Source organism: Stegostoma tigrinum, chromosome 7 (genome assembly GCF_030684315.1).
Source record: "Stegostoma tigrinum isolate sSteTig4 chromosome 7, sSteTig4.hap1, whole genome shotgun sequence".
NCBI lineage: Eukaryota > Metazoa > Chordata > Chondrichthyes > Orectolobiformes > Stegostomatidae > Stegostoma > Stegostoma tigrinum.
Window position 1 is genome coordinate 27,955,407 of NC_081360.1, and position 1,019,251 is coordinate 28,974,657.

General features: G+C 41.7%; 3 protein-coding genes across 12 annotated transcripts; 2 read left to right on the top strand and 1 right to left on the bottom strand.

Annotated features, from left to right (window-relative positions):
* The first annotated feature begins 286,469 nt into the window (after positions 1-286,469).
* LOC125454004 (diacylglycerol kinase beta) lies at positions 286,470-792,317 on the top strand. 9 transcript variants are annotated; one of them, XM_059647135.1, is made up of 28 exons: positions 286,470-286,495; positions 365,518-365,565; positions 367,817-368,216; positions 384,571-384,647; positions 410,316-410,336; positions 424,497-424,662; positions 455,812-455,874; positions 458,826-459,077; positions 512,465-512,635; positions 536,429-536,478; positions 538,297-538,371; positions 541,666-541,785; positions 546,167-546,284; positions 551,776-551,864; positions 553,883-553,999; positions 575,791-575,889; positions 579,184-579,300; positions 597,415-597,488; positions 599,573-599,647; positions 609,826-609,911; positions 610,325-610,414; positions 612,574-612,734; positions 650,603-650,667; positions 708,547-708,637; positions 744,815-745,016; positions 786,210-786,330; positions 786,561-786,621; positions 790,854-792,317. In XM_059647135.1, exons 3-28 carry the CDS (start codon positions 368,150-368,152, stop codon positions 790,950-790,952), a joined length of 2,727 nt encoding a protein of 908 aa, XP_059503118.1. In that variant the 5' UTR covers positions 286,470-286,495; positions 365,518-365,565; positions 367,817-368,149; the 3' UTR covers positions 790,953-792,317. The 9 variants fall into 9 exon arrangements, with proteins under 9 accessions (XP_059503118.1, XP_048390192.2, XP_048390195.1 ...); XM_048534235.2 differs by lacking the exon at positions 286,470-286,495 and adding an exon at positions 297,485-297,721; XM_048534236.2 differs by lacking the exon at positions 286,470-286,495 and adding an exon at positions 297,987-298,601.
* A 35,469-nt stretch (positions 792,318-827,786) lies between these two features.
* On the top strand, positions 827,787-855,742 carry LOC125454006 (ETS translocation variant 5-like). Of its 2 annotated transcripts, XM_048534246.2 has the most exons (13): positions 827,787-827,946; positions 828,397-828,567; positions 828,752-828,839; positions 828,946-828,993; positions 829,127-829,180; positions 840,052-840,178; positions 841,829-842,095; positions 843,949-844,199; positions 846,978-847,046; positions 848,671-848,739; positions 850,108-850,277; positions 853,419-853,520; positions 853,929-855,742. In XM_048534246.2, exons 2-13 carry the CDS (start codon positions 828,472-828,474, stop codon positions 854,148-854,150), a joined length of 1,563 nt encoding a protein of 520 aa, XP_048390203.1. In that variant the 5' UTR covers positions 827,787-827,946; positions 828,397-828,471; the 3' UTR covers positions 854,151-855,742. The 2 variants fall into 2 exon arrangements, with proteins under 2 accessions (XP_048390203.1, XP_048390204.1); XM_048534247.1 differs by lacking the exons at positions 827,787-827,946; positions 828,397-828,567; positions 828,752-828,839; positions 828,946-828,993; positions 829,127-829,180 and adding an exon at positions 829,844-829,861.
* Positions 855,743-885,625: 29,883 nt separating this feature from the next.
* LOC125454007 (nmrA-like family domain-containing protein 1) lies at positions 885,626-951,932 on the bottom strand. The gene is made up of 5 exons (XM_048534248.2): positions 951,782-951,932; positions 909,804-910,042; positions 891,074-891,320; positions 889,232-889,422; positions 885,626-885,924 (listed from the first exon to the last, which is right to left on the bottom strand). The coding sequence occupies exons 1-5, from the start codon at positions 951,819-951,821 to the stop codon at positions 885,745-885,747; spliced, it is 897 nt and encodes a 298-aa protein (XP_048390205.1). The 5' UTR covers positions 951,822-951,932; the 3' UTR covers positions 885,626-885,744.
* Between the last annotated feature and the right edge of the window lie 67,319 nt (positions 951,933-1,019,251).

Consider the following 1,019,251-nt stretch of genomic DNA (forward strand, 5'->3'; position numbering starts at 1 on the left):
ATAAAAAAAAGGTGTGAATTCTACAGATGAGTTTCATCTTGGTGTGTCCATACAGTGTGGACCCCCACACATGGTCAATCAATTATGGAACATTCTGGAAGCTCGAGGTCGTGGCTGCAGAAGCTGCAGAAGCTCCTTGCTCTTCGCCAGCAATTTTTGCAGGTTAGTGCCCATTTTTAAAGAGACAACGGCTCGGAAAAAGCAATACTAAATACAGACTGCTTTTAAAATTACAATATGATGTGTTTTTTAATGGGCATGACAAATGGAAATCTTTGAAATGGTGCTAATCGGAATGCAGAAAAATGCATTCCCCTAATGTGACTCCAAGGAGAATAAAGAAATAAACAAATTTACTGAGTGCTAAGATAAACTATACATTGGCTTACACAGACAGCAAAGGAATATATGTTGTGAGAGATTATAAATGATCAGAGGGAAATAAAATTAGGGAGGCGAAGGAGAATTATGAAATTAAATGTCAGGGACATGAACCTAAATAGTAAGGTATTTCACAAGTACATCAATAGATAAAAAAAGTCACAGAAACAAGATTGTAAAAGAAAATGAACATTAAGGTATAGGCAGAATCATGCCATAGTTAACGACAGAGAAATGACAGAACAACTATTTTGCATCTAATGTTTCCCAGAGGGATGGAAGGGGTAGACCTGATTTTGAATGATGAGCTGAATAATGAGATAACTATATTTAAAATCCATAAACTGGGCATATAGAATAAAATAAAAATGACAAAGAAGATAAAACCCTCCATTGTGGAGATGATGGCTTCCACATGTCTTAAAAGAGCCGAGATAATTATTAGCAGAGTCATTACTGCACGTATTTAATCGTTTGGAAAACAAAGGGTGTTGGCACAGAAAATTGGCAGATAACTAATGTCATCTCTTTATTTAAGAAGGGGGAGAGAACACATTCAGGCAATTATAGTCCAGTCATCTTAACACCACTGTTATGATAAATAGTGAAATCTTTGCTAATGGATGGAATATTATAGTGTTGATGCCACAACACAAATCCTCTACAAGTTCAAGATGTACCCATTATATTTACCTTGTTTCTCTTACTTAGTCAATCCACATCCACGTTAATCATTTGCATTCAATTCTATGAGCTTGAATTTTAATTAACAGTCTTTTATGACAGAATTTTTCACAGATCTTCTGAGAGTCCAAATAAATGGCACACAAAGACGTTCCCCTGTCCACTACTTTAGACATCTCTCCAAATGAACTCAATCAGTTCTCAAACATGGCCTAACCATTACAAATCGATACTGGATCTCACAGATTGAATGAAAGTTCCCAAGATGTTTGGCTGCCATGCACATATTGTTATTTCCTATTAACTGCTTTGCCAATCTTTGCTGTTTTATAAAAATATTTCCCATTCAGTGGAACCTCTTTTATTTTTGTATCTTTTTGATCACTGTTTTTCTTTTGGCTTAATGTGGCTGCTACCCATTTAGCTGTTCATAGTTGCCTTCTTTGGTATATAGAACTCTTGTTGTTTACAGCTTGTGATGGGGTTAACATCAGAAGCAGACATGATGATAATTTAATAACTATGCCAGTCACATAATAGGTGGAGAGATCTAGAAGGGAGCAGATGCTCTACCCTCGTGTGCAGATAATGTATGTAAACATTGAGCTTTTAATAAAAAGGTGTTGCATTAAAAAACCCCAAAATGTCAACTAGCTTACGGTCCTAAATGTAATGGGCAAAATAAATCATTTTAGGGGTATAACATGGTTCTGTGCTTTCTTTAAATTATTTTCTAACACAGCCTATTAATCATCTATCATTTTAGCAATGAAAAGATTTGTAGAGTAGAACTTAAACACTACTGAAAGGATACTAGAAATTGAAGCTTCCTGACCAGTACACCTCAGAACTACGGATGCAAGAAGCACACTTGGGGGAAAAAAGAGTCACAATTTTGTACAACATGAGAAGAGTATGCTGTCTGGAAATGCAGCAAGAACAGTTATCTGTCAAACTTAATTCTCAAACTAGGCGGGTGGGTTCTCTTTGGTCAAGGCATTGCCATAGAGATGCAGCAAAGTCCAGCTACCTGCATGACCCTTTGTGTTTTCTGCATCAGATTCTACCTGTTCTGGTCCAGCCAATCATCACCTGCTTCTCACTCTGTATAAAATGATGACTTTTTCTTTCAAGTCTGTTTCCTGCATTCAAGTTCTGATGAGTGTAAAATGAAAAGCTTCATCTTCTACTCTCCTTTTAGCACTGCTTAAAAAGATTTGTCCAGTTAACTGTGGACAGCCTGTGTTATGTCACTGCAAAATCAGCTTTATTTTCATCTAGGTCTTAGCTGTTTCATAATGCTCCCACTTGCTATGAACAAGCCTTGAGCAAGGTTGCCATTTTGTTATGGATGCAGATAAGGTACCCTAAATCATTAAGCTCCAGGGTGAGGAGGGATGAATTACTTCCCCTTCTTTATTTACCCAGATGCTCAGTTGCTCACAACAGAGTAAATTTGTAAATTATCCCCTCCCTTGGGAATATCTTTTTCCCAGACCAAAATAGGATGTTTAAAAAGGATTGTATCAGTGATAATGGGAACTGCAGATGCTGGAGAATCCAAGATAATAAAATGTGAGGCTGGATGAACACAACAGGCCAAGCAGCATCTCAGGAGCACAAAAGCTGACGTTTCGGGCCTAGACCCTTCATCAGAGAGGGGGATGGGGTGAGGGTTCTGGAATAAATAGGGAGAGAGGGGGAGGCGGACCGAAGATGGAGAGAAAAGAAGATAGGTGGAGAGGAGAGGTAGGGTGGGAGGTAGGGAGGGGATAGGTCAGTCCAGGGAAGACGGACAGGTCAAGGAGGTGGGATGAGGTTAGTAGGTAGGAGATGGAGGTGTGGCTTGGGGTGGGAGGGAGGGATGGGTGAGGAAGAACAGGTTAGGGAGGCAGAGACAGGTTGGACTGGTTTTGGGATGCAGTGGGTAGAGGGGAAGAGCTGGGCTGGTTGTGTGGTGCAATGGGGGAAGGGGACGAACTGGGCTGGTTTTGGGATGCGGTGGGGTAGGGGAGATTTTGAAGCTGGTGAAGTCCATAAACAACTGCACCTCCCAGTCGCAAACCATTTCCACTCCCCCTCCCATTCTTTCGATGACATATCCATCATGGGCCTCCTGCAGTGCCACAATGATGCCACCCGAAGGTTGCAGGAACAGCAACTCATATTCCGCTTGGGAACCCTGCAGCCCAATGGTATCAATGTGGACTTCACCAGCTTCAAAATCTCCCCTTCCCCCACCGCATCCCAAAACCAGCCCAGCTCTTCCCCTCCCCCCACTGCACCACACAACCAGTCCAACCTGTCTCTGCCTCCCTAACCTGTTCTTCCTCACCCATCCCTTCCTCCCACCCCAAGCTGCACCTCCATCTCCTACCTCATCCCACTTCCTTGACCTGTCCGTCTTCCCTGGACTGACCTATCCCCTCCCTACCTCCCCACCTATACTCTGCTCTCCACCTATCTTCTTTTCTCTCCATTTTCGGTCCGCCTCCCCCTCTCTCCCTAATTATTCCAGAACCCTCATCCCATCCCCCTCTCTGATGAAGGGTCTAGGCCCGAAATCTCAGCTTTTGTGCTCCTGAGATGCTGCTGGGCCTGCTGTGTTCATCCAGCCTCACATTTTATTATCTTGTTTTAAAAGGAGCCAGTTTGACCAGAGCTTGAGTTAACAAGAGAGTGAGTTTATTAATTACTAAGTGCAAGAAGAATTTATAAAGCACTCTACTCCACAGACTAGGACATCTGGCCAGTAACATAGAGACTATTTACAGTTTCTAGTTTCTTTGTACATTCCTGGAGAGTAAAACAGATGTAACTATGGCTTTCTGCTGAGAGCGAGGAACCATGAACCCTCTTGTTATCTCTTCTTGTTGAGCCTCTTCTCCATTTTAACATTCCCTGACCCTTTATAGGCGCAATTTTCAATGGATTTTGACACAGGACCTTGTCAGACAGGCAATGAATTTACAATCTGTTTGTTTTTGGTGTCTGTAGCACCCTGTTTGTTTAAAAAAATACACTTTAGTTTGAAAAATGTTTACAAGTTTTTAACCCATCATTATGTGGTGCGTCATATTTTAAAAATTCTTTCATGGTGTCACTGACAAGACTTTCATGTGTTGTCCATCCCCAGTTGGCCTTGAACTAATGGCTTGGTTGACCATTTCAAAGGCAGCTAAAAGGCAATTACTTTGTTTGTCTGCCATGTGAGTCACTTCTCTGATGGACACCAGCGAAACCGATTTTATTTAAATGAATTCAACAGTAAAGTTATGGTGCCAAACCTTGAATTCCAGGTTTCCATTAATTGAATTCAATTTTTATAACTGCCATGGTGGGGCTTGAATTTGTGCACTCAGAGTGTGAGCTGGGCTTCTGGATTCCTCGGCCAGTAACATCATCTTAACAGCACCAACTCCTGCGTCAATTCAATAATGTTCTCAGGCAGTGATCTGACGATTGAAGAAGCAAATTAACATTCTTTGAACAGAAACATCTAGGGTACAGACCTCTGTTATTGCAAAGGTCAACTGCTAAGAGCTTTAAGGGGATGAGAGTCTGGCTTTGTTTTCATGCTTGGTGAATTTAAATAAGGAAGCAATGAATCAAGATGAAACAGTACAAATGTATCAGAGGACATAAAATGTGAGAGAACTAGAGGAGAGGTGGGCAGCATATGCCAAAGGATGCTTTTTCTTCTTGCAATACACCCTACTTTCATTTTACTTGCTCAGTTCAAACAAAGATTTGCTGTTGATTAGGATGTTGGGTAATCAGTGCCATTACTGAATAGAGATAGAGGTGAAATGTTTCTGTTTATCTCTTCACTCTGCACATTTCCAGAAAATTATCACCGAAACTCAATGCTTACTCATCCACCTTAGAACACCTAGACAGAGCACTTGTGGCAATGTCCCTGCTTCTGGTTCAGGAGGTCTGGGCTCAAGTCCCCCACCTGCCCCAGAGGTTTGTCATAACGCATCTGAGCAGGCTGTTTAAAATAACTATAAGTTTCTTTACATCATTAACCCATAATGGACTTTGCATGTAAATGAATGAATTGCAAAACACAGGTGATTTATTAGTGATAGTTATTAGATAATTAAAAAAAACCCAAAGGTGACTTGGTGATGGGAAAGAAAATGTTCAGTTGTGTGTAATAGTATTTCTGATATAAAAAGAAAACAATCCATAGACATTTAAGGCCTGACATATATTCGCAGAGAGGCAAATGGGGAAGTATATTTGATGGCAAGCACCAGTCTGTGTTAATTCCATTCCAATGGACTCTGGACAGAACTCTTTTTCACATCTTTATTGGAGTATATATGCCCTCTAAAGTGGGAAAGAGAAAAAGGGGCATGCAGAAAATTCCATACAAAATTCTCTCTACAATGCCTGGAATCACAGAATTGTTACGATGCAGAAGGAAGTTGTTGTGTTTATGTCGGCTATCCAAACAAGCAACTCACCTGGTGCCATTATCCAACCATTTCCCCATAACCAAGATTGTCAGTATATTGGGTAACTCACATCCATAGTGAATCCACCAAGTGAACTGAAGACTGGTGATGATATCAACACTTCTGTGTTCCTTGCTATTATGCATACAACGGCTGAGCAACAAAGTTTTCTAATTTGCATAGGCCACTCCTTAAGCTCCTCTGACCACACACTGACCTCCACCCTGAGGTCAGGGAGATATTGGCATAATGCTAATATCACTGGACTGGTAATTTCTACACCAGGCTAATGCTCTAGGCTCAAATCACACCAAGGTAGCTTCCCGGAATTTAAAGTCAATCTATAGATTAGAATATAAAGCCAATTACAGTAATGGTGACAGCGTCATTAAAAATCCACTTTCTTCACGAGTGTCCTTTAGGGAAAGAAATCTGCCATTCTTATCCAGTCTTGCCTGCATGTACTTCTAGGCCAACAAACAGTGTGATTGAGTCTTAATTATCCTCTGTAACAGCCTTCACTCCTCTCATTTTGCATTTCCTTACTGTTGTATATGTGTCTGAAAGGGTTAATACTTTCTGAAGTCCAGTCAAAACCAGTCACAGTGATGATCTTGCAAGGACGTGGTCAGAATAAAGAAGGAGCTGGAGTTAGTATGTTTCTAACTCTCCTTACAGTACCTCAGGTCAATTCATGTAATCTGTGAATGGATGCAGCAACGCAATAAGGCTCATATTCTTTATGCGATGAATCTTCTAGTCAGACCAGAATAGATGTTCTCATCAATGCTGGTCTACTTTGAGTTTGAAGGAGCATACATGTGATACTAACTGCTTCTCTAGCCCCAGCAATACCTAATCCATCAGACTGTTCCTGTTGCTCATGTCCATGTCCCATCTCAACTTTGTTTCCCTCCCTCAATGCCATACTTCTCCTCCTCATGCTTGATTCCACAGAATCCTACTAGTTCCTTTCATGAGGCTTGTCCTACCATTTCTGTTTTGATTGCAGTGTCACTTCACAGTCTGACCCTACTCTCTCTCCTTTCCTCTAAATGGTCTTGCTCTCATATATGACTTAGCCTTGCCTCCTCTCACCCTTGAATTACCCTAACCCCTCCTGTCCCTCCTACCAAGTTGCTATTCTCCTGTTGATCTATTCTGTTCCAAAATTTTCAACTAGGGAGAGGCTGAATAGGCTGGGGCTATTCTCCCTGGAATGCCAGAGGCGTGACCTCATAAGTGTTTATAAAATCATAAGGGACAGGGATAGGGTGAATAGCCAATGTACTTTCCCTGGGGTAGGTGAGTCCAAAACTAGAGGACATACGTTTAAGGTGAGAGGGGAAAGATTTAAAACAGGACCTAAGGGGCAACATTTTCACATAGAGGGTGGTGCATGTATGGAATGAACTGCCACAGGAAATGGTGGAGGCTGGTACAATTACAACATGTAAAAAGCATCTGGATAGGATGATTTTAGGGGGGCAGGAGCTAAATACTGGAAAATGGGAAGAGATTAATATTGAATATCTGGATGGCATGGATGAGTTGGACCGAAAGGTCTGTTTCCATGCTATACATCTGTATGATTCTATAAAGACAACTGCTCACCTCAGATAAAAATGGGCATACTCCTCACAGTGCAAGTTTAGATAAATGTGCAACCAAACACTACTGTCTTAATCTTGAAGGAAGAACTTAATTTGGAAAGATTTTCACATAATGAATATATACGGGATGTAAACGTATTGAATATTAAAAACCGATCAGAAAGGATGTAAAGCCAGTCCCATCAATGCAATGCTGTCGATTTGCTTGGCCTGCTGTGTTCATGCAGCTCCACACTTTGTTACCTTGGATTCTCCAGCATCTGCAGTTCCCATTATCTCTGTCGATTCAATTTCTACATTTCAACTCATCATTATGAAACCAAAATTTCACATCACATTTAATTACACCTGCAATGTTTCCAATCTTCCTGAGCTGCATTAAACTGCATCCAATGATCTGTGTATAAAAACCAAGGGTGGCACATACTGTCGGGAGTGCTGCACCATTCATAATGCCTTCTTTTGGAAGAAATGTGAGAGAGGCCCTATTAACCCTCTCAAGGTCCAATGGTACTATTTTGAAGAAAAATGAAGCAGCTATTATTGCATAAGGTGATGGTTCTGAAAGGAAAATGCTACAATTGCTTCAATCACCACCCAATCTGATAGTTCCATAAGAATTTTGGGTGAGGAAGGGCAGAACAACTCTGGATCTCGAAGAAGACAACTTGTCATATAAGTGTCCTCATGATCTTTACAACAATGCGTATTGCATCAATCTATCGTGATTGCTATCAAATGATAAATTACACCTTGACTAAAACAAGAACCTGTTCTCATTAGACAAGCCAATGAGAATGATGGCAATAAGCCACCCAGTCATATGTTGATAATGGTTGGCATTGCATGCACATTCATCAGTTATCTCTACTGCCCTGTCCAATGTTTATCCATCGATTTGTTTGAAACACAAACAAAAGGATGATCAGGAAATTATCATAACAATGTTTGTGGAATCTTGCTATGTGCAAATTGGATGTCACATTTCCTGTGTTAGAATTTAATACATTTCATAAATTCTTCATAGACTGTAAAGAGTTTTATAACATCAGCGGCTATGGAACATTTGATGGAAATACATGTCTTACTTTCTTTCTCAACTTTAGCAGCACAAGCTAATCCAGAAATCAATTCACATTCCATTCAATCTGAAGATCAATTTTAAACAGCAGTTGTAAACAGCAAATGTAATGGGGAAACTGCTGACTACTGAAATATAGCATGTGCATCTCCTCCATGGAAAGTGGACATAAAAATATTCAGTTGAGTTGCAGTTTCAAAGTACCAACTGGTCTATTTTATATAAAATATAGAAATGGACTGTACACTGTTTTCACAATGCCAGTAATCAATTTGATACATTGCTTGACACTAAAAAAAAATTGAAATGCTCCTTGCTGATCCTTGGTAAACATAAGTTACCTGGACTAGGCAAGTATCTCTGGACTAGCCGGGTATTTCAAAGTCAACATTTCTTGTCTAACCGACTTTAATTTCACTGTCACTCCTGGTGTTTGACCAGGTATTTGCTAAAACTCATTTCCACAGCCATATCACATTCCTCAGTGGCTGTCTCCAGCTCAGAATCACACCACATGGATTCCACCTGAAGTTTCAGCCCTCATGTTTTGAATCCTCCCAGGATCACAGATATCTCCGTGATGTTCAACATTCCATGGACAGCTGCTCTCACTGCACCCAGAGATCCACACTCAATGCCATGCAGTGCCACATGTACACTCGCAACATTTCTCTCCAACAGCATCGCAACGTACTGGATCAGGGCTGCACTAATCCGCAGTTCCTCTTCATCCTCCGGCTCATTTGTCATGCTAACAAGAAACTTTTTCTTTTCCTTTCAGGCATTAAGGCCCACAAGATCCGCCAACTCAAAAATACCCATGGCCCTCTGGAACCCTCCTCTTCTCACCTTCCCTCTGACTCTAACCCCTCCCCCAAACCTCCCACCTCCTCTCGGGTATTCACCATCCCTCCTAACCTTTCAGTCTCTGATGCTGAATACTCCATACTCAGCAAAGGCCTCAGCTTTATCCCTCTGCGTCCCCACCCTAATGAATTTCGGGCACAACATGACGCCAAACTCTTCTTCTGCCATCTTCGCCTCCGTGCCCATTTCTTTGGACAAGAGTCCTCTCCCTGTCCCACAGACTCCTTTGCCCAACTCCAACACTCTCCCTCCATCTGGGTCCCTCCCTCCGGCCTTTTACCTGCACTCGATCTTTTCATTGAGAATTGTCGACGTGGCATTAGTCACCTCAATTTCACTGTCCCTCTCAACAAATCCAACCTATCTGCCTCCGAACTGACTACACTCCATGCACTCAGATCTAACCCTGACTTTGTCATCAAGCCTGTCGATAAGGGTGGTGCTGTTGTAGTCTGGCATACTGACCTCTACATTACAGAGGCTGAGCACAAGCTCTCAGATACCTCCTCCTACCTTCCCCTGGACAATGACCCCATCATGGCACATCAGGCCATTGTATGTACTACTGTTACGGATCTTATTTCATCCGGTGATCTCCCCCCACACCTCCACTTCCAAGCTGTGAGACCACAACCCTGCACAGCTCGTTTCTCCCTCCTGCCAAAAACCCACAAACAGGACTGTCTAGGCAGACCCATTGTTTCAGCTTGCTCATGCCCCACTGAACTCATCTCTTCCGACTTTGACTCAGTCTTCTACCCGCCCCTGGTCCAATCCCTACTCACATACATCCGTGATTCATCTGATGACTTATGCCAGTTTCAAAGCTTCCAGTTTACTGGCTCCAGCCATGTCCTCTTTAGCATGGATGTGCAATCCCTTTGCACGTCCATTCCCCACCAGGAGGGTCTTAGGGCTCTCCACTTCTTCTTGGAGCAAAGACCTGAGCCATCCCCACCCATCACCACACTCCTCTGCTTGGCCGAGCTTGTCCTCACCCTCAACAACTTCTCTTTCAACTCCTCTCATTTTCTTCAGGTAAGAGGGGTTGCCATGGGTACCTGCATGGGCCCTAGTTATGCCTGACTCTTTGTGGGTTACGTGAACATTCCTTGTTCCAGTCCTATTCCCGCCCCCACCCACAATTCTTTCTCCATTATTTCAATGATATCATCAGCACTGCTTCCCTCTCTCATCTGAAATTGGAAAACATCATCAATTTCGCCTCCAATTTCCACCCTGCCTTCACTTTCACGTGGTCTATCTCGGACTCCTCCCTTCCCTTCCTCGACATTTCTGATTCCATTTCTGGGGACAGACTGGCCACTAATATCTATTACAAACCCACTGACCCCCATAGCTCCCATGGACTATACATCCTCAAACCCCACTTCCTGTAAAGACTCCATTCCATTATTTCAGTTCCTCTGTCTCCGTTGTATATGTTCAGATGAGGCCAACTTTGACCAGGGAGACTCCGAAATGTCCACTTTCTTCCTCAACCGAGGATTCCCCAGCTCCATTGTCGACAGGGCCCTCAACCAGGTCCGACCCATCTCCCGCACTTCCGGCCTCACACCTTCTCTTCCCTCTCACAACAGTAATCGGGTTCCCCTTATCCTTACCTACCATCCCACCAGCATCCACATCCAGAAGATCATCAGATGCCATTTCCACCATCTCCAGCAAGATGCCAATACCAGACACATGATTCCACTCCCCTCCCTTGTCCACTTTCCGCAGGGACCGTTCCCTCCAGGACACACTGTTCCACACTTCCTTCACCCACAACATCTCCCCATAGCCCTATGGCATCCTCCCCTGTAACTGGCGAAGGCACAACACCTGCACATTTACCTCCTCCCTCCCCAGTATCCAAGGGCCCAAACATACCTTCCAGCTGAAGCCACTCTTCACCTGCACTTCCACGAATCTTGTCTACTGTATTCACTGCTCAGAATGTGGTCTCCTCCACAATGGGGAAACAAAGCATAGACTTGGCAACCGCTTCACAGAACATCAACGTTCTGCTTGCAAAAAAGACCCTGAACTACCTGTTGCCTGCCACTTCAATGCACCACTTTGGTCCCCAGCCAATATCTCTGTCTCTGGCTTGCCACAGTGTTCCAGTGAAGCGCAATGCAAGCTGGAGGAACAACTTTTCTGCCTGGAGATCCTACGGCCCTCCAGAATCAATACTGAGTTCATTAATTTTAGGGCCTAAACTGTCCCATGTCCCAGACCCCACACTACACACCAGGCCTTGTTACCACATAGCCTGCCATTACACACCCCCTGTTGTTAGTCACTAACAGTCCCCATTAACAACCACTCACCCACACGGCCTGATCCTTAGCAACTCCTTTGTCTGTCCAACTGTCTTTCTCTCTCTCTTCGGGCTCTATCCTGTCGTTTACTCCCTAACCCACCCACCTCCCTATTTTCTGTATATAAACTGACATTTTCCCAGCCACCAGTTCTGAGGAAGGGTCACTGGGCCCGAAATGTTAACTCTGTTTTCTCCTTCACAGAAGCTGCCAGACCTACTTTTCCAGCAACTTTGTTTTTGTTCCTGATTTACAGCACCCGCAGTTCTTTCGGTTTTTATTTCATGTCTAATGTCTCTTTGGAAGATGGACTCTTTGGTTTCACTGATACCTCTTTTCATCCACATATGCTGCAGACCTGCTGAGTTTGTCCGGCATTTTCTATTTTTATTTCAAATTTACAGCATCTGCGTTATTTTGCTCTAATTTGAGTGGCTCAACGTGAAATGGATTCAGATTTTGTAAATGGATGTTTTGAAAGAATAGGTCACCTTTAAGAGAGACATTGGTCCTTTACATCTCCGATATATGGTGAAGGTGGGAGACTTGATCCTCTATGGCATCATCCTCACAATTACAACCCTGAAATAATGCCTTCCCTTTTATGAATAGGCAGGTTGCCTCCAATTATCTATATCTAAGGTCTGAGTTCAGGAAGTATAATGGAACAAGGGCTGATACAAAGAATCATTTATTCATCAATAATGCCAACTGTTTGAACTGGAGCACTCCTGTCTACCTTTTGTATACTAATTATCACTCAAAATTATTATTGTTTAGACACATTGTAGATTGACAATGTAATATAGAAGAATGCCTCAATGTAGCTTTGGTATCAATTCCTTATAAAAAGAATCTGATATTACAAATGAATGACCACTTGTAAAATTCACTTTCTGTAACATATGTGTTGCAATTTACACCACTAAATATGGCCCCGAAACATTAACTCTGCTTTCTGTCTACAAATGCTGCCAAACTTGCTGAGTTTTTTCAGAAAGTTCAAATTTTGTTGCTGGTGATTTAGAGTAGTTTATTGTTACCTTCCCCTTACTTTGACTGTGTCTAAGGTCCTACTTGGCTTACAGTGGGACATAAACTAATGGGTCTTAGTGAGAAGAGGTTCTTGTCTTAAACAAGATGTGATTTATTGCATAGTAACAATCAGGTTACATTAACAAGTTAAACCTTGCTGCAAAAGTGCCTACAGAGACTTAGATAGTAGGTCTGTCCTCTTCAACTGCCAAAGCCTGAAACCCTTATGAAATCATCACATTTCACGGCATCCATTATCTCATACAAAGGGCAACATCCATCATTTATCATACCTCAAAAACACAGGAAATATCTTGTGTTACCATCCAGTATGATCTAATCAATTTGATCATGCCTTACCTTTGCATTAACTCCACTCTTCTGGCCACTTCCCACATCCCTTGATTTCTCGAGAGACTGCAGGTCTGCTTTTACCAGTCAAAGGTATTTACTAATGGAGCATCCACAAGCTTCTGGGGTACAGAATTTCAAAGATTCACAAAACCCTACAATTGAAGGAATTTCTTGCTGTCTCAATTCAAGGGCATTGAGCCCTTTGCCTGAGAATCTGTCCTGAGAATCTATCCCCTGTAATGAATGCCGCAACTTGGAGAATTGATCTCTCAATGTATACCCTAATAAGACCCTTTAGAATGGTGCATGTTTCAATGACATCACTGCCCATTCTTCTAAACTACTGAGAATATAATACCAGATTATTGATTTCAAAACTTGAAGATGAATGACTAGAGCTATCAACAGAAGGAGCTGACTGGAAGATCAATCTAAGCCAACTTTCAGTTTTGAATCCAATGAATTACATTTTGCAGGGTCTGTACACAAAATAAATAATGTTATGTAGAGGTTTTCCTTTTATTTCCAATGGCAGCTACCAAGGAAGCCTTTTTCTTCCCCCTGTCAGGTACTCAATATCCCTTCTGAAAACAGATGACAAGGAAATCTTTCAAAGCACAGGCTTTTATTACAGCAGGGGGCGAGCTTCATGAGTGAATGCATCAGAAGATGGTTGAGGAGGGAACAAAAAAAGAGGTAGCACCCTGATGTGTAAAATGTGTGAGAATATCCGTTCTTGCCTTATAGCACATTTATTGAGTATCATATTTTGTGATATGTGCCCAAATGTGCCCACTACAAGCTGTGGGAACTATACCACCAAAGGTGGCTGCAACAGGAATGAAAGCATAATTTTATTAAGAACATTTGAGCTATAAAATATTTATCTGATTTAGTAACATCTTTCACACATTTTCCAAAAATCCTGTTAGTTCCTGCAGCATTAGCAAACTCTGAAGCTGCAATTGAGCTGGAAATATTACATCTGACCTCACACTGGCCCCCATTTTCCAAAACTTATAAAAGCCTTTGCATCGTTATTTTAAAGAAAACCCACCACTCAGCCTTATTGTAGTCAGTCTTATTATAGAAATGTAATTCAGTCTTATTATAGAAACATAATTCAGAAATCAGTTCAAAGTTCACTTACTCTGAGGTGCACTTGAGTAGAACTAACAACATTGTACATATGAGAATCTGCAACGTGAGAAAAATTATTTGGGATGTAAAGCAATTTCATTAGAAGAGACCATATGCTTTCAACTCTGCTCAGTTTATTTTTTCCTCAAATGGATGTAAACAATTGCAGCTAAAATTTCGACAAGGAATTAATCCTTGATGTATTTTTTCCCCCTGGTTGCCCAAGGCAAATCAATAACAATTCTATCTTGCTCTATGCAGTCTACTACAATCCACTAGTAACCTTTCCATATTCCCATTGCACTTGCAGAGCTTGTGCCCCACTGCACTTGAGATGTTGTGACTCTCAGGTAAAATAAAGAGCAGCCTAAGGTCCGCTGAGATGATAATGCTTTCATTCACTGAATAAATTTAAAGACCCAGCATTTACCACCTTCTGGACAAGGCAATTCTATACTATACTAATCCTTTATCAAAAAAAAGAAGCTCTTTTAAACGGGAGACCTTCCAATCTTAAACCATGTCTCCTAATTTTCAACAAATTTTAGATTTTAAGCATTCTCTACTTATTTACCTTATCCAGCTGTCTCAAGATATTATATGTTTCAAAAAGATCACCTCTCTTTTCTTCTAAACTCCATTGTTTATAGGTCTGAGCTGTTTTACTTTCCTTCAGGTTATAGACCAACAGATTTATCTGAAATCACAAGCTATTGGAGTACTGTTCCTGCCTCAGGTGGTGGAGCCTGACAAAGTCAGGTGAAGCCTCACTTGACCTGATGAAGGAGCAGTGCTCTGAAAGCTTGTGCTTTCAAATAAACCTGTTGGGCTATAACCTGGTGTCGTGTGACTTCTGACTTTGTCCACCCCAGTCCAACATTGGCACCTCCACACCATTACTTTCCTTCATAAGATAAGCCCTTCAGCCCAGTAATGACTCGAATGAACATTCTCTGAACTGTTTATTAATTAATTGTATATTTTTTCAAATTAGAACAACAAATCAGTGGTTAGCACTGCAGCCTCACAGCACCAGCAACCTGGGTTTGATTCCCCCCTCGGGCAACTGTCTGCATGGAGTTTGTACATTCTCCCCGTGGCTGTGTGGGTTTACTCCGGGTGCTCTTGTTTCCTCCCACAGTGCAAAGATGTGCAGGTTAGGTGAATTGGCCGTGCCAAATTGTTCATAGCATTCAGGGATGTGTAGTTTAGGAGGGTTTCAGGGGGATGGTTCTGAATGGGATGCTCTGAGGTTCGGTGGACTTGCTGGGCAAAAGGACCTGTTCCCACACTGTAGGGATTCTATGATTCTATGAAAACTGGACACAGTATTACAATTGTGGGTCTCAATGATTGCTGTAGAGAAATATCCCAACTTCCATATTCTATTCCCCTTGTAATCTACAACAGCATCTCACTTGCTTTACGATCATTTGCTATACCAGCAAGCAACCTTATGGTTGAGGACAACGAGATTCCTTAATATTGCTAATTTACATAATTGCTCTGAATTTAAATAGTATGCTGCATTTCTATTCATCCTGCCAAAGTGTACAAGCTCCTTACTACTCATGTTATTTATCATTTGCCAAATTCTTGTCTGCTCAGTTAAACTGTCCATATCCCTTTGCAAATTCTCTACTTCCTCTTGATGACTTGTTTTCCTGCCTACGTTGGGGTCAACAGTAAACTTAACTCCCATACATTTGTTCCCCTCATCTGAGTCACAGATATAAATGAAGACCTGTTCCTTGTGGCACTCCACTAGTGGCAACTTTCTGACCTGAGAATGACTCATTTAAACCTACTCTTTGCTTCCTGCTTAGCTGACAAATCTTTTATTCATATTAACATAATCTTTCTACATCATGAGCCCTGATCGTGTGAAGCAACCTTTGATGTTGTGCCTTCTCAAATGCTTTTTGGAAATCTAAGTACACAATATTTGCCAGGTGCCCTCTATCAAGTGTGAATGTTATTTGATCAAAGAATTCTAATAGATTTGAAAAACATAATTTCCCTTTCACAGAGCCATGTTGACTCTGCCTGATCATATAAGATATTTTCAGCAACTTGCACTTCCCACTTAACAATAGATTCAAACTCATTCCCTTTGACAGATTTTCAGCTAACTGGCCTATAATTTCCTGCTTTCTGCCTCCATTATTTCTTGAATACATGCAATACATTTGCTATTTTTCAATCTGCTGAGGGTCTTACAACATCTAAGGAACTTCCAAAGTTTATAAATAATGCATTTACTGTTTCTGCGGCCACCTTTTTTAATTCCCTAGGACGTAGATGATCAAGTCTTGGACACTTAGAAACCTTAGTTCCAACAGCTTTTCAAAAGCACCTTTATCCTCAGGATGGTAATCCTTAGAAATTCATCCTCCTTAATACCTCTTGATTTTAATGAATATTTGAGAAGTTTTCAATAGTGAAGATAGGCCATTTCCTAGGCTTCCACTATTATTTACTCCAACCTGTTAGAGTACTAACACTAGTTTTAGTTAACCTTTCCCTGTTATAATACTTATGGAAACTCTTACTGTTGTTTCATTACCAGCTAACTTTCTCTCACTCTTTTTTTTTGCATTTTTATTATCATTTTAATCATTCTTTACTCATTGAAAAAGTCCTCTGACGTATCATTAATCATGACAGATTTGTATGGTGTTTCTTTAATTTTAATACCATGCTTAACTTTCTGATTTAGCAATGGATGATACATCCCTTTCATAGTGAAGGACAAAATAACATACTACATTTTCTGTGTATGCCGAAAGCATAGATATGAACAATGGGCAATGCTGACCAAAGGCAGTTTCTGTTACCATGGAAAGCAACCATTTCCTTGAAGTCAAATGTTACCAGCATCTTTTTCATGAAAAATGGAAATTCAAGCAAAGCATTGAGAATTACTGTCCCCAATGGCTTTTGACTTGCAGGGAGTGCATTTCAGGCTTTTATTTTTACTATTTGCATAATATGCAAAACGATTAATCCTTTTTGTGTAACCAAGGGAAACTTTCAAATCATTACATGAACTAAATCGAAAATGAATGTTTCTTCTTCCCGATGTTTACATTTAATTACATCTAATTTGCCTCAAAAGTACTTAAATAGTAATTAGCTGTCACTTTGGACAATTTCTGGCATATCAGGTGCCTCATGCAACCTTTCTATCATTCCTAATACACAATAACAGATTTCTGCTCAGACCTGAAGAGGCTCTGAAGCAGGCAAGTCATACAAAACTTGTCAAACAATAACTCTCTTTTTCTCTGCACAGATGCTGCCAGACCTGCTGAGTTTCTCCAGCATTCTCTGTTTGTTAAACCATTTGCAAGGTTCTATCTGATTGTGTTCTCCCATTTGATCCGAACGAACAACTTTGATTTTTTTTAATGGAAGCTTCTAACTGTTCTGACATTGATACATTTCTTACAACTGAAAAAAAACACTACACTTGCCTCCTAACATGGTCATGGGACGGTTTTGATAATGCTTCCACTGAACATATCATTTGTTTTCTTTTTCAGAGCTCCATCAATCTATTTGATTGAAAGTGTATTTTTCTTTCTTGCATCATTGTAAGGTTAACTTGAGTGGTTACCATGGCACCACTCAAGTCATCAGTACCATGGAAACTGTGCCTGTGTGATGCAATGAATATTTTTCTTGAAGAGAAAAAGTAGAAATGAGTAAGCAACATACTATTTCAAAAGCACAGGTCTGCAAGAATTCAGTCTATAACTTGTCCAGATTTTAAATAGTTCAAGTCACAATTAATATGGTGGGAACATCCATTGGTAAGCTTGCTCTTATTTTTATTGGAAAGAAAAGTAGTGGAAAGGTTTACAATGGCAAGCGTCCACTGGTAAGGTATATTTTCCTCACTCTGTGACTTGAATTAAGAGCTATTTGTGAAACATGTGACAGGAGAAGCCCAAATAATGCATTTTCCACTCCAAGAGTACGGGCCAGGCCCTTGTGGAAGGAGTGGGGGTTTTCAGCTGCGGGAAGACATCTTTCTGGGAAGGCCTGGTCAGGACGGAGCTATTTTCCCTGGAGCATTGGAGGCTGAGGAGTGACCTTATAGAGGTTTATAAAACCAAGTGAGCATAGATAGGGTGAATAACCAACGTCTTTTCCACAAGGTAGCAGAGTCCAAAACTAGAGGTATTGGCTTAAGGTGAGAGGGGAAAGATTTAAAAGGGGCAACTTTTTCACACATAGGATGTTGCATGTATGGAATAAGCTGCCAGAGGAAGTGGCGGAGGCTGGTACAATTACAACATTTAAAAGGCATCTGGATAGATATATGAATAGGAAGGGTTTAGAGGGATATGGGCCAAATGCTGGAAAATGGGACTAGATTAATTTAGGATAAAAAGAACAAAGATCAGTACATCACAGGAACAAGCCCTTTAGCCCTCCAAGTCTGCACCAACACATTTTGTTGTTCCTTACTAAAACTGTCTTCATTTACAGAATCCGTAGCTCTCTGTTCCTTTCTTATTCATGTATTTGTCCAGGTGCTTCTTGCATGCTGCTATTCTGTCACCTTCCGCCACCTCCTCTGGCAGCTTGTTCCAGGCACTCACCACCCTTTGTGTGAAAAACTTGCCTCCCGCATCTATTTTAAACTTCTTCCTTCGCATCTTGAACCTGTAATTGACCCCTCCACCCTGGTATTAAGTGCATACTTTCCACTCTATCCATGACATTCACAGCTTTGTAAACTTCTATCAGGTTACCCCTGAACCTCCTGCATTCCTGTGAAATCAAAACCAGCCTATCCAACAAGGTGTAGAGCTGGATGAACACAGCAGGCCAAGCAGCATCAGAGGAGCAGGAAGGCTGATGTTTCAGGCCTCGACCTTTCTTCAGAAATGGAGGAGGAGAAGGGGGTTCTGAAATAAATAGGGAGAGAGGGGGATGCGTATAGAAGGTGGATTGAGGAGAACGTAGGTGGAGAGGAGACAAATCGGTCAAAGAGGCAGGGATCTGTTGCCTCTTTGACCGGTCTGTCTCCTCTCCATCTGTCCTCTGATGTTGTTTGGCCTGCTGTGTTCATCCAGCTCTAGACCTTGTACTCTCAGATTCTCCAGCACCTGCAGTTCCCACAATCTCTGAACCAGCCTATACAACGTTTTCTTCAGAGCTTAAATCCTCTATATTAAGCAACATCCTGGTAAACCTCTGCTGTACCCTTTCCAAGGCATCCACATCCTTCCGGCAGTGTGGTGACCAGAACTGTGCACAATATTCCAAATATGGCCTAACTAAAGTTCTATAAAGCTGCAGCATAACTTGTCTATCCTTGCACCCAATGCCCCTTTCAATGAAGGGAATCATGCTATAGGCCTTTCTTACTAACTTATCTACCTGCACTGCCACCTTCAGTGATCTGTCAACTTACATACCCAGGTCCCTCTGCATATCAATATTCCCAAGGGTTCTGCCATTCACTGCATAATTTCCTCCTGTACATGACCTTCCAAAATGCTTCACCTTACATTCATCCAGATTAAACTCCATCTGCCATTTTTCCGCCCATGCCTCCAACATACCTATATCCTGTTGTATCTTCTGACAATTCTTTTCGCTATCCGAAACTCCACCAACATTTGTATTGTCCGCAAACATAATTAGACCAGTTATGTTTTCCTCCAAATTATTTATGTAAATCACGAACAGCAGAGTTCCCAGCACTGATCCCTGTGGAACAACACAAGTCACAGCTGCCCATTCCAAAAAGCTTCCTTGCACTGCTACCATCTGTCTCCTCTGACTAAACCAACCCTGTATCCATCTTGCCAGCTCATCCCTGAGACCATGTGACTCCACCTTTTGTACCAGTCTGTCATAGGGTTGGCTTGGATGAGCAGGACTGGAGGGTTTATTTCCATGTTATACAGCGCTAAGTCTCTATTGCTACCTTGAGTTACTGAGGCACTTGTAAGCCAGTGATAGGCCTTCTCATAGGATCAAGGACCCCAGGGGATCCTGAGGGGAAAGGAAGACAAAAGATCACCCTCTGATGAAGGGTCTAGGCCCGAAACGTCAGCTTTCGTGCTCCTGGGATGCTGCTGGGCCTGCTGTGTTCATCCAGCCTCACATTTTATTGTAACCTTTTGAGAGCTGTTGGCTCCTCAGAGGCCAGCATGCTATTGAATAACAGCGCCTCTGGGAATGCAGTGGTTGCAGCCAGTACTGCAACTACCTCTGACTTAGAATCACCACTGGATCCCAGGGCTGAGATGAATTGCGGTAGTAAAAGGGGTCATGAGAGTAGGGATTGATCAACAAGGACATTGAGGCAGCTCTCAGTAGTCACCCCACCACTCTAAGGCTAGGTTTGTAAATCAGGTACCCGATGCTTTTGATCAAACACCCTTCCCGCCCAACCGAGGAACCCACAGGCACTCTGCATGGGTTTACTTATTTCGCACTTTTTCTGCTGAAAGAATATACTCAGTGCCTTGTGTGACTCACATGACTTCTGAACTCGCAAACATGGGAAGGAAAGCTCTGTTAACCAGAAAGGAGTCCAACAAGGCAAGCAAAAACATCAGAGAAGAGAAACCGTGTGCTCAACAAAATGAAAAGGAATGGAAATAGAGGCCTCAATTTGGCTTGGTTCTAGTTATACAAAATACATCTAACTAAGAATGAAAAGGAATTTAAAGTAAACCTTAATCAAAGATGAAGTCCCTATCAGGCTGCTCTCTCATTAGAGTGGGAAAACTGGTGGTGATTTAACATCAGGGTTAACCATACCTCAGGCAAGGGGAGAGGAAGAGTCTTTCATTGTAGCCTCAACTGTTGGGATCACAATTTAAAAGCACAAAGCAGTCATCCAACTAATTGAACTATCTGACCCCCTGATTGAAAGTGATACTAAATATTTGGATATATTTGAAAATTTGAGTAATTCAGGTTGGAATCAGCTTTACTTTGCACAAGGACAAAATTTCCGCAGAGTTGAACATACTGAGTAAAGCATAATATAAGAGGTAGAATTGTTGGTAGAGTGAGAATCATGGTTTTTTTTTAATGGAATGAATTGGAATTTATAATCGGGAAAGAAGTACCTGGTTTGACCTGGAAATATTAAGGGGTGGGTACTCGTAGAAGAAAAACTTATAAAATTTTCATAAAAATAATAAAAGCCTCGAGGTTCTGCAATGTTTTAGCATGCATGATTCAAAATAGCTGATAAAAGCATTCCTGAGGTAATCCATTATCTTTGATTTTGTCTTAATGTCAATTGGTCATCTACAAGCAAAGAATCAGGATCAAGTCTTTGGATGTTTTGGTAGTGAATAACCAGATTGATCTTTGTTGGCATTGGCAGGCTCCTGGGCCTTCAATATTTGCGTGGCAATTCCCAAGTGAACGTTGCAACTATTTTCCAAGATGAAGTTCAAGAATATATCCACATTTTCTGGCAGGTCATATGGACATCTTTTGAATGAGTTTTCAGCTTGAAATATGCAAATATTGATTGTGAGACACTTTTAATTTTGAAAATCTCAAATTAAATGGCTGGAAAAAGGAGGAATTTGTCCAAGAAGGAACCAAAGTGGGGATTTATGCATGGAAACAAGGACATGAGTGTGAGAGTGCATGGAATCTGTCTTTGCTAAGGAAGAAGATACTGCCAAGATATAATGAAAAAGAAGGCAGTGGAGACATTGGATGGGCTAATCACTTACGAAGAGGAGGCATTAGAGGGACTGCCTATACTTAGAAGCTGATCATCACCAGGACCACATGATTTATCCAAGGATACCGAGGGAAGGGAGATCAGAAATTGTGGAGACATTGGCTACAAGTTTCACATCCTCTTTGAATACAGGGATACTGCAGGAGACTAGAAAATTACAAATATAACAACCTTATTCTAAAACTGTGCTAGGGCATGCCTGGCAACTTCAGGCCAGTCTGTTTAACTTCACTGCTAAGAAAATTTTAAAAAATGATAAATTGGGACAAAATGCAGATTATTTAAGGAAAGCCCATGTGGATTTTTGTTTTAAGGGCAAGTTCTATTTCATTATCTTGATTGATATTTTTGATAATAGAACATAATGAGCACAATTCAGTTAATGTGGTGTATGTGGGCTTCACAAAGGCATTTGGTAAAGTGTCATATAGCAGGATATCTGCGTTTTCTTCCCAAGAGAGTGATTGGTGGTGTGTTGTAAAGATGACAATCCGTTCATCAATGTAAGCAAAATGAAACAGCTGTTCATTGACTTCAGGAAGCAAGATGGTGGGGCATGCCCGTTTCTACATCAATGGTGCTGAAGTGGAGATGATCAAGAGCATCACCTTCCTAGGAGGGATAGTCACGAATGATCTGTACTCATCCACCCATGCTGATGCTTTAGTAAAGAAAGCCCAAAAACACCTCAACTTCCTCAGGAGGCTAAGGATACTTAGTGCATCCAAAAATAACACAGTGTGGAGCTGGAGGAAGAGAGCAGGCCAGGCAGCATCAGAGGAGCAGGAAAGCTAATGTTTCAGTTCGGGTCCCTTCTTCAGAAATAGGGGAGGGAAAAGGGGCTCAGAAATAAATAGAGAGGGGGTACAGTGATAGCAGGTAGATAGTGGAGCGAATAGGTGGGAGATAAGATGGACAGGTCAAAGAGGCAGGGATGAAGCTAGTAAAGGTGACTGTAGGTAGGTAGTGGTGGGGATTGGTCAGTGAGCTGGGAGGAGCGGATAGGTGGGAGAGAAGACAGATAGGTCAATAAGACAGGGATGAGAGGGGGTGCTGGTCTTGGGGTGAGGTTGGGGTGGGGATATTTTGAAACTAGTGACATCCACATTGAGACCATTTTGCTGTAGGCTTCCAAGGCGGAATATGAGGTGCTGTTCCTCCAGTTTTCAGGTGGTATTATTGTGACACTGGAGGAGGTCCAGGATGGACATATCACCCAGGGAGTGGGAGGGGGAGGTGAAGTGTTTCACGACTGGGAGATGTTGTTTGTCGTGAACCAAGCGTAGGTGCTCTAAAAAGCGGTCTCCAAGCCTCCGCATTGTCTCACCAATGCAGAGGAGGCCACTTGGGGAACAGCAGATACAATAGACCACATTAGCAAAGATGCAAGTGGACATCTGTTTGATGTTGAAGGTTTTTTTAGGGCCTGGGATGGAGGTGAAGGGGCAGGTATGGGGGCAGGTATAGCACTTCCTGCCATTGCAAGGAAAGGTGATGGGTGTGGTGGGGCTAATGGGGAGTGTGGAGCAGATGAGAGAGTCATTGAGAGAGTGGTCCGCCCAGAAGGCAGATAAGGTTGGGGAGGAAAATATATCCTTGGTAGTGGGGCCAGATTACAGGTAGCGGAAGTGGCGGAGAATGATGTGTTGAATCCGGAGGTTAATGGGGTGTTACGTGAGGTCAAGGGGAATTCTGTCTTTTTTCTTATTGTGGGGAGCGGGTGTGAGAGCTGAAGTGCAGGAAATGCAAAAGATGCGGAAGAGGGCATTTCAAATTTTAAATCTAATGTTGGTCTTGCTCATGTGCTCCTTCTCTGCAGCCTTAACATTGTATTCCTCACTCTGTTCTATTACCCTTATGCAATTTGTACAGCAGGATCTGCCTGTAGTGCACATAGAACAAAAATTTTAACTGTATCTAGACACATGTGACTATAATAAATCAAATAAAATTAAATCATACCCACCTGTCCCATCAGCCCTGCCTCTATTTCTCACCCCTCCCCCGATGCTCTCTCAGGTTTTATGCCTCCAACTCTTCCCTAATATGTATGGAACTCAGAGCCAGGATTATAGACTGAATCATGAGTGCCAGTGGTAATGGGGGGGTGAGGGCAAATAGGTAGCAAATGGTGTCAAGGGTGCGGAAGTCTTTTAAGACTTTTCCTGATAGAAAGGGCTGTGCTCGTGGTCTGCTGTAAAATCTGCTAGGAGCAGTCCTGTACATATCAATGTAAACAGCAATATGAACACCAGTAGAACATTTCGGTTCTTGAAGGTACAATTCCATTATAACATTCAGTATGGCAAAGGGCTCAGTATGAACTGCTTTTGGAACTGCAAGATCTGGGAAATTGGTCCAGAGAATATAATTTTGGCAACAGAAGATATATGGGTAAAGGAATTCAACTCCAGGTTAAGAAAAATACCTTCTACACCAACACATTTGGTGCAAGTTGTCTGTTTCTTCATCACAATTTGAGAATTAATCACCATTGGTGATGTAGAAAGTGTGAGTAATGCCAAGCTCATGCCATTTATAATCAGAACTACTGGCTGCAAACATTTGGATGAGATGTTATGAACTGTAATGTTCCAGTAAGTGTTTAAAGAAAATTCACTGTCGATTTAGTGAAAGTGAAAGTTGGGCAGTTAAAATGAAAATTCTGGAATTTCACAACTGAATATGATGCCATGGAACACTTCAAAATCTCAGCAATCTACATGTACATTATGGTGTGAAACATTGCCTTTTCTCCAGGGCCTGGCCAGCTCCCAGTGCCACATATTTTTGACCTTCTCCTCCCCTCTCTTCATTGAAAACATTTGCCCGAGTCTGGGGAGGATTTTTCACTACTGAGGTCAGAGTTTGGAATTGGAGAGATTCCTGACACGATGAGTCTCCTTGATATAAGGGGCTCTGTCTCTCACACACTTCCTGCTCTGAAGAGGCTGGGAGATGACCTAATCAAGTAATGCCTGTCCTGTAACAGGATGGCACTATCCTGAGGCAGGTTGATAGTTAGCACTCAGGAGGGAGAATGCCAAGGTGTAATCATTTTGAAGGCCTACTTCTGTTCTCTAAGACTTCAGCCAATGTGATAAAATATTGTTGGATCTATTAATCCTCAACCCACACACCCCCACCATCCCTCATGCCTCCTCCGTGCCACCCAAGCCAGCTCATGTCAGCTCCATAGGATGGCCAGAATCCATTGTGTGTGACTGTCAGGATCCACCAAGCAATAAAGAAGCCAATTAAAATTTTTAACAGCCTAATGTGATTCATGTTGTAGAAAATGAAACTCTCATTTGTGAACCCACTTCAAAGGACAGAATGTTGTGATCTCCTCTGCGGATGCTTGATGATTGAGCAGTGTTTAATCAGGCAGCAAAGAAGGTAGGTGGGAACTCCTCCACCTTCCCACCTCCAACTTGGTTAAGTTCATGATGAGAAGGCCCAAGGATAACTTGAGGTGGGCCATGGCTAGAGTGTGCACTTCATTCAAAGGCACCAATTGAGGAACCCAGTTTCCGGTGTTGGTAGAAGAGAACACGGAAAACTATCTGAGATGACAAGGTATAGAAGAAGGACCTAGGCCCAAAACGTCAGCCTTCCTGCTCCTCTGGTGCTGCTTGGCCTGCTGTGTCTATCCAGCTCTACACCTTGTTATCTCAGATTCTCCAGCATCTGCAGTTCCTACTATCTAAGGAAAACTATCCCCTGATTTTACTGTCAATCTCCCTCACCCCGCAGACCCCAATCCTGCAAACTTCCCTTGTTGTCACTCACTAGGTCCTGGCCTCTCCTTGATACACCAAGAATGAGTGTAATTCTAACAACCACTACCACTTCGCCAACAGTGCTGCCGATTGGCTACAGTTCTTTGTAAAAGGGGCTTCTGACCCTAATACCCTTAATTTATGGGCAGACCCACAACTGGCCTGTAAAATATTAGGGTTACAGAAGATGTGGCAGGAAATCCTAAAACCAGGTCATGCATGGGCTCAACAGTTTTCAGAGCCCTCTCCCAGCAAAGTTTTTAATCCAGTTAGGTGATCAATTATTCATAGAAACAAGGATTATTTTACCCATAACCATACCAAAGAAAGTTAATCCTTTAGTAACATCTTAAAACTGTCAATCAAAACATATTCCTATTACGCTCTTAAGATAGGTAGAATCGATCTTTTTGAAATTCACCCAGCTTAACAAATGTCTCTGCTACATTTGTAGTTCTTGGAAAATGTCAACAATAAAATCAAACTATTGGAACTGAAAACATTTTTTCTCCTTTAGCTGTACCAGTTGGCTGAGAGATAAAATGCAGTCCAACAGCTTGCATTTAAATGACAATTATATTCTGATTCCTTTGGTTTTAAAGGGCTGCCAGTTTAAATAACTTCAGGTCATATTACTTAAATTGATCTTTACTGCCCTTTAACACCACTTATTTGACCTTCACAAATTCATTATTTGCAAACTTCATGTTAGGGCACATAGGACATTGAAAATAGGGTCTGCTTAAACTCAGCACCTTTTAAAATGATTCAATAGTTTCACAGTTTACAACTGCGCAATTCACTTTTAGGTTAGTTACTAACTTACTTCTATAGGTTCTTACTGTGATTGTACAAGTGTCTGGTGACTTGGGCTGTCATTTAAACATGGTCGTCTTAAGTCCACAGGGCGTGGTGAAGGCCTGGGTTCCAACTTCTAGAATTCTGAACAGGCCAATCTGAAGCTGTGACATTGTATTCTGTACTCTGCTATCTGGATGCACTTTATATGGTACGATCTGCCTGTACAGCATACAAAACAACACTTCTATCTGTCTCGGTACATGAGACAACAACAAATCAACCAATCAGAAATGGGTGCTGGGATCACATGCACATGCTTGAGCACGTATACACACACACACACATCATGGAGAGGTAGCTGCAGCCTGCATGTGATAGCTGACAGACGGTAGCAAGGCCATTGACTGAAAATGATCCTGAGCAGTTTTATGCTCCAGGAAGCCACTGTCACTTCCCCAAGACAGTGCCCTATTGATCGTCAGAACCTGCTAGGGTACAGACTGCTGCACAAGTCTGAGACCCTCTTCAATTCTTTTGAACCCTCATATCCGCAGCTATGGTGGCAGTCTTAGTGTGCACAGTAGTAAGCTGGGCTTTGATGGCTTCAATCTTAGATTCACCTTCAGCGCAAATGGAGTCATCGGCCACCAATGTTTAAGTTCACTAGTATTCTCACGGAATTGCTTTTCAGCAGAATGCTAGCAAGAATGGACTCTAAGCTCTGCTCAGATCACTGTGCCAGATTAATAATGGACTTCTTTACCCTCTTGATAGTAAGCGCAGGCTTTCAGGGAGGGCAGTCCGCTCAATGCGCAGCCTCGTCATGGCTCCCTTACCAATGTGCAACCTCACCCGCTGGTGAAATGGCACCTGTGCCACCCTTGTGCCAACAGTCTCACCACATGCAGATTGCTCTTCCATTCTACCCAATGTAGTGTATAGGCTGTGGATCTGAGCCAGTAGTTGTAAATGTAAATATGAATAGTGGTACTTCTTACCATAGGGAGTTGTGAGAAGGAAGAGCCAGGAATGACATGTTTTTAAATTCAGTTTCTTGAGCCCAGCTGTTAGCTATCACCTCAGCTGGGAACTGTCCTAACTGCTGACTGACATTACCTCTTTCGCCAGGAGGGGAAATGCAGCAATGTCAGTCCCAATGGTTACTCCTTACTGTTTAGTTGTGCACAAGCATGACCTGCTTAAAGGGAGATGGCTGGCACATAAGTAGGGTGTAGGGTGACTGGAACAGTATGAAAGTCTGGAGAATGATTCACTTATAAGAATGTCGCGCTTCAGGATAAATTGACTCACATTAACCACTCATGACGCCATGAACATTTTTCCTGCACTGCATCCAAGGCTTAGGGCTACGCTGCTGTGCAAAGGTTTGTCTGGAACTTTTCCTGACTCCATATGGATAGATGACTTCACTTCTTACCTCCAGCTCTTCACAGAATGATAGAATCCCAAGAGTGTGGAAGCAGGCCATTTGGCTCATCGAGTCCACTCCACCCCTCTGGAGACATGCCACCCAGACTCATGCCCCTACCCTATAACATTGCACTTCCCATGGCTAATCCTTCTAGCCTGCACATCCCTGGGCACTATGGGAAATTTAGCATGGCCAATCCACTTAACCTGCCCACCTTTGGACTGTGGGAGGAAACTGGAGCAGCTGGAGGGAACCCACACAGATGTGGGGAGAAGATATAAACTACACACAGACAGTCACCTGAGACTGGAATTGAACCCAGTTCCCTGAGGCTGTGAGACAGCAGTGCTAACCACTGAGCCACCGTGCCACCCCTTGCACCAAGACGTGTGGTGTTACATCACAGAATCTTGGAGTACATTCACTGTTTTGCTAGTTTCTCTCTAAATACTATGACCAGACTACACCTTTCCTTTGAGATGTTCAAACCGGCTTCAAGTAACGAAACTACTTAAAGTGATACCATGCCTTCCACAAATTTAAGAGCTCTGTTGTAATGTGTTCTGCCACTCAACTGTGTACTTCATGCTGGGCTGCAATCTACCACCATTTAAACGAGTAGATAATATACAGTTTTCCCACAGTCTCAGAAGGAACAGGTTTACGTTAATTTCACACCACAATCAAAGTGCCTGTTTTTTGGGGTTAACCAATTTAGTCCTGTGTCTCTAATTATTGTAACTTCTGATGTGTGTTGATTGAATGAGAGCTGAACAGTGACACCCACGTGTGTTTTAAAAATCGTAAGCAACCTCAATACAACACATCTCACAGATGGGGTTCAGAGAACAAAGACTAAAACTTCAAGGTCTTCAAGTGACATATATTTTGATAAATTGCTACCGATTTATACCAAGAGAAACAACAAGCCTCCCTCTGAATTTAGATGAATCTTCTGTTCGGCTCTTGTGATATATCATGCTGAATAGTTACAATATGTTTGATTGAGGTAATATGGTCAATCACCATCTTGAAGCTTAGTACTCCAGTCGGACAGTGAGTATGTTATTTTTCTAAATTTAAATTTGTAGGATAGATACTGTAGAAGGATACTGGAAGCTTATTACTACAATGTTATCAGCAGGTTTACAGTAGAAGGGAATCATTCTTTGCTGCGTAAGTGGCAATTTTTGTTCCAGATGAATAACTCTATGTCGAGTTAGCATTCCATGTGGTTACTACCATTCAAGGTCCGCATTACTTATAATAGAGTGCCTACATCTGAGTAGTATCTGTATTAATTTCTTGTAAAAATTCATTTATTACATATGGATGTTGCTGACAAGTGTCTGCATTTATTGTCCATTCCTAATTCCCCTCCCTGAGTCACAGAACTCCTTCGGTTTCAGATACACAGTGCTGGCTCAGTGTTTGAGGTCATAGTTTGGAAGTTGCTTTTGGAATAGCATTGGTGAGTTACTGCAGTGCATCTTGTAGATGACACAATCTGTGTCAATGATACCTGGAGTAAATGTTGAATGTGATTGATGGGCTGCCAATCAAGCAGGCCACTTTGTCCTGGATAGTGTCACACTTCCTGAGTGTTGCTGAAGACACATGTTCAGACAAGTGGGGAGTATTTCATTATACTTTTCTTGTGCCTTATAGATGGCTTTGACATTTTAGGAGCTAGGTTACTTGCCACAGAATTCCTAGCCTCTGACCTGCTTTTGTAGCCAGTGAAAATTTCTTGGAGATGGGCCTAGGATTTGTGTGGTATAAATGTTGCAAATTTTCAAAAGAACTGAAGCAGTCTGTTAAAAACTTGTGGACTATCAATCAACATCTGTCTTTCTGAACAATGTGCCAAAGATAATTGAATATGCGCTTTAAAATAAAAAAAATTTAAACTAATTTATCCAAGAAATTCATTCAAACAGATTTTAAACCTGTTTTCTTCTTTAAACATTATGTATCCAAGAACTGGAAGATCAATTTAAATCGACTTAGAATATAACTTTTAAATGCTGCACCAATCTATTGTTTGCCAATTTATGGAATCATATGTAGTGTAACTATCACATTGGTTTCCATCGTACACCTTGAGTTTATATCCTGTTTGAGCAGTTATTTTTCTTCTATTATTTAGAATATTAACCCATTGTCCTTTTTACGCACTGAAACAGCAATGTTTTGCAATGAACTGAATAGTCAGCAACGTCAATGTTGCTGGTCAGAGACTGACATGGCTCAGTGATAACACTCTCACCTACAAGTAAGGAGATTGTCTGTTATAAATTCCAGTTCAGCTTCTTAATGCATAATCTAGGCAGCCATTTCAGCCCTGTGCTACATGGTCAGATGCATTTTGATGAGATGTTAAACTAAGGCCCCATTTACCCTCTCAAATGAATGAAAAAGACCCCACAGCACCGTTCAAAGAAAACCCAGAGTGATCTCCCTGGTGTCCAATTACTATTTATCCTTCTACCAACCTCACTAAAACAAACCACCCACATCATATCTCAGTGCTCCTGCTCACAAATTTGTGCCACATTTCCTAAATTGCAAAAATAACTACTCCAAAAAAGTATGTTATTGCCATTAACATTGTTTGAAACGACCTGAGTCATGAACAGTATTATATTTATTTTCTTTCTTTTTCATAGAATCATAGAATCCCGATGATTCTGCAATAAAGAGCATAAATATGACCCTTTTCATATAAGCACTTCTAGATGCAGTTTTGCAATGTGATTTCATTTGGAATATTGAATCTCACTTTACCTGAACGTCTTTCCTGATTTCATCTTCTTCTAGATCAGTTGAACATTATGAATTGTTTAATAGCAAACATATTAAATACATTACAACATATTTGTAGCTATTAAACAGTTACATCTCTGGATAGGACAAGAAACAGAAAATAAGTGCACGATTACACAATTAGACCTTTGGTACAGCCCCTTCATTCAGTAAGATGATGGCCAAATTGTTACATCAACTCCACACTCCCACTGAATGCCCATTTCCTTTTGTTCCATCAGTGTATCTGTCAATCTCAGTCTTAACTATACTGAACAACAGAGATTCACAAGGGAAAATTGGTGGTAACCTTTTTTTTCAAATTTGGATCTCCCTTTGTAAAATGACTGTACCCTATTGGTAAATTAACATCTATATTTTCAAGGTGAAATTATGTGCATTTTACACATCACTGGCTGAACTGAAGATGCTTTGCTATTGCCTGTTCGCTGTTAATATAAAGCCTTGAAATGAGAAGGAAGTAGCTTTATTACTGTTGCATTGTGACGAGACAATTTTCTTCCATTTCCCTTCTGGATTCATAAAAATTCTGAACATAATAATAATTGCACAAATTTGTCCGAGGCAAAATTATGCACATTTCTCAAAAAATGTGTTCCTTTAATAGTTAGTGGAAAAAGATTTACCCACAAACAAAGATTCTATGCCTTCTAGTTGCTTAAACAAATTTTATTACGATAGAACAAGTAACTTTTCTCAATGAATTTTTCTAAGTTTGAGCAAAACAAGTTTTCTTCCTTCTCTACATAAAACTTAAACTTCTACCTCATTTAAAACAGACAAGCATTGAGTCAAATTTAAAACTATACAGCGTGCCAATTATATCTATTAGCCTGTAATTATTGTAACAGCTCCTCGTTTCAAAGGGAAATTAAAACTGCATTAAAATTAAGTTAACTTTTGTGCAGAAATTAAAGAGTTTGAATAATACAAGTACCTGAAGATTACTCAGTTTCTAGTCTTCACTTTTACATTTATTACACCCATTTTTTGTTTTTTAATAGTTATACTTCTTCAAAGAGCTAAATTACAGGGTGATTTTGATATCTATGGAGCCCAGTGACTTCACTGAAGATTATTTAAGAACTAGGAGAGTAAACAATTCAGCACCTCAATCCTGCTCCACTATTTGAGATGATCACGGCTGAGCCCATCTCAACTCCATTATGCTGCACATTCTCCAAAACCCTTCAACACATTACCAATTTAAAAATGTCAGACTCCTTAAATTTACTCAAGTCCTGGCATCTGCCACATTCTGGGTGAGTGAATGCCTCAGATTCATGAGCCTTTGAGAGAAATACTTTGTCCTCATCTATTGCCGAACATAACATTGGTTTTGTATCTCAAATATGGGTTTATCCAGCTGCCGCCATGTGCGTTGTAATCTTTAGGCCCATCTTTATGCTTCAGGCGTTGGTTCACTTATGTTTGCAACATAATAGCCTATCATTCAAAATGCACAATGTTGTTTGTACTTCCACTTTAACAAAACAAATCCAGCAGCCTCTTCTATATTGGTGAACATAGAACATAGAACATAGAACATTACAGCACAGTACAGGCCCTTCGGCCCTCAATGTTGTGCCGACCTGTGAAACCAATCTGAAGCCCATCTAACCTACACTACTCCATTATCATCCGTATGCTTATCCAATGACCATTTAAATATCCTTAAAGTTGGGAAACTTTACTCCATGGAAAGGGTCCCTTAGAAACACATGTCCAGCAGAACACTCAGGCTTACTCTCCACTGCACAAGCTATCAGCACCCAGCAGCTAGAACAAGGTGGGGAGGGGGCTTGAGGCACCTCACCCTCCCTCCAGTTGCCCCTCAGAGCCAGGATGATGCCATCCTGCACCCACAGGGAGCATGAGTGTCAGCTGGGCACCCCTGAAGTTTCACTTCAGGATCACCCCAGAGATATTCAGCCTTTCCCCCTCCCCTCACTCTGCCTCCAGAAGGTTTAGGCTAAGGGAGGTCCTGGGTCTGTGCAGGAAACTCTCAGCAGTCTGTGCCTCCATAGGATTCCCCCACACAGCAATCTGATCATCAGTCTGCCTCCAACTCCACTGGGCACATCAGGGACATAGTGGCAAAAAATGAAAATGTTTTGAGGGAACATAATAGGAAGAGTTATCAATACAGTCTGCACTTACAGAACATATTCAAAAGCAACAAAATTTCAAGACAATGGTAGCAAACAGTACTATTTAAAATAGAACTAATGGAGTCCTACATTATTTAGTACATTTTAATCACATCTGGAAAATAAACGTAATTTTTGTTTGAAAGGCAAACATTTGAATCTACCTAATTTGAACATCATTGCTTATTTCTAATTCATTCACATACTGTTTACTCCTGATGAAATATTTTCTCTGCTCAGATGAATACCTCAATATGTATAAATTAAATCATTATGTCCTCTCTCAACTGACAGACTTTTTAATTTATGTTCTTCAATTATTCCTCACTGTGGATAAGTATGCACCCAAAACAGAGGTTGCATAATTGGCTACAATAACCTCAATAAAATTATTCATTTGAGGTGTTGATTTTACTAAATCTCCAGGATGGAAGAACAATTTTATCAAATTGTCGAGCTTAGCACTTTCTAATGGGGATCAAAATAAAGCATCCTTTCCGTTGCTGCGTTGATCAGTGTGCAGATGTCCCAAACCCAAAGAAATTGAAGATTCACTTGATGGCCGAAGGCAGAAATCTGTGGATTATCAAAAGTATTTCATTCAAAAATAGATTTGGGGAAGAAATTGGACAAATGCTCATTAAGTTTCATTTGCATGTATAATTCTGACAGGATGTACACTGTGCTACCTTGGTATATAAGTTATGTATATGCACATAAAGCCAACAGCATACAGAACAGATAAATTGTGGACAGTTGCTGCCATTTTCAAGTGCCATGCTCCAACCAAAACCGTCCGTTCACGTTCTATAACTAAACATATGGTCAATATGAAGGATCTACATTCGGCACACCCAGCACAATTCTGTACATTTCGGAGCCTTCCTATATTGTTATCAAGCTTTAACAGCAAGCAAACAATGATATTGTAGCTGCTGAAATACCTTTTCCTCATTTATAAAGTTCTTCTGAAATGAATTGGTTCCAGATTATCAGGGATTCACAAGAATGTGAAAACTGCAAAATAAATAGGTCACCATTGATCGTTTTGAATGTTGCATTGGGTTTGAAGAGTCATTTTGTGACCCTAATTTGTACGTTCTGAAATAGGTGGTATCGTAGGTTGTCATTTTGGAATTGAGCTCGACTGGGACAAGCAGTAAAGATCACATGAAACATGACAGGCTGCTTGAAGAAGGAGGAATTCTATAACATCAACATAAGAGAGGACTAAGTGCATGTAAATGCTTTCACTAGATGTGAATGGGACAGCCAGAACTGAAACTTCAAACCAGGGAAGGAGCCACATTTTGTTCTTTTCTGCTACAAGCAAATTGATTGACCATGAGGTTTTACTTGAATTGTAGGCTTTCCATAGTTGCTTTGATTACATGTTTGTCATGTGGCATGTGCCTAGCGTAAACTCAGCAATTTTCTTGACCCAAAAGGGATTCCACTCTCTTGACTGGTGTGCAAAAGCAGACAGCACGTTGTGCAAGTCAAGGCTCAGTATGATGGCAGCAGCCATGACTTCTTTATTCTGCGGCAGTCCTGGGCCAATCAGAAAGACGTGGCTCACCTGTATAAACAGAGGATTTTGATTTCCTTTCCTCCCCCTTCACTTTTTTTCATGTAAGCGTTGTCCCTATCGGGCCTTGCTTGTACTGGTTCCCCTGGCCACATGGGTGCTTTTCTTGCTGGTGGAAATATTTCATAAAATTATTTCCACAAATGTCTTCACTGAGTCCCTGCACTTAACAACACAGGTGCTGTGGAGGAAAATAAGTACTACTGCTGTGGCAAAAATGTAAATATAAAATTATAAACAAGGGATTCAGAATCCCCTCAGGTCAGGGCACTGACTCCGAGCTGTAAATAAGTGTAAATATAGGGTGACCTGATGACAGGGCAGCAGCCTCTATGCAGTTAGCAAAGGAAAAACAGGATGTGCCTGAATAACATTGGCTTGCAACAGCCATCTCGGAGTTGGGGCCAATATTTCTGACGTGTGATGCCTCCCAGTACGGCACCAGAGTCGTGTTGGCTTACCGGTGGCCCGACGGAGAGGAATGCCCAATAGCATATGCTTCCTGAACCTTGACTGATGCTGAATGCAAATCTGCCCATGCAGAGAAGGGGGGCTTGGCGGTCGTCTTTGGCATGGGGAAGTTCCACCAGTACCTTTAAGGACTGGAATTTGTGGTTGTTACAGTTTGTAAACCCCTGCTATGGGTAATGAAGGAAAACAAGGGGGTGCCACCCATAGCTTCCAGTAGAATCCAGCAGTGTGTCCTTATTTTCAATGCATTCAAGTTAGCACATGGTTTAGGAAGCCAAGTGGCTAAAGCAGGTGCCTTCAGCCACCTCAGACTGGCAGATCCCCACCCTAGATGTCTACCCTAGAAGAATCCATTCTGCTTTAGAACTTCCTGGAAACCCTTCCAGTCACCACTGACTATATTCAAGTGTGAACACAAAACGATCTCATTCTGGACAAACTACAACAGCTGGCAGTAATGGGGGGAAACCTTCCTGGACCAGTGAGACCAGATCGCAGTAGACGACAGCATATTATATGGGGAGTGAGAGTCATTGTCCCAAATAAAGGTCCAAAAGGTTTCAAACCTGGTTGTGAAGGGCCCTCTGTTTTTTCTATTACCACCAACTGTTTTAGCCCAATGCAGAATTTTACTGGTTGAACTCCACCAGGGTCATGCAAGAGTTTCCACGATGAAGATGTTAGCAAGAAGCTGGATTTGGTGGCCAGGGTTGGGTGCCAATTAGATGCCTTGGTGGGGCAGTGCCTAGAGTGCAAACAAGGACAAAAGTTGCCACTGGCAGCGCCCCCAGATTTGTGGAAATGGCTGAGTAAACCCTGAACTCGGTTACATGTCAACTATGCCAGTCCTTTCATGGGATCAGCGTTCCTGGTCATTGTGGATATGCATTCAAAGTTGTTCAACATGCATAAAGTTCATTCAGCAAACTCAGTGATGATGTTTGAGAAGCCATGTGCATCGTTCACGATACTCTGGCTCTGGGAAGCATTGGTCACGGGCAATGGGATGTTATTTACCAGCCGGGAATTTGAGTACTTCCTCAAGTCAAACAGCTTTCAGCTCATAACGACAGCTCCATGCCATCCTTCATCCAATGGCGTGGCAGAAAGAGTGTCCAAACATTTGAAGGTCAGGTTTAAAGAAGCAGCCTACAGCACCATTCAATACCAAGCTGTCCCTGTTTCTGTTCGATGATAGGACCACACCTCACTCATAAACAGGGACAGTTCCAGCACAGTTGCAGATCGGGAAAAGAGGTTAGAGCAGGTACTACAGGAGAAGCTACGAGAGAAAGACTTAATGTGGGAAGGGTGTAGTGATCGGAGCCAGGTGGATCTTGTTTACTGTGAGATCCTTGATTGGGATTGTTAATCTGGGCCAGTCAGAAGCCCTGGCTAATCAATATAAACAGGGGATTTAGAAACTCCTCAATTCAGGAGACAGACTCCAAGCTGACTGGCCACAGCCAGTGTACTGTACAGAAGTAAATAAAGGGTGATTTGGTGACATGATGCTGGCCCCTGTGCTGTTATTTCACTCACGCATGTCTGATATGGCTCGTATCTAAGGTCCAGGAACAGTGCATGCATGTACAACCAACCTACATTGAGAGCAATGCTACTACAAAGAACATTATAGTGCAAAAGCACTATTTTTGAGCAACAGCTCTGCTGCTTTCACTTGTCTGTGGGTATCAAGACATGACAGTATATTGTGTTACACAAGTCACACCCTTGCCGCCATCTAAGCATTTTTTAAAAGTTTGTTCTGTGGACATGAGCATCACTAACAAGTCCAGTATTCATTGTCCTTTGCAAATACTCTTGACAAGACAGTGAAAACTTCAATCTTAGAGCCAACCACTCACTGAGCCATTCCAAAGGGCAGTTAATGATCAACCACTCTGTGCCTGGAGTTATATGTATTCCAAACAGAGGAACAACATTTTCCCGTTGGTGGAAGGATGAATGACCAAGGATCATAAAATTAAGGTAAGGACAGACAGTTTAAAGGGGATGTGAGGAATCATTTCCTCTCTGGAGGGTAGTGGATATCTGGAACTCGCTACCTGTAAAGGTGGTAGAGGCAGAATCCCTCATAACATTTACGAAATACTTAGGTATACACTTATGATGCCAAAGTAAACAAGGCTATGGGCCAAGTGCTGGAAAATGAGATTAGAATAGTCTTGTGATGCTGGAGAATCCGAGATAACAAAGTGTGGAGCTATATGAACACAGCAGGCCAAGCAGCATCTTAGGAGCACAAAAGCTGATGTATCAGGCCTAGATCCTTCATCAGAAAAGGGAGAAGGGGAGAGGATTCTGAAATAAATAGGGAGAGAGGGGGAGGTGAATCAAAGATGGATAGAGGAGAAGATAGGCGGAGAGGAGACGGACAAGTTAAAGAGGCAGGGATAGCAGTGGGAGAGCGATCCCCTGATAACTTCTTCAGGTTAGGAATCCCTGAGCCACCTCCTCCCCCTCCCCCTTTTCTGATGAAGGGTCTAGGCCTGAAACGTCAGCTTTTGTGCTCCTGAGATGCTGCTTGGCCTGCTGCGTTCATCCAGCCTCACACTTTGTTATCTGGAATAGCCATGTGGTTGTTTTCAGCCAGCACAAACTTGATTGGTTGAAGGACCTTTCTCTCTGCTGTCAACATCTATGGCTCTATGACAACTTTAGCAATTCTAAGAACTGATTAGCAATTTTCCTCAACAAGTTCAGTATAAGTTTTCTTCCCATTCAAACTCATCACCCTCCTCAGTCTGGTCTCCTGCTTCTACCTCCCCCTACTCCTTTGAAGTATTCTCAATCTTTGCTGAGTACAATTCAATAAACTCCCTTAGATGCTTCAACGTTTTGGCCTTCAATCAATTGGGTGCTTCAATAGTGAATATTAACTGGCTGTCTGAAAAACAGGAGCATCTTAACCTAATCACAAACCTGGACTAGATCCCAAGCTACTTTCATAAAATTGGAACGATCTGTACTCGGTATATTTTCATTTAGATACTTTTGTTCAGCTGCAGAAATATTACTGCTATCTCTTTAAATGCCTTCAGTTTAGTAGCTTCATGGTTGCTTTTCCCTAAATTCCTGTTTCAACAATATCAGATTAACTGTTGGTGTGTTATTTTTCAACCATCTAAAAATACATTTTCATTTTGGATGTCTGACATTGAGCAATTATTTAATCAGGGAATTCAGATGCTGTATATCCAAAAAAACAAAAAAATGTATACAATGTATAAATGACATCCAAATGTTAAAATTATGGTCTTGTTTCAAAGCAACTATTTTTAAAATGTGTACCGCAACTAAAATTAAACCAAGGTTAATACTATGACTGTGCTATAATGGGGGTTTGAGAATCTAAAATGAATTATAGTGACTCCAGGATTTCACAATGCATGTACAGAATAATTCGTTTCAAAATCCTTTGAATGGAAACTACATTTTTGGTTGGTAACTAAAATTTACAACAATAACAGAGAGAGTGATATTACACCTGCGACATCAAGTAATTTGAAGATTATTCTTCCACCATATATGGAATCTGCCTTAGTGAGGCAGCCTCTATTCTCAGCTAAACGAGTCAATTGACTTTGTGAAAAATGAAATGGAAAGTGTAAAAATATTTGCATATTATCTCAATGCAACACAAAGGGGAAATATGGAGTCTGTTTACTTGAAAATCTATGAGTTTATTTACAGCTAAAATAATATATACAGTCCAGAGCAATCTCTAAACACAACTTTTGTCTGGAGAGCTGTGGTGTGGGGAACGTGTGGTCATGGTCATGTGACAATACTCAGGTACTTGGCTTATTTGCATGATGATCTCTTAAAAGGATATTGTTTCAAAGGTGGTAACATAACATCCTCCTTTCTCCCCATTATAATTTATAAGTTCCCACAAATAATTCAGGGGGTTTGACAACTCTTCAGGCCTTGTTATGGTGCAAACTTCAGGAAACATGGGTGCATTTCAATTTTGGCTGTTCTTGGTCTGCAGACATAGTGTCATAGAGATGTACAGCACGGAGACAAACCTTTCAGCCCAACTCATCCATGCTGACCACATGTCCTAAAATAATCTAGTCCCCACTTGGCCCATATCCCTCTGAATCTTTCTTATTCATGTACCCATCCAGATATCTTTTAAATGTTGTTATTGTATCAGCCTTCACCTCTTCCTGTGGCAGCTTGTTCCATACACGCACCATCCTCTGTGTGAAAAAGTTTACCCTTAGGCCCCTTTTAAATCTTCCCCCTCTCACCTCTGGCTTTGGACACTCCTACCCGGGGAAAAAGACCTCGGGTATTCATCCTATCCATGCCCCTCATGGTTTTATAAACATCTATAAGGCCACAACTCAGCTTCCAGCACTCCAGGCAAAATAGCCCCATCTTATTCAGCCTCTTCCTATAGCTCAAACTTTCCAATCCCAGCAACATCCTTGTAAATCTTTTCTGCACTCTTTCAGGTTTCACTACACCTTTCCTATAGCAGGGAGACCAGAACTAAATGCAGTTTTCTCTGAACCAATCTCCTGCACAGCCACAACATGACCTCCCAACTCCTTTACTCAATGCATTGACCAATAAAGGCAAGTATACCAAACACCTTCTTCACTATAAGATAACAAAATGTGGAGCTGGATGAACACAGCAGGCCAAGCAGCATCTTAGGAGCACAAAAGCTGATGTTTCGGCCCTAGACCCTTCATAAGAGAGGGTCTCTGATGAAGGGTCTAGGCCCAAAATGTCAGCTTTTGTGCTCCTAAGATGCTGCTTAGCCTGCTGTGTTCATCCAGCTTCACACTTTATTATCTTGGATTCTCCAGCATCTGCAGTTCCCATTGCCTCTCGCCTTCTCCACTATTTTGTCTACCTGCAACTCCACCTTCAAGGAACTATGAACCTATACCCCAAGGCCGCCTAGTTCAGCAACAATCTGCAGGACCTTAGCATTAATTATATAAGCCTTGTCCTGATTTGCCTTACCAAAACGCAACACCTCAACTTATCTAAATTAATCTCCATCTGCCACCCCTCAGCCTATCAGCCCATCCAACCAAGTTCCTGTTGTACTGTGAGATAACCTTCTTCACTGTCCAATACACCACCCATTTTGGTGTCATCTGCAAACATATCAACCTTACCTGCTATATTCACATCCAAATCATTTACATAAATGATAAAAAGCAGTTGCACTGGTGTTTCATCACACTGTCATCTAGGTATGCTTTCACATGTTTGCCATGCACAATTGGCATATACTTCCCTGAGCTGCTTTCTCTTCCTCCTCAGGATTGCTCCATTAGGTATTGTAACTTTGTAAGATGAAGAATTTGAATAGGTGATGGCTAGGCAAGTATGTTCTCACTTGCCTTCTGAACATGACCTCATCTAACAGTGATAAGCCCATATCAGAGATGTAGATCTGATGTGTAACAAGATGGTAGTAAATGCTGTTTTGTTGTCCTATCCTTCAGGACGAGTGACTTAATAGTGGAAACGTTTCACTTGGTGTGACTGATCTGTGATCGTGTGGTGAAGAAGCCATAGGGCTCACACTCATTTAGCACACATATCCCTCAAAGGTCTACTTGTGTACTGCAGTCCATTGTTAGAAATTATTTATTTAAGTGCATCAAACAAATGAAATAAAACACTCAATGTATTTACCACAAACATACTAAAAGAGTGTTGAAGCTGTCTGACAACTAAAAATTTGGAGAAATAAATCAGTGACCAAGATACAGTTAGCTCTATTCATGATATATAGACCAGTGGCAATTTTGAACAATGGGGACTAATGGTATCTCACAGGGATGTGCAGGTTCTCTACATTGATGCGGCTTTCACATCCTCACTAAGTTTTCAATATCGCCATTAATCCCTAGCCAGTAATCCTACCACAAGCTAATTATCTCGTCCAGTCAGTGCCCATATGTCTTTGTGACAGTTAGTTGTGACAATAGGCCCTGACAGAGAGCTTGAGACGCAACAGTTGATTTCTTTTGAAGACAACACCAAGCTCATTTTAGTATGGCCAATAGCACGTCTAGCATCTCTTTTATCATGCCAGGGAATCCTTCAAAAATAACTTTCCACAGTGCCTTCAGTATGGGTCACTTCAATTGAAGTTGGTTGCATCTATGCTGAGAAAAAGGTAATGGATAGATTTTGGTTATATCTTCCTCCTTGACATCGATGCTGTCCACTTGTAGATCCAGAGAAACGTCTGAACGCTTGTTCGGTTTGGCAATCTGCTCAGTGTATCCGAGGGTGACTAGTTTAGTACCAGGATTGTGTCAGGCGTCAAAGTCATATTGACATAGATTTCATGGAAATTGTTGTCTAGGTGGCTTACTTGTTAGTGATTTGTGCTGAATCATTTCTAATGGTTTGTGACACATACCCACAGTGAATTGCTACTGTACAGTTATGTAAGAGCATTGTGACACCAAATACTGTAACAATTGTTTCATGCTGTATATTGGAATAATTGGATTGCACTTGTGACAGATTTTGGGGTTCAAATGCAATTTGCTTATCATTTTGTATGCTAGATCCTCCTAGCCCTTTCTGTGAAGCACCAACTTATACGATTTTCCTTTTTCCTTGGATTGCAGGCCTGCAGTCTTCTGCTAATTGCACTTCTATGAGATGCTCAAACATGTTGATTGTGCTCATGCCTTACTTAATGCATGCCTATTATAGGAGCTGTGGCAATGATGGTGCTTTGTCGAAACCGTTTGACACAGATCACATGCTTAATTACTGTTTTCAGTTCAGTAAATAAAACTTCACAAAATTCTCATTCTATTTATGTTCATTCTCATTCTCTTCTCATTTAAGCATCTACTAGTGCATCTTGTGCTGAAAAGGAACAGCCAAATTTTGAAAGCTTCCCTGAAATGCTAGCAAAAGATGCAATTAGCTAAAACACCAAATGGTGGCTACTTCAAGTGGAGAATGCAATTGGTTTTGTGGATGGATATCAGGATAAAGTTTTAAAACTTGTGCAAAAAAAAAGACATTTTTGTAACGGATGTAATTTCCATTTGAAATTCCTTGATCGTTTTTGTTGATTTTGGAAAATTGCACTGGAAATACTATTGCATCCAATTGGAAACCCCAAGCCATTGTTTACAAAAATTAAAAGCAAATTTAATTTTTAAATCCAATGGGTAATAGGTTAAAAAATATCTGAAACATGGAAGACTATTCAAAAGGGGAATGTGATCTTAGGATATAAAATTATGAGAGACAGTAGGGGATGTACATTTACAGTGAGAGAGGATGTACAAGGCAAGTTTTGTTACACAGACGGTGTTAGGTGACTGGAAATCACACCTGAGGAGGTGGTGGTCGAAGCAGACACTATAGCAACTTTTTAATAACTCTTAAGCATTTAGACAAATGCAGAAATAGGCAAGAAATAGAAGGAAAGGAAACATGTGGGCTGATGGGTTGGTTAGAATGGATTCATGGTCAGTGCACGCATGGTGGGTTGAAGGGCCTGCTCCTGTACTGTACTGCTCCATGTCCTATGACAATATTGCAAATCAGCTTTTCATACACACGTTCATCACTTTGTTATAATATGCCACTTACTGTTTTGCTATAAGTACTAAATCAATCAAATTTTGGGCAAAGAATAAGAATATGCTGCCCATGGTCGAACAGTTTTCTATCCCGGAATTCTGTTTATGAGATATTGTATATGGATTTCCAGGGCGGAATGTTTTGCTGTCCCTCCTTGGATTAGGAAGCAAAGCCATTGAGGGAACATACTTGCGTAGGAAGACAAAAGGTCTGATGAAACAAAGCAAAGAAGTTCAGAAAACCTTCAAGACAGGTCAGACTTTCCGATAGCAAATGTCAGGAAGTTCTTTTTCATTCATTTACATGTGATCATGTCCATTCAAAGGCACTTTCACCAGAATTTTCTTCTTCCCAATTAAGCTTCCCACAAGTGAACAATTCACCCCTTCATATTCCCAACAACTTATCAACAGTTTTCAGCAGGCGAGCGACTCAATCTGTTGGAGCTGGAGTGAGTAGTTTTTCATTTCCCTCATCCTGGGGGGGTGATATTCCACAAAGTGAAAATTTAGGCCTGGTGGAGACTGGCTGAGGGAGGGTGGGAGGGAAGGTGGGCTAGGGAGGGACATAAGAAGGAAAGGTAAGGGCATATGGACATTTGAGTAATAGAAGATCCTTTTGCTCTGGGTATTGGGGTCTTGTGAATGGAAGGGAATGCAGTTTCTGAGCAAGTAATGTGTGAGAGAGATGGTCTTGAAGGGTGCATTGGTGATGTTGATGGTGGAGTCCTGAAATACAAATTGAAGGTACTGGGCAGAAGACAGAAATGTAAATGGGAAAGAGGACAGAGTCGGTCATGACAGGCTGGCAGGTCCAGGGTAATGTTCAGGTTGCAAACACTCTCACAAGGGTAGCCTTGGCTATGGAGCAAACAGATGGTGTGGATACAGGGAGAGGTCAGGCTGGGAATGGGAATATTGATAAACACAGACTCAGAGAAGACAGTAGGTATGCGGAGAGTGACGTTCTAGGATCAAGTCTAATTGGGGAGGTTCAAGTGTAACAGTGGGGAGACGAATGGTTAGATTAGATGGCTTGATGATACAGTGGAGTTGGTGGATAGTGGGAATGTGGAGAATGTTGTGGAGCTTGTTTGAATGGTAATGTGTACCATTTTGCAGTATCAACAAAATGTGATGCTTTAAACTGGGAAGAGGGTTTTTTTGGCTTTGTGAAGGTAGAGGTGAGCACAACTGGAAAATTAAAGGGAAACTTTAATAATCCTGAGTTAAGTGAACAAGAACAATACCCAGAATGTTCTCTCTATGATCACTATTTGAACACAGTAGAATTAATGCCTGACACATGGACCTCCTTCCAGGTCCCAGTATGGTTAACTGGAGTAGAGGATGTGCTAAAAAGCCACTTCAACAGACTGAAGAAGGGACAGATGGAGTCAGCAGTACCACAAGAGGAAATAGGCAGTACACTGTAACATGCAAGGCACCTTGATGCCAAGGGAAGTTCACAGTTCCAGAACGAACGTTAGAAAAGCAAAGAACACGTAGTGATGGGTGTTATTGTTTCATTTTGTTGCTGTTGGGGTTTTAGCTACACAAAATTTTACACATAAACTGTTGTTACTGGAGTCCTTTGTGTGGGCCAATCTACACTGAAACAGGTCCCAATACCAGCAAGGTTGCTGCATTACCTGCTTAACACGGCACAATCGAGTTACCTCAGGAACCTGAGAGGAAAAGTTCTGCAAGCCCTTTATACAAGTGAGCCCATATGCATGCTACTGGGATACAGTCACATGCTTCCTACACATTCAGTCTACATGTTTGGTCTGCTGCTCAAGCCTGCAACCTAAAATCCTGTCCTCTCTACCTGAACAGTTACATTGTTTAGTGCCGTTACTGGTGTCATGTTGCAGTGACTACACAGTACCAATACCATGCAGTGCACTGAACAATTATTCATCCTTCTAGGGCCAAGTTTTAGAATAGACTCCAGCGGCGTTAACTTTCCAGCCAACTCTCCATCTGGATTTCACAGGAGTACATCTTGCTGCCAAGACCGTTTGTCTTCCGCATCAGATTGGAGCAGAACTTTCAGTGAGGCTCACTGTGAGTCCACTTGTATTCTCTGAGAGGTCCTAAATAGTAGCACAGTGGGAGTGGGAGAAAGGACCGAAGAGATCTGACTGTAGCACACGACTCAGATTGTTGCTACTGGCTTGCAGGGAATTAATATCTTTCCAGAGGCCTTTGAAATATGGTGCCAAGACTTCCAATCCCAATAGGTAATGGTGTGGGCATTGACTTCATTCCATCTTCCGTTGAAAGAATCCCCATGCTCCTTGTACATATATATCTTACAAGCTACCAACTGTAATTACATGAGGAAAACTGTCCTGTCCACATGCAAGAGTAATGCTTATTTCCAGTCTCACCGCTGCACTTCTTTTCCAGGACAGAAGATTCAGCTTTGTATTTCTATATCCACATTCCCAATCTAACTTGTCATTGAGTATCTCTTTTAATGACCATTTGATCAATTATTATTAAAGTTAAAATTGCAAATTTCATTAAGAGGAGCAAAATATCTATTCAAAAAGTTTCAGTAGTTGCTTGAGAATTTGCTACATGATAGATCAAAACACCCTTTATACTATATAAAAAACTAATATCTAGCTTTTTATGCCCTACCATAATGAAGGTTGTGTAACCCACGTAATGTAGAAGTAGTCATACTTTTCTACTTTACAGAACAATGACTCAGACACTTTCAGTAGAAGGAACAAACTAAGTATTCTGTAATGCTGTTGTTGTATTTAAAAGTCACACATGAAATAAAAACTTGCAAGTTTAAAGGAATTATACTCACTGGGAATGACATGAATCAGTTACTTGTCAAATAACCTCGGGGCTCAAATGAAGCCCAGTCTGATGTGATGAGAAGTTAATCTCAGTGTCTAGCTGTAAGGATCCAATAGAAACTGGGCAGTTCAATGCATTCCCTGGTGCCTGATGTTCTTCCACTCACAATGACTTCATTAAATTGGAAAGTAGAAAATCATAGCAATGAATAGTGTTTTGAAACAGAAAATACAAAATTATTCAGTACAAGCTCCTTAACAAACATAGGCACATGCTTGGGTGTTTTGCGTTTCTTTTAATTCTCAGCTGTGTCATACTGGTGGCCAGCCTTGTTTACAGTACAGATCGGACTCCTGCTGAATTTCACCATTATCATTTTGGCTTTCTTTGTATTTGACAAAGTGAAAACAGTGTTCCATAATTGACTACAGATGAATATTAAGGTTCAGATAATATTAGTAATAACAATTCATAACTTTGACACTCAGGTTCTAGCTCCTATCACTGCATCAAGATGCTAATGTCCTCATGATATATAAACCATGACCCAGTTGGTAGCACTCTCACCTCAGTGTTTAAGAGACTGCAATTTAGAAGTTCCATGTTGAAGACATGATCACAAAATCAAGGTTGACACACCAATGCATTTCTGAAGGAGTTCAGCACTGACAGAGATGCTCTCCTTTGAATAAGATATTAAACCAAAGCTCATTCTGCTGTTCTTCAAAATAATGCCTTTTTTTTTAAGAAGAAGAACAGGGAATTTATCCTTTTGTGCTAGATATTATTCTCTCAATCACTATCACAAAAACAGATTTTGCCATCACTGCACATAAATGTTTATAGGAACTTGCTGTGTGCAAATTGGCAATTGCATTTCCTACTTCATCTGTTTCCTTTTATGCGAGGATAATGTCTTCTCAAGTGCATACATTTTTGCTATGCCTTTCACGGCGTCTGAACAGACTGATTTTTGGCTCAGATTCTTGAGCACATGGAGCTAGATATCCCAGAGGGTAGTGGGATCATGAATACAGAATTAGCTTTGTTTTCTTTCCTTTTCCTCCTCATGTTGTGTCATCATTGAGACATCTGGGCTCCAATCACAATGCAAGATAACAAAGCGTGGGTCTGGAGGAACACAGCAGACCAAGCAGCAACTTAGGAGCACAAAAGCTGACGTATCGGGCCTAGACCCTTCACCAGAAAAGGGGGATGGAGGGAGGATTCTGAAATAAATAGGGAGAGAGGGGGAGGCAGACTGAAGAAAGAGGAGAAGATAGGTGCAGAGGAGAGTATGGGTTGGGAGGTAGGGAGGGGATAGGTCAGTTCGGGGAGGGCAGATAGGTCAAGGGGGCAGGATCAGGTTAGTAGGTAGGAAATGGAGGTGCAGCTTGAGCTGGGAGGACGGGATAGGTGAGAGGAAGGACAGGTTAGGGAGGCAGGGACGAGCTGGGCTCGTTTTGGGATGCACTGGGGGGAGGGGAGATTTTGAAGCTGGTGAAATCCACATTGATACCATTGGGCTGCAGGGTTCCCAAGCGAAATATGAGTTGCTGTTCCTGCAACCTTCGGGTGGCATCATTGTGGCACTGCAGGAGGCCCATGATGGACATGTCATCTAAAGAATGGGAGGGGGAGTTGAAATGGTTCGCGACTGGGATGTGCAGTTGTTTACACCGAACCAAGCGTAGGTGTTCTGTAAAGCGGTCCACAAGCCTCCACTTGGTTTCTCCAATGTAGAGGAAGCCACACCATGTACAGTGGATGCAGTATCCCACCTCCTGCAGACTAAGGGGGTGGCCATGGCTACCCGCATGGGCCCAAGCTATGCCTGCCTCTTTGTAGGATATATGGAACAGTCCCTCTTTTGCACCTACACTGGCCCAAAACCCCACCTATTCCTTCGTTACATTGATGACTGTATCGGCGCCACCTCATGCTCCGAAGAGGACCTTGAACAGTTCATCCATTTCACCAACACCTTCCACCCCAACCTCTGGGCAGTTTACTGAGATGATGCTACATGACTCTACATTCTGTGCAAATGCTTTATTGAGTTCAGTAAGTCCGATGAAGAGTTGTGACGTTTTCCATTTTTTCCTTTAATCTGTCTAGCAGCAAAACACATGTCAAATGTTCCTATAGGTGCATTTCCTACACTACAACAGTGACTACACTTTAAAAGTATTTCATTGGCTGAAAAGCATTTAAGGATATCCACCAGACATGAAAAGCTCTGCATAAACATATATCTTTCTTTTTACTTTCAGAGTCCCAGAAACAAACCTGAGGAAATTAGAATTAGGTTGATGGATAATGAACACTTCTAAGCCAAAATGAGCCAATATTTTATCACTATTTTACCAATATTTGGATTTTTATGTCAAAATTGTCAGAGAAAACCTGATGTTCTTTGAGATTAATTTATTAACACCTAAATAAAAACCAAAACCATTAGAACACCAGCATAGCAGCAATAACTATGGACAGAGAAAAAAAATGGCAGGACAGATATTAAAAATTTTAAAGTCATAAAATAGGATTCTCCCTGTACGCAAAAAGTCATCATATTAACTGTAATGGGAAGTGAGACATGGCTGTGCTCTACTTTGAGAGTTATGGTACTTTTTCAATCAGGTCCCCACTTTGTGATTGGGAACTCTAGTACAAGTTTACTAGTTGAGGAGTGTGGGTTTCTCGAGGTCTTGAAATGTGTACAGGCAAGTGAAATGGGAGTTTTGAAATGTCTTCTTGAGCACCAGCTGTGGGCCAAGACCAATAGATATGCTCCCCCTCAAGCAAATAACCATCAAGCAAATCTCCTGCCCATCATGGTTTCTCCTCATCCTGTTCCCCTTTCTCATCCCTGGTTTTCTCATCAATCTCAATTGGTCCGACTACCAAACCCTAACCTTACCATTTCTGGCTTGTTTTCTGGTTCCCCTACTGCTAGCTCTTTTTACCAGCCTGCCAATCTGGCTGGCTACTGGGCAGGAAATGGAAGTGTGGAACGATTAAGGTCCTGCTGTTAAATTCGATAAGACTTCCTTGTCCCTGGGATTTCCAAGCACTGTCTTCATATCTAAAGTGAGCCCACCATTTCAGGTTATCTTGTAATGATTAATTATGCATTCAAGAATTAAATGCTTGTTTAGTTTAAGTAACAGATTCATTCTGTTTTGCCTCACTTCTTGCAGTTAAGTTAGTATCGATGCTAAGTTTCTAGGGTTGCTCGAAATCCACCACCACTTCTGGTTCTTTCTGTCAATACCGCAAAAAGTCATGTATGAGTGCTATAAATTCAGAGGTCAACTAGTCCGAGATAGGATGATGACATTCAAATTGACTGATGAAATCAGGTTTAAGCATGATTACAGTACTGTACACCACAGATAGCTTGGGGCCTTACTGGACAGAGAATGGGTCCAATACATTTAAATTTGACAGTTGATTTTATAATGTTAGTAAGGCTTCAGCTGACCAATGAAATACAGAGTTTTAATCGAAATATTGTGAGCAGTTAGAATTGATTTTGCGTTTGCATGATCTCATAAGAGTCAGCAAATATCAGCAAGCATGTCATCATCAGAGACAACATTCTGTCTTGTTTGTCTAACCTAATCCATTTTATTTTGTTGTGTAATGAAACACAGAACACAACCATTCACTTAATGCCTAATACTTACCAATCTTGTTCTAATAAAGTGTTTTTTGTATCCTCTACTTCCATTTATATTTCAGGGGTACGTTCTGTATTCATGAAGAGTCAGGAATATTTGAACAATGGATACAGACTGCTTTTCTTTGTTTTCATTCTTAGGACATGAAGCAACAGCCAAAGTCCAGTTCTCATTGCTCATCCTTAGATGGATTGAATTAATTGAAAAATCCATGAAAGTTCAAATAAGAGTCAACTAATTTGAGACAAAAATAGAAATCGCTGGAGAAGATTAATAGGTTTGTTGGCATCTCTGGGCAGAAAGCAAGGTTAATGTTTCAAGTCCAGTGACATTTTTAAGGTCTTTCAGATTTGTTTCAGATTTCCAACATCTACGGTTCTTTATTTCATTTTAGTGGTCAACTAATTTGATCAGGACTGAAATCACGTGTAGGCCAAACCAGGTCAGGACAGCAGGTTTCCTCTTTTAAGGATGCTTTTGTACTATTTGGATCTTTGCTGCAGTCTGATCCCTAAGCCTTCTGTTTCAATACCAAACTTACAAGAGAGCCTTTATGAAGCCTCAATTTTACAAGCCATCTAGAAATTGCCTTTTTGTACCCCACTTACCATTCCCTTTGCAAAACAACTCTATCTTGTCAGTTCTCCAATTTTTATGAACATAGTCAGTAAGCTTTGCATGGTTAGGAAGGAGCAATCAGATCCAGAAGTAGACAAAGCCCAAGTGGTTTATGGAAGTTAGAAGCAGTGTGGAAATTCAGTGCAGAGGGAAGAAGTGCTTTTTCCTTGCTTTACTTTTGGCTCATAGTTTGTAAGAATTTGTTAAACAGTATACATTGAAACACAGGATCAGGAACACGGCGCAAAAGAGTAACATCACAGGGAAAGCACGAGGTCACTGGTTCATGACAGTTAATTCGACTATCTATCATAGGTTATTTCAGGTTGAAGGTGCAAGCTACAAACTTTGCGACCAGTGCAATTATGTGGGAGCTGATGGGCCCGTTGTGGTTCATAGTGACCATATCAAGTAACAAGCGTTGGTTGCTTGAGGAACTCTGGCCCAGAGCTGCTGTGCTAGAATCTGAGCTTCAAACACTGCAACACATCAGGGAGGAGGAGAGTTACCTGGATGTTCTGTTTCAGGACGCAGTCACACCGCTTAGATTAATTACCTCAAATTTGAGTCAGGGGCAGAAGAGTGTGACTACCACTGATACAGGTAGAGGGATCCAGGAGATAGTGTTGACGCAGCCTCAGCCCTTGAACCTATCTAACAGGTTTGAGATTCTCACTCCCTCGATGGATGATGGATGAGAGTGGAGGCTATAGGGAAGAAGAGCCACCTACCATAGCATTATGGTTCAAGTAGCCATTCAAATAGGGGGATTAAAGAGAAATGTAGTTCCATTCATGATACTTGGGAATAGACACTGCTCTCTGTGGCCAGGGTCAGAAGCCCTGAAGGCTGTGTTGACTGATTGGTGTTCTGAGTTGAAGATATCTCATCTGGGCTGCAGAGTGAGAGGCTAAGGATCAAGTTGTCATGATCCATGTAGGTACGAACAACACAAGTAGAAGGAGGAAAGAGATTCTGCTGAGCAGCTAGGGGCTAAATTAAACTGCAGATCCAAAATGTTAATAATCTCTGAATGACCACCTGAGCCATGAGGAAACTGGCAAGGGTCAACAAAATTAAAAAGGTAAACAAGTAGCTTCAAGATTGGCATGGAGAAATGGGTTCAAATTCAGAGGAATTGTCAAATGTACTGGAGAAGGATGGGACGGGCTTGACCTGAATTATTCTGGGGCTAGAGTCCTGGCAGATCACATAATTAGGGCTACTAACATAGCTTTAAATTAAAGAGTCAGGTTGGGTTCAATTGCATGGAAAATAATAGAAGCATTTAAGTGAGTGAGGCTCAGCAGATGTTATCAAAGGTTCCAGAAAAAAATCAGAGGGCAAAGAGCATGGAACGGGTCCACAATCTAATTTCAGGCACAGCAGATAAAGGGACAACTATGAGAAGAGAGGTAGTCAATGTATGACTGTGAGCGTTGCACTTAAATGCATGCAGCATAAATGACGAAAGGTAAATGAGCTTGTAGACAGATTGAAATTGGAAAGTATGATGTGAGTATCACAGCGAGGTGGCTGTTTGGGGATCAGTGCTAGGAACTAAATATCCAAGGCAAATGGGCAGGGGGGTAGGATTGCCTTGTTAGTAAGAAATGAAATTAAATCAATAGCAAGAAGTGATATGGAGTCAGAAGGCATAGAATCTGTATGCGTAGAGTTGAAGGACTGCAAAGAAAAAAAGACCCTGATGAGAGTTGTGTACAGGCCTCCTTTGTGTCGTTAGGATGTGGGGAAGAAAATAAATCAGGAGATAGAAAAGGCATGTAAGAAAGGCACTATTGCAATAATGGTGGAGAACTTCAATGTGCAGGTGGACTGGGAAAATCAAGTTGGTGGCAGATCTCAAGCAAAGAAATTCATTTTTTTGGAATAACTTGTGGTAGAACGCCTAGGGAACAGGCATTTCTGGATTCAGTGATGTGTAATGAGGTAGGCCTGATTAGGGAGCCCAAGGGACCCAGTGGGGACAATGACTATACTATGATGGAATTCACTCTGCAGTTTGAGAGGGAGAAGCTGAAATCAAATGTCACAGTATTTCAATTGAGTAAAGATAACTACAATGAATGACATGAGGGAGGAGCTGGCCAAAGCTGATTGAAAGTGGGGCTTAGCACGGAAATGGTTTAGCAGTGATGGCTGGAGTTTCTGGGGGTAATTCTTGATTGGTAAGGGGATCAAAGGTTATAGGGAGAAGGAAGGAGAATGGGGCTGAAAAACAAATCAACCTGGATTGAATGGTGGTGCAGACTCAATGGGTTAAGTAGCTCTCCTGATTCTCTCTTTAACCTCTCTCTTTGCAAACATCTATTCTACAAAGCCAAATTCTCCATCATTCACCTAACGTTAAACTGATTATCGTAATTAGGTTTGCTGTTTCCAAGGTTCCAACCTTCAAACAGTAATGTTTTCACCAGCTTCAGTCAGGTCTGTGACCGATGTAAAAATCTAAAGTCACAATCAGCAATTTATTTTCATTTTATTACAGATGTCTCTGTGTTTGACAGCAAATTGAAATTGTCCATAACAATTACAATCAATCCCTCAAATAAGGCCCATGTTTTAAAATAAAGCAAATCCTCTCATCTTAAGTTGGAAGATTCATGTAACAGAGATTTGGTATTGCTAATCCCAGGTCATAAATTCTTTTGTGTGAATGGGTCTTCTGTATTCCTGTATGGAGAATCTGATAAGATTGTATCAGAGATAATGGGAACTGCAGATGCTGGAGAATTCCAAGGTAATAAAATTTGTGCTCCTGAGATGCTGCTTGGCCTGCTGTGTTCATCCAGCCTCACATTTTATTATCTCTGATTAGATTGTTGACAGTTTAAAAAGCCTCTCACAGCACAACAAAAGAATTGTGCTGAATCAATACATTTGAAGAAGGAGCTTTGATTTTCATGTACACCCTGCCCACAATAAGAAAGGCATAACTTCTCTATAGCCCACGTTCTGTAGACCCATCCTAGATATTTTCCATACTGAGTTACAATTAATTTCAGCAAATTCCCTCTGTTTTAACATTGGGGCCCAGATTTTCCACTGGCTAGACAGTCATTGTTCCAATATACATAGGAGTTGAGCATGTAGATCCTACAGAAGCCCTACCACAGCATACTCCAAAGAAATTGCCCTGGAAATTCGATTTTCCACTGTGCAACTTCTTTCCGCCTCGAACCTTACACAAGCTTCCAAAACGATCAGAGAATTTGGATGTTTCCGATGAAATTAAGTAAATTACTTCCTCATGAATAGATAGAGTACTGAATACATAGTCTAAATCCTAAGTAACAATTAAACCAACCCCTTGACCTGACACCACCAGCAACCCCCACATCCCTCTGGAACCCAAAATAACTCCCCCTAAGAACTGGTACCAGCCTCTGGAGCCCTACAAACCCTCCTCTGGGTCTAATGCTCCTCCACCATGACACCCAACAATGCCATCCCCAGCCCAATCTCCTCCCTGGGATCTGGTACCTCCCTCACCTCTTCCCACCCCTCTCAGATCCACTTTCTCCAACTCACCCTGATCTACCCAAAACAACACTGACCTTCCGCCTTGCCAAATTGTGCTTAGGCATTCAACCCCCTACCCCAACTGGCAACCTATCCAGTTGGCACTGTAACTTCTCACTACCTAGCCCACTTACCAGGCGGCACACTACTTACATGGCACATTCCTCTCCCATCCACCTGGCATCCATTCCTCCAGCACCCTGACATCATAATTACCTTAAGTGGTTAACCTTTGACAGCAACAATATTATTAATACTAAAATAATTATTAAATGACACAAATTATCTTTTATAATGAGACCTTGCTGATCTAATTCTTAAAACATGACATTTTATTTTTCTCTCCTTCCAGTCCACATGTCAGGATTATAGTGCTCAAATGTTCTCTCAAATCAATTGCTTCAGTATTTGCAGGATTATCATCTTCAAAGGTTTACATTGTTGTGTATCTGTTACATATCGTGCTAAGGATAAAGAAGTTCCATTAAATGACTTTGAAAAAGTGGCTTGTACTCTGATTAGATCAGGAATACATCAGTAAGCAAGTAAAGGGATCATTATGAAATCTATTTTTCAAAGACATTCACCTTTGTTTTAACTGGCTTAGAATGTAACAGTCATCCTATATTTCCATTTATAATTTTAAAATGACACACTTCTCAAAAGTTTCATTTTTTTGCAGGGTGATATAGCTCAAAAATGTCATGAAGACTCTGTTTATTCTTGTGGTATTTGTGGTATTTTTCAAACAATGAATAGCAATACAGTAGAAAAGATGCCTAAACTTGTATAAATGTGGTCATCACTCTTTCAATGCAGCAGCAACCCTATGAATTTACAGATGTTGGCACTTAAATATAATGTTCTACCATCATTCTAGTCACTGATCATTGCACTGGCATGATACACATAAACAGTCTCCAATGGGATTTGTTTTTGGACAGCAATGTAAAACGTGTGATATTGGCTCAGCCTCCTCTTAAACATTTAATCTGATATTTGTTTTCACTGGCCTCAAAGGTAATAAAGGTCAAGAGTATTGTTTTTACAATGGTTAGGAACTAGTTGTATTTTTTTACACTATTGGCTGAAGTCAGAATTACCCCAATAACGTTCTATGTTCAATATCATGGGTCCACTAAGATGTACAAGATGGCAACATGTGTTATCTGTTAGAGAAAGCATCTATAAGTATGTGTATGTATTTATCTTGTTCTGTAAATACTTAACACCAAGTGCAACAATCTGTTCTATCTCAGCAACAAGACATGATGCAATGTAGATTAAGAAGAGTTGCTATTGGGTTTGGCCTTTTCATTGCCTGTTTTCTGCTCCAAAGATTGTCAATGAACATGAAGCAACACCAATAGAATATGGAAACATTCAGGATCAACAATCAAAGCATCTTCCCTTATTGTCAAGATGTCAGTGATCCAAAATCCAACAGATAATCATAAATGGTTTCACACACTTGGAGAGAGAACTAAGCACAATGAGATCATTATAACCCTACCTATGTAGTTTAAATGCTGCCAGTGCAATGTTAAAAGGGGGCTGTGGACATTTGTGTCACATTCTCAGCTCCCAACTGAATTACTTGATCTTAGATTGCCCACTGAAGGTGGCTGTGTATATTTTACGCAAAGAGTCATCAACATGGTAATAAAAAACAAAAAGTGTTGGAGAAACTCATCAGCATCTGTGGAGAGAGAAAAGAGTTCATGTTTCAAGTCCTGCATGACTTTTCTCTGAAACTGAAGTTCACCCTGACATTAAGTGGAGATGCTTCAACTGATGTTCTGTAAAAGAATCATACTGGACTTGAATCATTAACTCTGTTTCTCTTTCCAATCAGCCCTCCCTCACACTTATGATCTAATGTCTACACACTCCACCTCATTCCCACACACCCAATAATGCTGTCAGACTCACTTCAGCCTCTTATAACCTCCACACACAAGCAATTAATCAGCTCTGAGAGGCACATACCTCAGTGTTACATAACCACAGATGTAATGCTGTCTCTCTCTTCAAAGACAAGGTGGGACACCATGAAGGCAACAGGCCTACGTCACCAGGCAACAAAGACAACAGCATTTCCTGAACCTACTGCAGGCATGCCATGGGATTTGTCATGGGATTCACAGTGACAAGACTCATGGTGTCCGACTTCACTCAGAATGCTGCAATTTATCCCTGTCTTATGCCCTACTTTTTGGAATGATGAACAAACTGTCAATGGTATGCATTTTAAATTGTTGGTTCCTCATCCCATTCCTTCACAACACTCTTCCTCTTCTGAATTCTTGTTTCGGATGCCTTGGAACTATCACCTGCTATGAGACAGGATCCTGAGGAGAAGGCAAAACGGAAGCAGGACAGAGATCCTGTTCACTGATCCAACTTACCTCGGGAGCCAGAATATCAGCACATGGTGAGTTATCTGGGCATGAGTGGACTGCAGCTAGAGCTCAGGCAAATGACGGCCTATTTGCAAGTTCACCTGGGTGCAAAGTGGCAGATGAGTTCCAATGCAGCAGATTTGTATGAGAGCTTCAAAGGGCAATATATAGGAGAGGGCTAAAGGAACGTTCACTGTCAACTGTAGCATGGGGTAGCCTGGTGCCAAGTTGGCAGAGGGGTTAGCGAAGCATTTGCCACCTCTGTAACCTCTGCTAAATCTCCCTGCCTTGCTGCAAACTAGAGACTCTGCCACTGCTTCTTCCCTAACTTTTGTCTGCACAACTCACACGTTCCAGTGTCCAGTACCAGCTGTCCCAGAGGCAAAAACTAATATAAACCTAGTATAACTTGGAAATTAATGTATTGGTCATGGTGGAGCTGCACACTAGCTGAGGCAGTCCAGTATGCATTATTCACAAATATGAGAAAGCAGGAATTGTCTCTACCAAATCCAGAAACACACCAAAAATATCTCAGGCTCTTTGTAAGCAAAACAAAGGTCCAAAAAATGATTTCTGAAGAAGGGTCTCGACCCAAAGCATCAGCTTTCCTGCTCCTCTGATGCTGCTTGGCCTGTTGTGTTCATCCAGCTCTACACCGTGTTATTCCAAAAAACATCAGTTATGTGATGTTACAGTATGGTCCAACTTCCGGCTATGTGCTTGTTCTTTGTCAGATAAATAACGCTGACTTTCGCTGCCAGGATTTGGGATCCTGGTGACACAATAGCCAATTTGCACTGTGTATCATCAGGATGGTGCCAAATCGTAACCATCTATCAAACCAATGTCCTCACCCCAGAAGGTACCACACAGGTCACAAAAACAAAGGGTACCACTGTGGGGGACTTCACAAAAATGGCACATGATCTCCATGGCACATTTATAACCAGTCCTGTGCAAGAGGAACATTCTGAGGAAAGGTCACCAGACCGGAAACATTAGCTCTGATCGTTTTTCTTCACAGATTCTGACAGACCTGCTGAGCTTCCAGCAATTTCTGTTTTTGTTTAAAGTTTGTAATTCCGCTTTAAAATTCAGCAACTATTTTCATAAAATCACAAATCATTTCTTATAAAATCCATTTTGAGACAACAGCACATAGAAGGCACTTATTTAATGAAATACGTTGCATTGCATGATTTCATTCGCTGTTCGCATAATGTAAACTACGGACTAATGCATTTTTATTTTAAAGGGAATATGTTACTGCATTTTTCAACATGATTTATGCTTGTGGTTAGTTTTGTCTTGTTCCCAATACTTTCAGTATATGTGTGTTGAACAATAAATAACCTTTCTACAATAAATGTGCCTACTTCACTGTCTGCTTACAAAGCAGCAGCAGTGACAATGCCACTATGCTGAGGTGATCAATTTAAAAGTATTGCATTGTTTACAAGGCTTATCTTGTAATGACACATTCAATTATTTCACAATTTTTAAAACTTTGCATACAAAATGTTCCTTAACTGTATTTTATGCTGGTTCCTTATCTCTATGTCTAAGGTCTGTAATAGAGCTCAATTCATATGTGTAACAGGAAGACCCACAGCATGCAAGAGTAGTCCATGCTCTACTTTCCTTAAAATCTTAAAATCTGTCTGCCCCTTTGAAAAAGGAGCTGTATTAGTTAACTGCAGGCTGCCAGTAACTTGTATTCATCGAATGAAAGTTGGAAGTGAGAGTTCGCCATTTTCAGATATTATGTTGCAGGTACTAGAAGGCAGTAGGAGCAGATTGCATGGAAGATAAATTGCTGGGGATCTTGTAGCAGTACCAGAAGAAGTTTAATAATCTCACACATGCGTAGTCAAGGTCAGTAAAGATCATCTTTTAAACCCACCAAGCTATCAGACTCTCACTTCATCACTCTGCAGCACTCACAAACACTCAGGACTCACGGCTAACATTTGATATTCCACCACACCTATGCACACATCCTAATGCCTTCAGCCGCCTGTCCAATTCTCACTGCCTCCTCACTCATCCAGCTATTCAACTATGGTGGACTCAATCAAAATGCTGTGCAACCATTGTCATTCTGCACACCCCCCGCAGGGCAGAGTTCAACATTACAGGAGGAAGACTCAGAGGTGGGGATGAGGGTTGAGCAAGGTGGAGGTTTTGCGGTTGAGATGGGGTCGGTACCATTCAACTCAATGAAGAAGATGGTTCTCCTATTCAGGGGACCAAAGGTAGCAGTGCCCTTGGCATGCAGTATTGCCCGACCCATCGAGAATGATGGGATGTTACTGTCTCATTCCCCCGATTAACACCTTCCTCTCCCTTATTCTGGCTCCAAGAGAAAACTATAGATAGTGTGACGAGGAACCTCCTGATTTCTTCCTCTTTTCCCTTGATGCAACCTTCTCTTTCTGATGTGCAGGAGCACTGGTCTGGCCTGCAACAGCACTCAGAGGGAGAGCTGGCATCACTGATGAGGTGAAGCCACCAGTTGACCTGACACTCACCTGCAGGCACTATGCAACCTTTGGAGATCAGAGTCAGTATCTGAATGTCAGACACATCTGGGCTGCAGCCAAGCCAGAACCCAGGCTGTTTTAGGCCAACCATGTGCAGGGCATAGTTGTACACAATGCCATTGCAGATGTTGATTTCAGTACTCCTAGAGGCTGACAGAAATCTGTCCTCTAACACTGGGCTGTTCGCGTGACCACCCTGTGGGGGTTGAGGTGCGGGATGGTGGCAGCAAAGGTTTCGTGGTTGCCATTGCTCAGGATGGCAGTATTCATGCTCCCAATATGGGCACTTCACCAGCTCCCTTGCCACTTCCCCTCAGCAGCCCACTTTGTGAGGCCCATGCTGCAGTGCAACAATCTAAGGCTTGACTTCTAAGGCCCAGGGCTGCTGGAAATTGTCAAGCAAGAGTTCTTCCATTGGATGTCTCCCCTGTCAGAACTGAGCACCCTCCCACTGCAGTAGCCATAATGCAGGAGCACGACATAGGAGCAGTATGAAGACAGCCAAATGTACCTAAAGGTTGGACACCAAGGGAACACGAAGTGGCGTGACTGAATTACAATTAGTAGAATTGGATGTGTTGCTGAGCAAAGGTGAATTGGGATACCTTGGATAGTTGCAATGGTCTGCCCATGTTGCCCGTGTGGCAAAGTTGTGTCATGGAAATTGAAGCTGCTAACCACAATGTCATCCTTTCTGCAGTTACATTGGGTACACAAGGTGTTGTCCCCCTATCTCATTCAGATGTTCCTCCTCCACCTTCTGCCGAATTGGTCTCTGGATTTCTAGAGGAACTGGCTGTGTCCTCAATGTAGAGGAGACGAACTGCCACCACAACCTTCGGGTCAGCTCTGCTAGTGCTCCCTGGCTATTCAGGATGTCAACAGGTTGCTCCATGCAATTCCAATCTCTGTGGCTCTCACAGAAAGTTTGCTTTTCTGGAATAGTGAGATTTTGTATCATCAGATATGCACGTGGCGTGCTGTCAGGATAGCAGGTATTAACTAAAATGGCGTGACACATCACTTTATGAACTGGATGCTTCTGTAGTTCCTGTAACTTGCCCCAGCTCATGAAATACACATTCTATTCCAGATGGGAACTCAAGGATCTCTTGGGTCATGGATATCTACATGTGCAGGAAGTGTCATCTGCTGGAACTGCTCGGGCTCTGGCCTTCGGATGTTCAGAATCAAATGGAGTCATTGCAGTATCTCCTTGCGGCTGAGAGGCTGAAGTTTAGTGCACTTCTGTATTAAGTCATGCTGTTTAAGGACATATAGGGAATGACAGACTGTGTGGCCATCAGACAGTCGTGCATAACCAGGTAGGTAGTGCAGGGAGTCCCTGCGTACTTCTTGCTGTTTATCTGATAGTCAGTTCTGAATACTGGTGAGGGCAATGCATCCTCTCAAAGGGTCAAGTGGAACAATTCATGGGGCAACTCAGCTGATCAAGAGGGAAGAAGCAAAATCAGGAAGGCTGTAGAGATGATGGATTCTGTAGTCGTGGAAAAGGACAGGTCTGTCTGCAGTCATACACATGAACCCAGGATAGTGTCTTATCTCTCTGGTGCCAAAGTCAAGGATATCACTAAATGGATGCAAAGCACCCTGAGGGAAAGAAACTAAAATGTAGGAGCTCAAAGATAATAATCTCCAGATTACTCTCACGACTCCATGCTAGTGAGAGTAGAAATGGGAAGGGAACGTGACTGAATTGGTGGCTAGAACAAAATATGAAAGAAAGAGGCTTGGGCTCTTGTGATACTGAAACACATTTTAGCGAAAGTAGGTTTTGCAGATGGGTTACACTTCATTGGATCTGGACCAATGTCTGAGAGAGGAGATTCAGTAGTGTTGTCGGGGAGGATTTTAATGAGCTTAGCAGGGGTGGGAACCCCTCAGAGTAGATTTAAAATGGAGACATAGATATGCTAACAGCCTATTTATGGTAGTTAGTCAAATTCATAACATAGCTCCTTTACACTTGCTTAATGTAGCATATATTCATAACCAGGAACATGTTCACTACGGACAAAAGGAACAGTTGAAGCTAAGCACTGTGCTCCTGAGATGCTGCTGGGCCTGCTGTGTTCATCCAGCCTCATAATTTATTATCTTGGATTCTCCAGCATCTGCAGTTCCCATTATTACTCAGTTGGTGCTAAGCACTGTTTTTGAGTTTTACTGTGAGTTGGGGAGCCTATAGTTCTCTGCTTTCTCTATTGCAATACCTCAGCCAACCAGAGTTAACTTGCCAATCTATAAGGACTATTTTCTCGTGTTGTATAAATTATTGTGATTGTTTACAATTTGATACTCCTTTATGTGTCTTGATGAGTGCAATGCAAAAAGCTTTGCCCTCTCTCTTCAGAATTGATAAACTGATAGAGTTGTACAGCCCGGAAACCGACACCTTCAGACCAACTTGTCCTACCCAGGTATCCTAAACTGATCTAGACCCATTTGCCAGCATCTGGCCCATGCCTCTCTAAAGCCTTCCTATTCACGTATCAATCCAGTTGTGTTTTAAATGACGTAATTGTACTAACCTCCACCACTTCCTCTTGGCAGCTCATTCCATACATGCACTAACTTCTGCATGAAAAAAAAATTGTCCCTCAGGCTCCTGTTAAATCTTTGCCTTTTCTCTGGTTTTGGACTCCCCTAACCCTAGGAAAAAGACCATGGCTCTTCACTCTATCCATGCCCCTGATGATCTTATAAACCTCTATAAGGTCACCCCTTAAATAGTCACCCCTTAGATGGACCCTGGTTTTGTTTTTTCTGACAATACTATAGCCCCTTCTATGGCAGCAGACATCCTGCAAATTGTGCAAGTCATGGCTTAGTTCAAGAGAATTGGAAATGTCACCAAAATTCATCCAGTTTTTTTGTTCTCCTATGCTTTTAATGACCAATCTGAGAAGCTATTTTACCACTGCAGCTGAGTTTATTTTATAAAAGCCTCAAAAATATTTCATCCAATCACAACATGGCATCGAATTCCAATTACGGACTGTGAAGATACACTGAAATCAGTAGGCTATGTATTAGCACAGATGTGTTGGGTGTGGACCAACCTTTTGTATTGAGAAAAGATTAAACAACTTGAAGAAAAAGATTAAGTAAAAACCACTTCAGCTGTTTTGGAGTCTCAACATATTAGTGGTCAAACCGTAAAATAAACATGTATGTCAGCATCGATATGATTCATTCCAGCTCACCCAACCAGAAAAACAATCCTTGACTCTTCACTTTCTACCATCGTCATGAACCTTTCTCTGATTGCAAAGCTGATAAAATGTAATAGACGACATTGTAATTTGATTCTGCAAATGGTTTCCCCTGTCCCTTTGTAATAATGTTGCTGGCGTCATTATTCCGGTTGATCCAGAATAAGCAATCCTGCAGCAACAGTCGGCAACGATTTATTTGGGAATCCAGCCGAGTCCTTTCTGAAATTGTTACGTTAAACCATTTTTCCTTTGCTGCAAGCATTTTCAGAGCAGCTAAAAATGAAGTATATTCACAGCATACTGACGTCAAAATCTTTTTACTTGTAAACGTTATTGCAACCCATACTTGGTCTGCTACTAGCTATTAAAGTCCATTAAACATTATCAAGTCCACCTTCCCTCAGCTGAATAGTGCATTATTCAAACTTGAATGCCACTTATTGCAGGGAACCTGGGTGTAGCTGCACATATGCCCACGGAGGACAACTGATAAAAATGTCCATTATTTATAGCATCATGTTGGCTGCTGCCCAGCAAGGTTGATTTGCTGGGAAAGTCAGACAGTCCCTATATATCTGTACTACAGTTTTGATGCATATACCCACTCTTGCAGGTGTGCAGGTAGTTCTCCTATAACATGACAGTTGTGTTTTTGTTTGACCTTGTGCTATAGAAAATCACGTTTTTGGAAAATTGCTAAAGAAAGTCGTTATACCTGCACAGTAGAAAGTTTGTGTTATCCAAACAGCATCCACTATTCATCAGAGATAGTAGGAACTGCAGATGCTGGAGAATCTGAGATAACAAGGTTTCGAGCCAAATGAACACAGCGAGCCAAGCAGCATCAGAGGAGCAGGAAGACAAACGTTTTGGGCCTACTGAAGAAGGGTCTAGGCCTGAAATGTCAGCTTTCCTGCTCCTCTGATCCTGCTTGGCCTCCTGTGCTCATCCAACTCTACACCTTGTTATCCACGATTCATCAATTGTGTTACAGCCAATTTACGTTGATGAAATACCAGCTATAGCAGAACTACATGTAGATTTTAAAGTTTACTTGAGTGATTTTAAGGTCATTGTTGAAGATTATGGGCTTCTTATTTACATGGAGAGAATCCATGATTGTGTCTGAGGTTGGGGAAAATCAGAGTGATCAGAATTTATTGAAAAGGTAGTGTTCCTGTTGAATTTAACAGCAGAGCCCCATTATCATGCAGTACCCACTTCCACAACACCCCCACCAGCAAGGCAGGATGGAAAATTCTAGTTTCCTTAATGGTTTCAATTGTCTTTTTAATTACTTTAACAAGATACCAAAGGTTGCGGGTGGTTCACAGTTCCTGCAAATTACTTAGGATGGCATGGCAGTGGCAAACAATGGTTCATAGTGTGAAATTCCCTACCCACCCATTAATTCTCATCCCAAGATGCTGCACAATTTGCCCATACAATATGTGACCAAAACAAAAATGCATGGGTTCAATATATGAATTCTGAAATTTGATGCGCACTTAAGAGAATTAAAACTTTCAGGATTACAAGGATACAGGTGGGAAATGGGGCTGATTGGATCTTTCTACACATAGAATGGGCTGAATGGCCATGGGACAATATTTATGATTCTATACTGACCCCATCATAAGTATGCCCCCAGAACAATGCAGCAGCAAGGGCTCAAAGGGTGAACAACGCCAGATTCTCCAGTCTACCCACGTAAGTTTAACACCTCATCTCTGGAATCATTCAAGTAAGTCTCTTCTTCACTCTCTGAAAGGCCATCACATTCTTGCCTAATTGTAGTGCCCAGGTTGAACACATTACTCCAGATAAGGGCTACATCCTATACAGGCCTTTCAGGCCTATACTGTTTTCCCTTCCACACTGGTCTTGTAGCCCTTTTGCCCCTTCACTAACCAGGGCCTGTCAGCTGCTGCCTAAGTTAATGGATGTGGGAGGGTTGGCAACCTTGCTATTTCATATTGCTGCTGTGCAGTTGCAAACTAAGTGGTGCTTGTCACTAATAGGATGTTGCGTTCAAGGCAATAGGTTGACACAGATGTGGTAAGTGAATTTCATTACCTGTGTGATGCCGTGTACGTAGGCAGCACATCACAAACAGCATATCCCATCAGCTGTTTGCATCTAGCAAAACACGGAGCACACTGTCCACATTAGATGTGATTCTGCAATTGAACAACCATTTGGAGTACCAAAGAAGGGTTGAAATGTTAACTCTGTTTCTCTCTCCACAGATGCTGCCAGAATGTCTGAGTTTCTCCAGAACTTTCTATTTTTAATTAAAACCTCCAGTATCCGCAGCACTTTGCTTTCATTATCTTTTCAACATCGTAGCTACATGTGCATAAATTTGACATTATATTTTTATTATTTCTTTCATGGAGTATGCAGTTAATAAAGTTCCTCTTTCTTTGACTCAGGAAAACCTTCTGTAAACCTCGCAGTCACATATTTTAGCCTATGATTTAACGGCATGAACATTTCACAATATGTTTGCATTTGCCTTCTAAGAAGAGAAATTCAGATCTCCTGCCACTAGGTGTTGCTCTTGCCATCATGCCTCAGAGCTTCACCTGACATTTTGTTCTTTTCATTTATTTTAGGATTCAAATATAGTGTCATTTTTTGAGATTTTGACCTAAATTTTAGCAGCTGACTCCATCCTGCCTTGTCCAGTTATTTCAGCATATATTGTCTGGTGCTGCAGCCTGATGCCCCTAACTCTCAGGTTTCTGATCGTGTAGTCATATTCTTGATCCCAGTGCTCAAGCCCCCAACAAAACACGTTTTCTGTTTGCTCAATCAGAATGTCAGGCTGTACCTTACCGAGCCTAATTGTACAGCACTCTGACATTGAGCACAAGATTAAACTTATCCACTTGTGTATCTGATTGGACATGTTAGAACTCGCTGAGTTGGCATAAGGGGAGAGACGTTTGCTAGAAGACATTGATTAGGGTTCTTCTTGTCCTGCTGCAGTTAACACCTATGGTAATTAATACCACTGTGCTAGACAAATTCTCCTGTTGCCATGGAACATCAGAGGAATTCAGAGTTGACACATATGGAGCAAAATTTGATCACTGTTTAAAAAGAAAGGTGCGGGGCCCATGATGCACAAATAACCCAGGTGTACCGAATGCCTTTGTCGAAGTTGCATTAGCTCTGTCCAATATGATGACCTCACACAGTCTATGCTATGGGACCATGCTAGCCTTCGCAGGGAGCAAATGAATTCTATACAGCTCCTGAGAGCCCAAGAAATTATCCCTGACTAGCAATGTAGTTGTACTTATTCTTATCATGTAATAAACCATCTTTTGAATTAAAATTGGGATATCATTGGTAAAATGATGCATCTCCACTACTGATAATCAGATAGGCCCTACAGAGATAGTGTAGACAAAGGAGGATTAGCAACAGGCAACTGCCTTAAACAATTCTTATGCTGTGTGACATACTGATGGAGGGGACTGATACTATAATGTGTCAGTAGTGACAATCAGGGCAAATCGCGCTCATAGTATGAGTGAGGTTGAGGGATTGAGGGATCATTATTGGGCAGGGGCCCAGCTTTCATCTTTCTCAAGTAGAATCCTGAGAGTCTTTCTATCCAACTTAAAAAGAAAATAAGGCTGTAATTATCCTCTCAACTGCTAAACAACTCTTCATGTGTACGACCTCTTCTTGCAACTGTGGTATCAGTCTAGATTTGTGTGTTAAGTTCCAGAGTGCTTTCCGGTTTCTAGGCTGAAGTGCTATCACTGAGCTACAGTTGGCATAAAATTGGTTGTAAAGCAGTAATATCATATACACCCTCCCCCACCATTTTAATTTTGTTCTTTTCAGCAAGCTTATAAACATGTGCAAAAGATGTCAGCAATAAACAAGTGACCTCTCAATTTTTGCATATTGCTACTACCAACGTGACATAGAGCTTTTAAAAGGAGATATGAACATTCCAGTGACCAACTCAAATCATCTCATGATAGATTTCACATTATTAGATATTTACTGGACAAACAAGTGAAAATCAACATTAAGGAAATATTGCTTAATCGGCAACTAATGCTGTAAACTATAGCTGACATGGCTCCTTCTTAATCTCAACACAAGAGAAAAGCCTGCATTCCATTTCAATATCATGCCACTCTCTTCATCAACATGTTGGCTTAAATTTAAAGTAAATTTTCTTTACTCAATCTTTTGGGCAAAGGAAATAGCTTCTCCATTGCAATGGTCCCTCTGGTGATTCCATGGTGTTTGGATTGAAATGTAATCACAAATGTCCTTCCTGGCTTACTGTTGTCACGTGCTCTCCACCTTAAGGCCCACTCTCCGAAGGCAGCTACCTTTGAGTCCATTCTGTGAAGACATAATATAGGTCAGACTGTAACCTGTGAGCTTGAAACGTGATTTTGAAGTGGGGCAGAGATTGAATGTTAAGAGACGCATGGATGCTCTATGACCAAATGAGAAATGCAAGAATGTTCAGTTCTACTGAAAGATGCTAAAAGCCACAGGAAGCTACAGAAAAGGAACAAAGAAACAGAAGCCAGCTGGAAATACTGGTTGAGTCACCCTCAACAAACTTGAAGACCATAGTAAAAAACAGATGGAGACATTTTAAATACCTCGAAAATACGTCCTGAACCTAAATCATACATAACATATCAATAATGTATATTTACACATCTTTTGACATAACAGCTGGTGACTATTGGAGTTCCACAGACGTCAATGTTGGCACCACGGCTATTCACATCATAGATTAACAATCTGGACAAAGGAACTGAGGACTTTGTTGCTAAATTTGCAGATGACACAAAGATAGGTGAAGGGGCAGATATTGCTGAGGAAATCAATAAGTTAGGAGAGTGGGCAAGGAAGTAGCAAGTGGAATACAATGTGGGAAAGTGTGAGGTTATGCATAGGCTATTTTCTAAATGAGGAAAGGCTTTAGAAATCTGAAGCACAAAAAGACTTGGGAGCCTTCGTTCAGGATTGCCTTAAGGTTGACATGCAGGATCATTTGGCAGTTAAGAAGGCAAATACAATGTTAGCATTCATTTCAAGAAGGCTAGCATACAACAGCAGAGGTGTACTGTTGAGGTTATATAAGGTCTGGTCAGACCACATCTGGAATATGGTGAGCTGTTTTGGGTCCCACATCTAAGGAAGGATGTGCTGACAACGGAGGGAGTCCGGAGGTGGTTTACAAGAATGATCCCAAGGATGAAGGGCTTGTCACATGAGGGGTGATTGAGAGCTCTGGGCCTGCACTCAATGAAATTAGAAGGATGAGGGGAGACCTGACTGAGCCTTACTTAAGAGGCCTGGATAGAGTGAACATGGAGAAAATGTTTCTATTAGTAGGACAGACTAGGACCTGAGGGTACAACCTCAGAGTGAAGGGGTGCCCTTTAGAACTGAGAAGAGGAGGAATTTCTTCAGAGAGTGGTTAGAGGATCAAGGGATTGAGAAACATATCAGCCATGATCAAATGGTGGAGTGGACTTGATGGACTGAATGGTCAAATTCTGCTCCTATATCTTATGGTCTTATTCTCACTCTGAGAGGATAAATTTCTCAAGAGACCAATGCTGTGGCAAAACTGAAGATCCAGATTCCAGAAGAAGCCAAAAGTCAAAACCTTGCACTACTAACCTCAGATTTTTTAAAGAGTTTTTTCTTGCAAGATGCATTTATTGACTAACTGGCAACCGGCTTGAGAAAGTAAGGCTCCAACTACAAGGTCTTGGAAGAAATATTGCCTTGCCAAATGCAGAGTCAGGTGAATAGGTTTCACAAACTGAACCACAGGGTATGTCATTCCAGTTAGCAGATATTGGAGGAAAAGTTGGAAAACCTTATGCATGGCATCACAAGGCCTATACACACTATAGACCATGTGCCAACATTGAGACTAAATAGAATAACAAACAGTTGTTAATGGGTGAGAACTATTGTTTGTATAGTGCTTAACTTGGGTAAATCGCAGCTGCAAACGTTAGCTGAAGAAACTGCGTGTGCTAAAATGCTAGATAAATCATGTACAAACGTCCTTTCTGGCTTGCCATAGTCACATGACTTCCAAAGCACACTTGCTGCTGGCTGCAACACTGCAACCAGTTCAAGAAAGCTGCAGTAAAAATCGAATGGAGTCCTGCTTGCTTGTAAAACACAGTCTCCAATTTCTGGAAATCACTGCTTCCTGGAATGTAGATTTTTTCTGACCTGCCCTTAGCTGGGTAGTTGAGCCAGAAGCAGTTCCTTTCTTCTGCTTGGCATAGCAGCATCAAATGTGGTTTTTTTGCTTATTCTTAAAACCTTCATTCTGATTGATTTTCAGGGCTAGCTGATTTTCCAATGTATCCACGTGTTAGAGTTTCCACCTTCAAAACTTCGAATGAGTTTTGACTTTGGTGATCCCGATCCCTGTGATTACCAGGTTATATGGGCTTATAATAGGCTTATAGGTTTCTGACTTGGCAGATAAAAGGCACCGCTTGCAGCAATTGTTGAGTGGAATATATTAAATTTCTTCAGGCTTTTGGTGACTTTAATGACAAAGAAAAATGCACTTCCTCACTTTCTAGAGGTCTGAAGACTTCTGCCTGTATCATTCACAGCTATAAGCTATTCAGCTACCAGGAGCCAATCACATAATTGTTGGCAGGCAGAATACCTTTCTCGTCAAAAATGGTCACCACTCCAGAGACCACTCAGCTAACTGTTGCTGGCAGAATCTCACCTTCTCCACGCCCCAAGTGCTAATTTGTCTGCAACTAAACTCCTCCCCAGACCCCACCATAACCCTTTTAAGAAGTGCAGCATTCCCACTCACAATCCTTGGTTTTTAAAATCGTCTTTTTTTTTCAATTTCAGTCCTCAATCGAAAACACAGAACAATAGATATACGGTCTTTATATTTGTTCTATTGGTATTTTGAAGGCTATAGCTAATTGCAGCATGTGTCACACAACAAAGTCTAGAGTATGTCACAATTAACATTATGAATGCACGATCTTAAAAAGTGAATTGATAATTTTATTTCTAATTTAACTCGAATTAAAATCATTATGATTTGGCAACTGTGGGGTTGTGGAATGGTTTTTTTTGCACTTGCTAATCTTCATAAATAGAATAAATTCAATTTACTTTATCTTCCAAGTTGATGATGATTCCTAATGAATGATAAACTGTGTATCATTAAAACTCTCACTTGCATTTTGCATGAGCCAGCTGATAATATATTCTAGGTTCTCCATCCCAGCTCCAAAACTTGCTGTATCACAACTGTGATTGCAAATACTTTTTGTCTATTTCTTCTTACAAAATATTTTTTGGGTGTTTTGAGAAAGAGTGCTTTGAGAAAGAATGCTTCGGGATATTGGGTGGTCATCCATGTTGCTATGTAAGTAACTCACCCTTTTTTATGTTCCAATGTTAGAATCGCCAAATAACAAAAGTGCAATGCAAGTATCTGCGTGGCTTTCCTAATAGGCATTATGACTGAGTAGCATTCTCTTGTTTTATCCCTGTATATAGTTCATTTCTTCTGTCTAAGAATTCATCCAATAAATATTGAACCTTCCTTCACCACACTTCTGGGCAATGCCCTGATGAAACAGCCACTATAGTGGAACTAGTACAAGTTGTTCTGTTTGCATTCAGGATAGTAACACAAACAGATGTTAAACTCAGGCTGAGAAAGAGTGTCTCAATTGCTAGTTGCTAGTAAACAGTTTCATCTGTACCTACTTGGAAGAGATGAAGTGACCCTTTCCTACAAATACAAGCATTTTTCTCAAGCCACTACAATTTGCTCCAAAGAGTTTTCAAAGAACGTTACTTTGTTTACAGAGCTAATACCTAGGTGAGACATACAAGAAGTCAAGCAAACAAATAATGCAAATATCCTGTTGAGAGCATCACTCCCAAAGCAGAAAACAGAGGTTGTTATGAGACAATTTGAAACCTTAACCATTCTACGCAAAGCAGTAATTCATCATGCTCTGGAAGTCATCAACCAATGGAAACACCGAATATTATAGTCATGTGCCTCGCTCCAACCAAACAAACTATCCAACATGATGCAAATGTCCCCACTAGGCACCGCTGCACTTGAATCAAAATTGAGTAAGGCAAGAGTTGAACTCTTCTAACCGAACACTAGCAGCAAAATCAAGGACCACAACAGCAGTGCTTGTGAAGAATACCAAGCCAAACAAGAGCTAAGCTACAGAGCTGCTGATGACACATGACATCCTATGGATGAAGCTGGGATTACACCTGTTCACAGCCACAGAAACTGATTTCTTTATCAATATGAACTATTATTCTGACTGCTGGGAGGTGGACAAGTTGACTTCCATGACTACTGTTAAGATTTTTGAATGCTTAAAAGCACATTCCAGCCTTTATAGTATTCCCATCATTGTCATAAGCAACAATGGCCCTAAATTCATGAATGTGGAATTCACTCACTTCGTAAACAATTGGGAAATTCAACACCATACATCATCTCTACACTATACTGGTCATGTAGAAAGGCTGAGTTGGCAGTGAATTTTTCTCAAGAAATCAAACCACTCTCACACAGATGTATTCCAGGCAATTCTCAAATGGAGGAACATACCTACTGAAGGTTATGGAGTCACAGAGATTTACAGCACAATAAAAAGCCCTTTGCCCCATCCAGCATGTGCCATTTAAAAATAGCATCTACCTATTCTAATCCCATTTAGCAATACTTGGCCCAGAGGCTTTTATTGTTTGGCATTGTAAGACCACATCAAAATGCTTCTTAATTGTATGAGGGTTTCTGCCTCCTTACAGTTAGTGAGTTCCAAATTCTCATCACCGTCAGGATTAAAACATTTTTCCTCACGTCAACCATAAACCTTCTGCCCCTTACTTTGAATCTATACCCATCATCATTGATTCTTCCACCAAGGGGAAAAGTGTTTTTTTCCTGCCTACTCCTCATAATTGTATATATTAGACTTTTAATCCCCCTCAGTGTTCTCTGCTCTATTGGCAACAGTCAAAGCCCTTCCAAATTCTCTTCATAAAACTCTCCAGACTGGGCAGCATCCTCTATGGTCTGCTCTGTACCCTCTCTGGTGCAATCTCATCTCTCCAATAATGTTTATTCCAGAGCCGCACACAGTACTCTAGTATTGGTCTACCAAAAGTTTTATACAGTTCCAGCATAACCCCCATGCTCTTAAACTCTATGCCTCATCCAATATCCTAAAGTAGCCATTCTCCCAGGAAAAATTGAAGAGCTGTTGTCTCATCAGAGAGAGAGAGAGAGGGAGGGAGGAGGCTGGTGGTTGTTTGACCTGATGGTCACCATGAGTCAGGTGAAGGGAAAGGTTGACAAGGAGATTCAGTCAAGTAATTACAACCGGTACAGGATTCCACCTTCGAGCGACTGCCTGTGTGGAGTTTGTGCATTCTCCCAGTGTCTGCGTGGATTTCCTGTAGGTGCTCCGGTTTCCTCTCACAGTCCAAAGATGTGCAGACTAGGTGGATTGGCTGTGCTAAATTGCCCATAGTGTTCAGGGATATGTAGAATAGGTGGGTTATATGGTGAAGAATCTGGGTGGGATGTTTCCACACTGTAGGGATTCTATGATACGTCCACTAATTGGGAAATCCAGAGATGAAAGAATCCAGACTGTTAAGGTTTTCTTGTTAACCAAGAATACCTCAAAAGTTACTGCAGGGGCAAACTTTATGTGAATATGCAACTATGATATGATAATGGTTTTATTGGATTAAATTTAAAACTTTTTCAGAGACCTTGCAAAATAATTTGCAGGTATCTAATTACATTACTCTCTTTTGACAGTGGAATACGGTCATTAAAATGTGCCTGCTGAACTAACTAAATATAGCATTGTTTTGGAACAGTACCTCCTCTGGTCATTTATCAATCTTATTTGGATGTTGTATCAGATTTATTTCTTGTAGATTATTGCCCTTGTGCTCCCTGAAGCTAGTATACTATAAAAATATCTTCAACATTGTTAGCAATTGTTGTTTTGGAGATTTAAAAGTTTGATTTTTTTTATTCCTAACAAAAGGAAGAATAGAATATTTTCCCAATGAACACCCTGTGCTCAACCAACACAGCTACTTGTCATCTGAGCACACCCTATTTTACCACTTTGACATTTCAATTTAACCGCATTAGCATCATTGTGGCCTTAGCTGAATTGTAATTGCTTTGTTTTCCAGTGATATGCACTCACTAGTGTAAGAATACTCAAAAATGTATCAACTCAAATAAAACAGTGACTAATCCACCACAACATCAGAGGGAAGGATTGCCAAAAGCCAAAGAATGAGCTCAGGGATCAAGATGCAGAATATAAAGATAGTGAGAACTGCCAATGCTGGAGTCTGAGATGTGCGCATTCATTCTGATGCAAGCTGTGTGCTAATTTAGATTACAGTAGTTTACAGCCCAGTTTTAAATGCACAGCTGAATGGTTATAAATATCTGTAGGGATTCCGGGTTGGTGCCAAACCAACAATCTTTGAAAGTAGCCTGCACCATGTTAACCCAGCTAAAGCCTCTTAAAGGGGAGATATAGTTTGGCTACAAGGGCACTGGAATTGACTGCATAAAATTGACTTGCAAGAAGAACGAAAATGGCACATCAAAACAACAAGCATGTTTTAACACTTTCTAATGTCCTAGTAGGGACATTGGTACAGGAAATAGCCTGGAGGATAAAGGTTCCCTACCCATAAAGAGGCAAATTACTCTGCCAACAAATGCTGTGAGAGAAGCCATTGCAGTCAATACCATCAGCAAAGCACCAATGATTTTGATGCAATGAAGAAAGGAATTTAATAACCTCACACTCTTTAGATCATTAGATGCATCTTTAAATAACATATCCATAGGATGAATCATTAGCTTCACACACTGCTCAGTTCACCACAAATAGCTCGACTCACATTACAAACATTTTCCTCTAAACCCCACTTTCATACACTTTGCTCTGCTGTAAAACTCGTATCCACCTCTTACAGTTCGCACACTGCCAGCTATTCAACTATGGATCAACCAAACACGTGGCATAACTCTCACAAGCACATTTCCATTACTCCCCTACTCTTTCTAGTCTTCCTAAGCTATCCACTCTGAGTACCATGTGACAAGGGCTATGTCAGTTCAGTGCAATGAAGTGGCTGCCTGCTAAAAAGCAGAAGTTCAGGCTTTATTCGACGTATGGGCAGTCTCAGGAGACCTAAGGAACTCTGTCTCAATACGGGATTGTATTACCAGGCCATGAGCAGTCTTTGAGAAGACCAAGCTGGAGCTGTAACCATATGGCTACATCCAAATTCCTACTCTGTACCAGAATTTGTTAACAGCTAAGTCTCTACATGAATGACGGGAAGAAATGGCCAACCTCACAGTAACAACAGAATCAGACACTTCTCATTAAAGAAATAACTGATGATAAGAGGTGCTAAATAACTGTTCAATCTTCATGGTTATCAAGGCTAAATTAAGGACAAAAAGGAGAACAATGACACCAATGTATCTATATAACATTCAGATGGGTGATCTCAGAGATGCAAGGGTCCTGGCCAGGATTCAAACTTTTTGGAAGATCAGGAACAAACATACAAAAGTAGTTTTTTGAAGACATTGAAGGTGGTAGACTAGGAACAACCATCAGAGAAGTGGGACCCTGCACTCAGCGTTCAGAGAAGAAGGACTGAGTATCTGAATCTTAGCCGGCTATCCCACACCAATGCAGGTAAAACCTATATTTTGGGAGTAAGTCCTGAGACAACTTTGTGTTGTTAATTGTTGCAATTTATGCCATATTGGTAAACTGACTGAGTGATAAGTAAAGAAGTCAGTTGCAGTAACAGTGCGGGCTGTAGTCATTTTGTCCACTGGCATTGATCCAGAGAGGGCAATGCACAACACAGCAGTTTTGTAAAAGTTCAGAGACTAGATCCTTAAGAGTGAAGATTTGATATCCCTTATGAAGAAGACAGAGTTTTAGTGAGATTTGGTGATCCACAGAATCACTAATATCTGGGTGGGTTGCTAAGAAACCTATTGGATCTATCTTGACCACATCTGCTTTTTCATGTGAGGCGTCTGACCATTTTTGTCTGTTAACTCATATTTATCTGATGTTCTTTCTGAATGTTTGAATATAAGTTTTCTTTGTCTGTGTGTGTGTGTGTGTTTGTGAGTGTCTGTGTGTGTTTGTGAGTGTCTGTGTGTGTCTGTGTTTGTGAGTGTGTGTGTGTCTGTGTGTGTGTGTGTGTGTGTTTGTGAGTGTCTGTGTGTGTCTGTGTTTGTGAGTGTGTGCGTGTGTGTGTGTGTGTCTGTGTTTGTGAGTGTGTGTGTGTGTGTTTGTGAGTGTCTGTGTGTGTCTGTGTTTGTGAGTGTGTATGTGTGTGTCTGTGTTTGTGAGTGTGTGTGTGTGTGTGTGTGTGTGTGTGTGGGGGTGTCTGTGTGTGTCTGTGTTTGTGAGTGTGTGTGTGTGTGTGTGTCTGTGTGTGTGTGTGTGTGTGTGTGTGTGTGTGTCTGTGTTTGTGAGTGTGTGTGTGTGCGTGTGTGTGTGTGCGTGCACGTGCGCTTGTTTATGTGTTTATCTATCTATATCTTGTTTTGCTCTTCTAATTTTGAATAATATAGTTGATTTTCTTTGTACAAAACCATGGCATCTTGCGGCTTCATTCTCTTAGGAAGCACTTTGTCTCCTTTAATCAAAAAGTTACTGGTCCTTAATGTGACCATAACATTAAATGCTACCGTCTTCTCAAGGCTCATAAAATACATTTGACTGTTTTTTTCTGGGATTACAACAAGGAAGAATTGTTCTTCTCTTCCTGATTTGGTATTCTTGTGTCTGTCCTGATGAATGTAAGCCAAAAAGCTTCAACAGCAACTCTTATTTTTAGCAATCCTCAAATGATGATCTCCCTTTTCCTGAGATAAAGAGCACCAGCTGCCTTATTTAAGCAGCGAACTGGGAAGTTTACTTCAACATGGAAAGGCCCCAATGCAAAGAAATTCATGCGTATAGTCAGTTTCACGGCCGTTGCCTGTGCAATCTGCTTCCTGCTCTGAGGCTGTGTTCTGACTGCTCGAGGTAAGCACCTCTTTCAGAAAGTGAAGATAATGTACTTATGGTTCCTGGCAAGACTGACATTAGAGAAATGTTCTCTGAAAGTGTACACTGGGTAAGGCCTCTTGCTGAGAGCCTTTATTGGCTCCACAACTCTCTCTCCTCCTTCTCTTTCCATTGTACACAGTTTGCCCTCCTCTGTGTCAGCTCTGCTTAGTCTTCCTAATTAATGAGGATGCTTACAACAGCTTCCATGATCAGGATTGATCTGACCAGAACCCTTCAAGTCAGAACCTAGGGCTTGGCCACTGGCAAAACTGATCTGAGCAGAATTCATCTATTTCACAAAGCAGTTTTAAAAGTTGACTTGGAGCTCTTCTACAGGCTCAGTACAGTGTATTTATTGATCTCATTAAATAGTGCTGCTAACTGAAGATGGGATTGTAGTTGTCTTTACACTGATGAACAGGAATTTTGCTGTGCAGTTTAGGTGAGGGCATAGGATGGGGCAACTGGGTCAGAAAATGGTAGCACTGGTGTCAAATCATCACAACACACTAATGCCTGCATGCGATACCTATTCTGCATAATTCTGCTGCTCTGATGCCCACGCTAATGACTTTTCCAAAATGGCAACCACTGCACACTATGCTTAACGTATACATAAAAACATAGAGCCATAGAGATGTACAACACAGAAAAAGACCGTTCTGTTCAATTCATCCATGCTGACCAGATATCCTGGATAAATCTCTTTCCACTTGCCAGCATTTGGCCCATATCCCTTTAAATCCTTCCGTTCATATCCCCAACCAGATGTCTTTCAAATCTTGATATTGTACCAGCCCCCACCAGTTCCTCTAGCAGCTCATTCCATAAACACACCACTCTCAGCATGCAAAAGCCACCCCTTAAGTCCTTTTTAAATCTTTCACCTGTCACCTTAAACCTCTGCCGTCTAGTTTTTGACACCCACATCCTGGGGAAAAGACCTTGTCTATTTACCCTATCAATGTCCCGCATGTTTTTATAAACCTCTGTAAGGTAACCCCTCAGCCTCTGACGCTCCAGGAAAAGCCCCAGTCTATTCAGCCTCTCCCTATAGCTCAAACCCTCCAACCCTGGCAACATCCTTGTAAATCTTTTCTGAACCCTTTCAAGTTTCACAACATCCTTTCGAGAGCAAGGAAAGCAGAACTGTCACAGTATTCCATAAGTGGCTTAACCAATGTCCTGTACAACCTCAACATGACCTCCCAACTCCCATATACAATGTACTGACAAGTGAAGGTAAGCATACCAAATGCCTCCTTCACTATTCTATCTACCTGCGACTCCACTTTCAAGGAACTATGAAACTGCATTCCAAGCAGTAGTGGATGGCATTTTGCTCCCAAATGACACACATGGCACTGAAACTATTGAGTAGGAGCAACATGGCCTATACCTCTAAATAGCACTAGTCTTGTTTCATTTATATTTATAGTGTGTTATGCATGTGCGTGAAAATGTATGAGCATGTCAGGATGCTCATTATCAAGCTTTCATAGTCTTTAAGCCAGCGATATGTTACACATCATGAGCTTCCTTAAGCAGATTGTTTGCAGATGTTTGTGACAAAGTGGTCACACATTATCCAATGTTGTATTGTTAATGCCATGAGGCCACTGACAACTTCAACTGTTTGCATGGCACTGTGAGCTTCCAGTTTCTGTGTTACCAAATAGAAGTGAATTTTGCAAAGTTAGAGTGGTATCCTACACAGTTCTATTATGAAATAAGAGACTGTACCATGGATTCTGGAGGCCTGAAATAAAAACAAAGTGTGAGACAAATGCAGCAGGTCTGTGCAAATTCAAAAGAAGAGTCTTATCAGACTCAAAACATTAATTCTGTTTCTCTCTCCGCAGATACTGCCAGACCCGCTATGTTTTCCAGCACCTTCTCATGTTATTACATTTTCTATGTTGAGTTTTTCAACATTATTATGATGCAATGCTAAGTTTCACTGTGGGTTTATGGGATGTGCAACATGTGGTGTGTGAAACGTCTCTGTTCAAACAATTTTGGTCATGGAACTAATTTGAAGGCTATTTCTTTTGGATTGGTTGAAGAGATTAGAAATATTCAACCCTTTTCCAATACAAATACACTCCCCTGCTATCTGAAACAACTGTCTGTGAAAGCAATTAATGTTGTGGTATTCAAATTCTTATTGAAAGAAAAGTCTAAGTAAATATTTATTTTACATGAAATTGAGCGTTAAAGGAAATATAGATTCATTGTTAGGCACACAGTGGAAGCTAATGTATTCTTAGACACGCAGAGGTATTTTCGATAGAAAGCAGCTGGAAAAAGAAGGCCAATTAGCTTCAGGAAAATAAGGTTAAAATGTATCTCTTTGGACCTTTTCAGCAGTCTTTACTGAGTCAGCCAATCCAAGTAGATGTCCTGCTCATTCCAAGCTGCTATCAAGGTCTGAATTATATCACAGGATTCCAATTCAGATGTTCAATAAGGCGAACAGCAGGCAAGTCTCAATCACCTAAAAGAGATAATGGGAACTGCAGATGCTGGAGAATCTGAGATAGCAAAAGTGTGGAGCTGCATAAACACAGCAGGCCAAGCAGCATCTTAGGAGCACAAAAGCTGACGTTTCAGGCCGAGAGCCACCATCAGAAAAGGGGAATGGTGAGAGGGTTCTGAAATAAATAGGGAGAGAGGGGGAGGCAGATCGATGATGGACAGAGGAGAAGATAGGTGGAGAGGAGACAGACAAGTTAAAGAGGGAGGGAAGGAGCCAGTAAAGGTGAGTGTAGGTGGGGAGGTAGGGAGGGGATAGGTTAGTCCAGGAAGGACGGACCGGTCAAGGGAGCAGGATGAGGTTAGTAGGTAGGAAATGGGGGTGGAGCTTGAGGTGGGAGGAGGGGATAGGTGAGAGGAAGAACAGGTCAGGGAGGTGGGGATGAGCTGGGCTGGTTTTGGGATGCGGTAGGGGGAGGGGAGATTTTGAAGCTTGTGAAATCCACATTGATATCATTGGGCTGCAGGGTTCCCAAACGGAACATGAGTTGTTGTTCCTGCAACCTTCGGGTGGCACCGTTGTGGCACTGCAGGAGGCCCAGGATGGGCATGTCGTCTAAGGAATGGGAGGGGGAGTTAAAATGGTTTGTGACTGGGAGGTGCTGTTGTTTATTGCAAACCAAGCGTAGGTGTTCTGCAAAGCGGTCCCCAAGCCTCCACTACGGGAACAGCGGATGCAGTAGACCACATTAGCAGATGTGCAGGTGAACATCTGCTTGATGTGGAAAGTCTTCTTGGGGCCTGGGATGGGGGTGAGGGAGGAGGTGTGGGGGCAAATGTAGCACTTCCTGCGCTCCAGGAGAAAGTGTCGGGTATGGTGGGGTTGGAGGGGAGTGTGGAGTGGACAGGGGAGTCACGGAGAGAGTGGTTTCTCCTGAAGGCAGACAAGGGTGGGGATGGAAAAATGTCTTGGGTGGTGGAGTCAGATTGCAGATGGCTGAAGTGTCGGAGGATGATGCACTGTATTGGGAGGTTGGTGGGGTGGTATGTAAGGATGAGGGGGATTCTCTTTTGGTGGTTATTGCAGGGACACGGTGTGAGGGATGAGTTGCAGGAACTGTGGGAGACACTGTCAAGGGCGATCTCGACCACTGCGGCAGGAAGTTGCAGTCTTCAGAAAACAAGGATATGTGAGGTGTATAGGAGTGGAATGCCTCATCCTGGGAGCAGATGCAGTGGAGGCAAAGGAATTGGGAGTAGGGGATGGAATTTTTGCAGGAAGGTGGGTGGGAGGATGTATATTCTAGGTAGCTGTGGGAGTCAGTGGGCTTGAAATGGATATCGGTTTCTAGGTGGTTGCCTAAGACGGAGACAGAGAGATCCAGGAAGGTGAGGAATGCGTTGGAAATGGCCCAGGTGAACTTAAGGTTGGGGTGGAAGGTGTTGATGAAGTGAGTGAACTGTTTGAGCTCCTCTTGGGAGCAAGAGGCGGCACTGATACAGTCATCAATGTAACGGAGGAAGTAAGGGTTTGGGGTCATTGTAGGTATGGAAGAGTGATTCTTCCATGTAACCTAAAAAGAGGCAGGCATAGCTTGGGCCCACATGGGTACCCATGGCCACTCTCCATGTCTGTAGGAAGTGGGAGGAATCAAGAGAATTTATTGAGGATGAGGATGAGTTCAGCTAAACAGATGATGGTGTGGTGGAGGGGGATTGGTCAGGCCTGTGAGACAGGAAGAAGGGCAGTCAGGTTTGTGGATTTCGGGAAGGAGATAGAAGCGGGCAGTGCCGAGTCGGGGAACAATGAGGTTGGAGGCTGTGGATGGGAGGTCACCTGAGGTGATGAGGTTGTAGATGGTTTGGGAGATGATGGTTTGGGGTGGGTCATGATCCAGGGGGTGGTATGAGGAGGTTGGCATCTGGCCTCAGCGATGTAGAGGTCAGTGCAACATACTACAACTGCACCTCCAATGGCATCCTCATCTGCTTAGCTGAACTCGTCCTCACCATCAACAACTTCTCTTTTGATTCCTCCCACTTCCTACAGACAAAGGGGGTGGCCATGGCTACCCACATGGGCCCAACTATGCCTTCCTCTTTGCAGGTTACGTGGAACAGTCCCTCTTCCGCATCTACACTGGCCCTAAACCCCACCTCTTCCTCCGTTACATTGATGACTGTATCAGCGCTGCCTCGTGCTCCCACAAGGAACTCGAACAGTTCATCCACTTCACCAACACCTTCCACCCCAACCTCAAGTTCACCTGGGCCATCTCCAACACATCCCTCACCTTCCTGAACCTCTATGTCTCCATCCCAGGCAACCACCTAGAAACCGATATCCATTTCAAGCCCACCGACTCCCACAGCTACCTAGAATACACTTCCTCCCATCCACCTTCCTGCAAAAATTCTATCACCTATTCCCAATTCCTTTGTCTCCACTGCAACTGCTCCCAGGATGAAGCATTCCATTCCCGTATATCTCAGCTGTCCTCATTTTTCAAGGACTGCAACTTCCCCTCTGCAGTGGTCAAGAATGTCCTTGACCGTGTCTCCCACATTTCCCACAACTCATCCCTCAGACCCCTCCCCTACGATAACCGCCAAAAGAGAATCCCCCTCATCCTCACATACCACCCCACCAACCTCCGGATCCAACGCATCATCCTCCAACACTTCCGCCATCTGCAATCTGACCCCACCACCAAAGACATTTTTTCAGCCCCCACCCTTGTCTGCCTTCCGGAGGGACCACTCTCTCCGTGAGTCCCCTGTCCACTCCACACTCCCTTCCAGTCCCACCACACCCAGCAGTTTCTCCTGCAACCACAGGAAGTGCTACACTTACCCCTACACCTCTTCCCTCAACCCCATCCCAGGCCCCAAGAAGACTTTCCACATCAAGCAGATGTTCACCTGCACATCTGCCAATGTGGTGTACTGCATCCGCCGTACCCGTTGTGGCTTCCTCTACATTGGGGAAACCAAGAGGAGGCTTGGGGATTGCTTTGCAGAACACCTACCCTCAGTTTGCAATAAACAACTGCACCTCCCAGTCGTGAAACATTTCAACTCCCCCTCCCATTCCTTAGATGACATGTCCATCATGGGCCTCCTGCAGTGCCACAATGATGTCACCTGAAGGTTGCAGGAACAGCACATCATATTCCACTTGGGAACCTTGCAGCCCAATGGTATCAATGTGGATTTCACAAGCTTCAAAATCTCCCCTTCACCTACTGCATCCCAAAACCAGCCCAGCTTGTCCCCAACTGCCTAACCTGTTCTTCCTCTCACCTATCCCCTCCTCCCACTTCAAGCCGCTCTTCCATTCCCTCCCTACTAACCTCATTCCGCCCCCTTGATCTGTCCATCATCCCCAGACTGACCTATCCCCTCCCTATCTCCCCACCTACACTCACCTCTACTGGCTCCATCCCAACCTCTTTAACTTGTCTTCTTCTCCTCTATCTTCTGTCTTCTCCTCTACCCATCTTCGATCTGCCTCCACCTCTCTCCCTATTTATTTCAGAACACTCTCCCCCTGTCCCTTTTCTGATGAAGAGCCTATGCCCGAAAAGTCAGCTTTTGAGCTCCTAAGATGCTCCTCACCTAAAAGAGAGGTGGTTTTTGAAGGCAATTTTAACTACCAGTTGCTTGTTCATATGGAGCTTGAATATTGTTGAAAGAACATATGTGTTGACAAAGCTTTCCATCTTGCACTCGTCAGAACAGAAAGCAAGAATATCATATTTCAAGTGGTCACCATTCAAATTGCACCCCTTTTCTTTTGCATTTTAATTTATGATTGTTTCAAATCAGGCATTCTTGTGTTTGTCCTGGTGAATGCAAGTTGAAAAGCTTTAGCAGTGTGTCTGCATTCAACGATATGTAATTTTAGCCAAATTCCTGTAGCATTTCTTACCTGGCAAGGTGGGTTAAAATCATTGCTGATATGCAGGGGAAACTCAGTGCTACATTACTATATGTGTGAATAAATTGGTTTCATGTGTTAACTGTAGTTCATTTGGGACCACTCTCTCTGAATCAAATGGTTATGAGCCCACCATCTCATTCTGGAATTCAGCCCCTTCCTAAGCCTGGGATTGAACATCTTCCACTGAATTTTCAGTTTCAATGCAAGTCAGGTTACTGGCTGGAGTAATCTTGTCCTGGTGCAAGGACCATCTTCCCCCACTTTTGAATCTAAAGGTACCCATCAGCTTGCCTCCACCCCATATTTCTGCTTTGAATTCAATTCTGGACATCTAGATCATCATCCCAATGGAAATTCTTCCCTCAGAGCTTCCTTAAAACAGTTTCCAGAGCTTACTACACTGCCCCTGACCTCCTTAGGCCTCCGATAAAGCTTTGGTTTTCCTTCTCGCTTGTTGCTTATATGCTTCAGCTGGCCAGGCTTGCTGGTATTACCTCCGATTTTGTTCTTCATCAGTTTGCATATAGCGTATGGTTCAATACATTTGTTAACAGAGTTTCAGTTGGAATGCCAGGCCTCCAGGAATTCCCTGGCATGTCTCTGTTTGGCCTGTGCTATTATGGATGTGTTGTCCAAGTCAAATTTGTGTCCTTCTTTGTCCGTGTGTATTGAGATCAGTGAGAATTGGTCATGTCTCTTGGCAGCTAGTTGGTGCTTGCGTATCCTTGTTGTCAGTCGTCTTCCAGTTTGGCCAAGGTAATGTTTCTCACAGTCCTTGCACGGTATTTTGTATATTACGTTAGTTTTGTTGGTTGTGTGTATGGGGTTCTTTCTCATTCATTAGTAGCTGTTGCATTGTAGTTGTTGGTTTGTGGGCTATCCTGATACCTAGAGGTCTCAGTAGTCTTGTGGTCATCTTTGATATATGTCTCTGATGTACGGTAGGGTGACTTGTGAGCCTGGCCGTGTTGTGTCTTCTTGTTGTGGCCTGTCATGGAGGTAACGGCAGATTGTGCTTTTTGGGTATCTATTCTTTTTAAAAATTCCATATCGGTGCTCTTGTTCTGCTTTGCGCAATTCCGGGTTGTTTTTTTTTACTGAGTTGTCTTCATCATTTTCCTCCCTCAACCTCTGCACTGAGCAACATCTCATTCTAGGCGACGTCAAAGTCCACCACTCTCCTTTGAGGTAATTCCCACGATGTAAATAATCCAAAATGAACTGTGTACTATGAATTTTTGAAAAAGAAAGAAAGGTTCTGTGTCTTAGCCAAATAGCACCTAAGCCCTGAGTATAAAATCATGGGATCCCTATAGTGTTGAGGCAGGCCATTTGGCCCATCAATTCCACACCAATTCTGTATTAGCCTATGGCTAATCATAGGACCAGCACATGGTTGGACACTACGGGCAATTAAGCATAGCCAATCCACCTAACTTGCACATCTTTGGACTATGGGAGGAAATCAGAGCACCCGAGGCAACGCACACAGACACGGGGAGAATGTCCACACAGACAGTTGTCTAAGGCTGGAATCAAGCCTGATTCCCTGGCACTGTCAGCAGCAGTGCTAACCACTGAGCCACCGAGCTACCTTGCAAGTTTTGAAGGTATCGTGGAAGCTTGTCCCCTGAACCCAGAGAGATGGATTGGGATGTGTTTCACATACCAGTGGTTCACTGAGACCGCAAAACATTTAAAGGTTCTACACCTGCTCTAGCCTTAGGAGAAGTCAGGTACCCCTTTGAGATTGTTAGGAGTAGACATAAATTTGCCTAAAAAGACAAAAGTTTGCTGTTGAAAAGAAAATCAATGCATGTAATTTAATTATCATCAGGGCTATAATTAAAGGATTAGTACAATTTGATTGCTGTCACATTGTATTGATTTCACAATGGTGCCTTGTAAGTTCATTTCATTGACAGCTTCAAGTGGTTATAAATTAATTAGTTGTCTTTGATGTGAGATAATTAACATAAAGTCTGTTTTTGTGCGGATTGCATACTTGGAAGGATTTAAAAATTATTCAAATGGCCCTTTTATCGTTGACAGTTCTTTTAATATTGTGAAGTCTATTTTAGATATTAAACATCATTTTAGTTTTATTTTGTTTCAGCATTGCTCCTGCTGTTCACCAGTTGGTATAAGGTAATTTAGCATGCAGGGTATGAGTGTCAAACAATGCATGACTTTGCAAGAGTTGACACTAAGTTGGCATAGGGGTTATAAAGGCCTACATGCATAAGGGTGGTGTCAAATGGTGGCTCTGAGACGTCATTGTGAGTTGGCTGGAAGGATATAGATTTGCATGAAGGGTATGATGTCATGGGTAGATGGATGAGTGCTATGAGTTGGCATTGATGGAACATGGGAAGGAATGAGGACTTGGAGACCTTATGTTTTATTGTTGATTTAATGGAGACAGTGGCATAACGGCTATGCAATTGGAGTAGTGAGCCAGAATCCGAGGTCTAGACCCGAAATGTCAGCTTTCCAGCTCCTCTGATGCTGCTTGGCCTACTGTGTTCATCCAGCTCCACACCATGTTATCTCAGAATCCCAGGCCATTGTTCAGATGATGAAAGTTGAATTCAATAAATATCTAGAAGAGAGAGCTAGCCAAACGACAAACATGTAACCACAGTCGATTGTTGTCAAAACCATCCGGTTCACTAATGTTCCTCAGGGGATATCTTCCCATCCTTATGTATGTGATTGCAGACCCACAACAATGGGTTGACCCTTAACTGCCTTCTCCGCAATTAACGATGCGCAATAAATGCTGGCATAACCAGTAAGACCCTCATTCTGTAAACAAACATAAGAGTCCCAAATCAGTAGGATGAGTTTCTGAAATTTACTCCTGTGCTTGGCAGCCCTCACAACCTTCTCTGTTGTACGTATAGTGGGATAGGATTAGCTAAATCCCCAGCCTTTGCAGAAGTTCCCCTGAAGTGGTTTTGAGGAATTGGGGATTTTCTCAACTCTGTACACTGAACTCGGCAGCTGAAATTCAACCTACAGTTTGTAAATTGTTAAATTAACATCCTTCACCAAACAAGTGGCAGTTTTTCCATGTTAATTTATCCAACTCATGCCAAGCTTAGTCTAAACCCTGATGAACGTCAACTGCCTGTGGAAAACCAAATTGCAGTGCAGCAAATTACTAGTTTCTTTTTGTAAACTAAACAGAGCACAAAAATGGAGATGTGCTCAAGGGGTGTGCTGCTAAATGATAGGAATTATTTGCTACACGTAAGAATAATTCTTGAAATGTTTTCTTGATTATGCACCCCAGCATGCTGCTCCTTGACAATAGCTTTACTTCGGAATCAAAAAGCCATAAGTTCAAGTTCCACCACAGAGGCTAGATAACATATGTCAGTGTAGTACTAAGGTGGTTTCCCATTGTTGGAGATGCACTCCTTCACACGAGACTGTCAAGTTGTCCTCTTGGATAGTTGTGAAAGATGCCGTTGCACTAACTGAGGAGTTTGTTCTGTGTCCTAGCTAATGTTTATTCCTCAGTTGCTAAGATAAAGACATCATGCAAGCAATGCTGTTTGTGGGACATTGCTGTGCATGTTTTAGTTGCCATGTTTCCCTGATGTAGTTATACTTCAAAACAAATATTTTCTGAAGTTGTCCAGAGATCACTGAAAAAGGCTAACTATAGGTAAGTTCACTTTGATTGTGATAACCATTTTACTACAAGTTATAAAATGTAGCTGGTTTTGAGGTAGCACTTTTATTTGTTTTAGCTGTAATCATTCATAATTTTGTAATAACATCCAATTGATTCTTCTTCAGCAGTTTTGGAGATCTCTTAAGCAGTGAGCCTTTGGCCATATCTCACACCTGCGACTTCAGTCATTGCTCAAATAGATGAAGATTTTATTATAGAAACACAAGAGGCATGCTGTCAAATTACTCACAGCTGTAGGAATTCAATTGGGTGTATTTTCTTTTAACCGAATCATGCAACAAGTACTGTAAGCCAAATATCTGTAATAAAGTGTCCAAATAGTTCTAAATTATGCTGTCTGACAGCCAGGTTAAGATGTATCTTTTTATTACAAAACGATAAAGCACATTATTAAACGTGGTGGTATTTGAGTGTAAGTAGGCATTAACATAATTGATTCTCAAATAAACATAATTTCAGGTGTAATTTCGAAATTCTGATGTACCATAAAATTTCACACACTAGACTTACTCATTGTGTGTCTTTTGTAGAACATTGCTTTGTTTCCTTAGCTTGCAAGAGTATAGATCAGCAGGTTAGGCAGCGGATTAAGGCCAGATTTTGACTAAAGGGATGACCTGTGACGAGGGAGGAGATTGGGGAAATTACATGACAAAATGGATGACAGTGGAATGGAAAGGAAAATTGTCAATGTACTAATTAAAGAAACGAAAGATGGGTCAAAAGAAGGTGTAATAGCTACAGCAGAACCATCAATAACTGCCATCTGATCAAAATTGGTGCAGTGCACATGATCTGAAAATCTTGGACTTAATGTTGAGACTGGAAGGCTTGGAAGTTGCATGAGCAAAAGAATGAGGTGCTATTTCTTGAAATTTGGTTCCAACCGGAGCCCGGGAGGGAGCTGAGCATGAGAGCTGAGTCCTGCAGCAGCAGCAGAGCAAGCACGGGCTGAGTTCTGGAACGTGAGCAGCAGAGTGACCACAGGCTGAGTTCTGGAACAACAGCAGGAGAGCGACCACGGGCTGAGCCCCGGAGCGCCAGCAGCAGAGTGGCCACGGGCTGAGTCTTGGAACGTCAGCAGCAGTGTGACCACGGGCCAAGACCCAGAACAACAGCAGCAGAGCGACCACAGGCTGAGTTCTGGAACAACAGCAGCAGAGCGACCACAGGCTAAGTTCTGGAACAACAGCAGGAGAGCGACTATGGGCTGAGTCTTGGAACAACAGCAGGAGAGCGGCCATGGGCTGAGCCCTGGAGTGACAGCAACAGAGCAACTGCGGGCCAAGTCCTGGAGCAACAGCAGCCAAGTGAGCATGGAATTGGAAAAGGACTGGAATTTCTAAAACTTAAGTACTTTATAAGCACTGATATTATCATGCTGGATCTTTTAAACTCTATTCCCACGCTTACCTTTTTTTTAAACTCTCATAACATCTAAAGTTTCTGTACCTAACAAAGGCGAACAAAGAAAATTACAGCACAGAAACAGGCCCTTCGGCTCTCCAAGCCTGCACCGACCCAAATCCTCTATCTGGACCTGTTGCCTATTTTCCAAGGATCTGTATCCCTCTGCTCCCTGGCCGTTCATGTATCTGCCTAGATGCATCTTAAATGACGCTATTGTGCCCACCTCTGCCACCTTCACTGGCAACATGTTCCAGGCACCCACTACCCTCTGCATAAAGTACTTTCCACACATATCTCTCTTAAACTTTTCCCCTCATGACCCTTAGTAATTGAGTCCCTCACTCTGGGAAAATGCTTCTTCCTATCCACCCTGTCTATACCCCTCATGATTTTGTAGACCTCAATCAGGTTCCCCCGCAACCTCTGTCTTTCTAATGTAAGTAATCCTAATCTGCTCAACCTCTTCATAGCTAGCATGCTCCTTACCAGGCAACATCCTGGTGAACCTCTGCCGCACCCTCTCCAAAGCATCCACATCCTTTTAGTAATGTGGTGACCAGAACTGCACGCTGTATTCCAATTGTGGTCAAACCAAATACAACTGTAACATGACCTGCCAACTCTTGTACTCAATACCCCATTCGATGAATGAAAGCATACTGTATGCCTTCTTGACCACTCTATCGACCTGCATGACCACCTGCAGGGTACAATGGACCTCAACACCCAGATCTCTCTGTGCATCAATTTTCCCCAGGGCTTTTTCATTTACCACACAGTTCGCTCTTGAATTGGATCTTCCAAAATGCATCACCTCGCATTTGCCTGGATTGAACTCCATCTGCCGTTTCCCAGCTCAACTCTCCAATCTATCTATATTCTGCTGCATTCTCCAACAGTCCCCTTCACTTTCTGCTACGCCACCAATCTTACTGTCATCTGCAAACATGCTAATCGGGCCATCTGTACCTTGCTCCAGATCATTGATGTATAAAACAAACAACAGTGGTCCCAACACGGATCCCTGCAGAACACCACTGGTCACAGATCTCCATTTTGAGAAACTCCCTTCCACTACAACTCTCTGTCTCCTGTTGCCCAGCCAGTTCCCTAACCATCTAGCTAGTACACCCTGGACCCAGTACGACTTCACTTTCTCCATCAGCCTACCATGGGGAACCTTATCAAATGCCTTACTGAAGTCCATGTATATGACATCTACAGCCCTTCCCTCATCTAAAAACCTTGTCACTTCTTCAAAGAATTCTATCAAGTTGGTATGACATGACCTTCCCTGCACAAAACCATGCTGCCTGTCACTAGTATGCCCATTTTCTTCCAAATGTAAATAATCCTATCCCTCAGTATCTTCTCCACCAGCTTCCCCACCACTGACATCAGGCTCACCAGTCTATAATTATCTGGATTATCACTGCTACCCTTCTAAAAAAGGGGACAACATTAACAATTCTCCAGTCCTCCAGGACCTCACCCCTGTTCAAGGATGTTGCAAAGATATCTGTTAAAGCCTCAGCTATTTCGTCTCTCGCTTCCCTCAGAAACCTGGGATAGATCCCATCTGGACCTGGGGACTTGTCCACCCTAATGCCTTTTAGAATACCCAACACTTGCCCCCTCTTTATGCTGACTTGACCTACAGTAATCAAACATCTATCCCTAACCTCAATATCCGTCATATCCCTCTCCTCAGTGAATACTGACGCAAGGTACTCATTAAGAATCTCATTCATTTTCTCTGACTCCTCGCATAACTTCCCTCCTTTGCCCTTGTGTGGGCCAACCCTTTCTCTGGTTACCCTCTTGCTCCTTATGTATGAATAATATGCTTTGGGATTTTCCTCAACCCTGTTTGCTCAAGATATTCCATGACCCCTTTTAGCCCACTTAATTCCTCATTTCAGATTGGTCCTACTTTCCCAATATTCTTCCAAAGCTTCATCTGTTTTCAGACACCTAGACCTTACGTATGCTTCCTTTTTCCTCTTTGCTAGTCTCACAATTTCGCCTGTCATCCATGGTTCCCTAATCTTGTCCTTTTTATCCCTCATTTTCACAGGGACATGTCTGCCCTGCACTCTAATCAACCTCACTTTAAAAGCCTCCCACATATCAAATGTGGATTTACCCACAAACAGCTGTTCCCAATCCACATTCCCCAGCTTCTGCTGAATTTTGCTAGAGTTGGCCTTTCTCCAATTCAGCATTCTTTGTTTAGGACCACTGTCATCTTTGTCCATCAGTATTCTAAAACTTACGGAAATGTGATCACTATTCCCAAAATAATCCCCTACTGAAACTTCAACCACCTGGCCAGGCTCATACCCCAACATCAGGTCCATTATGACCCCTTCCTGAGTTGGACTATTTACATACTGCTCTCGAAAACCCTCCTGGATGCTCCTTACAAATTCTGCTCCATCTAAACTAACACTAAGTGAATCCCAGTCAATTGGGAAAATTAAAATCTCCATCACCACCACCCTGTTGTTCTTACATCTTTCCATAATCTATCTACATATTTGTTCCTCTATCTCATGTTCGCTGTTGGGAGGCCTATAGTACAGCCTCAACATTGTTACTGCACCCTTCCTATTTCTAAATTCTGCGCATATTGCGTCACTGCTCGAGTCCTCCATAGTGCCCTCCTTCAGCACAGTTGTGATATCCTCTTTGACCAGTAATGCAACTTCTCCAACCCTTTTAATTCCCTCTCTATCCTGCCTAAAGCATCTATACCCTGGGATATTTAGTTGCCAATCTTACCCTTTCCTCAACCAAGTCCCAGTGATAGCAGTAACATCATACTCCCAGGTACTAATCCAGGCCCTAAGTTCATCTGCCTTACCTACTACACTTCTCGCATGAAAACAAATGCACTTTAGACCACCTGTTCCTTTGCGGTCATCATCTGCTATCTGCCTACTCTTTCCCCTAGTCACACTGACTTCATTATCTAGTTCATTACAGCATTTAGTTACTACTTCCTTACTGTCCATTAATCTCCTCATTTGGCTCCCATCTTCCTGCCACACTCGTTTAAACGCTCCCCAACAGCGTTAGCAAAAGCAGCCCCTAGGACATTGGTTCCAGTCCTGCCCACTTGTAGACCATTCAATTTATAATAGTCCCACCTCCTCCAGAACTGGTCCCAATGTCCCAAAAATCTGAACCCCTCCATCCTGCACCATCTCTCAAGCCACTCATTTATCCTGCCTATTCTTTCATTTCTACTCTGACTAGCACATGGTACTGGGAGCAAAACTGAGATTACTACCTCTGAGGTCCTACCTTTTAACTTGGTTCCTAACACCCTAAATTCTGCTTGTAGGACCTCATCCCATTTTTTACCTATATCATTGATGCCTATATGCAGCACAACAGCTGGCTGTTCACCTTCCCCCTTCAGAATGTCCTGCAGTCAATCTAAGACATCCCTGACCTGTGCACCTGAGAGGCAACATACCATTCGGGAATCTCATTTTCAACCACAGAACCCCCTATCTGTTCCCCTTACAATTGAATCCCCAATGACTATCACCCTTCCACTCTTTTTCCCGCCCTTCTGTACAGCAGAGCCAGCCACGGTGCCATGAACCTGGGTACTGCTGCCTTCCCCTGGCGAGCCATCTCCCCCAACAGTATCCAAAACGGTATACCTGTTTTGGAGGAACATGACCACGGGAACACCTGCACTGCCTTCCTGCAATTTTTCTGCTTTTAGGTCACCCGTTCCCTTCCTCCCTCAGCAGTCCTAATCTGCGGTGTGACCAATTTGCTAAACGTGTTATCCACAACTTCCTCAGCATCGCGGATGCTCCAGAGTGAGTCCATCCGCAGCTCCAGAGCCATGATGCAGTCTAACAAGAGCTGCAGCTGGACATACTTGCTGCACATGAAAGAGTCGGGGACATCAGCCGTGTCCCTGAACTCCCACATCGAGCAAGACAAGCATAACACATGTATAACACCTAGGTACTCCGTTCCTAACATGCCTCTGTGAGGTGACATAACAAACTTTTCACTGCAGGTATTGAGTGCCTGTGACAATAAAGCTATTCCATTCTGTTGCATTGATGTAAGGTGCCAAGGACAGCAGTCAAAGTGAGAGCAAACTAAAATGACAAGCCATCAAAAGCTCAGGGTCATGTGGGCAGACTTAAGAAAGATCTTCTGCAAAAACACACAATCTGCCTTTCATCTCCCATTTGCAAAGTACTGAGCAACCCAAGCAGCAATTACAGTCTGCTAACTTAGAAGTCGTGTAAATGAATTACTGCTTTATCAGGCCAGGTTTAGAGCTTTGAATGGTGAAATGGAGGAAGTAAGATGGCAGATGCTACGGCTCTTTTCTTACAAATTTACTGTATCTGGGCCATTTGATCTTGCAAAACAAACGAATGTTTTAGTTTCAGAGATAATGGGAACTGCAGATGCTGGAGAATCCAAGATAATAAAGTGTGAAGCTGGATGAACACAGCAGGCCAAGCAGCATCTCAGGAGCACAAAAGCTGATGTTTCGGGCCTGGACCCTTCATCAGAGAGGGGGATGGGGTGAGGGTTCTGGAATAAATAGGGAGAGAGGGGGAGGTGGACCGAAGATGGAGAGAAAAGAAGATAAGTGCCGAGGAGAGTATAGGTGGGGAGGTAGGGAGAGGATAGGTCAGTCCAGGGAAGACGGACAGGTCAAGGAGGTGGGATGAGGTTAGTAGGTAGGAAATGGAGGTGCGGCTTGGGGTGGGAGCAAGGGATGGATGAGAGGAAGAACAGGTTAGGGAGGCAGAGACAGGCTGGACTGGTTTTGGGATGCAGTGGGGGGAAGGGAAGAGCTGGGCTGGTTGTGTGGTGCAGTGGGGGAAGGGGACGAATTGGGCTGGTTGTGTGATGCAGTGGGGGGAGGGGACAAACTGGGCTGCGGTGGGGGAAGGGGAGATTTTGAAGCTGGTGAAGTCCACATTGATACAATTGTGCTGCAGGGTCCCAAGCGGAATATGAGTTGCTGTTCCTGCAAACTTCGGGTGGCATCATTGTGGCACTGCAGGAGGCCCATGATGGACATGTCATCTAAAGAATGGGAGGGGCAGTTGAAATGGTTTGCGACTGGGAGGTGCAGTTGTTTATTGCGAATCAAGCGGAGGTGTTCTGCACAGCGGCAATGGATACAGTATACCACATTGGCAGATGTGCAGGTGAACCTCTGCTTAATATGGAAAGTCATCTTGGGGCCTGGGATAGGGGTGAGGGAGGAGGTGTGGGGGCAAGTGTAGCACTTCCTGCAGTTGCAGGGGAAGGTGCCGGGTGTGGTGGGGTTGGAGGGCAGTGTGGAGCGAACAAGCGAACACCACCCACACCCTCCACCTCCTCCAGAACTTCCAATTCCCTGGCCCCCAACACCTCATTTTCACCATGGACATCCAGTCCCTATACACCTGTATTCCGCACGCAGATGGCCTCAAGGCCCTCCACTTCTTCCTGTCCCGCAGGCCCGACCAGTCCCCCTCCACCAACACCCTCATCCGCCTAGCCGAACGCGTCCTCCCCCTCAACAACTTCTCTTTCGATTCCTCCCACTTCCTACAGACAAAGGGGGTGGCCATGGGCACCCGCATGGGCCCAAGCTATGCCTGCCTCTTTGTAGGTTACGTGGAACAGTCCCTCTTCCGCACCTACACAGGCCCCAAACCCCACCTCTTCCTCCGTTACATTGATGACTGTATCGGTGCCACCTCTTGCTCCCCAGAGGAGCTCGAACAGATCATCCACTTCACCAACACCTTCCACCCCAACCTTCAGTTCACCTGGGCCATCTCCAGCACATCCGTCACCTTCCTGGACCTCTCAGTCTCTATCTCAGGCAACCAGCTTGTAACTGATGTCCATTTCAAGCCCACCGACTCCCACAGCCACCTATAATGCACCTCCTCCCACCCAAGCTCCTGCAAAAATTCCATCCCCTATTCCCAATTCCTCTGCCTCCGCCGCATCTGCTCCCACGATGAGGCATTCCACTCTCGCACATCCCAAATGTCCAAGTTCTTCAAGGACCGCAACTTTCTCCCCACAGTGTTCGAGAACACCCTTGACCGTGTCTCCCACATTTCCCGCAACACATCCCTCACACCCCGCCCCCGCCGCAACCGCCCAAAGACGACCCCCCTCATTCTCACACACCACCCCACCAACCTCCGGATACAACTCATCATCCTCCGACATTTCCGCCATCTACAATCCGACCCCACCACCCAAGACGTTTTTCCATCCCCACCCTTGTCTGCTTTCCCGAGAGACCACTATCTCCGTAACTCCATTGTTCGCTCCACACTGCCCTCCAACCCCACCACACCCGGCACCTTCCCCTGCAACCGCAGGAAATGCTGCACTTGCCCCCACACCTCCCCCCCACCCTTATCCCAGGCCCCAAGATGACTTTCCATATTAAGCAGAGGTTCGCCTGCACATCTGCCAATTTGGTATACTGTATCCATTGCCGCTTTGCAGAACACCTCCGCTTGGTTCGCAATAAACAACTGCACCTCCCAGTCGCAAACCATTTACACTCCCCCTCCCATTCTTTAGATGACATGTCCATCATGGGCCCCCTGCAGTGCCACAATGATGCCACCCGAAGGTTGCAGGAACAGCAACTCATATTCCGCTTGGGAACCCTGCAGCCTAATGGTATCAATGTGGACTTCACCAGCTTCAAAATCTCCCCTCCCCCCACTGCATCCCAAAACCAGCCCAACCTGTGTCTGCCTCCCTAACCTGTTCTTCCTCTCACCCATCCCTTGCTCCCACCCCAAGCCGCACCTCCATTTCCTACCTACTAACCTCATCCCGCCTCCTTGACCTGTCCGTCTTCCCTGGACTGACCTATCCCCTCCCTACCTCCCCACCTATACTCTCCTCTCCACCTATCTTCTTTTCTCTCCATCTTCGGTCCGGCTCCCCCTCTCTCCCTATTTATTCCAGAGCCCTCACCCCATCCCCCTCTCTGATGAATGTTTTAGTTTATTTCGATAGGCAACTAGTTGGTCCTTTGGTCCATGCCAAAGATGGGTCTAATTCCTGTTTTCCATGGCATAAGGGCAGGTATTGTTAACGAGGATCAGACTTGGTACAACAGCCAGTCTCTGTTTAATGATTTATTCTGAGCAAATTCTCAGTTTATTGGCACAGCTTACTTTAGTTTATTTTCTTATGCTTCCTTCCCATTGTCGAGATAGTTATTTTACCACCCTTTCAGCACCATTCACTCAGCAAAAACCATATGGGGGTTAGAAGCCCAAGAAAAATGACCCATCCAATTTTACCCTCCGTTGAAATGAATGGAGGGTGAAATTCAGTTCAGGTTTAAAGTGTGATTTTGAGTTGAACCTACACCATTCCCAGCAGTTGGGTCAGTTTCAGATCAGTCCTTCAATTTACCTGAAGACGCACATCAGACCTAGCCACTAGGAGGTGCAGAAGGTTAATGTTAATTAATTTGGCTTATCTGAATGCAGGAACTTCCTGCGTTATTTGCAGAAGCAACTGTCGAAAAAATGCTTGGCATAATTCACCATGAAAGATTGAAGAAAATCAACTTCAAGAAAATTACACAAGCAATGTGCTACATCCAGATATCTTCATTTATTTATGACTGTTTTCTAATTGCTACATCCAAACACATCTTGGCTCCTTTCGTCAAAATTTCCATCGATACAAGTTCCACACAAGTACACACATTCAAAATGGCTAAAATAAAATCATGCCCATTTCAGAATTGTAGGAATTAAAGGGGACATAAGCCCTCAACAGGAACAACCACTGGGAGTGAGGTTGGGACGGGGTGTTGGTGGTGAATCTTCTAACGTGCAACATGTAACATGCAAGAGCAGGACGTATATACATAGTGGATAGGTCCTGGGGAGCGTTGCTGAACAAAGAGACCTTGGAATACAGGTTCATAGTTCCTTGAAAGTGGAGTCACGGGTAGATAGGATAGTGAAGAAGGTGTTTGGTATGCTTGCCTTTATTGGTCAGTGCTTTGAGTGTAGGAGTTAGGAGGTCATGTTGAGTCTTATGGGACATTGGTTAGGCCATTACTGAAATACTGCAAACAATTCTGGTCTCCAACTCTGGAAGCATGTTGTGAAATTGAAAGAGTAGGATTTACAAGGATGTTGCCAGGTTTGGAAGGTTTCAACTATAGAGAGAGGCTGAATAGTCTGGGGCTATTTTCCCTGGAGCATCGGAGGCTGAAGGGTGATCTTATAGAGATTTATAAAATCATGAGGTTCGTGGATAGGGTAAATAAAAAAGGTGTTTTTTTTTCCCTGAGGTGGGGGAGTCCAAAACTAGAGGGCATAAGTTCAAAGTGAGAGTAGAAAGATTTAAATGGGGCCTCACGGGCAACATTTTCACACAGAGGGTGGACTGTGTGTGTGGAATGAGCTGCCACAGGAAGTGGTGGAGGCTGGTGCAATTACAACATTTAAAAGGCATCTGGATGGGTATATGAATAGGAAGGATTTAGAGGGATATGGGCCAAATGCTGGCAATGGGACCAGGTCAGATTGGGATGTCATGTTGAGATGGACAAGTTGGACTGTCGGATCTATTTCCAGTCTATTCAGCCTCTCCCTATAGTTGAACCCTTCCAAACCTGGCAACATTCTTGTAAATGTTTTCTGAATTCTTTCAAGTTTCACAACATCCTTCCTATAGAAGGGAGACCAGGATTATGACCTCTGAAAAATTAGGGATGGGCAATAAATACCAACATAGCCAGTGATGCCCGTATCGCATGAATGAATTGAAAAGAAAATTGTATGATCTGAGAAATAACCACAATGCTGGACTTCCTCAAACGTGAAAGTGTGAGTATTTTGAATTTGTGGAAACTGTAAGATTTAACACACGCCAGCAATACCAGATCTGCAGAATGAATAAAATTGTTGCATTCATAGTACCAAAACAAGCACTGTCTTTTTGGCAAAAATGTTACTTTGTACAGTAATATTTTTCCTGCATTTTCATCATCGAATCGATAATGGTGCCCATTGCTTTCCGTATGATTAGCTTTGGATAGTTTTATGAAAATGGCACAAGTTGCATTCTTTGATGGATAAACCTCAGGTTCAAACATTAATGCTGCCGATCGTCATCTTTCGAGTTTTTGTAGTCTGCAGGGATGACACGTTCCTCCTATTCCCTTCGATTTATGCTCTTAATCACTTTGCACCGCAGGTGATCCAGTCCAAGGTCACAACTTGAGCTTTAGCATTCAAGGAATTCACCACTTTGTGCAGTAAAGGATTAATTATTCCTTTTACTTTGAGAATTGCTGATCATGTGGAATAGGAGCTACTTCATAGACTCTAGTTCCATGTAATCTGACAACGCTGAGACTGTAACTTTCCAAATAGATCCTCTCTTACCACGCAGTTCTTTTCTTTTTTTTCTTCTTTTTTAAGTGTGGAAACAGGCCCTTTGGCCCAACAAGTCCACACCAACCATCAGAGTACCCCCTGCCCCCCAGGCCATCCCTCTAATCTACATATCGCTGAACACTACGGGCAATTTAGCATAGCCAATCCACCTACTCATTTTGTATATTACTTTGCTATTCCTGTTCCTTCACCTGAACATAGACCTAATTGACAATTAATATCTACTTGTCTAATTAAGCATTTTCCACACGATGATAGAATGCCAAGTGTTTATGTTTCACATTTTCATTTTAATGATTATGGCATTAAATATTGTAAATGGTGATGAACGTGGAGAATAATACTGCAATATGATTGTTAGAATCAACCTATTTTACTGATTCTGAATTTTTTTGGTTCCATTGAAAGTAATAGAAATAAGAATGGAAAGAGCTGTAAAACATGACGCATTTTGCTATTTACCCATTCTTTATTAACACAAAATGTTGATATGTAACCCTCTTGTATTTAGCAGCTTATAAAATATGTTTCTTCATTAAAATTAGGAACAATGGAAAAAGCAATGCATTGTCATACTGTCTTGAGTTTTAGTCATTTCTTATGAATGCAAAAGTCTAAATAATAACTGCAGAAGCTTGAAATATCAAAATGCTTGAATGATTTAATAATAAAATGTTCTCTATAAGGACAATGGACCATACATCACAAGCTAACAGCCTCTAATCTCTTACAGACCTCTTTTTACTCCATCGTTCAATGAAAAGTGTGTCTACTGCAATCATACAAGTGACTGTGTATTTCAAAACTACATCCATTCATCCAGATGGCTGCAGACTTCCTGTCACATGATCTCCACTGCCTCATAAAGAGATGTATTGCTTATCATATCCATGTGGTTTAAAACATTGTTAAAGCAATCACACAGCTACAGATAACAAGCCACAACATGTGCTGTAGAATCTCTTTTTTTTGTTCAATTCTAAACAGTGTATATTGTACATGTTTCTGGCACTACTTTGCTTAGATAACATTACCTGCATCAGCACCCTGAAGGATTTTTCAGATTGATTGTTTGAATGCTCCCTTGTTGACATGCGGGCAGCTGAAGGCTTGTTGGTGTGTGGGCGTTGCAGCAGCTTAAACTGTGCAAATGTTTCCTCCATGTAAATTTCCTCTATGGTCTGTTAAAAAAAAAGAAGTGGCTGCCACTAATATTTCAGCAGCCATCAATCAGCATGCTATTTTGGGAACGTTTCCGGTTCGTGTGGCTGTTTGTTTTTCTCATCCTTTTTCTTCCCTTGCACAGACTCAATAGGAATGTAAAAGCACTTTATCCTGGTTAGCTTACTCTACTTGTCAGATGTACAGTCTTTCATGAGTTATATCACACTGCTGTCTTGTTAAGGTATATTAGATTTACTTGCTACCACTTCCTAGTTTAGGTTTAAAATTTAAAGGCTGAAACTTGTATGTTGTACAGCGAAAACAGATTACGTAAGCATAGATGCTTAACATTTTGCAATAAAATCTATTGTATTTAAACATTGTTTAAGTTCTGAGGCTAAAAGCAACATTAGAATCTATAAAAGGTTAATGTGATCTCAAACTTTAAAGTTTGTAGGATTGTTGTTTTCCCCCAGGCGAATTACTATAACTCACCAGAATTGAAGTGAGCACTGAATGGTGATCAAAATTTCCACTGAACAGAACTTGACCAATTTTAATTACAACTTTTCACATTCATATTAGGGCAAGTGATAGCCAGAAGTCTATTGCATCTGCAAAATTGAACTACTTGAACACAAAATCATGGTATCTTGTGTTATATAATTGTAGTGATTGGAACCAGCTGGATCATGCATACTATGAGGTCATTGATTGGGGTTGTTAACCTGGGCCAATCCTGAAGCTCTGACTGACTGAGCTTGCTGGTGACAGCCAGTGTACTCTGCACATGTAAATAAAAGGTGACTTTGTGACAGGCCCCTGGCCTATGTGCAGTTCTTTCAGAAAGGTAACATTTGCCTTGAAACAAATAGGGCTCAGATTTCTCAGAATGTGACTAGAATTAAAAGGGTTAGATCTTGATGAAAGATTACATAAACTGGCCTTATTTCCTCCAGAATATGGAAGGTTAGGGAACAACTTGCTTGAGAGGTCTTGGATCTTTAACAGAAATTTGTAGAGGAGATAGAGATGAGGACTTCCAAATGGCAGTGGGGTTTTCTAAGATGAATGATCATGACTGTAATTTGAAGCTAGGTCATTCAGGAGTGAGGTCAGGGAGCACTTCTTCCTTCAAAGTAATCATTTCAACTCTGGAAGATCCTTGACTTTTGCTGGACCAAGGCTGTTAGAGGACATAGAGTCCAGCCAAGTAAATAGAGTTAGGATAGGCCTCAAAAATATTCTTGCTGTGTGGTGGAGCAAGTTATATTGGCCCATATGTTGCTAAATGTCCCGTTATAAAGAAGTGCTAAATGTAGCTTGGCCTTAACATTGAATTTCAGAAGAATATTGTTGCTCCTTTACTGTTGTGAGAGTAAATTCCTGGAGTTCCTTTCCTAACAGCACCTTGGATTTAGATGCACAACGTGGGCTGCAGCTGTTCATCAAGTTAGCTGCCTTCTCGAGGGCAATTAGGATCAGATAATAAATGCTAGCCTACAAGATGTAAACAGTGGATTTAAAATCTCCTCAGTTCAGTGGGCAGCCTCTGAGCTGGCTGGCCACAGCTAGTGTACTGCACACAAGTAAATAAAGGGTGACTTGGTGATGAGATACTGGCCTCTGTGCAGTTATTTCAGTGGTGACAGGAGAAAATAGAACACACCTGAAGAACATTGGCTTTCAACAGCCATCTTGGAGTTGGGGTAACAATTTCTGGCGTCATGTCTTCATTTGGGAAGCTTGAGCTGTTTGATCCTGCTGTCGAAGAATGGGCCCAATATGTGGAAAGAATGGAATACTTTTATCCTGGGCAAATGACATTGGGACAGATGTAAAGCAATGAGTAATCCTTCTGACAGGTTGTGAACTCTCAGCATTTTTGGCATAACTTTCCCAGAGACAGTAAAACCTTCTAAGAGCTGAATATGACAAACTCAAACCCCATATAATTCTGAGATGCTGTAGGTTTTATTAGGTTGCTAGAGAACCAGGGGAATCCATATTGGGATTCTTGACGAGGTTACGACGACTGGCAGAGGCATGTGATTTTGGGTTAATCCTGAATGAGATGCTGAGAGACCATTTGGTGTTTGGGATTAATAACGTAACCATGCTGAAGGATCTATTAGCTGAAGCCCAGCTGGACTTTAGACAGGAACTACAACTGGCTTTGTCATTAGAAAATGCGGCAAGTGGAGCATGGGAGCGACAGGGCATCCCAGTGGAAGTGGACACCCTCACCTGCCTGACAGAGCTTGGGGACCACCACACGAATGTAGGTAATCGCAGAGCCTCACACAGGGCATGTCCTGAACAGGGGGACCCAGTGGGCCAGACCACAGCAAAACCCCACAACAAAGCCAAGCCTCAGCCAAGTGGCATGAAAAGTTCTTCGGGATCAGGGTCAGTAAGACATTGTAGTTACTTGAGTATGTAGTTTGTGGACTTGAGACAGCAAAGGAGCCCTGCAGAGCCTGACATAAGGAAGGAAACTCATTGGCCAGTATCTAGCAGAGTGTACACCCTGGAAAATCCCCCTACATGTGGGTTGGAACAATTAATTTGCTTAACAACATCCAAATCAGAACCGATTAAAATTAATGTTTGGCTAGATGGTTTCCACGGAGGTCAATATCGGTGCAGTTGTATCTGTGGTTGCAGAACCAGTCTTCAACAAGATTTGAGTGGGACTCTAACCCTTAAGTTTGTGCAAGACCTCGGCCAAACTGAGAATATACACCGCAAAACCTTTGCTGATTAAGAGTACAACTTTGGTTCTAGCTTCCTATGAGAAGCAGTTGGTGCAGTTACCTCTGATGGTTGTAAGAGGATCGGGCCCAGGCCTATTGGGGCAGAATTGGTTGAGAAAGACCCACTTCGACGGGCTCAACATTTTTGTTTCAAAAATGGCTGCCTCAGTGAAATCCCAATGAAATGTCCAGGAGTTTTTCAGGAAGGGACTGGGACTGCCAAAGGGACCAAAGCCACTTTACACATTGACCATGAAGCAATTCCATGATTTTGCAAGGCCCACCCAGTGCCATTTGCCTTGTGGGCAAAAGTAGAGGTGGAAACCAGGAAGCTGGGGAGCAAAAGAATCAAACCAGTGAAGTTCATGGTTTGGGCAACACCGGTTGTACCGAGTATGAAACCTGACGGTCGGTTTGCCTTTGTCGGGATATTAAGCAAACGGTAAACCACTTGTAACAGTTGGATAAATACCCAATCCCTTGAGTAGAGGACTTGTACGCAAAGTTAGCAGAGGGGAGGGCATGGGTGTGGGGGGTGCCAGGTGGAGCTGTACTTTATGAAGAGCCATCCTTTGCAATCAGGTGAGGAATCCCAGAAGCACTCTACAATTAATACCCAGAGGGTTTTTACCAATATACAAAATTAGGATATCAGTCCATGCCCTTTTCCGGTGGGCCATGGAGAATAAGGGCTACCCCAGGTTGCCATTTAATTGGGTGACGTGCTAATAACTGGGAAGACCAACAAAGAACACTTGCAGAACTTGAACATAGTGCTTAAATGTTTCTCCTGGGCAGGCGTACACCTTAGAAGGCAAAAATGTGTGTTCCAGGCAGCCCAAGTGACCTACTAGGGTTACAGAGTCAAGAAAAAAACAGGTTACACCCATTGGAAGATAATGTGAGCACAATCGAAAGTGCTCAGGCTCCCACAACTATACCAGAGCTTAGGCCTTTCCTTGGGTTAATGAATTATTATGGGAAATTCATATATAACCTGGCCTCCTTCTTGGCATCCTTGCACCTGCTATTGAAGAAGGGTCAGACTTGGAAATGGTCATGTAGCAAGAAGTAGTCTTTAAGGAAGTGAAAAAAACAGCTATCGTCATCGAAGGTGTTGGCCCATAATGACCTGCAGTAGACTGTAGTGCTGACATGCAATGCCTCCCCGTACAGTATTGGGGTACTATTGGCTCACCAGTGGCCCAATGGAGAGGAATACCCTATAGCCTATGCTTCCCAGACTTCAGCTGATGCTGAATGCAAGTATGATCAGGTAGAAAAGGAAGTTGTGGTGGCCATCTTTGTTGTGAAGAAGTTTCACCAATACCTTTTACGGACAGGAATTTTTTGTAATAATAGATCACAAACCCCTGCTCGGGCTACTGAAGGAAGACAAGACATTGCTACCCATAGCTTCTGGTAGAATTGAGCGTTGGGCCCTTATTCTCAGTGTGCATATGTACATGTTAGAACTCCATCCAGGGAGCCATGTGCCCTGAGCATCTTCCCGCTGGCAAATACTCCACCGGTGGTGCCTCCCCTGGAAGAACCTGTTCTAATTTTAAACTTCCTGCACACCCTTCCACTCACCACTGACAATACTTGACTGTGGACACAAAAACATCCAGTCCTAACACAACTAAAACAGCTGGTGGTAATGGGGAAACAGCAGGGCCATTGCAACCAGAATTGAAATCTATCGGGACCTGCCGAGACCTGATCAGCATAGAGGACAGCATATTACTGTGGGGAATAGACTGATTATCCTGAGTAAAGTTTACTGCCAGATAACGGCTGAACCCCACCACGTCATTCAGGGGTTTCCAAGATGAAGATGCTAGCAAGAAACTATTTCCAGTGGCCAGGGTTGGATATCAACATACCTGCATAGGTGGGTCAGCGCCCAGAGTGCCAACAAGAACAAAATATGCTGCCAGCAGTGCACCCACATTCATGGGAATGGCCTGGACTCGGTTACATGTCAACTAGCCAGACCTTTCATGGGCTGTGTTCCTGTTCATTGTGGATGCTCATTCAAAGTGGTTGGATGTGCATAAAGTCCATTCGGCAAACTCAGGGACAACGATTGAGAAGACTTAAGCATCGTTTGCAATACATGGCTTCCTGGAAGTGTTGGTCATGGTCAACAGGTTATCGTTTACCAACAGGGAATTTAAGTATTTCCTAAAGTCAAATGGCATTCCACACATGACAACAGCTCCCTACTATCCGTTGTCCAATGGTCTAGCGGAAAGAACAGTCCAAATGCTGAAGGCAGGCTTAAAGAAGCACCCTGTAGTGTTATTCGATACCAAACAGTCTCAGTTCCTGTTCGATTATAAGACCACCCCACACGAACTAACAAGGATAGCTCTAGCAGAGCAGGGGAGAAGACTCCGCGCCAGGTTAAACCTGATATTCCCAGACCTTGTGGGGGGGAGAGTGAAATGGCAAGAGGAATGCCAATGTCGGCCACACACCTCCTTATGTGAGAGAGACAAATCACTTTGGGGACAAATTTTGGTGCGAGAACCATGGAAATCACCCTATAGAGGTACCAGATGAGGCGGGTTTGTGATCAGTTTCTGTCATTTACAAAGTTCGAGTAGGTGAGACAATCCTGAACAAACATTTGGATCATTTGAAATGTGGATTACCTGACAAACATGACAGGAGTAAAACATATCTGGCCCCTCAGAAAAGCCAGAGGGTCTGTCAGAAACTGTAAGTTCTCCCCTACCATCTAGTATCGAGGAAACCTCAGAGTCTGAGAGGGATGCAGCCTTGATATCATTACCACCAGAAGAAGAGGAGCAAACGCACCCAAGATGCACTGGACACAAGAGACAGGCTACGTCCAGTGCACATTGACCACGTCAGAGCCTAAATCAAAGGAACTGGACCTGGGGCGAAAACGTGGCAGGAAAAACAAGAGAAGGACAAGGCCTACATCCCCAGACTTGGAGGGGAGGGATGCAATGACTGGATCTTATTCACTAAGAGATGCTTGATTGGGATTCATAATCTGGGCCAATCAGGGGGCCCTGGATGGCCAACAAAATCAGGGGACTTAGAATCTCCTCAGTTCAGGGGACTGACTTGGAACTGGCTGGCCACAGCTAGTGTACTGTATACTTGTGGACAAAGGGTGACTTGGTGATGGGATACCAGCCTCTGTATAGTTATTTCAATAACATAAGGAGCTACACATATTCTTTTAATACTCAGATCACAGTAATATATTGATTATATATAGCATATCTTCAGAAGATGCAATTCTCATTAGTGGCTCAATATAAATTCATGCAACAAACACTTTGCAGTGGGGGTAAGAAATCAGGTTCAAGCACTAAACATTTATTAATGTTCCTTTAATTAGTCTCATTAATTTATTTTACTTATTCATTCACAGGATTAGAGCATCACTGGCTAGGCAGCATTAATTGTCCATCCCTACTTGCCCCGAGCGCAGTTCAGAGTCAGCCACATTGCTGTGGGTCTGGTGTCACATGCAGGCCAGACCAGGTAAGGATGGCAATTTCCTTCCATAAAGGACATTGGTGAACCAGATGGGTTTTTCCAACAATCGGTAATGGATTCATGATCATCATTAGACTCATAATTCCAGATATTTATTGAATTCAAATTCCACCATCTGTTGTGGCAGAATTCGACCCCAGGTCCCCTGGAACATCAGCAGGGTCTCTGGATTGACAATCCCGTAATAATACCACAAAGCCATCGCCTCTCCTTTGCATCCTTTTAGTAATGATTTCCAGGAGGCCCAGGAACCAAGTGCACACGATTTTAAACTTAACTGCTGCTGAAGGTACCCTTGAAATCAATAGATTTTAATAGGATAATCAGTGACCTGCCTCTCACATGAAGTAAAATGGAATCAAACACAGAAGTTGACATGTTGTCATTGGATTCTGGTCAAACTTGCACCATCAGCAAACCAACTGCTTGAACCCAACACATGTGCACTCTTATGCTTCAATTACTTTCTGAACTTTATTGTTTCTTACTGCTGAAAGCACAGATAACACATAGAACTGAATCTTACCAGAATTCGGCCAAGTATCAGTGATAATGGGAACTGCAGATGCTGGAGAATCCAAGATAATGAAATGTGAGGCTGGATGAACAGAGCAGGCCCAGCAGCATTTCAGGAGCACAAAAGCTGACATTTCGGGCCTAGACTCTTCATCAGAGAGGGGGATGGGGAGAGGGTTCTGGAATAAATAGGGAGAGAGGGGGACGCAGACCGAAGAAGGAGAGAAAAGAAGATAGGTGGAGAGTAGAGTATAGGTGGGGAGGTAAGGAGGGGATAGGTCAGTCCAGGGAAGACGGACAGGTCAAGGAGGTGGGATGAGGTTAGTAGGTAGGAAATGGAGGTGCGGCTTGGGGTGGGAGGAAGGGATGGATGAGAGGAAGAACAGGTTAGGGAGGCATAGACATGCTGGGCTGGTTTTGGGATGCAGTGGGGGAAAGGGAAGAGCTATGCTGGTTATGTGGTGCAGTGGGGGGAGGGGACGAACTGGGCTGGTTATGGGATGCGGTGGGGGAAGGGGAGATTTTGAAGCTGGTGAAGTCCACATTGATACCATTGGGCTGCAGGGTTCCCAAGCGGAATATGAGTTGCTGTTCCTGCAACCTTCCAGTGGCATCATTGTGGCACTGCAGGAGGCCCATGATGGACATGTCATCTAAAGAATGGGAGGGGCAGTTGAAATGGTTTGCGACTGGGAGGTGCAGTTGTTTATTGCGAACCGAGCAGATGTGTTCTGCAAAGCTGTCCCCAAGCCTCCGCTTGGTTGCCCCACTGTAGAGGAAGCCACACCGGGTACAATGGATACAGTATACCACATTGGCAGATGTGCAGGTGAACCTCTGCTTAATATGGAAAGTCATCTTAGGGCCTGGGATAGGGATGAGGGAGGAGGTGTGGGGGCAAGTGTAGCACTTCCTGCGGTTGCAGGGGAAGGTGCCGGGTGTGGTGGGGTTGGAGGGCAGTGTGGGGCGAACAAGGGAGTTATGGAGAGAGTGGTCTCTCCGGAAAGCAGACAAGGGTGGGGATGGAAAAATGTCTTGGGTGGTGGGGTCGGATTGTAGATGGCGGAAGTGTCGGAAGATGATGCGTTCTATCCAGAGGTTGGTGGGGTGGTGTGTGAGAACGAGGGGGATCCTCTTTGGGCGGTTGTGGCGGGGGCGGGGTGTGAGGGATGTGTAGCGGGAAATGCGGGAGACGCGGTCAAGGGCGTTCTCGACCACTGTGGGGGGAAAGTTGTGGTCCTTGAAGAACTTGGACATCTGGGATGTGCAGGAGTCGAATGCCTCATCATGGGAGCAGATGCGGCGGAGGCGGAGGAATTGGGAATAGGGGATGGAATTTTTGTAGGAGGGTGGGTGGGAGGAGGTGTATTCTAGGTAGCTGTGGGAGTCGGTGGGCTTGAAATGGACATCAGTTACAAGCTGGTTGCCTGAGATGGAGACTGAGAGGTCTAGGAAGGTGAGGGATGTGCTGGAGATGGCCCAGGTGAACTGAAGGTTGGGGTGGAAGGTGTTGGTGAAGAGGATGAACTGTTCGAGCTCCTGTTCCATCTCAGGCATCCAGCTTGTAACTGATGTCCATTTCAAGGCGACCGACTCCCATAGCTACCTAGAATACACCTCCTCCCACCCACCCTCCTGCAAAAATTCCATAACCTATTTTCAATTCCTCCGCCTCCGCCACATCTGCTCCCATGATGAGGCATTCCAATCCCGCACATCCCAGATGTCCAAGTTCTTCAAGGACCGCAACTTTCCCCCACAGTGGTCGAGAACGCCCTTGACCGCGTCTCCCGCATTTCCCGCTACACATCCCTCACACCCCGTCCCCGCCACAACCACTCAAAGAGGATCCCCCTCGTTCTCACACACCACCCCACCAACCTCCGGATACAACACATCATCGTCCGACACTTCCACCATCTACAATCCGACCCCACCACCCCACACATTTTTCCATCCCCACCCTTGTCTGCTTTCCGGAGAGACCACTCTCTCCGTGACTCCCTTGTTCGCTCCACACTGCCCTCCAACCCCACCACACCCGGCACCTTCCCCTGCAACTGCAGGAAATGCTACACTTGCACCCAGACCACCTCCCTCACCCCCATCCCAGGCCCCAAGTTGACTTTCCATATTAAGCAGAGGTTCACCTTCACATCTGCCAATGTGGTATACTGCATCCATTGTACCCGGTGTGGCTTCCTCTACATTGGGGAAAGCAAGCAGAGGCTTGGGGATCGCTTTGCAGAACACCTCCACTCGGTTCACAATAAACAACTGCACCTCCCAGTCGCGAACCGTTTCAACTACCCCTCCCATTCTTTAGCTGACATGTCCATCATGGGCCTCCTGCAGTGCCACAATGATGCCACCCGAAGGTTGCAGGAACAGCAACTCATATTCCGCTTGGGAACCCTGCAGCCCAATGGTATCAATGTGGACTTCACCAGCTTCAAAATCTCCCCTTCCCCCACCGCATCCCAAAACCAGCCCAGTTCGTCCCCTCCCCCCCACTGCACCACACAACCAGCCCAGCTCATCCCCTCCACCCACTGCATCCCAAAACCAGTCCAGCCTGTCTATGCCTCCCTAACCTGTTCTTCCTCTCATCCATCCCTTCCTCCCACCCCAAGCCGCACCTCCATTTCCTACCTACTAACCTCATCCCACCTCCTAGACCTGTCCGTCTTCCCTGGACTGACCTATCCCCTCCCTACCTCCCCACCTATACTCTCCTCTCCACCTATCTTCTTTTCTCTCCATCTTCGGTCCGCCTCCCCCTCGCTTCCTATTTATGCCAGTTCCCTCTCCCCATCCCCCTCTCTGATGAAGGGTCTAGGCCTGAAACGTCAGCTTTTGTGCTCCTGAGATGCTGCTTGTCCTGCTGTGTTCATCCAGCTTCACACTTTATTATCATTTTGTTTTTGTAAGTTTCTCTCTGTAAAGCCTAATGAGTTTTACCGTGCCATCTTGCACAGCTTTGCTCTTTATGCCTCTGCGGCATTCCTTGCATCCTATTCTCTAACTTACATAAGTGAAGGTTTTCACAACTGCCTGGAATTGCCAAGGTCCCTGACACTGGTGCAACGTTGAGGTCCACCTGATCAAGCATTGTCAATCTTAGTTTCCTCTTCACCATGCTCAAAGAGGGACAGCAACCACAAACCAATGTTTGTCAGGGCAGAAAGCTGACACAGCTGCCTCTTTGTTGCACACACAAGTGCACTTTAGGACAACAGCTTAGGTCATTATCAGTTACATCCCATCTTACAGCTCTGCCTAAGGGACGGCTGCTCTTACCCCAATGCCCAGTGTAGCTCAGCATCATATCATTCATCACATACAGGAAAGCTTTCAAATGTGTCCAAGCATTTATATTCAGCATTAGTGAAAGCAAACAAAAAGAGAACATTTGCCTCTTAGAACTCACGTGGACTGCTTGCATTCTAAGCACCAACGAATTTTACAGGTAATGAATGATTACTGCAATCAGCTCTCAGGCATGAAACTGGGGGTAAATTAAGCCCCATATAGATAGTTGCACAATATTGCTGTGCTCTGTCATGCAGAAGGTGCTCAATATTGTCATCTTCCTCCTTAGAAGACTGATTCTGTATCCTAGCCCTTCAGAGTTCAGCACATCCCAATTTTGCCTGCTCCCTTGTGTGCAATACAGGGTATGCCAGGATCATGCAGCACATTCCACATGGATTGTACCACAATACCCCTCCCAGACCAATTCAACCTCATCTCCAGCAGACTTATCAGCTCAACCATGTCCCCCATTGAAGATTATTCTGCTACTCCAACTTAGGGGTTGTGTAGCATAATCATCAGCCATGACCTCAGATAGTAACTCTTACCTTCTAGTATCTATCCTTGCAAGGTGACTAACCTTTGAAATGAAGCAGGAGTATGAGTGTTTTCAAGTACATAGCCATCCCATGAGCTCCTAGGGTTCCTGGCACAAATCCATAAAATGTGATGTTGATGATCACTGATGACTTGGAATGGAGGCTTTTTCCATCGATGAACTCAGCTGCGTTGTGATTTGGCACTCTCAATGCCATGTGTGGGCAGCTTGTAGGGCGCTGCACCTCGGGGAAGCTTGCTATGTTGCTGAGTCCTACTGCCGAGGCTGCTGCACTGACCTCATACTGGGGAATCAAGACCAAGTGGTATGTTCCATTATCAGTAAATAGCCTTGACAGATTTGTTGGTGAAGGACTCTGAAATCCCAGACAAGCTTCCAGTGGCTCCTTGGAGGAAAAGATTGCATAAGCATTTAGTGCAGCAGTCACCTTGATGGACACTGGGATAGAATGGCCATTCACCCCACATGTCACAGGTCCCCCTTCAGTTCCTGGTATAGTTCAGTGACGGTATCCCAACTCAACACCAGTCTGCAGTGACACTGCACCTTGCTTGCCTGGAGGAAATAGCCAAGAGGACAATTGACGCTGGGTCTCCTGCAGCTCCTGAGGAGACCTTTGGCTGCTACCTCTTCATTTGGCGGCTGTTTGACACCTGCTGGAGGTTGCTGGCTCATCCATTGCTCCACTATTTTTCTGCTGCACCATAGCAACAGCAACAATGACACCTGCTGTAGCTGCATCCATCCATCATTCTTGCAAAGAAGCTGTGAGAGGAACAAAAGAACAGAACAGAATTGAATCCCTACAGTGTGGAAACGAGCCCACACAGACTCTTGGAGCATCCCACCCAGACCCATCCCCCAATAACCCATTTAAGCTACACATCCCTGAACAGCACGGGCGATTTAGCATGGTCAAACCAGCTGACCTGCTCGTTTTTGGACTGTGGGAGGAAACTGGAGTACCTGCAGGAAACCCACGCAGACACAGGGAGAATGTGCAAATCCACACAGACAACTGCCCGAAGGTGGAATCAAACTCGGGTTCCTGGCGCTGTGATGCAGCAGTGCTAACCACTGAGCCACATGTGATGTGAGCAGTCAGCATTTGCATTCCTCACAAATGGCAGCATAGTACATTCCTCCAGACAGAGGCACACGGCACAGTCTAACACAAAGGGACATGGAACGCTTCTGTACGGAATGTTGATATTGCACCTTATTTTGATGAATGCAGCAGCAGTCATGTCACAAAGAGTCAGTAAGAGGTTGTAAATGCTGAATGAATGCTGACGATTGTTTCCCTGATTAACAACAGCCCCCTCTTTGACTTGGCCGAGGACTACTCCTCTTTGATTTTGAGTCATGGCCGTTGGATTGATGTGAATGCACTGTATTTGCCATGTTGGCTGCTGGTATGTGGTGTAGGTGTGAGACTGGTATAACACAATGCTGTACATGTCCTCCTACTTGACAAATGAGTGCCGATGACAATGACAAACAGCCGAGTTTTGCATCTACAATAAACAACACAGCAAGATAAAAACTGTAGGTCTAGCTCCATTGTCTTTTCCAAATGAAGCACAACGTAGGTAACTTTCCAAAGTTAATATATGAACTTATGATGGCACGAATAAGACATGCCATGCACATTTCCTGATACCTCACTGAGTTTCAGTGCTTCATCATTTACATGGTAATTCCCAGGCAGCTGGTTTGTATTCTTGCTGTGTGTTGTCAGGTGAACACAGCAGCCATATTAAGTCACAGAAGTCATTTTCTTAAAATAATTTTTAGCTCATGAAAGTCAAATGACTGTAGTTGACTATTGATGGTCAATTTCATTACAATCATAGCAAGCATTCTCCACCCCTCTGCTGAACACATGCAGAACTCATAGGACACACAGAATGCTCCTTAGCTTCTCTCAGCACCAGTCTTTTACATTCTGATGGATAGACCTTATCTTGTAATGTGAGTTTACTCTTTCAAGTAGTAATTCTTCCAGTTGGAGGCTCTGCAAAATACCTCAGCAAGGTTGCAAACTGTCTGAACTCAGCCTCTAACATTTTTCAGGGACATGAACGGTTCAGTGGTTAGGTAGAGAACTTTGTGGCAGGAGCCAGAGATAATAGCTTCACTCATCCAAATGTTTAATTGGAAGACAAGTGGTCCGATAATTTAAACACAGAGAAGGAGCCGGGAGCTGGTTGTAAGATAGAGCAGTGTGTCTTCATGTACATTACAAAACCTGATACGTAATCAGATCTTGTCACCAAGAGTCAGCTTGCAGGTAAGAAATGGGACTGGGCCATGAATAGATCCCTAGCAAATATTAGAGGTCAATGTGGGAGAAAGAAGCTATATATGGTGCCATTTGACTCTTACAAAGTGTCGCGTTTTACTGCAAGCTCACACTATCTTAAATTGCAGAAGATTAAAATATAAGGGGCCGTTGCTGATAATAGTCTATCTATTGAAGACTTAAACAAGTTGAAGGAAAAAAAGAGAAATCAAACTGTAAGGCATATTTGCTTTACACAATATCCTCATGAGTGCTGAAGATGCTATCGTTATTTTTAATATACACTTTTACCCAATCAGAAGCAAATGTGTTAAGGGAGATTTAAAAGCGCTGTTACTTTGAAGAAGATGAATTTCCCATTGACGGTAGTAAACATTTTAATAATACATCAGCGAGAACAAAAAATGACTGTAAATGCCATAATAGCTCAAACATTATTACGTACACAGGGAACTAAACTACACAGGAATATTACTGAATGTGGACGGTAAAACTTGGCCAGGCAGACTATGACGTATACTAAAGACAGCACAGCCAGTCAGTGCATAATGCAGGTTTATGGTCTAGCTGACTTTACAGAATGGGGCCTCAATTATTTCTTCTCTCATAACCTGCATTTTTGCTTATCCATGAAAAGGTTATTGCAAATTAAGACTAGGTTAGGAGAGCATTGGGACTCCATGAGAAAAAGAACATTAGAGAGACAAAGTGCTCTTTCAGACAAAATTTCTATTTGTTTTTGAAACACACCTCAAACAGCATAAGATGCAAACTAACTAGTACGTTCCATCGATCAAAATACTGAAGTGTATCTTTGATTATTGACTAGTTTACATTATCAGCCAGGCAGCCAGGGTTCTTTGCAGTGACAATACCCACTCTTTATTGCCCCTTCTTCCTTCACCGTAAACAACAGTTGCTAAGGGCATGTAGCTTTCTCGGTCACACAGATTGAGACAATTTATTCTTCAACGTTTGCTACCTGCCCACAGTATCCACCATAGCAAAGCAGCCCCTTTCCTCACACTAGGCCCGAACACATACCTATGCCTCCACATGCACTGTCCAATTGGATCCTGCTCAGAAGGCCTGTATTTTATTTAATTGACCCTATTCCCACAACGGAGATTAGATTAGATTAGCTTCCCTACAGTGTGGAAACAGGCCCTTCGGCCCAACAAGTCCACACCACCCCTTGCAGCATCCCACCCAGACCCATCCCCCTATAACCCACACACCCCCGAACACTACGGGCAATTTCCCATGGCCAATCCACCTAGCCTGCACATCTTTGGACTGTGGGAGGAAACCGGAGAACCCAAAGGAAACCCACGCAGACACAGGGAGAATGTGCAAACTCCACACAGACAGTCATCCAAGGCTGGAATCGAACCCGGGTCCCTGGTGCTGTGAGGCTGCAGTACTAACCAACGAGCCACCGTGCCACCCCCTGCCTGTCAATCTTTCAACCATCATGCAAGAAGTTCTAGGGGGATCTTTCTGTTAAATTTGTCTGAATCTCCAGGTCCATGCTCCCTTGTACCCTACATCCCTCCATCCCATTCCCTAAAAAATTATGCTGTGAGGTTTGTACCTGTAGCTGAAGATAATTATTGGAACTCGCAAAAATGGATCCAACTGATTGAATTGACAGCAAGATAGCTCGCACACCCATCTAGACAATCAAGTGTGGAGCTGGATGAACACAGCAGCCCAGGCAGCATCAGAGGAACAGGAAAGCTGACGTTTCGGGTCGGGATCCTTCTTTAAAAATGGGAGAGGGGGCAAGGGAGCTCATTAATAGAGAGAGGGAGGTGAGGCTGGGGAAGTTAGGAGGGACAGTGAAAGGTGAGAGCATGTAGGTAGTGGTGCGGATTGGTCAGTGAGTTGGGAGTGGCAGATTGGTGGGAGAGAAGATGGACAGATTGTGTCAGGCCAAGGAACCGGGGATAAGAGGGAGGGTTGCTCATGGAATGAGGCTGCGGATGGAGAGATTTTGAAATTGGTAAAGTCCACATTTAGGCCAATGGGCTGTAGGCTCCTAAGGCAGAACATGAGGTGCTGCTCCTCCAGTTGGCGTGTGGCATCGTTGTGACACTGAGGAGGCCCAGGATGGACAAGCCACCCAGGGAGTGGGAGGGGGAGTTATAATGGTTCGCGACCAGAAGGTGTTGTTATTTGTCGCGTACAGAGCACAGATGCTCTACAAAGCGGTCTCCGAGTCTCCGCTTAGTCTCATTGATGTACAGGAGGCCACATTATGTGCAGTGGATACAGTAGCCCAAGTTGACGGATGTGCAAGTAAACCTATTTCTGATGTCAAAGGTTTGTTTTTTGCCTTGAATGGAGGTGAGAGGGGAGGTCTAGGGGCAGGTGTAGGTCTTCCTGCGGTTGCAGGGAAAGGTGCTGAGGGTGGTGGGGTTAGTGGGGTTAGTGGAGAGTATAGAGCAGAGAAGGGAGCCGCAGCGAGCGCGGTCACTACGAAAGGCATATAGGGGTGGAAAGGGAAATATACCTTTGGTTGTGTGGTCGGATTGTAGGCGGTAGAAGTGGCAAAGAATGATACATTGGATGCGGACATTTGTGGGGTGGTATGTGAGGTCAAGGGGGATTCTGTCTTTATTTTTGGCTTTTTTTGGGGGGAGGTGATATGAGGGCAGAGGTGTGGGAAATGCAAGAAATGTCTTTGGGGGTGTTTTCAACCACTGGGGTCAGGGGGAATGTAATTGTCCTTGAAATAGGAGGACATCTGGGATGTGCAGGAGTGGAATGCCCCCTCTTGGGGGCAGATGTGGCGGAAGCAGAGGAATTGGGAGTAGGGGATCGCATTCTTACAGGAAAGTGGGTGAGAGGAGGTGTAGCCTAGGTAGCTGTGTGAATCGTGGCTCCAATTCAACTGGCACAGTTGTCACAGAGTGAACCATCGTGGCAGGATACCAGGCACTGATCTACAAAATTTTATGTTCATAGCACTAGGACATAAGAGCAGAAGTAGGCCATTTGTCCCTTAGTGCGTGCTCCACAATTTTACAAGATATACTTGATCTGATTGTAATCTCAACTCGACTTTCCTGCCTGTCCCCATATCGTGATATCCATGATCACTGAACAAGCGATCTAACTCAGCCTTGAATAACATCAATGATCCAGCTTCTACTAATTTTTGGATAAGAAAATTCATTACACTAATGACTTTCTTTTAAGTAAAGATTTCTCAGCACCAGGGGCTTGGACTCAATTCCAGCTTTGGGTGACTGTCTGTGTGGAGTTTGCATATTCTCTACATGTCTGCATGAATTTCTTACCATAATCCAAAGATGTGCAGGTTAGGTGGATTAGCCATTGGAATTGTGGGTTTATGAGGAAAGGATGTGAGCCTGGGTGTGGGGGATGCTATTCAGAGGTTCAGCCTGGACTCGATGGGCTGAATAGCCTCTTTCCACACTATAGAGATTCTCTGATTCATCTTCACCTTAAAAGGCAGATACCTTTTATTTTTAAACTCTGACTCCCCGGTTCTAATCTCTGAAGGAAGAGGAACCATCTTCCCAGCATCCACCTTATCAAATCCCCTCAGGATCTTGAATGTTTTAATGGGATCATCTCTCATTCTTCAAAACGCCAATGGCTGCAGACCAACCTATCCAACTTTTCTTCATCAGATAACCTCCTCATCCAAGGAATGACACAACTGAATTTTCTCTGAATTGCTTTCAAAACAATTACATTTTTTCACATAAGTTGACCAAAACTGTACACAATGTTCCAGATAATAAAATGTGAGGCTGGATGAACACAGCAGGCCAAGCAGCATCTCAGGAGCACAAAAGCTGACGTTTCGGGCCTAGACCCTTCATCAGAGAGGGGGATGGGGAGAGGGAACTGGAATAAAAAGGGAGAGAGGGGGAGGCGGACCGAAGATGGAGAGTAAAGAAGATAGGTGGAGAGAGTGTAGGTGGGGAGGTAGGGAGGGGATAGGTCAGTCCAGGGAAGACGGGCAGGTCAAGGAGGTGGGATGAGGTTAGTAGGTAGCTGGGGGTGCGGCTTGGGGTGGGAGGAAGGGATGGGTGAGAGGAAGAACTGGTTAGGGAGGCAGAGACAGGTTGGACTGGTTTTGGGATGCAGTGGGTGGGGGGGAAGATCTGGGCTGGTTGTGTGGTGCAGTGGAGGGAGGGGACGAACTGGGCTGGTTTAGAGATGCAGTAGGGGAAGGGGAGATTTTGAAACTGGTGAAGTCCACATTGATACCATATGGCTGCAGGGTTCCCAGGCGGAATATGAGTTGCTGTTCCTGTAACCTTCGGGTGGCATCATTGTGGCACTGCAGGAGGCCCATGATGGACATGTCATCTAAAGAATGGGAGGGGGAGTGGAAATGGTTTGCGACTGGGAGGTGCAGTTGTTTGTTGCGAACTGAGCGGAGGTGTTCTGCAAAGCGGTCCCCAAGCCTCCGCTTGGTTTCCCCAATGTAGAGGAAGCCGCACCGGGTACAGTGGATGCAGTATACCACATTGGCAGATGTGCAGGTGAACCTCTGCTTAATGTGGAATGTCATCTTGGGGCCTGGGATAGGGGTGAGGGAGGAGGTGTGGGGACAAGTGTAGCATTTCCTGCGGTTGCAGGGGGAGGTGCCGGGTGTGGTGGGGTTGGAGGGCAGTGTAATGTTCCAGATATGGTCTAACCACGGCCCTGTACAGTGGTCACATTTCCTTTTGGAATCATGCTGTTCCTTTTGAAAGATGAACATTCCTCTTGCTTTCCTAATCATTTGCTATACTGGCATTCTAATTTTTTGTGATTCATGTACCAGGACACCCAGATCCCATTGTACCACAGAGTCCTGCAATCGCTTTCCATGTCAATGGTAGAATACTTTTCCATTCTTCCTGCTAGAACTTCCTGCAAGTTTACATCCTAAATCATACTCCATATGTCATTTCTTTTGGCCAGTTCAGTGAACCTACCTATTCCTTTTGCAGAATCTTTACCTCTTGACAACTTAATTTCTGACTTATCTTGGTGTTGTCAGCAAAGTTAGCCATGAAATATTCAGTCTCTTTATCCAAGTCATTGATATATGTTGTAAATAGTTGGAGCCTGAGAACTGATCATTCCACTAGTGCCAACAATAAAACAACACATGTGCTGCTCATTAATCAATCCATGATCTATGCAAATATGTTAGCCCCCCCTATACCATCAGGTCTTATTTTCAATGGAAATCTCTGATGTGGCAATTATTAAATGCCTTTTGGAAATGCAATTTCAGCAAATGTACAGGTTCCACTATATTTGTTACTCGTTTCTTGCTACCTTATCAAAGAACGTGAATAAATTAGTTAAACACAATTTCCCTTTCACATTACCATGTTGAATTTGCCTAATCCTAGTATGATTTTCTCAACATTCGCTATAATCTTCTTTAAAATGGATTCTAGTAATTTGACCATACATGGTTTCCCTATCTACTGGACCGACACTTTGGTTAGTTATGCTGTTCAGAATCTGAGCATGGTAAACAATGATAGCAGCATGAAATAACAGCTAAGTATTCCCACAACCAATGAATCAGATTTAACTTCTACAGCCCAACCACCTCTAGTCATGAATTGTGAGTTGATAATAAAACAAAAATACAAGAGGAGGAGACACTCAAGAATACTCAAGATGTCAGTTTATGACAAAGGCAACTCCAGATTGGTGCCCGATTCACTCCTTCCATCATGGCATGGCTGCAGCAGTGTGTACTACATACAAGATGCACTTATAGCAACTCACCAAAGATCCTGCGACTGCATTTTCTAAACCCTTAACCTTCGTCAACTGGATGGATAAGAGAAGCAGATGCATGGGAGCACTAGCTCTTGCAAGTTTCCTTCCAATCCAAATATTATCCTGACTTGCAATTCTCTGACTGATATTCTCTGATACCAGATCAAAATCCTAGTACCCGCTTCCTAACAGCGCTGTGAGTGCACCTAAATCAAATAGACTGCAGCAGTTAAAGAAGACAATTTCAAGGACGATTGACGTTGAGCAACATAAATACTACCCTTATCAGCAACACCCATTCCATCAGAGAACTGAGTAAGTGTATCCTTTCTTGCCCAAGGCAATAACTTTGGACAAAGGATACTGAGTAGAATGTTAAGACCATAAGAAATAGTACTTGACATTTCAGTTCTTGAAGCCTGTTCTACCATTGAATCAGATCATGGCCAATCTTCTGCCTCAATTCCACTTTCACAAATGAATGAAAGATTCACTTGGTATCCAAAGAGATGTCGATCTCCGCCTTAAATTTGCTCTATGACTGAAAATCCGTTGTTCTCTAGGGGAGAGAAGCCACAGATGTATGACACTTCGAGAAATTGTTTTTCATCTTACTGCTCAGTTGGGCAACCCTTGGTTCTGAGAGAGCGCTCGCTCATTCAAAATTTGTCCAACCAGGTAAAACATCCTCCAATGCAAGTCCCTTTGGTGTGATATATTTTAAATGAAGTCACCTTTCATTCCTCTGAGCTCTGGGAAATGTCAACTGAGTCTATTTAACCTTTCTTCCCCTCAACCCAGGAATCCAGCCGGTGAATATCAGTTCTACTACCTCAGAGGGGAATGTTTCCTTCCCTAGGTTTGGAAACTACGAGGGTAGTCCAAGTCTGATCTGACCAAAGCCCAGGAGGATGGCAGTATTACCTCGTCGCAGTTCAATGTGGAAAATCTTTCTTCACATAGCAGGTAGTTAGGAACTGAAATGACCTACTTGAGAGTGTGGTGGAGGTAGATTAGTTGAGGCAATCAAAAATAAATTAGATTGAATTATAGGCAAATCCCTCTGAATAACATTTACTACTTGTTTGCAGTTGTAGATAATATTCTGCTTTTCATATTTCTCCTAGTAAAATCAATAACTTCGTTCTTCACTACATTATATTCCACCTTCCATATTCTGGTCCATTCATTTAGCCATTTGTGCACCTTTTGCAAACTCTTTACATGCTAACTTTCCCACTTTACTTTTTATCACCAGCATTATATATGAATGCATTATATATGCCCACCAAACCCCACCTCTCCCACCACCCCCTGCCAACCCCAATCTATGTTATTAGTAGGTCTTATAAATTGCTGAAGAACCAGCATTGGTCCTTGCACTACTGCACTGATACACTCTGCTAACCCAAAGATGACTGAGAACAGGGAAAAAGTCCCCCTGAGTACAACAGAAGAGATGGCAAGGAAGAATTGAGTGAGTCTATTTGCTGATCATACAATACTGTGATGATTTTAAAAATTGAAAACTGTTTCACATTCCTCTTAATAAGTTGACTGTCATATCCTCTACATGTGGCAAGAACGCACATTAAGCCTATCTGGAGGATCCGTCCCCTGAGCAGTGAAGGTTAGATGGGGTGACTTGGAGAAGCATGAGAAAGCCAACTTGATAATAGCTACAAGCACAGGCACCAAATATTAAATCGAGATGTAAAGTGTCCAGAGAATTCCTACACTATTATCCTACAGTATTGATTTCTTACAGTATTGTCAGATCTTCCAGTTGATTCTCTTCTCTCAGTTGTACTTTACAGGATCTTTCCCATCACATCACAGTCCCCATTGAAAATTATAATAGATCATTTGCCTGCTGGAGCCCAGTGTAAATATCATGTCCTAAACCATCCTGCTAATGTGAACATAAAACAGTGTTTTTCCACACAAATAAGATGTGTCATTGAACATACTTTATAAGGACTTCTCTTGAGTTAATGCCATTGACAAATCTATAAACAATATGAAGAATTAGCTGTACACTTAACTGGAGTGCACTGCAGTATATGATGTAAAGCATTCCTGTACGTTCAATTCTTGTGAGTGAAATTTAGTTTCCAAAGTTTAGATGTGTAGAAGATAGAAGAAAAACTGGTTACAGACAGGAATTTGTTTAGAGAAAGATATTAGATATTCTCCTTTTTAGGATTGCTAAGGTTTGAATGTCCTTTTCAGCATTACATCTAAAGGTTTGCCTACAATTAGTTCAGTTGGAATCTGTAATGCTCTGTTTATAAGTAGATGTATACAGGTGTATGCCATCACTTTGTCATGTGGTGCTGCTCAAAGGCAAGTCCTTGGCTCATTGTCTGCTGTTATTTCACCCTGAGTTGATTACTTGGCAATTATTGTTAGTGATGGTTTGTAATTGCCTTCCATACTTTGGAGTGTCAGAGCAGACTTGACAGGCCAAGTGGCTTCTTTCTGCACTATAGGGATTCTGTGAACTCTGGATGGCCATTTGGCCTATCTAAAAGGAACCAAGTTCGACCTTTTGGTGAATCAAGTGACTCTGAGCTTTTGTCTCTACAGTTCTGCGCAGGTGTCTATTCCACATACTCTGAGGTCTCTGAAACCGATTTTGAGTTTCAGGCAATTGATCAGCAGAATACAGCAGCCCATTCTGAAGAAACGAAGCAGAAGTGATTCTCATTAACTCGAAAAAAAGGACCATGGATGCTGAAGATCTGAAACAAATAAAAGCAAATTTCTGAAGAAGCATTTCTGAGTTCTGAAGAAGAGTTAATGGACTTAAAATGTCAAATCCATTCCTTTTAAAGATGTTGCCAGGCCTGCTGAGTTTCACTAGCAATTTCTGTTTTCATCTGATTTTCATTAACATTGTGATTGTGATCCTAATCACACAGCTTCTACAAATGCCAGTGCATTTGCCTTCTAAATATGAGGCTCAATCTTTTTCAGTATCTTGGCTCATGGGTTTGTGATGGCAACTGTTGTGTCAAAAGTTGCAATAACCAGAAGGTTGCAAGCAAAGTGGAGAAACTAAGGGCATAGAAGAAAGAAGCTGAGTGCAAAGAGAAGGATAAACAGAGGAGAATCCAAAGGAGGAAAGATTAAAACAGGGAGTATAGAAGGGTGCCTGAAAGTGGGAAATGATTTACAGAGTAGAATCAAGACATCATACAGTTTTGGATAAGACCCATAAGATGATTAAGTCTAAGAATGGAATAAGGCCATTTAGGCTAATGAGTCTGCTCTTTCATTTAATCATGGCTGATTTGATTCTCAACCCCATTCTCCTGCCTTTGCCCGATTTGATCCCCTTACTAACCAAGATCTTATCTATCTTTGTCTTAAATGCATTCAATGAATTGGCCTCCATAGCCTCCTGTGGCAATGAGTTCCAAAGATTCACCATCCTTGGCAGAAGAAATTCCTCCTCATCTTAGTTCTAAACGGGTGTCCCTTCCGCACTGAGGCCTTGGGTCCTACTCTCTTCTACTAGTGGTATCAGCTTCTCCACATCCATTCTATCCAGACATTTCCGTATTATGTTAAGTTACAATGACTCATCCAAAACTCCATCAAGTACAGACCTAGGGTCCTCAACCATTCCTCATATAACAAGCCCTTCATTCTTGGGATCACCATTGTGAACTTCCTCTGGATCCCCTCCAAGACCAGTACATCCTTCCTGTGAAAACATGGCCCAAACTGCTCACAATATTCCATATGCTGTCTGACCAGAACCTTATACAGTCCAGCAGTACATCTCTGCTCTATATTTGAATCCTCTCAAAGTGGATACTGCTGTCGTATTTGACTTCCTAACTGTTAATGAAACCTGCATGCTAACCTTAAGAAAATCTTGAACTAAGACAATGTCTCTTCGTGCATCAGATTTCCAAAGCCTTTTCCTATTTAGAAAAATAGTCTACAACTCTATTCTTCCCACGATTAACAGTTTCCATTATAACTCAATAAATTAATGTTAACTCCAACACTGATAATCATCAGGTTCCCTTTTCATCAACAGTAATAAAGTAACTTACCGATACTCTGTATCAAACTGGCCAGTTATATGTGTAATGCCCCAACAGCTGAACTATAAGTCATAGTAATCCTATGGCCCACTAAAGAAAGAGATGTCCTAGACAGCATAAGGAGCAGTCAGTCTCTCATCTCCATGAATTTTGGTTCGGATTCTGGTTCTGCATGAATTGTACAACTGTGAATTAAGAAATGCAAGCAAAGCTAATATGCATTTTGAACAAGCTCAGAAAAACTTGAGCCACTGCAGAGAGGGAAGTAGGGTCAATGTTCGGAACAACTATCACATTGCACTCCAGTTGTAACCAGAAAGTTGCTTCTCAGTCTTCTCTTCCTTCACTTACACAGTTACCTCTGCTGTCCTCAAGAATATTTCCATGTCCACATTTTATTTGCTATCTACATGATGCTTCTCAGCAACGTCATCTGAAATCACATAAGATTCCACATATACATGATCAACACTGAGTTCTATCTCACCATTATCTTTAGACACAACTGCTGCTACATTGTTAGACTATTTGTCCAACATCCAATGTTTATTCTAATTAAATATTGGGAAGACAAATGCCATTGTCTTTGGTCCCCACAATCAGCTATCCTATCACTCCCCTGATAACTTTGTAAGGCTAAACTTGACTGATCACAACCTTGACAATGTATTAGATTGTGATAAAGGCTTTGTCACAAAGCACAGATTGACCACCCTTCTGAGAACTAAAACCAAAACACCCAAAGAGAGTACCTTGTCCCATAATCTGTAAAAGGAGTGTGAAAAGTGCTGTAACCTGTTTTTCAACAATTTCTGGTGGTTAAGTAAAATAAATCCCTAACACTCACTTTAAAATCAACAAGTAACTTTCTTTCATCTAATTGAAACAGTGAACAAATTAACAATTATTAATAAGTTAAATAAATTCCTTCTAACTACTAGCTATTCCTGAATAAAGCAAGATTCTAATGGTGTGCTGTTCCAATAAATAAATGTGACTTATATTAAAAGGAATGAATTTGGTCTTTCAAAATTACAGCCAAATTACATATCTTCTGGAATGTTCTGTACCTTCTCTATCAATTCTTCTGTCAGGAATACCTACTCTGTCAGTTCTTCTGTCAGGAACGTTAGCTAGTTGCGCCATTGTTATTTCAATGGTGCTTTCTAAGACATGGAGGAGGCTGAGAGCCAACAATTCTCTCTTGACAGCTGAGGGCTGTTAGCTTTGGTAGACGGCAGTTAGTTTTCCAGTCTTTGTCAAACTGCGCTCTTTTTTATACCTTGATGACATATCAATATTTTTTACAATAGGACTGGCCCTATGCTGCCAAAATCATCAGACTTAAATTTAATAAGTTTTTGGTATCTCTAAGTATCTGGTTCAAATTGATTGGCTAAATTCAAAAGCCTGTTGTCTTGGTAAAAATTGCTGCTTGTCCTGCTAACTGTATGGCCTATCGATAGAAATATTTCAATTCGGGTGTGCTTTGCGCACTTGCAAACTTTCAAGCTGCTGCTCGCAGGCATGCATTTTAGATTTCTAAGCGCAGGAAAAGCACATATCTTTTAAAGGGATTTCACAATACCTTCCCCCCCACCCCCACCTAGCATTTTACAAACACCAAAATTTAACTTCCTGCCTCACTCCACAAGTACTCCACCCAACTTCGCAACAGGCTTCCAATCATACACTCAGTGCCATTACTGAGTTTCTCCATTTCTACCTTCTTGCCAGAATTTGATTCCATCACTGTCTCCGTCATTGCTCCAACTCTTTTGATGTTAAGATCCTTATCTGAGACTCCAAACATGACAATTTTAAACTCTTATGGCTGGCCTGTCATTTTTGCCATCCAGAAAGGTCAGTCATGACTCTTCTACCTGAAATCATAGAGTCATAGAGTCATACAGTCCTACAGCACAGAGACAGGCTCTTCGGCCCAAACTAGCACATGCTAAACAAAATGCAGTCCACGCTAAGCCCATTTCACTGCACTTGGCACATATCCTTCTAAACCTTTCCCATCCATGTATTTGTCCAATGCCTTTTAAATGTTGTTAAGGTATGTGCCTCAACCACTTCTGCTGGCACCTCCTTCCATATGCATACAACCTTCTGTTTAAAATAGTTTCCCCTCAGGCTCCCACGTGTTCTTTCCCCTCTTATCTTAAACTGATGCCCTCTAGCCCTCAATTCCCCAACCCTGGGAAAATGATTGAGTGCATTCACCATATTCATGTCTGTCATGACCTTATACACTTTTATATGATCCCCCCCTCACTCTCCTATGCCCTAAAGAAAAATGTCTCAGCTTGTCCAACCTGTCCCTATAACTTAGTCTTTTGTATCCTGGCAACATCCTTGTAAATTTCTTCTGCACTCTTCCTGGTTTAAAAACATGCTTCCTATAGCAAGACGACTAAAACTGAACACAATACTCCAAGTGCAACCTCATCAATGTCCTGTGCAACTGCAATATAACTTCCCAACTTCTATATTCAATACCCTGACTGATCAAGTCCAATGTGCCAAAAGCTTCCTTCACTGCCCTATCTACCGGTGACCCCTCTTTCAGAGAACCTGAACTCCAGGGTCCCTCTGATTCACTACACTTCTTAAGGCTCTACAATTCACCATGAAACTCCTACCGGATTTGACTTTCCAAAATGCAACATCTCGCAGATATCTATATTAAAATCAATTTTCCATTTCTCAGTGCACTTCCCCAGCTGAGCAAGATCCTGCTGCAATTTCTGATAATCTTCTTCATTGTCCACAATACCACCTACTTTAGTGTCATCCACAGACTTGCTAATCATGCTTTGTACATTCTCATCTCAATCATTGATACAGATAACAAACAGCAACGTGCCTAGCACCGACCCCTGAGGCACACCTCTAGTCATAGACCTCCAGTCCAACAAACATCCTTCCACTATTACTCTCTGCTTCCTACTGTCAAGCCAATTGTGTATCTAATTTGCAATCTCTCCCTGGATTCCATGCAATCTAATTTTCCAGTGCAGCCGACCATGTGGATCCTAACTCTCACCAAGTCCATATTGCTTGTACTCATGAACACCATTCATATAAAAATACCTCAGTTTTAAAATCTCTCCATGGCTTGACCCCTTCCAGCACTGTAATATCCAATAATTTGTCAAGATAGCATACCCGTCCAATTTTGGCCTCTTGAGTTTGCTTTATTTGAAACACTCAATCATCGGCTGCCATGGTTTTAACTATTTGTTGCTAGGGTCTAAAATACTCTAAATAAATCTCTCTGTCTCACTATCACACACTTCTCAATACTTACCTCTTTCACAAATATCTGCTGCAAGATTTCATGTGTAATTCAGTGTTAATACTTGCCCCTGTGAATTACCTTGGCACATTTAAGGTGCTTTATAAATTATGACATTTTTCTTGATGGCAGATTGTTGTGAACTCAGTTCAATATCCTCACTAAGTGACTAGAGCTTGACAAAATATGGAAAGTATAGCCTGATCAGTGAAAAATATACTTTGATTATAACTTCCTCTGACTTTTAAAATGCTTTTATTGTTTTAGTTCTGTAGTCCAAATTTTACTGTTTGAGCATCTTAAACTTGGAATGTACAAAAATCCTTAACTCTCTTTTAACTCCATGCTATTTCAATGCCATTTTTACAGTATGTGTGATGTTATTTTTTCTTTCTATTTTCAGAGCTTTAAAACTATGTGTATTAAATATTTTCTGTTATTGTTGTGCTCAAATGCATTTATTCAGTTCATTATTGCATTTTCTGAACTGCCTTCTCTGATTTCACCATTCTTGCCAGTTTACTCTCATCCACAAATATTTCCAACTTTCTAAGTCTGATTTACTGGTATAGATTTGAAACAGTTGATATGACATAACTGATCCCTCAGATAATCCAATCATTGCTTCCCCTTTCCTCCCTGACATTGGTTCACTAAACAACATCAACCAATTTATGTGCATTTCCATAGCTTTGAGTTTAACCGACAAACTTTTGTGTGGAATTTTATGGAAAGTAAATCTAGGTATGACAGGAATTCATGGAGACTTTTACAATGCAGGAGATACCAGTTAGCTCATTGTATTCATTCTGACACTTTGTTGAGCACTGAAATTCACTCATTCTTTCACTTCCCACCAATGTCCTACATATTTAATTTTTCAAGTATATTCAAGTAATTGTTTGCTGCAAGTTGCTATTAAATCTACTTTCAACAATATTTCAGGGAGTGCTTTTTGGTTGAATAAACATTCTGTTTCCTCATCTCTCTGGTTCTTTTCTCAATGGGTTGCTAACTCTCCAGCAATGGACACAGTTTCTGCATATTTACTGTATTACAATATCACAATTTTGTATATTATTAAATCATTGCTCTGAAAATAACAATCTAACTTCTCTACTGCAATGCATCACCCTAGTATCAATCTGGTAAATGCCATTAAAGCAATCCACTAAAAATGTCACTTGCTTAAAGAAGTCAAGGGGATTGGTTAATTAGAGTTCATTGCTGTTTTTGAGTTTATTATCGTTATGCAGATTATCCTCAAATTTGCATTTGACTCCAATTCATTTCTATATGATTGAGGCCATTGTCCGCTGTTCCTCAGTCTGAGGATGATGTCTACTCAGGGTTGTAGGGTTTTGCTAACGGGTCTTCATATGACTGAACAGGCCAATCCTCAACCCTTTTAAATGGGGTACTAAATTAAAAACCGAAAGAACTGTGGAGGCTGTAAATTAGAATCAAAAACAGAGTTGCTGGAAAAGCTCAGCAGGTTTGGCAGCATCTATGAAGAAGAAAACAGAGTTAACATTTCAGGTCCAGTGACCCTTCCTCAGAACTAAATTAACTTTCCTCTGAACTACTAGTACATTTCCAAAAAATAAAAAGAACTCAAGTATTTTCCCAGTGTTTAGTTTGATGATGATGGATTCTCCCATCCCTTTGATGTGCTGAAATGTGTGCCTACATTGTGCGCCGAAGTACCTGTTGTTTCATCATTTATTAAGAATTACTTTATTTTGTTGTTGCTGCAACTATTGCAATATTTGAAAAGTGGTTTTCAGGATTTTTTCTGGAGTGCTGTCACATTTTGTTGAGTTTATAAATGGCATAGATGCTGCTGAGAATATCAATGAGGAAAGCTACATTCCTGGCCCAATAAAAAGTATCTTGGGGATAAAATTATGCTGGTTAGCTATGTTAATTCTATAAAATGGTGACCACAATCCACATGCGCATTTGTGATGTGAATTAATTGGATACAATTCTTGTACCCAAGGCACCTAAGATACCTGTACCTAAGATCTATCAGATTTACAGAGAAGGTAAGTCATGGCATTAATTAGTGTTTAATGCTGATTTGGCACCAGGGCTTGATTTGATTTTATTTATTATTGTCACATGTACCTCAGTACAGTGAAAAGTTTGTTTTGCATGTAGTACAGTCATATCATATCTTACAAAGTGCATCATCGGAATACAATACAATCTTATGGCTGCAGAAAAGGTGCGCAAAGAGTGAGATCAACATTAAATTTAAAATTTGAGAGGTCCATTCAGAGGTCCAATATCAACAGGGAAGAAGCTGTTCTTGAATTTATTTCTTGATCAGCGCAGGCTTGGAGGGCCGAAGGGCCTGTTCCTGTGATGTAGGTTTCTTTGTTCTTTGTTCTTTGAATCTGTTTGTACATGTGTTTAAGCTCCACATTCAAATCCACTTGAGCAGCAATATCAAACACATTTGTACATTACAGACTAGCTCTAGCCTATTTCTTGCTGCTGCAAGTATGCAAGTTTTTGGTGCTTCTACAATTGGTTAATGTTTCAGTAGTCTACTAGAAATTGTCTGACATAAATTGAAGTCTTGGTTTTTATCGGTGACTTACTGTCTTCAAGGATCCTTGTCTTGATATTGAACATTACAAGTGGAATGAGCTAAAGTCACTGGATGCAGGACAAACTGCTAGAAGGAAGTTGGGAGAGAAGGATTGCAGACATGTTGGAGACCAAATTGCTGAAGTGCTGTGACTTGTTGGCAGCCATCTTGCAGACTGGTATCTTCAGTGATGATGGCAGTAATCTGAGCTTGCACTACAGCACTCAGGCAGTTGTGTTAAATGTACTTTTGTGCTATAATGGATGCCAAGGTATCAACCATCAGACATATTGCATCGTAATGATCAGGGTGGAAAAGACATGTTTCAAATTTTACTTAAAGGCCTGTGTCAAGTTAGTGTTAGACTTCCTTATTTCCCTTGACAATGAGATTAGACTTTCTAGCACCATGTATCAAATGTTTGGCTCCGTGCATCCATCTGCCTTCTTTTGTATCCTGCATCAGAGAAACCATCATCTGAATTCCCCACAAAGAACATGTATACAACATTGCCCTCTGGCTAGCTAGCAGTTGACTTCATTCATATCACTTTAAGAGTTATGTCACTTTAAGAAACTCAACATGCAGCTGAGCCAAGTTCCAAGAGGTCGTCACATGATCAGGATCCGTGCTCACTCTGCATATGGTCAAATCCCTAAAACATGATGTGGCTCCTGAGATGCTGCTGGGCCTGCTATGTTCGTCCAGCCTCACATTTTATTATCCGTGTCTAGAGATTATTCTGTTCTGCCTGAATCGATTATGCTGTACATAAACACACTACAAATATAGGTGATCTAAAAATATATAGGATCAAAAAATCTTTTTTGTGTTATGGATAGCATAAGCAAATCATGAGCCGTACTATCTTTTCACCCTTCCCAGGCTGCAGGGCTTTTTGCATGTCTCACAATGTGACAAGCTTGGCACTCTACCATCCTTTAAATTATGCAGTGTCATTATGTGAACGGGTGGCCACAACTGGCAAATTGAGTCATGGTGCCTCATCTTCACAGACTTCTGGAACTTCCTTTACTGTCTGAGTAAGTTCCGGTTCATGAATATGTTAAAGGTAAAAAGGAACAAGGTTTGGCAAACAAAGCAAACAGGAGAGAGTAACCAATGGATTTACACATGCCTTCTGTGACAGAGGAGATGAGAGCAAAAGGATTAGATTTTGGATATTACTGCCACTTAGACTTATTTTTAATCTCCAAATATGATAGAGTCGATAGCCAGAGACTATTTCCCAGGGCAGAAATGGCTAGCACGAGGGGTCATAGTTTTAAGCTGGTTGGTGGAAAGTATAGAGGGGATGTCAGAGGCAGGTTCTTTACGCAGAGAGTTGTGAGAGCATGGAATGCGTTGCCAGCAGCAGTTGTGGAAGCAAGGTCATTGGGGTCATTTAAGAGACTGCTGGACATGCATATGGTCACAGAAATTTGAGGGTGCATCCATGAGGATCAATGGTCGGCGCAACATTGTGGGCTGAAGGGCCTGTTCTGTGCTGTACTGTTCTATGTTCTATGTTCTAAATATAGTATTTCTCATAATGGCTAGCGCTGCCTGTGCTCTGGGAGAGGATTCCCACTGCTCGATGCTATGGACTACTTTCTTCAGCAAAGGGAGCAGTGTGCCCAAGTTATATTGGTGATGTGCCTGTTATGGTTATGACAACTTGTGCAAGGCTAAAAATGTAGTTTCAGACTTGCTACACTGATGAATGTGTATGAGTTGGGTGAAGTGTATGAAGTATTCTGAAACAGAGTCATAATGTGCACAAAATATCAACCAGTTTTCTCTCCACAATGCTACTACGCCTGCTGAGTTTCTCCAACAATTTCTGCTTTTGTTTGTTTCCGATCACGAGCACCTGCAGTTCTTTGTCCTATTGAAGCGTATGACAGTTAGGCATGAGTGGAGAGGCTTGATGACTGAGGGATGGTCTAGCAGTGAAAAGTGCCTGAGGACCGAAAAACAGAGTTCACATTTTGAGTTGAATTCTGTTGAAGTGTCACTGAACTCGAAACATTAGTTCTGTTTTTCTCTCTACAGATGCTGCCGGACTTACCAAGTTTCTCTATCACGCTCTGTTTTCGTTTCAGAATTCCAGAGTCTGCAATTCTTTTATTTTAATGTTTTAGGACTTGAAGATGCAGCCGTTGAATTTGAAAACTCATGTAAGGGCACTGAACGTCTGCCTGATTTGCACGCGTGCTCTGCTCCTGGTACTGACTTCCCAACCTTTCACTTACCTTTGACTACAGATCATGTACTGGAGGATCCTCCACCCCATGAGGCTTCCTGATGTCCACCCCTCATTCCATTTCCACTACCATCACCTCCAGTGTCGCATTCAGAAACCTTGCTGCATACTAATCAATTCTGATCAGCCATTGTAGGTTGCTTTATAGTATTTTTTCAGTGTACTTTGAGCCTCCAGCAACCAGAGTGCAGAAGTGCAAGTTAGCTTCAGGCAACCATGTAAAGATAAAATACAGAAGGTGCTAGAAATCTAAAATGAAAATAGAATGTGCTGGAAACACTCAGCAGGTTAGGCAGTGTCTGTTATGAGAATGAACAGTGTTAATGCTTCTCCATGAGCTTCCGTGAGAACTGCACAAAGTTGGTGTGTACCATTTATATTCCACCGAGTCTCACATTGTCATCCCTGCACTGGTAGATGGGGACTAACCAATTTAGCTCCCCTTGAATTTATCATTGGTCTTCAGGAGTTAAAACATACTGGATTCGCAGGTTTGTGCCAGGTGCAACAGTTAAACTGAAGAGGGTTGCTAACATGCTTTTTTTTAGCATGGAGTAATGAATAAAAAAACTTTTTTTTTGTCATTCCTGAACTTACATTGTTCACTTTCCCCAACACCAGTGCAGTTAAGCAGCAGTGTGAATCCGCTCCAATTTCCTGCTGACTACTGTGGGTCTATAGTACAATTCCAGTAAGATGATCATCCCTTTCTTATTTCTCAGTTCCACCCAAATAACTTTACTGGTCATATTTCTATGAATATCCTCCCTAAGTACAGCCATAATGTTATCCCCAACCAAAAACATCACTCATCCTCCTCTCGAGCCCCCCTTTCCATCCTTTCTGTAGCATTTACACCCTGGAACATTAAGCTGCCAGTCCTATCCATCCCTACACCATGTTTCTGTAATAACCATGATATCCCCGTCCCATGTTTCCAACCATGCCAAGCTCATCTGCCCCACCTGCCAGATCTATTGCATAGAAATAAATGCAGTTCCACTTTATGGGTAAGATACTAAACAAGTATTTCACATCAGTTTTTACTGCAGAGAAATATATCAAAGCTGGAGAACTTGGAGAAATAAATAGCAAGATCTTGTAACGTGTCCATATACAGAGGAGGAGGTGCTGAATGTCTTAAAATGCATAAAAGTAAATAAGTCCCCACGACCTGATCAGGTGTACCTCAGAACTCTGTGGGAAGCTAAGGAAGTGATTTGTGGGCCCTTTGATGGAAATTTATATCATTGGTAGCTGTGGGTGAGGCGCTCGTTGGCTAAAATGATGCCATTATTTACAAATAGTGGCAAGGAAAAGCCAGGGAACCGTACACCAGTGAGCCAGACGTCAATGATCGGTAAGTTGTTTGAGGGGATTCTGAGGGACAGGATTTACATATATTTGGAAAGGCGAGGACAGCTTAGGGATAGTCAACATGGCTTTGTGCATGGGAAATCGTGTCTCACTGACTTGATTATGCTTTTTGAAGAACCAACAAAGAAGAATGATGAAGAAAAAGTGGTGGACATTGTCGATATAGACTTCAGTAAGGCGTTCAACAAGGTTCCAGATGGTAGACTGGTTAGCAATGTTAGATCACATGAAATACAGGGAGGACTAGCCATTTGAATACAAGATTGGCTTAAAGGTAGGAGACAGAGGTTGGTGGTGGAGGGTTCCTTAATAAACAGGAGGCCTGTGACCAGCAATGTGCTGCAAGGATCAGTGCTGGGTCCACTGCTTTTGGTCCTTTATATCAATTATTTGGATGAGAATATAGGAGATGTGGTTAGTAAGTTTGCAGAGGACACCAAATTTGGTGGTGTAGTGACAGTGAAGAAGGTTATCTCAGCATTCAACAGGATCTTGATCAGATAGGCCACTGGGCTGAGGATTGGCGGATGGAGTTTAATTTAGACAAATGTGAGGTGCTGCATTTTGGAAAAGCAAATCAGAGCAGGATGTATACATCAAATGGTAAGATCCTGGGGAATGTGACCAAACAAAGAGACCTTGGAGTGCAAGTACATAGTTCCTTGAAAGTGGAGTCACAGGTAGACAGGGTGGTGAAGAACACATTTGGTAAACTTGCCTTTATTGATTAGTGCATTGAGTATAGAAGTTCAGAGGTTATGATATGCTGCGCACGACATTAATTAGGCTACTTTTGGAATACTGCGTTCAACTCTGCCCTCAGCGCCACAAAAAAGATGTTGTGAAACTTGAAAGGCTTCAGAAAAGATTTACAAGGATGTTGGCTGAGTTGGAGGGTTTGAGCTATAGGCAAGTTTAAATAGGCTGGGACAATTTTCCCTGAAATTTTGGAGGCTGAGGAGTGACCTTATCATGGTTTATAAAATGATGAGGAGCAGGATAAGGTGAATAGCCAAGGTCTTTTTTCTGGGTTAAGGGAGTCCAAAACTTGCAGGTATAGGTGCAAGGTGAAAGGGAAATGATTTAAAAGGACCTAAGGGACAACTTTTTCATACAGAGAATTGTGCGTGTATGGAATGAACAGCCAGAGGAGGTGGTGGAGGCTGGTACAATTTCAGCATTCAAAAGGCATTTGGATGGCTATATGAATAGGAGCAGTTTAGAAGGGTATGGGCCACATGCTGGCAAATGGGACTAAAATTAATTTAAGACATCTGGTTAGCATGGACGATTTGGACCAAAGGATCAGTTTCCGTGCTGTACATCTCCATGACTCTACGTAAGTAAAACACACTACTGGAACCAATTCTTCATAAAATCCATTTTAAAAGTTTTTGACAAAGTGAAAGAAATAATCCACCCCTCATTCTCCTTCCTTTAGCTGCGTCTGAAGATCCGGAAGAATCCATAAGTAGCTTACAGTAGATAGAGATTCACTATGTTACAATTTATGAGAACATTTCTGTTTGATTGGTATCTGCTTATGAAGCATGGTTGGTCTCATCAAATTTCTGTACAGTGAACTTTGATTCTCTGAATTAGGGGAGAAGCCACGTTTAACACTTCTGTCAGGAAACTGCTTTTGTTGAGGAGCTATTCACTGAGGCATTGCATTTTTGTACATCTTTATTGCAAAACTATGTGAAATCATTTAACTGTGAATGCTTACAATAGACGATTTAATGGACAATGTCAAGGGGCTGCATGATCTACTCCTGTTTCTATGTTTCAAAAACAACATGAACTATCAAAGGATTCCAGTAGATTTTTAATGGGACATTTTCCCTCTTTACTGCTGTACAGTATGAGATTTTCCTGTATTTCACTCAAGTGTTGTAGGAAGAATATTATTAAACTGGAGAGAGTTCAGAAAAGATTTACCAGGATGTTGCCAGGAATGGAGGGCTTGATTTATGAGAAGAGACTGGATAGGCTGGAATTTTTTTTCGCTGAACTGTAAGAGGTTAAGAGGTGACCTTATTGAAGTTTATAATATCATGAAGGACATAGATAAGGTGAATGACGACAGTCTTTTCCCTACAGTAGGGGAGTTCAAAGCTAGAGGGGATATTTTTGAGTTGAGAGGTGAAAGATCTAAAAAGGACAAGAGGGGCAACTTTTTTTGCAATGAAAGAATGGTTCATGTGTGTGCAATGAACCGCCAGAGAAAGTGATGGATTTAGGTACAGTTGCAACTTTTAAAAGACTTTTGGATAGGTTCACGAACAAGAAAAGTTTGGAGGAATGTGGGCCAAGCCCAGGCAGGTGGAACTTGTTTAATTTGGGATTATAGTCTGCATGGACTGGTTAGACTGCAGGGTCTGTTTCCATGTTGTATAACTCTATGACTCTGTAACTTTAAGTGGTAGTTCTTCATCAATAATCCTAGACAGTAAGTATGATCCAACTCTTCTTCTAGGGATTGGGGTTGGGGTGACGGGGAAAAGTCAATCGTCTTGTACACCACAGTGAAGCTCATTGCATTGAGCTGAACAATGCAGAACACAAACCAGTTTATGTTCATATTTCAGCATGATTCATGTGGCATTGTCATCAAAACACACTGTGCTGATTTGGTGCAGAGCTCCACAAGCTGATGATGGTTTAAATTTCCCTTTGTGACAGATTTTTCTTGTACATTGGAGCCTATTCCGCAAAGACTTGTACCACAGGAGTGTTAAATTTCAGTTTTGAACATGTGTTCAGCGATTCCAATTTATGTGTCTTGGTATAAGGTTGCAATATTGAAAAGTCTTCCCAACATGATGATTATTGCCTTATCTTTTTTCTGCCACTCAAAGAGGCACATTCATATTAAATTCCATTCTAATCTTACAGTCTTCCAACATGCAGCAAAAACATGATTACATTCAGGTTTGTATGAATACAGTGTAGATAACGTTTATGCTACACATGCCATGCAATGGCTATCTCCAACAAGACAGGATTTAACCTTTTCCCCCTCCAAAGGTATTGCCCGTGCTGGAACACCCACAATTGACATCCTGATGGTTATCATTGCCCAGAAACTAAACAGCCATTTGATACTGCGCCCAAAAGAACAGGTCAGGATTTGGAAATACTACTTTGAAAAACTGACTTCCTGACACTCCAATGTATCTTCACCATCTACAATGCACAAGTCGGGATTGTGATGGAAATTCCTCCGAATATGCGCAGCTCCAACAACATTCAAGGGGCTCCATGCCCAGGACAAAACACACATATCGATTAGCAGCCCACCCGGAACTTTCATTCCCTCCACAGCCGGCATATCAGAGTAGCAGATGCACGGAAATATCACCACTTGCAAAGCTCTGCTCCAATCCATTCTCATGGGGGGAAATATCACTGTTCCTTTCTACTATCATTAGGTCAAAACCCAGGAACTCTCTCCCTGACAGTTCTGTTTAACTCAACACAGCTGCAGGTCAGGAAGATGGGTTCTCTTGAAGGGGAAATAGGAATGGACAACAAATGCTAAGGTTGGCAGAGTTAATGACGCACATGAACAAGTAAAAAGAAATAAAAGTTCGCTGGCATAAATTATCTAGGTAAAGATTGGCAAACAGCTCAAAAAATTTCATTGTCATCAGTTCATGGAGGCATTTTGCATCGTCCTCAGATAACAGGAACTTATACAACTTAGTAAAATGCTCTAAGGTATCCCATAGATACACATTAAGGTGAAAGAATTGGATTGAAGGCCAGGAGAAGGCTCCAGAAATCAGGAGGGATTCCATGGCATGAAATTTGAGAACAAGAATACTTATTTTTAAATCAAGCAATACACGGCCAATGATTACAATGATTGGGTAAGTGAGGGGGTGTAAGAAGCATAAACAGGACTAAGCACACATTCACAATGAACAGAAGATTTGGATCAACTGAAGTTTCTGCAGAGTTCATTGTTGGATGACTCTTGGATTGAAAGGAGATTGTGTAAAAATGTCCTTCTTTGTCTGCTGTAAACATGCAACTCTGCCAGGAGGCAGATTCCCTGCAGCCAGCCATAGTTCAACAAAGAATTTATGCTGACCAAAATGCTATCTGCTGCACTCAGAACATAGTATCAGAAGTGAAGCTGCAATTAAGTACGTAAAAAAGAACACAGCCACTGACAGAGCAGCACAGGGGTGATCAGTAACTGCTATAAACAACTAAAATAACCTCAAATACAATAAAGAATAAGGATACAACTGAAACAAGAGTAAAAGAAAATTGCTGATAACAAAGTGTGGAGCTGGATGAACACAGCAGGCCAAGCAGCATCTCAGGAACACAAAAGCTGACGTTTCAGGCCTGGGCCCTTCATCAGAGAGGGTCTAGGCCCGAAACGCCAGCTTTTATGCTCCTGAGATGCTGCTTGGCCTGCTGTGTTCATCCAGCTCCACACTCTGTTATCTTGGATTCTCCAGCATCTGCAGTTCCCATTATCACTAAAAGAAAATTGCTGCAATTTTTGTCTTCAAGTTCCAGTTGAAATATAAGGTATCATGAGAACTAGCATTGTGCATAGGCTAAATTATGGAATGGCAACAGATCAAGCCAAAGAAGTTATGCATCACTACATTCCTATTCCTGTTAGGAAGAGTCCATTTCAAAATGTTTTCCACCCCAAATCTCTTTGAAGAAGAGAAAAACATGGAGTACAAGCGATTTGTATATCTTGAAGGTGCGTTTTGAATCATGAATGGATATAGCTTACAAATAACATGTGTTCAATATAAGATGAGGGTAAGTCTATGGATGTATAAGTGACCTTATTAATTAGCTTGCAGAATCCTGTAAATTTGCACAGTTATTTGATGATCTATTTAAAGGCAGGATTGCATTCGGCAGAAGATATTCTTAGCTGAGATCACATGCCCAGGGAGACAAGAAGTTCAATTGTAGGAAGGCAATTGACATGTGCAGGAGTGCTGAGGTTGTAAATCAGAAGCTCATGCATTTTCATGGCAGAGCAGACCAGATCTTGGATTATGCTAATCAGCCCCAAAGGCCACAACAATCACAATAAAAGGGCAGAATGCAAATACTCTGTGGAACTTCAAGTAAAGGCGAAAAAGGCATGTTTAATGTAGGGAAAGCTGTTCTCATTCTCACTCTATTCTATGAGCAAAGGAACTATCGTGTGCCTGTACACCAGTTCTTTTGGGTGGTGGGACAAGTAAATAGAGCGGTTAAGGAGGCATATGGAATATTTGCAGTTAAAAGAAAAGGAAAAGAGCACGGTGACTCAGTGGCCAGCATTACTGGTGCACAGCACCAGGGGTCTGAGTTCAATTCCAGCCTCAGGTGGCTCTCTGTATGGAGCTTGCACATTCTCCCCATGACTGCATGGGTTTACTCTGGGTTTCTTCCTACAGTCCAAAAACTTGCACGTTAGGTATATTGGCCACATTAAATTTCCCAGAGATGTATAGTTTAAGTGAATTAAGCCATAGAAAATACGGGGATCATAAAACCATAAGACATAGGAGTGGAAGTAAGGCCATTCGGCCCATTGAGTCCACTCCGCCATTTAATCATGGCCGATGGGCATTTCAACTCCACTTACCCGTACTCTCCCCGTAGCCCTTAATTCCTTGTGAGATCAAGAATTTATCAATCTTTGCCTTGAAGACATTTAACGTCCCAGCCTCCACTGCACTCCGTGGCAATGAATTCCACAGGCCCACCATTCTCTGGCTGAAGACTACTGAGACAGTGTCTCAGGGAAGTAGCAGTCTCTCCCTGCAGCACAAATCTTTTGTACTTTTTCAGAATGGCAGCATTTGTTTTTCCCACAACGAGCACTTTGCCTTGCTGTTGCATATCAGCCACCCACCCCAGATTGCCTAGAGATGCTTGAGAGCACCAGCAGGCCATCTGCAAGTCTGCAAGAGGGGGTTTTAAATTTACCCCCTCTAATTCTAAGGCTGTGCCCACGGGTCCTAGTCCCCCTGCCTAATGGAAACACCTTCCCAGCACCCACCCTTTCTCAGCCATACATTATCTTGTAAGTTTCTATTAGATCTCCCCTCGACCTTCTAAACTCTAATGAATACAATCCCAGGATCCTCATCCGATCATCGTACGTTAAACCTACCATTCCAGGGATCATCCGTGCGAATCTCCAGCGGACACGCTCCAGCGCCAGCATGTCCTTCCTGAGGTGTGGGGCCCAAAATTGAACACAGTACTCTAAATGGAGATAGGGTGAGTCTGGGTGGAATGCTGTTCAGAAGTCAGTGTGGGCCGAATGGCTTGTTTCCACACTGTAAGGTTTCTATGATTATGAAGTGGAACCATTTTGCTCACAAGCGCTTGGGTAGAAGGAAGCACAAAAAGCAAGTACAGATGACAGTCTGGCAGCTAACAGCTACTGGTTCTGATAAATCACTCAACGTATTACAAAAGGTTAGTTCTGTCACGTCAATAAATAATATATGAATTGTGGCTGCTGGCATTTACCTACTCACCCAACATGTCCAAATCACGCTGAAGCATCTCTGCATTCTCCTCACAGGTTCATTTTTCCACAAAACTTAAAGATAACAAGTTTAGTTCCCACACTCAAATCATTAACATACATCATGAATAGCTGGGGTCCAAGCACCGATCCGCATGGTATTGAACTAGTCACTGGCTGCCATTCAGAAAATGACCCATTGATTCCTACTGCTTGTTTCCTGTCTGCGAACAGTTCTCTGTCCGTGTCAGAACACTGGCCTCAATCCCAATGAACACATGTATTGTACAATCAGTAGATCAAAATGCTTGATACAATGCATGTATTAATTTTAAAAAAGCTTAATTAATCAATCTTGCACATTTCCCAAGTGTTCGTCTTGTGCGGTCGTTGTGTTACCTAATATTCCTATGTCGCACTGGCATGATGATTGCAACATAGCTTGTGACACACCTATTCAGGGAGACTTGCAGATGGCCTGCTGGTGCTCTCAAGCAGCTCTAGGCAATCTGGGGCGGGTGGCTGATATGCAACAGCAAGGCAAAGTGCTGGTTGTGGGAAAAACAAATGCTGTCATTCTGAAAAAGTACAAAAGATTTGTGCTGCAGGGAGAGACTGCTACTTCCCTGAGACACTATCTCAGTAGTCTGAGTGATTTGCGAGAAAACAGATTGTTAAACTGCCTCAAGACTTCGAAACATTGTTATCTGCAGCAATGATCACTACAGCTTGAACCTGCATAAATCAGAAGGCAACGGATTGTTAGTCTCTATTGCAACTGACTTTGAATTCAGGGGCAAATAAGCCTTACATCAATTGTATAGAACAGTGGCGAGGCATTGCGTGCAGTTCTGTTCCCCTTTGCCTCAGAAAGGATATACCTCCCATTAGAGGGAGTACAGCAGAAGTTCACCAGATTGATTCCTTTGTGAGGCTGTCATTTTAGGAGAGATTGAGGTGAGTGGGCTTGCATTCGCTAGAATTTGGAAGAATAAGAATGAGAGACAAACAGTATAGGCCAGTTAAGTTTGTATCAGAGATAATGGGAACTGCAGATGCTAGAGAATCCAGGATAATAAAGAGTGAAGCTGGATGAACACAGCAGGCCAAGTAGCATCTCAGGAGCACAAAAGCTGACGTTTCAGGCCTAGACCCTTCATCAGAGAGGGGGATGGGGTGGTGTTCTAGAATAAATAGGGAGAGAGGGGGAGGCGGTCCGCCTCCCCCTCTCTCCCTATTTGTTCCAGAACCCTCACCTCATCCCCCTCTCTGATGAAGGGTCTAGGCCTGAAACGTCAGCTTTTGTGCTCCTGAGATGCTACTTGGCCTGCTGTGTTCATCCAGCTTCACTCTTTACTATCTAGGCCAGTTAAGTTGATGTCTTTTGTGGAGAAGATATCAGGATTGATAATTAAGGAGGTGAAAGTGGGCACATGGAAAAACTAAATGTCAGCATGGTTTAATTAAAGGGAAATCATGTTCAGCAAATTTATTAGACTTCTTTGAAGGAACGTCAGTTATATTGGGCATTGGAGAGTCCACATATCGATTACTGTGAGCAGTTTTGGTCTCTTTACCTAAGGAAGAGTAAAGAAGAGTGTAAATATAGTGGAGACAGGTCAGAAGAGATTTGCTGACTGTACACCAGAATGTATGAGTTGCTTTAGAAGGATAGGTTGAAAAGGCTGGGCTTGTTTCTACAAGAATTTAGAAGGGTCAGAGATGACTTGATTCAAATGGAGCAAGTCATAGAATCCTTACAGTGTGGAAACCGGCCATTCAGCCCATCCGGTCCACACAACCCTCTGAAGGGCATCCCATGCAGACCCACCCTCCCTGCCCAAATTTCCAACGGTTAATCCACCTAACCTGCACATCTTGGGACACTATGGGCAATCCACCTCTTCTTTGGACCATGGGAGGAAACCAGAGCACCCAGAGGAAACTCACACAGACACAGGTAGAGTGTGCAAACTCCACACAGACAGCTGCCCAATGTGGAACTGAACCTGAGTCTCTGGCATCATGAAGTAGCAGTGCTAACCACTGAGCCAACATGCTACCCAATGGTTTAAAATCCAGAATTGTCTTGATGATGTGGATGTGCAAAGAAGGTTTCCTGTTCTGGGTGAGACCAATATGAGGAGGCACTGTTTTAAAATTAGGAGTTTGCTCTTTTAGGACCGAAATATTTTTCTCTTAGAATGGAACGTTTGGAAATCTCTACCTCAGAAGACCATTAATTTGCATTTTTATGCAGAGGTAGATAGAGTTTTGTTAAAGAGGAATCCACGGCTATCAGGAATAGATAGGAATGTGGAATTTGAAACAAAAACAGTCATCTTCTTAGGCAATGATGAAACAGGTTTGAATGCCCTACTTCTGTTTCTACTTCACACATTCATGTGTTTGTATCTCATAGAAACCTACAGAATTCTTAAAGGGGTAGTCAGAGTGGATGTCGAAAGGTGGGCATGGTTTTTAGAACCACAGAATAGAACTTCAGAATGAAAGGTCAGTCATTTGGTATTGAGGTGAGGAGGAGCCTCTTCAATGAGAGGGTGGTAAATCTTCGGAATTCTCCATGCCAGTGGGAGCTCGGCCGTTCAAGTCAGAGATTGATAGATCTCTAGTTATTAATGCCATCAACTGATATGGTAATGAAACAGGAATATGGCATTAAGGTTGTTACTTAGCCATGATCTAAAATGGTAGAGCAGGATTGAGGAGTTGATTATACTATTCTTACGCATATATTCTTCTGAGCTGCTGTGAGGTGATCAGGCAAAGATTGCAAGGCAGTCGGAAAAAGTGAGGGAAGGAGTTAAGCCCCTTTCCTCTGCTAGACTAGTATGCAAGAACTGGAGGTCGTGGAACACATAATTTACACTCTCTTATTCCAAGCATGGGAAGCTTTGAGACATCTTTACTGTATTCCAAGCAGAGCTTTCATTCTTGATTAACAAGGGAGCCAACAATGATCAGGTGTACTGGGAGTTAAGGCCACATTCAGAGCAGCCATAATTTCATTGAGTGGTGGCGCAGTCTTGAAGAGTTGAATGTCCTATTCCTTCTCATGATTCAAATGTTCATAAATATCCTTATTTAAATTGCTCTTGTTTCATCTGGAACAAAAACAGAGTTACAGGATAATCTCAGCAGGTCTGCTAACATCTGTGAAGAAGAAATCAAACTTAACATTTCAGGCCAGTGATCCTTCCTCAGAACCCTTTGGGAGAAACTCTGAGTAGTCCCAGATCCACACATTGCTAGAAATGAAAATGTGTGGGGAGATGGTAAAGGAATATTTTCTCTTTTTAAGTACTTGAACTGAGGTAAGACAAAGTTGCAAAAGGGACATGACTCCAAGCAAATTTCTTTGCACTTTGAAGGTTAGATTTGACACTGTCATGCTTTGAAATGTTAAATTGAAGCAAGATGAAATCTGATTTCCAAAGAGTTTCTCCCATGCACTTAGCTCAAGAATCAGGTCAATCCTGACTCTGGACCTTAGTGGTTTCAGTTAAGAGCCAAAAATCACTTCTCACTCATACAGCATAAAACCAATAATTCCTCACTAACTTCAAAGATGCATTTCTGAAACGTACAACTGTAAGCAAAGCAGCATTGAGTGAGTTAGGTTTCTTTCATAAAAGCTAAAGTAGAGATTGGAATCAGATTCTTTTGGACATTGCTCATCAGGAAATGTACAGTACATTCCTAAATTAAATAGGTTTTAAATGAAATAATTTTCTAAATCTAAAAGCAGTATATACTTATTCAATTCAGACGTTTCACCATTGTACACACCGACAGTGAGCATACAATCATTGAACAGAGCACAGTCACAGAATGATGAGGATAAAGTCAGATGGGAAAAGGGTAATTGAGAAGGAGACTACAAGGTGTGAGTATTCCAAACAGAAACTGTTGGTAAGTCAGAGATGGAAGGAGCGGGGAGGATGGCAGAGAAAAGGAAGCAAAACATCTGCATGAATAATTCACAATGGTAAGTTGTCAAAGTGTACAAAACAATTAGTGAATGAAAAAGTGAGTTGAAGTTGTTATTAAACTGCTATCAGTTTGGGTGAGCATTATTGTTGGACTCACTGCCTGTGTTTAGCATTGTCAAATCCTTAGTCTGTTTTGGAAAAAGGCCCATTTCCTTATTGACAGACTGAATGAATAAATAAATGTAATAGAACCAGGTATTCACTGATGGTAATTCATTATTTAGGTATTGAAATGAAGAGTGAGGCCAATTTCAAAGATATACTTCAATTTGCCTGTGGCCGTCTGGCAGTTGATGTAATCACGAACATTGCAACATTAAAGGATTATATGTTCCCCATTGTAATATTGGTATTATACTAAAGTTTTCCTTATGTGATCTCTCAGAGTTAAGGATGATTTAGATCTTCTCTGTTCCAATGGGTTCTGCAATGCTTGATAATCCTAAAGGACAATTTGCAGGCTCTGCCACGGTCAGGGCAGATGATCTTTGAAGGGCCAGGTAAATAACTTGTTTGAAGGTCTGCGTGTTCTCTCTGATATCTTGGTTTTCCCTCAGCGCATTTCCAACAAAGACTCTTTGCGTCTTTATTGCATTTCTGAATGAACCTTTCCCATTCTGATCAGTCACAAGCCAGGGACTCCCATGAATTGGGGGTTGTAGGTAGTTGGCAGGAGGTTTTTGACATCTTTAAACAATTTAGGGACATCTTCAGCTAAGAAGAGTAGCTCTTTCAAGTGTCTGGTGTCAGGTATACAAAGGATGTGTCCTGCAGTATGAAGCTGGTTTTGAACAGTTTGCATTCTTGCCATTGACTATAGAGAAACAATGTTGACTGAATCAATATTAAGTGAGGAATTCCAGTATAAACAGAAATGCCTACTTGTATAAAAAGTACCTAAATTAAACTTGCTTCTACTTGTTTATTGCTATTTGTGATGGCCATGAAAATATATTAGAGTGGATTATTGTCTTTGTGCAATTGTGTAAAGTAGGAGATGGCTGGTCTGTGAATTTTTCACATCCTCCACAGTTTTGGAGAGTAGTAGAAATTAAAATCAAGAGATTCAAACTTGATAACCAAATCACTATCATTTATTTTACAAGATCACACAGCATCAAGATCTATTTAATTATATTTAAGTAAAATTGGGCTTTTAAAAATCTTACATTGACTGACTCCCCTTACATATCACATCAGAGATATTGGAACAAAAACAAGAAATTGCTGGAAAAGCTCAGCAAGTCTGGCAGCATTTGTGGAGAGAAATCAGAGTTAAAGTTTTGGGTCTGGGTATCCTTCTTCAGAACTGATGGTAGGTAAGAAAATTTGGTTTTTATGCAAAAGATAGGTAGGGGAGAGAGATTAAGGAGTAAATGAGAGGTGGAGATGAAGCCTTAAGAGTGGGCTGGCTGTACTGAAGACTGTGTTTTTGTGTTGTATAACTCTATGACTCTAAGAACAATTAGACAGACCAAGAAGTGGATAATGATCAGCCTGGGAGAAAGACTAGTTACTACTGGGGACAATTAGTGGCTAACAAAAGGTTGTGTATACCTGCAGACCATGTGATAACAACATCTGGTGTGTGAGGTTAGGGTAAGGACATGGAGAAGATGCTCGAGCCCTAAAATTGTTTACCTCAATATTAAGCCCAGAAGATTATAGGGTTCTCCAGTGGAAAATGAAGTGCTGTTCCTCCAGCTTGTGCTGAGCTTCGCTGGAGCCTGCAACAACCCTCAAGCAGAGATGTTGGCCATGAGAAGGGGTAGTGTGTTAAAGTGGCGGGCATCAAGAAGCTCAGCAACATTTTTACAGGGAGAACATAAGCATTTTGTGAAGTGAACACCCAGTCTATGCTTTGGTTCCCCAATGTAAAGGACACCACATTATGAGCAGCAAGTGCAGTCAACTAGCTTGTGTGAAGTACAGGTAAAGCGCAGGTTCACCTGGAAGGTGCATTCGGGCCAATGGAGACTGAGAAGGGAGGAAGTAAATGGGCAGGTGTTACACACTCTGCAGTTACAGGGAAAGGTGCTATGGGGCCAAAGAGAGGTGCTCGGAATAAAGGATGAATGTACCCAGGGTGTCTCAAAGAACCCTTGTTGAAGTTGGCATCATCAGAACAGATGCAATGGAGAAGGAGGAACTGGGAGAATGGAATAGAACCTTCATAGGAAGCAGGGTGTGAGGACGTACAGACAAGGTAACTGTGGAAGTCTATTCCCAATTCCTCCGCCTCCGCCGCATCTGCTCCCACAATAAGACATTCCACTCCCGCACATCCCAGATGTCCAAGTTCTTTAAGGACCGCAACTTTTCCCCCACAGTGATCGAGAACGCCCTTGACCAAGTCTCCCGTATTTCCCGCAACACATCCCTCACACCCCACCCCCGCCACAACCGCCCAAAGAGGATCCCCCTCGTTCTCACACACCACCCCACCAACCTCCGGATGCAACGCATCATCCTCCGACACTTCCGCCAGTTACAATCCGACCCCACCACCCAAGACATTTTCCCATCCCCACCCCTGTCTGCTTTCCGGAGAGACCACTCTCTCCGTGACTCCCTTGTTCGCTCCACACTGCCCTCCAACCCCACCACACCCGGCACCTTCCCCTGCAACCGCAGGAAATGCTACACTTGCCCCCACACCTCCTCCCTCACCCCTATCCCAGGCCCCAAGATGACATTCCACATTAAGCAGAGGTTCACCTGCACATCTGCCAATGTGGTATACTGCATCCACTGTACCCGGTGCGGCTTCCTCTACATTGGGGAAACCAAGCGGAGGCTTGGGGATCGCTTTGCAGAACACCTCCGCTCAGTTCGCAACAAACAACTGCACCTCCCAGTCGCAAACCATTTCCACTCCCCCTCCCATTCTCTAGATGACATGTCCATCATGGGCCTCCTGCACTGCCACAATGATGCCACTCGAAGGTTGCAGGAACAGCAACTCATATTCCGCCTGGGAACCCTGCAGCCATATGGTATCAATGTGGACTTCACCAGTTTCAAAATCTCCCCTTCCCCTACTGCATCCCTAAACCAGCCCAGTTCGTCCCCTCCCCCCACTGCACCACACAACCAGCCCAGCTCTTCCCCTCCACCCAGTGCATCCCAAAACCAGTCCAACCTGTCTCTGCCTCCCTAACCGGTTCTTCCTCTCACCCATCCCTTCCTCCCACCCCAAGCCGTACCCCCATCTACCTACTAACCTCATCCCACCTCCTTGACCTGTCCGTCTTCCCTGGACTGACCTATCCCCTCACTACCTCCCCACCTATACTCTCTCCACCTATCTTCTTTACTCTCCATCTTCGGTCCGCCTCCCCCTCTCTCCCTATTTATTCCAGTTCCCTCTCCCCATCCCCCTCTCTGATGAAGGGTCTAGGCCCGAAACGTCAGCTTTTGTGCTCCTGAGATGCTGCTTGGCCTGCTGTGTTCATCCAGCCTCACATTTTATTATCTTGGAATTCTCCAGCATCTGCAGTTCCCATTATCTCTAACTGTGGAAGTCGCTTGGTTTATAGTGGGTATTGTGGCTAGCCTGTCCCCAGGAATGGAAACAGGGATTTTGAGGAAGGGGAAGGGAGGATTCAGAGATGTACAACGTGAAGATGAGAGTGGGGTGGAAATTGGAAGTGAAATTGATAAACTTTTCCAATTTCTGATGAGAGAGGGAAGCAGCACCAATAATATCATTGATATACCAGAGAAAGAGTTGTGGGTGGGGGCCAGAATAGCATTTGAACAAGAAATTTTCTGCATAACCCACAAAGAGACAGGCGTAACTGGGAACCATGCAGTACCCATGGCCACCCCTCTGAGAAAGTGAGAGGAGTTAAAATAGATGTTGTCAAAGGTGAGGATGAGCTTGGCCAGGCAGAGGAGGATGGTGGTGAATGGGAATGGTTCCGGCCTTTTTTCTATGAAGAAGCAGAGGCCCCTGAGACCATCCTGGAGGTGGAGTTTGGAGGAAGGGGGGGCATCAGATGGAAGGAGAGGACAGATGATTCCAGAGGGCCATGGCTGTCTCTGAGTTGTTCCTTGATGCCTGAAAGGTAAAGAAAAATTTTCTTGTCAGTACTTTGAATGAGCCGAAGGATGAAGTAGAACTCGGGAGCAGTGCAGCGCTAAGCCAGCATGAAGCTATGCTGTTGGAGAGAGAGGTCAAGTATGTACATATGACGAAGAGATACTGAGCAATGCTCAGCAATGAGAGTCGTGAAAGGCTGTTTTTGGGAACAGGTTGACCTAAAGGTTGAAAGTTTTTGTAGAACAATTAGCATTGTATGAACAAATTTATTCTCATGAGAACTTGTGCATATCAGATACGTGAACTTTAGATATATATGCATGCAAGCAGAACAAACCAACAGTACCAGCAGGAATTTACCAACTATCATTGAAAATAATCTTTTTTCTTCAAATTGTGTGAAAGCATATATGTAATATGTGGGTTAGACTCCATACACAAAAAGAAAGATATTCATGTTGTGGCTTTTGAGGAAGTTGATGATATTGATAATACTTTTCTCTGAATAAAAGAAACAGATGTTTGGCTTCCTAGCTGTGACCGTTATACCTCCAACTGACTAATTATGTGCTAGCTTCCAGGTATTTATATTACAGAATGCTAACCTGTGATATAATGCATGGATTTTACAAGAAATTGTATAATTTGACATTTTTTACATATGCTTTCCACCTACATTTTGAGGGAAACTTTTAATTGGATACAAAGACACTATCAAATATTTCTTGATATCCTGTCATACTAACTAACATCATGGATTAAGACAAATCTTAGATGCATAATGTAGCAAGAAGTTGTGCAACTGTAGAGCTATCTGTCTACTGACATATTAAACTCACACAAAGAGCTGTTGTTTGCATTTTTTTAAAGTCTGGCAGATTTGAATATAGCAATTTACCAGAATGTTGCAGTCTGGCAGTTTTAAATGTAAAACAGGAACACGCAAAATACTTAGATGTTGTTCAGATAGTGTGCTTCCTACACAAGTTATCAGGTTAATGCTCAAGTTTTGTCTCTATTTCATAATTAAATTTATTTTCCATCCAAAGATTTCAAGTCTGATTTTTAAATCCCCTCATGTGAACTCTGGTGTATACTTCTCATAGTGTGGCATGAACAAAGAGCAGGCTGAGTACTGAAAGGAATTGTTAACTCTACAATGTCTATTCTATGACATTAGACTCAACCCTTAAAATGGATTTATGCATCTTAATCACTGAAAAACAACAAAACAAAGAAATAAGAAAAATTGACAAGAATTGTCAGAAATTTTTGTGGCTGAATGTTTCATCTCCAAGTCAGGTAGCTGGAATTCAGAAATGCCATGACTTAATGTGTCTACATTTGTAGATAGGGGGCTGTGTCAGATGGAATGGGGCCCACTGCGGTTCCAAGGAGAACAGAGGCAGCACCAAGGATCTCTAAATGCTGAAGAATGCTGTTTAAAAGGCCTGGCTTGGCTTTCTGAGACTTTGTACCAGTTGTTTGCTAGCATTTTAAGTCCTCTGAGCCACACCCTTCAAAGCCCCTCACGCCCCAATCCACCCCTGGGTGTTTTATGCTAACAGTAAGCTGCTGGCAGGACAAAAAGATATTCTGCCAATTATGCAAAAGAATTTCAGCACTGGTGTCATGCTAGATTTGTAGGCTGTGTGTCCCAAAGACTGGGAGATTTGTATGAATTAACAAATCCTTTAGCGGTTCACAAAACACAGAGCACTGACCATATAAAACCAGCCCCTACTTGGCTAAACTCATAATTAAGTCTGCATTGTTAGATGTGATCCTGCACTTGGCCAACATTTTCTTAATAATCCCAAGTGTTTGATGACTTATTCAGACAACCAATTTAGGATTGTCAGTCAGCCTTACAGTATAATATACTTGAATGTATTGGAAGCTATACATGTATTACTACACAGGGGCCCAATCTTTGCAAACAGAAATAACTTTTACATACACTGCTCCTATTTCAACTCAACAATACAAGTAACAGTCATCTTCCAGTTCATTTCTAAGGGCAATACCTTGACCAACCAGAATGAGATTCCTCATTTAAAAATGTTTAGCAGTCAATTGTCAATTATCATCAACTGGTGTATTCTCCAATACCTCAACCATTCAGTGTCTATTTGCTAAACAATTGTCACTCTTTTCTGATGCAGCACTAATCTTGTTTTCCCTTTCTTTTCTTTTTTTAAAATTTGTTCATGGGATGTGGGTGCCATTGGCTCAACCAGCGTTTATTGGCCATCCCTAATTGTCCAGTGGACAGTTCAGAGTCAACCACATTGCTGCACGCCTGGAGTCACATTTGGCCAGACCAGGTGAGAATGACAGATTTCCTACCCTAAAGGACATTACTGAAACAGATGAAATTGCCTGACAATCGGCAATGATTTCATGATTATTAGACTATTATTGAATTCATATTCCGCTATCTGCCATGGCGGGATTCGACCCTGGGTCTCTGAATTAATAGTCCATCTATATCATTAGGTTATAATACCTAATAACATTTAGTACCACTAGATTATTTCCTATCCAAATGAGTGCAAGATGGACACAATATGCCATTTTCCTCAGCAATACCTAACTTATTTCCTTATACATGACACTAAAAGAAGATGTTTTGTCTCACACTCAAACAAAATTTAAGTCTGACAAAGTGCAGCAAATAATATAAATTTCTTTCATTGATGCCAAATTGGTAGAGGTTTGTGTTCCAGTATTTACACCCAACCTTAAATTACACATAAATTTGGTGTTGAGCTGCCTTCTTTCATGACTGTATTCCATACAATTTAGGTAAACCAACATCACAGTGAGTGGGAAAAGCCAAGAATTTGATCCGGCAACAGTAAAGGAACAGACATTTTCTGTCAGAATGATGGCTTGGGAGGTAACTTGTAGATGCTAATGTTCCCATGAGGGCTTGTTCTCCAAGGTGATGGATTTAAAAGCTTGGAATGTACTGTTAAACAAGCGTTGATACTTGTGGATGGTACACATTGTTGATGGAGGAAGTGAACAGTACATGTGGTCCACAGAGTACCGCTCAAATGGGATATCTTACGCTGAGTTGTGGCAAGTTTTTTATTTCAATGTTATTGGCGATGTACTGATTCAGGCAAGCGGAGAGTATTCTATCACATTCCTGGTGTGCCTTTTAGATTGTGGTTTGAGGGAGTCAGGACTGGTATCACCCAATGGGAAATTTCCAATTTCTAACTGTCCCTTGCAGCCAAACTGTTTTGCAGGAAACTTGCAGCATTTTATTCCAGTATGAGTTGTCTTCATGATAGCGTACATGAGTTTTGAAGATGCTGTCAAAGGAGCCTCAGTAAGTTTCTGCAGCACATTTTCTGTGTGGTAAACACTGCTGTGGATTACTTTGGGTTCAGTAGATCTGCTTAGAATGAAGAGTGAATTAAAATGGAGGAATCTTGGGAGTTTCAAATTACGAGGTGGGCCTCCGGTAATTGGGCCTAGAACGGTACTGCCACCAGTCCTATTTCTTTTTGACTGAGTCCAAGCACCCACTTAGTTTACAATGATGGAAAAATAACCACTAGTGAGGTTTACCAAGAAACACTCTTGTCTTGAAAAAAATGTAGTTTATTGCATGTTAATGGGCAGGTATAAATTATTGCTATGATCATAGTGAAATCGACTATCAGTACTCAACTTTTTTCAACTTGACTTTAATACCTGGGACTGTTGTGAATTAAAAATCGTTTTTAAAATGATATTGCTGATCTAAAATAACTGCATTGTGATAACTTAAGGAGCTCAGGCAAACCACATGGAATATGTCAATCTGGCTGCCTCAAAATTACCATTTTTAAACAGAGACCCTGCAACTTTGAGGCATCAAGAAATTTGCACCTTTTGTTTTATTCATGTGTGGAAGGTGAAAGGTTTCCCACAGAATATTCCGTTTGAAAAAGACAATGGATTTGAAAGAGACATGTCAAAGTAGCTTGGATAACAAGGTGTAGAGGTGGATGAACGCAGCAGGCCAGCATCAGAGGAGCAGGGAAGGTGATGTTTCGGGCCTGGACCCTTCTTCAGAAATGGTCGCTTGCTTTGTGCAACATAAACAGTGGAGAAGTAATATGGAACAATGACAGAGAGGATAATGGAAACTTCTTTCTCTTTCTCTCTCTTTCTCTCTGTCACTATCACGCACATGCACACGCGCGCACACTCTCTCTCTCTTTCTCTCTGTCTCTACCTCAAGTTCAGAAAGTAGACGATGAAAACCAACTTTGAAAAGCAATAACTTTTGAACTACATTTACACCTGCAACTTTACAGAAGAAAAAATGGCAGCTGCTAAACAGATGCAGGACTTTTCATTCTCACATCCCAAAGGACTTTCATGATCTGTAACTGCATTTGCCTTTTCTTTCCTGTCTGTACTCGACATTCTTCCTACCTTCATGTATCTGTGTATATGTTTATAAGTCGGAGCAAATACTGAGCAACTTTAGCTCAGCACTTACTCTGAAAGATCTCCATGTTGGACACCAGGCACCAACATCTCGGGGCATGCTCAATGGCCATTGGCCACACACAATCCCAATTCCACTGAAATTGCCATCCAAGTCTCTAAAAACCCTCATGGCACATCTTTGATCAACTAGCAGGATGCTTCTCCACTTCAATGCTGCACATCGGGCTGCACCAGCTACGGTCATTCTCATGCTGCTGGAAGGGCACTGTGCTCTCAGGTACAAGCTCCAGCTCATGGTCTGGACCAGGCTGCATCTCTGGGCTCTTCACTCACTGTCATTGCACCCACTCAGTCTGAGCCTACCTGGATACTCACAGCATCCCTGCCTTGCCTTGTCCTTGTGCACTCTGTCCCTCAGCCAGAGCTACCGGACTATATTACTTCTTTCCTGTCATGCCATTTAGTGCAGACACAAAGGCAAGGAGGCTGTCAAAGACCTGGAGAATCACACAGTATGCATCCTCTTCTGCCTGTAAATGCTCTTTCCCATACATTGCAGAAATTTTTCGCCTTCCACAAGTGCCTACTTGGCCCTATGCAGCCTTTGTGGGCACAGATTTCCTTTGTTGCAAGAGCTGAATGTGCAGCACCACCTGTCCACACCATTGCATGCTCACTCACTTACGTTCTTTCTCAAGCCACCCTTGCAGAGCAGAGAACATCATTGCTCTTCTTCTGACACTGCAACCAAATTTTTCATACAGCCTGTGCTTCTGGGCAGCTTTGAATAGCTGGCACTGAAGAGGTTCATGCATCAATCACACAATTTCTGTTTCCCCCTCCTCAGCAATATAGGACACCACCAGAGGCTTTTTTAAACACCCCTACACACAAGCAGCAACCGACATCAAAGAGGCCCACTTTTCTCCCATCCCGCTGACAGATCTGGGTTTCTCGGTGAATGCCTTTCCCACCGTATTGCTATTCAGTGGTCAGTCAGAGTTTAATGGCAACTGGCAGCCAATGTTGGGCAAGAGTGCCGATTACACCTGCGTCGGGTTTTCCTATCTATCCCACACACTAATCACAATATTCAGGAGCAGGAGTCGTTTTGTTTGTATTGTGGTAAATATTTCACAACCATGAATGACAGGTGGAAGAGGACTGGTGTTCAAAGCCTGAAATTGATTTAGTTATTTTCTGACCACATCAGTGAATTCAAGTTCTGTTCTGTAATATGTTTAAATTTGTTCACATCGATCCATAATGTTTCCCTAAATAATTCCATCCCTAGTTGAATCACATCAATTTCAGATGGACAGAAAAGACTTGCTTGGGATAAAAAGAGCGCACTTCTTGCATTGCTTAGAGCAAACATAAATAAGATAGGATGGAATCCTCAAGCGTTGAAATAGTTATTTCCACGCAGTATCTTTAAACAGAGATGGTGAGCAGCCATTCAATGAGGAGCATAAGAAGAAAAGTAAACCATTCAGCCCATTGTGTCTGCTCTGCCATTCTGGATCACCTGCCATGGTTGGTCACCTCCTAAATATTTCATTTTCCCACATTATCCATTCGTGTTTTTTGTCTTCAAAAACCAATCAATTTCTGACTTGAAACTGTTTGGTGACCGAGCTTCTGCAGTGGAGAATTCCAAAGATTCACCACTGTCTATGAGGAAAATGCTCCTTATCTGAATCTAAAGTGGTTTACCTGTATCCCTGGGATGGTGTTCCTTCATTCTGGAGTCACCAGCCAGGGGTAAACACCATGTTGTGAGGGACCCCATCATTCTCCATTTGGACTATAAACTGGACAATATAAGTCAGCACCAAGTTAGAGCCAGAAGTACCTGGAGAGGATGATTTTTCTGGAAACGTGATAATCCAGTTGGAAATCATGGTGTACATTGTGGATATACAAGACTATGGAAGGAATCTTACTGTTTTTTGGCTAAGTGTCTATTGTGTCGGGTGTTTTGAATGGTTTCTCACCTGAGGCCTGATAGGACCTCTCCCCTTAACAAAACACACCTCATTGACCACCTACCCCACCCTTCCCATTGATTCTAGTCCCATTCTACCAGTCACCATTCTCAGAGCTACTCACCACTGAAAAGACATTCATCTAGGGTCCTTGTACCATATTTAAGAAGGTATTTGATACGTGAATGAGCACCGGCATTCTGGAGTTACACTGCGTCATTTTAGCTGCTCGTTCAGGAGGTGTCAGAGAAGGGGAAGATGGAGCCATGCTTCTCTGACAGGGACCTGGCCTGGTGAATAGTGTGGTGTAGAGGAGGAGTGTCCTGAGTTGGAGGTCACCATCTGGGTCAATGCAGTATCCATTATCCAGAAGAATGGGCAGAAATACCGGAAGAAGGCCATGACCTTTTCTTCTCCAGCAGGGTAAGTGCCATGCTCATCTTTCTGAACTATCTCACTCTGTCACTGCCACTGTACCCCACCATGGCTTGTGCTCTTCCGCTCTCGCTATTGCCTTCAATCACTCAGTTTGACCCCATGCCCTCGCACAACTAACTCTACATGTCTCTGCACTACCTACGCAACCTGAGACACTTTCACCTATTTTCTTCTGCCAGCTCTAAGAGCCAAGGCCCCAACTTTCACCTCTCTGAAACTCTGCCTTTCTCTTAGCCCAGTAGAAATCAGCCCATAACAGGACAGAAATGGCCTGGACACATTGATGTGTACCCAAAATCAGACTCATCACCCTTTAAGAGGATAGAATTGTGGCCCTTGTAGGATAAGATGAGGATCACTCTAATGGGCAAGCTGAGGCATCTATGTCCTGCCAACTGAGTTAATTTCATTCTTCATTCCATTGCCACTCTCATATTGACGCTACCATTCATGTCATTCATTGCACATCAAAAATCCTTCGTCTCCTTAGTTTCTTGGGACTGATCTAACAGTCTGACTGTGGCTCAGCCCCTTGACCACTCAAACTGGACAGACCCAGATGAGAAGTGCCCAGCCCGCTGACTGAAGGCTGGACAGCTCAATGTCTGCGCAAGCTTTACCCTCTGGGCAGGCCACTATGGAGCCTCAGGACTGACCATGACCCCTTCCCCGTACTACAGTGGCGCAGATCCTCTGACTACAAGCACAGTAGCCAGATGCCCGCTTGCGGCCTCAATGTGTTGGCACCCCCGAATTGGTAGATGGTCCCTCAATGGGCTTTGGCAGAGACTACTAGAGACAAAAAATGCTGGAATGCAGATGCTAGAATCCAAGGTGGACAAACAAGAGGCTGGAAGAACACAGCAGGCCAGGCAGCATCTGGAGGAAAGGAGCAGTCAACAATTTGCATCCCAAAATGTTGACTGCTCCTTTCCTCCAGCTGCTGCCTGGCCTGCTGTGTTCTTCCAGCCTCCTGTTTGTTTACCTGGGTAAGGATTACTCCCCTCAGACTCTGAGAAGTGGCTGTTTCTTGGCTGCATGTGCCTGTGTCTCACATGTCCGCTGATGGCAAGTGATACTAGGGTGAGATTAATGAAGAGTAAATTGTACAGCAAGATGTCTGCACCACCACCTTCACCACCGCACCCCCACCCTCCAACAGGCTGAGGATTGTTTCCCAGCAAGGCAAAAAGGTAAAGCAAGGCTGTATTGCTGGGATAACATGCACGGCAAGGATACTGCTAGAATGTAGGTAGGCACTAAGTGAGCAAACACTGAGAGAACAAGGGAGCTGCCCTGAGATGCAGCCTGGCCCAGTTGGGAGCCAGTTCCTCTGTACAAAGTGTCCTTGCAGGAGCTTATCAATGCTGTGTGCTAGTGTGCCCAGAAATGCAGATCTATGCTTCCTGAGCAGACTGCAAGTGGATTAAAGAGATGTCATGGTGGCTATGATGAGGAATTGGCAAGCCTCAGGTGCCAATGCCCATATAATTGGTGCTTGTAGATTGTGCCCTGCAATGCCGGTTGGTGTTGAGCAACATGGAGACTCCTTTCAGCCAATGATGAGCTGAAATCACCAGGTACCTGGTCTGACTTCCATATTGAGAATTTTCGACGTCTAGCTTGTTTGGTAAGATAAGAAACTGAATATTAATGAGGCAAGAATTGCAGTTAATATGGTATTCAGCAAGCTATAATCCCCTTTAATCGGCAATTTGCTGACGGTCCTGAGAAACTTGTCTCAATGCCAGCAAATGCATGAGCGATGCAACAAGTAGATCCTGATATTGAGCCACACCTTGATAGAATTCTCATGGGATTCTGCCATAAGTCTCCTCTCCACTAGTTACAGTCATACCTGGCACATAGGATGGTGATTGTGGTTGTTGGAGATCAGTTTCCATACCTCCAGGGCATCTCTGCAGGCGCTCTTCAGGGTAGTGTACTAGGTTCAACTATCTTCTGCTGCTTCATCTAAGACCTTCCCTCCATTAGGTCAGAAGTGGGGATGTTTAGTACCATTTGAAACGCCTTTGATATTGAAGCAATCCATCTCCAAATGCAGCAAGAACTGGGCGACATCTAGGCTTGCGCTGAAAAGTGGCAAGTAATGTTTGCACCGTGAAAGCATAAGCAACGACAATTTCCAGTAATAGAGCATCTAACCACCACGCCATAGAATTCAATCATTTTACTGCCACTGTAACCCTCAATTCCAATTTGCTGGGGATTAGCACTGACCAGAAACTGAACAAGACTAGACATATGCACTGCAGCCTCACAGCACCGGGGACCCGGGTTCAATTCCAGCCTCGGGTAACTGTCTGTGTAGAGTTTGCACATTCTCCCTGGGGCTGTGTGGGTTTCCTCCGGGTGCTCCGGTTTCCTCCCACAATCCAAAGATGTGCAGGCTAGATGGATCTGCCATGCTAAATTGCCCATAGTGTTCAAGGGTATGTGGATTATAGGGGGATGGGTCTGGCTGGGATGCTTCAACGGGAATTGTGGACTTGTTGGGCTGAAGGGCCTGTTTCCACACTGTGTGTAATCTAATCTAATCTAATATAAATAGTGTGGCAATTAGAAAAGGTCAGATGGCAGGAATCATGCAGCAAGCAACACACCTTCTGACTCCCCAAAATCTGCCTATCATGTACAAAGCGCAATTCAAGTGTGTGATGGAATATTACCCATTTGCCTGGATGAATTCCAACAACACTAAAGATGCTCAACACCATCCAGTTCAAGATGGCCTGCTTGATTGGCACGACTGGTATTCCAAAACCCACAGGAAAAAAATCGGCTCTTCATCTCTATGATTGACAGAGGTGGTTTTCTTTGCATAGGAAAATTACAACCAAAAAAAAATCCTGAAGTGGAATTAACTGGTCAATAAACCTTTCTTCAGAATTGTCAAGTCTTCCAAAGTAATTTGATGCGCAAATCAAGACTTTTGCACCTTGCCAGTTCGAAAGGGAAATGGAATTGGGAATATGGGATCAATTGACATTTAATCACACTGTTACCAACTTATGTTTTACATTATCCAAAACTTCAGCATTTTGCAAGAGGAATGGGGTCACATATTACGTTTACATCAGGAATATCGGTACGCTTCTAAAATCAGCAACGTAATAGAAAGAAATTATGGGAATGGCAGGAGACAGGAATTACACATTTTGCTCCAATGTACATTTTTTGTGTAGGGTTATTAACAGCAGCAAAACTGTTAGAATTAAAATAAACTTCAGTTTCAAGATTTCACAATTCATTTATTTCTTTATCTCTGTTCCATAAATCACATCAGCTAATACAGAATTGCGACATCAGATAACGCCAATTCAGTTATACCCAGTGCTTCATAACAATGTTCAACTCAAGACAGTGACGCACAGGGGTCTTGCTGGCAACAACTGGGAGTAGACAAAGGGCAAAGAATAATGCAGCACAGGAACATGCCCTTCAACCACCTAAGCCTGTGACAACATGCTTTGCCCTCCCATAGTAAAACTGTCTTCACTTACAGGATTGTAGCCCTCTATTTCCTTCCTATTCATGTATTCGCCCAGGTTCTTCTAGTATGCTGCTATTGTATCTGGTTCCATCACCTCCTCTGACAGCACTCACCACCCTTTGTATGAAAAGCTTGCCTCACTCAGCTCTTTGAAACGTCTCCCTTGCACCTTGAACCTGTGTCCCCTTGTAATTGACCCTTCTACCCTGGGAAGAAAAGCCACATACTTTCCACTCTAACCATGCCATTCACAATCTCATAAATTTCTATCGGGTCGCACCTCAACCTCCTGTGTTCCAGTGAAAACAAACCCAGTCTATCCAACCTTTCTTCAAAGATAACATCCCCCATATTAGGCAACATCTTGGTACCCTTTTCTGTACCCTTACCAAAGCATCCACATCCTTCTGGTAGTGTGGTGACCAAAATTGTACACAATATTCCAAGTGCGACCTAACTAAAATTCTATAAAGCCTCAGCATAACTTGTCCATTCTTATATTCACTGCCCCTTTCAATGAAGCCAAGCATGCCCTAGGCCTTTTTTACTGCCTTACCTACTTGTGCTGCCATCTTTAGCGATCTGTAGACCTGCAAACTCAAATACCTCTGCATATCAATACTCCTAAGGTTTCTGCCATTCACTGCAAATTTCCACATGTCCTTGACCTTCCAAAATGCATCACCCAACACTTGTCTGCCCATGCCTCCAACAGATCTATATCTTGCTGTATCTCTGACAACCCTCCTCACTATCCTTAACTTCACCAGTCTTTGCATCATCCACAAATTTACTAATTAGACCAGCTACATTTTTCTCCAAGTCATTTATGTAGATCTCAAACAGTAGAAGTCCTAGCACTGATTCCTGTGGAATATCACTAGTCACAGCCCTCCATTCCAAAAAGCATCCTTCCACTGCTACCCTCTGTCTCCTATGACTAAGTCAGTTCTGTATACACCTTACCAGATCCCATCTGATATCATGTGACTTCTCCTTTTGTACCAGTCTGCTGTGGGGGACCTTATCAAACGCTTTGCTGAAGTCTATTTAAGCAACATCAACCGTTTTTCTGTCGTCAATCAACTTAATCACAAGAAACCCTAATAGAATTCGAGGCTCTTGTAGAGTAATTTCCAGCAGTGCTATGAAAAACAGTCACATTTTGCCCAATGTATGAGTTTACATTTCCTTGGAAAAAGCGGTGCATGATTCCTCAGAGACTGAAAATATATTTCATTGCACAGATGCCATTTTTTTAAATGTCCAGCCACAAGTTTCACAACACTGATGACTGTTGTCAGTAGCTGTGGAGCCAAACCTACCAGGCTAAATATAGTGTTGCAACTGTTTTTCACAACTTAGCCAACCTTCTACATTGTCTGCGAAAGGTGCTGCTGCCATGACAATTACTCCACAAGGGAGCAATGTATCATGTTACCAATGATACTGATTGTGATTGAGTATCATTTTCCCTGAGCCAAATCCCAGACAATGCCAAATTCTCAGCATTAATCCACCACAGTAAACGTGTCAGCTACTGAACAATATTGACAAGGAAAGTGCTTTGAAGAAATGTCAGCCTACCTTTTTGAGTCACCGCCTCCTGACTACTAACACCCACAATATTTTTGCTGCTGCAGCAAATTGTCCCGCCACAAACGCCCACTGCCATATGCATAAAGGGATGGATGAATCTAGCTTTGAAATAGATTTAAGTATTTTAACTGTGTTTTTTTTTGTTTAGATTGCTCTGTTGTGTAATGCTAAATAAGAGTTGCCCTCACATAAGACCTCATCACTAGAGTGTCTTAAAACAGGGCATAAATATATGATGTGTGGAGCTGCACACTCTAGAAACAGCAACAGGATCAATCATCAGATGATGCCAGTTCCTAATTGTGTATCAGTTGATTGAGAAATACTTGTTTGTCACTAAAATAAAATTCCTTGAACCACGTCAAATTCTGCAATTGCTTTTGTTACGTTTTGTAATGGATTCTCAGAAGCAGACATCATTAATAAGGCTGGCACATATTGTCATTCATTACTCACACCGAGGAGGTTGTGGTGAACTTCTATCTGTCACTGTAGTCTACATGGGAAGCATAGAACAGAATCATAGAATCCCTACAAAGCAAAAGAGGCCATTCAGCTCATCAAGTCGGTACCAACTCTCCAAAAAGGATCCCACTCAGACCCATCCTCCCACCTTTCCTAGTAACCCTCATTTAATCCACCTCACCGGCACATCCCTGAACATAGGGTAAGTTGGCATTGATGGAGAGTAAGGAAGAATGCGTACATCTGATGGCAAATGGCACAGAGTGTGCATGTGGTGACAACAATCCAAAGAATGTTGAGTGTGTCAGAGACAGGTTAAACTCCCACTCCAGGTGAAATTACCATGCAGGACTCTCTTTCTCAACTTTTCCCCTCGCCTGAGACATGGTGACCCTCAGGTTAAACCACCACCAGTCATCTCTCTCTCTAATGACAGAGCAGCCCAATGGTCCCCTAAGACTCTGGCAACTTTACCTTTAGCTATAATCCTAAACTTTGTGATTTAAGGTGTGTGATTTAAATATATCATTTATTTTGAGTTTGTGACATGTCTTTTGGTCAATGTATGTGTTTACGAATTAACTTGTCAGTTTTTCTGAAACCATGTTTTTTTTTCGAAAAAAAAGCCAAATGAGAAAGAGACTGCTCCTGAAGTGATAATGGGCATTTGTTTGTGGAGTGAGATTTTTCCAATCAAAGAAAGAAAACATTGAAAAACATACAATCAGTTTCAAAGAATTAGGGACCACAATGATTGGAAAACCTTTGTTAGCAACCCACAACTGTCTTGGTTGAAATTAAATGTAAGAACATATACTCCTGGAGAAAGAAGTTAATTAAGAACAGTCAGGCCATATGTTACCTCAGTGCAAAGAGCTGAAAGTATTATTTTGGAAGTTCCATGCCAGGTGTATTTGAAAAAGTCTAAGCCCAATCGTGTTTTTGATCAATGAAGAGGCTTCAAAAGTCTTGAGACCAAGGATAGAAAGAAACAGTTGACTCAAACCAAGTAGAGGTTAGGTGGTAGAGAAAGGAATTATCTTCGATAAATGGTGTTGGAATGGATAGGACTGTATTTTTAAGGTATGTTTGATTTCTTTTTACATTTTGTTAAATACAAATAAATTCATTTCTTCGATGCTGTTTTAATTTTGTTTGGGTAACAAACATCTGTTTGAAACAAATCTGTTGCATTATATGCTTGTGTTTTAGTGAATTTTGTTAAAATAAATGAAAGAAAAGGTTACTATCTCACCAGACATAACAGTGGATGATTTGAAATCTGATTAAAGCTAAACTGAGAGTAAGCAGTAAATTGAAAGTAAAAGTAAAAGCAGGGTCTTATAAAGAGGTTAAAATTGTATCAGTGATAATGGGAACTGCAGATGCTGGAGAATCCAAGATAACAAAGTGTGGAGCTGGATGAACACAGCAGGCCAAGCAGCATCTCAGGAGCACAAAAGCTGACGTTTCGGGCCTAGACCCTTCATCAGAGAGGGGGATGGGGTGAGGGTTCTGGAATAAATAGGGAGAGAGGGGGAGGCGGACCGAAGATGGAGAGAAAAGAAGATAGGTGGAGAGAGTATAGGTGGGGAGGTAGGGAGGGGATAGGCCAGTCCAGGGAAGACGGACAGGTCAAGGAGGTGGGATGAGGTTAGTAGGTAGATGGGGGTGCGGCTTGGGGTGGGAGGAAGGGATGGGTGAGAGGAAGAACAGGTTAGGGAAGCAGAGACAGGTTGGACTGGTTTTGGGATGCAGTGGGTAGAGGGGAAGAGCTGGGCTGGTTGTGTGGTGCAGTGGGGGGAGGGGGCGAACTGGGCTGGTTTTGGGATGCGGTGGGGGAAGGGGAGATTTTGAAGCTGGTGAAGTCCACATTGATACCATCAGGCTGCAGGATTCCCAAGCAGAATATGAGTTGCTGTTCCTGCAAACTTCGGGTGGCATCATTGTGGCACTGCAGGAGGCCCATGATGGACATGTCATCTAAAGAATGGGAGGGGGAGTGGAAATGGTTCGTGACTGGGAGGTGCAGTTGTTTATTCTGTCTCCGCCTCCCTAACCTGTTCTTCCTCTCACCCGTCCCTTCCTCCCTCGTCAAGCCGCACCTCCATTTCCTACCTACTGACCTCATCCCACCTCCTTGACCTGTCCGTCTTCCCTGGACTGACCTATCCCCTCCCAACCTCCCCACCTATACTCTCCTCTCCACCTATCTTCTTTTCACTCCATCTTCGGTCCGCACCCCCCCTCCCTATTTATTCCAGAACCCTCTCCCCATCCCCCTCTCTGATGAAGGGTCTAGGCCTGAAACATCAGCTTTTGTGCTCCTGAGATGCTGCTGGGCCTGCTGTGTTCAGCAACCTTCACACTTTGTTGCCTTATAAAGAGGAGAAGCTTCAAGTGACTATTCAACATTTAGAACTTTTGGAAAGCAATCTAGAAATTGGGATGTCAAGCTAGAACTAGCTAAGACGATATTATATTTGAAAAAGCTTGACTTAGAGAGTGGACAACAAATAAAAGTACCTGAGTTAGAAGAATTGCAGAGGAATATAGACTGAAGAAAAATTGAAATGGAATGAGGTGGGAAAAAAAACCAAAGGGTGAAAGAAATTGAAGAAAACAAAACAGAGGAAGATTGAAAGACTGTTAGAATGCCCTTCAAAACTCCAAATCTCTGCTCACAACTGCATGAGTTTAAGCCAAGATGAATTATGAGGATTCATTTAAAACTGGCGGCTGATGCCAACGATATCTATGCTGGGGTTATTTCACTGCAAGATGTGATAAGGGATCAAACAGCGTATCATTCATTTTTCAAAGAAACTGGCCATCTGTCAACAAAAATAGACAAAAATTGAAAAGGTGACATTGCATCTTGAGTTGGTTCTACATCGTTTTGAAATAACCATCGTGAAAAGTGCGGAACCAACTGTAGATTTATAAAGACCACAGTCCTTGGAAAAAATTTAGGACAAGAACTTACAATTATTTTGGTGTAATTTGAAAATTGTTCACTTGCTGGAAAAGAAAATGTTGGAGTAGGTGTTTAAGCAGGGGTGCACATGAAGAACACCGAAAGGTTTGGTGCCATGGACATATGTAAAATATGGTTGCTGCATACTCGTATGTTTAACATCAATATGCTATTAATATTAATGTGACAGAGGAATAATGTTAAGATAATTTTTTGGATGAATAAGATGCCTTCTTAAAGAGAGATCTTCATTATTAATAGAGAGAGATGTGATTTATACAAATATTAATATAATTTATTTTAGAGTTTGAAATAGTGGCATATGTGTAGTCATCTGTGTCTGTGAGATGGTTTACTAATTTCTTTGTCTGTCTTTCTGGAGAAATGACTTTTTAAACCAGTATATGAGAGAGAGGGGTCCTGGAGTGATAGTAAAAATTTGTTTGTATTATGGGTATTTTACAATCAGAGAATGCAAAATAGAAAAACACCAGAGTTCTTTTGATGTAGAAGAATTGAGATTTTTCTTTTGCTTCAGGGAAATACCCATTGATTAGAAAACTTTTGGTGGCAGTTCACAAAGGTCCTGGTTCAAATTAGATGTAACAGCAGTTTCTGCTGGAGAGAGGAATTAGTTCAGGATAGTTAGAAAAAAGGTTACATCAAATTAAAGGTAATAAACTGTGAAGCTGGAAAAACACAGCAGGCCAAGCAACATCTCAGGAGCACAAAAGCTCACATTTTGGGCCTAGACCCTTCATCAGAGAGGGGGATGGGGTGAGGGTTCTGGAATAAATAGGGAGAGAGGGGGAGGTGGACCGAAGATGGAGAGAAAAAAGATAGGTGGAGAGGAGAGTATAGGTGGGGAGGTAGGGAGGGGATATGTCAGTCCAGGGAAGACAGACAGGTCAAGAAGGTGGGATGAGGTTAGTAGGTAGGCGATGGAGGTGCGGCTTGGGGAGGGAGGAAGGGATGGGTGAGAGGAAGAACAGGTTAGGGAGGCAGAGACAGGCTGGGCTGGTTTTGGGATGCAGTGGGTGGAGGGGATGAGCTGGGCTGGTTGTGTGATGCAGTGGGGGGAGGCGACGAACTGGGCTGGTTTTGGGATGCGGTGGGGGAAGGGGGGATTTTGAAGCTGGTGAAGTCCACATTGATACCATTGGGCTGCAGGGTTCCCATGCGGAATATGAGTTGCTGTTCCTGCAACCTTCAGGTGGCATCATTGTGGTACTGCAGGAGGCCCATGATGGACATGTCATCTAAAGATTGGGAGGGGGAGTGGAAATGGTTCGCGACTGGGAGGTGCAGTTGTTTATTGCGAACCGAGCAGAGGTGTTCTGCAAAGCGGTCCCCAAGCCTCCGCTTGGTTTCCCCAATGTAGAGGAAGTCACACCGGGTATAATGGATACAGTTTACCACATTGGCAATAAAATGTGAGGCTGGATGAACACAGCAGGCCAAGCAGCATCTCAGGAGCACAAAAGCTGACGTTTCGGGCCTAGACCCTTCATCAGAGAGGGTGATGGAGTGAGGGTTCTGGAATAAATAGGGAGAGAGGTGGAGGCGGACCGAAGATGGAGAGAAAAGAAGATAGGTGGAGAGAGTAGAGGTGGGGAGGTAGTGAGGGGATAGGTCAATCTAGGAAAGCTTTTGTGCTCCTGAGATGATGCTTGGCCTGCTGTGTTCATCCAGCCTCACATTTTATCATCTTGGACTCTCCAGCATCTGCAGTTCCCATTATCTCTGATACCACATTGGCAGTTGTGCAGGTGAACCTCTGCTAAATATGGAAAGTCATCTTGGGACCTGGGATAGGGGTGAGGGAGGAGGTGTAGGGGAAAGTGTAGCACTCCCTGCAGTTCCAGGGGAAGGTGCCGGGTGTGGTGGGGTTGGAGGGCAGTGTGGAGCAAACAAGGGAGTCACGGAGAGAGTGGTCTCTCCAGAAAGCAGACAAGGGTGGGGATGGAAAAATGTCTTGGGTGGTGGGGTCGGATTGTAGATGGCGGAAGTGTCGGAGGATGATGCGTTGTATCCGGAGGTTGGTCGGGTGGTGTGTGAGAACGAGGGGGATCCTCTTTGGGCGGTTGTGGCAGGGGCAGGGTGTGAGGGATGTGTTGCGGGAAATGCAGGAGACGCGGTCAAGGGCTTCTCGACCACTGTGGGGGGAAAGTTGCGGTCCTTGAAGAACTTGGACATCTGGGATGTGCGGGAGTGGAATGCTTCATCCTGGGAGCAGATGCGGTGGAGGCGGAGGAATTGGGAATAGGGGATGGAATTTTTACAGGAGGATGGATGGGAGGAGGTGTATTCTAGGTAGCTGTGGGAGTCGGTGGGCTTGAAATGGACATCAGTTACAAGCTGGTTGCCTGAGATGGAGACTGAGAGGTCCAGGAGGATGGGGGATGTGATGGAGATGGCTCAGGCGAACTTGAGGTTGGGGTGGAAGGTGTTGGTGAAGTGGATGAACTGTTCGAGCTCCTCTGGGGCGCAAGAGGCGGTGTCGACACGCCGTAACGGAGGAAGAGATGGGGTTTGGGGCCTGTGTAGGTGCGGAAGTGGGACTGTTCCACGTAACCTACAAAGAGGCAGGCATAGCTGAGGCCCATGCGGGTGCCCTTGGCCACCCTCTTTGTCTGTAGGAAGTGGGTGGAATCGAAAGAGAAGTTGTTGCAGGTGAGGACGAGTTTAGCGAGGCGGATGAGGGTGTCGGTGGAGGGAGACTGGTGGGGCCTGCGGGACAGGAAGAAACGGAGGCCCTTGAGGCCATCTGCATGCAGAATACAGGTGTATAGGGACTGGATGTCCATGGTGAAAATGAGGTGTTGGGGGCCAGGGAATTGGAAGTTCTGGGGGAGGTGGGGGGCATGGGTGGTGTCACGGACATAGCTAGGGAGTTCCTGGACCAAAGGGGAGAAAATGGAGTCCAGATAGGTGGAGATGAATTCGGTGGGGCAGGAACAGGCTGAGACGATGGGTCGACCAGGGCAGGCAGGTTTGTGGATTTTGGGAAGGAGATAGAAACGGGCCGTGCGGGGTTGGAGAACGATCAGGTTGGAGGCTGTGGGTGGGAGGTCCCCTGAGCTGATGAGGTCATGCTCACCTTTGTTCCCCTACAACCACACATCAATGAATACCAGTCACGTTTGGACACAGAACAGTTTTTCCGCCGCCTTCACCTCCACGCTTAATTCTTCAACCGAGAACCTAACCCTCCTTCCGCTGACCCCTGCACCCGCTTCTAACACAAGTCCTCCTCTTGGACACCACCCCCAGGCCTCCTACCCTCCCTTGACCTCTTCATCTCCAACTGCCGTCGAGACATTAACCGCCTCAACCTCTCCACCCCTCTCACCCACTCCAACCTCTCCCCTACAGAATGGGTAGCCCTCCGCTCCCTCCGCTCCAACCTCAACCTCACCATCAAACCCTCAGGCGAGGGTGGCGCAGTGGTAGTATGGCGCACAGACCTCTACATCGCAGAGGACAAACGCACCCTCTCCGACACCTCCTCCTACCGCCCCCTTGATCATGACCCCACCCCCGAGCACCAAACCATCATCTCCAACACCATTCATGACCTCATCACCTCAGGGGACCTCCCACCCACAGCCTCCAAGCTTATTATTCCCCAAACCCGCACTGCCCGTTTCTATCTCCTTCCCAAAATCCACAAACATGCCTGCCCTGGTCGACCCATCGTCTCAGCCTGTTCCTGCCCCATCAAACTCATCTCCACCTATCTGGACTCCATTTTCTCCCCTTTGGCCCAGGAACTCCCCACCTACGTCCGTGACACCACCCACGCCCTCCACCTCCTCCAGAACTTCCAATTCCCTGGCCCCCAACTCCTCATTTTCACCATGGACGTCCAGTCCCTGTACACCTGCATTCCGCATGGAGAGGGCCTCAAGGGCCTCCGCTTCATCCTGTCCCACAGGCCCGACCAGTCCCCCTCCACCAACACCCTCATCCGCCTAGCCGAACTCATCCTCACCCTCAGCAACTTCTCTTTCGATTCCTCCCACTTCCTACAGACTAAGGGGTTGGCCATGGGCACCCGCATGGGCCCCAGCTATGCCTGCCTCTTTGTAGTTTACGTGAAACAGTCCCTCTTCTGCACCTACACAGGCCCCAAACCCCACCTCTTCCTCTGTTACATTGATGGCTGTATCGGCGCCGCCTCTTGCTCCCCAGAGGAGCTCGAATAGTTCATCCACTTCACCAACACCTTCCACCCCAACCTCAAGTTCACCTGGGCCATCTCCAACACATCCCTCACCCTCCTGGACCTCTCAGTCTCCATCTCAGGCAACCAGCTTGTAACTGATGTCCATTTCAAGCCTACCGACTCCCACAGCTACCTATAATACACCCCCTCCCACCCACCCTCCTGCAAAAATTCCATCCCCTATTCCCAATTCCTCCGCCTCCACCACATCTGCTCCCAGGATGAAGCATTCCACTCCCGCACATCCCAGATGTCCAAGTTCTTCAAGGACCGCAACTGTCCCCCCCACAGTGCTCGAGAATGCCCTTGACTGCGTCTCCTGCATTTCCCGCAACACATCCCTCACACCCCGCCCCCGCCACAACCGCCCAAAGAGGATCCCCCTCGTTCTCACACACCACCCGACCAACCTCCGGATACAACGCATCATCCTCCGACACTTCCGCCATCTACAATCCGACCCCACCACCCCACACATTTTTCCATCCCCACCCTTGTCTACTTTCCGGAGAGACCACTCTCTCCGTGACTCCCTTGTTTGCTCCACATTGCCCTCCAACCCCACCACACCCGGCACCTTCCCCTGCAACCGCAGGAAGTGCTACACTTGCCCCTACACCTCCTCCCTTACCCCTATCCCAGGTCCCAAGATGACTTTCCATATTAAGCAGAGGTTCACCTGCACAACTGCCAATGTGGTATACTGCATCCACTGTACCCGGTGTGGCTACCTCTACATTGGGGAAACCAAGCGGAGGCTTGGGGACCGCTTTGCAGAACACCTCTGCTCGGTTCGCAATGAACAACTGCACCTCCCAGTCCCGAACCATTTCAACTCCCCCTCCCAATCTTTAGATGACATGTCCATCATGGGCCTCCTGCAGTGCCACAACGATGCCACCTGAAGGTTGCAGGAACAGCAACTCATATTCCGCTTGGGAACTCTGCAGCCCAATGGTATCAATGTGGACTTCACCAGCTTCAAAATCTCCCCTTCCCCCACCGCATCCCAAAACCAGCCCAGTTCGTCCCCTCCCCCCACTGCATCCCAAAACCAGCCCAGCCTGTCTCTGCCTCCCTAACCTGTTCTTCCTCTCACCCATCCCTTCCTCCCACCCCAAGCCGCACCTCCATTTCCTTCCTACTAACCTCATCCCACCTCCTTGATCTGTCCGTCTTCCCTGGACTGACCTATCCTCTCCCTACCTCCCCACCTATACTCTCCTCTCCACCTATCTTCTTTTCTCTCCATCTTCGATCCGCCTCCCCCTCTCTCCCTATTTATTCCAGAACCCTCACCCCATCCCCCTCTCTGATGAAGGGTCTAGGCCCAAAACGTCAGCTTTTGTGCTCCTGAGATGCTGCTTGGCCTGCTGTGTTCATCCAGCCTCACATTTTATTGTCTTTTTTCTCCAGCATCTGCAGTTCCCATTATCTCTGACACAATCAAATTAAAGGTTTTAGTTTTAACGTTTCAGACCAGAGCACTTGGTTTTAATCCTGATGGGATTATTTGAATTTGAGAAAGTGTCTCTGAATTGCATGGCTAATCAATAAAGAAGTTATCAAACTTACAAAATTGGGGATTGAACAATACAGTTAAATTCAAACTACAAATGTAATGCAGAAGGGAATTTCCCCCAGTATTTGAATACTGTAATGTGATGATTTTGGGATAAATGGGTTTGTATTTTTAGTGTATGGTTTGGAATCTTTCAAATTGTGATATATGTAAATAGTTCGGTCTATTCCATTTTATCTTCATGTCTTTTGCAGAACAAGTTTCTGTAGTACTAAGTCTGTAGCACTAAGTGTTTGTGTTTCATTGAAAGGCCACCTTGTTCAATAAAAAAAGAGAAATATGTTCTCTCAAGGCAGATTTTAATCTGGGAATTGACTTGTCCAGTAATAATATTGACTTGAATCATAACAACGTGAAGGATGCAATTTCAAATGGAATCCAATTGTAAAAAGTTGGCAATGGATAAAATCATTTAAGAAGTGAATATGGCTGTGGAAGTGGATTTTGGTGGGCACCTTTTCATCCACCGGATGGAAAATGGAAATCAATTAACACCGGCAATCTGTGCCAGATTAAATGACATGTATCATGGTGAGATCTGAAAGCCCCCTCTCTTCCTTGTGCTCACACCCACCCTTTCCCCCCTACTCCCCTGCCAGTAACCCCCTTCTGCCATCAGGCCTCTGTCTTGGTTCCAGCCACGATACTTGTCTTCAAATTCGTACCAGACTGGCAGCAGTAACTCCACCATCTCCGGTAGTGTTCCTGAGTACGGAGAAAATGCCCCCTCTGATTAGCCAACCATTCTCTGTGGCTGGGGCTTTGCCTCTGGGGTCCTTGTGAATGGACAAAGGCTCATTGCTCGCCTATTAAATGACTGATTGGCCTCAAGAGGCAACACGAGATTCCTGCTTAGTTTCCAGTCGCCTACATGAGATTCTGACATTGCTCGGTGATCTTTATCATTACAGCTCTGAATTCTGTCCTCATGTGGGTAGCCTCAGAGGAGGTTGGGTGCATCACATTGATAATCAGCTGCTGTCATCACTTATTGTATATATCTTCTTAGAGGCGGCTGGGTGTAATAACTACATACACTTAGACCTAGCACAAAGTCCTCCTGCCACTTCTTTGTTCAGTGTATCTATCATTATGTGATCTATTACATCACTCTTAACTATTACAATCCCTGATGAGTCTGTCTAATTTAAGATGCAATCTGACTAGGGACACATAACTTTTTTTGTTTCAAATAGGCAAAAATTGAGATCCTGGGAACTTAGGAGAATAAAGCCACAAGATTATTGAACAAATAAATCAATTTTACAAAGTTACAACAGTGAAAACAATCCAAAGCATATACACAATTTACACTGTACCACCCAGAATTAACATGATGTAAATATGGGTAACTGTGAATGAACGCCCAACAGAGTATATCAAGCAGCAAATGTAGTAAAAACAGACCTCACAAATTTCTTCAGGTGATCATGGCATTGTGGGTCACCAGGTCTCATTAAAAACTTCATTTCCTTTACGAGTGCTTCCAATGATTCACTTTTGAAGACCCACCCTCAGCATTGTCTCAAAAACTGCTCCATCACAGATTGCTCTGGAGGTTTATAACATCATGAGGAGCATGGGCAAGGTGAAGAGTCAAGATCTTTTTCCCAGGGCGGGGGAGTCCAAAACTAGAGGCCGTAGGTTTAAAGTGAGAGAGGAAAGATTTAAAAGGGACCTAAGGGGCAACACAGAAGCTGGTGCATGAATGGTATGAACTGCCAGAAGAAGTGGTGGAGGTGGGTACAATTACAACATTTAAGAGGCATCTGGATGGTTACATGTATAAGAATATTTAGAGAGATGAGAGCCAAATTCTGGCAAATGGGACTAGATTAATTCATGGTGTCTTGTCAGCAGGAATGTGTTGAGTGGATGGGTCTGTTTCCATGCTGTACATACCTATGACTCTATGCTTGCATCCATGTAGTTCAATCTGTTTCTTGAGACTGTGCATTACTGGATACCCAAGACTGAAAGCCCACATGTACTCACAGATACAATTATAGCTCTTGCAAAGGCAGCTAGCTTCACCAAACCGCCATTATCCCTGGGGTTCTATGAGGTCCAGCTTTCTTGATCTACACCAAGCAAATATTGCTTGTGGGTTTCTTCATCCCAACTTTCAGCTGTGCTGAACTACCAATGGTTCCCAGGATTTCCTTCAAGCCCTCACTGCTCCACACAGCTCCAAGTGCTTTTCTTGAATCTGATCCCAACTATTAGCAGCACTGACAAGCTCCCAGAGTTCTCAGATCATTAACTTCCTGAAGCCTGCTACAGCAGCACCTCGCCATTAGGGTATCACTTCCCCTATTCCTTTCCACCTAAATGATCAGCAGGCTGGGGGCCACAACATTCTCATTTAACTGCTTCCAACCAATCGATAAAAACTATTAATTGAACATTGAACGATTTTGAGCAACATTTTGGAAACCTCACAAAAAGCCACACACTTGTTTTTCAGCAGAATTGAATGTAGCAACCGATAGAAAATCCTATTGAATGTAAATGTCCACTGAAGGACATATGAAATGACCTTTCAACATAAACTAATTGAATACAACTAATTTTAGTCATTGTCCAACAATCTTAACAATCTTAAATGTTTCACAACCTTGGACATAGTTGTGACTTAGCAACATATGTTGGTAATGTTGTTATATCTCTAGGTGATGTGTGAGAGAGTAAGCTTCACAGTAATTTATCAGGCAATAATATTCTGTACCTCCTCACCCCAGCCATACTGGGGCTTCTAATGTTGTTGTGCTTCAATGGCCTCGAGACAATGAAATTCAAAGTTAATCTATTCACTAAAGAGGACAGCATAATCTATGCAGTGGGCACCTCAATATCAGCAGTTGTTACTCATGGAGATCTATTAATAACAGGTAAACCTGTTGGTGATAGTAGCAGTAATCTCAATTTCAATATTTGTAATGCCCTTCAAAACAACAGGACACAGAGATTTTGAATGCTGGACAATCCTGAAGACTAAAATCATTTTCTAGGTTAAGGATTGGCATGTTAATCTATTTGAAGATTGTGAGGGATCCTTAGTGCTGTGTTTTGTATCATTCAGCATTGTAAATGATGTATGTTCTGGCAGCCCCTAAGTGTAACTGGGTGACGCCTCCTATATCATAGTGTTGCTATAGAAAACTTGAGTTGAGTGGGTAGATAATGGAAATGTCAGCTACAGTTGTAAAGGATGTATAACATTGCTTCTGACCGACAGCACAGCTAAAAACATCAGCCTTGCAAGGTATGAAACTCTATTTAACCTTGACTATTTTGAACCTCTTGACGACTAATGTACAAATGTATTCTGAAAATGGGAATTCGGCATGCTTTGTTCCGAGTGTATGGAAACATTTAATGTTACCCTGAAATGGTTTGACTGAATAATTTACAGATTTAATGTATAACTTTGAACAGGCAGCTTTAAGGTGGCCTAATTTGTTGGTTAATGTGTGGGCGTTGTAACATGAAACCAAGATAGAAGGGATGTGTGAAAATTCTACATACCCTCTGTCAGCTGAATGTGTTTCATCCAAGTTGCAAAATACGTTTACATCCGAGGCTTTCTCCACTCACATTGGGAACATATATTGAGATCATAGTTAATTTTAATTTGATTTCAGAAAACGATTATTTATGTCTCACCAATCAATCCAGCCCTTGACATGACTTTTGCTGTTACTTTTCATGAAGCACCAGTGTGTTATCTGACATAATTGTTTCCTTCTTGTTCAAGAAGGTTTGAATTTTGACAGCACCATCATTTTTGATTAGATACCATTTCAAGGAAAGCACAAAATGTCACAGCTACCCAGAATGCCACACATTGTAAAAATAACAGAACCCTTCCCACAAGGTCAATGGGCAGGTTGCTGCGCAGGGTGCTCATGGTGTCACAGTCACTGCACATAGCAGTTATCCCTCTTTCATTTTTCATTCTATTTTCAGACTTCTTGGCTACATGTCTGGCCATTGTTTGTATCTATGAGTAATCACTTGGCAACAGTGGTGACTGCTGCATGGAAACAAGTTAACATTTCCTGGAGTTGGTGCTGCTGTTCTAGTAAAAGCAGCGTGCAGTAAACACAGAAAAAAAAACACATAGGCAGCGTGAATTCGAATCCAAAAAACAAAATCAAATACGAGGTGGCGTCAAAAATATTCTAAACTGCCAAGGGAGAATTTACAAAATCAACAACCAAGTTGAAGCATACCTTCTACTTAATGAAGACGAAGTTCTTTTTTTCTCCCCACAATGCTATCCTTCCAGTTGTGTGTTTCATTGACACACAAATTGGTTTGTAAAGGCATAGAAACAACAGTACAGAAAAAGCCAGCCAGAAGAATAGCCAATATTAGGCCTCAGGCCTCATTTGCATCAGGCTGATGAACCAGTGCAGATACCAGCTAGATTGCCCCAAGAAGCTTGCTGGTGAAGACCTTTTGAATATCAGGCTACTGCATCATCAACCATTATCCTGATTTTTCAGGCTCCACATTCAGACAACTCTTTTTAAAAGAAACTGTCCCTTTCTTGGTTGATGTGCGGATTTAACGTAAAACCAGGCAGAGACAGTCTTAAGAGAACTCTTTGGGGAGACTGGCTTGGTACCCTCTAGGTCTAGCTTTCATGGTGCCAGTTACAATCAGAACTAAGCAATTTGGCAAAGGTAGTATTGAGGTGACCTTGTGCCCCTATTACAAACTATGCACTTAAATGCAGAATATACCCACTCACACGATCCATCCTAATGAGGGTAGGGTGTGTATTTTACATGGCACAACATCATTCTGTTTCTGGATCAGTCTTTTGCTCAGCTCTCTGCCTCAAAGAAAGTGACAATTAACAGTTCCACTATTACTGAAAACAAAATACAGACTATTGGAATAATAATCCCTGTGTGTTATAATGGTATTCATTGAAAAAGTGTTTCTATTTAAAATCAACTGGGGAGTGATGTTCTCAGTGAATCTTACGAGAATCCAACCCAGTGTTCATGTTGTATTTGCTTCATTTTATTTTAGATTGTATATTGTCTGACCTGGAGGTAGATAGTGAAAGTGCCATTTGGTTCGAAGGTGTTTTTATTTGAAGAGTGTCCAGATACAAAACAAAGCACAGAGGCCAATTCAACAAGATAAAATGACAAACAGTCTAAATGGCATGAGACTGCTTCTGAGGAATGTAATAAAAAGTATAGGGGCCAGTTAAGTACAAATTTGCAGGTAAATACATAGCAAAACATCCCAATTGGTAGCAGCCAAGAATGAATACCTAAAGTAGTCTTATGACAGCAGGAACAACTTCAGAATGCACTGATTCAAAACAAAAGCGGTGAGTGGAGTCCTTCCTATCAATTTCTTTTAAAAATATGCATTACTTTGTTTGCAACAAGACAAGGGAAGATAATACTGAGAACCTGAAAGTTCAGAAAAAATATTTTATGCCCTGTGCCATTTGTTAATGCAAATAAGGTTTATCAGTGAAGGGGAAACCAGGTACAAACAGCTGAGATGAAACTTTAAGGCTAATTCTGGGAATTGATGAAAGCATGAAATGTGCTGTGCATACGCCAAAAACATTTTCTAACTCCTTTCAGAACAATTCTGAAGAAGAGTCATTGGACTCAAAACGTTAACACAATTTCTCTCTCCTCAGAGGCTGCTAGACATTTCTGATTTTCTTGGAATTTCAAGTATGTTTTCATTGCTATGTCCAAAAAATTGTCTAGACCAAGGGTCGAGTGACTAGGTTGCTGCAAGGGTTTAAAAGTTCGAACTCTCATCCCACTTGCCCTGCCACACCGATAGGCAATCATGGAGATCAGAATCTGAAGTTTTTGTATTGCATCATGAATCCTGCCACTGTAAATGCAATTTGGGTCCGTGTTTTCCATTGGCTAACAGAGCAATGTTGAAGGAATACTACTCCAGAATATGCACGGGGACAAATTCAGCAAGAGATATGGCCATAGAGTTGTGTTTGACGTAGCATTGTTCTGCTGGTACAAGAGAAAAATCATTTCTGACGTTAAGAAATAGAGATAGTGACAAAAGACTTCATGTGAGATTAAAGCCGAATGATCACACGTGCCCAGTCAAAACCACAGCTAAAGGCCTACCATTTTAACACGTCAAACAATCTACTCAGCGCCACAATTGCCAGCTAGCTCAATCTACACTTTACAATCCAGTTTATTTTGTGTAATACCACACTTACAACAAGGTGGTGGATTTAATCTTATATACAATGATAGATTTATGCTGCAGCTGTTTTGGCTATTGTGCCTCAGAGGTGTAGAATATCGATCAAATTTCCACTTAGGAAGTCAATGTTCTTTTGCGAAAATCCTCTTCAAAATACATGACTGACACAATTTCTTGCTGCAACAGTTCGACGTGAGTTTCTCCCACACTGTCACGTTTAAGAAACCATACCTTGCAACAGCAAAACCTGCTTCACTCTCGGTAATGACATGCAGATCTGCTGCTGCTTATGAGTGATGTCTGCATTTACTGTACATAAAACATTATTAAATTCAATCACCACAGGCAAAATCAACTTACTTAATTTTGATCTTTATACTATTCGATGAGGCCTGAACAAGTCATAGTCTCAAATTGAGGAGAGTCAGTATAATATAATCTGCTTTGTAGTAATATTTGCTGGTAATGTTTTAGTTACTACAATGATTGCCAAGACCACAATACTTTATCGAGGATCCTAATTGCACATTTTAACATGCAAAATCAAACCTCTTAGCAGAAGAAACTTGTATTTATATAGCACTTTTCATAATCTCAAAATGTCTCGGAATAAATCAGTTCATTGACTGTATTTTGAAGTGTAATGACTGCTGTGTTACAAGGAATGATCCGTGCATACCATAATCCAAAACCAGTGATCTGTTATCGCATGATAAGCACATGCAGAGGTTTATTATTTATTTGGCACAGTTTTAAAATTTCCACCACTACCACTGGCCTTCTTATAAAATTTTCAATCGTGATGTTTCACGGTTGCAGTTTTTCTTCGATATTCTATATTCTGCAGGTAGATTTCTATTATAATTAGCCTGCAGAGATTACATGGGAATTATGCAAAGCCCTGTAACTTTGTTATTTTATTTTGTCCCGAAGGAAAGATGAAACAGATGGCAGGAACCAGTAAAAACTAGCAAGGAGCCAGTGGACGAAAAATAAGTAGAAAATAGGGTGATAAATTAAAACTGACAGAATTGTAAAAAAAAGAGATTAACACATCAGCAAGGGGAAGACAGAGAAGAAGTGTTGTACAGCCTGTCAATTTATTTTCCTTTACTTCTTTTCAAACATTCATAAAACCATAAAATGATACATAAGGTTGATAGATGAGATACTGAACAATGGCCAATCAAGTCTACACTGGGTCTTTATAAAAAACAACTTAATTATTCCTAGTCATCCATTTTTTCCTTCCAACCCTACAACTTTTGATCCTTTAAGTATTTATCCAATTCCATTCGGAAGGTTACTGTTGGATATGTATTTGCCATCCTTTCAAGCAGAGGACTCCAAATCCCAACTCAATGTATAAACACGTCTTCCTCATTTTGCCTCTGGTTCTTTTGCAAATCACCTTTGTCCATTAGATATCAACACTTCACCTATTGGAAACAGTCTGTCCTTACTTTCTCTACTTAAATCCTGCTTGATTTAAGACCCTCTATCAAATTAGCTTTCTCTGTTCTCAGGCTTTCCTCCAGTCGATCTATTTAACTCTACCCCACCTCGTTCCTGGACTGATACTAGTAAATTTTTTCTGCATGCTCTACAAAGTTGTCGTGTATCTGCAAAAGTGTTTTACTCAGAATGTGATGCAATACTCCAACTAATGTTAAATCGGCATTTGATAAAGATTTAGCAGAATTTCTGAGTTTTTGTCTTCTCTGACACTCTGTACAAAACCCATGATTCCATGTGCTTTATGAAATGCTTTGTTTATTTGAACTGCTGTCTTCAAAGATTCGAACACAAGCATCCAAAGTTTTCTCTGTTTTCTACTATTTAGCATTGAAATATCTAGGCTGTATTGTCTCTCTTTATTCTGTTTCTTAAATAAAGATCTCATCCTTGTATGCAGTTAATTTCATCGGCATTATCCCAGCTCACCTGCCTACCTTCTACGTCATCTTTCCTCACTGCAATTCAATTCCAAGTTTGATTTAATCTTGGATTTCAAAATTATGCACTATACGCCCCAAGTCCAAACCATTAATGTATCTAAAAATACAGTATTGCAAGTACTAAACTGTGGTGAACACAATTGTACATTTGTACTTCGAATAATAGATACTCTGCTTCCATTACTTAGCCAATTTTACAATCATTCTGCTGCTGCATGTTTTACCTGTTGTGCTTCAATTTTGCTGGCCTGTTTATTATGTTCCATGCTCTTGCCTACCTCATCACAAAAACTCAATCAATCAGTCAACTAAAATTCGCTCTTAACAAATTTGTGCTGGCTTTTGTGTTAACTGTTGTTGACCAAGTGGCTTTTCATTTTCTCGTCGATTATCTTTTCTAAATATTTTCCCAACCATACCTGGCATTTACACTTATCCCTCTCCACTTTTATTAATCAACAGTATCACATTCACAACCTTCCAGTCATCTGGCACTTCTTTGGATTTGAAAGAGGACTGAAAAATTATGGTCAAAAGTTCCTCAATTTCTGTTTTAATTTCCCTTAGCAACCTAAGATGCTTCTTATCTGTTGTCCAGGAAAGCATATCTTTTCCATTTTTTGTAAAGCCAACTCGTCTGCTTCCTCCATTTTTTAATCACGATTAATCCTGGTAACCTTCTGGTTTATATTAAGCAAAGTCTTCCTCCTTGGTATTACTATAGTACTTGAACTATGCCCACTTCTACCAGCAATAGATTTCCATTTTGATGGCAAATTGGTGCTACTAAACTTTTTCTTTTGTTTCTTCAATTATTTTACCTTGTCTTCATTCTTCGTTTTCTTCATGTTTTTCCTTGCTTCTTGAATTACTTGCAAATGCTTAATCTTCCTGATTTGAATTTATTTCTTCTGTATTTGTACTAACACCATTGTTTGCGTACAGGATAGTCCTGACTAGTTGATTTTGATTTTACAGCAAAACTAATTTATCCTGGATTCACTGATCCTTTTGCTGAAAGGACATTTATAATGGAAACTTCATGCCATTCCCATGTTTGTTTTAAATTGCAGGAGCATTTTACTACCTATTGCATTTGAAGCCATACCTTATATATTTAGTATTCTATGACATTCTGATCCCATAAATAGAGCCATACAGTCGCTATTACAATGACATTTATTTTTCTTTTGATTCAACTGGCTCACACTGTGATTGGCATATTTACTTTGCCATGCCCTATCATTTCTTTGAATCAACTGATGTGTTTTGGCAGTTTCTCAAAAATCAAAATGAACAGTAATGTCTGAATATTTGAATCATACAAAAATTGGATGAGACAGGAGCATAACAGTCAAAAATTATCACACTTGTCAGATAATAGAAGGAACTGCCCAGTGCCCATAGGCTTGTTGTAATTTATTGCAATGCTTTTTCAAAGCTACACTGCACTAACATACTGGTTAGTAGATTTTCTTAGGGTTGCTATATCCATTCAGAAGTTTAGGGTAAGGCAAGATAGAAGAAATATTTACGTGAATGCAGTGCCAATACCAGAGTAAAGTAGATCTCCGAGAATGTTGTTTCAGCAGAGATTTGCCAGTCATAGGACAGATGCCAAATGGGCAATTCCCTCTGAAGATCAGATTTGTAACATTTTGCTTTTACTGAAAGGACTTAAACACAAGGAGAACTTTTTTTTCTAATTTGAGGGGTTGAGGATTGAGGATCAGTGAAAGTCAGCTAGGTCAGGAAAAAATGGTGGGGAGGTACATAGTGTTACCCTGCAAAAGCTGTAGGTGTTAATTCACATTAAAGACAACAAAGTGTGTTTGCTTGCCAGGAACCCAACACGGTCCCACTCATGTCTGCATTCTCCAGTGTCTTTAGCAGTCGCACATGAAATAAGTGTGTGGGGCTGTCTGATTGGGCATTACGTTATGTAAAAAGGCAATGGAACAAAGATCAAAAACTGCATTCGGGCATGAACTTGATTTCCTGAGCTGTCTGAAAGTCATTTGGATTAATAAGGTGAGCGCAAAGCGGGGATTGACAAGGGTTTGAAATTAATAGGTTGCAAAGCCTTCTTAAGCTGAATTAACACAGCAGTTTTCTTCCAATATGAAGTGATTTTTTTCCACTACTTAGTCTAAGAGTGCACTTTTCGCGCTGGAGAGGTGATTTCAAACACTCTGGAAGTTGTTTCTGCATCTAAGGAGATATTTCTATCATTGTAAATTTGAGGTGCCCATCCCTGCTGGCAACTTTCATAGCTACATGAAGCATCTTTCCTTGGACTCGTGTTGTAGAATGAGGGGCAGCACCAGCCAGAGCAGTGGCTGCCAGCTCCTTTGTCACGCGTCTCTTTGGAGGGCACAGAGGATGAACACAAAGCTCCCATTCACTTAAGATAACACGCCAAACACAAGAAACACAGGCAGAGGATGTAACTTAGCATGAGTTTTCTCCAGAAGCTCCGGCTATGAGAGTAGCTTGTTGCTGACAGACACAGCCTCCCTTGAAGAAGGCCCCCCTGCCAAGATGGCCAAATGGATATATATTGTCTGTGAAAAGCCCTGATAGTTCTGAATTGCCTCACTGTTGATACCTTCCAGGAATGTGCTTGTGACCTCTGGAGGGTTTCAAAATCCTCCTTGCACAAAGGCATCTCCCAGTTGTCTGAGAAATGTTTGCCCAGACCATTGTGAACATCCATTTTGCAACAAATGAGGCCACATTTTTGCTTGAATGGTTGAAACTGCAGCAAGTTTAGGGAGACGTAATGATTTTAAAGCGTCTTCAGGAGTTTCCTCTTCAGCCTGGAAGGCTTGCGAGGGATACATGTTGCCTCCTAGCAGAAGTTCCCCTGATATGTACTGTCTTTCAGACACTTGTGTGGTCACCAGGGCTGCCTTCCCCAAGGCCAAGGACTCCAGAGGTGAACTTGCTGCTTAAGCTGATGGCAATTTGGAAGCCAGCAGCTTTCTGGCTCACCAGTGTGACCAGGGAGGCACAAGCTGCTGTGGAAATGATAGCCATAGGAAATCTAGGATTGATGAGTGACCCTGGGGTCAATAATGGTGGTGGTTTATTGGGCAATGGGGGAGGGGCTCAGCAGTGGAGGCAAGACTTTCCCAATGCCAACTCCCTTGATCAGGTACTGATTATTTTTGATCAAGGGACACGCTCTTCTACTCAGGTGACCACCAGAAAGTTGAATGGGATTGCCTCTGCGTGAGAATAAGCCTGTTTGTTTGTATCTGAACTACTGGAGGCTTTGCAAGGGTTCCTCTTGGTATATACTGTACTTGGGCTAAGCAACATTAGAGGGCGGCACAGTGGTTTAGTGGTTGGCACTGTTGCCTCATAGTGCCAGAAACCCAGGATCGATCCCACCCTTGAGCGTCTGTCTGTGTGGAGTTTTCACATTCTCCCCATGTCTGCGTAGGTTTCCTCCGGGTGCTCCGGTTTCCTCCCACAATTCAAAGATGTGCAGGTTAGGTGGAGTGGCCATGCTAAATTGCCCGCAGTGTTCACGGATGTGTAGATTAGGGGGATAGGTCTCGGTGGGATGCTCTTTGTGTCGGTGTGGACTTGTTGGGCCAAAGGACCTGTTTCCACACTGTAGGGATTCTATGATTTAAAACAAGCAGTGGTAGAATAACTATCTCCAATTGATGCTGGCAGGTAGGGAATAAAAGGGGGAGACATGGAAGTTAATTGAGTTGCATGCTCTTTCCCCATTTCCTTCTCATGTTCCAACCACACTTACCTGCTAACCAAGTGCACCAGTGTTTTTTTGCTGCTGAATGGCCACGGCAAGGATTTCCTCCCTCTGATTTAAGCCAGCAGATGGAGTGTGCAGGCTATTATCAAGTGCCACAAGTCTTTGGCGATCTACTATGCATGAGGTCCTCCGCGGAGATGGATGCATCACCAAGGTCTGGAACGTCATTGTGCTCAAGCTTGAGACAGGCTCCTCCAATCTCTCTCCGTTGATGAGAGGTACCTCTGTGAATACTGACAGAACTTCACACAATTTCTGCTGTTGATCCGGACTAATCAACTCTCTGGTAGCGCCTACATTGATCTGAGTATAACTTGGAGGGTCCCGCATTATCCCAGTTCACTGCTGTTCCTGCCTCCACATTTGCTTCAGTTCACATTTAATTTTGGCTGACCGTGTTATGAATTGGAGGGCCCGGCAAAGTGGTTATATCTTAGCTAGTGGAGACTTCAATGAGTCATGTAAAAATTCTCCCTCTGGGAGTATACTGTACTTGGGCTAGGGAACATCGGGATAGTATTGACTGAAGCTGTGCGAGGTGTTGGTGCAAGTTTCAACTGCAGCTGGGTTGAAGCAAAGATGGAACCACGACAGAGGTCATAGCAGGGTTTTAGTGGTGTGGAGAAAATGGGTAGGAAGCTAGCTCAGGTCAAAATAGGACATTGAAGGAATTGCTGCTCATCCAAGGCTGAGAAGCTAGGCAAGATCAGAAATGCAATCTGTTTCAAACACTCAGCAGGTCGGACAGCATGTGTGGAGCTGACAGATTCTGTTTCAAGTGTGGAATAAAGCCAGAACAATGATCCTGGGGAAAAGAAGTCTTAGCAGGTTAAAAAGGATCAATGGAGAGGGAAACCATGTTAATTCTTCAAGCTGGATATGAATCTTCCTCAGAATCTTCCCAGGAGAAAAGTCATGTTCAACTTGAGATGTTAACCCAGTTTCTCTCCACACCAGTGCTACCAGAGCTGTTCAATATTTACTGCTGTTCCTATTTTATTTCAAATTTCCAGTAACCACAGTATTTTGCTTTTGATTTTTCTGCTTTGAATACCTTCTGAAGTGGTTTCTTGGGATGGTGGATCATTTATTTCCACTTTGGGCCAATGTACTACATTCACAGCAAAATGGTACTGCGCTCCTTAACTCACGTGTATGAGTTTAACTGTTAGAAGATTTCTTATTCACTAGAATGCTTTGAGATCTTGAATGAATTTTAATTCTATGTCGCAAAGATTGTAGAAACTTGGGGTTGATATTAAATCCCACCCTCAAAATCGTGGGAGATGAGTAATTGGGACAAACATTTTAGGACTCAAAAGACAATCCCTCCCCACTGCACACATGCCTACTATCATTTTCACAGCAGGGAATAGCATGGTATGTGAGCATCCCATTTGGGAGAAGTGAAATACTTTATTAACATACTCAAATCACACTCCACAATGTGACTGGAAGCATGTTTTAAATTTCACAGCTATGAACCAGATTTTTGTCAGGTGTGAGAAAGTTAGTAATGAAACAGACATTCTGGTTTCAACAGGTGAATGATTTTTACAGCATTCAGTGTGGTCCTTGATGAGCACAAATTCTTCCCCCGCCTACTCACTTCTGTTTGCTTTCCACCTCCCATTTCACAATAGTGTCCTCCGTGGAATCCCTACCATCATTACTAGACTCAACAACCTTCCACGATCTCACACTGTCTGGTTACTGGGCAAAGTGTTTCCCTGTTGTTAAATTGATCAGAGACTGTGTGTTCTCACCCTGGCTGAGCTTCCATCGCATCTGCTCGCATTGTCCCAGTCTTCCCCGCAACATGCCAGGCCCTTTTCCAATATCACATCTAAATCCCAATTGTAAAACGTGTTCATCAAACAGACTCAGGTGGGAGGAAAATAATTCCTGATAATGTGTGAAGTTGTGATAACTGAATGGTTCTGCAGCCTGTGCCCCCAATTAAGATTGTTATTTTTGCTTGCAAACAACAAAGTGTAGAGCAGATTTCTAAATCTAAACTACTGTGTCTTTGCACACCCTGTTCCCCTCAGTACATTGTGTTGAAGCTCATTATGTTACCTTTGAGCAGTATAACAATAGTGCTGTGGTGATGATCAGCGGGTTTTACTCACTTATTTTTGATGTTTGATGCTGTTGACACAGATTAAATCATGCAGCATCCTGAATATGCAAATAGACTGAAAAAGGCTTGTTTCCAAAGGACTGATGAAATTCTGCCTCTCCATCACATTAACATTTAAACAGCTATTGATTGGGAAGCATATAAATGCCACATTTTGTTTAAATAAACAAATGTAGAAGGTTAGGAAATGTGAGGCTGAATGAACACAGCAGGCCCAGCAGCATCTCAGGAGCACAAAGGCTGACATTTCGGGCCTAGACCCTTCATCAGAGAGGGGATGGGGTGAGGGTTCTGGAATAAATAGGGAGAGAGGGGGAGGCGGACCGAAGATGGAGAGAAAAGAAGATAGGTGGAGAGGAGAGTATAGGTGGGGAGGTAGGGATGGGATAGGTCAGTCCAGGGAAGACGGACAGGTCAAGGAGGTGGGATGAGGTTAGTAGGTAGGAGATGGAGGTGCGGCTTGGGGTGGGAGGAAGGGATGGATGCGAGGAAGAACAGGCTAGGAAGGCAGAGACAGGTTGGACTGGTTTTGCGATGGAGTGGGTCGGGGGGAAGAGCTGGGCTGGTTGTGTGGTGCAGTGGAGGGAGGGGACGAACTGGGCTGGTTTTGGGATGCGGTGGGGGAAGGGAAGATTTTGAAGCTGGTGATGTCCACATTGATACCATTGGGCTGCAGGGTTCCCAAGCGGAATATGAGTTGCTGTTGCTGCAACCTTCGGGTGGCATCATTTTGGCACTGCAGGAGGCCCATGATGGACATTTCATCTAAAGAATGGGAGGGGGAGTGGAAATGGTTTGCGACTGGGAGGTGCAGTTGTTTATTGCGAACCGAGCGGAGGTGTTCTGCAAAGCGGTCCCCAAGCCTCCGTTTGGTTTCCCCAATGTAGAGGAAGCCACACCGGGTACAGTGGATGCAGTATACCACATTGGCGGATGTGCAGGTGAACCTCTGCTTAATGTGGAAAGTCAACTTGGGGCCTGGGCTAGGGGTGAGAGAGGACGTTGGGGGGCAAGTGTAGCATTTCCTGCGGTTGCAGGGGAAGATGCCGGGTGTGGTGGGGTTGGAGGGCAGTGTGGAGCGAACAAGGGAGTCACGGAGAGAGTGGTCTCTCCGGAAAGCAGACAAGGGTGGGCATGGAAAAATGTCTTGGGTGGTGGGGTCGGATTGTAGATGGCGGAAGTGTCGGAGGATGATGCGTTGTATCCGGAGGTTGGTGGGGTGGTGTGTGAGAACGAGGGGGATCCTCTTTGGGCGGTTGTGGCGGGGGCGGGGTGTGAGGGATGTGTTGCGGGAAATGCAGGGGTTTCCCTCATTTCCCGCAACACATCCCTCACACCCCGCCCCCGCCACAACCGCCCAAAGAGGATCCCCCTCGTTCTCACACACCACCCCACCAAACTCCGGATACAACGCATCATCCTCCGACACTTCCGCCATCTACAATCCGACCCCACCACCCAAGACATTTTTCCATCCCCACCCTTGTCTGCTTTCCGGAGAGACCACTCTCTCCGTGACTCCCTTGTTCGCTCCACACTGCCCTCCAACCCCACCACACCCGGCACCTTCCCCTGCAACCGCAGGAAATGCTACACTTGCCCCCACACCTCCTCCCTCACCCCTATCCCAGGCCCCAAGATGACTTTCCACATTAAGCAGAGGTTCACCTGCACATCCGCCAATGTGGTATACTGCATCCACTGTACCTGGTGTAGCTTCCTCTACATTGGGGAAACCAAGCGGAGGCTTGGGGACCGCTTTGCAGGACACCTCTGCTCGGTTCGCAATAAACAACTGCACCTCCCAGTCGCAAACCATTTCCACTCCCCCTCCCATTCTTTAGATGACATGTCCATCATGGGCCTCCTGCAGTGCCACAATGATGCCACCCGAAGGTTGCAGGAACAGCAATTCATATTCTGCTTGGGAACCCTGCAGCCCAATGGTATCAATGTGGACCTCTCCAGCTTCAAAATCTCCCCTTCCCCCACCGCATCCCAAAACCAGCCTAGTTCGTCCCCTCCCCCCACTGCACCACACAACCAGCCCAGCTCTTCCCCTCCACCCACTGCATCCCAAAACCAGTCCAACCTGTCTCTGCCTCCCTAACCTGTTCTTCCTCTCATCCATCCCTTCCTCCCACCCCAAGCCGCACCTCCATCTCCTACCTACTAACCTCATCCCACCTCCTTGACCTGTCCGTCTTCCCTGGACTGACCTATCCCCTCCCTACCTCCCCACCTAAACTCTCCTCTCCACCTATCTTCTTTTCTCTCCATCTTCGGTCCACCTCGCCCCTCTCCCTATTTATTCCAGAACCCTCACCCCATCCCCCTCTCTGATGAGGCCCGAAACGTCAGCTTTTGTGCTCCTGAGATGCTGCTGGGCCTGCTGTGTTCATCCAGCCTCACATTTCGTTATCTTGGATTCTCCAGCATCTGCAGTTCCCATTGTCACAAATATAGAAGGTTCTAGGGTTTCACATTTGCTCAGTGGAAATCGTGCAAATTACCGAAATTACCATTTGCTGGTCTAAACCAGGAAACGAGGGGGTACTTCTCTCCTTTGTTTCTATGGAAATAAGATGTGAACATGGATGAATGCCAACATTTAGAAAAGTAGACAATGAGTAAACTTCACTATTTGCTGTTCATGCCAGACAGTATAATCAGGACACAGAAGGCATCAATGAACTTGATGAAAGTATTTAATGTATCCAAGGACAAATTGTAATTTCAATATGACACAAAATGCTTGATTGAATTGACTGTAAGTTTACTGCTGGGAAACACATTTGCATCACATTACAAGTCATAGGTCCAACTGTGCACCTCATACTCATGATATTCACAATGAACATTTCCTGTCATGTGTACAGCTGGAAGAGTCCTACATGGTTCACAGCCGCTGACTGTACTACAGTGGTATAGCCTGAAATGGCGACTTTGTGAATAACAGGAGTTTTGCAACGGAGGCTCCTCAGTGGATTGTGCTATTTAGATTAGATTAGATCCCCTACAGTGTGGAAACAGGCCTTTTGGCCCAACAAGTCCACATCGCCCCTTGGAGCATCCCACCCAGACCCATCCCCCTATAACCCACACACCCCTGAACACTACGGGCAATTTCCCATGGCCAATCCACCTCGTCAGCACATCTTTGGACTGTGGGAGGAAACTGAAGCACCCGGAGGAACCCCACGCAGACACAGGGAGAATGTGCAATCTCTGTACAGACAGCTGCCTGAGGCTGGAATCGAACCCAGGTCCCTGGCGCTGTGAGGCTGCAGTGCTAACCACTGAGCCACCGTGCCTCCCGTTTAGAGAAGCATTTCATAGAATCGTAGAATTTCTACAGAGTGGAAGCAGGACATATGGCCCATCAAGTCCACGCCAACCCTGCGAACAGCATCCCACCCAGAGCTATCCTGTCCCTGTAATCCTGCATTTCCCATGTCTGCACATCTCCAGACACCATGGGCAATTTAGCCCGGAAAAACCTGAGGAAACCCACGCAGACATGGGGAGAACGAGCAAACTCTGCACAATCATTTGATTTATTGCATTTCCAGTAATCCTTATTCTGAAAATATTTAACCTTATGCTGTATGTCTAACATGGATTGTATATGCACCGTAAGTTTAAAGGGTATTCATCTTGTTTTTTTTAAAGATGTTCATGGGGTGTGGGTATCACCAACCATTCCTATTTGCCCAGAGAGCATTTAAGAGCATTGTATGTGGTTCCAGAGTCACATATAGGTCAGATCAAGTAAAGATTGCAGTTTCCTTTCTTAAAAGGAATTAGTGAGACATATGGGTTTTTCGTTATAACAATCAACAGGTTACCATGGCAACATTAGACTAGATTTTTTTCCCAAATATTTATTGAATTCATATTTCACAGTCTGCCATGTTGAGATTTGAACCACTCTCTTGCAGCATTAGGTTGATGCTGTAGATTAGTAGCACAGGGAGATTACAGCCACACAGCTGCATCCCCAAAAGTCAGGCACCTAAGTGTGAGACATGGTCAATGGAGATAAATTGAATTTCATTGCACTGTCTGTATTTTTCACATCAAAATGTTATCAATGTACATTTACAGATTTTATGAGTAAGGTATTTTTTCAAAAAAATTTCTTTCCTCATATGCAGCATGTGTTATACATCTTGTTATATGGCGTTTCAGAGACAGCAGGAAGTGCAGATGCTGGAGAATCTGAGATAACAAGGTGCAGAGCTGGATGAACACAGCAGGCCAAGCAGCGTCAGAGGAGCAGGAAGAAGAAGAAAGGTCTAGCAGAAGAAGGGTCTAGACCCGAAACGTCAGCCTTCCTGCTCCTCTGATGCTGCTTGGCCTGCAGTGTTCATCCAGCTCTGCACCTTGTTATCTCTTTTATATAGTGTACTTTATTCCGACACATTAGAGAATATCACCCTAATATAAATTGCGAATGTGACAGAGGTGCTTGAGATCTATACTTTGATAGAAAATAGAGTTGTATATGTTGTAATTTTTGGTTTTGTTTCATTCTTTCTCAAGATGTATGCATTGCTCGTTTGGCCACCATTTGCTGCCCGTCTCTAATTACACTTAAGAAGGTGATAGTGAGCCATTTTAATGACAGTGATGTTAGGGAAGCAGTTTCAGGAATGCACCCAGTAACAATGAAGAAATTGTATAGTCTTGTTGTTAGAAGAGGTTTCACAAGCTACTGCAATATATCTTACATACGGGTAAAAACTGTGGCCAATGTGCATCAATGAAGGAAGGAATGAATGTTAAAATTGATGGATGGGGTGGCAATCATGTGAAATGCTTTGTCTTCAGTGGTTTTCAGTTTTTTGAGCAATATAGGAGCTGCATTCAAGCAGGCAAGTAGAGCATATTCCATCAAATACCTAACTTATGTCATGTAGTAAGCAGACAGGTTTTAAGGAGTCAGTAAACCTATTACACAAAATTCCTAGCCTCTGATCTTCTCTTATAGATACAGTACTTATGTGGCTGAACCAGTTGAGTTCTCGTCAATGGTAATGCTCAGGCTATTTATAATATTACTCCATGAACACAATTAACTTTGAAGGTTTCCTTTTTGTTTCTAGCAATTGTTTCTCACGAGAAATTTTGTCCCTAAATCTTTTTCAATTCTACTTTTTTTTAATGCAAGTTATCCCACTAGGATCGATTAGTCACGCAACATCTTCATAGGGCAGGCTGTTTTCAGCACATCCTAGATTTACTCCCAAAATAAATGGCATACAGAATTCTATATCTACTGCTTCCATAACTCCCAACTCAAGCACTTTTAACAATTATATTTTCTTAGCTCTGCAGGCTAAGGGGCATTGTTTATTTTTCCAGTTGCATTCACTGAAGATATTATAAAATGCATTGCACTTGAATATCTATCAAGAAGTTTGTAAGTGAGACATCGCTAAAAATAATTAATTTCATATTATTTTAGTCACACAAAGATGAAAAGTTTAAGTACCCATTTCTTCATATTTATTAGTATGGATGTTTTATCTGCCCTTAAAATATCCTCATCATTAGGGTTCTCATTAGTGTACTTTGTTCCAACACATTAGAAAAAACAATTCAGATTCTTGACACAGAGATTCTTGATGCAGAGAAAAGCTGTCCCAATTTTTCCTTCAAACCTTTAATGGCCATTTCTATTCTCACCATTGAGCAGCAACTTCTTCATTCGCATGTCATCAAAGTTCACCTTATTAAATGTCACTTCCAGTTTTCCTCTCCTTCACGGAGAAACAAGGCATTCCTGCTATATAAACCCACATGGGTAATTGGCAGCTCCATCTCACCAAGTGCTCGTCACAACCATTGTGAGGTTTACTGGGTGCCTCTAGTTCCAGTTTCAACGAAAAAGGGAACTAGCTGTTGAAGAGGGACAGAGTTCGTGCACATTTTGAAAGGTGTTACTTTGGGTGATAATGGGAGAGCAGTACACCATGATTAAGATTACTAAATTCACTGTCCATTGGCATTTCTTCCTTTTCCAACCCACAACCATCCCCATGACCGGTCATGGTTTTTTCAGCTAGATATAGAATTTTCTCTTTGTCAAAAATGAGAAACCTGATGACCACCTTTCTGATCCACATGTTTCCCAAGAAAGTCACCCAACAACAGTGTTGCTTGTAATTAAGGTGAAGAGTGGAAAATTGCATTATAATATAGTTCTGAACCATGTGATAGAAAGGGCACCATGAACCTCACTCAACAAAGCACTTTAACTGAAAGGGGAACATTCAACCCCAAGGCTCATCTGCATATTGTTCAAAACAGTGTTTCAAAGCCTCTGATGCTTTCAACTTTAGTCTTATTAATACCATATTTCTCAAATTCACAGTGCACCCATTAGAAATCATCAACATGCACCATGAAGCACCTAAAAGTTCCACTTTTTGACACCAATAAACACTGTGGGATCAGTTTTTAGTTGAACAGATCCTCTTTCAGCAAATCAGATTTCACTGATAACTACCCATACCGTCAAAGCATCATTCAGTCCATAAAGAAATGTGTTTAGTTTCCAGTACTTTCTTTCTGCCTCACTTGCTTCTCTAGGCCATTTCAGAAGCACTTCTCACTGAGATTTTTCAATCAGCAGAAATGCAGATTTTCTGTTAATTGATCTGCAATTCCAGGATTATGAGAAGAAAAGAGCCCGCTGCATTACATTCACAGAATCTGGATGATCTCAAAATGCCATAGGAAACATTTTAATCTTAACAGCATAAAAGTTTGGTTGAATGGGTCCTATCAGAAAATAGACCGCCCAGGAACAATTATATACAATGTCATCTTATATTTAAAGCAAATCTTTCTTCATTAGATAGATATGTGCAGGTGATTTAGGGCTGTAGTTTAATATTTGCTGCTAAAACTTTTGAATTATAAACCACTCCTATTGCCAGTGGTAAACAAAATGTCTTCATTAATTCATCATATTTCAAAACTTTCTAAAAAAAATCAGTGAGAACTATTTGTACAGGAGATAAGAAATGGAAAACACTGTCGGGTTCTGTGCAGTTTTCGTACACTTCCACTTCAACAATGTTTGAAACAAGAAAAATAGATTTTTGTATCAACATATAAAGTTTGTAATGATTCAATAGACAAAGTATGTATCTTCAATTTGAGATGTAAAAAATATTGTGTTCCGACATTGACTAATGATGATACATTAGGCCATAAAGCCATACAGTCACAGGATGCAGAGAAGGGGTTTAGGATTAATTTCAAATGTAAAGGAGCTGATTAGAGAAGTGGAAATTTTCCAGTTTAACAAACAACATTCAAGGGAGGCTGCATCAAAGTGGATAAAGTAACAGTAAATCCCAAATGTTAGTCCAAAGTAAGTCAGGAAAATGAGAGGACTTAATGAGCAATTACTCAAAAATGCATTTAAAAAGATATTAAATAGTTTGCTTACAGGGACTGTCCTATAAAATGTAGGTTCGTCTGCCAGAAAAATTGAGGAAAACGTTTTTGGTTTGTTAAAAATATAATTGCATACTTGACTATAGGAGTTATACTGTTCTAGGAAAATTGGCTACGTTATCTTTTTCTCAGTCCAGAATATTTTTTTTTCTCTTTATCTTTATCTTCTCTTTATCTCATTGCTTAACTGCCAACTACTTTGCTAGAGAATTAAAATCTACATCTAACAAGACCTTTAACTGTAGTCTCTTAGTTTATTTTCAAGCCCTTCATTATTGAATTTTAAATGTTGAATTTTTAATATCATGAATAGTAAGTTAGCACCTCTTAATCTCCTTTGTAAAGCCAATTTATGAAACGTAATAATAAGCAATGTATGTAAGGTATAACAAGAAGTGGTTAATAAGTTAAGTCCTGTTGTGACTTGATAATGTTTGTATCACATTGTTTTGAATCTTGTACAATGGTCAACAGCTTCAGGCCTCTTGTAGTGCTCATAACATCAGAGCATAAGAAATGAGCAGGCCATTTAATTGTCTAGCTTGTTCTGTCATTTGTGGCTGCATTACTTTCATTTCTCTCTTTCTGTCAGATTATATTCTTGAATGGCTTAAAGCTTGGGAGGAAATGTTGTCTCCATACTTTAATATTGAAACCTATAAATTCATATGCCTTCTGCTAACAATCACAGGAAGACGTCCCACCACACTTCTCAAAAGGTAATAAAAAGTGCAACGGTTGAAAAGTAAAATCTTCAAGAGTACAGGATGCTTATTGGTCTTTGTGAGCTGTGAAATTTACCATTGAATACTCAAACAACACATGAAAAGTCACTTCGCTATGGTCTTCTTCTCTGTGGTTTTGATAATGTAGCTTAAGGTTTTCTTTGATGTAACAATGTAACTGTGAGGAAGATAACTTGTTTATTTCATGAAAAACCTTTTATGACCTACTTAAGGATACATTTGGGCACATTGCTGATGGAAATGGTCAATAATCTTGGCTATATATCTACAATAAAGGAGAAAATACATAGCTTTTTTTGTAAAAATGACTTTGTAGATCCTCTCCTTTCCTGAAACTTGAACAGAAAAAGTTCACTGAAGTGACTTAAAACCATAATTCTCTTCTACTTCTCCACATTGACTCTAATCTCATTGCAATGTTTCATACAGCCATGATGTTAGCTCATAACCTAAGGTGACATTTCCATGCAGTATGACAGTGAAGATTATTATCAGAGGTTCTGTCCTTCAGATCAGTCATTGCCTTAGGTCTTTTCTGTCAGCTTGTAGTGGTTCGGGGAAACTTACAAGATCTTGATTGAAGAAAATTCAGGAATTCTCTCAGTATCCCGCAAAGTTTTCCAACAAATAGCAGATTGCGGCATCCCATTGATCTTAAGATGATCTACAGCAGGGTAGCTGCATTTCAAAGGTAATACAACACTTACGACACCCCGATGAAAAAATGATGAGTGGATAAATGGACAGTTTATTTTGTGGCATGGGAAATCAAGCTCCTTTCTCTGATTTTTTTTTAACCAAGGTACAACTTTAGCATACTAGATATTATCTTTGCGTATCAAACTATGTGAGTTATGCAGTATACTTCATTTTTGTGAATATTAAGGAAGTGCTATTTCTACCTTGTAAGGAACATGTAAGGGGGGATTTTAGTCAATCTTCATAATTTTCTTGCACTAACACCATATATGAACGGAAACTGGAGGTAGGGGCTGGAATTGATAATGTGGCATGTCAAGTTTGCTCAGCTATACAAAGCAATCATTGCTGTTCTTAGACATCAGCTCCATTTTCCAACCCATTCCCCATATCCCTTGATCCCTGTGAGACCTATCTATCCCAGCTTGAAACACATCTAATGATGGAGCAACTACAGCACTCTGGGGTGGAGAATTCTGTAGGTATGCAGTCATTTTAGTGAATAAATTTCTCCTTATTTTAGTCTTAAACTGTCAAACCCTTATCCTCTGTGGCCCAATGTTTTAGCCTCCTTATCTCTTAGTGTATACCAATTCAGAATCTTTATTTTCTGTCATGATTGCCATAATTCTTCTGAGTTCCTGAATATACAGATACAAATTACACAGCCTCTCAACATAGCAAAACCCTTTCATCGCAGGAATGCTCTGGAGATCATTCCCTGTTCTACCTCTAATGCAAGTATATCATAAATTCATACACATGTACAGCAAGGATACAGACCCTGCGGTCCAACTCATCCATCCCATCCAGATGTCCTAAATAAATCTCATACCATTTGTCAGCATTTGGCCAATAAACCCTCCAAACCCTGCCCAATCACACCCATCCAGATGCCTTATAAATTGTAATTGTACCAGCCTCTACCACTTCCTCTGGCAATCATTTCAAACACACACCACACTCTGTGTCAAAAATTTGCGCCTTAGGCCCCTTGTAAATCTTTTGCCCTCACATTAAACCTACGCCCTCTAGTTTTGGACTGCTCCATCCCAGGGAAAAGACCTTGCCTATTTATTAACCTCCATCAGGTCACCCCTCAACTTCCAACGCTCTAGGGAAAATAGCCCCAGCCTACTCAGCCTCTCCCTAAAGCTCAAACCCTCCAACCCTGGCAGCATCCTTATAAATAATTTCTGAATCCTATCAAGTTTCACAACATCCTTCCACCTCCTATACACAAAGCACTGATCAATAAAGGCAAGCATACCAAACATCTTTTTCACTATGCTATCTACCTGCAACTCCACTTTCAAGAAACTATGAACCTGCATTCCAAGGTTTCATTGTTCAGAACATTTCCCAGGACCTTGCAATTATATGTATACATCCTGCCCTAAGTTGTCTTTCCAAAATACAATACTTCACATTGATTTAAATTAAACTCCACCTACCACTCTTTGGCCCATTGGTCCATCTGGTCAAGATTCCATTGTACTCTGAGGTAACCTTCTTTGCTGTTCACTAGACAACCAATTTTGGAGTTATCTGCAAACTTACATACAACACCTCCAAATCATTCATATAAATAACCAGAATCAGTGGACCCTGCACCCATCCTTGCTCTATGTTGCTGGTCACTGGTCTCCAGTCTGAAAAGCAACCCTCCACCACTAGTCTCTGTCTTCTACCTTTGAGCCAGCTCTGTATCCAAATAGCTAGTTCTCACTGTATTTCATGTGGTCTAACCTTCCAAACCAGTCTGCTATGAGGAACCTTGTCAAACACCTTACTGAATTCCATACAGATTACGTCCACTGCTCTGCCTTCATCAATCCTCTTCATTACTTTGTTACTTCTTCAAAAAACTCAATTAAGTTAGTGAAACACAATTTCCCATGCACAAAGCCATGTTGACTTTCCCTGATCTGTCTTTTCCGAATAAATGTAAATCCTGTTTCACAGGATTCCCTCCGACAATTTGCCCACCACCAATGCCAGGCTCACCGGCCTATAGTTCGCTGGCTTTTCCTTGCCACGTTTCATAAATAGCAGCACCATGTTAGCCAACCTCCAGTCTTCCTCTATCATAGATACAAATATATCCTGCCTTAAGTACAGAGGTCAAAACTGCACACAGTTTCCAGATGTGGTCGCGATAAAGCCTTGTACAATTGAAGAAAGACTTTCTTATTTTTGTATTACAATCCTTTTGCAATAAAAGACAAAATGCAATTTGCCTTCATAATTGCTTGCTGTGTTTGCATGCTATCATGAGCACACCCAAGTAAATGGGGAGAAACTGTCCCCACTTGTGAAATGATCAAGGTGAAGAGGGCACAGATTTAAAGTGTTATACCAAAGAATTGTGATGTAAGAAAAAAATATCTTTGCGCAAGTGGTTCAAATCTGGAGAATATTGCCTGGAAGTATGGTAGAGGCAGAATCAACTGTGACTTTAAAGAAGGAAATATTTAATGAGGGGCAATGTGCAAGTGTGCGGGCAAAAGGCAGGTGAAAGACACCAAGTCAGAATGATTCTAGGACAGCCAGTGCGGATACAATAAGAGGAATTTTTTGGGGCGTGAATGATATGAACTGTGATGAAATTTATGATAGAAATGTCTGGAGCAGATTGTTGCAACTTTTATGTATCTATCAAGCATCAAGGTGAGTTTCTCACTAAACAGGGGTTGATTAAACGAGATTAGAGCAAGTTAAATGCCTTACTAATGGCAATACTCACTAATATGCAGCGTTCTATCTTACCAAACTCGCTGAACGAACCAGATGTCATGAATTCGCGATGTGGAAGTCAGAGAAGATACCCTGCGATCTCAGCTCACTACTGGATGCAGTTTCCATATTGCTCAGCACCAGACAAAACCTCGGTGCATGCTTCATAGGGACCAGCCACACACATCCCTTATCCATGGACAATGGCATTTGATATGCCATTTAATAGCGGGGGAGGGGTTTAGATTAGTTCATTGGTCGGCGAAACATCGAGGGCCGAAGGGCCTGCTCTGCGCTGTATTGTTCTATGCTCTATGTTCTATATTTGCCAGCTCCTTATGATGCTCATGGCGTCACATCAATCTATTTGTGCACCTCTAAGGGCCATTTGCTTGCTCTCACTCAATTACTGCCTACTTGTGTGTTCACAGCATCTCTGCTTTGCCTTGCTATGCCTGTCACATAACGAGGCAGCTTGACTTGTTGACAGCAATCCTCAGTCAAGAAGGCTAACATCTTACTCTGTGTATTGTGCTACATCAATCACACGCCCGCACCATATGCCAGCAGCTTACACATCAAACACACTGCTATGCAGCAAGCAAGCAACTCCACGTCAGAAAGCCTGAAGGCAGTAATCCTCACTGAAGCCCACGGAGGTACTGGGGCTCCTAGCAGACTGAGTCAAGAGCAGCAACCAATGCCAATCTGAGGGATTGGCTATAGTTAGCTGTCCGGTCAGAAGGATCTGCTGTCAGGGAGTCCATGTTTCTGCAGTCCAAGGAGTGCATTGGGGTCAATCCTTTGGCTCCAAAATGGCCAGTCAGGAGATAGTTAATGCAGTGAGGGAGATGTTTAGGCATCAGATAGGAATATGTGCTCTTCTTGTTCAAGACCGTGCAGTTAGATCTCTTAAGGGAGCAGGCCACAGTCAGTCCATCAGGTCGTCCAGAGAAACTAAGGGGAAAAGAGTGGTGGGAGGATGCAAGTGAGGCTGCTGCCAAAGAAAGGAGATTTAACAACCTATTCTTTGGGACTGGGGACTGCAGCTGGAGGGTGACAATTGTGAAGCGGGCACTGGTATTTGTAAGGAGGAATGCAATAAAACGTGGATGTGAAAGGGTAATGCAGAGAAGGAGTTCATCCCTGATCAGGAGCACCTTGAGTTCAAGGATGGACAATATATGTGCCAGCTGGCATGCTCACCCCATATATGAAGAGCGGTGGGAGAAAGTTGGCCAGGTGAAGACTCATGAACAGTTTGGGTTGGCAAAACCAAAGTGGTTGACAGAAAAGACAATCAGGAAGGGAATCTAGATATCTGGGCCCTCACTGAAATTTAGAGATGGGGGCTGGAAGCCGCTGGTTGAAGAGCATACACAGTCATCTTTGATCTTTCTGGAAGTCACAACCACACATTGTGTAGCAAAATATCTGTGACCACATCTGGAGTGGGCAGGGCAAGTGCCTTACTATGTGATGGGTGAGGCTGCAAAATTCATCAATGTGAGGTCCTTGCAAGAAAACAATGTTACACATGGTCCTATGTACTGTACGAGACCCTGATCCCGAACCATCTTAATATATTGGATCCCTGTACCTGCCCCAGATATCACTGACTACTTCATGCACAGCAACATTTCTGAAGAAAAAGCGCAGGGAAAAGATTGGGGTATTTTAGGATGTGGAGCACTGGTCTCATCATAACCAATAACACACTCTACCTTTTGTTCATCTTGCTTCTGTAAGCTACAACAGGCTCTGAACTCGTCAATCTACAGTACATCGTGTATGGACATAAAATTAGGCATCATGCTGGCACAGTTTCCTTCAGGGCCAAATTGACACTCACTAAAACAAACAGATATGGTAAAGAACCAATCAGATCTATACAAACATGATACTTTATATACAGTCTACAGGCCATAAGAACTGGGAACCGGTGTGGGCCATTTGGCCTCCTGAGCCTGCTTCATTCTTCAGTAGGATCTTGGCTGATCCAAAAGTCCTGGCGTCCACTTTCCTGACCTTTCCCAATAATCCATGATTCTCCAACTGTTCCAGAATTTATCTTCATGCACTTCACCAACATGCCTTGAAAAGGATTTCTTTCTTCTTCCCCTCCCAGTACATCTCAGATTAGATTCCTTAAGTTACTTGAGCATTTCTTCTCTATTAGTATTAGTTACCTTAATTTCCTTACTCTTTTTAACTTTGAGCTGATCTTCCAGCCCGGGCACAGGTCTTCTACTGTGAGACACAAAATGTCTGTTCAGTATCTTTTTCCTCTTCCCCAATAATACCTTCCACTGGGCTCTGAGGGCCCAATGTTTAATTCAGCTGCACTTCTTTTTATATACCTCACAAGAGCTTCTAGAAGCTGTTTTATATTCTTGGCTAAGTTATATCATATTCTATTTTTTCTCTTCTTATAATCACAATTTTGGTAGTCCTTTTGTTGATTTTTGAAACAATTCCAATCCTCAAGCTTGCTACCATTCTTTGCAACATAAAATTCATCAATTTCAACAAACTATTTATACACCCTAAACCTTGAAAAATGAATCTGATTTGTGTAGATTTTTTTTATTTGCTTTGAGGTGACCTTGTAGAAGTTTCTAAAATCATGAGCAGTATAGAAAAAGTCAACGATAGTTATCTTTTTTTCCTGGGATGGCGGATTTCAAGACTACGGGGCATATTGTTAAGGTGTATGACTCTATGACTCTGCGTATGCTTTAACTGACACCAATGAAAGTATTGTCACATGCTTTCTTTCTTGCTCCTCAAAACTTGTAAGTGCCAAATTTAGATTTTTCACAGAATACTGTAAAACAGATTTTCTATTTTCTTCATCATAGAAAATGTCCTTGAGAATAAAACCCCCATAACTCATAATACGTAAACAATACAATAATGTTCCTAGGCACATCTGAAGAGGGCCTTCCATTTATAGTCAACAGAGAGAAATTACCTTTTTGAATGCTATTATTTCATCATGGATATTTTTGTTGCATGTATTCTCTTTGATTTCCAAGTCCCTAAAAGTAGAATGGCTGAAGCTCACCAGATACAAAGAAAGCAACAGTTCAAAATTGTCCCTGCGAGTTTTAAGATAGCTGTAAATCCTGAGAAATCTGTAAGTCCCTGAGAAATATCACTCCTATCTGAAAATTTTAATTTCTGAGTAAACCAGTTCTTTCCAGTTCTCCTTCTTTGATTGCTGAGATAGTTTTTTGCCTTCTTTCCAGTTCCAATGATGTTAAGGTCTTTTCACCTCTGGCAACTTGAACACTTTAATGAAAACTCTCACAGCTCGCAAAATTCATGAATGAAAACCTATCTGTTCATTCGAAAACAGTTCTCCAAACTGAAAACCTGACTCCTCAGCTGGAAGGAAGCTGTTCTCCTGGACCGAAGACTTGATTCTTCTGAACGGAAGCCAAGATTTAATTATACTAATGGTCTGTTTGCTCGGGATGTCATAAGGCTTGCATGTTTTCTTGGAAATTATGTACGTCTATCACTGTTCCAAATTACATTTTGACCGCTTAAAAAAACAACCTTCGAAGAACTGAAACTAAAATCCATCTGACTCTATTTTTAAATCTATCCAGATTCCAAATGTTAATTACACATTGTAAAACATTATCATAGCCTGCTGGTGCATGTTGTGTGCTTTCCCTGGAGCAGAGCCATGAGTTGGACATGGCTGACAGGCTGTAGAATGCACTAATCCACTTGAAAGGTAAGTGCATGGAACGACAGGGGACTGCTACCGAATACAGTCAGCCCAATTCCAAACATGCAAGGCCTGGGCAAAAGGAGCAGTCAGGGTCACCAATGCAGAACTGGGGACTTTAGTGGCAGAATAGGACAGGAGGAGGGATACCAAAGTGTCAGAGTAAGTTACAGAAGCTTTCAAGGACCTTCCTCAGAAGAGATATGGAATAGACAGCTCAGTTCTTAGGATATAGATCTTGTCACCAGGTAACAAAACCACACAATGTCTAATGATTGCATATGCATTGTCAAGGTCAGGTAACACATGTTCACATGATAGTCCCTGTCCAACACACCATATTGTTCAAGCAAGACTCCGCTATCACATATCTATCAAGAAGACTTGGTGCTCAAGACTCATTCTTAACACACAGTTAGCCTACCCCACCATCATTTTTCATTGCTATCAACCTCTCACCCAGCTCCTCCTGCCTTCACACATCTTCAACTACTCAGTTTTGGAAGGGGCACCACCTAAAAAAAGAGAACTGGAGAATGGGATGGCACAAGTTAGAAAAGAACAAATCAGGTCCAGCAGGAGACAAGGGTCCCCATGAACGATATGGTTCTCAGCATCATGTGGCTGGCTGCTGCATAGCTATGTGGCATGTGGTTTCGCAGGGAACATTTAGGTGGAAGCAATATTTCTACCTTGAGACCTTCACAATTCTTTGTTCAATCTTGTTCTTTCATGATGTGGAAGGTGCATGGACTTCGTTCTTTCCACTTCACCATCCTTCCCTCACTCCAATTTTATACAACTGATTTTCCTCGTTTGGGCATCCCTAAGAATTATCACACAGAAGATGGAGAGAGAAAGCAATACAACCCATTTCATCACCCTTTCTGCTCCCTCTGATGCTGCTTGGCCTGCTGTGTTCATCCAGCTCTACACCTTGTTATCTCAGATTCTTCAACATCTGCAGTTCCTACTATCTCTCTCCAACACCAGTGTTAAACAGGCTACATCAGCTCCTCTGCCTCTCACAGCCACCAGCTCATGTACTGCACTGCACACCTGAAATGTCTAGATATAGTCAGAAACAGGCCTAGTGGTATTATTATTGGACTGTTAATCTAGAGAACGGAGAACACTCTGGGGACCCAGTTTGAATTCTGCTGCAGCAATGGTGGAATTAGAATTCAATAAAAGTATGGAATTAAGAGTCTATTAATGACTGTGAATCCAGTTGGAAAAACCCATCTAGTTCACTAAAGTGCTTGAGGGAAGGAAACAGCCATCCTTACCTGATCTAGTCTACATGCGACTCCAGACTCAGAGCAGCGTGGTTGACTCTTAACTGCCCTCTGGGCAATTAGGGATGGGTGATAAATGCTGCCGAGCCACTGACACCCCGCGTGCCATGAATGAATAATCAAAACAATACATCATCCCAGTGCCAGTCCACTGTACCGGGCCATGGGTAAAAATAACAGTTCATGTACCAGCTCAACAGAGGGCAATGTCACATAGAAATAGAGAAGATAGGAACAGGAGGAGGCCACTTGGTCCTTCAAGTCTGCTCTGCCATTCTTCATGATCATGGCTGATCATCCAACTCAAAAGCCTAATCCTGCTTTCTCCCCATAACCTTTGACCCCATTTGCCCCAGGTGCTATCCTAGTTGTCTCTTGAATACATTCAATGTTCTGGCATCAACTACTTCCTGTGGTAATGAATTCCACAGGCTCACCAGTCTTTGGGTGATGAAGTGTCTCCTCACCTCCATCCCAAATCATCTACCGGAACCCTCACACTGTTACCCCTGGACACACCCACCATCAGGAACTTTGCCAAAGGATGAAGACCATGATGTGATGGAATACAGCAACCACTTTTGAGGATGCACACCAAGTGGTGTGTTCATTGGTTGATGTATCAGATCACTTTGTTTCTCTGTCAAATAGTATGGAGGCGTCCAGCTGAAAGTTGGCAGAGGGCATTGTACAAAACATACTCTCTACACAGAAACAGGAGTTGCTGAAAAAGCTCAGCAGGTCTGGCAGAGTCTGTGAAAAAAAGTCAGAGTTAACGTTTCAGGTCTGGTGGCCCTTCCTCCTCTCTGTACAGTTTCCACTCCACATCTCCGTCATTCTCCATATCCACAGGTACTGTCATTGCTGCCCACATAGCAATTTCAGCCTTTACATAGACATGTCACCTACTCCTCTCTGCTGCGTGAGCAGAGAGGCATCAGCACTCCCTGGCAAATCCAGGAACTCACTGCAATATGTCAAAAACAACTTGCAAAAGAAGCTCATCAAAATCACCTTGCCTGTAATGTGGATGTCTGGCCCATTATGTACTGTTAATGATGGGTTCCTCTTGCAGTCAATTGTTGGTGAGTGTTGTGTAAATTCATGGACTAGAGACTTCTGGTCCAAATCTGGGCAAAGGGCACCTCATCTGTCGGTTTTGCAACAATACGATAACGCACATTCCATCTCTCATATCCTGTGTTCACACGCTTACACTTTTTAAATTGATGTGTCACACAGGCTGCACCAGAAACAGCTAACAGATCATCGCACATCCCCAAGAGCCTTGAGTGCCATTACAGATCTGAATTTTACAACTATCGAATTAAACTAACTGCGCTTTAAATTCCAAGCAGCATGCGTATCATGAGTAAAGGTAGTCTTACCTCTACAAGCATCAATGGACTTGAAAGTTAGATCATACCTCACTGACATCGCCAGTCTTACACCAAGGCACAACAGAGAATAGTCTTGACAAATGCAAATACAGTAGCTTAATGGCAGCCTTTGAAGAAACATCAGAACTCAGCAAACATTGTATTTTTCACCGTATGTTTTAACTGTTTTGTTTTTAATGACGTTCATTTCCCTAATTCTAACATTTTGTGGCTCTTTTGCAAAGATGAAAGCCTTTGAGTGAATGCAGCCGCTGTTGATCTTGGGGTCAATAAAATGTGGAGCTGGAGGGGCACAGCAGGTCAGACAGTATCCGAGGAACAGAAAAGTTGACGTTTTGGGTCAGGACCCTTCAAAGGACTGATGGTTGATCTGTTGGTTACCAGGAGCAGTTTTTTTTTATCAAAGGTCTTTATGACCAAGTTGTCGGTGTCTGGACTAATAATCATTTTAAATAGATATCTCAAAGATGTCTAGTCAAGAGTTACTGACATAGGAAAAAAAAGCAGCCTAATTATAAACTCAAAAATGGAACATCTTCTTTGACGTAAGAACCTACAATCATGTTCAATGAAGAGATTTGTTTTTTCTTACTAAATTCATCATTGCACACCATGTGATGGAATATATATATCAAAACAACAAATATATTAAGGACTGTTTTCTTATTTTGGATTTCCTGAAGAAGTAACTGTCTGACTTCACCTCCTTCCTGTTTGGCTGCAGTCATAATCTTAGTATTGGGCTAAACACAAAGGCGAGCAAAAATATTCTGGGAGAAATGCCAAAGAAAAGTTGTCACAAGGCAATTCTACCCACCATGTTTCCTCACTTCTTTGTAATACAATCACTGAATATAATAAAGAACTAGTTGTTTTAATCCTAACTGGTCAATTGACTAGGATAGATAGATGATAAGAAGCAATAGATGTGAACTTTTTTCATATATTACTGAATTTTGGTATATGACTTCTGGTAACAGACCACAAATTAATGAATTCTACAAAATCACTGGAGTAAATGGCATTATCTCTAACAGTGGTGTTTAAACATTGTAAACATGCAACTCAGTTGTGAAGGAAGTAGTTGAAGAGAATGAGTTGGCAAATGTAGGACATCATTAAGGTAACCGCTGAATGAATCTGCATTGTTGTTGTACCTACAGTACCTGGACTGCTGCAGTTCAATAAGGCAGCGTTGCAAGGGTAACCAAGGATGAACAATAAATGCTGACCCAGCCAGTGACAATCACATCTCCTGGATACATTTTTGCAAAAAGCATTGGTCATTAAGCATGTTCCATCATTCCAGAAGATGGCTGATCGTCAATGTCTTCTCTGAAAAACAATGAAGGCTGCCTAATTGAATGTATTCAAGACTGAATCAGATTTTTGTTTGTCAGGGATGCCAAACGTTATTAAACAAGAGAGAAAAGTAGAAGTGAGACCAGGCATGATCCTATTGAATGGCAGAACAGGTTAGGAAGGCTGAATGATCTATCCTTGCTCTTAGGTTCTCTGTTCCAGTGTAAGAGAGAAAAAGCAATGACAGACTGTGTTTTGATCACATGTCTGTTGTGGACTTTGTTTTGCAGTCTATAAACCTCATAAAGTGAATTGGCGATTAAGTATATTATCATATTAATATCAGTAGGGAAAATCACACACGCAAATTATTAAAGCTAACTCATTACTTCATAAACATTGGTTTGAAAACTTTTGGATGGCTGTTCTATCCTGAACAAATTGCGTGGCTTGTCCCAATGGCCTAAGGACCTCTTCAGTCCTGTATTATTTTATCAATTAAAATTAAGTTACCTTAACTCATAGATCGAGCTCCCTACTCATTCTTGCTTCCAACTGTGAGAGATCTAATCTGGGTTAAAGAAAGCCACAGGAGAGTGACAAAAACAGATTGACATGGAGAAGAATAAGGGAAACAGTGGTAAGTATTATAGCCCCAGCAAATGAACAGACTTGGGTCAACTGGAAATTTAAAGTATTATGAATCTGAATTGTGAACTCCAATTACCTTCAAGTATTCCACTTTGGGTTTCAAACTGGATAGAGCGGAGGGCCTGCAGCTAATCTGCTCCAGGAGGTAAATTAGAAATTTGAATGCTACAGTGGTGTGGTGTGTCTCATCATTATCCATTGTTTCTAACAGGAAAAAAGGAGTATCACAGGGATGAGAGATAACACAGTGTGGAGCTGGAGGAACACAACAGGTCAGGCAGCATCAGAGGAGCAGGAAAGCTGATGTTCTTCTCCCAGAGGGATCAGAGCTATTCACAACATATATTAGTGATTTGGATGTAGAAACTGCATGTCATCTCTTCACTAACTAAAAAAAAATCCAAAGAACTGTGGATTCTGGAAATCAGAAACAGAAACAGAAATTGCTGGGAAAACGCAACAGCTTTGCCAACGTCATATGCAGAGAAAGCAGAGTTAACTTTTTGGGTCCAATAATTGTTCTTCAGGACTTCTCCAGAATGGCAGATAAAGCTGAGGGGACTGAATGCCAACATCTACTTTAATGTTTTTGTATTCCAGTGTTAACATTGCAGCAACATTTGAGTTAAATGTTCACTATCTTAATTTTAATTTTTTTAACGTTAAAGCTAAAAATTAATTCTTAATTTTTTAACAAGAACTTCAACTATGCAGTTTGCTGTACTTTGATCAATAAAGATTGAAGGCTTGCATTAATTGGAGCATTTTCAATGATGATTATCTCACCAATAGACTTTCTTCTATTTGTGGCTGTGTGCCCTTGTAGAATAAATTGGTTGTGATTGAAATGATCTGAAAGTTTCATAACAATTGTCAATGTTTTCTTGGAACTCTAATGGATTTCCTCTGTTGCCAATGTATGGACTGCACAATTACCTATACTCCAATTCAACTCCAGGACACTTCAATATATGCATTGCAGCTTTAAGAGAAAGCAACTCATTCTCTACAGCAGTAACTTCCGTAATGCACGGAGCAAACAATACAGTCTGATGGATGTTACAAGTTCTGCTGGAGATTTCCTGCTTGGTTGGGTAATTTGTCATATTGTGAGCATGACTTATTTGTTAGTATCTGGGACCGGCTAGAAACTTTGCGTTCACAGAAGCAGATGTTAAAATAGACTACATGAATAAAGATTCATGCAGGCATCAAACTCTTAAGCCCTGATTTTACCCGTAGGATTCATTGGCATTCCGGAGGAATAGCATCTGTCTGAGGCTGCAGGAATGAGTCAGCGGCTGGATAGTGGGTGAGGTATTTTAGGCAACAGGAGCTTCCCAGTCCAGATGAGGTAGGTGTAAGGGAGGTATTGCAGTGAAGTAAGTGCTTGGGATATCTTGGCAAGGGTAAAGGCCAATGATTTCTGTGAGACAAGAATAGACATTCCTGTTGCTTCTGGAATGCAAAGAAACCTAAAAACAATGTAAAGTATTTGTGTCTCCTGGGCCTTTCCAGCCTTGATCCTATTTATAGCTGGTTTTCCCTGGCCGATCCAACATTGCAGACAAATTGCATTACCTCAGGTTAAAGATGCCTCTGGGTCCTTTCTGCATTATTCATAGTTGTAACAGATGCTGCTAACTTGTTGCAAGCATCCCTGATGCTGAATAATTTGTTCTTTCACTCAAAATACTTCCAACAAAGAGAAGGTTTTGCAGTCACAATTCCTAGTCATGCCTACCCTTTTACGGAACATCTTGTGTTCCTTAAAAGTTGCTAAAAAGAAACTTAACGTTGAAACTTTTCATCTTGCTGAAAAGCAAGGAAAACAAAATGAGAAAGGAAGGAAGGAAGGAAATGTTGATTTTCTTGTGTTACAATCCTGATGAATGAAAGACAATAAGTTTCAACTTCATGTCTCTCTTTAGCAATGTTTAAGTTCTGCACTATCAACAATAGCTTCTTGTTCCAATCCCACTTAACACCATGCTGCTCCCTCACCCCTTTGACATATTGATGAGATATAGGTGATGTTTCTTGCTGAAGTGTAAAACCTCATCAACTTTATTTCCACCCTTATCTCACTTTCACACAGTGCATTTCTGACTTTTCCTCAAGCTCTCTGTCTCAATTTCTGGGGGATAGGGCTCAGCAAATAGTTATTGTAAGCCTATTAACTCCCACAGTTACAGCAACTCCCTTTCATCAGTGCATGCTTCTTTGTGATGACTCCATTTCATTTTCATCACTACTACACCACCATCGCATGGAGAAGATAGTGTACCAGTCATGTCACTGAACTAGTAATCCAGGACCTAATACTGGGGGATCATGCATCACATCCCATGAGGACAGATTGTGAAATTTGAATCCTACAAAAATCTGGATTTAAAAAGCTAGCCAAATGGTGAATGTATTACTATTGTCTTGGTGTTAAGAAAAGGAGTGGCTCATGATGGGCTTTGGGGAAGCAAGTCTGCTTCCTTACCTATTCTGGCCACCTTGTGATTCTGGACCCACAGCAATGTGGTTGACTCGTACCAGCACTCATCCCATGAACAAATAAGGAAAAGAACTGGAAGGGTCCAGACCTGAAATGCCAGCCTTCCTGCTCCTCTGATGCTGCTTGGTTCTGCTGTGTTCATCCAACTTCACACGGTGTTATCTCAGATTGTCCAGCATCGGCAGTTCTTTCTATCTCTAAACAAAAAAAGCAATATTCTGATTATGTAAACTTTCACGTCCTTTTGATATGTCTCCAGTTTGCCTCAACTAAGGATTCTGTTTGTCACTGTTGACAGACTCCTCGTCATGTCCAATCTGTTTCTCCCATGTCCACTTTTACATCTTCACCTCCATTCCCTCACTCTTCCTTACCACTCCATTGACCTCTGTATTCATAGAATCGTCCTCCACTGGTTCTGTCACCTTCAACATGATGCCATCACCAAACATATCTGCTCCTCCCATTTTAGCATTATGAAAAAATAATTCCTCCATGATATTCTAGCCCCCTCCTTAAACACCCCTCATACGGCAACCCCATACTAGGCAAGCGTAGGAAATGCAACATGTGCCCCTTTATCTCAACTCTCCTCACTGTCCAAAATTGGAAAAGAACTACGTCAAAAGTCAGGGACTGTTGAAGGAACACTGCAGTGTTTTAAAAGCAAGTTGTCTGATGCTCTTTGCAGGTGCTATTAACACAGCTGTTTATTGAAACAGTGGAAGAAGCCCCTTGTTACAGACAGGTGGAGTTAAGAGGGTATAGATGGAGCTTCAACTGACCACAATTTATGATTCGTCTGTGATAGATATTGATGCCAAAGACCTTCTGCTGATTGCAAACTACATGATCAGCTCCCAGGTAGCTGAACAGCTTGTGGGTCTGAATATTTGTAGACAGGCCAAGAAGTCAACCATCACAGATAGATGGAGCTGTTCTTTTTCACTGCAGGGACCAATAAGTCAGAGACTTTATAAATGTAAATTAGCCACCCTGTGCCTCCTAAAAGCAAGTGAAAGGGCCTGGAGAAGGAAGATCAAGAAGCAGTTTCTTGATGGCCAAAAGAATCATCTCAATGAAACCTGTGGAGAAGGGCCATTGAATGGTTTTTCCGGTCTTTCTCTCTGTCCATAGCACCCATGTATTGATCCTGTCTATCTGTCTGCATGTGTGGTGTGTAGATAAAGTTTACAAGGAGTTTAGCAGTGGTTCATAATTCTATACCTGTAATACAGTCTATTTGTTTGAAATAAGCGGTCATTTTTAAAAACAGAAACCTACTCCATGTTTCCCACCAACCTGAAGACAACTAATTTGGAGAAATCTAATTTTATAGAATCTTTAATGTTTGTGTCAACTCCAGGAATAGTAGAAATGCACTACCCGAATGAGGCATGAAAGCCTAATGGATTCACTATTCAGGTTGAGATCTGTTCCACACTTAAGGAGTTAAAACATAGATTAGGCAGCAGCTTTGTGGAATACATCCATCAGTCATTAAGTAGGATCCTGAGCTTCTGGTGACCTGCCACCTTAATCCACCACCTTGATCCCACACTGATATCTCTGTCCTCAGCTGACCGCCATATCCCAGTGAAGCTTAACAGAAACTCTCAGAACGAGGCCTTGTTTCTCCATTATAACACAGTGTGGAGCTGGAGGAACACAGCAGGTCAGGCAACATCAGAAGAGCAGGAAAATTGACATTTCAGGTCAGGGCCTTTGAAATCCCAACCTGAAAAGCCAACTTTCCTCCCCCTCTGATGCTGCCAGGCCTGCTGTGTTCCTCCAGCTCCACACTATTATCTCTGACTCTAGCATTGGCAGTTCTTACTATCTCCCTTGTTTCTCAATTAGTCAGTTTACAGCCTGTAGCCTTGACTATATTCAACATTTTCAGACTACCATGATCTCACAATTTCCACCCTATCATAGTCCTTCCCTTATTTTTTTCAACCATATTCATTTTACCTACTTCAAAGCTGTTACATTTCTAATATCTGCCAGCTCTGATTAAAAAGGTCATTGACCTGAAGCATTAACTTTTCTTCCTTCTCAGCAAATACTCTCTGATCAGCTGAGTACTTTCTGCATTTCCTGGGATTTTTTGAGCATTCTTTTTGGTTCCCATTGACTGCATAGAACATAGAACATAGAACAGTACAGCACAGAACAGGCCCTTCAGCCCACGATGTTGTGCCGACCATTGATCCTCATGTATGCACCCTCAAATTTCTGTGACCATATGCATGTCCAGCAGTCTCTTAAATGTCCCCAATGACCTTGCATGATCAATATTTTAAAGCAGTCTATTAGAATTGTTGAAAATGGCTTGTCTTCAGCAAGTCCACATTTCATTATTTTGTGCACCTCTAAATATTCACTTACGTGATCATGAGCTCCACAATTCAAGTGGATATTTACAACTGACATTTGACTAACTGGTGTTTCATTATTAAATTCAATCCTCTTTCTTTTCTTAATTAGAAATATTGCATTGGTTGCATTCCTGGGCCAAGAACAGCTTTATAAAGTAAAGGCAGGTTAGAAATGGTGGTTAAAATTCAATGACCTATCCATTTTTGAATTCTGCATTTTTTTCAGCGCTTAAACACTGTTAAAAGTTTTTTTTAAAACAATTATTCCACATTCTGCTTTTAGCATACTTTTATATGCTCAGAAAAAATTGTTTTCATTTCCTTTCGTATTATCAGAAAAGCTTTGGCCCTTCTCACTTCCTGCTTCATGAGCCCATCACAAATTCTACTTTACTTATGTTTTTCTTTGGTATCGTCCATCCAATTTTATCATGTCATTCTTTTGAACTTCATTGTATTTATCTGTCGAATTCTATATTATACAGTAGCACTTTCTGCTTATAGCAATGTATTTATTTTTCATTCAATTTATCTCATATTTGAAGATCCCTCATTTTGTGAATTTTACTGCAGAGTTATTTTGGGCCATTTTTATCTCACTGAACTTTGCCTTTTGCTGGACCAATGTCATTATTTTTGACTCATAATTATCCATTTCTATTTTTGAAAACAGTCTGCCTATGTTTTGGCGAAATATTCCCCAGCTTTTGTCAGATTGCTATCAGTTATTAGATTCACTTCATTACCCAGAATGAAATTAAGCCAAATCCTAAGTGCACTATAAATAATATTCCAAGCTTTGGCTAATGCATTGAGATTGATTATGATGTGTTTTATCGGACACTAACAGGGCATCATCAAAATGCTGTCAACTGCTCCTTTAGTCTGAATGGGTCGCAGCTTGTGTCATGCAATGGATTCAAAAGAGGCCCAGCAAGGGTAAGCTAATAAATACATTTGTGCAAACCAGAAACAGCAGGGATGCCCCCCCAAGACTGATGCCACTTTTGAACGTCCCCACATTCACCTTGCTGACTACTATATAGAGGGCTTCACTTGTTCAGAAAACTATGCGCCATATACAAAAAGGAATCCCTTCCAGGCAATGCACGGATAGGTCCTGAAGCCTGTGTAAAATATTCAGCAATGAAGATGGGTTGCATTTCTGTTCAGGTGAAGCGAATCCATTCTGGATGACTGTGTCCTGCCCCAGAATTAGTTTCAATGGATGGAATCTGCCCAACCCCTGAATTGCATGGGTAATATTGAGAAAATAGGGCAAGGTCAGAAAAATGAGATTCTTGACAGAAAGAAGTCCGAAATTTCACCCAAGTTTTTAATAGTGAGACACCCAATTTACTTGTGAGCAATGAGGGGTCCATTTGCATCTTGCACACTTTATTAGTGTCTTATCTCACCTCCATTTATGGGCAATTTTGTAATCTCCCATGCAGCAGGGAGGAACTAAATCGTGACAATTCTCGACATTAAAGTCAGAGTGGGGTACCTAGTGGCTCCAACTCACTGCTCACTCCATCTTAGATGGCAGTCCCCCACATCTCAGGACACATTGTGTGGATAGTGACCACCTGTATCCTCTGTTCAAAAAGATTGGCATCTGAAAAGCACCAGCCATGCTACATCATTTTGGTATATCTCCTAGAACAAATCTTTTATTGACCGTAAATTTGTTGTTGTTCGAAAGACATAACCCAAAAATAAATACAAATTTTTTTAATGTGTTTTTTTTGACACTTGACAACATTAACTTTTACTGAGCAACAGGTCAACAGTTAGAAAGCTTTCCAACAAGTTACATTCCCACATTGAACAATGACAAGACATTATGCCACACTAGGCATTAAGGAAAGAGTTGCATTCCTTCAGACTGGGATATGATGTGAATGGTACTGAGAACAGCTAGCTTTCCTTGCTTAATTCTTGAAGCAGCAGTTGCAATAACAGTTAGATCAGACAGAGGATGATGTAGATTGGCAATACATTTACAAACATGAGGTTACATTTCCAGTGAACTCATGCAACTTATGTGCCCTCTAAAACTTTTCTTTTGCCCACTCACTATACGTACATGGCTTTATCGACATTTGGTGCACTGCCAAACATTAAATATGGCACTCGCTGCAGAAACCCTGAAAGGCCCTGGCAGCTGCAGTCTCCTCCATGTGGTGTGAGTATGGCATTATAGAGCAGTAGAGTCACACATTGAGGTGACCAACAGAGAACTGTGTGAGATAATTCGTAGAGGTCACAGAGAAAAACTCTGCATCAACACACCCCTACCCTACCTCGAAATGTTCAATTTCCAGGTGTCCGAATTTGAAATTCAGCCTAACATGCCAGAGCATGAGCCATCTCTCCAACCACAATTTCATTGGCCTTATCTTGCTATTTCTACATTGACAAGCTCATGGTATGAAGAGCAGCCCAGGATTATTAGTTTTGATGCCCTCTCATCTTAAAACTGTTATAAAACTAATTCCCAAGCTGTCTTTTGAAGAATCTTAGTTCTGGTCTTTCCTATGTCTTAGGTCCAGTCTGAACCACAACTTCTGGATGGTATATGCAGCATCAAACGTATCCACAGAAAGAACAGAAGAAATAGGAGTAGGCTGTTGACCCTTTGATCATGTTCTGCCACTCAGTAAGAACATGGCTATTCTTTTTGTGGACTCAGCTCCACTTACCCACTTGCTCACCATACCCCTTAATTCCTTTACTGTTTAAACATCTATCTAACTTTGGCTTAAAAACATTTTAAAATCTCCAATATGGAAATGAGAAATATGACTAGAAATTATGCTTTATTAATGTTATTTGAGGGATAAATATTGGTCAGGTCACTAAGGAGAATCTTTATTGCTTTTCTTGAAATAGTTAGCCTGAGGAAATGGAAAGCACTTAAGTTTCAGATTCCATCCAAAAGATAAGGCATCACTTACTCACCACTGCATTGATGTGTCAACCTGAAAACATAATTGAATACACAAGAGCCTTAAACTCACAAACATCTGACTCAGAGGCAACACCAGCACTTCATTCATGGGTAGCTCAGTTGCAACCATATAGTATTTGAATATTCTCCTGTTTACAGGAAGTCTTACCATAACTGCAATTTTATATTCTTAATTCCTAATCTTTTGATAGTCATTTGTTCCACAGTTTTGTGGTTTTCTTCAGGGTTACCCTACACAGAGTTCTTGTTTATGGCAGGTATTTAGAACCACATAATAGTCAAATCAATGTACGTGGGCATTCCCTACATTCCATGACTCATCTCCCTACTCTAATGAATGGTCACCTACTACACTTCCTCATTTTAAGTATTAGATTTGTTCATATATGAAGAACCGCCTCCAGTTACTTCTCCAGTTTCCAAATCAGTAATTCAAAGGCACGCGGTCAGAGATATTTCATATATTTGTAACTATTCTGGAAAAGCACACCAGGAAGATATTAATAGGATCATACAGATTGGAAACAGACTTTTCCGTCTAAACAGCCCATGCCAACCATTTTGCCAAACTAAACTGGTCTCATCTGCCTGCACTTGGCTCAAATTCCTCCAAAACTTTCGTGTTCATGAACTTATCTAAATGCCTTTTAAACATTGTAACTGTGCCTGTATCCACTACTTTCTCCAGCAGTTCATTCCACATACAAACCACTCTCTGCATAAAAATGTTGCCCCTCATGTCCTTTTTAAATCTTTCTTCTCTCACTTTAAAAAATGCCCACTAGTTTTGAACTCTGCCACTCTAGGGAAAAGGCCCTTGTCAGTCACCTTATCCGTGCCCCTCATGATTTTATAAACTTCAATAAGATCACCCCCAACCTTCTACGCTCCAGTGAAAAATGCCCCAGTCTTTCCAGTCTATTTTTATATTTCAAGCCCTCCATTTCCAGCAATATCCTGGTAAGACTTTTCTGAACCCATGCGAGTTTAATAGCATCCTTCCTATGACAAAGTGACCAAACAGTATATAGTACTCTGGAAGAGGCCTCAGTGGTGCCTTGTACAACCTCAAACCTCAGTATGACATCCCAATTCATATATTCAAAGGTCTGAGCAATGAAGGCAAGCATGCTAAACTCCTTCATATCCCAACCTTCAGCTATGAGACATTTAGAGGAAGTGACAATGGCTAAAGGTGTTGAACAAACAGTTATATTTTCCCCACTGACGACCATTTTGCCCTGGCAGTCAGATCACTGTGCCATTTGAGTTGCTGCTCATGATACCTTGTTTCTACCATTGTTCTCTGAGTGACGTGAGCAATGGTGAGTAACTTGGGAAATCATAGCAAGATTAAAAAAAATGAGTTTATTGACTTTGAGAGAAAGAAGTTTGATTTTGCACCACACCATGAGACAAGAACGTCATTAGAAAGTGACTAGAGGCAATAGGCACACATTATTCCCTCTTCTCACCTTGTTTATAAGCAGTTTACTTTTTTATTTATTCATGTGTGAGATGTGGGCTGGTAAGCACCTATTGCCCATCTCCAGTTACCCATGTTGCAGAGAGAAACTAGATGCAGGCAATTTCCAATGTGAAAGTCCGAGCAGGTACCTGGAGGCTGCAGCCTGGTATTGCTTCTCCAAGCATTCATCTTTCCCAGCAGTCCCCCAGAACCTCAGGCATGCTCCAAGGGCATTAAATACCACCTTATCCACGGTAGTTGGCATGGGGTATGCATCAGCCTGTCTACATCATAGTGGCATGTTTCCGACTCATTTAGAATGCTTCATTTTGAAGCAGACCATCTCCTTGAATTGCAATGCCACTGTCATTCTGCCTTGCACACACAGACTGGCATCCATCTCTCGGGTTGGAGTAAGGTACGTCTCAGACTCCTCTCTTGATGCCTACCTACTTAGATGTTCATAGCATCCGCACCTTGCTTTGCCCTTTTGCATATCGAATCTTCACTCAGAGCTTAGAGGTACACTGTACTTCTGCCCTGCCTTGCCTTTTAGCACATGCACAGAGCCAGGTAGCTTGTCCTGGTGTGCCACCAGTGATCAGTGAAGTGCTGGATATGTTGCTATATAGCATCATGCTACATCAATGTCACACATTCAGTACATGCCAGCAGCTTGCCTGGCAAACGGACTGGATGTACGTCAAGGAAGTTGGCCATTTCTCAAAGATTGAGGGGAGTAGTCCTCAGTAAAGACAACATGGAATGTCGTCAGTCAAAGAATATCAGATAATAAGTTAAGCAGATCATTCCATATCAGTCCAGCGATTTGAATATGATCAGGCAGGTACTTGAGGTAGTATCAGAGATAATGGGAACTGCAGATGCTGGAGATTCCAAGATAATAAAATGTGAGGCTGGATGAACACAGCAGGCCAAGCTCTCTGATGAAGGGTCTAGGCCAGAAACATCAGCTTTTGTGCTCCTGAGATGCTGCTTGGCCTGCTGTGTTCATCCAGCCTCACATTTTATTATCTAGGTACTTGAGGTAGTCAGCTTCAGCGGTTCACTATCATTAAACTCCAGCAAATGAGTCATTCCTGAGCAATGACAAGATGTTATCCTATGCTTGGTGTCAGAGAAAGAGCAGTGCTCCCTTCAACAGGACTCAGACATAGTCTGGTGGTAAGGGCAGATCCTCTGGGCAGCTTGATTCTTTTAGCTGCAGTTACGTTGGCAGTCAATAAGGCAGTGGTGATGACGTAAAGTAGCAACACATTTACAAATTTGTGCTTCTATTTTCAACAAAAAGTCATCTGTGTCACCAATGTGTCCCCAGAAGCCTTTTGGTTTCATGTCCCTCCCACTACGCATACCACGAGGAGCTACTCATGGCTGGCAGTGTTTGACCTGATGCATAACTAGGGTTTGAATGTGCCACCAGTGGCAGAAATCCAGGAAGGCCCTGACAATGTTGACAATGTTTGTTGTTGGTGAATACAAGATAGTGTGACGCCACTGCCATAGAGATGTGATGTATCCTTAATGAGGTGGGAAGCAGAGAATATTGGGAGAAAACCTGCCAAAGCTCACAAACAAAAAATCCTCCTTGAAACTCCCAAATTTAGCACTTACACTGTTTTTGGTAAAGTTCAGTGCACAGTTGCTATTCCCTTTAATAAATATGGCACATAAACCTCCCAATATAGTAGACTATATCAGAGATAGTAGGAACTGCTGATGCTGGAATCTGAGATAACAAGGTGTAGAGCTTGTAGGTAGAGGTAGAGGTGTAGGTGTTCATCCAGCTCTACACCTTATAGTAGACTATATTATCTTTTTTATCCTCCAGCATAACCTAAAGGTGCTTGTGTCAACCATTTCTTTGGAGAACAGTACACTTACTAATGTCAAGATAATAAAATGTGAGGCTGGATGAACACAGCAGGCCAAGCAGCATCTCAGGAGCACAAAAGCTGATGTTTCTGGCCTAGACCCTTCATCAGAGAGCTTGGCCTGCTGTGTTCATCCAGCCTCACATTTTATTATCTTGGAATTCTCCAGCATCTGCAGTTCCCATTATCTCTCACTTACTAATGTCAGTCCATGTGATGTGTATATCCATTTAGTCAAAAGCTTCTCATCATTTTCTGATCCCGCAACCCACCCCCACACTCACTCAAAGACAGAGTATCCTGTCACAGCAAATAACTCCACCCCATGTTTCAACCAGGAACTAATGACCATGATCAGTATTCGTACATGGTGCTTGCCCAATGTTTAAGCTATGAACACAGAATGACTCAAAATCTGTAAAGCAAATGCTTGTGGTGTTCCCATCTGATGTTCAAGTACAAAAGTTTGCCTGTCTGTGGGATGTTTAAGATTCTGCCTAAGGTAGCATTGTGGGAGCGCTGAAGCAGTCACTCTCTTAAGCACTCTTCTTTTTGTCACTTTCAATCTGTGTCCATGTCGCTCAATATTAAACTAGATCACAGAATAACCAAGGTATAACAGCATCCCCTTAGGATCTGAATTTGATAGTTGGATTTTTGCATATTTATAAGAAGAAGCTAAATACACGCTACTAATCTGCCACATTTTCACAACATAGCCATCCTTGGTGAAATAACACAAAATGGTGACTATTCTACATTTCTCCACATTAGTGAATTATCTTATTTAACTGACACAAAATATCCCTTGACTGATGTCTTTCCAAACCTGACCAAAGCCCACTCTCAGTATATTATAACTTTACCTGGACCGTCATGAATCACCAGACCAAAATTCGTAATGCATCCATGTTCAAGTGGAGGAATTGAGACGGACGGTTGCCCTGCACCTGGTCAAATTGAGGCAAACAGAACCTAATTACTCATCAACAAGATTGTAGTGTGCAGTCGAGCGTGAACAGTCACTGCCTGGTCAGCCAGTAAGTTACTGTACAAAAGCATTAATCAAGAGCATGTAGCTCTTGCAGAAACTCTGTCACTTGAGCCAACATTCACAGCCACAAGCTCAGATGCTGGGATGGTGTGCGTATTAGAGGATTAACTTAAAAGGATCAGTGACAACACATGTGTGGGCACACGGAATGGTGAGGACACACGCACGCACACATTATGTTGCAAATTAGGAATCTAATGGGACAGTGTCCAAGGAAACACTAAGGGGCCCCATTATGATAGTGGTAAGTATGCATAATCAAAATTTAACTTCTATTATCTGTTTGTTATATCTGAGACCTTTCATTGAGTCATACAGCACAGAAACAGAGGCTTTGGCCCAAATCATCTGCACCAACCAGACATCCCCATCCAACCTAGTCCCATTTGCCATTCATGGACTAATTTTTACTTCAGCAACAACAAACACTGCGCAACAATGGCTGTTGTGGTCACATGTTCCATAAATCCAGGCAAGTCCAGGATGTTCATGTGAAGTAAATAAATCTGCCTGTATGAATTGATCATTTTCTCTAAAGACACTGAAACCAAACAGTTGAATCTGTATGAAATTTGCACTGCTGGTTTTAATCCACATTTGTGTGACAATTTCATATTTTGAGGGATGAAAGGCTTACTTGCCTTTTCACTAGTTTGGAAAGACAATGGAGAGATATTTGGGAATATACATACAAACTGTGTCTGAGTAGCTGTTTTTGTGCAGAGACAGTGAATGATGGACACATAACTGCAGAATCAGGGATGCTCTTACTCTGTCTTCCTGGTTTCTCAGCATTCATCGAGAAATCAATGGCTTCCACAGATTCCGCTACTACTGGAGATACCAGTCAACAATTAGAAATACACAAGAACTCAAAAAACCTTTAAACTGTGAAGAATTTATTCTTCCTGTCTATACAAGTGCTCTCTCCCTTTTAAACACTTTTCCTGGTGGATCAAATGCCCTGCTTCCACACAGTAGGGATTCTGCAATCTTAAGATTAGCTGAAGAGCTGTTCAAAACAGAGGAGCCAACTTACCCCTGCTCACCTGAGATAACAAGGTGTGGATCTGGATGAATACAGCAGGCCAGGCAGCATCAGAAGAGCAGGAAAGCTGACTTTTAAGATCTAGACCTTCAGAGGAAACATCAGCTTTCTTGCTCCTCTGATGCTGCCTGGCCTGCTATGTTCATCCAGCTCCACACCTTGTTATCTCAGACTCAAGCATTGGCAGGTCCTACTATCCTTGCTCACCTGGTTGGAAGAGGCATGCATGCAAGATGCCAGCTGCGCAAACCCCTTCTCATGGCTAATGCAGGTACAGGAGTCTTGCTCCAACCTGACAATTTCACGGCCAGGACTCAGAATATAACTCCAGGGCAGCATTTGGACGGAGACATGGTGCAGCTTCCATTGCAGCATGGAGAAAAGCCACCCAACAACTCTCTACTGCAGTCGAAGCTCAGACTGAGCTCCTCAGTCCCATGCCCCCTGACATGCCAAGCCCAGAGTAGTGCCATGTAGTTTCTGATTGGCGCCATAATGCCTGTGGATCTTGCTGCTGAATCAAGATCACAGGATCTCACAGCCATCCAGTGATCTGAGCTTCAGCAGATTACTTGGGTTGCTGCGATGCTGCACTGAGGTATTGGTTCTGTAGCAGTGTCAGATTTAGGCATAAGCTAAATAAGCTGCTGCTTATGGTCTCACTCTCTGATGGGCTGCTACATACGAAAACATCAAGTTTTGCATAATTGGTTGCAAAATAAATGAGACAGGGTAAAACATGTCTCTAAAGTGGCCTTTTTTGTTCTGATGTGATGAAAAGAAAATATCTGTATGGCTACTCAATTATTATATTGCTTGAATATTAAACACACGGGTAGTTGGTGCATGGGAGGGTGGTTGAGATGGGTAACCTCACAACCTTTGAAAGTATTTGGATGAGCACTTGAAATGTCATAACATTCGAGGCTATTGTTCTAATACAGAAACGTGGAACTACTGTAGGTAGTAGAGTATTTTGGTGGTACAGACTCAATGGACTGAAGTGCCTCTTCTGTATTGTATGAATTTTTTGATGAACAAAATGCTTTCCTTTACACTCAGCCTCCGTTTAAGAAATGTTGTATTCACACTGCCAGGCCCCTGTGCCTGACACCAGTAAACTGCAATGCAATGACACAGATATGCAACTCTTCTAAAATAGTGCACTGTTCTCTTGATCTGTCACTGTTATATGATCCATTTCAACACTTCAATCATCAAATAAAAGGTATTGTGTGGCTTTTTCTAGACAGTAATTAATACAAAATTACTGGAATTTTGAATTTTTAAATGATTTTCTTTTGAAACAAATGCATCTGTTTTCTAAAAGCTAATAGCATGAAAAAAACTCACTCTTGTCACTTGACAGACACCAGCTAGACATATATTTTTATTTCTATTATTGGAATGTATGATTTGCACATTTTCTTTCCATTTGTAAATGTAAAAGAAATTTTTGTTTGAATAATCTGACGAGAATTTATTTCTTCCATTATTATAAAGAGGCTTGTTAAAAACAGAGAACGTTTTGAAAGTGGATCTCGGAAAAGAAGAATGCAGCACCAGTTTAAACGGTGTCTAAAACAATAACTAAAGGTTGACAGGCATTTCATTGCAATAAAGGGGGGATCTTATATACGAGGGTCAACCTGGCCCACAGCAACCACAAGCATTTATTAAGATCAATAATACAGGTATGAATGTGACAACTACATCTGAAAATGTAACAAACTCTGAAATTCCAGCTGAAGAATATACATAAGGTGCAATAGTCTTAGTCCCTGGGTTGTTCTGAACTGAGCATATTCCATTCATAATATAGAAAGGTCCCTCAGAGTGTCAACATTAGGATGTCCACTTGAGAAATTGAAGTTGGCACTCAAAAACCAAATTAACTATTATGGAAAGGGTCGACTTCATTTAACAAAAATTAAGTTAACAATAGGGAGTGTCTATAGTGTATTGTCCAACATTTTTGTGTTTTGTCTGTAAACTCTTTTCAACATTGTCAACAGCACTTGCTAGCGATGGGTTTCATGACTGGTTCTTGAGAACTCTGAGGATCACAGAAATATTTTGCTTACGTATTTGAGTCGTAAAATTTGTGGTTTATCACTTGAGGCCCTTAAAATTACTTTCTTTCAAAGATCAAGAATGAAAATGTCGTTGCCCTGGCGCTGCTGCAGATTGAAAGTTTTCATATGAGGAAGAAGCTAATACGGGTTTTCCTTTGAAAGTATTTCATAATACAGATATGCTTTTTGTAAGATATAAATTTCAGATTCTTATTTTTTTTATTGCACCTTCGTTTATGGACATTTATAATAAAACATGAAGCTTTGAATAGAAATTTCATTGATCTTTCAGTCAGAATAACACACTCATTTTGTTAATGAAATGTGAGGCTGGATGAACACAGCAGGACAAGCAGCATCTCAGGAGCACAAAAGCTGACATTTTAGGCCTAGACCCTTCATCAGAGAGGGGGATGGAGTGAGGGTTCTGGAATAAATAGGGAGAGAGGGGGAGGTGGACTGAAGATGGAGAGAAAAGAAGATAGGTGGAGAGCAGAGTATAGGTGGGGAGGTAGGGAGGGGATAGGTCAGTCCAGGGAAGACGAATGGGTCAAGGAGGTGGGATGAGGTTAGTAGGTAGGAGATGGAGGTGCGGCTTGGGGTGGGAGGAAGGGACGGGTGAGAGGAAGAACAGGTTAGGGAGGCAGAGACAGGCTGGACTGGTTTTGGGATGCAGTGGGTGGAGGGGACGAACTGGGTTGGTTTTGGGATGCGGTGGGGGAAGGGGAGATTTTGAAGTTGGTGAAGTCCACATTGATATCATTGGGCTGCAGGGTTCCCAAGCGGAATATGAGTTGCTGTTCCTGCAACCTTCAGGTGGCATCATTGTGGCACTGCAGGAGGCCCATGATGGACATGTCTTCTAAAGAATGGGAGGGTGAGTTGAAATGGTTCACGACTGGGAGGTGCAGTTGTTTATTGCAAAGTTCCCATTATCACTGATACTCTTTTTGTTAATGCTATGAGGCCTTTTAGGATTGATATTTCTGAGGGCCTCAACATGTGCAGCACAAGCCTATTGTTCTCTCACAGTAACATTCGTGGTCCCAGCATGGCCATTGCCCCAGTTCCCTTCTGGTAGTGACCATCCATGAACAGATGCTACAATCTAAAGCCAGAACTTTCAGAGCCAGAGCTACTTGAGATCATCTTGCACCTGCAGACTCCCCTATTGAAAGTAGGCAGCCTTTCACCAACCATGCTGCAGCTATTGAAGAATGATCGGCGGGAACACTAGAACGAGACAAGGTGTCTATGAAGGAGACATCAAGTGGCAATGATTCAGTTATGTACATTTCATTGGAAATATTGGTGAATAAAATTGTAAGGCAACACTGTTGAGCAGTATCTTTATTTCAAAAGATCAGCCAAGAGGCGATATTGTAGCACAACATTCATACAAATCATGATAATGCAAATGATCACATAGCTCTAGTTAAAAGTAAAAGAAGGCACCCATCTTAAGTGAGCCGATAATGACAGAGGTTGTAGAACACTATAGAGATGGATTTGGGAATCTGCTGTATACAGATGTAGATAATGGAGTATTAAAGAACATAATAATTTGAAAAGCCTGATACCAAGCAGTATCAGGGACATTGTATTTGCTGACATTCAAAGCCCAGAGAGACACCACACCACTACTTCAAAGTGCAGAAAGTAGTATTAGCTTCAAGTATACGGTATAACAACTATGGCTATCTAAAGCAAATCGATTGAAAGGTGAGATTGTCAATGTTAGCTGTGATGTGGGATGCATATTCAGGGCCTGAGTAAATGTTTCTGAAAGCCTGTCAGGAGCCAGAGTCCTGGATGTTACACCACCCCGCCCCCAACCCTTTACTCCATCTCCCCTCCTTCTGTCTACCATGCCCTCTGAAGGCCTGATGGCAGGAGCTACACCCTGAAGAAAGCAAGCTTTTCTAGTTTTCTGCAGATTCCCACACACTTGGAAACAACTACCAGTGAGTTCTGGAGGCCTCTTCCAAGTAGTCAGGATAGTTGCATCATTGTTTCAGAATGTTGACGACACACTTGCAGCTCCCTTTCTGGTGATAGACACGTTGGTCACACATGGTTGGTTGACAAAGAGGAGTCATGAGCCAGGGGGTACTAACTGAGTAACCAATCTCTGGTTTGCAAAGGTAGGCCAAAGACAGTAGGCATAGCTGACAGATGCAGCATGACCGTGTTATGGCTGGCTATTTGGAAACAGGATTTTTTGAGCATGGACATGGAACAACTGCATGTTCATGGAGTGTTACTCCTTAGTACTCCTTGACAAAGCATCTCCCACCTCGGCCGAGATCGACATGGGAGAAGTACTCTCTTAAGATATTTAGTAGGTTGGGGCTTCAAATGAGACCCAGCTCCCTCTCCTCCTATAGTCTTTACACATTGCTCACAGCTCTCCTGTCTTCTGTTTGTGCTCCATGTCCTAATCACATTGCATCCCAAGATGAGCAGCGAGAATGGACCCTATTAATGAAAGCAGGCTTTCTCCTGACAAGTCTTCTGATCCAGTTGTCAAATATCAACACCACTCTCTTTTCAGAGCTCCCTGACAATATTCAACACAGGACTACCAGTCATTCTATAATGGAAAATAAAACCAAAAGCAGCTCACCTTGAATTACCGTGCTGATGCCTTTAACTGGTACTCATGTTGGTGCCTCATGAAGTTCAATTCATATTTCTTTGAGAATGCATAAAAACATGATGCATCGTGCCAAGATTTGCACCAAAGTGGAATTTAATGCTGAATAGTGCTACAACATCCCATTCCACCCATAATATATGATAGCAGAGTTGTGCTACTGTTTGATTAGAGTGACAATCTAGCTGGCATTGTTGGAGTTCTGCACTCTTGTATGTTAAATGTGTTGGATTACACAAGTTAAATTTTGCACCATCTATCTCTGTTTTCCTGCTCACAGCCAGGAAGAATCAGAGATTTTCTAACATAATAGAGGTGAAGAATTTATTGATTGCGATGGGAAATTGATTGATTGATATTGATTTTCCCACCATTTATAATTCTTGGCAAAAACAATTTCCTCCAGCATACTAACTACCTTGGTGACTTGACTCTCACCGCCCACACTATATTTATATTTGTGAATACATCTTGCTTTAACATCCTGTCATTTAAAATTAAAATGTCAAAAACACACAGAACAAATGACGAGACAGAACACAATAACTGTTAACTTACCAAGTAAAGTATGTTCACACAGTAAGAGAAAGATCAGTTCACCAAACAATAATTTAGAGTTTATGAGCTCTTGTTAGTTGATAGATTACATTTTAAAATAAACAATTTCTTCGAAAAAAGCTAAATCTTCTGCTGACTAGCATCCATAAAGAATAGACTAGATATAAACATTAAGAAAAACAAAGAACAAAAGGAAAAAAAATGTTGAAAGCATTCTACAAATAGTAAAAAATAACCCAAAACACTGTGACAATAGAAACTATTCAACATATCAATACATCACACTATTTTGTGTTTCAGTAAATATTTAATATTCCGAGATGTAATAACTTTGATAATGTCTGTTTTGTTCCCATTGTACCAGACTCACAAATTATAGCATTTCTTTTCCTTGTTGATAATAACATCAAAGTTTTATTTTCAAAGTATAAAAACACAATTTATAATTCCCAAATAATATTGATGATAAACAGCAGTTAAATCTGAGCAGAGCTTGTATCAACAGAGCATTCAATTGATTCAAATTACTGAGGGAAAGTAAATACTAATGTCTCATGAAGATTGTGCTAAATCCAGTTTTAAGTGGGATTCCTGTGCAGAAATTGTCAGAATACAAATAGATTTTATAGAGTACAAAATTTCTCTACAAACAACCTTATCATCCCTATCATCATTGTGTGTCTGTATTCATCACTGTTTCATATAGAGGCTGCTAATGTAATCAATGGATCACAAAACACAATTGTACAACAAGCCATTCTATTTTTGGGTTACAAGACATTGAGCAGATACATCTGTACTTGTTGGAGCATGAAGTTTTATTCCAAACAAAACACTTCCCCAGTTCGTGAGTTATGCACAGAAATTGGTTTACACCAACCCTAATGAACTGATACAATATAAAACAAAGAACTGTGGATGCTGGAGCTCTGAAATAGAAACCGAAATCACTGGTGAAACTCAGCTCAAAAAGTGTGGAGCTGGATGAACACAGCAGGCCAAGCAGCATCTTAGGAGCACAAAAGCTGATGTTTCGGGCCTAGACCCTTCATTAGAAAAGGGGGATGGGGAGAGGGCTCTGAAATCAAAAGGGAGGCATGGGGGCAGACTGAAGGTGGATAGAGGAGAAGATAGGTGGAGAGGAGAGTATGGGTGGGGAGGTAGGGAGGGGATAGGTCAGTCCAGGGAGGACGGACAGGTGAAGGGTGCGGGATGAGGTTAGTAGGTAGGAAATGGAGGTGCAGCTTGAGGTGGAAGGAGGGGATAGGTGTGAGGAAGAACAGGTTAGGGAGGTGGGGACGAGCTGGGCTGGTTTTGGGATGCAGTGGGGGGAGGGGAGATTTTGAAGCTTGTGAAATCCATATTGATACCATTGGGCTGCAGGGTTCCCATGCGGAATATGAGTTGCTATTCCTGCAACCTACGGATGGCATCATTATGGCACTGCAGGAGTCCCAGGATGGACATGCCGTCTCAAGAATGGGAGGGGGAGTTGAAATGGCTCGCAACTGGGAGGTGCAGTTGTTTATTGCGAACCGAGCATAGGTGTTCTCTTCCTCTCTCCTATCCCCTCCTCCCACCTCAAGTCGCACCTCCATTTCCTATCTACTAATCTCAGAATCCTCTCCCCATCCCCTTTTTCTGATGAAGGGTCTAGACCCGAAATGCCAGCTTTTGTGCTCCTAAAATGCTGCTTGGCCTGCTGTGTTCATCCAGCTCCACACTTTGCTATCTCGAATTCTCCAGCATCTGCAGTTCCCATTATCTCTGATCACTGGTGAAACTCAACAGGTCTGGCAGCGTCTGTGGGAAGAAAGCAGAGTTAATGTTTTGAGTCCAGTGATTCCTCATCAGAACTCACTAACTGACATTGGGTCACATACAGAGTGGCTTTTCTAGCCAGCCAGTTTTGCAAACAGGGCCTGGAATACGTGTTAGGTGTTCTCCTTACACATATAGAGAGCCTAATGCCTCCTTTTGATGGGGATCCTAAACATCTCTTTTCTGGCTTGACATTGTGACACCTGATAATTACGTCGGCCCTGCTTTCACATTCAAAGATAAGGTACTATTTTGCACCTAAAAGATCTAAAAGAGGATGCTCCCATCACATTTTTAGACCATTTTTCCTTAAAATTCAGCTGTCCGAATATAAAAGTGCCAATGCATTTTAGACCATATGAAATTACTTTATTTTCCAATGTTTTTAAATCATACACAATTAATCATTTGAATTTTTCAGCCAAACAGAAGAAAATAACTTCTTCCAAGACCTTTAAATGTTTGTTAAAATTTTAAGTGACGTCTGCTATCTCAACAACTATTTACATTTGTCTTGGCTTTGTACTGATTCCTCAAGTGTACACATTGGAAATGTTGCAGCTGTCAATGAAAATACTCTGTCATTTTGCGTAGTCATTAAGAAACTATTAAAAGTCATAATTACATTCTGCGCAAGGAAAAATATGCTTCAGCAACTGTGCTATTCAAAATAATTAATAATTAATATCAAGTTGGTATTCATGCCGCATTTTTACTGTGAACACAATGTTGCAAATGAGCTATGAAAACAAACACGGATTCAAGAATTACCGCTCCAATACTTTTACAACAACGACACAAACAGCCATATATAATCTCTTAGCTGACCAAACCAAATTAAGTATTTTCTTTTCTGCAATAAAACTGTTAAAGCTTTCCATTACTATTTTAGGGAATACAGGTAGTTATTTTCACTTAAGTAGAGGATAGAATTGAAACATGTTCTGGTTGTTTATCAATTTCCTACAGGTCATGTAATTCGGAAATTAGCTGGGTGTTAGGAACTGGACAAAATAAAACATCTAGGTATTGTATTTAAATGACCAAATATCAAATTGTGCCAATTCAATGAATTAATGTCTTTTGTTCAAGAACTTAAGTTTCTGAAAAATCCATAATACAGCAGCAAACAGTGACTGCATGTTCTCAGAATATATCCCCAGTATATTTGAAAAATGACCCATGTTCTTAAAATAGACTTTAGCTCTGAGCTTCAGCTACTCCAGTGGAATGTGAATGAGGTTTCTCTGAAAATGTGAAATCTAGATGAGCTCACCGACACAGTAAACAGAAATCCTCAGAGGTGCCTTGTTGCTGGCATTTGTATTTTACTAGAAAGTCTGATAGTATGAACTCCTATTCATGCCATAAACAAATTAGATAATGTTAATAGCTTATTGTTGTTAAGAATAAGTCATAAATATATCATGCAAGAATAGCTATTACAATATATAATAATTGTTTATGTGATGTGGTGTCAGGTTTTGTTTGAGCTTTCATGAAGCACTTTCATGCATTTTACTGCATTGTAGGGTTATTTTAATGCATTTGTTGTGTATTCTGAGTGAAAACACTTTTAGAGTCAGGGTTGTGTAGTTTGTCTTTTGCTTGGCTTTCACACATTTGTTATGTAACTGCTCTGTAGGAGTTCTGAATAAATAAATTTATTTCTTTCCTAAATTCTGTTCACTTTGGTGATCACTTTTCTTCTCAGACAAAGGTATGATATAATCCATTAACAGTGACTTCACTTTAAATATAATTGATTAGATGGCACGCACTTTGTCAATTTGCTGGAGAATGATATAAGCATAAGCCCTTGATTCTTTTGGGGTGAAAGATATCAGCTTGAGACAGCTGTAACCTTTTCAGGTAACCACAATTTTATCTCTGTCAAACTGGCTGCAATGGTTGATTAACTACTTGTGCTTTTAAACAAATTAGACATGGGAGGTAAATTGCTGATCTACTGAGGTGATTGAACCAGAATTCCAAATTGGAGTTCTGAGGTTTCCACATTCAATTATTCAATGTCCTTCAGATTTCATGCCCAAATTCCTTAGATGTCCTTGAGCTAAGACAGAAAAGGGACACACAGGAACAGAAGGCATTCCCATCCCTGTGCCCAGTCAAACATGTGACCATTTTTACCCTGCATTTGCCAGACAGCAATGTTGTAAATTCCCCAGGTTTAGAAGAACAAATGACCCATGCACACAGAGGCTGCAACAGGTATCATGGCAGCTGTGGCAGTGCCTCTGGGTATGCAGGACTCCAGCGAAATGGTTATTGAGAGAAAAGATTCATGCCTCATCACCTCAGGGGACCTCCCATCCACAGCCTCCGACCTCATTGTTCCCCAACCCCGCACGGCCCGTTTCTATCTCCTTCCCAAAATCCACAAACCTGCCTGCCCTGGTCGACCCATCGTCTCAGCCTGTTCCTGCCCCATCAAACTCATCTCCACCTATCTGGACTCCATTTTCTCCCCTTTGGTCCAGGAACTCCCTACCTATGTCCGTGACACCACCCACACCCTCCACCTCCTCCAGGACTTCCAATTCCCTGGCCCCCAACACCTCATTTTCACCATGGACATCCAGTCCCTATACACCTGTATTCCGCATGCAGATAGCCTCAAGGCCCTCCGCTTCTTCCTGTCCCGCAGGCCCGACCAGTCCCCCTCCACCCACACCCTCATCCGCCTAGCCGAACTCATCCTCACCCTCAACAACTTCTCTTTCGATTCCTCCCACTTCCTACAGACTAAGGGGGTGGCCATGGGCACCCGCATGGGTCCCAGCTATGCCTGCCTCTTTGTAGGTTACGTGGAACAGTCCCTCTTCCGCACCTACACAGGCCCCAAACCCCACCTCTTCCTCCGTTACATTGATGACTGTATCGGCGCCGCCTCTTGCTCCCAAAAGGAGCTCGAACAGCTCATCCACTTCACCAACACCTTCCACCCCAACCTTCAGTTCACCTGGGCCATCTCCAGCACATCCCTCACCTTTCTGGTCCTCTCAGTCTCCATCTCAGGCAACCAGCTTGTAACTGATGTCCATTTCAAGCCCACCAACTCCCACAGCTACCTAGAATGCACCTCCTCCCACACACCCTCCTGCAAAAATTCCACCCCCTATTCCCAATTCCTCCGCCTCCGCCGCATCTGCTCCCACGATGAGGCATTCCACTCCCGCACATCCCAGATGTCCAAGTTCTTCAAGGACTGCAACTTTCACCCCACAGTGGTCGAGAACGCCCTTGACCGCGTCTCCCGCATTTCCCGCAACACATCCCTCACACCCCGCCCCCGTCACAACCGCCCAAAGAGGATCCCCCTCATTCTCACACACCACCCCACCAACCTCCGGATACAACGCATTATCCTCCGACACTTCCGCCATCTACAATCCGACCCCATCACCCAAGACATTTTTCCATCCCCACCCTTGTCTGCTTTCTGGAGAGACCACTCTCTCCGTGACTCCCTTGTTCGCTCCACACTGCCCTCCAACCCCACCGTACCCAGCACCTTCCCCTGCAACTGCAGGAAATGCTACACTTGCCCCCACACCTCCTCCCTCACCCCTATCTCAGGCCTCAAGATGACTTTCCATATTAAGCAGAGGTTCACCTGCACATCTGCCAATGTGGCATACTGCATCCATTGTACCCGGTGTGACTTCCTCTACATTGGGGAAACCAAGCGGAGGCTTGGGGACCGCTCTGCAGAACACCTCCGCTCGGTTTGCAGTAAACAACTGCACCTCCCAGTCGTGAACCATTTCAACTCACCCTCCCATTCTTTAGATGACATGTCCATCATGGGCCTCCTGCAGTGCCACAATGATGCCACCTGAAGGTTGCAGGAACAGCAACTCATATTCCGCTTGGGAACCCTGCAGCCCAATGGTATCAGTGTGGACTTCACCAGCTTCAAAATCACCCCTTCCCCCACCGCATCCCAAAACCAGCCCAATTCGTCCCCTCCCCCCACTGCACCACATAACCAGCCCAGCTCTTCCCCTCCACCCACTGCATCCCAAACCCAGTCCAACCTGTCCCTGCCTCCCTAACCTGTTCTTCCTCTCATCCATCCCTTCCTCCCACCCCAAGCCGCACCTCCATCTCCTACCTACTAACCTCATCCCACCTCCTTGACCTGCCCGTCTTCCCTGGGCTGACCTATCCCCTCCCTACCTCCCCAACTATACTCTCTCCACCTATCTTCTTTTCTCTCCATCTTCGGTCCGCCTCCCCCTCCCTCCCTATTTATTCTAGAACCCTCACCCCATCCCCCTCTCTGATGAAGGGTCTAGGCCTGAAACGTCAGCTTTTGTGCTCCTGAGATGCTGCTTGGCCTGCTGTGTTCATCCAGCCTCACATTTTATTATCTTGGATTCTCCAGCATCTGCAGTTCCCATTATCACAAAAGATTCATGCCATTCCCTTTGTCAGCCAATTAACTTACCCAACAACTCAATATGCACCATTATCCGCTGAAGTCCTGTTTGAGTCCTTTTGCAGCAGTATCCATCTGCCACCTCACCCTCTGGTGAGCCGACAAACAGACCTTCCTTTCATCTTGGAATTGCTGCAGCCCATTTGTGCCCCTCCATGTTCTGAACTCAACTTCACACCAAGCCCAGTGTGTGTCCAAGTGTTTGAGCTGGTGGCTGCAAGCATTGGTTTAACTGAAGTTGTCTCTTCAGTTATTTCTGTGCTGTTCGTCTTCCCCTCTAGGGCTCCTGTGCTTGGGCAGGTGACAGCTCTCAGGTATCTGAAACAAAAGGTCAGTGGGAAATGATTGAGAGGGAAGAGGATGGGACGGGAGGAAGAGATTTTCAGACATTGCAACAGCATATTGCTCATTGTGCCAGACAGCAGAATGAGGGTGAACTGTAGGTTGGAAGGAGGTGAAAGACAGGGATATAACACAGTACCAGTAAACATATCTACCGTCCCCATTGCAACCCAATCCATGATGCAGAGAACCATCTCCTCTACAAGGCTAAAGTAATGCATGTGCCCTAGTGTCCCACTGGTTCTGCTCTGCTTCCTTCTATTGGAAATCACTGTGTCCTGCAGTAGAGAAGGCAGAATGCCAGTGATTATATAACACTTAGTGTGTGTAATGCAGCAACGAACAACAGAAGAAATAGTTGCAGTGTTGTACTATATTATCCAATGAGTCAATTCCAACAATACAATAATGAAGAACTTGGGCATCAACTTCACCTTCCTGCCTGATGTGGCTTTGTCTTCAGCAGGGATAAGACAATCCTCATGTTATTCCTTCTGACATAAGAAACTAGACATGGAGAATGTGGTATTGACAGATCCAAAAGACATTTATTACAGTTGGTTATTATATACAATCACTACATTCACAGACACGTTGGTGTCTAGGATGGTATTAGGTTAATCAGTTACAGCAGAAGAGCTCGCTCCTATTTGCACATCAGTGGTCATTCGATCCAAATTAAAATGGAGCTTGCAATCTTTATACCATTAGGTCACATGCTGTGAAACACTGGCAATACTGTGAGCATGTCTTTTAAAAGTACACTACATCTCTTTAAGATATCATGACATTTTGCATTTCTTCAAGGTATACTAACTGTGAGACATGCCTTCCACTCCAAATATCCATTGATTGCCCAAGAGCCTAAAAGGGGAGACAGTAGCCTAGTGGTAGTACCACCAGATGATTAATCAAGAGACCCAGGTAAGATCCAGGTAAAACCTGGAATTTTGAGTCCAATAATGACCATGGATCCATTGTCAATTGTCAGAAAAACTCGTTAGGTTTACTGATAGTAGGAACTGCTGATGCTAGAGAATCTGAGATATTTCTGAAGCCCCGAAATGTCAGCCTTCCTGCTCCTCTGATGCTGCTTGGCCTGCTGTGTTCATCCAGCTCTATACCTTGTTATCTCATTAGGTTCACTACTGTCCTTTAGGGAAGAAAGCTGCCATCTCAACCAGGTCAAGTTTATGTGTGATCCAGACCAACGACAATGTGGTTACCACTTAAACTGTCGTCTGGGCATTTAGGAATGGGCAATAAATGCTAGTCTAGCCAGTGACACTCTCATCTTGTAAATGAATAAAAAAAAGACTGACTAACCTGGCGTTAAATGGGACACCATAACCATGGAGATTTCAAAGAATCACAAACCTTTGAGTGCAGCAATTCCCTCTCATCTCAGTTATAAATGATTGGCTCATTATCTTAGGGCTGTGTCCCTGTCCTTTGGATTCCCTGACCAGTGGAAATGATCTCCTAGCACTGATTCTGTCAATTCTCTTCAGAATCTTGTTCATTCCATGAAATTGACTCTCATTTTTATTTAAATTCCAGAGGAAAGGGACCTGGTTTATTTAGTTTCTCATCATGGGACAATTTGCTGCAGCTATGAACCTAACCCATAAACCTTCCCTGCTTTGCCTTCTGGCGTAAGCATTTTCTTCCTTAAAGATAGAGACCAAAACTACATAAAGTTTTCCAAATATGGTGTCAACAAAACCTTGCACAGTTGTCACCAGGCTACTTGGTTTTTGTTCTCCAATACCCTTACAATAAAAGCCAATGTGTTATCTGCCTTCCTAATTGCTGTGACTATATTCGAATTTCTGGGTCACTTGTACAAGCACGCCCATATTTCTCTGAGCATCAATATTTTCATGGATCACATCTTCCAAAAGATATTCTGTTTTCCTTTTCTTATTATGGAAGTGAGTAATCCCACATTTACCCACTTTACATGCAATCTGCCTACTTAGAGCCGAAGAGTCATACAGCAGGAGACAGACCCTGTGGTCCAACTCATCCATGCCAACCAGACAGCCCAATCTGACCTAGTCCTGCTTACTAGCATTTGGCCCACATCCTTTTAACTTTTTTTACTCATATACCCAACCAGATGTGTCTTAAATGTTGTAATTGTATCAGCCTCCACCACCTCCTCTGGCAGCTCATTCCATACATGCACCATGCTCTGTGCGAAAATGTTGCCTCCTCGGTCCCATCCAAATCTTTCCTCTCTCTTTTTAAACCCATGTCCCCCTGTTTTGGATTCCCCTATCCTGGGGAAATGACCTTGGCTATTCACACTATCTATGCCCCTCATGATTTTATGAACTTCGATATGGCTACTCCTCAGCCTCTGACACTCCAAAGAAAATAGCCCCAGCCTATTCAGCCTCTCCTTATTGGGCAAAATCCTTTCAAATCTTTCCTGAACCCTTTCAAGTTTCACAACATCCTTCCGACAGAAGGGAGGCCAGAACTGAACATAGTATTCCAAAAGTGGCCGAAGCAATGTTCTGTACAGCCACAACCTGGCATTCCAACTCTGATATTCAATGACCAATAAAGGCAAGTGTATCAAACATCTTTCTCACTATCCTGTTGACCTACAACTCTGCTTTCAAGGAATTATGAGCCTGTGCCCTGATGTCTCTTTGTTCGTCAGCACTCCCCAGGACCTCACCACCATTCAGTGAATAAATCCTGCCCTGAATTACCTTTCCAAAATGCACCACCTCACATTTATCTACTTCCTCTCACAGCTGGTTCCATACACATTGCCTTCTGAGTGGAAAAAGTTACCCCTCAGGTCCTTTCTAAATGTTTCCCCTTTGACCTTAAGCCTATGTCATCTGGTTTTAGACTCCCACATTATGGGGAAAAGAGCTTGGATATTCACCCTATCCATGTCCCTCATGATTTTATAAACCTCTTAATCTGTCTATATTTCTTTGCAACCTATTTTGCTTCAATGTTAATATTGCCACCAAGTTTTGTTTCATCAGAAAACTTAGAACATTTCATCTCTATTTCATCCAAGTCATTAATATAGATTGTAAATGAGTTCCTAACATACATTCTTGCAACAGTCCATTAGTCACAACCTACTAACTTGAAAATGTCCTGTTCATGCCTAATCTTCATTTGCCATCCATTAATCAATCTTTTGTCCATGCAAATATCTTACTCTCAATTCCAGGATCTCCCATATTTCCAATTACTTTTTGCTTGCCATGTTATTGAACAAGTTTTGGAAGCCTAGGAATATTACTTCTACTGGTACTCCTTTATCCTTCTCCTTATCCTTAAACTCTCATAAATTTGACTTTCCTTTTGTAAAAGACTTTGACTTGTTCATTTTTTTGAATTCATTCATGAAAGGAGAGCACCACTAGTTAGGCCAGCATTTATTTCCCATCCCTAATTGTCCCAGAGAGCAGTTAAGAGAAAATTACATTGCTATATGTCTGGAGTCACACTTAGGTCAGACCAAGTAAAGATTCATTGAGGGGGAGTAAGTGGGGCAGGAAATGAAACTGAAGGAAGGAATTGAACCAGGTGTAGAGGCAGGGTTAGGGGAATGGAACTAAGGAAGGGAGGCAGATGTTGGACAGAGCAGAAGCTTGGGGAAAGACAGGCTTGGTGTGGGGGGAGTCTTGTGAAGAAGACAAGAGTGAGGACCGAGTTCAAAAAGCTGGCAGAGGGGTGAAATTGGTGGGGAGGGACGTAATTTGCTTGTGGCAGGGTGCTAGTTAAGGGGAACAGGTTTTATTTCTGCCTATCTTCCATTCAGTGAATGGGGTGAATAGTGAATTATGAAGCAGTGAGATTCTGTTGCTGATACTTCCATCAACTCCGCCTGTCAGATTGACATCTCAACACGTTTTTACACCTCTCTATCTGAACCATACCTGTGATAGTGATCCCTAAGAACTTTGCATGTAAAAAGACGATGTATATTGTTACAAATAGGTAATCTTCTCAAACAAACTATCCCTGCCACGTTATGCATTAGGACTGGGCCATCACCATAGTATAATGTTTATTTGTGACTCTTGCAAAAGGAAGTCCTGGCCAGAGAATGATTCATAATGTTTTTCCTTCCGACTCTATGGCTGTTACCTCTTCTTGGAGTGACATGACAATTGTGAGATTTGTGGCAGAATCTGATGAGAAGTCTTGACATTAGGAACATCTCGCTCCATCTTTTATGTTTTTCACAAGTTTCTTGTTGGACGGCAGCAAATTGCACAGTATGGGGAACATAGCTTGTTAACTACTTTGTTGACAGCCCAACTTGCCTCATTAATATTCAGTTTTCTATCAAACAAGTTAGACATCAAAAAAAACCCAACATAGAAACCAGAACATTCACCTGAATGCCCTTAATGTTGGACACGGGTTTCAAATATTTCAGGGCACGCTCCATGGACACCAGCCACATGCAATGTGTGTAAATGGACATTGGCATCTGATTTCAATCAACCTCATAAAAACCCCCAGGCCACACCTACAATCAACTAACAGGAGAATTGCAGTTCAATGCTGCACTTGAGGTTGTACCAGCAACTATTAGTAATGCTGCAAAAAGGGCACTCTGTGCTTGGGGACACACTTCAAACTCATGGACTGAACCAGATTACATCTCTAGGCTCTCACTCACTGTCAGAGCACTCACTTGCTTTCACTCTGCTTGGATTCTTACAGCATCACCATCTTGCATGGCTTTATCTTGCCTTTCTGTCCTTTCCCCCACTCAGCCAGAGATACCAGGCTCCCATCAATTCTGTCTTCTCTGCCATTTAGAAAGACACAAAGGAAGGAAGATTGTCATGCTTGTCAACTACTGAGATACTCAAGTCAAAGGCGAATAGTGTTCACTCAGGTGGTACCAGCAGGTACAGTGTAAGCTCTGATACCAATCCTGAGACTTAGACATGGCCAGTCAGCCACTCGAGGTGAGGAGCTGAATGTCAGACAGCCCACCATGCATCTTGTGTTCTTCTGCACTATTGTGGCATGACTTATTCCTGGAATGAGAAAGGAGCAGTTCTTCCAGGAGGTGGAAGTGGCTGGCACAGCGGTTACTGCTGGTGAGGTGGATGGTGTCCCAAGTGAATGAGTCTGCAGCACAGGGAGCGTGCTGTGTTAATGGTGTCATGGGTTGGACAGCATGACAATGAGTGAAGGAAACTGTTGCAGACAATAGCGGAAGTGATGGAGCAGAGCCCAAGTGGGAGGTGGTACAGTAGCAGAGATAGAGAGCATGAGGTATTGGAGAGGCAACGGTGGCATTTACACTGGGCAGAGTGGAGAAGGTCATAGAACATTTTCATATATTGCTCTGCACTCATCTGGATGGTTGGGACTGTGTTGGTTTGGATGGCAACCTCAGATGAGGCTGGCATTGCGTAGTGTCGTAGCCGCTACTGCCAGTCCTGGAGGAACGGGAAGTCCCACCTCTGCACCAACCTGTCCATAAGGGCTTCCAGATCCTTAGCTACAGAGTGCGATGACAATTACCCCCTGTTTGCCGCATCCGGCCAACTATCAGCGAGGTGCACAATGGGCATTTATAGATGGCATGGATGCAAGGGATACCAAAAAATTCTCGGATATCTGCTCTGAGATAAGCAGATCTGAGATTGGCGCATGGTGAGATGTGTCTGGAATCAGACGTGAGAGAAGTGGCAGGTAGTAAATGAGCTGCATTTGACGAGATATGGTAAGAAAACTCATTAGGTTTCCCAGCAGAAATCACTGCTGAAAAAGACCACTGCAACTCAGACTCCACCTGAAGAATGAAGGTTCAGTCCAGAGAATCACCCATTCCAAAAAATATCTGTGCAACCTTCTCATTCAACATATACATATTGAGCTAAAAAAAAATCACTTGGTAAAAGTAAGCTTAATATTTGCTTGCAAGAAAACTATGTTCTGTGTAAAGATTTAAAGATGAAGATGCTCAGGGAAGCTTCAATCCTGGATTGTTTGTCTAAATAGTTTTGTTGCTGCAGATCTATTCCAATATGTGAAGTATACCGAACCATTCAAAATTAAAAAGAAAGATGTGTCGTTTTACAACGATTGAGTACTGATGTCACTGTTGTTATGTTGGAAATGCCACAGCTAATATCTGTGCAGAAAGCTTCCACAAATTGTTGCAATCTAATTGGACTGATGTTAAAATCTGTTCTGCTGTCACTCATTGAAGAAAAAAATGTTGTCCTGAAAACAGGAAAAAAGTCCCCTGTTCCTCTTGTAGTTGTGTCGCAAGATCTTTTGCATCCTTTTCAGAGAACATTTGGGGCCTCAACTGCATATCATTTCTAAAAGAGTGTTTTTGACATTGTGGCTCATTACTGCTCTGGAACTTCAGCCTGGGTTCTGTGCTCAAGTTTCACGCGTATTATTTAAACTCTCAACCTTCTGACTCTGAGGCAAGGGTGCTACACAAAGTCTTAACATAGGAGGATGGAAAATTTGATTCATGATGCACTGTATAAATATATTTGTTACACTTAAACATTTATGAACGTGGGTGGTAGAAAGCTACCTAAAATTTGGGAGGCATGGGGGTGCACTGCACTTAATGCTGTTTCCGCAGCAACGTCTGAACCAGCCATCCAAAGGTAGTCATTTGGCTGATGAGCAGTGATGTTGAGTGAAGGAAAGTACAATTTTGCTTCTGGGAGAAACTCCATTTTGCCTGATTAGCATAGGATTATCATAGAATCCCTACAGTGTGGAAATAGGCCCCTCGGCCCAACAAGTCCACACTGACAGTTGGAGCATCCACCCAGACCCAACACCCAATAACCCACCTCAGCTACACATCCCTGAACACTACGGGTAATTCAGCATGGTCAAATCACCTAACCTGCACATCTTTGGACAGTGGGAAGAAACCAGAGCACCCGGTGGAAACCAAAGCAGACACAGGGAGAATGTGCAAACTCCACACAGTCACCCGAGGCTGGCATTGAACCTAGTTTCCTGGCACTGTGAGGCAGCAGTGCTAACCACTGAACCAGCATGCCGGGATCAGAGGATTTAGTCCAGACTCAAAACATTGACAGGAGATAGTAGGAATTCCAGATGCTAGAGAATCTGAGATAACAAGGTGAAGAGCTGGATGAACACAGCCGGCCAAACAGCATCAGAGGAGCAGGAAAGCTGACTTTTTGGGCCTAGACCCTTCTTCAGAGCTTTCCTGCTCCTCTGATGCTGCTTGGCGTGCTGTGTTCATCCAGCTCTACACATTGTTATCTCAAAACTTTGTCATTTTTACTAGCAATTCGTCATAAATGTTTGTCATAAATGAAGCATGAATTTAGTCAAACACTAATGTGCAACTGAAGATGCTTTTGTAGATTTAGCCCTTATTTGACATTAAATTATTATATTTGTTTTTGTTATGAGGTAACACTTTTGTAAGTGTTTCACATTACTCAAAGTTAGTAGTGCAGACACAATGCATTCTTGCTGTCTCTTTCATTGGAAGGGCTATTTATTTTCATCCAGAATGATTCATTTGATCCATTTTCTATTTATAGACTACCATAGCAACTGACACGCATTGAAAATGAGGGTTCTTCATGAAAAAACATACAAATAGCTGTCTGTAGAAAGTAGGCAAAGTGCATGCTTATAAAGAATTTGTGAGCCTAGGGTAATCAATTCTGTCGGTCATTTGTGAAAGCTGTACAGTTGTAAAGCACTTGGAGCAAAATAAATAAATTCCAATAGGTTTTTTATGTTACAGGAATATATCTAGCAAAACATACGTTTTGTTTTGGTATTAGTAAGGTGCATAAATTTCCTTTTGTTGTATAGTGTCAGATTTTCACAAAGTTTGAATGTTTCTTTAGTCAATATTTTAATGATACAGTAATCTCCACCAACCCGGTGATACATATTCATTTGTCAGCTTTAGTTTTGCTACTGACTACAGCTCAAGGAAAATCATTTTGGTGTTTGATGATAAATTTTATTGGAACCAAATCGGACACAAGTTGTGCCATTATAACGTTTGGTACTTTAGTTTAATTGCCCAAAGCAATAATTAAAATGATATGACAACAGTAGTTCTGTCCCGGCTACTTGTAGATATTGTTATTCACACACTTTCAGGAATATTACAATGCACAGTTGAGGCAGGTGGGACTTGAACCCAGACCTCCTGCTTCAGCAGTAGGAACACTATCTCACACCACAAATCCCTGCCTGCCCTACTACTGAGTTCCTGATCTCAGGTGCATCACCTGTTCAAAAACAGTTCCCTTCCTAAAGGAAAGAAGAAAAATTGAGAAAATCATTCCTTAATTGTCCTGTGACACCTAATTACCATCATTTGATTTGATTTGATTTATTATTGTCACATGTACTGAGGTGCAGTGACAACATTTGTTTTGCATGCAGTACACCATTTAAGGGTAATAGAACAGAGTGAAGAATACAATGTTACAGCTGCAGACAAAGTGCACAGAGACTGAGATCAACATTGGATTTAAAATTTGAGAGGTCCATTCAGAACTCTAAGAGCTGCAGAGAAGGAGCTATTTTTGAATTTATCTGTATATGAATACAAACATTTACATTTTCTACCTGATGGAAGAGAGTATAATTAGGGTGGGAAGCATCTTCGGTTATGTTGGTTGCTTTCCTGAGGCAGCAGGAAGTACAGATGGAGTATATGGAAGGCTGGTTTATATGATGGACATAGGTGGACCCAGACAGATTGATCCACATGTACCTTTATGATTATGAGAATATTAATAGTCTGAGTAGGTCATTTAGCATCATGATCCTGTTGCAATGTTTACGTAGATCATGGTTGATCTGCATCTTAACCCATTTCTGATCCATAAATCTTTTGCCTGACAACAGGCTCACTTTTCAAAATTTCAATGGACCCAACATTTGCAGAAGGGAGTTTCAATTTTCTAGTATCCTTTGTGCAAAAGAGTGTTTCCTGATTTTGCTGCTGGGTCATTGAGCTCCAAAGTTAACATCATACCCTTGATTTCCCTCTATTTTCCTCTGGTAGACCAAGGGAAATAGGGTCAAATTATTGCTGCCAAGGTTGGTAGCTTCAGTCAAAAAGTTTCTCAACTTGGCAGACTCACTTCAGTTTCAAGCATTCAAACCTTGCCACAGGGTGCTTTTCTAGAGCAGGGAGCAATGTGGGATATTGCCAGACCCCGTTAACCCTGGAGGGTGAATGCTGAGATAGGCTGGTTAGAAGGGTCTTTTCAGGACTTTCTGTTGCAACAAAACCAGTTCAGCCCTCTAGACATTATGCCTTAAACCATCTCATTCCCACCCACACATTCCCACTCACTGTTCATACCTTCCATTAGAATCCAATGCCAACTCATGTTCCCCATGGCCCCTCATACCCTCCATCACAATGCACAGCCAACACACTACAGCCACAAGAAAATCCAACATCCAATTGACATGTTTATGGGATTATTTTTCTAAGAACATTTCTGAATTACTTTTTCTTTCCTCAGCCATGCCATTATTTTTATACTGTTCATTGGTTATGTACATACTGCATATTTGGCGAAGGCAGATAAGCTAGCATTGAGTTGGCATGTTGAGTATGAGGGCCATTGAGAGTACCTGAGGGCCATGGGTAATACCATTTACAAATCTGAAGGTTCGCTCCCGCCCAGAAGAGACATCAACCATGAATCAAAGACATGTTGGCCCTACTCCACCAAAATTGTTGGTGCTAGAAGATAACCTCCAGCAGTAATAGGGCTGGCCAGGCTAGGAATGCAGGGTGCAGGAGATCATTTCCCATTCCCTTTTCCTGAATTGTAATAACTGAAGGCACAGCGACCCAGGGCAGGCATCAAGAAATCTTACCATGACTTTAAATGGTTCCCCATCAACACACTGCAAATCATGTTGAAATTGTACATGTATGACCATCAGGTGATGGCAGCCTGATGCATAACTGAGATATTGCTTCAATTGAATACCACACCATTTTGCTGCTGTGGCTCCCGAATAAGTCGTGCTATTTGTATGAAGTAACAGAAGTTAACAGTATTCATGGGGCCAGGAATAAAAAGAGCATTAGAGTGTACAAAATTTGCCAAAAGACATTGGACATATTCAGAGCCGAAATATTGTCTCCTTTATTTCACACCTTAACAGATGTTAATTTGCACGGCCAAGCAGAAATTAGGTATCGGGGGACAGTTTACAACTCCTGACGTTTACACAGAAAAGGCTAATTCTACAAGATGGACTATGGTAACTGATGCATTACTGGTTGTTTTCCAACGACAGCTAAACTCTGTCCTGATCTTGATCAAAGAAAGAAATCTTACCTAATTTCTATTCACCACATTGGTGGACTGACTTTATTTGCTTTCATTACCATATCAGCTGTGGAGCATTATCATTGTATAAACTATAACAGACTGATTAGTAATTACTTCAGGCAACACTAACTGTCAAATTAGGAATACCTGAAACTCCAACTGATTCTACACATTAGCAGTTCATATCTTCCATTTTACTTTGGAGAAAAGTGTCTACACTTTAATTCGTTTAAATATGTGAAACTGAGGCTCATTATCATTTTTTGCCTTATCCATTGGGCATCCAAGTTTCTAGCCAAATAGCCACTATTAATCTGTGGTGGTGCAAACATTCTGCCAGAAGTGTGGATGGATCAAAATTTTAGCTTTCATCCGATGGCACATGCAAACAAAGCATAGTGCCAAACAAAATATCAGTTTAGCATTCGACAATGCAATTAGTAACTCCCAATGAATTTTATTTTTCGTACCTGAATGAGTTTAAAATTTGATGATTTATGGACAACAAAACAGATACTTCCAATATTATTGTCCTTGGAGGCATAACTTATGCAAAACCCAGGTTGACATGAAATGGAAATTGCATTAGTGCTAACACGCATTGGGTAATCATTTGTAAATACACCGGATCTAAGTTTATACAGTATCTTTAGGGAGTCACATTGTCTGCAACACTGAGTTCTTAATTTTGATTGCAACATCAGAACAAGGCTCTAAGTGCAACCTAAGTAGTTCCTCAAAGATGATAAGAGATAATCAGTGAAGTCATTGCTGATTTCCACATGGTCAGCTCATTATGGCAAGAGCCTGGAAAAATTGTACCCACTTCTACCTTCAACTGAGAAATGATGAAGAATAGAGCTTAACAATAATCTTAATCATTGCAATTATAGTCTTCTAATTCAACACTATCTAATAGGTTTTAAAAATAGCTTAAATATTGAGAACAATGCAACATGATAAAGCATGAGATATCATTTGCATTTTATATAGCTGTCATTCACTATTGTACTAATTAAAATCACGATAATACAGTGACATGGTTAATGCATAATACACACACTAGCTTAATATATTCTACATAGGAACCCACCCTACAGAGGAAGAACACTTCAAAACGTGCAAGTTCAAGTGCATACACTTGTGTATTGATTCATCGATAGCAGAGTTAAGCTTGAAAACCTGTTTACAATGGCCAAGGGTGACTTACAGTCAAAATAAATACAGCAAGGAACGCATAAGTTCTCTGTGCTCTTTTGTTCACTTCTCCTGTTAGCTTTTGTTACACATTGACTACTGACCACTGATAAACAAAGCATAATGTTGGTGGCTGACAACATAGCAACTAGAAAGTCAAATGGCTCTGACAAACATGTCATTGGACATGCTATCAACCAAGTCCAGGAAACGACACTGGCTGATTTAGGCATGCTGCCTGCTGTGAATGACAGTGAAAGGGATGAGAGATGGACGAAAGAAGGAGAAGATTTATATTTGCTCCAAATCTTAGCAGAGAGAAATATGATACTTCATCAGAAACAGTACAGGTCTCTGTTCTTACTATGCATTTCATGGGGTTGAGGTGTACTTTGAAAATTTCCATCATCTGCAATGAGATCTTCCTAATATTTGCTCATACTGGGTAATTTTCAAATGTGGTCAATTTTAATTTAAATGAGAAAAAAGATCTCTCAATAGAAAATGCAATTTTCTGTTAAGGCCCACTTATGTGAATAAAAATGGTATGTTTTTGCCAGTGAATAACTAATTTACTGTATACCAATTAAAGTGGAGACACTTTTCTCCAAAGTAAAATGGAAGATATGAACTGTTAATGTGCATAATCAGTTGGAGTTTAAGGGACTCCAAATTTGGCAAATTAGTGTTGCTTGAAGTAAGTATTAATTAGTCTGTTATAGTTTTGCCAGGTTTAAATTTTGAGTTGAAACCTGAAATCCCGCAAAAATCAAACATCACCGTGAGGTCATGATATTTTCACTTGCACATAGGATTATTGTTTATGATGCATGTGAGGTTCAAGTTTATTTGACATTGCTGACTAGACATTGCATGGGTCAGATTCAAAGAGGTGGAACTGGTACCATAATATTAATGACCAAGTTCTATGCAATTGTCTGATAAAGCAGTAATTACAAAGCATGTCATACTGGAATCTGCACTTTCAATGAGCTTTATAAATTGAGGCATCAAGTGTAAAATGGTGGTGGAGTTGTAGAACGTATGTAAGACATTTTGACCCTGCTGGAACTGTTGTTTCCAATTCTGGTCGCTTGAAGAATGGAAAGGCTTTGCAGAGGTTTCAGAAGAGATTTGTTAATGGCACCAGGGAACAGTGTTTGCAAAGGAGCTGGGAGTATTTTCTTAGAACCAAGAAGCTTGAGGGAATTTGATGGAGGTATGTAAAGTTGTGTAGAGTTGAAATGTAATAAGTAAGAGCTGTTTCCAATAGCTAAAGGAACAACAAACATATGTCCCAGATTGAACTTGATTGAAATTGACTGGCAAAAGATCCAGAGACAACATAAGAAAAACCTTTTACACCACAGTGGTTAGAATTTTCACTGCACTCCCTAGTGCATACTGTGGTAGATACAGGTTAAAATTAATGTCAAAAAGGTAATTGAATAATTACTTGAAAAAAAAATTAGAGAAACAACAGATGAAGAAGGAGTAGTAGTTTGAATTTCTCTTCAAAAGAATTGGTGCAGACAACATGGACTGAATGGTCTCTATCTATTCTGCACTATCATGCTCTATGAAGTCCAAAGTACATTGCAAAAGTGCTTGACAGAAGGCATCGAGGGTTAATTTCACAGAATCACGGAGCTTCCATTAACACCAGGGATTCCACACATGAAAGAGACAATATAAATACACTAAAACTGACACAAATTTTGCTTACATCTATCAGCTGAAATCCCACAATTCTTTCAAAAACTGCTATCATTGTGGAAAAGCCCTTAAGAATTTGGCAGCATTCACAGTTCACATGAGAAAATATTTTAAAGCCGAATGAAGAGAATAGTAACTAAACTTTAGCTCTTCTGCGTTTGAATAGATATCTCTATTTGAATGGCCTTGAATAATACTAAGCAATCTCCGACATTGCTATTATTTAAACTTTTCGTTTTCACTGTTGAAGATATTCCTTTGACAGCACTTACCAAACCTATGGTCACTACTGCCAAGAAGGCCAACACGAGTCGATGCATGGGAACACCACTTCCACACTGACTTGGAGAAATATGACCTCTCTATCATTGTCACAAAGCAAAAATCCTGGAATTATATTTGTGCTGTGGGTCTTCCTATACACTATAGGCCACAGCAGCTCAAGAAGGCAGCTCAATACCACTTTCTCAAGGGCAATTCGGGATAGATATGAAATGTTGGCACATTCTGTGAACAAATTTGAAAAAGAGGGAACTTCCATGATTGCTACTCTCAGTGAGGGTTGGAGAAATGGGATAACGAAGTTGGAGCCTAATATCTGACTGATATTATACCTTCAGACAGTTTTCTTCAAGTTGTTTGTTCTGATATAACCTGCAGCATCTGAAGCATGGGCTAAAACTTACACTAAATTATAGAGTGTACGAGACAGAAGGAGAAATGAGCAATACACTGACTTCAATTCCACTATTACATAATGCTAAATCAAGGCCTCCTTGAACTGAAGGTTTGTCCCTGCCATCAATTTGTGAGCCTCTGTACTCTGTTATAACCCTAAACATTATTTCTAATTTTTCCTTCCATAATTAACTTCTAATGTTAATTTCTGAAACTTAGCAGTAAAGACTGATCTGAATAATGTTCATGATTCAGTCCAGTACACCCCCACAGAGAAAATCAACCTTGGGGACAGCAGGAATCAGCCTGGATCAGGATTGGTCACTAATCAGTCACCAACATCCCCTCCCCACTGCCAATTAAAGCTAAGAGGGAGCTCCAAGCTCATAAAAGCTATAAGAAAAGTTACAATTTGGAGGGAAAAACAAGGGACCTGAGTTATAAAGCCAAGCCCACAGTCTCTTGTAGACAGTAGATGGTTAGACCTTGAGCAGTGATGCCCAAGAAAGCATTGCTCCTGGAGAGGAGACATGCCATGAGTGCCTAGTTGGTAGGGAACCATGGAGAAACTGCTGGAAGCAAAGAACAGAAAAGTGTGACTATAGAAGGAAAGGTCAAACTAGAGGACCATTTTTCAGTGAGGAGCTGCATTGTGAGTGTCTGATTGGTAGGATACCACAAGGAGATTGCCTAGAAGAAAGAAACAACCCAACTCAGTAATTTTTTCAAAGGCTTAAACTCATTCATCACCAATCTGTTGTAGAGCTGCTCAGAGGGGTTTGGCACATTCGGAGGTCAGAACTATTAACCTGAGATTCAAATACTGAGTCAGATCATGTATCTTTCCACCTTTGTTTATTTCTATCTTTAATCCACATGTAACCTCCACTTAACCTTTGGGCTTGTTCGTCAGGTTTAAGTGTCATCTTGAGGGAATAGGTGGTTTTGAGTGTAATAGTCAAGGTAGTTAGTAGTTTTAAGAGTTTGTGTCATTGCTACTCCTAGAATTTTGAAAAGTACTTTCCCTTAGTAATAAATAGTTATTCCTGTTTTACATAAAACAAATGGGGTCAAAGAGTTTGTGATATGTATAGCCTGGGGACAATAAATTGAGGGACAATTCAATTGGGAGGAGTCACTGCGATAACAACACAAAATTTGCATCACAAGTTACGGACCTGCAGTTCTTCACTTTGTGTTTGTCCGTGTCAATTCTCATTATATCTTTGATTGTTCTGTCAGTCCATTAAAACTTGAACAAGTCAAGGTACTGACTGACAAACACAGTCATCTTCACAACAGAGTCTGTTGCGGCAAGGACTTATATATAGGTCTTCATATTAAGCACTTGGGCCATCTCTGCATACCCAAGTTAAGTCACTCCCGATGTTTTTCCTGTATGCCCAGTGAATGGAGTGAACAATGCAAAATGGCAGTCATTCAGGTTTTAAACAAGGTTAATTTGTTCATTGATAGTAAGAACTGCAGATGCTGGAGAATCTGAGATAGCAAGGTGTAGAGCTGGATGAACAGAGCAGGCCAAGCAGCATCAGAGGAGCAGAAAGGCTGGTGCTTCGAGCCTAATCAGAAATTTCTGGAGAAGGGTCTAGGCCTGAAACGTCAGCTTTCCTGTTCCTCTGATGCTGCTTGCCCTGCTGTGTTCATCCAGCTCGACACTTAATTTGTTCATTGACTTCTTCAAGAAGGTGTGTGACTTCTGGTTTCAGGATCCACAGATGCTGTATTATCAGGGCGTGGTGGGATAATGTTAGGTTGTCAACATGACATCTTCGGGGAGGGGGTGGCAGGGACTGACACCCAATTTCTCTGCGTAAAATCTAACCCCATGATTATTTTCTCACTGGCTTAAGACCATAAGACCATAAGACATAGGAGTGGAAGTAAGGCCATTCGGCCCATCAAGTCCACTCCGCCATTTAAATCATGGCTGATGGGCATTTCAACACCACTTCCCTGCACTCTCCCCATAGCCCTTGATTCCTATTGAGATCAAGAATTTGTTGATCTCTGCCTTGAAGGCATCCAACGTCCCGGCCTCCACTGCACTTCTGCGGCAATGAATTCCACAAGCCCACCACTCTCTGGCTGAAGAAATGTCGTCTCATTTCAGTTTTAAATTTACCCCCTCTAATTTTAAGGCTGTGCCCACGGGTCCTGGTCTCCCCGCCTAACGGAAACAGCTTCCTAGCGTCCACCCCTTCTAAACCATACATTATCTTGTAAGTTTCTATTAGATCTCCCCTCAACCTTCTAAACTGTCATGAGTACAATCCCAGGATCCTTAGCTGTTCATCATACACTAAACCTACCATTCCAGGGATCATCCGCTTGTTGCAACCCTTCATCCTTAATGTTAAAATATTGACGAAGTTGGTGCTGTCTTGATATAATCTTTTTACATTTGTTTAGGTACAGGAGCCTGACAGAAAATCCACAGGCTTAATAAATAGAATGACTGAAAATGTAGCCTTTTTAATGTTGGCACAAATATCACAAACTGACCTGTGTTGTGAACTCACTACTCAATTACTTCTCTCACACAACATTCATGCACTTCTTAGTGTGGAACCAAGAGATTTTCTGAACTGGTGATCAATAATGTGTTGCTATTGTTGTGTTCAAAATGTTGCCAAAGGCTTAAGCAGCAGACGAATTTGAAAATTGAAAAGTCAAATGTGTTGGCTTCTGTAATTTATTATATCCTGGCTAGCGTGGACAAAATGCGCTATAATTTGTATTATTCAATTTTGTATTTTATAATATCTTCATCCAAAATGGGTGATCAGAGTTTACATTGACCAAATAAGATTACAGATTTTATTAACTAAAAATTGATGTTCAGTATTATTCACATTATTAAAGAAGAAAATTGCAATCTAATTGTCACTGAACAATTGCTTCAAAGCTAAGATATTTTAGCCTGCAGCCAGAATAATGAACATGTTCTTAAAATTAGAGTTTGATTGTTCAGATGTGATGTTAGGAAGCAGCTCAGAATACAAAAGGGAGTGCGAATCACGAACTCTCCTCCAAGACAGTTGTTTATTTGGCTAATTGAATTGATTAATTGAAAATTTGACAAATTAGAGAGGGTGATTCATGTTACTCACAGTATTGTGGGATATGAAAGCCAGACAGTGTACTTGAATGAATTAATATACAAATCAACCACAATCTAAATGAACAGCCCAGGCTCAAAGAACCAAATGAACTTTTTTTTATTTCATGCCTAATTACTGGTAGACAAATCTTGCATTCTGTTGAATATGAATCTCAAGTTTTTATCTTAGTTGTGGTGCTTAACGTTTAATGTTGATAATATTTTCAATTATATGGTGACAAATTATTTCACCCATTGAGGGAGTCTGGACACTTTCTTAATATTAGAATTTAGATTGTTCACAGGTAATGCCATGCGGGGCAAATGTTGTGAAAATCAGAAATTCCATTCCTGAAGAGCTGTACTTCTGGCTACACAAAATATTGGTGAGAGATTTATATGAACTAGATTATTGGCTGATGTGCAAGCAGGTTGTATCTCTGCAATTTAGATATGGTTAATTGAATAGGGAAACAGACAGAAGGAACTCAGTGATTCTTCTCTTCCTGAGCTCATCAAAGAATATAGATCGATTACAGCACAACATACTTGAGGTTCTGCCCAACTATGCTATAAATGAGACGAATAGGAATGTCCTGTTCATTTCTATTGTTGTAAATGAATATGACTCTTTTACATCACCTGGCATAAAATGTCAGAAAGCTGAACACAAAGGGATTTGGTGTTGCTTGTGCATGAAACACAAAGCTGGCACACAGGTGCAGCAAGTAATTAAGAAGGCTAATTTCAAGGGGTTTGGAGTATTGCAGTAAGGGAGTCTTACTGCAAATGTACAAGGTGCTAGTGAGACCACATGTGCAGTACTGTGGGCAGTTTTACCTTTCCTTAAATAAGGGGTTTATCATTCAATTGGACGCAGTTCAGTGAAGGATCACTACGATGGTCTCCACAATGGAAAGATTGTCTTATGAGCAATTATTGAACAAGTTGGAACTCTACTCAGCGAAGTTTAGAAGAAAGAATCATATCTCATTGAAACATACAGGATTCTTCAGGTGCTTGACAGAGTAAATGCTGAGAGGATGTTCCCTCTCATGGGAGAGTCTAGGACCAACGGGCATTGTCTCAGAATAAAGGGATATCAATTTAAGACTGAGATGAGGAGGAATTTCTCCTCCCAGAGAATGGAGAATCTTTGGAATATCTTGCCACAGACAGCTGCAGAGATAGAATCCATAGAAATAATAGAAATGATACATCACAGACAGTGGCCATTTATCCCAAGTTATCCATGCCAACCCATTCTGTATGTTTAAGGCTGAGATAGATAGATTCTTGACAGGCAGGGGAATCAAGGGTTACTGTGAAAATGCAAATAAGTGGACATGAGGAATGTCAGATCGGCCATGATGTTACTGAATGGCAGAGAGGATATGAGGAGCTAAATGACCTGCTTCTGTTCCTATTTCTTATGACCTTATGCTAAGGAAGATATTGTTGTTTATCGCCTGTGTTCCCTGTTCTCTGGGATAATGTCACATGGAAACCTGTTGCTATTTTCCAGAAGAGTGAGTAATTACGGTGTGAATGAAGCCCTGAGCTTTTCAAACAAAATTTCAGCGACACTTGACCCACAACACCACAGCGCTAGTCTCATTGTCACAATATGTATCCTAAAGATATCAGACAGCATCATACATAAACTGGATACATTTGAGGGACAAAGCTGCACAAACAATCCAAGAGAAGGAAAGGGAACAGGTAAGCAAATTAAGTCAGCATGATTTAACCTTGTGAAAGAAATTTGTGGCATTCACAATAATGTCGGAGACTATATGTTTCTCAACATTGTCCATTTAGGCTTTCAGAGACATTTCACAAAATTCCATTCAGGAGATTACAGTACAATGAGAATGGATTGAATTGGCGATAACTGGGTGACATTTGTTGCGGTAATTGTTTGGAAGGTGATGACATGGCATCAGGATGAAGAGAATTTTATCTGATTGATAGGATGTACCAGAGAACTTTATCTGATCAATGCGATATAACCAATGATGATCATAGAAATCTGTACTGCATATCGAACTTTTTACTATGCTTCCTATTCCTTCATCTCAATTATTAAAGACCCATTTGCTTTTTTTCCTGAAGGTTTGTTGCAGTGAGTAAGTAATGTGGGTAGAAGTGGAAAATTGTAAAGGAACTTTGATACACTCAGTGGGCACTGTGACAGATGGAGTTCAATGTCAGCAAGTGCAAAATCATCCACTTTGGGCCTATGCAAGATCAGTCAGATTTTCAAAATGATGAGAAGCTCAGAAGAGATGGAACAACCACAAAATAATGTAATACATGCATGAAATACTACTTTGCAGCTCAAATGAACTGGATTATAAATTATTCTATGTTGCAGTTGTGCAAAGGCCCTTTTTAGACTGTTGTGTTCAGCTCAGAGCACTGCATTCTCAGGAAGGCTATGTTGATCCCGGACAGGGAGGCATTTGAATTCACTAAAATGATATCGAGATTCAAGGGTTTAATTTATGAGGACTTATTGGTGAACTAAGCTTGTATCTCTTTCACATAAAGTTAAAGGGCTGATCCTAGTTTTAAGGTGTTTAAGATGATAGTTTGAGGACTATGGGGCTGTACTCATTGGAGTTTAGAAGGATGAGGGGGGATCTCATTGAAACTTACAGAATACTGAATGGCCTGGACAGAGTAGACGTTGGGAAGATGCTTCCATTGTTAGGAGAGACTAGGACCCCAGGAGACAGCCTTAGAGTAAAGAGAAGGCCTTTTAGAACAGAGATAAGGAGAAACTTCTTCAGCCAGAGAATGGTGAACCTATGGAATTCACTGCCACAGAGGCTGTGGAGGCCAGATTGTTGAGTACATTTAAGATTGAGATAGATAGGTTCTTGATTATCAATAGGATCAAGGGTTACAGGGAGAAAGCGGGGGAATGGGGTTGAGGAACTTATCAACATGATTGAATGGCGGAACAGACTCAATGGGCTGAATGGCCTAATTTCTGCTCCTATGTCTTATGGGCTTTTGGTCTTATGTGGTCAGAATATGATAATATGTCAGATCAGAAAGTGAGAAATGTTATTGTCCAGTGACAGAGCCTAGCATAATGGACATATTCTTAAAACTAAAGTTAGAATTTTCAAGGGTGATGTCAGGAATCACTTAAGCATGCAAAGTAAAGTGGGGGTCAGGATTAGTAGAAGAAAATAAACAATAGGAGTGACATTTATATCAGATTGTTGTGTGATAAGAAAGCAAGGCACTCAGATTAAATTAAGATATAGTTCAACTATTATCTATGTGAATTGGATTAAAGCCTTTATCCAGTTGGGTCAAACAAGGAAATCACAGATTAAGGCTCATGCTTGCATCATCACAGTGAAATCAGATTGCGACAATAGGTTCACAAACTAGGTAAATTTGAGACAGAAGATGACATAATAAGTTTCAGTAAAAGATGTAGACTGTTAGTAATTGACTAGTCTATCTAGGAATGAACTTTGTGAAATGATTATAAGCCTATGGCAACATAATCTATTAGTAGTTTAGACAGAGAATTGCAGAGATTGAAAGGTTTACCTCAATGTGATTACATAATAGTTTAAGAATGTGATCATGAGCAATATAATCAATATGATACACAAATACTGATACAGAGTTGGATGTATTAGTCCAAGTTGCTGTCTTCAAAGGTTGCTTTGTCTGGAATTTGGTTGTCAATGGTAATAAAGCCCCACTCTCGGGTGCTTCCCTATTGCCCTCACCAACCAAGTATTAACATACTGTCTATTTTCACCCATAGGTTGGTAGATTTCCCTGTAAGTCTGAAAGATTGATTACCAGTCTTACCTAGTTCTCCCTCAAAGTCCCAGGAAGACATTAGCTCTCCATCCCTGGCTTTTAATACGAAGCAGGTGCAAATAACATTACAAGGAAGAAACAAACCAGTCAGTTTTACTCTCAGAATCCATACTGATTATTTACAGATTAAATGATTTCACTATATATGTGGGGAGCAATGAAATCGACGCCAGTTGTACTTGTTGCAATCCAGTATTTTCTGTCGCTAATTTCTGCTTCTGTCACAGGGACACAAATGATGTCAGAATGAGTAAATAAAATACAGTTCCTGTCAAACAGCCCACAGACATGACATGAGAAACAAAACAACAAAGGCAAGTGGATCCAAACAAGAAACAGTGAGTTCAGACCAAAAACCAATCATTGCCAACAGACATATCACAAACAAGGGAGCAATGCAACTGAAATTCTCCTCACGTTATCCCTCCATATCCCATCCATTGCTCACTGTCAGTGCTACATCCTTTCATTTATTTTTGAACTGACAGTTAACAATAACCATCCCAACAAATCTTTCGAAATGCCTTGTTAAAGAGAATTTTTGATGGAAAGAATGTTCAGAGCACCCTTTATGAAAAATATGGATAAATATTTGAAGCAGTGAGGCTTGTTGATTAGAATTCAAGGCTGTGTTCTGAACATTAAGGTCACTGGGACATTCACCATTAATAACCAGATCACATTTTATTCTAAAAATCTATTTTCATCATTCAGTGTAAATTTCCGCCACCCAGTCGGCGCAATCTGGATGTTTCACATCAAGCCCTTAAATCCCTGCATTGGAGTTTAGAACCAACTCTGCTCATACTTCAGAGATAATGGGAACTGCAGATGCTGGAGAATTTGAGATAACAAAGTGTGGAGCTGGATGAACACAGCAGGCTAAGCAGCATCAGAGGAGCAGGAAAGCTTGACATTTCGGGTCAGGACCCTTCATCAGAAAAGGGGGATGTGGGAGAGGGTTCTGAAATAAATAGGGAGAGAGGGGGAGGCGGATCGAAGATGGATGGAGGAGAAGATAGGTGGAGAGGAGACAGACAAGTTCAAAGGGCAGGGATGGAGCCTGTAGAGGTGAGTATAGGTGGGGAGGTAGGGAGGGGATAGGTGAGTCCAGGGAGGACAGACAGGTTAAGGGAGCGGAATGAGGCTAGTAGGTAGGAAATGGAGGTGTGGCTTGAGGTGGGAGGAGGGGATAGGTGAGAGGAAGAACAGGTTAGGGAGGCGGGGATGAGTTGGGCTGGTTTTGAGTTGCAGTCTAGGCCCGAAACACCAGCTTTTGTGCTCCTAAGATGCTGCTTGGCCCACTGTTCATACTTCAGCCTCAGTTTGGCACTGCTTAATGCTAACTGCAGCTTCACAGGTCAGAGCATAATACAATCTGTTCTTTGTCAAATGGGTGTCCATTTTGGGATTGAATGGAAACATCGTGACACAAGAATTACCAATATTCCGAGAACATGGGTTTGAATCCCACCATCACAAACACTGCTCAAATGTTGCCCAGAGTGCTGTGGGGTTTGTCCTGTGGAGGATCCCCTTCCCAGTGGAGCAGGTTGGACTCAGATTGCTGCTGGTCATCAATGTGCCTTTCACTGGAGAATTGGACGCTGTTTATCTGTCCGTCTCTCTGCAGTTCTACACTTTTCTCCTGTGAGGAAAATGCAATATGAGGGAACTGTCCTCAGGTTTAAGTGACAATGTTGCTGCAGCTCATTTCCTCAGGGACTTTCATCTATCCATGCTTATTTTGATGGACTAGAAATCTCTTTTCTCGTCCTTGGGAAGCACCACATCATTTCTAGCTGCGAGTCCTCCAGCCCAGTGTCTGAAACACAGGGTCTGCGTTCCCTGAGAACACGGCTGTCCAGTTATAGAGCCATTCTGAGCTCTGCCAGGGGGAAGTGTTGTCTGCATGCTGCAGATGTTAGCAACAACCTGCCATGAAAAGGTTGAACCTCGTGAGAAACCCTTCACGAGTCAGATTTGGCATGTCAGCATCTCCCCTACCCCTGCCAAACTCCCTGATTGCCCGGCAGACACGAGATCAGGAAGCTGGCACTGTGTCAGAATAAAACAGACAGAATGACATCTGTTTGGCAATCAAATAGTTTCCCAATGCAATACTGGCCTCACTGGTGTGAACAGGTCCGATAGAGTATGATTCCATTCATTTATACTTGGTCCATGTTGTGAGATTCCTGCTGCCATGTTTAGCCAGAGTTGGAACACAACATTCAGGACGATCGCCTGTCCTGCAACCCACCCTGACCAACGGGTGACACACAAGGAGCCGGTCCACATTCTAAGGCAATGCTTCTACATAAGTTGCTGGCCTAGTAGGTAGGTTTCTCAGACATCCCCATCAGTGATCGCTGCCTGTCTGACCAGGGGACTTATTGTGGAAAAGACCAAGTAATTTAAAAGGTAATGACCCTCGTTGAATGTAGGGATCTGTATTTTCACAAACACTGCCAAGATGTTACCCAGAATACCAAGGGCTTCTCTGTGAGACCAAATCGAACAATAGAGACTTACTCAGATGAGCTGGATACAAACAGTCCAATTGAATTTTTTCTATCTGGACCTCACCAGTATGATTGGCGCCCTGGAAGTTGAGTTGGAATTCCTTTCAGATTTACTGTATGCGCGCACTGAGATATTGGCCATGATGTATACTTTACGCTGATCCCATGCCAAATTGTGGTAAACCGATACGTGAGGAAACATGTTCCAATTGGGTTTTTGTACGCCTGGTCATTCTTGGGTGCAATTGCTTGGTATATTTTCGCCCCTTGGAGCTGCATTTCTGTATCAACAGTCTGAGTTCTCAGTCAGTTCAGAGAAACCACGTGAGCCTGCTCAGCGTTCATTTTGTCAAGTGATTTTCCTGAGACAAATTGTGCCAATCTACACTGGTGATCAGATCTGCACTCCGCTCCTTTCAGACACAGTGAAGGCTGTGGAGCTGTCCCCACAACCACGGGAGAGAGTTTGCTGCTCAGAGCCGTTCACCTGGAAGTTACATTCACAGATTGACTGAGGTTTCCTGAATCACTTCTCTTACATTGAGCTCCTTTTCCTGCAATTTTCATTTCCCTGCTGTCAGCCTTCACCCCAGCAAGGCAGAAGTACCCACCCCCTTGAACTCCTGATGAGGAACAAGAGGAGCTGAAAACATAACACCAATAGCACCAACAGCAGCAGCAGCAGTTCCTTCCCTTTAGCCAAATGCTGCTCCCTAGGATACTGAGATCCAGCTGGGAGGAGGGGAGACCTCCCCCACAATGGGTCGACTGACAGTCAGCACTTCCGACCAGTCTGAGCACTGGATCCCAGCGATCAAGCAGCATCAGAGGAGGTTCAGGCTTTCATGGCAGGTCATTGTTCAGATCCGCAGCCTCCCAAAGCAGGAGCCCTTCCCAGTGGAGCAGACTGGACTCACTTTACCACTGGTCATCAAGGTGTCTGTCACTGGAGAAGTAGACCCGTTTTCTCCCCCAGTCTCTACATTTCAGTTTGCAGTCTTCTCCAGTGAGGAGAAAATATCGAGAATGCAGTGGCCCCACTGGGGACTGTCCACAGGTTCAAGGGATAATGCTGCTACAGTTTACACCCCAGAGAGATTACTCCTCAGAGCTTTCCCAGTTCAACAGGGATTTCTAGCTTCAAGGAAAACTCTTCTCTTTCCTTGAATTTCCCTCTGGTGCCAGCTGTTTCACCTCAGCTGGATGCTGCTTCTCAGAGGAGTACTTTGGACACACCTTGTCTTCAAGGTCTTGCTCTCTCGCTTTCTTCCTCTCAGTCACTCTCTCTCTCTGGATAGTATTAGTGGGACATAATTGACCAGTAGTCTTTCCTGTTGTTCTTGCCTGCCATTGTAACATGCTGGAGGAATTTACAAGTTTATAATTAACCTGTTTGGCCACGTTGTGAACACACTTTACTTGACAATCAAGTCCTGGAGTGGTACTTAATCTGGTGCAGAAATAGGATCATTATGCATTACACAAGACTGCCCAACCTGCATTCTCTCAAGTGTGCTGAACACTTAACAATGTTAACAGTAACCCACTCAGGTTTTGGGCATACCTTCCAGAGTTCTCACATTTAAAGCATTGCTTGAAATGATGAAGGTTATATCTCAGCAAGGCTGGTTTGCAATGAAAACTCATGCTAACAGCATGCGTTCAAATCCTACATTGGCTGATGTTACCATGAAAGCATCTCCTTCTCAAACTTTTCGCTTACCTGAGTTATGGTGACCCTTGAGTGAAGCTACCAGCAGCCATCTCTCTACCTAATGATCAATCAGAATATGGCGATTCTACTTTATGCCTTAAGAGAGTTTCTGAGAAAAATTGTGCCCACAAAATATGACAGGATGAGGCAGAGCCACATAATCTTGAATTGTGTATTTCTTTTTGCTCTGTCTAAAGTTTGCCGCTTTCTTTATCAGTATCCATGCTCTCCCAGTTTGCAGTTTCACCAGCTTGCCAACTTATTTTCAGATCCACCTGATTTTGTTGGGCATGGGTGGTGCTGATTCGGAGCATGAGAAAATTGACTTGTCATGACATTACACATATCATGAAATACAGTTCTGCTGCTGTCAGCCAACAGGATCTCAGGAATAGAAGATAACAAAGTGTGGAGCTGGATGAACACAGCAGGCCAAGCAGCATCTCAGGAGCACAAAAGCTGGCGTTTCGGGCCTAGACCCTTCAGCTCTGATGAAGGGTCTAGGCCGAAACGTCAGCTTTTGTGCTCCTGAGATACTGCTTGGCCTGCTGTGTTCTGATGAAGGTTCTAGGCCGAAACGTCAGCTTTTGTGCTCCTGAGATGCTGCTTGGCCTGCTGTGTTCATCCAGCTCCACACTTTGTTATCTTGGATTCTCCAGCATCTGCAGTTCCCATTATCTAAGATCTCAGGAATGCCCAGTTTGAAGGTTCTCGATTTGTGCTGGCTCTATTCCATTTAGCATCACAGTCATGCCATGCAAAACAATCTCCATTAGGATAGTGTTGATGGTCACAGGGAATGGTATTATGAATCTGCAACACATAGGCTGGCGAGGATGGGATCAAGCAGATATTTCCCTTGTGTTGATTCTCTGGCGACCTTCCAACAAACTCTTCCAAACTGTGCCAGTCCTTTAGGACACACCTGGAAATGTCAGTAAAGCAATTCTGGAAAGATGTAATAGATGCTACTATTTTGAGTAAGGCTCTGTTAGGATGTTGTAGTTATACCCTGAGTTGCATCCAAACATATTATGTATGAGTTGTGTTCAGTGTGCTTCCCTTCAGTACATAGGTGAACCCAATTGTATTTCTAGCAACCAAATAGCTTCCTGATCACCCTTATTGATTATATGCTTTTATTTCAGAGTTTTATTTAGTGATTTAATGAAATACAAATCAGTAAGGGATTTGAACGCAAATTTCCTAATTGTGCATTCTATCCTTTAGCCACTAAGATTACTATTATACCACCATCCCCAAAATTATTACAATGATCCCAGTGAATTAAAGGGTGTTACACCTGCTGACTTTAAGAGAAATATTGAAACCATTTTATTCAAGCTACAAACAGCACAGAAATGGGAACTCTGGACAATTGTCAACTGCTTTCAAATCAGCAAGGAACATTGGGGAATAGGGCATGGGTATGGAGCTGGACTGGAGACGATTGGAACTCAGGGATCAAAGTGCTTGAATTCAGATGGCAGCTGCAGAGTATGTTAAAAAATTACTTTGTAAAACTCTTAATAGGCTCAGAATAATCTCCTGGACCAGTTTCTGATGGTCTAAATGGATTGGAAAGAAATTGCCCAGAAAGTTTTCTCCAATGTGACGCTTTTCCTTTCATTATGTTTTTGCCTCTCATGTAAGATATGGCAGTCTCAGATGGACACGGGAGGTCTATATATTTTGCAGTATAAGGCATTGCGGGAGCATAGGGACATTGTGATCAGACCAGAGGATCATTTTCAAATGGTAATTTTTTTTGCATATCCTTTTGTTTTATTTCGATTTCTTAAGTGTAAGAAATTTGGCATCTGGAAATAAAACTCATAGTGTGATCTGCTTTATGAAAGGATTCTATTAAGGAACAAATGGAGAACAAACTGAATTTTCCAATGAGTTAGTACAGTCTTGGGTATTGCCACTAGATTCAGCTCATCCCACCCACTCTTTAGGCTTCCATGTTAACATTGCAAAGTCAACAGGACAGTGTCTTCATCCTTCTGATCAATATAAGTGTCTCAAAAAAGCCAACAAATGTCTCCCAGCATAAGGTTATAAACAAAATGATGATTTGAAGCAAAAGCGACAGGCAAGAGATAGATGACCCCTTGACACATTGGGTACTTTTCTTGTGGTCATTAACTAGAGCTATTCAAATAAATGATAGACATAGCATAAACAACCATACCTACAAAATATTAGGAGATGCTTATATTAGCAGCCAGGCACTCCAGTTATTGAGCTCACCACAAGCTATAGAGATCAACACATACTGCCCTCTGCCCACTTGTCCTGAACTGCTCTCAGTTGCCATTAGTCATATGTTTCCCACATTTGTAGCTAATACATTGTATCTAAAATGTTGGTTCTTAAGAAACTCCCTTAAGTTCACTGACAAGTTCACAACCCTCTATTTTGCATAATCTGTGGTTCCCAAACATTAAAACTTCTACCTTGGCAACTGTTTATAAGCAAGGATATAACATTTATAATTTTTTATCAATACTGTGGCATTACCTCTGAGCCTAACAAAGGCTGGAAAACTATGCCTCCCAAATTTCCATTCTCAATTCCCTCAGTATCTTCAGGTGTATCCTATCTGATCTTGTTGCCCTATCATGGCATATTTCTTGAGGGGTAACTTTCAAGGTCTCCTTAGAATTAAAACTAATCAAAAATTTCAAAGCAGTAATTTGCAAACTCGCTCCATGCCTCCACTAAAGAATATTAAAGAAAAATGAGGCTCTGTGCTCATTGGCAACAAAAAATCAAACAATTTCTTTCACCCATCACTCCTCACTCCATCCTGTCACTCTTCTGCAGTGGCTGAGATTAAAGTAAAGGCCTGGAAGCTATGGCTCTTCTGGATCAATGCGACTTTCAACTTTTACACTTTCAGTTTAAAATAATATACAATGACAAACAAAAGAAATCTTTTCTTTCTCAAGGCAGGCATCCAACAGCAGAAACATTTAAAGAGAAACTTCAAAGGAACAGAAAAAAAAACTGGAGTTTCCCAATAGTATTTTCCCTCCCTCAACCTCTCTCTTTACTTTAGACTCTATTCACCACATACTCAATTGGACAGACATAAAGTGGAGGGAAGTGTTTGGAAAGGATTTAACTTTATTTTTGTTGCTTCTTTTTTACCCATATTTTCATCTCTCTCCATGAAAAGCCATATCTTCCCCAAGTCTCTGCTGTCTGCCATCACCATCTCTCTCGCATGCAATCACTCTCTTTCACTCACACACTCTTTCACTTACATGCTCATTCACTCACGCTCATTCGTACTCTCTCTTTCACTCACACACATTCACGCACAAAAAGTCAGTCAAGCGTTTTCATACACACAAGTATTCAGTCAAATTCTCTCTCACACACGTGCATACATATATGCATACATACTCTCATGTGCAACCACATTCTGTCTTGTACTCAGACTATTTTGCATATGTATATTAACTGATTCACTGTCTTGCACATGCACACTCTCACTTACTTGCATGCACATGCACACACGTTCTATCACATACACACACTCACACTCTCATACACATGCACACATTCACTTACTGTTTCTCTCACACACAAACATTGCCTCACACACTCATATTTCCTCGCCTGGATTTTCAGTCCTAAGGTTGGTAGCCTGATTTGATACATCCCCACGCTTACCTCCAGAAATAGCGCCTTGAATGGTCACATCTTCAGGGCAGCAGGAGGAGTTGTTAGTGCATCCATGTGAGATGGAGTCTGGTCCATAATCCTCAGATGCAGGCCAAAGGATACCGAGGTGGGCCTATTTAACAAGGCAACCATAATTCACTGAAATTTTGTCCCAGTTGTTTTATTAAACCTCAAACCCTCTCGCTCTCACAGCTCACACTACTCACACACAACAAATCTAATCTCCATGTCTGTACATGCCAACCTGTTTCCCTGTTCTGTGGACCCATATAGTCCCTATTTGATTTGATTTATTTATTGTCACATGTATTTGTGAGAAGTATTGTACAGTGTTTCCACTCTCTGGCACCATCTTAAAGCACAGAAAAATAAACCAAAACATAGAATATAAAGGTAGAAAAATAAAGAAAAGAAGGAATAAATTTCAAATTTATAGTCTTTCTTGTTATGTAGTCAACTGTGAGCATGGAGTGGCTAGCCATAAATTCCCTCGCTGCTTTTCTAGAACATGAATCGTGAATACCTGGCGCTATTTCACTTCCACCAATGAAGGTGCTAATTTACAGCTTCCCATCCTCTGCCCTTGAACCCTCCATGCCAACTTATCCAATACCCCTCATGGGAAAACCTCACGCTGCAATGAAATAAAATAGATTTGAAAATATCTACTACTGAGTTCACTTTATTTTAAAATAAAAAGTCTCATTCATGAAAGCACATTGAAAATGTTTAAATCCTGTCAAGTACTTTAATCCCTTATGAAACAGATATATTCATAACCTGATAGCAAAGATACTTAATCAATTAATAACCTCTCTGAGCAGCCATTAAAGTATGATTTTGTAACACCACCTCCTCCTAGGATAATGATTGGTTGCAGAAAACAGCTAGCCATTAATAATGCTATAATGATAGCTCTTGAGACTATATTAACAAACAACTATTAAAACCATTATGACACATTTTATGTAATCCTCACATGCGCTGGAAGTTGTTTCTGGGTATTCAATTTTAACAGGACTGGTAGTTGGAATAACTTGGCAGGTGGAGTACTTTCAACTCTCACAGACATAAGCAGACATGCTTTTCCATTTTTAAAGGCTAGCCATTTAAATGACTTGACGGCTTGACAATTATATAGATTTTTCCACCCTCCTAGACCATTCACAGCTTCTCTCCATCATTTTGAAAGGTTACCAAAGCCTTTATAGTTTCCATGGCTTTGTGAAAATCTTGGCCATTATGGCAAACTGAATCTGAATTAGAAAGTCATCTCTCTGGAGTCTCATTCCACTGCTACTAGAATCAATCTCTGATGAAGGGTCTAGGCCCGAAACGTCAGCTTTTGTGCTCCTGAGATGCTGCTTGGCCTGCTGTGTTCATCCAGCCTCACATTTTATTATCTTGGAATCTCCAGCATCTGCAGTTCCCATCATCTCAATCTAGCAGGTTCTGGGTTTGATATGTCATAATTGTTTCTAATAGTTGCCCAGCTACCAAGGTTGTATATTTTGATGTTAAGCTTGTTGCGTCAAGATACAGTAGTTATTTCCGTGAAGCATCTATAATCTAAGGAGCCAAATGATCTATTTTCATAATGGTCAAAAGCAAGCATTTAAGCGTTGAGAAAGCTCATTTCTTTTGAAATTATAATTAAATATCATTCGACTTGATTTATTTTATGGTATTGCCACTTCCGACCAATGACTGTTTGAACACTGTCACCTATCTACATCTTAGTAATTAAAGTGAAGCAGAATTAGTGCATACATTGTACGCTAATTGCTGCTTTCTGTGTGAAGAAGGAACTGATGCATTTAAATCGTTCTATTTTTGCTGATATCTTGCTGTGCAGCTTGGTAAATTGATCTGTGAAGAACATTTTGTGTCGAACTGTACAGAGGAGCTAAGTTCCACAATGAATGTCCACAAGGCAACAAGTTATGTTTCTTCATTGGAAATGAGCCTTATTGGGAGAAAAACAAGATCAACCAAACACGATTTTATTCATCTTCATATTTCTTAAGTACATTTAATGGACAGTGCAGTGTGATTGCTTACCTCAATTTGCATCTTGTAGTCAGACTCCAGACACTCGATACAATGTTAGAGATTACCTACACAGCAAAAATTATAAGTCTCTGCTGAGTTTTGTTCTGCAATCTGCTGTCAAACTGTCCAACAACTGAGGTATTAGCAGTTCAGTTATTCATAGATAGCTGTTGATCCCTGAAATTAACTTGTCATTTGAATATATGGTTCTACCAAGTTATTTTCTTAAGTAGTTTAATCTTCTTCTGACACAATTGTGGAACAAAATATATCTTCATGCTAATATATATCTATATATATCAGTACTACACACACACAGAAGGAATCAATAGTGTACACCTTGACACCACGTACTAAATTGTTGGGAAATACTATAGGAATAATTTCAAACAGATTTCCTGACTTTTGTCACTACATTTGAGCCTCACTGTACATTACACTAGAGAGCTTGAGTGAGTGATCAAAGTGTTGATTTAAAGTAGGCCATATGTAAGTCAAAGTCAAATACTAGGTCAAGTCCATGTTGGACACTGTGCCCCTATCTCTTCCTAAGAAGGTGGATGGGAGGCCTTAGGCGGAGTGCAAGGGAACTTGTGCAGGCTAAGGATGAGAGGCCTTAGTCTGTGGGTACAAGGCATCACACATATGTAGGTAGCATCAAACCTGTGCTCCAGATTTTAAAGGAAACTGGATGCTTTGTAAAACATATGGACATTTGTTTTTATTTTTCTCCTTTCAGATCATAGTTAAATTCCCCTGGGATTTTAAAGTAAATGTTTTTATTTTGTTTTCACCACTGAGTCCCTTTCGTTGATGTCAGAAGAGATGCCTCTAGAGATCTTTAGGCTTTAGTGTTTGAGGAAGAAGTTGAGAAATAGAGACAATCTCTGTCCCACCTGCTGTCACCCACGATCATTCCACCAGCTACATGGAGATGGAGCATGTTTCACATCGGCAGATACTGGAGGAGATTCTCTTTCTGATGGAGACTGCACTGGCACATCCAGGGTGATATTGCAAAGGGATTTTAATACTTGGCTAGACATTTGACTCCAAGGTTAATTAGATCTAATTAATCAGCAGCTCATGTTTTGTTTAGTCCAACACAAATAGAGGTTTGTCAGGAACATCAATAGACAATATTCCCAAAAACCTCACCTGCCATTGTACCAACAACCATGTTTACAGAACAAGGAAAATCTCCCTGGGAATTACACTGAGAACCTACATTCTCCACTTCTGAATCAACAGAGGCATAGATGGTGACCCATGCTGCTTACTGCTGGAGAAGTTTGTGTTCACAATGCAGTATAATGGAGGAACATACACAGGAATGGTCTGCTATAAAGTCTGTTTATACTTCTCACTGGATCCGTGCAGTGTTAATCTACAAAATAATGCAAAGTTACAGGGAGAAAAACCTACATTGAAAACATCACGTATGGAGTCGCCTCAAATTCAACAGTCATAATGACCAAGACTGGGTACCTTGCTGTGCCATAATTTGCCTGTGGAACCCTTGCTGTATCTAACGATCCATTTCTCTTCACATTGATAATCAATTAATTAATCCCTTGCTCCCAGGGTGCTGGACATTTCTTTATATGAGATCAGACACGAATGGTCTCCAGATCCTCCTTTTTGTGACATGCTGTTTTACTCTCCCTATCATTCGAAATGTACCCAACCCATTTGTTTCCTCTCCAATTACGTGACAGACAACATTGGCCAGTGATTTCCAGGGCAGATGCAAACACCTCTAACATATCACCTTGAAAATTCCACAGAACTATTCATAAAATGAACACTCGCGCAAATATGATTAAATGTATGAAAACATAAATGGAGCTGCACAAATATATCCAAAAATAATTTCTCAGCTGTGGGTGGTTTGTTTTGATTTTAATTTGACTATGAGAGAAAGTATACACCTACAGCGTCCTCTGACAATTGTGAAGTCAGTGTTTTATTATCCTGAATGTAAATGTGTCTATAATTGTACAATACAATTGGGTGGATGATTTCTGCTTGAAGCAAAATTGGATTTCTCTGAAACGTCTTCATTAAGATATTTCTAGTCATTTTCTGTTCATCTTAAGAAAATAATAATTATAGCAAAATAATTCTGCAGCTCCCTGCTCAAAGGCAACTGAAATTCACCACACTATGATCGTCCCGTGGCTGGAGCAAACAGGTAGGTCCTCAATGCACCTCAGCCAAAACAGTAGAGTCACCAACCCTTCAGGATTTCCCTGGATTCTCCAGAAACTGAAGCAAAATCTCTCAGACACTGTTGCATGCAATATTGTTGACAAATCATTGGACGTTAAGAAAAATTACTTATTTGACATTTTTTGAACATTTCTCTTTTTCTCTATCAGAAAAAAACATTGAAAATGGGGATGGATAACAATCTTTGGCTGACAACCAAGTACCATCCAATTGGTTAACAAGCCACCTTGCTTTCCAATTGACATAGGAAAGTGATGCGTCACAGTGATGAATGCTTTTGCAAACTAACAGCTGGAGCCTGACCCGAGTCATGTGATGAAAATTCCACAAATCCACTTAGTCATAGACGGCAATGCCACAATCATAGAGTCATACAGCACGGAAACAGGCCCTTCGGTCCATCCAATCCATGCTGAATATAATCCCAAACTAAACAGTCCCACCTGACTGCTCCTGGCCCATATCCCTTCAAACCTTTCCTATTTATGTACTTATCAAATGTCTTTTAAACATTGTAATTGTGCCCACATCCACCACTTCCTCAGGAATGTTCATTCCACACACATTTCAACCTCTGTGTAAAAAAAAACCCTTATATCTTTTTCAAATTTCTCGCCTGTCATCTTAAAAATGTGTTCCCTAGTCTTGAAATTCCCTATTCTAGGAAAGGACAACTACCATTAACCCTATTTATACCCCTCATGGTATTATAAATTTCTATAATGTCTCCTCTCAACTTCCTGCGCACCAGTGAAAATGTTCTAGCCTATACAGCCTTTCTTTCTAACCCAAACCTTCATTTCAATGTCTCTTTTTTACAAGACAGAGGGTGGTTTGCATGTGAAATGAACTTGCTGAGGAAGTGATGGATACAGGCACAATTCCAACATTTAAAAAGCGTGTGGATAAGTACATGAATAGGAAAGGTTGGAGGGATATGGGCCAGGAGAGTGCAGGTGGGATTAGTTTAGTTTGGAAAAATGTTCAATATGGACTGGTTGAACCAAAGGGTCTGTTTCCATGCTGTATGTGTCTAGGACCCTATGAGCTGAAGCCTCAGAGTATACACAAAGGGCGATTTGTCTGATAATAATTGATTGATTGATCTGTAGAATGGAGACCAGTTGTTGATGACAAAGGCCATCTGCCTGCCAACAGCTATGTCATCGGTTCCCAGGAGCAGAACAGCTTGTAGGTGTGGTCAAGGCAGCCAGAGGTCTTTGGACTGACATCTGGAAAAGGAGGTGTTGCCTTTTCTCAGCATTAATAAAGTACCGAAAGACCAAAGAAAGCCAACTTATCATTCCTCACAGCTTACTGTAAGTTGTAACTTTTTAACACTAAGACAGAGACTTTATAAGTGGTGAATCATTTTGCATTGTGCCTCCTGCAAGTTAGTGAAAGAATCTGGGGAAGTAAAACAGAGCAGCAGTAAGTTCTGGCAAGCCAAAAGGATCATCTCAGTGAACTCTAGGAACAGGGAACATTGAACCACATTCCCTGTTCTTCTCTCCACCCATAGCACTAATGATAACTTTTTTGTCTTGTCTGTATTTGTGTGTAGGGGAAATTTTATAAGGGGGTGAAGGTTTTAACTTGTAGGCTTACATGTCAAGAGTTCATAATTGTTTACCTGTCACAAAAGTCTATTTATTTGCAATAAAAAGTAACTTGTTAAATACAGAACACTGGCCCATGCTTTCATCAACCAGGGGCTAAAAGATAAATGATTTGGGGGGTTTTGCATAAAATAAAACAAAGACCTGAGATGTTGGAAATCTGAATCAAAAATAGAATTTGCTGGAGAAACTCAGTTGACTGGGACTGTCTGTGGAGAAAAAGGAGTCAACATTTCAGGTCCAGTGATCCTTCTTCAGGACAGTTCAGTTTTTGCACACGTACAAAATCCTTATAACTTCCGTGATGATTCTGGAAACATCAGGGCTTAATTTCCAACACACTACACCAGTGCATTGTGACACAATATTGATTAAGGAGAATATTTCAATTCTGGGAAGTGAATATGGTTGAAAGGAGTCAAGAGAAGAATTCTTTTTGAGGTAAGAAACAATTGAGGTCACGTTACACTGCTACAAGTCAGAAGTCACACAACACCAGGTTATAGTCTGATAGGTTTATTTGAACTCACAAGCTTTCGGAGTGCTGTTCCTTCATCTGGTTCTGAGGAATGAGGTGAGCCAAGTTAATGAAGTGTCAGTTTAGAAACATTAAGGGAACAGTAATCATATAGCATTCCAAGGTTTATTGATAAGGATAAGAATTAATCTGAGGTAAAAAATAATTGAGGAACGGCCAACTTCAACAGGGTAATAACAGAATCAGGAACATTGAAAATAAAGATTGGTTGGCATAATAGTAGTGTAACATATAAAAGGTTGCCCTTGAAGAGGAGGTAGTTCAGATACAACAGTGGTATATTCCCAAGAAAGGGCAAGACAGTTCAAACAAACTGAGAGCTCACTGAATGATGGAAGAGATAGACAGTAAACTGAAGCAGTAATAAAGTTGTGTATGGCAGAAATCAAGCTGATAATGTGGATCGGTTTTAAAAAATCAGCATGGATTTATTAAAGTAAAAGAATGATTCTTTTGGACTGAAGAAAGTCTATTATCAATTTCACAGGGATTAGAATTGGTTACCTACTTTTCATGAAATATTTTAATGATTTATATTTGAGTGGAAGAGGCACAATTTCAAAGTTTATGTTTGACACAAGACCAGGAAGCATTATGAAATGTGAGGAGGATTAAGTTAGAGTTTGGTGGGCACTGGTGAATGTGTAAAAAGTGAGAGATGAATTTAAATGCAGAGATATATGAAGGGGTTCAGTAATAAATAGTGACTGTTGTGAAGCACAGAATGCTGATCCATGTTGTTATCTACCTGAGCCTAAACTACAAGAAATTTAGGGAATTTTGCATAAAATAACATGAAGAACTGCAGATGCTGTAAATCTGAATCAAAAATTGGTGGAGAATTTTAAAGAAAGTCTACACTAAAATAAAGGGTACAGTTCAAAAACAGATTGTAGCAGCAGAGAGTACTGGCGGTATGGGATCCTGGGCTTTTTAAATAGTGGTGTAGAGGGCAAATGGAAGAAAGTTTTGTTTAATTATAAAAACAGAATGCTGGAGAAACTCAGCAGGTCCAGTAAAATCTTGGAAAGAGAAATAGAGTTTGCGATTCAAGTCCATATACTCTCATTTGAAATAACATTGCTGCCACACAAGTGCACTGGCAAAGTGTTACCTTAGCCTATAAACGTGAGCTGCAAGTCTGAGGACTATGAAGAGGAAAGAAAGGAAGCTGTAGAATGGACAGGGCACAACATAACAACATGTAATTACTTCAGTGCCAGGAAGGTTGAGGACTACTTTCTTGCCCTAAGGTCAGTTGAATCTCTTCAGTTACCCGTTATGGGCTTCTTCCCACTCTCACCAGAAGTGGGAGGGGGTGCTTATCCCAATTCAGTAAACCCTAATGCATTCCCTGTGGGCTTCAGGTGAGGGTAGGGCCCTACAATTTGGAGGCCCATGATGGCCCTCGCAAGCAACTAGTGCTGCTGCCTTGTAGAATGTCCTCTCCCCTCCTGTTGCCTTCATCATTTACACACCCAAGCTCAAGCCCAGCCTAAGGCCCTGTCTGACAGCCTGCAGTGACCCTGACACCACTCAGCTAGGTTCCATGCCGAAGACGATGTCACTGCCCCACTGAGTGCAGTCCCAGCAGTGTCTTTGCTCGCACTGGTGCTGCTAGAAGTAAAAAGGTGATGGACTGCTGTCTAACTGATCATTCTCTGAAGACAGAATCTCTGCCCTTAAAGAGATGACCCAGTATCAGATGCACATAGAACAGGTCCAGTCTCCAGGAAACAGCTGAGGAGTGCTTGTAACACCACCCCCTCTGCCCCATCACCACCAAGCTTTCCGGTTTGCCTTTTGAAGCCACTGTCTTGCACATTACATTTAATCTCAGGGAACATGCACACTTGCAATTTTCCTGCCTTGCTATTCATCATCCTGACTCAGAAACCCTAATACAGGGTCAAAAACATGGACTCCCTCCCTAGCAGAATGGTGGGTGCACCTGCCCCACATGGATAGTTGAATTCAATAAGGTAATTCACCAGAACCTTTTAGCTTTTTAAAAAAGTATTGAAATCTCAAAGAAACATAGAAAATAGGTACAGAAATATGCCACCCGACCCTTTGAGCCTGCTCGGCCATTCATTATGAACATGGCTGATCAATAATCTTATCTCTTCCCCATATACTCTGATCCCTTTATTCCTGAGTGCAACATCCAGCTCCTTCTTGAGATCATGCAATGTTTTGGCCTAGACAAATTTCTGTGTTAACAAATTCCAAAGGGACCCCATTCTCTAGGTGAAGAAATTGATCACCTCAGTCCTATATCTAAATATCTCCGCAATCAGGAACATCCTTCCTGCATCTAGGGTCTGGGCCCGAAACATTAGGTTTTGCACTCCTAAGATGCTGCTTGGCCTGCTGTGTTCACCCGGCTCCACACTTTGTTATCTCGGATTCTCCAGCATCTGCAGTTCCCATTATCTCCTTCCTGCATCCGTCCTGTCTAGTCCTCCTCAAATTTTATAGGTTTCTATGAGATTCCCAACTCATTCTTCTGAACTCCAGCATGTATAATCCCAACCAATTCACCCTCTCCTCATATGTGAGTCCAGCCATCCCAGGAATCAGTCCGCACTCTACTCGCAGGTTATTGCCATTGAGATAATAATCTGTCTTCCTGATTTTGCTACCAAAGAGGATAACCTAGCATTTATCTAGATTATTTTGCATCTGCTATGCTTTTGCCTATTTGCTCAGCTTCTCCAAATCACACTGGTTCAAATTTCACACATAATTGCTCAAATTTGTAAGGGATGATGCAGAAAATGATGCCATTTGAAGCCCCAGTGGGCTCACTCAAAAATTATCCCTTCCAAGTTATTTTCATCAATTGACAATGAGACATTTTTCTAAGCAAACTCTTTCAAGGTGTTATTACACTCTTCTGAAGCAGGTCAGACTTGAACATAGGCATCCTGGATCAGACGTAGTGCCACTACCACTGTGCCACCAGGGGTTGTCCCAAATGAAGACTTGATATTTTTGAATCAGCCTGTTCAGAGATATTATCACAAACCTCCAATGGTTGAGATTTAACCAAGAGTCTCCTGGCTCAGTCCAAATTAAGACTAAACATTTTTAATCAACTTGTTAAACAATATTATGCCATACCTCTGCAGCAGGTGGGAATTGAACCCAGACCACCTAGCTCAGGGGTAGAGAGACTACCATCACACCACACAAACCCTTCTAAGTAAAGACTAGATATTTTCTTATCATTCGGTGCAGAGATGTTAGTACATATCTCTGGAGCAGGTGAGGCTTTAGTCTGAGTCTCCTGTCTCATAAGTAAGGGCATTACCACTGCACCACAACAGCCTCCTCAATTGAAAGCTATTCAAATGGTATTCAGTGATAGCACCTGCATAATGATTGCATTTGAACTTTTCAGCTAGTACCACATGGACTTATGGAGGATAAGGACTAAATTAGCTCAGATCCACTGGGTGCGTTGTGTCAAATACTTTAAAGTGTGAGCTAGCTATGTTTGTAACCTGAATCTTTGATATGAAAATCCTGTGCCAAATGCATTTATAATCATCATATATCACCTAAGCAGTGATTTGTTCTTGTTTAAATAAGTAACTAAGTGCATTTTCCAAACATATGTTGGTTTTCCTGATGAAAGGAAAGTTAACTGACAGAACAAAATTGGGTCAAGTTATCAAGTAATCAGTGTTACCATACCTCCACAGTACAGCACTGGAAAACAGCAATAAAGACATACATATTTTACGTAGCTCATGTTATTGCTTATCTCAAGTATTGTTTCAGTGTCGCATAATCAGAATCAAATGTACTCGTGCATAAATTTATGTTACCAATGTCTTGTGGTAGATTAGGTGGCACACAAAATTTAGTTAATCTCACTCTAACTTCTTCCAGTTAATTAGATGATATATAATTGTGTTCATTTGGATTCACTCAACCTAGAAAGGCAGCCAAGCATGTTCATCAAATTTATCAGAAACAATTTCCAAATACTTCCAGCTACAATTTCCCCTCAGTAATTGAAATTTTTAATATCCACAATAAATTATCACTTTAAATTAAATACAAAACGGGGAGCTTCTTGAATTTTTTTTGCATGAGGATAGAGGTTCAGATCCTCCGATCAGAATGAGAAGCATGTCTAATCCATATCAGAATTTAAAAAATGACTAACTATAGCAGTGTTCTCCCCAGGAAAGTCCAGACCAGGTTCCTTCTCAGCTGATGCCATCAACATAACACAGGACTTTATGCAGCCATTAATACCGTAGATCAGTATTGAAACCGTATCTCTATTTCACAATATTTCCTGCTTTATTCCAAGATATGATGGTTCTGAAGATTTGAGACTGAAAACTACAGTGCCCATTTTACCCTATCATAGAGCACTCTGAGGTAGCTTTCTAGACATGAGTATTATCTAAATATCAGTTGTTATAAAACAGAGAGCAGTCTTTTTTATGAAGTAATAGCAACACCAAAAATGTATGCTCTTGGGATTATGAATATATTACCTATGCTTTTTATTGAAACAGCATTTTTTTCTATTCACTGTTAAGCCTATTTGAATTTGGAATGCCCGATGGAATTGACAGTGACCTGAAGAGGTGTGTACTATATATGGCCAATTTTCTGCTCATAATGATCATCATGTACAGTTTAAGATGAAGAGTTGGTTTGTGATGGCAGTGCAGTTACAGTGAGAGAGCAAAATGGAAAATGTGTTACTGTTTAAGTGTTCTATATCAAAATATAGCAATGGGCTTGGTCATCCTCCACTTGGTCATTTAGGTAGATATGGACAGGACAGATCGTCTGGAATCTATCTGACTTCTGGAATTAATGGAATTGAAAGGCTATGTAATGATTGGACAAAATATTTCCCAGTTCTTCAATACAGATTTTAAAGAACAGTGAACTATCTTTAAATTTATTCATGATCTTAAAGGGCATCTGCTTAATTTCTCCTCTTCAGTGGAGAAATGAAGTATAGACTGGATGACCGCTTTGCAGAACACCTATGTTCTGACTGTGACAATGACCCTGAGCTTCCAGGTGCCTGCCACTTCAACACACCACCCTGTTCCCTGCCAACATCCCTGTCTCAGGCTTGCTACAGTGCTCCAGCGAAGCTCAGCACAAGCTGGAAAAACAGCACCTCATTTTCCACTTGGGAACTCCGCAGCCTTCTGGATGCAATGTCGAGTTCCAACAATTTTAGGGCCTGAGCAACTTCTCCCGTTTCCTCACCCTAACCCCCACACACTAGGCCTTGCCATCACATGGCCTGCTACTCCATACAATCCATTGTCAACTACTAATAGTCTCCATTACCAGCTATTTACTCTCCCAGACTGACCTTTATCCACTCCTTTGTCTGTCCAACTATTGTTCTCTCTCTTTAGGCTCTATCTCCACCTATTGTTTTCTCCTATATCTCCCCCAACCCATCTTCTGAATACATACCAACCTTTTCCTAGCTACTTTCAGTTCTGAAAAAGGGTCACTGGACCCAAAATGTTAACTCTGTGTTCCCTCCATAGATGCTGCCAGACTTGCTGAGTTTTTCCAGCAATTTCTTTTTTGTTTCTGATTTCCAACATCCAGCATTCCTTCAGGTTTTTGTTTTCCTGTTTAATTTTCCTTTACATTGAATGTCAAGGAAAGACGATAGGGCGAGGGATAGGAAGTGAAAATCTAATGTCTCCTGTTTCCTCTAGAACTAATCCAATATTATTCATTATCCCTCATCCCCAGTCCACTTCCAGCCATATCCCTCACTGCCAATCTAATACCACACAGTTTTTTCCACCACTAACATGAAAGCTCAGCTCTCATATGTGATTAGTATATTGACATCCTGACACTGATATATTTGAACTATTGGATATACAATATCACATAACCATCTGAGCAACACGATTTGGGGAACTGTCCATGGCCTCAAAATGGTATTACCAATATTCAAGGAGTGGTACAGACAGGTGTGTGAGATATGCAAAGCTGAATTAATGGTTTGCAACATTTACAGGAAGCGAAATTGTCTCAAATTTCATTCACTACATAAATTACGTTAACCTGTGTGGGGTTCGTTTACAGCCTAAACTCAATGTTAGCTTCACTAGCTACTGGAATATACAATTGGTCCATAATGTTGAATTTGATGACATGGATTTGGAATTTGTTCATCTCTGAGTGAGATTTGGCTGACATTAATGACAATTACCTTCCTATTTGTAGCACAAAGTATTAACAAACATGAACAACATCAATCAAACTCATCTCAACCACGTGAGCAAACATCTGCCAAGTCTTAAAAAATTCCTGTAAGCTTGATTTAGAAACTTCTAAAACAGAATGTGTTCAAGGGTAATTTCTTCAGCATATGACTTAAGGACAACAAAGGAGGCATGACATGTTCAATTTGGCAATGAGTAACAAACCAGGTTTGTTTATAAATATTTTGTAATTGTCTGTATTTTACAGTCAGTGACATAGCAATGGTGTTTGCCTCTGACATCAAGTCGATCTGCGCATGAGCTGACCACAATTGGTACGGTGTGAATTTTGATTACCCTGTGGAAAGATTCCTCCAACATGGGTGCACCAACACCCAGCCACACAGCCCAATATGAGTAAAGACTGTGAGTCATTAAAGGTGTTTCTCCCAATCATTGCACCGCTAAAGGTAGTGCAGTAGCAGCTGAAGCAGTGATGCCAGGTAATCCAAAGGGAGGCTTCCTGAAATCTTCCCTCATGGTTTAGTGGCAATGGGAAAAAATATTGCTTTGCCCATCATCAGGTGTTGCTGTCATCTTCCTTGTGGTGTTCTGAAGTCAAAGGATGTTTTAATTCCCCATTCTTTTTAAGTAATGCATACCACTCTCTGCTCTGCAATTCAATTACTAGGCTGACCTTGAATTCCTTCTTCTGTTGCTCTGGTAGCCGTTGGGTTTCTCTTCAGGCTTTTCTTTGCAACTTATTGCCAGTTTTCCGGGCCTGGTCATTGCTTGCCAGCAAGTCTGAACATCATGTGGGTGTCTAGACGTACCAAAGCAAAAACTAGGCAAGTGCAAATGGTTAGCAGTATTGCCTGTAAATGATATAGATAAGTACAATAGAGCAGGAATTCATTAGTGCCTTCCTTTGTCAGGTCTCAGACACATATGATCTGAAATTATCACAAGGTGGCTACTTAAGTAGATGCTCAGTAGTCATTGTCAGAGTATTGCTATAGTTAACTCTTGACTCCATAACTAAGGAGTGAGCTGTAAAGAGTAGTTAGAAAAGCTTGAGCCTCATAAGACAGAAGGCACAACACTGAAAATGGATTAAGTTTGTCCTCATTGCAGCATGGAATAGGTTGACAGCAAATCAACAGCCTGGATTTTCCATTGGCTCATTCATGCGTGAAGCATGCAAACTGAGCTGCCAGTTTGCTAAGAGTCCACTTTGCTTCACTGGGTAAAACGAAATTCACTTTTAAAATCTTAAGATAAAACAAACGCAGATTGTTACATTGAACAAAATTGATTCAGAGAACTAATGTGGAAATTGGTTAAAATTAGGCAAAAGATAAATGCACCTATTAAGAAAAGCATTCTACTTACAAGGAAGTAAATGTTTAAAATAATCTGAAAGGCAGGATGATGGAGGCAGAAAAATTGGCTTAATTGAAAATAAAACAGAATAACAGGATTAGCTATGCTTTTGAATTTTTGAGGTTAGCTTTGTTTGATCAAATTGCCTTACATTATTCCTGGCATTTCTTATGGTCTCGCACCATTGTCCCTGTTCTTAGTACAACCAAAGAATGAAAAACTGCCTTGAGTAATTAGAACCTGACAAAGCAGTTGAAATAATCCATTGAATATGATGATTAAAGAAATAATTAACTTGGGTAGATATTGCTGGATGCTCACAATAGCAAATGTGGCAAATCCCATTTATTGTAACACATACAATTTGATTGAAACATCAAGAGTAAGATTTCACCTTGGGAGGACTCCACAGGGAAGTTAAGTTGGGATTCAGAAGTCCTGCAATGTGGGGAACATATGAACTAGGAGCAGGAATAGACCATCTGGCCCTTCAAGCCTGCTCTGCCATTCAGTATGATCATGGCTGATCTTTTCATGGCCTCAGTTCCACTTATCCACCCTCTCATCATAAGTCTTAATTCCTTTGATATTCAAAAAGTTATCTATTTTAGCTTTAAAAACATTCAATGAGGAAGTCTCAAATACTTGACTGGGCAGGGAATTCCACATATTCACAACCCTTTGAGTGAAGACATTCCTCCTCAATTCAGTCTTAAATCTGGACACCTTAATTTTGAGGCTAGGCACTCTTGTTCTAGTTTCACTCACACTTCATAATTTTATATGCTTCTCTAAGATACCCCCTCATTCTTCCAAATTCCAATGTATATAATCTCAGTCTATTCAGCCTCTCCCCATAAGCCAACCCTCTCAACTCTGGAATCAATCTCATGAATCTCCTCTGCACTCCCTCCAGCGCCAGTACATCCTTTCTCAGGTAAGGAGAACAAAACTGCACACTGTATTCCAGGTATGGCCTCACCAGCATTCTATACAGCTGCAACATGACCTCAATCTCTCTAGCAATGAAGGACAAAATTTCATTTGCCTTCTTAATTCCCTGTTGTATCTGCAAACCAACCTTTTGCAATTCATGCACAAGGACACCTAGGTCCCTCTGCAAAGCAGCATGCTGTAATTTTTTATCGTTCAAGTAATTGTCTTTTTTACTGTTATTCCTACCAAATTGGATGACTTCACATTTATTAACATTGAATTCCATCCGCTTGACCTTTGCCCACTCACTTAAACTATCTATATCCCTCTGCAAACTTTCAGAGCTGTCATTCATTCATCTCTGTGCTGTTTTGAATTGGTCAGTGACAGGCAGTTTTAGTGATGGTGGGTGCCCTCTTGTTCTCATCATATATAATGTACAAGTTTCCATTGTTAAAGGTAGTTTGGATTTCTTAACATGAGTTGATCTAGTGGTTATTTGCTCAGTACCTCCAAGTCTTTTGCATGGCCATTCAGAATAATTTCAAGTGAAATATGACAAACTTGCCTTCATTGGTCAGACCATTGAGTATAGGAGTTGGGATGTCATATTGCAGCTGTGCAGGACATTAAAGAAGCCACTGTAAGTATACTGTGTTCAATCCTGGTCTCCCTGCCATAGGAAAGATATTGTTAAACTTGAAGGGGTTCAGAAAAGATATACATCTCCTGGGAACAGAGTGTTTAAGTTATATGGAAATGCTGTTTAGGCTGGGACTTTCTTCCATGGAGTGTCGAGACTGACGTGTGATCTCATAGAGATTTATAAAATCATGAGGGGCATGGGTGGGTTGAATAGCTAAGATCCTTTCCCCAGGGTAGGGGATTCCAAAACAAGAGGGCATAGGTTTAAGGTGAAAGAGGAAAAGATTTAAAAGGGACCTGAGGGGTAATTTTTCTCTCAAAAAGTGGTGTGTGTATGGAACGAGCTGTCAGAGGAAGTAGTGGAAGCTGATACAATTACAGCATTTAAAAGCCATCTGGATGGGTACGTAAACAGAAGGGGTTTAGAGGGATATACGCCAAATGTTGGTAAATGGGACTAGATTAGTTTAGATATCTGGTCAGCATGGTTGAGTTGGGCTTGAAGGGTCTGTTTCCATGTCGTATAACTCCATGACTCGAATTAGAGGTCAGGAGACAGGCTTGCTGTTGAATTCAGGCTGAGGCAGTAGCAAGATGCCTTTGCAGGTAAGCGAGAAGAAGTGAACCACCAGTGCCCTCTCAGCAACTTGAAGATCAGCAGCTAAGCACACACACTGCAAAGAGAAATGTAGCACCACAGAGCTGCTTATGATTACAGCCACTGCCAGGAGCCTCCATGGCAGACTTGAATGATGCCCCTGCCCGGATCAGTGGTCTGAATGCAATGTTCATATCACCACACAGTTTCCCTGATGCTTCCAAAATTCAACTGGAAAATTCCAGTCGGCCCTGACCCGATAATAGGCTTTAAGAGGCTATTAATTTGTTAAATTATTTACTTACCGAGAGTGACCCTCTCACTTAATTCCCATTCGTCCCCTGGGAAATGGCCTGGGGCAGGAGCCAGGGAGTTGCCGATGACAAGTAATTTGATGCTATCTTTCAAGAGTGCCCCAATCTCCTCAATACTATCAATGGGGGCTAAACATGCCCTCTTAAACATTTCCACAGATTTTCCAATCAATGTTGAAGCACCATCTGCATGACAATGGTTTGCCTCTAGGGTTTCTCTGGAATTGAAAAAGTACATTTTACTTATATGCCATCTTTAACACAATAAAATTGCTCAGAGTGCTTCACGGGAATAATAAGAAATTAAAATTTGATACTGAGGCACATAAGGAGATTTTAGATCAAAAGCCAGGTCAAAGAGGATAGTTTTGAGTGGCATATTAGAAGATGGAAGAAAGGTAAAGAGGCAGAGATATTCAATGAACTAGTGCAAAACCTAATTGTACAAGAATGGGAAAAGAAGACATTATAGATGATTTCAGAGAACCACTAAAAGTATCAGTTAACAGTGGAGCAACCAAGGGTAAAAAAAAGCCCAAAGGAACTGCGGAAGCCGTAAGTCAGGAACAAAAACACAAGTTGCTGGAAAAGCTCAGCAGGTCTGGCAGCATTTGTGATGAAAATATCGGAGTTAATGTTTCGAGTCCGGTGACCCTTCCTCAGAACTGATGGTAGCTGGGAAAATGTTGGTTTACATGCAGAAGACTGGGAGAGGGATGGGTAGGGAGTGAATGATAGGATAAAGGGTAGAGCCCCAAGAAAGAGAAAGGCAATTGGATAAACAAAGGTGGTGATAAAAATCTGGCTAGGAGGGTGAATAGCTATTAATGGGATCTGTTAGGGACTAAAAATAGGTAGCGTGTAATGGCAAGCTATATGATAACAAGGCCTGGTGTGCGGCCTAAGACATCGGAGAGTTTAGGCTGTAAAATTATTGAACTCAGTATTGAGTCCGGAAGGCTGCAGGGTCTGCAAGTAGACAATGAGGTGTTGTTCCTCTAGTTTGGGCTGAGCTTCGCTGGAACACTGCAACAAGCTGCAGATCAGGCAGCCCTCTGAACTCAATTCACAGATGCTGCCAGACCTGCTGAGCTTTTCCGGCAACCTCTGTTTTTGTAGCAACACAGGGAAGTTGTGTGTGCAGCAGTTGTGAGAGTGGTAACAAGGAAGAATGAAATGAGTTGTGTGCATGACCTCATGAGAGGAGGTGGGAAAGAAAGTTAGATTCCCTACAGTGTGGAAACAGGCCCTTCGGCCCAACAAGTCCACACCGCTCCTTGCAGCATCCCACCCAGACCCAACCCCCTATAACCCACACACTCCCCTGAACACTATGGGCAATTTAGCATGGCCAATCCACCTAGTCAGCACATCTTTGGACTGTGGGAGGAAACTGGAGCACCCGGAGGAAACCCACGCAGACACGGGGAGAATGTGTAAGCTCCACACAGACAGTTACCTGAGGCTGGAATCGAACCCGGGTAATTGGCGCTGTGAGGCTGCAGTGCTAACCACTGAGCCACTGTGCCGCCCCAAGTTGAGAATAAACTGAACTCATTACTTGGACAGGGAGTATCTTCAGAGTAAGTTTGACCAAGTGGGCGAGGGCAAAGCAGAGATGCAACAAAGATATTTAATTGTATAGTTTCAATATTAGTGTGACAAAGAAATTCATGAGCCCTTCAGTCTTGTTGTTGGTGAGGGCTGAGGAGATAAGGGGAAAAGGATTTATAAAGCTCCTTTACAGCAAAGATACCAGGAGTTATCTTTGCAATTCCTCGACGATCATGCCACTGTTTTAGTCGGGAGCAGGTCCTACAATGCTTTCTGTATTCCAGCGAGTTCTGATGATAGATGCCTAAACATCTCATCTATTCCATGGACCGAAGGAAGGAGCTTTACTGGGAAGAAAAGGCCAGCACAAGTAAGTGCAATAATTCCACTGGGGACTATGGCATTACAGATGGTCTGCAGATTTGATGAGCTGCAGAAATCTAGTGGTAAACAAAGGGTTGAAGGTTAAGCAACTGACATTTAAACGAGATTTGTTGGAGAAGTTTTTCCAGTTGCTGGGGCAGAAGAAATTGAGTTGTGACAAGGGAGGAGAATTTAAGTGGAGGAAGTTACAAGGAAGTGATTAATAGTTATGTGTGATTGATATGATGGACCATGTTTGATGGCAAGTTCAGGAAGTGGCTGTGAATGTGGTTGCAGAATTTCTTTTGAAGGAAGGAATAAGGGAGCATAATATGGTAATGCTGTGAGAGAGATAGTGAGGTGTGTTGGGGGCTGAATTCTCTGAGGATGAGAAGTTTTTAAATGTTGAAGCTGACAGAACAAGAAAGTGGAAATACAAAAACATTGTTTGGTATTTGGGTGAGTGACAGTGAATAAAGTTTTTGAGCACAACCTCAAAGCATGAAACAGGGTGAGCTTCTCTAAGGACAAGTAATTGCCAGAGGAGTAAGAGGGCAAACAATAGTATGATTTAGCTATAAGAACCACACCACTGCTGTGACTATCTTGCAGAGCAATTGGTGGAAAATAAAAGCAGGCAGTGGAGGCATCATCACCTCTCAGCCAGGGTCCTAACCAAGCCATGTGTTGACACAATCAGCCGCAATACCTTCATAGATGACAAGAGTCTCGTCAAAAAGGACAGAAATATTTTGCAGTAAGATGTGGAGAGGGCAGTGAAATATGATCTGGTAGTAGAATCCACAATCTCACTTGCTGAAGAATAAATTGGATGGGGCAGTGATTGACAAGATTGACCCCAATAGGAGTTGCGGTACGGACAGGTTGGTAAGAGTGGGACAAAGCAGTGGAGGGTGCTACTTGTAATGAAATGGAGATTAAGTGACTTGATGGTCCCTTCAGATGATTTGAACAGAAGCACAGAGAAAAGTTGCAGACTGACCTAATGGTGACAAACCTGGGATGACAGCAGAGAATTAGAAAGACTGAGGAGTACTGTAGGTTTGAGATTTAAAAATATGACTGTCAAAGTGTTTAAAGACTTGGCTTTTGTTACTAAAGGGCCACATCTATCTTTTGCAGTGCTTCCTTATCAAAAAGCTTGATAAACCCAGTGCCTGAGTGCTGCTTCATAATGTGACAATATTGTACCTGCATTTGTTTATAAAAATACTTTCCAGGGGCTTGCCCTCAAACATTAGTTTATTTTCATGAATATACATCACAATGTAGTGATATGTGGGTACACGTTTATGCTATATGGCTTACACCTCAGTAATTAAAAGCATTGTTAGAGTTCAAAAAGCTTTGTTAAAAGTCATGCGTTTATTTGTGAATGGGAATACGGTAGTGTATGTCTGTGTGTGCGTGCCCATTAAAACTAATCATTAATAACATTCTAACTTAAATTAATTCACTAGATGGTACTCAACCATCAGAGCTAACAGCCCCTGCTCAAACACAGAGGTTTCCGCACAACTAAAAATGCTGACCTCAAAAATCCACATCTATTTAAATGTCCTTTGATTGTAACTTTAGTGGGAGTGCTCAGTACAGCAGGACTTAGGCTGGGGATCAGAAACTCCAAAGCTCTTGTAATTATTTTTACTCACTGATGGAATGCAACATTATTGACACAGGCAGCAGTTACTGTCCACTCCTGATTACCCTTGAAAAGATGTTGAACTGCTTTCTTGAACTGCTGCAGTCTGTAAAGTGAAGATACTCTGCACAATGTTGTCAGGGAGGGAGTTCCAAGCTCTTGATCTAACAATGATAAAGGAATAGCAAATACATTGCCAAGTTAGGATGTTGTGTGAAGGATCGGAACTTAGAGGTTGTGGTGTTCCCACTTACTTGCCACCAGTGTATTTCCAACTAGTAGAGGTCATCGGTTTGGGACCTGCTTCTGACCTGATGATAAAATGAAGGTCATTCATAAAGAACCTGAAGATATTTATGTCTTGATCATTACCTTGAGGAGCTTCTTCAGAAATCTCCTAATACAGACATGAATAGCCCGTTATATTGACAACTATTTATGTTAAGTGTGACTCCAATTAGTGAAGAATTTTCACCCTGATTTCCATTGACGTCAATTTTATTGGATTCTTTGCTGGACTCAGTCAAATGTCATTTTGTTGTCCAGGCAGTCACTTTCAGCACACCTCTGCAATTCTGTTCCCTCATTCATGTTTGGAACAGGACTGTAATGAGATCAGAAGTGGAATAGTTCCTGCAGTATCCAAAATCAGTATCACTGAGCCAGCTATTGTGTTGTAAGTATTAGTTGATTATATCAAAACTAACAATGTCAGTTTATTTTTGTGAAGTCATCACTAACACTGGTCATTATGTGTTGTAAGTAATAGTTGCAAAATGCATAATTCACTGACATATTAACAAGGAGTTTCCAAGACCACAACTAGTACTGAGATATCATTCTGCTCATGGCTATTACTCGTAACTACCCTTTCAAGCAGATCTGATGTTATGATGTGCCCCACCTATCTGTCCTGTGCCAGCCTCACACAATCACCATAGCACTGTCTGCAACCTCTCTGCGACATCCCATTCATGAACTCATTGCATTCTGGGGGAAGTAAAAGGGCAAGCAGCTGATTTAATTATTCTTTCCTGAAAGGAATGCCTTGCAGATTTGTTTCTGAAGTTTCAAGAAGGAATGTTCCCTCTTTAGGTAACATCATTGCAAACCTAGAGTATAAATTTTAGATCATTCAGACACAGCCCTGCATGATCACTGGAAATGAAAGGCCAGAACACTGAGGCAGATTAGCCTAAGGACCTCAGCAGCACACATGGTACAAGCTGATTGTGTCTCCATACTCAAGCTAAATGATTAATGTCATACCACCAGCCTCAATGGCAGCAGCCTGCAGGTTAGTCCCAGAATGAGGGGTACTGGAGAAGCTGGGTGTTGGCATTGTAAGATGGGGGAGGAATCCACAACTTCTGTGGAGTCAGAGGATGACTGTTCATTTCCATTAAGTTTTGTTTTTGAAAAAGAAACCTTCAGTTGAGTGCTGTGCCAGCCACAACAGAATCAACATGAAGCCTGATGTGTAGACCATTTATTATTGATATATTTCTCCGTAAATCCTTGAGTATTGGATGTCCAACTTACATACTCAAGGAAGGGGCTAACATACTTTTTAGGTATTTGTCTGGGACATCTAAATTTAAAAAAAAACCCATAAATTTAGCTGCGGGATAATTGCCTGTGTGGATTGGCTTACTTTGCCTTAGGCCTATGATGAGAAATGGTCATACTGTGACATATTTCTACCCCAAAAGGACTGCAGTCATCATACATATTCCCTAGTACTATTGGTCTGATGAATCAGGTGTAGTTTCTTTGAAAAACGTGTGCTGTTCAATTCTAATTGGAAGTCAGTGATGCCCTGAGTGGAAATAAAGTGAATGAGAGAGATCTGCTTATGGCTTACCTAACAAACCATAGCAAACATGTTATAAGTTTTATAGAGGAAAGAATGAAAGAATCTGATACTCCTGGGGGCCATATTTTTTCTACGCATTAATTTTATGGAAAAGTACCCACAAAGGGAATAAGACTGATAGAAAACCAGAATGTACTTTATTGCAATTTGTGCTGCCACTAAGCCTTATTTCCATTCCAAAATCTGTTCACAGAAATTACCAAGAAATAAACATTGCCTGTGAAGGACCATTAAATCCTTAATTAAGACCAATTTCATGGTGAATTGCTCAGGATGGTTTGAGGGGTATAAATGAAAAGTCAATCCTACACTTTGAGCATGTGAAGGAAAGAATTTTAGAAAATAAAACCCTATAGGTTAAATCCAATCATTTATGCTTCACAACTTTTATTAAAGTGGATGCTGCAATCTACGTCAGAATGTTTTATTTTTATCTTCAGGATTGAGTCTGAAAGATTGAAATCAGTGGAGATAAAAAAATTGCAACAGAGGGATTTGACTGACAAGGGAATCAAAGGTTATAGGGGAGAAGCTGGAACGTGGAATAAAAACCACTATCTGGTCACCCCTGATCTTATTGATTGACACAGCAGGCCCAACGGTCAAAGTCTTCATCTTTCTCCTGTTGATTACGCTCCAGGTAAATGGTCTGCCAGTATACTATCCTCTATTTCACACTGCAGCACTAAATCAAGTCACCCAAAAGAGTCCTCAGCACCTAAACCGACTTCCAGATAAGTCACTGACATCAATATCTTGGAATCACCTAAGAAACAGTTGGATGCCATGCTAGCAGGTAGGTATTTTCTTAAATAGATGAGCGCAACATGGGTTGAGTAGCCATCTCATCACATGACTTTTGAAATCTACCTGAATGTTCAACCATTTGAGATAATGTCTTGTTCTCACAGCAGTTATATAATACTTATTTCTTTAAAGACATGGAAATGCAATAAGATTTTGGGGAGATATTCATGTTAGACCCAAAATGGGAATGATATTGGTAAGCAGCCATCATACCTACCCATGACAACAATTTGAGAGCCCCCAGCAGATTTGGATCTCATTTAAATTGCACTGACACATTGTGAACACAACTTGAGCAGCACGGTGGCTCAGTGGTCAACAGTGCTGCCTCATACTGCCAGGGATCTAGGTTTGATGCTTGCCTTAGGTGTCAGTCTGTGTAGAGTTTGCATATTCTCCCCGCGTCTGTGTGGGTTCCCTTCCACAGAATGAAATTGTGCAGGTTAGGTGGATTAGCTATGCTAAATTGTCCTTCAGTGTTTAGGGTTGCGCAGGCTAGCTATGGTAAATGTTGGATTATAGCATAGGGGGCGGAGACTGGGGGTGATTGCTTTTCAGAGGGCTGGCGTGGACTCAGTGGGTTGAAGAGCCACTTTCGGCACTGTAGAGATTATATGATACTATGGGGAAGGTAGGTGGAGAAGGGAGTAAAGCCCCAGGAGGGGTGATAAAAGTTGAAGATTGGTAGCAGATTGTTGTGCGGTGAAGAAATGAGCTCCACCTTTAAGAATCACCAGTTAAGCTGAATGGAAAAACTGGGGCCAGCACACATTTTGTAAGTTTATATCATTTTTTAAATGAAAAATGCAGTCAGTTTCCAACTACTGACCAACATCTAAATGTAGACAGTTTCACACTTTGGTTAGAGTGTCGGTGCCCTATTTAAAAGCCTGGCAAAAGCCTAAAAATTGAACCAGGTAGCATATGGTCCTGGGTCTTAACCAGATATATCGGCATGAAATGGAAATCGACACATGATGAGTTTAAGAATTATGATTGCACAAGATGCTTTTAGGTTGATCCTGCCAGAGCAAAGCACAGCAATTATTGTTATCTGAGGCGTCAAAAGAACAATTTTTTTTCCCTTTGTGCGAACATGAAAACATGCCCCTTAATGAATGTGGGACAACTATATGTTCAAACAACCATACGATATGAATATTTGTTCCTATTTCTAAGAAGTGCTTACATGCAGAAACACATGAAGATTTAAGTGTTCTTGGATTAACATGCATTATGCAGAATTAACCCACATACAGTTTATTTGCTGCATGAATTTGGGCAGCTGACAGATTTGCCAAGTGGAAGTGATGTACTTGCCCAGAGAAAAGAATGGGTGATCAGAATTTTGGATCCCAGTTCCTTCAGGTAGCAATGCCAAATCACAGGTGAAACCCATGAGATCAGAAACATTCTTCTTGCAAAGCTTAACCAGCCATATTTAGATGACTGATTGGAGGCCACTTTTTAATCTCATAGGAATCTTTTGGTCACTGCCAGCCTTTCCTTACCGCTCCCTGCAATCTACTCCCTGTTCACTGTGAATTGTCCGACTGCTGGCTATTCTTCCGTCACACCAAACCAGGGAGCTACAGGTTAAGTGAGTTCAGTTCCAAATGGTTAGTGGAACAAGACAACATAAACGGGAGTTGGGGTGGGAAATTGGGCATAGTAATTTTCCTAATGCAACAATAAATTAATTAGAAACATGTGAATTGTTGACGAATGCACCGTGCAAATGTCTCCCCAGCGTGAGAAATTTAGATGCAAAAAACACCAAGTTGACGTGGATGTTATCAAAGAAAAATAGACTGTAAAATAAACAAAATCAATCTTCAAAAGCTGACTACAAATGTTTATAAACATCACAGCCATTCTCTGTCCCTTATTTTTAATTAAAAGAAAACAGAAATATAAATTGATGCCACTGCCATTATGCTTGTACTAACTTTCATGAAACATAGTGAGCAAAGGAAAGCTGTGCTAAAATTATTTTCACATTTCATCATGGTTGGAAAGCTTTCTAGCAGTATGAATAGAAAATGAAAAGCTACGACTGCACCCAGAGGTTATAACAAAGCAGGAGATTTAAAGAACAAAGAACAAAGAAACCTACAGCACAGGAACAGGCCCTTCGGCCCTCCAAGCCTGCGCCGATCAAGATCCTCTGTCTAACCTGTCATCTATTTTCATTCGGTCTGTGTCCATTTGCTCCCTGCCCATCCATGTACCTGTCCAAATATATCTTAAAAGACGCTAACTTGTCTGCATGGCAACGCGTTCCAGGCACCCACCATCCTCTGTGTAAAGAACTTTCCATGCATATCTCCCTTAAACTTTCCTCCTCTCACTTTGAACTCATGACCCCTAGTAATTCTGTCCCCCACTCTGGGAAAAAGCTTTTTGCTATCCACCCTGTCTATACCCCTCATGATTTTGTAGACCTCAATCAGGTCCCCCCTCAATCTCCGTCTTTCTAATGAAAATAATCCTAATCTACTCAACTTCTCTTCATAGCTAGCACCCTCCATACCAGGCAACATCCTGGTGAACCTCCTCTGCAACCTCTCCAAAGCATCCACATCCTTTTGGTGATAATGGGAACTGCACATGCTGGAGAATCCAAGATAATAAAGTGTGAAGCTGGATGAACACAGCAGGCCAAGCAGTATCTCAGGAGCACAAAAGCTGACATTTTGGCCCTAGACCCTTCATCAGAGAGGGTCTGATGAAGGGTCTAGGCCCGAAATGTCAGCTTTTGCGCTCCTGAGATGCTGCTTGGCCTGCTGTGTTCATCCAGCTTCACACTTTGTTATCTCACATCCTTTTGGTAATGTGGCGACCAGACTGTACACAGTACTCCAAGCGAGTTTTGAGAAGATTTGTAGCTCAGGTTGAGGTTCTGGATGTGAGATTGCTCGCTGAGCTGGAAGGTTCATTTTCAGACATTTCGTCACCATTCTAGGTAACATCATCAGTGAGACTCCGACGAAGCGCTGGTGTTATGTCCCGCTTTCTATTTATCTGGTTAGGTTTCCTTGGGTTAGTGATGTCATTTCCTGTTCTTTTTCTCAGGGGATGGTAGATTGGCTCCAAATCAATGTGTTTGTTGATGGAGTTCCGGTTGGAATGACATGCTTCTAGGAATTCTCATGCGTGTCTCTGTTTGGCTTGTCCTAGGATGGATGTGTTGTCCCAATCAAAGTGGTGTCCTTCCTCATCTGTATGTAAGGATACAAGTGATAGTGGGTCATGTCGTTTTGTGGCTAGTTGATGTTCATGTACTCTGGTGGCTAGCTTTCTGCCAGTTTGTCCAATGTAGTGTTTGTCACAGTTCTTGCAAGGTATTTTGTAGATGACGTTTGTTTTATTTGTTGTCTGTATAGGGTCTTTTTAGTTCATTAACCTAACCAGATAAATAGAAAGCGGAACATAACACCAGCGCTTCGTCGGAGGCTCACTGATGATGTTACCTAGAATGGTGACGAAACGTCTGAAAAAGGAACCTTCCAGCTCAGCGAGCAATCTCACATCCACAGTACTCCAAATGTGGCCGAACTAAAGTCCTATACAAATGCAACATGACCTGCCAACTCTTGTACTCAATACCCCGCCCAATGAAGGAAAGCATTCCATATGCCTTCTTGACCACCCTATTGACCTGTGTTGTCACCTTCAGGGAACAACGGACCTGAACACCCAGATCTCTCTGTTCATCAATTTTCCCTAGGGCTTTTCCATTTACTGTATAGATCGCCCTTGAATTTGATCTTCCAAAATTCATCACCTCGCATTTGCCCGGATTGAACTCCATAGTTAATAGATTCAACATCCTTTCTTTTCTGGCAGCTGGGGTGGTAACCGGCAACTTGGTCAGAGAGAGTTCCTTTGGCATTATGTGTCACTCTTCATGAGAATGTCTGTTTTGAACACTTCCAGATTGAACAAGTCCTGTGCTTTAGATAACTGAGGAAAATACGTCACTTTTGAGATTCAGTGCAAGCACAAAATTGATCCAATTACTCTAAATTTCTTGCATTACTGTAACCATTCCATATTTCCAACCAATCAATTCATGTCATAACTTCTAACTAATTGAAATAGGTGAAAAAAAAACTACCTGTGAGTAAAAATGAAGCTCCCTCTCCCCTCAGATGCTCAAAAAAAGTGTCTTCAGCATAACATTTATCTCCATAAATAATCCAGGATTACATGCTCGTGTGCAGAGGGGATGAAAGCTCTGGACATATGTCACTGAAACATGGCTTGCCTATGATCTGTGACTGATCACCAAGTCCACAGGTAACTGGATTTTTATTCCATTCAAACTCTATTAAAATATACAAGTTCTTTTTTTCAGGAATTCAAGAACTATAGACTTTTCTTGCCAATAAGAAGCTGTTTTGCAAATAATACCAGATCCAAAGCAAATATTATTTATTTAAATATGTATAATGGGATAGAGAGAAAAGTTATTGAAGCATACTGAGCATTGAAGATTAGCAACTTCAGAAACATGCAGTTTTGTGGCATCCGCAACCAGCTTTCCCTGTAAAGCATATGGTTCTGCCCTAAAGTCATGGGAGAAGATGGGATGGCCTTGGGTACTCACTTTTCTTTTTAACCAGTTATGCTAAAGATTAATGTTTTCTTTACCTAAAGTTACCATAAATCATCTTTAATTTAGCCAACTAATCCTTGTTAATTTCACATGCAAAGCAAAATCGATCTTGTTCAAGATGGGTAAAACAGACCAGCAGCTGACTGAAGGTGGCATGCAAAGGCAAACATAGTCTCTGTACAGATTAAACCATCTGTGGCCAGTATTGTGCAAGGAGCAGTTCTGAGAATTTCTGCCGATCTCTGGCATTTTTACTTATTTTAATAAATTCTACCCAGGGCATGTGATTTGCAGGATCTCTTGTTCAAACTGTTAAACTACTATTTTGATTTACAAGGTAACAGTGTATAAAAAGACAGAAATACAAATGACATTTTACAGTGTTCATCCAGCTTTTAAGCTGGGTCTCATCAATCTCCTCCACCTCCTTGCTGCGTCCTCACTTGCTCCTTCTCCCTTTGGGGTTAGTGTGCCAGACATTGGAGATTGCTGTTCCTGCTGAAGTTGTAATTGTTGGCTTCTTCAAGTTATCTTCAGAGTTGTGCCAAGGCCATGAAGATTTCATTGAGATCTCCACATGAGAATCACATGCATTCCAGAGCCTATAAGGAAGGGCATAAAGAAAAGTCAATTTTATTGAAAGAATTCTTGGGCCCTCACATGGGGCTACCCTGTACACTTGCATTCTTAGCACTCACTCACTTTGAGCTTAGTTGGTTGCTCACAGCATTACTGCCTTGCCTTTTCACAACTTGTCCCTCAGCTAAAGATATCACGGTGCTGCTTATTATGGCTCTCGACAGTCTTCAGTCAAGTCTGGGAAGATAGCCTTCAATTAGAGGTTCCAGGCACTGTAAGGCTAAGGAAGACTCCGAGACCAGTCTAGAGGCTTGGACATGATCAGTCAGCTGGTCGGGGTGATCCGAGTCAAGGTGCTCTCCACTTCAGTGGTAAGGAGCTAAATATCAGGCAGTCCATCATCCATTTTGACTCTTCCTGCCCTTACATGCTCTTTTCCTTCTGGAAGAAGACAGAAGCAGGTTTTAAAGGAGATGAAAGTGGGTGCATAGCTGTTCTTATTGGTGCAGATTGGGAGATGCCCTGAACAGCCAGTAGGCAGAGAAGGCATGAAGGGATTAATGATGTGATAATGGGAACTGCAGATGCTGGAGAATCCAAGATAACAAAGTGTGGAGCTGGATGAACACAGCAAGCCAAGCAGCATCTCAGGAGCACAAAAGCTGACGTTTCGGGCCTAGACCCTTCATCAGAGAGCTCTCTGATGAAGGGTCTAGGCCCGAAACGTCAGCTTTTGTGCTCCTGAGATGCTGCTTGGCCTGCTGTGTTCATCCAGCTCCACACTTTGTTATGAAGGATTAATGATGTTGGGTTTGTGGTGAGTGACAGTAAGTGACGGAAGATGTTGCAAGCATTTCCCCACCGAAGCCAGTGGTTGCAAAAAAGGAGCACGTTGGCAGGACCCCGAGGATAATGTTGGACGGGCGCAACTTGGAGGAGCAAAGAGTGTGAAGTCTATGGAAAGGGAAAGATGTATTTGTGAAGTTGTTTCAGTAATGCCAACTTAGTATTAATTTATTCAGTATCTTACCATTTTGCAGTTTATTCAGTAATTTATTCTGTAATCGAAAATAGCACTAGTATGTGGTGACATTATCCACTTTTCACTGTACCTAAGTACAAAGTGACAACATATTAAATAAATAAACACGTAGCAGTTGTAAGCCTTTCAGTACCTTTGCCAATATAATTCATTGCTTTACCATATATCCGCACTGTCAAATGCTGATGTTATAAAATTGAAATATATACAACTAAAAGCTTATAAAGTTAACAAGAAACTTAGCAGGCAGTATCGAATTTTGCCAGTTTGAGTCGTATTTCTAAATTGTTTGCAGTTTGGTGTTAAACAGTGATGCAATTAGATCTTCTCAATACAATTACCAATCTGCAGTGAACATACTAGTTCACTTACTTAAAATAATTGAATAATCATAGGATACTGAGCAAACAGCTGGTTGGATAGAACTGATTGTTGACTAAAATAAAAACTCATTTCTATTACATAGCCCAGTGGTGTGTTACAGTTTACTAAGGGAGTCTATGCTACTGAGGCAACATGTAGTTTTCCATGCACAATGTAGTCTAGAGCTGCAGATCACGATGGTAGAATCTCCAATGCTCTTTCCGCCACATGGTTGTCCAAGAATTAATCATCATCCACCAGTGGCATGTGCTGGAGGATTTTCAAGTTAATGTGGAACTTGTTTGGCCATGTCATGAGGAAAACTTGCCTTCTCATCAAGCTCTGAAGTGCAACTTGAACCTGGAGCTTCCGGCTTGGAGGTATGGCTGCTACTCACTGTGCCACAAAATCTCCCCTTGCGTCAGGGTATGAGCTGTTATTTCCAGATAAAAGTGCTGAATTGTTGCTGGTCGTTCCAGAGAACTCCTTCCACCTTTAGAGAAAAAGTTTTTTAACCTGACTTGCACTTCTTGAATAGATGCAGTTTTAAAACCCTCCAAAAGTCTCTGTTACTCTGTTCAGGTCAATTCTTTTAAGCATGGAATTTCTGGTGCAATTTACATACAGGTCCAGCCTCAAGTTTGGAAGAGGATGAATTACATGATATAAATGTTGTCATAATGGGAGGCGGAGATATAGTGATAATTTTGTTGGACTATCCAGAGGCCCAGCTAAAGCTGTGAGGACATGGTTTAAGAACCCATCAAGGCAGTTGTTGGAAAAACCATCATATAAAGATGTAAAAACCAACAGGTTCACTGACGTGCCATTAAGAAAGGAATTTTTCCACCCTTATTTGGTCTGGTCTATTTGTGACTCCAGACCTACAGCAATGTGCCCTTAACTGCCCTCTAAAATGGCCTAGCAAGGTACTCAGCTCAAGGAACAGTAGGAATGGTCAACAAATGCTGGTTGTGCCAGGGTCTTTTCCCTGGGGTAGGGGAGTCCAAAATTAGACGGCATAGGTAAGAGGGGAAAAGTTTAAAAGGGGCCTAAGGACAACTTTTTCACACAGAGGGTGGTGCATGTATGGAATGAGCTGCCAAGGGAAGTGGTGGAGACTGGTGCCGTTACAACATTGTAAAGGCATCTAGATGGGTATATGAATAGGAGGTGTTTAGAGTATTATGGGCCAAATGCGAGCAAATGGTATTAGCTTAATTGAGGTTATAAGGTTGGCATGGACAAGTTGGACCAAAGGGTCTGTTTCTATGCTTTACAATTCTATGGCTCTATGACGTCCACAGCCTAAGAAAAAACTAATGAAGAAAATCTTACCAACAGGAACTGTGCTAGGATTTAGCTCATTGTAAAATAACAATGGCTCAGCATGAAAAGTTGTTTAAATGAAAGCTGAATTGTCTGAATGCTTAAACAGCATGTTAGCAATACGTAGCCCACGTTTCTCTTCAATTTGAAAGAGTTGGAAGGATTACTGCAGGTGGTGCTGTAAAGGAGGATGGTTTCACTTAGAATTGCTACAGTTTTCCCTTCGGTCTAAGGCCATAAGATTGCACAACAGCCCTGTTCTCTGAAGGTTCACCCACCAAATTCACCTCTTTTAATTAATTATGGCACTGTGCATTGCCGTATGATGTAGCCATCATGGCTTCTCCTTGCATGATATCCAATGTAACTTAAAAGGGCCAAATTTTTTTATATCCAGGACAAATGGTGAGGGTAAAGCCACAAAATGTTACTGTTACACTTGCTTGTTCTAATAATATTTGACACACTCTTATCATGGGTTGAGAAAGTAAGCTTTTGAGATCAGATATCTAACAGTATACTCTACATCTCCACATTTGTCATACCAGTGGTTTGGAACTTTAAAGAAAGGTTATATATAGACAATGGTGTGACTATACTTTTGTCACGTACGTTACTTAGTATATGAAAAACTCAACATCACATAAGAAACTGCAGTTACTCGAAATAAACAAGAATGTACTACACTGATGTGAAATTGTAAAGCTCAGATCTGTTACTGATTAGAATTTTAACTATAATATTCCATAATATGTCACCAGATTCTAATTATATGTGAAGACAATTAAGATGATATCTAAATGAGTGGTGCAGTTTTTGGTTAAATATCTTGTTGTCTTTCACATCTTCTAATGTACACCCACATTGCCGTGATTTTTTTCAAAGAGTTTAATCATTCAAAAAGTTTAATTATACGACACTATTTTATTTTCTGAATCTGGAAATATTTTTGAAGTGTTTCACATATTATTAAAAATGATCATTTTTAAAAAAATATCCTATCTTGCTATTATAAATAGAGATAGCACAGTGTGGAGCTGGAGGAGCCCAGCAGGACAGGCAGCATCAGAGGAGCAGGAAAATTGATATTTTGGGTCAGGACCCATCTTCAGAAATGGGGATGTTCCTGGATCAGTAGGGTGAAAACAGAGTCAAGGTAAGCAGAGGTAAATGCAGCAGGGCAGGAGCAAGCAGAGACAATGGATTGGCTGGGGCAATCAGGTTTGTGGATTTTGGGAAGGAGATAGAAATGGGCAGTGCAGTTTGAGGAACGATGAGGTTGGAGGCTGTGGGCAACAGGTCATCTGAGGTGATATGGTTATGGATGGTCTGGGAGAGGATGGCCTGGTGGTCAAGGGTGGGGTCAAGATCGTGGCGGCAGTAGGAGGAGGTCTCAGAAAGTTGGCACCTGGCCTCGGCTATGTAAAGGTCCATGCACTATACCACTATCGTGCCACCCTTATTTGTGGGTTTGATGCCCTTCTATCCTGCTCTTCTGATGCTGCCTGGCCTGTTGTGCTCCTCCAGCTCCACACTGTTATCTCTGACTCCAGCATTGGCAGTTCTTACTACCCCTATCTTGTTGTTGTTATTTTCTTTAATGAAACTCATCGGAGCAGCCATTTCCTTTGTTGCAAATTGTTTCTGTTTACATTTCAAGGCATTCTGATGTCACATTGCCATGGACAAGTGCTATACTGCATTACAGCACTATATTCTAGTGCTTTTTTAAATCAAATTACATTTATTACTTCCCTGACGTAAATACAGCAAATGTTAAATTGGCCATCAAAAATCAAGGCTCCTGCTTTATCAATAATTCACTTATTTATTTACAAAAAAAGTGAACAAATTAAAACTTAAATGGCTAGCACAAAATCAAAATACTACAGTCACAGTTAATCTCAAATGGGAACCAAAATTACTAGAAAACTCAATGCCAGGCAGCATTGTGGAGAGAAACAGAGTTAATGTTTCAGATTTAATTTACCACATTTAATTAGAAAGATCAAAACATAAGGATTTTTAAGGAAGTGATGTAGGCAGTGGGGATGGGGCAGACTATTAAAACAAACAAACTGTATTTTTCCCCACTCTATTCCTTTATTATGTGAATATGCTTTGATCTTTTACAATAAGATTTGAGGCAGCTACATAAGAACACAGAATATGAAAGGACCGCATCAATTTTGCAACCGTCATACAGCCACTGCTAAGTTAATTTCAAACTTTTCTTTAAATTACAGTGTACTACACAGTGATCTATTTGAATCTCAGTACACTGAGTTCAAGCGACTAAGTATGATTGTATACAATATGCATTTATATTTGTCAATTACATTTGGGACATTAAAGGGATTAGCATTGGTATGTGTTGCAACCTTTAAGGAAATTATATAATTTGTGCATGCAAGGTTTCAGAAGTTTTGACATTGAGTAACCATCAAAAGTGTGCAGCTGTGATAATGATGCTATAAATAATTAACATGTAGCCTGCAATTCATTTTAAAAATACCAGACTAAATACTAGTTTACAAAAATATCATAACCTATCATATACTTTGTAGCACAAGTATCATTTGCTTCTTTATGCAATATAATTTATAAGACATCAGGGTGTTGTACTAAGCAAGTAGATACTGAAAAAGATGTAATTTTTTATCAACCTCATTTTTCACAGACTTTTCCCAGCCTGTATAGAGAAGACTGGATAATTCTCTCATCAATCACACAAAGAAACTCCCTGCCGTAAGTGACAGTAATTGATGTTATGGATAAATTCTGCTTGCTGTTCTTTCTAGATTTCTTTTAAATTAACTTTATTTGCTTTGATGTTAGCAACTGTAAAATTCATTTTCCTTTAAGGCCTGCTGGTTGCACTTCCTAACTCATTTGCAAATCATTGTTTGACACAGTGGTTTCGACAGTCACTTTGAATTTTATATCATTGTGAATGAACCTCCATATATAAAGCATAGATACAAGCTCTATATTTCCTTTTCTTTTAAGAAAAGATATGCAATAGTCTTACATTTATTTTTTTAAAAACATTTTATTGTTTGTAATATCACCTCAATTCCTTAAACCGCCAAAGCAGAGAGAGCCGGAGAAACACAGCAAATCTGTTGAGAGAAAGACAGAGTTAACTGTTTGGATTCAGTAACCTTTCGTCAGAAGGGTACATATGAAAGGTCACTGGACTCAAAATATTATTTCTGTTTCTCTCTCAACAGATGTTGCTGACCTGCTGTGCTTCTCCAGCACACTCTGCTTTGGTTTCAGATTTCCATTGTCCAGTTATTTGTTTGCATTGTTTTGTAGGTACGAGCCGCTTTCATTGCCTTGCTCAAATAGAAATATATTTATGAGAGTAAGAATCTCAACATTGTTTATTAAGTTGCAAGCAAAAGTGGCCATTGAATAACTATCATCAGTGACATTAATTTGTGATGTACATTTTCCAAAATAATATTCTTGTTATCTCTGAATTCTAGTTTCCATGAAATGTCAATGTTGCATGTAAATGCCAGTAGTGAACCCCGAACTGAAATAATTCTGAGATCTGAGAAATTCACTGATGCCTCTCAACATAGTTTGCTGATGACATTTTGACTCTGGACTGTAACAGTGTTCAATATTTCAAAATCAAATTATCAGAGATGATGATAATCTGAAATAAAAACTGAAGAGGGTGGAAATACTCAGCAGGTCAGGTAGCACCTGTCAAGAGACAAACAGATTTGACATTTCAAGGCAATTAACCTTCATCAGGAGCCACTGTATAAGGCGTAGGATTATGCCATTTCATGGCATGCTTAGAAGCCAACCTGTAGGATTAGTTTGACCTCTGAGCTAATAAACAGCATAGTAAGCCTTAGGAGCCCAGATCTTCCGATAGGAAGAAATTCATTTCTGTAGCATAGGCAGGAGTTCCAATTCAATTGACTCCTTTTGAAATGTCCAGGAAATTGCAATATCAAATGGGCAATTGTCTGGTGTGTGAGACCCTCTGAAAAATTCCCCAGCACCAAGTTAGAGAGTTGGAGACTTCAGAAGATATCAGTTTAGTAGTTACCCAGGAAACATTAGAGGAATTAAAACCTGTTGAGGCTTGGTAAACTATCAGGCTGACTTCCATAACTCAATTTCCCAAAGGAACCCAACACTGTGCCTCTCTCTCCTGGCAGAACCCAACCTGAACTTCCTGACCCACCCTACCTTAGCCTAGAGACCTGTTATTCTCCAGTAGCAAGACTGGGCACTCCCCAGCAAAGACCTTGCCTGACCTTCTCATGTATTATACCCCTCACTGACCGGGAAAGATGCCCTTGCCCATCTGCCACCCCAGCCCCTCATATTCCTGTCAGCCTACCTCCGTCCTACTGGCACCTTGGCTTTTCATCCATCTGGCATCCCAATGCTTTCATCAGCCAGGCACCCTTCACCCCAACTATCTGGCATCCTAAACCCTCATTGGCCTTACTCATTTTTCTTCTTTCAGTATCTATGAAAGTAAATTCAAGCCCTTTAAATCCTGGAATACGGTAGGAACCCTCCTGAGAAAAGGACCATGGTTTCAATAGTGATCCACTTCACTGATGACTATATGGAATCCTGGATTACGCTGGATAACTTCAACTGAGAAGGCTCCTGGTTTGGAAGTTCACATAGACAACTCCTCTTAAGGTTCTGACAAAGGGTCACTGGACCTGAAACTTTATCTCTGCTTTCTCTCCACAGATGCTGCCGGAACTCCTGAGTTTGTGCTTTTTCTGCTTTTGCAGAAGGTGAGATCTGATCTTCATCAGAAGATCTGGACCAATTTGGAGATAGGCTGTACCCACTGTAGACACCTCTAAAACTAAGAATGCTTTGATCACCTGCAAGTATATATATGACACAACACATATGTGCAAAAATGGAAAAGTACTTCAATTTCTGCAATTCTCTGGGCTACAGAATTCCAAAGATTCAGAACCCTTTGTTTAAAGAAATTTCGCAACTGTGTCCTAAATGATCAACTCCTTATGCTGAGATTTTGTCCCTGTGTCTAGATTTTCCAGCCAGAGGAAACAACTTCTGGATAGCCATTCTACAAAGTTCCCTTGTAATCTTGCTTGTTTCAATTATGTTCCCTGTCTTCATTCTAAATTTCACACAGTAAAAACCCAGTTTACTGAGCATCACATCAAAGGGCATCCCATGCATCCCAGCAACCAAGTGAGCCTGTGCTAAGTCACTTCCAAGGTCAACACTGTGATCAAGGTGCATTCTCACCCAAAGGGTGCTTTTCTATTATTATTTCCAAAGTGAACAGCCTCACATGTACTAAATTATACTCCAAAATCCCTAATCCCTTTATTACCCAGTCACGTAACTTGTCCATTTCTATTTGCGGATTGTCCTCCTAGCAGCTTTCATTCCCATCTAGTATTGTATCAATGATCTTTGATACATTACACTCAATCTCCTTGTCTCATTTATCAGTGTGGATCAATGCTGATGTCCCTGCGCTAATCGTTGTGGCAACCCGTTGGTCATGCACCAAGTTGGTCATGGCTTGGTAGTTTGAAAATGCCCTTTTATGCCTACTTTTATACTGCCTGTTCGTGAATTAATTCTCTACCTGTGCTTATACGCAGTCCCAACACTACAAGGCCTTATTTTTCTTATTAATATTCTATGTGGCACATTATTGAAAGCACTTTCAAGTATATTCAATCAATTGGCTCCTCTTTATCCACCCTAATAGTTAAATCCTGAAACTCCCTCAGTATGTTAGCCATATATGATTTCCCCTCCATAAAATCACATTGACTCTGCTTGATTATATAATGTTTTTCTCAGTGCATTGTTAAGAATTCTTAACAGCAACATCACATTTGCTTACTTCCTATCTACTGGGAACACTCCAGAATCTAGGAAATGCATAACCAGTGCAGCTATATCTGCAGCTACCTCTTTTAGCATACATCTGAGGGTTTTATTGGGTGAAATATACATTTGATTTAGGAGTAGAAGTAGCATACCCTGATAAATAAGGGAGAGAAAGGTTATCAAGAATCTACCTCACTCTGCCTTAAAAACATCCAAAGATAATATTCTCATTTCTCTCTTAAATAGGCCACACCTTATAATTAAACAGTAACTCCCTAGTTCCAGATTCCCCAACAAGAGGAACATCTTTCCTACATCCACCCTTACAAGGTTTCTCAATAACTTGTATATTACAATCAAATCCCCTCTTGCTCTTCTAAACACCAGTAGGTACAAGCCTAGTTTGGCTAACTTCTGCTCATAGTTCTGTTTATTAAATTTTCTACTATTTTCTCTTTTCCAGAATTAATTACTTTAAGTTTATCATTATTTTTAGCCCCTTGCTCATCCTTTATTTCTGGTATGTAACTTGTCTCTTCTGTTTTGAAGATATGCACAAGCTAATTGTTCAAAGTCTCTGTCATTTCCTCATTTCCCATAATTTCTCTGATCTCTATTCTAAGGGACTAATGTTTACTTTAGCTACACATTTCCTTTTTCAGACATTTGCAAAAGCTCTTTACAGCTTGACAGAACAGCTTGCGTATGTATTTAAGTAGCTCTGAGTTATGTCCCTTTGAGCAGATTTCCTGACTCTTGCTGTGCACCTTCCTGCAGAAACAAACAGTGACACACAGAAGAACAAGGAACAGGAGTAGGCCATTCAGCCCCTTGAGTCTGCTCTGCTTTGCGATAAGCTAATGGCTGATTTGACTGTGGTCTCAACTTCACTTCATAGGTCTGCCCCCTATAGCCCTTGACTGTCTTGCTTCCACTGCTCTGCGGGGAAGAGTTTTCTACTGACCAACAACCCTTTCGGAAAATTCTCCTCACGGTCTTAAATGGGAAGCCACTAACTTTTAAAAATATTCCTGGTGTTCTTAACAAGGAATAACATCGTCTTAGTATCCACCTTGTTATTTCCTCTCAGGATCTTGTGTGTTCCGATAAGATCACTGTTTCTGAACCTCTATGGGTATGTTTCTGAAACTCAATGGGTATATGCCCAATCTGCTCAATCTTCTCTGATTAGATAAACCTTTCATGGAATCAGATGACTGAACATTATCTGTACTGCTTCAAATGCAATTATATTCTTTCCTAGGCAAAGACACCAAAATTAACACACAGTATTCCAAATGGAGCTGAACCACAGTCCACTATAGCTACAGCAGCTTCTCAACAACAAATGTTTTATGAACTTGCACCAATGGGATCAGGAGTGTGCCAGTTGATTAAAAGGTCCACATAATCAATGTTAAAACACACATTAAGTAGTAGAGACATAATGCTGGGGATGTACGCAACAATGTTATATTTTATTTACAGCAGAAATCACTTAAATAATAAGCCAACTTTGCCTTAAGTAAAACTTTAACGCCAGAGAGCTTACATATGCACACACCAAACTGACTACTTGGAGATTGCAATAGTAGAGTAAATTCCTTATATTTGAGGTATATAGCTTTTGCTGGTTTATTGAGGGTGCCAATTCATAAGGTACCAGTTAAAGCAAAGTTTGCTGTACTTATATATTCAATTCCCCTCACAACAAATGCCAAGATTCTATCTGCCTTCCTAATCACTTGCTGCACCTGCACCCTAACTGTTGTATGTTTGTGTAAACATGGCAGATTATCACTTTAAGAGACTGATTGGCCCCTTTATGCAAGAAAAGTTTCGTCTAATCTTGCTGCATGGAGAGTAAATATCTCCATAATAAAGGTCTTGTATTTAAATCTTCATCCTCCTGATTCTTTCTGGAACTCAACGCTAACCTTTAGTTATCCATGACCTAGGACATTTAGATGACACTGTAATGTGGAGTTTTCAGTAATCACTCTCAGTTCAAATAACATGCTGCTTTTCTATTTGTCTTGCCAAAATGACAGGCTCCTGATTTTCCCACATTATAATCCATCTACCTATTTTTATCCACTCACAACTTATCCAAATCCCTCTGTAGACTCTAAGTCCTGCTTACAACTTATTTTCCTTCATGTTTTTGTGTTATCAGCAAAGTTAGCTATTATACATTTGACCCCAAGAAACTGAAATGGATTATTAATAATTTACGCCCCAGCAGAGATCCCCTGTTGCATTCCACTAGTTACAGATTACCAACCCAAAAAGGATCCATTTATGCTACTCCTGTTAGCGAAGCAAGTCTTGTCCATGGTAACATGTTAAATGAACACCACTAGCTCTTATCTTGTGTAGTAACCATTGCTATGGTATCTAGTTGAATGCTTGTTAGAAACCCAAATCGACCACATCTGTAGATTCTCCTTGAATATTATTAGAGTTCTCTGACAAAGTAAAGTAAACAATTTTTTTTTCAAAACCACATTGAATCTTGATTGTAAAATGATTTTTAAATGTCCAACTATAGTCTCCTTATTACTTGTACTTTCCCATGACAGGCATTACAGCTTCCTGCTTTCATCTCACTCTGTACTTGAACAGAAGTGTTAGATTAACAACTTTCCAATCTGCTGGGACCATTTCAGAATCTACGGAGTTTTGAAAGATCACAACAAATGCATGTTATCTCTGATTATTTTAAGCCATCAGGTCCAGAGGGCTTGCCAACATGTAGTTATTGGTTTTCCCAATATCATTATTCTTGTGGTTATGATGGTTTAAGTTTCTCCTTGTCTTTTGCCACATGATTTGTTTTTTGAGTGTGTCTTAGTGAAGACAGGCACAAAATACCTGTTTATCATTTCCATGATTTTCTATTCTCACCCTTTAATGGACTAACACTCACATCAAATACTTTTTCCTTGATAAAATCTATTTGTTATACTTTCAGCTTGCTTTCCCTCATACTCTCATTTATTCATCTTTATTATGTTTTCATCATTCCTCGCCAATTTCTGAAATTTGTTCAAATTTCTGACCTACCAGATAATACAACATTCTCTCGAGCATTTTTTAAATCAAAGGAATTTTTCTTTGCTGAGAATTATGAGAGATCTCTGTACATGTCTGCCATTGATTCTCTACTGTCCTACATTTTAATCCATTTGCAACTTCATTTCTCTAATTCTGTCTTAATATCATGGTAATTGCTTGCAATCGTGTTTATGACAACAGTCTTAAGCCCACACTTCTCAACTGCAAAATGAATGTGAAATTCTATCATGTTACAATCACTAATGCCTACAGGCTCCTTTATTATAAGGTTATTAATTAATTCTCTTTCATTGAACATTGCCAAATCTAAAGTAGTCTATTTTCTGGTTGGCACTCGAATGTATGCTCTAAGAGATTTTCCCAAATATTATCATTGAATTCAGCTTCCAGGCTGTATCTATCAATCTGATTTGTCTAATCTACAAGAAGATAAAGACCACCCATCATTCTTGCAGTATTCTTCTTACAAGCTCCTATTATTTCTTCCTGTTTTTTCCATCCCACTGTAAAGCTGTCAGGAGACTTTTAGACTACTCTCCTAAGTGACTCTGCTATGCCCAGAAAGCATGAAGAGAAATCCTTTTTTTCAAAAATAAATGAATTTAAATGCCCTTGCTTTTCTTTAAGTGGGCATACATTGTATTTCTCACGTGTACCAGCAACCTCAGAATGTGTCTCAAAAGTTGAATGGAAAAAAGGCAACATAAAATGTCATATTCTTGCATTTTGAGCCAAACCCACAGACAATTTCTGATGAAGGGTCTAGGCCCGAAACGTCAGCTTTCCTGCTCCTAAAATGCTGTTTGGCCTGCAGTGTTCATCCAGCTCTACACCTTGTTATCTTGGAGTCTCCAGCATCTGCAGTTCCTATTATGTCTGACAGCATGCATCTCCCCCTTTAGGTTTGATTGAAAGAAAACACCAAAACCTTAAGTCTGAGATGGCACTTATAGCTCCATGATTTATCTCCTACAATACATGATGGTGACGACCAGATACATCAAAGCCATCACATTAACAAAGTGACTCATCCAGAATCCACAGCCATAATGACTGAAACTTATGGTTTTTGAAAAGCCTTAATGCTCTACAGCTCATAAACTTTGAAATGAACCTGCTTTTATCGTTAGGATAGAATACAGCAAATCTGCTCCAGATTAATCTAAAAGCCTGTCTGGTGTCTGTTCCTCCCTGAAAACACTGCTTTCAGGAAGAATTTTGCATTTTTCTTGAAAAGTGAACTAATTCCTTACCTTCAATAATTGTTTTGCCACTCTTCCAACTGCATCTGAGCTCCTTCAAAATAGGAATTCTGCCTGACCACCATCTGAAAGAACTTACTGGACATAGAATAGATTCCTGAACTCATTCTAATATTACAGTGCTACCCCACGCCCAGCTATTCCTAAATTTCCTGACAACACAGCAGAGTTCAAACCATTATATCCATGCTACATGAACTGAATATCAACATTTGAATATGTTGGAAATGAGTAATTAAAATGTTTTCTTCCATCTCATAAAAAGTATATAACATTTTATAATCAATTACATTGTGATGTGCAGTTATCGCTTAGCCTGCAGTTTCACACCTATTTCCACAAGTGAGATGAATGATCTGTGTTTGTTGGATTTAATTGAGAGGCATTATTCACCTGGGACATCATGAAATCACAGTGGAAAAATGTTATGCTTTCTGGGCAGTTGGTTTGTTTTTTCTTCACTGAAACAACTAATAGCTAATCACCCCTCACGAGCTAGGCTCCCATGAGGTTTAGGACTTGTGGTTTAACGTTGCACTGCTGAGACACTAATCACTTGTCTGTACATTTTCATTCTTAATGTGTTGCACTGGGGCTCTGCCTCACTCAAAAGTGACTAGTGTCTTGACCTCACAAACTCCAGATACTCTTTATTTAATGTGTTGAATCCTCATTTTACTAATATGGCTTTAAAACAGATTATTTCACCCTCACTTAGCAGATCAATAGCACGTGACTGTTGATGTCAGTATCAGGGTCACTTCATTCTTTATTAATTTACCAATATGCGCATTCTCATTATGCCACCATTGTCTGAATCTCTGACGGGCTGCACGTCAGATAACGCAGCACTCCTTTAGTTCTGTTAGCTCTCAGTTTGAAATTAGTCAGGTATTGGTGGCACCAAATGAGTTAAAGCTAATTATAGAATGAATGTTTTTGTGCTGTTTAAAGTAAATTATATTTTTGAGGCGTTTGCAAAGCCAATGAGTTTTAGAGTAACAAGACATTGTCTTTTTAGAATTATCCATGAATTAGTATGGTCACCAAGAGATCAAGACAGAGGAACGTGTCCTAGGAACTAACTGCAGTTCATAAAGTTTAATGTGTGATTAGGGATTTACAGAAACACTATTGAATAATGAATTGTGAGGGAGGCTGTTGGTATTCCTCTGGGAGGTAAATGCACAGTCACATTTAAGAGTTATACAAAAATATGATAGAATGGCATGTAAAACAGCAGGAAGAAAACTTCATAACAGCAAAATGGCTATTTTGTTGACCAGTGGACAGGTTACAATCTAAATAGTTATGTAGAGTATTAAGAAAGTGATTTTCAGCCATTTTACACATTACCTCATTCAGAATCCTCCCTATGGAGAAAGAAAAGCCTTCAAAACAGCTACAGGTATTGTAAATATTTTCTCAGCTCTGTAATTTTCAGTGTTAATATAGGTTTGTGACAGATTCATTCAAAGACAATTTACTTTATAGAGAAACAACAGATAAACAATGGAAGAGTTTACCAGGATTCCAATGACTACGCGTGTTTATAGTCTTAGGGATCTATAGCACAGTAAAAGGCCCATTCGCCCATTGCGTACATGCCAGTCGATAGCAACCGTCTAACTATTCAAATCTCATTTTCTGCACGTGGCCTACACCCTTATGTGTCTTGACACTACAAGTGCAGAGAAGGTTTTGCACCTATCATCCTTACAGGCAGTGAGTTACATATCCCTGATACCCTCTGAAATAAAAAAGGTTTTTCCTCACATCCCCTCTAAACCTTCTGCCCCTTAAATCTACGCCGCCGGTTATTGAACTCTCGAGCGAGGGGAGAATCTCTTCCGGTCTACACTATTAAAGTAATTTTGTGCATGTCAATTATGTCTCCTCTACTCTAAATAAAGCAATGCCAGTCTGTCCAATCTCTCTTCATAACTGAAACGCTTCAGCCCAGTACCTATAACTTTGCAACATTTAGTCTGAACTATTTTGCAACCGCGAATATTAGTTACCTAACAATTAATATTTCGATCGGTTGTTATCCTCATCCGTGAGGTAGCAGCGCTGAGGCTTTCTCGGTCAAGAGGTGAATACAACCAGTCCGCAAATTCGTGAAGTTCCCAGCAACCTGTTTTTGATTGCAGCCCGAATGTGTTCTGTCACTTTAATCGGAATTCGAGTGTGTGAATGCAGCATCGCTTCCCACGAACTCGGAAATCAGATGAAATGTGATTGATTATATGTGGGCGCAGTTTTTTTTCATTTTGCAGAGAAAGCAGCTTATGAAACTCATGCGTACGGCATTTCTAAACTTTCCTGGCCCCTGCAGCTACATTACTACTCTCTGGAACATATAAAGGATTGTACTCATGGCAGCTGGCGTCATATCCCAAAATATACCCTGTTTACATTCGGATGAAGTCATAGCAACCAAGACAATCCTGGTGTTTACTTTGCATGTCTGTGATGGGAAGCGTTTTAGATCGCAACATTGGACAACGCTATTTCACCAGGAGCGAAGCTAGGGATTCGCGCGTGATCATTGTAGTGTAAGGTGTAGAATGATTAGGGTTTCGAACACCCCACGTGTTTCTGACATTTAATTCATTCGGTCTAAACTAGCAAGACTGTGCAGTCCCTCCCCCTTCTCTACATGTAAGCTCAGAACATCACGACATGTAGATTGTCTCGCTCTCTCTGTATTGTCCAAGTCTTTAGAAGTTCCCGCTTCACGCGTATTCATGTTTATTTCGGTTCTGACAGGGGAAACACAATCCAATAATATGCCCCGTTTGCGATAAATTCACCAATGGCTTTCCACTTGCTGCGATGAGTGAACATATAAAAAACATTCAGCCGCAGTTCGCGGCACGTGGAACAATGTCCCAGTGAAAAATGAGAGCGTGTGATGAGATTTCCCTTCCGATATACCACCAAATGTTGGTGTAAAACCTTTCGGATCATCGTACTAAATTAGAGCCTGATACCCAACCTTCCTGGTCTGCGTGAAAACATGTAGCTTTCCACGGCTGAAAATATGTTACTTGCCACTATACTCACAACAAATCTGGTGTTGGTTTCCTAATGACTGCTTGTTGCTCAGGTTCATGTGTGAGATTTTACTCTCTGTATATTACTACCGTGTCGCCTCGGGCACAATGTATCATTAGCTGAGGTAATTGGGACGTCCTGAGATTTTGAAAAGGCCCTCTCTCAATGCAGGTCTTTGTCCGGTGTTTGGGTAGTGTTGAAGGAATTCCTTTTAAAAGAAACCCTTCAAGATTACAGGACTGTCATTGCCAGCGTGCATTTCCATTGCAGAACAGAGGCTGCACGTTTCAGTGAAGTAGCTTCGCGACTTCTGACTCCTGCCTGCATCTACACAGCGTGCCCTGGTTCCGGCAAGAGCGAGCTTTAGGCTCGTGCTCGGTCGCGCGCGTGACACGCCCCAACCCGCGCTGAGGGGAAGCGCGAGCGCCAGCACCAGCTTGAACTGGGCGCGCACCCGACTCAGTCATCAGAAACTCCTGTCCTGCCAGCAAAAGACGAGAATCTCAGGACGCGTTTTCTTTCCTTAAAAATTAAAAGTGGAAAGGATTGAGAATTTATTTTTTTTGCACTGACCCAGTCAACGCTCTGACTGTCGGCTTTCCAAAAAAAATGAAGTAAAATAAGCCGCAGTTTATTCGTGAGAGAAGAACTGCCACTGGAGCTAGGGGAGGAGGAGAAAGGGGGAAGAGGTTTTGAGGTGAGTGAATAAGAATTAGAAGGGTGCGGAAGAGAATGGGGCAGCGCAGCTGGTGGAAATGTTTTGGTTTTGTAAAAGCAGACTTTGTTGTTGTTATTGTTTGCTGGGTGAGAGTCGCTTGGCCCTGGGAAGGTGCAGCGCTGTATGTTTGAGTTGCTGAGGGAGTCGGGTGGCGGGGTCGAGGCGAGAGGAGGAGGCTGGCGTGTTTTGCAAAGCTACCGCCTGCGCCTCGCCCCTGTCACTGGGGCTATGTTGGAGGAACTGGACGAACGGATGGATAGATAGCGCTGGCTGCTCTGTCCCAGCACTGGGATGTAAATTCACTTCCCCCTGTCAAAGTCTACAATGGGATTTCCTCCCTCATTCTTTCTCCTCCAACCTCCACCCCCCTCCTCCTCCTTATTTAGTGTCCCCTCCGGCCCCACAACCTCCTATTCGTACATGAGCCTCTTAGATCTTCTCGGTGTGTCGATTTCGTTGTCTAAGTCAACGCGTTGAGGGATGCGGAAACCTCGAGCATACGTGCTCCTTTTGCAAGTAGACGGTTACATATGTGACAACTTGTGCGAGCTCATCTGAACGCGACCGAAAAGTTGCACATTGTGCAACAGCATTACCTTAGCTTTAAAGGAAGCTGATGGAGCGACAGTTATAAAATCGACCTTGGTATTTTGCTTTCCTCCAGTGCTGAAGTCTTGAAAACCAGTGAAATAGACAACTTGGTGCGAAGATAGTTTGAGCCATTTATAGCCGATTGGATTTTTCTGTTGCAGCAAATACACACGTAGGGTGTCGACTTTATAAGTTTGACATTGATCCCCATTCCTTGGTTCTCAGATTTGAGCATTTGTAACTGGAATGCGTAAATCAGCAAATATTAGTAAGTTGTTCCAGTCCTAAGCGACTAAAGTTGGCGTTTCAATGTTGCAAGCAGTTATAGAGTCATACAGCACGGAAACAGACCTTACGTTGTTTCCAATTCAACTGTATTGGATCAATTCAGTTTAGAGCCGTCGGAACCGTAGGTGCCTTGGCAACCCCATCCAGATGATGATTAACGTCTGAATTTACTATATTTATCCCAGTATGTGTTTGTACAGTATATACATTTGATTGCACTGTTTAAAAACTTGAACATAAGTTTTAAAAGCGAAATCCAGATTAACTCCCAGAACGTGTTCAAACCTGTTCTATTGGGACCCACCAACGTAAACAAATGGAAATTATCAAATTACTGCCTAAAATAGATGGATTTCTGATGTTGCAATGGCTTTCAGATTAATGGGAACTTTTTAATATCCAATAAATAATTACGAGCATTATGTCAAGATATGCTGTTTAACTGTTTTAAAGGTTGAGATTGGAATCATAAAACCTGAGTCTGCATCAATTTGGCTGACAGAATAGACAGAACATTCATGTTTTTTCTCTTTGTGGCACCAATAATCTTTTCTTAATTTAAGATTCATAATAGAAATTTCATGTTGGTCAGATGATTTTGAGTTTGCCACTCAGCTGTCCACAGTTTTGCATTTTTCAGATCTCATTTACCATGCAAAACCCTGCCATCGATAAAGTTTATCAAAGATACTGGAGCTCTTGTTTTCCAGTGTTCCTTTCAATTTGTCAGCAGTCCTTGAGATGATCTGTCTACTTTGCATTATAAAATGGTGTTTTACAATCGATTTCACTTCTAAACTTGGTTGTTTCCATCCTACTACTCAAATTGGAACATTAAGAAATAGATGTTCGTTTATGTTGTATTTTTTTAAGAAGTGCAGTAGAGGCTTGTCTGATTTATGAGAAGTGTGACCTTTTTTGTTTAATAGCTTTTTAGCCACAGGCATTTAAATTGTTGGTTGAGTGGTTCTCAGTAGCTAGAAGGCTTATACTGGAGAATAGTTTTGATCTCATGGCTTTCATTAATATTTTGTGACATGGCTTTTTATTCTTTTGGCCTATGTAGAAATGAAGGGATTTTAATACTGCAGTCTTGGTATTGTGAATGTCCAGTTCTTGAAGGTTATGCACAGATATATGAAAGGCTGCAATATTAATTGCACACATTCAAGAAACCATTTGTCTGTAATTCACACTTATTATTAACAGGCCCAACCATGGAACTGAAATTAAACTTGCAGGGAAAATGTGAATCAAGAAAAGATCATTTAAGGATTATGCATTGAAAGCCCCATGAAAAGAAATATTAACAAATTCAGATTCTGAGACATGCTTTGATCCAGTATTCTTCATTTTACTTTTTATTTTTTTAAATTGGAAAATGCAACAAGGAAGAAATGTCTGGATAATCTGTGAAATAAGATTGAGGCAGAGGTATTGTGATATTTTACAGGAAATATGTAGTCAATTGGTAATATCCATCTGCCATCAAACTATATAAGTATGTTTTTAAAATTTGAGTATTACATCATTTACAAAAAACCCTATACTTGGATAAAATTAACTTTGGTTGTTTAAAATGTTATTGGAAAGTCATGCCTATTTTATCAAACAACGCATAAAAAAGTTTTAAACTAACATTGATTTTCCCTGATATTCAGCTGAATAAAATGGGGAGTACGTCAACAATAAAGGTTTTAATATTGTTCTTTTCTGTCAGTGCTCAGTTATTTGAACTTTGTCAGGGTAACAGTTAAGACGCAAATCATGGATTTTAAAACCACTGTCGTTAAAATGAAGAAAATATGATGGGATTCAGTGACCCTGACTGGAAAATGCACTTGGACATGAGTTGAAGTCAAGGCAAGTTTTTTTTATGATGGTCACTGGTTGGGTAGCCTTAGACGTGATATTTGGGCAGGTGCTCCTAATGTGTTTGGAACTGTATTGGATCAGTCAAGAGGATGGTGGGGGGGAGCGGTGACAAAAATCAGCGTCCTCTTCTCATCCAGTTATTCAGAGGCAAAGTATTTTGAATCCTGTTCCGTCTGACTTTGTGCATGAAGAAAAAGTCCAACCAAAGCGTAGTCCTTTTTCAAAAAAAGTAGTATGCTCCCTGTGTCAGTATGACTCAAAATTCTGACAAACATTTCTTATTGCATAATTGCAGGCCTTTCAAGACCTGTGTAACAGGATAATTTAAAACTTCAATGTTGTACTGCAGTAACTATTCAAAATTAGTATCATTGCTCTTCAGCGATTTGAATAACATCAAAGATTCAGCTGAGAGCTCCTACTGAAACGTGTATGCTTTTGTATCATTTTTCTTTTTCAAATGTCTAAACATTGTGATTATAAACTAAACACAAGACTCCGGAGGAGAGAAAATGGAACGTGTACTTTTCAAGTGGATTCAGTTTAGCATCATGAGATAATGATGCTGACGTACTTTGGCTACCATATCTGTACCTGCACATTTTGTTTTTTTTTCAGTCTTGGAAAGCTCAGATCCCACACTGAGATTTTAGTTGTCAGAATAAAGCAAGATGCCACAAATAGAAGTTGATACTTTCAAATATGTGGTTCTCATTTTATATAATAATGCTTCTGTAAAGTGCCTTGAAACATTTTATTACAATAACTTGGCTTTATGCAGTTGCTTGAATGTTGTGAATATATATGTAACTGTACAAGGCACAATAATATTTTCAGAAAATAGGTTAGGTATAAGCAGCAAATTGAGGCCAATATTGTGTGCAATATATTCTTGCCAACAGAACTAATACAAAAAGAGTTGCAATTTCTTGCTGTTTTTTCCCTTCTTATTTCGTTTTGACATTAGAACACCAGTGGATACGTAAATGATCCAAATGATATTTCTACCTGCTGGAAATTTCTTAATCCCCAAATTAGGACATTATTATGATGATACGACTGAAATTGATAACTCCTATTAAGGATATAGTGACCATAAATGCAGGCCCTTGTACTCAGTGAGACAGCACCATTCTGCTGCAATGTTCTATGATGCCTATGACCTATCATTATAACACTGCTGTGATTAAAATTTTATGAATGAAGGACATTATGAAAATGTGGCCCTGCTTTTATGTAGGAAACATAAACTTCCAGATGCTCTTTTTTTTCATTCTTTTTTGTGACATGATCTATCATATGTCACATTCATGGTTACTAGCCAACTGATGAGTAGAAGCTATATTTTATTTTTCAGTTCTTTTAACTTTTTGTGATCTATTTAGTTTTTCATTTATTCACCTTCCTATTGATCCAATATGCTGCAGTGTTGGTAGCAACCTGCACTGTCAGCCACTTCTCTGCTCAGGTTTTTAAATCAAAAAGGCTATGCAGTGAGTCTCAGTATTTAGTTATGTTCAGCGTATGAAAAGTTCAAAGTATACATCTTTGTTTTCTCCTATCAACTTCAAGCATACAGTTCTCACTATTGCACGTTTTCTGCATAGTTGTAAAGCTTGTCTCACAGCCATACTTTTAGGGAGGTTGCAAAACCAGTCTCACTGTGTGATACGTCAGAGGAGCAGGAAAGCTGCCGGTTTGGGCCTAGGCCTTTCTTCAGAAATGGGGGATGGGGGTTCAGAAATAAGTAGGGAGAGGTGGGGAGGTGGATAGAAGATGGGTGGAGAAGAGACAGACAGGTCAAAGAGGTGGGGGGGGGCGGTGTTGGTGGGTAGCCAGTATAGTTGAGTGTACGTGGTGACTTAGGAAGGACGGACAGGTCACAGGGTGTGGATGAGGCTAGTAGGTGGGAGATGGGGTGGGGGAGAGTGCGGATAGGTGCAAGGAAGGACAGATCAGGGAGGTGGGGACAAACTGGGCTCGTTTGGAATGAGGTCAGGGGAGGGGAGATTTTGAAGCTTGTGAAGTCCACATTGATACCATTGGACTGCAGGGTTCCCAAGCAAAATGAGGTTCTGTTCCTGCAACCTTCGGGTGGCATCATTGTGGCACTGCAGGAGGCCCAGGGTGGACAGGAGAGGGGGAGTTGAAATGGCTTGCAACTGGGAGGTGCAGTTGTTTAGTGTGACCCAAGCGTAGGGGTTCCACAAAGGGGAACAGCACCTCATATTTCGCTTGGAAACCCTACAGCCCAATGGCATCAATGTGAGCTTCACAAGCTTCAAACTCTCCCCTCCCCCTACCACATCCGAAAACCAGCCCAGCTAGCCCCCGCCTCCCTAACCCTGTCCATCCTTCCCACCTATCCCCTCGTCTCACCCCCATCTCCTATCTACTAGCCTCATCCTGCACTCTTGACCTGTCCGTCCTCCCTGGACTGACCTATCCTTTCCCTAACTCCCCACCTACACTTACCTTTACTGGCTCCACCCCCATCTCTTTGACCTATCTGTCTCCTCTCTACCTATCCTCTCCTTTATCCATCTTCTATCCGTCTCCCCTTCTCTCCCTATTTATTTCAGAACCCCCTTTCCCTCCCCCATTTCTGAAGAAGGGCGTAGGCCTGAAATGTCAGCTTTCCTGCTCCTCTGCGGCTGCTTGGCCTGCTGTGTTCATCCAGCTCTACACCTTGTTATCGTGGGTTCTCCAGCATCTGTGGTTCCTATTATCTCACCATGAGATAACTTAGGACTTAGTGCAGACCTGGCATTGATCTCTATCCCACTGCAACTCCTCTCCACCTATCTTCTCCTCTATCTATCTTAGATCCACCTCCCCCTCTCACCCTATTTATTTCAGAACCCTCTCCCCATCCCCCTTTTATGCTGAAAGGTCTAGGCCCAAAACGTCAACTTTTGTGCTCCTAAGATGCTGCTTGGCCTGCTGAGTTCACCCAGCTTCCCCTTTGTTAGCTGGCATCATTGTGACGTGCTTTTTTGCATGTCACCCAACTTTCCTCACTTTGACATCCCTCATAACAAAACAAATCAAAACATCACTGTTAATTTTTCTATGGTGATGCAAAAATCTAATAGGAAGATTCACATGATGTCCCAAGGAAGTGCCTCCTCACCAGTGAAGTAAAGCTGAGAGACCAGATTAATTGAACACTTAGTTTCTTGTTTCATGTCATCAGAAAACTGTTGTAAAACTAGAATGCAAAAAAGGAAAGTTGTTTTCATCAATGCTTTTTACCCTTTGTTTCCTACTCGGTGGTGTGCCTATGTTTAACTTAAGTTCTTAATGCCATTGTAGGTTAATGTGCTACATATGACAATATTATGCTTGCACCAGGTTTTTGAGCAGTTTTAAGAGTGCATTTTTCATTTTGAACTGAACATGGGCGAGAATAATTTGAGTACGAACCATTTAAACACTAAACACACTGAAATTTATTCTCAATGATTAAAAGGAAAATTTCAAATGACCGGTGGAGCATTTATCATTTAATATATCTGGGACACAGGTTCAGCTTCATCTTCAAAAAGCGATGTCACTTGTTTCCTTTTTATGACTGACTGTTTAGGATTCCAGCTGTCACTTTTCTGACAGTCGACATGCCGCTGATAGAACATAGAACATAGAACATAGAAAAGTACAGCACAGTACAGGCCCTTCAGCCCACGATGTTGTGATGTGTAAGGACCATTCTGATGAGTTTGATCATCTTCATTAATAACAAATGTCTTCTTTATTTTGCACTAATGCTTTTGTGGAAAAAAAAGCAGTTTGGAAATATTGCAAAGTTATATTGGTACAAATTCTAGATTAAAGTTTCTAGATGCAAAGAAATTTATGTTGGAGCATAATGAAATTATATACTAAAATGTCCTTTCCTTTGTAAATAACTTTTTTAATTTTCATGTTAATTTGCATTGTTTCCTTATTCTGTAAAGCTGCCTGTTGTAATTCTTAAAGCATTTGTATTTTTAATTTCTTATTTCCATTCAATATTTTAAGTTGTCCATTTTTCTTTGGTAATCTTTTAAACCTTCCTATTTTGGTATTCTGCTTCAAAGAACTTGGCAGTTTTTGTATTTCATTTGAATCCTATTTTCTAGCTTGCTTTACTTTTGTCTGTTTTTGCACTTTGTGTGTGTGCTAAATCAATTGAACTGCTCTGCAAGTGTCAGTGTGGCTGTAAAAGTGGGCAAGGTAATTAGCATATAGTTGAAGCGAAAGAAGAACTCAGGTGGTACAGTGTACAGTCCCTGTCTCTGGGTCTGAAGATATTGGCAGGTGGAACTTGAACCAGACGTGGGGTTTTTAAATTAATTGCATTAGGGAACAAGGAGCCTGGTGAAGGTCAATTTGGATAGTACTGATGGGTGAGCAGCACAGTGCAGGAAACTAATTAGGTTGGAATTTTGTAGAATATTGTATGGATTGAGTCTTGAGGTAATTAAAAATGTATAAACTGTCATGGCTACAGGCAATCTTTTGAAGTACTGACTTTCTTGCCACAAGGAAATAAGTTTTTAATTTTGTTTGAGCTGCTTTACCATTGAGATCCTCTCCCTTTTCGTATAACTGTCTCCAGTCAGAAATAAAACAATTGCAATATTGATCGTAGTCTTAAGGCATTCGAAATAATTGTGAGACTTAGATCAGAGAACTTGCCAAGTTAGATTTGTGACCAAAATCTTGAATCAGGTGCTTCAAGATTAAATCTTGCAGCATGTGTCAATTTATTCAAAGGCTGAATGGCATTTATGACTCCTTTTAATGTAGGTTTTTCTCCAGCATTGAATGCAACTGAAAAATCTAATTGGGATTGTGGAAACAATGTTTGTGTGAAAGTAGGAAATATCATGCTTATTTCAGATCTCGTTCTGATCAGAGTGGATCTTTTACTATTCACGTGGGATGTTGTTGACACTGGCGAGCCAGCGTATATTGCCTGTCCCTAATTGACCTTGAAGATGGTGGTGAACTGCCTTCTTGAGCTGCTGCATACCATGTGCTGTAGGCTGATGCATGGTACTATTAGTGAGGAAATTTTAGGATTTTGACCCAGCGACTATGGAGGAACTGCAGTATATTTCCCAAGTCCAGATGGTGGGTGCTTTGGAGGAGAACTTGCAGGGGGTGGTGTTTCCATGTATCTGTTGTCTTTGACCTTCGAGATGGAAGTGGCCATAGCTTTGGAAGGTACTGTCTAATGACGTTGTAGATAATAGCTGCACTGTGTACTGAGTGTCAGAGGTGGTGGGAGTAGGTGTTTGTGATGTGATGCCAGTCAAGTGAGCTGCTTTGTTGTGGATGGTGTCAAGCTTCTTGAGTGTTGTAGGGCCTGCACTCATTAGACATGTGAGGAGTATTCCATCACATTCCTGACTTGTGCCTTGGAAATGATGGACTGGCCTGGGGGAGTCAGGAGGTGAGTTACTTGCCACAGTATCCCTAGCCTCTGATCAGTTGTTGTAGCCACTGTATTTAAGTGGTGAGGCCAGTTGCGTTTTGGGTCAATGGTAACCCCAACAATGTTGATGGTGGGGAGCATTCAGTGATAGTAACACAATTGAATGTCAAGTGGTCGAGTAGACTGTCTGTCTGTAGGAGATGGTAATTGTTTGGCTTCTCTGCAACATGAATATTACAGTAGATTTCAGATTCCAAGCAATGTTTCCACAGTGTGTTTGTTTTAAATTTTTTTTTGTGGGAAAAAAATTTCAGAAGGCAAACAGTAAGATATTAAGATGCTGTGTTAAAGGCAAAATAGAGAAACTTGATTGAGTTTGAGGAGTTTTGATGGTATAATGTGTTGAGTATAAATTTTTCTGTTCCATGAGCATCTGTAAATCACAGACCTAAACGTTAACCTTTTAATGTGTGGTCTTGCATGTCATTTTAGGGTTATTTTTGGCTTCTAAACATTACCTAAAATATTTGTATTATGGTTGAGGTTTAAAACTGGATTAAAGTTTAAACTTAGTTTTCATGCGGCCTGTAGCTCAGTCTGGGGATACATTTTGCACTTCTGAGGCCACAGTTTACTGCAGGAGTTCATTTTTCTGGGGGATATAGAGATATGAAAGTGTGGATGTGACTGTCGAATTTGTCAATTAGATAACATGTACGTTGAGCTGCAGATCTGTGCAAAGTAAATAGTGATATGATTTTATTGATTATTTTGGTAGTACAGAACTTGGGTGTTAGCAAAACAGATACACGCTGTCGAAGGTTTTTGCCTTGCACTCATCAGGACACGAATACTAACTCAAAGGGAAGATCCAAATGTATATGGCATGAGAATTTCTAAAGAGGGGAGAAAAGTTAACAAAGCAAGGTTGTCGACTTTCTTGTTGAGCTAGTGGGTTTGGTTGCAAAGTAATATTGGTCCTACTGGACCTTTACATTGAAGTAAACAAAATGTGATGGCCTGGTATGTCTGTCCTGACAGTTTTCCTGTTTTTAGTTCTGAGGGGAGACTGACAGTTGAGCTCTAATTACTAGAGGCTTTCCCTGTGAATTGCCTTGGTGAATACAGGATGAAAAGCTTTCACAAAATCTGTCTCTGTTTCAGGAATATAGATTTTTGTTTTTTTTTTACAAACCTTCCATGTAAAAGAAGAATGTTACGGTGAAATACAAATTGATCAAAGGATTGAGATGAGTAGTGTTCTTTAATCTATTTAATTAGAGTCCAGGATTTTAAAGGACTCCTTGTGAGAATCCATCTCTTCAATGGGCTTTCTTGTGACTAATTAAAAACTGAAGAGAAGGGATCAAGACAACTTACATAATTTTGTTCCTTTTAATCTTAAACGGAGTTGTACTGTTGTTTACAGTGTATGCCTAGTTCGAGAAAGCAGCCAAGGACAAAGCTTATCTTCAGAATAATTAAGGCTATGTTGTCAAATTTGGAATTACATTTTTTTGGCCAGAGTGAACTTCCAATGTTATTTAAGCATAGGGTAAACCCATCACATTGGAGAAACTGAAACCTGTTATGGAGTTTGACCTAAACTGTTGACCCACTTCATGACTCTGTTGCCACCTCTTGAGGATTACCCTGGAGTCTTAAGGGATTGAAGATCAACCTTCAGGTTACCGTTAAGTGCAATAATAGTTACCTGGAGAACCATTGTGAGGAAATTTAAATTGTTTTTTTTGGGTCATTTCTTTAAACACTGCTGTTTTCCTAATTCAAAAGTATTGGAAGGGTCGTTTGGCTGACAGCAAGCATAATCCAGTTGGTTAATGAGTCCATTTTGCTTTCCAGTTAATGTAGGAAGGCAGTGCGTCACAAGGATGAATGGCTTGGCCAACTGATGGCTGGCGCCTGGGGCAAGTCATGTGATGAAGCTTCTGCAAATAGATTTAACCACAGTTGGCAATGCTGGCTTTAACTTCAGAATGATCTGTTTGATGGATTTTGATGCTTCGTAGTTGAGTGTATTCAAGACTGAAATTTTTGATCACTGTAGAATTGAGGAATATGGAAGCGGACAAGAAAGCATAGTTAAGAGAGATCAGCCGTGATCATGTTGAATTTGCGAGCAGGCATGAGGGGCCACAAGGTTTGTCACCTGATCCTATTTCCTCTATTCTTGCAAATAATTAAAACTAGTTTATAATTTTCATGTCAAAATCATATATTTGTTCTTTTGTTTAGTCATGATTTTGCAACAAATAAATAAATATTCCTGCTGCAACATTATAGCCTCAGATACAATTTGAATTGAGAATGAGGAAACTAATGTTAGTTCTTGCAGTATCGATCAAATGTTATGACAAGTTACTTTCGCCAGTAGGTGAAATGCACACTGGTGTACATTTCGGATGTTCTCAACAGAAGCACTGGTGAATGGATTTTAAAACGTTTTGTGGTAAGCAATGTAACTTAGAGAAAACATTAAATATGTTTATATTTTCCTTGTAGAGATGTTGTATGTATTTAATTGTATGGTTCAGGAGAAAACAAAATGCTTTATGTGAAGTGGTTCAAAGCATTTTCTAGTATATTTGTATGGTAACATTAAGAGAAAACAATTTGATTATAGCTCCAGCTTAATTCAACATTTGGCTATGTTCAACTTTTCCCAATTTTGACAACCATTCATAGCAATCTTATTCCATCAGTTAGATTTTAATTTATTATTGAACCATAGGTGATTGTCACATTTTTGTCATCAGCTCCCATAATAATATATTCAGCATAGAATATCAACACAGTTTTCTGGCTAAGGACTAGAATCCTACTTGAGGGGGGAAAATGTTTATTTGATGCCAAAATCACAAGGAAACTGGCACTTCTGGGAACATGACATAAAATGGCCAGAACACCATTCTCTGCATCTGTCCATAATGAATCAGGTGATTTTGAAAGTAATCTTACTGTTCTGATCTTAGACAATCTTCCTGACAGATCTTTGCAATTTGATTTAGATCTGCAATTGTCATAATTTGTTTTTGATGTAATGCTTGTTAGCGATCACGAACATTGTCAGTATTTTGATACTATGATGACTAAATCTGACCTGTTTGCCATCTGGGGTATACTTAATTTGCAAATCTTTTTAAAAAGAATCCACTTTTTAAAAATTCCCTTTGCTTTTGTGTAGTTCCTCACTTTCTATAACACATTTTAATGCCTACCAAAAGGTAGTTAATTTAAGTAATATTTAATCAACCACTTCTTTAAGATGACAACAAAAGGACAAATGTTTGAAACGTGTGTTTTTTAAACATTACACTTAACAATTTGAAGTTTCTAGATTAATTTTGAGTAGGTTTTTAAAATCTAGGAATGCATTGCCAACCTTTGAGGATTATCCTGGAGTCTCTGCTTTCTCTCCACAGATGTTGCTAGCCCTGCTGTGTTTTCCAGCAATTTCTGTTTTTGTTGTTTGTATTCTCTACCCTCTTGCAATAAAAACCAGCATTTCATTCACCTTCTACTCACACCTTCATGCTGATCTTCTGATTCTTGTAAAGGGACACCCAGATCACTCCATTCCATGGCATTCTGCAGTCTTTTTCTATTTAAATCTGTTTTTCTGTTCTTTGTCAAAGTGGACAAGCTCTTGTTTTCTGATATTTATACCCCATCTGCCAAATGATTTGGCCACTTGTTTATCTATATTGCTTTGTAAGTTCTCTGTGTCCTTCTCCCAATTTGCTTTCAATGACATGACTGTATACAATTTCATCTGAAAGATGTACCTTTTGACTAGGCAGCACTTCATTAGGGTGCTGATCTTCCAGAGCTGGGGCTTGAATCTCTTATCTCTAGCTGACCCAATACTTGGCCCAATAATATCATTGGTTTATAACAGTCACTGTGCAATGCATAATATAACTTCATTGGACCATTGTATTCCCTGCTAGGAATCAACTGTATAAACTTACAGCAATTTGTTTTCCTGAGACTTTGCTTGATGTATAATATGAAAACAGTCTGGTTTTCATATAAGAATTAATGCCACCTTTATGCATTGCTCAAGAGCTTGAGGTTTAATTAATACAGTACTTTTTAAACTCTGATTCACTTGGGAGGAGTTGTAATTCAGCTGATGGTAATCCTGAAAAATATGCCAAATCTCAAACCTATTTAAATGTCAAGCTTTTGTTTTTATTGTAGTTATACTGTCACTATTAGGCTATGTTAAGCAGTTAGCACGTGCAAGCCATTCATATTTTCTCATTGTCACATTGTTGCAAAAACGAGCATTCACAAGTAAATTGTTGCTTGCATAGCAAAATAGTTTAAATGTCCCCTTTTAGTTTCAAATTTGAGGAAAAATCTGCACAGTTAAAAAGATTAGGCCATTTGTGAAACAGTTGGTGATGTAACTCCTAAAGTTTAGTTAATAACCACTAAAAACTACAGTTTGCTGAATGAACAGCTGAAAGAACAAAGAATGGAGGTGCCAGGAAAGAGAATTTGAGGGCATTACACTGTTAAGGTCTTGCATTCAGCATAGGAGGAATGAAGAAAGTGAATACAGAAAATTATGCTTTCTTGCTGAACATATGTCCTCTTAGTTTTAATTTGAAATTTGATTTGCGCTGTCGCAGGCTTTATAAGTACAAAAAGAAATATGTTTTAAAAAGTATAGTGATCTGTGAATCCCTAGGTTGAGACTGGTAAACCAAGTTACAATTTTGTCAAGTTTACCAGTCTCATTTTCTAACAGCTGTTAGATGCCAACTTGAGTGATTTTTCTTTGACATTTGAATTTTACAGTTTTGATTATTGCCACATAATGTTGCTGTTCCCTGTTTCCCTGCTTCCTACCTCTTGCTGCTAGTGCTGGCTACGTTGGATGCTGCTGAATTGACAACTGTGATAATTATATTGGAACGGCTGGATTGCCTGATCTCTCTTGATTCTACATGGGATGTAGCTTTTAATGTTTGTTTTTCCAATAAATCTCTCCTCTGAAAAAAATTTGAGCTCTGTCATCAAGCAGAGGCTACCTGCTTTTAAGAGTTCAGGTGTGCAAAATGACTGTATTTTATCATCTTTCCACCTGGCTCTCCATTGTCTCTTGAATCTTTAGATACGAAGTGCCAAAACTGTCAGAAAGATTATTTGCATAGTTTAACTTTCCAGTACTGTAAGATGAAAATAATCACAATGGATGGTAACTGAATCTACTTTCATCAGAAGTATATGACCAAAATGCTGCAGGTACTGGAAATTTGAAACATAAAAGAGGTGCAGGGCTTGAAATGCTTGGCATTTTTTTTGGGATGGGAGAAATAAAGTTAACTTTTTTTTAGTTGAATATGACTGTTCTTCAGCAATGCTCCTTTTTATCAGTAACCTGCTGTAATCAGCCAGGAGCAGAATCTAAACTGCTTGTATCTGTGTGTGAAGAATTGATCTGATTTATCAAAATGTTAAATCTCTCGCTACACAGATGCTGCAAGAGCCGCTGAGATTTTCAGGCACGTTCTTACAAACTCGGACTAATAGATGTTTATAGTACAGGAGGCCCTTCAGCCCATTATGTCCACACCAGTCAACAAAGATCTGACTGCGCTAATCCCATTTTCCAGCTTTTGGCTAACAACCCTGGAGCCTATGGAAATGCAAGAAAAAAATCTCAAAGCTGCTTAGATGTTATGAGAATTTCTAACTTCAGGCAGTGAGTTCCAGATTCTCCCTTTTGAGTGGAAAAAAAAATCCCTCAACTCTTCTCTTAGCTTTCGACCACCTACCCTCCATGTATGCCCCTTGGTTATTGGCAATGTAATAATGGAAAAAGCACCATCCTTTCCAGCATATTAATATCCCTCATAATCTTGTACCCCACTATGAGGCCCCTTCTTGAACTTCACTCTTTCAAGGAAAACAAACCCAGGATATCCAGTCTGTCTTCGCAACTAAAACTCTTCAGCTCAGGCAGCATCCTGGTAAATCTCTGCACGCTTTCATTTCTGTAATGTGGTGACCATACCTCCACTTGTGGCCTAACCAGCATTTTGTGCAGTTCCAGTATAATCTCCCTTCTCTTGCATTCTCTGATTTGGTTGCCCAAGGCAATAATCCCATATGGCACCTTAACCATCTTATCTACCTGTTCTGCTACTTTCAACGGTCTGTGCACACCAAGGTCCCTCTGATCTTCAGTACTGTCTAGGAGTCTACAGTTCATAGTGTAATCTCTTATCTTGTTATCCCTTCTGAACTTCATTGCCTCACACTTTTCCAGATTGAATTCTGTTTGCCACTGCTGTGTCTAGCTGACCATTTCATTGATATCCTCCTGCAGATTATTGCTATGCTGTCCACTAATAACCACCTGACCGATTTTGGTGTCATCTTCTTGATCGTATTCCCTACATTTAAATCCAAATTATTTAACGGACACAAAAAACAACAAGGGCATCAGCACCAAGCCGTGTGGAACCTCACTGGAAGTTGACTTGCGGTGACTGAAACATCCCTCTACCAATTGCCAGAGATAATGGGAACTGCAGATGCTGGAGAATTCCAAGATAATAAAATGTGAGGCTGGATGAACACAGCAGGCCAAGCAGCATCTCAGGAGCACAAAAGCTGACGTTTCGGGCCTAGGCCCTTCTACAAATGAAGTTGGAGCATTGTAATACGTTAAAAAGTGTTACGTAAATGCGCAATGTTTGGCCATCTGCTAAAACACCTTTTTCTAAAAAAAAAGTTGAATTACTACACTAGCTTCCTCATTCTACCAATTGCCCTCTGCTTCCTGCCTCAGCTGATTTTGAATCCATTGTGCCGCTTTGCCTTGGATCCCATGAGCTCTTGCTGTCATGACCAGTCTATCATAAAGGACCTCCTCAAAACCATTACTAAAGTCCACATCAAATGCATTACTGTCATCAACAATCCCGGTTGCCTCTTGAAAATTTGAATTTTCTGCTTTTTATTTTAGACAGCGAGTTTTGAGAAAATTTGTAGCTCAGGTTGAGGTTCTGGATGTGAGGTTGCTTGCTGAGCTGGAAGGTTCATTTTCGGACGTTTCGTCACCGTTCCAGATAACATCATCAGTGAGCCTCCGGTGAAGCACTGGTGTTATGTCTCGCTCTCTATTTATTTTTTATTTATTTATATTTCTATAAATAGAAAGCAGGACATAACGCCAGCGCTTCACCAGAGGTTCACTGATTTTATTTTAGATCTCCAGCATCCGTAGTATATTTATGTGCTTATATCTGTTTTTGGTTATTCTTGACTTACTGTGCAGACTGGTTATTAACTTCAAGTCTCGGGGTACTCTGTTCATTAACCTTAGAAGTATATGCCAAAATAACGTTCTAGGGAATTTCTAACATTTGAATAAAGGTTTTCTATATATTTCCGTATGCTTTGTTGGCAAATGGATTTTAAAGTTCCTTCTTGGTAAAATGATGCAAGAAGCTAGTGTAGTAATTCAACTTTTTTTTAGAAAAAGGTGTTTTAGCAGATGGCCAAACATTGCGCATTTACGTAACACTTTTTAACGTATTACAATGCTCCAACTTCATTTGTAGAAGCATTAGTAGACAATATTTTACAAGAACTGGACAGCAGGAAACTTCAGGGTGGATAAAAAGGTCAAAATGAATAGAGTTATAAGCAATGTCTTTTTAAAGGAGTATAGAGAGGTTTGAGTGTCATCCAGAGGTGGGGACAAGAACTGTTGAAGACATCACTGCATTTGAAAGGGCAAAGAAAACCTTGGACCTTACAGGAGACCAGAATTTAAGACACTGATGCTTTTAAGAGGTTTGCGGTGTGGTGGAGGTAAAGTAGGCAGGTTTGTTTAAGGCCAGGGAATGATTTGAACTCAGAAACAGGATTGTAAATTTGTGATATTACTAAGTGTGGGCCAGTGAGTTGTTTGGATCGGTGAATCTTTGTGCACCTCGTGATACAGGCGACGTGAAGTTAGGTGAGCTGAAATTAATGAAAGGTACCGCCTGAAATGGAGCCTGGAGGTAGCAAAAACACTGGGGCTTTCACTAGCAGATGGGTGATAGAAAAATGTAGGGTATGCAGGGTAGTTTGATCTTAGAGTAGGATGATAGGTTGGCACGACATCGTGGGCCGAAGGGCCTGTACTGGTTTATGTTCTATGTGGGTGGTAATTGGCAATCTTGGTCACGGAGTTGACTGTGATTAGAAACGCAGCCCTGTTAAATAGGATACTGAGATTGTTATTAGTCTAGTCCAGCCTGAGACAGTGGCTAGGAAGGAGATAGCATTGATGATTCTGGAATGCAGTTCCTGATAGGTTTGAAACATAAATGGAGTTCAATCCACATATGCTACTGGACAAGCTCAATGACAAATCAGGGTGTGAAGAGTTGAAAGAGGTGGTGGTGGCATAGAACTGAATGCCTTCAGTGTATTTACGCCAAGTGATGTCTCCCACAGTCATGTAAATAAAAAATAGGAGAAGGTAAATGTGAGAACCTTGGGGTTACCAGAGACAATTTATGAATGAGCAAAAAGAGAATACATTTTGTGACTTGAAACCAGTCAGACTTTTCTATTTCTTGTGATATTTTAAGAATAAACTGAATTAACTCACCAAGTGTTTGTACGTGATAATACATGCACAAGTACTTGAGCCCAGTTCAATACCACAAGACATCTAAATCCTGAGCAGAAGGTGAAAGAGAGGTTTAATTCTATTCAGATTTGAATTTAACATTCCAATTCCAGAAGTGGAAAGCAGCATGCAATTTTTGCAAAAAAAACTGTTGGTTTCCTTTCTTTGTTCTTTAGATCTGTCTCTATTTATCCTTCACCATTCAAAAAGCCTTTTAAACTTTGTCCTGTTAGCAAGCGATACCTTAATTTTACTTGTCAACCTGCTTGTGGCTGGGTGAGCTGAAAGAATTCCAATGCAAGTTGTACTAACGTGAAAATCTAAATTTTGCACAATATTGCTAATATCTATGACTTGAGGAATGAACTGATATTAGGATGGAAGAGACAGGTCCTTATAACTCAAAAAAAACACTGATGCATAGTTAAATTGGTTGTATTCAATCATACAGACCACAATTTCCCCTAATATTTGAAAGACAAAGCTGAGTATGTTATGGTGAGAGAGACTTTCTGGATAGGCCTCTACACGTTTCCTGATGTTAGTAAGGGGATGTGATAGTTTTGTGCACATCCTCGTACCTAGTCATATAAGGAATACTTCAGACCACATGGTGGTCAAAAGTAATAAGTAACAAAAAGGAAATTGCATTTTTACATAGTATTGTTTCCTTATGATGCCTCTCACGTTGTTCAGTAGTTGCTGTTTTGTAGAAAAGCAACAATATCCCACAAGTACCAAAATTACTAGTGTTGATGTTGCAGAGTGAATGTTGGCAATGTCGGTGAAGGGACACCATGCTGATGCCATGTTAGTACTGCTCATGTCTGTGACAGAACCTGGGCCCACCTATCCATCCTGACACTTGAGTGCAGTACACTGAGCACTGCACAGTTGCTGTTTTTTTTTCAGATGAGGTGTTAAACCCAGGTCTCATCCCCAGATTCAGGTGAACATAAAAGGTCCCAGGACACCCCTTTAAAGAGGAGGGGAATCATTACTGCTGAGTGGACCATTAATAATCTCTTAATCAATATTGCTAAAACAGACAATTTGATCATAAATAGCAGTGTGATGGTGAGATCTTGCTAATCATTTACATGTTATGACAGGGACAGTGTTTTAGAACTACTTCATTAAATATAAAGTGCTTTGGCGATGTCCTGAGGTTCTGACAGACACTGTAGAGGTAAGTGTTATTTTTACTTTGAATACTGTCTTGAATCTTTAGCATGTACCTAAAAAAGTAACTGAGCATTTGTTTCTTATTTAATAATTCCATAATTGTGAGTTTATCCAAAACCCTACTCCCTTCATCCTAATTTGGAATAATTCTCATTTCACTCATCAATGCTATGTTTGCTGATCTTTATCCACTTTGCTTTAACACCAGGGATAAGAAATAGAATTGGCAAATTCCTGAATGGTCTCACCTTTTCCTTTTGCAGCATCTAATTGAGCCCCTCTGAAAAGCGGGTTCCCCCATAGCTGGCCTCAGGTGCATCCTGTATTTTTCTTTGCTCTTCTCAAAATCTCCTGAGTCTCCTGTACAGTTTTTTTATTTAACACTACTGTGAAGTGCTTTGGGACATTCAAGGAGGTAAATAAATGCAAACAGTGTTGTATTAGAAGTAAGGGAACGGAGTGAAGAAGAATTTGAGATTAGATGTAATGACTCACACAGAGATAAACATGGAAAAGAATTCAGTGGTTTGAAGTCAATTTGAGCCATCACCTTTTTGATTCTGTAACCACAGTAAATAATGCATTCTGCATCTTGCCAGTAAGTTATCTTTATAAGCAGTCTCTCAAATTATAGTTACTGAAGATGTTTTAACTGCTCCCAAATATTTAAAGGAATTAATACTTTGTTGCCAGTGATTCATGATAGTTGTGTAGGTGTGAATTTGATGTCATAACATTTAACAAGTGTCTGAATTTACAGGAAGTAAAATGCGGAGGTATCAAACAATTATTCCAACGTTGAGACATGTGGAGATCTGTGCTGAATTTCTAATTGCAAAGCCTGCTTGTTTAAGACAAAGGGTGTATTTGAAGAAAATGCATGTACAGTGAGAATGCTGACGTATTTTCAAACCTTTGATTCCTTTTTTTGTGATGAAGTTCACAAGCCATTTTGTATTTCCTATCATTTCAAAAAACTCTGTTATGAAATAGTTGCTGAGCTTGTCATGCCCCAATGAAACCAATAACTATTTTGAAAAAGACATATTTAATGAGACATTTTAAGAAACAAGTCCAACAATGAAACAATGTTGACAAAACATTATTTCATGAATAACTTATACCAGCTCTAGAAAATAACTCATTAACTCAACCATGATTTGTTTATAAATAGTCATACTCTTCACAAATATAAATTCTTGTAGATTAAGTTCCCCATTCCTCCTCGGTTTCCAATTACTTCCATCCACTGTCACAAGCACCCAGGATGAGACTTTGAATGTCCTTTCTGAAAGTCCTTCCTCCGTATCTTTGCAGTCACACAACTCTCTCCAGCGTCGCCTTCATCTGTAAATTGCCAAGTTACGTTGCCTTGAAAAGAAAAATCAATTCTTATCAATTCCACTTCAGAGGCTTGCATAAAAGAGTCTTTCTCTTTGCTTTACACATCTGCTGTTTCTGAGAGATCTGGAGGGGGATGCTCTAATTCCATTTCTAGAAAGATAAACCACACCCCTCTTATCAAGTGTAAAATAAACTGGCACATGATTTTGAATAGATTCCAGACTGGACTTCATTCCCCATGACAATCAAACCATATGGACTTTTCTCTGGATTGGGTTATTAGAGCTGCACTATTTCCCATTCCAAGACATTCCATTTTTCACTTTACATGCTTTAAACTGTCTCATTTAAGTCTTAAACTGGGATCAAAGCAATAGCTTATGTTATTACTGGACAAGTCAGATCCTAGACTGAAGCCAGTCTTGATACGTCATAGTTTTATGAGATGTCTGTCACTGAAGCATAAGCATTCGCTATGGCAGGTTCAGGTTTAACAAAAAATACAAGTTTGTAGTGCAAAAGAAGTAAGAACAAAATAAACCAAACTGAAACAACTCCATGGAGGCCAGTAATCCTGTTACCAAGTTACCTTGATTCACTCTGGGACAGTACATGGACTCTGACTATGTAGCTCATAACCAGTCCCTAGGGTGAGAAGAATCCTTGAGACTCCTGTTAATATCTGTCAGCCAGGATTCCCTGATTGGCCCTGATGAACAACCCCAATCAGGGATCTCTCATTCAATGAGATCCATCTGGCCAACCATGTTAAAAGTCACTCCATAAACTATTTACAAAACGCATGTTTCAAAAATTTTGAAACATGCAGTAAAAATACAGTCACATTAATCTCAAAAACACCCTTTACAGTACTGTCACCAGACAAGGTTCCCTTCATTATCACCTGTACAGAATATAATTTAACTGTGGCATCAGTTCCCACTCCATGGAAATCTGACATGGCCACATCACGGCAGGCTTTCAATCAGCTATATTTTTTTTGGAAGAAGGGATAAAGCTAAAGTTACCATAACTTTATGTGAGGGCCATAGGATTGTGCTCTCATTAGAGAGAGATCATGGTAGGTTTAACCTGAGGGTCACCATGCCTCTGGCATGGCCGAGGTTGGAAGGTGGGACCTTCATGGTAACCACATCTGGTACAGGAATTGAGCCCGTGCTGTTGAATGAAATAAAAATTTCATTGTCACATATATCTTGAAGATACAGTGAAAAGTGTTTTGTTGCCGCAATCTGGTGCCATTTTGAGCTACAAAAAAAATAAATTACTTAAATAATAGTTCATCTTCTGTTCAAATTGCATCTCAACCATGGATTCAGGGCTTGGGTAAGATATCTGCAAACTGTGCCAGCTCCAGGAACAGCAGCAACCATGCCCCAGGAGACCCTGACTCTGCTGCCATCTCCCATTGAAAGATGTGCAGGCTGCAGGCTTAGTGTCCAGGAATCCCTGCTCTGGGCACCACTGCCACTGCAGCAAAGCATCCAGGCTCAGGCACTGCCACTACTGCCAGGAGTCTCGATCCATCCTGCTAGGTGCAGCTGCCACCCTGCCGATACCACTTAAAGATGAAGAAAGAAAAACAAGTAACGATGAAAAGTACATTAAGGAATGGCTGCCACCAGCCTGGAGTGGATGGTTCTGAGGAATGCAAGCAATACCTACCATGCCAGCTGGCATCACTCAACATTACAAATCAGCCATTAAGCCCACTGGAATATGTGACTCCATTCCTAAAATGTTTCTGCGCTTTAATGTTGCAATTTGAGGCGTACTGGCATCTTTCACTGGAATGCTGATGTGTGCAGGGACAGGCACCCACCTTACTGAGCTGCCTGCTCATCCTTCGTAATCACTCACTTCACATCTATGTGAATGCAGTCCGCATCTCTGCTCTATTTTTGTGTTTTAGTGCTTTGGCCTTTCAGCTGCATCTTTTTAAAGGTTCACAATTGTTCTGTCTTGCCTCGCTGTTTAACGTAGACACAAAACTAAGCATCCTGTCATGCTTGTCCACTGGCAAGGGAGTGAAACTTTGCAGTACAGCACAGTGCTACATTAGTGTCATGACAAACGTGGATATGCACCACACGAGTGGCCATGTCTCAAAGTCTAATGAGAACAGTTCTCTATCAAGTTCAGGGAGACACCCTTGAGTTATCAGGTCCCAGCATAGTAAGACAAGGGCATCAGCAGTTATCAGTTCATGGGCTTGGGGATGGTTGTGATGGTCAAAGTCAGAGGGTCTGTATCTCTGCCGTCTGGGGAGTGCATAATGAACAGCTCTATGGGTCCAGCACAACGTGTGTAGGGATTGGTGTGTACATGTTCAGGGAGCTATGTAGATAGCTGTTAGGGGTCTGATCACTCCTTGATTTGGGGCTATCCAGCCAAATTGCTCAACAGTTTGGACCGTGGCCTGCCTGCTAAAAGTCAAAGGGCTTTGGGGAGGGGTGGGGGCCAGGCAGGATACTAGTAGAGGCCAAGCAACCTCTGCAAATCAGAGAATTGAGTGAGCATTAGACAGGAAAGATATGTTGGATAATTAGAGATTGGGATGATCAACACATGAGAAAATCCTCGTGGAGAGAAGCCTTCCCTGAAACTTGATAAATATTAAACTCAGCCAAAATGTGGGAAGGTTCAGCCCATAATTACATTACAACAAAAGAAAACAAGGAGCTGAAAGCACATACACTTACAAAATGTAAACAGACTAAAGGCAGGTCCACAAGATTCAGGTTCTCCCAAATTCATTCTTGAAACAAATCTGAAAGGTTTCTGGAAGAACTGAAGCCCTGAAGAAGGGTAATACTTGAAACGTTGACAACTCCTTTACTCCAAATGCTGCCTGGCCTGCTGTGTTTTTCCAGCCTGTTGTTTGTCTGCCTTGGATTCCAGCATCTGTAGTTTTTTTTATTGTCTCTGCAAGATTTCCAGTTGATGTAGATCTCTCAAAGTAATGATTCTGAGACACTATTCATTTCTCTTACCTGGTGTCTTTGTATCAATTATAGGAACTGAAAAATGATCAAAAAGGCGATTCTGAATCTTAACCAATGATGAGAAGTTGCAGTGCTTTGAGGCCAAATGAAGGGATTTAGGTCACGAGAGTTAATCCTCAAGAAGCCTTCATTTTCATTTACTTGAAACGTACCCTCCAAAAGCAGCAATTAGTAGAAAATTTTAATTTTAAAAAAATTTTACAGCCTAGAGATGTAGACACAATGCCTGAAAATCAAACCTCCCTAGTCTGCAGCGTCATTTGGATTTCATATGTTAAACCAATTATTCTTTGAAAGTGGTCTTGGAGTTTTGATTCATTTTTCCTTGAATGGTTTCTGGGACTTCAATCCAGTCAACATGATGGAATACCCCTCATGCTGGATACCTGTATCTTTCCCATCAGTGCCACTAGACGCTTTAAAATTTGCAATACATTTCACATGAGCTGGAAGCAATAGCGACATTGTAGTTTTAAGAAAGGTAACACTGTATTCTACCAATAAATTTTGTAACTCCAATGTTATATGGCTATTTTAAGCATTTTATATTTACATGTTTAATAAATCCAGTTTGGGAGCTTCCTAGCCAATGAATGACAATGGTATATACGCAAGAATTGTAGCAGACCTCAGCACCCCAATATCCTACATCCATATGGGGCCCGATCGCTGGGTCCAGCAGTCCCCATGCACTATAAGACCATCCCTGTGAGGCACTGAGTCCCTGTCAGCTTATTTTGTTGGCCCAAGAGAATGCCAGCCAACCGAATTAGTCATTGTCCTCAACCTGCTGTTTAGGGGGTAGAGATGGAGCCAAAAAGCAGGGGTGGGGGGTGGGGTGTGGGGTGTGTATGTGCACACGCAAAGATTAATGTTGGAGTAGAAGTGGATGGCTGGGGTGGCTGTGCAGGGAGAACGGGAATCAACTCGAAGGCTGAGATCCTGGCATGGAGTTCAGCTGGTGGAAAAAGTAGCTGGGCATTGCAAGCTCAAATTGTCTGCACGCTAGAATTTTAGTTGCTCATATCCACTGCAATTGGGATGGAGGAGAAAGAGAACAGCAGCAGGGAGGAGGAGCAATAGCCCCGGAATAATTGTCTGTAGCATGAATTTTTAAAAAAACAGGCTGCGAATGTGGCATGTAGAAGTCTCTGGAGAAGTCAGAAAGGGAATTGGCCAGGAATACTGCTGCTAGATATTGAGGTTTACTGGACACCATTTCTGAATTTGAAAAGCCACATAATGAAGATGATGTCCTCTAAGGCTGAATAAAAAGTTTAATTTACTTGTGTTGTTATGGAAAATTGGCTTGGAGATCCATTAACTGTCACTTCTGAATAGAAGCCATACTCCCACTCGTTACTATGTGACGAGTCAGCTACCTGACTGTTCAGAGATCAGGTGAGGAGCTGTTGATGCTTTCCTGGTGTGTCTGTAATGTTGGGGCCGTTGTCTACTGTAAATAGTTTGTTCCTGAATTTTTTTTTTCTTTGAATGCATTATACAGCATTAAACAAAATTAACATGAATCATTTATTCCAAGTGAGGTTTAATTACTTGGTTTGGAATCATACAGGAAATGTTGCTAGCTGAATTTTTTTTTAAACTTAGCTATGCCTCGGTGCATGTATAAATGTAATGAAGATAAGTGATTTTGTTTGTGAAATGTTTTAGTGAAATTCTTGATCTAGGTTGCCACTTTATGTGCCTTGTTTTGAGGTTGGGAGATTAAACTGTTGAGCAGTAGCACATTCTGGGTGTAGAGGAAAAGCCTGCACATTTTTGTACTGTACTTTTGGGGGAGAAGAGGTGCAGGAGATAAGGTTTTGTTTTCCACGAATTAAGGAAAGGAACTTTTTTTTTTCAAGTGTCTTTCTCAGAAATACCTCAGAATTAAAAAAAAGGTGCAATACTGAAAAGCTTACCAGTAAGTAGATTTGCTCACTAAAGAATATACAAAGTTTGTCTGTATGATACGTTACATGCCTACAATACATTGGGGAATATGCGCATATTCTTTAGAACAATATGAATACATGAATCTTATGCAATAAACAATATTCGTATCAGAGAGGATTGAAAGCAGAAGTATGCAAAACATAATTGACAAGTGAACATTCCTACCTTCTGGCATATTGGCACCATCACTGGATTGTGTTTGGCTCCATTACAAAAACAGACCTGGGCCAGCAGGAGATGAGTGCATCATGGTAGAACAGAGAGAAACTTAGCATGAAAATGATTCAGTAGGTAAGCTGATTGAACTAAACTCAGGCTCTTGTACTGTGTATTCTTTGAGATAGTAAAAGTATGATTTCAAACTTAATACTTTCATTCTGTGTTGAGATGGATATTTTACTCACTTTTTGTATTTGGAAGGAAAATTATTTTGAAATTAATTTGTGAGCGCACTGGTTTCAGTGCTGTAGTTCACGCATTGTTCTAATCTCCTGTGTGTGGTATTTTAACAAACTCACTGTTTGATGCAAGCAATATAGCATAGATAGGAACTTGATGTAAAGGTGCACAAAATAGTTCAAAAGAATATCAAGCCTTTGCTTTTCTCCTAAAAGCAAAAGTGACCATGTTATAATGATATTTTAAACATTGCCCATTGTTAGAATTTTACCATTTCAATGATATTCTTCGATTATGTTATGAATCAGAATGCTGATTTGCACCTCTTATTGTACATAAAACCTGATGTTTTTGTGGAAGGGACTGATTTTTAAACAATCAATAATGACTTGGATTTATATAGACCCTTTTAACAAACTAAAATACCACAAGGTGTTTCTCAGAAACCTGCTCGAGCAAAAATTGACATTGAGCTAAAGAATGAGATATTCAGGGAAGGAGTTGCAGTAGAATTGGGTGGTGAGCTTAAAATTTGATCAAGAGTTAGGTTGTAAGGGAGCAGTGTGAAATGTGCACACTTGTGATGTTATGATCAGCTGTGAAGTGGTAGAATCGTTCCCCTCTTTCTCAATGCCTTGACTGAGCACAACAGTGACTTTAAAAATACACGTGCTAATTCAGTGAATGTTTAAGTGCTGTGACAGTGACAGGCATGCAGACAAGCTTTGTTGTAACTTAAAAGAAAATATATATTGGAATTTAACAACTGATTTAAATAGTAATGAAACTAACTCTCACATGTACATGTGCAGCTGTGCACATTATGTGATGACAGAAGTGAGAGAATACGTAAGCGTTTGCAAAATCCAAGCAAAGTCAGTTAGGTACTGATTTCGTAGTTTGGTGCCCTTGGATGATTTCACACTAGATTTGAGGGTCCTTATGATTTCTGCAACAGGACAAATTAACAATGTTGCCAGGAAATTTCTACTTGGTTTCCTGGGACCAGGCAGCTGCAGGGTAGGTTAATGGATATCGCCTGTGGTGTTTTGATGGCCAAACCACAAACCTTGTTCGCGCTTGCAGGGCGGATTGACAGAGCATGATGTGGGCCCAACTCCTCCATTATTTCTTCATCATCTCCTTTAGCTTGGATAAAAATAGTTTCTTAAACAAAGTTAATTGGTTCATTATGTGATATTGTCTCACCAATTAAGCAGTTATCTGAAAGTGGTCATAGCAAGTAGGTTCCAGGTCAGTAGTGAGACATGCTGAAAGTATGACTGGAAGAGTGACCACCTTAGCCAGATTCCATTGTCCAAATTTATTATGTCCATGGCTTTCTCCCCATTCAGTTATCTGGATGTTTTGTGAATGGGTCAGGAGATGGAGTCAGGCACATTGCCCTCAGATGATTGTCTCTGTCTCTGACTTTGTCTCCAGAGTTCTTTGAGAAAACTCGACAATGTTTTCACTGGCTTTTGAATTTTATAGGATATAATCAAGCAAATATTCAGCCACCATATCTGCTGCTTAAGTCTTTTTTAAAAATATATAAAGTGCCGTTCAGTCTTTGGTTTCAGGCTAATAAAGTCATTTTTGATACAAAACATTAGTTTTATAAGTAGAAGGGATTAGTGACAAAATACCAAAGCTTTGTCCTTGAGGGCAGAAATTATGGCTACTGGTAGAGTGGAGGCAGTCTGTTGTGAGCAAAAGGGCAGAATTAAAGACACACAGAATTCTTGGGTGGCTTTGGAATTGTTTAAAAAAAAATTATAAAAGTCCCAAGGAGATTAAAAAGTTCTATTGTTTGAGGGTGAATAATGTAAATTTGAGACAGAGACCAGGAATATAGATCAGTGAGTATAGAGATAAAATAATATGGGTAACTTTGCTTGTAGTCTAAACTGCCTTGAGTTGTGATCAGAGATAACAAAGTGCACACTTTGTTATCTTGCATTGAGTTGTGGAAGTTTTCAGAGGATTTGCAACCAGGCAGAGGACCATTGAAACAGTGGATCTTGGAGCTGGCAAGTGCTTGGATGAAGGGTTTTGCAGCAGATGGACTGAGGCAGGAAATGGTTGTTACAGAAGTGAAATTAAATATCTTTTTGATAGGATCTGTTGGTGGAAGCTTGGTGTGATATCTAACAGGATGGCAAAGTTGTAAACAGTCTGGTTTATATCCTTATCTTTCAAGAAATGCCTGAGATTCATTTGTGACTGAGAATCGTAAATCGTATTCAGTCTGCAAAGAAGTTGAGTGTTGACTTTGGGACGTGGAATTTCTTCTCTTTTCTTAGTCTTGTAGCACCCAGAAAAGAAAAAGTTGCCATAGTCCCAGCAAATCATGGGCTGCTCTCTCGCTACTGAGAGATGACGACGGTTGGTTTAACCTGGGGGTGTGCGTTTATCAGGTCAGGTGAGGGGAGAGGTTGAGAAGGAGATTCCTTCATAGTAACTTCAGCCAGTGCAGAAATTGAACCCACGCTATTGGTATCACTGCATCACAAACCCACCATGCAGCCAATTGGATCTTTGCATGTTCAGGGAGTAAGTAGTTTTACACCATTTCAGTGACAATTAGTGCATGAGCTGTTTTTACTCAACTAGAGAACTTGGGAGTAAAATTGGTTATTACTTCAGCTGCAAAGCAGGGCAATAACTACATTGTCTGTAATTGTCTGTGATTGTCAAGTGACTGCAACCCTTAACTGTGTGTCTGACTTTTCAGGCTACTTTGAGATATGCAGTGTTCTGATGTATGAAGAAGTGTCACTCTTTCTTGCTCAAGACAAATAGACAGAGCAAGCCCATAAGATTTTCTGTGGATTGCAGACTTTCCAATGGTGCAACTGGTGACACAAGCACATTGCCTTATAAACCTCAAAATGTTCATCAGCTAAAGCCAATTCTATACCTTCCATATGTAGCTTGTGGGCACTTAGAAGTAGTGCATCGTACAAAGCATGTTATCCTGGCATTAATCTTTCATACTGGGCCAGTCTTCCGCTCCATTAATCTGTAACCAACTGAAGGAAGTCGAAGGCTGCCTATAAGTATCCAGGATTATCCCATCATTCTGGATAATACTTATGCTGTACATTATTTTTCTCCTTCGCTATTTTAGACTTCCTTTCAATGCAAAAATGTGACAGCCTTCCACCTTGTAAGGTGACAGTTTCCATTGTAGTGATCACCTATATCGAACATCACCCTGGTGTGAATTTGGATATAGAAAAATATGAAATTGGAGCAGGAGTGAGCCGTTCAACCCTTCAAGTTTGCTCCACCATTCCATTAAGATCGTAGCTGATGCGATTGATGCAATCAGATTTCTGAAATCTGATTTTCGGTATACCCTCGATAACCTGCACTCCTTTATGACTTTTTTTGTCACTATTTGCTAGTTATATTCTGTCTAGTCTTCTGACCTTCCACCAGTCTGCACAAAATTAAATGCCTTTCCTTTTTGTTTATACATCTTTAATGTGTGTGGATAACCACTAATAGTGAATCTTTCCCTTGGAAGTTCTTTTTGCTTGATGGAATATATCTATTTTACATATTCTGAAATATCCCCTGAAATGTCAGTCATTGCATTTCTATTAATTTAGTATTTAATTTAGTTTTCCAATTCATTTTGTCCAGCTCTGTTTTCATATGCCTCATAATTCCCTTTTTTAGCCCTTAAAAAGGACTCTCAGAAACCCTCCTCTCTGCCTCAAACAGGATGTAACAGTCAGTCGTCTTATGGTTGCTTAAACCTAAGGACACGTTCACAATGAAATTGCTAATTAACCTTATCACTTGTTCAATACTGTGTCAAGTATAGTACACTGTCTGGTCCAGAACATGATGTTCCAAGAAGCTATCATGAAAACATTTAATCAACTCACCTAGGTTACCTTTCGACCAACTCGCATTTCCAATTAAATGATATTTTCCATGATTATCATTGTGGTTTCCTGACATTATTTTGTCCTTTCAATGTTTTAGCCTAGCATGTGGTTACAGTTTAGGGTGGGGCCTATCCATCACTCAGTTACTCCACTCCAGTGCAACAATTTCAGTTACAAACGCTGTAGAGGATACTGTAGTCTGAGAAAGTTCACAATGTATTTGCCTGCTTTTTCTCTGGGCCTTCTACTCAACTAGCCAACGTTTTTGTTTCTGTTTGCTTTACCTGGTTCCATGCCAATCAGCCGTGAGAGGTCAGGTTTATTGGTGATTTTGTTTGGCAGTTCTCCATATCTGTAGCTGCCATCTTGTATCATTTTTGGGAGTCCCTGTGCCAGAGATATGATGTCCAGGAGGCTATGACCTAGTGGCCAAGTCTCCAGATAGAAGGTCTTTAGGTAGACAGTTGTCATCCATTTAATGGATATGGTTGTGCCAGTGCAAGCATCGCAGTAGGTCTATGCAAATGGAATTAGCACGTTCTAGGATCTTTGACATTGGCCCTGGAAAGATCTATTGAGGATATGTCTGTGACAGTAAAAGATGAAAAGAGTTCAGCCTTGTCTCATTATATTCAGGTCTAATGACTGTGGAGGAATTTGTTGAGGATGTAGGATTGCTAGACTGAATTTGATGCACTCAGCCAGGATGCTGTTTGTCCACATTCTCTTAGACACCTTGGATGTGAAATAGGGAACAGGAGTTGACCGTTCAATCTCTAAAACCAACTTTGCCATTTGATAGGATCATGGGTGATCTACTTCAAGGCAAGTTCCCCACACTATCTGCATTTCCCTGGGTATTTTGAAAATCAGTAGATCTATCGGTCTCTGTCTTGAATATTCTCCAAGCCTCTGCAGTCTTCTGGACCTGAAAAGTCATCACCCTCCAAGTGAAGAAACTCTTTCTCACCTAAGTTCTCAATTTCTTATTCCAATACTGTCAGCATAGAACAACTCTTGAAGGACAACTTGTTTCTTCTTTGCCTTTGATTCAGGTGAACAAGGCTGAGCAACTTTGTCAGATATTACATGACCTGTGAAGCAAAGACAAAGAACATAACCTGGTATCAGAAAATAATCCTATTTGACCTTGCTGTGCATCACAATGGTTTCCCTTCCCATAACCCTAACCCTAACCTTAACCCTGTCATAACTGACCTTTGCCATTGTGTGTCCTGGAAAGAGGAAATCACTTTAAGAAGGTTCAACAGACAGCGAATTTTCTTCAGCACCTTTAATAACCTGCTTCTGCTCGCATGGTCAAATTATTGCTGAGATTGTTGAAGGTGCTACGTAATTGTCACCTTTGTTCATAGTCTGGCAGTTGCGACAGAAGGTCTGAGAGTCACGTCAGTTATAGATCAACCACTTCTCAAACCACCTAGAAGTTGCAGGGAGGTGTGTTTACCAATAATCTGCAAGATGACAAGGGCAACAAGGACAGATACTTTATCCATGATACTCAGCATCGGGATGATTGCCCTCATTCTTGGGTTGTGTCACAATGTTTGCATTATGCATATACTACTGCACTGTAAGCTAGCACCCTCTTGCAGAGATTGAGAAACTTTTGCAGAAGCTGCAAAGTTGTCAGTTTCCTGTGCTTAGGGAGCGGTATAACATCATCAGGAGACTTGCCCATGGCAAGTGAGTCAAAAGATTTGCCAAACACAGTTTATAGGTATAATATCCAGTTCCATCATGACAAGTTGGCATTCTGTGATGGTAGAGCCTCCTCAGTGGTGTTCTCCCTGGTGTATCCACTTTTCACACCAGCTGTTCATTGTATCTGGTGTTGTTTTAAATGGAGCTGCATTATTGCTGAGTTCATGCTGTCCTTTTAATCCTTTAAATCTTTAATAATCCTGTCATTTCCTGTATCAAAGGATATCTGAAAATTCTAGCAGAGTTGCAGCCACTAGTCATTTATGAACTACCTAGAGTCTGTTGGAGTTTATTTTCAGTGCCTTTTGTTGAACTTATTTTTCCCCCTTGGGTCTTGTAATCAATGAGAGCAGGCTATTTTGCTCCATTATAGTGAATCTGACTTCAAATCAGTCAGCATTTTTCTACAGTAAAGAGTACGGTGGAGAAACTGAGCATAGCTGGCAGTTTCTCTGGGTAGAGAAGAACAGTGTTGAGGTTGATTTGTCAGTCCCCAGCATGTAAACTGCCCACAGCAAAATTGTGTAATCAATTAACTTGGGCAATTGGTACCAATCTTATAAAAACCTAGGCCGGAAACGTCAGCTTTCCTGCACCAATGATGCTGCTTGGCCTGCTCTGTTCATCCAGCTCTACTCCTTGTTAGCTAGGTCATTAAGCATGTTAATTCTCTTGGACAGGAGTTAGCATCCAGACCATAGTTTGCAAACCACTGAGGTGCAACATTGATTATCTTGAAGTGGTGTTAACTACTTGTTGGACCCTTCTGGAATTTACCTGGTGACTAGAAGAAGTCTTGTGATTCCCCTGGTTTTGAGAACAATTATGCTATTTTGGGAATATTTTGATTCCGTATGCATGTGTCTTTTTTTTGCTAACATTAAATGGCAAAAGTATTCCACTTGTCAGCTGCATTCGTCCTGTCTTTTTAAAAAATGCTCAAGTAGAATAGTTTAAGCAGAGGAATTGATGTTGCTGGAATCTGAATTGGCTGTGTCAACAGAGTAGCTCAGGTCATCTGAACCCCACGGCGTCTCTGCACGGGTTCCTCAGGGAGTATCCTAGGTCATCTTCAGCTGCTTCATCAATGCACTTCCTTCCACCCTGAGGTCAGAAGTGGGAATTTTCATTTACAGTTGCGCAATGCTCAGCACCATTGGTGACTTCTCAGATACTGAAAGTATCCATGCCCATGTTTCTCAGTGAGGAGAAACTACTCTTGGATTTGCCTTCAGTCAGGTCTCCTTCATACTGAGCCAGAACCTGTCCTGTTTCTGGAATTTTTGAAATTAGACACAACATTTTGTTATTTTAAATGTAAAAATAAGCACTGATATTGAAAAATCTGCGGCTGATTGCACTTGCCAGTGTAATGACTCAAAGTAAATCATCTTGCCGCTCTATGTAGCCAATGCAACTTAGTATCAAGTGACAGCCTGAATTTTATTAACCGAAGCTTTCAGGCAACTTTAAGTTCATAATTACTGTGAAATAATACTAATCATCTTGTGTCAGTCATGAGGATACAACACACTGCTGGCTCAACAATCTGATCTTATTTCCTCTAAACTTGCCACTTGTTAACAAGGGGTTAATCAAGAAAACTGATTTGCACAAGAACAGTATTGATTTTACATTGCTAATCTTCATTTAAGCTGCTTAAAATAAGCCTTGTGACTTTTGCTCAGCAAAATGAGGATACCTAATTTACATTTTGAAAAACACGATTGTTCATTTAAACTAAAAGCCAAATTAACAATTTTCTTTTCATGCTCCTCATTATCATGCTACACATGAAGAAGGTTTTGTAAATTGCTGTTGATTCTTCAATCCCGTCATTTTCAATAGCACATTACCATTTATGTATTCAATAAAAGACTGTCTTTCAAAAATAATGTTTAAAAATACGCATTAGTGTTCCAAAAGTCAAATTGACAATTGGTAACTGGTATCAGTATGTTACTCTCTTAGGTAATGTTTCCCTTTGGTATGAAACTTCTTTCCATTCAGTTCACTATTCTTTAGCTTCATGGAAGGCAGCTGTATTTTGTTTATTCCCTCGTGGGACGTCATTGGCTGAGCCTGCATTTATTTCCTGCCTGTAGTTGCCCTTGAAGATGGTAATGAGCTACCACATTTAACTGCTGCAGTCCCTGTGCTATAGGTATACCACGAGGGAGGAATTCCAGGATTTTGATCTAACGCTACTATTTTAAAAAAGCGATATATTTCCAAGTGTGAATGCTGAGTGGTTTCAAGAGAAACTTGAAAGGGGTGATATCTCCATGCATCTGCTGCCCTTGTCCTTCTAGATGGCCGTGGTAGTAAGTTTGGAAGGCCCCGCCTAGGGTTTTTTGATGAATTTCTGCAGTGCATCCTGTAAATAGTACAAACTGCTGCTATTGCACTCCAGTGAAGGAGTGACCAAATGCTAGCACATTCTCAAACTATCAAACGGGCTGCTTTGTCCTGTTTGATGTCAAGCTGCTTGTGTTAGAGCTGCATTCATCAAAGCAGTTGGAGAATATTCCAAGATAATAAAATGTGAGGCTGGATGAACACAGCAGGCCAAGCAGCATCTCAGGAGCACAAAAGCTGACATTTCGGGCCTAGACCCTTCATCAGAGAGGGGGATGGGGGGAGGGAACTGGAATAAATAGGGAGAGAGGGGGAGGCGGACCGAAGATGGAGAGTAAAGAAGATAGGTGGAGAGAGTGTAGGTGGGGAGGTAGGGAGGGGATCGGTCAGTCCAGGGAAGACGGACAGATCAAGGAGGTGGGATGAGGTTAGTAGGTAGCTGGGGGTGCGGCTTGGGGTGGGAGGAAGGGATGGGTGAGAGGAAGAACCGGTTAGGGAGGCAGAAACAGGTTGGACTGGTTTTGGGATGCAGTGGGTGGGGGGGAAGAGCTGGGCTGGTTGTGTGGTGCAGTGGGGGGGAGGGGATGAACTGGGCTGGTTTAGGGATGCAGTAGGGGAAGGGGAGATTTTGAAACTGGTGAAGTCCACATTGATACCATATGGCTGCAGGGTTCCCAGGCGGAATATGAGTTGCTGTTCCTGCAACCTTCGGGTGGCATCATTGTGGCAGTGCAGGAGGCCCATGATGGACATGTCATCAAGAGAATGGGAGGGGGAGTGGAAATGGTTTGCGACTGGGAGGTGCAGTTGTTTTTTGCGAACTGAGCGGAGGTGTTCTGCAAAGCGGTCCCCAAGCCTCCGCTTGGTTTCCCCAATGTAGAGGAAGCCGCACCGGGTACAGTGGATGCAGTATACCACATTGGCAGATGTGCAGGTGAACCTCTGCTTGATGTGGAATGTCATCTTGGGGCCTGGGATGGGGGTGAGGGAGGAGGTGTGGGGACAAGTGTAGCATTTCCTGAGAATATTCCATCACACTCCTTAGTTATATCTTCTGGATGGTGGACAGGCTTTGAGGAGTCGAAAGGTGATCTGTTTTTATAGCCACTCTGTTTACGTGGCAAATCCAGTAGAGATGCTGGTGGATGTTGATAGTAGGATTTCGGATGGTAATACATTGAATGCAATGAGGCCTGTTTAGATTTTCTTATTGGAGATGGTCATTTTGTATCATTTGTGTGGTGTGACTGTTACTTGTTATTTCAAGCACAAATTTTAACACACACAAACACAATAAATCTATTCACTGTCACTGCACTGTAATATATTATGAACTATGCCCCATGTATGGTTGTATAGAAAATTAGAATATCCAGTGAGGGAATCTTTGAACCAAAATTGTTCAATAGGTTTGATTCAAGAACAAAATCACCAATAAAATATTCACAGGCAATGTTGTCCCTTTTTTAAAGCAAGGATTCACATAATATATTGATTGTAACAAGACACAATTTTCGAGTAGAATGTAGTTATGCCACTGTATGTTAGAACACATCTGCTGGAATTCAAAGAAGATAATTGAGTGCTTCTATCTCTTACTTGAAAAGAAGCAAGGCTATTGACTTTACAGTGTTCTTCAGGTAGAAATTTCTCCAGTGGTCTCTGGAATAAATGCCTTCAAGATTGTACATGTTTTGATGTGTAATGCATATCTTTCAAAGCCAATTTTGTGACTTTTTTTAAAGTAAGTACAATGCCTTTTTAAAATTTCTTTCATGCTTGGTTCACTGGCTAGGCCAGCATTTGTTGATCATTCCCCAACTGCACTTGCAAAGGTGGTGGTGAGCTTTCACCTTGAACAGCTTCAAACTGTCTAGGTTAGATACAAGATAATAAAGTGTGAAGCTGGATGAACACAGCAGGCCAAGCAGCATCTCAGGAGCACAAAAGCTGACGTTTCGGGCCTAGACCCTTCCTCAGAGAGGGGGATGGGGTGACAGTTCTGGAATAAATAGGGAGAGAGGGGCAGGCGGACCGAAGATGGAGAGAAAAGAAGATAGGTGGAGAGGAGAGTATAGGTGGGGAGGTGAGGAGGGGATAGGTCAGTCCAGGGAAGATGGACAGGTCGAGGAGGTGGGATGAGGTTAGTAGGTAGGAGATGGAGGTGCAGCTTGGGGTGGGAGGAATGGATAGGTGAGAGGAAGAACAGGTTAGGGAGGCAGAGACAGGCTGGACTGGTTTTGGGATGCAGTGGGTGGAGGGGATGAGCTGGGCTGGTTGTGTGGTGCAGTGGGGGGAGGGGACGAACTGTGCTGGTTTTGGGATGCGGTGGGGGGAGGGGAGATTTTGAAGCTGGTGAAGTCCACATTGATACCATTGGGCTGCAGGGTTCCCAAGCGGAATATGAGTTACTGTTCCTGCAACCTTTGGGTGGCATCATTGTGGCACTGCAGGAGGCCCATGATGGACGTGTCATCTAAAGAATGGGAGGGGGAGTTGAAATGGTTTGCAACTGGGAGGTGCAGTTGTGTACTGCGAACCGAGCGGAGGTGTTCTGCAAAGCGGTCCCCAAGCCTCTGCTTGGTTTCCCCAATGTAGAGGAAGCCACACCGGGTACAATGGATGCAGTATACCACATGGCAGATGTGCAGGTGAACCTCTGCTTAATGTGGAAAGTCATCTTGGGGCCTGGGATAGGGGTGAGGGAGGAGGTGTGGGGGCAAGTGTAACATTTCCTGTGGTTGCAGGGGAAGGTGCCGGGTGTGGTGGGGTTGGAGGGCAGTGTGGAGCGAACAAGGGCATCACGGAGAGAGTGGTCTCTCCGGAAAGCAGACAAGGGTGGGGATGGAAAAATGTCTTGGGTGGTGGGGTCGGATTGTAGATGGCGGAAGTGTCGGAGGTTGATGCGTTGTATCCGGAGGTTGGTGGGGTGGTGTGTGAGAACGAGGGGGATCCTCTTTGTGTGGTTGTGGCGGGGGCAGTGTGTGAGGGATGTGTTGCGGGAAACGCGGGAGACGCGGTCAATGGCGTTCTTGACCACTGTGGGGGGGGGAAAGTTGCGGTCCTTGAAGAACTTGGACATCTGGGATGTGCGTTTTGGAATGCCTCATCGTGGGAGCAGATGTGGCGGAGGCGGAGGAATTGGGAATAGGGGATGGAATTTTTGCAGGAGATACACTAGGTTAGATACACTTGTGTTGTGTTTTGAGATTTCTACTTAATTGGTTTGGAAATCACTGTTGTAATTTTTATCATGAAACTCTCAAAAGGTTAGCCCCCTCAAAATTGGCGGCATGCATTTCCGATAGGAATTATCTGCCATCTCGCAACGTATGTACCGACAGTATCGGAATAGGTTGAGCCTTACAGGTGTCATAGTTAAACTGTTAATATAGTTACCATGGATCTCATTACTCATTGGAGGCCAACATCTAAGGTGGCAGTTGGAGTGACATTATGCTAGAGAGAAAATGTATTAAATTCTCACTCGGGGCACCTAGACTTTCCTGCTGCAGTGAGCCAATGGAGAAGTGAATAATTAACATGGCGAATGAGTTGTCAGTCAAGTTGGCTTGTTTATCCTGAATTGCATTGAGCATCTTGAATGATGTTGGAGCTGCAGTCATCCTAGTAACTGGAAAGTACTTCATCACACTCCTGAATTACGCCTTGATGAAGCTTGTAAGGATTTGAAGAGTTGAGAGGTGAATCAACTGCCACAGCATGCCCAGGATCCGTTCTTACCTTGCAGCTGCGGTATTTCTGAAGTTGGTCCAATTAGGTATTCGGGCTGTCGTTGACCAAAAACTGAGGGTGTGGGGAATTAAGTCATGCTGATACAGTTTAGTGGTTATGTCTTCTCTTGCTGGAGATAGACATTGCCTGGAATTTGCATGATGTGGATGTTACTTTGTCGTCTAAGCTGTCGTTCATTTTACGTTGGCTGCAACCATTCTGCTGGTGTCTCTCATGCTGTGGGTGGAGACAAAGAGTTCCACTGTAGCTGTCGGAGGAAGCAGATGTCTCTGCACCAGCTCAGCATTGAATATTCTGTGCAAGCACAACCTTCATTATCTGAGGAATTGAGAATGGAGGTGAGTACTGATCATCAGTGAATATCTTCATCACTGATCTTAAGTTGTAAGGAAGGTCATCAATGAAGCAGCTGAAGATAGTTGGGGTTTTGATTGAACTCTGAGCTCCTACAGTGATATCCTCTGGCTGAGATGATTGATCTGCAACAACCACAACTGTCTGTCTTTGGCACCGTCTCTGACACAGCATGGAGTTTTCCCTCTGATTTCCAACGACTTCTGTTTTTCTAGAGCCCCTTTCATATCAAATTCTGTCAATATTTTTATGTCAAAGATTGTCATGACTCGTAGATGCCAGTTTCCTCACTACTAGAACAGTTCAGCAGAAGTATGACTGCTTCTCTGGTAGGAATCTTCAGAAATGCAGCTGGCACACCAGTGGAGTTTGTCTCCATTGTGTTGAGTGGACTAAATCCTGATGACATTAATTTAAGATCATTAATCTAATTTTTGTGTGAGAATGTTGCACAAGCATTTTGGCCTCATTTTTGGGATATTAGCCTGGAGGTTAAAAACAATTCTATGACCCTATGTCAAGACTGAGCATTTTACTAAAATTCTTGTCAATCGACACTACCAAAAACTGATACACACACTCACTTTTTTATGTTAATTGCTAATGATGAAGTCTTAAGAAGTTTATCTATATTGCAGTTATTGAAAGGCCATGACAGGAAATGTTAACCATTTCTCTACGTTCATGTTGCCAGACTTTCTGGGTATTTCCAGCATTTTTAAATTTTTATTTGATTTCCAGCATCTGCAATGAACTGTCTTTAGTGTTGTGTGATTGGACATTTTGCACTAAAATCCCATGACATGGTGAGATCTTTTTTAAAGGAAAATTCTCTCAGGCCAATATATACATACCTAGAAATCCGTGCGGTAAGTTTGAAAATAGTGAAAATAATAGTAAGAATAAGGCTTTAATGGTCAAGATTTTGAATGACTGACTACTATTTGTGATGATGAATCACACTTACTGAGTTACTTTTAGTTCTTTTAAAACTAACTAGCTGCTTCTAAAGCTTTCTTTTTACTAGCACGCTACGTGATGGTATTTCAAAGGGGAATTCAGTACTTTGCAAATAAAATGTACAGCATAGGCTTCATATGTAAATTTCAAACAATTGTATGTAAGTTTGCACATAGCACAGATTTTTTTGAGTGCTTGGCGTGAGTGGCAGCTCAGTGCGGAGAGGAGGTGCGGCTTTTTGGTTTTGTTTTACCTCCCCTCAGTGCTTTTCTTCTGTCTATGCTGTAAAACTAACTTTGGATTGTATGGCTAAACGGGTAACTAATTGACTAAGCATATAAACGGATAAGGTTAAGCAGGCAGAGATAATGGGAACTGCAGAGGCTGGAGAATCCAAGATAACCAAGTGTGAAGCTGGATGAACACACCAGGCCAAGCAGCATCTCGGGAGCACAAAAGCTGACGTTTCGGGCCTAGACCCTTCACAGCTTTTGTGCTCCTGAGATGCTGCTTGGCCTGCTGTGTTCATCCAGCTTCACACTTGGTTATCAAGGTTAAGCAGGCATACAGATTACTAGTGCGCTGCAATATGTGGAAGTTTCTAGAGAGCATTACAATCCTGGCCAAACAGATCTGTCGCCAGTGTCTGATGTTTGATTTTGTCTCTGAGCTGTATCCTTGGAGACTTGACTGGAAACGATTTATTTTGCCAGGAGGCAGATTATGTCCTTTAGTTTCCAGTGGTCAAGGAGAGAAGGGATTAGCTGACTGCAAATCAAATACATGTTGGATTCTAGCAGGTAGTGATGGTGGAGCTTCCACCCTTGACTTTGATCAAGATGTGTATGAGATATTTGCTGCCCGTATGGATGAGAACATGTCTGCAGAGTGGATAGACAAACTGACCATGGTATCATAATGTAGAAAGTCACTTGATTGGGTGAAGTGATCAGAAATAGGTGTAGGTACTTGTTACAATATATACCAAGGGGTCAATTTGCATCTGTGAACTTGAGTTCAGACGTACATACTGCCTGTGCAGCAGTACAATTTAAAGGCATCTTGCAGGAAATGATGAACTTACAGAGGAAGGTAGGAGGGTGCCGGATTTGCAGTCCACGTAAGAACTGATGACTTGGGCAGAACTAGGAATGTTTTCCCGAGAGAAGTTTGAAGAGTTGAGATCCAAATGAAAATACTGAAGCTCAAAGGTGACTGCCTCTGGATTGTTCCCTGAACCTTGCAGCAATTGGCATGGGGTCAAGCAAATTAGATTATTCAAGGAGTGCTGGAGGAGTGGGGTTGAGGGCAGGAGGAAGCAGTGGTTGGGGTCGGTGCGCTTTCTATTCATGATGCACAGGCACCAGCACTGGAGAAAGAAAATTGGACAGTTGGGATGGGCACAATGTTGGCAGAGTTGGCATCAATATCATGGGCACATGGAGGTGGGGGTATCAAGTGAAGGATTTTTTTTATTTTCAATCTAAATAGAAATAAAGCAGTGCAGCAATTAATAGAAAGATGAGCAAAATGGGACAAGATTGGATAGTTTAACAGTCATAGCATAATATCAGTTAAGGTTTATGCTAAGCATTTCATTATTTAAAAAAAAACACTTTATCTGAATGAGCAAAGCATTCACCATATGCCAGACATCTGACAAGACAAATATAAATTATTCATTTAGAACTAAACACCATTTCAAAGACTTAGTTATAAGGTGATCAAGGTTGGAAATGACGTTCCAGGTTGTGTACGATTTTAAGATAGGCCGAACAGAACAGGAGCAAGAGTAGTTTGATATCAAGTGATGCCACAAGGACGTTAATGTGAAAACATCTTAGTACTGAAGATCAGGAAAGTAGAATCTGTAGGAGAAGCTTGAGGAGCTCTCAAATTAATCCTCTAGTGGTTTCAAGCCAGTGTTATTCTTAACAGTTATTAATCTGTTGGTCAGAGCATTAAATAATAAATTATCCAAAATTGTCCCTGAATTGGCTCCACAGTGGCTGGTATCCAGTCACCCATTCACCCTTTATATACATGTGGAGAGCCCTTGACACTGACCAACTCCCTGAATGAACAAAATGTCTGACACTCCTGTATATATCTGTCAACCAGGGGTGCCTGATTGGACTAGATTAACAGCCCTGGTCAAGGAACTCTCATTTTATGAGGTCTACCTGGCTGACCTTGTTACAATCATTACATTAACGAAGGCAATGTAATAATCTTCTGATAGACAGGATAAATCACATTGGCATAGAAAGTCTGGCAGGTGAGTTCATAGTATTTTTGAAACAATTCAGTTTTAGAATCATCTAGGAACAGTTATTTTCAGTGTGGTATACTACAATGAAGCAGTATAATTAACAATCTGAAACTAAAAGATTCTCTGGGGAGATAAAAACAAAATTAATTTGAAATTATATTTCAGGTTAAAAAAAGGCATACTTCAGTCCTTAACAACAGTTATAATTTTGTTGTTTATGTTTTGAGTGAATAACTGCCCAGTGTTAAACAGAGTAAAAACAATAATATTAAAAATTGGTTTTAAACTTTTGCAGACATATAAGAAAAAAAGCCATAATGTAAATGTTAGTCCTGTAGAAGCTAAGGTGGGGAATGAGGAAATACCGGCAATGTTCAAATATTTTGTCTTTCTGTACAGTGAAATACACAGTTTGTATAAAGAGCGTTACTAATGAGTAAAAGGTGTTGCGAAGTTGGCCAGATTTCGTGATTTGTATATTATGGACAAACTAAATTTCTAAATGCAAGTGAAAGACCTCTGAAGATACAATATCCCTTAGAACAGTATCTTTATTTACTATGAATTAGAACACACTAAACAATGATAATTTCTTCTAAGTTTCTTAGTAGAGAGAAGATGTCTACAAGTATTTTCATTCGGGATTTAAATTATTCAGGTGTTCGAAAGCAAAGAATGGCCGAAAGCACACTGCAGAAAAGGGAAGATCTAAAAGGATCATATACTTTTCAGATTAAGAAGTTTGGACATAGAAGATGATTAGTTGCAATCTCTCTGTGACATTCCAAATTGAAAGGAGACTGTGCATTTTTTTTTGTTTCGGGGTTATCTCTGTATTTTCTATATCTCAGACAAAGATAGTTTACTCAGAAGATTGTAAAAAGGCAGTTGTATATCTGATGGCAGCCAAACATGGAGAGCAGAGGTAATTCATATCCAGACATGTTTCTGTTGGAGTCACTAAATAGGAATCAAGTATGGTGTTAATGCTTGGAATAAAAATTTCCAAACATAAGAGGAATTAAAATTGAGAGGTATACCTGGCAAAGTTACTGGAATATTAGAATCCTTGTAGAGGAAGCGAGAACTCAGAATTCTAACTCCATTCTGCAAAACTGAAGAGAACCATCATGCATCTTGGTTTGCTCCTGGAAGAAGTGAAAGAACCCCAAAGATCTTGCAACATATTAAGAGACTCTGGTGGAATTAAAGACAGAACAGAAAGTTACCTGTTTAAATTTTTGAGTTTACAGAAAAGGGTTTACAAAAATGTGCTAAACTATACCTGTAAATTAAAAGCTCAAACTGTGAAACTTCTAGATGTGGATGTTCATGGGATGTTGGTATATTTGAAGACGGGAGATTAGTGTTTCAGCATAGAAAGCAATTATGTGGGCTAACGGTGAAATAACTCCAGAGAGGTCGGAATCACTTTATTTATACATCACTAGTCCTTGACTTTAGTGCTATCTCATTCAAAGTCATAATCTGGGACACACTCCCTTTTTATATGTCAGCTAGAGCTCCCTGATGGACCAGGTTAACAGCCCCAAACAGGAAACTCATACTCTGACGTCAGCTGGCCGACCTCAATGCAATAGCTACAAATGGTATCTTGGATTCTCCAGCATTTGCAGTTCCCACTATCTCTCAGCTACAAATGGTATGTTGGCTGTTATTGCAAAGGACTGGAATGTAAGAATAAGTAAGTCTGGACACGATCGTACAGGGCTTTAGTGCAACAACACCTAACGTATTAAAGGCAATTTTAGTCTCCGTACCTAACAAGGGTTATACTGTTGCTGATACACAAGGTTCACAAGATTGCTTGATGGAAGGGTCTGCAGTGACAAACAACTGAGTAAATTTGACCTATACCTTCTGGACTTTGGAAGAATGAGAGAGAATCTGGTTTAAACTTTGAAGATTCTGAAGGGCTTGAGAGGTTAACCATTGAGACATTTGGCCTTCCTGATAGGGAAATCTGGAAACTAAGAGCATAGTGCAGAATAAAGGATCAATTATTTAAGACTGAGATGAGAAAATCTCTTTACTCAGAAGGTTGCACATCGTGGGAATTCTATACCTCAGGGTTGTGAATGCTTCATCATTGAATATAGTTAAGGCAGAATTAGATCTTTGCTCGAAAACAGAAGTTGCTGGAAGCTCAGCAGGTCTGGCAGCATCTGTGAATCAAAAAAATCAGAGTTAACATTTTGGGTCCGGTGCTGGAAAAATGTTGGTTCGTGTGCATATGTTGCCAGACCTGCTGAGCTTCCAGCAACTTCTGTTTTTGTTTTCAAGTATCCGCAGTTCTTTCGGTTTTTATAGATGTTTGCTTACTGAGTTATCAAGGAATATGGGGAGTGAATACAAAGTGGAATTGAGGCAGAAGATGAGCCTTGATTGTTTCAATAGGTGTAGCTGACTTAGTGAGTCATTGATTTCTATGTTATTAAATTGTTTTAAACCAGAAGAGAAATAGTAAATCCGTAACTGGGAATGATTCCTTATGTATAAGTTGATAGAGCAAATTGAGAAACTTGTCTTTGGGAAGGAGGATTCTAATGCTCTGTATTTGGTGTTATAATATCCTTTAAATTTTAAAGTTTCTGTATAAATTAAAGTTGTTAGCATGACTTCAGACTTGTCATGAATAATAAATGTCAAAAGTAAGTCACAATATTATGCTGTCTGATACTATTCCAGAGTTACTGAATGAACTGGACTAATGTCACGCATTAGTACACGTAATCTGGCTAATATAGGATAAGCAAATGGGCAGAAGCCTTGGCAGATGGAATATAATCTGGGAAAATGTGAAGTTATGCACTTTGGCCGGAAGAATGGAGTAGGTGAATATTATTTAAATGGAGAAAGACTGCAGAAATCTGCAGCACAGAAGGATTTGGGAGTCCTCATGCATGAATCACAAAAAGCTCACATTCAAATCCAATGGGTGAAAGGAAATGAAAATAGAATGTTTGCATAATGCAAAATTAGTGCAATTTTAAATTGACAAATTTTGTTAAAACAATTCATTACTCACTACAGCTGGAATACTGTGAGCAGTTTTGGGCATCTTATCCATGAAAATATATACTGCCACTGTACGCAGTCCATAGAAGTTGCAGTAGGCTGATGCCAGGTATGATGGGACTGTCTTATGAAGACAGGCTGAGTAGGCTAATTTTACACTCGGTGCCTGTATTTAAGTTCAGGATTAGTTGGTACTGGAATTGGAATTTTAGAAGAATGAGAGGCAACCTTATTGAAATGACAAGATTCTTAGGGGACTTGACAGAGCAGATGGGGAAAGATTGTTTCCCTGTTTCAGGCAGTCTAGGACCAGAAGAGGATAGTGAACCTGTGGAATTCTTTACCACAGAAGGCTGTAGAGGGTGGGTCATTAAGTATATTCAAGGCTGAGGGGCAAATTGCTAATCGTTAAGAGAATCGAGGGTCATGAGATTCTCCAGCATCTGCAGTTCCCATTATCTCTGATCACATTTTAACCTCCCTGTGAAGCATCTTCCAGGATGCCTAACCTGAAGAAGTTACCCTCTTCCCTCCGGACCAACCTCCCAGGGGATCTCTCTACCACTGCAACTCTCTTGTAATCTCTTTGGCCTTGAAACTGCTCAACCATGCCCTGAAGCAAACCAGGACATTTCACACCCCCGCCTCCCTAACCCGTTCTTCCTCTCACCTATCCAGTCCTCCCACCTCAAGCCGCACCTCCATTTCCTACCTACTAACCTCATCCCGCCCCCTTCACCTGTCCGTCCTCCCCGGACTGACCTATCCCCTCCCTACCTCTCCACCCATACTCTCCTCTGCACCTATCTTCTCCTCTATCCATCTTCGGTCCACCTCCCCCCCCTCCCTATTTATTTCCGAATCTTCTCCCCCATCCCCCTTTTCTGATGAAGGGTCTAGGCCCGAAATCTCAGCTTTTGTGCTCCTAAGATGCTGCTTGGCCTGCTGTGTTTGTCCAGCACCACACTTTGTTATCATGAGAAAAGGACAAGGACTTGGAGTTGAGGATTATCAGATTAGCTGTGATCTCATTCGGCAGAGCAAATTCTGAGTTGAATGCTGACTTCTTGTGCCTATGTCTTATGGCCCGCATACATTGCAAAGGGATCAATTATACAATTTGTTTTGTTTTTTTTAAAGAAAATGCTAAGCCACGTGTCTTGGTGATCTGCATCCAGTACCGACGAGTTCTGAACTTAATTAAGGGCACATAGAGATATAAAGAAAGAGTTATCTCATGCAGGTGGCAAAAAAAAAGACTAAGGGAATGGTTAGTAGATGAGCTGGATCAAGTTACCCTTATCTGGTTGAAATTTCACTCTTGTCCACCTGACCAGTCCATTGAAATCTTGTCGACAGCAGCCATCCTACATGCAATTAACCATGCGCCCAATTTTTATCATCTGCAGATTTCTTGGATCGTGCTCCCTGCAGTTAACAGCGGTATCATTTAACACATGCCACAAAAAGCAAGGGGGCTTCATATTGAGCTATGAGGAACCCTATTGGAAATTGTCTTCCAGCTGCAAAATCACCCATCAACAATTACTGTTTCTTGCCACATATCCTATTATTTTTATTCAGTTTTCTAAATTCTCTTGAATCTGTGTGACTTTTTTTTAACCAATCTGCCATGTGGAATCTTAAGAACCTTTCTCAACTGCACTATCATCATCAATCCTCCTTGTTATTTCTTCAAAAAATTAATCAAATTAGACCAGCACTATCTTCCTTTAACAAATCTATGCTGACCTGCCCCTAATTAATCAATTTTAATTAGTCCAACCTGTCTCTGCCTCCCTAACCGGTTCTTCCTCTCACCCATCCCTTCCTCCCACCCCAAGCCGCACCCCCAGCTACCTACTAACCTCATCCCACCTCCTTGACCTGTCCGTCTTCCCTGGACCGACCTATCCCCTCCCTACCTCCCCACCTACACACTCTCCACCTATCTTCTTTACTCTCCATCTTCGGTCCACCTCCCCCTCCCTATTTATTCCAGTTCCCTCTCCCCATCCCCCTCTCTGATGAAGGGTCTAGGCCCGAAACGTCAGCTTTTGTGCTCCTGAGATGCTGCTTGGCCTGCTGTGTCCATCCAGCCTCACATTTTATTATCAATCAATTTTAAGTGTCAGTTTATCCTAAGTCTCACAATTGATTCTGCCCACCACTGCTGTTAGAATGACTAACCTGTATTTATCAAAACAACCCTCTTCTCCCTTCCTAAGCAAATGCACTACATGATCAATCCTTGGCACCTGCATCAGACTTCCCATTATTTCCTCCCTGGCTTCCTTTAACAATCTGGGGTCAATTTCATCCTACCCTGCTGATCTATCCATTTTCAAGCACGCTGATCCCATTCATACTTCCTTTCTCCCTGTGCTTAGCACATGCAATCCTTCACAAACCACCTGCTTCACCATAATATCTGCAATGTTCTCCTCTTTTGTGAAGCTTAAGTGTAAGATATTCACAAAGAACCAAGTCCACCATTACCTGCACGCACACTACCTTTTTGGTTTCATACGGGCCCAATGCATTCCTTTAGTTATCCTCTAGATGTTAATAGATCGATAAAACATTTTTGGATATACTTTGATATTACTTGCCAATATTCTTTCTTTTCTTGCTTTCTTACAGTTCTCTTTTTAATTTCACCTCTCTCTTTTCAGTGTCCCTTTCCAATTTCTCTAATATTGGTTTCAGATCATCCTTTGAGTGCCTTCCACTATGCTCATACTGATTTACCATTTTTAAGTTTTTAACTCAATGTTTCTACTGCTGTATCACTCATTACATCAGTAAAATTGGTCCTGCTTCAGTTTAGAATTTTTAACTCCTGTTCTGTCCTTGTCCTTTCCTGTAGTTATGTTGAAACGAATTGAATTATGATCACTGCCACCAAAATTCTGCCCCATTGTCATTCTTTCTAAATACCCAGCTTTAATTCCTAAAACTAATTCCAGAATTGTAGCCCCTCAAGTCTTGTTGGACTTGCTACATACTAGTCAAAAATGTTCTTCTGAATGCACTTCAAAAATTCTAGCTCTTCAATTCTTTTCTCACTAAAGGTATCCCAGCTAATACTGGTCAGTTAAAAAGCTCTTTCTGGTGAGGAAGTGAGTTCTTCAGAAGTACACAAAAATAAAATGGCTCTTGGGACCATCGTTGGAGCTGTCTTAAAAAGGTCTAAAATCTGGAAGGTTGGGAGATACTAAAAGTCTCTTTTCCCAAAAGTTGCCAAAATATGACCCATGTTATTGGATGGTCATTTGAAGAAGAGGCGTGCTTTGCTGACGGTGATCATATTTGTAAAGCTTGGAGTGAAAAGTTATTGGATAGGACTGCGAATGCATCCTGTGTGAATAAAAGACAGTGTATTATAGAACTATGAAGCTACAAAGTGCCACGTGTTTCTGGAGTTATTTTGAGTGTTTGAGGTCATGTGAGATGTCTCCTTGTGCCGGATATTTCAAGTGAAATTTAACCTTTTCTGAAGTAATTGTGTGTGAATTTATGTGTATTTTTCACTGCTCTGATTCAAAAGTTACAAAATGTGGAATCTTGTTGATTAATTTTATCTGGTGTTCTTTTGGTAAATTTGGTTACTCGGTTTACGGTTTCTATAAGCAGTCAACACAAAAATGTGGTGGACAGCATTACTTTCCACAAGGTAATTTGAGGCCATTGAAAGGCCAGATTTTCATTTCGTGAAGAGGCACCTAGTCTCTTGGGCTCTGAAGTGAAACACAACATTTGTTTTAATGTAGGTTTTTTTTAACATAAAGTTCATGTGTATAAAACAAGATCATTTTTGCCAGAGTTTATCGCCAAATAAAAGCAATAAATAAACATGAGTCTTTTTTAAAAGCAAGCTGATCTATGACATTGGCGTCAAACTATTTTAGCGTTTTTTAATGTATGAATATAAGCATTATAAATGTTAGCAATTGTATTTAGAATGCAATTCTCAACATAACTATCAAATATTCCATGCAAAACAAATGGCAGTACTTGAATAGATGGGAAAGTCATAAGCTGTGAAAAACAAAGAAAATAAATTAAGTGCATAATGGGCACAAATGGAAAAAGATATATGGCTTGAGCAGTAATCTTTGGTTTGAGCAGAGAGTTCAGCACACTGCAGAACCTATTGCTTCTGTAATTTTAATAGCAGTCAGTACAAGTGTAGGTAATTAACATAATTTGATTTGAACTTTTAATTAGGTAGAGAATTTCAGTCAACTGCATGCTCTCCTTTGTGAGTAGGAAAGCTGCTTTTCAGATTGGATTCTGTTAAGTACAATGTTTCAGCAATCTGCAGGTAATTTTGATGGCTCCTGTGCTTGAATGGTTCCCAAAACACTGGCATGTTTGGAGTCCTACAGCATGGAAAGGAATGAACAAAGTAGAGAGTATGTGATGGTGTGGAGGATGGAAGTAATTAATTAAGCAAAGTAGAATTTTAAAGGGATCAGAGTCGGTAATTGAATAGATGGAGAAACAAAAGATGTTCCAGAGAAGTTGGAAGTGTTAACTGTGGATTGTGAGGGGTGTGAGAAACATAGGAAAATCTTGTAAATAGAATGCTGAGGTCATCCAAGAATGTGATGGTGTAGGTGTCAATCTTCAGGGCCTGTGCTACCAACAGTGTACAGAGAGGGTTTCCCTAGCTCCAGTTTCACACCCTTGGCACTCCTGGTGAATCGGATACAATCATCATCAACCAGTAGCCAAACAGAATGTGAGCTGTGGTTTGTTACCAGTATTGAAGCTTAAGAGCTGAGATGCACTTCCTTCAGAGTGCATTGAACATTGTTGCAGTGCAAAAGGAGTTCAGAGCCGGGATTAAGATCAATGATTCCTGACATTTTTCACTGTATCACTGCCTTTCTCATACACACTTTTCCCCTTTTTTTGTGTTATTTTCTTTCCTCCTATTTTCCTGAATCTCTGTGCTTAAGATGTGTTAATCTCCAATATATTTTAGTTCTGACAAAAAAAGTAACTGCCTGATATGTTACCGTTGTTACTGTCTTCATTGCTGCCTGATCTTTTGAGTGTTTTCAGCATTTTCTACTCTTATTTCTAATTACATGTCTCCAGAGTGGTTTGCAGATGTTCTAATATAAACGCTACATTTATTTTGTCTTTTTTTGCTTCCACAAATTGTTTCTAGATGGTGAATGAAAAAAATCAATCAGCAGAATGAGGTTTTCTTTTAGCCTCTGCAGTTGTAAAGTTTGGAGTACGCATGCTACTATTTAAAGTTGCTATTCACGCAAGACCTTGGGTTTTTCTATATTCAATTTTTATTTGCCTTTGATAGCCCAGTTGCAAATTTCGGTGAGCTATATTTGTAATCCCTCCACTGCTAATTTGAATTCACAGTTCCTTCCTAACTTGGTGTCATCTGCACTGACAGCAGGAATTCATTTCAAATTCCTGCTTTAGAATGTACAGTTGTCACTGAATGCTGTTTGACTGCATTGACTAATAAGAAAGGCAGAATGGGCTAATGGGCTGAAGACTTATTTCTGAAAGTTTCCGTAACAAAGAGCAATGCATGGTAACTAAATAATATTTGGAAAATCAGCTGTCCTGTGTTCACAGTATTCTGCTTTGCTAAACGGAAGCGTGGCTCAAAGAATCCAGACTTAGAGCATTGCTTTCTTCCTTCTCTCCATGGCCTCACTTCTCCTGATGAAGGGGCTGTGCTCTGAAAACTCGTGGATTCAAATAAACCTGTTGGAAAATAACCTGGTGGTGTCATGTGACTTCTGCCCTTGGTAAAATGCAGAGTTAAGAGCATAGGCTTCCTGAGTAGATGTTATAGTGGAGACATTATGATAATGGTTAACAATGCCTTTTCTCTTCACTTAATCCATATCACATTTTATGTTGAATTTATCCACTGTTGTCACTCTCTCCTTTTCTGTATTTTGTTTAGTACAGATTTGACAAATAAATAATGTCTGTTCCAGAGCGCTAGAGATCCTGAGCTGTTGGCTTTGCTATGCTGTTATCACACTGTAACCCCCTGGAATTCTTTGAGCAATTGTCTATCTGTCTCATGCTCCGTGCAGTGACATGCCATGCTCTCGCAAAATACAGTTGGGGGAAATGTTTGTTGGGAGGCTGTAGGGTTGACGTTCTCCTGGCAGTGGTAAATTAAGGGAGGAACAAAGAGCATGAAGCCAGAGTCAGAGTGAAAGTATGAGGGGGAACTGTGGCGAGGTGAGGGCCTGCTGTGCTTTGAAATTATTGGCTACAATCTAGCCTACCCATCCTATGTTCGAAAATAACAAGATGGAAACTAAACCTAAGATTTTTTTAAAAAAAATTATGAAGTAATAAGCTGACGCATCTGCCCTGTGGGCATATGAAGTGAAACAAACCATGAATATATTTCAATGAAGTAATTTATCAGAAGCATTGCTTGAATCCAATAAATTTCATTGAACAATCTTCTATATATGTGGGATTAAAATTATTAGTTAAGATGACCCATATGTAAATTGATGAATTTTTAACTTGAGAATGACATTTAATTCACTGGCTTAATTCAAAGTAATTCCCTGCTGTTTTATAATCAGTATAGCTGCTTTGATTGACAGCCCAAATTGCCAATCCCAGCCGATGAGAGGACAGCAGAAATAAGGAGAGGTTATATGGGTGGAGATTGTCTAGTTTCCTGTGCCAGTCAGCCACATTGAGACTGTCAGATAATGTATTTTCTGGATGAGTCAGTGAGATGAAAGCATTTTCAGTTCAATGTTGACTAGTTTCAAAAGAATTGTTCGTCTCAATTATAAATCTAGTCAACAACAGTGAGCACTTAATATAGAACACTCCTCAATAAATGGATGAAATTGACTGTAAATGTTAAGTTTTTAGCAGTAGCCTGCTATCTTTTGGTTTTAATTGATTACAAAAATGCTCTACAGTTGTAATCCCAGAGTATTTTGAAACTGTGTAACAGCAGATGAGTTGAGGTTTATATAACGTAGTATCTGGGATGTTAGCAGAAATAACATCTGTAATTGAGATGTGTGGTAATAAAGTCTGATGTAACTCAGACGTAAGTGATTCATGATGAGGTTTAAGGTTCAGCTTTGGATCAACAGCATGGAGTTTAGCATTGAACTATGAACTGTATATGTAACAGTGTGGAGCTGGAGGAACACAGCAGGCCAGGGACCATCAGAGGAACAGGAAAGCTGACATTTCAGGTGGGATCCTTCTTCGGAAAAAGCTTTGGAGGTTACTGGTTTTAGTGGCAAGGGTACAAAATTTTGTTTTTGGTGGGATTTGAATAAGGCAATCACAAGTCTAGCCAGTGCTAATTGTGGGGGGGGATGGAAGAAATGTCGTTGTCATCATCCAGGGCTTGCACTCGAGGAAGGATAGGAACAGTCTGAAATAGCCCGGCTGTGCTTCCATAAATCTTGAAGAACAGACCTTATTCAAGCATTACTAGGTTTAAGGGAACAGATTACTAGTTTGAAATCTGTTTTTTGGCCACAAGCACCTAGATTGCATGTCCGTCTTGTTGTCAATTGGGTGAATCTGTGCCATTAAGCTGCAGGAAAAGTGTTGAGGAAGAAGGAGGCAATGAATGAATGGGGATCAGTGGTCAAGGTGGGGAAACAAGGGTTCAAGATCCTGGAGAGATTGAAAGGGTGGTGGAAAAGAAAAGTGAGTGATTGGGTATTCTGTGGAGGAGATCACAGACCAGAAGAACATCAAGGTGACATAGATTATGAGCTTGGGGTCCAGTTGCAAGAGACGTTAACAGATTTGTTTAGTGGAGCATGGAAAAACACTTCCATCTCTCCTGGCTCACAGACTTTGTTGGAAAGTCAGGTAACCTTAATTCTTTGTGCAGTAGTTGTGCTGAAATCCTGATTAAATGGCAGCTGTTCCTGTGTAACTTTTGAGTGAATATATCCAGAAGGAGATTAGCGTGCAGTCACTCTGATGTATATGTGCAGTCTTTTTAGTTCAGAATGCCAAAAAATGCATGTAAATGGGATTGAAACTGGCTTGAAGTATTGCTGTTTTTCTTAACAAATTCAATAAAATAAATAGGTATTCACAAGTGTATTGTAATGGAGGCTCAGCCTTTCTCCTTTTGGGCTAAAAACACTGACCAAACTGTCCTCCCTCAGTGCTATACGATAGCAGTTTCTATTAGATCCCAGTTCAAAGCCTATTGCAATTATAAATAGAATATTCCTATGGTCTCAATTTCGTGAGCAACCATAAGTCAATAATATTTTCCAGTCAACCTGACTTGTGAAGATGGTTATCGTACATATCATGGCTGGCCACAACATATCCGCTTTTTATACAACATGTGGTCTTCAAGCAATGATTTTGTTGGCTTGTGCTTCACACAAGTAACCGTGGGAACATGCTTTCTTTATTCCTACTGCTACAAAAAGTTGAACAAAACTATGTAGCACGTCCTGAATTCTACCCTGTTGCTGATATCCTGTTGCAGAAAATGCTATCAATCAGCTTGCAGTATCAGTGAATCTACACACACCTTCTAATGTATTTTATCCTTCTGTGTACCTTACATTGAGACTAGATCTCCAGAAATACCGTCTAAAAGGAAATGTATGTGACCACATTACCTAAACACAAGATAGTAACGTTTCAGTGCAACAACACAGAATGAGCGAACAGGATATACGTTAATATATGTTAAGGGATGGGTACTTTATGCAAAACTCAACTTTTAGAATTTTTGCATGGTTACTTCTTTTGTAAGGGTTGCTGTTGCATGATACTCGCCACATAACTCAATGTTGATTTTTGCATTAATCAGCTACCCGGAGCTGCTGCTATGATTTTGTGAACTTACTGAGTCTTGGGTTACTTGAAGCCTGACAACAGTCTAAAATAGCTGTGTATTGGAATGCTTCAGTGGACGTTTACAATACGTTCAAGTTTATAGAGATTGATGGTTGATAAATGGATAGGCATAAAATTTAGCTTCCACAGCTTAAGGTCTATTTGCATTTCAGCTCTTTCATGATATGTAATAGTCCTGCTTTGATATATTACAGGAAATCAGTTGAGCAAGAATAGAGCTAGAGATGATCTTACATTTTCCTGAAAAGAAAACTATGACAAGTGAGACATGCAACTGCTGAAGCATTTTGTCTTGAGCTCCTCAGAACAAATAGATGAATGTCAATTTCAAACAATGACAAGATGTGTACAGCTGGAGAAAAGGGGGGCTGTTTGGCTCATTGAGAAGGTGATTCTGATTGGTCAAGGCATTGCCATGGAGAAAGCAATAGGTAGGCTCCTCCAAATTCCTGAGTGTGCAGGAGTTTACAGAAAACAGGCACCTCCATATGGCTAAAGGTAAAGCCACCATTTGTCCCAAAGAACCATACAGCTGCTTTCTCATTAGAGAGAGAGACGATTGGTGGTTTAGCCTAAAAATCTCAGTCAAGGGAAGAGGATGAGAAGGAGGGACCTTTATGGTCACCTGAACTGGTGTGGGAAATGAGAGAGCAATTTTCATATGATAAATAGATAGGCATAAAATTTGAGATGAACATATATTTAGAGTTAAACATTGTTATAATTCACCAGTTCACCACTTCACCATTTCAGTTTGAGCATTAAATGAAGTCACAAGTGAATCTGTAGTCAGTAGACACTATCTGCATCCAATTATTGTAAAATTAACAAATTCCCTTGTATTTCTTTTAAAAAAGTGGTTTGTAGCGATTGTAGAATCCCTACAGTGTGAAAACAGGCTTTTCAGCCCAACAAGCCCACACCGCCCTTCAGAGCATCCCACCCAGATCCATCCCTCATAACCCACCATATCCGTACATCCCTGAACACTATGGGCAATTTTAGCCATGGCCAATCCACCTAACCTGCACATCTTTTGACTGTGGAAGAACCTGGAGAAACCCATACAGATGCAGGGAGAAACTGCAAACTCCACACAGAGTCGCCCAGAGGTGGAATCAAACTCGGATTACTGGTGCTATGAGGCAGCAGTGCTAACCGCTGAGCTGCCCTAAGTGAAATAAGATACCTGGTCTCGTCAGGGAGTTGAAACCAGGGCCCCTCGCATGCCAACACTGCAGTGAAAATCATACACTTGGGGATGGTTCATTGGTCTAGGGGTAATATGTTCAGTCAAAATTTCCAAAAAATTTAAAAAGCTCTGTAATTCTGTATGAACTTTGATATCGAGAATCATTCCTCCTCTAGAACAGTTTGCACGTTGTATTTTCTACATGAATGTTTTACAAAAAAAATCAGGTTGTTGATTTGAATCTATCCATTTAATTTTAGAGATTTTTGTTTCCCTTTTCGGTCATTTGTTTCAAGACAACAAAGTCAACCCACAGTCTTGTCTTCTCTCTCGTACTTTTCATACATGAATTGCAGGATAATATAATGTAACATTTCAATGGGTGTGCTTACTTTCAGAACATCTCCTGTGCAGAAAACCTGAGATGTAGAATTCCAAATACAATATACCAACAGTCATGATTTCAGCAACTAAATTGTTTTTAACAAACCTTCCTTTTAAGTTAAGGGACAATGTTTTGGAGCAAAAAAATGTTCCCTTGATTGTCAATAAGATGTTATGAAGCCAGCTGCACTGGAACACTCAACAGGATGATTAGTCATTTTAGCAGTGCTTTACATTCTAGTTAGTTGTGTCAACTATGGATGAAAACTTGAGTGTACATTTTTTTTGTAGATTTTGTTTTGTTCTTCTTTCCTTTTGTCCTTAAAGCATTCTTGTCTTTAGTGTCCTTGTCATGGTGATTTTGTCAAACTCATCGAGACAAGCATTTTGGTCTGGTTGGTTATCGCAGTTCAAAGAACTAAGCCAAATATAAATAAATAGAATGGAAGATATTGTTGTAGAGGGTAATGGTTCTGAAAGGGTTAATGTCAGACAGCATTAAGCTCCAGCCAATCTTATTAGGCTTTGATACAGAAATCAGGAGCATAACATTGGATCTTGATGGAGACTGATATGCCTAATATGCCTTGACATCCAGTTAGGGAAAAGACATAGTGACAGCATCCATCTATGCATAAATACTACTTGGTGATCAGTAGTGGACATTGTTGTTTAATAACTCAAGGTATAACTCAACCCAGGAGAAGAAACTTCTCAAAGACCAGATGAGTTTTCAGATTTAAGGGACTTTTACCACATAAAGAACTACATAGACGGCAGCTGCAATCATTTGAACAAAAAGCAGTCAGCAGGAATCCTTTGAACAAGGGACTAGCAGTAATTTAAGCCTGTGACAGCATTGAGAGAAACGGGTGAGAGGAGACACTAGGACAGGCTGACAGTAGCATTTAAAGAAGTGGATGAGGGGCGGGTAGCAACAAGTTGAGGAGCAGATGAGAGCAATACCCCCAGGATGCACAGATAGCAAGAGCTGGAGAAACTGTTGAAGAATGCCTCTCTTGGGATTCAGTCAGCAGCATCTAAAGGAGACACTGAGGTAGGCAGTTAGAAACAGCTAGATTAATTTGTGTAATGGGGGAATAATTGTACTTTCTCATCTCCTGTTTAAAGTAGTCTGAAAGTCGGCTCAAAACATGGTAGAGCAGCTCAGCTACATGTAATGCCCATTGTGTACCACGGGGCTGTTGTGGGCACTTCACCTGACCTAGTTGATCACGTGGAAAGTTTCTCCAGCTGCAAAGAAACTAGTTTTGGAACTCCTGGCAGCTGGAAATATTGTAATAGTTTTAAGCTTTGATCAAACTGTAGACTAAGACTAGGCAGGTGCTTAGAAATGGGTTAGCAATGGGCACTTAATCCTTGTATCTGTTTCACTGACTATCTGGTTTTCCATTTTGATACTGATGAGGGCTGTGGTTCATCAGAAGGTTGTAGCAGGAGCCAAAGCCAGAGCCAAAGTGTTCCACAGGACAGATGGAGGGAAGACAAGAGGAGTAAAGGATACTAATGGTTGGAAATTTAATAGTCAGAGGAACAGACAGGTGTTTCTGTAGCTGCAGACATGACTCCAGGATGGTATGTTGCATCCCTGGCACCAGGGTGAAAAATTTCAGACATCAAGGGATATGGGGGATTACAGGGATATGGTTTTCAGGTGGATGATCAGCATGATCCAGATGGCAGAGTAGGCTTGAAGGGCTAAACGATCTATTCCTGCTCTCATCTTAACACTAGTTAAGAAGCACTGAGAGGTAATAAAAGCCTAAAGGTGAGTCAAGCCTGGCACTCTTGTAAACTGACTTGACCTTTTTTGGAATGTTTTTTCCTGAGACGTGTTGAATTTGTCACCGTTATACCTTTTCTGTATTAAACAACAATGCCAACCCCTGTTGAACATAGTATTTGCATGTAGATGGATGTTGCCACCATATCTCGCCTGACTAGATCTAGGGACCTGGTTTGTTTAGTGTTAGAGCAGCAACTACATGTGACGATCGGCAAGTAGAGGTTCTCGTCTTGATACGATGTCGTTTCTTGCATGATAACCGTTAGGTACAAATTTCTATTAGCTAGTAGGGCATTGTTGTAAAGGTTCTTGAGCGACCAGAAGGATTCACATGTCCCCTTTTGAGATCTAGAGTTATGCTCTCAATTTTCTCCAAAATGCCGAGACGCTATCGTCAGATTGGGTGGAGCTCAAAGCAGTCTCCAACCCTTACAGAACTATTACCTTCTGCAACTTTTTAAATTTTTAACATGCTGTTTTAAACTGTGACTGCTAACTGCACCAAAATGCTAGTGCTGAATCTATTAGAAAGTGAGAATCTGTAGGAGCATTCCCAGGTGGAGGACTGGCTAGGAAATAAATGTATTAGAGCTCCATGATTAAAATTAACAATCCTTTTATGAGTATGGAAAATCTTGGAATTTATGCTGTTTTTAAAAGAAGATTGAGAAGGCTAGAAATTAGGGCAAAAATGAAGTACTTGTGATTCATAATGAAGGCAGCAGCCATAGCTAGTGAATACCAGGAAGCTCAGAGACACTGGGAAGATAAAGGGCCATAACAACAATGGGAGCATTGCAAAGCAGAATTAAGACAAAGAAAAATGACAGTTGATTTGGACAATGGGTTAAACTTAAATCAATCTGCTGATAGCATCTAAGCTTGGTGGGGAAAGTTGGGACCATAGCTATGGACAATTGATTGAAGAAAAACTTGATGGTTCGACTCTTGAGTCTGCCATAAAAGCAAGGGATCTGTAATTTAAAATACATGTCTGGTTTGAAGAAATTATGAGGGATGCATACACAAGACTTTATTTGGGGAGGTCCTGCAAAAGGATGTGTATCATGTATTCAGCTGAAAAGGCAGAAAGTTGTTTTGTAACCTGAAGAAAAACCCCCATTTTGATACAATATAAGGGAAAACCCCCAGTAAACTGTGCAAGTATACAGTTCTAATATTTAACGGAAATAAAAGTTTAAAGCAAGGAAAAGAATAAAGTATTGTTTTACTGTTTTAAAATGTTCAAGACACAAAATAGTTTGTGCAAAAGAGAGTATAGCAGTAATGAGTTACTGTGGAATGTAACTCATTAAACAAAGATTAATTAATCACATTAGGAAATGATATATAACATGGCTTACACTGTAGACCCCTGGATTGAACATCTTACAGAAAATAGTTCTTACGACGCAGGATTGTTTCAAATATTTAATACTGAATCTCAAGCTGAGAATTGAAATACACCGTTGTATACAATAGAACCTACAGCTGATAACTTTAAAAATCATCAAGACCTAAAAGAAGCACAGATATATATTTGAAGATTTTCAAGCTTTTGACAATTCAGTTTTCAAAAAAAGCTGAAAGAAACCCTAGTATACCAGAGGAGTTCGGCATATAGAGGAATCAGTAGGTAGTTTTCCTTTAATCTGTTGACATTTAACTAACTGTGGAGCTTGTGAATTGGAATTCGTAAGTGACAGTTTTGTTGACATGATTGAGGTTTTGTCAGATTTATAATAATGAATAGGAGATTGCTTTCTTCAGTGTCAAAGCAGGTTGTTCTTCAGAATCACAGACAGCTCCCAAGAGGTAAAGGACCACCTTTTGACAGGAAAGCAACAAAACCTATCCACTTTAGAGAGACCATCTCACAGAGCAATTCAAAGAGCAGATAAAAAGAGCCATTGTTAATGTTGGAACAAAGCCTGCAGCACAAGCTGATGGTAGAATGTTGCAGCTGTAAAGCTGTAGGTCACTTCCAGCAGATATGCAGAAGTCAGGCACTGTTTTAGAAGAGTAAAAAAATCACATGCCTACTTAAGCAAAGATGTGAATACAATAGACTAAAAAGACATGGAAAAGACGTTCAATGCATAATGAAGTGAAATTGGTGGACCAACACCTTCAAATATGGCAGAATCCATTTGTTAGTAGAGATGCCAATCATTTTGAATCGGGGATGTGTTTTGCTGTCTTATCAGTTCACGTGCCATGGCTGAGAAAAATCATGTTGCCAGTAGATAAAACTAGAAACCCTATAGATTGGAGATGTACGACAAGAAAGTTTACAATGTAGGAGTGTGAGAGTTGAGAATGTATACATGATTTATAATCAACACTTCTCACTTTTGAGTCTGTGCATATGCCTTGACCTCAATATCCTTGAGGTAGCAGAAGGTGTCCAGTTCATTCCACAAGACTGCAGCCAAGTCAGGAGTCACCAATTTATGCCAAGTCTAGTTAAACAGAAGCCTGTTAGAGCACGTAGTCGAAGAACAAATGACTATCATGAAATGGCGAAGAGACAACTAATAGGAGTTTCCTGAACTCCCGGCAGAAACTAAAAAGAAAAATGTTACTGCCACCTATGTTGACATAAAATAATTGTTTCATACTGTCACTAGGAAGGACATCTTTGACTAACAGAAGTAGTAGAACTGTTTTCTATTCCTATCAGTATTTAAGAACCTTAGGATTATAGAAGGCAGAAAAATTAGAGTAGAAATAAATACTGATAATGAATATTACTACTCATTTAAGCTCATTGAAGCATTGTTCACCAAAGTTCACTAAACTGTCTGCGGAGCAACTTGTTATGACCGATTTCAATTTGATGTCAGATGATATGACACAATTTGAAGAGGAACATTTCAACTTTCCATCATTTACAAAAGAATTGTCTGTGGTAAAGACAGCATCGAGCAAGCCACTGTTCCAGTACATGAGAGCAGATAAAGAACTGTCTGGTGAATCAATGTAGCAATCAGTGAGGGTGAATGAAGACCTCAACTGACTCAAATTGAAGTGAAATGTCTGTGTACTTCAATCTGCTCATGTGTCTATTGAGAATAACGATTTACTGCCCAAATTGAACGCTAGCTGCATGAACTCCAGCAAGCCAGACAAACATCCACAGATCTAAGACCTAGTCAAAAAGAATAAATTATCTGGCTCTGAAAAATCCAGGATATTTCAAAGAAGAAAAGTATTTATTTCCACTAAGCAGTTGTCTTCTACAATGCAAATTAATGAGCTTAGAGGTCTCCCAGTTGATGCTACAGGGCACCTTCCTCATTTCATGCAATGTTTTCTTCTGCAGAAAAAAAGTCAAGCAGGAGCTTAAGGGCCTTCCAATTAAAGAAATGGTCCAATCACCTGCATGACCAGGAACAATCTCTTCTGAGAAGAACATCCAAGAGAGAAAAGGTTTAGGTGTACCCTAAACAGATAAATAGAAAGCGGGACATAACACCAGCGCTTCGTCGGAGGCTCACTGATGATGTTACCTAGAATGGTGATGAAACATTTGAAAACTAACCTTCCAGCTCAGCGAGGAAACTCACATCCACAACCTCAATCTGAGCTACAAATCTTCTCAACTCGCTAAACCATCCAAGGCCAAAATCTTTAGTCCTTATACCAAAGACTTAAAAATCTTTCATATCTGAAGAGAGAGATGTTATTTTGGGCAGAAACTTGAGGAAAATAGAGTGGTCTTACATGTTTTAAAAGTTATTTATACTTGCCACTGCGCGCGTGCACAAAAACAAATCTGACTCGGGTATGATGGGAAAAGTCGGAAGAGCTTGATGGGGATGGTCCTGTATAAGTTAATAGTTCTGAAAGAGTTAATGTTGGAGACTGCATTGAATTCCTCCTAATCCAATGATGACAAGAGTCTTCGGTGGTTAAATTGAGAGTGTGGCTCTGGATTTTGAAGAGGACAGATGTATCCTCTGTTTCCTAACAATATCCATGAGTGTGTAAAACGGAAAAAAAAACTGCAGATGCTGTAAATCAGAAACAAAAACAGAAATTGCTGGAAAAGCTCCGCAGGCCCAGCAGCATCTGAGAGAGAAATCAGAGTTAACGTTTCAGATCCAATGATCCTTCCTCAACTGGTCACTTGAACAGGTCACTCGAACTGAAACGTTAACTCTGACTTCTCTCAGATGCTGCTGGACCTGCTGAGCTTTTCCAGCAATTTCTGTTTTTATCCGAGTGTATACTCCTGGCTAATCACTATTGTGCAATCAGCTGTATCTGAAGATGAATGCTTTTTGTTACGAAGGCTGCCTTGTGGTTCTTCCAAAACCCAGTCAGGTGGATGAATTGTCCACTGACGATGAATCCAAAGACTGGGAAGAAACTGAGCAATTCTACATACATTGTAGTATTAAAATGATGAAGCTTTCTTAGGTTGTGAACATTATTGACTAAACTAGAAGACTCCAGGAACAAAAACAAATTTGCAGGAAAAGCTCAGCAGGTCTGGCATCATCTGTGAAGGAAAAAAGAGTTAATGTTTCGGGTCAGATGACCCCTCCTCAGAACTCGAAGACTCCAGTCTCGTTTTAATATAACCAACAGGCATTCACTCTCAGATAACACAGCAGGACAAACAGCATCAGAGGAGCAGAAAGGCTGATTTTTCAGGGAAGGGTCTAGGCCCAAAACATCAGCCTTCCTGCTTCTCTGAAGCTGCTTGACCTGCTGTTGTTCATCCAGCTCTACATCTTGTTATCTCAGATTCTCCAGCACCTGCAGTTTCTACTACCTCTGAAGGCGTTCACTCTCAACTGCTTTATTTATCATCGGGCAGGTAAACTAGGAAAGAGTAATTGATAATTACACTGAAGTATGTCATGTCAGATGACTCAGTAAATTACTGGGAAATATGCCACATCATAGGTAATCGTGTGCTTTTAAAAAGAAGTCAAGTGCGGTCAAATATGTCCTAAGTAGTAGTCTCATCATATTTACACAGTCATTCATGCCCTGAGCTTTTAATCATGTGATGGTTGTCAGTCTGTCCCAATGCCATTATTGTTACAATTTAATGTTCTTCATATTGCTCTTCACAGTCTTTGTTTCATTCATCTCCAGCCTTAAATTTTTAATCTTTTTAATAAAGCCTCCATAATTAGACACTTAAAGTAGTTTACAGAAATCAGTTTGCTCAGTTGGTTAGATGGCTGGGTGGGGTTGCAGAGTGACACTAACAGCGTCGATTCATTTCTTATGCCAGTTGAGGTTACCATGAAGGTTTTGCCTTCTCGACTCCACCCCTCACTTGAGCCTGAGTGACCCTGGTTAAACTCACCTCCAGTGGTCAGTTTCTGTCTAAAGAGAGAACAGCCCTTTGGTGTTTAGGGACTATGCATTGTAACTACTTTAAAAGTTGCCAAACAATATAATATGCATGCTACACAGAGCATTGTACGTACAAACCTTAACTGCATGTACATGACAAAAGTCACTTGAACCTCTTTACAGGGTTGCATATTCTGACTGGAACAAATAGTGTGAGACATTTTACCGAAACAGAGCTTGTGTCGTACTGCATGGAAACAGACCCTTCAGTCCAACCAGTCCATGCAGATCATAATTCCAAATTAAACTAGTCCCACCTGCCTGCCCATATTCTTCCAAACATGTCATATCCATGTGCTGATCTAAATGTTTTTTAAGATTGTAACTGTATCTGCTTCCACCACTTCCTCAGGAAGTTCATTCCATATACGAACCACTGTCTGTGAAAAATAAAAGTTGTCCTTCCTGTCTTTTCAAAATCTTTTACCTCTCTCACTTCAAATATATGCCCTCCAGTCTTGAAATTTTCCACCCAAGGGAAAAAGACACCTGCCATTTATCCCCACGTGATCTTAAATCTCTATAAGGTCATCTGCCAACCTCCCCTACAACCATGAAAAACGTTACAGCCTATCCAGCCTCTCCCCATAACTCAAACCCTCCATTCCTGTTAAATCTTTGCTGAACCTTATCCAGTTTAATAATATCTTGCCCGTAACAGGATGACCAGAACTGCACACAGTACTCCAGAAGTGGCGTCCCCAATCTCCTGTACAGCTTCAATGCAACGTCCCAACTCCTACATTCAAAGGTCTGAGCAATGAAGGCAAGCATGCTAAACACCTTCTTAATCACCCTATCTATATGTGATGCAAACTTCAAAGAATTGTATACCTGAACCCCAAGGTATCTCTGTTCTACAACCCTACCCAAGGACCTTCTTTAAATTGTGTAAGTCCTGTCCTTGTACTTTTATAAAACAAACAATACCTTTCATTTATCTAAATTAAACTCTACTAGCCTTCAGTCCATTGACTCAATTGATCAAGATCTCTTTGTAATCTTAAATGACTTACTTCACTGCCCGCTATGACCCCTAATCCTGGGGTCATCCACAAACTTAATTAATTATGCCTCCTATTTTCTCATCTAACTCATTTATATAAATGAAAAACAAAGGTGGGCTCAGCACTGACACTTGCTGGTCACACATTTCCAGTCCAAACAACGCTCCACTATCACTCACTGTTTCCAACTGATAAGCCAATTTTGCATCCAATTGGTAAGGTCGCCCTGAATCTCATGTGACCCAATTGTTAGCAATTAGTGTATCATATGGAACCTTGTCAAAGGCTTTACTACAGTCCAAGTAAACAATGTCTACTGCTCTGCCCTCATTAGTTGGCTTGATTGACCTTTTTGTGCAAGTAATCAATGTTGAGATTTAATTCCCCTTATACAAAATCATGCTGACTATCCCTAATCATTCTTTCCCTCTCCAAATGCATGTAAATCCTATCTTCAGAATCATTTCCCACCAGTCAGACGAAGAGGTCTATAGTTCCTAGGCGTCTCCCCTCATCCCTTTTTAAGCAAAGGCAGAACTTTAGCCACTGTCGAGTCATCTAGCACTTCACCCGTAATTTATAAATGATATAACTATTTATGCAAGAGATCAAGCAAGTTCCTCCCTAGCTGCCCACAAAGTTCCGGGTTATTCTAGATCAGGTCCTGAAGATTTATTCACCTTTTTATATTTTCTGAAACGTCCAGCACTTCCTCTTCTGTAATGCGAACTGTTTTCAAAACATCAATATGTATTTTCCTGAGTTCTCTAGCCTCCATTTCTTTCTTCACAGTAAAATCTAATGTGAAATAATATTTTAATACATTTCCCATCTCCTGAGGTTCAACACAATGATGACCACTTTGATCTTTAAGGAGCCCTACACACAGTCTTGTTGCTTCCTTGTTGTTAGTGTACTTGTAGAATCTCTTTGAATTAGCTTCGGCAAATAAGATTGAGGATATCTTGTATTGTCTCTGTCTTCCTGATCTCCCACATAAGAATGTTCCTATGATCTCTATACTGTTCAAGAGTTTCATTTGAACCTAATTGTCTACATCTAATATGATTGTTTTTACCCTTGACTAGAACCTCAATATCTTTTATTGATTCATTATCCTCTAATCCGACCAGCTTTATCTTTCACTCTAACAGGAACATAGTGCCTCTGAACTCTCATTACCATACTTTTGAAAGCCTCTTATTTATCAGATGTCCCTTTTACCTATGAACAGTCAACTTCAATCAACTTTTGGAAATTCTTGTCTCATACCATTAAAATTTCCTTCGCACTAATTAGAAAATTTTAACTTTTTATGGAAGTATTATCTTTTTCCATAACTATTCTAAAACAGAATTATGATCACAATACCCAAAGTGTTCCTGTACGATCACTTCAGTCACTTGCCCTGTCCTGTTACCCAAGAGAAGATCAAGTTTTTCTTTTGCTCTGGTGGGAACTTTTACATATGTATAAAGAAAATTTTTTTGAACACATTTAACAAATTATTCACCATTTTAAGTGTGGTAGTCCCAGTCAATGTTTGGAAAATTTAAAATCACTGACTAAAACAACCGCATTATTCTATATATATCTGAGAGCTCTCTACATACTTGTTCCTCAATTTCCTTCTGACTATTTTGGGGGGTTTAGAGTATATCATAGCAAGGTGAACATTCCTTTTTTATTTCTAATTTCAACCATTTATTTTCACAGGATGATTTTTCAGAAATATCATCTCTAGTTACAGCAGTGATATTTTCCTTAATCAAAAATGCCATTAACCTTCCTCTTTTGCCTCTCTATTCTTCCTGTGACATCTGAAACCCAGAATATTGAGCTGCCAATCATGTCCAGCTCTCAGTAAAGTTTCTATAATAGCTATGTCATCCCAATCTTGTGCTCCCAAACATGCCCTGAATTCATCAGCCTTCCCTGTAAATCCCTTGCATTGAGATAAATGCAGTTTAATTCTTCAGAGTCATTTCGTTCTCTGACTTGCTGTTGTCTGTCTTCTCTAATTAACTTGTTATTTGCAGATTCAAAACCATCCTCATCTAGCTTTTGTATTTACTCTGCTATTTACGATCCCTCCATTCCACCCTCTGTAATAGTTTAGACTCCCTTAATAAAATTAGCAAATCTTCCCACCAAGATGTTGGTCCGGTTCAGGTGAAACCTATCCTTTTTGAACAGGTCTTTTCTGCTCAGGAAGAGATTCCAATGATACAAGAACCTGAATCTCTGAACATTACACCACTTCAGCCATTGATTCATCTCCCTTATCCTTTTATTATTTCCCTCATTCAAGCTCGGCACCAGAAGTAATCCAGAGATTACCACTTTTTTTGTTTTAATTTATTCATTGTGGGATGTGGGTGTCACTAGCTGGCCAGCATTTCTTGCCCATCTCTAGTTGCCCTTGGGAAGATAGTAGTGAGCTACCTTCTTGAACCACTGCAGTCCACCAGCTGTACGTTTACCCGCTGTATCATTAGGGAGGGAATTCCAGAATTTTGCCCCAGCAACAGTGAACGAACGACGATATACTTCCGAGTCAGGATGGCAATTGGCTTGGAAGGGAATTTGAAGATGGTGGTGTTCCCATGTATCTGCTGCCCTTGAGTGGTCTTGAGTGTGGAAGGTGTTTTCTCAGGATCTTTGGTGAATTTCTGCAGTGTAATTTGTAGATAATCTACCCTGCTTCTACTGAACATTGGTGATGGAGGGTTTGGATGTTTGTGGATGTAATGCCAATCAAACAGAATGCTTTGAGATTTCATTTTTTTCAATCTTGTACCTAATCTCTTTGTATTCACGCTGTATAGCCTTCATCTTTTCCCCAACTATGTCATTCCTACCAATGTGTAGAAGTACTTCAGTTTCTTGCTCTCTTCTTTCACACTATGCTTCAACCATTTTGAGCCGTCCTTAATTCTGGCACCAGGAAAGTACAATACTATCCTGGATTCACACTCACCATTGCAGAATCTCATCTGTGCCCTTGACAGGTGAGGCTCTTTTAACAATTATTCTTTTAACCCAGCCCGAGATAAGATTTATTCTTCATGTCCCAGCTCTGACTGCTTCTATTTTCCTCCGAGAGACTGTTCTTTTCAAAGGAACCTGGAAGTGAGTACCTATTTGAGAGAGAAATAGCCACAGGTGACTTCTGAATTGCCGCCTTGACTTTTTCTGACAGTCATCCATCTATCTAACTTATCCTGTTGTGTAAGCACTTCTCTAAATCTGCTAGCTCCCTAACTCTGTCTCTCTTGTACGCCCTCACTGACATTAACAAAAAGTAGCTTATAGTAGCACCTTTTATACAAAATAAACTACCTTTTCTTACCGGAGGAGTTAATATTAAGCATACAAAAAATAAGAATTTTTTTAAAAAGTCTGAAAAAAATTAACAATTTAGCTGATCAATCGCTGTGCTATTTTGAGCAATTGCTGAAAATTTAATAATAACTGGTGCGTATGGGTAGGGACTGGGTAGAGGCTCTCGACATGCCCAGTTGGCATTTGGAGAAAAGGCTTGGCAGGTGTCAATGCCAGGAATATTGTTCATTGAACTTCCTTCTGCATGGCATCTACATTCTATATTATAGATTGGGCAGTTTCTTTCTACCTCATTGTTCATCTTTTGATAAGTTTTTTTTTTCCCTGTTTCTAGCCAGTCATTTTGTGTTTTTCCTTATTAATCAACTGTATGTTGTGCAATATTTTCTTCCACAATCTCATCTCTCCTTTGTAAAAATTCTACTGCACAACAAACAAACATTTTGTCCTGTCACACAGGAACAAAATCAGTCATTAAATAGCTCTGAGGAGAGCTCCTTGTTCACTCGGTCATCGTCTTCACCTATAATTTCCATTGCATAGCAAATAAAATAAATCAACCCATGAATAAACCTGGATACCTCACAAACCATTTCCAAATGTCTAACTTGACTGCTGACAGCCTCTTCATACTTATTCTCCAATTACCAGTAGTTGGTGGTGCTACAGTTGTGATGTTAATGCTCCATTGTTCAAGTAAACTTACTTTCTAAACCTTACTTACCTGTTGACTTTGTGTATTTGATTGGCAATTAAGCTAATATTATTTTCTTTAGAATTGTGAGGCTTAAGGAAGTAAATAAACAGAGGAGCTAGTTTTCATACTACTGCAGAAGAGGTGAAGAAATTAACCATATTTTCAGAGCAGGCAGAGCATTTGCTCCCTGAGTGAGGAAACTTAGTCGTTGAAATAGGTTGTCTGCGATACTGAGAGTCTTCCTGTTATGATGGTGAGCCTCTGGAGCCTATCAGTAGCGTACAATGGACTTCCTGTAATCTACGAGGCACAAATGAGGAATGTGATGAGATGTTTGTAGTCACTTGTCTTGACCTTAACTAAGGAAAAGGTACACCCTTGATGTGGTACCTTTATTCCTGCATAATGGTAGTGGTGTGTTCAAGATTCACTGTATAAATTAATCCAAGTCTCCTTCAATAGCGGTTCTCAAACTTCTGAAATGTACAGTCTAGAACAGTCCTACTTCAACATTTTCCTTTTTCCATTTTAATGCACTAGACCCCATGTGATCTTGGCATGGAAATTTAGACATTTAAAAGTCTTTTAAAGAGTGGCTGGAGAGAAGGGTTAGGGCTTTGGTAGCTGAGTGGGAGATTACTAATGAGCTATTAATGTATTTGGAATTTAATTATCAATATAATAACGTCTTGATTGTTAACCATGTATTATTGTGATTATTGGTGCAAATGACTCGTAGGATCCTGATAACTGTTACAGTAGGGTCCTACTTATTAATAGAAATAATTGATTAATAATGTAGCCTCTTAAGTGCAATAATTGTCAATATTGTAACAGGTTGATTATTAATATAATGGGAACTATGTGATAGACATCTAGCTATGGAGAATGTTTTGACTAATGATCCAGTAGGCACTCAAAGAACGAGGAATAGGCCATTCAGCTTACTGAGCCAGTTCTGCTAGATCATAAATGTGTTTGTTGATTGGTGCTGTTTTGCTAAGCAAGGATTCAAAAGGGCCTCGCAGCCGTTGCTGTCTCCGAGCTTGAAAAATCTCATTATTTAGGAATCCCTCATCTGGGGGAGAGGGAGGAAATCTGCAAATGGAATTTGAAAATCAGTAGTCAATATTTTATACCATTGTGATGCAATTCTGTCCCTGGAGCTAATGTAGTATTTACCTTTCATTCAATTTGTCACACACTATAGGTTTGCTAATGACCCACGTACACAGCTCTGATTTGTTTTTGCCCCAGTGAATGGTGTTCCTTTTAAAACCAAGTTGTTTCACTATATTGAGTGTAATTACTGCATTTGATCTTTCTGTAGCCTGAGTGCATTGTAGCATTCTTGTATAAAAGCACAGATTGTCCTTGGGAGTTTAGTCAGTGCATCTCTGTAGCATTGTGATGTCTCTTTGGCAGCACTGAGGTGATGTGCATGTCTTTACATGTGATGCAGTATGATATTGCTATCAAACTGTTCAGTTAGCTGGCTAGTGCATTTTTGTTTGTGTTTCTGACCACTTGAATGATGGAAGTAATTTTTTTTAAAATGAAATGTTGGACAATAATCCAAAAGGGCTGTTTATCTTAAATGTTAGTTTTGTGGCAATCTCCGTGAGATCCACAAGATGTAAGTCAGCAGCTGAAGAGAATTACAAGGAGCTAATTGTTGTAATTATTTTATTTCCATAAATCAAAGCTTTTAGGAGAAGAGGAAACTTGTATTCAAGTGAGTGAAATTGATATCGTAGTTAAATGCAACAGGAAACTCAGCTGTATTAGGTTGGTGTTTTCAAGGACATTGTTTGAACTGATCTTTTATGCACCCTGAGGATGAGTAACTATAAATGAATATGCAAAACCTTTTGTATACAATTGATTTGTGTTCTAAAAAAGATTCACCACTGATCACAAATTCTGATTTAATTCTGTTTCTCTCTTCACAGATGCTGCCAGACCAGTTGACTTTCACCAGCACCTTTGTTTGTTTAATGGTAAGATGTGCTTTCCCACATAATTCAATTTGTCAATCTGTCTTCTCATATATTCCTTCTTTGGTTAGATTTCTCTGTTTGTCTGTCTCATGCCTATCTGTCAAGCCAATCTTTAAAAAAATGTAGTGAAAGACAGTAATGGAAATACAAGCGCTGCCTGTACAGAGAGATAAAGAGAGTCTGACTTTTTTTCTCCTAAACTGCTGCCAAATCAGTTGAGTATTTCCAGCACTATGATATTTAAACCTTTCTTAAAATCAAGTACCAGAATGGGAAGTGTTTTTTTCCCTCTGCTTGGATTTTTGAGGGCTATTGAATTGTGTTGAGGTGATGCGCGAGTCAAAATGTTGCTCGTTTTTATACCCAAGAAGAAAACTAGTAAAACCACATTTTTTTTAAAGTAGAGATTTTTCACTAACAGAATCTATTGCTATTATTTGGACTGGTCACTTTTATACTAATGTCCACTTTTTTATTTTTATGCTTCACCCATCCTCAGCTTCATTGGATCTGTAAACAAGCACAGGGTACTTTTACACGAGCTGGTTCATTTTTACCTTTTAGGCAATAGTACAGAGAGAGTCAAGACCAAATGTCCTCTTGAGAACAAGCAGAGATTGTTCTCTCAACGGTAGGGAAAATAATTGAAATAGAATGTGCTGAATTAAATTTATTTTTACTTTTGAGTCATGCATCCTATTTATATTTTAGTTAGGTATTAAGTATGCTGCACAATTTTTTAAAAAACACACTGCTTGATTCACTACTATCAACATTTTCTTTCCATTAGAGGTTCTTAGGACAAGTTATATTTAAAAAAAAGGAACTGCCAACACAGTAATTACATAGTTAAAAATTTGCTGATGAAAGGTCATTGAACTAAAATGTTAATACTTTTGTTTTTGCTTCTCCCCCCTCCCCCTCTCTCTCTCTCCCCATTCCCCCCCCTTTCTCTCAGTTCCCCCACAACTCCCTCCTCCCACATCACACCCCCCCCACCACCTCGACTGACTCCCTTCTCATGCCTCCCAACCCTGTCAACTCCCTTCTCCTCCTCCCAGCACCCTTCTGCTGCCACTTGCCTCATTCATCTGCTTCCCCTCACATATCTTGCTGCGTCTTGTGATCTCTCGCTACCTCGTGCCGTTCCTCCTCCATCGTCCATCCTCCATCCTTTGTCGCACCCCGCCCGCTCGTGCCCCCCCCAACTCACCACCCTTGCGCCCCTCCCTCCCTCGCCTCTTCCGCCCGCCCCTCCCTCCCTCGCCTCTTCCGCCCGCCCCTCCCTCCCTCGCCTCTTCCGCCCGCCCCTCCCTCCCTCGCCTCTTCCGCCTGCCCGCCCGCCCCTCGCCTCTTCCGCCTGCCCGCCCGCCCCTCGCCTCTTCCGCCTGCCCGCCCGCCCCTCGCCTCTTCCCCCCTACTCCCCCCCCTACTCCCCCCCTCCCTACTCCCCCCCTCCCTACTCCCCCCCTCCCTACTCCCCCCCTCCCTACTCCCCCCCTCCCTACTCCCCCCCTCCCTACTCCCCCCCCTCCCTACTCCCCCCCCTCCCTACTCCCCCCCCTCCCTACTCCCCCCCCCTCCCTACTCCCCCCCTCCCTACTCCCCCCCTCCCTACTCCCCCCCCTCCCTACTCCCCCCCCCTCCCTACTCCCCCCCCCCTCCCTACTCCCCCCCCCCTCCCTACTCCCCCCCCCCTCCCTACTCCCCCCCCTCCCTACTCCCCCCCTCCCTACTCCCCCCCCCTACTCCCCCCCCACTCCCCCCCTACTCCCAGTCCTCCTCTCCCTCATGTTTGCCCCCACCCTTCCTCCCCTCCTGCATGCTCCCCCCACCAAACATCACACCTGCCCCCCCTTGCCCCTCCCTACCACTTCTGCAGCCTCCTTCCATGTCTCTCTCCCACCCTCCCTCTCCGCCAGCCTCCCCTCAGTCCCTCCTGCGCACTCTCCCCACTCCCCCAGCATGTACTGCTTTTGTTTGCTAAACTGTCTGAGGGGTGTTTATCTTTGTAATTTCCAGTTCTGTTGAAATACGTGCACATCAATTTATTAACTTTAGTCCCTTCTGTTTAGCTACAATTCTTATCAAAGGGAAGTTGATGAGCTTAGATTATGAAATGAAAACCCACATCACCTACAACCAATAATTAACCCAGCCTCGCATCACATTCGTTGATATTGCCAATTAATTGTGCAATTATTTCTGTGTACTTATTTCCTTGTAAACTCACTTCCTTATGCTTTTGCAGATTTGAAGAAACATCTGATTCACCCTTCAAAAATATGAATGGATTTTATTCAACAGATCCTGATAATGAAATGATTAAACAGAGAATCTAAGCACAATTAATCGTCAAATGAGGACAGCTAATGTGTAGCTTTCTGATGAAGTGTGATCACCCAATTGAAAATCAGATGTAAACCAATCCACAAGAAGAAACAAAATATCAGAGACATTTTTTGCCTGTTTTAAAAGAAGTGGCTGTATCATCTGGGACCATACCTTTCTCAAAGCATTTTATTTTGTGAATTGTTTTACTATCTTCATGAATAACAATCTGGTCTAAGTTTATTTGTGGAAAATGAGTGATGGGAAATGGGTTATCCTGAGTCCAGAAGAGTTTGCTCAGCTGCAGCAATACACAGAATGTAAGTATGGTCTTTAAAAATATTATTGCTAAATGACATTTAGTCTTATGAGTCTCTCTAAATGACGAGAAACAGAATACATGGGAGAAGTGGAAAGCTTTGTGTTGTAGTTGTGTAGATTTGTGTCTGTTGAACCCTGCTAGTCACTTGTCTTAGTTGCTCTGCTGTTAGTTAAACAAGAAAATTTGTCACAGTACATTTTCTGTTGTGATGGGCAAGAAACAATTACAAGGAAAGCTCTCATTAAATAATCAAGCAAACCAATTTTCTTCTGTTGTGTTCAAATGAATTTTTGATGTGGAATTTTATAAATGCACCCAATTGTGATAGTAATGCTTTTCAAGCTGTTAATGAGCAGTTCAAGCTGAAATGGGCAAAGCTGACATGAGTCTAATTGTGGCGCATGCAGTATTTGAGTATTGGTTAAGGAGCCAATTTTATATGGCTTGCTTATCCATGAAGAAATAATAATTGAATTGTGCAAATCTTACTTTATTTCTGAACAAAAAGGCCTTATTGTGAAGATTACAGAGTTAACGTTACTTTTATGGCTTCAATGGAACGATACATAACAAATTTCTCTCCTGTTTCGTTTCTTTGTTTCAGCATCACCATTTTACAGCTTAGTCATGATGAATTGAAGGGTCAAGTGCTGATTATTGCAAAGTGACCCAGGATTAAATAAATTGATATTTTGAAATTTTTGAATGGCGCAATGATATGATTACATGTATTTTAAAAAAAACCGAGTTTCGTTTTCAAATGCATTCCCAGCACTTTTTTTTTAAACTTATGATTAATGTGCAATGCCAACGTACTGGGGATAAGTGTTTTACAACAAAAGAAACACCTCAGAACTATGGTTATTGCCTGTTTTTAATATTGAAGTAAACACCATCTGGTATTCCTGTCCTCTTCTGCATCCCTCTCTTCCTTCTCCCCATTGTTGCCCTATTCTTCCCCCATGGGTGCTCCCACTTTCCCTCCAGGCTCTTTCTCTGATTCCTTCAGTACTTGGTAAATCATACCTCTTGGACAAATTTTCTGGTTATCCAAAAATAACCTTCCGTTCTTTGGCTTGTCTTTTATACTGATTGTACTCCTATGAAGTAGCTAGGGATATATTACAAAGTTAAAGGCATTCAGTAGTTGAGTCATGGTTATAGATTTATACAGCATGGAAATAGGAGCATTTGGTCCAACTCCTCTGTGTCACCCAGATATCCTAAACTGATAGTCTCATTTGTCAACATTTGGCCTATATCCCTCTAAACCCTTCCTATACATGTACCCATCCAGGTGCCTTTTAAAGGGTGTAATTTTATCAGCTTCCTCCTCCTTCCTCTAGCAGCTCATTCCATACACGCACCACCCTCTGGATGAAAAAGTTGTCCCTTGGGGCCTTTTTAAATCTCCACACACATCTGCTTCCCCCCACCCGTCTCACCTTAAACCTGTGTCCTCTAGTTTTGGACTCCCCTACCCTGCAAAAAAGACTTTGGCTATTTACCCTATCCATGCCCCTGGTGATTTTATAGACCTCTGTAAGGTTACCTCTTAGCCCCCAACACTTCAGAAACATAGCCCCTACTTATTCAGTCTATCCCAATACAGCTGAAACACTCCAACCCAGGTAAGCAGAGGTGATGCATGTTGCTTGGAAGAGCATTGAAAGTCAACATTAGATAAAGGCTATAATTCTAAAGGGAGTACAGGAGCAGAGGGACTGGGGATGCATGTGTATATAGATTATTGAAGCTGGAAAGATAAGTAGAAAGAGCAATTAGTAAAGCATACACCGTCATCGGCTGCATTACTAGGGGATACAAGAACAAGGAAGTCATCTTGAACTTGTACAAAATGCTTGCTAGACCTCAGCTAGAGCACTGTGAGCATTGCAGTATAGCAAAAATTGTAAATGCATTGGAGAGAATGCAGAAGCAATTTACAAAAATGGTTTCAGCAATGAGAAATATCAGTTATGGGAATAGATTGAAGAAGTTAGGACTGTCCTGTTTCGAGAAGAGATTTGATGGAGGTTTCCAAAATCATGAATGGGCTGGATAGCTTTGATAGTGAGAAGTTGTTTCCTGTTCGTAAAAGAACAAGGAATGAGCAGACACAGATTTAAAGTGAAGTGCCAAAGAAGCAAGGGCAATGCGGGGGTGGGGAGGGGGGGGGGGGGGCGGCGATGGTGGACAGACTTTATCACGTAGCATGGAATTAGGGTATGGAATGCACAGGCCATATTGTGAAGGCGCATTCAGGATGAGGCATTCATGAAGGCTTAGTGTGATTCGTTGGAAAGAAATGGTGTGTACGGATAGGGAGAAAAGACAGGAGATTGATACTAGATGATAGAAATGATGCCTTCTGCATCACCACAATTCTGTGATTCTGGGTATCTGTCATGGCGTGGGTGAAGTGAGGTGAGTGGTACCCAAAACCAGTGTCGGGGGCTGTTTGAAATATTGGGACTAATGATTGTGAGGAGTCCAGCGGTGCAAGGGGTTGAGGAAAAAAGGGGTAGTCAGTTTAAAGTTTCCAGGGAGTTAGGCTCGGTTTTTCATTCTCCCGGGAAACTGATAATTTAATGGAAACAGGAATCTATGAATTCTCTGCCTGTAATAGATTCTTTTGGAGGGCTCTACATGCAAGGGAATTACCCATTGTAATTTTTAATTCGGCAGAGTTCCAAAGTGCAACTCCTGTCTACATTGTTCCAATGACCATCTGGCAATTGGAGTGCCCAGATTAGTGTATTGAAAATCTACAATACAAATATTGCCATTAAAAATGACTTTTATTTTTAAATCTGCATTGAAGTTTAATGTCCATTATCGTTGTGGTGACTGGGTCAGTTAAAATTGCCATGTAAAGATACTGAGGCTAATCCATTATTTCGGTTTTTAAAGTCAAGCTTGAGCTTGCTCCAAAGCATTTGAAATTCTAGTCTGAATTCCCTCTGCTTTTGCTTCTCTCCAACAATTTAAATATTCTACCAAAATAAAATCCTGCTCAAAACCAGCACACATGGTTAATCTTTTGATGGTTTGCTTTCAATGTGACTGTTCGTCAGGGTTTTGAATTCTGGTGTTTTGTTTTGAATAAGTGCTAGCTGCTGAGTTTTCTTTCTGGAGAGGATTCTAGCTTAATTATGGTATTGAGATGCATTCTGTGTGCCCGAAGATGCATTGCAAATGGTGTTATTTCTGAAACCTTGGTCAAAAAAAGTTGGTGAAATAGATGGTTGCTAAAGATCACATTTAAAATGTTCAAAAAGTCTTTGGCCGCCTGGAAGATTCAGGTTGGTTTATGTGGAATAAATAAAAGACTGTTGTAAAAGTTATGGTTGGGTACAGTCTGGCGATCATGTTTTAGTAATGTATTCTAATCTAGAATTATTTTTGCTAGTTTATTGAAAAATTCATTATGGATTATTTTAAATTAAGAGTTTACTGAGTTTACAGTTCGTTTTTGACATAATGTGATATTATCACCAGTGGTCTATTTTGTTGACTTCTATTAAGGAGTGCTTGTTTAGCCCATCTATCTGTGTGGCTTAGATCATAAGACATAGGAGTGGAAGTAAGGCCATTCAGCCCATCAGGTCCACTCCACCATTTAAATCATGGCTGGGCATTTCAACTCCACTTCCCTGCACTGTCCCCGTAGCCCTTGATTCCTTCTGAGATCAAGAATTTGTCGATCGCTGCCTTGAAGGCATCCAACGTCCCGGTCTCCACTGCACTCCATGGCAATGAATTCCACAAGCCCACCACTCTCTGGCTGAAGAAATGTCGTCTCGTTTCAGTTTTAAAATTACCCCCTCTAACTTTAAGGCTGTGCCCACGGGTCCTAGTCTCCCCGCCTAACGGAAACAACTTCCTAGCGTCCATCCCTTCTAAACCATACATTATCTTGTAAGTTTCTATTAGATCTCCCCTCAACCTTCTAAACTCTGAGTACAATCCCAGGATCCTTAGCCATTCATCATACGTTAAACCTACCATTCCAGGGATCATCCGTGTGAATCTCCGCTGGACACGCTCCAGGGTTAGTATGTCCTTCCTGAGCTGTGGGGCGCAAAATTGGACACAGTTTTCTAAATGGGGCCTAACTAGAGCTCTATAAAGCCTCAGAAGCTCATCGCTGCTTTTATATTCCAACCCTCTTGAGATAAACAACAACATTACATTCGCTTTCTTAATTATGGGCTCTACCTGCATGTTAACCTTCAGAGAATCCTGGACCAACACTCCCAGATCCCTTTGTATTTCTGCTTTGCAAATTTTCTCACCGTTTAGAAAATAGTCCATGCCTGTATTCTTTTTTCCAAAGTGCAAAACCTCACATTTAATCACATTGAATTTCATCATCCATTTCCTGGACCACTCTCCTAAACTGTCTGAATCTTTCTGCAGCTTCCCCACCTCTTCAGTACTACCTGCCTGTCCACCTATCTTTGTATCATCGGCAAACTTTGCCAGAATGCCCCCTGTCCCTTCATCCAGATCATTAATGTATAAGGTGAACAGCTGCGGCCCCAACACTGAACCCTGCAGGACACCACTCATCACCGGTTGCCATTCTGAAAAAGAGCCTTTTATCCCAACTCTCTGCCTTCTGTCAGACAGCCAATCCTCAATCCAAGCCAGTAGCTTGCTCCACACTTACAACATAACATTTTCTAATTTGTTGTCAAGAAAGGAAATAGGGAAATCCCTGGCAATTACAGACCAGTAAGCCTCACGTCTGTCGTCTGCAAGGTGTTAGAAAGGATTCTGAGGGATAGGATTTATGACCATCTGGAAGAGCATGGCTTGATTAAATGCAGTCAACACGGCTTTATGAGGGCCAGGTCATGCCTCACAAACCTTATCGAGTTCTTTGAGGATGTGACTAGAAAAGTTGATGAGGGTGGAGCTGTGGATGTGGTGTATATGGACTTCAGCAAGGCATTTGATAAGGTCCCCCATGGTAGGCTCATTCAGAAGGTCAGGAGGAATGGGATACAGGGGAACTTAGCTGTCTGGATACAGAATTGGCTGGCCAACAGAAGACAGCGAGTGGTAGTAGAAGGAAAATATTCTGCCTGGAAGTCAGTGGTGAGTGATGTTCCGCAGGGCTCTGTCCTTGGCCCTCTACTGTTTGTAATTTTTATTAATGACTTGGATGAGGGGATTGAAGGATGGGTCAGTAAGATTTCAGATGACACGAAGGTTGGAGGTGTCATTGACAGTATAGAGGGCTGTTGTAGGTTGCAGCGGGACATTGACAGGATGCAAAGATGGGCTGAGAGGTGGCAGATGGAGTTCAACCTGGATAAATGCGAGGTGATGCATTTTGGAAGGTCGAATTTGAAAGCTGAGTACAGGATTAAGAATAGGATTCTTGGCAGTGTGGAGGAACAGAGGGATCTTGGTGTGCAGATACATAGATCCCTTAAAATGGCCACCCAAGTGGACAGGGTTGTTAAGAAAGCATATAGTGTTTTGGCTTTCATTAGCAGGGGAATTGAGTTTAAGAGTCGTGAGATCTTGATGCAGCTCTATAAAACTTTGGTTAGACCGCACTTGGAATACTGCGTCCAGTTCTGGTCGCCCTATTATAGGAAGGATGTGGATGCTTTGGAGAGGGTTCAGAGGAGGTTTACCAGGATGCTGCCTGAACTGGAGGGCTTATCTTATGAAGAGAGGTTGACTTAGCTTGGACTTGTTTCATTGGAGAAAAGGAGGAGGAGAGGGGACCTAATTGAGGTATACAAGATAATGAGAGGCATAGATAGAGTTGATAGCCAGAGACTATTTCCCAGGGCAGAAATGGCTAACACGAGGGGTCATAGTTTTAAGCTGGTTGGAGGAAAGTATAGAGGGGATGTCAGAGGTGGGTTTTTTACAGAGTTGTGAGAGCATGGAATGCGTTGCCAGCAGCAGTTGTGGAAGCAAGGTCATTGGGGACATTTAAGAAACTGCTGGACATGCATATGGTCACAGAAATTTGAGGAGGCATACATGAGGATCAATGGTCGGCACAACATCATGGGCTGAAGGGCCTGTTCTGTGCTGTACTGTTCTATGTTCTATGTTTTATTGTTATATACTCCTGGTGTGTTTGTGGTCAGATGTTGAATTTAGTAATTAAATTTTGTACAGCATGACTATATTTTGCAAAATGTTTCTGTTCGGTTTTGTGGAAGCTTGCTTAAATGAAATCAATTACTGAGTGTTATTAGATGATGTGAAGTTCTGTTTTAAAAATTTCATTTCATCTGTCCAAGAATAGATCTTGAGAGGTCATGGTTTTAGGATAAGGTGTAGCAGATCAAAAACTGATGAGTAGAAATTGCTCCTCTCAAAGGGTAGTGTATCTGGGGTAGTGAATTCCACAGAGTACAATGGATGCTGGAGGAACATTGAGTAAATTTGAGGATGAGATAGACAAATTCTGAATTAGGAAGGGTAATTGGAAAGCAAGCAGGAACATAGAATTTAGGCTGAGACGATGCCAACCATAATTGTATCAAATCGCAGAGCAGGCTTGAGGGGCTGACGCTTCTGATTCTAGTTCTGGTATTCTTTTGTAATTAGATGGGCAAAGTATTACATAACATTGCACTGTCGCGCTCTCGCTCTCGACATTTTCAAATTGTGGTGCATTTGACACATCTTCCCAACTTGGAATCACTTTCGTCGTCGTGTTTCCTAACTTCTCAAAACAAAAAAAAAATTGGTTCTAATGTTTGGATGAAATTCCCTGGTCCTAAACTGCTGAACAAGCAAAAACAAATCTATTTGCTGTCCTTGGCATCTAATATTTTGGACTCCCACAGATACCTAGAATACCCCTCCTCCCACCCACCCTCCTGCAAAAATTCCATCCCCTATTCCCAATTCCTCTGCCTCCGCCGCATCTGCTCCCACGATGAGGCATTCCACTCCCGCATATCCCAGATGTCCAAGTTCTTCAAGGACCGCAACTTCCCCCCCACAGTGGTCGAGAACGCGCTTGACCAAGTCTCCCGCATTTCCCGCAACACATCCCTCACACCCCGCCCCCGCCACAACCGCCCCAAGAGGATCCCCCTCGTTCTCACACACCACCCCACCAACCTCCGGATACAACGCATCATCCTCCGACACTTCCGCCTCTACAATCCGACCCCACCACCCAAGACATTTTTCCATCCCCAACCCTGTCTGCTTTCTGGAGAGACCACTCTCTCCGTGACTCCCTTGTTCGCTCCACACTGCCCTCCAACCCCAACACACCCGGCACCTTCCCCTGCAACCGCAGGAAATGCTACACTTGCCCCCACACCTCCTCCCTCATCCCTATCCCAGGCCCCAAGATGACTTTCCACATTAAGCAGAGGTTCACCTGCACATCTGCCAATGTGGTATACTGCATCCACTGTACCCGGTGTGGCTTCCTCTACTTTGGGGAAACCAAGCGGAGGCTTGGGGACCGCTTTGCAGAACACCTCCGCTCAGTTCGCAATAAACAACTGCACCTCCCAGTCGCAAACCATTTCCACTCCCCCTCCCATTCTTTAGATGGCATGTCCATCGTGGGCCTCCTGCAGTGCCACAATGATGCCACCCGAAGGTTGCAGGAACAGCAACTCATATTCCGCTTGGGAACCCTGCAGCCCAATGGTATCAATGTGGACTTCACCAGTTTCAAAATCTCCCCTCCCCCCACCGCATCCCAAAACCAGCCCAGTTCATTTTCCCCCCCCCGCCACTGCACCACACAACCAGCCCAGCTCTTTCCCTCCACCCACTGCATCCCAAAACCAGTCCAACCTGTCTCTGCCTCCCTAACCTGTTCTTCCTCTCACCCATCCCTTCCTCCCACCCCAAGCTGCACCTCCATCTCCTACCTACTAAGCTCATCCCACCTCCTTGACCTGTCCATCTTCCCTGGACCGACCTATCCCCTCCCTACCTCCCCACCTATACTCTCCTCTCCACCTATCTTCTTTTCTCTCCATCTTCGGCCTGCCTCCTCCCCTCTCTCCCTATTTATTCCAGAACCCTCACCCCATCCCCCTCTCTGATGAAGGGTCTAGGCCCGAAAAGTCAGCTTTTGTGCTCCTGAGATGCTGCTGGGCCTGCTGTGTTCATCCAGCCTCACGTTTCATTATCTTGGATTCTCCAGCATCTGCAGTTTCCATTATCTCTGAGCTTTTCCAGCAACTTTGTTTTTGTTCCTGATTTAGAGCATCTGCAGTTCTTTTGGTTTTTACCTGAGATTTGCTTGGCTGTCCTCTAACCTCCATGTATACCAGCAGTTGTAAAGAAGCCAGCATTTTGTGTACAGCTGCTTGTTTTGTCGATGCTGAATTTGTCTCCGGACCCTTAGGTTTACGTGGATCTTGACTGTTTCTGGCTTTTTACTATTTAGAAAGGCAAGCCCATTTGACTTCCAAAGTGGCTAACCACCTGCTTAGTTATATTGAAATCTATTTTCCACAGTATTGTCTATTCCCTAAATCCATCAACTTTTTAAACATAATTTAATGCTTCAATTTATACTGCATACAATCTGTTCGTCGTTGTGTTGAGTCAAAGTTTGACCTGTGGGTTTACTGTCTCATTTTAAATCATTATAGAATATGATGAATGGTTGACAGCCCATCAACTGTACCTGCAGAACACCAGTCTGTCTCCAATTGCTCAGTTAATTTTCAAATCAGTTCAATGTTTTGCCTTCATTTTCATGAGCTTAAATTCGGTCACCTTTGAGAGATTTTATCAGATGCTGTTTGGAATGAAAGTGTTCCTTTTTTTGTTAATAAGCAGCTTTGAACAAGTTTTATCAGTCTTAATTTATCAATGACTATCACTTTTTTTCAATCAACTGACAATGTTCAAGTCGTTGCGTCTTTTTTATAGAATCAAGTAATTTCCTGACCACAGTTAATAGGTTAATTTATCTAATGCCCTGGTTTAAGCTTTTTTTATCTCTCAATTCATGGAGTAGACATAAAACTTCCAAACTAAAGCAAAGCTTTCAGATTTGAGACTGTTCAAAGGTTATAATTAGAGTGTTCTCATCACCTTACTTCAAAATTTTGGAAGCCATCTTGCTCTGGTCATCTGTCATTCTTCAACTTTTTTCTTCTATTCATTTGTGGGATGTGGGTGTCACTGGCTGGCCAGCATTTCTTGCCCATCCCTAGTTGCCCTTGAGAAGATGGTGGGGTGCTGCCGCCTTGAACCGCTGCAATCCTCCTGCTGTAGGTTGACTCACAATGCTATTAGGGAGGGAATTCCAGGATTTTGACCTAACAACGATATATTTCCAAGTCAGGATGTTAAGTGACTTGGAGGGGAACTCAGAGGTGGTGATGTTCCCTTATATCTGCTGCCGTTGTCCTTCTAGATGGAAGTGGTCATGGGTTTGGAAGGTGCTGTCTGAGGATCGTAGGTGAATTTCTGCAGTGTATCTTGCAGACTGTACACTCTGCTGGTACTGAGGTGGTGGAGGGTGTGAATGCTTGTGGATGTAGTGCAATCAAACAGGCTGCTTTGTCCAGCGTGGTGTCAAGCTTCTTGAGTGTTGTTGGAGCTGTACTCATCCAGGCGAGTAGGGAACATTCCACACTCCTGCCTTGTGCCTTATAGATGGTAGACAGGCTTGGGGGAGTCAGGAGGGGAGTTACTCGCCACATTGTTCCTAATTTCTGGCCTGCCCTTGTCGCCACTGTGCTAATGTGGTGAGTCCAGTTGAGTTTCTAGTGAATGGTAGCCCCAGGGTGTTGGTAGTAGGGGATCCAGTGATGGTAACACCATTGAATGTCAAGGGGCGGGTGTTAAATTGGTGATGCTCATAGCCTGGCAATTGTGTGGCATGAATGTCACTTGCCACTTGTCAGCCCAAGCCTAGATGTTGTCCAGATCTTGATACATTTGAATGTGGACTGCTTCAGTATCTGTGGAGTCACAAATTGTGTTGAACATTGCGTCATCATCGGCTATCATCCCCATTTCTGACCTAACGATGGAGGGAAAGTTACTGATGAAGCAGCTGAAGATGGTTGGGCCTAGGGCATTACCCTGAGAAACTTTTATTCATTACTGGTCCTTTTCTCACATTGATTTTGGTGAGCCAATGCTCCTGATTCAATATTAGTTTCTAGAACAGGCTATCTGGTGTGCTAACTCTTTTCATCTCCTGTAAGTAATGATGCAAAGTAACTGTCAACCTATCAAACGTCTATGTTCTGTTTGCAAAAAAGATTCTGAGCTTCCAGTTGCCTGCCACTTTAACACACCATCCTGTTCTCTGGCGAACATCTCTCTCTCTGGCTTGCTGCAGCGTTCCAGCGAAGCTCAATGCAAGCTGAAAGAACAACATCTCATTTTTCACTTGGGGCCCTGCAACTGTCCAGACTCTGTAGAGTTCACTGATTTTAGGGCCTGAACTTGCCCATGTTCTAGTCCCTTACCTCACACACCAGGCCTTGTTGTCACATAGCCTGCCATTACATATCCGCTGTTAGTAACTAACAGCTATTCATCCTCCTAGCCAGATCATTATCAACTCTTTTGTCTAGCCAACTGCTCTTCTCTAGCTTTGGGCACTATCCTTTATCCTATTATTTAGCCCCTACCCCATCCCTCTCCCTCTCCCTCTCCCTTAACATTTTCGTATCAGTTCTGAGGAAGGGTCACTGGACCCAAAGCATTAACTCTAATTTTTTTTCTTCACAGATGCTGCTAGACCTGCTGAGCTTTTCCAGCAGTTTCTGCTTTTCTTCCTGATTTACAGCATCCACAGTTCTTTTGATTTTTAACTGTCGATCATGTCTGGCAGTTCCTTATTTTCATCAACAAAACTACCATTATGCTTTTTCGAGGAGCCCATGTTGTTCCTTGCTGCCCTCTTGCTCCGAATATAATTATAACTCGTTTTTCTTTGTTTACTTCGGTGTCCCCTGCATGTTACTTTTCATAGTCCGTTTCTGTAGCTCTTGCTGCCTGTTTTGAAGCAGTGATAGAATGGTGACAGCAAGCAAGAAGCTGATCAGGTTATCATGTGCGTGCTGGCTCTGGATAAGTGCATCTCGCGTAATCCTGTTCTCCTGCAGTCCTGCAGTTTGTTTTTCTGATAATTGTGGCAATTTTTGGATAATTATTCAATTCTCTCTTCAAGGCCTCCTTTGAATCTACCCTCCCTGGCATTCTCGGGTAGCGTATTCCAGATCCTAGCAACTTGCTGCATTTAAAATAAAACTTTTCCTTGTGTTGCTGTGGTACTTTTGTCAATAACCTTAGATTGATGGCCCAGATTTTGAATTTTTTTGCCTGTTTGGCCCTATCTACGATTTTGCACATCTGTATCATTTTGTTCTTTGCATCTCTCCCAGTTACTAGAGTCTGTATCTTTTTGTACACTTTTTGTATGCTGTTGCCTTGTTTTATGTCATGCTTTACCTTTTATAGTTGCCCATGGTGTTTGTCAGCAAGTAGCATTCTCTCTCCCTTTGGGCTGTAATCCCTGCCAGATTTTGTATTTTGCTTACTCCCACACTCAACTTCAGTAGCACTGGAACAAGATATTATTCAACTCTCTGGATCATTTACAGTGACACTGTAAGAAACCAAAGTTGGATTTGGACACCAGACTCCAGCTTGTGCTCAAGTAATCAGCCATTCTAAGAATGGCAGAATCTAATAGAATGATACCCACACTAAGCCGAAATTCCACATGGATAAATCCGAATTAAAGTTTTGTAAATTTGACACGTGACTGTATCAATCTAGCTTGATAAGAAATAGGGACTCATCCCTTTGTGTCATCCCTTGTTAATGATAAAATCCACGACCCCTGACTGCTTCCAATATGTTTGTTCATGCTATGGCTGTGCAAGATATGGAGAACAAGGAGGAGCAGACTAATGACATCCAACTCATACCAGTCCAATTTCTCACTGGCCTGTAGGAGACTGGCATGGAGATTCAAGTAGGGAAAACTATCGAAATGTTAATGAAGGTGGACGATGTTGAATGATGCATGGTGGAATTCATGGATGAGACAGTTGTAGGCACAATACCTTCTTCAGCCAAAGTGCTTGAGGAGGCCAGTGACCCTGAAGAGTCTAATGAATTAAGGCCTTAGAGATGCTCCAGGACTTGCCCCGGCAGCGCAAAAGCGCCAGTAACGTGCCACCCCAAGAAAAATTAGTTTTTCTGATGCTGATTTCCAGCATTTTTCAGTGCCTCTTTTGAGGTCAGGTTATTGTAAGATGTGAGCAAGTGGAGTATTAGAGATGTTTTTCTCTCACTTATTCTGCACTGTGTCACAATAAAATGCCAACTTAAAACAGTGTGCATCAAATTACAAGGGATCTCCTTAATGATCGCAAAGCTCCACTTAAAACATATGCAGATTCCCTGGGATTCGACTCCTGCATTTTACTGTATGCCAATGACTTTCTTACCAGCTGCATGGGTTGCAGTTTTTCACACACATCTCGCTGCTCACATCTTATTCTATTCTACAGTCCAGTTCCTCGAGTAAACGTAAACTCACTAACCTTGACTTAGTCCATATTTTGCTGTGTCAATGTCAAATTCTTTCTTTTGTCTTTCAAATTCTTCTATATCCTGACCTTGCACAACCTAACCTCAACAGTTTTTGTTCACTTCTTTACTTTTCCAAATTAGAAACGATGGGCTTCTGTTCCACTTGACATTCAGTGACATAAATCTCTGACATTTTGGTAACATGCATGGAAATGTGTACTAACTGCCTCTGCTTTGCTTTCCCAATTTCCCACCATTCAAAAGCCTCAAGATTTAACCTTGATCTAGCCTTCACTCATCATTCCAACCCTGTTGCATTTTTGGTTATTTTGACCTTGTGAAGCACTTCGTGACTTTACTGTAACATCAGAAGAATAATGTAAGTTTAATTGACTATTATTAAATCATTAGTATTCTGATGTATTTAAAATTACAAACTTAATGAATGGCAATACTTAACATTTTGACTTGTGTCCAGCCTTCTTTGAAAGAATTGCAACATCTGTGGAGATAGTTTGATGTATTGGAGGAATCCTGAAGCTGCATTAAAGAACATAGTTATTAATCAGCTAACTTCTAGCCATTTTTCTAAAAGATTTGGTATCATTTAGTTATTTAGCTTCTTACTTTGCTGTTCTACTGGTGGAAAATATATTTTGTTAAATGGTGATGAATAACTCATATGCATTTACTTTGAAACTAGGAAATGCTGAAAACTCTTGACAATGCTGATAACTATTTCTTTCAATAAATTTACATTCTAATGGAGTTTTCTTTTTAAAGTAGATTTAGTACTTTGCTGATAGATCCTGTAGCAATGTGGCGTTCAATCTCATAGATTTAATATAAAGCCTGATGAAAAAATGACAAACTGCTTATATATGTGATTTTCCATGTTTGGGATATTGCTGTATGCAAATAGAAGATGGGTGTACCTAACTTAACAATACTGATTACTTTAAAACTGTTTAGAGCTGCTTTGAAACATTCTTGAGGATATGATAGAGACATGAATGCAAATTCCTTGTATCTCTCTGTAAAAGGAATTTTGCTTATTCAATCTTCACAAGGCTTAAAAGACAAGCTGCTTATGGAACAGGACACATTGTGGCTCCTATAAGACTTATTTGAGGCTGAAGATATTTGACAGTGGCAACAGAGCACACAGAGATCACATTTAATATTACATTGCATCTATTTGAAACGGTCTGAAGTTTGCACAATGGCACTTTCAGAATTGCTTTCAGTATTTGTTTGTTGAAATGGACTAGTTATAAGTGTGTAAAAACCTTCTTTGCACTATGGAATGTCATGGACCGTTTGTATAAACATTAAACTTCGATTTGTTTTGAATGTTTGTGTATGTGTGCGCTACTTGATTTTTACTGGCTATTCTTGTTTAGTGTTAATGAAATGGATGCTACTTAGAGTTTGTGCTAAACTCAGTTTCAAACAAACAAGTATAGCATACATCAATCCACTGACCTTGTTTTCACTTTCTGTTGTTTAACAGTATGTAATAGAATGTGAGAAAATTTGCACAGTATCATACTATTTTTACCCTATTGTAAATGGTGTAAACATACATTGAGATGAGGACAAATTGCTGGGTAACCAATCCAGAAAATACTTGTGACTAATCAAACATCAAGTTTTCAATGGCTTGGTGAATCTGGCAATGTGTGTAAACAGTACCAATTTAAGTTAAAAATATTTTGACAAAGGAGCAATATGGGCAATAGGACATAGTAACACAATTTAGCAATATTTTTGTTTTATTTACAGGAATTGTAATTCTACGAAGCTTCTCCTCTACTACCACTACAACCTCAGCAGGACACCCTCCCAGATATCTCCAGAGCTTCTGTCAGACTGCCAAGATTATGGCACGAGTCTGGGAAATGCTCTGTAATATCTGGGTCGCAGAGCTCAGATTCCAGACTGAAGTTCTTGTTTAATTTGTTTGTGGGATGTAGATCTCACGCCAAGTCCATTTTTAGTTTGCATTCCTAATATCCTTAAAGATGGTTGAGCTGATGACCTCCTTTATTAAACTACTTTAGTCAGTCTGGTGTTGATACACCCACAATCCCAGGACCTTATCTTCTCTCCCCCGCACATTGCTCCAAGTCACCGGCATTGATTGCCATACTAAAAGGTTTAATGAAGTCAGGGATAGCCAAGACCAGTTTTGACATGAGTATTGCTTTCAGCTTCTCAAAAGCTGTTTGGGATTTCTTTGACCATATCATCACTGCCTGTTTTCATCATAAATGCTTTGGTGGTATTGCTATCTTATTGAAATTTGGAACAAATTTTCAACAAAACTGCACATCTCCAAGAATCTCATGGTTTCGTGTGCTGAACAACAACAAAATTTTTGATTGTGTGCCTTCAAGGGGCCTGAGAAAACTCTTTCAGTTGGATTTGGGTGAAATCTCTCCTCTGGTTGGAGTTATACCCAGCAGAAAGAAAGATGGTTGTTGTTGGAGGTCAGTCCCCAGATCCAGGACTTTGCAGGAGTTCTTCAGTGTAGTTTCCTCCTTCAGCTACGTCATCAGGAATCTTCCCTTCAGCATGTCAGAAATCGGAATGTTTGCTTTTGATAAAATGTCTACTTTTGGAATCTTTTGTATTAAATATTACAAACAATGTAAGTACAGATAGTGCTGAGAACAAAACAATACTTTATCATGGCAGCCTCGTTTAGTGGAACTAAAAGCGCCAATCTATTAAGATTTCACATACATTTGTTCAGTATTGCTCACAACCACTCGTACTGAAGTAGTCTGTATCTGCTTACAACAAGATCTGAATAACATCTCTGACATGGGCTGATATGTGGCTGAATTGAAAATAATCTTTTGTGTTGACCAATACTAAAAGATGTTAACTTACCAAATTATATGGATGTGCGGTAGTTTGTGTGAGTGATTTTTTTTTTGTTTCAGTCATTGTTGATCCATTTTTAATTTTCCATGTCAGTGATTGTGGTATTTAAATATGAATGTTTAACATGGATGAACAAGCCTGTAAGTGGGAGAGTCCACTCTTCGTATTTATTTGGCTCCTTATTGTTCCTATTGGCTGTTGGCTCTGGACTATTTTTGGTGCTGTGCAAATGTAATAACAATTCTCAATTTAGTAGCTGCTTTGTGTTTTCAGTAGTTCAATGAATTTCTAGGCCAGGTAGGGAGGACACGTGTTATTTGTATATTATTCTGCAGCTGCCGTAGCCAATGTTGCTCTTAATCACAGATGGAATAATTGGCCAATATATTCAAATACAATATAAAAATGACAACATATTCTTTAGAATCAAATACAATGCAGGATTCAGTTGATTTAAAACATTTTCAGTTTCTTAGATTAGATTAATCAATGCTGGGTAACGTGATGCTGGATCAGAGCATTTCCATTATTATATAAGACATCTAATGTCAGCACAACTGTACAGAACGTACAGCACAATATTCAGCTCATGTTGCCTAGGTGATAACCTGACCAAGCAGAATGCTGACCAATCTTTGTTTCAGTGAAATCACTGGAAACTGAATCAAGAAGATCCTGTAAAGGTCAAGTGATCCAGGTTTATGTAACCCAGGTGGTATAGTTACGTCATCTGAATGTGACTTTCTTACAGTGTGAATTTGCCCATATAATACCTTGGCCGAAATGGTATTCGATCCATGACAGGTGATTGAATGAAGTGCTTTCGTCTCCTGAGAATAGTGAAATGTCAAGACAAGAAATGCCACTGCAAAATTTCAAAAGTAAGTATACCTTTTTAAAATTTTCTCCTTGTCTTTTTTTTACAGATTCCACAAAGAAACTGAAAGATGTTTTGGACGAATTTCATGGGGATGGAGTGCTGTCTAAATATAACCCTGAGCAGGTGGTAATAGCTTCCTTTCCTGTTTTGACTTTGTGTAGTTTTCAAAAACTAATGCAAGTTTTTTAATTAACCATTAAGAGCTGATCGTTCACAGCTTTCAAAATAACTGATTCCTGCAAAATATTTGAAAGTAGGAAGTATTTAATAAATTGCAGTGTAGCCTGTGAGTTAACTGATAAAGTTTAGCTTTAAGAATCATGAGATATCTTGATCGTCTTCAAGTCATCCTTCTCCAACATTACATGTGGAAGTAATGCTTTTATTGTACTCTTCTCGATAGCATTGATTGCATTTCATTTTTTCTCCTATTTATAATAGTAATTTAAGCTCTTGTGTAGTATGGATTGTTGTTGTTAATTTTCTGCCCAGTGGTTTGCAACTTAGTTAATGAGTGGTATTGTGAAGAACTTAAAATCAATCAACTTTTTTTATTGAAATCAGACTATATAAGTGGACCACAGCTGTGATTTCTATTACACAGTTTATTTAATTAGAAATTAAAGTTACTGTTGATTGGTGTCACAACAAAATTCTCAATTTTGGGTGGTATTAAGATTTAAAGATAAGGGCTGTTTCAAGTAGTATACATTATACTGGAGCCTTATTGCCCAAAGGGCCTCCAGGTTTGACTTCTGCTCCAAGTTAAGTAACCTAAGCTTGTCATCAGGTATACTTGTAATTTAGTTGATCGAGGTTATTTAGAAGGTGCTGTTGACGAACTCTTGGCAAGTTGCTGTGATGTATTTTGTCAACGGTAAACATGGATGCTGCAACTGAGCCAGTGCTGGAAACGGGATATTTAAGGGAGCAATGCTTTGCCCAAAATGGTGTTGAGCTTCTTGAGTATTGATGTAGCTGTACTCATCCTGACAAGTGCATAATATTTCATTATGTTCCTGACTTCTGCCGTTGTGGATATTGAACAAGCTTTGGGAAATCAAGACTTCAATTACTCACTCTAGAAATTTCCACTTCTGACCTGCTCTTGTGTAGACAGTATTTATGGACAGTCAATGGTAACATCCAGGATTGGTACTTGGGGAATTCAGTGATTGTAATGTTTTTGAATGTGAGAGGGAAACTGTTAGATTTTCTCAGGAGATTGTTACTGCCAGGTAATTGTGTGACACAGTTGTGATATTTCTAACTTCTAAACCCAGCCCTGAATCTGGTCCACACTTTGTTTCACATGAGCACAGGTTGTTTCAATATCTCAGGAGTTGTGATGGTAATGAACACTGAGAAGCATCAGCAGATATCTGAAGCTGAGTATGCCTGGCAGAGTTCAAAGTGGCCATTTGTGGACAAGTTGTTACTAAGTAAGTGCTGCTTGATGGCACTGTCAGCAACATCTTCTAAATCTTTTATGATTGGAACAGTAATTGGCTGGATTATATTTGTCCTGCTTTGCCAATTGGCACATGAGTAAATGTTAACATTTTTGGGTAGATGCCCTTTTGCAGCTTGGAAACCCAAGTTAAAGTTCCCAATTACATGTTGTTCCAGTAAGGGAGAAATTGTAAGTTAGTGCGTACTGAACTGGGTGAAAGAGTTCATGGAATTGTCTTCAATAATGTAGCAGTAAGATTAAAGCATAGTATGTCACCAAATATAATGTATTGTGGTATTCAATCTGAACATAGATTAAACAGCGTGGTATGCAGTCAGGCCTGAAGACCACTCTGGACGTTGCATTTCCTCACTGCAGTCTTCTGTGTCAGATTCTCACATATTTGCAGGGAATAGAGGAGATATGGCTCCCACTTGACACTCTCTTGTTTAGATTAGACTAGGTTAGATTCCCTACGGTGTGGGAACAGGCCCTTTGACCCAACAAGCCCACACCGCCCCTTAGAGCATCCCATCCATACGCATCCCCTTATAACCCACACACCCCTGAACACTATGGCCAATTTAGCATGGCCGATCCACCTAGTATGCGCATCTTTGCACTAAAGACTCCCTTTTTAGCATTTAATATTAGATGAAATGGCCTCTTTTTTAATGGAGCAGTGTCCGAAGCCATGATAATTCATTGCTGTGCAGTTGTGCTAAGAAAGATGGGAAGATTGCCTCATGTAGTCATTGAGCAGTGTATTTGGTACTGAAAAGCTCTTTATTTCACAACTGACCTGCTAGCTGCAGGCTTCTTTTGTTTCTCAGTACTTAAATTTCCATCTGGGTGTGTTTTTTTTTTGCTGAATCCCTAGTTCTTTGGAAGGCCTTTGATCAAGATTCACCCTCAACATAGACAGATGTCCTTTTCCATTACAGGAGTTGGCTTTCAATATATTGTGGGAGATTCCATGATGAAATGCGTGCCTTTTGAAATTATTAGTAATTGACAATGCTAAAGCAATTTTCAACCATTTGAGAATTAAGCAAGTAATAATTATGATGGAGTAGAGGTGTATTTGGGTAGAACTTATTTTGCAAATTTGTGGACTGTTCTCAACAAACGAAGGTGTGCTGGACTTGTTAATGTTGTCCTCCATGTCTTTAACCCTGTAGTTCTAGGAGTAAAGGAGTTCAAGACTTCCACTGGTGCTTTCTACGTGACATTGTTGTTATTAAACTTGAACAGAACAGTATATTCCAGGCAAGGTTTCCACCAAGAAAAGGTCATTTGCAAGTCTGCCTTTCTGTAATGTAAGCTACAGAAATGTGAGGCCAACTCCTCATTCTTGTGGTACTTAAGTTTTCAAATATTTCATGTTACAGATTGGGCGATAACTGTATGGCTGAGGTTTTATTGCTTTTCAATGTGGGAGTTCTGACTCTTTAAAGATTGGAATCATGCAATCCTTTGTTTTATATCAGGTCTCTTGAGTGTAAATTTTCAGTTGATACTGCTGTGTATTGCAGGCAAAGTTAATTATCAGACGTACTATTGTTTAGCTAAAACATCCATTTTTTTTATTCAGTCATGGATGTGGACAGTGCTGGCTGAGTCAGTATTTACTGCTCATTTCTAATTGACTTTGAGAAGTGGTGGCGAGCTGCCTTCTTGAACGGCTGTAGTACATATGTTGTAGGTAGAGCTACAATGCCATTTGTAAGGGGAATGATCCAATGACACTAGTGATTATATTTCTAAGTCAGGAATGGTTTGGAGGGTGTTCATGTTCCCATATATCTGCTTACATTGTGTCATTAGATGGAAGCAGTCATGGGTTTAGAAGGTGCTGCCGAAGTAGCTTGGGTGAATTTCTACAGTACATCTTGTAAATAATGTACGCTGTTGGTAATGAGCGTCAGTCGTGGAAGGAATGGATACTCATGAATGTGGTGCCAATCAAGTGAACTGCTTTGTCCAGGATGATGTCAAGCTTCTTAAATATTGTTGGGGCTGCACTCATCCAGTCAAGTGGGATGTATTCCATTACGCTCCTGACCTGTGCCACGTAGATGCTGGGCAGGCTTTGGAAGTCAAGGGTTGAGTTACTCACTGCAGTAATCCTAGCCTCCAATGTGCTCTTCTAACCATTGTATTCATATGGCAAGTCCAGTTGAGCTTTTGGTTGTGGTGACTCCCAATGTGTTAGTTGAGTATTCAGTGATGGTAACGTGGTCAACTACTGTCTCTCTCTTATTGAGATGGTCATTGCTTGGCATTTGTTTGATGCAAATGTTACTTGCCACGTATCAGCCTAAGTTTGGATATTGTCCAGGTCTTGCTGCATTTGCATCACTATCTGAGGAGAGATGCAGAAATGTCTAAAGGGCTGAGATGGCTGACCTCCAACAACCATAACTACCTTCCTGTTGCCAAGTATGATTTCAACCAGTAGAGAGTTTTCCTGTGATTGCCATTGACTCCATATTTCTGGGTTCCTTGATGCCATACATGGTTAAACGTGGCTTTGATGTTGAGTGCAGTCACTCTGAACTTGCCTGGGGAATTCAGCTTTTTGTGTTGGAACCGAGGCTGTGATTGAGGTCAGGAGCTGAGTGGCTCTGATTGAACCCAAACTGGGTGTCAGTATGCAGGCTATTACGGAGCAAGTACTGCATAATAGCATTGTTGATGACACCTTTCATCACATTGAAACCTGTTGCATAGGATGAGAAATTTATAACATTACTGTTGTGAGAATTTAGAATGTTTTCTAACAAGTAAGGCCAGCTGAAGTTTGGTTCGTTCTGTGATGATTTATTAAAATTTAGACAAGAAACTCATTTAAAATATTGTACTAATTCCAAGAAAAAGTGACAACAGTCATGTGCCTGTGGTGTTAATGAATTAGATTTTTATATTGTTGTGTTTATGATGAGTAAATACCTGAAGGCCATTCGTTTAGTTTTGAGTTCAAAGCAGTAGGTCAGGATCTAAATCTGGAAGAAACAGGAGTTCAGTTCCATTTCTTCTGGCAGCAGAATCAAACATTTTAGCTCAGGGAAGCATTCACCTCAACAGAACAGTTGTTTCTGGATTGTAGAGCAACAGAGCTTGCATAGAGATAGCAGGAACTGCAGATGCTGGAGAATCCGAGGTAACAAAGTGTCAAGCTGGATGAACGGAGCAGGAAGGCTGACGTTTCGGGCCTAGACCCTTCATTTCTGATTAAAGGTCTAGGCCCGAAACGTCAGCCTTCCTGCTCCTATGATGCTGCTTGGCCTGCTGTGATCATCCAGCTCCACACCATGTTACCAGAGCTTGTCAAATGATTGGAGGAGTTAAATTCAGACCACTAGAATTTTGAAAGGCTCGTACTAACAGACTCTGACAGGAACAGTAACATTGTCTCTGCATTGCAAGGAAGGTAAACTGTGAGGAGTTAGCTAAATTAAAAATTCAGATTTGAGATTAGAGTAAGTTTTGTTTGGAATCACATATCTGTAAAATGATAGTGTAGGGGGAACAGATTGAACCATTGTTTTGTTGTTTGCATTCAAATATTTCTAACTGTTACGTAGTTTTTTTTTGAAAGAACTTATTTTGTGCAATAAACCTATTACAGGCAACCTTTTCTTAAAAATCTGGCATTGAGTGAATCTGTTTTGGTGATGCACCACCATCAAAGAACTGCAAAAATTTAAAAATATGATCTATCAAGCCAGGTTTTATTCTGAGATGTGAATTGTCAAGTATTACCATCACAATGGATGTAAGTGTTCCCTTGGTGCTATTTGAAGAGCGGGGGAGTTCGCCCCTGTGTCCTTGTGCATTTTTTTTATCTCTTAACTAAAACCTAAAGCAAACAAAAAAGGCCATTTTTCTTTTCCTTGCTGTTTCTAGAATCCTGCGCAAATTGATTGTTGAAAGATGCAGCAGGAGTGGCTTCAGAAATGCTCATTTTGATGTAAAGTGCTTTGGAATATCCCGTGGTTGTGAAAGGCAGGCATAAATGCTTGTTTTATGTCAATTCATCAACCACATCCTATAAATGAAGTTGCTCTTCTAATAACCAAAATAAAGGCCTTTTTCAATAAAATTCAGCTCTTTAGCAAATGTTGGCTCATTTCTGTGGGATTTTCACGTTCAAATTTTCTGACAAATTATATGCCAGTTTACCATTTACGAAGAGAAGTTGAAATGGATCCTCCTTTGCATTCAGTAGTTCTGCTGTTGTACCAAAATCAATGACATTCCTATAAAAGCACAAGGCAGACAAAAATCACAATTCTTATAGCAGCAAAATAAATTGAAGGTAACAAGATAAATATTCACTGAATGCATTTGCTCATGTCACAGAAGTCCTATTGTCCAGCTGTAAGTATGTTTCTGTCTGCTGCCTGACAGACCTTGAGTTACGTTACTGTGAGGAAAAAGGCAAGTTATATTCCAGATATATAGATCTGATTTTAAAAATGTTTTATCAGAAATTTTTACAATTCATCAAATGAAGTGATTACGAAGTAGTAATCTGATTTTGTGTTTTCTTTCTTTTCTAATAATTTTGTTGTTGTTTTAGAGTAGGTCCCTGCAGGAGTAGATGCAGATTCTCAGATAATTGCTGCAGTCCAATGCCTCATTTGGGATTCACTGCTTTGTATTTTATTTTCGTGACCTGATGAAGTGATTTGACATGTTCTCAAAACGTCGTACGATGTTTTGACCTTGGCTACATTCTGTGGTAGCAAATTCCACAGGCTCACCATTCTCTCAGTGAAGAAACTTTGCCCATCTCAGTCCTGAATGGTTTTCCCCTACCCTCTTGACTCTGATCTCGATCATGGGCTCCCCACCATCGGGAACACCCTGCACCTACTCTGTCTAATACTGCTAGAATTTTATAAGTGTCTGAGGTACCCCCTTGTTCTTCTGAACTCCAGTGAGTGTAGACAGAAGGGATTCAATCGCTCTTCATTATCAGCCCTGCCATCCCTGGATTCAGTCTACTAAACCTTTTGCTACATTCCCTCCACAGCAAAACATCTCTCCTTGGATAAAGAGACCAAAACTGCCTGTACATTCAAGGTGCAGTCTCACCAAGGCCCTGTATAATTGCAACAAAACCTCCTTGTTCCTATACTCAAAGCCTCCCACTATGAATGCCAACCTGCCATTTTCTGCCTTTACCAACTGTTGTTACCTGCATGCTTACCTTCAGCAAATGGTGTATGAAGGCACCCAGGTCTCATTGCATATCAATTTACAACCATTCAGATAATCTGCCTTGCTTTCCTTGCTACCAGAGTAAATAAACTCTCCTTTAACCACGTTATACTCCATCTACCATGCATTTGCCCAGTCACTCAGCTTGTCTAAATAGCGCTGAAGTATCTATATCCAACTGGTAACTCATCATCCCACCCAGCTTGCTGTCATCTGCAAACATGGTGATATTCCATTTGGTTCCATCATCTAAATCATTGGTGTATATTGTGAATAGCTGTGGTCTTAGTACTGAACCCTGCAGCACTCCACCAGTCACTGTCTGATATTTGGAAGAAGCCCATGTTTGCTTCCTGCCTGCCAACCAGTTTTCTATCCATTTTCAGTACACTGTGTGGGACTTAGTCAAAAACCAAAAGTCCAAATAAACCAATCAACTGTAATGTTACACCCCAGAAGAATTCCAATGGATTTGTTCAACACAATTTCCCTTTCATAAATCTGTGCTATGTATCTAATTCTACCACTGTTTTCAAGGTGCTCTGTTATTAAATCATTTTTTCCATTATTAACATCAGGCTAATTTGATTTATAGTTCCCAGTTGTGTCTCTAACTCCCTTTTTTCAATAGAGGGGTTACATTAGTCACTCTCCGAACTGTTCCAGAGTCTTTCAATTCTTTGAAAATGATTGCCAATGTATCTGCAGTTTCTAGGTCCATTTCCTAAAGTACTCAGATGTGGATTATCAGGCCCTGGGGATTTATCAGCCTTCAATCCCACTAGGTTTCCCAACTAAAACTGATTTCTTAAAAATCCTCCCTCTCACTAAATCCTGTATGTTTATATCTATTTTTGTGAACGCAGAACCAAATTATATACTTAGTTGGAGAGAGCTAATGGGAACTGCAGATGCAGGAGAATCCAAGATAACACAGCGTGGAGCTGGATGAACACAGCAGGCCAAGCAGCATCTTAGGAACACACAAGCTGACGCTTCGGGCCTAGACCCTTCATCAGAAAAGGGGGAGGGGGAGCAGGTTCTGAAATAAATAGGGAGAGAGGGGGAGCCGACACACTACACTTTGAGCTGTTACCGAGGATCTCTGATCCGTTGCTAGATCTCTCGCGACCTTGTTTAAAAACCCGAACGCACGGTAAACTAAACCTTGTGGTGCAGCTGTGTACATTAGAAACTTCATTGGTACCTTTTATTCTTTGCCTGGAAAGTATACATGCTGCACCTGTTCCAACCCAAGAGAATAGGTGGCAGTCAATCATTCGCACCTTTTTTGATCTTACCTTGGTAAAGCAGAGTCAAGCTGTGGTTCAAAATTTAACTTGATAGTTAACAGTCAATCATCATTAACTGAATAATTTCCATGACAATGCCTCTATCAGTTAAAATCAAAATATCAACGCTTTCCTACAATAAAGGTGAAAAGCAATTACAAATTTATATTTTTGCAAATTGTCCTAATATGTGCCGGATGTAAACTTTGACGAACTCTGGCTTTTCTCAGCAATAGTCAAATTTGTAAAGTTCCAAATAACTTTTTTAAAGAAAAATGCTATACTGACCTGATTCAAAGACTGTATGTCTTGCCACTCTGCCAGAATAGTTACAGGAGGCGAGTTTCCTTATTGGCAGGAGGTCAGTGGTAGCAGCCCACATGGAGTTGTGCTGAGGTCTCAACGAATGGCTTTTTTAATTGGTGTAGATCGTGAGATAGAGAGCCCACACATTCAGATCTGCTGAGAACAAAACAAAAGGCAACATTGTTATTGCAGTCTCACAAGGCTGCCAACTTTAAAAGGGAAATTTGATATTTCACTGTCTGAAAGGATCATAGAACAGGATTTCAGATTTCAAGATTTTTTTAATAACCAATGAATGAAAACATTCAATATAGGAAAATCCCACCTTCTGGTTGCATTATATGGAGTTTCTTCAGACTTCCTTCATTTCTTAATTTTCCAGGAACCTGTCCAAAATGACTTTTTCTCCTAAGTGATCACTTCTGTTTTGGTTTTCTAACCAGGTAATGAGTAATTCCCAAGTTGGCTTTTTTGACGTGGGTTACCAGGGAGATTTCTGCTTCTAGTCAATCTTCCAGCATTACTGAAAGCCTTACAAACCTGGTCACTTTAATTCAAATAGGAGATCCACCTGCGTTCTGTGCAATGAGCTCAGAGATGCCTGCTGTCTCTCCTACTCTGTCTTATTCTTGTAGAAGCCCTTGTTTCTGAGTTTCAAGGATATCTTAGCTTTTTTTATTTCTACCTGTAGACTCTTAACCTCTCTGTGACAGTATGAATCACGTGGACCTTTTATCTGGGTGTATGTCCTAATTAACTCTGCTTTCCCCCTTCAAGTGTATTCTATTTTGAAATTGAATAAACAGTCTAAAGAATAAACATTTATAAAACCTCCCTGTGAAACTTGGAGCCTAAACTATCTATCCATTATCAGAACAGCTGTGCTGTCTACTGTTCAGTAAATCAGCCTGGGCTACATTGTCTCAATATCGCAACCAGACCGCACAGACTTGTTGCCAAGCAGAATTTGAAGCAGGTCACACGAACTCTAAATTGATACATTTAATTCAACAGGCATTCCAAAAACACATGAATTTCATGAATTTTTTTTTAAAGGGATCTTGATCAAATGAGTTGTGGACTGAAAATTGGCAAATGAAGTTCAATCTGAAGAAGTGTGAGATATGCATTTTGGTACAGCAAACAAGGGTAGGATTTATACAGTTAATGGTAGGTCTTTGGGTAGTATTATAGAACAGAGAGACCAAGGGGTGCAGGTATATAACTCTTTTGAAGTTTGTGCCACTACCCGACAGGGTGGTTAAAAAGACTTTTTACATGCTTGCCTTCACTGCTTACTCCTTTGGGCTTAGGAATTGGGAAGTCATGTTGGGGTTTGTACAGGACTTTAGTAAGGCCTCTTCTGGAATGCTTGTCTAGTTCTGGTCACCCCTTTATAGGAAGGATATTATTAAGTTGGAGTGGATTCAGAAGAGATTTACCAGGAGGATGGCAGGTTTGAATTACAAAGAAAGGCGAGGACTTTTTTTTTTCCACTGCAGTGTAAGAGGTTGAGAAGGGACATTATAGAATTTTAAAATATAATGAGAGGTATAGAGTTAGTGGTATGTGTCTTTTCCATAGGCTGGGGGATTCCAAGACCAGGAGGGGAGAGATATAAAAAGGACATGATGGGAAAATTGTTTGCATAGAGGGTGGTCCGAGTGTGGAATGAATTTCCCAAGGAAGTGGTGGATATGGGTACAGTTGCAACATTTAAATGACACCTGGATAAGTACATTAATAGGAAAGGTTTGGAGGGAATTGGACCAAGAGCAGCTAGGTAGGACTAGTTTAGTTTGGGATTATGTTTGCCCTGGAATGGTTAGACCAAAGAGCCTGTTTCTAATATGGTGTTCAATACTGGGCTGTACACTTTAGGAAGGAGTTATTGATCATGGAGGCAGTGCAGCACAAACAGGTAATCTGGCCCATCTTGTCTGTACCAGCGCACTGTACTGGTATCATGACTTATTGCCATTCTCCTGCTTTTTTCCACATCCTTGTTTGTGGTTTCTGTTTAAACAGCCATCCAACATCCTCTTGAATGACTCAGTCGAGCCTGCTGACACCGGACCTCTGAACAATGCATCATGGGCCTGAACCAAAGCTGTGATTTCCACCACCTCCCTCTCTCACTTTAAATCTGTGCCATCTTGTTCTTATTCCTTTCATGAGTGGGAACAGTTTCTCCCTGTCTCCTCTACACAGCCCCGTTGTGGTTTTGAAAACTTCTGTCAGACGTTGCATTGCCTTGACTTGCATTCAGCTTCAACCTCTGCAACCTGTCTTCATAACTGAAGTTTCTTATCCCTGGAATCATGCTTGTAAACGTCTTCAGCACTCAATCCAATGTGCTCTTATCCTCCCTGTACTTTGGATTCCAGAGCAGTACACAGTTCTCCAGCCCTTGTAAATCTCCTCTGCATAACTCAGTGTGTTCACATCCTTCCTAAATGGTGCTGCCCCAAACTGCTGGCAGTTCTCCAGCTGGGTTCTAAACAGTTTATTGTACAAGTGCACCATCATTTCCTGACTCTTGTATTCTACACTACTATTCATAAAGCCCAGGGTACATTACCAGAACTGAAGGGTTAAACTGCATAGAAGTTAATTGCAGAATAAAATGTGAGGTTCACAGAAATTTACAAGTTAAAGGACTGATTTGCAAGATGTTAAGGGGAAGAGAGAAGGTAGATAGAAAGAAATTACTTCCAATGTTTTGGGAACCTTTGACTTGCGAACATTTGCCTTGTCTACTGCTAGACTGTTAGTGTTATCAACCTGTCTATCTAATTCACAAGCACCATTTCATGCACTTCAGCCTCTCATCATCTCAGGAAAAATGACACTGATAGTATTTCCCCTACTAAAGGCTTTCTGGGGCTTGAGATACTTTACTCAATATGACTGTACCTAGCAGTGTTCCATAAGGATTGGTACTGGGTCCACTTTTGTCATTTATTTAAATGATTTGGATGATAATTTAGGAGACGTGGTTCGTCAGTTTGCGGATGGCACCAAAACTGGTATTGCGTGCACTCAAGAAGTTTATCAAAAATCGCAAATGGATCTTGATCAACTCAGCCAATGGACTGAGGAATGGTAGGTGGTGTTCAATTTGGATAAATGAGAGGTATAGCTTTTTGGTAAAATGAACAAGAGCAGGATTTAAACAATTAATGTTAAGGGCTAGGCAGTGTTGTAGAACACAGAGACCTAGGGTTTCAGGTGCATAATTCTTTGAAATTTGTATCACAGGGTGCTTAAAAAGGCACTTGGCATGCTTGCCTTCATTGTTCAGACCTTTGAGTATAGGATTTAGGAGGTTATGTTCAGGTTTTACCAGAAGTTCATGAGACCTGTTCTTGAATACTGTATCCAGTTCTTGAAGGATATTATTATTATTAAATTGAAAAAGGTTCAGAAAAAAATTTACCAGGATGTTGCAGGGAGCGGAGAGTTTGAGTTACAAAAAATAAGTTGGATAGGCTGGGACCTTTTTCATAGAAGTGTAGAAGGTTGAGGGGTGACCTTATTGAGGTTTATAAAATTATGAGGGGTATAGAAAAGGTAAATGGTATGTGTCTCTTCCATAATATGGGGTATTTTAAAACCAATGGATATTTTTAAGGTGAAAGAACATTTTTAAAAAGGACATGAGGTGCAACATTTTATCACAGGGAGTGATTAGTGTTTGGATTGAACTGCCAGAGGAAGTGGTGGATGTAGCTACAGGTACAATGTTTGGAAAACATTTCGATAAGTACATGAATTGGAACAGTTTGAAGGAATATGGGACAAACCCAGGCAAGTGTGACTTATTTTGGGAACATGGTCGCTGTGGACTAGTTGGGCCAGTGTCTTTTTCCATACTGAGAGATTCTATGGCTCTATGACTACAAATTGGTGCTGGAAAAATGAATCCAAATGAGATGGTACATTAAAAATTAATTGAACCTGCTGTTAATTCTGTTTACCCCGCCACATGTGCTGTCACGCTTGTGTTTTGGATTTTCCTGGATTTTGTGTTTGTGTTTCAAAATAAAATGACAACTTCAAAATACGTTACTTGAGGTGTTTGCGGTACAGCAAGAGTATGGATTGTAGGAACTATCAACTGTTGTTTAGTGAAGGACAACATCACTATTTGTATATGAATATCAGCAGAATATTCTCCTTAAGACCAGTCTGAAAATCATGAACCTATGATCGTCAGCGTGTATAATTAAAATAATTTTATGTAATTTATTCAGAGGATTTCAGTCCAAGCACTAATAACCTTGCTTGATGGCTGCTTTACATCAAAATAGGGGAGACATATATGCAAAGTACTATTTAGCATAGCAAAGAAACAGGCCCTTCAGCCCATCATGTCTGTACTGACCCAGCTCACATATCTGCTTCTACTCCTGCCCCCACCCCTTCCCCAGCAGCATGTTGCTTGCACCTATCACCCTCTGTGTAAAATAAAACTTTCCTAGCACATCTACTTTAAATTTTTCCCCTTCATCTTAAACTTCTGCCAAAATTTATCATTGGGACAAAGATTATCCACCCTATCATGCCTCTAATAATTCTATATACTTCAAGCAGATCACCCTCAGCCTCGAAATGCTAATGAAAACAAACTAAGTTGGTCCAACCAATCCAGGCAAAATGCTTGCAAAATACTTATGCACCCTCTCCAAAGCCTCCACATCCATCCTGTAGTGTGGCAGCCAGAACTGCACATGATAAATATTTCTATAAATATTTCTGATGCTACACATAGGCATCCTTCATTCCTCACGACAGGAAGCATCGGGGCTTCTACTTGTGCCGCCCAAAATATTGCATCGGAAGCAGGTAATAAGTGAATATTTTGTGCTTTGATTTTAGCAGACTGGATCTCGCCAAATTTACAACTGGCTGACAAAACTGTATGCAATGGCCTGATGATGAGAGGCATTGTTTTCTGCTTCAGAAAGGTGAAGAAGTAATATCAGAAGCTTAAAAGGTGGGAAATAGACAGGTTAAAAAGCTGTCAATCCATACAACGCAGCAACTTAAGTATTTAAGATGAGGCTCTTTAAGTATTTGTAATTGTATATTGTGGATTTTTCAAGTTCAGAAGCCAGTATTAAATATTATTTCAGCTGCATGCACAAGGCAATAGTTGCAAAATTTGGTACAAACTCGATGTATTCCGGAGACCTTTTCTCTTTGTGGAGTGCACTCAAAAAAATATTTTTCACTGATATTGCCATAAGTAAAAGCTGGATTACATTATTGCTTTGCAAAACATTTTATAAATATAATATATAATGGCAATAAATGTCAGTGACCTCCTCTGTACGTGATAGCAAGCTGTTCCAAATGTAACATTTTATCTATTATTATGCCGTATGCTTCAAGGTCTGTAATTCAATACTTGGTGAACTAGTGAAATTTTTCATGTTCTGAAAACCAGGAATGTCACATTCTATCTATAAAGGATGTAATTATTAATTCCTCCCCCCCCCCCCCCCCCCCACCACTACCACCCCATATGGAGCATTTATGAAGAAAAAAGCCACAACAACTATTTTACATTTTTCCAGCATGACCAGATATTGGGCTTTTTAGGAAGGACAGTGCCCACAACACAGCTCTCAGTCTGTGTAAACTTAAAATGCAGGCACACTAAATCTTTCCATAACTGCTTAACTGATCTGGCAGATACTTCCATAACTTTGTTTTTATTTCGGTTTGCCAGCTTCTGCAGTATTTTGCTTTTTAGAGTCATTTGTTCCGACTCCTTTCACATGATAGAAGAATAATTTGTCACTTTGTCAGACACTGTGGGTTAACCTATTGTCATGTGGATCACATTTATTTGAAAGCTTAAAATTACTGTTGAAAAATATCTCAGACATCATTACAACTTCAAAACTCTCCTGCACCCCAGAACTGGATTACTTGTGCATGATTTGAATCCAGTCTTTACATAGTCACAGAACTCCTGGATGTCGTACATCAGAGCAAGAAGAATCAGTGAGCAGTGATTCACCTCACTCTTGTGACTCTGCTGCTCCTAAATCTGAAATTGGCAGATACCTTTGGTCAGTTGTCTTGTGGTACTTAATTGAAGTGGTGGTTTCTTATATCCTAATACATGCTATGGGATAAAAAAGAAAGGCATGTGGCTAGTTCCAATCTGTCATTGTGTTTATTTTGAAGAACATGAAGCAGGCTATTTAAACTAGAGGGAAAGGTTCCCAAGAATGAACCCTTGTTATCAGGTTTGTGTGTTTTTATTGATATTGAACTATCAACGTCTCTTACGTCACAAGATTTCTGTGGCTGCACTCCAGTGTGTCTTAAGTGTGTGCTCTGTTTCACTGAACAGGCCAAAGTGACCTAAAAACAATGTGAACCGAATAGCATAGTCGTACGAGAACAGCAGCATGACTTGGGCTGGGGGATCAGGATTGTGTGGAGAGTTTACCATACTTTTTGCCACCGGTTGATGGCTTTCCTTTGGCTCTCCCAGTAGATTACTGAGTCTTAGTCATACAGCACAAAGCCAGACCCTTTGGCCCAACTCATCCATGCAGACCCAGTTTTTCAAAGCTAGACTAGTCCCATTTGCCTGCATTTGGTCTATATTCCTCTATGCCTTTCCTATCATGTCTAAATGTCTTTTAAATGTTGTAATTGTGCTTGACCCTACTACTTCCTCTGGCAGCTCATTCCATATATGCACCATCCTCTGTGTGAAGAAGTTGCCCCTCTGGTCCTTTAAATCTTTTTCCTCTCACCTTAAATCTATGCCGTCTAGTTTTAGACTCCCCTAACCCATGGAAAAGATCTTTGCTATTCACCTTTTCTGTGTCCCTTATGATTTTATAAATCTGTATAAGGTCACTCGCTCAGTCTCCTATGCTCCAGGAATAATAGCCCCAGCCTATCCAGCCTCCCCTCATGTCTGAAATATTTCAGTCTTGGTAACATCCTTGTTTATCTTTCCAGTTTAATAACATCCTTCCTATACAAGGTAGCCAGAATTGTACGCCATTTTCCAAATGTGGCCTTCCCAATGTCTTGTGCATCAGTAACATAATGTCCCAATGCTGGTACTCAATGCTTTGACTAATGAAGGCAAGTGTGCCAACGCCATCTTCACCATCACACTGTCTATCTGCAACATTACTTTAGGAACTTCGTACTTGCACCCCTAGATCTCTGTGTTCAACAACACTTCCCAGGGCCCTACCCTTAACTGTGTAAGCTCTGCTCTGGTTTGTCTCAACAAAGTGCAACACCTCAAATTTATCTAAATTTAACTTCATCTGCCGTTCCTCAGTCCTCTGGTCTAGTTAATCAAGATCCTGACGTACCCTTAGATAACTTTTTTCCCAGTCCACAATACCACCAATTTTGGTGACATGCACAAACTATGACGAACAACAGTTAGACCCAACACCAATCCTTGCAGTAGTTGCCTGGGTGCATACAGAATGCCTTAATCATGTAGCAATTAAACCAACAGAACTCTACACAGACTAGTTGGTCCTTTGTTACTCAGCATTTTTTAAACAGTACACGCTTGATTTATGCAGGTAATTGCCGTGGTGCCTCTTACCCCTGGAACTGAGCTGGTGGCTCTGCATGAACAAGTTTTTCCCTCAGTATATCTACTGAATTCCATTAAAAGAACATTTTTTGTGTTTTATGAGCATGTCAACAAACAAAAACGACAGGTGGGAAGAAAGAACTGACCAATCTAGCTTTTCCTATTTGTAAACCATGTGCAAATTGTAATAGGCTCAAGCAGATAAAAAAATTAAACATAGCTCAGAGTGGAATGGAAAGGCTCATGGAGCACTGGTGCTGGGGAAAGTGAGCTGTTTTGGTGGGATAGGCTCCACTGGAGCCGAGCTGGGATCAGCAAACTGACAAAGTGAACAACTTGAGGTGTGGCAAGGTTTTGAACTAAAAGTGGGATCTGGGAAATGCAATGATTCAACATTTCTGACAAAAATGTGCTGCAGAACAAAACTGTAGTGAGTTAGTTATTAGACGTCTTATGTTATGAAGAGTGGTGGTGAACCTGAGGTTTGGGAGAATTTTAGAAACCTGGAATGGGCAGCCAAAATTTGATTTTTTTTTTAAAAAATGGATAACAATACTAGGGTGTAAACTAATCAAGAACACAATAGTCATAGAATCATAGGGCAGTACAGCATGGAAACAGACCATTCAGTTCAACTCGTCCATGTTGACCAGATATCCTAAGTTAGTCTAGCCCCATTTCCCAATATTTGGCCATATCCCTCTAAATCCTGCCTATTTGTATACCCATCCAGATGCCTTTTAAATGTTATAATTGTACCAGCCTACAGCCTTCACAACTTCTTCCGGCAGCTCATTCCAAACACACACCACCCTCTGCGTGAAAAAGTTGCCCCTAATGGCCCGTTTAATTTTATTTTTCCTCTCATCTTAAACCTATGCCCTCTGGTTTGGACTCTTGCACCCTGGGGAAAAGACCTTGGCCATTCACCCTATCCATGCCCTTCATGATATTATACACCTCTATAAGGTCACCCCTCAGCCTCTGACAGTCCAGGGAAGACAGCTCCAACCTGTTCAGCCTTTCTCATTTACCTCAAACCCTCCAACCCAGGCAACATCCTTTTAAATCTGTTCTAAACCCTTTCAAATTTCACAACAGTCTATAGCAGGGAGACCAGAATTGCACGCTGTATTCCAAGGGTGGCCTAACCAATGCCCTCTACAGCTGCAATATGACCTCCCAACTCCAGTACTCTCTGTACTGACCAATATAGGCAAGCATACCAAATGTCGCCTTCATTATCCTTTCTAACTGGGAGTCCACCTTGAAGGAACTAAGAACCTTCATTCCAAGGTCTCTTTGTTCACCAGGACCTTATCAATAAGTGTATAAGTCCAGCCCTGATATGCCTTTCCAAATTGCAGCACCTCACATTTTTCTAAATTAAACTCCATCAGCCACTCCTCAGCCCATTGGCCCATGCGATCAAGATCCCATTGTACTCTGAGGTAAACTTTTTTGCTGTCCACTACACCTCCAATTTTGGTGTCATCTGCAAACTTGCTAACCATACTTCCTATGTTCACATTCAAGTCCTTTGTATAAATGATGAAAAGCAGTGGACCCAGCACCAATCTGTGTGGCACACTGCTGATCACAGGCCTCTAGTCTGAAAAGCAACCCTGCACCAGTGTACTGTCTGTCTCCTACCTTTGAGCCAGTTCTGTATCAAAGTGACTATTTCTGACTGTATTCCGTGTGATCTAACCTTGCCAACCAATCTCTCTCGAGGAATAGTAGGAACTGCGAATGCTGGAGCCTGAGATAACAAGGTGTAGAGCAGCATGAACACAGCAGGCCAGGCAGCATCAGAGGAGCAGTAAAGCTCAGAAGGGTCCAGACCTGAAATGTCAACTGTCCTGCTCCTCTGCTACCTGGCCTGTTGTGTTCATCCAGCTCTACACTTTGACAAGGTTCCTCAAGGGACAACAAACACCTTACTGAGGTCCATGTAGATCATATCCACTGCTCTGCTGTCATCAATCCTCCTTGTTAATTCTTCAAAAAACTCAAGCAAGTTAGTGTGACACTATTCACAATGAAGAATGTCATGCTGACTATCCCTAATCATTCCTTGACTTTCCAAAAAATGTAAATTCTGCCCAACAAATTGCTCTCCACTGATATCAGGCTTACATGCCTATCGTTCCCTGGCTTTTCTTTGTCACTTTTCTTAAATGATGGCACAATGTTCACCAACTTCCAGTCTTCTGGCACCTCATTTGTGTCTATACAATGATACACAAATGCTTCAGAAAGGGGTCTGGCAATCACTTCCCTAGCTTACCACAGAGTTCTAGGGTACACTTGATCAGGTCCTGGGGAGTTATCCATTTTTACATATTTTAAGATGTCATTATTTCCTCAAGCATTCTACCTTCTATATCCTTCTGCACAGTAAACAGGGGTGCAAAATACTAGTTTACTATCTCCACCCATCTCCTGCGCTTCCACACGTAGGTGGCCTCGCTAATCTTTAAGGGGCCCTATTCTCTTTGTTACTCTTTTGCCCTTAAGGCATTTGTAAAATTTCCTTCAGATTTACCAGTTATCTCATGTCACCATTTTGCCCTCCTGATGTTCCTCTCGAGTACACTGCCTTTACACTCTTCTAACGATTCACTCGATTTCTGCTGTCTATACCTGACATATACTTCTTTCTTATTCTTAACCAAACCTCAGTTTCTCTCGTCATCCAGCATTCCCTACACCTATCAGCCTTGCACTTCACTTTAACAGGAATGTACTGTCTGTGGACTCTTGTTATCTCAATTTTGAATGCTTCCCATTTTCTAGCTGTCCCCTGCAAACATCTGCCCCCAACCAAATTTGGAAAGTTGTTGCCTAATACTGTTAAAATAAGCCTTCCTCCAATTTAGAACTTCAACGTTTAGGTCCGTTCTATCGTTTTCCATCACTTTTTTAAAACTAATAGAATTATGTTCACTGGCCCCAAACTGCTCCCCCACTGACACCTCAATCATGAAAGGTTCCTTACCCAAATGTATGAAACACTTGTAATAAAATGGATGAACCAGCCACACAAAAGTAGATACATAGGTTATAAGAGTTTCTACAAGTATATGAAAACAAAAATGCCCAAGTAAGTGTTTAATTGCTTATCAGTAAATGCGAGAAATGCTCATGGAGCATGAGGAGATGACAAAGATTTTGAACAAAAACTGCTTGTCTTCACAGCAGAAACAAGTTACATATCAGAAATAAAGCTTAATTAGTTATTAAGAGCCTTTATTAATATCTGGACTCAGTAATGTTATGGATCCAGCTAATTGTCCAACTGGACAAGTCAGATCTCTGAATGAAACTGACCTTGATGGATCACTTTCTTTTTAATTAATGTTATGGTCAGTTACTGAGACATCGTCTCACACAAGACAGCAGATTTCATTTTAACAACAGAGCAGATGTTTATTGTACAAAAGAAAGAAAGAAATAAACCAAGCTATCTAAAGCACTCTTTAAAAGATCTTCTAAAACTCAGTCAAACAAACCTTGTTTTCAGACACTATCCATTACAACGACTTAAATCCAGAGACATTATGCCTCTCATCAAATCTTTTAAGTTCAACTTAACTGATTTTTCCCAGTTCTTTCCTGTAAACTGTAGAGGCTTTGATTAAAACTCAAGAAACTGAGAGCCTTGAATTTCACAACTTTTAAGTAACCTGCAATTTTCTAATCAAACACTCCTGGTTTTAAAAGATTCACGAACTGAACTTAAACACTGATTTAGCTGTTCTTTCCCTGAACTGCCCGATATAATACAATACTACATTGTCACGGTCTCATGCTCACTACCCCTACACCCCTCCCTGGTCCTGCATTATTGACATTATAAACTGATATTTATAAACAAAAATTCTTTGAATATTAAGCTGATTTTGACGGCTTAGGGCTATGAATTGCTTAATAACTGCCAGTTTTGCATGTCCTTTGTCGCATTTTAATGTAGCGTATTTTGACTCTGTTTGTTCCAAATTTTATATTCTGAAGTGAGTATATTGGCACTCAGATTCCAAAACACCCTCCTGTCCCAAATTTATCATTTTGGAGAAGTACTGACTGTAATACGTAACTTTATCTTTCAAATTCGTAAAAATACTTGTAATCTGTGTGAATTCTTAGGAAATATTTAATTTCCAGCACACTCTGATACGAAGCTATTACCATACAGCCATTTCAATATAAATGATTATATCTGCATTAAATTTGATATTTTATAGCCCTGCCATAGAACAGTACAGCGCAGAACAGGCCCTTCGGCCTTCGATGTTGCGCCATTGCATTGTATTAATTCAGATACGGAAGATTACACTTATTTAGTTATAGAATCCCTACAGTGTGAAAGCAGGCCATTTGACCCATCAAGTCCACATTGACCCTTGGAAGAGCATCCCACCCAGATCCACCACCTACCATATTCCTGTAACCCTGCATTCTCCAATGGATATTCCACCTAATCTGAACATCCCTGTACCCTATGGGCAATTGAGCACAGCCAGCCGATCTGACCTGCATATCCATAGATTGTGAGAGGAAACTGGAGCATCTGGAGGAACCCTACACAGTCAATAGGAAGAGTGTACAGCCCCCATACAGCCACCCACAGGTGGAATTAAACCCAAGTCTTTGGCCTTGTGAGGTAGCAGAGCTAACCACTGAGTCACTTGCCACCCAAATAATTATGAAGAACGGCTGTACTGGACTTCATGTCACCTCACAGATGTAGCTGAACCCAGAGTTTTTCCAGCATTACTTTCAGCCGACATGGTATTTTGCTTTAAGTTTCAATTTAACTCATTCTTTTAGTTCAAATACCATGAAGACTTTGAAAAGTTGTTCTAATCAAAATGCAGTGAACATCATTAAACCCAACATTAATTGCATCCTTACGGTGATTTTTCATCGCTAATCGTATCTGCATTCACTGTAGTTGTGTTTGAGACGATTCAATAAATTGTCACAAATATCAGCATGTATGGGTTACAATAGTCACAACATTCCATGATTAAATTGTTCTGTAATACCTCTTACCATTCTAACACAAATACATAAAAGCTGGTAGCACAAGGAGACCATATAGCCATCACGCCCACTCCATCATCCAGTTCTATCATTACTGATCCTGGTTTACAGTTAAATTCTCACACCCACTCTCCATGTTCCTTGATTCTCTGAGGCCCACACAATCTACCTGTGTCTCAGCTTCAATTATGAGTGATCAACATTAGGATCAAGATGTTCTTAATCGATTCCATTTAAACAGGGAGCAGTTTCTGAGGAATGTTCTTTTTATTCAAGGTACTTTCCCATTTGGTGGGGTGAGACAATGATGAATGTCATTCTCTGAGAATACAAACCCTGATAGACACCCTACTTGGTTGAATAACTGTATGCGAGGACACACTCTAGCACTGAAAATTAAAATACCCAGAGCAGCTCAGTCGAAAGCTTTGGTGCTTGATTTGCACTAAACTACCTAATTCCAGAAAATTAATTTAGTACCATGGAGTGGTTGTGACACATCTACACGTATATGAAAACACAAGTGCCAAAGTGAGTGTTTAATTGCTTATCAGTAAACTGGGAGAAATTTTCATGGAGCGTGAGGAGATGGCAAAGATTTTGAACAAAGACTGTCTTCACAGCAGAAACAAGTTACATATCAGAAAAAAGCACAATTAATTGGTTATTAAGAGCCTTTATTAATATCTGGACTCAGTAATGTTATGGATCCAGCTAATGGTGCAACTGGAAAAGTCAGATGTCTGAATGAAACCGACCTTGATGGATCAAATACAACTGACTAAACAGCAAAGGTTTCAAAAGTCCCTGAATGGGTTATACTCTGCAAGTAATTGACATCCCCATGGTAATTCCTTTACTTACGCCTGACTGATAATATCAGCTACTCAATGTAAATTTAGCTATTGTTGCAGAAAAAAACTTTTTATTTTAATAAAGAACAGAAATATGTATGAAATTTTGGATACTGAACTTGCTCATTGCTTTAAGACCCCATTAGATTGTTGGGTACTGTAGAAATTATGGACGTTTGTGTCTATTTAATTACCGGTTTTACACCAGAACAACTAGTTGAATATCTACGCACTATCAAGGGAAGCAGTTTTCGAGAAAAATATCCCAACTGAGGCCTACACAATTGAGTGAAGGTGCTTTGAAGGACCTCCTAGGGGTAAACTAACTTTAGAAATGAAGTGCTGGGTGCTTTACCATACCTTGTGCTCTAGCAGCTGCCAGTGAGGTCCAAAGTGAAGAAAGCAACAGCCATGAGCTCCCCAAGTTTCAGAACCGCAACTGTGCATGAAGTAGGATGAGGAGGAGGAACTGGGGAGTCTGGCACATCTTTCTCAGCCAGTGATTGTCCCTGTCCAGAACTAGAATATGCGTTGTGTGAATGCCCTGCTGGTCATGATGATTTGCATGCTCAATTGGCTGCAGTTGGAACAAACCGTCAAGATTGATTGTTTGTCCGGCCAGTGAGCCCAGGGCCCTCATAGGTGTGAGCCTTGATGTTTAATATCATATGAACCCCTACCTGACAGGACCTGTAGAACCTTGCCTTTTTTTTAAAAAAATGTTATTTCACCAATGTAGTTGGACCTGATGCTGGACCATCTTGCCTGGATATGTGGACACTACCGCTGTGCTAAAATAGTCTTGCTCACCTACTTTAAACCTTCATTGATGACTTCGATGAAGCTATTGAGATGAATGCATTCATACTATCTGGTAATGCAATTTAGGTGGAAGAAACTAGGCTTTGTCTGTTGAAGGAACATGAAAAATTAGCATACAGTCACATTAAAACAGTTACAATGGCAAATGTGATCTGACATCATGGGAACTGCAGATCCTGGAGAATCCAAGAAACAGTGTGGGGCTGGATGAACACAGCAGGCCAAGCAGCATCTTAGGAGCACAAAAGCTGACATTTCGGGCCTAGACCCTTCACCTGATGAAGGATCTAGGCCCAAAATGTCAGCTTTTGTGCTCCTAAGATGCTGCTTGGCCTGCTGTGTTCATCCAGCCCCACACTTTGTTATCTTACAATGGCAAATGTCATGTTTTCCTTTATTGCAAGGAAATTGAGACAAGAATAAGAGTACACTGAAGCCTTGCTTCAGTTATACAGGGTATTGGTGAGAACCCATCTGAAGTACAGTGTGCAGTTCTGGTCTCCATATTTAAATAAGGACATGTTTGCATTGGAGATATATGGTGAAGGCTAATTAAATTGGTTCCTGTGAGGAGAAGGCTGGCTGATCTTGAGAGGCTGAGTTCGTTGGGCCAGTGTTCTATGGTTTGGTAAAATGAGACATGATCTCATTGAGATGTCCAAGATTTTGAGGTGAATTGACAGGGTGGAGACATGAAATTGTTTCACCTCACTGGGAAAATGGAGGACATGGACACAGCCTCACCATAACGTACCAATCATTTCAGACTGAGATAAAGGGAAATTTCTTCTTACAAAATGTTGTGCTGTTGGTCTGTAGGGAGTTATGGGGGTTACTGAGTGAATTCTGGAAGATAGGGTTCAGTCTTGATAATGTTGAGTGGAATAAGCTCAAAGTTTTATTTGGCATACTTTTGCTTCTATTGTTTCATATTCTTGTTGACTGTTAGGGTGTTCCTGTGTTGTTTGATGTCGTACTAAGCAGTAAAAATTAAAGAAGGTTTGATTCTTGTTCGTCAATTTCAATCTTTGAAATCTTGGGGCTGCCACAATTAAGCTTTGCATTTCATGGTTAAGTAAATGGCAAAAATGCTCAGTGTTTGATGTCTATTTTGATATTTCTAGTTTGTTATCAAATAAACCCGTATCAGTGCATTTTGTACTAATTAATACATGTTCTCTCAAAGGAGCCATCATGTTGGTTAATAATAATGAGACAAAACCATTTCCTTTTTCAAAAGTGAAAGGAGTGTTACGCCTCTTGCGTCGTTGCAGTCTCACTTGTGACACTCTTCATAGCATGCTTGACTTTGAGTGTGAAGGTGTGGGGTCAAGGCACATTCCAGTTCGCTTGAACACTGGCATTCTAGTGCAACACTAAGCAGACGCTGCCTGTACAGAGATGTCACCTATCTGATGTGATATTTTACTCATTCTTCAAGGACATTCCAGATGTCTTCGTTCTTCAAGGACCGCAACATCCCCCCCACAGTGGTCGAGAATACCCTCAACCATGTCTCCTGCATTTCCCGTAACTCATCCCTCACACTCCGTCCCCGCAATAACTGCCAAAACAAAATCCCCCTCGTCTTCACATACTAATCTCCGGACACCAACGCATCATCCTCTGACACTTCCGCCATTTATGATCCGACCCCACCACCAAAGACATTTTTCCATCCCCACCTTTGTCTGCCTTCCAGAAAGGCAACTCTCTCTGTGACTGCCTTGTCTGCTCCACACTCTCATCGAACTTCACCACACCCAGCACTTTTCCCTGCAACCGCAGGAAGTGCTACACTTGCCCCCACACCACCTCCCTCACCCATATCCCAGGCCCCAAGATGACTTTTCACATCAAGCAGATGTTCATCTGCACATCTGCCAATGCGGTATACTGCATCCGCTGTACCCGTTGTGGCTGCATCTACATTGGGGAACCAAGTGGAGGCTTGGGGACTGCTTTGCAGAACACCTATGCTTGGTTCGCAACAAACAACTCCATCTCCCAGTTGTGAACCATTTCAACTCCCCCTCGCATTCCATAGACGACATGTCCATCCTGGACCTCCTGCAGTGCCACAAGGATGCCACCCAAAGGTTGCAGGAACAGCAACTTATATTCAGCTTAGGAACCCTGCAACCCAATGGTATCAATGTGGATTTCACAAACTTAAATCTCCCTCCCCACCACCCCGCCCCCCGCCACTGCATTCCAAAACCAGCCCAGTTCACCCCCGCCTCCATAACCTGTTTTTCCCCTCACCTATCCCCTCCTCCCACCTCAAGCCACACTTCCATTCCCTACCTCCTAACCTCATCCCGCCCCCTTGACCTGTCCGTCCTCCCCGGAATGACCTATCCCCTCCCTACCTCCCCACTTACACTCACCCCTACAGGCTCCACCCCCGCCCCTTCAACTTGTCTGTCTCCTCTCCACCTATCTTCTCCTCTATCCACCTTCGATTCACCTCTTTCCCCCCCCTTATTTATTTCAGAACCCTCTTCCCATCCCCCTTTTCTGATGAAGGGTTTAGGCCCGAAATGTCAGCTTTTATGCTCCTAAGATGCTGCTTGGCCTGCTGTGTTCATGCAGCTCCATACTTTGTTATCTCTGATATTAAACAAAGGCTCATCTGCTGTTTCATTTGCATTGGATGTAAAATAACGCTAAGCACTGTTTCTGAAGAGTAAGGGAATTAGCTCTGCAGTCCTGGACAGTTCTTATCTTTGCATCATCCTCCTGAGTACTGATTATTGCCACATTGCTTACAGGATCTTGTACATAGGTTAGCTCCCACATTTACGACACAGAGTATATCTAATCTTCAATGATTGCAAGGTGCTTTGGTTTGTCTGGTGGAGATTTAAATGCAAATCATTTTTCCTTTCATTTGCGTATTGTTCATATGCATTATGTAAAAATGCCTCAGTTGAACCATTGTACGTATTTAAAAAAAACTTGCCTGATAGCCTTTTGGGGCCAGAGTGTCCCTTGAAGAAATAAAGGGTGGAGATGTTTTTTCTTTCTTTTCTCAAATCCGCACATATGCGACCTGCCTAATGTTCTGAGATAAATTCAATTCTGTCAATAACTTCTATTCTTTTGCAAATCTTTTTATTTACTGTTCATTAACCTATTTCTTCCTTATTTCTTTCTCTCTGTCCTTCAATTCCTACAACTCCGCAGAAGCAAGATATTCTAAATCAAGTAAGCATGTCGTGATTGTTTTCCTGTCTAATACCTATATTTTACCTTTCACATTGCATTTTATCTCGGCAATTTTTGTGGAGGGTTGCAACAATCTTGGTTGATTCATTTCCAAGAAATTTTCATAAAAGCTGCAGCAAGTGGTTTGAAACAAAGACATCATTTGTGATCTCTTATACTTTCCTACGTCTTAAATCATTAATTTGTATTTAAGTGCTATGGCAGTAAGAAGTAAACACATTTGAGTTGAATGAACAATCAGTAAGTGGAACAGCTCAAAGTTAGTCATTTTACAACTACAAACTGGAAGATCTAGATATAGGTTGTCCTTTTACTTGCAGCCGAGTTCTCTTCCTAGATAGAAAGTGCAGTAAGTGAATAAATTGTAGTATAAAATTTCAACTTTTTTTTCGGTATTTGTTCAAGGGATATGGACATTGCTGGCTGGAGTTCCAGAATTTTGGCCTTGTGACACTGAAAGATCAGCAATCTATTTCTATTCGGCTTGAATAAAAGTGTGGAAATTGCTTTCATTTTGAGCTTCAACCTATTCAGTTTTAATATAAGGCCAGGTCCTCTGGACAGTAGGGGCCTGGTCTGCCAGTTAGACATCCTTGCCAAGTCAGGAAAGTGGAGGAGGCCTGACAGAATCAAGTGTTCTTCAGGCACTTAAGTGGCCAGTGTTTGACATTCTCAATGGTGAAAATCTCACCTGTCAAAAGTTGGTGGCCAATCAGAGTTTGGTAGCTCTTCCACTGTCACTAGTGAGAATGTGGCTGCTGGCAGTAATGCACCCACCAGAGCCCAGTCTCACTGTATGATCAGAGATTGAGTAATAGTGGGTTGAGGATCTCAGAATACTGAAGAGGGGAGACAATAGGATCAGAGATAATGGTAAGGAATGGCTTTCAATAATAGCCCCATTATGTTACTGATCCCATGATCAAGCACAGATTGTTCATGAGGTTTGACCCGGTAGCACGTTGGCTGGCCTTCTGAGGGCACAGAAAGCTCTGTGGCCTCTACTTAGAGTCTGAATACCACTAAATTGCAAGTTGCTTCGGGTTAGTGGGTGACAGTTGACTCATTAGTGAGCCTAGTTAATATCTTACCCCCCACCCCCGCAAGCTGACAACCAGGAATCCTCTGATATCCGAGATAATGGGAACTGCAGATGCTGGAGAATCCAAGATAATAAAATGTGAGGCTGGATGAACACAGCAGGCCAAGCAGCATCTCAGGAGCACAAAAGCTGACGTTTCGGGCCTAGACCCTTCTTCAGAGAGGGGGATGGGGTGAGGGTTCTGGAATAAATAGGGAGAGAGGGGGAGGCGGACCGAAGATGGAGACAAAAGAAGATAGGTGGAGAGAGTATAGGTGGGGAGGGAGGGAGGGGATAGGTCAGTCCAGGGAAGACGGACAGGTCAAGGAGGTGGGATGAGCTTAGTAGGTAGGAGATGGGGGTGCGGCTTGGGATGGGAGGAAGGGATGGGTGAGAGGAAGAACAGGTTAGGGAGGCAGAGACAAGTTGGACTGGTTTTGGGATGCAGTGGGTGGACGGGAAGAGCTGGGCTGGTTGTGTGGTGCAGTGGGGGGAGGGGACGAACTGGGCTGGTTTTGGGATGCGGTGGGGGAAGGGGAGATTTTGAAACTGGTGAAGTCCACATTGATACCATTAGGCTGCAGGGTTCCCAGGCGGAATATGAGTTGCTGTTCCTGCAACCTTCGGGTGGCATCATTGTGGCACTGCAGGAGGCCCATGATGGACATGTCATCTAAAGAATGGGAGGGGGAGTGGAAATGGTTTGCGACTGGGAGGTGCAGTAGTTTGTTGCGAACTGAGCGGAGGTGTTCTGCAAAGCGGACCCCAAGCCTCCACTTGGTTTCCCCAATGTAGAGGAAGCCACACCGGGTACAGTGGATGCAGTATACCACATTGGCAGATGTGCAGGTGAACCTCTGCTTAATGTGGAAAGTCATCTTGGGGCCTGGGATAGGGGTGAGGGAGGAGGTGTGGGGGCAAGTGCAGCATTTCCTGCGGTTGCAGGGGAAGGTGCCGGGTGTGTTGGGGTTGGAGGGCAGTGTGGAGCGAACAAGGGAGTCACGGAGAGACTAGTCTCTCCGGAAAACCAGCTTGTAACTGATGTCCACTTCAAGCCCACCGACTCCCACAGCTACCTAGAATACACCTCCTCCCACCCACCCTCCTGCAAAAATTCCATCCCCTATTCCCAATTCAACCGCATCTGCTCCCATGACAAGACATTCCACTCCCGCACATCCCAGATGTCCAAGTTCTTCAAGGACCGCAACTTTCCCCCCACAGTGATCGAGAACGCCCTTGACTGCGTCTCCCGTATTTCCCGCAACACATCCCTCACACCCCGCCCCCGCCATAACAGCCAAAAGAGGATCCCCCTCGCTCTCACACACCACCCCACCAACCTCCGGATACAACACATCATCCTCCGACACTTCCGCCATCCATAATCCGACCCCACCACCCGAGACATTTTTCCATCCCCACCCCTGTCTGCTTTCCGGAGAGACTACTCTCTCCGTGACTCCCTTGTTCGCTCCACACTGCCCTCCAACCCCACCACACCCGGCACCTTCCCCTGCAACCGCAGGAAATGCTACACTTGCCCCCACACCTCCTCCCTCACCCCTATCCCAGGCCCCAAGATGACATTTCACATTAAGCAGAGATTCACCTGCACATCTGCCAATGTGGTATACTGCATCCACTTTACCCGGTGTGGCCTCCTCTACATTGGGGAAACCAAGCGGAGGCTTGGGGACCACTTTGCAGAACACCTCCGCTCAGTTCGCAACAAACTACTGCACCTCCCAGTCGCAAACCATTTCCACTCCCCCTCCCATTCTTTAGATGACATGTCCATCATGGGCCTCCTGCAGTGCCACAATGATGCCACCCGAAGGTTGCAGGAACAGCAACTCATATTCCGCGTGGGAACCCTGCAGCCTAATGGTATCAATGTGGACTTCACCAGTTTCAAAATCTCCCCTTCCCCCACCGCATCCCTAAACCAGCCCAGTTCGTCCCCTCCCCCCACTGCACCACACAACCAGCCCAGCTCTTCCCCTCCACCCACTGCATCCCAAAACCAGTCCAACCTGTCTCTGTCTCCCTAATCTGTTCTTCCTCTCACCCATCCCTTCCTCCCACCCCAAGCCGCAGCCCCATCAACCTACTAACCTCATCCCACCTCCTTGACCTGTCCGTCTTCCCTGGACTGACCTATCCCCGCCCTACCTCCCCACCTATACTCTCTCCACCTATCTTCTTTTCTCTCCATCTTCGGTCCGCCTCCCCCTCTCTCCCTATTTATTCCAGAACCCTCACCCCATCCCCCTCTCTGATGAAGGGTCTAGGCCCGAAACGTCAGCTTTTGTGCTCCTGAGATGCTGCTGGGCCTGCTGTGTTCATCCAGCCTCACATTTTATTATCCTCTGATATCCCCCTGGCTTCTGACCTAATGAGGAAGGTTATATTGCCACCAGGAGACTGAAGCCAGGCCTTACCCAGTGATTAAGTTAGCCCAGCCTCTTACCGTGACAGGTTGATCTAACTCACACACTTAACAGTAATGTTATGGTATAATTGAAAGACTGACATTATACTATTTGACAGTAAGAAATAGGAACAGGAGCAGGTTGTTCAGCCCCTCGAATGTACTCTGCCAATCAGCAATCTATACTGTAAACAGTTGTGGCTCTAGCACTGATCCCAACTCTGGTCACAGATTGCCAACCTGAGAGAGAACCATCCCCACCCCAGCCAACTCACTCTTTCCTGCCCATGTAAATATGTTTAAGTACAACACATTTACAAATTCCCCTCTATCTCTGGTTGAGACTTCCTTGAAATGCTCAAATAAATCAATCATACACAATTTCCCTTTCAAGCAATGCTGACTCTAGTTTATGATTTTCCAAGTGCAGTGCTATTACTTCCTTAATAATTGATAACAATTCTTTTCCATTGATAGATCTTAACCTAATCAGCCTGTAACTAGCAACTTTCTGTCTCCCTTTTTGAAAAGGAGTGTCAGCAGCAGTTTTTCCATCCTCCAGAGTCCAAGGATTCCTGGAAAATTTCAACCAATGCATCCACTCTCTCTGTAGCTACTTCTTTTAGGATCCCAGGTTACAAGCCATCAAGGTCGGGGACTTATCTGCTTTCGCCCTATCAGTTTGTCTAATACTACTACCATAGTGATGGTGATGCTACTTCATTCCTCCCCTGTATCCTTTAGTATTAATGGCCTGTTCCAAGTATCTTCCACTATAAAGACTGATGCAGAATATCTGTTTAGCTCCTCTGTCGTCATCTTGTTCCCCAAAACAGTCCCCCCAGATTCATTTTCTCAGGGATTTAGGTTCACATTGACCTCTCTTTGCCTTTCTCTATATTCAAAGAAGCTCATTTTTGCTTTTTTAAATAACTTGCCAGATTGCCCTTGTTTCTTTTCTTTATTTTTAGCCCTTCTTTGCTGTATACTGAATTTATCCCAGTCTGCAGGCTATCCAGTGCCTGTTTGTAATTCATGGGAAAATTATGAATTGCATTTCAATGAAAGAATACAAATAGCATACCTGTCATGAGAATATTAGGCTGCTTGTCTTTGTTTTGAATGCATTTTGTTGGTCTGGATTAAAAACCTGCCGACTTTAATAAGCCAAGTAATTCTACATTCAGAGGTAGTAGGAACTGTCGATGCTGGAGAATCTGGGATAACACCGTGTGAAGCTGGATGACGCAGCGGGCCAAGCAGTATCAGAGGAGCTGGAAAGTTGACGTTTGGGGTCAAGAGCCTCTTCAGAAAATCTGAAGGGTCTCGACCCGAAACGTCGACATTCCTGCTCCTCTGATGCTGCTTGGCCCACTGCTTTCATCCAGCTTTACACCGTGTTAATTCTACATTCAGACCTTCTTGAAAAATATTGTTGACTCTATTCTTTATTTTTTAAAAAATGAATAATTCATGTTCATGTAAGATGGTTCAAAAATTACTCATAGCATAGTTTATAAAGCTGTTTTTGCATGGTTATGATAGTCACAACCAAGATGAAATACATCTTTGTTGTTAATCATAATTATTGATTGGCCCCCTCACATCACCATCTGCTTGCTTCGTTATTGCATTGTTTGCCTGTATCCGGGCATAGCTTTCATACATAATGAGCATTAGTATTACATTGTTGCAACATATCAATCACAATCACTCCTGAATACAGTACTGCCCTCCACGTAGTGTATCTGCCAATTTAACAAATGATTATTTTTCTAATTATGAATCAGATAGGGGTTTGTCTATTATTTTAACAAAAGATGAAACATGTAACATCTGTGAATACAACTACATTTTTCTTGGCATTGTATTTCATTGGAATGTGAATAAGTTTGTTACTTAGTCATTGTATAGTCATTGTTTGGGTTTATACACCAGAGAATCTGCTGTGACCCCTTTATAGTGAGTGGAAGACAATGGTTGTGTATAATTCACACTACATTAGCGGAAATTTACATGATGCAAGATGTTAACTTTTTTATTAAGTGTTAGGGGAGTTAGTAATCTTACTGGGTTAAAATTCCGATGGTTAGTGCATGACAGTAACAAAATTGAAATTTTACAATATCTGTAAAATGTAATTAGTCTTTAAAAGACCAACTCCTTTCTTCCACTCTGTATACTTTCTGAAGTAAATAAATGGCATTTTAAGGAGAGCAATCAAGACTGTTTCAAGTGCTTGCAGAGAATTAAATCCTGTCAAGGTGATAATGGATACAGACCTCAACAACCTCCACCCACTTCCGGGTTTCTCCAGGTGATGATGCAAGTGAGCAGTGCACTACCCCCTTGGAACTGTTGTATAAGTAATTTAAATTATCGCATGGGTAATTAACTTCTACTTTTAAATAAACTGGGTTTAATGCCAGTGGATCCATTTACTGGGCTGTCAGTAACTCACCAAGGTAAATATGATGACTGCACCATCAGAGACTGTATTCTTTCAGTGAAATTGAAGAGTTGCAGCCGTGGCCGGGAAGAAGTTGGAGCACAGTACTGCTTAGAATGCATTCCCTGTTTGACAACTTCTTAGAAGTCAGCTCTTGTATTTTGTACTTCCTTGAATCTAGTGCCAACATACCTCCTGTTAGCCTAAATTATGGGATTGCAGCAGCTTTTGCACTCTATCTTGCAATTCTGATGAGGATCAGAAGGAGCAGCACCAGCTCCTTCTCCTGAGCCCCATGCTGCTCCGTAGGGTGGGAAGGATGGATACAGAGATTCAGCTTTGAAGGATACAAAGTCCCAGATATGTTGTTTGTGAACAGAGAATTCACTCCCTGAATGTGTGACCCCCACTGTCATTTGAGGTCGATAATTTAACGGTGATTTAAAATTTTTGAGAAGATCTGTAGCTCGGGTCGTGGACAAGTTTGTAAACTTGTTCGCCAAGCTGCTTGGTTTGTTTGCAGCCCTTTTGTCACCCTGCTCGGTAACATGGCCAGTGCGCCTCCGGTGAAATGTTGGTGTTCTGTCCTGCTTGCTGTTTATATGCCTCGGTTTGCTGGGGTGGTTGGTACTACTCCCAGTTTTATTTACCAGTAGATCGTACACAGGGTTTAACTCATCATTCATAATTCATCAGAACAGTCAATCAACAAACACATTGAATTACACCCTGAGTACAAATCACTGAGAAAACAGAACCAGAAGTAGTACCAACACCCCAACAGACGTGTAAATAACAAGTGGGACAGAACACCAATGCCTAATTAGAGGTGCACTGACAATATTATTTAGCAGGGTGACAAAATGTTTGCAACCAAACCCACAGTCTTGGCGAACGTGTTCTACAGCCTCAATTTATTGGTGAGTAGTTGATATCTGCAGCTTCCTTAATGGGAATTACTAACACCTAGCAATTCGCTGAAAGCCCTATCCTCGCCCTAGCCGGTGGTGATCTGATGTTTTACTCAGTGTTCTCCTTCAAGGGGGGAAGGCAGCACTTTTAGAAATGGATTGTGTGAAGAGGAAGAAAGGGCAACATTTATGAAGGATACAAGAGAGCAGAATAAAAAGCTGAGGTTCAGTGTAAACTGTACAGATCGGAATTTGAGAAGAATGAACAGAGTTGCAAGTTGTGTTGTTTGTCGGGGTGTTGTGCAGAGCAACTCTGGGAAAGTCATGACATCAAATATAACTTTTGAAAATGTTATGCCTCCCCTTTCCAGCACTCCTGAAGTCCTTGATCATTGAGGTGCATGGCCTCCAAGTTGGAGTGACCACAAGTTTTTTTGCTGCTGATTTCCTGGGTCAATTTGATTCAGGCCTGAATGTTTATAGAAGTTGTCTTTGTCCTCCAACCTTTCAAAAACTTCAAATTACCGTAGTCCCTCAGATACCGGAAATTCGGCTCAGGGTGAGACATCTGGGAACTAGCCATCTCCGGTCTCCTCTGCATTGTTGTGGTTCCTTCAATTTCTGAAGGGTTCTGAAACTGAAAATAAATTTCCTTAATATGTAATCTTTCTTTTGACAAAATACTGTCATCCCATCCACCCTCTCGGAGATGGCATACCAATGCTGTGGACTGATGAAAGAGCCGTAATAAAGCCTACTCCGGCTGTCAACAGGCTTCTGACCCATTACAACCCTTTCCATTTCATCAGGGAGACCATCAATTGAAAATTCAGCCCAATGATTAGATTCTATTTAAAACATTTACTTATGATTCTGTTCATTCAAAGGAGATCATGTACAAAAGTTTCAATTTCAAATGCACTTTACTTACACTGAGATAAAAGAAAGAAAGGCATCTTTTGACATTTCAACTTGGACAAGTCTTCATTGAAAAGTCAAAATGTGATTGTAACAAACGGATTGTTACCCTTCTTCAGGTGGTCAAACATGGTCTCGCCCCTTTTTACTTCAGCATGAAAAAAATTCTCTTTGAAAGGAAGCATCCGTATAAATGTTGTCTGTATAAATCAAAGTATTCCCATTTGATTTTCTTTTTGAATAATTGAAAACAATAAAAAGAAATGCGCTTGAAGCTAATAACATTTTCTCACTCCGTCTGACAGAACACTATTTTAGTTGATTTTTTTTCCATTTTGGGGGCTGCAAATGATCTCTTTCGGAAGAAAGTCCCAAAAACTACAAACTGATGTAGTCAAATAAAGTTAGATGTTGGTTCACTGTTTTTAAATACAATAAACATATTAGACAGCAAATATGTTGCATTCAGAGTCAAATTTATTCAAATAGTTTAAAACGTATGTCGAGTGTTTTGCAGTTGCTATGGTAACATCCAAGTTGTTGCACCTGAGGAAGCGTTCTTCTTGGAGATTTCATGATAACATTACAACAGGATTAATCATCTCTGTTAAATTCCTACAGAAACAATTACGACAAGAAGACATTATTCTGTTTGTGCAGAGAATTGTTGGAGTGACACTTAGAATATGTTGGAAGCTCTGAAATGTTACAAATGGTTCAGGGAAGAGGCTGAGAAAAATTCCCATTGGCACCCAACATTCCTGTATTTCGTTTGGATAGGTTTGGAACCCATGGAAAGATTGAGTCGACTGTCTAACTGGCCTCCCTTCTCCAAATTTTCTGAAATTTTTCTGAGCTTTCATCTGCTATTGGCCATCGAAAAGAGGCATTGAACTGATTAATTTCAAACTACCAGCATGTACCGATATGACACAAAATACAGTTTGTAAACTCTGGCTAGTAATGCTGCATTTATTTTTAAAATGTGTTTGACCTAGAAGTACATCCAACCTGTTGTTCACTTTAATGTACACTTACAGCCTGACTATAAATAGCGTACATATAGCTGTGGTGAGCCAACGTTATTGGAAAGAATTGTTACATACCATAACATTATTATTATTATTGTTATTAGTAGTAGTAGTAGCAGCAGCATTCGTAGTAGTATTAACAATATTAGTATTTATTAACAATATTATTATTGATATTGTTATTAATAGTGTTATTGTTTTAATAAGTGTTTAGTTACAATGAACATTCAAACCAGTTCATTCGAACTCCTTTGGAGAAATCACAAAAGATTAAGTCTTGAATAATTATTATTGTAGTTCACAGTTAGTGTATGTGCTTGTCACTTTGCTCTGGTGTAGGTTTTCTTGTGACGTATTAAGCAGGATATTGTCAGCATTTAGCTACACCACAAATAAAGTTGGAAGAAAGTACAACAATAGACCTGAAACTGAGCAAGTACACTTTAGGTACAGAGGTTTAGTCTATCTGAAATGTGGAAAGGTTTTTTTAAATACAAATCATACCTAGGTTTGAATATTCATAAACTGCATCATCTTGATAATTATAAGCTACTTGTTAAAAGTAATAATATTTCATCACTTCCATCTTACTAGCAGCTAGGGTATGATCGAGTCTGTTACCTACCTGATGTTGTGATGGTATGGCTGAGCACTGAGTGAATCTTGACCACAATGTCATAAGTACAGAAATTCAGTTAAACCCCCATGTTATAACTAGGGCTGCAAATAAATTGGTTTCAATGAAGCTCCTAAATAAGTAGGAGTTTTACTGGAATATATGCTCTGCAATGAGCCAGGACAAGTGTCAGATCTCATGGTGGGAGAACACTTAGGCGACAGTGACCACAACAGCCTCACATTTACCATAGCCATGGAAAGGGAAAGGAGCCGTTACCAGGGGAAGATATTTAACTGGGGTAAAGGAAACTATGATGCTATCAGACAGGAGTTGGGAAGTACAGATTGGGAGCAATTGTTCCACAGAAAGGGCACAGCAGACATGTGGAGGCTGTTTAAGGAGCAGTTGTTGCGAGTGATGTATAAATTTGTTCCTCTGAGACAAGTAAGAAGGGGTAAGATTAAGGAGCCTTGGATGACGGGTACAGAGGTGCTTCTTGTCAAAAAGAAAAAGGCAGTGTATGTAAGGTGGAGGAAGCAAGGGTCTAGCACAGCTTTAGAGGATTACAGGCTTGCTCGGAAGGAGCTCAAAAGTGGACTGAGGGGGGCCAGGAGGGAGCACAAAAAAGGCTTGACAGGAAGGATTAGGGAGAACCCGAAGGCATTTTACTCATACGTGAAGAATAAGAGAATGATCAGGGAGAAGGTAGGGCCGATCAGGGATAGCGTAGGGAACTTGTGCGAGAAGTCTGAGCAGATAGGGGAAGCCCTAAATGAGTTTTTTGCTTCAGTTTTCACTAAGGAAAGGGACCTTGTTGTGAATGAGAAATTTGAGGAGCAGGAAAACAGGCTTGAACAGATCGAGATTGAGGAAGTTGTTGTGCTGGAAATTTTGGCAAACATTAAGATTGATAAGTCCCCAGGGCCAGACCAGATTTATCCTAGGTTGCTCCGGGAAGAGAGAAAGGAGGTTGCTAAGCCGCTGCCCAAGATCTTTGCTTCCTCACTCTCCACGGGAGTCGTACCGGAAGATTGGAGGGAGGCAAATGTTGTTCCTCTTTTCAAGAAAGGAATAGGGAAATCCCTGGAAATTACAGACCAGTCAGTCTTACGTCTGTGGTCAGCAAGGTTTTGGAAAGAATTCTGAGGGATAGGATTTATGACTATTTGGAAAAGCATACGTGATTAAAGGAGTCAGCATGGCTTTGAGGGCCAGGTCATGCCTTACCAATCTTATTGAGTTCTTTGAGGAAGTCACAAGACAGGTTGATGAGGGTCGAGCAGTGGATGTGGTGTACATGGACTTCAGCAAGGCATTTGATAAGGTTCCCCACGGCAGGCTCATTCATAAAGTCAGGACGCATGGTATACGAGGTGATTTAGCTGTCTGGATTCAGAATTGGTTGGCTGACAGGAGGCAGAGAGTGGTTGTAGATGGTAAGTATTCTTCCTGGAGGTCAGTGCTGATTGGTGTCCTGTAGGGCTCTGTTCTTGGGCCTCTGCTCTTTGTAGCTTTTATAAATGACTTGGATGAGGAAGTTGAGGGGTGGGTTAGTATGTTTGCTGATGACACAAAGGTTGGAGGTGCAGTTGATAGTATCGAGGGCTATTGCAGGCTTCAGCGAGACATTGACAGAATGTAGAGCTGGGCTGAGAAATGGCAGATGGAGTTCAACCTGGATAAATGCAAAGTGATGCATTTTGGAAGGTCGAACTTAAATGCTGAATATAGGATTAAAGGCAGGATTCTCGGCAGTGTGGAGGAACAGCGGGATCTTGGTGTTCAAGTGCATAGCTCCCTCAAAGTTGCCACCCAGGTGGATAAGGTTGTTAAGAAAGCATATGGTGTTTTGGCTTTCATTAACGGGGGATCGGGTTTAAGAGCCGCGAGGTTATGCTGCAGCTCCACAAAACCCTGGTGAGACCACACTTGGAATATTGTGTCCAGTTCTGGTTGCCCTATTATAGGAAAGATGTGGAGGCTTTGGAGAAGGTGCAAAGGAGGTTTACTAGGATGCTGCCTGGACTGGACGGCTTGTCTTACGAGGCGAGGTTGACTGAGCTTGGACTTTTCTCTCTGGAGAGAAGGAGGAAGAGAGGTGACCTGATCGAGGTGTACAAGGTAATGAGAGGCATGGATAGAGTCGATAGCCAGAGACCTTTCCCCAGGGCAGGATTGACTGCCACGAGGGGTCATAGTTTTAAGGTGTTAGGAGGAAGGTATAGAGGAGGTGGTAGAGGGAGGTTCTTCACCCAGGGAGTTGTGAGCGCATGGAATAGTTTACCAGTGGTAGTCGTGGAAGCAGAGTCATTAGTGACATTTAAGCGACTGCTAGACATGCACATGGACAGCAGTGAATTGATGGGAATGTAGGTTAGGTTATTTTATTTTTGGATTAGGATTATTCCACGGCACAACATTGTGGGCCGAAGGGCCTGTACTGTGCTGTACTTTTCTATATTCAGTATTCACTGTTTTCAAGAAAGAGAAATTTTTAAATTTAAAGAGATAATTGGATCTGCAGATGCTGGAGAATCCAAGATAACAAAGTGTGGAGCTGGATGAACTTAGCAGGCCAAGCAGTTTCAGATGATGGTTCTAGGCCTGAAACATCAGCTTTTGTGCTCCTAAGATGCTGCTTGGCCTGCTGTGTTCATCCAGCTCCACACTTTATCTTTTTTTTTAAATTTAGAGTCATCTCGCAGTTTGGGGAGAAAGTGGGAGTATGACGTTGAGATTGAGGATCCACTATAATCAAATTGAATGGTAAAGCAGGCTTGAAATGCTGAATGGCCTACTCCTCCTTGCTTCTAAGAAATATACAAAAGGAAGCTGCCAGGTTTGCTCCTGGCACTCTGCTGAAGTGACATTGCTATAAAAATCAGTATTTGTTGGACAGTAAAACAAGGTAAAGTCGGGTTCCATTTCCTGTTACAATTGAGACAACTTTTACAAGAATTGCTGGGGGTTTGGGCTGTCGTAGCTTGCTGGGAGTCACTTGCTACGTTCAGATGTAAAAGTGGTTCTTCACTGATTGAGGAAATAGAATGTTGTCACCACCCATGAATTCTACCCCCGAATCAACTTCAAGAGAACAAACAAAAGGAAAAATAGTTTTAATAAAGATAGATTTGAAATGCTCTGGCTGTCTGTACAGAGATTCTAATTTGCAAGTGGATGCTTTTGTGGCTAGCAACCCATTGTGATTGCATGGTAAAATCATTGATTTCGACCAAAGTAAATACTGACTTGAACTGCAATATTATTGGCTTTTATTTCTCTGTGGTGTGGTGTACAGTGCAGTGGAGTATCCTGCATTTATCGCAGTAATAAAGATGAGGCTTAAGATTGCATTGTAAAAGTGAGACAATGGATATCAAGTCCTAAGATTGTGCTGTATTCAACTGTCATCCTTGATTTCCTTCAGTTATGTATACAACTTTGAATGACTACTTTGATTTTAAAAGTAATTGATGTTTATATAACCTTCTCAGATTCAATATTTAAGGCATTTTTATAAGCATTGCTTAAAAACATTTAATGCTTGGCACTGAGTTTTTTTGTGGGCATAACATTGCTGTTTTTCATACAGCGCACATTTTTGAGCAAACAATTTAAATGAACTATAGCAGCAAGTTTATGTTAAACGTTGTCAGAAGCATGTGGATGCTTTGGAGAGGGTCCAAAAGACGTTCACCAGGATGCTGCCTGGATTGTAGTGTATTAGCTCAAGGAGAGGTTGGATAAACTTGGGATTGTTTACATTCATGTGTTGGAGGTTGAGGTGCGCCTTGATAGAAGTATATAAAATTGAGGGGCGTGGATAGTCTGAGTCCATTTCCCAGGGTGGAAATATCAAATTCCAGGGAGCATAGGTTTAAGATTTCAAGGAGATGTGCATAAAAGTTAATTTTACACAAAAAATGGTAGGTGCTTGGAACACACTGCCAGGGTAGGTGGTAGAAGCAGATGTAATAACAATGTTTAAGAAGCATTCAGACAGACACATGAACAGGCAGGGAATAGAGGGATATGGATCATGTGCAGGCAGATGGGAATAGTTTAGGATGGTATCATGGTCAGCGCAGACATGGTGAGTTGAAGACCTGTTCATATGTTGTGCTGCAGTGTTCTATGTTTTAGTAACTCTATCATGTTAAAATGATTACTTATACTGTAGGTAGAATTAGCTGACAGACTGTTGTGATTTTACAGATGTAGTTAATATAAATTAGTAATCTGAAAAACGAATAATCAAATGCCTGATCCAGAGCTTTAATCCATTTATTCTGTACCTTTTACTTGTGTGCCACACAAACCAATTTTGAATTTTTTTTGTGCCACCACATACAGGATGAATATTAAGATAATGCCTGAAAATTTTTCTCAAATACTTTGTTAATGCAGGTTGCTGTGTGTTCTGCACTGTTCATTTGAAAGTGTTTAGCACTACAATAATACAAGTGTATGTGGCATAGAATTTAAGGTTTTAGTTGCGCGGTACAACATCTAAATACATTTATTGAATTAATGATACATTAAAGTAAGTGTGAGTAACTTGTGAACCAGGAAATATGTTTTTCAAAATAATTTAGTTCGTAACAAAACCTGTCACTGTTTACTATTCTATATGTAGTTGAATGAATTGCTGAATTTGGATACTCTTTGTTTCATGTAATGTTTTTCTTGTCACCAGCCTATAGACTATGAAGGTTTCAAATTATTCATGAAGACATATCTGGAGGTGGAGATCCCAGAGGAGCTCTGTCAACACTTATTCATGTCTTTTAAAAGGAAGACATGTCAAAATTCACCAGAATCCCAGAGGCAAAGCTCAAGCAATTCACAGTTTAACCTGTTGGGTAAGGACGAGCTAATATGGTATTTTCTAGAAAACCTAATATAGAAATGGGGGATTTTAGCATTGGGGTCCCACGAATATGGGGAAGCTGATGTTGGCAAGTACGAAGAAATTTGGTTAATTATACTATTGTCCCATATTTGGATTGACACAGTGCAAGTTAGTGTGCTTTTGCAAAACCAAGTTTAAGACTACATCTTTTTTTTTAAGCAACCAAGCTGTTCACAACATCATGATCTGTATTTCTGCAGAAGGCAGTTAGTGTGTTATTCAGAAACATCAGTGCAATTCAACCTTTTAATACAAATTCATCAATGCAGTAGTATGTGGAAAATTACCATTTAGCTGCCAGTGTTTCTCCCTATTCCAAATGGGTACAGCAACTAGTATTTAAACATCATCGTCTCTGTTATGAGCAGTTGCTATCTCCCATTTTTCCCAAGGAGGAAACTTTTATAATGAAAGGAGACATTATCGAGAAAATAAGCAATGCCAAAGTGAAAAATTATTTTTGATGAAAGATGATTGTAATTTAATATTTCTAGCACTGATGTGTATTTTTTTTTGAGGGTCAGAGTACTTCTTTTACAGATTGATTGTGCATTTAATGTTACCACAGAAGAGGTTGACCTATTTATTTCTGTGCTGTGACCATGTCAATATTTCCATTTTGATTTGTTATATGTCTACAAAATCACAATTTAAGGCAGTTTTTAACAAGCACTGAAATGAAACATGGGTGCTACACTTTAGAGGAAGGAGGGAGTACAAGAACAATACATAGGCACTGAAGATAAAAATCGCACCTAAAACATTTAATTAGATCAAGTGGGAGAAGTAACGAATGTATGAGTAAAACTTTATGTCAAAAGAGCAGCTTCAGTAAGGTGACCCACTTGAGTTGTTCATACAAAGACATAGAAGTGTACTTTCAGTATTGCCTGTCACATTTTCCCTCAGTAGCTGTCACCCATCCCAACCCACGACACCACGAGCACTGCATGTACACTGTGCTGCCTACTCTCTTGCTCAGAACACTTTCCCACCAGACTTTCGTCTCCCATGATACCTGGCCCCCTCTTTCCAGGAGGAAAACCACCTACAATAAGGCAGAAAGAATCAAGACTGGTAGTGGGCTGCCCCACATTTGGCTCCTCACCACCTATCTGGAGAGAATCCTGACTCCAATTTGTCCTTAGTGGTTAAATAAAAACTGAAAGAATTGTGGATACTGTAAATCAGAAACAAAAACAGAACTAAGAAAGGGTCATTCACTCCAAAACATTAACTCTGGTTTCTGTCCACAGTTGCTGCCAGACCTTCTGAGATTTTCCAGCAATTTCTGTCCTAAGTGGCTGTTTTTCCAAATGTCTGGACTGGTATCAAAGACCGCCCATGACTTACTGTGCCAGGACGTCAAAGCAGTGGTTACCCCTGTTGACTTGACTGAGGCCTCCTCTCAACAATGACAAGCTTCATGGTTTTATCTCTGCAAGACAGCAGTAAATTGAGCCTGGTATCTCTGCCTGAAGGGGGCGAAGTTTAAAAAAAAACAGCAATGCAAGGCAGAGATTCAGAGAGCATCCAGGTGGTTGCAGAGTGAGTGAACACAATGACAGCGAGTGATGAGCCTGAAGATGCAGCCCGTTCTAGTCCTCAAGCTGGGTGTATGCTTCTTGAGCATAGAGTGTCCTTGCTGCAGTATTAGATTGTTGGTGCCAGTGTAGCACTGAAGAGCATTATGTTAAAGTAAATTTGTTGTGCCATCATGGTTCTGAGCAGCTAACGTCTGTCAGATACCAGTTTCTATGGACATGGGTGAATGTGGCTGCTGCTCATGTAGCATTCCCTGATATGGTGGTATCTTGTTTCCAACATGGAGTATTTCGGATCAAGTGGAGATGATTTTTATGCCATGCTGTAGAGAAAGTAGATTAATAGATTCCCCAATAATACCTTGATTTGGGAGTCATTGGTTTAGACTGAAAATTGAATGTCCAATATCTTATGTAAGAAAGATGATGGTGGAATCTGAGAAATCTTTAGGCCAGTTCTGAAGAATCACAGGACTCAAGACATTAATTTTGTTTTCTGTCCACGGATGCTGACAGCCCGTCTGAGTTTCTTCAGCAATTTGTTTTGTTTTGTTTCGGATCTACAGTTCTTTAATACAAGCTGAGGGGGCATAGCTACAAATTGCGGGGTGATAGATTTAAGACAGATGTCAAAGGCAGATTCTTTACTCTGAGAGTGGTAAGGGCGTGAAATGCCCTGCCTGCCAATGTAGTTAACTCAGCCACATTAGGGGCATTTAAACAGTCCTTGGATAAGCATATGGATGATGACGGGATAGTGTGGGGGATGAGCTTAGATTAGTTCACAGGTTGGCGCAACGTCGAGGGCCGAAGGGTCTGTTCTGTGTTGTACTGTTCTATGTTCTATGTTCTACATTCTGTATAATAAAACATAGGCCAGTTGGCCTAACATCTGATTGAGAGATTGCACACAAATAATCGAATATAGAGTGACGAAACACTTTGAAGATTTTCAGTTGATCAGAGAGACCTAGCAGGGATTTAGAATCACAGAGGTTTGTTGCATGGAAACAGGCTCTTTGGCTCAACTTGTCCATGTTGCCCAGTTTTCAAATTAAACTAATCTCCTTTGCCTGTGTTTGGTCTCTTGGCCCTGCATACCTATCCATGTACCTGTTCTTCCTAGGATCCACAGCCTGAACACTCAATTCTACTCAGCTTTAATGGACACTAAAAACAGTAAGTACAGTAAACTTACTGGTGCCTACCACCCAAAACAGGCTTCCTCCACCTCCCAAATCCCCAGCTGTACCCAGGACATTCCCCACAACGTACCTGCTGGCATTGGTCATGAGGCCACTGTGGGAGAACTCACAGATGACGTCACATCAGCCACCGCCGGGTACACCACTTCCGGGTCAGTGAACACCATCGCTGCTGAAGCCGTCGCCTCCATTTCTGAGACCAACACCATAGACGTTGCCGTCGCCGCTGCTGCTGCCGCCTACCCTGTACCGCCCACCGTCAAAGCCGCTCCGCCCATCACGGACGAGGATACAACTCCGTCTGACGCTGACACAACCCCGCCCACTGCTGACATCGCAACTTTGCCCACAGCCAGCAGCTCCAGAGGAGACAGCAACACTGAGCCCTGCCACGTCTTCACCATTTCTTCTCCCCCCGCACCCGCCCAAACCTCCCTCTTACTGAGCACAAATGGTCAGTCCTCAGTAAAGGGCTAATCTTTGTCCCCCTCCACCCAAACATCAACAAATACCGGTCACATTTGGACATTGAGTTTTTCCTCTGCCTCCACGCTTGCTTCTTTAACCATGAACCTAACCCTCCCTCGACTGACCCCTTCTCCCGCCTCCCACGCAAGCCCTCCTCCTGGACAACACCCCAAGGCATCCTACCCTCCCTCGACCTCTTCATCTCCAACTGCCGTCAAAGCATCAATTGCCTCAACCTCTCCACCCCTCTGACCTACTCCAACCACTCCCCTGCATAACGTGTAGTCCTCCACTCCCTCAGCTCCAATCCCAACCTCACCATCAAACCCGTGGACAAGAGGCGCAGTTGCAGTATGGCGTACTGATCTCGACCGCTGAGGCCATGCACGGGCATCACCACTTAGCACCCCCTGGATCACAACCCTATCCCCGAGCACCAAACCATCCACAGCCTCATCACCTCCCACCCACAGCCTCCAACCTCGTTATTCCCCAACCCTGCACTGCCCGCTTCTATCTCCTTCCCAAAATCCACAAACCTGACTGCCCTGGTCGACCCATTGTCTCTGCCTGTTCCTGCCCCACCGAACCTATCTCTACCACATCTGGACTCCATCTTCTCCCCCTTAGTCCAGGAACTCCCTACCTATGTCTGTGACACTGCCCACGCCCTTCACCTCCTCCAGGACTTCCAACTCCCCAGTCCCTCACACCTCATTTTCACCGTGGACGTCCAGTCCCTATACACCTGCATTCCCCATGCAGATGGCCTAAAGGCCCTCCGCTTCTTCCTGTCCTGCAAGCCTGACCAGTCCCCCTCCTCTGACACCCTCATCCGCTTAGCCGAACTTGTCCTCACCCTGAACAACTTCTCTTTCAATTCCTCCCACTTCCTACAGACGAAGTGGGTGGCCATGGTTACCTGCATGAGCCCAAGCTGTGCCTGCCTCTTTGTAGGTTACGTGGAACAGTCCCTCTTCCGTACCTACACTGGCCCTAAAACCCACCGCTTCCTCCGTTACATTGATGACTGTATCGGCACCGCCTCTTGCTCCCCACGAGGAGCTCGAACAGTTCATACACTTCACCAACACCTTCCACCCCAACCTTAAGTTCACCTGGACCATGTCTGAATACCTGTCTCTCCTTTCTGGACCTCTCTCTCTCTCTCTCCATCTCTCATCCACCTGGAATCCAGTTTCCATTTCAAGCCTACCGAGTCCCACAGCTTCCAAGAATCACCTCCTCTCACCCACCTCCCTGCAAAAAGGCCATCCCCTATTCTTTTGTGCTCCTCAGATGCTGCTTGGCCTGCTGTGTTCATCCAGCTCCACACTTTGTTATCTCGGATTCTCCAGCATCTGCAGTTCCCATTACCCCTGTTCCCAATTCCTTTGCCTCCTCCACGTTTGCTCCCAGGATGAGGCATTCCACTCCTGCGCATCTCAGATTTTTTTCAAGTCTTTTTCAAGGACTGCAACTTCTTCCCCCGCAGTGGTCGAGAACGCCCTCGAATGTGTCTCCCGCATTTCCCGCAACTCGTCCCTCACATCCCATCCCTGCAATAACAACCAAAAAAGAATCCCCCTCGTCCTCACGTACCACCCCACCAATCTCTGGATCCAACGCATTATCCTCTGACACTTCCGCCATCTGTAATCCGACCCCACCACCAAAGACGTTTTTCCATCCCCACCCTTGTCTGCCTTCCGGAGAGACCACTCTGTGTGACTGCCTTGGCCGCTCCACACTCCCCTCCAGCTCCACCACACCCACCACTTTTTCCTGCAACCGCAGGAAGTGCTACACCTGCTCCCACACCTTCTCCCTCACCCACATCCCAGACCCCAAGATGACTTTCCACATCAAGCAGATGTTCATCTGCACATCTGCTAATGTGGTAGACTGCATCCGCTGTACCCGTGTGGCCTCCTCTACTTTGGGGAAACCGAGTGGAGGCTTGGGGACCGCTTTGCAGAACACCTATGCTCGGTTTGCATAAACAATTGCACCTCCCAGTCGCGATCCATTTCAATTCCCCCTCCCATTTGTCAGATAACATGTCCATCCTGGGCCTCCTGCCGTGCTACAATGATGCCATCCGAAGGTTGCAGGAACAGCACCTCATATTCTACTGGGGCACTCTGTAGCCCAATGGTATCAATGTGGATTTCACAAGCTTCAAAATCTCCCCTCTCCCTACCACATCCCAAAACCAGCCCAGCTCGTCCCCGCCTGCCTAACCTGTACTTCCTCTCACCTATCCCTTCCTCCCACCTCAAGCTGCACCCCCATTTCCTACCTAATAACCTCATCCCGCCCTCTTGACCTGTCTGTCCTCCCTAGACTGACCTATCTCCTCCCCACTTACACTCACCTCTACAGGCTCCATCCCCGCCTCTTTAACTTGTCTGTCTCGTCTCCACCTATCTTCTCCTCTATCCATCTTCGATCCACCTCCCCCTGTCTCCCTATTTATTTCAGAATCCCCTTTCCCCTATTCCATTTCTGATGAAGGTTCTAGGCCCGTAATGTTCTGCTTCTCTGATGCTGCTTGGCCTGCTGTGTTCATCCAGCTATACACGTTGTTATCTCAGATTCTCCAGCATCTGCAGTTCCTATTATCTCATGTACCTGTCCAAATGTTTTCTTAAATGACAAAATTGTATTCTTCTCCACCACTACCTCTTGTAGCCTGTTCCAGACACTCACCACCTTCTGTGTGGGCGAGAAAAAATTGACTCTCAGGGCCCTTTTTTTTAAAAAATATCTCCTCTCACCTTAAACTTATGCCTTCTAGTTTTTGTACCATGGGGAAGAACTGTTGGTTATCTAAGTTATCTGCGCCTCTCATGATTTTATTGACCTCTGTGTAAGATCGCCCTCAATCTGCTATTCTCCAGAGAGCAAAGTTCTAGCCCATGCAGTGTCTCCTTCTAACTCAAACCTTCCAGTCCAGGTAGCATCCTTGTTAATCTTTTCTGCACTCAGGTTATTCCTGTCAAATCTTCAGTCGTTGTTTTAAAAATGGAGACTGTCTAGTGCCGTAATTTGGGTGGACACCAATAACTTTTTAATAAAACAAAACAAAATCCAAAATCCCAGTTATTTAGAAGAATGAAACCACATATTTCACACCTTTAAAAACAGAATAAGTTTTACTACACAGGAGTGAAATACAGCAAACATCAAATACTGCCTTAGATGTCCTGCTAAACTACCAACATCCAGAGTCATCACGCAAATTCCATGGGTTTGGTCTTCTTCACAAATGGCAAACTAAATTTCAGCAACTCTGTCTGAAAGGCTCAAATCCACTGATGTTGTCATCAAACAGCAAAGAGCTTCAACCACCAATTCTCAGTCTCTTCAGTTTACTTGTGTTTAACTATTTAGTGCATCAATTTCTACCATCCAGCTTTGGTTCCTTGCCTTTTTGTCTAGTTTCAGCAGTTTCAGTCTACCCAAAATGTTTGTTTGGTTTTCAAATCTCAGTTTCAATTCCTGGTTTCTTAAAAACCGGGACAGTATGTGTTCTTCCTTGGTTTTCCTTTTCTCGTTGCAGTCTACCTCAAAAAAAAACTGAGTTTGAAAGCACAGATCCTATCACGTGATGTAGACTTCCAATCATCACTGTAGGATAAACATCCCCCTTGAGAGATTTTCTTTGTTAAAGTTGAAACCTGTGGAATTAATGGCAAGCTGTTGATTTGGTTTGGAAATTGACTGAGCAGATTGAGATTGGGGTAATTCATGAGTCTTTTTAGTTGACATGATGTGACTACTGGTCTCTTATCAATTTGAGTTGGGGCCTCAGTGATTCATCGTATTTATGAACAAATCGGGGTAAAAGCGACATGCAGCCAAAAGATAAATATGGATGGCACGATGAACCATGTTAATGGAATCACCAAATTACAGTGATATTGATGGGTTAACCAAGTGGGTGAAGTTAAATTAATTTAATTAAGTGGACAAATCCTTGCCACTGAGAGCTGTGGGGGCAGAGTCCTTGTGTATATTTAAGACAGAAAGATTCTTGATCAGTGGGGGAATCAATGGCTATGGAGAAAGGCCTGGAAAGTGGACCATGAGAAATGCCTGATCAGCCATGATCCTATTGAAGACTGAGCAATCATGAAGGGGGCAATGGCCTACTCCTGTTCCTATTTTTTTTTATGGATTCCTTAGTCTGAGATTATGCCCTATGCTCCTGTTCTCTCTCTCACCTGGTAGTCTGATGAGAAGAGGCTGTTGTCTCAAGCAACATGTAATGTCCTGCATTGTAGGTAACTAGGCACAAGTTACACGGTTATGATGGACATTGTCTCAGTAACAATGAGGGAGATGTTGATGTTGGGTACCATTTGAGCAGTTCTTTTCCCTCAAGTCCATTTTGAATTGAATGAATTAGCTTTAATGTCACATACTCAAATGAGTACGTTGAAAAGTTTACAAGTCACCACTTATAATGCCATCTTAGTTACAAAGTATCTAGTATAGATTCTTCAATACAAGTTCTTTTGAGGGGCAAAAAGCTGAGAAACAACAAGTCCAGCATTGCAGATCGTAGGAATAAATTAGAAAATAGTGAAATAAAAAGATCAGAACAACAGTCCTTCCATCCCAGCCCACAGTAGCCTCCAGACCATGCCAGGCTTTATCTTAAGGCCTGGAGACCATCTGGAATCACCTCAAAGATGGGGAGGCGATGGCCTAGTGGTCTTATTGTTGGACTGTTAATCTAGAAACCCAGATAACGTTCTGGGATCCAGTTTAAAATCCCACCACACATGGTGGATTTTAAATTCAGTAAAATATCTGGAATTAAGAATCTGATGACTGTGCAACCCATTTGTTGGAATTCCCATCTGGTTCACTGCTGTCCTTTTAAGGAAGGAAACTGCCATCCTTACCTGGCCTGACAGTGGATGTTGTCGACATGGATTCTAGTATGGCTTTCGACAAGGTCCCTCATGGTAGGTTCATCCAGAAGATTAAGATACTTGGGATCCCAGTGACATGCTTGCATGGATTCAGAATTGGCTTGCCCATAGAAGTAGTGTGCACTGATGTACAGAGGGATCTTGGGGTTCAAGTCCATTGTTCCCTGAAAGTGGCCACGCAAGTCGATAGGGTGGTAAAGATGATGTTTGTCATGCTCGCCTTTATTGGCCAGGGAATTAATTACAAGAGTGTAAGGATGTCATGTTGCAGCTTTATAAGATTTTGGTCAGGCCACACGTGGAGCATTGTGTTCAATTCTAGTTGGCACATGGCAGTAAGGATATGGAGGCTTTGGAGAGGAGGGTACAGAAGAGGGTTACCATGATGCTGCCTAGATTAGAGGGAATGAGCTATGAGGAGAGGCCAGAAAAACTCGGGTTGTTTTCTCTGGAGCAGCAGAGGCTGAGGGGAGACTTGATAGTCTATAAAATTATGAGATGCATAGATAGGGTTGACAGTCAGAATCTTCTCCCAGAGTTGAAATGTCTAATACTGGGGGGCATGCATTTAAGGTGAGAGGGGCAAGTTTTTTTTTATGCCAAGAGTGGTAGGAGGCAGATACAATAGGTATGTTTCAGGGAATTTAGAAAAGCACATACACATGCAAAGGATGGAGGGATATAGACCAAGGCCAGATAGAAGGGATTAGTTTAATTTGGCATCATGGTCAATGACTTGCTGAACAAAGGACTCGTTCTAGAGCTGTAGAGTTTGTTCTGATTCAGCCTTCATAAAGCACTAGAATGGAAGTGTATGGAAATTATGCTGCAGCAATACAAAGCCTTAAATGAACCCATGCCTGAGTTGTTCATTTCTGGACACCACTCCTTTGAAAGGATGTACAAAATAGACTCACCATATTAATGCTGAGACACCAAAGGCTAAATTATGAGTAATGCTTATGTGAACTAGAATTGTGTTCCCTAGCCTTTGCAACGTTTTATGTTCAATCGAATAAAGTTTTCAAAATATTGAATGGAACAGAGTGGCTAGGTAGTGAGAAATGATTTCTACTGAATTTTGGGAAGGTGAGGACTAGGGGCATAGTTAAAAATTAGGACGTGCGCGTTAAAGACTTAATTTCAAAAACATTGCTATGCCCAAGTTTGCAATTATCTTCCTCAAAAGAGAATAAGTACCAGACCAACTGTTGATTTTTAAATTTTGAGACTGATGAGTAACGTGGGGGTAAAAGCAATGGGTTGAAAATGAGCCACAATGTTATTGAATGTTGGAACAGACTCTGGGAATAAATAGCTTCAAATGCACATTACTTTGACTGTGTGCACTTTGACACTAACTTGAAAGGATATCTTACTGCAATCGGGTATCCGAATCAAGTTCATTCCCATTCTTAAACCATGTTCATACATGTTTTTACATTTACTACTGAAGTCATTGAAAAAATACTCAAGTATTATTTTGGATCTGACTATAAATTATGACCATTACAGTATTTGTTTGAATATAATGGTGGTGTGTTGAAAATTTATGATACTCCACCTCAGGAGCACCTTATTGTTGGATGGCAATCTGCTAATTAAAATGTTTGTTGCAGACTGCACCAATATTGGGATGCACAGATGTTCAGCTTTAACATGTTGAAGTATTAACAGATGAGAAAACGAATTAATGAAGGGCACTGAAACATTGAAGGTTGTTGGCAGTCAGTTACTTCACAGTCTCAGCAGCCTGGAAGCTCAATTAACAGTGTTCGTGGCTCATGTCAATGTGACAGCTGTAATTCCAATTTGGAAGTTCTGTTTATTAATGAGAAATATCAGCATAAATTAGTGGATAACGACATGTATATTTCAAAATGGGTTTTGCTTGCTGCTAAATATTATCACAGACTCACTGTCAGCATTTTTAATTACCTTAGCTCTTCGTCATAAAATTACGTCCTATTAAAGGACAAATCCGTTTTGAAAATGAGATGGAGAGAGAAAAATATCTTTCTAATACAATGGTTGAAGTTTTCTATCGTCAGTGCAAAGGTTTCAGTTACATCTGGGGTAATATTTAGTTAATCTGTTAAGTTTTTGACAGTGATATGAATTACACTGTCTGAATATAATGCAAAAGCTTCTATTTCTGAGTCGTTGGGGGTGGGTGCGGCCATCGGAGTTGATGCAAAAAGGCGAGAATCGACAGCGTGATCGAACTGCCTGGCTGTTTTTTTTCCATTGAACGGCGTGATATTTCTCTTTCTTACCACGCTGTGTTCCGCTCTCAGCACTGTTCAGTGTCTCGTTACCTTGTTTACCTACGAATCATTTGAGCATTTTATCACAGTAAATATGTCATTTACATTGCTAATGTAAGATTATGTATCTGAAGAGATTTTTTAAAAAATTAGCCATTTTGACCAGAGCTTCTACTAAAACTAGTATGCAGTATAACAATAATATAATATTTACCAAATCTAGAATTCCCCAATTCTTGGTGTAGTTTTCATCCAGCAAGATATGCCATTGTGACTATTTTGTTGGCTTCTGACTTTGGGGTTTTTTTTCCTTGATACTGGTTAAAAACATTAAAATAAAATTGTTTTAAGACAAGAAGCTCTTTATTAGCCCAAAAGTAATTCAAAGTATTTATGCATTGAAAATGTTAAATTTATTAAGCAAATTTATTTTTGTAAATTTGCATGAATTTTATGCCCACATAAAGTACTATATGAATGTATTTGGTGAGAATGATGAGTTGCCCTCTGTCTTACCTGCCTGCACAAGATGATGAAGCTAAAGGAGTGTTCTATACTGATGCTGCATTGCAGTATAGGGAGAATAGGAGGTGCTGTCAGCAGAAAACTAGATACGCTAGGGTTGTATTATGCTGAACCTAATGTTTTCAGGTTTGATCGCATAACTGATACATGTAAATTTTCCATAATGGGTTTAAAACTAAAATCGGATGGCTTATTTATTTCTTTCTATCTAGAAATACCAGATTAAAATAGCCATTCTTTGCTTTTAATTAACAAAACCATCATTTTTTTGAACTTTGTTTTTGCTAATGTTCCTTAAGTTTCTATAAATCCTCCTCAGTGGCGCTGCCAAATCATTCTGCAAAAATGCTCACTCGGGTTCTGTTCAGTTGGAACCCATCTAATGTTATACAGATCCCATTTCCTGCTGAACAGATCTCAATTTCCCAGGAACGTAACGCCCTTCCACCCCCACCTTTGCATGTACTCTCCAACGATGAATTAGTTGCGCTATGCTCCACAACAATAATGTAATAACTAACAAATATTTCCGTAATTTTTGTCCAACAATGTGTGTGATACCAGTAGAAAATCGTATTTAAAGTTTTATTGTTAGTTTCTTTGCTAGCTACCTAAAGTCTGCCTAGAGGAACATTGCCTCTTTTTACCTATATCACCATTATACTAGGATGGACTCTGATCACTGGCTGTTTGCTTTTTCTTTCTGCCCCTCCAGAATGCTCTACAGTTGACATCCCTGACCCTGGTACCAGGGAGGTAACATCTTCAACATGCCAACTGGATTCAGCAACAATGTGGCAGCAGAAAAGATGTCAACTCCCCTTAAAAATAGAACACTCCTCCCTGTTGTTTTTCCAATCTTCCTTCCACTCTTCCTCCCTTTCTTATCAGCTGGTCATTGAGCTACGGACCTGGCTCTGGCCACACTTCACTCCTGCTGGTACAACTGGGTGGAGAGCAAGTCTGCCAATCATCCACATCCTCTTTCCCTGCATACCCTCAAGCTGAAAGTTGGCCACATCCGGAAACCAGCTATCTATGAAACTCAGCCTTGCACCTCTGTTATGCCAACTGCTCCCAACATTTTGGGAAGCTAAGATCCAAAATGCAGGGCTTGAATTTCTCCAGCTGACAACACTTCTTGCATGTCTGGTTGTGCAGGATAAAGAATGTCCTGGACTTCCTACGTGAAGCAGGATATGCATTCCATGGATCTGCAAGGCTGTGCTATATATTTAATGAAATATTATTTATTGTTTTCTGAGTTAGATCACAGCACTGCCCCTCTCTACTCCTGGGCTTCACTGAGACTAATTAACATTATTACTGCTATGTGGAAACGATACCATTTTCCTCTGCTCTTTGCTGGCTTCACTTTGGTATTCTACAACCCTCATCAATCCTATTTGGATTTTACCTAATACTTTGTATAGGTGGAGTCTGGTGACGTGGAAGAGATAAAAATAGGTGGCCTTCCACATAGCCTGAGACAGGCTTCTGATCCTAACGAGATCATGACTTAGTCTGAGCAGTTGTTGAGAGTGGGTGGAGCTGGGTTTCAGGGAAAAGGTATTTGTGTCAAAAATTGCAGTCACTGGTTTTACTACCTCAGTGAATGGGCCTGAGAATTACATGTTACTTTAGAATAGAATGTGTGCTGTGTGGTCATTGTATTTGAAATCGCTTTGTTAAAATTTGCTTTTTCTGTTGTACTTTTTGATTAAACTGGCAAATAAGGCAACATTAATTATGTTTGGCCCTTTTTAACAACCTCACTGAAACTGCTGAGCTCAGCAAAGACTGTGCAGAAGTTGACAGATTGAGTCCATGTTATCAGATTCATTCTTTGATGCAATCTGTAAACTAAGACACTTGTTGCATTACTGTTCAAGTACTGCTTTTTCCTGTAATCTCTATCATCCTTCTGCTAATTCTTACATGGTGAATTTAGAATGTATTCACCTTACTAATTTAATATATACAGTTTTTTGTGGATTAATAGGTGCTATCTGTATGTTTCTGTATCTCCACTGAATATTACCATCTATTTTGCGTATTATGTGATTATGTTTTGCTTTTCTTTTGGCTGGAGAAAATGTGATTACTTGCTCCATTCATTCTTGCTTAAAGTTGCATGCAATCATTTAAAAATCAAAGTTTTTTTGTACTTAGCTGTACAAAATAAGTTTTGTTCATTTTGTGCTTTGTTCAGTTTACTTCCTGGCTCAAAAATAGTTATGGAGATAAGGCCAGTAGTTACAGACCAGTCAATTTAACTTGGTGAGAGAGGAACATCTGGAAATAATTATTTGGGATAGGATTAAGAGTCATGCGGAAAAATGTAAATTCAGAAGAGGATGGATTTGTTCAGAGGAAATTAGTCCAACCAACATACTGGAGCTTTGTTTTGAAGAGGTAATGGAGACAGCTGATGAGGGTATATTCTGTTGATGTTGTGTACATTGATATCTAAAAGCATTCCACATTGTGTCACACAATGGACTAGTGGAGAAAGTTATTGTTCATAGAGTAAACGGAGCAGTAGTAATGTGGATACAATAGTGTACTAGTTGAATAGTAGGAGCCGAAGTAAAGGTTAATCAACGTTTTTCAGCTGGAGGTTTATACTGGAGTTCCCCAGAGGTCAGGATCATTGTTTTTTCTGGTACAAATAAATGACCTAGGCCTTGGTGTCCAACAGATAATTTTGAAGTTTGCAGATGGTACAATACTTTGTAAAGATTGTAAGCAGAGAAATGCATAGCCTAGAACTTCAAAGGGGGTTTTCACAAGTTGGTGGAGTGGGCAGATAGTTGGCTGATGAAGTTCAATGCAGAAAAGCCTGAGGTGACACATTTTGCTACAATGAACAGAATGGCAGGACTATCATGTGTTGAAAGATTGGAGCGACTGGGCTTGAATACACTTGAGTTTGGAAAGATGAGAGGGGATCTGATTGAGACGTATAAGATTATTAAGGGATTGGACACTCTGGAGGCAGGAAGCATGTTTCCGCTGATGGGTGAGTCCAGAACCAGAGGACACAGTTTAAAAATAAGGGGTAAGCCATTTAGAACAGAGTTGAGGAAAAACTTCTTCACCCAGAGAGTGGTGGATATATGGAATACTTTGCCCCAGAAGGCAGTGGAGGCCAACTGTCTGGATACTTTCAAGAACAAGATGGATAGAGCTCTTAAAGATAGTGGAATCAAGGGTTATGGGGATAAGGCAGGAACAGGATACTGATTGTGGATGATCAGCCACGATCATAATGAATGGCGGTGCTGGCTCGAAGGGCCGAATGGCCTACTCCAACACGTATTGTCTATTGTCTATGAACATGGTGGGACAGTGTAAACTAAAGGGTACTGACCTGGTTGTATGTGGGAATAAATCATTAAAGGTGACTCAGCAGCTAGAGGGAGATGTTAAGGAACAAATAGCCATACAGCAGTTTTAGACCCTTCAGCCCACTGACACATGCCTTTATAAACTTCAAACTAAAAATCTTTTGCCTCTAGACAGCCCATATCTTCCTTTTCCCTGCCTGTTCATGTATCAGTCACGATGCCTCTTAAACATTGCTATTTCATCTGCCTACAGCACCACCTCTGGCAGCACATTCCAGACACTTAACACATTGTGTTTGAAGAAAAAAAAATAGCCTCTTTATCCCCTTTAAACTTACCCCCTTAGGCCTTAATCCGATGCGCCCTATTAACTGAAATTTTCTCCCCTGGTAAAAAAAGACTCTGACTATCTGTTGTGTACATGCCCCTCATAATTTTGTAAACTTCTATCAGGTCACAACTTATCCTTTGTGCAAGTGAAGGTTGCAGGAACAGCAACTCATATTCCGCCTGGGAACCCTGCAGCCTAATGGTATCAATGTGGACTTCACCAGTTTCAAAATCTCCCCTTCCCCTACTGCATCCCTAAACCAGCCCAGTTCGTCCAATTCCCCTACTGCACCACACAACCAGCCCAGCTCTTCCCCCCCACCCACTGCATCCCAAAACCAGTCCAACCTGTTTCTGCCTCCCTAACCGGTTCTTCCTCTCAGCCATCCCTTCCTCCCACCCCAAGCCGCACCCTCATCTACCTACTAACCTCATCCCACCTCCTTGACCTGTCCGTCTTCCCCGGACTGACCTATCCCCTCCCTACCTCCCCACCTATACTCTCTCCACCTATCTTCTTTACTCTCCATCTTCGGTCCGCCTCCCCCTCTCTCCCTATTTATTCCAGTTCCCTCTCCCCATCCCCCTCTCTGATGAAGGGTCTAGGCCCGAAACGTCAGCTTTTGTGCTCCTGAGATGCTGCTTGGCCTGCTGTGTTCATCCAGCCTCACATTTTATTATCTTGGAATTCTCCAGCATCTGCAGTTCCCATTATCTCTGAGGTTTGTCCAATCACTGCTCATAGCTAATGCCCACAAAATCATGCAATATCTTGTAAACCATTCTGTTCCCTCTCCAAAGCCTATATGTTTTTTCTGCTGGTGTGACCCTGTATGCAGTTATCCAAATGTGGACTAACTGAAGTTCTGCGCACCTGCATTGTGACATGCCAATTTTTGTATTATATGTCTTGACCAATGAAGACAAGCATGCATATGCCATCTTGGTCACCTGATTCCCATATGTCACGCCTTTTCAGGAACTGTGGACCTGTATGCCTAGATCCTTGTTGCTACTAAGGGTTCTACTATTTACTGTATACTTCCCTTCTTCATTAGATCTTGCAAAATGTATCACCTCACATTTTCCCAGATTAAACTCTATCTCCCATTTCTCCATGCAAGCCTCTTGCCTCTATATCCTGCTGTATCCTCTGAATCCTCCTCACTATCTGCAGCTTCCCCAGTCTTTGTGATGTCCACAAACTTACTAATCAGACCACCTACATTCTCTTCCAAATCATTTATGTGTATAGGGCACCTTAACTGTGGCACCAGGGAGGCAACACACCATCCTGGAGTCTCGCCTGTAGCCGTCTGTCTCCCTGACCATAGAGGCCCCTATCACTGCCACTTGCCTACACTTCGACCCTCTCTGTTGTATAGCAGTGCCAGTTGTGATGCCACTGATCTGGCAACTAGTTTCCTCTGAGAGGCCATTCCCTCCTGTTCCCATTCTCCACCCCCCCCCCAATTGCCCTACAAAAAAAATGCAAAATATTTACCTGTTTGAGAGGGGATTAGCCACAAGAGACTCCTGTACTGCCTGCCCGTGTGAACTCATCTTCCTGGTGGTCGCCCAACTCTTCTCCATCTGTGTAGTCCTTACTGTTTTGTGTGACCAGCTCGCTATACATGCTGTCTGTGACACTCTGAGACTCATGGATGCTCCGTAGTGAGTCCATCCACAATGCCAGGCATTCCGTGCAACAAATCAGGAGTTGCAGCTGAATGTGCTTCCTAAATACATAATCACGATGGACACTGGATGTGCCTCTGACTCCCCACATTTGCAGGAGGAGAATTCCACAGGGCCGAGTTCTCCTGCCATTTTGAAGTTTATCGATTTTTAACAACTGCAGACGATAATCTTTACTCACTAATCATCCAACTCAGGTCCATCATTCCCGGTCTATTCTGAGCAGACTACAACTACAAAAAGCACTATATCTCTCTTCAATCACTACCCACTCAAACTGGATCTTCAGTCAAAACAACGTAGCTTTAAGCTATGAAAAATAGTTCTGGTTCTTCTTTTAATACAAAAAAGTTAAGAAGTGACAGACATAGAAAAAAGGGACAGAAATTCCAGTACACTACTTGCAAGTATTGTAGTGACAGGTTCAGTTGAGGCATCGAAGAGTACATTCAATGATTATTTAAATTGAGACAGTATTTTGGTTTACAGGGCAGAGAGGAAGTTAACACACAGGCAAAATGTTCAAAGTTCTCGCAAGTAAGGTGGACTGAATAGTCTGCCACTGTACCATTATATTTGTGTCTTTATGGGACTGTCTAGCTAGGAGAAAATGCAGTGGATGCCGTTGTAATGAGCACTCTGCCAATTGTTAAACCTGAGATGTAGTAAAAAAGTAATAGTTGTTGCAGATCTTCCATCTTTGCATATCCAATGGAAATGTATGAATTGTGACCACAACAGTCCATGGAAGGTATGTTTAGATGTTTAGGGTGATGGATGTTTTATGTGTAGATTGTGTGCTGGGTTTTTTTTGGGGTTGGGGGGGAGGAGAAATGCTTTCAATGCTAATGTACACCATTTCCTTGTGCCACATGGAAGAAATGAATGTTTCTCTTGTATCGTATGGCTTTAAATTGTAAGTGAATGGGTTGGTACTAATTTACTGGCAGTTTTTCTGTTTTTTTTAAACTTAGGAGTGAAACCAGGAGCAATGCAACAATCAAGTATGTCACTGCTCATTGAAAATATTCTAGTTTGTATATAGTACTGTTGTTTGTGATGCTTTGAGGTCTTTGGAAGTTGTTGCTGTCTGGATATTGCATAGGACCAGATTAAAGGGAGCGCAGTTAGCTACGTAATATGAATGAGCACTTCTATATTGTTATCCGGCAGACTGTATACTTATGCTGTATCAGGCTGAAACCTGAGCTCTCCAAGGCCTTGATAAATAAGGAAAAATGAAGATGTTGTGTTTAGCCTATATAAGTAGCTCAGCATCACTTGTGACTTATTGGTTCCCCACTCTGGGTACTCGAAGGATAGAAATGAGGACGGTAAATATTTCAAGCAACGGAGGAGATGATAAGTTTGGCAGCGGAAACAGCTCCCTGGTCCTTGATTCTACGGCACGTAACAAATGGGCTGCTTTATTCTGGACACAGTGAAGCTTTTTGAGGATTGTTGGAGTTATACTTATCAGGCCGTGTGGAGAAAGTGTCATCAGACTCCTGACTTGTGCCTTGTTGGTGATTGACTGGTATTGGGGATGTGGCGGGGGGTGTGCGTTATTCACCACAAAATTGTCATTGTGCTGTTATAGTCACAATGTTTACGTGGCTGGTCCAGTTCAGTTTCCTATCAATAGGAGCTGGTAGGATACTGATCATGCTGATAGAATTCAGCAATGGACATAACCCTGAGGAACTCCTGCATAATAATATAATGTGGCTGAAAAGGTCAGACTCAAATAGCCATCTTCCTTTGTGCTATGGAGTGGCTTTTCTATGATTCCCACTGATTGCAGTGTATGCCACGCTTTTTGTAATACTGCCCTTGATGTAGTTAAACTGAGTTAACCTGAAACACAAGCCCCTAATCTGTTATGGCGAGAGTAGAGGCTCCCTTCTAATAATTAAACCCGAACCATCCAGAGAAACTGACCTTACCTTCTATAATCTGTTTGAAAAGTCAGGTTAAACTGTTAGAGAAGGTGAGGTTAAATGAACGAAAATCCCTGATATTCACATTTTAAGTAATAAGTAACTATTTATTTATTTAACCCTAACAGTGAACAAATTGACAGAGCTAGTAACAAACTGAACAATTCCTAGCTATTCCCTAACTGAACAAAATTCTCCTGGTATGCTATTCCAAGAAACACAAGTCCCACTTATATAACCCATGTAGTAAGAAAAAAAAAAGAACTTAGTCTCTCAAAGTCCTAGACAGAATGTGTCTTCTGGAATGCTCTGCCTTCTCAAATGTCTGTTCAGTCATAAATGCCTTTCATCCGCTGATCCTGCTGTTTGGATGTTTTCTCTGTAAAAACTCTTAGCGAGAAGTGCCATGGTACCTTTTATGGATAAGATGGTGTTTTCTTAGAGAGCTTGGTGATTTCTTGGGCATTTGAGGTGCTTATTTTCCAGAAAGCGGTTTGCTCTCCCCCTCATTTACAAAAATTTTCTTCTCGTACTTTGGATGACATATCAATTTTCTTACAATAACATTGGGCCAAAGTTGTCAAAATGATCAGATTTAAATTCAACAAAGTGTGGAGCTGGATGAACAAAGCAGGCCAAGCAGCATCTTAGGAGCACAAAAGCTGACGTTTCAGGCCTAGACCCTTCATCAGAAAAGCCTTTTCTGCTGTGTTCATCCAGCTCCACACTTTGTTGTCATGGATTCTCCAGCATCTGCAGTTCCCATTGTGTCTTAAATTCAGTTGGCTTTCAATTGTTAATTGTTTTGTTTAAATGAATTGGCTGGTTCTAGCTCGTTGCCAAAACATCAAAACACACTTAAGGTTCCCAATCTCACAGCCAATTAATACATTTCTCCATTTTAGAGCCAACTGAACATCTTCAGCTACATAGAGACATTTTCTTTGGTATAAAATTCTAAGCTTAGAAAAACACTTCATCTGCTAAAAGTACCACACTCTGTTCTCATTTTCTTTACAAACAAATTCTAGCTTTCTGCCTCCCAATTCACAATTACTTGACATAACTTTGTAATAGCATTCACTCGCCAGAATTCTGTTTTGTCAATTTTTGAACCAAAGTTGACGAGATCTGGAGCTGAGTGGCCCAGCTAAAAAACAAATCAAGGGAGAAGTGCTATTATAATTAATAAATTGTAAGAACATTTTGTAAATGAAAATAAAACTTACCCTTTCAATCTACATTCGGAAATTGATTGTTTTATGTGTTTTATGATTGAATATGTAGAATATATTTTTAGTAATACTTTTTTCAATTAAGTGGCATTAAATTACCACTGTATGATTCATTGCTACATGTGGTTAATATAATCCAGAAATCCAGATTTGTGGGTTTGTGCATATGAAATCAATGTTTGTACATCATATAAAACATGTTCTAACCTTCAAGGCAATTTCATCAAAATAATAAAATTTGGAACTGTTTTGAGTGGTTAACCAATAAAACTGTTGCAATGGAAATTTGTGGCTTTTGTTTGACTTCAGAGAACATTCTATTTCAATTAAAACGTTGATGTACTCTGTATTGTTGTTCATTCATTTGTGACAGGTACACATTGCTAGCATGGTGAGCATTTATCTCCATCCTAACAGTCTTCAAGAAGGTGATGGTGACCTGACTTCCTGAATCATAGACCTGTAGTCCATGCAGTGGAGTTCTGACTTATGATTATGAGACACTTGGCTGGAACCTGATTGTGATGATGTTCCCAAGTGTTTTTTAAAATTTATTTTTGTTGCTGGTTAGGTGAATGTCTATTACCCATCCCCAAATGACTTTGAGTAGGTTGTGGTGAGCTACCTTCATGAACCACTGCAATCCTTGTGGTGTCTGTAGACTCTGAGCACTGTTAGGAAGGGACTTGCAGGATTTTGATCCAGATAGAAGTTCTGGGCATGGAAGGTGCTGTCAAAAGATCTTTGATTTGCTACATTGTATCTTGTAGGCAGCATACACTGCATCCACTGAGACTCAAAATGGCAGGGAGCACAGATCAAGGGACTGCTTTCTCCTGTATGGTGTCAGGCTTCTTGCATGTTGCTGGAAATGCTGTCATCCAGTCACATGATGAGTATTCAATCACACATCTGATTTTTGCTATGTTCATGGTGGACGTTGAGAGGTGAATTACTTGTTACAGAATTCCTAGCCTCCAACTTGCTCTTTTAGCCATAACATTTACATGGCTGGTCCATGTGCTGCTGTTTATTGGTGCTGTTACCCGGGATGATGGTGGTGTGAAATTCAGCAATGATCAAGCCTTGAAATTCAAGGGGTTATGGTTAGTTGGATTTTCTTATGTTGGAGATGTGACATATTAAGATGTATTAAGCTCCACCAAGTCTGATTTCCCACAGGCTTGGCTGTGGAAACGGGGAATCTTGCTTGAGATTCCAATAGAGCATGGTCATCAATGTTTCTGATCTTTGCGATTATGTTTAACTAGCTTAAGTGACTTTTATCGATGGCTATTCAATAAACTTCATTTTATTAAGATAAGTTCTGCTGCTTTTTAAAACTCAGTCATTAATAGTCCATCTTTCATGACAAAATAGACTCTTGTAGCCAGTAAAGAGCACCATGTGGCACAAGTAGTATCCCTACCTGTGGGCTAGAAGGCCAGATGAAGGTTGGTGGAGCTGTGGATAATGTGGAGGGCTGTTGAATGTTGCAACATGACATTGACAGGATGCAGAGCTAGGCAAAGAAGTGGCAGATGGAAATAAATCCAGGAAAGTGTGAAGTGATTCATTTTCGAAGGTCAAATTTGAATGCAGAATACAGGGTTAATGATGATAGTATTCTTGACAGTGTGAAGGAACAGAGGGATCTTGGGGCCCGCATCCATAGATCCCTCAAAGTTGCTACCCAAGTTGACAAGGTTGTAAAGAATGCGTATGGTGTGTTGGCTTTCACTGGCAGGGGAATTGAATTTAAGAGCCGTGAGGTTTTGCTACAGCTCTATAAAACCCTGGTTAGACCACGCTTGGAATATTGTATTCAGTTCTGGTTGCCTCATTATAGGAAGGATGTGAAAGCTTTAGAGGGTGTGGAGGAGATTTACCATGATGATGCCTGGACTAGAGGGCAGGCCTTATGAGGAAAGTTGAGGGAGTTAGGGCTTTTCTCATTGGACCAAAAAAGGACGAGAGGTGACTTGATAGAGGTGTACAAGATGATGAGAGGCATAGATAGAGTGGATATCCAAATACTTTTTCCCAGGGTGGAAATGACTGTTACGAGTGGGCATAATTTTAAGCTGATTGGATGGAGGCACAGGGGAGATGTCAGAGGTAGCTTCTTTACACAGAGTGGTGGGCGTGTGGAATGCACTGCTGGCAGTGGTATTGGAGTCAGATACATTAGAGACGTTTAAACAACTCTTGGGTAGGCACATGGAGGTTAGTATAATGTAGCATATGCAGGGTAGTTTGATCTTAGTGAGATTGTAGGTCGGCACAACATCGTGGGCTGAAGGGCCTGTAGTGCACTTTACTGTACTTTGTTCTATCTTTACGTCCCATCTGCTTCAGATGTATGTAGCAAGTTGATGTAAATATTTAGAAAGGCTGATTGTTGATTGAGAGATAATGGGAACTGCAGATGCTGGAGAATCCAAGATAATAAAATGTGAGGCTGGATGAACACAGCAGGCCAAGCAGCATCTCAGGAGCACAAAAGCTGACGTTTCGGGCCTAGACCCTTCATCAGAGAGGGGGATGGGGTGAGGGTTCTGGAATAAATAGGGAGAGAGGGGGAGGTGGACCGAAGATGGAGAGAAAAGAAGATAGGTGGAGAGAGTATAGGTGGGGAGGTTGGGCGGGGATAGGTCAGTCCAGGGAAGACGGACAGGTCAAGGAGGTGGGATGAGGTTAGTAGGTAGATGGGGGTGCGGCTTGGGGTGGGAGGAAGGGATGGGTGAGAGGAAGAACCGGTTAGGGAGGCAGAGACAGGTTGGACTGGTTTTGGGATGCAGTGGGTGGAGGTGAAGAGCTGGGCTGGTTGTGTGGTGCAGTGGGGGCGGGGAGACGAACTTCTCTTTTGACTCCTCCCACTCCCTACAGACTAAGGGGGTGGCCATGAGCACCAGCATGGGCCCCAGCTATGCCTGCCTCTTTGTAGGTTACGTGGAACAGTCCCTCTTCCGCACCTACAAAGGCCCCAAACCCCACCTCTTCCTCCGGTACATTGATGACTGTATCGGCGCCGCCTCTTGCTCCCCAGAGGAGCTCGAACAGTTCATCCACTTCACCAACACCTTCCACCCCAACCTTCAGTTCACCTGGGCCATCTCCAGCACATCCCTCACCTTCCTGGACCTCTCAGTCTCCATCTCAGGCAACCAGCTTGTAACTGATGTCCATTTCAAGCCCACTGACTCCCACAGCTACCTAGAATACACCTCCTCCCACCCACCCTCCTGCAAAAATTCCATCCCCTATTCCCAATTCCTCTGCCTCCGCCGCATCTGCTCCCACGACAAGACATTCCACTCCCGCACATCCCAGATGTCCAAGTTCTTCAAGGACCGCAACTCTCCCCCCACAGTGATTGAGAACGCCCTTGACCGCGTCTCCCGTATTTCCCGCAACACATCCCCCTCACCCCGCCCCCGCCACAACTGCCAAAAGAGGATCCCACGTTCTCACACACCACCCCACCAACCACCGGATACAACGCATCATCCTCCGACACTTCCGCCATCTACAATCCGACCCCACCACCCAAGACATTTTTCCATCCCCACCCCTGTCTGCTTTCCGGAGAGACTACTCTCTCCGTGACTCCCTTGTTCGCTCCACACTGCCCTCCAACCCCACCACACCCGGCACCTTCCCCTGCAACCACAGGAAATGCTACACTTGCCCCCACACCCCCTCCCTCACCCCTATCCCAGGCCCCAAGATGACATTCCACATTAAGCAGAGGTTCACCTGCACATCTGCCAATGTGGTATACTGCATCCACTGTACCCGGTGTGGCCTCCTCTACATTGGGGAAACCAAGCGGAGGCTTGGGGACCGCTTTGCAGAACACCTCCGCTCAGTTCGCAACAAACAACTGCACCTCCCAGTCGCAAACCATTTCCACTCCCCCTCCCATTCTTTAGATGACATGTCCATCATGGGCCTCCTGCAGTGCCACAATGATGCCACCCGAAGGTTGCAGGAACAGCAACTCATATTCCGCTTGGGAACCCTGCAGCCCAATGGTATCAATGTGGACTTCACCAGCTTCAAAATCTCCCCTTCCCCCACCGCATCCCTAAACCAGCCCAGTTCGCGCCCCCCCCCCACAACTGCACCACACAACCAGCCCAGCTCTTCCCCTCCACCCACTGCATCCCAAAACCAGTCCAACCTGTCTCTGCCTCCCTAACCTGTTCTTCTTCTCACCCATCCCTTCCTCCCACCCCAAGCCGCACCTCCATCTACCTACTAACCTCATCCCACTTCCTTGACCTGTCCGTCTTCCCTGGACTGACCTATCCCCGCCCTACCTCCCCACCTATACTCTCTCCACCTATCTTCTTTTCTCTCCATCTTCGGTCCGCCTCCCGCTCTCTCCCTATTTATTCCAGAACCCTCACCCCATTCCCCTCTCTGATGAAGGGTCTAGGCCCGAAACGCCAGCTTTTGTGCTCCTGAGATGCTGCTGGGCCTGCTGTGTTCATCCAGCCTCACATTGATTGTTGATTGAGCTTGGTTCTGCAGCTTATTCGACATAGTGAAAATTGCTTAAATATCACAAATAAAAACAAGTATAAAAATACTTTGTACCTTAGAAATTGATAAGACAAGTGAACTTACCTCCTTAAACACTTTATTGCTTTCAGAATATTAACCACTCAACAGTTGCAAGCATTTGAACAAACAAGCAGTCAGGAGAATATGTAAAAGGAACAATGAGAGAACAGCATTCCAGGCTAAAACCTTCAATTCAGACATGATCCAGGGACGATCAGAACTTGGAAACTTTGCTAATGATTGCCCAGTATGTTCAAAATGTAACAATGTGTACTGCAGAAGCTGTTCATGCAGGACAACACAGGTTTAAAGGGAATTATTGCTTTCCACATTTATTGACACAGAGCTGGATGCTGTATTGCTGACACTGCTCTTGGGTACATGAGGAGCTGGTGGATTGTGAATACTGGTAGTAGTCTCCTGTGACGGGAAAATTGTTGGCTGCATGATTAAAAGAATTGTTCTCAGCAGCCAGGCTTACAAATCTGGAATTGTATTGGGGTGATAGGAGGTGACCTTGGGAACTACTGTAGAGCCTTGCTGATCAACAGCAAGTCTCTTGTGATGCTGGAATGTCCTTAGTCGCTGCTTGTTGCAAGAGCAGAGCACAGTTAGCTGGAGTTAGCTGCAGCAGGCGGGTCACACTCCTGCACGCTAATCTTATCTGGCACTGTTATGACAGTTTTGTGCCATTTTTAACATGGCCTGCCAGCAGCAGCCAGGGAGCCTGTCCTATGTTCATACCCTGTGGCTGGAGCACCTACCAATGTGCATCTTTGTAGCAAACCCAAGTCTGACCCTGCCAGGAAGAGACTCATCCAGACCAAATTACTGTAATAAACTGGCAATGCCTTGTACTAGACTTCGAAAAAATAATTTCTTTATCACATAAGCATTTTCAAATCTGTTTATGATTCATTTTCTCTCTCAAACAACAGGATCCCATGCCTTTCGTGTTGTGCCTTTCTTTTTGAACAAAACGTTAGCCCTTTTGATGATAGCAAAATGTTAAGCAAGCACAAATGACAATAACAAGTCACGAATAAAGTTTTCTTTCCTTCAGTCTTCTGTTTAGCAGTTTATAAATGGGTAGTGATGAAGTCGCCAGAGTCCACTATAATAATTTTGATAGTGTACTTGAAAACGGTGGCAGGGTTAGACAGAATCGGCAGTGGATTATAAAAGGCACATCATGTTTGACAAATCTGCTGGAGGTTTTTTTTGAGGATAGTTTACTTTGACTTTCAGAAGGCTTTTAATAAGGTCTCACATAAGAGGCTAGCGTGTAAATTCAATGCACATGGATTAGAGCTAATATATTGAGATGGTTAGAGAACTGGTTGGCCGACAGGAAACAAAGTAAAAATGAACAGTTTTGTTTTCAAAGTAGCAAGCAGTGATTAATTAGCTACCAGAGATAAGTGCTTTGATCCCAGCTTTTCCCAATATAGATTGATGATTTAGATGAGGGAGCTAAATGCAACGCACTCCTTACTGTAAGCGGATTCACTGCGCCTACGTTCATGGGTCAACCTCAGACCCAAGGCTCCTTTTCCTCCCCAAATTGACAAGTCCCAATGGATAGTATGGTCCCTTGTGATAGACTAGAAATTTCAATTAGTAGTCTCCTGTTATTCATGGAGGTCAATGCTCCTATCCCATGTACGTAACAAAGATATACCTCCAAACATCTCCAAGTTTGCAAACAACACAGTTTGATGGAAGGTTGAGCAGTGAGGAGGATGCAGAGGTGCTTCACCTGTGATTTGGACAAGCTGACTGACTGGGCATGTGCATGGCAGATACCGTATAATGTGGATAAATGCAAGGTTATCCACTTTGGTAGCAAAAACATTTTTGTTATTATTATTATCAGAATGGTGATAGATTGGGAAAGGGAGATGTGCAATGAGAACGAGGTGTCCTTGTACACCAGTCACTCTAAGTATGCCAAGATAATAAAATGTGAGGCTGGATGAACACAGCAGGCCAAGCAGCATCTCAGGAGCACAAAAGCTGACGTTTCAGGCCTAGACACCTCTCTGATGAAGGGTCTAGGCCCGAAACGTCAGCTTTTGTGCTCCTGAGATGCTGCTTGGCCTGCTGTGTTCATCCAGCCTCACATTTTATTATCTTGGAATTCTTCAGCATCTGCAGTTCCCATTAACTCTAAGTATGCATGCAGGCACAGCAAGTGGTGAAGAAAATAAATGTATTTTGGCTTTCCTAATGAGATGATTAGCGTATAGGAGCAGGGATGTCTTGCTGCAATTGTATGGGGTCTAGGTGAGACCATGCCTGCAGTATTGTGTGCAGTTTCAGTCTCCTTATCTGAGGAAGTATGTTTTGGCTATGCAGGAAGTACAACAAAGATTTACCAAACTGATCAGTGGCATGGCAGGACTGATGTATGAAGAGAAATTAGATTGGTTAGGGCTGTATTTCACTACAGCTTAGAAGAATGAATGGCGATTTTCATGGAAGCCAATCAAATTTTAACAGAACCAGACAGAACAAATGCAGGAAGAATATTTCCAATGACTAGGGGGTCCAGAACAGAGGTCACCTAAAGGATACAGGATAAGCCATTTAGGGCTGAGATGATGAGAAATTTCTTCACCCAGGGCATGGTGAGACTGTGCAGTTTTCTGTCACAGTGGTTGAGGTCAAAACATTGAATGTTTTCAAGATGGAGTTTGATATAATTCTTGGGACTACAGTGATTAAAAGGGTAAGAGGAGAAAATGGGAACAAGGTACTGTGTTAGACGATCAGCCATAATCGTGTAGAATGGTGAAGCAGGTTAGAAGAGCTGAATGGCCTGTTGCTCCTATTTTCTATGTTTCTATGAATGCACATTATCTGTGGATACTATAATTCAGTTTGTAAGAAAACAAAAATTGCAAAGATTATCCTCCCACAGCATGTATCCAGATCGGTTGTTCTCAACGATTTGAGATTTTGCAAATTAATGAGTTAGTGGACAAAATCTGTTCAAATTAATTTCTATGATGCTTTATGCTGACAAGCTGACATACAATGGGCATAGGAGAAATAACATCCTGATTTCCTCTTGAGAAGTATTTCTGTGATCTGCTTTGAGTTGAAGTGCTTTGCTCATCATGTTTCTGTTAGCCCCAGCTTTTCTGCAAAAAGCATTTTGAAGAATACCCAGCTGAGTTCTGTAGCTTTTAACCAACATCTGGATTTTTTTTTCTCTTGTGCACGTGCCATTGCCCTCCATCGTCAGCTCTTTCCCACTGTTTGGTATCAGTTAATATGATGCTGTCATATATTTCCATTCTTAGAGGACAATGTTAATGTATTGGAAGCAATTCAGAGAGTATTTGCTCGACTAATATCTAATAATATTTAGGGTTTCTTACCTGGCTGTGTGCTTTTTAAAAGGTCCTGTTCCATGATGGCGCACACTGTTCAGATTGTTGAGCTTAGCTGCCAGCTCCTGCTAGCCATACTGTCTTTTATTTCAAATGGAACAACCTTTCTCAATCCTAATATGCCATCAGGTACACTCCCTTGTCCTCAAAGTGATAACATAGAGCAGTACTCGTCAGCCATTTAACCTTATTCTAAATCCTCTTTATTTGCTGAACTTTCACTTTATTCAATACCTCTGACTCTACTCTCCACACAGTCTTTGTGAAAATCAGTGTTGTTTAAAACTATATTCACGTGTTTACAAAGCTACCAATAATCTTTAATCACTGATGCAACCTTTAACTTATTTCCTCAGATTCCAGCTGAACTGACATTTTGCCAGATTATGCATTTCTCCACCATGCGCTACCCTGAATTTTAATCATCTGTAGCCTAAACGTTAAAACATTACAGCAACTGTGTTAAAATTAGATTCTTGACCTGGTTTTGATAATTCCAAATCAAAGATGTATTTATGTTGATTGATAGATTTATTTGTTTTGTAAATAAAGGCGTTGCATTTTATTGCATTTCAACCTCTGTCAAAACACTTCAACTAAATGTAACTTGTTTTATTTCAAAATTGTTTCATTTAGAAATTTGCGTAATTTGTAACCTCTGTCATGTGGGTAAAAATTGAGAGTTTAGAACATTCTAATAAGTGCAGTTGTTATCCATATTTTAAATTATTTTGAGACTTATTTAAATTTTGCCATTGTTGGGAGGCAAGTGCTGTTTCCATTTTCAGACTTATTGGATTGTTCGTATTTTTTAATCAGTCTGTTCAGATGTGTTATTACACACCTCTGGATCAGGTGGAATTCAAATCTAGCTCAGGTGTAGGGGTGCTATGACCGTACCTCAAGGACCCCTGGGTGAGAATAGGTGTCAAAAAGGAATTTGCTGCAGTTGTCACACTGTGAGAGAATGGCAAGTCAACCAACTCTGAAATCAGATGTATAACAAGAGACAGTGATTTGTTGATTGAATGTGGTACCCTTATGACAGTTGAAAAATCATTGCTTCCTTTTATTTAGGCCATGCCGTTCTGATGTGCTGCATTACCAAACAGCAGACAGTTTGTAGCCTCCATTACAAACAGTGAAAGTTCTTATCGAAAGCCCAAGCATTGTGTTATGAGACTGAATGGTAGCAATGAGCTCCACAGTATTTCCTTAAAGGTTTAAAAGTAAAGGGCAATCAGAAAATTGTTTATACAATATAGACATATACCTCAAATTTATGATTTTGAGTACTTTTGACAGAAGTGTTACGACATATTACCAGTTTTATTGCACCTAGGAAGAGTGCCAAATGCAGAATAGCAGTTTGACTTTTAAAAAATAGCTATTTAGCCTTTTTGTGTAAACTAGTCAAATTGCTTCGAGATATACAAGGTTCCAGAAAAGGCCCTCCAATCCACCATGTCTCTGCCAAACAGTAAACACCAAACTATAGTAATCTCATTTACTTACACTTGGTCCGTAGCCTACTATGCCCTGGCATTTAAAGTACTCATCCAGGTGCTTCTTAAATGTTGAGAGTACCTGCGTTCACCACCGTCTCAAGCAGCACATTCCACATATTTACTAGCCTTCCACCACTTTCCTCAGATCTCCAGTCAACCACTTACTCCTTAACTTAAACTCATGCCATATGGCCTTGGACAAGTCTACCATGAGGAAAAGATTCTTGCAATGTAACCTATCTATGCCTCTCAATTTTGCATACCTCAGTCTCCTCTGCTCCAAGAAAAACAAATGCAGCCTATCCAAACTGTCCTCATAACTGAAACTTTTCATCCCAGGCGACATTCTAGTGAACTTTTCTGCACCCCGTCCTGTGTGATCACATTCTTCCAGTAGTGTGGCGACCAGAATTGTACACAATATTTAATTTGTGATCTTACCGGTGTTTTATAACGTTGTAACAAAATTTCATTGCTCCTATATTCCATGCCCCAGCTAATGAAGACAAGCATCCCACATGCTCTATAAACCTACTCCATTTGCCGATGTTGACACCTTCAGGGATCTATGAGCTTGTACACCAAGTTACTTTTGTTCCTTACGACTCCATGGGGACCTACACCATTGTGTATATCCTTCCCTATTGGGCCTCCCAAAAGGTATTTATCAGGATTAAATGCCATCTGCCATTGCTGTGCCCAATTTATCAGCAAATGACTATCAAACTGTATCCTGAGACCATTCTCCTCAATTTCAACAATACACCCAATTTTCGTGTCATCTGCAAACTTGTTAGTTACGTCGTCTATCTTCGCATCCAAATCATTAGCATACATAAACGGCAAGGGTCCCAGCATTGGAGCCTGTGGTACATTGCTGCCCACATGCTTCCAATCACAAATCTACCCTCCATCATCACCCTTCACATCCTATTAGTCAAATTTGGATCTAGTTTGCCACCTCACCTTGGATTCCATGGGCTCCTACCTTTTGGACCAATCTTCTATTTGAGACCTTGTCAAAAATCTTACTGAAATCCTTGTAAACGACATCAACTGCACTACCCTCATCAATACATTTAATCTTCTTTTTGAACAACACAAGTAAATTAGTCAGATAGGATCTTCCTCTAATCGATCTCTTCCTTTCCAAGTGTTGATTAACCCTGTCCGTCAGAATTTTTTCCAATATTTTCTGTACCATTTAGCGCTCTGTAATTACCTGGTCTATCCCAGTTGTCCTCTTGAACAAAGGAACCAGATTAGCTATTCTAATGACAATGTTGGAGTCAGATATTACAAACATTGTCATGTAAAAGAGATATTGCTTGTAGCTTTGTAAATTACAACAGTACTATAATAAATTTGTATATATGTTCGGAAGTTTGTGTAAGAAAGATAATCCATTTAGGGAAATCCAGCATGTTTTTCATTAGAGCTTCCGAAAAGAATCCTAAGATGTCCAAAAATATTTTTTGAGTTTCATAGCAATTTTGGTGTTGTCGGTTTTCGGCGTGCAAATGATTTACAATTGTTTGACAAACTATAAATGCTACATTTGACATTCACAATCTTAAAATGCATCTCTTATGGTGGAATTCAGCATTTGCATGAACTGTTCAATATGGTTGTTTTAACGTTCTAGGTTTCACTCTTTCAAATACAAAATTACTCTTCCCCTGTTTTAATTTGAAGGACACGACAAGATCCCCATTAAAAATGTATGGGATGTTTAAAGAGATGGCTGCACATTAACATGCACTGCTAGTAAATTAAAAGCAATGAAACGGTTGCTGTCTCATTTGTCAAGTCAAATCTTGTTATCTTAAAAATGAACCTGTCGGTTTTAACAATTTATCTTGACCAGTTATGATTACCAATCAAATGAATATCTATTAATTGTGCAATTTTGTTACACATCTTTATAACAAATAATTAGTAACCACAAGTGGACATTTATAGTTTTTCTATTAGTGCAGAAGTAGCTTGGGATTCATTTAAAAAATAGCATTATTTCTATAATCTGTGGTCAAAAGAAATTGAAGTAATAAAGCTAAGCACAATTTGAAAGACGTAAATAAATGAAATTACTTTCTTCTATTGTCTGTTATAGAACCAAAAACAATAGATGCTGGCATCTCCTTCCAGACAGAAGTTGCATGTGCTCCCATTACAGGTACATAACGTATCCTCCTTTGTTTTGAACCTTACTGTTCTATGATGCTTTGCAGAATGGCTGTAGTTCTTGATCTGTGAAGTGAATTTATTTTTGATGCAGTGCAGATGTGTAAGCACACTAAATAATTTTCATTTTGCAAGCTTAGAATCTTTATTTTCTGTGCAATTTTGTGTAATGTATTATTATCTTTATAGCCAATCTCACTTAAGTGATTCCAGTGTAGTGTATTTTTTGTTATTACACAAGAAACAAATGTCCTTAAAGCTTGATCTTGTGTTACTCAGATTAATTGACTGTCAAACAGTGTGGCTGTGTAATTGTCTTTCTGATTGATACATAGAGGTTCAAAATAGAACAGAATTTTTTGTGCCCAGAGGTTGCAAGCTGAGGGCAGGAAGGGGGTGGTGTGCAGCTTAGTCAAACATTGCCATCTTCCTGCATTCGCCAGAATTAAGTTCTGAGCAGGAAGGCCCATGGTCTGACTGCCTTCTTCAACACCAGTGGAGGTCCTGAAGGATTAATTAAAGATGTCATCCCATTTTAATTGGGATTATCCCAACTGCAAATGGGCCTGTTGACATGTGGCACGCGTGACCGCCCAACCTGTGCCACCTTAATGAGCGGAGGGAAATTCTTCCACCAAAAGCAATCAGTGCCTGATTAAAAGTCTTCAAACTGGGCAGAGTCTTGCCAGCTGACGTATTCTGTATTTGTGAACAACGCTTTTAAAATGTATATATTTCAATTTCCTTTTTAAAGAGAGCTACTTAAAAACAATGCTAGAGTGAGTACGGGAAGGTTGTGTATTTATGCAATGGTCAGTTCATCTGCACAACCTTTTCCACTCAAGTACTCTCTTAGGCTTCTGTCTAATTGACTGCGCAATGCAAAGAAATTGTCAAATGGACTCGTACAGCACGTGGCAACTTTTAGGAGACAGAGTTGTCAATTACTATTAAATCTATTTTTTTAAGTAACCTTTAAACTAAACTGTCCAGAGTTTTTGTTTCCGCCTGCAGCACCAGTTACTGATCTTGCTTCTTTCCTTAAACAGTGAGGTAGAACCATCTGGGCTTCATTATTGATTGGAAACACCTTGAAAAGCTGTTTAGTTATAACATTGACGAATGCATAGTTTCAAGGATGATTTATTTAATGTTGTCATTCGCCTAGCACGCACCAAGATGAAGTGTCTGTGTTCAATGCATGACTCTAGCACAGAATTTAAAAACTGATTTGAGTTGCAGGGTCATTCAGGAACACTAACCTGTACCTTTTGTTCAGGACAACGTGTTATGATAAGAGTATTTGCATTAATGGACCTCTGCATGATTTGCAGTTGACATTGTTGAATTGTCTTCTCTGGGTGAAATATTAATACGTTCAGCATTTGAACTTCATATGAAGAGCTTCTTTTAGAACCAGGGATTTAATAAGATACGGGACTCACCAGTTTTATTTCACCAGATGCTTAGAATTTTGCCAGCTTTTTTGTTCATTGTGGCTGTAAGTATGTTTTTATTTTGATAAGCCTTTTCAGAAAAGCCTCTAATTTCCTGCTGTAATTTAATGGTTCAATAATTGTCACAAACAATAGTGGCTTTGTTGATAAATGCATTATGTAAAAGTGTGGACTAAAAAGTCTAATTCTCACTCAGCAAGGCTGTGGATTAAGAACAGAGTATAGGAATACTCAGCAGATTAGGTGGCATCAGAGGAGAGAGAAATTAATTTGGCATTTCTCGTATCTGAACTTTCATCAAAACTGGAAAATGATAAAGATGTAACAAGTCTTGAGTAAGCAAAGAGACAGGGAACAAGGAATATCAGGGAAGTTGTGACAACTCAAAACGAGATTAAATGATAATGACAGTGTTCAATTGTGGAAGACTGGACATGGAATAAAAGCAAAACACAAGCTGGGTCCAGGGAATGTGTGTGTAAATGCTTTTTTGGGGATGCGGTTGGGTGGGGGGGGGTGCAAAGAAAAATGGGATCAATGGTAATGATGTGAAATTGTTGTTTTTAGTGGAGTACAGAAGGCTACAAACTACCTAATTGCAAGTTGATGTCTTGTTCCTTGATCTTGTTTCATTAGAATATTTTATGAGGTGAATGACAAAAATAGGCTTGGACGAAATGCAAATAAATCACCTTTACCTGTAAGACGAGATGGGGGAGACCAACATATATCGGGCAACAGTTATGCAGCGCATCTCAGCTTATTCAGTGAGCATCTGGTTGCCTGTCTTTTTAATCCTGTACCCCACTCCAAATCTGACCCCTCTGATCTTCCATCTGCTCCCCTCTAGGCTGAAGGTTAAAATCTGTTAACAACTCTATCCTTTCTCTGTTCTGATGACAGGCTAGTCAACTGCAATGTTAACTTTGCTTATCTCTGCAGACTCTGTCTTGACCCACTGAGTGTTTTCAGTGTTTTTGGTTTGTATTTCAGAATTTCAACAGCCATAGGATTTTGCTTTTGAATGTTTGTTTGAAGCTGGATGTTTGGCGGGGACATGAGTGGGTTGAATTGTGATGCTGCCCACGATCTTTCCGCAATCACTAGGTCCAAAGAGAAAAGAAATAATTAATGTGGAAAAGTTGTTGGTGGGTAATTAGCTCTGTGGGTGTTGCCAGTTAGACGATGAATGGACAACGATTTATAAACATTAGTGCTTTGTTTGTGAATTCTAAAACTATTTTCCTAGATAGAAATCACTTCACTTCTACACTGTTGTGATGCTAACGGTATTTTTGAGCAGTTTTTCCACAGAAGTGCTAGGGTCAGTGAATGGAAGAGACCTTGAGGGCACTCCGTGATTCAGTTAGTTTGTTTGAACCAAACCTGCTATGAAATAAAGACTTGTGGATAGTTGAAATGTTCATCCAGCCCCATCCCCATTGATTTTATGCTAATCCTTGTTTTCTTTGTAATAACGCTGCAGGAGTTAATGGCAAAAGTATTTTGAACGCTATGAACAGACATAGTCCGAATGGCAGGAATTCCTGGGTTAACCTCAGCGATCAGCAGTTTCTTAGCTCAGTTCCTGTTGCTACAGCTGCTGCTTCCTCAACTTGCTCTCCTGGTTCCTCCCGGTCTTCCTCACAGAAATCCACTGTTGATGCTCGCTCTGCTCATAACTCTTCTGGCTCCTCCAAGATTTCCTCTGCCTCAATGCTTAATGCTCAATCTCCAGGTAGCGTTTATATCTCATTGTCACTCTTTCCCATGTTTTCAACTGTTTTTCGTGTTTTCGGAGAGATCTAATGCTGCTTTCTTTCACACTAAACCTCCCTTTCCTCAATTGATGAATAATCTGAGTTTAATATAACTCTGCAGATTTGATTGTTAACTTGTCATCGTTGTGCATGCAGTGGAAGACTGGACTTGCTTGTTTCATTGATTCTGACAAATGCTAAGCAAGTATTTTGTAAATATTTTTGTAGAATAGTCTTGGTATTTGGAGCTGAAGCTGAGGTGCCGCTGTCTATGAGATGATTGGGAAATGGACAGCATTAAGCCAACTCGCACTATTTGCGCTGCAGTCCATTTATTAAATCTCTTTGTTACAGTGAAAACCTGTTTTTCTTTGATTAGTTGACATGTCTTAAAAGTTAGAGCAATGACCTTGGGCAGTTTGTGAATGTTGGCATCTGCCTGTGAGGCTCAGTATTTTGAGGGGTTCTGCAACAGAAACAAAAACAACGCTGCAATCTATCCACCTTCAGAAATTATTCACATTAAGGTTTTGGAGTAGATTTGTAGCTTGTGTTGCGGGTGTCAAGGTTGGTTGGCTCACCGAGCTGGTTTGTTGTTTCGTTACAATGCTGGGTAACATCATCAGTGCAGCCTCCGATGAAGCATTGGTGACGCTACATGGATGACACCTTTTTCATCATTAAATGGTCCAAACTAGAGGAAACACACAAACTTATAAACAACACCCTCACCGGAATAAAATTCACCAGAGAGGAGAAGAACAACAAACAGCTCCCTTTCCTGGATGCCATGGTAGGGCACAAGACAAATGGGGAACTCAAAATGAAAGTACACAGAAAAGCCACTCGCTCGAACCAGGTACTGAACTTCAACAGTAACAATCCCAGCACACAAAAATGAAGCTGCATGCTAACACTATTTAAACGGACAGCAACACAGAGCTACACCAAGAGAAAGAAGAATACCTCTTCCAGGTTTTCAAGGATAATGGATATCCAAAAAAAAACTGGGTCAGAAGATGCCTACGCAAACAACACCAGGAAGATACTACACGCCCTGATGCACTCATCGCACTATCCTACATCAGGAACACATCAGAATTCACCACAAGACTCCTATGACCGCTGGTCATCAGAATGGCACACAAGCCCACATCAACCCCACAACATCTGCTCACCAAAACTGAAACCCACTCCACACCATGGACAGGACCAATGTCATCTATAAGATTCCCCTGCAGAGACTGTGAGAAACACTAAATCGGAAAACAGGAAGGAAACTAACAGCAAGGATACATGAACACCAACTGGCTACAAAAAGACACGACCAATACTCACTCATCTTAATCTACATGGATAAGGAGAACCACCAATTCGACCGGGACAATACCAAAATCCTGGGACAAGCTAAGCAGAGGCAGGCACAGGAATTCCTAGAAGCCTGGTACTCCACGAAGAAAGCCATTAATAAACACGCAGAACTTGACACCATGTACACTCCACTACGGAGGAAACCCGGAAGTGAGGCAATCCAGCTCAACGGACTCCAGAGTTTAATAACCAGGCGGGAAAACACACCGACACTTCTTCAGAGGCTGCACTGATGATGTTACTCAGCACGGTAACGAAATGTCTGCGGAACAACAAACCAGTTTGGCAAGCCAACCAACCACAGCGTTATTCACATTAAATTAACAATTCTTTTGAATATTGTTCCAATTTAGTTTTGTTGTCTGTGGCGCTATTGTAAAGGTTTGCTCTGCGATACATTGCTTCGCAGGTGTAGCATCATACAAAATAGTGCTGCAACTTTGTTACTCACTTGGATTGTGGCAAATAATAGCAATCATAGGCACCTGGAATTCAAAAAGATTTTTAAAAATAGCATAATCAAAAATTATTTATAATTCCTGGAAATTTTGACTATTTTCAATGAAACAAATTGAAATCAGACCTACGGAGAACCATGCACGTACAATTTTGTGCATGTTTAAATGAAAAGATCATTTGAGGCAATCATGCTGATGATCGCATCATCAATACAGGCAGCATGTACAGAGTCAAAAATGAAAATACGAAAAATATTTTGCAACTGCACATCTGCGGAGAAAAAGACAGAAACGGAGTTAACATTTCAGTTGGATGACCTATCTTCGGAACAAAAAAGTTCGACCTGTATTTTAGTGCTGCTAGAAATGTCTTTTTAAACATTTCAAATTGTTATGAGTAACAAAATTTTGTTACAAATATGTAACTCAAGCACAGCATTTTTTAAAAAGTTTGTAGCACTTTTTTTTGAAGGAGCATGTAGCTTATATTCTCACTCAGAAAACTCTGGAAACATCAGACGTTCAAAATAGATGATAAAAACGTCATAAAATAGTGATTGATCAAGTTACTCTTCCTTGTCCATCTGCTCAGTGAGATATTGTCATCCAATTGTTTCTTAAATGATTTCAGAATTTTTATCATCAGAGTTACCTGGAATTGCATTCCATGTGTACTTAGTTTCTTCATGTAAAAAGTAATTTCTTCCTTACTGTCCTATAATTATTCTTCTTTGGTTTGAACATGTCTCCCCTTGTTCTGCGTGTGCAGTTTTATTTAAAGTAATATTCCTTTTACGTTATTTTCACTCCCTAGTATAATATTCTAAACTGTTAAGGTCACCTCTTAGGTGACTCTATATTAGGCAGAAAAGTACAATTTTTTTCAAGTATTTCTCATGATTCATGGCTCAGACTTGTGATTCTTCTGTGCACTGCCTCCAGCACTTGAATGTCTGTCTTGTGTTTTGTGATGGACAAAAATAGACATAGTTTTAAAGGCAGTTTCTGATAAGAGAATCATGAGCTATGATCGTTATCTTCTTTAAAGTTACTGCAGGGTTGTTCAAATGTTTTGCATAAAGGGGCCACATTTCAATATTTTTCTCACTATAGGAGCTGGTGATCAAACTTGAAAAAGTCAATCTTTAACCCAAGGCAATATGTGAATTTAAAAACAAGTGTGTAAATAATGATGTGATAGCTTGTAGAAAGGGTTGGTCAATAAACATAATTTAAAAAGAACCAAACAACAGAGCCAGAATGTTTTTTAGCTTTTTGCGTAAGAAATAGAGGTGTGTAAAGGCAAATTAGGCCCCAAGTCCTGCTTGCCAGGTAAGTGGATAAGGACCATGGTTGAGCTGAGGCTTTAACACCAGCCTTGCATTGACCCCTGGTACCTCTGAACTTGTTTTGGTGGAATTCAGACAGAAGTGGAACCTGTGAGGGGGTATGCATTGAGATGTTGTTTTCCCCCTCCATTCTGTCTACTGTGTGAATGGCCTTTTGAGAAACAAGCAGGAGGCAGGCAAGGTATCTTACTTTCTCATTCTCACACTTGCCACCCTCCCTCACAAACTCTCCCTGGTGTTGGACAGGTATATAGTTTTGTCGACTTTGGGATAGTTGTAAGGGTGGAAAGGCATACTTGCTCAATGCATTCTACTAATCCTTAAATTGCCTCATATGGCCTCTCATTTTGGGGAAGAAAATCTAGAAATGAGTTTCCCTTGCAACATGAATATTTGTTATCGATCCTCAGTTACCACTATGGAGCCAGAAGTGATCCCCTAGCTACTTGATGCGCCTTTGACAAAAATGCGCCTTTGACAAAAATGCGCCTGCATTGCTGTTCAATAAAATGTTCCAGAAAGCTACAATTAATGAATTTCAGCGTGTACCCAAGTCAGAATGATGCGTTATTGAGCGTTTTGATGTATTTGCTGCTTTATGCCCTTCTAGGTAGGTGATGGATTGCTATAGGGCATGATGAAATCATGACTGATGAGCTGCATGGTGTTTTCCTGTACTACCACCTGTTTCAGAAACTTGCCATTAAAAGACCATAAGTTATTTTGTTAGACACTGGACTTTCGTCAGTGGTATGTGGACGAGACTTGACTTGGTGATTGCAGTGGCTGTGTTCTGAAAGGGGGATGTCTTTTTTTGGTGCTTGATCAGGACAACTTGGAACTAGAAGGATTTAAACTTGTATTGCTTCAGCATCAAGTGGAGAATGTATATTAGTGCTGTTGATACATTCCTCAGAGCGTGTTATCCTGTATGAGTGATGCAGGAATGATTATTCATGCTTTAAAATTTGACTCTTGGATTGCTGCTAGATCTAGTCAACTTCATCTTGAAGGAGAAGTCTAATGAATCCATTACTTAAATTCAGTTTGGAAAACAAATAGTTAACTGCATACCCTTGTAATGTTTAATAAAAGTGTTCTTGTAGTCCGGCACTTGTTTCTAGTATATTGAGGCACCAATTATTTGTTTAAATTAAACCTCTGCTTGAGGTTTGATTGAAATAGAAAAGCTTGATTATATTGTTCACGAGCAGATTTACTGAATAGAGTTCCAAAACTTTAGCCTAGTGAGATTTGAACTGACAACCTCCAGGTTGCAGGTTAGTGACATATCATTAGGCTGTAATATCCACAAAAGGTCTTTCAAACTGAAAAGTGGGGAAAATACATGGGACCAACAGGCATTTCAAGCAGGTTCTAGGTTAAAGTTCAGATGTTTCTGAGGGCAAGAAACATCATTACACAGCACACATGAACAAATGTCACAGTAAGAACTATAAATGCTGGAGTCCAAGATACCACAGTGTGGAGCTGGAGGAGCACAGCAGGCCAGGCAGCATCAGGGAAGCAGAAAATTTGAGGTTTCCGGTCAGGACTTGACCGGAAACATCAGCTTTCCTGCTCCTCTGATACTTCCTGACCTGCTGTGTTCATCCAGCTCCACACTGTGTTATCTCATAATAAAGTTTTCACAAGATTTTGATTGTGTTTTAATATCTGAAAAATGTTTCCTGTTGCTAATGATTCTTGAGTGTTACTGAAAAAGGACAAATTTTGTCAAATCCTCTTGGCTTGTACACATCAGGACAATATACAAGACATATCAATGTAAAAGGAAAACCACTTCTATTGCCTCAAAACTAAATGTGCTTATATTTCATATTCAAGTAAATAGTTTGGTAAAGAAGATAAGCAGACTGTTCTGATTATCACTGTTTACTTTTAAAACAGTGACCTTTGTGATAAGGCTGCTTTATATATTGATTATAATATTCAAAAGAATAAATACTATTAAACTAGAAATTTAATTCTTTCTTTGAATCAACTGGTAATTGAGAGTTGAAAATAAATTGCTTGAAGCATTATCTTTATCCTTTCTAAAGGGACGTTAAAAATACTGGGTAAAAATTTCCTATAAGCATGATTAATTTGCATGTTTACATGAAATTAAAACAATACCATCAGAATTATAACCTCCTGATTTCACTATCCTAGAGTATAACATAAACTGTGATGGCAACAAGAATATTCAGCAATACTCTATTAAATGTAGAAGTTACAAGTCCAGTGTTAGCTGCTTATTCATTTATTCAGTTTCCATCATTTGTGATTATTCTGTTTTCACTAATTTGTTGTTCAATACCATTTGTATGAATTGTAATATCTAGTCCACACAGCTTAGTTCAGACCTTCATTTAGATTGTGCTTTGACGCTTGAACTGTTTTGGCTGTATTTTATTAAAATCATGTTAACTAAGATGCGAATCATTCCAGTACTTTCAAACGTTTTTTTAAAATGCTTCCTGTGCCAAAGTGATGACAGTACTGTACCTGCATAACAAGGTATAGAGCTGGATGAACACAGCAAGCCAAGCAGCATCAGAGGAGCAGGAAAGCTGACGCTTCAGGCCTAGAAACTGGATTTTGGAGGAGATCAGATGATCTCAGACAACAAAATGTGAGGCTGGATGAACGCAGCAGGCCAAGCAGCATCTCAGGAGCACAAAAGCTGACGTTTCGGGCCTAGACCCTTCATCAGAGAGGGGGATGGGGTGAGGGTTCTGCAAATGCTAAACTTGCCCCCACACATCCTCCCTCACCCCTATCCCAGGCCCCAAGATGACTTTCCACATTAAGCAGAGGTTCACCTGCACATCTGCCAATGTGGTATACTGCATCCACTGAACCCGGTGTGGCTTTCTCTACATTGGGGAAACCAAGCGGAGGCTTGGGGACCGCTTTGCAGAACGCCTCCGCTCAGTTCGCAACAAACAACTGCACCTCCCAGTCGCAAACCATTTCCACTCCCCCTCCCATTCTTTAGATGACATGTCCATCATGGGCCTCCTGGAGTGCCACAATGATGCCACCCGAAGGTTGCAGGCACAGCAACTCATATTCCGCTTGGGAACCCTGCAGCCTAATGGTATCAATGTGGACTTCACCAGTTTCAAAATCTCCCCTTCCCCCACCGCATCCCAAAACCAGCCCAGTTCATCCCCTTCCCGCACTGCACCACACAACCAGCCCAGCTCTTCCCCTCCACCCACTGCATCCCAAAACCAGTCCAACCTGTCTCTGCCTCCCTAACCTGTTCTTCCTCTCACCCATCCCTTCCTCCCACCCCAAGCCGCACCCCCATCTCCTACCTACTAACCTCATCCCACCTCCTTGACCTGTCCATCTTCCCTGGACTGACCTATCCCCTCCCTACCTCCCCACCTATACTCTCCTCTCCACCTATCTTCTTTACTCTCCATCTTCGGTCCGCCTCCCCCTCTCTCCCTATTTATTCCAGTTCCCTCACCCCATCCCCCTCTCTGATGAAGGATCTAGGCCCGAAATGTCAGCTTTTGTGCTCCTGAGATGCTGCTTGGCCTGCTGTGTTCATCCAGCCTCACATTTTGTTGTCTTGGATTCTCCAGCATCTGCAGTTCCCATTATCTCAGATGACTTGCCTTTCATAAAACATCCTCCTTCAACTTCTCTTGATTAGTGAATTACAATAAATCAAATTAATACCATTATGCTTAATGGTATTAATTTAAACACACAATTATAGATTTTGTTGGCTGCAAAGGAGCACTCAGACCTTTTATCCAGGTAGTCCCTTGTGAGACAGATGAATTTATGGAACAAAGGAATTTTTCTCAGGGAGAGAAAGTATGAAACTGTCGAGACCACATTGGAAAAGCATATGCCTGAAGTTACTTACAGAGAGGACGCAGAAACTTGAGATGTGACTGCTGTGTACCCTCCGTTTCTTTACTGGTGAGACCAAGAAGCTGCCTCTTGTAGAGCCAGCGGTCCGATATAGAGTCCACGGAGCGGGCCTCCGCAGGTTTCTCCACACCGCCATCCTTGGCTGCTCGAGCGAGGTTGCGGCATGGGTCTTGTGCCGGCTGCCCTGTTCCACGTGACCGGAACCTCAGTTGTCATTTCTCTCGCACTGTGGCGGTCGAAATCGTGACGAGAGGGGAGCCAGGGAGGTGCCTCCCACTCTCTCACTCACACGCTCAGACACTTGCATCAGTGCACCGACCCTACTCCTTGCAGGGTGAGCCTCCGTCTGGCTTGTCAGTTCAGGCTTTGGCATTTTCTGTGTCAGCCGGACTGCGTTTTTAACTTTTTAGTGGAAAAGAGTGAATTTAATTTAACAAACCCTTCCTATTTTAACTGTTTGAGTACCAATACTAAATATAAAACATTCATTCATTGCTACATTTTACTTGCTATTTCATCTAACTTCAATTTTAACTCGCTTCATTTGACTTCACTTTATCTTAGGGTTAAATGTGGACCAAGTAAAACTAACTGTAACTTTCACCCATCAAGTTTGGCTTCAATCAAATACTACCCTGATTTGAGTGAAGTGGCCAACTTTGTTCTCTATGCAGGTCACACCTCAAGTTTCTTTGTCCTCTCTGAAAGTAACATCAAGGCATATGCTTTTCCAATGTGGTCTCGACAGCTTCATATCTTCGCTCCTTTGTCCTATTAACTCAGCTGAAATGTGCTCTATTCCAGAAAGATCTCTGGCACTCAGCCAATGAAATGATCAAAGCCTGATCGCATTGTTCGACTTCAGCCAGTGCAGTTTACTGGCAAACGACTCCTGAATGTTTACACCAAGCCATAAGCAGTGACATTCTGTGCTCCGTAAAAGGTAGTATTTGATCAACACAGGAAACTACAGACCCAAGCAGGTCCTGAGGACAGTTTAAATTAGCTTGACCAAAATTTCCAGCATGATTTAGGTTAAACCAATCTCAGGGCCATTCCTGCTGCTGGCTACCTGAGTACAATTTGCATGGGCAGAGATTTGAATAGACTATAGGAATATTAAAATGCTTGCAGAGTGGTTACAGAATTGACAGTTTAAGAAAAGCTAGCTTTAAAAAAAAAGCTGTTATGTTAGAATGCTTCAGTTATGTCTAAAATTAGAATGTTTAAATATAGTGCTTTCATCAAGTTGTTACCACGTCAATATTAGCTCAATAATGTGATTAACTCTGGTCATAACAATCACCCCGATAGACTCCAACAGTTATGGAATCTTCTTCCACTGATGTTTAAGGCTGTCCCCTTGTGATCCCAATACCAGAACTGAGTTGCTGGCTTCTCCTTGCAGTAAACAGCTCAGATATGCTGAAGCTTTTTTGTTGTTTGTCAGGTATTGGGATTAGTTTCATATATATTGGTCTGAGGTCTGTTTTGGAAACAAAATAATTACTTATGTCAGTGCGGTGCCCTTTTTTAAAAAAAATGATTTTATCTACCCAGAAAACTGAATGTCCAGCTTCTTCCAGTAATGTCATTATACATTGTGTCGTTTTTCTGCAAAAGATGTTTGTAGGTGCAGGAATGTTTGTGCTTCACCTTATCTAAATTCTAAGTTTAATTTTCATCATCACTTCATGCCTCAGTGTCCCTGACTAGTCTGTATTATCTCATTTTATTCCCACAGTGTATATGGCCTGCTTATTTCAAGAGTCTCAACTTTTAAAATTGAACTTGATGAATCTACAAAGACTGGCAAATGAGCATCTCTTTTTCAGCATTCTCCTATCTTTCCATGACATCCTGGTTGACTATCGAGTTTAAAATTATTTCAGAAGTCTTTTTCTTTATCCTACACCAATGTTTATGGGCCATTTATCTCTTCTTGGTCAAGACGTTAAACATTCAGATGGATATAAAAGATTTCATGGCATCCCTTTGTGAGAGAACGTTGGGGTTATCCCAAGTACACTGACCAATATTTATCCTTCAGTCAAAAATGATTTAAAAAGGTTACCTGGTCTTTATCATACTGCTCTTAGTATTAGTTTCCTGTCTGGTACTTGGCTTGTGCATTTTCTACGGTAGAACAGTGATCACACATCAAAAGTACTTTACTGATTGTCAGTGCTTCGGAATGTTGTGTGGTCATGGAAAAAAAGTCAATGAAAGTGCAAGCCATTCTGTTTTTTCTTCTGTTCATACCTAAATTATTTTACTCATTATTCTGTTTTCTCGAGTAATATACAACATCACTTGCCATGTACTCAAAACAATGGTAACACTGCTGTTTTACCTTCCCAAGTATGTGCATTAGGATTTTACCTAAGTCCTGTAAAGGTCTATTTGTTTAATATTCAAATGTATTAACTCTAAGGAAGTCAAATTATTTATTTAACTATTCTAGTGAGAAAGAGTGCATTGTGAATTGTGTATAATCAAAAGTTAATTTTGTGAAAACATTTCATGCTTGTTTCCTATTACTTTCATGAGACTGCTGCATCTGCACTTGAAGTGACCATTAAACTTGCCACAGATAGTTGAGCTTGATAATTAACAGAGTAAGTACTCTTATAATGATGGAATAATTGTTGATGGCTGCCAATAATCACCTTGCCTAGAATGCAAAGAATTACAAATGTGAAGTGTGATTCCTTCAGGTTGTGAATTGTTTTGGATTTGAAAAAACAATTTTGTGTTGAAAATGGTCCTTCAATCCTTCACTTTTTCCTACTCCTAATTCAATCTGTCTTTCCTTCTATTTTTTTTCTTCTGGAATGTGATTTGATCTTGAATTCTCTGACTCTAACTTACCTGTCTTGACCCTTCCACTATTCATTTTTGTATCCATAAATCTCATTCAATGTAATGTATTCCCAGTTTGTCAAGTCATTCACAAATTCCCAAAACCCTGTTGCCCTCAGTGCACTGCAATCAACATGCAACTCCAATATTTTGGATCGAATATTTTGAAAACTGAGCACAACTGCAAAATTTGGCTTTATTATCTTTTGACCTTCTTGGTGTACTGTCTTTTAGCTGAAATTCTTGCTAAATTAGCTATGTAGCTACCAATTCCATTTATCCCCTTATGTCGATTTGAGATTGAGGCTAACTGTCTATAACCTTGTGCTGCATTTGACTCTGAGATGAGCTTCCTGCTTCCTACTTCATACTTTAACCATTAAGACTGTCTCCCACCTCCGTAACATCATCTGATTTTGCCCTTGTTCCAGCTCTTGTGCTAGTGAACTCCTCATTCTTGTCTTTGGAATAATCTAGTCTAGAGGTTTAAAAAAAGCACTCCTGGATCGGATTATATTCAGCCCTCTGCAAATTTGAGATTATCCATGCCTTAACTGATCCCAAGAACCATTTAGCTGTCACCTCTCTGATCACTGATCTACATTGATTCCTGGTCAAACAATACCTGAGGGCAAACATTTCATGTTTCTTTTCAATTTGCTCTGTGGATTTGCAGCTCCCTATCTCTGCAATCTTCTCTTGACATGCAATCCTCTAAAATACTTGTGTGCCTCTAATTCTGGCCTCTTGAGTGTACTTGATTTTAATTGCTGCGTTATTGTAACTACACTTGCAAAGGTCATAACGACTGTGAAGTCAAGAATTTGCTAAGAATAGGATCTCTGTCACGTATTTCTCATGTTATAATTTAGTTTCTGTAGTGTGGCTTAAACTTTAGCTTGCAGTTTCTTTTGCATTTTTAGCTTCGGTGCCTAGTTAACAGAAACTGCCTGGCAATACTATTTCATTGTCAGACAGTTGAAAGCAGCTTCTTGAATAAAGATTCATTGCTGAAACAGGAACCTGACTTCGCAGTTGTAATTTGGAAATGAGTCATAAGCTGTTGATGCAAGTAAACTTTTTTTATTGCACTGCAAAAGCTGGTGATGGAGTGTTTTGTGAACCAAATGTTAAATTAAGAATTTGATGGTACTATTGGACCAGGCAGATCCCAGAATTAAATAAAAAGGTGTAGAGCTGGATGAACACAAGCATCCAATCCCAGAATGAAACCTGGCTTCGATAGATCATGGGAATTGTTCTGTTTAGTTAGTTAATGTGGGTAGTTGCTGAAATATTACCACCAGGGTGTGGATCTTTTTTAATCAACAGTGCGTAAGTTTATTACACAAAAGAAAGAAAACAAATAATCTAAGCTCTCTCTCTGGTAAATATATGTATAACAGTTAAAGCATCTTAACACAAACATTAAAGCAAAGTGCCCACTTGTTTGCCAACATTATTTGGACTTGGTTTTCTAATGTATAAATTTTATTATTATCTCAACTCTTTAAGTTTCCACTTAACTGACTCCTTCCAAATTCTTTCTCTTGAACCATAGAAACAATGTTAAAATTCCCTCCCAGTCTGATGGCATGAACCTTTCAAAATTCTGATGGCCTTAATTCTTAGATTGATAAAACTGAAAAAAGTCTCTTGAAAACTCTCCTAATTTAGAAAACTTTGTAAACTAGATAAGGTCCCAGCTACAAAACAGAAATTGGTGGAAAAACTCAGCAGATCTGGCTGCACCTGTGGAGGGAAAGCAGAGTTAACATTTTGGATTCAGTGACTTCTCAGAGTGATTGGTAGTTAGGAAAAGATTGCTTTTATTGCAGAAGGTGGGCTGGGTGGACAAGTGGATATCAAGCTCAAATAGAGAAAAAAGAATAGTTGAACACAGAACTCGGTTCTGAGGAAGGGTCACCGGACCCGAAACGTTAACTCTGTCTTTTCCTTCACAGATGCTGCCAGACCTGCTGAGCTTTTCCAGCAACTTTGTTTTTGTTCCTGAACACAGAAAGGAGTGGGTAAAGGTCAGTCTGGGAGAATGAATAGCTGCTAATGGGGATTATTAGTAGCTGACAGTGAGTTGCCTGTGGTTGCAGCCCATGTGATGAAAAGGCTTGGTGTGTGGGGAGTGGGCACAAGCATGGGGAAGATGCTGAATCCCTAAAATTGTTGAACGCAATATTGAGTCCAGAAGACTGTTGAGTTCCAAAGCCAAAAAGGAGGTGCTGTTCTTCCAGCTTGCTGTGAGCTGCGCCAGAATCACTGCAGCAAGCCTGAGACAGATGTTGGTCGGGGAACACAGTGGTGTGTTAAAGTTGCAGGCAACCAGGAGCTCAAGATCATTTAGTCTGCTGCTGCTGTGACTGATTTCCTCTGAATTGAACTCGACTTGTTCTACTGCTAGGAGAGAAACTAAAAGTTTTGTTTTTAAACTCAACGCTCGATTCTTCCCAAACAAAATTCTGGTGCTTTCTGAACTGAAAATAAAATAAATGGCTTAATGTGTTTACACTGCCTGTGATAAATCCAAAAGTAAAAGCATCTTATTCATTTCACTATCCAGGGGTCCTCCCAAGCCCTCGTGGCAGTCACATGTCTTACTGCAACTGATGTATTAAGGTGACTGTTCCAAAATGACTTTCTACACACACCACAGTATTAGCCTTTATGCTGTTTTTTTAAACAATCTAAATTCCAAGAATGATATATTTCACACACCCTTAATCAAGTGGGAATTCAGTGCATAGCAGGAATACAGTGTTTTTGTTTTAATCACTAGTAGCTGATGAGTGCTATTCTGTTTTTCATCCAGGAGACTGTAACATGCTATTACTTTGGCTAATTAGCTATTTGTTCAGTACAGTTATCACATACATCAGTGGGGTATACAGATATGATCAGGCATATAGTGATGTGACTGCACCGTGCAGATGTTTGTAGACTATAATGTATACTTTTGACAGCTATATTACAGGGCATCATCAATGAGGTGAGTTACTAAAAAAAATTGCTCCGAGAGTCAGCCCCACCCTTTGAGTTAAATACAATTGTTTAGTTGGTCAGTATCCAAACTTGAGAGGATATGACTGAGTCAGGCAAATTTGGAGATTTAGCACATAATAATAGAGTAGTCTTAGCCCTTGACTTTGATCAACAGATGAAGAGGAGGAGAGCAGAGTGGAAGAGCAAACTGACCACAGCACCGTGATGCAGTGTGGTACTCAAGTTGGGACAGTGAAAAGAAACGTGATAATGATATGGGACAGTTTTGTCAAAAGGATAAATGTATTTTTCTGTGAAGGATAAACTTGATAATCTAAACAGATTTAGGATAAGAGGTTACTTTTAGGTTGTAAAACTGTAGCTATGGTGTACTGCAGGAATTGGGACAAGAGTCTCAACTGTTTATTACCTGTATTAATGACTTAGGTGTGGGCACCAACTATAGTGTAGCTAAATTTGTGAGGAGGATGCAAAGCCACAGGTCAAGCAAGAATTTGATTGCGCAGTGTGGGGGGAAAAATACATCTAGAAATGATCTATATGTGTATTAGGAAAAAGTGAGATTTTTGTGTTGACCTAATTTAGTAGTTCACTTTAATGCCTGTGCGAGAGTTTAATTAAAAACCTTAGCATCAACGATAATTTGCGTGCCATAGGCATTCTGAAACGCTGTGGATTTTTTTTGAGTCAGAAAAATTGTTCAGTTAAGAACAAGGTAATGAGACAGTCAACACCTTCAAAGAAGCAGAGGGTTTGAAAGGGAATTTGTTACAATCCCAGGCCGAATTAATAAATTTATGTTGCGATCTAGCTGATGGCCAGTAGCTTTTCTTTTAAACTAAGTGGTCAAAGTGTAAGATCTGGGGTTTACAAAGAGATTAAAGCCACAAGACGCTGTGGTTTTGAACACATTTTAGGAAAGTTCTATGGCCTATAAAACATGTACGATGTAGTCGTAACACCCAGTATTATCACATAGTAAACATGGATAATGGTGAAGGGTCTAGGCCCGAAACGTCAGCTTTTGTGCTCCTGAGATGCTGCTTGGCCTGATGTGTTCATCCAGCCTCACATTTTATTATCAAGGATGTTGCCAGTGTTGGCAGGGTTGAGCTATTGGTAAAGGCTGAATGTACTGGGACTATTTTCTCTGGAGCTTTGGAGTCTGAGGGATGACCTTATAAAGGTTTGTAAAGTCATCAGGGGCATGGATGACAATTGAGATCGAGGTCTTTTCTCCAGGGCAGGGAAGTCCAAAGCTACAGGTCCTAGATTAAAGATGAGAGGGGAAAGATTTGAAAGGGACCTAAGGGGCAACTTTTTCACACAGGGTGGTGTGTGTATAGAATGAACTGCCAGAGGGGTTGGTGGAGGCTGGTACATTTGTAACATTTAAAAGGCATCTGGATGCGTATATGAATAGGAAGTGTTTAAAGGGATATGGGCCAAAAGCTGACAAATGGGGCTAGATTAAGTTAGGATATCCACTCGGTATGGATGAGTTGGACCAAAGGGTCTGTTTATGCACTGTACATCTGTATGATTCTAAACTATGGTATAATCACATGCATTCCAGTAGAAATTGGATAGAAATATTCCAATCCTTAACACAGAGGTGGTGAGATCAGTTTTAGTTCCCCTACAATCAGCATGATTATAGCCATCTAATTGGATGCCGTTTTCCTGGAGCTGAATGTATAGGCTTCATGCACCAACTTTCACTGAAGGCATAGCATATATTGACTGACAGCAGCTACATTGCTCGTCAACGTACGGACAGAGAGAGCACACAGCTGGTTGGCTGTTGTACTGGTGCTGGTCAAACCAAGGAGGTCCATCCTGTCCCTGCAGTGGGCAAGAGGTCCACCTCACCCTCCTGTTCCTTTCCTCTGCAGCAGCTGTACTGCTTTGCCTGTCCTGTTCCCCTCCTTGCCTGCAGACAAAGGTAGACCCTTGGCAGGAATCACTGCCATTTCTATCTCTCTTCCCTCACCACTCCAAAGTGATTGCCGTTAGATGTTTATTTATGAAGAGCAGCACATCACTTACTCTGTTTAGGTGAAGTCCTTGGATAATTTCTGGAAAGAATATTGGTGAATGTGTGTTTTGGAAAATCTCCAGTTTTCTTTGTTCCTCCAGCAAATGAACAATGAAATGTACAGAACTTTATGGAGTGCTTAAAAATCCTCTGCAATGAATACTTTATTCTCAATCTGCTAGTTTCTGTTGAGAAATGGTATTTGTTTACATGCTAGCCAATAAAAATCACCTACCCGCTTTACTGAGTGCTCACAGACAATTTAAAACACACTTGTCTCTATGATCCTCTGGACAGCCATTCCTAGTACGCACTTCAACATCTTTCCCGAGATAGCACCAAACACAAGCTGAACTAATTACCAAATGTATGTAGCCAAGGCTTAGAAGAGCAATGAATCTAGAGAAAATGACTACCTTTGTCTCTGTTTAATTCCAAGAAATCAAATCAAGCAGAATGTTCTCTGAAAAAGAAATCTAACCCCAAAAACAGCAGAGAGCAGACATTAATTGACCCTATATTAAATATTTTGACAGAAATCGATGGTGGATCTGCAATTCTCTTGGTAAATCAAAAGCTATCTTTAGTCTTATTAGGCTGAGGCTTGTTAACTTTTACCTCAGCAACTTTACTTCTGTTCTCCAGTGGCACAACTCTTTTTTTTTAAACAAATGTTGTAGGATTGTTTCATTTAGAGTGTTGATTATTTCAGAATGTTGTGGATTTAGCCGGCTGTTGTAGTTCAATTTGTTGCACCTTCCAAAAGCTAGGCATTGTTTTCAGAGCAGGTTGTTGGGTATAGATTGGCCTGATATCATCTGAGTCAAATAGAAACTGTATATTAAGAAGAAAGTCAGCTTTGTAGATTAAAGTCTCGAGAAAGAACATCATTTTAAGAGATAGTAGGAACTGCTGATGGGGAAATCTGAGATAACAAGGTGTAGAGCTGGATGAACACAGCAGGCCGAGCAGGAAAGCTGATGTTATGGATCTGGACCCTTCTTCAGTAGAAGACTTTCCTACTTCTCTGCTGCTCGGCCTGCTGCGTTCATCCAGCTCTACACCTTGTTATCCCATCATTTTAATGTGTTACATTGGTACAGTGTGGCAGAGGTATATTCTCCAACATGCCCGTTTCACATGTCTGCTGTGTGACACTTAAAAATATTTCAACTTTGCCATATTATTTGTTGAGCAGTGTTTTTTTCATTAAATCATTTCCTCTGAGCATTGGAATGCAAAATGGTAGTTTTATTTGAACAGATCTGAAGAGCACAGTGCCTTTTGTTCACATTGGGCAAGTATGTTCACTGCATTTTCTTCTAACTTTTCTGAGTCTTCAAAACAAAATGATGTTTGGGTGAATTTGGTCACCTCTAGTAGCATAAAACTTTAGTGAAGTCCATTATATGTGCAAAGCTGATTGTTGATTTACTATGAGTGCAAGACAAAAGTCACAATTTAAATTTATCAATATTGCCTAGTTTGCTGATTAGATGAATATTGATATCCATTGTTAGATTCTGCGGTTCTCAACAGGACTCGAACTGCGGGGATGTTATTAAGAGTTCATTGCCAACATGCAGGTTTAGCCCAGAAATTGTACGCTTGCCAAAAGTGGCTGGTGAGCTGGCATGGGAGGTAGGTCTAATCTTTATGAAAACTAAAGTACACCTCCAAAAGGTCTGCTGAAAGAAATTTTATGGCTTTAATTAGGATCTGCAAACATCCATCTCCTCGCCAGGTTTGCCTTCCATAAACATCTTAATTAAATCTCAGCATGCTCATTGAAATCATAGGTGTGATACTGAAATGCCACCGCATCCGGACATAAGGAAGCAGGGGAGGCTTTATTGAGTCACAACATCCCATCTGCCCAATTGTCAAGGTCACTGTACATTTATGCAAGTTGATCTTGGTCGTCCACTAGAAGTGACTTTTCTTGTCTTCAGCTTATAGTTGAGTCTGAAAGCACCTGCTGAACGCAGTCACATCCTTAGTCAATTCAGGCAGAAGTGAAGGATTGGGGAATCTAATTATCTCATTGGGGGAGGAGATGAAAGAGTACTTAGTGTGAAAACATAAATGATCTCCCCGTTAGTACAATAAATGACACTCATGGGGCATTCTACTTGTCAGAATAAGAGGACAAAAATCTTTTCTTAAGCCTTAGTTTTTAAAGTTTTATGATAATCAATAGAGATATGGAATTGAAGTCCCATCTCAATTTAAAGAAGGTTTGAAGATTAGTGATGATATATCTGGATATTTTCTCTGCTAAAGCAACGTAAATGCTGCTTCAAGAAACACCAAATGCGGTGAAACCTTTCACTGGCATAACTTTTTGTAAATGTACACATCCTGAATTTATCATCAATGCAGTATTTCAATTTTAGTGTAATCAAAGCAATCAGTTGTCTGATATTTTATGGAGCCTAACATGCATGCAGTGTTATACGTGGCAGAGGGATATGTATTTCTTGAGCCATGACAAATGGCAAAGACCAAGAATTGAAAACCCTTTTTCTCTATTTTTATTCAGCAAGTTACTTGGATCCAGAATGGATAATTTAAAGTGAATTTGTATATTCAACATAAAGATTCTTAAATGAGGGCACTTTGTATATGTTAATTCAACCATACACACAATGACAAAAGCTAGACAGAATAAACATGTCCAATAAAGGTCGAACATGTTACTTAGTGGCGAGTTGTCAGTACTTCAACTTTGTACCTTATCTAAATTTTCCATGTGCAATTAACTTTGTTGTACCCTATAATTAGTAATGTTTTAATTTGTGTGATAAAATTGCTGATATTTTGTTTTCCTGGCCACTGTTAGTCAACCGTTTGGTCCAGAACAAACTAGACTTGATTCCAGAATTTTGTTCTGCACATAACTAAGACAGTCATTAAACAGCTTGCAGGCAGCAAATGAAAACTACACTTAGCATTGACCTCAACGTTCTTGGAGAGTTGGTGGATAATCAGTAGGGCTCCAGCACTTTCTCCTCTGACCCCTGTTAGAAACAACGTGAATGCCAACTAAGACCAGTTGCAATGCCCCCCAAGATGAAATGCCATGTTGGAAGAATAGGAAGATGACTCATTAGAGTCATAGAGATCAGCAGCACATAAAAAACCCCTTTGGCCCATCACATCCAAGCCAATCAAAAAAACCACTGAATTATGCTAATCCCATTTTCCAGCACTTGGCCTGTGGTCTTTTATGTGTTGGCATCACAAGTGCACATTTAAATATATGTAATGTATGGGAGTTTCTGCGTCTACTGCCCTTAGAAGCAGTGAGTTCCAGATTTCCACCACCCTCTTAAGATGATCTCTGCCCCTTACCTTAAACAGCTGGCCATTGATCCCTCCATCAAGGGGGAAAGTTCATTCCTGTTTATCCTATCTATGCCCATCATAATTTTATACACCTCAAACAAGTGCCCTCTCACACCTGTCTGCTCAATCTCTCTTCATAAGTGAATTCTCCGGCAGCATCTTGGTAAATCTCCCCTGCACCATCCCCAGTGTAATCACATCCCTTCTATAATGTGGATTTCAGAACTTCTCACAATAGCTGTGAGCAGTCTAGCTAATGTTTTGTGCAAGTCACCCCTGCTCTTAAACTCTATGCCTTAGCTAATAAAGACAAGTATGCTTTCTTAACCACTTAATCTACCTGCCCTTGAGAGATCGGTGTACATGCATATCAATGTCCCTCCGATCATTGGTGCTCAACAAGGTCTTACAGTTCATCATATATTCTCCCTTGTCTTGTTCGGCCTGTCCAAGTGCATCAGCTCACATTTATTTGTCACCAGTCAACCCATCTGACCAGCCTAACTGTAATCTACTGTAGTCTAAGGCCATCCTCCTCACTATTTACCACTGTTCAATTTTTATCATCTGTGAAATTACCGATCAAACTACTGCTTAATTATTGCTTAATTATTACTTCGAGTGTGCAATACTGCGTGGGTTAGAGAAACAAAATGATCTGAGTGATTCATTAAAATTTGAGCAGGAAGTTAACAAAGCCATTAGAAAATTAGGAATTTTAATTATTAGAATATTAGATTCAGGAATTAAGTCCAAGGTTTTATTTCCAGAGGGACAGGTTCCTGATTGATTATTCTCACCTCCCCACCAGCTGCTGAGGTGAATACATCAGTGGTTAAAGTGGGTTGAAAGTTTCATAACACATAAAAGTACTTTGATTTCTGTCTTTTAAAGTTGTGCTGAAGCTTGCTGAGACCACACTGAGAGTACGGTGGCAGTTCTGGTTTTCATATTCTAAAAGGATATAGAGGCTCTGGGAAGGGTGTAAAGATTGGCAAGGATGATACCAGACTACATGGATATATTCATCAGGAAGGGATTGATAGGCTGAGACTCCACTACCTTGAAATAAAGAAGGCTGAATGGTGACTTAATAGATGCTTTAAAATTATGAAAGGCTTATAAAGTGGATTTAGAGAGACTATTTCCCCTTGAAGGAAGTCACTTTACTAGAGACAATCGATATAAGATTATCACCAAGAACTTTCTGATAGGGAATTCATGAGCAACTTCCTTTACTCGGTGAGATTAGAACATGGAACTTCCTCCATCTAAACTATTAGAACTAAAATATTTCCAATCAGTATTTGAAAGTTACCAAATACTAGAATCTGTACTGAATACAAATGCTGCAAATGACAGCGGGTCAGGCAGCATCCATGGAGAGAAAGCAAGCCAACGTTTTGAGTCTAGATGACTCATGATCAGAGCTGATGTGGAGGGGGCAGAATTTATGCAATAGTGGAGGGATGAAGTGCTGGGGGCAAAAGGGTGCTGATAGTGTCGGTTTAAGTGATCAAATATGAGAGTGGCAGAACAATGGTATGTCTAACAATCAGATGGGAAAGAACAGATTGACTTAATAATGAGGTAATAATAGATTTAATAATAACAACAGGACTTAATATTGAGTTGAACACCTTCAAATTAGGAATCCATTCCCATTCCTTTCCTCTCTCTTAGCTTTACTTGTTACATTCTCTATCACCATGTCCTCCTTACTGGGAACAACTAAGGGAACTACTCATAAACAGCTTGCCTTCTCTGAGTGAAATGCAGGTATAATTGCGCAATAATCCAGCGCAGTTTCCAATTTCCCGAGTAAACGGATATGTTTGAGCTTAAAATTGTATCAGTGATCATGGGAACTGCAGATGCTGGAGAATCAAAGATAATAAAATGTGAGGCTGGATGAACACAGCAGGCCCAGCAGCATCTCGGGAGCACAAAAGCTGACGTTTCGGGCCTAGACCCTTCATCAGAGAGGGGGATGGGGTGAGGGTTCTGGAATAAATAGGGAGAGAGCGGGAGGCGCACTGAAGATGGAGAGAAAAGAAGATAGTTGGAGAGGAGAGTATAGGTGGGGAGGTAGGGAGGGGATAGGTCAGTCCAGGGAAGACGGACAGATCAAGGAGGTGGGATGAGGTTAGTAGGTAAGAGATGAAGGTGCGGCTTGGGGTGGGAGGAAGGGATGGGTGAGAGGAAGAACAGGTTAGGGAGGCAGAGACAGGTTGGACTGGTTTTGGGATGCAGTGGGTGGAGGGGAAGAGCTGGGCTGGTTGTGTGGGGAGGGGAAGAGCTGGGCTGGTTGTGTGGACTGCATCCACTGTACCCAGTGTGGCTTCCTCTACATTGGGGAAACCAAGCGGAGGCTTGGGAACCGCTTTGCAGAACACCTCCGCTCGGTTCGCAATAAACAACTGCACCTCCCAGTCGCAAACCATTTCCACTCCCCCTCCCATTCTTTAGATGACATGTCCATCGTGGGCCTCCTGCAGTGCCACAATGATGCCACCCGAAGGTTGCAGGAACAGCAACTCACATTCCGCTTGGGAACCCTGCAGCCCAATGGTATCAATGTGGACTTCACCAGCTTCAAAATCTCCCCTTCCCCCACCGCATCCCAAAACCAGCCCAGTTCATCCCCTCCCCCCACTGCACCACACAACCAGCCCAGCTCTTCCCCTCCACCCACTGCATCCCAAAACCAGCCCAGCCTGTCTCTACCTCCCTACCTGTTCTTCCTCTCACCCATCCCTTCCTCCCACCCCAAGCCGCACCTCCATTTCCTACCTACTAACCTCATCCCACCTGCTTGATCTGTCCGTCTTCCCTGGACTGACCTATCCCCTCCCTACCTCCCCACCTATACTCTCCTCTCCACCTATTTTCTTTTCTCTCCATCTTCAGTGCACCTCCCCCTCTCTCCCTATTTATTCCAGAACCCTCACCCCATCCCCCTCTCTGATGAAGGGTCTAGGCCCAAAACGTCAGCTTTTGTGCTCCTGAGATGCTGCTGGGCCTGCTGTGTTCATCCAGCCTCACATTTTATTATCTTATGTTTGAGCTTAATCTAGTGCCATAGGTTGAAAGTTTAAATGTTCATTTTAGAAATGCTTCCAGACTCTGTCAAGGCGTTGCAGTAATACTTATGTTCTAAACTTATCTGGCTGAAGGGGGAAAACTGTATTTATAGACCAGCAATATAAATATTTGATCTGTCACTATTTCACTAGGTTATCATAAATGTTCATTTGGTTAATTGTAATTAAGTATGCATTAGTCCTCAATTCCAAACTGCTGTGCACAAATGTATGATGAAATGAAATCAGGTATGGAGAGAACAGTCTTATTCATATCTACAGCATTTGACTTCCATAAAGATATAACTTGAGATGCTTCATTCTAATTCATGATGACATTTGAACAAATAAGGCAAAAAATAAATAGATTGAATCCAAATCTGAATATTTAAGACATGAATTAACGATTCATGCAGATAGGGAACAGATAATACTGGTGTTTCCTTATTTGACTAGGTCATTGTTGCTATGTAAACTAAATAATTTAGAATCCCCAAGAGGAAATATCCAGTTTTAAAAAATACTTGTAAATGAACACGCTGGAGCACGTTTCTGAGTTATGCAAAAACAAGTTTGACCAGTATGTGTCAGTCTCAAATTTTACTGTTTTTTTTCTTACAGTCGAGAGCTGTGATATTATCAATTTTATTTAGATGGAAACTAAACTTCTACAGATAACAGAGTATTTTTTTTTGTTCAATTGAAATGAACTGTGAAAAGCTGTTGAAAGTTGAAAGATTGCAGAAAATCAATAGTGTGTGTTTAATGCTGGGATAAGAAACTAACAGTTGATTAGTTGCAGATGCAGTTAAGGACATTTAAATGCATTTCTTTATTGTTCTCCATTCTCCTAAAAAAAAATTCTGTTTAATTGAAAAGTGGTAAAACTGTGGGGAAATTCAAATTCTCTATCTTGTTATTAAATGGTGAAGCAAAACTTGAATACTGTTGAAAAGCATGATGTTCCCTGAAACCTTTCATCTGCCACACATCAGGTGGAATGCAAAAAATGTTAAATTTCAAACAATAACAATAATTTATACAGGAAAAGAAGTTGCTGATTGGTTGGCTTGTTTACTGTGGCTGAGGCATCGTCACTGGGGAAGCAAATTCTGCGGAACCTCCATTTAAATATGTTGATTGAAATGCGATTTGAAGTAGGTAATGGCAAACAGCGAGTCAGGAATAAGAGTGCGAGATCAGAGGTGGGTTTTGTCAGTGACTTGATAGGACTAGAGAGGATGGCTGTGAATGTTAATAGGTCAGTTAATAGGAGCTATAGGAAGGCCAGCAGAATAGGGAAGACTACACGGAGCGTTGAAATGGAAATTGAAGTCACTAAGTGTGAGAAATCACCCAGTTCAGAGCCTTATCAACTAAAGTAGAGAGAATAGCTTGATGAAAAAGATAGCAGGAAACACAGCAACAACAAACATTTTTACAAGGAAGCAAAAGGGTGGGTGGAAGTGAATGATGTAGTCAAAGATTGGCATGGGGAGAAGTCAAAGTGCAATTTGATGATGATAAATCAATTTTATCACTGTAGGAACCTAGGCAATACACATATGATTATACATCACCACGAAGGGAGGATTTCGTGGAAATACATTGTGATCATCCAGGCTTCAATTTGCAGTTCGACCAGGATATGAACTTTATCATTGACTCCACATTCATAGATGCGAAGACATTTTCAACAGTTACCAGACATTCTGGAATGATTACAAGGCCTTCTGAAAGTCCAGTAACATTGAGTTAAGTGCAGAAAGAGGTTAGTGAGTTAGTGTGGCTGCTCTTATTGAGACAGTGACAGATGCCAGAAAGGGATTTTCAGGGAATAAAAAGAGATGGAGGGGCTGAGGGTGTCTGAGTTTACTTATGAAGCAATCAAGCATTGGAAAGTCAGAAAGATGAATGATTAAGCAGAATTACTGTAACCGGGTATTGATTGAGAGCCAAGTATTGGATAGGGTAGATGTGAAAGGTCTAGTTGAAGGGATGTGGATGGAGCAAAAGTCAAAGCTAAGATCCTAAAATACGAAAGAGGGACCAGTGTCTTTAATTTCTTACTGATCATCTTTTGATGGTATGGCATGGATACAGTTAGGATGTTCTTGACTTTAGGTTGGTCTTAAATCTAAACTTACACTGCAACGGTTGATGCATCAGTTGATAAGTATTTATAGAGTACACAGTTGGCAGATCTAAATTAAGCTGCAATCTGGAGATAACACCTCCTCTCTTTGAGATCAAAGGAACTCTCAATTTCATGGAAGTGTTAATCCTCTGAGGCAGGGGTTTTGGTTTCTAGCCCCAATTCAAAAATTTCAGCACAAACTCTGAGTCAGTAGTTAAGTAGGAGGAAGGAGAAAATCAAATTAAGGGTCTCTATGCTGTATTGGAAGCGTAGGAAGATGGCTGATTAGAGTCGTAGATATCAGCACATATCTACGTTATTTTTAGTTGAGGTATACTTGAGGAGTACTAGCCCATGATTTGTGTATCCTGCATTGTGTGATAAATCCTTGATGTTCCAGGCAGTCTGGATGACTGTATGTAAAAGAGGTGCCTCCAGACTGTGCAACTCCTCTTCTGGGTTTTTGATTATAAGTGGCAGCTGGGGGCACTATTGTGCATTCACGAGACTGAGAGGTTCATGGATAGCGCACTTCAGGATGTGGCTACCCAACAGCTTAAGGAAGTACAGACAAAGATCGAATAGTATACCAAACAGAAGAAGGAGCCACACAGTGAGGGAATTCTCCAGTGTGAATTTCACAACAGTTTCTCAGCCTTGAAAATCAGTGAGAGTGAATGGCTCCTCTATGAAGTGCGGCCAGAGCCAAAGCTGTAGCATAATGGATGCTTCAGCTACGCAAAGGAAAGGAGGAAGTGTACAAAAGTGATAAAGCTTTCATTAGTTAATGGAGTATATACGTGCTTTTGGTGCTAGGGATGTGACTCCAGGAAGATATGTTACTTCCTGAGTGTCAGGCTCAAGGATGTCACAGCGGAGCTGCAAAGGCTTTCTGAAGGAGGAGGAGGGTGAGCAGCCAGAGGTTGCGAGCAAGATGGAGGAGGTTTGCAATGATTATTCAAAGAATCAATTCTAGCTCTAAGGGGTATGAAACCTTGGAAGAATCAGCAAATTATGCTATATGGGTAGAAGTATGTAATACAAAAGGGACAAAGAGATTATTGGGTGTGTATTATACCCCCAATACTGAGAATAGAGGATCAAATATGTTGTCAAATTTCACTGTCATCAAAGTGTAAAAATAACAAGGTAATAATAATGGGGACATAACTAACCAAATATTATCTTGGATAGTTTTAGCATGCAAGTTAAAGAGGGAAAAAAATTCTTAGATTGCCCAGAAAATGTGGGGGCAGTCCTGGACCTAAGTTTTGGAAATGGGCCCAGGCAGGTTGAATGCCTATAAGATGTGACCATAATTCGCTTAGAGCTAGGATCATTATGGAAAAGGATAAGGATGGCCCGGGAATGAAGTTCTAAGCTGAGGAAAGATTAATTTTACAACGATTATACACAATTTGGCCCATGGTCTTACAGCAGCTACCTATCAATTAAAATTGTGTCCAAGCATTAGGAGGTATTCAAGGAAGAAATAGCTAGAGTGCGGGCAAATATTGTTCCTTTGAAGACAAAGGGAGGGACTAAGACTGACAGCCTTGAAAGTCGAGCAACATCGAAGTTAGGAATGAGTTTAAAAAAAGACAGACTAATGGTAGTTACTGATGGCTTAGTACAGCAGTGTCTGTAAAGGTGTTTTGAAAGAACAAGGGGAGACTTATAAAGGAAACTAAGAAAACCGAGAGAGTGCATGAGAAAGAATTTGTGGGTAGAATGAAGGAAAACCCAGAGAGGTTTTATTTTAAATGCATAAATGTGCAATGAGCAAAGAAATAATCAGGGAAAGAGTAGGGACCAAAGAGGTAATCTCTGTGGACCCAGACGACATGGGCACAGTCTTTAATGAAGACATTGTGTCAGTCTTCACAATGGAAATGAACGACACAGCTATAAACATCAGGGTGGAGAACTGTTAAGTATTTGAAAAAACTGACATAGTAAGAGAGGATGTACTCTAGGATCTAGAAGTCCTAAATGTTGATAAATCAGCTGGCTCAGATAAATTTGAAAAAAAAGCATACTGTGGGACAGTGCAGTACCACATGCCTGAGGCAAGTGATGCAACTGGATGTGAATGTTTGAGAAATATTTTTATTAATATGAGCTATCTAAAGTGAGATTTGCCTTTTTTGCCTTTTGAAGTATGGTTTGACTGTCAATTCATGTTTAGTTTGCATTACTGATTTGCATTAAAATAGACCTAGTTACACAAAGTAAAATCTTGTTTTTAATTTGGTGAGGGGTGAAGTGATGATAAACAGTGATGGGCAGGAGTCTTATTTGGTTATTTTGGATTTGGTTTCCCTCACTTTTGCACACAGTGAAGAACAGTTGCAAAATACTGTTACCTGCTTCATTTATTGAACTTCATTTATTTGACAAATTTTGAGCCTGAAAATGTTTTAGATTGCAATGCAGACACAGCTTTGTATTGACCAACCAATTTCATTAGTTAGGATAAACTTAAAGCCAGAAACGGAAATAATTGTCTCCAGTAAATTGTGGCAATGCTGTGAGTCCATTGCAAAATTGCAGCTGCCTGTCTTGAATATTTCATTTCAGGGAATAGCTATTGGCTTATCCTTGTCCTCATGCTCAGTAAATATTCTCCAGTTTTATTTCGATTGCCAGTGGCCAATATGCCAATCTTACTGATGCTACTTGGGGATGACAGTTATTTGAGTTCTGTACAACATCGATAAGGCACGATAAGACTGTGCTTTGATGTGGCCAGTATCTCAGTGCACCTCACCATCAATCTGATATGCACCGCCATTGCATGTCCTTTACTATACTATATGACCCGAAACATCTTAGTAAATTTCAGCTCTCTGATGCTTAATTTGTTGTTTTGTTTTGTTTTGTGTCACGCTGTAGTGTCGTGCTTGATGCAGTGGCACTATTCTTTTGAGGGAATTCATGTGGTACTGGAATGTCTGCTGGAAATGTTGAGGGCAGATAGATCATGGCAATCCGTAAGCATGAAACAGTCATTTGTTGCCAGCACTGCCAAGCTGGACTGCATTGTCAACTTGAAATTGTCCCTTAATCGCTCAAACCCGAACACACTTTTAGCAGCGGTAAGGCTCTTCCATCTGTGCTATTTAAAGAAATCCACATCTGGTTACTAGTTAGATCTTGGATGTTGCTGTGTTTGTAGAAGTGTTTGGTGCTTCCAAAGTAATTTGTTTACAGGAAATGAAGTGACAGTTGTCTTATCTGTTAAGAATTCTGCCGCAACCACCTGCTCCTGGACATGAATGCAGTAGTATGTGTGCCTGTTGATGACAGTGTGTTGGAGTGAATGAGCAGAAGTGATAATGAGGTTCCATTCAGGTTTCAGGGAACAATAATCCTATCCTCAGATTAGTGAGGAGCAGCATATCTGGTATCTACCTTTCCATAAAACAATCCTCACTGAAATCTGTCCCTGCTACAATTACAACTGTAACCCCAGAGTGGGGTAAGAATGACATTTTCAGTGTTAGTGTAAGTGACCATGGCCATGAACATTGATCTGCTACGTTGCCTCTGCACTGGAGGAGGTAATATTTGCAACAGTTTGCCAACCACCATTGTGTAAGAGAGATTATGGGGACTGTGCCCCTGAAAAAGCCAAACGCATTCCATTCCCAGAAAGAAGCAGCAAGCATGCAACTTCTTGCGAATATCAGAGTTCTCATGGTATGACGTGCTTGTTTGGTGCACATCATAAATGGCTTGCAATTGAAATCCATGCTCCCACGTGAAATATGATCGAGCTGATTGCTAACATAGTGAAGCAACAGTTGCATTGACAGAGATAACAAGGTGTGGAGCTGGGTGAAAACAGCAGGCCAAGCAGCATCTTAGGAGCAGGAAACCTGTGCTGCTAAGATGCTGTTTGGCCTGCTGTGTTCATCTAGCTTCACACCTTGTTCTTTCGGATTCTCCAGCATCTGCAGTTCCTACTATCTCTGAGATACTTTCATTGACAGATTCATTCTGGGGGAAGCCCTGCAGTTCTCTGCAGATCTTGTGTTGAGATCAATAATGATAAACTGTATGATGCCTAGCTTTCCCATCACGAGGCCACAGCCCTCTGCCACCAGCTCTGTGGTGAGTGGTTGATGAGCATGAGCAAGCAAGTCTGTAACCAGCCTTGCTGGTTTCTGGTCAGGCTGTCCAGGAGATTAGTCTGACTGAGAGAACAGTAAACACTGTGCCAGGTCACATTCACTAACAGTTCCACGTTTTGCCATCCTTCTGTTGCTGACCATCTCATTGTCTGTGTTGCCACAATGTCAAAAGTCAAAACAATACAATCCTTCCACACCTTATTAAGTCATGTCACATTATGAACCTGTACAGGTTGGTGCATCCCTTGGAGTCTGTTGTCTTTTTACTATTACATACCCTGGTGCTTGTGGCTGGAAGGTTGCTAACTTAGAATGGACGTTACCTTGCAGGATATCTCAAACAGCTTTGGCAGTATAAAAGTACATTTATGCTGCATGTAGCTGCAGTAAACTCCACATACATCCCTCAGAAATCTTAGCAATCAGTTGAAGCACAGATGATAGGCTTCTGCGACACACTGCGTAGCCCCTTTGAGGGCTGATGATTGCAGTCACAATGGCAGCAGTCCGAATCTGTAGGATAGCTTGCTGAATTTCCAACACTCCAGTCTGAGTTTCTACTCCAGCACACAGACAGTAATCAGCTTCTGCTCCTGCTTCAGTGGAAGGTTAAACATTGATCATCGTAGTTGTGTCTTGCGGAGTTGATCATCATTTCCATTTAAAAAGAACAGGCTTAGGTCTCTGGGTAAAGCCCTGCCTGAATTTAAGGTCTTTGATATTAATTATTGACTGTCAGTGCATCAAAGTATTCATTATGCCAAGTGTGGAGCTGGATGAACACCGCAGGCCAAGCAGCATCTCAGGAGCACAAAAGCTGACATTTTGGGCCTAGACCCTTCCTTTTCTGATGAAGGGCCTAGGCCCGAAACGTCAGCTTTTGTGCACCTAAGATGCTGCTTGGCCTGCTGTGTTCATCCAGCTAAACATTTTGTTATCTCGGATTCTCCAACATCTGCATTTCCCATTATCTCTATTCATTATGCATACACATGAGCAATCCTCTGTCACTAATTGATCAAAATCCTCAGTTGATTCCTGTACAGCAGACCTTTTGTCTACTCTTGCATTCTGCAAAGCAACGCCCAAGCTGGTTTTCCCTGGCTTCAGGCTACTTGCATCATGGTCTGACTGTGTACAGGTCTGTCTCTTGTATTTAGTAAAGTCCACACAGTATCTGATCTGGTGGCTGTTATTCTGAAATTGCATCTTGCACGCTGATTTCTTGTCCTTCTACCTGTTCCTCTTTCATCACTGCTTGTTCAGGTGGTTGATCATCAGTATTTAAAAGAAAGATACAACAGAGCAGTGTGTGTTGACAGGAAAGCCAGAACTGTAAATTGCACACCTGCAGTTTGTAAATCTGAAAAAGTTGTTGGATAAGAGAGAAGTGGGATACGAGGAGAAGGATCAGTGTGAGACTACCATCATCTTTGATGGTTTCAGCTCCACAATAGCTTCAACATTATATACTCAACTGACGGCCAGAATCTTGCCCTTCCCAGTTGTAAGGGCATGTAGCTATGGCCCCTGTTTGGGTGACGTGGCTGTGAGACACTTGCTGGAGTGTCAAGTGCTTGGGCATGAGGCAAAACAATGAATATTCAGCAGAAGTTGTCATTGACAGATACTGTTGTAGGTTAGAGCAGTGTGGTATATTGAGCAGAGTTTGAGGCAAATGCTTCTGTGATTAGGATTTTTCATTTCAAGCTGCATTCACCAGCCAAGGCATTTGTATGGTGTCTTTGAACGTTTCATTCCAGATCCTTGAATCTTGACTGCTATGACAATGGCTTTGCTGCATTACACACATTTTTCTTGTCAGCCTCCTAGTCCCCTGTACATTGTATTTTTCCTCCCCCTGTTCAACTTGTCCATTAACCAATTAAGTATAGAGTATGAGAATCCCTGCTTTAACTGTTTGAGCTCCCGCTCCAGCCAGTATGCTCATCGTCTTTGAGAGGTGCAGGGTAGATTTAATTGCCATTAGCCTTACATAAACCTGACTCCCTTGCTAGGGTAAGTAACAACTCAGAAGCACATTTAACTCTGAATGCACATGTGGATAATGCCAAGTATCACGCGACAGCAATTTAAGAGAGCTGACTATACTGGCAGGAATGACCACATCTGATTGCTCGTACCTGTGTTCAGGGCTGTCAAAATGTTTCCCCCTTGTAAGTCTCATGAAAGATAATCCGAGCTAAAGGATCACGCACTTTCTTTAAAAAATTGTATCTGAGATAATACACAAAATATGCTGCTTAGCATATTGAGACATAAGGATGCAATTATATCGACTGAGTAGATGGTGTCCTGCCTCTGGCAGCAAGACAGGATATTTTAACATGTTGTTTGAGCCATTAATCAGACGCAGATCTCTGATCGCCTTAAACCAGTAGTCTGGTTTGCTAATGGTATTTTATTGATTTTATAAAGTACGCCATGATGGGTTTGTATGAGTCAGTGGATTCAGTCCAGCATAGACGTAGCTCAATATACTAGCATTAAAACTGAATACCAGATGCAAATGAATACCCGTGTAACCTTGTTACTTAGTCATTTATATCAGATTAGATTCTATGTTTTGTACAAGGTAGCTGCAGAACAATTGTCTAAATATCCAAGAGTAGCATTTTTTGTAAATGATGATATCCAGCAGTATTAATAAACGAAATATTGGGGTGGCTGAGCAATTGGACAGGACCTGTGAAAAGAAAGTGAAGTCACAGTGCCTACGTAAACATTTGCTTGTTTCCTCTGATGCAAACTTTGTGCTCTCTTCCGATTTGCATTATAGCAACATGTAAACAGCATTAAACTTTGTTGAGGTGAGTGCATGACTGAACAGAAGCCTAAATTTGTGTGATGCTTGGTTCACTTTAAAGGTAATCAGTAATTTTAAAGGAGAGGTGCATTCCAGCTGGAGCACCTGAGGGAGGCAATGGCCTACAAGTATTATCACTGGACAGTTAATCCAGAGACCCAAGTAAAGTTCTGGAGACCTGGGTTCAAATCCTGCAACAGCCGATGGTGGAATTTAAATTCAATAAAAGAAAATCTGGAATTAAGAACCTAACGATGACCGTGAACCCGTTGTCGATTGTCAGAAAAGCCCATTTGGTTCACTAATGTCCTTTAGGGAAGGGAGCTGCCATCCTTTCCTGGTCTGGCCTACATGTGACTCCAGACCCTGTAGTTAACTCTGAACTGCCCACTGGGCAATTAGGGGTGGGCAACAAATTCTGCCTAGCCAGCAACACCCTCATCCCATTAATGAATAAAGGGGAAAAATGCTATTGTAACCGGTTTCAGAAAAGAGTGTGAGCAAGAGGAACACTGAATTATGATACAGCCAGTTCCCTGGAAACCTTGGTGGCGGTGATTGCCAGAAGGATAGGGAGACTATTTATTGACTCTGGTCAGGAGACCATGCAGACAGGCACTTGGAAGGCAGTGGAAATGGATATTGTGGCATTCAGTACCAGGGGAGCTAATGACCCAGATGAAGTAAAGGTCAGTGATGCCACACAAATGATCTAGATCATCTTCCAATGTCATATTCCAGCAAACTGCAATTATTGCCTCACACTTCACTGAAGCACCCCTTTTCTACAAAAAATCTCTATCTATCAATCATGACTCATAAATCGCATTCAATACGTCACCTCACATACTTAGCCTGACTACAAAGCTCACATCTTTATGTCACTACATGTAGAAATTACCAGCTAGTCAACTATGGCAACATATCACCTGAACTCCTGGCTCCACTCTCATTGCTGAGACCATTGAAGATTACTGTAGGTTTATACCTAATCCAATCCTCCTCACATTCCACTTCCCTATATCCCACAATGTTTTCTGATCTAGAGCTGTAGCTGCCAGAAGTGAACTTTCACCCATTATCGCACAACAACCCAACTGTTGTGGCTTTCTTCTACTAGATATCTATACACCAGGCTATGATAGAAGAGACGAACGATTGAAGAGGGAGAAGACAGTGTTGAAGAAATGTCATCAGCATCTTACCTGCAGCCACCAGATACTAACACGCGGTGTGCTTCAAAGGACGCTTCACGGGAGGATGTGTACGTGGTGAGACGCTGGGTAGAAATGGGCTGTGACACAGCCAGGGAAAAAGGAGATCACAGAAGCTCGCTCGTCCGACTGTGAGCTAAGAGATAGGAATTCTGCTGAGGTGAAGTTAGATGTTAGAAGGGCATCCTTCAAAAGAAGGATATGCAAAGGGAAAGCTTGCTACGTTTAACAGGCCTGTGAACAGCTGCATCAAAGTTTAAGGACCATTAAGGAGAACAGCATCAGCACGCCACAGGGCTCTGGATAGATCTTGCACTCTATCCTTTCTAGCATGAAAGTGGAGGCCTTTTTCAAGAGGAATGTGTGAACTCAGCAGCATGTGATGCCCGATGCTGCATTGGAAGCTGCTACACAAGCCAACGTCCTGATGCTGCTGTGCAAGGTCACCCTGCTGTTATGTAAGCTTGTTTTGATGGCATGGAGGCTCGGGCTACTGCCATTCAAGTTGCACACAGCAGAGTTCCAAGGAAGTTCCCCCACTGTAACCCTCAACACATTGCTGGGATTGCTGAAATGCGGCTCTGAGGAGTTGACAATGACATCGTGAAGCACAATTCTGTTCTTTTCTCCCAGGATGACAGCTTTTCTCCCCTCTTCTCCCCACAACTTCAACACTGCCCTGTTGTCTGTCAGTTAGCAAGTCCAGACTGTTCGCACCAATTCTCAAGTGGAGCAATTCAAAGCCAGGCCCCCTCAGCCCAGAAGGTCTCAAGGTCAACCTACAAAGCAATGTGCAATGGAGTATTGTCTAGAATCCTTTCTGATTCCATTGCCGTGTCAACTCTGAGATCTAATGCATGGGGTCAATGACCCCCTTGAACCCTAGGAAAACCTGCAGTGCTCACATAGCCATGTGCTCACGAAGCTGCTTCCATCTGCAGCTGTTTTTAAATACAGACAACCAGTGACTGCTTCTGTGCAACAGTGGACAGCAAATATAAACAGCTTCAAGCTGGAAGGAATTAAATACGTGAAAATTTATTGCCACAGTCACCCTCATAGCCACTGGGAATGTTCCCATTGCCCGTTCTGAGGCTACAATTGAGTGCAACAGGTGGAAGGTTCCAGACAGAGCCTTGTTAGTGAAGCAGACATGTTTGACACATTTAGTTGGATCTCAGGAAAGGATAGAGCATTATTCCTGATCACACTGTTTGGAGAGAGCTTCCTGCAGAAAGCCCTTCACCCTGCTCCATCCCCCAACTCTTGCCCACCCAGCCGTTTGCAAATTCCACCTTCCGCTTCAGCAACTTGCTCTGCTCTTTGCTTCTGCTTTCTTTCCTCTGTCATGCTGTAATTCCAGGGGAATGCATATAATTGCATCCCATGTCTGGGAGCAGTGGTTTTTGCAGAATGATAGAGATCAGGCCTTCAGCACAGACTACACCACATCCTGTAGAATTCAGCAATTTTAAGCAGCCCTGGAAACTACAAAATGCTGCTTCAGTCTCTACAAAGTGAATCAGCAAATAATCTAAAAATAGTAATGATCCCTTTAAGAAGCACTGATGGAGATCTTACTTGTTACTGAGCATGAAGCATTGAAGGATTAAGGAAAGAAGTTAGCATGAAACTATTTTTTCCAAAATGGCAGTGTTTGAGCCACATCAATGTCACACTCTATTTAGCATCATCTTCTGCATAATCCTAGCAAACACACTTTGCTCATGTGCTGAGTGAGAAAAAATGGTAGCACTAATATGACAGCCTGTCAAGGTCTTGTGGCACAGTGTGGTGTTGCTTCTATTCCTGGGAGAGTGGATCTAGGTTCAAGTCCCACATTCACCAAAAGTGTGTCACAACACATCCAACTAGGTCGACTTGAAAATTTAGAATTACGTCCTGACAGCGTAAACATAAGGTTTTTTAGGCAAGTGGCTCCTGGCTCCGAGCTCCCAGCTCCTCCTCCAAAAAACCATAACGGAGCCGGAATTTGTGGGTTTTAGTCAGTCAATGCAAATTGGATCCTTATGTTAAACACTGTCCTGCCTATGGCAGGAGGGGCAGTATATTTTAATAGTAGGATTATGGTATTTGAAGTATTAATTGAAGACAGGCATGTCTTATGATGGTGATTAAACTAGTAGTCAAGTCTGTTAACAATATTAAAGCTGTTTTCATGAATCACAGTAGATTTTGTGATCTTAAGATGTAGCTGGTGACAGGTTGATCCATGTAAAAGTGCTCAGTTCAGCAAAATTGTAGCTCAGGGTATCTATTTGTAATGAATGTCAGATGAAGTTGATTTCACTGTAACTTTGTTCCTTCATTTGTGTAAAATTATATTTATAATTATATCTTGCATTGACCAACCAAACAGAACCATTTCTCCAATAATGAGATAACGAGGTGTGGAGCTGGATGAACACAGCAGGCCAAGCAGCATCAGAGGAGCAGGAAAGCTGACGTTTCAGGTCTGGACCCTAAACATCAGCTCTCCTGCTCATCTGATGCGCTTGGCCTGCTGTGTTCATCCAGCTCCACACCTTGTTATCTCAGATTCTGCAGCATCAGCAGTTCCTACAATCTCAGAATCATTTCTTCTAAAGAAAAGGAGTACAAGTGATTGGAATGGAATCCATGGAAGACCATGTCTGCTATTGTTTGGTTGAGGTAAATAGGGAAGCATGGTGCACTTTGGGAATCCAATTGCTTCATACCCTTCTGTCCCATTCCAAAATATAGCAAATACAATTGGGCATGGGTTACCAAGTAACTTTGCAATTTAAAGTCAGTCATCCTGTGGGTTGGTTTTGTTGCATTGTGCCTGTGTTGTGAAAGCTGAGCTGTAGTGCTGGTAGGATTGGCAACTCTGATTTGACATAGTCTGAGAGACTTTGTAAATAATGTTCTGCCTTAAAAAAATCCATCTCTCTCAGCCACCCTGTTGGTTACCTCATTCGCCTATCTTCATGGTGCACAACCATTATGGACTTCTCCTAAAGTCAATAAATTGTTCCCTACCAAATTGGATAATTTTGACAGTTAAGCCATTTTTTAAGTCTATTTGAACAGATATTATGGTATAGATTCCAGGCCAGTCAGGTCTATACCTTTAAGACAGACACATTGACATCAAAACATTGTCATTCTAATATATAGTCAAACCACACCGCCCCCCCCCCCCCTTCTGTCTGCAGTCACTTCTCCGTGAGGGAGCCCGTGTTGTCAGCCATGTGTCTGTCATGACTGTAAAATCAGTAAGCCCAGAAGCCGGACACTTGTGTGCATATCTGTGATATGATAGCCTAGTAAGTAGTTAGTGTTTTAAATAAATGCCAAGATATCTGACTGGGCAAAAACCCAGACTTCGCAGGGCATGTTAGATGGGCTAACATGCAAAAAGCATCTCATTAAATACTTGCATGATTTGTAAACAAAGTGTTCTTCTTTTAAAACACTGTTGTTAACATTCATTTGAGTTATTTTCTGTAGCGATGGCTCGGAAACTATTCCTGTAGACTCTGAGATAATCATAGGGGATTGGCAAACCTCAGTGCACAGCAAATGTATCATCTCCTCTTGCTTTGGACTATTTAGAGCTCATGAACTGGAGATAAATCTGTGTGAATATCGAAGGTGTGAATGTGGTGCCAATCAAATGAGCTGCTTTTATCATGGATATGTTTATTGGAACTTCACCTATCCAGGCAAGTGGAAAGTATTCCATCACACTTCTGACCAATATGTCGTAGACAGTGGACATGCCCTGGGGAGATAGGAGATGAGTTTGTAATCCCCAGCCTCTGACTTGCAGCTTTTAGCTACAGCATATGTATTCCTGTTCCAATTCAGTTTCTACTCAATGGAGAGCACCAGGATATTTATAGTGTGAGATTCAGTGATGGTAATGCCATTGAGTATCCAAGGGTTATGGTTGGATTCTCCCCTATTCAAAATGTCCATTGCCTGGCATTTGTGCGTCGTTAATATTATTTAACATGTACCAGCCAATGCCTGAATGTTGTCCAGAAGCTAATGCATGTGGACATGCTTTAGATTCTGAAGAGACTCACATTGTGCAATCATCAGTGAATGTTCCCTTCTCTGGTCTTATGAGAGTGTAATTAACTTAGCAGCTAAAGACATTTTGACCTCGAAAGCTACCCTGATGACACCTGCAGTGATATCCTATGTCTGAAATAATTGGCGTCCAATAACCACTGCCATCCCCCGTTTGTACCAGGCATGACTTCACCTGTTGGAGTGTATTTCTCCAACTCTTGAGGTTCTTTGTTATTCTTGGTTGAACACTGCCTTGATTTCAATGTCAGTTAACCGCCTCCTCAGTGGAGTTTAGTTCTTTTGTCCAAGCTGTACTAAGTATGTACTGAGATCAGGAGCTGAGTAGCCTTCGGAAACTAAACTGACCTTGATTGGAGAATAAGTGGCAGAGGTATTTGGTAAGCTGATTTTAAAATATGCATATTATCTTTGTTTATACCATCCTACTTGCCTGATTGGCACATCCAATGCTCAATAAAGGCTGTACATGACCACAAATGGAACACACTGATCTGAAGAGTTGCAAGAGAAACCCTATTTCTTGCTCATGGGTTCCAATCCAATCCAGACAATATCACCACCTCAAGTCTGGGGAAACAGGACAACAAAAAAAAAGTTGTTGGAGAAACTCAGCAGGTCTGGCTGCATCAGTGGAGAGAAAGCAGAGTTAACATTTCAAGTCCAGTGAGTTCTGAAGAAAGGCCAAGTTGGTATTGCTGGCACTTAGAGGATTTTAAACTGTTTATATCTGCCATACCACTAGAGAGAGCACTTCCCCCATGTACATAGAACCACTCTCAGCTCGGAAAGCGAGAGAAATTCTTCAGTGCAGGTGTTCTTTTTAAAACTTAATTCAGGATGCTGTTGCAAATAATAATACAAAAGAGATACAAAACTGATATGTGACGTTAGTGAGTAAACTAAAACCCAACCACATTAGGTTTGACCTCCCCAAAATCTTCTATTTATTTGTCATTTCTGATGGGGATTTTAATATTATGTTGGGGTGTTGCTTTGTTTAGAAGGAATTTTTGGAGGTATAATCAAAAGATATGGATTTATTTCATTTGCAAATATTTACTAGTTTTCTATAAATGAAAGCTCCCAGGAAGCCATGTTCTGTCTTCATAATTCTTACACCTGTGACCATGGCCTTCGTTCACAGCAAGATTTTTATCAAGAATTGTCTAATGAGGTCAGGATGCTGACTCGTAGTCATAAAGTGTTTACAACAAAAATGGCCTTTTGACCAATCATGTCTGCACTGATCTTCAAGCATCTAACTTTTCCCATTTTCCAGCACTTGGCCTATAGCCTTTTGTGCTAATTTGACGTGCTCAACCAAATACGGTCTGTGCAGCTGGTGCTCAAGTTCCAAATCTGGTGCTCAAGCTGATCTAATGGTGGTACATCCTCTGCACATGTGGTTATCCAGACTGCCAGCAGCGTTTAAGATTTCCCACATACTGCAGGTTGTGCAACTCACAGGATTGAGCTCCCCTGCCTTACTGAGATGCAGCCTTAAACTTATTTCCCGTACGCTAAATTGACTCCCCTTCCCTTACTCTGGCATAATATTAGTTTATTATATTGGCCCTGACTTTAAAATAGTCTTGGGTGTTTGAGTTAGAATCTTAGAATGTTACAGAGCAGAAGGAGACCATTTGACCCATCGAGTCTGTTACTAGCTCCCGACAGAATTGCCCAGCTCGTCCCACTCTCCAACCCTATCTCTTAGCCCTCTAGCATCATCCATTTTCAAATATATATTCAGCTCTCTTTTGAAACCTCCTATGGAATTTGCCTTCACCACTCTCCCAGGCAGCTCCTTCCAAATCCAAACAGCATTGAGTGAAGAAGTTCCGCCGCATCTCAATCCTACTTCTCTTGCTAGCAATCTTGAAGTTGTGACCCCTAGTTACTGACATACTAAATTGTGGAAATAGAATATCCTTCTTTACCCTGTCTAAGTTGTTCATAATTTTGAACAGTTCGATAAGGTCACCTCCTCATTTTCTCTATTCCAAGGTGAACAAGCCTAGTCTCTGTAATCTTTCCTTGCATCTAAAACAGTTCATTTCTGGTATCATTCTAGTAAATCTCCTATGAGTTGATCTCTCTTTTTTTCTCAGAATAATAATACACCTTCGTAATTTATAGCCATTTACAGATAGTCTCTAATAGCAGTCTCCCACCTGCCAATGAACCCTAGGATTGAGAGGTCCATTGACTATCAATGAGTTAGTTTGAGTTGTGCAGCAATTGGGATTAGCCTGACACGAATGCTGATTCAACCAGAGAGGCATGAGGATCAGTTGTGCTTGTGCCAGTGGCCACAGTGCTTCTCATATTGGCATATGTTCTTCTGGTCAGGCAGCAGAAGCTGCGCTGCTAATTTCATGCCAGCATCGGAAAAGCTTTTGTACCTGCACTGCAGTATTCAGTCATCTCAAGCCTTTACATAGAACACCAGCATGAACCTAATGCTGTTTTTTTTTTGCTTAGCATGAATCTTTCTCCCTAACCATATCGTTACCAGGTGGCAGACATTGAAGCAGAATCTAATTGCATTACTTGCCAAACTCGGAGTTTTTTTTTGCATCATGCGTTGGATAAAGAATACTATAACTTGGTCGTTGGTATCCCAATAAATTCCCACAATCTGTGCTCCCAGCAAGTGCCAAAATCAAATCGGCAAGCGCCATTTTTTTCAGGTACCTCTCATAATGGCACTTAACGTATGACCAACTCCAAGAATGTAAAGAGAATTATTGAGTCATGTGGCATGGAAACGGACTGTTTGGGCTAAGTAGTGCACGCTGACCATGTTCCCAAACTAAACTAGTCCCACTTGCATGCATTTGGCCCATATCCTTCCAAACCTTTCCTATTTGTGTATTTTTCCAAATGCCTTTTAAATCTTGTAACTGTACCTGCATTCACCTCTTCCTCTGGCCATTCATTTTACATATGAGCCACCCTGTGTGTAACTAGAATTAAATCTTCTCCAGAAGCCTTTTGAAGAGCAGCATTAATGGATAAAGCCCACTCAATATCTTAGCTCTGTACTGTCCAATACCAAGAGAGGACAAAATAGCAAAGGTGATTAGAAACTGCTGCTATATTGAAATTAGATGAATAAGTGCATGCTAAAATTCACGTTTCATAAGAGAATCAATTAAACATTAAATACTTTTTCCGAAACTTTGTAAAATCTCTCATGGCTTCATCATTCTTAATGAATAGTTGAATAGTTATGATAGAATGATGAATTCTGAACCTATAATGGACAAAATATTGTGATATATTGTGTACAGTTTCCACCTCAAAATCAGGCTTTACTGAATTGAATTGTACTATATTAATTTTAGAGTGTCTTTACTTGTTAAGTTAATTAAATGGGCCTTGACAAACCTCAGCCCATCAATAAAATGTTAGCATTTGTGTGAGGTAATAAATTTAAGTGTTCATTTTCAAAATCTTTATATTTTGACTGGATAAATTTCATAACTTTTAACATAAAAGTCAAAGAGATTGAGTGACCAGGGACGATTTTCCCTGTTCAGTGTGGTGTAAAAGTAAACGCATATATAAATATTGTGTTTAAACATGTTCACAATTTCATAATGTCTACCACCCATGAAAGTTTTTGCTCTGTATTGGAAGCTGGAATGTTTGATAAGCAAGACCAGCATTTGAAAACCTCGATGAAAGCATTGGATCACTGGGATGATGATTTTCAAGCAATAATTATCTGCTTTTCATCAGAAATATTGACTGTGATTGGATCACTGGAAAAGAAATTCTACAATATTGCAAAGGTCACACTGGGAATTAGATTGTTTTTGGGACAAACGGTCATGTGTTTGTCAAAAGTATATTGGCTAAAGAATTACACAGAATAATAAACTATGCTGACAAGAAGGCCACCAACTTAATTCATTGAATGTGCTGATTAGATTGGAATAGTATTTATTGCAGTGAAACTGATTTCACCATCACTGCTTGTGTTGGCCATCCAACAATTCCTGCTGGAATGGACTAGGAGAATGTTGAGTAGGTATGATCTTTATGCTCAGTTGCCAGTTGTATTTAAATAGTCTGCTGTTTGGAAGCACACTTCAAGAATGGCCATTTGGACAAGGTTTTGGAGGATTCCTATTCCCCATGTTATTGCAGCCTTTGGGGGAGGAGGACACGTAGAGAGGGAGATCAGAAGCAGAACAATATTTAAGTTATCTAATCTAATTGAAATTGTTGAAGCAGGATTGCTTCTGTTGAATTGAAGTAGACAAGTTAGTTTTTCAATAAGTGGAGTGTCATTGAAGATAATTGAGATTTGACAGCTCGGTCTGTATCATGACTTAACTCTGAAAACTACATTAATCTACAGGTAAGTTTCACACTGTACCTTGCTGAATAATTGGTTTAATTAATGCACACTTTGTTTAAATATGAGCGATTGCCTAGTCTGTGTTAACCCTGTAGTAATGTTTCCTAATCCATTCTCGCCAATTCATGCCTCATATCCTCATAATTCCCTTGTCAAAAGACTTGTAAGACAACACACCGGGCAGTAGGAGACGTTTTGGAGCTGGGAGAAGACAAAGCCAACTGTGTTTGAAGTTTGGGAGGAAAAGAACGCAGTTTGGGCAAATCTGATTTACATTGAAGAGGCTGGATAAAAACAAGGAATGAAACCAAAGCTTTGATTGGCTAAATATTTTCAAAACTTGCACTGAATTGTGGCGTTATGGACTCTGGACACTTACCTACTAGCAGTTCTGAAATGTGAGTGGGTCCTTATGGCCTTTCATTGGTGCAGTGCATACCTTTTTAATGTTGACCTACTTCGTATTGTTGTGCTTTTAACATTTGTTAATAAAGTAGAATCTATACATCCGCTTCATATTACAAGTTTTACTTTTAGCCCTCATTTGTCAAAGACTTTCTCTTCTGTAACCTGTGAATGCTCATGGTCATTTTTCCTGGTATTTAAGCGTAATCCTGATGTTTCTTCTGCCCCCAACCCCAACCAGCTCCAATTCCACCTTGCACTCTTAACCTTCCAGTGCCTGCTGTGAGCACAAGAGACTCTAGCTGTTCCATGTGGTATGTCTCCCAACCTTGTACCTAGTCCTGACTTTACCCCCTATTCTTCATCTCCCTGACTTAATTATTGTCCAGTCTTCTAACATTATTGTCCTCTGTTGTCTATTGTCAACATTGAATTTAACTGGTGCTTCCTTTCTGGCTTCTGTTCTGAACTTGCACTGAAGTCCTGGGCTCCATCAAGTGGCAGAAGCTGATTTGTGCAGGTAATCCTGGGACTTCAGCTGCCTGCACCAAGCAACTTCTGTCAATAGAAGGAGCCCAATCAATCTGAAACTACATTGGTTAAATATAGTTTTTAACGTTTACAGTACATAAATTGCTATTGCTTCCATTTGCCAAAAATATTTTATTTAGAGGTTATTTTGATTATGTAGGCATTTAGGAATATAATACATTTTAATTCTGTTATGTTTTAAAATTTTCCCACTAAGTAATGTCCTGAAGTTCCCAATTGTACATCACCATTTATATTTAGTGATTCATTTTTCAAATTCTTTCAGCCAGGGACCCACAGTGCAGCATGTGTTTGGTACAGTATTTGAACTTTTTTTTTAAGCAAAAGTGTCCAAAGAACCCTAACTTCAGTTATAATATTAGTTCCAATGAGAAGCTTGTTTTGCTTAAAGTTTCAGACTTCAGGAGTCACAACTTCAACTGAAGTGAGATTTTCATGTCATTTATGTCAATTTCAAATTCTTCCTCTTTACAAGTCTTTTAATAACACAGTAATTAGTTTGAAAAATAGTTTACATTCAATAGAAGCCTCTTTTCAAGCCACTCAATTTGTATATACAGGGAGTCCTCATTTTAAGTCTCCAATTTTAAATATTTTTACACCTCAAAAAGTTATTTCTATTTTGTGCCCCCTCTTCTCATTTCAGATGTTATTCCTTTATAATATCTCTTATTCCTGGTTACGCCTCATGTTATTGTGCAAGTAACATTATCAGCAAGACTCTTTTTATTGTCCTGGAGTTAGCACCATTGTGTCTGTGCACTGCATTTGAAAATCTTTTTTTAGATCATTCTCTGCTCAGCTTTTAATCTGAATTTTAAAAAATTTGTCTGTGTGTACTTGCAGAAGAACTGGTGCAGATTTGTATTTTTTAGAACAATCCTCTACAGTAGTATGCTTCACCTGTGCAGGTACTTTAATCGAGGAACTTGTATACAAATTTCTTTAAGAATGTTTTTGGAAACAAGAAGCTTCCTTTCTTCACTTCAGAAAAAAGAAGGGTCTAGGCCCGAAACATCAGCCTTCCTGCTCCTCAGATGCTGCTTGGCCTGTTGTGTTCATCCAGCTCTGCACATGAAAGAGTTACTGAAACCCAAGAAAGAGCTTGAAGGGTGGAAGAAATATGTACAGATGAAGTAGATTAACTCAGATGACTTCATTTCAGTTGATATTGGTACAGCTTCCTGACTATCTGGTATGATTAGTCCTTGACAGTTAAAAACAGAATTGTTGCATTCCATTCTAATTGCTGCCTTTACTGTGCCCTTTCTCATGGATAGTGAAAATAATGTCCATGAATGAGGAATTTACACAGTTCAATTACTTTGATCATGCTTGTTTGAAGTTGCTGCTCTGACTTGTAGGAAATTGTTACATTTGAGAAAAAGTTTAAAGAAAAAATAATTTTAGACTAGATTTTCCATTATCATTCTTTGTTGACAGCAGGCTAGTGTTTTTTTCCCTCAAATGGTGGTCAATACTTAGAGGAATTAAATGTTAGTGCTGCATAGTGCATTAAATTGTGATGCTTTTGCTATTTTGTACTCATTTAGTACAAAGCAGTTTGTGCTTTGGAGCAGAAGCTAAATAGGAAAATAGGTGTTTACAGAGTTTTGCAACAGTTGCTGTCAAGAAATTATCGTGTGCAAAAAGCAAACCTTATGTGCACTTTACTATGACTATTGTAGTGTGGCTTTGTAATACTGATACAATCAGATATGCAGATAGGAAAGAACCCTTTCTCAATGCTAAGTCTATAGGATATGGTAACTACATTTGATATAATGTATTACAGTCAGAAAATTCTTGTCTTGATATGTTCAATCAGAAGGAAATGTTTGGTACAATTTACCCAGTTGTATACAGGAACAATATGGTGTTCATCATTCTTGTTGTACATGCTTCCATTACCCTCCCATGGATGAATTAATAGGTCATTGATATTGATGCAAAGTGTGCCAGAAGATTTACCTTTGTGTTCCACACAGGTCTGAAAATGATGAGAATTCAGCAACTGCGCAAAGTTGCACCTTTTTAAAATTCTTCCATTCTAATACTTTTGTAAAGGAGGAAAATGAAAAAGAAAACAAATGGTGGAAAAAGTGAGGAAAGGGAAGAGCTAAAAGGACTGCAATTGAATGCCTCTAATTTCTCCACTTAAAGCCATATACAGCTATGGCCTGTTCCAGTAATCGTCATCTTTCTTGCTTTAGTCAGTTTTAGTAATTCTTCAGTAAATCTTCATGATAAAACCTTAGCTTTTATATAAATTACTATTGTATATAAAGCAAAAGATTTTAGTCTATTGAGATCAGTAGTTTGCAGAAGCGGAGAGAACAGGAGCAATTACTGAACATTGATGAAGGGTCTAGGCCTGAAACGTCAGCTTTTATGCTCCTGAGATGCTGCTGGGCCTGCTGTGTTCATCCAGCCTCACATTTTATTATACTGAGCATTGAAGTTGTTTTGTGTATGTATAATGCAAAACAAATATCCAACTGAGAAATGTTTAATTATAGAATAATGTAAGGGAGCACTGTGTTCAGGAACTTAAGAGCTCTGATGTAAAGTTAGTTCTGGGTTCTTGCTTATCTAACTCAGTTACCCCCCACCCACCATTCTTCCATTCGTTGCCCTTTGGATAAATAATACAAAATCTAAAAGTCATTAATATATTGCCTCTGCTTGTCAAAATGTATTACACCGAATACAAATTGATACAATTAAGTCTTGCAGCTGTCCCACTTGCAACATCACCTTTTGAATGCATTCTAAGTGAAAGCAGGGGCGCAAACACATTGTACTCAAAACTCCTTCCGCTCTGCGCATCCCATCCTCCTTGCCCCCATCTACCCCACACCTCTGCCCCCTCTCCTTCCTCTTTGTTGTTTCCTCTCTTTTCCCTGCACTCCATCTCCATGCCCACTATCCCGCAATAGGAGGAAAATTCTTTAAACCTCCTGAGTTTTGTGCCTTGCTACTGTAAAGGAAAGTGAATAGAGATGTGAAAGATCATGATAGTTTACTTTCAGAGGAAGGAATGAAACAGGATATTCATGGAAGATCACTGAGATGTGGGGGAGATGGTATGGAAAGCTCATGGTGAGTGAGAATGTTGCCCTTTGGATGGAGAAGTGAGGCACCAGCAGAGAGAGGACTGACTGGAATTCCAAGCTGGTTGACCCAAGGAGTGCTGTGCTGGAGAATGCTGAGCAAGTAAGACATGAAGCTTGTTCCCTGAAAGTGTTACACCACTCATCTATTCCCCACTCGCAATGTCTTGGATCGTGAACCAGCTGGCGATTGGAGGGACTAAACATCTGCTGTTAACTTTTCTTACAAAGCCATCCAGACCAGTTTTGTTGAGGAGCTTGTCCTCTTTCTTTTGTCTGTGGGTGAGTTTGCCTCATTGCAACTCCTCACAATACACAGTTCACCTTGGTAAGAGTAAGAGATCGGAGCATTGTCTTCATTGATCTCCTTTCCTTTGCCTGTGCAGCCCTAGAAGTTCAAATGCTGGTGAACATTTGAAATCCATACTATGATTCCTTTAATTGGAAATCCTTCCTTTGACACAATGAACATGCTATTTCACAAGCCCTCACTACTCTGACCAAGAGTCCAGAATATTGACCTTGCTGATCTGGAAAGAAATCTAAAGAATCTTACCCATTAGAAGATTGGTTGCTGTCCAGAAACTAGCCTTGACATTCCAACCCAGACTAACCCTGTAAGATTCCACACTCGGAAATGGTTGCAAATGCTTTTTCTTAAAGAAAGTGACAAAACATTTCCAAAATATGTGGCTATACAGTTCTTGGAGGAATAACAAAACTTGCCTGGCCCATATCAACCAGAGTTAGTAAATTACAGTGATAATGGGAACTGCAGATGCTGGACAATCCGAGATAAAAAAGTGTGGAGCTGGATGAACACAGCAGGCCAGGCAGCATCTTATGCTTGGCCTGCTGTGTTCATCTAGCTCCACACTTTGTTATCTTAGTAAAATACAGAATTTATTCAAATAATAAAAGTCTGAAAACAGTGAAACTCACGCTGAAAAGGTTTGGCTGATCATGAAATGTCTGTACCTGTAATACTTAGAGATAAAGAAGGAAAGAGGGGCAGAGAGATTTAGGGTGGGAAACTATTTAAAGTGGAAAGTATAGAATGTGTCCTTCCCTTAATACACTTTTAAAAACTTCAGTCGCTCCAACCGTGTTAAATTCCCTTCATTAGAATTCCCCTCTAGAAACCGCATTCTGATTTACTTTAAAGTCATTGTTAAATCTGTTGTAAGCAGCTGCATTGTTTGGTATAGAGTGGAGTTGCCTTGTGGTACTCCTAGAACCAACTCTGCAAGGAGACTGAAATTAACAGATACAGAGAGAAAAGTTATGATTGGATAATTGGGACAAATGGGGCTGTGGAGAAGATATAACATTAACTCAACACAGGAGGAAACTGATCCAGTTAAGTAGAACAGATATATTAATGCTTAAGAGCCTAACCTATAGCCCACTGAATGGCAGATCAATTCTGGCAAGAGGAGAGTCTCTCTGATTTGTAATTTGGCAAATGGGAAGGAAAGGGATATTTAAGCTGTTTGGAGAATGATACAGACTGCAAATAAAAAAAACACTTCTGTTTATGACAATATGTTTTGAATGTATCGATCATCTGTGCATAATACGCAACTCTTCACATCAAAGTATTTACATTAAACTTGCTTTTTTAAAATTTTGCATTTTAACCCACACCTTTGCCTGGGCTCAAAATACGTTGGGGTAATGAGGGAATTTGTCCCAGAACTCCAAATAGTCTGGGACAAATTCATTCGTTCGTGGGAATGACAAATCAGACAATCGGTGTCCATGTACACAGATCCTTGAAAGTTGCCACACAGGTTGACAGGGCTGTTCAGAAGGCATACAGTGTTTTAGCTTTTATTAATAGAGGGATCGAGTTCTGGAACCAAGAGGTTATGGTGAAGCTGTACAAAACTCTGGTGCGGCCGCACTTTGAGTATCGTGTACAATCCTGGTCACCGCATTATAAGAAGGATGTGGAAGCTTTGGAAAGGGTGCAGAGGAGGTTTACTAGGATGTTGCCTGGTATGGAGGGGAGGTCTTACGAGGAAAGGCTGAGGGACTTGCGGCTGTTTTCATTAGAGAGAAGAAGGTTGAGAGGTGACTTAATTGAAACATATAAAATAATCAGAGGGTTAGACAGGGTGGATAGGGAGAGCCTTTTTCCTAGGATGGTAATGGCGAGCACGAGGGGGCATAGCTTTGAATTGAGGGGTGAAAGATATCGGACAGATGTCTGAGGTAGTTTCTTTACTCAGAGTAGTAAGGGAATGGAACGCTTTGCCTGCAACGGTAGTAGATTTGCCAAGTTTAGGTACATTGAAGTCGTCATTGGATAAGCATATGGACGTACATGAAATAGTGTAGGTTAGATGAGTTTGAGATCGGTATGACAGGTTGACGCAACATCGAGGGCCGAAGGGCCTGTACTCTGCTGTAATGTTCTATGTAAAGGTTTGTACCTGTGGAACAAATAGAAGAAAATGGTGAGGAGCTGGTTCTTTCCCAAGCTTTCTGCTGTTGATCATGTTGGTGAGTCTAATCATCAAGAAATTGGGAAGGGAAGTCAACTCCTTGGAGGTCCAACAAGCGTTAGGTTAGGAATTGTTGAAAGTGAGTGGTTGACGGAGACACGTCAAGATCTTGCAAGCTGAGGTCCAGCAGGCTAGGAAGAGTGGCGAATGGGAGTCAGTTGCCTTTTAGCCATGGTTGGGAAACAGCAGGAACTGCTTCATGCCAAAGCTGCCATTTGCAGGGTCTGCAGGTGGGGGAGGGAGGGCATGGTTGGAGAGAAAGAAGAGACTGCATGTTGAGGAGTGGGTAATAATGAGGCTGCCTGTGAGAGGGGCTGTAATTAAAGTGGGTGGAGAGAGACGGAGGTTGCACAGGAATAGGAAAACAGGCTGCAAAGTGGTGCATAGGGAGGAAAGTATTCTGCAGTGGGCAGGCTCTGTGGTGAAGGGAGAGAAGGCCACAATGAAGAGAAAAGTTTTAAACTTTTGGCAAAGAAACAGGAAGTCTCAAACATTACGTTAATGAACTATTTGCAAATGGAAGTGGAATCTCTCCCTTAAGGCTGTAGATGTTCAGGACTAGCAAATTTGGCAGGGGGTGGAAAAGCAGTGGATGCTGTTGAAATGTAAGTCTGAAATTAAGAGCAAAGAAATGGTAGTAATTGCCTGTGTCAAACATTCCAGCTTAATTGAATATATAACAGAAGCACATTCACTGTCACCTCACCAATCTGGTAGGCATGTTTAGGATGATTTTTTTGTGTGTGTGTAAGTGCTAACCTTTTATTCATTCAGGTGGTTTGGGTGTCACTGGCTGGGGCAGCATTCATTGCCCATCCCCAGTTAGACTCAAGGAACTGGTGGTAATCTGTCACCTTGAATCACTGCAATCCATGTGGTATAGGTATTCCTGTTCGGTGGGGAGTTCAGGATTTTAAATTTCTGAACACTGAAGGATGTTGCGTGTCTTGTCTGGGAACTTGCAGGTCATGTACCTATGTTTCTGCTGCTCTTGTCCTCCCAGATGCTAGAGGTTACCATTTTGAAAGAAGCTACCAGAGAAGTATCAGAGATAATACGAACTGCAGATGCTGGAGAATTTGAGATAATAAGGTGTAGAGCTGGATGAACACAGAAAGCCAAGCAGCATCATAGGAGCAGGAGAGCTGACGTTTTGGCTGGCATTCCCTTTTCAGCCAGGAGATCGACTGTGGTTCAGTGAAGCAGGGTATATACTGGACCATAAGGTTGCAAGTTGTCCTGGCATATAATTCTGCTGCTGTGAACTGACAGTGCCTCATAGATGACCAGTCTTGATGTTGGAAATGTTTCAAACCTGTCTCACTCAGATAGGGCCAAATGACAAGTTAGAGGATATCATCATTTTGAACTTGGGACTTCACCTTCACAAGGACAGTACAGTGTCAATCCTCCCCATACTAACAGATGCATCTGCTACAAGTAGATTGGTGAAGATGCAGCCAAGTAAGGTTTTTCTTTTCAATGGTTCTCTCGTGCATGTCTAATTTCGCAGCTATGCCCTTTTCGGACTCATCCAGTTTGGTCAGTTGTAATGATGCTCTACCACTCTGTGTGGAAGGCTTCAACGCCAATCAGAGTACATTCTGGGCTTTTGCCATTCTGTGTGTACTGCAAATAATGCTCTACTCCCTTAAACTGAGAGGAGGTTTTCTCACTGATTTTGACTTGATACCTTGAGACTTCATGGTTCCAGAGTCAATGTTGAGGACTCAGAGGGCAACTCCCTGCCAACTGTATGTCACTGTGCACTGCAACTAGAAGGTCTCTGTTGATGGCCCTGGACATACCTAAGGATGCTGTTGGCTGTGGCCAGGATATTGTTTCTCTGAAAATGACAGAGTCAGGCCTTTACTCGACTCCTGTGTACGACAGCTGTCCAAATTTTGGCACAAGCTCCTAGGTGTCAGGAAGGAGGACTTTGCAGATTCAACAGGGCTGCGTTTTGCTTTGTTATCTACAGTGCCTCGATCAACGCCAAGTGGCCCATCTCTTTATAATTCCTTCACTCAGACTTGTAGCAGTCACGGACAGCTGAGTGGCATCCTAGGCCATTTTAGAGGGTACAGAACAATCAACTACACTGCTGTGGATCTGGAGTCACATTTCGGCCAGACCAGATGTGGATGCCAGATGTTCTTTCCCTGCAGGCAGGAGCCAAGAATAAAAATGTTTACACGCATTATTAGCCACGTGTTTGCTGTAAAAATAATGACAAGTCTTAGCCCTAGCCATTATTCATCTACAAAATACCAGCAATGTTTAGTGGACAATGGATATGACAAGTTGTGAATGGCTAGAAATTGATGGATAATGTGCGCTACTCCACTATTAACTTCAAAGCTTGTAATCAATCTGTCCAAAACTCAAGAAATGATTGGATTTGTGTGTAAATACAATTAAACTTCATGCAGAAAGTTATTATCCTGACATGTTATTTGATCTTGAAGGCCCAAGGAGAGATTATTACAATCTATTGGCTCTAGTAAATTGTAAACTAGTCCTAAAAGTGTTTTGAATTTAAAATTTTTTTTGAAAGCACCAATTTATTTTCCTTTGGTTTGTGATTTTGTTCTCCTCCCCCTGCCCAACATTTAATTGGAGTGGGGGGTTGGAGGGAGGAAAGTGCAATGCAACAGCACACTTCTCCACACTTGTAACATCCACAATATTGTCATTACCATGTTGTGCCACTTTCAGAAGGGTGAACACGCATATTTGTAGGCCATTGTTATATTTCTCAGGAGTACGTCATCACTTCAGTTACAATTAATTACTTTAAACAATTTTGTAGTTCAATGTAAAAGGAAACAAGGTAGCCTATTTTGTGCACCACAAGATTCCCCAGCAGATCGCAGATTGACTAATTTTTTTGATGGTCAAAGGGAAATAATTATCAAAATACCTGTGTGAATTGCACTGTCATTACGCAAATGCACCTTTGGATCTTAAATTGAGGTCAGGTGGACACTGGACATGCTGATGAAGGATAGCATTTCCAACAATACAGTGCCCTTTGATTACTTTCACAGAGCTGAAGCTATATACTTGAGATAAACAAGAATGATTCAGTTATGCTTAATGCCTCTTTTATCTGTAATGCCTTTTAGTAGCATGTATGGAAGATGCTATGATATGAGGAAAGCCATTTGGTCCATTATTATAATTCCATCGTAATTCCTTTATCCAGAAATGCTTTGTAGCTTTCTCTATTGCTGACAATGTTTAATTGCATTTTACTAGTTTGAACATGTCCTTAACTTTCTTCCATAGTTTTAAAGAATCTTTGGCTCTGTGTGCACTTCTTCCTGTGTCAATCAAAGTAGCATTACAGATTATTTTCTTACTCCTGTAATTATGATACATGGCTTTTATACCATTGTATCCTCATAAGGTTACTTTCCAGACTTGGAAGCCCAAATCTCTCCATTTTTGCCCCATGACTCAACCTATTGACGTTTAGTACACCGAATAATCACAAGTTTGATCTTGACTCTAGAATTTTGAAGACGAGAAAGATTTACTACTTCCTGGGAAATGGTCAGCAGTTGATAAGAAATGCCAGCTTTGTATGAAGCCAATTTATAGGAAGAAAAGTTGAGCCTCCTTGGAAATTATTGCAGTTCAGATAAAATTAACTCTGCTTTTAGTGGGAAAACCTTGATGTTATTTGTGTGGAGAGTTGGCAAAAGCATTTAATTCAGCAAAAATGAATGTCGGTCTCTCATAATTCATCTCTTGATAACTTGCCATAATGCTGAAGAAATGCTGCATGATCACGTGTACTGAACTTCGGAAAGTTCCTGTGACGCCCAGCTGAATTACTGGCAGAACCCCAGCTTCAGATCCTGTAATGGCTATTTTAACAGTCCAATCAGTCATCTTGTTTTCTCAATTTTCAACTGAATTTTTACTTTTTAATGCAGTCCTTCCCCTTTTTCTCCTTCCTCACTTTGGCACCACCTAACCAGTTTAGTACCCTAACATGTCCTTACAGCTCACTGTGATGCTGATTTGGAAAACAATGTTATTTTGACTACTGACTCATAGATGCAGTGATCTACATCAGCCATAGTTGGAAAATAGGCCCATCACCTCATTAAGATTCTTTGGCTTCATGCAGCCAGTCAGTAAGGTTATTTACAAAGTACAAACAACACTCTGATGAGATTCTTTAGCATCAGTAGAATAAATATTGCCTGGGAGCTGAAAGATACATTTATCAGGAAAATGAATTGTCAAAAATGTTTGTAGTACCGAAGTACAAATAACTGTATTGTATTCAAACCAAAACACATTTCAATCTGTTGGTTAGAACAGCTAAAGAATAAAAAAAAACTAGCACTCTAGTTGGCAGCCGCATTCAGCCGAGGAGATCATGTTTAATTTCTTCAGCAATGATCTATGTTAGTAAAGAATTTTGTGAGACTGTTTGAAACAAACTTAATTCACACAAAATCAGGCCACCACAGGACCAAAAGCTGTGATAACAATGGGTCCTGCCAATGTGGTACCAGGGAGCTAGATTCTAGAGCACAAAAAGGTGGAGATTTGTAGCTGCTTGCAAGCTATTTAGCTTTAGGAGGAGGAAGAATTTTTATTGGCATTTGCATTTACAGAGAAATATTTTATACTTCACAATATGTCATTTGAGAAAGTGGTGATGGGCACAATCCACAATCTAATATACTTACAGCAACGTGACTCATTGACAACTGATAGAATTACTACCTTCACATTTAAGCATACTCACTAAATCACAGAACATCAAAATACATAATAGTGACATCGTAGTATGATGCTGTGGGGATAGCAAAACACACTTGGCTCATCTCAAACTCTTTTAATCATTCTGCTACCTGATTATTAGGTGGCCCACTTGATTTTATTGCAATAAACACCCGAGACAAAACCCAGCATCTCCTAGACTATCAAGACAAGGATTCGTATGTATTGCAAATTTCCTCAGCTCCTTATCCTTGCCTTATGCCCATTTTATAATGCAGTGGAAAGCTGCTATAAATCTATCTGCTGATCCTGGAAGTAGGGCAGGTCATTAAGAAATACCGCAAGTATGAACCTTTTTTCCTTTAAAGGTACCCCAGATAAATATTTTTGATGTTGATTGAAAGAAGAGAATACCCATATCACCAAACTTCTAATGTCATCAGCCATTGTGCCTGTGTCTGCTGAAGTAAAATATTTGTAATAATCTGACCACTACCTAATTATGTTATCTTTGTCTGTACGAATGCACCAGTGATGCCTATTTTCTTGGTATTGTCAGTATGCATCAACGATATTGACTTCCCTAATGTTTAAATAGCTAACAAAAACCAAAAGAACCGTGAATGCTGAAAATCAGGAACAAAAACAAAGTTGCTGGAAAAGCTCGGCAGGTCCGGCAGCGTCTGTGAAGGAGAAAGCAGAGTTAACGTTTCGGGTCCAGTGACCCTTCCTCAGAACTGTTCTGCTGAGCTTTGCCAGTAACTTTGTTTTTGTTTAAATAGCTAGTGTTCTATGTTAGATAACAAGGTTTAGAGCTGGGTGAACACAGCAGGCTAAGCAGCATCAGAGGAGCGGGAAAGCTGATGTTTCGGGTCTTCTTCAGAAATGGGGGAGGGGAAGGGGATTCTGAAATAAATAGAGAGGGGGGGAAGCGGATGGAAGATGCATAAAGGAGCAGATAGGTGGAGAGGAAATGGACAGGTCCAGGAGGTGGGGATGAAGCCCGTAAAGGTGAATGTAGGTGGGGAGTTAGGATGGGGATTGGTCGATCAAGGGAAGACCGACAGGTCAAGAAGGCGGGGATGAGACTGCTAGGTGGGAGGTGAGGGTGGTTTGGGGTTGGGGTGGGAGGAGTGGATAGGTGAGAGAAAGGATTGACAAGTTAGGAAGGCAGGGACAAGCTGGGCTGGTTTTGGGATGCAGTGGGGCACGGCACGGGGAGATTTTGAAGCTTGTGAAGTCCGCATTCTTACCATTGGGCCACAGGGTCCCCAAGTGGAATACACGTTGCAGTTCTTGCAACCTTCGGGTGACATCCTTGTGGCACTGGAGGAGGCCCAGGGTGGACATGCCATCCAAGGAGTGGGAGGGGGAGTTGAAGTGGTTCGCGACTGGGAGGTGCAGTTGTTTGTCACAAACCGAGTGTAGGTCTTTCACAAAGCGGTCTCCAAGCCTCTGCTTGGTTTCCTCGATGTAGAGGAGGCCACACCGGCAACAGCGAGTGCAATATACCACATTAGCAGATGTGCAGGTGTTCTATGTTGTTGCATTCCTTGCTAAGGGATATGTATCAGTGGTTTATATCATTAGTTTAATACAATAGGTTTAATTTCAGCTTGATAATCTGCTAGGTCTGAAAGGATATAATTTCAAAAATGCATATCCTCTACAGACAAGCTAAGGATGATAGAAATTGCTGGCATTCATGTGATAAATATAAATTAATAATCACAAGAAGAAACGGTTGAGTCTGTAAACTCTTCTCTCTCTCCAATCCACGAGTGACTGTTTAACAGCGTTTAATACAATTAAATGCAGTTTGCTCCTTATTTTTCCACAGGTACAAAATGTTTAGACAAGAAGATGAGTTTAGCACTTCGGAAGAGTCACAGTCCTCTAAAGGCACCGTCTCACATGCTGCAGGCACAGATGCCACAAGTAGTATTTCTAAAGGATATTGTCTGTTATCTGTCACTTTTGGAACGCGGGCGAGCTGAAGATAAGCTGGAATGTAAGTTCTTGCAGGTTTGTTTGAAATTAACAGTTGATCAATACAGTATTATAATTTCATGCTGGGAGCGACATATTGGCACTTTTCTATAAGTTGTGTCAACATTACTGCTTACATGCAGCAAAACTTCCCATAGTGAGACATTGGATAAAGCAGAAAATGGGGAATTGTGTTCCTGGACAGTAACTGAGGTCCTGCCAGAGGCAGGTTTTGAATAATACATTTGAGGATGCCATAAGATGTAACATGGTAGAAACATTAAATAAAATTCCAAAGTACTGCGATAGGATAATTGCAAAATGCTGACACAATGGAAAAAGAGTAAATTGACAATCATCCAATTCAAATGATTACTGGGTAGAATTGGAATGTAACCTGTAGCCTACTTCTGGAACAAATTCATGATGGATTTTGAAATCATTTAAGTGAGAATTGAATAGAGGATCAATTGTGCATAGCTACAGCAAATATAGGATAACTGGAATTATGTCATGTGATGTTAATCTTAAATTTATACCGACATAAAGTAAATTACACTTGGCATACATTAGAGGGAACAGAAAGCAGTCTAATGAGTCCTCAAATTCATGTGATTTTAACTCAGTTTTTTTCACTAAAATGCATGCAATCAAAAGACAGTGTATTTCACTATTGCTCAAAAAAATCCATAAATGCACGGACATTTAACCGATCTCATCTCAGTTAAAAAAGAGATACAAATGAAAGCAAACCATTAAGTTTTCTACTTCATTCTCTCATAATTCCCTCTTCTCTCCCTATCACCCTATTAACAATTGATGATATTGACATAATGGATAAAATTTTCCACCTTGGAGTATAAGTTTGGCAACAGACATGAAAGTGAATATCAGTTTTGCTCAGGGAAAAATGAGATTTCCTTGTGTGATTGTCAGCTAATGACGCGTGAGGTACACAGCAAATCTTGTGGTGGGGTTGGGCAAGAATCTGATGCCCCTGCTGTTAACTTATGAACGTCCTGGAAATGTATTAAAAGTGCACCTGGATAGCATTTATTTTCTTGAAAACCCAGAGCACCACTAGAGTTCCCAGTGTAGAACTATACATTTTGGCCCTTCATCTCTTACCTACTTTGCTGTCTGGATAACTACCACCGAGTCTCAATTGTGACATGACAAGGTGAACACTCCTCCCCACTCAGCTCCAAGCAACCGCTTTTCATTCCAAAATTTGAGGGACGTAACTACCTCTCTTGCTGCAAATAAATTCTGTATTTGTGAATCTGAAGGCATGTATTGCTTGCTTGCTTCTAAGTTAAGTAAAGGTTACTAAGGTTAGTAAAGGCGACTTTAATTCTTGTCCACGTAGCTTTTTAATGAGCATGTGTGACGTGTAAATGTATGTGCTGGGAAGCTCAGCTTGCCTTTAAAGTTCCAAGAACTGCATATGGCAGTGGCCCAGAACTTTGTTCATGGATACGGTACTGGGTTGGGGCTGTTCTGTGTTGAAAACATCTGTCTCTAGATCCTGGCTAGAGGAAGTCATATGGCCTATTAAGCGGTGAAGGAAATGGTTTGATGGGTTCACCTGGGTTCTCTGGGATATTATCCTTGTTATTTTGTAGAATATTAAATCTTCTAGCTATTGCCACTCAGAAAATTCACTATGCCAATATATGCCAGACTATACCCACACCACTGTCAGTGCGTCCACATAAGTTCTATTCTAACTCATGCCAATTGCCCCCAGACTTTAATAGCCCATTTCCCATTTCATGTCAACTCATCCATAATTTCTTGCCCTTACACACCCCATGCCAACCCATCTAATATCCATCATAGTCAGACCTCCAGAACCATTTTGTGATTAGGGAAAATGAAGTTCTAAATATTAATTATAGCCTTTATTATATTAATAAATACCTCAATTCATTAAAGAAATCCATTCAAAATTTAAGACCTTTAAAGTACATAATCCTTTAGATAGACAGACTGTCTTGTATTCATGACTCCACATCAAAGATAGCCAATCCTTCACTAATCCCTCTGAACTGCCATTCCAACTGTGAAGGTAGGATTCACAACTGAGATAGTAGATGATGTAAAGCAGCCAAGAATTAATATTGATCTAATTATAATCCTAGGGGTAATACCATAGCGCTGTTGTAACTGCTACATCAGATTTTTTTTAACCCTCATAGACGCAGGCAGGTTTTTTAAACTTATAAGGCCAGAGATTTAAATAAGATCGTGGCATGAAAAGGCAAACACTGACCAAACAACTCAAACCAACAGGAAATTATGATAAAAGTATTGCTTCTATTTCTGTGCACCGAACTTTAGGAAGAATGTAAAGATATTAAAGATGATGAAGAAACAATTCATTAGAATGTTTAGGAATAAGGAATTTCACTTTAGATAGATTGGAGAAGAGAAGGCTGAGAGATGGTTTGATTGAAGTGAGTGCCTGAACGTAGGAAATAGGGAGCAGCCATTCCCACTGGTGAAGGATCAAGAACCTGAGGGCACAGAGTTGAAGCAATGGCATGTGAGATTTTTTTATTCAGCAGTTGGTTAGGATCTGAAATGCATTCCTTGAATGTGTGATGGAGGCAGGTCAAATCATAGCTTTGAAGAGAAATTTGTATCATATATTAAAAGGAAGAATGTGTTACATTTTGGGAGAACCACATTTTGAGTATTAACACACAAGCCAAATGGTCGTCTTATGTATACATATAACTATTCTGTGATTCTGTGATTGTAAGAATGTTGTTAGGCACTGAGTTGCTAAAACTGTATACACTATCTGATGGGATAATGGACATAGATTCAATAAGTAGTCTTCAAAAGGAATTGGTTAAATTCTTGAAGAAAAACAAATCCCAGGAACCTGGGAAAGGTCACAAGAACCAGAGCAGACTTTATGGACCAGTTGGTCTCCTTTTGTTCTGTAGTATTCTATGGTTGCTGCAGCATTGTAGTAATGCAGTGTGTCTGGTTAATTCACTAGCAGAAACCAGTCATGAATTCAAATATTATGTATTTATTGGCAATGGCTATGATCAAGTTTGTTAAAAAGTACAATTTTAAGATCAAGGCACAATTTTGCTACTATTCAGTCACCATTACACCATATTTGCTTATATTTTAAGCCTAGACGGTAAAAATATGTCCTTGTTTTCAGTGGATGATTGCTTAAAAACAGCACAAATATAATCTCCTTGGAGTGAGATCAAATTAAATAGGCCACCCCACTGTGCTGGATCCAATCTGAATTCAAACTGCCTTGGTTTAAATCAAACCCTGCAGTCTAAATGAAAAGTAATTTAGCTTCCCTACTGCTGGTTGCATATGGCACTGCCTTTATTTAAATTGACAAAAATGCACAACCTTGAGGCATGATTTCAATAGTGGTGTATATGTGAAATGTCTGAATCCTGTCAACTGCTTCACCTTGTGAAGGGATACTGCACGGTCTCAATCGAAGGTGACTGTGACATTTTCAGCCTTGATCTACTGTGCAAACACCCACAGCAAAGGTTGAGTGTAACTCCACCACACATTACCAGTGTCTGTGACACTACAAACTGCCCATTAATCACAATGAATTAAATAATGAAATGCAAACTTCATCCCCATATTTAGTTTTATTTAGATTTTACAATTATAGTACTGTTTTAAGAGTTTGATATGAAATTCTCTGAAAGGTTGAGTTTTGACAGTGTTCAGATTTAGGCTACAACAAATTGTTTGCTGGTATTAGCTAGTTGGGAAAAGAATAATATAATTGTTCAGGGTATATTTTGCATTTTATTTTTGTGAAAACCTGAAGTGCATTTAACTCTTGCCAGCATTAAGAATATGAAAAAGCCTTATGCAGTGCCTCACTGAACTGAATGTGCCTTTAGCGCATTTACAAAATCAAATCAATTTAAATATTCTTTCATGTATTTATCATCTGTTTTAAACATTTAGTACAACGTGTACTAGTGCTTTCAGGATTGTTAGTTAGACATGCAATGAATTGAATAGCCAGTAACTAAGATACTGTAATTGTAAGGAATTTTATGAAGCAATTGATTTTTTTTTCTTAAATGTAGATGATGTGTGGAAATATATTGTAGTTTGAGTGTGTTTGAAAGATGTGGCAGCATACTGGAACAAAGAAGGTAATCTAATATTAAACAGCAATGATCACAATATGTATTTATGTAACATTTGTGATACAATAAAACATCCTGAGGCACTTCACAGGAGCTTTTTAGAACAGTGTTTGATACCCTGCTTCAGAAGGACATAATGAGAAAAGTGACCAAACACCTCGTGAAAAATGGAGGCTTTAAGGAGTGACTTAAACAAGAAAAGAGAAGTGTAGTGTATAAGTATAAAACTATAAAGAAGGAATTCCAGAATATAGAGCTCTGTTAACCAAAGACATGATCACTAGTAGTGCAGCAATTAAATTCACAGCATTTGAGATGAGAATTAGATGACTGTGGGGATAAAAGATTAGAGCAAAAGGGAGGAATTATGCCGTAGAGGATAAGACTTTTTAAATTGAGACATTGAGAGCATTGATGTGTTATCTGTTGATTTCTTAACACTTTAGTTAATTTTTCGATCTTGTGCAACTAAATTGAATTTACATTTTGCTTTTCTTAATTGAGCTATATTTTTTAATTTTTTTGAAACATCAAGGTTTATTGTGTGTTACAATCCTTTGTTATAGAATACAAATTATGCCATGAGACAGGACACAGCTGTTATATATTGCCTGTGTTGCTAGCTTAACGCTCATTTTTCTCAAATAGGTTGAATAAATACTTCACTTCATATATGTCTGTAATCAATATTTATTCAAGTTTATTGCAATATTAGTACTATAAAATGTCAGAATTCTAAAGGAGTTTGGCATTTTGGTTGAAGGCACTTTTATTTCAGAGTAATGTTAAATTCAGTTCTGCTGGTTGTATGTATTACTGCCATGGGATGTGCATGTTATTTAGTTGAATCTGTTGTAATTTTTGATTAGGTCTATTTTACAGCAGTGATGAAAATAATCTTTTTCACGTGATTTTGAAGAAAACTAAGAGCTGACAAACCAATGTGAGAGTTTGTATCTAGTACCACTTAGAAAAATGTATCATAATTGTTTTCTGTTGATGTACAACCAATTTGTTTATTCACCCTGCAATATATGTGTCAGAGGGAAGAACAGACTTGGCTCAAAAGTATTTTTAAAATGTTGACTCCTGCCAGACTACCAGCTCCTACATAAGTACATCTAGGCATGTGTGCAAAGACTTGTTATTACATTGTTTCTAATTTACACATCAGATTTTAATTCTATATTTCTCATATCTAAGCAGATATTTAAGATTGCATTTATCTTTTAAATGTGTGTAACATTGACAGGTTGAAAAGATGACCTACCTCAGCCGCGACTCGGTTAGAAGTCCTCTCAACTGGCTGAGAAACTTGAGGATTGTAGTTGCATTGTGAGACACAAGCCTTACATTAGCCTAGGTGCTCGCGCTCTCGTGTAGTGCTGACAAAGTGCTGCACTGTTGGAGGTACTGCCTTTTGGACAAGATGTTAAAGCAAAGACCTGCCTGCCACATCGGGTGGATGTAGAAGTTCCCATTAACACTTTCTCCATTGCCCAAGCTAAGCTTTATCTCTCAAGCAGCATCAGAAAAACAAGTTGTTTAATCATTACCATGATTTTATTTGTAGAAACTTTCAGTGCAAATACTGCTACGTTTCCCATATTGTAACAGTGACTACTGTTTAAAAATGCTTCAATAGCTGTAAAATGATTTGAGATAAAACAGAAATTGCTGGAGAAACTCATTAAGTTCAGTTGTGGAGATAAAGCTGTTCAGAAGGGCACTAAAAACAAAAAATGCTGAAAATCATAGTGGGTCTGGCAGCATCGTTGGAGAGACCAAGCTAATGTTTTGTGTATAGAAGACTTCTCCAGAGCTGATGTGAAGTATGAAAGGTCTCTGGACCCAAAGTATGAACGAACTTGCTTGCTCTCCACAGGTCCTGCCAAAGCTGAGTCTTTCCAGCAATTTCTGTTTTCGTTTCAGATTTCCAGCAATCAGTTCATTTTTTTTTCCCCTCTGTTAAATGTTTTGAGATGTCCAGTGGTTGTGCAAAGCTCTGTTTGTGAATGTGTTTAAAAGCCAATTGCTTTGAAACCTACTTATCATTCCTGCTTGTAAATATAACCAAACATGAAAGATGAACAAGATGAGCACTGTACAAATGACAGTTCAACAATACAACCGGTGTAGTGACAGTATGATCTTGACTGGCTGATCCAGTTTGTCACAAGGTACCACTGCACTCATCATAGGATTCTCAACCTATAGAAGAACACACTTGAGCAGATACTTGTGTATGTTGCAGTTTGTTCTGGATTTGTAACTATTTTAGTGAGAAGCACTTAATAGTTTTCCAAGCAAATTATTAAAATACCCTAACTTGGAAGAAAAATAATTACTACGACTTTTGAGGAGTGGCAAAACTGAAATCCCTATGGGGATCACTGTGGGTTTTTACTTCTTCAGTCCTGCAAGACAAAATGTATTGGCTTACTTCAATCATTATTAATTTCATCCAAGCTTTCTCTTCAGGATGATTTTTTAATTTCTCCTTATTTTATGTTGTTCTGTCCTTATAGCTTTTAACATTATTTTACTCTCTCTCATCCATACAATCTTAAAGTAATTGTTTAACTTGGTTTACTTTAAGCAATAATTGCTTTGTTCTCTGATCATTTGAACAGGATATAAATGGGCTTCATTGGTTGATGAATTAAAAAGTTTCATGAGGGATTATTAGTTTTTTTTCTACAACAAGAGCTTGAATTTTATGTAGTGTCTTAACTGTTAAAACAACTCACGGTGCTTACAGAAGTGTTATCAAGAAAAGTTAGGAAACAAAGCACATTGATGTAACGAGTGATGATCAAATTCCTGATCCAGAGCTCGGTTAGAGGCAGAGTATCTTAGAAGATGTGAGGCGGATGTGAAGTCATCGGCCTCTGGTGGACGCGAAAATGGATCCCCAGCAGCTGGAAGATGCTGTAGTGGCATATTTTGTTGTTTGCTGACATACGCCATTGAAACCAGCAACAACGACAAAAATAACCATGTCTACCGAAGTGGAGCAGTCCAGCCTAGGAGAAGGACAACTCTGACTCCAAACCCGGGTTGAGGAACCTCGTCAGCCTTGGCAGGCAGTCCCTCTAGGAGAAGGAAAACTCTGATTCTCAACCTACAGCCTCGCGGCCGCCGCAGTCGTCTCAGCTTGCTGTGCCACTGTGTAACGTCCCCTAGCCTAAAGAGTGGTGTTGGTTCGCGCACACCAACTGTCACTATAAAACTACGCAGCACAGGCGGGAAGAAAACTCCTACAGCGATGGAGGAGGAGCGTACCGGCAGGTGTTAGATGACGCTGGAAGTCACAGTTTCAACTCTGCATGTAGGTGGATCAGACCAACGAGTCGTCTGTCTGTTGACTCGAGGCAACAACAGCATTCAGCAGCCCTCTGAGTGACCAAGCAGCCCTCTCCAGGGACAGCACTCCTTGCTCCAAACGGAGATGGACCTGGAAAAGGTGGTTCAAAGAAAGCTTGCCTTACAACCACTTGGTTGGTTCGCTGCGGCCAACGGGCATCTCCCTCAAGCAATAAGAATAAACAGATTAAATCTAAACACTCAACAAACCTCAAGCTAGCTTGCTGGAATCTACGCACAATGCACGACTCGCCAGCAAACGAACGCCCGCAAAGACGATCGGCCCTCGTCACACACGAACTGTCCCGGCTGAACGTAGATATCGCTGCTCGAAGTGAAGACCGTTTCACAGACCAAGGTTCGTTGGTAGAACATGGTGCAGGCTATGCTCTGTTCTGGTCCGGCAGAAGCAGCACTGACAACAGACTCTCAGGAGTAGGTTTCATGATCAAGAAGACAATCGTCGACAAGCTCCAAAACCTACCAATCGGCCACTCGGTTCGCCTCATGACCCTGCGACTCCCACTACAAGCCAACCAGTTTGCCACTCTTGTGAGTGCCTGCACCCCCACACTGCAAACTGAGCCTCCAGTCCGAGAAGCCTTCTACGACCAGCTCAAGTCTCTCCTCCTGAAAGTCAGCACGAAAGACAAACTCATCGTCCTAGGCTACTTCAATGCGAAGGTGGGCAACGACTCAGAGGCATGGCCCGGAGTCCTGGGTCAGCATGGCATTGGAAGCTGTAATGACAATGGGAGGCTGCTTCTGGAGCTCTGCACAGAACTCGGACTGGTGGTAAAAAAACACACCGTTCCAACAGAGAGCAAGATTCAAGACGACTTGGAAGCATCCCCGATCCAAACATTGGCACCTCCTGGACTACAACCTTGTGCGCCAAAGGGATAGATCGGACGCCCTACAGACCAGGGCTATGCCGAGTGCGGACTGGTACGGACGAAAGTAAGGCTAGTAGTCAAGCCAGTGACAAAGAAGAGGGGACCGTGTTCCAAGAAAATCCACGTAAGCAAGCTCCACAATCATCGTGATGAATTTCAGTCCAAGCTAGAGGAGAGACTGAAATCCGAGGACTCATCAGACACAGATGGCAACACAGGAAAGACATGGGATCACCTCAAGTCTGCAATGTGAGATACAGCTGTTCAGGTGGCTATATACACCTCTAGGAGGAACAGCAACTGGTTTGACAAAAATGACACTGAGATACAGACTCTCCTCCAGAAGAAACGCTCTGCCCATCAGACCTTGTTCTCCAGATCTGATGACAAAACAGCCAAAGCAGAATACAGAGCTGCATGCAGTACCCTGCAAGCCAACCTCAGAACGATGCAAAACGACTGGTGGTCAAAACTGGCAGAACAAACACAGCAGTATGCAGACACTGGCAACACTAGAGCTTTTTGAGTCCCTGCGCACGATGTATGGACCGACCCGCCAACTTCAGGCCCCTTTGCGCTCTGCTGACGGTGCCAGTTTGATTACTGACAAAGAAGCCATCATGGAGCGATGGACAGAACACTACGAGAACCTCTTCACGGACAATCGCTAAGGACAAACAGCGTCCGTTGAGAGAATCCCGCATCACGACATCAGATCCAAACTCGACCGTCCACCAACGCTGGATGAGGTGCAATCTGCCATCTCTAGGCTGAAACTCCACAAAGCCCCTAGTATTGATGGAATCCCTGCAGAAGTATAAAAATTAGGAGTTTGGATCTGATGTCGTGCTGCGGGATTCTCTCAACGGACGCTGTTTGTCCTTCGCGATTGTCCGTGAAGAGGTTCTCGTAGTGTTCTGTCCATCGCTCCATGATGGCTTCTTTGTCAGTAATCAAACTGGCACCGTCAGCAGAGCGCAAAGGGGCCTGAAGTTGGCGGGTCGCTCCTGAACGAACTCATCAACCTGTTTGCATTCTGTTGGGAACAAGGTGAGGTGCCAGCTGATCTACATGACTCTGAGATAGTCTCCCTGTATAAGAACAAGGGTGAGAAATCAGACTGTTCGAACTACAGAGGTGCCACTCTACTGTCTATTGCCGGGAAGATTCTCTCCAGAATCCTCTTGGACAGACTGATCCCCACCATTGCGGAGGACAACCTGACAGAAAGTCAATGTGGTTTTAAAGTGAACAGAGGCACATCCGACATGATCTTCACACTACGCCAACTTCAGGAGAAATGCCATGAGCAGAACATTGGACTGTACACTGCATTTATTGACCTCACCAAAGCCTTCAATACTGTCAGCCCCGACGGTCTATGGAAAATCCTGGGGAAGCTCGGATGCCCTCCTAAGTTTTTAACCATCCCACAGCAACTTCATGAAGGTCAGAGCGGCAAGGTGAAATACAACAGTGACCTATCACACCCGTTCCCCATCAGCAACGGCGTGAAGCAGGGCTGTGTCTTGGCACCAACGGTCTCTGCCATCTTCTTCAACATGATGCTGCAGGAAGCGAAGGAGGGCATCATGAACAGCATCTACATTCGCTTCCGCCTGGATGGCAATATCTTCAATCTGCGCCGCTTCCTTGCTTGCACGAAGACAACACGGGAGCCCATCATGGAGCTGCTGTATGCGGACAACTGCGCCCTACTCACACACACAGAAGATTCGCTACAGACTGCAGTGACGCGCTTCTCCAAAGCTGCAAAGGCTTTCGGGCTAACGATCAGTCTGAAGAAGATGGAGATCCTGTACCAGAAGCCACCATGCAGCACATACAACCCACCTCGAATCCCGATCGACGGCCACACCCTCAACACGGTCGAACGCTTCACGTACCTGGGAAGCATAATCTCCAACGATGCTACAGTCACAGGAGACGTCGACAATCGCCTTGCGAAAGCAAGTAGCGCCTTCGGGCGACTGCGGAAGCGTGTATGGGGAAACCACTCGATAAGCATGTCGACGAAAATCCAGGCTTACAAGGCCACGGTCGTCACCACACTGCTTCACGGCTCCGAGGCCCGGGTTCTGTATCGGAAACAGATGCGGCTGCTGGAATGATTCCCCCAACGTTGCCTGCGTTCTATATTGGGCATCACCTGGCAGGACCGTGTCTCTAACAATGAAGTGCTGGAAAAGGCCCAGGTCCCCGGCATTGAAGCGACGCTTCTCCTGAAGCAATTGCGATGGTCGGGTCAATATCGCGGATGGACAACACCAGAATACCCAAGACGGTGTTCTTTGGGGAACTCTGCGACGGCAAAAGAAACGGCGGTGCCCCGCGCAAGCGCTACAAGGACCAACTGAAGCAACAGCTGTCTCAGGCCGGCATCGCCTCAATGGAATGGCCAAAGCTGGCCTCTGACAGGGACGCATGGCGGAAGAAAACTACGACAGTGACGGAGCAGTTTGAATGTGCGAGGAGAGTAGCTGCAGAGGACAGACGGAAACGCAGGAAGGAGCCCTCATCTCCAGCCCCGCTGTCCGGAGCATTCCCCTGCCCGCACTGCTTCAGGATCTGCAGGTCCAGGATAGGACTCTACAGCCACCAACGGTTGTGCCAACGAAATCGCTGATGAATCTCTTCCCAAATGATCTTTGCAAGCGAAGAATCTGCCATCATCTTGGAAGAAACTAAGGTGAAGAGGTTTAGGGAGGGAATTTCAGAGAAACTTCCAATTGAAGTTAAAGTGCAAAAAGCTAGAATTGGAAGGCACTGACGTTAAACAATTATGGAGTTAGATAATATTGCAGTGTTCGTGTGGGGGTGAGGCCAACAAGGGGTTTGATAGCAAAGATGAAAATTTAAAAAGAAATCAAGATATCGCCAGATGGGGAGCGAATGTAGGTCTCTGAGCAGATGGGTGGTGAGCAAGTGAGACGTAGACTGAACTAAGCTAAAGGTTGCAGAGTTTTTGACGAGCTTCAGTTTACGGCATGTGAAAGCTGGAAGGGTGGCCTAATGGGAGCCTAGTTTGATGTTGCCCATTTTACGCTGCGACACATAACTAATTTCTACCCCTGAACATTGCCAACCTGGAGTGGAGATCACAATGAAAGAATGAGAGCTCCAGTGTAGTATTCTGTATTTTATTCACAATGAAACAGATTCCCCTAACTGCATGGTAGAAAGGTAAAATAAAGACAAGGAAGGAGTGGACTGGAAAGTACAAGTTAGAAGAGGTCAGAGAATAGTAAAGCACCCTGACTGAGGAATGAGGACTTTGACAGCAGACCATTAAGCATATCAAACGAAAGTGTTTTTCGCTATGTTCGTATATAGCTTTGTAACTTGGGTATTGATGCGGACAGGAGAAAGAATTTATAGTTTTAATTGTGTGCAATATATTAAAGCAAAACTCTAGAACCTATTGTACACAATTAAGTCATGAGATTCCATAAAGTCACCCAAATCTACTGATTGTTAGATGGAATTTGATAGAAACTGCATTAAATTAGCAAACATCAAAATGAAAGTCTAAATAACTTCAAATGCCTGGAAAAAAGGGACTGTATTTCCCCTGAGGTGTCACCAAATGGTATTGCACTGGAAAAACTCTATCTGAATCTATTGTCAGCAATATTGCCACTAGATAGAGCTCCAACACAACTGAAACATTTTAGTCAGAAGTTAGTAGAGAAGACCATACCGAGGGGTAAGTGGTTGTTAAAGTTTGCTTTCATTGCTCAGTCCTTTGAGTATAGGATTTGGGATGTCATGTTGAGATTGTACAGGGCGTTTTTGAGGAGCACTGTTTCCAGTTCTGATCACCCAGTTATGGTAAGGATATCATTACACTCGAGAGAGTTCAGAAGAGATTTACCAGGATGTTGCCAGGTGTAAAAGGTTTGAGTCATAAAAAATGGCTGGTACTTTTTTCACAGGAGCATAGGAGGTTGAGAGGTGATCTTTTAGAAGTTTATGAAATAATGTCGGTTATGGATCGAGTTGTGATTTCAAGACGAGGGAGCACATGTTTTAAAGTGAGAGGAGAGAGATTCATAGAAGACATAAGAGGCAAACTTTTTACACAGGGTGGTTCGTGTGTGGAATGAACTGCCAGAGGAAGTGGGTACAGTTACATTGTTTAAAAGACATTTCTTTACATTTTAAGTACATTAAGAGGAAAAGTTTGGAAAGACATGAGCTAGAAGCAGCCAGGTGGGACTAGTTTAGTTTGGGATTATGGTCAACATAAACTGGTTGGACTGAAAGGTCTGTTTTTGTGCTGTATGATTCCAAGACTCTATTTGACCTTGTATCCTTAAACACAATCAAAAGTGCTGAGAAAGTTGCTGGAAGTGCAGTTTGATCATGGTACAGCGAAGGACAATAGTGTCAAGGATCAGAACAACAGGGCAATCTATGTAATAACTCCTTAACTGATCAGATTTAATTATTGGGGGAAAAGCCATAGGATGCTTATGTGGAAGAATAAATTTAAGGGGGTGAATTCAATGTCAAACAGGTACAGAAAGGATAAGGGAGATTGGATTATGAAAGAATGAAAATGACTGTAATGAAACGCAAGAAAAGAATCAAGCTAAAAATTCATATTTTATCATCATCCATAAATGTTCAAAATGTGAAGGAATGAGAGAGCATTGTGTTAATGAATTTTTAGTTCCAGAGAAGTTGATGGGTAGAAATTAATTCCAAATGAGCCATACTTGCACTTTAATCAATAGCGCGAAATATGCATGGCACATTCATTCATAACTTTGACTCAATTAAAGCAGCTTTACAACTTAGAATGCATGGTGATGTTAAGATGCAACTCAGACTGAAGCTTTTGGGCATTGGCATTTACCAATGTATCTCCTTTACCAACAACAAATATCATTAATCTCGTTGCTTTGACTGTGAAATCGAGCCAAAGTAAATTGAAAGTTGTCAATACTTTAACAAAATGGAACTTTGTAAATAGACTTCTGTTTACTAACTACTACCTTAAACATTTAAAGTTAAAATAATCACAAAAAGTTGCAATTGAATTGTATAACTTTGGAAATGTTTCTGCATTTTGAAAAAGAAAGTTAGCCTATATTTTGCGATAAATGTACTTCCTGCTTTACACAAAGCAAAAGGCTACCCACAACGACCGAAAGATTTCTGTGGCAAGAATTTCACCTTTGCCAACTCTAATTTGAGTCTGGTGTCAAGTCAAGATGTTCTCTTGGGACGTCTGCAACAATAAGGTAATTAGCCCAGAACCTAGCTACCATGAGGTACTGCAGGCTAACAGCAGTAGCAGTGCTGCATTTAAGCACAGTGTATAAAAGCATGGTTCAATCATTATTAACAAGCTTAAGGGACCAACCCTGATTCAATGTGGAGTGTAGTGAGCATGCATGGAGTAGCATCAAATGGACCTGAAAACAAGTTGGAGCAAGCGGAGGCTTGGGGACCGCTTTGCACACTGTACCCGGTGCGGCTTCCTCTACATTGGGGAAACCAAGCGGAGGCTTGGGGACCGCTTTGCAGAACACCTCCGCTCAGTTCGCAACAAACAACTGCACCTCCCAGTCGCAAACCATTTCCACTCCCCCTCCCATTCTCTTGATGACATGTCCATCATGGGCCTCCTGCACTGCCACAATGATGCCACCCGAAGGTTGCAGGAACAGCAACTCATATTCCGCCTGGGAACCCTGCAGCCATATGGTATCAATGTGGACTTCACCAGTTTCAAAATCTCCCCTTCCCCCACTGCATCCCTAAACCAGCCCAGTTCATCCCCTCCCCCCACTGCACCACACAACCAGCCCAGCTCTTCCCCCCCACCCACTGCATCCCAAAACCAGTCCAACCTGTCTCTGCCTCCCTAACCAGTTCTTCCTCTCACCCATCCCTTCCTCCCACCCCAAGCCGCACCCCCAGCTACCTACTAACCTCATCCCACCTCCTTGACCTGTCCGTCTTCCCTGGACTGACCTATCCCCTCCCTACCTCCCCACCTACACCCTCTCCACCTATCTTCTTTACTCTCCATCTTCGGTCCGCCTCCCCCTCTCTCCCTATTTATTCCAGTTCCCTCCCCCCATCCCCCTCTCTGATGAAGGGTCTAGGCCCGAAACGTCAGCTTTTGTGCTCCTGAGATGCTGCTTGGCCTGCTGTGTTCATCCAGCCTCACATTTTATTATCTTGGAGCAATAATTCAGCACTAAGCTGAAGCATCATGCAGAAGACCAAATTGAGCGAACCCACAACCAACAGATCAAATTAAAGCTGTATAATTGAATAATTAACTGGTGGGGGAGGTTTTAGAAACATTCCCATTCAGAATAGGGGAGCCCAGGACGTATGTACAAAAGCCAAGACTGAAGCATTTACATTCATGTTTTCAGCCAGAAGTGAAAAGTGCAAGATATGCCTATACATTCACGTCAGATTCAAGAAATTACTGAAGGACTGGATACAGCAAAAACTCTAGACCCTCAGAGAATCTTGGTTGGATTACTGAAGACATGTGCTCTAGAACAAGGGATACCTCTTTTCCAGTAGAAGTGTGAATCAGGCTAGAAACCACCCAACTCCATGCTGGATTTTCAAAACAACAGAAAGCTGCTGTGTTATTGTGAAATGACACGGCAGTCAAAAGTTGAAAGCCCTGCTCCTGATCGCTGTTCCTACAATTTTTTGCAGAGGTGAGTTTTGGTTGCCAATGGGATTCATGGAGGCACCTGCCTATGTAAATCAGCCCCTATTTGTGTCCAACTTTGGTGACCCAGGTATATGAAATATGTTGAGTACAAATTAGACATAGCCTTGAACTTTGGAATTGTTTTGATACCCATCATAACCCTTTCGCGAGGTAAGGTAACCTTTTGGTATGGTCCCAGCACATCGTTTAAGAGGGGGAATATAGGAGAGGTAAGATGGAATAGATTTGGCACTGATAATATGGGCTAGTCTGGGTGGTGGTGACTGGAGTGAGGCGTGAAATTTATGGAGCTTTGAAAATGTCTTGGGTAGCTGGGCTATCGTGTTGAAGGTCCAAACGGCTCACCCCCCCATGCCCAAACACACCGTACTGTACGCTACCCAACGCTGCCACCAACTTCTGTCATCCAGTCGCATGCCCTCTTGAATCCACCCTAGATCGCTCCAATCTACCATTCCACCACTCTCCTCTTAGGTATCCTCCATAACCATTCAACCAGCATGCACTTGCAAAATGTACTTTAAAAAAAACTACCTCTCGTGTGAAAGAACAGAACATAAGAAATGGGAGCAGGAAAAAGCCATTCACCCCTCAAGCCTGTATCACCTTTCAACAAGATCGTTGCTGATCAGCCCAAGTCTTCAACTCAGCTTTCATGCCAGCTCCTCTTAGCCCTCAAATCCCTGATATTTCAGGATCCATTTACCTTGTCTTCAAATACTTACTGTTTTCTAGCTTTCCCAACTCCTTGAAGTAGATTCTTGAGATGATACGCTTTGGTTCTGATTGGTAGCATAGCCTACTTTCAACCTATGTTGCTGGCCACAAGGAGTTGTGGATTTTCCAGCTTAAGTCACTGCAAATGTATAATCCATCATGAGGACAAGTAAGCAGCACTACTGATCAAATTAATCCTCAGTGTGTAAAACAAGATTAAAACTATGTGGCTATCCTTACATTCATCCTAATAATTAGATGGATCGTTGATCCTCCTGAGTCTTTATTTTACTGGGTCTTAATAGGTGTTGGGAGTGGACTTACTCTGTAAATAAAGTCTACCCTAATAAAGGCCATCAACATGGGAGTTTATGCTCAATTTGGTAGAACAGTAGAAGGATATTTGAACAGTATTAAATCTGTATATCTCATTTAGATGCAGTTTCCCATTTCTGTCTGCCTTCAAAGAGAGTTTCCATATTTTGTCTTGCCTGATTGGCACAATTGAGAACTTACACCAAATTGTAGTTATAATTACAGCCTACATAGTTTTGTGTTTAAACAGCCAGGAAAAACCTGGAAGTTAACACAGTTCTTGTTGAGAATAAATAGGGAAAGAAAGCAAAATGGCTACAACACACCTATCACTTTTAACGTTAACAACAGCATCATCAATTCTAACGGAAATGAGCAGATCATTTGATCTGATCTCCAACTTCATGGTAGTAGACTATTAAAATAACCATGAAAAGATCACCAGATTCCAGTTAGAACTGGAAACCAAAATACCAATAGTGAGTGAGGCATCCTTCTTTGGCTTTACCCATTTTTGCTCACCCCCTTGCCCCACTTCCCCAACCCACGCCACTTCACCTTGGGGCAGAGAGACGACGTATCCAAGTTAACATGCTTTACTATACTTCAACATTTAGTGCGTTCACCCACCCCATCTTTGTTTCATGACTGATTTCTAATATCATAAAGTTGCATCAATACTGTAGCCACTTAGACATGAAATAAAAGATGAATGAGTAGCTCCTTAATTAATCCTGACCCCCAATATTATTGTTATCGAAGGGTATAAATGATCGCAGTGCAGTCCTATTGTAATAAGTGGGGAACTGGAGCTAGGATTTCAAATTTAATCATATTATTTCCTTTCTCAGTGGTGCAGGACTGTGACATGAATTTCACGCTGAAATTGCTAGTCATCACTGTGGTTGCAGAACTGTACTTGTTAATAGGAAGGGCTCATAATTTCATTTAATTTTAAATGTCTTGTATCCTAACACATGCTAATTAGAGATGTTCACCTGTAGTCGGCATCAGTTTGAATCGTGACTTCTGGATAGCACAAGGTCTAATTTAATGTCATTGATTTTCATTGGGTACTTGTTACCAACACCTAAAAGTTTACACTTTGAGCTCGGAATTAAACTAAAAGCATTAAAGCATTTTCTCTTGAATTTAAAATTGAATTGGAATGATACTTTCCAGTCACATGTACAACTTATAAGTAGACGTAGAAAGTCAGAATTAGCACATTTTAAAGCAGGGATTTCTAGCAAGAGTTGTTTAAATGTTCTATTCGAGTTGTTCCAACACACATCAATTATAACCTTCATTGGCATTTTTCAAAAAGTACATATACTATTTCCCTTTTTTTAAGAATGAGTCACCACAGCTGTGAGGAATACAGGAATGTAAGATGTGCAAGAAAAAGGCCGGTGACAATCCTGTTTGTATTCTACTTTACTGTTTGTTGCAGGATCCAGTGTTGTTCAAGTTATTGACTAATCATTGCATGGAACATCGGATAATTAGTTAGAGATCCAAACATGAGGCTAATGAAACCCCAGTGATGGAAAATTTAATGGACCATAGGTTTAAAGTCACTTGCTCCTTCAGATGATGTTGCACTTATGCTTCAACTTACTAAAAGTCAGTGCTAACCGCATCACCTTCTTGGAAAGACCCTTCCTTAGACTTGCAATGCTCTCAAGGTTTCAAAAGATCTGTTTTGAATTTACACCACCACTGCCCCCTCCCCTCCATTTAAAAAAAAACTTGTCTGACATCTGTCAGTCATAAAAGGAGCTGGGTTTGAATAAGCTGTCACAAATGCAGTGCTAGTTGCCTCTTCTGTTAATAGATCATCAAGTTGCAGTGTCAATACAACCAAATCCACAGATGATGCCAAGCTAGAGGGACCGTGGACTTTGCAGATATAATAAAGCAACTGTAATCTACCACAAAATCATGAGCAGATGTATGCTATATGAAGTTCAGCATCAATAAATGATAGACTTTGCATTTGGGAAGTAAGAATAGGGAGTTACCCACAATTCTCAGATGGAATAGAACATATAAAAAGAAAAGTGACTGTGTTCTTTGGTTTGATACTTCATATCCAAAGAGCACCGGACGGCAATAATTAAAACAAATACGATGGTGAGTTATGATAAAACCAGAGTTCACATCTGTCAAGTCATCCCTGAATGTATTAAGTGTCTTGGTCAGCTATGTTTGTGGCTGTACTTAACAACTTTTATTTTTGTAATATAACAAAGCTGTCCAGATCCTGAAGATGTTAAAGATGTGATCAATCAATTGATCTTTGAGGACAGTTTGACCAGCACTCTTCATCTGCGGACAATCCTGAAACAAATGCTAAATGCAAAATATATAATGGGCTAGAAGAATCAACTGGAGACATTACTTTCACATCTGCCAAGACAAAGGACCCGAATTCTCTCAGCCCTGAATGCTGTGGGCAATGGTGAATCCATTGGTAAAATGTGGCACGTTCAGAAAAATAATATTCCTGATGTTGAGAAAGAAAGTCTGTTTTTCCACCTAAGGTTTCAGTAATGAGACACAAATCTCTCTTGTGAGCAGTAAGAGAACTATTTGCATGCCGTCACATCACGTTATTACCTATCCTTGCCACAATTACTTGCGTTTTGCTATTCTCCCATGCATCAGAGAGAAACTGGATGGTGACAATTCCTGACACAGGGCACACTCAATGGACAGTGACTCCCTACAAATCCACACATAGAGGTTGGCATTGCACATGCACCTGCCTAATCACAGCACTATAGCATAGCTTCAACTCACTTATAGTACTCTAAGCCCCTTGATACACATTGTAGCACAACAACGCCTTTTGGAGTAATACTACTGCCACACCACTTCATGCATAGGGACAGGCACCTGCCTCATGCATTGGAGCAGAGTGCAGTTCAGAACACTTTATAGGAACAAGAGTCAGCCATTCAGTTCTTTGAGCAGCTCTGCCATTCACTGAGATCATTGCTTTCTTAGTACTTGCTCATTTTGAACCTTCTTGGGTGTTTTCCACAATCTCTCCGTTGCCATGTTTTGCAATTTGCTGCCTCATTCAGAAGTTCCAGCTTCACAGTAGTTGTGTCTTGTCCTTAAGCACAGAGTCAAAGCAAGACAACAGCTTGTCATGGGAGTCAGCAATGATCAGCCAAAGGAGTGAACATGTTTGTTGATGTCACATCTACAGCATATGCCAGCTGCTTATGCATCAAATTCACTGCATATGCTTCCATCAAATGACTGTCTCCAAGTCTAAGGGGAGGAGCCCTCAGTCAGGTTGAGGGGACTGTCAATTTGTGATCCCACCACAGTCAAAGGCAGTATCTGATCTCAGTCCAGGGGCCTGGATGCATTTAGTCAGTTGCTTGGGGTGGTCAGATTTTGCATTATTACAGCCATAAGCTGTAGTCATTTCAGCAGGCCTAGTGCAGCCAGTCTGAGGAGCAACAGTAAGTCAACAGAGCTAACACAGAGATCAGTCAGTGTGGTCGTTCATCAGTCAGGGCTATCCTCCTAGGTCAGTCAATGGTTGGGATCTTCACCAAATGTCAAGGCAGGTTACCGGTAGTCACCACAGTAAGAAAGGAAGTTGGGGGCCATTAGCTGTACAAATTGGAGGCAAGGTGCTTAGATGCAGAGGGATACAAAAGTCTGATGGGGAAGACTCAAAGTATAAGGAAGAGAGATGACAATGCTTTAGAGGGCATGAGTTAATGCGAGGGGACAGAGTGGTTATTGACAGCCACCCCGCCATGGCTCTGACAGGGATACAGTGCATTCTGATGGTTGCCTTCGTTAAATTGTGGACCTAGGGTTCAGGAGTAATGTTGGGAGATAAAACTTTCAGGGAAAGAGTTGATTAGGAATGTGTGGATAGTTCAACTGAAGGGTTCAATAGGAAATGCAAGGAAAGAAAGAACATGAGATATTAATTGTCCCTAAGAGTGCAATGATTCTATCTGTGATGTCTCCTCCAAATCATAAATGCACAAATGAATTAAAAATAGCAGCCAGCACACCCAGAATGGGTGAAATAAATGGCTTTTCTACTTGAGAATCTCCTTGTTAGCGATGTGAGGCCCTTTAAGAGGCAATTGCATTAGTTGGGTACTTAATACAAGTTGACAACTCCCCAAATCACCCTTTATTTACATATGAACAGTCCTTAGCTGTAGTACTGCTTCATTCAGAGTGCCAGACACTCCCCCTTTTGAAATGTCAGCCAGGGCTCCCTGATTGGATCAGGTTAACAGCCCCAATAAGGGAAATCATTCTGAGAGGTCCAGCTACCTGACCTCAGTACAATCACTACACAAGTTAAAGACAGCTACGATCATAGGATCCTGTGCTGAAATGCACACAGTATCCACTTTGTATGAATATAAACCCTGGTCACCGTCAGTCTTGACTGTGTTATTGGTCACGACAAATTGAACATAGTCATCTCTGCGCTGCAAAAGTTCTTGCAGGCAAAATAATTTCCAAAGACAAGCCAAGATCTCATGGAAGGGGCCAGAACTGATTTTTCTCACATCTTGAACTGTAAATATTTGTTGACTTGCTGTCTATTTGCAACGCTTCTTAGGTGGAGTGGGCAGAGTTGCAGTAATTCTGCTACACGTCCAGTCTTCTCCTGTGTTAATGCAGCTTGGCAAATACTGTGAACATCAGAATGAGGTCTGTTACATCCAAGATCCAAGTAGAGGTGCTCTGTGTCCTGCCTTGGAGTCGAACAGGTCCCACCATGTCAAGGAGAATGCTGACTGCTCACATTGCTAAGGACGTGTTCTGTATCTAGTACGCCTTGCATAGATTCTTTACAGCTATGACTAAAGGATCCAACCACGGTAGGGGTTATTGTTGCTATGGCCACTATGCAACAAAGGCTCAAAAAAAATGGAGAAGCAGCAAATGTGTCAGCAAACTCCAGTGGCTGCCACATGTATTTTGTTACAAAATACAGTGAATAATGTTGTATTGCATTGCCATTCTCTGACGCAATCTTAAAAAGCAGGAAAACAAACCATAATCAAAGAATATAATGGTAGAAAAATAAAGTAAGTTCAACTTTACAGTTCTTAAACGCCATTCTCAAGTTACCAACTCTCTGGCAATTATCTAAAGTTGAATCAGTTTGTTCAGAATCACAGTGTCGCACTTGACTATGGATAGGCTTTCAATCACATACCTGTGCCATCGCTTAGGCCACCTATTCATCCCTTTTGTTATAGTGCCTGACACTGCCACCATTTCAGCTAACTCACTGCTGAAACTCTTGGCCATGCCTCCAGTGAAGATGTCCAGTTCCCCGAAACTGCTCACCTCAGGTGGGACAGGGCATCAATGCTGAGTTTTCTGACTGGACGGGAACCTCAAGGGCTTTCTTGTTGATTTGGTCAAAGAGTTGATCGTTCTGGCCAAGTGGCAGGGGACAGTGGGCATCCCAATTAGAATGTACGAATGACTGCCTGGTCATCAAATAGATCCAGCCAATGGTTTCTTTTGGTTCAGTTCAAAACAGCCATTCAGAATTTTTTCCACTTAATCTAGCTTATCTGGTTTCTTCCTTCATTGTTGTTGCCTTTTCATGTATTATTCCACAGATAGCTATGTTTATATCCTGTTGCAGGAAGTTTATTGGAAAATTGAAATTGATCTGCCTACCGACATTTCAAAAATAGTTATGTGATTTTGACTTTTGATCAACCAGTTGCTTTAATTTGAATATTTTAAAGTCACTTAACAACGATACCATTGATTAACCCTAATGCCTGACGGAGAGACAGGTGAAGCTAAGAAGATACTTGGTACCAAGGCAAAACAAAAATCAGAGGCTTTGCGGGAGTATGCTCAAGTGTGAAAACATTTTTTTAAGTAATTTTAATTATCAGGCCTGCCCATTTCAGATGTTTGTAAATTTCACTTTTGAGCTCAAACAAAATAGTGGGAATAAGATTCACAACCATATGCCAAGTCAGCACCTTATTAGGGATATGCAGAGAAAAATAATTAGATTTTTAGCCAAAAACTGCTAAATTTAGTAGTGATAATAATTAGCAACTTTGAAAATGTGTGAACTTCCTTGATTGACATAAAAATAGTGTGTTTTTTAACGATGGCTGAACATGAGAAGTAGCAAAGTAAGGCAGACAACAGCACCTTTCAGAAATGTGTAGTGGTCCGCGAATAAATATAATGCCAGCTTCGTTACGTAAAGCAGAAGTTTTGCAGTCCTTGAAGTGACTAAAAGCAGTTGAAATACTACTTTCCCAAGGGTACAGAAATAGACTTGGGGTCAATATGATTTTATTTGTAGCTCCACTGTAACACGTGGTGTCATGTTTTATTTATGCACCATCTACAAATTAAACACTTTTGAAATAGTTACTTTAATTTTCAATTATTTTTTGCCTGCCATATGGAGGGTTTTTTTTGCATCATGACATGCTTGCTGAAATTTTCAAATTTATTTTTGAAGTGTTTCACCATCAAACTACGTTTTACTTGCACATGATATCATTGCTAATTATACTGTGTTTATTATGTGCTTCAGTGTGACCTTTTGTAACTAGCCATCTTCTCTTGATGTAGTAATGATTGAAACAGACCACACTTTGAGTCAGTCTCCTCGGTCACATTACACATTTCATTGTTTGTTTGGGCTTTGGAGTCATGAAGCTGAGGTTTCAGTATATTCAGCGTATTCCAGTATATTCACTGGTGGCATTGACCCTTCATAATCTAACAGGAATGTGCACAACTGGTGGGTCTGCTGTTTTTTTTATTATTCAGCTTTTACACAAGCATCTACTTTATATGGTTGAAGAGGTCTTTCTTGCCATGAAGCTTATTAATGTTACATTACATGAAAACCCATATTCCATAGTGTTCAGTTTGAAATCATGGGAACTAATGGAATATTTTATCAAACTTATAGTGTATTAACATAGCAAATTAAGAGGGATTAATTCAGAATTGTGCTTTATTGAAGTAAATTACTGCATTCTCACAATGTAAATGGTATTGACTTTAGTGAATTGTGAAATGTTAGCAATAGCATTACGTAGCAGAGCAAAATTGTACATTTATAGTGGACCAGATTTTATTCCAAGGAGATAGTATGCCAGTAATTCTTACAAGGAGATTGGGGGTGAAAGAAATCCTAAAGTCTGTTTAGTTGGTTTTTAGTCAGGAGTACTGAACTTAGCTGTCTTCTATTGGTTAAGATCTTTTCTGCATGTAATTGCGGTGATAAATCTCAAAGATTTAGCAATCCTTTAGATTGTATTGATGTAGTGTACATGGCTTAAAGTGCAGTCGGTCCCTGGCACTTTCCAGTAAATTTGAGAGGCAGTCTCAACCTTATCTCAAATTACATTAAAGAAGAAATGACTATGTTTTCCCATTGAAAAGTTTCTAACAGTTAGCACTGATTCCTTAAAACACATCATTACTTTTATTATTAAATTTTTGCTTTTATCAAGCCAAGGAAAAATAAAGTTGATAAATTCCTTTCATAAAAGTAAATATCAGGTTCAATATTAGTGTACATCATTTGTCACTTTCTAATATTTCTTTTTTCACAGTTATGTTTCGACTCTATGACACAGATGGAAATGGTGTTCTGGACAGCTCAGTGAGTTTTCTTTTGGTTGTTTAAGATTTACAAAACTGTAATCTTTGAAACTTGCCTATTCACCAGCTATCAAACAGGGAGATGTCTCTCTTTTTCAAGTCTATTTTTTGTTGAACATCACAGCAGAAGTAATAATTGTACATAAACATTTCATGAATGCTGTGCAGATTTTACTGCAATAATCGAATATTGCATATTTCATTGTTCTAAAATGGTCACAGGGATTATTCATCTCTATAGGACATGAGAACCATGTTCAGTCCTGATCTCCCCCAAGTTAGTCATTTTGAAACAGGAATCATTGAACAGCAAATACTAACAGCAGCCCAAGCTGTTTCCTTCTACCTCTTCGCTGTCGTCACCACCCTCCCCTGCCTTGGGATGCAGAGGATACTTCCCAGACACCCATGATTGCCTAAGAATCTGCAAGAATTGAAAACTGCTGTCCCAAGACATTGCTGAGAGCAATGCACAAGGAAAATCATAGATGCGTTAAAATCTGCTTTTTGGAAAATTTCTTTTTGAGGGAGAAAAGTCATGTTTGAAATTGGATAATGAATCAATTCACTCTCTGGTTGAAGCTAGAATGTAATACATCATATTGGAGAGACATGCTGGGCTGCTAATGGCAAGAGGGTGGATGGAGACAAGAGTCAACTTGTGAAACCTTTATGTCCAAGCAATTTTGGTGGTCAGCTCTGATCTTGTAAAATTAGCAAAATCCAGGGATCAGATCTTTGGTTACACTGACCAGCATGGTTCAACATAAGGTTCTTTTTTTTTAACTGAAGCACTTGGCAAAGAGCGAACAAGTCAAGAAAATGAGATGTGAACCTCTAATATTTTTAATTCCACTGTTTTAGTTCACAGTATACCTTAAACCAGAGCTTGGGAGACTTAAAAAAGGACCAACGAGTATTGATGGCAATTGCTTTTGCAGTTTAAATGTTCAGAAAAATAATTAACCTCAGAAAAATGTCAGCAGTTTCACGAGAAGAAGGAAATGCAGGTCCACAGAAAGTAACCTGATATTTTCTCACACAACAATTTAATCACAGATTGTTACCTCGGCTTTTTTCACACTGCCGAATATAATATTTGTGCTGGAAAATCTACGGGAATACTGATTCAAAGTATAATGGGGAAATACCTGCATAAGGTGCAATTGCTTTCTCTTTCATCTTTGTCTTTATTCTGTTTTAATGTGGGGGAGAAATAAACACCATTTATACAGTGATTTGAATTGATCTTTACATTTGTTATTGGTGATAGTTCATATTCTAAAATATGTATGGTTAAATTTTACACAAAGCTTTAATCATTTTATAGCCTAGGCAGAACTGCTGCCAGAACTAAAAATGGGTCCTGGGTCCACATGAGTGGGAGGCAGGAAGGCAGATTGTGAATTAGGGATGGTGTCCCGTTTCTCAGAGATGCCAGGCCTCTGTTTGGACTGGTTGCTCAGCCGCCTTGTCAGCAATTGTGGTAAAGGTGCTGAGGCATCAGGAAAAGTGAGGGCACCTCCGCATTGTACTTGACCTTCAAGGATGCCTCAATTTATTTTACTGTAATGGGGGCTGTGTCAGGCCCTGGCAGTTAGATGGTCAAAATGAGGACAGAAAGCTACAAGGATCACTGTTATTTGTGGTGATCTCTCCATGACCATCTTGGAAGTAGATGGAAAGGTGCTCCTTCCCTTGCCTTCCAGGATAGTTTCACAGTTTACGAGATGGTTTGCAAACACGCCAGTAAAATATCAGCATACATAAAGAACTTGTCAGGTGCTTCTATTTGAATTTTTTTTTACTTTTATTGCAGGAATTAGATCGTATCATTAATCAAATGGTCCATGTGGCAGAATACTTGGAATGGGATGCGACTGAACTTAGGCCGGTAAGTTTTGCTTTGAATCACCATTGTTTTATTAAGCAAGTGATGTATTCACTAGAGCACTGTGTGCTCTCTGCAAACTTCATATAGTGATTCCTAGAAGTTGCATCTGTTATTTTAGATTAATGCCTCTATTGATCCACTATTAGCATGCCTGCAAATTGTCAGGACGGAATTTAATTTAGCTTAGTTTAATATTACATCTCTAGTACGCTGCTATATGTCTTCTGTTTATTTTAAAGTATATTAGTCACAAACCAATTCTGTGAAAGTGTATTTTCTGGTTTCGTACTGATTTTAGGTGGCATTGCACAATAAGTGTATTATTCCACCAGACATCCCTACATCTACATCAGTAAACCTAAAATCAATGGAAAAGCAACTCAGAGAAAAATAATTTCAAATAGTAAAATGGCCTAAATTAGGTAATAACAATATTAAAGCTTGTAGAAACACTACATATTAATGTGAAATATGTTTATATGACCTTAAGACCACAAGACATAGAAGCTGAATTAGGCCATTCAGCACATTGAGTCTGCTCTGCTATTCAAGCTTGACTGATATGTTTCTCAACACATTCTCCTGCTTTCTCCCCATAATCCTTGATCCCCTTACTAATCAAGAACCTATTTCTGACTTAAATACACTGAATGACTTAGCCCTCACAACCCTCTATGGCAATGAGTTCCACAGACTAACCACCCTCTGGCTGAAGAAATTCCTAATCGTCTCTGTTCTGAAGGGTCATCCCTTCACTCTGAGGCTGTGCCGTTGGATCCTAGTCTCTCCCACTAGTGAAAGCATCTTTTCCATGCCCGCTCTAGCCAGGCCTTTAAATATTTTGTAAGTTTCAAAGAGATTCTTTCCTCAACTCCATCAAGTATAGGCCCAGAATTCTCAACCATCCTTTATATAACAAGCCCTTCATCCCCAGGATCATCCTTGCAGACCTCCTCTGGACCTCTCCAACACTGGCACATCCTTCCTTAGATAGAGGGTCAAAAAATTCTCATAATATTCCAAATGCAGTCTGGCCAGATGTTTATGTAGCCTCAAAAAAGATATTTTAGTCGACCTTGCTTGGCCTTACCACAGATTTCAGCCTTGTCTTAAATTTCCCCAACTTCCTCCCTCTGATTTCGCTGCCATCATTCATTTCTCCAGTGCCCCACCCCACCCAACCACACTGCCACCAACAGTACCAAAAGTGCGACAATACTTATGGATGGAGGAGTTTGCCATTGTCAAAACGTCTTTTCCAGTGATCAAAGGTCTCTTAAAACCTGATGCCTCGTTTGCTCATCTCCATAATTTCTCTGAAGTGATTATTTCTTTTACACTCTCCAGTATGAGGACTTCAGACTTGAATGTGCTCATCTGGCTGAAACACCATTAGGAAAATCACTTCTCCCATTTCACGAACAAATCTTCCAAACGTCTTAATTATCATGAATATTAAGGTTAATGCTTGATTTGGCTATTGATAGTTAACTTGCATCTCTTTCCACTACTCCCGCTAGCATCATCTCCAAAGTGATGGATGTTTGAATATCATGGGTGAACCTGATTTTTTTTGCTACTTAAACTAACTTGCTAGCATTTTTGATAAAATAGCTGCGAGAGTTGATGAGGATAATGTGGTTCATGTGATGGACGTGAAGCTGTTTGATGAAGTCATACATAATATGCTTGTCAGCTAAAGCATGGTCCGTGGAATAACAGGGACAAAATATACCAAGTTGTCTGTGTGACAGAAGACAGATAGTTGTAGCAAATAATTGTGTTTTGGACTGGAAGTTAGTTTACAGTCGGGTTCCTCGGGGTTCAGGACTAGAACCACTGATATTCTCAATCTATATTCGTGATTTCAACTTGGTCTTGCAGGTTTACACGTGTACAAATGGCAGGGAATTTGAGAAAGTGGTTATAAAGGCAAACAGGACTGTTGTATGTTAGCTCAGTGCATAGGTGACAGAATTGTCATAGAATTGTAATGAGCCTTTTTGAAGCAGGTTCAACCTCAAATATGTCTGATTCTTCTTGCCATACTTCAGGAAGGATGGGAAGGCTTTAGAGAGGGTGCAGGGAAGATGTAGGAGAATGTTTGCAGGGCTGAGGACTTCTGTTGTATGTAGAGTGGAATAATCTTGGAGAAGAGAAACTTAAGCAGAGATTTGAAAGTGATTTGGAGCCCAGATAGAGTAAATAGACAGCAGCTATTCTTGCTGGACAGGAAACAAACGATATCAGTTTACAGAGAATTACAAAAGAATCAAGGGCAAAGGTGACACTGCTGACAGCATGATGGAAGAAGATTTGTTTGAGGCTTTCAGAAGAGAATTGGCTATGTACCTAAAGGCAATAAAGCAGTTTTATAGTAGAAGGGCTATAGGAGTAGGTCTAGTTAAATTGCTGTTGCAGAGAATTGATATGGACTCTAGGCTGAATGGCGACCTCCCATGCTGCACCCACTCTACAATTTTCCAAACCGAGATGATCACTTTCTGCCCTTATGAGAAATGCTGCATATATTCCCTGCAGCTCACTCAATTGAACTTGTTTTGTGCACAGTGCCCTTGGTGCTCTGTCTGAAAGCTTCAAACTCCGTTTATTGCCTGTTTGAATGTTAATAATATTGCCTTCAGTTGCCCTGATTGACATCATCTTCGTCTTTGGTTTGCACACTTGCAGACTCTGTAAACTTAAACATAAACTTTAACTCGTCTCAAATTCTACAGCCCAATCATGTACCACCCCAAATCCAACAGACTATCACTGCTTTTGTTCCTACTTATTTGCCAGGCGCCCAATCTTCAACCTCATGTATAAATCTCTCATGACCTTAACCCTCCTTGAATTTTCAGTTCCTACATTAAGTGCCACCTCATGGTTTCTGTTTTCACAACTCCACTCTTGTGTGTAAATCTACCTTGTAACCCTGCTCTTCAGTCTCTGATATCAGTGTCTTCTTCCATCTCCCCCTGCACTTTACAGCACCTTCACCTCACCACTTTTCTGGCCTCCCCCCAATGTCTTCTCCATAATTAATTATTCCATAAAAATTTATATCAACTATGTAAAACTCAAGTATTCATGCTGGATGTCTAATTTTCCATCTTTAATAAATATTTTGAAATTGTTTCAGAAAGTGGTGTGTTATTATCTTTTTAACTTTCAAAAGGAACAGTAAATGCATGATTGCAAATTAAGTATTTGTTTTAAAAGCATGCAAAGAAATTTTGAAGGAAAACACTTGCCAGGCAGTAGGTTAGATGTACATATATTATTCTGCAGATACTTATGGAAATGATGGAGGAAATAGACTACGATCATGATGGTACAGTTACACTGGAAGAGTGGATAAGAGGAGGAATAACTACTATTCCATTGTTGGTCCTCCTTGGCATGGAGACAGTAAGTACAGGGCTGTAAGCATTCATCTGTGAAAATTACAGAGCTATTCAGAAGTAGAATTTTAAATATTGAGTCATGCTTTTAACAATCATGAGTGATTTCTTCATAACCACTTGTGGTACTGGGTAATTACATTATCTAACTGTCTGTAGAATCTTGTACAAATATTAATGTATTTTACCATTTATAATAAAAATGCTGATGACCAATCATGTTGCTTAGCTACTTATGTAATTATGGTTTATAATCCATGACAGTTATAAGGGATAATTCCCCAAATAGTGTCCATTAATTTTTGTTGGAATGTTGCTCAGTGGTAATTGCTCCACTCTCCTTGTGCTAATGCTTCAAATTCTAAGCTAGATAATCTCAATTTATCACCCGCAGTTAGACACCTACTCAAAAGTTGGCTCAAATTATTGTAATCAATCACCTTCATGGATGATAGCGAAGCCCTTTTCAAGTGTTATTTCATTCTAATGAATGGCAATCATCATTATTGGTGCTACTAGAGTTTGCAAAGGAGGTGAAGGTGGGCTCTATGGGTGAGCTGGTTTTGTGGAAAACTATTTATCTTATGCTGCTGTGCTGCAAGTGGCCCCCAATCTGGCTGATTGTCATGTGGATGGTCTTTTCATTGCAGGGCAAATGTCCAAGGCATTTGAGTTCAATCTCTGAATGAATTTAAGGAACAGCATTTTGAAAAGGCAAACAAGAAGAATGTGGAATAATGTTTTTGAAATGAGGGAGATAGTAATAGAGACAATAGGAAGCACATTGACATGTGAGGAAACATACATAAAATTTAACATGCAGGAAAATATGGGAGGTGATGCTTTTCAGTCAGAAGAATGAGGAGAAACAGTACAATCGAGCTGTACTTTTTGGAGATGTGAGGAAACTGAGGTGGCTTGAGCACTCGTTTTGGGATCATACAGTTATGGACCTTTTTTTTGCTCCAAGGTTGGTGCACAGAATTGAGGAAATTTTCTGACTTGCCACCCCTATTGCCCCTCATCCCACGGTTCAAACACCAAATGCCATTCTCCTGTTGGAACAAAGTGTTAGCACTCTGTACCCTATAAAAGATGTACCGGCAGCAACTTGTTAAGTTCAATAATTCCATTCACACCCACAATCTGGACTACGTAGAAGGACGAGCATGGGAACCCTATCATCTGCAATTGCCTATCATCTGCAATTGCCTATCTATCATCTGCAATTACCTATCATCTGCAATTTTCTATCAAAGCCACACACCATGCTGACTTGGAATTAGAATGCTGTTCCTTTGTTACTGTTGGGAAATAATCCTGGCACTCCTAAACTAACAGCACTGTAGCTATACCAACAACAGAGAGCCCGGTGATGGATGTGAATGTTTAACGTGGGCAGATGCTTTGCTAATCAAGCTTTGTTGTGGATAGTGTTGAAATGTTTTGTGGTCTTTGAGCTGCACTCTCCCAGATAAGTGCATAATATTCTATAAAACTTCTGACATGTGCTCTGCAGATGATGGGAAGGCCTTGCACGGCCAGGGGGGCGAGTAACTATCCTCAGAATTCCCAGTTTCTGACCTGTTCATTTTGCCATGATAGTTTCTGTTTCTGGCCGCTGGTTACCCTGGATATTGATGTGATAATTCAGTGATTGTAATTTTATTGATTGTCAGAGATGGCATTTGTGCACTGGCAGTTGCATGGTGGGCATGTTACTGCCCACATATCAGGCCAAGCCTGAATGCTTTCCTCATTGTGTCTCAGTATATGAAGAGTTTCAAGTTGTTCTGAACACCCTACCCAACCAGCAAACATCTCCACTTCTGATATTGTGATGTAGGGATAGTCGTTGATGAAAGAATTGAGGATGGTTTGGGCTTGGGAGACTACTCCGAGGAACTACTGCAGAGATGCCCTGGAGCTGGAATAACTGACCTTTTAACAACCATAGCCAGTTTCCTTTTGTGCTGGGTATGAGTCCAGTCAGTGGAGAGTTCTTCCCCTGTTAGTCATTGACTTCAAATTTGCTAGGTTTCCCTATGGAGCAGACTTGATTAACATGTTGGCCTAATTCTGCTCCTGTATCTTATAGTCTATACCACATGATGTCCTCCCTAATCAAATGTTGCACTGATGTCAAGAGTGCTTGCTGTCACCACACCTCTGGAGTTTAGTCTTTTTGTCCAACTTTGGCCCAAGGTTTGAATGAATTCTGGAGCCAGGTTGCCCTGGCAGAGCCCCAACTGAGTATCTATGATTGATGCCCAACACAGACTGTTGCTGAGTAAGTGCTGCTTGATAGTGCTGTCAGTGAAACTTTCCATCTCTTAGTTAATCATTCAGATTAAACAGTAATTAGTAAACTTGGATTTATCCTGCTATTGGTACACCAGACGCTCTTGGATAAGTTTCCACATTTTCAGATGTTTTGTCAATGTTGCAGCTGTACTGAAAGAGCAAGGCTAAGGGTGCAGCTCCTTCTGGAGTAAAGTCTTCAGTACTACAGCTGGGATGTTGTCTGCTTTTGCTGTATCTGGTGCTGTCAGCCATTTTTTTTCTAAATTGTAGAATTAATTGAATTTTCTGAAAACTGGCATCTTTGATGGAAACCACAGGAGAAAGCTGAAGGTATTCACAAATACCCTTAGCCTTGCCATTTTCATAGAATAGCCTCCCCCAGCTATGACGTTGGGGATACTTTAGAGGTTCCTTCTCAATTAGTTGTTTAATTGTTCGTCGCTGTTTGTGACTGGATGTGGCAAGATTACAGAGCTTTTGATCGGACTCATTTATTGTGTGTTAGTTTTGGCCGATGTAGCAAGCTGCTCCTCTGTTCAAAATGCATATCATTTTGGGTAGCAACTTTATCACATTATCACCCTGGTTTAATATATATCATTGCTGTTCCTGCCATATTACTGCTACAGTCCTGCACCCTTACAGCTCATTAATCTACTTGGCTTGATGGTGCTCTGAATGATATGCAGGGCCATGAGATTGCGGTTGAATGCAATTCTTCTGCTGATGGCCTACAACATCTCACGAATGCACCATTTTGAGATGCCAGATCTGTTGCTGAATCTATCCCCCGTGAGTGAGAGTTCCCTTGTTAAAAGCCTCCATATTGTGAATAAATAATTTTATCTCCACAAGGATAACGCAGTAGTCACCCTTACCAGTACTATCACAGATATATGCATGTGCAGCAACTAGATTTACAAGACTGGGTCAGATAGCATGTGTTTCTTTTTTTTACCCCGCCCCCCACCTTCCTGTTGCTAGTTTTCTCACCACCTGCTACTGGCCAGTCTTCCAGAGATGTTTTTCAGGATTCTGCCAAATCTCCAGATGTTTGTGATGAAGACTTTGCAGCGTTGAGTGTACAGGCAACACCTTGATGTTTCTGACACTTGGATCAATGCCAGGTGGTCTGTCCAGTTTTGTTTTTATTTTACTTCTGTAGAGAGGTTTGATACAACTGAGTGATTTGATACCCCATTTCAAAAGGCAGTAAAGGATCAATCACTTTGCTGTGGTTCTGAAGTGACATAGACAGAACTGGTAAACTTAGCAGATTTCCTTCCCTGAAGGGCATTATCATTGAAAACCCATCTTGTTCCTGGCCGTTCTTTGAGATTAGCATTTTATTCTAGATGTAGTAATTAATACAGCTGCAATGTTGGGATCTGAATTATCTATAGAGCTTTAGTCTGACCCCCTGCATTACTATTGCTAGAAATCCTATGACGCAGATATCACTCATAGAAATTTGACCCATCTCGTCTTTCAGCACCAGATCCAGCCTCCCACCTAATTGTCACGCCCAGCGTCTGCAGTGCTGAGTACCAGTTTGAGAATGGCATACCATAATTCTGAAGATTTCTGCACATTTCTATATAAAGTGCTAGTCAGTCCCAGCCTGTGTCTGAAGAAGCCATGTGAAGACTCTGAATGGATGAGAGAAGGGATTTCCTAGAATGCTTCCATGGATGACCAATAACGGTTATGTGGTTCGATTGCAGCAGCTGGGAGCATGCTCTTTAGAGAAGAGGCATAGATTTGAGGTGATTAGCAAAAGAATGAGAGGTGATTATGCCAAAAAAAAACTTTTATGCAAAATACTTTTGTAATACACAACCTGCTAGGATGATGGAAATAGGTCAAGTTGAATTTTTCAAAGGGAATTGGATAAAACTGAAGGAGAAAATGGAGTAGGGAAATAAGGGAGTGTAAGTAACCGGATTGCTCTTCGAAAGAGCTGACACAAAGTCAGTAGCATGAATGATATGGGTAAGATATTTAGTGACATAGATGAGGACTAAGAAAACATGAACCTTCACTGAGCTGCTTCTTTTCGTTGTGTACATTTTTTTTCATGGCAGAATGTGAAAGATGATGGTCAACATGTTTGGCGATTAAAACATTTCAACAAGCCTGCATACTGCAACTTCTGTTTCAATATGCTGTTGGGTGTTAGGAAACAAGGTCTCTGCTGTTCTTGTAAGTAAATCCTCATGCATTTTACAAGTAAAGCATCCACAGTTAAAGGAAGCACTTATATTTTAAGACAACGAGGCGTAGATTGGATGAACACAGGAGGCCGAGCAGGAAAGCTGATGTTTTGGTCTAGACCCTTCTTCAGAAATCGGGGAGGAGAAGGCGGTTCTGAAATAAATAGGGAGAGAGGGGGAGGCGGTTAGAAGATGGATACATGGAGAGGAGATAGACAGGTCAAGGAGGCAGCGTTGGAGCCAGTAAAGGTGAGTGTAGGTGGGGAGTTAGGGAGAGGATAGGTTGGTCCATGGAGGACAGACAGGTCAAGGAGGAAGGATGAGGCTAGTAGGTAGGAGATGGGGGTGGAGCTTGGGGTGGGAGGAGTGGATAGGTGGGAGGACAAGTTAGGGAGGCAGGGACGAGCTGGGCTGGTTTTGGGATGCAGTCGGAAGAGGGGAGATTTTGAAACTTGTGAAGTCCACATTGATACCATTGGGCTGCAGGGTTCCCAAGCGAAATATGACATGCTATTCCTGCAACCTTCAGATGGCATCGTTGTGGCACTGCAGGAGGCCCTGCTTGGACGTGTCATCCAAGGAGTGGGAGGGGGAGTTGAAATGGCTCACTACTGGAAGGTGCAGTTGCTTTCCTGCTCCCCTGATGCAGCTTGGCCTGCTGTGTTCATCCAGCTCTACACCTTGTTATCTCAGATTCTCCAGCTTTGCCTGTTCCTGCTATCTCTATAACAACTTATATTTTCATGTTTGTGCCATTCTCTCTGAATGTCTGTGTTTCTGCACCTGTTTTGTTATGTTGTAGTGTACAAGTCTGATTTCTCATTTATACATTTTGAGATTAGGCTAATTTAGCTAATGGCAAAGTTACTAACATAGTTAATATTGACTGTCTGCAAATTTAACCAATTTGAATCAGATGAAATCCTAACTGGAGATTACCCTCTGCATTACTGGTAACATGTCTGCTAAACCTGCCTTAACATGAGGCAATGTTGTCTGTTTGTGCCAATGTAATTGGTAGCATGTTGTTGAAAATAGTAATTTGAATGATGTGGTCGTAAAGAGAGAGAAAAGAGGTGTAATGCAGAAACCATTTGTTAATGTTACTTGTGCAAGTTAAGTATTGAGTAAGCACTCATTAGATGGTAAGACAAGGAAAAAATTGCAGAATAATTCAACGATTTTGTGCAAGTCTATTGAATTTTGCGCCAAACTTACTTTGTGTTAATTACTTGGCAAGCTGGGTCTGAACCTGAGTGCAACCTGCCAAATTGTTCCCGTAGACTGCATTCTAAATTCCAACTGATATGAAGAATTAAATTTCCTCACGCTGTGGAATTTTCACCCCATGCTATAATATTAGCCTTCCCTGAAATCACCCTACCTTTCTGCATTTTTTTAAAAATATGATCTTGAAAATATTACATTTCAACAAACTCGTCAACTTTCTGTGGAGAATGTCCTGTTAGTCATTCAGACAATGGACAGTATATATGCATTTTGTTAAAGCAGCTGCAAAAAATGAAAGACCAACTCAACAAGAGAAACATGGTCAAAAGATTCCAAAGCAGCGAAGAGAAGTGGAAAGGTTCGACTAGGGAAATCTGAAGATTCGAGGCAGCTGGAGGTGTGGCAGTCAGTAGTGAGAGATTAAAATCAGGGAATCCAGAAGAGACCCAGAAATGCAGAGATCTCAACGAATTGGTGTAGGTTACAGTAATTAGGGAAAATTATAAAAGAAATTTAAATTCAGGATTAAATTATAAAATTATAAAAACGCGGCATCGTCATCCAAAAACCAGTGAACAGTAGCAAATCGTGAGAGTACCGGGAGTGGGTTGGAACACAGGGAGCAGAATTCTGATTGAGCATATGTGGATGGTGGGTAGAAGATGGGAGCTCAACTCGAAGTGACAGCAAAGCATTAATGAATCAATTGATGCTGAGGTGGAGTTGGTGACTTTAGCAAAGTGAAAACTGGCGGCTTTAGATACAGGCCGATTTGCAGAACACCTACGCTCGGTTCGCACTAAACAACTGCACCTCCCAGTCGTGAACCATTTCAACTCCTCCTCCCATTCCGCAGACATGTCCATCCTGGGCCTCCTGCAGTGCCACAATGATGTTACCCGAAGGTTGCAGGAGCAGCAACTCATATTCCGCTTGGGAACCCTGCGGCCCAATAGTATCAATGTGGACTTCACAAGCTTCAAAATCTCTCCTCCCCCTACTGCATCCCAAAACCAGCCCAGCTCATTCCTGCCCCTCTAACCTTTCCTTCTTCCCACCTATCCCCTCCTCCCACCTCAAGCCCCACCCCATCTACCTGCTAACCTCATGCTGCCCTCTTGACCTGTCCATCCTCCATGGACTGACCTAACCCCTCACTAACTCCCAACCTACACTCACCTTTACTGGCTCCATCTCCGCCTCTTTGACCTGCCTGTCTCCTCTCCGCCTATCTTCTATCCATGTTCTATCTGCCAACCCCTCTCTCCCTATTTATTTCAGAACTCCCTTCTCCTCCCCCATTTTTGAAGAAGGGTCTAGGCCCAAAACGTCAGCCTTCCTACTCCTCTGATGCTGCTGGCCTGCTGTATTCATCCTGCTGTATACCTTGTTATCTCAGATTCTCCAGCATCTGCAGTTCCTACTATCTCTGAAACGGTTTTAGAGATGGGCTGTGTGTGCAGTCAGAGTCTGCCTCTAGCTCCTGTACAATATCAAAGTTTGAATTGTCTGGTTCAACCTGCAATAGAAAAGGTGGAGCTGATGTCAAAGGAAAGCATTTATTAACAGGAAGAGAAAAGAATGGCTTTAGACTTCTCAGTTTTTATTTGGGGGAAATTTCTGCTCAAGATACTGGGTGTCAGACTAGCAGTCAAACAATTTGAGGATGGGGTGGTTAGGCAGAACTTGGAGCTGCCATCTCATGCAGAACCTGATGGATTTTCCAATGATGCTGCACAGGGGTAGGATAGGAGGGGTCAAGTTTAGATTTTTGGTGAAACCTAGAGGTATAGGTATAAGTTTGGAAAGAGAAGTGAAACCCTTGGAGGGGATTCTGTGGCTACAGCTTGAAAGATAAGAGTGGAACCAGGGACGGACAGTCATACCAAACTAGGCAGTAGTCAAAAAATGTTTGAGGAGGCTGTTGTTGTCAACCACCCAAGACAGAGTATAAACAATGTAGAGGAAGAGTGCAGCATTGTTCAGGATGCAACTTTGGCTTGTTTCAAAAAAAATGCCTCCAATCACATTTTTTGGAAGAGTGTTATCTGTGAATCATTGATTTTGTATAGTACAGGGTTCAATTCTACTTTAAAGTATAGTTGTATACTTAACCTAATTTTAAGTATGTTTACTACCCATGTGCGCAAATTTAGTCTGATTTTCTAAAGCTTTAGTTCCAAGATGAAGCTTTCCTATGCAGAAACACGGGCAAGATAAGCAGTTTGTAGGAAGTTGTTAAAATGATTGCTGGGCTGATTACTGTGTCCATTTCTCCTCTTCACGCTCCCAAAATTTTTCAGTCTTTGATAATACATCATAGAAGTTCACGAGAGCTGCCAAGGAAATGAGTAGCAGACTTTGATGCTACCCTTAGAAATTGGAATTTGAGGTGCTGCAGAATTCTTTGGCACCAGATTTAAGTGGGAATTTAAGAATATGAGAAATAGGAGAATGAGTAGGCCATATAACCTTCTAAGCCTGCTGTGTGTTCTTTGGATGATCGCTGTTCTTGGGCTTTAACTCCCTTTTCTTGTCTGTACTACTTGAGAAATCCAAAGTCTCAGTTCTTATGGTTAAGCATATTGAACAATGAAGCATCTGCATTCTTCAGGAGTAGAGAATTTCAAAAATACACAATCCTTTGAATGAAGTGACTTTTCTTCGTCTCAATCATAAATGATTGCCACTTATCCTGAGCTTGCCCCCCCCCCCCCCCATTTTAGATTCATGAATCAATGTAAACAATCTCTGACTATCCTATTGTGATGAAAGGTACGTAGTTTTATATAAAATAATTGTTTGAGTTTGGATTTTAAGCTAGTGGCATATGGGTCTGGTCTGTTTTTGCAAAGAAGTTCTAAAATTAATTAAATCAGTCATTTTGGAACCATGATTCAAACCAGTTTGTAAGGTAGCACATAACTGAGATCATCCTGAATGGCAAAAGGAGATTAGTTTATATTGTTGTGTTTTATGACAGGAGAAAAGAAACGCTAAGCATTACAAGCGGAGGCAATGGCCTAGTGGTATTATCAGTAGACCATTAATCCAGAGACCCAGATAACATTCTAGGGACGGCAGATGGTGGAATTTGAATTCAATAAGTATCTGAAATTAAGAGTCTAATGATGACCGTGGATTCACAAGCGCAAGGAGTATGCATCCCCTTCGGACCACAGCATGACTGTGAAGGTGATTGTGGCCATGATTGTGTGTTTAGCTCATTCCTGAATAGAACAGGCAATATTGGCAACACTTCCCAGTGTGCTTTTCACTGGCACATGGTGCATAGTGTAACTGCATTCCTCCTCGGGGAAACACAGAACAGCAACATTTATAAGTAGACATTTTTTTTATAACCCAAGTATGCATTTGTTAAACTAAATGTATTGGGATTCAGCTGTGCAACAAACAACTTCGTATTTATAACAATTTAAACATAATAGTAAGGCTCAAGGCACTTCACACAAATTATAAAACAAAAGCAACAACTGTACAGGGTATAGCGGAAGCACTCTTAATGTTTTGGTCTCCTTTTTAGAGAGACGTATTTGCGTGGGAAGTCATTCAGCAAAGGTTCACTCATCGATTCTTGGAATAAGGGATTTGTCTTACAATTTAAAAATTGAGCAGCTTTGGCCATAATCTGTGAAGCTTAGAAAAAAGAGAGGCGATGTTATTGAAACATATGAGATTCTGAGAGAGGTTGGTTGATTAATTGTTGAGGAAAGGTTTCTTTTTGGGTGAGTTCAGAATGAGGAGATATATTTTCAAATGAACAGATAGTAGGAACTGCCGATGCTGGAGTATCTGAGATAACAACTTGTTACACCTTGTTATTTCTCTTCTATTTTTCAAATGAAGTTGTCTCTCATTGAAGATGATGATGAAGAGAAATTTTGTCTCTGAGGGTTGTTAGTGTTTGGAATTAGCTTCCTCAGAGAATGTTGATGATTGAGTCAATAAATATATTGAAAGTTGAGCTTGAGAGACTTTTGATTGACAAGGGTATTGAGGATGGACAGAAAAGTGGAATTGAGACCATCAGCAGATTAACCATTATCTTGTTGAAAAACAAGACAGTTTCAATAGATTGGGTGCCTGTATCTACTGCTGTTTCTAATGTTCTTGAGTTTATGGTTTAAATTATGCAGTTTCAAAATGAACGGAGTAGATTGCCATCCTGTAATAAGGCAAGTTCATATTGTGAATGAAGGATTGTTGACCTTGCTGTATTTTTTTTTCAGTTTGCAAATACACAGTCCATGAAAGATGTGTTTCCAAAGAAATTGCATCATGCATAAGCACATACGTAAAATCCAAAAGGAATACTAATGTAAGTGCAATTTTGCCAAATATTTGCAGTGCATGCAGATGTGTTTTAAACTTCTGAATACTGTAATTCTGAAAATGGAATATTCGTTCATGTATTGGGACTTTTCTCAAAGCATACATTACAATCCCCATGATGAATACTTCTTCAGCTGTTGTACACAACTCGCCATTAACAAACCTTGAATGCTGATAATCACAATCTCTGTCACTTTTTCACTGGTTATACAAGATTTATTTGTAACTGTCTAGCATTTGCAAATTAGCTGTGCTATTAAAATCAGTGTTGTTTGAGCATATTTAATATGTATGCCGAGGAAATTATTTTTGGACAGGACCTTCAAAGTCTTAACCATGAATCATAATATTTATTGACCTCTGTGGCTTTCAAGGCAGAAGAAAACATATGCAATTCAAAGTATGCTGCCTTTGTGTAGATGTGAGAAGTGGAAAGTGGTCAGCAAAATAGCATTGGCCCTGATCCCTGATCCCTGAGGCAATGGAAGCTCCTGGGAGCTGATTTATTTTGAAACCCTGAATCACAGATTCACAACATTGGAGACCACAGTAGCTCTGTGGAAACCCTTGCTGACGATTCCCTGGTGACCCATCAGTGAGTAAATTTGGGTTGTTGACTCAATACTTGCTGTGTCTTTCATACTGATTTGTTGATAGTGTCCCTCACAGGGATAAAGCCTAACTGGTAGAAATGCAGTCCTTGCCATTAGAAGAAATGCCATCAAAGGTCATTAGCACCCCTGCACACTGTTCACTGTGACAATGTTTACCCTCTCTACTTCCTGACATTGTTGACTAACGACTTCTTCCTCCACACAGCTCTCAAAATTGCTTACCCTCCCACCCAACGCTGATCCACTGTTAAATGCTGCTCAGTTGTCCTAAATCAGACCTTAATAAATCCCTCCTGAACTTATGCTCCAAATCTTCTACTTTACACTCATCTCTGACACTGCTCGAACCTCCCTGCACTCCACAAGCCTGCTGCTTCCTCTCCACACCACTCCACTCCACCGCAACCCCCATGCTCTGATCATACCTCACCACCATTACCATGCCCCTAGGCATTTCCAACGCCACTGAATCAACTCCAACCTCCCCTTCTTGCCACCTTCCCCACCAGAATTGTGAGAAAGTGTTGAGCAGGGTCTGGAAGTGGTGACCAGTTTCAGAAATAAGGCAAATAATCAGGAGTACTGAGTAAAATGAGCCATGCAGGATAAGGACTGAGCAGTGTTGGAGTAATGGGTTGGATAATGGGCTTATTTAAAAAAGGGAAGTTCACTGCACTGAAGACAGAGCTCAAAGGTTTTGTCTTCAGCTCTTGATGTGAAAGAGGTCATGGGCTCTTTGGAATTGTGCCCAGCACTGGTCCTCTTGTCCTGTCTCATTGTTGGAATCAAGCTGAAGCTGGATTGTAACGTCCTAAGGCTCCATTGTTAAAATGGAAGGCTGTAGTTTCAGACAGGATTAACAGTGGTTACTCTCACTTCATCAATGGCCAAGAGATTCAGCCCATAGAAACTGCAAAGAAATAAGGGAAAGCCACCAGATGAGAGCAGTCACATCAGAAATGAAACTGCTGTCATTTTCAGAGAATTGCTCAAGAGGGTGAATGTTCAGTTTGAGATCATGATCCCTACCCGAGGGCCCCCACACAACCCCACGTGGACTGATCGATGACAGACCATCTTGGATCTTTGAGCAACTCGAGGTTTTAAAATCAAATCAAGTACCACTGAAAGTGGTTGTGAATGACTCTTGAAAAGATAGTTGGACCAAAGATTAGCTTATGGTGATGCAATCATTCTGAAAATAATGCCACCTTTGCTTATCTGTTGTCACACAATGTAATTTAGCTCCGTATAGAGAAGTTATTGATTTGGGATCTCTTAGTGTGTAATCTGAGTACCCTATTTGATTCATACAAATGAGCTAACTCTCTAACTAATTTGTCTTATCCATCCTTAAACGTCTTTGTCTAATCCTCTAACTCCTATCAAGGTTATGCAACATGTTTGGATGGAAGGAAACTCTCCAACTAAGTGTGACCGATGCCGCAAGAGCATTAAATGTTTCCAGAGTCTCACCGGTCTCCATTGTGTTTGGTGCCAAATAACAGTAAGTACTGAGGAAATAGCATGCATTTCTTTTCAAAGAATGCTCAAGAATTGCTGAGAAAATAAACGACATTTCACGAGCACTAGAGGGCAGGCTGGTTTCTCAGTGCAGGCAAAGATGCATTGCCAACTCCTGGTGAAATCTTAGTTAGAAGTGCAGACTTGGAACAGGAGTAGTCACGACCATAAAACAATTAATATTCTTTGTGATTGTTACTCTTTGCTGCATTAAGATTTTTCAAACTAACAGCATTTTCTATAAAATCCTGACAATTAAAATCAGTTCATTTTAAATGAAGGGAACATAATGATACAGGTGATTCCATTTGTTCAGTTAAACTCGTATGTTAAAAGACATGGTTAAAACTGGTTCATTTGGTTTTGAACATTGTGCTGTTCATGAATGGTAAAATAATGGCTCTTCAGCGTACAACTCTTCCTGGTGTTGCTGAGATTAATTTTGCCCAAATGCTGTTGCACTGGCCTTCAGTTTGTACTTGCCCATATGCATCCATCTGGTGCTTCTACTGCGGTTCCCTTAACAGTAAAGTAAAAGTCCTCTGCATGATGTGGGAGATGAAGTGATGCCCCTTGCTGGCATCATATGAAATGTTTGCTCAGCATTACTGATCAGGTTTTAGTGACCTCGCCGCTCCTGACAAAAGGGGCTGTGCCTTAAAAAGCTTGTGTGCCTTCAAATAAACCAGTTGGATTATAACCTGGTGTTGTATGACTTCTGACTTTGTCCATTCCAGTCCAACACTGGCACCTCCACATCATGCCCAGGGTTGGAGCATTTGAGCTATAGGGAGAGTCTGAGTAGGCTGGAGCTGTTTTCCCTGGTGCGTCGGAAGCTGAGGAGTGACCTTACAAAGGCTTATTAAATTATGACGGCCATGGATATGGTAAATGGCCATAGTATTTTGCCCGGGGTGGGGGGAGTCCAAAACTAGAGGGCATAGGTTTAAGATGAGATGGTAAAGATATGAAAAGGACCTAACGGGCAATGTTTTCATGCAAAGGAAGGTGCGTGTGTTGAATGAGGTGCCAGAGGAAGTGTTTGGGACAGGTACGATTGCAACACTTAAAAGGCATCTGGATGGGCATATGAATGGAAATGGTTTACGGGGATATGGGCCAAATACTGGCAAATGAGGCTAGATTTAGAAAGGATATCTGGTCAGCATGGATGAGTTCAACCAAAGAGTCTCTCTCTGTGCTATATAGCTCTATGACTCAATTGCATCATAGCAATTAGGTACAAATTACATGGTATGATAAACGTTGTGATGAAGAATATGAGGAGACCTCGATGGTTGGTCTTTCTCTTTGGAGATCCACGGCTGGTCTGCCACTCAAGTCCTTATGGTGTCATCATATTGGGTAGAGCTTATAGTACTCCTCGTCTTTGATGACCAGACATGATGGAAAGGCACCAACAGGCTCTAAAAATTAAAGTTTTAAATTGGAGTAAAGCCAATTTTGAAAGTTCCTGCCAAATACTTTCAAAAGTTGATTGCAAGGGCTATTTACAGTTAAATGACTAATGCAAAGTGGAAGGCTTTCAAAAATGAGATAACAAGAGTTCAACGACAGTATGTTCCTGTTAGTGCAAAAGGCTAGGCTGGTGGGTATAGGGAATTCCGGATGACTAGAGAAATCGAGACTCTGGTCAAGAAATAAAAGGAGACATACGCTAGGTTTAGACAGCTGGGATTGAAAGAATCCCTCAAGGACAATTAGGGCAGTAGGAATACACATGAGGGAAATCAGGAGGGCAGAAAGAGGACCTGAGATAGATTTGGCAAATAGAGTTAAGGAGAATCCAAGGAGATCCTACAAATACATTAAGGGCAAAAGAGTAACTTGGAAGAGAATAGGCCCTCTTAAAGATCAACAAAGCTGTCTATGTGTGGAACCACCAGACAGAGACAAGATACTAAACAAGTATTTCGCGTCAGTATTTACTGTGGAGAAGGATATGGAAGCTAGAGAACTTGGGGAAATAAATTTTGATATTTTTAAAAATGTTTCTATTACAGAGGAGGAGGTCTAGACATCTTAAGATACATTAAGTTGGATAAATCCATGAGACCTGATTAGGGAAGTGATTGCTGGGCTCCTTGCTGAGATATTTGTATCATCGATAGCTGCAGGTGAGCTGTCGGAAGATTGTGGGTTGACTAATGCAGTGTCATTATTCAAGAAAGGTGGTAAGGAAAAGCCAGCGAGCTATAGACCAGTGAGCCTGACTTCAGTGGTGGGTTCTTGGAGGTATTCTTGAGGGATTGGATATACATGCATTTAGAAAAGGAAAGATTGACTAGGAATAGTCAACAGTGCTTTGTGTTTTGGAAATCGTGTCTCACTAACTTGACAAACTCTCACTAACTTAACAAAGTTTTTTCTGAAGAGGGGCCTCGACCCGAAACGTCAAACTTTCTGGCTCCTCTGATGCTGCTTGGCCTGCTGTTCATCCAGCTTCACACCGTATTATCTCAGATTCACCAGCATTGGTAGTTCCTGCTCTATCCACACGGTAGACTGGTTGGCAAGGTTAGACCACATGGAATCAGGGTAACCTAGCCAATTGGATACAAAATTGGCTTGAAGGTAGGAGACAGAGGGTAGTGGCGAAGGCTTGCATTTTGGACTGGAGGCCTCTGACCAGCAGTGTGCCACAAGGATCGGTGCTGGGTCCACTGCTATTCATCATTTATATAAATGATTTGGATGTGAACGTAGGAGGTATGGTTAGTAAGTTTCCAGATGACACTAAAATTTTTGGTACAAGGACAATGAAGTATTTTTTCAAAGAGATTGTGGTCAATGGATCAACGGCTGAAAAATGGCAGAGGGAGGTCAGTCTAGATATATGCGGGTATTGCATTTTTGTACAACAGACGGGTAGAAATTATATAATTAATTGCCGGGCTTTAGTTGGTGTCGTAGAGCAGAGAGACCTACGGTTTCAGGTACATTATTCTTTGAAGTTTGCATCACATAAAGACAGGGTTGTGAAAAAGATATTTAGAAAACTTGACTTCATTGCTGAATCCTTTGAGTATTGGAGTTAGGAAGCCAGGTTGAGGTTATATAGAACATTGGTGTGGCCTCTTCTGATTGTCCAGTTCTGGTTGCCCAGTTGAAGGGAGGACATTATTTCACTGGAAAGAGCTCAGAAGAGATTTACCAGGATGTTGCTGCCTAAGGAAGGTTTGAGTTATAAAGAAATGCTGGATAGACTGGGACTTTTTCCACTGGAGTGTAGGAGATGGAGAGATGACCTTATAAAAGTCTATAAAATCGTAAGGGTTATAGATAGGGTTAGTGGATGTGTCTTTTCCCTTGAATGGGGGATTTTAAGACTAGGAGCACATTTTTAAGATGAGGAGAGAGATTTAATAAAGACGTGAGGGGCAAATATTTTACTCAGAGGGCTGTTTGCATATGGAATGCACTTCCTGAGGCCATGGTTACATTGTTTAAAAGATGTTTGGATAAGTGCGTGATTGAGTAAGATTTGAAGGGATATGGAGCAGTCAGGTGGGACTAGTTTAGTTTGGATTATATTCAACATGGTCTGATTGGAACAAAGGGTCTATTTCTGTGCTGTATGACTCTGTCTATGACTATGGCAATGATACCATAAATTGGTGCAGTGTACAGTGAAGAAGGTTACCTAAGAGTACAACGAGACCTTGATCCGATAGGCCAATGGGCCGAGGAGTGGCAGATGGGGTTTAACTTAGATAAATGGGAGGTGTTGCATCTTGGTAAGGCAAATCAGGACAGGACTTGAACAAAAACAGTAGTTGCTGGAAACATTCAGCAGGTCTGGCAGCATCTGTGAAGAAAAGTCAGAGTTAACATTTCAAGCCCAGTGACCCTTCGTCGGAGCTGATGGTAGCTAGGAAAATGTCAGTTTTTATGTAGAAGATAGGGAGGGGGAGGGACTAAGGAGTAAACGATAGATGGGGATAGAGCCCAAAGAGAGAGAAAAGCAGTTGGACAGATGAAGGAATTGACTATGATCTGGCTAAGAGGGTGAACAGCTGTTAATGGTGATTGAGAGTGACTAACAATAGGTAGTGTGTAATAGCAGACTAGTAAGAACTGTCGATTCCCTGCTCCTCTTATGCTGCCTGGCCTGCTGTGTTCCTCCAGCTCCACACTGTTATATCTCATAACCAGGCCTAGTGTGTGGGTAGGGGTTTAGGACATGGGAGAGTTCACGCCCTAAAATTATGTTAATGGTAGGGCCCTGGGGAGTGTTGCCAAACCAAGAAACCATGAGTTCATAGTTCCTTAAAAGTGGATTTGCAGATACATGGGATGGTGAAGGCGGCGTTTGGCATGCTTGCTTTCGTTATTCAGTGCATTGAGCATAGGAAGCGAGAAGTCATTTTGGTTAGGCCTCTGTTGGAATACTGCATTCAATTCTGGTCTCCCTGCTATTGGAAAATTGTTGGGAAGCTTGAAAGGGTTCAGAAAGGGTTTACAAGGATGTTGCTGGGATTGGAGGATTTGAGATATAGGGTAAGAGTGAATATGCTGAGGCCATTTTCCCTGGAACGCAGGGGCTGACGGGTGATTTTAAAGAAGTTCCTAAAATCATGAGGGGCATGGATAGGGTGAATGGCGAGCGTCTTTTTCTTGGGGTAGGGAAGTCCAAAATTAGAGGGGATAGGTTTCAAGGTGAGAGAGCAAAGATTTAAAAGGGACCTGAGGGTAGTGTGTATCCAGAACGAGTTGCTAGAGGAAGTGGTGGAGGCCGGAACAATTACAGCATTTAAAAGCCATCCGGATGGGTATATGAGGAGAAAGGATTTAGAGAGATATGGGCCACATGATGGCAAATGGGACTAAATCAGTTTAGGATAATTGATCAGCATGAGCAAGTTAGATCTGTTTCTGTGCTGTATAACTCTATGACTTTATCTAATACAACACATGGCTCTCTTCTGAGAGGTTTTGGGGAGGTGGAGGGCTGTTGGTGTTGTTGCCAAACTATTAAGCCAGAAACTCAGCCAATGCACTGGAGACCCAGGTCCTACTTCTGCCATGGCAGATGGTGGAATTTGAATTCAATAATAAATAAAAAAAACTCGAATTAAGAATCTACTAATGTCCATGAAATCATTATCAATTGTAGGATAAAACCCATCTGGGTCTTTAATGTCCTTTAGGGAAACAAATCTTTCACCCTCAACTGGTCTGGCCTACATGTGATTCCAGACCCATAGCAAAGTGGTTGACTCTCAGTTGCCTAGCAAGCCACTCAGTTCTATCAATCACTATACTGCCTCCACAAAGAAGTGAAACCAGACAGACCACCTGGCATCAACCTAGGTACCGGAACAGACAATGGCAGAAACAGACGTATCAACCCTGCAGAGTCCTCCTTACTACTATGTGGGGGCTCTTGCCAAATTTCTCAAGTGCAACTAAAGACAGACAATAAAAGCCAGAGATGCCCATGTCCTACAAGTGAATCTTAAAATAAAAGCAACCAACGATGTTACAGATTGTGATTGAACACAATTCTGCTGCTGTTGATGGCCCCCAGCACTTCTGAATACTCTTGAGTCTTACTTTCCTAGAAAGTTTCAAAGCTCATCCAATTCAGCGCTGTGTTAGTACCAAGCAAGAAAATCGTGGGTAGACTTAATGTGAACGTGGGTCTTTGTCACCATAACGACTATGTGCAGTCATTGGCACAATGACTGTGACAGTGACTCCTACCAAAATTGTCATGGATAGATGCAACATTTGCAGGTAGATTGATGAGGAAATGGTCCAGTACAATTTTCCTTCTTGATTCTCTCACTCCCCCTGCTGCAGGCCATTCTTGCAGCTACGTTGTTTAAGACTGACCGGCTCGATCAGTAGTGGTGTAGTTAAGTCATCGAAATTCCCGAACTAGAGTACATTCTGTGTCCTTGCTGTGCTCAGTGCATTCTTGAAGACGTGTTTAACATTGGGATAAATCAGCAGAAGATTTCTTCGATTCTATTTGACCTGATGCCATGAGATTTCATTGGATCCACCATCAATGTTGAGGACTCCCAGAGCAACTGTCTCCTGTTTGTATAATACATTGCCAAACTATGTTGTGAGTCTGCCCTGTAAGTGGTAATGTTTCACACAATCATAATCTCAGAACCATACCTTACTGACAACCCATTGTGATGAAGTCACCAGGTTTGAAACACTAACTCTCCTTTCCTTCACACAGATGCTGTGAGACCTGTTTGAGTTTCTCCAGCAGTTTCTGTTTTTGACCCAGGTCTCTAGCAACTGTGGTTCTTTGATTCATTTTATCTCTAGATCACTCAACAGCACAGTACAGCTGCACCCCCCCCCCTTCTCCTCCAAGATTTTTATCTTGTATTTGAATATTTTTGCTTTTGTTTGTGTGATTGTAAAGGTTTTTTTTGCTGATTTCTTCGATTTTGCACAAAGTTAAGAAATTCTATTGAGAAAATCACTTCTTAGATGTGGCACCTTTGGGAAAACTCCATTGTTTTTGCCATTAAGTGGACTTTTCAAAGTTTAATCAAAGTTCGCTGACCTTTTAGCCCAATAGTAGTGCCACGAAGTCTCTAATTTGCTTTAACCATAGTTAAAAATATCCCCACCCAGGCTTCTTTCTCCCCATAGGTAACATTTATACCTTGCATTTATTACATTTACGGCTGCCCGATCTCTCTGAGTCTCTGACTTTACAAATTAAAGAGGGTGACAAGTTTCACAATAATTCTGAACTCATTCACTTTGGTTTTGGAAAATTTGTAATTCTTCAGCTTGAGAACTGTGAATCTTTACCTCCATTCTTGGTCTGTAAAGACTGTAAGACAATAAGACTTAGCTGCAGAATTAGGCCATTTGGTCCAACATCTCATAGAGGAGCTACACTCTGGTTCAATAAATTTCCACTCATCCCAGTTTTACAGTATCGTTCTGAGGCTGTGCCCATGGGACCTAGTCTCTCCTACTAATGAAACACTTTTCCACATCCAATCTATCCAGGCCTCTCAGTATTCTAAAAGTTTCAATCACATCACTCCTGATTCCTCCTAAATTCCATCAAATACAGACCCAGAATCCTCAGTTGCTCCTCATATAACCAGCCTCTCATCCATGGGATCATCCTTGTAAACCTCCTCTGGACCCCCTCCAAGACCAGTACATCTTTTCTTGGATAGAAAGTTAAAAGCTGCTCACAATGTTCCAAATGCGGTCTGATAAGACCCTTTTACAACCTCAGCAGTTCTCCTCTGCTCTTGTATTCCAGCCCTCTAGAACTCAATGCCAACATTGTATTCGCCTTCCTAACTGCCACGTGAAATTATGAATATTAACCTTAAGAGAATACCGAACTAGGACTCCCAAGTCCCTTTATGCCTCAGATCTCTCAAGCCTTTACCATTTAGGAAATAGTCTACACTTATTCTTCCTACCAAAGTGTATAACCTCACACTTTCCAACACTGTATTCCATCTTCTGTTTCTTTGCCTGTTCTCCTTACCTGTCCGTGTCCTTCTACAGACTCCTGCTTCCTCAAAACTACTTGTTCCTCCACCTATCTTTGTGTCATTTGCTTTCATTTCTTACATCCAGATCAGTAACGTGTAACAAGTAGTTGTGATCCCAACACTGATCCCTACCGAACTCCACTAGCCATCAGCTGCCATCCTGAAAAAGTTGCTCTTATCCCGTGGTCTGTCATCTAGCAGTCACCCAATCCTCTTTCCTAGCTAGTACCTTGCCGTTAATATAGTGGGTTTATTTAGCAGCCTCCTGTATGGCACCTTGTCAAAAGTCTTCTAGAAATTTATAGATCACATCTACTCTCTGTCCTTTGTCTAACTTGCTCATTACCTCCTCAAAGAATTCTAACATTTTTCAGGGATGACCTCCCCTTGTTGAAGCATTATTTTACCATGTGCTTCTAAGTGCTCCACAATCTTATCCTTAATAATAAACTGTAAAATCTTGCAAATGACTGAGGTCAAGTTAACAGACCTACAGTTTCATATTTTCTGTATCCCACCCTTCTTAAACGGGGATGTTACATTAGCCATTTTGCAATTCTCTGAGATTCCAGTGATTCTTGAAAAATCGCTACCAATGCCTCTACAATCTCCTCAGCTATGTCCTTTGCAATTCTGGGATGTAGTCCATCTGGTGCAGGTGATTTACCCAACTTCAAACCTTTCATCTTCCGCAGCACCATCTCCTTAGTGATATCCACTAAATTCACTTCTGCCTCAGACTCTTTTGAAGTTCTGGTTTGCTGCTGGTGAAATCTGATACAAAGCATCTGTTCAGTTTCTGATTACTGCTTGGAGGCCTGTACATAACTCACATCAGGGTCGTTTTCCTTTGCGGTTCCTTGTTTCTACCCATGCGGATTTTATAACTTTCAACCCTTTATCACTTCTTGCTATCAATTTAATGTAATTTCTTACTAACAAGGCAATCCCACCCCCTCTGTCCATTTGGTAGAGCATGTATTCTTGGATATTTAGTTCCCAGTCCTGAACCCTTTGCAGCCATAGATCATAGAACATAGAACATAGAAAAGTACAGCACAATACAGGCCCTTCGGCCCACGATGTTGTGCCGCGGAATAATCCTAATCCAAAAATAAAATAACTTAACCTACATTCCCCTCAATTCACTGCTGTCCATGTGCATGTCCAGCAGTCGCTTAAATGTCACTAATGACTCAGCTTCCATGACTACCACTAGTAAACTATTCCATGCGTTCACAACTCCCTGGGTGAAGAACCTCCCTCTGACATCTCCTCTCTACCTTCCTCCTAACACCTTAAAACTATGACCCCTCGTGTCAGTCAATCCTGCCCTGGGGAAAGGTCTCTGGCTATCGATTCTATCCATGCCTCTCATTACCTTGTACACCTCAATCAGGTCACCTCTCTTCCTCCTTCTCTCCAGAGAGAAAAGTCCAAGCTCAGTCAACCCCTCCTTGTAAGACAAGCCCTCCAGTCCAGGCAGCATCCTGGTAAACCTCCTTTGCACCCTCTCCAAAGCCTCCACATCTTTCCTATAATAGGGCGACCAGAACTGGACACAATATTCCAAGTGTGGTCTCACCAGGGTTTTGTAGAGCTGCAGCATAACCTCGCGGCTCTTAAACCCGATCCCCCTGTTAATGAAAGCCAAAACACCATATACTTTCTTAACAACCTTATCCACCTGGGTGGCAACTTTGAGGGAGCTATGCACTTGAACACCAAGATCCCGCTGTTCTTCCACACTGCCGAGAATCCTGCCTTTAATCCTATATTCAGCATTTTTAAGTTCGACCTTCCAAAATGCATCACTTTGCATTTATCCAGGTTGAACTCCATCTGCCATTTCTCAGCTCAGCTCTGCATTCTGTCAATGTCTCGCTGAAGCCTGCAATAGCCCTCGATACTATCAACGGCACCCCCAACCTTTGTGTCATCAGCAAACATACTAACCCACCCCTCAACCTCCTCATCCAAGTCATTTATAAAAACTACAAAGAGCAGAGGCCCAAGAACAGAGCCCTGTGGGACACGACTCAGCACTGACCTCCAGGCAGAATACTTACCATCTACAAGCACTCTCTGCCTCTTGCCAGCCAACCAATTCTGAATCCAGACAGCCAAATCACCCTGTATCCCATACCTCCTGACTTTATGAATGAGCCTGCCGTGGGGAACCTTATCAAATGCTTTGCTGAAGTCCATTAACACCACATCCACTGTTCGACCCTCGTCAACCTGTCTCGTGACTTCCTCAAAGAACTCAATAAGATTGGTAAGGCATGACCTGCCCCCCTCAAAGCCATGCTGACTCCCTTTAATCATGCTATGTTTTTCCAAATAGTCATAAATCCTATCCCTCAGAATTCTTTCAAAACCTTGCTGACCACAGACGTAAGACTGACTGGTCTGTAGTTTCCAGGGATTTCCCTATTCCCTTTCTTGAAAAGAACAACAACATTTGCCTCCCTCCAATCTTCCAGTACGACTCCTGTGGAGAGTGAGGAAGCAAAGATCTTGAGCAGCGGCTTAGCAACCTCCTTTCACGCTTCCCTGAGCAACCTAGGATAAATCTGGTCTGGCCCTGGGGACTTATCAATCTTAATGTTTGCCAAAATTTCCAGCACAGCAACTTCCTCAATCTCGATCTGTTCAAGCCTGTTTCCCTGCTCCTCAAAGTTCTCATTCACAACAAGGTCCCTTTCCTTAGTGAAAACCGAGGCAAGAAACTCATTTAGGCCTTCGCATATCTGCTCAGACTCCACGCACAAGTTCCGTACACTATCCCTGATCGGCCTTACCTTCTCCCTGCTCATTCTCTTATTCTTCACGTATGAGTAAAATGCCTTCGGGTTCTCCCTAATCACTCCTGCCAAGCCTTTCTTGTCTCCCCCTCCTGGCCCCCCTCAGTCCACTTTTGAGCTCCTTCCGAGCAAGCCTGTCATCCTCTGAAGCTGTGCTATACCAATGCTTCCTCCACCTTACGTAAACTGCCTTTTTCTGTTTGACAAGAAGCACCTCTGTACCCGTCATCCAAGGCTCCTTAATCTTACCCCTTCTTACCTGTCTCAGAGGAACAAATTTATGCATCACTCGCAACAATTGCTCCTAAAACAGCCTCCACATGTCTGTTGTGCTCTTTCTGTGGAACAATTGCTCCCAATCTGTACTTCCCAACTCCTGTCTGATAGCGTCATAGTTTCCTTTTCCCCAGTTAAATATCTTCCCCTGGTAACTGCTCCTATCCCTTTTCATGGCTATGGTAAATGTGAGGCTGTTGTGGTCACTGTCGCCAAAGTGTTCTCCCACCACGAGATCTGACACCTGTCCTGGCTCATTGCCGAGTACCAAATCCAAAATGGCCTCCCCCCTCATTAGCCTGTCCGCATACTAAGTAAGGAAACCCTCCTGAGCACACCTGACAAAAACAGCTCCATCCAAACCATCTTCACTAAGGAGGTTCCAATCAATATTGGGAAAGTTGAAGTCACCCATAACAACAAACCTGCTACGTTTGCACTTTTCAACAATCTGCTGGCCTATGAGTTCTTCGATCTCCCTACTGCTATTTGGGGGTCTGTAGAAAACCTCCAATGAGGTGACTGCTCCCTTGCTGTTCCTAACTTCCACCCATACTGACTCAGTCAACAAACCTTCCTCGGCAACCTCAGACCATACCACCTCAATAGACGAGCCCTCATCAAAAGTTCTTGCAGCCACCGTTATACTGTCCTTGACCAACAAAGCCACACCCCTCCCTCTTTTACCACTTTCCCTGACCTTAATGAAAGATCTAAACCCTGGAACCTGCAACATCCATTCCCCTGACCCTGCTCTATCCATGTCTCCGAAATGGCCACAACATCGAAGTCCCAGGTACCTATCCAAGCTGCAATCTCACCTGCCTTATTCCGGATACTCCTGACGTTAAAGTTGACACACTTCAACCCAGCTTGCTGTCTGCCAGCACACTCCTGTGACAGTGAGGTCTTGTCCATGTCCTCCCTATGCTAATCCTCCTGTGTGCTAGGACTACACCTCAGTTTCCCATCCCCCTTCTGAGCTAGTTTAAATCCACCTGAATAGCACTAGCAAATTTCCCACCAAGGATATTAGTGCCCCTCTGGTTCAAGTGGAGAGTGTCCTGTTTGTAGAGGTCCCACCTTCCCCAGAATAGGCCACAATTGTCCATGTACCTGAAGCCCTCCCTCTTGCACCATCCCTGCAGCCATGTGTTCAGCTGATATCTCTCCCTGCTCTTTGCCTCGCTATCACATGGCACGGGTAACAAACCAGAGATAACCACTCTATTTGTTCTAGGTCTCAACTTCCACCCTAGCTCCCTGAAATCCTGCCTAACATCCCTATCACTCTTTCTACCTCTGTCATTGATGCCTATGTGGACCACGACTTGGGGCTGGTTCACCCTCTCCCTTCAGGACCCCAAAGACACGATCCGAGACATCACGGACCACGCCTCTGTGATACCCACAAAACTGTACCTGCCAGTTTCAATCTGCATTTCAGCTCATTTACCTTGTTTCTTTCACTGTGCACATTTAAATACAACACCCTCAGTCCTGCATTGATCATTCCCTTTCTCATAACTATCCCTGTATCTGCTGTGCATATAGTTAGATTCCTGACTCCTTCCATAGTCTTTTTTCTATTACTTGTTCTGAAAGCTTTGATAACCAGTGCTAGGGCCTCCCCACTTTTAGCTTTTTCTGAGTTTGCAGTCAACAAACTCACCTCCCACACCAACCCATCTTACAATACTATCTCTTGGGCATTCTTCTGCAATTGCATCATGTCTGCTAAGCCATGTAGTTGGTTTATTACTTTACCTGGAAGACCTATTAACCTACTGAATTTGTTTCACAGAGGAACTTGCTAATGCATCATTCTTTAAATCTCGTGAATTCCCTTCATGGAACTCTGCTACTTTATTGACTTTGTTTTTCTTTTTTGCATTATTGTGGATTTATAGAGCAGCTAATTTCTTCATGACCATGTCCTGAATCTGTGAATGTTGGTCATCCTATCTCAATGTTGGTTTCCATCCAGTCCTATGCAACCCAACATCAATCTACGTAAGTGAATCTTGAATCTCAATGTGTGGATACATTGGTATTGAAGTATGTAAATACTTTATATCACCTTGTAGATGAGGAGGAACATCTTTATTTTCCCCCTAGTGGTAAATCATTCACATTCACACCCTCAGTCATGCTACTTGAGGTTTTCCACTGACTTAGTTCTCTAACTGGCGCTGATGATTTTACCTTGGAAGTTGAAGAATTGAAATGTAACTCTTGGATTTCTGTCTGTGCCTCATCTGGCATCAAATTCACATCTGCTATTACAATTTTTAACCGGACCATGTCAATGCCTGAAAAGTTTTATTTAAGGATTGATTGATTGTGCTCAAGTGGATTGTACTGCACATTCATTTCATCTGCAGCTTTTTGCAAATGTTGCTTGTTTTTGTCATCAGAAATTTTTTTCTTGATGATGGAAATAGGAAATGTTTCTCGCAACACTGTCTCGGCACAGATTTTCTACCCTGTTGACCGTCTGAAACAATTCTTTAATGCTAACATAACAATCACAATGGTTCTGTCTTTTTGGGTTCTGCCATGAGTTTGGGATGCCCAATAAAATCATCTTTGGGTTGCTCCCTTGATTGTTCAAAATTTGTTTATTTTTGGACTAGAAACTTTCTGACTGGCTTGTGTTTGGCCAGACTTTTTTTCTTCTGACCTGTTTATTGCCTGTTGCAAGTTTTACTGCTTCTCTGCTACTTTAAAAATGTTGAGTTTGAGATGTGTGCATGCTCCAGAATATCGATGATGTTTGCATTTCCCCCGTCACGTGTTGTCTGTGTTGTAGTGTTACTTGTAGCATACCTGTTATCTTTGAGTCATTTTACCTGAAACATGCACTTTCATCTCTATAAGCTGCAACGTTTGTTTCTTCACTCAATAAATGATCTGATAAGTCAGATACGCTCCTGATTTACACCTATAAATATCAGTTTAAAATTATTGAGTTGCCCATTGATGGAAATGAGTTCGGCCAAGATCGAACCAGTTGGATCATCCATTTCCCTTAGGAAGTAACTTAACGCAAGTAGCTCTACTACTTTATCATCTTTGTGAAAATAGCCATTTAACTTGTGGCTGCTCTGTACCTGTGTCCTATTTCTACACATGTTCTGGAAGTGACCTACATCACTGATAATGACTGGACTACTTTCTTAGCACGTGTTTTTGAACTGAATGGAATGTGTTGCACTTGTACATTCTTCCAGTTTTCTGCATCCAGGACAATCAGTGTTCTGCAAAGACAGGTCATCTTTGGGCTGAAATAAATCTGACAAAGAGACATCACTGATTTCAAACAGTTCCGTCTCTTGGGAATTCTCTTTTTAGTCTCAGTTCTCCACTAACCTGTAGAAATCATTCATTAAATTACCACATGATTCCCCTCGGTGCTGAATTGTTCTGATAAAGCTTGAGCATGCAAGAATTTTACTTTTTCTCAAATTAAATGTATTGTAAAAGCTTGACAAATTTCTTGAGAATTATCTGTGCCACCTTTTTATGTTTTGGCCATTGTCAGCTTTATCAACTTGACTTAGTATCTATTCACACTCTGGTGAAAATGTTGTTGCAAGCTCTTAGTATTCCTTTAAAATTTCTAGCCTTCTCAGCCTATCCTGTGCTTTGAATTTAAAAATTTCCCCTTGCCAGTGGAATTTTGTACTTTGCTCATGGACTGTTTGCTTCCTATCTGAATTTCTGATTGGGATTGCCCTTCCAGATCCTTGCTGCCCACAAGATATGCAGTTGGCTTTTCACTAATAATTACTTATGCACTTTTCTTTCCAGATCTGAATTAAAGGCTTTACCATTAAGTGTTACTTCACCGTTGCTGGTCTTTCCACAGTGTATCTGCCTGCTGTTTGACTGTACAGGTGCTGCAGCTGCCAGTTTTCCATACAAATAGTTCTTAAATCTGCAAATGTTCAATGCATCTGTATCCACTGGAATTCAGTGCAATTCTCACCATGATACCTTTGCGATATTAGGCAATGATCCCCACCACTATTACAATGTTATCTGTGTTGTGACGCTATTGGTTCAAGTAGCAAGTTCGAAAGGTGCAGATATGTAGGATATTTGAGCAATTACTGTATTATGGGTTGTATGAGATAGAGTCTGGTGTTGGTGTGGATCACTTGTGGATGAAGTAAATGCTTACGGTGGTGTGTAGGGTGTCAGTCACGCAGTCTGCTTTGGCCTACATAGTGTCAAGCATCCTAAATGTTGAAGTCACACTCTTCCCAGGCCACTGAAGACTATTCCATCACACTCCTGATTTGAGTCTTCAACAATGATAGGTTGGCTTTGGGAATTGCATTGTAAGTGTACTGACTTGGGCTGCATTTGGGTGGCACCACCATGATGGCAGCAATTAAAGATGGGCAGTGGCTGTTGCCTTATTAACAATGTGCACTTCCAGAAAGCGGAACTTGTCACAGAATTACCCACCTTTTGACCTTCTCTTACAGGCACCATGGTTGCATGGCTAGTGCAATTCAATTTTTGGTTGATGATGACTCTCAATATGTTTACAGAGGCTGATTCAGAAATGGTCATATTCAAAAGGACACACTTTGTCAGAATTTTTCATCTGGCCCTCATCAGGACATCACAAGAATACGAACGTTAATTGGGACAACATCTATTACTGTATGAGAAGAGAGTGTTGATTGGTTGGCAAGTGGACTCCAGTAGAGGTGTTGCAATGGATAAGACACCACTTAAATGATCTGCTGTTTTTGACTGTTAATTGGCATTAATTTCTTCAGTAGACTACAGTACCATAGCTGGGATATTTCTGTATGCTGTGCTCATTCCTTCAATTGTTGTGAAGGGAATCTAATTGTCTGAAGAATATTATTTGTGATGCTGAAACCTTTGGGAACTTTTCACAACAATGACTGCAAACACTTCACTCTTGCCTTTTATCAATGATAAATTGGGCTCCTTCATCATTAAGGCTTGGGAAGGTTTTGGATTAGCCACTAGCTGCTAGATATTTGATTGTCTACCTCCATCCATGATATGGCATGACTGCCTAGCCTTAATCTAACCTGTTGGCTGTAGGATTGCTTTGCTGTTTCCGTTGAAAAACTTTTCACGCTGTAGCTGCAAAGCATTATCTACTGGAGTGACAATTTTTGATAAATAAGATGCTACTGTCCCTCTAAGAAGACATTATATTTTGTACAGATTTGAACAACGTTGAGTATGAGTTTGTGCTGGTGATGTGCCAGGTGCATAGGCGTATGTGCCTGTGACTAACTATTTGAATGGAACAGCCTTCAGTTGCTCTTATAAGGCAGAGTATGGACTATACCTAACCAACCCAACCTTGCAAAATGTCTGCTATAGGTGTTGTTCAATGAATGACAGCATTTGCTGAACAACACTGAGTATGCCAATAAGTTACACTAGAAACCATTTAAGATATTGGTTGAGCTTTATGTGGCTCAATCATGCTTGGTAGAGATGATGTACATTCATATGTATCAGAGATAATAGGAACTGCAGATGCTGGAGAATCCAAGATAATGAAGTGTGAAGCTGGATGAACACAGCAGGCCAACCTCCTTCAGAGGGGTCGAGGCCCGAAACGTCAGCTTTTGTGCTCCTGAGATGTTGCTTGGCCTGCTGTGTTCATCCAGCTTCACACTTTATTATCCTACATTCATATGCAAGAGCCTGTTCTCTGTAAATGAAAAGAATTTGGTCAAACCTTGCATCTTTTTTAAATTATTCAGAATTTTGAAGAGACTTAAGTTCACCATTCTTTTCTTTATAACAATGTCATGGCCAAGGAGAGTTTGCTTGCCAACCAACCGACACCCCTTCCTCCTGTAATATAACTTGTGATCATATGAAATTGGCATTGTTGCATTTCATAATTGATGAGTATAAGACGAGAAGCTTTGACAACACGTCTGTCTTTCCAGAAGTATCCAAATTCTATCTATCAAGTAACGTTGGGATGTTTATTTTGTGGTGACTTTTATTGTTGCAGTTTGGCCAAAAGGTGCAATGACTGTGGTAACTGAAGGATGGTAATGCAGAAGTGAATAGGACATTGATGTTGCAGTTTCTGACATTGCACTTCGGTTACAATATGTTGACAAGAGCTAAGGCTTCTGCATCATTTATCTATATTGCCCCTTACCTGTCTGAGTCACAGTCATTCAACCCAGACGCATCCAACTTAACATGATGGAGTGGCAGACTGTTGGGTTAAATGACCTAGTAGCTCACTCTTTCCATGATGCTTTGAAATGTCTGCATATAAGAATCCAGCTCTCAAACTCTCAAGCTGGAACTCCTTGATTTTCAGACACTTGTGACAGATGTGGTTGCTGGAATGACACTGCTCTCCACAAGCCTCCCACATGCTGCAGATGTGGACCACTTCCTGCACCCACATCCATCTAAACTTGTTTTATATATTTCATGAATAGTTGAAACCAATAAAGCAAAGTAAAAGAAGCAACCCCTTGCTTCTCTGTGCAAAATTTCCACATTGTTACGAATTCTAAATGTTTTATGTTCTAAATGTTGACCCTAAACTCAGTTTGGTTCAGCTATTATCTCATCAGAGTGCCCCACTTTTCTTAACTTCCAGACCTGTTTTTGATCTACTCAGTTAACATTGTACCCAGTGCCTCAGAAATACCCAATTTAGCACTCCTCATCACAGTGGAAAATGTCAGTACTCAAAGCGGTTCACTTTCACTCAGCATCCAATGCTAATTTACCTCCGTTCTGTCAGTACAGAGCCAAATATCTACCACAGCATTGTGCCACATTTGAGTGGATTTATGCCGTGAATTCTTGGTCACTAGCAACTGAGTGGAGGGCACACAAAATCTGCTCAAATTGAACCTTCACAAAGAGAAGACATTGGTTAGTTTGTTGTCATTCTCAGGATGAATATATGGTGTGGTAACTTACATTAACCCACAATTTTCAAAAAGGGCTTCCAGCATGCTTAGAAAATAAGACCTATCATTTCTCCAGTTCATCATATTTTGAGCCATAATGTGCAAGTTCAACATTCCTCTGCTGATTTTTAAAAAGTTGTTCTTCTGTGGTGAGGGAGCAGTATCAAAGAATTGAATCACACTTTTATGGTTCAGTTGCACATAGATACATAAGAAACAGTTTTAAAAGTCATAGGGAATGCTGTCCAGTTTGCATCCTTCAAAACATTCGCTGGTTAGCATGACAGAATTTAGAAGAAGAACAGCAGAGGTTATATAAAGCTGAGCAGTAAAATGAAAATAAAAATCTCCTCAGCTGTAGAAGGATGATTGAGAAACGTTGAGTTGGGGTTTTCATCATTTAAGTGGGAAAGGGTTAAATATTAGCAAAAGGAGATCTAAGAGCTGCCTTGTAATTCGATTGAAGTTAAATAGATTCAGCTATTTGTGCCAAGGGTGGTTCATGGAAACTGCAATCACCAGAGCATTAATTATGTAGGAACTAGAGTTTGTTTTCTATATTTGTGGTCTTCAATATATCTCTTTGAAGTGTGATCTTTTAGTAAAACACTTATCATATCTCAGGTGTGTTCACTCTTTCTGAAACATTGCTAAGGTAATATTTTTTAAAAAGTTAAATTGTCAACAGCTCGTAATAAATAATGTTTTCCGAATAAAACTTATTTTGTGACAATAGACATATGTGACTAATTTAAATAAATCCTTTGTGTGTCATTGCTGTACATATGGTAAAATTTTAATTCAAGCTGACTCTAAATTCAAACTCAATCAATTCTCCCAGTTTGTTTTAAATCATTAAATTATAAAGAAGACAGATATAGCATATATACTATAATTGTAAGACAATAATCAATATGTAGATGAAATTCAACTTAGAGAAAGCAACACTGTGCAAAGAGATCCTTCCAAAGTATATGTTTGTTTTTGCATAGTTTAGAATTACACTCATACAAAAACATGATTTCAGTACTACCTTCTTCCCACAAACATTTTTGTCATCTATACATCCTGCCCCGTACTGTTGCAGTGTAATCTTAGTGGTGAGCTTCAGGCTACATGTAAGCATCCAAAGTGGATTGAAGTGCATTTCTAAGGTGAATCTTTTGTTCAGTCAACAAACATCTTGCTATGGAATCAATCTGAATGTTCAGACCTTAGATGAAGTCATGTAGAAATTTCAAGTTCCAATTTTTCCAAAGCTTTGCATGTAACATTAGTCTTTACTGTGCACCAGAAAATGACATGCGTACGCAAATTGGAGGAACTCAACTTTCCCATGAGTGATTTGCTACTCGTATACATGGCCTCATTCCTGCATTAAAGTTGCGTTCCATATAGTCCCACTGAGTGCTCCAGCTTTTCGTGAAGTACTTCCTGAATGACATGCGTTCTTTAGGTTTGTTTCTAACACCCGCTTGAGCAAGTGATGTACACATTTAAGTTTAATCGAACCAATACATTTCTGTGTTAGGAAAGGGGAGACGAGGAAATAGGCTCATTTTTAGACTTGTTCTTGTGAACTTGTTGACCAGAAGCCTGGAGGCCTGTGTTTATGCATGTATTTTACAGCCCATGATGTGAAGAGGTAGGGTTAGTAGTTTAGTGTGTGCCAGAGACTATAGGACAGAAGTGTTAAACAGGGTGAGGGGCATTGAGGTGTACAACACTGGAGGCTTGAGAAACAGATGACATGGAGTGCTTGAAGAGGTTGAAATGCTGAGCTCACTTTGATAATTTGATGAAAATAATTTGCTCTGCAACCTTTACAGTGACAACAGGGGGGTAAACAAAGGAAAAAGTAATGATTCTGTAGGATTTGAATTGGCCTTGGAAGAATTTATAATCATTACAGACCTGTTGCATCGGTAGGCAAATAGTAGGGGATCGAGACAGGCTGGGAGACTGGAGTTGATGTGGGCTATGACCAGCCTTCCGAAGTACTACTTCATAAATAAGGTCAGAGTCACTCGGCAGTAGTTATTAACGCAAATTGCATGTGCTTTCTTAGATTTGGGGATGACAGTGGTCTTCTTGAAGCAGCTGGGGACTTCAGCTTGTAGGAAGGAGAGGTTGAAGATGTCGGCGAATACCTCCACCAGTTGGTTTACACAGGATCTAAGTGCTCAGCTCAAGGACTCTGTCCGGGCCCATCACTTTCCTTGGCTTGATTCCAGGGAAGATAGATCTGATGTCTGTAGTGGTGACAGTGGTCACGGGTGTGTCGGGGCTATTGGGGCAGGTGACACACCACTGACATTCTGCTCAAACTGAGCATAGAAAGCATTGAGCGCATCAGGGAGAGATGTTTCTTTGTCCATTATTTGCTGTACTTAATTTCGTATCTCATAATACTGTTTAGGCCTTGCCACAGGCGGCAGACGTCTGTTTGCTTGGTTTGTACTGCGAACTTGGTCTGGTACTGCCTCTAGACATCCCTGATGGCTTTGTAGAGGTCCTGTCTGGGTTATACGACTTCAATTCTGCATGCCTGGCCCTCAGTAGGGACTGGATTTCCTGGTTTGTCCAAGGTTTCCGGTTGGGGACCACCTGGATTCACTTCATTGATACATAGTTCTCCATGCATGTGCTCATGAAGTCCCTGACGGTAGTGGCATGCTTGTCCAGGTTTTCTGCTGACTAATTGAATACGGTCCAGTCGGATTCCAAGCAGTCCCAGAGACAGTCTTGTGCTGCTTCAGACTAGCATTTGACTTCCTTTTGTGAAGAGTTCAGACATGCATATGCAATCATGAATATCAATAACTTGTATATAGTGGCTAAAGCCCATTCAGCAGTAATGTTTCTGAAAACAATCATGCTGTGTTAGCTAATTGAATGCAGTGTGAATTGATAACTGCATGGGCAATTCATGCAAAGAATTTTCTTTGGACAATTGGAGAAAGTAGTCCTTGCCAACTATTCCACGAGCAAAATCCCAAATTTCTGTGATAATCTTCCTGTTGGAGAAGAACTACAATAACTTCAATTTTGTTTTGTTTAATTCTTTGAATGGAAGGACACTGGTTTTTGTTAATGCTGAGTTATCAGAGAAACTGTGTAAAGCGCTGAGCCAAGGCATTAGACCATTTGAGTTGGAGCCCAATTCAATAGGCTTGGCATATTGTAACAGAGGATGGCGGGGAATGGAAAGGCTAGCATGATGTGACAACATGGTGCTTTTTTCCGTCATTGCAATCAAACCCAAAAGCTCTTCCTTCATGGTTTAGTGGAATTATTTATAAAATTTCAGATTTTGAACAACTGATAGAAGAATCAGGGGACTTGTATTTTAAATATTCACAATATTCTTGAGCATTCTGAGGAACAGGACAACGTAAATTGAGTGCTGAGTAATTAAGGGTCGCATGGTGGTTCAGTGGTTAGCGCTGCTACCACACGGTGCCAGGGACCCGGGTTTGATTCCAGCTTTGGGCAACTGTCTGGGTGGAATTTGCACATTCTCCCCATGTCTGCATGAATTTCCACAAGGTCTTCAGTTTCCTCCCACAGTCCAAGCATCTGCAGGTTAGCTGGATTAACCATGCTAAAAATTACCCAGTAGTGTTCAGAGATGTGCAAGTAAGGTGGGTTGATTGTGGCAAAAATAAACATTCAGGGTTATGGGAATGGGGTAGGCCTGGGTGGGATGCTTTTTGAACGGTTAGTGATGACTCAATGGGCCAAATGGCCTCTTCCTGTACTGTAGTATTTCTGTGTTTCTAATGGTAATGCAAATAGTCATGACAGATTTATTACCTATGATGGGTACGTGAGTGAATTACTTTCCAGATGGGAGCATTCACTGGGGAGATGCAAGGATTGTGGGAGGTGCCGGAGCAAACATTATCAGATTAAGTATTCAGAACGATGTCCAGGGCTTAACAGGATGGGATAAGCTTGTCATGAACCAAGCACTTCATGTAATTTTATTCCTTGAATTTGGCTTTGAGAATGCAATATTTTCGATAAAATATTGAAGAAAGCTACTTATTATCTTATGCATAATATAATCTATAAATGAGCCAAGAATTATGATTCTTGACTCGAATTACATTAGAATCTGTGTTGCTATATAACCCTCCATTGCCGATCCTTGAGTTTATCATTAGCTTCCACCTTGAGTTAGTTAAAGCTTATTGTTTTCCTCTACAGCTTCACAACAAATGTGCCTCACATGTCAAGCCTGAATGTGATGGTGGCCAACTAAAAGACCACATTTTACTTCCCTCCTACATATGCCCTGTAGTTCTGGTAAGACATTTACCATTTAGATTTTCTTGAAGAACGTCTGAGTATTTTAAGTGTAATTTTGCTTTACCTTCGTTTGAATTAAGCTTCTTGAATTCTTGTGTATAATTAACGTTGATTCGATTGAAATATTCAGATATCAGTGGGCAGTTTCTTACTTCAGCAGGGAACAAAGACATGCAGGTGCAAAAGCAGACTATCGATTAAATTGGCCAGATTTGGACAAGCAGCAGATAGTCTAAAAAAATTGGAGTTCAACAGGAAGCTAACCAGAATATAAAAGCAGATGGTGAGAGTTTCTGTCAATATGTAAAAGCTAAATAGCAAAGATTTTACAAAGTGGGAATTGATACTGTAGAAAGTGAGTCTGGAAAATTAACAGTGAAAAATAAGGTGATGGCAGGTGAATTGAACAGGCAGTCTGCTTCTATTTTCACTATACATTAGGGAAGTAACGTCTCAGCAACTATATAAATCAGGAAATAGAAGGAAAGGATGAATTCAGGAAAATTATGATCATCAGAGAAATGATACTGAATAAATTGTCGAGACTGCGGGCAGACTAGAGGACATAAATTTAAGGTGAGGAGCCAATAATTTAGAGGAGATATGAGAGAGGATTTGTTTTCACCAAGAATGTGGAATATATGGAATGTGCTGCCTTAGAGGGTGGTGGAGGCAAATACACTTGCAGCATTCGGAAAGTATGTGGATGCATGCTTAAAATGTCAGGCCATAGTATGTAATGGACCAGCACAGGTAAATGGAGTTAATGTAGTTTTTTGTTAGTTGGTCAGCATGGATGTGCTGGACTGAAGGGTCTGTTTCTGTGCTGTTTGACTCTGCAACACATGCCCAGGTCCTAATGGACTCCAAATTAGGCTCTTGAAAGGCAATCAGGCCGAGTCAACTTGGTTTTGTGAGGGGAAATTATGGTTGACCAACCAGTTGGAGTTATCTGATAAGTGAATAAAGAGGAGTTAATCAGTACATTATACCTCAGCTTCCAAAGGCACTTGATAAAGTGTGACATCAAAAACATTAGTGGAAAGTTCAAGATTGTGCTGTGGCGTTTAGTATATTGGCATTGATAGAAGATTAACTTGCTAAGAGGAAGCAGGCTTAAATGGATCTTTCTCAGGCTAACAAGATGTAAGAAGTGGTGAGCCACAGGGATCAGAGCTGGGACTTCAGCTGCTATTAATTTATAACATGACTTGGATGAGGGGCAGAAGGTATAGTTGCCAAATTTGCCAACATCACAAGGAAAAATAAGGAAGTGCGCTATGAAAGGGGCAAAGGCATCTAGGAAAAGATGTAGAGAGTTAAATGAGTTGGCAAAATTCCAGCAAATGCGGTAAATTTGTAGGAAAATGAGCAATTGTTCATTTTTGGCAAAAGAATTACAGAGGGATATGGTGTCCTCGTACATGCATCATGAAAAATGTCAATTTATAGGTATAGTAAATGATTAGGACAGCTGATAGAATGTTATCATTTATTGCAAGGGGAATTGAATATAAAAGTAGTGAATATTACTTCAGTTTTACAGGGCACTGGTGAAACCACAACTGGAGAATTAGAGTACAATATTGATCGAAAACAAAGTTTCTGGAAAAGCTCAGCAGGTCTGGCAGCATCTGTGAAGGAGAAAACAGAGTTAACGTTTCGGGTCCGGTGACCCTTCCAATATTGATCACTTTATTTAAGGAAGATATAAACTCAATGGAAGTTGTTTGGAGAAGGATTATCAGATTAATAATTGGAATGAATGGGCTGCCTTATGAGGAAAGGTTGAGCCAACAAAGCTGATATGCGCTGAAACTGAGAGTAAAAATTTGCTTGATCAAAACATGCAAAATCCTGACAGACTAGATGGTGTGAGAACCTTTCCTTTTATGGTGAAACCTGGAGGCACCTTTTAAAGGGCTGCCCATTTAAAACACAGATTTTCTTTTCTTTCTCAGAAGGCCATGAATCTTTGGGAAATCCTTTCCTCATGAGATAGTAGAAACAGAGTTTCTGAATATTTTTAAGGGAGAGATGTATAGGTCCTTGTGAAGCAAGCAGGTAAAAGGTTACCAGGGTGGGCAGGAATTTGAATTTGAAGTTGCAATCAGATCAGACATGATCTTCTAAAAAATTTGTTTCTGTCACTCAGGATTTTCACAGAATACAAGATGTCATTTATTTTTTCATTTCTGTCTTCTTAGTGCTTTGTGTTGTTAGAAATAAATTAGTTAATTAATCATCATATCTTCCTTTTAAACACTATATATTTCTTCCTGTGTATTTGTTTTTCGAACAAACACAGAATGCTAGTGAAATTCAGCAGGTCTGGCATCATCCATGGAGAGAGAAACAGAGTTAATGCTTCAGGTCCGATATGACTCATCTTCAGACGATAAAAAGTCTTAGTGAACTCGCACCGTTACCTCTGTTTCTCTGTCCATGGATGTTGCTGGGCCTGCTGCGTTTCACCATTATTCTAAATTTGTTTCAGATTTCCAGCATTTGCAGTACTTGGCTTATATTTGATTTCAGTTTAAGGTACAGTTTGGGTATTGCAGATAAATATGTATCTTGCCAAAAAACGACTCTTAAAAGTATAGAGTCTGTGGACAGGTTTGAATATTTTTGGCACTCTACAATAGATCTGTCTCAATTGCTTTATTTTGATCTATAGATCTCCAATAGTGCATTATTCAAGTAAATGGAGAAAACTGGCAAGAGCAGACCTTTTGCAAAGATGATAAAGCTATGTTTGATAAAAACCAGAAGAATTTGAAACATGTATCTTAAAAGTGGCAGGGATGATTGAACAGTTTACACATTCTGAAGTTTAAACTACAGACTGGAATGAAACAATTTTCTGCAAAATTCTAAATAAATGATCTTAATTCATTCTCGTACCACAAATGCCTAAAAAGTTCCAGGACATTTGCCTGGTGTGTCCAGCAAAATGTAGAGATGCTAGAACTGGACATGTTTAATTTTTCTAAGATAATAAAATGTGAGGCTGGATGAACACAGCAGGCCCAGCAGCATCTCAGGAGCACAAAAGCTGACGTTTCGGGCCTAGACCCTTCATCTAGGCCCAAAACGTCAGCTTTTGTGCTCCTGAGATGCTGCTGAGGATGAAGGGTCTAGGCCCGAAACGTCAGCTTTTGTGCTCCTGAGATGATGCTGGGCCTGCTGTGTTCATCCAGCCTCACATTTTATTATCTTGAATTCACCAGCATCTGCAGTTCCCATTATCACATGTTTAATTTTTCTGGTTGGTTTTCTGTTTTGAAGGATAGACAGCCCAATCAGAAAAAGGCTGAAAGTGATTCACTGACAACGACAAGTTCGGATGATAACAATCAAGCTTTTAAGCACAACTCGACAACAATAGATGGCCAAGGACTACAGGTATGTTGAAAAATCAAAATATTTAACTACCAATGATCCCCATGTATTGATTTGAAATACAAAGCAATTAATGTTTCTGTGACTGCTTGTGCAAGTGGGTTTGGACCTTTGAAATAGACTGCATGGCTTTGCATATGTTTAAATACTTAACTGACTGATAATAAAAGGAAAGAACAAAACTGGAACAAAGCTAACACTGATAGGTTAGGCAGGCTTACTCCCCAGTACTGCACAACTCCTAATGACCAGCAAATCCAATCACTCCGTTTGTCTTCCCTCCCTTCTGTTTTCCTCAACTTTTCCACTTTTAAAATGTATTTAGAAAATGCAAATCCCCAGAGCCAGTGATAACTTTCTCATTGTCTGAGTTTGAAGTATGTAGTCTTACCCCTTAGCCTGTAGAAGGGCGAATTTTATTCAGTTATGTGAAATGGACATTGCTGGCTATGTATCTGCATTTATTGCCCACCCCTCATAGCCCTTGAGAAGATGGCAGTGAGCAACCTTCTTGAACTGCTGCAGCCCATTTGGTGTGGGTGCATCCACATTACCATCAGAGAGGGAGGTCAGGATTTTGCCCAGCAAAGAACAGCGATACATTTCTAAGTCAGGATGGTGAGTGGCACATAGGGTAACTTGTACATGATGGTGTTCACATGTATCTATTGCCCTTGTCCTTCTCTATGGTAGTGGTCGTGCATTTACAAGGTCCCATCTGAGAAGATCAAGTGAATTTCCACAAATGGTGTGCTTTACATCTCCTCCGTTTTGTGCAACATTGTTTGTTTCTCTCCACAAATACATTAGGGGTTTCCCCTGAGGCTGCACTGGAAGAGTTTGGCCGCGTAGGAGTCTGGTTTGAGGAAAATGGTTCACCACCTTCCCCGTTGTACCCATCAGTGCCATGAAAGTGAAGTATTATGCTCCCCCACCAGACTGAATTCCAAGAGGAAAACTGAGGACTCTGAAAGAGTCCCCTTGCAGAATCCCATAATCATCCCCAATCTCTCTCTTCACCACCCAATCCTCTCTCTAACAATCACTGGTCCCAATATTGAGTACTTCATTGATCTTAGGTCAATAGTGTGTGCCCTGCAAACCATACGTCATAGTGTTGCAGGCTTGTTGGCCGCCAAGAAAAATTTCATTCCTTCCAGTGAAATACAGTGTACTGTCAGGGGTGAGGAACTGACTGGAATCTTTCATTAGGAATGCAGTGAGTGAATGCTAGAACATGGGATGGCTGTCTACAGATTTGTGAAGTGAGGATCAGCCCTGGATATATTAGTTGAATTTTCAAGAGGTCACTAGCCTGATGGACAATGGAATATATGGGGATGTTGTCTTTGTGGACTTCCACGCAGCATTAGTAAACATTCCACAGAAGGATGTTAGGAAAAAAAGTTAAAAAGCACCTGATGAAAGTAACCTTGTGACATGAGTTGGTGTTTGGCTGATAGATGAAAGTGAAGAGTAAACATAAAGGAAATGTACACTGGCATTATGTGAGAGAGATAATGGGAACTGCAGATGCTGGAGAATTCGAGATAACAAAGTGTGGAGCTGGATGAACACAGCAGGTTGTGCTCCTAAGATGCTGCTTGGCCTGCTGTGTTCATCCAGCTCCACACTTTGTTACTGGTAGTATGCGTTGTTGCCAAGGGATCTATAGCAGTACATTATACTGATATTAATGCCTTGGATAAATTATTTAAAATTGGTCAGTCCAAGTTCCCATAAAGTTAGTACATTTAGCACATTGTATGGGTAGGAACAGGAAATTACTAACTGTCAGTGGGAAAACTGTGACAGATAATGTTCAACATGAAGTGAAAGATCATCCACATTTGACAGCAATTTTGAATTACAGTGGAAATCTGTGAAGAGGGAAAGGGATTTGGGTGTCCAAATCAATAAAGCACTGTATAGCTGCAAAGGATAATCCAAAAGACTAAGGGAATATTGACTTTTATCTGGGAGGCCTGGAAAAGAAAGAGAAGAGCTTGATGGTTATATTGTACGAAGCATTAGTTAGATACATTCAGTATATTGTAGTCAGTTTTAGGAGCTCCAGGAGAGATACATTGACCTTAGAGTACACAGAGACACCAGAATGAAGACTGGAAGATTTTAGATAACCAGGATAGGTTGCATGGTGTAAAGGAAGTGTTACAAATGGCATAACACATACATATCAATGTTTAAGTACCTTTACATATTCTTTAGAGACTTTATTCAACAAAAATTGTTCATTCTGGTCTGAAACTTCTGTTTGACACAGCATTAACAACCCATTGGGGATAGCATTTTAATTTCCAGTATACGTTGTGAATATCTTGGCCTAAATTTAAAATATTGCTCCTTGTTCGAGACTCATGCAAACCAACACACAAGTCTCTCAGAGGGATGCTGAGCAAGCGGAGGAAATTGGGCTGGTTCCTACTCCATGATTTACACACAAGATTGAACCATACCAGATTAAGCAAGATGTGCCATGCAGTGGACAGATAAAACTGATGTTGTGATTCATGTCAGCTACAATCTCATTGAATTTTGGAGCAGGTTTATGGGGCTGAATGACTTAGCACTACTCCTACAGAGATAAAATAAAACACTGACTTCTTGCCTCCGTCATCAACCTTCTTCTTAAATGTGCTCCTGAGATGTTGCTTGGCCTGCTGTGTTCATCCAGCCTCACATTTTATTATCTTCTTCTTAAATCTGTCTTCTCCACATTCCCTTTACCAAATTTAAGAAGCTTGTGAACTTCTTCAGCTACTCTTACACGCTCTACATCCCTGCTCAGAAATCATCCCACCAAAGAGATCCACTTATGCACCAATGATCACAGTTCCAGTAAGCTGCTGATCACTTGGGTGTCCTTCCTGACCATCATTCCAGTGAGCTGAATTGGTAAATGTCTAATCTGGTATTCTCCCTCTCCTTGTAAACAGTCATTACCACGTTCCTCCTTAAAGAAGAAACCTACTCTTAACCCCACTAGCCTCCCAATCATGTTTCACTTTCTGCCATATCACTGAACTGACCCCAACCAACATCAAAAATTTCATACTAACTGAATGTGTTGCATTATTTATCCTTACCCTGTATGGCTTGCCTGCAGTTTTGACATATTGACTACATCATCCTCGGCCAAAACTTCTCCACAGCTATCCATTTCAATGGTACTACTCTTTCTTTGCTCTGCTGTTAACTACCTGACCGAAGGCAAGATATCTCTAGCAACTGTTTACCACACCATTTGAAGTCCCCAGAGTATCCATTTATGAGTCCCTTCCTCTAACCTATCTACATTCTGGTCCATTGTGTTTTGGGTTAAGTTGAAGGGGAAACTTTGGAAATATACTTCACAGACCCACTTGGTGAACAGAGCCTTCAGCAACAAACAAATATATGGAACAAATCAGGAAGAGAGCAGCTAGTCCATCCATCCAGTCTTGCAATAAACCTGACGTATGAGAAGAGATGACTAGGCTGGGATTGTTTTCGCTAGAGTTCAGACAAATGAGGGGGGCTTTCATAGAAACTTTTAAAATTTTAATAGGACTACACAGGATAGGTGCAGGGAGGATATTCCCGATGGTGGGTGTGTCCAGAAACCAGGGTTCACAGTATGAGGATTCCGGATAGATAATTTAGGACAGAGATGAGGAGATGGTTCTTCACCCAAAGAATGGTGAGCCTTTGGAATCCATTACCACAGGAAGTAGTTGGTGCCAAAACATTAAATGTATTCAAGACGCGACTAGATACAGCACTTGGGGTGAATGGGATCAGAGGTTATGGGGAAAAAGCAGGATTAGGCTATTGAGTTGGACAATCAGCCGTGATAGTGAGGAAAAGTAGAGCAGGCTCAAAGGGTCGATTAGCCGCCTCCTGCACCTGTCTTCTATGTTTCGCTGTCTCAAAGCAAAATTTAATAGAAAACAGTAGCACTGCAGTTGACAATGACAAATTTTTGACAAAAAAAAGCTCAACTAAAAGTTAGGGAAACAAATGATGATCTGTGATCAGGAAGTGCATGCCCTGCAGAAATTATGTTCACTTTTGGTGTCACCTCAGTCACTCGTTTTCAGACACTTTGTCAGTAATGTTAGGTACACATACTCCAAGCACTGTAACTAAAATTTAACTTCCATGACAAAAAATATGCACTTAATGTTAAGTGAAATAGTTCATGTAAAATGGCAATTACTATGTGCCTTTTTGGCATGGTATAGTTTGTAGTTTTGTCAACCTTCTATCCTGCAAAGGTAGAATGTCTCATTCAAACAATTTAACATTTGTTTTTACTGTAATGAAAAGATGCACCTGTAGTGAAAATGCGCTGCATGCATGTACAGTGTATAAACAACATTTCCACATTAGACATCTAAAATAATCTCTATTCCAATTATAAGCAGGGCAAAAGCATTGACTGTTTTATGTGTGGTTGTGCAATGCGCATAGATAATTATAAGGTTATTAAATATAGGTTGACAAACCAGTGAAAACAGATTGCAATGAAAAAATTCATGAGGCAGTTATATTTAGAAGTTTTTCATGCCTGTTTTGATGGCCTATATATATCTTGAGCAAACACTTTTAACATATACCTGAGGCTTTCAAATGGTTGATTTGCATGAGTGAATTTTATTTATCTTATTCAAAAGCAATAAATAACACAGTTGTGACATAAGTACATTTGAAATGAAAAATCTCTGCACTTTTATAAACAATTCACAGGAAGTGAATATTGCTGACTGGGCCAACATTTATTGCCCTTGAGAAGGTAGTGGTGACCTCGTTCTTGAACTGCTGCAATCCATTTATTGTAGGTACACTGCAAATGCACTTTAGAATGGGAATTCCAGGGTTTTGACACCAGGCAGTAAAGGAACAGCAATATAGTTCCAGTCAGGATGGTGTGTGGTTCAGAGAAGAACTTTCAGAAATTGCTATTCCCATATATCTGCTGCCCTTGTCCATTTAGATCTTGGTGGTTTGGAAGGTGCCATATGAGGAGTGTGCATGAGTTGTTACAACATATCTTGCTGCCACTATATGATAGTTGTGCAGGCAGCAAATGTTGAAGGTCTGAGATGGGTTAGCAACCAAGCAGGGTCCTGGTGTTCAAGCTTCGTCAGTATTGCTGGAACTGGACTCATGTAGGCAATTTGGAAATATTCCATCACATTCCAGGGGTGTGCTTTATAGATAATGGACGGGCTTTCAGGAGTTAGGAGATGGGTTACTTTTTGCAGGATTCCTCGACTTCAACCTGATGTAGGTACTGTAATAATTTGGCTAGCTCAGTTCAGTTTCTGGTTGATGGTAACACCCATGATGTTGAAGGGGTGGGGACCTTGAGTAATGGTAATGCCTCCAAATGTCAAAGTACAATGGATAGATTCCCTCTTGTTGGAGATGATTTTTGCCGGTCACCTGTGTAGCATGAATGTTCCTTGTCATTTATGTTATGCAAATCTTGCTGTATTTGAACACAGACTGCTTCAGAGTCTCAGGAGTCTTGGATGGCCCTAAACGGTGTGCAGTTACCAATGATCATGACCAGTTCTGACTTTTATGATGGAGGGGATGCGATTAATGAAGCTGAAGACATTTGGGCTTGGGACCCCATTGTAGGTTTATAGGAATGATACCTGGACTTAAGAGGTCAAATTATGAAGAGTGCATGTACAAATTAGGCCTGTTTTCTTCAGAATTTTGAAGGCTGAGGGGTGATCTGATTGGAATCTTCAAGATATTAACAAGAAAAGACAGTAGCTAAAGATAAACTATTTCCACTGTTTAGGGATCCTAGAACAAGGGGGCATATTCTGAGATTTAGGGCCAGACAATTCAGGAGATATGTTCGGAAGCATTTCTACACATAAAGGGTAACGTATGTTTGGAATTCTCTTGCACAAATGGCTGTAAATGCTGGATCAGTTCTTCATTTTACATTTTTGCTAAGCAAAGATATTAAGGGATACGTGCTAAGGGCTACCGTATGGAGTTGGGCCACGCAGCAGCCAGGATCTCATTGAATGCTGGAACAGGCTCAAGGGCTGAATGGTCTATTACTGTTCCAATGTTCTTGTGATTTCCTGTTGTTGAGATGACTGACGTCCAACAATCATGTGTGTCTTTATTTGTGCAAGGTATGTCTCCAACCAGCAGAAAGTGTTCCACTAATTCCCATTGACCCTAGTTTGTCTCGGTGTCCTTGTGCCATTGTTAGTCAAATGCAGCCTTGATGTTAAGGACCGCCACACTCACTCCCCACCCCAGACTTGATTTCAGCATCAAGGATATAATGAGGTAAGTGCCAAGTGACCCTGGCAGAATCCAAACTGCCTGTAAGCAGGTTATTATTGAGCAAGTGCTGCTTGATAGCTCTGCCAATGACAACTTTTGTTGCTTTAATTCTGATTGAATGTAAGTTTAAGGGGAGTAATTGGCTGGCCAGCAATTGTCTTGCATTCTGTGGACATACGTGGGCAATTTTCTGTTTTGCTGGGTAGATGCCAATGTTCTAACTAAATTGGAAAATCTTGGCTAGCAGCCTGGCTAGTTCTAAATCACGTGTTATCAGTACTATTTGCAGGAATGGTGTAAAATCCATACTCTTTGCAGTATTCGGCACCTCCAGCCATTTCTTGATATCACTTGCAGTAAATTGAATTGGATGAAGCTGACATCCATGATGCTGAGGACCTCAGGAGGATGCCAAGATGGACCATCAACTCAACACTTCTGCTGAAAATAGATGCAAAATGCTTTTCCTTTTCACTGACGTACTGTGGTCACTGCCCCTGTCCTCATCAATCCTGGTTGAATATGGGTACATTTGTTTAAATACTTTCAGAATTTGGTAGGGCAGCAGAGCTATGATCTGACCCAATGGCTGTAGATTGCTTAGCTTTATCTGTCACATGCTGCTTTTGCTGCTCAGTTGCCCCGCGTCGTGCCGTCAGCACGTTGGCACCTCATTTATTGTGTAATACATAAGGCAGCAAGTAATATATTGGGTAATTTGCTCTACTATTTACACTTTCATTATTCAAACAGTAGAAGTGCAACTGTTAGAAAACTACAGACGTTATTCATCTTCTGTCCACCTAGAGGACGTTCATGATTTACTCATGACTTTTATAGAACTTTTATAGGAGTTTGGAACAAGTCCCTCATTCTACTTTTCATCATTGTTTCAGCTTATTGGTTGCATTAATAAATTTGTTAATATTTTGACCCAGAACAGAACTGCCCTCCTAGTCAGAAAATTGTAGCAGCATGGTCACACTAAGATATAACTTGTGCTGGCTTTCTGATGTACATGAGCATCTTACTACATTGTTGAAGTTGTTCTTACCAGAACATTAACCTGCTTCTGCTGGTTTAGGTGCAGCGCAGTCAATAATTTGAAGAAAATTTGGGAGTTCTTCCAATGCTCTGAGATCAATGCCTTAATCGGTTACTAAAATCTGATTGTGTAACTTCATACTATGTAGGTGATCCTGTCTTGCACACAATAACTGCCTTATTATTTGCAGTACAGCAATGACTGTTCAAAGTAGTTCATCATAAAGGAAGGAAAAAATGTTTTGTATTCCCAACAAGTTCTAAACCTTAAAGAATGAACTGGACAAGCCATTTTACTGGAGCTACACTGGTAGGTCAGAGCCTGGGAATTCTGCAGCAAGTAACTCACCTGACTCCACAAAGCCAAAGCCTGTTTACCATCTACAAGGCACATGGCAGGAGTATAAGAGAATATTTTATATTTGCCTAAATAAGTATAGCCTTAACAACATTCAAGGAGCTCAAGGATAAGGTGACAAAATGTGGAGCTGGATGAACACAACAGGCCAAGCAGCATCTCAGGAGCACAAAAGCTGACGTTTCAGGCCTAGACCCTTCTTCAGAGAGGCCTAGGCCTGAACGTCAGCTTTTGTGCTCCTGAGATGCTACTTGGCCTGCTGTGTTCATCCGGCTTCACACTTTGTTATCTTGGATTCTCCAGCAGCTGCAGTTTCCATTATCAAGGATAAGGTGACCTGTTTGATTAGTACCCATCTGATACCTTCAACATTAATTCCCTCCACGACCAACACAGTGGCTGCAATGTGTACTGTATACAAATATGCACTGCAGCATCTCAAACAGGCCCCTCTGACAGCGTGCTTCCAAATCTGTGACCTTGAACACCAAAAGGACAAAATCAGCAGATTCCTGGAAAGACCACCATCTGCAAGTTCCCTTTCAGGCCCACAGGACCTTGTCATGGAATTTTATTGCTATTCCTATAGTATCAATGGTCTAAAGACCTGGAGGTTTCCATCTAACAGTATTATAGGTGTACCTGCACAAAATGGATTGCAATGATTCATTACTGCCACCTCCTTAGAGGTGATTAGGGCTAAGCATTTAATGCTGGCTTAGCCAGTTGTGCCCACATTCATGAATTAATAAAACAATAAGTTCAGAAGCTGTAGGCAGGAGCTTCCTTGTACCCGGTGAAGTAAGCACTTCACTGAACCAAAGTAAAAGTTTCATACTTTCTTGGAAGGTTGTATGTTAGTGTCATTTTGAGTACCTGAGCTAGTATGTGCTATTTTGGATTACTCTGAATGCTGTACACTGATTTGAATAGGCACCTTAAGCTGTTACGATACATTGATCTCATCAGCAATGTTCTGTACACGTTGTACCACCTCTTGGGAGTGGAAACTTGATATTTTGTTCTATTAAATTTTGGCCTCTTACTTTTTGATCATATAACAACAGTGACATTGTTGTAAATTGGGACTTACTGAAGAGGTGAAGTGCTGCATGTAGATACAAGTTAATTAATGTGTTTATGTAGTTGCTTATTGTAATTGTGGACATCAATGATAACTTGCTCTCTGCAATCCCTGAATGCTGTTTTTGTAATTTGCCTCGTTGTGATAAAATTAGATGCAATTACATAATTGTTCTGTGAACAGAATGGTTCCAGAACTGCAGGGGAAGAAGAAACCTCTTTGAGAGCAGTCACGCTTAAAAACTCTTCAGGATTGGTAAGACGGAATAAACATGAGAGTTAAAATCCCTAATGGAGACTACATTGAAAGTGGGCAGGAACAGCAAATCAAACCATTCTGATTCTATTATTTCTTAAGAATAAGAATTGGAAGGAAAGTCATCTTGTGTGCATTGACAAACATTTGAGTTTTATTGTTGTCTATCTGATGACTATAGAATACATTCCTAGAACATTATAGCACAAAGGAGGTCATTTCGTCTATTAAACATACGCCAGCTTTTACTGCCCAATTGCATCCTAGCTTTTTCCCCATAAACTTCTAAATTGGTAATATTTAAGTTTGTGTTCCATCCTCTCTTCAAAGTTCCAGTGAGAACTCATTCTACTGACCTTACAGATAGGGTGTTCTTGGCCATACTCATCCCCCAAAATGAAGGTATTTATTCTAAATAGCCTGCAGCTTTGTTGCCTTTTTTAACCATTGGCCTCTGGTTACAGACACACCTGTCAGAGAAGAGAGTTTCTCCTACTTCCACTATTAAAACCCCTCAACTTTGAATACTTTTATTGTGGTTCCCCTTAATCTGCTTTGCCTAACAGAAAACACACCTAACTTCTCCAACCTCGCCACTTCAGCAATTTCTACGTTCCTATATCGTCATGATAAATCTCCTGCATGCACTCTAGAAGATCTTGACACCTTGCAAATGTATTGTCTCATGTAAATTATATGACGAAATTTTATAATGTAGAGGTGAGAGTCAACTTAATAAAAATGCCAGACAAAACATGACATTTTTGCAAATATGATATTTTTCTCTTACTAGTGTAACTAGTTTTGTTTCCAATTTCAGTAAGACAGGCAAGTAACAATGACAGAAATTATAAATGACTATTATTGCTATTTTCACCCATTTCAAAACTTTATCCTATTTGCAACTAAACATACAGAGTAGTTTGAATGGCACAAGGAAAATTTGTTATCCAGCATTATACCCTACAGTTCATTTATGTGATTGTCATTGTATATTGTAGGCAGTTTGGACTATGGCCAAGATGTGTATTTTACACCAACGGTTTGAATATGTTTACAACTTAAGAATGGCATAGGAAAAAGATGTCCATTTCATGAAATACTGGCACAGCACTGGAGAGGACGCATCTCACACTTGGCATGAGGTCCACTTGAGTGAGACTAGTTTCCTAGCAGAAAGTATGAAAAGAGCTGCCAGTAGGATGTTCAGCATGTACGATGGGCGAAGGCATCAGGCAAAAACAAGATAAGCCTGAAGGTGAATGAAATGAGCGATGAGAGTAAAAGTTAAACCAAGACAGGGAGCAAGGATAATAGATAGTTCAGGAAGCAAATACATTTATAAACCAGATATATAAAATGACTGTTAAAATAACATAAAATGAATAATTATGGAAGACAAATTAAACTGCCAGTACAGTATCTAAATAATATGGGGAACTGGATGTAATAATCCATAGAAAGAGACCAAACATGCTGGAATAATGGTAATGTCAAATAAAGAGCATGACTGACAACTAAATGTTACAGATATTAGCATAGTCAGAAAGGATGGAGGGCTGGATTAGTTTAGGATTATGTTCAGCATGGACTGGTTGGATCAAAGGATCTGTTTCCGTGCTGTTTAACTCTATGACAGGGAATAGAAAATGTTTGGGGGTAACTGCACAGAGTAAACACAACATCGTGACAGAAGATAAAAGTGACGTGTAATAGATGGTTAGAAACTGAATTTACATGGATTGAAATAATAGATCAGGTATCTGTCATACTGAGCGAGAGTGTACATAGAAAATAGGGACAGGATTAGACCATTCAGCCCTTCGAGCCTGCACCACCATTCAATACGATCATGGCTGATCATGCAGTTTCAGTATCTTACTCCCACTTTCTGTCCATACCCTTTGCCTTTAGTTGCACCGAATATCTCCAACTTCCTTTAGAATATATCTAATGATCTGGTCCCAGAAGTTTTCTACAGTACTACAACATAGCTGAAAGACAAAAGATGATGGAGAAAGAAATATGTAAATAATCACCTGAAGTTAATGAAGTACATGGAACAATAACCATATAGACAGATAACAAGAAGGAATGGAGCTCTGCATTGCTAACAGAATTCCTGTGTTACCCAATGTATAAAATCCAAGCATGTAAGGGAGCATTACTGTATCCAGTAATGGAAAATGAACTAAACAAATGAGAGAATAGCAGTAAATCCAAGCCATAGAAATCATAACACGGTCATTTAAAATAATGAGTGAGAAGGGCTTGAGTATTGAGTTGAACAAAGCTGGATCAGAATAGAAGTAGGGAAATAAACTATAAACATTCATTGAGTATAGAAATAAAGTATTTTAAATCTTGATCAACAGAGTCCAGGAGAAAAATGTCCCAGTAAAGCAAGAAAAAAGTAGCTAATAATGAAACATCAGAGATGAACAAAGAAATGAGCTGAATTAAGAATAAAGAAAGCATATGCTAAGTACAGCAGAAAAAGAGGAGAGCATGACAAAGTTTAGAAAAAAATGTTGGCAATCAAATCAAAAAGTAATTAGCAGTGAAAAACTTCAGAATTAAATTTTTGAAGAATAATTTTTAAAAATCTATATTGATCTATATATTTTGTTTAGCCAAACTACTCATTTACCCTGTTTTTAAGGAGCGTGTTTGGGCTTGGCTTTATTTGGCAGGCATTGCCAACAACAAATAGAGGTTTGTAGGGCACTTGGAGAATGAGAGCACATGGTGCATGTGTGGATGCTAGTCATTGATGCTGATGGTCGCAAAGGGGTAGGGAATAAAAATAGTAAAAGGTAAGAGAGCAAATCTGAGATTTCTGAAGAAGGTTCTCGGCCCAAAACGTCGTCTTTCCTGCTCCTCTGCTGCTTGGCCTGTTGTGTTCATCCAGCTCAACACCTTGTAATCTCATTTAGGAAATTAAAGGTTTTTTTGTGATGATAAATGCTAAAAGTTTTGGTATATTTAAGGAAATAAACTATTCCTTAAATAATACTCAATGGATCATATGTAAATTTGCCTTACAACTCGAGAGAAAATCAATCGTAAATAGACTTTCACATTCAATGAGTCTAACCGCAACACTAAGTAAAATTTGATAAGATTTCTATTCATAATCCTGGCTTTTGTATACATGAACAACTTTTTGTAGCTTTTCCCGCAGAAGGATTTTTGCTTTTATTAAAGAATGAAAGAATAATTAGAATATTTTTTAATTCACTCATGGGGACGTGGGCATCATTGGCTGGGCCAGTATTTATTTCCTCTCAGTAGCTGCCTTTGAAGGTGGCAGTGAGCTGTCGTCTTGAACCACAACAGTTCATTATAGGTAGACCCACAATGCTGTTAGTGAGGGTGATCCAGGGTTTTGAACCAATGACATTGAAGGGCCAACCACCTATTTCTAAGTCAGGATAGTGAGTGGCTTAGTGGAAAACTTACAGATGGTGGTGTTTCCATGTATCTGCTGCACTTGTCCTTCCAAATAAGATTGGCCATGGGGTTAGAAGGTACTGTCTTATGTAGTGTAGATTAATTTCTACTTGCATCCTGTAGTCAATAGTGGAGGGAGTAAGTATTTATCGATTGTGGTACAGTCAAGCTGGGCTACTTTATTCTGGATGCCGCCAAGCTGCTTGAGTTTCTTCAGATGATTGGTGAAGTATTCTGTCACACACCTGACTTATGTCTTACAGATGGTGGACAGGTTTTGGGGAGTCAGGAGGTATGTTATTGCTGCAGGATTCCTAGCCTCTGACCATCTATTGTAAACCCTGTATTTATATGACTAGTCCAGTACTTGCTAATGTTAACCTCCAGGATGTTGATAATACAGGATAGTAATGTCAAGAGGTAATGGTTGTAATCAGTCTTTTTAGATATGATCATTGTCTGACGCTTGTGTGGCACCAATGTTACTTACCACTTGTGAGCCCAAACTGGCTATTGTCCAGGTCTTACTGTATTTAGGCATGAACTTTCCCACCTGCTTCAAGAAGACCACTATCATCCCTGTACCTAAGAACGCACGTGTAACGTACCTTAATGACTAGCGCCCAGTGGCTGTGATCTCAATAATCATGAAATGCTTCCAGAGGCTGGTTATGGCTCACATCAACTCCAGTCTCCCAGCCCAAATCAATCCCCTATAATTTGCCTACCAGCGTAACCTGTTCACAGCAGACGCCATATCCATATCCCTAGCCTTGCACTCATCCCTGGAACATCTCAACATCAAAGATACCTATGCCAGAGTCCTTTTTAACGACAGCTCCGCCTTAAACGCCACTATCCCCTCCAGACTAATCTCAAAACTGGGAGATCCTGGTCTCAGCTCCACCCTCTGCAACTGGATCCTCTGCTTCCTGATTCACAGGCCACAATCATTAAAGATAGGTAATTGCACCTCCTCCACAATGACACTCAACACTGGAGCTCCCCAAGGATGCTTTCTCAGCCCCCACTATACTCCCTGTTCCCCTATGACTGTCTTGCCAAATTCTGAATGAACACCATGTGCTGTGTTTGCTGCTGATACCACTGTAGACGGATAGATATCTAACAACGATGATTCAAACTACAGAAGGGAGATAGAGGGCCTGGTGATATGGTACAATGAAAACAGTCTGTCTCTCAACATCAGCAAAACTAAAAGACTGTTCATTGACTTCAGAAAGGAGGAGAACATGCCCCTGTCTACATCAACACAACTGAGGTTGAGAGGGTGATGAGCATCAAGTTTCTAGGAGTGATGATAACTGATAACCTGTCCTAGACTTAGACAATAGGTGCTGGAGTAGGCCATTTGGCCCTTCGAGCCAGCACCACCATTCATTATGATCGTGGCTGATCATCCACAATCAGTATCCTGTTCCTGCCTTATCCCCACAACCCTTGATTCCACTATCTTTAAGAGCTCTGTCTATCTCTTCCTTGAAAGTATCCAGCGAGTTGGCCTCCACTGTCTTCTGGGGCAGAGCATTCCATAGATCCACCACTCTCTGGGTGAAGAAGTTTTTCCTCAACTCTGTTCTAAATGGCCTACCCCTTATGTTTAAACTGTGTCCTCTGGTTCTGGACTTACCCATCAGCGGAGACATGCTTCCTGCCTCCAGAATGTCCAATCCCTTAATAATCTTAGATGTCGCAATCAGATCCCCTCTCACCCTTCTAAACTCACATGTATACAAGCCCAGTCACTCCAATCTTTCAACATATGATAGTCCTGCCAATCCGGGAATTGATCTTGTGAACCTACACTGCACTCCCTCAATAGCAAGAATGTCCTTCCTCAAATTTGGAGACCAAAACTGCACTCAACACCCCCGGTGTGGTCTCAACAGGGCCCTGTACAGCTGCAGAAGGACCTCTTTGCTCCTATACTCAATTCCTCTTGTTATGAAGGCCAGCAAGCCATTAGCTTTCTTCACTGCCTGCTGTACCTGCAAGCTTGCTGTCATTGACTGATATACAAGAACACCTAGATCTCATTGTACTCCCCTTTACCTAACTTGAGATAGTAATTTGCCTTCCTGTTCTTGCCACCAAGGTGGATAAACTCACATTTATCCACATTTTAACTGCATCTGCCATGCATCCGTCCACTCACCTAGCCAGTCCAAGTCACCCTGTATTCTCATAACATCCTCCTCACATTTCACACTGCCACCCAGCTTTGTGTCATCAGCAAATTTGCTAATATTACTTTTAATACCTTCATCTATGTCATTAATGTACCACAGCCATGACTTACCACATAGATGTGACAGTCAATTCGGCACAACAACACCACCTCTTCCTCTGGCAGGCCAGGAAATTTGGCATGTCCATAAGGTCCCTCACCAATTTCTACAGATGCACCATTGAAAGCACACTGTCTGGGTGCATAATAGCCCGTTATGGGAACTGCTCTGCACAGGACTGTAAAGAACTACAGAAGGTGGTGTACATAGCCCAGACCATCATAGAAGCCAATCTTCCATCCATGGACTCCACTTAAATGGCCTGCTGCAGCAGAAAGGCTGCTAAAATCATCAAAGATCCATCGTACTCCAGGAATGATCTTCTGCAACCTCTTCTGTCAGGCAGAAGATACAGAAACCCGAACACGTGCAGGAGCAGGTTCAGGAGCAGCTTCTTCCCACCCATTATCAGACTGACGAGTGGACTCTCTAGCCTCAAATAACTCTGATCTTGCTAATGTTGATCTCACCTAGCGCACGCCCTGTGCAATGTAACGTCTATGCCTCTTTCTAAGTGTTTTTGATCTGCACATGCTTTGCTCACTATGGTCTGCCTGCTGGCAAAGCTTTTCACTGTAGTTTGGTACATGTGACAATAATCAATCAATTTACTGCATTGTTATCTAGATGCTAGTATTGTAGGTGCACTTGAACACCTTGGTTAGAAGCATGTCAGTTTCTGGAGCAAACAACTTCATTGCCAAAATGTTGTCAGGACCCACAGCCTTTGCAGTTTTTACTGCCTCAAACAATTTTTGATATCATGCGGAGTAAATCTTATTGGCTGACACAAACACAGAAATTGCTGGAAAAGCTCAGCAGATCTGTCGACATCTGTGAAGAGAGATTAGATTAACATTTCGGATCCGGTGACCCTTCTGCAGATTGGCTGCAGCCTGGTACCCATGATGCTGAGAATCTCTGGAGGAGGCCAAGGTGGATCATCGACTCGGCACATCTGGCTGAAGAAGATTGTCGCAAATACTTCAGCTTTATGTTTTGCACTAATATGCTGACCACCGCGCCTCCTACACCCCCCCCCCACCCACCAACCTTTCAATGAGTTTGGGGGTTTTTGTCTCCTCCTGTAAGTGAGTTAGTTGTTCATCAGAATTCACGACGGAATGTGGCAGGATGGCAGAGTTTACACCTGATCTGCTGGCTGTGGAGTCTCTTTGCTCTGCCTGCCACTTTCCTGCTTATGCTGTCTAGCATGTAACTACTGTGTTGTTAGATGCCAGCCATAAGCTAATTCTGTTGACTCCGCATGATATCAAGAAATAGCTGCCAGGTTTGCTGAGTTTCTGATTTTTGATTTCCTGGCTTGATGGTCATGGCAGAGAGAGAAATATGCCGAGCCATGTGGCTGCAGATTGTACAGGTGTATAATTCTGCCACAGCGCTTGACTCATGGAGCCTCATTGGACGCCCAGTCTTGAATTGCTGGATCTGTTTGGTTTATCTCATTTAGCACACTAATAATTCCACAAAGCACAATAAATGGTATTATCAACAGGAAGATGTGGACTTTGTCCCCACAAGGACAATACAGTGGTTACTCTTCCTAATATTGTCACAGATAGGGGTCAATGTGGTGGTTACCCTTCCTAATATTGTCACAGATAGATGGATCTGCAGCAGGCAGATTGGTGAGGATGCATTACTTCCCTCTTGATTCCCTCACTACCAGCCGCAGACCAGGCTGTGGTTCTGATGGGCATTCTGCACCTCCGTGCTTCCTTCAAGCAATGATTTGCATGTGAGAGTACTGATTCCTCAGCCGCGGGTTTGGCTGGTTATCGACAGAAGATTTTTGAGGTTCCCCTGCCCGTATTTGACTTGAAGCCATGAGACTTCATGAGATCTGGAGTTAGAACTCTCAGGTTACGGATGTGACAATCAACAATTGTCATCAGTCAACATGGTACTTCTAATTCCATGTTTTTATTGAATTCAAAATGCTCTCCTATGGCTGCAGTCAAACTCCAGAACATTGACTGGGTGGCTAGAGAACAAGCTCAGCACAATACAATTACACCATTGCTTCCTTTCTTTGCAATAAAGTTCCTAATTTTATCACAAGTTTTTGAGGATTTTAGTAGTATTTTACAGACACATAAATTACAAAAGAGAACTCATATAGGGATAAAGGCCATTAAAGATTGCAAACCCTGCTCCTCAGTAATGACACTGAAATGACCGTCTTGCTGGGCGAGATTTATATTGTGGGTAGTGATGTAACATGAAGACATCAAAAAAAAAGTTATTTAAGAATGGAAAAGCGGGAGATAATTAATAAACTCATCAAATATGGACAGCTTAGAAACACTGATCTGAATGGATTGTCTATTCAACCGTAGCAGAAGATCACATTTGAATGTTATAAATGGGTTGCATCTATATATATGAAAAGAATGAAATAATTTGGGAAATGGAGTCGTCCAAGAGAGAAAAACATGACAAAATGTAAGCAGAGGTTGGCCCACAGAACGAGTATTTCTGGTTGACATTTTCAAGCATATGAAAGGGTTGATAGGTAGAATGTATTTCAAATTAAGGTGGAGAGTGGAACTAATATCCACAAATTTTTAAAAAAGTCACTCATAGTAGAATCAAGAATTCGTGAGAAAACTCTTCACTAGGAGAATGATGGCAATGTAAAACTTAGCACCAAGAAGTAATTGAGGCAACAAGCATCGATTCATTTATGGATGAGCACATAAGGACTCAGTCATAGAAGGGTTGCTGATGGAGTTAGATGCAGAAGTGTGGGAGGAGCTCGTGAGCAAGAACACTGGTTTGGACCTGGTGGACAGAATAACCTGTTTCTGTGTTGCAAGTGCCATGTTTTGCTTTGTTAGAGCTTGTACATAAGCCATATTTAGTGTTGAGTAAGAGCTACATTCATATCCTTTGTTGTTCAGCTTTACTGCCTATAATATAGTTTAGGAAATTTATGGAAAATATTGCACAATCACCTCTAACAATTTGTGAATGCTGTGCATGCAAAAACATTGTCTTAGTGTGTTTTTAATATTTCAATTGCATTTATATTCAATGGCTTCGGTGATGGCGTATGGTTATAATTATGATCAAAGAGCAGAATATCTTCTATGACTCAGTCAGCACTGGGATGGAGTCTCTAACCAGAGGTGGTTAATCACCACAAAAGATTATTATTTCTGTAAAAGTAGGTATAAATATACTTAAAGTTAATTGGTACTTGACAAACTGATACAATGCACGTTTGTTGTCAATAGTTTGTATTTATCAGGCTATTTTTTTTACAGATTACAACAGTGCCAGGAACACATCCACTTCTCGTGTTTGTGAATCCCAAAAGTGGTGGAAGGCAAGGTGAAAGGTAAATGAGAAAATGACGTTATCAGATCAGAAGAGACACTCATCTAGTATATTTTTATTTGTGGTACTTAATATCTGATGGCTTCTGTGAAGTATTTGAGAAGCAAGCAATAAATACAGCTGTAATTATGGACTACTTTAAACTGCATGTAGATTGGTCATAGATTTCAGCAAAGCAGATCAAAGGGATCAATTAAGAGTGGCAATGTAGAGTACAATGGAAACTTCCAGGGAACTTACAGACAGATAGTAAAAGCCTCTTCAGGTATCGGAGGAGAAAAAGATCGATGTAAGGGATTTTTGACTTCAATCAGAAATAGGAGGAGTTATAATAGGAACCAAATTGATGACAGACCAATTAGATATATATTTTAGTTCTGTCTTCACAAAGGAAGGCACAAATAATGTCCCAAAAATGTTGTGGGATGTAACGTTTAGTGAAAAAGGAAGTGAAGGAAATCAGTATTAGCAGGGAAATGGTACTGGGGAAATTCTTGGGAATAATGACCAATCCAGTGTCATCCCAGAGTCATTAGGGAAGTGGTCTTGGTAGATGCATTCATGGTCATCTTTCAAGATTCTGTAGACTTCAGAGCAGTTCCTGTGGATTAGAGAGTGGCTATTGTAATCCCACTATTTAAAAAGGTCATTAGAAAATGGATTTATAGACCAGTAAACCTGTCATCAATATTTGGGAAAATGCTGGAGTCCATTCCAAATGATTTATAGCAAAACACTTGGAAAACAGTGACAGGATCAGACAGAGTCAGCATGGATTCCTGAAAGAGAAATCCTGCTGTAGCTAGTAGCATTAAGGGGAAGCCAGCAGATGTGGATAACTTAGACTTTCAGGCGGCTTTTGATAAGGCCCACGTAAGAGATCAGCATGTAAAAATTAAAGATCATGCGATTAGGGGTATTGTACTGGAATGGCTAGAAAACTGGTTAGTAGACAGGATATGTAGGTATAAATGGGTTTTTATAAGATGGTGACTACTGGGGCACAGCAGAGATCAGTCCTTGGACCCTGGCTATTCATAATACATAATAATGATTTGGATGAGGGAACTAAATGTAATATTTCCAGTTTTACAACGGCACAAAACTGAGTGGGAGGGTGAGCTGTGAGGAGAATGCAGAGTTGCTTTAGTGTGATTTGGACAAGCTGAGTGAGTAGGCAAGTAATTGACAGATGAAGTATAATGTAGATAAATGTGAGGTTATCCTCTTTGGTAGCAGAAACAGAAGCCAAGTTATTATCTGTGTGGCAGTAGATCGGGAAAGGGAAAGATACAATGAGACCTGGGTGTCCTTGTAAGCATGCAGCTGGTCTGTTCTCTGGTTGGTCCTCAATCTCTTGATCCAGAAAACAATCCCATACACACTCCAGGATTTCCTTCCTGTTTGTATTGTTACTGATGGGTTTGCCAATATATATGCAGATTAAAGTCATTCATAAATACAGCAGTACCTTTATTGATTTATATCTATAGTTGCCAACTTAATGCCTTCCCCAACATTACCACTACAGATTGGATGGCTGTATGCGACGCCATTATTGTTTTCTGAGCTTTGCTTATCTAAGCACTCCTATACAAATTCTACCTGCTCACTATTGCATTAATTAACTCTTTTTAAATAGCAATGCTTTGCCCCCTCCTTTTCCTCTTGGCCTACCTTTCCTAAAAGCCAAATACCGTGGATGTTAAATTCCCAACCTTGACTATTCTGCAGCCACATGTCAGTCATTCCAAACATGACCTACCCATTTATATCCATTGCTAATCCTGAGCTCAGAATTTCCCTGCCTAAGCTTCTCTTCCTCTGTACCCCTCTTCTGCTCTTAGGATGTTCTGTAAAACCTATCTCTTTAACCCAGCTTTGTGCCTTTTGCTGTAATATCTCCTTCTGTGGCTCTGTATCAAATATTGTTTTATGGTACTCCTTTAAAGAGTTTTGGTGTCAATTTATTACATTAAAAGTGGTCTGTAAAAAGTTAGTATTATAACTGGGGTGAAAGAGAGATTATAGTTAGGATGCAAAACGCTTTGTTTTCTGAAAATTGAAAAAAATATTATTTTTCAGAGTTCTCCGAAAATTTCAATATCTCCTGAACCCAAGACAGATTTATAACCTTGACAGGGGTGGACCTGTGCCAGGGTAAGTGATTGTGCAAGAGTACTTGAAACAGCGGATAATATGTATGCATTGTGGGTTTTTCTTGATCATGGGGGAGTCAACTACTTCAGATCTTAAGAGCAAAAGAACTGTTAATACTAATAATCGGCCTCAAATCAACCGATTCCACATATAGCAGAGATTTAAATGTTTCTGAAAGACCTCTTTTAGTAGTGGGCGAGTACTGTGTTCATATTTTGATTGAAATTTCAAGAGGTTATTAAAAGATTATTTGTCTTGGAAATGATAAGTGAGTGCTTGGTATAATACAGCAGTTGAGGATATACTCATTCATATTGAGCATTTGTGTGCAGTCATTAAATGTTTTAGATATACGAACTCTGCTCAAACCAGCTGCCTGCTTAATAATATCCACACCCTCCCCCCCCCACCCCATGCTGCAGTTGGATGAGCCCTTTGGCTGACTAAGGCAGTAAACCCTAACTATAATCCCCCTCACCTCACTGAAGACTGCTCCCTTTTTTGACTTTCCGATATGGCTGTCGGTTGAAGGACATGCAGTGGATTTGTCACATAAGCTGTTGGCACATGCTGTGAATATGACATTGATGAAGAATGACACCATTCAGTGACAAGTCAACAACCTTCTGTAGTGATTGGAATAAGAGACAAGTAGATCTCGTTGACCACGAGATCCTTGATTGGGGTTGTTAACCTGGGCCAATCAGAGAGCCCGTGCTGACAGATATAAGCAGGAGATTGAGACAGTCTCCTTGTTCTTGGACTGGCGCTGAGCTGGCTGATCAGAGCCCATGTACTGTGCACATGTAAATAAAAGATGACTTAGTGCTATGATACTGGCCTCTGTGCAGTTATTTCACCCTCACTGCCTCGCATAGTAACAAGCTGCCCATCTCTCTCTCTTTGCACTAAAAAACGATGCTAGCAACAGGGTCTGAATCCATCTCATCCAACCTCTTTGGAATGCAAATATGGCAGGCAGGAGCCTATTTAAGGAAGACTGGTTTGTTAAATCAAGAGATTACCCACGTCTTCCATGAAAATGCATTGTTTATGGTCCCTATGCAACCAAATGTATTGACCATTATAAGGTACTAAAAGACAAATAAAGTGAGAAAATTAAAATAACATGAGGTTATAGAAGTCAATAGAAATTACCAGAAAAACTAATACAACTAAAGGTTGGACAATGGTGGATGTATTGGTTTAGAACTTCCAGAATTCCTTGGATTCCAGAATATTTGGAAGTTTCTAAACCTATCATTTCAGAAAGATCAGAGAGGGAATATAGGGAAATGTAGGCCAGTCAACTTGATACCTAGAGTGGGGAGAATTCCTGAATTTGTTTTTAAGGATGTAGTAATAAGGACTTTGGAAAATCACTGTACGACGAGGTAGTGTCAACATTATTTTAGAGAAAGGTTAATTGTACTTTAAAAATTCATTAAAGGTTTTTGTAGTTCTAACCAACAGGCTAGATAGATAGAGATAGTGGGAACTGTCGATGCTGGAGAATCTGAGATAACACGGTGTGAAGATGGATGAACACAGCAGGCCACGCAGCATCAGAGGAGCAGGAAAGCTGATGTTTTGAGTTGAGACCCTTCTTCAGAAAAATTTTTCCAGCTTCACATCGTGTTATGTTAGGCTAGATAGATGGATTTCCAGAATAGATTCAAATACATGCCAGACATTAGATTGTTGGATAATATTCAAGTTTGTGGAATTGAGGGTAGTGTATTAGAATGTACTGAGAATTGGTTTACAGTGAGAACAGAAATAAACAGTTATTTTTGTTATTGGGAGTATAATTAGTAGAGTTATGAAAGGGTCAGTGCTTAGACTTCTACCATTTGCAATCTGTATCAGTGAGTTAGATGAGAGGAATATTGTGGCTTTGTTGTTTCCTCTAAAGGCTAAAACCTCAGAATAAATTTTCAGGCTTTTAAGAATGAAATATAGAGAAAATTCTTTGATTTGAAGTTTGTGACTATTTGGAATTCTGTATTCAGGTGTGCTGCGAATGCTAAGTCAATGAATATATTCAGGACAGAAGTCTTTACATTTTTGGGCACAAAGGAAATCAAAAGATGTGGAGATAGTGTGGGGGGAAGAAACAGATTGCTGTAGATGTTGAGCTGTGATGGTACTGAATGGCAGACCAGACTAGGTGGGCCATGTGACCAGTATGCTTTCTCCTATTTCTTATATCCTGGTTTTGGTTCCCTTATAAAATTCTGTGGTGTAGATGAATTTTCAAATGTGCAAAATCCTTAAATTATTCTGCCCTGCCTCATGTATTCAGTATTTCAGATGAGGAAAGGCTCCACAGTACCTTCCACACTGCGGAACAACTGTAGCTTAAAAGGAGTTAGTGAGAATTTTTCACTATTTCTGGCATTGTAGACCTTAAGCGTTACATTTTCCCAGAGTCCATTGCAATCAAGCCAGCTTCCACCATTGCAGGATTTCTGATTCTTGAAGCTGCTTGTAATACAGACTGAATCTGACATTGGCACAGAGGCCATTTATGATATGGTAAATACAGTTTACGAAATTCATTGCTGTGTTTTTTCACAAGTTTGCAGAACTCATCACATATATGAGATGTAAGCCTTGGTTTAGCGATGCCACTATTAGCTCCGAGTCTAATGGTTGTGGGTCAAGATCTTGACAAATTATTTAGGCATTGCACAGATGTGCCAACTTTGAGATGAAGTGTTAAACCAAGACCTCACCTTCCCCCACGGTTGAATGTTAAAGCCTTCACATCCGTATTTTGAAGAAAACAGAAGAAATTCTAATTGATACCCTGGTCAATACTTATTCCTTTAGCAATTTGCACTGGAAAAAAGAGCTTGTGTCCTTATCATAGATAACAAAGTGTGAAGCTGGATGAACACAGCAGGCCAAACAGCATCTCAGGAGCACAAAAGCTGACGTTTCGGGCCTAGACCCTTCATCAGAGAGGGCGATGGGTTGAGGGTTCTGAAATAAATAGAGAGAGAGGGGGAGGCAGACCGAAGATAGATAGAGGAGAAGATAGGTGGAGAGAGTTGCAGTGGGAGAGAGATTCCCTGAGGTTGGTCCGGAGGGAGGAGGGTAACTTCTTCAGGTTAGGCATCCCTGGAAGAGGCTTTGCAGTGAGGTTAAAATTGTGATCAGAGATCATGGGAACTGCAGATGCTGGAGAATCCAAGATAACAAAGTGTGAAGCTTTGCTTTTACTGAGGTCTTAATTTGCTGTCACAACTTCAAGTATTTGAGTGTCTGAAAAGTGTGTTGGTATACCCTAAGATCAGAAAAGGTGTTCTATCTATGCAGCTTCTTAAACATGAGCTGGAAAGATTATCCTGATGAGTTAGTCATCAATGTATTTAATTTGGAGCCAGAAAGACACAAAATTATTTGCAAAATTAGCTAAATATTTATAATTGCATTTATACCTAATCTGGTTCCTTTGGTGAAAAGTGTGAATTTGGGTGTTATTTTCAATGCAATGTTTGAGGCAGTAACAAAAGGTCATCTTCCTTCATCTATGCGAAAGACACTGTTAATCTTTTGCGTGTCCTCAAGGTTTCAGTTCAACGAAAGCGAAACCAACATGAAACCTATGAGAAGTAATCTTTGTCCATCCATAGATTAATTTTGCTAAAGTGAACTGGTATCATGGTCAGTGGCAGAGAGGGGACATTATTGGGCACAGAAAGGCCAGCATGTCAGTAACCTGACATGATCCTACTTTTACTGAGGGTACTTTGAAGATGAGCAAACAGAAACCAACAGTGCTGTCGTGTCCGTAACTTGAATATATTAAAAGTGAAGAGATAATGGGAACTGCAGATGCCACAGAGTCCAAGATAACAAAGTGTGAAGCTGGATGAACACAGCAGGCCAAGCAGCATCTCAGGAGCACAAAAGCTGATGTTTCAGACCTAGACCCCTCTGAAGGGTCTAGGCCCAAAACGTCAGCTTTTGTGCTCCTGAGATGCTGCTTGGCCTGCTGTGTTCATCCAGCTTCACACTTTGTTATATTAAAAGTCAATACAGTTTCATTCATGCAACTGTTAAATGCATAACATAAGCATTAAGAGCAGGAGTAGCCTATTTGGTCCCTCGAATCTGCTGTGCCATTCAATAAGATCACGGCTGACCTGATTATGGCCTTAACTCTCTTTCCTTGCCTGCTTCGCAACTGCCACCAACCACCACCACTACTGCACATTTTTGACTCCTTTAGAGACCAAATTGCATATTTCAAATGATCCAGTATCCACAGCTGTCTGGGGCAGAGAAATCCAATATTGATGACCCTCCTCCTCCTCCTCTGTCTTAACTGAGAGACCTGTTATTTTGACAATGTTTTCCTGAATTTTAGATTCCCTCAGAAGGGGAAACATTCTCTTTTTCTTTAGTTTTCCCTATATTCTTCCATTTGTATTCCTTTATCTTGTTAGTTTTTCCTCCGAATACATTATTTCACACACTTTTCCAGATAGAATTCCATTCGCCCAGCATTCTGTCCACCTGTCTAGCCCATTGGTAGCTTCTGGCAGTCTGCACCATTCTTTTGTACACCAATCTGAATTCTTTTTTCTTTTGCTAACTCCCTAATCATATTCAAGTCCTAATTATTAGTGTACAAGCTGACCCTCTGGTCCTGTATCCAGGAAATAAAAGTGAAATTGAGGATAGAATTTTTTTTAATTAAAATAAGCTTTTATGAAGTAATAAGCTGAGATATTCATTAGCACAATATATCACAAACAGTCAATGTGGTTTTATTCCATTAATATTCTGACTGCTGTACATACTTCTATTTTTTGTGAAGGTACAGTTGAGATTAATAAACTTGAATGAAAGGTATTAAATCCGAAATCCAGAATTCAAAAATGTACCCATGAAGTAATGTATTTGAAACATTTTTTAATATCCATGCAGTGACTTCATTAATAATTTTAAGACCATTAATAGAAAACAACTATTTAAATTCACCCAGTCTTTGTAGTCAAAACTGTCTTGACAAAAAAATATTATTTTCATATTAAACTAGAGTCAGGCCAAGTTAATTAGGTTTATGACTTTTCCTGTACGATTTCTCTGTATCCTCAGTGTTTCTCTTGAAATCCTCAATCAAAAATCTACATTTATACCTATTTCCACAATGTTTATTAGTACCTTGAATACAGCTTCAACATTGTGAAATACATCATCAATATTAACCTTCTTTGTATTTTCAGGGTTACTGACTGTGTTTTCTGTTTATCGAAACATTAAATCTTTCGAGCTGGATTGCATTAGAAGTTATTCCTTGGTGATCTCCTGAGCTGTTTTATTTTCTGATGTTTTAAAGAAGTGTTTGATTTTGTTGCCATAAGGAGGACATTTGGTAGGTCTGATAGCTCACGTAAGGGTGGCAGGCATATTTTACCATTTGTACAACACATGCTACTTCTTTCTTCCAATTTCTTGCACCCCTATATCCATACAGCTCTGATCTGCCAATATTGCATTCTAACTCTGACTTAGCATTGCGATAAGGATCATAAACAAACACTTCCTTCAAACTGACGGTCTCTTATTTGCAACGCTGGTGGTGTCTGCATTCTGTCATTTCCTGTCAACTTCCCGTTGCCTTAATCTAGCCTCTTCAATATCCTTTTCTCTAATTGCAGCCTGTCAGTTTCTGTTGATTTCTGTTTTTGCTCTAATTCCATCTTCTTCCCAAATCTACGTATCTGTTACTTTCCCTTACTGAGCAATGATAAGTTGCATTTCAGAATATAATCTAGAGGAACGAAACAGAATGTGAAAAAAAGAATTAAATGTGAAAGTCAGGATTTAGTACATAGGTTTGTAGTGTTGTTTCTCAGAATATACATTTCTAGTTATGTTTGGTTGAAACATTTGAGTTTTGCTGCCTGGGGTACCTTGGTTGCAAGATGCTTTGCTGGGAAGTCAAAGTCCCACCCCACCCACACTTTATTGGTGGGGCTACTTAGATGGCACCTCCCTTTCCAAATGCCCTTTGGTCCAAACTTGGTTGAGATCCCCCCCAATAACTTGAAGAGAATTTGCCAACAAAGAATAACAGGTATTTGACACGTCTATGTTTATAGAGATAAATTCCACAAAAACAAGAAACTGGAAATGGTCTTTCAGTTGTGAAAGAACATATCAAACATTACCCTAAGCTTCCTGTTAATTTGTCTGCTAGTCAATTTGTGTATCCTACGTGTCATTTTTCATGGGTTCGTAGAATTTTTCATGACTATCAAAAGCATTCCTAAAATTATATCAATTTCTATCAAGTTTGCTATTCCCAATGGCGGCATGTTTGTACCTTCTGCAAAAATAGAATTAAGTTTGGTAGTCAGAATACTAACTGAGTAAAACCATATTGGCTGTCTGTGATTCATCCTCATCTTTCTAAATGAAGATTATCCTGTCTCTGAGAAATTATTTCCAGTTATATTCCCATCAAGGTTACGTTGACTGAGGTCTAATTTTAATGATACAATGTTAGCCACTCGGTCTTTTGGCACCACATCTGGAGCCAGACTGATTTGATAAGAGCCTTCACTTCTTTTTAACCTTTTGCTGTTATTGAACTAGAATACATTTAATTCAAGTGTATGGCTTTACCCTATTTTTAAAATTTTACACCTTTGCTTCCTCTCTCACTTCGTTCATTTCATCTAATGTCTCCCATTGTTCCTTGATTGCAGTAGCGATTTGATCCTTGTGGAAAAAGAGACATTTATTAGGAACATCTTCCATTTCCACTCAAAGCTTAGAGTACTCTTAGAATCCCAGTACACTTTGTTCCGTTTGTTTTTGTGTTTATAAATGAAACCTCTAGGTTTTCCTCAGTTTTGCTTGCCATTATTTGATTACTGTTGAAAGCATTTTCCACTCTGAGGAAGCATAATACTCTGTCACTGAGAGCTCTAAATCCTGTCCAGCTGATGTCTCCACCCAGTAGACAATGATCGGAGTCTTTTAAATCCTTTCAAATAACTGGTGCAGAGCCTGTTTCTAGAATGGACTAGAAGGTGCTATTTTATATTACAGCACATTTTACATTGTAGTAGCTTTCAGCTGTGCAGATGAGACTGACCATGCTCCTGATGTCTGTGAATGAGCAGTGGTGGTACTGTAATGTTCTGTCTTGCAAAGATACTATGACAAAAGTGGGTGTCCTTTATAAAGGTGCAAAGGAGCGGTCTATAAACATATGAAATTCAGACAGAAAAGCGTCACCAGTCATTGAAATTGCATTTGAATTTGATAACCATTCGTGAATTATTCAGCCTAATCTGAAGTATGTGGTGAAGTAAGCATTGGTAAGGAATATCCATTTTTGTCTGTTATAATTTATATGCCCACTGCAATTAATCTGAATGCAAAAGTGAACGCTTGACAGCGTAAACAAACCCATGAAAAAACACATTCCCAGAGTAAAGTGCATTAAAACTGTTGCAGAAATAAAGAAGTAAAACTCTAATGGCTAACGTCAAACAGGTCATTAGAGAACTCTGCTTGATCAAGGCAGAATTCTGATTTCCAGTGTGCACAGTTCATCTAGACAATCGACATGCTGTGGCAATCCCTTATTTGCATGTTAGGAATTGCAGTGCAGGACCACATTTAAAATATTTTCCACTGGTCATGAGAACATTAGCATGACTTTATTTTTTGCACCATAGTCAGGAATTGACTGTGATTTGGGCACAGATCCATGAGCCTAATTCTTGAGGTTCATTGATTTCCTGCAAGGCTTGTACACTGCTAGTATTGCTTTGCAAAGCTTACTTGTGTTTATTAATGTTCTCAATTCTCTGTTATATTTTGGCAAGGAGCAATGTAATAAGAGGTGCGCATATGCTAAAACAAAGCCTGTGTTCTTCCTACATGTTAAGTATCTATCACTGCAGTTTAGGTTGTGAAATTTACATATATATATTTCAATCAAATTTATTTCTGAGTTTGGATTTTTGTACTTTGAACTAATAGCATATGCGTGCTCTGAGGGGCTAAAGGGTGTATCCGGTGATTAATTTGTAAGTATTTCTGCAGCCGTAATAGTCTTCTAAAACAGTTTGAGACAGAGCCTCCATAAACTAATGGATTTTTGTTTACACTGCAAATTAACAAAGTACACAGGGTAGTGTAATTGACTTTATGGTGAGTGATTCTGGGTTTTTTTTTAAACTTAGAGGGCAACACCCACAACTTGGAGAGAAACCTTTCAGTTTTAGCTTGGGCGGAGTTCTGCAATGTTCTTAGCTAAAGATGGATGCAGAAAGTAATTGTTCCTATCATAGGAAGAGTATACATAAACAGAAGTTGCTGGAAAAGCACAGCAGGTCTGACAGCATCTGTGAAGAGAAATCAGAGCTAACATTTCGGGTCCAGTGATGCTTCCTCAGATTGGACCTGAAACATTAACTGATTTCTCTTCACAGATGCAGCCAGACCTGAGTTTTTCCAGCAAATCCTATTTTTGTCTCTGATTTACAGCGTCCAGAGTTCTTTTGGTTTTTATGGGAAGTATGTAGTTTATGTTTGCTTTTTAAAAAAATTACCTCAGACTAAGCAGTCTATAATAGTTCCAGATTCGAGGTGTTTGAGTAAAATGCAGAAGGACTTATTTGAAGCAGTGAAAATTTTACATTTGGGTATATGAAGGTGCTGGCATAGGCTGAAAGATTGTCTGGACTGGGAGCTTTTATCACAGTTAGGCTAAACGTATTGAAATGATAGAGGAAGCGATTCTCTGCAGTGTGAGGACTGCAACGAGTGTTTGTGGGATTGACTTGATTATATTTTTACTGTGTTTTGAAATGTTTTAAGTGTGTGCTCTTTATAAATATCTTTATTTATTCCACTGTTTCTGCATTTCTTTTCCATAATAAACTCCACTGTCAACCAAAATCTGCCATATTGCATGCTTATGTTGCAATGAGCATCCGCCTCACTAAAACCAAAAATGAAGATCTTTCAAGCCAAAGTTCTGTCTGAGCTCTAGTTCATCGAATAATAGCATCAGTTGGTGTCATTAATGGAATCCAAAAAGCCAAACCCTATACCTCTGTTGTTGAGGATATATGTTGCTTATTTTGAAATCCTTTTGTATGACCGATAGCCACAGGGAAGGTGCTGGAAGACTGGAGGTTCGCTAATGTGGTGCCACTATTTAAGAAAGGTGGTAAGGAAAAGTTAGCGAGCTATAGACCGGTGAGCCTGACATTGAATCATCCAGATGGATTTAGCATGCAACATGTACTTTAAGTATTGTTCCTAAAGTATCTCACTGTTGAGATATAATATAATACAGGTAGAGTGTGTTGTTAGCTCAAATTTGACAAACTGTGTTTGAAAATGTTATCATGATTGCACAGGGCCACTACAGTTCTTCAGTACAGATGTAAACTGCTGAGATCTCGTGTTCATACTATATATTACTTGTAGAAATATTACAGTACAAGTGTACTAGTGACTATGATTGCATGACTGCCATGAATATTTTAATCATTTGCAGAACATCTTTTAAACAAACCTCAAGACACAATGCATCACTCAGCTGTGATTATTTGAAGCTCTTCTGGTTATTTTTCATAGCACATCTTGTAAAGATTGAGATAAAAGGGAAAAAAAAGATATGTAGGCCTTCACAGAATATGTTAAATGAGTCTTTGAACATCAACAATCCTTAAGACACTGCCTGGGCCCTGCAGAGAGTAAAGGGTTTGTTTTAATTGTCTTTCAAATGCCTTTTCTTTTGACTAAATCTGTGCTCATTTGTAAGACTGTGTTTCTGTAGAATTCTTTCGAACTGCATAAAGTCTGCCCACTATGATGTGTCCCTGGAGTCAATTCATTTCATTCCTTTAACCAAGTTGCATTTATATAAAATCTTTACCATGGTCAAATTTCATGAAGGCTGTTGATCAAATACTAAATTGACTGAGATCCAATCAGCTAAAATTAAACCAAGCTAATTTTCTAATCTCTGGGAAACATTTATGTTTTGGTATTTATGGAGAATATATGAATTGTTATTAATATTTGAGACATTAGTATGTATTCAAAATAATTTTTCATGTTCTGGATTGTTAGCATTCCATACTCAAAATCTTTATAACAGTGTAATAATTTGTGGGGTTTTTTTTTAGGTTAAACACCTTTCGTGACATACCTGATTTCCGAATCCTGGCGTGTGGAGGAGATGGGACTGTAGGATGGATCCTGGATTGTATTGGTATTTCCAATATACAGTAAAAGATTAATGTGAAATACTATTGTATTTTGTTTTTTTAATTCTATTTTTCACTCAAACTTCTCTTAACAGTGTAAAAACAATGCTTTTGTTTAACCATAGTACATTTTGTCTGGCATATTAAGTAACATTGTTAATTGGCCATTTTTGAAACTACTTTGATACCCAGTACATTGTAAAGACAGTACCACTCCGCATATGTAGCTCTAAACAGAGAAGCTAGTAGATGTTTCATTGTAAAAGTCTAAATGTGTATTTAGGATTCTCACTCATGTTATAGTTCGAGATAGTTGGTTTATAACCTGCCATTGTGGTGAAGAGCGGTCTATTTTTCAGCCTGCTCTTCCAGCTTTCAGTTTTACCTGAACTAAACCTATCTCTTGTCATTATTACAGATAAAATCAATCTAGCAAAACACCCACCTGTAGCTGTATTACCATTGGGTACTGGAAATGATCTGGCTAGATGTCTGAGGTGGGGAGGAGGTAAGAGTGAAACCCAATATCTACTGTAGATCCAATAAAATGTTTTGCCATTAAGCATGGTTCTGGTGGCTCTGGCTATGTAAACAAAATGTGTGGTCCAAACTTAAGCAAATGCGTTTCTCCAATTAAAAATTCCCAATAATGAAAATGCCTCTATTATTTTGCTCTAACAAGTAACAATCTATTCATATTGAGGAGTGTGCATTGCTGTTAAGGAGAGAGCTTGCTCCTTTCATGTTTTGCAAACATAACATATTGTGGAGCTGGAGGAACACAGAGGGCCAGTTAGCATCAGAGGAGGGAGAAGGCTGACGTATCGTGGTCAGGACCCTTCTTCCTCCTGTCCCACTGAGTTATGTCTGACTACAGCATCGACAATTCTTACTACCTCTGAATGTTTTACATAAAGTTCTGTTTTGAACTTAAACTGCAATTCTTTGTGCTGCTCTGGGCAATTTCTAAAACAAAGTGTGCTGTAACATGGAATTTGGCTGGAGCCGTAGATTAGCTTAAGCCTCTACGTATGAATGGTTGTTGTGAGACCAAGGCTATTTGCTAATTTCCTTCAGTGTAGGTTTCTCCCCCCGGCCCTCCTCTTAACCTAACTTACTCCGCTGCACTCTGCAGTGCAGCCACCAGATTTTTACCTCACCCAGCTGGCTAAGTGCACAAGCTGCTCAACAAGGTCATTGGGGTCATCAGCAAGGTCATTGGGGTCATTTAAGAGACTGCTGGACATGCATATGGTCACAGAAATTTGAGGGTGCATACATGCGGATTAATGGTCGGCACAACATCGTGGGCTGAAGGGCCTGTTCTGTGCTGTACTGTTCTATGTTCTATGTTCTAATACAAATAAGACCCAAATGTGAAAATAGTTCAGACCTCCAACTGTTTCTATTTGGTATGCAGCGGACTGAGGCTGTCCAATGGTAGCACCCACATTAATACTGACATTCGAATAATAGTTATGATGTGCTGGAAGCTCTTACTTGTCACATATGCCTTTTAGGTTTTCTAAAAATATTATCTAGGTTACTCCAGGATGATGCTTATTTTTAACAGGCATATATAATGAAAGTAAATGGCTTGAATATATGGATCTGGTTTGCATCTGTACGCCTGAAAACAAATGTTTACATTGAAGTTTATTAAAACAGCATTTACTCTGTAATGTAACTGGGATCCTATGAGGACAATTTCATCTGTACTGACTGTAATGAGATATTGTTGTTTATTCTCAAGGCTGTCAATTTAGTATTATATTAAAGAAGTGCTCCTTTGACAGAGTTGCTGACTTTCACAATAGATTACTTTATTTGCTGCCTGACCGTTAATCTCATGGAAATGGTCACCTGTTCTTTGTGGAATCCACAAATTTGCATTGTGTTGAATTCATTATCAGATGGGTTCTACAAAGAGTGAACAGTCTGTTTAACCAGAGCACCACCAGCACAGAAATCAAAGATGTATCCCATTGAATCAAAGTCCAATTTGAGTGCTCACCAAATATCCTATGGTAATGTTTGAAATAATTCTTTCTACAAATAATACCATCTTTACAACAAATTAACATGTATCACAAACACAGCTTGTGATGTCTTGCTCTGCATAAATTTTCTTGTTGGATTCACCTACAAGAAAGGTATTTTGATATGAAATAGGTTGGAATGTTTTGAGGATGTGATCAAGTGACAGATACATTTTAAAGATCTCTTATTCTTCAGTGCAGCACTGAGGGAATGCTGTGTTGTTGGAGGTATCATCTTTCAAATTTGACCTTAAACCGAAGCCTCAACTGCCCTTGAATCATGTTCCATTCCACTTCTTAAAGAATAGCAGTAGAGTTCTCCTGGTGTCCTGTCAACATTTATTGCTCAAATAATATCACTGTAAACAATTACTATTGTGACATCTCTGCTGCTGTGGGACATTGCTGTGTGAAAAACAGTTGCTGTGCTCGCTAATGTTACTACATTTCAAGAAATACATCATTGTCTGTACAGGGCTTTGAAATGTCCTGATGTTGTGAAAGGTGCTATAAATAAAATTTTGCTTAAATTCCTAATTAGTCCTATGTCCTTCAGCTATCTGAATAATATTGTTATACTAGTCATGTAGAGCCAAAGATTAAACATGTTTCTTTTTGCTTATAAAAGGATATGAAGGTGGAAACTTAATGAAAGTTCTGAAAGACATAGAGAACAGTATAGAAGTGATGCTGGACAGATGGAGTATAGACGTGATGCCAAACAACAAAGATGAGAAAGGGGATCCAGTGCCATACAGTATTGTTAACAACTATTTTTCTGTAGGTGTGGTAAGTACCAAAAGTTGTTCTTGTTCTTTTTTTTGTTTTCAATTTGCTAATTCTCAGTGTCTTGTTGACATATCGTGATATATATTTTAGACAGCACTTTTGTCATAGCAAAGCAAGTCATAGTTTGATGAAACAAAGACTCATGATAATATTTGTCGAAAAATGCTTCAAACTGATCACCACATTGTATTTATGCCATTGGAAAATTTCTCGGTTATTGCAGACTTTTTTTCCCAAAAATATATTTCTACTTGACATTACAATATGGATGCTGTAGTTTGGCATACTTAGTTGTCATCTCGACCTTGCTCTTAACTGCATTTTTAATAATAAATAATGCCTTTGTCAACTTAAAAAAAACACCAGCCGTTATGCAAACTAGCCTTCCATCCACTGACTCCATCTATATTTCCTGCTGCCTCAGGAAAGCAACCAACTTAATTGAAGGCCCTCCGATGCCGATTATACTATCTTCTGCCCTCTTTCATTGAACAGATGATATGAAAGTTTGAATACATGTTTGAACAGATTCAAGAACAGCTTCTTCCTCAGTCTTATCGGACCTCTCAGATGTTAATTCTGATTGACCTCTCTGCAGCTGTAACGCTCTATTCTGCACTCCATTCTGCTACCCTCATGCACTTTGTATGGTACGATCCACCTGTACAGCACACAAAACAGCACTTTTTGCCGTATCTCAGTACGTGGCAACAATAAATAAAATTCATATTCATGATACTTAAAGCAGACTGAGCAGCTCTAAAACTGAATAGCACATTCTTTTATCTCAGATATTAAGTGTGGTTCTGAAAATAATTCTTCCTTCACATCAATTTGTCCCTCATGTTGTTTTGGACTTGTTGAAAGCTACGAGGATTTGTGGTCTAACTCAAAAGAACTAAAAGTGGGCTTTCTTTCATGACCTCTATAATAAGAGTGTGATGAAGTCTTCAGTGTATGATTTTAATGCACGAAATGTTAAATCACAAGAATATTCATTCACATTTGGCAGCACTGTAACTAAGGAAACATCCATGGCCTGTGAAGGAAACCACTATTTAAAGATGAAGAATTAGAGTAAATTTCATTTCTTTATTTCATTCAAGCAATACATTTTGTCTCAAAGTTGCTTAAATATTTGTAGCAATTTCGTAGTTCCACACTGCAGTACCTGAATATATTTTAGGAAATAGAGAATGAATAAGGGTTTAGAACGTTGAGGCAATCTTGTTGCGCATTCTTTTGGCCTCTTCCTTACCTGTGTTTCCAGGTTTCGTCATTGTTTAGAACACTGACTGCATGACATTGACAGATGAAGCGCAAGCAAGGCAATTTTCATGAACAGTAAGGGAATTCACTCCCTCAATATGAAACAGGTGTATGGATATCTCTTCTGTTGGCAGCGGTCCGGATACCTTCACTCTACATCACTTCTCACTGTCATCAATAGTTGACCCACCTTGACACATCGTAGGGTGGCTCCTGGGCAGCAAGGATTATCTATTCACAACATTGTTCGAGACTCAAGTCCAGAAGCCATGTGCACAGAAAGCCTGTAATCAGAGTCATGTTTCCATGAGCGATATTAGAGACCCATCAGCAGCAGCCTTTAACAATGCTTTCTTTTTAAGCTGCCTGCACAATTTATTGAAGCTCTTTAGATCTCTGCCGAGCAGCACCAAGGTGTAAGGAAGTTTAATGCATATCAGCCAGTCTGGCCATTGAGGAAACTGTTTATAATCGCCAAACAAGCAATAAGATGAGGAGGAGCATGAGGAAGCGGAAAGGATGCTAAATGATAGTCCCTTTCAAGTGAGACTTTACATGATCACAGAGGTAATGAATAATATCAACAATATCTCAACGTGCACTTGGAGATTTCATTTTTAACCTACTTCTATCACCAACCATCATATTCTCTTCCAAACAACAATGCAAAACATATAATTCATGTCCTAACCCTATTTCAGAAATGTGGCCAATGCGCAGTGTTAAACTCCTCCCATCTGCCTCCAACCATCCTATTTTCTGTGCACTCGTGTTCAGTGTCCATCATGTAGAATTCTCCTTACCTTCTGGATTACGTACACGCTTAGCTGGTGGCTTTGAATGTAAGATCATGTGGCTGTCTCTGCCCATTCTCTCACTTCCTCCTCTTCCACCTCCACTGACTAAGAAGCTCCCAGTTCTCATGTATCTGAAATGACATGGACAGATAAGGATAGCGCTGTCGTGAGGAGAAAAGAGCAAGTAGAGTGAGAGTTGACAACGTGCAGTTTGACAGTTGGAAAATATTCTGCGATGAGGGACAAGTATGATGACTAAAGGAGGATACCCTCATCCCTCCAACCCTGTTCTCCATTGATGACAATAGGGCTAAAACGTGCATGTTCCCTTCCTATCTTGTCCTACTTCTTCCTGTTAGGCACCACTTTCTTTTGCAGGAAAGAGGGGAGTATCTCCTGCAGTATGTTTCAGTGATGTCACTGTCATGATTTAAAATGTATTTGTCTGCATGAGCATGACATTGTGGGCATGTGGTGGCAGCACTAGTGCATGTACACAAGTGGGGTAAAGTGTGTGAATTGAAGAATTTAGTACAAATTGATAGAGGCTATTGTGTATGTAATTGGGATGTATTGTGTTGAACAGAGTATGGGGTGAGTGGTACGTTTGGTCCGATGTGCGAATTGAAGATGAGCAGACTCACCTTGACCACAGATGTCATATCATTATAGCTGAACTTTTTGTTTTAAATTGTTCACGAGATGTGGGTGTCATTGGCTAGACCACCATTTATCTGCCCATGTCTGATTGTCCTGAATAAAGTGGTACAGAGTTGCCTTTTTAAACATCTGCGATCTCTGGGGCACAGGGGTGTACACAGTACTGCTCGGAAAGGAGTTTCAGGATTTTGATCCAGTGACCTTGGAGGAATGGGATTTGGTTCTGGATAACAAAGTGTGGAGCTGGATGAACACAGCAGGCCAATCAGCATCTCAGGAGCACAAAAGTTGCTTGGCCTGCTGTGTTCACCCAGCTCCACACTTTGTTATCTTGGATTCTCCAGCATCTGCGGTTCCCATTATCACGGATATGGTTCTGGGTCAGGTTGGTGTGTGACTTGGAGGGGAACTTGCTGGTGATGGCCCCATCTACCTGCTGTCTTTGTCGTAGTGGTCACAGCTTTTGAAAGTGCTGTTGGGGTGAAGTACTCAACCACATCTTGTAGATGGTACACACTGCTGTTACTGTGAGTCAGTGCCGAAGGGAGTGAATGTTGGAGGTAGTATATGTGGTTCCAGTTAAGCATGCTCCTTTGGCCTACAAACTTCTTGAATATAGTTGGTGATGCATTCACCCAGGCAAGTGGGGAGTATTCCACCACACTCCTGACTTGTGCTCTGTACGACAGGCTCTGAGGATTAAAAGTTATTTACTCACTGCAGGTTGCCTAGCCACTGACCTGCTGTTGAAACTACATCATTTATGTGGATGGTCCAGTTCAATTTCTAGTCAAATGGAATTGCCAGGATAGTTGGCAATTCGGTAATGGCAATGTCAGGGGCAGTAGTTAGATTCTGTTTTGTTGGGGATGAATGTCAATTATCACTCAGTTAGTTATTAGAATTACAGAGCTGTACAGCATGGAAACAGACCCATCAGTCCATACCAGATAATTTCAATTAATCTTGTCCCATTTGCCAGCATTTGGCCCATATCCATGTCAACCCTTCCTGTTCATTTACCCATTCAGATGTCTTTTAAATGTGACACTGGTACCAGCCTCCACCACTTCCTCTGGCAGCTCATGCTATACACGTACCACCCAATGTGTAAAAGATTTGCCCCTCAGGTCCCTTTTAAATCCTTCCTCTTTCACCTTAAACCTAAGTTTGGGCTGGCTTGGGAAACCAAAGGGTCTGTTTCTATCCTGTAATTTTCTTTGTTCTTTGTTCTATGCCCTCTAGTTTTGGACACACCCACCCCAAGGAAAAGACCTTGGCTTTTCTCCCTATCCATTCCCCTAATGATTCATGATTTTAGACACCTCCAAAAGGTCACCCCTCAGCCTCCAATGCTGCAGGGAATATATCCTCTGTCTATTCGGCCTCTCCCATATAGCTCAAGCCATCCAACCCTTGCAACATTCTTGGAAATTTTTTCTGAACCATTCCAAGTTTCATAACATCCTTCCCAGAGTAGGGATAACAGAATTGAACACAGTATTCCAATAGTGACCTAAGTAATGTCCTTCACAGCTGCAACATGACCTCCCAACTCCTATACTCAATGCACTGACCCAATAAGGGCAAGCATACCAAATGCTGCCTTCACTATCTTGTCTATCTGTGACTCTATTTTCAAGAAACTCCAAACCTGCACTCCAAGATCTCCTCGTTCAGCAACACTCCCCAGGACCTTACCACTAAGTGTTTAATTCCTACGCTGATTTACAAAATGAAGCACCTCACATTTATCTAAATTAAACTCTACATGCCGCCACTCTGTTCATCAGGTGACGGTCCCAATGTACTCTGAGGTAACCATCTTTGCTGTCCACTATACCACCAATTTCGACGTCATCTACAAACCTACTAACCATACCTCCAATTTTCACATCCAGATAGGGTGGATGGTGAGAGTCTTTTTTTCCTAGGATGATGACGTCAGCTTGTACGAGGGGGCAAACTGAGGGGTGATAGATTTCAGACAGATGTCAGAGGCCGGCTCTTTACTCAGAGTGGTAAGGGCATGGAATGTCCTGCCTGCCAATGTCGTTAACTCAGCCACATTAGGGGCATTTAAAACAATCCTTGGATAAGCATATGGATGATGATGGGATAGTGTAGGGTGATGGGCTTAGATTAGTTCACAGGTCAGCGCAACATTGAGGGCCGAAGGGCCTGTTCTGCGCTGTATTGTTCTATGTTCAAAATCACTTATATAGATGACAAAAAAGCAGTGGACCCAGCACCAGTCTTGTGGCACACCGCTGATCACAGGCCTCCACCACTAACCTCTGTCTCCTGCCTTTGAGCCAGTTGTGTATCCAAATGGCAAGTTCTCCCTGTATTCCATGTGATCTAACCTTACTGATCAGTCTACACTGTGGAACCTTGTTGAACGCCTTACTGAAGTCCATAAAGATCATAGATAATGGGAACTACAGATGCTGGAGAATCCAAGATAACAAAGTGTGAAGCTGGATGAACACAGCAGGCCAAGCAGCATCTCAGGAGCACAAAAGCTGATGTTTCGGGCCTAGACCCTTCATCAGAGAGGGGGATGGGGAGAGGGTTCTAGAATAAATAGGGAGAGGTGGGAAGGCGAACTGAAGATGGAGAGAAAAGAAGATAGGTGGAGAGGAGAGTACAGGTGGGGAGGTAGGGAGGGGATAGGTCAGTCCAGGGAAGACGGACAGGCCAAGGAAGTGGGATGAGGTTAGTAGGAAGGAAATGGAGGCGCGGCTTGGGGTGGGAGGAAGGGATGGGTGAGAGGAAGAACAGGTTAGGGAGGCGGAGACAGGCTGGGCTGGTTTTGGGATGCGGTGGATGGAGGGGACGAGCTGGGCTGGTTGTTTGATGCAGTGGGGGGAGGGGACGAACTGGGCTGGTTTTGAGATGGGGTGGGGGAAGGGGAGATTTTGAAGCCAGTGAAGTCCACATTGATACCATTAGGCTGCAGGGTTCCCAAGCGGAATATGAGTTGCTATTCCTGCAACCTTCGGGTGGCATCATTGTGGCACTGCAGAAGGCCCATGATGGACATATCGTCTAAAGAATGGGAGGGGGAGTTAAAATGGTTCGCGACTGGGAGGTGCAGTTGTTTATTGCAAACCGAGCGGAGGTGTTCTGCAAAGCGGTCCCCACTCCTCCGCTTGGTTTCTCCAATGTAGATGAAGCCACACCGGGTACAATGGATACAATATACCACATTGGCAGATGTGCAGGTGAACATCTGCTTAATGTGGAAAGCCATCTTGGGGCCTGGGATGGGGGTGAGGGAGGAGGTGTAGGGGCAAGTGTAGCACTTCCTGCAGTTACAGGGGAAGGTGCCGGGTGTGGTGGGGTTGGAGGGGAGTGTGGAGCGAACAAGGGAATCACGGAGAGAGTGGTCTGTCCGGAAGGCAGACAAGGGTGGGGATGGAAAAATGTCTTGGGTGGTGGGGTCGGATTGTAGATGGCGGAAGTGTCAGAGGATGATGCGTTGTATCCGGAGGTTGGTGGGGTGGTGTGTGAGAACGAGGGGAATCCTCTTGGGGTGGTTGTGGCGGGGGCAGGGTGTGAGGTACAGCTACCTAAATACACCTCATCCCACCCACCCTCCTGCAAAAATTCCATCCCCTATTCCCAATTCCTCCGCCTCCGACGCATCTGCTCCCAGGATGAGGCATTCCACTCCCGCACATCCCAGATGTCCCAGTTCTTCAAGGACCGCAACTTCCCCCCGCAGTGGTCGAGAACGCCCTTGACCGTGTCTCCCGCATTTCCCGCAACACGTCGCTCACACCCCATTTTCTTGTGCACACTGAAGAAATTGCTCTTAATCTGAGCCCTTAACACTTTGGCAGTCCCATGTCTATGTTTGGAAAATTAAAATCCCCTACCATGACAACTGTATCATTCTTACAGATAACTGAGACCTCCCTACAAATTTGTTTCTCAATCTCCCACTGACTATTTGGGGAGTCTATGGTACTATCGTAATAAGGTGATCATTCCTTTCTTACTTCTCAGTTCCACCCAAATAACTTCGCTTGACATACTCCCAAGAATATCCTCCTCTAAGTACAGCCATAATGTTATCCTTAATGAAAAATACCACCCCTCCTCCCCCGTTGCTGCCCTATCTGTCATTGCTTTAGCAACATTTAAGCTGCCAGTCCTGTCCATCCCTGAGCCATGTCTCTGTAATTGCTATGATATCCCAGTCCCATGTTCCCAACCATGCCCTAAGTTCATTTGCCTTACCTGTTAGGCCTCTTGCATTGAAACAAATGCAGTTTAATTAATCAGTCCTCCCTCATTTTCTGCTTTCTTTTTGCTTGCCCTGATTGTTTGATGACTTTTTCCCAACTGCACCAGTCCAAGACTGCTCTCTTTTCACACTGTCTCCCTGGCTCCCACCCCCGACCTTACTAATTTAAATTGCCCTGAAACCTGAACCGCTGTTACAAATCTCCCCGCCAGTATATCAGTCCCCATCCAATTCAGGCGTGACCCATCCTTCTTATACCGGTCACTTTTACCCCAGGAGACATTCCAATGATCCAAAACTGTGAATCATTCTCCCCTGCACCAGCTCCTCAGCCACGCATTCATTTGCTCTAGCCCCCTTTTCCTACTGTCACTAGCTCAAGACACTGGGAGTAACCCAGATATTACTACCCTCAAGGATCTACTTGGCATTCTCTTCTCAGAAGCTCATCCATTTCTCTTAATATGTCGTTAGTCCCAACGTGTACAATGACCTCTTACTGGTCCCTCTCCCCTTTGAGAATATTCTGCCGCCTCTCAAGATATCCTTGACCCAGGGACCAGGGAGGCAACACAGCATCCTGATGTCTTGTCTGCCGCAGAAACGTCTGTGCAGCTGACTAGAGAGTCGCCTATCACAATTGATGGCTTGGAACCTGGCGTAATGCGTGTTACATTAGAGCCTATCTTGGTACCAGAAACCTGGCTGTCATTGCTACATTCTGTCAAGTCAATGAACAGTGCAGGTTGTATGCATAGAAAAAATTTGACCAGCAGGACCAATAATTTAAGATGTTGCCTGCAATAGAAGAAACAGGTGTGAATTAATCGTATAAAACAATCCACTCAAAAGTTACACAGATTAGCCTCTTAATTTTTGAAATGCTAATGTTGTAGTCCAACTCTAATGTTTACATCAGAACATTTTAATACCATGGTTAACCTTGCTTTTGAAGTGTCTGTGGCTCAAACAATAAAAACATATTTATCCCAATATAGTAAGCTTGATTGTATGTTGTAATGAGCTCATTAATAATTGATGTATTCTATAGACTGAACATTTGTGCGTGTAAGCAGAGACTACATTAAGCAACAACTCGGAGATTTCTGTTTCTATCCCGCTCCTGACTTCGCTTTAATTTCTGCTTCGTATTGATTAATAATGGATGACAGGAACCTTTTGAGGTTTGTCACTAATATTTCATTTTAATGGCTCATTCTACTAATGATGTGCCAGTTTTAAAGGCCATGCTACATCCTTCTTGTCATTACAATACAAATACAAATTGCCTGGCTTTGGGTCAAGTTTTATTTGAGCAACACTACAAGCAATTTGTGCTACAGCTTATCATTTAGTCTGAGCTCTCTGTACTTTAGACTTATAGAATTTCTGATCACCCAAAGAGGTCCTGTGGCCCTTCATATCCCTCCCCAGTCATCAAGCATGTATCTACTCTGATCACATTTTCTAGCACATGGCTTGTAGTGTTGTATGCTGCGGCACTTCAAATTGCCACTTCGGTAGATTTGCAACCACCATTCTCTTTTGAGGTATGCAGCTACAGAACTTCCTTGCCTCAGTGTGGTATTTGAAAATAACTTGCTAACCAAATGAGAAGGGATTCCCATCTTAAACAAGATGCATGTTTTGACATGACAGCATCTAGGTACAAGTTTCACTGATGTAATAAACATTGTTACAGAGATTATGAGGAAGGCCCAAATGGTAGGACTTGCCACTTTGAGATCCTAATCTGTTCTGCCACCAAGTCCATATGTTGACATCATTGGGGTGGCCTTGTCCTCAGCATTAATTGTTTCAGGCTCTGGGTTTATTTCTCACATCAGGGTGACAATGTACATCACTAGAACTTACCTATTTTTGACTAATGCCAGAGGATATTTTATTCAGCTGAACATGTAGGCAAGCCTAAAGTTTTATTATCATCTTAAATTACTGTTCCGACAATTAAAGGCAGCACTCACTTGGTAAAGTATCATCTTAAGTTATATACTCAGGATTTTGGAGCAGGGACATCAAAGTCGAATCTGCTCCGTTCTTTTGTTAACTGCTGTTTCACTATCCGAACAAATTCAGTTAAAAATTCCTCAAGTATATTACACTGTTCATTCTTGTTCTGAGTGAATTTTCCTGTGCTGCCTTGTATAGCATAGGTAATGGTGAAAAAGACATCAAAAATTGAAATATCAGTTTCTCAGCATGGAAAAAAAACTCTGATTTTGCATCTAGTTTTAAACAGAGACCTAAATCTCTCTCTTTAACAGCAATCACATTGTTTCCTTCTGTTTTCATTTTATTATTGGAATCATGATCAAAAGCCTCGTGAAAAGGTTGGGTTTTAAGGAGGATGGGGGTCTTGAGCAATTTTGGGAATATGGGCATGTTAAATGTCAGGGCAAAAGAAGGGGAATACTTGGGAACATGGAGCATACTTGTAAGAGTTGAAGGACTCAAAGCAACTTAGAGTTGAGGAGGGACAAGATCATGAAAAATTCTAAAAATGAGGATGAGAACTGCATATTGGAGATGAGAGGGTGTCAAGAGGCCAAATGGATAGCAAAAACAAAGGGAAGATAAGACTTGATGCAGGAAAAGTTAACATGAGTAGAGTTCTAGATTGTTTCAAGTTTACTGTATCCAGAGAATGAGAAGCCAACCTGAAAAACATTGGAGTGAAAGCACGCTACTGCAGATGTTGAAGATCTGAAACAGAAACAGATGGTCCTAAGGAACTCATCGGGTCAGGCAGCGTTGAAGGAAAGTAAAGTGTGTGAGCACTGTGAGCACAATGTGGCTTTTGTTTGGAACTGCACAGCATCTGGCCATGCAATCGCAGGAAGTGTAGCTCTTCTCTTTTATTTTCTCTTCATTGTCCATGGCACCAAATAATCTTTCTAGGAACAAAAGGAGAGATGAAATGGTTAAAATAGGAAATGAACATTTGGAAACCAAACGCAGACTGGGTGATCACTTTGTGGAACATTTCCACCCAGTCCAGAAGTACAACCATGATGTTCTGGCCCCTTGTTATTTCAATGCACCATCCTGCTCTCAAAGTCACGTTTCTGGTCCTGCTTCTACTGTGATGTTTCCTTGAAGCTCGGTGCGAGTTGAAGGAGCAGCACCTCATTTTACAGTGAGCTATTTTGCAGCCATCCAGACTTGGGACACCTTCAGACTATGAATGCTGTCACCCCATTTTAATGTTTTTCTCCCATCGTCTGTAATTTGTTTTTGCGGACACTCACTCTGGGCCAACGCTTTGTTACTTCACTACAATAATTGACGCTCCCTTTGTCTTTTGTTTCAAGACATGCCTGATCCTTAATCTCACTTTCTCCAACCTTCTCTTCTGTCCATTTGCTTCAGACACTTATTAACAACATAAAACTCATCAGTTTTCCAACTGTCTCTCTGTCCAGTTCCCAAGAAATCAGAGACAAAAACAGAAATTTCTGGACAAATTCAGATCTGGTAGCATTTGTGGACAGGAATCATAGATATTGTTTAGGATCAGGTTCTGAGGAAGGGTCATCTGAGCCGAAACATTAACTCTGATTTCTCTCCATGGAGGCTGCCAGACCAGCTGAGCTTTTTCAGCATTTTCTGTTTTTTGGTTCTGAAGTCATGTTGAGGTTGAAATGGTAACACGCTTTCTCTCTCCACAGGTGCTGCCAGGCAGTGAAATAGTAAACTCTAGGGTTCTGTTTTTGCCTGGCTCTTGGGACGTGATTGGGGTTCGGAAGTGTGGGCCATGAAATGGAAGGGGGTGGAGTACATGTCAGTTTCCCCTGCCCATGACTGTTTTATCAGTGGCATGGATGTTAAAGTTTCTCCACCTACCTGCCCGACAGTTGTGCAATAGGGTCTCTTACCAACACCACTGGCATTTTACCAGCGCTGGATGGGGAGACTGTCTGGTAAGTTCTGGTGGTCTCCCTATACACTCAAGCAGAGGGCTGGGGTGGTCTTCCAATTTGGACACTGGCCTGTTGGAACTGCCCTCTGAGGCAGCCACAATTGCCGTGGCAACCCCAATCCTAACCCTGTCATCAGCCCACCTAACTACCTGCTACGACCATCCACCCTATTTATGCCAGTTAGGAGGGCCTACAGGTATTTGTTCAAAAACACATGCTTCATTAATGTGAAATGGCTTTAAGGCAATTGATGAATAGTGGATGCTGTTTGGACAATGCAAACTTTCCACTGTACAGTATAGCCATTTCCCCATGATGTAATTTTCTATAGCACAAGGTCACGAGAAAGCAACTAGCATGTTATAGGAGAAATACCTTTATTTCCATGGTGTGCCGCCTTCCAACCGTGGTGCTCAATGAGCCAGCATTTTCTGGGGGCTCCTTTTAAAGGAGCTGGCACCTTGACCACAATTAATTGCGGCCAAACAGTCCAAAGATGTGACTGAGGTTCCTAGAAACAACTGAGGTAGGAATGCCCCCAGCACCCTGCCATACTAATAAAAGGTTGACCTAGTAGTAGCAAAAACCAGGACGAAGATTTCAATTGCAGTTGGGCTAAAGCAGTTCCAGGCATTTAAAATGGTCCAAATGCAGGTGTTTGTATTCTTTGTAGCTGTGAGAAATAAGAAAGCGGTGATCGTGATATAATGTTGTGGCAGAGACCATTGTCAAATTTCTTTGTATTTCTAAGGATTAACTGGCTCATACCTCAATCTGGAGCTGGTACAAAATGTCTGACTGTACATATCTTAAGATTGAGAAACATGGAGAAAATATCAGCCTATTGTGGTCAGTATTCACCTTGAAGCTGACCTTGCATCTGCAGATGATTGGTACCAAAGAGCAACAAATGAATGAGGAAGACAGTGGTGCAAAGGGTACACATTGGCATATTCCAGAAATATCAGGTTGGAAATGAAATTATTGTTAGAGATGGTATAGGTATTACTGAATAGGTCATCAAAGTACCAAGCAAGGACAGTGTCACTGAACAATACAACTGGAAGGATCTGCCAAAGCAAAAGCTGTGTATTGTCCTGCAATTCTTGTCATACGATATACCAGTTGTCACTTGGAGAGATTCAATGCGAAGTTGCAGGATTTGGTAGGCAAGCCCAGAATACTGGAGAAACTCGACAGGTCTGGCAGGGCTTAGGAATCCTGAAGAAGGGTCATTCTGGACTCAAAATGTTAACTGAATTTCTATTTCCACAGCTGCTGCCAGAGTTTCTATAGCATTCTATGTGTTTGTTTCAGAATTCCAGCATCCAGAATATTTTGTCTTTATCTGCACTTTCAAAGACTTTGCAAGAGATCAGAGAAGTTAGGAATGGTATTACAGTTTGAAAGGATAGAGTGGTTGAGAGTTTTCTTTGAACAGGTAGGTGCTGGTGATTTTAAAAGGACAAAATTAGAGGAGAGGGCATCATCTCTGATTCATGGGAACCACAAATGGCAATTTAGTAACCATCAATCAAATGGGAATGGGATCAGAAAATAACAAGACCATGTAGATAGTGTTTGAGCAAGAAAGATGGCATGTTTTATACTTTTCATGACCCAGATCGTGGAGGTCATTTTCTTATGACCTTCGTATGATCTTCCTGAGTTGTGTGGCTTAGCTAATCACTGGTAAACTCAATGAACTATCAAAGAAATGTCTAGAAGGGATCATTTTGGCAAAAACATTAAACATACTTTTGCTTCACACAACATCATTCTACAAACTAAAAACAAAAAACTACTGGAGATCTGAATCAAACAAGAACAGAAACTCCTGGATGAATAAAGCTCTGTCAGCAGTTTCTGTTTTGGTGTGATTCTGAAAGCTCCATCTGCCACAGGAATTTATACATGCAACATAGCTGTTTTCCATCCATCCAACAAGAGCGTGATATCTTATTTCCATCCATCATTGTAGCCACTTTGTCCAATAATTGCAAGATTGTAATGTGTCGCTTTAGTGTTGTGCACTTCACTGAAAATTGAGTTAAAACATAAATGTTATGACCAGAATTCTCAGAAGAGAATCCAGGACAGTTCTAGGAATTATTGCTCGGAGTTATGCAGGAGAATTCAGTTTTCTTTGACTGAAGCAAAGAAGATTGAAGGGGACATAAATTTAGTTTGGACTAAAAGATTACAACATTTAAAAGGCATCTGGATGGGTACATGAATAGACAAGGTTTGGAGCAATATGGGTCAAATGCTGGCTAATGTAACTGGATTAATTTTAACTATCTGGTTGACATGGACGAGTTGGACCAAAGGGTTTGTTTCTGTGCAGTATATCTCTATGATTCCATGAAAAGAATATGTGGATTGTCAAATCCACATTTAATGCTGGATTTCAGAAGCTGTGGATAGATATGTGAATAGTAATAGGACTCCACCTTGTTATGGTAGATGGAGACAGAGATGAGAAGATATTCCACAGAAAGCACTGATTCTTTGTTTATAGTTACCATAGAAACAAATCATGGAATCCTACTCATAATTGAGTTAGACAGATTGAAGATTTGATACTTCTGAAATAATTCCATTACCTTTTGAGAGAGGATGGAATAAACGTCAGAATAGATAAGGTATCATTACAAGATCTTTGGAAGGACAAAGGTAGACGGGTAATATATATTTTTCTTGCGATGAACTGTATATGGAGTTGCAAACAGTCTGTTTCAGCCCTAGGCAGCAGTCACAGAGGAATACAGATTCAGTGGCAGGTCAATGTAACTTCTGTCTATTCTTGGGTATGTCAGTTTATTTTGCTCAGGACCTTTAAGTGCCATTAAAGAGGAATATATCTTTGTCTTATTGTGATGAGTTTCATTCAGACCTATTTTTCAGATGTGAAAGGACATTATGGTACAAGTATTTCCAAGTAAAGTATAGTGTGTTTACAGGATGTTTGTTAATGAAAGTTATACAGCTGATGACAGGATTGGTTTAGTGCAAGAGGCATGGTGTTAATTATTGTGCAGCTGGTGCCCTGATCCAGATTTGAGCTGACTGTGGAAGTAATTACATTTGCAAATTAGAAACCCATCAATTAATGTAACTTGAAACTTTGCATTTCATTATTGGTTCAATTTCAGTCATCAGATTTGAAGTTTATAAGGCTGATTTATCTTAAATACATTAAGAAACGGAGGATGCACTTCTAAGATTTTAAAATTTGAAGATAGCTAAAACAATTCAGTTTAATTGAAATATAAGATTATAGAAAATGAATTAAATTTATTTCCAGGTTGTGGAATTAATTCCAAATTGGTTCATGGCTCCATACTAGCATTCGTAAATGAAGGATAGATTGTGTTTGGTGATTCATATTTAAAGTACTTTGTTGTGTTGTACACATGGTAACTAGCTGTAGTTCACATAGGACCATAGGCACAATTGGTTGCATAGCTTGAGGAATGCCATTGCACAACATGATGTAGGCCTTCATGAAGTACCATGCCTCGATAGGGATTGAACTCATTCTGTTGCCACCATTCTTTGCCATTTCCTAGCCTAATGAGCTAAGCAAACCCCACGATGTCATGCACGGAAAATTGTCTTCTCAAGATAGACAAGGCAAAAGTTAAGGTCACATAAAACTAAAACAATCAGTTTCAAGGAATAGGAATAGTGGATTGGCTCTTTGTATATTACAGTCTGTGTATTTTCATTGCAACAGTCCATTGTATGCAGTACTTTCTTGCCAAAATTTATCCTAAACAAAATTGACTGTCAACATTAACTCTACTTTCTTTGAGCTCATCTGTACCAGTAAACTCAAATATGGCATTAGAAAATGATTACTGAACTGACATTAACAGTCTTAAAGAAATAAGGCCAACTATCGTGTAATTCAATTTGAGATATTGTTTTCTCAATAAAATAAAGTACAATAAAGTTCTTGAAATGAAGTACTGCTTTCTAAGTGATTGCATCAATTCTTGTTTTAGGTGCTTTCAAGTGAGCAAAGGAAGTGCTTTTGTCCAGTCGAGATAACACATTAATTCATCATTAGGATTGATGGTGTTTGTACTTGAAACCATTACTTACCTTCATGCTGTTTCATCATTGATATAGCAGTCCTCCAACTGTTTGATTTATAATCACTTAGAGCACTGGAACCTGGGAGAAAGTCATGTGATTGTCTCTTGTGATTACGGAGAATAGTGTACTGAGGCAATGCTGCCTTTAATGTGTGAACACTGATCATTTAAAAAAAGTTCACATGACCAGGAAAACGTCACTTTTACTTGTTTCTTTACAAAACATGTGCAGACTGATTTTCTATGTTTTTCTGCATAGAAGTCATAAACATTTAAGAGGCTTTGACTACTTTGGTGAGCATTAAAATAGCTGTTATTTTAGACTTCTAATAGTGAGATTGATTTTTGTTTCCGATGTACGTATCAGGTGGGTGATGGATAAGGGTCACTCCATCCACCTGATGATATCAGTAAGAGGCCTGATTAAACTTTTGTAAATTAGGTCATTTCACTGCAAAAGATTTGTGGTCACTTATAAGAGCTGATACATGGCTCACCATTTGGGAAGCCAGGAAATCTGGCAGGGCAGAGGCTAAAGTGGACTTGAGAGAGCACTTTGAAGGGTAAGCCTGAAGATTTACTGGGTGGGAATCAAATGGAGCTGGAGATTAATCTGGTAGCAGCAAAATATACAGATCGCAACACAACAATGACGTAAACTAAAGGGTGGTTTTAAGGCTTTGGCGGTCCCTGAAGTAATAAAGAAAAAGTCCTAAGATAAGAAAGTGTGAAGCTGGATGAACACAGCAGGCCAAGCAGCATCTCAGGAGCACAAAAGCTGACATTTTGGGCCTAGCCCCTTCATCAAAGAGGTGGATGGGGTGAGGGTTCTGAAATAAATAGGGAGAGAGGGGAGAGGCGGACCGAAGATGGAAAGAAAAGAAGATAGGTGGAGAGGAGAGTGTAGGTGGGGAGGTACGGAGGGGATAGGTCAGTCCAGGGAGGACGGACAGGTCAAGGAGGCGGGATGAGGTTAGTAGGTAGGAAACGAAGGTGCGGCTTGAGGTGGGAGAGGGGATGGGTGAGAGGAAGAACGGATTAGGGAGGCGGGGACGAGCTGGGCTGGTTTTGGGATGCATTGGCTAACTTTAGTTGATTATAATGTTCTTCTTGGGAGTTGTAAACCATGCATGCATCATTAATGAGTGGCAAGTACATTGGTAGTAGTACTGGTTAACATAAAAAGACTTTTGAGTCTAACAATACCATAAGACCTTCAACGCAGTTTATTAATTGCACACCCCCTCCCCCTGACACCCCAGTTATTTTGGATGAGAACATCAGCTCACGTAAAAATCAAAGCCAGCCTCACATGCAACTTTTAACGTATTACCGCCCTATTCACATCAGAAAAATGTGTACGGAAGTGAAGATCAACTCCATTATTTCCTATCTATTTACCCTAAGTTGATTACCATCACAGATTATGTGGAAATGACAATGGCACTTTGAGGAACAAGCATGCCCTTTATTTGTAGAACTATTTCCTGACGTGATTTTGCTATTCTGATTCTGGGTGTGGTTGCTGTGGGAACTTTCCCGTTATACCACTGTTGCTACAGTAGCTGTACGACAGAACAGCGACCCTATCGGCACAGTCTAGAATGTGACGAGCTGTTTTAAAATCAGAACTTGTGATTAGTGCATCATTCTCTATAGCTGGGAAAGGCCCAAACATCGTGCAAATATCACTCTTTGGCTTCAATGAGCTAGGCTATATGTTATTTTTATACTCTTAAAAGCCATCGGGTTGCATTTGACATTGCCAATTCCTGGAGAAAAATTATGAACATTTTGGTTCTCTTTGGCGAGTGGATTTTTTAAAATTTCTGAGTAACCTGATATGGTAGTGAGTGAGTGAATTATATAGGTTCCTTATTTATAAGGGGTTTGATCTTGCAATCTTGTTAGGATAATGGTAAGTATATACTGCATCTGTCCAAAAGTGGTGCATTCACATAAAGTAATTTAATATTCATTATGGAAAACAATCTTGCTTTACTGTAGTAGAAGACACTTGGTTTAATATATTAAACTCGTAAAATGGTCATGTGCCTTACTGCTGGAAATACCCAGTGCCCATAAAAGGAGCATTAATAGCAATTATACATTTTGGCAAAACTCTAAAGGCAAAGTTCAATAAGATAAATTGAACCCTATGTATTCTTAAAAACAGACAAGTTTAATCGTTGAGGAGTAAGTTCCAGCTTAAGTACATTCTTAAATGATTGAATATGTAAGCAATTCAATATTTTCTTTTGAGGATTTCCTCCTCATTTAATCCTTTAAGTGTGTTCAAGCTTGTAATATACTATGAACTATCTTTTATTCTTTATTAAAAAAAAGTCTGTCAACTTGATTTGTAACTTGCCCCATAATTCAGTGAGTGTAACCAATAAGCAGCCCAGCAGACTTGGAAGATCCCAGAACTGACCACTGATCTATGCTGATTAACTGATCTCCGTCAGGCTGATGCCGGTGGGATCCATTTAGCTTCCATATCCTTGTGTCAAGAAGAGGAAATCATCTACATTTCCCATAGGTGTGCAAACCATTTCAGGATTGGATTAGGCTCTCATTCATTTCCAGCGCCCTCGAATTCTCCATCTACAGTCTTCTCCATCCCAAAACCCTCCCTTGCCCCACCCCCATGGACATGGACACGGACACATACATGCACTCACTCACGTGTTCTCCTGCACACTGTCTCAGTCTCTCACATTCTCTTGCACATACACACATGCTGTCTTTCTCTCTGAAAACACCTGTGTACATGCACACGCTACATCATACACGCATGTACATTGGCTTGCAAGCTCTCTCTCTCTCTCTCTCTCTCTCTCTCTCTCTCTCTCTGTCTCTCTGTCTGTCTTCTCTCTCATGCGTTCACGCACACCCTTCCAATGTGCCTCTTTTTTTTAATGTTCTGCTCATTGCTATTGTCACGGCAGTAAATTAATGTTTATTTGAGTGCAGTACTACAGGATCATTGCATGCAGTTTGAAGAATGCAGATGAAAATTCTTCCCATCACAAAGCAAAAGGTTATGGACTTCCACTTTGTTTTGGCTGACCAAGGGTTCATTATATTCACAACATCAGAGAATTGGTTTGAATAATTTTGAAGATACTCCAGACTGTTTTATCTTTTCTGCCAAAATATTGGCTGCTGCAGAACTGGAAGACAACGTGCAACATATTACTCGTGGAACCACGTATTGTGTGGGCCTCCAGGGGGAGAGAGCCAGATTGCCTGGCACTTCCTTGTTTTCCCAATTCCATATGGAAACAATTCAATTGTCAAATACTATGCAGCTGTCTTATCCACTCTCACACACGCTGCTGAGAGAGCTGGTTTTCCCCTTGGTTAGCTGGCATCTTCAAGAGCTTCAGCAACGAGAATGCTAGAAGCCTTTCATTCTTTAGGAGGCAGACTTGGCTGTGAGGAGTTAATTGGCTTTGAAAGAGGGAATTTAAGGTCACTATGGGATTGAATTTGAATTCTGGTTTTTGAAACCTGACTCCATGGTTTTTTTCAAAGTTCCTTCAATCCAATGCCGACTAAAGCTTGATTCAATTTTTACACTGCTCACACAGATGGTAGTGCGTGTATGGAATAAACTGCCAGAGGAGGTGGTGGAGGCTGGTAAAGTTACAACTTCTGAAAGACATTTGGATGTGTATATGAATAGGAGAGATTTGGAAGATATGGACCAAATGCTGGCAATTAGGACTAGGTTAATTTAGGATATCTAGTTGTCATGGACGAGTTGGACTGAAAGGCCCACTCTGTGCTGTACAGCTCTATGACTCTAGTAACAACCTTTTATATTTCCTAATTCTACTCCAAAAAGACCTGATTCTAATCTTTGTACTGTGTTCCCCAGTAATACATTCCCCAATCAAGCCATTCTTCTTCTCAACCTGCTCGTTTCCCTCTGAACTAATTTCTTCCTATCTTGACTCTATTTTTCTTCCTCTTGTTCATTCTCTTCCCCACCTACGCTTGTGATTCTTCTAATACTCTGTTAGTTTCCTAGTTTCTAGTTTTCTGGCTCTGGCTGACACTTCTTCAGCATGGATTAACCCATCAAGGCAGTCGAAAGGCTCTCTGCTGCTTACAGTAATAGAGATATACAGCACACAAACAGACCCTTCAATCCGGCCCATCCATGCCGACCTCATTTCCTGAATTAATCTAGTCCTATTTGCCAGCATTTGGCCCATATCCCTGTAAACCCCTCCTATTCATGTACCCAGCCAGATGCCTTTAAAATGTTGCAATTGTCCCCTTCCTTCAAAACTGGCCTACACAGTCACTATCCACCACCACCCTCCTTTGCCTGGCTAGGCTTTATCAGACTTTGAGCAACTTCTCCTTTAACTCATCCCACTTTCTCCCGTTCTGAAGAACTGTCATACCAGCCTTGAGACATTACCTCACTTTCTGTCCCACAGATCCTGCCAGACAGAGTTCCTCCAGCATTCTGAATGTTAATTTCACATTTCCAGAATCCATAGTATTTTACTTTTATCCATTCTCAAGTTGGTTGATTTTCAATATCTGGAAGGCTGGTTGGTTGCAGCTAACCATTGTTAGATGGGTATTTGTAATGACGACTTAGCTTTCTATGGCATGGTAAGTCCTTTTTTATTATATTTATTCATGGGATGAGGGTATTGCTGGCCAGGCCAAGATTACTGCCCATCCCTAATTGTCAAGTGAGCAATTAAGAATCAGTCACATTACTGTAGTCACATGTAGTCCAGACCAGGTAAGGATGACAGCTTCCTTCCCTGAAGGACATTACTAAACCTGATGGGTTTTTCAGACAATAGACAATGGATCCGTGGTCATCATTAGACTCTCTTATGGACCAGACTAAAACCCCTCAAAATATGTTAAGATGGTTGAGATTTCAACTTTTTCTTATTTTCAAAGGCAAGCGTAAGGTGTTGTAAGTTTGATTGGTCAAACTACCAGGCTTGAAGCAAAACACACGTTATTCTTAAACTATAGTTAAAATACATACAAACAAAAGAAGAATTGGAATAACATAACTCTACTGGAAAACCTAACAGAATAATGGGGTATTTAAAAACTAAACAGCACCTGGTCAATAGAGTGGCATCCCGTAGACATATCCTTGCCAAAGGCAAACTCAGTAAAATAGATTGGAGAAGCGCATGTAAGACAGCCCAGGAGGAAAGATCAGCAAGAAAAAACTGAGAGAGATGGTGGGGGGAGGTGCGAAAGAAAGAAAAATAAAAACACTGGACAAAATACATCTCTCAAAGCTATAGAATCATCACAACTCTTACTTCCAGACTTTCATTGATTTCAAATTCCACTAACTGCTCTGGGGGGGGGGGGGGCGGGGTTTCAAACTCGGGTAGCTAGAGCATTATCTAGGCCTCTGGATTAGCAGTTCAGTGATAATGTCACTTGGCTGTTGCCTCCCTAAAACTTGCAAAGAGACATAATGGAACAAAAGACTACTACAGTGCAGTAAGCATTATGAAATATGGCACTTCCCTGTAGGATAGAAGCAAAATGCAGTTTTAATGGCATTAATAATAGAATGGCACAGCTCAGACAATAACATATGGATATTGCCCTTGAACCATCCATCTGCTCTGTGTCTGAAGGTACTGTAGCATTTACAAATGCATAATTAGTGAAGGCAGTTAGCCTCACTTATTCTGACAGGAAATTCTGTCCCATTACGTTTGTGCTTGCCAATGGTGATGCAAATATACATGAATTTGGAAGAACATCTGAAGCAGGCCTGGTTTTGGGGTGAGGATGGAGGTGTGAGTGTGTGTGTGCGTGTGTGAGTGAGTCATCAGCTAACATATCTATCTTGCAGATTCACGTTGGAAGCATAATTACAGTTCCTCAGAGAAGTACCAATGTTTAATCTCAAGATAGAGAAATTTATGATGCAACAAGACAAAAGGGCATGAGTCACTGTCTCTATGACAAACCTGGAAGCACTTAGATTTTTAAAAATTGATTTAATCATGATTTCATCCCATGAAAATATCTACAAATCTAAAATGTTGAAAGGAAAATCGGGTCTGTGCCAAATGTATATTATACACCTAATCACACTAATCAAAGACACAAATAGCATTGTCTGTAACTGTTGCTGCAGTGCATCATTCCTGCTTAGCTTTCCTGACCTTCCCGAGACACTGTACCTTCTCTACATCCTTTAATATATTTTCTTCAATTTCTAGCTCAGAGACAAGGTTCTCACTTCACTCAAATCCTGTTATCCAACCATAAACAAAACATCTAATCAAAGCTTCCCTCTTCTGTCAACAGCTCCATTATCTTTGAGATGTGAAGTAGCTTGACTGAAATCAAAGTTATGGATAAATTGCAATTTACTCCAGTTAAATGTTGGAAAGTTTAGCCCATCTCCATGAGCTGCCAACAGAAAATTTGCACCTTTGCCGTCAATACCATTCAACATCTTGACTGTTGTGTCAGTCTGGATCAACCATCCGGATTCTGTGTTTTATTCATATCCTGTCCATCTCAGTAATATTATTGACCTCCCCACTCACCCCTATCTCTGTCACTGAAACACAGGTCCGTCCCTTTCTTGCCTCCAACCATAATTATTTCCAAGGATCTCCAGGTTGACCTTGCACCTTCCATCATCAAAATTCAAGCCTATTTCAAAGTTGTGCTCCCTATGTCTCACCACACTTCCTGTTCACCTATTATTTTGTTTCTGTCCTAACTAATGTACTTTGACTGCCTCAATCAAGCCTACATCGAAAATTCTTTTCTTTGAATTGGAATCATTTTATGATCATCCCTTCACTATGTCTGCATTATCTTGTAACCCAAAAGGCTTATTTCAGATTCTCCATTCTTTCGACTGAATATTTTTGAATCTGGCCTCCTGTTTCCAGCTTTTGGCAGCAGCACCTTTGACTGTGGAGCTTTTCACTTTGGAATTACCTTGTTGAACTCCACCACCTGTTTAATGGCATTCTTGAAACTCTCTCTTTTGATCATGCTTTTGTGCCTCTTAACAACTCTCTTCTTGGGATCAACATCTTGTCTTTATCTCTCTGTGAAGAACCTTTGCATTTTTGCAGGTCCTGTGTAAGTGCAGGCTGTTGCATTAGTAATTATGCATTATTTCTATGATATGATATTAATAGCCAAGTCTTTTATGACTATTAATGAAAATAAAATGCAAACTAAACCACAACTTCCACTGTATTGGTCATATATGTGCAACACACAGTCTGGTTCAAACCGCAGTTGTTTGTTTTTTGTATCACAGTAGGTTGATGTAGAAGCAGTAGGCCATTCAGTCCAGGAAGCACGTTTAACATGATGGACTGATCCTCCATCCTGGGTGTGTGGAATGCACTGCCAGCAGTGGTGGTGGAACTGGATACTCTAGAGACTTTTAAGCGACCCTTGGTTAGGCACATGGAGGATGGTATAATGTAGGGTATGCAGGGTAGTTTGATTTTAATGGGATAATAGGTCAGCACAACATCCTGGGCTGATGGGCCTGTATTGTGCTCTACTATTCTCTGTTCTATGTTCAACACCATACTCTCACTCTCTCGTCATGCCCTTGACAGATTAAGCCTCTAGAAATCTAGCTGTATCTTTCTAAAACATGTTCTGTGATCTGGCCTCCACAGCAATCTGGTTCAGCATCCTCTGAGCAAAGAAATTTCTTCTCAGGTCAATTCAAAGTGACCCAGCCTGTAACTTAGGACTGTCATCCCTCATTCTGGAAAGCCACACCCCACCTCCAGTGAGGGTAAACATCCCTGTCCAGCCAAAATCTTATATGTGTCAGTGAGATTCCCTCACAATTTTCTGAACAGAAGTGCATGCAGTCAACGCCAGTCAACCCCATCTCTCCTCATACTACAAACTTGATGTCCCAGGAATTTAGGGTTAAGGAAAATTCTTTCCATTACGATCTCCATGACTAGAAAAGCTATCACTTTAAAGCATCATTGGCACCCAGAACACATCCATGTGGTATGTACCTTGAAAGAAATGCCACAAGAATGTCTCTGTCCAAAGGTTATTCTCAACCTTGTGCCTTAAGTCATGTCATAAAGCAGTTGTAGGGAATGCAGTGCATTATAGTGCACCAATGCTCTTAAATTCTAGTCTCAGTTTAGTAACTGTGAAAGGTGGATTTGGAAAGCAAACTGGGTGAGAAGGAAATGAGCAACAGGGTAATTCATGAGCTAGCCTTGTCAGTGATTTACAGTACAGTGATTGTGTTACTGAGATAGTAATCTAGAGGCCTCCAGAAATAATTTAGAAACCCCAACCCCTGAGATTGAAAGTTTAGATTCCAGGTTACTGTCAAATTGTATTTAATTTCTTTTAAAGTCAGTGCTATTAATTAAACGTACTGAGTTATTATTTAAAAAAACACACCTGGTTCACTCAAGTCCTTCAGAGAAAGAACACACAACGTGTTTGACTGAGGTGACCTACAAAGCTCCCAGCTGTATTGAAACCAAAGTATAGTGGTTGGATGTAACAGTTCAAGCAGGCAATCCACTACGACCTTGTTAGTGTAAATGTAAATGGACAATAAATGCCAGCCTTCCATCTCTGTCCACCTCCTGAAAATAGATACATTTATAAAAATACTGGCTATCTCTTGGCAACAACTTCAAATGAAAACTCTCAGAGCATCAGAAAAATGCCGTCCCTTAAATTAGATTCTCCCAGTAGCTCAGTGAATTGCTATACCACGAGAAGCAGGAAGGTCGCAGGGTCAAATCCTACCCTGATTTAGCAAGGGAAAAGTTGATCAAAATTCTTGGTCAATATCATGTTCGCCCCTTCTGGAAGGTCTTGGCAGCTGGAACACAGAACTAGGCTTAGTTTCAATGCTGCACTGGTTGAACGGCCTATTAGCATTCATTGTCAGGGTTTATGCATGGTCAACAGACTGGAGCGCAAAAGGTGTCAGTGGAATTGCATGCAGCAAAGAGTCGATAGCTCCAGAGAAGAAGGGAAGAGAATTGGTGAAAGCAGGATGAGAAGGAAATAATTTGATATTTTTCTTAAATTGTGCAGCAGTACTAATCTTTGTTGAGCAGTTTCTGTCTCACATTTGTTTATATTTAGAAACCAGCTGCTACTGCTGGAAAAATAATTACTTTAATCAAAGGTTTGCATTCAAATCACTGCTCTATGAAGTATTTTAATTTCTACTATATATGTTGCCATCAATGACTTTTTGAATTTATTTTCTCCACTACTAAAGCAACAAAGTGACATAGTGCATGCTGCTTATTGACCTATTTTCCATCTTGGAAAAAAAGGTCTTTTCATAATGAAGTAGGTACCAAACTACAAGGACCTGCGGAATAGTCAGACATAGACTGACAAATGTTGGGCAATATTTGTGTTTATAAATGTTAGATAATATCCATTTTTTATTGGCAAAAATTGAATACCACTAACAAAATCACTGCCATCAGAATCCCTCAACATCGTTTACCATTGATCATTGTCATAAGGCAGAACTGAATGTGACTGCCTATCTCTATACTGTTACAAGAGCTGAACAGATACTGTGTGGCCTGTAACAGGTGGCTCTCCTCAAAATCCTTCAAATCCTTTCTACCATCTGAGGCTCAGAAATTTGATGTTTGATGTCCTGCTAGAGACGCACTGAAATGGTTGCATGGATGCAGCCAAAACAACACTCAAGAAGCTTGATGCCTCCCGTGCCAAAACAGCCTGCTTAAACACTGAATATTTCCCACCCCAACTCCCAGCACATTGCAGCTACTGTATGCGCATTACACAGGACGCACAGCAGTAACTTACAAGGTTATCACAATTGTTCTTTCCATCCACTAGGAGAAACAAAAGCAATAACGTCTTGGGAATACCACTGCCTCCAGATTCATCCCTTAATCATGCACATTGATGCTTATTAATCTGTGAATGTGTATTCTGGAGTTCTCCTAGTTAACAGCACTTTCAGATGGTAAGGATTTGGAGGATTTTCAGGAGAGCCACCCGTGGCAGGCCACACAGTCTCTGTTTAGCTCTTGTAACAATATTGAGATAGACAGTCACCTTTAGTTCTGCAATGGAGTGCAATGCTTTAAGGGATGCCATCAATTTCTTATGTCTTCAGTTGTGACCCTGCAAACAACACCTGTATGCTAAAGGAAAAAAATTCACATTCTACATATTGAATTCTACTTCAAAGGTAGCTCCATTGTAGCTAACTGAAAACAACAAATCTTGATCAGATGGTGAAGCAGACTGAGGATTGGCAAATACATTTGAATACAGATAAGTGTGAGGTGTCGCATTTTGGAAAGTCAAACCAAGGTAGGACTTATAAAGTAAAGGATAAGGTCCTGAGGAGTGTCGTGGAACAGAGGGACCTAGGAATACAAGTCCATAGTTCGTTGAAAGCAGCACAAGTAGACAGGGTGGTGAAGAAGGCATTTAATGTGCTGGCCTTTATCAGTCAAGACATTGAGTGTAAGAATTGGCATGTTATGTTACAGTTGTATAAGTGGTTGGTGAGGCCGCACTTGAGTATTGTGTATGGTTTTGGTCACCCTGTTATCGAAAAGCTATAGTTAAACTGGAAAGTGTACAAAGAAGATTTACAAGGATGTTGCCAGGACTATTAGGCCTGAGTTATAGGGCGGGGTTGGCCAGGCTAGGACTTTATTCCTTGGAGCACAGGAGAATGAGGGGTGACCTTATTGAAGTGTGTAAAATCACAAGGGGCATTGATAGGATGAATGCAGATAGTCTTTTTCCCAGGAATAGAGAATTGAAAACTAGGGAGCGTAGGTTTAAGCAAGACGTGATTGATTTAAGAAGGATCTGAGGGGCAACTTCTTCACGCAAACTGGTGCATATGTGGAATGGACTGCCAGGCTGAGGCAGGTATAATATCAACATTTAAAAAACGTTTGGATAGGTACATAAATGAGAAGGGTGTAGATGACTATGGACCAAATGCAGGCAATTGGAACAAGCTTAGTGGGTACCATGGTTAACATGGACCAGTTTAGGCCAGAAGGCCTGTTTTCATGCTGTATTACTCTATGACTCTACGACTTTAAATGCTGGAGATCACAACAGGTCAGACAGCATTCATGGAGAGAGAGCAAGCTAATATTTCAAGTCTAGATGACTCTTCATCAGAATTACCGAGGAGACTTGTGATCTCTGACCAGCTGTGATCTCCAGCATTTGTTTTCCGTATAGATTCCAGCAACTGCTGTAATTTGTGCCTCCGTTGTAACTCTTTTTTTTAGCCATTTCAGCTAAATGCAAAAGATTAACTTCTTTAAGATCAGGAATATTACTTAAGGTGATAGCTGAAAGGCTTGTCTTTGTGACTTGTAAGCAAAGCTTCAAACATCTTTGAGAACCCGGTGATAACTTTCAGAATTTTTGCAATCTTTTCTAAGATAGCAGCAAAGTTGAACTTGGCAATTCATCAGAGTATGTGACTATGCCACCACATAAGTGGTACTCCATAACGTCATTGCACCACTTAAAGTGACAGAATTTTCCACAAATCATTCCAAAACATACGAAGCAAAGTACCTTTGCAGATTTGTCTGGGTGTCTATCGAATGGTTATACCAATTAAAATTTAACTCAGTTTTTTTCTGATGTTTTTGCTTTCAATTGACACAGTTACTTACCCCACTTATTCATGAAGTAAGTTTTCACCACATTTACAAAGAAATATTTTAGTGATTTCATTACTCCTGCACAGAAATATATTTCTTTATTACCAACCATTATCTTCCTTGCACAATTTAGAAACAGACGTTGAGCTGTACAACACATTTTTTGTGACGCATTGAAATAGAACCACTTTGGCAGTACAGTGGGTATACTGCGAAAGAGTTACAGTGCAGCAGTGGCAGTGTTGGATCAAATTAGATCAGAAACTCTGGGTATTGCAGCTCAAGCAGTTTATGAATGACATGTGAGTCATAAGGTTGTGTTACTATCTATAACTCCCTTCAGCCTGTCTATTTCTGTAATGCTTTTTAAATTTGATTTTGCCCGTTTGTAAATTTCTCAGATCCTGGTGGAGGTGCTTTGTCAGTACCTATTACAATACTTTGTGATGCAAGAAAGACATGATATCAATCTTGTAGCTAGCAGAAAGGATTACGTTTGGGAAGAATAGGTGGCCAGTGGTAGTAGTACACAGCAGAATGCTAATTCGTGGCTCCAGAGAGCAAGCCTGGGATGAAAATTTTTAAACTTAACACAGACTTTTTGTTATTCCTTATTAAATATCTTAAATTGCTTTTGGTATTCAATTTTTTATCACCAAGCAAAATGGGCACGAGTTTATTGATGAAAGGATGATAAATATGAATGTGAAAGTTTGGTACACCACATCATGTATTTTCTCCCCCCCCCCCCCCCCCCCCCCCGCTGCAGACTACCAGAAAATGATCATGTTGTAATACATTTTATGGCAGTTATATTCTTGGGTAGCACCCTTGAATGTGTTACATTGATATGGCTTTGTTACCATGGTTGTCTCTAACGTTTCCCTCATTATACATTGCAAAAATATTCATAATTTGGGAAGCAACAAAAGGGTAGTTCTGTTTATTGTGCAGTTATTTCAGTTTATCTTTAAAGTTTAAAAAGATAGAGAAATGTCTTTGTTCTTCAAAATCACCAGTTTGCTTTTCTGAATTCTTTTCATTCTCTTTTCCATTGATGGAGGGGAAGAATGATACAGTCAAAGTACTAATTCTTTAGCAGCGCACTTTAAAGCAGTATAAACCAATTAGTGTTGATCTAATAATATTTTACAGAGCATTTGTTCATCTACATTCCTGCAAAAGCAAATATTTCTTTCAGCTCTTCATTTATCACATCAGAGGAAATGATTGCTTTCACCTTTTGAACTTCACAGCTCTATTTAGATGTCAATATATCGAATGATAATAACTAAGTGTTAAGTAGATTAGTTCTGCTATTTAAATGTTGAGTTTATAATTTTAGGTTTTGCCTTTTAAAAATACTAACCTTCAATAACATTTTACATGTAGATACCTCTGAGGTCATGTTGATTACATATAGTTTTTTTAAAAATTGCAAGAGTGGAAGTAACTTCAGTGTAGACCTATTATGGCTTGTAAAATTTGGTCATCTGAAAGGAATTAGTGCTTGAATCCTTTTTTAAGTCTGAGCAGTGTCAGAGGAAGTATCAGTAACAGGAAGCTGGTTACAGAGTAGTTTATATTTTACAAAACTAAATTTAAATCTTAATAGTGTTCCAGTTTCAATTACATGTTCTGTGTTGTCCATATGACAATGTTCAAAGCACAAATAAGTTTTAAGGAAAGAAATTTGTTGTCCAAGATAATAAAATGTGAGGCTGGATGAACCGATTATCACTGATACAAATTTGTTGTCCATACCTGTTCTGACCTGTATGTAACTACAATTTCAGAGAAATACCGTTGTTTCTTTCAACTGGCCTTTGAAATAGCTAGCAAGTCACCCAATTGTATTGAAACCATTACAAACAGATGGTACCCTACATGGCTGCAGCAATTTTTCAAATAGTCACCAGCATTTTCTCCAGGGCAGTTAGGGATGGACAATGATCCCAAGAATGAATAAAACAAAATGCAATTGAAACCTAGATAATAAAATGTGAGGCTGGATGAACACAGCAGGCCCAGCAGCATCTCAGGAACACAAAAACTGACGTTTCAGGCCTAGACCCTTCATCAGAGAGGGGGATGGGGTGAGGGTTCTGGAATAAATAGGGAGAGGGGGAGGCGGACCGAAGATGGAGAGAAAAGAAGATAGGTGGAGAGGAGAGTATAGGTGCGGAGGTAGGGAGGGGATAGGTCAGTCCAGGGAAGACGGACAGGTCAAGGTGGTGGGATGAGGTTAGTAGGTAGGAGATGGAGGTGCGGCTTGGGGTGGGAGGAAGGGATGGATGAGAAGAAGAACAGGTTAGGGAGGCAGAGACAGGTTGGACTGGTTTTGGGATGCAGTGGGTGGAGGGGAAGAGCTGGGCTGGTTGTGTGGTACAGTGGGGGGAGGGGACAAACTGGGCTGGTTTTGGGATGCGGTGGGGGAAGGGGAGATTTCGAAGCTGGTGAAGTCCACATTGATACCATTGGGCTGCAGGGTTCCCAAGCGGAATATGAGTTGCTCTTCCTACAACCTTCGGGTGGCATCATTGTGGCACTGCAGGAGGCCCATGATGGACATGTCATCTAAAGAATGGGAGGGGGAGTGGGAATGGTTTGCGACTGGGAGGTGCAGTTGTTTATTGTGAACCGAGCGGAGGTGTTCTGCAAAGCGGTTCCCAAGCCTCCGCTTGGTTTCCCCAATGTAGAGGAAGCCACACTGCATCCACTGTACCCGGTGTGGCTTCCTCTACATTGGGGAAACCAAGCGGAGTCTTGGGGACCGCTTTGCAGAACACCTCCGCTCGGTTCGCAATAAACAACTGCACCCCGCAGTCGCAAACCATTTCCACTCCCCCTCCCATTCTTTAGATGACATGTCCATCATGGGTCTCCTGCAGTGCCACAATGATGCCACCCGAAGCTTGCAAGAACAGCAACTCATATTCCGCTTGGGAACCCTGCAGCCCAATGGTATCAATGTGGACTTCACCAGCTTCAAAATCTCCCCTTCCCCCACCGCATCCCAAAACCAGCCCAGTTCGTCCCCTCCCCCCACTGCACCACATAACCAGCCCAACTCTTCCCCTCCACCCACTGCATCCCAAAACCAGTCCAACCTGTCCCTGCCTCCCTAACCTGTTCTTCCTCTCACCCATCCCCTCCTCCCACCCCAAGCCGCACCTCCATCTCCTACCTACTAACCTCATCCCACCTCCTTGACCTGTCCGTCTTCCCTGGACTGACCTATCCCCTCCCTACCTCCCCACCTATACTCTCCTCTCCACCTATCTTCTTTTCTCTCCATCTTCGGTCCGCCTCCCCCTCTCTCCCTATTTATTCCAGAACCCTCACCCCATCCCCCTCTCTGATGAAGGGTCTAGGCTTGAATCGTCAGCTTTTGTGCTCCTGAGATGCTGCTTGGCCTGCTGTGTTCATCCAGCGTCACGTTTTATTATCTTGGATTCTCCAGCATCTGCAGTTCCCATTATCACTGCAGTTGTAACCTGTTTTCTTTGTGAAATGACCAAAAAATGTTGACGCAACTCATTTTTCTAAATTTACCTGCACATATAAAATTTTACAAATAATGAAGTAAGAATGCGATACCAATCTAAATTTAATTATTGCTAGTTATAATGGATAATTTATGTTGTTTTTAAGACGCTATGCAAAAACTAGGGCATGATGTTTTGTCACCCCAATGGTAGCAGCTTGGGTTGTGCTTGCCACTGTTCAAAACAAAGTCAATGACGAACAAAATGAGTCAACTCTCCTCACTTTCATGGTCTCAGGATTTAAGCTTGTGTTTTCGGGCACCATTCCTCCCAGTGCAGTTGACCACCCCTACACACAATAGGTGGTGCCAGCAGCATTGTATGATGGGGTACAGATTGCCTTTTTCCCAAAGGCAGGCTGTCTTTGAACTGGTAGGTGGAAGATTGTCACAGTACAAATTCTTGAAAAATCAGCATTAACAGGCACAAAAAGATCCATGGCAACAGAGGTTGCTGGAAGCATCAGTGGGGCTGAAAGGCAGGCAGTGACAGATGCCGTCTTCCCACAGGGAAACCAGTTGTTCCTCTGGGGCCACCCTCCAAACACAGTGAGAGCAGGAATTTATGGAGCCTATACCCAAAGACACAGGAGTAGTATTACCATCTGTCTGGTGGCCTCGTGTAGGCATTAGTGCATGGTTCATCACGTGACAGCCCAAATCCACCATGGCCCCAAGTGTGCTCATTGCTCAATGAACCCAAACCTCATCACTTGCCCAATGGCACTATTCATTAGCTGTCAGGACTTGTGCCTAACATTCATGTACTACATTTCACCCTCCCATTCCTACCAATGCTGTTAACTTCACCCTGATCTCTTACTGCCTCCACACATATATCTCCAGCTGTTTAGGTACGGCAAGCACAGTACCCAAACAAAGTACTGCACAGCTCCTGACATTTTGCCCTCTCAGCTGCAGGATGAAGTGGCAAATCATAGAAGGAAGGAGATGAGAACTGGTGGGGCCAAGGTCGTCGTCATCTCCAAAACCCTAAGGCAAAGATGGCCCTCGGTATTGTGGGGCTGGTTTCTGTGGCAGCCTGCAGCCTCCAGTGTCAGCAAGGCCATTTGGTTCAAAGACATTCCTATTTTGCATTCCTTAGATGCGTAGCTTGCCCTCATAATGTGATTGTGGACCTCGTGCTTTGTACTCCACAACTTGCCTCACTCTAATCCTTCCCTTCTGATTTAAGACACTAAGCTGCAATCATAGGAGCTCATGGTTGACAAGGGATAGCAGCAACCTATCATGGATGAAAAGGCCCCACCACTTGATATGGCTCTTGCAGACAACATATGAACAGATAAAGTAGGAGCAGAAGTCGATCATTGCGCATTTCTAGCTTGCTCCACAATTTCATAAGTTCGTGGCTGATGGGTCATGGTTTGTTTTTCAAATTCCACATCCCCATCTAACCCAATAATCCCTGATTCTCCTGCCTAACCAGTATCTGCCCACCTTCATCTTACAAATATTTAACGACCCTGCGTCCACAGCAGAGAGTTCCAAAGTCCAAACCCTTCAGGAGAAAAATATTTTCTCACCTCTATCTAGAAAGGGCCACCCCGAATTTTAAAACAGTGACTCCTGTTGACAGTCTTCTGCAAACTCCTTAAATTGTCTTTGTAACATGTTTGCCACCTATTTTTGTGTAATCTGAGAATTAAGCTACCACATCTTTGCTCATCTCATTGAAATCATTGATAGGAGTTGTAAGAAGTTGAGTCCCCGGCACAGAGTCCTGTAGGACTGTATTCTTCAAACCCTGCCAATCAAACTAGGGCCATTTATGTGTGCTCTGTTTTAAGAGAACACGAGGAACCTATCTGCAATTGGCAAAGAGTCTGTAAATGGGGCTGCAGCATCTGTTTGAACACTGGTACTGAAGACCCAGAAGCACTGATACTCCTATTGCTGCCTTGTTATCTTTTGCAGGCTTTATGTGGCCTGGTCACCAATTTCTCTGCAATCCCTGAAAGTATGTAACAACACTTAGAGTCATAGCATGGAAACAGACGCTTTGATCCAACTTGTTCATGCTGACCAGATATCCTAAATTAATCTAATTCCATTAGTCAGCATTTGGCGCATGTCTTTCTACACATTTCCTATTCGTCTACCCATCCAGATGTCCTTTAAGTGTTATAACTGCACCAGCCTCCATCACCTCCTCTCACAGCTCATTCCAGACATGAACCAGCCTCCCAGGGAGACCAGAATTGAACGCAGTATTCCAAAAGTGACCTAACCAAAGTCCTGTACAGCTGCAAAATGACAGCCCAACTCACCTCCAAAAACATTCTAGGTTACTTTCAAACATTTTCTAATTTAAATAGATAGTATGTGTTTCTTTTCTGAAAATAGAGTTCCTGACCCTTAAAATAATGTTACTGCAGGGCCCAATATGCCACTTCACGCTTCTTTTATTTTTCACTTCAGACACATTTCCAGGAATTGTGTTGCCAAATATTGGCAAGCATTACATCAGCCCGTTGGTCTGTGAGTGCCATTCTCACAAGTTCAGCTGCACACAGAGCACAGAGCTTTGTTATCCTATTTAAATATCAAACACCTTGCAGGAAGTGCAAGCTGCCCACCTCTGGGGAATCTAGGCACACATCTAGCAAATGAGTTTTTTCATGCATGTTATTTAAAGTACAGTAAAATCAGAGGTTTACAGTTTTGTGTTCAATAACCTTACACAAAATGTCACTTTCCTCTACTCCTGAGATGATGACAGATTAATAAGGATAAGGTCAATTTTATTGCAGAAAGAGAAAATGTTACATGAAATCAACAGTTCGGCAGTATCTGTTTATTGCTCATTTTAAAAAACTTTTTGCTGATCAATAAACAATGCTGTCTAACCTGCTGAATTTCTATGTCATTTTCAAATTTTGCAGTAAAAGATTCCACTTCTGAAGCTCTAAGCTGTCGTATTATTTTAAATTACCTATATGTTCATTCATAACGTCTTGCAATTTAATCTGCAAAGTATTAATGGCAATTAACTTGAGTTTGTCTCATTAAAATATACAAAGATTTTCAGCATGGACCATATTTTGTAACTAATCCAACTGATCTTACGAAAAGTTGTGCTGATCTGTTGTTCCACAGATGACAATTAAATGCAGACTTTTTTAAACTGCTTCATTAAAATAATTCTAGAGACGATAGATTAATCTATCAGTAAGGCAGAGATACTTGAACATTCTAACTCAGCACTCTTCTTGAGGGATTATATCTTCACCTTTTCGAGTGATTAAAAATAAATCAAATCAGTTGAAGTATTGTGAGATAAATAAAAATTAAAGATGTATCATAAAAGCTTTCTGAGTGGCAAATTTGTTTGGTTAATTATAACAGAGATACAAATCAGAGGCTGGGAATACTGCAGTGAGAAGCTGACTTCCAAACTCTTTAAAGCCTGTACAGCATCTGGAAGGCACAAGTCCAAAATGTGATGAAAATCTCTTTCTTTGCCTGGGTGAGTGCAGCTCCAGTAACACTCAAGAAGCTTGACACCATCCAGTACAAAGCAAACCACTTAATCACAATCCATCCATACCTTTAACCTCCACTCTCTCCCACACCGCACAGTGGCAACAATATGTGCCATTTCCCAGATGCAATTAGCAACTCGCCTAAAGCTCTTTGCAAGGGACTTACCAAACCTGCAACTTCTACATCTGGAAGGGCAAGAACAAGAAACGCACAGCCACCCCACCTGCATGTCCCCCCCAAGTCATTCACTGCCCTGATTTGGAACTGTATTATGTTCCTGTATTATCACTGGGTCAAAAAGCCCAGAAATACTTCTCCGTCAGCATTGCAGATTTGCTTACACCATGTGATTGCTGCAGTTAAAGGAGGAAAATTAGTAATGCGCATTAAATGATAGTCCTAATAACAACTTGGACATTCTGTAAACAAATTTTTAAAAATCTGATCTACAATGCCTTGTAAAATACATGTAGTGCCAGAGTCTAAACCAGCCTGAGAAAATGGCACTATTTCTTTGTTGCCAATGTCGTCTTTTTGTGTCAGTTGTTGCTCTTTCTCCTCTTATGGATGTGGTTGCATTCATTCATTTTCTGAAAGGAGAGAAACAAAATGTCAGGCATGATGAAGGAAAGGAGACAAAAATAGGGTGTGACATTTCGAGGTGAACTCACACATCTCAACAACTTGTGTTGAGGTCACTGAACTTTTTCCAACACTGGATCCACATCCTCAAAGCTGCAGTGATAGTAGGAACAGCAGATGCTGGAGAATCTGAGATACCAAGGTCTCAATTTTCTGAACCAATTTTCTGAAGCAGGGTCTAACCCCGAAACATCAGCTTTCCTGCTCCTCTGCTGCTTGGCCTGCTGTGCTCATCCAGCTCTACACCTTGGTATCTCAAAGCTGCAGTACTGTTTTAACTGCAGTGGATGCCTACTACCATTGCCTTGTGATTTGCTTGGAGAGCTCCCCAGCCTCTCTAAACAGAGGGCATCTCTTCTCCTGCCCACCTTTGTACCGTCATTTGGTGTTTTTGCTGCTCAGGTCTTGCCCAAGTCGTCTGACATCAATTGTTTCAGCCAGTGTGTGCCTCCCTTTTATGTTGTGCAGTCTGGCTTTAAATGACATTAGTCTCATTGATGAGGCAAGGAGTTCCTCAGCAGTGCATTTAGCATTCGAATGCAAGTATAGTAGTTGAGTAGACAGCACAAACATTTTAGTTAAGTAAAAGTAATGATAAAGAATCTAATTTTGGAACAAATGCAGAAAAATCAGCTGCTTGCTATAATGCAGTGAGGAGTCACTTGATGAATTAATAATGTGGAACAGAATCTTTTTGAATAATATTAGTGGATGATGAGAGGAACTTCACTCTTTTATTGGCTTTGTTTTCATTGCATCACGGTGCTCAGTGAGTAAAGTAAGTTGAATATTGCTAGTGTCCCTTAATCCATCGTCCCAAAGGGACTCGTCTGTACTTGCAAACCACAATCATTGAATAATTTAAAGTTTTAACCTATTGGACCTGTCCCAAGAATACTTTACAGCAGTTCCAGGGAGATTTAAGTGAAATTAAACTTTCCTGTGCAAGATCATTTTTAATGGAGTCAATTGATGTTTCAAAGTACATGAGCAGTGAATGAATATAAAAGTCAAATAAGAAATGAGTCTTAAGTGACACTCAAATAAAATATTGTTTGTTTTTCTTCTGTCCTTATATGTAGCTTTTTATGTAATTGTACAGGAAACACAATGTAAGAATTGCATGAAGAACCTTTCAGAGGTGAATTTATTTATAAATCAGTAAAACCATGAGAACGGCACTGAAATGATTTGCATTACAGCAACTATTGTTTTACAGCTTTCCACCTCTTCTATCATCCACAATTAAATATGGAGAAAATTTTTTTTTTTGCTTGGTTTAATTCAAATGAAGTCAGTCATGAGGAATTAACAGTCATTTTTCAAAATTGTTCCATGAGATTTAAATTTCTTTGTAGTGACTTTGTACAGTTATTTTTTCCAAAGGTCAGAAGTATTATCCCTTCCAATTTCATCACAACATGTCTGTTGGGATCCAAGCTTTCACAGGTCTGTTGGAGCACCTCCCTTTCTACAAATTCACCACCCCTGTCCCCAAAATCCTGGGGGCATCCATTTGGGACCCAAAGTGAAACTATACTTCTGCCCTAGTTCTGGAACTTAAGAATTTGTGGACTGTTTGTAGTCCCAACAGTGATTGTGATGACACTGTCGAGATGATAGAGCTGCTGGCCAATCATACAAGTAAGCAACACACGAAGGTAGCGCATCTCCCAAGTGAGGAATAGAAATCTGACCTCCAGCCAAATAATAGTTCTCAGAACATGAATAGCTGCATAGCAGCCTACATTGGTAGGGGTGTTTTTCTTGCCAATGCTTCAAGTGACAGAATGCAAGTTCATATCACCTGTGAAATTCAATGCAGCCAGTTTGGGACACTGAACCTGAGAAAAGTACCAGAGTGTTTCAGAATAGCTTGCATAAGCTTGGACTGTATGACATTATGCTTAGAAGGCTGCAGGGGAAATAATGTTGAAAATGATAAAGGAATTTAATTGGGTAGATACAGATGCTTAGAAATCACAAACAAGGTGACATGAACTTAAAATGACCTTGGTGTTTTGAAGTTAGACTAGGAAGCATTATTTTGTCCACCAGAGATGAAATCTGCAGCTTGCTCCCTGCAAAGTTGCTGTCGCTGAGTGCATTGATTTGTTTTGTTTTAAATAAACTGGGCTACATAAAGCTATTAAGGGATATACAATGAATAAATTGAGGAATGGCGATAAAGATTCCACACTCAAACCACCCATTAACATTATAATCGAATTGCACAACAGGTTGAATTGTGACTTCTTCCTGTTCCACTGATATGCTTCTGCCATGTGCTTAAATTTCCAAAGAAATAAGCACTTAGTCAGCTGATGTGGTGGTATGTTAACAAATCACTCAGGGACTCTGAGTTTCTTTGACAGCGTACACTTTTACATGTATGCTGTATTCTGAAGCAATGGACAGTGCTAGCAGAACCTCCAGCTTTCTTTATTGTTGTATTATGCTGAATGAAAATGAATTATTTCCTTTGAGTGTTGAATGCCACACATTTCCAATTGATACATGTATAACTTAACTATGTAGTACAAATGGAAGCTAAAATATCAAATAAGTGCAGAAATATCTTGGGAGGGAAAGAAATTGCAAAACTCAACTCTAAAGCAGCAGTAAAGATCATAGAATACATAAAGGATAACAAAATATGACTTGCTTTGTCTCCATAGGTTAGTGACCTTAAAGTTATACCCAGGATGACATAAGCTAGTGAGAGCAATTATAGGTAGTGGCCATATTAGAAAATGCTGTATGGTAGTGGAGAGTGTTCAAAAAGATGTGCAAAAATTCAAGATTGCACCAATTCATAACAAGTTATTGTCTTTCCTGTTGAAAAGAGAAGGCTGAGTGGTGCTTTTCTAATTTACATACAAATATTTTGGTGTTTACGCTGAGCATGATGACACTTGAGAGGAAGAACATAATGAAAGTCATGCAATGTAAATAGTACGGTCACCAAGAAATCAAATAGATAGTTCAAAAGTAATGTCTTTGCTTAAAAGGTGATAGAAGTGTGCGACTGACTGCCATAAGGAGAGATTAAGGTGGATAGTAGAGATATCTTTAAGAGGAGACTAGATAAATATTTGATTGAGATGAGAAAGTTAGGTTATGCTGATTATTAGATGAGAAAGGATGGGCGGAGTTCAACTGGAGCATGTGCTGTAATGGACTGGTTGGGCCATATGGTTGTTTTTGCATTGTATCCCCTATATAATTCCAACTATGTGATAAAACACATGTCCTCTGGCTTATTGTGAGCAAAGGCATTAGAAAACTAGTAATTTTGTTTAAATTAGTGAAATGCACAACTAGTGCCAAAGATATATGAAATGTAGTGAGGCACAGCCTAATTATATATCAATAATAACATATACTGATTTATTGCCCACTTGTTTTTGCTTCTTAGATAACAAATTTTTAAAATATGTTTGTATAGGATGCATCAATTGCTCACAGATTTCACGTAATGAGAGAAAAGCATCCAGAAAAATTCAACAGCAGGTAAGAGAAGTCTTCCCCTCTATTTTTGTTTTGTGACAAAGGTGACTGTAACAGGCATTGTGTTACTTCCATTCCACCAGATATTGGTTTGAATATCCTCTTTGTAGTGCGTATGAATGTATAATTCAAAGTTTAGAAAACATTTAATGAACCGATTTTATTTTTATACTTTGTTTTTATAATTTACCTTGTTAGAGGTAACATCCATGCCATTTTGGCATGGAGGAAAGTAATTTCGTAACACCAAGCCTGAATGTTGTCCAGGACTTGCTATATTTGGAAACCAACTCCTTCCGTTTCAGAGCAATTATAGTTAGAACTGAATATTGGGCAGTCATCAGTGAATGTATCCATTACTACTTTGTGATGGAGGGAATGTCATTGATAAAATAGATGAGGATGTTTGGGACAAGAACTCCTGAAGTGATGCTGTGGGACTGTTGTGATTGATATGATTCCCACTAAAATCAACTTATTTAGCTTTCCTTAAGTTGAGAATAACTTCTTAACATTATCAAAGAACTGTGCCAAGGCTATAAATGGGTGTCATGTGGCCTTAGAACATAGAACATAGAACAGTACAGCACAGAACAGGCCCTTCAGCCCACAATGTTGTGCCGACCATTGATCCTCATGTATGCACCCTCAAATTTCTGTGACCATATACATGCCCAGCAGTCTCTTAAATGACCCCAATGACCTTGCTTCCACAACTGCTGCTGGCAACGCATTCCATGCTCTCACAACTCTCTGCATAAAGAACCTGCCTCTGACATCCCCTCTATACTTTCCACCAACCAGCTTAAAACTATGACCCCTCGTGCTAGCCATTTCTGCCCTGGGAAACAGTCTCTGGCTATCAACTCTATCTATGCCTCTCATTATCTTGTACACCTCAATTAGGTCCCCTCTCCTCCTCCTTTTCTCCAATGAAAAGAGACCGAGCTCAGTCAACCTCTCTTCATAAGATAAGCCCTCCAGTCCAGGCAGCATCCTGGTAAACCTCCTCTGAACCCTCTCCAAAGCATCCACATCTTTCCTATAATAGGGCGCCCAGAACTGGACGCAGTATTCCAAGTGCGGTCTAACCAAAGTTTTATAGAGCTGCAACAAGATCTCACGACTCTTAAACTCAATCCCCCTGTTAATGAAAGCCAAAACACCATATGCTTTCTTAACAACCCTGTCCACTTGGGTGGCCATTTTAAGGGATCTATGTATCTGCACACCAAGATCCCTCTGTTCCTCCACGCTGCCAAGAATCCTATCCTTAATCCTGTACTCAGCTTTCAAATTCGACCTTCCAAAATACATCACCTCGCATTTATCCAGGTTGAACTCCATCTGCCACCTCTCAGCCCATCTCTGCATCCTGTCAATGTCCCGCTGCAGCCTACAACAGCCCTCTACACTGTCAACGACACCTCCGACCTTTGTGTCGTCTGCAAACTTGCTGACCCATCCTTCAATCCCCTCATCCAAGTCATTAATAAAAATTACAAACAGTAGAGGCCCAAGGACAGAGCCCTGTGGAACCCCACTCACCACTGACTTCCAGGCAGAATATTTTCCTTCTACTACCACTCGCTGTCTTCTGTTGGCCAGCCAATTCTGTATCCAAGCAGCTAAGTTCCTCTGTATCCCATTCCTCCTGACCTTCTGAATGAGCCTACCATGGGGAACCTTATCAAATGCCTTACTGAAGTCCATAAGCCTTGATCGTAGCTAAACTGAACATCAGTGAGCAGACTATTCCTGAGTACATGATTCTTGACAGTAGCAAGAAGATAATTATAATGTATGCAGGCAGCAGAAAACTCAATAATGTAGTGAAGAGTGTGGAGAATAGCAACGCGCTTGTGAAATGAAGAGACAATTAGCAGATGTAATTTTTGAAATGATTCACTTTGGTAGGAAGAATAGCAGAGACAATACGAAATAAATGGTATAATCCTAAAGGAGATGCAAGAGCAGAGAGATCTAACCTGTGCGCAAATCATTAAGAATGGCAACCAAGTGCAGTTAAAGAAATAGAGTAGAAATTTGCGAGTTTGGATGAGTGGTGATTTCAATGAAGGGAGCAAGGAGGTCTCCTTTTTGCTTATGTTTGCCAGCCATTCTCGTCCTTTAGAATAAGTTATTGGTGTACTATAGGACATGAGTATGGTTAGATAGGTTAGATTCCCTACAGTATGGAAACAGGCCCTTCGGCCCGACATGTCCACACTGCCCCTTGCAACATCCTGCCCAGACCCAAATCCCCCTATAACCCACACACCCCTGAACACAACGGGCAATTTTAGCATGGCTAATCCACCTAGCCTGCACATCTTTGGACTGTGGGAGGAAACCGGAGCACCCGGAGGAAACCCCCGCAGACACAGGGAGCATGTGCAAACTCCACACAGACAGTCGCCCGAGGCTGGAATCGAACCTGGCTCCCTGGCGCTGTGAGGCTGCAGGTGCTAACCACTGAGCCACCGTGCTGCCCATAATGTGGTGAGTGATTAAGTTTTTAATGTATTGTAAAACTTAAGTGAATAATGTAATCAAGGTTCCTTAAAGCTAAGAGGGCAGGTGGAGTCTTAGGACTGCAAAATATGGGAGCTCTTGAACACCACTTTGATGCAGGGCAACTCATCTTTAGTGTTTGAAATTGGAGCAGCTTTGCCTCAGTTTGAACTGGAGGCTAAATTGTTGACATTGTGATTCATCAGGGAGGGGGAAGGATATCTGGATTCTTTATACCAGGATGCAGTCACACCATTTAGATTAGGGTCTTCTGAGTTGGCAAGTATTCAGGGGCAGGAAGATGTGACTGAAAGTGAGTCAGGTAAATGGACCCAAATAATACAAGTGTCAACCTGTGCAATTGTCTGATGGCTTTGAGGTTCTCTCAGGTTGTTTTGATGAGAGAGGTGAGATGAGGGGTAGAGCAGCGAAATGGCGATGGCACTGTTGCATAGGAAGCATTCAACTTGGTTAGGGATGGGCCAAGTGATGAAACATGGAACGTAGTGGTACTAGGGGATAGTATAGTCAGTGGGATTGACACACAATTCTGCAGCAGAGAGTGAGTCTAAATGGCTGCATTGCCCCCAAGGTCAAGGATTCAAGGTGTCTGCAGGGGGCTGGAGACCAACTTGTAGAGTGTGGGAGTGATCCAGTTGTCATCGCTCATGTAGGTACCACAAACATAGGTAGAATTAGAAAGTTATACTACATTAGAGAGAATGGGGACCTAGTACTAAATTGAAAAGCAGAATCTTAAAGGTTGTAAGCTCTGGACTCTTTACTGAGCTGCATGCACTTTGGCATGGTGAACAATAAAGGGATGAATATCTGTCGCAGAGACTGGTGTGGAAGTAGTAGTTTCTGATTTCTGGGGGCTACCAACAGTACTGGGGAAAGGGAAGGCTGTGCCATTTGAATGATCTACATCTGAGCCATGCTGAGACCAGAGTTCTTAGAAACTGCCTAATTATGAAAGTGGAGATGGTTTTAAGCCAAATGGCGGGGACAAGAACAGAATGTGCAAAGATATTATAAATCAAAGAGATGAAACAAGGTAGAAAGAGACCAAAATTTTAAAAAATGCACCGACAGTTAACACTGGGATTTGCGAAAATACAAAAAGCACAAAGCTAAAAGCGCTATGTCTGAATACGCATGGCATTCATTACAAAGTAAACAAATGTAAGAGCACAATGAAGTAAATATTTGTGATCTGATAGCCAATACAGAGACATGTTAGGATTGGGTCTTGAATATTGCAAGGTATATGATATTCAAGAGGAATAGAAAGCTTGGTAAAAGTGGAGGGTCTGGCAATATTAATCCAGGATGGCATTGGCGCAGCGGTTGGAGATCATCTTGGTTCGGGTAATCAAGATGTAAAATTTGTTTTGGTGGAGGTGTGGAATATTAGGGAAATGACCTAATTAGTGGGAGTGGCCTACATGCCCCAAACAACAAACACAATGTAGGACAAAGTGTACAAAAAGAAATATCCTCGTGGTAAAGAGTTGACAACAATCTCGGATGACTTCGATCTGCAATAGAAAAATAAGGTTGGCTATAGTGGCCCGGATGAGGATTTCATAGACCACTTTCAAGATTGTTTCTTAGAGCAGTGTTTCCTATGAAAGCAGGTTATATTAAACTTTGTATTCTGTAATGTGACAGGATTAATTGAAAACCTCAGAGTAAAGGCACACATAGGTAGCAGTGGCTGCAACATGATTGAATTTAACATCTAGTGTGAAGGTAAACCAATTTGGGTCTAAGACTTGTATTTTTAACTTAAATAGAGACAGCTGTATGGCCATGAAAGTTGATCCAGCTGAAGTGAACTGGCAAATTAGGATAGGGGACAGAACCACAGAGATACCAAGGCAGACGTTTAAGGAGATATTTCAGAATCCTCTGAATAAGCATATTCCTCCTGTAAAGAAACTTTCTAAGGGATGACCTATCATCTGCGATAAAGAAATTAAGAAAAGCATCAAACTTAAGGAAAAAGCCTATCATTGTGCTGTGACGAGAGACAAGTCAGTTAACTGGGTCAAAAGAGAAAGAATGGATTTTTATAAAGTGAGGAAGGCAAAAAACAGGTAATTCTTTGACGGTCAGTCTAACATTTGTCTTAGAGAAAATGTTAGACTCTTTCATTGACAAGGTTATAGTAGGGCACTTTGAAAGTCATTATGCCATCAGACAAAGTCAACAAAATTTTGATTGAGGGAGGTCAGGTTTATCTATTAGAGTTCTTTGAGGAAAGAACAAGTGAGTGTCAGTAAAGGGCAACTTCCAGGCGTGTTGCACTTTTGGTGAAGTTGTCCATTTTGGCAAGAAGAAAGAAAAGCAGAATATGTAATTAGAGAGATTACAGAATTCTGAGGTACAAGGGTATCCGAGTGCCCTTGTACATTAATCACAAAAAGTTATCACAAACATCAGCATCATTGGAAATCGCTTACTAAAGAATATGATTTTCCACCTAGGAAATGCCGTGTCACTCGTCGTGGGTTCTTCAGTGGCTGATAAACCTGGCCCTAGAGCCCCATCTCCAACCACACATTTGGCAGGTGCATCCAGGAGGTGGAATTGGTCCTTGCCCTTGAAATCGTTGGCATTCCTTTCTCTGGTTTCTCTTCCATACTTCTTCTAGCCAATTGTCCTCAAAGAGCTGTGTCCCTTCGTGTGGGAGCTTTCTCCAAGTCAGTTTCTTCTGAGCAAAGGTCTCCAACATGTTGACGTCTGCATGGCATTCCTTGAGGGAACCCTCCAGGATGTCTTTGAAGTGCGACCTTTGTACTCCTCTCGTTCGAGTACCTTCTTTGAGCTGAGCAAAGAAGATTTGCTTTGGCTGTTGGAACTCGAGCATCCTAAGCACGCGCCGGGCTAGTTTCTGCTGATCGTGACCTCTCTGGTGCTAATGGCTGCTTCAAGGACAGGCATGTTAGCATGCCTGTCCTCCCAGCTGATGTGGAGGATCTCTCTTAAACAGCACTGCTTCGCAGGAGTCTCGAGGTGGTATTTATATATAGTCCAGATCTTTGAACTAGTTAGAAGAGTCAGAAAGATGACTGCTTTATATACAAAGATCCTGGTATCAGCGCAGATGGCATGGTCCTCAAAGGCTGTCATCCTTAGGCTTCTGAAGGCAGCATTCTCAAATAGGATGCGATGTTGAATCTCTACACTGATGTCAGCCTTAGATGAGAGGTAGCTTTCCAAGAAAGAGAAATGTTCCCATTTTTGTGAGAACTTTTCCATTGATCTTCAGTGTAAGCTAGACTGATACCTTCCCTGGAATGCACTGGTGAAGGATTTGAGTCATCTTGAGATCGAGACTGAGACCAATTCTTTGATATGGTTCCACAGAGGCACTAAGCAAGTGTTGAAGATTCTCTTCTGAGAGAAAGGAGATGACATTGTCATCCAAATACAGAAGTTCTACAATGAGGGTGCCGTTTTCTCCTTGAATTTCAACTGGTTTATGTTAATCCTGTAGACAATGTTTGGAGCCTTGGGAAACTTGTTCTTGACAAGATGAAGAATGGCGGCAATGACAGTGAAGAACAGGGTAGGGATGATTGTGTATCCCTGCTTGACCTCTGTCTTGAATTGGCTTCTGATGCCAAGAAACCATATCTCAAAACCAAAATGAATTATATGTCCCGATCTTATCTATGAGAGTTTCCTCTGACAGGGAACAATTTTATCTTAATGAAATGGATTGGCCTTTTACTTTGGTCTTCTATTCCCCAGTGGTGGTAAAAAGAATGTTTACACATCTGGATTAGGAAGCAATAAATCAATCCAGATTCCTGATTCTGATCGCTATGCAGAAACAACTCCTGGAAATTCTTGTGGCTTATTAGATGAGAAGGGGATCAGATTCAAGTGTAGTATCTGTCAGTTCCTAAGCTGAGCTGGCGAATGAAGAATTACTGCCAAGATGAAAACAGAAATCGTGCCCCCTCTTTAGAGGACAAGAAAATTGATGGAAAGAAGGGGAAGGATTTTTAATTTGCTGAGTGAAAATTCTTAGAGACTTGTAAGACCTACGTCAGTTCGGGTTGATATTTTGCACTCTTGGGTCAGACCCATCATTCTGGGTATGAGACATTTGTTATTACCAACAATAAGTATATTAACAGAAGCACAAGAAGTATAACAATATGGCAAGGGAATTGTCACAATCCGGTCATATAAGCACTGGATCCAGGCTCTCTCATCAGTTGGGATACTGTCTTCCTCTATGGTTTTCATTTGTTGCTAAGTTTTTATTCACATAATCTATCTTGTTCAGTTGCATGTTGAGAGTGACAAGACTTCTTTTACCCTTTGTGGATCTAGCCATGTATCACATTGGGTGACTCACTTGAGATACAAAAGACCCAAATGAGTCCCATTAAGTCACTCAGCCAACATTAATTCCTGGTGACCTCTGGGCTAATTGTTTTTGAAATCTAGAAGCCAAGCTTCCTTCCCACCAACACTGGCATGTTTTCCACACCGGGACCTCCCACCTCTCAAACATAAATACAGGACAGTTTACGCAGGATTAGGGTGAAATCTCATGGTAGCCAACCTGATAAATTTACTGTTAGTCTGATCTGATAAATTTACCATTGTTTCATCATTGCCCATTAGTGTAATGTTGACTTACATGTATGTCACTCATGCATTATATTTGTTTAACAAGCAAGAGAATCTTCAGCTAACATAATTGGCATAAACTATTAGTGTTATCTTCACTATTGTCTTATTGCTCAGTTCACCTGATTAAAATACTTCTTAAAATGTCCAATTTGCAAAAGTCAGAATACCCTTTGATTTCAAGCTATTACAACAGCCTGGCATTTCCTTTCACTATTTGGAATCTTGAATGACCAAATTGGTTTTAAAAATTATGCCTCACATGTCTGCATTTTCTGAACTCTGACTTCCATACAAAGTGCCTACATCTATTTTGATAACCTTTTGAAGAGGACCAATTTAATAGGCTGTCTGTTAATTGTACTTCTGCGTATCACCAGTTATAACAGCGAGCTCTGTTAACAAGCTTTGTTTCAAATGAATGCGCATTCTTTTGATAAATGGTACAGAACCAGAAAAACAAAAGCTGCCATAATGCCTAAGATTATGTATGAGCATAATAATTGTCTCACCAGTGTTGTATTAGAGAAATTGTCTGGCTGCTAAATTCAGCTCCGTTGCAACAAACATAATGGCACAATGTGTGAAAAACTGTTTCTTAATACAATCTTATAAATAGAAGTTTCCTGCCAGGTCATTCTAAATGTGGCAGCAGTTCAGATCAGCATCTTAGATAATAAAATGTGAGGCTGGATGAACACAGTGTAGCATTTCCTGCGGTTGCAGGGGAAGGTGCCGAGTGTGGTGGGGTTGGAGGGCAGTGTGGAGCGAACAAGGGAGTCACGGAGAGAGTGGTCTCTCCGGAAAGCAGACAGGGGTGGGGATGGAAAAATGTCTTGGGTGGTGGGGTCGGATTGTAAATGGTGGAAGTGTCGGAGGATGATGCGTTGTATCCGGAGGTTGGTAGGGTGGTGTGTGAGGGACCGCAGGAAACCGCAGGAAATGCTACATTTGCCCCCACACCTCCTCCCTCACCCCTATCCCAGGCCCCAAGATGACATTCCACATTAAGCAGAGGTTCACCTGCACATCTGCCAATGTGGTATACTGCATCCACTGTACCCGGTGCGGCTTCCTCTACATTGGGGAAACCAAGTGGAGGCTTGGAGACCGCTTTGCAGAACACCTCCGCTCAGCTCGCAACAAACAACTGCACCTCCCAGTCGCAAACCATTTCCACTCCCCCCTCCCATTCTCTAGATGACATGTCCATCATGGGCCTCCTGCACTATCACAGTGATGCCACCCAAAGGTTGCAGGAACAGCAACTCATATTCCGCCTGGGAACCCTGCAGCCTAATGGTATCAATGTGGACTTCACCAGTTTCAAAATCTCCCCTTCCCCTACTGCATCCCTAAACCAGCCCAGTTCGTCCCCTCCCCCCACTGCACCACACAACCAGCCCAGCTCTTCCTCCCCACCCACTGCATTCCCAAAACCAGCCCAACCTGTCTCTGCCTCCCTAACCGGTTCTTCCTTTCACCCATCCCTTCCTCCCACCCCAAGCCGCACCCCCATCTACCTACTAACCTCATCCCACCTCCTTGACCTGTCCGTCTTCCCTGGACTGACCTATCCCCTCCCTACCTCCCCACCTATACTCTCTCCACCTATCTTCTTTACTCTCCATCTTCGGTCCGCCTCCCCGTCTCTCCCTATTTATTCCAGTTCCCTCTCCCCATCCCCCTCTCTGATGAAGGGTCTAGGCCCGAAACGTCAGCTTTTGTGCTCCTGAGATGCTGCTTGGCCTGCTGTGTTCATCCAGCCTCTCATTTTATTATCTTGGAATTCTCCAGCATCTGCAGTTCCCATTATCTCAGATCAGCATCTTAATTGTTTTTTGTCTGTACAGATATCAGCAGCTATCTTAATGGTATATCTGTGAACTACTTTTTTTTAACTTAGTGGTTAATTCAGCAACCATTTAATAACTGGGCTTTCTTCACTCTTTCGAGTGAGCTACAAAACATGCTGGAATTTGGTGCAGCTGCATGTTTGACTCATGCAGGAATCTGGCTGATTGTTCGATGTGGGTTGATCATGAAGACTCAAGTATGGACAACTTCACTGTCTATACTATAGATCAAAATAACTTCCAAATTCCTGCTTCAAAAAACGTGCAGCTGAGGAAGTCCCACTTCTGCAGAAAATCAAAGAAAATCCAATTTTCTATGCTGCTGTAATTAAATTTCAAACTCTCTCAATTTTAATTTGAAAGGATGGTTTTCCAGTCAAATGGAGTTTTTAAGGATGAAGTTGCAGCATTTTTTTTGTTTTTAGCCTGTGTAAAGTATTGGGGAAAATACTTTGCATGGTCTTGGTTTTAAAAAAAGAGAAAAATCATGCCATGAGAATCTCATAATTTGCAGAATGTATCTACTATTCAATTGTTGCCTTGAAATTTTGCTGTTTCCTCGAAGTGTGAATTTTTAAAATTATTCAGAGCAGCCATTTCCTGCTGGGTGTGAATCTTTAACCACTGTTTTTGTTGGGATGGCATCACAGATGTTTTAATTATTGGACGGAATACAGAAAGGTTGGCCTGATATAAAAGTAGAAAGGCGAAATAAGTGAGTGTTGGATGGAACCAGAAAATGCCCCATATCAGGGAGGTGTGATCTAGGAATATAAAAGCAACTTTATACTGCATTTTTGAAAATAAAATGTGAGCAGCAAGCACAAGTGGACATCTGAAAATATGTAGTAAAAGAGTTTAGGGCCAGTGTGAGGATACAAAAGCACCCAGTCGAAACCCACACAGATATGGGAAGAATGTACAAACTCCAGTCAGTCGCGTAAGGCTGGAATGGAACCCATGTCCCTGGGACAATGAGGCCCGAAACGTCAGCTTTTGTGCTTCTGAGATGCTGCTTGGCCTGCTGTGTTCATCTAGCTTCACACTTTGTTATCCAGGTAAATATAAGTTGTTGTTCATCTTTGTAGCCTTGCCACTGCAGTCGTTGAAATATCAAAAGCAGGAACCAGTCTGATGTTTCTATCCCTAATCTCAAAAACAGTACACACAGTTGTCACGCTCTATGACTCCTCAGGTGACATCAACTAATTCTGTCTAGTATAAGGATCAAACCTCACGCCTTGCTGGTCTATTGTTAAAGTGTTGAATTTCAATTTATTGCCGCTCTTACGGGAAGTAACGTGTTCTGGATATAGGGAAACCGAGAATGTACTGTATTTAGAATTCCAGAAGTTATACAACAGGGTGCTAAAGGTTATTATGCAAAATAAAAGCTCACAGTGTAAGGAGGTAGCATATTGTCATGCATAGATTAGCTAGCTAACAGGAAACAGTGTCAGAATATGAGTCATTTTCTACTTGTCAAGATGTAATGAGCAGTGAGCCACAGAGATCAATGCTAAGTCCTCAACTTTTTACAGTTTATATAAATGAATTGAATGAAAGGACTGGAGTTATAGTTGTTAAATGTCCTAGTGACAAATGTTGTAAAATAGGTTGTGAAGAAGACATAAGGAGGCTGTAAAGAAATATGGATAGATTAAGTGAGTGGGCAAAGGTCTGGCAAATGGATTTTCAAGTGAAAAATATGTGAAATTTTCCATTTTGGCAGAAGAATCAAAAAGAATCATAATCATAAATGATGAGAGATTTCTAAGCTCTGATATGCAGAGATATAGGGAGAACATGATCATTAAAAATTATATATTAGTAAGCAAGTAATTAGAATAGTTCATAAAATGTTATCATTTAATGCAAGGGAATTGGAGATAAAAGTAGGGCGGCTGTTTTGGTTACACAAAGCTCACTTGAGTCGCAAGTATTATAGCTCTGTCTGATTCCCTTATAACTCAGGCCAAAACACCTTAATGTGGTAAAGAGAAGTGCCAGCCACCATTCATACAACTGTAAATGTCATTTGGATCAGTATCAAATACAATCATTGCTTCTGAATAGACATCTATTATTTCTTTTAGACTGTTTAGTCTACAAGCTCAAACCTGCAGTACTTCTAATGAGTTGCTTCCATTTAGCAATTCCAAATTCTTTTTTCATACTAAGTGTGCTGCTGAGTATGTTTCCTCTGGCTTTCTAAATTTACATGTTCAAGCACTTGAGTGCCTGCCATGTAGGTGGGATATTTTTGTTAGCTATTTGAGTGACTTCCTTTCAATTGCTGCACATGGTCCTTCAATCTTCTCATGTGTTGGTACGTACTGAAGCTATTTTAAGCTGTAACTCTTAAACTCTACAGCACTGCACTCATGAGAAACATTTATCATTTTTAATTATCAAATCATTGTCATGACTATAACCAAAGATCCAGTAGACCTGTGATAATGGGAACTGCAGATGCTGGAGAATTCCAAGATAATAAAATGTGAGGCTGGATGAACACAGCAGGCCAAGCAGCATCTCAGGAGCACAAAAGCTGACGTTTCAGGCCTAGACCCTTCATCAGAGAGGGGGATGGGGAGAGGGAACTGGAATAAATAGGGAGAGACGGGGAGGCGGACCGAAGATGGAGAGTAAAGAAGATAGGTGGAGAGAGTATAGGTGGGGAGGTAGGGAGGGGATAGGTCAGTCCAGGGAAGACGGATAGGTCAAGGAGGTGGGATGAGGTTAGTAGGTGGGTGGGAGGAAGGGTTGGGTGAGAGGAAGAACCGGTTAGGGAGGCAGAGACAGGTTGGACAGGTTGGCTCTCCCTATTTATTCCAGTTCCCTCTCCCCATCCCCCTCTCTGATGAAGGGTCTAGGCCCGAAACGTCAGCTTTTGTGCTCCTGAGATGCTGCTTGGCCTGCTGTGTTCATCCAGCCTCACATTTGATTATCCAGTAGACCTGTGGTGGAATTAAGGCCACAGAGTATGTTTAGCTGTGGGTTCGAAGCAAACTACTTGAATCTTTCATGGAATCATTTAGTGCCAGAGAGTTGATAACCAGAGGGTACAGACTTAGATAATTTGGAAAAAAGCCAGGGAGCAAACACTATTTTTTTAATGCAGCATGTATAGTCTAGAATGTATTGTCTAGAATGTATTGTCTAAAATTATCCTGGAAGCAGATTCATTGGTAAATTTCAAAGAGGATTTGGGTGTATACTTAGAAAGGAAATGAAGAAGTGCAGCCTGACTTCCAGAGACCCAGCACAGACTCAATGGACAAATGGCCTCCTAATATTCTGTAATGCTCTGCTGTACTAATTTCAAGGCTCCAGTTGCAATTTATTACCATGTGGATTTCAGTTCATTTGTGATTGAGGATGAGCCATTTTTAACATTTTTGCACAAGCATTTTTGCTATTTCTTTTTCCTCCAGTTAACAGTCTGACAGTTTTCAGTTAAGAATTAAAACTTTCCAGGTTTTAGATTGATCCTGTTGTGCTGCTTTTTTAGCTGGAATATGATATTTATGGAACCTTGTTTTTGCTTTGCTACAATAAGTTATTCTTCCATTCAAAGGCATACACAATTTATAAATATTGGCCAGCAGATGTTTACCTTATGTTCAACTCCATGATGCAGCAGTAAGTGGTGAAGGCGAAGTCGCCATAGTCTTACTTGAACACAGGGCTGCTCTCACATTAGACAAAGAGAGAAAGAGGCATGACTGGCGGTTGTCCAGCCAGAGGGTCGCCTTGCCTCGGCAGTAAGGAAGTTTGAGAAGGAGACTCCTTTGTGGTAACCTTAGCTACTTCAGGAGTTTGAACCTATGCTGTTGGCCTCACTCTGTGCTGCAAACTAGCTGTCCAACCAACTGAGCTAACTGACCCCATGTGTGGTGCTGCAGTCACGATAAATATCTAGGTGTTTTGTACGTGATAAAGCATTCAGTGCCACGTAATTTAAACACCATTCTATCCACTATCCTTGCAGGACATTGTCTGTGTTTGATATATTATAAATAGATTATTTTAGTTCAAAGTTCCTATATTGTAACTGTTTAAGGTGTTCTGGGAAATGTAGGCTTTTGTATGCATTATTGTTAACTTGCTCATCCAATTTAGCTATTCACGTATGTCAGTAGATATCAAGTCGACATAGACTTACCAAACCAAAGGGCTGTTCTCTCATTAGAGAGAGGCAACTGATGGCAATTTAACCTGAGGTCTGCCATACCTCAGGCAAGGGGAGAGGTTGAGAAAGAGAATCTATCCTAGTACCCTCAGCTGGTGTGGGAATTGAACCCATGCTGTCAACATCACACTGCTTCACAAACCAACCATCCAGCCAACTGAGCTAAACCAGCCCTGTATACCACTGTACTGTTGGGCTTTATGACGTACATCAGAAAGCTCTTAACATTTTCCCCCTATTTCGGGGCAAAGAAATCCATGGAATCTAAGCATCTACCTTTGGAAACAATAAGGTTATTCCCTTCCCCAATGTGACTTAAAATGTTCCTCACTTTTAGAAAGTCTGGATGGTGTATGAGGCAGGCTTAGTTTGTCACATCCATTATCAAGGCTTATACAAGAAAAATGACACTGAGTGAGAAACCAGAGCCCATGAGCCATAACCTAACACGTGAAATAACTTTATCATCAAACTGGAAGAGAGAAAATTGGTCATGTAATCACTCTTGGGGGCCGTCTCCAAACTGGATAGTCCTACTGTATGAAGTAAGTGGCTTTAAGCATTAATTTTCAGTGAAAAAGGAATAATTTAAAGTCTGAAGTTATTTTGTTTTGCCTGTCTTTAACTTTTGTTGCAACAACAATAAGATTATAAAGCATGTAAGCTCAGCCTTGAGGTATCAGTCTTACTGTAAGTCAGAAGGTTTTGGTTTCCAGAGATTTATCACTTTCTAAAAACAAAATTTGCTGGAATGACACATCTCTCTACTAGATCAAATTTTTCCTTTACTGTTTAGCTGAAAAATTTCAACTGGGCATCTTGGATCTTGGTAAACGATGAAGCCAACAGTCTACATTTTCCTAACAAATAAGTGCAAAAGGAAGAATTTGTTTTTATTTTAAAAGGTCTTGACTTGTTCTAAATCTCTAGCTATCAAATGCTGAAGGAATAAAACTCTAAACTTCTGATGATGAATTTGTAGTACTGATGAGGTTGACTGGCAGTAATTAAAAGAATGGCTTGACTTTCCGTGACTTTATATGCAAGTACAGGAACTTCAAACTGCTCAATATAGTTAGCAGGGAACTGATAGTAAGATGAGGAACCCCACAGTGAGCAGTGGAGTGATGCAACTCAGGCGTCTGTTTTTCTGTTTTCGTATTTAACAGTGCATCTATCTCGCCTAAAAATGCTCTGCATTCAGACATAAATAATGGTGAGCACTATTGCCCTTGCTGTTAAATTGACAACAGACTTCGGCCAATAAATTATTTTCCTTTCCTTTCACCTCACTATCTCTAGCAGTGACAGCACTGGCAGTCCTGGCTGTGCCTCCTGGCACTAGTGAGAGAATGGTTACAACACCATTTTTGGATCTCAATATGACTGGAATACAATAAAAAGTATTTAATATCGAGAAAAAAAATGCCAAATACCTTGACACGATTGCCATCTTTGATAATGCTGTGTAGATAATTATTTGGAGCTAACACTCTGGATTGCATTTCGTGATCTCTCATTTGGCCACTACAAGCTAGGCATAGGGCCAGAATCTTTGAGCAAGTTGAAGCCAGATCATCTAAGGTCACTACCTTTTCTAGATGCATGTCTCATTAAGGATGTTGCAGTCTGGTGGTGACAGTCGGTCTTTCCTTTTTGAGTGCCACCCAGACTGTTGATAAACACACATTTTATAAAGCAATCTACTGGGCGTAAGGAATTTCAGAATGTCTTGCAGGATTAGTGCATGTTTTATTTATTTCTGTTTTGTGCTCACAGTCACTCTCATGCTCCAGCCTTTATTTTCTCCAATCTTGTTGCATTATTGAATTTTCTGTAATTACTGTTTTTCTCACTGCTGCATTGTTGCGCAAAATGTTGCAGTACTTGACCAACTGGGAATATCCTGATCATAGGCAGTTCTGTTTTTGAGCTGCCTGATCATTAAAAGCTGAAGCTCTTGGTCACATAATGATTACCTGATCCACCAGAAGGTGAAAATTGTAGCTTAGTTGTACTGTCAATTCAGCATTACATTGATGTTATGATCCTAACTGGTTTGTGATGCATACATTTTTGCATCTTGCTGATCCAAATCCAATTGTTAAAATTTCCTTCTTTATTCTCCTTTGTTTTCCTACTTCTGATTTTCACTGCTCTTTTGACATCTTTCAGCCTTTGTGGTTATCTGCATATTCTGTCTTGCTCCTTGGTCTCAGCAGCAAAAAGAAGAATCTTCCTTTTCTTTGTGACGTAGTCCCATTGATTGCAGATCCTATGCAATAACCTGTACTTATAGTTTATCAGAAGTTTCAACACATCAAAACACAGATATTTTTCTGCTGCAATTACTTTATAATTCTAAGTGGCTTTATGCTTTTAATTAGCAGCCTAGTTATTTACTTAAGTTCTTCAGGAATACAATTTTACTGGTGCGCTCTATTTTCTGATTTAACACTTGGGGACAAGTTCTGCATATTTGGTTTTCACCAGATCTCATGTAAATTCTGAAGGTCCAAAGAGACCTGTCTCTTGTTAGCTAATTATCTTTCATCTTCAAAGGCAAATTTACATGTCATTTAAAATTCAGTCATTTGTTTTGAACATTTTGTTTGTAGTTCTAGGCAGAGGGCCCAGACAATCTTTATGATGTTTTATTTATTGGATTTGCTTTCAATCTCTTTCAAAGCTTACCACAGAGAAAGCATTACGCATTCACAGTGAAATAAAAAATAGATCAGTCATCATCAGATATTCTTATTACAACAAATGCTACTTGACAAACAAACTGTCCATGTTTACTTCACCATGTCAAAGGTAGTTCCAATTAACTTTGTAACCTCAATTTGCAAAGGATGGTAGCCAGTTCTTTGCCTGTACAACCACTACCTCATGCTTCAGCAGAGGGGTAATTGAAGTTAAAATACCATCTGCTTTTAGTCATAGATCACCCATCTATGCTCAGTTACTTGTCTCATCAGTAAGTTAAAAATGTTTCATAATGGTAGCTTGCAGTTTTCTCAAAAACTGGGCGTACCAGTAAATATTACTAAAACAGTAGCTGCTTTACCAAGATAACAAAGTGTGAACACAACAGGCCAAGCAGCATCTCAGGAGCACAAAAGCTGACGTTTCGGGCCTGGACCCTTCATCAGAGAAGGGGATGGGGAGAGGGAACTGGAATAAATAGGGAGAGAGGGGGAGGCAGACCGAAGGTGGAGAGGAGAGTATAGGTGGGGAGGGGATAGGTCAGTCCGGTCAGGATGGACAGGTCAAGGAGGCGGGATGAGGTTAGGTGGGAAATGGAGGTACGGCATGAGGTGGGGGGGTGGTGAGATAGGTGAGAGGAAGAACAGGTTAGGGAGACGGGCACGAGCTGGGCTGGTTTTGGGATGCGGTGGGGGAAGGGGAGCTTTTGAAGCTTGTGAAGTCCACATTGATACCATTGGGCTGCAGGGCTCCCAGGCGGAATATGAGTTGTTGTTCCTGCAACCTTCGGGTGGCATCATTGTGGTACTGCAGGAGGCCCACGCTAGACATGTCATCTAAGGAATTGGCGGGGGAATGGAAATGGTTCGCAACTGGGAGGTGCAGTTGTTTGTTGCGTACTGAGCGGAGGTGTTCTGCAAAGCGGTCCCCAAGCCTCCGCTTGGTTTCCCCAATGTAGAGGAAGCCACAACAGGTACAGTGGATACACTATACCACATTGGCAGATGTGCAGGTGAACATCTGCTTAATATGGAAAGCCATCTTGGTGCCTGGGATGGGGGTGAGGGAGGAGGTGTGGAGGCAAATGTAGCATTTCCTGCGGTTGCAGGGGAAGGTGCCGGGTGTGGTGGGGTTGGAGGGGAATGTGGAGCCGACATGGGAGTCCCGGAGAGCGTGGTCTCTCCGGAAGGCAGACAAGGGTGAGGATGGAAAAATGTCTTGGGTTGGATTGTAGATGGCGGAAGTGTCGGAGGATGATGCGTTGTATCAGAGGTTGGTGGGGTGGTATGTGAGGACGAAGGGGATTCTCTTAGGGTGGTTATTGCGGGGTGGTGTGTGAGGGATCTGTTGCGGGAAATGCGGGCGACGTGGTCAAAGGCACTCTCATGCACTGTGGGGGGAAGTTGCGGTCCTTGAAGAGCGCGGACATCTGGGATGTGCGGGAGTGGAATGCCTCCTCCTCGGGGCAGAGGCGAAGGAATTGGGAATAGGGATGGAATTTTTGCAGTAGGGTGGGTGGGAGGAGGTGTATTCTAGGTAGCTGTGGGAGTCGGTGGGCTTGAAATGGACATCAGTTTCTAACTGGTTACCTGAGATGGAGACAGAGAGGTCCAAGAAGGTGAGGGATGTGTTGGAGATGGCCCAGGTGAACTTGAGGTTGGGGTGGAAGGTGTTGGTGAAGTGGATGAACTGTTCAAGCTCCTTTTGGGAGCAAGAGGCGGTGCCAATACAGTCATCAATGTAACGGAGGAAGAGGTGGGGTTTGGGGCCAGTGTGGGTGACGAAGAGGGACTATTCCACATAACCTACAAAGAGGCAGGCATAGCTTGGGCCCATGCGGATACCCATGGCCACCTTTGGCCACCTTTTGAAAGAGAAGTTGTTGAAGGTGAGGACAAGTTCGGCTAGGTGGATGAGGGTGTCGGTGGAGGGGGACTGGTCAGGCCTGCGGGACAGCAAGAAGCGGAGGGCCTTGAGGCCATCTGCATGAGGAATGCAGGTGTATAGGGACTGGACATCCATGGTGAAAATGAGGTGTTGGGGACCAGGGAATTGGAAGTTCTGGAGGAGGTGGAGGCCGTGGGTAGTGTCACGGACATAGGTGGGGAGTTCCTGGACCAAGGGGGAGAAAATGGAGTCCAGATAAGCGGAGATGAGTTTGGTGGGGCAGGAGCAGGCGGACACAATAGGTCGGCCAGGGCAGGCGGGTTTGTGGATTTTGGGAAGGAGATAGAAACAGGAAGTGCGGGGTTGGGGAACAGTAAGGTTAGAGGCTGTGAGTGGGACATCACCTGAGATGATGAGATCGTGGATGGTGTTGGAGATGATGATTTGGTGCTAGGGGTAGGGTCATGATCCAGAGGGTGGTAGGAGTTGGCGTTTGGCCTCGGAGATGTAGAGGTCAGTGCACCATACTACAACTGCGCCCCCTTGTCTGCGGGTTTGATGGTGAGGTTGGGGTTGGAGCCTAACCCTCCCTCCACTGACCTCTTCTCCCACCTCCAACACAAGTCCTCCTCCTGGACACCACCCCCAGGCCTCCTACCCTCCCTCGACCTCTTCATCTCCAGCTGCTGTCGACACATTAACCGCCTCAACCTCTTCACCCCTCTCACCCACTCCAACCTCTCCCCTGCAGAACGGGCAGCCCTCCGCTCTAACCCCAACCTATCTTCTCCTCTATCCATCTTCGGTTCGCCTCCCCCTGTCTCCGTATTTATTTCAGATCCCTCTCCCCATCCCTCCCTCTGATGAAAGGTCTAGGCCTGAAACATCAGCTTTTGTGCTCCTGGGATGCAGCTTGGCCTGCTGTGTTCAGGCAGCTTCACACTTTGTTACCTTGGATTCTCCAGCATCTGCAGTTCCCATTATCGCTGTTTTACCTATTTTTATTTAGTAAACCCTACAAAAGAGTAACTTGATAATCAGAAGACTACAGACAAATGCAATTATCCTGTTGACTTTGAAAGATATTCCTTTATTTTCAAAGGAAAAGAAATGACAATAAATATTCACTTTTAAAAAATACTCACCTTGTCAATTCTCGCTAATAATTAGACATAATTCTAATAATTTAATTTAATACACACCACAGAAATGAAATTTAGCTCATAGTGACAGCAATCCTCAAAAATACACGTGAGATTTTGTTGCCACATTTCAAATACTTTTCACAATGTATTTTTGTAAACTCAGCTTGATTTCCAGGTTAAAATTGTGATCAGAGATAATGGGAACTGCAGACGCAGGAGAATCCAAGATAACAAATTGTGGAGTTGGATGAACACAGCAGGCCAAGCAGCATCTTAGGAGCACAAAAGCTGACGTTTCGGGCCCAGGAAACATCAGCTTTTGTGCTCCTAAGATGCTGCTTGGCCTGCTGTGTTCATCCAGCTCCACACTTTGTCTCTTGATTTCCAGGTGTCCTAATAAGATTTCTTTTTCTTGACCCTGTTCAATTTCCTTCCATTCTAATTTTTCCATAACTGAATTGTTAGCTTAATGTAGTTATTGTACTGATTGGTAACATCCAAACAACAGTTCTTTACAGTTAAAGGCCAGCATACACAAGCTTGAAGCAGTCCTATATTGACATGCAAATTTGTTTTAGCATGCATTGGTGCTTGGCAGTTACAAAAACACAAAATCTTGAATCATCAAAGCCTGTTAACTTGTAATGTTGAAGAGTACTGAACCTTTTTCTCAAAGACCAGCGCGGTATGGTTGAGCTCAAAAAGACAGAATATGTTGCTGGAAAATACCCAAACCCCTGTGGAATAGTTTTTTTTATAATTTGTGTTTGGCAGGGTCTGGTTTGGTGAGTATAGTCAAGAGAGTGTTATTCGGAGAGAAGAAATAGATAGGCCCTTCGGCTTCATGAGCTCTCCCAGTTTACAGGCTATGGCTGTTCAGTCTTTCTGATAAAATACCTTCCTTTTCCTCAAAATCAACTTTCATCCAAGCATAATATCTATCTTTTGATTTCTGTGCTGTGATTTCCTGTAATGGTGGTATTTTCTGTGTTCCCAACCTGTCATGTGAAGAAGATTTTTGATGGATTCAATTTTAACTCATTTAGTCCCATTGTTTTGGATGTTGCTGCTAGAGACAAGTCTCATTCTAACCAGCCTTGTTGAATTTGTCATATTATCGCAAACATCTCCATTTGATAATTTCTTAACTATCCCTGACATCCATCGGACATAAATCCCGAATTACTGCAGTACTTCAGCAGTTACCCATTTGAGAGGTGAAAACTAATGTTTAGTAGCTGGCTCTTCACCTCCGCCTTGCTGATGCTTGCAAACAGTCAATGGCATAGAAAGTACTGGCAGAATGCAGCCATCGTGGAAATGAATAGGCAGCACAGCGGCTGAGCTCCTGCTTGCATTGCAAATGGTACAGAGTTTGGTGCTACCTGAAGGAACAGGGGAAGCGCTGGGCAGAGATAATTAGGGTAGGAAACAAATTTTCAAGTTCTAGAAATCAAGATAAAGACACGGTATTGGGAGATGTCAAGAACTGCCGATGCTGGAGTCGGAGATAACACAGTGTGGAGCTGGAGGAACACAGCAGGCCACGCAGCATCAGAGGAGCAGGAATGTTGACAGTCTTGACCCAAAACGTCACTGTTCCTGCTTTTCCGATGCTGCCTGGCCTATGGTGTTCCTCCAGCTCCACACTATGTTATCAAAGATGCAGTATTGTCCTGAGATGAGTAAGACGTGAGGTAGCAGTACCAACATCTGTGGCATGCCATTGGAAACTAATCAGTAGATTTGCAAGCAGTGAATCTTCAGTAAGAGCATTTAGTTTAAAACAAAAACTACCTTTACAATTAAGTTGGTGTCAAATGGGAAACATGGGCTTTCACTTTCAGAATTGGTTGACACTTGTATGGAGCAGGCAAAGTCAGTCTTCACAGTGGAAGCTGAACAGGTTGGAGTTTTCTTCTCATGACTTGGCAGGGAGAGGAGAATGACAAACATTGCACTGTTTAAAGGAGCCAAAGTGTTTGTGCACTTCAGAGTCAAACCAAAATGTCAGAGGTGTCGGTGCCATTGTGGGTTTCCACAGATGGAAGGGGTTATCAACTAGCTGCATGTGACAATCCAGGCTCCCTCAATAAGTAGTGTTCGGTTTCTTCTTCATCTCCAGGTTTTTTCTCAGTTCAGTCAGAATAATCACGTAGTTGCTGTATCGTTCAAAGCTCCAAGCTGGCCCTGCCACTGGAGGCTCAGTGTGCTTGCAGAGAGAGATCCTGGGTGGTAAGGGCTAGCTACTCAACTTCGTAACACCAATCAGAAACCTTCAAACCAGAACTGAGGATCTCTGAGGTTATGACAGATACTTCTGGAAGAGGAGCGCTTCTTCCAAATGCTCAGGATGTTGTGGCAAGGGTAGGTGGGGTGGTTGATACCAACACTGTAGTCCCAAGGGCCAAGATGCAATGCAGGAAGAGATTGAAAGATCTCACAAGCCATCCAGTCAGGAGTACATAATCATAGAGCTGTACAGCATGGAAACAGACCCAGTCCAACTCGTCCTTCCTGACCAGATATCCGAAATGAATCTTGTACCATTTGCCCATGTCCTTTAAACCCATCGTATTCATATACCCATCCTGATGCCTTTTAAAGGTTGTAATTGTACCAGCCTCCTCCACTTCTTCTGGCAGCTCATTCCATTCTCTCACCACCCTCTGCATGAAAAAGCTGCCCCTTAGGATTCCTTTAAATCTTTCCCCTCTCACCTTAAACCTCTGCCGTCTAGTTTTGGATTCTCTCACCCCAGAGAAAAGACCTTGACTATTCAAACTATCCATGCCCCTTGTGATTTTATAAACTTTATAAGGTCCCCCTCAGATTCCAATGCTCTAGTGAAAATAGCCCCAGCTTATTCAGTCTCTCCTTATAGCTCAAACGCTCCAACCTGGCAAGATGCTTATAAGTCTTTTCTGAACCCTTTCAAGTTTTACAACATCCTTTCTTTTGGTGGGAGGCTAGAACTGAATGCAGTATTCCAAAAGTGGCCTAACAATGTTCTGTACAGCTGCAACATAACCTCCCAACTCCTATACTTGGTGCACAGACCACTAAAGACAAGCGTACCAAACATCACCTGCACTATCCAATCGACCTGCAACTCCAATTTCAAAGGAACTATCGTATCATCAAATTCTGTATTTCTACCAACTACATCACTACCTTAATACCCTGGCCAACTCACTACACCGTCATCACTCACCTACCAACAATTTCTATCAATCAGGACTTATACCTGACATTTATATGCTTCGCTTCATCTTCATATGCTAAGCAGTGTTGCAAACCTCAAACCTATATCTCAAAGCTTGCACATAGTGGCAGCTCTGCACCGATGGCAACCAATTCTCCTAAACCTACTGGCAGGCATTCACTGGCACGTGTTGCCTCTTTCAAAGAAAGTAGTACAAGGAGTAGTGAGCAGGAACTGTGATCAGAGATAATGGGGACTGCAGATGCTGGAGAATCTGAGATATCAAAGTGTGGAGCTGGATGAACACAGCAGGCCAAGCAGCATCTTAGGAGCACATAAGCTGACGTTTCGGGCCTAGACCCTTCAACAGAACATCAGCTTTTGTGCTCCTAAGATGCTGCTTGGCCTGTTGTGTTCATCCAGCTCCACACTTTGTTATCTTGTGAGCAGGAATTAAAGTGTGCTGGAGGTGGAGCATACCTACCTTTCAAGTTTGGTGGTGGGGATAGTGCTGAAAAAGACGTAGTATTCAGCCTGCAGTCAATTAATTTGCCTTATGGTTTTTGTTGTAATGCGCATTACAATCATCTGGCACTGTTATTTACACCTTCAGAGCCAAACCCAGTAACACACAACGTTTAACCAACACCCACCTTTGTTTGCATACATCAGCTAAATGTGGCAGTCGGTTTCACTACATGCAAAGGTGCACTGTGTTTCTTTTAAAAACCAATTGCTGCATGAAATGTTAAATCAGTGTTAAATTTTAAATTTATGGGGAATATTCTGGCTATCTTAATGCATATCAATGCCACTGTGGATATTTTTATCCTTGGATTTAGTTCATCCCATTGTCAAACTGGACACAGGTCAAATAAACAGGGTATTACCTAACTACATGTCCTATTTTTGATTACTGTTAAATAGATGACCTTTCTTTTTGGAGATGGCCCAAAGATGGCCAGATTTGTGGACTTGACCTTGCGGTGATGATGCTGCCATAAAGATGGTAGCAAAGAAGATTTGTCCAGGATTGTCATAAAACTCCTGCTGATTCAGTGATACCTTTCAGGAAAGGGAGTCTGCACCATTCCCAATCTGGTCCCACGTCATTCAGTGCCCTTGGGGAACAGGTGCTGCTTTGGCTGTGCCAACTACAAACATTTCCAAAAGCCTTGACAAGCATAAAAATATAAAATGAATTGAACAAGTCAGGATGTGCTCAGCCATGGAAGAGTACATACCTAAACCATGTCAACTTGATTAAAAATTAAAATCAATTCACTTTGAATTAGCAGGTGATAACTGGTTTCAAGGTTGAGTTAGATAGATTTTTGATAGACAAGGGAGTCTAGGCTCATGGAGGCAGACAGGAATGTGGAATTGATACCGCAGCTCATCAATGATGGAGGAGGTTTGAAGGACCGAATGTCCTACTCTGCTCGTAAGCCCTATGTTCTTTTGAAATCAATGATTTCCCCTCAAAGCCTATTATGTGAAGGCATCTCTTAAGCACAGCACTGTGCTGTAGTGACAGGAGGACTGTGTGTTTGTGTCCTGGTCTCTGCTCTGTTAGCTTTGAATTGAATAAATATCCTAGTTCTAAAGTAGACTTCAGAGACCCTGAGTGGGGAATAATAATTGCAGTCCCGTAGAAATGGTCAAAGATTTAATGACTGAAAGAAGCCATTCTGCCCAGCTTGACAATGCAGCTCCTACACTCAGCTGGTTTCCCATTACTTCCACTGAAAAGTGTGCATGTGTGCAATACTGGGTTAAGCTGTGACGCTATCCCTAACTGATTATCCTGCTAATATTCAGACATATGCTTACAGAATTTTTGGGTTACAAAGGATATACAACACGGAAACAGACCATCTGGCCCAACCAGTCCATGCCAGTGTTTCTGCTCCAGTTGAACATTTTCCTTTTATCTTTTTATAAATCTATCGTCATTCCTTTCTCCCTGGAATGCGCATCCATCTTCCCTTTAGGCACTTCTATGAAGTTTGTTTCAGCCATTCCTGCAGTAACAAATTTGACATTCTCACCATTATTTGGGTAAAGACGTGTCACCTGAATTTCTTGGTGAGTATCTTACATTGATGGCCTCTAGTTATGCTCTTCCCCCATAAGAGGAAATGCTCTCTTCTCTTAGGTTGCCCTCAGCCTTTTCCCGAGATTAAAGACAACTAGCCTGTTGATCTTTTTTTGATATGTATACCGACTGTTATTGATATCAACCTGGGTGCAACCAAGAGATTAATGTATTTGCAATCCAAATTCCTTGCTGCTTCTATTGTGCATACACTTCCCTACGTATTGATTTGTGTTGTGTTGAACTTCACGTGCAATTATTTGGTCAGCATGCAAGTTTATTAGTGTCCTTGTGTAATTTGCTATTATTGTTCTCAGTATTGACCATTCTGCAATTTGCTGTCATCCATAACTTTAGTAATCGTTTGAGTCCAAAGTCTAAATTGCTAATGTAAAATATGAACAGCAGTTGATCCTTGTGGAATATCACTTCCTACCTTCTGTCATTCTGAATACCCGCCTTTACTCCCATTCCCTACTTTTTTTTAATCTTAGACAGTTTGAAATTTTAATACAATGCATTATTAAAATATGGAATGGTGTTTGAAGTATTTGGAAATATTCAACTTACATCTATAAACATTGTTTATCGTTGTGAAAAAATGTACTAAATGGAAATTAAATAACAAGTAATGTCTTTATATTTTAAAGCAGTTCATTGGAGAAATCTTAAAATATATGTGCGTTCTTTCTACATAAGTAGCTTAACACTAAACAAAACAACAAAAGATCTACAGATGCTAGAAATCAAAAACAAAATTGCTAGAAAAACTCAGTAGGTTTGGCAGCATCTATGGAGAGAAATCAAGAGTTAACATTTCAGATCCAGTGAACCTACTTCAGAACAGTTTAACACATTTTGCACACACATCTAGAGAAATGTCACAATTGCTTCACCTCTTCACATCACCATATATGGGCAAACGTATCTTGCCTGCCTTTCCATCATTTTCAGTTACACTTCCAAAGTTTTTATGGTGAACATGTTTGCAATTTACTGCAGGAATAAACTCTCCAAAGTTTTATGGTGCTTTACATGATTACCACTGAAATACCTTTCTAATATTGTTTGAATTTTCTGCCTCCTAATCCTAAATTCTGGCAAGAATATTTTGTATGTTTTTAATGGCAAGACAGCAGAGATACAGGTCACTTAAAAAAAATACTTGCACACAAGTGCAGAAGATAAATCAGGAAGATGAATAAAATTTTGGCCTTTATTCAAGGGTGCTGACATTTAAAGGTGGAAAAAAATGATACTTCGATTGTGCAAATCCTTAGTCAGAGATCATCTATTATGAACAACTGCTATGAAGATATAGATTAAATGTAAGGAAATGGAGTTGAAGTATTGATCAGGCTTAACTTGAATGACAGAATTGGGTTGAGACATTGAATGGTCATAATCACGATCCATTGTTGGTCAGTGCCACAGAAACAAGGAATATTTAGTAAGGATTGTAAATAAAATTGGTCTTGAAAGGACTTGCACTAAGCAATGTACAACTGGAACAGGCAGGAACTCCTTCTGTTGCGAATTATGCTTTCCCAAAAATTAGAATACAGGTAAAAGTAGCAGCCAGGTGCAAGTGCCCACTCTCACTTTCACACTTTCAGCAGCAGTTGCTGAATTGGAAGGACGTGGATGTTTAATCAATTGTACACCTTTTGTCATGTTATCTGAGATCAACTAACGCAGTAGACGAGCAGTAGACCCTGAGATCTCCAGTAAAGACAAGGTACTCACTGTTTTTGTTGTCTTTGCATTCATGCACTTTTTTGATTATTCAAAATGCACTTTATTTGCAATTTTGAGCTCTTCACACTGTCATACACGGAAGTATTTGATGTTACAAAAGTAGTTTTGTGCTTTTCTTAATTGACTATGTTACTGCATGTTTCACTTGCCTGCTTCTGTACCTTGCTGTAAACTAACATGCCACTTTTAATTGTTCAGGTCTCCCACTATAAAAGGGTGTGCTAAACAGGTGGAGCTTACACATGAAAGGAGAAATACATAGATATGCATGGAAAGGCGTAGCAAGTACTTTGAAGTCTATTAATGAATTGAATCAAGGAAGGAAAAAAACCTAAAAACGGCAGATTCTGCATTTATTAGTTTGCACAACTTAAATGAGCCACTGAAAAATGATGCAGTGATTAATTTTTTTGTTATTTATTGGATTTTTCTTAATAATGTTTTAATATATTTGACAAAATAAGCGGCTACGTGCAGCAATAAAGGGAGAAACATATTTTAAGCAGTTAACTGCGTTACCTGAATTAGAAAGACTTTTACACCTCATTCTACTAGTATTTCATATCTGAAAATACTCTAAGCTGTCATCTTCACTGAGCAGCATTCTGGAAGAGTGGAGTACCCACACTTCATAGAAATTACAATCAAATGAAACCTGCCATTTACTGTAATGAATGGGTGATCCACTCTGTCACAGCAGTACCCAGCTGTGAATAAAGAAGTCTACCTCTACCTCACAGCATACATATATCACAGATAATGGAAATTGAATTTTGCTAATGGAGATAGTCTTTTCTACAACATAGCGACATAACCATAAAGCCCTAATTGTCAACCAGCTTTCAGATTCATTTTGATTTGTCAGTCATGAGTTCTAGTAAATGTCTTTATTTGAAGGAATTTCATTTTACCCTGCCGTAAATTACCTCTTTGATGTAATAAAACAGCAAGTTTTGGAAACTTTATCAATACCAAGTGTTTGTTTCAAAAGGCAAACTTCCTGTGGCCTCCTATCTCTCTCTTTCTCTTACATCTGTTTCCCTGTCTCTATCTCTATCTCTCCCCCGCCGTCCCCCCCCCACTCTGTCTGTCCCCCCCCACTCTGTCTGTCCCCCCCCACTCTGTCTGTCCCCCCCCTCTGTCTGTTCCCCCCCTCTCTCTCCCCCCCCCTCTCTCTCTGCCCCCCTCCCCCCCTGCCCCCCTCCCCCCCCCACTCACCCCCCTCTCCCCCCCACTCCCCCCACTCCCCCCACTCTCCCCCCCACTCACCCCCCTCTCCCCCCCCCACTCTCCCCCCCCCCACTCACCCCCCTCTCCCCCCCCCCCCCACTCTCCCCCCCCCCACTCACCCTCCTCTCCCCCCCCCCCCCCGGTCTCGTCCACTCTATATTTAGTCATGAACATGTACGGATATTAACCTACGTGATGTTGATTCTCTAGGTCTCTGCGATGAGCCATTTTCCCCTTATTAATGAGTTTCCAAATTTCAACTTATACAGTGTTCATTTTCTTAGCAAGTTCATTTGGTAAAGATCGAAAAATTCATTGTTTGTTTTCAGCTCCATAACATATTAGCCCATTTTGCAGCTTACTCTCTGTAAAATTAAATATCTGCATCGTCCTTCACAATGTTGCAATTTCTATTTTAACTTCATTTTCTCAGACTTCTTAATAATTTTATGTAAATACATAATTGCAATCATATCATGTGCAGCAAAACAATCTTTTAATATAGAGTATAGAAAGTACCAATTAGCCTTAGTGAAGATATTTCTAACATTGAAACATATGACGATTGGTTGTAAGCAGTAAGCCAATAGAAGAGAAGTAGAAACTATGTTGAACGTATCTCCTTAAGAGACAAAATATTATGCACAGCATGAAGCACAGGCTCTTAGTGGATGGTGTCACATTTCTGCCATTACACACTTAACCTCTAATGTAAAGTAATCTCAGAGGATGATGCATTAAAGATACATGTATGTAATTACAGCCTGTGTTATCTATCTTTGATATCCCTGGGAAGCAGTGCTGACTGTCCAATTTAGATGCTTGCTTGCTGGCGCCTTCAAAACCAGAGCTGCTTTAAAAGATATGAAGTGCTTTTTAGCTACAGTACCAGTACATTAGTACTTTTTTTTTCCCTGCACTATACATGGATCAGAAAAACGTCGAGAGACTGATGAAGCTAGTGTTCAAAGTGCACAAAATCAACATTCATTTTTGTACCATGACAAAGCAAATGTAACTGCTATAAATTTGGGTTCTCCTTTTGAGCAAATTAAAGTATTCTGTACAAAATGTAAAAGCAAAAATTTTTGTTTTTTAAAATGAATTCCAAAAATTTCCTGAACAGTGAAATATTTCAGTATGAATGATAACTTGGCTGCTTGACTGTGTGTTCATTATGAAAACATTTTGAGTAAGAGATTGGATCTTATAGTGGTGAGAGTGACATGGACTATGGTGAGATTTATGGCAGAGTTGCACAAGATGCCCAGGAATGCTTACCTCGACGTCAGGAGCATTGCACTGCAGCTTTTATGCTTTGCCAAGTGGCAAGGCCAGTTTCTTGTTAGGCAGCTGCAAGTTGCTAATTGAGGGGGTTATTGATTGTTAAATGATGTAATTCCGCAATTCACTTCATTAATATTCAGCTTCCTATCTTACCAAGGACATTGAACAAACTTGTCATTGAGAATTCTCAACGTGCAGAATGAAGCAGGTAACGACTTCAGCTCACCTTTTGATCCAAAGGACCTCACTGCTGTACACCAGGCACCAACTTCTCAGGATGCACAGCCCATGTCCACATACATTGGCATCAGGCATGTGTCAGCCATAAGAACTGTCATGACACATCTACAATCCACTTACAGCACACTTCTGTACTGTAATGCTGAATGTTGGCTGCACTGGCAGCAGTCATTGTCATGATATATTAAGAATAGCATGCACTGAGGGACATACGCCCAACTCATGGACTGGATCAGGCTGCATCTCCAGCCTGTTTGTTTACTGTCAAATGCTCCTTTGCTCTGAGCCTACCTGGATACCTACAATGTCCCTGCCCTCCCTTGCTTTGTTCCCTCAGACACAAATAGCTGGCTCATGTTACTACTGCCCTGCCGTGTCATTCAGTGGAGACACAAAGTTGTGAAGCTTTTTAATGGTTACCAGTAGTCATCAGGTGGGTCAAGGGCTCCAGGGATCCTGGTAAATGAAGGGCAGCCTGATATACCAGTCCAAAGGCATAGAAACTGCCAGTCACCTGCTCAGAGTGGTCAGAGTCAGGAGGTGGTCCATGTAAGGGCTGAAGGGTCAAATCTCACCACTACCCATCCTAACTCTGCCCTAGTGTGGCTCAAATAAGCGTGAAACAAGTATTGCAGAAGATAAAAGTCGGTGACATGGTTGTTACTGTTGGTGTAGGTGGGAAGGTATTCCAAGTGAGTGAGTAGGCCATACTGTGGGCACGCAGGGTTAGTGGTATTGGGGTTGGGATAGGTGACAACAAGTGAAGGAAGACGTAGAGAGTGAGTTGGCAATTTCAGGAGCAAAAATAGAGTGAGCATGAGATATCAGAGAGAAGTTGGTGGCACAGACCTTGGCTGAGTGGAGAACATAGTTGACCTTCTCCATTGCTGCGCATCCTTTGAGAAGTTTGAGACTGCTGTGATTGGGGTGGCAAACTCAGGCCAGATGGCATCATCTGGCGTCATGGCTTCCATGACTGGGCTGGGAGAAAGAAGATGGCCCATCTGGGCACCATCACATCCAGTGGAACTTTCAAGTCTCTATCTACAAAGAGAGGTGCCAATGTCTGCCAAGTCCAGGGAATAAGTCAGGAACAGTGTAGGACTGGTCTGGAGTAACAGTGCTTGTCCAAGTGCATAATGGGCTTAAAGGTGGCAGCAGTGCTAGTGAATCCAGTCATTTCCATGGAACCTGTACTGGGAAGGATGAGTTGTTAGCTATCAGCTCATTTATCACCTAAAAGATTAAAATTGGTCCCCCAGTGACTTCATGCTATGGCACAGTTCCATAGGTACTCAGTAGAGTAGCCAAAAAATCATTCTTTATGTACAAGCCCAATAAGTTTTTCAAAATACTTGACCACTGGAGTCATTGCCTTGAAGTTGAATGGTCCTTCTTAACACCAGCACATGCAGATTTTGGGTAGCAACTTCTGTTTTCTTTCAAGGAGTGCTGAGGTAGACTATTTTTCTCCACTAATTGATGCTCCCTCAAATGCAATTAACAAATTTGTGTGGACACTATCAAGACCGACCTTTTTACTATTCAAATACATATACAGCAGAGTGCAAACAACTGGGAGAATCCAAATGCTGCCCTATTATGTAAAGAACCATGGAGTAACATTTTATTCATGCAATGTTTTGAGAAAGCGTGACACATCTAAAGATACACTGCTGTATAGAATGTAGAATTGTACAACATGTTTGACTTGCTGAGACCTAGGAGGCGTGGATGCACCCAGAGTACTGTTAAGAAGGGAGTTCCAAGTCAGGATAGAGTGTAACTTGGAAGGCTACCTGTCGGTAGTGATGACCCATACATCTGCTGTTCTTGTCCTTCTAGGGAGCAGAAGGGGTGGTATGGAAAATGCTGTTGAAAGAACCCTGGGTGATGTAGATGTTACACACTGCCACTGTGCATCACTGGTGAACTGAGTGACTATTGAAGTGGGTGAATGTGGTGGCAATCAAGCAGGCTGCTTTGTGCAGGATGGTCTTGAGCTTCTTGAGTGACGTTGGAGCTGTACCCAATCAGGCAAGTGGAGAGTATTCTATCATACTCCTCACTTTCATGCTTTGTAGATGGTGAACAGGCTTTGGGGAGCCAGGAGGTAAATTACTTAATGCAGAATTCCTCATCTCTGCTCTTGTAATAACAGTATTTGCATGGCTGGTCCTGTTCAGCCTCTGTAAATGGTAATTCCCAAGGTGTTATTTGTGGAGAATTCAGCATGTATGTCACTGGATGATGGTTGGATTCTCTCTTCTGGACTTGACCGTCCTGGTGTTCATTCCCTTTTGAAGGTGATCCTTGAGTATCCCCAAACTTCACACACGCGTGCACCCACCCCCACTTCCCCAGACAGAAGAGTTATGTTTCTCCTCATTTCCGCTAGTTTTAATACCTCTACTGCCCCATCAATCGTTATGGATCCTCCATCCTTTCTGATGTCTCTTTTCCACTAATTTGTATTATTAAAAATCCTAACTTCATATTAAAATTAATTTTTTTTTTGTTTCTTGCTCTCAAGTACAAGTGTATGGTAAAAAGTTTACAATGTTGCCTCTCTTAGGTACAAAGTATCTAGGCACAAGTATAGGATACAAAAAGAGGAATAAAAATGAAAGAAACAATCCATGGTATGTTAGAAATAAGACATAGTTAAGAGGATAAACGTCACATTACAGTAGATCAGTGCAGGGGCTTCCACATGTAGTCTGACAGGCCTCTCAAGCCACTGACTGCCTGTGCCAGATCCCAGTCAAACAATCATCCTCACTCTGCTCCACGCCTCCAGCCCCCTCCTATCCGGCTCTCAGCCATTCCACACTGCTCCAGACCTCCAGGCTACTTCGCTTCATGTTTCAGATGCTCCAAGGTAAGTTTTCTTATCAGGGGAAAAAACATTTCAAAATATCAGGCTGCTTTGAAGAAAAAGTTGTCTGTCTGCACCCCATGATTTACACACAGCCTTGCCAGCACCCCCTGTTGTACGTGGACCTCTCTGGTTGAAGGTGGAATCAAGCCAGCTGGTGCTTCATCATGACAACACAGGACACATGTTTTATTCCTTACTCACTTCAATCTGAACAGATCTGGGCAAGCCACAAATCACTGGCCCTGCACCAGAAAATTGGGACATACAAATTCTAGCCCTTTGTGTTGCATCTCCTCACATGTTCCTAGAAAGGTTTGAATTTTCACAAATACATGGATGGAAACAATTTGATAGAACTGGGCAAATTCTGTTTTACATTGAAAAGTAAAATCCTTGTAGTTTTTGTGAGTTAGCATTTTGTTAAGTAAGAAAAGTACCATTTGTGCTTCATTTGGATGTTGCTAGGACTGGAGAGTTTGAGTTATAGGGAGAGGCTGAATAGGCTGGGGCTTTTTTCCTTGGAGTGTTGGAGGCTGAGGGTTGACCTTTCAGAAGTCTATAAAATCATGAGGGGCATGGACAGAGTGAATAGCCAAGGAGTTTTTCCAAGGGTGGGGCAACCCAAAAGGGTATGTATAGATTTAAGGTGAGAGGGGAAGGATTCAAAAAGGACCTAAGGAGTAACTTTATCATGCGGAGGGTGGTGTGTGTACTGAACGAGCTGCCAAATGAAGTGTTGAGGTGCGGTTACAATAAGAACATTTAAAAGGCATCTGGATGGGGAAATGAAAAGGAAGCGTTTAGAGGGATATAAGCCAGCTGATAGCAAATGATCCGCAGTCAGATTAGAATTCTGGTCAGTGCAGAAAAGTTGGTTCAAAGGGTCTGTTTCTGTGCTGTAAGAATCTATGACCCTATATTGCCAACAGAGCAGGTATGGGGCCTGACCAAGACAGAGCATAGAACATTACAGCACAGTACAGGCCCTTCGGCCCTCGATGTCGCGCCAACCTGTCATGCCGATCTGAAGCCCATCTAACCTACACTATTCCATGTACGTCCATACGCTCATCCAATGATGACTTAAATGTACCTACAGTTGGCGAATCTACAACTGTTGCAGGCAAAGCGTTCCATTCCCTTACTACTCTGAGTAAAGAACTATCTCTGACATCTGTCCAATATCTTTCACCCCTCAATTTAAAGCTATGCCCCCTCGTGCTCGCCATCACCATCCTAGGAAAAAGGCTCTCCTTATCCACCCTATCTAACCCTCTGATTATTTTATATGTTTCAATTAAGTCACCTCTCAACCTTCTCTCTAATGAAAACAGCCTCAAGTCCCTCAGCCTTTCCTCGTAAGACCTTCCTTCTGTACCAGGCAACATCCTAGTAAATCTCCTCTGCACCCTTTCCAAAGCTTCCACATCCTTCTTATAATGCGGTGACCAGAACTGTATGCAATACTCCAAGTGCGGCCGCACCAGAGTTTTGTACAGCTGCAACCTAACCTCTTGGTTCCAGAACTCGATCCCTCTATTAATAAAAGCTAAAATACTGTATGCCTTCTGAACAGCCCTGTCAACCTGGGTGGCAACTTTCAAGGATCTGTGTATTTGGACACCGAGATCTCTCTGCTCATCTACACTACTAAGAATCTTACCATTAGCCCAGTACTTTGCCTTCTGGTTACTCCTACCAAAGTGCATCACCTCACACTTGTCTGCATTAATCTCCATTTGCCACCTCTCAGCCCAGCTCTGCAGCTTATCTATGTCTCTCTGCAACCTACAGCATCCTTTGTCACTATCCACAACTCCACCGTACTTAGTGTCATCTGCAAATTTACTAACCCATCCTTCTACGCCCTCATCTAGGTCATTTGTAAAAATGACAAACAGCAGTGGACCCAACACCGACCCTTGCGGTACACCACTAGTAACTGGTCTCCAGGTTGAACATTTCCCATCAACTACCACCCTCTGTCTTCTTTCAGCAAGCCAATTTCCGATCCAAACTGCTATACCTCCCACAATTCCATTCCTCTGCATTTTGTACAATAGCCTACTGTGGGGAACCTTCTCGAATGCCTTGCTGAAATCCATATACACCACATCACCCGGTTTACTCTCATCTACCTGTTTGGTCACCTTCTCAAAGAACTCAGTAAGGCTTGTGAGGCACGACCTGCCCTTCACAAAACCGTGCTGACTATCCCTAATCAATTTATTCTTTTCTAGATGATTATAAATCCTATCCCTTATAACCTTTTCCAACACTTTACCAACAACTGAGTTAAGGCTCACTGGTCTATAATTACCAGGGTTGTCTCTACTCCCTTTGTTGAACAGGGGAACCACATTTGCTATCCTCCAGTTGTCTGGCACTATTCCTGTAGACAATGACGAGTTAAAGATCAATGCCAAAGGCTTGGCAATCTCCTCCCTGGCTTCCCAGAGGATCCTAGGATAAATCCCATCTGGCCCAGGGGACTTATCTATCTTCACCCTCTGTCGGATTTCTAATACCCCTTCCTTGTGAAACTCAATCCCACCTAGTCTAGTAACCTGTATCTCAGTATTCTCCTTGACAACATTGTCGTTTTCTAGAGTGAATACTGTTGAAAAATATTCATTTAGTGCTTCCCCTATCTCCTCTGACTCCACACACAACTTACCACTACTATCCTTGATTGGCCCTAATCTTACTTTCGTCATTCTTTTATCCCTTAAATACCGAGAGAAAGCCTGAGGGTTTACCCTGATCCTATCCGCCAACAACTTCTCATGTCTCCTCCTGGCTCTTCTGAGCTCTCTCTTTAGGTCTTTCCTGGCTACCTCGTAGCCCTCAAGTGCCCTAACTGAGCCTTCACATCTCATCCTAACATAAGCTGCCTTCTTCCTCTTGACCAGAGATTCCACCACCTTCATAAACCACGCCTCCCGCGGTCTACAGCTTCATCCCTGCCTGACAGGTACATACTTATCTAGGACACACAGGAGCTTTTCCTTGAATAAGCTCCACATTTCCAATGTGCCCATTCCCTGCAGTTTCCTTCCCCATCCTATGCTCCCTAAATCTTGCCTAATCTCATCATAATTGCCTTTCCCCCAGCTATAACTCTTGCCCAGTGGTATACACCTATCTCTTTCCATCACTAAAGTAAACATAACAGAATTGTGATCGCTATCACCAAAGTGCTCACCTACTTCCAAATCTAACAGCTAGCCGGGCTCATTACCCAGTACCAAATCTAATGTGGCTTCACCCCTTGTTGGCCTATCTACATACTGTGTCAGGAAGCCCTCCTGCGCACACTGGACAAAAACTGACCCATCTATAGTACTCGAACTATAGTGTTCCCAGTCAATATCTGGAAAGTTGAAGTCCCCCATGACAACTACCCTGTCTCTCTCACTCCTATCGAGTATCATCTTTGCTATCCTTTCCTCTACATCTCTGGAACGATTTGGAGGCCTATGGAAAACTCCCAACAGGATGACCTCTCCTTTCCTGTTTCTAACCTCAGCCCATACTACCTCAGTTGACGAGTCCCCAGACATCCATTCTGCAACCGTAATACTGTCCTTGACCAACAATGCCACACCTCCCCCCCCGCCTTTTACCATCTTCTCTGTTCTTACTGAAACATCTAAATCCCGGAACCTGCAACAACCATTCCTGTCCCTGTTCTGTCCATGTCTCCGAAATGGTCACAACACCGAAGCCCCACGTACCAACCCATGCTGCAAGTTCACCCACCTTATTCCGGACGCTCCTGGCATTGAGGTAGACACACTTCAAACCAACTTCTTGCTTGCCGGTGCCATCTTGCATCCCTGAAACTTTATTTCGGACCACCCTACTCTCAACCTTTTCTATAGTCGAACTACAATTTTGGTTCCCATTCCCCTGCTGAATTAGTTTAAACCCACCCGAATAGCCTTAGCAAATTTCCCCCCCCCCCCCCCCCCACCCAGGATATTGGTACCCCTCTGGTTCAGGTGAAGACCATCTTGCTTGTAGAGGTCCCACCTAGCCCAGAAAGAGCCCCAATTATCCAAGAATCCAAAACCCTCCCTCCTGCACCATCCCTGTAGCCACGTGTTCAATTCGTCTCTCCCTATCCCTCGCCTCACTAGCACGTGGCATGGGCAACAAACCAGAGACAGCAACTCTGTTCGTCCTAGCTCTCAGCTTCCATCCTAGCTCCCTGAATTTCTGCCTTAAATCCCCATCTCTCTTCCTACCTATGTCGTTGGTGCCAATGTGGACCACGAGTTGGGGCTGCTCCCCCTCCCCCTTAAGGATCCCAAAAACACCATCAGAGACATCATGCACCCTGGCTCCTGGGAGGCAACACACCAACCGTGAGTCTCTCTCGTCCCCACAGAACCTCCTATCTGTCCCCCTAACTATGGAGTCCCCAATGACTAATGCTGTGCTCCCCTTCCCCCTTTCCTTCTGAGCAGCAGGGACAGACTCTGCCAGAGACCTGTGCCCCACTGCTTTCCCCTGGTAAGTCGTCTCCCCCAACAGTATCCAAAACGGTATACTTATTGTTGAGGGGAATGGCCACAGGGGATCCCTGCACTGCCTGCCGGTTCCCTTTCTGTCCCCTGACCGTAACCCATCTGCCTTTTTCTTGTGCCTGGGGAGTGACTGCCTCCCTGTAACTCCTCTCAATAACCCCCTCTGCCTCCCGAATGATCCGAAGTTCATCCAGCTCCAGCTCCAGCTCCCTAACGTGGTTTTCAAGGACCTGGAATTGGGTGCACTCCTGAGGATACCCTGCCTTCGGATAGTAAAGGGTGTGAATCACTTACCCGATTAATTAGACTACCTTGTCCAATTGTCCCTTCTTCTGGCTGCAAGAGCTACAGCTTCCTCACAGCATTCTCTGGCTTGTTGGTATGGCTCAGATGAGGAAGTGAACAGAGTAACAGCGCAAACATATGTTTCTCACCTTGATACATCCATTGCTGGTGCTCCGTACCACCTGTTTTTATTATTCAGTACAATTCTGGCTGCACTAGATCTAATGCAAAATGCTTAGGCATCAATCCCAAGTAATACAGATCACCTTGGGTCAGTGGCTCGGCCTCTTTCTTAAATCCTTTTCTCAAGAAAAGCTTCTCTTTAAAATTGTGAATGAGCCTAAGGATAACATTTAGGTAATTAAATTGATCAATGTTTATATCCATTCCTGAGGTGCATTAATAGAATTATGTGTTCGTAGATAGTTGCAGTGTAAGCATCCAGTTAAAAATTTATATTGGCAATTCTCAATTATGAAAATTTATGACTCATTCTAATAGCTCTGTCTGAACCTGACTACTTTCAATTAACCATCAAAGTAGCCCTGTTTAAATCTCCATCAATATTTGTTGTCCTGAATGTTTTATCTTAAAGCAATATATGAACATATTAATATTTACATTAATCCAGCCTGATTAGGCAGATGGCATACACAAAAAAAGTTCTCATTTGCATTAGTATGCTGGTCCATGTAACTTGTTTCAAGAGTTGACTTTTTGTGAGCCAAATAAAATGAGATAATTGAAATAAATAGATTTGTATTAATTAGATGAAGATACAATAATTTGTTGCTTGCTGTTTTTGAACAGTGAATCTCAGTGATGTATATTGCCCTCTTTGAAACATTTTATAAAGGACTGTTTAGGCAGTTATTAAAGAAGTGGTTAGATAGGTCAGTTTATTTTCTTTTGTTTTCTTTTTCTTTTCGGACAGCTTTACTTTAGATTACTGCGTAAAATCGACAAAGCTGATAGCTATATTCATGAAAATGGATCTAATTGTAGTGTGATTGTGACAGAATTCCACAAAACTCAATTGAAATTATTACTGTTTATCACTTTCATTGATGACTCAGAGAAGAGTTTAAAATGCACAAATCTTAAATTCACTGATGATGCATGCATCGGTACAGGAGTTAGTGATTCAGGCCAAAAGTGTTGGCTGCAGGCCAGTGAGATATTGGATGAAAGTGCATAGGCCTTTGTTTGTGACAGATGCTGTACAATGTGAATATGTATGATACTGTATAATTGGGGTTAGAAGCTTGTCAATTTCTGCCAATAAAGGTATAACTAGTTATGGTGCAAATCGAGAAAGAATCCTGAAAATAATAGTTCATCACCTTTTTTAAAGATGTACTAGTGGTGAGAGGTGATTACAGAAGAGACAAACAATGTCTTAGCTTATATTAATCTGATACCTTAACTATGATAATAAAATGTGAGGCTGGATGAACACAGCAGGCCCAGCAGCATCTCAGGAGCACAAAAGCTGACGTTTCGGACCTGCTGAAGGGTCTAGGCCCGAAACGTCAGCTTTTGTGCTCCTGAGATGCTGCTGGGCCTGCTGTGTTCATCCAGCCTCACATTTTAGTATCTTGGATTCTCCAGCATCTGCAGTTCCCATTATCACCTTAACTATGATACTTGTTTTGACTATGTAAGAAATAAATAAAGAGCATAGTTCCATGTAGCTCCTTTTGAGGATCTCTCAATGTAGCAAAAACCCATTTGAGAGGGAGTTGGGGCCTCCATTTCAATCAAGAGATGTGAAAAATGGTGAGCAGAATAATAACGAACCATGAAGCTTTTGGGTTGAATGTCGGCCAAGGTAACCAACTCTTAGGTATTAAGTTATAGGACGCCTGAACAATTGTGGGTGGCTGCAGTCAGAGCTGTAAGAAGAGGCAGGTCAGGGGGATGATATAGGAGATGTAAAGGTTCTAGTCTTGCTGCAGCAGTACACATGCTCAAAGGTGGTCTGTATGTGCTTAGAAATCAAAGGACAGATTTATGAATCAGAATGTCCTAGCCGGGGACAACCTGAGAGAGACACTTCAAATACGGGGTGTTTCAGTCACCTTGATGTCGGCTCCAAGATATAAGTTTGTTTACTCTAAAGAAATACAGACTTAAAGGGGCTATCACTGAAGGTTTTCAAAATAACTAAATGATTGAGCTACTGTTAGCTGCTTTTCTTCTTGAGGTTGATTTGTATGCTAGACCTCCAGGTCACCCACACAAAATTCATAGACAAAGTGTTAGGTTGACTGCCAGGAAATGCATTTTCCTGTCTCTTGGCCAAATTGCTGAAACATATAATTATTTACTGTTTGCTGCAATCCTTTAAAAGGAAATTAAGCAAACTCCTAAGGGAAGGGAACATTTCTGAATAATAAAAGATAAATTACAGACTGATTTCAAGTGTGAGGAGTAATGAGCTACTCTGGCCTCCTGGAACTTTATTTGTCCTGAGCAAATAGAGACAGCGTTGTTGAATTCCTCACTGAATTCGCTTCTGTCTTTTTTTTGTTCCTGTCTTCCCTCATGTGAGCGATTGGATGTTTTGGTGATTCACAAGGTTATATGATTGCCTGTAGGGTCTTTTCCATCCCTTTTAAGATGCCAGCAAATGGGACTAGATCGAATGACCATCAATAATGAAATGTGCTACATTTACAACGCAACATTTCAAACGTATAGTTTTTGCAGGAACACGGGACAGATCACAGAGCAGTGATATGTAATAACCTCTTCACCCAAAAATGGTATGGCTGTGAGAATGAGTAATTCTTTAAAATGTCTGTGGAATCTTCAATATTCTTGGATAACAAGAAATACCAGCATGTGACCCTTGATCTTGAGACAGCGCTAACGAGGTGGGGCATAAAGAAGCTGTGTGGTTGGCAGATGCAAAGGAAAGTTGAAAGAGGAAAACGTGGAGAATGAAGGCACAGACGGAGACATGAAGCGAATGCAACGAGAGACAAAAAGAGGAGTGGGCAGAATTCTTATGAGCCAGAAGAAACTCATCATTCTGAGGAAGTGGTCAGTTTTTCTGTTTGAGAAAAAGGGAACACAAGTTCTTGGAGGCAGCATGTATGTGAGCAAAAGATGTCTGACTTCTGGAAAGCTGTGAGAATAGCTCAGAGATGCTCATGATTCATGACTTTCCTAGCAGTGGCCAAACTGTGAACCAAGAGCTTAATAGTTGTTTTGGTTGCAAAGGAACTCTTGGAAATGTGTACTGTCAGGACTGTTGTGACCTGAGGGAGGGAGAGTTCATAGAAGAATGCCTTGCTGATGATAATCATGCCTGTGAAATTGACAAGTGAAAGCAGTTGTCAGATGGGACCCTGTGCAAGTAAAGATCAGCACAAATGAAAGTATACTGCTACTTGGTACCACATGTCTTTAGGATGTGATGTGGATGATTGTGTAGGATATACTTTGTGTAATGCCTATTTAAAGGGATTTTTAAAATTTGTAATATAATCTGCCTTTTAAACCATGTTTAATTTGAATAGTTCTTTTCATGTTGAAGTAAAACTAAATCTTGTTGGTTATTTCTTCATTTGGAAATTATTCAGTAAGTTTGGTTATTTTGATTTTCAGTTCCATTATGGGGAACACCACAGATATTAGTATAGCACTCAAGTTTTCTTGACGGCAGTGTAGATCTAACCAGCGCCAGTTTCGCTTTGCTAAGATGTAATCACAAGCTAAACAAATAAACTAGAATCCACGTGCAGCACTTAAACTCTGTTCATGAAGCATTCATTAAGCTTTGCTCTTAAGCATTGGTTATTGTTGTAAGATCAATCCAAACCATTGCTCATCAGACTGTATGAGCTGTCTTGTAGATTTTCTGCCACCATCCTCCTTCCTGATAGGGTCCACAGGGCCTGCTTGGTCGACTCTGGTTCAAGACAGTCTAATGAGAAGAGGCTTATGCCTTAAGCCGGATAAAGTTCATTGCATGAGTGTAACTGTACAATTTATATTGTCTCGGTAACAATGACTTTTTTGTAGTAAGTCCCAGATAGTAGGACTTGCCCTTTTGAGATGTTCAACTATTCTCTCACCAAGTCCATACGACATTATCCTAAGGCAGTGTTCAGTATTACTCTTTTAAGACTCTTACGCCCTTAGACGACAGTTGAGTATGGATAAGTACGTGTCTACAGTAACATCATGTAAGACTTGTTTAAAAGTTCTCAGCAGCATCAATTGTCGATACTTCAATTTTCAGTCATGATGCAAAAATGTAAAATACTGTGGTTGCTAGAAATCTGAGAGAAAAATGGAAAATGCTGCAAAATTTCAGCAGGTCAGGCAGCATGGAGATGAGAAACAGTCAACGTTTCAAGTTCAATGTGATGCTTCTCCAGAATGGATTTAACTTTTCAAGTTCATGAAAATCCATTGCCCTGAAACAATAACTTGGTTTCTCATTCCACTGCTGACCTGAGTTTCTTCAGCACTTGGTTGTTTTTTTTATTTCAGATATCTGGCATCCACAGTACGTTGCTTTCTTTTAAAAGTTAATTCTGGTTCTCTACCTACCAGCATAGCCTTAGCTGCTGAATGGTTCCTGCACTTATGATACCATAGAAAGAGCTTGTATAATGAACGTCTTATTTGCTACAAGGGGAAAATTCCTTACTATGAAGTAACATTAGAAGAATACAATTCTATAAACATTTGCAAAAATAATGTGGCTGAAATCCAGATTATGCCATCAGTGTGAAACTCATTATTGGTTAAAAATGGCCATTTGTGTTTGTCTATGACAGCTAATGTGTCGCAGGGAACTTCACACTATAGTGACTATTATTGTGGAGGCTTCAACAAAGTGGCATTGAAATGAATTTGTTGCAGAATGCTGTAATTTGGGTCTGACCCAGGTAGTCTGTTTTTGAATTTGTTGTTTCTGCCAAGTTGTAATTCATCACCATTCATGATCCACAAAGACACATTAATCCTTGTTCCTTGAGTAAATCTGAAACCTCTTGCATCCATATTAAGCCACTTTTGCATTTTACGGGCAGAGCTTTTCTAGCTCTGAAGTGGTGGGATTACAAGCAGGCGCCAAGAAATAGAAAAGCAGGAAGCCGTGTTGGGACTGCGGCTTGCACATCCCTGTCACTGAAGAAGTTGCATGCAGACAAACATGGTTAGACATCAACTGTCCACTGAACAGAGACAGCATCCAGTTTAAATAATTAAGACCCCAGTTAGGGGAAGGGGTTTAGCGGACCTGTGGAATTTTAATGGCAGTGGATCTCTCTTCCTTCTGTCACATGGGGAGGCCACAACCCTGTGACAAGCTGAGTGGCCAGTGACTTCATCCCCCTAACGGGAACAGGTAGCAGCAAAGTCCACACCCAGACCCAAACGCCACCCACCAGGGACTCTACCTGGCCAGACACTTAAAATAGTTATTTTCCCACCTCCCAAGGGCACTTTGTCAATCTTCCAGCTGCTTCGGGAGCACTCAGTTCCCCTCACGAAGAGACCAATTTGTTCTAGGTTCGGCTCAGCATTAGGATCTCATCTGCCCTTAACTGGATGGTGAACATGGAGGCGACTAGTTAGGAGACCACCTCCAGGAAGCCTGCCCATGGCCTTACTCATGTGTGGGCTCTGGACCCTCATTTGGTCCTGACATTGAATTTGTGAAGTTCACAGAAAATTCTCACCTTAAATATCAGAAGGGATTGGATTGGTAGTTTCCGCGTAAGTCGATTTCATGGAGACTGCATCTAATTGTCTTTAACCCGAGTAAAGCTGAACAAATTTAGTGTTTTATCTGGTTGCTGGGTTGACGCCATGGAAATGATTTGACTTCCATGTTGACAGGCTATCTGAGCACCCAGTGTCATTTCATATAGCTTCATTCTACACTAATGGGTGTGTGTTGTATTGCTCTTCTTCTCTGTAATAGCTCTTTGGAATGGGAAGGTGTTATAAAGATTATTATGATTCCTCAGGATCAATTATGTTAAATTGATGCCTTTAGTTCCTCTTAAACACTGCTTTATTTCGATGAACTGTTTCTATCTATTATTCCTGTGAGGCAGCATATATTAGTAGTACCTCAATGATATCAGAAACAGAGATGGCAATAAGATAAACTGACATTTCAGATTTGGCTATTGGTATGTAGATCCTGTTTCAAAAAAAAACCCTGTTGACTAAAAATGTAGAGCAAGTTGGCACATCTTTAATTTCCTTCTCTGGGGGTACTACTTTCAATTATTTGATCTGATTCATGCATTTGTAGTATTGGAACAACTTTACATTGTGGCGACAGAGGATCTACTGCTGAAACATGATCTGTGAAGTGAATTTTATGGGTAGAGAATGTTGTTCCTTTGACTATTTAAAAATTAGCTTCTGTTATCTAGGTTTGTGGTAGTGAATGTATAAAACCAAGATTTTTTTCAAAAAGAAAACATTTGAACGCTGGAAATATTAAGTAAAAACAGTAAAAGTTGGGAATATTCATCACATATGTGGACAGAAGAACGTAGTTAACATTTCACGTCAGGAGTCCAACAGTGGGTCAGACAACTGAAATAGTAACTGAGTCTTGTTCCACAGACAGAGCGTAGGAATTTTTATTTCTACATATATTCTTCAAATGCAACTAGTCATGACAATATGCAGTCAGTCAAAGATCACAGGTTTCATGTTCTTCCATTTGCAGGCAGGCTGTCCAAATACAGCTCAGGGTACACTTACAATTAATTCTGGTTCAGTTCGGAATTCTAGTGTGCATGCAAGTATGGAGTCTGTTATATAAGGAAGTGGTCTGAAAGCTTTGGTGTTGAAATTCCATTTGCTTCACCCATTCTGATGAGGTACCGCAGTCTTTCAGTGCAGTCTCAGGCAGTCTGGCAAGAATTTCCTTTGAAAACAGACCTGCTGTCTCTGGCTCCTATAGATATAAATATGCCATGCTAGTTAATGTTAATTGTGTCTGCTACAATCATGCAATAAACTATACCTTGTAATGTAAGACAAATTCCTATTCTTGTTAAGACACTCTTGTGGTTTATCGTCTTCCACTTATAATTAATCAGGGTCTTAGACTCAGCATATAAAGGAGGATTAGTGGCACTTTTGTCACAGTGAGTTTCCCTACCTCTTGGCCATAAGGCCATGGGTTGAAGCCCCTCCTGCTCCAGAGGTATGTCATAGCCCTTCTGAACAGACTGATGTAAAACTATCTATACCATTTGTCAGATTCCCCTGGAGTTTATCACTAATGTAGAGAAAGTTCATTGAGGTTTTTTTCTGAGACAGACAGCGACACTGGATTACTGCTGAGTCTCCCACTTGAGGGCTGTATCAGGCGCTGATGTACCTCCACAGCCAGATAGTAACTTTGCACTCAATATTTGGAATATGGTTGTCTCGTGCCAGAGTGTATGCTCTGCGGGAGTGGCAGCCATTGTAAGGGAGCTCTGGTCAGGTACGGGTTCCTACCTCAGCACGGGCTTCACTGGCCAGTGAAGGACAGGGCTCCAGAGGCTGGGTTGACCAAAAGTCAGGCTCGTATTGAATGGCCGAGGAGCAGGCTGGCTAATGCTGGAGCAGCTGGTTGAGAGAACATCGGTCTAGTGTCTAGCGTGTGGCCTAAGACGTCCAGAGCCTCATGAGCGAGGTCCTCAACCCAGACACAGCATAGCAAGTCAAGGCAGCTAGAGTGTGCAGTGGACTTCCAGACAAACTGACCCCTGTCCATCTGGAAGTCAGCAATGGCCCCATGCAATAGACACTCCCCGATGATGTGGAGTCCCACAGTCTGAGCCATCTCATGAAAACTCTTCTCTCCTCCCCATGCCCTTAAGAACTGCATAGAAACTTTCCTGTATGGGCTGATGATGCACACTGACAACTTCCTTGCCTTTGTCTGCGACTGGGATATGCCTTCGCAGTGTGTTTTACCCTCTGGTGGTGGAGATCCCCATTGTACGCCCTTCTACAGAGGGCGTTTCCCTTCTCCATCGAGGATCTGGGGTAGAGAATGTTACACACAATAGTTTTTTTAAAATAATTCATTTTATGGGATGTGGACATTGCTGGCTGGCCGGCCAGCATTTCTTGCCCATCCCTAGATGCCCTTGAGATGGTGGTGGGGAGCTGCCACCTTGAACTGCTGCCAACCCACCATGCCATTCGGGAAGGAGTTCCAGGATTTTGACCCAGGGACATTGAAGGAACGGTGATATATTTCCAAGTCAGGATGGTGAGTGGGTTGGAGGGCAACTTGAAGGTGGTGGCATTCCCATATGTCTGCTGCCCTTGTCCTTCTAGATGGAACTGGTTGTGGGTTTGGAAAGTGTTGTCTGAGGATCTTTGAATTTCTGCACTGTAGCTTGTAGAAAGTACACATTGCTGCTACTGAGCATTGGTCATTGAGGGAGTGGTGCTTGTGGATGTAATGCCAATTAAGTGGGCTGCCTCGGCCTGGATGGTGACCAGCTTCTTGAGTGTTATTGGGGCTGTACTCATTCAGGCAAGTGGGGAGTATTTCATCACACTCCTGACTTGTACCTTGTAGATAGTGGACAGGCTTTCGGGAGTCAGGGGGTGAGTTACTTACATCATTAACCCCAGCTTCGGACCTGCTTTTATAGCCACTACATTTGTGAGGTGAGTCCAGTTGAGTTTCTGGTCGATGATAATCCCCAGAATGTTGACAGTGGGGGGATTCAGTGATGGTATCACCATTTGAATGTCAAGGGACAGTGGTTAGTTTGTCTCAAGTCGGTGATGGCCATAGCTTGGCATTTGTGTGGCACAAATGTTACTTGCCACCCATCAGCCCAAGCCTGGATATTACCCAGATATTGTTGCTTTTGGACACAGACCGCTTTGGTGTCTAAGGAGTTGTGAATGGTGCTGAACATTGTGCAATCATCAGCAAACGTGCCCACTTCTGACCTGATGATTGAGGGAAGGTCATTGATGAAGCAGCTGAAGATGGTTGGACCTAGCACTACCCTGTAGAACTCCTACAGAGATGTGCTCGAGCTGAGATGATTGATCTCTGACAACCACAACCATCTTCCTTTGTGTCAGGTATAACTCTAACCACCAGAGACTTTCCCCCCAATGTCCACTGATTCCAGTTTTGCTTGGGCTCCTTAATGCCACACTTGGTTAAATGCAGCATTACTGTCAAGTGCTGTCACTCTTACCTTGCCTGTGGAATTCAGCTGTCCATGTTTGAACCAAGACTGTAATGAAGTCAAGAACTGAGTGGCCCTGGTGGAACCCAAACTGGGCATCACTGAGCAGGTGCTGCATGATAGCACTGTTGATGACACCTTTCATCACTTTACTGATGATCGAGAGGAGACTGAGGGCTGTAATTGGCCCGATTGGAATTGTCCTGCTTTTTATGTACAAGATATACTTTGGCAATTTTCCACATTGTCGGTAAATGCCATGTAAGCGTAGATTGAATAAGTACACCAGGTGCCATGCTACATGCGGTTTGTTTTATTTGTTTGAACGGAACCACATTCTGTATTTATGTTCAGTGTTTCTAAAAACACCTCCCCTCTTTTTTTCTGGAAGGTGCTGTACCTCAATTTCTGATTGCACGTCAGCCCCATGTCTCCTGATCTGTGCGCACCCCATGCAGGGATGGGTGAACAGGTCGGAGGCCCTCCTCATTGGTCTGCTCCTGAGCCTGGCCAAAGTGTCCATTAACAGGCCCAGGCAGCAGACTGTGGAGGGGGAGTATTGGACCTGACTGTCTGCCCCTTCTTTCGCGGTTATGTATGTATTCTGGAGTCCATTCAGAGGCAGCATGCGAGATCCACTGTCACAATAGAGACCAACGGGCACTGCAGGGCTGGGGTACATAGTGAACCTGGGCAGCGTTAGTTTGATTTGATACGTTTTCCTTAGTCATTATTTTGTATTCTTGTCACAGTGCACCATAATCTCCCCTCCCCCCACCGCATCCCAAAACCAGCCCAGCTCGGCCCCGCCTCCCTAACCTGTTCTTCCTCACACCTATCCCCTCCTCCCACCTCAAGCCGCACCTCAATTTCCTACCTACTAACCTCATCCCGCCCCCTTGACCTGTCCGTCCGTCCTCCCCGGACCGACCTATCCCCTTCCTACCTCCGCACTCAACCTCACCTCTGCACCTATCTTCTCATCTGTCTATCTTCAGTCCGCCTCCCCCCGCTCCCTATTTATTTCAGAATCCTCTCCCCATCCCCCTTTTCTGATGAAGGGTCTAGGCCCGAAACGTTAGCTTTTGTGCTCCTAAGATGCTGCTTGGCCTGCTGTGTTCATCTAGCCCCACACTTTGTTATCTTGGATTTTCCAGCATCTGCAATTCCCATTATCTCTGATCACCATCGGCGACTGTTTAGCATAATTTTAGTGCTTTTTTTAAAGAGTAGAAAGGAGGATTAATAGTGCTTTGTGGCACAGTCATAGTGTCCCTATCTCTAGGCAGGAAGGCTCAGCTTCAAGTCCCATCTGCTCCAGAAGGTGTAATAACGGATTGATTCGAAAATTTCTAGAAAGGAAGATTAGGAAGCTGATGTGGCACAGTGGTGTGTTTCACAGGTTCAAGCCCCAACATTGCCAGGATTGTGTCAAAACATGTTTGAAAATGTCGATTAAAAATATCTAGAAAGGTGAACTGCCAGGACCCCAAGTTCCTGTGGCTATTACTCAGAGCCAGATATGACTTGCACTGGAAGGAGTTGAAAGCCTTGAGTTTATGGAAATTTGGGTCAGTGTAGAATTTGTGTCATAACTTAAATAGGATCCAGTTGTTAAAATATATCAGGCCTGAAATTCAGGCTGATGCATACATTCCTGTTCTTACCCAGCCTTGCTTGCTTGAACCTACTCTGGGTTAAAATTGCCCCTTTTTCAGTCCATTTTTTCAAAATAATAGGACAACTGAAGAGGTAGACATGCCCGAGGAGACTACTTATTAGTGTTTATAAATTATTAGAGACAACTGCTACTTTGGAAAGGAATACCAGAACTCCAAACTGGATAAGCCACTGGGCCTTGATAGCACGCAACCAACGCTGTTGAAGGAAGTTAAAGCAGAGTTGGCAGAGAGAATAACCACAACCTTTCAACCCCCAAAGAGCTAAATTGTGCATGGGACCAGACGTGAAATTACTTGTTTGCTATGGAAGGGCAAAGTATAAACCAAGCTTGGGCAAATCTCATGATTAGAGTTGAAATTATTGAGTATTTTGAGTTACATGGCATCACGAGGGATCGTCATCACAGATTTATTGATAGTTTGATTATCAAGAAAAACTAAACTAGTCTGGTTTCTTGTTTTTGGGAAAGAAAAGATTGAGAGGTTATTATCTAAATGGTGATAAATCAGAAAAGTGAAAGGTACAAGAAGATCTGGGTGTCCTTCTACTCCTTCTACTCTACTGTAAGCGTGCATGTGACAGGCTGAGTGAATTAGAGTACAGGATCAGGGATGTCTTGCTGCAATTGTACAGGACTTTGGTGAGACCACCTGGAGTATTGTATGCAGTTTTGGTCTCCGTATCGGAGGAAGGGTGTTCTGACTATGGATGGATTAAGAAGAAAGTTTGCCTGACTATACCTGGGATGGCAGGACTGATATATGAAAAGAGACAAGATCAGTTAGGACTGTATTTACTGGGATTTCGAAGAATGAGGGCGATCTTATAGAAACCGTAAAATTCAAACAGGACTAGACAGGGTAAATGTAAGAAGGTTGTTTCGATGACTGGGGAGATCAATACTGGGGGTCACATTTTAGGGATATAGGCTAGGCTAATTAGAACGGAGAATAGGAGAAATTTCTTCACACAGGATAGTGGGCCTGTGGAACTCTCTGCCCCAGAAAGCAATTGAGGCCAAAAAATTGAATGGTTTAAAGAAGAAATTAAATATTGTTCTTCAGGCTAAAGGGATCAAAGACTGTAAAGAAGCAGCAGGAACAAGGTACTGCATTGTATGATCAGCCATGATCATACTGAATGGGGGCAGTTGGCTCGAGTATTTGAACAACCTACTCCTATTTTCAGTTCCTCTATGTTGAGTGGATGCATTTAAGAGGAAGATAGATGTGAGCATGAGGATGAAAGGAACAGAAGGCTATGTTGAAATAAGGGGAGCAGAGATTAAGAGAGCAAGCCCAGAGGCCAGAGAGTGCAATATTGAAGTGGTGAGGTAAACTATAATTCAGTCAGAAATGTGTTATGGTGATGTGGTAAAGCTGGTGCTTTGCTGTTGTCAACCTCAATGGACAGTGGGGGCAGGCAGTTGCTTCTAGTGGATCGTTTTCTGATGTAGTACAGAAGTGCTGACCAAGGTGGATGCCTGGAGGAGATGCCAGGTACTCGCTCTGACTCTCGTGTTGGAATATGGTGTTGCATTGGTTCTCTCCACTGCCTAGAAAAATGTCAACCTGCAGATAAGTGAGGCAAGATTGGGTGACAATGAAGCATTAATTCATGCTAGTCAGTCACTATTGAATTTCTCATCTAGCTGTTGAAATCTTAAGCAGAAAATCATCTGCTGTTTCTCAACATCAAGAACCTTATCTTTCCATTCTTGCTAACTGCCTTTTCCCTGACTGTCTTTCTCATTCAGGGGCTGAGAAAATTCTGCCGATAGCGTAATTTGACCAAGTGAGAGGGCAAGAGAATTGCAAGACTTGCTTATCTATAGCACCTTCTGCAAACACTGGACACCTCAAAGTGCTTTACAGCCAGTTAATCTTTGTGATGTGATAATGGGAACTGCAGATGCTGGAGAATCCAAGATAATAAAATGTGAGGCTGGATGAACACAGCAGGCCAAGCAGCATCTTAGGAGCACAAAAGCTGACGTTTCGGGCCTAGACCCTTCATCAGAGAGGGGGATGGGGTGAGGGTTCTGGAATAAATAGGGAGAGAGGGGGAGGCGGACCGAAGATGGAGAGAAAAGAAGATAGGTGGAGAGGAGAGTATAGGTGGGGAGGTAGGGAGGGGATAGGTCAGTCCAGGAAAGGTGGACAGGTCAAGGAGGTGGGATGAGGTTAGTGGGTAGGAGATGGAGGTGCGGCTCGAGGTGGGAGGAAGGGATGGGTGAGAGGAAGAACAGGTTAGGGAGGCAGAGACTGGTTGGACTGGTTTTGGGATGCAGTGGGTGGAGGGGAAGAGCTGGGCTGGTTGTGTGGTGCAGTGGGGGGAGGGGACGAACTGGGCTGGTTTTGGGATGCGGTGGGGGAAGGGGAGATTTTGAAGCTGGTGAAGTCCACATTGATACCATTGGGCTGCAGGGTTCCCAAGCGGAATATGAGTTGCTGTTCCTGCAACCTTCGGGTGGCATCATTGTGGCACTGCAGGAGGCCCATGATGGAGGCAGCCCTCCGCTCCCTCCGCTCCAACCCCAACCTTACCATCAAACCCGCAGACAAGGGTGGCGCAGTGGTAGTATGGCGCACTGACCTCTACATCGCCGAGGCCAGACGCCAACTCTCCGACACCACCTCCTACTGCCCCCTCGACCATGACCCCACGCTCGAGCACCAAACCATCATCTCCAACACCATTCATGACCTCATCACCTCTGGGGACCTCCCACCCACAGCCTCCAACCTCATTGTTCCCCAACTCCGCACGGCCCGTTTCTATCTCCTTCCCAAAATCCACAAACCTGCCTGCCCTGGTCGACCCATCATCTCAGCCTGCACCTGCCCCACTGAACTCATCTCCACCTGTCTGGACTCCATTTTCTCCCCTTTGGTCCAGGAACTCCCCACCTACGTCCGTGACACCACCCATGCCCTCCACCTCATCCAGGACTTCCAGTTCCCTGGCCCCTAACACCTCATTTTCACCATGGACGTCCAGTCCCTATACACCTGCATTCCGCATGCAGATGGCCTCAAGGCCCTCCGCTTCTTCCTGTCCCGCAGGCCCGACCAGTCCCCCTCCACCGGCACCCTCATCCGCCTAGCCGAACTCGTCCTCACCCTCAACAACTTCTCTTTCGATTCCTCCCACTTCCTACAGACTAAGGGGGTGGCCATGGGCACCCGCATGGGCCCCAGCTATGCCTGCCTCTTTGTAGGTTACGTGGAACAGTCCCTCTTCCGCACCTACACAGGCCCCAAACCCCACCTCTTCCTCCGTTACATTGATGACTGTATCGGCGCCGCCTCTTGCTCCCCAGAGGAGCTCGAACAGTTCATCCACTTCACCAACACCTTCCACCCCAACCTTCAGTTCACCTGGGCCATCTCCAGCACATCCCTCACCTTCCTGGATCTCTCAGTCTCCATCTCAGGCAACCAGCTTGTTACTGATGTCCATTTCAAGCCCACCGACGCCCACCGACTCCCACAGCTACCTAGAATACACCTCCTCCCACCCACCCTCCTGCAAAAATTCCATCCCCTATTCCCAATTCCTCCGCCTCCGCCGCATCTGCTCCCACGATGAGGCATTCCACTCCCGCACATCCCAGATGTCCAAGTTCTTCAAGGACCGCAACTTTCCCCCCACAGTGCTCGAGAACGCCCTTGACCGCGTCTCCCGCAACACATCCCTCACACCCCGCCCCCGCCACAACCGCCCAAAGAGGATCCCCCTCGTTCTCACACACCACCCCACCAACCTCCGGATACAACGCATCATCCTCCGATACTTCCGCCATCTACAATCCGACCCCACCACCCAAGACATTTTCCCATCCCCACCCCTGTCTGCTTTCCGGAGAGACCACTCTCTCCGTGACTCCCTTGTTCGCTCCACACTGCCCTCCAACCCCACCACACCGGGCACCTTCCCCTGCAACCGCAGGAAATGCTACACTTGCCCCCACACCACCTCCCTCACCCCTATCCCAGGCCCCAAGATGACTTTCCACATTAAGCAGAGGTTCACCTGCACATCTGCCAATGTGGTATACTGCATCCACTGTACCCGGTGCGGCTTCCACTACATTGGGGAAACCAAGCGGAGGCTTGGAGACCGCTTTGCAGAACACCTCCGCTCGGTTCGCAATAAACAACTGCACCTCCCAGTCGCAAACCATTTCCACTCCCCCTCCCATTCTTTAGATGACGTGTCCATCATGGGCCTCCTGCAGTGCCACAATGATGCCACCCGAAGGTTGCAGGAACAGCAACTCATATTCTGCTTGGGAACCCTGCAGCCCAATGGTATCAATGTGGACTTCACCAGCTTCAAAATCTCCCCTTCCCCCACCGCATCCCAAAACCAGCCCAGTTCGTCCCCTCCCCCCACTGCACCACACAACCAGCCCAGCTCTTCCCCTCCACCCACTGCATCCCAAAACCAGTCCAACCAGTCTCTGCCTCTCTAACCTGTTCTTCCTCTCACCCATCCCTTCCTCCCACCCCAAGCCGCACCTCCATCTCCTACCTACTAACCTCATCCCACCTCCTTGACCTGTCCGTCTTCCCTGGACTGACCTATCCCCTCCCTACCTCCCCACCTATACTCTCCTCCCCACCTATCTTCTTTTCTCTCCATCTTCGGTCCGCCTCCCCCTCTCTCCCTATTTATTCCAGAACCCTCACCCCATCCCCCTCTCTGATGAAGGGTCTAGGCTTTTGTGCTCCTGAGATGCTGCTGGGCCTGCTGTGTTCATCCAGCCTCACATTTTATAATCTTTGTGATGTGATTGAGGGATAAATATTGACTAGAACACCTGCTGTTCTCTAAAATTATGCCATGCAATCTTTTATATGAGAGGGCAGATGGGATCTCTGGCTAACGTCTCATCTGAAAAATAGCATCATGCAGTGTTACAGCACTCCCTTTCTGCTGCACTGGATAACGTGAGCCATGATCTTTGTACTGAAGTTCTGAATTCACACTTGAGCTTACAACCTTGTGGGTGGCCTCTACCTGTGTTGGGAATTCTGTATAAAGTTGTGATTGATAAGTTCACAGAGAGTTTGGTGAAGAACTGTTGATTGCAAGAGATCTAATATGTAGAGACATTCAAGAAGAGTTTAATAAGATGTCACTTCTTACAAGATTCGGGTATATATGACAAGCTGATAACAACCATCAGGAACAAATATGAGTACAGGTAAATTAAGCCCTATAAGTATTATTGGTAAATAGAGATGTAAGGTGCAAGGGCAAAGAGATAACAAATCTGTAACTGAAAATAATATGTAGAATTTGGTCCACTTCCAAACTATTGGAATTTAAGTTCATTAATACTGTTACCTATAACATTGGATGCAATACCCGATTAAACAAATAGGCTTACAAAAGACGCTTCATCCAGACTAGAATTTTTTCTTGCCACTATTAGCAAGTGTCCCTTAACACATTCGTGTCCCAGCTTTTCATTGTTATTTTAATGATATTCACCCATATATTTTGAAAATATTAGTATGCATTGAAGTATGAACACCTCTGTACTCTTACAGAGGCAACAGCATTTTTTGGCTTACTTTTTGTCATTAAAATTATAATGTGAAAAGCCCTATTCAGAAATGTGAAACAAACATCTGCTAAGGTTATATTAAATTCATATAAACTTAAAGCTATATATAAGTGGTGTGTTTAGCCTGTGATTAAACAGGTTAAGTGAACTTGCGCAGATGTTATAATTGACCCATACTTAAATAGGGAAAGTCTGCACTGATGTCCAAATATAGTATTTAAAATATTTTTAGCTCTAATATCACAGATCAGTAGAGAGTATGTATATGCACCTGATTTTTTTCTTTTAATCCCCCACTAAACAAGGCCTCCTTAAAGCGCTCCTCCCAACTAAAGAGCCCATAGATTTCTTTGTTACTATAATCAAGATTATCCAGCCTGCTTCCTCAGATGCTTCTCCCACCACCCGACCACCCATACCAACCTTAGTTCAACCTCCTGCTCCTTTGGTTTCTTGGAACCTCTGTTTGTTGGAGTCATACCTTGCACAAAGGAAAATGGTTGTCATTGTTGGAAGTCAGCCATTTTATCTCTACACATCTCCACGGGACTTCTTCAGGGCTGTGTCCTTAGCCCAACTGTCCTCAGCTGCTTCATCAGGGACCTTCTCTCCATCATGAGACTAGGAATGGAGATACTTGCCAAGTTTGCACTGTATAAGGCAATATTCATGAATTATCAGATACTGAAGTAGTCCATGCCCAAATACAGCAAGATCTGGCCAATGTCCACGTTTGGGCTGACAAGTGGCAACTAACATTCACAGCACACAAGTGCTGGGCAATCGCAATCTCCAACAGGAAAAAAATCTAATAATCATGCCTTGACATTCAATGGAATTGCCATCAGTGAATTTGCCCACTATCAACACCCTAGTGGTTAACGTTGACGAGAAACTGAACTGGACTAGCCATGTAAATACTGTGGCTTCTTGAGCAGGACAGAGGCTAGGAATCCTGCAGTGAAGGACATCCAGACTCTCCAAAGCCTGCCCAACATCTACAAAGCATAAGTCAGGAGTGTGATAGAATACTCCCCACTGAAATGGAAGAATGCAGGTCCATCAACACTCGATAATGTAGTGGTTGTAACAAGATCAACCAGGTGAACCTCATAGACTGTCCACATGTAAATAAATGGTGTGTCGGTGATGGGATACCGGCCTCTCTCGAGTTATTTCAGATAGCATCCCTCCAGAGAAAGGAGCTGACTTGATTGTCATCATATCCACAAACATTCACTTGCTCCATCATTGACACTCAGTGGCAGCATTATGTACAATCTACAAGATACCCTGCACAAGTTCACCAAGGCTCCAAAACTGCTCCTTCCAAACCCAAGACCGTTAGCATTTAGAAGGCCAAGTACAGTAGATACATGGGAACACCTTCACCTGCAAGTTGTTCCTCAATCTACTCACCATCCGGAGTGGAACTTTTTGGCCACTCCTTCAATATTACAAAATCAAAATCATAGAATTCCTTCCTTAACCACATTGTGGATGTATCTACACCATATGGACCACAGCAGTTCAAGAAAACGGCTTGCCACAACCTTCTCAAGAGCAGCTAGGGTAAGCAATAAATACTGGCCTAGCCAGCAACACCCACATCACATCAAAGTTAATTTTTTTAAAAAAATCCAATTCTCACCAAACTGATGTGTACCCATCATATTTTCCTGACTGTCACACTGTGTAATATTGTGAATGCTTGCCTCTCTTTAGATATTTCCCCCTCCTCTTTTCTGAACTGTCTCAAAATCTCACCCTCATTTGTCCATGAAACTACCGTTTCGCCTGCAGCCTTCAAAGTTCTTGAGTGTGTTGATTTGATTTTATTGTCACCTGTACCGAAGTATAGTGAAAAGCTTTGCTTATGAGTTGTATAGGCATTTCATATTAAGCAAGGATATACAGATCAAAAAGACTTAAAAGAGGCATACAGGTTACAAGCTGAAGTCCCCACCTGCTTCAAGAAGACCACCATCATACCCATACCTAAGAAAGCACATGCAATGTGCTTTGATGACTATTGCCCAGTGACTCTGATCTCAGTAGTCATGAAGTGCTTCGTGAGGCTGGTCATGGCCCACATCAACTCTAGTCTCCCAGCTCACCTTAATCCCGTGTAATTTGCCTACCACTGCAACAGGTTCACAGCAGATGCCATATCCCTAGCCCTGCACTCATCCCTGGAATATCTAGACAACAAAGATACCTATGCCAGACTCCTGCTAATTGACTGCAGCTCTGCCTTTGACACCATTATCTCTTCCTGACTTATCTCAAAACTGTATGACCTTGGCCTCTGCTCTGTCCTCTGCAATTGGATCCTCAGCTTTCTGACCCATAGACAGCAATCAGTGAGGATAGGTAACCGCATCTCCTCCATAATAACACTCAACCCTGGACCCGCCGAGGATTTGTCCTCAGCCCCCTGTGATACCTCCTGTATCACAAGAGGGTAAAGATCACAACTCATCTTTCCCACAACTCCAGTTTTCAATCTTTCCAATCAAGCTTCTGTCCCTGCCACAGCATACCTGGCAACTGTGGCACATTGCAACTTCTTATTCCCCTTTAAATCTTTCCGGAGTTTGACACGTGTTATTTTCCTTCAGTTTATTTCCTCTTTCGCTCAGCTCACTGGAATTCTCCTCGCTTCCATTCCATTCTTAACTATCCACTCATAAGCAGAAAGTCTGCAACAGTGGGTTCTCTTCCCATCCCTCATGTCGTTCTCACCCGTCACCTCAGCACATCTGTCCTAAAATCTTCATGTTGCACATTGTCACCTCTGGTTTCAACTGTTCACACGTACTCCTGGTTAGTTACCTGGCATGTTCCAAATAAGTATTAAGAAGACGTTGCACTTGGACCCCAACAGAAATTCAATACCGTGGACATGTGCTGTAACCCCTAATAGAGAAGCATAACGTTATGTAGGTTGGATTCTGAAATAAAAGCAGAAAATACTGGACATGTTCAGCAAGTCTGGCACATCTGTGGAGAGTGAAATAGAGTTAACGTTTCAAGTTGATGACCTCTTGTGAATCATTTGTGCTTTTTTCCCCTGTTTTCTTGACCTTTTGGCTGATCTCCTTCCTGAGAACAGCAAAAAAAGACACTGATAAAGAAGCACTTCAAAAAAAACTCATTTAGAGAAGCAATTTGGAACACTTTACCAGGTTGGAAGTGGAATATAATAATCCAAATTGACACATCAAAAAGAATTATACACAAATAATTGTCTCCATAGCGTTTACAAGCCATGTATAATTTTATTTTTGACCCATTATTTCGAGTAAACAATAATCCAAACTCAAGGAGAAATCCCAAGTAACCTTGCACAGTAACTTGAGATCAAATAATTTTGTATATTAGGTTTAAAGATTAATATATGCAGTGTTTAATCTTCATTTTGAGATGTAAATACTGTTGGTTGGGTTAAGCATTATAGTTTTTACAGGATATTCATAAATATGTATGTTACGATTATTAGCATTTTGTTTGATCAGTATCAGTGTTTTGTTTTATCAGTATTGGTACTTTGCTCATGTTTTTGCTTTACCACTACACAAAACAGACTGATTTTTATTTTTGGCGTCACAAGTTATCAGGAGTCAGACATACGGAATTTATGTGATTTATTAACAATAATGTGACTACACCAAGTGTGAAGTACGTTGACATTGAAGGGCTGACATCAAAAGCATTATCAGAACCTGGAGCCTCACATTAAACTGACTGTACCCACCTATTAGCATATCGCAGAGTTTGGAACCATGACAGGTATAAAAAGAGTAGACTATAATTTAGCATATGTACGTGCATCTAGATAATGGCATAAAATCTTCAAAGAGGAAGAAAGTGCAGAGTGCATCTTATTTCTCTTTGCTTTGCTAAGAGTTTCTACTTGGGCTTTATTTTACTAAACTAATCAATTGAATATGTTTCATCTAAATTCTACATCACATTAATTAGATGCCTCACTGAAAATATCCTTGAAGTGCATTGCTTTTTTTATTATTTTTCAGTGAGTTGGTGCATATTAAAGCACAATGTTCAGTTTAAAATATAAATAATTGTTGTTTACAGAATTTTACTTAGCAACTCCATATTCAATACAAGTATTTTCCATGTTATGTACTCCAAAATAGCAATCCATTCCTAATAGAGGTGGAGGAGAGTAATCTGGACCCAGACACACTTAGTACAATTCAGCATGACTGCATATGAATGATACAAGTTCATGTTCCTTTCCATTAGGGCTCTAGGGAGTTTCAAACCATCAGACAACCAAAATTTGAAGTTTGTTCCTCAGTAGCTGAACAGGATTCCATCAGGAAGTTTTATGGAATGTTGGTCCTTATTTCAAGAGGGTTGGAGTATTAGAGTAGGGAAATCTTACTGCAACTGTACAAGGTGCTGGTGGGACCACATTTGGTGAGCACTTTTGGTCCCCTTATTTAAGGAAAGATTTCCTTTCATTATAAACAGTTCAGAGAAAGTTCACTAGGATGGTACCAGGTATGGAAGGATTGTCTTATGAAATAGGTTGGAAAAGGTACTTGACATGGTAAATCCTGAGAGTATGTTTTCCCTTGTGGGAGAGTGTAGGACCAGAGGGCATAGCCTCAGAATAAAGGGGTGCTAAATAGGTTCAACTTGCTACTACTGATAATTATTTTGTATTGCAAGTGATGACTCACTCATTGTTCTTGACTGCTTTCACTTCGGTCAGTGATGAGCAAGGAGTAGTCTTTCTGATTGCTTTCTCTCTGCTGCTGCTGTTGCTATTGATAAAGTATTAGCTGTTACAATCATTTGTTATAAGTGTAGTAGTAAAGCATTTGGGGAAGATTTCTCAAACTTGTTCTGTTCAATCATATCAATTTGTCTTTTATGTCAACCGTTGTGTTTCTTTATATTAATTTCAGAATGAAGAACAAACTATGGTATTTTGAATTTGGAACAACAGAAACATTTTCTGCAACTTGCAAGAAGTTAAACGAATTCGTAGAAGTAGAGGTAGGTAACCAGTTTTCCTGTAAATTGGTTGGTTTTTTTTATTTTAAAAAAAACTGTACTTTAGAATTTGGAGGTTAAAACAAAACTAAACATTGAAAAACATGCAGCAGTATTGGTCATCTTCTGGAAGGAGACAGGTTCAAGCCCCACTGTAGAGCTTTCAGATAATATTGTGGAGGGTCTACACCTGAAGTATTAATTTGCTTTTGACAAATGCTGATGAGCTTGCCATGTATTTGATATTTTTTATGGCCAGAAGCTAATGTGTGATTTTCGTTTCAAATCTAGGAAGGGAACCCTGAGCAACTACAGGAAAATCATTCATGCTTTCTCTAATGACCAGGTCTAAGTTCTAAATTTGAACTGAATGAAATTGTATACAAACCTTATGCTATATTTTCTGAAAATATGATTTACTGACGCATGAGAATATCAATAATAATTCTAAGAAATTACTTCCAATTTCCTTCAACTGAAAATCATATTTCACCAGGCCTCCTCCTTAATGTGTACCATCTGGTGCAGGAATGAATATTTGAACCACAGCTGCACTCAGCAAACACTGATGCTGTTCTCTTCAAGTACTCACTCTAGGATCACTGTACATGGTTATAATGCTACAAAGGTGTTAATTCACCTGGAGGAAGAAAGAAGCAGTATTTCAGTTCTTGCTTGCTCAACAATAACCAAACTTTATACAGCATTGTAGTCATTGAGCTGTTATTTGGTAGTATATGGTTTTGAAGAAAATTTCATGTATGTTCGATCTGGTTAATTGTAACAGAACAATTTCTAAATTAGTTGAAGTGGACAGTTCATGTTGGTCAACTGGTCACCATTTCACACCTTCCGCTGGCACATGCTCAATCCTTTTGTGGGCTGCTTTCAGGTACTTCACGCAAATTAGGAACAAAAAACAAAACAGATTAACAGACAAGCATCAAACAGGGTTAGAACCAAAAATAATTCTTATAAAGCAAAGTTAAAGGTACTTAGCATTTGCAGAATGGTTGATCATTTGAATAAAAAATTTGAGGTAAATGGAGGAAATTTAATTGCCATAAAGGAGATGTGACTCCAGCGAGACCAATATTGGGAACTGAATAGCTAAAACTATTCAAGAGGATAAGGCATAAACAAGAGGGAAATGGGCTAGCACTCTAAATAAGGGGCAAGACGTGTACATTAATAAGAGAGGATCTTCGATTGAAGGATCAAGATAATGAATCACTTTGGGTGGAATTAAGAAACATCAAGGGACAACAAATATTGGTTAGAGTTCTTAACAGGCCACCAAACTGTAGAGGTAATGTTGGGCGGCCATGAGAAAGGAAGTTAGAGATGCATGGAATGTGGATAATGGGTGTCTTCAGTTAACACAGATTGAGCATTAATACTATGGAGGATAAATTCCTGGAGTGCCAATGAAATGGGTCTCTGAAGCAGTACATTGAGGTACCAGTGAGGTTAGGCTGTTTTGGGTTTAGTGTTGCACAATGAGAGAGGGCCGACTAATAAACTTGTTGTAAAGGAGTCTTTGGGAAATAGTGACCACAATAATGATCCAGTTGTGCATTATGTTTGAAATTGAATTTTCCCTCTGAAGCTAGTGTTTCAAGTCTAAAGAACAGAACGAAGGTATGAGAGACAAGTTGGCGGTGGTGGATTGGGCAAATATACCAAAAGATTTTATTGGAGACAGCCAAAGGCTAGTATTTAAAGAAATACTACATAGTGTATAATTATATATACATTCCTCAAAGACACAGATGCCAAAAAGGAAAGAAAAATCAATCATGGTTAATGAAGAAAGGTAAAAATTCCATTAGATCAAAGGAGGTGACTTTTCAAAACTTCAACAAAGTGGTAAACCTATGAATTGGGAGCAATTTAGAACTCATCAAAGAGGACTAAGAAAATTATTAAGAAAGGAAGAGAATATGAATGCAATCTAGTGAGGAACATATAAATGTGTACTATAAATGTTGCTTTCAACGTGTGAAAAGGAAAAGGTTAGTGAGGACAAATGTCAACCCATTACCAGGTGGGAAAGAAGCATTCATAATGGAGAACAGTAATATGGCAGAGAACTAAGCAGTTGTTTGACAACTGAAGACAATGCAGAAAATCTCCTAAGAAGTTGTAGGTGACCAAAGGACTGGTGAAACTGAACATCCAAATGAAAATGGTATTGGTAAAGAGTGAGTTCTGGAATGGTTGACTTGAGTAAAGTTTGATGACTGGAGGAGATGAGCTCCATCCAAGTATATTGCAGGATGCAGTTTGAGAGAGAGTACAAGCATTGATCGTTATCTTTCAGATTTCTAAGATTCCAGTGGAGTGAAATATAGAAAATACAATGTCACTATTTAGGAAGGGAGAATGGAGAACTGTTCTGTTAATTTTCAGTAGTTGTGAAATATGTTTGAAGCTACTACAAAAGATATAATGTCTGGATATGTAGAAAAGAATGATCAAACTGGCAGAGCCAACATGGACATATGAAAGGCTTTCATGTTTGACAAGCTAATTGGAGTTTTTTTTTTAAAAGATTAGATTAGATTCCCTATAGTGTGGAAACAGCCTTCAGCCCAACAAGTCCACACCGCCCATTGAAGCATCCCACCCAGACCCATCCCCCTATAACCCACACACTCCTGAACACTACGGGCAATTTATATTCCTAATAACAAAGCTGAAAGTGAACCAGTGGATGTGGTGTATTTGGATTCTCAGAAGCTTTGATAAAATTTCACATGGGAAGTTATAAGTAAAATTAGAGAGCGTGGGATCAGGCAAATATTCTAGTATATTTTGAAAATTGATGAGACACAAAGTAGAGAGTAAGAATAGAAGGATCATTCTTAGGATGGTACAGGTGGAGTATCTCAAAGTTCAGTAATTTGCCCCCGTTTGTTCACAGTCGACAAAATGATTTGTATATAGGAACCAGATATTATTATTCCACATTTGTTGTTGATGCCAAACTGGATGGGAGTAAAAGTTGATAGTAGAATGCTCACGGGCTTCGGGAAGACTTGGGTAAGTTGAGTGGATAGGCTAGAATATGGGCGATGTCAATAAATATGAAGTTATTCACTTTGTCACAAGAAAAAGTGAAAGAATATTTCTTTGGCGGTGGAAGTTTAGGAAATGTGGACATCCACGTGGGTCTGAGTATCTTTGTCCATGAGTTCCTAATACTGGAGTATAGTGTCCAGTGTTGGTCCCCTTATTTAGGGAGGGACATACTAAGCATAGACAAATTGCAGCAGAGATTCACCAGATTAATCGCTAGAATGTCAGAATTGTTTTATGAGTGGAGATTGAGGAAACTGGGACTGGATTCTCTAGAATTTCACAGTATGAAGGGCAACCTCATTGAAATTTATGAAGATTGTGCAGGGCGTGAGAGAGTGGATGTGCATGAGATGTTAGCCCTGACTGAGGAGTATAAAACTAGGGAGCGTGATCACAGGATAAGAAGTGGGATGTGGAAGAATTTGTTCACTCAGAAGGGAGTGAATCTTTGAAACTCTACCTGAAAGACATTTGGAAGCTTAATCTTTGACCACGTTCAAGTCATAAATTGACAGAGGCTAATAACATCAAATGAAACGGAGATAGTGCAAGAAAGTGACGTTGAGGTAGATGTAAAGCATGATCTAATTGAATGTCTGAGCAGACTTGCTGGGCTGAATGACCTCTTCCCATTGCAGTGTTCCTTTGTAGTTATAAATAAGTTTCACTGCAAATTGCCTCTTGCCCCAGTTCCAGAAAATCCACAGAGTGTTTTAGCTAGGGAAGGAACCAGTTCCTCTCTCGGATTTGCATTACCACTTAGTTAAAGGCTTATATTGGATGTCTTTCAGACAGCATCCAGGCAATTGCGGTAAGCATATATAATCTGCCTGTTCAAAGACGTTATGACACAACTCTAGAGCAGATAGGACTTGAAGCCAGGCCTTCTGCCTTAAAGTCAGTGGCATGGCCACTGCACCACAAGAGTCCTAAAAGGCTCAAATTGGAAACCCTCATAATTGCTTGTTGCAGATGGGTAATTCCAGATATTTGGCTTGATTTAGAGTTAATGAAATAAGAAAAATGGCTTTCCAAGCAGAGATATTGAAGGACAAAACAATGATTTCTACTTTCCTAGTCTGTTCAGTTCTCAACTTCTAGAATACGAGTCTGCTCAGCTTTAGAATTACCAATTGAGACAGCAGTGCCATAATCTTGAGATTTTGCCTCTGCTCAGTACAAATCCAGATTTACCTGTTGCTATGGGAGTAGTGCAACAATGACCCTCAACTCTGCTTAATTTCAAATAAAATATCTAGCCAGCATTCCCACATGAGGATTGGAAGTGTCGTTTCTCAGTGATAGGCATTTAGTGGCTGATTGAGAGACTAGGTTTTCGTCAGCAGTCAGTGGGATCCAGCACTGCCCGCCCTGACCGCCCCCCACCCCCGCTCCCCCTGCCCTCCAAAATCCAACCTTTGTTTTTGACCTCCATCCCCCCACTCCCCCTTGTTCCCATTCCCCACAACTCCCAAAACACTCTCCAATGTCTTGTGCAACCTGTGGATCCCAGGGGTGCTCTTACAGCAGCAGCCACAGCTGCTTTCATGTAGAAACTGAGTGCTGGCCTCTGATTGGCCAGCAGCTGTCAGAATTCAAGACCTCTGCCCCAGGTACATATCTCCAATGGCTTTGCCAGCTGCCTAATTGTCATGTGGTCCTGCAGACTATCCCTGGAAGAGGCAGTGTGAGCCTGTCACCACCTCTCCAGTCAGCTGATCAGGCGCCTAATATCCCCGACAAGATCCCATCACTGATCCCTGCTCAGTGATCAAACTCTGCTCAGATCTGAAACTGTGCAGTGCTCGAATGAGAACAGTAGTTGGCTTGCTTTTGCCTTCTCCTCTCACAATCCATTCCCCCTCCCCCACCCCCGCACCACCACCAGCAGTCAAATAACTCTCAGCAAACATTGTCTAGACCCACAGATGAAAAATTACCTCTGTGATTTGGAGCGTGCACAGCCCTGTGGAATTGTGACCTCAGAGAAGTTAATGCCTGTTGGCAGAGAGGACAGAGTAAAGATTGTCAGAAAAATGAGAAAGAAAAAGGCGGTTATTGTGATCAAACAGCGTGGCTCTTGTTAACGTCTTCCCAGCTGCAATCTACTATCTTCTTCGCCAGCTGTTATTGCAGCCATTTGGAGGCATTAGTTTCTACTCAATTGGCTGCACTGTGTGATACAATGAAATTGGCCAAGAAAATAAAAAGTACAAAATAGAGGCTTTTAAAAATAAACCACCCTCAGTGGTCTAAGTCAGTAAACGCAGCACGCACTTCAGTCTAAACCTAAAAGACCACAAGATCCCAGGTCTGCCTCTGGGGTGAGTGCTGCATTAACCAATTTATTTCTGTGGCATTGCTTAGAAGGCTCAGAGCACAAAAAAATGCTTTAAGAGCAGCATCAGCTACAATATTGCTGTTTAATACTAGGGAGGAAACAGGCTTGGCTTTGCCAGACTTTGTTTTCACTGGTGCCTTAATTTCTAGCGACAGAAAAAAAATCTCAAAATGACTTCAACTGCCAAATTTGGAGTATCCAGTGAAAATCTCTGTTAACAGTTTCGAAATTGTATGGCTTACACTTGGTTTTGCTATTGCCCATGCTTGAACGTGGGCTGAACTAAGATGTTTTTCCACAGTATAAAACTGAGAAGGCTGAGAGAGGACCTAGTTGAGGTGTATAAGACTATGAAGAGTATGGACAGGGTGGATAGAAAGCAGCAGTTTTCCTTAGTTAAGGGTCAGTATTGGGCGCATTTTGGTCACCTCCCTAATTGTCCATGGGCCAAGTGCTGGATAGTGGGACTAGTGTAGATTTAATGTAGTTTTAGTCAGTGCAGACTCAATTGGCCAAAGGGCCTCTCCTGTACTTTCTGATGGATAATTCAAAATTCTGATTTAAAATAATAATTGGCTCGGCTCTCTGTCCTCTCACCACCAGCCCATAAGATGTAAGATCAGAAGTGGGCCATTCAGCCCATTTGAGCCTGCTGTGCCTTTCAGTAAGATTGTGACTGATCTAATAATCTCCAATTTCACTTTCCTCATAACCCTTAATTGCTCTACTGATGGACTAGATTTTCAATCTGCCTTTTAATATACTAAACACTGGGCTTCTGTAGCCCTCCACAGTAAAGATTTATTGCCCATTCAGAGAAATATTCCTCCTCATCTCTGTTGTGAAGTGACGACCCCATATTCTGAGATTATACCCTTTGGCCCTAGATTCTACCACAATGTGTCCACATCTCGAGTCCCCTAAGAATCTTGTACGCTACAAAAAGGACCCCACAAAGGCTTTACAAATATTTTTCAGAAGGGCATTGTTCTTATTTTGCAATTTGTATGCACTGTACTCTAAACCTGAAAAGCCACTAGATCCCATTGTGTCGTTGTTGTCAGTCGATTATTTATTCCTGAGACATTACTGCAGGGGCTCCTCAGAGTAAACGCCCTAGACCCAGCCATCTTCAACAGCTTCATCAAAGACCTACGCTCCATCATGAATTCCTAAATTGGGAGGTTCACTGATGTTTGCACAATGCTCAATAACATTCACAACTCCGTAGTTACGTTAGTGGTCTGTGTAAAAAATATGGCAAGATTTGGACAATGTCCAGGCCTGGGTTCATCAGTGAAATGTAACATTCACATTACATCAATTGCCAGGCAAGGACTATTTCCAGTAAGAGAGAATCTCATCATTGCCCCTTGATGTTCAATTGCATTACCATTTCTGAATCCCTTATTATTGACATGCTGGTCATCACCATTGACTCTGGAACAGTTCCTGCAGATTAGAGGGTGGCTAATGTCATCCCATTATTCAAAAAGGGAGGTAGAGAGAAAACAGAGAAATATAGATTTGAGCCTAACATTGTAGTGGGGAAAATTCTCAAATCCATTGTCAAAGTTTTTATAACAGAGCATTTAAGGTCAGACAGTGTCTGCATGGATTTATGAAGGGGAAATCATGCTTGACAAATCTGTTGGAATTCTGTGAAGATGTAACTAGTAGAGTTGACAAAGAGAAGCCAGTTGATGTAGAATATTTGGACTTTCAGAAAATATTTGACAAGTTGCACATAAGTGATTAATGTGCAAATGTGAAAGTACGTGGGATTGGATATTGGTATTGAGATGGATGGGAAACTGGTTGGCAGAGAGGAAACCAAGAGTAGGAATTAATGGGTCCTTTTCAAATTGGCAGGCAGTAACTCGTGGGCTGCTACAGGAATTGGTGCTGGGGCCCCAGCTATTCAGTGTATATTAATTATTTGGATGAGGGAACAAAGTGTAAATTCTCCAAGTTTGCTGATGATACCAAGTTGGATGGAGAGTGGGCTGTGATGAGGATGCAGTGATCCTTCAGTGTGATCTGGACAGGTTGGGTAAGTGGGCAAATCAATGGCCTACACAGTATGATTGGGATAAATGTGAGGTTATTCACTTTGGAAGCAAAAACAAGAAGGCAGATTACTTCAGAGACAGTAGGAACTGCAGATGCTGAAGAAGGGTCTAGGTCCGAAACGTTAGCTTTCCTGCTCCTCTGATGCAGCTGGGCCTGCTGTGTTCATCCAGCTTTACACCTTGTTATGTTAAGGCAGATTACTACCTGAATAGCTGTAAACCTGGGAGAGGGAAGTGTGCAGCAGGACCTGGCTGTCCTTGTGTACCAGTCAATGAAGGTAAGCAGGTACAGCAGGCAGTAAAGAAGGCAAATGGTATGTCGGCCTTCATTGCAAGAGATTTTGATTACAGGAACAGGGTTGAATTGTTGCAATTGTACAGAGCCTTGGTGACTGACCTGTGTGCAATTTTGATATCCTTTTCCGAGGAAGGATGCTCTTGCTGTCGGGAGTGCAGCAAAGATTTACCAGGCTGATTCCTGGGATGGCAGCACTGACGTATGAGAAGAGATTGACTAGGTTGGAATTGTTTTCACTGGAGTTCAGATGAATGAGGGGCAATCTCATAGAGACTTATAAAATTCTAACAGGGCTGAGCAGAGTAAATGCAGGCAGATGGTGTGTCCAGAACCAGGGATCACAGTCAGAGGATTCAGAGTAGACCATTTAGTTCAGACATGAGGAGGCAGTCTTCACCCAAAGAGTGGTGAACCTGTGGAATTAATTACACAGGAAGTAGTCAATGTCAAAACATTGAACGTATTTAAGCGGTGGCTAGATATAGCACTTGGGGTGAATGGGATCAAAGGTTATGGGGAGAAAGCAGAATTTGGCTATTGGGTTGGACGATCAGCCATGATCATGAAGAATGGTGGAGCAGGTTCGGAGGGCCGAATGGCCACCGCCTGCTCCTATTTTCTATGTTTCTATGGAAATGAACTGGACCAGCCAGCTCAAGGGGCTGATTGGCCTATTCCGGTTACTTTTTTCTTGCTTAAATAAATACTGTGGTTATGACAGTAAATCAAAATCTAGGGAGTCTGCCATAAGTAATTCTGCCCAGTGCCTTTCCTCCATCTGCAAGGCACAAGTCAAGGGTGTGTTGCAATACCGTTGGATAGGTTCAGCTCCAACAGAACTTAAGAATCTTGACATCACCGAGGATAAAGCAGCCCACCTGATTGGCACCCTGCATACCACCCCCGACATTCACTACCTTCTCCAAAGATATGCAGAGGCAGCAGTGTCCCAAGGTGCACTGCAGTAACTCACCAAGCCTCCTTGACAGCATCTTCCAAATCCATGATCCTCTACCACCTAAAAGGACAACTATAGTAGATACGTGGGAACACTGACATGTAAGATTTCCCCTGCCATCCACATATCATCCTGACTGGTAATTAGATGGTCAGCCATTCACTGACACTAGGTCAAAATCCAGGAGCTCCCTTCCTAACAGTACTGCCAAAGGTCCTACACCCTAAGGACTGCAGCAGTTGAAAAAGCCAGTTCACCGTCACCTTTTCCAGAGCAACTGGGGAGTGACAGTAAATGCTGGCCCATCCACTGTTGTCCACATCCGTAATAATTTTTATGAAAGTGATGTAAAGGCAATTGTGGGACCCAGTCGGCAATCAGTAACAAACAAAGCTCCTGTCATTTTGTCCCAACAATGTTCTTCAGTCCCAAGTTTAAAAGTAGGCTTCCTTCCTCAGCAGTGTGATGCTGTAGTTCACATTTTAGCCATACTTTGACCTCTCTGAATACTCTTACACCTGGCCCACAAAGGAATGTCATCCCAGAACACACACTTCCTCTAATCAAATGTTACACGCGATCTTCAATGTTTCATTTGAACAAAACATCTACCCTTGTTGCATTGGTAAAACGCTAGTCTATATGTTTTTTGTGGTGTGAACGATGCAATACAGACCAGAAAATTCCATCCTTTATTCTCAGTGATTGGTTTCATACTTCCATTTGTTTCAATAATTTGACAAATTAAATGCGTTCAACTTACTTAAAATTCCAGCTGATTTGAAGATAAGTAATTCTTCAATCTCAATTAACCATACTTTAAATAGTATTCTTCACTAGAATTGCTACAGTTGGAATCACAAATCTTACTTAATTCCCGCCTGTTATGTGGACATCTTCTGTCTATTCATGACATTTATTGTATGTAATAAACAACATATGCCAACCAGTGCCAAGTCATCATAAATGTAGAACTTACAGCGCAACCATTTAGTAAAAGCATTCCTAATGAATGACTTTCACCCATTCATCACACAGATCCACTTCTGGCAGCTTGCCAGTTGCTATAAACTCTGTCATCTGTTTCCATTTCTGTCTGGATTCAGGACTGGAGTAAAGCAATGAAAAATAGTTTTTTTTCCCCATTCCCTGTAGCTCCATATATAATTGTTTTGACCTCGGTTAGAAAGCAGCTGGAAGGAGAGAGCTCCCCTGAACAGAAGCCAGGGTGTACAGAGTAAACACTGTGATTGAAATGTTTTTTGAGACATTTTTTTCCAGAGAGACCTGCTTGACAGATCTATTGCTATAATCTGCCTGTTATTCAAATTAAAAGACTTTCTTTCCATACGTGGAAGAGACCACTTGCAAAGGGTAGTTAATTCTATGTCAGTCAATACCTTTAAAGAGGAACTAGATTAGGACATTCGAAGATGGTGATTGATGGTTAAAGGGATCGATTTGGTTTTCATGGCATCTAAAAAGAGATTAGAGACATTAGGTGGGTTAGGGCCGTTCATGGGCAGCACGGTAGCTCAGTGGTTAGCACTGCAGCCTCACAGCACCAGGGACCCAGGTTCAATTCTAGCATCGGGTGACTGTCTGTGTGGAGTTTGCACATTCTCCCCATGTCTGTGTGAGATTCCTCCGGGTACTCCGGTTTTCTCCCACAGTCCAAAGATGTGCAGACTAGGTGGATTGGCAGTGCCAAATTGCCCGTAGTGTTCAGGGTTGTGTGGGTTATGGGGGATGGGTCTGGGTGGAATGTTCCAATGGTCAGTGTGGACTTGTGGGGCTGAAGGGCCTGTTTCCACACTGTAGGGGTTCTAATCAGTATGATCGTCATCCTTGGACAAGAGAATAAGTGGTTTTATTGTACCTTTTCTCATATCTTTTATGTTGTAGGCATAACGTTCTTTTAAATATTTTGCATTTTATGTCTAATTTTCAAGGAAGACCAATTTTGAAAATTCTCACCCTGAGTATACAACTTCCTTATCATGACATTACAGTAGTGTTTTCAGACAAGGTAATGAGAAAAGAGTTTTTCTTGTCCCAGTTTAGAGTAGAAAATCTGATCAGCTTGCAACGTTGAGAAACTGAAGTGGAAGCATAAGTGGGCCAATTGAGTATCATGATCAGATTCAACATTGATCTCCGCTTGCTTCAGTTATTTGCCAATATTTGCAGTCTCGACTGAAACAACGTAAGCAATCACTTTGACAAGGTACTTTGAGTGATCTATGCTGTGGAATCTTTTTCCATCAAAAGATCAATAACTTTTTTGAGACTGGATTGAAACAAAAACAATATTGTCAGATTTTGTGTCTGTCCAGTGCTAATCCCACATGACATCAGGCTTTCAGATGAGCAGTGCTGGATTTATGCACTTTATCATGGTACATGATTATTAGCATCTGTTGGTGTTGTAAAAATATTAATTTCACAATGCACATGTTTTAGGAGTTGAATTATTAAGTAATGAAATGGAAAATACTTGGATTTGAGAAACCTGTGAAAAGCTAAACAATAATTAACATTCAAAGGATAGATGATATTTAATTAAATGGGTTAAAGCTAGAGGTGTGAAAGCGACCTATAGACGGTGCATAAAAGCAAAGTATTTCAGATTATGGAAATCTGAAAGAACAATAGAAAGTGCTAGAAAAACCGAACAGCCTTGTGGCAGCATCTGTGAAGAGAAACATTTACTGTTTCTTCAGAACAATCAAAATGCTAACTTTGTTTCTCTTCCCCCTCCCAGAAGCTGTTAGACCCTGCTGATTTTCTCTAGCATTTTCTATTGTTGTAGCAAATATGTAGTCCTCTCTCAGCTTCTGACTGAAGCTAATAAGTCTGTGAGGTTAAAATTGACCCCAATAGAGGCATAAGTTATTAACACATTTTTCCCAGGTAGAAGAAGGATTATAATACAGCTGGTAAATGAAGAGAGTTTTAAAAAGTATCCATATGCTTTATAGATCAAAGCCAGGTTTGCAACTAGAAAGTAATTAATTGAACTTCTTACCTAGGATATGGATATGCCTTGGGGATGGTTTGATGCATATTTTTAAAATTGCTTTGAGTTTACTTGCATGGTTTCTCACAGACATGTCATGGGAGCAAACTTGGAAAAAGAGAATGTTAAATAAAAACCAAAAGAACTGTCGATGCTGTAAATCAGAAACAAACACAAAAATTACTGGAAAAGCTCAGCAGGCCTGGCAGCGTCTGTGAAGAGAAATCAGAATTCAAGTTTTGGGTCCAGTGACCTGAGGAAGGGTCTCTGGACCGTGTCCATTTCTGTATTTGTTAGCAAGAGAACGTTGCCAGGAGCTGTAGACCACAGTACAAGAAGATTACCAAACCATGTTTGAGCTGTGGTGTCACAGTTACGGTGTGTTTAAAGAGAGAACAAAGTTCGTCTGATTAAATAGTAGTGGGAGGGCCTCAAGAAATTTCATAACTCAGACAATAGCCGTAACAGTAATGAGTATAATAGTGAATTCCTGAGAGCTGCAGCACATTGTTTTTGTCTCAGGAGAAGTGAAAGAACCTTCATGATCCTGTAAAGGATGAGGAAATTCTTGAAGAGCATGTAGGGCACTTTTGGACCAAAGCAATAATGATGTAAAAAATAGAGTTGTCAGTAATGATGGCTTTATTTAGTTCTTGTACAATAAAATGTTTTGTTCAAAATATGCAAGCTTACGGGGTAACTCCTTATTTTAATAATTGGAATTTTTAATTTCTTATGTCAATGGCATCTCTCAAAATCATAATGCTGTTCTTTTAGCCAGGAGATGAAGTAAGTTGGCTAGGGTTGAATTGAAGCATTTAATGCTAAATTTACTTTAAGAATTGGCCATTGATGGATGGCCAAGGAGGGATTTGCCAAACAGCTCAGTTAAGTGTGAGTAAGTAGTACTTATCACTGAGAATTTAGAGAGCATTGTTGGCAGTAAGGTTGTGCTCTGACCAAAATGCACCAAGTCTCAGTTTTGATTAGTACAAATTCCTATCTGAGATTTTTTCAAATAGTTGGACAAAATTATCTTACCATGACTTTAAATATCTTGCACTTGTATTGAAATAAAGTAATTGCAGTTCATATTAATTCTACCAGTGATTAACCTGCTTAACTCTGCTTGAAACTTAATTGTTCCCTTGCTTAAATTCTTGCCTTGGATATTTATGTATTTACATTGTACCCTTATACTTATCTACACATTGCCATTAACATTCTATTGCAGTACTTGTTTATGTTGAAAGTATATATCACTGAGGTTTGATTCCCCATTCCTTAGCAAAAATCTTAGTTGGTACACCATTGTAGGGGGCATTTCTGTCCTATTTAGCCTATCACATCAATTATTTGTGGTGCTTGTTAAAGCTGCCACTGATATAGCAGTGTTCATGATCATTTTTAAACTGCTACCAAGACTCTTGTTATAGTTCAACTTAATAACTGGGCAATTGTGCCCACAGTACCTAAAGTCTGTATCAAACCTCATTCCCATCCCAGGCCCCAAGAAGACTTTCCACGTCAAGCAGATGTTCACCTGCACATCTGCTTATGCGGTATACTGCATCCACTGTTCCCGTTGTGGCCTCCTCTACATTGGGGAAACCAAGTGGAGGCTTGGGGACCGCTTTACAGAGCACCTACGCTCAGTTCGCACTAAACAACTGCACCTCCCAGTTGCGAGCCATTTCAACTCCCCCTCCCATTCTTCAGATGACATGTCCATCCTGGGCTTCCTGCAGTGCCACAACGATGCCACCTGAAGGTTGCAGGAACAGCAACTCATATTCTGCTTGGGAACCCTGCGGCCCAATGGTATTAATGTGGACTTCACAAGCTTCAAAATCTCCCCTCCAGCTTCTGCATCCCAAAACCAGCCCAGCTCATCCCCACCTCTCTTCCTTCCCACCTATCCCCTCCCCCACCTCAAGCCCCACCCCCATCTCCTACCTAACTAACTTCATCCTGCCCCATTCACCTGTCCGCCGTCCCTGGACTGACCTATCTCCTCCCTACCTCCCCATCTACACTCATCTTTACTGGCTCCACCCCCGCCTCTTTGACCTGTCTGTCTCCTCTCCACCTATCTTCTCCTCTATCCATCTTGTATCTGCCTCCCCCTCTCTCCCTATTTATTTCAGAACCCCTCCCCCATTTCTGAAGAAGCATCTGGGCTCAAAACGTCAGCTTTCTGCTCTTCTGCTTGGCCTGCTGTCTTCATCCAGCTCTACACCTTGTTAGCTCAGATTCTCCAGCATCTGCACTTTGCAGTTCCTACTATCTCTGACAGAACTTTCATTTGCTTTTGATCCTGCCTCCTTCTCTTCATTTATCCCTGTTATCACAGTACATTTTTGATGTGGTAGTTTCACAGGAACAGAATGAAAGTGCTAACAGTTCACACATGCATACACATACACACGGACATGCATTATTTAGGGATATCATTAAGAACTTTTGTCAGACTTATCAACGTCGATCTTAAGCAGCAACGCAGGAGAACATACATGTAAACAATCTGTAGAAAAATGAGGAAAAGGATTATGGATTTTCTTTGCTGCAGTGCCCTCTAAACACAGTGGTTCTTCGAAAGCAGGATGAAAACTGCCCATGATGCATCTTATCCTTGAAATTCTCAGAAATTCTGTGCAGCAGAAAATTAGCCCAGGTCCCAAAAGGAGAAACAGTCCAATATCAGGGACAACCTCTCACCGGCATCACCAACAGTAAGTGGTCAAATCAATGTCAAAATTGTACTGAAGGAGGTTTCAAAGTCTGATCAAATAATTCATTGGTGAATTTGCAAGTGGTAGATTTGAGGGGAACAAACTGGTAATTGAATGTTATTTTTCCCCCTACACTTGTTTTTTTTATTGATTATATGTAGTCAAAAGCGTCAATCAAATGTCTTATTTTGGTGAGCTGACATATTGGTGGTTATGCCACCCAAGTTAATGACTTTGTTTCAGCTATGTTATTTTACATGTGTCACAGTACTGATACACACTTGATGTAAAGTGGCCACAGTCCTACCAGATCGTAGGGCTGCTCTCTTAATTGAGAGAGACAGAGACAGAGACAGAGACAGAGATGACTGGTGGTGGTTTAACCTGAGGGTCGTCATGCATCAGGCAAAGGGAGAGGTTGAGAAGGAGGATACTTCATGGTAACTTCAGCCAGTGCCGGAAACAAATCCACAGCAATCAAGGCACCTAATTCACAAACTGCACCAAATACATGACTCTTGATTCACACTAGGTACAAAGGTCAGAAGTCTCATGACATTAGGTAATAGTCCAACAGGTTTATTTGGAATCTTACAAACTTTCGGAGCACAGCCCCTTTGTCGGGTGCAGTGAGAGTGCAGTGCACACAGACACAAAGTTTATCGGCAGAGAGATCAAAATATCATAGAACTGGTGCAAGTGGAGTGTCAGATGATAAATCTCTGCAGGTGACCAATAGTGTTAGACGGGATGTAGAGTGTTTATTAAGTCAATGTAAGTGCAGTGCTGCCTTAACAATCAGGCAAAATTATGGGAATATACAAAAGGTGACATCTCAGGTCAGACGTTGAATTGTATGGCTTTGAGCAGAACCTGAGTTTTAACCTGCAATCAAGCTCGTTTTATCCCAAAAGCTGGAATTTATAGATTGCACAGTGTGTGTTTTCGCACAAAATAGAATGTATCTGCAAATAAACAAACATCTTGGATGAAATGATTCATTCCATCGGGGGGGGGGGGGGGGGGGGGGGGTGTGTGTGTGTGTGCTCGCGCGTGCACGCACACTGACACTTCACACACCAGCTGTACAATCTTTTGCCGATAAACTCTGTGTCTCTATTCCCTGCTGTCTCACTGCACCTGACAAAGAGGCTGTGCTCCGAACGCTTGTGTGATTCCAAATAAACCTGTTGGACTTTAACCTGGTGTATTGTGACTTCTGACTTCTTCCACCCCAATCCAACACTGGCACCTCCACATTACACCAGATCAAGACGCTCAAAGTACACTGCATTATCAAACCCTTGATGCATATTGGCTACAAGACCCCAAATGCAGAGTACATTCAAGTCTTCAGAAACACATCAATTGCAGGGTGAACAGTTGACTCTGATGGCGAAATCCCATTCACATGCTCGGAAACAAAAATTTCTGTATGCTAAATGAAATAATCTTAATACCATTGCTAAACAAAACGTCATAAATTTCACATTTTAAAATTTCAATTAACAAAGTGCTCAGCAGCTGTTGTGACGAATGTTTCAGATTTGAGTCCAATGTTTTGGGTACAAGCCTAGCTGCAGTAACATAATTGAAAGATAACAAAGTGTGAAGCTGGATGAACACAGCAGGCTAACAGCATCTTAGGAGCACAAAAGCTGACGTTTCGGGCCTAGACTCTTCATCCTCTCTGATGGGTCTAGGCCCAAAACGTCAGCTTTTGTGCTCCTAAGATGCTGCTTGGCCTGCTGTGTTCATCCTACTCCACACTTTGTTATCTTGGATTCTCCAGCATCTGCAGTTCCCATCATCTCTGAACATAATTGAAAGAGTTTTGTTGATTCACTCGTGAGATGTGGACATCAGTGGCTGGGCCAGCATTTATTGCCCGTCCCTATTTGCCCTTCAGAAGGTGGAGGTAAGCTGCCGCCTTAAACCACTGCAGTCCATGTGCTGTCCGCAATGCCATTATGGAGGGAATTCCAGGATTTTAACCCAGTGATGCTGAAAGAACAGTGATACATTTCCAAGTCAGGACAGTGAGTGGCTTGGAGGGGAACTTCTAGATGGCGGTGTGCACGTGCATCTGCTGCCCTTGTCCTTTCAAATGGTAGCGGTTGTGGTTTTGAACGGTGCTGTCGAAAGACTTTTGGTGAATTTCTGCAATGCATCTTGTAAATTGACATGGTTACTGTCTCCTGGATGGTGTCAAGCTGCTGAGTATTGTTGGAGCTGCACCTATCCAGGCAAGTGAGGAGTATTCCATCGCTCTCCAGATCATGGAGAGGCTTAGCAATCTCAGGAGTCTCTGACCAGCTCTTATAGCCAAAGTATTTATGTGGCAAGTCCAGATGCTGATAATGAGTGCTTCAGTGATGGTAACATCATCAAATGCCAAAGGGTGACAGTTAGACTGCCACTTATTGGAGATGCTCATTGTATGGCATTTGTATGGCCATGAATGTTACTTGCCACCTTTTAGCTCAAGCCTGGATATTATCCAGGACTTGCTGCATTTGGATATGGACTGCTCTAGTATCTGAGGAGTCACGAATAGTGCTGAACGTTGTGCGGTCAGCAGTGAACATCCCCACTTCTGACCTTACGATGGCAGGAAGGTCATTGATGAAGCAGCTGAAGATGTTTAGGCCTAGGACGCTACCTGATGAAACCCTCCAGAGATGTCGTTGAGCTGAGGTAACTGACCTCAAAAACCACACCCACCTTCAACCAGCGAAGCGTTTTCCCCCAGTTCCCATTGATTGCAGATTAGCTCGTACCCTAGATGCCATAGTATGTCAAATGTGGCAGACAGCTGTCACTGTCACCTCACCTTTGGAATTCACCTCTTTTGTCCACGTTTGATCCAAGGATGTTTTGAGGTCAACAGCTGAGTGGCCCTGGTGGGAACCAAACTGGTTATCACTGAGCAGGTTATTGTTGAGCAGGTGCTACCTGATAGTATTGTTGAGGACACCTTCCATCACCTTTACAGATTTTTGAGAGTTGACTGATGGGGCGGTAATTAGCCGGTTGGATTTGTCTTGCTTTTTGTGTACGGGACTTGGGCAATTTTCCACTTTATCAGGTAGATGCTAGAGTTGTAAGTGTACTGGAACAGCATAGTTGGGGATGTGACAAGTTTTGGAGCACAAGTCTTCAGCGCAGTTGCTGGAAAACGTCAGGCCCCAGTGCAGTATCTAGCCTCCAACCGTTTCTTGATATCAAATGGAGTGACTCAAATTGGCTGGGGATGCCTGGTGTGGTTGAGATGAATCATCCACTTAGTACTTCTGCCTGCAAATTGTTGCAAATATTTCAGCACTCCAAATACACGAGGTAGTGGGGGAGTTCGCACCCAAATTGCCTCTCATCACCTGGGGTAAGTGAATAGTGGAGGAGACCAATTCACAAAAAGTTGCTGCGGTGCACTGAAATTTTAATAGGAGCTGCTTCTCCAGTCACTGATGATCCCAGAAGGGGTGAGGATGTGAGAGTGAGGACAGACTGTGCTGGACAAGGCCAGGAGGGGAAGGGGACGGGGACGTGTGAGAACTAGCCTGCCAGGCGAGGCCAGGGTGTGTTCTTGGGAATAGCTGGTCTGCCAGACGAGGCCCAATTGGCTGCAAGGGTTGTGGTGACAGTCTACTGGGTGAAAGTAGGGGTAGCAGCCAGTCTGCTCAGTGGTAGGCCGCGAAGGAGGTGAGGAGGCCAAGCAAGTGGCTCTGAAGTTAGAAAAGTGTGGTGAGAGTGGCTACAGCAGGGAAGACGGGCAGAGGCTGCCATGGGGGTGGAACACTTTTATACCTGTCAATAAAGGAATACTCAACTAGCTGGATGCAAGGAAAAGTTGAAAGTCATGGAGGTATCGAATTTCTTGCAATTTATGTGCTGTTGTGAGCTGTGTCAATTATTTTGGAAATTTCTTTTTGATGCTACCTTATGTCTGTTGTCTTATGCTAATTAAAAATGGTGGTGCCTCGATAATTAAAACTTTCAATGTGTCTTGTGACTTTTAAGTTTAATGGAGGACTGTTTATTATTGAAGATATTGCTGAGGGTTCTTCTAATTCTGCCTCTGACGGAGTCCAAATACCCATAAGTCAGCACAAACATAGAATGTAATGTAGCTACATGGCTGTGTCTCACCGAATGAATTTGGTAAAACTGAAAAAGTAACATGGAATATGAAAAGGTAGCAACCCCCACCCCCAAAAATTCAAAAGGAAGCCTTCAGGAAACGTTGAGAAGAACTCCGAATAAATTATTTTGACCCCAAAAGTGGACAATATCAGTATTAAACAATCAGTTTCTTTGCACTGGTGGGACTGCAGGCAGTTGCAAATAATCTGACATAACTTTCTTCCACTGTGAATTGTGTCTTGTTTTCAAATGATATAATGATTTCTGAAAGGTACAATTATTTAGTATCCATCCCTGAAGTGAATATGTATAATTAGCAGCCTGCCAAAGTGCATTTTCTTTTTAAAAAAAAGTTGTTCAAAGAACTTTATAGACATGGCTAACTATTGTCATACATGCAGACTTTTATATAAGATAAGTTGCTGGAGCTTTTTGGAAGAAGATTGTTTGGCTCTAAGTTTGTTACTTGCCTTAATTTGATTCAGTTTTAATTATTGGACTTTGAAAATAAAACACGGAAGAGCAATTGGCGTGGTGGCAGATTGCAATAGTTTTATTGCGGTTCTGATTTACTGGATTTTACTACAGTATGAAACCATGATTTATACTGCAGACAGTTGGGCTGTGTGGTTATGTTATAGTACCCAGCTAAATATTCTGTAACTTTGAAAGCAGTTTTTGGTAAGTTTTGACATCCCTTTTTCACCATTTGATATCCAGGGAGTGAATCTATGCCACCTATACAACCTATACAGGCAATTGCAGCAGACTCAGGAATTACTACAATTACTTATTTCAGATGAAAGCTAGCGTTCAGATGACTTTGCTCTTTCTGCTATTTTAATGGCGGTGTTAACTTGTTTATTTAAAATTGGTAATTCCTCTGTTAAAGGGGAAGGTAAAGGAATGTATGTGCATGTTTTAGGCATTCATCTTTTATCCTCAACATCAATTACTAACCTCATTCATTAGAAAATGTTTGAAAAACATTGCAGAATAAAGCTGATGAAGGTTAACGTTTGAGTGATGCCCTCTCTCACAACCAGCACAAGTTCCAAGGTTTTATTTCAGTGATCTGACTCATTCTAATCCCTCATGCCGCCACATAGAAATAAGGAATAGTGCTGTAGCTATGCTGCAAATTTAAAATCGAAGGAAAATGCTTAAAATAGCAGACCTGGCAGCACCTAAGAGGAGTAAAAAGCAAAGCTAACATTTCAGGTCAATGACCCTTCATGAGAAATAAAAGTTGTATATTTTAAATAGTTCGGTCAGTACACCCTCAGTTTCTCCCCTGGACCACCATGGAATAATGAACAGGGAAAAATGTGTTGGTGAAAGCTTTGGCTTTTGGTTTTGGATACACTGTTACTTCAGGTTAGTGCAGGCACATGAGGATTCAGTTAACAAATCATTGTGCTCTATTTGCGTTTGGATTTGCTACACCCTTATATTTTCATTTTCATTTGTATTGTCAAATGAAATAATAGGGGTTTTAAAGTCACATCTCAGACGAATTGCTTAAAATTCAAAGGTAAAGGATATAGTCTTCTGTGTTGTACTTGCTCATGTAGCAATCTTTGAATGATTAGCGCCTTGATGCTAAATGTGTTAGTTTGGGTTGAGGTGCTCTTGTTGTTTCTTGCCACCAGTTATGAAGGACCTTCCACTTCCAGTGGACCTTTTCCAGTGTTTTGTGGTAACTGGTGTTGGTTATCTAACCCTTCAAAGTATAAGGGGACATACTGCCCAGAAAATCCTGACTTTGCTCTTGGTTTAAGACCTTTATCCTTAAGCAGTCATTTCTTCAGTGGGTCAAAAACTGATCTGCAACATTGGAGGCAATGATGAATTTTGTCACCTCTGTGTCATCCCATATCTACTTGAACAGCTTTCCATCCTCCTCTTTAAACTTCACTCATTGAACCTAAAACGACAAAGGGAGTAGACACAGGTGAACACTATCAGCTTGAAGACTTCACCCCAAACCCTACACACCATCCTGGCTTCAAACTATATTGCCATTCCTTCAAAGGTCTGGGTCAAAAAATACTAGAACAATTTCTTACACACAGTGGTGTAACTATACTAAACTTGCATTGTTTTTTGAATGTGGCTCACACCCTTAATGGCTCTTGGTGATGGAGAACAAATGCTGACTAAGCCAGTAATGTTCACGTGCTATAAAACAATAACAATCGAGACAAATCTTTAAATACTGTTGTTACTAAAACTGCAGCTAAGGTAAATTTATGTACAAGTTCCAGAGATTCAACGGCTAGAAAATGGATGACAAAGGACTTGTCATTAATTAATAACACACACTTCAATGCAAGAAGTCCAGTAACAAAGACAGTTATGCTGAGAACACACACAAACCCCAACATAGCTAATGCTAAAATATGACTTAAAGAAGGGCAGGAATGGCAACTGAACATTCACGTTTGCATTGTAATGGCTAAGGAAGCAATCACCGTTGTAAGAAGAGGTAATATTATAGGAATATCCAACATGTGAGGTCGCATGGGCTGAACTGAGAATTGAACTTTCACTGCTGAGAGTTTGCTGTAGAATTTCCAGTCAGAGGCAGATGGGTGACCCAGTATCTCGGCAAATTGCTGAGAAGAGCAAAATCAATCAAACAGTAATAGTAGATATCGGTGATACCAATAACTGGTTTAAAACCTTTGTAAAAGGTGTAGATGTGCAGAATTCTATGGATGTGTTCAGGAGAACTTCTTAACCAGCACATATCAAGCCCATCAAGAGAAAGGGCTGCTCTGGCATCTGAACTTAGTTTTAGGTATTGATGTTGGATAAGTTGAACGGGCATCAATGGGCAGTAATTTTGTGGCACTGATCAAATTTCACTAGGATTTAATGTAGTTCTGGAAAGGGGCAAAAACAATGTTCTGTAAAAGCTCCCAATTGGCAAACGGGTAAATTGACTAAGTAGAATTTGGCAGAATGGCCTGAAAACACATTTTGAAGATGTATTGGTGTCCGAGCAATGGGAGGCATACAACAAAGAAATGGTGGTGGGGGGCAGTGGCAGTGTTGTAGCATACATGTTTCCATGCAGAAAGAATAGGATTTTCAAAATCTTCATCACCCAAGAAGTCAAAGAGCACACACCACTGTAGGACAAAACAAGAAAAGGTTACCTTGCATCAGATATGCAGAAAGCCCTGAGGGCTATAGAAAGTACAGGAATGAAATTGAAAGAAAAGTAGGAAAGCCAAAGCAGAGGAAAATTTAGCTCAGGGGATATATGAATTATTGAATAGAATAATTGTAATGAAGTAAAAGCAATATCACCAGGTCCAGATGAAGTGAATCCCAGGCTAATTAGAAAAGAGGAGAGAAGATAGCAGAGGTTTTGACCATCATTTTCTAATTCTGTTGGTTCACAGGTGTGATGCTGGAGTTCTGTCAGTGATGCACTATTCTTTAGGAAAGAGAGATCGATTAATTACTGGAGGTCTTAACCACAAGGCTAGTCACATTATTGGACAAATATTCTGTGCGACAGTATAAGTCGTCATTTAGAAGGGATCGATCGGGGCAGTCAGTGTGGATTGGTTTGAGGCAGAATGTGTTTAACAAACCTGATTGAATATTTTATGGAGATAGTAACAGGATAAATGAGGGGACTGTGATTGCTGTATTTTAGATAAATTTCAGCAAAGTTTTTGACCAGGTCCTAAGCTCTGTTGTTGATTCTTTTACACGTGGGAGCAGTTTCCCCCCATTTGCTCTGTCCAGATATCATAATTTTGAATACTTCATTCGGATCTCCTGTCAGCCTTTATCTGTCCAAGGAAAACAGCCCCACTTTCTTCAATCAGTTTTCATAAATGAAGTTACTCAACCCTGAAACCATTTTCATGAATCTCTTCTGCACTCTCTTCAATGTCTTCACAATCCTCCCTGAAATGTGGTGCCCAAACTGGACACAGCACTCCAGCTGAGGCTAAGCTAGTAACGTATACAGATGTAAAATATTCATATTATGCATTCACATTATAGATCCAGGTCCCCCTTTTGAGTTGTACCCTTCATGGATATTGTCTCTCTGCATTCATCTTAACAAAATGTATTTCTTCATACTTTTTTGAGATTAACTTTGCCGACCCCCTATCCACCCACTCCCCTAACATGACCATGTCCTTTTGAAGTTCTATTCAACCCTCTTCAGTCTGGATCATGAAATCAAAGGGCAGGTTTATCACAAAAATTTGAATTAGTGATACGAAGCAAAGGGTAACAATCACTGAATGATTTTACAAAGAGAACACTATTCCACAGTAGGAATCATTAGGGCTTGTTGCTCGTTTCCTTGCTTTTCACTGGTGATTTTTCTTTTTAATTTACTTGTGGGTTGTGGGCATCACTAGCTAGTCCAGTGTTTCTTGCCCATCCCTAATTGCTGAACTACATTGTTGAGGGTCTGACATCACATGTGGCCCAGACCGGGTCATGATGTCAGATGGCCATCCCTCAATGACGTTAGGAAATAAGATAGACTAAATGGCAGTGGATATAAATAAGAAGTATGAAGATGAGGGCTAACAGTACTGTGGATGTACCTGCACCATAAGGATTGCAGCACCGCCTTCTGAAAAGCAATTAATAATAGACAATAAGTGATGGATTTACCAACAATATACACATCTGAAGAACTATTTTTTTTAAAATTTCTCTTAGCAGGCAGTTCATTACCAGTCGACGTAGATTTTAAAGTAGTTTATGAAAGGAGCAGAAGCTTTGGAACAAGTGTTGGAATGTGAAATTAGGCTGGATAACTGTTTAAGTTCACTTTGACCTGATGTGTCAACAGCCGTCTTCTGTAGTGTAATGTTTTCAATGCTTCTGTTTTAAGTAGATTATCGTAAAGGTATTGGCTAATTTTTGAATGTTAAGCAAAAAGCCACCTTTTGCACCTCCACCACCTTTTTAGCTCTTTTTTGTTTAGTTTTTCTGGGAATTTCTATGCACTGCGCTTTCTATGGACCAGAGAATAGGAGGGCACTTTACTCACGAGCTTTGCCCAAGTGCTTCTGGTAGATGTATTTACATCAGTGCAGAAAATGGTTTGAGACCCAAGAAGTGGAGCTGGTCATAGTCAAAGTAGAAGCTGGCAACCCCTGTCAACTTCACCTGAATCCAAAAAATAAATAAACAAAAGGATGTCAGGAGATTTTCATACATCCGCATAAGGAAATGTTTGCTCGTAATGACAGCATAACAGTGACACTTAAATCGCTATGTGGAAGATTCCAAATGCCACTAGAACTTACCATTTTATATTAAGTGCTGAAGCTCCAATTGCTGAGACCCTTCCCACTAACTCCTAGCCCCTTTGTATTCTGTGTCAGAAGTTCTTCGTTTATCAGTATTTGAAACATCAGATAAGTAGAAGAGGTTGGTTGGCCAGTGGGATTGGCTGCAAAATATCAAACAGTGCAGAACTCCTGCTTTGTATGACATCACTGTCCAAACGAAGGTTTTCAATGCTAAACTAGCCCTTAATCCCTCTATTGCGTGCAATTATTCTGATTTGTATTAGGGGACTAGTTTATTCAAGCAGCTGGGATGAAAGAAGATCACAAGTTGGGCTAAACTCCAGAAACTGTGGTGGATGGATGCACAGTGAAAATGCATCCCATGCAGGGTCACAATAGTCCACAACAATAACCAGCCCAATACCTACTGAACTAAGCAGTACTCTTTGTATTTAAAGCAGCAAAAAGGATAATTACATCACTCAGTGCAAATCAGTTGGTGAGTTTAATGTGGAGCAGCATTCAAGAGAAACCCAATCACTGAAAACATATCAATGTTTAGAAATAACTCTTAATAGAAAGCAAAGGGTCATTGATCAGGACAGCTAACTACTGATAATAGTACAGTCAGGTGAAAAGAATTTCATTGTTATCCCCAGGCTGATGGCATAAAAGGTATAAGATTACAACATTCCAAACTGCTCTCTCAAGTTTGAAGAATCGATTTCCTGTTCATTTTTCTATGTTGATCAAGGCTTAGTTTAATATTTTGGCTTGACCCAAGTGATAAAATTGATGCCTACAAACTTGGAACAGCAATTTTACCACAGTGGGGAACTGCTCTCATTTCTACAACTTCAGTGCTGCTCTTGGTGTCCGAAGCAGTCCAATTCAGAACATTGAGATACGGAGCTCGGTCCCTTTATGTTAATTACTTGTCACCCATGTCAACAGCATCAGTGTAAATGTAAAAGTCTTGCAAAATGGGGCATTCTGGCCCACAACATGTAGTCGAGTTTTGAGGTGACAAGAGACTCGGGCAGTATCTTTGTTAGGGTAATCTGATTTGGATGAGGGGTGTCAGTGATGGTCCATCAAAAACTGAATGTAATGGATCCTTCCACATCAAAGGGAGTTGTTATTGGGTTAAATTGTAGAAAAGTAACAGTTCAGACTTTATTAAAGGCAAGTGTATAACTGAGGAATAGGTTGAATGCAGTGAACTAGTGACAGGAAGGAGAAGAGGAGCATCAATGTGAACTGAACAGGTAGGAAGAATTATACCTTTATTGCAGTGATTCCATGCCACTGTAGCGAGTTCAGATTTGATAAGAGAACCACCAAAATGTCCACACTACATCACAGCTGCTTCATATGAAATGTTGGGTCACAGTCCTTCATGAGTGAAAAATGTTGTACCTGCAGCTTTCGTTACAATGAGTCCATGTCTCACTAGAGGTGTAGGGATAAGCTTCTTTTCTGAGCAATCACTTTGTTTTGCAAAGTCTGGTTTTTTTAAAGATCAGTTTGTGGCTGATTTTCTAAAGCAGTCTTTGTGGGGCAAAGATCAATTTTCTCAGGCTTCAGTACAACCTTGTCATTTTGACATCAAGCAGCACTTTGGAAAATTAAGTTTCAAAAGTCAATGAAAAGTATCAGAATGCTTGCAAACCTGGAGTAATATGTTAAGTTTTGTTAGCTGCCTTACACACTGGTAGAGAATCGTGAGAAAACAATTCCCATCAGTATATTAGCTGTGACTTGCAATTTCAGAACCATTTATTAAAGCTTTAACAGATAACAGTAGTAATCAGGCAGTTTAAGTGGTGGATGATCTTTATTTCATTCATTTCTCCAGGAATGCTCATTTCAGCCTGTCAAATGAAATCTAACTAGGGTAAATGTAACTTAAATCCTTCAGTGACATGAGATGAGTTAAATCACAACAAAAATAAAAAGCTGGATTAATGCAATGAGAGGAGAAAATAAAGAGTTAACGTTTCGGGTCCGGTGACCCTTCCTCAGTCACCAGACCGGAAACGTTAACTTTTTTTTCCCTCCACAGATGCTGCCAGACCTGCTGAGCTTTACCAGCAACTTTGTTTTTGTTCCTGATTTACAGCATCTGCAGCTCTTTTGGTTCGTAATATAATGAGAGCTGGGTTTATGTTTATAACTTCACTCATATGCACCTCGCAGGAGGGAGGGAGAGTTTGGAAACTCTTGATTTTAAGGAAGTAATTTTAGAACTGTATACTGTGCTGATTTTCTTATCATTGGGACAATCTTTTGCTCTTGAAAGCTGCCAGGAAGTAAGCATGCAACATAATTCCAGTTAGCTGGCACATAGATTACTAAACTCTTCTGGTTTAAAGGGTTAATCTGGTGGCTACCTGGACTCTGGAGATAATGTTAACGAATCTCAGTAGAGGATGTGATGAATGACTTACAGTTGGCCCCAGAATAAAGAATGGAAATTCTGCCAAGGTACCCTCTTCCAATTCCTTGTCAAGGGTACCTGCTGAACATAGGTGTATATGCTAGATGATCACAAGATTAGTCTAGACTATGATGTTGTCTGAATGTGAGTTTGCTAGCTGAGCTGGAAGGTTAGTTTTCAGACGTTTCGTCACCATTCTAGGTAACATCATCAGTGAGCCTCCGGTGAAGCGCTGGTGTCTAGAATTCCTAGAAGCATGGCATTCCAACCGGAACTCCATCAACAAACACATTGATTTGGAACCAATCTACCATCCTCTGAGAAAAAGAACAGGAAATGACATCACCAACCCAAGGAAACCTAAACAGATAAATAGAAAGCGGGACATAACACCAGCACTTCATCGGAGGCTCACTGATGATGTTACCTAGAATGGTGACGAAACGTCTGAAAACTAACCTTCCATCTCGGCGAGCAAGCTCACATCCAGAACCTCAACCTGAGCTACAAATCTTCTCAAAACTCGCTATGTCTGCTGTTGAAAGACCTGCAGACAATCACTGTTGACGTAGATATACAAAATGACCATTTGAGCAAGGTGTTGGAGAATGCCCAGAGCCTATGGACACACATTCAGTTCACAGATTAAGAAAGCAACTTGGGTTTAGGAAATACATTCTGTTAGTGTTGCATTTTCACATACTTCTCAGATGAACTGCTCTTTGTTAACAGGTGTTTGATCACAGAGACCGATGTGTTCATGGGTGTTCAGTCGCCTAAGCACAACAGGTGTAGATATTATAGAACTGTGTAGACAGCATAGAACCTCAAATTCGCTCCATTTCAACACTGATTCTTTCACTGACTGTACTTCAATGCACTTGCAATCTTCCAAGTGCTACTTCCTAATAGATTATTTCACAGTATGTGCGAAATGAAATCTGATCAGATCACTCAGATCAGATGAAATGCGTTGTGGTTTCACCATCAGTTTAATTGAAGGTAATATTGCAACAGACGACTTTACAAGTGCAATCTGTACAAAGTATAGCGCTGGAGAATTTTTTAAATAAATGTTGTTAGGAATCATTCATTATGAGAAGCAATCTTTGAAGTAGTGGTGAATTGTTTATACTTGTGCATGTAATAGAGCAGAGATAACTATCAGTCTGCTGTTTTAAAGAATGCTGTAAATTTATGATATCAGTGCTAAGCAATTACAGTAGCCTTGCTACAGAGCAGGTGGCCTTTCAGAAATTTAGTGAAATAAAGGAAGTTGGTTTCTTATTCCTTTCAATTTATTTGTGCAAGATCGACAACAAATCAATCTTCCATCAAACTATTTGAATTTCTCACAATTCTCTACCAATGTGTAAGGCGGCTAAGAAAATTTAACATATTCTTCCAGATTTGCAAGCATTCTGATACTTTGTGCCATGAATTACACCCCTGCTTGCAAACGAACTCTGCCATTTTGTGACCATGGCTCTGCATGTGAACTGAGCCTGATTAGGCGGCACTTTTTTTTGCTTCCCCGATCACATCACTGCCAAAAATATCCCAGGTTATTTACTGCTTCTCACACCTTATCCCCATGCTGACCTCCGAATTCAGCTTCATTCACCCCACCCTTTCCCTTGGATGAAGCGAGTCATCTGAATCTTTGGATTTTGTGACACAGCTTTGCATTTCATAAATTATATCTACACCAGGATTTCACATGAGGACATGCACTGAAATAAGAAACTTTTGTTAATATGACACAGCCTGCTACAGTTCAGCATTCATACAAACATGAACTTTTATCATTGTTCTGGTATGAGTATCATCTACCCATAATTTGATGACTATGACGCACTTAGATTTCGCACAGCATCTTTCCCACGTTTGGTCATCTATTCTACACAGGAAGTAAATGCTTTTGTGTTAAGTCTATAATCAAATTTGGTGTTTCCTTTTTTTAATATAGAAAAACTGGCATTATAGCAGTATAAACAGCTATATAGTGTCACAGTATGATTATTGTACTGTATAGTAGAGCCCATCAGATTTATGTAACTGCCCCATAATTGAATTGTGGCAGGTAGTAATTTTTTATAGTCATACCCACCAGTTTGCTTCTTCTATAGGGTGTGGACATTGTTGGAGAGGCTAGTATTTGTGGTCTAACTGTCCTTGAATAGAGTTGCTTTTTAGGACATTTACAGAAGGTAGATAGTTAACCACATGGTGATGGTCTGCAGTCACACCTAGACCAGACTGGATGACAATGGCAGATCTCCTTCCCTGAAGGAACGTATGAGCGAGGAACAGGAGCAGGACATTGAGCACCTCAAGCCTACTCCAACCTTTAATAAGATCATAGCTAATGCGATTTAACCCCAACTCTATCTTCCCTGATAACATTTCACTCCCTACCTTAACAAGTATCTATCCACCTCAGCCTTTAAAAATATTCAAAGACCCTGCTTCCACTGTCTTTTGATGAAAGAAAGTTCCAAAAACACTAAACCATCCAAGAAGAAAACAAATTTCCTCACTTCTGCCTTAAGTGGGTGATGCTTTATTTTTAAACACTGGTGCTGAAGTCAAGATTCCGTCACAAAAAGAAACATCCTTTCCATATCTGCCCTGTGAAACCCCCTGGGGATCTTGTGTTTCAATCAAGTTACCACTTGCTCTTCTAAACGCCACCTGATGTAGCTCAGCCTATCCAACATTCCTTCATCAGACAACGCATCCATTCCAGGTACATGCCTAGTAAACATTGTCTGAACTGCTGCCAATGCAGTTAGATTCTTCCCTCAATGAGACTATGAGTGCTGTACACCATTCCAGATTTCAGCAGTGCCCTGTATAGTTAAACATAACCACTGACTTTTCTAATCAGCTTCCCCTGCAATAAACAATAACATTCTATTAGCTTTTCCAATTACTTGCTGTATCTGCATACTATCCTTTTGTGACACATACACTGAGACACCCAAATCCATCTGCATCTCCAACTTCTGCAACCTCTCACAATTTGAGATAGAATACTGATGTAATATTCTAGCTGCCAGAAAGTACAATTTCACTTTTTCCCTCATTGTGCTCCATATGCCAGGTTTTTGCCCACTACCTAAACCTCCTTATAAAAGCAAAATGCTACAGATGCTGGAAATCTGAAATAAAAACAGAATGGTGGAGGCACAAAGTGAGTCTGGACGTATCTATGGGCAGAGAAAGAGATAGCAGTTCGAGTCCATCTTTGGAACAGAAAAGCCCCTTGTTTTACTCTTGCCTGTGCACTAGTGAATGGGGGCTGATATCTCTTAGTTTGGGAGATGAGACCTCTTGCATGGTGTTGACCTGAAAGATATAAAGGCTAATGGTCTGTGCCAAATTCTGGAGTTCTGGCAACAGCTAGTTCAATAATGCAGGAGGCTCAGAAGGAATACCATCAGTCCTGACTGCTATTTGTCAATCACATCACCTAAATCAGATTGCTACCTCCTTATCTCTCCTTTCCCACGGCCTACTTGATTCATCAGGCATCGCAAGTCCATCTTGTTAATTGTTTGGCCTGCTCCCATCCCAACCAATCGTACCCTCTACTTCCAGTCTGCCACCAGGACCCTCACAACTGACAGTAAATTCTGTCCGAGGTGCCTAAACATGAAAGTTGTATTTCTCAGTACCAACAATTCTCACCTTTATATATCACTTCGAGCAGAGTTTTCCAGTGTCATGACCAACTGGCCTACCATATGAAATGTCACTCTTAACAGATTAACTTACCATTAATTTCCTTGATCGTTTTGGAATTTTACTGTGTGCTGATTGCCTGCCATCGTAATAACTGGATTCAAAACAGATCTTTGAAACACTTTGAAGCATTCCTAGAAAAGTCCTTGTATCTCTTTTTTTTAACTAACAAACTAACAAGCACTACCAGATTATATTGTTACTTTGGTGATAACCAGCTGCTATTAGTTGGGAGGTCATTCACATTCTAATTGTGGAACTGTGCTTGTTATTTAAAAAAAGAGAAATAACTGAGCTTCAATTCTGTTACAAACTTTATTATTGTTATAACTGTTATAGTTTGCATATAAAAACAGTATTTTAACAAAGTACATGCTGTTGAATCCTTGTGTACAGATGTGTTGTATACCTATTAAGTATTCTCCAAAAGATGACGGTATTCAAGTTACTCTTGGAGCAGAGCTCAAGTTTGCTTTATGTGCCACAATTCTAACCAGTATAAATTTAGACCAGACCTCTATCCTTCATTGTGCTGTCCAGATGGCCTACGTTGAAGAACTTCAGCTGTGGATCATCCAAACCTGACAATAAGATTTGTGCCAAAATGCCAATTGGCCAGTTGGTCTCCAAATGGATGTGTCTTTTTTTAATCATTGCTCATTTTACTATCTTACCAATATATTTTCTGCCAGATATTTGGGAATACCATTAGTGCAAGTTCCAAGCAGCAGCCAGGTGTTTCCCCACAGGAACTGATGGAATAGTGAGGTTGAATTATCCTGAACATGCCCTGCAGCTAGACTAATATTCCCAGAGGGCTGGGAAGATGCTGCCGACTTAATCCTCCAGCTGAAGATTTCAGAATGTTGTAAAGTATTGGATGTTTGCAAAGACTATTATTTTTAATGGAACTGTATAAAACAAAAGTAACACCGTGTTGTCGATTGCTTACTGTTCATTTTGAATTTGACAAATCATTTCTGTGTGAAACAGCATGATTCAGGGTCATTCATGAATGCTCATGTTTTCTTTTAACAGCATACCGAATTGGCTATTTCTGTGCCAACAACAACTGTAAAGATTGTAACAGGTTCAGTCGGTTCTGGCCTGTTAGGTTTCTCGTCAAACTTTTACCATCTGTCAATCATACCACAGCCATAATGTTTATCAAGTCTTTCAACAAAATCCGTTGGAAACACGGCCAAGGAGAAATATTTCTAACCAGAACTGGGCACTGCTGATGCTGCACAATCCTTTAAAAAACTTATGCAGTACAGAATTGAAACCAACAATTCGTGCCCCATTCCCCCTTCGTTTGTGGTTCTGCATATAATCCTCCTCTTGATCATCAACAAAGTAATGGAAGGTGTCATCTTCATTGCCCACCATTCACTGACACTGTGTTTGGGTTCTGCCAGGGCCAATCATATCCTCATTTCATTACAGCCTTGATCCAAACATAGACAACAGAACTAAATTCTACAGGAGACCTGAGAGTGAATGTCCTTGGCATCAAGACAGCATTTGACTTGAGTGTTGCATCAAAATGCCAGAGTAAAATAAAAGACAATGGAATCGGGAGAAAACTCTCCACTAGTTGGAGTTATACTTAGCGCAGAGGAAAATCTCCTGTGGATTTTTGACGCTAATCGCTTAGGTTCCAACACAATCCTGCAGGTGTTCCTCAGAGTAGTGTCCTAGGCCCAACCATCAATGACCCACACCCTGTCATAAGGTCAAAATTAGAGATGTTTGCAAATGATTGCACAGTGTTCAGCAACACATCAGGTACTGAAGCAGCCTGTGCCAGTAACCAGATTTTGGCTGATAAGTGGCAAGTGACATTCATGCCATACAGGTGCCAGGCAATCAGGCAAACCCATCTCTCAAAAAAAAATTAACCATCTCCAGTTGACATTCAGTTGCATTACTGTCACTGAATTTCTCCACGGTTAATATCTTGGGATTGCAATTGACCAGAAACTGAACTGAATCACCTGTGTAAATGGTACGGGTTTGAGAGCAGGTCTGATGCTGGGCATTCTGAGGAAAGTAACTCAATCTCCTGATGCCAAAATGCCTGTAAACCACTAGCAAAACGCAAGCCAAGAGAATATTACAATGCTGTCAACTTGGTTAGCTTGGTGCACCTCCACTGACCCTGAAGAAGCTTCTTTCCCAGCAACACTGTGGGCATACCAGCAACAAATTGTGTTGCTTCACTGGGGTAGCACACTGGAAATGAGGCCTAGCTATTCTCTGTGTCATCAAATAAGTCAAAGATGTTATAAATGTACAAAATCTCCTCTTTACCCAAGTTTTACACCAGGTTGACTGAAAGCACAAACTGTTTCTGTGCTTAACAAGAACCACTATTTATTACTAATAAAAAGATTCTGTCTATCAGTACACTACCATATAACTCTCATTGTTAAATCTCTAAATCCATTTATAAAACACTATATATACTGACAGACACACAAACAAAAAATGGGTGTTACAGCTAGACAGTCAGACTGTGACAGCAGTCCATTGGCCCTTGTCCACAGGAGAGAGACGATCCTTTTTGGCTTGTCAGAATTTGCTGTTCCTCGATCCTCCACAACTTACCACAACCGGTGAGGGGAAATAAGCTGACTTTTTTTTAGGCATGAGGTTTATTTTTTAAAACTGCAGAAAAAAAACATTCCTTCCTTTCCTTAACTGTCTGTTAATTTTAAGTACAGACCAAACAGTAGCTCATTACCTCATTCCATCTCATCCAAGTCTTAAACTGTTAAAGGTCAGACATTCTCGAGATATTGGCTCAGCACTCAGGAACATACACCTTAGTACCACTAAAAATACATTGAGTTAGCACAGCAGTTGAACAGATGTGATAAAACCTAACCACAATCATCAAATATAGATGTATTATCAGCCATTTCACATTTTGCAAACATCAGCCCATAATTTTCAGCTTTCAAACCCAATGCACTGCTCACCCTACTGTTCACTTAATTTATCCTGAATGCATTTGGATATTGGCCATAACTAATCACGGTTCAGGCAGTGTGGGTCTTGTATTTGGCAACATGGGTTAAGGAGTGAAAAAATGTGCACCTCGATCCCAGTTGCTTTTCACTGACCACTTGCTATACGTACACAATGTGGACTTCAAATGCAAATGTACAAGGCAGAAAGATGATTGTTTCCTATTTAAGCTAAGCACTGAAGCATGGCTGATGCACAAAGAACCAAAAGATAAAAGCTCTTAATAAAACAATTTCTTTTTTCAGCTCTGTAGTTGCAGAGCATCAACGAGGCAGGCAGAATCCCCAAAGAGGAGCTGCATAATTGTAGAATCGTTGTGCCAACACAGCATGCTAGAGAGATATGCTTTACTGAGTGCTGTCTTCACTTGTCCTTTAATTGCAATGCTCCCCATCCTTACTAAGTTAACAACAGAAACAAATGATGAGCAACAATTTCAATGTACTTGTACCCAATTAATAATCCACTTTATGAATGGGGAATAATATTCTTGCATATCTGCTAGAATATTCTGACAAAGTAGAAAGTAAATTACCCCAGCATTGTAATTTTCAGCATTCTGTCTATTATCTAATTGTAAGGTGCATTAGTGCTTTTACAGTTATTGTTTCTTTGTTCATGCCCAAATAACAATCAGCATGTACTAATCATCCCATTAACTTGTCGTCAAATGCTGGTTTTCACAAGCATTTTAGCCTCAGGAAGGAAATATGGTCCATCTTATGTAAATGCTTTGAGAGAAAAAAAGGCTTTAGGGAACCTTCAGTATTTGATCCTTTTGTTCTGTGAAAGGTTAGATAGGCATTGAATCACTTTCTTAATCGGAGTTCAATGCTTAAACTAATTTTTATTCTATTTATTCTGGTCAGAATTCAGGAAATCATAGAGTTGAAGTCTGCCTTGAGTAAGTTTGATGAAGAGTAAAACAGGTTTCTGATTTATTATTGGCCATTTTCACAGCAGCTGGAGACATACTTTACCTTGGCCTTTACCTCAATGTTTAAAACCTTATGAATTCCTGCTCCACATTCAGTCAGTTGATCTCTGCCAGGTAGGGATTCTACAAATGCATGATTTAAGAAAGGGAATGAGTCAGACTGACTACTTCACATCGCTGTGCAATGATTCCTATTTGAACGGCTCTTGTTTTGGCAATGAGTGCGGACAGAATTTTGTTACATTACATTTTGTCAAGGTTCACATGAGTAATTTTCTGGGCAAGATACTCGTTTGAGTAGTGTCTGAAGAACGGCATGTCAATATGTCTCTGTCTCTAGAAAAGGAAGGCAGAAAATTCACACAAAAAATGAATTTACTAATTTCAATAATAACAACATAAATTTGGATAGAGATAGTAGGAACTGCCGATTCTGTAGAATTTGAGATAGCAAGGTGTAGAGCTAAAGGAACACCGTAGGCAAAGCAGCATCAGAGAAGCAGGAAAGCTGATGCTTCGGTCTAGGGCCAAAACATCAGCTTTCCTGCTCCTCGGTTGCTGCTTGGCCTGCTGTGTTCATCCAGCTCTACACTTTGTTATAGCATAAGTTTGGATAGTAATGGTTTCCACGATAGATATTAACAAGTAGCCCCACCAGAACACAGGATGACAAATAGTGCTAACTCTGAATTTTAAAACGTGTATTGGACCTTTGAATTAATTTTATGAAAAAGATGAGAAACAGAACACTTCCTGTTATTCAGGCACAAACCAGTTTCCCCAATTTGTTTTGTTTCCAAAAGGTTCCACGTGAGGAGGAGCGAAACGGCTCATCTTAGCTGTTTACTTGACTTCTCATTTGGGCGCAACAATGTGAATTTGACTTTGGATTTTAAAAGCAGCCATTGTAACCAGGCTCTCTTGAATTAACAAAAAGAGTGAGTCTATTGATTGCTAAACGTGAGAGGAAATAATAACACAACACGGTGTAAAAATGAGAAGTGAATCCAAAAGTTAAAAACAAAACTAATACAGATTAGTCTCTGAATTGTTCGTGAAGAGCAGATATAAAGGTAGTGGATAACATCAGTAGTGTTGACATTGGCAGCTGAGCAGTCGTTCTTGAGATTCTTTCTTCTGTGGGCTGATAGAAGTTGCTTTGTCCTGATTCCATTTGAATTGGTTGGCAGCACTAAGAGTGTGTGTATATTTTATACATGCAGTGTAAAGGTGTTTCAAACGGCTGTTCTCGAAGCTGTGGGCCTCACAGCACTCTGGCCTATACACTAAGGTTTCCAGCCAGTTGCACACACAGACTATTTATTTTAATTGTCATGTTTAAACGTACAATTTCTAATTTTGTAGCTTCCTATTATTTGTATGTTTCAATCTCAATGTGAGCAAGCAAGATTTGGCAGCCTGATTTCTTGTTTCTTTCAATCTAGGAATGCTGATGTGCAAAGAAAAGTATCACTTTGTTTATCATAACTTTCCATTCTTTGTTTTGAGGCATGTAGCAGACATTTGATCTCTTTTAATTTTACTTTTCATTTAGGAAGACAACAGATAGTTATGTTGTTATCAGCTGCATTCTGCTAATGCACCTTCTTAAGCTAAAACCGGGTCTAGGCCCGAAACGTCAGCTTTTGTGCTCCTAAGATGCTGCTTGGCCTGCTGTGTTCATCCAGCTGCACACTTTGTTATCTCTTAAGCTAAAACCTTTGAACTGTTTTGGATTCACCTGGCTTCTGTTTAGATCAGGTATTGTCTTTATATGGATCAGAGCCAGGTGGCTGACGTGAAATGAAAACAAAAATCACTGGAGAAACACAGCAGATCTGGCAGGCAGCATCTGTGGCAAGAGAAAGAGTGTTAATATATTTCAAGTCTAATGCAACTTTCTTTAGGTACTCAGATCTGTAGAATTTTGCTTTTATTTTGGTAGTTGATGTGAATTGAGAATGGTGCAAATCTTCCTTTAGCCCTGAAAAGTAGGAGTGAAATTTACCATGTGCCTTCTTTCTTACTTTGAAAGGTTGGGTTAAGCAGTTTAACTTAAGTAAGTGATATATTGTGATTGCTATCTTCCAGTGCGATGGTATTGTGCTTGACCTAAGTAATACATCACTGGAAGGAATTGCAGTCCTCAACATTCCAAGCATGCATGGAGGTTCCAATCTTTGGGGTGAAACGAAGAAACGAAGAAACTATAATCGTATGAGTAAAAAGGTCCCAGAGAAACACTTTTCAACAACAGTAACAGATGTGAAGGAACTAAAGTTCTGTGAGCAAGGTAGGAAACTCAGCATTGTGCTATTTACCAAGTAGGTTTGCATCAACATCAGTCTGTACTACCAGCAGATTTTCAAAAATGCTGTCAAATATTTTCATTGCATACTACCATAATTAGCCCGTGAGGGAAACTTGTTGCAAGCAATACAACATCAGTGAGTCCTTTCAGGAATTCAAATGCCAGCTACAGTATCAATAGGCATCATGATACTTTTTCAAGGTGCAGTGTAATTTAAATATGCATCATGTTGATTTACGTTGCTGTCCAAAATTAAATTTCCAATTTTCATCCATACATATGAGTACTAGTCTGAGCCATTCAAAACACCAGAACAGCAAAGGCAAGTTACATTTTTTTTAAGGATTTGCTTCCTAGCTGCAAAAGCATTAGCTATTATAAACATTGAGCCATTGACTCTGTTCAATGCCACTAACTCCACTCCCTAGCCACTGATGCCATTGATTTAAAAAAAAATTTAGGGTTCGACAATACATTTCACATTTGTCCTTAAATGAGCTTCCAACCACACAAACTGTGCCATTGCTCAGATCATGTAGTTCCATTTCCATAGCATACTCCCCCTTTTCTGATGAAGGGTCTAAGCCCGAAATGTCAGCTTTTGTGCTCCTAAGATGCTGCTTGGCCTGCTATGTTTATCCAGCTCCACACTTTGTTATCCTAGACAACATATGGCTGAGATTTTTCATGAGTTGGCCCACTTGGTCACTTTTACTGCCATCACTGCAGGTGAGCTTCACTCCTCTCCTCTGACATATGCTCAAACCTTCTTCAGTCTTCCCCCTAAGACTTTCAGACCTCTTTACTATTTCCCTTGATATTCCTGATTCTTTCATGATTCCACACCCATCTGGATCCCCATGCGCAACTTTAGCTTTATGGCATCCATAATTCACCTCACCTACATTCTCTCCCTTCCCAAGGACAGAAAAAAAAATTGCTCATGAACCTGAACTGCTGTGGCACATTAATCATAAATAATTAGTATATTTAATCAAAATCATTATTGTTTGTTAACTGTAGAACATTATTGATGCATTTCTGTTCTATAGTTCACTGCTCAGGATTACTCAGATGAGAATATGTAATTTGCATTTAACTTATTTTTTGGGAATGAACAATGCCTTTGTTATTTTTCATGATTACAAAAATTGTTCTCAAAATTACTTAATACCACTAGATACCTTGGTAATCTGTCATTGGAATGTAATCAATGTTTTAAAAATCACTCTGACTCAAGATATGGTACTTTTCAACGTTGATGTACCCCTTTTGTACATTTTTCTCCAGGTTATCACAAAATCTCTCCTAAATTTGTGGATACACTTAATCCCTTAAGGCCTGCCTCAACAATCCATTATGCATTTCTTGAATTCTGCATAGAGTTGCAAAATATGAATTGTCATTTTTATACTTCATAGAATCATAGAGTCCCTCCAGTGTGGAAACAGGCCATTCAGCCCAACAAGTCCATGCTGTCCCTCTGAAAAGCATCCCACCCAAACCCATCTCCCTAGCCTCTCCCTGTAACCCTCAAATTTCCATGGCTAATCCACCTAATTTACATACCCCTGGACACTGTGGACAATTTAGCATGGCCAATCCACCTAACCCCCACATCTGTGGACTGTGGGAGAAAACTGGAGCACCCAGATGTGCAAACTCCACGCATACAGTCACCCAAGTCTGGAATCAAACCCAGGGTCCTGGCACTGTGAGGGAGCAGTGCTAACTACTAAGCCATTGTGCCACCCCTTTTTAAGAAGTGGGGTCACTATCGTTGTACCACAAACCCTCCTCTTTTTGTTAATCAACCCCTTTGGACATGTTATGACTCGCCTTTATATCCTGAGGCAGGACTTGAATCATCTGGCTCAGAGGTTGGAACACTACCACTGTTTCTTTGCCTTTTTTCTGTTGAAGAATTATTGTAGAACCTGTAATAATGTTCTTTGTATTAGCATTTGCAATTTGGAATCTTGCCTTGTATAAAGACCATTTCTGAGTTGATATTTGAATTTTTGCTTGTGCCTAATCCTATCTTTCAACCTAGTTGCTTTTCACGGCTTGTTCTTCACTGCCTGGATGTCAGTCTCCTATTATGATTTGACAAAATTGTATGCAGCTCAACAGTAATGTGGTAGAATATGTTGCAGCAGTATATGGTGCTACAACAAATAGCAAGTTCTTACCTAGAAAGAAAAACTGAAAGGAAAGAGAAACATTCCTAACTCAGTCTGTCCGACGTGTTATTAATAAAAGTCTAGAAGCATGTAGATCATGAAGTCCATTAGAGAGTAACTGCTCTCTAGTAGCACAAGGAAACCAAGGCGAAAAATTAAAACACACTATTGTCAAACTCTATCAGAGATAAGTAGGGACTGCTGATGCTAGAGAATCTGAGATAACAAGGTATAGAGCTGAAGGAACATTGCAAGCCAAGCAGCATCAGAGGAGCGGGAAAGCTGACGTTTCAGGTCTGGACCTTTCTTCAGACATGGGAGAGGGGATTCCGAAATAAAAAGGGAGAGAGGGCGAGGCGATTATGGAAGTTGGATAAAGGAGCAGATACGCGGAGAGAAGACAGATAGGTCAGTGAGGCGCGGATGAGGCTACCCCACCCCCACTTCCTACCTACTAGCCTTATGCCCGCCTCCTTGACCTGGCCCTCTTCCCCCAATTGATCAAGCCCCATTCCATCTCCCCACCTTACATTCACCTTCACTGGCTCCATCCCTGCCTCCTTGACTTGTCCGACATCTCTCCACCTATCTGGTCCTTTATCCACCTTCCATCCTCCCCTTCCATCCTCACCTCCCCCCACTATCTATTTATTTCAGAGCCCCCTTCCCCTCCCCAATTTCTGAAGAATGGTCCAGACCGAAACATCAGCTTTCCTGCTCCTCTGATGCTGCCTGGCCTGCTGTGTTCGTCCAGCTCTATACCTTGTGATCACTATTGTCAAACTCTACCCTGGAATTCATGTTTTAAACATCTTGAGTGATCAAGTTTAAATCGTCATTTAAATGGCAACCATGGCTCAGTTGGTAGCGAGCCTCACCTTTGAATCACATGGTTCCAGGTTCAAGGCCCTGTCCAGGGTTTGAGCAGAGTGTCAAGGCTGACACTTCATTGCAGTGCTGAGGGAGTGCTTCACTGTTGCAGAAGCAGAATGAGATATTAAACCAAGGCCACGCCTGCCTGTGCTGGTGGATGTCAGTCTTCATTTTGAAGAAAGGCAGGCACATTATCCCCCAGTGACCTATACAATATTTATTCCCTCAATCGGCATCACAGAGCAATTGATCACTATCACTATCTGTGGGACTTTGCCATGCAAAATTATCTGCCACGTTTCCTTCATCACATCAGAAACCACACTTCAAAAAGCATATCAATTACTGTAAAGCATTTTGTGATGTCCAGCAATTGTGATCAACACTAAAAAATGCAAGTCTGCCTTTTCCCTTTCCAAAGTGATTTGATGAAGTATTTACATACAGTGTCCTCTGGTGAGAGAATTAAGGGAACTAAGTAACCTTAAAATCGCTACTAAGCCATTTACAGGTGAAATCAGGAAGTGCACGTTCACACAATAGACTAGATTTTATGTTCCCCGTCAGCAGCTTTGAAGGCCGGACATCTAAAAATCCAGCTGATTGCCTCCCTACTGCTCACACATCCTGAACCTGCCTATAATTTTACAATGGTCGATGAAGATTTCAGGTGTCCCACTTGTCTTTAGACCTAATGCTACCCTTTCAAGTAGCTAATTTCATATCAAGGTACGGACCTCATTCTGGCCCCTCTGGTATTTAACCCTTGGCTGGGGCAGGCCCACCCAATACGAGACATCCTGCAGCTGGTGTTTTGGCAAGGTCAAGTGGTAGTGACTTCCTTAGCATCATGAACCCAGCACATCTCTCCTTTCATCCTCTTCAAATCCTCACCCACCTCTCTCACTGATAGAGGGTGAGGGTTTGAGCAGAGTGTCAAGGCTGACACTTCATTGCAGTGCTGAGGGAGTGCTTCACTGTTGCAGAAGCAGAATGAGATATTAAACCAAGGCCACGTCTGCCTGTGCTGGTGGATGTCAGTCTTCATTTTGAAGAAAGGCAGGCACGTTATCCCCTGACCCCAGTGCATGGAAATCTTTCTCCCCTCGAAAGGCTATGAATGCAGAAGGATCAAGTGATTTTTGTTTGGTTAGATGTCAAGGGATGTGGAACAAAGACACGTAAATATGAACAAAATACAGATTAGTCACAGTGTAGTTGAGTAGTGTAACAAGCTCAGGTTGCTGTACTTCCTACTCCTGTTCCTATGTGACCATAATGCAGGTGCAAAAGTAGTTGGCATCGGCAAATGCTTATTATTGAAGTAGTTAATTTTTCTAGTTTAGTCGTTGCTTGGCTTGCAACTAAGTTTAATCCATGATCGAATTCCTCATTAAGTAGTACAGTAATAGACATGTTTTAAAGCTGATCATCATATTCCACAGGGCCTCTTCTGGAACAGAGGATCTGTGAGTAATGATCAGTGTAATACCATATGGTGAACATAATTCCATTGTTGGCTGACTGTAGTGACCCAAAACAAAATAAACTTGTGGATATTGGATGGAAAATGGTAACTGGCTCAATCATGTTTTCCCTTAGACCCAATATCGCCTTAACACATGTTCAGTTCTGCATAGGAGCAATACATTTTGGCTGAGATACTGGAGGACAGTCAGTTTGTATGGCTGTATTCCAAAATAAGTCGGTGCATGCAGTAAGCAGTAGATGAGAGGGAAAGTGTGGGTGGTGGTAACAGGGTGGCAATCTGTTTCCTAGTTTACCGCATCTGAATGCTTTGATGTGTTGCAACCTTGCAACGTGTTCATATTTCCCATTAAAGTGAACACATCTCTTAAAATCAAAGTGCTGAGTGCTATATTTATACAGAGTTTGGTTACATTTTGATCTGGCACCACAGGAACTTGCATTTTATTAGTAACCTTCAATACCAAGCAGATATCGCAAAATGCCTCACAGAGACATAAGCTTAAAATGGATGTCAAGGAGCAACATTAGCAGCTAACATGTGAGTTTGTGGACATTATGAATCAATTTTCCACATAGCTCTAATTCATTGTTGTTTGAATACAGTGTAAGGTGATCAAATAGTAATGGTTTCATGTGCTTTGGCCTTTCAACATTAGTGCCATAGGTTACAAAGCCAAACATTTGTTACAGTCAAACCCTTGAAGCAGCATTCAGTTTACCTACAAAAGTAATTGACAAGTGTAAATCATAGGAAACATCCTCATGCATTTTCCTTTCTTCTTTATCCAATTTTTATACTTCCTCAAATACTGTGTTTCTTGCGCAGTGCTGATTGTTAAATTCAGGTCAATAGCAGAGGAGCAGGCAGAATGACGCTGCACATCAAAGGTAGAATGCACTGGCCTCAGTGGCATTGATTACACTAGTAGTTGGGAGGTTGATTTTCATGCAGGTTTTGGAAAACAGCTTCAAATACTGTTCAATTTTTACAATTTGTGTCAGTAGATGGAATAACACTTTGGCTGCGGGTTTATATTTCATTTGTTCAAGGATTCGACTGATAGCTCTATCCTCCTGGAAAAACTGCATCTTTCGGCTCACGAGCTAGCCTTGCAAATCAGGTTCAGGGAAGACCATATGGCAGTTTTTAACACCGAGGGCACAATTTTCCACTTCCAGAGGTAATGGCAGGTGCAAAGAGTTAATCGAGTGAGAGTTCTTTAATCAGATTCTCTCCATCAAGAGAAACACTAGCTGTTTGGATCAACGTGCAACCATGTACAAATATCTGTTCTAGTCTGCAGTAGTCATGTGATCTCTACCATGAGGGACACACGCTGTAGGCAGACTTCTTAAGCTTCATTACAGTCAAATCCTTGTGTTGAACACTCTGCTGAGTTCTACTCCCAGTTGGACAGTTCTACATTAAGCCCTCACTCTTCAGTTGACAGTCATTTCCTCACCAGGTAGTAAAAAGCTTCTCTGCACGCATTTGTATCTTATTAATTACACAACCTGCTGGAATTAAGTTTGCCTTCACAATTTATTTCTGCCCATTCAAAATATGCAATGCTAAAGAAACTTAGCAGCATATAGCAAACATATAACTAACAACTTGGGCTCCGGGCTCCTGCCTCCTGTCTGAGAGTACATAGCTTTGGCTGTCTTGTGCAAAATGTTCTCAAATTTCATTGTCCTCACTTTCATTGAAAGCTGTATAACTGCAGTAGGTCTGCCAATGGGAACCAAGGCAGGAAACATCCTTGACCCATTGCTGAACCCAGCTGGAGAATGACAGTGTCAGCTTCTGTTTCAGAGTCACAGTCTCAATCACAGGGCCAGCCAGCAGCCAATGTCTCAGAATGACAGCAGCACAGGAGGCATCTTGTGGCTGAAAAGAACAGTAAAACGTCAACGTGAAACAGTGTGGGGCTGCATGTTCCTAAAGGGTACAGTCCAATAGGAACAAAAGAGATGGTGCAAGTACCTGCAGTGTATGCAGCAAACATGCTGTATGTACATGAAGCACGTGGTATTGGCAGAGTGAGAATAGGGCAGTGATTAGTGGGGGCAAGAGGGTAGATTCATGTTAGCCCCAGAATCAGTCAGGCTGTTGATCTATTTCACTTCTGGGGATTGGGCCACAGTCAGTCCTGCCTTTGTTGGTCAGTCAGTTGGAGGTGTTCTGCAGTCATGCAGTGGTGGGTGGATGATGGGGTGTAGTGGTGGTATCGAAAACTGAGGATTTCTGGTGTCTATCCAGATGTTGTTGAAGCTGCAGGCTACTGAGGATTCTGTTGGCTAGGTGAGGGAATGGTTACAGTCAGGAGCATTTTAATAGGGTGGGATCTGGTAGAAAAGTTGTGATACCTTGGGGGAGGTGAAGAATAGGGTGTGTGGTGGAGATATCCCAGGTCACACTGCAACTAAGCTCACAATTTCCAACCAAATGTGGGAGTACACTTTCCACAATGACAAGGCAGCACCCAACATTGGGGAAGGGAGAGGAGGAGTAAGTAACAATTTTTCTACAAGGGCTTGGATGCTATGTGAGGCCAGTTGAGGGGCTACTCTGGTATTCGGGGATGAGGTGATCTCTGAAAGCTAGCCATCTACCTTTACCCACTGAGAAACATGGATGGGCTCTGTGATCTTCTCCAGGGTCTGTGGCACTCCTGTCAGAGCTACCCGTACTTTGTCACTGCAGGTCGTAAAGAGCAGAAACTAATGCCCGGACCCAGTGATACTTCAGTACAAGAACTATTGGATGGAATCAGGGACAGGGACAATGAACTCCTCCTGGCAACAGGAAACCATCCCATCAAGCACATCTGGCCTGGGCCCAAGATTGTAGCTCAGGTCAGCGTTGGTGCCCCTCATGAACAGTGCCTCATGAAATACATGACCTCCTGCACTCTGCAAGGATGAATAGTATCATCTCTTTTTTTTAATTAAAAGCTAAGTAATGTGATGCTGGAGATCTGAAATAAAAGCAAAAAATGCTGAGGAACTCAGGTCAGGTAGCATCTGTGTAAAGAAAAACAGAGTTAACATTTCAAGCCCGCAGTATAAAAACAAATATGCTGCAACAATTTACTGAGCCAGTTCTGTTAACTTGACAAGCACTACTGCATGATTATAGCAATAGCTCACAACTACGTAATTAGTGGATATATGTCTCCGTAGACTGATGAGTGCCAGTAACTTATAGGAAGCTTTCAAGTTTAATCAGGAAGTCACTTCCCTAAGGGTCATCATACTAATAAAATGTAATTAATCCTAATACATTCTGCATAACATACTCCTATCACAGGCTGTAATTTTTTTTCATTATGGAGAAAACACAGTAGTGATAAACCAATACGATAGCTATTAACTGAAAAATTGCTAAATGAAACCTGCTGATTAAATGTACAATGGGGGGTTGTCACTAAGCCGTACAGAAAATGATATTGGCAGACTGAAATTCCAGTCTCTCTAGAGAGATATACGAGCTCAGCCAGGAGCCCATAGGAGCACTGCAGATGACATCAATGTCTTGTAATAAGGAGGAGAAAAAAATCCAGTGGATGATCTGTCCACTATCCAATGATCCATACTGGGAAGTATATATACATATTTAGGATGGAAATGTTATGCTTTGCATCTGATGTCATCTAAAGCTGAAAAGTCTACTAACAGACACCATCCAAAACAGTCATTCAGATGAGTGATTAGATAGCACACTTGTCACCGTACCTTATTTAGTACCATAGTCAATAGGAAAGCAGAACAGAGCAGAACATTTACAAAAACGGAAAGACAAATTGCGCAACTGTATTCAACAAAATCCTTGCTAACTGGAATGTTTATTAACTTCAGTGTGATGCAATAGCAGGAAAATATTAAGAATATCTTCATGGGGCTAGATTTTGATTTCTTATTGGCTTGTGAAACACTGAACTTATCTTCCCAGTGCAAAAAAAATTGCTGATCCTTTCCAACGCTACTTCCCATTTTGTTGGTGGTCAGAAAGGCATTGAGTGAAAAATACATGCAGTGCATCTCTTCTGAGATCAGGGCCTTCTATTGAAGAGACCACTGGAAAGTTGTGTTTCCTCCCACACGCTATATGATCATAAGATGTAGAGGTAGCAATAGGCCATTCAGCCCATGGAGTCTGCACTGCCGTTCACATTCCATGTGCTGGTCTTGGCTTTGTAAGTTCTAGAGAAAGAAAAGTTCCTCCATGGTGTGGCAATAGTGTGGCTTTAAGAAGTATATTTTGTCCTGATTTTTTAATGAAGAGGGGTTGAGGCAGAGATACAAAAGCACTCTATTTAATAAAGTAATCATCTTATGAGGCCTTGTTTTGATTTAAGTTGGAACCATAGAAGCAGCCTGGAAGGGTAGGGTCACACTCACAGAATCAGGACTTTAGTTTGACTTTCAGTAGCTTTTGGGATGGTGAAAGCTGTCTTATCTCCCTCTTTGTTACAGCTAAAAGCTTGAGTTCTCTTCCTGCTGCTAGAATTGCATGCGAGACAGTCTGTTTTACTGATTCTTGCCTTTGCAAAGGGTGTATTTATGGGATGTTACTGTATTGGAACTGGTGTTGTTTTGTAGTTAATACTTTAATCTGTTAAGTGTTCCAGTAAAGTTAAGTTTTTCCAATTATTCTTTCTTCTGTTGAATTTTAACTTTAGTCTATGAATAAAGTATGTTTTGTTTCAAGCTTGGTAGTTTGACCAATCAAATTGAATTCTGAACACAATGTGTTACATGTGTTTTCTAAAATAAGAAAAAGTTGGGGTCTAGGCTATCTCCTTAACATATTTTGAGAAGGTTTGGTCTTGTCCATAACAATGGGGAAAATGCGAACACTAGGGTATTTTGCTGTGCTGACGAGTTTTTAGAGATAATGGGAACTGCAGATGCTGGAGAATCCAAGATAATAAAGTGTGGGGCTGATGAACACAGCAGACCAAGCAGCATCTCAGGAGCACAAAAGCTGACGTTTCAGGTCTAGACCCTTCATCAGAAAAGGGGAATGGGGAGAGGATTCTGAAGTTTTTAAAATGTTTTGACACCTTCAAAAGTCATTGTTAGGTGCTGTTGTAATGCAGATGTGTTTTTAATGAAGTGATTCATTGTAGAGATACTTCCTGTAAGGATAAGTTGACCTCTTTAATCAGCTTTGCACAATTTTAGTCATACAGTATGGTACTATTCCAATTACCATAAGTGTCATAATGAATTGAAAATATTTTGAAAAAAGTGCTGCTGGCCTCTGCTGACACGTTTTGTGCAACTATTTAATTCCACTGACAGATCTGGCTGTATAGAAAGAAACTGTTTCTGAAAGTTGAAAAAGCTTTCTGCATCTACTACCCTTCTTTGCTTGACAGGCATTCTGCTTTAAAATTTAAATACTAGACTAATCTGTTGCGTCAGTTTCGGGCAACATAGGTCAAAGTTTTTGTTATTACTGTAGCCATTATGAATGCTTAGCTATCATTCAAAAGCTATTAGTATCTTCCGCTCAGCATGTCATCCATTGATCCAAGAATAAATGACACTTTTAAGAAGGTATAAAATATTCCTTTGGTTTCATTTATTTGTTCAGATGGCTACAGAGATAGGGCTAGCAAATGGGATTAGCTAGGTAGAAACGATGGGTTGAATGGCCTCCTTCTGAATTTTAAGATACTCTGATTCTATATTAGTAATACTTAAATGTCACATGTTACTGTGTGATCAGTGACTTCTGTGCATTTTTATGTTGATAACCAGTTTATAAATAAAATATTTATGGTCTCGTTTTATTATGGATTCAAAAATGGATCATCGACATGATTATGTATTTCTTACATTTGGGCAAAGAGGAAATGCAGTAATGGTAACTTAAGACTGAGTAATTGAATGCAGCTAAAATTAAGTAAAAGTGGATTTTGTAAAATAGGTAATAAAAATTCAACAAGAATTGTCAAGAATATAATCAGTACAGATCACAATTACTCTGACCATCAGCAGTCATAAATATGCCAGGCATTCCCAAATGACGGTTAGATTGAGTCACTTAGTTAGACATTTGAATGTGGTTGGTCCACTTCTCAGTTTAGGTACTGCTGCTGAAATGGCCTTTTCACAAAACTTCATGATGCATATGAGATTTATGACATCTTCTCTATCTTGTTCCTACATATGGCATTGACAGAAATGTGGTGAAATAAGTGAGGTATTGGAACTGATTCCAGAGCCCTAGCTTGGTACTTAGATGTCTTTAAATGTGGAATTGTTGCAGATGCCAGCAGATATAGAATGGGATCACAAGGAAAAGGTGTACCTCTACAAGTTAGTGAAGTGCTCTTGTGTTTAGTGCCATTGTAGGCTTCCAAACACCAGTAGTCAGGTGATGGTACCTAGGGGGAGCTACAGAAGAAGGACATTCTGTTGAAAACCATAACTTAGCAGCAGCTTGCTCTCCCAAAGATTCATTGCATAAATTGCGCAAGCCTTATGTACAAACTTCTGATGTGTGAGGACTTAGCTAATCTCAATGTTTGGAGCTCTCATTTCGTCTCTCATTTCCTAATTGACAAGCTGTATAATAAAATGTAACCATGACTGTCACTGACTCTAATTACAAGTCCTTTGAGCTCATTATATGACATAACATATTTAAAGACCTCATGTGAATGTAAGTGTGAATGAAAGAATATTTGCTTTGCTGTGAACAAAATATTATCTTCTGTTTATTTAGTCACTGTTAATTCAACAGGCTCTGAAATGTTTCTAGTTTCAAGGAAAGACATAATGACATAGAGCATAATTCGCCAATCATTATATACTCACTCTAGCAGATTCTAATTTTCATATAGCATGATGTGATTTTACCTTCAACAATGTTTTACTTAATGTGGAAATGCACATGTTTTTTTCATATAACGTAAGAAACTGAACATAGACACTGTGGTATTGAAGAATCCAACAGGCATCATTTCAACTAACTATTATCTACAAATACTATATTCAAGGAAATCATCCTCAATAGCAAAGGATGGAATTCAGTCTCCCAAGTAATTCTATCTGTACGTTTGCCCATGGACAACACTTCATGTCAAGTTGCAGCCTACATTTGAGGCAGTGGTTGGGTTGTCTTCTGCTTGTTGCTGTAGAAGACACAATTCCAAAATAAAGAGCGTAAAACTCACCAGTTTAGGGACGATTTAACACCTCCTGTCTGCTATGTTGATCATGACAAAAGAAAAATCATGGTGAGCAGAAGAGATTCTTCTTGCTACCTCCTCACCACAATCTCTTTCAGTCCTGTCCATTACCCCAGTTTTTTTTTGGAGTTTTAAATGCCCTTTCATAAATTAAAATGTTTTCGGAACTCCCTCCATCCTCATTGTTTCAGTTAGCCCATTTTATACCAAAAATAAATACAAGAATTTGAAAACAACTCTAATGCATCTATGTGATAGTATCACGCTGTTCTTTTTCTAGACTGGAGAGAGCACAACACCAGAAATTTGCTAGAAAACAATTCAAATTATGGTTAGTGCAAAGAAAAAGACCTGCCCTTTTGCCTGCCAGCAACCAGTGAAAAATGTCTTTCCTGTCAATCAAGTGCTGTTAAGAGCCAATGATGTTGAAACTAGTACACAATGGGAACCTTGGTCTTGACTTGTACTTCATACAAAGCTGTCTAATCCACGCTTGCATCCTCCACGCCAACTCACCCGGTATGCACCATGGACAGATATCAGGAGCTATGTTGAGATGAAGAAAACTTCTGAATATTCATTACACCCATCACGATACCTGTATATACTTGTATTTTTAAAAAAAACTCTCATTCATGAAAGCTCATTCAAAACTCGTACAAGCTCTCAAGTACTTAGTCATGCTTTCTAAAAATAAACTTCTGTTCGTGATCAGATGTCAAAGATAGCAGATGCTCACATATATTCTTGGAGTTGTTAAACCTAACAAGTTTCTCAACCCCATTCTCCTTGAAATCCTTGATCCCCTTAGTATTCAAGAAACTATCTATCTCTGCTTTAAACACACTCAATGACTTGGCCTTCACAGTCCTGTGCAGCAATGAGTTCCACAGATTCACCACCCTCTGGCTGAAAAAGTCCCACCTCATTCTCAGTTCTAAAGGGTTGTTCTTTCACTCTGAGGCTGTGTCCTTGGGTCCTAGTCTCTCCCACTATTGGAAACACCATCTCCACATCCAGTCTATCCAGGCCTCTCTGCAAGCGTCAATCAGATCCACCCCTCGTCCTTCTGAACTCCAAGTATAGTTCCAGGTGGAGACCAGCATTCCCTCAAATTTTCTTTCCGCTATGTGGGCCTCTGAGGTCCATGCACAACAGCAACTTCTGGAACTGAAAACTAATGCTGTGACTGATGTGCCAATTTCACATGTTATGTACAGAACCTTGGAGCGTGCAGCCACACAGCTTGGTTGGGAAAGTTGATGCAGAATGTGCATTCACTTTTGTTTTGTGGGTAGTCATGTTGTCTAGGTCTGCTGCACTAGGACACAGTCTATTGTTTTATATCATTAGTCTAACAAGTAATAATATTAGTTTTTCTGAAGAAGGGTCCCCACCTGAAACGTCAAGCTTTCCTGCTCCTCTGATGCTGCTTGACCTGCTGTGCTCGTCCAGCTTCATGCCATGTTATCTCATATTAGTCTGGTTTTGATTTTGTAAAGTTTCACTTTGTCAGTTGGAGAGAATTCCACGCTTGCATTGAGAAACTTCGTGTGAACTGAAGAGAGAGACAAGGATTTCAGGATTGCTCTGTGTTCTAATGTGCACTGAAAACAGCCAAGCGACAACATGCGATAGAATGTGCAGAACAGCCAAAGATACACACACTGTGTTTTCTCTCTGTTTTTTACTGCTGACTTCAAAATTGTTTTCTTCTCAGCGGCCCCATATTTAACATCTGTGATACAGTGCATGCAAAGAAAGAGCGTGCATTTAGATACAGCTTTTCAAATCTTCAAGACATCCTGTGTGCTTTACACTTTGTAACGCAGGCAAACAGACAAAAAGGTATTACAGAAAGTCTGCCAACTTTCAACAGTAGGATAAATTGGGATTATGAATATTAATCTTGACCTATCCATTCTGAAAAATCCTATGATCTCATCTCAACTGCTTCTTCAATGATTCAAACAGTTTTTGCCTCCAATACAGTATCAAGGTTTAATTCCATATATCAATTACCTTTGATATAAATTACTTCCTAAAATCAACGCGCAATTTCAAATCTGCCCACTTTGTTTTGTTTTTGAAATAATTTTCTACAACTCGCATTTCTGCTCTATTTTTACAGTCTTATTCAAGGTCGCTTTGCATCCATTCAAAGCCTAAAACCTCTGTTTCCTACAATCTTTCCTTTCACTTTATTCATTACATTTTCACGCAGACGGTGGTTTGTATGTGGAATAAACAGCCAGAGGAAGTAATAGATGCAGGTACAGGGACAACATTTAAAAGGCATTTGGACAGGAACGTGAAAGGAAAGGTTTAGAGAAATATGGACCAAACACAGGCAAGTGGGAATAGAAATAATGGGAACTGCAGATGCTGGAGAATTCGAGATAACAAAGTGTGGAGCTGGATGAACACGGCAGGCCAAGCAGCATCTTAGGAGCACAAAAGCTGACGTTAGGCCCGAAACATCAGCTTTTGTGCCCCAAGTGGGTATAGCTTACTTTGGAAACTTGGTTGGCGTCGATGACTGACCAAAGGGTCAGTTTCCTTGCTCTGTGACTCTAACTCTTCATAAACCAGGTGGCATTGGCAAGGCCAAATTTATTTCCTATTCCTGTTTTGCCAAAGAAAATGGTGGTGACTCACCTTCTTGATCCATTGCAGTACTACTAGTGATAGTACTTTCTCAGTGTGGTTACAGAGCTTGAAAAGGTGAGCAAGGGATGGGTAATACACCACATTGCTGAACTTGAATTTTATAGATGGAGAGCAGCATTGAAAGGGGAAGAGGTACACTGGCACTTCTACATTCAGTTTAGGAGACAATACCTGCCTAGCAAAATGACCAAACGGGAAACACTGGGATCAGACACACAATTGTTTGTAATGAAACAATCTGCCCAGTGTTGAACTTGGGAAGAGAGTAATACTTTAGCACTATATGGTCCCAAGCAACTAGATTGTACTCGAGGTGTAGTCGAACTAGTGTCTGGTACGATATTTTCTTTACAGAACTTGAAGAATGATGGAAATTGCATTTTGGATGTCTTTGTGGCTACTTTTTATACTTTGTACATTCCATTTTCAAGTTATTTTGGATGTGGATTCCGAAGTAATAGCATCCTTTAGAAGTTTCGACTGGAGAATCATCTGTTGTGCAGTTAGGTGCTGCTGCATGTTGAGCATTACTGATTTGTCTGCTTTGTATTTCTCAACAACAAATTCCATTCCCCGAATATTGGCCCAACTAATGAGATTATTTAGAAGTTCCTGAGGGCTCACCTCACCTACTGCTTCAGTAATAGCTCCTTGATTAGATAGCCAGCTGTAAGGAGTTTTGGCTTGATATTCCATTTTTGATGTTGTTTATAAAGAGAAAAAGCAAATGTGGGCCCAAATGGTGCTGTCTGGTATGTTGCTTACGACTGGCTTTCAGTTTGAGGCTACCACTCTCCTTCAGTACATCTCGGACATAAATATCCCCTTCCCTTCTCGGTGACCAAAGCTGGTGTGATCTGGTCAGAGCAATAGAAGGTTTGACTTCCTTTTCAATCAACCTGCCCAGGCATGGTATGCCACACTTCTGGAGTAGGTACGAATCAAAACCAGACCTTGTGGCCCAGAGGTAGGGACATTGCCATTGCACCTCGAGCCCTTCATTTCTTTAGTTTATACTATGATGACTTTTAAGAAAAAGATGTTAAAAATACTTTTCAGCTTTAAGATCTGTACACTGGAAATTAAGGCTTTTTTTAAAAAGTCTCTTCATTGTTGGAGGCCATAGCAGGCCACATCTGTTACAGTGGAGTGCTTCAAAGCCTATTGAAGTATGCAATCTCAGAAGCGAATGTCAAAATGGAAACATTTAGAATTCACCTAGGCAGCATAATGGGTTCTTAAAAGGTGCATAAAGCTCTCTTCCTGCCTTAACAGATATCAAAGTGAAAGCCATTCCAGCTTATAAGGCATTTTAAAATGTTGATTACTTCAAGTAAGATAAAACAAGCCTCGCACCAGAATCAGACCAAATGGGTTTGGGTCAGACTCTATCACAAATTGACATTGTATAAAACCTGACTGTATTGCCTTTGGAATGCCAAGATGGTGGCTCTGAGAACCACCCTCAGAGGGTTAGGGTTGGGGGGGTGGTGAGGTACTGTGTCGAGGAGGGAGGGGGAAGCAGGTGGGAGTTGAAAATGAAGAGACAGCTATACAAAGACCTAATTCTCTTAGGTTAGAAAGAAGTCGGACACTACAAACATGCCAAAACCACAGAACCAGTGAAGAATAGGAAATCTTTTCTGCTTCCCAAAATCTGTTGACGTGCTGAATCCAAGAAAATGCTAACTATTCAACTGCAGGAACTATCACAGCAGCTGAACCTAACTTTAAATTTTAACCATTCTTTGTCTACCAATGAAAAGAGCTTTTGATGTCAGGTGCTATCTTACTGTGCTGGTTTGATGTGTATATCATTCATGGTTTTGTACTTTAAGAATTGAATGGATTCTGTTATTGTCTCATGATCTTTCTCTCTCAGGATTTCTCTTTGCAACTTCTGGACCTCTGCTTCAAAGTAATCGAAATTACTTTGCGTAGAATCAAATTTTCTTTCGACTGTAATAAACCAGACAAAGACTCATCAATTCCAACAAAAATATCTATCTTTAGAACAGCGATTTTAAATCACTGTTGCCACATTTTTCTGTAATTTGAAGAAATCATTAATGGAATCATTTTTGGATTCTTCTGGATACTGATTTGTGAATTAAATCTTATGCTTCAAGAATATTATCAGTTCTGAGATCATCAGCTATTATTTCAATCGTATGTTGAAGTATTAACTTCAGCTTCTGGTATCTAGGTTAGAAGCAATGTTGTATGTTAAAAATTGTTTCCTCCAAGACGTTCATTTCTGTGTTCTATTTCATTCATCTCTGAAATTAAATCTTCCTTTTAATGCTACTTCTTCCTAATGGCATTATATTTATTTTCCTTGCTTGAAGAGCTTTTATTTGGCTTTGGCAGCAGTGCTGCTGAGCATTTTCCCACATTTTGGATCTAACATCGATGCTACCCTCATTTTGTGTGGCCTCACTGAATGAATCATGGTTGTTTGTGGTCTAAATTAGTGAATCCATTTTTTAAAAGGCTTTACAGAATGAATCTTGCTGCCATTACTTCAATAAACATTGCCTGTGTTAATCATGGTTTCTCTAAATTTTGATGTGGCGATACTGGTGTTGGACTTGGGTAGACAAAGTCTGACGTCACATGACACCAGGTTATAGTGCAAGAGGTTTTTTTTAAAATCACAAGCTTTTGGAGCGTGGCCCTTTCATCCTGTAATCTGATTAAGTGAGGCATTCAGCCTCTGACCTTCAGGTAGCATCCTCCACGTTGGACTTCAAGATGTGGAGCAATGCAGAATCACTGAGCAGAGACTGATAGCCCAGTTCCAAACCCATGAAGAGGGCCTCAGCCACAATCTTGAGCTACATGTGCCCCTCCACCACATTGTTGTTTATCTGTAAAATCTTCCTTACTGTCTTGTTTTGACAGCATCACCTTGATAAATTGTTATAATCTCTCTGCCTTAATTATTTTTTACAGTTTGAGTTGCTTATTACTTTGGTCAGTCCCTTGACATGTGAATCTTATACCTATCATGTTATTCCAGTCAGGGTTAATGGGAATTGCAGATGCTGGAGAATCCAAGATAATAAACTGTGAAGCTGGATGAACACAGCAGGCCAAGCAGCATCTCAGGAGCACAAAAGCTGACGTTTCGGGCCTAGGCCCTCCTTCAGAGAGGGGGATGGGGTGAGGGTTCTGGAATAAATAGGGAGAGAGGGGGAGGCAGACCAAAGGTGGAGAGAAAACAAGATAGGTGGAAAGGAGAGTATAGATGGGGAGGTAGGGAGGGGATAGGTCAGTCCAGGGAAGACGGACAGGTCAAGGAGGTGGGATGAGGTTAGTAGGTAGGAAATGGAGTTGTGGCTTGGGGTGGGAGGAAGGGATGGGTGAGAGGAAGAACAGGTTAGGGAGGCAGAGACAGGCTGGGCTGGTTTTGGGATGCAGTGGGGGGAGGGGAAGAGCTGGGCTGGTTGTGTGATGCAGTGGGGGGAGGGGACGAACTGTGCTGGTTTTGGGATGTGGTGGGGGAAGGGGAGATTTTGAAGCTGGTGAAGTCCTCATTGATACCATTGGGCTGCAGGGTTCCCAAGCAGAATATGAGTTGCTGTTCCTGCAACCTTCGGGTGGCATCATTGTGGCACTGCAGGAGGCCCGTGATGGACATGTCATTCTAAAGAATGGGAGGGGGAGTGGAAATGGTTCGCGACTGGGAGGTGCAGTTGTTTATTGCGCACCGAGCGGAGGTGTTCTGCAAAGTTGTCTCCAACACTACCTTATTTTTAATTTTTTTGAAATTACCTCTGCGCCTCATTTAATTAGTTATAGGTCATCCCTTCGCTGGTCACTCAACCATTGACACCTTATTCACTGGCTAACACTCTTAGTCACCTACAGAGATTTGTTATCTGACACTCTACCCATACCAGTTGTATGATCTTTTGATCTCTCTGGCCTTGGTCTCTCTGCCAATAAAATCTGTGCCTGTGTGCTGCTCTCTCTTTCTGCACCTGATGAAGGTCCTGCACTTCAAAAGCTTGTGGTTTTGAATAAAACTGTTGGACTATAACCTGCTATCACGTGACTTCTGCCATTCTCTGAATTTTGCACATTTAATAAATTTGCTACAACTTACTTGACTGCAGATTATTTGTTGCATATTGCCACAAGGGTTTCTTCTGTGAGGACCTTAAATATTTAGCTCCTCCCTACTGCTGACTTTCCGCACAAACAGACAACTTAAAGCTGAGTTTGAAAATGCCAAAAATATCCCAGACCACCTCCACTGCTGACATGTTGTATGTGCATTAAACAAAGTCCACACCTCAATATGAGGTGACAAAGTGTGCAGCTGGATGAACACAGCAGGCCAAGCAGCATCTCAGGAGCACAAAAGCTGATGTTTCGGGCCTAGACCGTCTCTGATGAAGGGTCTAGGCCCGAAACGTCAGCTTATGTGCTCCTGAGATGCTGCTTGCCCTGCTGTGTTCATCCAGCTCCACACTTTGTTATCTTGGATTCTCCAGCATCTGCAGTTCCCATTATCTCATCTCAATATGAGGTGGGTTTGCTGCTATTGTCCTTAGGGTTTCCTTGGTCCACGTGATGGTCTAAATAGAAAAGGCTACTAAATTGAATAAGAAGTAGTTTATTGCATGTTACCTGTGGTCATAGCAATACAGTCAAACATTCTCGCAACATCATCAGTGAAAGGAATAGACTTCACGCTTTGAATCCAATATGACCCTTCTTTCAAACTGAAGAGAATGGTGAAAGGGTAGGAGGATTTTTGCTGTTGAAGAAGTTGGGAAGCAAATGTAATAGATGATGCTACTTTCCATCGCAGTGCTTCCAACATGTCTTCTTTTCTTCAACCAAGGATTACTCCCCACTGGTTAACAGGGCCCTCAACTGTGTCTAACCAATTTTGACAACTTTTGGCCTGACAATCCCCCTCCGTTCTGGAATCCTGAGAGGGTTCCCTTATCCTCATGAACTGCCTCACCTCCAAAACAATGCTTCATCTCTTTCCATCGACAATTACTGTTCCATTTGGCTTTCAGTTCTAAGACACCTTTGAGCTTATTCTCAATTGGGCTCTAACCATTACCAGACCTTACCCCAGTTCCACTTGCTTCCCAGCTTTCTCAACAGCATAAAACCAATCAGATTTCCACCGTTTTTCTCTCCACAGTTGCTTCCAGGCCTGCTGAATTTCTCACTAATGTGCTTAGTATTTTGCTTTTGTTTCACAGTTAATCATTCTGTTTGTTTTATTAATTGCTATCCCATCATGTTGAGTATGATGTCCATTCATTTTCTTGGATATCACTGGGCTTCATCTTTAGTTTTTTTTTCAACACTGTTTCTGGAGAGCTTCATTTTCTTTTCCTAGGTGAAGTACTCTACTATTTATCCATATTAAATTTCACTCTACAGTGTTGGCACACTTGGGTATTTTGTAATTTTCTCATTGCCAACCTATCTCAGATTCAGTTTCATACAAACCAATGTTATTGTAGTATCATTTGCAAATTAAACCAATTTGTATTGAATTCCAAATTGTAACTTGGAAGCAATAGGCTATAATTAGGTGTGCTACTTTTTATGAAATTCATGTGGCTGGGGAAGCAGTTGCGGTTTGATATTGAGACTAAAACCTCCGGCAAAAAAATTTCATAACACAAGCCATAGTCAAGATAGGCAAATTTCACATGGAAGCTGGCAGGCATTGTCTGAGGCAACATTGCTTCGTTTATTCCAGTCTACTCAACAGCAGAATGCTGCTGTTGCTGCTCAATTAGCTCAGAAGTGTGATAAGCATCCAGTTCCAGAAAATCGAGGATTATTTCTGGGAAACTGACATCACTCAAGTGGCTTCCTGCATTGGTACATATTGAACCGTCTGATATCCGAAAGGAAAACATTCTCCTGCTGACAGTTACTGAAGCACTCCCACTGACAGAGGACCTCAAATAAAAACTCTACACCTATCTGGAAGCCCACAGCCATAACTGGTAGATAATGCACACCCTACAAACTGACAATAGATCTGTCTCTCAATGGCTGATCTCCTGGTTGACTGGAAGCATCACCAACAACAACCTTGTAATTGACACAAGTGGAGAGCTCCCCACTTTGAACCTTCTATGGACAATCTAAACAGCACTCAAACGCTTAAGGATTGTCCATGAAAGCTATGACTACTTGCGCAGTATAAGTCCCACATGAGGGACAGCTTGAATTGGGACTGTGGCCATGCAAATCAGGTCCATCACCCAAACTTCTGCCCTGAGAGATCAATTTCTTTTGACATCTGAACTACTCACACTGCATAAACTGAGCCTATTGAATTAATTGTCCACTTTGGTATACTACTTTCTATGGTGAAGACTTTGCAAAACTGGATGTGATTGTAAACCTTTGGATAAAGAAAATGTATTGGACTAAAATGAAAATATTTCCATTGTATATCGGATAAGGAGCAAGTTACTTGATTTCTTTCAGTTATGCCTTAAATTCCGGTAATCTATGCTACAGTGTAGACATAATCCTGCAATAGTCGCATGGACTTGGGTTGGGGGGGTGGGGGGGAATAGAAAAATATATCTTAAAACTTTCATAAGATCCAAAAACAAATGAGTAGCTAGAACGTTTTTTTCCAATATATCCTTACATCCAGAGGTAGCAGATATTTTGGTGAATTGTGACTTTTTAGATGGATGTTTGAAGTTGCATGTGGCTAGCAGCAAATGCAAATGAATGAAGTTAATAAACAGAAATTTATGTGAACATTTTAATTCTTTTGCTAATAATACCTTCAAATTTCAATTTCAAACCTCAAGTAAGGAGACATGTAGATTTATGTCAAGTTGGGACCTCCTAACTTAATTGATTCTATTTGACATTACATTTTGCCAATACACTTACCCTGAAAACTAAACATAATTTGCCCATGTACCACAAATGATTGGTCACTTTTTTACGACGTAACCAAAATGTTATAGTCCTTGTTCTCCAATTTTATTCACTCATTTAGAATATTCAGCTTGCACAATTTATGTGTCTGTTTGTTGTATGAAATTGCTCCAGATTGTTACTAATCTTAAGTAATTTTGTCTAGCCAGATGGCAGCTGGACAGCACTGCATAATTTGGACTGAGAATGGAATAGTGTAATATGAGTGGAATCCTAGATTATTTGACCCTTCTCTTTTATGTCCTGGTTATCCAGCAATTCAAGAAATGGAGCAAGTCTGAAATCTAGCTCTGAGTGAGCATCGCAGACATATTGAGCTCTTAATGAACTATGGATACTGCAACAAAGACTGTCAGCATTCACTTTCACTTTGGAGTATGTGATTCACTTTCTTCCTGTTCAAATTTCCTTCTGTCTTCCCTTATCCAGTGTACTCCTTTAACTCTCAAATGTCGAGATTTACATCACAATTTGGATTTACTAGTTCTAGCAGCTTTTCAATACTTCACCCAAGTGGCTATTGTTCATGTTTAAGCTAAGACAATGTGTTGATAGTTTTTATACAGTGGAGCATTATAATCAAGCCCAAGATAACAAAGTGTGAAGCTGGATGAACACAGCAGGCCAAGCAGCATCTCAGGAGCACAAAAGCTGACGTTTCGGGCCTAGACCCTTCATGAAACGTCAGCTTTTGTGCTCCTGAGGTGCTGCTTGGCCTGCTGTGTTTATCCAGCTCCACACTTTGTTATCTTGGATTCTCCAGCATCTGCAGTTCCTATTATTGCATAATCAAGCCCAAATTTGGCCTTAAGCTTTACCTACATGGGTATATTTTTCAAGGAATCCTTGGTTACAGACAGTAACATATTTACTATTCCTCCTGCTGACCACCCATTCTGTCATATAAACTGGGTGAATTTACCACAAAAAGGTCAAGAAGCAGCAATACACATCTGCTTCACTGTTCCTTAAACTGGACATCTGAATTTGCTGTTGAAAAGGCTCATGGAATGTTAGCTTTTATTGCAAGTGAATTTGAGTGCAGAAATAGTGCAATCTTCCTTCAGTTGTATAAAAGCTTGGCTTGACTGCACCTGGCATACTGTGTGAAGTGTTGATCACCTTGTCTCAGGAAAGATTGCAAGAGATGGTGTGCAATAAAGGTTCTCCAGACTTGCTCCCAAGATGGCAGGACTATTCTATGAAGAGAGTTTGGGCAAAACCTGAAAGGGATACATGACCAAATGCAACTAAGATGTTTCCCCTGGTTAGGAAGTCTAGAACCAGGGACACAATTTAAAAATATGAGGATGTCGTTTAGGACTGAGATGAAAACATGTTTTACACAGAGGGTGGTGAACCATTTGTAATTCTCTGTTCCTGGAGCCTGTAGCAGCTCAGTCTTTGCCGTTTAAAGTAGAGGTGTATATGATTTTGGTTATCAATGATGTAAAGGGTTATGGTGATAGTATGGGTAAAAGCTATTTAAGTGTTTCATCATCTATGATCGTGTTAAATGGCAGAATAGGCTTGATGGGCTGAATGGCCTACTTCTGAAACCAAAGTTTGAACACTCTTAGATATAAAACAGTGTGGAGCTGGAGGAGCACAGCGGGTCAGGCATGATCAGAGGAGCTGGAAAGCTGACGTTTCAGGTCGGGGCCTGCTTCAGAAATGGGGGTGGGGGAAGGGTATCCTGAAATAAATAGAGGAGGGGTGGGCTGGTGATAGGTGAGTGCAGGTAGGGAGTGGTGGGAGATGGCCAGTGAAGTGGGAGACCTGAAGATAGCTACTGATACCGACAGACTCTGAAGAGTCACCTGGATTCTCTGTGTCCATGGATGCTTTCTGACCTGCAGTGATTTCCAGCATTTTGTTTTCAGTACAGATTCCAGCATCTTCAGTAATTTGCTCCTACAGGGTCTGTCACACCAGCTGAAAATACTTTTGTAGTACAGTTTTAATAATGATCATTATGTAGGCTGACTAAATTCTGCTACTTCTCACTTACAATTGCAGTGATAACAAAGTGTGAAGCTGGATGAACACAGCAGGCCAAGCGGCATCTTAGAAGCATAAAAGCTGACGTTTCCCGCCAAGACCCTTCATCAGAGAGCTCTCTGATGTAAACAACTGCACCTCCCAGTCGCGAACCATTTTAACTCCCCCTCCCATTCCTTCGACGACACAATGATGCCACCCGAAGGTTGCAGGAACAGCAATTCATATTCCGCTTGGGAACCCTGCAGCCCAATGGTATCAATGTGGACTTCACAAGCTTCAAAATCTCTCCTCCCCCCACTGCATCCCAAAACCCAACCAGCTCTTCCCCTCCTCCCACTGCATCCCAAAACTAGCCCAGGTCGTCCCCTCCCCCCACTGCATCCCAAAACCCAACCAGCTCTTCCCCTCCTCCCACTGCATCCCAAAACCAGCCCAGGTCGTCCCCTCCTCCCACTGCATCCCAAAACCAACCCATCTCGTCCCTGCCTCCCTAACCTGTTCTTCCTCTCTCCTATCCCCCCTCCCACCTCAAGCTGCACCTCCATTTCCTACCTACTAACCTCATCCCACCCCCTTGACCTGTCTGTCCTCCCCGGACTGACCTATCCCCTCCCTACCTGCCCACCTATATTCTCCTCTCCATCTATCTTCTCCTCTATCCATCTTCGGACCGCCTCCCCCTCTTTCCCTATTTATTTCAGAACTCTCTACCCATCCCCCTCTCTGAGGGCCCGAAACATCAGCTTTTGTGCTCCTGAGATGCTGCTTGGCCTGCTGTGTTCATCCAGCTTCACACTTTGTTATCTTGGATTCTCCAGCATCTGCAGTTCCCATCATTCCTGATGTCGAACTTGTTTGGTGGGTGTGTTAAAGTGGAAGGATGAAAATTAATGAGGCGAGTTGTGATGCTAACAAGGTCTTTAACAAGTGTTAATCCCCATCAAATGGTATCTAAATGCTGTCTAGCAAGACTCTTGCCATGCCCTCTGTGAAAAGTATAAAAGATGGAATGGAATTGATGCCACTAGGCCATTGCCTCCTCTATGTTTAGTATATCCTATGATGTAAGCTCAGTAACTTTATACTGTTCTGTCAGTTTGAATGTGAAGTCTATTGAGGAGGTACTATTATCATAAAGCTTCTGTAGGATTCTGGCCAATTTGTTGGGAACGTTTGGATTTCTATGTTTAACTGTGCAGATGTGAATGCCAGATGTTGTTATCTAGTTCACACTGACTACTAATCTGGCAGCACGGTAACTCAGCGGTTAGCACTGCTGCCTCACAGCACCAGAGACCCAGGTTCAATTCCATCCTCGGCAACTGTCTGTGTGGAGTTTGCACATTCTCCCCTTGTCTGCGTGGGTTTCCTCCAGGTGCTCCGGTTTCCTCCCATAGTCCAAAGATGTGCAGGTTAGGAGGATTGGCTGTGCTAAGTTACCCGTAATGTTCAGGGATGTGTAGATTAGGTGGGTAATTGGGGAATGGGTTTGGGTGGAATGCCCCAACTGTCAGTGTGGACTTGTTCGGCCGAAGGGCCTGTTTCCACACTGTAGGGATTCTATGACTACTAGCCTTATTCTTATTTCTGGTGCAAATTCTGTCCCATTACAAAACCGCAGCAGAAATAGATTTCGGTACATTGGTGAATCTTAAATTGTATGTATTTCAGGTCCACGTAAACATTTCAGTTATGTGATTTCTTTACCGCTGTTCACAAAATCAGTGAACACTAAAGTGAGCAGGAGGGACAGTACATAGCCTACTGAGTACATCGTGATTCCTTGATTTGTATGCAGTCTTTTTTCCCTAAATTATTTTTAACAAAATCAAAATGACCATTGTATCCTTCAGTTAAAATCAATGTACACGGCACTGAGACTTTCTAACAGCATGAAAATGGCAGGAAATATGAGAATATTCACAGGAATGGCAAAGGGATATAGCTCCGCATTTCTCACACACTGTCATGTAATGTAAAATAACAGACACCGTGAGTAACATAAGTTCTAAGGAAAGTCAGATGACATTCTCCAAACCTATTCATCATTAATGTTAATCTTTGACGCATGTAAACACAAATATATATTACAAATTCACAAGCCCCAGTGGTGAAGGTAGGGAAGAGTCCAAGGTTAGGAAGACTTGCCAACCTGAAGAATTGGACATTGCTTCCAAAGATCTTGCCAAGTCTCAGCTGGATCAATTAGCTTGTTGGAAAGTTACATACAGGAAATATTGCTGCAAGGGCCACAGCATGGGACGTATGGCAACCAGGTTGGTACGGGAGGGAGTCACATTAAGGGATGCACAAGGTGTCCGCAGTGAGCCTGGAGGAGCATTCCTAGGCTGCAAGGAAATCTGAAGATTAAGCTTTCTGGGCTTGTGTGGCCCACGGCCCACCTTCTGACAGAAGATGGTTGATGTCACTGCTCCCATTCAAACCTCCTGCTTATATCATGGTTGGTTCACAGCAATCCCATTTGGTACCTGATGTACACATTCCAAAGAAATTGTTTTCACTGAGGCACAGCAAGAAGGTGAAAGGTCACCAAGAGCAGCCCTGTCTAGTTTCCAACAGGCATGGGCACTTAACATTGAGGCCATAGAGTGTTGACCAAGCCACTTAACAAGAACATTACCAATGGGATCGCATTACTTCTTGTTTAAATTGTATATTTATAGTAGTTGGAGACCTTTCTGTTCAATAGACTTTTTGTTTGAAATTAACTGCTAAAAATGACTGCATCCATGGCATTTCCTACAATGTTTTTCAAAAATACAAACATAAAATTGAAACGAGTGGTATCATTTACTTTGATTGTGTATATGCATATCACTCAGTATTTTAAATACTTGATTAACCTTGGAGTTGAGTATTCTGGCATATGCAACATGGTGTGTTCTCTTGTGTAAAATATGCTTATGAATGCAAGATGATATGTATCTCAGAACAGTAGCAAGTTATAGAACATTGAACAGTACAGCACAGGAACTGGCCCTTCAGCCCATGGTGTTGTGCCAAACATGACACCAAATGAAACTAATCCCTTCTGCCTGCCCTTGGTCCATAGCCTTCTATTCCTTGCATAATCATGTGCTTATCTAAAAGTCCCTTAAATGCTCTTAACGTATCTACCTCCACCACCACCCTTGACAGTGGGTTCCAGACTCCTACCACTATTTGTGTTTAACAAAAACCTGCCGCTCACGTCGTCTTTGAACATTCCTCCTTTCACCTTAAATGCATACTTCCTAGTGTTCGACATTTCATCTCTGGGGAAAAGGATTTTGACTGTCAATCCTATCTATGCATCTCAAATTTATAGACTTCCAGCAAGTCTTCCCTCAGCCCTCCACCATTCAAGAGAAAACAACCTGAGTTTCTCTCGTCTCTCCTTAAAGCTCACACCCTCTAATCCAGGCAGCATCCTGGTAAACCTCTTCTGCACCCTCTCCAAAAGCCTCCACATTCTTGCATGCCACATGCCTTCTTTACCAATCTATCAACTTGCGTGGCCACTTTCAGGGAGCTATGGACATGAACTCCAAGATCCCTCTGTACATCAATGCTTTTCAGAGCCCTGCCATTAACTGTATACCCCAGCAATCTCCTGTCTTGCCTTTCTGAAAAACCTGGGGCAGATACTATTGGGCCCTGGGGACTAATCCACCTTTATGCTCTTGAAGAGATCCAACGCCACTTCTTTCTTGATCTCAGAATGGCCTTTGCATATTAGCATGCCCCACACAAATCTCACTATCCTCTATATCCTATTCCTGGGTGAATACTGATGCAAAGTACTCATTTAGGCTCACACCCACATTCTCTGCCTCCAGGCACAAGTTTCCTCCTTTATCCTTGAGAAGTCCTATCTATACCTTAGTTATTCTTTTGTTTTTAATGGTTCTATAGTGAAATTATTAATCTTGCTCATGGAAGACCAATGACCACTGAGTTCTCATGCTGATAAAGAATAGGTAAACTTGTAGTATAATATAGCTTTCATTTAAACTTGAGTTGTAGGTGTAACTGTACAGACAGTCAATCCTGACTTGGTAGCCAGGATCCCCAGATTGTGCACTTTCATCAAAAAGTAATATTGTGCACAATCAATTTTCAATGGGGTGTTTTACTCAGCATTTTACTTGCAGTTGCATTGCATTGATTCAGATAGTTTCCAGAGGCCCTTCTTCACAGAATCTTCAGCTTGTAAGATGATGTCGGTGCAGACAATTAGCACAAATCGAAAGCAGTGCCAAGTAGACACAGAGATAATGGGAACTGCAGATGCTGGAGAATCCGAGATAACAAAGTGTGGAGATGCTGCTTGGCCTGCTGTGTTCGTCCAGTTACACTCTTTGTTATCTCAAATAGACACAAAACATTATTTATACTGTACACTTCTGTTTAAGTGGAGCTTCTTCGAGCAAAGTACAAAACAAGTGGTGAAGAGAGGCCCTGTTGACCTTGATATTGACTCTGCTCCTCCCTCCATAGATGCTGTCACATTTGCTGAGTCTCTCCAGTGCACACTTATTTCCGTTCTTCAGCATCTGCTGTATTTTGCTGTTATTTAGATTTTTTTTTTAAAAAGACATGTCTTGCTTCCATAATTTTCTCATGAATAGCAGGGCCATATTTTTGGGACTATTCATTAAATCAAGAGCAGGTTGTTTCGTCCCTCAAGGCTGTTCACCCGTTCACTGACTGACCTATGACCTAACTTCATAAGCTCACCTATTCCAATGATACCTTAGTACCTTTGGTAAACAAAGGTCTCTGTCAATCTTGGTCTTAAAATTAGAATCAAAATTCCATTCTAATCTCCTTTTGCAGTTTTGATTGATTGCTTGGCAATGGAGTTGAGAACAATGAGAATAACAGTGACTTTCTGGTGACATCTCTATAATTTGTAACATCCGTACATTTTAAGATCCGGTTTACAGTAAAATGTATCTGTTGTGTGATATCAATCTGGATGATCAAGGTCTTTGCTTATATTCTCCTGGCAATTTGAGTTATCCTTTAGCTTTTTTTCTTTACATTTATTCATAAGCATTGGCAGTGTCCTCCTTCCCCAGTGATTGGCATCATTGAGTTAATATAAAATAAACTACTTCTGTTAGTCCCATGTGTCATAGCCAAGTTCACAGTTCTCTATACTGTGATAAAAAGATGTGCAGCTGGATGAGCACAGCAGGCCAGGCAGCACTAGAGGAGCAGGAAAGCTGACGTTTCAGGTCCAGACCCTTCCGAAGACGTCAGCTTTCCATTTTGTCTGATGCTGTGTTCATCCAGCTCCACACCTTGTTATTTCAGACTCCAGCATCAGCAGTTCCTACTATCTCTATTCTGTAATATGCTGTTTTCAACCCCAATGTCTTTCATTAAGAGTGGAATCATAAAACACAATTGTAATCAAACAGTAATGCATGGCTATTCCAGAGATAATAGGAACTGCAGATGCTGGAGAATCCGACATAACCAGGAGTAGAGCTGGATGAACACAGCAGGCCAAGTAGCATCTTAGGAGTAGGTAAGTACCCCCTTCCTGTCCTCCATTTCTGATTAAGGGTCCAGGCCTGAAACATCAGCTTTACTGCTCCAAAGATGCTGCTTGGCCTGCTGTGTTCATCCAGCTCTACACCTTGTTATAATGGCTATCCCAGTCTATTTCATATACATTTACATTTTCCAGGCACTTGCCACCCTTACTGCTTACTGCCTTCACAACACATTTCCTTTCTAAAGCAACCAGTGAACATGCTGAGTCAAATAAGATGCAAATTACCATAAAGCCACATGTAACAAGGAGCTGTGAATTTTAGAAAGTGCCCTAAATAAAAGCTAACAGATGTAACCTGCATGGTTAACAAGCCTCTATGCTTGCTTTTATTCATGAAGTCCTTTGTAACTAATAACTGCCCAGAATGTGAAAGAGGCTTTACTTAAATGCCAAAATTAAGTTGAATGCTTTGCAATTTTCTGAAGTTATGACAGCTTTCTTTTTAAAAAGCTACAATGATAACATACAAGTGAATCACTCACCAAAAGGGCAGCAGATAACAAGCTTAAGTCCCAATCTAATATTACCTTTCGTCCTTGAGATGCGCTGACCTCAAAACAAGGATTGAGTTTGTTGGAAAGGAAAATGGACCACAATGAACAAAAATAAAGAGGGTTTTGGTAAATGTTGTATTCTTTTTCCAGTAAAGAACCAAGCTGAATACAGAATGTGTGGGGCAAATGTAAACACCAAGTAAAAGGGGTGTACATAATCTATACGCAACAGTCGTAAAACTATAGTCAAAGAATTGGGGAGCAATGAGAGACTAAAAAGGATACCATTTGTAGCGGTTGAGGATATGTCTGAAGCACTACATTCGTACTTTGCATGTGTCAGCACTTGGGCAGATGATATTGCCAATCTCATATCTGGTCTGGAAGGGATGTATCCATTTCTCTGCTTTCTCTTAGCTCTTTGTGTATCCACACTCTGACTGTTCGTCTAATCCATTGAGCTATGATTTTGCTCATAAGTCCATTCTGTGATATTGTATCAAATACTGTGTGAAAGTTCACATAAACAATATCAACCACTTTAACTTCCTAAGAAAAATAAATTGGAATTATGGAGGGTCGAGGCATAAGCTTTCAATCATCTTTAGGTATGGATATGTAGTGCCTGAGGATTGGACCATGAGACCATAAGACAGAATCAGAATTAGGCGCTTGGCCCTACTGAGTCTACTCCGCCATTCAATCCTGGCTGATCCGTCTTAATCCTATTCTCCTGCCTTCTTCATGTAACCCTTGATCCCCTTTCCAATCAAAAATCTATCTATCTATCTCTGTCTTTAACACACTCAATGACATGTTCTACACAGATTAACCACGGTCCAGCTGAAGAAATTCCTCCTCACCTCGCCTCTAAATTGTCATCCTTTCACTCTGAGGTTGTGCCCTCAAGTCCTAGATTTTCCTACTAGTGGAAGCATCTTCTCCATCTCCACTTTATCCAGACCTCTCAGTAATTCTATAAATTTCAATGAAACTGGAGGGTTGCAAATGAGTTTAAACAAGAGAAGAGAGATAAACCTGGTAGCTACAGGTCATGCAGCCTGTCGGCAGTAGCGGAGAAACATTTAAACTGCCGACCTGGGAGAAAATGAATTGGCATTTGGGAAAAATATGAAATCCATCCCAAACCTGTTAGAAGCAAATCATGTTTAACTACCTTGATTGAGTTATTTGATGAAGTAACTTAGAGGATCATTGAGGGTGGTATTGTTGTATAATGAGACTGAAAGAAGATGGAATACCATGTGAACAACTTTGGAGCAAAATTTTTGAGAAAAGTTGAATGCTGATTGAGGGTTGATTGATTGACCGCAATACTAAGGATAACTCCCACTTTTTGCTTGGAAACAATACTTTTCGGTCTTCTATGTCAATCTGAGAAAGCAGATGGGACTCCATACAAGAACACCACCTTCATGCTCTAGCATTACATAGATCTTTACGCACAAGTCTCTAAAGTGTGACCTGAACAGACTAACTTATGACTTGGAGGTGTGAGGGCTTTCAGCTGAGCCATGGCTGACACACGCTGGTCTCCCCAGAGTGTTAGACTATTGCTCATTCTGGTATATGTGTATGAATTGGACTTTGGTAGTTTCAGATGATACTCAGAAATGAACTGGACAGTGAGAGAGGCAGCATAGGCTCTGAGAAGTGAAATTGACAGATGGTGGATGAAATGTATTGTGATTTGATTTGATTTATTGTCGACATATGTGCCTAAGTACAGTGAAAAGTTTTGTTTCGCGAGTAGTATAGGCAAATCATAGCAAACGAGGCCATACACATCATAGGGTGCTTAGAAAGAATGACGCACACAAAGCAAGATTAAAATTAGGTTTGATATTAGAGAGGCCCATTCAGCAGTCTAATAACAGCAGGGAAGAAGCTGTTCTTGAATCTTACGGTGAGTGTGTTTATGCTTTCGGAATAGGTTGGAAGAGAGTATAACTGGGCTGGAGGCATCTTTGATGATGTTGGCAGCCTTTCTTCACTAACAAGAAGTGTAAATGGAGTCCGTGGATGAGAGGTTTGCTTCAATGATGTTCTGGGCTGTGCACACAACTTCCTGTAGTTTCTTATGGTCCTGGGCAGAGCATAAAGTCATAGTCGTAGAGATATACAGTGTGGAAACAGACCCTTCTGTCTAACTTGTCCATGCTGACCAGCTTTCTTGTATAAATCTAGTCCCATTTATCAGCATTTGGTCCATAATCCCTCTAAACCGTTCCTATTCATATATGTACCGATTAACTGTTATAATCATACCATCCTCCACATCTTCCTTTGGCAGCTCATTCCATATATGCACCATCCTCTGCATGAAACAGTTGCCCCTCCGGTTTCTTTCAAATCTTTCTCCTCTTACCTTAAACCTATGCCCTCTAGTTTTGGAACCCCCCCCCCCCCCCCATCCTCCCCATGCTGGGCAAAATACCTTGTCTATTTACCCTATCCTTGCCCCTCATGATTTTATAAACCTCTATAATGTCACCCCTCAGCCTCCAACCTTCCAGAGAAAATAGCCCCAGCCCATTCAGTGCCTCCCTATAGCTCCAACCATCCAAACCTGGCAATATTCTTGTAACTCTTTTCTGAGCCTTTCTAGTTTCACAATATTCTTTCTGTAGGAGGAAGACCAGAATTGCACTCAATACTCCAAAAGTGGCCTAACCAACGTCCTGCACAGCTGCAACATGACCTCCCAATTCCTACACTTGAGGAAATACTGGTGATGAAAGCAGACATAAACACATGCTTGCTATGCCTTGTGCGTCACAAATGTACAACTGGAGTGGGGCATTCTCCCTCTTGAGCCTACTCCACTATTTGATTGGATCATGACTGATCAGATTGTGGTTTCAATTCTACTTTGCTACCTAACGTCAAAACCGTTTGTCCTCCCTGTTATAAAAGAATCTTACCAATATTTAATGATGCTGCCTCATTGCTCTTTTACTTGATACATGCCCTTCTGAGAGAAAACATTTCTGCTGATCACTGACTTAAACAGGAGCCCTCGTTATTAACAGCAACAACAAAGTTGCTGGAAAAGCTCAGCAGGTTTGGCAGCATCTGTGAAGAAAAAAAATCAGTTAACATTTTGTATCCGGTGACCCTTCCTCAGAACAACTTTATTCTTAAGCTTTGTCCCTTAATTCTAGCCTATTGCACAAGAGAAAACATGCTTTACCATGAGGTCACTAATTAATCTGTTTTATTACACATTACCAGGCATAAAACAATTCCTTCTCCCTCCCTCTCTGTGTACGTGACAGAATTTTAAAAAGGGGATTAGAGTTTTAAGTAACATAGCCATGTTTCAATAGTTTATAACAAAAATCAGAAATTGCTGGAGAACCTCAGCAGATCTGGCAGCATCAGTGGAGAGAAGGCAGAGTTATTTTTTCAAATTCAGTGACCCTTCTGCAGAACTCAGAATTGATAGTTCATAGCTGTTTGTTGCAAATGCTACATACATTCAGACACAGTGACTTTGGTTCTATTTTTCTGTTATTTTTGTAACCTTCCGTGTCATCTGCTGCCACACTTAAGTTTTCTGCCATGCTCTGTTCGTAATTCCTTACTATGTTTTTTTGTCTTGTCCCTTTAATATATAACACCTTCCTTCACTTGATCCTTTACTTACCATCATTTACTTTAAGCCTTCTCATCTAGTACTGTGACTCACCAGATCACTGATTCCAAAACTGATCATAGAACAAAGAAAAGCTTCTAAGCTTAAATCAGAGACGGAGGGACCTGTGTACGTACAAGTTGGGAAAACTGGTAAATTCACAGAAAGGGTCTTGCCTTAATAAATAGAGGCTTAGAAAACTAAAAATAGCAAGTTAGGCTAAACCTTTCTAAAATACACATTAGGTCCCAGCAGCAATATACCACACTTTATAATATCTTTCAAGATCTTCAAAAAAGTACAGAGAACATTTGCAAGAACAGTGTTAGAGTCAGAGAATTCAGGCACACAGAGAAACTAGAGCATTCAGGTTTGTTCTGTTTCCAGTAGAAAAGGTCAAGGGGATTTTGATGGAAGCATTCCAATTCATGGAGGACTTTGTTACAGTAAATACGGAGAATGCTGTTTCCAGTTGTGGTGATGTTTGTGGAGGTGGCATTCTTGTGGCACAGTGGTAGCAATCCTGCCCCTCAGCCAGAAGCCCTGGGTTCAAGTCTCACTTCAGGAGTTGATGTTCACAGAAGTTGCATTCATAACCTGGCCAATCAGGTCATGTATCAACTTGTAAATCCTTCCTACACACCTGTGCCAAGTCTTGACAGCAGGATAGTCTGCCAGTCAGCATCCCCTCAAGCTGAAGCCTCTGCCATCAGGCCAGCGACATGTTCTATGAAAAAGTTTAGCTATGGAAGGAAATATAAGCATGTGCTTTGTTTGCCTTGTGCTGGGTCAGTAGATGTGGGAGATGAAAAAATGTCTTTCACGCCTAGAAAGGCCAGTAACTAAAAGGATACCGAATTAAGCTAAGAGACAAACAAAAACAAAGTGGTGCAAGAAAAAATATTTTACACAGTGGGTTCCCATGTTTTATGCTGCACAGCCTGAAATTATGGTGGAAGTTGGAAGCTTAAGAAAAAAAGTACAAGGTAATGGGAAATGAGCAAATATCAACTAGATTGAATGAGCTGCAGGCAAATCACTGCTTCACTTAGGAGGTGTGTCTGGGACCTTTGACAGTGAGGAGACAGGAGCAGGATTTACACCTTTGGTGATTACCTGGGGTCTGGAGGAGGAGTTGACCAGGATGTACCAGAGGGAACAGCCCCTGCAGATTGCTGACAAGGCCAAGGAGGAGAATACATTTCTGGTGGTGGCGTCCAGCTGGAGGTGGCATATTCTTCAGATACACAGGACTGGTGGAGTGGAAGGAAAGGACTGGGGGCCCCTATCATCATTGTGCAAGGGGAGTAAAGAGAAGTGATGAGAGCAGAAGTGTAGGAGACAGGACAGACACTGCTGAGGGCCCTGTCGACCACGGTGGGGAATCCTCAGTTGAGCAAAAAGGTGGACGTTTGTGAGGCCCCCTAGGGGCGATGGCATGATCAGAGCAGAAATGACCGAGACAAACTGAAAGAGTGGACTGGAGTCTCAAAGTGGAGTCCCTCCTCCTGTCTTGAGGCTAGAGTATTCACACAGTAGCTTAACACTATTGATTACGACAGAATGAACACAGTAACAATGGAAAATTAGAAAAATGGCTGAAGGGTGATCTGCAACCAATCCTCAAATGTGAAACAAACTGATGGTAATATAGTACCTTTAATGCTGTAAAATTTTCCCAAGGCACATCTTCTGAGATTTATCAAACAACCTTTGACACAATGTCATGTAATGAGGTGTCAGGCAGGTGGCCTATATCTTGATGAAATAAAGTAGGTTTTACATTTAAGAGAAGCTAGAGAGGCTTAGAGAGAATTTTCCATAGCTTAGGGCCTAGGTAGCTCAAGGCATGGCTGCTAGGGGTGAACAGATTCAAGTCAGGGATATGCAAGAGATCAGACCCAGAGAATCAAAGAGGATTGTAGAGCTGGAGAAGATTGCAGAGACCATGGAGAGTCTTATAGGTAATGGGAATTTTTTAAATCAAGGCATGCTGAACCCCCAGGAGCAAATGTAGGTCAGCCAGCACTTGACACCTGGGTGAACAGGATATGTTGCAAGGTGGAATAGTGGCAGCAGAGTTTTGGTTGAGCTCAGGCTTATGGAGGGTGCAAGGTAGAAGGCTGCCGAAAAGAGCATTGGAATAATTAGGTCTAACAAAGGATTGTGAGAGCTTCAGCAAAGGAGCTGATGAATGCATTGGTCCTTTTTCATGCTGAAGTATACATAGACTGCAGTTTTCAGCCTGTTCTGTTTATATTAGGCCCCTGTCTTTATGAAGGCTAAATCCATAGTAGACGATGTTTAAGGACAAAGGTGCAGCACAACACAATTTTGGGGCAATTCACGTTTTCAATTGGATGTTTCATGCATGAGAAATTCAGATGTTCAAATACTGTGATTACGTATCCATATAAATTAACAGTTAGAAAATTGTGTATGTTGTGTTGAGTTTATGATAGTCACCTTAGATAGGTAGTTGTCTAACCTGACACAGACTTAGAAAATTCACCTGTACTGGCCCAATGCCTGCTCTCTGCTAATTGTATTTATCCACACTATAATTGCAGCAACTTGCATCCTAATGATTTTTGTGAGCCCTGTCTATGCTGCATGAAATTATATTGCTCAGATTCAGCACATTAGGTGAGCTGTTCCCAAAGAAAGGCTCCTCTTGTGTGTATAGCATGTTTTTTTCACTTCACTCCTCATTATGCCACCTCCAACAGCACTGCATCCTGTTTTTCATTCATGAATTTCTGGCAAGCATGACTACCAGCTGTTTCTATCCCAGGCAGAAGGTAGCTTGTTATGCTTTAGTTTATTGCCACATATGGAGTCAGGATCCAACAAGGTGCCAACACTGTTACAAGGTCCCATTATGCATCACTAACCGTTAGTATAAAAGCTGGCTTCATGAAGCTTTTTGCTGAACTTTAAACATTACTTACATTCTTGTGACAGCGGAGTGTTGGGGGGGTGGGAAGGGGCTGCTCCGGTGGAAGGTTGTGAGAGAAATCCTAGGATATTTTGTGGGAACAGAGATATTCTTAGCCAACAAAATTTCTGGGCTAATCGTAAAAAGCACCCCAAAAGGTACAGTCTTCATGTGGGGGAGGGGTGCAGAGGCAATATATAGCCAAGCTCACCAATTTTGGAAGCGAGGCATAAATTGCCAGAGGGGTGAGTGGTAGAGTGGGCTGCTTAAAGACCTGTTGAAGTCTTCTATGAACTCTTCCCAATTGCGGTAGATAATCCCTCTGGCCTGTCATGCCTAGAGGCAGAGTCAATTCTCCCACCAAACCCACTCCAAGATGTCTCATACCCTCTATGCCACCTTATCTGCTCACCCAGCATTCACTATGGGTAAGCCTCAGGAGACATCTGGAAAGGGAAAAAAAATTAAGTTAGTATTCCTACACACTTGATAATGAAATGAACTCCCATTCACAGAAGCCCTTTAAAGCTTTTAAATTTAGCCTCATGGTTAATATCTTATGAAAATAACATGTTATTCAGACATTACCACACATCAGCCAATCACACAACCCCTGCTGAGATGATTGTAGCTTTTGAAACTCAGCCAAGCATAAGACCAATTGGGGAAATGTCAACAAAGAGCTATTACAACTGCACAGCCTGATACCATTTTCTCCCTAACTTATTCCTGTCGACCAAAGAAGAGTTACAGATGTTTACTTTAATACTGTTGCTGAGATCTGAAGACTGTTTCTTCCTTCCAAAAAAATTTGAAGAATGGTGTATTTGAAAGCATTTGGAATTTGACAGTTATTACAGACATGTCGATTATGTCAACTCCATCAATCGGCGATTTTGTCATTGCTGTTTAATGATCTTGTAAACAGCCAAAATAGGGTCTGTTTGAACTCTGTGCTGAGTTCGAATGGCCCTGTTGAATTTCAATTTCTGTCCTGTGTGAATTACATCCTGTCCCTTTACAGGCAAAAATTGAAAATGTTGAATGTGGAGGATTTCACATTCAAGTTTTGCCTCCCATTTTTAAAGCTTAGAGTCTTCCTGACTCCGTGAAAATCCATGCCAAATTGTCTCAGGAATTCATCAAACAGAAAAACCACATTGTTGATGGAATAAAAACCATCTTCAATCTTCAATATGCACATTAGTAACTTCATCCTGATTGTTGTCTGGTGACAGCCACAAATGTTCAGTGCCTTGGAGTTGGGAAGGGGGGCAAAAAGGACAAGAGTCTGTGCTCCTAAATTAAATTAAATGGCTCCCACTGCTATACAGTACATTTTTAAAATTGGAAAGAAGGCAGGACCAGGCTCAGCTATAATACTAAATTGCCTGCCAATATGCTTACTGTCAAGGATCTTGTCTATGTAATAACTGTTTGAATAAAATGCCAAAATGTAGTTGGCGCTCATGAAATCACGTCCACCGAGGAGTGAACCCCCTGGAGGAGGGGGCACAGAAGAGAATGAAGTAAAAGCTCCATTTCATAACCTTTGTTCAAATCTAGCAAGCATTTTCTTTTAAAGTTCTGTACATTGCAAGAAATCAAAACATTTACTCTCTTGCACCCCCCCACCCCAGCCCTACCAAGGAATATGTTTTTTTAAAAAAAGTTATTTGCTTTCTGACTAATGTTTTTTGGCATACTCTGAATGAGCGCCTTGTTTACATTCCCAAGTGTGCCTCTGATAAATCTGTTCACAGCATCAGCCCAGATGGTTTTAACTTCAGCCGTAAAGTAACTGCAGCACTGAACAAATGCAGTATAATGTTGCAAAATGTCTTGGGGTAATTGAAAAGGCTAACCTGTCTCTATTCCATCGCAGCACAGTAAAGGTCTATACCATTTCTGTCAATACATTCTCTGCAAAGCATTTAATCCAGACTGACATTTTCAGCAGGTACCAAGGACATGGTGCATCTTTTTTTCTAAAGTGCTGCATGATCCCTTGATGGTTCATTGAACCGACTCAATGAAAAGCTGAACAGTACAGGTTGTTTAGTGGCACAGCAATTAACTTCAGTGCTCTGGGTTAGGGTAGAGCATGTAATTCACAGAAATTAACTGCCTCAGAAAGAGGCCTTTCAGCCCAAGTGGGCTCTGCTATATTCCTCCTCTTGCCATCTTGTTACAAATGCCAAATATTCCATCCTTCCTCACGCACTCATCAAATTGCCCCATCCTTGTATCAATTCTGCTTGTCATAATTATTCCATATTTTATTTTTATTATTTTGCAACACGTGAGCTTTTCTGGCTCGGCGAATGTTTAATACACATCTCTAATGGCCTTGAGAATTGTGTGAATGGCCACCTTGAAAACAATTGTGTGTCAGTGTGCCAATTTACAGGATAGTTAACAGGCACCTACAATACTGTGGCCGGACTGGATAAAAAGTTAAAGTTCCATCCTTAGGGAGCAACAGAAAAGCAGACAGATTTGTGACAACCTTGTACAATAGTTTCGCGGTTACCATTACCGATACTAGCTTTCAATTCCAATTTATTTGGTTCAGTGATTTTAAATTTTCCAGCTGTCACAATAGGATTTGAATTTTATATTATTAGCCCAGGCTTCTAATTTGCCAGTCAAGTAACCATGATGTTCTCATACATGCATATGGTTGCTAGTACCACTTTGTCACCAGTCCTGGAAAAGGAAGTTTCTTCTAAATTCTGCTTGAATTTATCAGGAGCTGTCTTATATGTCTGGGCCCAGCTCTGGATTCCCACACAGGCAGGAGCATTTTCTCTGTGTCTATGCATAGTCCTTTGAGTGAAATCCAGGGACTCTCATACACTGACCTGCATAGCCTTTAAAATGTTACACCAAAGTGCTGTGTCGCTATCCAAAATTGTTAAAGATCTCATGACACTGAGGAAGAATAAGTGCTCTTTTGGTGTCCTCCTCCCTCAGGCTTCACCAAAAACTAATCATTCATCGTATTTCCTACTTCTGGACCTCAAATGTATTTACTTACCAAATACCACTGAATACATTGTGAAAGTACTTTGTGGCATGTCCAGTGCCTTGGGGCATCTTAAGGACCTGAAAGGATGCTATATAAATGCAAGTTTTTTCTTTAGTGGAGATTGACAACTGCAAAAGCAATAGCTACCTTATCCCCATCTGAAACACAACTTTTAAATGTTATTTTAGTTTCCCTTCAAAGATTTGAGGTGAACCATTGTAATGTGCTCCTGACCTGAGTCCCATGTTCTATCGTCTGTAAGCTTGCACCAAATCCTATTCACCTGACACGGTCATGATTACTGACCTACAGTGACCGCTGTTTAAGCAAACATCCTATGACTTTCTCCATCCCTAAAATCTCCACGATACCTGCAGTCCTCTAACTGTGATCTCCCAACTCTAGCACAGATATAGGGAAGATGTATGCACTCATGAAGAGTCCAAAAAACCAGGTTCCATAAATAAAAGATAACCACTATTAAATTGAATACAAGATTCAAAAGAAACTAACTGGCTAAGAGGCCGGTGACAATGTGGAGCCCCATTACTATCTGCGATGTTTCAGATGGTTGAATGGATGCAATTACACAAGTGAGAAAGAAATACACAGATTCATTAATATTGGGGTCTGGTGGGGTATGAATAGAATGGGCAGTGAGATATGTCGATCAGAAGGACGAATACAGACTAGTATATGCTGAGTGGCCAGTCACTGTGCTGTAAATTCTAAATAAACACTGGTGGGCATTGTTGTAAGTCAAAAATTGCAGCTTATTTTTCCTAGAACTTAAACACAATTGACAATGGAATGCCTGGAATGTAGCTATAATGATCCAACTTGTATTCCTTCTTCTAAAAATGCAGAGTGCTTGTTGCTGCTTATTCAGACAGACCCAACCCTGATTGTTGAGGCTGTTAGAGCTTGATGATCAAGAAAACAGCTATCTTCTCAAAATGTCATTGTATCTTGAACATCTTTGCCATTTGAGTGTAGTTTTTCTAAGCTGAGCTTTTGTAAGTAATTGCAGTTCACGGAATGTTTTGGTATTTGACCTTGGTGTAAGGAAACCCTTTCAATAATTGCAGGTTTCATTAAGGTTGAAGTGTGACTGTCACAGCAGGATAGACAGATGTTAATAACTGATGGCTTCCTGTTGGCCTTCAGAATCTATGCTTCATTCGGTTGGGAGCAGATAAATAGGTTATTTCATTCATGGGATTTAATGAAGAGATACAGTTCCTTGTCATCTTGCTCTCCCTAACTGCCAAAATATTTCCACTTCTTGGCTGATGCCACACAAAACATTGTTCATAAAATGGAGCTGGAAGGTCTGGGCCCGAAACGTCAGCTTTCCTGCTGCTATGATGCTGCTTGGCCTGCTGTGTTCATCCAGCTCTACACCTTGTTTTCCTGGAAGCCAGTGCCACTGGTTAGACACTGGAACACAATATGCCACTCCACAGCACTTTCACAAATCCATTAATAATTTGATTCTTCTGACTAGAGGTATGAGACTGCAGAAAAACTGTTTACTCCAGCTGTGTTACTTTCAAGCTAAAATATTATACGTCATGTATGATAAAATGTTCTCCTCATTCTGAAGCTTTTGCCAATATTATAAAACTGTTCCCTGTCTATTTGACCTTTTACCAATGCATCTTGTTTCTCTGCTTTTACTTTCTAAGCACACTTTCAGATTCAACTTAGAGCCAGAGCAGTATTAATCACAGCAATCAATGCAGGAGTGTAAATGAACCTACATCACATAAAGCCATGACACCGAATATTGGTGGTACAGTGCATTATGGCACAGGTTGCACATTGATTTTATGGAGCAAGTATTATCTACGGAAATGAATAAACGACTTAAATCTTATGAATCAGGAAAACTATCCCAATATATATTTAAAGATACATAATACAGTTGCTTCTCACGGGGGAAACAATATGGAGGAAGCTGTAGTTCAGAAGCAGTTCTTTGCCTGTAGAGAAACATTTGTCATCACTTCAGCACAATTTGCACAAAAATATGTGTCATACTGAAATCTCACTGTCAAAGTCTGCAGAAGGAGCTGAATTTTTCTTTTCTTTTGTTTCAGCCTTCAGTGATCAGTTGCTTGAGGTTGTTGGCCTTGAAGGTGCCATGGAAATGGGGCAGATTTACACCGGACTGAAAAGTGCTGGGAAGCGCCTGGCTCAGTGTTCCTGCGTCACTCTCAGGTAGTTATTCAAATTTATCGCTTACCCATTAACCTCCAGAGAAAATGGTTCAGATACAACGATACCATTTGTACATTTACTGAAACCTGTGTTTCTCCCCCCCCCCCCCCCCCTCCACAAGTACTTTACAATATCACCATTGTTCTAGCTATAATCAACCTGGAATCTGTGCCTAACACCGAAAAGTCCTGCTTTGATTGCAGATCTAACTATGGGTAATTTATTTGCAGAACAACCAAGCTGCTGCCTATGCAGATTGATGGCGAGCCCTGGATGCAACCACCTTGCACTGTGAGTGTTAATTTTACCTATTTCTGTGGTTGTGCTGATGTGTGACACTCCATCAGTATGTCACCTTTCTCCTAATTCTCATTTTGTTCTAATTCTCAATAGTAATTTGTGATACTTGATGTTTAGTTATATAAAAAAAATCAACACCAAACCACTTTGGGGCAGGATATTTCTTGGGAGTAGGAAAACTGAGATGGGGACTATTGAAAGAACCGTAGGCTATAATAGACAATAAATAAAGGAGAAAGAAGCAACTGGCTAGTTGGCTTCAATGGATTCTTGATGAGCTGGATAGATGTAGCATCCTATCTTGACATAAATGGCCTGGATGTGGAATAGAGAAAAGGAGCAAAGCAGTTTTTAAATCCAACCCCACCTCTGCTTCCCTCCCTGGGACCAAGAGAGTGTAGCACTCGAAATTTAACTCTTGGATTTGAAAATATGTTATGAACCTAAATGGCAATCATGAAATACCTCGTCAAAACCTTTCTTCCTTCAGTTTCCAGTTTGTTTCTACCATAAACAGACAGGTAGATTAAGTTGCATATTTGCCAGTGCGTGAAAGTTTGTAAATTCAGGCACCACTCCAGACTAATAATAAAGACCGACTCTTCAATGCAAACCTGAGGAGGTAATGCAGTGAAAGAATACACATTATTGATGAGAAATTAATCAAGTGCAATCAATCAAAAAAAACCCTAAGGGATATTAAATACTGGATACAATGAGAAAAACAGGATCGTGCCATTTCTTGACCAATATTCCTCCCCTGAAGCAACAACACTAAAAGAAGTAGATTAAGCGGGCCTTTCATTGTGTTGTGGGATCTTGCTGTACATGATGATGGCTGGGTCGGCATTAGAACAATGAATTATAATGACTCTCAAGCACTGTGGACATTCAGAGATTGCAAAAAAATTTTTTATAAATGCAGAGATAATGGGAACTGCAGACTCTGGAGAATCAGAGATAACAAGCTGTCGAACTGGATGAACACAGCAGGCTCAGCAGCATCTTGGGTACAGGAAAGCTGACGTTTCAGGCCTAGACCCTTAATCAGAAAATAGGGTATAAATGCAAGTGGTTTTTATCTTTCCCACAGTGTTAACCATTTGCTGGGATACAAGCTCGTGGTAGGGCTTCTGCGGGAGGAGCTCGAGTTCACCTTCAGGTTAGGGACAAGAAAGTCAAGCCAGGGTTCCTGACCTGCTGGTTATTAACAAACCTTGTTTGGATGGTTAGTGCTAGGCTTAGCTGCAACAGCCACAGTTGAATAGTCTGGTCCGCAACAATAAACATTTATCGTGAACAATGGTCACTTGGGTGATCAGTATCACTGGAACAATGTAAAGAGTCTGCAGGTTTAGGTGGGCAGTATATTCATGAGACAGAAAAAAGCAACTATTTCTCCAGCTTAACAACCTCAAAATCCCAGAGATTGTCAAGATCTTTGAATATCTGTGCCAAGAGAAATTTAAAGTATAAAGTATAAAGAATAATGGTGGACAGAATAAAAGCCTTGTATTACTGAAACAAAACCAAGAAAATTAGATACTAGGGTTGGAAGAAATATCAGATTTTTTAAAAAGTCAGGAGTACATTTAGCTGCTCAGATTACTGTCAGGATGCATTCAGTAGGGCAGACTGCTCCAGCTGTTGAAATTCTTAGTCAGTAAAGATCTTGAGATTTGTGGGTGACCTGCCTTGAAAAAAATGAGTGTTCACCTTCATTTCAGCAGCCACAGCTTCCTCTGTTCTCTGGATATCTGTCAATTCTTTCACTGATGACCAATAATAGAATATGACTGTGGGTGGGGGAAATCTGCATATCAGACTACTGAAAAATCTCATGAAACAGTGAGTATAATTCCTGGGAGGGACATAGATGTCACTCATACTTACCTATTGTTAGTACTGGGCTTTCTTCAGTCAGATGAGTAAAATTCAGCATCAGTCGGATAAAGAAAACTCTGTGATGGCAGATCGTCAGTCCAATTTCATCGACTCCCACAGGGAATAAGTGTAATTAAAACTGAGCAGCAATCTTTTAAAATGTCAAGTCTATGCTTTGTTTTACAGTGGGTAGTGAATGTTGGTTTTCATGCAAGTGTAATTTTTTAGTTTTATAAGGGCTTGCCAATGTAACTTTCTTTAAACATTTCATTATCTCACTTTTTTCATCAAAGTTATACTTAATCCCCAATTTTGGATTGCTGTTAGTCCAAGCAACCTGTTCCCAGATTTCTGCCAAATCTGGTCTGGATCTGACCACTAGAACATGTGCAGGAGTAGCCCTGGTGTGCAGGGAAGGAGTTTTACCATCTGCTCAGTGCCGCACCTTGCTGGCATGCTCAAGGTCGGGAATTACCATGTGAGGAATAGTCAGCTTTAACCCATTAGCCATCACTCCACAAATAGCATATCAAGGAGTTTGGTGATTCCATCAGTTTAACGCAGCTCGAAAGAAATTGATCAGTGGAAAATGGTGTGGCCTGGGAATTAGAAACGCTAATTGGTGCATTTAGAAGTTCCAGTGTAGGCTGCCAAGGCTGTGGACCAAGAGACAGAATTATAAATTGTCCTTGGCCACTTATCTGCTATCTGCATCAACTACCTTTCATTAACAACGTGGTCATGAATAGTGGTCGGGGCTATGAAAATATTTCTGATCCTCTACTTTGAGAATAATACCTTCCCTCACCTTAAATGCCCCATTCCAAATAACTGGAAAACTGTTGGAACAAAGTTGCTATCGTATTGCTGCAACATCTGCACAGACGCTTCTTTTTATCTTTTCCATTTGCTACCAGCTAACAATTGGATTATTTTAGTCAATTAAAGGACAGACATATGGTTGGAATATTGTTCTTTTCCAAAGCAGTAGCTTTTGGAAAGAAACAAGAATGGAACAGCAGTGCTTCTGTAACTAGAAAACAATTGGTAGCTCCCAGACTACTGGTTACAGCCCTTGCTACAGTGAAAATGGGGTCTGTTTGAACTCAGCATCGAGGTGAGGTTTCCCTCATTTTTGAGCCACACCTCTGACCATCCTTTTCCCTACCAGTGCAAGTGGCATCCATCAGAACTGGGAAAGATCTCAATGAGTTACAACAGGGTATATGTAGAAAAAATGTTTCCTATTTTGGGAAAATTTAGAATTAGGGATCACCATTTGAATATAAGGAATCATCAATTTAAGACAGATGAGGATTTTTTCTCTCCTTCAGAGGGTCAACAGAGTCATTAGCGATACTTTTCTTCAAAAGATCGTAAAACTCATCTTTGAACACTTTAGGCCAAAGGTGGGTAGGTTCTTGATCAGCAAGGACATAAAGATTCAGAGATAGCAAGAGCTGCGTATGCTGGAGTCAGAGTCAATACATTGTGGAGCTGGAGGGACACAGCAGATCAGGCAGCATCAGAGGAGCAGGAAAGTGACACTTCAGGTCGGGACTCTTCAGAAGGGTGCTGATCCGAAACACCAACTTTACTGCTCCCTTAATACTGCCAGGACATAGAGTTATTGGGGAAGATGGAAATGTGGGATATGGAGTGTAGAATCAGATAGCAAAGCAAGTTTGAGGGGGACCAGTTCTCCCAGTTCGTATGTTCCTATGTGCAACACAATGGCCTGAATCGGCAGAGTTCATAATCTGGAAATAAAAAAGAAATAAAATCAATCCCATCAGTATAAACAATACATGAATTTTCTATATTTTCATTCAGAATGTAATTTTATGTCTTACTGAATCCTTGTTATATTGATATTATTTCTCCTCTGTCATTCACATCCTTTAACAAAGTGAAATCTACACATTCTTTATCCAGTTCAAATCCAAACTCAATTTGGAATGGAGGGAATAAGATTAGATGAGAGAAAGAGGAAGGAATGTTTTTACACAAAGTTCAAACTAATAAAATCATAATAGTCTCGGAAAACTGCTCTCGCCTTAGAGAGAGACAACTGGTGGTGAGTTTAACCTGAGGGTCACCACATCTTGGGTGAGGTTGAGAAGACAGGACCTTCCTGGTGACCTGAGCTACTACTGAAATTACCATCACACTGTCATTCACAAACCAGCAGACCAGTTTGCATGAATCGCTTTACTTGATAAGCATGCTCTTGTATTTTAAACCAATGCTTCACTTGTGAAAAGTAAAGCATGAAAATAAAGCATTGGTTAACCAATACTGATTTTAAGGCTTGTCAATTTCTGAATTTTATTTTCCAGATCAAAATTACACACAGAAACCAGGTACCCATGCTCTTGGGGCCTCCTGCAAAGGCAAGTTTACTTTTCTGGAAAAGAAGAAACTGCAGCAGAGATTAATCATGCAGCACTATGTAACAACGTATAATTATAATGTTACAAGCAAGTTCTCTGGACAAATCAGTGCTTTCTTTTTACTTTGGATTGTTTATTTTTACTCTACCTTTGTAGCACAGAGTCTTTGGACTCACCATGTACAATAGCAACTGTGATTTGGACTTGAATGAAGATAACTTTGTACTATCTATTTTAAGTGAACCCATGAAGTGAAGTCGTAAGCTCTCTGAGAATGACTAGATATCGAGAAATAATTGTGTATGTCAGACCAAGAAGTTTCCATTTCCAAAGCTTTATTCTTGTGTCTTCGTAGGAACAGAATCCTCACAAAGTGGTGCAGTGCTTCATGATGTGATCCAGATTCACCAGTGCTACAATAATAAAATGATCCACTTCAGCTATCTCCTGCAGGCCATGCACATTACTGACGAGTGTCCCATTTATTTCATTAACAATCTTGAGAACTGCAGGCAGTTCTTGGACAACAAGAAGAGATTCACATTTTGGAATTGTGAATAGCACTAATGTTCTGGAACTATGAGCCCTCCTAGCTTTTACCCAGATTAAACAGCCCTTATTATCATGCCAAAAAAAATGACAATAACTTATGGTAAATCATTTCCTCTGCTGTGATTTTATTTGCATATCTATAGAAAGAAATAGTAAAATACATTTAAATGGCTATATTCCAATATTCCTCCTATTGGCAAGGACTGAGAAATCTAATAAGTAACATAGTCGTACTGACATTCAGAGAAAGCTGTGCTTAGAGGCCAGACTTGTGTGTACATGAATCAAATACATGGTTGCAGAATATCATCGGTATTCAAGTTAAACCTATGCATCGGCACTGGTTGTGTTTACGTGTAGACTATCATTTTTGGTGTATATTGGTGGCAAAGATAGGCTTGTGTGTTCTGTGTGTCAGTTTACAATCATTAGCCTTAACTATGTGTCTGGACAGAAAAGGTGCAATAATTATTAAAAAAAAAGTCTTAAATGGTTTTAAAAAGCCAAATATATGTTTTTATATTCTTGTTTGCTACATGTTGAAAGTTCCATGACTAGAAATGCCACTAAACACACTACTACAAGGGTGAGGAGGTCCATTATCTATTTTGAATGTACTGTATAGCTGTTAGAAGATATTTACTTTTAGCTGTTTGAATAATTTAGAGTTTTGTTACCTGTACATTGTTAAAAGTTTGAAAGTTATGTAAAATAAAGTTTGCCTATGTAATGTTCTCCCTTGTCAATTGAATTGCTTTCTGCTGCTTGCAAGGTATTGTGTGGCTCTGTTGTCTGCCATGTTTATATGTAACCTAAAATAGATATGGTTTTAAAAACAAATAAAAGAAAATCACATGATTCTTGCTGAATGTCATTATTATACTCTAAGGATAGAATAAAACCTTCACATGTGATCAACTCAGATAATAAGAACTGCCGATGCTGGAGTCAGAGATAACAGTAGGCCAGGCAGCATCAGAGGAGCAGGAAAGCTGATGTTTTGGGTCAGGACCCTTCTTCAGACAAAATGAAGAAGGGTCCCGAACTGAAAAGTCAGCTTTCCTGCTCCTCTGTTGCTGCCTGGCCTGCTGTGTTCCTCCGACTCCACACTGTGATCTTCGCACATAATCAAGTTTTTGTTTAACTAATATGACATCGCAAAAGACCACAGATTATTCCTATATTACTTTTTGAAGTCATAGTGCTGACAGAATTTGTAAAAGATCCTGCAAAGTAGCTTTATAATATAAATGGAATCCTTTGAGACGTACATTGTCTTTAATTTCTTGATAGCACAAAATTACTAATTTCTCCTCAAGTTAAGTCTGTAACAATGCTGTGGTTTTGATTTCTGGGTGGAATTTTCTCCCTTCCAGTCTGGCTTCAGCATTGGCGAGAAAGCTGGGAAAATATAGTGACAATAAAAATAGCAGATTCTTGATGTCAAAAAAAAATTCCCAATCTTCCTCACTTCAATTTCACCAATGAGCCCATAATACACTCATTTCTTTATATTTGCATTTCTCAAAACATTCCAACTCACCTTTCCTCCACTGAGAAACAAGGCAGAAGAAACTCTTAGCATGTAAATCAGTGCACTGATGGCAGCTACAGCTCACCGAATGCTTGTCCCAGTCGTTGTGCAAGTGCTGCTTCATAAAAGCTGCATGTTGTGCAGCTACCATCCTCCACACAGGTTTAGCATCAGCAAGCCACCACATCTCTCCACACCATCGTGTCTGCTCTCAGACCAATGGTCATACTATTTCAGCCCTTCAAAACTTTGCTTTAGGGCCTGGGGACTCCGATCACTTGCATACCTCTAAGTACTGTTTCCTATTATTCTTGCACTGTTTAAAATTGTTGACAAATGACGAATGTTTTGAAAATAAAATAATCTAACACTCATGGCAAGCATTATGTAAATAACTGTCTGATCAAGCAAAAATTGAAGTGGTTGCAGACAAGTTGGAGCTGAGGAGATAAATTCAAATGGGGTTACGTGTGGCATCAGAGAGTTGCTTGGTCCATGGATTAGTAATAACTTATCAATGCCTGCCAACAAAGGTATGATCAGTTCTTGGATAACTAAACAGCTTAGGGCTGGGGACATGATAGAGTGTGATTTGAAGTCCACCAGCACAGAAGCTGTCTTTCTGTTCTCTGCAGTCAAAACCCATTTTAAAACCTGAAGATAACTACTTAATCTTTCCTTTCCTTCAGAAGTCGCTGTAAGCTGTGAATTTCAACTGGTAGATCAGATTCCTTTTATAAGTAAAACAGCCACCAGTGTGTCTTATAAACCAGTGGAAGCTCCCAGAGAAAGGTGACTGTAAATCAATGTTCTGACCAGCAAAAGGATGATCGCAGCAATCTGTAAATGCAAACCATTGAAATGCTGCCCAGTTTTCCTTTGCCTATACCTGTGAGTATATGAGGGATTGTAAAGGGATTATAGGTTTCATAATGTTATGTGCCAAATGTTTATAACTATTTACCTGTGGCTAGTGTCTTAATTACTTGTAATAAATAGTCCTTCTTGTTAAGTACAGAAACCTGGTCAGTGCTTCCTATCAATCAACCTCGATCTGAAAATCAGGTAAAAGAAATTGGGGAATTGTTTAATTACTTAAAAATCTTTAACTTTTGTGCCAACTCCAGGAATAGTGGGTTTGATTTCCAGTGTGCTACCCCAGTGAATCGTGACATTTCTGTCCCTGTGCATGAAACAATCTAGCAGAAGTACCCAGGGACTGACATGCACTTTGCGCATTTACACAGGATACTTTGCACTGACATGGCCACTTCTTGCTTCTTAAGGCATTTAGCTTATTTTTTCAGCGTTCACTTGACAGCTTACTTTGAGGCCGCCAGCCTCTCTCTACCTCATACTGCCTCCTCAGCGTTAATATCAATGCACACTGTGTTAGCCAGCAGTCTTTTCTGATAATTCCTCTTTACATCTCTTAAATGCTTTTTCACTTCCTAATCTAATCATTGTGTATTCTGTTGTCTACCTGACATCCATTAAATACATGCTTCTTTAACTTGTTCTCCATTTCCTTTGTCACTCAGAGTTCTGGATTTGCTTGCCCTTTGAAAGAATATACCTTGACTGTACTCAAATCAGCGCTTTGGAGGTAGCCCATTGTTCAGTTAGTTGCATTGTTATTTTCTCCCCACCAACCTTTCCTTCGGGTCAATCCAGCCCAGCTCTGTTCTTGCCCTTTTGAAGTCACCATCTCTGATTATTTAAACTTTGGATTGATCAATGTCATTTTCCACTGTTATCCTAAACCCAGGAGCCTGAGGTGGATTTCATTCAGGTCAGCCAATTTATACATTTTCAATAATGCTGCATAATTTAGTTTTGCCCTTCTGAATACATTTATCTCATCTAATATTTCTTCCTTGACTTAATAGTAATGTCTGCATCTTCCTTTTGTGATGACAGAGTATTAATTAAGAATCCCATATACATCATCCCCTTAATACATTTACAAATCATATTTGAATTCACTTAGATTTTACTTGCCAAAACATTGTAATGCATTTGCTTTTGTCTCTGAATTTTTCTTTTACTACATTTTTCTTGACTTTCAGCAGAATTAAGCTCCCATTATCTGGCATAAGCAACACCTACCCTACCCCGTAGAAGTATGATAGTCAAGAAAGGGGTGAAAATGCAGTTCAGACCTCAAGCAGATCAGTCATTATACCATTGAATAGTGGAGCAGGTTCAAAGGGCCTACCCCCATGGGTCAAATTTGGAAATCTATTCTGTTTCTTGGAACAGATTTTTTCTTAATGTCTGTGTCCTCCTTATATACCTCCCACTGTTTTAACACCAATTTACCTTGTGGTAGCTCTTCCCAGTCCACTTTGGAACCATCACACCTCAGTTTAATGAAGTTGGCTTACCTCATTTAAAGACATGGTTTTCCAGGACATTGAAAAGCATCCTGGAGTAAGGGCATGGCACATGGTGTTGTCAGGATATCTGACATCGACATACATGATACTCTATTACACACAAGCTGGGTGTTAAGGAACAGGGCACCTCAGTGGTGAGCACTGCTCCCTCACAGCACCAAGGACCCAGGTTCGCTTTTGGCCCTGGCTGTCTTTGTGGAGTTTGCATGTTCTCCCCTGTCTGTGGGTTTACCCTGGGTACTGCGGTTTCTTCCTACAGTCTAAAGGTGTGCAGAAGTGGTGAAATGACCATCCTAAATTATCTGTAGTGTCCAGGGATGTGCAAGCTAGGTGGATCAGTTAGGTAAATGTGGGATTACGGAGATAGGATTGGGGCACTGGGTCTGGGTGGGATGCTCTTCAGAGGGTTGGTACAGAGTTGATGCGTCAATTGGCCTCTTTCTGCACTGTCGTTCCCACATCTCAAAGATGACATGTCTCTGTAAAGCAACACACGTGTTTTCAAACTCATTCTGTACTATTGGTATGTTCTAGCAAACCTTTGTATCCGCTCAAGGAGTTCTGCAGTGATTAACTTCACTCCTGAATCTCCAAAGCCTGTCCACTACCTTCAAGGCACAAGTCAGGAGTGTGATGGCACACTCCCCACCTGCCTGGATGAGTGCAGTTCTGACAACACTCAAGAAGCTTGTCATAAAGCAGCCTGCTTGATTGGCACCACATCCACAAAAATGCACTCCTGTCACCAGAATGCTCTGTAGAGCGCGCACACACACGCGCGCACACACACACACACACACACACACACACACACACACACACACACGCAAATCTATGGGATGAATTTGTATTTGCAGGTACATTTTATTTTGTTCAAAATGCACACAATTTATAGACAATCAATATGGTGTTTTGTAAATTCCTACTTTAGAAACAGAACCAGTCGACTCCAAACTAAAAATATACACCGATTCTAAACAAGATCTCACACCTAAAAAGAATTATCTGACCTAAACGGTCACCTCTTTTTTTTAAACACTGATAAAAACTTTAGTTCTCTCAAGACTGTGATTTGAAAGGAATTCAGGGATTTACACACACACGTGTTAATCAATTAAAACTTTCTTACTGATTTAAGATAGTGAGTTTTGAGAATTTAAGATTTCATAGCATCTTAGGTTTGTTTAGTACATTCTCATCAATGGGGTGAACCTTTGATTTTTTACTTATAAATTCTGTGCCTGATATTACCTCTCTCTACCTCTCTCACTAAAAGCTTGTGTTTTCAAATAAACCTGGTGTCATGTGATTTTTGACCCTTGGTAGGAGCAGTGTGTACCAAATCCTGTACATGAATAATAAAAAAAACTTTACCTGCTTGCCTCTGAGAAGGAGGAGCGAAATGCAGTTGGCTGGATTTTGAAAGGACAGCCTCAATGATCTCCCCTACGATGCAATTTTGAGCGATAAAATGAGGTGTTGCTAGGATCTTTAGCTCCAGTCTGTAATGAGCCAAATGCATATAAGTTCATTGCTATGATAATCTAAACAGCTGCATTAACTGTACCAAGAGTCAATTACTATCTCCTGGTAGTTGTGATGACAAGGATATGCAGCAATTACATTTTTAAGACTTGACTATGGTTGGAAGATAATTGAATAATTCCTTTAAACCCCATTGGGAATTAGTGGCACCTTCTGAACTCTCAGTAATGAAAAGTTGTTGGACACCAACATAATTAATCTCAAGTGATATATTTTCCTTCTCTTAGGTTTGGTAAGCCTATTACCAGAGACCTCTAAAGTCTTCTCTAATGGAGTAAAGTTACATTGATCATGGGTATCTGGCTTCTGAGTTATTTGAGACTCTTCAACGTACCACAGAATTCTAAGACCCAAGCATGCATTTCTGCCTAGAAGTGACTGTTGATTTCTAAATGTTGTACACCTGTTTCACAGGGTATTGGTCTCTCTATTGTAAGAGTGCTCTCAACATTCCTCCGAGTTCGAGCAGAGTTCTGCCTGCATCAGGCCATTCTCTGTCAGAAGGTCGCACTTCCAATCTTCCAACCAAGGGATTTTTCCCAGATAAAATAGTGACACTCACTCCCGTATCACAAACAAAGGTACATGTTGTCTCATCAACATCAGGCTCAACTTCAGAGCACATTCACATTTGCGGCCACTAAAACACATTCTTACATAGCATTGGTAGCAAGTACAGAACCAGTTAAGACACTCTTCCCAAGCCCAGTTCTTTATCACAATGGGTGGAGATTGTCCTTTCAGGTACTGAATGTCTTTTAAAACTAGCTTCTAACAGTGGCCTTGTGTGGAATTCTCCCTCACCTGGTAACAGTAACTTAATCTAATACCAAGACCAAGCACTGATGCCAGTGACTCTACACAAGGCATCCATAGATAATTGTTGGGATAAAATTTAGAGAGAGCGGGAGGAACTAAGCTACAGAGAGATTTGGAAACAAGGGAATGAGACTTCTTAAAGCAAGGTTTTGCCAGACCAAGAGGCAGTGTAAGTCAGCAAGCACAGAGCGATGTTTGGAGTGCACATAATACCAACCCTTCCTAAACGAGAGCAGCAACACAGTCATGCTACTCGAAGTCTCTTCATCCAGCACTGACAGGACAAGTCTGGGGTCCAGTTTTTTGAATTTGTTCAATTGGAAGCTACTTTTACTGCCAGCAACATGTTTAAAAAGTGAAGTGATTGATCTCAAGTCACTTACTTTACAAAGCATGTGCTGGGCAAAACCAGGTTTAAAAAAAAATTGGCAGTGTGAAAAAGCATTAAACCAAGACATCTTTTCAAAACCATTGAAGACTTCATAGTGATAAAAAAAACTCAAAGCTAAAAGCCTAAAGAATGAATATTTTATGTAGCAAGTCACATTCTGTTCACAGTAACCTTGCATTAGTATTGACATTCTTTATCTGCAATGCTGTGATCCCAATACTAAACCCTCGCATGCTATCAACAGAAATGAGAGCGCAATCCATTGAATAATAGTTAAATACTGAAATGGACCGTGAGAAATATATGGCTCAAGAAAACCCCAAATCATCAACTTACTAAGGGAATTAAGTGAATGGGGATTATGTAGTAAATTGGAGTTTCAGTAGGAAGTCAGCTACCATCTTGATAGTCTGTGGAACACCCTCAAAAAGGCCTCCATTAAAGTTGCCCACATCAATTCCACATTCCTTCAGCCTTATATTTTCTAAAGAAAACAAACTCCAGACTGTCCCATCTTTCCTAATCCCTAACATTCCCAGGCTGAGGGGGAATCCAAGTCAATCTCCTTTTGTGTCCTTCCTGCCCAATGTGATCACCACAATGAAATACAGTGAACTGAACTCCACTCATAATGTCAGCTGTGGCCTTTTTATTTAAATATACTGAAATCATTTTGGCTATCTTCGTGTAATCTAAAGCTTCCTTCCTCATTTTGTGAGCTGACTTTTTTTGTAGTATCTGGGAACATCCTTAATTGTTCCCCTGTAATTCAACGTCATGCAATACGATAAGCAAGGGACCTGGTGCCGAGCCCTGAAAAACTTCATGAAAATATTCTTGCAGTAACAAAAACATCCAAATATTACCCTTTGCTCCATCCACTGAAGCCATTTGGTTGCTGCTTCACCTTGGATCCTATGAGTTTTTACTTTTCTAACCAGTTTGCCATGTGGGACCATGGCACTAAGCATGCTGCTTATAATGAAGCCCACTCAAACCAGTAAACTAAGTGAGGTGTGTGTGTGTGTGTGCCCACATTCTCATCACTTTATTTTCCGGTTTCCTTGGATGGGATGGTGGAGGGTGACATGGTCCCAGGTATCTTTAATGAATTATTTGAGGATGTTCAACAGCAGCTAGGGAATCCACAATTACATTAGCCTTCACTTCTTAAGGAAACTGCCTGACTTCTTCTCAGCTGCCACCACAACTAAGCAGAAAAACACGAAACAATGGGACGTGGAATCTTACAGGGAAATCCATGATGTGTACTTTCAATTAATACTGCAAGAGGTGATGGACTCTGCTATTACACAATGGCGTACTTGCGTACAAACACTCATTAAATGATTGAGAGAGCCTGACACCTCCATCTATCTTTCATGTAAAAATGCTGACTAACTTTGAATGTTCTCATTTTCTATTATTATTAAATGAAAATTGGTGATCAGGCACAACTTGTGGCATTTAAGCTTGATAGGCTGCAAGAAGGTTTCCATGCCAACTGCAGAGTATCTATTTACACATGTTGTTACCAAGTCTTTTTTTTGCATTCCATGTCTGAGCATAGAGCAGGAAGTTATGCGCTGTAGGAAAAATATTCTGTTTGTGGGTGAGTCAGTTCAAACGTTCCCCTGTTATTAAATTAGGTTAACAAACATTCGGAACTCTGTCAGCACATTCATTACCAACATAATTATTAACAAGCAAAATTGCAAGTGTAGTTCCTAATTTGCACTGATGCAAGGTGATTTCAATCGGCCAGAAAAACATCTTCACAAAGGTCTAATGAAGTGGGGTTGAATGCTAAACTAATGCAATCAATCTAAAATAGGGTGGAGCCTTAACAAAAAGAGGAAGTGCAGAAATAGGGCAGCACAGTGGCTCAGTGGTTAGCACTGCTACCTCACCATGCCAAGGTCCTGCGTTTGACTCCACCATCAAGCCACTGTCTACAATTAAGAGTTCAGTGATGACCCAGAAGAAGACCCCTTGGTTCACTAATGCTGTTTACGGAAGGAAATCCAGTGTCCATGTCTGACCTACATGTCATCCACAGTCCTGTGGTTGACTCTTAACTACCTTCTGAAATAACCCCAGCTAGCCAGATGGTCAACCTAGCATTGACTTAACTAAACACAGGCCCTCTCAAAGTCATCCTAGCTAGTGTCAAAATTGGGAGAGTCGTCCCATAGACTAGTCAAGCCTGACATAGTCATGGTCAAGGATTTATACCTTACAATGTCCCATACAACACTACTGCCATCCAGAGATGGCAGCACAGTGGTATGCAGTCAAGAAGGAGTTGCACCTCCTCAACATCGGGGCCTGGATTCAAGGGGTCTCATGGTATCAGACAGAAAAAAATCCTTCTAATTATCACGTACTGACATCCTGTGGCTGATGAATCAGTGTCCCTCCATTTTGAACAGTACTTTGAGGAAGCACTAAGGGTGGCAAGGGTACAGAATGGGCTCTGGATGAAAGCCTTCAATATCTGTAGTTAATTGCAGGCCCAGTGACTGAGCTGGTCAGAACAGAGCTGTTAGGCAGCATCTGCAACAAGCAGTGAAGAAATCAACAAGAGGGAAAAACAACATAACCTTATCCTCACCAACCTGTGTGCTACAGATGCATCTGTCCATGCCAGCATTAGTATGCGGGACCAGCACACAGTTCTTGTGGAGATGAAGTCCCATCTTCACATTGAGAATTTCCTACCTTGTGTAGGCGTAGCTGACAGGAGATCAGCAACAAGTGCTGAGCCCTGCCAGATAAGGCTGCTTAGACCTTTGGTGAAAAGCAAGGGTGCTTCCTTCATGGACCTCCTTTTCCCATCAGAGATGTCACCTCTACTCTGGGTGACTCTTGTACACCTAATCTGTGCCCTGGCCCTAGGTCTTGATGCTGTTGTTGGGACCAAAGATCCGCTTGACTTATCAGATTTGCCAACAGCTCTCAGTGGGACTTCCTCACCAGGTAAGGGTGAAAGTCCCGACCTATCCCAACATACACTACTCTGAGCATTATCTAAAATAGCATTCCAGGGCGCTCCGTCAGGTTTCACAATGGCTTTTCTAGTAGCTGCGAAATCCAGTCTACAGTCTGCAGTATCCAGTCCTTTCACTCACAATATCCTGAAAGAGCCATGCTCACATGTCATGTGTTATCATTTTAGTTTTAAATTTGGGATACAAATTCCATGGAAGGAGGCATCGGAGAGGCATCCTGAGGCCATTTTACAGCAGTACTTCCAGGAATGTCCCACACATTTCCACTCCCACCCCTTGTGTCTCACTGGGTTATGATAGTGAATACCTTAAGACGTTTTGGGATTGTGTCTTTAATTTAGAGTAAATTGGGGGAATGAAAGTATGTGACTGGTTCTGAACTCTCCCGGACAACAAGCTTGGCTGCTGAGGAGACACTGGTTTACTAAGAAGCAGGTGTACGACATGCAAACCTGTAGACAATGGCAAGAACAATGGTGAAGCCGTCAAGTCTTCGTGTCTCACGGCAGAGTGTTGGGAATGCCAGGTTAAACAAACTTATACTTTAGAAAGGGGCTTATTTAACTCTACGACTGAATAGAATTGGAGGAACCAGAGAACAGCGAATTATAACTTCTGTCTGGATGTGTGATTCAAGTTGCCATGGGAATCCTCTTTAGGAAGAAAAGTCGATAGAATGTCATTGTGCCACTGGTTTGCAAGTTTCTAAAGATTTCCCTGAACATCACAGGTAGGTCAGTGTGCAATATTCTAAGGGGAGCGGGGTGGGGGGGGGGGTGGAGAAGAGAGGGAGACAGACAGAGCAGAGTGATTGCTTAGTGAGTCCTACAGATGCGCAAAATTAAATACCGATTATTATTCACCATTTGGAAGATAAGTAAAAGCTTGAGGTTAGACTGTAGATGCAAAATTCATGAACGTCTATATAAAACTGTAAGATTTACCTACATTTTGGCTGGAGCACGGAATCTCCATACTTGCTCTGGTTGAGGATTGGAAGTTATCCAGCTGGGAAAAGAAAAGGAAAATCAGTCACCTGGAACAGAAAATAGTTTTGGAAATGTTCTGGGAGAATAAAGTACTCATTTAAGGGACAGTGGAACATATGACCATGGAACGGAATTATAGGTTATGTCAATGGTCATATAAAGGATCTTTTCTGTAGACCGAGGTAAAAGTTGCCTAAGAAAGCATTGTTTAGTCAATGTTGCATTTAGTTTGCTCACTGCAGTAAAAGACTTAGAACATGAAATCTTGTCGGATCCTTTCAGTTGTTCACTGAAATTCAAAAATCTTCTTAGAAGTCATCAATCTCTATTGGAACTGTGACAACAGTCAAAGAAAGTTTTGGTTCTAAATCACTAGATGCTGATCCTGGGCATAGACTCTGGCAAAGCATAGCATTATTCCGAAGTCATGAAAAGGAAGGGAATATTAAAGACATTGTGTTTCGATTATAGAGGGCATTATTGAGACAACATCTCAAGATTTTGTGCAGTTTTGTGCTCTTTATTGAAGGACAAATATAAATGAGTTGGAGTCAATTCAGTGGAGGTTTAGATTAGATTCCCTACAGTGTGGAAACAGGCCGTTCAGCCTAACAAGTCCACACCGCCCCTTGCAGCATCCCGCCCAGACCCATCCCCCTATAACCCACACATCCCTGAACACTGTGGGCAATTCAGCATGGCCAATCCACCTAGCCTGCACATCTTTGGACTGTGGGAGCAAACCAGAGCACCTGGAGGAAACCCACGCAGACACGAGGAGAACATGCAAGCTCCACACAGACAGTCACCCTAGGCTGAAATTGAACCCAGATCCCTGGTACTCTGAGGCTGCAGTGCTAACCACTGAGCCACCATGCCAGTAGATTAATACCTGAAATCAATGTGTCCTCCAAACTGCATGGCTGCATTCTGCCACTCTTTGCAGAGTGATCAGCATACTGACACGTAGCATTAACCTCTAGTCACAGAAGTCACTTCCACGTTTCTGAGATCCATGCAGAGAAGAAATTAGAGGGTATGGTGCCTGGAACTAACGGACTGCCTCGGGAGGTTAGATGAATAGGCAGGACTTGTTTCCGCTCAAGTTGAGAACATTGAAGTTGAAAAAGAACCTGAATGGTCTTAACAATGTGGATATGAAAGAGGCGATTCCTCTTGTGGATTAGTCCAGAACTAAGGGGCGCTGTTTTGAGATTAGGGTTTGCCAACATACAACTGAGACAAAGAGAAGGTTTGTCTCTGAGGGCTGTGCAACTTTGGAACTGTCTCAGAAGGCAGTGGAAATGGAGTAATTGAATGTTTTTGAGGCAGCACTTTATAGATTCTTGTTCAGCAAGGGAAACAAAAAAGGTTATCAGGAGTGAGATTTCTAACTAAAACAGAGGGAATGTGAGATTTGTAACAAAAACAGAGGGAATGTGAGATTTCTAACTAAAACAGAGGGAATGTGAGATTTCTAACTAAAACAGAGGGAATGTGAGATTTGTAACAAAAACAGAGGGAATGTGAGATTTCTAACTAAAACAGATGTCAGCCATGATCTTACTGGATGGTGGAGCAGGTTTGAGGGACCAAATGATCAAATGCTTTTCCAATTTCACGTGTTTATATGTTTCATACAAAAGTAAATACGAAAGTGTTCCCACACCGTTGACTCTAATCCACAAAGTCTGCCGAAAGGGTACATGTGAACACAGGTCAAGTTCAGACTCCAGGCTAATTGTGATGCCACCCTCCAATCCAAATGTGTGGCCCTGCTCTTTGCAGCCAGAGCTAACACACAAGAAATTGATGCATCTTTGAAACTGTAATCCTCTCTAATCCACATTTTTCCCGACATGCTACGGAAAATGAAACCAGCAAGAAGCAAAAAAAAGGAGAATAACTAGAGGGCTGAGACTTGTCCTCTCACTACAAGTGGCCCAGATATACTGTGCAGGCTGAAAAGGAAACTAAACGGATTTCATAACCTCAAAAGTATAGAGAGGTAGCAAAAAAAAATTTATCAATTCAAGTCCACGTTTTTGGGAACAAGAATATGCACGTATCAATGTTGGAGAAGCAAGTCAAAAACAGAAAAGTACAAATGTCTAGGAAGTTTACAGGAGCTCATACAATCTGATCCTACGTATGTATTTCCTGTCAGACTTGTACGCAATCTCACAGTACCGGGGACATACACCTTGATTCATTATCCCCACAAACTGCCAACTTGAAAGATGTATTTATATCTCAAGTGTTAATAAGTCACAGAGAGAAAAAAATTGAATTAGCACTATGACAATTTATTAATATAAATGCTATTTTTAGAGCACTAAGTACAACCATTGGGGAAACAAATGCAGGAAATTATCTCTACACCTGAATAAATCACAAATAGTCAATTAGAAATTATTAGCTAACACAATTATATTTGTATATACCTCCAGACAAGTACTTGCATACACAGATGATTGGATTCATTCCTCATTGGTACAAATTACAATTCCAGATGTCACTGCCATGGTTTACTTTGCAACACATTCTTAACAGTTATAAATGCATTTTTAAAATTTGTTCTCAAGACGTAGGTGCCCCTGTCAAAGCTCCTAACCCTCAACACTCCTGTTGATCAAAATGCTGAATATATTCAGGCTGAGTTAAGACAAAGTTCCAGCTTCCACTGTTGTTTGGGAAGAGAATTCCAAGCGTAATTAACACTCAGAGCAGCAATGTCTCCTCGGCTCCATCTTCAATGGGAGGTCCTCATTTTGAAGTTGTGCTCCCTAATTTTAAATTCCCCAACAACAGGAAATGCAGTCTCAAAATCAAAACTGCCAAGACCCCTCAGAACATTATTTCTTTATTTCAGCAAGGTCACCTCTTACTCTTCTAAACATCACTGAATGTAGATCTGTTTAGGAATGAAACTGAACAGACTAACTGACATTGACCTAGACATTGGAAATGACAACAGGAAACCCAGCCCTACCAACCCTGCAAAGTCTTCTTTACCAGCATTTACAGGTTAGCGCCAAAATTGGGAGCACCAATTCATATACTAGTCAAGCAACAGCCTGACGTAGTCAGTCACAGAATCATACCTTGCACACAATATCCCATAAGGATCATCTCATCCCTGAACGTACAGTCCCACTGGCAGGACAGATGCAGAAGTGGACTAGTTGATCCCATCCTTCACCTTTACAAGAACATGCATTCCCATATTATCCTTTTTCAATGTCTCTCACTGCTATGAAATGGATTTTCCTGCAAGTAGCTGCTCAGTCAATTTTGGCCAAATCCTGTCTTGTCTTATTACAGTTGCCTGTATCCCAATTCAGAACCTTTTCTTTCAGTCCATCTTTGTATTTATCTGTAATTACCTTAAAAAAACTTACTAAATCATGATCATTATCATCAAAATGCTCCATCACTGCTGCTTCTACCACTTGCCTGGCTTTGTTCTGTAAAAATTAGATCCAACACTGCCCCCCTTTCTTGTATAACATTTCATAAGCAGCTTAAAAAGCTCTCCTGGACACATTTTATGAATCCTGCCCCCGCTAAGCCTTACACACTTGGTCTATTCCAATTATTAGTGAGTTAGTTGATATCCTCTATTATTATTACCCTATGTTTACACTTATGAGATTTGCCAACATATCTGTCTTTATGTCTCTTGCCGACTGGGAGTCCACAGTATACTCACAGCACAGTGATTGCCCTTAGAGGTAACGTCAGCTTTCCTGCTCTTCTGATGCTGCTTGGCCTGCTATGTTCATCCAGCTCTACACCTTGTTATCTCTACCCCATAAGGCCTTATTTGAGGAACCTTCAAAGATAATATCCCTCCTTACTGCAATAATTGATTCTTTGATCAATACTGCAATACCATCTCTTATCTTACACCTCATCCCTCCCAAGAAATTATCTAAAGATTTTGTACACTAGAATATTTGCTGCTAGTCCTGTCCCTTGCTAAACCATTTTTTTTCATGATAACAACATTATCACATCCCACTGTGTTAATCAACATGCTGATATGTCTCTCAACATTAGGAAATACTTGAAGCCTGAAGAAATCCAGTTTAGATTTTCTCATCATTTGCTGTAAGCTGTTGCTTTTAACCAATAGCCAGGCATAACATAATTTGTGAATTAGTGGCTCTGTGTTTCCTGCCAGCAAGTGAAAAAGTGCCAGGGGTACAGAGGTTGAAGAACAACAAGAATAGAAAGCAATGGGATCATCTCAGCAAACCTGTAGATGTAGTAATTGAACTGTCAGTTTTCTCCTCCGTCCATACCACCAATGTTTTTGTTGGTTGTCTGTGTTTACATGTGTTCTAACAGGAGTTTTATAGGGGGGATCGGGTTTTAATTAGTAAAGTTACATGTTGATAGTTCATTTTTGTTTACCTACGGAGAGATCTGGGAGTTCAGGTCCATTGTTCCCTGAAGGTGGCAATGCAGGTCAATAGAGTCGTCAAGAAGGCATACGGCATGCTTTCATTCATCAAACGGGGTACTGAGTGCAAGAGTTGGCAGGTCATGTTACAGTTGTATAGGACTTTGGTTTGACCACATTTGGAGTACTGTGTGCAGTTCTGGTCACCACATTACCAAAAGGATGTGGATGCTTTGGAGAGGGTGAAGAAGAAGTTCACCAGAATGTTGCCTTCTATGGAGGGCGTGGGCTATGAAGAGAGGTTGAATAGATTAGGATTATTTACATTAGAAAGACGGAAGTTGAGGGCGGACCTGATTGAGGTCTACAAAATCATGAGAGGTATAGGCAAGGTGAATAACAAGAAGCTTTTTCCCCCCCCAGAGTGGGGGAATCAGTTACTAGGGCTCATGATTTCAAGGTGAGAGGGGTAAAGTTTAAGAGAGATATGCGTGGAAAGTGGAAGGATATGCGCAGAGGGTGGTGGGTGCCTGGAACGCGTTGCTAGAAGAGGTGGTAGAGGCAGGCGAGATAGCGTCATTAAAGATGTATCTAGATAGATACATGAATGGGCAGGGAGCACAGGGATACAGATCCTTGGAAAATAGGCAACAGGTTTAGATAGAGGATCTGGATTGGATCAGGCTTGGAGGTCCAAAGGGCCTGTTCCTGTGCTGTAATTTTCTTTGTTCTATGTTCTTATAGCTAAAATAAAAGCTAATTCTTGTAAGTACAGAAACCTACTCTGTGCTTTCTGTTAACAGGCAGGTAAATTCAGGAATTTTTCTGTACTTTGATAAAATCTTAAACTTTTGTGACAACTCCAGAAATAGTGGAGCTGGATTTCCAGTGTGCTGCTCCATTGACGTGTGACAAAAGGACCTGAATTAGTTTATTTGATTTATAATTGGACAATAATACTGTAATTCTGAAGCAGACTAATTAACAACAACGCGTGAAGAAGCTGATGTGAAGCAGACTCATTGAAATTAGTATTAATTGTGTAACTTACGACATGGCTAGTTTTAAATAGATCAATACACCACTTTTCCGTGACACAAAGAGGTATCTCCATTAATAATTTCCAGATGGCATCTTTTCTTCTATTGCTCACATACCTGTGTCTCTTGGAAACTAAAACTGAATTTAGCTTTGTGTTTCATAGCAACAGATACAGCCAGCTTATCTCATGCAAGATCATTAAACTGCAAATCGCACAAAAATGCCCCAAAAATTGGAAACAAGGATTCTGTGATTTTCCTACAGATGCCACATTTGCACATATTATTAAAAAGGTAGATGAAGCAGGCAAATGATGGCATATGCAAAAATAAAGCAGCACAAAGCTTGGTTTTACACCCAGAATTAAAGGGCTGAATATTCTGGTAAAGTGTCAATTTTGGGAGGTTTCATGGAGAGTTTCATGAGTTATCTCACATAATTCACCTCATTATGCATGCTTTATCTCTAATACTGCAACTCCCACACTATCTTTCACTTAGCAGCAATGGAAATGTTCATCACCACCAGAACCTACGGGTGCTCCTGCCACCTTAAACTCCAGCTGTACAGCAGGCCAATTGATGCAAGCCAGGAACTGCCGTTAACACAGGGTGCCGTCGCCCCAGAGATGCCTGACAGAGACAGGTTGGCAGTCTATTTGCTGACTGAGGCCTGAGAGTCCTGCTGGAGGCATCCTTATTCCTCAGAATTGCCAGATGAGACCACGGCACCAGGTTCTAATAGCTTGGACCACAATTGGCACTCGGGTCAGCACAGTATCTGAGGCCTGGAGGAATGCCCAGCAAAGCATGGGAATAAATTCAATATACCACCTTGCTCCCATACTAATACACCTATCCTTGGTCACCTACAGTGTTCCAACTCAGCACCTGATCCCAGTTTCTCTCCCATCAGCTTTAAAATCCGCACACTGCTCAAAAAATTATCAGGAATTGGCACTACCCAATTGCCCTCTGCTGTACAGGAGACTAGCAAGCTACATTTAAATAAGGCAAGCATAGATATTAATAAGCTGTAAATACATGCAAATGTGATTATTGTCACTCGTTAGTGAGATTTACATCTCGCCATTAAAACATTATGCGCAAAATCAGATAATTTTCCTCAACAATGAGAATTTTGCTTTTCCAATCCCATCAAATACTCCCACCTGACTCACCACTTTGGGAATTCCACCTATGGAAGGGCGAATGCTAAACAGGCTCTAGGTGTTAGGCTCTGCTAGTTTTAGCATCCAAGTTATAAAAATGTTGTGAAGTCAGTTGAAAACACTCAGCATAGATTCAGTAGAATAATTTTAGAAACGAGAGTCACAGAGTCATAAAAACATACAGCATAGAGACTGACCCTTTAGTCCAACTTGTCCGTGATAACCAGATATCCTATAGAAATCTAGTCCCATTTGCCAGCATCTGGCCCATAATCCCTCCAAACCCTTTCTGTTCACATATCCATCCAGATGCCTTTTACAATGTTGTAATCGTACCAGCATCCACCACTTCCTCTGGCAGTTCGTTCTACATCCGCAGCACCTCCTGTGTGAAAAAGTTACCTCTTAGGTCCTTTTTAAATCCTTCCCCTCCCACCTCAAACCTGCTCCCTCTAGTTTTGGATTCCCCCAGCCAGGGGAAAAGACTTTACCTATTTACTCTATTCATGGTCCTCATTATTTTATAAACCTCTATACGGTTACCCCCTCAGCCTCTGACACTCTAGGGAAAATGGCCCCAGCCTACTCAGCGACTCACTATACCTCAAACCCTCCAACCCTGGTAAAATCCTCGTAAATCTTTTCTGAACCCTTTCCAGTTTCACAATATCCTTCCTCTAGGAGGAAGACTAGAATTGCATGCAACACTCCATGAGTAGCCAAACCAATGTCCTCTACAGTCGCAATGTGACCTCCCAACTCTTATACTCACTAACCAATAAGGGCAAGCATACCAAACGCTGTCTTCACTGCCCTAGCATTACGGTAATTTTGAGCCGTGTGGATTTAATGCAACTGAAGTTAACTGGTGTCCTAATGCAGATGTTAAAAACAATGAAGTGTTAAAACAAAGATAACTATCGACAGATTGCTTCCCTTCTTAGCCTGTGCAACAATAACAAAAAGGCAACTTTTTAAGGTAACAATGAAAGGAGCAAAATGTGAGTTGAGTTTAGAATAAATGTCTTTTTGCAGCAAATGGTAAGAATATAGAATGATCTGCCTCAAACTATTTATAAGGGAGCATTATTTTTCTTTCCAAATGGATAGCTGCTGGAAAAAGAACAAAATCAGTACTTATATAGAGAGTAGGGTCGGATTAGACTACTTGGCTCATTTGGTAAAAGTCACTGGCAATAGATCAGATAAACATGTGGCTTGTTTATGTGCAAAAAAAAAGCTATGATTTTATAAATGAGCTAAGTGTTCTTGATAAGTCAGTCTGAAATCCAACTACATTTTGAGGCCGACACAAAGCTCTGCCAGAAATAAGAGGCAAATTGTAGCAATATTATCTTTGTTTTAGCAGGCCTGAGGGAAAGAGCTGTGAGATTGCATTTTAGAGACAGGATATGAAAATTAATAAAGCCTGTGCTTTGCAGCAACCAAACAGAAAAAAAAAACACAGATTCAAGAAATCACTGGATTGGTGAACCCTGAAGAGTGAGTAGAGGGGAAGATGTGTATGAGAGGGCCTTGAGCTGCCATTTCCAAATCTCAGCTGTCCATGGGAGGAAGAGAGAACAAGAAAAAGAGACATTCAATCCACAGGGGTTTCACCATGTGTGGCTAGCCTGCTAGGAACAACACAGCTTGTTTATTTAAGTTATGTGGTCAATATATAAAACAAGCTAGGGGCTAACATATTGCTACAAGAAAATCATAATCATCAGTTATGGAGAAAAGTAATTGTGAACAATTGTGAAGGGTAGCCCAATAAAAATCTCAATGTCTTTACACTATCACCACTCTTCAGTCCCAAACATGGGGCAGAATTTAAATGGGGTCTGCAACAATGGGAAACAAGGTTGCTGGGGTTAAATTAGGAGCTGAAATCTCAAGTTCACGATGTTGGGTTGAGTTTGAGAAAGTCAGCGAACAGTGTGTTAGTGGAAGGGCAGCAATCATGTCATTTAGTGCTGAAAACCTATTTGCCATGGCAGTTACATAGCATGGGTTCTCATTTAGAAGGGAGCTTTGCCAAATTAAGTTTTGTTGTGTTGACATACATCCATATGTTCATCTTGACATACATTAACACCCCAGTGTGCAGTAACACCTGAAGCATGTACCAGTTACCTGTGCAGCAAACCACGTGTTCAATACAACGGCCATGTCAGAAACTGCGAGGTGGGGGTGGTCTAATCTAAACCCAATCAGCAGGCTGAGTGGACACTGTTGGTCAGTCACAGTCACAGTCCAGAAGCGTGGCCACACAATCAGTTGTCCATGTGGGGTGCTCATGGTCAGGGGATCTGCCCAACTAGAGTCTGGGGCGTTGGCAATGGTCAATCCTGTCAAGGGATTCATGGATCCATCAGTCAGGGAGCTGCAAATACTGCAATTGGGGTCTGATCAAAGAGATGACAAAGTTGCAGTGTCGACACAGGCACTGTATGTCCCTCTGCGCTGTGATGGAACATTGTTCGATACTGGAGCAGGACCCAAGAGCTGTGGAAGTGGGAGGCCATCCTCTTGCAATGACTGTAAAGGTGACTGATGTTCTACAGGACTGGCTCCTTCCAGGGACCAATATGAGAGCTGTGTGGGAGCTCGTTGCGAGCCAGTATGTGACCAAAGGGCAGTGGACGAAGAGAAGTGATGACTTCCCAAGGGTGTTCAGATGGGATGCAGCTAAGCTGTGTGACCTGTAATTACCAGGAGAGAATGGGGCTGTATGTGCGAGCGAGTGTCAGTCAGGCTGGCCACATGCTATAGGCACCACGGTTTTCCAGCTGCTGTGCCATTGCTTGTGAGGGACAACACTGGATTGCCAACATTTGTCACAGCACACAGTGGCCTTTTACAGATCACATGAGCAGAAGGAGTATGTCCTTCAGTGGATATCAGCATGCTAAGTCGCGGGAACAGGACATGATAAGATGGGGACAGAATCAGATGAGAGGGCTGCCTATGGAATGTGGTTAGGGAATAATGAAGCAAGTTTGGTAGGATACAGCAAGAGAAATTGTTAGATCTCATGATGAAAAACTGAGAAATCCAATGCAACTCACTCTTAGACAAAAAGAAAAGGGAAGATATAGCTGTGAATGATTGAATACTACAAGTCCTGGATTCGAAATTTAGACCTTTTGTTTCTCAACTTAGAAGTGGTGTACACGAGGGGAGGTTGTTAAACTTGGTGGAAAAGTTTGGTGGCCTTCAAATGACACAACAGGTGAGCTAGCAAGAGGCTGGTTGTTGGGACCTCATTCAGCGGGAGAGGAAAGGGCAGGCATGGAGGAGGTGTCTAGATGGAGCCAAACTCAGATCTATAGAGTGAGGTCTGGAGTCCAAAGGAGGCATCTGTGCCACACATGGCAGAGATTATAAAATTCCACCCAAAGAAGCAAACAAAAAGCTTAGTTAAAAAAAATTCCATCTGAAGCCAGAAGACAATGAAGGACATATCTGAACTGTATGGCAGGTTTTATTTTATTTTTCCACTTTAGATCCCCACCGAGTGAGAAAGTCATAGATTGGTTTGCTCCCTAGTTCCTGGTAATCCCACTATTACAATAGTTGCCAAAGAACCTGATAAAACAGCTTTATAACTTCTTTGGATGAGGGGCTAGCAACAGCAAGGCCAGCTCCCATGCCTCATGTTCTTTTATTTACTTTACCTTGCAGCTCTATTTTCCTAAAAATGTGTTGGATGCTGATTTGGGAATGTGAAACCAAGCAGTATCATACCAGGATCAGTCTGGCTTTTGGATCAGTCTCCAGCTGTCATGACCAGGCACTGACTACAGCTTGTCACTTTCAGGTATGAAGTAGAGATAACGGCGAAACACAAAAAGTAGAGATAAAATCAAATAAAGGCTAGGTTTTGAAATTGGCATATACCAGGGGATATATATAACACCAGGTAAGGGTCTGAGATTTGCTGAGTTCTTTTACTCCTGTCTATGATGTTGTCGCCATTGAAACAGTAGACTGAGATTCACCAGCCAGGCTCACAGCTGATTACCTCATCCAAATGCCAGGTATTAGAGAGAGATTAAATGTTTATGGAACTGTAGCAAAATGTAAAAGGAATCAACATCTTCAGCAGAATATGGACAAAAGGTAAGGAAATTCAAAAGGGAAGTATCCTGAAGGCTGCTTTATTTTAAGCTGCAAGTCCAACTGGCATTATTTTAAGAGCCAATGGTTGCAAATTGTTGAATGCTGTTCACTTTGTGCTGGCTCTACCAACGAAGCACAATTTGTACAGAGATTGTGGTACTGTTTGCTGTTGATTTCCATCTCATTGCCTCTGGCAAATTCAACATTTAATGGCATTATAAATGTGACTTTCCCGAACAATTAACATAATTGGTACAGCTCTTGTGCAATTTTAGAATAATACTTTAATACAACCCTCCCTCAAACATCTCACATTGCAGTGTCAGTATGTGGCAAAATTAGGGAATGAGAAACAAATGAGCTGTGCTATGGTAATTGAGTTTATTCCCATGTACAAACAAAATCAAGAATAATAATATATCAGTGCTATTTGTACCATAACTTCTGCTGGCATAAACAGTGGAGTCTTGGAATTCCATGAGATGAGATAAGTATAGTCAGATTAGCTCCATTGACCCAGAAATTGCACCCATTAATAATCCACAGAATTGGCCAGAATTCCATGGATCAGCTCATTTGTACTCATTGGAGCATCGCCAAAGCAAATCCCTTGCAAAATGGGTGTGATATGCTGGCGGGTGTTCAAAAATGATTGTGCAACCTATAAAAGAGCCAAGAATGGTTAAACATTAAAGCATCATTCTGGGGATAACAAATAAAATTTGGCTCACTTTCTGGGTTTCAAAAATGGGATGTGTCTTCAGATATCTGTCTCTCAGCTTTCAGACCAAGGTTTGAACTGGGCTGCTGATTAGCGGGAGCAGAACTCCCGTGCTCAAGGAAATAGCAACAGCTGCCCAAGACTTCCATCTGTCAAGACAACTTCCAATGGTTTCTCTGCCTTTCCACCTCAGAGCATCTTGGAGAGGCAAGCAAAAGCCCCACACTACTGCCCAGGCACCAGGTCCAAAATTGCACTCAGGAGTGTCTTACTCCCAGGCTTAACCACTGTGTAAGGAGGGCCTCCATCGTCTGCTTTAAAAATCAAAAGGACCAGCCAGATCTCTCTCATGGCACCGATCCTCAGTTTAGGAAGAGGGGCATATCGATATACCATGGGAATGTGATGTCAAAAGATTGTCTTCTCTCATTTGAGAGTTCAGAGTTACAGAACTGCATGCCTTTAGTTCGCGAGATAACAAGGTGTAGAGTTGGATGAACACAGCAGGCCAAGCAGCATCAGAGTAGCAGGAGAGTTGACATCTCGGGCCTAGACCCTTCTTCGGAAAGGTTTCTGAAGAAGGGTCTAGGCCCAAAGCGTCAGCTCTCCTGCTCAGCCTGCTGTGTTCATCCAGCTCTACACCTTGTTATCTCAGATACTCCAGCACCTGCAGTTCCTACTATTTCTGCCTTTATTTCATGCAGGCTTATTCAATCAACAACAACAGCTTGTATTTATTGCATTAGCGACTCTCATGGTATTTCTCAGAAGGAGGTTCTGATAAAAATAAATGGATGTTTTTGCACAATGTTGGTAAATATTCAGAATGAACACTTCCTCAAAAAGTATTTAAAAAAGGGAAAACATGAACAATGCACTCTCCCTAACCCCAAAAAAAATATTATGGTGTAATTCAAGACATATATAAGCAGACACATGTCCTAGTCAAACAGAATGATTTTGAACCAAATAAGCTCTGAAGGTAAGATGGTAACAGTTGCATTGACCAACAATACAATTGGGCATTCAGAGAACACACAGAGCTGAGTCTCTGACGTTCGAATAGGAAGGGTGTTCAGAGCCAGTGAAGATTGAGAGAGACATCAACAGGAGAATGTTACAAATGTGTGGTAGTGGGCCATCAGCAAATGTACCTCAACAAGCACCATAGTAGTGGGTGCACGGAATTTTCTGCACATTAGGCTATGTGCAGCCAAGTTATGGATGAGCTCAAAAGGTCATTGATGGTAGAACAGGGGAGACCTGCCAAGAGATCCTTGAAATAAACATTGACATTCTGGGAATACTCAGCAGATCAGAGAGCATCTGAGAGTCAGAAACAGAGTTAATGCTACAGTTTATGACCTTTCATGAGAACTGAGAAATGTTAGAAACCTAAAGGCTATGATGTGGGTGAAATGGAGGAGAGTGGGATAAAGAATAAAAGGGGAAGGTCTGTGAGAGGACAAAATATGGAAGATATTAATGGCAAAAGAGAGTCTGTAGGGTGAGCCAAGGGAGTGCAAGAAAGTGTAACGAGAAGCTGTGGGGTTCAGCAGACATAATTAATTAGTTGATAGCCTTTCTCTAGAAATGTAGACAAGGAAATTGAGAAGGAGAAATATCAGATGAACCAGGTGAATAAAAGAACAGTGTTTGTTCTTAGATTGGAAAGAATGAGTCTGCATTTTGCATGTTGGTACATTTCACCCAATTTTAAAACCATGTTTATTCATTTTCTAAATGCTGGCAAGTTCAACATTTATTCTCCATGTTTAATTGTCCTTGAATGGACTACTTGTGCAATTTAGAATTAGATTTTAATGACATGTGCATTCAAGTATAGGAATATATGAGTACAGTGAAAAGTCTACAACATAATAACAATACTCAGTAATAAGTCTACGATTCAATAGTGGAATTAAGATTGGGATACGCAAAGGTGCAGAATTAAAGGATCGCAGATATCTCAGTGGATTGTGGGGATGGAGGAGATCTCAGGAGGCAGGCAGCAGTGAGGATGAGAATTTGAAAGTTGATGTGTTGCTTTTCTGAGAGCCAGTGTAGTTCAGCAGTGTTTATACACGAACTGCACTTGGTCCAGCTAAGAAGTTTTTAATCAGTTCAACAGTACAAAAGGTGGGGTTTAGGAATCAACCAGAGGTGCTTTGAAATAGACAAGCCCAGAGTTAAGGAACAAGCAGCAAATGAGCTGAAACAGGAATACTGTTAAAGAGGAGGAAGTACCCAGTCTCAGTGATGGTATAAATACTGCAGAAATGTGTTTGGAAGCTCACCTCAGATTCAAAGTTAGGCCAGCTAGATGCAAACAGTGCGATTCATCACCAAGTAGTTGCTGAGAATAGTTGGGGATAGAGTTTGTGTTGTGTGCTGAAAACATTAGCTTTGGTCCAGCCTGACCTAATACTTGTGTAGAGGAAATCTCTACGTCATTCGATACTAAAATGTAGGACAAATAATCTGACAATTTAGACAATGGTAATCAGCAATCATGGATTTCAAATAATTGGAAATAAAGATTATTTTTACAGAGAGTTAAGATGTGAAATACACCATCCGAAAGGGTGGAATCAGTTTCCAGAGATTTTTTTCCAAAATGCGAGAGAATGAGTATCAGAGAGTAATCAGACAGGGTTATAGGGATAAGGCTAGGTTGCAGGTCTTAATATATAGTCTCGTCCAGCCCAATGGTGTCGCTTGATGCACATGGGATGGACTTGCAGAGAGATCAACTCAATAACATTTAGAATCAAGAACATGATCCACCTCCAAAAAGGTGAGGTGCAAGGATTTAGGAGGTAGAGAGAGACAAAGAGAGCAAGTGCAAGATGGTGATGGAGTAAAACCCACCCTTAAAGAGGGAGACACACAGTTTAGGGAAAAATGTGATCATGGTCTCAGAGAAAGAACAAAACCTCATCCCGCCTCCTTGACCTGTCCATTCTCCCTAGACTGACCTATCCCCTCCCCATCTATACTCCCCTCTCCACCAATCTTCTCCTCTATCCATCTTCGGTCTGCCTCCCCCTCTCTTCCTATTTATTCCAGTTCCCTCACCCCATCCCCCTCTCTGATGAAGGGTCTAGGCCTGAAACGTCAGCTTTTGTGCTCCTGAGATGCTGCTTGGCCTGCTGTGTTCATCCAGCTCCACACTTTGTTATCTTGGATTCTCCAGCATCTGCAATTCCCTTTATCTCTGATCACATTATCCACTTTCCCATTGGGGTCACAACCTCCCTCTGTTAGGGCCAGACCCCATACTCCCTCTTTCCCCAGTGATTCTTCTAACTTGATTGTTACTGGTCTTCTTGCCTCTGATTTCCTCAACGAACACCCCAGTCATGCCCTCTCTTCCCCAAGCTCCCATCCTTGCTCACTGTGGATATCATTTCTTCTCTCCATCTTCTTTCCCCCCTGCCTTTTGACCTAGCCCATTGCCACCATCTCCACTCTCCCTTTGATGTCCTCTCTCTCCCCTACGAGCTCAACCTTCCCTCTCTGGTCAGGGGGATCTACAGCTTCAATGTAGGGTGTGTATGATGTGGGATGGGGTTAGCACAGCATGTCAAAGTTGAAAGGCAGATGGGATTCACTTCACCTCAGACCTTTTCTTTTGTTCTTACTTGCCTTTACTTGTTTAAGGTCTGTTACGTCTAAAACTCTTATCTAGTTCTGACAAAAAGGTCATCAACCTGAAGGGTATCTAAGATAACAAGGTGTCGAGCCAGATGAACACAGCAGGCCAAGCAGCATCAGAGGAGCAGGAAGGCTGACGTTTCAAGCAATGAATCAAGCGGGTGATTTGGTCAAAAAATAAACTATTGTATAATCGAAAGGATAAATAGTTCATGTGCATACTATATAAATGGTGTTGAAAGAGAGTTACAAAATATGATTTCACATTTTACAACACAGTTTAGTTAACAAGGATCTCTTTGGTTAACCATTTAGATCTACAAGGATCTAGGCCCAAAATGTCAGTTTTCCTGCTCCTCTGATGCTGCTTGGCCTGCTGTGTTCATCCAGCTCTACACCTTGTTATCTCAGATTCTCCAGCATCTGCAGTTCCTACTATCTCTGAAAGGGTAACTTTTTTCCCCCAGTTACTGGCAGACCAGCCGAGTATTTTCTGCTTTTTTTTAAAATTGGCAGCCAGAAACCCATTAATCTTACTCCCATTCAATGTAAAACAATAAGTTGGATTACAAAGTGTAAACTTCAGGGATTGTCTGTGCAATAACATCCTAGTAAACAACTGTCAATACACCATTAGATAGGTAAAAATCAGGCCTGACCAGTCTCCCTGCTTTCTTTGATTAGCTAACAATGCTAGTGAGCTACAGTAAACATTGCGTTCTCAGGCTTCCAAAGGGCATTTGATAAAGCCCACACAAAACATTGCTAATGAAGCACAAAAAGTGAAGGATTAAGTGAATAGATAAGAACGTGGCTGAGGTTTCACAAATGATAGGCACAAATTATACAGACAATGCAGGTTGGGAAAAAGACTGAATGGAGTGCAGGATGCAGTGTTGAGACTACCATTGTTTATAATTAACATTGATGACTATTGAGAAACTGACTGCAAATTGGTCAAATCTTCAGATGCTACAGAACTTGGAGAAGCTGCAGAATACAAGGAGGCAGCCATGAATCTAGCAGGTGATTTGGTCAAAAAACAAAACTATTGTATAATTGAAAGGATGAACAGTTTATGTACATAGCATATAAACAGTGTTGAAAGAGAGATACAAAACACGATTTCCCATTTTGTAACACAGTTTAGTTAACAAGGATCTCTTTGGTTAACCATTTAGATTTGTTCAAATATCTGATTGTTACTCTTTCAATCTAGGAATCAAAAATTAATTACCGCGACAATCGATCAAGCACTGAAATTGTTTCTACAATCTAGTTTTGTCACAACTTATTTTCTTCTTTCCTTCCAGTCAATCCATACATTTAAAATAGCATTTAAAAGACTATTAACGTAAATGTTTGCATAATTGTAAGGGCAAAAAATAAACCAAGTTAGAAATTTAACTTTAGAACAATTGAAAAAAACCTCACCTTCCACAAATACCTTCACCCAAGCCCTCTTGTGCTGAATGCCTTGGGTTGTTTTGCTTCAATCACAGCATGGATCTAGCACTTGAGAGCTCCAGTGCCTCATAACAAACTTACTGTGAGATACATACACAGGGGATTTGTCATTTTTAAACTGATTTAACATCCAGATCACAAATAAATATCATTAGTTGGCTGTAAGTGAAAAAGAAACTGTAAGAAACTGAGAGTGAAACAATATCTCAATTTAAAATTTAGGTTTTGTAAAGTAATCAAATATTATAACGAACACGAGGCCTATACCTTTGTATATCATTAATCCATGCAATATTTTTACAATCATTGATCCATTTCTTTTGAAAATATGCTGTATCACAGTAATGGGAAAACAGCTAATGTAGTTCACCTGCTGTAATCATATGACTCCTGAATTATGTACCATTAACATTCCTTAATTAATCCTTGTTAACCCTGGGCAATCCAATCAGAAAACCTTTAGTCTTCAAAGAGGTCAGTTTCATTGCTCCCAATGTCTCCATAAAAGTTATGTGTAATTAAATAATAAAAAAAAATCTCTGATTTACATTGAGGCCCAATCAGAATGGGGTAGCAACAGCAGTAGTGACCTTAGAAACTGGGCTAACCTCCCCCTGGATTTAAAAGAAAATGCCTCACTGAAACGAGGGTTTGTTCCCAATGTCCTGTGTTTCTTAGGAAGTGTACATGGAGTAGTGTCTGTGTAGTGAGCACAACATTGGACTCAAAAGTACAGCATAGAGACTGACCCTTGGGCCCAGTACATCTACACTGACTGGACATCCCAATCTGATCTAGTCCCATTTGCCAGCAATTGGCTCATATCCCTGTAAGTCTGTCCTATTCATATACCCATCCAGATGCCTTTTTAAATGTTGTAACTGTACCCACTTCCACCACTTCCTCTGGCAGCCCATTCCATACACACACCATGCTCTGCGTGAAAAAGTTACCATTCAGGTCATTTTTAAATCTTTCCTCTCTCACATTAAACCTATGCTGTTCAGTTTTGAGCTTAGCTATTCACCCCATCCACACCCCTCATGATTTCATAAACCTCTATAAGGTCACCCTTCAGCCTCCAACGTTTCTGGGAAAACAAACATATTTAGCCTCTGCCTATAGATCAAGCCCTCCAGTCCCAGCAACATGCTTGTAAATCTTTTCTACACCCTCTCAAATTTAATGACATCCTTCATATAGAAGGGTGACCAGAATTGTACACAATATTCTAAATGTGGCCTCACCAATTTCCTGTACAGCTGTTGCTGGAAATTTGAAATAAAACCCAAGTAAAAAGAGGAAATATTCACCTATTCAGATAGCATCAATGGATAAGGTTAATACATCACATTGACAAGCTTTCATACGGTTACCACACTAAAAGATTCCATTTGACCTGTCAATTGCATACTAGCTCATTGCAACAGTGTGGAAACAGGCCATTTTCCCCCAACAAATTCACACTAATTCTCCAAAGAGTATCCCACCCAAACACTCCTCCCCACCCTATCCTTGTAACCCTGCATTTCTCATGGCTAATTTGCCTAACCTAGGTACTATGTGTCCCTGGACACCATGGGCAATTTAGCGTGGTCAATCCACCAAACCTGCACATCTTTGGACTGTAGGAGGAAACCCACACAGACATAGAAAATGTGCAAACTCCACACAAACAGTTGCCCAAGGCTGGAATTGGACCCAGGTCCCTGGCACTGTGAGGTAGCTGTGCTAACCACTGAGCCCCCTATGCTGGTGGCTTGAACAATTTTTTTTTTCACTTGTCCATCAATAAACTCAAGTTTGTTAAATAGAATTTGCCATTAACATGCCTTAATTAATCTACACTTGTTCAAATGGCTATTTATTTTGACCTAGACAATTTGTTTTTAAAGCTTCCCACCAATTAGGGTAAACTGACTGGCCTGTAGTTGCTGGGGTTCACTTTTTTTACCCCCAACAAGGGTGTAACATTTGAAATTGCCCAGTATCTAAAACAATTACAGTCAGTGCACCATAATATTCAGTTTTACATCCTTAGTATCATCCAAAGTATCACATCTGGTCCTGGTGACTTATCAACAATAGATGTCACCAGTCTTTCTAATACTTTCTCTATGTCAATTTATAGCACAACCCATGTCTCAATAATCTCTTCTTTCAAATGACTTCAGCAGCATCCTTTCTGCTTGATAAAGACAGATACAAAGTCAGGTCATCTGACCCTGTGGTGCAATTTTATTGTCTTGCTCTTCGTCGATTAACATTGCATCAAGCAATAAACTGAAGATTCCCTTTAATGTTAGGTGCCACTCTTTTCCCATACTTCCTTTTTGCCTCCCTTATTTTGTTTCTTTTTCACTTCTTCTCTGAATTTTCTATATTCAGCCTGATGTTCGTAACACATTCTCTTTTTTTCACCTCACGCTCTACTTATTCTGTCATACAGGGGCTCTGGTTGTCCTATATTATCTACATATGGGACTGAATCATGACTGTGCTTTATCTCCTCTTTAAAGGCAACCCATTGTTCCATTATATTTTTCCCTGTTATTCCTTGACTTGAATTTACTCGGGTCAAATCTATTTTCACTCAATTGGAGGCAGTGCTCCCCAATTTAATGAAATTTATTTTAGATTGCTCCTTGTCCTTCCATTGGTAATTTAAACCTTTGATACTATGATTACTGCTTGATAATCCCTGAAACTTAATTCATTTGACCCATCACATTCTCCAGAAACAGATCCAGCCGCACCTTCTACCTCATTGAGCCAGAAGCATACTAATCAAGAATTTTCTCCTGACCACACTGCAAAAGATTGTGTCCCTTGCTGCCCTTTGCAATTGTGCTGTTTGCTCAATATTAAGAGAACTAAAATTTCCCACCCTATTTACTTAACAGGACTGCAGTAGTTCAAGAAGGATACATCCCATTAGTGAATAAAAAACAATAGATTTTGCACCTCTGTTGCTCCATACTTGTTGCTCCGTATTTTTATTAGCAGTTGGTGGTCTGTGGACAGCGCCCAATCAAATGATGGTCCATGCATTTTTTACAGCCCTAAACAAATACATTCTGTCCTTGATCTCTTTGGGACATTCATTCATTCCAAAATGGGCAATATTTTTCTTCACAAGGCAGTAACCCCTTTCCCTTTCTTTTCTTCCGTATCTTTCTGAAACGCTTTTGTGTTTAAGAATATGGAATACCCAGTCCTGACCTTTTGTGGAGTCAGGACCATATCATTTCCACAAGGTCACTTTCCCTCATAGCAATCCACACCTGCAGCTCACCAACATTATTTGCAACACGCCATTATCTTTTAAAAATCATCCACAGTAAGCCAAATTTAAACGCATTTAAATGTCTGATTTTCTTTTAGTCTAGTTCCTATCTGCCTCTCCAAATCTTTTGTGCACCTCACTGTTACATCCTAGTTCCCACCTGCTGCCAACATCATTAGCAAACCACCCCAACAGGAGATCCGTTGGTTCCAATTCTAATGAGTCGTAATGCATCTAGCCTTTCTAAGTCTCACCAACACCCTGACCCCCGAACTTGTTGCTGTGTCCAGCAACTGATGCCTCTCCAGTACCAAAAAACACCCGAGAAAACTGCAGATGCTGTAAAACGGAAATTGCTAGAAAAGCTCAGCAGGTCTGGAAGCATCTGTGGAGTGAAATCACAGTTAATGTTTCAGGTGGAGTGACAATTCCTTGAGGGTGGTGAGCTGCAGGTGTAAATTGCTACAAGGGAAAGTGACTTTTGGCAATAATGTGGCCCTGGTTCTACAAAACGTCAAGACTGGGTACTCCACATTCTTAGAGACCTGAAATGTTAACTCTGATTTATCTCCACAGATGCTATCAGACCTGCTGAGTTTTTCCACCAATTTCCGTTTTTATCCTCTCCCGCACCATGTTTGCTCCCACGCCTGTTGTTACATTCTGTATATCCAAATTTGCTAATGCATAACACAGGCAGCAATCTTGAGATTACTGTCATTGTGGCCATGCTTCATGGGCCAGGATTTAAACTGTACCAGGAAGTAAGGTCGGAGGTGTGGTTCCTGGTACCATCACAGATAAAACAGTGTGGAGCTGGAGGAGCATAGCAGGCCAGGCAGCATCAGAGGAGCAGGAAGGTTGATATTTTGGTCAGGACTCTTCTTCACAGGATGCTTTTGGAGTGTTTTAATGGCAGCAGAACTGGGCACAGAATTATGTGTCTAATGACAATTAAATGACTAATGAGGGGTTGTTTTATAACCCCATAAAGGGGGCTTCCTCACCACAGTCTGCTGGGCAAGGTCCACAGGCCAAAGGTGAGCAAGACCGATGACTGCCGACTGTTAGCAAAATGTTTTTCTACAAACTTTTATTTTGTCAAAGTTACATCTTGCAGACTCCTGCTCTCCTGAATGTATCAGCAGTGACCCACTCTCCTGGTGGCACTGCTGAGGATTTAGAGCTACCTGCCATAGGATAGGGTACACAGATGACAAATTGGGTGGCTGCCGGTGGTAAAATTCCTGAGAGGCACCACTGCTGGTTAGCAAAGCTCAGGATCCATTTTTACCCTTCCACTGGCATCCCTTTGTAACATCACCCCTTAGTGTCATTGTCAGCTTCCTAACTTCTGCCTGTAGGAACTTATTCCTCTCTGAACCCATGGTGCTGGAACCAATGTGTAACACATCCTCCCAGAGCAGCCAATCAGTGACATTGTAGGACCCTGCCAGAAGGGAGGCAACATATGATCTTGGAATCACGTCTGTGGGTGCAGACAAGCCTGTCAGTTCATCAGAAACATTTCCAACATTTTCAAGGCATTTCAGCGCTGAGCTCATGTGGATGTCTCCTAAACTAATGGAATCAGCAGCGAATGCCTCTGGAGAATTCTTCTCGCATTCATTGCTGATAGCTTGGAAGCAAAGGAGTTAAACTCAGTTTTGAGCGGGGCATGGAGGGCAGGGGGACGTCTTTACAAGTGTCAGCCTTTACAATTGATTAACTAGCCGTCACAGTGACATCCCTTGTAACCTGAAGATACACAAAGAGATCAAAGTATCGTCCTTCTCACTGACATTACATTATTACTGGTTTCCATCCTACCGATGCGGTAGTGGCAGGGGTCTGCATTTTGTATTGGGGATAATTTACAGTCCAGTGTCGTGTGTGGCAGAGTCTCTAGACAACTCTAATTCAGGGTGTAGCCCCTGTTTGTGAGCCCTTGGCTCAGTCTTCGCACTCATGAGTGAGAAGGTTGTGGATTCAAGTAACACCCCAGAGATCTGAGCTCATGCGCTGGGTTGATGTTTCAATGCAGCACCGAGGGCTTCCTGCACCACTGGAGAGACTATTTTTCAGATGTGATATTAAGCTGAGAACTCAGTGACCTTCTCAGGTTACGTGGCACTATTTGAAGATATAACAACTACAGCGGCATAGATTTGGAATTAACTTGTTGGCAAGTCATTTCTTAATCACCTCTCGCCAATTGCAAAGGAAGTCCTTCCAAAGTCACTGCACTATTCAGAATACACCTTCGGAACAACCAATGTGATCCTCATAGTACGCCAACTTCAGGGAAGGTTCAAAGAGCAGGTAGCTCTTCCATACGTGGTTTCTCAATCTCACAAAAGCCTCCGACACAGTGAATTGTTTCCTTTATCCCCTGAAAGATGTGGCTGACCAGCTGGATTCACAGAAATTGTTTGTCTCCAACATGGCAGAACTATACAGAGACCCCTTCCTTGTCAAGACAGGTGTTATACAGGCTGGCTTCATCCCATCACTACTAATCTCAATTTTTCTCGCAGCAGTGTGGCAATTTACTACTAACAGGCTCGCCTTGGCATGAAAATAATTTAGCTGATGTACACACTTCAATCTCAGGCTACAATCAAAACAACAAATTCTTCGATGAACCTACAGCATGCTGATGATACACATGCTCATTCTAAAGAAGAACTACAGCAGGTGGGTGACATATGGACCACAGCCTGCTTGCCCCGAACACCAGGAAGATCAAAGTCCTCTAACCAACTCAAAGTCAAATGTATTAAATGCCGTTGAGACTGAGATTCATGGTGCAGTGTTGGAAAATGCTCCTTATTTCTCATAGACTGGAAGCTTTCAATCGCAAAAAGCTAACATTGGTGAAACGGTACACTTCTGAATTCAATTTGCACGCTCAGTTTATGGTCAATGGTGTCCTCAGGTTTTTGAGAATTGCAATACCAGACCTAACCCTAAACTCAAGATTTCTCGGGCAGTGGTTCTTTCCACTCTTCCCTGTATCTCTGAAGTTTGAACAACATATGAATGGCATATCAATGCTATGGAACAACAGCATTAATTCATCTTAATTAATCTTGCAAATCAAGTGGGAGAACAAAAGAAAAACATAGATAACCAGAAGTGTGGAGCTGGATGAACACAGCAGTCCAAGCAGCATCTCAGGAGCACAAAAGCTGACGTTTCGGGTCTGGACCCTTCATCAGAGAGGGGGATGGGAAAAGGGAACTGGAATAAATAGGGAGAGAGGGGGAGGCGGACCGAAGATGGAGAGAAAACAAGACAGGTATAATCTTGTTTTCTCTCCATCTTCGGTCCGCCTCCCCCTCTCTCCCTATTTACTCCAATTCCCTCTCCCCATCCCGCTCTCTGATGAAGGGTCTAGGCCCGAAACGTCAGCTTTTGTGCTCCTGGGATGCTGCTTGGACTGCTGTGTTCATCCAGCCTCACACTTTGTTATCATGGATTCTCCAGCATCTGCAGTTCCCATTATCTCTGATACAAAAGAAAAACATAGTTCTTCCAAGACACAGGTAATCTAAGTGTGGAGGCCATGGTCGTCCTACATAAGCTTAGGTAAATGAGACATCAGAATGTACATCTCAAAACTGCCTTTATCAAATCCCCCACTCAGGTCTACACTACGGAGACCACTCGCATAGGACACTAAAGAAATGGTTCAAAAACAATGTCACTATCTCCACAAATGTCTGCACTAGTAATACCAACACAAGCACAATCTAAATGGTGATGTATCATGAACACTTGTGCCAAGATTGTTCTAATCAATAATTGCAGTCACTGTGTGTAAAGAGAGAGGGGGCAGCTGCTGGAGTCAAACTACGCCAACATTTACCAGCTGACAAATGCCATTTTGGAACCATAGTCATCTTACTTCCACCCAGCCATCCACAAGAATGAATCATTTTTTATACCTGGAACTGCCAGAGATAGAGACTCAATGAAGAAATATCCCTCTTGTCCTGGCCAACATTTATCACTCAATCAGAATTTCTAAACTGCATGGTCATAATCTAATTGTCGCAAATGGTACTTGCCTTTGAGAAATTGGTTATCATGTTTCCTACGTTTACAAACATCTGCATTTCAAAAACAAGAAGCTGCATTTGTTATAACCCACTCTGCGTTGTTCTGACGCCTATACATCACTTCAGATAAATGCATTCTTTTCCCCACATTTGATAACCGTCAAGGACAGAAATTTGGAAACGTTCAGCAGATCAGTCAACTTCTGGGAGGTGGCATTGGGGCGGAGGGTGCAAACAAATTGAGACGATAATTCTATGAAGGGCCGCACCTGATGTTCGCTCTGCAGATGTGGTCTGATCTGCAGATTGTCTCCAGTATTTTCTGTTTATGTTTCAGGTCCGAGGCAATTGCCAGTGTCTCCCCGGGCACTTCACCCCCTTTGTTTATTACAGTATGGGATCCAGTTGTTACAATGGAATTAAAACAGCATTAAACAACCATGTTCTGTACAGAAGCCACACAACCGGTTTACAATGGGATTATCCCACTAATTTGGTATTGAATTGTATTGAGAACGACACAATTTTACTAAAGAGAGCTGCAACACATTAGACACAGGCTGAGAGCGGGCAGATGAGGGCGGGTAGGTGTCTATTATTTTTGCTGATGATCCTTCCACAAGGGACCATACCGACAATGAAACGGGAAGGGAGAGTGGAGAGTAGACAGCATTTAGGGCGGGAATTCAATACATGGAAATTGAGAATCCTCTTTCCTTGTGTCGATGACAACACGATAGAGTGTTTCTGAGATTTTGCTATTTCTAGTGTGTTTTTTCGTTCCTCGCAAATCCCTTTCACATCAGCTACAAGTGTGAGCGTCTGGGTACAGTACGACACTTGACTGATCGTGTGAAATTAAAAGCCCCTCCCTTCTCCAGTTCCTCAAAAAAATAGGTCGTACACGCAAACTTAGTGGCAAGAATATCGCAGTGCTTTCAAAAGGCATATTTGTGGTGTACAATTACTAAACGTAAATCTTTCTGTTTCGTATGTAATGAAATGCATCTCTTAAATCAGTGGGCCGAAAAAATAAATACTTCATCTTATTTAAGAATCACAAAGATAGTTTACATAATCACGTCTGCTTACTTTCAATTTTAAAGATTCGATTTATCTGTGCTGACATCTCAGCAAGGCAAAATGCATTGAATGTTTCTCGATGCCCCCAAACCCAGTGTAAGATCCCAGCTGCGCATTTTAAAACGTGTCACTCACACATCTTTGCTACTTGAGAAAGTAGATGTGTTGATTAATTCCACAGTGCAACGGGATCGGGCTTTGGCAACACTTTCGTGTTGTTTCTGCATGCGGTCTTTAAATGCTGTTTGTGACTTTGCACAAGGCTAGGCTGCAACGAGAGACTCTATTGTGATCTCTAGCCCTTCAATGGCGCAGTTACTCAACCCTGAACAGATTTTCGTGAATGAAACCCGTCATCAGGCCAGTTATCAATCAGAGACTCGCCCCGCCTTCTGATTGGCGGACACCGACCTATTTTGTGAAGGTCGGACCAACACGTTCGGGGTTTGACCAATAGCAGCCAAAAAATCTTCAATTCCGTTTGCCCATTGGCTGGTCGGCGTTTCCAGCACGGACCAACGGGTGGGGCCCACAAAATGATTGACGGCGCTCTGGGCCAATCGACAGCAGCGTATGGTTTGGTGCGCGAGCCCGAGTTGCCTCTGGGGAAAGAAGTCGCGTTCACTTCAAGTGAGCGAAAAAAAACCCCATTCAACTTTTTTGTGAGCGGAGATTCGGCAGTGCAACTGAGTGGTGTTTCTTGAATTTCTAGAAAGTGCATTTTTTTTCAAAAAGAAAAATCATCCACTAACACAATACAAATCACTTCTTAGGTAAGCAGATATGATAGCTCGATTAAGATTTTTGTTAAAACAAAAGGAAAACGAGAAAAAAGGGAGGGGAGAGTAAGTGTTGCACCAAAAAAAATCTAAACATAAATGCTAACGAGAGCTTGTGTTGCTAATGTTCGCCATTTTCTTCAACACGTCTTAATGTATCTGGAGTAGTGAGTCGTAGCCTGTCGATGTGATTTTGTGCAGATAAACGAAGGCTTTTTTTTCCCCCCACTGAGGTGCGCTCAGGGCGGTTACCTTGAGTGTAAAGACCGCCGAAAAAGCGAGTTGTTGGTTGTGTGGGAGGCGGTGGGTGTCTGGGTTGAGCTGTGTGTGTGTGTGTGTGTGTGTGTGTGTTTTTGTGAATGGGGCGCTCGGATCCCGTTACGCTCCTACCTGTGGCCAGCCAGCTAGCTTCTCCCATTCATAATTTTCTCTCCTCTCTCCCAGGAGGAGCTGCAGAGCAAAGGGAAACAAAACAACTACACAAAAAAAATACGCCACTCAGTAGCGTTCCGCGAGTCCATGTTAATGGTTTGTAGCAGGACTTTTAAGAGAAGAACCAGCTACAAAATGGACGGATTTTACGACCAACAAGTTCCTTTTATGCATAATATACCGGTGAGTGAATGAAATATTCACTTCTTTGTTTTGAAGAAAAATCTTTACAATCAGGATTAATTCCTGAAGTATTAAGAAAGTTGCACGGATTTGTGCTTTAGGAGATGAATACACTTTAATGCGTTACTATTGTGTGTTATTTCTTATGCTCAATTTTCTACGTGAATTTAATTCTGTTTCTCAGAAAACACACGTGGAAGAGCTTCGCGGCAGACAAGTGAACGATAGAAAAAGGAAATTTGTGGAGACAGACCTTGCTCATGATTCTGAAGGTAGGTAGTTGCCGTTGACTGTCTAGGTGTACTTGCAATCGTCACTTTTCTGATCCCGCCGTTATGACCTGCCGCTTTCATTATTGGTAATGTTTCGTTTTTCCAGAACTTTTTCAAGATCTGAGCCTGTTACAAGAAACGTGGCTAGCAGAAGGTAAGCAAAGCGTGTTTCCAGTCATCTTAAGCTCGCATATTTGTATTTTTCAATTATGAATTGTTCACGTATAAATGCTTGACCTTGAGATACCAGTGGGGTTTACTATTAAAAGATTTCTTTTCCCCTGCAGCCCAAGTTCCCGAAGAAGATGAACAATTTGTACCAGATTTCCAGTCGGTTAACTGTAAGTTTTTTTTGAAATATCGGGAAAGTGTTGGTAATTTCGTTTCATGTGGTGGCCATCCTAACGCATATACTGTGCTGTAATAACCTCCCCCTTGCTACATAGAAATGTTTTGGATTCGGCCCTTTTGCAGTTTCTGCTAGAATTTCAGTAATATTAGTTTTAAATATTCAGAAAGTGTATTAGTGGCTAACTTGGGCCCAGAAAGATTGTAGTACAAAGCAGTATTTGAAATTACAGTATGTAACTTTCTTAAGATCAGTAACTGTTATTTTTAGTTTTTAATTAAAAAGTTAATATCTGTTATATTTTTATCCCTGCTGATTTTGATTCTGTTGAGATGCAAATTTTTCGGTGAGCTGGATGTAATCTTGGTTCAGATTTGCACTACAATTTAGAATCGTTTGGTCAAATGGTGATTACAGGATAGTGCAGCTTTGTAAAAGCTTTCATTTGATTTGATCACTTCCAAATGCTTTTCACCACTAAAACCTTACAAATATATTTAAATGTGGGGACTCATTAGAACTGCTGAGGTCTTTCTGAGAAAATGGTGTTTTGAATGTGTTCACCTCGTGTTGAGATATTCACAGTATTTAATTGGTTATTTCCAGACTATCCAGACCTGTGGACATTCCATTTTATAGCATGTTCCTGGAAGTAGATTTAAAATAGTGATAAGTAAGTGAATCTTCATGCCACCTGACTCCCTAGCAGATAATGAAAATTCACGATAGAAGTATTTTGGTGTATATATCATTTGTTTAATTTAAGGAAGAGATTTGTTTAGCTTTTACAGAAAATAATCAAACCATTATTTTGTTACTGATTCCTGTCTCTCAGTCCTGACATCTATCAATTTAGAAACTTTTAACTTGTCTTCCTTTTAGATTTCAGTTGACTGACTACAGATTTCACTGGGACCCACTATCTCAATCCTATGAACAGTTTGTGACTAATTTTATATAAATAGATTCAATGGAAAATGTGGATGTGATCCGTAGTTTGCCTTTGCGTCTTTCATTTTTGGCCCCTTGGGAAATTGTAGACTCCTGTAAGAATCATGTGACCACCTTGATATTTTGGGCGTTGAGAAGAAGGTTTAGCACAAAGCCAGGACCCTTCAAGTCAGTTCTGCCAGCCCTAGCAGCATTTGATGTTAACTCTTTGTTGGTTTGCAGTGATGAATTGTCTGCAAAAGCCCAATTTAGTCTGCCATCACTTTTATCTTTTTAATCCTGGAAACACTAAACATTTTTGAACCAGATGGTTCTCTTAACATTTCAATATTTATATTAGACATTGATCAAGAACCATGACTGAAACTTGACCATCTGATAAGATAAGTGTTAAATATTAGTAATTGTGATTTGTCTCTGGCTTTGAATAGCTTCCTATGTATGTTTTTGTTTCCTTTTATTGTGGTGAAGCTTACCACAATAGATCATTCAAAGCCATTAATGAAAAGATGAAAGACTTGTATTTGACTGGTGCCTTTCATTACCATGGGATATCCCAATTTGACAGCCAGTAAAGTACTTTTAGAAAAGTGTAGTCAGTGCTGTAATGTGAGAAATACAACTAAGAGTTCATGAAGTAATTTTTTTTTCTTTCTACTGCTTTTTGGTTAACTACGCTTACAGATTGCAAATGCTTCCAAGTAAAATTGTTCTGCAACCATACTGTATCCTTTATTGACTTTGACTTTGTCTTTGTCTTTTGATACATATAACAAAAACTAATGGGCTTTCCCTTTGTTTTATTTTACTCCAAAATATTAAATGTGAATGTATAAGTCAAGGGCATTTAGTCTTCTTGCTTTTAACCTGTGCTACTGGAGGAATTATGGCAGATGGAACTGCTTTATTTGGAAGTTTATTTCTTCATTTTCTGGTTGGGATATTAGGATCCACCTCTCCAGGTGGGACTTGAACTGAAATCTCTGGGCTCAGATGGAGATATTACCACAACACCACAAGAACCACATTTGGAAGATTTTCTTTGTGCAATATTGCAACCACGTGGAGAGCTGTTAGTGAGCTGACTTCTATAAGCATGATAGTTTATTGGAACTGCATTGCAGAAGGAAGTGTGGATTCAATTCCTATTAGAATTTCTGACCTCAGCCTTACCATTGGATGTTGCTAATGATGACTTCTATATAATTCACAATGGCCAGTTGCAAAGCCACAAGGATAAATATCAACAGGTGGCCTGACAGCTCTGTCAGGGAATACATAGTGGCATGAGGGCAGCTTGAGGTTGTGGGAATGTGACTGAATGTGGAGAATAAGAACAGGTAGTGCTGGTGCATATGGTCATTGCTTTTCTTATCTGAATGTGGATCCTAAAAGTGATGTAATAAGAAAGTTCCTTTGCAGAAAATCAGTGCAATTTATAGCCCTTTTTAGTTATGATTAGTGACTTTCACAGAGAACATTTGTTCCGTCAGTCTATTTTTAATTTGTCAAGTGAAGCTTGAACAGAGAAAATGCATGCCTGTGTGCATTTTTAGAAAATGACACCAATGTAAGCCTCTCTTTTAATTTTTACCGACATACATTTCACTTAATGTTTCTTGCCTGTTTGCTTCTCCCCTGCTGAAATTTGCATAATTCTGTCACCTCAACTTTTTCAAAGTACGAGCAACAGCAGATACTTATTGGAATGAAATGGCATTCTTCAAAACTAAACTGCTGTTGAAGCAATTTATACCACTGAACAATGCTATACTAGAGAACAGCCGTGTTTTAACTTAATTTATGAAGTTGAAACTTGTGTTGTGCAGAATGCTCTTCGTGGATAAAGAACGCATTTTGTTTCTCCTATTTCCATTCCCCAACGCCTTCACATTTTAACTTCCATTCACTAGGGAGTGCTTGCACGTGCGATGAGCATCTGTTTGGATCAGAGGTGACAACCTACAAAGCATGGTTTTGATTCTTCATATGGGAATCCAGTCTAATGGTTCTAATGAGAAATAGAAAACCAACCTTGATTTCCAATTCTAATAAGAAACAAAGCAATTTTGCATTGTAAACAAATCTCTCTCATACCAGCATGACAATATGCCCGCCCACCCACCCCACTACCACACAATCTCCTCCGAATGCCATTCCTGATCTGTATCTGTGCTCGTACTCTGGATCCTATTCACCAGTGCAAATATATTTTACATTAAAGATACAGAATGGGTGATTTTTATGCACAATGAGATCACACTTGGCATTAATTTCAAGAATACTTAGCCAGCTCCTGCCATTGTAAACAAAATTGCTATTCCATAATGAAAGCATACAAATGAATTAAAGCAGCTCTTGCTGTATTCCAAAGAGTGCCAGGTTCAAATTCAGAAGGCTTTTTGATCAGTCCAGTGATCAGGTGCTGCTGATCAACCCAAAGAGATCAAGGTTTTAGTTGGCTGTCACGATATCATGTTTATTAGGTACGTTAATGAGATTTGCAGATGTTTGCTGAAAACTTTTGTGATGGAAATCATAGAATCCCTACAGTGTAGGAGCAGGCCCTTCGGCCCAACAAGTCCACACTGACCTTTGGAACATCCCACCCAGACCCATCCCCCTATTACCCACCTAAGCTACACATCCTTGAACACTACAGGTGATTTAGCACGGCCAATCCACCTAGCCTGCACATCTTTGGACTGTGGGAGGAAATACGTGCAGACACGGAGAGAAAGAATGCAAGATGAGGTTTAAGCTTTAGCTGATTTCTTTCTACAAAATTGTTATTAAAACACACTTCCAAATGCATTTAAGTAGATAGCACTGAATCTAACCAGAAGTGAGTTTTCTGAAGCTGTGCTCTATTGTAGTGCCCATGAGTCATGTCAGACTGCAGACTCCGATCACTCCAGCTGTGGGATTCACTTAGAGCAACATTTACAGATTCTTTGGTATAACAGTGCCAGGATCAAACTTGATGCAAGCTACTATAATTCACTTTATCATTCAATTCCAACTCCATTTAAAATAGCAGAAGCTGGTTAAGTGCTCTTGAAGTTGATGCCAAACACATTCTCACTGTTCACAGAAACTTCTTCATCCCTAATGCCTGTAGTGTAGTAGGATTGTACTGGTAAATAGGTTTGATTAGATGAGTAGTACTGAAGAGTTTGTGGAGTAATGAGATGGGTGGGTACACTTTTATGCTGGCAGGAGAAGGAATTTTTTTTTTTATCCCCATTGTATCCCAATTCTTATTGAATGCTTTTGAGTTCCACACAGCACAAGTTTACCAGTATACAAAAGAACCCCCTAATGCTGTTTACTCTCCACAGCTGCCCTGCATTACTGTTTGGATGGCCACTTGTTGATTGTGCTGATCCTTAATCTTAGTGAAGAGTTAAGGTTATTGCCTTGGAACTGTGTCAATATTTAATGCTAAACTTGTAACTTTCAGCATTGTTGTAGTTGGGTGATAGCTATCTTGAATTCAGTACTTTATTGATAATTTGACATGGCTGGAGGCATAGCCTAGCTTTGGAGACATACATGGTCTTTTTTCAGACCAATGTGATAGGATTAGCATGTTCTAATAATGTCTTCTTCAATATGATAAATTTAATATTAATAAGAAAATGACAGGAATGTTAATCTTAGAAATAAACCGCTGTCAAACTATTAACAAACCCATTTTTCATGCTGTGCAGCACAAGTATCTTTATGCTTCATTAAGTTTTCAGAAGTAGGAACGATTATTGTTTTTTGTCATCTAAAGAATGGCATTTTATAATTTTCTTTTCCTTTTTTGGAATTTCTTTTGGCCTCTTGAGCTCATTATCTACGTGTCATTTGCAGCCTCCTGAAGAGTGCTCTACTTCATCTATTGCCTTGCAAATCAGCAGAAAATAAAAATGTCTGTCTGTTATAGTGGGAAGAAGTGATAGTGGTTAAAAAAAATTTACATGGTCAGAACTTCATAAACCTTGCATTTAATGTGGTATAGAAGTGGGATTTTCGTGAATGAAATGAGTCACTTTTATTGATCATGCTTTGGTTGCATTTGCTTGCTTTCATAAATCAATAGATTGAGTTGCATACTGAAATTTCAGTTGCGTAATTGAGTATGAGTTCACTGGTTTCAGAGAAAGGAAAGAATGCTCATTGAGTCCTTTTTTTATAAGAAAGTGTGTATTCAACTAGAAATTGCAGGGAAATGCTAATCTGAGCTGGCATCTAATGTAGGCAATTCAAAGTTTTGCTAGCTTGTAATCCTGTACACCAAGAAATTAGTCTATATTGCAGAGACAAAGCTGCTGAAATAACTCTGAAATTTTTTTAATCAGTAATTTAAAATTGATCCACTAGGAACTCTGACTTGCCTTTGACTATTTAGTTCTGGTTCCAACAGATTGCTTCTGCCCCTTCCTCAACCCGTGTGCTGCTGAAAACCTCATCTGTGCTTTTGTTTTTAGTGTCACCTAATCAAATACACTCCTAACCATCCTCTAGTCTCTCTTCTCATCCCATAAACTTATCCAAAGCAGTATCCAGACTCGCCCCATTCATCATCCCTGGGTTTTCTGACCTACAATGGCTCGCAGTCTGCAAATGCTTCCGTTTTAATACTTTGCATCCTAGTGTTCAAATCTCTCCATGGCCTTGCATCTTTTTGGAAACGCCTCCTTCAACATACCGTGAACACCACTTCCACTCCTGTTAACCTGATCCCTTCCCGCATGCCATCGCCATTGGTTGACTTCAGTCAGTGCCTTAAGAGGTTGGGGATGTACATGTATTCCCTGCATGTACATCCCCGTCTTGTGCACGCTTGTCCTTTTTTTGAGTTTGTCATCCCTCCCCCACTGCTGAAACCAAACTTATTCACAATTTATTTGTCACCTTTCCTAGCACTACTGCCTTATCGTAATGCCCATTGTTTTGTCTTGTTATCTTCTTAAGTGCCTTGGAATGTTTACTATGTCATAAATGCATGTTGGTAAAATTTGCTAGATATTTAACATTTTAGGGCAACATGAAAAGAATTGAGAATTTCTAAAGTTGAAGATTAGGGTTTAGGATGAGTGAATTTGAATGTTTCCATTGTTGGTTAAGAATTCATTGGTGCATTGTTTGCTCCCCATTGTAGTCATTGCTAATTGAATGGTGCGTATTGAACTGGATATGAAAAGCTGCTTTGTGAAGTGTAAACTAGTGATCTTTAATTTTCTAAAGTGTGATGTTTTAGGTGATAGAAAAGTACAGAGTGCAATAATTGGTCAGCAATCTTTTGACTTTCCTCTGGTGTGATAGAGAAAAGTGCTGTCATCAAGGACAGATCATTCGACAAACGTCAAATTCTACCCATGACTGCAAACTAAAGGTGCAAAGTTGACAGTCTGCCGTGACTAAAAGACAGCAAAGCATGGAGCTACTGAGAAAATGCAGCAGTAGCTTAGCTTTGGCTACAGCAAACGCATTAAAATACCTCCAGTTTATACATCCGATTACCTGTCCCCTATTTGTAGGTAGAAAACTATGCTGTTGATTAGTAAAATGCTTGGCAATGGGGCTAACTGGAAGCCAGTTCGATTTAAGTTTCAATATGACCTGAGTGAATCTAGTCTACTAACCACACTTGCTGTAGTTTACCTCAACTTACCAACACTAAAAGAATCTATTTTAACAGCCACAGTTGTATTTAGTTACAAGGTGGATTATCATTCTTTTTCCTCTGATAATTGTAAGTAGATTTTGTTTGTGAGGTTGAATTCCTGCAGGTAGTCACCAGCTGTGTTTTGTGAAGCTTATCGGCTTATTCATCTTTTGGGAAATCGTCCTTTAGTGTCATCTGCTTAGTGAAAAGATAAATGGAAGCAATTAGCCCAGGACCATCACTTATAGGTCCTTCAGTGTAGTTTGTTCTCTGGATCTTGCTCGGATGATCCTTTGCTGTAATTAGTGTTTGGAACTGATTGTGTTTCAGTGGTACTGTATCACAATTCAGCTATTGTTCGTGTGCACCGATGTTCACTAACATGTTAGCAGTTGAGCCCATTTTACGTTGTGCCACAATTTTTTTAGAAAAGGATATCTCTGATATCGAGCTGTCAAAGTTAATGTGGCTGAGTGATCTACAACAACAGTATTGTTTTTTTTTTCCCCCCTCCCTTCTACTCATGTGATCATGATGGCACAGGGCTGGTCCCAAGCTGCGATTGTTTGTGGATAAATGTAAGCATTGTGACAGTTTTTTTAAAAATTCTTTATATGGAAGGTTTTCTTTCCATAAATGATGAAAACACAAACCTCCTCCAATTTGCTTGTGTGAAACACAATATTAGAGTCATAGAGCTGTACAGCATGGAGACAAACCCTTCAGACCAATTCTTCTACACCAACTCAATAGTCGAAATTAATCTCAACCCATTTGGCCAATTATCCCTCAACCCTTCCTGTTCATACACCCATCCCGATGCCTTTTAAATGTTGTAATTGTACCAGCCGCTACCACTTATTCTTGCAGATCATTCCATACGCACACCACCCTCTGCATGAAAAAGTTGCCCGTTAGGCCCCTTTTTTAAATCCTTTCCCTCTCTCCTTGAACCTATGCCCTTTAGTTTTGGACTCCCCTACCTTGGGATGATGATCTTGGCTATTCACCCTATCCATGCCCCTCATGACCTTATACACCTTTTTATAACATCACCTCTCAGCCTCTGAAGCTCCAGAAAAAATAGCCCAAACCTCAGCCTCTCCATAACTCAAACCCTTCAACCCTGGCAACATCCTTGTAAATCTTTTTCTGAACCTTTTCAAGTTTCATTGCTTAGTGTAGTAAATCTAATTATTAGTATTTCGTTCTGGAGTGACAGCTGTGTACAATTCTCATCCATGAATATTGAATGTTTGTGTAAAGCTACGTGAGTAATTTACTTCTCGTTGAGTGGTAGCCTAGCAAAATGATAAGATTTTACATTGAAACAGAAACACAGGGTGCATTTCGGACATGTTGTATCAAAATGCCTATAGTGACAATTCTGTTTTCAGGAAGCGTTTTTTACAAGGGCTTGGATAAAGCACATTTGCTCCTGCTCCTGCTCTTACTCTCTGTATTCTTAATCTTGGGGATTATTAAATTTTCTTCTGCATTTTGGTAATTAACTCTAGGGAATAAGTTGTTTGACCTGGTCTTCCATGACCTGAGTGGTAGTCTTGAAGTTGCGTGTGATTTTAAAAAAAACACTAACTCGCATTCCTTGAGGAGGGTTGGAATTTCTTTCCGTGGAGTGAAATGCAAACTTGGAAAGATCTTTAACCTAACCACAAGGTGCAAGGGTCAATGTCTGGATTCTTTGAATGGCTGCCTTCTGTAAACCATTCAAACACTCTCTTTGGAAATGTTTCTTCACAGTAAACTTTGAGCTTTGGAGCATGCTGGTTAGATCTGTCTTTTCTAGTAATACTGATACCACGGTACAATAAGATAATTCATCCCTGCTGTAAGCTGAATTTTATAATGCCAAATACATTAAATGACTCAAGTGAAATGGTGACAGTTAATTTCACAACTTGAATTTGAATATTTAAAGATGTGCAATAAATTCATAAATTATCATTGTGGAGTATTATAAATTAAAACACATCATTGATTCACAGACAAATGTTGGTTTCCTCCCTCTTCCCAAGTTAAATAAGAGTTTGATTTACACAAATCCATTTTTAATATTCCCAAAGCATTGAAAACATTTTAAAAGCAAGAGGATAACTAGGGAGGTGATAGGACCACTTTGGTGATAAGAGGGAACTTGTGCTTGGAGGCAGAGTATGTGGCCGAGACCCTAAAATGAGTACTTTGTGTTGGTAATCACCCAGAAGAAGGAAAATAGAAAGAAATGAGATTGCCGCGGAGCATGCTAATATGATATGGCATTTCGAGATCAAGAAAGAAGTGGTGTTGGGTCTCTTGAAAAGCAATTGGGTGGATAAATTGTTGGAGCCTTGATCAAGATCTTTGTATCCTTGCTAGCCAATCGAGAGATCCTGGAGGGCTGGTGAGTTGTTAATGTTGTTCCCCTGCTCAAGAAGGGAAATGAGAATAATCCTGGAAACTATAGACCAGTGAGAGTCTCATCAGTGGTTGAGAAGCTACTGGAGAGAATTATTAGGGATAGGATTTACACCCATTTAGAAGACCATGGCCTAAGTAGGTAGAGCCAATATTGCTTTCTGTGGGGCAAGTCTTGCTAAATGATTGAACTTTCTGAACAGGTGACAATGGTAATTGAGGGTAGAACAGTAGGTGTTGTCTACATGGATCTTAGATAGGGCTTTGACAAGGTTCCTTCATGTTAGACTCATCCAGAAGATTAAGATGCATGGGCCACATGGATTCAGAATTGGCTTGCCCATAGAAGGAAGAGGGTATGGATGGAAGGGTGATTTTTTTTAAATTTCTGGCTGGAGGTCTGTGACTTGTGGTATTCTGCATGAGTCCACAGGATCTGTGCTGTTTGTGATTATATATAAATGACTTAGAGGAAAACTATAAGACCATAAGACATAGGAGTGGAAGTAAGGCCATTCGGCCCATTGAGCCCACTCCACCATTTAATCATGGCTGATGGGCATTTCAACTCCCCTTCCCTGCACTCTCCCCATAGCCCTTGATTCCTTTGTGAGAGCAAGAATTTATCAATCTCTGCCTTGAAGACATTTAACGACCTGGCTTCCACTGTGCCCCGTGGCAATGAATTCCACAGGCCCACCACACACTCTGGCTGAAGAAGATGGTGAATTAGTAAGTTTTTATAGATGAAACAAAAGTTGGAGTTGTGGATAGTGTAGAAGGTTGTCAAAGGATATGACAGGATATAGATCAGTTGCAGATATGGGCAGAGAAATGGCAGATGGAGTTTAATCCAGGCAAGTGTGAGATGCTGCACGTTGAGAGATAAATGTTAAAGAAAAATGTAGTTAATCACAGGGCTCTGAACAGAACTGTGATGTTCAGAGGAATCTTGGGATTCAAGTACAGAGCTCCCTGAAAGTGCCACGCAAGTAGATAGGCTGTTAATGAGGACATACGGCATGCTTGCCTTTATTGGTTGGGGTCTCAAGTACAAGGGGCAGCATGTCATGTTGCAGCTTTATAAGACTTTGGTTAGGCCACACTGAGTATTACATTCAGTTCTCATCACCACATTACAGGAAGGATGTGAAGGTTTTGGAGAGGGTGCAGAAGAGGTTTACGACTATGCTTGGATCAGAGAGTATGAGCTATAACGAATGGCTGGAAAATCTCCATGTTTTCTCTGGAGTAACAGAGCTAAAGGAAGACTTGATAGAAGTCAATAAAATGGAGATGCGTAGCCAGGGTTGACAGTCTTTTTTGCAGAGGTGAAATACCTAATACTAAGGGGGTGTGTATTTAAGGTGAGATGGGGGCAATTTCAAAGGAGATGTGAGGGGCAAGCTTTTTTGAGTGGTAGGAGTCTGGAACATGCTGCCACGGTTGGTGGTGAAAGCAGATACGATAGGGACATTTTAAGCAGCTTTGACATAAGCAAGCGAATATTCAAGGAATGGAGGAATACAGACCAAGGGCGGGCAGAAGAGATTAGTTTAATTTGGCGTCATAATTGGCACAATATCATGGGCTGAAGGGCCTGTTCCGATGTTCTGTTTTCCAAATCCTCCAATAACCATTCAATAACCCTGTCGCATGTAAATAAGGTGGATATGTTTACCGTCCAGTGTAGCAACACCCGCCTGGGAAAAAAGGATAATTGTGGATGTTCTTCAATATCCGCACTGTACTCAATGCATCTACATCATTGTGTATCTTCGTGTTGCACCTGTCAGTTTCCACAGCTAGAGTTACAATGTGAACTTATTTTATTTCAGTGGTATTTCACGGACCTCCTCCAGCAAAGATCAAGCGAGAATCTCACAGCCCGAATACTGATGTATCCTGCCGTCATAAGCAGAGTCTCAATTCTGGCTATGGAGAAAACTGCCTCTACAGTTATAGGTACTGCAGTGGGTTATGCATAGACTTGGGGAATTCCTCAACTCTGCTTCTTTTTGTGTTTTGGCTTCCATGGCTACAATTAGTTCATTGGCTATGAAGAATTTTACGAAGATGAGGTCATCAAAGATGAGTTATACAAGTACAATTTCTCATGTTTTTAAACAAAACTTTTTTTTCATTTCTCTTTTGAGTCACATCAGTCTTTAGTACTTCCCTTGCTGTCATCTTGTGACTTGGCGCACAGAGTGTTCTTGGTGCTGCAGTAACTCCAACAAAGTCCACCCTCTTTGCACTATTCTTTGACTTAAACCCTCACCATTGGGAAAAATACAAAAATAAAACCTTTTTTTTTATTAGCAACTGATAAAAATCATACTTATTTCAGATGATTCAAGCTCAAACCTGCCAAACGTTCTGTTTTTGAGGCAAGTACTCGGCTATCAAGTGAACATCCCTAATGACTATCTAGTCTGGTCCAATGTTTGTACAGTTTTTATTTCTTGTGGTTTTTATATGTTGCTTTGATAGCTACGTATTTTAGTACAGAGTATAGGTGGTTGCACTTCAGTTCAGAGTTAAACTGGAAATCGTTGGGCAGACTAAGCATAAACTATTGTCCCATATAATGTAATGCTTACGTAAGATCATAAGACGTCGGGGCCAAAGAAGGCCATTCAGCCCATTGAGTATGCACAGTCATTCAATGCCATCATGGCTGATCTGATCATTCTCAACACCACTTTCCTGCCTTTTACCCTATAACCCATAATTCTTTTCCTGACTGAACATCTGTTTATCTCCACCTTGGAGCATCACAAAATGCTGGGTTGTAAAATAGACTATAATGATTTTCATCCTGGGAAGAAACACATTGTAGAAGGATGATGGGCTGGTTGTATATTCTAAATTACATAAATTAATCCAACCCACTTTATTTTGGAAGTCGGCTAATTTTGCAGTGCAGTCACTACTCTGCAAGACCCATTTTGCATGGAAAAATAATTAAAGATTGCTTGCTTGCTGAAAGCTGTTAAGTGTTATAGAAATGTGTTTTTAGAGTGGTGAGGGACTGAGCTCTTTAGCGTGCAGGTGGGTTTCAGATTTAACCCTTGGTTTATTTTGGTTGTTGTTTTCTCCTTTCTTTTCCAAGCTGCATGTGCGATGAGATTAGAATAATTTTCCCAAGTCATCCCAGTTTAGAAAGGAGAGCTATTGCTGTGATTTGATGGAAAGTGAACCTAATCAGGCCTGAAGTAGCTTCCTGTGTGATGCTCTTCACAATCCTAAGGCCTGATTGTAATTGCTGTTTAGGATCAGAAGCTAATGCTTTGTTTATGTGAAGAATGTGAGTCATGAAATGTTGGTAAAGCAAATCCGACATGAGAAATGGGGCCCGATTAGTGAATGTGCAGCAATCCTTTTCCTTTTAATAAACTTTATAACATTTGGGCCATCATCAAAGATGATGCAAACATCCGTATAGGGTACACACTCTTGAATACAAAGAGCTGTTAATTGTAACAGATTTTATGGTAAAGAGTATTGCTTTTACAACTCCTCTGTTCACCAGTGCTAACTTGAAAGATGCGCCAAAAAGCTAGCAAATTATCTAACATTTTGTCCTTTTTCTTTTTTTTCCCCTATTTGCAGTGCCTATGATAGGAAGCCCCCTGCTGGGTTCAAGCCATTAACTCCACCAGCGACTCCTGTGTCTCCAGTTCATCAGAATTCCCCTCTTTCACACCTTCCATCTGCGGCAGTGCCAGTTTCAGGCCATGGCCCTGCATCAGTTCCAGTTCAGGCTGCAGTTCCCGCATCAGCGCAGCAGCAGCAAACCTTTGCGGTACCTCGACCTCCCCAACCCCCTCTTCAGATGTCACGAAACCTGACTGAATCCCAGTATGCACCAGAGCACAGGTATGGGTATAATTAACTGTCCCTACTAACTTTTATATGGTGGGCTCGCTTTATTGTTTTGTAAGCGCTAGATGAGGGAAGACTTCCAGTTTGTGTGGAAATGCACGTTTGTGGCCCCAGTTCCTGAACACCCTTTTTTAACTCCCTAGGATCTGTGCATGTTGTAAAACAAGATCGATTTCAAAAGGGTTTGGTCGCTGGTCTGCGCATTATTCTGTGATCTCTGCCAGAATTATCGGAGCGATGTCTCGGATAATTATGTTGGTTCGGCGACCACCCCCACCCCGACCATAACTCAAACCAGGGAAAGGAGGAACTGGTCAAGATTTGCTGTGTTGACCATTGCTAAGCAAACCCTCGCTGGAAGACATGTAAACTGTGAGGACAGTCTCTCTCGTTCAGCTGTGATGGCCCCTGTGGGGTCATGGCTTGCCCAAGCTGACTCTCTGGGGAGTCTTAGCAGCTCAAGTAAGGGGAGGGCAAGCGACATCTGTGTGTGAGGCATTATGGTCAATGGAGAAGCAAGAGCAAGCAATTGAGGGACTGGGTGGTGGGAAGAGAACCCTTTTCATCAAAAAAGCTGACTTTTCAATGCACTTTGCACCACTTTAATCTTGCATTATGAGTGAGGAAAGTCTATTGCCCCAAGGTACTCCTTGTCCAATTATTAGACGTTCTACAACACTAGCCCCTCAAAATAACAATTTGAATATTGTGCTTAAAATGCCACGATCGCTAACTGGATGAACTATCAGCAAAAATAGAATCAAACTAAATCCACAGGGTGCTCTCTTGGCTAAACAAAAGAGAAGGAATTTTATTCCTACGGTCAGATCCTTTCTATCTGTCTGCACAAATGGGGTTTTACTGGAGTTATTTTGGGTGCGTTGGCTGAATAAAAAGCCCATTAACGTTACTGAGCTCTTGGAGGAGTGCAGAAAGAACATGGTATTTTGAGCAGCGGCAGCTCCCGAGGTGGCACTTGCTTCCGTGGCAGCTTTTGCTTCCCACAACTCTTGGCTTTCGTTGCTGCCAAGCGGCATGCACGGGATGCTGGCTCAGGACCATCTGGAAGTGTCAGTTCCGATAGAGGCATACCAGTGGAGCTATGGATTTCAGCTTGGCAGACCGCTTGACACGAAGTGGAAATGGGACTAATCCGACTGCAGTCAGCTTGTGCAGGATCATCTTATGTGGAAAGTGGTGCTGGAGATCTAGCTGATGTGTGGATCGCCTTTTCAAGGTGCTAAAGGATTCTCGAGTGGCATGGTTTGGCAACGTGCTGCCTTGCCCACCGAGGTGGAAGTAGATGAGACCAAATAGGCTTTTCTTTAATGTGAAAGTTGTATTCAATGGTGCTACAATAAACTCTGGATTGCTCAGAACAGAATATACAGATGTTGGTTGAGATTCTATTTAATGCATTACCTGTTAGCAATTTAAATGCTTCATTTCAAAATATATATTCGGCCCACTCCCATTATTTAATGGGACATGTATTATACAGTCTGTGTAACCAGGCACACACTATAGTTTAAAGACAGTTTGTATGTTTAGGCTTTCATACTAAGCGCTGACGTGATGTAGAAAACTCTTAGCTATTTGTAATGCTTCATAATCTGCCTCATGAATCTAGTGTTCAAGCAGCATGCATTTTTGCCGAATTATGACCTAGCTGGTAATTTGAACGACAATCCATAATTGTGTAGAATAGAATAGTCAGATTTTTTTAGAAGTCGCGCAGAAGACCTTTATTTAACCTATGTCTATTTAATCAGGTGGAAGAAGCCTTTATGTTCCATTGGGCTATGCTTTGACAGGTGACTGATGCTGACTTTGTTTTATTGCCAAAGGTTCCACCGGCAGATGTCCGAACCATGCCACCCATACCCACCCCAGACAGGAATCCCCAGCGACAGTCGACAAGTTTATCAGCGGCAGATGTCAGAACCAATGCCTTCACCGTCTCCTCAGGGCTTCAAGCAGGAATACCATGACTCTCGTTACGAGCACATCACTACAGGCGTCAGTGGTCCCAGCAGGCAGAATTTCCAAACCCCCCTCGGAATTAAACAGGAGCCGAGAGACTACTGCTATGACTCAGGTTGGTCCTCTAGCAGGGCCTGCTGCTGCGCCCTTTTTAGGTTGTGTTGATGTTTCAGTAGATGTAAAATGCAACCCTTTCCCAACTGTCAAACAATGAGTTGTTGGCAGTTTGAAAGGATTAATCTGGATCTTCTTCCTTCCCTTGGGTGTTCTGCATCACTTTTTATTGTCTGCCATCAGCAAGCTGGGAGATTTGTTACCATGGTGATAGGTCTTAGCTGGTATTTCACACACTTCATGGAGGTTGCTTGACAGAAGTAACTGGTCACATTCTGCAAAGTGACCTTTCACTAATGTCAGATGAGGGACGGACAAGACCACAAAACCCAAATTTTGAAATAATTCCCTGCTGGTACTAAATGGAAGTGTTAGGGGCAAGATCCTTTCTATTCTACATCCTCTTTTTGGTTTATTTTTAAAGGAAAAGAGCTTTAACCATTTGATAGTTAAGGGATCAAACTGTTTTATGTAGTTTGCAAAATGGCTTCCTGAAGGGTGTTATTAATTTGGTGCTCTGTGATGTGACTGAATTCTCCTAATCAGCTTATGCCTAAAAATACCATAACCTATAAGAGGCTGTGAGCAGTGATCTACAGTAAAACTGAGCAGATGCTAAAGATTTAAAGCTAAAGGACAACATCTAATGGCATCCAAGGATTTAGGAGAACAATTTTTTTTTAACGTAGGTCATGGTTTCTTTGTTTGTTTCCTATTTCACATTAATTACACAAACATGTTATTGATGTGTTGTCAATTTTTTTTTCAAATGGGAGAGGCTGGTTTATTTCCAGAGAAATCTAACTTACCTGGAGAACAACCAAGAAACAATTATTTCCATTGCATATTATGCAGCCAGTTCCAAGGAACTGATCAGCTTTGATTGATATGGTTAATCTTAGCTTCACATCTCGGTTGGGGGTGGGTCTATTGAGAGAACTTAATTTTTAAAAGCTTTTGGGCGGCACGGTGGCTCAGTGGTTAGCACTGCAGCCTCACAGCACCAGGGATCCAGGTTCGATTCCAGCCTCGGGCGACTGTCTGTGTGGAGTTTGCACATTCTCCCTGTGTCTGCGTGGGTTTCCTCCCACAGTCCAAAGATGTGCAGGCTCAGTGGATCGGCCATGCTAAATTTCCAGTAGTATTTAGGGGGATGGGTCTGGGTGGGATGCTCCAAGGGGCAGTGTGGACTTGTTGGGCCGAAGGGCCTGCTTCCACACTGTAGAGAATCTAATCTAATCTAGACTCCTGTCCCTCCTGCAAGAAAAATCCTCTATTCCAAAGACAATTTGCACTGATGCCAGTTAGCTAAAATGGTTTTCACATAATCTGCAGCAATTGTCTGGTTTTCCTGTTATTTTTCCTAAATGGTCAAGCATGTTGCCGAATTTATAGCACTGAAACAAAGATTACTGTGTGGATTCACAGCCAAGAAATGACTAACTTTATTGCACCTTCCCAGAAGAGTGGACAATACAATAAAATGCTCAGATCTTGCAGTACTCCTCCTCCAATTTCAAGCTTCTACATTTAAAATGTAAAATGCTTCATCTACAGAATACAAAATGAAAAGCTAATATCAACAATATCTGAGTTTTACAGTTTGCTTTGCTCGTCTGCTGCTGTTCCATCAGAGTAATTGAGGTTATAAAAATGTTTATCACTGACATCAGTATGTAGCCGAACAAAAATATTGTTTGACAAGAATGAGTGGAAAGAGCAACTTTTTTTTCTTCTTTCCAATATGTTTTTGGTCAAGCCTTCTGGCCTTTTCTGTATCTGGTTAGCTCCTTGCATTTCCATTAGCTTGTCTATGTTCTCTCAACATCTATCTGTCAAACCTGCAAATCCAGACATGAACTCCCAACTCCATGTAATGTTGGAGCTGCACCTTGCTTAAGTTTTTTTAATCAAATATTTGACTTATTACACTCTACCGAGAAATCTTTTGTAGTAAACTTTCCATTTCTTTTTGACTTCCACTTTGATTTTTATATTGGACTGCCTGAGGAACTTGGATTAGAGGAGATTCAAGGAAGGTTTCTCTCCCATAACTAAGTTTCCATTTTCACTTGTCTGATTTGATTCCCTCTTCCCCTGTAAGTTCCAGTTGGATATTTCAGGCTGTTGTCTGGGTGGCATTCTTTGTATGGTTGCAGCGTCTTTGATTTGTGGAGTTGCTTCATCACATGGGAACCCTCTTAAGTATACTTGACGGCAAGAGTTTTTATTCAGCAATTTACTTCACTTACTCTGTGGGGTATTTAATGCACCCCAATGACCTGCACTCCTTTTAAGGTCAGCTAAACCTCCACCAGCAAATAATCACAATGGTCTCGGATTCACTGTGAATCTGGTCTGAGAGTGAACACACTTGAGGTGGACTGTATCCCCCGGTATGGCTTTATGTTCAGTTCTCCCATCTGTATGCAGTTGAGCAAGACGACAAAGTAGGGACAAATATTGGCAATTTCAGCACCTCAGCATGGGCTTTATTTTAAAACCCCATTCCCTTCCCATGAAGATGAGCAACACTTGGCTCATGCTTTCCTGCTCAAACGGGTGACAGCTTGTTTTAAGATTTAAATTTTCAGTTGTCTCGGAGTGTGAATTATTAAGCAGTCCTGTTTGGCCTGCTTTGTTTGGTGCTATGGTCATGTGACCATTTCAGTGGGTTGCAGTTCATATGTTATGTTGTCACTTAAATAAAACCGTTCTGTTAATTCTATTTTCCACCTATAACATCCTTTTTATTTTAAATTCTACATCTTCCATACAGAAGTGCCTAACTGCCAATCCTCTTACATGACGGGAGGAAACTATTACGCTGGTCCCAATAATCCAGAAGGTAAGTTGCACGTGGTTTATTATGATAAAGCATACGATGAAGGTTGTTGAACCTCAGTTGCATCCAGCTATAGTTTGTTTCAGAATAGTCATTTTATTCATTGTGGTACAGGGCAGATATTCAGAATCGGTATTTTGATTCTGCGCAAAACAATTACAGGCAGAAGGTTATGTGGACAAATGGTCTGAATACGGTTTTATTGGGCATATAATTAGGATTATAATAATATATGCTGGCTGCTAGCAAATGCTCAAAAAGCACTGTTCCTCACTGTAATATCAGGAGAGGTGAGGTATTGGACAGATGCAGGAATGTTACGGTGCACAAGGAGCACCCATTTTATCTGCACCAGTTCTCCAAACAAGCGTTATGACATAGAGATGGCAGGAGAATGGCACTGTGGCATAGCCCATCACATTGTTTCTATTCCAGTTAACATCCAGTACCCTCTTGAATGTTTCGATCGAACCTACAAATTTGAACAAAGACCTTTTTTTAAATAAGCAGCTAATTATTAATCCATACCCGTGCTTCAAAATTCCTTGCTGCTGTTCCCACTCCACATGTATCCTTTTGCCACCTGTGCGACGAGAACACTATTCAAAGCATTTTGTCTCACTTCGGGAAGCAGCTAGGAGGAACTTACCAGCCGTAAATTTGACTTGTTCCTTTGCAAAGTGTTTAAAAAGTGGAAGTGTTATTTTTAACATTGTAAAATCAAGAGAGAAGAGTTCACACATCTACTTATCTGATTTGAAAAATGCAGGTTTAAGAAGTAAATTCTATTTTGGAACTCTAGTTCAACTGAACCATTACCACTCTCCTCTATTGAAACCTTGAGCAGCTATGGGTTTCAGCTGTTTGTTCTTGTTGCTTTCTGTTATGTTCTCTGGATAAGTGTTATCTGCTGCGGCTAATACAGCTGCTGCAGCTGTACCTCATAACCTCTGAACAGTCTTGGTTATCTGTTTAGGAAAATGCTGGCTCAGACCAAACCTCAACCCCTGAATTTAGATGATGCAACTTGATGACATACTTTTTTTAAAAAAAAATCAAGTGTTGTCCTACTTAAAGCTGAAAGGCAGCCAGGGTTCTTGGCTTGCAGTGTCTGCCTTTGTTTTACTTTTCACCAGAAGTATTTTTTTATTAAAACAACTACCCTCTGCTTAGCATCTTTTTGCTCTGTTTTTTCGTCTGCTTATTCTTTTTCCCCATCCCCATGTTCTCTGAAAGCAAAATCAAGAATCAACAATTTTCTTCCAATTGGGAGAAGAGTGGTTTTGTATTTCCATTGGCAACTGAGTGTTGGCTACGAAAATGTAGCGATGTCACCATGATTTATCTTACGGCTGTCCAATTGAGAACGCTAAGCAACATTGAAAGTTTATTCAAGGTTGGAAGATGGTCAAAAATAATCAAAAAGTGTAACACCACAGGAGGCCAGTTAGATTATGATCTCCATGACGAGATGCCAAATCAGAGTAAGTAGAACAAGGGACCAAGGAGATGTAAAATTAATTGTTCAAATTTTATTTGAAGAATTTTCTGACTGTTTGTATGCAAATATTGGCAATGCATATGCAGATGAGGCAGCTGAAAATGTCTGTCTTTACATCCTTTCCAGGTTTCCCTTATGAGAAAGATCCACGACTGTACTATGATGATACATGTGTGGTACCAGATAGGATTGACCGTAAGTAATGTGTTAACTTGCAGCTCAATTTTGGGTTAACAGTTTGGTCTCGAGCTGAACCAGGGAAATCAAGTTTGATCCTAATATCTGTTAAATTAGTTTTTCACAACTCTGATTAGTTTTTTTTATTCATTTGTGGAATGCGGGGATCATTGGCTGGGCTAGCATTTATTGCCTATGCCCAGTTGCCTTTGATAAGGTGATGATGAGCTGCTGCCTAGAACCCCTGCAGCCTGTGTACCATATGTAAACCCACAATGCCGTTGAGGCGGTTGGGATTTCCAGGATTTTGGCCTAGTGAACGGAATAATGCAAATATATTACCAGAATTAGTTGGTTAATGGAATTATGACCATTGGCAGTACCATTAGGGGTTTTAATCGCCACTCAGTGACCCTTGTTGGAAGGGGAAAAGGCAGGAGAATGGGGATGAGAAACATATCAGCCATGAATGGTGTAGCAGGCATGATGGGCCAGTTGGCCTCCTTCTGTTCCTATGTCTCAAGTAGTTTGTACGGTACGAACTGGATTGGAAGCACTTGTATGCACCGGTCCTGCCCCAATAAACAACTACCATCATCGAGCCTTTTTTTTTTTGCTTGAAAAAAGCAAGGTTTTGTAAAAAAGCAAGGCCACTTGAGATATTACAAAAGGCAAATCATCTGTGTGAATATTTTCATCCAGCAAGAACCATGGCTTTTGCAGAAGGGGAATATTCAGAATGGGGTCAACGCCAAACTTATTCCAAATAGAAGTCCACTTTTGACATACCTGTTCAATGTTATTAGTGTTGATGTATTGATTGCTAAAGTGTTTTGATGACGAGATTGTGGTTGAATCACTTGAGTTTGGTGGCTCATGTTCACACGCCACCAATTATTCGTATTCCATATCAAACAAAAAATGAGATGAATCAGGACCTTGTATTCTAATCCTTTTATGGTAGGTGAGGAATGAGGCTGTGTGTGTTCTGTATATTTTTGAAAGGCATAAAATTGAACTATTCCCTTTTGCATATGTTGTGTCCCAACTGGAGAGATCGAGTCAGTAATGCCCAATGCAGTCCTTATTTTTGTACCCCCTCCATGCCATGCCCACTCCCCACCTTGCATTTAGTCAATCCCTTCAATGGAATTTTTGTTGGTTTCTAAAGGAACTCGCCATATGGAAAAGGTCACTGCATGCATTTTTCATACCAACGTAAAATCTACAAAGCACTCTCCTGTCCTCTGTGTAGAGTGGAGGCATGTTAAGTGAGAAGTTTATTTTGGATTTAAGTGTAGGGCTTGCTGCTGAAAAAACCGCATCTGGTGGGAAGGCAAGGAGTATGGAACTAGCTTCTAATTTGTTTTTTTTAATCTCTAACAGATAAAGTCAAACAGGAATCCCCTGTGTACCGGGAAAACTTGCCATACCAACGTCGAGGCTCCTTACAACTGTGGCAGTTCCTTGTCACCCTCCTGGATGATCCGTCTAATTCTCATTTTATTGCATGGACAGGTCGAGGCATGGAGTTCAAGTTGATTGAACCTGAAGAGGTATGTGTTACATCAGACTTCTTGCCTACATTTGGATTGATTCCTGTGCTGCTCTGAATCTGACCTGTTATGTTTTTTGGTTCCTACCCTTCTACATGGTTGTGTCTCAGCCCTAAGCTGGTGCTAATGGCAGTGGAGTCTGGCATTGTTTCCCCCAGACTTCACTGGCACAAGGTGAAATGTGCACCAGGATATCACCCTAAACCGTTGTTACCTTTTTTATATTGAAGAGATGTTATGACAAGGGTAAAAGAACCAACCAGATCAACTTTGAAAGAGAAGGAAATGGAAATTAGAATGGCTTACTCAACTTTGCATTTGAGATAATGGGAACTGCAGATGCTGGAGAATTCCAAGATAATAAAATGTGAGGCTGGATGAACACAGCAGGCCAAGCAGCATCTCAGGAGCACAAAAGCTTGTGCTCCTGAGATGCTGCTTGGCCTGCTGTGTTCATCCAGCCTCACATTTTATTATCAACTTTGCATTTGTTTAGTTCAGCTCAGTAGAATCAATTTTAAGATGTACTGAATATTTTCTGTTACTGATAACTCTGCTTTATCACAGCATATCTTAACACTGAATGTTATAAGAAACAGTAACTATTTTAAGGAACACAATCTTTTTAAAATGAATAACAGTGTAATCTTTATAACCTTGCATCAGATTTAACATATCACTGGGGTGCAAGAAGATAAAACTGCAACTGGTCCACATTTATTTCAGATTTACCGAGAAATAGTACATAATAACTAAGGCTTCATTTCAGTGGTGGTCTGGAACACAGCACATATCTGAACTTCAAACAATTTCAAAAGTATTGACTGAAGCTCCATTTCCATGGAGACTGGGCTATTTTCTTGTTTTTGCATATTAGGATTTCCGTTGTGCCCCAGGGTTTTAGTAGAGCCATTCATCTACGCTGCCGGGGTGTGGTCACAAGTCTTCATTCATAAAGAGCAGTATTTATGTGCAGCCTTGTCTCCAGTAACTACTAATATCTTTGCTTGCCTGGAGCTACTGTCTGTTGTTTAAATTATATATGTGTGGGATGAGATGAAGGCATCAACTGTCTTAATTTGCTCGTGTTCTTTAGCTACACGGTCCAAAAAGGCGATGGTTCCCCCAAGTTACTTGAAGAAATTCCAGTGTGATCACAGTCTGTTCAGAAAATATTTGCTCTTGAGAGTATTGTATAGCCCATGGATATAGATAGGTAACTGTCATGGGTTTGCTGAGAGCGCTGAAAGGAGACCATGGAATGGACCAGTCACAGGCTCCCACTGGGGTTAGGGAAGGTTTTAGCTGAAACCGCACAGTACTTTTCAGACTTGTACGGACAGCTATGTACTGGGTGGAATTATGCTCGTATGCTATTACTGGAAACTATTGCTGCCTGAAAATGATTCCAGATCAGAGTGAAACTTGGAGATTGGCTGCATCCCCTTTTTTTTTGTAACGCAATATGTCAAATCCATTCCCTCTTGTATCATCCAAACAGATTTTATATGAAAATCTCTAAAAACAACAATTAACTATAATTTGTCCCAATTCCTGCATTTATATAAGTATGCTGCGTAAGCTGTTTCTTTTAGGTACCAAATGTAGGCAATATTTCAGGAAAAGAAAATTAAGTTCTTCCACAGTTATGTATTTATTAATTTCGACTTGCAAATTTGTGTCCTTTAGGAATACTTTACTGTTTTTGGAGGCAGAAAGAACCTCCAGTATCACAGTCAACAGAATAAACAGGCAGAAGGGGACTCAAGATCCCAAGTCTGGATTTAGGGAGGAAGGGGAGAAATTACAGATCATTTCTGGGGTTCTCCTGATTCAGAACACCTTGTGTTTATGCCTCACCCATTCCTTTGTAATGCAGACTAATGCATGATATTAACTACAAAATTGCATAAATGCTTATCAGCAAAGTATTCATCATAATAGGTGTTTATTTTTGCATAGTCAGTTCTACATTTATTTCCCTCTTTCGATGGTGGATTTCGAGAATAAAAAGTCCATAAAATCAGCAAGTTATGTCAGTGTACTGCAGCTTGCTCCATCAGCAAGAACATTTGGGGAAAGTAAGAGGTGACTGTAAAAGTGACCTTTATTAGGGCTGGAATAACAGTGGATGCATGAACTGGATTATGCTGCAATGTCAACAGTGAAATTTGCATCGTGAATATTTTGATGCGAGGGTTATGCATATTTCAGAGGTCCATATTTTAACAAATTGCAATTTTGTTTCTTAAAAAAAGTTGTAGTGGCTTTCCGCTTGGTTGTGGCTCTGAAAATACGTAAAATGGAAGATTCCTTTAGCAACTGGGCCAACCAAATGAAGCTTGCTTTGAATCAAAAGCTTCCTTGACTGGTTTATATGTTAGTGGTCAAGATAACAGTACAACTCATTTTTCAGAGTACAGGCAGTTTTTTTAAGCCTTACTTGTAATTGAAGTAGTTGGACATGAATGACCAATACAGCATCTTTCAGCTCATCATCTACGAATGCTTGATACGTACACCTTTTCAGTTAGTCACTTGAAAATGTGCAAGAGAGTGATTTAAAGATTGCATTGTGTGGCAATGAATGCTGGCCAGCAAGTTGAAGTTCAGAAAGACCAGTAGACTTGTTAGCCACCTTTTTGCTTTTGAGCGTATTTATAGCTCTAATTTTTATTCTGAATGAGCATTGTTCTTTTATCTCAGTTCAACCATATTCTACAAATACATATTTGCAATTCCCAGTACTTTGGTCGAATTACTGGATTGGTTGCCCTTGGGAGCAGAAGTACTGTTTTTATTCGTGTTTTTTTTAAAAAGATGCACTGGTGATAAGGAATAAACACTTTCTAAAATCTCATTACAATCATGCTTGCCACATCAGCAGCTCCATTAGTAAACAGTTGAAGCACTATACTGTTACAGTGGTGACCTTATGGGTCTTCTATTGATTTTGTGAATTCAGGCTCCTGCTTTTATTGAAATGCTGTTAATGGAATATAGATCAATAGTGCAACTGCAGAGTCTGTGGTCACTTTTTATCTTTGTATCCATTTAAGAGCTCATTTGAGTAGTCTCTCTCTATCTATGAATATATAAACACAGCTTTCGTTTCCTTCTCTTTGTGCTTTCCTGCTGCAGGTTGCTCGGCGCTGGGGTATCCAGAAAAACCGGCCAGCGATGAACTATGACAAACTGAGCCGCTCGCTTCGCTATTACTATGAAAAGGGCATCATGCAAAAGGTGGGGAAAAGATTCAGATTTAGGGGAAAATAAATTTGAAGGCGTTTATAGTGTCAGGACCCTCTAACCTTCAATGGCCTTAAACTGGAATCACTTGTGCGAAAACTGTCCAAGATGCGCAGTTTTAAGTATGTCATTCATGTTTCAACTTAACATGTTGAAGTGAAATTTGTTTTTTTGTTTCCAAGTACAAAATGTTGTATCAGCCTTCCAAAACAATAAGGGTACAAATATTGATTTGTGTTCACCGCGTACCCTATAACCGTCTCTTGCCCCTTGGTTAATGGATCTGACATTTGTATTGAGTCTTGACTCCTTTCCTGCATTGGGTATTGTATTTAAAATCTGTTTTCCAGCCTGGAATATTGCAACTGATGGACAATTATGTACTCTTTGCTTCTACTCTAGGTTGCCGGGGAGCGGTATGTGTACAAGTTTGTATGTGACCCCGAGGCACTTTTCTCCATGGCCTTCCCAGACAATCAACGCCCCTTCCTGAAGACTGAAATCGACTGTCATATTAACAAGGAGGATACTGTTCCCCTCACGCATTTCGATGATAATGCAGCCTACTTGTTGGAAATGGATCATTGCAACAACCTCCAGTATCCAGAGGGCTTTGCATATTGACTTGAATCGAGCAGCCTAATGTGACTGAATGCATCATTGTCCAGCTGAAAAGAGCATCATATGTGGTACTGTTGCACTCAGCTGTTAGGAATCCAGCTCTTCAGAACGTTCAAGAGCCTAAAAGTTGTACAGTAGCCTCTCACTACTGAAGAAGCTGCCATCTGCTTCACTGACGACGCACTAACAAGCGTGACTTAATACGGCTAAGCCCTCCACGTTGATAGTTATGGGGTGGGGGGAAGCCAAAACTGTGTGTTCTGGTGTGGCATTTGCGATTGTTCAGCGTGGCATTCGCAGAGCTTGGATAGACCATGTGACTGTAGCGTTTGTTATGACAATCTGCTTTCCGTTGAACAGTTCTTTCAGCTGCCTTTCTGATGTTAAAGGGCTTCAACTTGCACAATCCCACAGTTGTATCATGGGTCAGATTCAAAGAAAACAGTATGCGCTGTTGCCTGTAGATCTGTGCCCTGGATTGAATACGAACTGGCGCTGTATTAAGTAGCTAAAGAGAAGAGTCCTGTCTACCTGAGACTCCAATACAGTGCAGCTTGTAGTTTATTTTGTTCTTTTTTTAAAAAAAACGCTTAAATGTTTTACCTGTTTAAACTCTGAAATTATTTGACACCACCTACACTATTTTTCCTCTGGCTCCTTTTCTAAACTACACTTTTGTGTATGTAGCAATTTTTAAAATGGTTTTAATTCAGTTCTTCTCAAATGGATGAAGAGCTTTATTCAGGCTAACCACTGCCATTTGATTTTCTTTTCCTCCCACTTCTGCCCTATCCCAGTTCTGATGCGTTATCTTTCTACAATAAAAAGGCTGGAATCAGTTCTTTGCTCGATCCATCTCTAGGGAAGCCATCGCATTCAGTACCTTTGTGTACAAATTGTTTCCGTAATGAGGTTATGCTTGTAATATTTTGAGGTGGGAGGATGTGGGGTTGGGTAAAAGGAAGCCATCAGCAGGTATTTTTCAAAATTTCAGAAGTGTATTTAAATTTTGAAGCTTTTTTTTGCCTTGTATTTAAGGCAAAACCTTTTTGTTAATGGCATGGCACTCTGAAGTATAGAGTTCCAATATTTTGGTGATAATGTTACAGCTTTAATCAAGGGGGTTAGGGCTTTTACTGTGTAACACAGTTAATCCTGCTGCAGGTTTTAGATGCCTGCTTAAGCTTTGCACCGTTAACCTTTCACAATTTAATGTTTGAGAATCTAAATATAGGTTTGACTGTTTCTGCACACAGTATCTTGCAATGGTATATTGCAATTGTACAATTACAGCATATCCTCACTCTTTCAATTCTTTATATTTTATGTATAAAGTCCCCAGGGTTTATATTATTGGAAACAAAATTATTTTTACACCAGATCTCAATTGTATTTTATTTTAAGAGTTTTTTTTCTTGCTTCTACTCTTAAATCTGATGCTGCAAAGACCAATTTAATGGATACATTAATGTGGAAACCTTGCAGCATTTCTTTACAAATTGTGTTGTGCATTTAAGGGAAACCCTGCCTTGTACACCAAATAAATGTTTCATCTCTATTGTGTACAATAAAGTTTTTTGTTTCTTTGCCTCGCATTCTTTTTTTAAACTTTGTTTTTTGTCAAATAAGTGGGTGAGGATTTGGTGGCTTGTTGCTGTTTCAGATTTGAAGAGGAAGAAACTGCAGTTCCAGGCCAGGTTTTACTTTAAGCTAAGTAGCTTCTACCAGTGAGCCCGCCTTGAATTCTAGGACACATCTGTTCAAATCTAATTACTTGCGTATACGTGGAGTATTGCTACAAATGTTGGAGGAAACCTGTTCAGAAGTGAGGAATCTGAAAGGAGAAATGCAGGTCTGTTAAGATGTGTTTGGAGTAGATTGCATAAATGCATGGTGTGTAGCAACTGAAGCCTGTAAGCTACATATGCAGGTTGCCATATAGGAATATATACTGGCACAAGGATGTCAGAAGATTGGGAACTTGGAAATGTTATTGGTGTTTAGTTCCAACAGGATGCACATTTTTGCTTTTGGTGAGGATTGTCAGTCACTAGCTTGGATAGGACATTACAATGGATATGGGAAACATGCACTAACCGATGCAGATAGGAAGACCACAGTGGCAATCAGTGTGTAATGCTTTGCCATTTTGCAATTCAATGTTGCAGCTGATCACCATCATAAAACTTACATGACCTGAACATGGAGGCAATAGCAGGAAGTACTCCCCATCCTACTCTTCCACCAGTGCTATTTATGAGGGGTTATTCTCTTTCTAGTAAGTTTGTTTATTTTGCTACTGGCTCTTCCTTAGTATGCACAAATATTAGATGATCTATTATTTGAAGTTGCTGAACTCCTCAGTCTTCTGGCAAGTAAAGAAGGACTTATAATCCTGACTTTTACTCTGTGTGTGGTAGTTTTCACCCTGTTGGATGAAGTAGAGCGGAGGAGGTATGCTGCTAAAAAGCAAACTAATGTTTGTTTGCCAATTAAAACCGAGTATTTCTGTGCAAATTGACCACCTCAACCCTTGCCAACCTGTGCACACTTCTTGCATTTGGACAGATAGCATATCCATACAGGAAAAAGTGCCCTTTTTTTGGGGTCTGTGGATGTAAGCTGAGGACTTTGGCTGGGAAAATGAATGATATCTTTGTGCGTGTGGCAGTTGCCTGAAGGACAAAAGTAAGTACCTGCAAAGCTTCAGTTGGTTCCTACTACTTTAAATAACCGATCAATCTAATAAGATTTTCTTCCAGCTCCTTGATGACCGGATTAAGTAATTCACTTGAATGCTCCTATTCACAATGGTCATGTGTATACAAGCTAGTATATAATTCTTAGAATTTCCTTGTGGGTTCTCCAATGGAAGATTGGCAGAACTCCATGAAAAATGGTGTAAAAAGCTAAAAATGGTTCTTTGTATCATTTCTTCATAGTTTGTAGCAAAATTGTGGTATGGTTTTGGCAGGAAAGTCCTCCCTACCTCTCAGCATGTGGGCATGCTCCCAAATGCAATCTGCTGCACTAACTGCTCTCACTTGGGCTGGTACCATTCATTTCCACGTATTTGGTTGAAGGAAGGGAATCATTAGACTGCAGCTGATGTTCACTATCTCCTTTTGCTGAATTGTGTGGTGAAATTTGTGAAACTGTACCAGGCTTTCCCTGTAATACTGTCTACAGATGGCTAGACTACTCTTTTTAGGTTCACAGAAGTATAACTATAAGATGGTTAAGCCTGTGCAGATGTTCCCTGTCAAAATAGTCAGCACCTTTTTGATTAGAATAGAATAGATTCCCTACAGTGTGGAAACAGGCCCTTCAGCCCAACAAGTCTACACCAAACCTTGGAGCATCCCACCCAGATCAATCCCCCATAACCCACCTGACCTACACCTCCCTGAACACTACGGGCAATTTAGCATGGCCGATCCACCTAACCTGAACATCTTTGGACTGTGGGAGGAAACCAGAGCACCCGAAGGAAACCCATGCAGACACAGGCAGAATGTGTAAACTCCACACGGACAGTCACCTGAGGCTGGAATGGAACCTGGGTCCCTGGCGCTGTGAGGCGGAAGTACTAATCACTGAGCCACTGTGCTGCCCAGAGTAGAGCAAAATAAAGTTGTTTTGATAGTTCCTGACTTGTTTCTATCGATCAGAGAGACAACTAGTCATACGTAGCCCCCGGTTTGCTCTATTTTCCTGGTCCACCGTTGAAAATCTAGATGGTGAAAATTCCCAACATGTGCTGGAACAGTCATCAATGGAAAAATCTCACGTTGTCACAGAAGATTACCCTCTGTTGGAGACGGACTTGTTCAGAAGGAACAGGTGGTAATCCTAACCTGTGGCCACCAGGGTTACGGTTGCCTTGAAGTTTAAGCCATTTGCTTAAGGAACAACTGGAAATCTGTATGACAACTCCCAATCATTGACCTTTCAATGAGTCTGGACCGTTATTACTGAGTTTCTCAAGGGCACTGCTCTTCATGTTATTCCCCTGTGACCATGAGCCCCAAACAGTTTGAGTAATGGGATTTTCTACCCTTGCTTACCCATAGGTACAGGGATCCATTGTCTGCGCCTACATTGGCGAAGAGGCACTGTCAAAGCAAGCCACAGCCCATTGCTGTCTAATCTTGGTAATCTACACCAAATATCCTCCAGAGGTGCCATGAGTCTTGTATACAAGTGATACAACAGGCTCCTGCCAAGGCCCTCGGCTGCTGAAAGAAGAGGAATGATCCTCCCAACACATCATGACATCGTGAAATCCTCAATGAAGATTCAACCCTGCTCACTTTTTCCACCAGGGCCATAGTTTAAACAGACAATAGGCCTCTTTGTGGTCAGGTTTCATTACCAGATCAGCTTCAACGGAGCCATGTAGTATGGCCCAGAAAGGATGTGTTGTATCACATGATATGGTGAACCTGTCCCAACTGCAGACTAAATGGAGGATCAACAGGATAATTTGAGGGATGAGGATCAGATTGATGACCAGGAGGGCTGTTCAAGAGATCGTGACAAAATAAGACATCCCAGAGTTCAAGAAACTAGAGAGAAGCTAATTGCAACCGACTTCCAGGATGGATCAATGGACTTAGTTTAGAGTCTGTTGTTAGTTTGTCGAGCAGCTCCTGCTTAGGATAGGATTAGAAAATTCCTTCTGTGTGGAAGTAGGCTATTCAGCCCATCAAGTCCACACTGACTTTCTGAAGAAGATCCACCTCAGACCTGGATGTGAGTCGTGTGGACCTTGTTTTTGCACCAATTATACTGGTGTCTTTTGACCTAGTGTATATCTGAATAAATGTTTCATTATCCTTGTGATCATAGGTTTGATATTTCCGGGTGCTCCTACTTTAAAATAATCCAAACATCTTGCATGACTGTTAGTGCATTTAGTTACGTTTTCCCTAACATCACATGGTGCTATCAGAATATCATGCCTTATAAATATGGCTTCCATTGTCATTGGGAATAAAATGAGTCATAGTGATCTCAAAATATTAACTGTTTCTCTCCCTACATAGGAGTCCAGTCAGATTTCCTGAGTTTCTCCAGTTTTTTTATATCATGTGAGTTTCACGTAGTGCAGTCCTTCATGATGGCCACAAGCTGGATATCTCCTTTTGACCCTTCAGTCATCAGTAATCTTTCTGTTTCAAAATGCAATGAGACTACTAAGTTACCTTGAAATGTTTGAACATTATCCAGGACAATGGTAAGCCTGTGTAAAACAGTGCTTTGTGCAGCTTCCCTCAGCAGTCCTGTAGACTGTGAGAGAGAGTAGATGTGTGAGCTGTCCATTTTCCACCTCCCAGCCTTGAATGGCAGTACGTTCCCGTGAAAAAAATGAGTGGATGGAATGAACCATTGCTGTTTCTGTATTCTCATTCACAAGGTTTGTGTAAATCTGAAATGGAATGTGCAGGCCAAGGCCTAACTCATTCTCTGCGTGGAGTATTTACCTTCAATGTTGTCCGTATTAAAGTGCAATGCCTTGGCTGCGATCCTTAATGTCACAATTCAAGGATTCCTGATATTGGCGATTCTCTATAGTCAAGGAGTCGGTTGCTTGTGAGAGATGAGCAATGCATGCCATTACACTTCTTTTCACCCGTGAATGTCTGGAGACACTGGTCTCACAAAATTGTATTGCAGCAGATATTTTAAACAACGCAAGTGAGTATAACTTACAAAGGTGAAAGACTATTTGCAATGATGTTGCACCCTTGACACGTATGTGCCCTCAATACTTTTTCTTTTTCACCTTCCTAAGTGCAGTCCTGACTTCTACATTTTCTGCCACATGATTTATTAAGAATGAAGTGAAAAGCAGAAGTGTGCATGAGGAAAATTCACCCTAGCCCGCGGTGAGCCTGACCGCAGCACTGACTCATGACTACACTTTAACTGTAAATGGGCAAATTCGTTCCATTCATTCATCAACATCCACTTGATATCTGTTTCAATGAGCTGGAAGTGGTAATGATTAACTTTTGACCCTAGGCATGTCTTAAAGCCACTAAGAATAGCATTAAGATTTGCCTTCCAATATTTATTAATAAATGATGCACATCATGAATAGTCTGATTTTGCAGAGCTAAAATCACTACAAAAGAGATGGCAATTTGTTGTAACAATCTGCCTGTTGCAAAGATTATTAAAATGCCGAATGGAAAGAGCAAATTAAGTTTGTCTAATCTGCTGTTAACCAGATGCCATTCATTGCCTTGTTTCGAATCTCAATGACATTACCCAGGCCAGAACTGAAGTCATGGACCTTAGTGAGGTGCTATCCTCCATCCCTGATTTGTTTTCAAATTACAGTTACATTTACCTAAAGTTATATTCTGTCAGATTGGGCAATGTTAAAGTTTCATGTATTATATAAATAGTAAAGACAAATGCTTCCAGAATCTATTGAATACATTTAAAACAGCGGATTAATAAAGGAATTTAGCACAGTTGAGTGGTGTTCAAACAAAGCAAATCATTTTGAAGTGTTTTAGCTTTGAAGCAGAATCACATGAGCTTGCTTCTTTTACTCACTGCCAGACTCTAATTGCTTATAAAAAATGTCAAAAAGTATCGCAAGGCTGTCTACAGGAGTTGGAAGATCAGGCACTATGTCAACTTCATTGAAATTGTCATTTTTCTTACTAACTTAGTTATCCACTGAGATGATCACATTGAAAAATTCAAAATTATCAAGGTACTGAATGGAATGAGATATGAGGGGCTATGATCCCTAACAGTGTAATCCAAAACAAGGAGGGCACAATTTAAGGATAAGGAACCAATAATTTGGGAATTAGGAGATTAGGAAATTCCTCTTCAGAATTTGGCACATTTTGTTGCAACTTTTCATTTGACACTCATCGGGACATTTTGTGAGAATACAAATGCAAGGGATATTTACACAAACATTTCCACCACATGGAAGTGTTGCAAAGCCTCATGGCCAACATAGACATATATTTTAGTGAACATTACGAAGGGACTAGAATAGGCATAGTCATATATTTTAGTGAACATCACAAAGGGACTAGAATAGACATCCTTAACAAAGATGATATGAACAAAATGCAGGCAATTGTTAATGACTAGTCCAAATTTGTTATTCATTGGACCTGTCACACAACTCCTAAACAGACACCTATATGCGCAAACAACAATTTCTGACCAGTTTTACAGGCAAACTACTACTGCCATTTTTGATGGAGTTCTTCATTAACACTGTGAAGGATTCCTTCTCATTTGTAAATACTGCACAGGAACTCTATATCAATAGCAATGATGTTGCTAGTCAATTCACCAATATATCACTTGAAGAAGCTATAGATATCTGCACTGCAGCATTAATATCATGGCAGTCCACATCTCAACCAAAGACCCCTGTACCTTTCAGACTATTGCATGGTATCAAGGCATGTGACATTCTGGTATAAAGCTACACGCCTCATCTTTAGTAACTCTAGGTAATGGAGTCAGTGCAGTGTCGTCACTCAGTTAACTGTTGTACTGATAAATGCATGAGCACTGAATCCAAAGCAACTTTAAGATTTTGGATAGCTATCGTAAATATATGTGCTAATCCTCTTGGCAATGGTTTACCTTCTCAGCTCTCATGTTTAGGATTCAGATCCACACAGTTCTCTCCTCCTACACTCATTCAACCATATGTGCACAATTATTAGAAAAAATGGAGAAAATGATACAATGAACGCAATCAATCAATCAACATGCATACAGTTGTCCCAGCTTGTAACAGGCAAAGCATGAGTTTGAAATGTTTGAAACACATGGGTTTGTGGAAAAAGATTATGTCTTTATGTCCAGCTTAGAGCTTGTGGTATTGTAATGACCAATGTTCAAGTCTGTGGCAATAGGTAACATATCTGATCTGCAAGTCTTCAAAACCTACAGGAGGGCAACACGGATACTTTGGAAATTGTGCAAAATAACAGCTTAATGTCTATCACAAATGATACTACGCATCTGTGATAGCACACCATTGAGTGAAGCAAGTAATAACTGTATAAGGACCAGATCTGGCTATGTCATATATCTACCAAAATTATTACCTAAATGTATATATCTATCCACAGTCTTGTATATGTCTTTTCGGAAAAAAAGTGTTTTCCTTCAAAGAATGGGAAGGGGGATGTTGTAATTTGGCACTGATTCCAGATCAGGCAGGTGACATGTGACCACCTGATATAAAGGGATCCTCCTCAGCTTTAGTTACTGTGTCATGGAACCACCATATAAAGTCTTCAGTTAGTCAGCTATAAGGACATAATATACAATAATCATAGACCATGTATGTAAACCTGCGACATAGTAGCTGTGCATATGTTAATGTTGTTAATACAGTTCAAGATGTCTGCCTCAGTGAGAGGTGACTCTGTTATGGTGGGCTAACATAGTAAACTAAATAATTACCCTTTGATTCAACTTACATATCGTCTATCTCCAGTCTCATATAACACAATTTGCATATTTAAATGAATTTTGACAATGATCATAAAGGACATAATAGCCAGCAATAATACAAGAACTTAAAGTGGACATAATTTCTTGAAAATTTAATAACATGCATTTGCCTTTATGTTTGAAGGTAAAAATCTCCTTTATATTTCATCCCCTAGCTGCAGTAATGCAGGTGTCATTTACCAGTCAGGTTACAAGTGCTGTATTGGCTAATACAAAGTCCATAAATGGATGTACCAGCTGAGCAGTTAAAAACACACATCGCCCCCACTTAGCAACCGTCATGTTCCCGTTTGTTACAGATGCATCTTTCTCTGGGTTGAACCAAATTCAAAATAAGCACGTACTTTTAACCTTATTTTATTTGTTCCAAAGTCCAGGGCTGACCCAGATGCGATCATAAGAAGATTAAATCTTAAGCTCTGAAGAGCAAGTGATGAGTAGACTGTAACTGTACACTGAAACACTTAGAACAACTTGCATTTCAAAGAACACAGGTGACCCAAGTGTCAGATTTGTCTTGCTTAGCATCTTATCATTCAAGCACTCTATAGATGATTTATAAACCTTCTTCAGCAATTCCAAAATATCTTGCAAAGTCCTAAGCTTATTGTGTTAATGTTAAGATAAGGTTATATTCACTTTCAGGCACCTAGCTCTGCTAGCATAAGCAAGAGTTCTTAGGCAACACTCCAACATAACATTTACTGATATGTAGGTTTGCTTTGTGCTTGGACTCTTCCAGCTACAGCATCCACAGGCAATAATTAATCTGGCCCGTGGACACTGGCCATTAACTTATTTATTATAACACAGAGTTAGCACTGTGTCACACCCCCACTACAATTTATCTGTATTATGTTAGACCATAAGACAGGAGCAAAAATAGGCTACTTGGCCCATTGAGTCTGCTCCATCATTCAATAAGATCTGGCTGTTCTGACAATCCTCTGCTTCACTTTCTTGCCTTTTGCCCATAACCCTGGAAGCTGTTCATGATTAGTAATCTGTCCATCTCAGCCTTGGATATACTTAATGATGTAGCCTTTATAGCCTGCTGTGGTGAATAATTCAAAAGATTTGTTTGAGTTATGCATTATTTTTAGATCAATTTTCTTTCGGAATTAACTTAATTTTTGTTACAGTTACAAATAGGGAATCATAGCTTTCCAATGAAATGAATCATCACCATCATTTGAAATTATCCAATGAGATCTCAATGTCCTGAACTGTTGGCAGCACTGTTATAATCATAGAGCATCTGGATAAAACATGCAATCCACGCTGGTCTGTAGTCAAAGATGAAATCCAGAAGATGACTGATGTAAAAAACCAACTACCTATGTCCCACATTCTTCTGCACATTTCCATGTTACACAGCTAAACCATCACTGGTTTTCCTAAAGAAGAGAACCATAGTGGCTCACCAACGCCTCAGGGGAGGTAAATAAACCTGTCTTTCCATATTGTTGTTAGAGAAACAACATGTCGTAAGTTTCAAAAAGTGTGAGCCCAAAGTTATACCTAAGGATGAAAAATAACAAGTACAATAATTGGTAGTAGAATGATAGAAGCATTGAAAGCAGGAGCAAAAAGAGATCATTCAGGCATTTGAGCTTGTTCTGCTATTCAACATGATTATGGCTGATGATTCAAATCATTACCTTGTTCCCACTTCTCCCCCGTGCTCTTTGACCTGTTTAATTCTTATGACCTATATTCAAATTTCTTCTTGAAAATATTCAGTGTTTTGGCTTCAATCATTTGTTTGCCAGTGACTTCCACAGGCTCACTCTGGGTGAAAAAAATTTGTCTCATTCTCAACTATTCAGTTTTATCATAGCCTTCCTATTTGATCAGGTTATGATTCCTTTGGAGACCACTTTGTGGGAACTCCTCTACATCAGGGAAACCAAGTGGAGGCTTGGAGACCGCTTTGTGAAACACCTATGCTCGGTTAATGACAAGCGACTGCACCTCCCAGTCGCGAACCCCTTCAACTCCCCCTCGGATGACATGTCCATCCTGGGCCTCCTCCAGTGCCACAATGATGCCACCTGAAGGCTGCAGGAACAGCATCTCATGTTTTGCTTGGGAATCCTGCAGGCCAATGCTCTCAATGTGGACTTCACAAGTTTCAAAATCTCCCCACCCCCGAACCTCATCCCAAAACCAGCCAGCTCATCCTTGACCTGTCCATCTTTTCTCCCACCTATCTGCTCTCCCACCTCACTGACCAACCCCCACCTCCTACTTACCAGCCTTATCCCCACCTCCTTGATCTGTCTGTCTTCCCTTGACTGGCCAACCCCTATCCTAACTGCCCACCTACACTCACCCTTACTGTCTCCATCCCCGCCTCCTTGACCTGTCTGTCTCCTCTCTGGATCTGGATCTCCAGAAGGCATTTGACAAGGTGCCACACCAAAGGCTGCTACATAAGATAAAGTTGCACAGTATTACAGGTAATGTATTGGCATGGATAGAGGATTGATTGACCAGTAGAAGGCAAAGAGCAGGGGTAAATGGGTGTTTTTCTGGTTGGCAGTCAGTGGCTAGTGGTGTGCCTCAGGGATCAGTGTTGGGACCTCAACTGTTTACAATTTACATAGATGAATTTGGAGTTGGGAACTAAGTGTGGCGTGTCAAAATTTGCAGATGACACTAAGATGAGTGGTAGAGCAAAGTGTGCAGAAGACACTGGAAGTCTGCAGAGGGATATGGATAGTCTAAGTGAGTGGGCAAAGGTCTGGCAGATGGAGTAAAATGTTGATAAGTGTGAGGTCATCCATTTGGGTAGAAATAACAGCAAAACAGACTATGTTTTAAATGGTAAAAAATTGCAGCACACTGCTGTGCAGAGGGGCTTGGGTGTCCTTGTGCATGAATCACTAAAAGTAGGATTGCAGGTGCAGCAGGTGATTAAAAAGGCAAATGGAATTTTGTCTGCCATTGCTAGAGGGATGGAGTTTAAAAACAGGGAGGCTGTGCTGCAGCTGTATAGGGTCCTGGTGAGGCCACACCCGGAGTACTGCGTGCAGTTTTGGTCTCCTTACTTGAGAAGAGATATACCAGCACTGGAGGGGGTGCAGAGGAGATTCACTCAGTTGATTCCAGAGTTGAGAGGGTTGGATTATGAGGACAGACTGAGTAGACTGGGATTATACTCAGTGGAATCCAGAAGAATGAAGGGAGATCTTATAGAAACATATAAGATTATGAAGGGAGTAGGAAAGTGGAGGCAGGGAGGTTGTTTCCACTCGCAGGTGAAACTAGGACTAGAGAGCATCGCCTCAAAATAAAGGGAAGCAGATGTAGGACTGAGGTCAGGAGGAACTTCTTCACCCAAAGGGTTGTGAATCTGTGGAATTCCCTGCCCAGTGAAATGGTTGAAGCTGCCTCACTGAATGTTTTTAAGGCAAGGCTAGATAAATGTTTGAACAGTAAAGGAATTAAAGGTTATGGTGAGTGGGGGGTTAAGTGGAGCTGAGTCTCAAAAAGATCAGGCATGATCTTATTAAATTGTGGGACTGGCTCGAGGGGCCAGATGGCCTACTCCTGCTCCTCGTTCTTATGTTCTCTCCACCTACCTGCTCCTTTATCCACCTTCCATCCACCTCACCCCCCCATCTCTATTTATTTCAGAGACCCCTCCCCCCCCCACCCCATTTCTGAAGAAGGGTCCAGGCCTGAAACGTCAGCTTTCCTGCACCTCTGATGCTGCCTAATCTGCTGTGTTCATCCAACTCGACACCTTGTATTCTCTTAACTATGATTTCTTTATTTTTTTTCTAACTACTTGTCATTATCCATCATTGATTGCAAGATGCACAATGTGAATGGAATATATCTACACTGATGTGACTGAAGTCATTTTTTACAGAACCTATCACAAATTGTGCTCTCTATTCAAAGATTCTATTCCTCTCCCAAGCCACAGTCTGATGTTAAAATGTAATGTTTATAGTGCCTGCAACCAATTTGTCTGAGCTTCTTGTTCCAATCCTGTCTCCTCTTCATCACAAAGGCTACCCGTTATATTGCCTATCTGCTGCTGAAATCTTCATGCACACTTTTGTTGTTTATATTTATGATATGAAATGCAAAAGAAGAATGCTGTAAAAAACCAACTACCTAAATCCCACATTCTCCTGTACAGCACGGTGGCTCAGTGGTTAGCACTGCTGCCTGATGGCCCAAGGAGCCTATGTTCAATTCCAGCCTTAGGTGGACTGCATGTGGAGTTTGTACATGCTCCACATGTCTGTGTGCTTTTCCTCTGGGTATTCTGGTTTCCTCCCACAGGCCAAAGATGAGAAGGTTAGGTGGATTGGCAATACTATGTTCTCTGTAGCATCCAGAAGGATGGATTAGCCATAGCAAATGTGAGGTTACGGGGATAGGATATAGAGCTGGGGCTAGCTGAGATGCTCTTCGGATGGTTGGTTTGGACTTGATGGGCTGAATGGCTTCTTTCCACACTGTAGGGATTCTATAAATGTCCTCCAGCCCAGTCTCCCATTTTCCACCTTTCATAATCTTCAGCTCATCCGGAATTCTGTCTCTTAGCTGACTTGTACACACCCCATACATACTACACACCCACGTTTGCTGATCCACAATGGAAAACCATGGGCGAGGAGATGCAGTTGAGAAAAGGTGCCATCTTTTTCTGAGATAAACTGTAAGAAGGCAGGGGGATTAGATAGCTATGTGATCAATGGTCAACAGTCTAACGCCAAGGACTTGGGTGCAAGAAGTTCAATGTCCTCGCATAAGTAGTCATGGTTATTCTTCAAATGGTATATTCTATTGACCGCATCATAATGCTAAAAGAACAATCATTCTGGGGATCTGTTAGCTCAGTTGGCAGGACAGCTGGTTTGTGATGCCAACAGGATGGATTCAATTCCTTCAATAGCTTGTTACTGCGAAAGCCCCACCGTCTCAACCTCTACCCTTGTCTGACCCCCCTATCAAATGTACCACCTCACCATCAACTGTCTGTCTCTCTCTCTCTAATGAGACAGTGTACTTAAGGTCCTCTAGGACCATGGATTCTTTACTCACCCTATCATTCACATGCAAACACGTTTCAATCAATCATGACTAGTACAAAACATTTATGGATAATAAAATGTGAGGCTGGATGAACACAGCAGGCCAAGCAGCATCTCAGGAGCACAAAAGCTGACGTTTCGGGCCTAGACCCTTCATCAGAGAGGGGGATGGGGGGAGGGAACTGGAATAAATAGGGAGAGAGGGGGAGGCGGACCGAAGATGGAGAGTAAAGAAGATAGGTGGAGAGGGTGTAGGTGGGGAGGTAGGGAGGGGATAGGTCAGTCCAGGGAAGACGGACAGGTCAAAGAGGTGGGATGAGGTTAGTAGGTAGCTGGGGGTGCGGCTTGGGGTGGGAGGAAGGGATGGGTGAGAGGAAGAACCGGTTAGGGAGGCAGAGACAGGTTGGACTGGTTTTGGGATGCAGTGGGTGGGGGGGAAGAGCTGGGCTGGTTGTGTGGTGCAGTGGGGGTGGGGATGAACTGGGCTGGTTTAGGGATGCAGTAGGGGAAGGGGAGATTTTGAAACTGGTGAAGTCCACATTGATACCATATGGCTGCAGGGTTCCCAGGCGGAATATGAGTTGCTGTTCCTGCAACCTTCGGGTGGCATCATTGTGGCAGTGCAGGAGGCCCATGATGGACATGTCATCAAGAGAATGGGAGGGGGAGTGGAAATGGTTTGCGACTGGGAGGTGCAGTTGTTTGTTGCAAACTGAGCGGAGGTGTTCTGCAAAGCGGTCCCCAAGCCTCCGCTTGGTTTCCCCTTCGCCTCCATGCCTACTTCTTCAACCGGGAACCCAACCCTCCTTCCACTGACCCCTTCACCCGCTTCCAACACAAGTAATTTAACCTCACTACAAAACATTTATGGTTTGGTTTAACCTTCAGACACATTGTAGTGCTGAAAAACATAGCTCCAACATCTCACAGCTTGAACACACTTCCAACTATTCAATCACAATAGCAATTTCACAAAAACAGCGTGCACTACACTCACTTGTTTTGGATAGGTGAACAATCACTAAAAAAGTGGCTGCAGTTTGATTTGACCTGGATCCCAACTTGAAAAAGAGCTCCCTGTACTTGCTGATCTCCACCAGAAACCTTGCATAATTAGTGACCAAACAGGGGATTTACAGAGAGGCAAGAGACAAGGCTGAGTTGTTACATGAATACTTTACTCACAAGGCAGATGCTGCCCAGAACATGGTGACAGAAAAGGAAATTCAGTTACTAGAAAGAAAGAGTTAAAATTGATAAAGTGGCAGTATCGGATAAGCTGTCAACACTTCTGTCAACAAAATTGTCAATGAAGTATTTAAAGCGTCAGGAGTTGGTGAAATGTATCGAAGGATATTGAAGGATGAGAGAGTGGAAATTGTACAGGCACTGGCAATTATCTTTTGATCCTCCCTGGGTTTGAGGAGTAGTCCTCCAGTTCCAGAGGACTGGAGAATTGCTGTGGTTCAAAACAGGTTCTGAAGATTGTAAGTTTTAACCTCTGCAATGGGGAAGCTTCGGGAAACAAATTGTTCAGGATAGAATTCATGGTCACGTGGAAAAAGATGGATTGATTAGCACAGATGTTTTCAGGGGAAAATTATGACCAATTAACTTGCTTGAGTTTTTTTAAGGAGGTCACAGAGTTGATGAGTGCAAGGCTGTTGATGTGCACATGGACTTCCAAAGGGTGTTTGATACAGTGCCGAACACAGAGCTGTGACAAAAGTTATCGGTTACAGTTAACAAGGGACAGTAGCCACGTGGGTTCAAAGTTGGTTGGAGGTGAGGAAACAGAGAGTAATGGTCAATGGGTATTTTTCAAGCTATTGGAGGTTTGCATCGGAATACCTCAGGGATCAGTATTGGCACACTCGCATTTCTTGATATACATATTTATAAATGATCTAGATCTTGATATTCATAGGTCAAATTTCAAAGTTTGCTACAACTTAGGAGAATTGTAGTCGGTGGATGAGGTTCAATGTGGATATATGTGAGGTCAATACACTTTAGTAGAAAGGATATGTAAAGACAGTATAAATAAAAGGATGCTATCATAAAGGGGATACAGGAACAGAGATCTGAATGAATATGTGAATAAATCATTAAATATGCAGGATGGATAGAGAGTTTTAAAGCATAAATTATTCTAGGTTTCACAAAGCAGGGCATGAAGCAAGGAAATTACGATGAACTTAAATAAGACACTGATTAGATATCAACTGCAACACTGTGTACAGTTCTAGGTGCCATAGTCTCGGAAGGATGTGAGCGCATTAGAGAGAGTACAGAAGAGGTAAGTGATGATGGGTCCAGGGTCCAGAAACTTCCCCTAAAAAGGAAAAATTGGAGAAGTTGAGATTGTTTTCCTTGGGGAGAAGGCGGCTAGGAGGAGATTTCGTAGGAATTTTAGATTCATGAGAGGTCTGGACAGAGTGAATAGGGAGAAAATTCCTGGTCGAAAATGAATCAAGAACCCAAAGCACAGTTTAGAAGTGTTTTTGCAAAAAGTAGCAAATGAAAAATGAGAAAAAAACTTTTTCACATTAAGAGTGGTTAGGTGTGGAATGCACTGACTGGAGATGTGGCCGAAGCAGGCCAACTCGAGTATTCAAGAGGGCACTGGATGATTGTTTCTATTTAAATGATGTGCAGGGATATGTGGAAATTGTAGGATGATGGCACTAAGCTTAAATGCATAAGAAACCAGTATAGACACAATGGGGAAATGGCCTCTTTCCACACCATAGCAATTCTATGATTCTGGTACCATTCTCTTTTGTTGCTTTTTAAAAATTTCCAATTTGCATCTAGACCTCTCGTGAATTAAAAATTCCTACCAAATCTCCTCTTGGCCTTCACCTCCCCAAGGAAAATAGTCCCAACTTCAGTCAGAACTTAAATGTTCTACTGTCCCCACTATCTGAACCGCAAGTAACTTAATATTTAGAAGCCTTTTCACTCATCCATCACCATGTTGTGACTGATACACCACGACCTCACTTCATTTTAAGTGGCTATTATTATAAATGCCAAGTTAACACCTCGTATCTTAGTTACTAAAGTTTGAAATGCAATTATCGCTGAAGAAAAACTAAAAACTGGGAGAGGAGGCAGGGGAGCAGGAGCAGACAGTTTCTTGGTGCAATCAGATTAATGTTCCAAAAGCAATGATCTTGCTCCCATCTGGTTTAATCTAATCAAGGGCATGTTGTTTAACAAGTTTGTAGGTTTGAAGTAAATCCAGTCCACATACCAGCACATGCAATTGTTGGTTCAATTAATCTGACCCAGTGTGAACTGAAGGCATGTTTTTGGTCATTCATGGATAGCCTTCAAGTGATATGGAACTAAACCAAGTTCAAACAAAAAGCACGTAACGTGCAACCAAGATTCATTTGTGTTGAATTTAAGGATTGCTATTCTGGGTTTGATAAATTTGGCAAGCACTTCAGTTTAGATTAGATTAATTTGAACTAAACCTCTGAATCCCAAGTGATTTATTTCTCAAGAAAACTATCCCTCTCTGACAGGAAGTAACTGAGCCTGATAGTAAACTGATCGAACATAGGTTTTACACGACAACATTATTATACTTGCACATGGAAAAAAAAGTTTTTTTGAGAAAAAAATGTGCTTTTACAATGTGTCTAAAACATAGGAAACAGGATAGGAATAGGCCTGTCAGCCCATTGAGTCGGTTCTACCATGCAACAGAATAGGATTGATCTTCAACTCATTTTCCTGAACTAATGTTCTATCCTATGATGTTTCTATTATGTAGGATTCTAACTGTGTCATGAAAACACACACACACACACACACAAAACCAAGTGTCATTTGACCATGAGCATGTAATTTAAAGGATACCGACATACAAAATGAGAGATAAAAACAATCCCACCAAGGCGGGTATCCTGTCACCAAGTCACCCTTTATTTACACATGGATCAAGATCCCTTAGAGCCAGCTCACAGAGTGAGCAGGATGTCTGAAACCCCCATTTATATCTGTCAGCCAGGGCTCTATGACTGGGGCTGTTAATCTGGTCCAATCAGGGAACTCATATCCTATATGACCCACCTGGTTGACTGCATTACAATCACTGAAGGTGGGCCTAGCAGAACAGTGGAATTGCTTCCTAGTCAATGTGCAAGATATCCTTGGCTCATTTCATAGTTCCTGGACCTTCCTGAAAAACATCCAGTTATTTAATTAGGACTTCACTCAGGCAGCCCATTTTCTAATCGAAAATTTTGAGCCAATCAGGGTGAATCTTTCTCAAACAATTTCACCCCATCAAGCTTGGGACAAATCCTTTTACCATAATCAGTGGTGACTGAGCCAGCTACTTCTCAAAAGAGACTAGAATTTTTTTACCCTAAATCTGCTAAGATTCCCCAATATAGGTTCCTAGTCTAGCTGAGGTCGGATGCAAATTTCAGGGCTGGAGTCCAGAGTGGATTTTGTTAAAGATTGATTCTGCAATCACTGAAGTGGGGTCATTAATATCGATCTCCATTAGAACCAGGTGACCATTTAGCTTGATGTTTCTTTTGATTAGTTCTGACTTGAATGCTGCCGAGCATCTTAACTGTTCCAAGGTGTGTGCTCTCCTGGGTACCGACCTATGAATTCTCTTATTGAAGCTAGGTGTCGTGGGATTCTCTAGATGAATTGGGTCCTCATGCAAGCAGCAACTGCAATGGCTTTCCTGCCTAGATTCTGAAGAATCTGTTAACTGTTTGGTCAAGGCTTGGCTTTGTTTTGGGCTGATCTAGAATCCCTTTGTTCAAGATTTGTCCTGATGGAGACTACACAGTTGCTTTCACTCATGTGAATGTCCCCCAAGCTCAGTCAGGCTGGCGTGGTTGTCCATTCCATCAGCATAACATTTAACTCATATGCTCCTCTTGCTGCATTTTCTAATGATAAAGCCAGTTGTGGTTCCTGTTTGAAGTACACTTGAACTTCAGCTTTATGTGTTTTTGCATGGCTACTTCATTAATCCCATGTACCAGATGGTGTCTCAGCATTTCATTAAGGGTTAAACCATAGCCACATGTCTCTGCCAGTCATTTTAACTTAGGCAAAAATCCCGATATGGATTCCCCTGGTTCTTGGATGACCAAGTAAAACCTATAGTGTCTCAGAACTAGGGGAGGCTTGAGGTCATAGTATTCTTTAACTAAATCCATCAACTCTTGAAAAGTTTTAGTATCCGATGCCTTAGGGAAAGTTGGCTCCTAATAACCAAAAAACCTGCAGGTCCACAAGCTGTCAGGAGAATTACTCATTGCTTTTCATGTGCCCCAATGTCATTTACCTGAAAAAAGGTAACACTTTCTTTCCACATACTGGGCCCAGTCTTTGTTGGCAGGATCGAACAAGTCCAGCTTCCCAAATAACCAGATGCCAGAAATGCTTATCACAGCTCAAATATGACAGTTGTGAGCGAATTTCTTCAGGAGCATGCTTTACGCTCATCGCCACTGAAATGACTCCACAGAGGCCAGTATTGGTCACCAAGTCACCTTTTATTTACATGTGGAGAGTCCTTGACACTGATCCAGCTCCGTCACAGCCAGCTGTCAGAATGAATAGTATATCGAACACTCCTATTTTTTCATCTATCAGCCAAGGCTCCCTGATTTGACAAGATTAACAGCTCCAATCAGGGAACTCATACAAATGACACCAGGCTGACATTGTTACAATCACTGCTGCAATTGATTCCATTTGACTTGAATTTGAAGGTGCTATAATTGGGTCTCATTTCTATTGGATTGGGAAAGGATACATTAACCAAGAGTAACTATTCCTGATTATGACTGAATGGCTGTAATGTGTAACAGTAAAGTGAGAACAGAAGCAGGTTGGCTGTGATTCCTCGCATTGTTCACAACTCTTGCTGACATGTATTTGCTAGTCTAACCTGTCTGTATCTGTGGAGCTGCATGCAATAAGATTCAACATTGTCTGGAGAGAAAAATGTAAATGAACCATTCACACTAACTGTGAAGGTGACAATAGTTCGCTGACGAAAAGTGAGTCACAGTAATAACATCGTCCTTACGTGGAGGAGCAACAAAATGACATTACATGGTCGTTCCGGAGTATTAGAAATTAGAAATATTAGAGATAGAGAAATATTGATATTGTACTTACCTGGTACAGAATTGATTCAAAGAGTAGTTTGAACCTTTCCCTTAAAGGTCAAAACAAATCCCTATTTTCTGTTACTATTTAAAATTTATAGTTTGCCCTTTCTCATTCTGGCTTCAAAAAAGAGTCACAGGACAAAGTTCCATCCCAATCAAACACGTATTTAAGGAAATCCCTAAAGATGTCTGTACTTGAATGGAATTGCTTCACCTGCCTCTTTGGAGATCAGGCACAGGCAACTGGATTAACACTTTAACAGCTGCTCAAAGAAACTGGAATGTATTTCAGTGACTGAAGCTGGCTTTTAACCTCTTAAATAGCGCAGCTGAATTAAAAAAAAAGACTGCCATGCTAAATTTTAAACAGAAGTGCTACATTTTAGTGATGTATTAATGCCAACCTTTGACCTCAGACCTTGCTCTGAATAGAAAAAGCCTTGTGCTCACAAGAATAATCTTCCTTGTCATCACAATTCTGTTTTAACTCTTCACTTGATAGTGCTAACTTGTTTTCAGTCCTACAATGCCTTTGAGTTGTGACAAGTGCAGTAGGATGCACGACTCAGCAATATCTGCTTTCTTGAGGGACTGACTAAGCTTGAAGATATAGTGGAGATTTGTAATAGCGTTGTAAAATCTTTCCTGGTTAGGATTTCATATTTCAGCACAAACCTTGTGCCACAAATATTCTGAACTTTTTTCGGTATTTTATTGAGTACACATACCAAAGTTGGGGCAACAATAAAGACTCCGGTTCAACAGATTCTGCAAATTGTTGTTTTTTAACCAAATTTCAAAACAGTTTCTGGAAATGACTCTACAGGTTGTGTGCACCAAAAGAGATCATGCATTCATTATGAGCAATTTTTAATTTTTACCTGATAGCGGTGCTGTGTTATATCTCAAAGCAGATATACATTATATCTTTAAAGCACATACATATAATCTCATCAGTTTATTATGTCATGTGACCTAATAGTATAAAGCTCTCAATCATAATCTCACTGAGCTGCGTCCACTACATCAATGATACACTGATGGAAATACGCTCCAGTAAATCTGGAGTCCAGACACACAATAGCCTGTGATGGTTCTCCACATATGTAGAGACTAAGTGCTGTAATATACATTCATTGAATGCTTCAGTACCATGTGACCTACATCCTGTCCTTATATTGGAGGTCACACAAATGTCACACTGTGATAGTTGCAAATCTTCAGTATAAGGGGGCAGCACGGTGGCTCAGTGGTTAGCACTGCTGCCTCACAGCACCAGGGACCCAGGTTCGATTCCGGCCTCGGGTAACTGTCTGTGTGGAGTTTGTACATTCTCCCCGTGTCTGCGTGGGTTTCCTCCGGGTGCTCCGGTTTCCTCCCACAGTCCAAAGATGTGCAGGTTAGGTGGATTGGCCATGTTAAATTGCCCGTAGTGTTCAGGGGTGTGTAGCTGAGGTGGGTTTTAGGGGGAATGGGTCTGGGTGGGAAGCACTGAGGTTCGGTGTGGACTTGTTGGGCCGAAGGGCCTGTTTCCACTCTGTAGGGATTCTAATTCCAAAAATATCACATCACAATGGAAGGAATATAAGACAGTATGTAAATGACTGCAATCAACTTAACCAATTTAATGGTTTGTCATGCTCTTGCCACAGTAATGTGTTGCCTCGTTCATCACAATATCAACATTCCCCAGCCAGCCCTGAAAATTGTGTAATCTGCTGGGGAGACAAAGTACAGTTTAAGGAGGAACCAGTCTGGAAAATTCCTCTCTGTTCCCATAGGTTAAAATCCTACTTTATTTGTATGTGAGCACGAGCAGCAATTTCCACTAAAAAGCAACTTTGCCTCATTTGTGCAGTTCGTGGTCATGACAACAATCACAGATCTGTTGATTGAATTTTCCCACCAAAAAAAACTTGCAAAATCATTCTTCCATATTTGTTCTAGATTTTTCTTGCAATATTTTGTAAAAATATGAATTCCATATGCTTATTTGTGTCTCCTTTGTCTTCATGGACATATGCAGGAAAAATAACAGAAAAACTTTATGAGGCTGAAAAGGAAACAAAGAGAAACTGCACTGCTTTTTCAAAAGTGGTCCATCATGACCTGGGACCAAACATCTTGCAAGAGGAGATGTCAACATGTCAACGCTGAGGCAGTAAATGCCTCATCCTTTAGATTATGTATTAAGATTTGAATTTTTGCCAAGTATCGGGTATGTTGTGAGCAGGAGCTGCTACACATGCACCTGCACCTCCCCTCTCACTTCCATCCAAGGCCTAAGACAAACTTTCCACATCTAGGGGTTCATCTGTACATCCTCCAGCCTGCTCTACTGTATTTGATGCTCCCGATATGGCCTTCTCTACATACATGAGACCATACGTAGACTCGGTGACTAATTCGCAGAGCACCTGCGCTCCATTCACTATAATCAACTCCTTTCTGTTGCTAACCATTTTAACTTGCCCTTCCACTCCCTCCGTGACATGTCCATCCTTGGCCTCCTCTAGTGCCACAATGATGTCATGCGTAAAGTGGAGGAACAACACCTCATATTCCGCCTCAGGGGCGTACAGCTTGATGGCCTAAACATAGAATTCACCAGTTTCAAAATCTGCCCATTCCTGGCCTCATCCCATATCCGACCCTCCCTCTCATCCCCGCCTCGTTGGCCTTTCACAACCTGTCCATCTTTATCCCCACCTGTCCACCCCATCTTTCCCACTGACCAATCCCACTACCCCTACCTGCATCCACTTAAGGCCAACCCACCTATTTCCTGCCAGCCCCACCCCTCCTTCCTCTATTTATTTCCCAGCTCTCTTCCATCTCCCCAGTCCTGATGAAGGGTCTAGACCCGAAATGTCGACTCTCCTACTATTCTGGTGCTGCCTGACCCGCTGTGTTCCCCCAGCTCCGCACTGTATTGCCTGTGAGCAGGAATTATTCTTTGAACTTGGAGAATTCTGATCTGGAATTGCCTCAGGATGTCAAAACAGGAGAATTACAGTAAAAGCAAAAACCTGTTCTCAGAAATGAAAAATAAAGAACTTGTGAAACAAAAGAATCACAACAGCAGGAAAATCGAATCATAAGAAAGGGAATGTCACATTGGTTTCAAGTTGAAGTGTCTGAATTTGTGGATAATTGGCAAAACAATGTACAGGTCAACAAGTGGCAAAAAGATTAGAAAATATGAACTCAAAACTCATTCAAAGATTTAAGATTTTGCTATGCAAAACTTCTGATTTTGCCAAATTCACAGGAATGAAAATAAATTTCTCTACCCCATTGGCTGTGGCAAAACTCAGGGGATTGTCCTTCAATTCTATTTGTTACCTTGATCAGAACTTTTTTAAAAAATTCAGCAATTTCACCTTTGTCCAGTGGGACCCACTTTCACCTGCAAGTCACTCATGAGAGAATCTGTTAAAATTAATTTGATCATGATCAACAGAGTTGAAAATTGGGCAGTTTCTACATCAAGGTACTAACTGACTAAGAGATGAAGCTAGGAATTATCCCACAGAGCCATTTCTTCTTATTTTATTCCTTTGGTTCTATAAGAGCCACAACAATGGTATTTGACCCACACACTCATTATTTAAGAGTGATCACTGGCAATGAATGTTCTTGAGCAATTCAATCCCTAATCACCAAGTTGTCTTATCACACCATCGTATGTCCACATAGTTCCATTGGAGGTCACTGAACAGCAATGATAAGGGCGTTGAGAATAATAGATCAACAATTTTTAATTCATTCAGGGACATTATCTCCACCACTGTCTATTTACATCTCTGCAAAATCACCAAATTTGTTTCTGCCTCTGCTCATCTGCTGCTGGAAGTCTCTTCTTGACTTCATTGTCTCTAGAGTTAACAGTTCCAACACACTCCTGGCTGGTGTCATATTCCACCCTCCATTTATTTGAGGTCCGCCAAAACACTGCAGCCCATACCTTAATCAGTTCACCTCCATTATCTCAAAGGAATCCCATTCTCTTATCACCCTCAATCCCCTGCTCACTGACCAACATTAGCTTCCAATTAAGCAATACATTGAATTTAAAATTTTCTTCCCTGTTTCCAAATTCTTCCACAGCCTTGTCCCTTCTTATCTCTGCATTCATCTGCAACCCTATAACACTGAACAACTGCTCATATACTGAAACAGTCCATGTCTAAATGTAGGAAGACCTGGGTTGGGCTGACAAGTGGCAAGTAACATTCTCAACACACAAATGCCAGGCAATAATTCTCTTCAGCAAGAGACAATCTAACACTACCCTTTGACATTCATCACCAAATCTCCCATAATCAACATCCTGAGGATTACCATTGACCAGAAACTGATCTAAACTCATCATATAAATACTGTGACCACGAGAGTAGGTCAGAGGCTAGGGAGACTGCAGCAAGCAACTCACCTCCTTGTTCCTCAATGCCTGTCCACCAACACAAGGTACAATTCAGGAATGGGATGGAATATTCCCCAGTTGCTTGGGTGATGGCAGCCCCAACAACACTCAAGAGACCTTGCACCATCCTGGACAAAGTAGTCTGTTTGATTGTCAACACATCCACGAACATCCACTTCCTCCACCACTGATGCTCAGTAGCAGCAGGGTGTACTATCTACAAGACATGCTGCAGAAATTCACTGAAGATTCTTAGACAGCAATTCCCAAACCTCCAACAACTAGAAGGATACAGGCAGCAGATACATAGCAACACCACTACCTGTAAGCTCCCCTCCAAGACACTCACCATTCTGACTTGGAAATATGTCATCATTCATTCATGGTCGCAGGGTGAAAATCCTGGAATTCCCTCCCAGCAGCATTGTGGGGCTTCCTACAGCACATAGGCTGCATTGGTTCAAAAAGGCAGCTCACCTCCACCTTCTCAAGGGGAACTAAGCACAGTCAATAAATGCTGGCCTGTCCCACGAGTGAATGAAAATAAATAATATCTATGTTTCTCTAAATCTAGCCTTATGTGTATTAAATATTAATTGCTGTACCATTTGCTTTCAGTTATCTAGTCTCCAAGCTCTGAAATATCTTCTCTTCTCCTCTCTCCCTCTCTACCTCACTCTCTTCCTTTAAAACCCATTCCTTTGACCAAACATTTGGTTATTAGACCTTATGTGGTTCAATGGCATTCACTTCGTTGAGAAGATGTATGATTCACCTTGTGACTTTTCTTGAGGTTAAAGACAAAGCAACATTGTTGCTGTTTTATCACATTAAAGGCATTAAACCAAAAGTTCCTCCAGTTTTAATAATTGCATATTATAAGCAGATCCATAAACAGTTGAGTGTAGCGTAGGTACTTTGATGCTGTTTCAAAACTTGAAAATTGTCATGAACCGTCAGCGCAAACTAAAAGAGCACAGTCATGTCAGATTGGAGATACAGCGGTTATAATTCTGACAAAGATTCTATGGTGGTTGCTTCACAGCTTGTGGCATTAAAATTTCAGCTTATAACACTACTTGGGGTCCTGACTCACACTTTAGGAAGCCCTGGCCTACTGCATACTACAACAGCAATTAAAATCTATTAATGATTAAAATCAGTCTTAAACAACGGTTCTCAAAGATCACAAATGATTAATCTGAAGTGTGCGAGAGATGTTTGAATTAGCCTATTGATTTCGTCAGCTTTAACAAGCATTGTATAAAAGATGTGCCTCCTTTGCCATAATTAGTAATATGAATGGTGACTCGAGAGTACAGAGAACATTTTCAAAATGTTCAGCTAACACAAAACCTAGAAGTATTGTGAGCCATAAGGACGGCAGTCATAGACTTCAACAGGAAATAGATAGGCTGGTAAAATGTACATGTGACAAATGAAATTCAGTGCACAAATGTGTGAAGTAATACAGTTTGGTACAGAGAACAATAAATTCTTAATAATCTTGGTGAAACTTTTAAAATGGTTGCAAGTGATGTATTCATCTTTATTTGTAACTCAAATTTGTGTTCTAACTGCACAATCTCTCAAATACCTCCCACACTATTAACACCTCTCAGCTGATAACATGTGGTTCAACCTTCCAGAAAGAAGTGTCAAAGATGGTGGAAGATTTATGAATATCAATAATTAATATTAGTAATGCAATTCTATGAATTAAGTACTCCGATGAAAATGTAGCAAGTGTCAACGCTGTTGTCTATTAATTCTTTTTAAAATGATGCTGTCAGCACACCAAAATTCTAGTCTGTGACTCACTTAGTAATATTTGGCTACTGCTAGAACTTCAGCACTGTACCTTCCCCCACTCTCACTAGCTTTGAAACAACATGATGAAAATGCAGCGCTTGAGTTTCAAGCACCAGTCCTCTTTGACTCTGAACAGGGTGATGTGGGAGGAGGTAAGTGCAAACAATCAACTTAATTCGACAATGCTTTTTCAAAGATTGTTTCACAATATTACATTTTGTTCACTTACAGTGTGAGTTTGTTCAATTATCCTCAAAGGGTCAAGTGAAGAGGACTTGTTTTAAAAGGACATTGGGAGCAGGTGAAGCAGGAAGAATGCATCCTGTTAATGCCCAAAGCACTTGGACTTTATATTTAGGACTGAGTCTCATATAAATGTGACAGAGATAATGGGAACTGCAGATGCTGGAGATTCCAAGATAATAAAATGTGAGGCTGGATGAACACAGCAGGCCCAGCAGCATCTCAGGAGCACAAAAGCTGACGTTTCGGGCCTAGACCCTTCATCAGAGAGGGTGATGAAGGGTCTAGGCCCGAAACGTCAGCTTTTGTGCTCCTGAGATGCTGCTTGGCCTGCTGTGTTCATCCAGCCTCACATTTTATTATCTCATATAAATGTGACCTTGGGTTTTCCATTCTTTTGCCAAGTTCAAAGGGGACATGCTTTATCTACAGATTAGCTTATTAGCTATCTAAAAAATAACATTTATGATGATTTTATTTGGTTTGTTACAGTACCAATCTTAAAATATGAAATCTTATTGAACCTTTCTGAGAGTATGTCACTGGGGACTCATGTCTCTTTTGAGAAGTTATTGGTTTCCATGGGGATGAATACTATTTTGCATAGACTGAGTTCCAAAAGGTATTTGATAAAGTGCCACACAATAGGTTCATCAGCACAGCGGAAGCCCAGGGAACAAAAGGGATAGTGGATGGATATGAGGTTTGCTGAATGAAATGGAACAGCAGACAGTGGTGAAGTTGTTTTTCACACTGCAGTAAGGTACACAGTGGAGATTCCAAGAAGTCAGAACTTGGACCCCCTGCTTTTCTTGATAAATATTAATGATTTTGGCTTGGGACCTCTTGGAATAATTTCAAAATACACAATTGACACAAAACCTGGAAGAATTGTGAGCCATCAGGAGGGTAGTAACAGAATTCAGGAGGACATACACAGGCTGGCAGAATGGGTGTGATGGATGAAATTTAAGGCAGAGATGTATGAAGCAATACAGTTTGCTAGAGAGAATAAGGATGAAGACAATGATTCCAAGCAGGATGCAGAAACAGAGAACTGTTGAAGTTGTCAAGGCAAGTTGAGAAAAAAGTTAAAAATACTCAAAAGATCCCGGTCATAGAATGCAACAGAAAGGAACATTTTAAAGGTACTTCTCACCATTGTCTGCTGTTCTTTCATATAAATTTCCCTTAGTATATGTTATGCTTATTGGTATTTGATTAAAATGGAATTATATAATACATACTGTCTGCATTGCTGTATGCCAGTACAACCAATAAATTTTTTTATATTTTATCGTATCAGTATGTTATACGCATACATTTTATGTCAAATTGCATTGTAGTCCATTTAGTTTATTACAGAACCTTAGGGTGAAATTCAATCAGAAATGTTAAATGCAGCTTGGGACAAGATTTATCCAGAATACACTTATGTTTTCCATCAGTTTTACCCTAGTGAAAATGCAGCTGACATAAATGAGATCAACAACTTGTCCCACAACATAGGTTTTCATCAAGGTAATGCAGATAATGGGGAGGAGCTATTGGCATTTAACATTGGAGCTCCATCAAATGAAGATTCTCCATGAAACAAAGACAAAAGCATATTTGGGGGAGGATGATGATGCTGACAAAGGCATTCAAGTGGCAGAAATAACTGATCACATTGAAACAGAAATAACTGATCAAATTATAACGAGAAACAATTTATTTGGGTACAAATGGAGGAAGATGGTAACATTGTGATGATGTCAGTGCTCTAAGCAATCCTGACATCCAGGCTAATGCTGTGGGAATGAGTTTAAATCCCATCATGGCAGCTGCCAGAATTTAAATGAAATGAATAAAATCTGGATTTTACAATACTAGTCTCAGTAATGGTGAACATGGAACCATCATAACTGTCATCAAAATCCATCTGGTTCACTTACATTAATCTGCCATCTTATCTGTGCTATTCTACATGTGGCTCCATATCAATGTTGTTGGCTTTTAAATGTTCTCCTAAATGGCTACTCAGTTCAAGGGCAGTGATAAACGGCAAGATAAAAGTATTGGTGTTTTCAGTGTTGCCCATATTCCATGAAAGATTAATATAAAAATAAAGTAAATGTTGTATAATGTAATAGTTCTGAAGGGGTTAATGTTTATCTTACATTGGATCCATCCATTCGACTAATATCGTACTGTCTGTAGGTGGTGACAAGGAGCTCTTATCTAATTTTCACAGGGAGTAGATATATCTACATCAGCTTCCTAAGGTTCTAACAACTATGTCTGCTCAAATGTAGTCATACTTATTGCTGTTGGAACATAAAATTAGGAAGCAGAAGCAATTTAGCCCCTCAAGCCTGCTCCACCATTTAATACAATCATGGATGATTTCATCTTGGTCTCAACTCCACTTTTCTGCCCAGTTTAACCCATTACAAATTAAAAATCTATCCGTTCCTTAAATTTATTCAGTGTCCTGGCATCCATTGCACTCCAGGCGAGCGAACTGAGCAGATGCACAACCCTTTGAAAGAAGCAATTCCTCCTCATATCTATTTTAAATCTGTCACCTGTTAGCCTAAAACTATGAAATTATTCATGCAATACACTTTCTTGTTATCTAAGACTGTGCCTCTTCCATAGGTATTCTAATGGTGTATCCTCTATCGCTAATCACTAGATATGTGCAAAAGGAAGGAGGATTGTTGGCAGAAAACTACCTCAAACTACTTTTACCCAGTGTTATGAAGAAGCTTCTTTATTAGCATTTCCTTTTTGAGGATCCATGTTTAAAGGATTGTAGAGATGGTTCATTTGAAAAGACTGAGGAGCATCTAGGTTTTTTTTTAAAGAATGTAGTAAATGAAGACGCATTGGGATTTTTTTTCAAAGATGCTTTTTCAAGGTCACATGTTTTAAGCTAATTGAACTTAGAAACTAGAAATCACATGCCTGAATTTATGGCAGTCAGTTCTTTTCGTTTGGAGATTGTTTGGAGTTCAGTTGGGGTATAGCCTACTGAGATTAAAAAAGTTACCAGACTCATCCTCTTCTTTTCTAAGGATCCAATGTGCTAATGGAAAGACTGATCCAGATGTTCTCCTAAAAAGTCTCTAAGAGTTCTTCATTCTGTTCCCTGAACAAACTACATCTGCAAAGGTCTTGGTACAATTGCCTGTGTTTAGGACACCAACCTACATGTACCAGGATGCCAACTGAAAGTCATCTTGACACTTTAATCTTCATTCCATCAAGAATTAACGATTATGGCCAAAGTGGCTTTATTTTGTATAAGTTAGTTGCTGCAGAAAAAGCATTTTTTCAGCTGTTATGTTTGTAGGGGATTTTTTAGAAGCATAAATATTCATAGTTTCATTTTACAAACTGTATTAGTCTGCTTTATAGCTTTGTTGATTAAGTCTTGTTTTAGAATAGCTTAATAATTTTTTTGTTTATTAAAGAAACCTGGTTGATGGATCTTTCCATTCCAAACTTGATATTGGTAAGGTATGTATTTGGCCATATCAGTAACTATGTAAAATATTTAGAGTTATGCTGAGGTTAGTGAGTTGTGGGGCTACCTCAATCATAATATAAAATTTGGGGCTTGCAAGGTAACTGAAAGCTGGAAAAGTGCAAAAGAAAGTAGGGTAAGAATAATTGAATAGGGTAAAAGGAAAGATGCTAGGTTTCTTGTACATGCAACAGGTTAGTGGGTGACATTAGAGCATATGGGATTAGTGATCATCTCATGGCATGGACTGAAAATTATTTAACAGCATTGGTACGATTTCAACCCTCACCCTGAGACAGTAGCCTGGCTCTCTTTATTACCTGTCCAGGGACATTACAACCATCTCAAAGCCTCTCCTTAATATGGATCAATACCTCATAAGTTTACTTGGCTCGCAAATGAAAAATTTTACCTTTGTGACCCAAATTCCTTCTTGACCATGGCCCAACCCAATGTCCTCAACCTTGACTAACACAACACGCCCCCACCCTGTTCCAAGCCAAATTCTTCACCCTCCATTCTCAACACCCCGCTTATGCTGGGCCCAACTCCCCCTGCCCCCAACTGCCTTCCCAGCCTCAGCCTCATCACACTGCCCCTGGGCCCAACTCTCCACTCGGCTCATCTCTCTTACTTTTTTCTTGCTGCTGCATTTGGCCATCTATGCATGATTCAGGTATAAAGTTGTTTTACCTTTTGGTCTTTGGTCAGTGTGTTATCACAGATATTCACTGTATAGCAAGCCCACAGTCCCAGTTGATGTCTTCCTGTGCAACAGCTTCTCATGAGGCACTTTATTGAAGTACCGGGCACTGGTCACAAAATGATTCTGGTCTGACCCCAGATCAACAAAAATGCCTTGCTTTATACTACACAAAAAAAGAAGTTCGATTCATGAGACATAGAAAATGCTGATGCCATGCTATAAATGTGGGGCAGCGCGGTGGTTCAGTGGTTAGCCCCACAGCGCCAGGGACCCGGGTTCGATTCCAGCCTCGGGCGACTGTCTGTGCGGAGTTTGCACATTCTCCCTGTGTCTGCGTGGGTTTCCTCCGGGTACTCCTGTTTCCTCCCACAGTCCAAAGATGCGCAGGCTAGGTGGATCGGCCATGCTAAATTGCCCGTAGTGTTCAGGGGTGTGTTAAAATACAAAATAGTCCATCTGATATGATGATTAAATTTCCTAAGGTGCTTCACCTAAGAGACACTACAAAACAAAGTATGTCACACAGCTACTTAAGGAGATATTAAGGCAGATGACCAAAGGTTTGGTCAAATACATAGGAATATCTTAAAGGAACAAAACAAGGTAGAGAGGGTGAAAAATGGGAAGGTAGTTTAGAGCTTGGGATCTTCCTACTACAGGTGAAGCCAATAATAGTGGAACCACTAAAACTAGAGACACTGAAGAGTTAAATGACTGAAAGTATGCTTGTCTGATATTAAATGAAGAAGAATGTTAGTTCCATAGAATCCCTACAGTGTGGATATAGGCCCTTTGGCCCAACAAGTCTACACTGACCCTTGGAGCGTCCCACCCAGACCTATACCTCTACAACTCACCTAATCTACACCTCCCTGAACACCATGGGCAATTTCACATGGCCAATCCACCTGACCTGCACATCTTTGGACTGTGGAAGGAAACTGGAGCACCCAGAGGAAACCCACACAGACACGGGGAGAATATGCAAACTCCTCACAGACAGTCGCCCAAGGCTGGAATCGAACCTGGGTCCCTGGTGCTACGAGGCAGCAGTGCTAACCACTGAGCCACCGTGCCATCCAAGGGAATAACGCTTGTCCAATACTAGTTTGAATTCTCTGTCAGATGTTTATTGAGAGTATATTTAGCCAAATTTGGCATTCAGTCATTAACAAAAGTATTCTTGTTTTTTGACATCCATTCCTCAAAGCACTGTGCCTTGGGATTTAACATTAATGTCAGATCCTTGTTGCGATGAGGTTGTTTCATATAAAACCGGAACATATTGGCAAGCTCTTCGGCTCCTGGAAAATTTCGCTCCTCATATTCCTTGATTGATACCTGAAATAATAGGAATGTGTTATTTCTGTAAAATTTACACATATAACCAGTGCAAGAAAAGCTGTGCAATACTTATGACTGATGTTAAATTCATACCACACAATTCTGGATTTCAGCATTCCTAAGATCAAAACCAGTTCACCAAAAGGAAAAATGTTGCACTTAAATCAAGACTGTGCTTTTAGACAATGGTTATATTCTTGTCAAAAATTCTCTTAGAGAAATCATCAGTGCTTGAATGTTACATGATTCAGGAGGTGAATATAAAGCAGCTCTTTGAACTTCGTGGTAAACATGCATTCAAGTTATATACCAGATCTATTGATAAAATCCAGCATTGTTTCCGATGGAAGACTGCATCAAGCACTGGACACAATCGGGTCTGTTGTGTAATCTAGAGAAATAACAGCTATCTGAAATAGGCTACTTATGTGAGTGTGGATCAAATTACACAATTTACCATTGCTTTTAAGGGGCTCAGGTTGTACAGATAAAGACTGTGAAATTGGACAGGTTCCAAAAAACAGTAGCAAACTTTGTGCTCGCAGCTAGTTTAAATGATGGTAGTGTGTGGTCAGCGCTAAACACATCGTTCAACGTCTGCACGCTTGAACACGGGGATCAAAACAGTCAGACACTAGCAAGACTAAAAGCTTAACCTCCACTACTTACTGAAAGGTAACTTACACCTCTCAAAGCATTCTGGCTTCAGCATGTATGAAAAGATGTCTGATAACTGATTCTGACCTGGGAAAGACTCAAGGGTGTCACTACAAGGCAGAGATTGAGCAGTGAGACCTTCTTGGAGGCTTTGTACAGAGAGTGGAGATGTCACCTAATCACAGGAAGCCAAAAAGCCCTCCAGGTAAACATCACAAAGGCAGTGAGACCAAACAGTTTCGGAAAACAATACAAGGCTCTGGAGGCAATGCTAGAAGAATGCTTCAAAGGAACGATCAAGTAAACATATTTACAGATACCATAACCCACCAATTCGGCCACTAAAGCCTCAAACCCTGCTCAGTACACCGTATCTCCAACACTTAACATTCAACAATCTCTTTCAATGACAAATACATAGCTTCATCTCATCTACACTCACTTAGCACCATTCCACAACTCACAGCCACATCCTACAGCTTCCACATATTGCCAACTACTCAACCACATCATTCATACAAGTCGACCCACGCTTTACTGACATACTTTCCTCTTCCTTGAGGTCAAACTGGCACATAACTATTGGCAGCAGCATATAATTCTCTGGAGTAGGAGGGATAAACATAACAGCATGTCCTTATCCCTGTGTGAAAATCATTAATGATCCAGATGGGTTTTTATGACAATTGATAAGAATTTCAGTCAGCGCTATTTAACTGATGAGCTTAAATTCAGCCAGCCGCCAACGTAAGCATTGAACCCATTGTCCTTAGAGCATTACGCTAGGTCTCTAGATTATTAGTCCATTTACCATACCACTATATTATCATTGGGTTCCAGCAGAATTTTATGACAGCCCTTGAACTGTGCGTGGAAGCAAACATGGAATCCCAAAGGACACACAAAAGTAGTTGTTGATATTCAATTATGTATGGCATCAAACTGCTCCAGTAAAATTAGCGTAAATGGAGATAAAAGTGTACATTTTCCAGTGATCACAGCTATCAGTAAGAAAGATCACTCTGATGTTGAAGACCAGTCACTACAGTCCCAGGATATCATGACAGGTACTCTTCAGCGATGCACGTTTAATTGCTTAAATGTAAGATTTTCCTTTGCTTAAAATATCAAGAGTAGCACAAGTCACTGGTCATTATACACTGATCAGCTCTGTTTAGAATTTCTCAGAAAATGAGGTAGCCCATGCCATCCTACTAGATAATGTCATCCTACTATACAATGGAGTTGGATTGATGAGAAGCACCAGGCAACAGCCAGGGCATGACCTTTCCAAACAAAGGCAATTGTAGCCATCTCCCTTTAGTTTCCATGGCACTGCCATCACTACATATTAACAGCAGAGCTACAAAAGGAGAGCAAAAAGTGGGCAATTTCTACAAGTCATTCACTTTTGAATCTCTAATCATTTTAAATATTCAAGTCAGCTGCATGGTCAGGTATATAATACTTCTTAAATAAATTGCTGTTGTACTATTGCCCTATAATGTGCTACTTTAAGAGCATGATAAGTTCATGAACCAAAGACCAGGATGCAAACCACGCAGCCATTTGCCATGTGCAGTCCAGTTGGAGGTGTGCTAGCAGGAGGCTGCATACATAGTTACTTATAACCGCATGTTCTGCTCTATGCTATCAGTAAACCTCTGAGTATTTCAAGTAACTGTATCCCCCTACTCAATATGTGTCACAAGGTAACACAATGACAGTCAAAATGATACACCAAGAAATATGACCCCAATCAAAACTAAGCAAGTTCATTCGATTAGTGTCTCATCACTGAACACAAGTACTATGACTGCAGTATGTACAATCTAAAAGATGAACTACAGTCACTCATTGAGGTTAATTAAGGAGAACAGCTCAGCCCCATAACTTTCATCACCGTGTAGAACAAGCAGCATTGCCATGGGAACAGCATACTTCCAAGCTCCCCTGTAGGTCACACATAATGTACCACTATTCCTTGACTGTCATTGAGTGAATACCCTAGTTTTCCTGAGTGGCTAGCACCAGGGGTTGGTCCAGCACCACCTTCTCAATAAATGATGAACAATAAATGAGGCCTTGCCATATCAACCCATCCTGAGAATAAATATAATCCCAACTTCTGACAACATTAGGTATCACCAGAGAATTTAAAATAAATAAATTAAACAAACATGTTCTTCTGAGCTTGAACACTGGTGCTTGTCTGAAGAAGTGTGGAATCCTTTGGTGCTAAGGGGCCTCAAAATGCACGTCCTGAACTTCAGAACCACACAGAAGATTAAAAAGAATGTACAGTGTTATATGGAACCGGGATCAGTTAGATAACTCTTTCTGAGATTTGACACAGGTACGAATTGAGTGAATAATCTCCTCCTTGCTGAAGGATTCTGTCATTCTATGATCTTTTAATCTGTGTGTAAGCCAAGACTTTGGTGTTCTGGTTCAGAATTTATTCACTAGTTAAGCCAAAATCATTCAGTTAGAACAAACCAGCAAAACAAACATAGGTACAAAAAACAGGTGATTTGGCTGAGTCTCAGCAATCATATGTGGCCACTAAATTGTAGACTGAGCTCTCTGGTGTGGATGTTCCTTTTGATATTGAACACTGAATTTCAAAATCCTTTTTTAAACCAACCTTAGAATCTTGAATTGATTTTCCAGTGTGTCGCGACATAATTGCAGCATACTCCTCAACCGTAAGCTTGTCAGTGCTCAGGCCGATCTCTTTCCCAATATACTTTTCAGGGCTTTTCAAGACGGCCAGCACAACTCCACCCAAGTCGTTCACAGACATGCCATCCATTGGAACTCCTTCCATTGGAATATCTATTGGAATTGATTATTCAATCACTTAGATAAATAACAATAGAAGATCTGATAACAGAAATTAAAAATAGACAAATTCAAAAATGAAATATGAAATCTAACAAAAGCTAACAAATTACTGTTAAAGGCAAAATACTGTGGATGCCAAAAGTCTGAAACAGACACACAGAATGCTGCAGAAACTCAGCATGTCCGGCAGCAACGTGAACAGAGAAACAGAGTTAATAAACTGAGACTAGCATGATTTCTTCAGACTCTTGTTTAGAACCCTGAAGACGTCACATCAGACTCGAAACGTTAACTCTGATTCTCTCTCCGCAGATGCTGCCAGACTTGCTCAATTTCTCCAGCATTTTCGCTACGTCTGTAACTGATTGTTGTTATTTGTCTCATTCTCAACTGCTCTTCTCACTTTCATATGTCAGGATTTAATTTCAACTTTTTCTTTAAACAGCAGAAATTCAGCTCAACAAATCAGGAAATATAACTAACCAACCAATAAGGTTCTTTTGTAAGGAATTTCACTCAATTAACTATACTATTTTCTTGTACCATCAGTTACAATGAAATTTTGTTTGAAACCTGAATTTTGAGGCTTACTGAAATGAAGTACTGATTAGATTCCCTACAGTGTGGAAACAGGCCCTTCGGCCCAACAAGTCCACACTCTCCCTTGAAGCATCCCACCCAGACCCATCCCCCTACAACCCACACACCACGAACACAACGGGCAATTTAGCATGGCTGAGACACCTAACCTGCACATCTTTGAAGTGTGGGAGGAAACTGGAGCACCTGGAGGAAACCCACGCAGACACGGAGAGAATGTGCAAACTCCACACAGACAGTTGCCCGAGGTGGGAATCGAACCCGGGTCCCTGGTGCTGTGAGGCTGCAGTGCTAACAACTGAGCCACCGTGCCACACTAATGGTGTCTGTTCTAATGGTTTCTCAATAAGTCAATTTCCTAATTATCTTTCCTGGTTTATGTTGATAACCTCAGAAGTTTTTAAATGTAAATTCTCAACATTTTATATCTTAATCAAAAGAATGGAATTAATATTGGTTGAAATCAACATTGGGAATATACATCAGCATGATAAAAAAAACTAAGGAACATTTCTGACTTAAAGTTCACATTTAAAAGTGACAAATCACTAACTTCAGACTGCGTGGCTCAAGGAGCATATGCAGATCAGGAGTGTGTGGTTAAATCCCCAGTCTGTACTGAGTTACTGATTTCAACTGGAACAGCGATCAGGATTCAAAAATTAATCAGAAAAAAGAAAACCTGACCAATATCTAGCTCCTGACTTCTTCAGGAGGTTAAAGAGCAATGAAGATAAGTGTAGGTAAGATGCCAGGTAACGAAAGGACTTGGGCCACAGTGGCCTCTTGAACTGAATAGGCTGTCAACATTAATTAACTAGATTTGCACATAAAGAACACCATTTAAGTGCTGGGGACCTGTTGGCTTTCATGGAGCTAACCTCAAAAAGAATTTGTGGCTTTAGGAAAGGAAGGGGAAAACTGAGGGAAAGAAAATTTTAACAGTACTTCAAATTTTCTTTGATCTCCTGAGAAATGAGAGTATTTACTTGTAATACCAACTGTATAGTGTTGCAACATGTTAAGCTTTCCAACAACATACCTAAAACATAATATTCTTTGCCTGACTTAACAGGTTTAAACACACGTAGAAAATTTTCAAAGTAGCCAGGCATTCTCACACTTGTCATGGGAGCACCAATTTCTCGGAAGTATTCTTCTATCTCTCCCTTCCCATCGAAATGTGGCACATCCAGCTTTCCATCAGTCAGCTTCTTTACATTCTCAAGTCCACTGAACACAATATGCTTCACTTTGAACTGGCTGGAAATATCAGCTACTCTTTTACCCTGACAAAGAAAAATTACGTCAACATTACTCTGTTTGTAGTTCTTAAATTAAAATCACTGGTAAAGTTCTTTTAATGGTTCAGGTCGGTCTGAGATTCCTGATCTGTACCAAGTAATCTGATTTCAGCTGCCTTGATCATGGGGCTGACTCAATTTGGGGCGGAGAGACAAAAATTAAATACTGTTGCCACATTTGCCTTTTTTTTCTCATTGTCAATCAGGATGTGTGTGTATGTGGTTATCCAACAAAGTCAGGACTAGGTTTAGAAATGTCTTCCAAGGTCAAGTACACGGAGAACATCAGTGGCACTGTGACCCCTCATATGAGGAATTGCTGGAGTGACCTCACGCATGAATGAAGGCCTTTGCAAAAGGTCAGAAAGAATCTGCAAGGAAGAGTTATTCATATGAAGAAGATTAAAAGTAATGCTGTGCGACTTCTTAAATTACTCTCAATAGCTTGATCACAACATGTTGTGCAGGAAAGATCCAAGTCTAGTGCAGGCCACGTCTGGACAAGCTGTGACATTAATCTCACACAAAGGGAATGGCAGAAGAATACAAAGAAACAGCACTCAGGAGAAAACAGTGAACACATGATCACTAAGCACACTTAACCAATAATTAAGAGTGCAGGACTGTCAACAACAGGAAATCCCCTTCAGTGCCAATGTCATCTCTGGAAACAGCATTCTATTCTTCTAATGTTAAAGTATGCTCACAAAATCACCCAAAATCCCTTTTCTACAAAATATGACTTGTCTGCTGAAGCTACCTCTGTATGTAATAAGTTATATTTATTGTGTACTGAGTTCTCAATTTCAGAAGTGCAGTATTCTTTGAATAGAATATATTCCATGAATTTTAAAATGAGGGTGAGACAGATAATCAGAGATTACAGTTCATTGCAAAGTTCCTAGAAGTGGTCTGGCTCCTATTCCTTTGGAATTCTCTCTTTGTCCCTGTGGCTTTCTCTTCTAAAAATATTTTCAAAATGCATAACTACAACTAGTTTGGCTCTTATTTTCCCTTCGCTCAATTGTAAAGATGCTGTTGTGTATTGACTATATTAAAACTGCTATTTAAAGGCATAAAGTTGTAACTTTGGAATAGTATTATTGGCGTTCTTTATTGGACAAGGTATCTGCAGAAGGGTGTTTTCCCTTATGCGACAGTAGGACCAGAGGGCATATCTCAGAATAATATCTCATTTAAGACAGAGATGAGGACAAATTTCTTCTCTCAGAGAGTAATGAATCTGTGAAATTCTTTACTGCAGAGTGCTGGAGAGGCTGGGTCATTAAGTATGTTCAAGGCTGAGATGAACAAATTTTTGGTCAGTAAGGAATAGCAGAAAATTAGACTTGAGGGTTATCAGATTACCCAAGATCTTATTGAATGGCAGAACAGAATTAATGGGCTATATCTGCTCCTATACGTAACAGTAATAGGCCCAAGATTAGGCTATATGCCTTCCTTTTCTTCTAAGCAGCATTGCGTGGTAATATCTGAAACAAATGTGAGAAGCAGAAAAAACACAAGAAAATATATGGTAGCTCAGAAAGAGAATGCTTTTGCATGATATTTTCATAATATTCATACTTAGAAAAGTATTACTGCTACAAATAGCACATAGAGCTAAGTGAGCACATCAAAACCTGCTGTAGACTGTCAGTAGTTCAAGGATGAAAATTAACCTGCATCAATACAACAGTGTGATGTAGCCATAGATATTGCCTGAAGAATTTTGTTGATAGATTATAGTCAAATATATTTCCGTAATAACACATTTAAAACTAAGGGAACAAAGTTCTGACAGTTTATTTTTCTCAGCTGTGCAGTTCCAGTTTCCGACTTCTAGAATACAAGTTTCTAGGCAACTACCATTCATACAATTACAATTTGGCCTCCAGTTTACAAATTTAGATAGAGAGTTTCTTTCTGTCCTTCTGCCTGTTGCTAACATACATTCACCTTGTATATTATTCAGTATACACTGAAAATTGTGATAATGAGGGGATTTTGCTGAGTGGCCAGTATTGCAGACAGCCCAAGGGAACAGTAATGATGTTGATGTGAAATGTTATAGTCACGAGCCATGCCAGAGACGAATGAGTATTGATTATGCTATCAGAACGTTGAGATTACAGCTTTTGGATAGGATAGTATGCACAGTGGGTGCTATTTGAAAAATACTTTGCTTTCAACTAGGTGTTATAACTTGGCTCAAAATTGGCATAAATCACTCATGATTCAAACACAGGAAACAAAATGGTAGATTAGCTGCAAAATAGCATGAACAAACTTTGACCAATTAATGTCAAGATCTGGCAGATTTTTGAGGCCAGTTGATGTGCTGAAGAAATGAACAATGAGCAGCTCTTTCAGCAATTTTAAACAAATTCTTGACAGGACATGAAACCTTCCAGACGTTTACTGATTTCACAAGAAGACATGCTACGCAACAGATCCCTTGAAACCCCTGAGGATGCTAATTTCCTGCGACTAAGCTTACATTACCTACACGTGGTAGAAGTAGATCCAGAGCCTATAACTTAGGATGTGTAACTCTATATTGAGAAATGGATCTCTAAATTTAGTGAAGGATAGTGCAAGCTGGTGAAAAGTCAGCATTATAACACATGCACGAATGACTGCAGGACAAACATGTATAGATGAGAAACAGATACAAATGCAATAAAATACACCCCTTTTATATAATTATTAGCCACTATTCTGTCTCTTTGTTCCTCTCAGGTTGAATTTTCTTCTTATTTTGTACCTTCAACTTCCGACAATAAGGCATCTTAGGTTAAATATGAAATGTTGTACTACTCCAACGGATTTGGATGACAAGAGGCCTATATCAATTTGTTTGACATGCATGAGCCACCCCTCTGGTTAATGGAACGAAGAGATGTAGCTGAGCATGTTGAGGCACATGGCACAATGATGTTTGCTAAAATCTCCATGAACAAATACAAAGTTCTTTTACATCAAACAAAAAACTAGTTGGGACCCTAAATCCATTTTCTATAAAAATCAAAAATGCGTTAATTGCTAAAATGAATCGTTTTTAAGAATGATAGCTTTTTGAATCTCTACTGAAACAATTTGAATTAAAGATGTAAAACAGCTAAAGCTCACAAATTGCACAAAAGAGATGTTTGTTGATTTTGTAGAATAAAAATGGCACAAGAGTTGAATGATTTTCAAATGAAAACTGCGAGGTGCACCAATTGAATTCCCATGCAGCAGTTTGAGATGAGCAGATGTAAGTTACATGTGCATCAGTCATAGGCTTAAAATTATTACAAAGAAGATTCAGAGCTGAATTTCACCAAAAATCAAGAGTTACTTTTCGAGAAGGGTTTTTCTCCATTGTCCCTCTGCAGGTTACCTCACAGGATTCTCCATGCTCACCTTCTTATGCATCCATTATTGCCCTATAGCTGTGTGCTCACTAGCACTGAATGAGTTCAATGCTGCCAGGACATTCTGGCATTTCCAGCATGGGCACTATATTTAAATACCAGTTCAAACACCACAAGCCAGGAAAGCCCTTCACAACTGCAATGTTAGAAGAGCCACCCTGGGATGCCTCACCACCTTTCCTGCATCTGCACCAACACTAACAGCTACTGGAACTATTTCACTACTCATTTCCCTGTCTTGAATTCCAGGAGCACCAACAGAATTTCACCAGCTCCTTCTGGTGAACACATCTCTGCACTGGTGAGGAAGAAACACAACTAGTCCCTGGCAGACAGACAATCCCCAAAGACCAGACACCTGCTCAGCCCAGACATTAAAGTAGCCCGGGTGTCTGTTATTATTAACTATGTGAAAATGCAGGCAGATTTGTCAAAGGCATTTGGGAAACTGACTTGATGGCTGGAGGAATCCATCAATGCTAAACATCACATGCTAGTTCCAGGATGCATTTGTCCGGCTGTGACCATGGACAAGTTGGCGGCTACCTGGAAAACCAGGTCAAGCACTACTCAATGTCTTCCAAATATATGGCAGACCTACACTCCTTTCGACATTGAGAACTTCATTTTTACAATTTCACTGCACCTAATCGACTTGCTTGCCATTGCCCACGTCAATCAGGATCTGGAAAGATTTCATGCTTAACCTCAGCAGTGGGAAAGTACACTCAATATACTCAACAAACAAAAAAAAAGTGTCGCCCGTTTGAAAATATTTTCAATAGGTTATCGATGAGTATATAAACTAACTCGAAAGACTATACAGGTTAAAATGCCCAAGTTGCATATTGTACAACTCGTGCGATTTAGTGCAGCAGTCAAATAGTTCACTTTCATTTTTTCCTAGGTCCTGAAATAAGGTGGCAGTAATATTCCTCTGCCTACTGAACATCAATTTCTCTAGCATTTTCTGTTTTTATTAGAGATTGAGAGAGTCAGTCAGGCAATTATTATATAGCATTCATAAAACGAAGAAACCTGACAAAAAAATTCAATAACATCAAATGTGATAATGTCACAGTGCCTCTACTTAGGTCAAATGTGGAATTACTAAACTGCTCAGATTGTAAAATATGACAACTTTGCAGCATAAAGAATGTGAAATAGAGGGAAACTACTTCCTTGAGATATATAATAATTATTGGCAAAGTTGTAATTTGTGATATATGATTGGATAAAAACAGTTTATAGAAAGCAAGAGGGTTTCCTTGGATGAAATGCTCAAGCTGATGATTAGTGTCTTATATTTCTGCCATTGTTATTGTTATTTTTTTGAGTATCTTTAACAATTTTGCATATTAACAGCCAACAAGATTAAATTGAATACTGTTACACGAACGTCCATTGAAAAAGTAAACAAATGCAAAATATATGTAACGATGTCCTATTTTTCTGCTTTTACATACTTCGCTGTATTTCTTAGCAATGCAAAGCTACTGCATGGTATTACTGTATATTCAACTGGATATATTACTTTATCAGAGAGTCCGAACATAACCTCATGATAAACAAATGTCCATCTTGTTGCAAAATCTACAGATAAATTTCTCAAGGGCAAGTAGCTGGTTGCATTCTGTTCCCCATCTTCAATGATCTACTGATCTCTTTAACAAGCTATGTTTTTCAAGTGTCATGTTGACAAAAGGAGTGAGGGGATCAGTGCATTCTGCCAGCTAGATACAATACCTTCACAACTGCAATTCTCCGTGTGCTGAGATGTCATTCTTAGAAAGTGCTGCCATAGAGTGTTACTGAGCACAATCAGACATTTCTCAGGGGGGCTATTTTGTGGCAATTTGCGCCAGAATTTATTTTCGTTTAGAAGTTACATTGTGAATTTCACTTCCTGTCTATGATCTTTGCCAGATGTTAGAGATGTATCCACATACATATTTGTATTGCAAGAGTCCCAGCCCCCCAAGCAACGGTAAAGTGGGAGTTAGTGTCTATCTGCTCACACTTGCAGTAGCAGAACAGCTAGCTCTGAAGACGTTTGACAAACAACAGTCTGTGTCATTCTTCCTCACCCTAGCAGAATTATCACCGTTTAATTATGTTACAGCACTGTCATCAAAGTTGAAGAAGCCACTAGGAATCACACTAATGCCAGAATGCTTCTATAGATGTCAGCTCTCCTGAATGTACATCATAATTTTAAAAATTTCATTAAATTAAAATGCTACATGAAATATCTGATAAAAGATTATTTAATTAGATTAAGAAGGAAACATTTGCCTCTTTTTAGTATCTTTCACATCCACAGGATTATCTAAAACACATAATTAATTACATCTTAAACTCTAACTGCTGTTACTGTATACAGCAAGGTGTCAGCTAACTTGTACACAATAAGCCCAACCAGCAGCAATACAAATAACCAGATAATCTGTATTATTGCTGCAGTTGAGGTGTAGATATGGACGAGAATACTTGAAAACTCCTTTGATCTTCTTAAAATAGTGCTAAGAGATTTCTTATATCCTTCCATGGATGTGCACAGTGATGGTAAGGCCAGTATTTATAGCCCATCCGTAAATGCCCCCAAAAACTACAGTCCATCTGGTACAGGTATGCCCACAGTGTTACTGGGAAGGAACCTCCAAGAGTTTGGCCCAATAACTGTGAAGGAACAATGACATACTTCCAGGATTGAATGTTACTTCGAGGGTAGCTGTAGAGGTGTCCAATGTATTTGCTGTTCTCACCCTTCTAAATGGTGGTAGGGGCCACAGATTTGGAAGGTGTTGTCAAGGGAGCCTGGGCTACTACTACAGCACTTCCTGTAAGTGGTACTCACTACTGCCACTGTGCATTGGTAGTTAAAGTAGGTCAATTTCTAAGATGATGGATATGGTGCCGATCAAGCAGGCTGCTTTCTCCTGGATGATCTCCAGTTTCTTGAGTGCTGTTTTAAAATGGGAAGCTGACAGTGAAACGGATGTTTTCTACAAACATAAAGTTAATTTTTCAAAGAGAGATTATTCAGCTATAATTATTAACATAATACAACCTTAAAAACCCATTTTTACCTCATTCAAAAAAGGTGTAACTTTTTCAAGGGTTTTCACAGCCAAACTAATAGCATAAAAGGAAAAATTCTCATAAATTCTGTGTATCTAGTTGACTGCATCAGTGGGACGTGGCTGGGCTGGAGGGAAGGAGAACGTCAAATGTGTGCCCCTTCAGGAATTTAGAGTAGCTGTCAACGACTTCTGGATTATGGTATTTAACTGTACAGATGAAAATTTGGGAAATTGCTGTCAGTTTTGAAGGAGTAATGACTGAACTCCCATCATTGCATCATCTTCCCAACATTAATACTGTTAAAGAAAAGGGTCATCTTAACTTCAAATGCTACACACTGGCTTGACAATAGGAGACGAAAGGTCGTGGTGGAGGATTATTTTTCGGACTGGAGGCCTGTGGCCAGTGGTGTTCTCGGTCTATTTTTGTGTGTCATTTATATGAAGTTCATGGATGACCCTAAATCGGTGGTATCATCGACAGTGAAGAAGGCTATCTAAGATTACAAAGGGATCTTGATCAACTAGGCCAATGGCTCAGGAGTGGTTGAAGGTGTTGCATTTTGGTAAAACAAACAAGGGCAGGAGTTATACAGTTAATGGCAGGCCCTGGGTAGTGTTGTTGCATAGACAGACCGAGGGGTTCAGGTACATAGCTCTTTCAAAGTTGCACCACAGGTTGATAGGATGTTAAAGAAGGCACTTCACACACTTGCCTTCATTGCTCAAACCATTGAGGACCGGAGTTGGAACATCGTGTTGAGGTTGTACTGGTGAAGATATTTTTGGAGTACTTTCTACAGTTCTGGTCGCCCCGTTATCAGAAGGATATTATTAACATAAAAACAGACATAGAAAATAAGTGCATGAGTAGGCCATTTGGCCTTTCGAGCCCGCACCACCACTCAATACGAACACGGCTGATCCTGCAATCTCAGCACCCCATTCCCACTTTCTCTCCGTACCCCTTGATCCCTTTAGCTGCAAGGGCCACATCCAGCTCTGTCTTGAATATATCTAATGCACTGGCCACAACAGCTTTCCGTGCATGAGAAGTCCATAAGTTCACAACTCTCTGAGTGAAGAAATTCTTCCTCATCTCAGTCCTGAATGTCTTACCCCTTACTTTTAGACTGTGACTTCCCCCATCTTGAACATACTTCCCGTATCTAGCTTGTCCAGTCCTATCAGGATTTTATATGTTTCTATGAGATCCCCCCCCTTCTAAATTCCAGCAAATACGAGCCCTTTCCTTACATGTCAGTCTTGCATTCCAGGAATCAGTCTGCTGAACCTTCACTGGACTCCGTCATCAGCAAGAATGTCCTTCCTCAGACGAGGAGGCTAAAACCACACACAATACTCAAGCTTTGGCCTCACCAAGGCCCTGTACAACTGCAGCAAGACATCATTCCTCCGATACCTAAACCCTCTCACTATGAAGGCCAGCATGCCATTAGCTTTCCTCACTGCCTGCTGCACCTGTATGTCAACCTTCAGTGGCTGTTCCAATATGATACCCAGGTCCCACTGCATCACACCTTCTCCTAAACTGCCACCATTTAGATAATAATCTGCATTCCTGTTTTTCAAAACAAGTGGATAATCTCACATCTATCCACATTGTACTGCATTTGCCAAGTAAATGCCCACTCAGCCAGTCCGTCTAAGTCACCCTGCAGCCTCTTAGCATCCTCCTCACAGCGCACACTGCCACCCAACTTAGTGTCATTTGCAAGAGGAGATATTGTATTCAAGTCCTTCATCTAAATTGTTAACTGGATGTTAAACTGGGCATTAACATGTTAAATTGGTGAGGGTTCAGAAAATGTTTACCAGGATATTGCTGGGAATGGAGGGTTTGAGTTATCAAGAGAGGCTGGATAGGCTGGGACTCTTTTCTCTGAAGAACAGGAGGTTGACCTTACAGAGGTTGATGTTATAGAGAGTAAAGATCTTTTCCCTACAGTGGGGGGTTCAACATCAGGGGATATATTTTTAAGGTGAAAGGAATTAGATTTAAAAAGGACCCAAGGGACAACATTTTCACATAGAGGGTGGATCATATGAGGAATGAACTGCCCTAGTGAGTGGTAGATGCAGGCACAATTCTAACATTTAAAAGATATTTGGATAGGTAAATGAATAGGAAAGGTTTAGAGGTATGTGGGCCAATTGTAGGCAAATGGGGCTAGGTTCAGTTTGGAAATTTGGTTGGCATGGACAAGTTAGACTGAAGAGTCTGTTTCTGTGCTGTATGACTCTATGACATTGAGACCAATTGCAGTTCATCATGTAATTCCAAATTCCCTGTATCAAGACAACTTTCATTATATACTATAACAACCTATACATATTGACATCAATTCCCACATATACTGCAACTACTCCCTCTTCCAAAAAAGTCAACAGATGCCATTTCTAGAACATTGAAAGTCATCCATTACTTGGCACTTGCAACACTCTGCTCACCCCTATTTCTTCACACGAAGAGGCTACGCTCACACCAATGCTGTTACACCCACATTCTCAATTCACCTCTTCTTACCCAAAATCTCTTCCCTACCTGTCTATCTGCCCCCACCAATCTTTACCAAATAAACAACAAAAAATGCACATTTTGCGTCATGTAACACTAGTTGATTTCCTCATGACTCTATGTCAGATCTCAGCCTCATACCATCATATCATCCTTGCCACCTGGCATCAGCTTCAAAGATCACTTTCAATCTGCCCCTATCTTTATTGATTGTTGCTGTGAAACATGCTCTTCTTAGATAGGGAACACTATGAGCATTAGCTTATTTTAGAATATGGATGACCAGAAAGGGATGATGGCATTCACTGCTCTGAGAATTCTGTAAAGTGTCACTACTTGCAGGAAGGATACCAGGGCAATTCCACAGTCATAATGTCCCCTGTATGGTTGTGAGCAAAAAGGTGAAGAGGACATTGTACAGGTAGGTATGACTACCTGTTTGGTTTATCAGGCAGTAGTAACAGAGGCTGCCTTGCCGTTAATGTTATGCAGGGTTGTCATACTTTAACTGGTAGTGTGCTGGAAATTAGGCCCTGTTATTTCTGAAGCTGTCACAAAAAGATCAAATCATACAAGATTCCCCAATTTGCCTGACTGTTTAGACTCAGGCGAAAAGAAAACATGAACTAGGTTTCTGCACTCAATAAGCAGTTCCATTTATTATAAGGAAATAAATGCTAGCTACAAAGTAAGCAACTGTGAACTGCGACTTATGACTCTACTAGATAAAACTCTAACCCCTTCATAAAACTCCCCCTTGAAATCAAACAGTCACAGACAGATAAAATAATGTTGGTGTTACAGGTGGAAGGAAAAACTGGGAAGATATTTTGATGCCCTGACCCTCCAGGGTCACTGAGATAATGTTTGTTTAGGCACAATATTCTTCAAAATTCTTCTCCAGGTACTTTTCAGTTCCTCGCAGAAGGCATACAGCGACTCTTTCACTGACTTATTGGTTAAAAGTAATAGTTTACAGCAGCTGGTGGGTGAGAATATGAGCTTCCTGCAGGCACTTTGTTTTTAAAATGTATGGAGAGACACAACACCTCTCCTTCCAGAGACCTGCAGGCTTCTGGTAATATCATTCACACCCATAAGCTGTTCAACTACACAGAAGCCAATCACATGATTGTTAGTAGGCAGCCAGCCTTTGTCATCTGTAGCTGATCACTACTCCCCAAACCAGTTACTTGCTGCAAGCCAAATTACACTGTGCGTACACCCCCTGGTTCCAGACCATTTGCAACCGACCTCCCCACCAGGTGAACACAGCAGCTGGGTAAACATTACTTATAATGAGTTTTGATAACTTACTTTTAGGAAGCGCAACAAACCTTCCACAATACTTGATAATAAAATGTGAGGCTGCATGAACACAGCAGGCCCAGCAGCATCTCAGGAGCACAAAAGCTGACGTTTCGGGCCTAGACCCTTCATCACCTTCCACAATCCTTGTCGTTTTGAAAAAAATCAAGCCTTTTCCCAGAGATAGAAGGACGTGCAGAAGCTAGAGAATCTGAGATAACAAGGTGTAGAGCTGGATGAGCACAGCAGGCCGATGAGCATCAGAGGAGCAGGAAAACTGACGTTACGGGCATAGAGCCTTCTTCAGAAATGGGGAGGGAAGGGATTCTGAAATAGAAAGGGAGAGGGGGGAGGCAGATTGAAGATGGAAAGAGGAGAAAATAGGGGGAGAGAAGACAGACAGGGGATGGAACCAGTAAAGGTGAGGTAGGGAGGGGATAGGTCAGTCCAGGGAGGACGGACAGGTCAAGGGGGGGCATAATGAAGCCAGTAGGTAGGAGATGGGGGTGGGGCTTGAGGCAGGAGGAAGGGATAGATGGGAGGAAGGACAGGTTAGAGAGGTGGTGACAAACTGGGCTGGTTTTGGGATGCCGTAGCGGGAGGGGAGATTTTGAAGCTTGTCAAATCCACATTGATACCATGGACTGCAGGGTTCCCAAGTGGAATACGAGGTGCTGTTCCTGCAATCTTTAGGTGGCATTGTTGTGGCACTGCAGGAGGCCCAGGATGGACATGTCATCTGAGGAATGGAAGGGGGAGCTGAAATGGTTTGTGACTGGGAGGTGCAGATGTTTAGTGCGAACCGAGCGGAGGTGTTCTGCAAAGCCTCCGCTTGGTTTCCCCGACGTAGAGGAGGCCACAACGGGAACAGCAGATGCAGTATACCACATTAGCAGATGTGCAGGTGAGCATCTGCTTGATATGGAAAGTCTTCTTGCTGCCTGGGATGGGGGTGGGGGGGGGAGGTGTGGGGGCAAGTGTAGCACTTCCTGCGGTTGCAGGGGAAGGTGCCGGGTGTGGCGGGGTTGGAGGGCAGCGTGGAGTGAACAAGGGAGTCACGGAGAGAGTGGTCTCTCCGGAAAGCAGACAAGGGTGGGGATGGGAAAATGTCTTGGGTGGTGGGGTCGGATTGTAGATGGCGGAAGTGTTGGAGGATGATGCGTTGTATCCGGAGGTTGGTGGGGTGGTGTGTGAGAACGAGGGGGATCCTCTTTGGGCGGTTGTGGCAGGGGCGGGGTGTGAGGGATGAGTTGTGGGAAACACGGGAGACACGGTTGAGGGCGTTCTCAACCACTGAGGGGGGAAGCTGCGGTCCTTGAAAAACAAGGACATCTGAGATGCTTGGAAGTGGAATGCCTCATCCTGGGAGCAGGTGTGGCAGAGGCGAAGGAATTAGGAATAGGGGATGGCATTTTTGCAGGAAGGTGGGTGGGAGGAGGTGTATTCTAAGTAGCTGTGGAAGTTGGTCGGCTTGGAATGGATATCGGTTTTCAGGTGGTTACCAGAGATGGAAACAGAGAGGTCTGGGAAGGAGAGAAAGGTATCAGAGATGGTCCTGGTGAACCTATGGTTGGGGTGAAAGGTGTTGGTGAAGTAGATGAACTGTTCGAGCTCCTTGTGGGAGCACAAAACGGCGCGAATACAGTCATCAGTGTAATGGAGGAAGAGCCTTTTCCCATTTCAGTCCATAAGAAACCTACTACAAAACAAAAATATATAGTCTTTACAAGGCAGAAATAGAGAGCAGGCATTAATGAGGGCATATTAGGGTTCACAATCTGAAAAGGATACAGGTGAGATGGGGACTAATTTCAGAAGTATAGAAATAAAATCAAATATCTATTCAGAGAAACTAGGAGAATTTTGGAAATACAGAACACACTTTAGTTTCTTTGAGCAAAATAAATTTTCAACAGGTAAGCTATTCACATACTGCATTTTTCTTTGTTATCCAGTTCTACGAGTTGAAGATAATCTCTTTAAAAGCTAATATTCCCATTTCAGCAAGAAAAATGATTAACAAAACCGATTTCTGACAGAGTTCTGAGGCTGATTCACTTGATGGCAATCTGTACATATTGTACAAGATAGTTTTGCGTATGTTCCAGCTGGAAAGATTACCCTCTTGAGATGTGAAAGCTGCTTTACAGCTGTCTTGGATCCTGTGTTTAATTTCGTTTAATACAAAATGGCCCCAACCTATCATACTAATTGCAAGACTCAGGCCACTATAATTGAAGAGTTCAAGTCAACATTACAAATAAAAACTTGGCTCTGTGCCTCATTTTCCATGTATTACATCTATATTTCTTATAATATAGACAATTCAATTGTTGTGTTTTATAGCACTCCCGACTCCAAGCAGACAAAACTGGCAAAGATTGATTTTACTTTCTGCAGATCCCTTGTAACTCGGCAGAAATCTGCAAAAATACAAGCTGCCAGAATGTTCGACTGCCAGGTACGCATCATCTTTGACTTAAAGAAATATTGTAAAGGGGACATGCTGACATGCTGATAGCTATAAAACAGTGTCAACCAATAGTACAATGCACTTTAGTGGTTGCACACTACATAACCTCCTGATTTCAGCCATGCCAGTGTGGGAAGAGCCATTTCCACAAATTTCTTTACACCTAAGCAAGTTACAATGCAGTATTCGCTGCTATTCTCTGTTAAGGCTGAACAGATAAATTATTTTAGACATAAATTAGATAGTCTTCTATAAAAGAGAAACTCTGCAAGGGTGTTGGGAGCAAGCAGGAGAGTAAGATTGGACAAGACGGTTAATGAAGGGAAAAAGCACTGGCACAGATATTATAGGTCAAAGTCCCTGTTTCAGAGTTGTCAATTTCTGGATGGAAATAAGAAATACTTCCTGGCTGCTATCACATGGCTTCATCAGAAAGGTGTGTTGCAGAGTATCTGCAGTAAATTATTTACTTATGACCAATCGCAACTATGTGAATATAGATACAAATAGATAAAACTTTGGACACTAACAACAACAGTATGCTATTCAAACTACCATATCTTCCAACAATACTTCCACTGAAAGCATGGTTCGGGAAGTCACCAGAAATATTGCAAGTCTTGAATGAGTGGAATATGTTGCGATGCCTTCAGGTTAAAGCTCCACCCCTACTGTTTTTTACATAACCACGAACTGAAGGGCAGTTCCTCAACTGTTCTGTTAGCAAAGTTCTGCAGGTCCTAAACATCTAAAACAAAAAAACTGAACATGCTGGAAGCACTCAGCATGTGAGAGAGCTTGTGTACAGGTTCTGTAGTTTGCCCACTAATTTAAATGCAGCTGAAACTGGGGATCTGATGAAATTGGTGTCATGCAGCGGGAGCATAAGGGTCTGGATTTCTGATGCAAATATGGTACGGTTCCTTAAAACGGCACTTGCAATCCCTGCTAGCATCAAAGGTTGAAATTGGTCACAATTGTTATGTGCTCAGATGTTTACAGGGAAAATAAAACTAAGAGTTGTCAAACAAGGTGTTTTAAATGGTGAGCTGCAGAAGCCAGGATGATATCGAACGATAAAGAACCAATGAACACCCTTGCGAAAGCAGTAAAAAATGCCAATAAACCAATATCAGAAAAAAATGTGTATACTGGTCCCATGAAAACATCAGTCAGAAAATATATCTCAGGTTGTTGTTTGCCTTTACTAATTACTAATCCAGCAAAGAAGCAATTAGCTAAATCAAGTAAATAAGGTTAGAAAGAAATGGTTAGGCAGATGGCGTGTTGAAACAGCAACCTGTGGGAGTTGTGGAGAGCACTGCAATTCCAAAGAGACATATCTGCTATACGTCTTTGAAGCATGAGCAATTTCAACTTAGAGTTGTTGAGCTAGGGGCCAAGTTGCAGACATTTTGGGGCATCAAACCCCCTTCAAACAAAGTAAGTCACACCCTTTAATTTAAGCAGAAGTTTGGAGTAGATCAATGGTGAGGGACAAGCAGGTGTGTGACTATGAATCTACACATTAGAGATTCACAATGTAATAATGAGCAGTCTGAGTCCTTGACTTTGACCAACAAGTGCAAGGTACATGCTACCTGCATGGATCAAAATAAGTGCTGCAGGGTGGATGGGTAAGTTGATCACCCTAATGTTATCATCGAATTGCGTATCAACTAGGGAGAGTGAAAGGAAAATGATAGGATTGGAGGATTGTATCCTTAGTGGTTTGTACAACGATCACTACAGCAAAAATTGGGAATTCCAAAGGTTGTGTTGCCTGCCCAGCTGTCTCTCTACTTGGTGTAAGGCTCAAGGGTTACCTCCTGGCAGCTGGAGTTAACTTGAGAGTGATAGGAGGTGAATCCTGTTCCTGTCCCACATAAGAACAAATAGGCAGGAGTAGGAATGATGTTTTGCTGAGAAAGTTTGGACAGCTAGAATAAAATTGAGATGAAGGAATTCACAGAGAATAATCTCTAGAATGTGCCAATTGCCAAAGAGTAAAACAGATTTAGAGCGTTAACTACCGGGCTCAAAGAGAGGCGCAGGGAGAAGTTGTTTTGTTTCATGGGGCAGTGACACCAGCATTAGGACAACAGTCTCGCTGGGATGGGCTTGACTTAAACCAGACATGAACTAATATTCTACAAATCATGCAACTAAGACCAAAGATAGGGCTTAAAAACTTAAAATGCAGGTCTGTAGTTTGAGCTGGAGAGGGGGCTGTTGGTCATTGAGGGAGGGGCAAAGATTTAGAAAAACTGAAGAAAAAATTGAAGTAATGGAGCAGTGTAATAATTTGGGTAAAACCATCAAAACAGGGCAGCAAAGGATAGAGAATTTAACATTAATTGTGTATCAGCATATAAGGTCCATATAATGAATAGTAGTTAAAAAAAATAAGATAAACAATCTAGCAGCAAAAAAACGAGTTAAATGGATTTGATATAATCATCACAATAGAGACAACGGACAGACTTTCCCTGACTCTGAGGGAATTGGTGAGAAATTACGAGAACTGCACGAGATAGCCAGAGAGAAACTTACCACCATCAAGAGGAAAGGTCCCATTTTCCAACAGTGTGGAATGACAAAATGAAGTTCTTGCTAGCAAACAGTGAGAGGCCTATTTGTATGCATTAACATCCTCATTATTACTTAAACTTATGTGCTTGATATGCAGTTTCCCCACTTTCACATCTGCCAGACAGAAACTAGATGGCGTCAATTCTCAACATGAAAGTCAGAGCAAATACCAGTCTGATGCTTGCTCCTCCAGACCTCCAACAGTCATGGGCAACTCAGTGCATTTCCTTGGGCAGCGACTGGGCATTCCCCACCTTCCAGCAGGATCACCTAGGTCCTGTTGGCAAATTTGAGTGACAATTGCCGTCTGTCCAACAAGTCCAGTGCAACAGTAGACTGCCAATTCTTGACTGGGTGCGCAGCTGTATTTCAAAGATGACACCAGGAATCCCAGGGAGGGATAATAATGATATAATAATATTGAGGGATAAATAGCTGATAGGACCTGTAACATTACTAAACACTGCAGTAATCATCAAACAAGAAATAATTGGAAAGATAAGGTACTTCAAGCTTCAAAAAGACAAGACAAATCAAATTATCAAAGGTAGCCTGGAAGATGCATTTGCAGAATGTTTTCGTAATAGCTCCTAGAAGAATATGTTGTGGAATCACCTGGGGCTGAAACTACTTTACATCTTGTATGAATGAGATAGATCCATATATGGGTCACAAGAACAGTTGAAGGCTGTGTTAGAGTGAAAGAATAGGCTTGTAAGGTTTAAAGAATAAGAGTAAGCCTGAATATTGCAAATGTTCTATAAATTAGCAAAGGGTGTGCAAAACATTAACAAAGAGATGAAATTGAACTAGTCAGGCATATAAAAAATGGATTGTACAAGCTTTTAAGCACATAATCAGGAGAGGCAGACACAAAGGAAGTTACATGGGGAATGTGAAATGGCAGAGTTGTTGAACGCTTATGTCTGTCTTCAGTAGAAGATTCAAATTAAATACCAGAAACAAAGAGTAATTAGTATCAGCAGAAAAATGTATTGCCAAAACATGTGGGATGAAGAGCTGTCAAATCCCCATGACATGACTGACTACTTCCTAGGGTTCTAAAACAAATAGCTGTTGAGCTAGTGCATGCATTGGTAATGATTTTCCAAAATCCTACAGACTCCAGAATGTTCCCAGCACTTTATGAGGGTTAGCAAGTGTAACACCACTATTCAAGAATGGAGGGAGAGTGGAAAGCAGAAAAGGAGGTATAGGTCAATAGCCTAACACCACACATCAGGAAAATGCAGGAATACATTCTTCAACATGTCTTAATAATGCACTTTAGCAATCATTGTATAATCAGATGGTCAACATGGTTTTACAAAAGATAAACTGTATTTGACAAGCAAGTTTTGAGAAGATTTGTAGCTCAGGTTGAGGTTCTGGATGTGAGTTTGCTCGCTGAGCTGGAAGGTTAGTTTTCAGACGTTTTGTCACCATTCTAGGTAACATCATCAGTGAGACTCCGACGAAGCGCTGGTGTTATGTCCCGCTTTCTATTTATCTGGTTAAGTTTTCTTGGGTTGGTGATGTCATTTCCTGTTCTTTTTCTCAGGGGATGGTAGATTGGCTCCAAATCAATGTGTTTGTTGATGGAATTCCGGTTGGAATGACATGCTTCTAGGAATTCTCGTGCGTGTCTCTGTTTGGCTTGTCCTAGGATGGATGTGTTGTCCCAATCAAAGTGGTATCCTTCCTCATCTGTATGTAAGGATACGAGTGATAGTGGGTCATGTTGTTTTGTGGCTAGTTGATGTTCATGTATTCTGGTGGCTAGCTTTCTGCCAGTTTGTCCAATGTAGTGTTTGTCACAGTTCTTGCAAGGTATTTTGTACATGACGTTTGTTTTGTTTGTTGGCTGTATAGGGTCTTTTTTATAGTGTATTTGACAACTTATTAGAATTTTGTGAGGACATAACTCATAAGATGGAGAATAAGGGTGCAATCAGATGTAGTACACTTGCATCTCCAAAAGGCATGAGGTGCCTTACAGAAAATTACTGTGCAAGTTCAGACCTGATGGACTGTGGGATCGTACCTTGATGTGTATGGAACATTGGATAATGGACTGGAACCAGACAGGAGAGATAAAGAGGGCATTTGCAAACTGGAGAGCTGTAACTGGTAAAAAGCCGTAAGGATCAGTGCCAGGGTCTCACCAATTCGCAATCCACATGAATGACTTTGAAGGTGAGAAGGTGAGACTTGAGAGTAGTGCATCCAGGTTTGCTGACAAGGCAAAGCTAGTCAGGAGTGCAAACTACGAGGAGTACTCAAAGGGTTTGTAAAGAGATATTGATAGTTTAAGAGAGTGGACAACAAGGTGAGAGATGGAACAGAATGTGTTGAAATGTGAGGTTAGTTGCTTTAATAATAATAGAAAGGCATAATACATTTTATAATGGGAACAATGTTTAATTGTTGAGAGACTCTGTGTACTCTTGTAAGGAAGCAGAAGGTTAACGTGTAGGTCCAACAAACTAGGAAGGCAAATGGCATGTTGACTCATTGCAAGGTGTGATGTACAAGAACAAGAACAATAAAGTCTTGCTACAATTGTGTACAGCTTTTGTGAGGCAATGTTGGTGACAGTAATTTGTGTAATATTTGTCCCTCCGCATGTGAAACAAAACTTACTTCCCTTAGAAGTCCGGTAGATTGACTCCTGGGAATGAGAAGGCAGTCCTATGATGAGAGACTGAGTAAATTTGTCCTTGAGAAGAATAGAGGTGGTCATATTGATAAATTCAGAAGGGACTTGACAGGACAGGCACTTAGAAATTGTTCTGTCTGCCTGGAGAATCTAAAACACATAAGCACTATCTCAAGGCAGGTAACAATTTTTTTAGGAGTAAGATAAGGAGGAAAACCAAAGGCCATGGCAAATAAGGCTCATTGGTTCTCATCGTGAGTGTTCGGCTCCCATTGTGTCATCAGTATAAAGGACAATTTTTTTTTAAAGAGCTGTCTTATTTCTGGTTTGTGGCAAGAAGAAATGCATGCAACCATGAGATGGGGTCTCAGTTTTGCATATAATTTCCTTCATACCTGCTGTACTTCTCTATCTTTGTCCATATACTCCCAGTAATCTGTGACTAAGAAGACTCCATATACATCTTTCAGTGCTTCCAACAGGCTCTTTTCATTGTCCAGGTCAGCTTTTACAATCTCAGCTCCAAGACGTTTCAATTCTTGAACTGCTTTTTTTCTTGGGTTCCTCGTAATAGCTCTCACCTTGAATGAGCCATCCTTCAATAGGGCCATCGCCACTGATCCACCTTGATTTCCTGCCCAAGATTGAAAATTTCCATTAATTCTATTCATGGGGAATGTTCGCAACTTGATAAATCTTTTGTAGTAAGTATAAAGGAATTGTTTTGGAACTCTGTTTATTTGTTCCCTTATGTTTAAGGCCACCAAACCCAATGAATAAAAATCTGCTCATCCACTTGTTTAATACTCCCTTGGAAGAAGTGCTGTATACAGGCACAGCCTGAGGTTAATTAGAGGCTGTGTCTCAGTAAAATATGCCTGTTTTTAAAAATAAAAGTGAACTTGACTTTCTTTTGAAATCAGATCTTACATGTTTATTGGTGGGTTCTCTATCTGCTCAGTTTTAATCTGTTAATCCCGTCAACACAATTTTTCAGCCTTTGGGAGAGGATGCAACTATAGTTTATACGTGTGTATGTGTGAGATGACTTTGAGGTGCCATGAACGTGGTAGACCCAATTCTTTTATTGCAGGCATAAGACTTAACTCCGATGAGAAATTTGTCTCTTGAGCTGTATGCAAAAATTATTTCCAATGATTTTGTTTTTCTCATGCCTCATTACTTACTTGGCCCTGCATTGTGTGATCAGAGGCTGTTTTGTAAAGTGAAGGTCAAGCTTCCACTGGACTATTTTAAACCTTGAGCCGATCTCTGGGAATCCCTGAGAGTTTTCCTTGTTTACAGAATCAGGAAAGTCATAGGTTTGATCCCGAGGTAGCTAGGCACTGCAATTAGCCTCAGTGCCAGGAGCTATCGCTCAGACTCCTGTGGCTGGATTTTATATGCCCTGTTGGGACAGACTCGGAATGCGTCAGGGACAATTTGGCAAGAGAAGGCCGTAAGCTGGGCAGAGTGGGTTTGGTGGTGCTGGTGATTGGGAGGGAGCTATGCCGTTGTCTTTCTGCCTCCTTGTGGGAGACGGTGGCCCTCCTCCCTTCAGCCCAACTTCAAAGTTATCAACAATAGGTGTTTGTGTGTGCGTGTGTATGTTGTTTTGTCTTCGCCAAAGACCACCAGTCAAGCCTTCATCATTGGTGATGGTTGCGAACTCTTCCTTCAAGTGCAATTCTACAGCAGCCACAAGACAGAGAGGCATTGCCGAGACTGTGGAATTGCCAGCTGTCTCTGTCCTAAAAAGGTGACTCATAATTTTAAATCAGTGCCCCTAGTTCTTTGTTCACCTGAAAGGGGAAACAGCTTTTCCACATCCACCTTGTCAAGGACATTCGGAATCGTACACCTCCCTGTTAGGAAAGGATAGCAAAGATGATACTCGATAGGAGTGAGAGAGACAGGGTAGTTGTCATGGGGGACTTCAACTTTCCAAATATTGACTGGGAACACTATAGTTCGAGTACTCTAGATGGGTCAGTTTTTGTCCAGAGTGTGCAGGAGGGCTTCCTGACACAGTATGTAGATAGGCCAACAAGGGGCGAAACCACATTAGATTTGGTACTGAGTAATGAGCCTGGCCAGGTGTTAGATTTGTAAGTAGGTGAGCACTTTGGTGATAGCGATCACAATTCTGTTATGTTTACTTTAGTGATGGAAAGGGATAGGTGTATACCACTGGGCAAGAGTTATAGCTGGGGGAAAGGCAATTACGATGAGATTAGGCAAGATTTAGGGAGCATAGGATGGGGAAGGAAACTGCAGGGGATGGGCACATTGGAAATGTGGAGCTTATTCAAGGAAAAGCTCCTGTGTGTCCTAGATAAATATGTACCTGTCAGGCAGGGAGGAAGCTGTAGAGTGCGGGAGCCGTGGTTTATGAAGGAGGTAGAATCTCTAGTCAAGAGGAAGAAGAAGGCTTATGTTAGGATGAGATGTGATGGCTCAGTTAGGGCGCTTGAGGGCTACGAGGTGGCCAGGAAAGACCTAAAGAGAGAGCTCAGAAGAGCCAGGAGGAGACATGAGAAGTTGTTGGCGGATAGGATCAGGGTAAACCCTAAGGCTTTCTACAGGTATTTAAGGAATAAATGAATGACAAAAGTAAGATTAGGCACAATCAAGGATAGTAGTGGTAAGTTGTGTGTGGAGTCAGATGTGATAGGGGAAGCGCTAAATTAATATTTTTCAAGAATATTCACTCCAGAAAACGACAATGTTGTCGAGGAGAATACTGAAATACAGGCTACTAGACTAGGTGGGATTGAGGTTCACAAGGAAGAGGTATTAGAAATCCTACAGGGGGTGAAGATAGATAAGTCCCCTGGGCCAGATGGGATTTATCCTAGGATCCTCTGGGAAGCCAGGGAGGAGATTGCCGAGCCTTTGGCATTGATCTTTAACTCGTCATTGTCTACAGGAACAGTGCCAGACAACTGGAGGATAGCAAATGTGGTTCCCCTGTTCAACAAAGGGAGTAGAGACAACCCTGGTAATTATAGACCAGTGAGCCTTACCTCAGTTGTTGGTAAACTGTTGGAAAAGGTTATAAGGGATAGGATTTATAATCATCTAGAAAAGAATTGATTAGGGATAGTCAGCATGGTTTTGTGAAGGGAAGGTCGTGCCTCACAAACCTTATTGAGTTCTATGAGAAGGTGACCAAACAGGTAGATGAGAGTAAACCGGTTGATGTGGTGTATATGGATTTCAGCAAGGCGTTCGATAAGGTTCCCCACAGTAGGCTATTGTACAAAATGCGGAGGAATGGAATTGTGGGAGATATAGCAGTTTGAATCGGAAACTGGCTTGCTGAAAGAAGACAGAGGGTGGTAGTTGATGGGAAATGTACATCCTGGAGACCAGTTACCAGTGTTGGGTCCACTGCTGTTTGTCATTTTTATAAATGACCTGGATGAGGGTGTAGAAGGATGGGTTAGTAAATTTGCAGATGACACTAAGTATGGTGGAGTTGTGGATAGTGACGAAGGACGCTGTAGGTTGCAGAGAGACATAGATAAGCTGCAGAGCTGGGCTGAGAGGTGGCAAATGGAGTTTAATGCAGACAAGTGTGAGGTGATGCACGTTGATAGGAGTAACCGGAAGGCAAAGTACTGGGCTAACGGTAAGATTCTTAGTAGTGTAGATGAGCAAAGAGATCTCAGTGTCCATGTACACAGATCCTTGAAAGTTGCCACACAGGTTGAAAGGGCTGTTAAGAAGGCATACAGTGTTTTAGCTTTTATTAATAGAGGGATTGAGTTCCGGAACCAAGAGGTTATGGTGAAGCTGTACAAAACTCTGGTGCAGCCGCACTTGGAGTATTGTGTACAATCCTGGTCACCGCATTATAAGAAGCATGTGGAAGCTTTGGAAAGGGTGCAGAGGAGATTTACTAGGATGTTGCCTGGTATGGAGGGGAGGTCTTACGAGGAAAGGCTGAGGGACTTGAGGCTGTTTTCATTAGAGAGAAGAAAGTTGAGAGGTGACTTAATTGAAACATATAAAATAACCAGAGGGTTAGATAGGGTGGATACGGAGAGCCTTTTTCCTAGGATGGTGATGGCGAGCACGAGGGGGCATAGCTTTAAATTGAGGGATGAAAGATATAGGACATATGTCAGAGGTAGTTTCGTTACTCAGAGAGTAGTAAGGGAATGGATCGCTTTGCCTCAACAGTAGTAGATTCGTCAACTTTAGGTACATTTAAGTCATCATTGGACAAGCATATGGACGTACATGGAATAGTGTAGGTTAGATGGGCTTGAGATCGGTATGACAGGTCGGCACAACAATCGAGGGCCGAACGGCCTGTACTGTGCTGTACAGTTCTATGTTCTATGTATACAATTCAATCAAGTCACCCCTCACATTCCCACCCCGACATCCGCACCCCTCTGCTCGTCAGCCCAGCGCCCCTGCCTGTCACCCAATGGATGTTGGCAACCATGAAGTTCTGCCCAACTTGAGTCTATTTTTTTCAAAACGCATGGGAGGTAAAGAGGAAAATCCGGAAAATTACTGATTGATTGAAAATGAGTGAATCAGACATCTCAGGTTTAAAGATAATGAAATGTGAGGCTGGATGAACACAACAGGCCCAGCAGCATCCCAGGAGCACAAAAGCTGACGTTTCGGGCCTAGACCCTTCATCAGAGAGGGGGATGGGGTGAGGGTTCTGGAATAAATAGGGAGAGAGGGGGAGGCGGACCGAAGATGGAGAGAAAAGAAGATAGGTGGAGAGGAGAGCATAGGTAGGGAGGTAGGGAGGGGATAGGTCAGTCCAGGGAAGACGGACAGGTCAAGGAGTTGGGATGAGGTTAGTAGGTAGGAGATGGAGATGCGGCTTGGGGTGGGAGTAAGGGATGGGTGAGAGGAAGAACAGATTAGGGAGGCAGAGACAGGCTGGATTGGTTTTGGGATGCGGGGGTGGAGGGGAAGAGCTGGGCTGGTTGTGTGGTACAGTGGGGGGAAGGGACAAACTGGGCTGGTTTTGGGATGCGGTGGGGGAAGGGGAGATTTTGAAGCTGGTGAAGTCCACATTGATACCATTGGGCTGCAGGGTTCCCAAGCGGAATATGAGTTGCTGTTCCTGCAACCTTCGGGTGGCATCATTGTGGCACTGCAGGAGGCCCATGATGGACATGTCATCTAAAGAATGGGAGGGGGAGTGGAAATGGTTTGCGACTGGGAGGTGCAGTTGTTTATTGCGAACCGAGCGGAGGTGTTCTGCAAAGGGGTCCCCGAGCCTCCGCTTGGTTTCCCCAATGTAGAGGGAGCCACACCGGGTACAGTGGATGCAGTATACCACATTGGCAGATGTGTAGGTGAACTTCTGCTTAATGTGGAAAGTCATCTTGGGGCCTGGGATAGGGGTGAGGGAGGAGGTGTGGGGGCAAGTGTAGCATTTCCTGTGGTTGCAGGGGAAGGTGCCGGGTGTGGTGGGGTTGGAGGGCAGTGTGGAGCGAACAAGGGAGTCATGGAGAGAGTGGTCTCTCCGGAAAGCAGACAGGGCTGTGGATGGAAAAATGTCTTGGGTGGTGGGGTCGGATTGTAGATGGCGGAAGTGTCGGAGGGTGATGCGTTGTATCTGGAGGTTGGTGGGGTGGTGTGTGAGAACGAGGGGGATCCTCTTTGGGCGGTTGTGGCGGGGGCGGTGTGTGAGGAATGTTTTGCGGGAAATGCGGGAGACGCGGTCAAGGGCGTTCTCGACCACTGTGGGGGGAAAGTTGCGGTCCTTGAAGAACTTGGACATCTGGGATGTGCGGGAGTGGAATGCCTCATCGAATTGGGAATCGGGGATGGAATTTTTGCAGGAGGGTGGGTGGGAGGAGGTGTATTCTAGGTAGCTGTGGGAGTCGGTGGGCTTGAAATGGACATCACTTACAAGCTGGTTGCCTGAGATGGAGACTGAGAGGTCCAGGAAGGTGAGGGATGTGTTGGAGATGGCCCAGGTGAACTGAAGGTTGGGGTGGAAGGTGTTGGTGAAGTGGATGAACTGTTCCAGCTCCTCTGGGGAGCACGAGGCGGCACCGATACAGTCATCAATGTAACAGCGGAAGAGGTGGGGTTTGGAGCCTGTGTGGCTGCGGAAGAGGGACTGTTCCACGTAACCTACAAAGAGGCAGGCATAGCTGGGGCCCATGCGGGTGCCCATGGCCACCCCCTTAGTCTGTAGGAAGTGGGAGGAATCAAAAGAGAATTTGTTGAGGGTGAGGACGAGTTCGGCTAGGCGGATGAGGGGGACTGGTCGGGCCTGCGGGACAGGAAGAAGCGGAGGGCCTTGAGGCCATCTGCATGCGGAATACAGGTGTATAGGGACTGGGCATCCATGGTGAAAATGAGGTGTTGGGGGCTAGGGAATTGGAAGTCCTGGAGGAGGTGGAGGGCGTGGGTGGTGTCACGGACGTAGGTAGGGAGTTCCTGGACCAAAGGGGAGAAAATGGAGTCCAGATAGGTGGAGATGAGTTCGGTGGGGCAGGAGCAGGCTGAGACGATGGGTCAACCAGGGCAGGCAGGTTTGTGGATTTTGGGAAGGAGATAGAAACGGGCCGTGCGGGGTTGGGGAACAATGAGGTTGGAGGCTGTGGGTGGGAGGTCCCCTGAGGTGATGAGGTCATGAATGATGTTGGAGATGATGGTTTGGTGCTTGGGTGTGGGGTCATGATTGAGGGGGCGGTAGGAGGTGGTGTCGGTTTTCACCATGGATGTCCAGTCCCTATACACCTGTATTCCGCATGCAGATGGCCTCTCGGCCCTCCGCTTCTTCCTGTCCCGCAGGCCCGACCAGTCCCCCTCCACCGACACCCTCATCCACTTAGCCAAACTCGTCCTCACCCTCAACAACTTCTCTTTCGATTCCTCCCACTTCCTACAGACTAAGGGGGTGGCCATGGGCACCCGCATGGGCCCCAGCTATGCCTGCCTCTTGGTAGGTTACGTGGAACAGTCCCTCTTCCGCAGCTACACAGGCCCCAAACCCCACCTCTTCCTCCGTTACACAGATGACTGTATCGGCGCCACCTCGTGCTCCCCAGAGGAGCTCGAACAGTTCATCCGCTTCACCAACACCTTCCACCCCAACCTTCAAGTCACCTGGGCCATCTCCAGCACATCCCTCACCTTCCTGGACCTCTCTGTCTCCATCTCAGGCAACCAGCTTGTAAGTGATGTCCATTTCAAGCCCACCGACTCCCACAGCTACCTAGAATACACCTCCTCCCACCCACCCTCCTGCAAAAATTCCATCCCCTATTCCCAATTCCTCTGCCTCTGCTCCCACGATGAGGCATTCCACTCCTGCACATCCCAGATGTCCAAGTTCTTCAAGGACCGCAACTTTCCCCCTACAGTGCTCGAGAATGCCCTTGACCGCGTCTCCCGCATTTCCCACAACACATCCCTCACACCCCGCCCCTGCCACAACCGCCCAAAGAGGATCCCCCTCGTTCTCACACTCCACCCCACCAACCTCCGGATACAACGCATCATCCTCCGACACTTCCGCCATCTACAATCCGACCCCACCGCCCAAGACATTTTTCCATCCCCAGCGCTGTCTGCTTTCCGGAGAGACCACTCTCTCCATGACTCCCTTGTTCGCTCCACACTGCCCTCCAACCCCACCACACCCGACACCTTCCCCTGCAACCGCAGGAAATGCTACACTTGTCCCCACACCTCCTCCCTCACCCCTATCCCAGGCCCCAAGATGACGTTCCATATTAAGCAGAGGTCCACCTGCACATCTGCCAATGTGGTATACTGCATCCATTGTACCCGGTGTGGCTTCCTCTACATTGGGGAAACCAAGCGGAGGCTTGGGGACGGCTTTGCAGACACCTCCGCTCGGTTCGCAATAAACAACTGCACCTCCCAGTCGCAAACCATTTCCACTCCCCTTCCCATTCTTTAGATGACACGTCCATCATGGGCCTCCTGCAGTGCCACAATGATGCCAACCGAAGTTTGCAGGAACAGCAACTCATATTCCGCTTGGGAACCCTGCAGCCCAATGGTATCAATGTGGACTTCACCAGCTTCAAAATCTCCCCTTCCCCCACCGCATCCCAAAACCAGCCCAGTTTGTCCCCTCCCCCCACTGCACCACACAACCAGCCCAGCTCTTCCCCTCCACCCAGTGCATCCCAAAACCAGTCCAACCTGTCTCTGCCTCCCTAACCTGTTCTTCCTCTCACCCATCCCTTACTCCCACGCCAAGCCGCACCTCCATCTCCTACCGACTAACCTCATCCCACCTCCTTGATCTGTCCGTCTTCCCTGGACTGACCTATCCCCTCCCTACCTCCCCACCTATACTCTCCTCTCCACCTATCTTCTTTTCTCTCCATCTTCGGTCCGCCTCCCCCTCTCTCCCTATTTATTCCAGAACCCTCATCCCGTCCCCCTCTCTGAAGAAGGGTTTAGGCCGGAAATGTCAGGTTTTGTGCTCCTGAGATGCTGCTGGGCCTGCTGTGTTCATCCAGCCTCACATTTCATTATCTTGGATTCTCCAGCATCTGCAGTTCCCATTATCACATCTAAGGTTTAAAATGTGGCAATTTCTGTTTTAAGCACGTACTTTAATCAGTGCCTTCTTTAGGACCTTCAGTCTTCCCTTCATAGTGACATTCAACAAACTGCAGCTTTGCTCATTTCAAAGCAAGAGCTCTGATTTCCAGCAAAAGTTATTTCAGATGTGATAATAGCAGTCAATAACTGCTTGTCACTTTGATTACAGAATCCCAGTCACTTGCTGTAATAATGTTTGTATCCTCAAATGCAATTACTGATACAACTTCATTGCAAGGCTATCCAAATGATACTTGATTCAAAGACTACGACTTTAACTTCTGCATTCAAATTTTCAATAAAAATTTTTAAAAATACGTATCTTGCTTATTCACTGAAAAGCTGTGAACCGATGGATGCTAGGTGAGTGTATAAATTCCACATCTTCCCCATTTTAATTTGATCAAGAGGACAATTAGGTGAGAACGTTTGTGCTGCACTTTTAAGCAATAAATTTAGTAGAACCTTTAAGAGATAATTGTCCACCATGAGGTTTCTGTCATTTATTAGAAGAAACACTTGTTTGCTGGCTTTTCCTCACTGGCAGTATGGCTGTGATTTGTGTGAAATTGCTTGCTTCAACCCACACAGTGGTTCTTGTTACAGTCATCCAATGTAGCACTGATTCATGTACTTACTAGATACCCTTGACAAATTAATTGCTCTGTAGTCATACATTTATTGATATCAAGATTATTGATTGAAAAAATGATTACATGTCATTTTATCAGTTTTCTTCTGCGTGGCAAGAATTTTCTTCCAGAGGTCTCATTTAAACTGTCATCTCAATCTCAGAAAATGATCTTACAAAATATTAAATTAAAAACTGAAAGAATTGCAGATACTAGAAAGTAACAACAAAAACAGAACTTGCTGGACAAGTTCAGCAGGTCCGGCAGCATCTGTGGGAAGAAATCAGAGTTAACAGTACAAGTCCAGTGACCCTCCCCCAGAAGGGTTATGAGTTCTGAGCAAGGGTCACTGGACCCAAAACATTACCTCTGATTTCCTTCCACAGATGCTGCCAGACCTGCTAAGCTTTTCCAGGAATTTCTGTTTTTGTGTCAAAATATTAAGGTGTTTTATGCTGATGTGCTGCAAAAGCGGAATCTTTCTGGAAGATTGTCAAAGCTAGTCTGAGGAAGCATTTCTTGGTTTTCACATTAAGAGATTATTAAGACCCATTAAGAAAATATTTATCATATTTTGGAAAGAGAAAATAAAACAATGCGCAAAGGAAGACTTGCATTTTTAAAGCACTTTTCGCGACCTTGGAACGACCCTAATATGACAAATAAATGATGCTATCTATAGTTCATCGGTTTTGAAAACCCATTACTTATGTCAATGATAATAAAATGTGAGGCTGGATGAACACAGCAGGCCCAGCAGCATCTCAGGAACACAAAAGCTGACGTTCGGGCCTAGACCATTCATCAGAAAGGGGGATGGGGTGAGGGTTCTGGAATAAATAGGGAGAGACGGGGAGGCGGACCGAAGATGGAGAGAAAAGAAGATAGGTGGAGAGGAGAGTATAGGTGGGGAGGTAGGGAGGGAATAGGTCAGTCCAGGGAAGACGGACAGGTCAAGGAGGTGGGATGAGGTTAGTCGGTAGGAGATGGAGGTGCGGCTTGGGGTGGGAGTAAGGGATGGGTGAGAGGAAGAACAGGTTAGGGAGGCAGAGACAGGTTGGACTGGTTTTGGGATGCACTGGATGGAGGGGAAGAGCTGGGCTGGTTGTGTGGTGCAGTGGGGGAGGGGGCGAACTGGGCTGGTTTTGGGATGCGGTGGGGGAAGGGGAGATTTTGAAGCTGGTGAAGTCCACATTGATACCATTGGGCTGCAGGGTTCCCAAGCAGAATATGAGTTGCTGTTCCTGCAAACTTCGGGTGGCATCATTGTGGCACTGCAGGAGGCCCATGATGGACATGTCATCTAAAGAATGGGAGCGGGAGTGGAAATGGTTTGCGACTGGGAGGTGCAGTTCTTTATTGCGAACCGAGCGGATGTGTTCTGCAAAGCGGTCCCCAAGCCTCCGCTTGGTTTCCCCAATGTAGAGGAAGCCACACCGGGTACAGTGGATGCAGTATACCACATTGACAGATGTGCATGTGAACCTCTGCTTAATATGGAACGTCATCTTGGGGCCTGGGATAGGGGTTAGGGAGGACGTGTGGGGGCAAGTGTAGCATTTCCTGCAGTTGCAGGGGAAGGTGTCGGGTGTGGTGGGGTTGGAGGGCAGTGTGGAGCGAACAAGGGAGTCACGGAGAGAGTGGTCTCTCCGGAAAGCAGACAAGGGTGGGGATGGAAAAATGTCTTGGGTGGTAGGGTCGGATTGTAGATGGTGGAAGTGTCGGAGGATGATGCATTGTATCCGGAGGTTGGTGGGCTGGTGTGTGAGAACGAGGGGGATCATCTTTGGGCGGTTGTGGCGGGGGCGGTGTGTGAGGGATGTGTTGTGGGAAATGCGGGAGATGCGGTCAAGGGCGTTCTCGAGCACTGTGGGGGGAAAGTTGCGGTCCTTGAAGAACTTGGACAACTGGGATGTGCGGGAGTGGAATGCTTCATCGTGGGACCAGATGCGGCAGAGGCGGAGGAATTGGGAATAGCGGATGGAATTTTTGCAGGAGGGTGGGTGGGAGGCGGTGTATTCTCGGTAGCTGTGGGAGTCGGTGGTGTATCCAAGGTAGCTGTGGGAGTCACAAGTCAGATTGTAACTGATGTCCATTTCAAGCAGCTTGTAACTGATGCCCATTTCAAGCCCACCAACTCCCACAGCTACCTAGAATACACCTCCTCCCACCCACCCTCCTGCAAAAATTCCATTCCCTATTCCCAATTCCTCCGCCTCCGCCCCCACGATGAGGCATTCCACTCCCACACATCCCAGATGTCCAAGTTCTTCAAGGACCGCAACTTCCCCCCACAGTGCTCGTGAACGCCCTTGACCACGTCTCCCGCATTTCCCACAAAACATCCTTCACACCCCGCCCACGCCACACCCACCCAAAGAGGATCCCCCTCGTTCTCACACTCCACCCTACCAACCTCCAGATGCAATGCATCATCCTCCGACACTTCCGCCATCTACAATCCGACTCCACCACCCAAGACATTTTTCCATCCCCACCCTTGTCTGCTTTCCGGAGAGACCACTCTCTCCATGACTCCCTTGTTCGCTCCACACTGCCCTCCAACCCCACCACACCCGGCACCTTCCCCTGCAACCACAGGAAATGCTACACTTGCCCCCACACCTCCTCCCTCACCCCTATCCCAGGCCCCAAGATGACTTTCCACATTCAGCAGAGGTTCACCTGCACATCTGCCAATGTGGTATACTGCATCCATTGTACCCGGTGTGGCTTCCTCTACATTGGGGAAACCAAGCGGAGGCTTGGGGACCGCTTTGCAGAACACCTCCGCTCGGTTCGCAATAAACAACTGCACCTCCCAGTCGCAAACCATTTCCACTCCCCCTCCCATTCTTTAGATGACATGTCCATCATGGGCCTCCTGCAGTGCCACAATGATGCCACCTAAAGGTTGCAGGAACAGCAACTCATATTCCGCTTGGGAACCCTGCAGCCCTATGGTATCAATGTGGACTTCACCAGCTTCAAAATCTCCCCTTCCCCCACCGCATCCCAAAACCAGCCCAGTTTGTCCCCTCCCCCCACTGCACCACACAACCAGCCCAGCTCTTCCCCTCCACCCAGTGCATCCCAAAACTAGTCCAACCTGTCTCTGCCTCCCTAACCTGTTCTTCCTCTCACCCATCCCTTACTCCCACGCCAAGCTGCACCTCCATCTCCTACCGGCTAACCTCATCCCACCTCCTTGACCTGTCCATCTTCCCTGGACTGACCTATCCCCTCCCTACCTCCCCACCTATGCTCTCCTCTCCACCTATCTTCTTTTCTCTCCATCTTCGGTCCGCCTCCCCCTCTCTCCCTATTTATTCCAGAACCCTCACCCCATCCCATCGCTGATGAAGGGTTTAGGCCGGAAATGTCAGGTTTTGTGCTCCTGAGATGCTGCTGGGCCTGCTGTGTTCATCCAGCCTCACATTTTATTATCTTGGATTCTCCAGCATCTGCAGTTCCCATTATCACTTATGCTGATGAGTTATGAGTAAAGATGTCATAGTTTATAACTAGATGAACAAGAGACCTGGAAGGGAGGTATCAACAGTGCTAATCTCTAAGGTCTAGCCTTTCAAGGGCCGGGTCAGCAATGCCCCTAAGTGGCAGCCTCATACCTGATTCAATGTGTTCACAAACAAGCACTCAGTGGGCACTATGCTCGAGGACACAGTTCCAGTGCTTGTGTTCCTATCTAGGAATGAGAGCCCAGATCTGTGCAGTTATTTGCTTTGACAACCAGGGTAGTTTTGGAAGAACTCGTCTGTGTCCACCCTAGGCTATGCTCCCACCATCTTACACAGACACTGGCTCACAAAAGACTCCATGTTATGTTTTCAGAGCACATTTTCCCTCCTTTGTGATTCAAATGTCTTCACATCAAGATCATGCAGTAGCAACTCTCACGAGTTCTAAGTTTCTTATTTTCCTCCTGTAATAGTTTATCATCATTCTAGTTTTATTTATTTTTATTTTTTTTATTTCTGCACAACAGACTAAACATGCATCTTCTTTTCTTTCCTGTTCTCTTTTCAGCATTGCTGTGTTGACAACTAAGATCAAATATTATTTCTTTATATGTGCGATACACACAGAGTGCTGTTACATTTCCAGTCCAATTATCTAACTTATTAATAAACGTTTTTCTTTGAATTATTTTAGTTTTATTCAATCACAGGATGAGGGCGTCGCTGACTAGGCCAGCATTTATTAATAATCACTAACTGCCCGTAGGGAACCATATTGCTGTGGTTCTGGAGTCACATATAGTCCAGACCAGGTAAGGATGCCAGTATCATTCCCTGAAGGACAGCAGTGAACCAGTTGGGTTTTTCTTGACATTCCACAGTGGATTCATGGTCATCTTTAAACTTTTGATTCCAGATTTTGTTTTCTTTCTTGAATTCAAAATTCACCATCGCCATGATGGGATCTGAGCCCTGGTCCCAGAACATTACAGGGTCTCTGGATTAACAATCCAATGATAATACCAGCAGGCCATGGCCTCCCCTATTCACACTGTTTAAAGAAGCTTAAAATCAAAATCAAAAATAAACTACCTCTTGATGGTGCATGGGACCTGAGTAAGCCCTTCCTAACCTGATCTCCATCTTAATGGTGTGGCATGAGTGTGAGAGAGAGTGAGTGTGCATGTATGAGGTTGAGAATGATTGTGCGTGTGTGAGAGGCTGTGTGTGTGTACAAGAATGAGTGGGTATGTGTGCATGCAAGAGTTCTTGACGTAGAGTGAGTGAATACGAGCCAGACTGTGAGAGAGTGAGTTTGACAGACTGAGTATGTGTATGTCAGTGTGAGATCATGATTGCGTGACTGATAACATGAATGGCTGTGTGAGAAAATGGAGTGTGTTGGTCAGTGAGTGACAGAATGTGTGTGTGAGATAGTGAGTGCGTGTGAGATAGAGCTTTTTCTGACAGGGAGTTTTTGTCTGGGAAAGTAAATGTTGCATGAGAGGCTCCACATGAGATGTCCCAAATTATAAAGCTTCCACATGAGGATGGATGAACTAGACAACATTCTATTAGCTTTTATAATTATTTGCTGTATCTGCATATTAATCTTTTTGCATTTCATGCACTAGGACATCCAATGTAAATTTTCTGTTAACAAAGCCTATTCGTTTGAATGTTGCTGTCCAGCTCAGTACTGGGCAATGTTCGACGGAGCACAGCATCACTCTACATAATATGGATAAAAACAAAGTTGCTTGTCCCCGCCTCCCTAACCAACTCTTCCTCTCACCTATCCCCTCCTCCCACCTCAAGCCACACCTCCATTTCCCACCTACCAACCTCATCCCACCTCCTTGACCTGTCCATCCTCCCCGGACTGACCTATCCCCTCCCACCTATTCTCTCCTCTCCACCTAGCTTATCATCTATTCATCTTCGATCCGCCTCCCCCTCTCTCCCTATCTATTTCAGAACCCTCTCCCCATCCCCCTCTCTGATGAAGGGTCTAGGCCAGAAACGTCAGCTTTTGTGCTCCTGAGATTCTGCTTGGCCTGCTGTGTTCATGCAGCTTCACATTTTGCTGGAAAAGCTCAGCAGGTCTGGCAGTATCTGCGAAGGTAAAAGAAGAGTTAACATTCCAGGTCCGATAACCCTTCTCGGAACTGCTGCCAGACCTGCTGAGCTTTTCCAATAACTCTGTTTTTGTTCCTGATTTACAGCATTCGCAGTTCTTTTGGTTTTTATTTAATATGAACAACTAAATTGTGTGCAGTGCCTGGTAATACCATAATTGTAAAGTGTATTATACAGACACCTGAGCTTTTGATGTGTTATATTTAGAAAAATACAGTACAAAAGTCAAGAAGATTTGGCAAACCTGTCTAAATTCTGGGCACCTTTAGGATGGAGGCTAATGATGATTGACATGGGGGTGAGTTATGAGGGCGCAAGAACCAGGTGAATCACCAACATCCCTGGATAAAACTGGGTTTAATATATGTTTTCAACATGCACATTAAATTTACAACGAGTCTTCAGGTAACTGATCGAATAAGACTTGCTAAGGTTGTGCTTAGGAAGTAATCTTTTCTCAGCAAAAAACTGAAATAACTGTGGATGCTGGAAATCTAAATTGGAAATCGAGTTCTGAAGTTGGGGTCATTGGACCTGAAATGTTAACATCCACAGGTGCTGCCAGACCCGCTGGGATTTTCCAGCAATTCCTGGTTTTGTTTCAAGTAACATTTTCTGATGGTAAGCGTAAGTTTGCACAATAATGTATTGGTGGAATGATGGTGATTGCAGAACACCTTCTCCCTGTGATAGAATAATAGCTCAAAAAGGCAGTGAATGACTAAGCATGGCAATTATTTTGGCCTTGCCTGGGTTACCATGACAACAAGTAAACAAAAAGGTACCAAAGGGTACAACCATACCCCAGTGAAAAGACAACACATTAAAAGGATGCATGTGACAATGGAAAAATATATAAATATATATTATGCTCAATATAACTGAGACAGATTTTTACTGTGCATCATTGGAGTCATAAATGATCTGACATTAACAATTTCTCCTCTTTTCTAATGATCTTATCATGTTTCCTTTTGTGCATCAAAAATCTTCATTAATGATTGACTTTTGGCAGCAAGCTATTACATGCACGCACTGCATCCATGATGCATGTAATTTGAGCCATTACATTCTTTTCTAAGTGGCCCAGATGGATGTGTTTTTTTTAAAAAACTAAATTAGTATTGACGATATCACAATTAAAGCCTATCACAACAATCCACGGCTGCAATCAATAATAAAACTACTCAGCAGATGACAAACCAGCATTTTTATTATTAGATTACATCCTAAAATTCAGCTGCAGACATAGAAGATTAGTGCACACATGAATCACTCTATCCGTTTTAACATTACTGATCACTCACTGCTGTCAATAGAATGGTTACTTTGATGCTCATCGTTTTTTTTCGTCAATCATGTTACCAATCTTTATTGTAATTAACACAAATTTGAAGTTTCATGGTAAATTGAAGACAATTCTAATAAAAGAGGTTGGACAGTTTTGTGCTCAGTGGGTTAGGTCCCAGCCTCTGATACAGAAGATCCAGGGATTCAAGAACCACTTTCAGACTTGAAGGCCAAGAAAGGCACATTCATAATGCAGGTAATTAGGTTGAGTGTCAACTTATAAATTTTTCTGATATTAGCATGTGGTAAGAGCAGGAGAGATTCTTGGTCAGCCATGTAATGGAAAGAACATCAAAATTTCTACCATCACTTCGTAGCTCCACTATTCGTAGCTCAGGGCTGTAGCATGCATGTAAATCATACATTGCCATATCAACTCAGACTCCTTGGATGGCCAATATCAATCACACTAATGCCGTTAACAGAGCTTTGAGTGCAGTGGATTAGGGCTTCCTTGTCTTCCTATGCCAGAAGTCAGAGCATTATGGATTGGACCTGCCTTCATGCAGAAAACTCATGGAGAAGAAAAATAGCTTCTGCAACAGGCCTAAATGGCCAATTTTGCAATGACTCTTGTCAGTGTAATGGGTCATACGACCCCAGATCTAATCAGCTAGCATCCATGGTTGAAGATATTAACAGTAGAAATCATTCAGGTGGATTACCATGGACGCACAGCCCATGGATAAGATACCAGTGTACATTTCAACAGTTGAATACAGACAGGCATTTCGGATACTCGTATAGGGTAGGTGATCTTGATTGTGCAGCAAGAAGGTTGTCCCAAAGCAAGTGCACTAAATAGATCGGGCAGAGTTCAGCTGGTGTGGATCGATATTCTATATAGACTTCCTGACACAGCACGATGCACAGTGTTTTTAAAGTATATATTTTGGCACAAATTATCAAAGAACCAAAGTGTGCATCAGCTGGTAGTCAATGAACAAGCATCTTCTTTCAGTTAGCATTTTACATAAACATGGTATTTATTAGCATATTTGCCAATAATTACAGCATATTCTAGATGATAAAGGTGAGCTTTGTAGATGCTTCCAAGCAGAAATTACATTAGTATCACAGCACGATCTGTTCTTCATATTGGGGAACGATAATGCTGAAGTAGGAACCAAGTGATCAAATCTGGCTCAGACCACTGCAGCACAGGGACATAATGATTTTATTTACTAAGATGAATAACTTGCTAATATTTGCACTGTTCATGGCCTCAAGATTCAAAAGAATCTTCTTTCCAGCATAGTCACCAAAGATACATATGGCTCAACAATGACAGAACTACCAAAAACAAACCCATAATGCAATATCACAATGATTGAGTCTTCAGAAATATTAAGTGTAACAACTTGAATCACTGGTCTTTTGTAACTTATACAGAAGCTGAAGTTAAAATTCTGAATACCTGTTGGTTACTAAGCTCAATTCTATACCAATAGAAGTCTCAAGTTCTATTAGTAGAATATAAATAATTCCTTGGTAGTTTGAAAATCTCTTCTCTCTTTCAAATCTGAAATCAAAATCAGTAATATTGCAGTTATTATTCCCACAAAATTCATTTGCCTTCAGACTGCTAACTAATTCTAGTTTGATACTCATTACTAGATGTAGTTTTGACAGTTTCCTTATCGATTTCAAAACACAAGTCTAGGAAGCCATCCAAAATATACTAGGAATTCATTACCTTTATTACTTCAGCTCTTCCGTTTTCCTAGCCTACCTGAAAATTAAAATATCTATCATAGCCAAATTGTTTTTGATCTATACTTCCTTGATCTCTACATTTATATATTCCACACACTGCATTTAAGCATGTCTGAGCTAATTCCAACACCATTTTTGTTGCCAGACAAAATCTAAGAAAAATATCAAGAACAATCCCGAGAACTCTCTGATGTATTTATTTACCTGACAAAAGCATTACACCCTGCAATTTGTACTCTAATGATTTGGATGTCAAGAAACTTTGTCATAATCTTGCAAATGCTTCACGATATGATTGTAGCTGTCTTGGCAGGAAGCTTTGAGACATATGTTTTAAAAGTTGGTCCAAAGTCAAACAAAGCTATGCAGTAGTCCTATCCTGCTTAGAGTCTACCTGCTGGTAGCTGTTCAGCTCAACAAAGATCAATTGGCCATTGATATCAGTATTAAATATTATCTGATGGAAAACATTCTAGCTCAGTTGCTTCTGTGCCAAACTAAACTGACCACTATAGATATACATTATCTATTATTAACGAATGATTACAGGGTTATTACCCAGTCTGCAACAAGTTTGGAAGCCACTCTCAATATTTTCAATTATGCATACAATTAACTTGGCCGGTCCTTGAATGTTGCCAAAACAAAACTTCATTATCAACTCACACCTGGTCAGCCAATACTTCATCTCCTATGGATGTTAAAGAGATTTGAAAAAGTGTTGACCACTACCCATATCTCAACCGTCAACTCTCTCAGAAGGCCACAATTGATGATGCAACCCAACACTGGATCAAAACAAAAACAGAAGTTTCTGGAAAAGTTCAGCAGGTCTGGCAGCATCTGTGAAGGAAAAAATCCGAGTTAACGTTTTGGGTCCCATAAACCCTCCTCAGAACTTCCTCTGAACCAATGCTGGATCAGCTGTGCCAGCTCAGCCGAGTGTTTGACAATGACCTCCATAAGTCAACAAAAGACTTAACATACAGGACAGTTGTTATCATCATTTTTCTGTATTGCAGCAAGACATAGACTATGGATCAGCAACACCTAAGGGTGCTCGAGAAATTCAAACTATGATGCGTCCACAATATCCTCTGGATGCAATGACAGGACAATTAAATAAATGCTAGTGACCTTCTTGAATCCAGGTACACAAGCATTCAGGCAGAATTCCAGCAAAGTCAATAATGGCCTAGTCACTGCATGTTCATGACTGGTGATCCTTCTATCCTTGCTTGTTTTTACAGATCTTGGAATCTGGAAGATATAGCTGCCAATCATGACCAGATTGTATCCAGTCTTTATTGATGACTGCATCATATCCTTTAAGTGAATTTGTGCATCTAAATCACTTGGTTTATTTTTTGTTACATGCATTTATCTAATGAAACTTGCACAGATGAACTAAGCCACATCCTGCCCATATGGTTGCTAGTCTTCTGTTCAACATTTTGGCCAACGTTGGGGGAAAACTGAAATAACAACTTACATATTCCTCTTCAGTGACTGCATTTTTGTCAAAGTCGTCCAACTTTCCATATTATTCCTACCTTGTAAGTGCATTACTGAGTAAGATGGAACTATGAAGCCTAGGTTCAATAAGTAGACTATGGTGAATTAACTATATCGGCTGTACAAATGTCATAGTTTGCAGACAGGAACAAATCAGCTACTTCTGATCACTGTTAAAATTTTCACCACCAGTTGGTTAAGTAGGAGACCAGAGCCAATCTTTGTTCAATTTTAGATTAATTTACATTGCTAACATGTGAAATTAAGAAATCGTCCAATCAGTCCCCTCAATGATATACCAAACCTTAACTTATATACTTAACAATCACTAGCCAAGAATCAGTAATGCACATTGCACATGTAAGATATGTCAGAACAGGAAATGGGTTTAACCGTGATACCCGCATTGTAGAACAATCTCTAGGCAACACTATTTAGAATCACACATAAAGAATGGTCATTTTGGCAAGAACCAAAAAAAAAAGCAGGTAACTAAGGAACTGTATCTTCACCCTTTCAGAAAAGGAAGTGAGAAAATTTGCAAAAAGGAACACTTGTGCCAACAGCAAATTATCATGCTGGGAAGTTAAAAATGGTATTACTTATAATTATAGCACGGATACCAAGTCAATCGCCTTAGTACCTACAGGCCTTGAAATTACACAGCACACCCTATTATGAAAGGATGTTATTATCACTATAGAGAAAATAATTTTTTAATGTCAATACTTTAATGTCAATTGCAATCAAAGTTGGAAGAACATCTGTTCTCCAAAGTTTAGTTAGAAAATCCATAACAAGTGTGAGATAAATCCTTGGGTTCCCCTGACAGTACATTATACATGAGTGAACATTTCATTTTTGTAGAAGCAATACTGGATATTTCTAAGCCACACATTCCCGCATTTTGTTAGCATATTGTTAATTGGGACAAGAAATAGATATTATTTTGTTTTTATTATAGTATAATAACACTTTCAAATTTGCATCTCCCAAATTATTTAACACTTGTGGATTTTTACTGATACTTTTTACTGACTAGAATAGAATAGCAATCTATTGTCACATGTATCTTTACAGAAGAAGTGTTAAGTTTTATAACTTGCCATACCATGACACCTGTATTAACGACAGAAGGTATAGGCAAGAAGAAAGCAGTAAAAATTGGGACAATTTCATCTCAGATCAGTTTCGGTTTGGGGAATGTCAATCAAGGCAAGGCAGATGAATTCAGGGCATGCTGGGAACTTGAGACTGGGATATCATGCCAATAACAGAGAACTGGCTCAGGGACGGACAGGATTGGCAGCTTAATGTTCCAGGGTGTATATGCTATAGGAAGGATAGAATGAAGGTGCCAGGAGAGGAGGGAGAAGAGCATTTTTGATTAGGGATAAAAATACAGCTGTACTTAGGAAGGATAAGTACTTCCCTTATCTGGGAATATGTTCATGGAAGTTATTTGGGTGGAACTGAGAACTAAGAAAGGGATGATCACTTTATTGGCATTGTACCATAGACCCCCCCCAGTAGTCAGAGGGAAAATGAGGAACAAATTCGTAAGGAGATCTCAGTTATCTATAAGAATAATAGTGTGATTATGGCTGGAGATTTTAATGTTTCTAATATAGACTGGGACTGAGACTGTTAAGGGCTTGAATGGAGAGGGATTTGTTCATTGTGTACAAGAAAATTTTTTCATTTGGTATGTGGATGTACCTATCAGAGAAGGTGCAAAATGTAACCTACTCTTGGGAAATAAGGCAGGGCACATGACTGAGGTGTCGGGGGGAGCACTTTCGGGACAGTCACCATAATTCTCTTAGTTTTAAAATAGTGATGGAAGAGGATCTAAAAGGTAAAGTTCTTAATTGGAAGAGGCCAATTTTGATGGTAATAGGCAAGAACTTAAAAAAGTTGATTGGGTGTAGATGTTTGCAAGCAAAAGGATGGCTGGGAAATGGGAAGCCTTCAAAAGGTGAAATAGCCATAGTCTAGGGACAATATGTTCCTGTTAAGATGAGGCAAGGCTGGTAGGTGTGCATTCTGCATTCTGAATAACTAAAGAAATTGAGGAAAGAAGGAAGCATTTGTCAGGTATAGACAGCAGAAATTGAGTGATCCCTTAGAAGTGTGTTTCTAGATATAATGCTAAAACCTAATTGTCCTCATGCACCCCCACGCATTGGCTAACTTGGGTTGGGCATATTTGCAGTACAACTATGAAAGGCCACCGCTCAATGGTGACCACGTTCTTACACACAAGATTTGGGAGTGTGTTTGATTGATTACAAGGCATTGATTGCATTTCAACAAATTTAAAGTTTAAATCCATTTTGCATCTTTATATTATTACCATGCCAACAGCAAATCAGATTCAGTAACAAAGAGATACAACAAATTGTTATGGTGAAATAGTAAACTATATATGAAAGGAAAACAAAAAGAGCATGCAGTTTGATTCAATAGTCTGTAGTCCTAATAATCCTAGTCCAATATTTTACAAAGTTCTCTAGATTGGTACAGTGAGCCTAAATATGCATGAACATAAAGTTTTATTATAAAAAGTGAGTCAGACTTGGTTGATAGCACTCACAGTTTCATAACCTAAAGGCACTTGTTGTGAAGGTTCGCCAATGAATAAGATCCAAATGGATGAGGTAGCTGAAAATGCATGACCAGGACCTGTGAAATTGCACTCCAGTAAAGAGACAAGGCCTTTGATGGAAGGGCGAAGTGGAGAAAATCAGCAGAACAAAAGGAGAAAAATGACATGTCGAAAGTAAATGGGAAGGAACAACATTCTGAAGAAGGGTCCCGACTCGAAACGTCAGCTTTCCTGCTCTTCTGATGCTGCTTGGCCAATTGTGTTCCTTCAGCTCTACACTGTGTTATCTCTGACTCCAGCATCAGCAGTTCTTACTATCTCCAAGCAAGAAGAACTGACCAGCTTTTTTCAATTGTTAATGATCTTTATTTTTATGATATGCGTCACCTGAATCTTAAGAGTCACATTTTTATGTTGGCATGTAGATTATATTTGAACATACTAGTACCAAAATAAGACGTAGAGTAAAGTGCAGGATACATCTTAGATATTAAACCATTCAAGTATGGTTTCTTTAGCTATAATTGAGAATGGTGTCTTGGACAGTGAGATTCTCAGTACAGGAGGTTAACTGTCTATAATGGTTAAACCTTAAGAATGTTAGGTTGCCAGTGGGGCTATTACCAGCACTGGTATCTTTGTAAATAGATTTCATAGCAATATAGCCAGAAGACAACCACAGTAAGATAATTCTATTTCTTATTTTTACACAGCATGTTAAGTAACAAAGATTGTTTGAGTTAGGCAGGGTCACTCTCCTATTCAATATTTGTACTGAGGTACTGTGGGGCAGGTGGAGAGGACTTTCAAACTAAGTGCAGTGTGTAAATCATTTTCTTACATTTAAATGATATGTATAAATATGTGTGCTGAATGAAAACCAGACTTTACAGTGTAGACATTTTAAAACATGTTTTACACTAATTATAGGAAACATTGCTGGTATGTATTTCTTTTGCTATTCTATTTTTACATGCGAGGTTTATCCTTTCCCTAACAACAAATTTTGTCTCCCTTAATTTTCCCTTCAAAGAAACTGTCTACTTCTTCCTGTCTTTTTGTATTAGTGTCTATTTCTACATGATAATGCAGCAAGTGAGGGACAAGTAACATCAAACTTTTTTAAAAATGTGATAGTTCCAATGTACTTTCCAAAACATCTTGGTTGTAAAAATGACAATAATCTACAAGTGGGACAACTTCACCTGCGCATACTTTTGATCGTTCATGCCCACATCCTTCATTGGGACCAAATATAAACAAAGTCTAAATGGAAGAATTAGTAAACAGAAGCAAAGTCATGAGACCAGGGCATGGAAAAATCCATCTCAAACTAACCTGGGGCACTTTTCAGCTTTAGTGATATGAATGAGCAAATCAATTCCACAGCTTGCTAGAGCAGCATACTACTCTCTCCATCTCCAGCTCTTAGCTCAATTTTCTCTATTTAACTAATTGATCCTCTGACCAACACTTATTTTCATATACCACACAGTTTTTCTGCTTCACTCATAAAATCAAGTGTTTTATTAATCTGGAATCCTCTGATTAAATTCGCAACATAATATACATTAACCTGTCTTTTCCCTTTACAGACACCTAAAGACCTGTTGCACATTTCCAGCCTTTCTTGTCTTTCCTGATGCCTAAGTTCTATCAATTTCCATTTACCCACGTGCTCGCTGACCAATTCTATTTCAGTAAAGAGAAAAAGTGGCTGGCGCTACAATGTAACTCTCAGAACCACTGACAAAGAGTGTGAATTTACTTGCCATATAACTTAAAGTGTGAACCACCACATCTAAGTATTATTTCAATGGCGTACCACAGACTGTGGGTAGCAGATTGTTACACATCAGCTAACACTGGGATTCTTTGACCAACAATCTGATAAGTAGAAATATCTTTTTGTTTTAAAGCAAAATAAGGTTGACTGACAGTAATAAACTGAAAAACATATCTCAGAAGGGTGATCGGACAGAAACATACAAAATAATGCTCTGCTCCTTACTGTGTGTGAGTTTGTACCTGTAACTATTATGCAGTCTTCCTTCTGACAAGTTCTGTTGCCTTGATATAAGGTGAGAGCTGGTACACCTGTAATGCTCACTCTTGTGACTGAATTGCTTTCTGGCAATCTCTGTACAGACTGACAGCTGAAAGACAGTATCAAAAAGCTGCTGTGCGAGCCTGGTGTGGACCTCAAGTGGGCCCAACACAGGCCTTAAGCCCTTACTTATTTTTCCTGGGCAAGCACAGGGCCTGGTGTCAGGGTCGGCGGAGGAGACGCTGGTGCGGTAGGCCCAGCAGTGAGAAATGACACCAGAAGACGGATGACAGTGCAGGCGTCGCTAATGGTGATAAGCTGGTTTAGGACTAATGGACTCTCTTTAAGCCATATCCTTTTCTTTTCCTCCCCTAATTCTTTTTCAAAATGGCACCAAGTCATGGCCACAAATAAAAGCCGTTTACTGTATTTTACTGAATTCTTGCTGTAAAATGTGTTACAATAAAATTATTCATTCACAGTCATTGATTCATTCATTCATATTGCAGTATGATTTCACTTGCAAAGAGGATTTTGTGGATCGAAGAGAGTTATGCCTTTTATTTACTCACTACAAACTGGTAACAGAAGCGCTCCAAATTGACTTCACAACTTTTTTTTGATAATTCACTTTGGACAAGATTTGTTTGCTCTTTCAGGTTACAGTTTGACACAGAGTTCATTCTACAATTATTTTCACAATTCATGAAGGTGCATATAGTTGAGGTCATACCATATTGCATATGACCAGTGTTAGGACCATAGTCATTGGGCAATGACAGACTTGTATGGTACAGAATTAGCAGGTCACTGTCAGTGCGTAATGGCCTGTCCCACCTCCTGAGCAGACAGTTATAATTCAGATCAATGGTAGAGGATCAAACCGTGTTCAAGTGCATCCTGATATCTTCCCAGGTGCAAGTTCTTTTATGCTCCAACTGGCAAAGGTTCCACAATTGACAAGACCATTCATTTACTGTTGAGTTGTACCACAGCAGGGAGAAGCATTTAGTGAAAACAGATAATGAGCTCAACTGAGCACTGGGTTCCTTAGCCTCTGGCAGCAGACATCGACTTAGTGTGGAGGAATGATTAAAATAGTTATAGTGGACTCCAGAACCTCTGGATAACAACTTGATAATGGGAAAGACGAAACTAAGGGCTGTGCTCTTCTGGCCACTGCTCCACCAGCACTCATTTGCCAAAACTGGGGAAAGTTTATAAGAACGGAGTGAAGAATTTCCAGACGTCCTTTTTTTTATTTAACTGCAAGTAAAATTAGCTTCGAGGCCTGACTTCAGTCTCCCACTCTCCCTCCCCCCCACTTCCAGATAGTTGGTTGTAGAAGACATGTATAGTGATGTTTTGACATTGCGCAGCCAGCAATTATATATCGTCCAAGCTCCAGAGACCGTTAACAGTTTAGCAAAACTGTTTCACTCACCCGACTAGGTCACTGAGGCTCATACTATCAGTGGTTAAAGCTGTAACTAAACTTTCAACAGCAAGCACAACAATAACCTGCACTTATTTAATGCCTTTAAAGTTGCAAAGTGTCCCAAAGTGCTTCTCAGGAGCATTACCAGGCCATTAACTGGCATCAAGCCAAAGAAAGAAATGCTAGAGCAGTCAGAAAAACTTTGAAAAAAGAGGTACATTTTCAGTAGTATTTTAAAGGACAAGATAGGTTTCAAAAGGAGCTTCCAGAGCCGAGGGCACACCCACCAACATACCCTCAGAGGAACACATAGATACTGCATCATGTGATAGTGTGCACGCCTCCAGGTACCACCTGCACTGGCTTATTTACATTGTCAAATTTCCAGCAATAACAGAGCTGCTGAATGCACTAAGCCAGCAACGTAACTGTAACTGTCAAATTTGATTTAATCTTAATGCACCAGTGAATTTACATTTGTAATTTGCGACACTGTAAATGTTTGGTATGAAGTATATAGCCCAGAAACAGGCTATTCGGTCCAACTGGCCGACACCTGCATTTATGCTGTAAATGAACCCAATCCCATCATTTTCATTTAATACTCACAGCATACCACAGAATCACAGATTAGTACAGCGCAGAAAAAGGCATTCAGTTCATCTAGTCTGCAGCAGTTCTTTGAAAAAAATAATCCAGTTGGTTCTATTCCCACAGTCTTTCCCAAATTCTTATGGTTTTTTTTTTCTCTTTTGGATATTTATCCAACTTTCTTTTGAAGGCTATATCGAATATATATCCACCATGCCATCAAGCAGTACATTCAAATCCTAACCCCTCAATGCACAGAAAAATATTTCCTCATGTCACCTCTGATTCTTTTCTCCAGAAATCCTAGATAGAAGCACCTTCTATGGAGGTGCGGCTTGAGGTGGGAGGAAGGGATGGGTGAGATCTCCTTCCCCCAATGCATTCCAAAACCAGCCCAGCTCGTCCTTTCCCCCCACTGCATCCCAAAACCAGCCCAGCCTGTCTCCGCCTCCCTAACCTGTTCTTCCTCTCACCCGTCCCTTCCTCCCACCCCAAACCGCACCTCCATTTCCTACCTACTAACCTCATCCCGCTTCCTTGACCTGTCCATCTTCCCTGGACTGACCTATCCCCTCCCTACCTCCCCACCTACACTCTCCTCTCCACCTATCTTCTTTTCTCTCCATCTTTGGTCCGCCTCCCCCTCTCTCCCTATTTATTCCAGAACCCTCTCCCAATCCCCCTCTCTGATGAAGGGTCTAGGCCCGAAACGTCAGCTTTTGTGCTCCTGAGATGCTGCTTGGCCTGCTGTGTTCATCCAGCTCCACACTTTGTTATCTATGCATTCATAGGCTCACTTCAAAGCTTTTATAAGCACGTGGAATTGTCTATCAAACTGTGAACTGACAACCACTCCACTGCAATACTGACAGATAGAAACACAGAAGATAGGAGCAGGATGCAGCCATGTGGCCCTCCGAGTCTGCTCCGCCATTCTTCACGATCATGGCTGATCGTCCAATTTAGTAGCTGAATCCTGCTTTCTCCCCATAACCTTTGATCCCATTCACTCCAAATGCTATATCTAGCCGCCTCTTGAATACAGTCAATGTTTTGGCATCAACTACTTCCTGTGGTAATGAATTCAACAGGTTCACCAATCTTTGTTTGAAGAAATGTCCCCTCATCTCCATCCTAAACGGTCTACTCCGAATCCTCAGACTGTGACCCGTGGTTCTGGACACAGCCGCTATCAGGAACATCCTCCCTGCATCTACACTGTCTAGTCCTGTTTGAATTTTAAAAGTCTCTGAGATCCCCCTCATTCATCTGAACTCCAGCAAAAGCAATCTCAACTTAGTCAACCTCAGAGAAGCAGGAAACCTGATCTTCTTTAGGGTCCCTTTTCTGAAGGAGGGTCCCATCCTGAAACATCAGCTTTCCTGCTCCGCTGATGCTGCCTGACCTGCTGCGTTCCTCCAGTGTTATCTCTGACTCCAGCATCTGCAGTTCTTACTATCTCTAACCTTTTCAATCTCTTGTCATACGTCAGTCCCACCATTCCCAGAATCAGCCAGTTAAACATTCACTGCACTCCCCTTGAGAGCGAGAACATCCTTCCACAGAAAAGGAGACCAAAACTGCACACAATCTTCTAGGTGTGGCCTCACCAAGGCCCTATATAATGCAATAATACATCCCTGCTCCTGTACTCAAAACCTCTCGCTGAAGGCCAACATACCATTTGCCTTCTTTACCACCTGCTGCACCTGCATGCTTACCTTCAGCAACTATTGCACAAGGACACCCAGGTCCCACTGCACACTCCCCTCTCCTAGTTTACAGACATTCAGGCAGAAATCGGCCTTCTTGTTTTTGCTTCCAAAGTGAATAACCTCACATTTATCCCAACTATACTGTGTCTGCCATTGATTTGACAACTTATCCAACCTGTCCAGATCACACTGAAGGATCACTGCACCCTCATCACAGTTCACCCTCCCACCAACTTGGTATCATTGGCAGTCTTTGAGATGTTACATATTGTTCCCTCATCTCAATCATTAATATATATTGTGAACTGGGGTTCCAGCACCTACCCCTATGACACCCCATTAGTTACTGCCTGCCAATTTGAAAAGGACCCATCAAATCCTACTCTTCGTTTCCTCTGCCAACCAGCTTCCTATCCATCTCAATACACTTGCCCAGTCTCATGCGTTTTAATCTTGCACAATAAACTCTTATGCGGGACTTTGTCAAACACTTTCTGAGAGTCTAAATAAACCACACCATCTGGTTCCCGCTTGTCAACTCTACTGGTTACATATTCATGGAATTCCAACAGATTTGTCAAGCATGATTTCCCTTTCACTAATCCATGCTGACTGTGTCTGATCCTGCCACTGCTTTCTAAATGCTCTGCTATAAAGTCCTTGATAATGGACTTGAGAATTTTCCCCACTACCGACATTAAACTTACTGGTCTTTATTTCCCTGTTTTCTCTCTACCTCCCTTTCTGAGTACTGGAGTGACATTAGCTATCCTCCAATCTGCAGGGACTGTTCCAGAATCTATAGAATCTTGGAAGATGGCCACCAATGCATCTACTATTTCTACAGCCACTTCCTTAAGTACTGCAAGGATGTAGATTATCAGGCCCTGGGGATTTATCCACCTTCAATCACATCAATTTTCTCAGCACGATTTCTCTACTAATATTGATCTCCCTCAATTCTTCCCCCCACTAAACCGTGCATTCTCCAACATTTCTGGTATCTGATTTGTGTTCTCTTTTGTGAAGACAAACCAAAGTACGTGATCAGTTGCTCGGTCATTTCTTTGTCTACTACTATAAATTCCCCCATTTCTGTTTGTAGGGGACCCTTCTTAAATCAATCCCTGATTGTGAAATCAACCATAAATATAGAATCCCAACAGTGTGGAAACAGGCCCTTCAGCCCAAAAAGTCCACACCGAACCTCACAACGTACCATCTAGACCCATCCCCCTATAACCCACCCAATCTACACCTCCCTGAACACTGTGGGCAATTTAGCATGCCAATCCACTTAACCTGCACATCTTTGGACTATGGGAGGAAACCGGAGCACCCAGAGGTAACCCACGCAGACACAGGGAGAATGTGCAAACTCCACACAGTCAGTCGCCCGAGGCTGGAATCAAATCCAGGTCCCTGGTGCTGTGAGGCAGCAGTGCTAACCACTGTGCCGTGTAGCATTAATACTATAATGGCCGCAACCGAGAGAAATAGCAAGCACCACTTTAAAAAAAATACAGCCACTGCGTTCAAAAACCTAAAGAGCAGAAAATTGAAATACTTTGACAGCCAGCATTTGCTACTGGAACTATTGTGATATTTCTAATATTTAAGACATCTTGCTTTGGACTCCCTCTTCCATAAGTGGAAACATTTTCTCTACATCACCTTTTTAAAATTCATTCATGAAATGCAGGCAACATTTGTTGTACATTCCTAGTTGCTCTTAAGAAAGAGATGGTGAGCTGCCATCTTGAATACAACTGAACAACTTTCTTAGTGGCTCGGCTGTTGCACAAAGCTGTTAACAGTAAACCATAAGCCAGAGCGATACATGTTTTAAGATTTCCTGCCATAAAGGACATTAACGAACTGCATAGCTTTTTATGTGAATCCAAAATAATGGTTACCATTCCTGAAACTGACTTTTTAATTCCAGAATTACCTATCCAATTGAACGTAAATTTTCTAGCTTATGTGGTTGGATTTGAGCTCATATCTCTGGACGATTAATCCAGACTTTTTGGGTTACTAGGCCAGTAATATAACCATCATGTTATCATTCCCTATTGCATACTACCTATCTCTACTCACACCACAGGATAAAAATCCATTACTCTTCCAGTTCAGCCTAATTCTCTCTTGGGAACCAACACCACAAATCTCCCTTGTATCCTTCCACAGCAGAAAGGCAAAATAAGAAGTCTGCTGTGAGAAACCCACAAGGAGCCTGTTCAGAACACCAACTGGAGTGCCGTGGAAGTAGATCAGCCCGCTGCACTCAGGGCCATGAAGATCAGACTCCTTAAAAATAACTACATACAATTTAGCTTATGTTTACATTTTCCATTTTGTATTAAATTAACAAGCGCCACTTTGTGTGGATATTGAAAGGGAGCTCATTTTACCACCAAACCAACCACAGATAACTTGCTAAAATAAACAAAAATAAAATTTATATTCTGTCAATTGTTAAGTATCTATTTAGAAACAGCCAGATACTAATAGGAGGAAGGGTCACCGGACCCGAGACGTTAACTCTGTTTTCTTCCTCACAAATGCTGCCAGGCCCGCTGAGCTTTACCAGCAATTTTGTTTTTGTTCCTGATTTACAGCATCCTCAGTTTTCACCTTTTATTTACTAAGAGGAGCTGTTTCTTGACCATAACACTTATCAGTCAGTATACATACTCCAATGCTCATGGAAAGGATTGATACCCTGGGATTCCGCTTCTTGCTGTTTTCTAACAAGTAGTTTCCATGACCAGCACATTCTCACAAACAAACAAATACTTAAATCAGTGACCGAGGAAACACAGCACCCAACTCATCTGATCTTGCTGCTATGGTAACAAAACTGGTCAACAGAGTGCATGCCGCAGTCAAATCAATGGGATTGAGATGCTGAAAGATGACATCTGTTTAATCTGTTTTGCATTGCTCACGTTTCATTTCTAAAGCCAAGGTTTAAACTTCAATGCATTTACTATGTACACTATGCAATACAAAAAAGTTGTGGACATGACTGTCAATTGGTCATTTAAAAGGTGTAACAAAGCCTTCCTAAAGTACTTTAGGCACACAACACTGCAATCAATGAACAGTCAATTGTCAGCATTTGAAAATCACATAACTCCTTTTAACAATGTGTGCAAACCAATAATCAGCACCAAATTCAGAGCTTCTAAATTAGCCTACACATAAATAGAGATCTCACAATCTGGACCTTCTCTTTACATGATGAGTGAAGTGTGTGCAGCTGGTTGATGAGTGGAAAAAGACAGATAAGGTATATTTGGATTTATCGTATATAACATAAAGAGTTGCCCATCCCTTTATATAACAAAGATTTTATATGTAGCTGCATGAGCACTTATTTATAATCCAATGGCTCCTTTATCAACCATTTAATTGGGAGCAATTGCATGCAATAGTCTCAGAAACTGCCTTTTTGGTTATTGAGTGCACAGAAAATTAAGGGAAGTCAGGACAAGCTACTAACGTGCTATACCAAATGTTTGCTTCAATAAGTCATGTGTTTTTACAGTGCTAGTTATTGTTTACTTATGATGTTAAATACAAGATAAGCTTCACATTTAATCTTCACAGTTTCATATTCTAATCTCATGACATGATGTCAACCAGATATTAAAGCCAGTTCTATAATGGTGGCTCAGTGGTTGGCACTGCTGCCTCATAACACCAGGGACCCAGGTTCAATTCTGCCCTCGGGCAACTGTCTGTGTGGAGTTTGCACATTCTCCCTGAGTCTGTGTGGGTTTCCTCCCACAGTCCAAAGATGTGCACGCTAGGTGGATTGGGGGCCATGCTAAATTGTCCAGATATGTGTAGATTAGGTGGGTTATAGGGGGATGGGTCTGGGTGGGATGCTTTGAGGTTCAGTGTGGACTTGTTGGGCCAAAGGGCCTGTTTCCACACTGTAGGGATTCTATGATGATCTATCTACGAAACCTCATCTTTGTTTCAAAAAGTAATTTCAAGGCGTTATCCCTACTCTCAACAGGCCAGGTAGCATCAGAGGAGCAGGACCTGAAGAAGGGTCCTGACCTGAAACGTTAACTTTCCTGTTGCTTTTATGTTCCCTGGCCTGCTGTGTTCATCCAGCTCCACACTGTGTTATCTCTGACTCTAGCATCTGCAGTTCTTACTCTCCCAATGATCAAGTTTGACTCAAATGCATCTTCAACATGGACTAGGGCAAACTTTCTGAGGATTTCCCAACCAGATTGACATAAATTCTGGATCAAACTGTGATCTACAAGGCACTTTAAATATCACACTGGAAATTTTAAAATAACTGGGCTTTTTGAAAATTGCAGATAATTCTCTTGCACTCTTGCTCCATTTTTGTCATACCTAAACAGTACTGAAGACAAGTCTACGTATGTGGCAACACAAATAGCAATCTTTTTAATCATGCTGGTCACATTGCATCGGTCAGGTCAATGCTCAGTGATCTTACTAAGAAGCACAGAATATTCTTTGCACCATTTTGGCTCAGTGTTTAGCGCTGTTGCCTCACAGTGCCAAGGGCCCAGGTTCGATTCTACCCTTGGATGACTGTCTGTGTGGCATTTACACATTCTCCCAGTGTCTGCTGGTTTCTTCCAAGTGCTCTGGTTTCCACCCACAGTCCAACAATGGGCAGCTTAGGTCGACTGACCATGCTAAATTGCCCGTAGTGTCCGGGGAGGCTCAGGCTAGGTGAATTAGCCATAGGAAATACAGGCTTACAGGGGTAAAGTAGGTGTGGGTGGGTTGGCGCAGACTTGATGGGCTGAGTGGCCTGGTTCCACACTGTACTGATTCCATGATTTTGACTAATGAGAGGATAACTCTTTGTAATTTACGGGTGTATTTCAGATAAAGCCACGTTCCACAAGACCAAGAGAAAGTAATCCTCAAGTTTCTAAACTGGAACGTAACTTTATGTTACAGTAGTATCTGTCATCCCACTGGAATTGTCTGGTTATGGTTGCCTGTTCTGACATTATGCAATGTTAAAATTACAGCACAATACTCAAATTGACAAAAGCACCCAGGCCCCATAAGGTAAAGTCACTGATATTATTATCCAAACTGATGTTACCATTGGATAAGTCAGATCCCAGAATGAAATCTAGTTTGTTAGATTTTAACTAAATTTAATAAGGTGGTCTTTCAAGGAAACACAAGCAAACAATGTTGTGGATTTGGTTTGAACAAAAAAACATTAATTTGTTATTCAAAATAAATAAAGATACAATAGAATAAACCAAATTATTTACATGAACACAATTTGAGAGATTTCAAAACTCATGGTGCATGCAATCCAATCTAACCCAACACCATCATTTTACAGTACTCAAACAGTAGACACAGTTCCCTACTTTACCACATCTTTAGGTTCGATACAGCTGTTTCTTCCAATTCCTAGTCACGAGTGTTTGATTGCCTTTTTCTTGATAAGTCTCTCAACTGAGTTTAAAATTTTTTTGCTTCAAAAATATCCCTTCATGGCTCTGACCAAATACTTCTGGTCTGGAATCAAACTAAAATCTCTACATTCAAGTAATCTACTTCCTAATCATTCACGAGTATCTTCTTTCTTAATAATAAAATGCTTATATATCAAACATGAACTAACTAAAAGCTTTCCAAGCTATGTGATATTCCCTTAAGGAAAAAAATTCCCCATTCTTCTAAACTGAAAGCAAAGTAATGCTTTTCAACATTTATTCTATCCAGTGTAAAACTCCAACAGTACAAACAAATTCCTATTATTACTCCAATAACTCTCTGTCACACTGGTTTAAAAAAATTGTCAGAGATACTGACAAGTTAATAATTAAACCCCAAATACATACAAATCAAAACACAAATGTCACTAGCTCAAAATCTAAATTCTAGAATAAATGATATTAAAACATATATAAATCACACGCCCAACATCATGGTTCGTAGGAAATATTTCCAAAGAAATTAAAACAAATATATTAAAAAAACGCCCTGCCTCTCGGATTTCTAACGATTTATCCATACATGCATTTTTTATAAAACAATCAAACTTGCAATAATCCATTTTATTTTAGAGATTTTCTTATTTTTCCAGTCTTCATAATAACAAAAGATAATCCATTGCTTTTATCACTCAAAATTTTCACCGTGTGGACTTTCCTACAAGGAACCACTATCTACGTAAGAGTCAGTTAATATATTACTTTCAATACAGCCAATGTACAGAATGTTACTTAAAATAATTGATAAGTAGGATCGAATAACCACTACTTGAAAGAGCCAGTGTTTCTGCAGGTTTTTAGCAATCCTTTCTTTTCAAATATAAAGGACCACATTTACCATTCTCACTGAGATATATTGTGACACCAGTGGTAGAATACCCACCAGGGAGATAAACACGAAAAGCATAGCTAAAAATATTCTTCAGGTCATTTAAGGATCAGAATTTAAAACTGCAATAATGCACATTTAACTTCCTTAGTGCTTTATTTGCTGTTAAACCATTCTTTACTTGAGGAATTTTCATCAAAATACTTAAATCCAACACATCAAAACTAGCATCTGGTTTAGTCTGAGTGTCTGATCAGTTCAACTAGCAAATCAAGCTTTAGATATAAACATACAAATTAGAAACAACAGTAGGCCGTTCAGCTCCTCAGGTTTGATTCACCATTCAATAAGATCCTTGCTGAGCTTATTGCAACCTTAAATCCACATTCCTCCCTGATGCTGATAAACTCTTGCCCCCTTCGCTTAATAAGCATTTATCTACCTCTACCTTAAAAATATTCAAGGCTTCCACCCTGTCAGAAACAGATACGCAATACCCAAATTATCCAAAGACTTGTGACTGAGAGAAATATTTTTGTTTCTTACTCATTTAAATGGGCAGCCCCTGATTTTTGTCTCTCAGAATAAAGTCCAAATTCACCCCAACGATCCAACTCAGAGACTGTTTCGCCTTTCTCTCCTCTTGTGTTTATCCTCAGGTTTGTTGGCCTCCCTCGTCATGCTTTTAGTTCTGCTCTTTGGCTGCTCTGTAATGCTTATTTCATTGTCTAATCTATTAAAGATGTGGGATTTCCTTCCACTTCGCCACTTGCCAGGACTACTAATATAAGATCCACTTCTTGTGTAGTCAGAGTTTCTTTCTACAATACCACACAAGAGTCAATTCCAGATCAATTCATATCTGTAACATGGCTTTCTTACTCTCCATTCTTCCACTTCACTCTAACTATATATGAGCCTCATACCTTGGGCATCATACTCAGCATTCAACGTAAAGTTAAATTTCCAGTAGTTTTTCCTTCATTGATGTGAAAAGACGCCTATCATTAATCCATAGGATGGGGTTTTCAAGAATAGGGGACATTTAAGGTGAGAGGACAGAGATTTAAGAAAACACATGTTTTTTTTCACACTGAGGACGGTGGAATGAACTTTCTGAGGAAGTGGTGGATGCAGGCACAGTTTCAATGTTTAAAAGACATTTAGATAAGTACATGAATAGGATATGTTTAGAGGGATATGGGCCCGGAGCAGGAAGGTGAGACTAGTTTAGTTTGGGATTATGTTCGCAGGGACTGGTTAGACAGAGGGGTCTGTTTCCATGCTAATGCGATATGGCTCTATGCCCCTTAGCAAATCAAACTACATGTCAAAAATAATTATCGACAAGTTTCATTTTTGCTTTTGCTTAGAGAGTTTACACAATATCTTGCTAAAGACTACCCCAGCACTTAAAATGGCTCAATTCAGTATTTTTATATGTGGAAACAACTCTAAGTGACGTTCATTATTGTAATCACCAATCTTAAAGCTAACAGCATTTTTATATTATTTAATCTTGTGTTGGTCCACACTGCTTCGTAATCACAATAGCATTTTAATCAATCCTATACTGTTGAAGTACAAGCAACATTAATTCACAGTTAAAGCAATCTGCAACTGACAGGACTAAAATTCCTAGTGATCAATTTAATTTGCTCAGGTTCATCATTATTTTTATGCCCTTCCTTCAGAATTTCCTTTGTTATGTCATTTCATGGCTCTAGCTCATGCTTTGGCCGGTTCGTGCATAATACTTTGACTCACATCTGAAGTTATTCCTTGGGAATTCACATGATTCATTCTTTTGATTTTGTTGTTCCAACTTTGTCTTCTACTTTAATAGCCAGATCTGCTAATAGTGCTTTATTCCACATTCTGGCTGCTTTTAATCAATGCATTATATTAATTCCATTGACTAGTGACTGGAACATTTAGAAATGCAACAATCATTGATCAATAGATTTATTTATTGTCACATGCACGAAAATACAGTTGAAAACTTTGTTTATGAGTGGTATAAGAAGGTCTTAGTAAGCAAAGGATGTACAGATCAAAAATAATTAGAGGCATACAGGTTACATTGCACAGGGCATGAGCTTTGCAAGATCAGTGTTAGTAAGATCAGCATTATTTGAGGCAAGAGAATCTATTCATCAGTCTGACAATGGCTGGGAAGAAGCCATCCCTGAACTTTCTGGTGTGTGTTCGGGCTTCTGTGTCTTCCCCCTATCGGAAGAGGTCATAAAGGTCATTACCGTGATGTGATGGGGCTCTGATGATGTTGGCAGCAATGTGAATGGAGCCCATGGATATAAGGTTGGCTTCTGTGATGGTCTGGGCTGTGCATACCTCTTTCTGTCGTCTCTTATGGTCCTAGGCTTAGCAGTTGCCATATCAAGCTGTCATGCGCCCGGCCAGTTTGCTTTCAATGGTGCATCTATAGAAGTTGGTGATTGAACTTATGGGCATGCCAAATTTCCTGAGCCGCTTGAGGAAGAAGAGGTGTTGTTGTGCCTTTTTGACTGTCGCATCTATGTGGGAAGTCCAGGACTGGTTGTCGGTTATTGTCAGTGTGGAGAACTTGATGCTCTTCACCCTCTCAACCTCAGTTCAGTTGATGTAGATGGGGGTGTGTTCTCCTCCTTTCCTTTCTGAAGTCAACAGTCAGTTCTTTAGTTTTCCTGACATGACAGACAGATTATTTTCAATGCACCACATCACCAAGCCCTCTACCTCCCTTCTGTAGTTTGACTCATCATTGTTTGATATTCATTCCACTATGGTGGTGTCGTCAGTGAACTTGTAGATGGCATTCGTTTGGAATTTGGCAACACAGTCGTAGATGTAAAGGGAGTACAGTAGGGGACTGAGGACACACCCTTGAGGGGTTCCAGTGTTGAGTGTTATCGTGGAGGAGGTGCAGTTACCTATCTTCACTGATAGCTTTCTGATCCACAGGCCACTAAGGATCCAGTTGCAGAAGGCCATTGAGTTTTGAGATTAATCTGGAGTGGATCTATTCTTTGTGAGATTGCAGAATGACTCATTCGTTCCATAATGCTTGAAGGAAATGACTGTTTCCCCAGGATTCTCTTTGAGACAACTGACAGTCAGCAGCGTCTCCCCCACTGAGATCTGAACACCTATCAGAACCAGTTGTGTTCCCATATGAAATATCACAAATTTGAATGCCAGTAGTGACCAAGGATTCTTAAATTGAATTTTATCCATCTTTTATATAACTTGTTGAAGTTCAACACACATTCTTTCATGAATGATGATTTATTTTGCAAAATCTGACCATGTCTCAAAGCAACTAAGGGATCATCTTGTTGACTTCATCCGAGAATACTTACAGGTGGTCTAAATCTTCATCACTATTCAAGTACTTGGCATTCATTTCACAAAATATTTCCCTCTGATTTCACATCTTGTAGGAAGTGCCAAGGAGGTCCTGACACTCAGTGGGTGACACGCCAAACTTCTAGCCTTTCCAGGACTTGATGGTCAGGAAAAATGCTTTTGGATTGTCACCAAACAGGTATTAACTCAAAAATCCTACATGCAAAAATGTCAGGCCATGAGTCCAGGAAGGATTCCTGGTGATCCCACATGACGGAAAGAAGTTGGAATCTCCCTTTGTGGGGGAGTCTAGAATCAGAGGTTATAATTGCAGTTAGGACAGCCATGATAAGGAATTTCTTTTCTTAGATAGCAATGAGTCTGTGGAATTCTTTACTGCTCTAGTCTGACAAGGCCAGGTCATTACATATTCAGGCATATGGCAGATAGATTTTTAAATCAGTAAGAAAATCAATAGTTATGGAGAAAAGACGGGGAAATGTCATAGAATCATACAAGCACAGAAGAGACTCTCTGGCCCATCAAGTTGAACTACACTAATCCCACTTAGAGTCATAGAGTAATACAGCATGGAAACAGGCCCTTCTGCCCAAACTGGTCCATGCTGACCATGGTGCCCATTCAGCTAGTTCCAACTGCCTGCATTTGGTCCATATCCCTCTAAACCCTTCTCATCCACGTACCTATCCAACTTTCCAGCCAAGAGCCTTGAATGTTATCACATTTCAAGAGCAGTTAAGGATTATCCGATCTGTCATCATCACAGTGAATCACAGAATGCTACGGTGCTGAAAGAAGCCATTTGGCACATCCTTTCCACCACATGGCAGAGTAGCTTTGATTTGCTGAATGTCCTACTTCCCCTCCTACATCTTATGGTCTGTACCATCCCTGTCCATAGCTCAAAACTACAACATGCACGTAAAAGTATTTTGCTGCCACTGCACTTTGTCCACGTTCCCACTTCCTTGTTTTTTGCTAGTCATATGATTTAGACTCCAATGTCAGAAGGTTATCATGTACCAACATTATGCACTTGCTTTCTGCCATTTTCCACAATGGCCTCTGGGATGTCTGGTTACTCTCTGAGAGATGTCTTAGTTTCCAACGTCCACATTTAGGCAACCTATCTCTGCCTGCATGTTAAATTTTAGAAATCCAGGTGGTAAAGGATAAAACTTGAATCAATCCTTACATGTTTTTGTCAACAATTCTCCTCCACAGATAAACATTACAAGCACAAATCGTCACACCCAACAATCAGCATTTCACTCTGTACAACAAATTAATCTCCAGTTCATGCTCACTACCTGCATATAACTAAACTAAAATTAATATACTATTAATAAAGCTAACTTGAAATGAACCCTATTTTCCAAGGGCTTTATTTAATAGTTAAATATTTACCAATGTATGTAGTGGACTAACATGAAACAGATTGCTCAAAGATTTTTTACGTCATAGTTTGCCTACAGTATTCATCACATTGAAAAAGCTACAATGAAGAAGGTAAGGATAATAGTAAATTGAATGATAATTATCTGGTAGTAAAGATACATTTCAGCAAATAGTCATAACAAGCATAAGACCTACACTCAATAATTTGCATTGAAATGACAATTTTCAGATTGAAAACGTAAAGCTTCCTTTACATAGCATCTTCCAAAATGTCAGAACCTTCCAAAGCACTTTACAGCTAATTACTTTTGAACTGCAGTCACTGTCATAATGCAGGAAATGTTGTACAAGAGAATGGTTCTTAATTGGGTTAGTTTATGTTACATAGGTCCCACCCATTCTATTGATGTCGCATAAGGTCAGTGGGTGGAGACAAAGAGTTCTAACTTTCAGAGGCAGCAGATGTATCTGGACCAGCTCACTAAGGTCCCAGTAATTATGTCTGACAAAATGTATTTATTGCAATCATGCAATAAAACTGCTTGTTACCCAAGGACAATGCCCCATCTCTTGATTCTCCACAGCGGTGCATCCATTACCACTAATCACTGGACAGACCCAAGAGAAGAGGTAGTAGGGAACCACCTTAAACAACCGCAGGTCATTTGGTAGCACTCTTGCCTCTGGATCAAAACGTTTTGGTTTAAAGTCCCATTGCAGGCTTTGAGCACAAACATCAATGTTGACACTCCAGGATAGTTCTAAGGTACTTTCTTTGGAGGTACCATCTTTCAAATATAACATTAAACCATAGATCCATCTGCCTGATTGGATAGGTGTATAAGATCCCATTTAAGTATTTCAAAGAAGAGTAAGAGAGTTTATGTCCTCAATTAACTTTACAAAATAGATTGTGATCATTACTTGTTTGTGGGACATTACCATACATAAATTGGCTGCCAGGTTTCCTGCACAACATCAATGACAGCGCTACAAAAATATATTGTAAAGTGGTTTCAAACATTGTTGAAAAGCATTGTACAAATACTGATATTACACAGTGTGGAGCTGGAGGAACACAGCAGGCCATGCAGCGTCAGAGCAGCAGGAAAGTCAATGTTTTGGGTCAGCAGCCTTCTTCAGAAGAAGGGTCCTGAACCGAAAGGTCAACTTTCCTGCTTCACTGATGCTGCGTGGCCTGCTGTGTTCCTCCAGCTCCACACTGTGTTATCTCTGACTCCATCATCTTGCTATGTCTCACCATATAAATGCAAGTCCTTCTTTCCTGGTTTTAAAGTTCAGACTGGCACACTGGGAAAGCAATCCAGTCAGTCCTTTTCATCTGCTTCATCCTTTGGGTTTATTTCCCTTAAGTGTCTGTCCAATGACCTTTTAAAATCATTGACTATCTCCACTTCCAATGGTAGGAAATTCAAATTATTCCCATTCACTGTATAAGAGATCTCTTCCTCACATGCCCACCTTTTGTCTAAAGCCCTAAATCTGCATCCCATACTGTCCGCTAACAGTGACTGCACTTCTACATCTTATCTAAATTTGTCACAAGATTGTACAATTCTAACCAATTTCCCCACCATCTCCTTTGCATCAAGATAAACACTGTGCCTCCAAGTTGTATGACAAAAGGAGGAGATCAATGTGGTCAATGTATCAAAGGCTACAGACGGGAAGAGTGACACTGGATAATTTAACCTGACTGTTTTGGGGGAGGGCAGATGAATAACACTTTTAACACTTTTTGAGGATAAAAAGGGGTTGGAAGAGGGACGGTAGGTTGCTAAAGTAAGGGCTTACAAGCAACATTTCCACTAGCTGCACATCTGGACACAGATAGCTTTTCCATGCATGTTGATTGGTATTGGCATGCCAATCGCACCTACAACATTCAGTTCCAGAAATCTCTGCTGTACACGGGCCTCAGAGAGCTGCAGACCAAAAGAAAACTGGAGGGAATGCCGCTCTCAAGTCTTTTATTTATGGTATAACACAGTGTAGAGCCAGATGAACACAGCAGGCCAAGCAGCATCAAAGAAGCAGGAAGGCTGACAGTTCGGGTCCAGACCCTCCTTCAGAAATGGGGGAGGGGAAGGGGATTCTGAAATAAATTGGGAGAGAGGGGGAGGCAGATAGATGATGGATAGAGGAGAAGATAGGTGGAGATGAGATAGACAGGTCAAAGAGGCGGTGTTGGAGCCAGTGAAGGTGAATGGATAGGTAGGGGATAGGTCAAGGGGACAGGATGAGGTTGTTGGGTAGGAGATGGGGGTGGGGCTTGAGGTGGGAGGAATGGTTAGGGGGGTGGGGATGAGCTGGCCAGGTTTTGGGATGCGGTCGGGGGAGGGGAGATTTTGAAGCTTGTGAAGTCCACAGTGACACCCTTGGCTGCCGGGTTCCCAAGCGAAATATGAGATGCTGTTCCTGCAGCTTTCGGGTGGCATCGTTGTGGCACTGTTGTCTAAGGAGTGGGAGGGGGAGTTGAAATGGTTCACGACAGGGAGGTGTAGTTGTTTGTTGCGAACTGAGCGTAGGTGTTCCACAAAGCGGTCCCTTTTATTTATGCGACAACTCATGAAACCTGGTAGGGCGGGAGACCGTGGAGACTGGGGCATTGAATTTATTCAAGGGTGAGTTAACTAGGTTTTTGATCAACAAGCAAGTAAAGGATGTTAGAGCACAAGACAGCAGAACTGCGACCACTATTAGATCAGCAAAGTTATTAAGAAATAGCAGGTCAGGCTCGAAGGATTGAATAGCCTATCCCTGCTCCTAAATTCCTAGCAGCTAAGGCCAGTAGGCAAACAGATACTATGATATCATGTGAAACTCTATAAGTTTTTGTGCAGTCATCTGGTATTTATATAACTTAGTATCTACAAGAATGGAAGAAAGTCTTGCTACAATTGTACATGTGAAACCACACCAAGGAACTTAGAAAAATGACACAAGATATTGAAATACGCAATATAATGAGCAAGCTTGACACAGATGCTGAGAAAATATTCCCATCATGGGGGCTACCTTGAACGGGGGACAAAGAGCTCGCCATTTAAGGTGGAGGAATTTCTCCTGTCATTAATCTTTAGCATTCTCCACCCTACAATCAGGGGAACTGAATGTATTCAAGGCTGAGCCATGTAGACTTCCATTTGTGTGGCACATATGACACGGGCATGATATGTCAAAGTGCTGCAAGGCCCGCTTTTACGTTGATAGTCGATGAAGGCGACTGATTCGTTTCTCTAACAAAGAGCCAGCACGGACTAGCTGGGCTGAATGGCCTTGGGGGTGCGGGTCCCTGATGTCACATTTGGGGGGTGGGAGGGGAAGAGAACGGCGCTGGATCCCGGTGGCGGTAGCGGCGGCGGGTTGGGGGCAGCTCCGGAACCCGGATCCCTCCCGCAACCATTGCCCCTCTCCTACTCACCGGAAGCGCCGAAAACAGCAACGGTCTGCGGGGCCGCCATCACAGTGCGGGGACCGGGGACCGGGCCTCGGGTCTCGGGCCTCAGGCTTCACTCTCTTCCCCTTCCCCAGACCTTGCACCGCCCCCCCGACACCCGGGCCAGTCACCGCCCCCTTCCTCCTCCTCAATCCGTTCATTCTCCTGTCACTCCCCCTCACCGCCCCCTTCGTCCTCCTCAATCCCTTCACTCTCCCTTCGCACCCTCACCGCCCTCTTTCTCCTCAATCCCTTCACTCTCCCTTCACCCCACCTCATCGCCCCCTTTCTCCTCCTCAATCCTTTCACTCTCCTTTTGCCCCTCAACGCCTCCTTTCTCCTCCTCAATCCCTTCACACCCCCCTCACTGCCCCCCTTCTCCTCCTCGATCCCTTCACTCTCCCTTCACCCCCTCACCGCACCCTCTCTCCTCCTCAATCCCTTCACTTCCCCCTCATCGCCCCCTTTCTCCTCCTCAATCCCTTCACACCCCCCTCATCGCCCCCTTTCTCCTCCTCAATCCCTTCACTCTCCTTTTGCCCCCTCAACGCCTCCTTTCTCCTCGATCCCTTCACCCCGCCTCACTGCCGCTTTCTCCTCCTCAATCCCTTAACTCTTCCGTCACCCCCCCACCACCCCCGTTCTCCTCCTCAATCCCTTCACTCTCCTTTTGCCCCCTTAGCTCCCCCTTTCTCCTCCTCAATCCCATCACTCTCCCGTCAACCCCCCTCACCGCCCCCTTTCTCCTCCTCAATCCCATCACTCTCCCGTCAACCCCCCTCACCACACCGTTTCTCCTCCTCAATCCCTTCATTACCCCTCACCGCCCTCTTTCTCCTCCTCAATCCCTTCCCTCTCCTGTCACTCCCCCTCACTGCCCCCTTTCTCCTCCTCAATCACTTCATTCTCCCTTCACCGCCCCCTTTCGCCTCCTCAGTCCTTTCACTCTCCTTTCACACCCCGTCACCGCCCCCTTTCTCCTCCTCAGTCCCTTCACTCTCCCTTCACACTCCCACACCGCCCCCTTTCTCCTCCTCAATCCCTTACTCTCCCTTCACTCCCCCCACTGCCCGCTTTCTCCTCCTCATTCCCTTCACTCTCCCTTCACCCCCTCACCACCCTCTTTCTCCTCCTCAATCCCTCAGTCTCCCTTCACCCTCCCTTCGCCCCATCACACCCTTTCTCCTCAATCCCTTCACTCTCCCTTCGCCCCCTTACTCCTCCTCAATCCCTTCACTCTCCCTTCACCGCCCCCTTTCTCCTCCTCAATCCCTTCACTCCCCGCTTTCTCCTCCTCAATCCCTTCACTCTCCCTTCACCACCTCACCGCCCTATTTGTCCTCCTCAATCCCTTCACTCTGCCTTCAACCCCCCTCACCGCTCCGCTCCCTTTCTCCTCAATCCCTTCACTCTCCCTTCGCCCTGTCACCGCCCCCTTTCTCCTCCTCAATCCCTTCACCCCCACACCGCCGCCTTTCTCCTCCCCAATCCCTTCACTCCACTTTTGCCCCCTCAACGCCACTTTTCTCCTCCTCAATCCCTTCAATCTCCCGTCACCCCCCCTCACCGCCCCATTTCTCCTCCTCAATCCCTTCACTCTCCTTTTGCCCCTCAACGCCTCCTTTCTCCTCCTCAATCCCTTCACACCCCCCTCACCGCCCCCTTTCTCCTCCTCAATCCCTTCACTTCCCCCTCATCGCCCCCTTTCTCCTCCTCAATCCCTTCACTCTCCCGTCACACCCCCTCACTGCCCCCTTTCTCCTCCTCAATCCCTTGGCTCCCTCACCGCCCTCATTCTCCTCCTCAATCCCTTCACTCTCCCTTCACCCCCCCCGCCTCACTGCCCCCTTTCTCCTCCTCAATCCCCTCACTTCCCCCTCACAACCCTCTTGCTCCTCCTCAATCCCTTCACTCTTCCTTCAACCACCCCACCGCCCCCTTTTTCCACCTCAATCCCTTCACTCTCCCTTCACCCCCCTCACCGCCCCCTTTCTCCTCCTCAGTCACTACACTCTCCCGTCACCCCCCCCTCACCACACCCTTTCTCCTCCTCAGTCCCTTCACTCTCCCTTTGCCCCGTCACGCCCCCTTTCTCGTCCTCAATCCCTTCACTCTCCCGTCAGCGCCCTCACCGCCCCCTTTCTCCTCCTCAATCCCTTGGCTCCCTCACCGCCCTCATTCTCCTCCTCAATCCCTTCACTCTCCCTTCACCCCCCCCCCCCGCCTCACTGCCCTCTTTCTCCTGCTCAATCCCTTCACTTCCCCCTCACAACCCTCTTGCTCCTCCTCAATCCCTTCACTCTCCCTTCAACCACCCCACCGCACGCTTTTTCCACCTCAATCCCTTCACTCTCCCTTCACCCCCCTCACCGCCCCCTTTCTCCTCCTCGATCCCTTCACTCTCCCTTCGCCCCCTCACCGCACCCTTTCTCCTCCTCAATCCCTTCACACCCCCCTCACCGCCCCCTTTCTCCTCCTCAATCCCTTCACTTCCCCCTCACCGCCCCCTTTCTCCTCCTCAATACCTTCACTCTCCCTTTGCCCCGTCACCGCCCCCTTTCTCCTCCTCAATCCCTTCACTCTCCCATCACACCCCCTCACTGCCCCCTTTCTCCTCCTCAATCCCTTGGCTCCCTCACCGCCCTCATTCTCCTCCTCAATCCCTTCACTCTCGCTTCACCCCACCTCACCGCACCCTTTCTCCTCCGCAATCCCTTCACCCCATCCTCACCGCCCCCTTTCTCTTCCTCAATCCCTTCACTCTCCCGTCACCCCCCCTCACCGCCCCATTTCTCCTCCTCAATCCCTTCACTCTCCTTTTGCCCCCTCAACGCCTCCTTTCTCCTCCTCAATCACTTCACAACCCCCTCACTGCCCCCCCTTCTCCTCCTCGATCCCTTCACTCTCCCTTCGCCCCCTCACCGCACCCTTTCTCCTCCTCAATCCCTTCACACCCCCCTCACCGCCCCCTTTCTCCTCCTCAATCCCTTCACTTCCCCCTCACCGCCCCCTTTCTCCTCCTCAATACCTTCACTCTCCCTTCGCCCCGTCACCGCCCCCTTTCTCCTCCTCAATCCCTTCACTCTCCCGTCACACCCCCTCACTGCCCCCTTTCTCCTCCTCAATCCCTTGGCTCCCTCACCGCCCTCATTCTCCTCCTCAATCCCTTCACTCTCCCTTCACCCCCCCCACCGCCTCACTGCCCCCTTTCTCCTGCTCAATCCCTTCACTTCCCCCTCACAACCCTCTTGCTCCTCCTCAATCCCTTCACTCTCCCTTCAACCACCCCACCGCACCCTTTTTCCACCTCAATCCCTTCACTCTCCCTTCACCCCCCTCACCGCCCCCTTTCTCCTCCTCAATCACTTCACTCTCCCGTCACCCCCCCCTCACCACACCCTTTCTCCTCCTCAATCCTTTCACTCTCCCTTTGCCCCATCACGCCCCCTTTCTCGCCCTCAATCCCTTCACTCTCCCGTCAGCGCCCTCACCGCCCCCTTTCTCCTCCTCAATCCCTTCACTCTCCTTTTGCCCCCTCGACGCCTCCTGACTCCTCCTCAATCCCTTCACACCCCCCTCACCGTCCCCTTTCTCCTCCTCAATCTCTTCACTCTCCCTTCGCCCCCTCACCGCTCCCTTTCTCCTCCTCAATCCCTTCACACCCCCCTCACCGCCCCCTTTTTCCTCCTCAATCCCTTCACTCTCGCTTCGCCCCGTCACCGCCCCCTTTCTCTTCCTCCATCCCTTCACTCTCCCGTCACCGCACCCTTTCTCCTCCTCAATCTCTTCACTCTCCCTTCGCCCCCTCACCGCTCCCTTTCTCCTCCTCAATCCCTTCACACCCCCATCACCGCCCCCTTCCTCCTCCTCAATCCCTTCACTCTCCCTTCACCACCCCCAACGCCCCCTTTCACCTCGTCAATCCCTTCAGCCCCCTCACTGCCCCCTTTCTCCTCCTCAATCCCTTCGCTCCCTCACTGCCCTCTTTCTACTCCTCAATCCTTTCACTCTCCCTTCACCCCACCTCACTGCCCCCTTACTGCCCCCTTTCTCCTCCTCAATCCCTTCACTCTCCTTTTGCCCTCTCAACGCCTCCTTTCTCCTCAATCCCTTCACTCCCCCCTCACCGCCACCTTTCTCCTCCTCAATCACTTCACTCTCCCGTCACCCCCCCTCACTGCACCCTTTCTCCTCCTCAATCCCTTCACCCCACCTCACTGCCCCCTTTCTCCTCCTCAATCACTTCACTCTCCTGTCAGCCCCCTCACCGCCCCCTTTCTCCTCCTCAATCCCTTCACTCTCCTATTGCCCTCTCAACGCCTCCTTTCTCCTCAATCCCTTCACTCCCCCCTTACTACCCCCTTACTCCTCCTCAATCCCTTCACTCCCCCCTCACTGCCCCCTTTCTCCTCCTCAATCCCTTCACTCTCCCATCTCCCCCCCACCGCCCTCTTTCTCCTCCGCAATCCCTTCACCCCCGCCTCACCGCCCCCTTTCTCCTCCTCAATCCCTTCACTCTCCCTTCCCCCGCCCCACCGCCCCCTTTCTCCTCCTCAATCCCTTCACTCTCCTTTTGCTCCGTCAATGCCTCCTTTCTCCTCCTCAATCCCTTCACTCTCCCTTCGCCCCTCACTGCCCCCTTTCTCCTCCTCAATCCTTCAGTTTCCCGTCACCCCCCCTCACCGCCCCTCTCTCGTCCTCAATCCCTTCACTCTCCTTTTGCCCCTTCAATGTTTCCTTTCTCCTCCTCAATCCCGTCACCCCCCCTCGCAGCCCCCTTTCTCCTCCTCAATCCCTTCACTCTCCCTTTGCTCCCTCACCGCCCTCTTTCTCCTCCTCAATCCCTTCACTCTCCCTTCGCCCCACCTCACCGCACCCTTTCTCCTCCTCAATCCCTTCACTCTCCCGTCACACCCCTCACCACCACCTTTCTCCTCCTCAATCCCTTCATTCCCCCCTCACCGCCCCCTTTCTCCTCCTCAATCCCTTCACTCTCCTTTTGCCACCTCAACGCCTCCTTTCTCCTCCTCAATCCCTTTACTCCCCCCTTACTGCCCCCTTTCTCCTCCTCAATCCCTTCACTCTCCCTTCACCGACCCCTCACTGCCCCTTTCTCCTCCTCAATCCCTTCACTCTCCCGTCACCCCCCTCACCGCCACCTTTCTCCTCCTCAATCCCTTCACCCCACCTCACTGCACCCTTTCTCCTCCTCAGTTGGTTCACCCCATCCTCACTGCCCCCTTTCTCCTCCTCAATCCCTTCACTCCCCCCTTACTGCCCCCTTTTTCCTCCTCAATCCCTTCACTCTCCCTTCACCCCCTCCCCGCCCTCTTTTTCCTCCTCAATCCCTTCACCCCCTCACCGCCCCGTTTCTCCTCCTCATTCCCTTCACTCCCCCTTCCCGCCCCCTTTCTCCTCCTCAGTCCCTTCACTCTCCCTTCACCCCCGCCCTCACCGCCCCCTTTCTCCTCCTCAATCCCTTCAATCTCCCTTCACCCCACCTCACCGCACCGTTTCTCCTCCTCAATCCCTTCACTCTCCCATCTCCCCCCCTCACCGCCCCCTTTCTCCTCCTCAATCCCTTCACTCTCCTTTTGCCCCCTCAATGCCTCCTTTCTCCTCCTCAATCTTTCACTCTCCCTTCACTCCCCCACTCACTGCCCGCTTTCTCCTCCACAATCCCTTCACACCCCCCTCACTGTCCCCTTTCTCCTCCTCAATCCCTTCAGTCTCCCTTAACCCCCCCCCCCGACCGCCCCCTTTCTCCTCCTCAATCTCTTCACTCTCCCTTCACCCCCCTCACCACCCCCTTTGTCCTCCTCAATCACTTCACTCTCCCAAAACCCCCCCTCACTGCCCCCTTTCTCCTCCTCAATCCCTTCACTCTCCTTTTGCCCCCTCAATGCCTCCTTTCTGCTCAATCCCTTCAGCCCCCTCAACGCCTCCTTTCTCCTCCTCAATCCCTTCACTCTCCCTTCGCCCCCTCACCGCCCCCTTTCTCCTCCTCAATCCCTTCACACCCCCCTCACCGCCCCCTTTTTCCTCGTTAATCCCTTCACTCTCCCTTTGCCCCCTCACCGCTCGCTTTCTCCTCCTCAATCCCTTCACAACCCCTCACCGACCCCTTTCTCCTCCTCAATCCCTTCACTTCCCCCTCACTGCCCCCTTTCTCGTCCTCAATCCCTTCACTTTCCCTTCGCCCCGTCACCGCCCCATTTCTCCTCCTCAACCCTTCACTCTCCCGTCATCCCCCCTCACCGCACCCTTTCTCCTCCTCAATCCCTTCACTCTCCTTTTGCCCCCTCAACGCCTCCTTTCTCCTCCTCGATCCCTTCTCCCCGCCTCACTGCCCCCTTTGTCCTCCTCAATCCCTTCACTTACCTGTCAACCCCCGTCAACACCCCCTTTCTCCTCCTCAATCCCTTCAGTCTCCCTTTGCCCCCTCAACGCCTCCTTTCTCCTCCTCAATCCCTTCACTCCCCCCTCACCGCCCCCTTTCTCCTCCTCAATCCCTCCTCTCTCCCTTCACCCCCCCCCACTGCCCCCTTTCACCTCGTCAATCCCTTCAGCCCCCTCAACGCCACCTTTCTCTTCCTCAATCCCTTCACTCTCCCCTCTCCCCCCCTCACCGCCCCCTTTCTCCTCCTCAATCCCTTCACTTTCCCCTCACCCCCCTCACCCTTCACTCTCCCTTCGCCCTGTCATCGCCCCATTTCTCCTCCTCAATCCCTTCACTCTCCCGTCACCCCCCCTCACCGCACCCTTTCTCCTCCTCAATCCCTTCACTCTCCTTTTGCCCCCTCAACGCCTCCTTTCTCCTCCTCGAGCCCTTCTCCCCGCCTCACTGCCCCCTTTGTCCTACTCAATCCCTTCACTTTCCCGTCACCCCCCCCTCCACTCCCTTTCTCCTCCTCAATCCCTTCACTCTCCTTTTGCCCCCTCAACGCCTTCTTTCTCCTCCTCAATCCCTTCACTCCCCCCTTTCTCCTCCTCAATCCCTTCACTCTCCCTTCACACCCCCTCACCGCGCCGTTTTTCCTCCTCAATCCATTCATTCTCCCTTCACAACCGCCTCACCGCCCCCTTTCTCCTCCTCCATCCTGCACTCTCCCGTCACTCCCCCTCACTGCCCCCTTTCTCCTCCTCAATCCCTTCACTCTCCTTTTGCAGCCTCAACGCCTCCTTTCTCCTCCTCAATCCCTTCACTTCCCCCTCACCTCTCTCACCGCCCCCTTTCTCCTTCTCAATCCCTTCACTCTCCCTTCGCCCCCACCCACCGCCCTCTTTCACCTCCTCAATCCTTTCACTCTCCCTTCACCGCATCCTCACTGCCCCCTTTCTCCTCCTCAATCCCTTCACTTCCCCCTCACCCCCCAAACCCTCCACTCTCCCTTCGCCCTGTCATCGTCCCATTTCTCCTCCTCAATCCCTTCACTCTCCTTTTGCCCCCTCAACGCCTCCTTTCTCCTCCTCGAGCCCTTCTCCCCGCCTCACCGCCCCCTTTCTCCTCCTCAATCCCTTCACACCCCCGTCACCGCCCCCTTTCTCCTCCTCAATCCCTTCACTATCCCTTCAACCCCCTCAACACCTCCTTTCTCCTCCTCGGGCCCTTCTCCCCGCCTCACTGCCCCCTTTGTCCTCCTCAATCCCTTCACTTTCCCGTCATCCCCCTCTCCCTTCCCTTTCTCCTCCTCAATCCCTTCACTCTCCTTTTCCCCCCTCAACACCTCCTTTCTCCTCCTCAATCCCTTCACTCTCCCTTCACCCTCCCCTCACCGCCCCCTTTCTCCTCCTCAATCCCTTCACTCCCCCCTTACCGCCCCCTTTCTCCTCCTCAATTCCTTCACTCTCCCTTCACCCTCCCCTCACCGCCCCCTTTCTCCTTCTCAATCCTTTCACTCTCCCGTCACCCCCCTCACCGCCACCTTTCTCCTCCTCAATCCCTTCATTCCCCCCTCACCGCCCCCATTCTCCTCAATCCATTCATTCTCCCTTCACAACCCCCTCACCGCCCCCTTTCTCCTCCTCAATCCCTTCACTCCCCCCTCACCACCCACTTTCTCATCCTCAATCCCTTCACTCTCCCGTCACCCACCCCACTGCCCCCTTTCTCCTCCTCAATCCCTTCACCGCCCCCTTTCTCCTCCTCAATCACTTCACTCACCCGTCACCCACTCTCACCGCACCCTTTCTCCTCCTCAATCCCTTCTATCTCCTTTTGCCCGTTCAATGCCTCCTTTCTCCTCAATCCCTTCACCCCGCCTCACTGCCCCCTTTCTCCTCCTCCATCCCTTCACTCTCCCGTCACCCCCCCTCACTGCCCCCTTTCTCCTCCTCAATCCCTTCACTCTCCTATTGCCGCCTCAACGCCTCCTTTCTCCTCCTCAATCCCTTCACTTCCCCCTCACCTCTCTCACCGCCCCCTTTCTCCTTCTCAATCCCTTCACTCTCCCTTCGCCCCCACCCACCGCCCTCTTTCTCCTCCTCAATCCGTTCACTCTCCCTTCACCGCATCCTCACTGCCCCCTTCTCCTCCTCAATCCCTTCACTCCCCCCTCACCGCCCCCTTTCTCCTCCTCAATCCCTTCACTCTCCCTTCACCCCACCTCACTGCACCCTTTCTCCTCCTCAATCCCTTCACTCCTCCCCTTTCTCTTCCTCAATCCCTTCATTCCCCCCTCACCGCCCCCTTTCTCCTCCCCAATCCCTTCACTCTCCTTTTGCCCCTCAATGTCACCTTTCTCCTCCTCAATCCCTTCACTCTCCCCTCACCCTCCCTCACCGCCTCCTTTCTCCTTCTCAATCCCTTCACTCTCCCTTCACCCCCGCACCGCCCCCTTTCTCCTCCTCAATCTCTTCACCCTCCCTTCACCCCCCTCACCACCCCCTTTCTCCTCCTCAATCCCTTCACTCCCCCCCTCACTGCCCCCTTTCTCCTCCTCAATCCCTTCACCCCCTCACCACCCCCTTTCTCCTCCTCAATGCCTTCACTCTCCCTTCGCCCCCTCACCACCCTCTTTCTCCTCCTCAATCCCTTCACTCTCCCTTCACCTCCTCACAGCCCCCTTTATCCTCCTCAATCTCTTCACTCTCCTTTTGCCCCCTCACTGCCTCCTTTCTCCTCCTCAATCCTTTCACTCTCCCTTCGCCCCCTCACTGACCCCTTTCTCCCCCTCAATCCCTTCACTCTCCCTTTGCCCCCTCAATCCTATCCCTTCACCACCCTCAATCCTCTCCCCAACCCTTTTATTGCCCCCTCACTCCCTTCACTACCCTCTCTCCTCGCCCCCACTCTCTTCATTGCCTTCTCTTCCCCAGCTCCCATCCCCCACCCACTTCAACACCCCGTACCCCCACCCCTCACCTGTGTCCTCCCTTCACTGCCGCCTCACTCCTGCCCCTTCATCCCCTCCATTCTGTCCTCATTCACCCTCCAACTCCTCTCCCTCTTCACCGTGCCTTCTCACCATTTGCCATCTCTCTCCCACTCTTACCTTCTCATCCGCCTTTTCTCTCTGAAACACCCAGTTCCCCTCACACCTTTTCCACCTCCTCTTCCCCTTTATTCCCACTTTCTGCCTTCGTCTTACATTGCCATTTTTTCCTTGTTTTTTTCACCTCTCATTTACCACCTTGCCATCCCTGTCCCTGTCGTTGTCCTTATCCCATGTCACCTCACTGTCCCACCCTGTCACCACCCTTGTTGCTACCCCTTCAATTCCCTCACTGACACATCATCCACTTCCCTTTTAGCACTTACTCTGTGCTTTGCTGTTCCAATTTATTTACTCAATCCTCCACTCTTCCCTTCCCGTTATGTTCCCCTGCTCTTTCCCATTTTTCTTCTCCACCTATCTCTCTCTGTCTTCCTACTGTCTTTTCCTCACAAACCCCCACTTTCCGCACTTACTCCGTGCCCACCTGGGCCCAGAAATGCCCCATTCCACTGTATCCTCACTTTCCCCTACAATTTTTCCTTCCACATCCTTTCATTCTGTTCCTGCTCCTATGTTGCTTTGCATCTGCTCACTTCCACCCACCCGTCTCTGTTTCCTGTTGTCATTACATTCCCTGCTGTTACCTTCCTCTAAATGCCTAATTCCTCTAAACACCTTCCCCTCCACATGCATCTGCTTGCTCTTGTTCTCCCTCTTTGCTCACTTGCTGTTGGTTTCTTTCCCTTGGCTATTCTCTTCCCTTTAACTTATTCTTTCCCACTGTCTGTTCTCTTTGCAAGTCTTTTCCCTTTACCCCAACCTCATTCCACAAATCTCCCCCTGCTTGAGGCATAGGAGCAGAATTAAGCCATTTAGCCCATCAGTTCACCTTGCCATTTAATGAGCTCTCTGATCTCAATCCTCCACTCCACTTCCTTGCCTTTTCCCTTTCACCTTTGATTCCTTTATGGAGCCTTGAATATACTTAGTGACCCAGCCTCATCAGCCCTCTGCGGTGAAGAATTCTACAGATTTGCAACTCTTTGAGAGAAGAAATTCTTCCCAACCCTCAAATCCTCCAGTCCTGACAAAATCCTTGTAAATCTTTTGTGCACTCTCTAAAGTTTAACAATATCCTTCCTATAGAAGAACAACCAGAATTGTGCATAGTATCCTAAAAGTGGCCTCACTAGTGTTTTGCACAGCCACAACATGATGTCCTAACTCCTGGACTCAGTGTTCTGCCCAATGAAGGCAAGCATGCCAATCACCTTCTTCACCACCCTGCCCACCTGTAACACCACTTTCAACTAACTACACACATGCACCCCTAGGTCTCTTTGTTCACAACACCCCCCAGGGTCCTATTATTACCTGTATAGGTCCTGCTCTGGTTTGCCTTACCAAAATGCAACACCTCGCATTTATCTGAAACTCCATATACCACTCCTCAGCCCAATGGCCCATCTGATCAAGCCTCTGTCGTATTCTGAGATAATCTTCTTCACCGTCCACTACATTTCTTTTAGTGTTATCTTCAAATTTACTAACTGTACCTCCTATGTTCGTATCCAAATCATTTATATAAATGATGAAAAGCAGTAGAACTACCACCCAGCCTTGTGGCACAGCACTGGTCATAGACCTGCCATCTGAAAAGCATCCCTCTACTACCACCCCCTGTTGCCTACTTTCAAGCAAGTTTTGTATCCAATTAGCTAGGTCCCCTGGGTCCCATGTGATCTAACCTAACTAACCAATCTCCCATATGAAAACTTGTCAAAGTTTGCGTAGACAACATCTACTGTTCTGCCTTCTTCAAGCTTCTTTGTTACTTCTTCAAGAAACTTGGTCGTTAGTGAGACACAATTTCCCACACACAAAGCCATGTTGACTTTCCTTTAATCAGTCCTGTCTTTCCAAATGCATGTAAATTCTGTGCCTCAGAATCCCTCCATTACTGATATCATATTCATTGATCTATAGTTCCCTGGCTTTTCATTCACAGCCTTTCTTAAACAATGGCACAACATTAGCCAGTCTCCAGTCCTCCAGCACCACACGCATGGCTGTCGATGATACAAATATCTCAGCAAGTAGCCCAGCTATCTCTTCCCTAGCCTCACACAAAGTTGTGGGAAACACTTGATCAGGTCTAGGAGATTTATAAAAACCCTTATGCGATTTAAGACCTTCAGCACCTCCTCTTCTGTAAGATGAACACTTCGAGACATCTTTGACTCTTTTATTTTTGCTGCCTCACAGTGCTAGGGACATAGGTTTGATTCCAGTCTTGGGTGACTGCATAGAGTTTGCACATTCTCCCCGTGTCTGTGTAGGTTTCCTCCAGGTGTTCCGGTTTCCTCTATTCTTTGACTCTCTTATTTTTGCTTGCACCACCTTCCACACTTTCATTTACTGTCCACAGTCTCACCTCACCATTTTGCCTGACATTTTCCCACCTATTTTCCACTACATCTTCCTTTTTCCTTACCTTTGAGTGCCTGGTCCAATTATCCTGCACTTGGTCAGGACTTCAATATGCAAAGCATGAGAGATTGACGAATGAACATATATACATGCATATTTATAATAATTCAACAAATATTGCATCAATGAAAAATGATGGCCCCAATTTTTCCCTTTCTGAGACAAAGCACAGGGCGCAGGTGTATAAGGTATCAACTAACTCACCATCACCACTATCAAGATATCTCACCGGAGTGTGCATCTACCAGTTTGTTAAGAGCTGACCACTGAGCTTCAGCATGCTAATCGCCCTTCCAAAGGCCTCAACAGTGGCATTCTGGGTCCCCAAGAGCTGCAGCCAATCAGATACTGCCTCCTCCGGAGATCCAATGGCAAAAAAGTTGGACTTTTGCTTCCCACAGAGTAGGGGGCGTCACAAAGATGGAAGTGCAGAGGGATGACTTTCAGAGGTCAGCTTTTGATTGGCCCTAGTTTGGGACAACTGGAGACCCAGCCCCTAATCTGGTAGGCATATCACCCTGGTTTAACCAGTTAGGAAATCAGCCGCTTTTCTTACCTGCCGCATAATTAGTGGCAAGTTGAGAAAGATCCCGGTGGACCTTCTCACCAGAACTTAATTGGTGAGATGCCGAGAAGGACGCAATATCTCATGCTAATACTGGATTACCAGCTGTGCAGGGGTGAAGCAGGATATAATGGCGAGGGAAAGTAGTGTGGGTACAGTACCAATGGGCTCACGGCTGCCAAGGCTTCCTGACAATTACGGGGAAGGTATAGGATGCCCACCCATCTGGAACCAAGTGAGTGACCCACTTTATATGAATTAGGGGCAGGAGTCAGATATTCAGCCCTTTTGTGCCTGCTACGCCATTTAATGAGATCATAGCATCTGATTGTGGCCTGAATTCAATATTCCCAGCTACCCCCAATACCCCTTGACTCCCCTGTTAGTCAAGAATTTAACTCCACTTGAAAATTAAAATCAGCAATCCTACCTCCGTCACTCTCTCGGAAAGTGAGTTCCAAAGGCTTTCAAGCCACTGAAAAATAATCTCCTCATTGTCTGTGGCTATAAAGGACCACCTCGATCTCCTGCTGGAATTTAGATAAATTGTGGGCGGCTCAGTTCCTGGAAGACAACCTGGTCAAACCTGATGTCCTCTCAAAAAATACAGTGGATACTGGGGATCTAAAATAGAAACAGAAAATGCTGGAGAAACTCAGCACATCTGCAGCATCTGTGGGAGAGAGGAAACAGAGTTAACATGTCAGGTCCAATGACTTGTGGCAGCACAGTGGCTCAGTAGTGTGATGGCATGATGGCTGAGTGGCTAGCTCTGCTGCCTCACAGTGCTAGGGACATAGGTTTGATTCCAGTCTGGGTGACAGTGTAGAGTTTGCACATTCTCCCCGTGTCTGTGTGGGTTTCCTCTTACAGTCCAAAGATGTGAAGAATCAGGTGGACTGGCCATGCTAAGTTGTCCATAGTATGTGGGGATTAGCCATAGGAAATACATGATTACACGGATAAGGTAGGGGCGTGGGTCTGGATGAGACGCTCTTTGGAAGGTCAGTCTGGACTTGATGGGCTGAATAGGCTCTTTTCACACTGTAGGGCTTCTATGAATCTTCTTCACAAATGTTTGTTTCTCTCGCCACAGATGCTGCCAGACTTGCTTAGTTTCTTAGGCATTTTCTGTTTTTATTCCTGCTGCCCTTTCTATGGACCTTGGACAAAACTTCCCAATCGGTTACTCTATGACCGATGGGCAGGAACTGCAGTGGCAATGGCAGAGGCTGCAACAGCACCCCAGTCATCATCAACCATGTCCTCCCTCTACCCCTCACCATTCCATGTATCTTCATGTGAGCCTGGCCTTGTTACTGTCTCTCAGCACTGGTCTCTGCTCTTAGTATACTTACAGACCAATTGATTGGTTCTTCATGCTCACTACATTCCCTTGCCATTATATGGACCTCCCACCTCATCCCTACATGGCAGGTATCCAGTATTAGCAAGAGATATTGCCCCCTCCTCATCATCTCACCAATTAAGCTCTGGCAAGAGGATCCAATAGGGTCATTCTCAACTTGCTGCTAATTAAAGTTCATAAACAATCAATTGGTCTTTCAGTCCTCACCACCTCCTGTGGCCAGCAGCTTGGGGTTGTCTCCCTTTTTTTTGACAAGGGACAGAGCTTTGAAAGCAGCAAAATAATTGCCAGATGAGCCTAAAATGCACCCAAGTGTCATCAGCAGATGAGATGCCATTGCCGAGGACTTCTAATACCCTGATTAAATACACCCCAATATCTCAAATTTAGTTTTCACAAAATGGCAACAAACCACAACTGAATAGGGGAAATACCAATCCGTAAGAAACAACTATAATCATGAATTGCAAAATGTTATGAATCAAAAATAAGCTTTTAATTATAGCTGGCAATAAAATGTTGATAAAATGGCAAAGAAATGCATTGTTTTAACGCTTTGGCTATCTGCTTCATTGAGGACTTAGAGGAATCCCAGTTCTGAAATATAATAATTAAAATATGTTCAAAAATGGTTCAATTTATCTAAGTATGGAACTTTTTTCCCTACAACATTGTTTTTGTGGAAAGATTTTTTGGTCAGCTATGTCAAATGCTGGAGATACTTCAAATTTTTATCTAGATTTTAAAGCCAACATTGTGTTTACAATATGCTTTCAACATCATGTAAACACAATTATGAAATAAAAAAAGACAGCTCAACAAAAATACAACAGAGGAGAAATTCTCCCTATGAGAAGAAAACAGCGGAAGGGAAAGAACAACTGAAAACGTGCCCTTAGGCAGATCACTTCAATTCCTTAGAGCTCAACAACAGCTATTGATTATACGACTCAACAGCATGCTTAAAAATGACTGCACTGCTATTTATCTTTATATTAGTTAACCAGAAAAAGATGCTAAATAAAAATCCAAGTTTAAATAATATGGTTATAAATCATTTTATATGTTTGTTTGAAATAAATGGAAGCTAGCTGTAGGTAACTAAGTAAGTCCAGTTTAAATATGGTATACTGCATCTGCTGTTCCCGTTGTGGCCTCCTCTGCATCGGGGAAACCAAGCGGAGGCTTGGGGACCGCTTTGCAGAACACCTACGCTTGGTCCACACTAAACAACTGCACCTCCCAGTCGCGAACCATTTCAACTCCCCCTCCCATTCTGCAGATGTCATGTCCATCCTGGGCGTCCTGTAATGCCACGATGATGCTACCCAAAAGTTGCAGAAACAGCAACGCATATTCCACTTGGGAACCCTGCAGTCCAATGGTATCAATGTGGACTTCACAAGCTTCAAAATCTCCCCTCCACCTACCGCATCCCAAAACCAGCCCAGCTCCTCCCCACCTCCCTAACCTGTCCTTCCTCCCACCAATACCCTTCTCCCACCTCAAGCCCCTCCTACCTACTAACCTCATCTTGCCCCCTTTCTCTGTCTGTCCTCCCAGGACTGACCTATCCCCTCCCTACCTCCCCACTTACACTCACCTTCACTGGCTCCATCCCTGCCTCTTTGACCTGTCTGTCTCCTCTCCACCTATCTTCTTCTCTATCCATCTTCTATCCACATCCCCCTCTCTCCCTATTTATTTCAGAACCCCCTGCCCCTCCCCCATTTCTGAAGAAGGGTCTAGGCACAAAACATCAGCCTTCCTGTTCCTCTGATGCTGCTTGGCTTGCTGTGTTCATCCAGCTCTACATCTTCATATCCCAGTTTAAATACAACTGTGTGACCACTTCACACTGCTTTAGGGAAAGCAATCTGCCATCCCTACCTAGTCTGGCCTGTATATGAGTCCAGATCCACAGAACATGATTGATTCTTAACTGTTTTCTGACATGATTGAGCAAGTCAATCAGCCAGGAACTCTCAACAAACCGCACAGAGGTTTATAAAATTATGAGGGGCAAGGATAGGATTAATAGCCAAGGTCTTTTTTCCTAGGGTGGGGGAGTCCAAAACCAGAAGGCATAGGTTTATGGTGAGAGGGCAAAGGTTTAGAGCGAACCAGAGGGGTAACCATTTCACGCAGAGGGTTGTGTGTGTATGGAATGAACTGTTGCATTTACAGCATTTAAAAGGCATTTGGAAAGGTGTATGAATAGATAGGGTTTAGAGGGATATGGGCCAAATGCTGGCAGATGGGGCTAGGTTAGATTGGGATGAATGGTCAGCATGGATGAGTTGGACTGAAGGATCTATTTCCATGCTGTATGACTCTATGATTCTATATGATTACGTGGAATATTTTGCTAATAGGCAATGCTGCAGAAACACTTGGTAAAGAAAGTGATGAAGATCTACAGTTTTTGTTTAGGAAATTTGGCTTCCAAAGCTGACAGAGCCATGTATAGCTTTAATAATGATTTGTGTTTCCATATGAACTATGTTTAGAAAGGAAGAACTAGTTTAATTTTTGCGACATATGAGATGCGCACCCCATGGAATCGACCTTTTCTGTTACCTATCCATACCCCTCGTGATTTTATAAACCTCTATAAAGTCACCCCACAGCCTCCAATGCTCCAGGGAATATAGCTCCAGCCTATTCAGCATTTCCCTATAGGTCAAACCCTCCAGCCCCGGTAACATCCTCATAAATCTTTTCTGAACCCTTTCAAGTTTCACAACATCCTTCCTATCGTAGGGAGGTCAGAATTGCATGCAGTATTCCAGTAGTGGCCTAACCGATGCCCAGTAGAGCCAAGACATGACCTCCCAACTCCTATACTCAATGTACTGACCAATAATAACAAATGCCTCTTTCACTATCCTATCTACCTGTGACTCCACTTTCAAGAAAATGTGAACCTGCACTCCCAAGTTCTCTTTGTTTTGTAACACTCCCCAGGACCTTGTCACTAAGTATTTAAGTCCTGTCATGATTTGCCTTTCCAAAATGCAGCACCTCATATTTATCTAAATTACACTCCATCTGCCACTCCTCGGCTCATTGGCCCATCTGATCAAAGTCCTATTGTTCTCTGAGGTAACCTTCTTCGCTGTCCACTGCACCTCCAATTTTGGTGACATCTGCAAACTGTTACTAACCATACATCCTATTTTCACGTCCAAATCATTTACATAAATGAGACAAAATGACAAATGAGAAATATAGATAAGAAAAAGCAATGGACCCAGCACTGTTCCTTGTGGCACACCACTGGTCACAGGCCTCCAGTCTGAAAAGCCACCCCCCACCGCCACCCTCTGTCTTCAACCTTTGAGCCAGTTCAGCATTCAAAAAGCTACTTATCCCGGTATTCAGTGTGATCTAACCTTGCTAACCAGTCTACCATGAGGAATCTTGTCGAATGCCTTACTGAGGTCCATATAGATCACATCCATTGCTCTGCCCTCATCAATCCTCTTCATTAGTTCTTCAAGGAGCTCAATCAAGTTCTTGAGACATGATTCCCAATGCACAAGCCATGTTGACTATCCCTAATCAGTCCTTGCCCTTCCAAATACACATGAATCCTGCCCCTCAGCATTCCCTCCAACAACCTGCCCAGTACCAATGTCAGGCTCACCATTCTATAATTCGCTAGCTTTTCTACACCACTTATTTTAAATAGTGGCACCATTTTAACCAATTTCCAGTCTTCCAGCATCTCACCTGTGCCTATCACTGATACAAATATCTCAGCAAGGGGCCCAGAAATCACTTCCCTAGTTTCCCACAGAGTTCTAGGGTACATCTGATCAGGGATTTATCCACCTTTATACATTTTAAGATATCCGGCACTTCCTTCTCTGTAATGAGGACATTTTTCAAGAGGTTGCTATCTATTTCCCCACATTCTCTGTCTTTCATGTCATTCTCTACAATAAACAGTGATGTAAATACTCATTTATTTCTCCCCCATCACACCTAGGCAGTCTTGCTGATCTTTAAGGGGCCCTATTCTCTCCCCAGTTACCCATTTCTCCTTAATGTATTTGTAGAATCCCTTTGGATTCTCCTTAACTCTATTTGCCAAAGCTATCTCATGCCCCTTTTTACTCTCCTGATCTCCCTCTTAGGTATACTCATACTACTTTTATATTCCTCAAGGGATTTGCTCAATCTCTGCTGTGTCAACCTGACATATGCTTCCTTCTTGACCAAAGCCTCAATTTCTCGAGTCATTCAGCATTCACTACACCCACCAACCTTGCTCTTCACTCAAACAAGTATATACTGTCACTGGATCCTCGTTACCTCACTTTTGAAAGCTTCCCATTTTCCAGCCTTCCCATTACCAGAAAACATCTGCTCCCAAACAGCTTGAAAGTTCTTTCCTAATATCATCAAAATTGGCCTTCCTTCAATTTAGAACTTTAACTTTTAGATCTGATCGATCCTTTTCCATCATTTTTTAACACTAATAGAATTATGGTGAATGTCCCAAAAGGTCTCCCCCACCAACACATCAGTTACCTGCCCTGCCTAATTTCCCAAGAGTAGGTCAAGTTTTGCACCTTCTCTAGTAGGTACATCCACATATTAAATCAGAAAATTTTCTTGTGCACACTTAACAAAATCCTCTCCATTCAAGCCCTTAACACAATAGCCGTCCCAGTCTATGTTTGGAAAATTAAAATCTCCTACTATAGCCACCCTAATATTCTTATAGATAACTGAGACCTCCTCACAAATTTGTTTGTCAATTTGCTGCTGACTGTTGTGTGGTCTTTTGTACAATGCCAATGAGGTGATCATCCTTTTCTTATCTCTCAGTTCCACCCAAATAACTTCCCTGGATGTATTCCCAAGAATTTCCTCCCTCAATACAGCCGTAATGTTATTCCTAATCAGAAGCACCACTCCTGCTCTTTTCTTGCACCCTTTTGATCCTTCCTATCCCGCTCTTTTCTTGCACCCTTTTGATCCTTCCTACCGCAGCTATACTCTGGAACATTAAGCTGTCCACCCCTGAGCCGTATCTCTGTAACTGCTATGATATCCCAGTCCCATGTTCCCAACCATGCCCTAAGGTCACCTGTGTTACCTGTTAGGCCTTTTGCATTGAAATAAATACAGTTTAATTTATCAGCCCTACCTCGTTCTCTATTTTGTTCCTTCCTGCCTTGACTGTGTGACCTATCCCTTTCCCAACTGTATCAGTCTCGGATTGATCTCGTTCCTCACTAACTACCTGGGTCAAATCAGCTGATTTTCTTGAATGTGAGGAGCAGTCATTACTGTTTTATAAGCAGTTGCATTGCTTTGGAACTTTGTGATAAAATTGGTCAAAACAACAGAGGAGGAAGAGAGACATAGGCAGTGACCACATGGTCAATCATTCAAACAGAGCAAGAAACCTATGCTGCTGTCTGACCCAACAATAATCTGCACAGCTGCTGGCTTTGCTGTCCAGTTTCAAATATCTCTGAACATCGCAGTTCATTCTGTAGTGCTTTAGAAAGCAAAGAGCAGAAGCAAGAGAAAAAAGGGATACTGTCTAGCAACAAGATGTCCTCCAACACAAGGAGACAGGCAGAAACATTTCAATTTCAAGAAAGAAGAGCAGTGAGTGTGAAGGTTTCTTTCAGCTAGAAGCACGTTTTTCTGGGGATTAAAAAAAAATCCTGGAGGAGCAGCAATGCTATTTAGCAGTATTCAGAACTGTTAGGGCAAGAGAAAAGAAGTCTAGAGTTGTTTAATATCAGTCAGAGGAAACTCCAAGCAAAATGCTATGGAAGAGGAGTTTAAGGAATCCATTTTAAGAATAACATGTCAGTCGTTTGTTTAAGGTTCTTATGAAGAGATATTAACTAACTAAATGAAAGCAGATGTTAGCTGGAAAGAAACCCAAATACAGCTATGCCAACTGAAAAAGGAACATCAAAGTTGAAATCACATGAGCCTATGATTTAAGCATCCATAAGGTTGATGATGGTAAAATGATTGAATCTTTATTTCAATTGTATAGTTTGAAGTAATTTATGCTTCTTTAACTTTGTGCATAATAAAAGTTGATGTTCTTTTATGAAAAGATATTGGCAGCCTCTTATGAATATGTTTAGCTTGGTAAAACAAATTGCAAAAATCAAATGCATGATCTATCAAGAGGTAGTAGGAACTGCAGATGCTGGAGAATCCGAGATATTAAAGTATAGAGCTGGATGAACACAGCAGGCCAAGCAGCATCAGAGGAGCAGGAAAGCTGACGTTACATATTTCTTTTCTGAAAAAGGATCTAGACCCAAAATGTCAGCCTTCCTGCTCCTCTGATGCTGCTTGGCCTGCTGTGTTCATCCAGGTCTACACCTTGTTATCGCATGATCTATCAAGCAAAGCTTCCCTCTGGGATCTGACTTGTCCAGTATTACCAACAGATCATAATAACGTAAACAAGTTTAATTGTTATGTTTTACGTAATTATTCATGGCTTTAGCCATGGAAAGTCAGAGCAAATGAATCGTCTTCAGATAGCAAAAAGTTATTTTGGGTAAAGCCAGTGGGAATGGTTTGCACTGAAGATAATGAAGCTTCTTCAAGCAGAGGAAATATGCTGTGCAGTAAGAACTAGTGCCTCAATGGTGATACTGTACAAGCATGATGTAGCATGTGTAGCAAATTTAATATATTACAAACCAACTATTGTACCTCATAAATGGACAGTTACAATAAAACACTCACCAAAATATGTAATCGTGCTTCTAATTTACCACAGCAAGACCTGTGACTCATTATGAGCAAAAACAGAGTAAAGTTACAGCTTCACTGCTATTGAAGTGAAATAATTTCAGGGAAACCAACTGAACAGATTGCTTTCAATTTTGTTTTAAATGTGCTAGGCTTGCCCTGTTATGCAAAGCAGGAATCGAAAGTAACCTTCCTTATAGGGATTGTTGGAAGCAGGTCTGCAAGCAATAACTATGTGCTTTATTTTCCCATTTTTTCCAAGCTCTTCAAGTGAGGTTCATACTGTCCAGCCCATAGCCCATTTCAACCTTTCTCATGTATTCATCTGCTCTGCAATTCATTAACTATGCAACCAGCCTCTTTGGCACCTACCTCATAGTGTTGTACAGCCAGAGAGGCAGAAATGCTTGCTGCTGCCAGGACTTTACAATGTTTATGCTACTGCTGTGATATTTCAAACTCAACTGCGTATCACTTCAAATTCTGCAAGCCAGGAACTGCCATTTGTTCTCTGGTGCACTACTGTTATTACGAAGGACATAGCCTGGAAAGGAAGCTGGCTTCCCACTTTGCCCAGAGGGACTTTGAGGTGATGGTGGATGGGTGTTAGAAAGGCTTTGTCCTACTGACATGCAAAGGAGGCCATATCACCAGACTCAGCCAGTCTGGGCTGAGATATCACCCAGGTCAGTGCAGTGTTCTGGGTGAAATACATTGCCCAGCTGTACGTGGAGAAGGTTAATGATCTTGGGCAACTCCCCAGGAGGTAAGTGGCATCATCATCTCTCTGCTACATCACACACAGTAAAAAGGCCAAGCCTCATTCAAGCTCTATCACTTGTGCACACTGATCACCAAGACTCATGGGTTACAGCTCTCATTATTGCATACATCATGTCAACTCAGTGGTTCTCAACCACCGCATCCTCCTAAACTATTGAACATTTCTGCCCTTCCTGTTCACCCACTGGGGATGCCTTATCACTTCTTTGGCTTATATGTCATCACTAATTGCTCCTCCAAGTACTATAATTATTCTCAATTCCTCTTTGTTCCATTACAGGAGAACCTTTCCTCCCCTCTGAATGATGCGTTTACGACACCCTGACTGACCTAGCTGTAAACCCTGCACAGGACTGATATCTGAACTGTAGGACTGACTACAGCCAGTCCCCCAGACTGGAAGTGGATGAGTCCATTCATTGACTGAGGCATTATCTCTTGACTGACCATAGCCCCCTTGATCCAAATAGGAACTGGTCCCCTTTGACTTTCAAATGTGATCATTTAGATGAAACTCATGCAATATATTTGCAACATAAGCTCAAGGAGCATTCTGGAGATTTGACATTGCTGCAGTGCGTTATAATGCAGCAACATATCTATCATCTCGACTGTTCAGTACTCTGAACCATGTCTACGATCTCTTCCTGTGCATTAAAAAGAAATGCAAACCACAGATGGATGGCAGCACTAAGTAACTGCAAATGAGAGAGCTCTAAGAAATGTAAGGGCCTTTGTAGATCTACGAGATATGTGTGTGTCTCCCTGTGTACAAAGTAGCTAGAAAAAGCATTTGAATTATAGGTACCCCGAGGTTCAAAGTGAAGTTCTAAAGGGCTTACACGGTGTCCGTAGATTAAAAACGGCCATCATCACATGGTGAGGGTGGGGGAGAACAATATCCATAGACATAGGCAGGTATAGACCACACAACATCAGTCAACACAGTGTAGAGCTGGAGGGACACAACAGGTCAGGCAGTATGAGGGGAGCTGAGCAGTCAACATTTTGGGTCAGGGCCCTTCATCAAGACTGGGGAGAGGGAAGGGAGCTGGGAAATAAATAGAGGAGGGAGGGGTGGGGCTGGGGGAAGGTAGATGGGATGGCGATAGGTGGATGCAGGTAGGGGGTAGTGGGGATTGGTCAGCTGGAAGACAGGGCGAACAGGTGTGGAAGAAGTTGGACAGGTTGTGTCAGGTCAAGGAGGTGGAGATGAGAGGGAGGGTTGGACATGGGATGAGGCTGGGGGTGGGCAGATTTTGAAACTGGTGAATTCTATGTTTGGGTCGTCGGGCTGTAGGCTCCCGAAGTAGAATATGAGGCATTGTTCCTCCAGTTTGCATGTGGCATCATTGTGCCACTGGAGGAGGCCCAGTACAGACATGTAACCCAGGGAGTGGGAGGGTGAGTTGAAATAGTTAGCAACAGGAAGGTGTTATTGATTATAATATATGGAGCGCAGGTGTTCCACATATTGGTCACCGATTCTACGTCTGGTCTCACCGATGTAGAGGAGGCCACATCGGGAGCAATGGCTACAGTGGGCCAGGTTTCACGATGTACAGGTGAATCCCTGTTGGATATGGAAAGTTTGCTTTGGACCTTGGATGGAGGTGAGAGGGGAGGCACAGAGGCAGGCATATCAACTCCTGCAGTTGCAGGAACAGGTGCCGGGTGTGGTGGGGCTGGTGGGGAGGGGGAGCAGACGAGGAAGTCACGGAGTGAGTGGTCCCTGCAAAAGGCAGATGTGGGTGAGGAGGGAAATATCTCTTTGGTTGTGGGTCAGAGTGTAGGTGGCAGAAGTGGCGGAGAATGATACGCTGGACACAGAGGTTGGTAGGGTGGTATGTGAGGACAAGGGGGATTCTGTCTTTATTTTTATTGGGGGGAGGGGTTTTGAGGGCAGGAATGCAGGAAATGCAGCTGAGGGCATTTTCGATCAACAGAGGGGGCAAGTTGCAGTCCTTGAAGTAGGACAGCATCTGGGATGTTCAGGAGTAGGACGTTCCATCTTAGGGGCAGACGCAGCAGAGGCAGAGGAATTGGGAGTAAGGAATGGCATACTTTCAGGAAGGTGGGTGAGAGGAGGGGTAGTCAAGTGGGAGTCGGTGGGCTTGAAATAGATGTCAGTGTTGAGGCAGTTACTGGATATGGAGACAGAGAGGTCCAGCAAAAGGGAGGGAGTTATCAGAGATGGTCCAGGTGAATTTGAGATTCGGATGAAAGGTGCTAGTAAAGTTGATGAGCTGTTCAAGCTCCTTGTGGGAGCATGAGGCAGCACCAATATAGTCATCAGTATAGCAGAAGAAGATGTGGAGGATAGTGCCAGTGTAGCTACAGAAGAGGGACTATTCCACGAATCCTATAAAGAGGTAGGCATAGCTCAGACCTATACAGGTGCCCATAGCGACCACTTTAATTTGCAGGGAGGAAGAGGAGTTAAAGGAAAAGTTGTTGAGGAAAAGGACAAGTTCCATTAAGGGGATGAGGATGTCAGTGGACAGGGACTAGTTGGGCCTGCAAGAGAGGAAGAAAGGGAGGACTTTCAGGCAATCTGTGTGAGGGATAATAGTGTACAGGGTCTGGATGTCCATAGTGAAGGTGAGGTTTTGGTGGCTGGGAATCGAAAGTCTTGGAGGAGGTGGAGAACATGGATAATATCTCAAACAAGGGTAGGGAGTTCCTGGACTAGGGCTGGGGAAGGGGTGGGGGTGAACGTCAGAGTCAAGGTAAGCAGAGATAAGTTTCAATGGTGCAGGAGCTGGCGGAGACAATGGGTCAACCAGAGCGGTTATGTTTGCGGATTTTGGGAAGGAGATGGAAACGGATGGTGTGGGGTTGGGGAACGATGAGGTTGGAGGCTGTGGGTGGGAGGTCACCTGCGGTGATGAGGTTATTGATGGTCTGAGAGACGATGGTTTGGTGTTCAGGGTGGAGTCATGATCCAGGGGACAGTAGGAGGAGGTGTTGGAAAGTTGGAGCCTGGCCTGTGCAATGTACAGGTCAGTGGGCCATACACTACTGCACCCCCTTATCTGCGGGTTTGATGGTGATGTTTGGAGTTGGAATGGAGGGAGCAGAGGGCTACGCGTTCCCTGGGGGAGAGGTTGCAATAAGTGAGAGGAGTGGAGAGATTGAGGCAATTGATGTCGCGACGACAGTAGGAGATGAAGAGGTCAAGGGAGGGTAGGCGGCTGTGGAGTGGTATCCAGGAAATCATTCGCGACTGGGAGGTGCAGTTGTTTAGTGTGAACCGAACATAGGCATTCTGCAAAGCAGTTCCCAAGCCTTGCAAACCATTTCAACTCCCTCTCCCATTCCGCAGACGACATGTCCATACTGGGGGTCCTGCACTGCCACAATGATGCCAACCGAAGGTTGCAGGAACAGCAACTCATATTCTGCTTGGGAACCCTGCAGCCCAATGGTATCAAATTGGACTTCACAAGCTTCAAAATCTCCCCTCCACCTACTGCGTCCCAAAACCAGCCCAGCACCGCCCTGCCTCCCTAACCTGTCCTTCCTCCTACCTATCCCCTCCTCCCACCTCAAGCCCCACCCCATCTCCTACCCACTAACCTCATCCCGCCCCCTTGACCTGTCCATCCTCCCTGGACTGACCTATCTCCTCCCTACCTCCCCACCTACACTCACCTTTACTGGCTCCATTCCTGCCTCTTTGACCTGTCTGTCTCCTCTCCAACTAGCTTCTACTCTATCCATCTTCTACCCGCCTCCCCCTCTCTCCCTATTTATTTCAGAACCCCCTTTCCCTCCCTCATTTCTGAAGAAGAGTCTAGCCCCGAAATGTCAGCTTTCCTGCTTTTCTGATGCTGCTTGGCCTGCTGTGTTCATCCAGCTCTACACCTTGTTATCTCATGATCATATACCTGTTCGCTCCACAAGCCCTTTGATGCCATCACAAGAAATCTAGCTTTGCATTTTATACAGATATGCAAATTTCTGCGCTGGATATTTCCTCAGGTCCACCACCCACTGAGTGAACATGAAGACAAATTATTTTTTATTCTTGTGTGGAGTAGTGAGCACTGCAAAGTTCAGAATTTGCTGCCCACTCCTAATTGCTCTTGAACTGATTGGCCTCTAGGCCACTCACAGGGCAATTAAAAGCCAAACATACGTGTCTGGAGTCACACGTAGGGCAGACCAGCTAGGGTAAGGGCAGCATATTTCTTAAAGGACATTAGTAAAACAAATTATTTTTATGACAATGGCTAAATCATCAACATTAGACTAGCTTTTAATTCTGCATTTTTTAAATCTCAGATTTCACCTTCAGCTATGATGGGATTTGAGCCCATGCCCAAAAACATTGGCCTGGGTCTCTTGATTACGGGTGCAGTGATATTACCAACTTTCTTACTGTTTCCCATGCCTCTTACGGCATGGAACCATCCCGCCTTATCTTTTGTTTGACTTTATTTGAGTGGAACAATAATGAGGTTGATGCTGTCCCTGCACCTCTCTTACCGTAGAGTCACAGAAGTCTGTAACATGTAAACAAGCCCTTCAGCCCAATTTATCCATGCCACCCAGTTTTCACAGTTAATCTAGTCCTATTTGCCTGTGTTTGGTCCATATCCCTCTGTATCTATCTCATCTATATCCCTGCCTCTGGCAGCCCATTCCAGACACTCACTTCCCTCTGTGTGAAAACAATTGCCCCTCTGGATCCTTTTGTATCTCTCCCCTCTCACTTTAAACCTAAGCTGGCCAGTTTTAGACTCCCCTACCCTGGGAAAAACCTGTAGTCTATCTACCTTGTCTATGCCTGTCATGATTTTATAGCCCTCAATAAGATCACCCCCAGTCTTCTATGCTCCAGGGAAAAAAGTCTCATCTTATCCAGCTTTTCCTTATAACTCAAATTTTCCAGTCCAGGTAGCATCCTAGTAAATCTTTATTGCACTCTTTCTAGTTTAATAATATCCTTTCTATAGTAGGGCAACCAGAACCACATGCAGTACTCCAAATGTGGCCTTACCGACTTCTTGTAGAGCTACAACAAGACATCCCAACTCCTATCCTCTGACTAATGAAAGTGAGCATGCCAAACACAACCCTGTCCACTTACAAGGAGCTATAAACCTGTACCCTTAGATCTCTTTGTTCTGTAACACTCCCGAGGCCCTACCATTGACTCTATAAGTCCTGCCCTGGTTTGATCTACCAAAATGCAACATCTTGCATTTATCTGAATCAACTCCATTTGCCATTCCTCAGCCCACCCCAGTTGATCAAGATCACGCCGTATTCCCAAATAACCTTCTTCACTGTCTATTATACCACTAATCTCGGTGTCATCTGCAAACTTACTAATCATGCTTCCTAAATTCTCATTCAAATCATTTATATAAATGACAAATAACAGTGGACCCAGCACTGAGCCCTGTGGCACACCATTGGTCACAGGCCTCCAATTTAAAAGAAAACGCCCGACCACCACCCTCTGTCTTCTACCTTCAAGTCAATTTTATATCCAATTGGCCAGCTCTCCCCAGACCCCATGAGATTTAACTGTACTCAACAGCCCACATACGGTACTTGTCAAAGGCCTTGCTAAAATCCATGTAGACATCATCTCCTGCACTGCCCTCATCTACTTTCATTGTCACCACTTCACAAACTCAATCAAATTCACGCAACACAATTTCCCATGCACAAAGCCATGCTGACTGTCACAAATGAGTCCTTGTCCCTCCAAATGCCTATAGATCTTGTCTCTCAGAGCCCCCTCTAACAACATACCCACCACATTCGTTAGGCTCAGCAGTTCATCTTTCCCAGGCTTTTCGCTGCAGATTTCGTTAAATAATGGCACAACATTAACCACCCTCCCATCTTTGGGCACTTCACCCATGTTTGTCAATGATACAAATATCTCCACTAAGGTCTCTGTAATTTCCTCCTTAGCCTCCCACAAAGTCCTAGGATACATGTCATCAGGTTCTGGAGATTTATCTACCTTAATGCGTTTTAGGACTTCCAGTACCTCCTCTTCTGTAATGTGGACTTACTTCAAGACATTACTATATATTTCCCCAAGTTCCCTACTGTTCATGCCTTTTATTATCCTAACTCCTTAATTATGGTTTCCACCAGGTCTCTGAGTAGGACAGCCTAAATTTTGATCTTTGCCATTTCAATGCCATGCTGAATTTTCAAACCTCCAAAAACAGCAGGATGTATATCAGTGTTTGGAACATTCTGGCAGCTTGTTGGTTGAATGTAAATAAAGGTAAACCTCCCAAAATGGCTTAGGCTACTTGGTGACGATACTGAGCGAGTGTTCCATCCAATATCACTGTTCCAACATAGGCTAAGGGTGAAAGTCAGATCAAAAATATCATGATGTGCCAAACTTTATTTTACCTGCTAACTATCCAATAATTTCAACAGATAATGCATTCCTTGAATCAAATCCAATATAGAAAGCCAAATTTTTCTTTTTGTTATTTGTTCATGGGATGAGGGAGTTGCTGCCTAGGCAGCATTTATTGCCCAGAGGGCAGTTAAGAGTTAACTACATTGTTGACAATCTGGAGCCACATGTAGGCCAGACCAGGCAAGGATGGCAGTTTCCTTCCCTAAAGGACATTAGTGAGCCAGTTGGGTTTCCCCTGACATTTGACAGCATGTTCACAGTTATCATTAAATCCGTAATTCCAGATAATTATTGAATTCAAATTCCACTATCCTCCTTAGCAGGATTTGAACCCAGGTCCCAGACATTACCTGGGTCTCTGGAATAACAGTCCACCAATAATACCGTAAGGCCATTACCTCTCCCTGCTGTCCACAAATTACTGATGATGCCTTCTGAAACACCTAGTGGATGGCCCTTCCTTATTTTTGTCTGTTCTGCCTTGCTTAAACAAAATGGAGCTGTAACACTGAACTTTGTCTTTGGACTATGGTCACTGTGTTGTGAATAATGGGTTTTTAAAGAAGAGAACAGCGTACTGAAAGCTTGGTAAAGTGCCGCTACCTTTCCTTTGTTTACTGGGAGATGTGTTGAACATTTATCTGTGACACCCTGTACCTCAATCCACTGAAGATAAGATAAATCTCTTCAAGCAGATTTCAGTAACCGTATGGGCAATGTTTATATATGTTTACTTGCATGGAGTTATGGTTTTCACTGAATTGAACTGACTTGGCAGGATAAGAATTTTTGCTTATTCTAGTGTAACTTCTTTGTGGAGCCTGTAATAATCCCAAAGTAAACAGTATTGTCTGCAAGGGAAACACATGCTGTGGACAAATATTTGGAATTTTCCCCATACTGGTTTTTCTTTACACAGATGTTGACTCTTTTTCTGACACCAAAACCATTTGCCCTTGAAAACTTGACCACTTATCAACCACTTCATGAGAATGAAGCAATATTTTTGCACCTACTATCCAAATTTGATTGGTATGCATGGAATGTAATAGAAAATAAAATCTGAAAGGAGATGATCAGAGATGATAGGCAGAAGGACATTTACACACCACATTCGACTAACCTATTCTGATGGTCAGTAATTGTCAGATAGTCATGCAAATTTCATTCGCTATTGACAACTCTTTTGTTGTCATTTTGTTCCAGGAACAAAATGTTTTTCTATGTCGATTTCCCACACACTGTTCAGTACAATGCATGATGAACTGCATCCTCTGAATATCTGCTGGCATTAGATTTTCCACTGTTCGAGAGTAGGAATCTTGAAAGTAAAAATCCAAATGACCAACCCATAGTGCAGACAAGACCTGGATTACAATATGCTGCGTCTCAGCATGTCTCATTGTTTGGCTTTGTCTGTGTTGGATACTACAAAAATGGTTAACAAACACTTTGCGAGTTGCTTTTTTTTGCAGTCTGTCAGGTTTACTTTGTTGTCCTACAAATTACATATAATGTGTCCCTTCATTTCTTATGTTGTCTTACTATTGGTGACAGTATTATCAATTAATTGATTATAACTTGCATGCAAAATGAAAAGTACAAATATGATAATTCTAAGGAATGTTAGATAGTTAAGAAATGGATACTGAGGTCTAACACTTATTTATAGCCAAATGAATGCAACGTTTAGCTCACAATTGTCACTGTAAGAGGAACTGTCTATTCCGTGCTGAAAATCAGAGATAAGAGACATGGCAACATATACCATATTCTAAAAAATGTGACAGACAAAAACACACAGTAACCACAGTGCGAGAGATAGTAAGATGCTGGAGTCAGAGATAACACAGTGTGGAGCTGGAGGAAAACAGCAGGCCAGGCAGCATCAGAGGATCAGGGCAGTTGATGTTTCGTGTCGGGACCCTTCTTCAGAAATAGGCTACAGTAACCACAGTGCTCCCAGATAACACTAAGCAGCAGGGACATTAAAATGAGAATAGTCTTGGGCCATCCTGACCTCAGGTGATTAAGTCGGGGCAACACAGAAATTTCTCAAAGAGAAAGAGGGAGGAGGAAATCAAACAGGATTTCTGCACTTTATTGCTAAGGAAACTGGCCATACATACCTGTCTGGTAGGTACAGAACTGGCACTGATAATTGATGGCCTGGTAACATGCTGTTTAAAGTTGAATAGTGCTCACCAGCCATGAGGTACTGCAAAGCAACCAGTCTGTAGAAGGATATCAGAGCAAGGAGGCTGTGGTCTCAAAGGGAAGTAAGAAGTATGGCAAGGGAAATAAAATGTATTATTCATCTGAGTGCCCCTAGCTCTCCTAATTCCTTGCTGCCAGTAACACAAGGGCTTTGCATTTCAATAACAGCTTTTAAAAATAAAGTATAATTACAAATTATTTTTAAAAACTGAACACGAACACCCACGCCATGGTTGACTGCGTATAAGCGGAAAGATTTCTGTCGCTTTATCGCTCCTTTTTCTCTGCACAAGGAAATAAATATTCCTCATTCAGGTATTGCTGCCCTCTGAGTCACCACCCAAGAGGCCATGCTTCACGTGTCAGCCTGAGGGGTGGCAAGTTATTCAACCACGGAAAAGCAGAATAATGGTCACTCGTCAAGGAAAAGCAAATGGAAAGCATCGGAAATACTCAGCAGGTCCAAGATGGCATTAGCGCAGAGGGACACAAAATTAACATTCCAGGTTGACGGTTTTTCATCACGGCAGGGAGAAGTTAGAGTTTTGTAATAGGTTTTAACAAAGGAGGTGGGTGGGATTAGCACAAAGGAAGGTCTGTGGTAGGGTGGACAGTAGGGGAAATTAAATAGCAGCAAAGTTAGGCATGCAGAGCCAAGGAGAATGGTGATGAGCCAAGAAAAGAAACAAGGGTTGTACTGTGATGAAAGGTGTCACATTTATGTATGAGCATAATCAGTTTTAGAATTTGGATATCAAACTGATGGCATGTGGGTTTTGATTACATTTGCAAAGGGTTGTGTAAGTAACTAGGTCAGTCAACATTTCCAGAATTGTGACTTAATCCAGTATGTCTCAGGGAACAAGAACCCCTGGGGTGCTAATGGTAGGTGGTTTATGTTATGTTGGGTTTATGACCAAGAGTAAAAACATTAAGGAGCATTTGCTTGATTTTAGTTTAAGATAATCAAGAATTGATTTTGGCTTAGGAAACCCAGAGATTGAAATTTTTGGAGTAGTTGAGACGTGATTGAGATCAGAATTACAGTTTAATTTCTCTCCCAGAAAGGCGCATAGAAAGTTTAAGGAATAAGTTGCCCCAATAGAAATTTCATTTGTGTAACATTGAGTCCAGGAACATTTCATTTGAAGTCAGCAGATTGTTAGAACACTGAGGAAATCTAAGCTTTAAGAAAACTCTTCAGTTCACAAGGGAAGAACCGGGGAGAATCTCTTGCGTCAAGCTTAAAGATTTGAGTTGGAAAGATAATCCCTTTGAATTTGGAGCTGGTGTTGAGGAACTGATAGGACCTTTATTTTGTGTTTTGTTTCTATCAGCTTTTAAAGTGTACTCTACATTTAACAACACAAAGCAGTCACCCAATCTGTATTTGGTCACCCTGATGTAGATGAGACCACGTTGTAAACAGCAAACACAGCAGACTAAACTCACAGATGAACATTTGGATGCTTTACTTAGAGGGAGTATATGGGGCCTTGGACAACAAGGACAAAGAAGGGAAAAGTGCAGGTGTTACATCTCCCTTATTTGCGTGGTAAAGAAGTGGAAGAGGTGCTGAGGAAAGAACCAGATATCACCGATCAGAATGCTAAGAGCTTACAGCAGGAAAGGTTGTGCTTGCTGATGGCATCATTCAGGAGGTGACAGGAATGGTCGGACGTGATCCATTACATAAAGAGGCTGATGGGGTAGGAACTGGCATGGAAGGGAAAGGATGAGAGCAGAAGTGCAGGAAATGTGTGACCAAGTGCTCTATCAACAATAATGACAGGGAATCTCAGACTGAACAAAACAAATATCTCAAGCTCTTTTGAGAAAAGTTATATCATCAGAACTGATATGACGGAGATGGAGGAACCTAGAAAATGCAATGGCATGGAGCGTAAAGATGTGTAGTTAAGGCAATTGTGGACTTATAAAACTGATAGTTGATCATCGAACGCCAGAAATGGAGATGAAAAAGTTGAGGTTTGGAAGGGAATAGTCATAGAGTCAGAGAGATGTACAGCACTGAAATAAACCCTTTGGTCCCACTCATCCATGCCGACCAGGTATCCTAAATAGATTTAGTCTCATTTGTCAGCATTTGACCCATAACCTTCTAAACCTTTCCTATTCATGTATCCATCCAGATGCCTTTTCAATGTTGTAATTGTACCTGCCTCCACCATTTCCTCTGGCAGTTCATTCCATACATGCACTACCCGATGTGCGAAAAAGTTGCCTCTTAGGCCCTTTTAAATCAATACCCTCTCACCTTAAACCTATGCCCTCAAGTTTTGAACTCCCCCATCCTAGAAAAAAGATCTTCGCTATTCACACTATCAATGACCCTCATGATTTTATATACCCGTACATGGTCTCCCCTCAGGATCCAACACTGCACAGAAAATAGCCCCAGTCTATCTAGCCTCTCCCTGTAGCTCAAACCCTCCAAGCCTGGCAACATTCTTGTAAATCTTTTCTGAACCCTTTTAACATTAACAACATCTTTCCTTTAGCAAGGAGACCAAAATTGAACACTGTATTCCAAAAGTGGCCTAACCAGTGTCCTGTACGGCTGCAACAGAGATTTCCCAAAGCAGTCCTGCTCATGTTTCTCGGGAAGGAGGTTGTAGCAATATGTATAGAATTGTGGAGCAATAAAATGGGAAGCTGCAGAGAGAAAATCAATAACTTTCTTACCACCCTGGCTCTTGTGCATTGCTGCTCTGCTTCTTCTAGCTGTTGCAGAGGAGAGAAGATTCGCAATTGTTCTGGAATTAATGGCATGGTGATTGGGAGTGAAGTCATGGTTCAGGAGGAGGTAAGGGGATTTGTTAGAGATTGGTGTTCGGTTGTTGGAAGTTAAAGGTCAGTTTGCCAGACAACAACAGCACCATCCCGAATTGATAGAAATATCAGAATTCAGAGAATGGAGTTCAAAAAATTGAAAGGAACACAAGTTAGAGTAGGTGAAGAGAACAGTATCCCATGTGGAGGTTGTTTGGAACTGCCAGTGAGCTCAGCCCGCCACGACCCCACTCTAGTTTCCATATTAAATTTTCCCCAATATCTACTTTGTCGGGCCAGTTTGATAGCTTGCAACTGGAAAATAAATGAGGCAAGTTAAGACTTCAACATGGACCCTAACAGGCAGTAATCACCGTCAACTGGCAACTCACCTCTTCCCAGCAAGAATTTCACCATACTGCTTGTGAAGAAAGTTAAAGATGGGGTGAGATGATCTCAATATCAAAATGTGCCTTGCTGGAATTCACACCGATTCTGCCATTCATCTTGCCAGAGCCCTCGTCAGTCAGACCCCTAAAAGATTCTACCCAATAGGCTAAATCTTTTGCAAAAGGGACAGCATTCAATGTCAGAGAGGGCATGTTGTGGAGTGCTATGAATACAAAACATAGTTCTCCTGCCATTAGTGTGGCACTTTCTTGTACATAATGTTCTTTACAGCTTCTAAGGAACACATTTTCATGAATCCTGCAAGCTATCATTAGGCTCCATTTATCTTTTTACAGTCAGGTTTTCTGAAAGCAGTTCATAGAGGTCATATGTTTCATCACTTTGATGGACCTGTGTATTCTAAATATAACAGAGGCCATAGTCACCAGAACTGCAGTGGTGAAGGAAACACAAATTATTATCTGTGAGCAATGAAAAGATTGCTTTTAACAATTTGAGCTTTAAGGCGATAATTGTCAACCAACCATTGTAGAAAATGAAAATTTAATTATTGTAATGAGCTATAATAGTAATCATTTTGAGTAATCTTTAGATTTTGCATTAGACATTTCTTAAAAATATGGAATCACTAAATTAGACAATTAAGTATTTGTCAGGATATGAATTCACTTTCTTGAATGATACAGTACAGAAAAACACCATTTGGACCAACATGCCTGTAGAAGCTCTTTTAAAGAGCTATTAAATTAGTTTTACTCTCCATTTCTGTTCCTGTTTTACCCCTCAAATATTTATCCAATAATCTTGTCAAAATTACTATTGCATATGCTTCCACTAAATTATAAACATGAAGTGTTTCAGTTTGACATCTTGCAACCTGCTATGTACACAAATGTCTTTCACGATGTAAAAACTGGCACAATGGTTTAAATTGTGAAGGAAATTTTTAAGATGAATGAGGAGATACATTTTATTTAAAAGCAGTAATAACTATAAATTTAGGAAAAAATATCGAAGTAAGATTTAAGCAATATTTCACATTAAGATTTATAAGGGAGTGATATTCACTTGGGACCTAGTGCAAAATGTGCTAAAAAAGAAAATCAGGCAGAGTGCAAAGTGACTGTTGAGTTATTGTGCTACTTCCAACTGATTTCACTCCCATTAATCTTCTGGAATAAGTGCTACCAACACATTTTAGTTTTCTCCCCCCATCCATCTATGCTTACTTTAATTTTCTAATCTTTCTCTTTTTCTGAAGAAAATCTGAAGTCAGATGAAGGGTTAAAATAATCTCTGGTTAGGCAACAATTTCTGCATTCTGGGATATGGTCAGGCAGGCATTGGGAATAGGTCTGACAGCAGCTATCCACAATCTCTTTCAGCAGATGTTAGTTGAACTGAACAATGAGGGTAATTAATTGTGCTGGTAAACAGAAATGTGCGCTATATGAAAGATGAACAAGAGTGGATGCAGGTAGTTTGAGGTAGGTAAGATGACAGCACTTATTTAAAATCTGTTAGGGGGTGGGGAGTGCGAAAAGGCCACATTGTTCATCATTGGTTACCCCTGAAAGTGGTGATAGGTCTTTTGCTTGAACTACTGCCATCCTTGTGGAGTTGGTATTCCCTCTGTGGAATGCCAGAATTTTGCCAATGTTCCATAAATTGGGAAAACCAGGAATCCATACAGGTGGAATTTTAAGAAGAAGGGAAGGAGGTAATGGAGCAAATGCTTCTGGATGGGAATACTAGGAGGCTTGGTTTACAGGAAGTATCCACTGTATACCATACTATTCAGCAGTTCTTATCTAAAGCTGTATGTTACAATGGAAACTCTCAGAAGTATCATGTAATATGTTTTGTTAAAGTAGGCAGCATCTCTGAATCTCTGTCAAAACCGAGACACATCAAGTTCGAATCCATGCTCCCTACTTTAACGGATAACTCTCAAAATTGACGTGGGTTAAGTTCTTTATGTACAATTTTAAATATAGTATCTATATTTTACTTTCTAAATATGACATGTAGGAAACAATTTGTCAATACATCTAACAAAGTTTGTGAGTATCAGCAGATGTGATTTATTTCTGTAGCAGTAGCAATTACACCAAGGAAACCGAAATGGCTGTTTCAGAACTCTACACAGTGGCTATCTTACCAGATGGTCTGCATCAGATCTAACCCTTGATCAATTAAAAAACAAGAGAAAGACATTGCCATTTATTTTCACTGTTAACATGCATTTTGAAGCTGTTAGTGGTCATTAAAATAAATTTTTAATAGATATTCACTTGCTACTTGTGACAGAGGTCCAAAAAGGATGAACAGGAAAACCTTCTGGGAGTGAATAGTTTTCATTCATCAAAATAATAGGACATCTCTGAAAATCTTGCTTTAACTTATACTTACTGTGAGCATTTAGACTATAGCCATTTTTCTTTATGCAAAGTATCATTTTTGGCTTACAGAAAATGTAGCAACAATATTTCTTGAAGTTTATTTTAGTAATTTGTATTGCATTAGAGTTTTATAGCATGTTCAGATGGTTGGTGTAGTGTGCCTTGAATCAAAATGCTGTGGGCTCAATTCCTGGCTTCAGATACATCAACTGTTTCATTTAGCATGCTCAGTTGAATATAATCAATGAAGAAAGTTTCAGAAACAATAGTCAGGGCAAACATTAACAGGCATTTGGAGAGATTTAAGTTAATAAGGGAAAGCCAGAATGGATTAGTAAAAAGGCAAATCATTGAATTCTTTGATGAAGTAACAGAGAAGGCCAATGAATAGAATCATTTTCGAAAATTTCCCAAAGATCATTAAAAATCACAAGGAGACAGAAAGAAAAGAACTTAAAACAATCACCGTCACCAAGGAAAAGGTGCTAGACAAATTATTGGACTTGTAAGTTGACAAGTCCCCAAGATCAGATGATCCATATTCCAGGGTATTAAAATAAGTGATGGAACAGATAGTAGTTTACTGGCTGAAATCTTCTAAGATTCTTTATATTCTGGAAGGCTCCAGCAGATTGTAAAATAAGAAATCTAATACCTTATCAGAAAGGTGGGATGTGGAAAGCAGAAACTGTAGGCCAGTTATATTACCACTAGTCACAGTGAAGGTCCTCGAATTCACGATTTAGGAAGTTATAGCAGAATACGCAGAAAAATCACAATTTAATCAGGTAGAGCCAACTTCATGAAGATGAAACTGTCCAGCAAATCTATTAGAGCTTTTCTGAAGAAGTAACATTCACAGCGGATATAAGGGAACCAGTAGATTTCCCACTGGTAAAGTACCACGATGGTTGCTGCACAAAATAAGGGCTAATGGTGGAGGAGGAATGTATGAACAAACAATTGACTTGCTAGCGGGAAGCAGAGTTGGGATTAATGGGTCTTTACCGGTTGACAAGCTGTCATTAGTGTAATGCAACATAAATTAGTGCTCTGTCCTCAACTGTCTATAACCTATATCAACGAATTGGAGGAGGGTTCTGAATGTATATTGCTAACATTGCCGATGACACCAAGCTAAGTCAGAAAGTAACAAAGCCAGAAGTTGCTGGAAAAGTTCAGCATGTCTGGCACTATCTGTGAAGAGAAACCAGAGTTAATGTTTCAGGGCCAGTGACCCAGTGAGGAAGAGTCACCAGACCCGAAACGTTAACTCTGATTTCTCTTGGCAAATACTGCCAGACCTGCTGAACCTTTCCAGTAGATTCTGTTTTTGTTTCTGATCTATGGCATCTGCAGTTCTTTCTTTTTTTTTGTAAGTAAGAAAGCAGCTTGACAAGATGTGGTAGTGAGTCTGTTAAGGAATACAGACAGGTTCAATGGGTGGGCAGAAGTAGGACAGGAGTATAACATGGGTGAAATTGAACTTCTCTATTTTGACAGGAAGCATTGAAAAGCAGTGCACTACTTAAAAATATGTATAGAGAGACTTTGGAAATTAATTGTGCATTGGCATCTGGGTGTCATGAAGAGGTAGAATTTAGGCATAGCAAGAAAGCAGGAAGCCAATGGAATGTTGGAGTTTATTGCAAGGGCAATGAAATAAAGGAGTGTGGAAGTGTCACTGCAGTTGCACAAGGCCTGAGACCACATCTGGGGCATGGTGTACCATCTCCTTTATTGAACAAAAGATAAAATTACTATAGAAGTAATTAAGAGAAGGTTTACCTGATGCATTTCTGGGATGAAAGGGCTATGTTATTAAAAGCTGAACAAGTTAGGTCCACACTAATTGAAGCTTAAAAGAATGAAATGTGGTCTTATTGAAACGTATAATATCTTAAGAGGACTGGATAGGCTAGAGACCCAGAGGATTTTTCGCCCTGTGGAGGAGATTAAAAACTAAGAAACATGGTTTAAGAATAAGAGGTATTTAAAAAAAAACAGAGATCTTTTCTCTCAGAGGGCCATTAAATTGTGGAAGTATCTTCCCCAGAAAGTAATGAAGGTTTGATTTAAACTTATTCAAAGATAAGTTTGATAGGTGTTTGGCCGAGAAAGGAGTCAAAGGTAACGTGATCCAGACAGGAAAGTGGAATGAGATCACAATCAGATCATCTATGATTCTATTGAATGTTACAGTTGGGTTGAGTGACCAAATGCCAATCCTCTGCCTGTAAGTCCTATTCTCCTACAGGTTACTATGTTGAAGAAAGTAAATTTAGAAGGCAGCAGAGATGCAGCAAATGAATGGAACTCAATGGATTGCTCTACAGACAGGTGGCGCAGACATTTTGGGCCAAATCATCTCATTTGTAGCAGTAATAACTCTGATGATTTGTACGGTTGTGAATTTCCTGGAGAGTCTCAGCTCACTCAGTCACCAAGTGTGGCCATGGCAACAATTTCCCCATTCGCGGCCAATTAAGAGGTTCCTGAGGACAAGCAAGAAAATTAAGGATAACATCATACTCATCCACATGGTCGAACCAGCCAGCGAACAGCGGCTTTACAGCAGTGGCACCCTCACTGACAGAGGTGATGGCTGCTTGGGAACAACAGGGCATTTCCATTTTCAACCAGCCGCACATAAGAGATGAAATCTTCTTTCTATATGGAGGCCCCCACATCCATAAGAGAAATCCCTCCCACCATGGGAGCAGCCATTGTAGCCAAAACTCCCCCACTTTGTTCCATCACTTACTGCGTCCATATTGCTAATGAAGAAGAGTCCTATCAGACTTTAATTGTTAATTCTATTTCTCTCTCCACAGACACTGCAGGGCCTGCAGCATTTCTCCAGCGCTTTTTGTGTTTGTTTCAGATTTTCAGCATTCACAGTATTTTTAATGTATGCATATTTGATCCTGCGGTGTAATTGGATCCAAAATTTGTTTTTAATACACAACCTTGGTGAGAAGGAAATTTGCTGATGCTACAAACTCACCCCGGCAGCGAAGGGAGTTAGAGTCTAAAGAGGCCCAAGAAGGAAAGGAAAAGACAGATCTGAAAGTTTTCTTGGATGTCCAGAAAATGCAGGAGCACTCTTACTGGTTTCACGAGGAAAACCTAGGCTTCACATGTCATGATTTGGGCTGGCATAGTGACTCACAGCACCAGGGACTGGGATTTGACTCCAGCCCTGAGTAACAGTCTGCTTGGAGTTTGCACATTCTGCCTGTGCCTGCAGGGCTTCCCTCCCACAGTCCAAAGATGTGAAAGTTGGATGGATTGGCCATACTAAAATTGTTTGTAGCGCCCAAAGGTGTGTAGACTGGCTGGATTAGCCAGGGCAAATGCACAGTTAACACTATAGGCATGTATCAAATGATCATTGTATCTACTTCTTGTCAGTCTGCAGCCACCAGGCGATCTGTATGTTCACCTTGAACGTGATTTAAATAAGGCCCAAATATTGGAAAGTGCTGTAGCCTTTATTTGTTAAAACCATGCAGGCAGACAAATTCCAGGTCTAAATGTCAATGGATGGTGATATAGTAATCATATCATTGGACAAGTAATTCTTAATTCTATTTCTCTCTCCACAGACACTGCAGGGCCTGCAGCATTTCTCCAGCACTTTTTGTGTTTGTTTCAGATTTTCAGCATTCACAGTATTTTTAATGTATGCATATTCGATCCTGCGGCGTCATTGGACCCAAAATTTGTTTTTAATACACAGCCTTGGTGAGAAGGAAATTTGCTGATGCCACAAACTCACCCCGGCAGCGAAGAGAGTTGGAGGCTAAAGAGGCCCCAGAAGGAAAGGAAAAGACAGATCTGAAAGTTTTCTTGGACGTCCAGAAAATGCAGGAGCACTCTTACTGGTTTCACGAGGAAAACCTAGGCTTCACATGTCATGATTTGATTTGATTAACCAGAGATCTGGTTAATTTTCTAGGAATGTGTGTTCAAATTGTCCCACAGCGGCTGTTGCAATTTGAAATTTATAATATCTGGAACTGAATATTTTCAGCAATGTTGGCAGCATAAGCAGCAAGTGGTAGACAGAGCTAAGCAATCCCACAACCATCAGATCAGATCTAAGCTCGGCAGTCCTGCCACATCCAATCATGTATGGGGCTGAACAATTAAACAACTCGCTGGAGGAGGCGGTTACACAAATATCCCCATTGTCAAAGATGGAAGAGCCCAGCACATCAGTGCAATAGATAAGGCTGAAGGATTCGCAGCAATCTTCAGTCAGAAGTGCCAAGTGGATGATCCATCTTGGCCTCTTCCAGTGGCCCCAGTATTACAGATACCAGTCTTCAACCAATTTGATTCACTCCACATGATATCAAGAAATGCTTTGAGATACTGGATACCCGACAAATTCCAGCAATACTCCTGATGACTTGTACTCCACTACTTGCCACTCCCCCAGCCAAGCCGTTCCAGTACAGTTACGACACTAGTATCTACTCGACAATGTGGAAAATTGCCCAAGAATGTCCTGTACATAAAAAGCAGGACAAATCCAACCCGGCCAATTACCGCGCCATCTGAAATGGTCTGGTGAACAATTCAGCCTAAGGACAATTAGGGATAGGTAACAATTCTGGTTTTGCCAGTGACAACCATATCCATGAAAGAATATAAAAAGTTACTAACAGGGTTTTTGAGCATGAAAGAAGAATTTACCTTTAAATTTAAGATAACTTAATGGTGTCCTACTTTAACAAAATTCATCAATGGGAGTGGCAAATTTCTCCAGTTAGGAAACAGTTGTAAGTATTCATGTGTGCTGATATATGCTGTCGTCTTGATGTCTCTGGATGTCTGAACTTGTTTGCCTTTGCAAAACTAGTTTCTTCTTTCACTTCAGTACTTGTGCTATGGATGAACGTTCTGCAGTAACCGACTGATCCTTAACAGCAATCACTCTGGGATTGAGGTCAGAGACAATGGGAACTGCAGATGCTGGAGAATCCTAGATAGCAAAGTGTGGAGCTGGATGAACACAGCAGGCCAAGCAGCATCTTAGGAGCACAAAAGCTGATGTTTCGGGCTCCCTCCCCCTCCATCCCTATTTATTTCAGAACCCTCTCCCCATCTGCCTCTCTGATGAAGGGTCTAGGCCCAAAACGTCAGCTTTTGTGCTCCTAAGATGCTGCTTGGCCTGCTATGTTCATCCAGCTCCACATTTTGTTATCTTACTCCATGATTGAGTTGGCTTTTCTCTCAAGATAGGTTAGGTTCCAGAGCAACTGCTGTCGATTGTGAATAATTGCACTGCTGCACAACAGAGGTATTTGAAATACGCAGCAAGTCAGGCAGCATGTGGATCATGGATTGGGACTGGTTGCTGTGGAGGCCCCTCAGATTATCCTGGTGGGGGATGGTGGTATAGAGGGACTGGACATCCATGTTGAAAAGGAAAGTGAATGAGACCAGGAAATTGGGAACTACTAAAATGCCAGAAACATATAAAATAATCAGAGGGTTAGATAGGGTGAATAGGGAGAGACTTTTTCCTAGGATGGTGACAGCGAGCACGAGGGGGCATAGCTTTAAATTGAGGGGTGAAAGATACAGGACAGATGTCAGAGGTAGTTTCTTTACTCAGAGAGTAGTAAGGGAATGGAACGCTTTGCCTGCAACGGTTGTAGATTCGCCAACTTTAGGTACATTTAAGTCGTCATTGTACAAGCATATGGACGTACAATGAATAGTGTAGGTTAGATGGGCTTGATATCAGTATGACAGGTCGGCACAACATGGAGGGCCGAAGGGCCTGTACTGTGCTGTAATGTTCTATGTTCTATGTTCTAAAAGGGTGCCCTAAAATTTGCACATGTGCAAATTAAGACACCTCCAACCACCCCATGCCAAAATAGCTCTAAGCAAAGTCATAAAGTGACATGTGATTGTTACACAGTTAAACTATTCCTGCTCATTGTTTTTGATCCATCCTCAGTTATTGAGAGATACCAAGAACTGCCAATGCTGGAGTTAGAGTCAACACAGTGTGGAGCTGGAGGAACACATCAGGTCAGGCAGCATCAAAGGAACAGGAAAGTTGACGTTTCAGGTTAACACCCTTCATCAATCCTGAAATGTCGACTCTCCTGCTCCTCTGATGTTGCCTGACCTGCTGTGTCCCTCCAGCTCTATACTTTATTAAGTCAGTTACTGCCATGTTTGACCACAACATCTTCCTCCAACATTTCTTCACTGTTACCCATTCCATTTAATCATGGCTAATGTATCCACTCAAGGATTTTCTTCTGACTTCCACATCTTTCTTTAAGACAGTTAGGATCTTTGTCACTTGGATCTAGTTGCTGAGACAAATATCTTTAAAATGACTTACTACTAGTGAATCAACACAAGACATCTCAGGTGATTCCAGTGGATACCATGCCAGCAGAGCTGGTATTTGAAAATATACCACTCATCCTTTGGTTTCCCCAATAATTTATCCTTGGTACCCTCCTGGTGCTCATCAACATCCTGTCTGTAATCATCCAAAGGCACAGAATTCAGTGTCATATGTGGCCTGGCAACACACCATCACCAACTTCTCAAACACTCCTATTATCACTAAGATTCATTACTATCAGATAGCTTGCATACATCCAGTGTTGGATGAGCTGACGTTTCCTCCAAATTAATATTGGGAGGTTTGAAGTCATTGCCTTTGCTCACAATGCTAAATTCAATACCCTAGTTCTCAATTCAAACCTTCTCCCTGGCAACATTCTGATAATAAATTAGGTTGTATGCAATCTATCAGATTGATACCATATTTGACTCCAAAATAAGCTCCCAACCACAAACAAACCATCACTCAAAGCATCTATTTCCACCCAAGAAGGTAAGGGTGTAGAAATTACGATTGGGACAGATATTTCCCTTTGAGCCTCTCCCATCATTCAAAACTTCTGCCTCAGTTTCACCTTCCTGCCCGATACCCACATCCCTCGATTCCTAGGTGAGTGCCATCACAGAATTCTTATTTTTGGCACAATTGAGAAAATACTTTTCTTAGCTGTACATTACACTGTCTTTAAGTAGACTTTCAATCCTGCCAGAATCAGTCTGAAATGATCCTTGATTTTATTTTTCTTTCCAAGATTCCAATTTCCTGAGAAATATGAAGGTAACAGAGTGATCCTACCTCAAGTATAAATTGGCCATATCTTCCAGGCTCATTTTAACTCCCTGCAAATTTGGTCCTTTCAAATGAAGCACAAGTTTCAAGCCAGCAATGAAATGGGAAATGTAAGAAGATCATATTGCTGCTATTGTTGCCGTCAAAAGTATGTGATTTTATTTGATGCCCTGATGATTTTTTATCCAGGTATTCCATCAATAGGATCAATCACAGACTTCAAACCTCTAGTTACTCTCCCTCTCTCTTAGACTACGTAATATTCAGTAAAGTTCTTTAAAAAACCTGTAACCCAATAGCACAATGACCTCCTCTGCACTCTTCTCATCGCAAAACCATTCACCATGACAACATGAATAAAATGGGCTTTATATACAGGCAGAAACATTGATTATCTATCTCTGAGATCCCAGCTCTGTTTTCCCTTGGAAGTGAATAGAGAATGAAAAGGATAACTGTTTGGTTGTGTCTGTTGACACCAGCACATGCATGGGGAGGGTGGGGTGAAGCGGCAGAGGGGACAAGAGGCCATGGAGATTTTAGGGAGTAGGAGAAGAGATTGGGGAAGGGGCAGAGGGAGAGGAGGGGAGAGGGAGGGTGATAAGAGGGGAGAGAGGGAGAAAAGGGGGAGCTTCCCTCCTCCAGTGTACTCACTGCCCCCTCCCATGTCCTCTCCTTGCATCCTCACTCCCTAAGTCTGGTGCCATAAGACCGTAGACATCGGAGAATTAGGCCATTCATCTGATCAAGTCTCCTCTGCCATTCAATCATGGCTGATATGGTTCTCAGCCTCATTCGCCTGCCTCCTCCCCATTACCTTTGATCCCCTTACCAATTGAAACTTACCTATCTCTATCCTAAATCCACTCAATGACTTGGCTTCCACAGCCTTCTGTGGCAATGAGTTCCACAGATTCACCACCCTCTGGCTGAAGAAATTCCTCCTCATCTCAGTTCTAAAGGATTGTCCCTTCACTCTGAGGTTGTGCTCTCAAGTCCTAGTCTCTCCTTCAAGTGGAAACGACTTCTCCATGCCCACTCTAGCCAGGATTCCCAGTGTTCTGCAAGTTTTAATCAGATAACCCCTCATCCTTCCAAAATCCATGGAGTACAGACCCAGGGTTCTTAACTGCTCCTCATATGACAAGTCCTTCACCCCCAGGATCATGCTTGTAAACGTCCTAAGAATGGAGGTGTATTGAATGGGAATTGAACCTGGGTCTACAGCATGGCCTGTGAGAATTCTATCACTGTACAGCCAATGCAACCACTCTCCCTCTCCTATTTCATCACTCCCACCCCATGGCGCGCGCGCGCATGCACACACACACACACACACACACACACACACACACACACACACACACACACACACACACACACACACACACCCCTTACCTTCCCAGGTTCTGGAATTGCTCACGTGTGCCATTGCCCATGGTTACAGGTGGCAGCAGACGCTGCCATTCTCAATATCTTTCCGGGACTTTGACAACATGTGATCACAGTTGGCACATGGGCTGTTGCCATTGTGTCCAAGTATAAACACCCTGACTTTCTTCCCTGTAAAGCAATCTGAGCTTGCTTAAATGTCTGACATTAAGGGCATACTGTCATTCAGCTTCAAAACGGATCACACTTTCCCCACTGCCCCCTCAGTTTACTTTAAATTAGTCCCAAAACATGTAGTCCCAAACCTCATAACGGTATCAATAAAAGAATGGGGAATGGTAGTCGCAAGGTGGTAAAGGAAGGTTGTCCTATGGCATCCATAGGAGGAACAGGTACTCTCACATAGCCTGAGGATAGCACTGGTCTCCAGGATTCACCACTGTTACCTCCTCACCTTCCTCCAGCTGCTTTGGCCCCAGTATTCCTGGTGACAATAGCCTTGATGGAAACATTACAGAGTAAACAAACAAATTACCATGTTATCCATTCAGACACATACTGAAGAACTCCCCACAAGCAATCTGATCACTGGAAGCATTACTTGAGAACACCTACCACCAGTTGGGCTCACCATTATTGGCCAGAAGCATGGTCTGCTCCATATTTGGCTTGTGATAGGTTCTGCAGCAGATGTACCAGCCTAACTTTACAGACAAAAAAAAATCTGCTGATTGCTTACAATCCCACAGGGTTTTCCTAAAAATGATTCAAGAAATTTCAAACTGCATAATCTGACAATAAATGACACCATTCTCTTTCCTTCTATAGATTTAAAGACAAATTTTCATTTTCAGTTGTATTGATTAGCCAATAGTATGAGGAGGAGGAAGTCAGTAGGATGTCTGTAATCAAGGGCTTTGCTTTCAGTTTAGATTTCAGTAGTTTGGATTCGCTCTAAACACATGACATATTAATACTGCTTTCAAACAAAGCAACTCACAATTACAAAGGTAATGCTGCACAATGAAATTCTGCTTACAACTCATTCAGCTGGTTAGTTGGCATTCAGTTTCTTTTGGCATTTCGTAATTGACTAGGCATCAACAAAGCAGTTTGATACATGAATAGATATAAGCACCAGAGACAGGCATTTATACACATTGGCAAATCTTACTGGGATGTGCAACTGAATAATTACTGATACTGTGTTTAATACTGACTGCTCGAGCAGTAATCCAGTCTCTGTATGTGATTGGATTCCTGCATGGTCTGTTGGAAACCATTATTATTTACTTACTCAGGGTTTTGACACTATTAAAAAGGCCACTAGATATATAGAAGGGTATGAATAACGGAGTTTTTCAGTCAGGAAGGATTGAATTTTTGTTAAATCTCTCCAACAATTTCATCATGTTATTAATTCAACAATTTAACCAATATCATTTAACTCTTTAAATCATATCCTAAGTGTGACTTGTGTTTCACACTTGGTCACAGAGTTATGCTTGAAGTGCTGTTTCTGGTTAGAATGGAACATAGACTGAGACAGCAAATGTGAAAAGGATAAGAGTTTTTAGACAGTGTGTAGTAAGTTTACAGTCCAACAAGGCAGAAAGTATTGATGGATTTGGTTCTCGGGAATCAGATCAGTCAAGTGAATTCAGCGTCAGTAGAGGAACATTTAGTGGATCACAACATTATAAAGTTGAGATTGGCTATGAAAAAGCATCGGGATTAATCCAGAGCAATAAAAAATACATCAGGAAAGGACTAATTTGAATGAAGTGAGAGGAGATCTGCACCAGGTAAACTGGAATCAAAAGTTGACACAATAACAAAGTGTGAGGCTGGATGAACACAGCAGGCCAAGCAGCATCTCAGGAGCAGGAAAGCTGATGTTTCGGGCCTAGACCCTTCATCAGAGAGGGGGATGGGGAGAGGGTTCTGGAATAAATAGGGAGAGAGGAGGAGGAGGACCGAAGATGGAGAGAAAAGAAGATAGGTGGAGAGGAGAGTATGGGTGGGGAGGTAGGGAGGGGATAGGTCAGTCCTGGGAAGATGGACAGGTCAAGGAGGCGGGATGAGGTGATAGGTAGGAGATGGAGGTGCGGCTTGAGGTGGGAGGAAGGGATGGGTGAGAGGAAGAACAGGTTAGGGAAGCAGAGACAGGCTGGGCTGGTTTTGGGATGCAGTGGGTGGAGGGGATGTGCTGGGCTGGTTTTGTGATGTAGTGGGGGAAGGGGAGATTTTGAAACTTGTGAAGTCCACATTGATACCATTGGGCTGCAGGGTTCCCAAGCGAAATATGAGTTGCTGTTCCTGCAACCTTCGGGTGGCATCATTGTGGCACTGCAGGAGGCCCATGATGGACATGTCATCTAAAGAATGGGAGGGGGAGTGGAAATGGTTTGCGACTGGGAGGTGCAGTTGTTTATTGTGAACTGAGCAGAGGTGTTCTGCAAAGCGGTCCCCAAGCCTCCGCTTGGTTTCCCCAATGTAGAAGAAGCCACACCGGGTACAATGGATGCAGTATACCACATTGGCAGATGTGCAGGTGAACATCTGCTTAATATGGAAGGTCATCTTGGGGCCTGGGATGGGGGTGAGGGAGGAGGTGTGGGGGCAAGTGTAGCACTTCCTGCGTTTGCAGGGGAAGGTGCCAGGTCTGGTGGGGTAGGAGGGGAGTGTGGAGCGGACAAGGGAGTCACGGAGGAAGCGGTCTCTCCAGAAGGCAGACAAGGGTGGGGATGGAAAAATGTCTTGGCTGGCGGGGTCGGATTGTAGAGGGCGGAAGTGCCGGAGGATGATACGTTGGATCCGGAGGTTGGTGGGGTGGTATGTGAGAACGAGGGGGATCCTCTGGGGGCGGTTGTAGCGGGGGCGGGGTGTGAGAGATGCGTTGTGGGAAATGCGGGAGACGCGGTCAAGGGCGTTCTCGACCACTGTGGGGGGAAAGTTGCGATCCTTGAAGAACGTGGACATCTGGGATGTACGGGAGTGGAATGCCTCATCCTGGGACCAGATGCAGCGGAGGCGGAGGAATTGGGAATAGGGGATGGAATTTTTGCAGGAGGGTGGGTGGGAGCAGGTGTATTCTAGGTAGCTGTGGGAGTCAGTAGGCTTGAAATGGACATCAGTTTCTAGCTGGTTGCCTGAGATGGAGACTGAGAGGTCCAGGAAGGTGAGGGATGTGTTGGAGATGGCCCAGGTGAACTTGAGATTGGGGTGGAAGGTGTTGGTAAAGTGGATGAACTGTTCAAGCTCCTCTGGGGAGCAAGAGGCAGCGCTGATACAGTCATCAATGTAACGGAGGAAAATATAGGGTTTGGGGCCTGTGTAGGTGCGGAAGAGGGACTGTTCCACGTAACCTACAAAGGGGCAGGCATAGCTTTGGCCCATGCGGGTACCCATGGCCACCCCCTTTGTCTGTAGGAAGTGGGAGGAATCGAAAGATAAGTTGTTGAGGGTGAGGACGAGTTTGGCTAAGCGGATGAGGGTGTCGGTGCAGGGGGATTGGTCGGGCCTATGGGACAGGAAGAAGTGGAGGGCCTTGAGGCCATCTGCATGAGGAATACATGTGTATAGGGACTGGATGTCCATGGTGAAAATGAGGTGTTGGGGGCCAGGGAATTGAAGTCCTGGAGGAGACGGAGGGCGTGGGTGGTTTCACGGACGTAGGTGGGGTGTTCCTGACCAAAGGGGAGTAAATGGAGTCCTGATAGGTGGAGATGAGTTCGGTGGGGCAGGAAAAGGCTGAGACAATGGGTCGACCAGGGCAAGTAGGTTTGTGGATTTTGGGAAGGAGACAGAAACGGGCTGTGCGAGGTTGGGGAACAATGAGGTTGGAAGCTGTGGGTGGGAGGACCCCTGAGGTGATGAGGTCATGGATGGTGTTGGAGATGATGGTTTGGTGCTCGGGGGTGGGGTCATAATCAAGGGGGCGGTAGGAAGAGGTATCGGAGAGTTGGCATATGGCCTCGGCGATGTAGAGGTCAGTGCGCCATACTACCACTGCACCACCCTTGTCTGCGGGTTTGATGGTGAGGTTGGGGTTGGAGCGGAGGGAGCGGAGGGCTGCCCGTTCTGTGGGGGAGAGGTTGGAGTGGGTGAGAGGGGTGGAGAGGTTGAGGCGGTTGATGTCTTGACGGCAGTTGGAGATGAAGAGGTCAAGGGATGGTAGGAGGCCTGGGGGTGGTGTCCAGGAGGAGGACTTGTGTTGGAAGCGGGTGAAGGGGTCAGTGGAGGGAGGCTTATGTTCCCGGTTGAAGAAGTAAGCGTGGAGGCGAAGGCGGCAGAAAAACTATTCGATGTCCAAATGTGACTGGTATTCGTTGATGTGTGGTTGTAGGGGGACAAAGGTGAGCCCCTTGCTTAGGACTGATCGTTCGTCCTCAGTCAGTGAGAGGTCTGTGGGGATAGTGAAGATGCGGCAGAGCTCAGTGTGGCTGTCTACTCTGGGGATGCTGGCTGTGGAGGTTGTTTGTTGGGGTTCCATCGGCATTGGCTGTGGGCGGGGTTCTGTCGGCGTTGGCTGTGGGCGGGGTTCTGTCGGCGTCGGCTGTGGGTGGGGTTCCGTTGCGTAGGCTGTGGGCGGGGTTCCGTCAGCTGTGGGCAGGGTTCTGTCGGCATCGGCTGTGGGCAGAGTGGAGTGGGTGGCAGCAGCAGCGGTGAGGTTATTTGTGTGGTGTTGGTTCAGGAAGTGGAGGCGGTGACTGCAGCAGCGGTCGCATACTTCAAGTCAGTCCCGCACATCCCAGATGTCCACGTTCTTCAAGGACCACAACATTCCCCCCACAGTGGTCAAGAACACCCTTGACCGCGTCTCTCGCATTTCCCGCAACACATCCCTCACACCCTGCCCCCGCCACAACCGCCCCCAGAGGATCCCCCTCGTTCTCACATACCACCCCACCAACCTCCGGATCCAATGTATCATCCTCCAGCACTTCCGCCATCTACAATCCGACCCCACCACCCAAGCTATTTTTCCATCCCCATCCTTGTCTGCCTTCTGGAGAGACCACTCCCTCCGCGACTCCCTTGTCTGCTCCACACTCCCCTTCCCCCACCGCATCCCAAAACCAGCCCAGCTCGTCCCCTCCCCTCACTGCATCCCAAAACCAGCCCAGCCTGTCTCTGCCTCCCTAACCTGTTCTTCCTCTCACCCATCCCTTCCTCCCACCTCAAGCCGCACCTCCATTTCCTACCTACCACCTCATCCCACCTCCTTGACCTGTCCATCTTCCCAGGACTGACCTATCCCCTCCCTACCTACCCACCTATACTCTCCTCTCCACCTACCTTCTTTTTTCTCCATCTTCGGTCCGCCTCCCCCTCTCTCCCTATTTATTCCAGTTCCCTCTCCCCATCCCCCTCTCTGATGAAGGGTCTAGGCCCGAAACGTCAGCTTTTGTGCTCCTGAGATGCTGCTTGGCCTGCTGTGTTCATCCTGCTCCACACTTTGTTATCTCAGATTCTCCAGCATTTGCAGTTCCCATAATCAAAAGTTGACAAGTAAGTTATAATGGAACAATCGGGTGCCTCAAAAGAGAATATCGTTCAGGTATGAAAAATAGAACCTCTACAATGTGGAAGTAGGCCATTTGGCCCATTGAGTCAACACTGACCCCGTAACCCTACATTTCCTACATTTAACCCACCTAGCCTGAATATCCCAGGACTCTACGGGCAATTTAGCATGACCAATCCACATAACCTGCACACATTTCGACTGAGCCACTGTGCTGCGCTGCCTTATGTGCAAGGTACTTGCTCATGAGGAGGAAAGGTAAATCAAACAAATCTAGAACTCGATGAATGATGAAGGAGATCGGCACTAAAATGACATACAAAAAAGTTGCATGTGACAGATGCCGCATGGATAATACTATTGGGAATCAGGTTAATTCAGATGGTTCAGAAAAGAAGTGAAAAAAACTTATCAGAAAAGCAACTGGACAGAATCGAAATAGACTGGAAGCTAATAGCGATATAATTCCAAAGTATTCTGCAAACATATAAATATCAAAACATCAAAACTTTAGCAAATGGATGAGAGGGAGCAATTAGGAACCAGAAAGGGAATGTAATACATGGCATTAAGGAGTACAGTTGAGGTAACAAATGAGTACGTTCAGCTGTCATTACCAAGGGATGATGTTGCCCAAGTCATCGTGAAAGTAGTTAAAGAGAATGGTGGATAAAAATTGATAAAGAGAAGGAATGAAGCTATTAAGTACTTAATGTTCATAAGTTAAAGGGCTGAAGGACATGTGTGCTGATATTATGGCTTTTGGAGGTGTATTTTTTTGAATAAAAGGTTTTGATTGGATGGTTAAGAGCTATCCGGTTCAAGCCAATAAAGTAAAAAGCTTGAGAGGCATTGGGTTTTTTATTAAATTGGAACAATAGAAGCCGCATGAATGGCTGGAGTCAGGTTCCCACAGAACCAGGGTTTTAGTTTAGCTTTCAGAAATTGCTGGGGTTTTGATGTTGGCTGTGGAAGCTGTTATTCATCTCTCTGTTACAGCTAAAAGCTTGGATTCTCTCTCTGCTGCTAGAAGCGCATGTGAGATAATATTTTTTACTTGAATTTTTCTCTGCAAAGGGTGTGTTTATGGCATGTTTCTATATTAGAACAGTTGCTGCTAAGCAGTTAATTAATTTATTATTCTGTTAAGTTCTCCAACACTGTTAAAGTTATACTAATTTTTCTTTCTTTTGCTCCAATTGTAACTGGGGATAATGGGTTTTGCTTAAAGCCTAGTAATGTCACCAGTCAAGTTGCATCTTGAACACAGCACTTTACGCTTGCCTTTAAATGAGATACAACTTGGTGTCTAGGCTATCTCCTTGATAAATTTGCAGGGGATTTAGTCTGGTCCACAATGTATGCATCTGAATAAACTGATTCAAGGAGTGAGTTAGTGAGTGAGTGATTGAGAGTGTGTGTGCACGTGTGTGTGTGTTCATGTCCCATGTAGGCAGCAACTAAACATTGTCACCCTCGTTTATCCTGACAGCATCCTGATTGCTGACAGGATGCTGGATGTTGACCTGCAGGGACACTCTGCCTATTGCCGCTGCTTAGCTCATTGTTGAGGAGAATGGAATTCCTTTCAGCTGCATAAAAACTGAAAGGACTGTGGATGCTGTAAATAAGGAACAAAAACAGAAGCTGCTGGAAAAGCTCAGCAGGTCTGGCAGCATCCGTGAAGAAAAAATCAGAGTTAACATTTTCAGGCCCAGTGACCATTCCACATTTTTTCTTCGCAGATGCTGCCAGACCTACTGGGCTTTTCCAGCAACTTCTCCTTTCAGCTGCAGTCCATCTCAGAGGTGACGATGCAGTACCTGCAAAGTAACATCTGCGCAGTCTATCATGCCCTGTACCTTCGGGAAGGCTGCAGTCCTTGCAGAGCTTCTTGCCTGCTTCTCCCTGGTTGAGAGATATTATAGACATTAACTGCTCCAGCCCAGAAGGCACCAGATGCTTACAGGTTCATGGTCAAAGCTATCTTCAAAGTCAATGGCAATGCTGACCCTCACCCTGCTCCAAGATTGCAATTGTGGCTAGAATTGGTCGAAGAATTTGTTTGGGGTTTGCTTAACAAAGAGGAAATGTCTGACTCTCTATTCCCTGATGAAGTTCCGGAGGGAGGGTTGGTCCCCGAATACTTAGGTGGAAATTGCCTCGAGCTGAGAGGCCTTCACCCCTCTCTATTTAAGCAGCTTATGCTGCTCTGTGATGCTTATAAACATTCTCCCTACATTGCTGAAGAACAGGATGCAAACTATTGCATCCATATCTTGGAGCAAGAGACTTGTGGAGAATCCTTGAAGTCAGGCCAAAGTCCTTCAGCACAGGGCTCGCTGATTTCAGCTTCTTTAAACAGTTCTGTAACTTTCAAACATTTCAACAATTGTTCCGAAAGCCAGCAAAATGAATCAGCAACTGACCTGAAGGTGAGTGATGACTCCTTTAAATAGCCACATTGGGGGAGGTCCTTTCTGCTGCTGAATGTGTGTTAAGCTGTGTTAGGTTAAGAAATGGGTTGTAGCTGGAGCATTGAGCTTCAGGCTGGCATTAAACCATTGCGTGCATGCAAACACCCTCAACAAGATGATATCTGAGTGCATGTGCCTCAGACACCATTCTAAAGACAAAATCGTAGCATATGGTGAAACAAAAAACAATGCAAGTCAGATTTTTTTTGAATTTACATTCATTTATGTTCCACGCACTAAAGTGGCACTTCCATTAACCCTAGGCCTACTAATCACCCAGACATTTTCCACTCTTCATGGCCTAGGCCAATAATGGAACTCTAAGTTTTTTCACTTTCTCGTAGGAGTGGATGCCTCAAGCTCCAGGTCTCATTTAGCTTCTTTCTGATGTTCTCTGAGGCAGCAAGAGCTGCAGATGCTGGAGTCAAAGTCAATATAGTGTGGAGCTAGAGGAACACAGCATGTCAGGCAGCATCAGAGGAGCAGGAGAGTCAATGCTTTAGGCTTAGACCCTTTATCTTTCCTGGTGAAGGGCCTAGGCCTGAAACGTTGACTCTCCTGCTCCTCTGATGCTGCCTGTGGTGCCATCTTCCTCCAGCTCCATGCCATATTGATTCTGATGCTCTCTGTAGTATTCACTCCAGACTGTGCTGGTAAAACATTATCAGTCCTTAAACATACAAAACCATGAGACCAAAAACATCCTGTGGACTGATAAGCCTTCAATAACCTCTGTGTGTAACAACAGAAGCTGCCAGGCGTTGCTGAAGCCACTTGACACCTGCTCCTTACTGGCTGATGAGTTGTGTCAGTCAGATGTTCTGTGCAGATTGAATTACAGTTTTAAAAACAGCACAGCACAAACTGTGCTTCATTGAGGCATTTCACTTTCCAACTGCTTAAAATTTCTCCAAAAGGAAGAACTGTCATCAGCACATATTATTTACCATGAATCACTTGAACAGCAATAAAATGACGGAAGCTGCTCCTCCCCTGAGCAAACCGAGAACTAGAAATAAACAATAAAATAACCTACGATGGTGCAGTGTCTAAATTGGACTAGTGGTACCCTTAATCTGAAAACCCCAGGCGATCTTTTGATGTGTTCATTAGTCTTTGGTAATATGCTGCTTATTCAGAAAGGTTCTGAGTTGTTTTAATGTTGTGTAATCCTTGAAATATATTTATCCATCTTCAGGAGCTTAGCTTGAATTTAGCCTTAATTATAGTTGAGATTTTCATTTTCAAAATACATCCTTTCTTTCAAAGGACAATAGCTACAATTATTCTTTGCTGTTTCAGGGCTTTGTTTATTGCAATCATGAACCATTTTTAAAAATAGTGCATATTTTGCAAAGCATTTTAAAAATCTCATTCCTTACTTTAAGTTTTGGAAATTCCATTTTTGGCTTTGAAAAGTCAATGGATCTACCAGCTGATTCCTGTCAATGCCATATCCCGAGCGTTTGACATAGCTCAACAAATAGAGTCCAACAACATTTGTCAGTACTCTGCCACAACATGGGGGAAATGGTGTGTTTGAACATGTTACTTCTTCTCTTCACCAACTTTGGTTGAATAGTTTTGCAAAATGCATTGCTCCTCCTGAAAAATTCATGATTACTAATTGCAAAGTATCTCACCAAGATTTTCAGGTAGCTATGTTAGATCCACATCTGCTCCTTTGGGCATGGTTTACCTTAATGGAAGCTGTCATGATTGGGAGACAGATCTACACAGTTCTCCCATCCATACACACGCCATCCAACTGCATGCACACAACACCACTGTTGGTAAGAAGCAACAAAATAGGGCGACTGCATGATCAATGAGCATGCAGACAGTTTGTCCAAATTAAACTATGACAAAGCATTTAAGTTTGAGACTTTCATATGAGCACATGGATTTATGGAAAGATAGTACGTAGTTATGCCCAGCCAAGATCATTTGATGTTACAATATTATAATGGTCAAATCCTGTGAAGAAACAGACAATCCATCACAGAGGAAGGCACTAGCGGACAGTATCAAGCCAGCAACAGTCACACATGTGCATACACATTCATCTAAATACACATTCATCTAAGATAACAGATAGCACATCACAAAGTGAAACTACACCAAGTCATAACAATTGGATTAGGGCTAAATCTTAACCTGTCATATATCCAAAGCATAAGCTGAAAGTACAGACACAATTGGTAGAATTTTCCCAAAATGTAGCAAAGTGTCAATTTTGGACAGTTTCAAGGAAGGTTTGTCTCTTGTGACCTCCAGTGAGCTTTCTCACTTCATGCTACAGTGCTGACCGCATTCAAAATGAATTGTACGCCACCCTTCTGCTCACCAGCAAAGGAAGTACTCAGCAATGCCAGGGCCTTCTGGCATTCCCAGTGCCAATGGCATCTTTAAAACCCAGTTGTGTACAAGTTTAAACGCCGCAAGCCAAGAATTGAACTCCACTGTTCTAGTGTGCGTATTTGATAAGAAGCTGGCTGATAGAGACACATTGGCACACTTCTTGGTGACAGGAACTTGGAGATCCTGTTGGACAGAATGGCTGTTTCCCTTCCTCAGGACAACTAGAAGAGGTGATAGAATCAGTCCCTGCCAGCTTGGGCACACCAGTCAAAGCTGTGTCCATATTCCACAGAAGCACCCAGCAGTGCTGCAAGAAGGTAAGTGACATTCTGTGTTTCACTGGAGTAAACGCCATCAGCTTGTCTCTGCTACCTCACACACTCGATAACACTGCGACTGCATCCACCTCCCACCATAACTCATAGTCTACCCCCTCATTACTGCATGAAGAAACTTCCCTCAGTCACTCTAGGCATCCAACTCTTCAAATTACCAACATTCCCTCACTCTCACTCAATGGGGACACCCGCCATCTACGTGCATCAGCACCGACAGCTTCGCCAGCCTCTTCCATCTTACTCAATCCTTCGTCCATTCCAGGGGAAATCAGCTCAGGTTAGGGCAGAAAGCCAAGATGGTTGTTGGGGTGCCCAACGTGAAGAGACAATCTTTGCCTTTGAGGGAAAGAACCATCACTGCTGATATGGTGATGCCAAGTCCATGTCCTAGCCACCGAGTAAGATTCATCTTCAACTGCAGCTGTACTCCTCCATTATTGTCACAGTGAATGTGTTCTTAACAGGCCTAAGCTTCCATTTTGCAATTAATTCCCTTTCTTGCCTCCTTTAGGCAGGAACAACTCCCACACAGTCTCCAACATTAAGAGACCAGTCCTACCAGACATTACCTCCCCCTCCACCTTTGAAGAAGAAGCCACAAATCCCTTACTGGCAAGGCTACCGACTGCACTTTCCAACAATGGGTGGTACATCAATGAGTTTGTTTAGCTACAGCAGAGTTGGGAGCACATTCTGGTATTGGCCACATCTATGCAGGTGGTCAAGGAAGAAATGCTGCAGGGACATTAGCACTCAGAGGGTTGCTGGAGACCAGGCACCTACTGGGCCCCAGGCACAAGAGAACACAGTGATGTCAATCATTGAGAACTTCATCAAAAGTGCATTACCGAATGCAGGGGCAGCAGGCAGCTTTCTCAGAGTTAGTGGGAAGCTGAATCAAGGGTTGGAAGAGTTTGCCATGCTATCTGTACTATGCCAACTCCAGAATGCATACATTTATCTGTCTTTAGACAGGATGGTGGCTGTCTTTGAGAACCAGGTACACCAGAACAGTCAAATGTGAGGCTGGATGAACACAGCAGGCCCAGCAGCATCTCAGGAGCACAAAAGCTGACGTTTCGGGCCTAGACCCTTCATCAGAGATGGGGATGGGGTGAGGGTTCTGGAATAAATAGGGAGAGAGGGGGAGGCGGACCGAAGATGGAGAGAAAAGAAGATAGGTAGAGAGGAGAGTATAGGTGGGGAGGTGGGGAGGGGATAGGTCAGTCCAGGGAAGACGGACAGGTCAAGGAGGTGGGATGAGGTTAGTAGGTAGGAGATGGAGGTGCGGCTTGGGCTGGGAGGAAGGGATGGGTGAGAGGAAGAACAGGTTAGGGAGGCAGAGACAGGTTGGACTGGTTTTGGGATGCAGTGGGTGGAGGGGAAGAGCTGGGCTGGTTGTGTGGTTCACTGGGGGGAGGGGATGAACTGGGCTGGTTTTGGGATGCAGTGGGGGAAGGGGAGATTTTGAAGCTGGTGAAGTCCACATTGATACCATTGGGCTGCAGGGTTCCCAAGCGGAATATGAGTTGCTGTTCCTGCAACCTTCGGGTGGCATCATTGTGGCACAACCAGCCCAGTTCGTCTCCTCCCCCCACTGCACCACACAACCAGCCCAGCTCTTCCCCTCCACCCACTGCATCCCAAAACCAGTCCAACCTGTCTCTGCTTCCCTAACCTGTTCTTCCTCTCACCCATCCCTTCCTCCCACCCCAAGCTGCACCTCTATCTCCTACCTACTAACCTCATCCCTCCTCCTTGACCTGTCCGTCTTCCCTGGACTGACCTATCCCCTCCACACCTCCCCACCTATACTCTCCTCTCCAGCATCTGCAGTTCCCATTATCACTCTCCTCTGCACCTATCTTCTTTTCTCCCCATCTTTGGTCCGCCTCCCCTTCTCTCCCTATTTATTCCAGAACCCTCACCCCATCCCCATCTCTGATGAAAGGTCGAGGCCCGAAACGTCAGCTTTTGTGCTCCTGAGATGTTGCTGGGCCTGCTGTGTTCATCCAGCCTCACAGTTTATTGTCTTGGATTCTCCAGCATCTGCAGTTCCCATTAGCACTACACCAAAACAGTCATTGGCTACCAGAAGAGTACAGCAGCACTTGGCAATCAATCTTACTGTAGTTATTGGGCATGATGGGGGGAATGAGAGACTTTGGACCTATTTCTCAAGATGCCCCTTTCCCACAAGGAAACAGGAAACAGAGGACACTCCAAAAAACACAAAGGCTCTCCTGCATGCTTTCCGCATCATGAAGGGACTTTTCTCTTCAAACTCAGTGCTTGAAAGCTTTTCCATATTGGCTGAGAAATTTCTGCTGTTCTTAGCCTTTCAAAAACATGTCCCTCATCACTTCTGTAATTATTCATACTGCATGTCCACAGAGATGACCACAGATTCTGTGCTTTGATTCATTGATGAGAGTTCCAACAACTCAATGTGGGGATTATCGAAACAAAGCAGCTCCTCAGTAACATGATCAGTTAGCAGCATCAGCATGAACAAATCGCACTTAGCTATTGTCCTCCTGAACACAATGACTGCTAGAAGCGAGCTAGCCAACAAGCCAGTTAAAAGGAAATTGGACAACAGAAGTGCTCTCTCATTCTGAGTACTATCAATTAATTACCATCAAAGGAAAACAAGACAGAAAGGATTTTGTCTAATTTGCTTAAGTCAAGAATCCCAAAATCAATTATCAACATTTACTATTCACAAATGACTCAGAGTGACTGATCTAACTTTCATCTTTTGTTGGAATCATTTTTATTCCTAATCTGTCTACATGTGTATTGCATTATTAATTCCTTTTGTGCTTAGTAACTAATAAACACACTCTTTTTGTTAAGCCAGGAAACTCTAACAAAATTAGAGGAGCACGAAAGCTGACGTTTTGGGTCTGGACAAGAAGTGTCCAAATCCAAAATGTCAGCTTTCCTGCTCCTCTGATGCTGCTTGGCCTGCTGTGTTCCTCCAGCTCTACACCTTGGTATCTCAGACTCTCCAGCACTGGCAGTTCCTACTATCTCTAACAAAATTATCCTACTATCTCTAACAAAGACCAAATTAGAATCATAGAGTCGTAGAGATGTATAGCACAGAAGCAGGCCCTTTTGTCCCACTCATCCACGCCAAACAGATATCCTAAGTAAATCCAGTCCCATTTGCCAGTATTTGACCCATATTCCTCTAAACCCTTCCAATTCATTTACCCATCCAGATGACTTTTAAATTATGTAATTGTACCAGGCTTCAGCACCTTCTCCAGCAGCTCATTCCATAACGTACCACCCTCTTCGAGAAACTGTTGCCCTTTATGTCACTTCTAAGTCTTTCTCCTCTCACCTTAAACCTATGCCCTCTAGTTTTGGACTCTGTTCCCCTGTGGAAAAGATCATGCCCCTCATAATTTTAAACCTCAATAAGGTCATTTCTCAGACTCTGATGCTCCAGGGAAAATACCCCAGCCTATTCAGACTCGTCCTATAGCTCAAAGCCTCCAACCCTGACAAAATCTGCAGTTTTTGCTATCTCTGAACATTTTGTAAATCTTTTCTGAACCCTTTCAAGTTTCACAACATCGTTCCTATAGCAGGGAGGCCAGAATTGCATGCAATATTCCAAATGTGGCCTAACCAATATCCTGTAGAGCCGTGACATGGCCTCCCAACTTCTATACTCAATGCACAATCCAATAAAGGCAAGCAAACCAAATGCCTTCTTCACTATTCTGTCCACCTGGGACTCAAGCTTGAAGGAACTATGAACCTGCATTCCAAGGTCTCTTTGTTCAGCAACACTCCCCAGGCCCTTACCAAGTGTACTAGTCCTGCCCTGATGTGCCTTTCTAAAATTAAGCTCCTCACAAATATCTAAATTAAACTCCATCTGCCACTCCTCAGCCCATTGGCCCATCTGATCAAGATGCTGTTATACTCTGAGGTAATCTTCTTCGCTCTCCAATACACCTTTAATTTTGGTGTCATTTTCAAACATACTAATCCTACCTCCTGTGTTCACATCCAATCATTTATGTAAATGATGAAAAGCAATGGATCCTGCACTGATCTTTGTGGCACACGCCTGTCTGAAAAGCAACTCTCCACCACTACTTTCTACCTTTGAGCTGGTTTTGTATGCAAGTGGCTAGTTCTCCCTGTATTAAGTGTGTTCTAACCATGTTAACCAGTCCACCACAAGGAACCTTGTCAAATCATCCACTGCTCTGCCCTCATCAATCCTCTTCAAAATTACTTCTTCAAAGAACTCTGTTAAGTTAACTTGGTCTGGGAGAAAGGCAGTTTCAAGGAAAGGATCTCCTGTTTTTAGCTAACATTGTTGTGGCCAAGCCAAGAGGTGAGTAAATAAAGAAGGGAACCAGAAACCCCTCACCTGGGAGCTAATGCTTTGACATATCACATCTACAACTGTAATAACTTGGGGAATCTCACTTGGGGTCTGGTCATAGCATCACTATGCAACAATGCAAGCAGTGTTTTTGATATTTCAACATTTCAGGAACTCTTATTTTACTATTACTTATATTTTAATACCAAAATTTTTTTGCTTTCAATATTTACAATCCATGATATTTTCACAGGTACGATAAATGCAATATTTAGTTTTGTATCACTTGTTGGCTTGTGTTTGTCTATGTTAATCATACAGGAGAAAGATTTTCCCTCTTTCCTGTAACAAAATTGTAAGCCCTTTTACATGTGTTTATGATTTCACTAGAAATAGCAAATGGCAGAAATCCTACCCCATGGTATTATTGTTCATGCAGTCAATGGCATCCAATAAGCTCCAAGAAACAACGGACAAAAATAGAATGTGGCAAATGACACTGCTCTCTGTCAGAAACACTCTCCCATTTATCTCTGTAGGTCAATAGGCACTTTTCATTCTGCTTGTATGTTTCTAGCCCCTTCATATGTTCCAATAAGTTTCTGTGCCTGTACTCCACATATTTTAAAATGTATTTTTTTACACCTTCTTAATTCGCGTCTGTTTATCCATTCTCCACAATAATACAAAACCAAATGCAAAGTTCTTATTTATATATTCCTGCTCACACAAAGCTTCCGATTATGTGGTGTCCTGACAAGATGAGAAAGCCACAATTTAGTTACTACTGTGCCTTTCTGATGTAGGTGTAATGCCTGTCTATTGCATTAAGTGCGTATAAAACCCAAACATCATTATACAAGTTCCTCAGGGCCAAGGTCCAACCATTTTCAGCTGCTTCCCTCCATCAAATGGTCAGACATGGTGGTGTTCGCTGATGATTACAGTGTTCAGCACTACTTTCTTAAATAACGTTTAAAGTGATGGATGGGGTGCCAATCAAGTGGGCTGCTTTGCCCTTGATGTTACTTGGTTTCCTGAGTGCTGTAGGAGCTGCACTTGACCAGTCAAATTGAGAATATTCGATCACACTCCTGAAATGTGCCTTGCGGATGTGGAGACATCGGGAAGTCAGACAGAGTTATAGATTACAAAATATCTCGCCTCTGAACGTCTCTTATGGTTACAGTATTTATGCAGCAGCTTCAGTAACAGTAACACCCCTGCAGGTGATGTTGGTGATGTTTTTAGCATTCATAATGCGATTGTATATCACGTAGAATTGGTTGGATTAAACTGTTACTTGCCACTTATCTGTCCAGACCTAAATTTTGTACGGGTCCTATAACATATGGGCACAACTACTACAATATATATTCAGCAGCCATCCCCACTTTTGATTTTCTGATGGAAAGAAGATCCTCACTGAGCAGTTGAAGGTGGTGACACCTACAACACCATCCTCGTGAACCCCTGCAACACTGTATATTTTATGGCAAGAGAAACTGATCAACTATGCTGATTGATAAAAGTAGAAAGCAGTTTAGGATAGCGACACATTAAGGAGAGAGAAAAAGGAAACAAAATTGTTCGTGAGGAAGAATACTAGGTGATGTATATGGAAAAGTAATTTAGAGCAATGAATGAGTTCAGAGAGGACTAGAAAACTTTTGTTCTGTTTATATTGAGTTTGAGAATGGCTGCTGAATAATAAGTTCTGTTTTGCCCTTTTTCAGTTGAAGTAGTTTGTACAATTCTCAGCAGTTTTACTCACCACAACCTGCAAACTTGATCTTCCTGTCTGGAAAAGTGCACACGTCTGTCTGGCTTATGTTATTGTTTCTGTGTAAATGCTATGGCTGGAACGTTGCCTTGTAATTACCTTGAGTCTAATTGTCTGGCTCCAATTTCTGCATTAAAAAGTGGAAGTTTCCCCAAGGTACCTTTTCTCTCATTGTCTTGTATCTGTTTATATTATTTGGCAATCAAAACACCTTTCCTCCTCTGCCGATCTGGTTAGGAAATTATAAAGTAAACACATTGGACACTTCCTAAAGTGAGTTGGATTCTTACGAACCTTAATGATTTATGGTCTAGAAAGTTCACTAGCAGTGGATTCAGAAGTAAACAGAAATCCAGCCATACCATGAAGGTGAACAAGTGCAAAGAAGGTCCCAAATCCCAACCTGCCATGCTCATGTGATCCAAGGGCTTCACCATGTGGCCAGAATGAAAAGAGCAAGATGTAGCTCTTACATCCCAGAAGCCATCAATACTCACTGCAGGACATTCTTCACTTCAAATCAACATACTGTCCAATCTGAAAAAATGATTGAGTTTTTAAAAAAAAAAATTTTAAGGTGTCTGTGAGATAGAAAGGAATATTAGGTTTTATTGGTAGGGTTAAATGAAGTAGGCTGGATGGAGGCTTCTGTGCAGCCTAATACTAGTGTAGGTCAAATAGTGTGGAGCTGGAGGAACACATGAGGACCAGCACATCAGAGGAGTCCATTCTGGGTCTCCTCCAATGTCACAACAATGCCACCTAGAAACTGGAGGAACAGCACCTCATATCTCACCTTGGAAGTCTACAACCCAATGGTCTCAATGTGGACTTTACTAGCTTCAAAATTTCCCAAGCCCCGACCTCATCCCAAGACCTGTGCCCAGTTTCATCCCTGCCTCCTTGACCTGTCCATCTTCTCTCCCATCTATCCACCCCACTATCTACCTGCTATCACCGCACCCCTATTAATTTCAGAGCCCCCTTCTCCTCCCCCATTTCTGAAGAAGGGTCCCGATCTAATATGTCAGCTTTCCTGCTCCTCTAATGCTGCCTGGCCTGCTGTGTTCCTCCAGCTCCACACTACGTTATCTCAGACTCCAACATCAGCAGTTCTTACCGTCTACTTATATAGATCAGTTGTGTCAAGTGGCCTTTTTTGTGAGTTATACTCCGTGTAATTCTGTGTAAAATATTGAAGGCAAAATTATCGCAATTAAGTGTTCAGAAAAGGCAATAACACAGACTGGTGTAAAATTTGAGTTTGGGATTCACAGGTAAAATGGAATTTGATCCCATTAATGACATTAAAGTAGCTCATTAAGAAACAACTCCTAAAATGCTTCAATAACTTTTACCATACAGGGTCATGACATTGTAAGCTAGGGAAAATTGAAAATGAAGACATTTTCACATATTTATTGCATTTTTTTCTTTTTTTTAAACGTAGAGTGCAATCATAGGAGAATCAGGTTAAATAAGGCCTTCCTCAAAGCTCCACTTAAAAAACATATGGAGGTGGATGACCTGCCCTGCACTTCCTGCGTAAATGTGACAGTCAAGAAGGCACAACAGCGCCTCTTCTTCCTCAGGCGGCTCAGGAAATTTGACATGTCCATAAGGTCGCTCACCAACGTCTACAGATGCACCATTGAAAGCATTCTGTCTGGAGGCATAACAGCCTGGTACGGCAACTGCTCTGCCCAGGACTGTAGGAAACTACAGAAGGTGGTGTACACAGCCCAGACCATCACAGAAGCCAATCTTCCATCCATGGACTCTATTTACATGGCTCGCTGCTGCAGAAAGGCGCCCAACAACATCAAAGACCCATCACACCCTAGTAATGATCTCCTACAAACACTTTTATCAGGCAAAAGATACAGAAACCTGAACACATGCATGAGCAGGTTCAGGAACAGCTTCTTTCTGGCTGTTATCAGACTGTGGAATGGACTGTAGCCTCAAATAATGTAAGCTGCAATGTAACCTGTATGCCTTGAAGTCTTTTGATCTGTACACGCTCTGCTTGCTGTGATCTACCTCTAACACTTGTAAGCAAAGCATTTCACTTTATTTCAGTACCTGTGGCAATAAAATCAAAATCACTATGATTTAACCAATCTTGGCTTTACAATACTCAGAGAAAAAAACATGACTCATAACAGGTAGGAGCCAGTTCCATAGAACGAACAGATGGATGACAGATTGAGCGCTTGTCGCCACAATTGAAGGTGACAACGCCTTGCATTTCTAAACTGATGTGTCAGGAATGTTGTCTCTAGTTTTGTATTGTGTGTAAAAGGATGCCGGTGTCCCTTAAATATGGATGTGAGTTTGCTCGCTGAGCTGGAAGGTTCATTTTCAGACATTTCGTCACCATACTAGGTAACATCATCAGTGATCCTCCGACGAAGCGCTGGTGTTATGTCCCGCTTTCTATTTATCTGGTTAGGTTTCCTTGGGTACCCAAGGATTTTTTGAGGAAGTAGTGGCTTAGTCCATGTTAAGCGTGTTTAATACTGTTTGACCAATGACAAGAGGTCAAGTACCCAAGGTAAACTCTTTACAGCAATACTTTGACTCAAGGTCATTCATCAACTTATCTCACTTTGGGAGCCGTCTGTTGACTCCTACTAGACGCTAGACTCGATAAGACAGTATAAGACACTATCCTATCAACGAAGGAATGTCTGGAAGCCTCAAGGAGACGTTAACATGAGACCCCTGGAAGCACTTATTCTCCTTGGCTATTATCTCTGTTTGCTGCACTTTCTGGCTGCTGTGAAGTGTTTCTTACAAAGACAGAAAGAAAATGAGAAACAAACTTCTACTAGGGGCTCACAGTTCTATGACTCTGATTCCTTTAGATTCTTAAATTGGCAAGCACTACATGTACTGTTACTATTTGTCAGTGGTAGAGGGAGTTGATGTGGTGCCAAACAAGTGAGCTGCATTGTCCTGGATGGCGTTAAACTTCTTGAATCTTATCAGATCTGTGCTCATCCAGGTATGCGTGGAGTATTCTATCACACTCTTGACTTGTGTCTTGCAAATGGTAGAAAGCTTCGGAGAGTCAGGAGATGAGTTAATTGCCCAGATTCCAAGCCTCTAATGTGGTTTTGTGGCTACAGTGTTTATATGGCTCAGATAATTCATTTTCTAGTTAAAGGAACCCCCAGAACATTGGTAGTGTTTGTACCACTGTCTTATTCCTGTTTGCCACTGACAAGAATCCATCCATTCTAGTACTCACTTCAGTGAGTGGATCATCAATGGAGTCTCTGGACAGCCCATACTTGAACACTAAAGTTCCCCCAGATGATGTTCCTACATTTATTCTTGTGTTCTGTCACTTCCTGCTATGTGGTTCCAGAATTCTTTTTCATTTCCCATTACCTGCTCCCCTCAGCCCTTCATTGCCAAAACTTCTCCCTTTAGTTTCATTTCACCATTTACCTTATTGACATTGATGATTCCTTTTGCCTCTCCCTTCATTAACCTTTTTGTTCAAGTGCTTCTGTGAATGAAAATAATTCAAGCAGCTCAATGAGCTACAAAGGAAGAATAGTTCTGTTGAGAATTCCCACCTCCAACACAGAGATGGTTTCACTTCCATTTGCATATGGCAGATCTGATAGGCAAGGCACAAGTAGATGAGGGGCCTGGTTTATATTGAATTTTGTCAGCGTCGCTTTCCATCAATCAATTTGAGGTGAAGATATTCATTCAACAGCAATTACAGGAGAATCAGATTGGGTTCCTTCAAACACCCATCTAAGAATTAACAATATCAAGAGCTACTTTCACAGGGAGAGAAAGAAAGAACGATGACTACGAGAGGTGGAATGTGCTGAGAGGATGGGAGGACATTATCTGTACTCCTGGGACTTTGAGGTGCCTTCAATCTGCGTTCTGATTCATTATTTAATTAGAACACATTTGCATTTGTTTTAAGGTGATATCATGCTGGGCACTTCTTTCAGCAAACTTGAGATGGGTGTGAGATGGCACAAAAGTGAGTGTCGACTGTTCAGATGGAAATGGGATGAGGTGACTTGAGAATATGGAATGAGTGGAACTATACATGTTCATCTGAGGAGGAATGTGTGGGAAAAGGGGAAGGAATTCAATGTAGAGATTGGCACATAAACGGGGATGACAGTCGCCTCTGTTACACTGGTGAGGTTTAGTAATTGAACCTCCACAGCAGCACAAAGTACCACATAGCTGCTACCAGCCACCTATCAGCCATGCCTGTTCAATTTGAGATTGATGTCCTCCCCACATCTGCAGCACATCTCTTCCGGCCACAGACTGTAACACAACCTCCAGAGAAGTGGAGATGGGGTAAGTTGGGGTAGGGGAATGGAGTGGTGTTTGAGGTACCTGTGGAAGCCTTCACATATTGCAGATTCATCTCTTTGCTTATTCTAACGTCAGCGACCTGTAACTGAACTATTCCAAGGCCTTAGACAATAACATGTCACTTTATTCACAAATGACACCTGCATTTTCTTAATGTCCCTTTAATTGAGATGAGCAGGTTAGCATTACATCCACACGACGCAATAGCTCAGCAAATCTGGAAGCAAATTGCTACAACAAAGCTTGCCCACAAAGTATCAGTTTGCTGACCTGCTGATGGACTTCCTCATTGCAGACCACAAATTAATCCGATAAAATCGCTGCCTTTCTCTCAGGGACAATTCTTCATTTATTTTGGTTAAAGGGTCTTTTGTCTCTTTTGTCTGGGTGCTCTGACATTTCCTGGGTCTCTGGATTAACAGTCCAGTGATAGCACCACTCGGCCATCACCACGTCCAGCCCACTGAGGCACTTAAGTTACCAAACAGTTACCTCTTGTCCAAGCACAACTTATTGGCCAGTGGGAGTGGGCTAGCAATGGCATGGGAGGTTAGACTGCTTAAGGCCGGTTTGCAAAGCAAGTTGATTGCACCTCAACGATGGCCCCTTTCTTGAAAAAGGGAGATCCAGAAAGGATTAACTTACTCTCCCACACTGTCCCCATGTGTCCATTCCTGCCCTTGGCTTTGCAAGGTGTCCCACCACCCTGCCACCCATGGACTCATATACTGCCCCTGCAAAGAGATCCCCACACTTGCCTATTTCCTGGTCTACTAGCACCCTCTTGTAGGAGCCGTTGTATCCCCAGAAGAAACCAATTTCTAGAGCTAGAGGGCTATTGGTCTGTTGGTCATAGCTGTCTGAGGCAGGGCTTCCTCACCAATGGAGCTCAGAGATCCATGTCTAGCCAATTAAAGTGAGCTATCAGGAGCAGGGGTGCATTTCCCACAAACTCGCTCAGTGGGGAGAAGGGAAGGATTTAAAAGGTACACAGAGGGTGGTGCATGTATGGAACAAGCTGCCAGAGTAAGTGATGGTGTCTTCTCCAAATTTCTTATAACTGAGGTAATACCCTAAATTAGCCTATGTTCCCCAAGTTTTCAAAGAGAGAACCTCAAATACATACAAAATTCTGAACAGGGTAGACATGAATGCTGTTTTCTACCTGTTGCAGAATCTAAAATCCCTGGGACATAATCTCAGCATAAGAGGACAGTCATTTAGGACTGAAATAAGAAAAAATGTTTCCATTCAAATCATGTGAATTTTTTGAATTGTTTATTTTTGAGGATTGTGGATGATCTGTCATTTAATATATTTAAGACTGGAATAGCCTGTCTGGGAATCAACACATACATGAAAACATACAAGAAAGTGGAACTGAAGCCCAAGATTAGCAATAACCTTGTTCAATTTGATACAGCAGGCTTTATGTATCATAGAGTTACACAGCATGGAAACAAACCTTTCAGTCCAACCAGTCCATGCTGGCCATAATCCCAAACTAAGCTAGTCCCACTTGCCTGTGCTTGGCCCATATCCCTCTAAACATTTCTTATTCATGTAATTTTCTAAATATCTTGTAAATGTAGCAACAGCATCTGCATCAACCACTTCCTCTGGAAGTTCATTCTACATACGAACCACTCTCTGTGTAAAAAAATTACCCCTCATGTCTTTTTTAAATCTTTCTCCTCTCACCTAAAAAATCTGTCCCTTAGACTTGAAATCCCCTGCCCTAGGGAAAAGGCACTTGCTGTTCACCTTATCTATAACCCTCATGATTTATAAACCTCTATAAGGTCACTTCTTAACCTCTTACGCTCCAATGACAAACATCCCAACCTATCCAGCAACATTTTAGTAATTCTCTTCTGAACCCTCTCCAGCTTAATAATATCCTTCCTATAACAGGGAGACCTGAACTGGACTCAGTACTCCAGAAGAAGTCTCACCAAAGTCCTGTGCAACCTCTACATAACATCCCAACTCCTGTATTCAAAGGTCTGAGCAACGAAGGCAAGCGCACTAAATACTTTCTTAAACACT

Bases quoted from the DNA above. Each gene is read 5' to 3' on its own strand.
- LOC125454004 (XM_059647135.1), top strand. From the start codon at position 368,150: ATGAGTGATGGGAAATGGGTTATCCTGAGTCCAGAAGAGTTTGCTCAG. The intron at 459,078-512,464 runs GTAGCGTTTATA...ATTTTTCCACAG, and splicing joins GCTTAATGCTCAATCTCCAG to GTACAAAATGTTTAGACAAG. The intron at 538,372-541,665 runs GTAAGTTTTGCT...ATTATTCTGCAG, and splicing joins ATGCGACTGAACTTAGGCCG to ATACTTATGGAAATGATGGA.
- LOC125454006 (XM_048534246.2), top strand. From the start codon at position 828,472: ATGTTAATGGTTTGTAGCAGGACTTTTAAGAGAAGAACCAGCTACAAA. The intron at 828,568-828,751 runs GTGAGTGAATGA...TCTGTTTCTCAG, and splicing joins CTTTTATGCATAATATACCG to AAAACACACGTGGAAGAGCT. The intron at 840,179-841,828 runs GTACTGCAGTGG...CCCTATTTGCAG, and splicing joins AACTGCCTCTACAGTTATAG to TGCCTATGATAGGAAGCCCC.
- LOC125454007 (XM_048534248.2), bottom strand. From the start codon at position 951,821: ATGGCGGCCCCGCAGACCGTTGCTGTTTTCGGCGCTTCCG. The intron at 889,423-891,073 runs GTATGTTGTTGG...CAATTCCAATAG, and splicing joins CAAAGAATATTATGTTTTAG to ATATTCCAATGGAAGGAGTT. The intron at 885,925-889,231 runs GTTGGTTTAAAA...CTATTATTTCAG, and splicing joins AATCAATTCAAGATTCTAAG to GTATCAATCAAGGAATATGA.